The sequence below is a fragment of the Aquarana catesbeiana genome, linkage group LG01 (assembly GCF_042186555.1).
Source record: "Aquarana catesbeiana isolate 2022-GZ linkage group LG01, ASM4218655v1, whole genome shotgun sequence".
Classification (NCBI taxonomy): Eukaryota; Metazoa; Chordata; class Amphibia; order Anura; family Ranidae; genus Aquarana; species Aquarana catesbeiana.
Genome location: NC_133324.1, coordinates 254,642,854 through 255,796,286, shown reverse-complemented (window position 1 = coordinate 255,796,286; position 1,153,433 = coordinate 254,642,854). Strand labels below are relative to the sequence as shown.

General features: G+C 41.5%; 1 protein-coding gene across 1 annotated transcript; it reads right to left on the bottom strand.

The window, feature by feature from the left end:
* Positions 1-203,429: 203,429 nt before the first annotated feature.
* On the bottom strand, positions 203,430-1,125,301 carry TMEM132C (transmembrane protein 132C). The gene is made up of 9 exons (XM_073627978.1): positions 1,124,632-1,125,301; positions 807,130-808,009; positions 588,380-588,526; positions 392,441-392,624; positions 309,936-310,079; positions 226,722-226,927; positions 225,645-225,918; positions 224,618-224,809; positions 203,430-207,213 (listed from the first exon to the last, which is right to left on the bottom strand). Exons 1-9 carry the CDS (start codon positions 1,124,762-1,124,764, stop codon positions 206,035-206,037), a joined length of 3,339 nt encoding a protein of 1,112 aa, XP_073484079.1. The 5' UTR covers positions 1,124,765-1,125,301; the 3' UTR covers positions 203,430-206,034.
* Between the last annotated feature and the right edge of the window lie 28,132 nt (positions 1,125,302-1,153,433).

The window sequence follows — 1,153,433 nt, the reverse complement described above, 5'->3', positions numbered from 1 at the left end:
TCTCCATTTCATGGGCGTGCATAGTTTTAAAGAGTAACATGTTTAGGTATCTATTTACTTGGTGTAACATAATCTTTTAAATCTTACAAAAAATGGGCATTGTATTGTGTTTTTGTGCACTAAAATTCATTAATACCTATTTTTTCCAAAAAAATTCTGCTTGATAAACTGCTGTGTGACATAAATCATGTGACATAAAAAATTGCAAGAGCCACCATTTTATTCAACAGATTTCTATTTTAGAAATGTACCCAGAGAATATATAATGTTTGGAGGTTCTAAGTAATTTTCTGGCAAAAAAATGCTGATTTTAACATGTATGTGAGAAATGTCAGATTTGGTCAGGGTGGCAAGTGGTTAACTCCTTCCCACCGACCGTACGCACATACGCGGCCTCGGTTTTAAGGGGTTAAACAGGGATGATGCATGCAGCTGCATGCATCATCCCGGTACCATTTTTTAGAGTGGGCGGTCGGCTCTTCAGGGTTAACAACTGATGCAGCTAAAAGCCACTTGGCTGTTATCCCGGAGGAGCGGGAGGGGACGCCCCCCCTCCCGCCGCCTTCCGCCGCTTTTCCTAGGCCTCCTGTCCCACCGACCCATGATCCAGCACTTCCGCCGGCTAGAGTGAGACTGAAAGGAAGCTTTAAATGGCTTTGTTCTAGTCTGCTTTGTAATCACGGAAGCGATGTCACAACGTCACTTCCGGTTTACTTGGCTGCCAATGGCGCCGGTTTAAAAAAAAAAAAACAGTATTCAGAATCACTGTTTTCAGCGATCTGAATACTTTGAAGAGCAAAGGAGGCATATGGGGTCTTTTAGACCCCCGATCCCTCCATAAAGAGTACCTGTCACCACCTATTACTGTCACAAGGGATGTTAACATTCCTTGTGACAGCAATAAAAGTGATCACATTTTTTTTTTCAAGTGACAATGTAAAAAAATTAAAATAAATAAAATAAATAAGAAAAAAGAAATACATTTTTTAAAGCGCCCCTGTCCACGCGAACTCACACAGCAAAGAAGACACACACGTTAGTCAAGCCAGCATAAGTAAACGGTGTTCAAATAAACTCATGTGAGGTATCGCCACGATCGTCAGAGTGAAAGCAATAATTCTAGCACTAGATCTCCTCTGTTACTCCAACCTGGTAACCATTATTTTTTTTTAAAGCGCTGCCTATGGAGATTTTTAGGTACTGTAGTTTGTTGCCATTCCATGAGTGTGCACAATTTCAAAGCAAGACATATTAGGTATCTATTTACTCGGCGTAACATTATCTTTCACATTATACAAAAACATTGGGCTGACTTTACTGTTAAGTATTTTTTTAATTCATGAAAGTGTCTTTTTTCCTAAAAAAATTGCGTTTGAAAGACTGCTGTCCAAATACAGTGTGGTATAAAATGTTGCAACAATGGCCATTTTAATCTCTAGATTCTCTGCTAAAAAAATATATATATATAATGTTTGGGGGTTCTAAGTAACTTTTTGGCAAAAAATATGGATTTTAAAGTGGAGGCCTGCCCACCGCTGCAAACATTAAAAGCCAGCAGCTGCTGGCTTTTAATAATTGGACACTTACCTGTCCTGGAGTCCACAGCTGATGTTTACATCAGCTGTCGGGTGCATGCCGCCTCCATTGAGAGTAAGGGAACCTGGAAGTGAAGCCTTACAGCGCATGCGCGAAGCTCCGCTCCTCTCTCCTGCTGACCCGGTGGATGGGGAAGGAGGAGGGAGGAGGAGGGAGCTCGGGCGGTGACGTCAATACCCGCAGCAGAGGCGGAAGAGAAGAAAGGAGAAGGGGAGGGCTCAATGTGCCAACTATAGTAAAAACAAATAGTGTAACTGTGACTATGCTTTTTGTGTTTTTAAGATAAATTTATGTAGAATTTTTCATTTCAACATTATAGACTGTTCTGTGAGGGTCATTGCTTAAAATCACAGTTAAACAATTTTAAGTTGCAAAGCTGCAAAATGCAAAAAATTTTGGGGTGAATACTTATGTGAAGCACAATAAATAACTGACTTTAACAGCCCAAGGAGTCAACTTATGGTTTTAGACTACTAAATGAAATATATGTAAAGGAACTATATTTTAATGCCTGTGAAGGTTCTCATTTATCCAGGTCATTGTATAGCTAGTAGTAGTTAGACACATTCAACTGGACTTGTTTTGTAAGCTTGAAGACATTTTGCTGCTTATCCAAGCAGCTTCTGTGGTTCCAATGAGGTCAGGAACATGCCTTACTATTTATAAATGCTGGGTAAGTTTGACACTCATTAGAACTAAAAAAATCTGCTTGCTAAGCATTTTATTTTGTCTTTATCATATTGGTGAGTATTTATTTAAATGGGAAAAGTATGTGCATAGGTTCATTTCTAAATTAAATAGCATTAATTTCCAACAGCTTTTTACCTAGAATAAATAAATATGTATTTTCCATTAACCCTTTACCTAGAAAAATATGTATTTTGCAACAACTTTTTACGTAGGAAAAAAACAATGTATTTTTGGCAATAATAAACAATGCATATGTATTATTCTGTATACATTCTGCACTGTTTATAATTATCTCACCACTTCTACCGATGTGGTTTGTTTAAATACATCTAGCATTGGGAAAAGTTTTCACAAAATATTCCCATGTATAAAGCTGCGTTACGAAGATTTTAAGATGCAGTAACAGCAAATGTTCTGAAGATGGAGAAGTAGTTCCAGTTAAGAGAGAAATCCAGTGAAGCTTGCTTACGGTGCTTTAAAACACTGAACCCTATCTAAAAGTCTTACGTACAAACACTGCATAGGAAATATCTGTCCATGCTTGTTCTATATATACGCAGATCAAACTTAAGTTATAGTAAAATTAAACATCATCAGATAGTTTACTGCTTTAAAAGGATTTCATACCTAATGCCTGGGATGTTTATGGAAGGGATTTGATTGTATAAGTGTGTATGCATCCTTATGCCAAGCATTGCAGGATAATTTGCCTTTTTATACATAAGATAGCAATGGTAACAATAGTACACCACCAAATATCATACAGAATCCATAAAAAAAAACAAAAAAAAACCCATAAGCAGAAGAAGATTGCTGTGTTGACTAATAAAAATGTAAATAATTATTTAAGAGCTTATTGTAAGATTCTAATTTAGTATTGAAGATGTTAACAGTGCTTAAGACACACACACACCAATTCCATATATTTTATTTTTCTTACTTCTCTTAAATTTTTCACATACAAAGACTATTCTGCGCTGTCTGATGCTGAAAAGGGCATATTTGGAGGAAAGGTGCGATAGATTTTTGTCTTCGCTGATAAGACATCTATTTCAGACAGCATTGTCTCAGTGTGCTTTCCTCTTACTCATTAGATATTTTTCACCATTGACTTTCCTGCTGTGAAGGACAATATCCTTCTGAGTATCCATTTCCTATAGTTCTGCTTTCTGTCCCACATTTCAAGAGACACTTTATTTTGGCTAAAACTCTATTAAAGCTACTGTTTCTAATGTGAGTGAACAGGCACGACAGATTGTGCTTACTAATTGTATTAAAACTGAGAACTGAAAGTCAAAAGTTCAAACTTATAGCGGAACTTCTGTCATTTTTTTCATCTTTCCGTCTATTAAATCTTCTGCCCTTGTTGTTTTAACTTTGGATAGTAAAAAAAAAAAATTCTGCCAGTAAATACCTTATACAGCCCACTTCCTGTTTCCTGTCTGGTAAAAAGCCTAGGCTTATGACATCATGCACAGCTCTCTCACTCTCCTAAGAGTTTGCCAGGAAGGGGGCGAATGAGTCATAAAAGGGCCAATGAGAGCTGCAGAGCTGGAGGTGTGCCTCTGTGTGTCTGTGTAAATCCAGGAAGTGAACAGGCAGCAGCTTCAGCTGTCCACATTTAAAATGGATGCAGCCAGACTCAGTGGAGGGAGATTTCTGCAGCATATTTGGCAACTACAGAATCACCATATATACTGTACAAGCTTCAGAATGGCAAATATGTTTTTATTACAAATTATGTGAGCAGACTGCAGTTCCTCTTTAATAAAACGTACCTCATGGGATATGACCTGGTACATCTACGCTGTGTCAGAAAACTTCAGTTAGGCACCAGTGCAACCTTAGAGTGTTTACAGGTCACACTACTTCAAACAATGCGACATGGTGCTACTGCCTCTCAAAGGGTTGCCTTCATGACTATGAAGAATGTGCTAAGGGTTTTATTGAAAGCCTGTAAGCTTAAAGCGTAACTCCACTTTTGTTGAGAAAAAAACATTACCCTCTGGGTGATCCATGTACATTGCAAATTATTTATAACAACCTTTGTTGCAGATTTCTACCTTTTGTTAATCTGAAGTAATCCATGTGTATTTGTCTATGCCTCTGTACTGAGTGGGTCTAATGGGAGTGGTTTCATAATTAACTGTCAGGTGTGCAGCTACAGGGCACTAATGAGGAAATCTGCTGGGCCTGCATCCCTTTAGACATGCTCCTATTAAAAGTATCTCTCCAAAAATTACATTTTGGTTGCAGGGGATGCCTGAAATTTGTCTTGTATCTTGGGCAGACTTCTGGGAAAATTGGTGATCCAATCACACAAGCAGGAAATGATGTTTCTGGGGAGTGGTCAGTACACATTCTGTGTACAGAAAACTCTGTGTAGTCATATTGCAATGTATTCTCAGAAAATTACAGTGGCTGCAGATTGAAAAGTAAAGGTCATTTTTAATAACATTTAATTACAATATGATTAGTTATATATGCTATATTATTTTCTCTTTATTTGCTATTTTTTTTTCCCCACGAAAGTGGAGTTACCCTTTAATTTGTAACCTGGGTGGTGCTTACTATTACCCCATGGGATTAAAATATATGTTACCCCAATATTTTATGTTTCTGATATGTGTCTGTAGTATTATGTTCTTGTATTTAAAAGTATCCTGTTCTTTTTGCATTGGTTCCTTTGTGTGAAATACCTGGTGAGCCTGGGCATGGAAACACATCCACCCCCACATGATCAGCCTGTCTGTCGTCCAATGGTCTGACTTGTGCTGCCCCCCCCCCCCCCCCCCCGCAAACCTAATCACTGGGAAGATTAGTGAACTGCTGTTTCTCTGTCTCCTGCTTAACCCCCCCCCCCCCGCAATCTCCACCCCCAGCCCTCTAAGCCCCGTATGCAGCTGAGAACACAGGTCATGGGATCACTTAAAAAAAAAAAGGTATTTATAACTATACAAATATTTTGCCTTGCATTTCTATTTTTATAGTTAATGAGGTGGGTTTACTGAAAGGCAAATAGACTGTGCACTTTGGATGTCCAGTTGCACTAATTTTCCCCAGAACTTAGTGAATATGGTAAAGCTCTGTTGATTTCCATCATCCAGTCGTTTTATTTTCGTTGTACCTGGGTATTCTTTATAAAGTGAAGCTTCACCACATTTACTAAGCTCTGGGGAAAAAGGAATACAACTTCACTTCCAAAGTGCACAGTCTATTGGCATTTAGTAAATCCGCCCTATAGGGTTGTTTTACAAGGTAAAGGTACACATATACTTTAATTCTATCATATTTACCCTGTGGTAAGTTGACTTTACATAACTGAATGGTTATCCTAGTGCAGCTCGCGCATGGTTAGTGGACAGCTGGCTGCCAAAAATAAACATCCTGACGCTGAGGACCTGAAGACCAGAGAAGAACCAGTTTGGGCGAGGACAGCGCTGGAGCGCTGGACAGGTGAGTGTCCTTTGTTTAAAAGTCAGTAGCTACAGTATTTATAGCTGCTGACTTTTCATTTTCTCTCAAGTAGGACAAAATACCACTAAAGTGTATTTTCCATTAAACATTTTTTTTTTTAGATTTGAAAAGAGTTGGGAAAGGTTAGAACCTCTTTTTAAATGCTGTTTGGAGCTCCATTGGGGAGATTTTTCTTCACTTACTGAAAAATGTTTTCATCAAAAATATTTTTCCTTAGTACAGTAGGTAAAAGCTAACCTCCTGTCAACTTTTTTTTGTATTTTTTTTTTAACAACCGGAAAGTTACATTGCAGATATGGTGCACATAGAATAAATCAATTACACAGGTCTAGATTAGAAAATACACATACTGTAGATAAACAGGCATGCCATTGATTAATTTTTCGGTATTTCCTGCGATTATTCTCGATTATACAGTACGCAGTGATCATTCCAACATCATTTTTAATACATGCATAAAGATGTCCCTGAATCAGAAGACAAACGGGGACCCAGAAAAGGAAACAAAGATTGATAGCCAAGTCGAGAAGTAAAAGATTGAAAAGAGAAGAAAATAAACAGAGACACAAAAGAAAGGGCAGGGGAGGGGATGAATGGGTTCATTAGGTTTTTTTAATTTTCCATCCCCTTTTTTTTGTTGTTTGTGTCTCCATTGAAAATGTTCCCTCACTTTCCATCTGGTTTTTCAAATTACGTCCTTGATGGTCAGGCAGCAGTAAAAGAATGACAGAGGTTTTAACTTCAGCACTACATAAGGTTTGGGCTGGAGTTACATCTTAAATAACTGGATTTGTGATACCATATACATTAATTAATTATTACCTACAATTAGATACAACTTCAGACATTGCAATAGATCAGTTATGCTTTCAGAAATTTAATTTAATTATTTTGAACATGAAAACAACAGATCCAGTAAAGCGGTAGTAAAATCTTAAATTTTTTGCCTGGTCTTCCTTCCAGATCTGCACTTTTTGGCCAATGTCACTCCTGGACATGCAAGTCATGATTGCTTCACAGTGCTCTGCATTGACAGCACACTCAGTATGTCCTGAATGCAGAGTACACTGCACATGTGCCGGTGACGTCCCCAGCTGCAGCCGCAGTAAATATCTCCTAAACGTTGCAAATTTATGAGATATTCACTGCACCTACAGATAAGCCTTATCATAAGCTTACTTGTAGGTACTACCACTTTAGGATGAAGCCATGCCCACTATTTTCCATCAGATTTGTGAAGTATGCATATTTTAAAATTAAGTCAATGTACAATTGCTTACTGTAATGTCAGTTTTTTTTTAACAATTGTTGTATCCACTTTTGCTAATTATCACGGTCAGCAAATATATCTGCCTTCTTGCAAGCTTTACCCAGTAAAAGTCAAGTTTTAAAAGAAAGTGAGAGCAATTTCCCAAGTAAATAAAAACTTGGTATTATTCTTCAGCAATAAAGACATTTGTGTCTAATTTGCATATTCCACTAAGCTATAATTAATGGCTTATATTAGGAGAGTTACAGTGCAAGCTGGCAGCAAGATTGCATAGGCTGCTATATATCATTGTCAATATATATCATGCCACTGTTTGCAATTACTTATAAATAGCAATGGTGTGACATTTAATATTTGAATACATCTCAATAAGTGCATGCAGAACACATTTGTACTAAATAACATCCAAATTGCTCAATATTTTAAATGGTATTTTGTTTTCAACTGAATCTAGGAATAATCAATATTTCAGTAGGGGGTAGGACAGATCTGGCAAGTACCTAGTGATGTATTTGCTATACAATGAATTTTACTACAGATGTAGATGATATTCACTTAGCAAAGGGAATATTGACTTTGAAAAGTTATGTTCGCTTAGCTATGTAAATACAGCTGTGTTCACTTCAAACAAAACCAATCATGTGTAAGGAAAAAGAGGCATTTTTTCCTGCATATAATTGGATGAGCTATTTCTTGTGACCAAATCCAGAAACAATCTGTTACTCTTGTGCGCTGCTGCCCAGTCAACTGCTGCCAGGGCATTCCTCACCTCGCAGATGCATGTACACAAGGGGGTGAGGATGCAAATAACTTCATTGTCCTAATACGGCTATGTGACTATATAAGTTCAATGATGTCACAAGCATCTCCACCCCTTTGTATAGGGTGGGTTGCTGGGTAGGGAATTCGCTGGCTGCAGTTAATTGACTGGCAGTGGGTAGGAGTTAGATCTTCTTTCTGGATTCGGTCCAAACTCAAGTTGGGACAAAACTCAAGCTCATGCCTATTTCTTTAGTAAATCAATCCCAGTATGATATGGCCTGACTGTAGCCTGTAATACAGATTCATATTTCTATCATCCAATAGGTAATATTGATTAACTAAATATCACTTTTGGGGAGACTGGCCCCTTAAGCTGCCCAATACTTGGAATATTGTATCTACTAATTTTAAAGACACCATCTACAGTATATAACAGAAATATACAATATAAACCTTCTCTAATACAAGGATATCTAGAGTCCATTTAAAAAAATATTAATGCTGCTAATCATTAATATAACTACACAGAAGCGAGGTGAAACACACCAATAAATTATAAACAATAAATCCTTATCTTATGACTCATTCACATTATGAGAAAATTCATTGGACATTATTATTGCTTTCTTTTGTATTATCCCATGCTATAGGAGAGATTTGGAGATATGAAAAGATATGAGTAGAATACGGTATGGCTGAAAATAACAATATTACAGCTTTCAGTACTGCTGGAATAATAAATCTATCAGCTGACATTTGAAGCAGGGTTAACCCATTTCTCGATTAAAGAAAAATATAATTCAGTGGTGCTCTGAATTCGCTCTTACAGACAGGAAATAAAATATTGTACACAGGATGATTTGTAGAGGTTTCTGACAGGTCATGATAGATAGACTTTGCAGTCCACTGGAAGGTTGCAATGCAAAGGATGGGAAATACCACCACTAATTCCATTACTAAGTTATGTAATGTGTGTAAAGAGGGTGTCATGGTTAACCCTTTCCTTTAAGTAAGCATTTTTCAAAATAGCTTTTTTGCATGTGAAACTGTTTTAGGAAACCTATCATGAGATAGGCTGACCTCTCATTGTGGAAATGCTACTTGTCTGGCTGTCATGTGACCCCCTGACGTGAATACTTTGATACGTCACTCCCCCAGAAAACACACGCAAATAAAGATTCTGACTGTAGTCTTCACTTATTCCAAGACAGCAAAGTCAACCTCTTCCTTTCACTTAGAAAAACGTTTACCTTCCCGGGGACACACTTCTTTCAAGGACTCCCTCCTCTGCTCTCCTCACCGTTTACTCTTCTTGCCTATTCCCTTCCCCTTTCTCTCTTTATTCCTTCCCATTCCTAGCCTATTGTTCTCTTATTTTTAACATACCGTGCACTTTTGTGTGACAGCCATAAGGGCTGGATTCTATCCTGTCTTTTGTCTTTAGAGACCTACATCTTACCCTTTTTCTCCTTTTGTTTCCAATTCTCCTTTTTACTATCCCTTACTTCATGGTAGATCTACTGTGCAATGTTCATATAGCCACCACCACATGCCACCACCACAAATAAGATATGGTATAACAGACTATTGGTTACTGGATTTTAATATAACGTATAAAGTCTCAATAGTAGCATTGTATGGATTGAGCTTGCAACCCTAGATGGATATCACAATGTACGTTTAAACAAACCTCAGTTATCCTACTTTGCACTGAAAGTTATAGCTTGCTTGCCACTCAACCTCGTTCTGTTCGTATCTATCTTTGTAACTGATTTGTATATGCACCACTGTGGTGGTCTACCTTATGTTCAATGTATCGTATGCTTCTTGTTAATTTTGTTCAATAAAACTTTTGAACAAGAAAAAAGTTTACTTTCAGGATAAAGTAGAAAACATACCTATCTACCACCCCACTCTAACCCCCTCCCCCAAATCAAACTCAACAAACACTGGCACCAAGTATTGTCAGTCTCGCAGTTTCTTTTCTGGTGCCTGGCTGAAGGAGGACTGTGTTGTGGCAAAAAAAGCCAAGCAACTATCCATATGGAGCTAGCCCTAGAGGGATCAGCGAAGGTTGCGATGGTAGATTTCCCTACTGACCTTTATGATAGAAAATGTCTTTAATTCCTTGCCCAACGCAATCTGTGAAATTTCATTCTCAGGCATGGTGCTAAGAGAGAGTTTATCTATGTTTTAGTCATTGACATGGCTGATTTCTCACTAGCAACCTTTCCAGCTCCATCTGCCACTGTGTCTTGCCTTCATTAAAATAAAAATAAGTAACATAACTAAAATACATTTTGAAAATTATTTTTGTGTATTTGCCAGCTTACTATAAAAATCTGAGCAGGGAATTTAATAAAACCGTGCACCAAATCAAAGCCCTTTATGACCTTTAAAGAAGACGCTACTATATTTGGTCTAAGCCATTAGACAGACATGAAAGGGTTAACTTTTGGAAAATCAGGATTAGGCTGTCAGCAGGCAATGCAGTCAAATTTATTAACACACTCTCTACAATTATTAACAAGACATTTTTGATAAAAATAAAACACAAACAACCTTCAAATTGTTGATCATTACACAGGCGTATTTAATAATCAGTGCATCCAGTCCATTATATAACACTAACCTTAATGGTACGCAGAGTTATAATCACTACATTTTATGTTAATGTTTTCATAAAAAAATTATTGTAACTGCAATTCTTGAGGCCAAATTGATTTTTTTTTCAACAATGAGGGAAAATTAAATGTAATTGCCCAGAGGGAGGGCTTGTTTTGCTTTTCTCTGGACCAAAATTGTTGGAGTTTGCAAGAGGATTAACTTGATGGATGTGCGTCTTTTCTCTGCCTAATTAATGATGTAACTCTGCAATGCAATAACAGCCGCAATATTGTGCCAAATGTTGTTATCGCTGCACAAGGTGGGGTTTCCTTTCTGTCGTATGCATCCAGTCTTCATGTTTTATTACGCAAAAGCAAACCATACTAGACTTACGGCTGTGGATAATGACATCTGTTAGTTAGCACTTGGCAAAAATGTGTGTTTAATATAACTGGCAGATAGATATAAAATACACAAATTTAGGTCTTGTTCACACAAGCATAAGTAAGCACACACCTGTGTGAAGGCTGTGTTTTGCCTGCATGAAATGCACAGGTGTTCTGTGCATATGCAGGTGCCTACTTTATAATGTGTTTTGCTGCTGAGTTGTATTTTTGTGTTGTGTCTGTAAATTCTGGCTATGCTGCAGGGGGTTAACAATGTCTGCGACATCTCTTTGTATATGTGTCACTTTCCTTGATAAAGGGCAAATATACGAAGGCAGTCTCGGGTGTGCAGTCTGAGCACGTGTGTGGTTCTGAGATGACCTGTCTTAAGAAGTGATTTGCTTTGTCATTGACCCAACCATCAATGGGACCAGATCCCCAGTTACAGTTTATGGAGAGAGAGATTTTGCTTAAAACAAGTTAAGGGCAGCAATACAAGAGGTGGCAGAGAGAACAACTAATTATACTGTACAGTAAGGGAAATATTTTTTTCTGAGCATGCTATGTCATTAATTGTAAAATTGTCTCAACGTCAGGGGCGGCCCATCCATTAGGGTGTGCGAGTGCCGCCCCCCTATCTATGCCCTATCCCTATCTATGCATCTGGCCCCCATGCAAGATTAAATCAGGCATGAAATCCAATGGAGGTGGTGTTTTTTTGAAGCACGTGATTATAGCCAGAGGCTCTAATAGGCTTTAAAATAGGGTGGGCTCGGGGTGCAGAGCACTGCAAACCGAGCCCACCCAGTTGTGTGACAATAGCGAATGAATATTTTTTATTTGAAAAAAAAAGTTAGGGATGCCTGAGGGAACGGTAATGCCTCCTTAGAGCTCCGCTCCACAGGAATTTGGACCGGAGAACTACAGGTCCCAGCGGCTTACAAAAATCCACAAAATTGTAGGTAAACCTCTCCAGCGCCTTTCTATACATATATTATGGTCCTGAAAGGACCAAAAAGCAAAATAAAAGCTAATTACAAATCTGAGGCGGCTCTCAGACTGGCAGCTAAGATGGCGGCGTCATCTATCTCCTCACAGCACAGCGCTTCACAGGCTGGGAAACCACAGCCTCCCAGACAAAAAACACAGGCTGACAAAACAAATCTTGACATTGTTATTAATCCAGCTCAAAATGTATCACAAACAGATATGTTTGCTACATTTGAAGCGATGTTACAGAAAGCATTGAAACAGACTTCTGACCATATCACAGATAAATTAACAAAGGAAATTAAAGAAATTGGTCAGAGAACAGCTGAACTGGAATTGAGGGTAGATGATATTGACTGTCAAACACAATATTGCACTTCTGAGATAACAGCCCTTAAAGAGGAAAATACCCTATTACAGACACGTGTAGAGGAACAAGAAAACAGAGATAGACAATCTAATCTAAGGATAAGAGGTATACCTGAATCCATCCTAGACCAGCAGGCAACCATTACCACACTTTTTCAAGAATTACTCCCTGAAATTACCATTGATAGGTTAGAAATGGACAGAGTGCGCAGAGCTTTAGCACCACGCAAAACCAACGGCCCCCAAGAGATATAATAGCTAAATTGCATTTCTACAAAAAGAACAATTGTTATCAGCTGCTAGAAGAAAAGAATCCCTCAGTTTTCAGGGTCATTCTTATCAGTTATTCACAGACTTGTCTCCTCTTACAGTTGCAAAAAGACGAGCCCTCAAACCCCAATTACAGGTACTTCAGAATAACCATATTACCTATCATTGGGGCTTTCCTTTTTGCCTTCGTTTTACACACCTGGAAACTAGATATGTCTGTCACTCTTCAGAGGACTTACAATCGGCCTTATTGGAATTAGGCTTAGTAGAAACAACCTTACCTAAAGATCAGCCTCGCAGACGTTCAACACCTCGTTTTCCTCAGCAAAAGAAAAGTTCAGACTCCAACTCTTTTTCATCTTCATACCAAAATCTCCACAAGCGTGGCCGATATGAATACTCACCGCCTAAAAATGATGACTCAATGGACTGAAAAGAAGAAACCTACTACCAATAATTTTCTCTTACTACAGGTTTTATTATCGAAACTGGTCTGGATTTTTTTTTAGCATAACCTCCTGTTCTTTACTTTTCTCCCATTTTTTTTTCACTAGGCAAAATATATGCCCAGACATGGAGGTTATACCATAATTGGATAGTCCATTAGACTTTGCTCTCTTTAATCCTCTTTTTTCCATATATAATATATTTTTTTAAGCAAAACATCACACATCTCTTGCTGGATTTCTTATTTTCCTTTTTTTTTTCTATTTTTTGGTACCTGTGGTTCTCCGGGGCCGTTTTTCCTATAGGAATTTCTTGCTGCCCCTTTGATTTTTCCATTTGCAGACTCCTGCCTTTTTTTTATGGAGGACTCTGCTGATGGACTTGGATCCTCTCAGAAAGTTTTGGAAACTTTCTTGAGATGCTCCCTAACTCTAATATTCTGTTTTCTAATTAAGCAACATTATCTATGTTACGGGTTAATACGATTGTTCTATTTATCTCTTTTTTTCGTTATTTATATTTTTTTTTCTTCTTTTTTCTTGAACCCCGATTTCCTTATGTTTCTCAGAGTGGTGGATCTGGCTCAAAGTATATATTTTTTATGCTATGATACATCAGATACCTTGGTTAATCTATGGCTCCGATAAATGTATTATCTTTAAATGTACAGGGATTTAATATCCCACATAAACACACTAAAGCTCTAAGATCCTTTTCATCCAAAAAAGCCCATATTATATGCTTACAGGAAACACACTTTAGAGAAAAAGCTCAACCTAGATTTCTCTCACCATCATATCCACAATTTTATACCGCCTCTGCAGCAGTTAAACAAAGGGGTACGCTAATTGGTTTCCATCATACCACTCCGTTTAACCTCAAAACGCAAGTGATAGATCCGGAAGGTCGATATTTAATTATAACAGGTTATATCTCTGACAACCCTATAACTATTGTTTCTTACTATGCTCCCAATAAACGCCCAACGGCGTTCTTGTCACACCTTTTTCAAGTCATAGAGTCTCACAAATTTGGAACAGTTGTTATATGTGGTGATTCTAATGCAACAATCTTCCCATTTTTAGACAAATCTCCCCCTGGGCCTACAACAGGTACAACAAATCTAACTTTTCAACGTTTACTTACCTCTCATAGCTTGGTAGACACCTGGCGTGAAATCAATCCTACTAATAGACGATTTACTTACTACTCCTACCCACATAAATCTTTCTCTCGGATTGATCATATTCTTATCCCTTCTAGCATGCTATCAGAAATTATTTCAGCTAAAATTATACCATTCCCTTGGACTGACCATTGTGCAGTTTCAATTAATATAGCTTCTACACTCCCTAGATCTCATGACACAACTTGGTGTATGAAAGATTTCATGCTGACTCATCCATCTCTTAATAAGTAAATTGAGAAATCAATATCTGACTATTTTAAAGATAACGACACAAACGATATCTCAGCCCTCACACTTTGGGAGGCTCATAAACCTGTCATTAGAGGTAGAATGATACAACTAGCAACTAAATTCAAAAGAGAACGTAAAATAATGTTCTCAAAATAGGAATCTAACTTTAATAACCATCATCAGATCTTTCAATCTTGCCCAACGACTATTAATAATTCTAATCTTGAAAAAGCCCGCCTAGATTTAGATCTTTTTTTGACTGATTCTGCTGATAAATCTTTACGCAAACGACAACATACTTTTTACCTGTAGGCTAATAAACCGGATACACCCTTGGCCAGAAGCTTGAAAACTATACAACACGAAAAGAAACCTTTCCGTTTGAAAATCTCTAAAGAAGCGTACACTAGCAATCCGATTAAAATTCTTGAGATTTTTTGTACCAATCTTACTAAACTATATTCCCCAGCCCCAACATTTGATAAGTCAAAAGCTGATATTTTATTTTCTAATATTAAACTCCCGTATCTAGACCAAAAACAACGAGACCTTCTCGAAAGTCCTATTACCACTATAGAGGTTTTGAATACTATCAAACTTCTAAAACTTAACAAGAGACCGGGCCCTGATGGGTTCCCGGCAGTATACTACAGACAGTTTACGCATATCTTTACACCAATCTTAACTAGGGCCTTTAACTCAATTCTTGAAGGACATTCATTTAGAACAGAGACACTCACATCTATTATTACTATGATTCCCAAACCACAATCTGACTCATCTTCTTGGTCAAATTATCGCCCCATATCACTTCTTAATTTAGATATTAAATTATTAGCTAAAATCCTGGCTACCAGAATGAATAATATTATTGGACACTTAATCCATAAAGACCAAACAGGTTTTATTCCGAAACGTCAGGCAGGTGACAATATAAGACGAGCACTTTTACTCATACATGCAGCCAAAACAAGACATATACCAGCATGTCTGGTTTCATTGGATATAAAAAAGGCATTTGATTCTGTCACTTGGCCATATATGGATTATATACTACAGAAATGGGGTTTTGGTAACCATTTCCTTACTTGGATCTCATCACTATATAATAAACCAAGAGCATATATTAAATATTCTGGTTATAAATCCACTATGTTTGACATAAATAGAGGTACAAGACAAGGTTGCCCCTTTTCACCATTACTTTTTGCCCTATTAATAGAACCCTTAGCACAACTAATTAGAACAAATATAGATATCAAAGGAATTGAATTAGGTGGTAACCATCATAAGATAAGCCTTTTTGCTGATGATATCCTTGTTTTCTTGTCCCATCCTCATATCCACCCCAAATCTTCTCAAATTACAACATAAATTTGCTCATATTTCTGGACTACATATTAACTCTTCTAAATCAAATGCCTTAAACATTTCTTTATCGCAATGTGAACTTCAACATACAAAATGTGTCTTACCTTTTACTTGGGTCTCAAAACAACTACCCTATTTAGGGGTACAACTCACAATTTCTCTCAAAGATCTGTTTTCAGCTAACTACCTACCTCTATTGAAACGAACATCGGGATGTATGAAACAATGGGCCTCTCTTTCACTTTCCTGGTTAGGTAAAATCAATGCTATTAAGATGTCAATATTGCCAAAATTTTTTATATTTATTTAGAGTGTTGCCTATAACTTTACCTTCTTATTTTACTAGACTTACTCAACGAAGAGTCCTATCATTTATCTGGGGTTCCACTAAGCCTCGTATACCCAAATCTACACTTTACCTTAACAAATTAAAAGGTGGGTTAGGACTACCCAATTTCTTATCTTATTATTATGCTGCCCAATTGGAACTTCTACCTAAATACCATGCTACTTCCGAAACACCCCTTTGGGTAGCTATCGAAGCAGTAGATATTGACCCAATATCAGTAGCCAATATGCTATGGCTTCGCTAGATCGACAGAAAAAACATTTCCAATCCCATAACTAAACACACCTTAGTCATTTGGGATAAGTTCAAACACTTACATATCTCCAATCTCAGCATAATCCTTTACTTTCATTCCTTGGGAATCCAGCTTTCTACCCGGCATGGAAATTTCCTAGATCTTTTTCCATATGGTCCTCCATGAACCTGAATCGTTTATACAGATTGTCATCTGCAAACACTATATATACCTTTCCGGATTTGTGTGAAAAAATTTTTATGAACCACTTCTTATTACAGGTACTTCTCTTAATCAAATGTCTCAATTTGAACGGATTTGTATAAGTGACCCACACATCAGAGGACTAATTTCCTTGTTATACCAACAACTTACAAGTAATTCTGATGAAAACTTACCCTCATATACTGCCAAATGGGCACTTGACATGAATCGGACCTTGGATAACAAAGATTGGTCAAACATATGGTTAGCCACTAAATCTTCTTCTCCTAATAGTAATGCAATAGAAACAAACTATAAAGTCCTTACACGGTGGTACCTAGTACCTGCTAGAATAGCAAAATTCATTCCTACATACCCATCTAATTGCTTCAGAGGTTGCGATTCACTTGGAACTCACTTTCACATCTGGTGGCAATGCCCGATAGTCCAGAAATTCTGGAAAAACATATTTTCCATGGCTTCTAAAGCTCTTGAAACCTCTATTCTTCCTGATCCTGCTACAGCACTTTTAAACCTCAAACCCAATACACTCTCTCATACTCAATTCCAATTACTCATTCATATTACTACTTCAGCCAAACAAACAATTGCCAAAGCTTGGAAGTCTAAATCTTTAATTCTGGCTGAAACAAAACATAGAATTAATAGAGCACTTGTTTTTGATAAAATGACAGCTATAGCTGATAACAAGATCAATAAATTTCGAAAGATATGGCAACCTTGGGTTAAACACTATTACGCTAACGACTTCGACCAATCTTTGTTATTACCTCATTAGAATGTATATAGAACATACAATATAATAATAAATTGTGTAACTCAGGAGCCAGACCACCACCACATATACTCCCCTCTCTTTTCTTCTTTTTTTCTATATTATTTTTCTTTTTATATTATTATTCCTTATAAGACATATATCCATGAGCAGAAAAAGTCACATCGACTATTTGTTTACTTATTTATTAAATTTCTATGTCATGATCATTTTGATGTATTCCTATAAATTGTATCATTCTTAAAGTAATAAGATGAGTTTATTTTTTCATGATGATACTAATTATCTTATACTAATTGTATATGAAATGCTCATGCATCATATTTATATGTCTATTTCATCTCCTTATTTATTTATTTTTTTTTTTTACTATTTTTTTTATTTTTTATTTACTTATTTATTTACTCTGTTATCTATGAAAAATTCAATAAACATATTTAACAAGGAAAAAAAAAGTTAGACTTTACAATCACTTTAGGTTAACACCCTAAATGTTCACAAACACAGTGCATTTGCCTGCACCGGGTTACATAGTACAGGAGCACCATGCGATCCAGTTGCAGCGCATTTTTTAACCACCTCCCACTGGGTCTATTACAATAATAAGGCTGGATGGGAGTGCCATTATCCCGACTATGATGTCCTCCCACTCATGTGCCTTGCGTGCACCCTAGGGGCCACACAGTGGCGCGATCTGTGGTGGACATAACAGAAAGCAGATCGTTATACCAGGCTGGCCCTGGTACCATGTGATTGCTGTGACCAAGCACAGCAATCACATGTCAGATGTACACAATGGCTTCCCTCATAGCCATTAATTGTGTACTATTAATTGTGATTGGGCACAGTGATCACAGGGTACCAAGTCCTATCATGGCAGATCTGTACCATGTGATACAGCAAAAAAAAAAAAAAGAAACAATGTTTAATAAAATTGAAAACAAAGGTTTTTTTTTTTTTTTTTTTTTTTTTACATACTGTCACCAATCAGTGTCCTTGATCACTGCCATACCAGTCATATGATAACATTGTACTGCACTGGTGATGGTATGTAAAAAGAAAAAAATGTAAAAAAAAAATGTATTTACCGTAATATTTTCATTTTCCAAAAAACTGTGACAAAAGAAATCACCAGAACTTGCCCCACAATTGAGGATGTCCCCTCTGTTCCTATTATGTGACAGCCCAAAATTAACATTTGGGATTTTCTTTCACTTTCACTATAGGTGAAAATAGTAAACAGGGCAAAATAGAGGGTTATTGGGGGTACAAACACAAAAAACCTGATTCGGGGTTCTAATTCCAGTCCATTCTATCTAAAACTAAAAAAAAAAAAAAAAAAAAAAGTTTTACTTTTAGTTTCAGTATAGTTTAACCACTTAAGGACCGCCTCACGCCGATTTACGTCGGCAAGGTGGCACGGGCAGGCAGAATCACGTATATATACGTGATCTGCTTCCCGCGGGTGCCCGAGGTGGTCCGCTTCTGACCAGCGGCGATCAGAGATGAGGGGGAGACCATCCGTTCGTGGCCCCCCCCTCGCGATCGCCGCCGGCCAATCAAATCATTCCTTTGCTGCTGTATGCTAAACAGCAGCAAAGGAAATGATGTCATCTCTCCTCGGCTCGGTATTTTCCATTCCGGCGACGAGGAGAGAAGACTGAAATGTGAGTGCACAACACACACACACAGTAGAACATGCCAGGCACACAAAACACCCCCCTTTACCCCCCGATCACCCCCTAATCCCCCTCCCCCCCTGTCACACTGACACCAAGCAGTTTTTTTTTTTTTTTTTCTGATTACTGCATGGTGTCAGTTTGTGACAGTTACTGTGTTAGGGCAGTTACTGTTAGCCCCCTTTAGGTCTAGGATACCCCCCTAACCCCCCCTAATAAAGTTTTAACCCCTTGATCACCCCCTGTCGCCAGTGTTGCTAAGCAATCATTTTTCTGATCGATGTATTAGTGTCACTGGTGACGCTAGTTAGGGACGTAAATATTTAGGTTCGCCGTCAGAGTTTTATAGCAACAGGAACCCCCATATACTACCTAATAAATGTTTTAACCCCTTGATTGCCCCCTAGTTAACCCTTTCACCACTGATCATCGTATAACCGTTACGGGTGATGCTGGTTAGTTCGTTTATTTTTTATAGTGTCAGGGCACCCGCCGTTTATTACCGAATAAAGGTTTAGCCCCCTGATCGCCCGGCGGTGATATGCGTCGCCCCAGATAGCGTCAGATTAGCGCCAGTACCGCTAACACCCACGCACGCAGCATACGCCTCCCTTAGTGGTATAGTATCTGAACAGATCAATATCTGATCTGATCAGATCTATACTATCGTCCCCAGCAGTTTAGGGTTCCCAAAAACGCAGTGTTAGTTTGATCAGCCCAGATACCTGCTAGCACCTGCGTTTTGCCCCTCCGCCCAGCCCAACCAAGTGCAGTATCAATCGATCACTGTCACTTATAAAACACTAAACACATAACTGCAGCATTCGCAGAGTCAGGCCTGATCCCTGCGATCGCTAACAGTTTTTTTGGTAGCGTTTTGGTGAACTGGCAAGCACCAGCCCCAGACAGCGTCAGGTTAGCGCCAGTACCGCTAACACCCACGCACGCAGCATACGCCTCCCTTAGTGGTATAGTATCTGAACGGATCAATATCTGATCCGATCAGATCTATACTAGCGTCCCCAGCAGTTTAGGGTTCCTAAAAACGCAGTGTTAGCGGGATCAGCCCAGATACCTGCTAGCACCTGCGTTTTGCCCCTCCGCCCGGCCCAGCCCAGCCCACCCAAGTGCAGTATCGATCGATCACTGTCACTTACAAAACACTAAACGCATAACTGCAGCGTTCGCAAAGTCAGGCATGATCCCTGCGATCGCTAACAGTTTTTTTGGTAGCGTTTTGGTGAACTGGCAAGCGCCAGCGGCCTAGTACACCCCGGTCGTAGTCAAACCAGCACTGCAGTAACACTTGGTGACGTGGCAAGTCCCATAAGTGCAGTTCAAGCTGGTGAGGTGGCAAGCACAAGTAGTGTCCCGCTGCCACCAAGAAGAAGACAAACACAGCCCCATCGTGCCCATAATGCCCTTCCTGCTGCATTCGCCAATCCTAATTGGGAACCCACCACTTCTGCAGCGCCTGTACTTTCCCCATTCACATCCCCAACCAAATGCAGTCGGCTGCATGAGAGGCATTTTCTTTATGTCCTCCCGAGTACCCCTACCCAACGAACCCCCCCAAAAAAGATGTTGTGCCTGCAGCAAGCGCGGATATAGGCGTGACACCCGCTATTATTGTCTCTCCTGTCCTGACAATCCTGGTTTTTGCATTGGTGAATGTTTTGAACGCTACCATTCACTAGTTGAGTATTAGCGTAGGGTACAGCATTGCACAGACTAGGCACATTTTCACAGGGTCTCCCAAGATGCCATCACATTTTGAGAGACCTGAACCTGGAACCGGTTACAGTTATAAAAGTTAGTTACAAGAAAAGTGTAAAAAAAAAAAAAAAATATATATATATATATATATATATATATATATATATATATATATATATATATAATAAAAAAAAATAGTTGTCGTTTATTGTTCTCTCTCTCTATTCTCTCTCTCTATTGTTCTGCTCTTTTTTACTGTATTCTATTCTGCAATATTTTATTGTTATTATGTGTTATCATGTTTGCTTTTCAGGTATGCAATTTTTTTACCGTTTACTGTGTTTTATTGTTAACCATTTTTTTGTCTTCAGGTACGCCATTCACGACTTTGAGTGGTTAGATTGGTTATACCAGAATGATGCCTGCAGGTTTAGGTATCATCTTGGTATCATTCTTTTCAGCCAGCGGTCGGCTTTCATGTAAAAGCAATCCTAGCGGCTAATTAGCCTCTAGACTGCTTTTTCAAGCCGTGGGAGGGAATGCCCCCCCCACGTCTTCCGTGTTTTTCTCTGGCTCTCCTGTCTCAATAGGGAACCTGAGAATGAAGCCGGTGATTCAGCCAGCTGACCATAGAGCTGATCAGAGACCAGAGTGGCTCCAAACATCTCTATGGCCTAAGAAACCAGAAGCTATGAGCATTTCATGACTTAGATTTCACTGGATGTAAACAGCGCCATTGGGAAATTGGGAAAGCATTTTATCACACCGATCTTGGTGGGGTCAGATGCTTTAAGGGCAGAGGAGAGATCTAGGGTCTAATAAACCCAATTTTTTTCAAAAAAGAGTACCTGTCACTACCTATTACTATCATAGGGGATATTTACATTCCCTGGGATAACAATAAAAATGATAAAAAAAAAAAAAATGAAAGGAACAGTTTAAAAATAAGATAAAAAAGCAAAAAAATAATAAAGAAAAAAAAAAAAAAAAAAGCACTCCTGTCGCCCCCTGCTCTCGCGCTAAGGCGAACGCAAGCGGCGGTCTGTCGTCAAACATAAACAGCAATTGCACCATGCATGTGAGGTATCACCGCGAAGGTCAGCTCGAGGGCAATAATTTTAGCAGTAGACCTCCTCTGTAAATCTAAAGTGGTAACCTGTAAAGGCTTTTAAAGGCTTTTAAAAATGTATTTATTTTGTTGCCACTGCACGTTTGTGCGCAATTGTAAAGCATGTCATGTTTGGTATCCATGTACTCGGCCTAAAATCATCTTTTTTATTTCATCAAACATTTGGGCAATATAGTGTGTTTTAGTGCATTAAAATTTAAAAAAGTGTGTTTTTTCCCCCAAAAAATCGCTGCGCAAATACTGTGTGAAAAAAAAATGAAACACCCACCATTTTAATCTGTAGGGCATTTGCTTTAAAAAATATATAATGTTTGGGGGTTCAAAGTAATTTTCTTGCAAAAAAAAAAAAATTTTTTCATGTAAACAAAGGGCTTTGTCTTCAAGTGGTTAGAAGAGTGGGTGATGTGTGACATAAGCTTCTAAATGTTGTGCATAAAATGCCAGGACAGTTCAAACCCCCCCAAATGACCCCATTTTGGAAAGTAGACACCCCAAGCTATTTTCTGAGAGTCATGTCGAGTCCATGGAATATTTTATATTGTGACACAAGTTGCGGGAAAGAGACAAATTTTTTTTTTTTTTTTTTTGCACAAAGTTGTCACTAAATGATATATTGCTCAAACATGCCATGGGAATATGTGAAATTACACCCCAAAATACATTCTGCTGCTTCTCCTGAGTACGGGGATACCACATGTGTGAGACTTTTTGGGAGCCTAGCCGCGTACGGGACCCCGGAAACCAAGCACTGCCTTCAGGCTTTCTAAGGGCATAAATTTTTGATTTCACTCTTCACTGCCTATCACAGTTTCGGAGGCCATGGAATGCCCAGGTGGCACAAAACCCCCCCAAATGACCCTACTTTGGAAAGTAGACACCCCAAGCTATTTGCTGAGAGGTATAGTGAGTATTTTGCAGACCTCACTTTTTGTCACAAAGTTTTGAAAATTGAAAAAAGAAAAAAAAAAAGTTTTTTCTTGTTTTTCTTCATTTTCAAAAATAAATGAGAACTGCAAAATACTCACCATGCCTCTCAGCAAATAGCTTGGGGTGTCTACTTTCCAAAATTGGGTCATTTGGGGGGGGGGGGGGTTTGTGCCACCTGGGCATTCCATGGCCTCCGAAACTGTGATAGGCAGTGAAGAGTGAAATCAAAAATTTACACCCTTAGAAATCCTGAAGGCGGTGATTGGTTTTCGGGGCCCCGTACGCGGCTAGGCTCCCAAAAAGTCCCACACATGTGGTATCCCCATACTCAGGAGATGCAGCTAAATGTATTTTGGGGTGCAATTCCACATATGCCCATGGCCTGTGTGAGCAATATATCATTTAGTGACAACTTTGTGCAAAAAAAAAATGTGTCACTTTCCCGCAACTTGTGTCAAAATATAAAATATTCCATGGACTCAATATGCCTCTCAGCAAATAGCTTGGGGTGTCTACTTTCCAAAATGGGGTCATTTGGGGGGGGGGGTTTGTGCCATCTGGGCATTTTATGGCCTTCAAAACTGTGATAGGTAGTGAGGAGTGAAATCAAAAATTTACGCCCTTAGAAATCCTGAAGGCGGTGATTGGTTTTCGGGGCCCCGTACGTGGCTAGGCTCCCAAAAAGTCCCACACATGTGGTATCCCCGTACTCAGGAGAAGCAGCTGAATGTATTTTGGGGTGCAATTCCACATAGGCCCATGGCCTGTGTGAGCAATATATCATTTAGTGACAACTTTTTGTAAATTTTTTTTTTTTTTGTCATTATTCAATCACTTGGGACAAAAAAAATAAATATTCAATGGGTTCAACATGCCTCTCAGAAATTACCTTGGGGTGTCTACTTTCCAAAATGGGGTCATTTGGGGGGGGTTTGTACTGCCCTGCCATTTTAGCACCTCAAGAAATGACATAGGCAGTCATAAACTAAAAGCTGTGTAAATTCCAGAAAATGTACCCTAGTTTGTAGACGCTATAACATTTGCGCAAACCAATAAATATACGCTTATTGACATTTTTTTTACCAAAGACATGTGGCCGAATACATTTTGGCCTAAATGTATGACTAAAATTTAGTTTATTGGATTTTTTTTTATAACAAAATGTAGAAAATCTAATTTTTTTCAAAATTTTCGGTCTTTTTCCATTTATAGCGCAAAAAATAAAAACCGCAGAGGTGATCAAATACCGTCAAAAGAAAGCTCTATTTGTGAGAAGAAAAGGACGCAAATTTCGTTTGGGTACAGCATTGCATGACCGTGCAATTAGCAGTTAAAGCGACGCAGTGCCAAATTGGAAAAAGTCCTCTGGTCCGGGGCTAAAGTGGTTAAATACACCCATGATTTGTACTGCTTTTTCTGCAATAGATCCATGTGAATGAGTACAATGCCTGGGAACAAGGTTATTTTTAATTGGGGGTCCCACTTGCATTATAATCCAGGACTGTAGTAACAGGCATGGCATACAATAAGTGGGAAAGAGAAATATCTGACCACAGAAGATCCAAAGACACAAACAGCAATGTGTGCTATCGCAAACAAGAGTAAATTCTCTTCTGTGTAACATTAAAAGACTTTTCTGACATAGAATGTTTAGAAAATATACGTATAGTAATAACTTACTGGAATCATTGAGCATAAGCAACTATTACAGTCAGTTGTGCATTTGTGTTTTTATTTCTGCATTCACGTATAATATAAAAAATTTTATGGGCAACGAAATTACATTCAGTTGGGTAAATCTAGCAAAATGATAGCTACAGATTATACTGCTTCAGTACCATATTTTATAAAGGGATGCCAGCAGCATAAACACCCACACTTTATCATTAGTACACTGACTTTCCAGGTAGCTACTTTGAGTCTCACAATACCTTACAATAAAGTCCTTCTTGCCTTGTAACTTGCAGTTTTGATGTGTGTGCATCCTGCTGTATTGTGAAGTTACTGTAGATGCATTAAAGTACCTCTTGAAATATTCAGCAGAATAATATTTAATAGACACCTGAAGCAGAAACTGTATTAATATTTATTGGAACTTGCATTATTGCTTCATTTTTGCTATCTGAAGTTATTAAACAGAATGTTTTGAAGCGTACCACTACTAGGGATAAATGATTTTTCGCATTATTGACAATTCAGTTTTGAAAACTAAGAAGTGAGTAGGTTTTCAACATTCCTTTTCACTAAGGCTGCAGTAAGTGGGTGGGGAGACAAGCCCCTTGTGTACCTCCACCCTTACACAGTGCCAGCCTTCTGGGTTTTCCCTCTCTTAACATATGTGTAGCCCTCTTGGGGGTTATGAGAAATGGCCCTCCCCAACCAGGCTATTGCTCTAAAACTGTAGGTAAATAAAAGAAGCCTTCATTAAGTGGAAAAGTGAGTTTGATAATTAAATTGGCAGTGCCTACACCCAGGACAGGACCTCTTTGAACAGAGTGGATTCCCTTCCTGGGAAATTAACCAGTAATCTAATAAAAATAATCAAGGAGCAGAGGATAGATGCACACCAGTATAGAAATAATACAAGTTTTATATAAGAAAAAGATTAATAATAGTACATACTTCCAATGTGCAAACAAGTATTATCAGCAAAGGACCCAACAAGATTCCTGGTGGAATTGTGCAAATATCCTGGTGGAATTGCGCATCATCCATTATGGTGTTGGCGACCTGAAGACAAGATCAGTGGTGATGTGAAGATCCTCCAAACCAACCTGTAGTGACGCACTGGAACTCAGAGTTGCCTATCTACTCTGTGTCTTTGTTCCTAGTAGTTTCTAATCTGTCATGCAACTGGACCGCTATCAAAACTAAGAGTCCATCTGATGCCTAACCTGGCTCTAGCATATGCCGATTATTGGGCCCTAAGCTAAAACTAGCTATAGAATTCAAGACCAGATGGTATTTGGTAAGTAAAATAACAAGATCTGCATATAAACTATATTGCAATAAACAGGTTCACCTACTAATATACTGGAAGGCGACCACTACACACATACAGTAGTACACAACTAGCTATCTGGCACTGTACATGAGAAATAATAACAATAGGACAGGGATACGTCTGCCACCAGTCCAGTGTGTGTGTATATATATAAATATATATATATATATATATATATATATACAGTATAGTATATATATAGTATCTCACAAAAGTGAGTACACCTCTCACATTTTTGTAAATATTTTATTATATCTTTTCATGTGACAACATTGAAGAAATTACACTTTGCTACAATGTAAAGTAGTGAGTGTACAGCTTGTATAACACTGTAAATTTGCTGCCCCCTCAAAATAACTCAACACACAGTCATTAATGTCTAAACCACTGGCAACAAAAGTGGGTACACCCCTAAGTGAAAATGTCCAAATTGGGCCCAAGGTGTCAATATTTTGTGTGGCCACCATTATTTTCCAGCACTGCCTTAACCCTCTTGGGCATGGAGTTCATCAGAGCTTCACAGGTTGCCAATGGAGTCCTCTTCCACACCTCCATGACAACATCACAGAGCTGGTGGATGTTAGAGAGCTTGCGCTCCTCCACCTTCCATTTGAGGATGCCCCACAGATACTTAATAGGGTTTAGGTCTGGAGACATGCTTGGCCAGTCCATCAGCTTCTTTAGCAAGGCAGTGGTCATCTTGGATGTGTGTTTGGGTTTGTTATAATGTTGGAATATTGCCCTGCGGCCCAGTCTCCGAAGGGAGGGGATCATACTCTGCTTCAGTATGTAACAGTACATCTTGGCATTCATGGTTCCCTCAATGAGCTGTAGCTTCCCAGTGCCCATGTCCTTAGTCTGCTTGTCTTCAGCAAATTGTTTGTGGACTTTCTTATTTATCATCTTATAGAAGAGGTTTCCATCTGGGATGACAGCCATGCAGACATTTGATGCAGTGTGCGGCATATGGTCTGAGCACTGACAGGCTGACCCCCCACCCCATTCAACCTTTGCAGCAATCCTGGCAGCACTCATACATCAATTTAACAAAGACAACCTCTGTATATGATGCAGAGCACATGCACTTGACTCCTTTAGTCGACCATGGCGAGGCCTGTTCTGAGTGGAACCTGTCCTGTTAAACCGCTGTATGGTCTTGGCCACTGTGCTGCAGCTCAGTTTCACTGTCTTCTTATAGCCTAGGCCAGGGATGCAATTAGCGGACCTCCAGCTGTCGCAGAACTACAATTCCCATGAGGCATAGCAAGAGTCTGACAGCCACAAGCATGACACCCAGAGGCAGAGGCATGATGGGACTTGTAGTTTTGTAACAGCTGGAGGTCCGCTAATTGCATATCCCTGGCCTAGGCCATCTTTATATAGAGCAACATTTTTTTTTCAGATCCTCAGAGAGTTCTTTGCCATGAGGTGCCATGTTGAACCGTGACCAGTATGAGAGAGTGTGAGCGATAACACCAAATTTAACACACCTGCTCCCCATTCACATTCGAGACCTTGTAACACTAAAGAGTCACATGACACCGGGGAGGGAAAATGGCTAATTGGGCCCAATTTGGACATTTTCACTTAGGGGTATACTCACTTTTGTTGCCAGCGGTTTAGACATTAATGGCTGTGTGTTGAGTTATTTTGCGGGGACAGCAAATTTACACTGTTATACAAGCTGTACACACACTACTTTACATTGCAGCAAAGTGTCATTTCTTCAGTGTTGTCAGATGAAAAGATATAATAAAATATTTACAAAAATGTGAGGAGTGTACTCACTTTTGTGAGATACTGTATATATATTTCTGTATACACACACATGCATATGCACAACAATAGTAAACTATTAAACATAAAAGCGCTTGCCTATTAATCCCTTCAGATCTAGATTTAGTAGCAGCTTTTCCATGAACAAGGTATGTGGTCTCAGACCTTCTCTCTCCACTTCCTTCTTCTGGGGTTTTCAACCCAACATCTCAGAGACAAGAAGTACATACATAATATATCAGCAGCCCAGGCATTTACAAATTCAGACAGTAGAGGGCATCATTTCTACATATGTCTATAGTCTATTGATGTAGATAAGTACTGTAAATACAAGTGAGTATGTATTCATTTACACATGGCATTATGTCATTTGTAGTGTCTTCTGTCTCATAAAATGCTTACTTTGATGTTGGTGGAGGTTTTCAAATGTTTTATTACAACAGAGGACATAAATAACACCTCCACATCAAAAAATCAATGTGAAGCAGCTCTGTAACTCTCCATAACAACTCGCTTCTTGTATATTAGCGAAAATAAATTAAATGAATACAACAAAAGTGTTAAAATAATTGTCCCATCAAATAGTCCCAAATCCAAATAGCACCTGTGGTGTCCAGTGCAGATGAATATGTGTATATTCCAAATTTAAATGCAAAGTCAAAGTTCTGTGACTCCACTCTTCCAATCCACTATGTGTAGAACTGTTCACCAGCACACCAATTTTTAGTCTCACTCACTAGCAATTCAAAGGCGTGCGCACAGGGTGTGCCAGGTGTGCCTTGGCACACTGTAATGACCCTGTGCTGGGAAGATTCCCCCTGCTGCTTGGCTGCTGAGAAAAAGTGAGACATCCGGGGTTTGTTTAGACCCCTGATATTTCATCAAAGCCCCACAATGGGGCTCCTAAAATAAAAAAAAAAAAAAAAAAACAATAATAAAAAAAACTATTGTAAAAAAAAAAATGTAAAAAATAATAAAATTGTAAAAAAGTAGTAATAAAAAAATATAAATAATAAACTACTGACACCCTATTGCAATAAGCTGCGCACACATATGCAGCTATTATTGCCTGTCATGTGAATGATCGGCAAATAGAGCTCAAAAAGATATTAAAGAGGAGTTCCACCCAGGCCGTCAAAAAAAAAAAAAAAATTAAAAGTCAGCAGCTACAAATACTGCAGCTGCTGACTTTTAATTGGACACTTACCTGTCCCTGGGTCCAGCGATGCGGGGGGATCGAAGCCCCGCTCGTCCCCCCCTTCGCTCATCGGCGCCAGCATTTCAACTGTGGGCGCCAGGCTGTGGCTTCACAGCCTGGCACCCACTGCGCATGCGCGAGCGGCGCCGCACGCTGTGATTGGCCGCTCAATCACCTGGGACCTGTAATGGGTCCCAGATGATTGACAGGAGGGAGGGAGCAGAGCGGAGCCCTTCCTGTGCCGAGGGGGAAGTGATGTCACCAGCCCAGGCAGAGGGACAGGCAGACTACGAGGGACCACCTAGCAACAGGCATTTAGAGGTAAGTAAAAAAAAAAAAAATATCCAAATTTTTTTTGTTTTTTTTTTAAGAATTTTTCCAGGTATTTTTGTTTTTTGGGTGGAACCCCACTTTAACTTCATAACACCACAGACTCTGCAAGATCCATTTCACCTTATGGAGTCTCCAAGCACTTCATATTAAAGAGAAAAGAACTCCAAATAGTGTAATAAAGTCAAACACATGGGTTTATTAAATTCCCCAATAAAATACTACTCACAATCAATGAAAACATGGCCCATCAGTCTTTCACAGTAGAGACAATCAAATACTGCGCCAGGCTCCTCATCCCCCACCTCAGTGTTAGGAACTCAGCATCTCACCCAGTCCTCCATTTCAAGACTTTTGGTACATCACTTCTGAGATGAGTCGGGCGTCACTTCCTGGTTGACATGAGGCCTAGCAGAGCCTGAGCCTTTTGAGAAAATTGCATAGAGTTAAGGCTAGACTGCACAGCAACCAGGAAGTGATGTCAGACTCATCCAGGAAGTGATGTGCCCAATCTCTTTGGACAGAGGACCAGGTGAGATGTCGAGTCTCTGACAATGAGATGGGGGATGAAGAGCCTGGAGCAGTATTTGATCAAAAGTATATCTAAGGCTAGGTTCACAACTGTGCGTGTGATGCCGCTGTCAGACCTGCACAAATTTCCGAAGCTGCAACCACCCGCACAGTGAAACAAGGGATTCGCGGGCAGGTTCCACTAATTCTAATGGCACACCATCAGTGCTGGGAACCACGCTGTACTCGTGGCTACCGTGTGGGCTGTGATTTCCCAAGCAGTGTAGGGACTTCTTTCCTACATTTCATAGGACACAGCAGCCCATTCAAATGATTGGTATTGGGCCCGAGCAAACATGCGCCTTTCAGCCCGCACAAGTGTGAACGTAGCTTACACCAAAGTTTCTCAACTAGGGTTTCTCTAGAGGTTGCTAGGAGTTCTTTGAGCAATGAGCAATTTCTGCCTCAGGTAAGTTTCCACTGACATCATTGATCTTTTTAGCTATCTGTAAGGGGGTAATTCTTCCCAATAACCATAGATGTAAGCGCAATCTTACCCCTGACCATCACACTAATGTGTCATGAGTTGTATCATGAGTACATTTTATCAGGGGTTCACTGAGCCCGGAAAGTTATTTCAAGGGTTCCTTTGTGTTGAAAAAGTTTAGCAAGGCTGATCTAAACCATAACTATGAACGTGTCTTACAGTTGCAATAAAAAGTAAGTGAACCCTTTTGGAACAATATGGATTTCTGCACAAATTGGTCATAAAATGTGATCTGATCTTCATCTAAGTCACAACAATAGACAATCACAGTCTGCTTAAACTAATAACACACAAATAATTAAATGTTACCATGTTTTTATTGAACACACCATGTAAACATTCACAGGGCAGGTGGAAAAGGTATGTGAACCCCTAGACTAATGAGATCTCCAAGAGCTAATTGGAGTGAGGTGTCAGCCAACTGGTGTCCAATCAATGAGATAAGATTGGAGGTGTTGGTTACAGCTGCCCTGCTCTATAAAAAACACACACCAGTTCTGGGTTTGCTTTTCACAAGAAGCATTGCCTGATGTGAATGATGCCTTGCACAAAAGAGCTCCCAGAAGACCTACGATTAAGAATTGTTGACTTGCATAAAGCTGGAAAGGGTTATAAAAGTATCCCCAAAAGCCTTGCTATCATAGGTGTGCGCAGCCTATTGCATTAGGGTGTGCACCCCAAAGCTCTAACACACTTGCGCGTTTATGTATATATATATATATATATATATATATATATATATACACAGTATATATATATATATATATATATATATATATATATATATATATATATATATATATATATATATATATATATGGCAGTAGGACAATGGACAGCATCGGTAGAGCAGTGGACGATGTCAGTAGGGCAGAGGTTGGTTCAGTAGTTTCTTTTTTTATTACATTTTTATAATTGCATTATTTTTTATAATATTTTTATACAATGATTTTTATTATTGTTTTTTACAATCTTTTTAGGGGCCCCATTGGGGGGCTTTGGTGAAGTATCAGGGGTCTAAACAGGCCCCTGATGTTTCACTTTTGAGACAAAGAAAGGGACTGGGCACAGAGATTCCCCAGTCCATTTCTCTGTAGCCAAGCAGGGGAATCTGCCCAGCACAGGGTGATTAGGGTGTGCCCAGGCACACCTGGCACACCCTGTGCGCAGGCCTATGCTTGCTGTTCATCAGTCCATGGTAAGACAAATTGTCTATAAATGGAGAAAGTTCAGCACTGCTGCTACTCTCCCTAGGAGTGGGCGTCCTGTAAAGATGACTGCAAGAGCACAGCGCAGACTGCTCAATGAGGTGAAGAAGAATCCTAGACTGTCAGCTAAAGACTTACAAAAGTCTCTGGCATATGCTAACATCCCTGTTAGCGAATCTACGATACGTAAAACACTAAACAAGAATGGATTTTATGGGAGGATACCACAGAGGAAGCCACTGCTGTCCAAAAAAACATTGCTGCACGTTTACAGTTTGCACAAGAGCACCTGGATGTTCCACAGCAGTACTTGCAAAATATTCTGTGGACAGATGAAACCAAAGTTGAGTTGTTTGGAAGAAACACACAACACTATGTGTGGAGAAAAAGAGGCACAGCACACCAACATCAAAACCGCATCCCAACTGTGAAGTATGGTGGTGGGGCATCATGGTTTAGGGCTGCTTTGCTGCGTCAGGGCCTGGACGGATTGCTATCATCGAAGGAAAAATTAATTCCCAAGTTTATCAAGACATTTTGCAGGAGAACTTAAGGCCATCTGTCCACCAGCTGAAGCTCAACAGAAGATGGGTGTTGCAACAGGACAACGACCCAAAGCATAGAAGTAAATCAACAACAGAATGGCTTAAACAGAAGAAAATACACCTTCTGGAGTGGCCCAGTCAGAGTCCTGACCTCAATCCAATTGAGATGCTGTGGCATGACCTCAAGAAAGCAATTCACACCAGACATCCCAAGATTATTGCTGAACCGAAACAGTTCTGTAAAGAGGAATGGTCAAGAATTAATCCTGACCGCTGTGCACGTCTAATCTGCAACTACAGGAAATGTTTGGTTGAAGTTATTGCTGCCAAAGGAGGTTCAACCAGTTATTAAATCCAAGGGTTCACATACTTTTTCCACCTGCACTGTGAATGTTTACATGGTGTGTTCAATAAAAACATGGTAACATTTAATTCTTTGTGTGTTATTAATTTAAGCAGACTGTGATTGTCTATTGTTGTGACTTAGATGAAGATCAGATCACATTTTATGACCAATTTGTGCAGAAATCCATATCATTCCAAAAGGGTTCACATACTTTTTATTGCAACTGTATTTTCTCCTTTCCTTAATGTGTGAAGTCATTGAAAGTGTAATGTTATAGCTATTTAATTTAGTTCAAAAGGATATTTGTTGATTATGTAAGTAATTCAGAGCTGTCCTGGCTCCTGTTCCCTCAGGGAGATTAACCACTTGACCCCTGGAAGGTTTTACCCCATTCATGATCATGGCATTTTGTGCTGTTCAGCACAGTGCTATTATAACTGGCGATTGTTTAGGCAACACTATACCCAAATTAAATTTATATAATTTTTTTCACCCAAAAAGAGCTTTCTTTTTGTGGTATTTAACCACCACTTTTTTTTTTTATTTTGCTATATAAATGAAAAAATACCAACATTTAAAAAAAACATGTTTTTCTTAGTTTCTGTTATAGAATTTTGCAAACAAATAATGTTTCTTCATAAATGTAGGCCAAAATATAGACTGGTGCATTTCTATGGTAAAAATAACCCAAATCAGTGTATATTATTTAGTCTTTGTAAAAGTTATAAAGTGTGCAAACTGTGGTATATATGTATATTTGTAAATTGTTCAGTCCCGATGTACTGACTGCCTATCTAAATTCTTGAGGCCCTAAAATGGCAGGACAGTAGAAATGTCCCCGAAAGGACCCTTTTTTGAAAAGTATTGTTGGAGGTTATACCAGAGGACCCACGTGGTGGAGATGGGGCAAACATATTCTTCAAAAAGAGACCCTGTGGATAGAGACAAGATTGGAGGCTACAAAACCTCCAGGGATTAATGAAGTTCTATCGTATAAACTATTTTTGTAAAAGGATAGGATATACCCTTATTATTATACAAAGCATGGACACCCTTCTAGTTTACTAGTGGGGGATTGTGGGGGAGTTATGGTTGAGATGTCCACTTTTAGATACTTTCTTGTGATATTTTGATGCACACATACACAACTTTGTAGGGATGAGCCCCCTAAAAAGTGTTTGGGGACCCGGATCCTGCCCCAGCGGACATATATCAATGAAAAAAAAAGTTTTAAAAATGGCAGTTTTTTCGGGAGAAGTGTTTTTTTTAATGCTTAAAGTGAAAAAATAAAAGTGAAATATTCCTTTAAATATCGTACCTGGGGGGGTGTCTATAGTATGCCTGTAAAGTGGCGCATGTTTCCCGTGTTTAGAACAGTCCCTGCACAAAATGACATTTCTAAAGGAAAAAAGTCATTTAAAACTGCTTGCAGCTGTAATGTAATGTTGCCCCCCCAGCCCATTAATGGGCCCTTTGGGTCTGGTATGGATATTAAGGGGAACCCCACACCCAAATAAAAAAAAGGATTGGGGCCTCCAGGCACTATATACTCTGAACAGCAGTATACAGGCGGTCCCCGGGTTACAAACAAGATAGGGACTGTAGGTTTGTTGTTGTTAAGTTGAATCTGTTTGTAATTTGGAACAGGTACATTTTTTAAGTGTAGCTCCAGCCCCAAAATCTGTTTAAGCTGCAGGGTTATCACCCCTGCAACATTTTTTTTGCTGTCTGTGCCCTTGTTCAAAAGATTTCACCTCACTTTCTGTCCCAATGCCAATTGGATTTTGAAAATTTGGGGTTATTAGGGAAAGAAGGATTGGTGATAAAGCATCAGTGGAGTCTCCTTTTTCCCATATTAACTCTTACATGAGAGAATTTCCCTTCCTAGGGTTTCGATTTCCTCTCACTACCTGTTGTCTCCCTTTGTTTGTAAGTAGGAGTCGTTTGTTTGAAAATAGAGGACCGCCTGTATATACTATATAGCCTGCCCTATACACTCTGTGTAAAATTGGGCCTTAGGTGTTGGTGGTACCAGAAGACTGTAAGCCCTCACAGTTACTCTTGGTGGGCGCTGGAACGGGCCCTGCTGCGAAATATCAAGAATTGTAATTACACGCCCCCTGTTAAACAGGGGCAGAAAAATTGGGTCTTAGGCAGTGGTGGTGGTGGTGGCACAACACTGTAACCCCTCACAGATACTCTTGTTGGGCGCAGGAACGGGCCTTGCTATGAAATATTAGATCAAAAATTGTAATTACAATACAGTGCAGCCGTAGTGCAGTTGCTACTACTTTTATGGTGGTGTACACAGTACACAATACAGTGTAGTGCGGTGTTGCAAAACAAAATATACATCATGTCCAGAAGGCCACCAAGGAGAGGCAGACGCTCATAGCAGGCCACTAAAAGAAGGAAAGCAGGCTCTGTGTCTACAGTGTCTAAGAAAGCCATCCTCATCCTCCTCAGCCTCTGTCACCCAGGCTCAGAGTAGTTTTCCTTCCTATGCAGCTGCCAAAGCGGCCTATTCCACCAGCTCCTTGTCCACAGTCACTTCTTCCGTAGCCCAACCATCATGCCCGGAGGACTCTCCCGAACTGTTCGACCACAGTGTCGAGTACATGCTGCTGGAGAATGCGCAGAGATTTGAAGGCTCCAATGTTAGTTATCAGATTAAGGAAGGGAGTAACGTGAGCCTAGAGAGAGGGGGTGCCCAAGAAGGCCAAGAAACTGGCAGTCATGTTCTCCCAGCTGCAGCATAGTGCCAAGTTTGTTCCAGTGACGAGGAGGGAGGGGATGATGAGGTCACTCACTCTACTTGGGAGCCTGATAGAATAGAGGAGGAGGAGGAGGCACAACTTCAACAAGGCAGGATGTCCTCTTGGAGGCAGCTTAAGGGCAGTCACCCTACTGCATCACACCACAGAGCTCCGCAGGTGCAGGGCGCTGCTGACTCCCCGCTGATTTTGAAAAGTTCCTTGGTGTGGGCCTTTTTGGACATGTGTGCAGCAGATCACACCATTGCTGTTTGCAACCTATGTCTGAAGCGGATCAAGCGTGGCCACAACAGCAGCCGCTTGGGCAACACATGCTTGACCAGACATATGACAACCTCTCATGCAGTCTTTTTCCCGTATACTATAGTTGAGATTTAATATCTCTCAGATATGATTTGGGTTAAATGAGAGTTCTTTGACCATGAGTTAAAGCTTTAACACAATAACAACATTTATTGGTGAGTAGTTGAAAGTCTATCTAATACACAGCCATCTATCTATAGTCTACAGCAAGGAAGAAATTATTAGGTTAAAATAAAAGAATTACATCAAGGAATACAGAGTATATTCCTGAAAACATTAATCTGCAAACATATGTAGTTATTTACAAGTAAAATGCAGACCTTTTCCATAACTACCCCTTGCACCAAGGTTCCATCCATTCTGATGGTTGCTCTCACATAAATGTGTGTTTCCCTCCCATCTAGTCTGTGTATATCATTACATGCTGATGCCTCATTGGTTAGCATAGCATGGCTCTGATTGGTGAGCTTCCCTAGTCCTGGTTAAGGATTGGCTACATCTCCAATCCCTATACTTTGTATAAGTCAACCCCTTTAATGTAAATCCTTGTGACTATTCTGAGCAGGAGCTTAACTTGAATTTTCCTGGGAAATTAAGTATTGATTACGAGTTGGTCTCCCTTCATTGCATATCACAGCATGGGATCCTTTGAAGTGAGTATGTGTAAAACAATGAGGTTTGGATCCCATTGTCTGTATACACAAGCCTAGGCACCGACTTGTCTGATCTACCAGAGATTTCGGTGAGGATAATATGTTCCGCCCTACATAGCTACAAGCTAAATTAAATATATTAATTAAATATAAATAAATTAAATATATTAATTAAATATAAATAAATTCAATATAAATTAAAAATATTCATAATTACAATATCCTACGGCAACAGCAAAAGACACACATCAAAGAAAAATGCAGACTTCTCCTTGCTCCTCATCTGGGATCTCCAATCCTACTCAAGTCCTTTGGAAAACCTGCACTGAAAGGAATGAAGGTATAGCAATAGGTGTCCCAAGTACTTGCAGCCAATCTGCTAGCTGTACACCACCATCTGATTTTAGCTGGCAAATTTCCTTACCCCAGTTGCTAAACATTAAAAAGAAATTCGGTCCCAGACATCCACATGCTCACCTTCTGAATGCTAGCTTGAATGCCAGCTTGGCCAAATTGCTAGCACTGCAACTACTGCCTTTTCAGCTGGTAGACTCTGCCCCCTTTTGTGAATTTGTGGAATGTGCTGTACCTCAGTTGCAGGTACCAAAACGCACTTTCTTTTCACAGAAGGCCATTCCAGCTCTCTACCGGCATGTGGAAGGCAATGTTTTTGTCTTGCTGGACAGGGCGGTCAGCAGAAAGGTGTATATTACCGCAGACTCATGGTCTAGCAGGCATGGCCTTTCCTTCACGGCGCACTGTGTAACTCTGCTGGCAGCTAGGAAGGATGCAGGACAGGGTTCAGTATTTTTGCAGCTTGTTACACCACCACACCTCTAAAATGCTAGTGGTGATTCTTCCACAGCTCTCTCCTACACCCCCTCCTCTTCTTCTTCCTCTATGGCCTCTTCTGCAGATTTGTTCTCTGAACCAGCAGTGCTCTGTAAGCGTTCAAGGGGCTACGCAAGCACTTAGGCAAAAAGATGCCATGCGGTGCATGAGTTATATGGTTACATAGTAGGTGAGGTTGAAAAAAGACACAAGTCCATCAAGTCCAACCTATGTGTGTGATTATATGTCAGTATTACATTGTTTATATGTTGCAGTCGTTCAGGTGCTTATCTAATATTTTCTTGAAACTATTGATATCCCCCACTGAGAGTGACCACTACCTGTAGAAGGGAATTCTACATCCTTGCCGCTCTTATGCCCCGTACACATGGTCGGACATTGATTGGACATTCCGACAACAAAATCCATGGATTTTTTCCGACGGATGTTGGCTCAAACTTGTTTTGCATACACACGGTCGCACAAAGTTGTCGGAATTTCCGATCGCCAAGAACGCGGTGACGTACACCACGTACGACGAAACTAGAAAAGGGCAGGTCCGAACCAAGCGCGGCACCCTTTGGGCTCCTTTTGCTAATCTCGTGTTAGTAAAAGTTTGGTGAGAGACGATTTGCGCTTTTTCAGACTTGTGGCTTTCAGATCGTTTTCTGCTGTTCAGTTTGTGCTTGTGGGTTTGTATCTGATCTTCAGTGCGTGCAGTGAGTTTGCATTGATTTATCATTGTGTTCTTGTTCATTCGTTACTGATTTTCAGGTCTCTCTTCACAGGCCTTGCTGTTCTTCAGTGCGTTCTGTTACTACGTTCTGAGCAGCCGACCGTTTTCTAGCCATGTTGCGTATACGTACTCCTCGTAGAGTTCGTGCTGTGCGGGGGCTTGGTGTTGGGGTTCTTACCTTGACACAAGTCCAGTCCATGAACAGGGTGGGGAGGAGTTCATGGACCAAGAATTGGTTGCTCCAGCATGACCAGTTCTGTCATATGCCTTTGCTCCGTGAGATCCATGAGAATAATCCTGATGATTTCAGGAACCTTCTCCGGATGACGGACCCTGTATTTCACCATTTGTTGGCTTTGCTGACCCCTTATATTAGCAGGCAGGATACCTGCATGAAGCAGGCCATCACACCGGAGCAGAGGCTAGTCGCCACCCTGTGGTACTTGGCGACGGGGAGAAGCCTGCAGGACCTTAAGTTCTCAACAGGCATCTCCCCCTAGGCTCTGGGGATCATTATCCCAGAGACCTGTTCTGCCATCATTCAGGTCCTGCAGAAGGAGTATATTAAGGTAAGATTTATCCTTTAACATCACATTTTATTGTATTTAATGTTTGATCATATATTGTATTTCTTTCCTCATTCCCTAATTACCATGATTGTAATATGCTGTGAATGTCCCCTTTGTCCTCATGCATCCTGGATTTTTCTGTATTTTTTTTTGTCCTTCATACATATTTGCCTTCACTTACCTCCCCAGCATGCTCTCCTGGCCCTATATTCACCTCATGTAGTCACTTAACAATGTATTTTATCAGCTCCATAGTAGTGCTTTACTCTAAATACCCCATAAAATGTTTTAAAATGTGATTTGTGCTTTAAATTCTGGCAGAGTGCCAGAGGCTTTTTTTGGGGGGGTCCCCAAATCATTTGGAACCCTCCCTCCCCCCAACTGCTAAGTCAGCTGATACCAATTCTCTATCTATCCTCAATCATCTATCTGCTGACTTTGCCAAACCCATACACACTATACCCATCTCTTTTGTGGTCAGATGTATGGATGGATTCCCCAAAGCATGTAGTGCAAGGGCCACCCTGAATACTTTCAGATGGTACTGTTTAAAGTTTTTGTATCCTATTATTATCTTGATAGGTAATAGCAGAATGTCCAAATGTGCTCAAATGTGTACAATGTGTATTTATATCTTTGTATTATGACACTTCTTACTTGTCCAGTGGGCTGCCAATAGAGTAACTAAGGAAGGGCTGGCCAAAGTAATACACATTATTTAGGCATTCATCTCTCAATGAAGTGGAGAGAGTTACCTGTCTAAAATGTTAGAAATGGCCCATGAGAGGGCGGGAGGGGGAATCTGATAGGTGTACCTTATACTTCGGTCTTTAAAAACTCCCTCAAATAAATGTTATCTTGATGTTGGCCAAGAATGTTTGTGTCTAATCTGCTTTCCATGTTTATGTGCAAAATGACTAATTTTTTGTTGTTTGACTCCACAGTTTCCTTCCACGCCACAGGAATGGCAGACTGTGGCCTCCCACTTTGCCAGCGGTGGGACTTTCCTAACTGCGGAGGGGCAATTGATGGGAAACTCGTCCACATCATCCCACCACCCAACTCGGGGTCATACTATTTCAACTATAAGGGGTTCAATAGTATTGTGATGTTGGCGGTGGTGTCGGCTACTTACGAGTTCCTGTATGTGGACATGGGGAAGAATGGCCGGATGTCCGATGGTGGAGTCATCGCCCAGACGAAGTTCTACAGGCATCTCCAGAATGGCAGCTTGGACTTGCCACCTCCAGAAGACGTGAAGGACTTCCATTCGTCTTTGTTGCGGATGAAGCGTTTGCGCTGGGGGACCATCTTATGCGGCCATTCCCGATGAGGACCCTCACCCTTAACCAGAGGGTTTTTAATTACCGTCTGGCCAGAGCCAGAAGAGTGGTGGAGAACACGTTTGGAATCATGGCCAGCCGGTTCCACCTATTTCTTACACCCATACACATGGCGGAGTACAAACTGAATCAGATCATCCTGGCGTGCTGTGTTCTACACAACTTTTTATGGAAACATTCTGCCAACTATGCTGGCTCAGCTGGGCCTGAGGCCAGAATTCTACATGAAACAACCCTGACGGTGCTTGAAAGTGGCCGTCCTGGCTTGCCCCCCCTGAGTGCCTGTGATGTCCGGCTAAGATACCTTGAATACTTTGTGGGTAGGGGGGCTATCAATATGCCAGACAATGTCTGAAACCTTTTTCAAATATTAAAAAAATAACTACTAAAATCTTTGGTGACATTTACTGCTTGTGCTTCTTTTAGCTGACCCTGACAGAAATGTGGTGAGTCCTGAAAATGGCGTGATTGTGTAACATTACAAAGCACTGTTGGGTGTTATTTACTAAAGGCAAAGACACTTTGCACTACAAGTGCAGTTGAAACTGCACTTGTAGTGCAAAGTGGATTTACCCTTAGGAAATAACCCCCATTGTCACTGAAAACACCAATTAGAGCACAACAAAAGTTTTGGAGCGTTGAAACAATAATCCACACATTCTTGATTAACAATCTTTTTAATACCAGCACAATCACATGTGCATTTAGAAAAGGTTTTTAAAACAAACCATCATGTTTGTTGTATAACAATTTTTGGGGTCACATTAGAAAAAGTAGCAATGTCCACTTAAGATAAAACAGGCATGTTTAAAACCAACAAGAAAGACACAAATCTTGAACTTACAAAGTTCACATTTGGTAGAACTTGAAGGCAATATCAGACATGAGTATTTACAAACTGTGTTTGATATTGCGTTCAGATGGGGTGAAGTCACCCCAGGAAAAGCCAAATTTTGAAGATGCACACAAATTGCCGAATGTCAACATGTGCTACCTGCCATCACGGGGGATCAAGGGACATGTTTTTGGGGTGCAACCCTTTCCTCACAGCTACTTTATTATTATTATAGGAAGGGGTTGCACCCCCAAAACGCGTCCATTGATCTCCCGTGATGGCAGATAGCACATGTTGACACACTGTGTGCATCTTCAAAATTTGGCTTTTCACAAATATGTCAAAAAATTGTATAAATTTTTAGCTCACAAAAAAACAAAGGGATTTGGATTTGTTTTAAACTCTCCCTAAAACATCAATGATGTTCTTCATTTTTTTTTTTGAACATCATTGATGTTTTTCTGGATGTTTTCCAAGTCCCTATTACACCCCATGATTTCCCCAATTAGGATCTGTGCACTTTCAGAGGTGAAATGCCCTGGATCCACAATATCACGATCACCTAAAAAGATAGAAACAAAAACACACCATGTATTATAAATATGCCGGCATCCATCTCTTACCTGAGCCTGTGGTCGCAGACACTCACCTGTTGTGGTGACAATTTCCACCACGTCTTCCTCCTCCTGCTCTGCTTGGCTTGGGTGGATTTCCCCTTCTTCCAGAGGTGGGGGGATGTGGTCTCCTCGGATGAGGGGTGTCCTCCGAGTCTTTTATCCCCTATGTAAAAACAAATAGGTATACTTAGCACACATATGTTTGATGGCAGAACTATAAATGTGAAACATTGCTTGGAAATGGGGTACAATTGTCTATTTTGGCTGAGTTCCAAGATGTTGAAATTTTATTGTCCTTTGTCAAGCTTCAATACTTACCTGTTTAGTACAAGCTTCACAGATGGAGACACCCCTATAGTATACACTGGAGCACCTGTGTGGCTCCCCCTAATAAAAAGGGTGTTCTTGTGTCCCACACTAGTGCTCCAGAGTCCAGATGTGAAAACTGCTGCTGAGTGTACTCTCCTTACACAGAATCTAGTTTGCATTTCATTCTAGTTACAAACCCATCTACACAACCAATTTATTTTCAGACAAGTAGGCCATAAAAAATGTTTTAAAATGCATATGGCCAAAACAATGGTGTGTTCTAGGCCGAACGAACAATGTTTCATACGAACGAGTAATGTGCCCATGAACATGAAAGTTGCCATTTTAAACTGTACAACAGTAAAGAAAAGCACATGGAGCAGCACGAATGTAATAAACATAAAGAATAGGAACACAGCACAACTACTTACTTTTTTTGCAGCACTCTCCGGATCCTTCTGTACTGCTCGTGCTCCCTTAATTTGAGGTCCGACCACCGCTTCCTGAGCTGATCTTTCGATCGTCGTACCCCAAAATTCTGGTGCAGACTTTTGACCACTTTCGCCATGATCTTGGCCTTTCTGACATTGGGGTTGGGGTAAGGTCCATACTTCCCGTCATAGTCGGCCTTCTTCAGGATGTCCACCATCTCCAACATCTCCCCAAAGGACATATTCGATGCCTTAAATCATGTCCTTCCGGATCGGGACGTTTCTGGCTCCGGGCTTTCCTCCTCCTCCTCCTCGTTGCTGTAATTATCTGACACCTGCATGTGCTCTTCCCAACGTGCCGTACGAGAAGGGGCGGGGAATAGACTAGAAAGAACGTCAGGGCGGGCGAAGTTTCACGCATGCGCAGTGTCTATAAAGCTTAACACGCGTGTGTAGTACGTACGATCTGTGAGTGGAGGAAGGAGTAACGGAGGTGCCGATCGTGATAGCGAAGGTAAGATTTAACATTGGGCCTATACTGCTTCTAGATTGAGGCCTGTATTTGCACAAGTTTAGAAGACTTTAGGCTGACATTAGGGTTTATCTTGTGTTGTGTCTTGCAGTGGAAATGGATATCTTGAAGGATCAGGACTTTATGCCAATCTTCATAGATATGTTCAGGGAGCTGCCCTGTCTGTGGCAGATAAACCACCCTGAATATAAGAACCAAACAAAGAGGAAGGCAGCGCTGGATAAGTTGATGCAATTTGTGAAGTCAGTGATCCCCACGGCAGACATCATCTATTTGAAGATCCTAATTGGTGGCCTGAGGAGCACTTATCTAAGGGAGCACAAGAAGGTCCAGGATTCCCAGAGATCAGGAGCTGCAGATGCCATTTATGTTCCCAGGCTGTGGTACTATGACAGGCTGCATTTTCTGGCAGGTCAGACTGGACCCAGGTCAGCACTCTTCCTTCCACGCTTCCTTCCCCCCAGCTGAGGCTTCTGACGCCCAACCTGGGCCTTCCAGGCAGCAACATATGGAGGAGCCCAGCTTGAGCCAGGTATAGCATTCTTCTAAATATTTCTGGTTTTCCAATCAATGATGTTAAATAGATGTTAGTTAGGAGTACTAATTTATGATTGTGATTGATGCAAAAACTAAAACCATGTCCCTTTTTCATACACAGGGAAGTCTCAGCCAGGAGGTGGCCGGGCCAAGCAGGCTGCCCGATACCCAGGTCCCTACCCTACACCTTCGAAGAAAAAGTGGCAGGAAGAGGAGTAACCTGGAGGAGGCTGCCATAGGCCTCTTTTGGAAGGCTACTGAGGCCCTCAGAACACCTCACAGTGTGGAGGAGGACTTTGCTGGCATAACTGCATGAAAAATGATGCAGATGGAGGAGGGCCAACGACTGCTATGTGAGTTTTTAATTTTGGAAGCTCTAAATAAGGGATTGAGGGGCCAACTCACATGTGCAACCCACATTTGTCACCTCACCCATGGTCCTCCTCCTCCTCCAGGTCCTACTCCTCCTCCTCCTCCTCCTCCTGGTCCTACTCCTCCTCCTGCCACATCTCCAACACCAGAGCCACAGCCGGGAAGGAAGAGTGGAAGGAAGACCAGAGAGTGATGACCTGGGTTCAGTCTGGTCTGGCAAAATATGCAGGCTCTTGTAGTACCACAGCCTGGGGACATAGATGTCATCTGCTGCTTTCCGGATCTCTGGGACTTCTGGACCAGACTGCACTCCCTTAGATATGGACTCCTCAGGCCACCTGGGGGTCAAAGGCTTCACCAATTTCTGCTGTTTCTCCAGCGTTGCCTCCCTCTTTGTTTGGTTCTGAGCCCTTAATAAAGGAATTTTTGTTTCAATTATACTCGCCTATGTGTGTTTCCTTTCTAAAAGGACAGTTTGTTTGTGAGGATTCAGGTACATTTCAAAAATACAATGTGAAATTAACAAGGGACACCAACACCAAACAATCTCTTTGAGATTAAATAATACAAGATAATAATAGTGTTATGGTAACTTGACACACAAAACACACACAAAAATATTCTGGAGTAAAAAAAAAAAAATAATAATATCAGCCTTGAAACAAATACAACCCCCCCCACAAAAAAATAAAAATCAGCCTTGAAAAAAATACAAAACCAAAAAAAAAATAACCAAAAAATAATTTTTTCAGATGTGACAAATCAAAATATATTGAGGGGATCACGATAAATAATAAAGAAATAAGTTTGTAAGAAGTCTATGTGAATATTGAGCAGCAAAACTACTTCATTCTTCTAGCATTATAAAGAAGAAGAGAGTGCACACTGCATTAAACATTTTTTAACATTGCAGCCTGACGAAAGTGCTCTATCCATTCCGAACGCTAATTTTACCAGACCGAGCTGTTCCGTCTCGGAATTTCTTCTGAGCATGCGTGGCACTTTGTGCGTCGGAATTGTCCACACACAGTCAGAATTGACGCAATCGGATTTTGTTGTCGGAAAATTTTATAGCCTGCTCTCAAACTTTGTGTGTCGGAAAATCCGATGGAAAAAGTCCGATGGAGCCCACACAAGGTCGGATTTTCCGTCAGAAAATCTGACTGTGTGTACGGGGCATTACAATAAAGATCCCTCTACGTAGTTTAAGGTTAAACCACTGCTTAGGGGACAGGAGCCACACTGGGCAGAGATTCTGTCAGCTCTGCAGGGGCAGGCTCAGAGGTTGTTGACGCAACACAAACTTCAGCCAGGAATGGTTGTATGCGACAATGGGACCAACCTTTTCTCCACCCTCCGACAGGAACACTTGACCCATGTTCCATGTTTGGCACACATCCTGATTTTGGTGGTGCAGCAGTTGTTGAGCAGGTACCCAGGCTTACAAGATCTCCTGAGGCAGGCCAGAAAAGTCTGTGGTCATTTCCAATGGTCATACAATGCCAGTGCTTGGCTGGCTGACATTGAAAGGGAATGCAACCTGCCCACCAACCGCCTCATTTGTGACATGTCCACTAGGTGGAAGTCAACGTTGGCAATGGTGCAGCAGCTGTAAACACAGCAGAGGACCACCAATGAGTACCTGTGTGAGTATGGCACCAGGACAGAGTCAGGGGAGCTTGGCTTCTTTTTGCCACACCAGTGGCTACTGATCAAGGATGCATGCACTGTCCTGTCACCATTTGATGAGGCCACGAGGATGGTGAGCACACTGAGCAGCGACAATGCATGCATCAGTGATACTGTCCCTCTTGTCTTCCTGTTGGAGCACACGCTTCATGGAATAATGGACTTGAGGCAGAACAGTGTAAGGAAGAGGAGGACTTCCTTACCTCTTAAGGCCCCCTTTATCCAGATATTATTCCTGCAGGCCCGCCAAACACACAGGAAGAAAAAGAGGAGGAGGAGGATTGTGTCAGCATGGACATGGAGGATAACACTCAGCAGCAGTCTTCAAGGGATGGTTTTCAGTCCCCAGAAACCCAAGGAATTGTATGTGGCTGGGAGGAGATTGTTAAGGATCATGTGATTCTTAGTGACCCAGAGGACTCAGAATCAAATGCCTCTGGAAACTTTCACAGGCTTTGCAGAATCAGGGAGGCCATGCAGTGTAAGGACCCTAGGATTCGTTTTATCAAAGAGAAGGAATCATTACTGGCTGGCAACCCTTCTTGATCCACGTTACAAGGGTAAGGTTGCAGAACTCATCCTGCCTTTGCAGAGGGAGCAGAGGATGAAAAATCTTCAGGAGGCCTTGAAGAAAGGTTTGTGCAATGCATTTCCAAACCCTGTGAGGTTACAATTTCCTGGTGCTGGACAACGTGTTGCTGAGGCTTCTGTCAGGTCACCTGAGGCCAGGTGACAGATGCACACCGTTGGAGTCAGGAGTGCACCGCAAAGGTAGTGGACCCTACGGCTGACTGCTGCAGATGGGAGTCTAGGTGGTTAAGGAAGGCAGGTCCGCTGGAACACCAACATGGATCCCACAGGGGCTAGAGTGTAAGATTCCCCAGGGCGCGAAGTCTAAGAGCCAGCAGGTGTTCACCAGAGCCTCTAGTGGTGAGGATGGACTGGGCTGCAACTGGCTCCAGGTCGCAACCCCCAGGGTCTCCCAGTCACGCCCACTGTAGGCTACAGGAGGAAGAGATAGTAAGTGAACACAAAAAAATAGGAAGTTTCCCCAGGGTTTTTTTTAGCAGCAGAGAATTTGTACAAAAGTAGTTGATATAAAAAATCATTTATTAACAGACAATGATAATTTCAAATGAACAATGATGAATCAATATAGGTAGTGCAACACAAAAACAAACATGGAACATCACTCATAACAAGGAACACCCTATGTACAAGCATGGTTTGCCAATTGTATTTATGATGTATGTATCCACATGAAAAACCCTGATGCATTTCGACCCTTGTGATTTTTTGGTCTCTTCAGGGGGATTTATATTCTAGGAAAATATCAAAGTATCTAATTAAAGTCATTGGACAATATAAAGAATGTAAGTATAGCATTTCGAATTGAGCAAAATTATATCTCCATACACATAGAGGTATAGTTACCAATGGGTGGATGAAGACATGAAGATGTATCGCACAAACCAGCATTGCAGGATTGTAGTTGTCCAAAGATCCCATCGCTGCTGCACATCCCCCCGCGTCCTCCGGGTGGGCGCATAGTCCACCGAGCTTGCAGGGGGCCACGTTCTAGGACCCGGAGAGGAGGATGGGGGGTAAAACACCTGCAGATGGACATGCAAAGACTTTTTTGTAAATAGTCGTTTAGATAATATTGGAGGAGTGTATAGAAGTGCTTGGCGGCTGTAGGCTGGTTGTTATTTGGTCACTAGTGGATTCACGTTATAGAAAAATTAATTAAGTTATACATGACATGTATAGTGTAGTGTAAGTTAGTGTAAGTGTAGTTAATTGGATAGGTTATAAAAAGGGTTGGCTAGCAGTGAAGAAAGGTTGAGTGGGGGATGGGGTGTAGTGATGTGATTAGTGAAGTGAAAGTGCATGATGTGGGATTGACTGATGATGGGGCAAAACAAGTGTAAGGCTATGTTTCCACTAGTGCGACTTTTCATGCGACTTGGGACTGAAAAGTCGCATGACAAATTGTATCCCATGATTTCCAATGAGTACCGTTCATATTTGTGCGACTTCAAGTCGCAGCGACTTCAAAGTAGTCCCTGCACTACTTTGGTCTCACTTTGATGCGACTTGAGGCCCATAGATACAGGCATTGCTTCAAATCGCGGTAAAAAGTCGCGGTAAAATCGCGGTAAAAAATTGCGGGAAAAACGCGCGACTTTGGGGACGCAATAGTGGAAACATAGCCTAAAAGTGAAAAAATGAAAAAACACTGAAAAACAAGTGTTAAAAAAGTATAAACAATTGTATAAGTGAAGTGAGAAGATGAAATGATGAAAGTGAGATAGATGTAGGTGCCAAAAAAAGTGATGTGACACTGAATAGTATATACAGTACGTAAGGTAAGAGGATATGACTAAGGTTTTTACTACATAGGGATGGTAGTGTAAGGTAAAAAAATCACGGTGTTGGAAAATGAAAATAAATGGGTATAACACAAGTACATAGATTAGCCAGTCAAACAGCATTCCAAAAGGCTGCACTTACCAAGCACTCCATCAGTTTTGTATTAGTATATAACAGCATTACCAGGCAACACCTCAGGATCTCCTGGGAGCTGTGGGGTTTTTAAGTGTCTGCATGATTGTCCATTGTCTGCAGGTGTCAGGTCCCTTCCCATCCACCCTCCCAATGGGTCTGCGGTGCCAAAAAGGCGTCGTCCGCGTGGTCCCCTCAGCGTTCCGGAAGACATGGCCCTGGCATGAGCCGTCGCCTCCAACGCAAAAGCGCGATATCATTGACAGTCCGGTGGTGATCACGGGACGCCGCCAGCACGGGAGGGGCTCCCCACAGTGGCCCGGGGGGGACTCAGCTGTAGGGAAACAAGCAGACACACAGTTTATTAACAATATGTAAGCAATATACAATCAACAGAAATTGTTGTGCATTATAGTAGAGAATATTTTTTATTACACTCATCTTTGCAATCTCCTTAGCATTCATTTGTGTGTCCCCACATTTTGACACAGGAGCCTTTGGCAGTCCTCGGGGGGGTTCCCATCTGGCCATGGGGTTTTGTGTTGAACTGACGCCTTATAGATGAATGAAAGCATAAACAACATGACTTTTTTCTGTAAACTACCTTTATCCCAACTCCTATGCAATGGAAATGAGCAAAGGCAGACATGTTTAAAATCAAGCCTAGGTGACAAACATGGCTTCCTTCATAGAGTGTATCCATTCAGGTACAGAAGGTGTGTTATTGGAGGGGTTACCAGGTGAAAAATAACAACAAAAGGCCTAAAAAAGAAAGCTAATGCAGGCACATAATCTAAGGACTAGAAAACTGCAATATTTGTTGCATGTACCTTTGTGTGGTCTAGCATCCATTAAAAAAAAATAATGTCAGCAGTCATTTTGCTGCATTTCCATAATTGCTTTTTACTACTTTTTAAAGCAGGGTTCTGCTCCCCCAGCAAAAAAATAAAAGTCAGCAGCTGCACATACTGTAGCTGCTGACTTTTAATATTAGGACACTTACCTGTCCTGGAATCCAGCAGTGTCGGCACCCCAGACGATGTTTTTATTGGCTCTGGGGTGCTGCTGCCGCCATTCATGGTAAGGAAAACTGGCAGAAAAGCCTTTTGGCTTTACAACCGGTCCCCTTCTGTGTCTGCACAAAGCACACTGCGCTTCCTGAATGGCCCGGCGGCGGAGGAAAGGGGGAGGGGGGCCAAATCACTGAGTGATCTCGGAGCGGCGAGATCTCTGGGAAGTGGGGACAGGTACCTGTCAAAAACAGATACCAGCTCTCCCCTCCCCCCCGAAAGATTCCAAATGTGGCACCGGAGGGGGAGGAGACAGATATGCTGAGCTTCCACTTTTGGGTGGAACTCTGCTTTAAGTTTGCATTTTAATGCAGAACTACGGATATGTACGGGCCCCTAAAATGCATATGGTAAAATGCAGTGCACTGAGGCACTGATTTATGAATGGGTCTGATGATTTCTATGATAATTCTTCCCTGTGGCACATGAGCTGATTAGAAATGCAGAGCCATAAGAAAAGCCTAAAGCCTGCATGGTATGACTGGGAAACTACCGGTTCATTTCACTCAATTAATGTGTCTATCCTTCAATCAACCATTTTCACTCACTGAAAAAGAAAAGGTTCACTGGAGAAAACCTCCTACTGCTTTTGCACATGACATGAACACTTCCTATTGGATGCCCAGCTGCGGAGTCCAGATGATACATTTACAGCAATGAAGTCAGAAGGAGAGGACTGGCGGGTAGCAGCCAATGTAGGCATATTTGTATTGCTAGATTACTGTATATGTTTTCCTGGAGATTGGCTTTAAATTGTACCCTATTTATACCTAAGGCTCCATCTTCTATTTTCACCTTATTTTTGCTCATATGTTTTAACATACTGTAGTATGTATTTGTTCTTTATTTTATATATCTGGATTGTTGACCCTTTGACACCACGATATAGCCAATAAATGGCTACAGCGTGGCTCTGCAGTTCTGGGAGGACATCCCTGGATGTCCTCCGACATGTGTGCTTCCTGTAGGCCCCCTGGGGTGTGCATGAGGAGTGTTCTATGATAGATTTATGCACAACGGTAAATTTTGTTTCGTTTCGGTTCGTTGTCATTCGTAAAATACATAATTTCGTTCTATCATATTCGTTATGTTACGTTAATACATTTTCGGATAATTATTTCTGTAGAGTGTCAATATTCATTATACTGAATCTCGAATCATGTCGAATTCATTTGTTATTTGCGCTATAATTTCGTTCATATTCGTTGAAATTCAATATTTATGTCTGTGTATATATATCCGTGATAATGATTCGTAGTTTGGAAAGTCGTTTGTTTATTGAATCTTTTAACACACGCAATGACAAAATCTCTTCTCCTCTGCTCAAATACAATCAGGAATGCACTTTGCCAGTAATCCAACCTCCAGCACAAAATTAATCAGCTGATTGGACTGTAAGATTTACTTTGAGTTGACCTTTTGTTTCATTAGATCTTTAACAAATTACCGAATCATGTCGAATTCATTCGTTATATCTGCTATAATTTCTTTCGTATTAGTTGAAATTCGTTATTCTTTTATTAGGACATTTGGATGCATCCGAATGTCTGAAAGATGCAAAATTCAGCCGAATTTCGATTCGTTGCAAAACGAATTGCACAAGCCTACTCTATGACTGCTGTGTACATAGAGGATCACAGATCAAGGTAAAGGGCCAATCGCCTTTACTATGTGATCAGCTGTGTCCAATCACAGCTGTCACAGTGTAAACAGACTGAATTCCTTTGCTGGTTATCTGTTCTCCTTGTCTCAGAATGTGAGGAAAGAAGAGACGACCTGTGAAGGGCACAGTGAGTACAGTATTTACACTGACACACAATGCCCTGATTATCAGTGCAGCCTTATAGGTGCCCAGATTATCAGTGCAGCTTATCAGTGCCATCTCATCAGTGCAGCCTCATTAGTCCAGCCCAAGCAGTGCAGCCTCATCTGTGCAGCTTTATTACTGCAGCTTCATCAGGGCCCATCAGTGCAGCCTAATCAGTGCCCATCAGTGCAGCCTCATCAGTGCCCATCAGTGCAGCCTTATCAGTGCCCATGAATACATTTTCTTCCCTTCCAGTGCCTGTATATGTCTGGTAAATGTGTACACACTGGTGAAATTAGGCTACCTGTTTTTTTTTGGCTTCTTGTGTTTCAAAACACTGGTATGCATTAAAACCCAAACAGACAAAATTTCAGTTAGGCATATGGTCCCTAGGATCACAAATACATACAGTGCTTTGAAAAAGTATTCATACCCCTTGACATTTTCCACATTTTGTCTTGTTACAACCAAAAATATAAATGCATTCTATTGGGATTTTATGTGATAGAGCAACACAAAGTGGCACATAATTGTGAAGTGGAAGGAAAATGATAAATGGTTTTCAAAATTTTTTGCAAATAAATATCTGAAATTTGTATTCAGCCCCCTGAATCAGTACTTTGTAAAACCACCTTTCACTGCAATTACAGCTGCAAGTCATTTTGGGTATGTCTAGAGAGTGTAATTTTTGCCCATTCTTCTTTGCAAAATAGCTCAAGCTCTGTCACATTGGATGGAGAGCGTCTGTGAACAGCAATTTTCAAGTCTTGCCACAGATTCTCAAATGGATTTAGGTCTGGACATTGACTGGGCCATTCTAACACATTAATATGCTTTGATCTAAACCATTCCATTGTAGCTCTGGCTGCATGTTGTCCTGCTGGTAGGTAAACCTCCGACCCCAGTCTCAAGTCTTTTGCAGACTCTGACAGGTTTTCTTCTAAGATTACCCTGTATTTGGCTTCATCCATCCTCCCATCAACTCTGACCAGCTTCCCTGTCCCTGCTGAAGAAAAGCATCCTCACAACATGATGCTGCCACCACCATGTTTCACAGTGGGGCTGGTGTGTTCAGGGTGATGTGCAGTGTTAGTTTTCTGTCACACATAGTGTTTTCATTTTAGGCCAAAAAGTTAAATTTTGGTCTCATCTGACCAGAGCACCTTGTTCCACATGTTTGCTGTGTCCCCCACATGGCTTTTTGCAAACTGCAAACAGGAATTCTTATGGCTTTCTTTCAACAAGGGCTTTTTTCTTGCCACTCTTCCATAAAGGCGAGATTTGTGAAATGCATGACTAATGGTTGTCCTCTGGACAGATTCTCCCACCTGAGCTGTGGATCTCTGCAGCTCCTCCAGAGTTACCATGGGCCCCTTGCCTGCTTCTTTGATTAATGCTCTCCTTGCCTGGCCCGTCAGTTTAGGTGGATGGCCATGTCTTGGTAGGTTTGCAGTTGTGCCATACTCTTTCCATTTTCAGATGATGGATTGAACAGTGCTTTGTGAGAGGTACAAAGCTTGGGATATTTTTTTATACCCTAACCCGGCTTTAAACTTCTCCACAACTTTCTCCCTGACCTGTCTGGCGTGTTCCTTGGTTTTCATGATGCTGTTTGTTCACTAAGGTTCTCTAAAAAACCTCTGAGGGTTTCACAGAACAGCTGTATTTATACTGAGATTAAATTAGACACAGGTGGACTCTATTTACTATTTGGGTGACTCCTGACAGCTATTGGTTCCATTAGATTTTAGTTAGGGATATCAGAGTAAAGGGGGCTGAATACAAATGCACACCACATTTTTTAGATATTTGTTTGTAAAAAAAATGGAAAAACGTTTATAATTTTCCTTCTACTTTACAATCATGTGGTCTACCACATAAAATCCCATTAATTACATTCATGTTTTCGGTTGTAATATGACAAAATGTGAAAAATGTCAAGGGGTATGAATACTTTTTCAAGGCACTGTAAGAAATTGCCAATTTGTAAAATAAATTGGATGTTATAAGACTATAAAAATGTGCATATTTATGACAGTTTTATTGATTTTAGTATCTTTCTTTTGAGCAACTTCTAAACTGAGTCCCATCATCTGTAGAACAATCCAAGACATACAGATGTAGTTTAAAATGATATCCATACAGCTTTACTGACAAACAAAGGCAATCTAAAAATGCAAATCCTTATTCATGACCCAATAAGATTATGATAGGAATATTTCACAGTATGCTACTTTTCCCACTGAGACAACCATTTAGACTTCCTTTGATAGAAAAGGTTCTTGACAACAATTGCGGTCAGTGGGAGATAAATTATACTTCATGCAGATGTATTTGAATAGTTTTCTCTTAATGTTCCACTGGACTAATTTAAAACTGTGTGAATGCTACATTTATATTTCCTTTATTTTGATACATTCTTATAAGCCAGGTTTTGGGAGGAAGTGTACCTCCATTAATATAGCCTTAACAGTTGTGGGTGACTATGCTGAGATATTTCAGACAAAAAAGCACTTCTTTTAGTTTAGCTTACATTTTATAAAGAAATTAAAGCATAATTAACGTTAGGTTAGGATACAAAAGGGCAATAGCTTATAAGCTCATGCTAAAACAATAGTTTACTACTGATTCTAGATGTGTTAATGGAAATGTACATGTTTAATTGGTGGCATTATCATGACCAGTATCACAACTGCCTTCAGGTTTTATAAGAGTAAAATTTAAAGTGGAACTTTTAGCAACTCTATTGCCCTGTACATATGGTCGGATTTTCCAACGGAAAAAGTGTGATAGGACCTTGTTGTCGGAAATTCCGACCGTGTGTGGGCTCCATTACACATTTTCCATCTGAATTTCCGACACACAAAGTTTGAGAGCTTGCTATAAAATTTTCCGACAACAAAATCCGTTGTCGGATATTCTGATTGTGTGTACACAAATCCGACGCACAAAGTGCCACGCATGCTCAGAATAAATTTAGAGACAAAAGCTACTGCCTCGTTTATAGTCCCGACATACGTGTTTTATGTCACCGCGTTCAGAACGATTGGATTTTCCGACAACTTTGTGTGACCGTGTGTATGCAAGACAAGTTTGAGCCAACATCCGTCGGAAAAAATCCATGGATTTTGTTGTCGGAATGTCCGATCAATGTCCGACCGTGTGTACAGGGCATTAATGTCTGCATGTATCAATTGCCGGTACCATATATATATATACAGCAACAGTACTTTTTTTGCAATATATTGTACCTTTTATTATGATAAAGTGACCTTTGAGCCCCAATCAAGTGACTTTGACTTTCCTGAAATGATGTAATTGGTCTTCTGGAGGCAGAAACAGGATTTTCTCAGTCTTCTCTTTCCCTATGATCACACTGCGGCATTGTAAGTCTGTAGTACGTGTCAAGGGGTTAGGCTGCAGTAGGGACTGATACATATCAAATGTGTGAACATATTAGAACTACATGGGCGCCAGAACTATGGCATCCCCAATCCATCTCAATCCAAGAAGTAGGTGCTGAACATAGAAGGTTCTGAAAAAAAAAACACAGCTATCTCCTTTTTGAAAGAAAGGCATCTCTGAGAGTTAATACATTTTAAAGTTACTTTTGTACATTACTTAGAAGAATGCATGCACTTACATTATATTTAAAGCTAATGTTTTTTGGATAGAGTAGAGAAAATATTATATAACCCCTCAGGTTTAATTGACCATCGTATACCATTAGAGATATATTCATTCACTTTCCTTCCTTTAAACACTACAGAAACTGAGCAAAAACTCTCTTCAAAGTGAGGTTATAATGGCCTCCAGGACAAATAGAGTGAATCCCCATTAGCAGGGAGACAGAGAGCAATAAAAGCCAGTTAAAGAGAAAAACCTAAAGAGAGTTATAATTTCAGTCACCTGCAATATATAAAACAATAATATCCCTGACAGTGATGGAGTGCATCAATTTTTTTTTCTTTTGCTGTTTCTGCCGGACATAGACAGTTCAAGTCTTGGCCAGTTCAGCAGAGACCGACCGAGATTCCAACCATGTATGGGCAGGGTGAATGTACTGATTGATCATCTTGGGTACATCCAGTCTGTTGGATTTTACATGAGATTATTGCTAGCGGCTATTATAGCTGCTAGCAATAATCCTTGTGTTCTCCCGGCGGGGACAGCTTCCCCAGTAGGGATGAGCCGAACACCCCCCTGTTCGGTTCGCACCAGAACATGCGAACAGGAAAAAAGTTCGTTCGAACACGCGAACACCGTTAAAGTCTATGGGACACGAACATGAATAATCAAAAGTGCTAATTTTAAAGGCTAATATGAAAGTTATTGTCATAAAAAGTGTTTGGGGACCTGGGTCCTGCCCCAGGGGACATGGATCAATGCAAAAAAAAGTTTTAAAAACGGCCGTTTTTTCAGGAGCAGTGATTTTAATAATGCTTAAAGTCAAACAATAAAAGTGTAATATCCCTTTAAATTTCATACCTGGGGGGGTGTCTATAGTATGCCTGTAAAGGGGCGCATGTTTCCCGTGTTTAGAACAGTCTGACAGCAAAATTACATTTTGAAGGAAAAAACTCATTTAAAACTACCCGCGGCTATTGCATTGCCGACAATACACATAGAAGTTCATTGATAAAAACGGCATGGGAATTCCCCAAAGGGAACCCCGAACCAAAATTTAAAAAAAAAATGACGTGGGAGTCCCCCTAAATTCCATACCAGGCCCTTCAGGTCTGGTATGGATATTAAGGGGAACCCCGGCCAAAATTTAAAAAAAAAAATGACGTGGGGTTCCCCCTAAATTCCATACCAGACCCTTCAGGTCTGGTATGGATTTTAAGGGGAACCCCACGCCAAAAAAAAAAAAAAACGGCGTGGGGTCCCCCCAAAAATCCATACCAGACCCTTATCCGAGCACGCAACCTGGCAGGCCGCAGGAAAAGAGGGGGGGACGAGAGTGCGCCCCCCCCTCCTGAACCGTACCAGGCCACATGCCCTCAACATTGGGAGGGTGCTTTGGGGTAGCCCCCCAAAACACCTTGTCCCCATGTTGATGAGGACAAGGGCCTCATCCCCACAACCCTGGCCGGTGGTTGTGGGGGTCTGCGGGCGGGGGGCTTATCGGAATCTGGAAGCCCCCTTTAACAAGGGGACCCCCAGATCCCGGCCCCCCCCCGTGTGAAATGGTAAGGGGGTACAAAAGTACCCCTACCATTTCACTAAAAAACTGTCAAAAATGTTAAAAATGACAAGAGACAGTTTTTGACAATTCCTTTATTTAAATACTTCTTCTTTCTTCTATCTTCCTTCATCTTCTGGTTCTTCTGGCTCTTCTGGTTCTTCCTCCGGCGTTCTCGTCCAGCATCTCCTCCGCGGCGTCTTCTATCTTCTTCTCCTCGGGCCGCTCCGCACCCATGGCATGGGGGAGGCTCCCGCTCTTCTCTTCTTCTTCATCTTCTTCTCTTATTCTCTTCTTCATTTTCTTCTCCGGGCCGCTCCGCATCCATGCTGGCATGAAGGGAGGCTCCCGCTGTGTGACGGCGCTCCTCGTCTGACAGTTCTTAAATAACGGGGGCGGGGCCACCCGGTGACCCCGCCCCCCTCTGACGCACGGGACATGACGGGACTTCCCTGTGGCATTCCCCGTGACGTCACAGGGAAGTCCCGTCAAGTCACCGCTATGAGTAAGCACTCAGTCCTGAGTGCGAAACGCGTCAGCTTATCTGTACTTTCTGCATGACAGTCTTGTTATTTTGATGATCCCATTTTTTCAATAAAGTGAAAATTTTTTGACTACATCCGGTGTGCGGCATCCGAATCTTCTCCTCCATTCAAGTCTGCTTTGCCTAGCATTCAGCCAGCACCTGGAGCTCTTCTGCTCTGAAACTTCTACTTACACCTGGGTCAGTGTCAGCCTGAGCGGTGGAAATATTTTCTTTGCTTGTCTGCATCTAAGGTAGATTTTTTACAAATGTTCGGCCTTAAATATTTCATTGATTAATATTTTGGTTTTCCCTGTTCTCTCCTTTTTTATCCTTGTTCCTAATTCTATCAGGATCCCCCTAATGTAGGCCTTATGAGCCTCCCTGACACTTTTCCTGTGTCGTTTAATGAAAAGTAGCGTTTCAGCTCCTCTCCAACTATTACAGAGCCCGACTCATCTCGAATTAGCTCTTCGTTTAGGCGCCAAGCAAAGGGTGGACCTTGTTTACCGGGAACTATCAGTTTCATTCTCACTGGGGCATGGTCCGAAATTGTGGAAATTTCTATATTGGTTTCTGTCACCCTCTCAATATCTCTATGGTCAACAAATATGTAGTCTATCCTAGAGTAAGACCCTTGTACAGGGGAGTAAAATCTTGTGTTTTAGAATGTTGAATCCTCCATATGTCCACCAATTGGCATGCATGCAATCTTTTTCCAGTATTTTTTAATTTTAAGGCAATCCCACCACAGATGGGCCATTGTTCCTACCTCCTTACAACCTCGCCAACATTCCGCCAATCTATCTCTCTGATATTTGTTTATTTTATCTGGTGTTACATACCATCTGGTCAAACATTTATAGTTCATTACTGCAGTTCTAGTGTCTACTGCTGAGCTATGGGCTAATTTCTAAATTTTTCCAATTGTGTTCTAATCCCTCTGTGACCCTAATTCCCTTTCCCATTTTCTAATGTATGGCGGGATCTCCTCTTCTTCTACCATCAACAATAATTTATATATCTTTGAGATAATGTTTTTTGTATTCTCTACTGAGAACAGTCGTTCCAACATAGTCAAATCCTCCCCAGATCTAGTTGGTTGAGGTAGATTTTTGACAAAATTATTCAACTGGAGATACCGTCACTCTTCTATCACCCATGAATCCTTATTGTACAATAATACTTGTAGTGGAATAATTTTGCCATTTTTAATTATCTCTCTAAGTTGTGTCGTGTCATTTTTTATCCAATTTCCACCTAAACACTTTTTCCCTGGTGCAAAATATTCGTTATCTTTCAGTGCAATTAAAGGTGAGTTGTATTCCCCATTAAGTTGTTTATACATCCCATCCCATATTTTTAAAGAATTCCATGTCAGTGCGTGAGTATTTTCATCTAGTGTTCTATAATGTGGAGGATTCCATATAATGTTTCCCAGTTGTGCCTTACTAAGTGTTTTTTCTATATTAACCCATCTTTTTTCATTTTTTTTCTTTAGCCCATTCGACCACTCTCGACAATACAACTGCTTTATAATAATTTTGAATGTCGGGGACAGCCAATCCTCTTTTTTTCCCCTGTTTTGGTATTGAGAAGGAAATTCTCGTTTTTTTATTTTTCCATATTGAATTCATTATTAACTTTTTTAACTTTCTGAGGTATGGTTGAGGTAGTCCCACTGGCAACATCTGAAACCTATAATCTTCAGGAGAAGGACCATCTTTATGGTATTAATATGTCCTATCCATTATAATGACCTACTAGTAAGTCTTTTACTTTCGGATCTAACTTCTTCAAGCAAGGGTATATAATTTATTTTGTAGATCTTCTCCAACGTATTCACTAATTTAATTCCTAAATACTTTAATTCTTTCTTCCAAGCAAATTTAAAGTCGTTTTTCAACGATCGTTCCCTCGACTTACTTAGGTTAATATTTAGTATTTCGGACTTAGCTAAATTTATTTTAAAATGGGATATTTACCTGTATTGTTTTAGGGTATTTATTAGGTTGGGCATAGTAATCCAAGGGTTGGTGATGTAAAATAGCACATCACATGCGAATGCTGCAAGTTTGTGTTCTTCATCTCCCAACTTAAATCCATTTATATCAGGGTTGTTACGTATCATAGCCAGTAATGGTTCTAAAGATAGAACAAATAGTAGTGGGGATAAGGGACATCCCTGTCTCGTCCCATTTTCCATCTCAAAAGGAGTGGACTGTAAACCATTTACTTTTATAGATGCTGTAGGGTGGTGGTACAATGTTTTGATCCACCTAATCATTCTTGGGCTGATTCCCATAAATTCCAGGCTCTGTATCATGAGCCCCCAGTCTACCCTGTCGAAAGCCTTTTCGGCGTCAATCGACAGGAGTAGTCCTGGGGGCCCACTATCTTTTATTCTTTGGAGTAGGAGCAATATTCTTACCCCATTATCCCTGCCCTCCATACCGGGGGTGAATCCCACCTGGTCCGGATGTACAAGTATGTTCATCAATCCTTTCATCCTTCCTGCCAATACTTTAGCATACAATTTTATGTCGGCATTTAGTAATGAGATTGGCCTGTAACTGGGACACAACGTTCCGTCCTTCCCCTCTTTCAGTATTACTGTGATCGAAGCAGATAGTGCCTCCCTGCTAATTTCATAGTCTGCCCCCAAGCCGTTCATATATTGACATAACTTTGGGATTAGGATCTCTTTATATTTTTTATAGTAAAACATTGTGAACCCATCTGGACAAGGACTTTTCCTGGGTGCCGATTCTAGCAAGGCTTTATTTATTTCCTCCTCTGTTATAGGATTCTCCAGTATCTCCCTAACGTTTTCAGAAATCTTTGGGAGTCTCTCCTTCTTTAAGAAATTGTTTATTTTTCCACTTTTATCTCCAGACTGGGCCTCTCGTTGATCTACTGAATAAATAATTTTTAAATATTTCCGCTATTCCTTTTGTCGTATGGACCATGTCACCTTCTTTAGTTTGGATCTTTTCTATAAAGTTTGTGGCTTTTTTCTTTTGTAGCATTCTAGCCAGATGTTTGCTAGCTTTATTCCCCCACTGATATCTTTCTCTTGTTATCCTATTAAATGTCTTTCTGGTTTCTTGTTCCATTAGGTCCTTCAATTCAACTCTTTTAATAACTAACTTTTGATATAATTCTTGATGGCGTCCCTGATGTTTTTTATGTTCTTGTTCGGCCTTAAATATTTCATTGATTAATATTTTGGTTTTCCCTGTTCTCTCCTTTTTTATCCTTGTTCCTAATTCTATCAGGATCCCCCTAATGTAGGCCTTATGAGCCTCCCTGACACTTTTCCTGTGTCGTTTAATGAAAAGTAGCGTTTCAGCTCCTCTCCAACTATTACAGAGCCCGACTCATCTCGAATTAGCTCTTCGTTTAGGCGCCAAGCAAAGGGTGGACCTTGTTTACCGGGAACTATCAGTTTCATTCTCACTGGGGCATGGTCCGAAATTGTGGAAACTTCTATATTGGTTTCTGTCACCCTCTCAATATCTCTATGGTCAACAAATATGTAGTCTATCCTAGAGTAAGACCCTTGTACAGGGGAGTAAAATCTTGTGTTTTAGAATGTTGAATCCTCCATATGTCCACCAATTGGCATGCATGCAATTTTTGTTTTATCTTTTAGTTGTACGTTATGTGTCCCCTGTACCCGGGTCGTACTATCCAGACCTGGTTCCATACGGAAATTAATATCTCCCATCAAAATCAAGTGTCCCCTCTTGAAGTCCATCAACTTCCCCAGAAAATCTTTTAGATATTTCATCGAGTTCCTATTGGAGGCATAAATGTTTGCCAATGTACAATCCATTTCACATAGTTTACCTTTTAGGAAAAGGAATCTTCCTTCTGGGTCAGTCAACCTTTCCTCCAGTATAAACCGAGTTCCTTTCGCAAACCCTATTGCTACCCCCTTGCTCTTTTTGTGATTGTATCTCCATAGTACCATGTCGGAAAGTTATTAGAACACAACTTCACATTTGACTCATGAGATAGATGGGTCTCTTGGAGAAAAACTACCTCTGCCCCATACCGTTTAAGCTCTTTTAATAACTTATATCTCTTGGTGGGAGTGTTTAATCCCCTTACGTTATAGGTCATGAAATTTATTGTTGTCATCTCTTTATTCCTACTTTCCTATGCAGAACTCGCTTCTCTTGTCTATACCAAGAATTTGCCAATCTCTTAAGCACAGTACTAGAGGTCACCTCCCACCCCCCCATCCAAATCCCTCCCCCCTCCTCAGCCCTCCCCCTACCCTTCCCCCCCATGCACCCCCCCTCCCCCACCACCCCATCCTTCCTTGGATCTGAACGGACCCCTAGATCGTCAAAGGCCATGTAAACCACGACCCTCTCAAGATCTCGATCTCCTGAGGTGAAGCTTTCAGTGTGCCACCCCGGCCGACAATTCATTATAGCCGCGAGTAGTTTTAAGTGACTTTTTTCCTTTAGAAATGTAATTTTGTGCAGGGACTGTTCTAAACATGGGAAAAAATGCGCCACTTTACAGGCATACTATAGACACCCCCCAGGTACAAAATTTAAAGGAATATTTCACTTTTATTGTTTCACTTTAAGCATTATTAAAATCACTGCTCCCGAAAAAACGGCCATTTTTAAAACTTTTTTGCATTGATACATGTCCCCGGGGAGCAGGACCCAGGTCCCCAAACACTTTTTATGACAATACCAAGCATATAAGCCTTTAAAATGAGCACTTTTGATTTCTCCCATAGACTTTTAAAGGGTGTTCCGCGGCTTTTGAATTTGCCGCGAACACCCCAAATTGTTTGCTATTCGGCGAACAGGCGAACACCCGATGTTTGAGTCAAACATAAAGGACCAGCACTGCTGGAGCTGTGTGACTCCCCTAGCTGCCAGGGGAATAACTCCTTCAGTGAGGGTGGGAGTAAAGCCAAGGAAAAGGAAAGACAGATTCTGGTGGTAGGGGACTCAATTGTTAGAAGGACAGAGAGGGCAATCTGTCACAAAGACCTGAAGCGCCGAACTGTATGTTGTCTACCGGGCGCTCGGGTTCGGCACATCACGGATCTAGTGGACAGATTACTGGGAGGGGCTGGGGAAAACCCGGATGTCATGGTGCACGTTGGCACCAATGACAAAGTCAGAGAAAGATAGAGTGTCCTAAAAAACTATTTTAGGGACTTAGGAGCTAAATTGAGGAAAAGAACTTCCAAGGTAGTATTCTCGGAAATACTACCGGTACCTCGAGCTATGCCATAAAGGCAGAGGGAGATTAGGGAAGTAAACAAGTGGCTGAGGAGCTGGTGTAGGAAGGAGGGGTTTGAGTTCCTGGAGAACTGGGCCGACTTCTCAGTCGGTCACCAGCACTATAGCAGGGACGGACTGCACCTAAATGAGGAGGGTGCTGATTAGTGAGCATGGGGTCTTTCTTTTTTTGTGAGGCCCCTTTTACCATTTATCCATCATTTATTCATGTGTTACATTACTTTTTGATTATTCATTTCCAGATATATCCCACATGCATCCACCCCTGAAGAGCGAGCCACATCTCACGAAACACGTGTTATAGATGTCATGTATACTTATGTACTTTAACCGCTTGCCGACCGTCCGCCGCAGTTATACTGTGGCAGAATGGCACAGGCAGGCGAATCGCCATCATGTTACGTCGGTACCATAGACGGCCACTAGGGGGCCACTAGGGGGCCTCCGGCGGCGTGCACGTGCCCCCTGCTCGCCCACGGAGCCGATACGGGTGCCCGGCGGTCTCGATCACCGCCGGGCTCCCGCGATCGCTCGGGGCACACGGAGAACCGGGATCTGTGTGTGTAAACACACAGTTTCCGGTTCTCTGAGGGGAGAACTGACAGATCCTCTGTTCATACAGAGTATGAACAGGCAATCTGTTAGTTTTCCTGCACAGTCCACATCCCCCTTCAGTTAGAACACTTCCTAGGACACACATTAACCCCTTCACTGCCCCCTAGTGTTAACCCCTTCACTGCCAGTGACATTTTTACAGTAATTAATGCATGTTTAATCGCACTGATCGCTGTATTAATGTCAGTGGTCCCAAAAATTTGTCAGAATTGTCCGACGTGTCCACCATAATGTCGCAGTCATGATAAAAATTACAGATCGTCACCATTACTAGTAAAAAAAAATTATTAATAAGAATTCCATAAAACTATCTCCTATTTTATAGACGCTATAACTTTTGCGCAAACAAATCAATATACGCTTATTGCGATTTTTTTTTTTACCAAAAAATGTAGAAGAATACGCATCGACCTAAACTGAGGAAAGAAAATGTTTTTTTTTATATATTTTTTGGGGATATTTATTATAGCAAAAAGTAAAAAATAATGAGTTTTTTTCAAAATTGTCACTCTTTTTTTGTTTATAGCGCAAAAAATAAAAACCACAAAGGTGATCAAATACCACCAAAAGAAAGCTCTATTTTTCAGGAAAAAAGTACGTTGATTTTGTTTGGGAGCCAGGTTGCACGACCACTCAATTGTCAGTTAAAGCAATGCAGTGCTGAATCGCAAAAAGTGCTCTGGTCTTTGGCCAGCCAAATGGTCCGGGGCTGAAGCAGTTAAATGCAATGCAATCTTTAACTATGTGCAATATTGTATCGGCTTTGCCTTTTGTATGTTACTTTTTATGTGTGACTATTTCTGTAATAAATACTTTACTGTATTTACGTTTGTCAATTTTATCGGCCAATTGTGCACACCTCATTTAAAGTCCCAAGGGCGACATTCATGTTTCTATTGTATTATTAGGGATGGAGGTGTGTTACTGGTGACACCAGATCTGTCTTTTTTTTACTTTGTTCCCGAGTGGAAGACACTCATTGTCTGCTGCCACCCTCAGCCAGATAGATATACATCTTATATCACATGTTTTAGTCTAGCATATTCATACAAATAGGCCACTTTCTTCCTGGTTTATGCCTTGGCCTTTTTCTGTTCTTTTCTGTTTCTGAATTGTATTGTAATTGTACTGTCTGCCTTAATGTTGTAAAGCGCTGAGTAAACTGTCGGCGCTATATAAATCCTGTATAATAATAATAATATATTGCCAAAAGAGTTTTTATTAGGATTTAAAAGTATATAAACAGGGCACATTCAGCGTATATACCTAAACAGAGAACATACCAGGAATATCACCCAAAAACAGGAGACACGTCCAATGTTAGCAATCCCACATTTGGCTGGAAATGTTCAATGGGTATTCAGCACAGGGAATATACCTATAGGGATACATATGGATGATAGAGGGTGAGGGCATATATAGAGCAAAACAGCGGGACCTCAAAAGATATTGAGGTATTTTAGCTTACCTCCGCCCGGTTGCACACTGAAAATGCTGGTGATGAGAGCCATCGCAGTTGTGTTTACACGCCACTGATGGCTCTGATAAATACCCAGGTGGTGTCCGTGCATGCGCACCGGCGCGGGAATGTCACGATGCACGCCCAGTGACAAAAGGAGGTCACTGCGCATACGTGTCAACTGGGTGGCCAGGACCAGCTGGTCCCCAAGCGCAGGATGCCGCCCCAATGAGGCGTGATTGTGGCCTGTGCTTAGGGGACACCGACACAACAATCATGGCCAATTGGTAGTGAACAAGTCTCAAAAAGAGCCTGATCATGCCAAAGCCATGAAATGTGAAGGGGTATCAGCACCAAAAGGCACCAAATGCCCCCCCAGTCGCCGGGTGAGAGATCATTGAAACCGAGAAAGGACCACATAGGAGAGATTGCTAATTAGATGAAAAAAGAAAGGGAAAAAAGGACGACAAAGGAAACCGTATGTAAAAGATGTAACCAGTAAATAGAAAAATCATAGAGATATTACCCATTCAGGGGAAATTACTATGTTAAAAGCATATATCAGGGTACCTCATATTAGATGGTAAAGCATAAAGCAGAAATCCTAAATTGTAAAGGAAAAGGTTAAGTTCAAAATAATGGGGATGTCAATGTCACTCATATGTGCCTGGCTATGCTTCTAATATTTACACTTATTCACATTTTCACTTTTCTTCTAGGAATTGCTTTTTTGACATCCCTTTTCACATATCTGCAGTCTTGTACATACTCTTCCCTGGCCTCACTATCTGCTTTTTGCCATGAATGAATGAATGAATGAATGATTTGTATAGCGCTGCAATTGCGAACTGAATCACCTCAAGGCGCTAGATCCGTCCTGTGTTGTCAAGCTTCTTAGAAGAGGTAGGTCTTGAGTTTCTTTCTGAAGGCCTTCTTTCATGCGAATGTGAGTAGGTAGAGCGTTCCATAGCCGTGGTCCATGTGTTACATTACTTTTTGATTATTAATTTCCAGATATATCCCACATGTATCCACCCCTGAAGAGTGAGCCACATCTCGCGAAATGCGTCGGGTGTTATAGATGTTATGTATACTCATGTACTTTAAATGCAATGCAATCTTTAACTATGTGCAATATTGTATCGGCTTTGCCTTTTGTATGTTACTTTTTTATGTGTGATTATTTTTGTAATAAATACTTTACTGTATTTACATTGTCAGTTTTATCGGCCAATTGTGCACACCTCATTCAGAGTCCCAAGGGCAACATCCATGTTTCCCATCACTATAGAAGGAACGGACAGCACCTAAATGAGGAGGGTGCAAATCTGCTGGGAGTGAAGATGGGCGAAAAGTTAGGGTCCAGAGGTCCAGAGGTAGAGCTAGTCAGCATGGAACATATTCCAGAGGTTAGTATTGGGGGCATTAGTGGTAGGTTGACTAAAGCAAATAAACCCGAGGTAAGTATAGTAACAAATCCTATTTGCAACCTCAGAACACCCAATAAGGAGACAGTATGTGACCGGTCTAAACTACGCGGCATATTCACCAATGACAGACAGGATGGGAGAACTTGAGCTACTGTTGTTCGAGGAGGATTTAGATTTTGGTGGAATTTCAGAGACTCGGTTCCACAGCTCTCGTGATTGGCTGGCAACCATTCAAGGGTATTCCCTATATTGCAGGGATAGAAAGGGTAAAAAAGGGGGAGGGGAATGCCTGTATATCAAAAATAATGTACAAGTGAATGTGAGAGATGACATCACTAAGGGAGCAAGGGAGGAGGTGGAATCCTTATAGGTAGAGCTGAAAAGGGATGAAACTAAGGGGAAAGTAATATTGGGAGTATGCTATAGGTCCTCTAACCAGAGGGAGGAGGTGGAGGCGGACCTCCTATTACAATTTGGATTAGCGGCAAGGATGGGAAGTGTTATCATAATGGGGGATTTTATTTATCCAGACATAGACTGGGTGGAAGGAAAACGCGCATTCATCTAAGGCTCGCCAGTTCCAAAATATCTTGCAGGACAATTTCATGGGTCAGGTGGTAAAAGCACCAACTATAAACAAAGCGTTACCAACAATACAGACTTGATCACGGATGTAGAAATACGGGACAATTTAGGAAACAATGATCACAGGTCAATTAGTTTCAGTATAAATCACATTAATAAGAAACATAAGCGGAATACAAAGACACTGCATTTCAAAAGAATCAACTTCCCTAAACGACGAACCTTGCTAGAAGATACAAACTGGGATAAAATCTTAGAAATAAAGAACATGGAGGAGAAATGGGTAAACAATAAAGGGAGGTGGAAAGTGGACACACCGAAGCTCATGCAATTTAGTCCAGATTGAGAGGGATTGTTCAGGGCTTAGAAAAATGCCTTCCCATATACCAGTCTGTTACTACCATCAGCCAAAGGAATCCAACACGATCAGTTAGACTCTCCCGGTATAGCAATCCTCTGAGTACACAGTCATATAATGAAAAAAAACGGGAAAGATTCCCAAAGGTACTCTTCAAAAAGGAAGAAACCAGGTGAAGACTAGATATCTTTATTGATTAACCACATAGTAAATTTTAGAAAATAATTATGTACACCCTTCCCCAACACATTATTAAAATTAAGACAGATGTTTTAATGGGACACAGGTGGCCACCACAACCAAACATACACAACTCTCATTCACCACAGACTATGGATTTTTCTCAAAACAGTCTCAACATATCTTGATGTGTACTCAGAAAAAAATGTAAAATGAATCAATTCAAAGAAAAATTATGTAGAAAAAAATGATTCAAAAATTGAAAAAATACACGATTAATTTAAGTTGAGAGTTCTTTTCATTGCTCCTATTAAGTAAAGTGCATATGCTTTGTATAGTGTTATCAGTCTTTATTAGACGGAAAAGACAAACTGAAGGGATTCACTTCATAAAGAGTCTGCATGAACCTTTATAGGGACCAGTAAGGAAATGGATCTGTAAATCACGAACCGGTGCATGTAGAGGTAGCAGTATTCAAGGAAACAAACTTTTTTTAGAAAACTGAATAGACATCCCCTTCAATTGCATTTCCTGCCACTATTCCTTTGATTTCAAGTCCATATGTGTATGATCCACTCGTCTCAGAGGAGGAACCAAGGCTAGGATCTTTGACACGAAATAAACATTGTTTCCCACTTCACCAAACAACCAATGTGTTCATACAGATCCGATGCCGTATAGCAGTATTTTCTGAGTGTCTATAGGTCATGCAGGCTATGCAGGATATGTAGTGAACATCCGCCTTGGCTTCCCAGCAGGAGTTCGGAGCAAAAGTTTTAACGGAGATTTCAGGGTGGATGGAGGTGGTTAGTTGTATGGGTCAGCACACTCGTGCCCCCACCACGAAAGACGTGATGACGTATTGCTTACGCATTTTGTTCGTGACCAAGCTTCTTTAGAGAGAAATGGGTATGCTTTATGAGCATAATAAATAAGGGCATTAGCCGATACATCCCAATGGGAAATACATTTAAAAGAGCTAATAAAAGTCCTGGGTGGCTTAACTCCAACGTAAAAATGCATATAAATGAAAAGAAGAAGGCCATCAAAATATACAAGGCTGAGGGATCTTCATCAGCATTCCAACTTTACAAAGAATGCATCAAGAAATGAAAGGGTGCAAACAGGGCGGCTAAGATAGAACACGAAAGGTACATAGTGGAGGAGAGTAAGAAAAATCCCAAGAAATTCTTTAAGTACTTAAATAGTAAGAATTTATTCTTCTCCTCAGGCTTCACGAGAGAATCAGGGGGCTTCAGTAACCAAAACTGCAATGTTTATCCTCATGACACATCACAGGAAGCACCCTCATGGCTAACAGAGGGCAGAATAAGAAATGGACTTGAAAAACTTAACATTAATAAGTCACCCGGACCAGATGGCTTGCACCCGAGGGTCCTTAAGGAACTCAGTCAAGTAACTGCCAGACCATTGTTCCCAATTTTTACAAACAGTCTACTGACTGGAATGGTACCAGCTGATTGGAGAAAAAACAATATTTAAAAAAGATACACCTCTGGGAATTACAGACCAGTTAGCCTAACATCAATTGTAAGCAAGCTCTTGGAGGGGATGATAAGGGACTATATGCAAGATTTTAGCAATGACAACTGTATCATTAGCAGTAATCAGCATGGATTCATGAAGAATCGCCAAACCAATCTATTAACCTTCTATGAGGAGGTGAGCTGCCTTCTAGATAAAGGAAGGCCTGTAGACGTGGTGTATCTGGATTTTGACAAATTATTTGATACAGTTCCCCATAAATGTTTACCGTACAAAGTAAGGGCAGTTGGAATGGACCATAGGGTGAGTACATGGATTGATAACTGGCTACAGGGGTGAGTTTAGAGGGTAGTGATACACGGAGAGTACTCAGAATGGGCAGGGGTGGAAAGTGGGGTCCCCCAGGGTTCTGTCCTGGGACCAATCCTATTTAATTTATTCATAAACGACCTAGAGGATGGGATAAACAGTTCAATTTCTGTATTTGCAGACTGTACTAAGCTAAGCAGGGCAACATCCGCAGGATGTGGAAACCTTGCAAGAAGAGCTGAGCAAATTAATGGGGTAGGCAACTACATGGCAAATGAGGTTTAATGTGGAAAAATGTAAAACAATGCATTTGGGTGGCAAAAATATGAATGCAATCTACTCACTGGGGGGAGAACCACTTGGGGAATCTAGGATGGAAAAGGACCTGGGGTCCTAGTAGATGACAGGCTCAGCAATGGCATGCAATGCTAAGCTGCTGCAAGAAAAGCAAGCAGCATATTGGCATGCATTAAAAGGGGGATTAACTCCAGAGATAAAATGATAATTCTCCCACTCTACAAGACTCTGGTCCAGCCGCACCTGGAGTATGCTGTCCAGTTCTGGACACCAGTCCTCAGAAAGGATGTGCTTGAACTGGAGAGAGTCCAGTTCTGGGCAACAGAACTAATAAAGGGTCTGGAGGACATTATTTATGGGGAAATACGAGCACTGAACTTGTTCTCTCTGGAGACGCTTGAGTGGGGATATAATTTCAATGTAAAAATACCGTACTGGTGACCCCACAATAGGGATAAAACTTTTCCACATAAGGGAATTTAATAAGACCCGCGGCCATTCACTAAATTTAGAAGAAAAAGCGGTTTAACCTTAAACTACGTAGAGGGTTCTGTACTGTAAGAACGGTTAGGATGTGGAATTCTATTCCACAGGCAGTGGTTTCAGCGGGGAGCATCGATAATCTCAAAAAATTATTAGATAAGCACCTGAACGGCCACAACATACAGGCATATACAATGTAATACTGATATAAAATCACACACATAGGTCGGACTTGATGGACCTGTGTCTTTTTTCAACCTCGCCTACTATGTAACTATGTACTATGTAACATATTAGCACTTTGGAGTGGATTCTTCACAGCATAATCTAATTAATGACTTATGAATTGTGGTTGATTCATTTATATTTAAGTGAAGAGCACCTTTTTTTTTTTTCTTCACTTTTGCTAATTTGCATTACAGTATCTTTATGCGATACGCATATGTTTGCACATAATACTTTATTAAGTGTAGTATACATTCAAAGGGATAGCACACCTTCTCAGTGTATTTTTTTATTTTGGATATCTTGTATTCTGAGATTGAAGTTGCAGCAATCCCTCAATTGCATAGAATCATGACACAGAGCACTGGTTTATTATCCTCATTAACTTTGAGGAGGTCTGTCAGGCCTCTGGGCCCTTTCAACGCTCCTTTTCCTACTCCTATCAGTTACTTATAGATGTACTTTCCCAGATTGGCCCTGGATTTATTTTCTAAATGGGTAAGGGACCTACAGTTCACATTCACAGAAGCTCAGAGGGATAGAATATACTTCTTTGCCCACAGGGTCTTTATCTGTAATAAATATCAGGAAATATCAGGAAATCTCCTACAAGAAAGTGACTAGATGGAACAGGACCCCATTAACCCTCGCCAAGCTCTTTCTACAGCACAGTGCCATGTTTTGGCACTGTGGAACACATACAGGCACACATGTTTTTGGGACTGTCCTATGCTTAACCACTTCAGCCCCGGAAGGATTTACCCCCTTCCTGACCAGAGCACTTTTTACAATTTGGCACTGCATCACTTTAACTGCTAATTGCACGGTCATGCAATGCTGTACCCAAACGAAATTTGCGTCCTTTTTTTCCCACAAATAAAGCTTTCTTTTGATGGTATTTGATCACCTCTGCGGTTTTTATTTTTTGCGCTATAAACGGAAAAAGACCGAAAATTTTGAAAAAAAATGATATTTTCTACTTTTTGTTATAAAAAAATCCAATTCAATTTTAGTCATATATTTAGGCCAAAATGTATTTGGCCACATGTCTTTGGTAAAAAAATGTCAATAAGCGTATATTTATTGGTTTGCGCAAAAGTTATAGTGTCTACAAACTAGGGTACATTTTCTGGAATTTACACAGCTTTTAGTTTATGACTGCCTATGTCATTTCTTGAGGTACTAAAATGGCAGGGCAGTACAAAACCCCCCCATATGACCCCATTTTGGAAAGTAGACACCCCGAGGAAATTGCTGAGAGGCATGTTGAGCCCATTGAATATAATTTTTTTGTGCCAAGTGATTGAATAATGACAAAAAAAAAAAAATTACAAAAAGTTGTCACTAAATGATATATTGCTCACACAGGCCATGGGCATATGTGGAATTGCACCTCAAAATACATTCAGCTGCTTCTCCTGAGTACGGGGATACCACATATGTGGGACTTTTTGGGAGCCTAGCTGTGTACGGGACCCCGAAAACCAATCACTGCCTTCAGGATTTCTAAGGGCATACATTTTTGATATCACTCTTCACTGCCTATCACAGTTTCGGAGGCCATGAAATGCCCAGATGGCACAAACCCCCCCAAATGACCCCATTTTGGAAAGTAGACACCCCGAGCTATTTGCTGAGAGGCATGGTGAGTATTTTGCAGCTCTCATTTGTTTTTGAAAATGAAGAAAGACAAGAAAAAAACATTTTTTTTTTCTTTTTTCAATTTTCAAAACTTTGTGACAAAAAGTGAGGTCTGCAAAATACTCACCATACCTCTCAGCAAATAGCTTGGGGTGTCTACTTTCCAAAATAGGGTCATTGGGGGGGGGGGGTTGTGCCACCTGGGCATTCCATGGCCTCCGAAACTGTGATAGGCAGTGAAGAGTGAAACCATAAATTTACGCCCCTAGAAAGCCTGAATGCAGTGCTTGGTTTTCGGGGTCCCATACGCGGCTAGGCTCCCAAAAAGTCCCACACTTGTGGTATCCCCATACTCAGGAGAAGCAGCTAAATGTATTTTAGGGTGCAATTCCACATATGCCCATGGCCCGTGTGAGCAATATATCATTTAGTGACAACTTTGTGCAAAAAAAAAAAAAATTTATTTTTCCCGCAACTTGTGTCACAATTTAAAACATTCCATGGACTCGACATGCCTCTCAGCAAATAGCTTGGGGTGTCTACTTTCCAAAATGGGGTCATTTGGGGGGGGTTGTGCCACCTGGGCATTCCATGGCCTCCGAAACTGTGATAGGCAGTGAAGAGTGAAATCAAAGAAAGCCTGAAGGTGGTGCTTGGTTTTGAACTGTCCTGGCATTTTATGCACAACATTTAGAATCTTATGTCACACATAACCCACTCTTCTAACCACATGAAGACAAAGCCCTTTCTGACACTTTTTGTTTACATGAAAAAGTTATTTTTTTTGCAAGAAAATTACTTTGAACCCCCAAACATTATATATATATTTTAAAGCAAATGCCCTACAGATTAAAATGATGGGTGTTTCATTTTTTTTTTAAACGCAATTTTTCAAACGCATTTTTTTGGGAAAAAACACACTTTTTTAAATTTTAATGCACTAAAACACACTATATTGCCCAAATGTTTGATGAAATAAAAAAGATGATCTTAGGCCGAGTACATGGATACCAAACATGACATGCTTTAAAATTGCGCACAAATGTGCAGTGGCGACATACATTTTTAAAAGCCTTTAAAAGCCTTTACAGGTTACCACTTTAGATTTACAGAGGAGGTCTACTGCTAAAATTACTGCCCTCGATCTGACCTTCGTGGTGATACCTCACATGCATGGTGCAATTGCTGTTTACATTTGATGCCAGACCGACGCTTGTGTTCGCCTTCGCGCGAGAGCAGGGGGGACAGGGGTGCTTTTTTTTTTTTCTTTAATATTTTTTTGCTTTTTTTATCTTATTTTTAAACTGTTCCTTTCATTTTTTTTTAAAAATCATTTTTGTTGTTATCTCAGGGAATGTAAATATCCCCTATGATAGCAATAGGTAGTGACAGGTATTCTTTTTTGAAAAAATTGGGGTCTATTAGACCCTAGATCTCTCCTCTGCCCTCAAAGCATCTGACTACACCAAGATCGGTGTGATAAAATGCTTTCCCAATTTCCCAATGGCGCTGTTTACATCTGGCGAAATATAAGTCATGAAATGCTCGTAGCTTTCGGTTTCTTAGGCCATAGAGATGTTTGGAGCGACTCTGGTCTCTGATCAGCTCTATGGTCAGCTGGCTGAATCACCGGCTGCATTCTCAGGTTCCCTGTTGAGACAGGAGAGCCAGAGAAAAACATGGAAGACAGTGGGGGTCATTCCCTCCCACTGCTTGTAAAAGCAGTCTAGAGGCTAATTAGCCTCTAGGATTGCTTTTACATTAAAGCCGACCACTGGCTGAAAAGAATGATACCAAGATGATACCTAAACCAGCAGGCATCATTCTGGTATAACCACTCAAAGTCGTGAATGGCGTACCTGAAGACAAAAAAAAGGTTAACAATAAAACACAGTAAACAGTAAAGTATAAAAAATTGCATACCTGAAAAGTAAACATGATAAAACATAATAACAATAAAACATTGCAGAATAGAATACAGTAAAAAAGAGCAGAACAATAGAGAGAGAATAGAGAGAGAGAGAACAATAAAACAACAACTATTTTTTTTTATCTTATATATTTTTTTGGGTTTTTTTTTTTTTTTTTACACTTTTTTTGTAACTGTAACTTTTATAACTGCAACCAGTTCCAGGTTTGGGTCTCTCAAAATGTGATGGCATCTTGGGAGACCCTGTGAAAGTGTGTCTAGTCTGTGCAATGCTGTACGCTAATACTCAACTAGTGTATGGTAGCGTTTTGGGGGGGTTCGTTGGGTAGGGGTACATAAAGAAAATGCCTCTCATGCAGCTGACTGCATTTGGTTGGGGATGTGAATGGGGAGAGTAAGGGCGCTGCAGAAGTGGTGGGTTCCCAATTATTAGGAATGGCGAATGCAGCAGGAAGGGCATTATGGGCACGACGGGCCTTTGTTTGTCTTCTTCTTGGTAGCAGCGGGACACTACTTGTGCTTGCCACCTCACCAGCTTGAACTGCACTTATGGGACTCGTCAGGTCACCAAGTGTTACTGCAGTGCTGGTTTGACTATGACCGGGGTGTATTAGGCCGCTGGTGCTTGCCAGTTCACCAAAACGCTACCAAAAAAACTGTTAGCGATCGCAGGGATCAGGCCTGACTCTGCAAATACTGCAGTTATGCGTTTAGTGTTTTGTAAGTGACAGTGATCGATCGATACTGCACTTGGGTGAGCTGGGCTGGGCCGGGCGGAGGGGCAAAACGCAGTTGCTAGCATCTGGGCAGATCCCGCTAACACTGCGTTTTTGGGAACTCTAAACTGCTAAACTCTAAACTGCTGGGGACGCTAGTATAGATCTGATCGGATCAGATATTGATCCGTTCAGATACTATACCACTAAGGGAGGTGTACGGTGCGTGCGTGGGTGTTAGCGGTACTGGCACTAACCTGACGCTGCCTGGGGCTGGTGCTTGCCAGTTCACCAAAACGCTACCAAAAAAACTGTTAGCGATCGCAGGGATCAGGCCTGACTCTGCGAACGCTGCAGTTATGTGTGTTTAGTGTTTTGTAAGTGACAGTGATTGATCGATACTGCACTTGGGTGGGCTGGGCTGGGCCGGGCGGAGGGGCAAAACACAGGTGCTAGCAGGTATCTGGGCTGATCCCGCTAACACTGCGTTTTTGGGAACCCTAAACTGCTGGGGACGCTAGTATAGATCTGATCGGATCAGATATTGATCCGTTCAGATACTATAGCACTAAGGGAGGTGTATGCTGTGTGCGTGGGTGTTAGCGGTACTGGCGCTAACCTGGCACTGCCTGGGGCGACGCAGACCCTATCTGACCCTAAAACCTAACTTATATTACCGCTGGGCGATCAGGGGGCTAAACCTTTATTAGGTATAAAACACCTACACTCGGATGTCTTCTCTCCTCAAGGCCGGAACGGAAAATACCGATCTGAGGAGAGATGACATCACTTCCTCTGCTGCTGTTTACTATACAGCAGCAGAGGAAGAATCTCATTGGCTGGGAGCGATCGCGAGGGGGGGCCCACCAATGGATGGTCTCCCCCTCACCTCTGATTGCTCCCGGACAGAAGCCGACCGCCTTGGGCACCGGGGGGGTCCAATCGGACGCCCCGCCCGCGGGAGGCAGATCACGTACCAGGTACGTGATTTTGCCAGCCCGTACCATTCTGCCGCAGTATATCTGCTTGAGGCGGTCGGCAAGTGGTTAAGTCTTTCTGGTGGCAATATGCATGGCAGTTGCAATTGGTATGGCCTCAAAAGCAAACGTCATCTTAACACATGCCAAACAGTCATATGAGGGATCACAAGTTCTCGGCTAGCACAATGAGTGGACTTGTGTGGGCTTCACTGAAAAGCCTCTTGAATTTGTTGCACTTTATCCTCTGAAGTGTGTGGTCGCCCTGACTCTTCCCCATTCATAAACACCCTGATTCTTAAAATTGTTTATATCAACAATTAATGTTCTTTGCCACTTGTGGATCAATCCCAAAACACTGTTGAAGCACAGGCTGCACCGTTATTACGGATTCAGTCTTGCTAAAGGTTAGTGTATATTTGGGTGCTAGTAGTGGTATCTAGCAGCCATCATTTGAAATTTTAGGCCACGCCCGTTCAAGCAAAACAGGTTCATTCATTGGCCGTGTGGTTGCAAAAATATAAGGTTTTAAAATTGGGTCATTTGTTTTGAAACACACTGTATTTTTACTCCAACCAAAGGGATAAAACATTGCACACTTTCCCTAAAATACCACTTCAGCGCACAATGCTCAGTATTCCTATATACTATAAGAAGCATATGCCAAGGTTCATATAAAATTGATCTAATTGAATGCATGCTCAAAATATCCCCCTACAAACAGTTGTTCAATGCTTTTATGAATATTGATTCCTGAAGGAATTCTTAATGATACATTGGGTCCACTTTATTTGAATATTATGTTAATCGATACCAGTATCACTATATAGTACCACTTTCAATCCTGTTAGATTTATCACTGTCCAACACACCACAGCAGTTCATACACATACACACCTTATAGTTTGTGTGCTTTTGTGAAAATCCTATTTAGGTATAAGCATGAATAGTACAGTAATGCCGCATACACACGAGCGGAATGCCCGACAGAAAAAGTCAGACGGAACTTTTTTTTCCCGAAAATTCTGATGGACCTAGAAATAGAACATGTTCTAAATATTTCCAAGGGAACCAATTCCTATCGGGAAAACTGCTCGTCTGTATTCTGTTCTGACGGACCAAAAACGACGCATGCTCTGAAGCAAGTACGAGATGGAAGTGCTCGGTGTGGTAAAAGTAGCATTCGTATTGGAGCTAGCACATTCCTCACGCTGCTAATTCTGTGATCTTTTAATGCAATGCATTCTTTTTTTCTTTGTAATGCTAGAAGAATGAAGTTGTTTTGCTGCTCATATTCACACAGACTTCTCACAAACTTATTTCTTCATTATTTATCCTGATCTCATGAATAATATTCTATTTTTTAAAAGCCTGATCTCCATAATAATGTTTACAATTATTTTTTATAGTCATCTTTTATCATTTTTTATTTCATCGAGATTTATTTTAGGATTACTTAAAAATTATTTTCTAGTGATCTCCATATAATTTGATTTTTCTGAGTGTCAAGTTACCACAATAACATTATTATCTTGTATTTTTTATTAACCTCAAGGAGGTTGGTGTACCTTGTTAATTTGACATTGCCTTTTTGAAATGTACCTGCCTACTCACAAACAAACTGTCCTTTTTGAAGAAAAACACATAGGAAAGTATTTTCTGAAAATAAAATATACATTTCTTCTGGGTAACAAAATAAAGAGGAAGTCAACTCTGGAGAAACTTTGCAAAGCTTTTTGGCCCCCAGGGCACACATCAAGTGTCATATGGTTATGCAATAGAGATTCTCTGTCAGCATACCTGTCTCCATGTGTTCATCTCTAAAGGCCAGCTGCCTCTCACTTGACTGGTTTTATAACCTCTCCTCTAAGCATGGCCCCACCCCAGGCCCTATTAGGGAACCCTATATTAACCTGTGCACTGCAAGCCAGCAGTGCTGATCAACCATTGTGTGTTAGCCTCTGTGTGTACTTGCTGTGGTTCCTACGTCTGATTCCTGTTACCGACTGTTAGCGACTCGACTCTCCCTGTCTGCTTGTTACCCTGACCTTTGGCATGTTATGTTTATCCTTGTCTGTTAGTCGCCCTGACCTTTGGCTTACCCCTTACTTTACTTTCGTACCAGCCTGCTGCCGCCTTCCTCTTTTCCTGCAGTCTACAGTGAGCGTGAGCTGCGAGACCCTGGGGGCCGCAACCTGGAGCCAGACTGCAGCACAGTCCATCCTCACCACTAGAGGCTCTGGTGAACACCCGCTGGCTCTTAGACTCTGCGCCCTGGGGAATCTATGCTCTAGCTCCCACTGGGATCCATGTTAGTTATCCTATAGACCTGCTTCCTGAACCTTCCAGGGTTCAATCTGTAGCAGTCAGTCCTAGGGTCCACTACCTTTAACTCCTACAGAGTACATCTGTCACCTGGTCCCAGGTGACCTGACAGTTTGATCAGCCATGGACCCAGCTGATGTGTCGCTACCCGCAGATGATCCATTGCAGGGCTTAGTTCGCAGACTTGAGACCCAGGAATTGCATCAGACCCAGGTGATGCAATTCCTTCAGGATTTGGCATCCCATTTTGAACAGGTTCAGGGCTCATTAGGACCCCCGGTTCAACAACCTCAACCGCTATCTGCTGCTGCACCTATTGCACCAGTCGCAGCCACACATTCATTACATCTGCCAGCTCCGGCCCGTTTCTCTGGGGACTCCAAGGCCTGCAGGGGGTTCCTTAGCCAGTGCACAATTAATTTTGAGCTTCAGCCCCATAACTTCCTGTCCGATCGGGCAAAGGTAGCCTATATTATATCCCTCCTGTCCGGCGAGGCGTTAGCCTGGGCTGCGCCTCTGTGGGATCTAAATGATCCAGTGGTTTCTAGCCTGTCTGATTTCTTGAAACTTTTTAGGAATATCTTCGAGGAACTGGGTCGTGTCTCCTCAGCGGCCAGCGCCCTTTTACATCTCCGTCAAGAGTCCACGTCTGTGGGACAGTGCGCTCTTCATTTTCGTACTTTGACTGCTGAGCTGAGCTGGAATAATGAGGTCCTAGTTGCAACCTTTTTACATGGCCTCTCTGATAGAGTGAAGGATGAATTAGCAGGAAGATCCGTTCCTGCTGATCTGGACGGTGTCATCACCTTGTGTAACCAGATCGATATTCGCTTTCAGGAGAGGGCCCTGGAAAAAAGACGCCAGCACTCCCCGTTCCTTAGGCAGCTTGAGCTCCCAGTCCCTTCTCTTTGTTCCGAGGAGCACCCCCTGCCCGCTGAGGAACCTATGCAGCTGGGCTGGACCAAGTTGTCTACTGAAGAACGCGCTAGGCGCAGAACTCTGGGCCTTTGCCTCTATTGTGGGGCCAAAGGTCATTTTCGTGACACTTGTTCTCTTTGTCCGGATAAACGATCTGGGCTAATACATCTCTAAGGTGGAGTATTAGACCCTGAAGTATCACTTTCCCCTTCTCGTCTTCTCCTTTCTGTGTTCCTTTATGTCGGCGCTTCCTATCGTTCCGTCTCGGCACATCTGGATTCCGGAGCCGCTGGCAATTTCATGGATTGGGAAACTGCATCTTCCATGAGACTTACCCTTTTGCCCCTTTCAACGCCATTGGTGGTCTTGGCGATTGATGGCACTGTTCTCCCAGGGGGTCCTATCCGCTTCCAGACCCTTCCTGTTAAGATGTCGGTAGGGACACTCCACCAGGAGTGGATATCCTTTCTTGTCTTGCCTAAAGCTTCATTTCCTATTATATTAGGTCTTCCTTGGTTACGGTTCCATTCTCCACACATTGACTGGACTGCTGGATGGATCCTGGCTTGAGGTTCCTCCTGTTCCTCTTCCTGCCTACTCAAGGTTACCCCAAAAGAGAAACTTCCTGTTGCCACCATCCCAGTATCTTCTGCTCTTCCCGCTGCATATAGCGATTTCTGGAATGTCTCCTGCAATAGTCGGGCTGAGGCACTCTCTGGGTCATGTGGCACTCTGGATGAGGAGCCCACCTGTGAACTTGAGCTGATCATTCACTCCATTTTGCATGGTCATTTACCTTTGCCTGTTCCTGGACCCCCTTGGACGCACACCCAGGCTGACTCGTCTACTAGTTCCACAGTCGCTACGCCCTGTGATGCGATTCTGGTGGTCACTGCACCTGGCAATGCTGTTCAGTCGGCCTCTGAACCAGTTCAGCCTATGCCCAGTGAAGCTATCCAGCTTGACTTCTGTGACACATCACTTTCTAACCAACCTGGTCTCAGGGATCCACTGACTTCTGCCCAGTCTGATGATCCTGTGTTGGATGTCCAGCTCATCTTTAAGGGTCTGGGGGACCCTGCTCAGACTCCTGATGGTCTTCTTATGCCTTTACCCATTCTTAAGAAGCCTTTAGCCCTCAATAAGTCCTCTCGTCCTCTCCCTACCTCGGTTTCGGTCTCTGAGGATAATCTTAAGTACGAGGTTAGTCAAGTTCTCGATTCCCGGTGCCGTAGAGGCATTCTTCAGTACCTCATACATTGGGAAGGGTTTGGTCCTGAGGAGAGGTCTTGGATCACTGCATCTGAGATCTTTGTGCCTCGTCTGTAGAGGAGGTTTCATCTGGAGTTTCCCTTTAAGCCAGGGCCCAGGCGGGGGGGAGGCCTCATAAGAGGGGGGTACTGTCATGGTTATGCAATAGAGTTTCTCTGTCAGCTTACCTGTCTCCATGTGTTCATCTCTAAAGACCAGCTGCCTCTCACCTGACTGGTTTTATAACCTCTCCTCTAAGCATGGCCCCAACCCAGGCCCTATCAGGGAACCCTATATTAACCTGTGCACTGCAAGCCAGCGGTGCTGATCAACCATTGTGTGTTAGCCTCCGTGTGTACTTGCTGTGTTTCCTATGCCTGATTCCTGTTACCGACTTTGGCCTCTTCTCGACTCTCCCTGTCTGCTTGTTACCCTGACCTTTGGCGTGTTATGTTTATCCTTGTCTGCTAGCCGCCCTAACCTTTGGCTTACCCCTTACTTCCCTTTCGTACCAGCCTGCTGCCTCCTTCCTCTTTTCTTGCAGTCTACGGTGAGCGTGAGCTGCGAGACCCTGGGGGCCACGACCTGGAGCCAGACTGCAGCACAGTCCATCCTCACCACTAGAGGCTCTGGTGAACACCCACTGGCTCCTAGACTCTGCGCCCTGGGGAATCTATGCTCTAGCTCCCACTGGGATCCATGTTAGTTATCCTGTAGACCTGCTTTCTGAACCTTCCAGGGTTCAATCCGCAGCAGTCAGTCCTAGGGTCCACTTCCTTAGCGGTGCACTTCCGACTCCTACAGAGTGTATCTGTCACCTGGTCCCAGGTGACCTGACATCAAGTCTGTGGAAAAGAAAATTGAAAGCTTGAGGAGTCCATATAATAGGGAGCACAATCTGGTCCAGGAATCCCAGAGATCAGGACCAGCAGCAAATGACATATCTGTCCCCAGGCTGTGGTACTACACCAGCCTGCGTCTTCTGTCAGACCAGACTGAACCCAGGCCATCACTTTCTTGTCTTCCCTGCAGCCTTCCCTGCAGCCTTCCTTGGAAGCTGTGGCTCTGGTGGTGAACTTGTGGCAGGAGGAGGAGGAGGATGGGCTTGGTCATATATGTGGCTGTTCTCAGTCAGCTGGCCCTTCAACCCCTTCTGAAGGGCATCAAAAAAAATTCCCTCACAGAGGAGGCATTGGCCCTTCTCCAATTCTAGCAACCAGGTGTCTAGATAGCAGCCATAGGCCTCTTCAGCGTTGGGGGGGATCCTGAGGAAATCGCTGGCTTCCATAATGAGGCCCAGTGCTGCCTCCTCCGTCATTGTCCCCTTCCTGGGCCTTTTGGTGGTAAGGTAGAGGGGAGGCACCTGGGATTGGGTGAGGCTCCCACTGGGCCCAGCCACCTCCTGGCTGCCACTGGGCATGGCCTCCTCCTGGCTGACACTGGGCACAGCCTCCTCCTGGCTGACGCTTTCCAGACCCTCCTCCTGGCTGAGCTCATCCTGTGTATAAAAAAGGGACATGTTTTAGTTTTTGCTTCATCAATCACACACAATTTTCAGCTCATGACTTGCAAATTGAATGTTAATAAATAGAAAAGACTATCATTCTGACCCATTTTTCAAGCTGGTCACAAACATTTTTGGCCACTACTGTCTAGTGATATGTATACATAATTTTTTTTATAAAATCATTGATTTGTAATCAATTATAACATCTAGTTAACATAATTAATATCAGGACAACAAATATGTCTAAAAATAATATACCTGACTCCAGCTGGGCGCATCCACTTCTTCCAGGATGGAAGGCCCAGGTTGTTCCTCGTCAGCCTCTGCTGGGGTTGAGGGAACGGTGGAGGGAAGGCTGCAGGGAAGGGTCGAAAGAGATTCCCTGGCTTCAGTCTGGTCGTTCAGAATCCGCAGTTTGTTGAAGTACCACAGCCTGGGGACATAACATTCTCTGCTCATGCTCCTGATCAGAGTGATTTCTGGATCTTATTATGCTCCTTCTTATACATGTTCCTCAAGATCCCAAATTTGTTGTCCAAAACCTTCATGTTTGCATCGGGGACCCGAGTCTTCACAAATTCCAGAAGTTTCTCCAGTGATGACCTCCTAGCGTGTTTATTATAATATAAGCTGTGTTTCATCTCCCACAAATTCCTCATCTCCCTGTATCTGTCTATGAAACTGGTCATGAATTCTGGGTCCTTAAAGTGATCCATCGTTGCTGTAAGACAATACACAAGACAAAAACGCTAATGTCAACCTAAACTCTCATTATCATATCCCAATATAGGCCTCAGTCTTGAAGCAGTATAGGCCACTGTGATGGGCCAAGCTCAAATTTTACCTTTGTTTAGGACGCTCACCACTTCCGTTCGTCCTTCCCACACACACAGATCGTACGTACGACACATGCGTGTTAGCTTGATATATACACTGCGCATGTGTGAAACTCCGCCCGCATCGCCCGCCCCTGACGTTCTTTTTCGAAGATTCCCTGCTCCTTCTCTCTTCGGCACAGTAGGAGCAACATGGAGGATAAAGAGCAGGTGTGTGGTAATTCCACTAACAAGGAGGAGGAAAATCCAGAGCCCGGAGGAGGAGATTTAAGGCCTCCAATATGGCCTTTGAGGAGATGGTGGAGATGGTCAACATTTCGAAGAGGGCCAACCATGATGGAAAGAATGGGCCGTACCCAAACCCCAATCTGCGAAAGGCCAAAATCTTGATGAAAGTGGTGAAGAGCGTGCGGCAGAAATTTGGGATATGATGATCAAAGGAGCAATTAAGAAAACGCTGGTCAGACCTGAAATTGAGGGAGCATGATCAGTACAGAAGGATCAAGAAACTGCTTCTAAAAACTAAGTATTTGTCGTGGGTCCCTATTATTATTTTTACTTGCATACTGCTCCATGTGCTTTTCTTTACTGTTGTACAGTTTTAAATGGCTACTTTCATGTTCGTGGGCACAGTAATGGTTCGTAGGAAAAATATGATGTTTTTAGCTGATACAGGGTTAACTACATTTGGTCATGCTAATTTGTGTTAAAAGAAGTTTAGGACATTGTTGTCTAGATGTCTTTGAGACTAGAATGAATATCAAACTTGATTCAGTGGAATGTAAGGAGAGGACACTCAGCAGCTGTTTACACATCTGGACTCAGGAACACTAGTGTGGGACACCAGAGCATATTTTTTAGGGTGACCCACACAGGTGCTCCAGTGGATACTTGGCGTGTCTCCATCTGTGAAACTTGTCCAAAAAAGGTAAGTATTCCAGCTTGGTTAAAAGGAAATTAATGATGTCTTCAACTTGGAACTCTGCCCAAACAGACAATTGTACACCACTTCCAAGCAATGTTTCATATTCCTATTTCTGGACTAAAATATCTGTTTGCTAAGTATACCTTTTGTTTCATTCTCATAGGGGAGAAAAGACTCTGAGTATACCACTCAGAGGACACCAGGGACCCCCCACATCACCAAGAAGGGGAAATCAGCCCAAGACCCCCCAAGAATCTGGAGGAAGGAGAGGTGGATGAAGTGGGTGACTGACACCCAAGCTTCAGGTAATCTATGTATGCCTGCATATTTATAATTCATGTTTTTTAACCAATTTTTGGGTGATGTGCTGGTTGTTGAAAGGCAAGCTGAACCTTTCACAAGTGACAGCACACAAAGGCTCATCCACGACATCATGCTGTGGAATGGCGAAATAGACATTATAAGGAAGAAGCTGAATGTTATGGAACAACAAATGAAGAACATGATCGATGTGTTGGGGAGAATATAAATTGGTTTCAAATCCTATCCATTTACCCATTTGTTGGACTAAACCCAATTTTTGTTTGGACATTTTAAAAGCCAAATTTTGAAGATGCACACGGTGTGTCAACATGTGCTATCTGCCATCAGGGGATCTTAATGTACGTGTTTTGTGGGTGCAACCCCTTCCTCGTAACCCCATGATGGGAGATAGCACATGTTGACATTAGGCATGGGATCAGGAGGGAAATACCTATTTGGACTCCCAATTTGTGTGCATCTTCAAAATTTGGCTTTTACAGGGGTGACATGCGATGAAGGCAATATCAAGACATTTTGAAACTATATAATGACACTATATTGTCTGATATTGCCTTCAGTTTTTATACGTTGAACTTTGTAAGTTCCAGAGTTGTGTATGTTATATTTTAAAACATGCCTGTTTCTAAAAAAAAAAAAAAAAAAATTGATAAAAAAAAAAATGTTTTCTAAAAAATTTTCTAACTCACAATGTACACAGAGTAAAAATGTTGAGAATCAACAATGTGTGGCTTCTTCTTTCAATGCTTAATACTAGTTTTGTAAGTAATTTTGTGTTTACAGTGACAATGGGGCTTATTTACTAAAGGAAGATCCACTTGGCACTACAAGTGCACTAGGAGGGGGTTAAAAAGAAACACAAGCAATAAAGAAATTTCAAAATTTTATCAGATAATATTTTTTTTATTAAAAAATTTTTTAGACATTGCCTGGCATAGCAATGGCCTCCCTACCCATAAAATAATTTACATATTTCTCCCTAACTTCACGGGCGCTTTGGGGGGCCAAGCCAGGATTGGCCAGTATCCGGGCCTGTCAGGGGATTCTCTGTAATAAGTCCGACCTCAGGCCCAACTGAGGCTATATAATCAAGTGAATTTTTTCATAAATAATTGTGCAGTATGCAGCAGCATAGGATGATATGGTTGATTTTGCAGTCCGCCATATGGATTGCTGTCAGAAACAGGCGGAACCGGCTGGCCATTATCCCGAAGGTATTCCCAATGACTCTTCTCGCTCTGGCCAGCCGGTAGTTAAAAACCCTCCTCTCTGGGGTGAGGGTCCTTTGGGGGAATGGCCTCATCAGGTGCTTGCCCAGACCGAAGGCTTGATCTGCAATAAATAATTCCACGTTATCCGCATCAGGTGGCAATGCCAGGCCACCAGTCTGGAGACACTGGTAAAACTCCATCTGGGCGAAGACTCCTCCATCCGACATCCAGCCACTCTTCCCCACATAGAGGAACTCATGGTGTGCCGACACGACCGCCATTAACACTACACTATTAAACCCCTTATGCCCCGTACACACGGTTGGATTTTCCGACGGAAAATGTGTGATAGGACCTTGTTGTCGGAAATTCCGACCATGTGTAGGCTCCATCACACATTTTCCATCGGATTTTCCAACGCACAAAGTTTGAGAGCAGGATATAAAATTTTCCGACAACAAAATCCGTTGTCGGAAATTCCGATCGTGTGTACACAAATCCGACGGACAAAGTGCCACGCATGCTCAGAATAAATAAAGAGATGAAAGTTATTGGCCACTGCCCCGTTTATAGTCCCGACGTACGTGTTTTACGTCACCGCGTTTAGAACGATTGGATTTTCCGACAACTTTGTGTGACCGTGTGTATGCAAGACAAGTTTAAGCCAACATCCGTCTGAAAAAATCCTAGGATTTTGTTGTCGGAATGTCCGAACAAAGTCCGATCGTGTGTACGGGGCATTATAGTTATAATAAAAAGACCCCGAATGGGGTGGTGGCACAATGTGGACATGCTTCCCATCTATAGCTCCTCCAAAGTTGGGAAAGTCCCAATGGTCAGCAAAATGGGAGGCCACAGTCTGCCATTCCTGTGGCGTTGAAGGAAACAGTGGAGTCAAACAAGAAAAAAAATATAAGTACTTTTGCACACAACATTGCAAGCAGATTACACAAAAAACATTCTTGCACAACATCAGTATAACATTTATTTTAATGAGTATTTAAAGACAAAAATATAAGGCCCACTTATCAGATTCCTCAGCCCCTCTGATGAACCATTGATAAAATTGTATGGGGGGGAGGGTTTGAGGTGACTTTGGGAGCCAAAAAAAAACCTCCAGCACTCTGCCTGAATGTAAGGACACACATAACATTTCTATACATTTTAGGGGGGGTTATAAATGAATTTAAGGACACAAATAACATTTGGACACATTTTTGGAGCTGACAATATACATTGTTAAGGGACTAGGCTATAGGTGTATATGGGCCCAGAAAAGGATGCTGGGGAGGTTAGTGAAGGCAAATATGCAAGGCCAAAAAAGGAGCATTAAAAGCTTCCAGCATGCATGAGGATAAAGGGGACATTCACAACATATTCCAATCATGGTAATTAGGAAATTATGAAATAAATACAATACATTAGCAGGGGTCAGCAAAGCCAACAGATGGTGAAAAACGGGATCCGTCATCCTGAGATAATTCCTGAAATCATCAGGATTATTCTTCTGGATCTCACGAAGCAAAGGCATGTGCGAGAATTGGTCACACTGGAGTAACCAATTCTTGGTCCATGAACTCCTCCTCGCCCTGTTCATGGACTGGACTTGGGTCAAAGTATGAACCCCAACACCAAGCCCCCACACAGCATGAACTCTACGATGAGTACGTACCCGCACCATCGTTTCAAAACGGTCGGCTGGTCAGAATGAACTTAACATAACTCACTGAAGAACAGCAAGGCCTGTGAAGCAACGAGCGGACAAGAACGCACAGAAAAACTGATACGAACTGACTACACGCACTGAAAACCAGATACAAAACCACAAGCACAAACTGAACAGCAGTAAAATGATCGAAAAAAGCTGGAGTCTGAAAAGCGCGAATCGTCTCTCACCAAACTTCTACTAACACGAGATAAACACGAGATTAGCAGAAGGAGCCCAAAGGGTGGCGCACTGGGTATTGAACTTCCTTTTTCTAGTCCCGTCGTACGTGCTGTACGTCACCGCGTTCTTGACGATCGGACTTTGGTGTGATCGTATGTACGCAAGACAGTTTCAGCAGAATTCCGTCGGAACTCCATCGTAAAAACCTTCAGAGTTTATTCCGACGGGAAAACCGGTCGTGTGTATGTGGCATAACAGAAAAAATGTTCATGGGTCCTCAGGAACACATCATTTTAAAACTTACATGCATGTCTACTGATAAGATCATAGCTTTCCCACAAATGCATATGTCTCAGTAGAAGTCAATATCTATGTAAATGTGTGGTTTTTGGAAAATGCAAGTGCTGGTATATATAAAATATGTTTCCAGGAATTGCATTTCATCCATAAGTCAATATCCTAATTAGCCTTGTGGATTGTGGTTTATGTATAATTTGCAGCTGAAATTCAGCAGTTCAGGAGTCTGCAACCTTTTTAACATGTGCACAATTGTTTTTTTACATTTGTGTAAATTTGTGCTCAAAAGATAATAATTTTATATTATATAGATAACTGGAATTATGACTGTATTTAGGTTTTTCTCTTTAACAGTTTAATTTGTAGGGATTCCGTTCCAGTTTTCCTTTTGTATATTGTCAAGAGGTAAAAGGCTTACTGTTTCCTTATATTTCCATTGCCAGCAAAAAAAACCTGACAGGAGTTCTATTCCTTACCTATTCTATCAAAAATATGGGATAGATTCACATCACGGTAATTGCATTTAATGCACGTTGACATGCCTTATTTTTTAACAAGTTGTGTTGCTGTGCCTTTTTTATTTTTAAAGTAGAAAACATTTGAGTTGTAGTGCATTGCAACATGTGATGTGTTGTGATGCATTTAATTGCAGCGATTCCTTTTTTAGCCCAGCACACACCAATGCAGCACATTGGTGTGAACTAGGCCCGTTGAAAATTATGCATTTTCATATGTTTTTTTTTTTTTTTTTATAATCAAAATTTTTTTTTATTTTCTATTGTACTTTCCACAATTCACAATTATTCATCCTTGATTTCATACTTTACAGTAACTACACAAGATTAACATATTAGACATTAACAAGAAACCAACTGGTTACATAGTTCTCTTACGGCTAATCCTATCCCCTCCAAAAAAAAAAAAAAAAAAAAAAAAAGGGGGGGGGGGGGTGGGGGGTACCGCTGTCTGTCTCCCCCTCCCACACCTGACATGTGTTCGACCACCAAATAACCAAGTATATCCTGTGACTGATGAAATTCCCAATAATTGTGCATATCAATCTGTGTATCCAATTCCTCATTGACACTCCCAACACCTACAAACCAACACGTTAAAAAAAAAAAAAAACACCCCACCCATACATTCCTTGTGATTATTTTTGTTATTCCATAATTGTTCCTAACTTCTAATAAAAATAGAAAAAAAAAAAAAAAGGGAAAAAAAAACCCCACCCATACACACCCTGTGATTATTATTAGTTATTTTATAATTGTATATATTGGCCATTCATGGCCTTGTTCCTCACTTCTAAAAATGAGAAGAAAAAAAAAAAAAAATTATTGTGATAAGAAAAAGAAATAATTATTTCAAGTGTTCCAATTAAACCTAAAAAATCCTTCTCCTACCTCTATGTGTTACCAAACCCCCTATAATGTAAGAGGCTATATTAAGTATGACATCTATAAAAAAAAAAAAAGAAAGAATTTTTTCCTTTTTTTTTTTCTTTTCCCACCGCCCCGCCCACTCACCCTGTGATCTTAGTCTAATTCCTCACTTCTAAAAGGGAAGAGAGAAAAAAAAAAAAAAAGAATGTGACCAGCATGATTCCCATTGATTGTGTGTTTCAATCTTCATATCCCCTTCCTTAGTGACATTCCTTACACCAAACGCCTTCAAACCAACACATTAAACGCCCATCCCTCCCCCCTTTGCCAAGTCGGGTATCTCATTATACGGGTTAAAGAAGCGGGAGGGGGGAAGCGACAGCAGAAAAAAAAAAAAAAAAAAACCTACTTCCTTCCTTTTCCTCCCTGGCTAAACCCCTATGCCCTATGTGGCTATTCCAAGGTCTTTATATGGCCATGGCTCCCTACACCTTCTCATTTCGTGTTTGCCTCTTAATCTATCCCCTGTACACACTGTATCCAGCCTGCCCATATGTCCAAATTATGCATTTTCACATGTTAGTGCATTGTGCTAGTGTTGAGCAATACTGCCTATTAATCAGCAGCCAAATGCACCTGATTTCAATGACCCATTAAGGTCCCTGTTACCAACTTAAAAAATTCAGGTATAAGCACAGAAAAATCAAGTTTTTTAAAAGCTAACCTGTGGGGGCACAAGTGTGAGGCAGCCAATGCGGATGTGCTTTAGGTAAGCTCCATGCGTTCTGTGCATTAACCTGGCCCTAATTAGCAAACCAGACCACTCGTTATGGTCCTCCATGTTTATCCTTTCTGCTGCCATCCTCTAGGGACTCAGTGATGACTCCTCTGAATGCTAAGAGCACCAAAAACAAGCTCAAGAAGCCTCTCCATCAAGTACGCACTGGCACACTCTGCAGTCAGGATGTCGCAGATTACTTGGAGACATGATAGGCTTTCCTGAGAAGATGGGTTTTCAGGGATCGCCTGAAGGTAGCAAAATTAGGGGATAGCCGGACAGGTGGAGGTAGCGAGTTCCAGAGGATGGGAAAGGCTCTAGAGAAATCCTGGAGACAAGCATGGGAGGAGGAGATGAGAGAGCTTGAGTAGGTGGTCTTGAGAAGAGCATAGACAACGATTTGGGTGTTATTTGGAGGCAAGATTGGTGATGTAGCTCAGGGCAGAGTTGTGAATGGCTTTGTATGTTGTGGTTAGTATTTTGAAATTAATTCGCTGGGTGATTGGGAGCCAGTGTAGGGATTGGAGGAGAGGGTTGGCAGACACTGAGCGATTGGTAAGGTATATAAGTCTGGCAGCAGCATTCATGATAGACTGAAGAGGGGATAGCCTATGGAGAGGCAGGCCAATGAGAAGGGAGTTGCAATAGTTAAGGCGAGAGATAACAAGGGAGTGAATGAGGGGCTTGGTGGTTTCATTTGTTAAAAAGAGGCAAATTTTAGAGATGTTATGGAGGTGAATTCTACAAACTTTTGACAATGATTGGACTTGAGGCTGAAATGACAAGTCAGAGTCTAGGATTACACCTAGTACCCTGGCGTGAGGGGAGGGACTGGTAGTTGCATTGTTGATTTTGATGGAAAAGTCATGGAGGGGGGGCACAGGTGGGGGGGGATATTAATAGCTCAGTTTTAGAGAGATTTAGTTTAAGGAAGTGGTGCAATATCCATGCTGATATGTCAGTTAGTATGTTAGTAATGCGAGAGGAGACTGAAGGAGTGAGGTGAGGAGTAGACAGATAGATTTGGGGCGTCATCGGCGTATAAGTGGTATTGGAAGCCGCGAGCTGTTATCAAGTGACCAAGGGGGGATGTGTAGATAGAGAAGAGAAGGGGTCCAAAAACAGAGCCTTGGGGGACCCCCACAGAAAGAGGCATTGGTGAGGAGGAGACAGAGTTGTAGGTGACACTGAAGGAGCGTTGTGATAGATAGATAGAGTACCAGGATAGAGCAGAATCTCGGAGGCCAAGGGAATGTAGTTTATTGAGAAAGAGCGGGTGGTTAACAGTATCAAAGGCCGCAGACTTGGAAGTTAGAATGGATGACTCTTCTGTCCTGATTGACAGTCATGAAAATGAGCTGTGGGAAGAAAATGCTACTTTGCACTATACATTGGAAGATCCTTTAAATACTGTAGAGCTTGCAGAGCTAATATGTGCTTTTGCAGGATCCACCATAGCAAATTGAAGGGAAATTAAACCTGCCTTGCTGATTCTATAACAGCACCACATCACATATAGATGGGGGTTTCTGGTACATTTCATCTTCACCTATCGCAAACGAAACTACATGGGCTCCACCCTTTATGAAGTACAACAATAACTAGATGAACTCCACTTGTCGCAATCCTTGTCACCAACGAAAGCAAAGATCACTAGCAGTGGCTATCCTAGGATGCCAATCTCCCCAACCATTACACAGATTTCCCAGACAGTGGAAGCTCCATCACGCACATGCCAAGATCAAAAACCTGGATTGCATTCTTACCCAACTAGTTGAGAACAACCTGAGGACTATTACCTCTCCTCTATTCACGTTTGATGCAGAAAAGTGCCTAACCTTGTTTCCAATACACTGCATTTGGGACTCCCCATTCTTTTCTGTTACTTTGATGGACACTGTTTCTTTATCAACTGGTCCATACCTGATATTCCAGCTCACTCCTCGCATTCCTCTTTCACATGTGATGCAACTGTGATGATCCTAGTTCCCCCTTCCTAGATTATTTATATGTCCCCCTCCTGGCCTACCTCACCCTTCCCTTATCCTCCCTTCTTCTAGGTGCCTCTTGGAGGATTCCTATTGCAAACTGATACTTGTTGCCAGGTGCTCGGCTAAACAATATGGAGATGGAGACAGTGGCTTTTTTTCTTCTCTCCCTCTACTGAGATACTGCTGCTATACTGCACCATCCTTCTCCAGCCAGCAGGGGGAGAACTAAAGCCAAGCAAGTCTATAGACTTCTATGTAGAGCACTTAGAATGCTGGTAGTTGTAGTTTGAGATGGAAGCCATATATTGGCTCACTATAATGATTACACTAAAGATCTCATTATACACTGTGCAGTAGGAGTAGAGAAGAGCAGAGCACCTCTATCCAAGTATTTACCTGCCAGTGGGGACTAGGGATGAGCCGAACACCCCCCAGTTCGGTTCGCAGCAGAACATGCGAACAGGCAAAAAATTAGTTTGACCATGGGAACACCGTTAAAGTCTATGGGACACGAATGTGAAAAATCAAAAGTGATAATTTTTGAGGCTTATATGCAAGTTTTTGCCATAAAAAGTGTTTGGGGACCTGGGTCCTGCCCCAGGGGACATGTATCAATGCAGAAAATGTTTTAAAAACTGACTTTTTTTGGGAGCAGTGATTTTAATAATGCTTAAAGTGAAACAATAAAAATGAAATATTCCTTTAACCACTTGACCACTGGGCACTTAAACCCCCTTAATAACCAGACCAATTTTCAGCTTTTAGTGCTCTCACATTTTTAATGACAATTACTCAGTCATGCAACACTGTATCTATATGAATTTTTTGTCCTTTTTTTCACACAAATAGAGCTTTCTTTTGGTGGTATTTAATCACCGCTGGGTTCTTTATTTTTTGCACTATAAAAGAAAAAAGACCGAAAAATCTGTAAAATCTGTAAAAAAATTAATTTTTCTTCGTTTCTGTTATAAAATTTTGAAAATTAGTAATTTTTCTTCATATATTTTGGCCAAAATTTATACCGCTACATATCTTTGGTAAAAATAACCCAAATTAGTGTATATTATTTGGTCTTTGTGAAAGTTATAGCGTCCACAAGCTATGGTGCCAATATCTGAAAATTGATCACACCTGAAGTACTGACGGCCTATCTCATTTCTTGAGACCCTAACATGCCAGAAAAGTACAAATACCCCCCAAATGACCCCTTTTTGGAAAGAAGACATTCCAATGTATTTAGAAAGATGCATGGTGAGTTTTTTGAAGTTGTCATTTTTTCCCACAATTCTTTGCAAAATCAAGTTTTTTTTTTTCTTTTTTTTTTTTTCACAAAATTGTCATATTAGCAGGTTATTTCTCACACACAGCATATGCATACCACAAATTACACCCCAAAACACATTCTGCTATTACTCCTGAGTATGGCGATACCACATGTGTGAGACTTTTGATCACTTTTATTCCTATTACAAGGAATGTAAACATCCTTTGTAATAGGAATATGGCATGACAGGTCCTCTTTACAGCGAGATATGGGGTCAATAAGACCCCAAATCTCACCTCTAGGCTGTGCCTGAAATTAAAAAAAAAAAAAAAAAAGATCCTGGCTTCGATCGTAGCGGTGAGTCGGTAGAAGCACCGGAGGGCGGTGGGAGGGGGGATGTCCCCTCTCGCCTCCCGTAAGAACGATCAAGCAGTGTAACAGCCGCTATGATCATTCTTATGGTGTAGGGAATCGCCGGCTGAAAAAGATGATATCTGAATGATGCCTGTAGCTGCACCCATCATTCAGATATCCCCGCACAAAGTCAAGGACGTCGTATGACGGAAGGCCGGAAGTGGTTAAAACGCTTTTTTTTTTTAACACAAAGTTGTTCATTTATACAATATTTCTAACACATAGCATGTACATATCAAAAATGACACCCCAAAATAGATTCTCCTACTCCTCCTGAGTACGGTGATACCACATGTGTGAGACTTCCACAGCCTGGCCACATACAGAGGCTGGGTATGGCTGAGCATGGCCGGGTATGGCTGAGCATGGCCGAGTATGGCTGAGCATGGCCGAGTATGGCTGAGCATGGCTGGGTATTGCAGAGTATCGCCGAGTATGACTGGGTATCGCCGAGTATGACTGGGTATCGCCGAGTATGACTGGGTATCACCGAGTATTGCAGAGTATGGCTGGGTATTGCGGGGTATTGCAGAGTATTGCGGGTTATGGCAGAGTATTGCAGATTTTTGCGGGGTATTGCAGAGCATGGCTGGGTATGGCAGGGTATGGCAGAGTATGGCAGAGTATGGCTGGGTATCACTGAGTATTGCAGAGTATGGCTGGGTATCACTGAGTATTGCAGAGTATGGCTGGGTATCACTGAGTATTGCAGAGTATGGCTGGGTATCACTGAGTATTGCAGAGTATGGCTGGGTATCACTGAGTATGGCTGGGTATTGCGGGGTATGGCAGAGTATTGTGGGGTATTTCAGGGTATTGCAAGGGTATGGCAGAGTATTGCGGGGTATTGTGGGGTATGGCAGAGTATTGCGGGGTATTCCAGGGTATGGCAGAGTATTGCGGGGTATTCCAGGGTATGGCAGAGTATTGCGGGGTATTCCAGGGTATGGCAGAATATTGCGGGGTATTCCAGGGTATGGCAGAGTATTGCGGGGTATTGCAGGGTATGGCAGAGTATTGCGGAGTATGGCGGGGTATTGCGGAGTATGGCGGGGTATGGCAGGGTATGGCAGAGTATGGCGGGGTATTGCAGGGTATGGCAGAGTATTGCGGGGTATTGCAGGGTATGGCAGAGTATTGCAGGGTATGGCAGAGTATTGCGGGGTATTGCAGGGTATGGCAGAGTATTGCAGGGGTATTGCAGGGTATGGCAGAGTATTGCGGAGTATGGCGGGGTATTGCGGAGTATGGCGGGGTATTGCAGGGTATTGCAGAGTATTGCAGGGTATTGCAGGGTATGGCAGAGTATTGCGGGGTATTGCAGGGTATGGCAGAGTATTGCAGGGGTATTGCAGGGTATGGCAGAGTATTGCAGGGTATGGCAGAGTATTGCAGGGGTATTGTGGGGCATACCAGAGTACTGAGGGGCATTGCAGAGGGCATTGCAGAGCATTGCAGGGTATGCAGAGTAATGGGGATGGCTGAGCATGGATGGATGGATGGCTGGATGTCTCTGTGCAGCGCTGTGGGCACTACACATGCAGCCCACAACGCTGCAGCCATCCATCCATCCCCCTCTCCGCTAACAGCGTACCGATCGGTACACAGAGGGGAGGAGAGGAACCGGCGTCATCAGATGACGCCGGTTTGTTTACATGTGATCGCTCCGTCATTTGACAGCGCGATCACATGGTAAACGGCCGCGATCAGCGGATGCTCTCGAGTGCGCGCCCGAGAGCAGAATTCTGGGAGGACGTCCCTGGACGTCCTCCCAGAGTTAAACAACCGCCCTGTAGCCGTCATTTGGCTATGGGCCGGTTGTTAAGTGGATAAATATCATGCCTGGGGGGTGTCTATAGTATGCCTGTAAAGTTGCGCAGTTTTCCTGTGTGTAGAACAGTACCGCAGTAAAATTACATTTCTAAAGGAAAAAGGTCATTTAAAATTGATTGCGACTGGTAATGAATTGTTGGGTCTCGACAATATAGATAAAACTCATTGAAAAAACCGGCATGGGTTCCCCCAGTCCATCATCAGGCCCTTCAGGTCTTGTATGGATATTAAGGGGAACCCTGCACCAAAATTTTTTTAAAAATGGCGTAGGTCCCCCCAAAATCCATACCAGACCCTTATCTGAGCACGCAACCTGGCAGGTCGCAGGAAAAGAGGAGGGACGAGAGAGCACCCACCCTCCTGAACCGTACCAGGCCACATGCCCTCAACATGGGGAGGATGCTTTGGGGTCTGACCCCAAAGCACCTTGTCCCCATGTTGATGGGGACAAGGACCTCATCCCCACAACCCTTGCCTGGCGATTGTGGAGGTCTGCGGGTGGGGGAGTTATCGGAATCTGGAAGCCTCCTTTAACAAGGAGACTCACAGATCTCGCCCCCCCCATGTGAATTGGTAACGGGGTACATTGTACCCCTACCAATTCACAAAAAAAATGTCAAAAATGGTAAAGACAAGAGACAGCTTTGGACAAGTCCTTTATTAAAAAAAAAAAAAAAAATGTCCAGCAATGTAAATCCATGCCTCCCAATGGACCGAAAAAAAAAAGCTGCAAAAGTTCCACCTCCAAGGGAGGCTCCCGCCGAGTGACGCTGTTGTATAGCTAAGGGCGGGCCATCCATGACCTAAACGGGTAACCCCACCCCCCCAACACCACAGGAAGCCCCCGTGGCGTCAGAGGGAGCGGGGTCACCTGTTTACATCAACGGGTGGCCCCACCCTCAGCTATATAACAGCTGTCATCGAGAGAAGCGTCACTCAGCGGGAGCCTCCCATGGAGGCGGAACTGTTGCGCCTTTTTTTTTCTTTCCCTGACCGGCTATGTTCTTCATCTTTTTCCTTTGGATTCGCCCCCCCCCACACTCAGGAACCTCTCTTTGTTTGGGGCCTCTTTTGTGGCTTTGTGTTCCCTGGGAACTCTCCATTGTTTAAATTGCCCAGGATTGTTCTGATTATAGTTGAACGGGGACATGGTGTAATTATCATCATCCCTGCCCATATAGGAATAATCATCACCAAGTGAACCAGTTTATTGTTCTAAAAAAGCTATATCCCATTCTAAATGGAGCTCAGGAACCATTCCATTTTTAAATCTGAGAAATATACCACCCAATTCAGAGTCCGCATTCATTGTAACAAAAACACCTTCAGTGTTAAATGTTCGAGTGGTTCTGTATTCAGACATCCATTTTGCAACAGAGCCAAATCGGACAAACTTAACTGCAGTAACTGCAAACTTAACTGCAGTAACTGCAATGCTATAAGTCTACGTAATATATCTAAATTTCAATATATGCGCTGCGCTACTCAACAGATTAAGGAGAAGCTGCAAACACAACAATCAGACAAATTGAGTGGATAATGAGAATATTAAGTGCAGCGCTAATCCATATTGTGTGTGTATATATTAGAAAATTGTGCAATTATGCAAACAGTAAGTATAACATATTGACTGTGCAAATTAAAGTGCTAGGTGCAAACAGCAATAAATAAATATGAATACAATTCATACATTGAAATCACTAAAAAGTCCATCTATGTGAAATGGCATTGTGAATAAATAACCCATCATTTCAAGGCAGGGATAAACTTCTTGAGTTTCTTGATTTTAAAGAAACGGATTAGACTAACCTGTATTGACAAAGAAATTAAAGATCTTAGGCCTCATGCCCACTGAAGTTTTTACAGCCACTTTTAGGAGTGTTTTTCACAGCTTATTAAAGAAAAAACTTTCTGTTGTTTCCTGAGTGACCACGTTCCCTGTTTGACTCTGTGCTGCTGGCATTGGGCCCACTGAGTCCGGTAAGTGTATCCACTTTTTTTTTTCATCGGTGGTGGAGTCTATAGTGATTTCTTACTGGATGGTGGCCTATCCTTCAGAGGTTGAATATATCTTTAATTTCAACATTGATTTCTACCTAAACACTTGTGATTTCATTTCACCTGTTTGGATTGTTTTTTGTTTGTTTTTTCCCTCATAGGTTATTTATTCACAATGCCATTTCACATATATGGACTTTTTAGTGGTTTCAATTTATGAATTGTATTTATATTTATTTATTGCTGTTTGCACCTAGCACTTTATTTTAATTTGCAGTCAATGTATTATACTTACTGTTTGCATACTTGCAAACAGTATACGCAAAGTACAAAGTAAATATACTTTGTCCACAAAAGTTTTGCCATAGTGCGGGTTGACTCACCTCTGTCTTGCCACACCACAACAATATCCTTCACATTCTAACATTTCATAAGGAATCTGCAAGGCCAGTAATTGCCACTCTGTGACAAGGCTAACACATGGCATCCATGGACATCCAAGATGCTTACCTGCATGTTCTCATTTATCCACCTCATCAGCAATTTCTACACTTTGCAGTTGCATAAGACCACTTTCAGTGTGTCACACTGCATACCAGCCTCTCTTCTGCTACCAGGATGTTCACAAAATTCCTAGCACCCTTGCTTGCCCTTTCAAAATTCAGGGCATCCAGGTGACAGACTATTTAGATTTTCCTGAATAATTCATCTCCCTTATAACTTTCAGACAATGTCCAAAAGACAATTCAGCTGCTTCAAGCCTTTTGTTGAGTGATCAACTTAAAAATCTTTTTTAATCAAAAATATTGAAATGCTTCTATGAATATCAAAGTAATAAACCAAAAACCAATGTAAATCTGAATCAAATAGCATGAAAGCTTATGACATATATAGTGTAAGTGTACAAACACAATATAATTCTGTGTACCAAGTGTGGAAAATCCACTTATAATAGTTAGCAAACTAAACAATATTATAAATACAGATATAAATAAATCTTCAGTGAACATTCACACTCCCTATCAACATCTTAGAGCTCAGAGCTGTCAGGCTGTCCCTCCTTTTAAAGGGTCAACTTATTTATGTGCAGTCAGACAATGCGACCACAGTTATATATATTAATCATCTCGGGGGCACAAGAAGCCTGGCTGCCATGAGGGAGATAAGCCAAGATCTGTCAAAGGCAGAAACTCACTGCCTACCAGTTTCTATGGACCACATCCCAGGAATAGACAACTGGCAGGTGGATTATATTCGCCGCCACCACTTGGACTAATGGGGGATCCCAGATGTGGACATCCTAGTCTCCACATACAATGAACCTCCTCTGTTTGTATCAAGAACAAGGGATCCTTTAGTTTTGGCCTCAGATGCTTTAGTTATCCCTTGTCTCAGTTATGGCTATACAGTGAGGGCAGAAAGTATTCAGATCCCCTTAAATGTTTCGCTTTTTGTTCATTTTTTCCCTCATTAATGTACACACAGCACCCCATATTGACAGAAAAAACACAGAATTGTTGCCATTTTTGCAGATTTATTAAAAAAGAAAAACTGAAATATCACATGGTCCTAAGTATTCAGACCCTTTGCTGTGACACTCATATATTTAACTTGAGATGGTTCTACACCTTCATTTGAGTCCAGCTGTGTTTGATTATACTGACTGGACTTGATTAGGAAAGCCACACACCTGTCTATATAAGACCTTACAGCTCACAGTGCATGTCAGAGCAAATGAGAATCATGAGGTCAAAGGAACTGCCTGAAGAGCTCAGAGACAGAATTGTGGCAAGGCACAGATCTGGCCAAGGTTACAAAAAAAAATTCTGCTGCACTTAAGTTTCCTAAGAGCACAGTGGCCTCCATAATCCTTAAATGGAAGACGTTTGGGACGACCAGAACCCTTCCTAGATCTGGCCGTCCGGCCAATCTGAGCTATCGGGGGAGAAGAGCCTTGGTGAGAGAGGTAAAGAAGAACCCAAAGATCACTGTCGCTGAGCTCCAGAGATGCAGTCGGGAGATGGGTGAAAGTTGTAGAAAGTCAACCATCACTGCAGCCCTCCACCAGTTGGGGCTTTATGGCAGAGTTGCCTGACGGAAGCCTCTCCTCAGTGCAAGACACATGAAAGCCCGCATGTAGTTTGCTAAAAAAAACACCTGGAGGACTCCAAGATGGTGAGAAATAAGATTCTTTGGTCTGATGAGACCAAGATAGAACTTTTTGTCCTTAATTCTAAATGGTATGTGTGGAGAAAACCAGGCACTACTCATCACCTGTCCAATACAGTCCCAACAGTGAAGCATGGAGGTGGCAGCATCATGCTGTTGGGGTGTTTTTCAGCTGCAGGGACAGGATGACTGGTTGCAATTGAGGGAAAGATGAAGCCAAGTACAGCGATATCCTGGAAAACCTTCTCCAGAGTGCTCAGGACCTCAGACTGAGCCAAAGGTTTGCCTTCCAACCAGACAATGACCCTAAGCACACAGCTAAAATAACGAAGGAGTGGCTTCACAACAACTCTGTGACTGTTCTTGAATGGCCCAGCCAGAGCCCTGACTTAAACCCAATTGAGCATCTCTTGAGAGACCTAAAAATGGCTGTCCACCAACGTTTACCATCCAACCTGACAGAACTGGAGAGGATCTGCAAGGAGAAATGGCAGAGGATCCCCAAAGCCAGGTGTAAAATACTTGTATCTTTCCCAAAAAGACTCATGGCTGTATTAGATCAATAGAAAAAACAGTTTGGAATGTCAGCAGTTCAGCGTCTGTAAAACTAGTCACAAAGGTGGGGAGTGTAACAGTATCTAAACAGAAGTAAATGTTGCATAAACATTACACCCACCCAAGGATGGGGGTCTTGTGCCAGTAGCTCAAATTAAGTAATTAATTAGACGAGACTACCAAGGCAAGTTCCTCTGAATCATACAACAGCTTATAAAAAACACCAGGGACAGGGGGGCGTGTCCGGACCTCGCAGTGACAGGACGTATCGACTGATAGCTCCACAGAGAATCTTACAATCTAACGCCATCCGGCGTACTCTACCAACAGGGGAGCCTTAAAACTTCATCCAACAGTCACTGGGCATCTCTTCCACAGGCCCCGGGGGAAATTTCAAAGTTTACCTGATCGATCGGGTCTTTCCTGGGCTCCGGCCGGCTCACCCTCACGAGTGACTCGCCGCCATCTTGCGGCCCACAGTCCCTCATCATCCCCAGGCTCAAGTGCTGTAATCGGCCGAACACGGAGGAGCCACACTGCCACCATCTACTACTGTTATAGCGGGGGCTGTGTGGGCACTGTGAAAGCCTATGAACTCCGGGTGATCGGCTCCGAACGCTCACGGCCCGCCGCCATCTTGAGGCCTGTGGAGCCTCCAGCATCCCCGAGCTGGAGTACCGCAATCGGCGGTACGAGCGTTAACGAACCCGGCCCATCTTACTGCGGACACCTCTGGAAGGTAGGCGCTCACCACACAGACCCTGAGAGCCGGCAGCAGTACAGGAAAATCCGACCTCGGACACCCGCGGCCTGCCTCATACTTCTCAGGTCACAGCCTAGGAAAATAGATGGCCCTGGCCTACCTGTGGAAGACGGTCGCCATCTTGTCCATCCAGGAGCACCTCAACTAATTTCTCTTCCGAGGGGCGTCGCCTGACCTGGCATGGCGACAGACGTCTAAACCCTGAGCTCCGTCCATCGCGGGAGAAACACTAAGAAGCCGGGAGGTATTCGCACACTATACTACCAGTGGATAATGGGCACTGCTTCCCGATCATCCTCTGCCTCCCGCTCGAGATCCCCCAGGGATCTAACCGGATCACAAAACCGCCATATACCGGAGATGTTCAGAACCGGCAGAGGCAATATGGCGCCTATCCCTCACGGCCCACCGCACTCAGGAGCACAGCCTCTGCCTCCAACCATCCCAAACACGTCTGACTCTAGTCAGACCAGATCCAATGCTGCAGGAGACGGGATCGTACTCACCCCCCAGCCTCAGCTCAACATCCAGGACATAAGACTGATTGCTGAAGACATCAAGGACACTTTATCCGCCGCCATAGTGGAGCTGTGGCTGGATTTTCGCGCCTTGAACGAGCGAGTCCTGAGAGTTGAGACAGTGACTGAACGCCACGACACCGCCATTCACTCAATCACTGATTGCATTGACTCCCACACACTGCAGATGCGTGACATGCAGCGACACTTGGAGGACCTCGACAACAGGGGTCGGAGGCATAATCTCCGTGTCAGAGGCCTTCCGGAGGCCTTCGAGGGGGAACAGGTCTCTCAAGAAGTAGTTAGCCTTTTCAACGGCCTTCTCCACAGACCCCCGCAAACCCCCATCCAAATGGAGAGGATACATCGCACACTGCGCCCCAAGGGACGGGAGACGGATCCCCCACGGGACATAATATGCTGCATAGTCGATTACAAACTAAAAGAGGACATCCTAAAACAAGCCAGGAGCAGCCAGCAAATCATACACGCGGGTGCCCATATCCAAATATACCAAGACCTATCTGGGATCACACTCCAACATAGAAGGGACCTGAGGCCTCTCCTGGATGTCTTAAGGGAGAAACGTATTCTCTATAAATGGAAATTTCCCTTCTGCCTCTCAGCTTCCAACAACGGCCGCACAGCACTACTCAAAGTACCAGAGGATCTACCTCATTTCTGCGCCACGCTTGGGATTGCCACAGTGTCAGTGCCTAATTGGTATGCCGCCTTTCGCAGGGCCCCATCACACCTTGACCAACCTAGAGATGAACCCATGGATGCTCAAGAGTCCAGACACCGCAGAAGACGCTCGCCTTCCACCCATAGGAACCAGCCCAACTACCGGAGCGGTCCTGGAGCTGACTACATTATCACCTCCCCACGGTCCAGGCGGAGGCGCAGGGACCGCTAATATCGGGGCACCGGGATTCTCCCTCTCTGTTTCACGTTTATTTTTACTTTTATTTTTGTTGAGTTTTGTTCAGTGCCTTATCTGAAGACCTTTCGTTCTGGGACCCAATTTTTGACTCCCATATGTCACTACAGATGTGAGGACACTAATGGCTATAGGCTGTCTTTTCAATTACATCTGTTCATGCCCGCTGGGTCGCAAGATCTCCACAGGACACCCTTGCTCGCTCTCACGCCTTCCTGTCTGTTTACAGATCAACACGCGGCTTGCTGCCCACTCCATCGCTCAGAACTCCTTGGTTACGGCCTCAGGACACAACACTGAACTACTCCTAATCTAGCACTACAATTCCCACAAGTCTGAGCGCCCACAGACGCCGCCTGGCAACACTAGCGGAGTCTCCTAAACCACGCATCCTGCAGCGGACACACTGGGATCTTTCGACCACGAAGACGCCAACATTACACTCCCATCCGAAGGGATAAGATCCACTCCTCTTCACTCAACAACACTGCGTGCGCCCTGCTGAACTCAGAGCTCCCACTTTGACCGCCTGTCCTGCCTTAGGCTCCGGATGCCTCGTCCTCAAAGGAACTGACCGGCCGGTACACTACGACGGACGCCCACCTACTTAAATCGGCAAGTTATTTACGGACTCACGCCTACAATGTCCCGGTAACACCACAGCCGTTAATACGTTTCTAAGTATGAGTTCTATCTTTTGGTTTTTCGTTTTTACTTTATATCTTCCTTTTCAGCATAGCGGACTGTTGGCTACATATCTGACCTGCGCCAGTTTGTTTTCCTAGCAGCTCAGTGTAAAGTAAGAGTTTTTAGAGGTTAATTATGCTGTTAAGATAGTTAAAGTATATGCTGATATACACAAGTCACCTCCCCAAGACTAGACAAATCTCCCTATTAAGTGTCTTTGGGGGTTGCAGAGATTAATTTTTGTCGGATGCCGCCACCCCTCCCCCGCCTTCACGGAACCCGAGATGGGTGTGGGGGGTGGGGAAGGGTCGGTTTGGCGCCCTCTCCCCTGAATGGGGAGCATTGCAGACATGTAAACCTCCTTACTGCTAACCTGCACAATACCCATAGCTAGGGTCACCTCTCACCGCCACACCAATATCGGGGCACCGTCCTGTTACTGCATTACCCACTGGGACGTTAACCCACCCACTATGGGTGCTCCATTAGGTATACCTACCCCTCTCACGCTACAAACCATCCCGTGGTGGCGGCTCACATTCCGTTCATTGAACGTCACCCTCATTTAGTCCATCACTGCCAGGATTCTTGGCCAACCCCCACACGGACTCGGTTAGGGATATTGTCCACCTGTCGGGACTCTCTCCCTACACGTGTTCCGCTCTACGCCGATTGCTACACACGAGGTTGTTGGATAAGTAATTCCACACCTCTTCGGATACTCTCCGGGTACACGCTCACCTGACTCACTTACACCCTCAGCTCACCGGATTTCTCCCCTCCCCCCTAACTATCCTCTTATTACCCCCTCCCTCCACCTATAGCGGGCACACAGGACACCAACTCTCCTACGGACACAACTTCACAACAACTACACTCACTCAAACTATACTCCATAAACATTCGGGACCTCAACGTCCTGGAGAAGCGATCTAAACTTCTCCATTCTTTACAACAAGCCCACGCCCACATCGCACTCATACAGGAGACCCACTTTCGGTCGGATTCTATCCCTAAACTCAAAAATCACTACTTCCCCACAGCCTTCCATTCATCCAACCCGGAAGCCAAATCGAAGGGGGTCACCATCCTCATCTCCAAAAATTGCCCACTCCAAGTAACGGAAGTACAAACAGACCCAATGGGACGTTTTCTTTTTATTAAAGGCACCCTGAACCAAATACCTCTCACCATTGCGAATATTTACGCTCCTAATACTGGCCAGGTAACCTTCTTCCGTAATACTCTACAGCAACTTTCCAGCTTCCACTCAGGAACCCTCATCGTGGGCGGCGACCTTAACGTTTCCCTATCCCCCTCCATTGATACTTCAAATGGAGCCTCTTCCCTTTCCTATAGGGCCCTAAAGTCGATCAAGCTACAATTTCATAACCTCCTACTCCATGACACGTGGCGCACGCTACACCCCAAGGAAAAAGATTATACCTTCTTCTCTCCCCCACACAACAAGTACTCAAGACTTGACCACTTCTTTCTCTCCCAGACAGATCTCTCACACCTAGCCAATGCAACTATTGACCCAGCCATCCTCTCGGACCACAATCCCATCTCCATGACTTTACGACTGCAATCACCCACCAAGAAACCACGTATTTGGCGCCTAGACAGCTCCCTATTAACAGACGAGATATATGCTCAGAGACTGACCACTTGCCTCTCCAACTTTTTTCGGGATAACTCGTCACCAGACGTGGCTCCCACGGTTACATCGGCAGCTCATAAATGTGTCGTCCGCGCGGAACTGATGAATATAGCTGCACACCGTAACAAACTCAAGAACTCTCGCCTGGCGGAGTTGATGGCTCGCATTCGTACACTAGAGCAGACACACAAGGCCTCCCTCACCAAGTCCACACTTGCTGAACTCTCTCAAGCTAGGGAAGAACTCTTGGACACACTGACGACAGCGGTCAAAAACGCAAGTATACCTTATCACATAAGCTATATTACGAATTCGGCAATAAAGCCGGTAAACTATTGGCGAGAGCTCTTCAATCCAAAAAAGCCTCTCATACTATTCATAAGCTTACTACTCCCAAGGGAGAGACAGTGGTCACAAACGAGGGCATCTCTGCGCAATTCGTACAATACTTCACCAAGCTATATAACCTCCCGAATGCCCAAAGTACTGATGCAGCAGCTAACCGTAGGAAGACCCTAACTGATTTTTTAGCACGATTTGGCCCCACTCCACTTACCCCAGAGGACTCACAGACTCTAGACCTCCCAATAACATCGGACGAAATCCTCCTTGCTCTCAAACATATGAAGACAGGCAAAAGCCCGGGACCGGACGGCCTTACGGCAGCATATTACAAATCGTTCCCGAAAATTCTCCTACCACATTTAACCAAAGCACTTAATGACCTTACAACAACCTCCGTAGCCCACAGAGATCTATTGGAAGCTCACATTACCCTCATCCCGAAACAGGGTAAAGACCCCTCCTTGGTACCCAACTATCGTCCCATATCGCTCCTTAATGTCGATCTGAAACTATACGCGAAAGTCTTGGCCAATCGTATCGTCCCCTTCATCCCAGCCCTGGTTTCTCTAGATCAGGTCGGTTTTGTCCCGGGCCGCAAGGCCAGGGACAACACCACTAAGGCCCTCAACATTCATCATTGGCTTACTAAAACTGCCACACCAGGATTCTTTCTATCGCTGGATGCAGAGAAGGCGTTCGACCGGGTCGCTTGGGACTACATGGAGGCTACTTTGCAGGCAGCGGGCTTACCACCGCGCATGCTAAACATGATTTTAGCACTATATGCCTCCCCGACCGCTAGACTCCGGATCAATGGTGGCTTGTCGGACGCCTTCTCTGTATCCAATGGGACGCGACAGGGGTGCCCTCTGTCACCCCTTATTTTCATTCTGACGTTAGAACCCCTACTCCGTAAACTGAGAGCAAATTCAGCTATCAAGGGAATTAACATCCAACAAATACAATATAAGCTAGCAGCATACGCTGACGACATTCTACTCTTTTTGACAGACCCTATCACGACCATACCTAACCTTCTGGCGGACTTTACCCTTTTCAAGACTTTATCCAATCTTCAAATTAATTTTAGTAAATCTAAGGCCCTTAATATCACTTTACCAAGGGAGACGGTGAAGCTATGCCGTAGTAATTTCCCATTCGTTTGGGAGAAATCCGAAATACTATATCTAGGGATCAAAATCACTACTGACCTCAAAGACCTCTACGCCAAAAATTTCCTCCCCTTACTCCGCTCCATCCAGGGCGACCTACAGAAATGGAATCTAGGTTCCTTTTCCTGGTTGGGTAGAATAGCAATATTAAAAATGAACATTCTACCCAGAATCCTCTACCTCCTTCAAGCTCTCCCGATCTCGTTACCTGCTTCCTTCTTTGCCTCCTAAAAACTGCTTTCCCAAACCTTTGTGTGGGCCTCCAAAACCCTGCGTATTGGCTGGGACAGACTTGTTCTCCCTAAAAGATTGGGGGGTCTGGGTCTCCCAGATCTCCAAAAATATCACTGGGCCTGCCACCTGACCAGACTGGTGGATTGGCATATACATCGTCCCTCCAAGGACTGGATTGCACTAGAAGCATCATTCGCACACCTGCCCTTAGCCAACACACCGTGGATGACCCACACCAATGTTCCCAAGGAATTCACTACTCACCCCCTCATCGGGACCACACTTTCATTGTTCAAAAGAGCATGCAAAATACTGGCCTTCACACCCTCACCAGGCCCCATGACCCCCCTGGACGATAATCCAGCCTTCCCCCCGGGTCTTTTCCTAAAAGATCCTGCACCGGATACCCTCAGTTCCCCAGCTAGAGCACAGAAATTCTTCCTAAATGGGTCTTTCCTCTCTTTCCCTACACTTGTAACTACTCTACCTAACTACGATATACCCTTTTACAAATACTTGCAAATAAGACATTTCCTCCAACCCTCCATCCAACACTCTCACTGGCACAGAGATCTCACGCCGTTTGAATTTCTTTGTACCTCAACAGAACCACAAGGCCATCTCATTTCCTCAAATTACGCCCTACTGTTCACAGACCACAAGATTAAAGATGACACCCTTACACAACAATGGGAAAAGGACCTAGCCCTAGATCTCACCCCTACAGAGTGGGAACACATATTTACCCTCATGCACAAGGGGTCCATTAATGTCACGACGCAGGAGAATAGATACAAAATGTTCTCGAAATGGTACCGGACCCCCGACAAAATCCACCACTTCCACAATTCTGTCCCTTCTACCTGCTGGAGGTGTAATAACGCTAGAGGTACTCTACTTCACATCTGGTGGGAATGCCCCTTTCTCCAACCCTTCTGGTCAGACATCCATAAACTAATCTCCCAAATCACCACATATACTCCAGACTTCTCCCCCGCCAGATATTTACTGCACCACAGACAAGGGTCCCCCACCTCATACAAAAAAACCCTAACTATTCACCTGATCAATGCAGCCAACCTCTGCATCCCTGCACGTTGGAGAAACCCCTCCCCCCCACAGTTCAAGACTGGACTCGCAGGGTAGACCGAATAGCGGAAATGGAACAACTCATCTCCCAGGCAGCGGATACTCCTACCAAATTTCAGGCCACTTGGGCCTGTTGGACTCATTATAGAAGCTCACAAACGCAACAGGCCTTGACCCAACCAACCCCTCAGACTCCTTGAGGAGCCCACGCGACACGCGCACTCGTGTCCACCTTTGTTAACACACCTGCCCCTCCTGTCCCCCCTCTCCCCATACCTCCCCCCACCAACGATACCGACCTGACATTTTCAGGAAACCTAAAGTTTGCCGCATACATGCATATCACACATGCCTTTACTCAATATCGGCTTCATATAATCCCCCTCCGAGCGACCGACTCACCCTCGGTCCGCCCTACACTTTGGACGACTTCACTTCTTCGTACAAGTTCTAAACTTCAGTCGCCATGCCGTTATATTAAATACTACATATGCCTTGTCAGGTATCCCGTTCTCGTTCACAGCTAAGATCCCGTCGGGGGTGAGCAGAAACGGGATTGCTTATAACGCGGTTTGGCCTTGCTCCGCAAACCACACCCGCCCTCTCTGAATCTGCATCCATAGCTGTAAGTGGCGATACCTACCTTATTATACTGTTGAGCCTCATGCATGATTACATATGCCTATATTTGCTCATGTTCTTAATCTGCTGATCTATATGTGCATATTGCCCATTGATTGTTTATTTCTCTACGATGTATGGCAAACATTGCATGTTAACCTGTAAAATTTCAATAAAATCTTTTGAAAAAAAAAAAAAAAAAACTCCAGGGAACAGGGGGAAAAAGTTGGGAAAGAGACCCCAAAGGGGCCAGGACAAGAATTCTTCAGAGAGGAACACTCAATGATACAAAAAGTTTAAATAGAATTCTTTATTAGAAAAAACAAAAATTCCACCCACAATAAAAATATACTGAATACCATAATACCTCCACCACAAAGTTAAAATAACGTTATCATATACCAGGTGATCACCACGAACAGCACCCCTCAGTCATACCAGCATTCACCCACTAATTGCCAGTTGACAATTTCCTGAAACAGCAACAAATTACTTTATTGGATCTATGAATGGAGCAAATACGATGTTTTCAGTAATTGAAAGCAGTCTGGAGGGATGCACCAGATTGGTGCCTGCCCTAATGCAGTAACTGAAATGGGAACAAATGAAAAAGCACATGGAGGGTAAATGGAGCAGTCTTAAATAATAAAAGAAGGGAGTTCTCCTGATAGTAGCACTGTTGTAAAAAAAAAGTATACTGCAGTAACACTATATATTAGGTCAGCTTCAAATCTGAAGCTGCAAAAATGTCAACAATTCTGTGTTTTTCTGTCAATATGGGGTGCTGTGTGTACATTAATGAGGAAAAAAAATAACTTAAATGATTTTAGCAAATGGCTGCAATATAACAAAGAGTGAAAAATGTAAGGGGGTCTGAATACTTTCTGTCCCCATGAGTATATTTTACCTTGCATGACCCTTGAACTAGAGCAAGGAATGAAAACAGAGATTTGGTCTAGAAGAACCTGATACAAATACATGCTCATACTTCTTGCAGATTCGCCTTTTTCCTACAGACCAGATCTGCTATTCCGAAGCTTTCTATTCCACCCTGCTTCAGAGTCCCTGGCTTTATTGGCATGGCTGTTGAAACCTAGACCATAAAGAATAGAGGAGTTTCTGAGTCTGAAATTCATACCTTGCTAAAACCTTAAGATTTAAAAGAAAGGTGGGTGGGGTCGATCAATAAATTGGGCCCACATCTCCAAACAACCTGGGTGCTCTTCCTGCTTTTGCTTGTCATGGTGACATCACTACAGCAGTTCAGGATTTATGTAGAACTCAATACATGTTCAGTCTGTGCACGTTGTTGACCTGTTTGTATTTCAGTCACCACTGCTACTTATTTTTAACAATTTGTTTAATAAAATCTATATGAATTTTTATATACTTTGTTGGTAACCTACTTTTTTGTAATAACTATATAATATTATTTGGGCTGGTAAAGTCCCATCAAGGGGGATTTTTTCCCATTGCTAAAACCTTAAAGTAGAACCATTGCCAAAACTTTTTTTTCCTTTTTGGATAGAGCAAGGGTGGGCCATACCCCCTGTCAGATTTTTTGTTGCCATTTATGTCCCATTTCAGAGATTTCTCTTTACTTCCTGTCCCATAGCCAAACAGGAAGTGAGAGGAAACCACTGCAAATTTAGGGAATCCTTTGGGGACCCCCAGGTTACCAGAACTAGTGTCCTCATTGGAATATTTCCCCTCTATTAATTTTCTGGGGACAACCCAAAATTTTATATTTTATTCACTTTCAATGATAGTGGTAAACGGCACAAACAGGGGCAGAGACAGCAATACAAACTGTCAGGGGTTCTAATCCCTCTCTACTCTATCCAAAACAAAAAAAAAAAGTTTTGTTACACTTTAAATACCTTACTTTACCTGGTGTGCGCATAGTCAGTTCAGTCCCGGAGATTACTCTCTCCCTTCCTACAAACAGGTCTTGACCATAATCTAGCTCTTAGCACCTTCAAAGGGCAGGTTTTGACTTTATCTATCCCTTTTCAAAGACATTTGGCTTTGCATTGTCTTGTAAAAAACTTTATTCAGTGTTTCTCGTATCAGACCTTTTTTGCAGCACCTGAGGCTTCCTTGAGACCTTGAATTTGTCCTCTTTGCCTTGCAGCCTTTGAACCCATCAGATTTATCCCAATAGAGATTCTTGTCAGGTCATTCTGTCAGATGTGTTTTTGAATTGGGGGACCTTTCCTGTAAAGAGCCTGTCTTCATATCTTACAAAGACCAAGTTGTATTATGCTCAAGACCATCTTTCTTCCAAAAGTAGTTACAGCATTCCATCTTAATGAGGACAACATTCTTCCATCCTTGTGCCCTACCTCTAAGCTTCCAAAAGAAGTCTCTCTGCATTGCCTGGACATAGTGAGAACCATTAAAGCAGCCTTTCTCAGCCAGGGTTCCACGGAACCCCAGGGTTCTTCCAGAGGTTGCTAGAGGTTCTTTGAGCAATGTGCAATTTATGCTTCTCAGTTGGATAACCACAGACACAAATGATCTTTTTACCTATCTGTAAACGGGTAGTTCTTCCCAATGACTACAAATGTAAGGAACATTCTTCACAATAGCCATCACACTAATGTACTGTAATCTGTGAATATAGTTATTATTATCAGGGGTTCACTGAGCTTGGAAAGTTATTTCAAAGATTCCTTCATGATAAAAAGGTTGAGAAAAGCTGCATTAAAGTTAGTTCCACGGGACCTTACAATAGGCACCCTGCTTCAAAATCCACCATTGCACGATGGATATGGAATTTGAGTACAAGAGCTTAGGTTCAAAAACAAATACCTTTTTCTGCTCTGTTATGCACCCACTCCACCAGATATCTTGGAGTATCCTGGGCTTTTACACACCAAACCTTTGTTGCACAGCTCTGTAAGACTGCCACCTGGTCTTCTGTTGACACTTTTTCAAATCTTTGTTAAATCTTCTTCTGCGGATGCAGCTTTCGAACACAAGGACCTTGGAGAAGCACTCTGAACCGGGGGGGGGTAACCTCTGTTGTTTCTTGGGCCTGCTAGCACAGATCCACTTGCCTAGTTGTTTTCCTCCCTTGTATTCTTTGCTTGGGGGTGTGCCATGGTGTATGAATAAGTTGTCTGTGTTCTGTTCTATACTTTACAATTTTGACTTACCTGTAAAGTCCATATCTACAGTACAGGACACAGGACACCCTACCAAAAATCTCCTTGTTGCTCTGCATTGCTAGCTACAATACTGAGGACTATTATGACAGGTGATTCAGGTACAGGTATTTTCCAACAGTTACTGGCTGCTAAGTAGTTTCCAACTATTTAACAAAGTCCTTTTTTAAGGTAGGCTCATACAAAGAATAAGCTCTTTGTCCATTTTTGTTTTATTTTTCAAAGATGGTCATAAGAGTTTATGTGTGGTGTGGGTCGGTAAAAGGAATAAAACATACTGTATGTATGCACTGTGTACTGTGAGTAGGCTTAGATTAAATGTACCTGGTTCCTGCCTGGCCTATGGCATAAGGACACCGGCAGGAAACTCTCGTTGATCATATGACATCCTCCCAGATCGTGCACCATGCACAGCTGCGGGGCTGCACAGTGGCCTAACCTGTCACCGGCTGCGTCCACTGGACACAGCCGATGACTGATCACTGTACCGGACTGCTGCCAGTACCATGTGACCGCTGTAACCAATCTTCCTTTCAAGCCCTCCATTGTATAGAATTGTGTTGCTTGCTGTGATTGGTCAGTTACACAGTTACATAGTTAGTCAGGTTGAAAAAAGACACAAGTCCATCGAGATCAACCCAAAAACAACATACAATCCCATATACACAATACTTCACCCACAGTTGATCCAGAGGAAGGCAAAATACCCCAGCAAAGCATGATGCAATTTGCTACAGCAGGGGAAAAAATTCCTTCCTAATCCTTTGAGAGGCAATCGGATTTTCACTGAATCAACTTTACCTATAAATGTTAGTACTCAGTTATATTATGTATGTTAAGGAAAGAATCCATGCCTTTTTTAAAGCAATCTACTGAGCTGGCCAGAACCACCTCTGGAGGGAGTCTATTCCATTTTCACAGCTCATATTGTAGAGAAACCTTTCCGTATTTGGAGACTAAATCTTTTTTCCTCTAGACTTAAAGAGTGCCCCCTGGTCCTCTGTGATGACCTTAAAGTGAATAACTCAACACCAAGTTCACTATATGGACCACTTATGTATTTATACATGTTGATCATATCCCCCTTAGTCTCCTCTTCTCAAGAGAGAATAAATTCAGTTCCTCTAATCTTTCCTCATAACTGAGTTCCTCCATGCCTCTGTTTGGTTGCCCTTCTCTGCAATTTCCCCAGTTCCCCAATATCCTTTTGGGAACTGGTGCCCAAAACTGCATATTCCAGATGAGGTCTTACTAATGATTTGTACAGGGGCAACATTATATCTCTCTCTCTGGAGTCCATACCTCTCTTAATACAAGAAAGGACTTTTCTCTCTTTGGAAACTACAGCTTGGCATTGCATGCTATTATTAAGCTTATGATCTACCAAAACCCCCAGATCCTTCTCCACTATGGATTACCCCAGTTGTACTCTCCCTAGTATGTATGATGCATGCAGATTCTTAGACCCCAAGTGCATAATGTTACATTTATCAACAATAAAACTTATTTGCCACACAGTTGCCTAATTAAGCATTACATTGAGGTCCGCTTTTAAGTTGGAGACATACGGACGTTTTTTCACTGCAAACCTTGGTGTCATCTGCAAACACTGAAATGGTACTTTTAATACCAGACTCTATATCATTTATAAAGATAATAAAAAGTAGGGGTCCCAACACTGAACCTTGGGGTACATCACTGATAACCTTAGACCATTCAGAGTAAGAATCATTAACCACTACTCTCTGAATTCGGTCTTTTAGCCAGTTTTCTATCCATTTACAAATTGATCTTTCCAAGCCTGTAGACTTTACCTTACACATTAGCTGTGTGGATGAATCAATTTAATTCAGTAAATTGCTTGCATATAGCAATGTAATGCACTGCTATATGTGAACATAATGTGTAAAATAAAATAAAAAATACTGATCACTATTGCATATAGCAATAGCTATATTGCATATATATTGCTATATTGCATATAGCAATGTAATGCACTGCTATATGTGAACATAATGTGTAAAATAAAATAAAAAATACTGATCACTAGTACAATGTTACATGATAACATTATATTGCTCTAGTTAAAGTATTTATTTTTTTCGTACCATCACCATTCAGTATCCCTGATCACCACCATGCCCTATATATGATGACACTGTATTGCACTGGTGACAGTACAGTGGGGCAAAAAAGTATTTAGTCAGCCACCAATTGTGCAAGTTCTCCCACTTAAAAAGATGAGAGAAGCCTGTAATTGTCATCATAGGTATACCTCAACTATGAGAGACAAAATGTGGAAACAAATCCAGACAATCACATTGTCTGATTTTTGAAAGAATTTATTTGCAAATTATGGTGGAAAATAAGTATTTGGTGAATATCAAAAGTTCATCTCAATACTTTGTTATATATCCTTTGTTGGCAATGACAGAGGTCAAATGTTTTCTGTAAGTCTTCACAAGTTTGTCACACACTGTTGCTGGTATGTTAGCCCATTCCTCCATGCAGATCTGCTCTAGAGCAGTGATGTTTTGGGGCTGTCACTGGACAACACGGGCTTTCAACTCCCTCCAAAGGTTTTCTATGTGGTTGAGATCTGGAGACTGGCTAGGCCACTCCAGGACCTTGAAATGCTTCTTACGAAACCACTCCTTTGTTGCCCGGGTGGTGTGTTTGGGATCATTGTCATGCTGAAAGACCCAGCTATGTTTCATCTTTAATGCCCTTGCTGATGGGAGGAGGGTTGCACTCAAAATCTCATGATACATGGCCCCATTCATTCTTTCATGTACACGGATCAGTCGTCCTGTTCCCTTTGAGGAGAAACAGCCCCAAACATGATGTTGCCACCCCCATGCTTCACAGTAGGTATGGTGTTCTTTGGTTGCAACTCAGCATTCTCTCTCCTCCAAACACGACGAGTTGTGTTTCTACCAAACAGTTCTACTTTGGTTTCATCTGACCATATGACATTCTCCCAATCTTCTTCTGGATCATCTAAATGCTCTCTAGCAAACCTCAGACGGGCCCGGACATGTACTGCCTTAAGCAGGGGGACACGTCTGGCACTGCAGGATCTGAGTCCCTGGCGGCGTAGTGTGTTAGTGATGATAGCCTTTGTTACGTTGGTCCCAGCTCTCTGCAGGTCATTCACTAGGTCCCTCTGTGTGGTTCTGGGATTTTTGCTCACTGTTCTTGTGATCATTTTGACCCCATGGGGTGAGATCTTGCGTGGAGCCCCAGATCAAGGGAGATTATCAGTGGTCTTGTATGTCTTCCATTTTCTAATTATTGCTCCCACAGTTGATTTCTTCACACCAAGCTGCTTGCCTATTGCAGATTCAGTCTTCCCAGCCTGGTGCAGGTCTACAATTTTGTTTCTGGTGTCCTTTGACAGCTCTTTGGTCTTCACCATAGGGGAGTTTGGAGTGTGAATGTTTGAGGTTGTGGACAGGTGTCTTTTATACTGATAACAAGTGCAAACAGGTGCCATTAATACAGGTAATAAGTGGAGGACAGAGGAGCCTCTTAAAGAAGAAGATACAGGTCTGTGAGAGACAGAAATCTTGCTTGTTTGTAGGTGACTAAATACTTATTTTCCACCATAATTTGCAAATAAATTCTTTCAAAAATCAGACAATGTGATTGTCTGGATTTGTTTCCACATTTTGTCTCTCAAAGTTGAGGTATACCTATGATGACAATTACAGGCCTCTCTCATCTTTTTAAGTGGGAGAACTTGCACAATTGGTGGCTGACTAAATACTTTTTTGCCCCACTGTATGTAAAAAAAGAAAGTTTTAGTTTCTGCATTTTCCAAAAACTTATGACAAAAAATGACAACTTCAAAAAACTTGCAATTCCTCTTGCTAAATACCAAAGAGGGGTAGTTTAGGGGGTATCTATACTATCCTGACATTTTTGGGCCTCAAGAAATTAGATAGACTGTCAGTACAGCAGGATTGATCAATTTTTAGATACTGTATATACCGTATAGTTTGTGGACTCTATGAATTTCCTACAGACTAAATAATATACACTGATTTGGGTTATTTTCACCAAGGAAATGTAGTAGTATTCATGAAGAAAGATTATTTATTTGCAAAATTTTATAACAGAAACAAAGAAAAATGTGGGTTTTTTTTAGAAACATTTTCGGGCTTTTTTAATTTTCTTAGCAAAAAATAATAAACCCAGTGGTGATTAAATATCACCAAAAGAGATCTCTATTTCTGTGAAAAAAATGATAAAAATGTCATATGGGTGCAGTGTTGCATGACCAGGCAATTGACAGCGCTGAAAGCTGAAAATTGGCCTGGGCAGGAAGGGGGTAAAAGTGTACGGTATTGACGTGCTTAACCAAGTTCCTGTAGGCCACACCCAATATCCCGTACAATTTGGCCATTATTATTATACAGGATTTATATACTGCCAACTATTTTTGCAGCTCATTAAAAAATAAAAAGGAGACAACACAGATACAATATAATTTAAGATAAAAGGATTAGAGGGGAAACTTCTTGTGGGATCCTAAAATTCAAAGGTAAAGGCAAATGATACAAAAGGTATTAGCTGTGGGGATGAATTGTTCAAGAAAGTAAAATTCAATTGTTAGCCGATACAGCTTGCTTTACATGTCGCAATTTTTTTTCTGTTCCAGGTTGTTCCTCTTACTCAGCTTCTAAAGGTAGAAGGTATATACCATAAATAGGGAAAACTGCAATGAGTTATATAAAAATAAATTCATTTTAGGCTAATTAGAGGCTAGTATTTCCCTGGCAGTGGTACCAGGGTATCTTGATGGAGAGGGGTATTTGTTTGGATAGGAGTGTATGCCTGCTATTCAGCTGTAAATCAGCTAGGAACTTTACATGTTTCTAAGAAAGTTAGCATATTTTTTACTGACCCTAATATCTTACCCAATATGCCAGCTTGTAGCCTGACATTGCTCTTGAACAGCATCAAGGAAATCATAAGCTACAGAGAGGAAAAAAAGATTAATTTTCAAAGTTTGCACACAAGATTCAAGGACTACATGCATTAACAAACCTCAAAAGAATTATAATTGCACGCTTCAATGTCTGGAAATTAAAAATTCAATTTCAATGGCTTGTGGGCAAAATATCCTTTCTTGTGTTTGATTCAGAAATAAATGGGTTTAAACACAGAAAGATGGATGCAGCTGGTCTAACTTCAACCTTACCAAATATTTTTCTCTAAAACAGGAAATAATACCTTCTGGGAAGGTGGACATTTCATTTCACTAATTTAAAATCATGAGATGTTCCAACCTTATCAATGCTTTACAGTCTTCCACCAGATTACCATATAGTACACTTCATTTACAGAAATGTTTTTATGTTTATGTCTCTGTAGATCCCCTTAGCTGAAATTTCCGTGTAACAAAGTCTGGTAAAATAGACAAAACTTGTAAACAATGCCATGGCTGTCTCTAAGAGGCTCGCATACAATATTAAACACATGGCAAGCAGAGAGTGATAAAGTGGAACCTTGAAGGAATTCACTGAGAGCAGAAGTGTCGATCGGCAGAAGGTTTATTAAAAACACACTGTGGAGAGGAAACAACAGGCTGGTCTTCCTCTGCCAAAAGCTGAAACAAAGACTTCTTTTATATGTATCACGTAATGAAGAACTTTTAACTAAACTATTATGATTCTGTACAAAACACTACATCATTAATTGAATATACATTTTTAAATGTCACATGGACATTCAGCATTGTTTTTACTTGGTTTTCTATCTAAAAAGAGAAAATTAGGAGTTTAACCACTTCAGCTCCGGAAGGTTTCACTCCCTTAATGATCAGGCCATTACTGATCAGGCCTTAATGATCAGGCATTACTTTAACTGACAATTGCGCAGTCGTGCGACGCTGTACCCAAACAAAATTTAAAGAAAGTGCTTTCTTTTGGTGGTATTTGATCACTAATCAACGCTATCAACAAAAAAAGTCCGACAATTTTTAAAAAAAAAAACATTTATTTTTTACTTTCTGCTATAAAACACATCCAGTTAAAAAAAATGTAAAAAATCAAATTTCTTCATCAATTTAGGCCAATATGTATTCTTCTACATATTTTTAGTAAAAAAAAATCCCAATAAGCGTATATTGATTGGTTTGCACAAAAGTTACCACGTCTACAAACTATGGGATAGATTTATGCTATTTTTAATTGTTTTTACTAGTAATGGTGACAATCAGCAATTTTTAGCAGGACAGAATAAATTGGACACTAAGTGACACTTTTTGGGGACCAGTAACACTAATACAGTGATCAATGCTAAAAAAAAGTGAACTGTCCCTGTATAAATGACACAAGCAGGGAAGGGGTTAACACCAGGGGGCGATCAAAGGGTTAAGTGTGCTCCTAGGGAATGATTTGTAACTGTGTGGGGAATAGGGATGAGCCGAACACCCCCCTGTTCGGTTCGCACCAGAACATGCGAACAGGAAAAAAGTTTGTTCGAACACGCGAACACCGTTAAAGTCTATGGGACACAAACATGAATAATCAAAAGTGCTAATTTTAAAGGCTTATATGCAAGTTATTGTCATAAAAAGTGTTTGGGGACCTGGGTCCTGCCCCAGGGGACATGGATCAATGCAAAAAAAGTTTGAAAAACGGCCGTTTTTTCAGGAGCAGTGATTTTAATAATGCTTAAAGTCAAACAATAAAAGTGTAATATCCCTTTAAATTTCGTAGCTGGGGGGGTGTCTATAGTATGCCCGTAAAGGGGCGCATGTTTCCCATGTTTAGAACAGTCTGACAGCAAAATTACATTTCAAAGGAAAAAAGTCATGTAAAACTACTCGCGGCTATTGCATTGCCGGTCCGACAATACACATTAAAGTTCATTGATAAAAACAGCATGGGAATTCCCCACAGGGGAACCCCGAACCAAAATAAATTTAAAAAAATTACGTGGGGGTCCCCCTAAATGGTGGTCCCCCTAAATTCCATACCAGGCCCTTCAGGTCTGGTATGGATTTTAAGGGGAACCCCGTGCCAAAATAAAAAAAAAAAAGGGCGTGGGGTCCCCCCAAAAATCCATACCAGACCCTTATCCGAGCACGCAACCTGGCAGGCCGCAGCAAGAGAGGGGGGGACGAGAGAGCGCCCCCCCTGAACCGTACCAGGCCACATGCCCTCAACATTGGGAGGGTGCTTTGGGGTAGCCCCCTAAAACACCTTGTCCCCATGATGATGAGGACAAGGGCCTTATCCCCACAACCCTGGCCGGTGGTTGTGGGGGTCTGCGGGCGGGGGGCTTATCGGAATCTGGAAGCCCCCTTTAACAAGGGAACCCCCAGATCCCGGCCCCCCCCTGTGTGAAATGGTAAGGGGGTACTTGTACCCCTATCATTTCACTAAAAAACTGTCAAAAATGTTAAAAATGACAAGAGACAGTTTTTGACAATTCCTTTATTTAAATGCTTCTTCTTTCTTCTTTCTTCTATCTTCCTTCATCTTCTTCTTCTTCTTCTTCTGGTTCTTCTGGCTCTTCTGGTTCTTCCTCCGGTGTTCTCATCCAGCATCTCCTCTGCAGCGTCTTCTATCTTCTTCTCCTCGGGCCGCTCCGCACCCATGGCATGGGGGGAGGCTCCCGCTCTTCTCTTCATCTTCTTCTCTTCTTCTCTTCTTCTCTTCTTCATCTTCTTCTCCGGGCCGCTCCACATCCATGTTGGCATGGAGGGAGGCTCCCGCTGCGTGACGCGTCTCCTCTTCTGACGCTTCTTAAATAACGCAAGGGACATGACGGGACTTCCCTGTGGCATTCCCCATGATGTCACAGGGAAGTCCCGTCAAGTCACCGTGCGTCAGAGGGGGGCGGGGTCACTGGGTGGACCCGCCCCCATTATTTAAGAACCGTCAGAAGAGGAGACGCGTCACACAGTGGGAGCCTCCCTCCATGCCAGCATGGATGCGGAGCGGCCCGGAGAAGAAGATGAAGAAGATGAAGAAGAGACGAAGAGAAGAAGAGAAGAAGAGAAGAAGATGAAGAGAAGAGCGGGAGCCTCCCCCCATGCCATGGGTGCAGAGCGGCCCGAGGAGAAGAAGATAGAAGATGCCGCGGAGGAGATGCTGGACGAGAACACCAGAGGAAGAACCAGAAGAGCCAGAAGAACCAGAAGAAGATGAAGGAAGATAGAAGAAAGAAGAAGCATTTAAATAAAGGAATTGTCAAAAACTGTCTCTTGTCATTTTTAACATTTTTGACAGTTTTTTAGTGAAATGGTAGGGGTACAAGTACCCCCTTACCATTTCACACGGGGGGGCGGGATTTGGGGGTCCCCTTGTTAAAGAGGGCTTCCAGATTCCGATAAGCCCCCCGCCCACAGACCCCCACAACCACCAGCCAGGGTTGTGGGGATGAGGCCCTTGTCCTCATCAACATGGGGACAAGGTGTTTTGGGGGGCTACCCCAAAGCACCCTCCCAATGTTGAGGGCATGTGGCCTGGTACGGTTCAGGGGGGGCGCTCTCTCATTTCCTCGTCTCTCTTTTCCTGTGGCCTGCCAGGTTGCGTGCTCGGATAAGGGTCTGGTATGGATTTTTGGGGGGACGCCACGCCGTTTTTTTTTTTTTTATTTTGATGCGGGGTTCCCCTAAAAGTCCATACCAGACCCTTCGGGTCTGGTATGGAATTTAGGGGGACCCCCACGTCGTTTTTTTTTTTAATTTTGGCCGGGGTTCCCCTTTAATATCCATACCAGACCTGAAGGGCCTGGTATGGAATTTAGGGGGACCCCCATGTCATTTTTTAAAAAAAATTTTGGTTCGGGATTCCCCTGTGGGGAATTCCCATGCCGTTTTTATCAATGAACTTTTATGTGTATTTTCGGACCGGCAATGCAATAGCCGCAAGTAGTTTTCAATGACTTTTACCTTTGAAATGCCATTTTGCTGTCAGACTGTTCTAAACATGGGAAACATGCGCATTGATCCATGTCCCCTCGGGCAGGACCCAGGTCCCCAAACACTTTTTATGACAATAACTTGCATATAAGCCTTTAAAATTAGCACTTTTGATTTCTCCCATAGACTTTTAAAGGGTGTCCCGCGGCATTCGAGTTTGCCGCGAACACCCCAAATTGTTCGCTGTTCGGCGAACTTGCGAACAGACGATGTTCTAGTCGAACATGAGTTCGACTCGAACTCGAAGCTTATCCCTAGTGGGGAATAGACTGAGTGGAGGAGGAGAGACATCTGTGTTCCTGATCAGCAGGAACACAAGATCTCTCTCTTCCTCTGACAGAACATGGGTCTGCCTTGTTTAAAATAAGTATGTTGTTTTGTGCAGCCGGGCCACCCTGCCACAGTAAATGTGCGCTGGGCAGTCCAGAAGCAGTTAAAGTGAAACCCTATATTGGCTAATTTAAGTAATTAAAGATACAAGTGTTCAGGATGCCTTCAATTTCTCTTTCAGGTTTTTTACATTTCTTAAAGCAGAGCTCCACCCAAAAGGGGAAGCTCTGCTTATCTGCTTTCTCCCCCCTCCAGTGCCACATTTGGCACCTTTCGGGGGGGGAGGGGAAATGTGTACCTGGTTTTGGCAGGTACCCATCCCCACTTCCAGGAGACCTGGGTGCGCCAAGATGCGGCGAGGTCCCCAGGAAGTTTGCCCCCGGAAGTTCTGCCCCCTCCTCCTTCCTCATCGCCGGATTCTGTGCATGCACAGTAGGGAATCGGCTGTGAAGTGGCAATGCTTCACTGCTGGTTTCCCTTACAGGCAATGGTGGCGGCAGCCGAGAGCCGATGGAAACATTGGCTGGGGTGCCGTATCGCTGGATTCCAAAACAGGTAAGTGTCCTAATATTAAAAGTCAGCAGCTACAGTATTTGTAGCTGCTAACTTTTATTTTTTTTTGGGGGGGTTGGACTTCCTCTTTAAGGTGATTGTAGCTGTATTAGTACAGTATTACAACACAGTTAAAGTGTTACTAAACCCACAACAGTCAAATCAGTCTGTATATGCAGTAAAGCATGGTTATTATACTCTGGAACCTAAGGAGTTAATCCTGCGCATTGTGTAAAAAGGCTGTTTGATCCTGTCTCCTCTGATCCTCCCCTTCTTTTACTGTCCCCAATCCATCTGGTGATAGAACAGAGCCTCGGAGGCAGTCTGCACATGCTCAGTTTGGTGTGTATTGCTAGAGAGTTTTTTTTGGGTGGGTGCATGTGATCAGCACAGGGCCAATAAGCACTATCCAGACAGAAAGTCAGGGCTCATGCAGCCTTATAGGACAGTAAGAGAAGAATGAAAACTCCTCCTACAAGCTTTAATCAGTGCTCGACCTGACACTGATAGAAGTCACAAGACTGCTCTAACTGCTGATGAGAAAAGGCATTTAGCAGTTTATATTTACTAAAATAATTGCATTTACCTGTTCTGTGTACTATGGGAGACCAGATGTAGTGAATGCAGGGTCCTGGGTTTAGTAACACTTTAAGTACTGTTCATGATATCTTTTTTATTTACACTAACATTTACATTTTTAGGACACGATTTTGGGCCTACCCCCTTTTTCTAAGGTCCAAGTGGTGCTGATATTTACAGTGTATACAAAAGTTACAATAAGGAGCAGCAAAATAAATATTTAAAAAATACAACTGCTTTTTTCTTGACACATTTGAGTGGTAAAGGCTGTTGTAAACAGTTTAGCTATAGAGATCCGGATCAGTTTAGTTTCATTGGGGTAATTGACACAAAAATAAGATATCCAGGCACTATCCTTCCCTCTAGTGAGACTCCTTTTGAAAGGTCTATAAACTAGAGAAGCAATGAATAGTAATGGTTAATTTAAATAGGCTATGTCTATAGTAATCCGAGCTTAAGAGTGTCACTGAGCTAATTAAAGTAAAAGTAAAGGCGTTAATTTACTAAAACTGTAGTGTCGGAATATATCATGTTGTATCTTATGGGCTGACTATAGATGATACATTATTTTATGTACCTAGGATGAAAGCTGTCATGCCTGGGGTATGTGGGGTTTCCAATGAGGGGTTTATTGTACAGGAAGTCCAGGAAGTTTGTTTATTTCTGTGAGTGGTTTAATTTAAGTTTTGTTGTGGGGTGGATGTTTTTTGTAGTTCCTGTCAAATTGTGAAGTATCCTTCACAATTGCAGCCCAGATAATCAAAATATCATCAATGAAGCAGAGGCAGGCCACCCCTAGCTGCTCTTAGTAGAGGTCTTGGCCAAGTAATAAAATAGCTGTGGGTCAGGATAAATGTAAGAGCTAAGTAACTAGTTCAGCTGGCTTGTTCAGGTCTGTAAGATATTGCAGAAAGGCTGCAATACCCATCATGGCTAGGATGGTTCTTTCAGATACAGAACCAAGGGTAGCACGCTTGTTTAGGAGAACGGTTGTGTCTTGAATGTAGCTGGATGTTTCACAGATCTTAGGTTTTATTATATATTTCCACCCAGCTCAAGATATTTTCAGTGAGCATACCAATACCTGAGATTATGAGTCTGCCTGGGTTCCCCTCTTTATGGATTTTAGGACACATGTAAAAACTTTTAGTTTCTCAGGTATTATTGTCAATAAATTATCTCTGAAGGTAAGCTTTTCTCTATGTTTGTGAGTTCTCGTGTAGGAATCTGTAGGGTCCTCTTCTAATTTGGTGTAGCTGCCAATGTGTTTCCTGCATGTATTCACTTGTGTTCATTATGACTATGGGACCCCCTTTATGCCAGGGAGCACAGCAGGAACAGAAATAAATGCAACAAGCAGACACAGTGAGAGGAGCACAGGTAAGTTCCTCACACACAACGTGCAGAAGTTTCAAGCAGTGGCGTACCAAGTGGGGGCGGGCCACCCCGGGTGCCACACACTGAAGGGGTGTCAGGCCGGCACCCCCCCATTTGTGATTGAAGCGGTGACAGTGCTGCGGGGCTGGTTTAGGCAGTGGCACGGTGACAGGCAGGTAAGAGCAGAGAGAGGCAGTGGCGTTGCAATGGGGGTGGGGTGACACCACTCCACCAATCATCCCCTTTTCTTGCGGCCGCGGGCTGTCTGAGCAGTCCCAGATGTCACAGGCACAGCCGTGCAGAGTGAAGCCGCCTCCACCTCCTCTCTGTTTATGTGTACACAGGGGGAGGAGACCTGCTGTGCATGTGCCATGCTTATCTGAGGTACTGAATGGAGAGGGTCTGCACTGAAGGGGGGGTCTGCACTAAAGGGAGGGGGTCTGTACTGAAGGGGGGTCTGCACTGAAGGGAGGGGTCTGCACTGAAGGGGGGTCTGCACTAAGGGGGGTCTGCACTAAGGGGGGTCTGCACTAAAGGGAGGGGGTCTGCACTGAAGGGAGGGGGTCTGCACTGAAGGGGGTCTGCACTGAAGGGAGGGGGTCTGCACTGAAGAGAGGGGGTCTGCACTGAAGGGAGGGTCTGCACTGAAGGAGGGGATCTGCACTGAAGGGAGGGGTTCTGTACTGAAGAGAGGGGGTCTGCACTGAAGAGAGGGGGTCTGCACTGAAGGTGGGGTCTGCACTGAAGGGGGGTCTGCACTGAAGGGGGGATCTGCACTGAAGGGAGGGGGTCTGCACTGAAGGGAGGGGGTCTACACTGAAGGGGGTCTGCACTGAAGGGGGATCTGCACTGAAGGGAGGGGGTCTGCACTGAAGGGGAATGGTCTTCACTGAAGGGGGGACTGCACTGAAGGGGGGGTCTGTGTAACATGCAGGGGGTTCAGAACTGTGGGGGGATGTATCATGTATAGGGGCCCAACACAAAGGTGCGTTGGCCAGTGCCTTCTGCTTCCCACGTTGCCATTTTATATACTTTTGTGATCACTTTTTTATACCTTTTTATTACATGGTATTTTACTTCAATAAACCTATCTTGGTTGACTTACGCCATGTGGAGTTCCTTTTTTTCTTTTTTTCTTATGCCTGAGTACTGATGACCATCTTTGGACCTTCTTCCCTTTTGGAACGGTTTGACGGCTGATAGCTTCAGAATTTTCATTTGGAGCCGTCTCCCAACCCCATGTGTATTGGAGTCTGCGGCCTGCAGGACACCGTCCAGTCTTGACATCACCTCACCACTGGGGATCCAGTATCCCAAAGCCCTATAGACGCACTGCCGTACGGTATGTGCATCCAACTGATCCGGTAAGAGTACCCATCTTTCTAACTGAATGTTTTTCCCTATTTTTTGGTTTAGATTCCACTTTGGTTGAAGATTGAAGAGAAAGTTCCCTAACCATTGGACACTTTACATGTGGACTTTTGGTCTTTTTTATTGCCATTACTCCACAGCACTTTGGGGTTTATTTTATTGTCACATATTCACTTGTTACCTTTTTTTGTATTCATTTTGCCCTTGTGTTTGAGATATTCTGGATGCACATACATTTTCATATACATATTGTCACATACATTTATATATATATTGTCACTTATCCACTCTGACATTATTATTTAATGCTACACTTATTTTTTGATATTTCTCATTAGACTTGGTTTGTTTGTGTGTTAGCAGCTTTTTTGTTCACGGTTGTTTTGGTTAAGCGCAGTATTTTCACCCCCTTTTTTACACATTTCTAATGTAAAGGGGTGCAGGGTGCTGTGTAATGTAAAGGAGTCCAGAGGTGCATGGTGCTGTGCAATTTAAAGGGGTGCAGGGGGCTGTGTAATGTAAAGGGGTCCAGAGATGTCGGGTACTGTGTAATGTAAAGGGGTCCAGAGATGCAGGGTGCTGTGTAATGTAAAGGGGTCCAGTGATGCTGGGTGCTGTGTAATGTAAAGGGGTCCAGTGATGCAGGGTGCTGCGTAATGTAAATGGGTCCAGAGGTGCAGGGGGCTGTGTAATGTAAAGGGGTCCAGAGGTGCAGGGTGTTGTGTAATGTAAATGGGTCCAGAGGTGTACAGTGCTGTGTAATGTAAAGGGGTGCAGGGTGCTGTGTAATATAAAGGTGTCCAGAGGTACAGGGTGCTGTGTAATGTAAAGGGGTGCAGGGGGCTGTGTAATGTAAAGGGGTCCAGAGTTGCAGGGTGCTGTGTAATGCAAAGGGTTGCAGGGGGCTTTGTAATGTAAAGGGGTCCAGAGATGCAGGGCACTGTGTAATGTAAAGGGGTGCAGGGGGCTGTGTAATGTAAAGGGGTCCAGAGGTGCAGCTGTGGAGAGGGGGTACAAAGTAGTGACAAAGAGATATTGGGGTATGCAGGGGGCACAGGGGGGTGTTTTTACATTTTAACGTGGGAGGTGCCAAATATGGGATCTGCCCCAGGTGCCAAATGCTCTAGGTATGCCCCTGGTTTCAAGGCTCAATATTATAAAGAAGATGCATTATACAGTATTCACAGCTACCCCTGTGATACCATTGGTACCACTGCCACATGGCAGAGAAGATGAGAATTGCCTGTAATTGTCCACATCATTTTTAAATAACACAGTAATGTAAGTTATGGTAATCTTAGTTCTATAAAGAAAGTAACAGCAATATAGAAACATTACAACTCCTAACAACAATGTCACTCAACAAATTATCATAATAAAATCTTTAACTCTATAGCCCTATGCTTCAAATAGACCTTCAAACAATTCTAATTATTATACACACACAAACACTGGCAACACTATAAACTTTAATGCCCCGTACACACGGTCGGACTTTGTTCGGACATTCCGACAACAAAATCCTAGGATTTTTTCAGACGGATGTTGGCTCAAACTTGTCTTGCATACACACGGTCACACAAAGTTGTCGGAAAATCCGATCGTTCTAAACACGGTGACTATAAACGGGGCAGTGGCCAATAGCTTTCATCTCTTTATTTATTCTGAGCATGCGTGGCACTTTGTCCGTCGGATTTGTGTACACACGATCGGAATTTCCGACAAATTTTTTATCCTGCTCTCAAACTTTGTGTGTCGGAAAATCCGATGGAAAATGTGTGATGGAGCTCACACACGGTCAGAATTTCCGACAACAAGGTCCTATCACACATTTTCCATCGGAAAATCCGACCGTGTGTACGGGGCATAATAGTATGATACAAATATTAAAATACTAAAGGTGTTATCATGCAGTGCAATCATACAGTCAGGTCCATAAATATTGGGACATCGACACAATTCTAATCTTTTTGGCTCTATACACCACCACAATAGAATTGAAATGAAATGAACAAGATGTTCTTTAACTGCAGACTTTCAGCTTTAATTTGAGGGTATTTACATCCAAATCAGGTGAACGGTATAGGAATTACAATAGTTTGTACATGTGCCTCCCACTTTTTAAGGGACCAAAAGTAATGGGACAGATTAACAATCATCCATCAAACTTTCACTTTTTAATACTTGGTTGCAAATCCTTTGCAGTCAATTACAGCCTGAAGTCTGGAACGCATAGACATCACCAGACGCTGTGTTTCTCTGCTGATGCTCTGCCAGGCCTCTACTGCAACTGTCTTCAGATCCTGCTTGTTCTTGGGGCATTTTCCCTATAGTTTTGTCTTCAGCAAGTGAAATGCTCAATCGGATTCAGGTTAGGTGATTGACTTGGCCATTGCATAACATTCCACTTATTTCCCTTAAAAAAGTCTTTGATTGCTTTCACAGTATGCTTCGGGTCATTGTCCATCTGCACTGTGAAGCGCCGTCCAATGAGTTCTGAAGCATTTTGCTGAATATGAGCAGATAATATTGGCCGAAACAATAAAGAATTCATCTTGCTGCTTTTGTCAGCAGTCACATCATCAATAAATACAAGAGAATCAGTTCCATTGGTAGTCATACATGCCCACGCCATGACACTACCACCACCATGCTCCACTGATGAGGTGGTATGCTTTGAATCATGAGCAGTTCCTTTCCTTCTCCATACTCTTCTCTTCCCATCACTCTGGTACAAGTTGATCTTGGTCTTATCTGTCCATAGGATGTTGTTCCAGAACTGTGAAGGCTTTTTTAGATGTTGGTTGGCAAACTAATCTGGCCTTCCTGTTTTTGAGGCTCACCAATGGTTTACATCTTATGATGAACCCTCTGTATTCACTCTGGTGAAGTCTTCTCTTGATTGTTGACTTTGACACACATACACCTACCTCCTGGAGAGTGTTCTTGATCTAGCCAACTGTTGTGAAGGGTGTTTTCCTCACCAGGGAAAGAATTCTTTGGTCATCCACCACAGTTGTTTTCCGTGGTCTTCCAGGTCTTTTGGTGTTGCTGAGCTCACCGGTGCGTTCTTTCTTTTTAAGGATGTTCCAAACAGTTTATTTGGCCACACCTAATGTTTTTGCTATCTCTCTGATGGGTTTGTTTTGTTTTTTCAGCCTAATGATGGCTTGCTTCACTGATAGTGACAGCTCTTTGGATCTCATATTGAGAGTTGACAGCAACAGATTCCAAATGCAAATAGCACACTTGAAATGAACTCTGTACCTTTTATCTGCTCCTTGTAAATAGGATAATGAGGAAATAACACACACCTGGCCATGGGACAGCTGAGCAGACAATTGTCCCATTACTTTTGGTCCCTTAAAAAGTGGGAGGCACATATACAAACTGTTGTAATTCCTACACCGTTCACCTGATTTGGATGTAAATACCCTCAAATTAAAGCTGAAAGTCTGCAGTTAAAGCACATCTTGTTCGTTTCATTTCAAATCCATTGTGGTGGTGTATAGAGTCAAAAAGATTAGAATTGTGTCGATGTCCTAATATTTATGGACCTGACTGTATATATAAATAAGAAAAATCCATAATATGTTGCAGCTAAATTTCTGTTAAATCTGTGAGACTGTCCAGAAAAGAGTTAAATTTCTGCTTGCAAGAGTCTAGGCTGTCACCAACACCTCCACACGTAAAGAAGCAGGGGGGTACTCACATCCCCCTTCAAATTAAACTCTTACCTAAATCAACTGTATTCTAGGCAAAAAAACAAACAGGTTTGATATCTCTGTTTCCAATCTCCCAGGGAAAGGATCACCAGGGGGATTCGAGACAAGAATGGGGGTTCATCTCTAACTTCCATGAACAGTATAAAGAGATCTATATAAAGAGATATATATAGAGATTGAGAATATCTTTAATCATCACTGGCACATTTTACGTATGGACAAAACATTAATCCAATCACTTCTACCAAAACCGTCTTTTATTTACAGGAAAGCTCCCAATTTTGGGGACAAGGTGGTCAAAAAGGTGCTAGATGCACCCACTAGACCATCCATGTTTTGAGACCAGGCAGGGTTTTACTCTTGCAGGAGATGTAATACCTGTTTACAGGTTGATAGTCCAATCAGAGGGCATACTGAATTTTCTGCTGGAAATAATAAAACCTTTAAAATTACGGAATTTATAACATGTAACACTACACATGTCCTACAATGTCAATGTAATCTGATGTATGTGTGATGCACCAAAAGAACCCTAAAAACCTCTGGATACAGTACAGGAAAACTTTCTGCCGGGGAAATGAGTACCGCACACTGTTTAATCTACTCAAGGTCGTTGCTTATTCCACTCAATAATCAACACACTGCAATTGTAAGAGACATTCAACTTACTGCCTCGAAAATAAAATTTGGTGCCCTTGGGAACATAAAAAAAGGGACAAACAGCCGAAAAGTACATCAGCGAAATCATCTACCTTTGAGACTTTAAGGGCCACCTTCATTAATGCCCACACAGCCACTAAGCATTGTTCGGAAATTTTTGACATGCTAGAGTCAGAGAAATTTCACATTTTAGGAATCACAGAGACTTGGTTTATTATGAGTCAGTTTTAGAAGAATTACTTCCCCCGAAATTTTAAAAATTTAGTTAAAAATAGAGAATACAAGAGGGGAGGGGGGATTTGTGTGATTCATGATGTTTGGATTGCACTGAGCTAAAAACACCAGAGTTTAGTTCATTTGAACACCTAGTGATCAGGTGTAAAGTAAGTGACTCTTCTTCATTTGTATTAGCCACTGTCTATCATCCACCTCGTCCAGCAGGTACTTTCCATGCTGACTTATCTGAACTAATGATGTCCCTGTGTCTACAATCGGATTGTGTCGTCCTCCAGGGAGACATGAATATGTGGCTGGATGATGACACAAGCTGTGACTCCCAGGATCTCATAGGTGACCTAGATGGCCTCCACTTTACCCTGGCATCTACCATGGTCACACACATAAAGGGCCATATGCTAGATGCCCTTTTTACTCATGGCACGGAAGCTTTCAATGTTATAGCACATGAGGTGGGAAGGTCAGACCATAGTCTGATCACCTTTAACCTCTTGGATTTTGCACCAATAAAAATCCCCAAAGGAAATTGTATGACAAAATTTGCTCCATTTCGGAAACTAAAAAATATAACAGTCAAAGACTTTAAAACATGCTACGACTACCATCAGGGACAGCCACTCCTAGTAAATAAAGAGAGAGAAATCGGAATTTTGGCTTTAGAATCCGAGATTGAAAGGCTGGAAAGATCCCTAGATGACTTTGAGTTAGGAATCAAGGCAAGTCTGGACATCCTGGCTCCACTGACAACAGTAAATAGGCACCAAGCCCTTGGTACGCCCCTAGTCTCAACTTACTTAAGAATAGAAGATGAATATTGGATAGAAAGTAGAATAAATCAAAACTTCCTCGGGACAAAATGGCATATCGGGTCTATTGTCGAGGCTACACACAGGCTGTAAAACGCCATAAAAGATCCTATTATAACGATCAAATAATGCAAGCCTCGAACAAGCCTTGGGAATTATTCACATTGGTTAGGGATATATTTGAACCAAAAAAATTTTATTCTAAGATTGTCCCATCTACGGAATTATGCTCTGCGCTTCAGTCCTCCTTTCGGAAAAAAATTTAAAAAATCCGAAACCAGGACAAAATCTTGCCTGATGACTTTGACCCTCCGGCACTAATAAGAGCTCCTCCAGCTTTTAGCTCATTTGCATCCACTTCAGTGGCAGAGATATCCAATATTATGTTCAAGCTTAAACCGGTCATGAGATGTTAGCTGAAGGCTCCAGGAGTCTCGGGGAGCATGAAAACTCGGGGAGCATGAAAACTTTCATGCTCGGGGAGCAAGAAAACTTATTGTCACAGGAAGGGTATCATGTAATAGAAAAAGGGGGCTGACAAGGCTTGAACCCCAGATGACGACTGTGCAGTCGAGACGCGTTGGGTGGACCTTTCGCTAACATCGCCTCATGCTTTTACATGCTGTATCAATTTTTTCCAAATGTGAATGTTGAATTTATATTTTTAATAAACCACCTCCTTTTTAAATGGTATCACGCTATGTCTGCCCTCTTTTTCTATTACATGATACCCTTCCTGTGACAATAAGTTTTCATGCTCCCTGAGACTCCTGGAGCCTTCAGCTAACATGTCATGACCGTCTAAGGCTGATCGACTGATGGAGTTCCAGGATCTGCTGTCCCCCATTGGGTGGTTTGAACCCAACAAGCTTTGTTGACTTGGGTGGTATATGCCCCGCCAAATCAATATTATCTGGTAAGCCTCCTCCCTCTTTCGGTGGTGGTGTTTGCTTCCATTTTTTCACTCCAAGGTTCCCAGGAATGCCAGGAACTTCTCACATGTGTATTGGATCACAAACCTAATTGGACTGTATTTCATCATTTCGTTCAATTTGGACATTTGTGTGTAGTGCAGTCACTATATTAGCACATTGCTTAATATCCATTCACATCTATTATGTTAGAGTTTGTGTCATTTTGTCACATATATGTTTGAATCACATACAATTTTTCCTTTTTTTTGCAATCATAGCGCTACACTTTGTCAGGGTACTCACCAGGGCCGAGATGCTGAGAGCAGCTCCCCTTGCAGCTGAGTGCACTATACCCCTGGAGGTGGCACAGAGGGTATCGAGCACAGAGAGGCACGGGTCGCCAGGCACTAGTAGGAGCTTGCGTGTTGAACTTCCGTCTGGTAGTAAGTCTGTGCGGGGTACACCCGGACGGTGATCAGCAGAGGAAGCAGACTGGGGCTCCAACACCTTGGTCCTGAAGTAGACAACTGGAACAAAGTGTGTAGAGAAGCCAGGGGGTCAAACACAGCAAGCCAGTAGGAAGGAAGTCCGTTTAAACAAGCCAAGGTCATACACAGGAATCAATCAAATGGGAGAGTCCAAGACAGGCCGTGTCAAACACTGGAGTAGGCAGTAGCGAAGTCTTTAAAGAGAAGCCGGGGGTCAAACACTGGAGCAGACAGAATGGAATCCATTAAGCAAGCTGAGGTCAAGGTGCAGGAGAAGTTCAAGGGTGGTCAAGGCAATCCGGGTCACAATAGGCAGGAGTCAATAGCAGAACAAAGGCACAGGAACACAGGAGCTGAAATGACAAACTAGCAATAAGCCAGAGAGCTGGGCTGCCTTTTATAGGGCCGCCAGGGGAACTCATGTGTGCGGCTAAGATGTGTACGTACTTATGCCGTTTCGCCGTTTCGCCGTGTCGTGGCCCGCTGACTCGCACGTCTATGTGTGCCATTGTGCCGTGACGCGGTCCGCTAAATCGCGTACCCGCATGCGCCGATTCACCATTCTGCCACGCAGGCGTACAGGGAAATGCTGGTATTGGCAAACAAAGTGTCTGTTATTTCTCTGACACACTTATTCATTTTCAACCTGTTCCATGACTCCCAGTCGGGATTTAGGCCGGGACGTGGCACTGAACTGTCCGCACTCAATATATGCGAACGCCTGTTAAGGGTAAAGGATGCGGGGGGGTCGGCAGCCTTGGTGCTACTCGACCTCTCCGCAGCCTTTGACACTATCGACCATCAAATCCTGGGAGACCGCATGGAATACCTTTTTGGATGTAGTGGCACTGTCCTCCGTTGGATCAACTCCTTTCTCACGGATAGGACGCATCAAGTGCAGATGAACACTTGCAGCTCGCCAATGCAACCACTTCTCTATGGAGGTCTACAGGGCTTGACATTGTTGCCCCTGCTGTTCAACTGCTATATGCGCCCACTCGCTGACATTATTGCTACACACAAATTAGCCTGCCAGATCTACGCAGATGACACGTAGATCCTGGCTGACGCTGACAATGAGCCAAATATGCACCTACAACTGAGAAATGGCCTCCTTCACATACAAAAATGGATGGCCGACAACAAGCTAGGCCTTAATGAAGCAAAGATCGAGGTGATGCTGGTGGGTCCTCAATCAACCACCAATTTTCTCTTGGCTTGGCCCACTTCATTCTGCCCCATCCCAACACGGGCAAAACAGGTCAGGAACCTAGGTATCATCTTTGATCCCTGCCTGTCATTTATACCTAAAACTCTGTATCAAAAACTCCAACTTCTATTTACAAAGACTCCGGAAAGTTAAAGATCTGTTTTCGCACAAAAACCGGCTAAATCTTGTACAGGGCCTTGTGCATTCCCGGTTGGATTGCTCTAAAATCCTTTTTCTTGGACTTCCATTGAATCGCCTGGTTCCTGGATGCACCAGAACAGACCACATCTCTCCCGTGCTGGAAAAATTGCACTGGCTTCCTATCGCCAAGCGAGTACTATTCAAGGCAATGTGCTATATGTATAGGGCACACCGGAAACTGGGCCCAATTTATTTGTCTGAATGGGCCCCTCACCATGTACCGTAAAGACCACTCCAATCGGCCAACTTACTTCTCACAGAACCGACAATCAGCAGACTAAAATTTACTGGTAACAGACGCCTGGTTACAAAGGGCAATGAGCTGTGGAACTCCCTTCCAGCATCTCTAAGGTCCTTACCCTCCCTCCTGAGTTTCAGATAAGGTTTAAAAACCTTCCTCTTTATCCAGGCCTACGGATAATCTGATGAAGAGTAGAAATCATACAAAAACATGGATTTTGTATGCTCTTTTTCCTCCCCCATCTGGAGGGTTAGTCCCTCCCCCAGGTTCTTCTCTGTTTTTACTCTACCTCTTTCATATTGGGCATCCTAGGCTCCTTTTTTAATGTTCTTTTGGAAATCTCACTTGATTTTAGGGTCTTTGTGCGCCTAGACGTGCTCCTAACGGAGCGCATTCGGTGCAGTACAAATCCCATATCAAATCAAAAATAAAAAAAGTGTATATCAGAACATTTATATAATAAATCAATTGGTTTTAAAATATCACAGTGTCTCTCTACATTTTAAAAAACACCATAATCAAGACCCACCTGGCTTAAAATTCTGGGGTGTGGATCGTATTCACCCAAACTGGAGGGGGTCTAATTTGATTTGTGAGATATCCAAGCAGGAAACCAGCTGGATATTTCTCATGAACACATGATGCCCAATGGTATGAATATAGAATTGGACGTCAATTGTTTTATCAGCGACTATTAAGGTTCATAGAGAATAGTAAATGTGATTACTGATGATTTCTGACAAAACAATTGTTTTTATAATATTATACTTTTTTAAGGAACATCTTGCTCATAACTAACCTTACAATAACAACTTCACCAGAATTGGTAGAATTAGGTATGCACTTACATAATCATCAGAATAGGTAGACCCCATTTAAGTTGTGCTATTATAAGGATATAGGGGAAAGGTGTGTTGCACCTTTAGAGCTGTTAATGTAATACATTAATTGGTTTAAGTGGGTTGATGAATTTATAATAGAGTTGCTGGTGCAATACATTAATTGGTTCAATTGGGTCTATGTATTTATAATTCAACATATAGTACTATAGCTTTCAATAAATAGGTTTTAACTAATGAGTCCCATTTTTAAGATATAGAAATCAAAATTTTTTTTAAGAAGGGAAACATATCATTGTTTTAAATTTAAATTGAATTATTCTTATTGGATTATTGATCTGGTTTTTATATATATTCATATTATTGTGTTTTTATATGACTGTATACATTGTGCAATAGAGTTGGAATATAACACCGTAGAATGAATAATAAGTCAGTCACGGGCGATTGTGTGTGAGTGGCGCTGTTTTCGTCTCCATATACACATATATCTGTCTGTGTGTGTAGGACGGCGCTGGCTGTCTGATTGCAATCTGCCCGTGTCTATAATTTTCCTATCCAGGGAGTGATATCTGGATTGATGTTAGAAGCCACAAGACACCAGGGTTTAAACCGCTCTGGTTCAGCTGTTGTATAAAGGATGGGACTTCTCGCCGTAAAGCCACGCCCTCAGATGATGTCGTTGATGATGAAACGCGTCAGTGTAGCTTTACGATGACCATCAGTGACGTCAGCACTCCGCTTGGGGACACAGCGAAAAGGCAGCCGGATGTGGTAGGAGGCACTGCACTATCCCTGTATGGTCTGCTGATGCGACCTTGTTTAATGTTATGCCGGTTTGCTATTTTATTGATGTAAGTGCAAATCCTAAGAGGGGGTGTTTTGTAGAAACTAACAAATCATTCTAAACGGGATTACACTATGGAGTTCTTTTCTTTTTGACTAAATCAAGCTTACCACTGTGTGACCCAACCCTCTGGTGCAGCTTTCCCTGGGAGATTGGAAACAGAGATATCAAACCTGTGTGTTTTTTTTGCCTACAATTCAGTTTACTTTCGGTAAGCATTTAATTTGAAGGGGGATGTGAGTACCCCCCTCTTTCTTCACATGTGGAGGTGTTGGTGACAGACTAGCATCTTGCAAGTAGAAATGTAACTCTTTTCTGGACAGTCTCGCGGATTTAACATAGAAATTTAGCTGCAATATATTACAGACTTTTCTTATTTATATATATGATTGCACTGTTGCACTGCATGATAACTCCTTTAGTATTTTAATATTTACATCATACTATTAGAGTTTATAGCGCTGCCAGTGTTTGTGTATATTTGTTTATTGGACCCAGCTTTTGCCTTAATTGGCCACAAGATATTCCCATTGAGGAATTAGGTTGGGTTCACAATATTGCTTACTGGATGCGGGTTCCACGCATCCAAATCGCAATAGCAGGAGATTTTGACCAGCTCTCTATGGCCAGTTCACATATCTCCCCTGCCGCTCCGGTGCACATTTGCACAGGAGCCCTGTGCGTCTTTTGGTCCATTTCAGATCTGAATTCAGCTTAAAATTTGGGCTGAAATCAGACCTGAAACGGTGAATGGGAAAGCACAGGACCCCAGCTGTGAGCCACATGCGAATAAAGTGTGAACCCAGCCTGAATGTTTTTTTCCACTTAATCCAGAAACGCTTGTGTGAGTGGGGGCACAGTTTTCTACACATTTTTAAATTCTAATTATTAAATGTCTTTGACAGAGAGGTTAGTTTTTTTTTCTAGAGCTTCTTGACACTGACATAAATTTTATCATAACCACCATCAATATATGTAGAGCACATGTCAATGTCCAACATGCAAATTCTTCCTTCCTCAGCAAACCTAAAGTCTAAGATGATTCTAGTTTGCAGAAAAATACCATTTGCTGTTGATAATTTGCTGTTGATCATTAACATAATTCGTGCTAAATGAGGCTATACAGTGGTACCTTGGATTACGAGCATAATTTGTTCCAGAAGAATGCTTGTAATCCAAAGCACTCATATATCAAAGTGAGTTTCCCCATAGAAGTCAATGTAAACTTAGATAACTTGTTCCACAGTGACTTCTATTGTATGCAGTACCGCATGTGGCCAGAGGTGGGGGGGGCACCGGAGACACTCAGAAACACTAGGAAACCTCTCAAAGCCGCTCTTGTGGACAGTCTTGAGGCACCCCATTCTAAAATGTAAAAAACTATTCGAATAGCACATAGGACACCCAACGTTAGGGGTGATTTATTCTTCCAAAGCAAATACACTTTTGCACACTGGCACTGACTAGTATTCCAATGTTTCTCTTCTCCCTTAATTTCTCTCCATCAGTCAGCTAATGTCACCCTAGTGCTGAGTGAGAGGGACACAGGAGGGTCAAACAAGGATGCTGTGGAGGCAACAGACATCCTCCTTATTAACTGATGACATCATTGGTTGTTAGAATGCCAGTGTCTTGAAAGTCACAATGGTAGGCGCATGAGCGGCGCTCTGTGACATGGACGTCTGATCACAGAGCTCCATCAAGCTCCGAGCATTCGGCGCTCCCCACAACGGACCCACTCTCCCCCCACACCCACAATCGGGAATGGGTCACAAAGGCAACCCTCAGGCACAAGTTAGGATGGATTGGTCCACCTAAAAGGACCCCTGAGGACTGTTTCACAGCATTGCTGGACACAGCAGAGACACCTAAGATGGCGGCTGATCGGCACACAAACGATGCTGCACACACAGGCACAGCAGATTCTTCTCCCTGGCGAACTGCTCTTCTTAAAGAGGTATGTGGAGAGGCTCCTCTGCCCCAACATATGTTAGAACCAGCATCTCCTGCCTCCACATTATCCCTGCTTGATCAGACCCTGGATGGACTGCACATGCCACACACTGTCTCATCCTCACAGAGGCCTTGCATACAGCAACAGGATATGGGTCAGTTCTCCTCATATCCCCATGATATCACTATGCTCTTCACCAAATTTGCAGAAATGCTTGACAAAGGACTTGCACAAACTGCTGCTAAAATCACTTCAGATATCACCTCTGATATTAAATCAGACCTCCATCTCCTGGGTTCCCGCATTGAGCATATTGAAACTAAAATGGACGCCAGAACTGATCGGGTCAATCAAAATACAGATCGCATTCAGGAACTACATGACCAGTTGGAGGGGGCCATCGCCAAAATTGATGACCTTGAAAATAGGTCCAGAAGGCTGAACTTCAGGATCAGAGGTCTTCCTGAGACTTTCACAGACATTCCGGATGTAGTACACTCTCTCATCAAAAACCTGATACCCGATATCAGAGCCCACAGATTGGAGCTCGATCGGACCCACAGAGCCCTAGGTCCCCCTCGTTCGGATGGTCTTCCTAGGGACATTGTGGTGAAACCTCATTACTACAATGTTAAAGAGGAAGTCATGAGGAGGGCTCGCACCATGCCCAAAATTCAGCTTCTGGGTCATACAGTTCAAGTGTATGCTGATATTTCTCCTTATACTATTCAAAGACGGCGAGCACTCAAACCCCTTCTAAATGTCCTAACACAGAAAAATGTGAAATACTGGTGGCTTTTCCCGCTGAGCCTAAAATTTGAATTTAACGACAAGCCCGGAAGGAGAACTTTTGCTGAAAAAAACTGGGACTTTTGATCACTGATCCAACATCACCGATGCAGTCTTCTCCATCACTCCTGCCCAAACGGCCGCCTCCAGCCAGTCCTCTGACATCTACGTGGCAAAAACCCAAGTACAAGAAAGCCAAGGAAGGCTCTGCTACCTGAACTACCAGACCCTCTTGCTTTTTTCCCTTTTTCATCCCTTTCTGGGATGCGGACATGCCTGGCCCCTTCACCATACAGGTCTCTTTCTTGAAAAGGCGCCTGACTGGTCTTGAGGGGCGTTGATCATTTTTGATCCTCTCTTTTGGGGGTCTTCCCCCACCTTGGTGTTTTTATTATTTTTGTCATATGTGACATTTTTACGTTGTGATCCTCCCTGATCCCTCCTTTTACAGGTTTAGTTCTCAGTTATTATTGGGGAAAGGAGTGTGTCCTAATATGTTATAAATTGTTTATTACCATATTTTTTGGGGGTGCCGTGCACGGGGCGATATCTTTGCGCCTCGTCCTACCCTCGGAGCCGGATTGCCTTTTTTCCTGCTTTGGGTTGGGATCTCCTCCACTAGTTTGGAGGTACCATATTTATATCTCGGGATATGGTGAACGCATTTTTCACATATCCCTGGATCCTTTTCTCTTTTCCTACTATTCTTCTGCTCTCTCCCTCTTATTCCCTTTACTAAATTTTTATTCTTTTCAGTGACGTGTGCGGTCTCGCTTGCTCACAGGACCCGGGATCATGATCTGGGGAACTTGAGGTTGTAACATGACCACATACCACCCATCAGTTGGAAGGTAGGTGATTGGGGTTCGCTGGCATCTCAACCTACACTGCTCCATGGCTGACCACACCGCTTCCACACAGGCCCTACGCTTTGCTTCACATAACGTACAGGGGCTTAACTCCCCAATTAAGCGTCGGAAAGTCTTTCAATATTATCATGACCAAAAAATAGACATACTATTCCTTCAGGAAACACACTTTCCAAGATGTTACGCTCCGTCTTTCATACATGCCAAATTCCCTACGTTCTATCTTGCCAATTCTGATAAAAAAGCCAAAGGGGTAGGTATTTTCTTTTCCCGCAAAACACAATTTTCACTAACTTTTGAATTTAGGGACCCTGATGGCAGGTTCATTCTAGTGAAGGGTCTCATTGATGACCAGCTTTACTCCCTAATCTCTTATTTTGCACCTAATCGAGGACAATCCAAATTTTTTCAATCCCTCTTTCTCACCCTAGCTCCAATGCTGGAAGGCATGGTCCTATTCGGCGGAGATTCAAACATAGCATTTGACGCAGGAAGGGATAAGTCTAGACCCCCGGGAAGGGATGGTGTGCGTCCCACCAGACAGAGTCTCAATGTAGCCAGACAGATTTTCCAATAGGGTCTGGTGGATGCCTGGAGGGAACTTAATCCTGGAACTCGGGATTATACGCACTATTCCAGCCCCCACAATACTTTCGCCAGAATTGATCACTTTTTCATTATGCAAAAACATATCCCGCTAGTGCGCAAAGCAATCATTAAGGACTCTGTCTGGTCGGGCCACTCTTTCCTTCTCCTAATCATACACAAACCAGTGACTCATCACCACGGGTTTCATTGGAAATTAAACGCCTCCTTACTTAGAAATCCCTCCCATGTCAATGAACTTAGAAAAGATATCCAGGAATATTTCTTTCATAATGACATTGATAATATCTCTCCCATCACGTTGTGGGCAGCTCACAAAGCCTATGCACGTGGTAAGCTAATCCAAATGTCCACTAAAATAAGCAAAGCCCGCAAACTAGAAATAGCCAAACTTGAAAGTGAATTTTCTCACTTCAGTAAGCAACATAAACGCAATCCCACTTCGGAATCAGCAGCTAGCCTTGAATCCGCGCGCATGGCTCTTAATTTGTCCCTCACGGCCATTGCGGAGAAAAGTTTGAGATGGGATGGAGGGAGGTTTTATCACCAAAAGGACAAATTGGGAGCCATGTTGGCACGAAGGCTTACTCCAAGGCTGAGGGTGCGCACTTTACCTAAGATATGTTTAAGTAATGGTTCCCTATCCCAGAATCCTCAGAAAATCATGGAATCCTTTCATGATTTCTACCGATCCTTATACAGTACTCATGGGTCTGAACCCTCGTCTAACATAATTGATTCTTATCTTGGCTCTCTGAAGATCCCTAAGCTTCGGGAGCATCATAGGGACAGCCTGGAAAACCCTATTTCTGCGGAGGAAGTATCTCAGGTCATTCATAACCTCAAAAATAACTCTGCTCCTGGTCCGGATGGCTTTTCAGCCCCGTATTACAAACATTTCTCACCGCAGCTTTCTCCATATCTAGCTCGCTTTTTTAATCAGCTTCGAGCAGGGGGACAACTAGACAAGATGCTTAATTCAGCCTTCATTACAGTACTACCAAAACCAGGCAAGGACAATAGCTGTACAGCTAATTACCGGCCCATATCTTTGATCAACAATGATCTAAAAATCTTAACTAAAATCTTAGCTAATAGAATATCCTCCTTTATAAGCCTATACATTCATAGGGATCAGGTAGGCTTCATTCCTGGGAGACAGGGTCCAGATCAGATCAGGAGAGCTATAGACATAGTTTTATTACTAAAATCTGGCTGGGACAAGGGACTCCCTCAGCAGGGATTCGTGCTGTCTCTGGATCTAATGAAAGCTTTTGACTCTGTCTCATGGGCCTTCCTGTTCCCGATACTAAAGAAGTGGGGTTTTAGTCAAACCTTTATGAATATAATAGGAGCACTATACTCTACTCCAGTAGCACAAGTCAAAATGCAGGGTTATTATTCACATTCTTTCCCGATTCTAAATGGTACTAGACAAGGCTGCCCTTTGTCCCCATTGGTTTTTGCCGTGGTCATCGAGACACTAGCTATCACCATCCGGGATAATCCGGACATACATGGAGTGCGTTGTGGCCGACAAACCCACAAGTGCGCTCTCTTTGCCGATGATGTTTTGCTTTTCATTACCTCACCGCTTACATCTTTACCAAATTTATACAGGGTGCTCGATGACTTCGGCAAGGTATCTGGCCTTAGGGTTAATTACTCTAAATCTATGGCTCTAAACATTAATCTACCAATTTCCATGATAGCCCTGCTCAAAAACGACTTTCGATTCAGTTGGGGGGAGACAATGATCCCCTATCTGGGTATCAACCTTACTGCATCAATTGACAATCTCTTTAATGCAAATTTCCCCCCACTTTTTCGTAAACTAGGAGTGGACTTATCACGATGGGACAAAATGGGGCTATCCTGGTTAGGTAGAATCAACTCAGTGAAAATGACTTTGCTACTACGCGTCCTTTATCTATTTAGGTCCCTACCAATACCTATTTCCAAAGATCAACTCAGGAAGTTTCAATCTAAAATTATTAAATTTACATGGGGTGCGAAGGGACATAGGATTTCCAAGGAGACGCTGTTCAGGAGCAGGGATCAAAGAGGAGTGGGTTTACCTAATCTTCTTTGGTATCATCAGGCAGCACAACTTTCCCAACTATCCACTGTATACTCTAGGGTTGCTCACCCAGATTGGGTACATATGGAACGACAGGCTATCCCTCAATTTACTTTAGATTACATTATCTGGTCTCCTCCTAGATCTAGACCTGCCATCATGGTTCCTACACTTTCCCTCTCCCTGACAATGTTGGACTCTCTTAAACACAATCCTCGAATAGTATCACATTGACAACCTTTGTCCCACATTTTCCGAAATCCTCTTTTTCCTCCTGGCATGGACATAAAAGCATTCCAATGGTGGCTAGATAAGGGGATGTATAGAATAGGACACTTTGCTAATCCTACGGGACCCCTCACTTTGACCCACTGTACTAACAAACTCGACATGCCCAACACAGAAAGATTTTGTTACAGATATTTCACTTTCTGCAGTCTCTTAGGTCCCCCGATCACACCCCACTTTCGATCACGTAATATGAACGGTGGTGTGGTCAAGCTGTGGAGCAGAGGGGCTTGATCTCGGTGATTTACCGATCACTTGCTAGGGCTGAGACTAAATTACTCTTCATGCGGGAATGGGAAAGTGATCTACAACACACATGGAGTGTTGAGGAATGGCATAGAGCTTCTATTGCAGCATCTAAGGGGATTTTGAATATAGCTTTAATCGAAGCAAATACGAAAGTCCTCATGCGGTGGTATATGGTCCCTCTCAAAATCTCCAAAATCTACCCAAGTGCTTCCCCTATGTGTTTTCATAATTGTGGGCATATTGGGTCCATGCTACACATTTGGTGGGACTGCCCTAGGCTCCGGGGGTTAATGGAATAGGATCTTTAATATCATTAGGAAAATAACGGGCTTCCCAATCCGAAAGTCTCCTCAGCTAGCTCTCCTGAACTTTCTCTGCCCAAAAACCCCTAAAGTAGTCCAACGACTTATTATGTTCATTTTCCTAGGGACCAAACTCACGATTGCACGGGCCTGGAAAAGACCAACTGTTTCCTTTCTCTTGGTTAAGAGAAAGATTTCATGGATTATGGCCCAGGAGAAGACGGTTAGTATTCTCCTGGACACTACCTCTAAACACGATGCTGTCTGGGATCCATGGGTTAGATACATATCTCCACCGCCTTTGGCTTCTTCTTAACCCGGACCTCTGTGGCTGAGCGAGCACCGCACCGTCTCAGGATGTATCATTCCTTTTTCTCTATCCTCTCTTTTCTTTTCTCTCCCCTTTCCTATCTTCTTCTTCTTCTATACTATGGATTATTGGCATACAGGTTTGACTACTTTGCTAACACTTGAAGAAGCTATTTCAGCCCATTACTTTCTTACAGGTGATAGGCTTCTTCAGATGATTAACAAAGCTTACTTAATGCAGACTGGACCTATGGTTCGATTTTCTTCACTTATTGGACAGCCACATGCAAATTTCATCATAAGCTCTACTAGTTATCCTGACATTCTGGGTATAAAACTCATGATAGACACTTCATATTTGAATTCATTCTTCCTTCTAAAGATTTTGCTTCACTTTTATTTCATCATATATCATAGTTTTAGAGGTGTGGCTTCTCCTGAGAGGGGGACCTCCCCTCCCGGCACAGCGAGTTCCCACGAGGGGTGCTGGGGTAGGGGAGTGGCCCTTCTTATCGGAGTCTGTCTTATGGAACTCAATCTACTGCCGACAACATATGTTTCTCTGTCCTAAATGCAGTTTTTGATTTGTCTGCTACTATTTGGGTAAATGTTGGACTTTTGTTGTACCTGTAATCTTGATCATCTTTTTTTGTTGACTTCTCAATAAAAAAACTATTGAAATCGAAAGTCACAATGGTGCTTAATGAAAAGCCGTGGCTTTGTGTAACTAAAAGGCAGGCTTGTATACAGTTTTTGATAATTTTTTAGGCATTTTGCCAAGGCACCTCTAAAGAAACCTAAAGGCACCCTGTTTGAAGGTGTTCGATAAACATCCAGGATTCCACAAATGAGAATTCTCACACAAAAATTCAGATGAAACCATAGAGTGCAAGCCAAGTAGCAATACACACTATGATGCACACAAAACTGAAAGGGAGAGAGTATCTCCTTGGGTTTGGTTGCTGGAACCATTTTTATAAGAGCTAAGTATAGTCAACTTTACCATCAATTTTACTGTGATGGGCCTTGCCAAAAGCACTTGGCATACTCCTATCTACTCAAGTAAAAGGAGGGTTTCTGGCGGGTTTATGGTTATACAACATCATTTTCTGTGCTGTAGATCATATGCAGATTCTGCACCTTTCTTAACCACTTCCCTACCCGCCCATAGTCATATGACGTCCCCAGATGGGATCTCCCATCCTGGGTGGACGTCATATGACGTCCTGGGATTCCCGGGCGTGTAGGGGGCGCGCGCGCGCCACCGGGAGCGCGCGCGCGCGCCCGCCACCGGGAGCGCGCGCGCGCGCCCGCCGCGTTCCTCGGGACCCGGTGCGTGTGCCCGGCGGCCGCGATGTCCGCCGGGCACCCGCGATTGCCCGTTAACCGGGCCGGCATGTGGATCTGTGTGTGTAAACACACAGATCCACAGCCTGTCAGCTCTGAGGAGAGCGATCTGTGTTCCCAGAACGGAGGAACACAGATCGGTCTCCTCCCCTAGTGCGTCCCCTCCCCCTTCAGTTAGTAATCACTCCCTAGGAAACACATTAACCCCTCCCCGCCCCCTAGTGGTTAACCCCTTCACTGCCTGTCACATTTACACAGTAATCAATGCAATTTTATAGCATTGATCGCTGTATAAATGCGATTGGTCCCAAAAATGTGTCAAAAGTGTCCGATGTGTCCGCCATAATGTCGCAGTCACCAAAAAAAATCGCGATCGCCGCTAAAAAAATAAAAAAAATTTTTTTTTTTAAAAATGCCATAAATCTATCCCATATTTTGTAGACGCTATAACTTTTGCGCAAACCAATCAATATACGCTTATTGCGATTTTTTTAAACAAAAATATGTAGAAGAATACGTATCGGCCAAAACTGAGGAAAAAATGTGTTTTTAAAAAAAAAAATTGGGATATTTATTATAGCAAAAAGTAAAAAATATTGTGTTTTTTTCAAAATTGTCGCTCTTCTTTTGTTTATAGCGCAAAAAATAAAAACCGCAGAGGCGATCAAATACCACCAAAAAAAAGCTCTATTTGTGGTGAAGAAAGGACATCAATTTTTTTTGGGTACAACGTCGCACGACCGCGCAATTGACGTTTAAAGTGCGACAGCGCTGAAAACTAAAAATTGGCCTGGGAAGGAAGGGGGTGAAATTGCCCTGTATTGAACCGGTTAAGGGAGACTGTTACAAGCTTGTTACAAGCCTGTGAACATACAAGTGCAAGATTTCTAGAAACCTGGATGCAGTAAACCAGAGAGGAACCAGATAGTTTTATTGAACTTTACTCTAAATATATATTTTATCACTTCATTTTTAGTTCTCACAATAGGCAGCCTTGTGCAAATTGTGGTGTGAGTGATTTTAGGCCATTAATAATAATGGTTCCCATTGTTCAAATTAATAAAAGTGTATACATTTTAAACTGCTGTGTTATATCTGTCTTTCACAATCTGTATACAAGATTTATTTTACAGGTAATCATTTACTACATTGAAAAGGATCCCCAGAGCACTATAGGTTAGCACAGCATTGCAGGCACTATGGGGGTTATTTACTAAAACTGTGTTGTACAAAATCTGGTGCAGCTCTGCATTGAAACCAATCACCTTCCAGGTTTTATTGTCAAAGATCAATTGAACAAGCTAAAGTAGAAGCTATGATGCACAGCTGCACTTGATTCTGAGTGCACCAGTTTTAGTAAATCAACCCCTATGTATTTAATTGAGCTGTTAGCTGGAGCTGTTTGATATAAGATTAATTACTGCTCTGACTGGCTCATTAATCTGTGCATACACATTTAAACAACTGGTTTCTTTCATCAAGCTAGCAAACAGCCTTTAAAGTGTAAAAGGAAGCACCCAAGAACAGACCAAGCAGTTGTGCCCTGCACTATTTTTTAGCAAGGCAGGAAACAAACATAGTGACAATGCAAGGAATTATTCAGCAAGTCCATAGCATAAAACCAACTATCTGCTCATCCGAGCCACTAATTAAACTTGTGTCAGTTCCTGACAAACAGGATGCCCCCTAGTCGGTTCACCAAAACAAAGAGGCACCTCTTTTACCCTTTTAGCATTCTGTCAGCATTCAGCCCTTTCACCCAGCAACAGGCCTTGTCAGCTGGAAGAGTGAAAGCGATAGAGCTCGGAGCATGAGTAAGCGTACATATAAGAAAGGCCCGTGGAAAACTTCGACTAATTCAGGTCTGGCTGCCAGGCAAGATGTGTTCAGGAGACATTTAAATGTTAACTAGATCATATGCTCATCCAAGCCACTAATTACACTTACTGTATGTCAGTTTCTGACTAACAAGATACCCCCCTAATGGGATCACCAAAACAAACAGGCAGCTCTCGTACCTTTTTAGCATGCTGTCAGGGCTAAACCCTTTCACCCAGCAGCAGGCCCTCTCAGCAGAAAGAGAGAAAGCGATCAGGCTTTCAGCATTAGTCAGCTTACAAATAAACAAAGACTCTGGGCAGCTTAGACTAATTAATGAAGTCTGGCTACCAGGCAAGATGTTGACCTAGGGACAGAGGGAAAGTGGCAGAGTGAGATTCTTTATCAACAGCTCTGGGCACGCATCATTTCTCATCTCCTCTCTGCAATAAGATGGCTACACTCTAGGTAGCACACCTGAATCAGTCTGCTTCCTCTGTTATGGACAGGACCTCAGTAGGAATCCGGTTTGTCTGTGCTCCACTAATGCTTTTATAGCCTGCAGACAACTGCTCAAATTTCTCTCCCTGAGGGTTTCAGGGGGGAAATACTGATTCAGATCAGAAGGTCATCTCATTTATTGTAATAAAATTACACTCAAATGTTAAAAGAAACATCCGTTCAATGAGTATATGTGCTTGAAACATAATACAGACCAGGGACGTGCGGTGAGGTCAATGGCTGGTGGGGCACTGGCTACTATCAAAGCCAGATACACACAGGTTACATACGCCGCGATCATTAGAGCGAGAGCAATAATTCTAGCACTAGACCTCCTCTGTAACTCTAAACATGTAATCTGTAAAAAAATTTAAAGCGTCGCCTATGAAGATTTTTAAATACTGAAGTTTGGCACCATTCCATGAGTGTGCGAAATTTTAAAGCGTGAAATGTTAGATATCTATTTACTTGGCATAACATCATCTTTCACAGTATAGAAAAAAATCGGGTTATCTTTAGTGTTTTTTTATATTCTTACAACAGTTTTTTCCCAAAAAAAAGCGTTTGAAAAATTGCTGCGCAAATACCGTGTAACATAAAAAGTTGCAACGACCACCATTTTATTCCCTAGGGTGTCTGCTACACAATATACATTATGTTTGGGGGTTCTGAGTAATTTTACAGTAAAAAAATGATGATTATTACATGTAGGAAAGAAGTGTTTATTGTAGGAGAGAGGTGAGAAGTATTGTAAATGTAGGAGAGAAGCATTTATTATTTACTTAAATAAGTAAATGTATTAAGTAAAAAAAAAATTATTGTAAATAAGTTATTGTAATAAGTAAATGTAGGAGAGAAGTATTTATTGGCCTGGGTGGCAAGGGGTTAATTATCATAAGTAATATACAAATAATTATTATATATTGTTTTTAAGGTCATTTACTATATTTTCAAAAACTGTACTCAAGCAGGTGGCTTAACGGACAACTTACCAAAGTTTGAAGATATAACTTCAAACCAGTAATTTCAGAGTAAATAGATAAATAATAAATTATTATGTTATAACATATAGCATAAAAATATCTGATTTAGCTTGATTATAACAGTACCTTTTCAACAGAAGCAGATTCTTATTCTCCCTCTTAACTGTGTGAGAAAAAACATGGGATTGTGGGTAAATCTTATACCATAAACACATGTTTTTTTCTTGTAGTTAAAGAGGTCTGGGCTGGAAGGGAGCACTTGTCTTTTAAACACATGCCCCTTCTTTGACACTGCAGTGAGAGGAGTGTTGTAACATATTGGCCGATTTATGTAGGATATTATATGATTATATATATGTACACATACAGTACAATATTGACATACTGACCAGGCCAGAATTCAATTGATAATTGTTGAGTTGTCCAAGCCAACTGAATTTTAACATATCAAAAGGACAGCTGATGACCCTTTGATGTGTTGATCTTATGCAAATCTACCTAGATATGTGATGAATGGCCTGTTAATCAAAGGGTACATTGTTTACATACTTAAGGATGATAAAGGACCATAGAAGAAGTATTTATTAATGGTAATTAGACTTGAGGGAGTATACATGGGAAAAGGTCAACCTAGGTGGTAGTTTTATCACTGCAGCTATTTATGGCTAGGGGTCATTATCTGTCACTCTGAAAGACAGAAGCAGATCAAAGGCCTAATAGAATAGTCAATTGAATTGCTTAGCCCTTGTCAGCCATGGGGAGAGGAAAGGTGTATAAGAAGAAAACCCATTTTGGCTAAAGGTGTGACAGAAGGAATTGGGTTCTCTGAAGGTGTCTGAATGCTGCAGAAATAGCCTGTCACCTATTTTATATTTACTCTGTTGGATTTTGTCATCTGTTGCAAGTATCTTATGGACGTTGTTCTGTCTGAAGTTTCAATAAATGCATCTCTCTGGAAGAATAGGGTTGCTGCTGGAAATGATTCACATCATACTAATAATAATTTATTTAATTATCATCATCCCATCACAACATCACTACAAGGAGAGCCTTCATGGCAGCATTTTTATTGGACAGCTGGGACCAATTTTTCCTTAGTTAAGAGCTGGAAGGGAGTATTTGTCTTTTAGACAGACACATTCTTCCTTCTATGACACTGCAACAGTGGCGTCTCCAGCTTTCATATTTAGGGGGGGCACATGGGGGGACAGGGAAAAAAGTAGGGGGGCAACTATAAAATGCATATATATATATATATATATATATATATATATATATATACTGGGGCCCTTTACTACTAACCCCCACAATGGCCCTTTCACATGTTCTGCAGTGAGCTCCCATCCTACTGTATTGGGGTCCCCCAGGGTGGCAGAAAACAAGATATATATGTCACCAGCATACCAAGAAAATATAAGGATCCAAAGCAGTGGGAGAACTATCAGGGTTGCAAAGGTTGTCTTGCCTCCGGGCCCTGGTGTTCTGCCACTGTGGGGTTTCCCAGCCTCCTCTTGCTGTCCTGCCCCTGCTATTGACTGCTCTGGTCTGGCATCTCTTGGAATTTACAGGCTGGTTCTCCTGTTCTAAGGATAGGAGAAATCAGTCTGTTTTTTCAGTAACTGAGAGTCCTGGTGGAGTCCTTCCTGCAACTCGCTCTTCTCCCTGCCAGTGAGGATGCAGGGGAAGGAGCAGATCGGGCAGCCGTGGTTGTGTGAGTGCTCGCATTATGCAGTGTCAGCAAGCAGAGGGAGGGGGAGGAATCACCTCTTAGACATTGATTTTTTGAAAAAAAAAAAAAAAATTTTTATTGGGGGCACATGGTGGGGCACAGCATAATGTTGGGGGGGGGGTCAGGGCCCCCTCTGCCCCCCCTAGGGATGCCATTGCACTGCAGTGAGAGGCGTGCCTCCACTGCAGCATTTTTATTGGACAGCTGAGGCTAATGGTATTTTACCATTGGTCCAACACTCCAAGCTGTCCATTGAGCTCAGTGCCTCTGACAAGAAGTGAGAAGTGAGGAGAGGCACTGTTAGCTCACCCTCTCAGTCTACTGCAAACAGAGTGTGCCAGCTTGTATTTAAACTGGCCACTCTGTATGTAGCTTCTGACAGGCTGTGCAAGGAGCCCCGTATCTCCAGAACCATAGGTCCTAGGAGCCCCAAATTCTTACCAGTGGTGGGGTAGAACTTAGGCTATTTTGGGGTCTCTGTGACCTCAGGTCGCTGAGCTATGACCCTCAAAGCTCGATTTTTTGTTTTTCATGTCAGGTGAGGCTCTGCCTCACCTGCCTCCCCTGTCTGTGCATCCCTGTTACAGACAGTCGTGGTAATTTCACCAAATTCTGATCCCGGCCAAGACCCAGAAGTGACGTCACCCAGGAGGAGTTTGGAAGTGGAAAAGATCCCCAAAGACCTGTGTGAAAATATAGGTCTAGAAGTAAGGTGATTGGCCATTACACCTGGTGTGTGGAGCACAGTGGGAGCACTTTAATTTTTAAAAAAGGCACATCAAGGTGGAATGAACAGTTCATATGTGTCAACATCATTTGACACATTGTGGAAATCACTAGAAATCACGAGTTATGGACATTATTTAACACATGAACTATAATATTTATCACAATTTATTTGTTATGCATGTTTGTGTATATTTGATTTATAATTTATGGCAATGATATATTGGGATCAATTCCCTGTAGGATATGGGATATGGGATTCATTTTCAATGCACTTACCTAATTATTATACGGCACTTTAGCACTTTCTAGCACTCGTTATTTCTTTTCAGCGTTTAGAACATTAGGAATGTGGATTCACTAACCATTATGTTATTAGTGATTTTTATTATTGATTATTTTTTACACCTTATAGGGAATGAATACCACGGATGTGTAGGCAGCACATAATATTTATTGATTTTAGTTTTTTATTGGAGTTAGCGTTACATTTTTCTTTATATTATTTTTTAACCTATGTGGGGACAAATAGCAAATGTAAGCAGCCACTCCTCACTTCATCACAATACCATTTTATCTTACAATATCCATAGCATTCCCCCTTTTGGTCCCATTAACAAAGCGGTAGCACATAGGAAATGATAAAGTACTGTACAATTTGCAACTGTATGTTTTGTAACAGAAAGTATGTGAAAGTTTTTTCTTTAAAAATATTTAGTCTTTTTCTCTTATATAGTATAAGTAAAAATGGTGGTCAATAAATACCAACAAATGAATGTTCTGTTTGGCACAATAATGATATACAAGTAATTTGTGTAGACTAGTCTGTAATGCCGCGTACACACGGTCGGACTTTTCGACCGGACTTATCTGACGGACGCCGAAGGACCAAATCCGGCGGACAATCCGATCGTGTGTGGGCTTCACCGGACCTTCAGTGAACTTTTCCAGTCGCAAATCTGACGGACTTTAGATTTGAAACATGCTTCAAATCTTTACGTCGTAACTCAGCCGGACCCAGAAATCAGCTCGTCTGTATGCTAGTCCAACGGACAAAAACCGACGCTAGGGCAGCTATTGGCTAAAGGCTATCAACTTCCTTATTTTAGTCCGGTGTACGTCATCACATACGAATCCGTCGGACTTTGGTGTGATCGTGTGTAGGCAAGTCCGGTCGTTAGAAAGTCCGTTGAAAGTCCGCCAAAAGTCCGTCGAAAGTCTGTCGAAAGTCTGTCGGACGGGCTGTCGGACTTTTGTAGCTGAAAAGTCCGACTGTGTGTACGCAGCATAATTGTCAGTCAAAGTATCACAGCACTGGAAACTGAAAAATGGCTTAGAAAGGAAGGTGGTGCAACATGCTGTTATTGAGATGGGTAAGCAGGTTTAGAGCAGCAGACACCATGTTATGTCTGCTGCACTTTGAATATCCCCATTTTTAGATTTTACACTGAACTGCATCAGCAATTTACCAGTATATTTGTTCCACTTTCCCAAACTAAGCATTACAAGTGTGATCTCACCAGCATTGGCAGACAGTGACGGGATCTAAATGACATCTTGCAGATCGTAGAAAGTTTTAATCAAAAACTTGTGCAGATTTTCACAGATTAACATCAGGTCAAAAAAATCATAGTACATACTGTAAGTCTAGTTCCAGCAATTACATGTGCTAAGAACAGAAGCTATAGACAAGCTGAAAAGAGGGTAGAACTAGCTATACAGAGCAGCTCCTAGTTGCAGAGTGAGGAACGGACAGAATTAGGTAAAGGTAGATAAACAATAATGCATGTTAAACATGATAGTATTCAACTTCTTTCTTCTCCTCCTTTGCTCTTTTTATTTTCATTAAGCAATTAATAATTATGCATGGTTAATTCAGCATTATTTTCAAGTAATTTATTTCTCAAACCCACACAGTCCAGCTTCAACACTTTCTTCATTTCACCACACATCTACAAATGCACTTACCAGCAACGCTCTCTTTGACCCAAAACCAAACTATACTCTGGTGGGGCTGCAGTAGCTCTTACCATAATATTGCACCTATGCATAGCGTTTTGATAGACTTACCCATCAGTTTACCCTCCGTCAACTCTGACACATTTGTGATCTCCAGTGCTGTCTCCGCCATCTTCACTGCCTCTTCTTCCAGACTGAGTGGACTAAAAAAGACTGACCACATGCACTGCACTCCTAATGTGCACGTGGACAGACAAAAATGAAATTGCTAGGAGAAGATTAAGTAGAAACAGTTTTTTTTTTTTTTTTTTTATGGAGGAAGAAACATGCAAGTCTATTTTGCCAAAAAGCTCTACATTTTAGCAATTTTTTTCAGACTTAAAACAGAATTTCACCCAAAAGTGGTGAAACCTCCGCTTATCTGCTTCCTCCCCCCTGCTCCAGGGCCACATTTGTCACCTTTCATGGGGAGGTGGGTGCTGTCCCTCGGAAGTTCGGCCCCCTTCCTCCGCCTCTGGGCCAGCTTCGCGCATGTGCAATAAGGAACCGGCTGTGAAGCCGAAAGGCTTTACTGCCTATTTCCTTTACCATGAATGGCGGTGGCAGCACCAGAGAGCCGATCAAAAAATCAGATGGGGTGCCGACTTTGCCGGAACCCTGGACAGGTAAGTGTCCTAGTATTAAAAGTCAGCAGCTACAGTATTTGTAGCTGCTTATTTTTATTTTTTTTTTTTTGTGTGGGGGGTGGAACTCCTCTTTGTTCCCTTTTAATATATACATTACAAATTGATAAAAATGAGCATAAGTAGAATTGTTAATTGTCACTATTGTTTTAAACTTTTTAAAAATATTTTTAAATGTTGCCTTTAGTTTAGGGATCTTACAGTTAGTTCAGACAATTTATTCAAGGAGATTCCATGGAACTATCTCCCTCTCATTATAAATACTGTATAATTACTTCCTGTAGTGGAAACAAGCTGGTGGGTCTGGTAAATGTCATATTCATCTTTAAGTAAGAGGGTGTTTATGGAAACATTGTCACCAGGATATGGCAGAAAGTTTTCAGAAATCAAATAATAGGAGACAACTAGTAACATAAGGTGGAAACGTAAAGTAGAACTATAGGCAACTTTTTTTTGGACATAGTCAGGGAGGGTTCTATTACCTGTCAGATTTTTTTCTTTTTTTTTTGCCATCTATGCCCCACTAAGGAAATTTCCCTTCACTTCCTGTCCCATAGCCAAAACAGGAATTGAGAGAAAATCCCTGAAAATTAAAGGAATATCTTTGGGCTCCCTAGGTCACCAGAACTAGTATCCCCTTTGGAAGATTTACTTTTCTGGGGAAAATCCAAAATTTGTTTTTTTTTTACTCTCACTTTCAATGATAATAATAATGATAAACAGGACAAATAGAGAAGGTGACTCTCTAACGGGGGGGGGGGGGGCAAGACAGCAATAAAAACCTAATAGGTGTTCAAATCTATCTCTACTGTATATTAGAAAACTGAAGTCAATAATCTCTAATATAATATGGAAAAACAAAAGATCAAGAATATCTCTCAAGACCCTAAAACAAGATAAAGACAAAAGGGGCCTTGCGGTCCCGGATATCCTAAAATATTATAAAGCAATAATTTTATCAAGAGCAATAGAATGGGCTAGGGATAACCAAGAAAAAAGATGGGTGAATATAGAGAATCATTATAGTAAAACACGTTTAGGATCTATTATTTGGAACCCTCCGAATCACAGAACGGAAGATGAGGAAACGCACTGTTTGACAAAAATAGTTTTAAAGACATGGGATGTAGTATATAAACAGTTAGATAAGATTTATAATTCTCCCTTGATAGAATTAAAGGAGAATGAGTATTTTGCACCAGGGAAAAGAGATATAGGTGGGAACTGGATAAAAAAAGATAAAGTACAGCTTAGAGAAATACTTAAAAAAGGGAAAATTGTCACAATTACTGAATTGAAACAAAACACTGACACATGGGTGATAGATGAATGGAGGTACATGCAATTAGACCGCTTCGTGAAAAATTTACCTCAACCGATAAGATCCGGAGAAAATTTGACAGCGTTAGAAAAATTATGTTGTTCGGAAAAAACAAAAAACACAATATCTAAGCTATATAAATTAATATTGAAAGAAGAAGAAGCAGAGGTACCCACATTCATCAAAAAATGGGAAAAGGAATTGGGAACACAAAAAGACACGAGCACGATTAATAAAATGTTATTTTTGGCCCGTAGCTCAGCAGCGGATATAAAAACGGCCGAGATGAATTATAAATGTATGGCAAGGTGGTACGCAACGCCAGATAGGATAAGCAAATTCCAACATGGGAAATCGGCAGAGTGTTGGCGGGGCTGTGGAGGGATGGGTACTATGGCTCACTTATGGTGGAATTGCCCGGTAATTAAAAAATATTGGAAAAAAATCTTGAGCACGATAAAGGAGATTACAAAAATTGAGGTGAAGGAGGATCCGTGGGTGGTTCTCTTCCACGGCATAGAAGGAAGTGTGAAACAATATAAAACATCTCTGGTTCCACATCTATTAAATGCAGCAAAAAGATTAATCCCCAAAAATTGGTGGGGAAAAGAAAGTCCGGAGATGTGGGACTGGATAAATGCCGTCGATGAGACCCACACCATGGAGCAGTTTTCTTTGTACAAAGAGGAAAAGAGAGAAGTAGACAAGTGGAAATGTTGGAAGGAGTTTAAAAAAACATGGAGTTATGCAGAAAAAATCAGGATTTAACTACCTACCTAATAGATCATAGGCATTGCACAAGGGTTAGGGGGGGAGAGGGGAGGGAAAAGGGAGGGAGATGGGAGGGAGGGGGGGGTTATATATATGTATATGGTTTCTTTTTTTTTTCACTTAGATATGTGAAACAGAGAGATTTATAAATAAAGATAACATTTTAGAGAAGGGGAACTAAGGGCTGAGCCTCGTCAGGTGAGGTTAGGTTTTATATAATTATTTTCTTGTAAACCCCTGTTGTGTCCTTCCGTTGAAAACAAAATAGATACGCCACAGTGATGAAGAGATGAGAAGAGACATATATGAGCGAGAAAGCTGAATTAGTCTCTCTAGGAATTTTCTGAAGTGGCAAAAAAAAAAAAAAATCTATCTCTACTGTATCCAAAACTAAAAAAATGAGGAAAAGATTCCATGAAGGGAAGCAGGGTAGTCTGTACCAGGGTTGTCTGTGCTGAGGGATGTATGTACTGGGGGGTCTGTGCTGGGTAGACATGTGCAGTTCGTTTCATACGAATCAAAAATGAATTTCCGAAAATTTGTTCATTCTGAAGCATTCGAAATACGAATTTCTATCCTTCCGAATTGTATACGAAATATGAAATTTCGTTGACGAATTTCAGATCCAAATTCCATTACAACGGAAACGTGACTGGTGTTTTGTTGACCAATCAGAGGTTTTCTTCTGCTGCTGAGTGAGGGTTGGGAAAATTAGCTTTTTTAATATGGGAGTGGGAGACTGGTACTGGTAGTCGATTGAAGATTCAGAATCGGACAAAATAAGAATGTTTGTTAGTATTGTTTCATTATTGTCATAATAATAACGATTATTCATTATGATGAAGTTAAAATCCCAGGAAGTCAGCACAGCACAGGGATGATGGGAGCACCTCATAATGAGCACAGCAGGGGGTACAGCCCCAGGAGGAAGTCAGCACAGCACAGGGATGGTGGAAGCCGCTCATAATGAGCACAGCACAGGGATGGTGGGAGCCCCTCATAATGAGCACATCAGGGGTACAAACCCAGGAAGTCAGCACAGCACAGGGATGGTGGGAGCCCCTCATAATGAGCACATCAGGGGTACAAACCCAGGAAGTCAGCACAGCACAGGGATGGTGGGAGCCCCTCATAATGAGTACAGCAGGGTTACAGCCCCAGGAGGAATTCAGCACAGCACAGAGATGGTGGGAGCCCCTCATAATGAGCACAGCAGGGGTACAGCCCCAGGAGGAAGTCAGCACAGCACAGGGATGGTGGGAGCCCCTCATAATGAGCATAATGAGTCGACGACTGCCATATTGAGAAAGGTTTTTTTTGCTTTTTAAATTCATCATAACGAACGTTCGTAATCATTATGAAAAGTTAACAAACCTAACGAAAATTTGTATTTCGTACGAATCCAAGTTGAATTTCGGACACAAATTACGAAATACGAATTAACGGCTAATATAAAAACGTAACGTAATGAAGCAAATTTATTGACGGCGCACATGTCTAGTGGTGGGGGGGTCTGCACTGAGGGAGGTTTGTATTGAGGGATTAGGTTGGGTGGTGGTTGCACTGGGGGGTCTGTATTGAGGGATTGGACTGGAAGGGGGTCTATATTATGGTGATAGGCTAGGAGGGGGGCGGTATTAGTAGGATCTATACTGAGGGGTTAGAATGAGAGGATGGGTCTGTACTGAGGGGGTTGGACTGGAAGGTGGTCTATATTTATGGGTTAGGCTGGAAGAAGGAATCTGTACTGAGGGGTTAACCTGGGAGGGGGGGGTTGTACTGGGGATAGTCTGTACTAAGGGTTTTAGGATGGAAAGGGGGTTCTGTACTGGGTACGGTTTGTACTGGAGATGGTCTGTACTGGAAAGGATCTGTTCTGAATTTAAGCAGAACCACTATTACTGAATGATACAGAGCCTTAACTTACCATAGTGGAACTTTCTGAGTGCAGTTTCTTTTTTTCTGTTACAAGATGGCAATATTGGATATATTTTATTACTGATCTTCAAATAAAGAAAAGTAAATGTGGGGAGTTGTTGTCTGAGCCGTAAGTGGTGCCATTACAGTTGCTTGAAAAAGAACTACCAGACCCAATGTACCTGGAGACAGGAGGAGGGGGGGATAAATTGAAAAGCCAGGGAAAGAATGGGGCTTTTTGGGGGATCGCCATCAGCCGGAGAGAAGTTGATGACTTCACTACAGAGATGCTGGTGTGTTTATAACTCAGAAAACCACTCAACACTACAGCTCGCCAGAATGCCCACATCTGCTTGCTGTTAGCAGGTCTGTGGACATTGCCATTACATCAAAGAGGCGTCCCTCATTATTACAGTCTACTGATACAGATTGAGTGAACTAGTGAGAGGGTCTTAAACCCAAAAATATTCTCATAGTAGTACTTAACAGCTCTTTGAGGAGTTTGAGTTTATCTACACCTCCCAGACAAGTTTAAAAAAGAATCCTAATACATGCAACCTGTCCTGCCTGGCTGATTCTGTCATCATCAAACCATAGCTCGTTGCCTGGCTCACTCCCAGCCTTGTGTCCTAAAGAACCCACCGCTCACTTAGATAATTACACTGTGTGCAGACTATTACACTTTGTACTGGGGCATCTGTTTATTAAGCCCACCAATGTCTTCAAAGGCGCCAACAGCCAGAAGAAGATTGATGTTGCAAAAAGACTGTATATAGTTTACTTGCTCTTAGTACAGCCTATTTTGATATCTGCTACAGGCCTAGGCCTAGCTCCCTCATACCTGGTGCTCACAGGCAATCCAGTCTCTAAGCCTATTGTTATCGTTCTTTGGTGGCCCGTGACAGCACATAAGGTGGGGAGAGCCACAGTTTATGCAGGTTGTGTCAAAAGGTCCATGCACAATATTGGTGTACTGTTGGTGTGGTTACATCTTGCTTTTTTTATAAATGTGGGGGATCTGCACTGGGGATGGGTCTATACTGAGGAGTTGGGCTGGGAAGGAGATCTGTACTAGTAGTGGTTAATGATTCTTACTCTGAATGGTCTAAGGTTATCAGTGGCGTACCCCAAGGTTCAGTGTTGGGACCCTTACTTTTTAATATCTTTATAAATGATATTGGGTCTGGGATCAAAAGTAACATTTCTGTCTTTGCAGATGACACCAAGCTATGCAGTGGAATAACGTCCTTACAGGGTGTCTCCAATTTACAAGCCGACCTCAATGCACTGTCTAATTGGGCGACTATGTGGCAGATGAGGTTTATTGTTGATAAATGTAAAGTTATGCACTTGGGGGCTAAGAATATGCATGCATCATACATGCTAGGTGGAGTACAACTGGGTGAATCCATAGTGGAGAAGGATCTGGGGGTTTTAGTAGATCATAAGCTCAATAATAGCATGCAATGTCAAGCTGCGGTTTCCAAAGCAAGCAAAGTCCTTTCTTGTATTAAGAGAGGTATGGACTCCAGAGAGAGAGATATAATTTTTCCCCTGTTCAAATAATTAGTAAGACCTCATCTGAAATATGCAGTTCAGTTTTGGGCACCAGTTCTCAAAAAGGATATAGGGGAACTGGAGAAAGTGCAGAGAAGGGCAACAAAACTGATAAGAGGCATGGAAGAACTCAGCTATGAGGAAAGATTAGAAGAACTGAATTTATTCACTCTTGAGAAGAGGAGAATATGGAGGGATATGATCAACATGTTCAAATATATAAGGGGTCCATATAGTGAACTTGGTGTTGAGTTATTCACTTTACGTTAAACACAGAGGACACGGGGGCACTCTTTACGTCTAGAGGAAAAGAGATTTCATCTCCAAATATGGAAAGGTTTCTTCACAGTAAGAGCTGTGAAAATGTGGAATAGACTCCCTCCAGAGGTGGTTCTGGGTAGCTCAGTAGATTGCTTTAAAAAAGGCCTGGATACTTTCCTAAATGTACATAATATAATTGGGTACTAACATTTATAGGTAAAGTTGATCCAGGGAAAATCAGATTGCCTCTTGGGGGATCAGGAAGGAATTTTTTCCCCTGCTGTAGCAAATTGGAGCATGCTCTGCTTGGGTTTTGCCTTCCTCTGGATCAACTGTGGGTATAGAATTTTTTATTTTATTTATTTATTTTTTTATGGTTGAACTTGTGTTTGATGATGGACTTGTGTCTAATTGATGGACTTGTGTCTGTTTTCAACCTGACTAACTATGTAACTATGTACTGAAGTGGTGGGCTCGTTTCAGGGCTGTGGGAGAAGATCTGTACCAGGGACAAATTATGGTCGTTGGTTGAGATTTGTATTATAGGAAATATGGACTTGGAGAGGTAAAAGTGTACTGGCAGGTGGGGATAATTTTTGCCTTGTGCATTACCCACTCCTAAGTCCTCCTCTTTGTGCATTATGCACTTCTGAGAGTGTAGGTACAGGCACTGTAGCATATATGTACTGTGTATACAGTGAAAAGGATTTGCTTTTATTTAACCGTGGCCCCTTAAGCCCCACCCCTTGTTAGCACAATATGGCCACATCCATAATTCAGCACAGTGCATTCAGTTTTATTTTTGGTGTCTGCATGTTTGTATGTGTGTGTTTGTGGGTGAGGGGGCGGAGTTAAGGGGGATGTTGAAAAAGAATCAGCCTAGGGTGCCAGATATGCTAGGTTTGTCACTGGACCCAGGGAACTTTTATTTAATTGCTGTGGCTGGGTGAATGACTGTGCATGGGCAATACGATATGGGGGACACACAATGAGATTGGAGGAGAAGCAGTTTAACCTTAAACTGCGCAGGGGGTTTTTCACTGTCAGGGCAATCAGGATGTGGAACTCTCTTCCACAATTGGTGGTGGCTGCGGAGAGTTTGGATATTTTTAAGAGACTCTTGAATGTGCCTCTTAAAGAACTCAACATACAGGGATATGGGAAATAATTATAGACACTGACACATGTGCACCTACACAGGTTGAACTGGATGGACTAATGTCTTTATTCAACCTTACCTACTATGTAACTATGTAATTATATTTAAAGTCCCTTCTTTGTGTGGTGTGGATTTGGCAACAGGGCTGTCTTCTGCAGATGATTAGAAATACTGAGATTGAAGGGTAGGAGTGGAGGGCTCTGTCGGGCTGACTGTATGGGGCCCCACAGTTTCCAAGTGAAGCCCTGAGAATATGTGTGCCTTTTTGTGCTTCAGTAGCTGTTTTCACCAATCTGAGGAGTCTGTGAAATTATTTGCTCATAGCATAGCAAACTTGCAGCAGGAGAAGATTTGCATGATGTGCAATAACGTTATGATCTGCAATGTTTGCCAGATAGTAAATGCATTTTTTGTTTTTCTGTGTCAGGTACCCCCTTAAAACCCATACTAGACTCACAATTTCTTTTTCATTCTTGTTGCTACAACAAAAATAACATTTGCAAAGAAAAAATTGTACATTTTAAATTGCTAGAACATGACATTCATTGTCTGCTTCTTTCTTTTTAAAAAAAAGCCTGCTTTCGGCAGACAGCACAGAGCCAGTCCAGGCTGGGGAAAGATCACAACCATATGGTCGGGATCCACCCAGGAGCCTGGATTGGCACCTGGATCAGCTCTCATCTGTGCTGCTGAGAGACTGAGCTAGCTGCTCCTCCCCCTCCCCAACCTGACGCTCCAGTGAGTGCTGAAGGGGCAGAGCAAACAGCGGTGACTGACAGTCAATACTCTCTGCTCAGAGCGGCAGGGAGAACTAAGGGATCGACAGTGTTTGATTGCTCAGTTCTCAGCCTTAGAGCCGACAGGGGACTTCTCTTTTAAAGGCAGAAATAAAATAAATAAATAACAAACATCTTATACTTACCTGCTCTGTGCAGTGGTTTTGCACAGAGCAGCCCAGATCCTCTCCTTCTCGGGTCCCAGCTGGTGCTCCTGGCCAATTCCTCCTGCTGAGTGCCCCCATAGCAAGCAGCTTGGTATGGTGGCTCCCAAGCCACTGCTCTGTGTGTCCATTCACACACAGAGTGCGGCTTGGCCCTGCCCCCACTCTCTCCTCAATGGCTTACAGGTTGTACTTGGCAGTAGGGGAGCAAATGAGGAGGTAGAGACCATGGAGAGCCGCTGCTCTCGTGCACATTGCTGGATAGGTCCTGTATACATATCTAGAGTCAATTCAACGTTTTTTGAATACCAAATTGTCCATTAGGATGGGATACTTCTGCAACTAATGACAGTCCACAAAACAAGAAGCGTAGGGGAGCCAAAGTAGCTACCCCACAGGTAAGAAGCACTAGGAGAACCAACCACGGTATAAGTGTATCAAGTCAAAAATATAAATGACGTTATTGAAAAATTGCAAATATCAAAATATTACAGGCACATGTGGCCCACATCTCCAAGCACCGATACATTATTGGTGCTTGGAAGTGTGGGCCACATGTGCCTGTAATATTTTGATGTTGATGGTGTTGAGCCTTTACAATCACTTTAAACTTTGTTTTCCTTTGTAAATGTCAGTGCTGCTGCAGCACTGTACATAACAAAGATGCACACCTTCACGGGCAGGATTAGGGCACCCCCTGGGGATATTATATAAAGAAGTTGGACAATTTCCACTTTAAGCATTTAAAAAAGCACCTCTCCTGGATGATCTTTGTTTTTATTGCATTGGTACAAGTTTTAATTTGATAGATTCAGCTCCTATTGATTTTAGTGGGGTTCAGGTGCATGTTTGCTATCCAAACTTCTTTGGCGTTCACTTAACCATTCTTGAACCAAACACAGTTCAGCTCATCACTATCCATGAACATGCTAATCCATAACACCATGTACAGCTAATAGCGAATGCTCCAAATCTGTAATTTAAAGGAATTGTACTTGAATCAAACCTGGGCAAATTCGCTCATCCATAATATTTTAACGCAATAATCAGTATTTACATTAGTAGTTTAAACGGGTTATTGTTAGCTTGTTGTATGTCTGCTGGTGGAAAAAAACAGGAATGTTTTAGCACCTAAAGCTCATGAATCAATATTCACAAAAGAACAATGCACCTATGTCACAACAGAGAGAGGAAATAAATACACAAATGCTACTGAGTATTACGTTGTACAGCTGCCTAGTCCCTAATTTATCTTTTGGGGTTTTTTTTGGTTTTTTATGTATTATGTAGTGACAATTATTTAGGCCAGTGGTTCTCAAACTTTGAGGGTAATGTTATTCTTAAGACTTGCTGTTCGAGGTAATGTTCCTGGATTCCTCTTTTTTTAATTTGAATCTAGATTTTTTTTTTTTGGGGGGGGGGGGGGTGGATTTATTTCAACACCTCTCCATTGCTATTTTGAGATGCTTTGAAAGCATATCCCCAAGGGCTATTTGTGAAACAAATTTCAGTTGTCAAAGCAAACATGAAGAAATGTTAGAGGAATCTGATGATACAAGTGAATGGAGCATTAAAGGAATGTAATAATAATCCCTCTATTAGTTATTTGAATAATTGGAAAGCAGAACAGGATCTAGTAAAAAAAATGCATTAAAGAACAAACACGGGTGTTTTTTTCGAAACAGCATTACTTTAAGGAGTGACAAAAAGTATTTTTTTTAGCAACTATAGCATGGACTTTTTAGCAAATATAGCATTGGCGAAATAAAAAATGAAATGGACATACTTTAGCAGTCTCTTCTACCATTGATATAGTAGATACATTCGACCAAATGTATTGCAATTTATATGCCTCAAAAAGGACATATTCAAATAAATACCTTTAGTTTACTTAGATTCTCCTTTTACTTTGGAAGAGGTGAGAAGAACATTGGAAATGCATCCTAATAATAGGGACCCTGCAGAGGATGGTTGTCACGGAACGTCCCACACTCCGCTTGAGTGCTTCCGTCATATACCACTTCCTCCCAGTCTGTATACAGATATCAGATATTCCAACCTCTCTGAGCACAAAACAAGGCGACATTTGCTTGTTGCTAACATGAACTCACTTTATTCAGAACCAGAATACAGTCTTATATACAGGAGAAAATATTACTTTAACAATACAAACGTAACCTAATTAACCTAATTAACATGAGCTAATTAACTAATCCTTTATACAGCCTAGGTGATTCAGACATGACCTTTTGCCCAGACTGAGTTAATTATCACAGGACACCTTCTCACAATAGCAGCAGCTCCAATAAGAGTCGTCCCGTCTCCTACATTGTATAGAGGACAATGTGATCAGCTCATTCAATTAACATAAACACAGGTAGTTGGAGCTGATGACACCAGCATCTCATCACAGGATGCGTCCCAACAGTATAATTCAGTCTTATCATTCTAATATGGCATATAAAGGGTTCCCAGAGTCTGTGTGTTTTGGGGGGACATGGAGCTGAATCCAAAGTTACACCAACCCCAGGGTCCCCAGGCATACAGCTCACAGAGAGCACCATTCCCCCAAATGCTAGGGCCCATAATCAAAAGGCAACAGGCTTGCATTCAGTCCTCTCCAACAGCCTCTGTCCCGGCTAGGTCTGACACAATGGTATTGCAGCATAGGCATATAAGACTTATAAAGAAATTATCTTGCCATTACTCTTAGAAATAATTAATGTATGTTTTGAGTTCAGTTACCAACCTCTATGCACATGGTGATCCTAGTGGCTATATTGAACTCAAGGATGAGAAGCATTCAGATTCGTACTTTCTGATATGCCTGCTTACAGCGGATGTTAAATTAACAGCTTAAATGCTAGCAATTCACTTGGTTGTGGTAATACATAACATAATAAATCCTAACCAGGCGGGCTTTTTATCTAATAAATCGACTGCCCTTCATATTCAGAGCACCTTTTTATACATGTAAAAATTACCTCTGAATAATATGGGAACTGAAGCCCTATCATCTTTTGATGCAACTGAAGCCTTTATTTGTATTGAATGGTCTGATTTGTGGGTAGTGAGTGAAAAAAAAAATGATTTAGGCTCCAAATTTATGAAATGGGTTCACATTTAATATCTGGATGGCTGTATAGGCATTATAAAAAAAAATGTCTCCTTAAAGTGGTTGTATAGGTTCCTTTTTAAAATGTTTTTTAAAATAACAAACATGTTATACTTACCTCCACTGTGCAGTTCGTTTTGCACAGAGTGGCCCCGATCCTGCTGTTCTGGGGTCCCACGGCGGCTATCTCATCTCCTCCCCACAATAGATAACTAGATTACCTTGCAGGCGCGCTCCAGTCTCATACACTCTGCATCCATAGACACAGAGTGTATGTCTCGGTCCCGCTCCCCCCGGCGGCCGCGTCATTTGGATTTGATTGACAGCAGCGCGAGCCAATGGCTGCGCTGCTATCAATCTATCCAATGAAGAACCGAGAAGACCGGGCCAAGAAGAGCCAAGAAGCCAGCGTGTTCTCGACGCGGGACTTTTGAGGGCTCAGGTAAGTAAATGGGGGGGCTAGGGGGCCTGTAACCATCAGATGTTTTTTCACCTTACTGCATAGGATGCAGTAAGGTGAAAAAACCGGAAGGTTTACAACCCCTTTAATTCAAACTACATGGCACTCATCAAATGTACCCTATGTCTATTATTATTTGCAATAACTATTGGAATGTTGGTAATGTCACTCCTCAGGTATCAATGGCTTTAAATGATATACTATAGAATAAAAAATAGCATTATATGGGGATGATGTTTATTTTTTTTAGGTGATAATAAAATGCTCTTTATTTAATACTGGTGTTTTACAGTGCACTCTTTTCAATTTTTTTATGTTGCAGCCTGATACTACAGCGGTTTAAGGTTTCAATATTTCTTATTAATTGTAATGGAAATTTGTAAGTTCTGTATATAATTGTATTGTATTTTGTATGTATTGCACTCTGCCCTCACTGTGCACAAGGCACTAATAATGTTTTCAGTAAATGTTTACATTCTTTCGAGTCCTGATTAGAATTAGCCTGCCTATGTAACGCCCCTTGTTACCATAAACCTACAATTGTAATATTAATGTGATACCTACGTAATCATGTGCATAAAAACCTTCAATTGCGTCATAATAAAGCAGAACAGTAATTTGGAAAGATGCTGAGCGTATCTTTTGTGTCTGTTCCCTACTGCAGTAGTTATTATTAATTTGGAACCACTAATCAATATGAGGATAGGAGTTGCCTATCATCAATTCAACCGAGTCAGCATGGCGAGCTTTGCCTTAGGAGGGGATTCCAGGTGACCCTGAGTATCCGAAACGAGAAGCTTGAGACGATCCAGGAATTTCTGATAATCAGCCGGCTGAGGTAAGCCTTTTGCTTACATTTGAGTTATCAGACTTCCTTGATCGGTAAGGCATTTTCGGGACAAAGGGTACCTATTTTACTCCCCTTAATCGAACTGTATTGATTGGTGGTTATATGTTATGTTGTCCCTGTCTACTGTCCATTGGAGTGTTATAAATAAGAAAGGGAAGAATAGTGCTGTTTACAGGTATATGTAGTACATCTGCTAGATAAAGTAGTTTAGAGGCAAGAGGGTATAGGCACAAGTAGAGAAGAGAGAAGACTGGCCAGTCATTATGGGCATTGAATTAAGTAAGGGAATGAAGGGTAAGAGACCCTCAAAAATGCCCAGCGCAAGAGAAGCGCTATATATGAACCGAAGGTGCGGTTCCGCCTATACTGAGCCCCTAGATTAATGGCTAAAGTGGACAGGGATCCACAATGGGTAACTGGGTTACCAAGGTCCACAGGGACTAAGAATCATGCAGAGTAAACAGCTAGAGAAACAGCTATCTATGTGAGCAGGATGGATCAAGGGTGACATTAACACTAGACAGAAAGGGACATTTTCATGTTAAGTTGTGGGATGAATTTGGGGTCAGGCACTACAACTATTAAAGTCAGAAACAGAGAAATGAGAGGTAAAACAGAATACTTTATATGTTGTCAGAGAGGGAAGATGGGATGAGCACTCTGGCTGCCCGTCTGATCATAGAATCATAGAAGCTAGATATAAAAGTTATTTAAACAAAATAAGGAAAGCAGAATTTAGGCAGGGAAATATTAAAGAGTTAAAAGAAAGTGAGAGAATGATATGCATGTGTTGTGTACAAATGGGAAAAATGTAAGCGATTTTAGAGAGATATTGGTGTGTGTGCGAATGCTGGGACCTTTAGTTCTATTGCTTGTGTGTGTCATGTACGCAGATGTGACCCCCTCCTTTGTGCTCTCCTGAAAGAATGTGGTCAGTGATAAGCTGGAAGGACACCATTGCCAATTTCTGTTTTTTAGACAAAACATTTATAACAAAATGTGCCGGGTTAACGAATCTAATGGTAAACAATGTGATCACAATTATTTTGAATCTGTTTTCCAAACATGGTAAAATGAAGGTTACATTTAACCGTGTATTACACAAATTGAATATCCTTTGATAGTGGAAACAGTGCATTTAAAAAAGGGAAATTAAGTAAAATTAAGTAGTAATGAGTATTAATTTCTAATATGAGTTTAACAATTTTATTAATAATATAGATATAATGAAACTGGTTTAGACAACCTTTGGTTGGAAATGAAATCCAGGTTATTGGGGAAATTTGTAAAAATGGGATTAGTTTAGATTAAGATAACAATTTTGTAATTTTACATTTATATAATAAGCCCTTATTGAGAGAAAAAAAGATTAAGATGAGGTTGTTATTTTGAATACAGCTGACATAATATTTAACAAAGCCAAGATGAATGGGATACATAAAAAGTTTTTCTACAAAAATGAAATTTCAAGGTTCTTGATAATAACTTGATGTGCGGTCCATGATGTGAGAGTTGTTATAAATAAAATTTAAATATAACAGACCCATCACATCAAGTCCACACACCCTGTTAGGATAGATGTCACCTGCAGCCAGTTGTTTTATAGTTTTTGATGCTTTCTGGTCCATCATACAGATTGGTCCTTTTGTTTTTATTTATTTTTATTTTTGAAATCCAAAGCAGAATGTGTGGATTGTGAAATGATGTGCCCCTTTTTCTTGTAAGTACTGTGGTATAAGCAGAAGAATATTTTGGATTTATGGGCATCTCTCCATGACCGCAGGGTATTGTTATCATTTATTATAATATTGCCAGGAAAAAGTTGTCTTTTGAAACATGAGACTGGAGTTCTTACACAAATAGCATGATACAAAACAAGACATTGTAATATATTTATGCAAGCTGGACCCAGTAATAAATGGTTCACCCCGATATATCAGAGCTGTAGCTTTTATGCAAAGGTGCTATTAGACAAAGTTAGATATTGTTTTGGTCAAACATTTAATTTTTAATGGTCCGACATTCTGTGCAGCAAATATACAGATAACTAAATGTTTGTTTAATGAAAGGTTTAAAATATGAGTTTGTTTATGTACAAATCTAACAATGAAAAATGCGTACATTTATTCAAAAGAAAGGAAAAGACACATGTGTTAAATTGATGGTGTAGGAATCAGCTGCTGTGAGCCCAGTGCAGGACACACTCCCTGAAGACCCAGATATTTAATTTTTTGTAGATTTGAGTATGCAGTTTATCACCCAGAAGGATATTCTGTATTCAAAGTCATTGGATCCTTTTTCCCCAGCTCAAGAAACAGAGCTCCATGTTTTAGCAAAGCCTGTGAGCTGTAAAAAGAGTGTATATTTATATAGATAGTCAAGATATAGAGAGCTTTTGGTTCCATTTAAAGGGCCAGAAGTTTGTTTTTACTTCGGCAGGTAAACCAATAAAGCATGCTAAGTTAATTTGATCGGCTGTTTTCAGCCTTCCAGGTTCTTGCTGAGGTAGCCATATTAACTTTCACACATGGAAGCAGACCAGGTGACTAAGGATGCTGCATTTACAGCCCCGGACACTTGATGGGTCTGTGCAACTCACAGATTCCACCCTAGTTCTGGCCCAGTATAGCTGGGATTAATAATTCAACTTTAAGGACCCCAGAACGAGAAGAACAAGTGGTCCACAGGGGGCAACTTCTTATGAAACAGGACTTTGGAAAAGGTGATCATTTATGTCTGCCAGTCACTCTTTTCCCTTCAGCTTGACACATGGACCGTGTCATGAGTCACAAGCAGTTATGGCTGCCTTAGTAAATGAGCATGGGATAGAGCCAGGGTTCTCCACAGTTGTTTTTTATAACATACCACTTCTTGTTTTACCTGTTACCAAAGGTGTTACCAAAAGCTGAACATCCCTCCCAGAGATTACATAAAAGATATATCCAGATGCCCAAGTCAGGATCTTACGAGTATGCATTTTGTCTGTATGGACATGTTTTTTGGATGTCCAGTGGCAAATGCTACTGCAAAGGCCACAGTAAAAAGTGTTATCAGAAGTAGTTTGTAAGTACAGAGTGCCAGGGAGTACAGAGAGTAACAGAGGAAATCATTTTTTATAGGAGAGTCCTTACTAGAAGTTTTGAGGTTTTATTTTTACACCCCCTACTGTCTACAATGTATCAGACAAAGTAGAGTAAGAAACTAGAAAACTTTTGCCTGAATGTTTTCTTATATTTTATGAAGCCCCTAAGGGGGATGTTGGACTCTCTCCCTATGGGATTTGGTTTGGGAGTGTGTTACTCACTTATATTTTGTCTCAGCAGCTGAAGTCCTTCATTCGGAGCTCATAGAGAATGTTGCTGATCTTTTAAGGTTTTTGACAAACTCATTTATGTGTTTTCTCCCCAATTCCAGATCCTAAAAGTTTGGAAGGATCTAAAACTAAAGCCAGGTGACTTTTGGATTGTTAAGAGACATTTATATATAAGGAAATGTTTGGAGACTCAATACAGCATCTATTTCATGTACAGTTTTTGCAAAACTTGAAGGAAAAGTCACCTGGATCCACACCAGACACTGCAAAAATGACTTAATTAAAGAAATCTCTGTGTTTGATTTGTTTCCCTCTTGTGATCACAGTCTAGGGTACTTTTTGATTCAATTACTTTAATTGTAAGGGATATATATATTTGAAAAATAGTTTAGCCATGTTGAAGTCATATTTGTCTTTTGTACGTCTTCCATTTTATGTAGAATTGTCTGTGTTTACATATGCTGATAAGTCAGCATGCCAACAATTAAGCTAGAAGGCCATTCTGGCCACAGGAGTGTACAGCCAGTACTCTGTAAATATGTCTTATCAATCATTTGTTTTTCACAATGAAAAGTCATTTTGTAATGAAAAAGTTGCTCAGCTATTATTTTCTCCACAATGGAGTTTTTTTTGCCTCTTTGGCCAGGACTACCTCCACCTAAGCGTGTGGAGGTTCCAGGTTAAAGGTGATAGCAGGTATGGTTAGTGATCAAAATATTGATCAAAAGAGGGGAGACTGTAATGGAAATTTGTAAGTTCTGTATATAATTGTATTGTATTTTGTATGTATTGCACTCTGCCCTCACTGTGCACAAGGCACTAATAATGTTTTCAGTAAATGTTTACATTCTTTCGAGTCCTGATTAGAATTAGCCTGCCTATGTAACGCCCCTTGTTACCATAAACCTACAATTGTAATATTAATGTGATACCTACGTAATCATGTGCATAAAAACCTTCAATTGCGTCATAATAAAGCAGAACAGTAATTTGGAAAGATGCTGAGCGTATCTTTTGTGTCTGTTCCCTACTGCAGTAGTTATTATTAATTTGGAACCACTAATCAATATGAGGATAGGAGTTGCCTATCATCAATTCAACCGAGTCATTAATCTACACTCAGTATCCCATAATGACAAACAGACTTATGCCCCGTACACACGGTCGGACTTTGTTCGGACATTCTGACAACAAGATCCTAGGATTTTTTCCGACGGTTGTTGGCTCAAACTTGTCTTGCATACACACGGTCACACAAAGTTGTCGGAAAATCCAATCGTTCTAAACGCGGTGACGTAAAACACATACGTCGGGACTATAAACGGGGCAGTGGCCAATAGCTTTCATCTCTTTATTTATTCTGAGCATGCATGGCACTTTGTCCGTCGGATTTGTGTACACACGATCGGAATTTCCAACAACGGATTTTGTTGTCGGAAAATTTTATCTCCTGCTCTCCAACTTTGTGTGTCGGAAAATCCGATGGAAAATGTCCGATGGAGCCCACACACGGTCGGAATTCGAAATCCGACCGTGTGTACGGGGCATTAGAAATGTTTGCAAATGTATGAAAAGTGAATAACTGAAATATCACGTTGGAATAAGTATTCAGACCCTTTGCAACAACACTTAAAATTTAGCTCAAGTGCCTCCCATTTTTCTTGATCGTGGGAGTTTTAAAATTAATTTGAACAACTGTAGTATTAGGCTGCAACAAAATTGAAAAAAAATTAAGGGGGTCTGAATATTTTATGAATAGTGAACCCACTTGTATTTAACAAAAACAATTTATGCAGGGCTTTACTTATTGTACATACATATCAGTCTCTGCCCTCAAGAAGCTTACAATCTAAGGTCCCTACCTGACAAACAAAGTCCAATTTTGATAGAAGCCAATTAACCTACCAGCAAGTCTTTGGAGTGTGGTAGGAAAACCACACAAGCACAGTAAGAAACTGTAAACTTCATGCAGGTAGTATCCTAGTTGGGATTCAAACCCTAGTGCTGGAAGGCAGGAGTGTTAACCACTAAGCCACTTTGCTGCCTACTGTGCTTTAAAAAAAGCTATGACTATAACTTCCATCTTAGGCCATTATGCAGGATCATTAATTAATTATTATTATTATTATTATTATTATTATTATTATTATTAATTATTATTATTGTAGGATTATTAATTAATTGTAGGATCATTAATTGTAAGTCGGTACCTACTAATGAACTGGAATTCCCTCTGCCCAACTCTGCCACATTTATTAAGATATTTACCCTTTTTTAAATATTAAAAGATAAATATTAGTATTTTTTTTTTAGAATTATACTTACCTAGGTGGATGCAGCACCAGTCTGAGGCTACATCTGTCCCCCCACTGGTTCTAAGGGTGAGAACCAAGTGATCAAACACAGCTGATCACTTGGTTCTTAGTGCTCCCTGAGCAGAGAGCTGTTGACTGTCAGTCAGCAGCTCTCTGCTTTGCCCCCTACGCTCACTGGAGAGCTGCGCTGTGCAATGTGTGAGAGCGGTGGCTCACTGAGAGGCTGAGTCAGGTGCTGGTCCATGCTCCTGAGCTGATCCCGACCATATGGTCGCTATCTTTCTCCAGCCTGCTGTCAGCTGAATTCGGGTCACAGAAGTGCAGAACAAACTGTACTCCTGTGATCCACAGGTGAAGTTCAGCCAAACAAGATTTGGCTGTACTACTCCTTTAAGGAGTAATATTTGCTATAAATTCTGAAATGTATATTTCTATAAATGTGGATCTGCTTATTTTTACATTTCAGGGGGAAAATTGATTTGTAAATGGCAGATCTAATCTTATAAGAATGACACAATATATTAAACATACAATACTTCAGAATTAATTTGTATGGATTGTAAAGAAAATGTTTAAAATAATTTAAAGTATTCTTAGAGATATTATATGAAGGTACAAAAGGCAGACTGTGTGTGGAAATTTTACAGCATTCAACTGATAGGAGTGGTATAGCTACTCATATAACTGCACAGATGAAACATTTTGTTGGGATATTCCAAAGATACAAAGCTACACGTTGAAGAATGTTGGAATGATGTTCTTTATAGATTTTTTGACCAGTTGTATTGAGGTATTTTTCTATGGGATATGTAAAGTATATATCTGAAAAAAAAATCAATAAATAAAATACAGATAAAAAAAAAATCATGCCACCTGTTGGATTAGTCTTAGTTTTTAAAGATGGTGTATAACATATAGTTGTTGAGAGTCATGTGTCATTTGTAACGTGCTGAAGAAAGGCTGAAAAGCTGATTAGATTTGCTAATCTAGGTAGATAAATGTGAATATCACTACTGAAAATGCAGGTGGGGCAGCGGCCCTCAGTCATGCAAGGCTGGATGGGACCATGAGCATAATAGACACAAATTGGGAACTTCCTCATCCATAGGCCCAGCATGCATATGTCCTGGTTCGTATTAGAAAGGCATCTTGATGAGTCAGGGAAAATCCATTTGGCAGTATCTGCTGTAATGCCACTGATCAAGCTATGTCAGGCCATAAAGATTCTAAATATATTGAGAAAGTAAACTTTCCATTTATACGCGCACATTATACTTAGTCTATATCAGCAACTGCTGTCCTTACCCTTGCACCACACAGACTGCTGGCTCTGAATTGTCACATGTGCCTTGATAACATAGTCCATACCCTGGCATTTTAACCATGAGAAGGATGGAAAATTTACAGTTGACATTTGTCCTAAAGGATTTTTTTATATATATTGCTGGATGTTGTATAGTCAATGGCATCACATCTCTATATTGAGTTATATAGATAGGAAGAGAATGATGGGATTTTTAGGGTGCCGAGAATAGATCAGGAACAAACCGATATATAAAAATATCAAATTTATTTATACATAAAAACATCAGGATATCACCATATAGTAACCATATTGTAGATGAACAGCAGTATTTTCTTGCTCCACATGTTTCGCCATACGATGGCTTCCTCAGGAGATAAGTACTGCATGTATGGTCACTATGAACTAATATTAACAATATATTAGAGACATACAAAATTGATGTATATTATACAACATCTCAATACAAACCATAAACACATCAAAAAGCTCTCAAAGAGCATGGAACCAGAAAGCCAAATTCAGCATAAACCTACCTGATATAATAATTATCCTATCAATAAAGGTTAGTTGTCTAGAGGACATTGATAATTTGGAGCTATCTGGTGCACCACAGAGGGGGACATAGGAACTCCAAAGGCAATGGGCCTGTGAATATGGGAAGATATTATTTGAAAGGCTACCACACACCACATAGATATTAGGAACAAATTGACAAACATATATACATATGCATATATGTACATACACATAATGCAACCAATAAGTTGAACTTACTAGAAAATCCAAATTCTATAACTCAATGTTCTAAACTATTCATCCCAAAAAAGAGGACTCTCATTTGTCTCGTGTTGAAAAAATGAAACTTCCAAAATGAAATTCAAAAGCTGGTAATAGTCCTACATTAGCAATGAATGAGAGAAGGAACAATTCAGTAGTATACAATCCACTCCACCCTCAATCAGAAAGAGAGAGGATTAAAACAATATCAAACCTTCACAGGATGGTGCCACACACATCTCTTCCCTCCAGTATCAGGCTGCTGCAAAAATGGCAGGCTAAGGGGCCCTTTTATGCACCCTCCAATTTAAAGGATATACATGACAGTACCTATATATCCTCATTCATTTCACTTACACTTACACTGATGTATTAAAGTAGAACTATAGACAAAACTTTTTCCTTTTTGGATAGAGTAAGGGAGGGTTAAAGCCCCCGTCAGTTTTTTTTTCTCTCCATCTGTGTCCCATTGCAGAGATTTTCATTCACTTCCTGTCTCATAGCCAAACAGGAAGTGAGAGGAAATCCCTGCAAATTAAGGGAATTCCTTGGGGACCCCCAGGTCACCAGAACTAGTGTCCCCATATGAATATTTGCCCTCTATTAACTTTCTGGGGACAACCCACGATTTTGGATTTTCTTTTCCTTTCACTTTCACTGATAATTGTAAACAGGCAAATAGAGAGGGCAAATCTCCTTAAAAGGGGCACAGACAACAATAAAACCTGTCATTCTACTCCCTCTCCACTCTGTCCAAAACTAAAAATAAAACAAGAGAAACCAGAGGTGAGAGCCTGAGAAAATGCATTGCCAACATCCCAGTAGGATAAAGAAAAAGAAATATTATCCCCACATAAATTGGGACTTTGAAGGCAATATAAAGCCAGGCTTTATATTAAAATATGTTGCTATATTTATACAAAGTAGTGTAAAACCAAAGTTTTGCCTTTAGTTATACTTTAATTATGGACTTTTAAATGAGTGTGAAAGGTAAAGTTCATCAGATTAAAAGCCAATCACTGGCTTTAGACTTATTTTATAGTAACAAAATATTTAGTGAACTAATTCTAATGGACTATAAAGCAAAACAAATTATGCAGCAGCCAGAAGGCAATAACTCATCATGCAGTTGTTTTGACCTTCTAATGAGTATTAGAGCATCAACTACAGCACTATTCTAGTTTCTGGATAATTTGGTTGTATGCAAAAAATTACCTTTTGGATTGCATTGTATTCATTTTATTTATCATTTAACTATTATGTCCAATCTGTCATGTGGCATCTACTACATGTTAAATCTCAAGTTCTTTGTCAGTTTGAAAGTACTGCACATTGGTGTGTACTGCATCTTTAATGAAACATTGAACAATAAATACCCACAAAAGCTGGCACATCAGAAAATGCATTCCATTTGCCAGTTTGAATGTTTAGCAAACATATGCATAAAATTAGTGGTGGAAAATTATTTACTGAAAGTCCTATGGTTCCAAGTTGGAGCATGATACAAGCTGCTGAAAGCTATTATTTAAAGTCATGCAAATGAAGACTTGCACTATTTGAACTAAAACATTACCATGATAGCAACAGGAATTTCTAAGATTATTGCAGATAATATTTATCACCTTATCAGTGTTTTCCAATAGAATTCTGGAGGTAGGGCTTGTGACAAAGGGTGGGCAAGAGGGGCAGCTGTCCTGGGCACTGTGGTATTATGTGAGGTGGGGGGGCACCACAAGGAGATTTGGGGGAGGGAATTTGTGTTGGGAGGGGGAATTTGGGGGTGTGTGCTAAGAGTCGTGATTTGGGGGGATTGTGTTTCTATGTCACAACTGAGCAGCACGGATAGCACAGCATCATAACCCCTGAGTGCAACATACATTTTATGTCAATGACAATAAGCTGAGCACATTAACAATCAAATTTTGGGACCTGAAGCTCATTTTAAAGTGACTTTGATTCTGAACTACAAAGGGATTGCTGCTTTCTAGCAGTAAATTGATTATCTTCTGAAAATTTCAGTCACACCTTGCTAACTTCTTTGAAGCTGCAGATCTGATTAACCCTTAAAGTATAGAGGTAATATAAACCTTTATTACCTAACGATTACCTTAGTTTAACTGCTTTGCATAGAAAAATGTTTTAACACAGTTTTTACATATATGGGGCCTGTATTTGGCAAAATAAATATCATGAATATATTTTATACAAGCAGAGATATAGACAAAACATGTGTAATGTATGGTGTATAATTAATACCATTCCAAATATTTATCCCAATATCCCCAAATATGTGTAGGTTTTGCTACAGATGTCAGTGCAAAGGCCAGGACAAGGGGTGAGCAGAAGATGAATGTGCCCCAGATTCCAGCACTACATGGAGGATCGGGAGCATGCTGGGACCTTCAGCAGCTCCCTACCCCTCACTGACAGGAGTGACTGCAATGTCACTCCTGGCAGCAGGGTTTTTGTTTGTCCAGAGCACTGCGGTACTTGGTACTGCCACCTCTGCCACTAGCTCTGTGTTTCCTGTTGACTGCCTGTCACTTGTAAACACAGAAACGGCTTCCTATTCTGGATTCTGTGTCTATAAGTTATAGTGCCCCTTCAGTGCAGGAAGAGCAACTGTGCTCTACAGGGTTGCATAACTAGCTGTGGGGGAGGGGGTTCAGAGGGAGGAGAGTGAACTCTGTGTACTGGGGGCATAGTAGAGGAGGGGGATCTGTGTACTGAGAGAGGAGGGGAGCTCTGTGTACTGGGGGAGAGGGAGCAGGAGGCTCTGTGTACTGGGGGGAGAGAAAGAGGGGGAAACACTTTGTACTGGCGAAAGATGGAGGAGGGGGCTCTGTGTACTGGAGTAGAGGAAGGAGTAGGGAACTCTGTACTGGGTGAGAGGAAGTAGGGGGCTATGTAGACTGGGGGAAGAGGAAGCAGGGGGATCTCTGTGTACTGGGGGAGGGAGTAGGGGGGCTCTGTGTACTGGTGTGAGAAAGAGGGTGTGTAGTGGAGTGTAGCTGTGTAGTGGTGGGAGAGGAAGGAGGGGGGAGCACTGTGTACTGAGGGGTGAGAGAAAAGGGGAGAACTCTGTACTGGAGAGAGAGGATGGGGGGAGGGAGGAGGGGGAGCACTAGTGTACGGGGGAGTAGAGGGAGCAGGGGGAGATCTGTACTCAGCGGAGGAGGGTTCTGTGTATTGGGAGGAGAGGGTGAGGCAGGAGGGGTAGTTCTGTTCAGGGGAGAGGGAGGAGGGGGCTCTGTGTACTGGGGGAGAGGGAGGAGGGGAATCTCTGTACTAGGGGAGGGAGGAGGGGGAGCTCTGTGTACTGGAGGAAAGGGAGGGGGTGCCTCAACATTTTTTCAATCCTTGATAAGCTTAGCTTTACCACAGGTATTTGAATCAACATGATCAAGGCTATAGCTCTTAAAGTAATTTTAGTTGGTCAATTTGGGATAGTATCTCCTCAGTTTGCTGCGTCCTATGTCTTTTAATCTTAATATACAATTTGATAAGAGCGCCCCGCATGTACACTTAGTATGTAGACCAAAGTACAACTCTGTCTATGTCCGGCTGATCATTGAGTTCAAAGAATGAACGGTGTCATTGGTAATATTGTGGATAGAACCCTGATCCACGAGAAGGGAGGTGTTGAGTCTCCAGATGCGAGATGGACCTGTTATCCACTCTCCCACAGTGATGGTGACAGGGGCGTGGTCTGACCATGCGATGGTTCCAATTGTTGAGTCTGTGATGTTTTGAAGCGTCTGTTTGTCTACCAGAAAAAAGTCGATGCGGGAATAGGACAATTGAGATGGTGAGAAGTAGGAGAAATCTCATTCTGAGCCGTGGTGGCATCTCCAGATGTCGTATAGTCCATGTGCTTGAAGAAATGGGTTCAGGGTAGGTCTTTGGTGATGGGAGGTTGATTTGGTGTCCATGTCAGTGTCCCCAATTATATTAAAGTCACCTCCTATAATAACTTTGCCTCTTTTGATATGGGTTACTTTTTTGAATAGACATTTGCACAAGCGAATTTGCTGTTTATTTGGGCCATAAACATTGATTAAGGTGTACGGGATTCGGTTGATGTCACAAATCAGTATCAAATATCGACCTTGTGGATCCGCAGTGGTTTGGTGTAGGTTAAAGTGTAAGGAGTCCCGGATGGTAGTCATGACTCCATTTTTTTTCTTTGGGCTTGAGGCTAGAAAGATCTGGCTATAGTTCTTCAGTTTGAATTGGGGGGTTTTGGCAGTGGCAAAGTGCGTTTCCTGCACTAGGACAGTATCAGCTTTTTGCTGGCTTCTTTGAGAAGTGCTGATATTTTCTGGGGGGTGTTCAGGCCCCTCGCATTTATCGAAAGCAGTTTGAAAGCCATGACGAGGTGGCTAGTATTGTACAAGAGTGTCTACAGATGTAGATGATTCAGTAGGAAAAAGATATTCACTGTGGAGCTGGTACTAGGGTGGAGTGGAAGGTGAGTAAAAAGTAAGAGCTCCAAAGAAAAGAACTTTGGAGCTCAATGGGCAGTAACTACTGCTGAAAAGGTACCTGTATGAGGGTAGGTAGACTACCTCAATTCGGGTGAGTCTACAAACAAAAGTCCAGGCACGCGGTCACGAATGAGTGGTACTGCAGGTACCCAGCAAGTTTGGCTTATGAGAGACAGGGTCTTGGAGAAAGTTCAGACTTGTTGGTAGGTTCCTCCAGTTTCCATTTGAGAAGTGATCTGGTCATTGGGATCAAGGGTGTCCCCTGGGATAACGCGCCAATCTTTCAGGAGTTGGAGGCCTGAAGAGAGGGTTCTCACGGCATAGGTCTTGCTTTGATGAGTGATGAGTAATTTGGTGGGGAATCCCCATTTGTAGGGGATTTTGTGGTTCTGAAGGGCTATAGTAATTGTTGCGAGCTGCCTGCGATTCTCCGTGGTCACTTTGGAGAGGTCAGCATAGAGATTTATGGAGGAAAGGGGTTCAGGGAGTCTAGCCATGCATTTTGCTGCATACATAATGTGGTCCTTGATTGTGAAAAAATGGATGTGAGCTAGAACATCTCTGGGTGCGGATGGTGGCAGATGGGGAGGTTTAGTAAGTCAATGTGCTCTATCAATCTCCAGATCACGATTAGTCAGGTCAGGGATCAGTGAGTGCATGAAGGACTGTAGGAACTTCATCAGGTCAGGTGGTTGGACTGATTCCGGTATATTGCGGAATTTGATGTTGTTCCTGCAAGAGCGGTCCTCCAGGTTTGCCAATTTGAGTCAGATTATTTGGATCTCATCCTCATGGTCTGTGACTGCATCCACCATTTCATTGTGAGCAGTGTACAGCTCATCTACTCTGGTTTCTAAAGTGTTAATACTCTGGTCATGCTTTTGTACAGACACAGACAAGAAAGATACCGATACCGCTGTGGATAAGTCAGTGTACAAAGTCTGTTTTAAGGACAGGAGCATATTTTTCATTGTCTGTTCTGACAGGGGCTCTGAAGAAGAAGGTGCCTACCTTCGAAATGCGTCACCACTAATCAAAAAGATCGTTCTAAGCGTGATTTTCAACTACCCTTGTGAGTAGTTTTTTATGTACATTTTAATAAACTTTTTTAGGGATAATGCACTAGGCTGGTGCGCCCTCTCTCTTGTTTTTTGTTGACTGTTAGGATATCCCTATCCTTGAGGGCAGCAAAGCCGAAAGCTATCGTCCATCCTGAACTTTGAACTGTCGGGCCTACACATTTATGCGCAAGAGTTTTTGTTTTGTTGTACTGTCTGTTCTGACAGGGGCTGATCTGATGCAGGGAACGAGTCAAGCAGTGATGGTTGCTGAGGAGGAGGGAAAGAGAATAGGCAGGGGGCTGCACTGTCCTTATCATGCTCTGGTCCCTCTGTTCTAGGTCTTGATTTGGCAGGGCTGGCCGTGGAGGGTGAGTTAGGGGGAGAGGACTCACCGTTGTTGCTGGTGGGGGAGATAATTTCTGAGAGCTGGTGATACAGCTGATCTGGAGGAAGAGAGGAGAGCGGTGCTGTGTTCCCCTGGGTCCCGCTGGTGCCATCTTGATTGCTGCTCAGGCCGGGAGGAGAAAAGAAGGCTGTGAGCTTCTGCGGCGATTTGAACTCCTTCCTCTGCTTGGACATCGTGGACGGAAGGTGCTGATGTGCTGCAGGAATGAGGTGGAGTACTTGTGACCCTGTTTGGGGTAGCTGGGTCATCACTAGAGCCGGGTTGTCTGCGGAGCTGCGGGATCAAGCCGCCATTCACTCGCGCCGCTAAGCCATGTCCCCTTAAACTAATTTTAACTTAATAAATAAAAGCTCATATAAGTTTTGCTAATCATATTTATATTCCCTTAATTACCTGGTCTCAGTACAGAAGACAAAATTTGGGCAGTCTCATACTTTGTCTTGTAGCTTTAAGTGATTTGCACTTTTAATGTTATTCATTACCATTTTTTGAGATACTTTTACTTTTTTGTGTTTCGTAAATTGTGCACAATTTTTAGTATACAATGTTACAGGGCATGCTTCTTTTAAAAAAAATGGATTTGACAAGAAAAGTATCATAAACCCATAGTTGAGCCATGGTGGGCAACCCAACCATTTTCATATACAAGTAGGCAGGTTGAAATAAATATGGTTAACAGCCGACCCAGGCTGGGGAAGGGGTTACACATTTTCAGCCCATTTCCCGGGCTTTTGGTTTTGGTGGGCCCACCTGTGATATAAATAGGGGGACAGACAAGATCAAGTACGGATTGGGACAGGAGTTGGAGATTGGAACAAAGACACCTATGAGTGCAAGGACGGCGCTGAAGTTACCGTCACAGACAGCATCCAAGTCATGGACAATGCCTACACGGACTCTCACCTCATGGAGGTATGCCTGGGCCACTACGTTATGTTAGTTAGGATCAGGGACAGTAAGTTATTCATTTTGCATTGCCATGCTGCATTTCAACAGTAAAGATTACATGAACCGTTATGAGCCTTGTCTGAAGCTATTCAAAGGGGTGTGTGTTGGTTCTGGTGTATTCCAAAAGAACCTGGGTCTCTAAAGCACTATGGGGTATGAAGTAACATTGCTACAAAAGGTCACCTTGACAAGGCACAAGAAGATGAGTGTAGTTGCTTTGAGTAACCAAGTACAAGAACAAGCTACAAGCAACCAGTTGTTAAACGTGGTATCTGGTAAAGGTGGCAGGTTCTTCAAAAGTTAGGGGGTTGATGTTCTGGCTTCCTCCCTAGTGGTCTGTCTCCCATGGTAACCGAGAGCAGACTAGTGTTACGAAGATATATGGCATGGTCATATGGTAGGAAAGTAAAGAGTTATGTGAGAGCACACATGGGGTCCACGCTAGGTGCTCGACAGGACCTCATTCTGTTACTGGGAGGTAACAGAGGTACGCTGGACTGATGGAGTGGGCACAGGCTCAGGATGTCCCTTCTAATGCAAACATACAAGTTACAGTCTGTAGGGACATGGAGCAAGTCTCTTTTTCAGAGGACCTCTGCACTTTAATTGCTGCACATGGTGAAGGCTCATCTCTAAGTCGGGGAACTGCCTAAATGTTTGATTCTTCACATGACTGCAGTCTCCACCTGGTCATGGGCATTGCTTAGCGCTCCCCGCATGAGAGTTACCCCACATGCATGAGCACAGATGACCCCACCCATATGCAGACACCTCAGTGGGGAAAAACAGCATCTGTCTACACCAGGGTTTTACCACTTGTGGGTGAAAGACACAGACAACTCTAATCTAACCAATTTATTGTAAGTTTTTGAAAGATTGGGGAAGGGTTAGAGCCTTTGTCAACTTTTTATTGCTGTGTTTCCCTCCTTTTTGAATATTTCTCCTCTATTTCATAGATATCAGACAGACTAGGACCTGCTGGGAAAGCAGACATCAGTAATAATTTGCAGAAGTTGGAATAGTGGGGGAGAATCAGACCCTCTGTTCAATTTATTTGCTGAGTGTCTCCAATAGGTATTTTTCCCCTTATTTTTGTGAAGGATAAATAGGATGTGTATATCTGCAGTGTACATTTGTATGTGTTACCTCTGGAACCCACTATTTGAAAGATGAGGTTCCAATCTGTGCAGAAGAGCCAGTGTAACAGCGTGCTACAATTATCATGAAAAGTAAATAAAACTTTATTGTTACATTATAGTTATTCACAGGTTACAGATACAGATGGCAGGTTTTTCCTCCAATCAGCTGCACAAAACCTACACAGGAGTCTGACATGCATACTGTTCTATGCCAAACACTTCTTTCTAGTAGTAAAAGAAGTCTGGTTCAGAGAAGGTCTGGGCTGGGTATTTGTATATGTGCAAGAAGCCTGCACTTAACCAATTTCCCAACCTCTACCGACAGCTGGCAAACACAAGTCCCCCCTAGTGACTCAGACATACATTTACATTTTGTATACATTTATACAAAACCAGCACTAAAAATATGATTTGCGCAACAATGGTAAACTTGTTATCAGTATGCTCAAAGCACAACTAGAAGTGACAATCATTCAAGTCCTCAAAGGATCAAAATACAGTCTGTATTGCATGATACAATTTATGTTGTATTCCAGACAGTGTTTCTTCCATCTCTGTACTGTGTGCCCTTTAAAAGAAAAACCTCATCAGATTTCCATGACCCCTTAGTTCTAAGTGAGTCATAAAACGCTTCAGACAGGTAAGTATGATCCCATCACCAAGTCTCTTTATGCCATCGACACTCCCAGGTAGGTAAGCGCAACAGGTAAACAGGTGAACATACCCCTTCAATACCTCTCCTCCCTCCTCTGGTTATTGTATCACTTCGCTCTTAGTTCCCTTGGGCTGGGCCTGTACTAGTAGTGCATATTGGATCGGTATTCCTGTGTGGAGGTACACCCTTATTCAGATTTCAGTCAGAGATGAAACCTCAGTCAGGGATACAGGGTGGTCATTATATGGATACCGGCTCCCCATTCAGGCATGTGATCACAGTGACTGGCAGAGGGAAAGTCTTCAAATGCTAACTTCCTTTGCAGAACTAAATTGGCATTTGACTGAATACCAAGAACCACAACTGAAGCTGATGCTGAAGAATGTGAAAAAGTTTAACAATAGCCCATGTCCTTTAGGAATTCCAAATGCTCACAACATCCACCAATCAATCCAACACCATGGCACACTTTCCTTAGTGTAGTTACTTTAATTTATAGAAATCTGTCCCTACTATGAAAGAGCTAATTGGCTATGGAACAGGTGCATCTGAGCTACTACCTCCCGTGTAATGCCTGGGGAGCCTCTAGAACCCAACACTCAGCCTGGGAAGTCTTTGCAAACCTCCATGTAATCCATGCAAAAAAGAGAGAAAGGCTGATGCCATGGAAGTCAGCTAAAACATCGTTTTATTATTGCATGTGGACAACAGTCAAAAAGCCAACGCATTTTGGCCATCAGGCTATGTTTGGCTATTGGCTATGTTTGACCTTTAGACCAGTCAATCCTCCTTCCTACAAGTTTTAACATACTGATATTTGTTCTGGTGATAGTAAGCAGAATTATACAAATAACCCTGTTATGTCACTGTGGCAAATTGTGCAGAGAGGACAGATTATATATAGCATAGACACCACTTAAATATTTTAGTTATTTATTTAGTTATTTAGTTACATGTAATACATTTTTTCACCTTGCATATAGCTGTTTCAACCTTGATAGCTCCCATCAGTGCTTTAGGTAAAATAGGGCTTGGGGAATGTACAAAATTGAGCTTTCATGAGAAAGAAGCCTTCAAAAAACATATAGAACATATACATACTTTATACAGAACATATAAAGTGACCATTTGTTATTGTTAGCCTCTACCTAAGGGTAATCTGACAATCATTTTTAAAATGTAAAAGCAAAAGAACTGTTTGCTTATAGTCCTGCTGAAGACCTATAGACTGAGCTTTCCTTCCAGTCTTGGCAAACTTATAAATGATTTGCTTTTAGCTGCAGATGAATGTCTGCCAAGAAATGTCAGTTATCAACTATAAGTGGAATGTATCCTCCACTTGCTCCCAGGAAGCACCTGGAGAAAATCTACAGCCTTAAACTCTGTAGGCACACAATTCAACATAATCACAATGTACACTTTGCAACATATTTGTTAATTATTTAAGCAGGATTTGCACAGTAGTCCTGCATAGCCATTGTGCTTTACCAATCTGATTTTTCTTAGCAGTTGTTCTGGAGTGATGCCAACTGACTGCCTGATATATAGCTAGAGAGAGAGAAAGAGATCAAATCCACAAAAAAGAAAGTTTGGTGCTTCCTTTTCAGCTACTCCATGCACAATAAAATGATGCCATGGATTATTGGGTCTGCAGACTGGCCTAGTTTCCAGAGGTCCAGTTTCAGAATGTGCTCTTCTGCTTATCCTTCAACCAGCCTGCCCAATTAACATACCATGAAACCTACCAAAAATTCCCTTCTTAAAATGTAATGAAAACGAATTTTGCTGATATGTTGCTCATTATCCATGAATATACAGTATCTCACAAAATGAGTACACCCCTTACATTTTTGTAAATATTTTATTATATCTTTTCATGTGACAACACTGAAGAAATGACACTTTGCTACAATGTAAAATAGTGAGTGTACAGCTTGTATAACAGTATACATTTGCTCTTCCCTAAAAATAACTTAATACACAGCCATTAATGTCTAAACCGCTAGAAAAAGTGACTACACCCCTAAGTGAAAATGTCCAAATTGGGCCCATTTTCCCTCCCCGGTGTCATGTGACTCATTAGTGTTACAAGGTCTCAGGTGTGAATGGGGAGCAGGTGTGTTAAATTTGGTGTTATTCTCTCATACTGGTCACTGGAAGTTCAAAATAGCACCTGATGGCAAAGAACTCTCTGAGGATCTGGAAAAAAGAATTGTTGCTCTACATGAAGATGGCCTAGGCTATAAGAAGATTGCCAAGACACTGAAATTGAGCTGCAGCACAGTGGCCAAGACCATAGAGTAGTTTAACAGGACAGGTTCCACTCAGAACAGGCCTCACCATGGTCGACCAAAGAAGTTGAGTGCACGTGCTCAGCGTCATATCCAGAGGTCGTCTTTGGGAAATAGATGTCTATGGGACTCGAACGTTCGAAATCAAAAGTGCTAATTTGTTAATGTGTTAAATTTGGTGTTATCGCTCTCATTCTCTCATACTGGTCACAAAATAGCACCTGATGGCAAAGAACTCTCTGAGGATCTGGAAAAAAGAATTGTTGCTCTACATAAAGATGGCCTAGATGATAAGACCCTTAAACTGACCTGAAGCACGGTGGCCAAGACCATACAGCGGTTTAACAGGACAGGTTCGACTCAGAACAGGCCTCACCATGGTTGACCAAAGAAGTTGAGTGCACATGCTCAGCATCATATCCAGAGGTTGTCTTTGGGAAATAGATGTATGAGTGCTGCAGAGGTTGAAGGGATCAGCATGTCAGTGCTCAGCCCATACACCGCACACTGCATCAAATTAGTCTGCATGGCTGTTGTTGAGTTGAATTGCATCTTGATATAGTGCGGCCCTTTAGCCCGACGAGCTTACAAACACATACTAGGGCCAATTTAGAGGCAGGATCTGATTAACCTACCAGCATGTCTTTGGACTGTGGGAGGAAACTGAAATACCCAGAGGAAACCCACGCAGGCACAGGGAGAACATACAAACGCCAGGCAGATGGTGTAGTGGTTGGGATTTGAACTAGCGACCCTATTGCTGCTAGGTGAGAGTGCTAACCACTACACCACTGTGCTGTTGTCCCAGGAGGAAGCCTCCTTTAAAGATGATGCACAAGAAAGCCCACAAACAGTTTGCTGAAGACAAGCATACTAAGGACATGGATTACTGGAACCATGTCCTGTGGTCTGATGAGACCAAGATAAACTTATTTGATTCAGATGGTGTCGAGCGTGTGTGGCAGCAACCAGGTGAGGAGTGCAAAGACAAGTGTGTCCTGCCTACAGTCAAGCATGGTGGTGGGAGTGTCATGGTCTGGGGCTGTATGAGTGCTGCAGGCACTGAGGCACTACATTTTATTGAGGGAACCATGATTGTCAACATATGCTGTGACATACTGAAGCTAATTTACACTGTTGTACAAGCTGTACACTCACTACTTTACATTGTAGCAAAGTGTGATTTCTTTAGTGTTGTCACATGAAAAGATATAATAAAGTATTTACAAAAATGTGAGGGGTGTACTCACTTTTGTGAGATACTGTATACATAGAGAAAATAAAGAAAATATTCCCAATTATATCATATTTATTATAATATTCGCCCAAAAGTGCCAATTTCTTCAATGTATAGGGCCTGCTTTAAGAAACTTCAATAGAAACACTGCATGGATCATGGTAAATTGCCAATTTCAATTAATTTCTTTGTTTGTCTGTATCCCTGAGGAAGCTGAATATTTATGATCCACTGCTCTTTGACATTTGTCTTTTTCACTCTCATATTTGGAAGAAACGTACTGTCCATCAAAACAGAAAAGATAAACAAGCTGATGCTTTATTAATACAAATTAATACAATGAACTTTTTGAGTAAAGTAATGACCTATGCAGAGAGTCTGAACAAGCACACATGATGTTTTGGCCACTATTAGACAAGGCATTGTTTTGGGCCTTTGTTTTAAAGCCTAAAAGGATTGTAAATCTTGATCTTTTTTTATTTATTAAAATAATAAACATATTATATGTACCTGCTTTGTGCAATGGTTTTGCATATAGCAGCCCTAATCCTCTTGTTCTGGGGTCTCCCACCAGTGCTCCTGGTTTCTCCTCTTCACTGAGTTCCCATCATAGAAAGTCGCTCCCGAGCCACGCTGTCTGCGTCTATAGACAGGGCAAGTTTGGGGTGCCTTTAAGAAATAATGGCACCACAAGCATATTGTGCATTTTCTTTGCATTTTCAGCACGTTGGCAGAAACACTTGTTTCTGCCTGCATTCCAGGAATGGCAGGTATGAATGCAGCCTAGAGTCAAACATTTTTTTTCATTTTGGATAGGGTAAGGAACTGTCAAAACCTTAATCAAGTTTTTATTGGTAACATTCAACAACCCGTCCTACACTGGTTCCAACAGTCATTAGAGAGGGGTGTTCAGCCAACGCACAGCTTTTAATAAGCAAGGTGCACATTGCCAGCACACTTACGTGCCAGTTCCAGGAAGGAGCTCTATTAGATCAGATTTAAGAGCCACACAACACAAGGTACCTTAACAAGGCAGTGTGGCTTCTACATAGATTTGCAAATATATGCAACTAACACCTATGTTTTTAATACTAAGGGATGTATTTATAAAAAAGGAAAATCGCATAGCAGTTCTCCCCATGAAAGCGTGTGTACACATCTTTGCACACAAAAAAAAAACAAGTGTTATTAGGCTATTTCCAGTTGAATGTTTTTAATTGATTTACAATGGAAAATACTGGCAATGGTCAGTAAATGGTACTAAATATCACCGGATTTTATTATACCGCCAAAAGAAAAGATGGGAACCTTTTAAAAGGCACATTTATTTTCATGGTAGCTGTCTAAGCCTTGGTTCACACTAGTGCGTCTTGTTTGCGAGCACACATCACAGGTACAGCAGCCCATTTAAATTATTGGAGAACTATTAATGCGGGAAACATGGTCCCTTTTTTAAAATTGTGTTGTTCGGATTTGCATGGTGCTGCTGTACCAATGCAAGTGTCACACATCAGCGTTTTTCCGATGCGTGACAGTCCCATTATTAAATGACAGCATCCCCAAGTGACTGCTAAAAACAGTGCATTTTGCCTGCAAGTCGGGAACACGTCATTTTGCGAGCATTTCCGACTTGAAAAAGTGTGAAGCTAGGCTAAGATAAGATTTCTCTGACTTTGAGAAGATTTCTTACTTCCTGTTGTGACTCTAGACAGGAAGTGAAGTAAAATCTCCTCAATGGGACAGAGACAGCAGCCCCTCCAACTGCCACTTTTGCTGGACAGCCTGACCTTTTACAGTAAAGGTAAAAGTAACATTTACTCACTGGGGGTCATTTATTATAGAGCTGCAGTGCTAATTAGCGCTAATTTCCGGTAATTAGCGCTAATTAGCGCTAAAACGGTATTCACTATAGCGCTGGTGAGAAAATACTCCCAAAATCGAATTTACTATAATTCCCTGAAACCAAATAGCGCCCAAACCCTTACTCTGCTAAAACCTGGAGTAGTGCACATGGAAATAATGCTTAGAGCATGATATAATTGCCTAAATGGTACTGAAATATGCGGTATATTATTTAAAGATAATCTGCTTTTAAACTGTGTGAAAAAGTGATTTTTACGCTGAAATATCTTTAAAAGTCTGAGAAGTGAAACATTCCCCGTTTTGGACAACTAGGTGCCAACACAACTGAGCATGCTCAGACCTGAAAATAACTCTCATTTTAACTCAAGTGTCTAGTAAATACCAAAATGAGAGCTAATTAGAGAACATTTTTTTGAAGTGAAAATCTGCTCTATTCTAGTCCAAATGAAGTTTCAGCCATTGATTCTAATGGAACAATTCTAACTTTCGCAAAAAAAACTTTTAATGTTGATATGAAATGTATCTTTCTCTGAAATAAATTTTCCTTTGCAACATTGTTGCTTCTACTTAAAATATTTTGTTTTTAAGAATGCTACAATGTGTAATGTTTTGATGTTTTGGTAAAATATATTTTTCTCTGTCACTTTCACTTGTTACTCTCCATCTCACAACAATCTTTACCCAAACTCACACAGGTGTCTTTACAATCCACAAACAATACCATTGCTGATGCAAATTGAAAATGAATCACAATTTTTTTGTGCTTTTTATTATGTCCAAATTTTTATAATTTGAGCCCAAAAAATGTGATATGTTTACCAACATCAGAAAGCAAAATGTAATTCCCAAACATTTGAGGGTAATATTCTACTCTCACCCACAAAAATACACCAAATATCACAGAATAAATCAAGAAGAATAACTCTTGAGTAATGTAATTCCATCACCTGTATGTCCAAAGAAATGCAGTATTTATGTGTATTTATGTGTATTTATGTGTAGTTATGTGTAGGAGGGTCTCACACGTGGCAGCTCTGTGGCTTAGAGGTTGGAACTTCTGCTTAGTATCCCTGAGGGTCTGGGTTCAAATCCCAACCATGTTGTTTGTAGAGAAGTTGCCTCATCTCCCAGGTCCTATAACTATGTCTAAATGTAGTATTTATGTGTAGGAGGGTTCCACCACCATTGTAAGTCTTTTCCAGATACACTATTTAGCCAAAAGTATTGGGACGTCTGCCTTTACACACACATGAACTTTAATGGCAGCCCAGTCTTAGTCCGTAGGGTTAAAATTTGATTTGGCCCACCCTTACAGCTATAACAGCTTCTGGGAAGGCTGTCCACAAGGTTTAGTGTGTTTATGGGAATGTTTGATCATTCTTCCAGAAGTGCATTTGTGAGGCCAGGCACTGATGTTGGATGAGAAGTCCTGGCTCTCAATCTCTACTCTAATTCAGCCAAAGGGTGTTCTATCGGGTTGAGGCCAGGACTCTGTGCAGGCCAGTCAAGTTTCTCCACCCCAAACTTGCTCATCCATATCTTTATGGACCTTGCTTTGTGCACTGGTGTGCAGTCATGTTGGAACAGGAAGGGGCTTTCCCCAAACTGTTCCCACAAAGTTGGGAGCATGAAATTGTCCAAAATGTCTTGGTATGCTGACGCCTTAAGAGTTCCCTTAACTGGAACTAAGAGGTCAAGCCCAAACCCTGAAACACAACCCCACATCATAATCCCCTCTCCACCAAATCATCATTTGGACCAGTGCACAAAGCAAGGTCCATAAAGACATGGATGAGTGATTTTGGGGTGGAGGAACTTGATTGGCCTGGACAGAGTCCTGACCTCAACACAACAGAACACCTTGGGGATGAATTAGAGAGGAGACTGTAGGTCCGGCCTTCTCGCCCAACATCAGTGCCTGACCTCACAAATGCACTTGGAAGAATGGTCAAACATTCCCATAGACACACTCCTAAACCTTGTGGACAGCCTTCCCAGAAAAGTTATAGCTGAAAAGGGTGGGCCAAATGAGTTTTGAACCCAATACTAATACAAGGATGCCATTACAGTTCATGTGCGTTTAAAGGCAGGCGTCCCAATACTTAGGCCAATATATTGTATATTGCTTGTGACACTGAGCATGGCTTTGGACTTAGGGCTGGTTCACACCACAGAGATGCAGAGAACATGTGTGGGGCTGCCTGGTGGCTAAGTGGGTAGCAGTTCTGTCTAGCAGTACCTGGGATGTTGGCTCAATTCCCCAACATGCTAATCCTTGTGTTGAAGTTTATATGTTCTCCCTGTGTGGGTATCTCACCACAATCCAAAGACATGCTGGCACCCTATTTGTCTCCTGTCGAAATAGGTTCTAATGTAAGAAAGTTAATTTTGGACTTTATATTGGAAGCTCATTGCAGCCAGGGACTGATGTTAGTGTTTGTTAGCACTAATCATGCCCAGGGACTTGGACATTTAAAATTTTAGGGTTTACACTGCACAGATACATATGCTTAGAAAACTGTTGCTTTGTTTATGTGGATGCAAATGGACTTTGATCGTTGTCCTGTAGTTGGAGATTTGATGCACATAGCCAAGGCTAACACAGTTGTGAATAGTATTATGTGTTCCTGCTCACCAGGTGCAATCACTTTAGACATACATGGAGAGACAGATTGAAAGATACTGGTGGGCGTGTACTTCTATTGGGTGTGTCAGTGTGCTAACAATACAACCTCTCTTATATAAAGGCCTGCAGTAGGGGGGTTTGTTTGGCCTGAGAAGGTCAGAATTTTTGCTGTGATTTGTGGGGGAGAAGGAATGATATTGTGCATATTGACAAATGCCCAACTAGGGATATTTGATGAAATTCTTGTGCATTTTTTCAATCAAAAGTGGTTTTATGTGGCCATGCTGTCAATGTTGTGTGTGTATTGTTCCTGTCTGATCATGCAAACATCGTTTGGAAGCATCTGCTGACTTTCTACCCTTTTTGATCTCGTTTAATCGTGTACACCGAAATGCAGCTTCCAGCAGAAGATGGTCACCAATGTATGTATGTATGGATTGTGGGCTGGTGGTGGGTGTTTTGAATAAGTCTTTTGTAATATTATGTTGAAATGCTTTGTAAGAATGACTTAAGTATGTTTCTTTAATCTTGCAGCTGTGTCCACTCTAAGGTTTTTGTCAAATTTTAGATTGTAAGCTCCTATGAGCAGGACCCTTAAAATCCCATTGCTAAATGTAGCACCATATATCCTGTCCAAATTTTTTTGAAGCTAGTAAATGAATGTAAATTTTTTTTTTTCTGCTGGTAAAATAAAAGTACTTTATTGAGCTTTGTTGTGGTGTTTTTTTTCTTCTACTTTTCTTTCTCTTTAGTTTTTGTGGATGGTGGTTTTAGGAAAGTGCAATATCTCTTATATTTTATTTCAATATGTGTTTGTGCACCAAAAAACGAATCTCTTTGCCCTGGTTCACATTGATGCTACTTTGAAATCGTGCTACTTCACTTGAAGTAGCACAATTTCAAAGTAGCAAGGTCAGCATGATTTCAGGTGCTACTTGATAGACATCCGTGTGGCTTCATACACAAACGTCTATTGAAGTCGCACCTGAAATCGGCAAAAGTAGTGCAGGAACTACTTTAGCAAATTGGTGCGGCACCACAACATCGGTGTCGCATCGATTGGAACAGTGCCACTGCTGCCAATAGTCATGTGATTTGATCTCTCAAATCGCATGACAAATCGCTCCAATGTTAACCTAGGCTTCTGCACACCTGCAAGTAAATGATAAAGGTGGAATCTTTATATATAACAGCTGTGGAGAATTGCAGGTAATGAATTCAGCTGGTGGATAGGCAGTGTTGTATGTGTCAGCTTTAGTTCACATTGGTGAGATTTGACATGTCAAAGCGGTGGCAATTGCACTGTTTTAATTGGTGCAACTTTGGGGTGCAATTTGTATTGATATCAGTGCAGAAACCTATACAGATGTCTCTGAATTTCCCCCTGCAGTCAGGACTGACATGCAGGAATGAAATTGTGTGATTTCAGCAGAACGATTTCCTACCTCTGTCAGTGTGAACCAGGGCTCAAACTGTGCCTTTTGTTTTTGTCATTCACCTGCTGCTAACCCAGGGACACCATTTCTTATCGAACGCCTTTATATATCATAAGTAGAAATACAAATTTGCATATCTGCAAATAAACAAAAATAATACAATTCTAATTGTGGTTGCGATCAAATATTCGCAGCAGCGATCAAAAGAGTGTGGTTTTGGCTTCTGACCCAGAAATAAGTCATTGTAATCACCCGGCAGTTCCTGTGCTGGTCATGATCTGCATCTAGGTGGACATGGCGAGGTCCCTCTTTAGCAAAGGGGAGGTGCTGCTCATTTTCCGGATAAGGGTATGATATGTACTTGTGCTTAATCAATGTGGGGGGGATGTGGTAGTTAGATTTGGTGTGGGTGGGGTTCATTGATTTGTTTGGCATCCCCACACATTTGTTTCTGGCCCATGTACACCAGGGATGAGCCGAACACCCCCCGATTCGGTTCGCGCCAGAACATGCAAACAGGCAAAAAATTTGTTCGAACACGCGAACACCGTTAAAGTCTATGGGACTCAAACATGAATAATCAAAAGTGCTAATTTTAAAGGCTTATATGCAAGTTATTGTCATAAAGTCATTTAAAAGTACTTGCGGCTATATGAATTGTCGGTCCGACAATACACATAAAAGTTCATTGATAAAAACGGCATGGGATTTCCCCACAGGGGAACCCCGAACCAAAATTTAAAAAAAAAATGGCGTGGGGGTCCCCCTAAATTCCATACCAGGCCCTTCAGATCTGGTATGGATATTAAGGGGAACCCCGCGCCAAAAAAAAAAAAAAGGCGTGGGAGTCCCCCTCAAAATCCATACCAGATCCTTCAGGTCTGGTATGGATTTTAAGTGGAACCCCGCGCCAAATTTTTTTAGAAAGAAAGCAGAAGCATTTAAATAAAGGAATTGTCAAAAACTGTCTCTTGTCATTTTTAACATTTTTGACACTTTTTTTGTGAAATGGTAGGGGTACTTTTGTACCCCCTTACCATTTCACACGGGGGGTCAGGATCTGGGGGTCCCCTTGTTAAAGGGGTCTTCCAGATTTCGATAAGCCCCCCACTCGCAGACCCCCACAACCACCGGGCAAGGGTTGTGGGGATGAGGCCCTTGTCCTCATCAACATGGGGACAAGGTGCTTTGGGGGGACCCCCCAAAGCACCCTCCCAATGTTGAGGGCATGTGGCCTGGTACAGTTCAGGAAGGGGGGCGCTCTCTCGTCCCCCCTTTTTTCCTGCGGCCTGCCAGGTTGTGTGCTCGAATAAGGGTCTGGTATGGATTTTTGGGGGGACCCCATGCCATTTTTTAAAATTTTGGTGCTGGGTTCCCCTTAAAATCCAGGTCTGGTATGGATTTTGAGGGGGACCCCCACACCTTTTTTTTGGTGCGGGGTTCCCCTTAACATCCATACCAGACCTGAAGGGCCTGGTATGGAATTTAGGGGGACCCCCACGCCATTTTTTTTAAATTTTGGTACGGGGGTTCCCCTGTGGGAAAATCCCATGCCGTTTTTATCAATGAACTTTTATGTGTATTGTTGGACCGACAATTCATATAGCCGCAAGTACTTTTCAATGACTTTTTTCCTTTGAAATGTCATTCTGCTGTCAGACTGTTCAAAACACGGGAAACATGCGCCCCTTTACAGGCATACTATAGACACCCCCCAGGTACGAAATTTAAAGGAATATTACACTTTTATTGTTTCACTTTAAGCATTATTAAAATCACTACTCCTGAAAAAACGTCCATTTTTAAATTTTTTTTTGCATTGATACATGTCACCTGGGGCAGGACTCGGGTCTCCAAACACTTTTTATGGCAAAGAACTTGTATACAAGCCTTCAGTGAGAACTTTGGATTTTGCAGGTTCGAGCCCCATTGAGTTCCACTATTCCAGCATATGTGATCTGACAGGCATTATTGCCGGCAATAGCGCTGCTTTCCATGTGCATTAGCGCTGACTTTCTGAGAGTTGAAGTCTTTCTGGCCTTTTTTGAGAGCTATTTTTTGGTACTGCAGGATAATTTTTTGGCGCAATAGTAAATGACCCCCTATATGTGTGTAGGATCGAAAGGTAATAAAACTATGTTATGGGAGAGAAAAAGAAAAACTGCTGTGTTAAGTATAATGACAGACCTCATCATACAGTAGTATGTCATTTCTGATTTTGCTCATAGTTCCACTTTAAAGGTGAGATAATTGCAGGCCAGACAATTTAATCAGCTCATAAGGTACTCTGATTAGTTATGTTATGAACGGTATATATTATATCTACAATAGTAGGGGGTTAGCAGTGCATAACAGCAAAAGTGCTGTATGGCAAGGTTGAGACACATTGTAAGCTAATATGTAATATGGATAGAGATAATAGGATTTACCGGTGCATAATTCCTGCTGTCCATGTCCTATGTGTTTTCATGCAATATGCACTTTTTCTGACTGCCTATATGTCAATCCACTACCTGGCAGAAAGGCAGGAACAAACTAGCAGCAGTAAACCATGTCCATGATTCTGAGTGTTTGTAATGAATAATGAACTATATACTGTATAACAACTGCCTTGTACCAGCTTTGTAAAACGGCATGCCTGAAGGCAGAATGGGTGAAATAGAACTGCATAACATGGGCAATTTTGCCAATCCTATGTAAATAATAATTTAACCAGGCACTAAAAAAAAGTCAAAGTTGGGAGAAATCACACAAAATAATTCCACTTACCTTTTTATTTACTGCAGGGAGATCATCTCCCAATCCTGGTCCAATGCTGTGCTGTCACTTCAACAAAAACTATCCTGAAAGATATCTAAAGAGGATCTGCATGCTCATTAACAAGCAAAGTGGCACTTGAGGCACAGAGTTGCATGTCATTCACTTGTTCTTTTAGAGAGCTATTAGACCCTTAACACTGCCTTGTCTGTAAAGCTCACCATCCACATTACAATTTGACTGTACAATTGCCTTTGGTGGATTATGGCACAAGGTCCTTTCTAGTTGGATACATATTGAATGAATTTCTTAGGTCGGTCCACATATTACATACATTTGGTAAAAGATTGTACAGTCAGATTGTAACGTGTATGATGAGCTTGATGCAGCTACTAACCACGTTACTATGTTTGTGGAATGTGGTCTTTTCTTCCCACCTCTTACAACCCACCTGACAAACTCATCAGTGAGGTTGTCTATTAAATAGATTGGCCAAAAGAGAGCTGAGGGTAAAGGTCATAGCATGAATCAAAGTGACTTGGTGGGCTTTTCCAGCACGTATCCCAGGTTTTATTACCTGTGATGCTCTAGAAGAAAGTGGTATGACGAGCTGTTACCTGGAGGCAAGGCTAGGGGCAGAAGGGACAGCTGATCTGGGCACCGGGTATTCATGTGTGTGGAGGGGGGTACTGCATGGCAAGCTGCTCCTTACTAATTACATGCAGGAGAAATGATCCATAAAATACCCCAGTTGTGAGTCAATGTGCTGCAGCCCACAGCACTGATCACTGGCTCTGCCTAGCAATCTCCAGAGCTTTCCCCAGGCCAACATGCCTGGACTCCTGAGGCCCCACTTGCTCTGCCTCCCAGACTCTGCCATGCAATGATGGAAGCCAACCTTGCACATGACAGGATTTAACTGAAAGAACAAAGTCAGCCAGGAATTAATTTATGTTTTTGAAGAGACTATCGGGAATTCAATATAGCCCTAATGGCACTGGTATTAGTTCCCTTAAGAACTACCCGTACTTAATTTAGGCAAGCATTTGGGCCAGTGTTGGTAACATTATCAGCACATATGCAGCTAATTCAGGTAGTTTTTACTACTTTTATGGCAGCGACAAATTCTTAAAGAATTACCACCAGTTCTCAAATTAGGCAACTGGTAGTAATTAAAACCAGCTCTGAGCTGACTTATAGAGGTATGCCAGTACTTAGAACAGGCAGTGCCTGTGCTGGAAAGCTGTCGTGTATGTGACAACTTTCCACACAGTACTTCCATATTTGGGATACAGTACCTTGCAATGCCCATTTTGTCAAATGACTTCAGTCAAATTGCTTTGTTTGCCATTGAGAAGGTGATTAGCTACACCTGATTAAGTTCACAAGTCAATTTTAGGAGGGGGTTTACCTTTTTCCAACTCAGTGATTCTGTTTTTAATATTGTATCTTTTTTTTCTGACATGTTGGTGTTATATCTTTCACTTGGATGTTACAAGTGGCACTAAAATCAGCTGGATAAAACAAAAATGTGTCTGTCTTCATTTCAGGGGGTGACTCTTTTCTATACCCACTGTATATGAATCTGGTGAAAGCACCGACACTTTTAGTACTGTGCCCCAATAGAATCCCAAAGGGTGTCTACGACATCCTCTATAAATTTCCACACATATGTATGTATGTGGGTCTCAGTTTGTGTATGTATGTGAATGTGTGGACGTGAGTGTGTTTGTGTATATGAGTGTGTATTTACTGTTTATTGTATATGTGTGTGTTTATGTGGGTGTGTGTTGTCAAAACGCATCATAGAGGTACTGCTGTGTTATGAAAAGGCAGTAAAAAAAATCCTAAGGGGGTGCTGTGCACTAGGGTGTGTTTATACTGCTGGCCCCTGCACGAGGTACATTGTACATTACATAGTATTGAACCCTGCATTCTGTTCTTTGGACTGTTCATTACTTTTATTTATGACCACTGTTCTCTGTACATAAAACACCCCTGACTCCTGAATTCTGTACACTACGCACTCCTGACCTCTGCACTCTGTACATAACACACTCCCAACCCCTACACTCTATATGTTACAAACTGCTGACCCCTGCACTCTGTACATAACATACTCCTGACTCTTGCACTCTATATGTGGGTATTACAATTTGGCATGCACACCGGATAAGGATAAGACAGATGGGCTTGCATATAAGAGAGGAGGAGGGGTACAGTTTGGTATGTTAGCCCTGTGCGCTGGTTGACCTTGTTCCAGCTCTGCCTCAAAGTGCCTGTGATGAATGTAACTCTCTAATTTGCTTGCACAAGTCTGTTAAGAAAAGGAAGAAGTCACAGCGCATGTCTGGATTACTTGTTTTATTCCCAGAATTCAAGATTACACACTGTACCTTTAGGTATTTATATTCATCCATTAGTTCAGTGTTTGCCAAGTGAAAATCCATAGGTTATGTATGGCTTTCATATTGTGGACTCCACTCATGCACATAGATGCCTTTATACTGATGTATATCTTAGGGTTATGCAAAACATGTTGACTGTGCTGCTGCTATTAAATAACTGTACATTAACAGTGCTACATTTGGCTTCAAATAGTGACATCTGCTTGCACCATCATTCAAGGACAAATGAGGGACAAGTGCTTAAGAAGACTAAAATGGCAAGGTTAACCCCCCCTACCAAAATAATGCATTCAGATCTCTACATCCCACAGTCCTATATGTGCACGATTTGTCCTCTGCCACTCTGTTGCCTTTTAATGAATACATGTATAGTGGGACATTGGTAAAATCTGCTGGGGTATCTTTGGAAAATCTGATTCTATAATGTCTCCTTCATCAGTGCCAAATAATCTAATGATGAACACAATAACTTTTGTATTAAAGTGTACATATAGTCAAAACTTTTTGGTTTAATTTTGGATTGAATAGGGAAGGATTAGTACTCCTAGTGCAATTAAGGGGCCCAAGCTACACTTTTCAGAGACTTCTTTCTGCTGTCTGCTATTTGGTCTCCTAGTAAAAGAAAATATCTGTTACACTTACCCCCTCAATTTTTTCTTCTACCTCCCCCCATAAATTCACCTTAGTTTTTTCCATTTTTGCCAAAACAGCCACTATCACTGAAAACCTCTTTAATTTTTCTTTTCAACTGAACTGTTAATTTGTTACAATTCCACAATAGATAATTGAAGGGTTATTTATATATTATATTGGTCCTTAGTGGAAACCCTGACAAATAACCCGGTAAGATTTTTCTAGTGTTAACCTGATAATAAACCCCTACATAAGCCCACTGAAGTGATTATCCTTGGGTGATGTACAGTGAAGAAGCAAATCCTCCTACATGAGTTGTACTTGTTTATCTACAACACTCTCTTTTCTACAGCCATTCAAAGTACATAGATCAAAGGCTACTTCTCAGCTTCCAGGAGGCAGGGGGCAAGGTTCTGATGTCACACACTGCCCAGCACACAGCACTGAGATGACTGTAATATAACACCTGCGTGGAGGGAAAGAAAAGACACCCCCTCAAAGAAAAATATATACATCTGAGGCTGTCAATCACCTGCTGTGTGCTGGGGTGCTGGTGGGGGGGTCATTTACCAGGATTGCCTTGTGCTGAGAAAAACTGTCAGCAGTGACTCCAGATAGCAGAGGAAGGAGAGGGCAGACAGGAACCACACTAATGCCCCGTGCACACGGTCAGATTTTTAGACGGAAAATGTTCGATGGGAGTTTGTTGTTGGAAATTCCGACCATGTGTAGGCTCCATTGGACATTTTCCATCGGAATTTCCCTCACACAAAATTTGAGAGCTGGTTCTCAAATTTTCCGACAACAAAATCCGTTGTCGTAAATTCTGATCGTGTGTACACAATTCCGATGCACAAAGTTCTACGCATGCTCGGAATCAAGCAGAAGAGCCGCACTGGCTATTTCTTTATTTTTGTAGTCCCATCGTACATGTTGTATGTCACTGCGTTCTTGACGTTCGGAATTTCCGAGAAGATTTGTGTTACCGTGTGTATGCAAGACAAGTTTGAGTCAACATCCGTCAGAAAAAAATCCATGGATTTTGTTGTCGGAATGTCCGATCGTGTGTACGCGGCTTAAGTGTTAAAGATTAAGGCAAGTACACATTATAGAAGAATGTACTTTGTTCAGTTTGCAGTTTCAACATATCTATAGACAAATTATTTTTCTTAATTTTTTTCAATATGAATAGTGTAGGGAATGATTAAAACTCCTGTCAGGGTCTTTTATTTGCCATCTGTGTCCCATTGGACAGACTTCCCTTCACTTTCTATCCTGGAGATGCAACAGGAAGTCTGGGAAATTCTCTACAGAGCGAGGGAAATCCCTTTCTTAGACAGTTGTCACTGGAACAGGTGTTGCCTTTGGAAAATTTAGCCATGCACGTGTTCTAGTGACAACCCTAAAAATGTATATTTTCCATTACTTTTTGTCTCATTCTTGGTCACCAGGACAAATTCAAATGAGTCAATCTACCCAGTCAGGACACTTTTGAAAACTAAAAAAAAATTTTGGCTATATGTACACTTTAGGAAAAAAGAAATGACCACCTGCATTTTACTTGTAGTTGGTGTTAAGCCTCGTACACACGATCTGATTTTCGGCAGGGAATTGTGTGATGACAGACTGTTTGCCTAAAATCCGACCATTAGTATGCTGCATCAGACAATTGTTGTCCAACTTTCTGCCAACAAATGTTGGATGGCAGGCTAATAAATTTTCGGAGGACAACGGTCTGTTGTCAGATTTTCCTATCGTGTGTACACAAGTCCTTCACACAAAAGTCCAAAGTACAAACACGCATGCGCAGAATCAATGCTCACCAAACACAACATTAGCAGAAAGTGCCCAAAGGGTGGTGCTCAAGACCTGAAATTCCTCGTAGTACGTCAATATGTTCGTTTTTGTTGGCCGACAATTGTGTACCGTTTGTATGCAAGACAAGTTTCTGGCACACGCCCTTTGGACAAAAATCTGACGCTTTGTCTGCCGAAAATCCGATCGTGTGTACGAGGCTTAACTGATTAAATTTGTGTTATCCACATCAAGTTATCCTCTGCACATCTACACCAAGACCGGGAGAGGGAGGCCCACCACAGAGTCAGTTAGGCTCTACTGTTGGGAACATTGCTAACAGAGAGCACATTGACAAGAGGAGAGAAGAGTGTGAGCAGATGGATGACTGTAAGACTGCTCTGCTGCTCCTTTATTGGTCAGTCAGTAGGCTGTTAGAGGGTCGGTGACCAGGATTTGCTGCTGCTGCTGCAGTAGTGCTTGAAGAGGTGCCTCTGCTTTCTGGCAGAAACTCTTGGATCACAAGACTGGCCCCTCAAAATTACAAAAAAATAAAAAAAATAATTTTGCCATACGTGTTTCAGCTGTGCATTTAGCTGGAATTTTGCTTTAATAGGCGCAAAGAAGGTGCAATGAAAATAATGTAGGTTAGATGAGATTTTTTTAAAATTAGAGCGTAGTCTGTGACTTACTGCTGAAGATATTTTAAACTAGCTAGGCAAACGTGTTCAGTGAAAGCACCCAACCATGTTACAGAAATTTTTTCTAATTGAAATTCCTTCTTACCTGCCAGGATGTTTAATGCAAGTACAAGCACAATGGAACCGAATAACCTGAATAAAAAGGTTATTGATACAAACTTAGTCTGCAAATATCCTCAATAATGAACCCTATTTGTGTAATATTCCCATAAGAAAAATGCAGCTGTATGGTATTTCAGTACAATTTGGGTTTATGTAATGTTTTTGTTAATAAGGTGATACATCATGTGCAAAGTGCAGTAATTCTTAGCAACCAAATGTCTATGTTATTGCTAGCTATTGCTATTAAATAAGCAAGTAGTTTTTCAGGTTTCATTATATGATGAATATATATATATATATATATATATATATATATATATATATATATATACAAACACAGTAAAAGTTTGCAAAAGTTTTAGGCAGGTATGAAAAATGCTGTAAATTAAAGGTCTGCTATGTAATTTGGGGGACCTTTTGGGGGTTTTTTTGCTCATGTATGAGCAATTGAAAAAGTATCATTTTTTTTCTTTGTAAATGTCATTTTAGCTGTAGCACATCCTACAACAAGAATGAAAAAAAAATGTCTGGTATGGATTCTAAGGGGGTGCATAACATACAAAAAATGCATGAGGTTCCCCAGGAAATACAGTACTGTGCAACATTTTTAGGCAGGTGTGAAATACTTTCAGAAAGAGAAGTGTTAATAGTTTATTTTTGTCAATTAACAAAATGGAAAGTGAATGAATAGAAGAGAAATCCAAACAAAATCAATATTTGGTGTGACCACCCTTTGCCTTCAAAACAGCATCAGTTCTTCTAGGTGCACTTGCACACAGTTCTTGAAGGAACTCAGCAGTTAGGTTGTTCCACATATCTTGGAGAACTAACCACAGATCATCTGCGGATGTAAGCTGCCTCAAATCCTCCTGTCTCTTCATGTAATCCCAGACAGACTTAATGCTGAGTTTAGGGTTCTGTGGGGTCCCAACCATCACTTCCAGGACTTGTTCTAATTTATGCTAAGGATAGTTCTTAATAACATTGGCTGTATGTTTTGGGTCAATGTCCTGCTGTAGAATATATTTGAGGCCAATCACACGCCTCTTTGATGGTATGGTGTGATGGATAAGTATCTGCCTGTGTCTCTCAGCATTAAGGACACCATTAATCCCGACCAAATTTCCAACTCCATTTGCAGAAACGCAGCCCCAAACTTGCAAGGAGCCTCTGCCATACTTCACTGGTGAGAAATACAGGCAGTTATTTATCCATCATGCCATACCAAATTTATATATATATAGATATATAGATATATATCTATATATATATAGATATATAGAGATATCTCTATATATCTGTATATATAGAGATATCTCTATATATCTCTATATATATATAGATCTATCTATCTATCTATCTATCTATCTATCTATCTATCTAGATAGATAGATATTTGAAGATATAGCATATCAGATACTAATATACCAAGAAATAACAAAATAGTTGGTGGTAAATATTTTTTTCTATTTTTTTTTTTTTTTTTTTTTTACTGACATCTCAGGCAAATGCAAATACTGTATGCTTTGTTTCTTTTGTGAACATTAGCACAATAAGCAGTGGAACAGTTAAGTTCTCTAATGATAATTTTACTTGGAATGTAGCTCTCAACTCACGCATGCTTTCATATGAAACAACTTATGATGTAAATTTAATAGGGTTGCTAGATGAGGAGTTTATATTGGTTGAATGATTTCCTTGCTTCACCCATATGCAGCTTAAACAACACCGTGGCTCATCAATCAGTACAAGTTGTAAGATTGCATTGATTCTAACATTGCCATACATTAACTCCTTCATCAGTTGCCAACAGGTTGCAAATACTGATGTCTTGATTTGTTGTGATCCCACAGGGTACATGCTTCTAAAACCACCATAACAGCCATGGAGGAAACCAGGCAACCTTTAATGACATGACAAGTTGTATAATATAGATTTATTTATATATATATATATATATAAATTAATATTACATTCTTTCAGTCTACAATGAATTTTGTTCATGACACGTTATTGTTTTTATTTGTGTTAGGTGGCTCTGGGTATTAACTTAAGGCTATGTTCACACTGCTGCAAAACGATATTGATCCGACTTTCAGTGCAAGTTGGATGGAACTTTGATAAAGTTTCAATATTCTATGAGTCCAAAATCACACTGGTATCACACCAAAGTAGTACAGGAACCTCTTCCAAAATGGCTTGGTATTGAGTTGCATTGATGTGAACGGACATTATTGAAGGCAATGTGATTTCCCTTGTCATGTGCTTTAGCCTCAAGTTGCAACTGAAATTGCACTAGTGTGAACCAGGCCTAAATACGTATATAACTACTGTATATAGGCTTTATTTAATACAGTTTAGCAAACCAGTGCTGGATAACTTGTTGCGCAAACTGCCTTTTCTTCCCTGGTGTGGGAATCAGGATCGAATCCAAGTCACTCAGCATTCGGGATTTGGTACTCATCTCTACCAAGTATAAAATATGGTTGGAGGTGCACCCTGTTTCAAATTCAAAAGTGTGCAAGCAAGTACGATTTGGTTCTAATCTTAGCTCACATTTGCAAGTTCAACAAATCAGCTTTCAACAGTTATAAAGTTTGTATAACCAAAATATTATTTTAACTTCACTTTCTATCCCAGAAATGTTTCAGGAAGGGTGTGGGAATATATTTAAAGTAATCAAAATTCTCCTCTTAGCTGTTATAGAACAATGGAAGGTTTACCCTCACCTCTTGTTTTGTGACAACTGTAACAATTTGAATTTCCAGTCAGTTTTTTTCATGGCGACAATGGTCACCAGAACACAGAGGATGAATCTCCAATAAAACGTTTGTGGGGTGTAACTTTTTTGCTGATATGGGACTTCAGTAAATCCTGCTTCAGATCTACTCGGTGTGCTGCTTTTCTCTTCATTGCAGCAATAAAAAAACTTGACAATGGTTCTAATCCTTCCCTATTTCGCCAAACCTAAAAAAAAGTTAAAGAAGTTTCATATATATATATATATATATATATATATATATATATATATATATACATATACAATTTTAAGTGGTTGTAAACCCTCCTTCCTGACTTTTACTTATAGGTAAGCCTAGAATAAGGCTTACCTATAGGTAGTGGAAGCATCTCCTAAACATGCGCCATTTAGGAGATATTTGCCTTATAGTGTGCCGATGATGTCATCGGTGCATGCACTGTGAAGAAACAGACCTCTGTGCCATTTCTTCCCCAGCATGTGCCATGACTGATGGCACGTGGCTCTGGCCAGTCACAGAGCCAGAGTGTGCAGCCCCAGAAGGAAGAGGGACGAAGATGGATGAGGCCTGCACAGGGGACAGCACGGGATTCGTTTTCTGGTAAGTGTCACATAATGGGCTAGTATGCGATGAATACTAGCCCATTATTCTTTTAATATGCAGGGTTTGCAGGGAGCAAAAGAGGAAGTAAAACCCATCAGGGTTTACTTCCTCTTTAAGTGCTCTAAGTGGCCCAGTGATAAAAATTGTCTGAATAGTTGCAGTGTGTTAGTCATTGCCTTTTGCACAAGTCCTATATACTGTAAAGTGGAATATTCCTGTAATTTTCTGTAATTTACCACTCAATGAGGTTGATTTACTAAAAGAGTAAGGAAGTCAATGTTCACTTCAGACTTCCAATTATGTTACTGTTGCCAGCCATCCATATTTTCATGTGTAATGTGTGAAAATTCAGACAAAAACAACTGTTCATATAGTTTCTGAGATTTATCCACTTGTAAAAAAAAGTCCAGGATGCCAGATTTGGAGCCTACTGGGTGTGCACAGACTCATTTCTTACACCATAAAGGTCTTCTGCTTGTTCTCTTTCTATCCCACCAACAGGCGAAGAGGGTAAATAGAATCGCAGAGTCACGCTGCCCTGAGGCGAGAATGTGTCACATACGATACTTACTGTTTCTAGTTGTTCGGTGCGTTCACCCAGCATCAGTCTATCTTTCACTGTCCGTTTTTTCAATGCAGTCTCTCCCTCACTAATAGTGTGTGCTCTAGTAGTTTACTTAACCCCGTCTCCTCTTATCTTGCCTGTTCCAGTGCCCCCTCCCTGTATGTTAGGAAGCTCACTGCTGTGCTCATAGGTGAAAACTTTGTGCGAAGGTCTGCAAATATTATAATGAAGTAGGGAAAAGAGAATAAAACATCTTTTATTGACTATATATAAAACATTTTTGGGTGTGAGTTTCCTGCACAGAGTAGAAACTTCCACATACCTTGTTTAGAATAAAATAGAGCATCTTTAATAATGATAGTTTGAAATCAGGATTTCAGTATATATTTTTCAATAAAAGTTGTTCTATAATGTAGTATAAAGAATGCATGAGAATTTTCTCTCTGACTCAATATCATAGCTTATATAATATTTATCATACAGTGTATTGTTAGGTAATAATAATACCTTTGAAGTAAGAAAGCTACGTAAAAATGTTTTTCAGCTGATGCTTAGGGAAGCTATAATGGTTTAGGGTCAACTTTATTATTTTTTTTTTTTTTCCTAAAGATTATACGTTTTTAAACTTGTTTTTTTATATGTTTTTATATGCTGTATAAAAACAATCTTTGTTCTTTAAATAAAAATGTAGACTGTAACAAAGGACTCCCTGAGCACTGTTTGTTAGCAAATTATATCACACAGTAGACACTGATAGCTGTAAATCTCTGTTTGTCTGATACTGAGCTGTTTAATAAGAAATCACTGCTCTGAGGACTCACTGGGGTTGATTTACTAAAGCATTATAGGCTGTTCACTTAGCAAAGCAAAGTCCATAAAGACACGGATGAGCAAGTTTGGGGTGGAGGAACTTGACTGGCCTGCACAGAGTCCTGTCCTAAACCTGATAGAACACCTTTGGGATGAATTAGAGCAGAGAATGAAAGCCAGAATGAAAGCCAGAAATTCTCGTCCAACATCAGTGCCTGACCTCGCAAATGGGCTTCTGGAAGAATGGTCAAACATTCCCATAGACACACTCCTTAACCTTCTGGACAGCCTTGCCAGAAGAGTTGTTCTAGCTGCAAAGGGTGGGCCAACTCAATATTGAACCCTACGGACTAATGCCCTGTACACACGATAGGATTTTACGATGGAAAATGTGTGATAAGACCTTGTTGTCGGAAATTCCGACCGTGTGTAGGCTCCATCACACATTTTCCATAGGAATTTCCGACACACAAAGTTTGAGAGCTTGCTATAAAATTTTCCGACAACAAAATCCGTTGTCGGAAATTCCGATCGTGTGTACACAAATCCGACACACAAAGTGCCACGCATGCTCAAAATAAATTAAGAGACGAAAGCTATTGGCTACTGCCCCGTTTATAGTCCCGACGTACGTGTTTTACGTCACCGCGTTCAGAACGATCGGATTTTCCGACAACTTTGTGTGACCGTGTGTATGCAAGACAAGTTTGAGCCAACATCCATCGGAAAAAATCCATGGATTTTGTTGTCGGAATGTCCAATCAATGTCTGACCATGTGTACAGGGCATTAGACTGGAAGACTCGGATGCCATTAAAGTTCATGTGCGTGTAAAGGCAGGCCCCCCAATACTTTTGACAATATAGTGTATTTACTGTGTATATATATATATATATATATATATATATATATATATATATATATATACAGTATATATATATATATATATATATATATATATATATATATATATAAATATATTTAAAAAAAAAATTGTATAGTGTACTAAAAAACCCTGAACAGAGCAGAGCCAGATGCCTTGTGATGATTTATCAAAATCCAAAGCAGCTGATGATAACAAACGTGTCTTTGTGTCCCCCTGAGGAAGATACATCATAATCCCGGTATCACCACGCATTGGGGAGGGGACAGGGCGGTGCAGGAGGCAGTGGAGCATTCTCAGCAAAGGAAAGGACACATTATTTCAGCGTTACCTCTGATCTTGTAAAGAGAGGTGCACTGTAGCACCCACAAAATGTGAGTACCCTATAAAAGGGGTTACGTTTTATAAATAAATAGTGTTTAAACGATATCACACTATCAAGTTTTTTTTTTATCATATACCGGTACATGTGGAAAAAGTTATCAGCAACCAGCCCAGGATTCCAACACAATCACTGAACCCACAGGTGGTTCATATGTGTGTTCTGACCAGGCTTAATTGCAGGGTCACATGCTCTAAGGTGAGCGCACATACTGAAGGGGGAACACCTGAGTGGACACAAGGACATGTTTGTTATCATCAGCTGCTTTGGATTATGAACTGTGCATGGACTTTATATATAATACATGACATTTTGTGAATCAGGCAATAAAGCACTTTGTAGAGCATGGGAACACGTTTGTGAATATAATTTGAACACATATATATTGGATTTCTTATTTTATGACAGATGATGATATTTTAATATTACTGTACATATTGCATTATATTGTTGCACAGGGTCACCTTATTTGACAATAAGTTGTGTCACTATAAGCACTTTATGTATGTGATCTTCTATAGGCAAATTTTAGAGTGTGTATATATGGAAAGGCAAAGGGAATAATGAATCATTAGTTCACATGTGGCACTAGATTGGAGCACAGAGTCACACATTTTTTTAATTAGTGGTGTCATTAGAGTACTTTATATATGTGGTTTGATACATATATAGTCTAGAGTGTGTATATATGTGTAGAAACACAGGTAATTAATAATTACTAGAAGTTAGCGCAGCACTTTTTTCTTTTACTTATATGCTGAGTGCACAGCCTTATGGGACGTGATGATCAGAGCTAGCAGCTTTCTACATAAGAACCTATTATTTGTGTATGGTAGCTCACAAGATTTCCAGTGTTTAGCTATGTATCATACAATAGTAAGTGCCTCAAAACATCAGCACAGTGTTACTACTGCTGCTATTGTAAAAACTGAAATTATAATAATTATACAGTAGACTTGACAATGTGTCTGTGGAAAGAGTGTTATGTCTGTAATTTTTCGGCCTGATGCCTGTTAAAAATAAAAACATGAGGTTGGCTTGAAAGAAGGCCTATAGTCACCCACCTTTATTTTATAATATCAGAACTGTAATAGCAAGACAACTGATAGTTATTTTTGACAATCTATTATAAGCTTACTTGAAAAATCTCCTTTTATATTGTGAATGCTGCCTGCCTGCTGACCATCTCTTTCCACAATTTTGTGAATTGCATGCTTTGTGGCTTCTCCTCTGGTCATTCCTTTGGTTTACTTTCAATTTCTAAGGACTACATATCCCATCCCATGTAGAAAATTGAAGAAAACAGCTGGACGGCCGCACTCCGAATAACACATTTTATTTGTGTCAAAACAGTGTAGAAGATCCAAAATCTCTCACATCATGCTGATGAAAGATACAGACAGGCTAACACGTTTCACATCAATATAGATGCTCACCATGATGTAAGAGATTTTTAATCTTCTACACTGTTTTGACATGAATAAAAGGTGTTATTCGGAGTGCTGCCATTCAGCTGTTTTCTTCAATTTTCTACACCATTGCAGAGCCTGCACCTGAAGTTGTGAGTGAGGAGGGCAGTTATTAAAGACACCAACACGCTTGGAGCGGCATCACTACCTCATATCCCATCCCATGTTAACTTGTTGCCTGCAAGCAGTGATTCCTATGCTAACTCCTCTCAGCACCTCAGAAGGCAGGCTCTGTGAAATGTGTGACACAACAGTATCTACTCACATGGCATAGTGAATACGAGTTTACAGAATTCAAGGAAGTAAATGTCTGGGATTCATCAAAAAGAATCTTCAAACTTCAAGTTAATTCAGATTAAAAGAAGTAGGCTGTAAATAATTGTGGTACAATGTGCTAATGAATATAGGATTTTACATCTTGGCCATAAATACCCTTTAAATCATGTGCAAGCTAAAGCATTTTTTTTCCTTACAATTGACTGGGTATGCAAAGAGAACAAAGATTCACCATATTTACAAAGCTGATATAAACATTTAGTTTGATAAATGAACATTCTCTTCTCCTTTAGTAAATTAACTCCATTTCATTTTAATATCTTGCAGATTTGATGACATGTGACTCTTCGGCTCTTTTGGAATTATGGATCCAAGTGTGTCTTGGCTTCACAAGAAAAACAGAAATGGAAGGCATGCACACCTAGTACATTGCCAAAGATAATTTAATAATAAGAAATCTTTATATAAAAGTGGGTACTCACAAAATGCAACTGACAAAAGGTCATAAAAACAGTGCATGGACATGCACAGAACACGGGGTACAGCTAACGCATTTTGGGGTGCACCCCCTTCCTCAGAGCTAGGCCTGTTTTTATGGCCTTTTGTCAGTTGAATTTCGTGAGTACCCATTTTTATATAAAGATTTCTTATTATTAAATTATCTTTGGTAATGCACCTTCCATTTCTGTTTTTCTTGTAGTTCCTTTCGGATTACCCCAGCTGAGGAAGGCAGCATCCACCCAGTTTTGAATACCATATATACCTTTCACACCACCAATTTATCTGACATCTGTTACTCCACACCTTGGAAGACCTATTAGCGCTGGAAGTGACTGTGTTTTTAGTATCTCTACTGTGTCTTGGCTTCCGCCAGGTGCTCAAGTCTTCTGTGAACAATAGAAAGATGGAACAGGGAGACTGCAAACTATTATGTCATATCCTAAGTTTGCAGCTTGTGCTGTGGTAATGTAACATTGTTATTCTGCCAAGATATGAAAGGCAAAATACCATCCCCATTTTAAATCACAGAATAAGTAATATATATTTGTGGGTCATTGTACTTTATAGTTAAAGTGCCTGATCAGCTTTAGCTCTTCAGAAATGTTAAATTTATCCCTGAAAACATTCTCAAATACATGGCTTAAAGATGGGTTGACATTGTAGCACCAGTAGGCCAAAACCTTTGACTCGGATTAGCTGTCATGTCTTTCTTGAGTTTAAATACTCTACCATTTAGTGCATAAGCATTTATTGAGATGCCTTCTCTGGTAGGCATCATTCATTTCTGTGGACATGCTGTAGGCCATTGTTTATTAAAACATGTGTAATGTACAGAAACCCATTGCAATAATCTGCCATTGTTCTCATTACCCTAAACTGAGCTGGAATTTCATTGGTTACTATAGGTTTACACGGCATCACTACCTCACCTATTACATGAATTAATTTACTCATTATATTCACATTAACAGCATCCACTAACAAAAAAGAAAAAAAACAACCTAATAATATTCTAGTACCATCAGGTCATTGTGCATTGCTGGTAGGTCAGAGGATCATACAGTCAAATATGGTATTAGCCTGCAAATTGTTCAAATGCTGCTTTGTTCAATTAAAAATGCAAACCAGAACAACCCAAAGCAGCCAATCAAATTTTACACATAAATGTCCATTCAATTACTGCATTTGTATTGGTTGCTATCAATTACAAGGTCCTATTGTATTATGCTTTTTGATTTATGTAAGAAAATGCTGTATTAACTGACTCCACTGGAATGAATGCTTTATGGGGGAAGACATGGATAGATACGGGCAGTATATATGGACCATCATAAATAACCTTCTATGCAGGCCCTTGCAAGAATTTGAATAAAACAAAAAACTTTTACTGACATAGTCTCCCTCCCCCATTTATTATACATATTTACAGAAATGGGGCAAGGAATGTTTTCTATGTTTGTGAAAATATTGTTTTACATATTGTCCTTTAGTTACATTTCTTAGAAATATAAAATAATTTTTTTCACAGTTTTTGTTATTTTTTTTATAAACTGTTTTTGGTACCTCCACTGTATGCATGATTTTTTTTTTTTTACTTTATTATCTTGTGAATTTTATAAGAACATTCATTTGCTGACTCATTCCCTTCCAGTCTATACATCCATCTGATTTTCATTAACTTAGTATTTGCTCTGTCTTAAAAAACTATGCACATTTTGGCATCTATGTGTTAGAGAACACATGGGGTTGGAGAACCCAGTGGTCCTTCATAATCAGAATAAATCATAAAAAAAACTTGAAGGCATTGATATTTGCAGAACATCATTTCAACTGGCTATTTATATTTTATCTTTAAACTTCTGCATATAGTTTCTGAGGTCCTTGGATTCTCCCAAGTCCATATCTTGGCACACCCATTTAATATCATCTTCGTTGGCTGTCAATAACGACTTGACTGTGGGACAACTGTCATCAGCAGGGATTGTGGTGAAGGTAGTAAATTTTACTCGCTTTCTCTTTGAAGTTGGGGAATGCAAGGGATCATTTTTCTTGTTTTTTACAGTTTTTTCTGTTTCTTCTCCTGATCGATGTGAGTGGCTCTGCACATTCTTCTGTGTATTACCATTGAAAAGATGATGACTCTCTTCTAAGGTAATCCCTCGGTCTATGATGGTGGTGTGCTCATCTTGCTGTGGGGATACATCTGGTGTGCTTTCTAGTAACTCAGTTTCATTACCCAGCCATACCCAGTCATGAGAATGAGTCAGGTTTGCTTGTCCTTCCACTGGCATTTGCTTATGACGATATTTCAGGGCAAATGTGGCACAGTTAATTAGGAAGACTAGGATGGCAAGGCAGAAAACCCCAAGTAATGCATACATTCCAATCTCTAGATCACTCAAGCCTCTGTGTGCTTGCATGAGGTCATTGTCTTCTGCCTCTCCATTGTTTTTCGGTAAGTCTACTTGGGCAGGAAAATTGGTAAAATCTATTGGAATGTTTTGCAGAGGACTATCTTCAGAAAATCTGTTCCCATACATCCTATTGTTTAACACTGATCTAGCAGTAGTACTTCCTTTTCGTATGGCACTTTTATCACGTTCTAGAACAGAGCCATCATACCTCCCATCGCTACCATAACGGTCTTGTTCTGTAGTTTTCTGTCTGCGGTCACTGGTGTGATTTTCAATATCCTCCTCATCATACTCACTCCCACCAGGAGAAATTGCATCATTTTGCCCAAACTTGACCTTGATATATCCATTTCCTACTGCAAGAACACTTTTTCTCTTAGATTTTTGGCAAGATTCAGAAATCATGAAGTCAACCTTTACCAGAGCCCCTTGTCCTTCCCCTTCTGCTATCACTATGGGCAATTTAATTAAACTACTTTGTTGAATGGAAACAATGGATTCATCAAGGGATGTAGCAAATATGGAAAAGTCTTTGGAATCGTAGATATCAAGAGGTGTTACAACTCCATCACTAAACTGTATCCAAACGCTGACCACTGCTTCCTAAAAGAGAAAGAATACATATCCTAAGCGAATATATGAAAAAGAAACACAAAAAACAATTGATAACATTTAACTGTGGCTCACATTTATGAAATTACTAAATATGTGTAGGTATTCCTGCAATCAGTCAGCTCTAGACCTGAGCTTTACCCATGTATGTTCCTTTAGTTGATCTAAGGTAACTTTAACTTTAACCCTACCAAAAATACTAACACCCACAGGTAGAGCAGTACATCTACAACCCCTGGCAAAAATTATGGAATCACCAGTCCCTGAGGATGTTCCTTCAGTTGTTTATTGTTGTAGAAAAAAGCAGATCACAGACATGGCCAAAAACTAAAGGCATTTCAAATGGCAACTTTCTGGCTTTAAGAAACACTAAAAGAAATCAAGAAAAATAATTGTGGTGGCCAGTAACAGTTAGATTTATAGAACAAGCACAGGGAATAAATTATGGAATCACTCAAATCTGAGGAAAAAATTATGGAATCACCCTGTAAATTTTCATTACAAACACTAACACCTGCATCAGATTAAATCTGCTTGTTAGTATGTAGGTAAAGAGGGTAAATCATCAGGCAGTGTTGCACAAGATGTTGGTTGTTCACAGTCAGCTGTGTCTAAAACATGGACCAAATACAAACAACATGGGAAGGTGGTTAAAGACAAGCATACTGGTAGACCAAGGAAGACATCAAAGCGTCAAGACAGAAAACTTAAAGCAATATGCCTTGAAAACAGAAAATGTACAACGAAACAAATGAGGAACAAATGGGAGGAAACTGGAGTCAACATCTGTGACCGAACTGTAAGAAACCGCCTAAAGGAAATGGGATTTACATACAGAAAAACTAAAAGAAAGCCATCTCTAACACCTAAACAAAAAAAACAAGGTTACAATGGGCTAAGGAAAGGCAATCGTGGACCTTGGATGATTGGATGAAAGTCAGTGATGAATCTCGAATCTGCATTGGGCAAGGTGATGATGCTGGAACTTTTATTTGGTGCCGTTCCAATGAGATTTATGCAGACGACTGTCTGAAGAAAACACGCAAATTTCCACAATCAATTATGATATGGGGCTGCATGTCAGGTAAAGGCACTGGGGAGATGGCTGTCATTAAATCTTCAATAAATCCACAGGTTTACATTGAAATTTTGGACACTTTTCTTATCCCATCTATTGAAAGGATGTTTGGGGATGATGAAATCATTTATCAAGATGATAATACATCTTGCCATAGAGCAAAAAACTGTGAAAAAATTCCTTGAAGAAAGACACATAAGGTCAATGTCATGGCCTGCAAACAGTCCGGATCTCAATCCAATTGAAAATCTGTGGTGGAAGTTAAAGAAAATGGTCCATGACAAGGCTCCAACCTGCAAAGATGATTTGGCAACAGCAACCAGAGAAGGCTGGAGCCAGATTGATGAAGAGTACTGTTTATCACTCATTAAGTCAATGCCTCAGAGACTGCAAGCAGTTATAAAAGCCAGAGGTGGTGCAACAAAGTACTAGTGATGTGTTGGAGTGTTATTTTGTTTGTTTGTTTTTCATGATTTCATAATTTTTTCCTCAGAATTGAGTGATTCCATAATTTATTCCCTGTGCTTGTTCTATAAATCTAACTGTTACTAGCCACCACAATTATTTTCTATTAGTGTTTCTTAAAGCCAGAAAGTTGCCATTTGAAATGCCTTTAGTTTTTGGCCATGTCTGTGATCTGCTTTTTTTCTACAACAATAAACAACTGAAGGAACATCCTCAGGGACTGGTGATTCCACAATTTTTGCCAGGGGTTGTATAAATGTTCATAATCCTGAAAAAGAAGGTCTTATATTACCTTTGCAAGGATTTAAAATATGTCAACACTAAGGTGTGCCAGGGTCTTCCACACCTCTGTGTCTGGGGAAAGTAATGGTACATTGGAATAGAGGGCATAGATAAAGTCTTTGGACTCTTGGCAAGTATGTACAATTTTGTAATTACAGGACTGTGGGGTTTATTTACTAAAGCTGAAGAGTGCAAAATCAGGCTCACTTTTGCATAGAAACCAATCAGCTTGCATGTTTTATTGCCAAAACTTAAAGTTTAAGTAAATCCCCCTATCGTTTTCAGCCAAGGAAGGTGCCATCTTTGCTTCTGTTTAATCTACAACTGCCATGATGCTGCACATGTGATCAGTTATGACACCAGCCATTGGATTGTTTGACAGTTTGGTTGAGAGCATAACCAATGGGAGTGCTACATTTCCATGCTGTAACTGAAACTGTCTTATTGATGGGTTTACTTCTGCTTTAATTGAACAAGGTTAGAAGCTGATCAATTTCTATGCAGACATGAGCCTGAATTTGCACTCTCCAGCTTTAGAAAATAAACCCCTGTGTGTCATAGATAAGCATCTATCCTCACCTTTTCACACATGAAAAGGTGAACTAACTCATAACACCTACCTCACACCCTTGGTCCCCACTTCACTTGCCTTCTTGGATGATTATGTTTCACTGGCCACGCTAGCTGATTTAGCAGTTCGGGCATTTGAAAACAGCACCCTCTTTTTTTGGGGGGGGTGACATCCTGGAACAAAGTAAGCTCAGAGAGATTCTCAATGGTCATGTGGCAGTGCTGACCAATGCTTACTCACTATTGGGAGAATTATGTTACTACACAGCCTTTGGGCTGTGTATTGCATTTTTCACATACCCAGACAGCTACACCAGAAGGCATGGGTGGCAGAAAATAATCTTCCAAAGAGGTAAGTGCCTCAGGGACCAGAGATGTCAGAGGGTGTTGTGAGTTAGTTCTACTTTTCATGTTTTGTGGAAGGGTGAACCATTAAATTAATTAGGGAGCAATTATGTGAACATGTGGAGGCTGAATCAGTATAGGGGCTGAGACTCTTCACTTAGTAAATTGAGTAATAATTCATTTGATATGGATATAAAAAAGTAGCATTCACTAGCAACTATACACTAATCTTTTTTTTTTTTTTTACCTTGCAACCTTAAAATACAGCACATATAAATCATGTTCTATCGACAGCTGTACTTTATGAATTCTCCTGTTTATAGGAATCTCCAATGCAAATTGTATTTTGATGAATTTTAATTTTCTGCTGCCATGTAAAAGTGATCAGTAATAATGATTTTTGGTAAAATAATTGACTGTGCAATTTATCAGCCAATTCAAGCTCGCAAAAGTAGTCAATAGTGAATACTAAAAAATATTGAAAAATCCATACAAAATGCACACATTATCTTTTAAATAATACATTCTGGTATAGATTACCCAATGTTCATTTGTGTATGTAAAGCCTGATTAAAGACGTATTAAAAATTATATAAATACATTTAGGATTTAGTAAAATAGTAGGTAGTTAAAGTCTTACTATTGGTTTGTTTACTAAAACAGCTTTAACTTCCCTAAATCAGCCTGTCCTCTACAATTTGTCTGCAGATTAGGCCTAGTACACTCAGTTTGAGAGTAGAAGTCTCTCTACAGTGGTCCAAAACACACTCCCGTTGAGACAGAGCTAAACAATCAGCATTATGCTTATTCTAGGTGCTGCTTGGAGAGCTGTAGCTCTGACTCATCAGGGGGACAGTCCTCACCTACTTGACTTTTGGGGGATAGACTAATTTAGGAGAGCTGGAGATGATTCAGCAAACAAACCAACAGTAGGACTTTAAGCACTTACCATTTTGCTGCACCAAAAATGTGTTTATATATATTTTACTGAGATTTCAATTGGGTTAAAAGTGTATGTCGGGGTATATATACTTTCAGTTTTTAGCTTTGGATCAGTTAGCAATGGGTTAAATCTTCTGTCAAGTTTTTGTTACTGTCTGTATCCCTGCTGGGGTGATTCGCCCCTTTATTTGTCTAGGTGACTAATGTTACCATGATGGAATGTGAGGGAAAAATAAACAATTTAGTGTTGTCACCAGGACCAGTGAGTGTAAGTCAATGGCAACACATTTTATGGTGACAAGGATGGGCTTTCCCCTCAGTTTGGTGAAATTTTCTCTTATTTACTGTTGTGTCTTCTGCACAGGAAGTGAAGGCTAATCTCTTCAGCAGACCCTAGAGAGCAAAAAAAAAAAAAAATAGCCCAATAGAGGTTTTAATTCTTTCCTACTTGCTAGACAAAAATAGAAAAATCATTTTGGTTAAACATACACTTCAAATATGTTGTCAGAATAAGCAATGAAATAACTAAAAGGTAGCTTGTCTACTATGTGTGATGCACACAAAGAATAAAAACAAGTAGTAATGTGATTGGTTAAGAGTTGGAGTCACAAGTATCAAAAAAGGTAATATAACATGATACATATTCTTCTTTTAGTGGAGTTGAGGGAACTGATTTTCAGGTTAGCCTCCCTGACGGTATTCCTGAGTGTGGCTCAGGGTTAAATTTCAGCACCATTAGCGGTAACCCTGAGCCACACTCAGGATTACTTCTCAGGATCCTGGTGCAGGTTACTTACCTTGTCCCCAGGATCCTGCGATAGTCCCCCCGCGGTGTCTGCTGGCTCCGTCCTCTGCCCGAAGCCTCTCTGTGCCAGGCTTCGTTCCCTGCGAGCGTCGTGTATTCTTACAGAATACAGTACTGTATGAAATCATTTCACTTCCCTTTTGTCCCCAATGCTTTGGCCCATGCCCTGCCCATGCCCTGCAATTTTATATGATATATACTGTTCTTTCTGCCTGAAAACTTGAGATTGTCCATAGCAACCAAAAAGTGTCCCTTTACGTCAAAAGTGGCTTTAGACCAGCTAGAAAACAGCGATAGTAAATTAGAACACTTGCAGAATTGAGCGATAGTGAATCGTGGGGAAATGTATTTTATTACTATTATATTATTATTTTTTAAATTATTTATCATTATTTATTATGTTATAATTTATGATTTTGTGTTTCAAACTTCATCATACCCAGGATAACTACTAGACTCTCGGTGGACAGATTTAAGTATGTTATTGCTAAGAATTACAGTCCTACAATATAGAATGCCAAATTTCTATGCAAAATAATTGTACCGCTTTGAGACGCAAAAATCTGAAATAATTGTACCACCAGGGAGGTTAAGCCATATGCTACCCTACACACCCTATCTTGGGCATATACAGTTTCTATTGTCACAAATAGACATTTTGTAAAGCTGTGAATGTGACATTCACCAAAAATAATCACTGCAGGACAGGGAAATCAATAGTTGTCATTTAAAAAAGTATACCAGGAAGATTCACCTGCTGGGAATAATTTGTGAAAGTCACATTCACAGCACAGTCACAATGTTAGATAAAAATCACATACCCCAATGTGTTGAATGCATCTCAGTGTTACAATTCTGCTCACAGGCTTTAATGAAAGTAAGAGCACTTCTGATTATCATTTATCATCATCTTTAGTACATTGATTTTCAGTGTTTCACTACAATAGCTGTCACTAGTTATTACCACATTGTTTTCTTTAATTTACCAGAGGACACTATAAAGCACTAGTGAAATCAGGCAATTTTGCTTTATTTAACTTCATGGAAAGGATGTTTTCTTTAATCAAGCTTTCTAGGATTAGCTCTAAAACGAAGAAGTCAAAGCCATCAACGTAGATTTTTGGAAAAAAATTCTAGCCCAGTAAAATAAAATGTTTTTGGTTGAACTTGATGGACATGTGACTATTTTAACCCATGTGCCTATGTAATTTTGATTTTCGAGCAAAGCTGATGGAAAATGAAAGAATGGTTACAAACATTATTAGTAAATTTCCCTCCAAAGAAAGTTGATAAAGTGTTGTGTTGACCACTTGACAGTTCACCAAGTTTCAGAGCTCTATGACCCGAGTACCTGCACAGCAAATTGCAAAGTCACTGCTTTTTTTTCTTTAAGCTAATCTGTTTTCGTGGTTCACTTTTTTTAATTCCAGCTTTACTGAAATCATTGAGTTTTTTTGCTCCAAAAAATTAAATTGGTAATGGACCCTTACTAGCTTAACATGATTCTGTTAAACAAATTTTTTTTTCCCTGAAAAGCTTTACGTTTTGCTTCAGTTAAGTTTATTCCTTGAAAATGCCTTAAATATATAAATCAAGACTAGGGATGAGCCGAACACCCCCCTGTTCGGTTCGCACCAGAACATGCGAACAGGAAAAAAGTTTGTTCGAACACGCGAACACCGTTAAAGTCTATGGGACACGAACATGAATAATCAAAAGTGCTAATTTTAAAGGCTTATATGCAAGTTATTGTCATAAAAAGTGTTTGGGGACCTGGGTCCTGCCCCAGGGGACATGGATCAATGCAAAAAAAGTTTTAAAAACGGCCGTTTTTTCAGGAGCAGTGATTTTAATAATGCTTAAAGTCAAACAATAAAAGTGTAGTATCCCTTTAAATTTCGTAGCTGGGGGGTGTCTATAGTATGCCTGTAAAGGAGCGCATGTTTCCCATGTTTAGAACTGTCTGACAGCAAAATGACATTTCGAAGGAAAAAACCCATTTAAAACTACTCGCGGCTATTGCATTGCCGACAATACACATAGAAGTTCATTGATAAAAATGGCATGGGAATTCCCCACAGGGGAACCCCGAACCAAAATTAAAAAAAAAAATGACGTGGGAGTCCCCCTAAATTTAATACCAGGCCCTTCAGGTCTGGTATGGATATTAAACGGAACCCCGGCCAAAATTTAAAAAAAAATGACGTGGGGTTCCCCCTAAATTCCATACCAGACCCTTCATCTTCTTCTTCTGGTTCTTCTGGTTCTTCCTCCAGTGTTCTCGTCCAGCATCTCCTCCACGGCGTCTTCTATCTTCTTCTCCTCGGGCCGCTCAGCACCTATGGCATGGGGGGAGGCTCCCGCTCTTCTCTTCATCTTCTTCATCTTCTTCTCTTCTTCTCTTCTTCATTTTCTTCTCCAGGCCGCTCCGCATCCATGCTGGCATGGAGGGAGGCTCCCCCTGTGTGACGGCGTCTCCTCGTCTGACGGTTCTTAAATAATGGGGGCGGGGCCACCCGGTGACCCCGCCTCCCCTCTGACGCACGGTGACTTGACGGGACTTCCCTGTGACGTCACGGGGAATGCCACAGGGAAGTCCCGTCATGTCCCGTGCGTCAGAGGCCCCGCCCCCCGTTATTTAAGAACCGTCAGACGAGGAGACGCCGTCACACAGCGGGAGCCTCCCTCCATGCCAGCATGGATGCGAAGCGGCCCGGAGAAGAAAATGAAGAAGAGAAGAAGAGAAGAAGGAAGAAGAGAAGAAGATGAAGAAGAAGATGAAGAGAATAGCGGGAGCCTCCCCCCATGCCATGGGTGCGGAGCAGCCCGAGGAGAAGAAGATAGAAGACGCTGCGGAGGGGATGCTGGACGAGAACGCCGGAGGAAGAACCAGAAGAACCAGAAGAAGAAGAAGATGAAGGAAGATAGAAGAAAGAAGAAGCATTTAAATAAAGGAATTGTCAAAAACTGTCTCTTGTCATTTTTAACATTTTTGACAGTTTTTTAGTGAAATGGTAGGGGTAAGTACCCCCTTACCATTTTACACAGGGGGGGACCGGGATCTGGGGGTCCCCTTGTTAAAGGGGGCTTCCAGATTCTGATAAGCCCCCCGCCCACAGACCCCCACAACCACCGGCCAGGGTTGTGGGGATGAGGCCCTTGTCCTCATCAACATGGGGACAAGGTGTTTTGGGGGGCTACCCCAAAGCACTCTCCCAATGTTGAGGGCATGTGGCCAGGTACGGTTCAGGAGGGGGGCCGCACTCTTGTCCCCCCCCTCTTTTCCTGCGGCCTGCCAGGTTGCGTGCTCGGATAAGGGTCTGGTATGGATTTTTGGGGGGGACCCCACGCCGTTTTTTTTTTTTTTTTGGCGCGGGGTTCCCCTTAAAATCCATACCAGACCTGAAGGGAAGATAAGGCAAGATAAACCAAAGGGAAAAACAAAAACAGCAAAAATATGGTAAATCAGAAACCAACACTTAATTATTGTGCTCACATTTAATAATTCTATTTGCTTTTTAAATCACCCAATGCTATCAGTGCAGATCTTGTATAATCTACCTTAAGAAACAAAAAAAAATTCCCTTGGGCATGTATTATTTATTCCCAAGCATTTTCTTCCCATCAGGTGCTCATACTGATAAAATTCCATAGTACAAATTCAATAATAGTGTAATATCATGTAAAAAACATAATTATTATTCTCCCACAAAATGAGCTCACATTTATATGTGCAATAAGGTCCCAAACTATTCACTTTCTATGTGAAGAAATGTGTTTTCATGCATCCAATCCCCAATAAAGGGCTATATCTGCACTTTGAAATCCAAAATAATCCACCATGTTTCTGTATAGATGCTCCCAGACAATATACGTGGTAATACCATGTAAAAATAATTAAATAAGGACCATAGTGTAGTATTTAAGCAGTTGAAAGCCTTGAGTCCAAATCAATATGCTTACATATACAGGAGACTATACACAGCCCACATCCAAGATGGCTGAATGGGTACGTCTGGTTCCGGTACTGCTTCTGATGTCACTTTCTGATGCGCTTCGTTCAATGATGTGGAATAAATGCTTTTAACTGCTTAAATACTACACTATGACTCTGGTACATTCTTTTTACATGGTATTACCACTTATATTGTCTGGGAGCATCTGTGGAGAAAAATGGTGGAATATTTTGGATTTGAAAGCGCAGATATAGCCCTTTATACAGTGGACACATGGTTTGGCAAGGTGCACTATAAGGGAGTAGATGCATGAATACACATTTCTTCACATGGAAAGTGGATGGTTTGGTACCTTACTGCACATAGAAATGTGAGCACATTTTGTGGGGGAATAATATTGATGTTTATAAATTGTATTATACCATTATTGAATTTTGTTTTTTTTTTGGTACTACGACACGATTTTATCAGTATGAGCGCCTAGTGGGAAGAAAACTCTTGTGAATCTAAGATATATGCCAGAGGGAACTTTATGTTTGGTAAGATAGATTGTGCAAGGGAATAGTTTCTGCATTGATAGTACTGGTGATTTAAAAAGTGCACACAGAATTATTAAATGTGAGCATAATAATTAAGTGCTGCTTTGTGTTTTTTTGGTACGTACCATATGGTACCGTGGTACCGTATACCGTATTTTTTTGTTGTTTTTGTTTTGCTTTTGGTTTATCTTGCCTTTTTGGATGCAGAAATAACCTGAGGAGAAGTGGAGGTTGATGAAGTAAAGACAAGACTAGGGATGAGCCGAACACCCTCCTGTTTGGTTCGCACCAGAACATGCGAACAGGCAAAAAATTTGTTCGAACACGCGAACACCGTTAAAGTCTATGGGACACGAACATGAATAATCAAAAGTGCTAATTTTAAAGGCTTATATGAAAGTTATTGTCATAAAAAGTGTTTGGGGACCTGGGTCCTGCCCCAGGGGACATGGATCAATGCAAAAAAAATTTTTAAAAACAGCCGTTTTTTCGGGAGCAGTGATTTTAATAATGCTTAAAGTCAAACAATAAAAGTGTAATATTCCTTTAAATTTCCTACCTGGGGGATGTCTATAGTATGCCTGTAAAGGGGCGCATGTTTCCTGTGTTTAGAACAGTCTGACAGCAGAATGACATTTCAAAGGAAAAAAGTCATTTAAAACTACTCGCGGCTATTAATGAATTGCCGGTCCGACAATACACATAAAAGTTCATTGATAAAAACGGCATGGGAATTCCCCACAGGGGAACCCTGAACCAAAATTTTTAAAAAAAATTACGTGGGGGCCCCCCCTAAATTCCATACCAGGCCCTTCAGGTCTGGTATGGATATTAAGGGGAACCCCGGACAAAATTTTTTTAAAAAAATGGCGTAGGGTCCTCCTCAAAATCTATACCAGACCCTTCAGGTCTGGTATGGATTTTAAGGGGAACCCCGCGCCAAAATTTAAAAAAAAAAAGGCATGGGGTCCCCCCAAAAATCCATACCAGACCCTTATCCGAGCACACAACCTGGCAGGCCACAGGAAAAGAGGGGGGACGAGAGAGCGCCCCCTCTCCTGAACCGTACCAGGCCACATACCCTCAACATTGGGAGTGTGCTTTGGGGTAGCCCCCCAAAACACCTTGTCCCCATGTTGATGGGGACAAGGGCCTCATCCCCACAACCCTTGCCCGGTGGTTGTGGGGGTCTGCGGGCGGGGGGGCTTATCAGAATCTGGAAGCCCCCTTTAACAAGGGGACCTCCAGATCCTGGCCCTCCCCCTGTGTGAAATGGTAAGGGGGTGCAAAAGTACCTCTACCATTTCACAAAAAAAGTGTCAAAAATGTTAAAAATGACAAGAGACAATTTTTGACAATTTCTTTATTTAAATGCTTCTTCTATCATCTATCTTCTTTCTTCTATCCTCTATCTTCTATCTACCTTTGGTTTCTTCCTCCATCTTCTTCTTCTTCTGGTTCTTCTGGTTCTTCTGGTTCTTCCTCCGGTGTTCTCGTCTGGTATCTTCCTCTGCGGCGTCTTCTTCCCTTCATCTTCTGGCCCGCTCCGCATCTAGCATGATGGGAGGCTCCCGCTGTGTGACGCTTCTTAAATAATGGAGGGCGGGGCCACCCGGTGACCCCACCCCCTCTGACGCCTGGGGACTTGACGGGGACTTCCCTGTGGCATTTCCCATGACATAACGGGTGACCCCGCCCCCTCTGACGTCACGGGGAATTGCCACAGGGAAGTCCTGTCAAGTCCCCGTGAGTCAGAGTGGGCGGGGTCACTGGGTGGCCCCGCCCTCCGTTATTTAAGAACCACCAGAAGAGGAGAAGCATCACACAGCGGGAGCCTCCCATCATGTTGGATGCAGAGCGGCCCAGAAGACGAAGGGAAGAAAACACCGCGGAGGAAGATGCTGGACGAGATCACTGGAGGAAGAACCAGAAGAACCAGAAGAAGAAGAAGATGGAGGAAGAAACCAAAGGAACATAGAAGATAGAAGATAGAAGAAGCATTTAAATAAAGGAATTGTCAAAAACTGTCTCTTGTCATTTTTAACATTTTTTACAAGTTTTTTTGTGAAATGGTAGGCCCTTACCATTTCACACAGGGGGAAGGCCGGGATCTGGGGGTCCCCTTGTTAAAGGGGGCTTCCAGATTCCAATAAGCCCCCCGCCCGCAGACCCCCACAACCACCGGGCAAGGGTTGTGGGGATGAGGCCCTTGTCCCCATCAACATGGGGACAAAGTGTTTTTTCGGGGCTATCTCTCGTCCCCCCCTCTTTTCCTGCAGCCTGCCAGGTTGCATGCTCGATAAGGGTCTGGTATGGATTTTTGGGGGGACCCCACGCCATTTTTAAAAAAATGTTGGCGTGGGGTTCCCCTTAAAATCCATACCAGATCTGAAGGGCCTGGTATGGAATTTAAGGGGACCCCCAAGTCATTTTTTTTTAAATTTTGGTTCGGGGTTCCCCTGTGGGGAATTCCCATGCCCTTTTTATCAATGAACTTTTATGTGTATTGTCGGACCGGCAATTCATTATTAGCCGCGAGTAGTTTTAAATGACTTTTTTCCTTTGAAATGTCATTTTGCTGTCAGACTGTTCTAAACATGGGAAACATGCGCCCCTTTACAGGCATACTATAGACACCCCCCAGGTACGAAATTTAAAGGAATATTACACTTTTATTGTTTCACTTTAAGCATTATTAAAATCACTGCTCCTGAAAAAACGGCCGTTTTTAAAACTTTTTTTTGCATTGATCCATGTCACCTGGGGCAGGACCCAGGTCCCCAAACACTTTTTATGTCAATACCATGCATATAAGCCTTTAAAATTAGCACCTTTGATTTCTCCTATAGACTTTTAAAGGGTGTTCCGCGGCTTTCGAATTTGCCGCGAACACCCCAAATTGTTCGCTGTGCAGCGAACTGGCGAACAGCCGATGTTCGAGTTGAACATGAGTTCGACTCGTACTTGAAGCTCATCCCTAGACAAGACACATGTAGATGTTTGTTGTCATCAGGCTTTATTCTGACTTATGTGTGAAGGGTCATTTTATCTGATGAGAGCATATAAAACCTTGTGGACTATATTGAACAATAGGATATATTATTTAAGCTTTGGTGTTGATTTATATGTTCATCTGCCAAGGGGGACATTGTACTTCCAGCTGCTGAGGGCAATTTTATTTCCCTGCGTACTGTTATAATTTCTAAAATACGCCTTAAATCCCTTTTTCCCAAATTACAGAAAATTTGAAATAGAAATAAATTGGATTGAATTTTCCATACCGCGCACATAAACCACATAACATTGTGTAGGTAATATAAAAAAGTCCTTAAACCACCACCAAAAATCTTTAATCAAGTGAGAGTAAAGTAATTCCTGTTTTCTGTGAAGAATAAGGTGCTGTCTTCCATCAATTGATGTTTCTGACAAAACATGTTGGGGTGTGTAGTGCGTGACACGTCACTTCCACTATTCTAGAATGCAGATGGAATTTGATCGGCGTGCCTGCCCTGTTTTTTCATGGGCTTTTGAAAGTTTACTAAATTGTAAGTGTATACCTTTTTATGGAAAATAAATAGTTACAAGCTACACCATGAGGAGTTTTCTCTTTGATATATGCATAACCTTCGTTGGCGGATCTTTCATTGGGGGCCATTTCCATTGGAGGATACATCTCTTTGTCACTTGTGCTCATTGGACTACCTGTAATGGGTGTCATATCGGTTTGGTGAGTAGGATGTTTGCTCATAAATTGGTGGAAAACAACACCTTATTCTTCACAGAAAACAGGAATTACTTCACTCTCACTTGATTGAAGATTTTTGGTGGTGGTTTATGGACTTTTTTATATTACTCACACAATGTTATGTAGTTTATGAGCGCGGTATGGAAATGCAATCCAATTTATTTCTTTTTCACATTTAGGCCTTTGGTCTCACTACGGGCTGCTCTTTGTATTTAATTTGTATTCAATTTGTATTTATATTTAATTTGTATGTATTATTATTGTTATTGGTCTAGGGTGCGCGGTTAAAGGGGTTTTTCAACCTTATTTTCACAGAAAATTAGAAATGTTTTGATTCATTCAGCAATGTATACTAAATGGGGCAGAATACTGCTTTTTAAAATATTTGTTCCAAAAAGAGAACTACCATTAACAGCAAGTTTTAAGTCAAAGGTATTGAATTTATGATAGCACTATTTAGTCACCATAAGCGTGACCTTCATGTAAAGAATAAGAAAAATATCAAGACTTAAAAATAAAAAAAAATAAAGCATTCATATTCATATACATATACTATTAACACGGGTATTAACTTCATACAGTTACCAGTCTATCTATAGTAAAGTGGCTCTTTAAAGTGCAGGTTCACCCTTGCAACTCCAGCATCCTCCTGGGACCTGTGACATATCCCAGGAGGTTGTGGGCAGGGAAGGAAGTGGGATTGCCTAGGTAATATAGGTACCTGCTGACAAAAATGGAAGAGGAGGGGGAGGATAATCAGAACTTGCCTTTTTAGGTGAATTTCTGCTTGAATGTCCCTTGTAGCCTATATATTAAGGTTTGTGATCTTAAGGTTAATGATCTATGTACTACGACAAATGTCTTTGATAATGTTGTCTGATAGTCAAGAGTAATGCATTTATCTTTATGAAGCCCATCCACCAGAATTTTTATTATGTAACATAATGAACCGAAATCAGGCTTCCCCAGAGAGCTTCCAGTCCATGCCTGGCCCAAATTACATTCACATCAATAGAAGGCCTGTCAACAGGTTGACAATCTGTGTACTGGATTTTCATTGCACTGATTGGGCTACATATGTATCAGGGATAAGGTGCAGGGCTGGGGAGATTTTAAACAAGGTAGTACAGTGGCTTATTGGTTACCACTACTGTCTGAGTTTAAATCCGGAAGGCGTTCGCAGGTTAAACCCTGGCCAAGACACTGTTTGCATTGTGTTTGCACATCTCCCTGTGTTTTTATGGGTTTCCTCCCAGTTCTCAAGTCTCCTCACACACTCCAAAGACATGTTAGTAGGTTAATTGGCTCTTGTATAAATTTTCCCTAGTATGTATGTGAGATAGGGATGATGGAAGTCATTGAAGCTTTACCCCATTCACTAAGCTAAGGGAAAATTCCTTTCTTAAAGTAAAAAAATACCTTGCAAAGTAAACAATCTAATTGCCATTAGTAAATCAACCCCTCTGTGTTTTAGTTGACTTTTAAATGACCGAAAGCAGTAAAATATGCTGTTCTGAGGATGCTATTAAGTAAATGATGGTAGTAAAGAGCAAGCTAATCTCCAAATCTGATGATATTTTTTATTCCCCTAATTACATTTCATGAGTTATGATTGCCTAGATTTCCACCCTGTGTGATACTCCGCAGATCACACAGGTCAGAATGCAGATAGATGAATACAAAAATATGCAAATCACAGGTTCTGCTATATTCAGGCATCAATAGAAAAAGACAGAATTCAAGTTTAGATTTTACATTTCAGATGGAGGCAGCAAGCTCATTCTTGAATTCGTTTTTTAACTAGTGTTGTGGAGAAAAAGTCAATGTCTGATCACCGTATTAGGAAAAACCTCCGCTTCAATGTAACATTTTGTATTGACTTGACAAGCAGTAAGCAGGTGCTTAATAAAGGTAACTGCCAGAAATGAAGGCCGACAATGCTATTTCCAATCAGGTAAAATGAGATGTAGCTGTTTAGTAATTAACAAACACAACTAGCTGTCAGTCCTGCCACTAAGTGATCAGGATGAGGGCAGGCATCTCTTTCATTCCCCTTCAGATAAGCAGCTTCCAATCCATCTTGATCTGTTGATAGTAATTGGAGAACCTTGTCAGGAATAGGACTGGATTTATTGATGTGGTTCATAGGATTTGCAGAAACAGCTTTCTGAAGGACACTACACTAAATCATGGCAACTTTTTTCTTTTAGTTTAAGGCTTTTCTGTTGGGAATACGAGACACTTCACTTGATTCCCAAGACATTTTTGTTATGGAAATTGTAAACATGTATACTTACAGTTAATTTATATATTGAATCATCTGTGCTTGTGACATTTAAGCAGAAAAAGGCATTAGTTATCAGTTACATCCTTCTAAGAAATGGTGCTTAGAAATGCTTATGGGCAGTAATGTAAGAAAATTATGCTAAAGCTAAAAGTTTTCTTCTTCATGAAACCAGAGAGTTGGTGTCACTTTTTGTAAAACTAATCAATTAACCTTAGCGCTGGTGCCTCCTGGCCCTTTAAGAGGTTTCTAATGCTGGGAGGCAGGGTTTCTGATCATGTTACCGCTGTGATTGGCTGTCACAGTGGTCACATGATCAGAAAGCACCCGATCTAAAGTTGAGATTTGAAGTTTTCCGTTAGCTGCCGATAACTGTGGTGGGAGTGAGCAGGGTGTGCGCTCTCAGCATAGCTCTGTTTACATTCTGGTACGCATATATACGGCCGCATAGCATTAAGGTCCATCCCTCCAGCGACCTGATATATGCGTATCGCCAGTATGAAGGGGTTAAGCTGTTTGATTACTATGAACAATCCAAAAATTTGCCTTTAAGTGACTCTGTTGCCACCTAAATGAAAGGAAAAATGCTGCATAAGACAAAAGGCTGTTAAAGCTTATCTATCCTGCCACCTATGCCTGTTATCTTCACTATCTTTAAGCCATATCCATGCCATGCCCACGCTGATGCTCTGTCCTGTAGTGGCATAACAGTTACAGATACCTAGCAGGACCTGGCATCTGACAGATTCTTCAGCAGCAGCATCTTTTAAAGACAGCAAAGGCTAATGGTGTGGGTGACAGTATTCAAGGTGGAACTAAAGTTCTTCTGAAAGAAACAGTGGGATTGATTTAATAAAACTGGCGAGTACAAAATCAAGTGCAGCTCTGCATAGAAACCAATCAACTTCCAGATTTTTTTGTCAAAGCTTAATTGAACAAGCTGATGTTAAAAGCTAATTGGCTACCCTGCACAGCTGCACCAGATTTTGCACTCTCCAGTTTTAGCAAATCAACTAATGAGCAGGCATGCTTATATTGCATGCTCACTTTACAGTGCCATGCTGGTCTCTTGCACATGTGTCATCCTGCGCCAGCCAATGACTGACACTGGCAAAGGACCATTAGATAGGTGAGTTTCACTTTAACACTGTCATTTCCTGTACTGCTTATTTCACAACTTTATTAAATTCCAAATTGTGCAAAAGAAAAAAGAACAGAAATGTTTTATCCAATAAGAACACTCTAAAATCCCTGGTTGACGCTCTTCTCGATTACTGCAACTCCCTCCTCATCGGATTACCTTTACATAGACTATCCCCCCTTCAGTCCATAATGAATGCCGCTGCAAGACTCATCCTCCTTACCAACCATTCAGTGTCCTCCACCCCTCTCTGCCAATCCCTCCACTGGCTTCCACTCACCCAATGAATAAAATTTTAAAGCACTAACAATAATTTACAAAGCCATCCATAACTCTGCCCCCAGCTACATCACTAACCTAGTCCCAAAATACCAACCAAGCTGCTCTCTTCGGTCATCCCAAGACCTCCTACTCTCTAGCTCCCTTGTCACCTCCTCCCATGCTCGCCTCCAGGATTTCTCCAGAGCTTCTCCCATCCTTTGGAACTCCCTACCCCAATCTGTCTGACTGTCCCCTAATCTATCCATTTTTAGGCGATCCCTGAAAACCCTTCTCTTCAAAGAAGCCTATCCTGCTTCTAACTAACACTGTTTTACTTCCTCCATCAGCTCATCCCCCCCACAGCTATTACCTTTTGTATCAATTGACCCTTCCTTTTTAGAGTGTAAGCTCTAACGAGCGGGGCCCTCTGATTCCTCTTGTACCAAATTGTAATGTAACTGTAATGTCTGCCCTCATGTTGTAAAGCGCTGCGCAAACTGTTGGCGCTATATAAAACCTGTATAATAATAATAATAATAAAATGTGACAGCATGAGTACCGTGTCAGCCTTTCTACTGGACATTTCATGCCTCCCCTCATTCTACACTTTCTCCTATCAGCTGTCCTTCTCAATACATTTGCATGCAGCACACCTGACTGGCTGCCTGCAACTCCCCTTGCTTTTTCCACATTTTAGTACTGCTGTAGAGGGGATTGCAACAGGCTGATACCAAGTCAAATTCAGGTAGTTAAACTAGTTTCAAAATGATTTACTAATTTAATAAAGAATACAAAGCTGCATTACTTTGTGTCTTTTACATTTGTCTGGAGTTCAGCTTTTACTTAAGTTTCGTTTGGCCGAGCACTTTATATTGGTAATATCAATGTGAAGGCTTTTCCACAATCTTAATAATAAGACCGAATTTCCTTTAACCTTCTTTGCCTTATCAGCGGCCATGACATTCCAGAATCGTGACTCTACCTGTCTGGGAGTGTGCAGCAGTTCCTGGGCCACGGAGGTGGCTACAACAGCCTTGTTATTTGCTGTGCTGGGCTGAAGGTAGAGTGACAGTCCGGAGACAAGTTGCACTCCGATGTCTGTTATTGTCACTTTGTCATCCAGCACTGTCACTGTCTTTTCTGCTAGGATGGAATCGGAGAGAGGGGACATCACCTACAATACACAAAGAGACTGATTTAATAACAAGCAGCATTATCCATTATTTATAGATTCCTTCCCACTGAGCTAAAATAAACAGAAATCAGTATTTTCTTTGGCACCGTGTTATTATACAGTAATGAAAAAATAGCAAATAATTTACATATAGCTCCATTTTCTCTATTTTCAAGAAAGTTCAGAAAATATTTACTGCAGACATTTTCAAGTGATATGAATTTCTAATCAACAGAACCTAAAAATGCTAGCCTTAGATGAAAAAAAATAATGATAGATTACTTGGTGCTGTTTGGCTAATTTCCCGAAGTGGCATTTATTTTATTTTGGGTTGTTTTCTTACCTAATTACCTCTATAAGATATAGGAACGGTATCTATGACATAGGTGTTGCATCTGGATATTTTATTTACTTGCTGACTAGCTTTCCTCCACTTTTTTAGATGGCAATGAATTGTTATTTATGATATCAAATAGTGATACATTAGTTATCTTAAGCTAGTGTTGTTTTCCTCTGTAAAAGCAGTGTTCCTAAACTTAATAAAGTTGGCTGTATCTCGGCAGATTAGACAGGCCTTATAACCTGTTTCTGTGGCTTAAACTGCTGGAGTTGAATATGGCGATACAAGCTACTGAAAGATTTTTTTCTGGTTAGATTGATTACTAATGTCTGTCCGAGCTTTTCTCTAATTAACTTTGCCTTATACGCACATGTGCATTCACTTTTTATTTTTATTTTTTGTAGTCCAATAATTCCTTTATTGCTTAAATGAAGTACCAGAAGTTCCATTATTCCATATTTATGATGTGCTTCTTAATAAAATCACCTTGCATACCTGTATTGTTGTCATTCCAACCTCTCGCCCAATAAGCAGTCTTCCGTCTTGTAGTTTTGCAATATGAGGCTCCTCTAGTTTTATGAAATCTGTCACCAGATCTGTCACATCAAACTGCCAATCAGAACTCAACAGATAAACAAGCTGTCCAAGAGGGCCAGGGTCTTCAGCTACAAACTGAGTAAGTACCCGAACCATTGCGTGTTGGTACTGAAGTGAACAACCTCTTCCCCTGCGCTCATCTTCATCATCATCATCGCTGTCTCTTGTAGGCCTGCAGAATTACATTTTAATTATTACAATTATGCATTGCTGTACTGACCAACAAACAGAAAAAGATATGCTCATGGATATAGGACAATTCCCATTTAGGTTTGACACATGTACAATATCTGTCTTCAAATAAATCTAAATAATGAAATAAATACTGTACACTCATTCTTTAGATCATGTCAAATGTGTATTCTGCATGGTATATATTGCTTTGATCCTCTATTGGGTGCTAATAAATTAATTATTGGTGTGTCTTACATACAGTATTTAAGGGCTTGTGTAGACAGGTAAATGCATGCTTTCAGGTGCATGCAGATTGCATTTGAGGTACATTTAAGTAAATTTGAGTAAATTCTGAGTTGCTTCAGATATTGTTTTGAGCTGCTATTGCATTCTGTATAAACAGACCATAAGTCTACCACGTAAAGGTTAAAATGTTCCGTAGAGATCTACAAAAAAAAAATGTAAATACTAGTATACCATTGCAGTTTATATGCACTGGTTGTTTTCACTAAAGATTTATGGATGTAGTGGTTTTGTTTTCAAATAAATGAGGGAAAAATGTGAATCATTATCAGGAAAAATATCTTTTTTTTATATATATATTTTTTATTGTAAATTTTCATTAAACATTATGCAAAAAAAAATTTTTTTTTATTATATAGTCATTTAAATAGTCACCTCTTCCAATTCTGTCTGTCCCCAGTAAAGATTATATAACTAAGTGTGACATGACATCTGTATGTTTACTGTTTATATGTGGTCTGATTGATACAAGATGTTTAAGAACAGAGGCAGACCCACCTCCTGTTGAAAATAATAGGTACTCTCCATCCTTTAATCTGGCTGAGTTCAGTGTCAGAGATATCTATCTGCAGAGGCAGTCGAGGAACCCAGATGGTAATCTGCAGAGGTGCACTCAGATATTGGTATGTGAAGTTCACCATCACTCCAACCTTGCCCTTCATTTCCTTCCCATTGACAAACACATAGTCACATCTTTCTGAAACCTGAACAACAAAGCAATATTCAGAAGGTTGGCAGTAATAAGTGTTGCTTTATTTAGTTATAGCCATGTATCTACTGTTCATACTGTATTAAAAAAAAAAAACATGTCTGTGTGGTTTTATCAAAGATGTATAGAACATGTACATCAAACTTGGTATGTTGTAGATTGCACTATATAGTGTCTTATTTGCTATAGTTTGAAGTGAGATGAAGCAAACCTATTCACTTTAAAGAGAATATAAAGGCACTTTCAGCACAGGCCCAGAAAGTTTATATGCAATGATCTTTTCCTAGATGAATGTTCTTTATACAGTATCACATTTGTAACAAAACTGTGCATATATAAACACTTTATCTGTTGTTCTTCCATTATCTCATTAAAGGACCACAATGAGTCATAGAATGACACCCATAGAACGAAAGAAACTGCATTTGGTACGCACCCTCATATTTGGATATTGGTTTGTTTGCAGATATGTCAACTTTAGAGTGATAGTAAACCCAAAAGCAAACATTTATTATATTGCAGCTTACCAATTGTTAGATGTGATGGCTGCATTAGATTCCTTTTTTAGGCTTTCTTTCTTATATTTTCACCTGGTGATCCTGCCAGTAGGTCTGTTTTTTTTCAACAGAACAAGTTGTCCTGCAGATGATTTTGATGTAACTGCTTCAAAAGCATTAGCTGTAGTTTGGCCTCAAGTTGTTAGTTTATCTAAATCTGCTAGTACATCCAACGCTCCCCTCCCCCCAGACTGACAATGCTGCTCTCCAAAGGTGTCTCTGTTGCTCCTTCATTGAGAATGTAGAAACTCTAACACAGGAGGAGCAATCCTGCAACTGTCAATTCACTATACCATTTTGCGTTATTTACAGCAAAACGCTCAAAACTGTCAGTAAGTACTGCATTAAACTAGACTAAGATGGACTAAGACTGGGAAGCCATAAAAGTTCATGTGCGTGTAAAGGCAGGTGTCCCAATACTTTTGATAATATAGTGTATTTATTTCCTATAGTTTTTTGTCCAGATTTTTGGAAACTTTTTTTGTGTATATACAAGCATATTCATAGTTTGCTGCACACTTTCCAATCACTTGAAACATAATACAATGTACAGTGCCTTGAAAAAGTTAAGAAATTTTCAATATTTTGTCATGTTACAACCAAAAAGGTAAATGTATTTTATTGGGATTTTATGTGATAGACCAACACAAAGTGAAAGGAAAATCAATAATTGATTTCATACCACACTCATATGTATAAATATTATTACAAATATGAAGAAAAATACAAAAGAAAATATATAAAAAAAGGTGTGATCAAATAATGTTCAAATGTGAATATGAATTTTCAATAAAGTCCAAAAACAGCCACCACCGATGATTCTTCAATCAAGTGCCCAGTGATGAATGAATTCAGTGACAGGAATAGAAAGTGCCATCTTCCACCAGTTTAGACAAACATCCTACTCACCAGATCCATCAGACACCCATGACAGGTGTCAGATAAGCAGAAAGATATATTGAGATGTATCCACCAATATAGACGTCTTTCACCAGCGATGTCAAGATGTGACCACCGATGCAGACACCTCTCATCAGCGATATAGCCAAACGGGGTTTACAAGTGAAGGAGAAAAGGAGAACTCCTCATAGCATAACTTGTAGCCATTTATTCATAAAAATTCATTCAAGTAAAAAAGCACATAAAATGGAGCTGGTACGCCAAGCTGCATTCCACCTGCGCTCCAGCACAATGGCAGAAGTGACGTATCACGTATTGCGTAACCCGACGCTTTTCTTCAGCACGTCTGACCTCATCAGGGGTCATGTGAATCTGATGACGTCAGGCACATAATTGTGACGTAGAAGGGAAATGATAAATGGTTTTCAACATATTACAAATAAATATGTGAAAAGGTTTTCTTCTAAGATTGCCCTGTATTTGGCTCCACCCATCTTCCCATCAACTCTGACCAGCTTCCCTGTCCCTGCTGAAGAAAAGGATCCCCACAACATGATGCTGCCACCACCATGTTTCACAGTGGGAATGGCGTTTTCAGGTTGTATTGCAATGGTAATTTTCCACCACACGTTGAGTTTTGTTTTTAGGCCAAAAAGTAAAATTTTGGTCTCATCTGACCAAAGCACCTTCTTCCACATGTTTGCTGTGTCCGCCACATGGCTTTTTGCAAACTGCAAGTGGGACTTCTTACGGCTTTCTTTCAACAATGGCTTTCTTCTTGCCACTCTTCCATGAAGGCCTGATTTATGGAGTGCATGACTAATGGTTGTCCTGTGGACAGATTCTACCCCCTGAGCTGTGGGTCTCTGCAGCTCCTCCAGAGTTACCATGGGCCTCTTGGCTGCTTCTCTGATTAATGCTCTCCTTGCCCGGCTTATCAGTTTAGGTGGATGGCCATATCTTGGTAGGTTTGCAGTTGTGCCTGCTTTAAACTTCTCCACAACTTTCTACCTGACCTGTCTGGTGTTTTCCTTGGCCTTCATGATGCTGTTTGTTCACTAAGGTACTCTAACAAACCTCTGAGTGAGTCACAGAACAGCTGTATTTATACTGAGATTAAATTACACACAGGTGGACTCAATACTCTAATCCCTTGCTAGAAGTCATATGTAGTGGGGATACTTTACTTATTCACAATTATTTTTTATAGATATCTTTGGCTCAAATTTTTACTAGACAGAATGGGATTAGGTATAGACAAGTATTCTTACAAAGCTGTTAGGAGAGGGGTGCCACTTTCAAGAACATTAAAGAATGACAATGGCTAACAAGAAAAAACATATGTGTCCAAATATATAGCAATGACTTTGCCAAATATCACAGCCAAAATGACTTTAAAGCAGGGTTTCAAAACCAGGGTTCCTCCAGAGGTTACCAGGGGAAAAAAGTATCAAAAATGACACACATATATAAATACCCTTCTTATACCAATAAAAAAGACAATGTTGTATTTTTTATTGGTGGAAGAAGGGTATTTATATATGTGTGCCATTTTTGATAATCTTTTATTCAATATTTGACATTTTTAAAGATACCACTTGTACCACTACCACTTGTACCTACAGGTAAGCCTATAACATAGCTTACCTGTAGGTACTGTGACTATCTCCTTGCACAGTTTAGGAGATATTCAGAGTGCATGCAGCCGTTGACATCATTGGTGCATGTGCTCTGAAGGTCCGGCTTTCAGTGTCGGACCTTCAGAGCCCAAGCCGGAAATAGCAGCTCCCATGCGCATGCGTGTCATTGCACCCCCGGACACTCATGTAGCCTGAGACTGCGAACCCGGAGAGAAGACGGGGGGAGGTGTCAGCCGTGTCAGCCGTCTCAGCGGTGACATTGCAGTGTGGAAGGGCTTCGTTCTAAGGTAAGTTTAGCATAATGCACTAGTATGCGATGCATACTAGCACATTAGCACATTATGACATTGCCTTGTAGGATTTTTTTTTTTTTAAAGCACCAGCTGTTTACAACCACTTTAATTGAACTTAGTTGTTTTTGTTACAGCACGCGTGTCCTGTTAAAGCAGCTTCCCTTTGACTGGTATTCTAGTCAAGTTTTTTCTTTTGTATTAATACATATGTTGCAGGTACTGCACTGACTTAGTGACTTGGCATATTTAGATTAAGGTTAAGGTTAAAACATTTTACCTCTTGATTACCAATAAAAACTGACAGGGGTTCTAATTCTTCTCCACTGTATCCATCCCACTGGATATTGAATGAGAAAAAAAAAAATTGAAAAATGCTTTGAGCTCTCTTATCGCAAATTTTAAAGAGGAAGATACCGCTTTGTGAATTGAGCCCATTGTTTTTGGTAGTCAAGCTATCCAACTAATACCATTATATATGTGGCAACATTTGATAAAAATTTGCAATATTAAGGACTCCCACCCCTTTTTAGTACAACAACATGGTAAACCAAGAAACAAAATCAATTTACTTCGTAGTGTAACATAAAATTTACACAGATCCATGATAAGCTCCCTTTTAAAAAGAAAAGGGGATTGGCAGTTGGCTTACATTTCTTGCAAAAGAATAACCCAGCTGTTAGCAAAGAAAAGGCAACAGAGGTAGTAACCCTGCAGCATTCTATAGGAGTTGTGATTGCCCCGGTGACAGATATGGCTTTATCTGCCCTGGCCAGCAAGGACGTGAAAAAGGAAGTTCCTCTGAATTATTACTGTAGATCCAAGTGAGCACACAGGATAGAACAGAACTACCCCACTATTCTTAACCACTTAATGGTAATTAGGGATGAGCCGAACACCCCCCTGTTCGGTTCGCACCAGAACATGCGAACAGGAAAAAAGTTTGTTCGAACATGCGAACACCGTTAAAGTCTATGGGACACGAACATGAATAATCAAAAGTGCTAATTTTAAAGGCTTATATGCAAGTTATTGTCATAAAAAATGTTTGCGGACCCGGGTCCTGCCCCAGGGGACATGGATCAATGCAAAAAAAAGTTTTAAAAACGGCTGTTTTTTCAGGAGCAGTGATTTTAATAATGCTTAAAATCAAACAATAAAAGTGTAATATCCCTTTAAATTTCGTAGCTGGGGGGTGTCTATAGTATGCCTGTAAAGGGGCGCATGTTTCCCATGTTTAGAACAGTCTGACAGCAAAATGACATTTCGAAGGAAAAAACCCATTTAAAACTACTCGCGGCTATACACATAGAAGTTCATTGATAAAAACGGCATGGGAATTTCCCACAGGGGAAGCCCGAACCAAAATTTAAAAAAACAAATGACGTGGGAGTCCCCCTAAATTCCATACCAGGCCCTTCAGGTCTGGTATGGATTTTAAGGGGAACCCCGCACCAAAAAAAAAAAAAAACACGGCGTGGGGTCCCCCCAAAAATCCATACCAGACCCTTATCCGAGCACGCAACATGGCAGGCCGCAGGAAAAGAGAGGGGGACGAGAGTGCGGCTCCCCCTCCTGAACCATACCAGGCCACATGCCCTCAACATTGGGAGGGTGCTTTGGGGTAGCCCCCCAAAACACCTTGTCCCCATGTTGATGAGGACAAGGGCCTCATCCCCACAACCCTGGCCGGTGGTTGTGGGGGTCTGCGGGCGGGGGGCTTATCGGAATCTGGAAGCCCCCTTTAACAAGGGGACCCCCAGATCCCGGCCCCCCCTGTGTGAAATGGTAAGGGGGTACTTACCCCTACCATTTCACTAAAAAACTGTCAAAAATGTTAAAAATGACAAGAGACAGTTTTTGACAATTCCTTTATTTAAATGCTTCTTCTTTCTTCTATCTTCCTTCATCTTCTTCTTCTGGTTCTTCTGGCTCTTCTGGTTCTTCCTCCGGCGTTCTCGTCCAGCATCTCCTCCGCGGCGTCTTCTATCTTCTTCTCCTCGGGCCGCTCCACACCCATGGCATGGGGGGAGGCTCCCGCTCTTCTCTTCGTTTTCTTCTCTTCTTCCTTCTTCTCTTCTTCATTTTCTTCTCCGGGCCTCTCCGCACCCATGCTGGCATGGAGGGAGGCTCCCGCTGTGTGACGGTGTCTCCTCGTCTGACACTTCTTAAATAACGGGGGGCGGGGCCAACCGGTAACCCCGCCCCCCTCTGACGCACGGTGACTTGACGGGACTTCCCTGTGACGTCATGGGGAATGCCACAGGGAAGTCCCGTCATGTCCCGTGCGTCCGCCCCCCATTATTTAAGAACCGTCAGACGAGGAGACGCCGTCACACAGCAGGAGCCTCCTTCCATGCCAGCATGGGTGCGGAGCGGCCCGGAGAAGAAAATGAAGAAGAGAAGAAGAGAAGAAGGAAGAAGAGAAGAAAACGAAGAGAAGAGCGGGAGCCTCCCCCCATGCCATGGGTGCGGAGCGGCCCGAGGAGAAGAAGATAGAAGATGCCGCGGAGGAGATGCTGGACGAGAACGCCGGAGGAAGAACCAGAAGAAGATGAAGGAAGATAGAAGAAAGAAGAAGCATTTAAATAAAGGAATTGACAAAAACTGTCTCTTGTCATTTTTAACATTTTTGACAGTTTTTTAGTGAAATGGTAGGGGTAAGTACCCCCTTATCATTTCACACAGGGGGGGCGGGATCTGGGGGTCCCCTTGTTAAAGGGGGCTTCCAGATTTCGATAAGCCCCCCGCCCGCAGACCCCCACAACCACCGGCCAGGGTTGTGGGGATGAGGCCCTTGTCCTCATCAACATGGGGACAAGGTGTTTTGGGGGGCTACCCCAAAGCACCCTCCCAATGTTGAGGGCATGTGGCCAGGTACGGTTCAGGAGGGGGGGGCCGCACTCTCATCCCCCCCTCTTTTCCTGCGGCCTGCCAGGTTGCGTGCTCGGATAAGGGTCTGGTATGGATTTTTGGGGGGACCCCATGCCGTTTTTTTTTTTTTTTGGCGCGGGGTTCCCCTTAAAATCCATACCAGACCTGAAGGGTCTGGTATGGAATTTAGGGGGAACCCCACGTCATTTTTTTTTTTATTATTTGGTTCAGGGTTGCCCTGTGGGGAATTCCCATGCCGTTTTTATCAATGAACTTCTATGTGTATTGTCGGCAATGCAATAGCCGCGAATAGTTTTAAATGGGTTTTTTCCTTCGAAATGTCATTTTGCTGTCAGACTGTTCTAAACACGGGAAACATGTGCCCCTTTACAGGCATACTATAGACACCCCCCAGCTACGAAATTTAAAGGGATATTACACTTTTATTGTTTGACTTTAAGCATTATTAAAATCACTGCTCCTGAAAAAACGGGCGTTTTTCAAACTTTTTTTTGCATTGATCCATGTCCCCTGGGGCAGGACCCAGATCCCCAAACACTTTTTATGGCAATAACTTGCATATAAGCCTTTAAAATTAGCACTTTTTATTTCTCACATAGACTTTTAAAGGGTGTTCCGCGGCATTCGAATTTGCCGCGAACACCACAAATTGTTCGCTGTTCGGCGAACTTGCGAACAGCCAATGTTCGAGTCGAACATGAGTTCGACTCGAACTCGAAGCTCATCCCTAATGGTAATTAGGCTGGGTTCACATATATGTGAATTGGATGTAAATGTGATCATCTTTCAATGGAGCCGCTTCACATATGTGCGAGGCGGCCCCGGTGCAGTTTTAAAAAGGGTCCTGTGCATTTGTGAGTTCGGAATTTTTCCCTGAATTCGTACCTGAATCGCACCTGAACCGATACGCTCCGGACTGCAAACCGCAGCCGTATATAGTATCTCACAAAAGTGAGTACACCCCTTACATTTTTGTAAATATTTTATTATATCTTTTCATGTGACAATACTGAAGAAATGACACTTTGCTACAATGTAAAGTAGTGAGTGTACAGCTTGTATAACAGTGTAGATTTATTGTCCCCTTAAAATAACTCAACACACAGCCATTAATGTCTAAACTGCTGGCAACAAAAGTGAGTACACCCCTAAGTGAAAATGTCCAAATTGGGCCCAATTAGCCATTTTCCCTCCCCGGTGTCATGTGACTCGTTAGTGTTACAAGGTCTCAGGTGTGAATGGGGGGCAGGTGTGTTCAATTTGGTGTTATCACTCTCACTCTCTCATACTGGTCACTGGACCCAGTCTTACCCAACTGTCTGCCTGAAATGTCAGGCGGTGGAACAATGTAGTGTCAGGCTGTTTTGTCCAAATGAGTCTATTAATTGTCTCCTGTGGTTTATGCCACTACTAAACACTTGTTTTTTTTTAGTTTGCAAATATTATTATTCTATTGTTACAGGATAATCTGTATAGGGCACTGCTCCAATCTCCACTCAGCCTCTCCCACTACGACTACTAAGCCCAATCTGGGTGAAACCTTTTAGAGAGGAGTGGCTATGGGTGGGAACTGTCAGAGTGCAAGTCCTGAATAAACTCTTTGGAGGATCGACGTCATTAGTGTGCAGCAACTTTTGTGTGAACTATTAATATTTTATGTTGTGTTTGTTATGTGCAGTTTTATTGTGTCTATATTTCATATCAACTATGTAATGGTGTAAGCATTGAATGTCCACAGGCTTTTCTAGCAGTTTATATTCACCTGTACTCTTGCAGATATAAAAAATATATAAAAATAAAAAAAACAAGGTTGTAATGCAGTTCTCCGGAAGACAGCAACATGATACAAAGTGCAACATTTTGATGAAAGTCTTTTTAACAAAATCTACCAAGAGAAATGCAATTGCATTGCTTTGTGTGTCAGCAGCCCTAATCCCGAGGTGTGACTAGAAGCTTGCACATTATTTATGGGGCTCCTGGTATGTTATGCAAACATAGACACTTCAGCAGTCCTCTGCTGAATTTCTAATGAGACATACTTTGCAGATGAGCAGGGAAGCAGCGCTAGATGTGGAAAGCCAATCAGTACAACTTTGTGGTAAGAGCTTCATCTGTAGAACAATACATTGTGGTGTGATATGAAAGCTGCCCTTTTGTTATGTTATTTCTGTATGCTGACACTAAAAATACATAGTCTTTTTTTTTTCTCTAAAGAGCCTCTTCATCCAGGGAATATGTCTCAATTCAAGGCAGTATGTCATTCATCATAGTGTATATGCAAGACAGGTTTATCTTTAGAAAACAGAGTGGTGTAACCTTTGGCCTGTACCAGAGAACATAATGGCGCACGGAGTGTTGCTAAGTATGCACATTGCTTAATGTGTCACACAGTTTCAGTTAGGAGATAAAATGTTAGCTGAGACTTCAAATTTAGTATCCTATAAAGCATTCTATTCAGAGCACAGTTATTAAAAAATACTTGATAAAAACTAGGTGGCACATGTGTCTCAGTTCTTTGTTTCAGCTGAATTTACATTTAGTTAAAGAACTTCCCTAAGCACTTAAAGGCTAACTTCACCTTTTTTTTTTTTTCTTCTAAATTCCAGCTCCCCTATGTACCAATATACCATTAACCACTTCAGACCCGGAAGGATTTACGACCAGACCATTTTTTGCGATACGGCACTGTGTCGCTTTAACTGACAATTGAGTGGTCATGCAACGTTGTTCACAAACAAAATTTATGTCCTTTTTTTCTCACAAATAGAGCTTTCTTTTGGTGGTATTTGATCACCTCTGCAGTTTTTATTTTTTGTGCAATGAACAAAAAAAACCCGTCAATTTTGAAAAAATAAAACAATATTTTTTACTTTTTGCTATAATAAATATCCCAAAAAAATAAATAAAATAAAACGAATTTCTTTATCAGTTTAGGTCAATATGTATTCTTCTACATATTTTTGGTAAAAAAAAAAGTCGCAATACGCGTATATTGATTGGTTTGCACAAAATTTATAGCGTCTACAAAATAGGGGATATATTGTTGGCACTTTTATTATTCATTTTTTTTTTTACTAGTAATGGTGGTGATCAGCGATTTTTAGTGGGACTGTGACATTGCGGACACTTTTGACACTTTTTTGGGACCATTGACATTTATACAGCGATCAGAGCTACAAATATCCACTGATTACTGTATAAATGTCACTGGCAGGGAAGGGGTTAACACTACCGGGCGATCAAGGGGTTAAGTGTTCCCTAGGGAGGTGTTTCTAACTTTTATATATATTTTTTGGATATGTATTATAGCAGTAAGTAAAAAATATTGTTTTTTTTTTCAAAATTGTCGGTCTTTTTTTGTTTATAGCGCAAAAAATAAAAACTGCAGAGGTGATCAAATACCACCAAAAGAAAGCTCTATTTGTGGGGAAAAAAGGACGTCAATTCTGTTTGGGTACAACATTGCATTTTGTCAGGTAAAGTGACACATGCCGTATTGCAAAAAATGGCCTGGTCATTAAGGGGGTAAATTCTTCAGGGGCTGAAGTGGTTAAAGCTAATTTCAAGAAAGAAACCCTTTCCCTACCAACTCCACCTGCCCTAAATAATCAGTTTTTTTTTAAATATATCTAAAAACCATAATTACTTACCTAAATCTAGATCATGTATCAGGTTGGGTCCAATTCTTCCTTTTTCTTGTCTTTGTGATGGGAGGGTACTTCTTGCAGTGTCCATGTCCATGTAGTTAAACCTCTGACATAAAAAATGAACAAAGCATATCCTTCTGTAGTGTGTACATCAATCCAAAGCACAGAGTGTGATTTCTGTCTGCAGTCTGGTTTCTCTGCTATCTGCATAAGCCCTTTTTGACAGTTTGAGCTGACTCCAAGGGACTGAGGGGGGTAGGGGAGGGGGCCTTCAGCACACAGCCTGTGATTCACAGCCTCAGCTGTGCATGTAGCCCCGTGAGATTGTGTGGAGGGGCGGGGTGTCCCTTCCCTCCAGTCAGGTCTCAGATTACACTCAACTCCCTGCTCTATTGTGTGCAGTGTGTGACATCAGATCCCTGCCCCTTGCCTCCATCTAAGGAAAATTATCCAAAAAAAAAAATAATAATAATAATAAATGCAATTTTTTTTTACCTCTAAAAATATGTGCATTTATTATTTTGTTTAAAACTGAACTTAGCCTTTTTTTTAAATGTGAATGTTAACTTATTTTTACCTCATTCACTAAGATAAGGGAAAATGTTTGAAAAGGGAAATGTCAATGAATTCTGAATTATCTCAAACTGATGCCATCAACACAGGTCCAAAGCCCATCAACATATGTCTTTATGCAGCTTCAAAAGTTTTATGAAAAACACAGTCAGGGAAATCCATAAATAGGGTCTTAGGCGCCTTTCACACGGACGGCTATTCTGCCGCAGTTAAAAGCATGTTTTTTTTCCTGTTGAGTTCAAGACTCCAGGCACTGCGATCAGCTGCATTTGCACAGTGCGATAAGCTGCGGTCGCGTTTGGCTGCGGTTTGCCATTTCCATGGCAACCCAACAGGGTGACGACTCGCACTGTTTGGTATGAATCTTGAGGGGGAACTCCACGCCAAATTTTAAATAAATTTGGCGTGGTGCTTTTAACCCCCACTAGTGGCCAAAAAAGGGTTAAAAGCACCCACAAAGCACCCGCAAAGCGCTGGCCATTGATTCCAATGACAGGGGCGTTTTGGGAGTGGTGTATTCACCGCTCCTAAACCACTCCAAAGATGCTGCTTGCAGGACTTTTTTTTTACGTCCCGCAAGCGCACCGCTCCAGAGTGAAAGCACTCAGGCTTTCACATTGGAGTGACAGGAGAGGCGCTATTTTTAGTACTAAAACACCTGTAAAATGCCTCAGTGTGAAAGTGGCCTAACTGAGAGCAACAAATTAGGCAGGGACATGGGAGGATGGAAGGACATGAAAAGCAGCATAAGGGAGCCTGCAAAATGTCTCCAAGAAATGAAACTGATGTATGTATTGTGACATCAGCTGCCATTTGTTCATAGATGCCTAAACATTTATACAGCTAAAGGAGAATATAAAGTCAGATTGATACATGATTTATTAAAATGTAATGTCTAATGCTGCTGGAAAATGTATAACAGTATTATTCCAAAAAAAAAAAAAAAATACATAGCTCTTATCTGTAAAGAAACACTAGTCTACAAAGGTATTCCTAAATGACAATTTACCAATCCTGCTGGGAGGCTGCCTAACTTCGTGGACAAATTAAAGTTTCCCAGAATTTCAGATGTGATGCATGGAACAGGGTAAACTTGTTTTCAGTCTGTCCTCAAACGTTGATCGTATCTAATTTCTATTACCTAGAACATATTGAGTCTGTTGGCAAAACTTCTCTTGGATTAACCTATTATTCTTCAAACTCTGCAGAGAAATAACCCAGATGTTCTGTAGGCAAAGCCATTGCTCTTCACTGACATAGAAAAATACTCAACAACAAATAAGGGCAAATTGAAAGATGTATACAGCTCTGTCAACTTCTCTGCAATAGAAAATATTAACGCCCTGTTAACATTTCCACATTATGGTGTACCTTAATGTGCATGATATATACAAATTGTGCACAGATCACACATAAGGCTCCTGACAAGATCCGCCTGTTTTTCAGGCGGATCCGAGCGGGCAATCCATTGACTCCTATGAGGAGATGGATGTCAGCGGAGATGTGTCTGCTGACACCCGTCTGCCATCCGATCCGCTAAAAACGGAAGTATGGCAATACGTTCGCCACCCGTCTTGGCGGATCAGATCGGATGAGATATGATGAAAAGGGACATGTTGTCCATTTTCGTTCGATCTCTCCATAGGAATCAGCGGCGCTCTGACAGGGCCCTCCCCACTCAGTGAGCAGAGATGGACCTGTCATCTGCCGACTCAGCGGAGATCAACGGAGCGATCTCCTGCTGAGCTGGCAGACTCCGCTAAATGGATCCGCCTTGTGTGAATGAGGCCTAACCCTTTTTTTTTGTAATGCACTGCAGTGCACTGTAATGTAGCTGTGTTGCCTTAAAGTGGCTGTAACCCTAAAAAAAGAGATCCTGTTTCCATTATAGCAGGTTAAACAGTACAACCAGAAGTATGAGTGATAGTGTCTTCTTATGCGCCCAGTGGATAGCATTATTAGCCGTACTGGTATTATATTTGGCCAAGCCAACCTGATTTTAATGTATACGTTTTTGAATCAGTGTCACGTACCGGTTGGAGGCTGAGGTGCTGAGAGGGCTTCCCTTGTGGCTAAGTGCAACACGTTCCTGCAGATACAGGGAGTGTAGTGCCCAAAGAAGCATGGTTTGCCAGGTGCTGCTGTAGTCCGAAGAGCTGATCACCAGAAGATGGCTGTAGCAGGCTGGAAGCACTAGAAGGGTAGGTATGTTGAGGTCCTTGGTTAAGAGGAAACCAAGAGCCAGGCCAAAGGGTCATACATGGTGGATCAGTCAGGCAGTGGTACTGGAACAAGCCGGGGTCAAACACTGGAGACAGGAGAGCGGAGTTGGTGAGCCAAGTCAGGGTCAAAACTGGGAGATAAGCAGGAGCAAAGTCAGAAGTACAAGCCAGAGGTCAATACCAGGATATCAGGAAACAGGGTCAAAGCAAGCCGGGTTGGTAATGGGGAGTCCAGAAATCAGGAGTACAGAGGCACAGGGAACACAGGGGAGCTGACGATAATCCAGCAACATCATGCTTACAGCAGCAGGTTTAAATAGGCCAGTGGGCACCAGTATCTGTCACGCTATTCGAGCGCTATTGCACATGTGCATCTGCCAGTTCACGCCGGTTTGTGATGCGTGCGCTAGCGTGCATGAAAGTTTACCATATGTGCCCATGCTGTATATGGGCAACATTGCCAGTTCTTCTATGGCCATTTCCCTGACAGCCCCCCCCACAAACGGCAGCCTCCGGGTGCCCAAACTAGCCCATTTTTTAGGGTATCTGCTACAGAATCCTTGCAAGAGTCTTGATCTACATTGCTTGCAGGCTCCCAGGAATTCTCCTCTGGGGAATACCCCTTCCATTTAACAAGGAATTAAGGAATTGAGTTTGCCTACCTCTTTTCTGGCAATCCACTTCGTACTCTGCTTCATTTTTCTACTAAGACTGGAGGAGGTGGCAATTCTTCTCTGTCAGGAAACAGGCTGAGTATCATTGGTTTCATCAAGGAGACATGAAATACCAGGTGGATTCTGTAAGAATTTGGCAGGACAAGTTCAAAAGCCACAGGGTTCACTTCCCTCCTAATTTCAAATGGCCCACCAAACTTTGGCCCTAGCTTTCGGGAAGGAAAAGAAAGTTTAAGATTGATAGAAAGTCATACCTTATCTCCTACTGTAAAAGTAGGATTACCTCTTCTCTTCTTATCATGTTGTTTCTTAAAGCGGTGTTCTGCCAAAAAAATAAATAAATAAAAGCCAGCAGCTACACATACTGCAGCTGCTGGCTTTTAATAATAAGACACTTATTAGAGTCCAGTGGTGTCGGCACCGCAGCTGATGTTTCCATCAGCTGTCGGGTGCTGCCGCCGCCATTGCGGGTAAGGGAACCGGGCAGTGTAGCTTTATGGCTTCACGCCGGGAACCCTACTGGGCATGCGAGAGGCCCCGCTCCTCTCTCCTACTGGCCTAGTGACAGGGAGAGGAGGAGAGAGCCCTGCGGTGATGTCACAGGGCCGCGGCCTGGACTCCTGGAAGTGGGAGACAGGTATCCTGTTCCCCCTCCCCCTGAAAGGTGCCAATTGTGGCACCGGAGGGGGAGAGTAGACAAATGAGTGGAAGTTCCACTTTTGGGTGGAACTCCACTTTAATGTCTCTTTGGGCCTTCTGCATGGTTTCCTGGAGGGTTTGATAGTTTGTCTGGATAAAGCTTATCCTGTCTTGAACGACTGGTACCAAAGACTCAGGAATGGTGTTAGGCAGGAATGAGGGGTGAAATCTGTAATTAGCCCAAAAGGGCGACTGCTTGGTTGCAGCATGCACAGAGTTTTTATAAGTGAATTCAGCACATGAAAGTAAAGAGATCCAACCATCTTGGGAGAAAGAACAGAAGCACCGTAAGTGTTGTTCTACAGTTTGATTTGTCCTCTTTGTTTGACCATTACTCTGTGGGTGATAGGTGGAGGAGAGGCATACTTCGATTGCCAAGATCTTGCAGAGATTCCTCCAAAATCCAGAAGTACACTATACCCCTCTATCCAAGATGATAGTATCAGGTAGCCCATGCAGTCTGACTATTTCTGTGATAAAGATGTTTGCTGTGTCAATAGCGGAAGGTGTGCCTATCTTGGGCAAAAAGTGTGCCATCTTGGACAGACGGTCCACTACCACCAAGATGGTCGTGAATCTTTCTGATGGAGGCAGGTCTACGATAAAGTCCATAGATATATTCTTCCATGGTTGCTCTCAGACTGGTAGTGGTCTTAACAGACCCCAAGATTTGGTGTTGAAACCTCTGTTACATTGGCATGTTATACAAGAGTTCACACACTTCTTAAAGTCCGGTCTTAAGTAGGGCCACCATAGGCATCGTTGCATAAGATCAATTGTCTTCCAAACCCCAAAATGCCCAGCAAGTTGGTGATCATGGAATATTTTTAAGGCCTGTAGTCTGGCTTTCTGAGGAATGAAAATTTTGTCCTGATGCCACAGGAACCCCTCTTGGTTTCTTAGAGATGACATTTCTGGTTCTGTGCACTGGAGGGAGGCCTGTTTAATTGATGCCTTCAAATCTGGTTGTATCAGAAGAAAATTCTGGGTCGACAGAATTGTGCCAGGTGTGGTCTCTTCTGGAGTATCCGGAAACATCAGAGACAAAGCATCGGCCTTCCCGTTTTTGGATCCTGGGTGGTAGATTATATGAAAATTGAACCTGGAGAAGAATTATGCCCACTGAGCTTGTTGTGGTTTTAGACGTCTGGCAGTTCTAAGGTACTCCAGGTTCTTGTTATCTGGGAATATCATGATAGGGTGTGCAGCACCCTCAAGAAGGTATCTCCATTTTTCTAAAGTTTTTTTTATGGCCAATAGCTCTCTATCCCCGACATCATAGTTCCTTTCTGGCTGGCTCATCTTTCGTGAGGAAAAGGCCATGGGATGAAGTAACACTTTGAGTCCCTGGCGTTGTGACAAGATTGCTCCTGTGGCCACCTCTGAGGCATCAACTTCTAAGACGTAGGGCAGAGCAGGGTCGGGATGCTGAAGAACTGGTGCTGAAATGAATAAAGTCTTAAGTTCATCAAAGGCCATCTGAGCTTCAGAGGACCATTGAAATCGGGCATGTTGGCAGGTTACTTGGGTGATGGGTGCGATGATGGCAGAAAAGTTCTTCATGAATCTTCTGTAAATCTTTGCAAAGCCCATAAACCTTTGGACCCACTTTTTATCTGATGGGGCTGGCCACTCCAAGATAGCTTTCACCTTTTGTGGATCCATGCCAATCCCCTCTGTAGAAATAATAAGTCCCAGGAATTGGATTGACACTTTCTCAAAGTCACATTTTTCATCTTTCACGTACAATCCATGCTTCCTCAAAATAGACAGCACTTTCTTCATATGCATTTTGTGGATCTCCAGAGTGACTGAAAAAACAAGGATATCGTCAAGGTATACAATGATAAAGTTGTCTAGATATTCCCAAAAGATGTCATTCACAAAGTCCTTAAATGTAGCTGGAGCATTGCAGAGACCGAAGGGCATCACCAGGTATTCAAAATGCCCAAATCGTGTTCTGAATGCCGTTTTCCACTCGTCTCCTTCACAAATGTGGACGAGATTGTAGGCACCCCACAGATCTAATTTAGAGAAGATTCGAGCAATACGAAACCTTTGAAACAACTCTGGGATAAGAGGGAGTGGATAACGATTTTTGATGGTGATCTTATTTAACTCTCTGTAATCCACACAAGGTCTTAGTGTTTTATCCTCTTTCTCCACAAAAAATATGCCAGCACCCACAGGAGAGAAGGATGGGCGGATGAATCCTTTTTCTAGATTTTATTTAATGTATTGCCATAAAGTTTCAAGTTCTGTTTCCGAGAGAGGAAATATACGGCCAATGGGAATTTCGAAGCCTGGAAGCAACTCATTTGGGCAGTCATATTGCTGATGAGGAGGAAGGACATCAGCCTTCTTTTTGTCAAAGACATCCAGGAATTCTTGGTAGGCAGATGGCACATGCTGGCTGGAACTGGGGACCGACTGGACAGTAAAACAACTAGCAAAGTCTCTTGAAATAAGGTAAAAGCAATGCTGTTGGTGGTATGAAGAAGTAAAGAGGACTTAATTCTTGAGCCAGTTGATCTGTGGGTTGTGCAATTGCAACCAAGGAATTCCTAGAATGACCGGGAACATAGGTGAACTCAGGACGTCAATGCGTACCAACTCCCGATGAACAGAGTTGGTAACAGTGAGGAGAGGTGCAGTCTCTTGTGTAACTAGTCCAGAGCTGGGCAGAGAGCCATCAGCCAAGTGTACTGTAAGCCATTGTTTCTCAGAGACAAGGGGAATGCCAAGTTTATTAAGGTCAAGTCCAGAAAACAGCTGCAAGCCCCTGATTCAAAGATTGCCAGGAGCCGAACCTCCTCTTCCACCACCTGTAATGAGACAGAGAGAATAAGGTGAGATGAGGAGTACGTAAAGGTGGCTTACTAGGTCTTATGGGGCAATTTCGTAGGAAATGTCCAGTTCCCCCACAGTAAGTACACAGATTTGCCTGGCGGCGGCGGAGTCTTTCCTCTAGAGATAGAGCTGATCGGACAAAGCAAATCTGCATGGGTTCAACTTCAAATGCAGGAGTGAAGGAAGGCCTAGTTGCTGGAGAGGAAGGAACCTTGGGTAACATCCAGGTGGGTCGGAAGGTCTGGGATCTTTCACAACGTTGTTCCCGTAGACATCTATCCAGCTGAATGGCCAATTGGATAAGGCCTTCCAGTGTAGCTGGAGCTCCTACTCTGGCCAACTCATCCTTGAGGTATTCGGATAGTCCTAGCCAGTGCTAATATTTCAAGGCAGCTTTGTTCCAACCTGTGTCGGTGGACCAATTGCAAAAGTCCACTGTGTAGTCTTCAACTACTGTAATCCGTGCAAGGCGACTTCGGCTGTGGCCAAATGCTGTGGGTCATCGTATAATTGCGCCATGGCCTCAAAGAATGCATCCACCGAGTGGATAATGGGACTTTTTTGTTCCAACAGACTGTGGGCCCATACCTGGAGTTCATCTGATAATAAGGAAATGATGGACCCCACTTTAACAGTTTCTATAAAAAAAGTTCTTGGTTGGAGGGCCAGGTACAGCAAACAGGCATTCTTAAAGGCTGTAAACTTTTTCAGATTTTCGGTGAATCGTTCAGGGGTTGACACCCATGGCTCGGGAGGAGGAACCTCCGGTATGAGTAGAGGTGGTACATTCCTGGGCAGAAGCAGCTGAACCTGAGATGACGGATGAAGGTCCAGGATCCGGGGAAGCAGGTGTCACAGATCGGTGTTGTAGACGACCCTCCAGCTGGAAGTAGCCTTCTTGTTGTCTGGACTGCTTGAGTCAATGCTGTGACCTGCTGACTAAGGATGAGCCGAACACCCCCAATTTCAGTTTGCACCAGAACATCCGAACAGGCAAAAAATTCGGCAGAACACACGAACACTGTTAAAGTCTATGGGACACGAACATTAAAAATCAAAAGTGCTCATTTTAAAGGCTTATATGCAAGTTATTGTCATAAAAAGTGTTTGGGGACCTGGGTCCTGCCCCAGGAACATGTATCAATGCAAAAAAGAAGTTTTAAAAACGTCAATTTTTTCGACCTGAAGGGTCTGGTATGGATTTTGGGGGGTCCCCTACGACATTTTTTTTTAAAATTTGGTGCAGGGTTCCCCTTAATTTCCATACCAGACCTGAAAGGCCTTGTATGGATTTTGGGGGGATCCCCACGCAATTTTTTTTTTATTTTTGGTTTGGGGTTCCCCTTAATATTCATACCAGACCCAAAGGGCCTGGTAATAGACTGGGGGGGACCCCATGACGTTTTTTTCAATGAGTTTTATCTATATTGCCGAGACCCGGCAATTCATTACAGCCGCGATCAGTTTTGAATGACAATTTTTCCTTTAGACATGTCATTTTGCTGTGGTACTGTTCTAAACACAGGAAAATGTGCCACTTTACAGGCATACTATAGGCACCCTCCAGGCATGACATTTAAAGGAATATTTAATTTTTATTGTTTCACTTTAAGCATTAAAAAAATCACTGCTCCCTGAGAAATGTCCGTTTTTTTTTTTAAAAATTTGCATTGATACATGTCCCTGGGGCAGGACCCGGGTTCCCAAACACTTTTCATGACAATAACTTGCATATAAGCCTTTAAAATTAGCACTTTTGATTTTTCATGTTAATGTCCCATAGACTTTAACGGTGTTTCGGCGCCTTTCAAATTTGCCCCGAACATCGCATATTGTTCTGTGTTCACCTGAACATCCGAACAACCAAAGTTCGCCCCGAACTTATGCTCGGGCTGAACCGTTGGCCCATCCCTACTGCTGACACAAAGCCTCTATTGGGGAAGCACCTCCACTGGCCTCCGACATGGCTGAATTATACTGTCACGTATCGGTTGGAAGCCAAGGTGCTGAGAGGGCTCCTCTTGTGGCTAAGTGCGACACACCCCTGGAACTGTAACAGGGAGTGTAGTACCCAAATAAGCACTGTTTGCCAGGTGCTGCTGTAGTCCGAAGAAACAGGGTCAAGGCAAGCCGGGTCGGTAACAGGGAGTCCAGAAATCAGGAATACAGAGGCACAGGGAACACAGGGGAGTTGACGATAATTCAGAAACATTATGCTTACAGCAGCAGGTTTAAATAGGACTGTGGGCACCAGTATCTGTCACGCTATGTGCACGCTATTGCACATGCACGTACACCTGTTTGTGCCATCACGCATCTGCGTGTGCCAGTTCGTGATGCGTGCACCAGCGTGCATGAAAGTTCTTCATATGCGCCCATGCTGAGTATGGGCAACATTGCCAGTTCTTCTATGGCCATTTCCAATCAGGCGTAACAACCTGGTGGCTAAGATTTTAGTAAACAATTTAAATCGACATTCAACAAAGAAATTGGATCGATAATTGTTACACTAATAAATGAGAGCCTTACACATGTCTTACGTATATTACTTGCTATTCCTACAGAAAAAGAAAATGACCAGAAGGGCTCTATAAATGCAGACACATGCACATTGAAATGCCAGAGTACCTCCCTGTGATCCACTGACATCAGGTCTATTCCTTCCTTAGGAATTACAGTGATGCTGGCTCAGAGGATATCTGCTGGGAGCAACCCCCCTTAAATTAAACCCTGCTCTAAACAGTTGGGCCAAAAACTGTGCAAAGTATTTTTAATACTTCAAGCAGAACCCATTAGGGCCTGGGGCCTTGCTGGGCATAGTGTCCTTAAGGGCCTGCATCCATTTCTCAAATATAATCGGTTCCCCCTGGGGAAGACTCTCCTCCACCAGAAGCAGAATTAAACTTAAGAAAGAAAATATTTCTAGCAGGTAGCAGACTTTTCTCGGGGAATTTCTGCCACTTTAATACAGACACCATATTAACACCTTCCCGCCCGGCCTATAGCAGAATGATGGCCGCGCGGTGGCTTTGCCATTCTGACTGTATGTCATATGACAGCCTTCGCATTAAGCTGCTCATGTGTGCCCCTGGAGGAGCATATCACCAATCCGGGTAAAGAGCTGATGACGTAGGCTCTTTACCATGTGATCAGCTGTGTCCAATCACGGCTGATCACATGTAAACAAATGCCGTTTATCAGCATTTGCTTTCCTCAGCGTTGTCAGTGTCTGAGGAATGGAAAGCCATTAAGCAGCTTTCCAGTCACAGGGGCCATTTACACTGATAATCAGGGCACTGGTCACCAACACCCCAACACACCCATCACCATCACCCTACACCCTCTGGCAGTAGTCGCAATCTACACAATTTAGTCTCCATTCCTCTTCTTCCCAACGCCAGCCTCCCTCTCTCCTGCGCCCTCTGGAACGCCCGCTCTGTCTGCAACAAACTCACTGCTGTTCATGACCTCTTTGTCACTAATTCCTTTAATTTACTTGCTCTCACCGAAACCTGGCTCCACGAATATGACACCCCTTCTCCTGCTTCCCTCTCCCAGGGTGGCCTTCACTGGACTCACTCCCCTAGGCCTAATGGACGCAAGGGAGGTGGAGTGGGATTCCTCCTATCCCCCCAGAGCACCTTCCAGGTTATTCACCCTCCTCCCTCTTTTTCCCTCTCATCATTCGAAGCCCACTGTATACGTCTATTCTCTCCTACTTCCCTAAGAATTGCTGTAATCTACCGGCCCCCTGGACCATTATCGACTTTCCTTGATGAGTTTTCTGCCTGGCTACCTCACTTTCTCTCTTCAGATATTCCCACAATCCTTCTCGATGATTTCAACATCCCCGCTAATACAAACACTCCTGCTACTTCTAAACTTCTTAGTCTAACCTCTTCATTTGACCTGAAGCAATGGGTACAGGCTTCTACTCACTCTGATGGCCCTTGACCTTGTATTCTCCTACCTATGCACTCCATGCAACTTCTCAAACAATCCTTTTCCTCTCTCCGACCACCACCTTATTAGTTTCTCTCTCCCCCTGTCTTCCACCACCTCTCCCTCCAATCGCCTAACCATCACTCGTAGAAACTTTCGCAACTTCAACTCCTCTCTCCTCTATTCTGCTACTGACCACCTCTATGACAAAATCTCTCCCCTGACCTACCCCAACCAAGCCATGTCCATCTACAATAAATCTCTGTCCTCCACCCTGGACAAGCTCGCTCCCCTCACTACACGCAGAATCAGGCCTCGACCCCTACAACCCTGGCAAACCGTCGACACTAAAATTCTCAAAAAACGTAGTCGCGCTCTTGAGCGTCTGTGGCACAAGACTAAGTCTCTCAAAGACTTCAACCAATACAAATCTGCCCTCCAAATATACTATTCTTTCCTCCACACTGCCAAGCAAACCTATTTTACAACTCTTATTAACACTTTCTCATCCAATCCCCGTAAACTCTTCTCTACCTTCAACTCTCTACTTTGTCCTCCACCGCCTCCACCCACTGACTTACTCACTGCCCAGGAAATTGCTAATCACTTCAAAAACAAGATTGATACAATCCGTGATGAAATCTCCATTCTACAGGTATCTCCCCCAGCTAAGACCCCATGTCAACAGGTACAACTGACACTCCCCCTATTCAAATCTACTACTACAGATGAAGTTGCTAAACTCCTTTCTATCGCCCACCTAACCACCTGTCCCCTGGACCCTATTCCCTCTCAAATGCTACGGTCACCCTCTGACCCCATCCTACATTCTCTAACCCACATCTTCAATCTCTCCCTCACCTCTGGCATCTTCCCCGATGCTCTAAAACATGCACTGGTCACCCCCATACTCAAAAAGCCGTCCTTGGACCCTACCAATCTTAACAACCTACGCCCAATCTCCTTGCTCCCCTTTTCCTCTAAACTCCTTGAACGCCTGGTTTACAACCAACTGAGTGACCACCTCATTAAAAACAACCTTCTTGATCCCCTTCAATCTGGATTTCGCCCTCAACACTCCACAGAAACTGCTCTTTTAAAACTCACAAATGACCTACTAACTGCAAAAACCAATGGACACTATTCTGTACTCCTACTTCTGGATCTTTCAGCTGCCTTTGACACGGTTGACCACCCCCTCCTTCTCAAAAAACTTTACTCCCTCGGTCTCCGTGACTGTGCTCTTCAGTGGCTCTCATCCTACCTATCCCAACGCACCTTCAGTGTCACTTACAATTCTACTTCCTCCACTCCTCTTCCCTTCTCTGTCGGGGTCCCCCAAGGTTCTGTTCTTGGACCTCTTTTATTTTCAATCTACACCTTCCCTGGGTCAGCTGATAGCCTCTTACGGCTTTCAGTATCATTTCTATGCTGATGACACACAAATCTATCTCTCCACCCCTCAACTCACTCCATCAGTCTCCTCACGCATCACTAACTTACTAACCGACATATCTGTATGGATGTCACACCACTTCCTCAAACTCAACTTATCCAAAACCGAGCTTATAATATTTCCTCCCCCACGTTCCTCTTCCCCCGACTTCTCTGTCAAGAGCAATGGCAAAACCATCCACCCGTCCCCACATGTCAGGGTACTAGGTGTTATCCTGGACTCTGAACTCTCCTTTCAGCCCCACATCCAATCACTTTCCAAAGCTTGCCGCCTCAACCTCCGCAACATCTCTAAACTACGTCCCTTTCTAACCAATGAAACCACAAAGCTCCTGATTCACTCCCTGGTTATCTCTCGCCTTGACTACTGCAACTCACTCCTCATTGGCTTACCTTTAAATAGACTATCCCCCCTTCAGTCCATCATGAATGCTGCTGCCAGACTCATCCACCTTACAAACCGCTCAGTGTCTGCTACCCCTTTCTGCCAATCCCTTCATTGGCTACCACTCGCCCAACGAATTAAATTCAAAATACTAACAATAAGTTACAAAGCCATCCACAACTCTGCCCCCAGCTACATCACTAACCTAGTCTCAAAATACCAACCTAATCGCCATCTCCGTTCCTCCCAAGACCTCCTGCTCTCTAGCTCCCTCATCACCTCCTCCCATATCCGCCTCCAGGACTTCTCCCGAGCCTACCCCAATCTGTCAGACTGTCCCCAACTTTATCCACTTTTAGACGATCCCTGAAAACTTTCCTCTTCAGAGAAGCCTATCCTGCCTCCATCTAACAACTGCACTATTTTCTCCACTAGCTCATCCCCCACAGCTATTACCCTTTTGTATAACTTGACCCTCCCTCCTAGATTGTAAGCTCTAACGAGCAGGGCCCTCTGATTCCTCCTGTATTGAATTGTATTGTACTTGTACTGTCTGCCCTAATGTTGTAAAGCGCTGCGTAAACTGTCGGCGCTATATAAATCCTGTATAATAATAATAATACTGTTTATAGCAACAATACGTCCATATCATCTATTGTATACTATATGTATTAGTATCATAAGATATATAATATAATATAGGTATTTAATAATAAAAAGTTGTATAAAAGAATATGAATTTAGAAAGAAAAAAAAGATGGACATTATGGCAAATGCTGAAGAGATTCACTGCGGCTTTAGCTTCCCTTCAATATATAATTATGATAATTATAATGTCTGCAGCCACATTCCTGTTATACTACTAAATTATTTTTACCAAAACTAATTGTACTGTAATTAGTATCATTAATACATTGTACTACTACCGTTTCTAGTACTGGTACTGTAGTGCTTTACATCTACGAACTTATGATAGATAACATAGCCAAAAAATAAGATAGATGGATTGATCTTTGCACACTGAACCAATAAATTTTTATCTTGTAATAAATGGTGCTGTAGAAGTGGAGCTTAGAAGTTGTACAATGAAAATGGTATTATCACATTGAGCAGAAGTGTTTGAGCACAACCTGCCTCATTGAATCCTAGAGTGTGGTCATTCAAAGAGGGAAGGAGTCATAGAAAAGAAAAGATTATTTGTTTCAAATATCCTTCATGCATTTTTCAGACCCAGCAAGCAGGATCAGTATTTTATGCAAGCATGAACACAAATTGCCGTAGATTAGCTTTCTCTTCTCTCCTGCCTGCTTCTTGGAATCGATTGTCCATTAATGTATTTCTCTGTGTTTTTTATGAAGCCCTAAATCTGTTTTATATAGGCTTCTAGAAGGAGGGACAATACCATAAAACAAATGAATTGGCATATTTCAGAACTCTTGTACAACTTTTTTTTTTTTCATTTCTGTGTGTGCTTTTTATTAAATGTTAAAGAACAAAAGATTAAACCAATATTTTCAGAGGAAGACAAAGCATTTAAAATTAATTCTTAAAGTAAATTTAACAAGAATAAACAAGACAAGCAATAATGTAATGATATGCTGACATTCTACCAGTAAGAAGCATGGCAAGTCACCTGGGAAATGGTCTTGAATAAAACAGCAGTGTGTGTACAAGGTCACCTGAGACAAGCCTCTTTAGTTACAATATAGATACTGCACATTGTTTTATTAACTTTAGCTCAGATGTGGATAATAGCAATGTAGGTCATATATGATTTAATTTGAATTGTGTGATTGAGAAGAAAAATTCCTTGAGTTGGTTTGCAAAGGAGTTTCTTTTTTTTTTTGCTAGCGCACAGAAAACCTTAATTCACTTGTATTCCTCTCAAATATTTCAGCATCACTTTTGTGGCACCGATAGCTTGATGTTTAATATTAATATGATGGCACCAACAATAATATACCGGTATATACCACGTGTGTGTATATATATATATATATATATATATATATATATATATATATATATTACATCAGGGATTTGTTTTGGTGCATATAATCTGCTAAAAGTGAAATTGCCAAATACATAAGGAAAACTACATTTTACACTTGTTCAATATATTGGTGAGGTTTTTTTTTTAGCTCCTAGAAGCTGTTTTTTTCTGCTCTTATGCCGTGTACACACGGGCGGACTTCTCGAGTCCAGTCGAAAAGTTTGCTCGTCTGTATGCTAGTCCGATGGACAAAAACCGACGCTAGGGCAGCTATTGGCTACTGGTTATGAACTTCCTTATTTTAGTCCGGTCGTACGTCATCACGTACAAATCCGTCGGACTTTGGTGTGATCGTGTGTAGGCAAGTCTGTTCATTGGGAAAGTCCATCAGAAGTCCACCAAAAGTCCATCGGATAGACCGTCGGACCAGTCCGGTTGAAAAGTCCGCCCGTGTGTACGCTGCATTAGTGTTATCCTATGTGTCCATACACACTACTTTAGGCTATTAGTGATTTTTAAGCTTGAGCGTCTAGGAGCAGCAAAAAGTTTCCTAGAACGTTTTTCCAGCAGAAACACTCCTAAACGCTGCTAAACGCTTCTAATGCTACTAATATCGTTTTTTGACCTTTTTTTTTATTTTACTGCAAAAATGCTAATGAAATGCTAATGCTCCTAAAATGCTGCTAAAACATCACTACAAAAAGCTATTACCAGTGTTTTTTCCAGCGTTTTTTTTTCATAAAAAAAAAATGCTAGTGTGCATTGAGCCTTTATGTGCCAAATTCTTAATCACTTTATGACCGGGCCTATTTTTCAAACTTGTTTAAAATAATTTTTTTTTTGCTAGAAAATTACTTAGAACACCCAAATCTTATATATATATTTTTTCTAACACCCTAGAGAATAAAATGGCGGTCATTGCAATACTTTCTGTCACACCGTATTTGTGCAGCGGTCTTACAAGCGCACCTTTTTTGGAAAAAATACACTTTTTTGAATAAAAAATAAGACAACAGTAAAGTTAGCACATTTTTTTATACTGTGAAAGATGATGTTACGCCGAGTAAATTGATACCCAACATGTCACACTTCAAAATTGCGCCCGCTCGTGGAATGGCAACAAACTTTTATCCTTAAAAATCTCCATATGTGGCGTTTAAAAAATTCTACAGGTTGCATGTTTTGAGTCACAGAGGAGGTTTAGAATTATTGCTCTCGCTCTAATGCCCCGTACACACGGTCGGACATTGATCGGACATTCCGACAACAAAATCCTAGAATTTTTTCTGACGGATGTTGGCTCAAACTTGTCTTGCATACACACGGTCACACAAAGTTGTCGGAAAATCCGATCATTCTGAATGCGGTGACGTAAAACACGTACGTCGGGACTATAAACGGGGCAGTAGCCAATAGCTTTCATTTCTTTATTTATTCTGAGCATGCCTGGCACTTTGTGCGTCAGATTTGTGTGCACACGATCGGAAATTCCGACAACGGATTTTGTTGTCGGAAAATTTTATAGCCTGCTCTCAAACTTTGTGTGTCGGAAAATCTGATGGAAAATGTGTGATGGAGCCTACACATGGTCGGAATTTCCGACAACAAGGTCTTATCACGCATTTTCCGTCGGAAAATCCGACCGTGTGTACGGGGCATTACAATCGCGGTGATACGTCACATGTGTGGATTGAATACCGTTCTGCACGCGAGCATGGAGGGACAGGGCGCGTTAAAAAAAGTTTTCTTATTTATTTTACTTTTTATTTTTTATTTTTACACTGTTCTTTTAGAAAACAATTGTGTCACTTTTATTTCTATTACAAGGAATGTAAACATCCCTTGTAATAGAAAAAAAGCATGACAGGACCTCTTAAATATGAGATCTGGGGTCAAAAAGACCTCAGATCTCATATTTACACTAAAATGCAATAAAAAAAAAAAAAAAAAAAAAAAATGTCCCTTTAAGAACTATGGGCGGAAGTTACATTTTGACGTCGCTTTCGCCCTGCAATGGTATGGAGCCGGGTGGGGGCCATCTTCCCCTCACTCAGCTCCATACCACACAGGGAGAAGGATCCGATCACCTCCGCCGCTGCCGGGGGCTCTGGTAACATGCCAAAAGCAGTTTGCGAGACTTCTTGAGAAGCCAAACAACATACTGTACTGCTTGCAGTATACGGTGGGGACGGAAAGTATTCAGACCCCCTTAAATATTTCACTCTTTGTTATATTGCAGCTAGTTGCTAAAATCATTTAAGTTCATTTTTTTCCTCATTAATGTACACACAGCACCCCATATTGACAGAAAAACACAGACTTGTTGACATTTTTGCAGATTTATTAAAAAAGAAAAACCCGGAATATCACATGGTCCTAAGTATTCAGACCCTTTTCTCAGTATTTAGTAGAAGCACCCTTTTGATCTAATATAGCCATGAGTCTTTTTGGGAAAGATGCTACAAGTTTTTCACACCTGGATTTGGGGATCCTCTGCCATTCCTCCTTGCAGATCCTCTCCAGTTCTGTCAGGTTGGATGGTAAACGTTGGTGGACAGCCATTTTTAGGTCTCTCCAGAGATGCTCAATTGGGTTTAAGTCAGGGCTCTGGCTGGGCCATTCAAGAACAGTCACTGAGTTTTTGTGAAGCCACTCCTTTGTTATTTTAGCTGTGTGCTTAGGGTCATTGTCTTGTTGGAAGATAACCCTTTGGCCCAGTCTGAGGTCCTGAGCACTCTGGAGAAGGTTTTCGTCCAGGATATCCCTGTACTTGGCTGCATTCATCTTTCCCTCAATTGCAACCAGACTGTCCCTACAGCTGAAAAACACCCCCACAGCATGATGCTGCCACCACCATGCTTCACTGTTGGGACTGTATACTGTTTGGACAGGTGATGAGCAGTGCCTGGTTTTCTCCACACATACCACTTAGAATTAAGGCCAAAAAGTTCTATCTTGGTTTCATCAGACCAGAGAATCTTATTTCTCACCATCTAGGAGTCCTTCAGGTGTTTTTTAGCAAAATCCATGCGGGCTTTCATGTGTCTTGCACTGAGAAGAGGCTTCCGTTGGGCCACTCTGCCATAAAGCCCCGACTGGTGGAGGGCTGCCGTGATGGTTGACTTTCTACAACTTTCACCCATCTCCCAACTGCATCTCTGGAGCTCAGCCACAGTGATCTTTGGGTTCTTCTTTACCTCTCTCACCAAAGCTCTTCTCCCCCAATAGTTCAGTTTGGCCGGACGGCCAGCTCTAGGAAGGGTTCTGGTCGCCCCAAACATCTTCCATTTAAGGATTATGGAGGCCACTGTGCTCTTAGGAACCTAAAGTGCAGCAGAAATTTTTTTGTAACCTTGGCCAGATCTGTGCCTTGCCACAATTCTGTCTCTGAGCTCTTCAGGCAGTTCCTTTGACCTCATGATTCTCATTTGCTTTGACATGCACTGTGAGCTGTAAGGTCTTATATAGACAGGTGTGGCTTTCCTAATCAAGTCCAATCAGTATAATCAAACACAGCTGGACTCAAATGAAGGTGTAGAACCATCTCAAGGATGATCAGAAGAAATGAACAGCACCTGAGTTAAATATATGAGTGTCACAGCAAAAGGGTCTGAATACTTAGGACCATGTGATATTTCAGTTTTTCTTTTTTAATAAATCTGCAAAAATGTCAACAATTCTGTGTTTTTCTGTCAATATGGGGTGCTGTGTGTACATTAATGGGGAAAAAATGAACTTAAATGATTTTCGCAAATGGCTGCAATATAACAGAGAGTGAAAAATGTAAGGGGGGTGAATACTTTCTGTCCCCACTGTATATTGAGAAGAGTGGAAACCACAATCAATGGTTTCTTTTCTGTTTGTTTTAGAACATATATTACAGACATGAGACAAGTTGTGAATTCATTAAAGTGTAAGAAAAGTCATCATAAATATTCTTAAAAATGTTTCCTCACCCTAGTATCTATCCTGCCTAGCCTGTATAAAAAAGATGTGTGTACTTGCCTAATATTACATCTTCCCTGCAGCAGCCACTGACTGACACAGGGAACCCAGAGCTGCAGGATCACATGACCAGGCGGAACAGATTAAAAGTAGTTAACTACACAGATTTTTTTTTACAGGGTAGACAGGATAGGTGAGTGTGTGCGCATGTGTGTTTAATGTTAACTGCTAATGAAATGTATTTCAACCTCCTCTCTATTGCTGCCTCCCCCATAGTAAACCAATTCTGTCATTAAACATTTTGAGGAGACTACTCCCTTAAGGGTGCTCTGCACAGGCAATGGTATGATACAGAGAGCAATGGAGAAGTCATCAGGTTAGTGTCTCTCTGCCTCGTTTAATTGTATTTCCACTTCCATATTTCTAACCTTTTGTAGGTTTTTAGGAGGAGATATCATGGCTGACTGCAAGGTTTTGAGGTGAACAATGTCAGAGTTATTCTGTCCAAAGTCTGTCCTCATTAACATGCAATGCAAAAAGCCTTCACCTTTAATACTTTGCTAGGACAGATAGTGTTCAAATCTAGTTACAATTGGTAATAAAGATTTTCATTACAGCAAAGACAGGGTTAATTATGGCAAATACAGTTGCCCAACCTCTTCATAACCAAGGAGAACAACCCAAGATTTTTATACGTGCTGAAGGATCCAGAATAGAGCATCTAAAAAAAGTAAGCTACAATTGTTACATTTTTTTCAGCAAAGCTATGTGAATGGGTAAATTTAACAAATATAAAGTAGGTGTTATGTCAAAAACTAAAGTGATGTGCCATGGGACAGTAGGCGGCATAAACTCCAAAATTACAAAGAACACTAGACACACCAAACTGGAATAGTAACGACTGCCGCCTTGTTTATTGGCTTTCACAAATATAAGCAATTATAAAGTCACTATAACTCTTTCAATCAATTAAAAATTTAAAACTGTAAACATAATCAGCCAAAATCAGAAGGGAGCTTTTCAAATATCCCTACAGTATGTCAACTGGCAAAGATCTCCCTCAGCCTCCTGCTTAAATAGGGGTCCTAAAAATTTCTGGAATGTTCTGAGGGGTTAGGTGACCCTAAATGTCCTATTCTAGAGGACCCTCCCAGAACCTCCAGAACATTCCTAATCAGGTGACTTTTTTTTACCTATCACAAACCCCCCATTAAAATCATTCAATGGGAGTCTTGAAACTCTTACCACCACCATCCCATGAGGCAAAGGGGGGCCTTAAAACAGGCAACCCTCCCTTTCCTCACATTTTTTTGCTTCTGCTGTATGAGTAGACACCTAGCTAACAAGTGGGAAGCCTCACTTTCCTAATTTACTGCGTGAACTACTAGTAATATGGAGTCATGTGTGACCTATATTAATGTTTAGAAGAGGAGAGAGTGGTGCAACACACCTAAATCATGGAATGCTAATCAATGGAAGACTGTAATATGGTCTAATGAATCGAGCTTCACACTTTTCGTATCCACCATGCGTGTCTACTAGGGATGAGCTTCGTGTTCGAGTCGAACCCATGTTCGACTCGAACATCGGCTGTTCGATCGTTCGCCGAATTGCGAACGATATGGGCCGTTCGCGCCAAATTCGTGTGGCGCGTCACGGCCCATAATTCACTGCGGCATCGCAGTGCATTGCTTGCTGATGATTGGCCAAGCATGCACTATGACCCGCATGCTTGGCCAATCACAGCGCCGCCTTAACAGAGAGCCATAATTGGCCAAAGCCAAGGAGGCTTTGGCCAATTATGGCTCAGGGGATTTAGTACACGCCCCACACTATATAAGGCCGCCTACACGGCGGCCCTGTGCAGTGTGTTCCGGTGTGCTTAGAGAGAGAGAGACAGTGTCATTTCATTTGAGTTAGCTAGATTAGGTAGGACAGTCAGTCAGTTAGCTGCACTTAAAGTGTATTGTGTATATATATGCATCCCAGGTGTTGCATATATATATATATATATATATACACTGTATTCAGTTTAGCTAGATCCGTTCCTGTTATCTTCTAGACTATTTACATTTAGTGCAGTGCGTCCTGCTCACAGTGTTCAGCTAGATCCGTTCCTGTTATATTCCTACTGACAGGCAGGCTTGTCTTGTTACAGTATTTTGAAGAAAATTACTGGTGTTCTTTTGATCCTATTAGTACCACAGTCAGGCAGCTAGACTATTTACATTTAGTGCAGTGCGTCCTGCTCACAGTGTTCAGCTAGATCCGTTCCTGTTATCTTCTTACTGACAGGCAGGCTTGTCTTGTTACAGTATTTTAAAGAAAATTACTGGTGTTCTTTTGATCCTATTAGTACCACAGTCAGGCAGCTAGACTATTTACAGTTAGTGCAGTGCGTCCTGCCCACAGTGTTCTGCTAAACCTACAAGTAAGTGGGGTGCGTCCTGCTCACAGTGTTCAGCTAAACCTACAAGTTAGAGGGGTGCGTCCACCTCACAGTGTTCAGCTAAACCTACAAGCTAGTGGGATGCGTCCTGCTCACAGTGTTCAGCTAGATCCGTTTCTGTTATCTTCTTACTGACAGGCAGGCTTGTCTTGTTACAGTAAATACAGCTACCTGAAGAAAATTGCTGGTGTTCTTTTGATCCTATTAGTACCACAGTCAGGCAGCTAGACTATTTACAGTTAGTGCAGTGCGTCCTGCTCACAGTGTTCTGCTAAACCTACAAGTTAGTGGGGTGCGTCCTGCTCACAGTGTTCAGCTAAACCTACAAGTTAGTGGGGTGCGTCCACCTCACAGTGTTCAGCTAAACCTACAAGCTAGTGGGGTGCGTCCTGCTCACAGTGTTCAGCTAGATCCGTTTCTGTTATCTTCTTACTGACAGGCAGGCTTGTCTTGTTACAGTAAATACAGCTACCTGAAGAAAATTGCTGGTGTTCTTTTGATCCTATTAGTACCACAGTCAGGCAGCTAGACTATTTACAGTTAGTGCAGTGCGTCCTGCTCACAGTGTTCTGCTAAACCTACAAGTTAGTGGGGTGCGTCCTGCTCACAGTGTTCAGCTAAACCTACAAGTTAGTGGGGTGCGTCCACCTCACAGTGTTCAGCTAAACCTACAAGCTAGTGGGGTGCGTCCTGCTCACAGTGTTCAGCTAGATCCGTTCCTGTTATCTTCTTACTGACAGGCAGGCTTGTCTTGTTACAGTAAATACAGCTACCTGAAGAAAATTGCTGGTGTTCTTTTGATCCTCTTAGTACCACAGTCAGGCAGCTAGACTATTTACAGTTAGTGCAGTGCATCCTGCTCACAGTGTTCTGCTAAACCTACAAGTTAGTGGGGTGCGTCCTGCTCACAGTGTTCAGCTAAACCTACAAGTTAGTGGGGTGCGTCCACCTCACAGTGTTCAGCTAAACCTACAAGCTAGTGGGGTGCGTCCTGCTCACAGTGTTCAGCTAGATCCGTTCCTGTTATCTTCTTACTGACAGGCAGGCTTGTCTTGTTACAGTATTTTAAAGAAAATTGCTGGTGTTCTTTTGATCCTATTAGTACCACAGTCAGGCAGCTAGACTATTTACAGTTAGTGCAGTGCGTCCTGCTCACAGTGTTCTGCTAAACCTACAAGTTAGTGGGGTGTGTCCTGCTCACAGTGTTCAGCTAAACCTACAAGTTAGTGGGGTGCGTCCACCTCACAGTGTTCAGCTAAACCTACAAGCTAGTGGGGTGCGTCCTGCTCACAGTGTTCAGCTAGATCCGTTCCTGTTATCTTCTTACTGACAGGCAGGCTTGTCTTGTTACAGTATTTTAAAGAAAATTACTGATGTTCTTTTGATCCTATTAGTACCACAGTCAGACAGCTAGACTATTTACAGTTAGTGCAGTGCGTCCTGCTCACAGTGTTCTGCTAAACCTACAAGTTAGTGGGGTGCGTCCTGCTCACAGTGTTCAGCTAAACCTACAAGTTAGTGGGGTGCGTCCACCTCACAGTGTTCAGCTAAACCTACAAGCTAGTGGGGTGCGTCCTGCTCACAGTGTTCAGCTAGATCCGTTTCTGTTATCTTCTTACTGACAGGCAGGCTTGTCTTGTTACAGTAAATACAGCTACCTGAAGAAAATTGCTGGTGTTCTTTTGATCCTATTAGTACCACAGTCAGGCAGCTAGACTATTTACAGTTAGTGCAGTGCGTCCTGCTCACAGTGTTCTGCTAAACCTACAAGTTAGTGGGGTGCGTCCTGCTCACAGTGTTCAGCTAAACCTACAAGTTAGTGGGGTGCGTCCACCTCACAGTGTTCAGCTAAACCTACAAGCTAGTGGGGTGCGTCCTGCTCACAGTGTTCAGCTAGATCCGTTCCTGTTATCTTCTTACTGACAGGCAGGCTTGTCTTGTTACAGTAAATAGAGCTACCTGAAGAAAATTGCTGGTGTTCTTTTGATCCTATTAGTACCACAGTCAGGCAGCTAGACTATTTACAGTTAGTGCAGTGCATCCTGCTCACAGTGTTCTGCTAAACCTACAAGTTAGTTGGGTGCATCCTGCTCACAGTGTTCAGCTAAACCTACAAGTTAGTGGGGTGCGTCCACCTCACAGTGTTCAGCTAAACCTACAAGCTAGTGGGGTGCGTCCTGCTCACAGTGTTCAGCTAGATCCGTTCCTGTTATCTTCTTACTGACAGGCAGGCTTGTCTTGTTACAGTATTTTAAAGAAAATTACTGATGTTCTTTTGATCCTATTAGTACCACAGTCAGACAGCTAGACTATTTACAGTTAGTGCAGTGCGTCCTGCTCACAGTGTTCTGCTAAACCTACAAGTTAGTGGGGTGCGTCCTGCTCACAGTGTTCAGCTAAACCTACAAGTTAGTGGGGTGCGTCCACCTCACAGTGTTCAGCTAAACCTACAAGCTAGTGGGGTGCGTCCTGCTCACAGTGTTCAGCTAGATCCGTTTCTGTTATCTTCTTACTGACAGGCAGGCTTGTCTTGTTACAGTAAATACAGCTACCTGAAGAAAATTGCTGGTGTTCTTTGATCCTATTAGTACCACAGTCAGGCAGCTAGACTATTTACAGTTAGTGCAGTGCGTCCTGCTCACAGTGTTCTGCTAAACCTACAAGTTAGTGGGGTGCGTCCTGCTCACAGTGTTCAGCTAAACCTACAAGTTAGTGGGGTGCGTCCACCTCACAGTGTTCAGCTAAACCTACAAGCTAGTGGGGTGCGTCCTGCTCACAGTGTTCAGCTAGATCCGTTCCTGTTATCTTCTTACTGACAGGCAGGCTTGTCTTGTTACAGCAAATACAGCTACCTGAAGAAAATTGCTGGTGTTCTTTTGATCCTATTAGTACCACAGTCAGGCAGCTAGACTATTTACAGTTAGTGCAGTGCATCCTGCTCACAGTGTTCTGCTAAACCTACAAGTTAGTGGGGTGCGTCCTGCTCACAGTGTTCAGCTAAACCTACAAGTTAGTGGGGTGCGTCCACCTCACAGTGTTCAGCTAAACCTACAAGCTAGTGGGGTGCGTCCTGCTCACAGTGTTCAGCTAGATCCGTTCCTGTTATCTTCTTACTGACAGGCAGGCTTGTCTTGTTACAGTATTTTAAAGAAAATTGCTGGTGTTCTTTTGATCCTATTAGTACCACAGTCAGGCAGCTAGACTATTTACAGCTAGTGCAGTGCGTCCTGCTCACAGTGTTCTGCTAAACCTACAAGTTAGTGGGGTGTGTCCTGCTCACAGTGTTCAGCTAAACCTACAAGTTAGTGGGGTGCGTCCACCTCACAGTGTTCAGCTAAACCTACAAGCTAGTGGGGTGCGTCCTGCTCACAGTGTTCAGCTAGATCCGTTCCTGTTATCTTCTTACTGACAGGCAGGCTTGTCTTGTTACAGTATTTTAAAGAAAATTACTGATGTTCTTTTGATCCTATTAGTACCACAGTCAGACAGCTAGACTATTTACAGTTAGTGCAGTGCGTCCTGCTCACAGTGTTCTGCTAAACCTACAAGTTAGTGGGGTGCGTCCTGCTCACAGTGTTCAGCTAAACCTACAAGTTAGTGGGGTGCGTCCACCTCACAGTGTTCAGCTAAACCTACAAGCTAGTGGGGTGCGTCCTGCTCACAGTGTTCAGCTAGATCCGTTTCTGTTATCTTCTTACTGACAGGCAGGCTTGTCTTGTTACAGTAAATACAGCTACCTGAAGAAAATTGCTGGTGTTCTTTTGATCCTATTAGTACCACAGTCAGGCAGCTAGACTATTTACAGTTAGTGCAGTGCGTCCTGCTCACAGTGTTCTGCTAAACCTACAAGTTAGTGGGGTGCGTCCTGCTCACAGTGTCCAGCTAAACCTACAAGTTAGTGGGGTGCGTCCACCTCACAGTGTTCAGCTAAACCTACAAGCTAGTGGGGTGCGTCCTGCTCACAGTGTTCAGCTAGATCCGTTCCTGTTATCTTCTTACTGACAGGCAGGCTTGTCTTGTTACAGTAAATACAGCTACCTGAAGAAAATTGCTGGTGTTCTTTTGATCCTATTAGTACCACAGTCAGGCAGCTAGACTATTTACAGTTAGTGCAGTGCATCCTGCTCACAGTGTTCTGCTAAACCTACAAGTTAGTGGGGTGCGTCCTGCTCACAGTGTTCAGCTAAACCTACAAGTTAGTGGGGTGCGTCCACCTCACAGTGTTCAGCTAAACCTACAAGCTAGTGGGGTGCGTCCTGCTCACAGTGTTCAGCTAGATCCGTTCCTGTTATCTTCTTACTGACAGGCAGGCTTGTCTTGTTACAGTATTTTAAAGAAAATTGCTGGTGTTCTTTTGATCCTATTAGTACCACAGTCAGGCAGCTAGACTATTTACAGTTAGTGCAGTGCGTCCTGCTCACAGTGTTCTGCTAAACCTACAAGTTAGTGGGGTGTGTCCTGCTCACAGTGTTCAGCTAAACCTACAAGTTAGTGGGGTGCGTCCACCTCACAGTGTTCAGCTAAACCTACAAGCTAGTGGGGTGCGTCCTGCTCACTGTGTTCAGCTAGATCCGTTCCTGTTATCTTCTTACTGACAGGCAGGCTTGTCTTGTTACAGTATTTTAAAGAAAATTACTGATGTTCTTTTGATCCTATTAGTACCACAGTCAGACAGCTAGACTATTTACAGTTAGTGCAGTGCGTCCTGCTCACAGTGTTCTGCTAAACCTACAAGTTAGTGGGGTGCGTCCTGCTCACAGTGTTCAGCTAAACCTACAAGTTAGTGGGGTGCGTCCACCTCACAGTGTTCAGCTAAACCTACAAGCTAGTGGGGTGCGTCCTGCTCACAGTGTTCAGCTAGATCCGTTTCTGTTATCTTCTTACTGACAGGCAGGCTTGTCTTGTTACAGTAAATACAGCTACCTGAAGAAAATTGCTGGTGTTCTTTTGATCCTATTAGTACCACAGTCAGGCAGCTAGACTATTTACAGTTAGTGCAGTGCGTCCTGCTCACAGTGTTCTGCTAAACCTACAAGTTAGTGGGGTGCGTCCACCTCACAGTGTTCAGCTAAAGCTACCTGTAGAAGGTTGGTGGTGTTCTCATACTACAGGCTGGCAGTTGATTTTGCTAGCTGCAGTATCAGTATATATATATATATATATATATATATATATATATATCCCAGCTTAGTGCAGCTACAGGCCATTAGTATGTCTGGAAGGCCAAGAAGGAGAGGCAGACAGTCACAAGTCAATAAGAGAGGGCAAGCAGGCTCTGTGTCTAGTGCTGGTCGTGGAGACGGTGCATCCTCATCAGCACGTGGCCATGGGACACACTTGGCCTTTTTTTCGGCAGCTGGCCATGTTGAGCCACAACATGCGGAAGACTTGGTCGAGTGGATGACCAAGCCGTCCTCATCCTCCTCATCCTCTCTCACCCATGCCCAGGGTACTTTGTCTGGCAAAGCAGCGGCCTCTTCCCTCGGCTCAATGTCATCAGTGACTCCTTCCCTAGCCCCACCATGTCCTCCTGAGGAGTCCCTCGAACTGTTTGACCACAGTGTTGGGTACATGCTCCAAGAGGATGCCCAGCGTTTGGAAGGCTCTGATGATGATACTGAGCTCGATGAAGGCAGTAACACGAGCACGGACAGAGGGGGTGCCCAAGAAGGACAGCAATCTGGCAGTCATGCTCCCCCTGCTGCAGCATACTGCCAGGTTTGCTCCAGTGATGAGGAGGGAGGGGATGATGAGGTCACTGACTCAACATGGGTGCCTGATAGGAGAGAGGAGGAGGAGGAGGAGGAGGCGGCACATCACCAACGAGGCAGGATGCCCTCCAGGGGCCAGCCTAAGGGCAGCACATTGACTGCATCACACCCCAAAGCTCCACATGTGCAGGGCGCTGCAGTCTCTGCGCGTTATTCAAAAAGTTCTTTGGTGTGGGCCTTTTTTGAGACGAGTGCATCAGATCGCACCGCTGCTATTTGCAACATATGTCTCAAGCGTATCTCGCGTGGCCAAAACATCTCCCGCTTGGGTACCACATGCTTGACCAGACATATGTTGACCTGCCATGCAGTTTGTTGGCAAGCGTATCTAAAAGACCCACACCAAAGAACAAAGAGGACCTCTGCTTGCTCCTCATCAGCTGAGATTTCCAACCCCACTAGACCTTCAGTCCTCTCTGAGACCTGCACTGAGAGGAATGAAGGTGTAGAATTAGGTGTGTCACAGCCACGTACTTGTGGGCAATCTGATTTTGGTACACCGATGTCAGATTGTACCAGGCAAATTTCCCTGCCCCAGCTGCTGCACCGCCGAAAGAAGTTTGCTCCCAGCCATCCACATGCCCAACGGTTGAATGCTAGCTTGGCAAAATTGCTAGCACTTCAACTGCTGCCTTTTCAGTTGGTAGACTCTGCCCCCTTCCGTGAGTTTGTGGAATGTGCGGTTCCTCAGTGGCAGGTACCCAAACGCCACTTTTTCTCACGGAAGGCGATTCCGGCTCTCTACCAGCATGTGGAAGGCAATGTCCATGCCTCGCTGGACAGGGCGGTCAGCGGTAAGGTGCATATTACCGCTGACTCATGGTCCAGCAGGCATGGACAGGGACGTTACCTAAGTTTCACGGCGCATTGGGTGACTCTGCTGGCAGCTGGGAAGGATGCAGGACAAGGTGCAGTAGTGTTGGAGGTTGTTCCGCCACCACGCCTCCAAAATGCTAATGATTGTGACACACCTCTCTCCTCCACCCCCTCCTCTTCTTCTTCCTCCATGGCCTCTTCCTCGGAACCAGCGGTGCTCCGTAGTCGTTCAAGGGGCTACGCAAGTACGCAGGCCAAAAGATGCCATGCGGTGCTTGAGCTGGTGTGCTTGGGGGACAGGAGCCACACTGGGGCAGAGGTTCTGTCAGCTCTGCAGGGGCAGGTTCAGAGGTGGTTGATGCCACGCCAACTTAAGGCAGGAATGGTGGTTTGCGACAATGGCACCAACCTCCTCTCTGCCCTCCGACAGGGACAAATGACCCATGTGCCCTGTTTGGCTCACGTCCTTAACTTGGTGGTGCAGCGGTTCTTGGGCAGGTACCCGGGCTTACAGGATGTCCTGAGGCAGGCCAGGAAAGTCTGTGTGCATTTCCGCCGGTCATATAATGCCAGTGCTCGGCTGACGGACCTCCAAAAGGAGTTTAACCTGCCCAAGAACCGCCTAATCTGTGACATGCCCACCAGGTGGAACTCAACGTTGGCCATGCTGCAGCGGCTGCACATGCAGCAGAGGGCCATCAATGAGTACCTGTGCGACTATGGCACCAGGACAGGGTCAGGGGAGCTTGTTTTTTTTTCCCCACGCCAGTGGGCCATGATCAGGGATGCATGCACTGTCCTGTCACCATTTGAGGAGGCCACGAGGATGGTGAGCAGTGACAGTGCATGCATCAGTGACACTGTCCCCCTTGTCCACCTGTTGGAGCACACGCTGCGTGGAATAATGGACAGGGCACTTGAGGCAGAACAGAGGCAGGAAGAGGAGGACTTCCTTAGCTCTCAAGGCCCCCTTTATCCAGACAGTGTTCCTGCGTGCCCGCCGATCACACAGGAAGAGGACGAGGAGGAAGAGGAGGAGGAGGAGGAGGAAGATTGTGTCAGTATGGAGGTGGAGCCTGGCACTCAGCATCAGCAGCAGTCTTTAAGGGATCAGTCCCAAGAAACACATGGACTTGTACGTGGCTGGGAGGAGGTGGCTGCGGACCATGTCGTCCTTAGTGACCCAGAGGACTCCGGACCGAATGCCTCAGCAAACCTACGCTGCATGGCCTCCCTGATCCTGCAAAGCCTGCGTAAGGATCCTCGTATTCGTGGTATCAAGGAGAAGGACCAATACTGGCTGGCAACCCTCCTTGATCCACGTTACAAGGGTAAGGTTGCGGACCTTATCTTGCCATCGCAGAGGGAGCAGAGGATGAAACATCTTCGGGAGGACTTGCAGAAAGGTCTGTGCAACGCGTTCCCAGAGACTGGGAGGTTACAAACTCCTGTTTCTGAACAACGTGTTGCTGAGGCTTCGGTCAGTCAAAGAAGGAGCGGTGGAGAAGGTGGCCGTCTGACCGATGCGTTCAGACAATTTTTTGGTCCGCAGCCCCAAGGTATGATCGGTTCCAGCAACCATCGCCAGCGTCTGTTTTACATGGTGCAGGAATACCTAGGGGCAAGATCAGACTTGGACACCTTTCCCACCGAAAATCCTCTGGGTTACTGGGTCTTGAGGATGGATCACTGGCCAGAGCTTGCACAGTATGCAATTGAGCTACTGGCCTGTCCTGCATCCAGCGTTCTTTCGGAACGCACATTCAGTGCTGCTGGAGGCGTGGTAACCGATCACAGGGTGCGTCTGTCCACTGACTCGGTCGATCGACTGACCTTCATAAAAATGAATGAGTCTTGGATCACCACCAGCTACCAAGCACCTGATGCTGATGTAACCGAATAATTTTTTTTGAAATCTCAGATCCCTTCAAAGACTGCCTATGCTGATGCTGAGTGACTATCCCTGAGTAATTATCCTCTTCCTCCTCAATCATCACGCTGATAGCTTGTAAGAACATTTTTGGTTCTGGGTGCCACCACCAGTGCCTAAGGCACAATTTTTCAGCCCCTGTTTAACAGGGGCGTGTAATTACGATTTTTGATGTAATACTTTGCAGCAGGGCTCGTTCCTGCATTCCAACTAGAGTGTCTGTGAGGGGTTGCAGTGTTGTGGCACCAGCACCAGTGCCTAAGGCCCAATTTTTCAGCCCTTGTTTAACAGGGGCGTGTAATTACAATTTTTGATGCAATACTTTGCAGCAGGGCTCGTTCCTGCATTCCAACTAGAGTGTCTGTGAGGGGTTGCAGTGTTGTGGCACCAGCACCAGTGCCTAAGGCCTAATTTTTCAGCTCCTGTTCAACAGGGGCATGTAATTACAATTCTTGATCTAATATTTCACAGCAGAGCCCTGTGAGGGCTTACAGTGTTGTGGCCACAGCAACACCTAAGGCCCAAATTTCTGCTGAGTATATAGGGCAGGACCCTACTTTCAAACAACTAACTTACAAACGACTCCTACTTGCAAACGGAAGGAGACAACAGGAAGTGAGAATAAATCTACCCCTAGGAAGGGAAATTCTCTCCTGTAAGAGTTAATATGGGAAAAACATTTCTCCTTTCCACTGATGCTTTCCAATCCATTGGGACAAAAAGTGAGGTGAAATCTTCTGAAGAGGAGGAAAGACAGCAAAACAAATGTCACAGGGGTGATAACCCTTCCCTATGTTTTCCAAAAAGCTTAAAAAAGATTTTTTGGCTGGAGCTAAACACGTTAAAAATGTACCCGTTCAAAATTACAAAGAGATTCTGCTTAACAACAAACCTACAGCCTGTATACTGCTGTTCAGAGTATATAGGGCCTGGTGGCCCCACACCTTTCCTTATTTTAATTTGGGTGCGGGGTTCCCCTTAATATCCATACAAGACCCAAAGGGCCTGGTAATGGACTGGGGGGTACCCATGCCGTTTGTCTCACTGATTTTCATCCATATTGCCAGGACCCGACATTACATTAAACCCGCAAGCAGTTTTAAATGAGATTTTTTCCTTTAAAAATGACATTTGGTGCAGGGACTGTTCTAAACACGGGAAACACGCGTCACTTTACAGGCATACTATAGACACCCCTCAGGTACGATATTTAAAGGAATATTTCACTTTTTTTTTTTACTTTAAGCATCATTAAAATCACTGCTCCCGAAAAAACGGCCGTTTTTAAAAGTTTTTTTTGCATTGATACATGTCCCCTGGGGTAGGACCCGGGTCCCCAAACCCTTTTTAGGACAATACCATGCAAATTAGCCTTTAAAATGAGCACTTTTGATTTCGAACGTTCGAGTCCCATAGACGTCAATGGGGTTCTAACGTTCGTGGGAACTTTCGGTCCGTTCACAGGTTCTGGTGCGAACCGAACTGGGGGGTGTTCGGCTCATCCCTAGTGTCTACGTGTGGTGAACACCATCCTTAGCTTACGACCAGGACTGTCTTGTGCCAACGGTAAAGCATGGTGGTGGTGCAATCATGGTTTGGGCAGCCATATCTCAGTATTCTGCAGGCCCCATCATCACCTTGAAAATTAGAGTCACTGCCAGTGACTATGTACAAATTTTGGCCAACCCCATTATGCAGACCTTGTTTCCCAAAGACAGCGCCTTTTACTAAGATGATGATCCAATTCACCCAACTGGTTTTGTCAAATCATAGTTTGATGAGCATGCAGACGAGGTCTCGCACATTCCCTGGGCGCCGCAATCGCCAGACCTCAATATCATACAGCCATTATGGTCAATTTTGGAGCACAAGGTTCGGGCTTGTTTTCCTCCTCCTGCATCTCTGCGAGAACTGGGATTATTTTTGCTTGAAGAGTGGCATCAGATTCCATAAACCACCATCCAAGACTTATAGTTGTCAATTCCCAGGAGAATTCAGAGTGTCTTGGATGCCAAAGATGGTCCAACACCATATTAGGTACCAATTTTGTTTTTTTTTTTACCTGGTGTTTGCATATTTTTTCCAACTCCTGTAAATCTAGTCTACTCCTATTAATATGAGTGATCTTGAAGTTTTAAAACTTACTTTTTGAAGAATCCCATACATTTACTTCCTTGAATTCTGTGACACATATTACCTACACTATGCCCTGTGAATATGAAATGCTTGTGTCACACTTTTTACAGAGCCTGCCTTCTAAACTACTAAGGTGCTAAGAGGAGGAGATAAATCAGTACAGGAATCACTGCTTTCAGGCAGCAAGGTACCATGGCAAATGCAGTCTTTAGAGATTGAAAATAATGCTAACCCTCTTGTATTAAACTGTATTGTCGGCGTATTGTCTCCCTTTATATTGAAAAGTGCTGCGTAAACATCGCTATATAAATCCTAAATAATATAATAATAATATTGATAATAAAACAAAGTCATAAGCAGAGGAGAAGCCACAAAGCAGGCACGGGATTCAAAAAGTTGTGGAAAGTGATGGCCAGAGGTAGGCAAAACTTACAACATGAAGTGAGATTTATACAGTAAGCTTATATTGGATCACCAAAAATAACAATTGTTTGTAATTTTATTACAATGATGAAGTTTTATGTATCATATACTCTGATGCCCAAAGCAGGGCTTAAATTTAAAGTAGGAAGTAATTATTGTATTGTATCTTAGGTGTGTTGTTAGTTTATATGAACTAGAAGGCATGGAAGCTGTTAATGTCACAGATATTATTTTTATGCTTACAGTGAGTGTAAGTCGTGCTTTAGATTTAATTGCTGGTGCGCTAAATTTAAAGTTTGCAATCGGGCTTCTGCTTTTCAGTTTCTTCATAGTTACTGAGCTTTAAGCCATACAGCTTAAACCATCTGAGAAGTTATATGAGTTTTCAGCAGAAGGTTTGTTAAAGCCAGCTCTTTTTCCATTTTCCCCTTAATGTTCTGGAAGGAGAAGAGTCATTGAAGAGCTGCTGAGTCCTTTAGTGCACACAAGGGAAACATTTGAGGTGCTTAGGCTATTGTATGGTGTCTGCCAACCTCTGCTATTCTCATCAGCAGTTGTATGCGCTGGACAATTATATCCAGACACTCCGAAGGAAGACAGAAGCCAGAACACAGTGATTTCACTTTCATTGCTACAACTAATAGTCATACAAACCTTCATGAGGCCATCTATTTTATGGCTATTGCTCAGCTTAGAGGAGTTTGTATAATATAAAATGTTATTTTATAATCTTTAGACTGCTCGTTCAGCATAGCCTTTCCAGCATTATGACTGTTATAGATCAAGCATTTTAGAAGTGAATCAACACATGAGAAAAATACAGTAATTAGAGAAAAGGGTGTCTGTTCTTTGAAGTGCCAGTTCAAGAGAAACATTTCATTGCACTGAATTGGTGTGGAATTAGAACTTATAGTAGCTGCTAGCAGCAGAACAGAAGAGCCTCAGTTTTCGATTAAACTAAGTTATCAAGTCAGAATGTGATTTTAATCATATTTAGTGGCAGCTCACAGCTGCAGTTGTTGGAACAGTTTTAAAAGAGACATACCTTGTGACTAGCTGGCCCAAGGGTATAGTGTATTTTACATTAGAAGGCTTCTATGTGTTGGCAAGCTTTCAATTCCCCAAATTCACAGCAGAAATGACTTTATGTTTCTGGTACTACAGCAGTAAAAGTTTGTAGGTCTGTGATCCCTCAAAGCTGAACTCCAGCCTGGCTACTAAATACACAGTTAAAATACTTATATGTGATTTTTTTTTTATCCAACAAAGAATTTATATTTTTGTTCGCCCGGGTATCTACACAGTCCAGAAAGACAACAGAGCGATCTTCGTGATCTAACTTTTCTCCGCTGCAGTTAAGCACCCTAGTTTGGTTATCTTCAAGCCACCTAGGCTGTGATTGGACAGAAGGAAGAAGCAGAAATAGCTAGTTGAGGTTTCTGCTCTCTCTTTCTATCAGTATTTTATTATAAACACAAAAGAGTGCAAGGTCACCAGAATCACTTAAAAAGCTTCTCCTCCCTCCCCCAAGTGCTGGTTTAATGAGGACTGCAATTTCTGAAATAAACAGAATCTTGGGGTTATGGTGTGCTCTTTTACTTATTGCTCTCACAAGGGGGCCCCCATGTGATAACATTGGGCAGGGGAAAGGTACTCTTTATGGAGATAGGTTCTATTAGACCCTTAATGTCTTCCCTGCCCTCTGTTCCAGCCAAACATACTTGGCTCCTTTAGATAATGCACTCTATCAATTTCAAGCAAACATATACCTGAAATATTTATTTGGAATAATTTAGAAATAATTAGGGATATGGGGATGGAAGGGGGATTAGGGAATGCGGGGTTGTGGTTTTGAAGTTTTTGTGTGCTCTGTTTTGAGAATTAGACAATTAAGACAATACATTTTGGTACTGCCAAAACAAGCTCACAATACTATACTATGTTTTGCCCCAATTGATATGAATTTGAGGGCTTTAGCTTTATTTTCCTAAGAGTACACTTGTTTATAGTCAAGTATGTAAATTCTGGCATATTACCTCTGGATAAATAAGGTGTCATAGCACGTGGCAATTTATCAAATTGGGGTGCTGCTGTATTCAAACCAAGGAATAATGTACAAGTTAAAATAGTAATTACACATCCAAAATATGTCAGAATATGGTGTTGCTGACACTGTCTATGAAAATCTTACTGTTCCATACCACGTACAGCTTACGGGCATCTCCCAAGCATGTCATTAAAAGGATTGTTGTTTTCCCTATGTTGCCCTTGAAGTTGCATTAAAAAAACTCTAACCGCAGGTTTTTTTTTCTGGCAGTACTCAGCTCCTCATGCCTTTTTTGGTAATCTTTTGCCTATTAACTGTGAAGTAGTCAGAACAGATTTTCAAAATATGCCCCCCCCCCCCCTATAGACTTCAATGAGATTTGGTTTTAAATTTGCAATTTTCGTACTTGCCAATCAGTTTGACACATTGGGAAAAAGACTGTGCACCTTGCAAAGTGCAGTTGCACACTGCAACTTGTTCCAGAGCTTAGTTAATGAGCAGAAACTTTGCTGACTTCCATCGTCCAATCATGTGCAAGCAAAAATGCTGTTTTCCTTGCACGTAATTGGGTATTCTTTGCAAACTGAAGCCTTACCTCGTTTTCTAAGCTCTGGAACAACTGCCCTTGTAGAGGGCAACTGCACTTTGCATAGTGCATTGTCTTTTTGCCTTTAGTAAATCAATTCCATTGTCTCATTCTTACCTTCTATGTGTAAGATCAGATGTTGAAATGGATTTCCCTATAAGATACTGCAACTTATTTATTACACTAAAAGGATTTATTATTAGGTGGACAAGAACCTGCCTCTAGTAGCACAAGTAAATATTTTTAGCATCATGGAAGAAACAGCCTTGTTATCGAGTACATGCTTATGTTTTACATTCCTATAGTTCATTTTGTGATTGGTTGACAACTTGTTTTGACCTCAAGTATAATACAGACCATAAAATGAACACATTGACTGAAAATAGGAAAAATATGTAGAGCAAGCAAAATTCTCATTCATTAACATAAATACTGAAATGGCATATGGTGCATCAATACACTGGTTAGGTCAGTGCGGGGTTACACACGTCTACCTAATTCTTAGTATATTAATAGAAAATGTATATTATTTGATAATAGTGTTTGTTTTATTTTGTGCTTCGGAAATGAAAAGGAGCAAGATTCACTTTTGGTACATACATTTTGCTTTAACAGCATAAAATGCGACATGTAATCCACTCTAACTAACAAGATGTTAAATTTGAGGGTACAAACTATTCTGTGACAGGCTGTCAGTTTCCCTGTGTCGCCAATCAAGTATGGTAGCACAAATTCTGAAACGTTCAAAGCATTATCCATCATTGTCATTTACAGATCACCATGCATCATTTGTCAAAGCTATTTACATTGCTAACAGGTGAACAGAGGACAAATAATGGGTCACTTTTAAAAAGGACTTCGATAAAAGGGATGCATTGTTACCATACTTAATTTTTAACGTATATATATATATATGTATGTATTGTATATACTTTTTTTTACCACGGACATAACATTATTTAGTTATAGCATAGTTATAGTAGTGTAGGACAATATGCCATATTGGTATTAAATTATTTGGTGCAGTGGTGAAAAAGGCCTATGACCATTGTGTGGACAAAAAAAATCTGTTTTATTTCATCCTAATATAAGATAATTGTTAGATTTATTGCACAGAAAGGCTTTCTTTTAAATAGCTATTTTACTAGATACTACAGTGCCAGGGGTATAGGATTTTTACCATCACTTCCCGATGACAATAAAAGATAACATATATGTCCCTCAGGGCTAAAAGAAAAAGAAAGAAAAGAAAAAGATTTCTGGGATTTGTAAGGTGGATGCATCTCTCAAAGAAATCAATAGTACACACGTTAAAATCTGTTTTATTTTTAGACTAAAATGGCTATATTGAGACAAAAAAAAAAAAAAATAACCCCACTATAATAAAAGATATACACAGTGTATATATAACCCCTGTAAACTAACCCCTTAAGAACCCAAATACAGTATGATATAATCTGATTCATTCAGTCAGAGGGTCAACTATAATTGTTCCCCCATGATCTTAAATAGTGACGACAGCATGCAACAAGATTGTAAAATGATCACAAATATTAGCTTTGAAAAAATATTTTATCTCAATGCGTTTCGCTTTGTGCTTCTTCAGAAGAGGAGTGTTGCATCCAGGTACAGGTGTATATGGGAACCATGTGGACCCCAAAGAAGGTACACTCAAGGCACTCAAAGGGGGGCAGGGAGGAGACTAGGTCAGTACAAATTCCAACCCCAGACAGTCTTTTTCACATATATCTGGCCCACATATGAACTTAAAACAGAAGGAGAGTCCCTATATGGCAAAGCCAATCTTGCCCACATGGTATTTCTAGGTATATTATTAGGCAAGAGTGTTTCCATATGGCATTTCCTGGATGGTAAGCTATTTTACACTACAGGAGCTGCTTTTTTTTTTAGATGCAACACTAAAGTTTCCTAAAATATTTACTATGCAAGGTTCTGATATCAGAACACAATAGAACATGACATAAAAATGTTGCCAGGCACATATTGACAGTGCATAGAGGCATCATAAAATTACTGCAGCACATGAGCTCTCTCAAAGTTTCTAGTTGGAGTGCCCAAAAGACAGTATGAGTTTCTTTGTTGTATTCTAAGACTGCAGACTTTGTATTTACCCAACTGCATATAGATGTTGTTACCAATACTAGAAAAAAGATGGTGGCACATGCAGTTGCAGCGGCTGGGTGCTCTGTACAGTAGTGTGAGAAGAGGACTGTTTGCTATGAGCTAGAGGAGCTGCTGGCTATTTGCTGCAAGCAGGAAAATGCTGTGTGTACTGCGTGTACTATGGGAGGCCAGAACTACACTTTACTGCCTTTGGCTTTGTGTCCTGTTCGGCCACCTTGACACTGACTACCCCAGTGTGTGCCCTGTGTGTCCTGCTAGGAACTTTGCCAGAGATTCAGCACCTTGGGAAGTGTGCTGACACTGCAATCGATGCCATGGCAGCTGTTACAGTGCTGACAGGAAAAGAAGAAAGGGAGTGGAAGAAGCGCAAGCATAAATCTTCCTGTTACCAAGCTGGGGCTGCAGCAGCTGTTTCAACTGGGGCGGCTGTGGGAGCAGCTGGAGTTTTGGCAAAGGAACAAGCTAAGCAGTGGAGGTGAAGCACACTAAAACTTCCCCTGGAGAGCTCATGTTTAGCTGAGTGTGCTGGGGCTGCTGCTAAAGTGTCCAAGGGAACTGGTGGAGGTGCTGATGTTTTTCTTGGGAGACACCAGAGGAAACAGAGGTATAGAAACTGGGTAAGAGAGCAGGTACAAGACCTGTGTTGCCAACTTTTTCTTAGTAATTGCTGATCTCTTTTAAACAAGATGGATGAACTCCGGCTGAGGTTTACTACACACAAATTAAATAGCTGTGTGACTGTCCTCACAGAGACCTGGCTGGATGGTTCTATACCTGATGAGGCCATTGAGCTGGCCGGCTGCTCTGTCTATCGAGCGGATAGGACTGCAGACTTTGGAAAGACTAAAGGAGGTGGTCTGTGTATAAAGCAAAGTACAAAATTAGAAGACAGAAGTAAAGTCTAAAGGAATAAGCAATGGTCAGGTCAGGCACAGTTTAGGCACTGTAATGTGAAAGAAAAAGGTTCCCAGATAGGAAGCAATTGAGCTGCAAGTTTGAAAATGACTTGCTAAGCTATTGCTAGACTTGCCAGGCTTTACAAGCGTGTTTCTCAATTGCAGCAAGTCCACATTGCATGATCCAGATCAACTTTCTTTGCAAACATTCTGCAAGTCTGCTGCAAGTTCTGGTTCAGTTATGTTGTGCAATAGTCATCCCACCACAGGGGTCACTGTGGCTGAATCTTCATGCTGTAGACTTGCAAACTTACAAATACTGTAGCTACTGACTTTTACTATTAGAGTACTTGCCTGTCCAGGCATCCAGCAGTGTCCTCACCCAAGCCGATTCTTTAATCTTGGCTAAGGGAATCTGGCAGTGAATTCTTGCAGCTTCCCAGTCGGTTTCCTACTGCGTATGCGTGAATTACACTGCGGGTGGGGCCCCAAAAGGTGCCAAATGTGGCAGTGGAGAGGGGGCAGACAAGCAGAGCTTTTCCCCTCTAAGCCAAAATGTTAGGCAGATCCTATCATTGTCATAAAATGAACCTGTCACCAAGTCTAAATAAAATGTATCTTCAGTTGCCTGAAGATCCTTCTGAAACCATCACTTCCAGAAATGTCAATCTCCTGTGTCCTGTAGTAATATACAGGTTGACAGAAGGAACCAGTAAGCATAGGACCCGCAGGAGATCTACACACCAGTACTCTTTCTCCACACAAAACTAGCAATAAATCTAAAACCTAAAACAAACCCTTAAAGCATAACTAAAGGCAAAACTTTTTTTTTTAGTTTGGAGTGGAGTGGAGAGGGATTAGAACACCAGTCAGGTTTTTATTGCTGTCTGTGCCCCCTTTAGGGAGATTCAACCTCTCTGTTTGTTCTGTTTACCATTATCATTGAAAGTGAAAGTAAAAGAAAATCCCAAATTTTGGGTTGTCCCCAGAAAAGTAATAGAGGGGAAATCTTCCAAAGAGAAAGCTAGTTCTGATGACCTGGGGGTCCCCAAGGAATTCCCCTAAATTGCTGGGATTTCCTTTCACTTCCTGTTTGGCTATGGGATGGGAAGTGAGGTGAAATATCTGTAATGGGACACGGACGGCAAAAAAAATCTGACAGGGGTTCAACCCTCCCTTGCTCTATCCAAAATGAAAAAAAAAGTTGCCTATAGTTCTACTTTAACATTTAGCCTTTATTGAATTCTATTAACCCTTAGACTAAAACCTTTACATTTTACTTGCGCTCCAATGCCTACCATGTAACCTAATGCTTAAACTCATCACTTAACACTTTAAACTCAAGTTTCTTATTACATTAGCGTAACCACTTCAGCCCCGGAAGATTTGGCTGCTCAATGACCAGGCCATTTTTTGCGATAGGGCACTGCGGCTTTTTAACTGACAATTGCGCGGTCATGCGTCACTGTACCCAAACAAAATTGAGGTCTTTTTTTTCCAACAAATAGAGCTTTCTTTTGGTGGTATTTGATCACCTCTGAGGTTTTTATTTTTTGTACTATAAACAAAAGAAGAGTGACAATTTTGAAAAAACACAATATCTTTTACATTTTGCTATAATAAATATCCCACATTTTTTTTTCAATAAAACACATTTTTCCTCAGTTTAGGGAGATATGTATTCTTCTACATATTTTTGAATATTAAAAAAAATTGCAATAAGCGTATATTGATTGGTTTGCGCACAAGTTATAGCGTCTACAAAATAGGGGATAGATTTATGGTCTTTTTATTATTATTTTTTTTTACTAGTAATGGCGGTGATCTGCGATTTTTATTAGGACTGTAATATTAAGGCGGACAACTTGGACACTTTTGACACATTTTTGGGACCGTTGACAATTATACAGCGATCAGTGCTATAAAAATGCATTGATTACTATATAAATGTCACTGGCAGGGAAAGGGTTAACACTAGGGGGCGATCAAGGAGTTAACTGTATTCCCTGTGTGTTCTAACTGTAGGGGGAATGGGACTGACTATGGGAAGAGAGAGACCGGTGTTCATACTTAGTATGAACATACGATCTGTCTCCTCTCCCCTTAGAGAACAGGGATCTGTGTGTTTACCAGTTCTGTCACAAGCGATCGCGGGTGCCTCGCATTGGCTCCAGGCACATGCTGCGAGCGCACGCCCCTAGTGGCCAAAGGGTGAAGCGACATAAGGTAACGTCAATTTGCCCAGCCGAGCCAGCCTGACACAGTAAAACTGCAGCGGCTGGTCCAGAAGTGGTTAAAATATTGCATGTGCAGCAGAAAGGGTTAATGTCTTATTGTTTTTATTTCTATCAGGAAAATTATCTGTACTCATTAATAGTCTGTAATGAAGAACTTCTGCTCTCATGCTCTTTGTTGATTGCAGAGCTATAGGTCTGACTAAGCAGGTAATGTGTCAGACCACTGCAGAGAGACTGCTGTTTACACACAGAAAGCAGTGGTCCTACTCTGCAGTTTCCTGCCTAAGAGAGGATTTTTTACATGTGACAGTGATAAATTACATGATCAGTAAGCAAACATCATGCAAAACACAGAGCTTAAAGTGCAGAAAAGCAGTGACAGGTAAATAAAAAAGAAAAAAAAAAACTGCTTCTGCAACCTCTCAAAAATAAATCTATTTTTTATCATACAACAATAATACTGTAAAAAAAAGTTAATGAGGTAATGTGTTCATCCGTGTAAAAGTATTCCCTTGCATGTGTTGACTGATACATTGTTAATATATTGGTCTGATAGTGACGTGACTCCATGTGTGGTTTAAACAATGTCTTGTTTAAATTTCAAATTTAAACATTCCGAAATTCGTAAATTCAGAATTAGTAAATTTGAAAATTCGAACATTCTGAATTGGAAAATTTGTAATTGGAAAATTTGAACATTCGGAAATTTGAAAATCCAAAAATAAGAAAGGAAAATCTGAAAATTCGAAAGAACGAAAATCTGAAAATTTGAAAATTTGAAATAATAACTATTAAATTATAGGTATTGGAATTTCCTTTCAAATTTGGTTGTTAGTAAACCTAATGAATACAAATTTATCTGAAGTTTCGAATTATTCAAAATAAAGAATGTTGCATCTAAACAAATGGAGTGAAATAATAATAAATAATAATATGTTTTTATTAGTATTATTATTATTATTATTTATTATTATTAATTTGTTATGTTCCATTCGTTTAGATACGGCATTCGTTATTACGGATAAGCTGTAACTTCAGATAAACTCGTATTCATTACGTTCACTAACAGCCAAATTTGAAAGGAAATTCCAATACCTATAATTTAATAGTTAGTAATAGTTAAGTTATTATTAGTTAGTTATTATTTCAGATTTTCAGTTTTTGAATTTTCGGATTTTCATTTTTATTTTTGGATTTATGACTTTTCAGATTTTAGAATTTCCGAATTTCCAAAATTTAGAATTTCCGAATTTTCGAATTTCCTAATATTCGGAAAAATTCGGAAATTCAAAAATTCAGATATTTCCGAATTAACAAATTTGTCTAACTTCATAGAAAATGAATTCGGAACTAAACGAATTTCACATGTCTACCATAAACTCTCTCCAGTTAGTTATCATGGGGGTTTCTACGAAACCGTCCGGAACTTTTAGATCCACAGCAGGAAACCATCTATAATCCAATATGGAGACACTGCTCACTCATGATCAACGAGGTTGTGGATGTCCTAAGGAAACCGTGCATGTGAAATGTGTTTATAAAGATATTCGGCTTTCCCCCTGGATTTGTTCCATGGAGTAAGATACTCTCCTTCCTCAGTAGTATGACTGCAGGAGAGCTTTTCTACCTTCTATAAAAGATCCTGTTAACCCCTCTATACTATGATCCTCTATTTCTGTTCCTCTCCTATATTTTGGACAGTGGGATTTGTAAAAAAAAAATATGAAACTTAACACCATTCTCAAATAATTTTATATATTGCCACTGATGTGAGATTGCATTAGGTGGATACTTGTGTATAATTTTTTAAAAAGGAGCCCCAAAGATATATATATTGTGGGGGTTAGCTCAAGTGGAGATCCCCTTCCCTGGAAAAAAGCAGTCCAACGGCAGCTCTTTTCTTAAAGCGGCGTTCCACCCATTTAAAAGTCAGCAGCTGCAAAAAGTGTAGCTGCTGACTTTTAATAAACAGACACTCACCTGTCCCATGGTCCAGTGATGCGGTCGCATGAAGCCTCCCTCCTCTCCCCCCCCTCTCCACGGCACCGGCATTGTAACCGCACTACACATTCGCGAGCTGCGCTGCACGTTCTGAATGGCCGGGCAATCTTCTGGGACCTGTGACGTGTCCCAGAAGTTTGCAGGGAGGGAGGGGGGGTGAACTTCCTTTCGGCACCGCGGCGCCAGGGGGGGAAGTGGGAGCTGGGTGCCTGTCAGAACTGGGTACCTGCACCCCCCCCAAAAAAAAGCACATGCCAAATGTGGCATGTCAGGAGGTCCCCAGTACTTAAAGCAGAGAGTTCCATTTTTGGGTGGAACTCTGCTTTAAGGCTGCTTTCAGACTGAAAGCATTGGCTGTTAGCGGTAAAACGCCACTCGTTTTAGCGGCCCTTTACCGGTGTTTAAGTGGCACTTTTGCACTGCTTTTCGGCCGCTAGCAGGGCACTTTTAACCCCAAAGAAGTGGTTAAAAACACTCGTGTTGCATCGCTTCCAAATCGCTTTTCAGGCGATTTGGAAGTGCTGCCCATTCATTTCAATGGGTGGGGCATTTTTGGAGCACTGTATACAGCGCTCCTAAACCGCCCAAAAGATGCTGCATGCAGGACTTTTCCTGATGTCCCGCAAGGGCACCACCCCAGTGTGAAAAGTCACACTGAAATGAATGGGAGGCAGTTATCAGGCGCTATTTGGAGGCTATTTCTATAGACAGTTTTATTTAAAAGGTTGTACAGAAAATAAACAAAACAGGAAAAATAAATCCTTGCCACCCAGGCACTAACTAAACAGTACTCATTCCTACATCACAGGTGAAGTGCTCCTCCCAGTCACCAAAAAAAACCCCAAAACATTTTGCTAGCCTTTTCTTTTTTCTCAGGCTGGGTTCACACTATCTTCACATGTGGCTCATGGTGCGTCCCCGTTCATCAGTTCAGGTCCGATTTCAGTCCAGATTTTTGGTTGAATTCGGACCTTAAATGGACCAAAAGATGCACAGAGCTCCTGTGCAAATGTGCACTGGAGCCGCAGCGGAGATAAGTGAACTGACTCCATAGAGAGCCAGTCAAAATCTCCTGCTATTGGAACCTGCATCCAATTCGCAATAGTGTGAACCCAGCCTTACAGAGCAATTTTCACATGTAGCTCTCTCAGCTATTAGCTTAGCTTCCCCGAGTCCCAGGCCAGAGCAACCTCTTGCTCCAGTCCTTCCTTAGTTATACAACCTTCTGCTGGCCACAAGTGGAATGCAAAATCTGGTTCGGAACCCACACTGCCAAGGTGGCCTGGAAACCCTGGACTAGATTCCACCTTTGTTTCCTACATATGAAAGCATACAAGGTGATACATAGCTCCCCTCAATCACCTCACTTTTCATAATGTCACTATATATATACAAAAGTGAGTAGACCCCTCACATTTTTGTAAATATTTTATTATAACTTTTCATGTGACAACACTGGAGAAATTACACTGTGCTACAATGTAAATTAATGAGTGTACAGCTCGTATAACAGTGTAAATTTGTTGTCCCCTTAAAATAACTCAACACAGCCATTAATGTCTAAACCGAGGGCAACAAGAGTGAGTACACCCCTAAGTGAAAATGTCCAAATTGGGCCCAAGTAGCCATTTTCCCTCCCCGGTGTCATGTGACTCGTGTGTGTTAAATTTGGTGTTATCGCTCTCACTCTCTCATACTAGTCACTGGAAGCTCAACATGGCACCTCATGGCAAGAAATTTTCTGAGGATCTGAAAAAAAGAATTGTTGCTCTACATAAAGATGGCTTAGGCTATAAGAAGATTGCCAAGACACTGAAATTGAGCTGCAGCACGGTGGCCAAGACCACAGAGTAGTTTAACAGGACAGGTTCCACTCAGAACAGGCCTCACCATGGTCGACCAAAGAAGTTGAGTGCACGTGCTCAGCGTCATATCCAGAGGTCGTCTTTGGGAAATAGATGTCTATGGGACTCGAACATTCAAAATCAAAAGTGCTAATTTTAAAGGCTAATATGCAAGTTATTGTCCTAAAAAGGGTTTGGGGACCCGGGTCCTGCCCCAAGGGACATATATCAATGCAAAAAATAATTTTTAAAAACGGCCTTTTTTTTCTTTTTCCCTTTTTCTTTTTCTCTTTTTCCTTCTACCAATTCCTTCTCGTAGGTGGGGGCCGCTCCTCTTTCTCCCTCCCTAGTCCTCACATATTCACTAAACCAACTTGTGAAACACACAAAGACCTCAGACCAGAACCTAATAAATACACGTAACACCTTCCGTAACTCTACAAATTCCTATCATGCCGAAAGAAGCAACCACTAATCAACAACTCTCGCTAAAATGCCTGTCACTCAATGTAAAAGGCCTAAATATCCCAGAAAAGCTACGCAAGTTCTTTTAGCTTTAACTACACACAAAGTCCACTTCCTACTGCTACAGGAACCACACTTTCGTACAAAGTCTATCCCCAAACTAACAAACCACGTATATAAGCAAGCCCTACTCTACAAACCCATCCTCTAAAACAAAAGGAGTCTCCATTCTCATTTCCAAACACGCTGACTTTCAACTATCTGACTCACTGGTTGATCGCGAAGGTAGATACATTTTTGTTAAAGGTACATACGCATCTAAACCTATCACAATAGCAAATGTGTACTGCCCGAACGAACACCAAGTAACCTTTTTCAGACATATATGTGACCTTCTTTCTACCTTCCAAGAGGGCATAGTAATACTTGGCGGAGACTTTAATGTTCCGCTAAACCCAACACTGGACTCCTCCACAGGGACCTCGGCGCTCCCATACCGCGCACTATGGCAGATTAAACTCCAATTGCAAAACCTGACCCTTCATGACACATGGCGTACCATGTTCCCGACAGACAAAGACTACACATTCTTTCCCCCCCACATCAGAAGTACTCGAGAATCGACTACATATTTTTATCCCAGACAGACTTATCTTTTCTCTCACAAGCTACAATAGAACCCATGTTCTTATCCGACCACCACCCTATCACGATAACTCTAACATTTCCAGATTCCAGCAAAAGAACTAAGACTTGGAGGTTGAACCCTTCCCTCATTAAAGAGCCTGAAATACAAAGACAAATAAACACCCCACTTAAACTATACTTTCAGGAAAATTCTTCCCCAGACATCACTCCTATCACACTTTGGGAAGCACACAAGTGTGTTATTCAGGGGAAACTTATAGCCTTAGCAACGAATGCTAAAAAGAGACATCAGGCACAGATTGCATCACTTATCAAAACTATCAATAGACTTGAAACAACCCACAAACAATCTACCTCCCAATCCACACTACAAGACCTCTTACACGCACGATCCGCTTTAATCGATAAACTAGGGAAATGCACAAGACGACAACACATTCTCAGACAGAAAGTGTTCTACGAGCACGGCAACAAAAGTGGAAGATTACTTGCCCGTACGATACAGGCAGCCAAAACCTCATCTATTATCCACCTCCTTCGCACTGATCAAGGCACACTTCTCTCCAAAAATGAAGACATAGCGGCCCACTTAAAAAAATATTCTAAACTTTATAATCTGCTACGTCACAACACAGGACTACCTAATACGCCAATCCCAAATACGTGAATTCTTAGCCCAATATTGTCCCAAACCAATCACTCCACAGCAAGCTGAAGCCTTAGAACACCCATTGACCACTGGAGAACTAGATCTTGCTATAAAGCAAATGAAAATGGGTAAGAGTCCAGGTCCAGACGGACTACCGCTAATCTATTATAAAAGCTTCTCAGAAACACTCTCACCTAAAATGCTAACAGCCTTCAACTCCCTCTCGAATCCATCCACTCCTTTAAAAAGGCTCACATAGCAGTCATACCGAAAACAGACAAAGATCCTTCCCAAGCATCTAATTATAGACCCATTTTACTATTTAATGTAGATATTAAACTATATGCAAAGATGATAGCAAACAGACTATTACCCCTAATCCCTGGCCTTGTCTCATCTGACCAAGTGGGCTTTATCCCGGGGAGGGAGGCCAGGGACAATACCATATATACCCTGAACATTCACCACTGGCTCACTTCCTCGGACACTAAGGCGTTCCTTCACTTGATGCTGAGAAGGCGTTTGACAGGGTGGCCTGGGATTATATGCGGGAAGTGTTAAAGGGTATTGGCCTGCTACCACGCATGTTTGCACACATTAATGCCCTATATGACAATCCCTCAGCAAGGGTCAAAGCAAACAGCCTCCTGTCAAACGCCTTCCCAATCAGTAATGGAACTCACCAGGGATGCCAATTGTCCCCCCTGATCTTTGTCCTGACGCTAGAGCCCCTTTTAAATAGACTACGAGCCAACACAGATATACAGGGAATATCTATTAACCAGAGGGAATTTAAGGTAGCTGCATTCGCAGACGATATTCTATTATCACTGCAATCACCTCGTGTGTCTCTGCCCAACTTATTAAAGGACATTAACCACTTTGGTGTGTTATCAAACCTCAAAATCTACTACCCCAAATCTCATGCCTTGAATATTTCCCTTTCCCCACAGGAGACTTACCACTGCCAAGAGTCCTTTCCATTTCAATGGAAAGGAGATGCCATTACTTACCTAGGCATTCGAATCACTAGATGACTCTCAGACCTCTATGACCATAATTTCTTAAACACCCTTTCAAAAATCCAGACAGATCTAAAAAACTGGGCCACTCTCAACGTCTCATGGTTTGGACGCTCGGCCTTAATAAAAATGATTATCCTTCCCCGCCTTCTATATCTAATGCAGACCATTCCAATCTATTTACCCCCTTCCTTTTTTCTATCTTATAAAAAAGCTTGTTCAACTTTCATGTGGAAAAACAATTCCCCATGAATTAAATATACACGACTGACATGTGACAAGACCAAGGGTGGGATTGCCCTTCCAGACCTCCATAAATACTATCTGGCCTGCCATCTAACTAGAGTGGTAGACTGGAAAACCAATAAAACAGGGAAGACATGGGTCACACTAGAACATTCTTTCATACATAAACCAATACACATCCTTCCTTGGCTCCCACCAAAACATTGGCCCCAATCCGTTAAGACACATCCACTTACCTACCCCTCGTTACTTGCTTTTACCATAGCTGCAACTTCCTTTCAAATATCCTTGCAACCAGGGCCTCTGACTTCCCTGAAAGGGAACCCAGATTTCCCCCCAGGAGAGTCAAATACATTCCTACTACAAGAATGGCCACATAACGATATCCAAACACGCCACTTCTTCCACGAAGGTCGGTTACGATCCTATGAAAATCTAATATCCACATCTCTCACAAAGGCTTTTCCTTTTTGGTCCTACAGACAGCTAAGACACTTTTTTACCTCCACCAATTCCAATGACAACTTACGCCATTTGAAACTCTCTACCCTCATACCACAAAGACACCTAATTTCTCTCATTTACTCTTTCCTCCAAGAAAAATCCTTTCCCTCACAGACAGAAACCTAAAGGTTATCCTGGGGTAGGGATCTACACATAGCCTTTACTGATGATGAATGGGAAACCATTCATGTACATGCACAAAAGGGATCATTAAACATAGCAATACAAGAAAATGGCTACAAAATAATCACAAAATGCTACAGGACACCGACTCGCCTACACAAATTCTCACCCTCAATCCCGAACACCTGCTGGAGGTGTAATAGAGAGGAAGGATAAATGATCCACATTTGGTGGGAGTGCCAAGTGCTTCAGACATTCCAGAAAGAAGTACATTCCATAATAAAACGAGTCACTACCTGCACCCTGGATTTTAATCCGGTTCAACATCTCCTCCATCATACAACCCTGCCTAAACAATCCTATCATAAATCACTGGCCATGCACATGGTAAATGCGGCCAGATTATGCATACCTGTACACTGGCGATTAACCAACCCCCTGACTGTCAGGGATTGGCTGACGAGGATTGCTAAGATAGAGGAGATGGAGGAATTGATTTACACCTCACAAGACCGCATACAAAAATTCACCACTGTCTGGGCATGTTGGACTTATTTTAAGAGTACAGAATGCTACAAGTCATACTTCCCGATGTGATACTCCCCTCCCCGAACGGCAGAGAAATTACCCGATCGTCCTCTTTAAACAAAATTGGAGGATCAGAGACGAGGAGCGGCCCTTTACCCCCTTACCCCCTTATACCCTCACACCCTATTTCCTCTCTCTGTCCTCTTCTTTCCCTCCCTTTTTTTTCCCGCTGTTCCTTATATGCCACTCCCCCCCTCCTTCCTTATCCCTCTAATATCTCCACTTTACCTAATTCCCCTTTCCCATACATTCATATCCACCCATACCCTCTCTACAATACCTTACTGAAACAATTAGTGAAATATGCTCTAATATCCTACCAGAGACATAACATTCACATTTTTCATTTTTTTTATTTATAAGTATAATGCTCCTTCTTACACCATGACTGGACCTGTTGATATTAGCCCACATGGAGGACACTCAATCATATCAATACTTGTCTTCAGCAAGATGTCTCATCATAGAATGTTCACAGGCTGATTTCCTTTTTTCTTTCTTTTTTTTTCTTTCTCTTTTGTTTGTTTTCTCTTCTCTTTCTTTGTACAGTGATTACATTCTTTATGACACACTTTATTTACCTTATCATACAACTTCATTTCCCATGATCCAGATTGTAACAACATTTTCTGTATTACTAATGTATAACAATGTCATGGATGTTCCTTTCAAAACCTGTTTAATCTTTTGTACATGCAATTTTATTCTCTTTCAATAAAAACCTTTTTGTGGAAAAAAAGTGAAATATTCCTTTAAATATCGTACCTGGGGGGTGTCTATAGTATGCCTGTAAAGTGGCATGTGTTTCCCGTGCTTAGAACAGTCCCTGCACAAAATGACATTTTTAAAGGAATAAAAGTCATTTAAAACTGCTTGCAGCTTTAATGTAATGTTGGGTCCCAGCAATATGGATTTAAATCAGTGAGACAAACGGCATGGGTACCCCCCACCCCCCAGTCCATTACCAGACCCTTTGGGTCTTGTATGGATATTAAGGGGAACCCCGCACCCAAATTAAAAAAAGGAAAGGCGTAGGGCCACCAGGCCCTATATACTCTATATAAACAGCAGTATACATGTGCTGCAAACAAGACAGGGACTGTAGGTTTGTTGCTAAGTAGAATCTGTTTGTAATTTTGAACTGGTACATTTTTAAAGTGTAGCTACAGCCAAAAAATCTATTTTTAAGCTTTTTGGAAAACATGGGGAAGGGTTATCACCCCTGTAACATTTTGCTGTCTGTGCACCTCTTCAGAAGATTTCACCTCACTTTCTGTCCCAATGACAAATGTTTTTTGAAAATTTGGGGTTTTTAGTGAAACAAGGATTGGTGATAAAGCATCAGTGAAGAGGAGACACGTTTTTCCCATATTAACACTTACAGGAGAGAATTTCCCTTCCTAGGGGTAGATTTCATCTCACTTCCTGTTGTCTCCTTCCGTTTGCAAGTAGGAGTCGTTTGTAAGTTGGATGTTTGAAAGTAGGGGCCTGCCCTACTCTGCAGAAATTGGGGCCTTAGGTGTTGGTGTTGCCACAACACTGTAAGCCCTCACAGTTAGTCTTGGTAGGTGCAGGAACGGGCCCTGCTGTGAAATATTAGATCAAGAATTGTAATTACATGCCATTGTTGAACAGTGGTAGAAAAATTAGGCCTTTGGTGGTGGTGGTGCTGGTGCCAAAACACTGTAAGTCCTCACAGTTACTCTTGGTGGGCGCTGGAACGGACCCTGCTGTATAATATTATATCAAGAATTGTAATTACATGCACCTGTTGAACAAGGGCAGAAAAATTGGGCCTTTGGTGGTGGTGGTGGTGTTGACACAACACTATAAGCCCTCACAGTTACTTTAGATCAAGAATTGTAATTACATGTCCCTGTTGAACGGGGAAGAAAAATTGGGCCTTAGGCACTGGTGCCACAACACTGCAACCCCTCACAGATGCTACAGTTGGAACGCAGGAATGAGCCCTGCTGCAAAGTATTGCATCAAAAATTGTAATTATACGCCCCTGTTAAACAGGGACTGAAAATTTGGGCCTTGGGCACTGGTGCTGGTGCCACAACACTGCAACCCCCTTACAGATACTCTAGTTGGAGTGCAGGAATGAGCCCTGCTGCAAAGTATTGCATCAAAAATTGTAATTACACACCCCTGTTAAACAGGGGCTGAAAAATTGGGCCTTGGGCACTGGTGCTGGTGCCATAACACTGCAACCCCTCACAGATACTCTAGTTGGAGCGCAGGAATGAGCCCTGCTGCAAACAATGGCATCAAAAATTGGAATTACGTGCCCCTGTTAAACAGGGGCAGAAAAATTGCCACAACATTGCAAGCCCTCACAGATACTATAGTTGGAGCACAGGAATGAGCCCTGCTGCAAAGTATTGCATCAAAAATTGTAATTATACGCCCCTGTTAAACAGGGGCTGAAAAATTGGGCCTTGGGCACTGGTACTGGTGCCACAACACTGCAACCCCTCACAGATACTATAGCTGGAGTGCAGGAATGAACCCTGCTGCAAAGTATTGCATCAAAAATTGTAATTACACGCACTGTTAAACAGGGGCTGAAAAATTGGGCCTTGGCCACTGGTGGCGGTGCCCAGAGCCAAAAATGTTCTTACAAGCTATGTGCATGAAAATTGAGGAGGAAGAGGATTGTGACTCAGCATAACCGGATAGTCACTCAGCATCAGCATAGGCAGTCTTGAAGGGATCTCACATTAAAAAATAAATCAATCAGTTACATCAGCATTAGGTGCTTGGTAGCTGGTGATCCAAGACTGATTCATTTTTATGAAGGTCAGCCGATCGACTGATTCAGTGGACGGGCACACCCTGTGATCGGTTACAAAGCCTCCAGCAGCACTGAATGTCATCTTTTTTTGTATTTGTTTGTAGTGTTTACCCCACTGATAGCTGCTGCTTTATATATACAGGTTTCTAGTGCAGTTTTTTCTTTTCTTAGCACTGAATGTGCATTCCAAAAGAACGCCGGATGCAGGACAGGCCAGTAGCTCAATTGCATACTGTGCAAGCTCTGGCCAGTGATCCATCCTCAAGACCCAGTAACCCAGAGGATTTTCGGTGGGAAAGGTGTCCAAGTCTGATCTTGCCCCTAGGTAATCCTGCACCATGTGAATCAGACGCTGGCTATGGTTGCTGGAACCGATCATACCTTGGGGCTGCGGACTAAAAAATTGTCTGAACGCATCGGTCAGATGGCTACCTTCTCCACCGCTTCTTCTATGACTGACCGAAGCCTCAGCAACACGCTGTCCAGGAGGACCAGGAAATTGCAACCTCCCAGGCTCTGGAAACTCATTGCACAAACCTTTCTGCAAGGCCTCCGAAGATGTTTCATCCTCTGCGCCCTCTGCGACGGCAAGATAAGGTCCGCAACCTTACCCTTGTAACGTGGATCAAGGAGGGTTGCCAGCCCATAAACATCCCTCCCCTTGATACCACGAATACGAGGATCCTTCTACAGGCTTTGCAGGATCAGGGAGGCCATGCAGCATAGGTTTGCTGAGGCATTCGGTCCAGAGTCCTCTGGGTCACTAAGGATGACATGATCCACAGCCAACTCCTCCCAGCCACGTACAAGTCCATGGGTTTCTTCAGACTGTAAATGATCCCTTGAAGACTGCTGCTGATGCTGAATGCCAGGCTCCACCTCCATGCTGACACAATCCTCCTCCTCCTCCTCTTCCTGTGTGATCGGCGGGCACGCAGGAACACTGCCTGGATAAAGGGGGCCTTGAGAGGTAAGGAAGTCCTCCTCTTCCTCCCTCTGTTCTGCCTCACATGCCCTGTCCATTATTCCATGCAGCGTGTGCTCCAACAGGTGGACAAGAGGGACAGTGTCACTGATGCATGCACTGTCACCGCTCACCATCCTCGTGGCCTCCTCAAATGGTGACAGGACAGTGCATGCATCCCTAATCATAGCCCACTGGCATGGGGAAAAAACCAAGGTCCCCTGACCCTGTCCTGGTGCCATAGTCGCATAGGTACTCATTGATGGCCCTCTGCTGCATGTGCAGCCGCTGCAGCATGGCCAATGTTGAGTTCCACCTGGTGGGCATGTCACAGATTAGGCGGTTCTTGGGCAGGTTAAATTCCTTTTGGAGGTCAGCCAGCCGAGCACTGGCATTATATGACCTGCGGAAGTGCACACAGACTTTCCTGGCCTGCCTCAGGAGATCCTGTAAGCCCGGGTACCTGCCCAAGAACAGTTGTCAGTTGTCCCTGTCGGAGGGCAGAGAGGAGGTTGGTGCCATTGTCGCAAACCACCATGCCTGCCTTAAGCTGGCGTGGCAACATGCACCTCTGAACCTGCCCCTGCAGAGCTGACAGAATCTCTTCAACAGTGTGGCTCCTGTCCCCCAAACACACCAGCTCAAGCACCACATGGCATCTTTTTGCCTGCGTGCTTGCGTAGACCCTTGAAGGACAAATCAGCACAGGAAGAGGCCATGAAGGAAGAAGAAGAGGGGGGTGGAGGAGAGAGGTGTGGCAGAATCACCACTTGTAGAATTTTGGGGGCGTGGTGGTGGAACAACCTCCAACACTACTGCACCCAGTCCTGGATCCTTCCCAGCTGCCAGAAGAGTCACCCAGTGTGCGGTGAAAGATAGGTAACGTCCCTGTCCATGCCTGCTGGATCATGAGTCAGCAGTAATATGCACCTTACCACTGACCGCCCTGTCCAGCGAGGCCAAAACATTGTCTTCCACATGCCAGTAGAGATCTGGAATTTCCTTCCGTGAGAAAAAGTGGCATTTGGGAACCTGCCACTGAGGAACCGCACATTCCACAAACTCACGTAAGAGGGCAGAGTCTACTAACTGAAAAGGCAACAGTTGAAGTGCTAGCAATTTAGCCAAGCTAGCATTCAACCGCTGGGCATGTGGATGGCTGGGAGCGAACTTCTTTCGGTGGTGCAGCAGCTGGGGCAGGGAAATTTGCCTGGTACAATCTGACGTCGGTGTACCGATAGCAGATTGCCCGCAAGTACTTGGCTGTGACACACCTAATTCTAAACCTTCATTCCTCTCAGTGCAGGTTTCAGAGAGGACTGAAGGTATAGTGGGGTTGGAGATCCCAGCTGATGAGGAGCAAGGAGAGGTCCACTTTGTCCTTTGGTGTGGGTCTTTTTGGTACGCTTGCCAACGAACTGCATGGCAGGTCGACATATGTCTGGTCAAGCATGTAGTGCCCAAGCGGGTGATGTTTTGGCCACGTGAGATACGCTTGAGACATATGTTGCAAATAGCAGCAGTGGGATCTGATGCACTTGTCTCAAAAAAGGCCCACACCAAAGAACTTTTGGAATAACGCGCAGAGACAGCAGCGCCCTGCACATGCGGAGCTCTGCGGTGTGATGCAGTCAGTGTGCTGCCCTTAAGCTGGCCCCTGGAGGGCATCCTGCCTCATTGGAGATGTGCCTCCTCCTCCTCTCTCCTATCAGGCACCCACGTGGAGTCAGTGACCTCATCATCCCCTCCCTCCTCATTACTGGAGTAAAGCTGGCAGTATGCTGCAGCTGGGGGAACATGACTGCCAGATTGCTGTCCTTCTTGGGCACCCCCTCTCTCTGGACTCATGTTACTGCCTTCCTCTAGATGGGTACCATCATCGGAGCCTTCAAAATTCTAGGCATCCTCCTGGAGCATGTACCCAACACTGTGGTCAAATAGTTCGGGGGACTCCTCAGGAGGACATGGTGGGGCTAGGGAAGGAGTGACTGATGCCATTGAGACGAGGGAAGAGGCCGCGTTGGCAGCTGCTTTGCCAGGCAAAGTACCCTGAGCCTGGTTGAGAGAGGATGAGGAGGATGAGGACAGCTTGGTCATCCACTCTACCAAGTCTTCCGCATGTTGCAGCTCAACACGGCCAGCTGCCGAAAAAAAGGACAAGTGTGTCCCACGGCCACATGCTGATGAGGATGCACCGTCTCCAAGACCAGCACTGTTGCCTCTTTTATTGGCTTGTGACTGTCTGCCTCTCCTTGTTGGCCTTCCAGACATACTAATGGCCTGCAGTGAGATGTAGCTGCGCAAAACTGGGATGTACAGTGGGGCAAAAAAGTATTTAGTCAGCCACCAATTGTGCAAGTTCTCCCACTTAAAAAGATGAGAGAGGCCTGTAATTGTCATCACAGGTATACCTCAACTATGAGAGACAAAATGTGGAAACAAATCCAGACAATCACATTGTCTGATTTTTTAAATAATTTATTGGTGGAAAATAAGTATTTGGTCACCTACAAACAAGCAAGATTTCTGGCTCTCACAGACCCGTATCTTCTTCTTTAAGATGCTCCTCTGTCCTCCACTCATTAACTGTATTAATGGCACCTGTTTGAACTTGTTATCAGTATAAAAGACACCTGTCCACAACCTCAAACAGTCACACTCCAAACTCCACTATGGTGAAGACCAAAGAGCTGTCGAAGGACACCAGAAACAAAATTGTAGACCTCCACCAGGCTGGGAAGACTGAATCTGCAATAGGCAAGCAGCTTAGTGTGAAGAAATCAACTGTGAGAGCAATAATTAGGAAATTAGAAAATGGAAGACATACAAGACCACTGATAATCTCCCTCGATTTGGGGCTCCATGCAAGATCTCAACCCGTGGGGTCAAAATGATCACAAGAACGGTGAGCAAAAATCCCAGAACCACACGGGGGGACCTAGTGAATGATCTGCAGAGAGCTGGGACCAATGTAACAAAGGCTACCATCAGTAACACACTACGCCGACAGGGACTCAGATCCTGCAGTGTCAGACGTGTCCCCCTGCTTAAGCCAGTACATGGCCCGTCTGAGGTTTGCTAGAGAGCATTTGGATGATCCAGAAGAGGATTGGGAGAATGTCATATGGTCAGATGAAACCAAAGTAACTGTTTGGTAGAAACACAACTCGTCGTGTTTGGAGGAAAGAGAATGCTGAGTTGCAACCAAAGAACACCATACCTACTGTGAAGCATGGGGGTGGCAACATCATGCTTTGGGGCTGTTTCTCTGCAAAGGGAACAGGACGACTGATCCGTGTACATGAAAGAATGAATGGGGCCATGTATCATAAGATTTTGAGTGCAAACCTCCTCCCATCAGCAAGGGCATTGAAGCTGAAACGTGGCTGGGTCTTTCAGCATGACAATGATCCCAAACACACTGCCCGGGCAATGAAGGAGTGGCTTAGTAAGAAGCATTTCAAGGTCTTGGAGTGGCCTAGCCAGTCTCCAGATCTCAACCCCATAGAAAACCTTTGTAGGGAGTTGAAAGTCCATGTTGCCCAGCGACAGCCCCAAAACATCACTGCTCAGGAGGAGATCTGCATGGAGGAATGGGCCAACATACCAGCAACAGTGTGTGACAACCTTGTGAAGACTTACAGAAAATGTTTGACCTCTGTCATTGCCAACAAAGGATATATAACAAAGTATTGAGATGAACTTTTGATATTGACCAAATACTTATTTTACACCATAATTTGCAAATAAATTCTTTCAAAAATCAGACAATGTGATTGTCTGGATTTGTTTCCACATTTTGTCTCTCGTAGTTGAGGTATACCTATGATGACAATTACAGGCCTCTCTCATCTTTTTAAGTGGGACAACTTGCACAATTGGTGGCTGACTCAATACTTTTTTGCCCCACTGTATATATATATATATATATATATATATATATATATATATACACACACAACACCTAGGATGCATATATATATACACAATACACTGTAAGTGCAGCTAACTGACTCGCCTGCCTACTCTATCTAACTTAAATCAAATGACACTGTCTATCTCTCTCTCAGCGCCTGAACACACTACACAGGGCCAACGTGCAGGTGGCCTTATATAGTGTGGGGCATGTACTAAACCCCCGAGCCATAATTGGCCAAAGCCACCCTGGCTTTGGCCAATTATGGCTCTCTGTACAGACGGCGCTGTGATTGGACAAGCATGCGGGTCATAGTGCATGCTTAGCCAATCATCAGCCAGCAATGCACTGCGAATTATGGCCGTGACGCGCCACTCGAATTTGGCGTGAATGGCCCATATCATACGCAATTCGAAGAAATGGTCGAACATGCGATGTTCGAGTCGAACATGGGTTCGACTCGAACTCGAGGCTCATCCCTACTCACTAATTTACATTGTAGCAAAGTGTCATTTCTTCAGTGTTGTCACATGACAATATAATAAAATATTTACAAAAAATGTGAGGGGTGTACTCAGTTTGTGAGATACTGTATGTGTGTATATATAAAGTGGCACTCACCAGCCACTTTATTAGGTACACCTGTTCAATTGCTTGGTAACACAAATTGCTAATCAGCTAATCACATGGCAGCAACTCAATGAATTTTGGCATCTCGAGGCGGTGAAGATGACTTGCTGAAGTTCAAACCGAGCATCAAAATGGGAAAGAAAGGGGAGCCTTGAACATTGCATGGTTGTTGGTGCCAGACGGGCTGGTCTAAGTATTTCAAAAACTGCTCATCTACTGGGATTTTCACGCACAACCATCTCTAGGGTTTACAGAGAATGATCAGAAAAAGAGTAAATATCCAGGGCGCAGCAGTTGTGTGGACAAAAATGCCTTGTTGATGTCAGAGGTCAGAGGAGAATGGGCAGACTGGGTTGAGATGATAGAAAGACAACAGTAACTCAAATAACCACTCGTTACAACCATGGTATGCAGAATAACATCTCTGAGCATACAGCACATCGAGCCTTGAAGCGGATGGGCTACAGCAGCAGAAGTGCCACTCCTGTCAGCTAAGAACAGGAAACTGAGGCTACAATTGACACAGGCTCACCAAAATTGGACAATAGAAGATTGGAAAAATGTTGCCTGGTCTGATGAGTCTCAATTTCAGCTGCGACATTCAGATGGTAGGGTCACAATTTGTTCGTAAACAACATGAAAGCATGGATCCATCCTGCCTTGTATCAACTGTTCAGGTTGGTGGTGCTGGTGTAATGGTGTGGGGGATATTTTCTTGGCACACTTTGGGCCCTTTAGTACCAATTGAGCATTGTTTAAACACCATGGCCTACCTGAGTATTGTTGCTGACCGTGTCCATCTCTTTATGACTACAGTGTAACCATCTTCTGATGGCTACTTCCAGACGGATAATGCACCATGTCACAAAGCTCAAATCAATGCAGACTGGTTTCTTGATGTTCACTTATAACCCCCTGCTCTCACTGTGGGAGCCATTTTATGTGGTCCCAGGTTCCCTGGGGGAATGAGAGAGTGTGCTTTAAGCCCTTATATATATATTGAACTTGCACCATTTATAAATCTACAATGGTAGACAAGGCAGGACTCATATTGATGGGCGTTGTCTTGCTGCATTTGATGTGCATTGGAACGCACATGAAACTAAGCTCATCAAAATGTTGTTGAAATTAAATTTCGTTAAGTGATTGCATACCCTCTATTCCCAGCTGCATAGAGACTGGCAGGCAGGAACAGGGATTTCACACAAAGGAAGCGATATAAAGAGAACAGGATACTTTCTCATACAAGTACACGGTACCGCAGGCACATATCGGGAATATGAAATGTTGGTTTTGCAATGGGTACGTTTTATTTAGGGTACATTTATATTGCAGGCAAAGCAGGTCAAATGCAGCTTTTTCTTGGCAAATGGTGAGTTTTTCTTTTTCTATTGCAGCTGCATGCATTTGAAAGGAAAACACAGCTTTTGACGTGAGTTCCCGTTAATATGAGCCCTAAGGCTAGTGTTCTAGAGGCCAAAGCGGTTTGACACAAGAACATAAAACTGTAAGCAGGGGGTAATGGTAAGTTTTTACATGGTGGCAGTTGACAGAGCAATCTGTTTATGACCATGGACTTTATCTATAATGGTTATTTATATCATCTATTGTGTGTATTGCATACATGAAAAGCATTATATTTAAGGAAAAGAAAAATGTTGGGATAGCTTAAATATCTATGTTTTAACTACATAAATATTGCAAAGCACTGCACTCACATTTTAGGCTTAAGACACACGTTTATGAAGAGATTGAGCTGTATATAAAGAGCAATATTTATCTTTTTCATCTGTTCTCAGTCACAAAAAATGAAACAGAGATTGATTTAAGAAGAATCCGCCTTGGGAATTTTTTTTAGCACCATTAAATGTATGGTTGTGTCATCTAGCCCAGTGGAATAGCAGATAGTATTATTTTATAGCAAAAAAAAGAGTGTTTCTTTAAAGTACAATTTGACATGACATGACATGACTTCTGTGAATCCCAGAGGTCAGATTTTGATGAGCAGGATGTTCAATATCCTCTAGGTAGCCAGGATATCAAATATTTTTCAACAAGCAATGTCAAGTCAAGACAATTGTGTAGCACTGTGCTTAACTAAAGAGCGGGCCATTTACATATATTTAAATTAGAAATACTCCCCCAGTGCTGTAAATCCTTAGCAGCATTGGCAGGCTATTTATATATATATTTTTTTTCTGGAGGTTATTAATGGATCCTATTTTTCAGAAGCCTAGGGTAGGCAACCTTAAAGAGGTGGTGATCTACCCAAACAACATGGCAGAAGTCCAAGATCACTGGGCACAGTCTCACCTCCTCACACCTGATGTAACTACTTCAGCTCTGGAAGGTTTAATCCCCTTCGTGACCAAGCCATTTTTTCCGATATGGCACTGCGTTAATTTAGCTGACAATTGCGCGGGCATGCGACGCTGCACCCAAAAAAAGTAAGTACTTTTTCCCCCACAAATAGAGCTTTCTTTTGGTGGTATTCGATCACCCCTGCAGTTTTAATTTTTTGGGCTATAAACAAAAAAGACTGACAATTTAAAAAAAAAAAAAACAATATTTTTTACTTTCTGCTATAAAACATTCCCAATAAAAATGTTTTTAAAAATCTAATTTCTTCATCAATTTAGGCCAATATGTATTCTGCTACATATTTTTGTTAAAAAAAAATCCCAATACGTGTATATTAATTGGTTGCCAAAAAAGTAACAGCATCTACAAACTATGGGATATTTTTTTTTCTTTTTTAATACTAATGGCGGTGATCAGCGACTTATAGCGGGACTGCGATATTGCGGCGAACAAATCAGATACCTAAATGACACTTTTGACACTTCCTGGAGTCCAGTGACACTATTACAGTGATCTGTGCTAAAAAATATGCACTGTTACTGTACTGACACTGGCAGGGAAGGGGTTAACATCAGGAGCAATCAATGGTTTAAATGTGTTCCCTAGGAGTGATTGCTAACTGTGGGAGGGGGTGCTTCGACTGGGGGAATGTTCATGCACATTCCCCTCTCACAGAACGCAATCTGCCTTGTTTACATAGGCAGATCGCCTTTCCCCCTTTCTTCTTAATGATCAGCAGGTCCCAACTGACATTGTGTCCGCCGGACCTGATTGGCTTCGCTGTGTACAATCACAGCTGGAGTGGGTCGCTGGCTTTGCGCGACCCAGACCCAGAACTTTTAGATCACGTACCACGTACCAATCCCTACCCGTTTTAGCTGCTGGGGCAGCAGCTAAAGGCATACAAATGCTGCAGCAGGATTTAAGCCCCCTGTCGCTTTTGGTGGGTGCCATCGCCTGCCAATTGTAACCCATTCAAGTAAATTAAAGTCTTAGACAACTGCATACTTCTGGGGTTAAAGCAAGTGGTTAAAAAGTAACACAACGCTGCCTGCTTTAACCCCTTGTTTGCTGTACTGCCCAAGGTTGCAGGAAGGGGCGGACTGACAATTCATGGGGCCCCTGGGCAATAGGAGATTATGGGGCCCCCAGGCAATAGGAGAAGATTATGGGGCCCCCGGGCAATAGGAGATTATGGGGCCCCAGGCAATAGGAGATTATGGGGCCCCCAGGCAATAGATTATGGGGCCACACAGTATACACACACACACACATACAGTATACACACACAGACACACAATATACACACACAGTATGCGCACACAGAAAAGGTACTGGAGAGGCGGGGCAACTATAATCTTGGGATTTTTTTTTAAAAAACACAGATTTTTACATACTGTCCCAGGTTTTATTGAGGCTGGCAACCCTGATGGGGCCCCTTAGTGGCATAGGGCCCTCGGGCAGTGCCGGAGTGCCCGAATAGTCAGTCCGGCCCTGGGCAGGGCGCTTGCAGAGAGGCCTCATTCACTTCAATGGGTCATGCTTGGCAGGTGCTACACCCACCAATCATACCAGGGTGTATAACTCCTGCTGCAGCTGTAGCATGTATACACCCTTGGTCACTGCAGCTAAAGGGGGTGCAGTTGGGGTGGGGATGATAAAAACATGTCTTAACTATGGGGTTTTACTACCCTGAAACTGGGAATGTAAATGAACCCTTACTGTTCTGAGCCCCCTATAAGGCTGCTTTCACACTGATGCGGTGCATTTTACCTGCACTGCGGCTGCAGCGCAGTGCATCTGCAACTTTCCTGGGTTAGCTGTGCTTTGCCAAAGACTTCTATTATATCTTACAGGTGTGGTGCACTTTCTGTAAGCGCACCAAAACTCCTGCATTCAGAAAGTGCACCAAACCCACAGGATATAATTGAAGTGTATGACTAAGCACAGCAAACCCACAGAAAATCTGCAAATACGCTGCACTGCACCCACTCTGTGGGTAAACTGCAGCACATCAGTGTGAAAGCAGCCCTATACTGTTATGCCCAGCGTATTGTTTCACACTGACCTGGTCTCTGATCTCTTCTTTCCTGCTGCTGGCATCACTCTGGAGACCACTAGCCGGGATAAAAGGTGGAGTGCAGTTGGTATCACTCTGTATGGGACAGGAACCAGCACTACAGAGGAGGCCTCGGCTTATGGGGCTCTTGCTCCCTACTACAACTACAGCTTTACATGTAGTCCTTCTGTATTGCACTCTGTTTGCTGCTGTGGAATGGCAAAATAGCAAGCCCAGACAGCAATCTACCAGTTACCTATCTGCGATCCACAGGTTTCTGACCCCCACCTTAGATTGACTACTGTGCCAACTCTCAAAGCACTTTCAGCTTTACATTGTCTTGTGGGCTCAATGAAAATGGTAAATAAATGCTATATTTGCTGGAATGGATTCATGAACAATAAACAAGTTGTGATTTGTTTTTAAATATTATATCTCTATCTATCGCTCTATCTACAGTATCTCACAAAAGTGAGTACACCCCTCACATTTTTGTAAATATTTTATTATTTCTTTTCATGTGACAACACTGAAGAAATTACACTTTGCTACAATGTAAAGTAGTGAGTGTACAGCTTGTATAACAGTGTAAATTTGCTGCCCCCTCAAAATAACTCAACACACAGCCATTACTGTTTAAACTGCTGGCAACATAAGTGAGTACATCCCTAAGTGAAAAATGTCAAAATTGGGCCCAAAGTGTCAATATTTTGTTTGGCCACCATTATTTTCCAGCACTGCCTTAACCCTCTTGGGCATGGAGTTCACCAGAACTTCACAGGTTGCCACTGGAGTCCTCTTCTACTCCTCCATGATGACATCATAGAGCTGGTGGATATTAGAGGCCTTGTATTCCTCCACCTTCCGTTTGAGGATGCCCCACAGATGCTCCATAGGGTTTAGGTCTGGAGACATGGTAGTACTGAGTATTACCAGGGAGGCGGACTTTTTAGGCTAAGAACCAGTGGAGAAGATATAGCAGTATAAAAAATATAAATTTATTGAAAAATACAATATCTAAAAAACAATGACAATTGTAACATATAGCATCTATGATTATTGTGCAGTGAGCCCTTGTATGTCTACGCGTTTCACCGTTAGGCTTCCTCAGGACATGGCCAAGGTTCACAGAGAAGGAAATATGTCTCTCTATCTTAAATTGGAATGCAAAATTATGCAAGTCACGGTAGCATGAGAAAGTTCAATCAGCAGTAAGAAAGTATATTAGATATAGCTAAATATCTCAGCAGGGGCATGTAAACAATATTCCTAATTAAGGGAGCAGCCATTAGAGGGAGGAGGGCCAACACTGGATGCACCACTTAGATCCTGGATTTAGTATCAGCAATGCTGAAGGCTCAATACAATCCCATCGCACGTAGGTGTGCAGTGTATTGCTGTCTCCCAGGGGCACGCTGGATTATTTGTATTCTGAATATGCAGCGATGGGATTGTATTGAGCCTTCAGCATTGCTGATACTAAATCCAGGATCTAAGTGGTGCTTTCGGTGTTGGCCCTCCTCCCTCTAATAGCTGCTCCCTTAATTAGGAATATTGTTTATATGCCCCTGCTATATCTAATATACTTTTTACTGCTGATTGAACTTTCTCATGCTACCGTGACTTGTATAATTTTGCATTCCAATTTAAGATAGAGAGACATATTTCCTTCTCTGTCTCATCTGTGAACCTTGGCCGTGTCCTGAGGAAGTCTAGCGGTGAAGCGCGTAGACATACAAGGGCTCACTGCACAATAATCATAGATGCTATATGTTACAATTGTCATTGTTTTTTAGATATTGTGTTTTTCAATAAATTTATATTTTTTATACTGCTATATCTTCTCCACTGGTTCTTAGCCTAAAAAGTCCGCCTCCCTGGTAATACTTAATACTACCTTATTTTGTATCCTCAATGATTTATGGACGTGGCTTATTTTTGGTGCACTTTTCTCTTTTATTTGTGTCTGGAGACATGCTTGGTCAGTCCATCACCTTTACCCTCAGATTCTTTAGTAAGGCAGTGGTTGTCTTGGAGGTGTGTCTGGGGTCGTTATCATGTTGGAATACTGTTCTGAGGCCCAGTCTCCGAAGGGAAGGGACATGCTCAGCTTCAGCATGTCACAGTACATGTTGGCATTCATGGTTCCCTCAATGAACTGTAGCTCCCCAGTGGTGGCAGCACTCATGCAGCCCCAGACCATGACACTGCCACCCCCATGCTTGACTGTAGGTAAGACACACTTGTCTTTGTACTCCTCACTTGGTTGCCTCCACATGCGTTTGACAACATCTGAACTGAATACGTTTATCTTGGTCTCATCAGACCACAGGACATGGTTCCAGTAATCCATGTCCTTCCTTAGTCTGCTTTTCTTCAGCAAACTGTTTGTGGGCTTTCTTGTGCATCATCTTTAGAAGAGGCTTGCTTCTAGGGCGACAGCCATGCAGACCAATTTGATGCAGCGTGTGGCGTATGGTCTGAGCACTGATAGGCTGACCTCCCACCCCTTCAACCTCTGCAGCAATGCTGGCAGCACTCATACGTCTATTTCCCAAAGACAACCTCTGGATATGACGCTGAGCATGTGCACTCAACTTCTTTGGTCGACCATGGCGAGGCCTGTTCTGAGTGAAACCTGTCCTGTTAAACTGCTGTATGGTCTTGGTCACCATGCTGCAGATCAGTTTCAGGGTCTTGCAAATCTTCTTATATCATAGGCCATCTTTATGTAGAACAACAATTCTTTTTTTCAGATCCTCAGACAGTTCTTTGCCATGAGGTGCCATGTTGAACTTAGAGTGACCATAAGAGAGTGAAAGCAATAACACCAAATTTAACACACCTGCTCCCCATTCACTACTTTACACTGTAGCAAAGCGTTATTTCTTCAGTGTTGTCACATGAAAAGATATAATAAAATATTTACAAAAATGTCAGGGGTGTACTCACTTTTGTGAGATACTGTATCTATCTATCTATCTATCTATCTATCTATCTATCTATCTATCTATCTATCTATCTATCTATCTATCTATCTATCTATCTATCTATCACAGTGGGTTGAAAACAAAATTCTTCTTGTGATGAGCTGTGTAGTAAGGAACTAGAAATATAAAACAAATTTTCTTTTGTTTTTTGGATAGAATGCATAAGGATTAGAACACCTGTCAGTTTTTATTGCTGTCTGTGTCCCCATTAGGGAGATTCCCCTCTCTATTTGTCCTGTTTACCATTATCATTGAAAATGAAAGTAAAAGAAAATCACAAATTTTGGGTTGTCCCCAGAAAAATAATAGAGGAAAAATCTTCCAATAGGGAACACTAGTTCTGGTGACCTGGGGGATTCCTTTAATTTGCAGGTATTTCCTCTCACTTACTGTTTTGGTTATAGGACAGGAAGTGAAGGTAAATCTCCCCAATGGGACACAGCAAAAATAACTGACAAGGGTTATAACCCTCACAATCAAAAAAAAAAAAGGTTTTGTCTATAGTTCTACTTTAATTATTCTTTCTCTTGCTTCACTTATCCTTGTTGACTAACCTTCACTGGGTCATTTGATTTTCTACAAGTGATATTATATTTGAAGCACCCCATTTAATCATACAATTGGAAGACTGGAGCTGCATCAAATGCATTGAGATTATTACAAACAACCTTTGTGGCCTGTGAGGAGAATGCACTGGGCAGCGTTCATATATTTATCATGCAGACTCCCATTACTGTACTTCTAAAATAACTTTTTTCCAAATGTAAAGGTTGGTTTATTCGTTGATGGCTCTACCTTGCTCCGTGACTCTGAGTTATAGGCTGCTGCAATTTCTTTGCCTAGCACTTTATCTCATGTACATGTAATTTTGTTTTTTTTAGCGAAGAGCAATGAAATGCTGTATATTAGTTTTCTTCAGTTTTAGCAATCTAATAAAAGCAGAAGACAAAGGCACAAAATAAATGTTGGGGTAGAAGACTCAAGCTTGGCTTTGACATCTGAGGGTGGTTGGACATGAAGGCATGATCCAAATGCTCAGTGGCATACATATTGGCAAAAAAATAAAATTATATATATATATATATATATATAGATATATATATATATATATCTATATATATATATATATATATATCTATAGATATAGCTATAGATATAAATATCTATATATAGATATATATATCTATATCTATATATAGATATATATATATCTATATCTATATAGATATATATATATCTATATATATATTACAACCAAAAATGTAAATGCTGTGGAAATAGGAATAATGGACTTTATAGGCACATAAAAAAGTGATGATAAATTTTAATAGTTCACATAAAAATCACAACATATGCAGACAATAACATGTGATGAAAAATACATAGTGGTTCCCCTAGAGGATACTATAGAATATATTTCCTGTGTGGCAATACTGGAAATACCAGAAATATGCCCACACTGATATATATATATATATATATTCCTCTCAGATTGGTTTCCACATGTCTTCTTGGATTATTTTCGGTATTTACAGTATTGCCACACAGGAAGTATATTCTATAATATCCTCCACTTTGAGTCCTATGTATTTTTTATCACATATTATTGTCTCTATATGTTGTGATTTTTATGTGAACTATTTAAATGTATCATTACTTTTAAATGTGTCTATAAAGTCCATTATTCCTATTTCCACAACATTCAGATTATTCAGGATGTGGCACAATATTACACTAGGTGTTTGATTGCCACCTAAGGGCACTGCAATCTATTTCAGTATTTCAAAAATGTAAATGCCTTTTATTGGGATTTTATGTGATAGGCCAACACAAAGTGGCACATAATTGTGAAGTGGAAGGATAATGATAAATGGTTTTCAAATATTTTTGCAAATAAATATCTGAAAACTGTGGCGTGCATTTATATTCACCCCCCCCCCCCGAGTCAATACTTTGTAAAACTACCTTTCATTGCAATTATAGCTGCAAGTCTTTTTGGGTATATCTTTACCAGCTTTGCACATCTTTTCAAAATAGCTCAAGCTCTGTCAGATCGGATGGAAAGAGTCTGCGAACAGCAAGTCTTGCCACCGATTCTCAATTGGATTTAGATCTAGACCTTGACTGGGCCATTCTAACACATAGATATGCTTTGATCTAAACCAGGGATATGCAATTAGCGGACCTCCAGCTGTTGCAAAACTACAAGTCCCATCATGCCTCTGCCTCTGGGTGTCATGCTTGTGGCTGTCAGAGTCTTGCTATGCCTCATGGGAATTGTAGTTCTGCAACAGCTGGAGGTCCACTAATTGCAAATCCCTGATCTAAACCATTCCATTGTAGCTCTGACTGTATGTTTAGGGTCGTTGTCCTGCTGGAAGGTGAACCTCTGCCCCAGTCTCAAGTCTTTTATAGATTTTCTTCTAAGATTTCTTCTAAGATTACCCTGTATTTGGCTCTATCCATCTTCCCATCAACTCTGACCAGCTGCCCTGTCCCTGCTGAAGAAAAGCATCCCCACAACTTGGCGCTGACATCACCATGTTTCACGGTGGGGATGGTGTGTTCATTGTGTTGTGCAGTGTTAGTTTTCTGTCACACATAGTGTTTTACTTTTAGGCCAATAAGTTCAAATTTGGTCTCAGCTGACCAGAACACCTTCCACATGTTTGCTGTGTCCCCCACATGGCTTTTTGCAAACTTGAAACGGGATTTCTTATGGCTTTCTTTCAACAATAGCTTTCTTCTTGCCACTCTTCCATAAAGGCCAGATTTGTGCAGTGCACGAATAATAGTTGTCCTATGGACAGATTTTTGCAACTGAGCTGTTGATCTCTGCATCTCCTCCAGAGTTACCATGGGCCGTTTGCCTGCTTCTCTGATTAATGCTTTCTTTGCTTGGCCTATCAGTTTAGGTAGACAGCCATGTCTTGGTAGGTCTGCAGTTGTGCTGTACTCTTTCCATTTTTGGATGATGGATTGAACAGTGCTTCATGAGATGTACAAAGCTTGGGATATTTTTTTATACCCTAACCCTGTTTTAAACTTCTCCACAACTTTATCCCTGACCTGTCTGGTGTGTTCCTTAGCTTTCATGATGCTGTTTGTTCACAAAGGTTCTCTAACAAACCTATGAGGGCTTCACAGAACAGTTGTAGGACAACGACCCTAAACATACACCGAGAGCTACAATGGAATGGTTTAGATCAAAGCATATTCATGTGTTAGAATGGCCCAGTCAAAGTTCAGACCTAATTCCAATTGAGAATCTGTGGCAAGATCCATCCTATCTGACAGAGCTTGAGCTATTTTGCAAAGAGGAATGGACAAAAATTTCAGTCTGGATGTGCCAAGCTGGTAGTGACATACCCAAAAAGACTTGCAGCTGTAATTGCAGCGAAAGGTGGTTCTACAAAGTATTGACTCAGAGGGGTTGAATACAAATGCACGCCACACTTTTCAGATATTTGTAAAAAAAATTTGAAAGCCATTTATCATTTTCCTTTCACTTCACAATTATGTGCCACTTTGTGCTGGTCTATCACATAAAATCCCAATAAACTACATTTATGTTTTTGGCTGTAACATGACAAAATGTGAAACATTTCAAGGGGTGTGAATACTTTTCCAAGGCACTATATATATATATATATATATATATATATATATATATATATATAGATAGATAGATAGATAGATAGATAGATAGATAGATAGATAGATAGATAGATAGATAGATAGATATATACACAGTATCTCACAAAAGTGAGTACACCCCTCACATTTTTGTAATATACTGGATATACTATATATACTGTAATATATTGGGCCCAAGTAGTCATTTTCCCTCCCCGGTGTCATGTGACTCGTTAGGTGTGAATGGGGAGCATGTGTGTTAAATTTGGTGTTATCGCTCTCACTCTCTCATGCTGGTCACTGGAAGTTCAGCATGGCACCTCATGGCAAAGAACTCTCTGAGGATCTGAAAAAACTAATTGTTGCTCTACATAAAGATGGCCTAGGCTATAAGAAGACTGCCAAGACCCAGAAACTGAGCATGGTGACCAAGACCATACAGCGGTTTAACAGGACAGGTTCCACTCAGAACAGGCCTCACCATGGTCGACCAAATAAGTTAAGTGCACATGCTCAGCGTCATATACAGAGGTTGTCTTTGGGAAATAGACATATGAGTGCTGCCAGCATTGCTGCAGAGGTTTAAGGGGTGGGGGGATCAGCCTGTCAGTGCTCAGACCATACGCCGTACACTGCATCAAATTGGTCTGCATGGCTATCGTCCCAGAAGGAAGCCTCTTCTAAAGATGATGCACAAGAGAGCCTGCAAACAGTTTGCTGAAGACAAGCAGACTAAGGACATGGATTACTGGAACCATGTCCTGTGGTCTGATGAGACCAAGATAAACTTATTTTCTTAAGATGGTGTCAAGCATGGTGGTGGGATTGTCATGGTCTGGGGCTGCATGAGTGCTGCCAGCACTGGGGAGCTACAGTTCATCGAGTGAACCATGAATGCCAACTTGTACTGTGACATACTGAAGCAGAGCATAATCCCCTCCCTTTGGAGACTGCGCCGCAGGGCAGGATTCCAACATGATAACGACCCCAAACACACCTCCAAGACGACCACTGCCTTGCTAAAGAAGCTGAGGGTAAAGGTGATAGACTGACTAAGCATGTCTCCAGATCTAAATGCTATTGAGCATCTGTGGGGCATCCTCAAACAGAAGGGGGAGGAGCGCAAGGTCTTTAACATCCACCAGCTCCCTAATGTCATTATGGAGGAGTGGAAGAGGACTCCAGTGGCAACCTGTGAAGCTCTGGTGAACTCCATACCCAAGAGGGTTAAGGCAGTGCTGGAAAATAATGGTGGTCACACAAAATATTGACACTTTGGGCCCAATTTGGACATTTTCACTACACCAAATGTAACACATCTGCTCCCCATTCACACCTGAGACCTTGTAACACATGACACCGGGGAGTGAAAATGGCTACTTGGGCCTAATATGGACATTTTCACTTAGGAGTGTACTCACTTTTGTTGCCAGCGGTTTAGACATTAATGGCTGTGTGTTGAGTTATTTTGAGGGACAGCAAATGTACACTGTTATACAAGCTGTACACTACTTTACATTGTAGCAAAATGTCCTTTCTTCAGTGTTGTCACATGAAAAAATATAATAAAATATTTACAAAAATGTAAGGGCTGTACTCACTGTTGGTAGATACTGTATACAGTGCCTTGCAAAAGTATTCACCCCCTTGGCTTTTTACCTACTTTGTTACATTACAGTCTTTAGTTCAATGTTTTTTTTTTATTTGAATTATATGTGATGGATCAGAACACAATAGTCTAAGTCGGTGAAGTAAAATTAGAAAATTATATACATAAAACTATTTAATTTTTACTAACAGTCTACTGACCGGAATGGTACCAGGTGATTGGAGAAAAGCCAATATAGCACTAATATTTAAAAAGGGCCCAAAATACATCCTTGGTAATTACAGACCAGTTAACCTAACGTCAATAGTATGCAAGCTCTTGGAGGGGATGATAAAGGACTATATACAAGATTTTAATACAGGAAAACAGTATCATTAGCAGTAATCAGCATGGATTAATGAAGAATCGTTCTTACCAAACCAATCTATTAACCTTCTATGAGGTGGTGAGTTGCCATCTAGATAAAAGAAGGCCCACAGATGTAGTGTATCTGGATTTTGTAAAAGCATTTGACACAGTTCCCCATAAACGTTTACTGTACAGAATAAGGTCCGTTGGCATGGCCCATAGGGTGAGTACATGGATTGAAAACTGGCTAGTTCAGAGGGTGGTGATAAATGGGGAGTACTTAGAATGGTCAGGGGTGGAAAGTGAGGCCCCCCAGGGTTCTGTGCTAGGACCAATCCTATTTATTTTGTTCATAAATGACCTGGAGAATGGGGTAAACAGTTCAATCTCTATATTTGCGGACAATACTAAGCTAAGCAGGGCAATAACTTCTCCACTGGATGTGGAAACCTTGCAAAAAGATCTGAACAAATTAATGGGGTGGGCAACTACATGGCAAATGATGTTTAATGTAGAAAAATGTAAAATAATGCATTTGGGTGGAAAAAATATGAATACAGTCTATACACTAGGGGGAGAAGCTCTGGGGGAATCTAGGATGGAAAAGGACCTGGGGGTCCTAGTAGATGATAGGCTCAGCAATGGAATGCAATACCAAGCTGCTGCTAACAAAGCAAACAGAATATTGGCATGCATTAAAAAGGGTAACTCCAGAGCTAAAAAGATTATTCTCCTGCTCTACAAGACTCTGGTTCAGCCGCACCTAAAGTATGCTGTCCAGTTCTGGGCACCAGTCCTCAGGAAGGATGTACTGGAAATGGAGCGAGTACAAAGAAGGGCAACTAATAAAAGGTCTGGAAGATATTAGTTATGAGGAAAGCTTGCGAGCACTGAACTTATTCTCTTTGGAGAAGAGACGCTTGAGAGAGGATATAATTTTAATTTATAAATACCTACTGGTGATCCCACAGTAGGGATAAAACTTTTTCGTGGAAGGGAGTTTATCAAGACACGTGGCCACTCATTAAAATTAGAAGAAAAGAGGTTTAAACTACATAGAGGGTTCTTTACTGTAAGAGCGGCAAGGATGTGGAATTCCCTTCCACAGGTGGTGGTCTCGGGGGGAGCATCGATAGTTTTAAAAAACTATTAGATAAGCACTTGAATTACCACAACATGGTATACAATGTAATACTGACATATAATCACACACATAGGTTGGACTTGATGGACTTGTGTCTTTTTTCAACCTCACCTACTATGTAATTATGTAACTATTTTTCAGAAATAAAAAACTGATAATTGGCATGTACGTATGTATTCACCCCCTTTGTTTTGAAGCCCATAAAAATCTCTGGTGCAACCAATTACCTTCAGAAGTCACATAATTAGTGAAATGATGTCCACCTGTGTGCAATCTAAGTGTCACATGATCTGTCATTACATATACACACCTTTTTGAAAGGCCCCAGAGGCTGCAACACCTAAGCAAGAGGCACCACTAACCAAACACTGCCATGAAGACCAAGTAACTCTCCAAACAAGTAAGGGACAATGATTTTGAGAAGTACAAGTCAGGGTTAGGTTATAAAAAAAATATCCAAATCTTTGATGATCCCTAGGAGCACCATCAAATCTATCATAACCAAATGGAAAGAACATGTCACAACAGCACACCTGCCAAGAGACACACCAAAATTCACAGACCAGGCAATGAGGGCATTAATCAGTTAGGCAGCAGAGAGACCTAAGGTAACCCTGGAGGAGCTGCAGAGTTCCACAGCAGAGACTAGAGTATCTGTACATAGGATGACAATAAGCCGCACGCTCCATAGAGTTGGGCAGACTCTTTATGGCAGAGTGGCCAGAAGAAAGCTATTTCTTTTAGCAAAAAACAAAATGGCATGTTTTGAGTTTGCTAAAAGGCATGTGGGAGACTCCCAAAATGTATGGAGGAAGGTGGTCTGGTCTGATGAGACCAAAATTTAACTTTTTGGCCATCAAAGAAAACGCTATGTGTGGCGCAAACCCAACACATCACATCACCCAAAGAACACCATCCCCACAGTGAAACATGGTGGTGGCAGCATCATGCTGTGGGGATGTTTTTCAGCAGTCAGGACTGGGAAACTTGAGTTAAGGGAAAGATGGATGGTGCTAAATACAGGGATATTCTTGAGCAAAACCTGTACCACTCTGTGTGTGATTTGAGGCTAGGACGGAGGTTCAACTTCCAGCAGGACAATGACCCAAAACACACTGCTAAAGCAACACTTGAGTGGTTTAAGGGGAAAAATGTAAATGTGTTAGAATAGCCTAGTAAAGCCCAGACCTCAAACCAATAGAAAATCTGTGTTTAGACTTAAAGATTGCTGTTCACATGCGCAAACCATCAAACTTGAAGGAGCTTGAACAGTTTTGTAAGGAGAATGGTCAAAAATCCCAGTGGTAAGATGTGGCAAGCTCATAGAGACGTATCCAAAGTGACTTGGAGCTGCGATAGCCGCAAAAGGTGGCTCTACAAAGTATTGACTTTAGGAGGGTGAATAGTTATGCACATTGACTTTTTCTGTTATTTTGTCCTATTTGTTGTTTGCTTCACAATAAAAAAAAATCTTCAAAGTTGTGGGCGTGTTCTGTAAATTAAATGATGCAAATCCTCAAACAATCTATGTAAATTCCAGGTTGTGAGGCAACAAAACACAAAAAATGCCAAGGGGGTGAATACTTTTGCAAAGCACTGTATATAGAGCAGACAGAAGAAAGGGGGAGGTATCAGAAAGTGGCACCAACTTATTATGGAGAAAAGAATAGCAAATAGGTAAAGTTTTTAAGTGAATGCTCATCTCTTGACCATAAGCAATACACAGAACATTGTTTAACTTCTAGATTTATTTTAATTGATTAGACAACTCATATGATCGTTTTATGCAGTATAGACAGAAAATTAATTTGCTTCAGTCCTAAAACATTACATTTTAGAAAAAGTATCTGCGCCAGTCTGATCACTTTCAAATCTAGACGTTTCTAGGAATAAGTTAACCAAAGTCAATATTGATTATTTCAGAATCCTCCATGTAATCAGCTTGAACAAAAAAAAAAAAACATTTCCAAAGCCTTCTGAAAAATATCTTCAATTTGATTTGGCAAAATTCATCAAAAGCTATTTAATTGGTACTTGCAAATAATATATAATTAGTGAAGTTGATAAAAATATTGAAACAATTATTACAACTATTGGGTGTACATATTAATTTGTAATTTCTGTTGAGATAGTATAGACATGAGCTTCTTGAGTGGTCAGAATAATGGAAGTAAAAAAGAGAAAGGAGGATAGGGGCAGAGATTCACGTAATTGCTCCTGAACATTGTAGAAATTCTAGTATAAGGAAAAGCAATGTGAAAAATGTTTCTGAAAACAAAGTATCTCAAATAAATTTTCATGACTGACATTTTACATACGTTACCATTGTCAATAACAAGACAGAGCTACTTACTTTAACAACGTCCTCATCAGAAGACCTGCATTCCACCAGTTCAGATATATCCATTACAGATCCATCTTCTTCAACTGAAACAACTTTAACTGGTACAGCCACTGTTTTTCCCGTAAGAATAGCAGTATTTAAAATCTCCGTGTCCTGTGCAGAAACAGAAAGACTAAAATGTATTTGTGAAACTATGAGCATTTTTCCTTAAATATTTTGACATTTCTTCAGGACTTTAGTAACAACAAAAAACTAATATATACATTAACATTAACTCCAAAATTAAGGCAGAACTCTAAGTTAAAAAAGAAATAAATTGCTCAGCATTGCCCAGCAGTAGCTGCAATACTCACTGTCTATCAGGCATCCACTGTCTATCTGCCTCTACTAGATGACATTCCTCTTTCAGGTTGAATGATGCCCCTTCTTTATTCAACCTACTTTCTGTGTTCCTGGTCTGAAAGTGGCATCAAAATGCAAGGTCTAATTAGTAGTTAGACCTTGCCTCCTATGTAAAAACACTTAAAAATGGAACATAGAAATGTTAAAAAAAAAAATTTACTTTACATCCCAGCTCCAGCCTGAGGGAACTAGGTGAGGGTGATATCACAGGTTTTCCAGCAAGATCCTGGGAAAGCTCGAGATCCAAAATCTCACAAAAAGATGCTACAGCAAAAACTGTAGTTGCTGTGGGGTAAGATCATCTTTAGGGTATTCTTTGCCTTATCAGATAAAGGGAACCTGTTCTGAGAAAAATAAGGAGGATGCCTCTGGTTTGGAATATCTATGTAGATCAGAAATTCAGGCTTTGCTCTGATGTTACTTTTTGAAGGCTAGTTCCAAGTGTGTACATGATAAAGTGTTCCAGCCAAATATAGCTAGAAACCATAACAGCACAAAATGCAATTGATCCATGCAGTATGGAATGACTCCATTCGAGTACATAATCAAAGTTATAAAAAAACATGTAATTGCTTGCTATGATTGACTACACCGTACATTCAGCAATTTGTGTTACTTTATTAAGTAAGCCTTTAAGTGTCAATTTGTTAGCATTCTAGAATTGTAACTTTTCGTTTATAGTTATAGATTTTTGAATTCCAGGGGGTTTCTGAAAAGGATCAATTTTATAGTCACTATTTACCAGTAGAAAGCCAACAGTAAGTAGGCTTTTAGGGCTGATGAGTGCATTCACTTGGGTTTCTGTTTGTATTGAAAGCAGAAAGATCAAAACCTCTCTGTAGCTGTATTTTTAAAACAATTGAAAAACATATATAGCACTGATAATGGCCACCAAGACAGAGACACTTACATGTTGTATGAATAAATAGCATATTTGTGCTATACACCAACAGTTCTGAATGCACAATCGGCCACTGAAGCATAAAAGAATGATTTTCATTACCGCATACACTGTCCCTTAATGAGAAATAAACCCTTTGTTTTTTGTGTTTGTGATGGAAGTGGATGGAAGATGATACATAAATAGCTTCTGTTTTAATAAGGCAATGCTGTGCTTTAGAGTATTCAAGCAGAATTCTTTTTGATTTGATGCCTTTTTGCCCCCCTCATCAAACTGACTGGTTATCCTGTCTAATATAACTGCAAACACAGCACGACTGACATACAGCAGTTTTATTATGCTAGAAAAAAGATATAATGCCTTAATACATAAACAGCACAAGTCAACTCTTAGTTCTTTGTTTATAATACATTGACCATATTAATTCATAAGTTGTTTTTGCCTTATTGTTTTTTTAATTAATAAATCATCCACTGTGAAAGCAAATGCTTTCATCTAATGCAGTCTGTAATTAATAAAAGGTTAGGTTGAAAATACCAATTAACACCAAAGGGTTAATGAAACAGATTGTTAATGAGCACTTAATATATGCATACCTCCTACTCTTTCTACTTTCCAAATCTACAAAAGAGATTTGTCCCACTTTCCTGCCAGCTCATAAAACTAATACGGTGTATAAGTGACATTATTATAAACAAAACCAGGATGCTCTTTACATGGGAGCTTATGTTACTCTAAGGAATAAGCCAATTAATTCTTAGCACTGGTATGCAGACAATTGCCATTCAGTGGTAGGCTGCAAAGCATTCAAGTGGGACTAATTTAGGTACTAATTTAACATTAACTTAGGCAGAATGAGAAAGAGAAGTGACAGCTACAAAACACAATCCGCCACAGTTTATGGCCTTAGGAATAATTTGGTTACAAAGTTACAAATCTCTTGGTAAAACAAAATTGTAGCAAATCCATCACATTTACCATTAAGGGTCTTTTTTTCCTGTTATTTGTATGTTATAAAAGGTAATAAGCATCTCTTTCCATTATTGGTGCAATAAGCACCACATTTTCTATGCAAAACTATGCAAAAGTAAATCCTAATAATAAATCTATTTGATAAAAGATTTAAAAAATACCTAAGTAAAAAAAACAAACAAACATTGCTTTCGTCACCCCGCCCCCCATTACACCCTGTAATCCATTTTCTTCTCTCAGTATGTTTTTTGGGTGACAAAGCTCACTTATCCAAAGCCTAACACTATGTATTAGTGTTGCGCCAATACCGGTATCAATGCCGATACTAAGCATTTGCACGAGTATCAGTACTCGTGCAAATGCTCTGATACCTAAAACTGAACTTTCAGTCTCAGTTCTTTCAGCTGTCAGCGGGATTCCCCACTGACAGCTGAAATGTAAAAAAAAAAGCCAGGCCGTCGCATCCTTAACAACTGATGACTCATTCAGCTGTCAGTGGGGTTCCCCTGTTGACAGCTGAAGCGTAAACGAAGTCCCAGCAATTGGAGCTGTCAAGAAGTAAAAAAAAAAAAATGTCGGGCAATGTTTATCAACAGCATTGTTCAGTCGCTGAAACAGAAAGATAAAAAGAAACATTGTTTCTTTTTTGTATATTTCTGTTTATTCATCTACAGATCAAAGGGATGAACTTCGATCTGCAGATGAAGTCAGTTTAACTGCTTAAGGACCAAAAGGATTTGCCCCCTTAATAACCAGGCCATTTTTTGTGATACAGCACTGCATCTCTTTGACGGACAATTGCACTGTCATACGATGCTTAACCCAAACAAAACAGATGCCATTTTTTTCCCACAAATAGATCTTTCTTTTGGTGGTAATTGATCACCTCTGCAGTTTTTATTTTTTGTGCTATAAATAAATAAAGACCAACTTTTTTTTTTACTTTTTGCTACAATACATATCCAAAAAAAATTATAAAAAAAACAAAACAAATGTATTCATCAGTTTAGGCTGATATATATTCTTCTACATACTTTTTGGTAAAAAAAAAAAAAAAATCGCAATATGTGTATATTGATTGGTTTGTGCAAAAGTAATTGCGTCTACAAACTATGGCATGGATTTAAGGACTTTTTTTAATTGTTTTTACTGGTAATGGCAGCAACCTGTGATTTTTAGCGGGACTGCGACATTGCGGCAGACAAAAAATGCACTGATCAATGTAAAAATGACACTGGCAGGGAAGGGGATTAACAATAGGCGCGATCAAGGGATTAAGTGTGTTCCCTAGGTGTGTTCTAACTGTAGAGGGGGTGGGCTCACTGGGAAATGACAGAGATCACTGTTCCCGATCACTGGGAACAATAGATCTCTGTCATGTCTCCTGTCAGAATGGGGATCTGCTTGTTTACACTGGCAGATCCCCATTCTGCCTCTGTACTAGGCGATCGTGGGTCGCCAGCGGGCATCAAGTCTGCCTGACCTGCGGGCACGCTCCCGCAGTGTGCAGCGGAGGTGAGAGCGCACTGCTGATTTACTCTAATCAGCCCTAATTAACGCCTTATTCTTCTTCTCCATTTATTTATTATTTTCCTGCTGATTTTTTTTGTTCATTTCTATTGTATAAACGATTATTAATTATAACTTTTTTTGTTTGCTTTGTTCAATAATATTTTTACATGTTTCACATTAACAAGTGCAACATTTACATTTTTTTATTTATTTCATTTGTAAATAACTTTTCAATGTTTTGTACCATTGCTGACAACTGAAATTTAAACAAAACAGCTGTGGTAGGTATCGGTAATTGGTATCGGCGAATACTAACAAAAAAGTATCGATACTCGTGGTAAAAAAATGGTATCGGTGCATCCCGACTATGTATGCTTAGTACCACGTGACATATGACAAAAACTTGAGCTGCCTGTGATCAAGAAGCAGTAGGAAAGTAGACATAGAAGGTGACCCAGACAGTACAGCACATTTTTGGAATGTATCACCTTGCGATCCTACAAATAAAACACTAAAGGCAAGTAGGTTGTTTCATGAGTGTGATCTCGGGTCCTGCGGACTCGATGTCCGCGGGGATACCCACGATTGTCTCATGGAGAGGAAGAATGGGGAAATGCTAATGTAAACAAGCATTTCCCCATTCTGCCTAGTGACAGGACACTGATCACAGCTCCCTGTAATCGGGAGCAGTGATCAGTGTCGTGTCACACATAGCCCCCCCCCACAGTTAGAATCGCATTGATTGCTGTATAAATGTGAATGGTCCCAAAATAGTGCCAAAAGTGCCCGATGTGTCTGCCATAATGTCGCAGTCATGATAAAAATCGCTGATCGCCACCATTACTAGTAAAAAGAGAGGTGATCAAATATCACCAAAAGAAAGCTCTATTTGTGGGGAAAAAAGGATGTCAATTTTGTTTGGGAGCAACGTCGCACGACAATTGTCAGTTAAAGTGATGCAGTGCCGAATTACAAAAAGTGCTCTGGTCTTTGGCCAGCCAAATGGTCCGGGGCTTAAGTGGTTAAGCAAGAGAATTACATTTTGCAAAGAATACCCAATGACTTGCAAAGAAAATAGAAACTGTATTTTGGCTTGTAGATGAAGAAACTCGACAGAGCTTCACCTCATACACTAAGGAAAAATTCTTTTGCAAATTGAAAATTCCCAAACCTACAGGGATCTTCCTGGCTACTATCCTGCAGCCTTTCACCTGCATCTCATTCCATTTACCCAAGTAGTGTTAAAAAAAAATCTTTACCTATTCATTTTTTGAACGCAGTGAGGGCCTGCACCCCACAAAAATGAAAAAGCACTAACCCTTCCTCCATTGGCCAACAGATCTCTGTGGTTAATGAGAATAATCAGATAAAAAAAATCTCACAGCCTCATTAAAGCATAAAGAAGAAAAGCTTCATTCTACAATGGTTTTATTTTTAAATTCATGCAAAAATACTGTTTTTTTTATTTAATCTAGAACTTAGCACATTCAAAGAGGTCTCAAGTGTTTTGACATAGATGTGGTCGTTAGCTATGTCTTCTACCTTTGCCTTGGAGAGGGAGCAGAGAGTAAACTGATATCTTTCATTTATGTTCTAACTAGTGTGACATTGTGAAAGGAGATAACATTGAGTGGAGGTACATTTTCCACATGGTTTCTGTCATATATGCGAAAGTAGTGCTAATCCAGTCCTGGTTTTTTTACGTTCTACATGGTGTCTGACCTGATCTCATCTAGGGTTTTACTCCCTCTCACCTCTAATTAGGCTACATGTGGAATAAAAGGAAAGATCTGGGTCAGATATGGAGATCTGTCCTGGGACACAGGGAGATAACGTGTGGGAGCTGCAAAACATTTATACTGTGTAAAGGTTGCTGGATTATAGGGTTTGTTTGGGGTGGCTGAGTGAAGCTTACCACCTGTAAAGGGGTATCTACATGTTTGTAAGTGCCTGACTTGCAAGGGTTATGATTTGTTTTGTTTGTATTGTTTAGTGTAATCGCCAACTTTGTTGCAACTTTTAATCCTACCTGCTAAATGAAGCCTGTTGTGTACATCCCTTTGAAGTCTGAAAGTGCCACTTCCCCTGAAAATATTCTTTTTTATCGTTCTCTTCTTTCCTTTCTCCCTCCCTTTTTTTCCCCACTTATTTCACTCTTCACCCCCCCAACAAGATGAACATGAGAGACATTTACCTCTCCCACTCTCATAGGATGGGTAAAATCAACAGATTCAGAGACAGTGAGGTGGGAGGCATAACAAAGGGTACAATATTAGTGGTTTGTGTACCAACAAGATTTGGGCATTGCAGTGGATGGTAAAAAAGAACATTCGGATGTAACAGGGTAGGCAAAACAAAAGAAGACTCAGACTCGGTGGGGTGCATGACACAATAAAACTGTAGCAGTAGAGGATTTACTAGCACAAGTTGCAGCTTAAGGGCAGATAGGTTACCAATAAGAATGAGTATCAGCAGGTTGTGATGTACATTTGGATTTGAGAAGGAGAAAGCAGTGAAAAGAGGAGTTGTAAGACAGCATGACAAAGAGCCCCATAGGAACCTGTAAAGCAGACACTGGATATAAATCTATATTCACTTTCAGTTTATCTGGCAACCAGTTCACTGTTCAGTGAATGGGAAATGTTGTTATTAATATTATCACACCTTTTATTTTTCACATTGCTTTAGTCAGTCAGCAGTCAGCACCTTGGACAGCGCTCACATAAAACTCTCTCTAACTCAATGAAACCCTTTTGAACAAACTGCTCTAAGGGGAAAAAAATAAGTACATCTTAGAATTAGCTTTTCAGCCCTCAATCATATATAAAACACTGTAGAAATAAATAGTGAAGTCTTTAATTTGGGGATTGGCTGGTTTAATTTTTAATGAACCTGAGAAAAGCAGCAGGAAAGTGAAAATGTGCCCAGGTTCTGTTTACTTTGTATAATTTATAATTCCATTCAATTAAATTGAAAGAAAGCAAACCAGCCATTTATATTGTTCATATTCGACAACCTAGCCTATTTATAAACTTAGTTTATTTACATTTTATAATTAGAAACTGATTCCATTCAGCATATGAAAACAAAGTAATCTTGACACTTATTTCTATACAAACTTCCAATTATTAAATCAAGCGGCAAGCTATTGTGTTGTTTTTCTTTTTTCAGAAAAGGCTACTGTTAAATTGCAAACAAAACAAGAAATGGAAAGAGGGCAGTAGCATCTAAGTGTAGAATTTATAAATAATAAGGAGACAGTAGAGAATTCGTAAAAACAAACGTTTATTGAAATATACATAGAAGATACATATCCAAATACATAAAGTGGGCTGACAAAGAGTCCTTTATATTTATAAAATTACCACATGTGTAACAAAACATCAAATGGTATAATATAAAAACTTGTCATAGCATAATGTCAAATGGGTTTTGTATGGAGCTTGCCATGTTTCCCGGCTCAATGGCTGCTACCTCAGGGCTTCATTCTTAGAATATAACTCCACACCTATGCTGTGTATAGACAAATATAAACATTATTAACATACAGCATTATACACAAAGCTATATAACTACCTATCCTTCAAAAAAGAGGGAAAGAGAATATAAAATGAAAGAAAAAGTAGGGGGGCAAGATAGGAAACAACAAGGCCAAAAAAAAATAACCACAGCACTCAACCAAGTCTAAAAGTGTACCTCAAAATTGTCTGGCCCATCCGAGCTAAGGGGAGACCAAAGAAAAACATTCAGTCAGCTACCAAAATACAGGGAAGGAAACCCAGCTATATCGGAGGATACATGGTATTTACCCTCAAACCTTGGAAGAATAAAGGAGAAGTGCACATTATATTTAAAGAATCCCGTATCTATACCGGGATAAAGCACTATGCATATGTGTTAAAAAAAGATCATATCAAACTAACTGCTGTGTTGTAAGTAACACACATGACCCACCTGGATATGATGAGCCACTCAAAAGTCAATTAGAGGTTAGGTAATCCCTGAAACAATTGCATATCATCCAATGGCTCAGTCAATCAAAGGATCCTTATTCTAATAACAAATAAATATAAATATCAGTACCTGGGATAAATCACCACCCATTGTGGACATCCAGCCAACAATGCTTACCAATATTGAGATATATTTTGCCCACCAATGACACGAATAAAGGGTAAAGATATCTCACATCACTGCAAAATGCATGGAAATACCTCCCATATGTGGAGGGGACAGAAACAATAAATATCCGGGTCTCCTGAGGAACCCGCAGTCCAGCCTGAAAGTCCCCAAAGTCAACCTGCCCCTATATATACACCCAAAGGAAGGGGCGGTTAAAAGGGTGCTGGGCGGGTCCTCTCTCCATTGACCAATCAAACAAAAGAATCACCGATTACAGCCCATCCTCATGGATTCAAAAAAGGGGGCACCACAAATCACTCATTGCAAACTAACTGTCCAACATACAGACGTTCACCTAATAGAGGCACAAAAAGGGCGTCTCCAATACGAATGAACGTCCAGGGTTTCCCTATGGTCCTTATTTGTATATGTTCTACATTCACAATTGGAACTAAGTGTCTCCAAATCCCTCATAACAAACTTAAGGAAGGGATTGACCCTTGCATTACTTTGGGTTGGGAATTTCACCAATTTGTTCCTATATTGAATGGGACATAATGTAGGTTCCTCTTTCAGCTCCATTGGAACATCAAGGTCCTCATTGTTCATAAGGGCTTCAAAATTAATGTCACAGCTCTCACTTGCCAGTTCATTAAGGATTTTGAGGGCACGGCAATCAGGGTGAGTGAACTCGAGTGGACTGAATGTGTTAGAATCTCCTAAGGGTTCATCATTTATATATTTGGCGCTCTAAAATTGATGTTTGAAATTTAAATTATGAGCGAACATATTCAGATGTTTGACTACTTCGAAATGATCCATGTTCACTTTCAGGCAGAAGTTAAGTCCCAGTTTAAGTAATGTGAGTTTGTCAGATGTAAAGTCATGAATTGTCAGATTAATGATCTTAAAATTATCATCACCTACTGGTCTGGTCCCATCACATATACATCCATTTTCTCCTGTATCGTGTTCAATTGTAGGAGTTTGTCGGTGTATGTAGGTTCTAAAAAATCGTCATCCGCATATTGGAGGGTAGATGGTAAGGGGTCCTTAGGGCCCTTCATTTTCTTCCTCATTTATTAATAATATATTAAGATACTCATACTGTATATATGCACAATAAAAGCAAAACATATTGGATGGTATTCATCATGTTAATTCTTCCCTACAATCTACTAAAGTTTTTACAAAGGGATGTGATTTGCCCAAAACACTGTATCACTCTGCTTGTTCCAGCCCAGAGAGACTGGGCAGGGTGCCTTCCATCCACCCAGCTGCTTCTTTACCTAACTCTGCTTGGCCTGGCTGCATCCCTGCTGAACTTTGCAAACCATTCTCCACACACCTTTAGCAGATCGTAGGGAAGGATTAACTTGACAAATACCATCTGATATGCTTTGCTTTTATTGACCACTATAAGTGCATATAGCTACAAAATTCTTAATATACTATTAATAAAGTCTACGCTTAGACCCTCTCTTCTTTTGTGTCAACAGTAGGATTACGCAAGTCCCTACCACAGTGAGGTGCTGCAGCTACCATGGGTGTTTCTTTGTGTTTACCACATCAGACTTTCCAAGGACTTATAATTGCCAGCATTAGGGCTCATTCTGATGTTATACTCATTTTTGTGCCATCTTTGATACTATATATGGTTTTAACATTACATTGTAGTTGTTTAGGTTATCTTTTAAGGGAACCTATCATCAAAAGGATCAAGTGGTCCAATAAGCTATCCCTTTTTTATTTATTTTTTTTGTTTACAGCTGTGAATTGGACAGGGCTCATAACTGTGCTTGATAATCAGTTAACAGTACTTTAAAAAAAAATCTATTGTTTGTAGTGTCTAGGCATGAATTAGTGATATCCACCCTGCATTTTCTCTATGTCAAAAATGTAAACAAAAGATCCATTGCGCCAGTCTGCTCTTCAACTCTGGTGACAGGTTCACTTTAAATGCTAACTTAAAGAGGAGCTTCACCCTACCTAGTTGTTTATTGCATGAGTGAAGGTTTTCTTTAAGAACAAGTGGAATTAACAAGCACATCAGGACAAAAGGCACAGTTTATATGCATCTTACCAGCTTCTGGAGGAACGTGTGAGCTAGCATTCAAGCTATAGTCATGAGGCTTGGGTAATGATATAGGTCATAGATATGAGATATGGGTAATGACATGACAAACGCAAATTTAGTTACAAGCAACAGAAATGTGTTTTCCTGCCGGGGCAGCTAGACATTCTATCTGTGATAGGTGAAGGAATATTTTTCAGTAATGAATGTCTCAAAGCTGGAAGCAGCAAGTTGAGCTGATCTGAAGAATGTAACTATATGACCCCTGTAAGGATTCCACTTAGGCTGCTTTATGTAAAGGACATCTGTACAGCCATTACTGACCTCCTCTTCTGAAAACATTGGTTGACTGCCTGGCATGATGATCTGGTATCATTGACCCAGTACCAGCATGTAGAGCAGTTTTAACTACTCTCTGACATTACTTGCTGCATGCTTGTTCCATGTCAGACTTAGATACTACTGAAGTCAGATGCTGTCTGGCTACTAACATTTTCAGAAATAAGTCCGTATTTTTTAAAAGTAAATGTACATGTTTGAAAGCAATATTCTGATGGGTTTATATGTCTATACATTTGACTGGGAACACTTAGATATTGCTAAGGTAAAGCTAGCCAATCTACTATATCAAATTTCTAACCTATGGACTGCACAGATCCCTTATCTAGCCTTCTGTCTTTGTGAATCCCTTATTCAGCCTTCTGGTCTCATAATTCACCTATAGAACCTTTTGTCCTTACACATCACCTATCTAGTCTTCTGTCCCCATTAATCACCTATTCAGTCTCCTGTCCCCATAAATCACATAGCCAGCCTTCTGGCCTCATGAATCACCTATCCAGTCTTCTAGACTTATGGATCACCTATTCAGCCTTCTGACCTAATGAATCCCTTATGCAGCCTATTGTCATAATGAATCACATATTTAGCCTTCATCTATCCTCCCTTCTGTCCTCATAAATTACATAAACAGTCTTCTGTCCTCATGAATCACCAATCTGCCCTTGTAGCCTTATGAATCACCTATCCACCCTTCCCTCTTCATAAACCCCCTATACAGCCTTCTAATCCTCTGAATGTCCTCATGAATGACCCGTCTACTCTTATATCCTCATGAATCACTTATCCACTCCTATGTCTTGATGAACCATGTATCCAGCCTTCCCTCCTCATTAATCACCTACCCCCCTCCTTCATGAATCACCTATCCAGCTTTTTGGTTTAATGAATCACCTATTTGCCTATACAGTTAGGTCCATATATATTTGGACACAGGCACAATTTACATTTTTTTTCAGGTATTTACCAAAACATATTAAAGCTATAGTTATATAATGGGCTGAAAGTGCACACTCTCAGGTTTAATTTGGGGGTATGCATATCCAGATCGGAGGAAGGATTTAGGAATTACAGCTCTTAAGAGTAGTCACCCCCCATTTTTCAAGGGGCCAAAAGTAATTGGACAATTGAATCAAAAGCAGTTTCATGACCAGGTGTGGGCTACTCCTTTGTTATTTCTTCATCAATTAGGCAGGTAAAAGGTCTGGAGTTGATTCCAAGTGTGGTATTTGCATTTTGGGATCTATTGCTGTGAACATACATCATGTGTTCAAAGGATTTGTCTATGCAAGTGAAACAGGCCATTGTAAGACTTCAAAAACAACACAAATCAATCAGAGAGATAGCAGCAACATTAGGAGTGGCCAAATCAACAGTTTGGTACATTCTGAGGAAAGAAGAACGCACTGGTGAGCTCAGTAACGTCCACAGAAGACAACAGTGGTGGATGATAGCAGGATCCTCTCTATGGTAAAGAAAAACCATTCACAACATCCAGACAAGTGAAGGACACTCTCCAGGATGTGTGCTTATCGTTGTCAAAGTCTACAATCAAGAGAAGACCTCACAAGGGCAAATACCAAGGGTTCACCACAAGGTGCAAATGATTTATAAGCTTGAAGAATAGAAAAGACAGATTAGACTTTGCAAACTTTGAAAACATGTAAAAAAGCCAGACCAGTTCTGGAAAAGCATTTTTTGGACCGATGAAACTAAGATTAATCTGTACCAGAATGACAGGAATAAAAAAGTGTGGAGAAGGTTTGGAACAGCTCATGATCCAAAGTGCACAACGTCACCTGTAAAACATGGTGGAGCTTGCAGTGTGATGGCATGGGCATGCATGGCTTCCAGTGGCACTGGGTCATTGGTGTTTATTGATGATGTGACACTAGACAGAGAGCAGCTAGATGAATTCTGCAGTGTTTAGAGATATACTGTCAGCCCAGATTCAGCCAAATGCAGCAAAGTTGATTGAACGGTGCTTCACAGTACAGATGGACAATGATCCAAAACACACTGCAAAAGCACCCCAGGAGCTTTTGAAGGAAAAGAAGTGGAATATTCTGCAATAGCCGAGTCAATCACCTGATCTCAACCCAATTGAGCATGCATTTCACTTGCTGAAGGCAAAACTAAAAGCAGAAAGACCCATAAACAAAGAACAACTGATGACAGCTACATTTAGAGCCTGGCAAAGCATCAGAAAGGAGGAAACCCAGTCTTTGGTAGTGTCCATGGGTTTAAGACTTCTGGCAGTCATTGCCAGTAAAGGATTCTCAACAAAATATTAAAAATTAACATTTTATTTATGATTATATTAATTTGTCCAATTAAATTTGAGTCCCTAAAAATGGTGTATAAAAATGATTGCAGTTCCTAAAATTTTTTACTTGATACTTATGTTCAACCCCTTGAATTAAAGCTGAAAGTCTGCACTTCGAATTCATTTGGATTGTTTTATTTGAATTTTATTCTTGTGGCATACAGAGCCAAAAGTATGAAAATTGTGCCTGTGTCCAAATATATATGGACCTAACTGTATGTCGTCATAAATCACCTATCCAGTCTTCTGTCACCATAAATCACCTATCCAGCCTTCTGACCTCAAGAATCAGCTATCCAACCTTCTACACTCATGGACCACCTATTCAGCTATATGACCTAATAAATCCCCTTTTCAGCCCATTATCAAAAGAAAAAAATCACCCATTCAGCCTTCTGGCCTCACAAATCACCCATCTTTGTCCTCATGATTCACTTATCCACCCTTCTGTCTTCAGAAATAACATAAACAGCCTTCTATTTCATGAATCACCTATCCACCCTTTCATCTTCATGAACCCCTATATAGCCTTCTGTAGGTGATTCCCGTGAATCACCTATCCACTCCTATGCCGCGTACACACGGTCAGATTTTCCAACTGGAAATGTTCGATGGGAGCTTGTTGTCCGAAATTCCGACTGCATGTAGGCTCGATCGTACATTTTCCATCGGAATTTCCGACAAAATCTAGATCTCATATTTCTCATGTCGTAAATTCTGATCGTGTGTACACAATTTCGACACACAAAGTTCCATGCATGCTCGGAATCAAGCAGAAGAGCCGCACTGACTACTGAACTTCATTTTTCTCGGCTCGTCGTACATGTTGTACGTCACCGCGTTCTTGGCAATCGGAATTTCCAACAAGATTTGTGTGACCGTGTGTATGCAAGACAAGTTTGAGCCAACATCCATCTGAAAAAAAACATGGATTTTGTTGTCGGAATGTGCGACCGTGTGTACGTGTCATAACAGTATGTGTTAATGAATCACCTATCTACTCTTATGTCCTCATGAATCACCTATGCACTCTTATTCTTGATGAACTATGTATCCAGCCTTCTCTCCTCACGAATCACCACCCCCCGCCTGTGTTTATGAATCACCTATCCACACTTATGTCCTCATAAATCACATATCCAGCTTTGTGCACTAATGAATTGCCTATCTGGCCTTTTCTCCTTGTAAATAACCTATCACACTTTATGTCCTTCTGACCAAAAATCTTGAAGCAGAATTTCAGCAAAAAATAACTAATGAAAATGAATTATTCATTAAAAGAAAAAAATAACACAACCAGCTTCTGCTGCAAAATTCAACTGTAATTCAGGGACTGCTCCTTCAATTATTTTTTTCTGGTGCTAGATCATTCTAATGGCTAGCATCATTCAACCAACTTCCTCTGAGCCCAGCTTGTCCTAGACTCACCCCAGCCTGTTACTGAACAGGGAAAGGAGAAGCAACAGAGTGATTATCTCTGTCACTCTGCTCTCTCTCCCTACCAGCATGCTTCTTGTCAGCACATGTACTGATTGACTACTTTCTTTCCACTCTAGCTCTACTCTACAGGGACTGCAAGAGGCTAATTCCAGGCCAAATACCAACATTGCTTGCATTTAAAAATACATATGAAGCTGTAATAATGATTACAAAGCTGCATTAATCATGTCTTTTTTATCTGCCTTTCAGCTTTTAATTTATTTGCTTTATCCTCTGCTAATTTCTGCTTAAACAAGGCAGACAGGATAAAGGATCATATAAAAAATCTGGGTCCTAATCCTTACTAGTTGAAATATATGGTTTATTAAAATAAGCAAATCTTTAACTAGACTAAAACAAATACCAATGTCCATAATATTGGAATGGAAAAAAATGAATAACAGAAATTCTCTCTGTAATCTAATTGCTACTGCAGTTGTCCATATGTGTTGCTGTTGTGATCTCTGACTGCTACTTGCCCCATATGATTCCAATGTTTGTTTGAGTTCAGGAAAGAAATTATTACTTATCTAGCCATAAGTGTGTTTACTGAGCCTTGACAAAATCCAGCAGTTTAAAAGCTGGTCTAAGAGGTCAAATTTGTTGGGCTATGGCCAGCTTCAGCATTTTCACATTAAAATAATGATTTGTACTACACCACATTAAAGTAGAATGTGTAGCTTTTGATTATTTTTTTTTATGGAAGCAGCATCATGATTGTATTAGGCATGAAAAAACAAAAACAAAGCTTAATTTTGGTTAGCATGGAACAATATTCTAATAATCGTAATTTATACTCTGAAATAATAAATAAGGGACATAAGATATAAGATTAAACATAGCTTCTAAAAGGTCACAATGCACAATGCTACTGCTGTGCTTCAGAATCTTCTCTAGAACATTACACAGACCATACTTTATCAGTGTCCAGTACGTTATATTGGTGCCTTTTCCTTGACCTAACTTCATTAGGAACAGCGCATACTCTGACTGGCCTATTTAGTGGATGTTCATCTGAATTATTACTTTTTTATTTATAGTTAGCATGAGGACAGCCAAATAAAATAGGCTTGAAATCAGGAAATGTTGTGGCCTAAAGCTGTCTGCAATTTCAGAAGCCTGGCTCATGACATGGCATCTTTGAAGTACACACGGTTAATAGAAATGCATAGAAAAATTTATTCAAACTAACCAGTGCTTTGATGTACGGTATTAGAATTGCCTGTATTACTAAAATTCAATTACCTTATCAGTTAATATTAAAACTCTTGCTTCTGCCAAGAGAGAAAATATCAAAAGGAAAAAAATTATATATTTCTCAAGTCTTTTTTTCGTAATTTAGAAGAAAAAAATTTGCCGGGGTGAACAATGGTTAGAAAACATTCTCTCTTTTATTCTAAACTTGTACCCTATTACTTGTTGGTCTAGCAAAGCGTGACAAAGACACCGTTTCTTGATGGTCTTTAATATTTAATAGATGGCTAACAAGGTGAATGTGAAACATTAGAAAAAAATGTATTCATCCTGAAGTTCAAATAAAAGCGTATTTCATATTTATACACATTCCAGGTGCATCAAAATAAAAGGTGTGCAAAGTATTGCAGGAAAAGCATGAATAGAAAAGCTTTTCTCCTACCAGCATACTGCAGAGATGGACCCTTGCTCTCTGTGTGGAAGCAGTGGCCTTCTTTCTGCAGAGATCTAACACCCCCTTACGGAATCAGAGATAGAGCTCTCCAATTAACATTGAGTATGACATTTACTGATTTCAGAACTAGGGGTCTAACTCATCAGGTGGATCGTTTGGTTTCTGCAGACAGATCAATGCATTCACAAAAGGATGCAATGGCTTTTCTTTGCAGCATGCTGGCAGGGGCAGACTTTTCTGATGAGGTTTTGGCTACATTATAAACATAACAAGCTAACAGGCTTCAGACACCTTGTTTTATAAGAGAGAACAAAATAAGTGTAGCGCTAGAACAATCTTAAATGTCCAACATAAAGACAATATAGTCCAAGAGCGGGTAAAACCTCTAAGTGCAAATTAGAAAAAAGTCCTCCATATTTGTATAACTCCTAATGACTGGTGGTCCATAGAAATTATGTGACTTAATGTGAGGAACAAATCAATAGGTGCATGACATCTGAAGTGAAGACAAAAAAGCACACCACCACCGACAATAAGGAGGCTTACCAGATCTATTGGACCCAAAGAGACATATGCCCAATTGGGTCAAAGCAGGCTTAGGTGGTGAACGGCTGTAGGGGATCCAGAAGGGTTGTGAAGATGGAGGTCCTGGGATGAACCGTGGACTGGTATGTCCCTCAGGATGATGTTAGAAAACAGGTGGCAGTGGTAATAGGTGGAGAGGAAAAAGGAAAGGCCACATAGTGTAAGTCCATATAACAAGTATCAAATTTATTAAAAATGAGAGATACACTCACATGTGAATCTTTAAAATCAGCGCTGTAAATATATGGCGGCAGTGGGGTCCTACCCAAACCCATACTCATTTTATAATGTACCTGGAATGTATTTAGCTGAATTAAACTGAAAGTTCAATTTAGCTTTAAATTGGTTGTAAACCACAGTCATGAAAGCTGAACATAGCACATGTATCTGTAGTGTTTATTTGTCTCTTTCCAAAGTTCTGAGGGTCATTTCTCTCTGTTGCTTCGTTCCTCTGTTATCAGTGTGTGTCACTTCTGACAAATTGTCCAGACACAAGAGATAAAATGGTGATGGGGAAGGAGAGCTTAGCACACAGTGTGTCTACTCACAGCACATCTCTGCATGGTTGCTTTGATCCTCTGCAGTGTGTGAAGGGGGTGGGGGTGTCCCTTTCCTCCAATAAGCTCTCACATACTCTACAAGAGCTCTAACTGCATCTCCCGGCACCCTCCCCTGTGCTACTGGCAGATGCAGAAGATTTTTATTTTATTTATTCAGCACTTTGAAGGGATGTAGAAAAGAGAAGACTACAGATAAACAAGTAAAACTTATGACATAGTTACAATCCTATATACACAATCCTATACCCACAGTTGATACAGAGGAAGACAAAAAAACGCCAGCAAAGCGTTACCTAATTTTCTCCAGCAGAAGAAAAAATTCCTTCTTTGTCCCCTGAGAGGCAATCAGATATTCCCTGGATCAACTTTACTTATAAATGTTAGTATCCAGTTATATTATGTACATTTGGGAAACAACCCAGGCCCTTTTTTAAAGCAATCTACTGAAGCTATCCAGAACCAGCTCTTGAGGGAGTATATTACACATTTTCACAACTCTTATGCCCCGTACACACGGTCGGACTTTGTTCGGACATTCCGACAACAAAATCCTAGGATTTTTTCCGACGGATGTTGGCTCAAACTTGTTTTGCCTACACGCGGTCACACAAAGTTGTCGGAATTTCCGATCGCCAAGAACGCGGTGACATACACCACATACAACGAGACTAGAAAAAGCCGGTTCAGAACCAAGCGCGGCACCCTTTGGGCTCCTTTTGCTAATCTCGTGTTAGTAAAAGTTTGGTGAGAGACGATTCGCGCTTTTTCAGACTCGTGGCTTTCAGATCGTTTTCTGCCGTTCAGTTTGTGCTTGTGGGTTTGTATCTGCTCTTCAGTGCGTGCAGTCAGTTCGTATCAGAGTTTTCTGTGCGATCTTGCCCGCTCGTTGCTGTTTTTCAGGTCGCTCTTCACAGGCCTTGCTGTTCTTCAGTGCGTTCTGTTACTTCGTTCTGAGCAGCCGACCGTTTTCTAGCCATGTTTCGTATGCGTACTCCTCGTAGAGTTCGTGCTGTGTGGGGGCTCGGTGTTGGGGTCCTGACCTTGGCACAAGTCCAGTCCATGAACAGGGTGGGGAGGAGTTCATGGACCAAAAATTGGTTGCTTCAGCGTGACCAGTTCTGTCATATGCCTTTGCTCCGTGAGATCCGTGAGAATAATCCTGATGATTTCAGTAACTTTCTCAGGATGACGGACCCCGTATTTCACCGTTTGTTGGCTTCGCTGACCCCCTATATTAGCAGGCAGGATACCTGCATGAGGCAAGCCATCACTCCGGAGCAGAGGTTGGTCGCTACCTTGCGGTATTTGGCCACAGGGAGAAGCCTGCAGGACCTCAAGTTCTCGACAGGCATCTCCCCCCAGGCTCTGGGTATCATCATCCCAGAGACCTGTTCTGCCATCATCCAGGTCCTGCAGAAGGAGTATATGAAGGTAAGATTTTTATCCTTTTATATCACACTTTTTATTTGATGTGCCTGTTATTACCCACTCAGAGTGAGGGTATTTCCACTGCTATTAAAGTGTGTACTTTTAACTACTGCACTTAGGTTTGCGCTGCTTTTTCTCCTTTTTATCTCCCTAAAGGTGTTCCTGCCCTTCAGTGTGCTGCCTCCTGCATGGTGCCAGTAATCCTTTCCTGAGGTTATATACCCAGGCTACAGACTCTTCCCCCCCACTGTATTTATAAACATCAGGAGCCATATATATTTATATATGTTTTTGGACACTATTTATTGACTTATTACTCACAGTATCCAGCTCCTGGACTTTTTCACCCTGTCATCTGTGCATACAGCTGTCATCTGTAGCGCAACAACAAAAAAATGTTTTTTCTTCATACTTGCCAACTATGCCAGTTTAAATTACCTTATCTCTTGAAGTTTTAGCCCCGTGCTGTGTCTATATATCTTACTTATAGTTACATGGTAGGTGAGGTTGAAAAAAGACACAAGTCCATCAAGTCCAACCTACTGTATGTGTGTGATTATATCTCAGTGTAAAGTTCTGTTGATGCTATCCAGCTCTGCCCTATTGCCATGTACAGATGACTCACCTGCAGACCCTGTGTTTACATGTAAATAACCTGCATTGATATGTAAATATCTGTGGCATTAATATGTAAATAGCCGTGGACCACAGCATTGATATGTAAATATAGACGGCATTCATATGTATATCATGTCCCCCTGAGGCCATATCTACCATCACTTCTGCTGAATGCTGCCCACTGGGGAGGTAAAGGTGCATAGTTGAAAGTCCTGCCTACAACTATATTCATTAAGAGTGCATGGAAATATATGAACCCTACTCATTGAAATATTTGTACAGTATATATGTCCACATGAATTTCTACTATATTCATATTTCCATCCCTTGTTTATTGGGTACTTGTTGAGCCTGCCAGTCAGTAAAGTGTTTAAGTCTGTTTTATGTTTTTTAACTAGCATATTTTGTAACAAAGATTTATATCATTTTTAAATAACACTGTCTCATGTTGTGCCCATAAAATCCGCTTTTTTTTATTGAGTTGTCAAACTCTCTCAATCCTTTTCTGTGATATTGGATGTTGGTACAGTGGGGTACCTCCCTTTTTATATTCATTAAGACTAACATCAGCCTGTTCTACAAAGGTAAGCAAATTGGAGGCGGAACCCTTCTTCAAAATAACATGGTGCCACAGCACCCTTAATTTTGGTGCATGTGAATACGCACATCTCAGCCGATGCATGAGGGGCATCATTAACAATTAATGGCACTGCTGTGTATCTTCTAAAGGGCAGGATGTTTCTGTGGTGTCAGGAAAGCGATTTTGCATGTATTCCCACCACACACAAATGTTAATGCAGGCTAAATGTCTCAGTTACATTGGTGGTCAGTGTAAATCTTCTCATTACAGTGGGGCTCGGTGTACAATCCTTTCATTCACACTAGTGGCCAGTGTGAAGGTCCCCTTACATTGGCAGTCAGTGTAAATCCCTCTTTACATTGGTAGTTACTGTGAATGCTCCTATTACGTTAGTGGTCAGTGTAAATCCCCATTACATTGGTGGCCAGTGTAGAAACTCCTCTTTATATTGATAATTGTTAAAAAAATCCAAACCTGCATTTGTGGTCAGTTTCGAATCCTCCCTTACATTGGTGGTCCATTTAGAAACCCCATTTAAATTGGTGGTGAGTGTAAATCCCCCCTTACATTGGTGGCCAGTGTAGAAATTCCCCTTTATTGGCTGTTGATGTAAAATCCTCCATTACATTGGTTGTCAGTGTAAAGTCTTCATAACATTCGTGATCGGTGTACATTTCCCTTTACATTGGTGGTACCGTATATACTCGAGTATAAGTTGAGATTTTCAGCCCTTCGACTTATACTCGAGTCACCACCGTCTGCATGATCAGCATGTCATGCAGACAGACGGCAGCCAGCATGTGATATTACCATTCGGCGGTCATTCACTGTTCAAAAGCCACGCCTCCTCCTCATCTGTGATAGGCAGAAAAATCCATTTCGCAGCAGTCAGTGTACAGCCTATCATGGACATTCTCTCATCCTCGTCCGTGGTATGAGGATGAGCGAATGTCCGTGATAGGCTGACCGCTGACTGCTGGGAAATGGAGTGTTCTGCCTATCACGGACGAGGAGGAGGCGCGGCTTTTGAACAGTAGAATGGCCGCCGAATAGTAATATCACAGGCTGATTGGTGCAGAGCGGCACACGGAGGATGCAGATCACCACAGGGACACATGCACAGGACACAGGTAGGTGACACATGCACACATACACAGGGACACATGCACACATACACAGGGACACATGCAAAGGACACAGGGACACATGCACAGGACACAGGGACACATGCACAGGACACAGAGACACATGCACAGGACACAGGGAGGTATACCGCTGCAGATGGGCATTGTTAACCCTCTTTTTCCACTTACAGTAGCTGCTGCATTTCTCACCCTCGTCTTATACTCGGGTCAATAAATTTTTCCCACTTTTTTATGGTCAATTAGGGCCTCGACTTATACTCGGATCGACCTATACTCGAGTATATACGGTAAGTGCAGAATTGCCCTTACACTGGTGATCACTCAGTGTAAATCCCCCCTAACATTGATGGTCAGTGTAGAAGTGTCACCTTACATTGGTGGTCAGTACAAATTTCCTCGACAATGGTTGTCAGTGTAAATTCCCCTTTACATGGAGGTCATTTTATATTCCCCATTACAATGGTGGTTGGTCTAAATGCTCTTATTATATTGGTGTCAATAGAAATTCCTCATTTCTATTGGTGGGTGGCGAAAAATCCCCCATTACATGGTGGTCAATGCAAATTCCCCCTCACATTGATGGTCAGTGCAAATCCCCCCTCACATTAGTGGTCATTGTAAATTCCCCCTTTCATTGGTAGAATCCCCCACTATATACTTGCCAAAGATTTCCTGCTTTGCTCTACATGACTCAGAATTGGTCACATTGTACTGCCCCCTAACTAATCCCACCCCCCCACCAGTGCCGCTGATCCCAGGAGTCCTAGGATCCCTAGGAGTTTTCTGTCTATTGATGGGTCCCCTCACCTCCCCAATCCATGGTGTGCAGGCAGTGAGGAGATGATGTGCTGTAACCTTTAGCAGCCAATCAGTGAGCAGTAATGCTGTGCACTAACCTCTTGCAAGCAATCATTGAGCGGTAAGGATATGCAGTAACCTCTAGGAACCAATCAGTGAGCAGTAATAATGCAGTAACCTCTAACAACTAATTAGTGAGTGATATAGATGTCCAGTAACCTCTAGCAATCAATCAGTGAGCAGTATTGATGTACAGTAATCTCTAGCAACCAATCAACAAGCAGAAATCTTGTGCTGTAACCTCTAGAAAATAAACAGTGAGCCATAATGTGTGCTATAACATCTAGAAGCCAGTCAGTGAGCGGTAATGATACACTGTAACCTCTGGCAACAAATCGCAATCGCTGCCTGATCTGATTCAGTAAACTGATTTTGAGTCTAGCTGCTATTTATTGTATGTCTCAGAGCAGGTATAGAGTGAAATTGCATGGAAGAGGGGGCCCAAGAAAATGTTTGCCCAGGGTCCAGTCAATATTAAAGATGGCCCTGGTCCCAACACTGAACCTTGGGGTACACACACTACTGATAACCTTAGACCATTCAGAGTATGAATCATTAACCACTACTCTCTGAATTCGTTTTTTTAGCCAGTTTTTAATCCATTTACAAACAGATTTTTCCAAGCCTGTAGACTTTACCTTACACATTAACCGTGTGTGGGAAACTATGTCAAACACTTTCACAAAATCCAAGTATACCATCTCTGCAGCCACCCTTCTGTCCAAGGTTTTACTTATCTCTTCATAAAAAGAAATCAGATCTGTTTGACAACGTCTGTCTTTCACTAATCCATGCTGTCTGTTGCTTAAAATATTTTTTTTCCAGCAAGAACTCATCTATGTGGTCTTTTATTAAGCTCTCCAGTATCTTCCCGACTATAAAAGTTAAACTAACAGGTCTATAATTATTTGGTAAAGACTTTGATCTCTTTTTAAATATACGCACCACATTGGCCCTATGCCAAACCAGTGGCACTTTTCCAGTCATTAAAGCATCCCTAAATATTAGAAACAATTGCTTTTAAATGACAGAGCTTAATTCTTTTAGGATCCATGGGTGTATGCTATCTGGTCCAGGTGCCTTATTCACCTTTATTCTGGCTAAACATTTATAACATATTCACACATATTCTGTGCATTTTAAGTAAATCATTGCCACCAGAATCCAGATATGCCTGACGGCTGAAACGGGCTGGCTGTTTTACAACTGTTATACATGTTTTTGCAATAAAGGATAACCATTGTTGGATGACATTCCGAGTGCCAACTTCCCCTCTTTTGATTCATGTTACCGGAGGCTTCGGCACCTGTGAGTCTGAGCACCAGACGAAGCTGGGATATGAGAAGGTGGATCGCTTACTAGACATGTGCACGCTGAAATATTTCGTTTCGGAATTTCGTTTTCGTCTGAAAAATAAATTTATTTAGTTACTCCCGAAATTCGTTTTTATTTATTTCATTTTTCATTAAAAATTGCATTCGTCCGAAAATCCAAATTAAGGTCGAATCTGTCATTGAAGGCTTTTGGTGTCTGTCGAATGTTCAAAGAAGATTCAACGGAGCAGCTAAACTGTACAACGCCGTATAGTTTACCTGCTCCGTCGAATCTTCTTAGAACTTTCAACAGACACTATAAGCCAAAGTACGTGTGTACTTAGTTCTAGCTATTTTACTGCTCCACCTCTTTGGTTACAATCAGCCAATAACATTCATCATCATCATTATTTTTATTTATCTTTTCTCCCCTACGTCGAATCTTTTCTCCCCATGTCGAATCTTTCCTCCCCTACGTCGAATCTTTTCTCTCCTACGTCGAATCTTTCCTCCCCTACGTCGAATCTTTCCTCCCCTACGTTGAATCTTTCCTCCCCTACGTCGAATCTTTTCTCTCTATGTCGAATCTTTTCTCTTTATGTAGAATAATCTTGGACTAATAGAGCTAAGGTTAGGCACATTCGACCACAGGTTTGATGGACACAGATTGTTATTGTCATCATCATGTCGAATCTCCTATCTATATCGAACTGTTGTAGCAACGAAAATGAAAATAAAGCATTTGTTTATGTCGGATCTTTCGTTTTTCAGACTCTGCACTTTCGTTATCGTTTGCTAAAACGATAACGAAAATACCTGAAATTCGGACGAAAATGCATTTGGACGAAAACGAATGCACATGTCTATCGCTTACAGACCTGTATTCATTAGAATCCAGATAGCATCCCTAAGGTGAATAGGATTGCCCTTTCGGAGGCATGTGCTGTGTAATTTCCTTCCATTTTCTTTCCTTCTGACTAGTGGGTTGGAAATGATCCTCTTGCATCACAAGCCAGGGGTGAAACACAAATCTTCTAAACAGATAACCTGTGTCTGTGCCTGTATGCATGTTTTCAATTTTTGGTGCAGAGTAAATTTAAAGCAACTCTGTTACTACCCTGATACTACTTTTATGATGAAAACAGGAGCTTCCTGTAGATCAACCAACATGTGGTTGTCTGCTGATCCTACATCACTTCTGTTTGCTATGGTGATGTAGGGGCTGGCAGAGGAGGAAACCATACAGTACAGTGGGGGTGTCTGTATATCAGATACAGAAGATCTTTCATGTAGCTCTCTTATCAATGCAGCAGAGTGTGGCAACACAGGTAGCAAGACTGTTTGCCTTGCAGGGAGCTCTTCTTTTCATCTTTTTTATATTTTACTGAATCCCTTTAAGTTACAAAATGACAGCGTTGATACAAAGGTAAGAAAGGCTTTATGATGAAACTAGCTCTATTTTTAACACTATGGACAAATTTTAGCATTCTAAAAGTTTTGTTAATTTAACTACTTGCTGACCAGCCGCCACACACGGCTGCGCAAATCACCGTACACTGTCATTGTACGTCGGCCACTTTAAGAAGCTATAGGGGGCACGTGCGCGCCGTGGGCGACGCGATGCCGGAGCCGATGCGCGTGGCTGCCGGCCGCGATGTCCGCCAGCCACTTGCGATCGCTCCTCAGAGAGCCAGAATGGGGATCTGTCAATGTCAACAGACAGATCCCTGTTCTAACAGGGGAGTAGAGAGATATCTGCTGTTCCCAGTGATCAGGAAAAGCAATTTCTCTTCTCCTCTAGTCAGTACACTCCCCCACAGAAAACCTCCCTAGGGAACACTTAACCCCTTGATCGCCCCCTAGTGTTAACCCCTTCCCTGCCAGTGACATTTATATAGTAATCAGTGGCTATTTTTAACTCTGATCGCTCTATAAATGTCACTGGTTCCAAAAAAGTGTCAAAAGTGTCCGATCTGTCCACTGCAATTTCACAGTCCTGCTAAAAATCGCAGGTCACTGCCATTACTAGTAAAAAAATAATAAATAATTAAAATGCCATAAATCTATCCCCTATTTTGTAGATGCTATCACTTTTGCGCAAACCAATCAATATACGCTTATTGAGATTTTTTTACCAAAAATATGTAAAAATACATATTGGTCTAAACTGATGAAGAAATTTTTATTTTTTTATTTTTTTTTGGATATTTATTATAGCAAAAAGTAAAAAATATTGAACGCTATTTTTTTTATAGCGCAAAAAATATAAACCGCAGAGGTGATCAAATACCACCAAAAGAAAGCTCTATTTGTGGGAAAAAAAGAACCTAAATTTTGTTTGGGTGCAACGTCGCCCGACCGAGAAATTGTCAGTTAAAGAGACGCCGTGCCGTATCGCAAAAAATGGTCTGGTCATTAAGGGGGGAAATCCTTCTGATCCTTAAGTGGTTAACTTGTAAAGATAATTTTTGCAAGTCTGCTAAACTGGTTTCATCAATAAAATGTGGACCCATAAAGATGTTTGCACTTGCATTTGAATATTTCTGCAAGCACCATAGAAGCCCCAAAATTAAGGTGCTTGCAGAAATATTCAAATGCAAGTGCAAACATCTTTATGGGTCCACATTTTATTGATGAAACCAGTTTAGCAGACTTGCAAAAATTATCTTTACAAGTTAACCACTTAAGGTTTGCACTTGCATTTGAATATTTCTGCAAGCACCACAGAAGCCCCAAAATGAAGGTGGTCTAATATCCAAATTCATCATCTGGTAAATTCAAACCCTGCTCTGCCCCCTTCCACATTTCAGTAATGCCCCGTACACACGGTCGGATTTTCCGATGGAAAATGTCCGATCGGAGCGTGTTGTCGGAAATTCCTATCGTGTGTACACAAATCCGACGGACAAAGTGCCACGCATGCTCAGAATAAATAAAGAGATGAAAGCTATTGGCCACTGCCCCGTTTATAGTCCCGACGTACGTGTTTTACGTCACCGCGTTCAGAAAGATCAGATTTTCCGACAACTTTGTGTGACCGTGTGTATGCAAGACAAGTTTGAGCCAACATCCGTCGGAAAAAATCCTAGGATTTTGTTGTCGGAATGTCCGAACAAAGTCCGACCGTGTGTACGGGGCATTAGACTGCCCCTAACATTGAAGGCTCATTATACAGTTGTGGGAGAGAACAAGCCAATGAGTGAACCTCATTAAGAAACATCAGAATTTGTTTACTAGAGTTTTTACTGGTGTTTCTTATTTTTTCCAGGACCTATACAGGACTTACAGGATTTACCAATTTAGGACCTCAAAATTTCAGTGTGCTATTCTGTTTGTTATCTCAAACAAAAACTAAAATAATGTACATTCAACAACAGGCTGACTACAAAAAATAATAATAATATAATACAAATAATAATTCATTGCGTGTCAGTGAACAGGAAATCCTCAGATGTAAATAAACTAATGATGTAATACAATAAATAGAAATAACAATATTTTTTAAATAATTCTTTCTATTACAACGAACAGAATAGTAAATGTTGCAATCTAAATGATATTAGTCTGTGGCAAAACACATTTAGAGGAAAAGGGCACAAATAAAATATTTAGAGTTTTGAAATAAAAAAATAACAATACAGAATATAATAAAGACTAAAGAGAAATATATGTATAATAATTATGATAAATACTAATAAACACAATAACCATAGATAAAATAAACAGTTTTCTAAAGGAAAAAAAATATTTTCATGGCCATGATTAGAAACTTTCTATTTTTATGTCTTCCCTGTAAAATCCTGTACATCAGCAGTGGAAGGCCCTCTAGCATTTGCATTGTTCCTTTTAGAAACAAGAAATATTAAAAAGAATAAAATAAGGGGAATGGTATTGCTCTTTTTATTACTGTTTCCAGAGTGATTGTGTTGTGACTCCCCAGGCATACAGAAACATGATATCCCACAACGGTACAGCAGAAAAGTAGAAAAGTAAGCACATCATTAGCGGCTTTAAAACTGCTTATTTTGATAAATAAGGTGTTATCGCATGTCATCAATCCAAGTAAGGAACATCTTTTAACCATTGTCATGCCTATATATTAAAGATCACGGCATCGTTTTCCCAGAGGAATAGACTCAGGCAACACTTGTCATGTTTTGGGATAAGACTCTGAGTTCCCAGAGTAGCTGAAACAGCAAGCAAGTTTGTGGTTATCAACATACCTGGTTAGGTACCCAGGTAGCAGTAGCAGCATAGGAACAAGCAGAAGTATAGTCAGAGATCAAGCCAAAGTCAGTATAAAAAAGTATCAGGTTTGAAATGGAGACCCATAAAGAGTGGTCAGTGAATTAGTAGCCAAGGGTAGTAGTAAATAAGTACACCTCAAAGGAGTAGCAACAAAGAGCAAGGTAACCACTGTAGGCAAACAGGAAGCACAGAGACATGGCTTAGTAAGTTAGTAAGTTAGTAAGGTAAGTTCAAGGGAAGAGCAATTTGCTGGGGAGATTAAAGAGATTGGGCAAGGAGCTATTCAGAGCTTTATGTTATTCAATAGGAAGATTCACTGCCAGACACAACAGATCCTGGGTTAAGGTCTGGATCCTAATGACACTCTTTTCTCCAGCAAGAGATGTGTGCTTGTGTATCCTATTAAGAAATTGCACTTAGATTCCTTTACCCAATGGACCTTGATTGTCTTTCAAACAACGGACAAGTTCACAGAATAGTCCAGGTTGCAAAACTTCCTTAAAAAAAATCTCAGTTACTCCTGCTCGGGTGTGCTATGAAATCCTGTGAAACTACTTTTCTAAAGCATGCTGACTTTCACAAGAAACAAAGACAAAAACTACAACAGGGATTCAAAAAGCTGCCCATCTTCTATCTAGGAGACAGAATAAATTCCAACTGGAAGTAGTGTTGGAGCCTACATTAGGTCATACAAGATTGTCCCTCTGGGAGAATCATGTTTCAGGTGAAAGACATGACTTGAGACATGATAAAAACAAAACAATTTCCACAAGCAGATTAGGAGGTGTATACAGTATATACAGGAAGAATTATTTCCAATATGAATAGAGTAAAATTTACTAAAGAGTGTAAAAAGACCTACAGTTCTTGATGCAGCCTTGGTGGGTAGGCCTTTAAAGGGGTCCAGTGCTCAAAGCAACATTACAGGCCATCCCTACAAAGTGGGGTCCAGGTATGGTTCCAAAAGTTAAACAGAGGTTACACTGATCTAGATGCACTGCTTCTATTACTACAATAGTAGACCATGAGATGTTGACCAAAGAGTTGATTGAAGAATTAAGATAAAATAATAAGCTAGCCATTGTAGTGATCGAGTATATGTATTAATATTGGGTGTATAGATAATTAATATTTAGGTATTATTATATAATGATGATGTAAGTACTCTTCCGCAGCAACCCAATTCTTCCAGAGAGATGCACTTTATTGACTTCCAACACAGAACAAAGTCCAAAGTCCACAGATGACAAAGAAATCCGACAGAGGAGATATAATTCAGAACCCCATGTCTTAGGTCCGAGTGTGCATACACAGACAAGCCTCACTCATACACAGACGAGCCTCACTCCCCCATACAGACAAGCCTCACTCCCCCAAACCTATAGACTGAATGCCATGTTATATTCACCAGGCATTGAATGGCTGAGCAATTTGATTGGCCATTTCAATTTAGGACTTTGATTAGCTTTAGTCTTTCAAACAGACAACAACCCCCAGCCGTGAACAGCCGTGAACCACCCCAATTTGCACTCCCGCATATCAACATCAACAAGTCCCCTTTAGATATGTGTATACCACCTGAATACCCTTTGGAATGTTCAAATAGACTTGCATAAGATTAACACATCAAAGAGTCTTCAGCTGTTAAAATTCAGTTGGACAAATCAACCATTCGGTCAACATTGACTGCATGTGTACATACACACAACAATGTCCCACATAAATCGGTGAACATATTACAACAGCCATGTAAGAGCGATTTTTCCATAGGGGAGGAGAGGTCTAGTACCTAGCAAAAAAACCAAGGCTTATGGAGTTGGGTAGTGTTATTGTGGGGACACTCAAGGGTTGTGTCCTCAAAAGCTTTGCCAGTGTAAAATCACCCTATGAAGGGGTTACAGCAGTTTACTCAAAGCAGAAGGTTTATGAGAAAATCTACTAGTTTTCAGGACTGTGCTTTAACTTTAGCATAATGTCATTTATTTGATAGCATAGCACTCATATTTTTATTTTGGCAGATGCACAAAACTATGCGCCTCTATATGTTTAAACTTAATGTGTTCAGTAGTTACCCTGTCCTTTGTCTTTAGTAAAGTTTCCTTTTACCCTGGTTGAAAATTGTTATATGCCACAGATCCTACAGATTTTTAGGGTGACATAAAGCAATACAGTCTTCACAGAGATAAAAAAGAACACTCGTTTGAGGGTCAGCTTGATGGACATATGTATTTATTTAATATATATTTATATATAACTAACAAATATTCATCTTGCAGCACTGCCAACAAACATCTGGTAATGTACCTTCTTTAAGGCTGTTGTGGGAAGTGTCTCTATTTCACTTACTATACTTGAATGGGTCCACTGGCGTGCTCTGCAGAGTTTTTGTCTACCTTTCTGCCAAATGTTGGCTGAGGAGATATTCTGCTATGCGGCTTAGGGAATGGCAAACATGTTTATCTTGTCCCAACTCTGTTTATATCTGAGCTAGTTTTAGGGAAGGGATCATTATGAATAGATGCATTATCATTATATTAGTATGCAAATAAAAGACTACAAGATTAATGAGTCAGTTATTTTTAATTACATATGCATGGTACATACTCAAACACATGTAGATGATTGTACATAGAGATTATTTTTGCCAGGGCCGGATTAAGAGCATCATGGGCCTGGTGCTGAGGATTTTGGTGGACCTTTTTATGGAAACAAAATTAAATTGCAAACAATTTTTTGCTAAAACAAATTAAATATACTCTCACCAATAATACCAGCTGTGCAGCCTCTGAGCAGCAGCAACATCACCAATACCACCTGCTATGTGGTCTCTCACCAGCAGCAATATTGGGTGACCGCATTTCCAAACTGCCATTCAGGGACAACCCCCTCACCCCTTCCCAAAAAAAAGATGAGGGTGAGGGATGTAGTCTCTGGGTTGATGGGGAAATTGGCGGCGGGGGGTGATTTGTCGGGCAAATGGCTGGTGTTAGCACTTAAAATCATCCTGACACCATGCTTGATATGGTGTCAGGATGATCAAATTCCATTATTTCTACTACTACATTGTTATATATAGTGAAATAGTTCAACTCACCATAATGCAGAATCAGTGGGAACCTGAGCTTGTCACTTGCCACCAGATGCAGCTTGTTACTTGCCACCGTCGCTTGCCACCAGATGCAGTGTGTCACTTGCCACCCATAGCCTGCCACCAGATGCAGCTTATCACTTTCCACAGTTGCCTGCCACCAGATGCAGCGTGTCACCTGCCACCATCGCCTGCTGCCAGATGCAGCATATCACTTGCAACCAGCAGCCCACCACCAGATACAGTGTGCCACTTGTCACCAGCAGCCTGCCACCATATAGTGTGCCACTTGCCACCCACAGCCTGCCACCAGATACAGTGTGCCACTTGTCACCAGCAGCCTGCCACCAGATACAGTATGCCAATTGCCACCATATAGTGTGCCAATTGCCACCCACAGCCTGCCACCAGATACAGTGTGCCACTTGTCACCAGAATCCTGCCACCAGATACAGTGTGCCACTTGCCACCCACAGCCTGCCACCAGATACAGTGTGCCATTTGCCACCAGCAGCCTGCCACCAGATACAGTGTGCCACTTGCCACCCACAGCCTGCCACCAGATACAGTGTGCCAATTGCCACCATATAGTGTGCCACTTGCCACCCACAGCCTGCCACCAGATACAGTGTGCCACTTGCCACCAGAAGCCTGCCACCAGATACAGTGTGCCACTTGCCACCCACAGCCTGCCACCAGATACAGTGTGCCACTTGCCACCAGAAGCCTGCCACCAGATACAGTGTGCCACTTGCCACCCACAGCCTGCCACCAGATACAGTGTGCCACTTGCCACCTGCAGCCTGCCACCAGATAGTGTGCCACTTGCCACCAGCAGCGTGCCACCAGATACAGTGTGCCACTTGCCACCAGCAGCCTGCCACCAGATACAGTGTGCCACTTGCCACCAGCAGCCTGCCACTCCCTCCAGGACTCTGCCCAGATGGGTAGAAGGGACAGGGCCTGCATAGTCAAACAAATCCCTGGAGCCCCCACCGCTTCTGAGCTGGAATGGTATGGCTGTGTGTAAAATTATTGCCAGGAGTATTGATCAGACCAAATTCTACAGAGGGGGATGTGTACAAGCCTTTGGGCTCACAATGTTGTGCTGCAGTTTGGGTGCACAACTTGTGTATCTGCAATTTTAGCTGCAGTCCTATTGATTTATATCAGGTTGCAGGTTTTTGCCGCATTTTCTTACAATGTGTCTAAGATGCAGCATGCAGGAATTTTGGTGCGCTTTCAGAAAAAAACGCAACCTGGTAGAAATTAATTATAATTAATCATATTTTCTTACCCACATGGCTCCTTCACTGCATGGACTTCACAGAGGGAGAGGGGAGAGAGGGGTGGGGGAAGGCAGAGCCAACCCAGCCTCTCTCCTCTCCCATTTGTGCAGAGGGGAACTGTGCACTGTGGCATTGTAATAACCACAGTGAGCCAACACAGATGTAGCCAGACACCCCTACATTTAAGCATAGCTTCTCCTGTCCCATAGACATTTATGTACAGGAGAAATCGGGCTTGTACTGGTGGCTGAGTCGATTTTAAGGCAGGGGCCTGGAGCTGCAGCTCCAATAGCCCCTATGTTAATCCGGCCCTGATTTTTGCCCTTTCTTATCCTTTTTCTTTTAATGTTTTTTTTTCTTTGCCTTTTCTTTGGGAGGAATAGACATTACCTGGATTTGGCATGTGTTCCAGGAAAAGTCATATTTCCCCTCTAGAATCAGTTCAGAGCCAAGTAAGAACAGAGGGCTCAATTTCAGTTTTCCTTCCTGCTATTCACTTGGTATTAAGCCTGTGTAGCATTAAACACTATCCTGAAGCATTGCTAGGGAATATGTAGTGCAGACAAACTGAAATGATTTCATAATTCATATTTACTCCCAGCTAACTACCGTAGCACAGCCTGAATTAATTATCTGCATTTGAAAGTGCAAACAAGCTAAATGCGATGACAAGGAAGGAAAAGCTGTATAATCTTTGAAGGATTGCGGCATAAATAAAAATTAGCCTCAAGACAATGTTAATTACACTTCTTCCATTGCAAGTAAGGTAATTGAAGTGTTCATTTTACAGCAAATAGCTTGGCTGTTCCAAAAGGAAAATGTTAAGTTTAATGTACTAATTAAAGGTATGGGGTGATAATAATGTGTGTGACAGATACAAAACAAATGATGCTATGAATGTATTTGTTTGGGTAATAGATAAGCAAGCATGTGGAAGAATCAGACACAGCTACACTCTATATAATCAGGGTGATGTGTTTAGGGAAGCTGGGAGATTTAATGGTGGCTAGACCAATGTGCCAGGTGATTTTGCTAATGTTCATTCATTAGATGCTAGTGAGATGTTAATACCAATATGAGCACTGGGTCAAATGGTTTGCAAAGCTGGGCCACTTTCCAGAAGATGAAATTGCCCTTGAAATTTCAAAAATAGCTATTATCAACACTTTAGTTCTAGCATCTTCACAACCTGTATCAATATGAGCACCAGTTTGATGAGACAAAACTGAGTTTTTTATTCACACAAACTCCATAAACAAAGAATTTCTACTAAGTTGTAAAGTTTATTCATACAACAATATCATGGGTATGAACTGTGAAATACTCTCAAATAGGAATATAGAATTGACCGTAGACTTCAAATGAATGCATTGTTGTATAAAATATTTGTACATTCATGGCTTATCTTTCTATTTTTTTGTCACATCATCATATAGTCAAACATAGCTAGACCAGTAGCAGGCTAATTGATTAAAACACTGCAATGAGTAAAGCCTAAAGTGCAGTATTCATAGTCAATAAATATAGCCTCTTGAATAAAAAGTGATAACTAGTTAAACACGACTGAGGCGGCAGCAAAATTGCAGGCCCACAAGATAAAGGCAAATTGGCAAGCAAACTGGAGCACATTCGCTGGGTGCCAAGGCACCACTCTTCCCAGTGTGTACTATTATATAATTTAGCTATACTTCTTGTGGTTGATATCAAGTGACCTACTTTGCCAAGATAATGGACCTTTTATCTTTTTCTGTTATCATTAAAGGGGTTGTAAAGGTAAAAATTTTTTCACCTTAATGCATTCTATGCATTAAGGTGAAAAAACTTTTGACAGTACCGCCGCCCCCAGCCCCCCCGTTTTACTTACCTGACGCCTCGAATCTTCGCTGCTCGTCCTCGTCATCTTCATTGCAGCTCAGCCTGGTCGCTGATTGGCTGCAGTGGATGGATTGAAAGCAGCGCAGCCATTGGCTCGCGCTGCTGTCAATCACATCCGATGACGCGTCGCTCCGGGGGCGGGGCCGAGTGATACAGCGAGCGGCTATAGCCGCCGGCTGTATCACGGGAGCGCGCCCGCAAGCACTCACCACCATGCGAGGGAGCTCGCATTAAGGTGGTAAATGTTTGCGGGGAGGAGCTGAAACAGCCGCCGAGGGACCCCAGAAGACCAGGTTCGGGGCCACTCTGTGCAGAACGAGCTGCACAGTGAAGGTAAGTATAACATGTTTGTTATTTTAAAAAAAAAAAAAAAATACCTTTACAACCCCTTTAAATGTAATTATTTAAGCTCATCTAGCATCATGTAAAGTTTATTCCCAAAACGTCATCTCTTTCCAAATGTTCAGGCACAAATAAAAAACAAAACTCGTTTGTTCCCTTGAAGCACATTGAGGCCTTGGTGATTTGCTTATCTATGTTTCCTGTACCTATCATTTTGCCCCCACTGATCATTTTGCTCCCACTGACTATCAATGAAAGTGGGGTTTATCTTTTACAGGAACAGCAGTGCTGGGGGATATTAATGCATCCATGTATGCCAATATTGGAGGTTATTATTGTGTCCTCTGACATCAATCCTGAAGGTTGTGTTTACATCCACTGACACCAACGCTGGAGGTTCTTATTCTACTGACAGAAAGGATGGGGGTTATTATTGTGTCCTCTGATGTCAATGCTGGGGGTTATTATTGTGTCCTCTGATGTCAATGCTGGGGGTTATTATTGTGTCCTCTGATGTCAATGCTGGGGGTTATTATTGTGTCCTCTGATGTCATTGATGGGGGATATTATTGTGTCCTCTGATGTCAGTGCTGGGGGTTATTATTGTGTCTACCAATACCTGTTGTTGAGGGTTACTATTGCAGTCACTAATGCCAACGATGGGGCTTATTTTACTTCCTTTGTCTTATTTTGTCTAAAGCATAGTAAAGCATAGGAAAGCTGCCACACTACCAATGAGACGTCATGAAGGAACTACTTTTTCATGCCCATTTTTGCCCGTGCCCACAAGTTCAGAAAAAACAACAGGTTTGCTTTAACCCCCCCCCCCCCTCACCCTCCTTGCCAGCAGTACTTACATTTCCCTGCTCCTTCCTCACTCCCTTGCCTCTCTGTTGAATGCTTGGAGCATAAAAGATCATGCAGCTCACTCCATGTGATAGTGCTGGGCCAAGCAGCATTTTCACGCAGGGGAACCTTAGCCCTGTGTAAGCTACAACTTTTCCAACCTGAGGGTCACCCAGTCCTTTCCACACAAAATGCAGAGGTGGAGGATCAAAAGGAAGTGGGTATTTGCTGCTGAGGAAGGATCATTTAAAAGGATCTTGTTGTTTTTACCCGCATGGGTAAAGCAAAGGTTTTCTTTCCCATGCAACTACATAAAAAAATAAACTTTTGTAGCAGAAGGCAGCTTTCATCTACTGTAGGTGCTGAAGAAGTTTTGCACATTTAAATGAAAATTGTAGTAGTCAGATATTGTAGTATACATTTTATAAAATGGAATGACTTTGGTGTTCCTGTCAGTTTTGTTCACCCAGCTGTTACAAAGTGGTTGCTTTAAATGCCTAATAATGTAGTGGATTTTTACAGCCATGTCATTTGTTACTGATGTCAGGAAATGAACATTTTTAAGAATGATTTTAGGCGAAAACCTCATTGAGTGGAATAAAACATTATATTTTATTATTTAGAGTTGTGACATTTCATTTACGAAAAAGAATGTCCTGCTTGAAGTGGCATACCTGACCAGTAATGGATTTTAATGAGTCTCCTTTTACAGTCACATTTCCATATCTCTTTTATTACTGGCAACATTAAAAGTCAGGAGAATCCGACACATCCTGTTGTATTATTTTCAAAGGTTAAAGATATCAAAAGAAGTGTTGAGAAATTATCACACCCATTGAAACAGGATATTGCTGCAAGTTCTTCTGGATAAAAAAATAAAAGGAATGTGCCATGCGGATTAATATTTCCTTATATTACTGATGTTATCTATATGATAATAGAAGTTAAAAATTCTCAATTAGTTATTCTTTACATTACCCAATTGCTCCTATTACCACTGTACTGTGAAAGCAGTCTCTAATGGCTTACTACCCTGGCCAAGTACACTCAATGCTGTACCATTCAGTACAACACTGCTGCCTAGTGGTCACTAAGAAAATAGCACATGCATTTGTGTGCATGATACACCTACATGGGTATATAACTTTGTGTCTGTTCAATTTGTCATATCAAAATATCTAAATATATCCATGAAACAATACTTTGCTTGCTTGCAGTAAGCAAAAACTTTGCTGTAAACCCTCCACTGTCCTTCCAATATCATCAGCTTTCTTTGCTACTTTAGAGAGGAGTGCATGTTTCACCCACTACATGCACCTAGCCAGTAGCCCTAGGCAGTTCCCATTGAACTGTAAAGACTGCTCATGAAAAATGTATGTATGTTTAAAATTGCCCTGAGCATGAAAAATACTAGTGACGAGTAACCAATATTAACCAATCTACAACTATACACTCAACAGGCACAATTATAAAATAACCCATTAGATGACAGTCAAATGCCACCTATAATCATTATTAAGAACTATAACTCTGCTACAATATCAGTACATTTTTACATGTTGAAGTAAATCATTATTATTTATGATCAAGCTAAACACAATGCAATTATTCATGATTCTTTTCAGCTGCATAGGGTATAACTGAATTAAATTAAAATGTTGCATGCCCTGGATCTGTCTGGATTTGTCTTGTCCAACAAAAATATTCTTACAGATTTTCACAAAAGTAAAGATTTTAATATCTAACATGTTCTGTTTTCGTATTTACGGGTGTCACTTTTGACAAGCAAGTGCCAAGCTAGTACTGTCAAAAAAGATTTTGTTTTTATGTGGAAAGGAAAGCTTCGCAGCCTCCAGTTTTCCAAGTGCGTTGTTCTAGGTTTAAAGTAGACAAAATAGTTTTAAAAATGAACGAATAAACCTTAAATAATTGACTCATTTTACTTGGTGCTTTTTATGTAACCAGCTTGATTCAGGACAACAGAGAAACTTAATTAAAGCAAAGCTAAGCAATTCCAAGTAAACTTGAGCCCATCAGAGACCCCCTTATATATTAGTACCGAACAGTATCCCACCTTAGATAAGAGTCCCCATCAGAGTCCACCATTACTTCACACATCTTTATTATTGGGAGCCTGGACAGCCAGGGAGGGTGGCTGTAGCAGCAGAAAAAAGTGAATCAGGTCTGAACAGAGCAAGTGCAATTCTCCTGTAAATGCTTGTACCTAGCAACTAACAGTAGAATTACAGCACAGCCGGGGAGAACCAGTGGGTGATTGCTGAGGAGAAATAGAGACTCTAAATTGACCTGAAGACCTATGTCTAGCTGCAGGCTGCATAGAATTGCTGGCCAGATTTGGCCCACAACCCATAGTTTGGTGTCCCCAAGCATAGAGTGTGGAAGGGCTAAAACCTCTGTCAGGTTTATATTGCTGTCTGTGTTCTTACAGATTTGTCTGATCTGTTACATCTGGCATATGTCACTGAACACAGGAACGAGAAGTAAAACTTCACAATGATGTAACAAACAGCAAAAAAAACCTGACACAGTCTAAATCCATTCCCACTCTACAAAAAATTAAAACTTTTTTAGCTGAATAATTTTCCCTTACCTATTTTTCCAGATACAACAGAACATGAAGTGAGAAGAAATCTACACAACAGGGACAATGGTAAAAACCTCACAGAGATGCTAACCCTTCCCCTCACAATCCAAAAACTGCAGTGGGGAAAATAATTATTTGATCCCCTGCAGATTTTGTAAGTTTGCCCACTTACAAAGAAATGAAGGGTCTATAATTTTTGGCATGGATGTTTTTTAAATGATAGAGACAGAATATCAACTAAAAATCCAGAAAAAATACATGATGCCAATGTTATAAATTGAGTTGCAGTTCAGTGAGTAAAATAAGTATTTGATCCCCAAGCAAAACATGACTTAGTTCTTGGTGGAGGAACCCTTGTTGGCAAACACAGAGGTAATTAGTTTCTTGTTGTTGGTTACCAGGTTTGCACACATCTCAGGAGGGATTTTGGTTAACTCTTCTTTACAGATCTTCTCTAAATGCTTAAGGTTTCTTGACTGTCACTTGGCAGCTTAAAGTTTGATATATAATAATAGTAATTGAAGCGCTTCACTCAATGATCAGTGAACTATACAATATAAACTATTATGTGCATCGCTGTGCATCCCACACATGAATATCCACACCAATGTGGGATTATGTAAAAGTATACTAACAAATATTACAAGTGTTTCAAAACCTCCAAACCATTTAAAAAACTATATCAAGATAAAAGTGATATTACACGTATATAAATATATAAATAAATGGATAAATTGTATACAGTGTACAAACAGGGATAATCATCCATCAAAATTAAAAGTGTTGATGTATAAATAGTGAATAGAACAGAAAAAAACTACTACTATTATAGTGGAAATGTAAAAGTAGTCCCAGTGGTTGTGGTTCTTTAATTGCTTTTTTTTTTCACAACCACTGGGACTACTTTTAAATTTCCACTATAATAGTAGTAGTTTTTTTCAACATCTCTCCCTTTGCTAAACCACAATATGATTTAATTTATATTATTTGTTTATTTATTCTATTCACTATTTATACATCAACACTTTTAATTTTGATGGATGATTATCCCTGTTTGTACACTGTATACAATTTATCCATTTATTTATATATTTATATACGTGTAATATCACTTTTATCTTGATATAGTTTTTTAAATGGTTTGGAGGTTTTGAAACACTTGTAATATTTGTTAGTATACTTTTACATAATCCCACATTGGTGTGGATATTCATGTGTGGGATGCACAGCGGTGCACATAATAGTTTATATTGTATAGTTCACTGATCATTGAGTGAAGCGCTTCAATTACTATTATTATATATGTTTTATGTATAGAGACCTTGAGCACCTTATATTGATAGCAGCCTTACTCATATATGTGATTAGTTCATTTTTGAATTTCTTTTCCTTTTAATAACCATCACAGCACTTTGTTTTTTCACATGCACTATAGCTTAAAGTTTAAGCTTCCTCAGCCTGCATACATTTTCTATAGGATTAAAGTCTGGAGACTGGCTAGGCCACTCCATGACCTTAATGTGCTTCTTCTTGAGCCACTACTTTGTTGCCTTGGGGGTATGTTTTGGGTTATTGTCATGCTGGAAGACCCATCCAGACCCATCTTTAGTGTTCTGGCTGAGGGAAGAAGGTTCTCATACAAGATTTTACAATACATGGCCCTGTCTATTGGCCCCTCAGTGTGGCAAAGTTGGCCTGTACCTTTAGCAGAGAAACCGTCCCAAAGCATAATGTTTCCACCTCCGTGCTTGACTGAAAGGATGGTGTTCTTAGGGTCATAGTCAGCATTTTTTTTCCTCCAAACACGGCGAGTTGAGTTAATGCCACAGAGCTTAATTGTGGTCTCATCTGACCATAGCACTTTCTCCCAGTTCTTCACTGAATCATTTAGATGTTCACTAGCAACCTTCAGATGGGCCTGTACAGGTGCCTTCTTGAGGAGGGGGACCTTGTGGGCGCTTCAGGATTTCAATCCATGTAGGCGTATTGTGTTACCAATGGTTTGTTTGCTGACTGTGGTCCCAGCTGCCTTGAGATCATTCACAAGCTCCTCCTGTGTAGTTCTGGACTGATCCCTCACCTTTCTTATAATCATCCTTACCCCATGATGGCGAAATCTTGCATGGAGCTCCAGACCAAGGGCGATTGACGGTTATATTGCATTTCTTCCATTTACAAATAATTGCTCCAACAGTTGTCTCCTTCTCACCAAGCTTCTTGCTGATGGTCTTATAGCCCATTCCAGCCTTGTGTGGGTCTACAATCTTGCCCCTGACATCCTTTGACAGCTCGTTGGTCTTGCCCATGATGGTGAGGTTTGAATGGAAGAAAGAGATTCTGTAGATGTCTTTTATACACATAACAAGTTCATGTTAGGAGCATCTTCTTAAATTAACAGGACTATTCTGTGCACCACATGAGCACATACTGTAGCCAGTCTGTGGGAGCCAGAACTGTTATTGGTTGGTAGGGGATCAAATACTTTTTTTACTCACTGAATTGCAACTCAATTTATAACATATGTATCATGTGTCTTTTCTGGATTTTTGGTTGATATACTGTCTCTATCATATAAAATACACCTATGATAACAATTATAGACCCTTAATTTCTTTGTAAGTGGGCAGACTTACAAAATCTGCAGGGGGTGCTTAGTGGAGCACTGCTGCAAGTGCTGATGGTTTGGCTCTGATAATCCCACATCAACTAGGGTGCATGTATGCTAATCCATTGCATTATGAGAGATCCTAAGTGAACACCGCACACCAAATAGCTCCAACTGCTTGAGAGAAAGAAAGTGACCCCGAATCCTCCGATAGGCCATTTCCCCTGACACGTTTTGGGGTGAAAGGCATCAGGGGGCATGGCCATGGCCTATCGGAAGGAGCTGGGGCTGAGGTTGCTTTCTATCTCTCAAGCACTTAAAGCTGTGCAGCGTTCACTTGGAATCTCTTTACAATGATGCTTATGTTTCAATACACTAATGATGAGTGAACTGAACAAAGTTAGTTCACTGGATGTTCGCCAAGCAAATGAAAAAAATGAAAAAATCCATGCATCATTGTATGGGGACATAGAGGACTCCTGAGCCATTACTGTAAACCCGATCCAGCCTTGATCTCCTGGGGCCTAGCGAACACCACCAATTTGCTGCACTCTGCCCTGTTGAGAGCTCAGAGACTCTATACTAGACAGTAGTAAACAGCATCAATGCCTCACTCCTCCTACCCGTCACCCTGCTGGGGAGTGCGGACTGCTGGACTGACACAGACTGCCTGACCTGGCCAAGATTCATTGGGCCTGGGTACTGTTGCCACCAGGGCTACCCCACCTATCTGAACACAAGCTTGTGCACTGCCTGCTTTCCTCTCTAGAGCCCCCTCCCCTTGTGGCTTACTCTGGGCAGATGTCCTCAAAAAATAAAAATACAAAATCTGTTAAAACTACCACATCACAGGAGCCACCGCCACTTCTTTCTCCATGGCTGGACGCCAGTAGAGACTCCAGTCACTACTGGCCACACTGGAGATGGAGCCCAGAGAGTCTCCGACTGTGGTGGCACCAACCCCATCACCGCAGGACAGCACAGCCACGATCCTTGCTGCTATAGAACTGAGCAGGCCCTCACTGCTGGTCCGCATAGACCATCTTGCTGAAGAATGAAACCTTATCCGTAACGACCTTGACAAAATGAGGGGGAGGGTAACCGAATCTGAATCCAGAATATATGCCACCGAAGATCTTATTGCCACCCACACTACTTCCATTGCTGAATTACACCTCACAGTTCAGACCCTGGTCGCAAAAATGGATGACGCTGAAAATCGACTAAGATGGAATAATGTTATAGTCCTGGGACTGCCTGAGGGAGAGGAGGGGGATTGCCCAGCAGAATTTGCTGAGGAATTCTTCAAAAGCTTGCTGGGGCTCATGGATGTTCCCCCCACCTATGTGGTTGAGGGAGCCCACTGGGTCCTACAGGCCTGGCGGTTCCTGTGAACTTGCCTTGACCCTTTCTGGTCCGCTTTCTTAACTATCAGGACAGGGACAGGATCCTTTTTGAAGCCCGTAAGCACCCCACACTCAAATATGGCAACACCACCGTCCTTCGGACTTCTCGGCTGAGTTGCAGAGGAAGAGGAAAACCTTTAATGATGTCCGTAAATGGCTCAGGGATGAAGCATGCTTTATCCTAGCCACCTTCCAGGTACAACACAATGGCGTTGTTAGTTTCTTCGATACCCCAGCGGATGCTGTCGACTGGATACGCACTTTAAGATGAAGAACTTTTATTCTTCCAATCCACCTGATGCACGGATCTTCCACATCTTAACTTGCCTTATCCTACTAATTCTACTACAAGCCCTGGAGTTACCTCTAGGGTACATCTACACCAACTACACCCTACCCAATGCGGTCGAATTTGTAGATTTCAACTGGAGGTATCTCAACTGCTGTTCTCCACTAATCTGGAGTGACTTTACAATAACTATATATCAGTTTGAGTTCAGGGAATAAAACTGACTGGAACTGTTGCTGAGGTTTCCTGCTGGTAGGGATTCAGTTCACTACTGATTGTTGAATGGTAAGCCATTGCAGTTGCACCTGTGGTCAGGAGTGAACATATAGATTCATTAGGTAGACTATGGTATCACTTGTTTATAAGTTTTTCTTTCAGGTTCAGTATGCTCTACATCCACTAAATGATTGGGTGTCTCACGATAAGTCAACAATTCCTTTCCTTAAAGTTGTTTTACTTTGCCTTCTCTCCCAACTTCTCCATAACCTGAGGCACCACGCAACTAGGCTACTCGGGTGCTTCCTTATCTATTCCCAATAGGTACAGAATTGAAAATCATGTCTTGGAATATACAGGGTTTAAATGATGTCAAGAGAACTTTAATGTCCAAGTATTTGACTCGTCATAAACCCCATAATCTATTCTTACAGGAAACTCACCTCATGGGAAATAAGATTCTTGCACTCCAGAGTTCCTGGGTACAAAAGTCTTTCCACGTGACTTGCTCTAGTTACGCAAGGGGAGTGGCCATACTTTTAAACAAATCCCTCGCCTACAAGGTTAGGCATTTGGTACTTGATTCGAAGGGTCGATATATTATTCTTCTGCTAGAGATTGAAGGGATTGTGTACGCTCTGACTAATATATGTGTCCCTCCCCCCGCCCTTTAACTAGCGTGTCTTGTACACCATGTATGAAAAACTGGCCACCTTACAATTTTCTAGACTTTATATAGCTGGGGATTTTAACTCCACTCTAGACCCATCCCTAGACTAATCTAATCCTAACATTGTCTACATGCCTGATTTACTCCACTGGGCACAAACCTTTAATTACACCAAAATCTGGAGATGGAAACACCATAACAATAGGGCCTACTCCTTTCACTCTACTACTCATAGATTGGGTTCCAGGATCGACCTGGTTTTCGGCAACCCATGTGCTCTGACGGCAGTGCGGGAGGCCTCGTACTTACCTGCGGGCCTCTCCGATCATGCCCCGCTGGAGGTTACTTTGGTGTTGTCAGTGAACAGGGGAGCAAACTCCTGGCGTTTGGCAACCAAGTGGCTGCAGGACTCTACGGTTGAAGAAATAGTTTTCCCAAAGTTAAAACAATACTGGGACCTAAACAAGAACTCTGCCTCCACACAGATGGTCTGGGAGGCCTTTAAGGCTAATACCAGGGGGGAATACATCTCAGCTATCAAAGCAGTTCATTCTGAGATATCCTCCCAGGTTCAGCAGCTTCAGGGGAGTGAATCTAAGGCTGACAAAACCTTTTATGTCTCCCCAACTCCTAATTATTTCAGCCAATTAACAGATGTGAGAAGAGCACTGTCTCTACATCTCGCCACAGCGACGCACCTAGCTCTAAATATATCTGGGGACAAGAATAGCAAACTCTTGGCAAATTTTGTCGCGGAAACCAAAAGGCAAACAGTGATATTTGAGATTTGCAGCCCTGACGGGCAGGTAGTCTCAGACTCACAACAAATTGTTGCATGAATTTCGGACCTTCTATGAGAACCTCTATGCAGCAGTCCCTCATTGGCCTGAGGAGAGGCTCAGAGAGTACTTACAATCTCTGCACTTACCTACTCTAATGCAGGCGGACGTAGAGTTCTTGGAGAAGGATTTAATGACAGAGGAAATAGAAACAGCTATTCATTAATTTCCCAGTAGTAAAATGCCTGGGCCGGACGGCATCCCTGGTGAATGGTATAGAGCTTATGCGACCTTAATCATACCTAAACTTTTGCAAGTATACGCTGACTGCAAGGAACGTTCATCCTTAACCCCTTCTATGAACCAAACACATATTGTTCTCATCCCCAAACCTGGTAAGGACAAAACTCAATGTGCCTCTTATAGGCCAATTTCCTTAATAAATTATGACTTCAAAATATTGACCAAGATTTTGGCTACCAGGGTACAGATGATCCTCCCATCTCTGGTCAACATTGATCAAACTGGATTCATGCCATGGAAGTCGACGGACATTCATTTACGTAGGGTTTTCACACATCTACAGTTGCCTCCATCTGAGAACTCTACCAGGGTACTGGTCGCATTAGACATAGATAAGGTATTCGATTCAGTGGCCTGGTCTTATATGTCCTTGGTTCTGGAAACGATGGGATTTGGGATAAAGTTCCGCAGATGGTTTGACATTATATATAGGTCCCCAATGGCGCAGGTTAAACTGGGTGGCGCCCTTTCGTCCCCATTTGCAATTGGAAGGGGGACAAGGCGGAGTTCCCCGCTGTCACCAGCCCTTTTTGCTTTGGCGATGGAGCCGCTTGCATCTGCTATTAAACAGTCTGACAAGGTCAGGGGCATCCAGGTCGATTCTATACATGAAAAAATGGCCATGTATGCAGGCAACCTCATTCTTTTCTTAAATGATCCTGATCTTTTATCCATTAATTTCTGGAAATGATTAGTTAATGCAGCCCTATGTACAAGGTCACTTATTTGTCTAGGGGATGCGCTAAGAAGTTCCATAAAATGTGGAATATCTGGATGGAGTCAGCAGATACAAATGCAGAATCTCTGGATGACTATTGAGCTTTAGAATATATGATCTGCTCTTTCTTAGGTGGCGGAACTTTGTGTTTCTGCCACACAGGGTGGATGATCTCCTAGGTGACTGGGTTCTAGGAGAGAGGACATCTCGTTAATGTGTTTGCCACTGGAGATGGCCGGGAAAAACTCTTGTACCCAAATTTGTATAGTTGGATTGAGCGTACAACTGTAGGATGTTTTAGTCTTGCTTCTATTGTTTTAGTTTTTTTTCTTTTGTGTCTCCAAGCCTGAGTATGCCCAAGAGGTTCTACAATTTAAAACTACAATAAAAATAATTTTCAAAAAAAAAAAAAAAAAGGGCTTGTGCACTGCCTGCTTTCCTCTCTAGAGCCCCCTCCCCTTGTGGCTTACTCTGGGCAGATGTCCTCAAAAAATAAAAATACAAAATCTGTTAAAACTACCACATCACAGGAGCCACCGCCACTTCTTTCTCCATGGCTGGACGCCAGTAGAGACTCCAGTCACTACTGGCCACACTGGAGATGGAGCCCAGAGAGTCTCCGACTGTGGTGGCACCAACCCCATCACCGCAGGACAGCACAGCCACGATCCTTGCTGCTATAGAACAGAGCAGGCCCTCACTGCTGGTCCGCATAGACCATCTTGCTGAAGAATGAAATCTTATCTGTAACGACCTTGACAAAATGAGGGGGAGGGTAACCGAATCTGAATCCAGAATATATGCCACCGAAGATCTTATTGCCACCCACGCTACCTCCATTGCTGAATTACACCTCACAGTTCAGACCCTGGTCGCAAAAACGGATGACGCTGAAAATCGACTAAGATGGAATAATGTTATAGTCCTGGGACTGCCTGAGGGAGAGGAGGGGGATTGCCCAGCAGAATTTGCTGAGGAATTCTTCAAAAGCTTGCTGGGGCTCATGGGTGTTCCCCCCACCTATGTGGTTGAGGGAGCCCACTGGGTCCCTACCAGGGTATGGGTAGCTGGGCCCTGGAATGGAAGACATGCCACTTCAGACCCGGAAGGATTTACCCCCTTCCTGACCAGAGCACTTTTTACAATTTGGCACTGTGCTGCTTTAACTGGTAATTGCGTGGTCATGCAATGCTGTACCCAAAGGAAATTTGCGTCCTTTTTTTCCCACAAATAGAGTTTTCTTTTGGTGGTATTTGATCACCACTGTGGTTTTTATTTTTTGCAATATAAACGAAAAAAGACAGAAAATTAAAAAAAAAAAGATATTTTCTACTTTTTGCTATAAAAAAATACTTAATTTTAGTCATACGTTTAGGCCAAAAAGCATTCAGCCAGATGTCTCAGGTAAAAAAAATTCAATAAGCGTATATTGATTGGTTTGTGCAAAAGTTATAGCGTCTACAAACTAGGGTACATTTTCAGGAATTTACGCAGCTTTTCATTTATGACTGCCTATCTCATTTCTTGAGGTTCTAAAATGGCAGGGCAGTACAATACCCCCCCCAAATGGCCCCATTTTGGAAAGTAGACACCCCGAGGAATTTGCTGAGAGGCTTGTTGAGCACATTGAATATTTTATTTTTTGTCACAAGTAGTTAAAAAATGACAAAAAAAATAAATAAATACATTTTTACACAAAGTTGTCACTAAATGATATATTGCTCAAACATGAGCATATGTGAAATTACACCCCAAAATACATTTTGATGCTTCTCCTGAGTAAGGGGATACTTTTTGGCAGTCTATCCGTGTACATGACCCCGAAAAACCAATCACCGTCTTCAGTATTTCTAAGGGTGTAAATTTTTTATTTCACTCCTCACTACCTATAACAGTTTCGGAGGCCATGAAATCCCCAGATAGCACACCCCCCCCCCCAAATTACCCCATTTTGGAAAGTAGACACCTCAAGCTTTTGCTGAGAGGCATATTGAGTCCATGGAATATATTATATTTTGCCAGAAACATTACAATAATTTTTTTTTTCAGAAAGTAGTCAATAAATGATATATTACTCAAACATGCCATGGGAATATGTGAAATCACGCCACAAAATATATTCTGCTGCTTCTCCTGAGTACAGGGATACTACAAGTGTGGGACTTTTTGGCAGTCTAGCCATGTACAGGACCCGAAAACCAATCACCGCCTCCAGGCTTTCTAAGGGCGTAAATTCTTGATTTCACTCCTCACTGCCTATCACAGTTTCGGAGACCATGAAATGCCCGCATAGCACAAACCCCCCCAAATGACCACCATTTTGGAAAGTAGACACCCCAAGGTATTTGCTGAGAGGTATGTTGAGTATTTTGCAGATCTCACTTTTTGTCACAAAGTTTTGAAAATTAAAAAAAAAGAAAAAAAAATTATTTCTTTCTTCATTTTCAAAAACAAATGAGAGCTGCAAAATACTCACCATGCCTTTTAGCAAATACCTTGGGGTGTCTAATTTCCAAAATTGGGTCATTTGGTGGGGGGGGGGGTTGTGCTATCTGGACATTTCAGAGCCTCCATAACTGTGATAGGTAGTGAGGAGTAAAATCACAATTTTACGCCTTTGGAAAGCCCTAAGGCGTTGCTTGGTTTTTGGGGTCCTGTATGCGGCTAGGCTCCCAAAAAGTCTCACACATGTGGTATTCCCATACTCAGGAGAAGCAGCAGAATGTATTTTGGAGTGTAATTCCACATATAACCATGCCATGTTTGAACAATACATAATTTAGTGACAACTTTGTGTAAAAAAAAAGAAAAAAAATTGTAATTGTGGCAAAATATAAAATATTCCATGGACACAACATGCCTCTCAGCAAATAGCTTGAAGTGTCTACTTTCCAAAATGGGGTAATTTGTGAGGGTTTTGTGCTATCTTGACATTTCATGGCCTACGAAACTGTGATAGGTAGTGAGGAAGTGAAATCACCATTTTAAGCCCTTAGAAAGCCTGAAGGTGGTGATTGGTTTTCGGGGTCCTGTACATGGCTGTACATGGCTAGGCTCCCAAAAAGTCTCACACATGCGGTATCTCCGTACTCAGGAGAAGCAGCAGAATGTATTTTGGTTGTGAAATTCCACGTATGCCAATGGCATGTTTGAGCAATATATCATTGAGTGACAACTTTGTGCAAAAAAAAAACTTTGTAATTTTCCCAAAACTTGTGGCAATATATAAAATATTCCATGGACTCAGCATGCCTATCAGCAAATAGCTTGGGGTGTCTACTTTCCAAAAAGGGGTCACTGGGAAGGGGAGGGTTTGACCTGTCCTGGTATTTTATGCACATTAGAAGCTTATTCCACACATCACCCACTCTTCTAACCACTTGAAGACAAAGCCCTTTCTGACACTTTTTATTTACTTATATTTTTTTTTGCTAGAAAATATATTACTCTGAACCCCCAAACATTATATATATTTTTTAAGGCAAAGGCCCTACATATTAAAATGGTGAGTGTTGCAATTTTTTTTTTCACACAGTATTTGCGTAGCGATTTTTCGAATGCAATTTTTTTGGAAAAAAACACTTTTTTGAATTGTGTTGCACTAAAACACACTATATTTTCCAAATGTTTGATAAAATATAAAAGATGATCTTATGCCGAGTACATAGATACCAAACATGACATGCTTTAAAATAGCGTAGAACCGTGCAGCGGCGACAAACTACATACATTTTTAAAAGCCTTTACAGGTTACCACTTTAGATTTACAGAGGAGGTCTACTGATAAATTTACTGCCCTCGATCTGACATTCACGGTGATACCTCACATGTATGGTGCAATTGCTGTTTACATATGACACCAGACCAACGCTTGCGTTCGCATTTGCGCATGAGCACGGGGGGACAGGGGTGCTTTTTTTTCTTAACTATTTATGTTGCATTTTTATTTTACTTTTACACTGTTCCTTTCATTTTTTATTTTTTTTATTATTTTTATTGTTATCACAGAGAATGTATATATCCCCTATGATAGTAATATGTAGTGACAGGTACTCTTTTTTTTTTAAATCTGACCACACCAAGATTTGTGTGATAAGATGCTTTCCCAATTTCCCAACGGCACTGTTTACATCCAAAGTCATGAAATGCTTGTAGTTTCCGGTTTCTTAGGCCATAGAGATGATTGGAGCCATTCTGATCTTCGATCAGCTCTATGGTCAGCTGGCGGAGCCACTGGCTGCATTATCAGGTTCCCCGGTGGGACAGAGGAGCCAGAGAAAACCAAGGAAGACGGCGGGAGGGGGGGACGTTCCCTCCCGCTGCTTGTAAAAGGGTTGCTTTTACATGAAAGCCAACCGCTGGCTGAAAAGAACGATACCAAGATGATACCTAAACCTGCAGGCATCATTCTGGTATAACTACTCAAAGTCCAGCAACATACCAGTACGTTGCTGGTCCTTGTTTGACCTATATTTTAACGTTCTTTTTTTCAGGCAGCCGGTGAGGTGAACGAAAAAAAGATATTGATCGGTGGGTATTTTTTTTTTTTAATTGTGGTGGTGAAATCACCTTATATAGTGCTGGAATCGCTGATTAATGTATCGTAAGAGCAAACACTGTTGCTGTCAAGATATATAAATCAGTGCTGCAGCTGAATGGTGTACCTGAAAAGCAAACAATGGTAACAATAAAACATTAACTCAATAAAACCACAACAATTTGTGGCAAAAAAAGTGTAAAAAATATATGCCAAAGCATGGGGGCAATCCGCCCCTAATGTTAGGGGCAAATCGCCCCTCCACCCCTGCCCCCATGCTTCGGCATATATGCTCTTTTTTTTGTTTAACTGTGATTGTGAAATCACCTCCTACAGAGCTGGAGTCGCTGATTTACGTAACGTGAGAGCAAATGCTGTTGCTGTCAAGATAAATAAATCAGTGCTGCAGCTGAGTGGCTTACCTAAAAAGAAAATAATGGTTAACAATAAAACACAGTAAACAGTAAAGTATAAAAGAATTACATACCTGAAAAGCAAACATAATAAAACATAGTAAACATAGTAAAAAGAGCAGAACAATAGAGAGAGAACAATAGAGAGAGAACAATAGAGAGAGAGCAATAAAACTACAACTATTTTTGGCTTATATATATATATATATATATATATATATATATATATATATATATATATATATATATGTGTGTATATATTATATGTATGTGTATATATATATATATATATATATATATATATATATATATATATATATATATATATGTATATGTATGTATATATTATATATATATATATATTAATATATATATATATATATATATATATATATATATATATATATATATAACCTTTTTTTTTTTCCACTTTTATTTGTAACTGTAGCTGTCATGGTTACAGGTTCGGGTCTCTCAAAATGTGATCGCATCTTTGGAGACTCTGTGAAAGCGTGTGCTAGTCTGTGCAGTGCTGTACCCCATGCTAATAATCCACTAGTGTGTGGTAGCATTAGAAACACTCACCAATGCAAAGACCAGGATGTTCAGGACAGGACAGACAATAATAGCGGGTGTAATGCCTAAATCGCACTTGCTACAGACACATTTTCTTTGGGGTGATCGTTGGGTAGGGGTACCAGGGAGGGCATGCGGAAAATGCCTTCCATGCAGCCGGCTTACTACATTTGCGTTGGGAAGTTGGGGCACAGCACTGTCTGGAAACAGAAGGGCTGTGATGATCTCTTTCTGGAATTTAAGGAAGGATCCAGATCTTCCTGACGCTTTGAATAGCACATAAGCATTCAGCAGAGCCAATTGGAATACGTATACAGACACTTTTTCATACCAGCGTCTGGTCTTATGAGCAATTAGGTACAGCGCCATCAACTGGTCGTAGAGGTCCACCCCTCTCATATTAAGGTTGTATTCATGGACATAGAGGGGTTTCTCCACAACACCAGTCGCCATTTGAATTTGGACCGTCGTGTCTGCGTGAAGGGAGGACAGAATGAAAACATTCCGTGAATCCCTTACTTCACTGCGAGCAAATTACTACTTTTCAAGCAGGCTCTCTCCTCCAGCGTAAGATAGGAATATACAAGCCGCTGGGGTAAGCCCCGTGATTAGATTGCACGGTGCCACATGCGCCACTTACATGATCAAACAAGTGACTAAAAAGATGCACGCTTGTGTAAAAATTTTCCACATACAAGTGGTACCCCTTTCCGAATAAGGGTGACACCAAGTCCCACACAATCTTACTAGCGCTCATTATGTAATTTGGGCAGTTCTCCGGCTCCACATGACTATCTTTTCCCTCGTAAACCATAAAACTATATGTATAGCCTGTTCCCCTTTCACAGAGCTTATACATCTAGACCCCATATCTGGCACGCTTGCTGGGAAGATACTGTTTGAATGACAAGCCTCCAGAAAACGTAATCAGGGACTCATCAATGCAGACAACTTGGTCGGGAGTAAACAAGGCTGCAAATTGTTGGTTGAAGTGGTTTACGAGGGGTCGAATTTTGTAAAGCCAATCGTATTTAGGGTCAGAACGACAGAGTTCATTGTCATTGAAGTGCATAAATCGCAAGATCTGCTCGTATCTAGCCCTGGTCATGGAGGCAGAGAACATGGGCATATGGCGAATTGGGTCAGGTGACCAATATGACCACAACTCACTTTTTTTAGTTATGCCCATGAGGAGGGATAGGCCCAGAAAGGCCTTAAATTCGGAGACCGTGATAGGTCTCCAATCTCTGACAAGGGCCAACTGGGGATTAGCAGCGATGAATTGACCAGCATACAAATTGCTTTAGTCCACAATAGATCTATAGAGATCTTCCGTGAAAAACAGCGAATAAAAATCAAGTGGCGTAAAATCAATTGCACCCAATCAATCTGTTTCCACCTGAATTCCAGGTTGCCCCGTGATTGGGAGAAGTACGGGTGCTGCAGAAGTGGTGGGCTTCCAATTCGGATTGGCAAATGCAACAGGAAGGACACTATGGGCTCGATGGGCCTGTCTTTTTCTTCTTGGTGGCTGCTGGACACTAGTTGTGCTAGCCACCTCACCAGCTTGAACTACACTTAGGGGACTCACCACATCACCACGTGCTGGTTTAACTGCGACCAGGGTGTATTAGGCCCCTGGTGCTTGCCAGTACTGGCTCTCTGCTCCATACAAGAACACTGCAGTTCTTGCACCTCAACAACAGCAGAAGAGTGGGGTCGGGTACGCCTGACCTTGGCAGGGATCCCTACTCCGTGGTCAGAGCTATCTGTCAGGGTGCCGTTGCTGTCTACAGGATCGTATTCTGAGCTTGAATCTGACAGATGGGTGACTTCCTCTTCACTCTCATCTCTCATGCTCAGAAACGTGTAGGCCTCTTCACTAGTGTACCTTCGATTGGACATTGTGGCCTCTAAATTTACTGGTACAACTAGTGAAACTCACAGGAAAAAAGAGCACCTGGCTATCAGCGCCTGCATCAAATGCTACCAAAATAACTGTTAGCGTTCGCAGCGATCAGGCCTGTCTCTGCGAACGCTGCAGTTATGTGTTTTGTAAGTGACAGTAATCGATTGATACTGCACTTGGGTGGGCTGGGGTGGGCTGGATGGAGGGGCTAAACTCAGGTGCTAGCAGGTATCTGGGCTGATCCTGCTAACACTGCGTTTTTGGGAACCGTAAACTACTGGGGACGCTAGTATAGATCTGATCAGATCAGATATTGATTCGTTCAGACACTATACTACTAAGGGAGATGTATGGTGTGTGAGTGGGTGTTGTTGCTACTGGCACTAATCTGGCACTGCCTGGGGCGATGCAGACCCTGACTGAGGCTAAAACCCGCCAGGTGATCAGGGGGTTAAACCTTTATTAGGTAATATATGGCGGATGTCCTGACGCTATAAAAACGAACTAACTAACCAGTGTCACCCGTGGCACTAATACGGTGATCACTGGTGACAGGGGGCGAAAGGCTTAACTAGGGGGCAATCAGGGGATTAAAACCTTTATTAGGTAATATATGGGGGTACCTGATGCTATAACCTGACGTTGAAACTAATCAACTAACTGGCTAACTAGCGTCACCTGTGACACTAATACTGCGATCAGAAAAAAGATCTATTAGTGACACTAAGACAGGGGGTGAAAGGGTTAACTTGGGGGGCGATCAAGGGGTTAAACCTTTATTAGGGGGGTTTGGGGGGTACCCTAGACCTAACAGGGCATACTACTAATTGCCCTAACACTGATTAGGCTCACAGTGACACCATTGCAGAAGAATCTTAAAACTGCAATTGGTGACACAGTGACAGGGAGTGAAGGGGTTAACTGGGGGGGGGCAGTCGGGGGGTGACAAGTGTGTCTACATGAACTGGTGTTAGTGTAGTGTTGTACAACTCATTGTAAGATGTTCTCTCTCCTCTCCCTGGAACGGAAAAGAGTTCCACGAGGGGAGATGACATCACTTTCCCTGTCTGTGTTTACACTTACAGACAGGGGAAGCATTTTCATTCGCCAGAACCAATTAGCAGGTCCAGGCCAGAAATCATTGGCCTGGACCTGAAGACTGATCGGTTCTGCTATGAATCTGATCACCACGGATACAGCGGGGGTGCGCGACCCGCGGCCGCGAGTGACGAATGGGTATGTGATTATGCACACCCGTGCCACTTTGCTTACGTATATTGGCGTGAGTCGGTCGGCAAGTGGTTAAAAAAATAACATTTTGCAGCACTTCCTATTTACTTGAATGCATAGCGTTTAGCGGGTTTGCATCCCACCGAGCGCTACATGTTGGCTCAACTTTGCCTTCAGTACAAAGCACAAAGCAAAGCATTGTGACAGTGGCATGTAAACATCCCCATTCACGGCCTCTTACAGCAGGGCCGTTGGCGGGCAGCAAAGACACGGCTCAATTGCACATTTTTGCCGCCTCCCAACCTCAAGTCTAAACGCAGCCTAAGGGTCTGATATGGATTTTAAGAAGGGCCCTATGCAAAAACAAACATAAAAAAATGATGTAGGGATCCTGCAAAAAATGACTTGAACCTTGTCCTTGATGCAAGTCTGGTATAGATTTTGAAAGGGACCCCATGCAAAAAACAATTTTGGGTCGTTCCTAAAATCCATAGCAGACTCTTATTCAAGCATGTAGTTGGGCTGGCCAGGAAAGTAAGGAGTGAGTATGTGCCCCCCCCCCCCATCCTGAACCATACCAGGTCACATGCCCTTAACAGAAGACGGGAATCTTGCCAGAGCCCCCCCTGGCCATGTTGATGGGGTCAAGGGCTCTTCCCCACATCTTTGGCCCAGTGAATATGTAGGAGTTTAGAAATTTCCACAATGTGAATCCATCATCAATCACACCATCCAGCAATGTAGATTTATGATACATGACGAACAATGCCCTGACGCAAACATCATGGCCTCTGTATGATGATCCTTCTCTTGGATAACTCCTGCCATGAATGGCAGCTCACTGGCCAACTACTGAATGTCAACAAGCCAGCAGATGATGCTGGCTGGTGTCATTGACCAATTATGCAAAGACATGCTGGAAGGTTATTTGGCTCCTGTCTAAATTGGCCCTAGTATGTGTATGTATGATTGTGAGTTAGCTACGTTAGATTGTAAGCTCTTTGAGGGCAGGGACTGATATGGATGAACAATATATACAGTATTTCACAAAAGCGTGTACACCCCTCACATTTTTGTAAATATTTTATTATATCTTTTCATGTGACAACACTAAAGAAATGACATTTTGCTACAATGTAAAGTAGTGAGTGTACAGCTTGTATAACAATGAAAATTTGCTGCCCACTCAAAACAACTTACCACACAGTCATTAATGTCTAAACTGTTGGCAACAAAAGTGAGTATACCCCTAAGTGAAAATGTCCGCATTCATGTTTCCCTCAATAAACTGTAGCTCCCCAGTGCCGGCAGCACTCATGCAGCCGCAGACCATGACACACCCACCACCATGCCTAACTGTAGGCTAAACACACTTGTCTTTGTCCTCACCTGGTTGCCGCCACACACGTTTGACACCATCTGAACCGAATAAGTTTATCTTGGTCTCATAAAACCACAGGACATGGTTCCAGTAATCCATGTCCTTAGTCTGCTTGTCTTTGGGAAACTGCGGGCTTTCTTGTGCATCATATTTAGAAGAGCCTTTCTTCTGGGACGACAGCCTTGCAGACCAATTTGATGCAATGTGTGGTGTATGATCTGAGAACTGACAGGCTGACCCCCCACCCCTTCAACCTCTGCAGCAATGCTGGCAGCACTCATGCATCTATTTCCAAAGACAACCTCAAGATATGATGCTGAGCACGTGCACCCAACTTCTTTGGTCAGCCATGGCGAGGCCTGTTTTGAGTGGAACCTGTCCTGTTAAACCGCTATATGGTCTTGGCTACCGTGCTGCAGCTCAGTTTCAGGGTCTTAGCAATCTTCTTATAGCCTAGGCCATCTTTATGTAGAGCAACAATTCTTCTTTTAAGATCCTCAGAGAGTTCTTTGCCATGAGGTACCATGTTGAACTTCCAGTGACCAGTATGGGAGAGTGAGAGTGATAACATCAAATTTAACACACCTGCTCCCCATTCACACCTGAGACCTTGTGACACTAACGAGTCACGTGACACCAGGGAAGGAAAATGGCTAATTGGGCTCAATTTGGACATTTTCACTTAGGGGTGTACTCACTGTTGTTGCCAGCCGTTTAGACATTAATGGCTGTGTGTTGAGTTATTTTGAGGGGACAGCAAATTTACACTGTTATACAAGCTGTACACTCACTACTTTACATTGTAGCAAAGAATCATTTCTCCAGTGTTGTCTCATGAAAAGGTATAATAAAATATTTACAAAAATGTGAGGGGTGTATTCACTTTTGTGAGAAACTGTATATTTAATGTGCTTCGTAATATAACAGCGCTATATACAATAAGTACCTGCAACAATAATAAATTATAGTCATGACCACTATTGGTCAATGACATTACTTAGAATACCCTCTGTCTTGTTTACTATGTGAAATAAGCCCACAGGTGGGCTGGAAAGTCATTCATTTAGTGGCAATAATGACATTTCCATGTAATTAATCACTTGCTGCAGCAGCATTCAGAGTTTGAGGCGAGTGAATGGACCAAATTTGAACATTAAGTTTGCCTATTTGGCAGACCTTAAAGTGATACTAAAGGTATTTTTTTTTTAAATAACAGATGTGCTATACTTACCTGGTCTGTGTTTTGCACAGGGTAGCCCTGATCCTCCTCTTCTTGGGTCCCCTGCCAGCACTCTTGGCTCCACCTCCCAATCGAGTAGCCCCATAGGAAGCTTGCTATGGGGACACTGATACATACTTTCTCACAAGCTTCACTCTCCATGTCCATTACACACAAAACGGGCTCTGCCCCCACCCCCCTAATGACTGTGTCTGAGCTGATGAGAAAGGAGAGAGCTGGTAGAACAGTTGCTCTTATACGCATTGCTGGATTGAGATTGGGCTCAGGTAAGCATTGGGGGAGTCTGGGGATGCATAGAAAGCATGCAGGTAAAAAACCTTCAGCCTTTAGAACCACTTAAACAGCTAGTGTTCTGGTCAAACTCTTTGTTGACCCAAACCTAAAACAAATCCCTACAATACACATATTCAGTAAATGCTGGAATATAAAATAATATGCTGTCCATGTTTGGATGAATAGTGTATCCCAAAGTCTGGGACTAATGCAACTGGTAGTATTCAGTGTCACTGTAGTTAGGACACTGTAAGGCTAAGGGAATTTGCGCAGAAATGCTTTGAAGGAAAATTGTGGGACATGTGGTCAGTGATAATACAGGTGGTAATTTGATTCTGAACAAGACTTAGTGGTGGCACCCAACTAAGTAAAGTTTAGAAAACACTGTTTTGTAGAATGCCAACATTAATTGTAAAGATGAATGCGTTTTATTTTTTTTTTTTGTGTGTTCAGATTATTTTTGTGAGTGATTAGAGAAAGATTCATCTTTTCTCTTCCTCACAGTGAAGGTGTTATAAAAATTAAGAAGTTATCATACACTTTGAAAGCTTTTGGACAAAAATGACAGATTTCAGTTTTAGTGCAGAAATGACTATCTCATTTAGCTTTTATCGTCTATTGCTGCTATTAGCCAGAGTGGCACATTATCTTGTCAGTTCCTGTTATTGCAGAGAACTCTCTTACACACTGTTACTCTCACAGCACTCACAGTTTACTTTACTATGCAGCGTATGAGGAAGCTTCGGGAACATCCTTTTTACACTAGCCTTACTTAAGTCCATTTGATTATTATTTCGATGAATAATGTGTACCTGTCAAGGTCTCTGAAGACTGCCTGTCTGATAAGATGCTTTTCCTAAATGTACTCTAAAACAAGCATTGACAGTGGTAGGCATTCCATATGAGCCTTAATTTAATTTAACGCCTACAGCAAAACTACTTTATATAATATATACAATATTGTTTAGCCACATATTATATTTCATAGAATATCCGAAACTTTATGTATACCCAAAGTGATTGTTAAGCCACTATAGTATAAGCATGCCAGCCCATCTGTTAAATAACATTATGTGTCCCTGTGTCTGTGCTGTATAAAAAAGATGAAGATTTCTACTTGTATCAGAGCCTCTTCCAACGTTCACGTGACTGCTTGGCTCTCTCCTCTCCCTGGCTGACAGCTATAGTGGGAGGGGCCCAGAACTCCTGCTGATGTCAGCTGTAGAGGAGGGGAGGAGAAAGGAGAGAGAGCCGAGTGGTCACATACCATGAGACGCTCTGATATAAGGTATAATTGCTATCTTTTTTATATAGCACAGGGACACATATTATTATTTAACAGATGGGCTGGCATGCTTATACTATAGATATGAAAGCAGCAGGAGGAGAGGATCGTAGAGTAGATGGAGCTGATAGGCAGGGAGGGGAGAAAGGACAGAGGATGATGAAGGCACATAAACTGAACACGGTGTCAGGGCTCAGCAGTTTACAGGAGGGAGGGCATAGCCAGGCAGGGTCAGACGGGTATTTTGGGTGATAGAAGGGGCCAAATTACACAGCACAAGCACTGTGCGGTATAACATGCTTTTAGGGAACAGGATACTTTTTTTTGTAGGGTAACAAACGCTTTAAGTCTCTATTTTATTAACAAGTAGATTATTACCACCTCTCTTCTTTTTTTTTAATACATAAAATGAATATACTACTGGCTCTCATGAAGGGACATCTTCTTGCATATCTCAGATGTTATCAGACTTGGATAAAAAGGGAGTTAGGGTTATGGGGAAGGTTAGGGCAGTATTTAAAATGAAAGCTAAGCTCCAGGAATATATAAAACAAGCACCTTATAAAGCAGCTATGTGTGCAATAAAAATTGTATATCATAGGAGACTTTTCTTAAGAATTTTCATTCAAAATGTTATCCATCTATTGTCAGCTTAAGAGAGGGATGGCCTCATTAGTTTGCTGCTGCTACTTTTTTGCTTTTCGATCACAGGCTGAGGGAGGCAACATTATTTAAAGTGGTTGTAAAGCCTCAAAGTTTTTCACCTTAATGCATTCCATGCATTAAGGTGAAAAACCTTCTGTGCTGCAGCTTCCCCCAGACCCCCCTCCTTTTCTTACCTGAGCCTGATCCAGCGATGTGCACGAGCACAGCAGCTGCAGCCGCTGTCTCTCACCTCATTACACAGATTGATAGCAGTGGGAGACATTAGCTTCCACTGCTGTCAATCAAATCCAGTGACATGGGAGCTGGGGGCAGGGATGAGTCCCGCTGTCTGTGTCAATGCAGCGAGCCCACACAGGTGCCCCAATAGAAAGCGGCTTTCCGTGGGGCACTCCAGAAAAAGAGGATAATGGGTGTTCTGTGCAAAACGATTGCACAGAGCAGGTAAGTATAGACAGGTTTTTTTTTTTTTTTTTTAAACAAGGGTTTATAACTCCTGTGATTGCAATAGAAATTAGTCAGGTTACCAGCTCTGAGGTCTGGAAGAGTTGTGTAAATCTCAAGATGGGATGTACAGAACGGCAAATCTTTGGTAGGTAAAATTGCTTCTATACTGTATATGTATTTTAACTGTCAATTTTTTGCCTGGAGCCCAGATTTAAAGTTATTAGTGAGGTCAAATTGTTGTTAGTTTTCAACCACACTAATGACAAAATTTAAAGGAGCAGTACAGAAATATTTTGTCATACAAATTTCTAACAGTGTTTGTGGGTTCATTCACACCAAAACTGATGTTAAAAGTAAATTAAATTTTGAACTACTTTCAAACATTTTTTAGGCTGTTTTCAAACGAATGCTCGCGCTTGCAATTTACATCATTTTGAAAATGTTCTACTCAGGCCCCATTCACACTACACATAGAGCGAACTCATGTTCCTACTTTGAATTTTGTTTGTGCACATTTCATGCGATTTTGCATGTCATGAATAGGGCAGTCCATTCACTTGAATGGGCTACCTTATGCACATTTGTTGCAACAAAGAAGCTTAGGGACCAAGGTTTGGCCCTGAGCCAGGCATATTATTACATGCATGTTTTGCCATAATTCTTGCACATTTTGCTGCATAGAAATCATGGGAAAATCCCATTGCAATTGGGGTGCCATTTAGGATGAATGTCACCCAAATGCACATTGCGTGTTTTGCCAGGGCCTCAGAGTTCATTGGCAGGTGCATTTCACCAGCATTTGTCTTGCTTTAAGATGCTTTTATGGGGGGGAAGCAGTTCAGATGTGAACAAAAGTCCATTGAGACCTAAACTGTCATGCCAACATTTATATCCAGTTTTAGGCTTCCAATGTTTGTAAGCTCTGGTTTTTATAATTTCTTAAGAAGCGACCAATAAATCTGCAAATGAGGTCCTCATCAGCATCATTTCATTTTAGCTTGGTTTCTATATTTGACAATGACTACTTCTATTCTCATCATCATGAATACAGACTTCTCAGCAATTCCCTGCTGTTAGATACATCATGCAACAGGGGACCCTGGACGGATAAAATATTATGTCATTAATGATCTTGCAACTATTGCCTTTATCTGAGCTCAGTAAAGCCACCATGCCACAAGTCATGTGTTCATAAACCCCTGAGAACTTCTCACTGTTGCTGTTGATAAAGGGATTAAATAAGTAAATACTCCTATCTGCAGGAACCTTCGGGTTTGCTGAGAGTATGCTATAATTTAAAGTTAAGCTAAATAGGTTGTTTAATAAAAAAAAAGTGTTTTAGGACAGGAAGCAGCAAAGCCAAACAGACAGAAATATGAAATATATTTTATGTAAAAATTATAAGTAAGAAGTAATGCAATCTTATGAAATTCCCTGCACCGTGAGTTATTAGGTGGACAATCCTGGAGTGAAGGTGACTGTGTCCTCTGAGTCAGCTGTTTGAAGGAAAAGAAAATCACTGGAATTTTAGGCACAGCACACTTATTGAACCTTGAGTTACCAGACCAAAGGCAGACCTGTGATAGAGTTGAGATATAAAGCAATTAGCTTGTAGCTAACAATACTGAAGATTTATCAATTCCACTTAGGAATGCCCTAAATATTGGTGTTTGGGGATTACAGAATGGTGACATAATAACCTGGTCTTTATCACAAACGGCTGGTTTATAACTGGAGAACATTGATCCAAAGTTAAGTGTTGTCACCATTAGCTTCCAATCAGGTTTTGGGGTACCCTATAGGGAAAAATTAAATGACAATTCTGATTGGTCACTAGAGGCAGCAAGTCGATTTTAAAGCTTAATTTCTTTTCACAGTTTTAATGAGTTAATCTCATTAAAACAAAGATAATCACACCTTCAATAACTTTGGATACTGACAAAATAAATACATCTTTGATCAAGATCAAGATCTTTGGAAGCAAAAAGATCTTTTTTGTTTGTATTATAGATATTTTTTTTTCCTTCTAAGACATCTATGATCATATTGGTAAAATCTGATGCACTCACAGAATAATGCTAAGGGCTAAAGCAGAACTCCAGCCAAAAATAACAAGATGGAATCTAATACCATTCAAAATAAAAATGCCACTTTGGTTGAAATGAGCTTTCCCCTACCACACTTCTTTGATGGTTAGGCATCATTCAACCTACCTCCTCTGAGTTCAGACTATCCTGGACCTGCCCCCACCTGTGACTGCACAGTGAAAGGAGAAGCAGTACATTGATGAGCTAATCTCTGTCCCTCTGCCCTTTCCTCCTATCAGCATGCTTCTTGTCAACACATGAACTGATTGGCTCCTTCTGTGGCTTATTCTCACACTCCAGTCATGATACAAGGTCAAATTCAGGTACTTACACTGCTTGCATTTAAAAAATACATTTAATTATATATTAATAATAAGAAAGCTGCATTTACAGTATGTGTGACTATTATTTCTAGCTAGATTTCAGCTTTAATATTTTTCTAAGAGCTATATATTTCTATTGCAGTGTAAAGTGTATATAAACCCTAATAAGGAACTTCTTTCATTTGCTCCCCTTTGGTCTTATCATTAGAAGTGTTTTGTTACATCTGTTGGATAAGTGCAAAATGACACCTGTTGATTCTGCAAGAAATTCTGTCCTGTGCACTCTACAGTGTTAACTCAAACAATGTTATTGTGAAGATTACAAAACAGCTCCACTAAGTCTCAGTTCACACTGGGGCAGCTTCAAAGTCACCTGACTCTGAAGCTGCCCCCACAATGCGACTTCCGTGTGTCTTGCAGACGACTTCTGTAATAGAAGTCAATGCAAGCTGCTCCGAAATCGCCACCAAGTAGTACAGGAACCTTTTTCTAAGTCAGAGTGACTTGAGTCGCTCTGATTAGAGCGGCTCCATTGCACTGAATGGAGCGTGACCTGTTGGGAGGCTAAGTCGCCTGACAGGTCGCCCCAGTGTGAACCGAGCCTAATGTTATGGTTAACCAGTTGACTGCCCACCGCACATATGTATACTGTGACAGGACAGCCGCTCTGCGCCAGATCACAGACCTAGTACATGATCTGACACTTCTGGGTCTGTGGTGCGCGCACGTGCCACCAGTGACCCACTCCCACTGTGATTACACACAGCGGGAGCCCAGCAGCGGGTACTGTGGACTCAATGATGAATAGGGTTGAAAAAAACTTTTTGTGAACCTGTGCACCCTGAACCAGTTACAAATGATTATAAACAAAAAATTATATAAATATAATACAAAATTAACACATTGGTAGCAGCCCGTAGTGAGACCAAAGTTCTAAAAGTGAAAAAGAAATGGGATAAATTAAATAAATTGTAATAAATAAATTAAATAAATTGTATTTCCATACTGCGCTAATAAACCATATTGACATGTGCAGATAAATACAATGTTAAGTCCGTAGACCACCACCAAAGTTCTTCAATCAAGTGAGAGTGAAGTATTCTTGTTTCTGTGAAAAATATATAGTGCCGTCTTCCATCAATTATTAGGCAAACATCCTACTTACCAAACCAACATGACCCCCATTACAGATAGTCAAGTGCGCATGGATGGCAAGGAAATGTATCCTCCAATGGAAAACAGCCCCCAAAATTTGAAAGATCCACCAACGAAGGTTTATCATAAATCAAAGAGAGAAGAGAGAACTCCTCATGGTGTAGTTTGTAACTATATATTATTCAAAACAAAGTATGCACTTATAGTTAGGTAAACTTGCAAAAGCCCATGGAACCGGGCAGGCACGCCGATCGCGTTCCACCTGCGTTCCAGAAGAATAGCGGAAGTGACCCGCTCCCACTGTGATTACACATAGCGGGAGCCCAGCAGCGGGTACCGCAGACTCGATGTCCGCTGGCACCCGCTGATTGTACAGGGCACAGATAAAACAAGGCCGATTCTCATTCTGTCAGAAGTGAAGGCACAGATCCTGTGTTTCTGCTAAGCATGAACATGGATCTTTGCCTTCCCCAAGTCAAAGCTCCTCCCCCACAGTGAGTAAGCACAACCTAGGCATACACTTAACCCTTTGATATTAACCCCTTCCCTGCCAGTGTCATTAGTACAGTTACAGTGGATATTTTTTAGCATTGATCACTGTATTAGTGTCATTGGTCCCCAAAAAAGTGTCAAAAGTGTCAGTTATGTGCCTGATTTGTCCACTGCAATATCCCGGTCCCACTATAAGTCACTGATTGTTGCCATTACTAGTAAAAAATAAATAGAAATATCCAATAGTTTGTAGTTACTATAACTTTTTAGCAAACCAATTAGTATACGCTTATTGGGAATTTCTTTACCAAAAATATGTAGCAGAACACATATTGACCTAAATTGATAAAGAAATTAGAATGTTTACATTTTTGTATTATGAATGTATTATAGCAGAAAGTAAAAAATATTGTGTTTTTTTTTCAAAATTGACGGTCTTTTTTTGTTTATAGCACAAAAAATTAAAACTGCAGAGGTGATCAAATACAACCAAAAGAAAGCTCTATTTGTGGGAGGAAAAATAGACAAAAAATGTATTTGGGTACAGTGACGCACGCCTGCGCAATTGTCAGTTAATGGCTTGGTCATGAAGGGGGGTAAACCTTTCTGAGCTAAATTTGTTAAGTAAAGTGAAGAGAGGAAGGTGTGCTATAGTCCCCAAAATTTTCCTGTCCTAGGGTTACAATGCTGCTCCTTCATAAATCCAATAGAGTGAGCATTGTCACCTTAAGATGGGAGGTATGTAATTTGCAGGATTACCAGGTGAAAATAAAAGAAAAATGTCTGAAGAAGGAAAACGAATGCAGCCACCATATCTATAATGCAACATAATAAATGTTTTTTTTTTTTGTTTTTTTTGATAAATTCTTTTTATTGTATAAATATTGGTTTTTAATGGGGACACAGATGTGGGGGAGCCACTGATGGGGACACAGACGTGGAGGAGACTCTGATTGGGAACACAAATGTGGGAAGACTCTGTAAGTCCTCTCTTAAATCTGTGTCCTCCTCAAATTTCCTTTTTTACATCTGTGTCTCCCTCGCATCCCTCCTTACATCTGTGCTCCCGTCAGAGTCTCCCCATACCTCAGATTCCTCCTTACATCTCACATTGTATGTAAATAACTGATTTTTTTGACCCTCAAATATGTTTAAAATATGCAATGCGGCCCTCATACTAAAAGATTTGGAAACCCCTGGTTTAAGTAAATAGGAGTGGGGTTTAAATGATTTTGCATTATGCAACGTTAAGAGATATGTATGTGCCTGTAGGTTCTTTTTGTCTCAGTTGATGGGTAGAATGTTGTCATGTCTACCATAGTGTGACTAAATTGAAATACTGTTTTTCCATTTTCTGGTGTCAGAACTAAAGTTACTCTCTGGTTCATATACCATAAATAATTGCAACAAAACTGTAGCAAAAATATCTAGCTCTAAAATCTACATGTAGAAAAGAAGCAATGATACAGCCAATGCATTTTCTTATTTATTTGCTTTAGGACTTCTTTATACTGTATATTGAATCATGGTATCCGTCATCAAGTTAACAGGCATGTGCATATATTTAATAAGCTACAGTAAAGGCATCATACAGTTGAGGTTACATCTCCTGTGCAGTACAGAGATGTGTCCAATATTATTCAGTGGGATTATATTTTTTCAGCACCCTTGGGCTCAGCCACAGCAAAATATTATCTCAATTGGAAAACTTAACCTACACATGACTACAATGTAGTTAGCAAATGAAAAGTCCTAGACATCAAATTATTGCATTCTTGGTTCTGCATTTAAAGACAATTTATGTGCACCAAATGCTTTTATAGGACCAAAAATGACCCTGTAAATGTAGTGGTAGTGTAGTGTAGCGTGCTGCAAATAGCCTGTTCAAAGATCCAAGCTGGGGAGGATCCCAGAAGCTCCTCCCACCATAGAATGCCAGCAGAAAACTACAGGAGGGTCAGATACAAGACCAGTCACAAGAGATAAAACAGCAATGGCTGGTCTTTAGTACAGGATGCTCCTAGGCAAAGGCAAAATTTGACTGTAAGGAAAGCTGAATTCACTTCAGTGTAAGGGAATAAGCGTGGGCTTATGTGCATATGCATACATGTTTGCATAGGATAACTGCCAGATGTGCATTAGTGAGGAGGCATGTGCATTCTTCTGTGCGTGGAGACACAAAAATTTGTGTGCACATTTTGCACTGGTATTGGCACCCAGTGGCCTTTATAAACTGAAGCACTGTGGAAGGAAGTTGGTGAGTGGTCATCATCTTGCTCCTGTTTATCTGAAACCTGATCTACTGATTTCCCCTCACTGTGCATGACCTGGCTTGCCTCCCAACCTACCTCTGGACTTCTGCCTCTTGGTTGTGACCTTGGCTTGCCTTCTGGACTGCTTACTTCCTTCTGCCTGGTATCATATTTGCCCAACTGTTGCTGACTTTGGCTTGTTACCCAAACTCTGTCTTGCTTCCTAAATTTACTACTATTCTGCTCATTTGTTCCTGGCCTCAGTTTTGCCCTGACACTGTCTCTGTCGCCTGATTTTGTACCCCACTGCTTGACTGTGTCTTCCCTGGAAAAAGGCCTTAACCAGTTCAATACCGGGCACTTTTACTGCCTTCCTGCCCAAGTCAATTTTCAGCTTTCAGCACTGTAGCACTTTGAATGACAATTGTACAGTCATGCAACACTGTACCTGAACTAAATTTTTATAATTTTGTTCAAACAACTAGAGCTTTCTTTTGGTGGTATTTAATCCCCACTGTTTTTTTTATTTTTCTCTAAATTAATGAAAAAAGACTGTCAATTTTGAAAACAAGCTAGTTTTTCTTTGTTTCTGTAAAATTTTGCAAATAAATAATTGTTCTTCGTAAATTTAGGCCAAAATGTATTCTTTGGTGAAGATTAGGGATGGGTGAATGGTTTGGCCTGAGCATAAGTTTGGGCCGAACTTTGGTTGTTCGGATGTTCTGCAGAACACCGAACAATATGCGGTGTTTGGGGCAAATTCGAAAGCCGCCGGAACACCGTTAAAGTCTATGGGACATTAACATGAAAAATCAAAAGTGTTCATTTTAATGGCTTATATGCAAGTTATCATCATAAAAAGTGTTTGGGTACCCGGGTCCTGCCCCAGGAGACATGTATCAATGCAAAAAAAAGTTTTAAAAATGGCCGTTTTTTCGGGAGCAGTGATTTTAATAATGCTTAAAGTGAAACACTAAAAGTTAAATATTCCTTTAAATTTCATACCTGGGGGGTGTCAATAGTATGCCTGTAACGTGGCACATTTTTCCCGTGTTTAGAACAGTCCCTGCACAAAATGACATTTCTAAAGAAAAAAAAAGTAATTTATACGTACTTGCGGCTATAATGAATTGTCGGTCCCGGCAATACAGATAAAATAAGTCATTGAAAAAAACTGCATGGGATCCCCCCAGTCCATTACCAGGCCCTTTGGGTCTGGTATGAATATTAAGGGGAACCCTGAACCAAAATTTAAAAAAAAATTGCGTGGGGTCCCCCCAAATTCCATACTAGGCCCTTCAGGTCTGGTATGAATTTTAAGGGTAACCCCGGGCCAAAATTTAAAAAAAATAGACACCTATCTGAGCATGCAACCTAGCAGGCCGCAGGAAAAGAGGAGAGGGCGAGAGCGCCCCACCTCCTGAACCGTACCAGGCCACATGCCCTCAACATGGGGAGGGTGCTTTGGGGTAGGGCAAAAGGGGCCTCATCCCCACAACCCTTGCCCGGTGTTGTGGGGGTCTGCGGCGGGGGGCTTATCGGAATCTGGAAGCCCCCTTTAACAAGGGGCCCCCAGATCCCGGCCTGCCCCCTGTGTGAAATGGTAACAGGGTTACCATTTCACAAAAAAAGTGTCAAAATGGTACAAAAGACAAGACACAGCTTGGGACAAGTCCAAGTCCATTTCTATTAAAAAATAAAAAAATAAAAATGTCCCACAAAGTCCATTCATCTTCTCTTGCTCCTCCAACGGACTGAATAAAACAAAACAAAGCGACCGACCCGCCTCCATGGGAGGCACCCACCGTATAACGCATCTTCGCTTTGACAGTTCTTATATAACTGAGGGCAGGGCCACGTGGTGACGTTCCCAGGTGACCCCGCCCCCCTCTGACACATGGGGACTTCCCCATGGCTTTCCCGGGAAGTCAGAGGGGGTGGGGCCACCCGTTTACATAACCGGGTGGCCCCGCCCCCCTCTGATGCCCCAGGTACGAAATTTAAAGAAATATTTCACTTTTATTGTTTCACTTTAAACATTATTAAAATCACTGCTCCTGAAAAAACGTCCGTTTTTAAAACTTTTTTTGCATTGATACATGTCCCCTGAGGCAGGACCCAGGTCCCCAAAAACTTTTTATGACAATAACTTGCATATAAGCTTTTAAAATTAGCACTTTTGATTATTCATGTTCATGTCCCATAGACTTTAACGGTGTTCGTGTGTTCTGCCAAATTTTTTGCCTGTTCGGTATGTTCTGGTGCAAACTGAACCGAGGGGTGTTCGGCCTATCCCTAGTGAAGATACCCTAAATCAGTGTATATTATTTAGTCTGTAGGAAAGTTATAGAGTCCACAACCTATAGTATATATCTGAAAATTGATCAATCCATTTCACAAGGCCCTAAAATGTCAGGACAGTACAAATACCCCCTAATGACCCTTTTTTGGAAAGTAAACAGTCCAATGTGTTTAGTAAGAGGCGTGGCAGATTTTTTGAAGTTGTAATTTCTTGTCATTTTTTGGGGGGAATATGAAGAAATTAATAAAAAAAAATCACAATTGTTTTGTTTTTTTTCATACTGTCATCATACCTTAACAGTGTGATCATATAACTGTCGTGGCGGTGATCAAAGACAGTACAAATAAACAAAACAAATATAATCATTTTTTTAACACATTGTGACCAGACCAATATAATGTTACCATAGTAACATTGTACTACTCTGGGGAAGTGATTATGATTTTTTATTTTTACACATTATGATTGCTTGTAGCAGTGAATTACATTGCTTTAAGTAATCATTTTACTGAATGAAACTGATTCATTCAGTTTGTTTTGTTGTGATTAGCTGTGATTGGTCAAAGCTAATCACATAGTACAGATGGGCTGTGATTGGCCCTGTCTGTACCATGTGATCACATTGACCTATCACAGCTAGCAACACAATTGTACACACTGGAAGGCATGAAAGAAAGCCACCCATTGTTTACAACAGTCATGTGACCTGCTGTGATTGGTCACAGAGGTCACATGATACCAGCAGTGAGCCGGTACACTGATCAGTCATCAGCTGTGTCCGATGGACAAAGTCGGTGACAGATTGCTCTGCTGCGCAGGCCCTGACATCCTGACGTCCACTCAGAATGATAAAGCCACCACCCCGCCATCACTCTGCTATAAGCAGGGCAGGAGGGTGTTAATCTTGTTTCTGTAGCCAGCTCTGGTACCACAGTGTTCCTGAACTTGGTTTCTGCTTTGTGATCCTCAGTTCTCTGCTCTACACATCTGGTAGCCAGGCAGCGACACAGATCTGGTACAGCCTGCTACTCTATCACTCATGCTACTCTGTGCCCTCTCATGCTCTGTCAACATCTTCATAAGTGCTAGGGAGGAGGTGCAGGAAGAGCCCCCTTATCTACTCAGTCTCTACCGGGTATGTAATATTGACCCTGAATTACTATACAGATGTATAAGAAAAACAGAGAACAGAATAAATATAGCAAGAATACACATGCCTTTTGTATTTAGACAAAATTTGCTTGTCCCAGAGTTTAACTTCAAGGCATTCTCTGTTTATTAAAAAATAATACAAAATATATAATCAGACATGAGTGCCTATCATATTACATAATCTGAGATGATGGAAATGAACTGATGATCCTGTCGGCAGGAATGGCAAGTTGCACACGTTCTCCCCAGTTGTGACACAGCAGGGTAAAACAATAAAATGCATTGGTACCTCATCAGCAGCCAACTGGGCAAAAGACTTCCCTGATGCCGACTTGGTCAAAAAACTACTTCAAGGCCTCAACACTATCCACAAACTGGTGCCCAACGAATCCTGGAGGGAAACCCAACTTAAGATCGTCCATCGAGCCCACATACCTTTCCTCTCGAACAAACAAGCTCAAACCTCCTCCACATGCCCCTTATGTCTACACCCCAGGCCTTCTTTGACCCATCGTTTCTGGTCATGCACTTACATATCCACCTTCTGGGACCAGGTCCTACATTACATATTCGAGGTGACCCTGCTAAAATTACCTAAGGACCCCCTACTCCTCATTTTCTGACACTGGGACCCCCAACTGTTACCCTGGTCACCGAACTCTACCCCTTCACGCAAGGATTGGATCCTGATATGCCTCCTATTCGCTAGAAGAGCCATATTAAAAAATTGGATCTCCAACGCATGTCCCAACACCTCTCAAATCAAAAGGGATCTCCTACAGTTGCTCTACAAAGACAGGACCAACATGGACTTTACGAATGAAATGACCAAGACACGATTCCACCACAAATGGGGAGCTTTCATGACCTCATCACTCTCTCCCACGGATATAGTTCATCTTGAGACTTTCTCTTTCCTCTATCATGATCCTCCCCCCCCCCCACCTTAGATGGAATGATTCCCTCAAACCAAGATTCTACAACATAAGGAATCCAACTCTTACCAAATACTACAACATAATCCAAGACGTCTTCACGCTCTTCAAAACTCCATATCCTCCCCATATAGGAAAGTGGTGACCACAACTGCTACAAAGGACATAAATGCTATTACCAGAAAAATCATAATTATTATTATCATTTTAACCTGTATTTTCTACCCAAAGGCTGCATTGTTCCATCCAAAACATGAACTTGGTGCTCTTTTCTTCTTGCCCCCCCCCCTGATGTTGATAATTTGCATCTATCTGGCTTTCCCCCACTCACCCCCCCCCCCCCCCTCACCCTATGCGGGGTTCATCCAGTAACATTCTGCTAGCAATCTCAGGGATTCCTTCTCCCCCCCCCCACCTAGATCCATCCAGTTCTACTTCCTCTCTTCCACATAGAAGGTTACCTTTCTCCCCATTCCCCAGGCTAATTATCTTTATCAGCTGTTCTATATTTCTATTTTGTATCAGGCTGATGTCTTCTTTGTTATTTCTGTAAAAAAAACCCCATAAAATACAAGGATACTGTCTTTTGATGCCATTCCCTGTATGTTACATCTTTCAATAAAAACTTATTTAAAAAAAAAAAAAAATGCATTGGCTTCACATCACAATGCAATGCTTTCCAATGTGTATAAATTGTGCTGGGAAAGGCAGATGAGCAGTGAAGTTAGCATTAATGACAATCATAAGATGTGTCTGTGTATGCAGAGCACTTTGTAGTAAAAGTCTGGGTCAGAAAGCTATATATTTTCATATGTTTGAGAATAAAAAAGTCTCAAAATCAAGGCAAATAATTTGGTATACTCATAGGAAGCAGGCTGGGAGTGTACAGGCTTCCTAACATTTACAACCCCTGGCAAAAATGATGGAATCACCAGTCCCTGAGGATGTTCCTATAGTTGTTTATTGTTGTAGAAAAAAAGCAGATCACAGACATGGCCAAAAACTAAAGGCATTTCAAATGGCAACTTTCTGGCTTTAAGAAACACTAAAAGAAATCAAGAAAAATAATTGTGGTGGCCAGTAGGGATGAGCCGAACACCCCCCTGTTCGGTTCGCACCAGAACATGCGAACAGGAAAAAAGTTCGTTCGAACATGCGAACACCGTTAAAGTCTATGGGACACGAACATGAATAATCAAAAGTGCTAATTTTAAAGGCTTATATGCAAGTTATTGTCATAAAAAGTGTTTGGGGACCTGGGTCCTGCCCCAGGGGACATGGATCAATGCAAAAAAAAGTTTTAAAAACGGCCGTTTTTTCAGGAGCAGTGATTTTAATAATGCTTAAAGTCAAACAATAAAAGTGTAATATCCCTTTAAATTTCGTACCTGGGGGGTGTCTATAGTATGCCTGTAAAGGGGCGCATGTTTCCTGTGTTTAGAACAGTCTGACAGCAAAATGACATTTTGAAGGAAAAAACTCATTTAAAACTACCCGCGGCTATTGCATTGCCGACAATACACATAGAAGTTCATTGATAAAAACGGCATGGGAATTCCCCAAAGGGGAACCCCGAACCAAAATTAAAAAAAAAAAATGACGTGGGAGTCCTCCTAAATTCCATACCAGGCCCTTCAGGTCTGGTATGGATATTAAGGGGAACCCCGGCCAAAATTTAAAAAAAAAAATGACGTGGGGTTCCCCCAAAAATCCATACCAGACCCTTATCCGAGCACGCAACCTGGCAGGCCGCAGGAAAAGAGGGGGGGACGAGAGTGCGGCTCCCCCTCCCTCCTGAACCGTACCAGGCCACATGCCCTCAACATTGGGAGGGTGCTTTGGGGTAGCCCCCCAAAACACCTTGTCCCCATGTTGATGAGGACAAGGGCCTCATCCCCACAACCCTGGCCGGTGGTTGTGGGGGTCTGCAGGCGGGGGGCTTATGGGAATCTGGAAGCCCCCTTTAACAAGGTGACCCCCAGATCCCGCCCCCCCCCTGTGTGAAATGGTAAGGGGGTACATAAGTACCCCTACCATTTCACGAAAAAAGTGTCAAAAATGTTAAAAATGACAAGAGACAGTTTTTGACAATTCCTTTATTTAAATGCTTCTTCTTTCTTCTATCTTCCTTCATCTTCTGGTTCTTCTGGTTCTTCCTCCGGCGTTCTCGTCCAGCATCTCCTCCGCGGCGTCTTCTGTCTTCTTCTCCTCGGGCCGCTCCGCACCCATGGCATGGGGGGGAGGCTCCCGCTCTTCTCTTCTTCTTTTCTTCTTTTCTTCTCTTCTTCTCCTCTTCTCTTCTTCATTTTCTTCTCCGGGCCGCTCCGCAATCCATGCTGGCATGGAGGGAGGCTCCCGCTGTGTGACGGCGCTCCTCGTCTGACAGTTCTTAAATAACGGGGGGGGGGGGCCACCCGGTGACCCCGCCCCCCTCTGACGCACGGTGACTTGACGGGACTTCCCTGTGGCATTCCCCGTGATGTCACAAGGAAAGTCCCGTCAAGTCACCGTGCGTCAGAGGGGGGCGGGGTCACCGGGTGGCCCCGCCCCCCCCCCGTTATTTAAGAACTGTCAGACGAGGAGCGCCGTCACACAGCGGGAGCCTCCCTCCATGCCAGCATGGATTGCGGAGCGGCACGGACAAGAAAATGAAGAAGAGAAGAAGAGAAGAAAAGAAGAAGAGAAGAAGAGAAGAGCGGGAGCCTCCCCCCCATGCCATGGGTGCGGAGCGGCCCGAGGAGAAGAAGATAGAAGACGCCGCGGAGGAGATGCTGGACGAGAACGCCGGAGGAAGAACCAGAAGAGCCAGAAGAGCCAGAAGAACCAGAAGAACCAGAAGATGAAGGAAGATAGAAGAAGCATTTAAATAAAGGAATTGTCAAAAACTGTCTCTTGTCATTTTTAACATTTTTGACACTTTTTTCGTGAAATGGTAGGGGTACTTATGTACCCCCTTACCATTTCACACGGGGGGGGCCGGGATCTGGGGGTCACCTTGTTAAAGGGGGCTTCCAGATTCCGATAAGCCCCCCGCCCGCAGACCCCCACAACCACCGGCCAGGGTTGTGGGGATGAGGCCCTTGTCCTCATCAACATGGGGACAAGGTGTTTTGGGGGGCTACCCCAAAGCACCCTCCTAATGTTGAGGGCATGTGGCCTGGTACGGTTCAGGAGGGAGGGGGGGCCGCACTCTCGTCCCCCCCTCTTTTCCTGCGGCCTGCCAGGTTGCGTGCTCGGATAAGGGTCTGGTATGGATTTTTGGGGGGACCCCACGCCGTTTTTTTTTTTTTTTTTTGGCGCGGGGTTCCCCTTAAAATCCATACCAGACCTGAAGGGTCTGGTATGGAATTTAGGGGGAACCCCACGTCATTTTTTTTTTAAAATTTTGGCCGGGGTTCCCCTTAATATCCATACCAGACCTGAAGGGCCTGGTATGGAATTTAGGGGGACCCCCACGTCATTTTTTTTTTTTAATTTTGGTTCGGGGTTCCCCTTTGGGGAATTCCCATGCCGTTTTTATCAATGAACTTCTATGTGTATTGTCGGCAATGCAATAGCCGCGGGTAGTTTTAAATGAGTTTTTTCCTTCAAAATGTCATTTTGCTGTCAGACTGTTCTAAACACAGGAAACATGCGCCCCTTTACAGGCACACTATAGACACCCCCCAGGTACGAAATTTAAAGGGATATTACACTTTTATTGATTGACTTTAAGCATTATTAAAATCACTGCTCCTGAAAAAACGGCCGTTTTTAAAACTTTTTTTTGCATTGATCCATGTCCCCTGGGGCAGGACCCAGGTCCCCAAACACTTTTTATGACAATAACTTGCATATTAGCCTTTAAAATTAGCACTTTTGATTTCTCCCATAGACTTTTAAAGGGTGTTCCGCGGCATTCGAATTTGCCGCGAACACCCCAAATTGTTCGCTGTTCGGTGAACTTGCGAACAGCCAATGTTCGAGTCGAACATGAGTTCGACTCGAACTCGAAGCTCATCCCTAGTGGCCAGTAACAGTTAGATTTATAGAACAAGCACAGGGAATAAATTATGGAATCACTCAATTCTGAGGAAAAAATTATGGAATCATGAAAAACAAACAAACAAAATAACACTCCAACACATCACTAGTACTTTGTTGCACCACCTCTGGCTTTTATAACTGCTTGCAGTCTCTGAGGCATTGACTTAATGAGTGATAAACAGTACTCTTCATCAATCTGGCTCCAGCCTTCTCTGGTTGCTGTTGCCAAATCATCTTTGCAGGTTGGAGCCTTGTCATGGACCATTTTCTTTAACTTCCACCACAAATTTTCAATTGGATTGAGATCCGGACTGTTTGCAGGCCATGACATTGACCTTATGTGTCTTTCTTCAAGGAATTTTTTCACAGTTTTTGCTCTATGGCAAGATGTATTATCATCTTGATAAATGATTTCATCATCCCCAAACATCCTTTCAATAGATGGGATAAGAAAAGTGTCCAAAATTTCAATGTAAACCTGTGCATTTATTGAAGATTTAATGACAGCCATCTCCCCAGTGCCTTTACCTGACATGCAGCCCCATATCATAATTTATTGTGGAAATTTGCATGTTTTCTTCAGACAGTTGTCTGCATAAATCTCATTGGAACGGCACCAAACAAAAGTTCCAGCATTATCACCTTGCCCAATGCAGATTCGAGATTCATCACTGAATATGACTTTCATCCAATCATCCACAGTCCACGATTGCCTTTCCTTAGCCCATTGTAACCTTGTTTTTTTGTGTTTAGGTGTTAGAGATGGCTTTCTTTTAGCTTTTCTGTATGTAAATCCCATTTCCTTTAGGCGGTTTCTTACAGTTCGGTCACAGATGTTGACTCCAGTTTCCTCCCATTTGTTCCTCATTTGTTTTGTTGTACATTTTCTGTTTTCAAGGCATATTGCTTTAAGTTTTCTGTCTTGACGCTTTGATGTCTTCCTTGGTCTACCAGTATGCTTGTCTTTAACCACCTTCCCATGTTGTTTGTATTTGGTTCATGTTTTAGACACAGCCGACTGTGAACAACCAACATCTTGTGCAACACTGCGTGATGATTTACCCTCTTTACCTACATTCTAACAAGCAGATTTAATCTGATGCAGGTGTTAGTGTTTGTAATTAAAATTTACTGGGTGATTCCGTAATTTTTTTCTGAGAATTGAGTGATTCCATAATTTATTCCCTGTGCTTGTTCTATAAATCTAACTGTTACTTGGCCACCACAATTATTTTTCTTGATTTCTTTTAGTGTTTCTTAAAGCCAGAAAGTTGCCATTTGAAATGCCTTTAGTTTTTGGCCATGTCTGTGATCTGCTTTTTTTCTACAACAATAAACAACTGAAGGAACATCCTCAGGGACTGGTGATTCCATAATTTTTGCCAGGGGTTGTATATACCAACCTGTATGAAAAAAGGGGCAATATATAAAACAATGAGAAACAGTAGACATCTAGTTCTTTAGACATATTTAGTGATTTACAATGGCAAGGTGACAGGAAAAAAAAAAAAATCTAAATCATAATCCTTTGACTAAAAAAAAAAAAAAAAAAAAGAAAGAAAATAGGAACCCACCCCTCCCCCATATCACTACAACCAATAAAAAAATACAAAGGTAGTCAAAAGGGCTCATACCCATGTCAGATTTCCCTTGTTGAATGTAATGTCTACTTTTTGTAATTTCTGGATGCAGAATAAACAAATCCTATCGAGATTCACTATAGCACTTAAACGTCTTGTATTATGGGAAACTGTCAAGCTATAAATTTCAACCTCTGAATGGTTAATTGTTTTATTCAATCATAGGGAACAATGTCTTGGATCAAGGATGGCTCCAGACATGTACTTTGATTTTTAAGCTGGAATTCATCCAGTTACATCCTTTAAAGTATAGCCCAAATAAACATGTCCAGATGTTTCCATAATCCCCAGATGAGACCAGTGGGTCACCTTACTCTGCAAAAATTGTGAAATTAGGAAAATATAAAGCAGAGGTTGTCAGCATATGTTGTCGTCAGAGTGAATGCTCCTTTAAATAGAGTAATTATTTTGCTGAACGTGTGTGTACACCATGACAATATGTTACACAGCGTAACAGAACCTGTCTCCACTCTTCCACAGAGCATTTACCATATGGTAGGAGTAAACATGTTCCTAATGAAGCCACTGAAGATTTAGCAATGAATCCATCTTAACAAGAGTGTGATTAAACAGGGGAGATATGCACTGGGGATCTGCAATGCTGTGTGGTAAGCACAAAGTATGAGGGAGAAAAACTACTAAAGTCAACTTAGAAAAGGTCATGCAATGAATCTCCCATTAAAAGACACACTTACTATGGCCAATTACTCCGAATAGCAAACACTGCATGGGCATGTTACTAAATGATTTACAAAGATAATTATTATGCATCTTGTTCAAAGTTTACATTGAAAAAAAAAAACATAGTATTTTGTGAACTCAAATTATTATGCTATATAACTTGCTAAAATACTGTACAATATTTATGTATATGCTTATGCAAACATAAACTGCATAGCAAACTTTCAGTAGCTCAATGAAGTTGAGAAGGATAATTGACATGTCAATATTACAGATTGGAACTAGAATTCTAAGAAACATGTACATTTAAATTGTACATACAATTTAAATTGCATGTGCTTATTACAAGAACCATGCAGATAACATATATGGACCTGTGATATGAGGAAACTAAATTCTCTGGTTTCTAAAAAGGTAGCAAGGTGAGGCTCTGGCCTGAAACAATGGAAAAGTCAGATATCACCAAGAAATGCAAGCTTGTCTTATTGATACTTCTTGGGTCTGCATGGTCTATGGCAGTGGCAGTCAACTTTAAAAACACAAAAGGCCTCCTCCGTTCAGCCGAATGGCATAATATGTTTTATGGATTCACACACTGAGTGGACATACTGTATCTGTCTGGATTCTATGAGGAACCTTGTACCATCATCGTGACTATACATTTCCACTATTATCCTGAGGAACTGGAGGTATCATGAGGATCAGATCTAACCACCTGGGTTTCAGCACCAAATACTAGAATCTTGTTTGCAGGCCTATCTGACTCTGTAATAGAGTCCATAGATTCTGGTAAGAGTCCATCTAACTACTAGTGATGGCCCACATGGTGAATATAGAAGCTTTCTGACACTCCTCATTACACAGTGGTGGATGTCACTTTTGAATGGGACTGCTACTTTCATCTATGCACATTTTAAACTGACTTATAATATATCATATATTTTTTTCACATATGTCTTTCACTATATTAATGTGGTTTGTATTACTATTAGCGGAAATAAATAGCAAACATGTCATACTTACCTGCTCTTTGTAATGATTTTGCACAGAGCAACCCAGATCCTCCTCTTCTCAGGTCACACGCTGGTACTCCTGGCTCTTCCCTCCTGCTGGGTGCCCCTATAGCAAGCAGCTTTCTGTGGGGGCACCCAATCAGGCACGCTCCCGACTCACGGCTCTGTGTGTCCATTCACACATGGAGCCGTGGCTCGGCCCTGCTCCCCTCTTCTGATTGGCTCACTGGCTTTCCCACTGCTGCCAAAAGCCAATCAGGAGTGCGAGTCCCCAGAGAGGCAAGGATGTCATGGACATCGCTGGATCAAGAGGGGGCTCAGGTAAGTATTAGGTACGTATTAGGGGGGCTGGGGGGATGCTGCACCCAGAAGGCTTTTTACCTTCATGAATAGAATGCATGAAGGTAAAAAACCTTGTGCCTTTACAACCACTTTATGTTATAAGAGATGGTCAGAGTCTATGGACATGCTACAGATGTGGGGGGACATGTTACATGAGACTGTCAAAGATCAACACCATTGGAACCACTATATAGTTCAATGCTTCCACTCCCATTAAGGACCACTGGGATCCAGGGGCTGCAACACAAGTGGCAAAGGGCCACATGTGATCCTCATGCCACAGATTGAGCACCCAATTCCGTATTTGAGTGCCATGGAATATTAACAATACAACTATTTTAGGCATGCAGTAGATTATATTTGTTCTACACATGTAATTTGTATACGTAAGGAATTACTTTTAGTGCTGTTTCACAACATACCAGCAATTATAAAACATGAATAACATATGAAAAGATACATACGAAAAAACAATATATACTAAGGAAGCTTTTGCACATTATGCTTAAGTGTCCCATTTCTTTTCTACCCGAGGACTTGAAGCTGGAGCAGAATGTTGTCAAGTAAAATGTTTTTTTTAGCTCGTAAAATAAGAATGGAACATGTGGGATTAATGAAAGGACCTTAATACGATTTTATCCTGTTAGATTACTTTCAAAGACTCTAAATACCATAAACCATATAACTCCCCAAATCATCCTTTAAAGATGAATCTGCAACCAACTGTAATGTACTAGCAAATAATTGATTCTCTTGTATTTTGTTATGTGCAGCAAAGAATAGCTTGAGGGATGTCATAGCACAACTAATGGATATAAATGGGCTGAATTTAGTAGGAGTGGAGGGTACTGGATACATGAAAGCAATGTCAAATACAGCAGGACATCAGCGTGCGTCTTAAGAGGGTCTCTGAATCCTAATTCACTGGAAGAAGAGTTGAAAATGAGGTTTTGAGGAACTTCACATTGGAAAATGTATCAAATTACTTTCAGGAAATGCTGACTCTTTCAGGTTTATAGAAAAATAAGTATACAATTTGTTCCTGCCTGGCAGTTCTGAATCAACCCACAGCAGAGTTCTGAAACTTTGTTTCTCATACACCTACCTGCGGGAGAGAAACACATATGGAACGTGTATTATATACAGATAAAGAAACATTATACAGTCAGTGTGGATAATAATATTATCTTGACAACTGTCTATAAGATAGCCATTCAGAAATAAATACAATTTAAATAAATGATTCATATATGCCATTTTATTTGTACTATATGTTAATTTAAACATCATCTTTGTTTGTCAGCTGTCTTTAAAAGCCTTGAAATACTTATTGAGAGAAAAAAACACTTAACTAAGGCCACGTCAATGGGCTCTTTCATATTTTATTTAAACTCCTATTATATGTAAACTTCTAGTAGAAGGCTGTACAGTTACTGCAGGCAGGTTCTCTTACTCACCATAGCTAGCATGGGAGAGTGACAAATACGCTATAGGAAGGGATTGAAAGGATATTATTCGTAATCGAGGGCCATGGTGAATAACCAGAAATTACAGAACACTCCTATACTCAAACTCTTTCAAATTACGAAACCTAAAAGTGAAAGTTCACTGAACATTTTACACAAATTCCCCAATGCAATTTCAGATCCCCTGAATAGTAAATTCCACTGTTCCTTCTCAGCCCCTGGAACTAGAGCAGGAGGGAGCACACTGCGCACGCACTCAGTTTGAATGGGCCACTAGGGAGCACACACTTGTAGCTTTCAGCCCATCTTGTAAATGACAGGGTGGAGGAGGATCAAGGAGCCTTCAGCTTTTTCAGTGAGCCCTCCTCCAAAGCTGCATACTGTATGTATTGGACAGCAGTATTTGAAAATTAGTGCTGGTATGTACTATTCAGGGGATCTGGAACTGCATAGGGGGCTTTCAACGGTGCCGCCATTAATTTCAAAATTCAAACAACCAAGCCTTCAATTTCAGCTCATGTTGCTACAGGAAAGAATTTTCAGGAATCTTCTTTTGTTTCGGAGAATTTTCTTTTCTTGCACTCATGCGCATTTCTTTTTTGATTATATTTCTCACACAATTCTCCCATCAATGATTAGAAAATTGTTTGTTTTTCAAAAAAATTATAGCATTCCTGATCACTCGCATTCGATGGCTGCACGAAAATCGTCCGTTGCTGCAGCCCACTTATGGTTCAGAATTTGCAAGAAAATTCTTAGATAAGATTCCACTTTCCTGAAGACGTGTGCCTGGACACAAAATGCATAGAAACTGAGGCTGTAGATGCTAGACACAGGAGCTATCCCCTCCACCCCCAGCTGAGACGCATGCTGTGCTTCCTGGTTTCACATTCTAGTGATGGATCGGCCCCTGCCTCATCCCACAGCTGAACATCTGCTGTACGTTTAAGGCATGTAAGTGCTCTGACAATAAAGACAGTATTACACTATTGCCGTTTTTGGCTCATTTCTGGGAGAGCCAATCTTTACAGATTAAGATAAGGATAAGGAGCGTTCGGGACTTGCATTGAGTGTTATTATCAGAGGATCACCATTCACCATCTATGAATGTATGATGTTTGATCGATATTGGAGATGCTCGATTAAAGTTCTTACTGGCTTTGAGGATCCAGGTTTGCTGAGGAAGTTTTTCCAACTTTATGCCTGGTGGTCACTCTGTGGCTAGATACATCTGGTGAGCAGATTTATTTGTGACTTTGAGTGAAGCTTTTAATCACAAGAAATTAGCATACTGCACTTTATGAAGGCACGGTGTTGGAGATTTTACCCACACAGAAGAAACACACCCATCTATATCTGTCTCACAGATATAAATATATATATATTTTTTTCACATTCTTTCATATTGGACTAGTTTGTATAATTTATGATATATTATATGTACTGATATATATATATATATATATATATATATATATATATATATATATATATATATATATGTTCACATTCTTTCATATTGGACTGGTATATGTTATTTATGATATATGTGCTGATTATTATATTATTATGTCACACTTATGTGGGTCTGGTAAATATTCACATGCTTATATGGTTTTGCGTCCAATTTTTCACATTTTATTCATGATCACTCGCATTTGATGGCTGCACAAAAATTAGCCGTTGCTGCAGTCCACTAACAGTGCGGAATTTGGCCGGCCTTACACGTTAAAGCAAACATGTGGGCCAAGTTTACTTTTTTGTACAATTACAGGCCAATGTAAAAGTGTACCTGTTAGCTAAAGTGATGTGATATATTGGCACTTACCTAGCAGCACCCTTTCAAATCATCTGCATATTCAATCAGATGTCACATGGACACAATTGTGAACTAGTGAGCACTGACAGGGACCATGTTACTTGATGTTAGCTCTGGCCCACCACCTCCTGACATCTGATAGAACATGCAAGCACCCAGGAATGACAGCTTTTTAAAGCATGTGCAAGTTTTAATTTTGGACATTAAACTCCCAAATGTACCTATGCAAATACTGACTCTTGAAAGTTGATATTTACATAGGGGGTTTAGGATGATACTCTCTATCTGTTTGGCAGTACTTGGTTCTGATGAGAGGTTTCCAAGGGAAATTATAATTTGTCAGATGCAGACGTTGGCATACTGCCATCCCCACTCCTCAAAATCTATGGGATTCAAGCAGGTGACATAACTATCTGCAAACAACTTTGTTTACAGGAAAGATAAATGCTGGTACCCTATGCTGAAATGAAGAAAGAGCTGCGCTAAACCAAATAAAATAATAAATGCAATGAAGTGACCAAAGCAGCTGACACACAAACAAACCAAGTCCACTAAGTATATAAAAAACCAAAGTGCAGCGCTAGGAGTATCCAGTATATACTAGACACATATGTGAAAAACAAATAAAATAATTATTGAACATATACATATACCACATTCAAATGTGAAAAGCCAGGCAAAAGCTGTACACAGTTCTGTTATACTAATGCTGTACCCTCAGTATTATAGATGTTCTATATTTCATCATGTTTGTTTCACTTCTGGTTCTGCCATTTTGGAGGCGGAGCCATTCATTTACAAATTTTTGTACAGTCTATAAGTAAGAGCAATGTGGGGAGGCTGGTTTATGCCCCTGTTGAAACTATTCAGTCGAAACGCGTAGGGCTAGCATTTTCAGCTTCCCACATTGCCATTTTTAATCTTTTTGTGATCACTTTTATCTATATGGTTTTTATCCAATATATCCCATTTTTTTACCTACACTATGTGGAGATTCCTTTTTTATTTTTCCATGGCCCTATTTTGAACTGCTGTCTTTGGATTTTCCCGGTCCGGAATTGGAGGACGTATGCAGGAGCTGTTCGGCTTCCACCTGTGATCATCGCTTCCTTTCGGTGACCGTGGCCTGTGGGATAGCATCCGGCTGGATATCACGGGAGATCATCCCCTTATGCCTATTTGATGCACTGCTATACGGTATGTGCCCCCTACGGGTCCGGTAAGGGTATCCATTTATACTCATTGGAGATCTATGTGCTGTGGTATCTGCTGTCGCCTTCCCATTTGAGTGCACACACGCCTCCCAGCGTCTATTGTTACCCTCCGTTTGGAGAAGACACCTTTCTTTACTTCACATGTTATGGACTTTCACCATTTGCTGTCCTGGTTTTTTATTTGGACACTCCAATTAAAGCAGGGTTTTTGCCTGGCTTTTCACATTTGATGGTGTTATATGTATATGTTCAATAATTATTTTATTTGTTTTTCACATATGTGTCTAGTATATACTGGATACTCCTAGCGCTGCACTTTGGTTTTTTATATATGTTACCTGCTGGTCATCATAAAGTCAACCATGAAATTTGTAGCACATTTTTAGGTTTAATTCAAAGACTAAAGCCACCATACATGGATCAAAATTTGGCTGGCTCAGCAGGGACCAGCCAAATTTTGACTCATGTATGGGCAGGGAGGTTGTACACAATACAACTTCTGTTCAGCCACACTGTCAGATTTTTCCAGCCTATAGCCGGCAGCACTGATCAGTCTATTCTGATGGCAGGGACGTCTCCTCACTGTCAGAATACAATAGCTCAGTAAAGAGGATTCCTCCATTCAGAGTGTGTAGATGGAGGAATTGAGTCATTTTTTTTGGTTCAATCTGCTGGTTGAATGGAAAAAAAAGACTCATCTATGGGTTGCCTTACTCCAGCTTAAAAAAATTTTTTTGTTTTGGATGGAGTTTAGAACCTTTATCAGGTTTTTTTCACTGTATGCCTTACCATCCTTATGAAACATGTTCTCTTTTGTGCTGGTGTCACAGGGACAGTAAGTGAACCTGAGTCTCGTATCGATCTAGTGCTGTACCCATCTGCAGGTCTCACAGGGCAGATTGATAGCAATGGGAGCCATTGATTCCTGCTGTCAACCAAATTCAGCGAGGAGGGGGCGGGGGTAGTATGTGGGCAGACATAGAAAAGGAGGAGCCAAGTGCACTGCCGGGGGACTCCAGAACAGGAGGTTTGGGGCTGCTCTGTGCAAAACCCCTGCACAGAACAGATAAGTAGAAACCTCTTTTTTTACTTAAGGTAAAAGCATTTAAGCTTTTAAAATCACTGTAACGTTATAGTAAAAATACAGCTTGCAATATTTAATCCCAGAGAAAGGTCATAAAACATTTCCTGAAGTATTTAGCTGCAAAACTAAATAAGAGAGTGTATATTATGAACTAAAGAATAGCTGGGGGTGCATTCAGATATTTGTATCCTCAAGCCACTGAGTGCTGCAGAGAAGGTGAGAGCTGCGTAAAACACATAAAACGTCGCTTTGACACGCCTGGTGATTTGCTTTCTAAATCACAGTTTTATAAAAATAAATACAAAAATGAAATAATAAAATCAATGTGGTATTGGGTGATCCCTGTGTAGTTATTTTTATTTCTTCTGCTTACGATATGTGCTTTTCTAAATAAAAGACCATTTTATTCGGAAGTTACTATGAAAATACTTCTTACCATAGAGAGGGGGACAATTCCCAGAATATCCTTCTGACTAATGAAGACCTCAGACAGAACCAGATCAGCTGTGGGTTTTCCAGGATATTCTAGCTGCCAGGAGATGGGCTGAGTGCCGGAAAGGCTGCTGAAACTGGTGATCTCAAAGTTCATCTGTACAACCTCTGTAAATAGACTGTTACTCCTAGGAGAAAGCAAGAAGGACTTTATTAGCACTGACATTGATGACTCTAAAAGAAATGCAAACTCAGGGATCTTTTTATAAAGGAATTAAAGTCAGAATGATGACATATGATTAAGTGTTAACCCACAAACCAAGTCATAAATGAATGAGGGGAATTCATAAAGCATGCTTATGACACTTGAAATTCTGATGTGCATTTGCGCAACAAATGTTGGTTCGGGCGACAAAATAATGTACCTCTTGGAAGCAAGTAAATGTCTTTGGGGCAGGAACCACATACAGAGGTGCACTAAAGCTAGAGAGTTCACATACACACTGTCCTCATTGCAACTAAGCTCTCTCCCTGCCACTGCAGCTGTCACACAACTAAGGATTTTTAAACAAAAATATATATAAAACTGCGCTATTAAAAAAATTATAAAAAATGTAGCTACATTAAAACAAAGCTGCAGACTCCGCTGTGAGATATAACACGGTCCCAAACAATCATTTCTACAAGGAGTTACGCTAATAAATTGTTGATCAAGCACTAAAAGAAAAAAAAAATAAGAAAAAAGTTCCAAAAGTGAAGAGAGAGAAGATCCTGGTATAGCATCCACACTATCTCCCACCTGCAGTAGTGCATTGTTGTGACAATCCCCTCCACCTTAGACAAAATGGTCGCTCACCAGATTATATGGACCTTCTGTCACGAAAGGTCAATGACTCATATAGCTCTAAACCCAACCAGGGCCTTGCATCCAGGTGACAGTATCATAGATGATCGCCAAAACATAAAAAACTCGCCATAGTGTAATATATCCTTAAAAGCTTTATTGTATGTAAAAAAGATTGCACTTACAACAAGGAGAATAAAACAATTGCATTAACATCAAGAAACAGCCGGCCAGCTACTTGTGGCTGCGCCGAGTTACCGCACAATATACTATACAACCTAACCACGCCTCCGTCTGAACCCTAGGTGGCCAATCACACTTAAAGAAACAAATCAGGTAATAGAAATCCCACAATTACACAGCGGACATAGAACCACAGTATATAATATTCTGAGGGAAAACTAAAAAAGGGCTAAAAAATGGTTTACCATAGAGAGAGTAGCGATGTCATAACAAAGTATAGAAGGCAAAAACAAAACCATTGAGTAACCATATATTGTAACTATCTATACCCTTTTAACGCCAATAGGTACCAGAAAGTTTCATGAATTTACCGCATGGGGTCATTCCACCTAATCTAAACGGCAACGGCACACCCTAGAGCAGGGGTCTCAAACTGGCGGCCCTCCAGCTGTTGTTAAACTACAAGTTCCATCGTGCCTATGCCTGTAGGAGTCATGCTTGTAACTGTCAGCCTTGCAGTGCCTCATGGGACTTGTAGTTTCGCAACAGCTGGAGGGCCGCCAGTTTGAGACCTCTGCCCTAGAGACTACAAATTAAACAGCATCTAACATTCTGCCCGAAAAATATTTTTTTACAGCACCTGCCTAAACCAAACTGTACAAAAAAAGGAAAAACAATATATTTATAAGAACCAAAAACTATAACTGATTTGACTCCCACTATCTATACATCTATGTCATATAGTCACCCTTCTTGTCTGCTGGTCGGAAGACCAATTCCTATTGCATACCGAATCTAAACCCATCTCCAAATCTTTTTGCATTTCGGTATTCTGAACCTTCATCTGATCCAAATCCCTTAGGACCACATCACGAAAAACTTTGAGGGAAGGGGCCAGTACTCCAGGGGGATTGAATAAAGATGCATGGGAAAGGTTAGAATGTGGAAACTCAGACAAAATTACCCTATTCTCCTTGATAGGGTTGGTTATTAAGTAACGTTTGATATCGATATCCGCACAAACTTATGTACATCCATATATGTCTGAAATTTGCTTAGCCTCCTAGGCTGGGCAAACTTCAAACCCCCTATCCAAAACTGCTTTTTCTGAGTCAGTTAAAACTTGATTACTTAAATTCTATATTCCGATTCTATTTACCTCCTTTTTTGATTGTAACTGCCTCCCCCTCTAGTTCCACTCTTTGTTCGACTGGTGGTTTTATACCCTGTTTTGGTCTGGGAAAACACCAATTCTGATGTCCTTGATTAGTATTAGTAGAATTGGAGTGACCTATTATATTGGTCACTCCAATTCCCATTACAGGAACCATGAGGATTTCGTGGAGACATATGGTCAGGCACTACCACCATTACCATTAAAGGTATTCTCATTATGTCTATAATAATCCTGTCCATATCCATTGTTGGGGATCACTCTATCTCTCAATGGGAAAAACCTATTCTGAGTAGTAATATTGTAATCATAGTCCGGTTCATCATTCCTTCTCCCCTGATGATTAAGTACAGGATAATGATTCCAACCTTGAACATAGAAAGGCGGAGGGCCCTGTCCTTGGTTGTTATACTGTGGCCCAATATGGAAATTGCCCCCACCTTGCCCCCTATAGGGTAGGCAGGTACATTGATTATTATCTCCATCCTCTTGTACAAAAAATGCTTTTGTACATAAAAGATACCAGACACATTATAAATTTGTTATCCAACCACAGACCTAAATCAGGACTGCAGATGGTGGCAGCTGACGTATCTTTACTGTATACAGTTATTCCCCATGATCTTAGCCTGACAGCGGTAAATAATTACCTAAATTGTGATTCAGGTTTATGGCTGGTCAAGTGTCCTTTATTATGGAACTTTTGGAATATACGGCAACACACAATTATTTTTGGTTCGAAAATCAATTTTTTTGCCAGGATATGCCAGGAGGCGTAGCCATGGGGGCTAAGTATGCATTAGTTTGTCAAATCTTTTTATGGCCAGGTGGGAGGAGGATGTTGTCTATGCCCAAAAAGAGACCCCATGTGGTCCTGTGGGCTAGATACATAGATGACATCCTCCTCCTACGGGATGGAAGTGACCCTGATTTGGATGAGTTCATCAACTCATTGAATAATAACAACAGGAGGATTCGTCTGAGCTATGAGGCTAATTTATAAAAGGTCAATTTCTTGGTTCTTAAAATTTCGATAAAAGGGGATAGATTTGTTACTTCCACATTTTTTAAACCTACAGATAGAAACTCTTATATTCCTTTAGATAGTTGCCATCATGCATCTTGGCCTAGGGCAGTTCCCAAAAGCCAATATTTGCGTTTAAGGCGTAATTGCACTGAGGTTGGTGAATTTCGAGCACAGGCTACTATTTTTCACAACCAAAAAGAAAATTGGGCGAACCTGCAGATGGGAACATCCCAGAGAAAAAAGCGGCTACTAAGGCAGCAAAAAGGCAATACTGGAATCTAGAAATTACATATAAAAATGTTTTTATTTTTCAGATTAAAATGAATAGAGTTAGCTGAAAGACAATAAATGTATGGTTTATGGTTTGTTGAGTTCCCCACTACAAAATAGAAGTGTGGAACTAACACAATGGACAAACAAACAAAGAAAAACAAACAAAACAAGTAACAAGCCAATGGATGCCAACTAACCACACACCCAGAGACCGCCAGTGGTAACGACCACATGAGGGATGGAGCAAAAAATGCATCCAGAAAAAAAATCCTATTAAGGCGGACTGTGTGTGTATGGCCCCCGGGGGATATTGAAGAGCAAAAAATGTGTATATGGTAAGTCTGCTAAATGCTAGATGGAAAAAAGAAACAGCTAGGGCTTGCGGTAAAGGATCTCAAACAAAAGTTCAATGTATGGTGCCTCTAAATTATGGCACCTCAGAGCTATATATCTGAGGAGGAAAAAGGTTATGTGAGAAATAACAGATGTCACATGAGAAGATCCCATAAGGCAGAATAATGTATTGTCATAGCTGGTGACATCCAGGAAGATTGGACTCAGGGAGCTGTTGGTATAATCTGCTACTCATGTGAGAATATGGTGAGTAATGTACATCCCACTATATCCCTTAAACAGGCTATCAGCTCCTGAGAAACGTGCAGTAATGGGTCTCAAGCAGAGGACGTCTACACACATGCAGTGCGTCCAGGGAAAGTTTTCATATACCCACTGCAATATGGGAGAATGCCATACAAGTACTCAGTGACATATATTACCCAGGACCAATCACAGTGAGATGCAATCCCGATTGAAAATTGGATAGCATGTCAGATAGATAGTATGAGCAATTAAATATTGCAGGGATATTAGCTCCACAGGTGTGCTTAAGGGCATAGAGAGAGTCCTACATTACCAAGTCCTCATAGCCAGTTGGGATTAGTGGATTCCTTTACCAGGGCCGCCACACGTGGATTCCTCGTTGCAGGTCTCAGGCCGTTCCTGGCCAATTGAAGAGACAATGCTGCTTTATGGTTAGCGCTAATACGCTAGTAATGCAGAGGACGCAGAGTATACCGTGATGGTTCCAGGCGGGTTTGTGGATATGTCAGGCCATAAAGCAAGCTCTTCCTATGCCCAGTGAATGGGGAATCATGTGAGCGGCGTCACATGATCGTGATGACGTCAACGCGTTTCACAACAGCAGATGGTGTAGCTTCGTCTTGGATGGGGAGGGGGCTGGTACACACCATATCCTTTTATCTAATATTGTGTGGTGGTCGAGCTCCACCTCCTAAAATAATTTTGTTTCAAAGGAAAGGGGAAAAGTTTGTTCAGCAACGTCCATTGTGTATAGAATTTACTAATTGGGGGGTGGTAAATCACATTAATGACCATTTTTGTCATTATTCCAATAGGATAACAGCCATATATGTGTATATATAAATTCATGGTGGGGGCGTGCATGCATGGCATAGTAAAGCACCATGCATGTATGTCCCGAACACCAGAAATGGTGAAGGAATATACTGAGACAGAAAAGAACAACAACATATAACATACAGTAAACACAGTGAATGTGCAAATAAGAGAAATTGGAGATAAGGATAGAAACAGAGATAAGAAATAAGGAATTCATAATGGAGCCAGTACATGACTAGAGGAAAGGCTGCAAGTTAATTTCAGTGTTCAGGCCCTGGGGGGTAAGAGACTTCAACGTAAATATCCACCACTTTTTTATTTTGCAGTAGGATACGGTTGAAGTCTCCCATTCTTGGTGGCCATTTGAGGATGTAGATCCCCTTCACGTTTAGGCCATCAGTTTTGCCTTCGTGGAATTCAGCAATATGTTTTGCTACTGGTTTTTCCTGGCCATTTTCAGGGTCTCTCTTTTTCTCCTTCCTGGTGTCTCAGAAATGTTCTCCTATCCTGATTTTTAACGATCTCTTGGTTTTGCCAATATATATCTTAGGACAGAGGCAGCTGATCATATAGCCAACCCTAGTGGTCAAACAACTTATTAGATCCCTGATCTCGAACTTGTTCTGTCCAGCCGCATCCGTAAAGACATCTATTTTTGACATCAGATTTGTTGAAAAAGGATATAAACGTGAGTCTCTCCAGGTTATAGTGGATGACATCCAGAGAAAGGATAGTTTATTTGAGGAGAGACCTGCACAAGAGAGAAGGGATACCTCACCTTCCCTCCCATTTATCACTACTTTCTCTATTCAGGATCATAATATCAAGAGTTTGATTAAAAAACACTGGTATATTTTAAGTAATGACAGAGTGCTAAACAAGGTTTTGCCCGTTAGACCCCCTAAAATCCTATGTTCCAAATGGCTTAAATGTGGATGTCAATGCTTTCATTGACAATTCCTATTCCATTATTTTTGTGAACGTTCAGTGTTTAGACTGCTGTTTTCTGTGAGCCTCGGTCTGACTCTTGGTTAGCTGTCTTGGTGTTTTGTCCTCAAATAAAATATTTTTTGGTGCTAATTATAGGTGATGAGTGGGGTTTTTATTTTTCAATATTTTATTTTTCTATTTATTTTTCATTTTTTTTATTTATGATCTAATTTAGGTTTTTTTGCCATATTTCACTATGTGTAGTTTTTGAGGGCAAAAATATTTTTCGGGGGGGTTGGATGGCTTATTTCCCCTTAATCGTATGCATTATAGTGATCTGTTTAATCTAGGGATGCAATAATTGTATACTCCCATGTTATATCATTTTCTGCCACAAGATGTTATTTTGTGTTAGTTGTTGTGTGACCCCAATTAGACAATCATAGCACTTACGGTAAATTTGGAAAATCAAATATGATTTTGGTTGCTAATTGGATGTTTTTTTATTTTGGAAGCTCAAATAGTTACAGTAAACAGTAAACAGTTAGTTAGGTTTATTTAACGTTGTAATGTGTTCACATGATACCTATATGGAGTTATTGTTACAATGACTTTTTCTTGGGAAATCTGTTTCTGTTTTTTTGTTTATATTTTTGTTTATAAACATTTTTTTTTAGTTATATTTTAAGATGGTATAGATAGTTATATGGTTACTCAATGGCTTTGTTTTTACCTTCTATACTTTGTTATGACATCGCTACTCTATGGTAATCCATTTTTTTATCCCTTTTTTAGTTTCCCCTCAGAGCTTTACATACTGTGGTTCTATGTCCGCTGTGTAATTGTGGGATTTCTTTTACCTGATTTGTTTTTTAAGCGTGATTGGCCACCTAGGGTGCAGGCCAAGGCGTGGTTAGGTTGTATAGTATATAGTGCAGTGACTCGACGCGCCATCCGTGCCCGGAAGACATCATCGTATGACGAATCGCATAGGATGGAGCGACGTACTGACATCATCGCACTTCTCAGATCCCAGAAGGATGGGCAGCTACGAGTAGCCAGACAGCTGTTTTTCTTGATATTAATGTGATTGTTTTATTCTCCTTGTTGTAAGTGCAATCTTTTTTACCTACAATATAACTTTTAAGGATATTACACTATTGCATGTTTTTTATGTTTTGGAGATCATCTATGATACTGTCACCTGGATGCAAGTTCTGTATGCCTCAAGGAAATCCTGGGACATTTTTAAAGGCCCTGGCAGGTGTTTGAGGGAAGGGGTTAGCGACAGAAAAGATGTTGCCTGCTACACAGTGTACAAAGTCACTAGGGATGAGCTTCCAAATGATATAAATACAACAGAATGATATAACTCCAACACGTCCAATAAAAAAAAAAAATCAAAAACAGAATCACTGTGTTGGAAAAAGGATCACTCCCTTGTGTCAGTATTTTGTTCAACCACCTTTCGCTTTAATTACAGGCTTTAGTCTGTTGGGATACATCTAACTTTGCACATCTAGACTTTGAAATTTTTGCCCACTCTTCTTTGCAGATCTGCTCAAGTTCAGGTAAATTTGATGGTGACCATTTGTGGACTGCAGTCATCAAGTAATTTCACAGATTTTCAATGGGGTTTAAGTTTGGGCTTTGACTAGGCCATGCAAGTACATTCACCTTTTTCTCCTTCAACCACGGTATGGTCATTTTTGCTGTGTGTTTTGGGTCATTGTCATGTTGGAAGGTAAACCTTCTTCCCATTGACAATTTTCTGGTAGAAGGCAGCAGATTTTCCTCAAGAATTTGATGGTATATTGCCCCATCCATTTTTCTTCTATCCTAACAAGTGCTCCAGTCCCTGCTGCAGAGAAATACCCCCATAACAGGATATTACCACCTCTATGCTTTACTGTAGTAATGGTGTTTTTTGGACGGTGAGTGGTATTGGATTTCTGTCAGACATATCATTTGGTGTTGAGGCCAAATAAATTAATTTATTTCTCATCCGACCATCCTTCAGAATCTTCAAGTTGCATTTTGGCAAAGTTCAGTCATGACGGCATGTGGCATTTCTTGATGAGTGGCTTTTTTCTTGCAACCCTCCTATACAAGCCACATATGTGGAGAATTTGTAATATTGTTGTCACATGCACACAATGACCCCTCTTTGTCCTACATTCCTGCAACTGCTTCAGAGTTGCTGTAGGCCTCTTGCTAGCCTCTCTGACCAGTTTCCTCCTGGCTCTTTCATCCAGTATGAAGCAACGTCCTGATCCAGGGAGGGTCTGTGTTATACCAAATACCTTTGACTTCCTAAAAATAGACCACTGTGCTTCTAGGCATCCTGAGCCTGTCCACAACTTTATTCCAGAGTTCTTTTGACAGTGCCTTGGCACCCATAGTTGATTGTTTGCCTCAGTTTCACTATCAGGGACTGAAATGCTCCAGGAAAGCTCTTCTTAAGCTGAGCTAATCAAAGTGACCACAGCTGATCAAAGTTGAAAGTCAAATGGCTTTTAGTATCTTACAGACAAACATTCAACAAACAAAAGTTTTTTTTTTTCTTTCTGTTTAGCTCCCAGGAAGTGTCAAGGTCCTGCATTTCTGAGAGGATCAACAGGTATTTTTGCAATTACTATAGGTAAGAATATGCATAAGCAAATGTGCAAAAACATGAAGGCCTTAATGCGCACTGGGAGTCTGTTTTAGCCCCCCCGAACACCAGGACTCCTGGCAGGAAAAAGCTGCTTAAAAATGTGCCTAAAGTCACATATTGCACACATGTTTAGGCGTGTCTGGCATTAAGCAATAATGAATTCCACTGGCCACAATATAAATTTATTCTGGCCACTGAAATGCATTGATGCTTAAATGTTAGGGGCTTCTAGCATTCAGGTGCCTTTAGATACAAAAGTATTGGGACGCCTGCCTTTACACACACATTAACTTTAATGGCATCCCAATCTTAGTCTGTAGGGTTCAATATTGAGTTGGTTCACCCTCTGCAGCTATAACAGCTTCAACTCTTCTGGGAAGATAGTCCACAAGGTTTAGGAGTGTGTCTATGGGAATATTTGACCATTCTTCCAGAAGCGCATTTGTGAGGTCAGGCACTGATGTGGTCGAGAAGGCCTGGCTCACAGTCTCTGCTCTAATTCATCCCAAAAGTGTTCTATCGGGTTGAGGTCAGGACTCTGTGCAGGCCAATCAAGTTCCTCCACCTATAACTCGCTCATCCATGTCTTTATGGACCTTTTTTGTGCACTGGTGCGCAATCAAGTTGGAACAGGAAGGGGCCATCCCCAAATAGTTTCCACAAAGTTGGGAGCATGAAATTGTTCAAAATGTCTTGTAAGCTAATGCCTTAAGAGTTCCCTTCACTGGAACTAAGTGGCCAAGCCCAACCCCTGAAAAACAACCCCACACCAATGTCCCCCCCCCCCCACCAAATGATTTGGACCAGTGCACAAAGCAAAGTCCATAAAGACGTGGATGAGTGAGTTTAGGGTGGAGGAACATGACTGGCCTGCATAGAGTCCTGACTTCAACCAGATAGAACAACTTTGGGATGAATTAGAGCAGAGACTGTGAGACACACATTCTCGTCCACATCAGTGCCTGACCTCACAAATGCGCTTTTGGAAGAATGGACAAATATTCCCATAGACACACTCCTAAACCTTGTGGACAGCCTTCCCAGAACAGTTGAAGCTGTTATAGCTGCAAATCGTGGGCCGACTCAATATTGAACCCTATGGACTAAGACTGGGATGCCATTAAAGTTCATGGATGTGTAAAGGCAGGCGTCCCAATACTTTTGGTATTATAGTGTATGTTTAGGTGTATCCAGGCGCAACTTTTTCTGCTCTTCAGGTCCTCTTCTAAGCACACTTTTTGGTGGGTTATATTTATATCCTGTAAACGTGTCTCTTATAATACACCAGTAAACATCTATGTGTGCATGGACACATAAGATAACATAATGCTTTTATAGGCTGAAAAAAACGGCTTTAAAAAACAGGATTTTTTTAAGCTCAGTGTGCATGAGGCCTGACTTATATCAGAAACTTTGTCTTTCATCAGTTTAGAGAAGTGAGAACAAAACAAAAACAATAATAATGAATATTTCTAATGGTTTTCTGCTTGTGGATTTTATGCTCAAGACTGGATTCAACATATTATAATTATGGCTGGCTATTAAGCTTTTCATTAATAGCTTTGTGCTAAATTTTCATTCTATAAGCACTGGGAACATGAATAAAAATCAATAGAACACAGCTGTTTAGCTGATACAACAACAGCTCAGCACTAGGGATTCCACCAATACATCTTTAGAAACAAACAAGACTTTAAGGAGAAATATTCATCTTTTAGAGCCTTAAATCAACATTTTCATATTGTATGCACATCGAAAACCAACAAATGTAACACCAACCAACAAATAAAAAAAAAAAACAAGAAATTGTAGAAGGCAATAATAGGTACAGCAGCTGTTGTATTTTCTGAAAACACTAATGCCCTGTACACACGGTCGGGTTTTCCGATGGAAAATGTGTGATAGGACCTTGTTGTCAGAAATTCCGACCGTGTGTGGGCTCCATCACACAATTTTCCATCGGAATTTCTGACACACAAAGTTTGAGAGCAGGATATAAAATTTTCCGACAACAAAATCCGTTGTTGGAAATTCCGATCGTGTGTACACAAATCCAACGCACAAAGTGCCACGCATGCTCAGAGTAAATTAAGAGACGAAAGCTATTGGCTACTGCCCCGTTTATAGTCCAGACGTACCCGTTTTATGTCACCGCGTTCAGAACAATCGGATTTTCTGACAACTTTGTGTGACTGTGTGTATGCAAGACAAGTTTGAGCCAACATCCGTCGGAAAAAATCTATGGATTTTGTTGTCGGAATGTCCGATCAATGTCCGACCGTGTGTACAGGGCATTACACTTACACTTGTAAAGCTTGTTTTCTTTTGCAAAAAATAGTTTGTTAATGTTGATGCATTTGGACATACTATTTGCCACAGGAAACTATGTTGCAATGTATCACGCAGTGTGTTGCAGCAAAAAGTACAGCCCACCACTTCTTGTGTTAGGAGGGGGGATTTGGGAGACTGAATGATGTGTGCTGGGGGATTTGTGCTAGGAGGGGGGATTTGGGAGGGGGGAGGATTTGTGCTGGGGGGGTTGTGCTAGGAGGGGGTAATGGGGAGGAGGGAGGATTCATGGTGGGGAAGGGATTTGTACTACGAGAGGGGATTTGTGCTAGCAGGGAAGATTTTAGATTTTAGAGGGGGAATTTTGTTTGAAGGGGGGATTGGGGGTGAGGGGGTTGGGTTGTGCTAGTAGGGGGGTTTGGGGGGAGAGGATTTACAACCTACAGATCACTGCTTTACAAACAACATTTTAGGGCATTTTCACACCAGGTGCAGAGTGATAATGCTTGCAAAATTATGTGTTTTCCCGCACAGCACAAAAATGCGCTGCCTTTAGCAATTGCATGTGGGTTCAAACCCACTAAAACACATGGTACTGCAGTACCATGCAATTTGGTGTGGCATGATTGTAAAAATCATGCTGATTCTTTTTTGTGTGTTTCACATGCATAAAGCAGTCTATTAAAAAACATGACACGCAGTTAACGTGCAAAAAAGCTTGCATGCTCGGACGCACCTCCTGGTCCGAAGGAACGCTCAGACTGTTGTGCCCCAAGATTTTGCACAATTCTAAAGGGTGCCTTGACTGAAAAAAATTGAGAAACACTGATGTAATGTATAATACCTTTGTACTGACACCTAGTGGGTAAACTAGTATAACTACAATTTGCAATGTAATTCTTGTGAAATGGTATCATCCAATCTGCCTAGATTAGTTAGTTTATTCCTTAGCTATGCCCTGCTTAATTTTTCAGGCTGCTCAGTTAGTTATTATCCAGCCTTCATAGTGGACAAGTTGTTGAATATCATTCTCTATTTACACTTTATTATGACTGCTGAACATCTACAGTATGTATTGCATTTTACAAGACACCATGTGACCCTGGGTACATCTGAAAAACCATGCACTTTTGTACAAGCTCCACCCTTTGTGTCATGTGATCAGTAGCAGAATTGGGTTGAACACCCCCTGGTTTGGTTCGTGCCAGAACTCTCGAACATCGCAAAACTTTGGACCCTAACCCCATTAAAGTCTATGGGACCCAAATTTGAAAAATAAAAAGTCCCAATTTTGAAAGCTAATATGCAAGTTATTGGCTGAAAAAAGGGTATGGGGGCCCGGGTACTGCCATGGGGGACATGTATCAATGCAATGTTTTTACAGGAGCAGTAATTGTAATGATGCTTAACGTGAAACAATAAAAATTCCTTCAAATATAGTGCCTGGGGGTCCCGTTAGTCTGCCTGTAAAGTGGCACATCTGTACTATGTATAGAACCTGCTGCAGCAAAACTGAAATATATAAAGAAAAAAAACACATTTAAATTAGCGGCAATAAAATACCATTGCTGGCAATACAAAAATGTTCAAGAAAACAACATGAAGGGTCCCCTCCAATCAATACCAAACCCTTATCCAAGCATGCAGCCCAGTAGGAAAGGGGGGGGCGAGAAAGCACTCCTCCTCCTGAACCATATCCCCAACCCCAAAGCACCTTGTCCCCATGTTGATGGGACAAGGGCCTCTTCCCCACAAGCCCGGGCTGTGGCTGTCAGGGTCTGCAGGCAGGGGGTTTATCGGAATCCCCCAGATCCTGCCCCCCCATGTGAATGAGTATGGGGTACATAGTGCCCCTACCTATTCACCAAAAAAGTGTCAAAAAGAAATAAAAACACACACACAGCCTTTGACATCTCCTTTATTAAAAAAAAAAAAGTCCCAGATGTAGATCCATCGTCAGTCACAACAGCGCTGCCACCGCCGGACCAGAGAAACAGAAAAAAAAGCTCTGTCCGCAACGAAGGCTAACCGCCATCTGACAGTACCTAATTAGGTAAGTGGCAGAGCCACCTGGCGACACAACCTGGTGGCACTGTTCACGTGTGATGTCTCAGATCAGTGCATGCTGGATCAGTGACATCACATGGGGCGGGGCTACCTGGTGACATAACCTGGTGGCACCGCCCCGTGTGACGTCATCGACCCAGCATGCACTGATCAGAGACATCACACGTGAGCGGTGCCACCAGGTAATGTCATTAGTTGGCTCTGCCACTTACCTAATTAAGAACTGTCAGATGGCGGTTACCCTTCGTTGCGGGCAGTGTTTTTTTTTAGGGTCCGGCAGTGGCGTTGTGATTGACGATGGATGTACATTTGTTAAAGCGGGCATCTAGATTCCGATAAGCCCCTTGCCCGCAGACCTCCACAACCACAGCCCAGGGTTGTAGGGAAGAGGCCGTTGTCCCCATCAATGGTGACATCAATGGGGACAAGGTGCTTTGGAGTGGAGCCCCCCATCAATATGGGGACAAGGTGTCCCCATGTTGAGGGCATGTGGCCTGGTATGGTTCAGGAGGGGGGCGCTCACTCATCTCCCCACCTTTCCTGACCTGTCGGGCTGCATGCTCGGATAAGGGTCTGGTATGGATTTTGGGGGGCCCTCGCGCATTTTTTCTTCAAATGTTGGCATGGGGTTTCCCTTAAAATCCATACTAGACCCGAAGGGCCTGGTGTGGATTGGGGGACCCCCAAGCCGTTTTTTTTGAACATTTTTGTATTGCCAGAAATGGTATTTTATTGCCAGCAATTAATTTAAATGTCATTTTTTTTCCTAATAAATGTCAGTTTTACTGCAGCAGGTTCTATACACAGTACATATGCACGACTTTACAGGCAGACTAAGAGAACCCCCAGGCACCATATGTAAAGTGGCGCATCTGTACCGTGTGTAGAACCTGCTGCAGCAAAACTGACATTCTGTATATAAAAAAAATTACATTTAAATTTCCGAAATACAATACTATTGCCATTAATAGAAAAATGTGGAAAAAAATGGCATGTGGTTCCCCCACCAATCAATACTAGGCCCTTTGGGTCTGGTATGTATTTTATGGTGAACCCCATGCCAAAATTCAAAATGAAAAAAAAGGTGTGGCCCTTCCCAAAATCCATACCAGACTCTTAGCCGAGCATGCAGCCCAGCATGTCAGGAGGGGAGGGGGGGCGAGCCCCCCCTGAACCATATCAGGCCACATGCCATCAACATGGGAAGGGTGCTTTGGGCTGGGGGGCTCTCGATGGGGACAAGGGCCTCTTCCCAACAACCCTGGGCTGTGGTTAAAAATTAAAAAAAGTCCCCCGCTGTAGATCCATCATCAAACACAACACTTCTGCCATCACCGGACCCGAAAAAAGAAATAAAAAATGCTCCACCCGCCACAAAGGCTAACCGCCATGTGCCTGCTCTGCCATGTAACAATACTTAAATAGGTAAGGGCCAGAGCCACCTGGTGGCACCACTCCATGTGACATCACTGATCAGTGCATGCTGGGTCCGTGACGTCACATGGGAGTGGTGCCGCCAAGTGGCCCTACCCCCTTACCTATGTAAGAACTGTCAAATAGCGGAGCAGGCTGATGGCAGTAATCCTTTGTTGCGGGCAGAGCATTTTTTTTTTCCATTTTTCGGGTCCGGCGGTGGCTTACCAGGGGACATTGTTTTTTTATTTTTAATAAAGAATTGTCAAAAACTGTGCATTTGTGTTTTTATTTCTTTTTGACAGTTTTTTGTGAATGGGTATAAGGTACTATGTACCCCATACTTATTCACGTAGGGGGAGCCGGGATCTGGGGGCCCCCTTGACCCTTGCCCAGGGTTGTGAGGAAGAGGAGCTTGTCCCCATCAACTTGGAGACAAGGTGCTTTCGGGTGGGGGGGCAGAAAGCACCCCACCCATGTTGAGGGCATGTGGCCTGGTATGGTTCCGGAGGGGGACGCTCGCTCGTTCCCCCCTTTCCTGGCCTACATGCTCGGATAAGGGTCTGGTATGGATTTTGGGGGTACCCCAAGCATTTTTTTTCACATTTTTCTATTGCCGGCAATGGTTTCTTTTTAAGCTCCTTGACAGCTGATGACTCCGTTGTTAAGGACGTAGCGGCCGGCTTCTCGGCCCTCTCTTTAATAACCAGCTATTCACTATGCCTTGGCTTAGAATGCACTGTGCAGTGCGCGGTTTACTGTGGGGCGCTCGGCGGGCGAACATCCCGCCAAGTGCCCTGCAAATTCAGGTGGTCGCTGAACGGGCAAACAGGCCATGTTCGGGCCAAACTTTTGCTGTGCCAGAACTGTTCACCCAACTCTAATCAGTACTAGAGTGAGCACCAACCTGGATCCTCCTCTTCTTTGTTCCATCTCTAGCCCCCCTGGCCCCTCCCTCCTGTCGAGTGTCCCCACAGCAAGCAGCTTGCTGTGGGGGCATATGAGCCGATCCGCAGCTCTGTGTGTCTATTCAGTAACATACCCCCTGTATTAGAGTGCCCCCACCCTGGACAAAGGAGCAACAGGGACACTTTTATACAGTAGCATTGTCAGTCTGGGGAGAGGGGAGTGTTAGATGTACTAGCAAATTTAGATAACACCTTTTAAGCAGTTAGAGCAACAGTTTTGTTCCTTTTGGGCTAAAAGATTTACATAAATAAAAGCTGATCATTGTAAGCACCCCTTGTCAGTGTTAAATTGTCTGTCTCAGCCCTCTAACTGCTACATTTACAGGACAGGTTTTTTGGTTGAAAGCAACCGCTGGCTACATCACCAGGTGAAAATAAAGGAAAGAATGCCTAAAAGAGAACAAATGCAGACATCACATCTAAGAACTGGTAAGCTACAATATAATAAATGTTTGTGTTAGGGTTTATTTTCACTTTAATGTTTAGCTGCTAAAGAGGTAAAAGAGTAACTTAGACCCAAAAGAACCTGTGTTCCTTATCAAGTTATGAGGAATTAACCAATTTTGGTCCTTGAGCCAACCTGGTAGGCTCTGGTCCTACTCCACCACAAAAGCTCCAGAGTTCTGTAAACTAGCTAAAAAATGATACTGCAATTGCCCTGTAATAAAAACAAAGCCTCAGAGCACTGCAAGCTTTATTTATAAATACAATGTACCAGTTATAGTTTTGCATTTAGAGTTTAGATTTGTTCTTTTATGTGCAGATTAACGTATGTACCACGTAGCCGGTGCGCATGCGCATTATGCGCGCGCACTCCATTGTTCGTCCGAGAATGGCGTACTTACGGCTTTGATGGCCGCAACAAGGTTCACTTTTCACTTATAAGATGCATTTGAATCTTTAGATGTAAACACTATATATTGGGTTTTAGGCACAGTATAGTTTGACACAAACTTATATGGGATATTTTCAGGTCATTTTAATGAGCACACTACTAACCCCAATGGTTTCACTTCCGGCGGGCAATCGGCTTCAGGGTGAGGCGTGGAACGCACGCCGAGCGGCCATCTTGCCCGAATAACGGAAGTGTAATTTTTACACAATGTGGAGTTGCCCCTCATCAACAGGATTACTCCCTCTATATATATCTTGCTGGCTGCAGTGGGGGGACCCCCCCCAGACAATGTCTAAGAGGACGAAACACGTCGGATAGGACCCCACTGCTGCCATATTGTTACAGCGCTGATTTTTACAAGACTTACATGTGAGTGTACTTCTTATTTTAATAAATTTTGATACTTGTTTTATGGAATTACGCTATGTGGCCTTTTTCCTTCTTGCTTTACATCATCACCATCTACTCCTCATCCTGAGGGACACACAAGTCCATGGTTTACTCTTAGATGTCCATCTTCACCATCTCTCCGGAACATCTATCATCACCCACCACCCAAGCCTGTTTCGACCCATCTAGGCGTATGCCCTCCTGGGTCCACGAGATCTGGTAAGCCTTCCTATTTTCGGTGGTGGTGTGCCTCTCCTGTCTTCACTTTGGATGTCACGCATTTGAACTGTTTTTCACACAAAGTCACTACATTTATATGGACCATCAACTCTTATGAATCATATAAATATTAAGAACTTTTTCCTTTTTCCTTTTTTTTCCTTTTTCCTTTTTTCTCAGATGTTTTTTCACTATTAGCTGGACTTCATTGTCCCTATATTGAACTCTTTATTTTTTTAGTGCTACACATATTTTTGTTTTATTGTTATATGCTTATACCCTATTGGCCGTGTTAGGTGCTTATTCACTCTCTGGGCAGCGCAGAATTATTTATACTCTCTTCTATGTGCAGATTAACGGCATTTCCCATAAACCGTACAAAATGTCAGTTAAGGAAACGTCCCCTTATTAACCCCTTATTAATCCTTGGTTAACCACAACAAACCCTAATAACATTGGCGGCCTGTCCATAGGGGGCGCATGGGTGCCGCCCCCCCTCCAGGCAGCCACAAAAAACAATTTAATACTGGCCCTTTAAAAAAAAAATGAAAAAAAAGTCCTTAAGTGCACTGTGTTCGGACGCCGGACACAGTGCGATGCCAGACACAGTGCACTTATGGGAAGCGCCACGTCTATGCAATCACGAGATTGCAGACGTGGTGCTGCATTTATGGGCGTTTAGCCTGCCTTGCGGCGTTTCCTGAAGCGCCAAGTAGCTTCCGCCCGGCCATAGTAATATATACTACAGGCGCTGGGTGGAAGCTACTCGGCGCTTCACATTTGATTGACATCTGACCTGAGTTAGATGTCACTTCCTGTTTCTTTCTCCCATTGCGCCCGAGAGAGGAAACAGGAAGTATGCCGCTCCATCACCGCTGCCAGTGGAAGGGGAGGAGATAGCAAGGTAAGTACCGCTGTGCGGAGGAGAACAGGAGGGGGGTTTGAAGTGACTGAGACTGCATTTAATGGGACACAGGCATGCTGCATTTGGGGGGGACAGAGGCTGCATTTGGGGGAACAGAAGCTGCATTTGGGGGGGACAGAGGCTGCATTTGGGGAAACAAAGGCTGCATTTGGGGGGGAACAGAGGCTGCATTTGGAGGGGGACAGAGGCTGCATTTGGGGGGGACAGAGGCTGCATTTGGGGGAACAGAGGCTGCATTTGGGGGGGACAGAGGCTGCATTTGGGGGGGACAGAGGCTGCATTTGGGGGGCATAGGCTGCATTTGGGGGCAAAGAGGCTGTATTTGGGGGGACAGAGGCTGCATTTGGGGGGACAGAGGCTGCATTTGTTGGGATAGAGGCTGCATTTTATGTGACAAAGGCTGCATTTGATGTGACACAGGCTGCATTTGATGTGACACAGGCTGCATGTAAGGAGGAACTCTACTGGGGGCACCTGATGTAAGGACGGACTCTGCTGGGGACGCCTGATGGCATCTGGTTGTAGGTGACATGGCTAGTGACATGCTCAGGGCTCCCACTGATTCTGCATTATTGTGAGTTGAATAATTTAATTTTATATTACAATGTAATAATAGAAATAATGCGCTTTAATCATCCTGACACCATAACAACCATGGTGCCGGGATGATTGAAGTGCTAACACCAGGTGTTTGGAGTATCTTTATCTGCTGATTGTTAAACTTTCTAGAATACACATATTTCTATTGTTGTGTAGGATCTGGGCCTGCTGTCCCTCTATCCCTCTCTCCCTCTACCTCCATCCCTCGTTCATCTCAGACGCTAATCATGCCACCTTAGAGCCACGCCCACTATTTCACTGAAACCACGCCCATTGTCACCAAGTGGGAGGGGTCAGAAAGGAAGGGCGCTGTCTGGCTCCCCCCATCCCAAAACTTCACCAGCCGCCACTGCCTACTAAGCTATATTTTTCTGCAGATGGTTTAAATTTAAAACTTTTTTGTTCAGTTTCTTCTTTTAATTCTTTAGCAATTTAAAAAAAAAAAAGAAAAAATGTAAACAAGCAAGCAAAAAACGCTTTTATTCTTGTAAAAATAATTTCCCGATGCTTTGTATCACAAATGTACTTTTAGTGTCATTAAAGTGGGAACAATTATAGAAAACACTTTTTACATACAGTGACACTAAATGTTTTAAAATGAACACATTCAAACTACAAAAAAATAAGTGTAATTTTTATTTTGTTTGTCTTTTTGTCCCCAGATTGAATAGATAAAACAAATATTTTATTTTGCAAAACAATTTTGCTAAAAAGCATTATCTGGTCTAAAGAAAACAATATACACATTATTTCAGCATCATAAGTAATGACAAAATTATTTGTAATTTAATATGTAAAAACTGCTCCGGTCAAAACAGTATATACGTACATGAGTGGTAGTTAAAAAAATAGGAATTTTGTCTTGTAAATGATTCGGATAACTGAAGTGAATGCAGCTTCAGTAGGTTACTGAACATTTGTATTTAAATCATGCAGAAGAGATGGTGAAGAATGGAGAAGACACTTAAGTCTACAAAGAGAAGATGATGTAGGACAGTGATCTCCAAACTGCAGTCCTTTGCTTGCCTTTATCTGGCCCTTGAGGCAGTATTCCACTGACAACAACAATAGGGCACTATTCCTCCCACTGACACCAGCTTTTTCTCCCCCTAATACCAAAGATCGGGCATTGCTTACTCCCAATGAGCACAGTCCGGCCCCCCTAAAGCCTGAAGGACGTTAAATTGGCCTTTTCTTGTAGAAAGTTTGGAGATCCCTGTAGGCAGGGCTTTTTTTCAGGGGGAACTTGGTGGAACTCAGTTCCACCACCTCTGGCTCAGACCCTTTGGTGCCTGCTCACCACAATCACTTGTAAACACAGAAGTCTGGTTTCTGTGTTTACAAGTGACAGCTCTGCACTCTGTGGGTAACCCCCATGAACTCTGCACTCTGTATGTAATGCAATCCTGATATTTAATGCCCCTTTAAGACCCTTCTACTGTTTGTGAAATATGACCACACCCACTATTTGATGTGATTTGGAGAGTGTGTGTGGGGGGGGAGGTGTTTTGGGGGGGTTGTGATTGAGTTCCAGCACCTATTGTTTGAGAAAAAAAGCCCTGCCTGTAGGATCATATTATGTGAAGCCTGTTCATTCAGAATGTTTCCCCTTTTTGGGACACTTCAAAAAATATCAATATTACTATATAGAAAAAACTGTCTCTACCGGAATTCAAAAACACTGCTTATTACTGTAATAAATTAAATATGAAAACAGCAAATTTAGACAAAACAAGTTCTTTAAGGTGGCATTAAACCTAAAACCAAAAATATAATATACTGGAGCTTACCAATCATTCATTACATGTGTTAACTGCATTATTTATTTTTTTTATTTTTTTTTAGGCTTCCCCCCTCTGTTTTTACCTGGTGATCTGGCCAGTAACACACCCCCTGTATTAGAGTACCCCTACTTTGGATGAAGGAGCACAGAGTCACCTTTGTACAGCAGCATTGTCAGAACAAGGGAGGGGGGGGGGTGTTCAATGTACTAGTAGATTTAGATACACTAACAAATTGGAGCCAAACTCCAGCTAACACTTCATAAGAAGATATAGCAACAGTTTTATTTACGTTTGGAAAAAGGTTTTACAAAATTAGAAAAAAAGCTGATTATTGTCTGTATTGACTTCCTGTCAGCGTCAAATGGTTTGTCTCAACCCTCTAACTACTACATATGTAGGATAGCTTGTTTTGTTGAAAAGCAACAGACTTACTGCCTAGATCAGTGGTTCTCAACCCTGTCCTCAAATACCCCCAACAGACCATGTTTTGGGAATTTCTCTTAGATAAAATAGCCAAAATACAAAGCCATTGACTCTGATTTAAAGGACCTGTGCAAGATAAAGGAAAACCTGCAAACATGGCCTGTTGGGGGTACTTGAGGACAGGGTTGAGAACCACTGGCCTTGATCACCAAGTGAAAATAAAGGAAAAAAGCCTAACAAAAAAAAAGAGAAAAGTAATGCAGACACCAAATCTAAAAAATTGGTGTAGCTTCAATATAATAAATGTTTGCTTTTGGGTATAATACCGCTTTAAATGACTGGATGAGAACACATTGTACTGGTATACCCTTGTACAGTTCCGCAAAGGAATGCCTGTAATCATCCAAGTGTATTGTTGCTACAAGCGATGTGTCAGTTGTAGCTTCAGCCATGATGAAGTGTCTTGGAGTATCGGGTTTTTATTATTGATTGCTGGTTTTTATAACAGTTTGTCTCTCTTGACTCATACTTGAAGAGACAGACTAATATGTTGCATGTTAGATTTGAGTCAATATTAATTATATACTATATAACATTTTAAATACAAATACATATATACATATTTAGTAAACAAAAATCAGCAAAACCTGCACATATAATAATAACAACCGTTCTCATTTCTCCCTACTCTTTAACTTTGATTAACTTCAAAAATGTTTCCACCTAGCTGCATAAATCTCTTGGTTCCCATTAACTGAGAACGATGTAAGCCATGCTTTGACAATCATTTCCCTAATTCAAGTGACAGAACAGTTTGCCTGCTTAATGTGCATGTGATTTCTGCGATTTGCTGAAACATCCACGTACAAAACACCAAAGGAAGAAAAGACGTCTGTCAGTTCTAGAAGTTTTTTGTAAAAACTTTGTAATTATTTTAAGCGACAACATTGCTACAAACAGGAGACATTTGTTTTATGTGGGGTTTAAATTCTGCATAGCCATCATAGGCCATGGGCAGGGCTGGAAGTGCTGCCAAGGGTGGCACACAGGGCAAGATTTACTAAAACTGGTGCACTCAGAATCTATAAAAATAACAAACATGTTATACTTACCTGCTCTGTTGCAGTGGATTTGCACAGAGCAGCCTGGATCCTCCTCTTCTTGGGTCCCTCTTCTGAGCTCCTGGCCCCTCCCTCCCGTTCAATTCCCCCACAGCAAGCAGCTTGCTATGGGGGCACCCGAGCCGAGTTACAGCTCCATGTGTCCATTCAGACACAGAGCTGAGCCCCCCCCCCCCACTCTCCTGATTGGCTAACTGACTTTGATTGACAGCAGCGGGAGCCAATGGCACAGCTGCTGTGTATCAGCCAATCAGGAGGCAGAGTCCCGGACAGCCGTGACACTCGTAGACATCGCTGGACAGAAATGGGGCTCCGGTAAGTATTAAGGGGGTGCTGGGGAGGCTGCTGCACACGGAAGGCTTTTTATACTAATGCATAAAATGCAATAAGATAAAAAAAAATGACTTTACAACCCCTTTAAGCTTTGACAATAAAATCTGGACACTGACTGGTTTCTGTGCAGAGCTGCACCAGATTTTGCATGCTCAAGTTTTAACAAATCCCTCCCACAGTAATATGGAATGGCCAAATAATTATTGTTGTTATATAGTGACCCTGACTTACAAAGGGAAAAGAGCATTTTTATTTTTGCAGTATTTTTTTAATTAGCAAAGTGAATTTTTACTTATTTTAGTAAATTTGATGAAGCAAAGTAAACGGTCACTTTGCATAAATCACCCAATTATATGCAAGGAAATTAAAAAAAGGATTTTTTTCCTTTCGTGTGGTTTGATTGAATTCAGCACAATGTAACTCAATTTACTAAGTTATGTGAAAACTTACTTTGTAAAAATATATATATATTTTTTTTTAAAGTAAATGAGGTAAATTTGTGCTGACTTCAATCATCCAAACATGTGTAAGCAATAATCATTTTTTTATTATTATCCATGCACATGGATTCTGTATTCTTTTAAAGTGATCATGTTCTATTTAAGTAAATCAGCCTCAGTGTGCTCTGTTCATCATGCCCGAAAAACGCCCAACAAGCAAAATCCCATTCATTTAAATGGCCCCTGTTCACGTCTGAGCGTTTTGTAGCCTGAAGCTCAAAAAAGTACATGAGCTTCTTTTGGGCAGATTACCGGCGTTTTTCTGCTTTTTACAGTAACCTTTTGACCTGTGCAAAATCTTGGCAAAAACACGGCAAAATTACAGTAAAAACGCGCGACTTTCTGCCTGAAAACAAAACACTCAGGTGTGAATGCAGCCTTAGAACATTTGCTCTGTTTTCCCCCAGGCTCAGCATGCCTTGCCATCTCATCTTGTTATATAACAGTATGGGGTTAATTTACTGAAACTGGAGAGCAAAATCTGGTGCAGCTGTGCATGGTAGCCAATCAGCTTCTAACTTAGCTTAGCTTGTCCAATTAAGCTCTGATGCTGAGCCCTCATTTACACTGAACGCGGGATTGAAATCGTGCAAGTTCAGCTGAACTTGCACGATTTCAAACTCGCATTTCATTGCGAGTTTGAGGGGCGATTTGTGTGGGTTCATGCACAGATGTCTATTGAAATTTGCTCCCGAAGTCACCAAAAGTAGTGCAGGAACTACTTTTGGGAATCAAACAAACAAGGTACCCCCCAATAAAAAGAGACTTGGATTCTGCTGCTCTGGGTCACTTCAGGCGTTGATTCTTATCGCCTCTTCCCATGAGAAACCATCTTTTTTCTCTGCTGACAGCTGGCAAGACATTCAGCAGTTTGAAGTTTTTTATACATAATTCTGATATCCATCTCAAATATTGGCTGCGACTTTGGGGTTTGCTCTTATTGGGGGTCCTTGCAAGGAGCATCTGGGGCCTTGATGTCACCTGGATGGGGACATCTTTTAGAGGTACCACTGTGACCCTGCTGTTTACAGAATTTCTATTTCAATTTTTATCTATGACAAGTGTGGTGCGGGCTGCATGGCTGAGTATTGCAAATTCATGATTTTCTCTATGGAATGCCCCTGAGGAAAGGATTCTTCATTGATCCTGAAACATGTCGGGAATAGTACTAGGAGAACATCCATACTACATCCAGCCCTATCTATAGTCATATTTTATCCGATATATTGTTTCATGGTGATGTATGCACCAAGTTTTCAGCAATGTATATTAATAAAACGTTATATTTGAATACATACTTATATATTTGCATTGCTTTAAAGTCCCTTTGTATTGGGGGATACCTTGTTTGTTTGGTTCTAAATTTCTGGGATGTTGGTAACAATTTAGGTTTACCTGGGTGGCATTTAATTCTGTAAATACTTTTTGGGAATCGGTGCCGTGCCGCAAAGTCGGCGTTGCACCGATTGGGACAGTGCCGTTGCCGGCAATAGGCTGTGATTTGGCATGCATTTTGACATGTCAAATCGCATGTCGCGCCAATGTGAACGAGGGCTGAAACCTGGAACCTGATCGGTTACTTTGCAGAGCTGCACCAAATTTTACACTCTCCAGTTTTAGTAAATCAACCCCTAAAGCTACCCAACCAAATGGGGAAGGAAAGGAATTCACAAGAAAGCTGGCCTAAAGCTGGCGTTGCAATAGCAGATTTTCGAACGATTTTCATATGAACATTCGTACAAAAATTTCTCAGTACATAGATTTAACGAATATTATTCCAAAGTACGTTAAAATTTGTTTGCTTTTAACATTTCAGTTTGGAATAAATGGACCATTCTGAAAGAAAACCACATACACTTTTAGAAAAATGTTCATTTGAGAAAATGTTTATATCCTGTTTCTTTGAATTTTATCATCACTGCAGGAAAAAATGAATATCTATTTGACCTAATTAATGTTTAAAAACAAATGAACGTTCTTAAAATGAACAATTTTGAGGTGTATGGTCAGTTTACAGTGTTACTAAACCCAGGACCCTGCATTCACTATATCTGGTCTCCCACAGTGCACAGAACATGGCAATGCCATTATTTTAGTAAATTTAGTAAATATAAATTGCTAAATATCTTTTCTCATCAGCAGTTAGAGCAGTCTTGTGACTTCTATCAGTATCTGATTAAAGCTTATAGGAGGAGTTTCCATTCTCCCCTGATTGTCCTATGAGGCTGCAGGACCAGTGATTGGCCCTGTGCTGATCACATGCACCCTTACAAGAAAAAAAAAAACTCTCTAGCAATACATACAAAACTGAGCATGTGCAGAGTGAATCCAAAGACACTGGAAGAAGGGGAGGATCAGAAAAGACAGGATCAAACAGCCTTTTTACACACTGCAGCAGATTAACCCCTTAGGTTCCACAGTGAGTATAACAAGCATGCTTGACTATATATACAGACTGATTTTACTGTTGCGGGTTTAGTAACACTTTAAGGTTTAATTGAGCTTGAATAAATTCTTATACACATTTTTATTACTATTATCTTATAAGGGAAAAACAAGCAGATGTAGTTTCATGCATACTAAGAAAGCAGATACTGGAGTGCTAAACTTCAATTTTTCCCAAAAAGAAGTAGATATACATTTGGCTCATCTAATAATATTAAGACTCATCCACCATCCTCTGTGTACTGTACATATTTTTCCGCTCAAATATATTCATTAAAGCATAAAATAGCTGACTGCAGCCTGCAGACAAGTGATCAAGTCAACATTCTGAAGACTTAAAAAAAAAAAAAAAATCAGTCTCGAATTGTAATTATGTGCAGTACCAGTTTAATTACAGAAAAACTTAATTAATCTAAAATGTCTTTCACCTTAGATAACCCCAAACTGTGAAAACATGAAACAGCTCAAATATTTACAAAAACAAAAACAAAACAAAAAATGTAATTTGAAGTGTATCCTGTAATTTTATTTTTGCTAAGACAACTAAGCTAATACCATTCCTGTGATTAAAACTAAATCAAACTGCTTGTTGGTACCCTAGTATGGCAGCTGTGAGCACAAAAAACCCCAGAATCATAATGGATCAAAAGTCTTGGAGGAGGTTCCACTCAAGAATCTGAGTCTCAGTCCTTTCAAGAACATAAAAGAGTGTCACTGTCAGCTGGGCTATCCAGTTATTAATGTGTATGTAAACCCTAACTATGAACTCACTTTCCTCTTGCTCTACTACATATACCAATAAAAGTGTTTCTTATCTCTGTAGAGTTTACAAATAATAACAATTTTCTGTTGGTCCTGTCAGAAATCCAATGTTTTCATAACTTTCCATTCTGTGTTTTCTGCACTGAAATCTTATATAGTGTTATCAACCTGCCCACTTCTCCTCTGTGGATCACAGAACGCTGCCCCCCTCCTTCATAATGGAGATAGGGAAAGGGGAGGTGTTCTGTAGTCCAAATCAGGATTGAGCAGCATAGAATGACAACATTGCTCATCCGTATATACAGTACAGTGAGTGTGTTGCCACCCTAGAACAGGGAATGTGTCACCAGAATCACCAAGTTAAAAAAGAAGGAAAAAAGTCTTGTACAGAAAACAAATGCCGTCACCACATCTAATGGCAAGTGAGCTGCAAAATATTAAACATTTCCTCCTATGCTTATATACAAAGGTGGGAATTAACAAAGAGTGGCGCAAGCACAAGGTTGCAGCCTCCTTCCAAACATAAATAATGGAGCAGATACTGCTCTTAATTAACAAGAGGGGTGCAAACCCCTTTCTTAAAGTGTTACTAAACCCACAACAGTAAAATCAGTCTGTATATGCAGTAAAGCATCCTTGTTGTATTCGCTGTGGAACCTAAGGGGTTAATCCTCCGCATTGTGTAAAAAGTCTGTTTGATCTTGTCTTCTCTGATTCTACCCTTCTTCCACAGTCCCCAATCATCTTCTTATAAGACAAAGCCTTTGGAGTCACTCTGCACATGCTCAGTTTGGTGTGTATTGCTATAGCATTTTTTGTCATTGGGAGCGTGCATGTGATCAGCACAGGGCCAATCGGCTCTGTCCAGACAGAGAGTCAGGGGTCCTGCAGGCTCATAGGACAGTCAGAGAAGAATGAAAACTCCTCCTACAAGCTTTAACCAGACACTGATAGAAGTCACAAGACTGCTATACACTGCTGATGAGAAAAGGTATTTAGCAGTTTGTATTTACTAAAATAATTGCATTTCCATGTTCTGTGTACTGTGGGAGACCAAATATAGTGAATGCAGGGTCCTGGGTTTAGTAACACTTTAATTAGGAGTGATCAGTTCTCTTTTCTGCCATGTCTCTGATAGGCAGTACAGGGAAAGAAGAGTTGGAGATGCATGCTCTGAACTCTCCGTCATCTTCACCCCTTGCTCAGGTCACAGTGAGAGCAAGGAGGAGGGTTGTTAACCCTGCAGGCTCTGCTCATGTAGTGTCACTGCGCGGGAAAAGAGACACCGCACCAGAGGACATACCTGGAGGGAAAACTGGGTCAGTTTCCCATATGGAAACCTACTGTATTCCTTCTCTTAACTAAGAGCAGACCTGCACTCGTTTCTATTGCACTCTGAAATAGAAACTGTCATGGATGGCACATACAGACCGGAAACAAGTTTATCTGCTTAGTTTCTACTACTCCTGACAGTTTCCTGTTCAATTATAATACAGGAAGCTTGGATAATTCCCTGGAAAGTGTGGCCAAAGTTTTTTCTAGTTTTAGTTTTGTATAGTGTAGGGAAGGATTAGAACCCCTGTCAATTTTTTCTATTGCTGTCTGTGCCCCCCCAGTGGGTAGATTAACCCTTTATATTTGCCCTGGTGACTTTTGTCACCAAGCAAGAAAGTGATGGGAAATCCAATATTTTACAGTTGTTGACTGAACAAGAGGTAATTAGAAAAAATTTAATTAGGACACCTGCTTGGCCAAAAACTGTCTTTCAATGATATTCCCCTCAGTTTGTAGACCTGAACAGGAAGTGAAGGAAAATATCCCCACTGGAATACAAACAGCAAAAAATAAACTGACATGCATTTTAACCCTTTCCTACTCCAAGACTGAAAAACAAGTCATGGTTGTATGTACAATATAGTATCTGTACCCATAGGAGCTCAAATCTAATGTACCTGTCATAACATTCAGATACACATATGAAAGTCAGTGTTGGTGAAAGCCAATTGACCTGCTGGTATGTTTTTCACACTGGGTAGTATGCTTGGAGAAAACATACAAACACAAGCAGACAGTACTAACTTCATGCATTCTGTGTACTTCATGGGATTCAGGATGTTAACAATACCATACGGGGGTAAACATGAATTTAAAGTGGACCTTCAGTCATTTTTTCATCTTTCCATCTAATAAATCTTCTGCCCTTGTTGTTTTTCACTTTGAATAGTAAAACATTTTTTTTCTGCCAGTAAATACCTTATACAGCCCACTTCCTGTTTCTTGTCTGGTCATTAGCCTAGGCTTATGACATCATGCACAGCTCTCTCTCACTCTTGTGAGAGTTTGCCAAAAAGGGAAGGGGATGAGTTACAAGAGGGCCAATTAAAACTGCAGGGCTGCAGAGCTGGAGGTGTGCCTCTGTGTGTCTGTGTACATCCAGGAAGTGAACAGGCAGCAGCTTCAGCTGCCCACAGTTAAAATCGCTGCAGTGGAGGGAGATATCTGCAGCATTTTTGGTACAGAATCACAGTATATATAACATAATATGCAAAGTGGTTGGAGGGAAGCTTCAGAATGGCAAAGATGTTTTTAATACAGATTATGTGAGCAGACTGCAGTTCCTTTAATATTTATCTCTCTAAGTATTTGTCAGTATAATGTAGCTAAACAAAAAGGAATGCGCTGCAACATAAAAATTAAAGATAAAGAACACACATGGAAAAAAAACAAATTGATGCACCGCCAAAGTAACATAATACATTCCTCTCAATGGTCCCAGATTTCGCAGGACTGTCCCATGAATCCCAGGATTATCCTGCTCTGCTTCACTTAAAGTGCACCCCCCCCGCTAATACAACACCAATACCTTTGGGAAAAGGGGGATCAACGCACCTTAAATGGGGGGATGTCTGAGCACTCACTGACCACCAAATTCTGGAAAGGAGGGGTGGGCTATTTCACTGACCACACACCACAGCAGACCAAACCCACAGTAGTGCATTATTGAATGTCGAGCTGTGCTGCAACAAAGTTGTGTTGGGAATGTGTGTTGGAGTGTCATTTACAGTGAATGGCACCTCAGTGCACCAACACACATTACTGCAATGCCGTAGCGTGAATTGGCCCCTTAATGACTACCAATGTCTGGGAAGGGGGGGGAGTCAATCTTTTACTGATGTTGACAATGGGGAATTCTTTCACCCACTGACCACAGTATTTTTCCTCATGTTGATTTCCTTCCACTGACCAGCAGGCAAAACTATATGACATATTCCTGACATTTGCACACGGGTCCTTGTACTGCATGTTCTACTCCTGATTTCTGCATGCAGCTATATTGTGCATGACATACTTCTAACCGCTGCACTGTATACACTGTGATTTGTGTTATATAGTCCTGACCGCTGAACTCTGTAAGCTGTGCTGTACATTACGTACTCCTGACTACTGTGTTTATTGTCTCAACAGTTGCTAGCAGTTGCTATGTATCCCCCAACTATAGTGATGACATTCTTCTTTAAAGACATACAGGCATACCCCACTTTTAAGTACACAATGGGGTTTATTTACTAAAGCTGGAAAGTGCAAAATCAGGGTCACTTCTGCATAGAAACCAATGAGCTTCCAGGTTTTATTACCAAAGCTTAATTGAACAAGCTGGGGATAGAAGCTCATTGGTTTCTATGCAGAAGTAAGCCTGATTTTGCACTTTCCAGCTTTAGTAAATAAACACCATTGCGTACTTAAAGTGGGGTAATGCTGTAATCAGACACAAATTTTAGCTGTCTGCTCATATTCTGTTCAGAGAAGGGCACATGCAAAGAATGAGTTTAAATTTAAAATAACAATCATACTTTTTATGGAAGGATATGTATGTCTGTAAGACTCTCATTTGTGCCACTGTAATTACAGAGCATTTTGTGAGTACAAGAAATGTGGCATATGTGTGTGGTATCTATTGCCATTAGGCTCAGAACCTATTAAACCCAATATGCAATGTAATTTAAACACACCCAGTTTTTGCTGTGGCACTCTGACCACCACAGCTCCCCATCTTTATAGAATTCTTTTGGGAGGTATGCTTAATCAGTAAAAAATAAACCTTTTGAGAAGTTGATTGTTTTCCAATATTCATATTACATTATCACAGGTTTTTTTAGTGAAAAAAAAAACAGATTAAAATGAAATGCAGGCAAATGTAAAGACATGTAATACCAATCCCTGAAATAAAACATTGACTTATATACTAGTCCTTTCATGTCTTAATGATGAAATAGCATCACCTGACTTTCAACCTTCTTCAAAAGCCTCTTCTGTGCTTGCTGGCCAGAAATGATTCCCGAAACCTCTCTACAACCAATTGGTAATGACTCCATCAATCAGGAATCAATGAAGTTATATGGAGCTTTTTACTAGAGCACAGTGATTCTGGCATAGTATATATTCTTCCTGAACAACTCAAATACGGTTTGATGAGTAAAAAGGACTTTGCTTTAGTCTACTGCTTAGCAGTTTTTTTGTTACTTTATCCACAAAGAGAACCAGATACTGCATGTCTAGTCAGAAGCCTCTGAGCTCCAAATCTGGAGATGTACCAAGCCCATCAGACCCTCTACATGCCTCTGCTCCTTATTGTCCTTACACAATGGTCTCTTCTAGATGTTTTTTATGCTTTATATATACCCATTCCTCTTCTTCCCTTAGCTATCACAATAGACAGAGACAATTATAGTACAAGAAAATGATGCAGGGAAAATGGTTCAGAATTAAGAGGACCTGTAGGGTCAGGCTGTATAAGTATACTGTAGATCAGGAAAAGGGAAAACATCAGTATGATTACTAGCCAGAATCAGGGGGATTGCATCATAATATCCCCGTTACCCCTTGCCCAATCCCTAAGGCAACTAATGTATCCACTTTTTCTATGCAGAATTGTCAGGTCAACTGAGTCCAGGTGACAGATGCATCCCGTCGGGGTCTGGAATGCACCGCAGGGTAGTGGACTGCTACGGATGGAGCTCTAGGTGATACAGGAGAGCAGGTACTCTTTAGTACCAACACGGATGACACTGGAAGCTAGAGCTTGAGATTTCCCAGGGCGTGGAATCTAACAACCAGTGGGTGTTCACCAGAGGCCCCTAGTTGTGGGGATGGACTTAGCTGCAGTCTGGCTCCAGGTCGCGACCCCTAGGGCATCCCAGCTCACGCTCAGGGTAGAATGCAGGAAGGTAGAGAGGAAGCAGCAGACTGCAACAACAAAGGATAGTCTGGGTAAACAAGCAGGTAAGAATAGTCAGGAGATAGCCAAAGGTCAGGGTAACAAGCAGGTAAGAATAGTCAAGAACAAGCCAAGATCGGTAACTAGAATTAGACATAGAACACACAGCAAGTAGCACACAGAAGCCAAAAACACAATATTGATCAGCAGGGCTGGCTTGCAGTGCACAGGTTAATATAGAGTTCCCTAATAGGGGCTGGAGTGGAGCCATGCTTTGAGGAGAGAATACTTAACAGCCAGGTGAGAGTGGCTGGCCTCTTAAGCTGAACACATGGAGAGGTAAGCTGACAGACAAACATTACTGCATATCCATGACAAGAATACTGTTCAAGCTGTAAGAGAAAACTGATTGTATTGTCATCTAAAGACAGAAAACCTTATAAGTGAAACTCTGCTTTCCAACCCAGGGCCGGTGCTTGCCTCTTTTGTGCCCTAGGCAAGACCAGCTACCTTCACCCCCCCTTATTGAACTTAAGCCAGCCATAGATGGATCAAAATTTGTCCACTTCAGCAGGAACCAGTTGAATTTTGATCCATCTATGGGCAGGCTGGTTGTACCTATCGATTGACTTCAGTACAACCAGTCTGTGTTTTTTTTATATATGATCACTGCCAGTGAGCATGCAGGATGACAAGTACTTTCACAAAAAAAAAATCTCAGCTTTGTCATTTGTGACATTTGACAATCGCAAAAAGCTTGTTTCCTTTTTTCCCTCATAGCTGCAAAAGATTAAATTTTACCATTATTCATTATTGGCTATTTCCTTAATACAACACGAACAAATATAATTTGTAAAGGATTAGAATTTCTGTAACTGATGTCTGTCCAAGTTTCTGATTTACTATAAATAAAAGGTTTAACACCCCAACAGTCCCCTTGTTCCGTGTATCTGGATGGTTAAGCGTACGCGCCAAATGTTTTGAAGTCCATAAAACTTAAGTTCGAGATGTTATACACCAACCTTTAAAAGAAAATAAATTGTACTGTTCTGAAGCCGTGAAACAGGTTGGATTGAGGCAGAAGTTAATACAAATCACTCCAAATTCTATAATCTTCTTGCGGACATCAGACGATTGATGTTACCCTTGGCATCTGAGCTGCTAGCAATGTGCTTTTTGGCTTTCAAAACGCTGCCGTTTCCTTGATTCACAGTCTCTGGAAAAGCAGATATTTTCTCAGCCTGCCATAAACAGCTTGATGCATGCATTCTGCCTATGATTGAATGCTTATTTTTCTACAGGTGTTAAATATGGAAAAGGATCACTGTGCTATGTTAGCCCTGTTGTGCAAACACATGTAAGAAAAATCTGTATTTGGAGTGGAAACATCTTTTACAAAGTACAGGATGCTTTATGGAAGGCAATGTTAATTCTGCAATATAGCAATGCGCACAGTATACTAAGTAGAGCTAATCAGCGTCTTCAATGTATCATTAGCCCCAACAGACTCTACTAGCAAGCAGGAAAAAGCTACAAATATAGTTGATTTAGAAATGCAAGAAGTAAATATATACCATAGAAAGCCACAAACAAACTTGCACTGTCACTGAATACATTGTGATGATAGCTGTAAGCAAAGTGCCAAATTTAAATGACCATATCTTATGGTAGGAACAGCAAGGGTAGCGGGGATAACCACGACCACTTGAATCAAAGTACTTGGGGGCCCAGCTCTGACCCTGCTACAAAGCCATTTGCTTTTTTATTCCTGTTACTACAATGAAAGCATCATCCTTATGCATCAGTTACAACAAGCCTCACAAGACCACAAGTTTGTAATACTGGGGTTAATTTACTAAAACCGAATGCAAAATCTGGTGCAGCTGTGCATGGTAGCTGATCAGCTTCTAATTTCAGCTTGTTCAGTTAGACTTTGATTAAAAAAACTAGAAGCTGATTAGTTTCTATGCAGAACTGCAACCAGATTTTGCACTCCCAGTTTTAGAAAACTATTTGCGAGCATTAAAAAGGGTACTACTTAAACTATAATTCTACCACTTTACAAAACTTTGGTTCTGCCACTTCTTGGTATGCCATCCAATTCTGGTCACCAGTCATTTGGAAGGGGGCTGGAGGACCTCAGTTACGAGGGATGACTATAAACATTTAAGTTAATCTCCTTGGAGATGAGATACTTAAAGCGGAGTTCCATCCATTTAAAATTCAGCAGCAACAAAAAGTGTAGCTGCTGACTTTTAATAATCAGAAACTCAACTGTCCCACGGCCCAGCGATGCTGGTGCAGGAAGCCTCGCTCCTCTCCCCCTCCTCTCCGCAGTGCCAACATTCTAACTGTGGGCGCCCGGCTGTGGCTTCACAGCCGTCATGTGCGAGCTGCGCACCACGCTGTGATTGGCCGGGCAATCTTCTGGGACTTGTGACGTGTCCCAAAAGATTGCAGGGAAGGAGGGGGGAGAGGTGATCTTCTTCTTCCGGTGCCACGACCCCAGGGAAGGAAGTGGGAGCTGGGTGCCTTTAAAAACAGGGTACCCGCTCCCCCCCAAAAAAATGACATGCCAAATGTGCCATGTCAGGGGGTCACCAGCACTTAAAGCGGAAGTTCCATTTTTGGGTGGGACTCCGCTTTAAGAGGAAATATGATCGCAATATGCAAATATTTAAAGAGGGAGTCCACCTAGAAAAAAAAATATTAAAAGCCAGCAGCTACAAGTACTGCAGCTGCTGACTTTTAATAAATGGTCACTTACCTGTCCTGGAGTCCAGCGATGTCAGCAGCCGAAGCCGATCAATCGCCCGGCTCTTGGCTGCTGCCGCCGACATTCTCTGTGAGGGAATCAGAAAGTGAAGTGTTGCGGCTTCACTTCCCGGTTCCCTACTGTGCATGCGCGAGTCGCACTGTGCTTTCTAAGTGGTCCCCGCTATCTCCTGGGACCTGTGTGTTTCCCAGGGGACAGCGGGGGGGGTGTGTGGGAAGGGGCTTGACTCCCGCGGGAGTCTATTCCAGGTAGTGGGTGCAAATACCTGTAGTAGACAGGTATCTGCACCCCCCTCCCCACTGAAAGGTGCCAATTGTGGCACCAGAGGGGGGGGATCAGATGAGCGGAAGTTCCACTTTTGGGTGGAACTCCGCTTTAAATGGTGATGCTAGCATAGAAAGAAAACTGTTCAGTCTCAGGTCCCTTAAGAAGACATGTGGCCACTCACTGAAGATGGACAAGAAGCAGTTTATTCTTAAACTGCATAAGAGGTTCATTGTGGTTAGAGCGGTAAGGATGTGGAACTCCCACAGTTGATGGTGTCAACTGGGAGTGTTAGTAATTTCAAAAAATCTTAAATGGCCATTTTGTTTTAACACAATAATCAGTGATATGGGAAATAGTAGTGGCATAAACACATACAAACACATACAGGCTTAGAGGACTGGTGTCTTTATTGAATCTTAACTATCAGTATATAAAAAATGTTCCCTACTGAATTCTATGACCTAAAAACATATATCCAAATTGTCCATATAGAATGTTTACAATGGAAAAGTATATTTTGTTAAGGGAATAACTATTTGCTACTTTTTTTTTTAATTTCGTTTTTTAGATGTTACTCTAAAAGCATAGGCAACATAAGAAGCTAATATGGTAACCAAATCTTTGCAGCAGGAATAATGATCAGGTGGTCAAGACTCAGGAAGGGCTAGCATTTGTTTGTCACATTTAGTTGGACTTATTCAGTTATGTTGAAGGCCTTTTACTATTTATTTTAGGAGTTTCCTCAGTCTGTATGAGTGTCAAGAATAGGGATGAGTGAGCAAGCTCAGTTTGGAGGTTTGATTAATCCAGCAAGAAGTCTGTGGACCCTGACTATATTGTGAACCCTGTTGAACTATTGAAACCAAATCTTGCTATTTTGTTCTGGTCTTTCCCAAGACTAATTTGCAAGCTATTGCTAATAAAGCTAGGGGAAGCTATGCACTACCATGGGGAGCATGTACCAATGCAAACAAATGATACAAAAAATGCCATTTACCGGAAAGAGGGTCTTTTACGTAGCCTCCCTGGCGGTATTCCCGAGTGTGGCTCGGGGTTAAAATTCAGTACCATTAGCGGTAACCCCGAGCCACACTCGGGATCGCATTGCAGGATCCTGGGGCGGCTTTACTTACCTTGTCCCCGGGATCCTGCGATGTCCCCCGCAGTGTCCGAGGGCTCCGTCCTCCTCTGAAGCCTCTCCGTGCCATGCTCCGTTCCCTGCGAGCGGCGCGACGCACGGGGGCGGAGCCTGGCGGCAAATTAAAAAAAAAGTAAAAATCATAACACATACAGTACTGTAATCTTACAGATTACAGTACTGTATGAAATGATTTCACATCCCTTTTGTCCCCAGTGCTTTGGCCCATGCCCTGCATGCAGTTTTACATTATATACACTGTTCTTTCTGCCTGGAAACTGGAGATTGTCCATAGCAACCAAAAAGTGTCCCTTTACGTCAAAAGTGGCTTTAGACCAGCTAGAAAACAGCGATAGTAAATTAGAACACTTGCAGAATTGAGCGATAGTGAATTGTGGGGAAATTTATTTTATTACTATTTTTTTTTAATTATTTATTTTTATTTATTATATTATAATTTATGTTTTTGTGTTTCAAACTTTATCATACCCGGATATCTACTAGACTCTGGTTTGGACAGATTTAAGTGTGTTATTGTTAAGATTTACAGACCTACAATATAAAACGCCAAATTTCCATGCAAAATAATTGTACCGCTTTCAGCACCTAAAATCCGAAATAATCATACCGCCAGGGAGGTTAAACAGCAACATTGGAAATTGACAAATTCTTTAAAAACAAACAAGGTTAGAGGATGCTTCAGAGCTGCACTTGATACAGAACAGTAGGAGTTATGGGACAGTAGGGGTTAACCTACCTCCTTCCCATTTGCAATGTACCTATCCCAATGTTAAGAGCATAAAGGCCTTAATCCCACATTTGATGCCCCAAGAGGATGTGAGAGTTTGTGGGAAAACATCAAAATTTCAAAGCCCCCTTTATAATGAGAGGGCGCTCAGATATCCAAGCCGCCCCTATGGGAAAGAGTACAGGGTATATTGGTAGAAAAAGTTAAAAGTAAATAAAAACACCAACACCTTAGGCAAAGTCCATTAAAAAAGAAGGCCTTTTAATGTAAATCCAATGTTAATCATGTCATACAGTGGTGGAAATACTCATCAATCACGAGGGCGCTACGACCGACCAACAAAGTTGCCCCTCAGCTACAATGACTCACCACCCAATGATATTACCCCACTGCACTGCCGCAAAATGACAGATTCCTGGCATGCTTCTGTTTCTAAAAAAACTGGCTGTGGATGCTGGGTGACAGCATTGACCAAATTTGGACATGACATCACTCGAAATCCCCGGCTGGTTTGTTTACAAAAATAAGCTGGATGGACATCTCTCAATAAGCAGCAGTAGTGCTATCTCTGCTAAATGACAGATAACCAGCTTGTTTGTTTCCAAACGACTGCTAGGGATTAATGCTGGCATGATTTAAACCTAAAGCTAGCCAGGAACATATCCCACCATTTATACCCACATAGGCAAATCAGTCACCTTAATCCAACACCATGGTGTAATAAAATGTCTCAAGGCCCATGTTCTTGTCCTAGAACCAGACCCAAGGTTTGAACATTTGTGAGAACATCGTGTTCTAATGTACATAATTCTGTGTTACAATAATCTGCTATAAGGCTGACAATAAAAGAGGCAAGAATAACATTATATTATTAAAGCACTTTCTTTTCCAGGAGGCAGAACTGTAGCAGCATCATTACAATGAGCCCTACAATGAAGCTAATGAGAAAAGAACATTATAGAATTTTAGAACTTTTGTTTTGTGTAGTATGCAGTATAAAAGCAGCAAAGAAAATACAAAAATACAATTATTTTATACTTTTCTGTGCAGAGACACCACCAGAGCATCAGCCTTGGCATGTTAGTCTGCACAGGAAGGCTGACAGTAAAAAAAAAAAAAAAAACAAAACACAATAGTTGAGTAATTTTTTTATCTTTTTGGGGTCCAGCAACAACACAGGAGTATAAATACAGTAGCATCAGTGTCTATGGCAAAGTAAAAATAAACAATAGAATTATTTATATTTTTGCTCTGGAACAAACCACTGAGTGTGATAATCTTTTGACCATTGACATACAATAAAATGGATCCCGCAAGCACCATTATCAGTAAACAATACAGCTTAGAAATAGAAATAATGGAACTAATTGTCAGTGTGCTTGTCATCAATCCCTGCAGGAGAGTATGATGGAGACACAATCTGTACATGACCTTGGTTAGGACTTAGCCTTTGTCCACACACTGCACACACTTCATCAGTGAACATATCTATCAGACAAAATCCATCAACAATCTTTGTAGTTCTACAACTGGATAGTTTTCAGCCTTGTGCTTCAGATTGCTATTGGAGCTATATACAAGCCTTCACTTACCTCTGTAGCAGCAGGCCCTGTGGAGCAATCTAAATGGCATTGATTAGAAATGTCACAAAAATAAAGGAAAAAACATCTAATCCCAATTAAAGGGATCCTAAATTATTTGCTAATCTCTGTTTATGACAAGCCTTCTGAGATACCCAGGTAAGTGAGTGGATAAAGTAAAGCATAGGAAATATATTTCTGGGAGTGAGAGAAACACAAGGACAGCTATAGATAACAGTAAAGGCAGAGAATGAAAAACGCCAGAATGAGGCACAAGATACATGATACCTCTTAGCCAACAGACAAACAGGTCAAGGTATATTTATAATAAGACAAACAAATCTGGTGTATTAAAAAGTTTTTGCATTCTCTTGTAAGGAAACAAGACCAAGGACATTGCTAGGATGGAGAAAGTCCCAGGGCACTCCCAGGCATTTGAAAGAGAAGCCTGATGTGGCATTGGAGGGGCTGAAAGGCACATAGTTAAATAGAACCTGAGCATTGTAGCTGTATACACAGCACATACAGTGGGGACGGAAAGTATTCAGACCCCCTTAAATTTTTCACTCTTTGTTATATTGCAGTCATTTGCTAAAATCATTTAAGTTCATTTTTTTCCTCATTAATGTACACACAGCACCCCATATTGACAGAAAAACACAGAATTGTTGACATTTTTGCAGATTTATTAAAAAAGAAAAACTGAAATATCACATGGTCCTAAGTATTTAGACCCTTTTCTGTGGCACTCATATTTAATTCAGGTGCTGTCCATTTCTTCTGATCATCCTTGAGATGTTTCTACACCTTCATTTGAGTCCAGCTGTGTTTGATTATACTGATTGGACTTGATTAGGAAAGCCACACACCTGTCTATATAAGACCTTACAGCTCACAGTGCATGTCAGAGCTAATGAGAATCATGAGGTCAAAGGAACTGCCTGAAGAGCTCAGATACAGAATTGTGGCAAGGCACAGATCTGGCCAAGGTTACAAAAAAAATTCTGCTGCACGTAAGGTTCCTAAGAGCACAGTGGCCTCCATAATCCGTAAATGGAAGACGTTTGGGAAGACCAGAACCCTTCCTAGAGCTGGCCGTCCGGCCAAACTGAGCTTTCGGGGGAGAAGAGCCTTGGTGAGAGAGGTAAAGAACCCAAAGATCACTGTGGCTGGGCTCCAGAGATGCTGTAAGAGAACTATTAGTTCCCATTCAGTGCGCGCACACGGATGGCTGCAGATGCCTGTGCGCATCAATGCGCGTGAGCGGCGGACGGCGTGCATGCGCAGGAGTGCGCCCATAACTCCAGCCGGCCTATTTTAAAAAGTACTCTAACCCCAAACTGGTGCTGACTGATCTTCAGCTGTACCCTGATACCTGAACCCTGTTACTAACCTACTTGTTACCTGTTGATGAACCTGGCTTGCCTTGACCCTGCTTCTGGATCCTGTTTCTGCTTTGACTACCGGTTTCTGATCCTGGCTTCCCATTGGACTCTGCTTATGCCTACTGTCTTGTACTGCACTGCTCGCCTGTTACCAGACCTGGCTATTCATGTCACTTCGCTTCTGCCTGCTGCCTTGTACCCTGCTTCCCACCTGTTACCGAACCTGGCTACCCTTGAGACTCTGCTCCTGCCTCTGGCGTTCTTCCTGATTACTCTGCAAGTGCCTGCAATCACAGTCCTGCAACCTGCTGCGACTTCTTGCTGCAAGTATACAAGGGACTTTACATCACCTAATGTTCCAGCACTACAGTTCCTGCGGAGTGCCACCTTAAGCCCAGCTGATCCTTGGCACAGCACGGCTTATCCTGATCTGACGGTTTCCCTGCTCATCCAAGATCGCATCCTCTGCCACAAGTCTCCGGGTCCGCAGCTGCAGGCACTCGTGTTCCTCCTGATCCTCGGTTCCCACTGTTTCACTTCCAGCGGGACCTGGACTGGAGATACAAGAGAGGCCGACCTCATCATTTCAGTCTCCAACCAGGTACGTGGAAGTACCAGTCAGCCCGTAATGGAGTCTGAAAGGGAGGTCTCTCTTCTGTCAACCCTTTGCCGGACTGTTACCGTACTTTATCATGCGGTACAAGGGTTGCATAAGGACTTTGTTCAACTCCACGACCAACTACAGTCAATATCCAGTCCAGTCTCCACCTCTTTCAGTCTCCAACCAGGTACGTGACAGATGCAGTCGGGAGATGGGAGAAAGTTGTAGAAAGTCAACCATAACTGCAGCCCTCCACCAGTCGGGACTTTATGGCAGAGTGGCCTGATGGAAGCCTCTCCTCAGTGGAAGGCACATGAAAGCCCGCATGGAGTTTGCTAAAAAACACCTGAAGGACTCCAAGATGGTGAGAAATAAGATTCTCTGGTCTGACGAGACCAAGATAGAACTTTTTGGCCTTAATTCTAAGCGGTATGTGTGGTGGTAGCATCATGCTGTGGGGGTGTTTTTCAGCTGCAGGGACAGGACGACTGGTTGCAATCAAAGGAAAGATGAATGCAGCCAAGTACAGGGATATCCTGGACAAAAACCTTCTCCGGAGTGCTCAGGACCTCAGACTGGGCCAAAGGTTTACCTTCCAAGGAGACAATGACCCTAAGCACACAGCTAAAATAACGAAGGAGTGGCTTCACAACAACTCCGTGACTGTTCTTGAATGGCCCAGCCAGAGCCCTGACTTAAACCCAATTGAGCCTCTCTGGAGAGGCCTAAAAATGGCTGTCCACCAACGTTTACCATCCAACCTGCCAGAACTGGAGAGGATCTGCAAGGAGGAATGGCAGAGGATCCCCAAATCCAAGTGTGAAAAACTTGTTGCATCTTTCCCATAAAGACTCATGGCTGTATTAGATCAAAAGGGTGCTTCTACTAAATACTGAGCAAAGGGTCTGAATACTTAGGACCATGTGATATTTCAGTTTTTCTTTTTTTAATAAATCTACAAAAATGTCAGCAATTCTGTGCTTTTCTGTCAATATGGGGTGCTTTGTGTACAATAATGAAGAAAAATTAACTTAAATGATTTTAGCAAATGGCTGCAATATAACAAAGAGTGAAAAATGTAAGGGGGTCTGATTACTTTCCATCCCCACTGTATACTGTATGTTGCAGACTTTATAACAGCTAAAGTATTGAGGATTGTAAAATATTGCACCTAGGGAATAAAATCTCTTCATAGAGTACAATATTGGGGGTACCGTGTTGACCAGCACTACAAAAGTAGTGGAGACCTCACTTACAAAAATATATTGACAAGATAGAACAAGTTCACATACTTCAATGGAGTGAATATAGTTCAGAAGGGCAGCATTTTCAATATGAAGCCAAGATCAAGAACATGGGGACATGACCGCAAACTAGTAGGAGAACAGCTCAAAGCTAATCTTAGAAAGTAATATTTTACCAAAAGAGTTGTTGATGCTTGGAATAGGCATCTAGCAGAGGTAGTGTATCAGTCATCAGTAAGTGGATTCAAACATGCTTGAGACAACCATAGATCTACAGTATTCTTAACCACTTCCAGACCGCCCACCACACATATACTGCAGCAGGGCGGCCTGGCTGCATGAAATTATGTACCTGTATGTCGTTTTGTGCATAAGATATGGTGGGATGTGGGATGTCCGCCGGCAACCCGCGATCGCTCCACAAAGAGGCAGAACAGGGATCAGCCTATGAAAACAAGGCAGATCCCCGTTCTGACAGGGGACAACACTGAGATTGGCTGTTTCAGGTAATCAGGAACAGCGATCTCTGTGTTGTCGCAGTGAGCCCATCGCCCACACAGTTAGAACACACCCAGGGAACACAGTTAACCCTTTGATCATCCCTAGTATTAACCCCTTCCCTGCCAGTGTCATTTATATATTGATCAGTGCATTTTTTTAGCACTGATCACTGTATTGGTGTCACTGGCCCCCCAGATTTGTCCGCCACAATGTCGCAGTCCCACTATAAATCGCAGATCGCCACCATTACCAGTAAAAACAATAAAAAAAAGAAAAGTCTCTAAATATATGCCCTATTTTCTAAACGCTATAATTTTTGTGCAAACCAATTAATATACGCTTATTGGGATTTTTTACCATAAATATGTAGAAGAATACATATTGGCCTAAACTGATGAATACGTTAGTTTTTTTTACATTTTTTTGTATTATAGCAAAAAATACATTTTTTTTTTTTTTAAATTTTCGCTCTATGTCTGGGGAAAAAAGGACATCAATTTTGTTTCGGTACAACGTCGCTCAATTGTCAGTTAAATTGACGAGTGCCGTATTGAAAAATGGCCTGGTCATTAAGGGGGTAAATCCTTACTGAAGCTGAAGTAAAAAAAATATGAATAAAATAAAAAATGGGACAGATTGGATTTTGTTTTGTCATCACTCTTCTATTTTTTTGTTAAGCCAAAAAAACTTTAATTAACAAATATGTGCTTCTACCTAAAGCCTAGAAAATAACCTGAGCTTAGAAACACTGCTTTAATATACTATTTGAACAATTACAGTGTTAATTTCTCTGTGTAAAGAATGTTCCAAACCCTGTAATGGCTAATACAATCATTTTAATAGCTATGGCTGGGATTTTATATAGTCAAAACTGTCTGGATAGCAGAGAAACTGCGGCCAGGGAATTTGTTTGTCCCCTGTGAGCTCTCCATGAAACTGAGCAAAAAAGTGAGTAATGCCTGATCATGATCATTGCACTTACCAAGCCAAGATAAAAAGAAATGGATATGAGGTTTGAGCAGGAAATAGAAGCACATTTTTGCTATTTAAAGAAAACTGGTAACAGTGGAAGAAAGCGGAGTTGCATTTTTTACCTCCTTCTGAAAATGCTAGCTGCCTGGGGCTCCTTCAATACTTTTTGAATCAATAATATACTACTAGTATTGCTGTAAGTCAAAAAATCCTGATCTGCATGATTGTCTTGAGACAGTGACTTAGAAAGTAATAAAGCTGAATCAGAAGATGAAGATGAATCAGCTCATTATATTTCTATATAGCATAGGTTTTCATTGACAACCCAATTTAAATATGCCTCATAAAGCTGGGAATAAATGTGAATCTGCATCTGTGAATCTGCAGTGCCAGCTATTGTACTCTGACAGCCATTACCTGTGGCTGTCACACTACCCGAACAGTGCTTGCATCCAATTGGATGCAGATGCTGTTTTGTTGAGAATTTTCCACCTGTGGCCCCGTAGTTCTGAAACAGCCTCCCATGAAACAAATTTTGGTTGATTCAGCAGGAATTGACCAAAATGCCATCTCTATGCAGCCAACTTAATTTCAAGCTGTGCTCCATCTTCAGAAATAAGTTGGTAAACCACTTCTGCCTATTGGTCAAAATCAGATCCAATCAGTCCATTACTCTCAGTTCAGTACTTTTTCAACAAATCTATTCTATTCTGTCTATTCTGCAAAAATAGATAATAGGCAAAATGGTAGTGGCAATGTTTGAGGGTAAAACTAGCCATAGATGGATTGAAATGGGGCCGGTTCAGAAGGATCATCTATGTCTTTCCTGTTCAAGAAGAGTCAATCTAATGACTGACTCCACTCGAACGGGACTGCTGATAAATTTCAGTTTGATCGGCAAATGCAGCTAATGGGCTGCAGCGCTGATCGGTATATTCTCACAGTGGAGGCATCCTTGCTGTCAGAATATAATAGTGCAATGGGAAGGATTCCTGTACCAATCGTGTATGTGTGGTCATATCTGTATGGATGGTCAATCTGTTCCACTGACTGATTGAAAAAAATGATCAATGTATGGTCAGTTTAAGCTACTGAATGATTTAAGTTGGTGATGGTGTGATATGACTACCTCTCATCAAATGATTTATGAGTATGTGGTTTCATGCTGCAAATTGTCCCCACCCCTAATAAACCTTACAGTTTTTGTTTTAACATTTGTTTGATTGGCAGCTGCTGCAAGCTGCTCTAGTATTACTTTAGACTTGTATGGGTAGAGAAACAGTTCTGATGCTAGCCCTAATTGATGCTACTGATAACAGAGAGACTTATTTTAAAAATATAAAACTGTATATTTTATAAAACAATTATATTATGTTGAATTAACAAACATTGTAAATATTAAGTCCCCGAGTTTTTTGCCACTTAGAAATATAGCAGGTAACATCTATCTATTTCTATGGAGTATTGATATGTTATACATCTTGATTTCCATATGTGCATGCTAGGCAAAATTGCATTGCTGCTATCACTTTTTTATGGCTGTCCAATAATATTGATGGTGGTTTCTCATTAACACAAATATAATTACGTTTTGCAATTACCCAATACAGTAAAAAGAGTATTCTTTTTCCAATTATGATGTTATATACATCCCAGTGGCAATATAAACGGATAGACTTAGCTTGTTTAAATGATGTATGAGTCTGCCTAAACATTTAGAAAGAGTGAATGTACTGATTTTATTCATACTTATAATTCATCAACTCTTGCATGTGTCCATCAGTAATGTCTCTTTTGTAGCTGTTAGAGTACATTAATAATGCAAAAGGCATTGCAGACTGAAGGAGTCAATAATATTAGCATACTTTTCTAGGGTATATTAAAATTTCATCATTAAATGCTAAGAGTTGTGATTATTGATAAGCAAATCTGTGCAGATTTGCTCTGCCGTCGATTTGTTAAATCCGGTCAGAAGACTAATTATTTACAGATGTTCAGGTACAGAACTCCACAGGCCCAATTCTACATTCTATGATGGTCCAATCTAGAACAGGGTACCCCAGCTCACACAACCTCTGGCTTACAAGACAACCTCTGGCTTACAAGACATTTTACGATTGCAATGGCTATTACTCCCTAATACATTTAGATATTTATCATAGTTTTGAGTAAAAATGTTGCACATTTACCTAGCTCTTTATAATTTAAGCAGATAATGGTAACTAACCTAGAATTGCATTCAAAATAATAATAGTGCCGTGCTATCCCTACATCCAAGTGTTGTCCTATATAATATATTCAATTAACACTTTAAATTAATAACAAATGTGTTCAATTTAAATAAATAAAATCAAGTGAAAACGTGCAAAATGAATGTCCTCCTGTGCACTGCTTCAGTGCCTGGAAAAACACAAGTCCATCAGTGTATATCCTTTGGAACTTCTTAGTATTATCCGTGTGGTAGTGCTCCACATATAATCAAAGTGCCACCACTCTTGTGATAAATTCTCCTCAATCGTCGACAAAATATCATTGCTCATTGGATTAATTTCCTCATTACACAAAAGTGGTTAAAACATCCTGTAGGCAGGGCCGGATTTATGTTTCTAAAAAATGTTGAACTCAAATGTATGATGCAAAATGATACACCTAACAAATATGTGTCAATAATTGTTAATAAGTGACAAAAGAACATGAAGTGTCCAGATAATTTTCAAAAAACAAATAGATTTTGATGTAAAGGCCCACTAAGTGAACTAAAGATACATATGTCAACAGAGGACAATGGGAGTATTTCAGAATTAAGGAGTGGTTTCCACCACCGGAGGGATATGCATCACCCAAAGTGTCCTCCAAACCGACACCCGTATGTACTCACTAGATATAAACTTGCACCACACATATCAACAGATGACCATTAAAGTATTCCAGAGTTTGTCAGGCCTCCAGCATTCATCTTCACAGGGACAATCCATGACAAATAACAGGCACTATGTGTAAAGAATCACTTGAATAGTGTAGCCACAAAAACTCATATAGAATAGTATTTTCATTATTAAAAAAATGACAGTAGTATAGCTCCAAGAGCAATGGCATCAGGAAATTACAGAGAGAGCACTTACAAATATGACCGTTGATTCCAAATACAGAAGTGGCGACCTGACGTCAGCATGTTGCTCCGCCCCGATGCATTTTGTGAGAGGGCTTCATTTATACTCCCTGCCCTCCCAGAACAACTGTCCTACTCCAATCAGCTAAGCTGGTTTAGTATCATGCTAAAAAGACCATATGACATTGCTGTACAATGGGCACTGACTGAAATAGAACATGACTACAAAGAACCAGTGTGAGTAAACTGAAAGTACACCACCAACAAAAATGTACCAACTGTGTAGGGGCAACAATAAAAACCTAGCCAGATTCAATTGGCAGGCTACGTTCTGGGCACATTTATTATGCACGGGAATGTGTTACTGACTAGGCATGCCTCCGTAGGCTATGGTTTAAATCCTTACATACTCAGGTATTTGTAGCAATATCTGAAACTACCAAACCACTTATGGAAGACAGGAAAGACCAGCCATGAATTAAAGATTCAAGAATTTATCAGAAATCCAGCTATTTAAAATAAAGTTGTATAAATCAGGAGCAATTTTCCAGTACACATCAACTTTTCTAGCAGTACCTTTTTTTATTCTGAGAACACAATCTTGGACATTTCTGTATAAGTAATGCAGCTTCGAGTATAAACTTATAGTGGTTCATTTTTACTGTGCATACAGATTGGTAAAATGTTATTATTACTTATTCCATATAAGGCACCAAGTACTCTAGATTTTATAGCTCTTTAAAGACTGTGATGATCATTTTTAACACACAGTATTACCTGTAGTAAAAACAAGACAAGCTCTTGAAATATATAACAACAAATATAAAAACATTTAAAGATGGAGAAAATGTATTCCTTTTTTTCCCTAAAATGCATTTACAAGCATATAACCATACAACTAATTATACAAAGTTGTTGCAAGCTCACAAAAAAACAATTTGCACAAAACATAAATCTTCTCTATGACTGGTGCTGACATGTAATGGCTGATGAAATGGTGATGAGCAAAAGTTAAAATTGCTTGCTGGAATTATCTTATCGACATCACAGGAATGAATGAGTCACAGGAGTGACAGCTAAGTCTAAAGTTTCACTCTGAGTAGGCCATCCAGAAATAGAGCTCTTTAGATAACCCACAGTGCTCTTAGAATACTTTGTCTTTGTACAGCAAGTTCACAGCATAAACCAAAGAAAACGTCTGTTTGTCCGAGCCACTAACTGAACTCAGGTCAGTTCCTGACTAACAGGGTGCCCCCTAACAAGTTCTTCAAAACAAACAGGCAGCTTTTGTACCCTTTTAGAGTTTTGCCAGCAGTCAGACTTTTCACCCAGCAGCAGACTACCACAGCAGAAAGAGCAAGAGAAAGAGAGCCCTAACTATCAGTCAGCTTGTGGGCAGGGTCATCTGTGCCTGTGCACGTGGGAGGGTACCTTTTGTGCAGAGCATGCTCATCAATGCCTAGGACCACGTGGAGATACAAGTTTCAACCTGCCTACAACCTCATATTTATAAATATCTCTGGATAGCTGAGAATAATAATGAAGTCTAGCTACTGGGTAAAATGTGGATCTAGGAATGGGGCTTAATCCCACCAAAAGCTCTACAATGTTTCAGGGCTCCAGCGCCCATAACAGAACCTATTAGGATTCTGAGAAAAAATTTTATTTTCTGCCTATCAGCCATAGAGCCCGGGGACCTTTTTTTTTTTTGGGGGGGGGGGTTCAGGCTTCAATTCTTCCCCCAAAAAACTCCTTAAATGTATTATTTCTTGTATCTTGTATTGTTTTAGTTTTTATTTTGATATCTATATTTATTCTTATATACTTTGTTTTCCAAAAAAAACAAATAAAAGGGCCAATGCTTGTATTAACTACCACAGCACCTGAAAATTATGGCTACTGGGTTATGGGGTAGTTCTTTTTTTAATTCTTACCTAAACTAACCCTAGTAATTAACTTTTTGCTTCCTTTTGGTCTGTGAAATATTCAACTGACAAAGGAAATGAAGGGAATGAAAGATAAGGGAAGGGAAAGGCAGGGAAGGGAAAAAAAGGGAAAGGGAGGAAGGAAGCAGAGGTATCATGTATTCCTGTCCCAGTGTGACAATGCTGCTCCTCTATAAAGTACTGTGAGTTAGGGTTCTCACCCTAGGACAGGAAGTGTGTTACTAGTAGAATAACCAGGTCAAAATTAAAAGGGAAATACTAATAAAGCCACTACATCCAAGAACTGGTAAGCCATAATATATATATATAAAAATAAAAATATAAACTGTCCTTGAAGCTAACATCTTATATTCTTGTCTGTAAATTGTAAAGGTTGGTGAGCAAAAATGTTGACGCTAAACTCCAGGTCTCCCCCCCCCCTCACCCCCAAACATACACACAACCTGCCAACACCTCCTCTAACTTATTCCTGCCATTGAAAAAAATGCCATTTTGTTCACCTACATTTGTGGTAGCATAATGTTCCAGTCCCAAATCTTCTCCCTACTGTTTACAAGATATGAAGTCCTTCTTTGGATGTCTGTGTCACTACCTATTGGCTCTTCTCTCAGGATCCAGACGAGGAATATGAGTTGAGTGAAATCAATACAGGCAGATCTGCAGCACTGGATTGCCATCCCCAGTGGTTGGACATATCACCAGCAAAAGACCCTGATGGTGTACTTAGGTGAACATAACATGCTTAACAGGGTCAGATGGGATTAGGTGTTGCCTAACATTACAGCAAAATCAGTAAATACAATAAGACATTTTGGTTGAGATATACAGATTGCTGGCTTCTGAGAAGCATTTTAAAATAGTTGCCTTCTAGTAAGGGGAAATGTAATTTTCTAAACGATGACCTCCCACCGGGTTCATTATCATTATCCTTCTATATAATGCCATATAATACCTTGATATTCATTCAACAACCATAGGATATTTTCTGCGGGGCTCCAGATAAATACATGCTCCATGCAGGCATTCAACATAATGTCATATAAATAGTTTGAGCAGAGAAAGCCTTCACTGTTAGATCTGTTTTGATGTAAAATAAAGTGGATGAAACCTTTTTAACAATACTCACAGCTTCGCCAAAAACCCAACAAAAGGGGCCAAAGGTCTTGTCATGTCATCTATTTTCTTCTTGCCAGTGGGAGCTTGCTTGACATGCTATCAACCCTAACATGCTCTCTTACACTATCAAACATATTGATCTTGTCTAGGCAACTTATGCAGCACAGATCAGACAGATTCATCTACAGGGAATTACTTACAATAGACTTATATTTACACTTTGGGACTCATATTCAAATGTTACACAGTAACTCCAAGTCTACAGTATGACTGATGTGAGCAGAATATAGTGCATGTGTCAGATTTCCTTACCTGAATAGCATTCATATTTATGAATATTAAAGCACCTCTATTGAAAAAATATATTGCTTTCTACAAACTGTCTGCATTTCATATTTGTAATGATAGAATAATAATAACCTTTTTATTTTACATGTTTTAACTATTGCATGCAGACCAAGCAGTTCAGCAATAGTGTCTAGGGTTGCAACAAACTAAAACCCTTCCAGGGTGGTTATAATTGTTACCTTTAATTCACAGGATTAAGTAGATGCAAACTAAATGTCACCTGCTTTTTTTTAAAGCACTTTGTATTTTAAACAGTTGCATTAAAAAAAAAAAAAGTTTTCATCTTTTTTTATCCTTTGTTTCATCTCTGTGTTGCTGATCCCCTGCAGTCTTTTGCAGCCACTTTCCATCTGGTTTTCCTCATAGGGACAACAGTGGATCATGTCTATGTAAATAGTGTTGAAATGGGCATTTGTAGTCTCCATCAGAAGCCTGTGTGACAAGGTGGCAACACAGAAGTACAATTGGGAGTGTTGTCATCCCATACAAGCAGTGCCTGAACATTGACCTTCACGGCAGAATCATTGGATATTATTTTAATGACAGCTTCAGATGTAAACATATTAAACATGATTTATTAAATTACATTACCATGTTACATAAATCTATAGTACAATAACTGTGTTCGCATATACTTAGCCTCTTGCTGCCCACATAATGTCCACACGCTGCACATATGCATCCATGGATAGCTGAGGTTCCTCTTCTGAGAGCACACTCCCAGCACAGTGACCAAGCTGTCACAGACAGCTCTGAGTCTCTAGTAATGATCAGGACCAGGCAGGACTGCCCCCCCGCCCCATTATGTGACCATTGTGACAGCCAATCACAGTGATCATGTGATCGGGCAGTCCTTAACCAACCCTGGGTGTAAAGACCCACTTAAAATGATGCTGGAGCTGGCCAGGAAGAAAGTAAAAAAAAATTGCAGCAACTACTCACACTGTTATTTTTACTGGACAGCATGTACCTATGGAGAAAAATAAAAGTAAAAAGATGCAACTTTAAAAAAAAAAAAAAAAAAAAAAAAAAAAAGGAATTCATGTACTAATACGATCATTATATGTATGAACCACATGCACTTATCAGAATACATTCAGGGAAATTCAAAACAGCCCTAACGATACTTTTCTGGCGGTAGTTACCTTAAGAACCTGCGCCTAATTCAGGCAAGTAATTGTGCAAGTGTCAGTAACATTACCAACATGTGTGGCAAATTCAGGCAGTTCTTACTTTACGAACCTGTCGCTATGGCAGTAACAGATTCCTGGAATCTGGAATTACCACCTGGTTCTGGAATTACCACCACTTCTCAGTTTAGGAAACTGGCAATAATAAAGAACTGAGAGACTAGTTCTCCATCAGGCCCACTTCACTTCTAATTGATGACATACAGCAGTGGGTGGATTCAAAAGCCAATTCTGGACTAAATAACCACTTAAAGACCAGCCTCGTTTTGGATTTTAGGTGTTTACAAGTTTAAAACAGGTTTTTTTGCTAGAAAATTACTTAGAACCCCCAAACATTATATATTTTTTTTTCTAACATCCTAGAGAATACAATAGCGGTCATTGCAATACTTTTTTTTGCACCGTATTTGCGCAGCGGTCTTCTAAGCGCACTTTTTTTGGAAAAAATTCACTTTTTTGAAAAAAAAAATAAGACAACAGTAAAGTTAGCCCAATTTTTTTTTATATTGTGAAATATAATGTTACGCCAAGTAAATTGATACCCAACATGTCACGCTTCAAAATTGCGCCCGCTCGTGGAATAGCGTCAAACTTTTACCCTTAAAAATCTCCATAGGCGACGTTTAAAAAATTCTACAGATTGCATGTTTTGCGTTACAGAGGAGGTCTAAGGCTAGAATTATTGCTCTCACTCTACCGGTCGCGGCGATACCTCACATGTGTGGTTTGACCACCGTTTTCATATGCGGGCGCTACTCACGTATGCGTTCGCTTCTGCGTGCGAGCTCGTCGGGACAGGGCGCTTTAAAAAATTTTTTTTTTTTTTTTATTATTTATTTTATTTTATTTTATTTATTTTTTCACTGTTTTTAAAAAAAAAAAAATTGGATCACTTTTATTCCTATTACAAGGAATGTAAACATCCCTTGTAATAGAAAAAAGCATGACAGGTCCTCTTAAATATGAGATCTGGGGTCAAAAAGTCCTCAGATCTCATATTTAGACTAAAATGCAAAAAAAAAAAAAAAAAAAAAAAAAGTCGTTTAAAAAAATGACACTAAAAAAATTTGTGCCTTTAAGAGAGTGGGCGGAGCCGTCGTAATGACGTCGCTCCGGCCGTCACATGGTATGGAGATGGGTAGGCCTCACTTGTCTCCATACCTCAGCAGGGAAAGGACCCGATCGCCTCCGCCGCTACCGACGGCTCCGGTAAGCGGCGGAGGGTGCGGGAGAGCGGCGGGAGGGGGGGTGGCACCTCTCCCGCCGCCGATAACGGTGATCTCGCGGCGAACCCGCCACTGAGACCACCATTATCGTGTACAGAATCGCTCACTGAAAAGATGGATATCTCGGTTGTGGCAGCAGCTGCTGCCGTTACCGAGATATCCATCTTCAAAAAAATGACGTATATATACAGTGAGCGGGGCTGAAGTGGATAATGGCTAAGGATCTGCCCACTCCTGTGTGCTGTCAATCAAAAGTAAAGCGGACCTAATGGGGAACTAGTCTCACATTTCCCCATTGGGCTCTATGTGCCTTGCCTGATGAAGGGGTGCTGTGTGGCAAATTTTAGCTATGATGTGATCATGAAATAAAGCTTTGGCCTCTTTTTTTGGAGATTCCTGGTGTGCTAGTGACATATCCTTCCCTATCTACATAAATTGGGCGCAAGCACCGACACTTTTGGTGAATTCTAAAGGCTGTCTACACCACCCTTTATGAACTCCCCCAAATAGCTTTCCCTATAGTTCTCCTTTACCTGGCTTCGCTTTGTGGCTAACCAAAAATTGAGATATTAAAACAAAATAACAAGTGTTCATTCCATTGGACTGATGCATTTGAGACGTTTTCTCAGCACTATAACACTTTGTGAAATATTGCATATGTCAGAGTGTTTTCCTAGTAAGGGTTGGCAGATATATCACTGCCTGATATTCTTGAAGAGGGAACTGCCCATCTCTAAGTGGCCTTAGTCCAGCTTCCTCTGGAAGCCATTACCATAACCTAGTTTTTCTATCTCTGGCAGAAAGGCATGCTATTTGATGTTCCTAAACAGTGCAGTCTTGTACAGCATATGTCTTCTTGGACACAGTGTTGCAGATCTAATTCTAAACAAATAGATAAATCGGTAGTCAAATCAACAAACCCATTTTATGCATTCATAAATGGCTATTTACAGGCCCTTACTAAATGAATCTTCTGCAAACAATAACTGATGCTTTTAGTCCAGGGTTTTTATGTGTTCTACGAAACATTTCATACTTATCAATAGAGAAGCTGGTGCTTAAACTGCTCTTAACAGAAAGTATGTCACTTCACCATGTATCATCTCACACAATTTACCCAATAAAATACCCTGACCTCTCAAAGTTAAATTGATCTGCGCTTTGTCTTGAAACATTTCTGTTAATGTTACACTTCATAAACATGGAAAAATAATTTGAATTCCATTACCTTTGAAAATACTTTTTCTAAAAAAACAATTTTATTCATTTATGATAGGTTTGAAAAGAAACATTTGCAATCAATTGAAAAACCAGGCACTTGCCACCGATCAAATGAACCATCACATCCCATACAACAAAATGTTTAGGTTTTCACAGATCAGTTTATTATCTACATACGGCATGAAACTGCTCAATCATTATTAGACTTGTGCACAGGAAATAGCAGAAAAAAAGAGAAGGGCTTCAATGCAGAATTAAATTACACCTAAAGCCAAAACTTTTTATTAGCTTTGGATAAAGTAGAGAATGTTTGTCCTTCTGGGAAGGCACAATTGTTACATCTTGATGACAATGGTTATTAGAACAAACAGAAAGGGTTAATCTCGCTAGCAAGACCTCAGACAGCAATAAAGTGGCATATGCAGGGAAAGACTCATCATTAGGCACAGCAGGCCATATTTGGAAAAAGGTGGCTTTACCCCATGGAATTATTGGCCTCACAACTTTTCCCCATTTATAATATTCTAAGCTAGGTTAGGACCACTAAAACAATAAATGTTATATGTAAAAGAGGAGATTCTAGAGTTGAGGTAAAGAAAAGATTTTGTGCTCACTGCCTCTTAGAAAGCTAAATTTCACCCTGGCCTTATGTGCTGAAAAAAGGAGTTGTGGGGAGGGGGGTAACCAAAACCAAACCATAACAGGGCTAAACATGTTATCAGAAAACACAGCTACAGTCAGGACAGGCAGAGTACCAGTGAGGACCACCAACACCAGTAACTAAGTGAATCCAAAATGCAAAGATGAGTCACACCTACAAGCTAACAAACTAAAAAATGTATAACTTTTAGGTGTTTAGGGAAGATATTGACTTTAAGGGAGTTTGTACTGTGGGGGAGGTTTGGGGATTGGGGTAGGCTGGAGGGAGGATCATTTTTACTTGTGAGAGAGTTGGGGCTGGGAATGGATTTTCTGCTAGGGGGGCTGTATTTTTGCTTAGAGTAGGTGAAGTAGGGGGTAGATTTGTGCAAAGGGGACATTTTTGGGGGTGGATTTTTTTGCTTGGGGGATGGGGAAGAGTTTCCCTTAGTGGGAGAGGGAAAGGTTAGTTTTTTTTCTGGGAAATTTGTACTCTGGGGCTTAAAATTGTAGCCTCTGATGAGGTGTTGGTGGGGGGGTATTTAACACTGTACTCAGTAAGCAGGGCTATATGTTACATACACCTGAACATTACCCTCTGCACTGTGTGTTAAATCTAAATTCCAGGTCTGGATTTTAAAGCATACATACTTTGGTCCATCTTGGACCAATGTAAGTATGTATGTATCACACCTGTGAGTTCCCTGTGGAAGCTAGAAATCACTGTAGGCTTCGTAGCTCTTACAGTGATCACCACTGTTTTCTAGGTCTTCTGCTGATATCTTGGATGTGATGTCAGTAGCCCAAGCAGACTCAACACTCAAGTGTTACTCTATAGTATTCCCCTCTTGCCTTTCCTCCAGCTGCAACAAAAAAGGTTAAGTAGGGAGGTGAAGGGAGAAGAGATGATGGGCTAGGACAGAGACTAAAAAAACATTCCCAGAAGTGGAGAGGACTATGATTTGCAAGGAGGAAGGGAGCTGTGCTAGGAAATTTACTCTTCCAGGAGAAGTATAATTCTCTTGCAATTTCAAAGGCACATTGGAAATCAATAAAATATACTGTATTTTATGCAAAGGAAAAACACTGAGTAATTATTTAAAATACTTGGTTTTTCCTTTGCTTTTCCTGTGTCAAGTCCTGACCACTGCATTCTGTATGCGGGGAGCACCTGTGGTCTGCATTATGCAAAGGGGTTGATTTACTAAAACTGGAGAGTGCAAAATCTGGTGCAGATCTGCATTTAAACCAATCAGATTTTAGTTCTTTTGTTGTGTCAAAGCTTAATTGAACAAGCTGAAGTTAAAAGCTGATTGGCTACCATGCACCAGCCACACCTCCAGTTTTAGTAAACTCTCCAGTTTTAGTAAATCAATTATTTGTGTGTGTAGCACAGTTTACATGTATCAGCAGTTAGGAATATGTAATATATGGGACAAAATAAAATATTCAGCAATAGGGAATTTGTATTGTACAGTGCAAAATAGGTACTCCTAACTGCCAAACTCTGTATACTGTGCTATTTATTACATGCCTGTACATTATATACGCCTGACTCATGCAACATTGTATAATATGTACTCCTGACTACTGAACTCTGTGTGTTGCATACTCCTGCCTTATAGTCTGTACATTATGTTCCCTTGACACATGCACTCTGTGTTGTACGTTCCCCTGATCCCTACAATCTGTAAGTTACACACTTCTGACTCCTGCACTCTGTGCCTTGTGGTATTTTGTTTGGAAAATACTATAGGTAAGTTCACTGTTCCATTTTAATGCTATGGCAGACCATTTAAATGAACAGGCTGCCTCAACTCAGTGCATGTCAATGTGCAACATAAGAGGTATTAACACCTCACCAGACCAGAAAGGTCTAAATTGTACCTTAGTGTTTCAGACTTGCCATTTTCACCAGTCTGTTTGCTTGATTACTTAAACAGGACACTACCAGGCATCATTTTGTTGTACCTGGTAAGCTAACCATTAGTGTGTTCTGTTCAAATGGGTTCATTTGTCTCAGAGTTTGTGGCTCTACTCCACATGTATTTAGGTGCAGCATGATGCTGTGGGCAGAAAACACATGGAGTTCAAGCGCAGTAACAGGAAAATATTGTAACAGAAGTCCAGCAACACACAGCCGACCTGGCAGGAAGGCTACCCAGGAGCACTTACAAGTTGTACAACGATAGAAAAGTAGATTGAAGAGGTGCGGACAGTGTCTGCCTTGAGGAGCGGAATGCTGCCTGACCGATCTGTACCCAAATGGGGATGTTTCCAGGAAGGATGGCTTGTCTCTGTACTTTCCCTACTCCTCCAAAAACTTTCCATGATGCTAAGCACTCTTCCTGACAGACGGGTTTCCTGTGCCTACACTGCCACTTGAAAAAATGAATGCTAAACCCAGAAGCCAGGGCATTAAATAGCCTCTGTAAAAGAAAGAAAAGAGGGTGCACCAGCCTTGTGCATTACCCAAAGGATGTTTATTAATGTAAGATAAAAAGAGATATGCTCACAAACAAAACAGTCATAAAAACATTGGGCACACACCGACCAGCTCACCTAGACTGTATCCCACAAGCCGGAGGACCATCCAAATGGCTGACATGTTTCAAGGGGAGATCTTCCTCTTCCTCCCCTTGAAACGTGTCAGTCATCTGAAAGGTATATTTCTTTTTATCCTATATTAATAAACATCTCTTTGGTAATGCGCTGGCCCTCTTTTTGTTCTTTTACAGTGTTTCCATTGGGTTCCCCCCAACCCCTGGAGGGTTGTGCACCTGTCTGGAGCTACAGCAATCCTGTGTAACATCCACCGCTATTGCATCACCCTTGAGTGAAGAAGACTTTTTTTTGTTATATCGGCTTAAATAGACTCTGCCTGATCCAAGATGACCACCAAAGCCACCAGGGGTGCCAGCATCCAATTGGATAGCTGCCTCCCTGTGAGTGAGGAAATCATAGAGGAACTAGATTACTCTTGATTTCCTCCCCATCTGCATTGTCGCTGTGGACGAGCGCCACCTGCAGTGTAGAATATAGACTGCACCTGCCTACATGCACTCAACACTTTGCCATTGTGCTCCTCTGCAAGCATTCTCATCAAATTTGTTTATTATTTTTTAAATGTAACAAAGATTGACAAATTGAGTACATACAAGGATGGTGGCACAATCTCTGCAAGCATTCTCAAAAACAGCATTGGCTACAAGCAGTTGCAGCTGCAAACTAGTTATAAATTGAAGGGGTCAAATTTTCAATTTCGATGCTTTCATGCCCACCCTCTAGCATCCTTTCTGAATAAAACAGTGGCATATAAATAATAATAATAATAATAAATAATAAAACTGGCAGTGCTATTGCCAAGCTGCATATATAATTGCAAATAGGAAAGTTTTTTTTACTATATTTATACAATTATGAGCAGTTTTACACAGGTCTCACAAAAACCCTTCCCTGTTCCCTCTTTCCTATCCCTACTCACACTTTGTTGAAGTATTGTACAGCTGATTTTTTGCTGCGGTGCCATGTGGGAAATGTGGGGCAGGGGTTCAACTCAAGCGCGCACGTTTAACATTATGCTATCAGGCATGTTAATTGCATCCTAAGGTCCACATAATCTTTACGGGGTTAGGAGGTGTTCAGGGAACTTTGCTCCGTACAGCACATTAGGCACCATACCACTGAGTGAATGGAATTGTATGATTGGAATGTGGTGTATTTAGGTGCTGCATTGCAGTACAGGGGGAGATGTACCCCAATAAACTATTTGTTTTTTTTATATATCTATATATAAATAAAGTATATTAAAAATCTAAAATAAATAAATGCACGCAACACACACATACAGTATTCATCTACTTTAAATCCACTGGCATCTGACCAAACCAAAAATATCAATTTATCAGTGGAGATACCCTGTAACTGCTTATAGTATATTTCTGCTAGAATGCAGCAATGCAAAGGTGGTAAGGTGGTATTTATTTTTGTAAAAGTAACAGTTTAACATGCATATTGCGAAGAACATATTATAAGATGATAAAAATGTAATCCAAGAATAACTTAATAAGATCCACTATATGTAATATGCCAATTAGTAGTCATTTGCATAATCACAAGCGAGTTTCTAATAGCACTTTCATTGCTTGTAAAATGTGTCTTTATCACTCCATTATTTGAGGTAACAGTAATTAGCACAGAGCTAGTGTCAAAGCGTTGTTCCTGAACAGCCTCATAATAGCTTCGTACATCTCCCTGTAACTTCAGCTCTGCTTGATAAATGACAAAAAATCTATCCCTGAAATAAAAATCAGCGTATTACCAGTCTCAGCTGGAACATATAGCTTATATAAAACATGGGTAAGAAAGGTCGATCACAATACTAAAATTGAAAAATTAAGCAGTTTAGGGCCTCTGGGATAAAACGAATTCCAAGATCCATTTTTATTATAGAATACAATGACCACTGGCCTATGATTAGATCAATATATATATAAAAAACAAAAACAGTGCAAAATCTAATGCTGGATGAGGCACGAAACAAGAAATTTGTTGATAGCCCTAGAGCAACAGTGAAACAAGTTTCAAATCTCATGGATCAATTAGTCTTCAGCCAGTTCCAGAATAAAAGATATATAGACTTGCTGTATTAAAAAAACATATGTTCTAGAGCTTCTACTTACTGTATGTAAAGGGCATGTAACGTTTCATGAGAATTAAAGCTGAAATGTAAATGGCAGAAAATGTATTTTTCTAAAACAGTTTATTTAATTTATGCATGTCAGTGATTTTAAAGGAGGCTCAATTTTTTGCACAGTATATTGCCAAATTGATCTTGGGAGCCACTTTACAAGTGTAACCCTTTAGCAAAAATCTATTCATGTTTCTCATATTTATAGGACTATTCCTTGCTTTTATTGTATAAAAACTGGGCAATGATCTGACTAAAGGAGTTCAGTATAAATCACTTCTTGTGATAAAAAATAATAGAAGCGCACTCAGAGATTAACAAAATTTGAATTCATTTAGCGCTGATCAGTAGTAAACTGCTAGTATTAAACATTTTACAGCTCATATATTATATTTGTAAGACATAGATTTTTTTTGCTGAATATATATATATATATATATATATGAAATTCATAGACAGATTCTGTAAATTAATACAAAGCTTTCTCTGATTGGCTGAGGTGGAAAGACATCCCGATCTCTGACTCAGCCAGTCACAAGAAGCTTTGTATTCATTCACAGAATGCAAAGATGCCTATGAATGGCTGAGCACCGCTCAAATCGACTCTTATATTGTTCTGGGTAGGAGATGGGAAGTCTTTGTCTCACAGCTGGAACCCAGCACTGTATACTGTATGTAGTGGAAGCTACATGCAGTACATACAATGTTTAGAGCCAGTGCCGCACTTAGTGAAGGAGATAATTCATTTGGACCAGCTTGGTCCAAACAATTTAAAATGACAGAAAACAAGGAGATCAGCTTTAAATGATGGATGGTACCAGTATACATACGGAGATTTGAACTATGATTAAAAAAGGACTGTGTCACAAACACCATATCTAAAGGCAAACCTTCATTTTCGATGACACAAGGAAGGTAGGAAACCATCTCATGTTTTTATCGTTATCTATGACCCAACTAGGGAGATTCACTTTCTCTAATTTCCTTGGTAAAGGAATATCTGAAATTTTGAGTTGTTTCTAGAACAAAAAAAATGGGTAAATCTTTCAATGGGTGTCCTTGTTCCAGTGTTAACTCTCTAGGAGGGGATTTCCTTTACATTAGGGAATTCCCTCCTTTTTCCTGTTGTGCCTACAAAACAGGAAGTAAAATGTAACTTTCTCAGTGTTAGACAGATGAAAAAAACATCCTACTCTATCTAAAATTAAATTAGCAGTTTGTCTTTTGATCTATTTAACATCAGTGCAGTCTTAATGGGTGATTTGGCAGGGCTGTATGTGTTCCAGTGTGAATAGGGATGACCCGAACACCCCCTGGTTTGCGGCAGAACATGTGAACAGACAAAAAATTTGTGCAAACACCATAAAAGTCTATGGAACTCGAACGTGAAAAATCAAAAGTGCTAATTTTAAAGGCTAATATGCAAGTTATTGTCATAAAAAGTGTTTGGGGACCCGGGTCCTGCCCCAGGGGACATGTATCAATACAAAAAAAAGTTTTAAAAACGGCCGTTTTTTCGGGAGCAGTGAGAATGCTTAAAGTGAAACAATAAAAGTGTAATATTCCTTTAAATATCATGCCTGGGGGGTGTCTATAGTATGCCTGTAAAGTGGTGCATTTTTCCCGTGTTTAGAACAGTCCCTGCACAAAATGACATTTCTAAAGGAAAACAAGTATTTTAAAATGGCTTGCAGCTGTAATGTAATGTTGCCCCCCCCCCCCCCCCCCCGCCCATTACTAGGCCCTTTGGGTCTGGTATAGATATTAAGGGGAACTCCGCACCTAAATAAAAAAAAAGTCGTGGGGCCCCCAGGCCCTATATACTGTGAATAGCAGTATACAGGCAGTCCCTGGGTTACAAACAAGAAAGGGACTGTAGATTTGTTGTTAAGTTCAATCTGTTTGTAATTTGGAACAGGTACATTTTTTAAGTGTAGCTCCAGCCCAAAAATCTATTTTTAAGCTTTTTGGATAATATAGGGAAGGGTTATCACCCCTGTAACATTTGTTTTGCTGTCTGTGCCCCTGTTCAGAAGATTTCACCTAACTTTCTGTCCCAATGACAATTGAAATTTGAAAATTTTGGGTTATTAGGGAAACAAGGATTGATGATAAAGCATCAGTGGAGACACCTTTTTTCCCATATTAACTCTTACAGGAGAAAAGGGGTAGATTTCCTCTCACTTCCTGTTGTCTCCTTCCATTGGTAAGTAGGAGTTGTTTGTAAGTTGGATGTTTGAAAATAGGGAACCGCCAGTATATACTATACGGCCTGCCCTATACACTCTGCGGAAAATTGGGCCTTAGGAGTTGGTTGTACCAGAACACTGTAAGCCCTCACAGTTCCTCCTGGTGGGTGCTGGAACGGGCCCTGCTGTGAAATATTATTTCAAGAATTGTAATTACATGCCCCTGTTAAACAGGGGCAGAAAAATTGGGCCTTAGGTGGTGGTGGTGCCACAACACTGTAACCCCTCACAGATACTCTTGGTGGGCACAGGAACGGGCCCTGCTGTGAAATATTAGATCAAAAATTTTAATTACAATACAGTGCAGCCGTAGTGCAGTTCTTACTACTTTTCTGGTGGTGTACACAGTACACAATACAGTGCAGCTGTAGTGCAGTTGCTACTACTTTTTGGCCACCAAGGAGAGGCAGACGCTCACAGGCCACTAAAAGAGGGCAAGCAGGCTCTGTGTCTACAGTCAACAGTGCTGGTCATGGACATGGTGCATCCTCTGCCGGTGGCTGTGGGGCACACTTGTCCTTTTTTTCTGCTGCTGGCCGTGTTATTGAGTCAGAACATGCAGAAGAGTTGGTGGAGTGGATAACAAAGCCATCCTCATCCTCATCATCCTCTGTCATCCAGGCTAAGAGTAGTTTTCCTTCCTATGCAGCTGCCAAAGAGGCCTATTCCACCGACTCCTTGTCCACAGTCACTCCTTCCGTAGCCCCACCATCATGCACGGAGGAGTCCCCCTAACTATTCGACCACAGTGTCGGGAACATGCTGCTGGAAGATGCGCAGCAATTTGAAGGCTCCGATGTTGGTTCCCAGGTAGAGGAAGGGAGTAACGTGAGCTTAGAGAGAGGGGGTGCCCAAGAAGGACAAGAAACTGGCAGTCATGTTCCCCCAGCTGCAGCATAGTGCCAAGTTTGCTCCAGTGATGAGGAGGGAGGGGATGATGAGGTCACTGACTCTACTTGGGTGCCTGATTGAATAGAGGAGGAGGAGGAGGCACAACTCCAACGAGGCAGGATGTCCTCTAGGGGGTAGCTTAAGGGCAGCCACCCTACTGCATCACACCGCAGAGCTCCACAGGTGCAGGGCGCTGCTGACTCCCCGCTGATTTTGAAAAGTTCCTTGGTGTGGGCATTTTTGGACACGTGTGCAGCAGATCGCACCATTGCTGTTTGCAACCTATGTCTGAAGCAGATCAAGCGTGGCCAGAACAGCAGCCGCTTGGGCACCACATGCTTGACCAGACATATGCAGACCTCCCATGCAGTCTTTTTCCCGTATACTATATTTGAGATTTAATATCTCTCAGATATGATTTGGGTTAAATGAGAGTTCTTTGACCATGAGTGACAGCTTTAACACAATAATAACGTTTATTGGTGAGTAGTTGAAAGTCTATCTAATACACAACCATCTATCTATAGTCTACACCAAGGAAGAAAATATTAGGTTAAAATAAGAGAATTACATGAAGGAATACAGAGTATATTCCTGAAAACATTAATCTACAAACATATTTAGTTACAAGTGAAATGCAGACCTTTCCCATAATTACCCTTTGCACCAAGGTTCCATTCTGATGGTTGCTCTCCCATAAAAGTGTGTGTTTTCCTGCCATCTAGTCTGTGCTAGGGATGAGCTTTGAGTTTGAGTCGAACTCATGTTCGACTTGAACATCGGCTGTTCGCCAGTGCCGAACAGCGAACACTTTGGGGTGTTCGCGGCAAATTCGAACGCCGCGGAACACCCTTTAAAAGTCTATGGGAAAAATCAAAAGTGCTAATTTTAAAGGCTTATATGCATGGTATTGTCATAAAAAGTGTTTGGGGACCTGGGTCTTCCCCCAGGGGACACGTATCAATGCAAAAAAAAGTTTTAAAAACGGACGTTTTTTCAGGAGCAGTGATTTTAATAATGCTTAAAGTGAAACAATAAAAGTGTAATATTCCTTTAAATTTCATACCTGGGGGGTGTCTATAGTATGCCTGAAAAGGGGCGCATGTTTCCCGTGTTTAGAACAGTCTGACAGCAAAATGACATTTCAAAGGAAAAAAAGTCATTTAAAACCTCGCGGCTATTAATGAATTGTCAGCCTGACAAGTTCATTGATAAAAATGGCATGGTATTTCCCCACAGGGGAACCCAAACCAAAATTTAAAAAAAAAATGGCATGGGGTCCCCCTAAATTCCATACCAGGCCCTTCAAGTTTGGTATGGCTATTAAGGGGAACCCCGCTCCAAAATTTAAACAAAAAATGGCATGGGGGTCCCCCTCAAAATCCATACCAGACCCTTCAGGTCTGGTATGGATTTTAAGGGGAGCCCCACGCCAAAATGAAAAAAAAATGGCAATGGGGTCCCCCCAAAAATCCATACCAGACCCTTATCCGAGCACGCAACCTGGCAGGCAAAAGAGGGGGGATGAGAGAGCGCCCCCCTCCTGAACTATACCAGGCCACATGCCCTCAACATTGGGAGGGTGCTTTGGGGTAGCAGCGCCCCAAAGCACCTTGTCTCCATGTTGATGAGGGCAAGGGCCTCATCCCCACAACTCTTGGCCGGTGGTTGTGGGGGTCTGCGGGTGGGGGGCTTTAACAAGGGGACCCCCAGATCCCACCCCCCCTGTGTGAAATGGTATTGGGGTACAAAAGTACCCCTACCATTTCACAAAAAAAGTGTCAAAAATGTTAAAAATGACAAGAGACAGTTTTTTGACAATTCCTTTATTTAAAGCCTTCTTCTTTCCATCTTCTTTGTGTCTTCTTCCTTCCTTCTTCCTTCGGTTTCTTCCTTCAATTTTTACATCTTCTGGTTCTTCTTCCGATCCTCTGCTTCTTCCTCTGGTGTTCTCGTCCAGCATCTTACAACCAGAGGAAGAAGAAGATGGAGGAAGAAACCAAAAGGAAGAAGGAAAGAATAAGGAAGAAGACCCAAAGAAGATGGAAAGAAAAAGACTTTAAATAAAGGAATTGTCAAAAACTATCTGTAATTTTTAACATTTTTGACACTTTTTTTGTAAAATGGTAGGGGTACTTTTGTAACCCCTTACCATTTCACACGGGGGGGCGGGATCTGGGGGTCCCCTTGTTAAAGGGGGCTTCCAGATTCCGATAAGCCCCCCGCCGGCAGACCCCCACAACCACCGGCCAAGGGTTGTGGGGATGGGGCCCTTGTCCTCATCAACATGGGGACAAGGTGCTTTGGGGGGCCACTACCCCAAAGCACCCTCCCAATGTTGAGGGCACGTGGCCTGGTACGGTTCAGGAGGGGGGTGCTCTCTCATCCCCCCCTCTTTTCCTGCGGCCTGCCAGGTTGGTGCTCAGATAAGGGTCTGGTATGGATTTTTGGGGGGACCCCACACCAATTTTTTTTTCATTTTGGCGCAGGGTTCCCCTTAAAATCCATACCAGACCTGAAGGGACCGACAATTCATTAATAGCTGCGAGTAGTTTTAAATTACTTTTTTTCCTTTGAAATGTCATTTTGCTGTCAGACTGTTCTAAACACGGGAAACATGCGCCCCTTTTCAGGCATACTATAGACTCCCCCAGGTACGAAATTTAAAGGAATATTACACTTTTATTGTTTCACTTTAAGCATTATTAAAATCACTGCTCCCAAAAAAACGGCCATTTTTAAAACTTTTTTTGCATTGATACATGTCCCCTGGGGCAGGACCCAGGTCCACAAACACTTTTTATGACAATAACTTGCATATAAGCCTTTAAAATTAGCACTTTTGATTATTCATGTTCGAGTCCCATAGACTTTAACGGTGTTCGCGTATTCAAACTAATTTTTTGCCTGTTCGCATGTTCTGGTGCGAATCGAACAGGGGGGTGTACCTGGTCTGTGCATATCATTACATGCTGATGCCTCATTGGTTGGAATAGCGTGGCTCTGATTAGTGAGCTTCCCTATTCCTGGTTAAGGACTGGCTACATCTCCAATCCCTATACTTTGCATATGTCAGCCCCCTTTAATGCAAATCCTTGTGACTATTCTGAGCAGGAGCTTAACTTGAACTTTCCCGGGAAGTTAAGTATTGATTACAGGTTTGCCTCCCTTTATTGCATATCCCAGCATGGGATCCTTTGAAGTGAGTATGTGTAAAACAATGAGGTTTGGATCCCATTGTTTGTATACACAAGCCTAGGCACCGACTTGTCTGGTCTACCAGAGATTTCTGTGAAGATAATATGTTCCGCCCTACATAGATAAAAGCTAAATTAAATATATTCATAATTCCAATATTTTACAGCTATTAATGTAGATTGCACATAAACTCATAAGGCAATAAGTCCGTTGGCAACAGCACTTGAAAGACCCACATCAAAGAAAAAGGCAACCTTCTCCTTGTTCCTCATCTGGGATCTCCAATCCTGCTATACCTCTAGTCCTCTCGAAAACCTGCACTGAGAATGAAGGTATAGCAATAGGTGTCCCAAGTACTTGCAGCCAAACTGCTAGCAGTACACCACCATCTGATTTTAGCAGGCAAATTTCCCTACCCCAGTTGCTAAACCGTAAAAAGAAATTTGGTCCCAGCCATCCACATGCTCAGCATCTGAATGCTAGCTTGGCCAAATTGCTAGCACTGCAACTACTGCCTTTTCAGCTGGTAGACTCTGCCCCCTTTCGTGAATTTGTGGAATGTGCTGTACCTAAGTTGCTTGTTCCAAAACACCATTTCTTTTCACGGCAGGCCATTCCAGCTTTCTACTGGCATGTGGAAGGCAATGTTTTTGTCTTGTTGGAATGGGCGGTCAGCAGTAAGGTGTATATTATCGCGGACTCATGGTCTAGCAGGCATGGGCAGGGAAGTTACCTTTCCTTCAGGGCGCACTGGGTAACTCTGCTGGCAGCTGGGAAGGATGCAGGACAGGGTTCAGTATTGTTGGAGCTTTTTCTGCCACCACGCCTCCAAAATGCTTGTGGTGATTATACCACAGCTCTCTCCTCCACCCCCTCCCCTTCTTCTTCCTCTATGGCCTCTTCTGCAGATTTGTTCTCTGAACCAGCGGTGCTCTGTAAGCGTTCAAGGGGCTGCGCAAGCATGCGGCGCATGAGTTACATAGTAGGTGAGGTTGAAAAAAGACACAAGTCCATCAAGTCCAACCTATGTGTGTGATTATATGTCAGTATTACATTGTATATATGTTGCGGTCGTTCGGGTGCTTATCTAATAGTTTCTTGAAACTATCGATGAGAACACCGCATGTGGAAGGGAATTCCACACCCTTGCCGCTCTTACAGTAAAGAACCCTCTACGTAGTTTAAGGTTAAACCACTGCTTAGGAGACAGGAGCCACACTGGGGCAGAGATTCTGTCAGCTCTGCAGGGGCAGGCTCAGAGGTGGTTGACGCCACGCCAGCTTCAGCCAGGAATGGTTGTATGCGACAATGGCACCAACCTTCTCTCCGCCCTCTGACAGGGACACATGACCCATGTTCCATGTTTGGCACACATCCTGAATTTGGTGGTGCAGCGGTTCTTGAGCAGGTACCTAGGCTTACAAGATTTCCTGAGGAAGGCCAGAAAAGTCTGTGGTCATTTCCAACGGTCATACAATGTCAGTGCTTGGCTGGCTGACATTGAAAGGGAATGCAACCTGCCCACCAACCACTTCATTTGTGACATGTCTACCTGGTGGAACTCAATGTTGGCAATGCTGCAGCGGCTGCACATGCAGCAGAGGGCCATCAATGAGTACCTGTGTGAGTATGGCACCAGGACAGGGTCAGGGGAGCTTGGCTTCTTTTTGCCATTCCAGTGGCTACTGATCAAGGATGCATGCATTGTCCTGTCACCATTTGATGAGGCCACGAGGATGGTGAGCAGCGACAATGCATGCATTAGTGATACCGTCCCTCTTGTCTTCCTGTTGAAGCACACGCTTCATGGAATAATGGACAGGGCACTTGAGGCAGAGCAGTGGGAGGAAGAGGAGAACTTCCTTACCTCTCAAGGCCCCCTTTATCCAGATATTATTCCTGCAGGCCAGCCAAACACACAGAAAGAAGAGGAGGAGGAGGAGGAGGATTGTGTCAGCATGGACATGGAGGAAAACACTCAGCAGCAGTCTTCAAGGGATGGTTTTCAGTCCCCAGAAACCCAAGGAGTCTTACATGGCTGGGAGGAGGTTGTTACGGATCATGTGATCCTTAGTGACCTAGAGGACTCAGAATCGAATGCCTCTGCAAACTTTCTCAGGCTTTGCAGAATCAGGGAGGCCATGCAGCGTAAGAACCCTAGGATTCGTGGCATCAAAGAGAGGGATCATTACTGACTGGCAACCCTTCTTGATCCACATTCCAAGGGTAAGGTTGCAGAACTCATACTGCCTTCGCAGAGGGAGCAGAGGATGAAACATCTTCAGGTGGCCTTAAAGAAAGGTTTGTGCAATGCATTTCCAGACCCTGTGAGGTTACAATTTCCTGGTGCTGGACAACGTGTTGCTGAGGCTTCGTTCAGTCAGAGGAAGAGCAGTGGAGAAGGTGGCCAGCTGACCAATGCCATTAGACAATTTTTCAGTCCTCAGCGCCAAGGCTTGATCAGTTCAAGCAACCATCGCCAGCGTCTGCATTACATGGTGCAGGAATATCTAGGGGCAAGAGCAGACTTGGAGACCTTTCCAACAGAGCATCCACTGGGTTACTGGGTCTTAAGGATGGACCACTGGACAGAACCAGCTCAATATGCAATTGAGTTACTGGCCTGTCCTGCATCCAGCGTTCTTTCTGAACGCACATTCAGTGCTGCTGGAGGGTTTGCAATGGATCATAGAGTGTGCCTGTCCACAGACTCCGTTGATAGGCTCACATTCATAAAAATTAATCAGTCTTGGATCAGCAGCAGCTATCAAGCACCTGATGCTGATGTAACTGACTGATTTTTCTATGGATGCGGGATCCCTGGAAGACTGCTTATGCTGAGTGACTATCCTATTCCTCCTCAATCTTGATGATGCTAGCTTCCAACAATGGTTTGTAGGAAGAGCTATACAAATAAACCGCCTCTGAATCTCTCTTACTCCACTGCGCCAAAGAAAAGTGCAAAGCTATATAAAAAATGTGTAAATGAATACAAAATGTGTGTACATACACAGTGTACAGTGAAAAAAGCTGCCACTTAAATAAATACGTAAACTGATCAGAATCCCAAAACTATACCTCTCACACGTGTACAGATAGAGATATTGGCGCTAATATAAATTGTGTAAAATAATGGGTCAGAGCAGCATAATGCCTATGACCCTTTAATTATACATAAAAATAATAATAGTGTCATGAAAAATATTATTTTTATCATGAAAAGAAATTTCTTTAACACCCAGTGAAAAGTGTCACTATAAATAATAAATTACAAGAAATGAATGAATAAGTTCAACAGTTGTTTTTCAATTTTCTTGTGTGAAAAATCTTCTACTCTTCCACCACACCACCGTGATAGTGACACCACTCCCTCTGAAGAGCGCACTCACCAGATTGTATAGCCTCCCACTCTCGTGTTCGGCAAAACAGCAATTGAACCACACCTGGGTTGCATGTGATGAACCGTGAATCCAATCAAGCAAGCTGGTTACACGGCATTCCATTGCACTGACATTAGATGCCGCTGTCTGAGGAGGACTACACCGATCGGATGGCTGGGCCTTAGAAGGTTGGGTGAGAGATACACCAGTTTACACGTCAGGTCCGCTGTGACCGCAGTGCACCGTTGGATCACTGATCCTGTTGCTTGCTGTGCTTGATGTGGATTTTTTTTAAAGGCTTTTATGTTTCAGTTTAAAAGTGAGTGTAACCATTGAAGTGTGTTTGAAGTGATTTTAATAAATCTGTCAAAATGGTATCACGCTATGTGGAGCACTTTATTCATTTTTTCACATATGGAGCTGGCTTGATTGGATTCACGGTTCATCACATGCAACCCAGGTGTGGTTCAATTGCTGTTTTGCCGAACACGAGAGTGGGAGGCTATACAATCTGGTGAGTGCGCTCTTCAGAGGGAGTGGTGTCACTATCACGGTGGTGTGGTGGAAGAGTAGAAGATTTTTCACACAAGAAGATTGAAAAACAACTGTTGAACTTATTCATTCATTTCTTGTAATTTATTATTTATAGTGACACTTTTCACTGGGTGTTAAAGAAATTTCTTTTCATGATAAAAATAATATTTTTCATGACACTATTATTATTTTTATGTATAATTAGAGGGTCATAGGCATTATGCTGCTCTGACCCATTATTTTACACAATTTATATTACGCCGCTATCTCTATCTGTACACGTGTGAGAGGTATAGTTTTGGGATTCTGATTAGCTTCCAACAATATTTTTGGTTTAGGGCACCACCACCACTGCCCAAGGCCCAATTTTTCTGTCCCAGTTTAACAGGGGCATGTAATTACAATTTTTGATCTAATATTTCACAGAAGGGCCCGTTCCTGCGCCCAACAAGAGTATCTGTGAGGGGTTACAGTGTTGTGGAACCACCACCACCAAAGGCCCAATTTTTTGCCCCTGTCCCAGCAGCAGAAAAAAAGGACAAGAGTGCCCCATGGCCACCTGCAGAAGATGCACCATGTCCATGACCAGCCCTGTGGACTGTAAACACAGAGCCTGCTTGCCCTCTTTAGTGGCCTGTGAGCATCTGCCTCTCCTTGGTGGCCTTCCGGACATGATGGGGATTTTGTTTTGCAACACCACACTACACTGTATTGTGTACTGTGTACACCACCAGAAAAGTAGTAGCAACTGCACTATGGGTGCACGGTACTGTGTACACCAACAGAAGTGTAATAACAACTATGGGTGTTCTGTATTGTGTACACCACCAGAAAAGTAGTAGCAGCTGCACTAGGTTTTCATGGTATTGTGTACACCACCAGAAGTCTAATAGCAACTAAGGGTGCACTGTTTGTATTGTGTACTGTGTACACCACCAGAAAAGTAGTAGCAACTGCACTATGGGTGCACGGTACTGTGTACACCAACAGAAGTCTAATAGCAACTACGGGTGCACTGTTTGTATTGTGTACTGTGTACACCACCAGAAAAGTAGTAGCAACTGCACTATGGGTGCATGGTACTGTGTACACCAACAGAAGTGTAATAACAACTATGGGTGTACTGTATTGTGTACACGACCAGAAAAGTAGTAGCTACTGCACTAGGGGTGCACGCTACTGTGTACACCAACAGAAGTGTAATGACAACTATGGGTGCACTGTATGTATTGTGGACTGTGTACACCACCAGAAAAGTAGTAGCAACTGCACTAGGGGTGCACGGTACTGTGTACTCTGTACTCTGCCTGAAGTATATTAGAAAAAGTACACCAGAAACGGCCTGCAGTTAGATATAGCTAAACTGTATGCAGTGGATATATATACGAGACTGTCTGTATATATATTAAATACACTGCAGCTAACTGAATAACCTGCCTGCCAGAAGTATATTAGAAAAAGTACACCAGGAACGGCTTTCAGTCAGATATAGCTAAACTGGATACAGTGGATAAATATATATACGAGACTGTCTGTATATATATATTAAATACACTGCAGCTAACTGAACAACCTGTCTGCCTAAAGTATATTAGCAACAGTACACCAGGAACGGACTGCAGTCAAATATAGCTAAACTGGATACAGTGGAGATATATATATATATATATATATATATATACAAGACTGTCTGTATACATATATTAAATACACTGCAGCTAACTGAATAACCTCCCTGCCTGCTCAATCTAAATGACACTCTCTCTCCGTCCACGCCAACAACACACTACATGGGGCCGACGTGCAGGCAGCCTTTTATAGTGTGGGGCATGGACTTAGTCCCCCTGAGCCATGATTATGGCCAATTATGGCTCTCTTAGCTGAGGGCGCTGGGATTGGGCAAAAGATGCAGGTCATGGTGCATGCTTTGGCCAATCATCATACAGCAATGTACTGCGCTCCCGAAGTGGATTATGGGCCGTCACGCGCCACTCAAATTTGGTGCGACGATCCATAATGTTCGTTTTTCGACGAACGGGCGAAAAGCCAATGTTTGAGTCAAACTCATGTTTGACCCGAACACAAAGCTCATCCCTAAGTGTGAAATATATGCAGGACAAGAAAAACCTTGAGTATTACAATAATAACCAATATAATATTGTATATCAAAGAGCCTTCAGTTCAGTTATGCATTCATTCAATAGTAACAAATTGTAAGCTGAAAGATTGAAAAGGCTTTCAGTCAAAGTGACCACTTTGTATGTTAATGTACATAAATTGGAAGTACTATGGTGAGATTATGGGGACAACAGATGAAGAGAGTCTGGATAAATGTCACCAATATTTTTATTTACTACTGTAGCAGCCCAAAGAGCAGGAAGTGCAGTAGTCAGAAATGTGTAGCCACACCACGTTATGCTATGCATTAATAATGCAGAACAGTTGTGGGTAGATCTCTAGAGTAGAGTACTTAGAGAAACAACGCTGGCTAAACTCCAACCAGCCATAACATTAAGATCAGTGACAGGTTAAGTGAATAACATTGATTATCTCATTACAATGGCATCTGCAAGTTGGTGGAATATATTAGGAAGCAAGTAAACATGTTGTCCATGAAGTTGATATGCATTGAAAGCAGAAAAAATGGGCATTACAATTTGCTGTGTATGGGGCTGCATAGCTGCAGATCAGTCAGGGTGCCCAAGCTGACCTGTGTCCACACAGCTAAAAATGCCTACAATGAGCACCTGAGCATGTTAGCTGAACAGAAAATAGGCATGCCAGCAGAGGTGATACTTTTGTGATTCTTTGGGTTCTGCTGGGAAACCTTGGTCATGCCATTTGTGTGGATGTTACTTTGACACATACCATCTACCTAAGCATTATTGGTAACCAAGTTCACCCCTTCATGGAAACAGTATTCCCTGGCGGTAGTGGCCTCTTTAGGGAAAATTCACCCTGCCACTCTGCAAAAATGGTTAAAGAATGATTTGAGGAACATAACAATGAATTTGAGGTACACAAGACATGTGCCGCTGCTCTAGGTGGGTCGCTGCTGCAATCCTCTCTGCCTCTAATCTTGGCGGGTACAGGCTCTATTCCTCCAACCATACATGGCGTGAACAAATTATTTAATCTCAGTTCCTGTTGTGCCTACAGAACAATCTTCTCTACCTCTTATCTTATTGGGTGCCCTCTCTGCTCCTCCAAGCATACATGGTGTGAATAAATTAGATCCAAAGGGTTGTCACTTCCGAAGAAAATCATCTACTTTATTGTACATGTAAAAAATGCCAAAAACTGCAGACAAAACACTGTGGGAGTGGAGAAGAAAGTAAATGTGCTCCACGCTAACTAGGGTATGCCCACGACCCAATAAGTTTGAGGTGTTGACTTGGCCTCCAAATTCTCCAGATCTTAATCCATTTGAGCATCTGCCATAGGCTCCTGCGGATGTCAATCAAATTCTGTGACAAGGGAGTGGGGGGAGTTCGAGCCAAGAAATCTCTGTCAATAGCTGTAGACAGGAAGGCTTGGGAGTGAGCCGCTGAAGAGGAGGAGTCAGGAGCGCCAGCGAGGGACCCAAAGAGGAGGATTGGGGCTGCTGTGTAAAATACTAGTGCACAAAACTGGAAAGTATGACATTTGTTATTTTAATTAGAAAACAAATCAAAGTTTTACTATTACTTTAGACTTTAGGTTGAGAACCGAGCGATCAAACACAGATGATTGCTCGGCTCTCACAGCTCCCTGAGCAGAAAGCTGGTGACTGTCAGTCACTGCTGTCTGCTCTGCCCTTCCAGCGCTCACTGGAGTACTGGGCTGTGGAGAGGCGGAAGCTGCTGGCTCAGGCTCTCAGCAGCTCACAGAGGCTGATCTGGGTGCCGGTTCAAGCATGTAGGCAGATCCCGATCATATGGTCTTGATCTTTCCCAAGCCTGGACCAGCTCAGTGATATCATCTGACAGCGGGTTTCAGCCCAGTGTCTGCTGAAAACGGGTCACAGAAGTGCAGAACAAACTGCACTCCTGTGATCCACAGAAGTACAGACAAAATTGCTTCGGCTGTACTTCTCCTTTAATGGATCTGCTATTTGTTCCAGATACAACAGCATGCCTTTAGGGGTCTAGTGGCATCCATGCCTTGATAGGTCAGGGCTGTTTTGGCAGCAAAGAGGGGACCTACTTAATATTAGGTGAGCGGTCATAAAGGTATGGCTGATCATTGTATTATGTCAGGGATACCATATGCAGGCATCCAGCAAGGGTGATCAGATCAGTTTGGCTGCACCTTAAGGAATCAGGACCAGACGGATAAGTAAAAAATACGTTGATTAGGAAAATGACACAAATTCAATACCAACACAGTAAATCAATAACTAAGTAAGTGAAAAGTGATTGTAACAAGAAAACCCAAGTAATAACCTAACTAATAAAATACAAGTGGGGGAATACACATGAGAAGACAGACAGATACAAGGGGAGCAGGAAGCAGGTTGCAGGGGAACAGGTCTCCGGATCAGGGTACTAGGAACCGGAATGGATTAGGCTCAGGCAGGGTCACAGCTTGCAGGAAAATACTGAAGCCCTGAGCCTCAGTGAAGGGTGGGCTTATATACTCCCAACAGTCCATATCAGGTTCAGCCTGATTACCTGTATGTCCATCTGCTGGGAGACACCCGCTGGTGGCCACCAGAACTACACCCTTTGGTGCTAAAAACAACAGTGTCACCAGCAGGTGACCCAAACAATGACACAGGTCCTGACATATATGCACTTCATCTGCATGTTTAATGGTCAGTTTGGAGATGGGCTTTAAAGTAGAAGTCCAGCCTGAACTTTTTAGGCTGGGCTTCTCCAATGGGTCACAGGAGTGCAATTCGTTTTCACTCCTGTGACCCGTTTTCAGTGGAGAGAGGTCTGAAATCCACTCTACGCTGATGTCACTGCCATCAGTCGAGGCAGTGCGTCATCCCAACTTCCAGGTCTGGATCCACCAGCTGCCTTGATTGATGCCAGTCTGTGTGTCTAAGCGAGCTGCTGAGACGCTGAGACAGCCTCTACCCGCCCCTCCACAGCTCAGCACTCTAGTGAGCATAGAGGAGCAGAGAGGTGAGATGCTGACTGACAATCAAAAGCTCTCCTCACGGGGAGGAGTGAGAACCGAGCCATCGGCGGTGTTCGGTGGCTCGGTTCTCGGTGCAGAGACGGCGGGGGACAGCTGCAGCATCGAGCTGATGCTCCATCCACCGAAGTAACTATGAATCAAAAAAAAAACATACTTCTCTTTTAAGTTCATTTGTATACATTAGATGTCAACATACCACTTTGAGGATGCTGAAAGGTATTTTGAGGGGGTTTTTTTTACCGTTGGATCTTCACCTGTTTCATGTGTTTCAAATAGGTCTCACTCTTTTTGGGGAATTTTTTACTTACAGTTCAAAGAAAGAAGTGGGAGAAAGGGCCGTGGCTTTCTGGCTTGGAGGAGAGCCAAGAATTACAACAGGTGGACCCCCTTAAAAAATCAGTCAGTGGGCAATTTGGTGTGTCACTTTTGGGTGGATTCCCACATACAATTTCTAGTTATTGCATTGTATGTTCCTAGCATTTTCCATCACATCTAATAAATGTTTTGGAATAGATCATAATGATAACTTGCTAAAAATAGTACTCTTTTCAAACTGTCTTTTGACAAAACTAAAATTAGCATTTAGTTTAATGCCATATAACTTTTTTTTCCTATTGAAAAATAGACCACGTCCATGTATCACTGACGAATTTCCTCAAACAAGTTATTCAAATATCGCAAAACACTGAACATCTGGGGAAATAACTCAGACTAAAGTGATGAATTTCCATTATCTTTCTTTGGCAAAGATTTATTTCATATGTCTCCTCTCTCTAATACGAGATATAATGCTGCTATGACAGCTTCACTCTCTCTCCAAGATGTATCTATTGCAACTCCATCTCTTTCAGCATTCAACAGTACAAGCACAAAAGAGCTAAAGGGATTCGTCAAATCAAAGGTATTAATGGGCTGACTCCTGGGCTGGGGATATCTGGTGGGACTACCAATTTAATGCACATACTTCACAAGCAGACTGAACACTAAGCTCAAAGTTGGAAATGAACAGGATCCTGGGAGGAATCAACTTAATAGCAGAAATTCCATCACAAGCTAAAACTCTGCTGAGTCCCTGTGGTGGAGAGAATGGTGGGGTGGACTGAAAGTAGATATAGATATTACACTTAAAGGATGTCATCCAGTACAATGGACTTTCCAAATGTCAGAGGCTTAGCACAAGCTGAATTAGGGTTTCCTATTGTAAAAACAAAGTGACAGTGGCTACCTTTTAGCATACAGCATGTAAAAGGCGCAACAAAAACTTGATTCCACTAGGGAGATTGGTACATAAAGTAGACATGCCTGCCGAAGAAACATTAAAACCATTTGGAGTTTCTAGTATAATGAATCCATCTGTGCACTGAAAAACAGGAATAGTTAAGTACAAGGATTGTGCACAACTACTTTAAATAAGTGTGGGTGAAGGTGAAATGGACAAACATGACTGCCCTTGTGTACATGCATAATTAAAAACCATGCATAGAAACAATAATTTTTTGAAACATTAACAATTTGATTGCATATTGTGATATGTTTAATAGTAATAAGCTAAAAAAATTTTTAAAGTGGAACTAATCTCAATCAACATCAATTATGCTGCTAGCATTAGTAAATAGGAAGGTATATTATATTTACTTTTTTTTTTAGTTTTTTTTTTTACAATTCCTTGCCTGCTGGTTTCTGGCCTATGACAAAATTATGTCATACATCCCAGGAGTCTTCATGGGCTTTTTTTTATCTGGAGGAGGGGAGGAGGAGCTTTATCAGCTAAGTACAACCTCCTGCCCGAATGCCTGAGCTAAGGTCAAATGGTCAAATGGATTCCAGAAAGTAAATGCTACATGAATCATATACCCTTATTCAAGATGGCCCCAGCTAGAAATGATAGTGGTCTTTTTCAAAGCGATTTCTTAACAAAATAGAGCATGGAGATATGGATAGATGGATGGCTTTGTTTTGAATATTAAACATGAATTAACAAGAATTAAATAGAGTTTTCAGTATATTACAGTTTAGTTCTGGTTTAAGGAATATATAAGATAATATATAAAGCCTATAAAACTCCTTTAAAGACATATTCCACATTTACTCACTTTACTGTACATTTTGGACACTCTCAATGATCCCACTATGTTTCCCATATGGTGCATCCTGGTCCCAAGCCGCCTATGCCTTTTTATTTCAAGCACATACTGCATTGCTTCAGTAAAGGCTAAATACATTACAGAGAAATCAAATTGTTCATGCATGATCTCTGAATGATTTGTTTTCTTTTGGAACAGTGTATGAATAAATATACTCAAATCACACATGCTTGTGTGCTATGGCAGTGTGCAGACACCCCTGGCTAGTAGTAATTAGCTGGGAAAATCCAATCTGGCCTGTTATCATGTCTTGGCCACGGGGTGTCTGCTCTGTGTCACCAGAGACATTGTAACTGTAACCTGACTGACTGTAACTGATGATCATCTGCCTGTGGGTACTTCATCTGTCAGGTGTATCTGTTCAGCGTCCAAGATAAGCCATACAATCCCAGAGAAAAGGAAGAAATCTGTTCACATGGTTCTAATACAAAATGTCGACACCTCCCAAATGACATTTAGCGTAATCAATTTATTTCTAAATAGAAACTTGCTGAAACACAAGTGGAATTCGATTTTAATAGCTTCAAGGTTATAATTTTGTAAAGCTACTAAATGGCAAGGATTTCAACTACTGATGAGAGAATGCTTTATTGTAATCACCCAAAATGCCTATTCTATTATTACTGCTATAATAAATTATAGCATAAATACGCATAACCACAGCAAACAAATTACTATACTATAATAACTACTCCGTGGCACACAAAGCAAATAGGGGCAGAAGTTATATCACTTAACCCACAGCACACATACATACATGTATACTGTGTTGTACAGAACTGGTAGTGGCATAATCAAAATTCTGAAGCAGCTGTGACAAGACATGGAAAACTGTGGAAATACATAATTGACTGATAATATTTCAAAAACATGGCAATACAGGCCCAAGTATGAGGTGTGTCTAAAAATTTCAGGGAATTGTATCAGAAAACAAACAAAACAGAGGATACAAACAAATGACCTTTATTGGCCTTCAAAATAATCGCCATCCTTCACAACACGCTTTTGGCAATGTTCATAAAGCTTCTGGAAACTTTTGGCAAGTGCCTCTTTAGGAATCGATTGCAGAACTGCTGTCACACATTCTTTGACTGCCTCCACAGCCGCAAAAATTGCGCCTTTCATGGCGCTCTTCATGTGGGGAAAATGAAAGAAGTCAGCAGGGTCACAGGGAAGACGGTGAACGCCATTCCATCGATTGCTGCTTTGATTCTAGATCAAACTGGTAACACCAGGTCTCATCCCCTGTGACGATGGATCCTGGTCACACATCGTAATGAAATCTCCAGAGGTTTCAATCCAGTTTGCTTTATGTTCATCTGTCAGCTTGTGCGGCACAAACCGGGAACGGATCTTCTGCTTACCCAAATGTTCGCGGATGATGGTGCGCACCGGGACCTTACTAATACCCAATTCCTCCGCCATTATTTGTAGAGTCAGTCACTGATCCTGTGCCAGCATTTGTCGCACTCGCTTGATAGTGTCTGGTGTTCTGCTTGTTGACGACTGACCTGAATGTGGCTCATCCTCAGTCATTTCCTTACCATCGCGAAAATGTTTGAACCTGTCGTAAACACATTTTGTGCTCACGGCTTCTGTTCAGTACACTTGCACCAACATTTCATGCACCTCCGTTTTCCCCAATTTGTAGCAGAACCTGATGTTCACTTGTTGCTTCATTGCACTGTGACTCTACCTCTCACACTGACTATGCTCGAGGGTCATGTGTGCTCCACGCAAAGGAAAGCTTCTCGAGGTGTCTCTGGATAGCTATGTGCATGCGTACACCTGGCCCATGTACCTGTTAGATTTTGTATATGGGGAAGTGGAGCAATACATGGACAGCTGTGGGAAACAGTGGAAATACCTAGGCAGTTAAGACAATACATAGGAAATTGGGGCAATTAATAAACTCCTCCCTTCACCTTTCACAATATAGATTATTTATGTACAGCCAGAAAAATCTGTTATACAGTGGTTAGAAACAGCACTAAAAACTGTAAACGTGGGGCAGCTCATGTCGAAAATCCCAGTGTGGAGAGGTACAGGGGCCTGATTTATACTTGAGAAAAGAGGTCCTTCATGCAGGAGGAACACTATCTACTTTATAAACAGTAACAGCCATGCACACTAAGTGACATCAAAGAAAATGAATGGGTAGAGGTGTATCACAGTAGGGGTCTCAGGGGGTATCAAGCAATCATGTTTGGGCTTCAAAGCTTGATTATAAAGTATAGTCAGACCTCAGAAATATCTGTGTGCATACACAGGTGATAGATTCTTCTCTGTAACCAATCAAGGTAGGGTGGAGATTGAGCATTTGTCTCAAAATAAATAAAAAAAAAAAAAAAAAAAAGTAAATCTTGAGAGAAAACACCGGCAAAGAGAAAGAAACCCAACTTTTCATTTTTGTTAACCAGACGATGAGGAAAAAAAAACATTGTTAGGTTCATAGCACTAGGAAATACCTAAAATCACTAAAGGGTTACTGAATAATTCTTTTCATCTTATACATTATGCAATTATCTGATAATGTACTAAATACCATGGCTATACTTGATAATGCATATGCTGAGCCATTGGGTCTGAATGCATTGCAGCTAATTTTCACCCTTACTATGCAGGCTGAGAGTGGTTTAACCTTGTGACTTGATTGCAACCTTTAAATAACCCCTGTTTGTGCTTACAGATAAAACGTTGCTCATCTAGCGATGCTGGTCATCAGTTTGGATAGTTGAAGCTCAGGTGCTGCCGTCCGCCTGTCAGGCCACAGCAGACTGATGTGTCCTCAATATCTCAAGAAGACAAATGCTAGAGACGTGAGGAAAATGATAAGCGGCTTCAAGGAAGAGAGAGCTTGACAAGGCAGTACACTTTCATAAAGCCCCGGCCAAAGGTGAAAACGTATGGATGATATTATCATTGTATGCACAAAATGTTCAAAGGTGAACACAAAGATTGATGCAAGAGATACAGATATTTAAAATGAAATGTGTTTTTATTAACATATTTATCAACAGAAAATGTAATCAAAGAGTGCTGTTATGAACACTGGTTCTGTGGTTGGCACCACAAGTAAGCAGGTAACATGCATACCTAGAATGCATCTGTAAGAAGATTGGAAAAGAAATTATATCAGATTTTTATCTGACTTCTTTTTTTCCTGGCCATTAGACAAATTTCCTTTCTTCATATTTGCATAGTAGGTGACCATGAAATGAGGGCAATATTCATATTTATTCTCTATTGTCTGTTTCCAGTCACAGGTTCTGACTGAAGTCTAAATTAGGGAGAAAAGGGATAGAGTATTTCCAGTTTACAGCTTTTCCTACTGTACAAGTAAAAGTGCCCATACATAGGGAAAACGGTCATTGACTTTTTATTTGAGTAATACACCCAGTTGGCTGGAAAGCAATCACATTCACAGTTCTTTATTGTCGGTTGTGTTCACACACAGCAAGCTATTAATGAACAATTTTCTTTAATCTTTCCCTGCATGTGTATTACAAAGTCAGCAGATGCATTCCATACACTAAACAAAAACTAACAGGTAGCTCACAAATTCATCAAAGTGATTTGATCTTTATTGGTCCCTTACGAAAGGAATACTAAATGATCAAAATTGCCAATACCAAAAGATAAAGGATATCTGAAAAGTCTATCTGATGCTATTTGGGAGCATGAAAAAGAAACAGGAATGTAGCATATCTTAAGTCAAAGTGCTTCCACCTGAGAGGGAAACCTCCTTGTGTGTGTGTATATATATATATATATATATATATATATATATATATATATACACAAAAGTGAGTACACCCCTCACATTTTTGTAAATATTTTATTATATCTTTTTATGTGACAACACTGAAGAAATGACACTTTGCTACAATGTAAATTAGTGAGTGTAAAGCTTGTATAACAGTGTAAATTTGCTGTCCCTCAAAATAACTCAGCACACAGCCATTAATGTCTAAACCGCTGGCAACAAAAGTGAGTACACCCCTAAGTGAAAATGTCTAAATTGGGGCCAATTAGCCATTTTCCCTCCCCAGTGTCATATGTCTCATTAGTGTTACAAGGTCTCAGGTGTGAATGGGGAGCAGGTGTGTTACATTTGGTGTTATCACTCTCACTCTCTCATACTGGTCACTGGAAGTTCAACATGGCATCTCATGGCAAATAACTCTCTGAGGATCTAAAAAAAGAATTGTTGCTGTACAAAAAGTTGGCCTAGGCTAAGAAGATTGCCAAGACCCTGAAACAGAGCTTCAGCATGGTGGCCAAGACCATACAGTGGTTTAACAGGGCAGGTTTCACTCAGAACAGGCCTCACCACAGTCGACCAAAGAAGTTCAGTGCACATGCTGAGCGTCAAATCCAGCCTGTCAGTACTCAGACCATATGCCGCACACTGCATCAAATTGGTCTGCATGGCTGTCATCCCAGAAGGAAGCCTCTTCTAAAGATGATGCACAAGAAATCCCGCAAACAGTTTGCTGAAGACAAGCAGACTAAGGATATGGATTACTGGAACCATGTCCTGTAGTCTGATGAGACCAAGATAAACTTATTTGGTTCAGATGGTGTCAAGCGTGTGTGGCAGCAACCAGGTGAGGAGTACAGACAAGTGTGTCTTGCCTACAGTCAAGCATGGTAGTGGGAGTGTCATGGTCTGGGGCTGCATGAGTGCTCCTGACACTGGGGAGCTACAGTTCATTGAGGGAACCATGAATGCCAATATGTACTGTGACATACTGAAGCAGAGCATGATCCCCTCCCTTCGGAGACTGGGCCACAGAGCAGTATTCCAACATGATAACGACCCCAAACACACCTCCAAGATGACCACTGCCTTGCTAAAGAAGCTGAGGGAAAAGGTGATGGTCTGGCCAAGCATGTCTCCAGACCTAAACCCTATTGAGCATCTGTAGGGCATCCTCAAACGGAAGGTGGAAGGTTTCTAACATCAACCAGCGGCAGCTCTGTGATGTCGTCATGGAGGAGTGGAAGAGGACACCAGTGGCAACCTGTGAAGCTCTGGTGAACTCCATGCCCAAGAGGGTTAAGGCAGTGCTGGAAAATAATGGTGGCCACACAAAATATTGACACTGTGGGTCCAATTTGGACATTTTCACTTAGGGGTGTACTCACTTTTGTACTCACTTTTGTTGCCAGTGGTGTAGACATTGATGTTGAGTTATTTTACACTGTTATACAAGCTGTACACTCACTACTTTACATTGTAGCAAAGTGTCATTTCTTCAGTGTTGTCACATGAAAACATATAATAAAATATTTACAAAGATGTGAGGGGTGTACTCACTTTTGTGAGATACTGTATATACATCCAACGGTTGAGACTGCTAAGGTGGTAAAATGACAACATCATGTTTGTGATAATAACTGTGTCCGTTCTAATGTTCATTGCAGTATTTATTAAGTATAATTCATTCTAGTACCCAAAAAGCAGTAGAGGATCACATTATGTTCCGTGATATACAGAAGATGAGCTGCTGTAGTTTATCAAATCATTGGGCAGAAGGAGTTTCCACACTTTCCTAAAATGTGACTGTATTCTATTAGGATATTACCTAAACAGAGTTTATTGCTACAACATAAAGGATACTTGTATTTATATAAAAACAGGGCTGCCATTTTTTTAAACTCCTTATGATACTGGAGGATTGGCTGTCCCTGGATTTGATTTTTGAAATATCACTGACCCAGAACAAGCATACAGATTTAAAAGTTAGAGTGAAGCCCTTATCTGTGTGCAACACCCATAACTAAAGATTTATACGGTTGTTTCTCCTAATTTGGTGACATCCTGCTTCCCAGTGACACATTGAAAACAAAGACTGCAAATATTAAACAGCTCTATTCAGTGGTGGTGGCTGGCTGGAAAAAAAAAGAAGGATGTTTAAGCATAGAGCAGCTCAAATACTTCATAACTTTCAAAACATAAGCATTTTGACAACCATAAGTAAAATTAAAGGAAAACAGGAGTGTAGGCGCTACAACCTTCCCACAAAACAGGTCTGCTCGGTGTTCAGACCTCAAGGCTGCAGACACCTCCAACGTACCAGAATAAAGCCTAGTTCACACTAATAGGTATTTTTGGTTCAACCCAGGGGGTTGAACGGATAAAAACTGACAGCTCCGGTCGGAGCCACTGTACTAACAGTCTGACGTGAAGAAGAGCGATTTCCCCCGCTGAGCCGTTGTGTTCTGACAGGAGGATAACCCCCCCGCGAGAACACTTTGGTCGGCTACTAGTTTTCTGGCTGGCTTCTGTCAGACTGGCTGACATACACACAGGCAAAATGTTTCAATCCAATAAAAACCAGCCAATGTTGCCCGACATGTGGCCCGTGTGTACTAGGCATTGGTAAAATTGTATCTGCTTTCTAACAAATGGGTGTCAATACTAATCTCAGAGATCTATGTTGGAGCCCAAATGATTGCACACTGAAAAGTTCCTTCTCAATGCTTTTGAGGAAAACTTAGGTGCGTTGTCCCTTCCCACTGAAGAAATTCTCAGTTCACTTTAGCCAGCAAGCAGTTTTGTAAGTTATCTGCATTTTTCCTCATTAGGTTTTCAAAATCTTTTTTTCTTAACATGCAGTGGTGTAGTTACATAGTTACATAGTTGGTGAGGTTGAAAAAAGACACAAGTCCATCAAGTCCAACCTGTGTGTGTGCTTTTATGTCAGTATTATATTGTATATCCCTGTATGTTAAGGTTGTTTAGGTGCCTATCTAATAGTTTTTTTTAATTATCTATGCTCCCTGCTGAAACCGCTGCTTGTGGAAGAGAATTCCACATTCTTACTGCTCTTACAGTAAATAACCCTCTAGGCAGTTATGCAGTTAGGACTGTTTATTCCACTAAGTCCGAAATAGCTATACAGTATAATAGTGCAGCAGATGTTAATGTAGCTTCAGAGATCTGAAAGAAAGTCACAACAATTTATAATTCTTCCCTATGTATAAGTTGGAATACTGTAGCCAGTTTACCCCAATCATTTTAGGCAGCCTATAGATGCAGGAGAATGGCATTCCAACTTCCTCAAGACACAAGAAATGGAATCCTCTTATCTGCTCTCTGATGCTGTTTTTATGCTTTAGGATCATTTTAGGTAAGATAAAAATAACACTGGAACACAACAGTGGTTGGCCATGTGTGTATATTTATTTTAGATTAGTGACTTATAAAATAGTGACGTCATTTCTCTACTGATATCTATGAAACTATAATTTTAAGAATTAGAGATCAGTAATGGTTGTCACTATTCTTTCCAACTACAAGTTCCTGTTAAAGCGGGAGCCCGGCGACCAATCTTTTTTTTTTTTTTAGGTCATTGAGACACTTTGCTAATTTTGCTAACCCCAAAATAATACTCACAGTTTGGGTGTAATATTTCCGCCTCTGTCTGTTTTCGTACTGAAGAATAACTTAAAAAATGTGATGCTGGCTGTTTCCATCTTGCTTGTGGGCATTGATTTCCTGGATGCGGTGAATGCTGTTCATTCATAGCTTGTTCACACGCATGATCATTGTTTCCTCACTGAATCTTGGGAAGCCTGACACTAAGCTCCCAGGAGACAGTGCGGCGCCGGGGAAAGGCAATAAACAAGCCTACTCCCATGGGAGGAGAGACAGGAAGTGCCACAATAAAGTACAATATAAAGGTAATTACAGCGATAAAAATTTCGTGCGGCATTTGAACATCTATGCAATTAACTGAAGGGGGTAAGATTAAGTTAAAAATTTAAGTGGAACCCCGCTTTAAGCAAGTGACCTAGCAGGAAAACAATAGGACATTCTATTAACAGTATAAAGACCCGTTCACACCTTGATGCTGTGGTGTGTTGTTTTTTTTACATGCATAACATGAGTTGCATTAATGCAGCCTTTTCAAATGGACTAGCAATACACCAACATATTACAAAAAAAAAACAAAAAGGACACGTCACTACCACAATCCACATACAGGAAGTCTCTAATGCTTCACCTCATTAACGCAGCTAAACAGTGTATCCCACTGTTTTGGAGAAACATGACCCCACCCAAAATATCTGACTGGCTGAAACGTGTTGATAAGATAGCGGAGATGGAAGACTTAATAACCAAGCTAAAGACAACCCTACAAAATTTCGCAAAACATAGGCCTGTTGGATACACTTTCGAGACTCCCAGGAGTTTCAGACACTTCTTCTTGACCCGCACCCCAGACCCCCACTGGGATCTAACTGTCCCATCCCATAGAGTAGCTAACTTAGGATATAGTTCGAGTGTCTGCCATGTCCACCTTGTTCATGCTCATGTTCATTCAGATCCACTCACTTTGGTTTTTCCTCCCCCACATGGCGCATATCATTCCTCTTTCCACTCCTCTTTAAGCTCCCACCCTACAAGGCAGACGAGGCTTGCTCCCCTCTTCCATCCAACATTAGATATTCCTTCACGTCCTAGACTACAACCGTCCACACTTCTAGCTTTCCCCCTCCCATTTAATATCCATACATCTTTAAAGCTATGGAAATAAAAATTGTCGAACAAGATTTTGGAGGGATCTCAGGGCTGCCTGGTGGACCAACACTGATATTACCTCACAAGTGGCAACCACCACCCTCCCCCCCTCGCACAGTCTGCTCCCATTAGGGGTGCTTGGGTAGGGAGAGGTTTTCCCTTGGTTCACCTGGCGGTACTGAATACGGAACACACCCTTGGAATGTTATCGCATGATGGTGTGTATTTGCATCAAACACTTCCTACTTTGTCGAGAGTGTCTCGGGTTAGTTAGAGGTTACTAGAATTTGTGAGTGCTCATTAAGAGATATTCTCGCAGAGGTATGCGCTAACATCTAATTTTTCCATTATTTATATATGTGCAAATATGTATAGCATTAATCCTAACAGTGATATGTTTTATTGCTTAATTTATGATTTAAAGATGTTTTTGTGAAAGCTCCCACTATGTACTGTTATATCACTTGTACAACTTAATCTTTTTAAAATAAAAACTTTTTGAAACAAAAAAAAATAAAAGCCAAAGTGCCTTGGATGAAAATTGGCACAGAGACCCATCATGCCTTATAAACTAAAAAAAATAGGGTCCTCTTCAATCTGCATATTTTAAATATATTTTTTTATTCTTTTTGTCTATATTTCTGTAGGTTTAATAAGTGGTGTAAAGCTTCTAAACGAAACTGAAAAGAAGGTAAAGGACAGTCATGGATAAATAAGTGTTAAAGACAGGTATTGTTGAGCTTCATAAACCCATAGCCCAAAGAGTAGTTGCATTCTTGGCCCCCCTGCACTTATTACCTGGTTGGTGTTATGATTAGTTTAGAGCTTGTTTTATGATATGTTAGCTTTCAGTGTCGAGACTTTGGCACTAATAGTCTTCAATGTAGAGCTCCAAACACAGAGGTTAGTGTCCTAGCCTAAAGTTTCTCTCAGACTATCCCTCTTTCTAACCCTTTCCCTCAACCATACACTAATTCTAACAGCAACACTACTTTAAGGCCCTTTGCACATTGGGCTGTGCGCCTCTCCCAGGGATTTAACCTCGGAGGTCTTCTGTTTTCTGGACTTTCAGCCTGAAATGCATGTACCACTTGGTACAGTGGTCAGCCCCGTCCAGCCTGCCATTGGCTTTGATAGGCTGCCTGCAGCAGGGCTGGATGCTGCTCCGGTCCTTCCTGGGTGCACATCCCTGTGTGCAAGGGGCCTATTGCCCATTCAGGCTAAAATAACAGAGTATCTTGCTAGCCTATCCCGTACTTATGCTCACCTTTGCAAACACCCCCCCCCCTCCTCCACACCATTGCAGTGACAGCAAACCAGGTATAAGGAAGCATGTGACTATTTATCAGCTATGCATTGGGATCCTCTGCACCATAGACTAATGATCCTACAGTGATATCAGTACCAGAAAACAACAATCTCATGTTTTTTAAAACATAAGAATTTTATAACAGTTTATATATAGTAAACCTGGATGTAGTGAAAAAAATTCCCTGCATATTTCTTACAGCACTGTCTTATTTAGAGAATGTTAGTTGTGTAGATGATCAACAATGTCAACTTCATGATACCTAGCTAATAAGAGAACTGGTAGAGCAGTGAATATATTCAGTGGATGAAAGCTGGTTATTGGTTTGTAGAAGAAAAATGCTGACAGTGTTTCCATATAAAATCCTGATTTTCCTTTGAGCCCCATGGACAGGAATATCATGTAAGAATTGAGGTTGAGCTCACTGTGATAGAAAGCAGCTAACAAAAAAAAAAATATAGTAAGTAGGGAAACAATAAACAGAAAAATAATGTCTGTTTCTGACATTTTAAATCGCTGATATATTAAATTGTATAAATCACTGTTTTATAAGCTTCCTTTAGTTTCTAAAGTTCCAACTTTTTTCTGTTAACATTATTTGTTACATTGTAACACAACCAGCAATGTCCTTTGCAGAGTCTATGGACAAGCTTGTTGCATAAATCTCTTGTGTGACCATTTTGGAAAATAGATTTAATTTATAGGAATTTGTATGAAGGAAGGTGAGTGTGTCATTCACATAACCAAACTGAATCTGGCTCCAATTATTCTAGTGTAGATTACAATCTAAAAAGGCATTATATTTAAGAATTGACACCTAGACTGATTAGGATTCACCTACTCTTCAAACCTGACAATTTTTATGCATTTTTTACTAAGAGCAACATACACAATTAGAGTAAAACATTTCAAGAAAATGCAGGGCCCAAGGTGATTTACTGGATCATATCAAACGGATCTTTGCTGCTAGAAAAAATATAATGTCAGGTACTAATACTCTTATTCAGCATGGAGACTTACTGGTTAGCACTTCTGCCTTGCAGCATTGTGGTTTCCGGTGCAAATTCCAATCAAGACACTATCTGCACCGAGTTTGCATGTGTTTACTTGGGATTCCTCTGGGTACTCTGGTTTCCTCCCACATGCCAAAGACATGCTGATTGGTTAATTGGCTTCTGTTTAAATTGGCCCTAGTATATATGCTTAGGGTCGTTGTCCTGTTGGAAGATGAACCTTCGCCCCCGTCTGAGATCCAGAGCACTCTTGAGCAGGTTTTCATCAAGGATGTCGCTGAAAATTGCTGCATTTATCTTTCCCTCGATCCTGACTGGTCTCCCAGGTCCTGCCACTGAAAAACATCCCCACAGCATGAGTCTGCCACCACCATGCTTCACTGGTATTATTGGCCAGGTGATGAGTGGTGCCTGGTTTCCTCCAGACAAGATGCTTGTCATTCAGGCCAAAGAGTTCCATCTTTGTTTCAACAGACCTGAGAATATTGTTTCTCATGGTCTGAGAGTCTTTCTGGTGCCTTTCGGCAAACCCCAGGTGGGCTGTCATGTGCCTTTTACTGAGGAGTGGCTTCCACCTGGCCCCTTTACCATACAGGCCTGATTGGTGCAGTGCTGCAGAGATGATTGTTCTTCTGGAAGGTTCTTCTCTCTCCACAGAGAAATGCTGGAGTTCTGTCAGAATGGCCATCGGGTTCTTGGTCACCTCCCTGACTAAGGCCCCTCACCACTGATCGCTCAGCTTGTCTGGGCGGCCCTCTCTAGGAAGAGTCCTGGTGGTCCCAAACTTCCATTTACAGATGATGGAGGCCACTGTGCTCATTGAGACCTTCAATACTGTAGAAATTTTTCTGTACCCTTCCCAAGATTTTTGCCTTGATACAATCCTGTCTCAGAGGTCTACAGACAATTCCTTGGACTTCATAGATTGGTTTGTGCTGTGACATACACTATTAACTGTGGGACCTTATATAGACAGGTGTGTGCCTTTCCAAATCATGTTCAATCCACTTAATTTACCTCAGGTGGACTGGAATAAAGTTGTAGAAACATCTCAAGAATGATCAGTGGAAACAGAATGCACCTGAGCTCAATTTTAAGTTTCATTGCAAAGGCTGTGAATACTTATGTACATGTGATTTTTATTTTTAATAAATTTGCAAAGATTTCAAACAAACTTCTTTTACTTTGTCATTATGGAGTATTGTTTGTAGAATTTTGAGGAAAATAATACATTTAATCCATTTTAAAATAAGTCTGTAACATAACAAAATGTAAAAAAAGTGAAGCTCTGTGAATACTTCCAGATGCACTGTATGTGAGGTAACAGCAATAGGTTGTATGCTCCTTGAAGGCAGGGACATATGTGAATATGCAGTATGTAAAGCACTGCATGAAATTGTCAGTGCTATAAGAATATCTGTGATAAACAAAAAAAATAAAAAAATAACAATTATAGCAAACAGACCATTATTAGTCTGAGTGACATTTAAAAGCCCCGTGAAGGTCCTCTCACCATATTCACTACTTTTATTTGTGGGTTTTGCAGAGCAAAGGCAAGACAAACTAGCTTTTAGCTTTCACAGTTAGTTAAAAGGCCAAAGAGAGTGAAAGCTATCACCTTTTTAATGCAACCCAGGAAACACTGCAATTTTGCTGAAATTAGAAAGTTAATTTAGTTTACATTAAAGTGTAGCTGCACTTTTTATGAGTATTAATAAATGAGCATGTGGGAATTTATAAGCATGTGCTCAAGTTAGATCCTCTCAAGTTCACTTCAGTTAAAGAAAAAACAAACTATGGAAAGATTCACCCAAAAAGGACAGGCAGAGGGCAAATGAACAGTCAGTATTGCCTGTGGTCTCTCCACAGTACTTGCAATGTTTTGTTCTTCATGTGTGGTGGTGGCCATTTTAGTATTAGCAGGATTTTGCTTCCTCATGTCAGAGCCTCCAGTAAGGAAAACAAAGTGCAGAACAGTAATGACATCACCAAATTACACTCCAAATCTCCTGAGGTTAGCAGTCAGAGGCAGTGAGATTTTACTGACTTTGCATATAATTTTATAATGTAAGAACTGGTGTTAGAGAAAGGTATACTTCACTTCTGATGCATAGGAAGAAATATCCAGAGCCTATATCAGGCTTCTATATGGAGCTTATTTACTCCCCTCCTAGTCAAACTGTCCTCTGCTATCTTCACTTAACCCCAGGAGATTTCTTCTCAGTTTGTATTGTGTCTTCAGAAAAAGAAGTGATGGGAAGTCTTCCCAATGGGACAAAAAAAGGCAACAGGGGTTTTAACAATTGATTACTCAAGACCACAACATAAAAGAAGTTTTGGTTTTGGATAAACTTTTTAATTTAGCAAGATAGATGGCTTGTGTGCAATATATTATGGTGTTCTTTTGTCTACAGGGACAGAGACTAAAGAAGAAGACTTTTGTAGCCCTCTTCTCAAAACACAACAAAAAATCCATACACAAACAAGTCAGCTGCAGTTCTCTGAAAAATGCAAACGTATATCTACTCCAGCATTATCCTCAGTAGATGTTTGCTGGCTTATCTCCACTGACATAATTACTAATCAAGTTCTACGAAAAAAATGGAACAAATCCTAAGCACATTGTTTGATGTGTTCGTTAAACACACTTTACCAAATTAAAGTCTTGCTGCCACTGCCAAATGATGTGTACTTTCCAAAGTTTAACATAGTGTGGTAAGGTAATGTTAAGGACTGCCAAACATCACTGCTTTACACTAATAACTTTTCTTAAGCCTTGAGAGAAGAACATGGGAACAAACCTGCCCTTTTAAAAGGGCACCCTTTAGAAAACCACCACCATCTGCAAAACCGTGCATACTGCTAATCTTCAAATTAAGTATCAGCTGTACCAGATCTAAACTCCAGTCACAACTCTTTGATACATATGTAAGAGTTAGATTTTGTCCTCACTGTCCTCCAGTCAAAACTTTTTGATACATAGGTAAGAGGTACTTTTTGTCCTCACTGGGAAGATTTACCATTAATTCTTATTCTGATGATGCCAGGAGGATGTGGGTGTCCTGAGACTGGGAGACAGAGAGACATAAAATGCTGACGGGTGTTCTAACCCTTTTCTGTTGTAATAAAATACTTTTGTTCTTGCCATGGAGAAGGCAAAGAGTGGTACAATGGACCAATACAAAAGAATACTTGTTAAATGGAGCAGCATAGAGATGGCACTATGGTAAAATGAGAAAGTGAAGGAAGGGAGGATGTCACAAAGGGTGATGCAATATTGTGAAAAGGGGAACAAATGATGATGAGAAGACCTATACACAGTATCATTGCAACCTGTTGGAATAGGCAACTGCAATATATTAGACTGCATGTTATATCTCAACATGTTCCTGGAAGGCAATATTACTCTGGAATAAAGATTTAGGGGAAAGTTGTGATAAGAATGCAGGCTGCTAAAGAGAAATGTTGGTGGACTGGCATAGGTTGGCACCAAGATGAGAGTGCAGGCTTGGAAAATGACAGGAACATGCAATTTTATTATGTCAGGACCTGGGTCTGAACCTGCGAACTTGGCTGTCTGGTGATGTCTCTTCTTGCTGAGCCATTGGGGTGTTGGACAGCTCCCTGGACAATCCCTTCAATGACTTTGCCTTGAACCCTATTTTTCTTGAATGTGGAAGGATTTGCTCCTCCCATGAAATTCCTGATTTAAGCCATAGTTTTGCAACTGTTTGACAGATTATTGTGCTCTCTCCAGCCAATACCTCGCTCTTGCCACTCCTGATGCCATCTGTACCTTCGCTATCACTTTTTAACAACCTTTGGCTTGTTCCCCAACTATGCTTCTGTTTGATCCCAACCTGCAACCACTTGGGACCAACTTTTGACTTGTTTACTGACTACGCTTCTGCTTATCCCTACCAGCTATATGTGTTACTGGGCCCCCCCGGTTGCTCATCTCCTGGTGGGGCGATCCTGAGGACCACGACCTGGTACTAACATGCAGCAAAACCCATCTGCATCATCAAGAGCTCTGGTGAACACCGATTAGTACTTAGCCTCCACACTTCAGATGAGCTTGTGTCATCTGCTAGGGTAGCCTGCTTCCGTACTTATCCAGCTGATTGGTGGGTTGGTGTGTGCCTCTCTACTGCTATAGCTACTGGCCTCAGACCTGACCCTGACTCCAGAACGTGACACATTTGGTGATGGGGACATGTAAAAGCATAGAAATGAAATTGTCTATAATGTACATTTTTTCCTCCTGTCCTCATTTCTGCTGGAAATGGTAAAACTGCCAAATAATTTAGCATTACAAAAAAAAAAAATCTAACCTTTGATAGTTGCTCTACTAAAATTAATATAGAAACTGCTTTTATTTTTATGACTCATTCATTTGAAATGCATCATAATAAAAGGTTACCATTTATTTTTATAGGGATGTGTTTAGAACCCCCGGGGTTTTGTATCACACTGTTTTCTCACACATAATTAAGCTGACACTTCATACTGGCCTACACAGTATAATTTAGCGAACAGGTGCCGGAATTTACCATACTTTCAATGGAGGGGGTGAGAGACATATTAGGGCTAGGGAATATCTTGTCAAGTGACAAGTGACTTCATAAAAGGATGCCGTTCTCAAGCACAGACACATGAAGGAGTCTGTAGGACAGGGCCCAAGCAGAGAAGGTAGGAAAGAGAGAGACAGATGGCTTATTAGAAAACGCACTTCTTTGTCAGTGAAAAATGACTTTGACCATAGGAATTTGGGTCAGACACATGAATGGGTTAAAAAAACTGACTTCTATGAATTTCAGCGGCATATAGGGAGTTTAAGACAACGTAAGGCTTAGGGGATGAGGGATACTGTAGGTTGACAAGGGAAGAAGATGACAGATTCTAGTTCCAATTCCTGGTAGAGTCTAACCCTTTCCCATTGAAGTTTACAAGGGCTTGTTAGAATTGTAGTGTGCGCCGAGTGCTATTCTCTGTAAGGCATGGAATTAAACAGTGATGGATGGGATAGTTCTCCTATTTATTTGGCAGAGTTTCATAATGTGGCAGTGAGAAAATATTGAGGTCTGGCTAAAACAAGGAAGGTGTAATGAGCATTGTCCAGGAAGAACGAATGCCATGTCACAAACTTTAAGAAAAGGCATCATTTTATTAAATTACACAGGTGATGGATGAGCTGTATCATTGTTGACAGACGTGTCAGCAATTCCTCAACATAGAATAAATAATGTGCTTTATGGGATCTAGTCTTGGGTTTTGAACAACAAAATTTGAACAATGATTGTAATGTATTTTTGGACAAAGACTGAGTGGGATGTGTTATCTGTAAATACAAAAAGTCCCTTATCATACACAATTTAGATGTGCTTGATCGAATGATATAGAATAAATAATGTGCTTTATGGGATCTAGTCTTGGGTTTTGAACAACAAAATTTGAACAATGATTGTAATGTATTTTTGGACAAAGACTGAGTGGGATGTGTTATCTGTAAATACAAAAAGTCTCTTATCATACACAATTTAGATGTGCTTGCTGGAATGATATAACAAACTTTTTTCAGGTTCAATACCAACAACATTATTTTGATCTAAAGATGTATCATCTTTGTGTTGCATTTAATGGTAATTAACATTCATCCTGCAATAAAAGTGTATTGGTAATTCTGTGTTATATGTAAAAAAATTGACAGTTCTAGATGTCTAAAAGATGAAACAATCTATTGCTTTCCTCTCTGACCCTGCCCTAGCTATTATATTCTAATATAAGTAAAATGTGGTCAGGCAGTCCTCCTCATATTCATTCTGCATGGTTTTATTAGCAACACCATTGGGAAGAAGCTAATTATCACACTCTACTTGTGTTATTCCATGTAAAATATAACACTGAGCAACACAGGAAACTTATACAAAAGGCCTTGGTACCTGGAGCTGCCAATTTAATATGTACGTTTTAACCACTTGAAGACCAGGCATTTTCTGTCACTTTTTGTTTCCATGTGAAAATCTGTTTTTTTGCTAGAAAATTAGTTATAACCCCCAAACATTATATATTTTAAGAGGCCCTAGAGAATAAATTGGTGGGTTTTGCAGTCTTTTATGTCACAGGGTATTTGTGCAGCGGCTTTTCAAATGTAGTTTTTGGGGAAAAAATTTCCTTTTTTAAAATTTTACTGCAAAAAAACCACAATACATAACCCAATTTTTTTGTACAGTATAAAAAATGATGTCACGCTTAGTAAATTGATACCAAACATGTCACGCTTTAAAATTGCCCATGCCTGCACAACGGCAACAAACAATGTAAATTTTACTATCCATAGGCGACACTTTAAAAGCCTTTACAGGTTACCACTTTAGATGTACAGAGGAGGTCTAGTGCTAGAATTACTGCCCATGGTCCGATGTTGACAGCGATACCTCACATGTGTGGGGTGATCGTGGTTTGTGTGCATGCGGGACAGATGCATGCGTTCGCCTTTGCACGCTAGCATGGGGGGGAGGACACTTTATTTTTTTAACTAAAATTTTTTTGTTCTTTATTTTTACATGGTCGCTTTAAATTTGTTTTTGTTTTTTTATCACTTTTATTGCTGTCACAAGGAATGTAAACATCCTTGTGACAGCATTAGGGACGTGACAGGTACTCTTTATAGGGAGATCTGGGGTATAAAAAAATCCAAAATCCCTCCTTCGCACTTGAAAGCATTCAAAATGCCAAGATCTTTCAATTTTCAAAAAATGGTGATGTCGGTAAACTGGAAGTGATGTCATGCCATCACTTCCGGGTTACCATAGCGGTGGCTCGATCACAACCGATCCTGACTTTCTTCCGGTCTCTGTCTAGCCAGCACGTCCGGTGGGACGGAAGAGTCTGAGTGAGCTGCAGAAGATGGTGGGAGGCAGGGGAATGTCTCCTCCTGCTGCTTGTAATAACAATTGAGCGGCTTGTTAGCCGATCCGGTTGTTTTTACAAGGGGTCGACCGTCAACTCTAAAAAACAGTACCAGGATGATGCCTGCAGCTGTTCAATTTCTGTCTTTTACCTCATTCTCCCTCACTTTTTGTCAACAGGTTCAGCTGTCACTGTGGCAGGAAAGCATGGACTGCAAGGAAAACATTTTCATAAGGTTTACCCATTATTCAATGTACTAAAAATGCATTCTTGTTTTTTTATTTGCCCATGCACCCTTTGGAGATATTTTCCTAACAGGAACTGAAGATAAATCTCCCGAAAAGGAAGACATATGACATTAAAAATCTGTAGTGGGCTCTAACCCTTCCCTGCTCCATCCAAAACAAAATACAATGTTTTGGTTGAAGTGGGATTTAAAGTATAATTGTGACAGGGCAGAAACAACCATATTTCAGGTGACCTTTGACTCTCTCACACAGGGTTCACTTCATGAAACATTATCTGCCACTCTAAGATCAGTGGTAAAATAGCTCATAGCAGTTTTACGAAACACCAAAATACTGCATGTGCTATTTCTTGAAGTGATAAGGTATTTTAGTAGTGAAAACTTTCAGTATCTTTGGGTCTAGTATAGATTTTGGGGTGAGGTCCCCCAAAATCCACACCAGCCCCTTATCCAAAATTACAGCCTAAGTCAGGAAAAGGATAGGGGAGCAAGCGCCCCCCAGCATGCCCCAGTCAATGATGTCACAGGGGGTCAAAGAGCTGTCAGTTGGTGGGAGCCAAGCATCGGTGCAGACTGGCTCTGGGTTTTTATTTAATTTGCCTTTTTTTGGTGAATGAGTAGGGCTACTATGTACCCCATACTCATTCACATGGGGGGTTGAGATCTGGGGGTCCCCGTAAAGGGGGCTTTTAGATTCTGATAAGTCACCTCCCACACCCCCACAACTACTAGGCCAGGATTGTGGGGAAGAGAACCTTGTCCTAAAAAACATGAAGACACAGTGCCTTGCGTGGTAGTCACCCCCCCCCAAAGCACCCCCTCATGTTGAGGGCATGTGGCCTGGCATTGTTCAGAAGGAAGGGTGCTTGCTTATTCCCCCCTTTCCTCATCTGCTACCAGCCCAGAAAAGGGTCTGGTATGAATTTCAGGGGGTCCTTACACCAGTTTTTTCTTGATTTTTGGTGTGAGGTTCCCCACAAAATCCATACCAGACTTGAAGGGCCTGGTATTGATTTAGGGGGGACCCCATGCTGTTTTTTTTTTTTTTTTATTGTAATGCCAGCTCTTCTTTTGTTTACTTCCCCACTGACAGCAGATGAGTTATAATTGTTAAGGGAACATTGAGTGCCGGCTCTTTAACAACCAGCTGATATTTTATAGACATCTAAAATATCACGTCTGGACCACTAGTTGATTAATGCATGCATTTATGCAAGAATTTCCTTTAGTGAATTGTCTTTAATGCTGTTTTATGCAATATTTATTCAGGGGCTTTGCTTTTTGAGGTAAATACCACATAAAGGCATAGTAAATTGAATTTTTTAGTACCACACAATATTTTTAAAAAATGTGTAACTGCATTTGATATGCTTTAGTGAATTGAGCCCATAGACTTAAGAGTAGGTAAATCTAACTCTGAATTTATGATCATTAAAGACTGTAACATAAATCCAATCCTGATTGGTCCTTTTAAAGCAGGGACAATGTACTAATCTGATTCCGTGACCTTAACCCCCAACTTCGGGATATTAGCAACCCCTCTTCCACCCCTCTCTCACTAACTGCTGGTATTAAAAAAATCTAAATATCCATTTTTCTTACCTGAAGCCAGGTGTCTGCATTACTGCTTGTTTAAAGTGGAACTAAACCCTACTACCCTTTTCAGCCAAGGAAGCTGACATCTTCTTTTTGATCTGCAACTGCCATGGTGCTGCACATGTGATCAGTTTATGGCACATGCCATTTGATGGTTTGACAGTTTGGTTGAGAGTACAAGCAAATGTGACAGTTAGCAGTAACTGATTTTTGAAATCATTATATCAAAAGGTTTAGTTCCGCTTTAATGTGAGCACCTCCTATTGGTGGAGGCAACACTGCCAGTGGCCAGGTCACCTCACACAGGCACCAGAGGCAGAAGAACTCGTGAGGCGGTGAAGGGTCCAGTGCCCAAGAAGATGAGGAGCAAGGAAAAATGCCCAGTCCCCAAGGCACGATATTAGCTTTGCTATGGAGGAAACTGTGACTTTGATCCCTTATACTGCAAGATGGCTAAGGAAGAGGTGTTTGAAAATAAGACTGAAGAGTGAGGAAACTGATATACCATTTAAATCTCATTTTTTCTCTGGTGATTGGCTTCTAAATGTTTCAGTTATACTGTTGATATATGGTCTCCAAACTTTAGTGCATTGTTTGTGAGCCCTGAGTACACAAACACTAATATGACATATAATATAATGATGTTAGACTTTAGGCCTATGTCCCTATGTCAAAGATAAAACTAATGGAGAGCTCCCTTTGTCATACATAAGCTGCCAATGTTTTATATTTCTAAATCAATACAGTCAATACATCACTTATCACTTATTTAATAAAGGAAAGTGACAAAAAGAAATGTCTTTTCTATTGACATCATGCATGCGAATGGAAAAGATTAACTGAAGGGAATGTATTTACCTTAAAGAAGAGGGGATTCAGGGGAAATAACCTAGCATAAAATGGTTTATATAATAAAGTCTATGGAAAGTTGCACAGTTTAATGCCAGTGGAAATACACTGTCTGCAACTGGAGGAAAAGGAGTTTAACCTCCACATACGGAAAAGGTTTTTATTACTGTAAGAGCTGTGAAAATGTGTAATAGAACAGATTCACGCTAATCAGTAGTAGGGATGGGCCGAACTCCCCCCTGTTCAATTCGCACCAGAACTCCCGAACAGAGAAAAAGTTCTGACCCAAACGGCGAACCCTATTAAAGTCTATGGGCCCCAAACTTGAAAAATCAAAAGTCCCCATTTTGAAGGCTTATATGCAAGTTAGTGGCCATAAAAAGGTTATGGGGTCCATGTACTGCCATGTATCAATGAAAAAACATTTAAAAAAAATAATTGCTTTTACAGGAGTAGTGATTTTAATGATGCTTAAAGTGCAACAATAAAAATAAAAAAAATCTTTAAATATAGTGCTTGTGGATCCCCTTAGTCTGCCTGTAAGTTGTGTATCTGTACCATGTACTGCAGCAGCAAAAATAAATTTTCTAAAGAAAAAAAAAAGTCAAATCACATTTAAATTGCCGGCAATACCATGCTATTGCCAGCAATAGAAAAATGTTTAAAAAAAACTGCGTGGGGGTCTCTCCAATTCATACCAGGCTCTTTGGGTCTGGTATGGATTTTATTGGGAACCCCATGCCAAATTAAAAAAAAAACTACATGGGGCCCCCCAAAATCCATAACAGATCCTTATCCGAGCATGCAGTCTGGCAGGCCAAGAAAGGGAGGGACTAGTGAGCAGCCTCCTCTCCTGAACCATACCAGGCCGTAAGCCCTTGAACAAGGGGGCCCCCAGATCCCAGCCACCCATGTGAATGAGTTTGGGGTACATAGTACCCCTTCTTATTCAACAAAAAAGTGTAAAAATAAATAAAAACAGGATACGATTTTTGACAATTCCTTTATTTAAAGCAAAAAAACAGTGTCCTCCGGTAAATCCATCGTCAATCACGATGACAATGCCACTGCTGGACCTGAAAAAAAAACAAAAACGATTCGCCGTCAACTAAGGCAAACCAGCGAAAGCCTGGCTCACAAGGGGGCAGTGCCAGCAGGTGACATCGCCAGGTGGCTCTGCCCCATACCCATATAAGAACTGTCAAACGGCAAGCCAGGCATTTGGTGGTTTACCTTAGTTGACGGTGGAGCACTTTTTTCTTTTTCGGGTCTGGAGGTGGCATCGGTGTTGTGATTGACGATGGATTGACATCGGGGGATACTGTTCTATTTTTTAATAAAGGAATTGTTAAAAACTGCTTTTTGTGCTTTTTTGATGAATGGGTGCTTTGAGGTGGGGCCACCAGCCAGGGTTGTGGGGAAGAAGCCCTTGTCCCCATCAAAATGGGGACAAGGTGCTTTGGGGTAGAGGGGCAAACCCCCCCATGTTGAGGCATGTGGCCTGGTATGGTTGGGGAGGGGCACTCCCTCACCCCCCCCCCTTTCCTGGCCTGCTAAGCTGCATGCTTGGATAAAGGTCTGGTATGGATTTTGGGGGGGGACCTGTTTTTTTTTTTTTGATGTGTGTGGTTTCATATGGTACAAATTGGCTGTGATTGGCCCTGTCTGTACCATGTGATCACTGTGACCTATCACAGCTAGCAACAACACAATTGTATACAATGGATGGCATGAAAGGAAACCATCCACTATTTACAATAGTCATATGATCTGCTGTGATCGATCACAGTGAGCACATGATACTGGCAGTGGGCTGGTGCAGTGATCAGTTATCCGATGTGTCTGGTGGACAAAGTGGGTGAGAGATCAGTGCGGAGCACGGCATGTTTTCAGGAGGACGTCATGTGGCGTCCTCCCAGAACAGTAGGGTGGGGTGGAAGTAGTTAAGTGTTAAAGTGACATTAAACTAATTTTTTTTTTATCAATTGTTTTAAAACATTAAGTATACCATCGCTATGTTTTTTTAAGTCTCCTACCATTGTTTTCAGGCTTTTTTTTTTTTTTTGTCCTGTGCACGCTCACTATCCTCCACTGATGCACCTCATAGCTATATGTATAGAGCGAACAGTGCTGTTATGTCTGGTCACATGCTCTACTCAATGTGTACTACAATTGCCATAGATCTGAATGTGTCTGCACATAGACATGTAGTCCATCTCAGGGGTGAGCAGCAAAGGGTGGCTACTTTCACAAACACAAAGGGGGCATGGAGAACAAACATAAGTACAGGAAGTCTGAGAATAGCAGTAAATAGCTTGCATTTGAGAGATGAAACTCTCAACAAAACGCGTTACTATAGCATTTAACATTTTTGCACATGTACCTGGTAGTAAAGAGATACCTATACTTTTTATTATCCTAAAGAGTGATAACCTCTATAGGGTCTCAGCTAACCAAATTGTTTCACTGCAGGATGTAGCTGTCAAGTTGTCATGGCTGGCCAACAGCAAATGCCCTTTTTACCTTTTATTAGAAATGTCAACGCTATAAGTTTATGTGAATAATACAGCTGTCTTCTACAAACATCCCCTACCTAGTGTGTGCTGCTCAATGTGTTCAATTTGGAACAAGCTAATCACTTCCTATATAATAATGTTGGGAATCAAATGGGAACTTCTTTAATAACTTCCTAAATAATTTACATTTGATTTTCAAATTATGGAAATGATTTCAGTACATTTTAGTTTAGGCTAGAACATTTGCCTCTCATATGAAATTATTTTATGAAATTAAAGAGTCATTTATGGGCCCTCCAGCAAGGAGGAGGTTAAAGGGTCAAAAATTAGAAAAAGTGAATTTCTATTTGAACTAATCCTGAAATGCTAAAACATGATCTAAAGAGGCAGAGCAACAGAATTTAATCCGAGAAATGTGATTTTGCTTTGGAGATGATACACTGAATACACAAGTCTCAGCTTATTTACCAAATGCATATTCAGCAATGAACATCCAAAGAAATCAGGTTTTTCTTGCCCTCCACTGCTTCTCTGTCCCCTTCTTGGGATTTTTCTCTTAAACTAATCCAGACATTTTAGTTGTTGCAGCTAATGTAGGTTTGGACTCACCTCAATAATTCTCACTGCCCCGGGGAAGCTGAAATAGCAAGATAGCCTGCCTGGTAAATTAATCCATAAAATTCATATTATATAAACGGGTCACTGATTCCCCCGTTAGGATGGAAACCAGGACGATATATGCAAGAACAAGTTGTGTGATGAACAGCTTTCTTATATTGGATGAGTAATCTCCCACTGACTTTCTCTGTTCTAATTTGCAGTCCCTGTCTCACCGATTTTTACAATCTGCATCCTCATCGATTACAGCAGAGTGTCAAAAACACCATTCTTCTTATTTCTCACTGAATTCAGCTCCTGGAAACCACGTCTCACTGCACAGAGGCACCAATTTAAACCATCATTGACATGTGCCTTAGAGGCAGACACTGTACTCTCCATATCTAGTTGACACAGTAAACTTTGGACACATTTGTACAGGTCAACTGGCAGCAAACAGACTAATTACATAATGTCAATATGGGTCACTGGCTTTAGAAGAAATCCTAATCTGTGTACAGTAAACTACTTATACACATACTATATGTGGAAAATAATAATAAAAAAATATTATGTTAAAGTGGATCTCAAGGCAAATAAAATCTACACCTGTAGTCCAGTTGTGCATAAAAAAAAAGACATAGGTATGACCATGTATTACGGGATCCTAAAAAAGTTACTAATGGGCTAGTAACCTACATGGACATTTTATTGCATATATTACATATCCCCCTCCACGCATCAGGAGGGGAGGCAAACTATACAAGAAAAGTATCCAGGGGTGTAACAACCAGACTCCAGATCCATCTGAGGCATTAGAGGACAATGTGGTATATAATATCTCTTCTATATCATTAACAGACACTGAGAACAGAGAAAAAATGAACAAATTTGTGTTGAGACAGGATTTATATAGTTTTTATAGGCAACTTAGATGGAAAGCTTATTTTTCTTTGAAATAAGGTTTATCAGATCTAGGTGTATTACCATTGTCTATTAAGAATTTAAATTTGAGAACTAAAAGTACCACTTGTACCTCCTACCTCATGCTCTGCCGTTGAGGTGTTCATTGATAAAGTAAATACAGAAATTGATTCCCTTTTGGATGATAGGTCTAAATTTGACCATATACCAAACAAATTTAGTCGCAAAGAAAGTGAAGCTCTGTCCTCCTTGTCGGCTCAGCGATAGGGATGGGCTGAACACCCCCTGGTTCGCACCAGAACATGCGAACAGGCAAAAAATTCTCTCGAACACGCGAACACCATTAAAGTCTATGGGACACGAACATGAAAAATCAAAAGTGCTAATTTTAAAGGCTTATATGCATGGTATTGTCTTAAAAAGTGTTTGGGGACCCGGGTCCTGTAAAGGGGCACATGTTTCCTGTGTGTAGAACAGTCTGACAGCAAAATGACATTTCAAAGGAAAAAAAGTCATTTAAAACTACTCGCGGCTATTAATGAATTGTCAGCCCCAACAATACACATAAAAGTTCATTGATAAAAATGGCATGGGATTTCCCCACAGGGGAACCAAACTTTTAAAAAAAACAGCTGTTTTTTGGAAGCAGTGATTTTAATAATGCTTAAAGTGAAACAATAAAAGTGTAATATTCCTTTAAATTTCGTACCGGGGGGTGTCTATAGTATGCCTGTAAAGTGGCGCTTGTTTCCCGTGTTTACAATAGTCCAAGAGCAAAATGACATTTCTAAAGGAAAAAAAGTCATTTAAAAGTACCCGCGGCTATGAATTGTCAGTCCCGACTCCCAGCAATACACATAAAGTTCATTGATAAAAACGGCATGGGATTCCCCTACAGGGGAACCCGAGCCAAAATTTAAAAAAAAATGCGTGGGGGTCCCCCCAAATTCCGTACCAGGCCCTTCAGGGCCTCAACCACCTTGCCCGGTGGTTGTGGGAGTCTGCGGGCGGGGGGCTTATCGGAATCTGGAAGCCCCCTTTAACAAGGGGACCTCCAGATCCCAGCCCCCCCTGTGTGAAATGGTAACGGGGTACCAAAAAATTTGTGAAAATAGTAAAAAAAACACAATGCACGCCTTGGAAGCCCCCTTGTTAAAGGGGGCTTCCAGATTCCGATAAGCCCCCCGCCCGCAGACTCCCACAACCACCGGGCAAGGTGGTTGAGGCCCTGAAGGGCCTGGTACGGAATTTGGGGGGACCCCCACGCATTTTTTTTTTAAATTTTGGCTCGGGTTCCCCTGTAGGGGAATCCCATGCCATTTTTATCAATGAACTTTATGTGTATTCACGGGAGTCGGGACTGACAATTCATAGCCGCGGGTACTTTTAAATGACTTTTTCCTTTAGAAATCTCATTTTGCTCTTGGACTTTTGTAAACATGGGAAATATGCACCACTTTACAGGCATACTATAGGCACCCCCCCAGGTATGAAATTTAAAGGAATATTACACTTTTATTGTTTCACTTTAAGCATTATTAAAATCACTGCTCCTAAAAAAAGGCCGTTTTTAAAACTTTTTTTTTGCATTGATCCATGACCCCTGGGGCAGGACCCAGGTCCCCAAACACTTTTTATAACAATACCATGCATATAAGCCTTTAAAATTAGCACTTTTGATTTCTCCCATAGACTTTTAAAGGGTGTTCCGCGGCTTTCGAATTTGCCGCGAACACCCCAAATTATTCGCTATTCGGCAAACAGGCGAACATCCAATGTTCAAGTCGAACTTACATTTGACTCGAACATCGGGGACCATCCCTACTCAGCGAGATATTGTTATCAAACCGGCCGACAAGGGGGGAGCAATTGTAGTTATGGAACCTTGTGGTATGAAGCTGAGGTATTAAGATAGCGTTCAGATATGCATACATATAAACAGTTGGACTCTTGTCCTGTTTTTCAGGTTCAGTCTAAAATAAAAAAAAGTGATATTGAGAGCTCTTAAATATGGTATTATTGATAATGACACCCACAAATGTTTAATATGCGATTATCCTGTCACACTGGTAATGTATATATTACCAAAGATTCATAAGGACCTTTTGAATCCCCCGGGCTGTCCTATAGTGTCTGGAACAAAGTCAGTTACCACTCCATTAGCACAATATTTGGATAGATGTTTTACTCCACTGGTAATCAATACCAGATCACATTTACGAGATACTGGTGATTTTTTTAGAGAAAACTAGGAATATACAAGTGGGACCTGACTCTTTTCTAGTCACTTGGGATGTCTCTAGTCTTTACACTGTTATTCCACATGATCTGGGTATAGAAGCCTGCCAGCGGCTGCTGGTACAGTCACAGTGTTATAATGATAAACAAATTGATTTTCTGCTTGCGTTGCTTAAAATTGTTCTTGAAGAGAACTATTTTTTGTTTAAAGAGACCCATTATTTGCAGCTTAACCACTTCAATACCAAGCACTTTTGCCCCTTCCTGCCCAGGACAATTTTCAGCTTTCAACGCTGTCACAATTTCAATGACAATTCCACGGTCATGCAACACTATACCCAAACTACATTTTTATCATTTTCTTCCCACAAATAGATCACCTCTGGGGATTTTATTTTTTGCTAAACAAACTAAAAAAGACCAACATTTTTGATAAAAAAAGTTTTTCTTAGCTTCTGTAATAAAAATTTATTTTTCTCCTTCACTGACAGGCGCTGATGAGGCGGTACTAATGGGCACTGATGAGGCAGCACTGATGGGCACTGATGAGGCAGCACTGATATGTAGAATTGATGGGCACTGATAGGCAGCACTGATAGGTGGCAATGATGGGCACTGATAGGTGGCACTGATTGGCACTGATAGACGGCACTGATGTGCATTGACAGATGGCACTGATGGACACTAATAGATGGCACTGATGGGTAGCACTGATGATGAGGTACTGTCAGGTGTTACTGCTGGGGACTTATTGGCACTGTGATGGGAACTGATTGGCACTGTGGTGGGCTCTGATTGGCACTGTGGCGGGCACTGATTGGCACTGTGGTAGGTACTGAGAGTCTTAAATTAATAATTTTTTATTTTATCTTGACGGTGCTATCCAGGCTTGGTGGTAATAGGAACCTAATCTGATACAAAGTAAAATTTTTTCAAAGCATCTGTATTATTTGTACAGAGAGCAAGAAATTCTACTAAAAGTGTATGTATGCATAGCCATCATTTTTTTTTAGTTTTGGGAAAGCTTTGAGTTTTAAGGTAGGGAAGACCTAACATAGTTCTAAAGGCTGGACATGTTTTACCTTAATGGATTCCCTGTGTTTGTATCTCCCTCTCACCCCCCGTATACTTACCTGAGCCCAATCACAGTCCAGCGATGTGCCCATCTGCAGCAGCTCTCCTCTCTCTCTTCTCACAGAGGCAGCAGCGGGAGCCATTGGCAGTCCTTCTGAGGTGTGTCACACAGAATGCCAAGCCTTTCTTTAACCCTAAGGGATATTCTGCATGTAACAGTTTGCTTATTTGGTTCTGAGTAGGGATGAGCTTCGTGTTCGAGTCGAACCCATGTTCGACTCGAACATTCTCTGTTCGACCATTCATCGAATTGCGAACGATATGGGCCGTTCGCGCTAAATTCGTGTGGCGCGTCACGGCTCATAATTCACTGCAACATTGCAGTGCATTGCTGGCTGATGATTGGCCAAGCATGCACTATGACCCACATGCTTGGCCAATCACAGCGCCATCAGTAGAGAGAGCTGTAATTGGCCAAAGCCAGGGTGGCTTTGGACAATTATGGCTCAGAGGGTTTAGAACACGCCCTACACTATATAAGGACGCCTGCACGGTGGCCCTGTGTAGTGTGTTCCGGCGTGCTTAGAGAGAGAGACAGTGTGATTTCATTTGAGTTAGCTAGATTAGGCAGGACAGCCAGTGAGTTAGCTGCACTTACTGTGTATTGTGTATATATATATGCATCCCAGGTCCCAGGTGTTGTATATATATATATATATATATATATATATATATATATATATATACTGTATTCAGTTTAGCTAGATCCGTTCCTGTTATCTTCCTACTGACAGGCAGGCTTGTTTTGTTACAGTGTTTACAGGTACCTGAAGAAAATTGCTAATGTTCTTTTGATCCTATTAGTACCACAGTCAGGCAGCTAGACTATTTACAGTTAGTGTAGTGCGTCCTCCTCACAGTGTTCAGCTAAAGCTACAAGTTAGTTTAGTGTGACCTCTGCACAGTGTTCAGCTAAAGCTACAAGTTAGGGTAGTGCGTCCTCCTCACAGTGTTCAGCTAAAGCTACAAGTTAGTTTAGTGTGACCTCTGCACAGTGTTCAGCTAAAGCTACAAGTTAGGGTAGTGCGTCCTCCTCACAGTGTTCAGCTAAAGCTACAAGTTGGTGTAGTGCGTCCTCCTCACAGTGTTCAGCTAAAACTACAAGTTAGTGTAGTGCGACCTCTGCACAGTGTTCAGCTAAAGCTACAAGTTAGTGTAGTGCGTCCTCTGAACAGTGTTCAGCTAAAACTACAAGTTAGTGTAGTGCGACCTCTGCACAGTATTCAGCTAAAGCTACAAGTTAGTGTAGTGCATCCTCTGAACAGTGTTCAGCTAAAGCTACAAGTTAATGTAGTGCGTCCTCTGAACAGTGTTCAGCTAAAACTACAAGTTAGTGTAGTGCGACCTCTACACAGTGTAAAGCTACAAGTTAGTGTAGTGCGTCCTCTGAACAGTGTTCAGCTAAAGCTACAAGTTAGTGTAGTGCGTCCTCCTCACAGTGTTCAGCTAAAACTATAAGTTAGTTTTTTGTGAGCTCTGCACAGTGTTCAGCTAAAGCTACCTGTAGAAGGTTGGTGGTGTTTTCCTGATCCTATCACTACCGCAGGCAGCTAAATAAGCTACAAGTTAGTTTTTTGCGAGCTCTGCACAGTGTTCACCTAAACCTACCTGTCGAAGGTTGGTGGTGTTTTCCTGATCCTATCACTACCGCAGGTAGCTAAATAAGCTACAAGTTATTTTTTTTGAGAGCTCTGCACAGTGTTCAGCTAAAGCTACCTGTAGAAGGTTGGTGGTGTTTTCCTGATCCTATCACTACCGCAGGCAGCTAAATAAGCTACAAGTTAGTTTTTTGCGAGCTCTGCACAGTGTTCAGCTAAAACTACAAGTTAGTGTAGTGCGAGCTCTGCACAGTGTTCAGCTAAAGCTACCTGTAGAAGGTTGGTGGTGTTTTCCTGATCCTATCACTACCGCAGGCAGCTAAATAAGCTACAAGTTATTTTTTTGCGAGCTCTGCACAGTGTTCAGCTAAAGCTACCTGTAGAAGGTTGGTGGTGTTTTCCTGATCCTATCACTACCGCAGGCAGCTAAATAAGCTACAAGTTATTTTTTTGCGAGCTCTGCATAGTGTTCAGCTAAAGCTACCTGTAGAAGATTGGTGGTGTTTTCCTGATCCTATCACTACTGCAGGCAGCTAAATAAGCTACAAGTTAGTTTTTTGCGAGCTCTGCACAGTGTTCAGCTAAAGCCACCTGTAGAAGGTTGGTGGTGTTCTCATACTACAGGCAGGCAGTTGATTTTGCTAGCTGCAGTATCAGTATGTATATATATATATATATATATATATATCCCAGCTTAGTGCACCTACAGGCCATTAGTATGTCTGGAAGGCCAACAAGGAGAGGCAGACAGTCACAAGCCAATAAAAGAGGGCAAGCAGGCTCTGTGTCTAGAGGCAACAGTGCTGGTCGTGGAGACAGTGCATCCTCATCAGCACGTGGCCGTGGGACACGCTTGGCCTTTTTTTCAGCAGCTGGCCGTGTTGAGCTGCAACATGCGGAAGACTTGGTCTAGTGGATGACCAAGCCGTCCTCATCCTCCTCATCCTCTCCCACCCATGCTCAGGGTACTTTGTCTGGCAAAGCAGCTGCCAACGCGGCCTCTTCCCTTGGCTCAATGGCATCAGTGACTCCTTCCCTAGTCCCAGCATGTCCTCCTGAGGAGTCCATCGAACTGTTTGACCACAGTGTTGGGTACATGCTCCAGGAGGATGCCCAGCGTTTAGAAGGCTCTGATGATGACACTGAGCTAGATGAAGGCAGTAACGTGAGCACGGACAGAGGGGGTGCCCAAGAAGGACAGCAATCTGGCAGTCATGCTCCACCTGCTGCAGCATACTGCCAGGTTTGCTCCAGTGATGAGGAGGGAGGGGTTGATGAGGTCACTGACTCAACGTGGGTGCCTGATAGGAGAGAGGAGGAGGAGGCACATCACCAATGAGGCAGGATGCCCTCCAGGGGCCATCCTAAGGGCAGCACACTGACTGCATCACACCCCAAAGCTCCGCATGTGCAGGGCGCTGCTATCTCTGCGCGTTATTCCAAAAGTTCTTTGGTGTGGGCCTTTTTTGAGACGAGTGCATCAGATCGCACCACTGCTATTTGCAACATATGTCTCAAGCGTATCTGGCCAAAACATCTCCCGCTTGGGCACCACATGCTTGACCAGACATATGTTGACCTGCCATGCAGTTCGTTGGCAAGCGTATCTAAAAGACCCACACCAAAGAACAAAGAGGACCTCTCCTTGCTCCTCATCAGCTGAGATCTCCAACCCCACTATACCTTCAGTCCTCTCTGAGACCTGCACTGAGAGGAATGAAGGTGTAGAATTAGATGTGTCACAGCCAAGTACTTGTGGGCAATCTGCTTTCGGTACACCGACGTCAGATTGTACCAGGCAAATTTCCCTGCCCCAGCTGCTGCACCGCTGAAAGAAGTTCGCTCCCAGCCATCCACATGCCCAGCGGTTGAATGCTAGCTTGGCAAAATTGCTAGCACTTCAACTGCTACCTTTTCAGTTGGTAGACTCTGCCCCCTTCCGTGAGTTTCTGGAATGTGCAGTTCCTCAGTGGCAGGTACCCAAATGCCACTTTTTCTCACGGAAGGCGATTCCGTCTCTCTACCGGCATGTGGAAGGCAATGTCCATGCCTCGCTGGACAGGGCGGTCAGCGGTAAGGTGCATATTACCCCTGACTCATGGTCCAGCAGGCATGGACAGGGACGTTACCTAAGTTTCACCGTACATTGGGTGACTCTGCTGGCAGCTGGGAAGGATGCAGGACAAGGTGCAGTAGTGTTGGAGGTTGTTCCGCCACCACGGCTCCAAAATGCCACTACTAATGATTGTGACACACCTCTCTCCTCCACCCCCTCCTCTTCTTCTTCCTCCATGGCCTCTTCCTGTGCTTTGTCCTTGGAACCAGCGGTGCTCCGTAGCCGTTCAAGGAGCTACGCAAGTATGCAGGCCAAAAGATGCCATGCAGTGCTTGAGCTGGTGTGCTTGGGGGACAGGAGCCACACTGGGGCAGAGGTTCTGTCAGCTCTGCAGGGGCAGGTTCAGAGGTGGTTGACACCACGCCAACTTAAGGCAGGAATGGTGGTTTGCGACAATGGCACCAACCTCCTCTCTCTGCCCTCTGACAGGGACAAATGACCCATGTGCCCTATTTGGCTCACGTCCCTAACTTGGTGGTGCAGCGGTTCTTGGGCAGGTACCCGGGCTTACAGGATGTCCTGAGGCAGGCCAGGAAAGTCTGTGTGCATTTCCGCAGGTCATATAATGCTAGTGCTCGGCTGGCACACCTCCAAAAGGAGTTTAACCTGCCCAAGAACAACCTAATCTGTGACATGCCCACCAGGTGGAACTCAACGTTGGCCATGCTGCAGCAGCTGCACATGCAGCAGAGGGCCATCAATGAGTACCTGTGCGACTATGGAACCAGGACAGGGTCAGGGGAGCTTGTTTTTTTTCCCCACGCCAGTGGGCCATGATCAGGGATGCATGCACTGTCCTGTCACCATTTGAGGAGGCCACGAGGATGGTGAGCAGTGACAGTGCATGCATCAGTGACACTGTCCCCCTTGTCCACCTGTTGGAGCACACGCTGCGTGGAATAATGGACAGGGCACTTGAGGCAGAACAGAGGCAGGAAGAGGAGGACTTACGTAGCTCTCAAGGCCCCCTTTATCCAGACAGTGTTCCTGCGTGGATTTGTACGTGGCTGGGAGGAGGTGGCTGTGGACCATGTCGTCCTTAGTGACCCAGAGGACTCCGGACCGAATGCCTCAGCAAACCTACGCTGCATGGCCTCCCTGATCCTGCAAAGCCTGCGTAAGGATCCTCTTATTCGTGGTATCAAGGAGAAGGACCAATACTGGCTGGCAACCCTCCTTGATCCACGTTACAAGGGTAAGGTTGCGGACCTTATCTTGCCAGAGGGAGCAGAGGATGAAACATCTTTGGGAGGCCTTGCAGAAAGGTCTGTGCAATGCGTTCCCAGAGACTGGGAGGTTGCAAACTCCGGTTTCTGGACAATGTGTTGCTGAGGCTTCGGTCAGTCAAAGAAGGAGCGGTGGAGAAGGTGGCCGTCTGACTGTTGTGTTCAGACAATTTTTTAGTCCACAGCCCCAAGGTATGATCGGTTCCAGCAACCAGAGTCTGTTTTACATGGTGCAGGAATACCTAGGGGCAAGATCTGACTTGGACACCTTTCCCACCGAAAATCCTCTGGGTTACTGGGTCTTGAGGATGGATCACTGGCCAGAGCTTGCACAGTATGCAATTGAGCTACTGGCCTGTCCTGCATCCAGCGTTCTTTCGGAACACACATTCAGTGCTGCTGGAGGCTCTGTAACCGATCACAGGGTGCGTCTGTCCACCGACTCGGTCAATCGACTGACCTTCATAAAAATGAATCAGTCTTGGATCACCACCAGCTACCAAGCACCTGATGCTGATGTAACCGAATAATTTTTTTTGAAATCTCAGAGTGACTATCCTGAGTAATTATCCTCTTCCTCCTCAATGATCACGCTGATAGCTTGTAAGAACATTTTTGGTTCTGGGCGCTGCCACCAGTGCCTAAGGTCCAATTTTTCAGCCCCTGTTTAACAGGGGCGTGTAATTTCATATTTTGATGCAATATTTTGCAGCAGGGCTCATTCCTGCGTTCCAACTAGAGTATCTGTGAGGGGTTGCAGTGTTGTAGCACCAGCACCAGTGCATAAGGCTCAATTTTTCAGCCCCTGTTCAACAGGGGCATGTAATTACAATTCTTGATCTAATATTTCACAGCAGGGCCCGTTTCTGCGCCCACCAAGAGCGAGTGAGGACTTACAGTGTTGTGGCACCAGCACCACCACCACCACCAAAGGCCCAATTTTTCTGCCCCTGTTCAACAGGGGCATGTAATTACAATTCTTGATCTAATATTTCACAGCCGGGCCCTGTGAGGGCTTACAGTGTTGTGGCCACAACAACACCTAAGGCCCAAATTTCTGCTGAGTATATAGGGCAGGCCCCTACTTTCAAACATCCAACTTACAAACGACTCCTACTTGCAAACGGAAGGAGACATCAGGAAGTGAGATGAAATCTACCCCTAGGAAGGGAAATTCTCTCCTGTAAGAGTTAATATGGGAAAAACATTTCTCCTTTCCACTGATGCTTTATCACCAATCCTTGTTTCACAAAAAAACCCAAATTTTCAAAAAACATTTGTCATTGGGACAAAAAGTGAGGTGAAATCTTCTGAAGAGGAGCACAGACAGCAAAACAAATGTCACAGGGGTGATAACCCTTCCCTATGTTTTCCAAAAAACTTAAAATAGATTTTTTGGCTGGAGCTAAACACGTTAAAAATGAACCAGTTCAAAATTACAAACAGATTTTACGTAACAACAAACCTACAGTCCCTGTCTTGTTTGCACCGCCTGTATACTGCTGTTCAGAGTATATAGGGCCTGGTGCCCCACGCCTTTCCTTTTTTTAATTTGGGCGCGGGGTACCCCTTAATATCCATACAAGACCCAAAGGGCCTGATAATGGACTGGGGGGTACCCATGCTGTTTGTCTCACTTATTTTCATCCATATTGCCAGGACCCGACATTACATTAAAGCCACAAGCAGTTTTAAATGACTTTTTTTCCTTTAAAAATGACATTTTGTGCAGGGACTGTTCTAAGCACGGGAAACACGCTCCACTTTACAGGCCTACTATAGACACCCCCCAGGTACGATATTTAAAGGAATGTTTCACTTTTTTTTTTTTTTTTTTTACTTTAAGCATCATTAAAATCACTGCTCCCGCAAAAATGTCCATTTTTAAAAGTTTTTTTTGCATTGATACATGTCCCCTGGGGCAGGAACCGGGTCCCCAAACCCTTTTTAGGACAATACCATGCAAATTAGCCTTTAAAATTAGCACTTTTGATTTTGAACGTTTGAGTCCCATAGACGTCAATGGGGTTCTAACGTTCATGCAAACTTTTGGTCCGTTCGCAGGTTCTGGTGCGAACCGAACCGGGGGGGTGTTCGGCTCATCCCTAGTTCTGAGTGATCAAACTCATGGTTGGAATTTTAGTTACTATAGTTTTTATCTGTTTCAAGTGTTTAAAGCTCTTTTTCCTTTATAATATGTGACTGTACAATGTATATGTAAAGCGCTGCATAAATTGACGGCGCTATATAAGTACCTGAAATAAATAAAATAAATAAATAATATGAATGCTTCACTTGTATTTTAGTAATCACTTGTACTTTAATATTTTGGTGTTTCTATTAGGGAGGCTAACAAAACTCATATCATAACTGAATGCCAAGCAGAAAACATATCTATATATATAGTTGATTTCTGGCCACATCACACATACTATTTGCCTGATTTTTTTCTATTAAATGATGATTGGGAAAGGGTTAATTATCACATTAAATGTTAAGGGTTTGTCTGGTGCTACTAAACACTTTTCTTCATCCAATTATTTACTTACAAAAGATACACCTCGGTTCACACTGCAGTGATGCGGGAACCCTGCAGATCGACTGCGGATTCCCACATCACATGTCTCCCAGCAGCAGTTCATACTGCCCTATCCGAACTGCCGGGAGTGTCAATTAAAAGTTAATGACATCCCAAAATTACCGTAGTTCGTATATCACAGTGCGATCTGCAATTTCGGACAGGAATCAGATCACACGGGTGTGAACACCCATGCGATCCGATTCTGCTGCAGACCAAAAAAAGGGTCCTGTGTGAGTTTGGTACGAATGCAATGCAAATTCAGCCATACTATCTGTATGGCTGAAATAGCATTGCACAGACATCGCATGTTATGTGCGGTGCAGTGCGGTGCGAATCATATCTGATGTCGGACATCGCTGAAGTGTGAACCGGCACTTAAGTTGAATTCTGGGTATGGATCTTTTTGCATAGTTACAATGGTCCGGGTTAAACCAGCTGCATGGTGAACACAGAGAAACGCTCGCTTGGTATGGGCCCTATTCAGATAATGCCTTGCATTTTTTGGCATTGCCCCACCTCTCCACCTTGTCCAATCAGGAAACACCTTGTATTAATTGAGGAAATTGCAAGTTATTATGTGAATGGTGCCTGTGCCGAGCAAGTAACCCCCTTGTGTTCACTATGCAGTAGGGCAGCCCATTGGCATGGGACCTGGAAAACGCTGGTAAGCATTGTAGTAGTGGTTACTACTACAGTGATTGTTAGCTTCCACAATGATTCAATATGTATGTTATACGCATAGTTACTGTACTTTAAACCAAGATAGACCAATATAACTATGCAAAAAAAGACTGCAGCTCATACTAAAATGTGTGTAAACTCTTCCAAAGGATATTCCATTCTTCTTCATGTAGGCATTGATAGAGACATTGCATAGCTGCTAACATACAGAACAACCATTCAAGAGATATATAAACAAAGTAATGCAATTTCTTATGTTAAGCTACTGTTGCCAACCATCTTTGTTGCTAAATAAACAAATGTAATTGGTGTGGTTATCGATAAGTGACATGGTATCAGCCATATCTTTTCCTTGGACATAAAAGCCTTGGCAAATACATTAATGAAAAATGTCTAAAAGACATCCAGAATATGCATTAACCAGAAGGCCTGCAATATTTATGCTCTTTCTGTACACATCTAACACTATTGAGAAAAGATCTAAATTGATAGCAGGCAGTATGTAGAATAATCAGTACACACCATACTGGCAGGGACTATGGAAATCCCACATTAGGCCACCATCTCCCGGGGGTTAATAACGCAACCACTGAGCATGTTTACCACATGGAAGCTAACCTTATAAAATGCAACAATGGCTTTAATATGTTACTGCAATGATCATACAAGTGATTGAATGAAAGTGTTTGGATTTCATGCAGCCAGTGTTTAGTTGTCAAGGAGAGATTAATAGAACACATGGGGGGCCGTGTAGTCTCCTGCAGGTAGAGGAGGAATAATAACTGCTTATGGCAATAACAACCTTGATTCTGTCTGATTTGCTGAAAGAAAAGTGCTAATGCAACCTCAATGCAAAAATAAAAAGGCCAAAGATAAACTTAGAAACACTCATCAATAAAACAAAATAATGCTACTCTGTTCCTGGACAACCGCTGATGAAAAAGACAAGGTCTCTTAACTGCAAAGTCTGACCTTGTTTGACAAGAGAAAATGGACAGCATTAGAGACACATGCGAAAAACAAATGGACCAATTCTATCCTGCTCAAAGGTTTCAAGATTCATTGCTGTGCAATGCTTACTAAAGACCAAGGATGTTATAACAATTTTAGGTTGGTATTATGGGAGACAAATGAAAGCACTGTCAATAAAGCATGTCTACTAGATTGAAAATTTCCAGTCAGGGAAAAAATGTATGCAAGGGTTTTTATAAATGTAAGTTACTTCCACCCAAAAGTTTACTTCAATAAGCATAGGTATTTACACACAGACCACACAATTCTGGGGGCAATTTTGTAATCTTGAGCCTCATGCACACAAGCAAAAAAAAATTATGGAGCTTTAAATGGCCTTTTTTAATTATGATTTTTTTAATGCTTTTGAACCCTGCTCTGTTTCAGCCATTTTGCCCTTGCACATTGTTTTGTTTGGATATGACTTATGTCTAGAATAAATGGATATTCTGGGCAGTAGAATAGGTTTATGCTCATACGCGTCTATAAGCCATATTCATGTAATTATACACCAAAACTAACAATTTTTTTACACTTGACTTTTGTGCCAGCTCCTGGCAGAAAGATCCAGCACAGATAGGAGTATTTAATACACCAATGTGCATGGCGCCTTATTATTCAAGTGATACAGAATAATAATTGTTTTTATGGTATGCCCATAGAGGCCCCTAAACTAGGGAATGTAATTTTAACTATATGAATGTGTCAAGTGCCATTTCTACTTCACAAAATTACTATGTAACTTGACAAAGTTGGGTCGCCTGTGCTTCTGGGCCCCCTAATAGTTGTATAGTTTGTTAGGCTTATAGCTATGTTCTTGAATGTATGTGCTATAAACAACACAGAAAAGATATTATGACTGATATAAAGTATGTGTAGTGAGAATTTACTCATTCTAGACTGATCTAGCTAGCTTAGATAGCTTAGACCAAGTTCTAAAACAACCCACACAAAGACTTAACAAACTGAATTTTTTGTGTCATATACAGATTTGAACGCAATTACGTTCCAGGAATTTGTGAGGCCTGTCTTCCTGCTTAAGTTTACAATGCAAATTTTGATGTCTTCGATGAGGACAAATAAATTGATTTGCCCAAGGACACAAGTAGCTGACACAAGGATTCAGATCAGGACTTAAAATAAATCTTTCAGTCAGTGTCTTTAACCAGTGAGCTATCTACTCTGCAATTCATCTATATGTTCAGTATTGGCAGGTGCTCAGAAACATCACCACATATAATATGAGCTGAATGTAAAACTACCATTTTTAATAAGAATAAACTGCTATACCATATAGATGATGGGACTAGGCAATGATATGTCATGGTTAACAAACAAAAAAATGTTTAAAAGGGATATAATCACTTAATAGTTGTAAACAAAAAACAGACTAGTTATGCCATGAATAATAATCCTACTCATGAGGTCATGAATGATGTGTGCAGTGGACAGTGTCTCTTTCTTCAGTGGTCACTGTTACAACTTTCTATTGTGATATTTGACATTGTAATTAACTGTTATATGCAGTTAACAGACTTTCCCTGCTTCAGAATCTTGCAAAATGTTAATTTTATAAATGCGTTTATCATCCAGTCCTCAATTTGTTCTGGAATGCAATGGTACTGCTTACCAGTACCTGGCAATGGTCCACTACTGGGCTTCACTTCAGCAGGAGCTACTAAATGTCCTATACTTGGTCTGCTATTGAGAATAAAGTGTTCTTCCATTGCCTGGTGTTGAACTGCTGCCCTTACCTGCCCTTTAGTACTCCTGGCAAAGCATATTCTCCCCATATTGGTGAGGACAAGGGCCTCTTCCCCACAACCCTGGTTCTTGTGGGGGTCTGCTGGCATCTTGAAGAAAAAATAAAAATAAGGGGCCCCAGATACTGCTCCCTCCATGGAAATAAGTAATGGGTATACAGTACCCCCACTTATTCACAAAAAGAAATGTAAATATTAAATAAACACACACACACTTTTTGACACCTCCTTTGTTAAAAAAAATCCCTCCCCCCAAAATGTTCCACGATGTAAATTCATCATCAATCACATTATCCAGCAATGCAAATTCTCTCCAATCATGAAAAACAATGCCCACTGAGAAAAAAAAATCTGCCAACCACCCAACATGTCTGATTCTGTCTCCCAGGTAACCATATTTGGTCAACGATGTCACGGGTGGAGTGCACACCATTTTCTTTTTCTTTTGCTTTTTTGTGGGGTCCACTTTAAAATCCATAGGTCGCTTCCTCACTGCCTGTTTTAATCCTGTAAATTTTGCACCATCGTGCTGCAACCTTGTGCATTACACATGGCTGCATGGAGATTTTGGCACAGGTCTACTTGCTTAAATGGGTCATATTTGTTGCAAGTACTACGGCAGAAACATGATGGAGGGATCATTTTTTCAGTGCCTGCTAAGCAAAGCATCACGGCCATGGCATGTGTACACCATTGTCTGACTGCCTTTGCAGCTTAAGGGTGGGTGGTTAAGGGGGTGGTAAAGACCTAGCTTAATCGCTCCACAACCACAAATGTAAAGGACTCTGAAGGAAAAAAGCCAGCAAAAGTAAATTGAATGCCCTCACCACAAGGACTGATAAGCTGCAATATATTATATACAATTTTTTTTCGGTTGAGATGCACTTTAGCTTAGACAAGACATTGCCACACAAGCACTGGAACTGTTACAGTCTGCAAACAGAATATACTATATTAGCTGTGAAGCAGAGCACAGAAAAAGATAGACAAATGTACAGACGCTGATATTTGGCAATAGTGGTATTTTCCAGGGTACTTGGCATGGCTGAAGCTATTGTCTCCAATTTACAAGCCGACCTCAATGCACTGTCTAATTGGGCGACTATATGGCAGATGAGGTTTAATGTTGATAATTGTACAGTTGTGGACTTGGGGGCTAAGAATATGCATGCATCATACATACTAGGGGGGGTACAACTGGGGGAATCAATGGTGGAGAAGGATCTGGGGGTTTTGGTAGATCATAAACTCAATAATAGCATGCAATGCCAAGCTGCGGTTTCCAAAGCGAGCAAAGTCCTTTCTTGTATTAAGAGAGGTATGGACTCCAGAGAGAGAGATGTCATATTGCCCCTGTACAAATCATTAGTAGGACCTCATCTGGAATATGCAGTTCAGTTTTGGACACCAGTTCTCAAAAAGGATATCTGGGAACTGGAGAAAGTGCAGAGAAGGGCAACCAAACTGATAAGAGGCATGGAGGAGCTCAGCTATGAGGAAAGATTAGAGGAACTGAATTTATTCACTCTTGAAAAGAGGAGATTAAGGGAGGATATGATCACCATGTATAAATATATAAGGGGTCCATATAGTGAACTTGGTGTTGAGTTATTCACTTTACGGTCATCACTGAGGACAAGGGGGCACTCTTTACGTCTAGAGGAAAAGAGATTTCATCTCCAAATATGGAAAGGTTTCTTCACAGTAAGAGCTGTGAAAATGTGGAAAAGACTCCCTCCAGAGCTCAGTAGATTGCTTTAAGAAAGGCCTGGATTCTTTCCCAAATGTACATAATATGACTGGGTACTAACATTTATAGGTAAAGTTGATCCAGGGAAAATCCGATTGCCTCGCTGGGATCGGGAAGGAATTTTTTCCCCTGCTGTAGCAAATTGGATCCTGCTTTTCTGGGGGTTTTTTCGCCTTCCTCTGGATCAACTGTGGGTATAGGATTGGGTATATGGGATTGTATGATATTTTTTATTTTATTTATTTATTTATTTTTTATGGTTGAACTGGATGGACTTGTGTCTTTTTTCAACCTGGCTAACTATGTAACTATGTAAGATAATAAAAGCATGTCAGCTTAGCTTCAATAAGATTGATTGTAATACAAAAATATCACATATAGTCACAAAACATAGTAGTAGTAGTTGAATAGTCGTAACAGAAGCAGTTGAGTCTCAAAATGTTATTCATCTCTTATTGGATATAGATTTAATATACAGACATGTTTTGCTCTACCTTGCCTAGCAATAACCAGCCACATACACTAGTTAATTCTTTATGTAACTGCTTACTCGTGTGGTCCAATAAACAGATGTAACTCGGGACATATGTCACTTGCTGCATTTTCTGCTATTTACATATTTACATTACAGTTCTATGATTATGGCATTCTTACCATCATTTATTTCCCCCCCAGCTCATCATATACTGTATAAATGCTGTGACTGGATGATTGTGGAGGGCCAGTATTGCCTTGCTTCACTGTCTGACTCAAAGAAGATTTGCTCTCAGCCTCTCCAGACACAGAGCAGTGCACAATCTCTTTTCATTGTGTGCAGAGCATTGTAAGTGCCTTATTTTTGTCTGGCTGATGTATACCCATTCAGTGCAGCGTCAATGACCGGTGACATGGAATCTCCCAGCTGCTCGGTGCCCCAGTGCTGAACTCATCTGTTCATGGCTCCAGCAGATGTTCCTGCTTTTAGGAGAGGAAAATTTGTTTACGCACCATTTTCTTCATTAGATGATCTTATGAATGTGTATGAGAAACAGGTATTAACCCATTTCTTTCATGGAAAACTGCAGTATATTATGTTTTGAACAAGGCCCTTCAGCAAAACAAAGCTACTCATGAACTACTTCTTAAGGAGTGCTGGTCACCTGCAGGTTATGGTATTTTACTTTTTTATGCATGAAACGAGTCTCGTGAAATAAAAATAAAGCCATCTCATGTGGTTGTTCACCCAAATGAATACGTATTCATAACTTTATCCATATAATGCACTCACTAGCCTTTAGCCCCTCTTCTGGGATAGATGACCTTTCCTCACAGCAGGAGGTACCAAGGATGCGGACCTGCTGCACACTATAGTAACTGTTAAATGTTCAGACTGAAAGGCAAATGGAAGTATAATACATACAGCAGTATTTTTACAATGAGGTACATAAAACACAGGTTCACTGGTAAATACTTAGTATTGTTTCTCCTTTTATCTAATCCTAGGATTGTGGCTATAAGAACTGAGAGGAAGTGATTGGATAGAGTAATATTTCCCTTTAATAAGCATGAGTTGGCAGTGCCTACATGCGTCATTCCACGCCTATCCCTTCCACTGATATAAACAGAAAATGTTTGGCCAAGCTAAACACTGCATTGAAAGAGAATGTTTACAGTTGTAGTTTTTATTTATTTATTGTCTTAAAAAGTATAAAACATTTTTTCTTTAGTCAGATTATTCTGTGCATCTATTTTTTTTTTTTTATATATATATATATATATATATTTTTACGAGATTTAACTATTAAAAGGTGGTCTAGAGCCAACTGAAGATTTTCTTTAGTTCCTTGTAGATCATAATTTGATAGGTTGAGTCAGCAGGCAGAAAGGAACAGGTACTTCTTTCCTCTGGTTCACACACCATTGTGTAGAGCGCCAGTTAAGTATCTCAAATTGAAACTCTGCTTCCAGAATGCTTTGCAAACACTGGGGTTGATTTACTAAAACTGGAGAGTTCAAAATCTGGAACCAATCACCTTCCAGTTTTTTTGTCAAAGCTTAACTGAACAAGCTGAAGTTAGAAGCGGATTGGCTACCATGGACAGCTGAACCAGATTTTGCACTCTCCAGTTTTGGTAAATCATTTCCACAGTGTCATGGCAGCACAATGTATTAACTGTTTATTTTTAAATGTATGTTAAACCTAAATTGATTATTTGAGTTATGTATTCCTTTAGTAATAAATAAGCTTGTACAATATGCTTCTTCCACTAAGCACCCATTTAGTAGTATATACTTGGTAAACTTGCCAGTCCTCCTCTTTTCCTAAGGCAAAGTGACCACGCCAATCATCACATTTTATCTGTGCTGGAGTGGTCAATTTGCATCCCTAAGCTTGCTGCTCTTAGCTACAGGATGCCATGCAGACACATGGTGTGCCTATAGTCCTGTAGTTAGCTTTGTTGCCATGACCCTGGGAAGCCCTGCTTTACAGAATCGGCAGTGGCTTTTATCTCTCTTCTGCCCTTCATCCCTGTTGTAGACATACCCCCTGCTTGATTGACAATGGCTTTCTGCACTGTCCTACATGCCATTCTACTGTTCATTATCCTTGCTGCAGATATGCCCCTAAATGTGCCCCCTCCCTGCTGCAGACGTGCCCCCCATTGCATTACATCCCTCTACCTAAATGACAGCGGCTTCCCCCACTGTTCTAAACATAATTTAGAATTTTTTGCCTGTCTCTGTGTTTAAGACAAACCTCCCACACTTGGAAGAAAGGAAAGGAAGAAGGCAGTAAAGACACATGGCTGTAAGAGAAATAAAATAAATAAAAATATCTAAGCTAACAAAGCTATTTTTTTTAACAAAAGACATTTTATTATAGCCCTAGAGAACTTTTTCCACTAGGATACTGTCCTTTGCTTTCACTGATTTCACAAATAGATTAATAAAGATTTATACAAATAAGGAAAAAAGACAATTTTACAGAATTGTAAAAATAAAAACCATTATAGTTTCATTTTGGATTGCCAATCATTAGAGCTGTTTGAGAGCAGATGATTTATGTCTGTAATTCTGAGCCCTTTACATGTCTGTGGGTAACCTAAAAAGGTTAAAATTAAGCAAAAATCTATATGTGATGCCAATCTCCATGTACTTGCAAAAGGATAGTGGTGGTTTTAAGGGCCAATAAAAGGCTTTACAAAAAAGTATTACATTATTGCAGTCTGTTTTGTTCCCTATATATCCTATATTCTATGGGTGCACCATCTTCTAGTTAAAGTGCTGAACCACAAGTCTGCGCTCTGCTTGGTAGTAACTCCATAGGTTTTTTTCGAGGAGGCATGTACTTATATCAACCCCTGTGGTACAAACCTTGTTCTTGTTAAAGCCGGATTTTTCTTTTTTATTGTTTGCTTTGGATAGAGTGGTGAGATATAAAAAACCTGAGAGAAAATAAAAAATGGAGTTGTCATAAGAAAAGCACTAGAGGGGAAATCTTCCAATGAGATTATTTTTTTCCAAAGCCAACTGTCTAACATTTTCATCAATTTGGAGATATTTCTTCTCCCTTACTGTGGTGTCTATAAATACTGTGTACTTTAAGTGGTTTATTGATAATCTGCTTCTTCAGATTATCAGAGCCTTCTAATAATACTGTATGTAGAAAATCTCAAGTCTAATGACCGGTGTCACTAATTTATTTACAACGCTCCACTGATGAAGATGTTGTACTCTTGCTTGTACTGGAAGATCCATATTTACCCAACATTTCTGACACCAATGGCTTTATGACTGCTTATTAAAAATCACTGATCACCAATAATTCTTAAAACCAGTTGAAATTGCATTAGGAGAAACTGCTCTAGAAACACAAATGACATACAGCAGTTTATAATTCTTAAAACACTATTCAGTAGGAGAAAATACCCAAAAGATAACGTTACCAAAACACTATCATAGAGTTGTATCCCTTTAATTAATTTATTTTTCAAATTTGAAAGTGTATGTCAACCCAAGATCCTCTTCCCTTTACCTCTTTCTTTTTTTTGTCCCCCCCCCCCCAATTCATTATCACTCTTCTCTACCTCCCTTCCTTCCTCTTCTCTTCCCTCTCTTCTTCCTTTTTCCCTTCCCTCCCCTTGGCGTTCGTTCATTCATTCATTCCTTCCTTCTCCCCCTCCCCCTTTTTACCCGCCCCATGCCCCCTCCACTTTTTCTTTTTTATTATCTTGAGGGACCAGCTGCAGGAACCAGTACAGAGGAAGCTGGCTTACCATCACATAAACAAAGATAGTGGTGCAGGACAGGGTGCCTGTGAGTAGAGAACAGAAAAATGTTGGATCTGTTGAGCTTGTAAGTATATTATTAAAGCATAAAAAGAGCAATAAAGGTAAGTGGGGAAAAAAGCCATTCTCACTGGGAGAGTGATGTTACTCTTTAAAGTGACACTAAATTATGTCCTTACTCACCAAAAACAATTCATACACATCCGCCACTTTACCACTTCAATACCAGGCACTTTCACCTCCTTCCTGCCCAGGCCAATTTTCAGCTTTTAGCATTGTCATACTTTGAATCACAATTGCGTGGTCATGCAACACTGTACCGATATAACATATTTATCATATTTTTTCACACAAATAGAGCTTTCTTTTGGTGCTATTTAATCACCACTGGATTTTTTTATGTTTTGCTAAATAAATGACAAAAGACCAACAATTTTTTTAAACAAACTATATATATATAGAGTATCTCACATAAGTGAGTACACCCCTCACATTTTTGTAAATATTTTATTATATCTTTTTACATGACAACACTGAAGAAATTACACTCTGCTATAATGTAAAGTAGTGCGTGTACAGCTTGTATAACAGTGAAAATGTATTGTCCCCTCAAAATAACGCAACACTCCATTAGGCCATTAATGTCTAAACCGTTGGCAACAAAAGTGAGTACACCCCTAAGTGAAAATGTCCAAATTGGGCCCAATTAGCCATTTCCCTCCCTGTCATGTGACTCATTAGTGTTACAAGGTCTCAGGTGTAAATGGGGAGCAGGTGTGTTAAATTTGGTGCTATCGCTCTCACTCTCTCATACTGGTCACTGGAAGTTCAACATGGCACCTCATGGCAAAGAACTCTCTGAGGATCTGAAAAAAAAGAATCGTTGCTCTACATAAATGTTGACCTGGGCTATAAGAAGATTACCAAGACCCTGAAACTGAGCTGCAGCACGGTGGCCAAGACCATACAGCGGTTTAACAGGACAGGTTCCACTCAGAACAGGCCTCGCCATGGTCGACCAAATAAGTTGAGTGCACGTGCTCAGCGTCATATTCAGAGGTTGTCTTTGGGAAATAGAAGTATGAGTGCTGCCAGCTTTGCTGCAGAGGTTGAAGGGGTGGAGGGTCATCCTGTCTGCTCAGACCATACGCCGCACACTGCATCAAATTGGTCTGCATGGCTGTCATCCCAGAAGGAAGCCTCTTCTAAAGATGATGCAAAAGAAAGCCCGCAAACAGTTTGCTGAAGACAAGCAGACTAAGGACATGGATTACTGTAACCATGTCCTGTGGTCTGTTGTGACCAAGATAAACTTATTTGGTTCAGATGGTGTCAAGCATGTGTGGTGGCAACCAGGTGAGGATTACAAAGACAAGTGTGTCTTGCCTACAGTCAAGCATGGCGATGGCAGTGTCATGGTCTGGGGCTGCATGAGTGCTGCCAGCACTGGGGAGCTACAGTTCATTGAGGAAACCATGAATGCCAACATATACTGTGGCTGAAGCAGAGCATGATCCCCTACCTTCGGAGACTGGGCCGCAGGACAGTATTCCAACATGATAATGACCCCAAACACACCTCCAAAACGACCACTGCCTTGCCAAAGAAGTTGAGGGTAAAGGTGATGAACTGGCAAAGCATGTTTCCAGACCTAAACCCTATTGAGCACCTGTGGTGCATCCTCAAATGGAAGGTGGAGGAGCGCAAGGTCTCTAACATCCACCAGCTCTGTGATGTCATCATTGAGGAGTGGAAGAGGATTCCAGTGGCAATCTGTGCAGCTCTGGTGAACTCCATGCCCAAGAGGGTTAAGGCAGTGCTGGAAAATAATGGTGGCCACACAAAATATTGACACATTGTGTCCAATTTGGACATTTTCACTTAGGGGTGTATTCACTTTTGTTGCCAGCGGTTTAGACAAATAATGACTGCGTGTTGAGTTATTTTGAGGGGGCAGCAATTTATACAATCACTACTTTACATTGTAGCAAAGTGTCATTTCTTCAGTGTTGTCACATGAAAAGATATAATAAAATATTTACAAAAATGTGAGGGATGTACTCACTTTTGTGAGATACTGTATATGTATCTGAAGGAAGCTTTAAGCAATTAAAGAATGTGTGAGTTTAATTCATATATAAATGTATGCATTACATATTTTGAGCTAGTTACCCAGAATATTTAAGTGGAGTTCCACCCAAAAATGGAACTTCCGCTTTAAGTGACGGTGACCCTCTGACGTGCCACACATTTTTTTTGGGGGGGGAGCCGATACCCTCTTTTTAGAGGCACCCAGCTCCCACTTTCTCCAGGGACTCCGTGGCTCCGGAAGGAAGTTCACCTCACCCCCCTCCCTCCCTGCAATCTTCTGGGACACGTCACACGTCCCAGAAGATTGCCTGGCCATTCACAGCGCGCAGCGTGGCTGGGGCATGTGCAGTGCGTGCCCGGCTGTGAAGCCACAGCTGGACGCCCACAGTAAAAATGGCAGTGCAGTGGAGAGGAGGGGGAGAGGATCGAGGCTTCGTACGCCCACATGGCTGGACCATGGGACAGGTGAGTGTCTGATTATTAAAAGTCAGCAGCTACACTTTTTGTAGCTGCTGACTTTTATTTTTATATTTTTTCGGTGGAACTCCGCTTTAGGGTTTTTCTGCTTGTGCGGATATAGAGAAACCTGACCTTTTTGTGTTGGCAGAACAGGCATACCCCACTTTTAAGTACACAATGGGGTTTATTTACTAAAGCTGGAAAGTGCAAAAATCAGGCTCACTTCTGCATAGAAAACAATGAGCTTCCAGGTTTTATAACCAAAGCTTAATTGAACAATCTGGGGTTAGAAGCTCATTGGTTTCTATGCAGAAGTGAGCCTTATTTTGTACTTTCCAGCTTTAGTAAATAAACCCCATTGTGTACTTACAAGTGGGGTATGCCTGTATTCTAATGAAAATGTGTTTTATATTATACATTGGTGCTCCAGATCTATCGTCTATCACCCCTACCCAGTGCCCAATGTGCTGCTAAAAAAGTCTGCCTAACAGAGTAGCAGCTTATCACTTTTCTTCATGCCAGCCATAGGATCTAGTACTTGTCTGCATGACACCACTCAGGAAACTCTGCAGCGTCAAATTGAGATCAATTTGAGATGCTTCTGAGATTGTTCAGAGTTTATTATTGACATGAGTATTTCACCTACAGTTAAGGTTGCCACCTTTTCTGGGAGAAAATACAGGCCTTTCCTATTAATAACATTGGAAACAAGTCCAATTTTTATTCACCAGCATTTGGCCCCCTTCTAAGCTGTGTCAACCTGCTTTGCATTCTTAATAACTTGTATGGGGAGAGAAGCAATTGTAACATGAACTAAAGCCCATTGACACAGGCTGTTCAGTTCACATAGGGTCTGAGATGAGCAAATTCTCATTCTGACTGCCTCTAATTACTTTTTATCTCCTCTTTTTCAGGGGGGCTGATAAGTCCTATTTTTTGATACATCCTATTGAACAATCTTTCTTGATGAGTGAACAACTGTATGAACAGTTTGGCTTAACAAAGACGTGGGATTTATTTACTAAAACTGGAGTGCAAAATCTGCTGCAGCTTTGCATAGAAACCAATCAGCTTCCAGTTTTTTTTTGTCAAAGCTTAATTAAACAAGATGTAGTTAAAAAGCTGATTATCTACCATCCATCAGATTTTGCACTCTTTATTTTTAGTAAATCAACCCCAAAGTCTTCATGAACTGTGCTGTAGCACTCTGATATGTGACATGTAATTTCACAATTAGAGCTGCAGGCAGGACTGTCTTAACGCATGGGCCCCTCTGGGCACTGTCCAGGGGCCCCAGGTGCATGGGGGCATGATAATCTTTCATGAGGCTCTGCCACTATAAGCTGGTAGGAGAGATGACAGCAGCATCACTCACTACTCCTGTCAGCAGAGAGAAGGAGAAGCAGTGCTGCCTATTCTTGAAAAGTGTGGCCAGTCAGGTAAAAGCAGCCACTGTTTTATTTATTTATAGTATTCTAGTACAGCCTCAACAGCTAACTGTCTTTAAACACTGAAATTCAGAGCTGGAGTGGGCAGTAATGGGCAGAGATGTCCAAGGGGAAAGTTGCCCTATGAGTCCTCACCTGCCCTATCTCCCTTTCATGCAGTACTGCGTACACAGGCATTTTATGGTGCCGGTGCCAAACACTGGTCAGCCAGGTACAGTAAGCTTTGTTGTTTCAAAGGACTATGTATATATTTATGTGAGTATATATGTGTGTAAGTTTGTGTATGTGAGTGTGTTGTATGTGTGTGAGTTTATGTATGTGTGTATGTGAGTGTGTATGTACGTGTATGAGTTTATGTATGTGTGCATGTAAGTGTGTATGTATGTATATGTGTGGGTTTGATTGTACATGTGTGTATGTACCTAGGTACGTATGTATGCACTGTATGTGAATGTATGCCTGTGCATACATATATTTATATGCACATGCGTGTATGTATGTACATTACTGTTAGGCCTTGTTTAGGGGTGTATTTAATTGACATGTGCACTGCTGAAAAATTTGTTCATTTTCATTTCATTTGTTTTTTGTTTTTTTTTTCTTCATTTTTCGGGTCATTCGTTATGATCACAATTCGTAAATTTGTAAATTAAAAGATTTGTAAATTCATGAATTCCTAAATGTGAAAATTCTAAAATCCAGAAATAAGAAAGAAAATCAGAAAATTTGAAAGGATAACTAATAATAACTAACTAATAAATTATAGGTATTGGTATTTCCTCTCAAATTTGGCTGTTAGTGAATGTAACGAATACAAATTTATGAATTATCTGAAATAACAAATGCCGCAACTAAACAAATGTAACGTAACAAATTCATAATAAATAATAATATGTTTTTATTATTATTATTATTATTGTTATTTATTATTATTATTTGTTACATTTAATTTGTTTAGATACGGCATTTGTTATTTTGCATGATTTGTAACTTTGGATAAATTCGTATTCATTACATTCACTAACAGCCAATTTTGAAAGGAAATTCCAATACCTATAATTTAATAGTTAGTAATAGTTAAGTTATTATTAGTTAATTATTATTTCAGATTTTGGAATTTACGAACTTACAAATTTTCGAATTTACGAATATTCAGAAAAAATTGTTAAACAGGTTTTTGTTAACTCGGATATTTCGAATATTTCAGAATGAACAAATTTGTCCAAATTTGTTAAAAAACAAATTCGGAACTAAACAAATTGCACATATCTAATATTTAAGCATACACTCATGTGAGGGCTGTGTTTGCCAGCACAGACATGTGTTGCACAGTTGTCCCATGCATATCTGTGCAGGCAGTGCCATTCATGTCAATTGGGACACAGTGGCTGCACAGATAGAACCACTGCTCCTAATTTGATATATATATTTACGGGTTCTTTTCCCCAAACACAGACAGTGTGGATTCGGGGACCTGTACCCACACAGATTTCAGATTGGGGGCAGGGGCTTTGTCTGTGCAGCTGTTGCTTCCTAACTGACATGAATGTGACTGCCTGCCAAGGGATGCACGAAATGCCTGTGCATTCTCGTGCCCATGCAGGCAAACATGGCCCTTGCATGGGTGTAGGCTTAAGTATGCGTATGTGAACAAAGCTCAACAGCAACAGACAGGCATAAATAAATACAAGCCATGGAACAGTTTTTTACAGGGGAAAAGAGGGCCAGTGTAATGGGGGGGAGTGTATACAGTGTCTCTACACACTGCCCCCTGTATGCACTGTACAGGGGGTGAATTTCATTTGGAATAATTCCCATGTTGTGTTTATTTGTTGTTTCTAATCAGACTAAAACACCACACACAATATTTAGCATAATTTAGCCACACCCATTTTTCCTCAGAGGAGAGCTACTCGTGCCTCAGGTCGCCATCTCCCTGGTAGGGGCCCCAATGTATTACTTTGCCCAGGGACCCATGATGCTATTACGATGGCCCTGGCTGCAGGGGATGCCTTGGAATGCTCACTCTGCATTAGGACACATGCTTGGAAATGCACTGCATTTGCAATTTAATATTTTCCTTAAAGCAGACCTTCGCTCAAAAGTGAAAGTACTGCTCATCCCCTTTCTCCATTCCACCTCTAGCCAATTTGCAAAGTTTTTTAAGGGAGAGACGTGGATTTATTTAAAAATGCACTTTTCCATTAAGTACAATAAAGTATACAATATTTAGATTTTGACAAACATCCATAAAAGCAACTTAGGTCTCCACTCTTCTCTGTATTCTTGATCTCCTAACAGATATTACAAGAGACGTAGTGTGGAGTGATTTATACATTTCTAGGTGTTATCTTCCCTTATATTACTATTAATGTAAACATTTGGCTATTGATGTATAAATCTGGCTCCGATACCACTTTAGAGTCAGCGCATTAAGCCACAGTGCTATGATTTACCTGGATCATTGAGCAGTGCAGGCAGGAGTTGTGTGATCTACAACAACAGAAGTCAAAGAAATATTATCCCAGGTTGCGCTGTAATGAAAGAATATGCAGCAAGCCCGAGCCACCTTGTGTTTGTAGATGGGAGGGCAGCTAATTAGAAAATGATGTGCCACAAAACCATTTCATGATAGATCACACAACACGTTAGTCATTTAAATCACAATGCAAGATCAATGGCTTGAGAACAAAGTAGGCACATTTCTTTACTCCAGCATGCCCTGTCATGACCTAAAGGCCAGTACAATCATACTGGAGATGTTTTCTATAACAGAGAATACATGAAATCACTAAACACACATACTGCCTTATGATCTGGGCCATTGAGTCATGTCGGTTTATACATATTGCTATTCATCATCCTCTCACATGCAAGAGCCATGCGGCCCTTGAATGTCGTAGAAACAAATCCCATGCTCTGAGATAGGTCATGCTAGGCAAATTACATTATGATATTAGGCCATTGTTGCATTCTTATGACTTAGTGTTTAAAAAAAAAAAAAAAAAAAAAAAAAACAACAGTAACAACATTCAAAATACTTCTGATGTTCTATGGCGGTCAATCGTTTTCTCAGTGGGTTCAAGGAAGGCTTTGAAAACAGGCTTTGAAAACATGCCAAACTCCAGCACAAGACTATCCTGGGCTTTCTAGCTTCAAATTCCTATAGTTTACCCCAACATTTCTTCTGTGACCAGTGTTTTACTTTCTTGCCCAATAAAACATTTTTTATTTAGAGTACCTGAAATATAAGAAGTTGGCACCCTTCTTGTATATCTATAATGCAATAATGTTTTATTTGTAGGCTGACTGGCTGACTTTAGACCAGTGTTTCTCGACTCCTGTCCTCAGGACCCACTAACAGGCCAGGTTTTAAGTATTACCTTGGGGAGATGCAGACTAGAATACTGCAATCACTGAGCAGCAAATGATATCACCTGTGATGTATTTCAGTTATCTTGCAAACCTGGTTGGTTAGTGAGTCTTGAGGACAGGAGTTGAGAACCACTGCTTTAGACTGTATATTGCTTGTTTGAATGTTTGCAATAAGGGGGAATTATATAGTAAAGTGTTTAAATATGTATGTTTATTTGATAAGTGTGTTTCTTTTTTTTAGTGTGGAGTTACTAAAAGTGAAGATGTCCATTCAAGCTTAATTTCAAGAGCTTTTCTTTTTTATGTTACCTGTTTAAAAAATGTGATCACATATAAAATCCTGCTATAGCATAAGTGAGCAATTTTAAGGATTATGGTTTAAATCTTGAATCTAGAACATGTGGATAAAAACAAAAGCTCTAAAGGAGAGGTGCACTGCCATGTCAGATGGATATAATGCATAGGTGCATACTGCATGCAAGTGACAGAGCCCCTGTAGCACAGTGTAGGAAGGCTGTGAACCATCCTGTGGGAAAGTATCTCAAATGTCCGGTTTGTTCATCAACACAGCAGTGTTCTCATTGCTGGTGTTAAGGAAGTGGTCTATCTTGATGAGAAGCACAAACAGACACTTGTACTCACTAGGGCCTCCAATTTATACCAGGATTATTATTTTATATCCAGGGTCACAAATCTTCTTCATGTTAATGAAGCTTGCTGGCTCAGCAGTGAAGAACAGCATGTGCTGTAGCTGGGTTTATCTTTGTACGCATATGAGAGAGTATTTGCATGTCACTCACTTAGCATATACAGTACGTGTCTGCATTTATATTGTCAATCAGCATCTCAGAGCAAAATTAGAATCTTCTCACATCAGCTGATTCTACCCAATAGTAGTGTGAAGCACTAAGGTATGTGTATTGTTATTATTTTCTGCAAGTGTATAGTACTAATACCTTATATATATCGCTTTACATATGATGTAGAGCCATTTGCATTAGTATTTTATTAAAAGTGACTCAAATAATGAAATATGAAATTCTTTGCAGCGGGCATCATGAGATACCTACTCCCAACTTGTAAGTGTGTCCAGACTGCTGCAACTGTGCAAATATCGACTAGCCACTGAGACAATAAGCAATAATAGATTTTAGGGATATGTTTCAGGTTCAGGTTGAACATAAGTTTGACCTAAACCCAGCCTGTTCACGGTTTCAGCTTGCCTGTGAGAATCCCCGGCTGCTGTTTGTAAATAAATTAGACAGGAGTCTGTCATTACCACGGCAAAATGACATATCCATGGGTGGCTTCTGTGTATAAACACAGCAGCTGGGAATCTGAGTGACGCAACTGACCAAATATGATCTCAATCATATTTGGTCAATGACATCACCCAGCATCCCTGGCTGATTTGTTTATAAACAGCCTTAAGCTAGAGATTTATCATTCTGTGGTGGTAATGTGCAGAGTCTAGATAATTGGGCAGTGGGTTATCCAGCACAGTAGGTAAGTGGTTAGCACTTCTGCCTACTAGCATTAGGGTCACTGGTTTGAATCCCAACCACAACACTACCTGTCTGGAGTTTGCATGTTCTTCCTGTGTCTGCGGGGGTTTCCTCCTCGTACTCTGCTTTTCTCCCACACTCCAAGGATATGCTGGTAGGTTAATTGCCTCCTGTCTAGCCCTAGTATGTGTATGTATGAATGTGAGTTAGGGACCTTAGATTGTTCCTTGAGCCTCTTTGTGCTTTTGTTCTTTTTTAAATCATCCTGATGTATGTAGTATAAAAAACCTTGACTTTAAAAAGCTAAAAAAATAACATGGATATTTTTCAACTTGCATGCAGTATCAGTAAACTGATTTGTTTGTGCAACATACTGTAAGCTCGTTCTTGGGAACCTGGATTTCTGATTTAATGTCTTAATAAAAGTGGTGTCTGCTAATCTCTCACATATATTTAATCTCAATATCATGAGGTTATTTTAGGGTCATAGGTTTGTGGTTATGTGGGCATAAATCCTAGGCAGCCAAGCATAGATGAGGAGGTTGCAGGGGTATATTTGCTCTTTTATACTTGCTTTACTCACTTCAGATGTTAAACTCAAGGGAATACAATAAGAAACACGGGTAGCTCATGTCATCATATGCTGCATCCTGTAATTACTTTTGTAGCCTTATAGTGAAAATAAGTGATGGGAATATGGTTAGAAGCAAATTAAAACACAATGATATAGCTTTGTTCTATTAGTTCCATGTAGTCAGGCAAATTGAGGTATTACCCAGAACTGGTGGGGTTTTGGTTAGCCCAGACAAATTTATAATTAGTTTGCAGATTCTTTCTTGAAATAACTCATAATGTCTAACTCTCCAAACCCCTTTTTTTCAATTTCAATTTTGGATGGAAGAGTAAATATGTTTTTAAACTTTTTACAGCTGTCTGGGACCCTGTTGTAGAGATTTCATCTTGCTTTTGCCTGTGTTCCCACAAGAGAAATGTCCTATCACTTCTTATCCAAACAAGAGATGATGGGGAATTTTCCCAATAGAGACATAGACCACACCATTCCTATCTCTCCTTTTCTCTGTCCAAAACTGTAGTACTTTAGTAAGTAAACATTCCACTGAATATTTCTAATATAAGCTGGAAGAGGAGCACAAATTAGTAATTACATTGAAAACCAGGGCTATACAGTAAAATATATACATTGACATAGAAAGTAAAATTAGTAATAAAAAGGACATTTCATTGTCATTTTGGGTATGTGAGCATTTTTGGGGTCTAATACTCTCAAAAGGGCATCAAATCTTATGGTTTTCGCACACAAAATGGCCTTCTCACCAGGAAGAATATCTATACGTATTATGTATGTCCCTTCTGTGCTTTGCTCTAGGTTTGTATGGCAGAAACAGACATATTAGATTGTAGGATCCATTTTGCCCAGGAACCAATGGTCCAATGTTTACCGAGATATATGCAGGGTGCTGTACACTATGAATTCAAAACATGTATATATTAATAAAAAGAGATTGTAGCACCAAAAGAGGTCAAGGCTAGGAAGCTAGAAAAAAATGGCACAATATGAACACAAGACTGATTAGATTATGAAGGTAATGTTTAATATGTCAACTTGTTAATTGGAACTAGACGTATACTCAGCATAAAGATATTCCTTTTCAAAACCTTGTTTTATGGAGATCAATTATTTAAATATATTAGTATATTATTTGAATCATGCTTGTATTATTCTGTTCTAGAAGGGAATTAACATAGTAGAAAATGCAGCAATCTACTGCAATATTAATTGTTTAAAAGAGAAGTATAGTTTTTTTTATATATTCATACTTACCTAGCTGGATGCAGCAATGCTCCAATGCTGCATCTGTCCCCCGCCAGTTCTAACACTGAGAACCGAGCAATGAAACACTGCTGATCACTCAGTTCTCAGAGCTCCCGCTGCTGAGCTGTGGAGGGGCGGAAGAAGCCGGCTCAGGCTCTCAGCGGCTTGCTGAGAGGATGAGCCAGGTGCTAGTCCAGTGTTCTGGGCAGATTCCAACCATGTGTTTGCGTTCCTTCCAAGCCTGTACCGACTCTTGAGGTCAGCTGACAGTGGGCTTCAGCCCACTGTCTGCTGAAAATGGGTCACAGGAATGCAAAATTAACTGAACTCCTGTAATCTACAGGAGAAGAGCAGCCAAATGAGCTTTGGCTGTACTTCTCCTTTAAATAAATGTCCATATTTACATGTTTTATGCTTGTTGCAATTAGCTGACCTTCCAAAATGGGATATTTCATGCTAATATAGAAAAAGTGTTGTAGTTACATGTTATATGCCTGACCTGTTAATGTTTACATCAAATCAAATCTATTCTAGCATTTAAAGTACTCCTGTCAGCCAGGTCCCACTGTGTCCCAGGAGCTTCTGACACACATAGTAAGACCTGGCTGTCAAAATGACTTTTCCATTACTGAGAGCTCCTGAGTCATAGTAGGACTGAGCCCCACAAATTAAACTTGGCCAGGAAAGCAGAATGTGGCTTCTGATACACAGGACTGGATCATCCATTATGGTTTTCTGGTAGCAAGGCATTACACACACAAAAAAGAAATTGTAAATAGCATTACCATGCTTCTTACTAGAATCAAAATAATATTTTACAGAAAGGGTATTGAATGCATGGAACAAACTTTCAGCAAAGTGCAGAGATAATAAGTTAATCAACAGTAGGGCATTTTAACATGCTTTGTAATAAACATGGATATAACCCAAATAAATAAATAAACCAATAAATAAATTAATAAAATAAATAACAGCAGGCTTGTTGGACCATTTTGCCTTGTTCTGCTGTCAGTTTTCTGTGTTTCTAAGATACAGTGTAAATATTATAAACATTTATATTACAACATGGTAGTTTTGCAAACATAATGTGTGCCGCCAGAATGATTTAATCACACTTTGCTTACCTTAAAAATGTAAAATGTATTATGTGCAAAAAGAACATGAACAACTGTACCAAATATACAGACAATGTAAACATTTTCATGAGATGCTTACACAAAAGTTATTTAAATGAGCTGAAAGACTCTGAACAAAAGAGGGGCTTACACCTTGAGTTGAATGTCATGAGTTAAAAACACCCATATGCATAGTGTAATGTAATGTATAAAGACTAGATTATAATATGCAGCTATACTGAGCAAGATCTGAGATGAGTTATAAAGAAGAATGGCTACAATGTTACTGCAAGCACTTGATTACTACATTCCCTGGACACATCCAAAGTAAGAGCACTTGCTTGTTACAGTTAAAGATGAGGCTCTGGATATAACATCATTTGGAGATAACAAAGCAAGCTAGACGTGTGATTAATTATATCTTCATCCTCATAACAGCATCCACTGTGTAAGCAGAATTTGTGATCTGCTGCCCTTCAAGAAAAACACTACTGAACGTCAAAGATTCTTATGTTGCTTCAGTGGTGACATTTTAGGGATGGTGACAGATGGGTTCCCATATCTGGGTTTGGCAGTTTATCCCCACAGCCTCTATACTTAAAGATGCCCAAAGGCTTGCGTCTCTAGACCATCTGTCTAGCAGGGCACTGCAAAGCCCTTTTCCCAACTCACAGGAATATCAGCTTCACTTTCCAAATGAATGAGAGACAGCAGAATATTTTAAAATGAAGCCTGGCCTTTTTCATGCAGCATCATACAAGACATTAGTCATCAGACAAACACACAGAAATTGTTGGTACACATTTGCTCCTTCATCCATGTAGCGCATTGCTTTGTGGACAGCTGCCCTTGGAACAGCCAGTGGATGCTCAGTTAATGAACCCTAGCTCTGTATATCTCTAAACATTCCATGTCCTAAATAGATCATAATTTCAGTCCTCTGTGAACCTTGTCTGAGCAGAGCAAAACAGTATACAGAGACAGATCAAAAGGGATGTTTGAGTTTACAGCTTTATTTTGTAGGACTGCACTAAGAAATAAGGGGGTCATTTAATAAAATGTAAAACAAGAACGTCTATAATGTGGAAGTATTTTATGACACTTTTTATTTTTTTTTGTTCTTGGATCAAAGAAGAGATGTCCCCTGAGCATTCATGCACAAAACAGATCCAAACAATTCAGTTGTGTTTAGGCGTTTCAGTCAGGCGGAGGTAGACCCTCCTTAAGCTGTACCCAATTTTTAGTAAGCATGGACAAATAAATCAATAAGTTAAATTCTAAATACAAACACATTACAATATTTTTTTTTATAGAAAGCACATGTGTATTAATTACATTACACATTACCCAAAGCTAAAAAAATAGAACTGGAGATGCATACATGGAGTATTGTCAATTTGCTTAGTAGTCTTATGCAGCATACACATGAGCAGACTTTTCAATCGGACTGGTCCAAAGGACCGAATCCGGCGGAAAATCCGATCGTGTGTGGGCTTCATCGGACCTTCAGCGGACTTTTTCTGTCGAAAGTCTGACGGACTTTAGCTTTGGAACATGCTTCAAATCTTTACGTTGTAACTCCGCCGGACCCAGAAATCCGCTCGTCTGTATGTTAGTCCGACGGACAAAAACCGACGCTAGGGCAGCTATTGGCTACTGGCTATCAACTTCCTTATTTTAGTCCGGTGTACGTCATCGCGTATGAATCCATTGGACTTTGGTGTGATCTTGTGTAGGCAGGTCTGTTCGTTAAAAAGTCTGTCGGGAGTCCGTCAAAAGCCCGTCGAAGTCCATTGGAAAGTCCGTCGGACCAGTCCGGTCGAAAAGTCCGCCTGTGTGTACGGGGCTGTAGTAGGTTTTCATTCTGACATTGCTTTATAGCACCATTCTACCCAAGGTCCTTTTGTATAGCATCTGGTGAACCTGGAATACACTGCTGGCGATGCTGGAACACTCTTTTTGCTGACTTCCACATAGAGAAAGCATATGTAAAAAAACACCATTGCAGTGTGTTTCTCGCAGCCAACAATCAAACTCAGACCCACCTTGGAAGCTGGAGGTGCAAGAGAAGCTGCCCTTGTCATCTTGTGTTGTATGTAGTACAATATCCTACCTTCCTCCACCCTTTCCCTTTAGTTTTCAAAGATGTGTAAGCCATTATTGTAAGCACATTGAATGTCTGTGCTTCTAACACCAAAATAATAAGGAATAACCCTGGGCGGTTAATTTAATAAAAGAGTACACTTACCTTGTAGTTGCATTTATTTCAATTACACAGTCGCTTGCATAGTAAATATCAATTTAGAAAAAATTCCTTTGCGATATTGAGTATGTAAAGTTAACACAGGTCCACTTGGCCAAGTGAAGAATTTACTTTTTAGTAAATTTCCCCCTTTAGATTGCTCGGTCATCTTGCACATTTAGAATCTGCATTTTTTTTTAATAAAATCCATATTTCTAAATTGCATTAGGTGTAGGATAGTTTCTGCAACCAAATCAAGCTGGTGAAAAACTGGGTAACCATTTTCCATATGCTGAACATTCATCCTCTATCTTATAAATGTATGACTGCAGGTTGTTATGTAGCAAAATAAATCTATGTTTGAACCATTTAAATGGATATTTCTCTGCAAGGCCATTTTGTTCGACACTGGCAAAGAGGGGAGATGATTAATAGTTGCATTTTATAGATGGTGACTCAGACACAGGAAAAGTATTCTTAGAGCTAATTGTAGGTAGCGCATTTAAAAAGCTAAATCAGTCATTTGGTATGAAAAATTATTTTTTTTCTGAAACACTGTTAAACATACAAAATTCATACAAAAGACTTTAAACTAAATATTGGCATATGAGCTTGGTCAGCCTATTAGAGAGAGGGTCCTGGAGCTCTAGAAACAAAAAAATGTGTGTCGGAGGCCATTCCCATACCCCTAATTACCTAATGCTGCTTTGTGTTTTTAAAATGTATCTGAGCTTTATACCTCTGCCTACAGATCATAATTCCTCCACTAGTCACCTGCAAGTACCTATGTAGTCCTACACAGTCAGGACATCATTAGGCTGAAGTGGGACTTTAAGCTGGCCACACACATTACAATCTGATTGTGCATTTTCTATACAATAAGATATACCAAGACCCAAGTAGGAAGAGCCTTGCCTAAACAATATTTTTCATCTATAGGCAGTCATATATGCTCTTGTACTACCTAGTTGTTGGTAGACCTACAGTGCTTTGAAAAAGTATTCATACCCCTTGATGTTTTCCACACTTTGTCATGTTACAACAAAAAACGTAAATGTATTTTTTTGGGATTTTATGTGATAGACCAACACAAAGTGGCACGTAATTGTAAAGTGGAAGGAAAATCAAAAATGGTTTTCTAAATTGTTTACAAATAAATACAGTGATACCTCGGTTCACAAACTTAATTCGTTTTTTGTTTTTGAACCACAAAAATATGAAACGAAGTACAGTACAGTATGAAGAGAGAGAACACTAACCTTCATTACCGCTCTGCACTTCCTGTTCAACAACATGCTTGTACAGTACAGTATGTGATAAAAAGCACACAAAAAAAGCTTTACAGCAAATTTGCACAGGAATGTACAGTACAGTACTGTACAGTATATGCTCTAAAGCACACCAAAAAGCTTCTCAATACTGTAAGTGTCTTCACAGTACACTTTCAGTGTCTCTCTGTGACCGCGATCTCACCTACAGGAAGTCGCGACCACGTGTCAGAGCAGGGAACCAAAGCAAATTTTTGTGAACTCTTCTGTTCGCGAACCGAGTTGTTCATGAGCAGAAGCATTCGTGAACCAAGGTGTCACTGTATGTGAAAAGTGTGGCGTTCATTTGTTTTCAGCCCCTTTTACTCTGATACCCTTAACTATAATCTAGTGGAACCAATTGCCTTCAGAGGTCACCTAATTATTAAATAGAGTCAACCTGTGTGCAATTTAATCTCAGTATAAATAAAGCTGCTCTGTGAAGCCCTCAGAGGTTTGATAGAGAACCTCGGTGAACAAACAGCATCATGAAGGCCAAGGAACACACCAGGGATAAAGTTGTGGAGAAGTTTAAAGCAGGGTTGGATTATAAAAAAATATCCCAAGCTTTGAAAAATCTCACAGAGCACTGTTCAATCCATCATCCGAAAATGGAAAGAGCGTGGCACAACTGCAAACCTACCGAGACATGGCCGTCCACCTAAACTGACAGGCTGGGCAAGCAAAGCATTAATCAAAGAAGGAGCCAAGAGGCCCATGGTAACTCTGGAGGAGCTGCAGAGATCCACAGCTCAGGTGGGAGATTTTGTCCACAGGATGACTATTAGCCGTGCACGCCACAAATCTGGCCTTTATGGAAGAGTGGCAAGAAGAAAGCCATTGTTGAAAGAAAGCCACACAAAGTCCCATTTGCAGTTTGTGAGAAGCCGTATGGGGGACACAGCAAACATGTGGAAGAAGGTGCTCTGGTCAGATGAGGCCAAAATTGAACTTTTTGGCCTTAAAGGAAAAACGCTATGTGTGGCGGAAAACTACCAGTGCACATCACCCTGAACACACCATCCCCACAGTGAAACATGGTGGTGGGAGCATCCTGTTGTGGGGATGCTTTTCTTCAGCAGGGACAGGGAAGCTGGTCAGAGTTGATGGGAAGATGGATGGAGCCAAATACAGGGCAATCTTAGAAGAAAACCTGCTAGAGTCTACAAAAGACTTGGGACTGGGGTGGAGGTTCACCTTCCAGCAGGACAACGACCCTAAACATACAGCCTGAGCTACAATGAAATGGTTTAGATCAAAGCATATTCATGTGTTAGAATGGCCCAGTCAAAGTCCAGACCTAAATCCAATTGAGAATCTGTGGCAAGACTTGAAAATTGCTCTGCTTTGTCCAATCTGAAAGAGCTTGAGCTGTTTTGCAAAGAAGAATGGGCAAAAATGTCACTCTCTAGATGTGCAAAGCTGGTAGAGACATACCCAAAAAGTCTTGCAGCTGTAACTGCAGCGAAAGGGGGTTCCACAAAGTATTGACTCAGGGGGGCTGAATACAAATGCACACCACACTTTTCACATATTTATTTGTAAAAAAATTGGAAAACCATTTATAATTTTCCTTGCACTTCACAATTATGTGCCACTTTGTGTTGGTCTATCACATAAAACCCCAATAAAATACATTTACGTTTTTGGTTGCAACATAACAAAATATGGAAAATTTCAAGGGGTATGAATACTTTTTCAAGGCACCGTATAGGACATTGCAAAATTAGATTCCAAAGTGTATGTTCATTTTTAGGTTGCACATTTCTAGGGCAGGTTCAATTCTGAATGATGGATATAGGTAAATAGTAACGAATCTGTTTTCATACCCTCCTATACAGTACACAAAGCTAATGCCATGATAAGTCCCCACACAGTAACCAATCAAAAACAAACCAAACCAATCAAATACAATTAAGTACAGAGAATTTGACAGGCTGTTATACAATACATGTGTCCCCCTGGATACTGCAGTGAAGTCCACTTTTAATTTAAAGTGTACACATTTTTTTTTTAGATAGTGTGAAGAAGGGTTAAAACACCTTTCAGTTCTTTCAGTTTATTTTTTGTTGTTGTCTGTGACCTGTAGGCAGATTTCTATTCCCTTTCCATTCACTTCCTGCCCCCAGGAGGCAACAGGAAGTGAGAGTAAATACCCTATAGATCATGTGCTCTCAACCTGTGGCCCTAAAGCTGTTGCAGAACTACAACTCCCACCATGCCCCTGCCTTCAGGAGTCATGCTTGTAACTGTTAGCAGCTTGCAATGCTTCATAGGACTTTTAGTTTTGCAACACTTAGGGCCACAGGTTGAGCACCCATGCCTTGTATAGTTCAATTTCCCATCACTTTCAATATCAGTGACAATGGTGACCAGGGCAAATAGAGAGGGTGACCTACAGGGGATACTGACAGCAGCAAAAATAGTACAGGGGTTCTAATCCTTGTCTGCTCTATCCAAAACTAAAAAAAGTTGTTTTGTTATTTTATGAAACCAAAATAAAACTTTTTGGGAAAAACATAACTAAAACAAGTTCTTCCTATACACACACTGCAAGTCTTGTTATAATACTTATCATACAGAATGCTGTGATCCTGGTGAGAGAAGAACCTAAGTTCAGTATATAGTCAATTTATGTTTGGTTTAAACATGCAAACAGATATGGAGAAATTTAGAAAGAAATTAGAAATTAATTTGTCTGGATGTTAGAAATAAAAACAATTTCTGTTGCAGGTTACCTAAGCCAGCCATATACTGTGCACATTTCGGCCAAGTCCTGATGAACTTGCTGAAATTCGCTTTATGGATGGTTCTAATGCCACCCTCCTACCCAACATCTTTTAATTGAAAAAAAGGAAAATGGTATCCAATCAGATGTAGCCACTGTTCAGGCAAACTGCTGGTGCTGGATGTCGGAATACAACAGCTGCAGCAGAAGGTTTGTTCATGGGCACTGTATAGCTTGAACGGAGGAATCTGTTGGCTTTTTTCACTCAGCCCACAGGCTGAGTGAAAAAAAAAAACTATCTGAGTATGGCCAGATTTAACTGACTGAACTAAACTATAAGGAAGCCATAAAATATGAAAGTCCAAAACAGCAAAAAACCTGTAACATCAGTGACTACTTTCTGAGTTTCTGGACTGCATACTCATTGGGCTTCAGTGTTGAACCTATTCAGTTACATATGGTAGTGATGTAATTGTCATTGAAGGCATGTTATACAGCAGCCAATGCTAAACAGTGTTTATATTTTCATGACATGCAAGTTTTTAGTAAGTCGGCAGGCTATCTGTCACTGTCAAAAAGTACTTATTGAATTGTATACCATACTTTAAAACTGAACAACAGGAGAAACAGATGGTTAAAATACATACAGTGTATACACAGTCATGAGAAAAAGCAAGTAAACCTTATGAAAAATGTTGAATGTTTCAACATATTTGAATAGGCAAACTTTAGATTTTGTTTCAAAGGTGACATTCTTGAACAAATGACACATACATTGACAAGGTGTATCAGTGACAGCTGGTGCTCAAAATTTTTGGCGGGGGGGCGCAAACAAACTGAAATATACTGCCCCCCCTCATCAATTGCAGCCTCACTGTGCCCATCAAATGCAGCCATTGGGTGTGATCCCGCATTGCTTTCCCCCAGCTCCTGTGGGCTCTTCATTGGATGATTGATAGCAGTGCAGCCATTGGCTCCCGCTGCTGTCAATCAATCAATCAATCAAATCAATGATGCAGCGTGCCAGGGGGCGGGGCCAAGTGATACAGTCAGCGGCTATGGCTACCGACTGTATCACATGGGAGTGCTCCCACAAGCTAACCCCCTTGGGAGAGCGCTTCCCAGAGGAGGGTTAGCTCTTGCGGGGAGGAGTCCAGACAGCTGCCGAGGGACCCCAGAAGATGAGGATCGGGGCCACTCTGTGCAAAACCAACTGCACAGTGGAAGTAAGTATGACATATTTGTTATTAAAAAAAAAAAAAAAACGATCCTATACAACTCCTTTAACCACTTGACAACTGGGCACTTAAACTCCTTCCTAACCAGATCAATTTTCAGCTTTCTCACATTTTGAATGACAATTACTCAGTCATGCAACACTGTACCCATATGAAATTTTTGTCCTTTTTTCACACAAATAGAGTTTTCTTTTGGTGGTATTTAATCACCACTGGGTTTTTTATTTTTTGCGCTATAAAAGAAAAAAGACTGAAAATTCAGTAAAAAAATGAAATTTTCTTTGTTTCTGTTATAAAATTTAGCAAATTAGTAATTTTTCTTCGTAAATTTTGGCCACAATTTATACTGCTACATATCTTTGGTAAAAATAAGTACAAATTGGTGTATATTATTTGGTCTTTGTGAAAGTTAGAGAGTCCAAAAGCTATGGTGCCAATATCTGAAAATTGATCACACCTGAATTACTGACGGCCTATCTATATTCTTGGGACCCTAACGTGCCAGAAAAGTACAAATACCCCCCAAATGACCCCTTTTTGCAAAGAAGACACTCCAAGGTATTTAGAAAGATGCATGGTGAGTTTTTTTAAGTTGTCATTTTTTTCCCACAATTCTTTGCAAAATCAAGATTTTTTTTTTATTTTTTTATTTTTTTCACAAAATTGTCATATTAGCAGGTTATTTCTCACACACCGCATATGCATACCACAAATTACACCCCAAAACACATTCTGCTATTACTCCTGAGTATGGCGATACCACATGTGTGAGACTTTTACACAGCATGGCCACATTTTGAGGCCCAACATGCAGGGGAGTACCTCCAGGCGTTCTGGAGCACCCAGACCAATTCTGACATTTCTCTCCTACATGTAAAAATCATCATTTATTTGCTAGAAAACTACATAGAACCCCAAAACATTATATGTATATTTTTTTTTTAGCAAAGACCCTACAGAATACAATGGCGGTTGTTGCAACTTTTTGTCTTGCACGGTATTTGCGCAGCAATTTTTTGAACGCTTTTTTTGGGAACAAAAAAAAAAACAGTAAAGTTGGCCCAATGTTTTTGCATAATGTGAAAGATGAAGTTACGCCGAGTAAATAGATACCTAACATGTCACCCTTCAAAATTGCACACGCTCGTGGAATGGCTCCAAATTTCACTACTTAAAAATCCCCATAGACAACGCTTTAAAAATTTTTACTGGTTACATGTTTTGAGTTACAGAGGAGGTCTAGGGCCAAAATTATTGCTCTCGCTCTAAAGTTCGCACCGATATCTCACATGTGTGGTTTGAACACCATTTTCATATGTGAGCGGGACTTTCGTGTGCATTTGGTTCTGCATGCGAGCACATGGACAGAGGCGCTTTAAAAAAAATGTATTTTCTTTTTGTTGTTCATTTTACTTTATTTATTTTAGTTACTTTTTTCCAAAAAAATTTTTTTTTGATCACTTTTTTTCCTATTACAAGGAATGTAAACATCCCTTGTAATAGGAATTTGGCATGACAGGTCCTCTTTACAGTGAGATATGGGGTCAATAAGACCGCACATCTCACCTCTAGGCTGGGAAGCCTGAAATAATAAAAAAAAACGATCCTGGCTTTGATCGTAGCGGTGAGTCGGTAGAAGCACCGGAGGGCGGCGGGAAGGGGGGGACGTCCTCTCTCGCCTCCCATAAGAACGATCAAGCAGTTGAACAGCCGCTATGATCATTCTTATGGTGTAGGGAATCGCCGGCTGAAAAAGCTGATATCTGAATGTAGCTGCACCCATCATTCAGATATCCCCGCACAAAGTCAAGGATGTCATAGGAAGTGATTAAAACACAAAGTTGTCCATTTATACAATATTTCTAACACATAGCATGTACATAGCAAAAATGACACCCCAAAATAGATTCTCCTACTCCTCCTGAGTACGGCGAGACCACATGTGTGAGACTTCCACAGCCTGGCCACATACAGAGGCCGAGTACAGCCGAGTATGGCTGAGCATGGCTGGGTATGGCTGAGTATGGCCGAGTATGGCTGCGCATGGCCGGGTATTGCAGGGTATCACCGAGTATGACTGGGTATGGCTGGATATTGCAGAGTATGGCTGGGTATGACTGAGTATGGCTGGGTATTGCGGAGTAGTGCAGAGTATTGCACGGTAGTGCAGGGTAGTGCAGGGTATTGCGGGGTATTGCAGAGTAGTGCAGAGTATTGCGGGGTGTTGCGGAGTAGTGCGGGGTATTGCAGAGTATTGTGGAGTATTGCAGGGTAGTGCAGGGTAGTGCTGGGTATTGCAGAGTATTGTGGGGTATTGCAGAGTATTGTGGGGCATTGCAGAGTATTGTGGGGCATTGCAGAGTATTGCAGGGTATTGCAGAGTATTGCGGGGTAGTGCTGGGTATTGCAGAGTATTGTGGGGTATTGCAGAGTATTGTGGGGCATTGCAGAGTATTGCGGGGTATTGCAGAGTATTGCGGGGTATTGTAGAGTATTGAGGAGTATTGCAGAGTATTGCGGGGTATTGCAGAGTATTGCGGAGTATTGCAGAGTATTGCGGGGTATTGCAGGGTATTGCAGAGTATTGCGGGGTATTGCAGAGTATTGTGGGGTATTGCAGAGTATTGCAGAGTATTGCAGAGTATTGTGGGGTATTGCAGAGTAGTGCAGAGTATTGCAGGGTAGTGCTGGGTATTGCAGGGCATTAGAGTATGGAGGGATGGCTGAGCATGGATGGATGGATGGCTGGATGTGAACGTATTTGTCACTGAGCAGCGCTGTGGGCACTACACATGCAGCCCACATCGCTGCTACCATCCGATCTCTCCCCCTCTCCTCCCCCTCTGTACCGATCGGTTTGTTTACATGTGATCGCTCCGTCATTTGACGGAGCGATCACATGGTAAACGGCCGTGATCCGTGATGTGCCGGGTCCCCTGGACCCGGCGGTCATGGATGTTCTCGGGTGCGTGCCCCACCCAGGATAAGCCAACCGCGCTGTAGCCGTCTTTCGGCTATGGCCCGGTCGGTATGTGGTTAAGCCGTCCAGTTCAGAGGAGCTCTGCCTTCGCCTTGATCAGTAGAAACTATCTCTTGCGTTCCTGTTTAAAGACTGACTTGTATTGATTATAGGGGTCTCAATCGTTTCACGAATAAGAATGCCTATCCGATTCCATTGATTACAGAGTTATTTGACCACCTCAAGGGAGAAACGGTTTTCATGAAGCTTGATTTGAGAGGGGCATAGAATCTCATGAGGATTAAGGAGGGCGACGAGTGGAAAACTGCATTTAATACCAGAACAGGCCATTACGAGTACCTTGTAATGCCTTTTGGCCTTTGTAACGTCCTGGCAGTTTTCCAGGAATTTATTAACAAAGTCCTCCGAGATTTGTTGCAGTTATGTGTGGTGGTTTATCTCGATGATATCCTCATATTTTCCAAGTCCCTGGAGAGCCACCACACAGAAGTCCTACAGTGGCCCTGACCCATGGGTTTACCTCATTTGCAGCATTTCCTGGGCTTTGCCAACTATTATTGGAAGTTTATTCATAACTTCTCGTCTCTGGTCAAGCCCCTGAATGATATGACCAGAAAGGTCAGTAACCCACAGAGTTGGTCTCCGGAGTCTATTAAGGTCTTTGAGAGTCTCAAGGCTGCCTTTGTTTCCGCTCCTGTGATGTCACATCCTGATCCTACGTTACCTTTTATCCTTGAGGTTGATGCTTCTGAAACTGGTGTTGGCGCCCTTCTGTCTCAACGTCCTACCTCTGAGAGCGCTATGCATCCTTGTGACTAGTTTTCCAAGAAATTGTCACCTGTGGAGTACAAATTACGAGATTGGTGCCAGAGAGCTATTGGCGATCCTTTTTAGCCCTGAAATAATGGAGACATCTCCTCGAAAGTACCACTGTGCTGGTTCTCATTCTTACTGACCATAAGAATCTCACTTTCTTGTCTGAGGCTAAATGCCTATCTCCCAGAAGGGTGCGATGGACTCTTTTGTTGTCAAGTTTCAATTACATTGTCTCATTCTTACCTGGTACTAAGAATGTAGGGGCTGACGCCTTATCACGACAATTTTCCTCCACTTCCAAGTTGGAGTCGGTTCCGGTTCCTGTGATTCCTCCTGAACATATTTTGGCTACGGTTCGCACCGGTCTCACTTCTCCTTTGAGTGACAAAATTCTTGCTGCTCAGGTGCCATGCTCCAGACTTACCATTCTCCCAAGGCAGCTGGCCACCCTGAGAAGAATCAACTCGTTTGGGCCATTTCCCAACAATTCTGGGGGCCTAGTCCACGTGCTGATGTAACTGCCTTCGTAGCTGCCTGTTCTGTGTGTGCTCGGAGTAAGACCCCACGACACCTTCCTGTGGGCCTCCTATAACCCATAGCCAATGAAGAGAGGCCCTGGACCCACCTGTCTATGGATTTCATTGTGGAGTTACCCAACTTCCAAGGCAACACTGTTATTCTTATGGTGGTTGACAGGTACTCAAAGATGTGTCATTGTATTCCACTTAAGAAGTTGCCCACTTCTAAGGAAATGGCTTCCATTTTTGCTCGGGAGATCTTTCGTTTACATGGGCTACCCAAGGTGATTGTCTCGGACAGGGGTAGTCAGTTTGTGTCCCGGTTCTGGTGAGCTTTTTGTGCACAGTTGGGAATTCAGCTTGCTTTCTCCTCTGCGTATCACCCTCAGTCTAATGGGGCCGCAGAACGAGCCAATCAGTCCTTGGAGGAATTCCTACATTGCTATATTTCCGACCATCATAACAACTGGTCAGACCTATTACCATGGGCAGAATTTGCTCACAACAGTGCCTTGAATTCTGCTTCTCGATTGTCCCCATTTATGGCGAATTATGGTTTCCAACCTTCCATGTTGCCTGACTCTGTGGTCTTCGTTCCACTTGGGCACAAGCCCAGGAGGCTTTGCGTCATGCTAATGATAGCTACAGACTCCATGCTGACTGCAGACGCTTGCCTGCGCCTTCCTACCAGGTTAGGTTCAGGGTCTGGCTGTCATCTCGCAACCTCCGACTTCGTGTTCCCTCACTGAAGTTCGCACCTCGGTTTATTGGGTCTTTCCGTATTCTTCGCAGGATTAACCCAGTGGCTTACGCATTAGACCTTCCTTCTAATATGCGTATTTCGAATGTATTTCATGTCTCTTTATTAAAACCTTAGGTCTGCAACTGCTTTACCACCTTGGTGCCACGTCCTCACCCTGTACAAGTTGAGAACCATGAGGAGTATGAAGTACAGTCCATTGTTGACTCCGGTAGGTTCTGTGGGCGCATATAGTACCTGGTGCATTGGAAAGGGTATTGTCCGGAGGAACGCTCTTGGGTCTCATCCTCGGTCGTACATGCCTGTGTCCTGCTCCGTGATAGACGTTTTACCCTCAAGCCTGGTGGTCCTCCGAGGGGGAGGGGCCGTTGAGGAGGGTGTACTGTCAGGGCTGGGCTCAGCCCTTCCTTCTCTGAGGTGGCCACTCAGCTGTCGGCTAATTGCCAGCTCCCATCCCTCTCCACAGTTACTCAGCTATTAATGATCCTGCTCGTCAGTCCTGCCTACTTAAGCCGTCCAGTTCAGAGGAGCTCTGCCTTCGCCTTAGTCACATCACTAGAAACTATCTCCTGCATTCCTGTTTAAAGACTGGCTTTGCTGACATCCCTTCTGGCTCCAGACCCTGCTTGCTGTTCCACTACTTTGATCCCTGACTTCTGGCTTAGCTGACTATTCATTCCGGTTACTGAACTTTGGCTATGTTTTGACTATGTCTGTTCTTTTTACTTTTATCATTAAACAAGTGTGATTTAACTGTACTTCTGTTTCGGTCTGATTTCATGGTTTCTGACACTTGTGCCCAGTATATGCAGCCATTTGTGCCCGTCAAATGCAGGCAGGCACGTCCCCTGGCTCGACTGTAACTTCACTAACCTCCCTGCGGTCAGTCCAGCGGCACTTACCGCTCCTCTCCTGGAGTGACAGGACTTCCTCCTCTTCTTCTGTAGTGGCGGGAAGACCCTTCAGGTCTGGTATGGATTTTAAGGGAAACCCCGTGCCAAAATTTAAAAAAAAATGGCGTGGAGTCCCCCCAAAAATCCATACCAGACCCTTATCTGAGCACGCAACCTGGCAGGCAGCAGGAAAAGAGGGGGGAACCCTCCTGCAGCCCCCCAAAGCACCTTGTCCCCATGCTGATGGGGACAAGGGCCTCATCCCCACAACCCTTGCCTGGTGGTTGTGGGGGTCTGTGGGCAGGGGGCTTATTGAAATCTGGAAGCCCCCTTTAACAAGGGGACCTCCAGATCCAGGTCTCCCCCTGTTTGAAATGGTAACGGGTACATTGTACCCATACCAATTCACAAAAAAAGTGTCAAAATGTTAAAAAACCACAAGACACATCATGGGACAAGTCCTTAATTAAAAAATAAAAATGTCCCACGAAGTCCATTCATCTTATCTCGCTCTGCCGACGGACCGGAAAAAAAAAAAAAAACGCACGCCGCCACCAATCTGTCTCCATGGGAGGCACCCACCGTAATGACCGTCCTCTCGGGTGACAGTTCTTTTATAACTGAGGGCGGGGCCACACGGTGACATACCCGGGTGACCCCACCCCCCTCTGACGCAATGGGTCTGATATGAAATTTGGGGGACCCCCACACTATTTTTTTTTTTTAAATTTGGTTCGGGGTTTCCCTTAATATTCATGCCAGACCCAAAGGGCCTGGTATGGATTTTTGGGGGGATCCCCGTGCTGTTTTTTTCAATGACTTTTATCTGTATTGCTGAGACCCGTCAATTCATTATAGCCACGAGTAGTTTTAAATGACTATTTTTCCTTTAGAAATGTCATTTTGTGCAGGGACTGTTCTAAACACGGGAAAAATGCGTCATTTTACAGGCATGCTATAGACCCCCCCCCCAGGTATGAAATTTAAAGGAATATTTCACTTTTATCGTTTCACTTTAAGCATTATTAAAATCACTGCTCCCGAAAAAATGGTTGTTTTTAAAACTTTTTTTTGCATTGATACATGTCCCCTGGGGCAGGACCCAGGTCCCCAAACACTTTTTATGACAATACCATGCATATAAGCCTTTAAAATTAGCACTATTGATTTCTCCCATAGACTTTTAAAGGGTGTTCCACGGCTTTCGAATTTGGCCCGAACACCCCAAATTGTGCGCTATTCAGCAAACAGGCGAACACCCGATGTTCGAGTCGAACTTACATTCGACTCGAACATTGGGCTCATCTCTACCACACGACAGGGTGGCATTGAGACGCAGTGCTCTGTGCCCCGAGCCCATCCTATTTTGAAACCTTTTAGAGCCTCTGGCTCTAATCACGTGCTTCAGAATACACACTCCCCGTCTATCCCCGCCATAGTATTTCATGTGTCCGGCATCCTGAAAGGGGCCGGGCACATGAATAGGGAGGGTGGCAGAGGTGTCAGGGGGGTGGCGCCCGTGCACCCACAATGCACGGGCCACCACTGAGGTGTATTCATTTCTATGATCTAAATGAACAAAAATACAGATCTGATATTCTTGAATAAATGACACTTAAAACTGACATGGTGTTTTCATTTTAAAGATCTATATTAACAAAAATGCAGATTTGTCATATAGGAAAAATTGACAACCACCACTTCAAATCCTAAAACTAGAATCCATATTAAGTGACAATTATTAAAACCTCCTTAGGGAGTATGCGGGTGCAACCAGTCTTATTTAAACCTCAGACATCTAGGGTCTAGTGTTCTCTTTGGTATTAACTTTCTATTAGCATGCGTGGTATCATCATGCCAAGATAAATAGAGCTCTTCAAGGCCCTCAGAAAGAAAGTTGCGGATGCCTATGGTGATTTGATGTGATTGATTTAAAAAGGGCTTTCAAAAGATTGCAAAATGATTTGAAATCAATCATTGCACTGTAAGGAAAATAACCTACAATTGGCATAGAATACAACAAACTGCTAATTTGTTCAAGACTGGCCAGGTCAACAAATTCAAGATCTGACCATTTGCTGCTAAAATAAATCTCTAAGAGCCCCAGAATCTCATTGGGGATGTTCAGGTAACTCTTGTAACAGTTGGAGTGAAAGTGCATCTATCTACAAATAGAAAGAGATTGCAGCAATTTAACCTGCATGAGAGGTATGGTAATAATAAAAAAAAAACCCTTGCTGTCTAAAAAGAACATTAGAGCAAGATTACAGGTTTTCATTGTACTTATACCAGGTCTTTTGAAACCATGTGCTGAAGACTAATCAATAAAATAATTGTTTGGACAGTAGACAATTTTGCCACCAAACATTTCAGGAGAAGAACCTCCCTAACAACTGTGAAGCATGGTTTGCTGCTTCAAAGTCTGGACAGCTTGCAGTCAATAAGTCAGCTATACATTCTGCATCATATCCAAACATGCTTGATGAGAGTGTGAGGCTATCTGTCCAAAAGTTGAAGTTGTACTGGAAATACCAAGGAATGGCCCAACAAGAAGAAACAAAGGGGCTATGGAGTGCTATGGAGTGCTCTAGTCAAAGCCATGCTTTGATTCCCATTTATATATTGTAGGGGATTTTCAAATGGGCAGTTCATTCAAGGAAACCCCCAAATACCTTGTGAATGAAGGAATTTTGAATGGAGAAGTGTTCAAAAATGTTTAAAACATCCATATGGGAAGGAAGTGAAAGCTCATTACATGAGTTTATGATGGAACTTAACTCCAATAAAAACAACATCGTACTTGATTATGAGTTCAGCAAATATCAAATACACTTTTTTGATGTGAACATTATTAGACAAGGAGGAAGCTTAATCACTACTGTCTATTTTAAACCAACTGACAGGAATAGTTATCTCCCTCTCACTAGTGGTCACCATCCACACTGGCTAAAAAATATACCAAGAGGCCAAATAATGAGAATCGGGAGAAACTGTACATTGGATACCGACTACCAATCACAATCTGAAATAATTAAAAAGAGATTTATGCAAAAGGGTTATAATGAGTTGGAGCTCAATAAAATTATCACCTCTGTTGGAAATATCCCACGGGAACAATTCCTGGAAGATAAGCCACATGGGGGGGAAATTCTAAACATGAATGGGGTTTTATCTCCAATTTCCATGTACAGTATAGGGAAATTGAGAATATTTTCAAACAACACTGGCACATTTTATGTATGGACAAAGTGTTGAGCCAATCCCTTCCCAAAAAACCTTCTTTTATATATAGGAAGGCTCCTAATTTTGGAGACATGGTCGTTAAGAAAGTCCTTGATCCACCAGTGAGACCAGTGATGTTTTGGGACCGTGCAGGCTTTTATGCCTGTAGAAGATGCCAAACTTGTGCTAAAATTAGCCAACCAATTCAAGGTATGACTGAGTTCACCTCGACAGGTAATAACATGAGTTTTAAAATTAAGGAGTTTATAACATGCAGCACTGCGCATGTTATCTACGTTTTGCAATGCCCATGCAATTTAATGTATGTCGGTCGAACGAAGAAGACCCTCAAAAAACGTATCTCAGAACACATCCACAATATAGAAGTTGGTTTTAAATATCATGGGGTCTCTTTGCATTTTAAAATGCATCATAACCAGGACCCCTCCGGGCTAAAATTTTGGAGGACTGATAGGAGTCACCCTAATTGGTGGGGTTCCAATTTGGTACGAGAAATATCCAAAAGAGAATCCCGGTGGATATATTTGATGAATACATTGACCTCTGGAGGTTTAAATGTAGAATTGAACGTCAATTGCTTCACCGGCGACTATTAAAACAATGGCAATTTATTTTAGGTTGCACCTCTACTATATCGGTGCATTATTTATTTTATTTATATATCATATATGTTATCTTCACCATTTTGACTGTACTCATTAGAAACGGTTTAATGGGAGTAGATTTTAGCATGTATTTACATTCTAATTTGGCAAAGGGAGTCGCCTCACAGTCCCACTTACCATCTTTGTACATATCATCTTTTTTCCTTGTCAAAAGAAGTTTATTGAGTATACAATGTTATAAAGATACATAAAGTAAGTTTACAAGGATCTATAAAGTAAGCTCATTGTTTTACAGTAGGGTTTATATAGGTAAATATCATGACATTTCAAATATTAAACATTGGGTTCACGTAAACCTAAATTAAAGATATATATAATTTCCTTAGTTACTTTTGTAGGTATTTAAATGATTTATACCTACTATACATATTGTTTACAAGTAGAGTGTATATAGGTCAAATAAATTCTGATAATGAGCTTTAATCGTAAGGTGGAGAAAAGGAAAGAGAAAGAAGAAAAAGGGTTGAAAGGTAGAGGTATGGTCCACAAGGTTGTCCCGCTCGTCAGTTTATTATTCTTTTTAGTTCTCTTTGAAGCCTTAGAATGGGTGTCTCTGTAAGTCATTTAATCTGTTACCATGGCAACAGGACAGAGTCATTGAAGTTTGACAGGAACTGTTGTTTTATCCAAGGATGCCAAAGTTTTTCAAATTTTGGAATTTGATTTTGATCGATGGCTACCATCTTAGCATGGGACATTGTATTATTCATTCTGTGAATTGTTTCTGCTAGTACCAATGTAGGAGATTTTTCATGCCTTGGCCACTGTTTGTTTTGCAGCCGTTATTAGTTGGATCATTAGTTTGAATTGAGAGAGTGTTAACCATTCCGGTTTTAGATTAAGTAAAGTTAAATATGGATCTGGTTGTATTATTTTTTTAAATATTTTAGATGCAATCACGAAGACTTCCTTCCAGAAGGTTTGGATTACTGGGCACGTCCACCATATGTGTAAATATGTGCCTACTTCTGGGCATCCTCGAAAACAAAGAGCTGAGGTATTAGGTGAATATTTTGCCACTCTAGCGGGTACAAGGTACCAGCGAGTTAGGACTTTATAATTTGTCTCCAGTGCTAAGATGTTGGGTGAAGATGACTTAGATGTGAGCCATATGTTAGACCAGTCCGTGTCTTCTAAAGTTCGTCCCAGGTCCTCCTCCCACCTCTGAACGTAAGAGGGTCTATTAAGATTTGCTACTCCATATAATTGATTATAAAGTGATGAAATTGTACCTTTAGCAAATGGATCTTTTGTACAGATTGATTCAAAAATGGATAATTGGGATAATGGTGTATCCCCCTTTAGGAATGGTGTATAGAAATTTTTGATTTGGAGATATCTAAATATCTCAGAGTTTGGTAGATCATATTTTTCTCTAAGCGATGGGAATGAAAGGAATGATTTAGATGCTATGAAGTCATTTAGTGTCTGAATGCCTGATGTTGTCCAAGCTTTAAAAGAATTTGGGTAGATCCATGCCGGATAAAAGGCCGGATTTCTGATAAAAGAAAGGAGAGGATTGTGTGGAGATTGTAACTGATATTTGGTTTTTAGTTTATCCCAGAGAGATAAGAAGTGTTTAGTTATGGGATTATGAATTTTAAAGCGGTCTTTAGGATCAAGCCATAATAAATTTGATATTAATAGAGGGTCATTTTCTGAAGCCTCTATAAATACCCATAATGGGATTTCCTGTTTTGCATGGTATTTGGACAGACTGGCCAAATGTGTTGCTCTGTAGTAGTTAGTAAAATTAGGGTATCCCAGGCCTCCTTTATTTTTGGGAAGATGTAGTGTGTGTATAGGTATACGTGGTTTAGAAGAGCCCCATATAAACGAAGTTGCTCTTTTTTGTACTATTCTCAAAAAATAGGAAGGAATTGGAATAGGGAGGACTCTGAATAGATAAAGCAATTTGGGTAGAATAGTCATTTTGATTGCATTAATCTTCCCCATCCAGGATAAAGGAAGTTGCGACCATTGTTTTATTAGATTTGTGATCTGTCTTAATACAGGAGGATAATTGGTTGAGAATAAGTCAGAATGAGATGCTGTTAAATGAATTCCAAGATATGGGATTGATTTTTCTGCCCATGTGAATGGGAGTGCAGCCCTAGCCGGGATCAATTCCATGTTTGTGAGTGAAATATTAAGCACTAGGCATTTCTTAGGATTAATCATAAGGCCGGATAGGGCTGCATCTCCATCAAGAGCTGGTATTAAGTTAGGACCAGAGACCTGTGGTGATGATAGAAAAAGTAATATATCGTCTGCAAATATACATAATTTGTGTGTAATACCTCCTACTTCAATGCCAGTTATAGTTTGGTTTGTTCTGATGTATTGGGCCATGGGTTCGAGTATAAGGGCAAATAATAAGGGAGATAATGGGCAACCCTGTCGGGTACCTCTTTCGATATTAAAGGCTTCAGATTTGTATCCAGCATATTTTATATAGGCTTTGGGTTTATTATATAATGCTTTGATCCATGTTAAAAAGTGGGGTCCAAAACCCCATTTTTGTAATGAATATTGCATATATTGCCAGGATACTGTGTCAAATGCCCTCTTAATATCGAGAGATAGAAAACATAAAGGGATTTTCCGTTTTTTAGCAATATGTGCCAATAACACTGCCCTGCGTATATTATCGCCTGCCTGTCTATTTGGCATGAAGCCTACTTGATCTCTATGTATTAATTTTCCTATAATGCTATTGAGGCGTTTTGCTATTATTTTTGCTAATAATTTAATATCGAGGTTTAACAGAGAGATAGGCCGATAATTCACACAGGAAGTATCATCAGAAAGGGGTTTTGGGATCATACAAACAATTGCCATTAGTGTTTCTTGCCGAAAAGAATGTCCATCTAGAAGTTTGTTAAAAGTTTTAGTGAGAATGGGAGAGAGTATTTCTGAGAATGTTTTATAGTATAAAGCCGAGTAGCCGTCTGGGAGTGGTCTTTTGTTAAGTTTTAGGTCTTTTATGGCGTTAGCAACTTCATCTATAGTTATAGGCTCATCCAAACTGCTTTTTTGATTCTGAGATAACTCAGGTAAGGTTATTTTTGAGAAGAAGGATTCAGCCTCTGTAGGATTAAATTCATTGTTTGTCTTGTATAAAGTTGCGAGATGTGAGTGAAATTTATGGACTATTTTAACTGGATTACAAGTGTAAACATTTTTTGATAATTTCAAACGTATTGGTTTGAAAGATTTGTTAGTTGAATTTAATGCCCGAGCCAAATATGTACCTGGTTTGTTTGTATTCATGTAGAAATTGTGTTTGGAGCGTTTGAGGGATTTATCAACTGACTCAGTGAGAAATAGATCGTATTCCAATCTAGATTTTTCCAGATGAGATTTTGTACTCTGAGATGGATTATCTTGAAATGATATGTAGGCTGCATTAAAATTGAGTTCTAGTTTTTTTGCTAGATTTGCGTTCCCGTTTAAATAGTGCCATTTGTCTTTGTATTGTACCACGCAAGACAGGCTTATGAGCTTCCCACAGTGTTATTGGGGAGATGTCTGTTGTATTATTAATTGATATGTATTCCTTTAAAGCTTGTTCAATGGCCATCTGATGTAGTGGGTGTTTGAGCATTATGTCCGGTAAGTACCACGTTGGGTCATGCGCTTTTGGTATGGCTGAGGCTATAGTAGTGTATACTGCATTATGGTCAGACCACGGAATCGGAATTATATCTGATGCAATAATTTCTGGTATCATTCCTATTGTTAGAAAAATATGATCTATTCTGGTGAAGGTTTGATGAGGGTGCGAGAAATAAGTGAATTTCTTTTTCATTGGGTTACTTTCTCTCCATGAATCTACCAGATTGTATTTGGAAAGAAGTTGAGAAAAAGGTAATCTAGAGGTTATTTTGGATGGTGTAAAAGGTGATTCATCTAGAAATGGGAGGAGGACCTGGTTCGAATCCCCACACATTATCACTGTTCCTATTTTGTGTGTATTAATCACTTGTAATATATGTGAGAGGAATGGTGTAGGTTGTTTGTTAGGAGCGTAGAAGGAAATCACCGTGATTGCTGTATCCATTATATAACCCATGAGTATCAGGTATCTACCTTCTGGGTCTTTAATTTCTGATGATAAGGTGAATGGTGTGGATCGGTGAAATGCAATTAGAGTTCCCCTTTGCTTGGTACAGGCAGAAGCCGTGTAAATTTGTTGATAAAAAGGAGAAATATATTTTGGAGTAGAATCTTTGGTGAAGTGTGTTTCTTGGAGGCATACTATGTGAGCCTTCTTGTTATGGAAAGTACGGAAGGCTTTGGTCCTTTTTTGAGGGACATTTATTCCCTGAACATTCAGGGAAAGTATATTCAGTGGTGCCATGGCAATAGATCAAATAGTTTTGACTTACTTTTTGTTATGCAGAGCTGACTGCGCAGATCAACCTGTGTGGACTGAAGAGATGAATAGATAGAAAAGAAACCAGTGAATTCTGGAGTAAAGAGTAAACAAAAAACATATGAGATTAGATGATACATTGTATAAATTATTTTTTGCAAGTAATCACAATTTACCCGTGAAAGAGAATAAATATCTCTCTCAGGGGAATAAGTGCCTTCGTCACACTCCCACATAATATGGTTGGGAGAATGAGGAGGGCTAATGGAGGTATACGGATCTTCCGCTTACAGGAGAGAAGTGCTATGTCAAAAGACATCAAAATGATGTTTCATTAATTGGAGTGCAGAATATAGTTTTTGTTGAAATTATTTATTCCAGGGTGGTTGTATATGGTTAGTCTTGCCCTAGGCTAAATAATTCAGTTAGAAAGGTACTGTTAATAACTTTGGTATTGATGAAGATAGTTTGAATTATTTTGGGATTTTAACCCTTTTAGAGTAAATAATTACATATTTTATTCATATGTAACTGTTTAGATATGTTAACTCATAAAATTGAGGTTGTATTGCTTCAGATTAGAATAAACAAAAACATAATTCTAGGAACTAGTTAGGTAATAATATATTTGTTTTAAGAAAAAAAAGAAAAAGCTTCCATTACTTCTGGATTATTGAACATATTTGTCCTAAAAAGTAATAAATCTATTATTATTACCTGATAATATATAACTGAACAAGAATTTCCTTATTTCACTTATATATTCAAAGGCTATATGAATCAGAAGTAATAAGAAATATAACTGGAATGTAACATGATCCCACACAGTGTGTGACTATCAGAATGCAGTTACATTCAGTTATAAATACAGGTTTTTTATAGAGAACCATCTCTTAGTATAATAAATGAAGAGATATCAGGAATTAGGATGTCAGTCCATTGAATCTTCTTGGTCCATGGATGATGTGGCATAACGGCCTCTTTTGTGAGAATGATGATTCCCATTTTGTTCTGAAATGTTCTGAGTGCTGCCTGAAGGTGAAGATGATGCCATTTTTCTGCGTGTGGGAGTGTTGCTGCTTGTGGGTTCTGTCAGATTTAATTTTAAAAGGGTTTGTTGTAGTTCATCTGCTGATCTGCTTCTGTAAATTGTACCTTGGTAGTTAAATCTGACTGAAAAGGGGAAGCCCCATTGATACATAATGTTGTGGCGTTGCAGTTCCATTAGTTGGGGTTTCATGGATCGTCTTTTAGTAATAGTAAGTTGGGATAGGTCAGCAAAAATTTGATAATTGTGTCCATGAAAATTAAGTTCCTTTTTTTCTCTTGCAGCAATTAGTATTTGTTCTTTCGTTCTGTAATAATGAAATTTTGTGATTATATCACGTGGGGGTCCATCTTTCTTTTTGGCTGTGAGGGCTCTGTGTACTCTGTCCAGTTCTAAACGTTCAATAGGGATATCTGGCTTTAGTTCTTGTAATAGAGCAGTAATAGTAGATTGCAGGTCTGTCACAGTTTCAGGTATTCCCCTTATGTGCAAGTTTGAACGTCTGGCTCTATTTTCGTAATCTTCGAGCTTAGTTTGAAGTATTAAATTCTCTTTTTTTAATTGTTCCAATTCTGTTATATTTTCTTGGGTTGTAATTTCAATTTCATCCATTTTTATTTCTAAGGCTGCGGTGCGGTTTCCCAGCTCTCTTATTTCTTTGGTTAGGCTTTTTGTTATTTGGTCTGAGGTTTGTTTTAAAGCCTTATGAAGCATCTTTTCAAATTGTAATAATATTACTGGGGATACTGAGGAGGCTTGTGGAGAAGTTTGTGAGAGGATTTGTTCTGTATCTGACTCAAATGGAGAGTCTTGCTGTGACATTTTCTGTCTGTGAGAGTGCCCTGATGCTGTATCTTGTGAGGTGACTGGAGCTGCTTCAGCTGCAGTGAGTGCCTGTGAGCTCTTTGTGAGGTGATTTTTATTTCTGCCACGGTTTCCTCCCAGTACCATATTTCCTGCCCAAACTTTCACAGTTTGTTCCCAGGGGCAAAAAGGTTCAAATGGATACCTTTTGAGTCTGCAGGCTCCGCTTTGTCCTTCTCCTCTCTCCTCAGCGGTGTGGAGCTCTTACAATGCATGTCTGCTCCGCTAGGCTCCGCCTCCTGCCCCCCATATCATCTTTTTTATATATCATTTTGTATATCATTCATTTTTAGATCCCTGTTTTATTTTTTACCTCTTTTATATATCTTTCTAACACTGTGGTTGGTTATAGTAATTTTTCTATAGATTGATGTATATATTAGGTTAGTTGATCTAATCAGATTTCTGTATATTGTATTATTTATATGATGTTGCAATGAACAGCCGTAATTTTTTGTAAGAATACTGCATTGCTAATATTGATAACTCCTCTAATGGCACGAATAAGGAGAAGTGTTTTATCCCGGTAATGCAGGAGAGGATATATTTTTTGTGCTGCTAGTAGGATTATGAGTGCTTCCTTACATATTTTTATCTGTATTCAGCCGATGGCCCGCTGTAACATGTTCAGCAGAAGACTGCTTGCTGATTAGATTAAATCGGCCAATATCGGAGTGTGCATGTGCGAGGGATTCAAGATGGCCGCGAGCGCCTGATCCTCCGCACCACGCCAGACCAGCAGCACTTCTAAGGCGGCTCTACGACCTACAAAGAGGGTACCTGTTGCCCTAACCTCCAGTGACCCCCCACGAATGACCAACGCGGTCGCCCGCCGCGATCTGGGCCCACAATTTTAGGCGTCATCCCGCGCTGGGTGCACCAAGATAGCTTCCACCGCCGAGGCCCACAAGCAGCCTCATGCTTTTTGCTCAGGGGGAGTCCTGGATTACAGGCAAGTCCTCATCCCAGATACCCTGACATATACCCCGCTCCTGTCTGGGAACTTCCAGCAGGGATCCCCCCCTTCTCCTTGCTCCACGGAATCACTCATAGGCCACACTATGGCAGATCAGGCCTTCTCTCCCATGGGACCTAACAGGCCTTTATATGCTGATTCCCCCACACCAGGCCTGCAACCACAAGATCACTGCTTTTCCACAGCGGATCTTTATGACAAACTTTCTATCCTCCTGGAAAGAGGTTTGGCCACAATAACCGGGGACATTAAATCTGACCTACAAAACATAGGAATCAGAATGGAGGCGATAGAAAACAAACTGGAATTAACTTCTGTAGCATCCAATCAAAATACCGACATGATCCAAACCTTACAAGATCAAATGGAAACTGCTTTATCGCGTATAGACGACCTCAAAAACAGGTCCAGACGCTATAATTTTAGGATACGGGGACTTCCAGAGACTGACGGATGTTTCTTCAGCAACCCAGGATTCGATGAAATCTCTGCTACTTAACATCAGCACGCAGCACCTTGAGCTAGACAGAGCCCACAGAGCCCTGGGCCCCCCTAGGAAGGATGGATTGCCGAGAGAGATAATCGTCAAACCACATCACTATACAGTGAAAGAAGCCATGATGAAACAGGCGCGCTCTTCAGCCCAGGTGACATGTCAAGGTCACGCCATACAGATATTTGCAGATCTTGCTCCTTCAACCATCCAGCGACGACGCTCCCTAAACCCCCTGCTATCCGCCATGGCCCAAAAGGACATAAAATACAAATGAGCATTCCCGTTTGCTGTTAAATTCACTTATAAAAGCCAAACCCACGCTTTTTCCACCTTTATTGCGGGAGAAAAGCTCCTACTTCGATTGAAAATCATCTCACAAGAAACAGGAATGAATACGTCATCGGCAGCTACCAGCTCAACCAAAAGACCCCTCCTATCAGTCCTTCGACACCCCTCTGGTCGAAGCAGAAGTCAAGAAGATCAGGGGACAACAGCCCTACTTGAAGGTCTTCAAGATTGGTCCTGCATTATCCCATGACCCTTAATGACTAATTCCCCGTACACACGGTCGGATTTTCCGATTGAAAATGTCCGATCGGAGCGTGTTGTCGGAAATTCCGACCTTGTGTGGGCTCCATCGGACATTTTCCATCGGATTTTCTGACACACAAAGTTGGAGAGCAGGAGATAAAATTTTCCGACAACAAAATCCGTTGTCGGAAATTCCGATCGTGTGTACACAAATCCGACGGACAAAGTGCCAGCCATGCTCAGAATAAATAAAGAGATGAAAGCTATTGGCCACTGCCCCGTTTATAGTCCCGACGTACGTGTTTTACGTCACCGCGTTTAGAACGATCGGATTTTCCGACAACTTTGTGTGACCATGTGTATGCAAGACAAGTTTGAGCCAACATCCGTCGGAAAAAATCCTAGGATTTTGTTGTCGGAATGTCCGAACAAAGTCCGACCGTGTGTACGGGGCATTACACGTCTTCTGACTCTTTACTTAAGGCCCCCCCAGAATTATATGGTTCCAAGCCGATCCCACCATACAGGTGATTTTCCGTGCATGAGCCATGCAGCTCATCCTTTATTTTTTTTCCACCCTTAACACCCACAGCCTGAAAGACCTGTATTATGTCTTACTTTGTCATTCACGAGTTTCACGATGAACATTTTGGGCATGTGGAAACTGTGAACTCTGTGTATCATAACTATATGTAAACTCAACCCGTATATTTCATAGTTTCCCTTTCTTAATTTCTTAATTTCTCCCTTCCTTCACCCTTCTTCCCATCCCCCCCCCACCCCATCACCTAACACCCTCCTCTTACCAAGGGACCCGCATTTATTCCTACAATATAGAGGATATACTTCCCAGATATAATAGTTTCACGGAATGACAAAAGCACCTGGTGATGTTTCTATTGATGGGACGAGTTACCCAAAGTTTAAGGTTCAAGTTGCAATGTTTTGTCTACCAAGTTTATGCAGATTCCCAGGTTTGAATGGTATACTTTAGATCACCCTCTGGTCGAAAAAATTTACTTATATGCTTCTTAGCTGACCTACGGCATTTTTTTCTAATGTTTATTAAGCGTCCTGGTCTGGGGCGCTACACATGTGCCTCCGCCTAACCCCTGTTATCCTATTGGTTTCCAGGCTCTTCCTGCTGCTGCTAAGTTGGCTATTGGCTCCATAGACCATGCGATTGTACCGCTTAGTAAGTGGACGATAAGCTTCAACCAGCCCAATAGTTTAGCAGAAACTTGCTGGTGCCCATTGAACCTGTCGCCATGCCGCCGAACAAGTGGATGAAATGGTTACTATTGGCTAGCCTGTCCCTGACACATAAAAGAGAGAGAGTGCCGCGTGACTCCACCCTCAGATGATGTCATGAATGATGAAACGCGTCAGCGTGGAGCCACACGACTTACGTTGATACACCGGCAGCACAGGAAAGACAGCACTGACCCCCGTATATGCTACGAACAGTAGGAGACGCTGTGGGAACCTGATGTTATCCGATGTTATTCTGCGAACACTGCTACATTATATGCTATTTTTTGTAAGTGTACATCTTGAAGGGGGGTTTCTACTTTTGTTTTTAATGGTAAATAAATTTGTTGTAAACGAGATTACGCTATGTCCGGTCCTTCTTTTTCATTTGGTTAACTGAACGGTCTGAGTGCTGTCTCGCTTTGGACAAAGGAAGGAGGATACTGGCAGAGATTTTCCACTGAGAGACATACATGCAAAGATTAAGCTCTTATCTGGTAAGAGTCTCTTCAAGAGGGGATTTCCCTGCACACAGCCCTCTCTTTTCTTGTGCACGTGTGATGTGGGCTTTCCTCTGGTGACAGCAACTCTTTAAGCGTTCTCCACACAAATGATTTCAATGGACTTGTGGTTTTCCTACAACAATCACTGACACACCCTTGTGTTTTTTATCATTTTTATCATTTTTTATGATTTTACATTGATGTACGGACTTCAGTTAATGGACATATATTGAACTGATTGCTCATGTTTTATGATTAGTCATATTGATAAGCGCTGCCTTAAGTCCACAGGACTTTTGTTTATTATGTTCAAAAATGTTGTTGATGCTTGAGAATGGTGGGCTACAGCATTCCTAATATCTGCAAAATGTAATTTCTCCTACAGGAGGGCAATACCAGCTTTTGATGCCAAGGCTCTACTTACTTTTTCACAGTACACTAATATAATTTAAAATGTTTGTAAATAAATAATTGAAAAGGCAAATTTAACTGTTGTTCTTATTCAAGTATATCACATTTATCTGCAGGCACTGCTTGAAAACAGACCTACTGTTTGCCTGTTCAAATATGTTGAAAAAAGTCAAATATTTCCATAGAGTGTACCTATTTCTTCACATAGCTGTGTGTATATATATATATATATATATATATATATATATATATATATATATATATATATATATATATATATATATATATATATATATATATATATTTTGACATACAGTATATCTATATATCTATATACAGTATATCTATAGATATCTATATTTCTATATATAGATATCTATATATATATATATATATATATATATATATATATATATATATATATATATATATAGATAGATAGATATAGATATAGATATATATCTATATATATATAGATCAATATATAGATAGATATCTAGATATCTATAGATATATAGATCTATATATCTATAGATATAGATATCTATAGATATATAGATATACTGTATATCTGTATACAGTATATATATATATATATATATATATATATATATATATATATATATATACAGAGAGAGATATTATCTATATATATAGATCTATATATCTATATATATAGATATATATCTATATATACAGATATATATAGATCTAGATATCTATATAAATATATAGATATCTAGAGCTATATATATCTATAGTGACGGAAAGTATCCAGACCCCCTTAAATTTTTCACTCTTTGTTATATTGCAGCCATTTAAGTTCATTTTTTTTCCTCATTAATGTACACACAGCACCCCATATTGACAGAAGACACAGAATTGTTGACATTTTTGCAGATTTATTAAAAAAGAAGAACTGAAATATCACATGGTCCTAAGTATTCGGATCCTTTACTGTGACACTCATATATTTAATTCAGGTGCTTCATTTGAGTCCAGCTGTGCTTGATTATACTGATTGGACATGATTAGGAAAGCCACACACCTGTCTATATAAGACCTTACAGCTCACAGTGCATGTCATAGCCAATGAGAATCATGAGGTCAAAGGAACTGCCTGAAGAGCTCAGAGACAGAATTGTGGCAAGGCACAGATCTGGCCAAGGTGACGAAAAAAGTCTGCCGCACTCAAGGTTCCTAAGAGTACAATGGCTTTCATAATCCCTAAATGGAAGACATTTGGGATGACCAGAACCCTTCCTAGAGCTGGCCGTCCGGCCAAACTGAGCTATCAGGGGAGAAGAGCCTTGGTGAGAGAGGTAAAGAAGAACCCAAAGATCACTGTGGCTGAGCTCCAGAGATGCAGTCGGGAGATGGGAGAAAGTTGTAGAAAGTCAACCATCACTGCAACCCTCCACCAGTCGGGGCTTTATGGCAGAGTGGCCTGACGGAAGCCTCTCCTCAGTGCAAGACACATGAAAGCCTGCATGGAGTTTGCTAAAAAAACACCTGAAGGGCTCCAAGATGGTGAGAAATAAGATGCTCTGGTCTGATGAGACCAATATAGAACTTTTTGGCGTTAATTCTAAGTGGTATGTGTGGAGAAAACCAGGCACTGCTCATCACCTGTCCAATACAGTCCCAACAGTGAAGCATGGTGGTGGCAACATCATGCTGTGGGGGTGTTTTTCACCTGCAGGTACAGGGCGACTGGTTACAATCGAGGGAAAGATGAATGCGGCCAAGTACGGAGATATCCGGGACATAAACCTTCTCCAGAGTGCTCAGGACCTCAGACTGGGCCGAAGGTTTACCTTCCAACAACACAATGACCCTAAGTACACAGCTAAAATAACGACAGAGTGGCTTCACAACAACTCCGTGACTGTTCTTGAATGGCCCAGCCAGAGCCCTGACTTTAACCCAATTGAGCATCTCTGGAGAGACCTAAAAATGGCTGTCCACCAACGTTTACCATACAAGCTGACAGAACTGGAGAGGATCTGCAAGGAGGAATGGCAGAGGATCCCCAAATCCAGGTGTGAAAAATGTGTTGCATCTTTCCCAAAAAGACTCATGGCTGTATTAGATCAAAAGGGTTCTTCTACTAACTGAGAAAAAGGTCTGAATACTTAGGACCATGTGATATTTCAGTTTTTCTTTTTTAATAAATCTGCAAAAATGTCAACAATTCTGTGTTTTTCTGTCAATATGGGGTGCTGTGTGTACATTAATGAGGAAAAAAAATGAACTTAAATGATTTTAGCAAATGGCTGCAATATAACAAAGAGTGAAAAATTTAAGGGGGTCTGAATACTTTCCGTCCCCACTGTATATATAGATCTATATATATATAGATCTATATATCTATATACAGTATCTCGCAAAAGTGAGTACACCCCTCACAATATTGTAAATGTTTTATTCTATCTTATCATGTGACAAAACTGAAGAAATTACACTTTGCTAAAAATGTAAAGTAGTGAGTGTAACCGCTGGAAACTAAAGTGAGTACACCCCCTAAGTGAAAATGTCCAAATTGGGCCAAATTAGCCATTTTCCCTCCCCAGTGTCATGTGACTTATTAGTGTTACAAGGTCTCAGGTGTGAATGGGGAGCAGGTGTGTTAAGTTTGGTGTTATCGCTCTCACTCTCTCATATTGGTCACTGGAAGTTCAACATTGCACCTCATGGCAAAAGAACTCTCTAAAGATATAAAAAAAAGAATTGTTGCTCTAAATAAAGATGCCCTAGGCTATAAGTAGATTGCTAAGATCCTGAAAATGAGCTGCAGCACAGTGGAAAAGACCATACAGCAATTTAACAGAACAGGTCTCGCCATGGTCGACCAAAGAAGTTGAGTGCACATGCTCAGCGTCATATCCAAAGGTTGTCTTTGGGAAATAGACGTATGAGTGCTGCCAGCATTGCTGTAGAGGTTGAAGGGGTGGGGGGGTCAGCCTGTCAGTGCTCAGACCATACGCCGCACACTGCAACAAATTGTTCTGCATGGCTGTCGTCCTATAAGGAAGCCTCTTCTAAAGATGATGCACAAGAAAGCCTGCAAACAGTTTGCTGAGGACAAGCAGACTAAGGACATGGATTACTGGAACCAGGTCCTGTGGTCTGATGAGACCAAGATAAACTTATTTGGTTCAGATGGTGTCAAGCGCGTGCAGTGGCCACCAGGTGAGGAGTACAAAGTATGTTCTGCCTACAGTCAAGCATTGTGGTGGGAGTGTCATGGTCTGGGCTGCATGAGTGCTGCCAGCACTGGGGACCTACAGTTCATTGAGGGAACCAACATGTACTGTGACATACTGAAGCAGAGCATGATCCCCTCTCTTTGGAGACTGGGCCACAGGGCAGTATTCCAACATGATAATGACTTCAAACACACCTCCAAGATGACCACTGCCTTGCTAAAGAAGCTGAGGGTAAAGGTGATGGACTGGCTAAGCATGTCTCCAGACCTAAACCCTATTGAGCATCTGTGGAGCATCCTCAAATGGCAGGTGGAGGAGCGCAAGGTCTCTAACATCCACCAGCTCTGTGATGCGTCATGGAGGAGTAGAAGAGTACTCCAGTGGCAACCTGTGAAGCTCTGGTGAACTCCATGCCCAAGAGGGTTAAGGCAGTGCTGGAAAATAATGGTGGCCACACAAAATATTGACAATTTGGGCCCAATTTGGACATTTTCACTTAGGGGTGTATTCACTTTTGTTGCCAGCGGTTTAGACATTAATGGCTGTGTTGAGTTATTTTGGGGGGACAGCAAATTTACACTGTTATACAAGCTGTACACTCACTACTTTACATCGTAGCAAAGTGTCATTTCTTCAGTGTTGTCACATGAAAAGATAGAATTAAATATATTTACAAAAATGTAAGGGGTGCACTCACTTTTGTGAGATACTGTATGTATATATATATATATATATATATATATATATATATATATATATATAATGTATATACATGCACACTGCTCAAAAAATTTAAGAAACACTATGAAAACACATTAGATCTTAATGGGGAAAAATATCATGCTGGATATCTATACTGATTTGGACTAGGTAATGTGTTAGGAATGAAAGGATGTCACATCATTTGATGAAAATTAAAGTTGTCAACCTAGAGAGGGCTGAATTCAAAGACGCCTTGAAAAATCAAAGTGAAAACATATTGTAGCAATTCAAAATGGTACTCAGTAATTTGTATGGCCCCCACATGCTTGTAGGCATGCCTGACAACATTGGGGTATGCTCCTAATGAGACAACGGATGGTGTCCTGGGGTATTTCCTCACAGATCTGAACCAGGGCATCACTGAGCTCCTGAACAGACTAAGGTACAACCTGGTGGCGTTAAATGGACCAAAACATAATGTCCCAGAGGTGTTCTATTGGATTTAGGTCAGGTGAGCGAGCAGGGCCATTCAATGGTATCAATTCCTTCATCCTCCAGGAACTGGCTGCATACTGTCGCTACATGAGGCCAGGCATTGTCGTCCACCAGGAGGAACCCAGGACCCACCGCACCAGCGTAGGGTCTCACAACGAGTCCAAGGATTTCATCCTGATAAATAATGGCAGTCAGGGTGACATTGTCTAGCCTGTAGAGGTCTATGCATCCCTCCATAGATATGCCTTCTCAGACCATCACTGACCCACCACCAAAGCGGTCATGCTGAACGATATTACAGGCAGCATAATGTTCTCCGCAGCTTCTCCAGACCCTTTCATCTCTGTCACATGTGCTCAGGGTGAACCTGCTCATATCTATGAAAAGGGCGCCAGTGGCAGACCTGCCAATTCTGGTGTTTAATGACAAATACCAAGCAAGCTCCATGGTGCTGGGCAGTGAGCACAGGGCCCACTAGAGGACATGGGGCCCTTAGGCCACCATCATGAAGTCTGTTTCTGATTGTTTGGTCAGAGACATTAACACCAGTGGCCTGTTGAAAGTCATTTTGAAGGGCTCTTGCAGTGCTCATCCTGTTCCTCCTGCACAAAGGAGCAGATACCGGTCCTACTGATGGGTTAAGGACCTTCTATGGCCCTGTCCAGCTCTCCTAGAGTAACTGTCTGTCTCCTGGAATCTCTTCCATGCTCTTGAGACTGTGCCTCAACCCTCTATGCTACTCAATTGACCAGATCAATATCCGAGGAGTTCAACTGACTTGATGCTATACTCTGATTAAAAAGTGTTCCTTGAATTTTTTTTGAGCAGTGAACATATATATGTTCATAATATATATATATATATATATATATATATATATATATATATATATATATATATATATATATATATATATATATATAAAGCTCATTTGTGAGGTCAGGCACTGATGCACTGATGTTGGACAAGAAGGCCTGGCTCGCAGTCTCCGCTCAAATTCATTCCAAATTGTTCTTTTGGGTTGAGGTCAGGACTCTGTCCAGTCAAGTTCCTCCACCCCAAACTTGCTCATCCATGTATTTATGAACCTTGCTACATGCACTGGTCCAAATAAGGGGTTGTTTTTCAAGGGTTGGGCTTGGCCCCTTAGTTCCAGTGAAGGGAACTCTTAAAGCATCAGCATACCAAGACATTTTGGACAATTTTATGCTCCCAACTTTGTGGGAACAGTTTTGGGATGGCCCTTTCCTGTTCCAACATGACTGCGCACCAGTGCACAAAACAAGGTCCGTAAAGACATTGATGAGTGAATTTGGGGTGGAGGAACTTAACTGGCTCATACAGAGCCCTGACCCCATTCTGATAGAACATCTTTGGGATGAATGAGGGGAGACTGCGAGCCAGACCTTCTCGTCCAACATCAGTGCCTGACCTCACAAATGTGCTTCTGGAATAATGGTCAAACATTCCTATAGACACACTCATAAACCTTGTGGATAGCCCTCCCAGAAGAGTTGAAGCTGTTATACATGCAAAGGGTGGGCCAACCCAATATTGAACCCTACAGACTAAGACTGGGATGCCATTAAAATTCATGTGCGTGTAAAGGCAGGTGTCCTAATACTTTTGACAATATAGTGTATATCTATATATAGTATATATATATATATATATATATATATATATATATATATATATATATTTATATATACAGCCAGCAATACGCTGCCTGCACATTCTGCGTGCGACCAGCAGGAGCTGCTAGCGGCAGCTGTTAAATATGTATTATGTACAAATCGATGACCAGCACCACCACTGTTCTCATGTAACCACTCCTCTGAGTGTGTCCAGGGTAAGCATTTCTACTGAGTTTTGGGCACTCAGTTGTTTTGTTTTTATGTGACCATAGTACAGAGTGCTGCTGCATCCAGAGGTGGCATATGAACGTAGCAAACTATCCATCTGTGTCAATCATATGCCCCAAGGCTTGCAGCTAATACAGATAAGCAGATTAATATTTTATTAGCTCACAATTTATCCAGTATGGAAGTGGCATACAGGTTTTTAGTTAGCAGTAGTATTGATATATATTATATATTGAATAATATTATAATTCAATATTCTTTTTGAATATCGAATATAGACCCAGTAATTGGGTAAAAATGAAAAGGTCCTTCCTATAAGGCTACAATGACTTTATACTATTTTATGTATGTATTTATTCTTTAAGGTTTTGTGTGCACTTTTCATTTTTTGTTAGTGGCGTTACCTCATTCTGGTACAGAGGGCAGCAGCAAAGTCTAAAGACTAACAGACTAGAATGATAAAGATGTTATGAGACTTGGCAATGGCAAAGTGTAGACAGCATATCATGTTTTAGAGAACAATTGTTCATATTCTATACTAAAATAATTCATGAACAACACAGTTTGATCAATATGGACTGACCACACTATTTTTTTAATGAACATCAGGGTTTTTCTTTTATGTCTGGAAAAAATAAGTCGCTATGCTTATAGTCTATATTAGTTTAATGGACTAGGTTGTCCGGTTTTACCAAAAATGAGCTTGCTTTTAAACAGCCATTACACAAGGAAATAATAGTAGCCTACCACATTATTGTTGGAAACTGCTGAGGACAGGATTCTTCCTAAAACACATCTGATGGAGCCTTCATTTACTATTCTCAAACTGTGTGTATGGGATGTTAGGATGTGAAGGATGCTACATGTCATCACACATAAATTCCCACAATACAAAGAGCGTTTGATAACACTTTACAAACACACAAAAGCCAAAAGTTTCGCTATCTATTGATGTTTTACCTGAATGCATTCTCTGCATTAAGGTAAAAACACCCCACTACTTGTCATACCCCACAACCAATAAAATTCGTACCTGGCTCCATGTCACTGCTGCCAGCCACAGTGCTGCTCCCCTCACTTATTGATTTCACAGGAGAAACTGGAGCAGAAGAGCCATAAGTTCCTACTGCAATTACATAGTTACATACAGTTGATCCAGAGGAAGGCAAAAAACCCCAGCAGAGCATGCTCCAATTTGCTACAGCAGGGGAAAAAATTCCTTCCTGATCCCCCAAGAGACAATCGGATTTTCCCTGGATCAACTTTACCTATAAATGTTAGTACCCAGTTATTTTATGTACAATTAGTCAAGCTCCTGTCAGTGAGTGAGCTGGGTAGTGGCTTTCTGGTGTGCTTTGTGTCTACTAGCTCTTATGCCCCGTACACACGGTCGGATTTTCCGATGCACAATGTCCGATCGGAGCGTGTTGTCGGAAATTCCGACCGTGTGTGGGCTCCATCGGACATTTTCCATCGGATTTTCCGACACACAAAGTTTGAGAGCAGGCTATAAAATTTTCCGACAACAAAATCCGATCGCGTCAATTCTGACCGTGTGTGGCCTGTTCCGACGCACAAAGTGCCACGCATGCTCAGAAGAAATTCCGACACGGAAACGGCTCGGTCGGGTAAAATTAGCGTTCGGAATGGATACAGCACTTTCGTCAGGCTGCAATGTTAAAAATGGTTTAATACAGCCCACTCTCTTCTGCTTTATAATGTGAGAAGAATGAAGTAGTTTTGCTGCTCATATTCACACAGACTTCTCTCAAACTTATTTCTTTACTATTTATCGGGATTCCCTCAATATATTTGGATTTGTCACATCTGACAAAAATCTTTTTTTTTATTTTTTTTATTTTTAAAGGCAGTTTTTTTTTTAGATTTTAGGTTTGTATTTTTTCCAAGGCTGATCTTTGTTTTATTTTAGTTTTAGTTTTACTCCAGAATATTTTTGTGTGTTTTTTGTGTGTCAAGTTACCACAACACCATTATTATCTTGTATTATTTAATCTCAAGGAGATTGTTTGGTGTTGGTGTCCCTTGTTAATTTCACATAGTATTTTTGAAATGTACCTGAATCCTCACAAACAAACTGTCCTTTTTGAAGGAAAAAACACATAGGCAAGTATAACTGAAACCAAAATTCCTTTATAAAGGGCTCACAACCAAACAAAGAGGGAGGCAACACTGGATAAACAGCAGAAATTAGCGAAGCCTTGGACCCCCAGGGCAGACATCAATTCTTTAACATCAAAATTGGTGGCCTGAGGAGTCCATATGTAAGGAAGTGCAGTCTGGTCCAGAAGTCCCAGAGATCCGGAAAGAAGCAAATGACATCTGTGTCCCCAGGCTGTGGTACCACAAGAGGCTGCATCTTTTGCCAGACCAGACTGGATCCAGGGTCATCACTTTCTGGTCTTCCTTCCACGCTTCATTCCCGGCTGTGGCTCTGTTGTTGGAGATGTGGCAGGAGGAGGAGTAGGACCTGGAGGAGGAGGAGGACTAGTAGGACCTGGAGGAGGAGGAGGAGAAGTAGAAGGACCTGGAGGAGGAGGACCATGTGTGAGGTCACAAATTTGGGTATCAGATGTTAGTTGGGCCCTCAACCCCTTATTGAGAGCTTCCAAAATTAATGACTCACACATGAGTTGTTGGCCCTCCTCCATCCGCTGCATTTTACAGGCAATTATGGCAGCAAAGTCCTCCTCCACAGTGTGTGGTGCTCCCAGGGCCTCTGTAGCCTTCCAAAAGAGGCCTATGGCAGCCACCTCTAGGGTACTCCTCTTCCTGCCACTTGCAGGTGGATGGGAGGGACCTGCATATCAGGCAGCCTGCTCGGCCCGGCCACCTCCTGGCTGAGACTTCCTTGTGTATGAAAAAGGGACATGGTTTTAGTTTTTGCATCATCAATCACAATCAGAAATTAGTACTCCAAACTAACATCTAGTTAACATCATTGATTGGACAACCTGAACTATTTCGAGGAATGCTATACCTGGCTCAAGCTGGGCTCCTACATGTTGCTGCCTGGAAGGCCCAGTCTGGGCGTCAGAAGCCTCAGCTGGGGGGGAAGGAAGCGTGGAAGGAAGACTGGAGAGTGCTGGCCTGGGTTCAGTCTGACCTGCCAGAAAATGCAGCCTGTCATAGTACCACATCCTGGGGACATAGATGTCATCTGCTGCTCCGGATTTCTGCGAATCCTGGACTTTCTTGCGCTCCCTTAGATATGTACTCCTCAGGCCACCAATTAGGATCCTCAAATAGGTGATGTCTGCCGTGGGGATCACCTGCTTCACAATTTCCAACAATTGATCCAGTGCTGCCTTCCTCTTTGTTTGGTTCTTATAACGTGGGTGGTTGATCTCCCACAGACAAGGCAGCTCCCTGAACATGTCAATGAAGATTGCCATGAAGTCGGTATCGTTCAAGATATCCATTTTCACTGCAAGACACAACACAAGACAAACCCTAATGTCAGGCAAAACTCTCCTAATCTTGTTACAATATAGGCCTCAATGTAGAAGCAGTATAGGCCCAAGTTTGGCTCTTACCTTTGTTATCACGATCGGCGCCTCCAATACTCCTTCGTCCGCTCACAGATCGTACGTACTACGCACGCATGTTATGCTTTATACACACTGCGCATGCGTGTAACTCCACCCGCTCCTGACGTTCTTTCTAGTCTATTCCCCGCCCCTTTTCGTTCGGCGCAGTGGGTGAAGAGCACATGGCGGAGTCAGAGCAGGTGCGTGCTGATTATAGCAATGAGGAGGAGGAAAGCCCAGATCCGGAAACGTCCCGATCCAGAAGGAGACGATTTAAGGCCACAAATATGTCCTTTGGGGAGATGTTGGAGATAGTCGACATCCTGAAGAAGGCCGACTATGACGGGAAGTATGGACCTTACCACAACTCCAATATCAGAAAGGCCAAGATCATGGCGAAAGTGGTCAAAAGTCTGCACCGGAATTTCGGGGTAGGACGATCAAAGATCAGCCCAGGAAGCGGTGGTCGGACCTGAAATTAAGAGAGCCTGAGCAGTACAGAAAGATCCGGAGAGTGCTGCAAAAAAGTAAGTAGTTGTGCTGTGTTCCTATTCTTTTTGTCTTTATTACGTTCGTGCTGCTCCATATGCTTTTCTTAAGTGTTGTACAGTTTAAAATGGCAACTTTAATGTTCATGGGCCCATTATTCGTTCGTATCAAACATTTTTCTTTCAGCCTATAAAACACCATTGTTTAGGCCGTATGCATTTGCCAACATTTTTTAGGGCCTACTTGTATGAAAAATATTTGGTTGTGTAGATGGGTTTGTTACTAGAATGAAATGCAAACTAGATTCTGTGTAAGGAGAGGACACTCAGCAGCTGTTTAGACATCTGGACACTGGAGCACTAGTGTGGGACACAAGAACACCATTTTTATTAGGGGGCCCACACAGGTGCTCCAGTGTATACTATAGGGGGGGTCTCCATCTGTGAAGCTTGTACAAAACAGGTAAAGTATTGAAGCTTGACAAAGGACAATAAAAATGCTACATCTTGGAACTCTGCCAAAACAGACAATTGTACCCCACTTCCAAGCAATGTTTCATCTTTAGATTTCGGCCATCAAATATCTGTGTCCTAATTATACCATTTTTGTTTTACATAGGGGAGAAAAGACTCGGAGGACACCCCTCATCCGAGGAGACCACAGACCCCCCACCTCTGGAAGAAGGGGAAATACCCCCAACCCAAGCTGAGCAGGAGGAGGAAGAAGATGTGGTGGAAATTGACACCACAACAGGTGAGTGTCTGCGACCACAGGCTCAGGTAAGAGATGGATGCCGGCAGATTTTTGATACCTGTTTTTGTTTGGGTTCTCTCTTTTTAGGTGATCGTGATGTTGTGAGATCCTTTCACATCAGAAAGTGCCCAGATCCTGATCGGGGAGATCATGGGGTGTAATTTAGAATTGGAAAACCTCAAGAAAAAATCATATCATTGATGTTTTGGGGCGAATTTAAAACCCCTCAAAATCACTTTATTTTTTTGTGTGCTACAATCTTAAAAATGTTTTAGCAATGTTTAGAAAAGCCAAATTTGGAGGATGCACACATGTGCTATCTGCCATCACGGGAGATCAATGGACGCGTTTTGGGGGTGCAACCCCTTCCTCAATAATAAAGTAGCTGTGAGGAAGGGGTTGCTCCCCCAAAACATGTCCCTTGATCCCCCGTGATGGCAGCTAGCACATGTTGACATTCGTAAATTGGTGTGCATCTTCCAAATTTGGCTTTTCAAGGGGTGACTTCACCCCATCTGAAGGCAATATCAAACACAGTTCCTAAATACTCATGTCTGATATTGCCTTCAAGTTTTACCATATGTGAACTTTGTAAGTTCAAGATTTTTGTCTTTCTTGTTGGTTTTACACATGTCTGTTTTATCTTAAATGGACATTTCCATTTTTGATAATGCCACCCCAAAAATTGTTATACAACAAACATGTTGGTTTGTTTTAAAAATCTTTTCTAAATGCACATGTGATTGTGCAGGTATTAAAAGATTGTTATCAAGAATGTGTGGAATATTGTCTCAATGCTACAACACTTTTGTGGTGATGTAATTGCTGTTTTCTGTGAAAATGGGGGTTATTTCCTAAGGGCAAATCCTCTTTGCACTACAAGTGCAGTTTCAGTGCAGTTTCAAGTGCACTTGTAGTGCAAAGTGTCTACGCCTTTAGTAAATAACACCCAACAGTGCTTTGTATAAGGTTACACAATCACGCCATTTTCAGGACTCCCCACATTGCTGTCAGGGTCAGCTAAAACAAACACAAGCACTAAATGTCACCAAAGATTAGCTTTTTTTTTTTATTTGATAAAGGCTTCACAAATTGTCTGGCATATTGATGGCCCCCCTACCCGCAAAGAACTCAAGGTATCTTAACCGGACATCACGGGCACTCAGGGAGGGCAAGCCAGGACGGCCACTTTCAAGCGCCGTTATTAAGGGGAATTTTACAACAGTAGGTACACCTATCATATCCCCCCCTCTCATGGGCCATTTCTAACATTATAGGGGGGGGGGAATCTTGGACAGGTAACCCTCTCCACTTCATTGAGAGATGAATGCCTAAATACAGGGTATTACTTGGAACAGCCCCTCCTTAGTTATACTATTGGCAGCCCACTGGACAGGTAAGAAGTGTCCTAATACAAAAATATAAATACACACTGTACACATTTGAGCGCATTTGGACATTCTGCTATTACCTATCAAGATAATAATAGGATACAAAAACTTTAAACAGTACCATTTGAAAGTATACAGGCAGGTCCTTGCACTACATGCTTTGGGTAATTCATCCATACATCTGACCACAAAAGAGGTGGGTATAGTGTGTATGGGTTTGGCAAAGTCAGCAGATAGATGATTGAGGATAGATAGAGAATTGGGATCAGCTGACTTAGCAGTTGGGGGGAGGGAGGGTTAATAAAAATGATTTGGGGACACCACAAAAAAAAGCCTCTGGCACTCTGCCTGAATTTAAAGCACAAATCACCTTTCAAAACATTTTAGGGGGTGTTTGGGGTAAAGCACTACTATGGAGCTGACAAAATACATTGTTAAGTGACTACATGAGGTGAATATAGGGCAGGAGAGCATGCTGGGGAGGTAAGTGAAGGCAAATATGTATGAAGGACTAAAAAAATAATTACCTAAAAATCCAGCATGCATGAGGACAAAGGGGACATTCACAGCATATTACAATCATGGTAATTTGGGAATGAGGAGAGAAATACAATATATTAGCAAACATTATATACAATAAAATGTGATATTAAAGGATAAAAATCTTACCTTCATATACTCCTTCTGCAGGACCTGGATGATGGCAGAACAGTCTCTGGGATAATGATACTCAGAGCCTGGGGGGAGATGCCTGTCGAGAACTTCAAGTCCTGCAGGCTTCTCCCTGTCGCCAAGTACCGCAGGGTAGCGACCAGCCTCTGCTCCGGAGTGATGGCTTGCCTCATGCAGGTATCCTGCCTGCTGATATAGGGGGTCAGCGAAGCCAACAAACGGTGAAATACGGGGTCCGTCATCCTGAGAAAGTTCCTGAAATCATCAGGATTATTCTCACGGATCTCACGGAGCAAAGGCATATGAGAGAACTGGTCACGCTGAAGCAACCAATTCTTGGTCCATGAACTCCTCCCCACCCTGTTCATGGACTGGACTTGTGTCAAGGTCAGGACCCCAACACCAAGCCCCCGCACAGCACGAACTCTACGAGGAGTACGTATACGCAACATGGCTAGAAAACAGTCGGCTGCTCAGAACGAAGTAACAGAAAGCACTGAAGAACAGCAAGGCCTGTGAAGAGCGACCTGAAAAACAGTAACGAACAAACAAGAACACAATGACTAAGTCACGCGGAACTTGCTTGCACGCACTGAAGAGCAGATACAAACTCACAAGCACAAACTGAACCGCAGAAAACAATCTGAAAGCCACAAGTCTGAAAAAGTGCGAATCGTCTCTCACCAAACTTTTACTAACACGAGATTAGCAAAAGGAGCCCAAAGGGTGCCGCGCTTGGTTCTGAACTGTCCGTTTCTAGTCTCGTCGTACGTGGTTGACGTCACCGTGTTGTTGGCGATCGGAAATTCCGACAACTTTGTGCGACCGAGTGTACGCAAAACAAGTTTGAGCCAACATCCGTCGGAAAAAATCCTAGGATTTTGTTGTCGGAATGTCTGATCAATGTCCGACTGCATGTACGGAGCATTAGACTTCATAATCTGAACCTGGAACAGAAGGTCAAGAGTTTTCCTGCAGAAGGAGAATAATTGACTGACTAGCATCTAGAAGGAGACTTTAATACTCTAATGCCGCGTACACACGGTCGGACTTTTCACCTGCAAAAGTCCGACGGACGCCGCCGGACCAAGTCCAGCGGACAATCCGACCGTGTGTGGTCTCCATCGGACTTCCGACGGACCGTTTCGGGCGGAAATCCGACGTACTTTAGATTTGAAGCCTGCTTCAAATCTTTACATCGTACCTCCGCCGGACTCAGTTCCTGACGGAAAGCCCGTTCGTCTGTATGCTAGTCCGAAGGACCAGATACGACGGAGGAGCAGGTTACTGCATCTCGCGCTCGCTGCAATAGGAAAAACTAATTTTCCCATTGCGGCGAGCGCGGGGGGCATCCCAGGCCCTTAGGTCTGGTATGGAACTTTAAGGAGAACCCCCTACGCCGAAAAACCGGCGTGGGGGTCCCCCCAAAATCCATACCAGACCCCGATCCGAGCACGCAGCCCGGCCGGTCAGGAAAGGGGGTGGGGACGAACGAGCGCCCCCCCCCCTCCTGAACCGTACCAGGCCGCATGCCCTCAACATGGGGGGGTGCTTTGGGGGAGGGGGCGCCTTGCGGTGCCCCCCCACCACAAAGCACCTTGTCCCCATGTTGATGAGGACAAGGGCCTCTTCCCGACAACCCTGGCCGTTGGTTGTCGGGGTCTGCGGGCGGGGGGCTTATCGGAATCTGGGAGCCCCCTATAATAAGAGGGCCCCCAGATCCCGGCCCCCCCACCCTATGTGAATGAGTATGGGGTACATGGTACCCCTACCCATTCACCTAGGTAAAAAGTGTCAATAATAAAACACAACACAGGTTTTTAAAATAATTTATTAAACAGCTCCGGGGGGGGGGTCTTCTTCCGTCTTCGGGGGTCCCTCTGGTTCATCTTCTCCCGGCGTCCGGTTGGTTCTTCTCCGCTCTCTGGCCTCTTCTCCCGGTGTCCCAGGTCTTCGGCCGGCCCCTCCGCTGTCTTCAGGTAGCTCTATTGCCAGCGGAGGTCCGGACTTCTGGGCTTCTTGGCTTCTTGGCTTCTTGGCTTCTTGTGTTCTCTTCTCTTCTCTTCCCCCAGATGTTGACACGACGCTCTCTCCGGCTGGACTGGTCTCTGAGGGCTGCGTTGTGACTTATATAGGCGGAGACCCCGCCCCCATATGATGTCACAGTCCCTGGGCATGCTGGGACTGTGACGTTTTAGGGGGCGTGGTCGACCACGCCCCCTAAAACGTCACAGTCCCAGCATGCCCAGGGACTGTGACATCATATGGGGGCGGGGTCTCCGCCTATATAAGTCACAACGCAGCCCTCAGAGACCAGTCCAGCCGGAGAGAGCGTCGTGTCAACATCTGGGGGAAGAGAAGAGAACACAAGAAGCCAAGAAGCCAAGAAGCCAAGAAGCCAAAGAAGTGTTGTGTTTTATTATTGACACTTTTTACCTAGGTGAATGGGTAGGGGTACCATGTACCCCATACTCATTCACATAGGGTGGGGGGGCCGGGATCTGGGGGCCCTCTTATTATAGGGGGCTCCCGGATTCCGATAAGCCCCCCGCCCGCAGACCCCGACAACCAACGGCCAGGGTTGTCGGGAAGAGGCCCTTGTCCTCATCAACATGGGGACAAGGTGCTTTGTGGTGGGGGGCACCGCAAGGCGCCCCCTCCCCCAAAGCACCCCCCATGTTGAGGGCATGCGGCCTGGTACGGTTCAGGAGGGGGGGGGGCGCTCGTTCGTCCCCACCCCCTTTCCTGACCGGCCGGGCTGCGTGCTCGGATCGGGGTCTGGTATGGATTTTGGGGGGACCCCACGCCGGTTTTTCGGCGTAGGGGGTTCCCCTTAAAGTTCCATACCAGACCTAAGGGCCTGCGACGGGGCTCGCAAGGTTTCAATCTCGCCAAAAAAAGCGGCGAGATTGAATTCCTTTTCTAGTCCCGTCGTACCCAAGTCACGTTCAAAATGAACGGACTTGTCCGTGTGTGGGAAAGTCCGTTCATTCTGAAAGTCCGGCGGAAGTCCGTCGGGAAGACCGGATTCCGGAAAGTCCGGCCGTGTGTAGGCAAGTCCGGCCGTTCAGAAAGTCCGGCGGTAGTCCGCCGGAAGTCTGGCGGCAAGTACGTCGGACCTAGCTTTCTAGAAAGTCCGACCGTGTGTATGCGGCATAAGTCATTGGTTGGTTCCAAAATTCCAAATGATCCAACTGAACCTTCAGAGAGTCTGAACAGCTTAGTGGACACTGACTAACACCAGTGTTTCCAAAATGCAGGAAGCTCTGGAAAAATGGGAACACGCAGGCAGGAAACTTAATGTTCACTCAGCCCAGAAAGTCTCCTGGAAGGAGGGAGGAAATGACTAATCAGATACATTCCATATGGAACATTTTTCCATGTGTAGCGCACCCCCTAAGGAGCTGCAGAAGCAGATGAACTGGGAACCCACACCCCGCACAGCCAGGCACACCAAGTTTTCACAGGCACTCCGGAGACCAGAAAACTGTCCGTGACTTTTTTTTTCGTTTATTGAGGATTAATAACTTGGATGGGGATGGGAGGTTATGGGATGCCCTCTTGACTTCAGCAACATACCTTTGGCAACAACTTCAGGAACACCTTCCTATACACAGTATATATACAGACTATATACAGTCTCCTTGACACTCCTCCTGCACTTCACTTGCTTGCAGACTCCAGCTGGATCACTGTAAGTGGATCTGACAGACACAGTAAGATTTAGCAATGGGTCTTTGTAGGCAGGAACTCAAAGCCCCTTGATGTGTAGCAGAATACAGTGATAGGCTTTTACTTTCCCTCCTGTGGCTACTGGTCCTAGCACCACCTCTTCAGACACTACCAACCCACCTGGCTGCAGCTGCCCCTTTCACTACCCCTCCAGGCTAACTTTCCTCGACAGTCCTCCAGACTGACTCTCACCAGCCCACCCGGCTGACTCTGCAGGAGATCAGCCAGGGAAGGGATGTAGACTTGACACACCACTGTCTTCAGGGAGAACTGGCTACATGTGGCAGTCTCCCCCTTGTAAGTCCCCAGTAGTGCTGCTCTACTCACACTGTCCTCTCTCCTGCTCCCATGCCTCCAGGAAGTGCTTCCTCCATGTGCTGCAGCAGGATTCTTCCAGCACCTAAGCCCCGGCCCAAGGTCAACCCCATCCCAGAGTGCCACCGACAGTCTCCACAGCACTATATCTCCATCTTCTACCTGACTGTCACTGCTGGCATAGCTCATGCCTATTTATGAGGTAAGCCTTGCCCCCTGCCAGCTTTTTATTGGGGATTGGCCAAGGCCTTCATAAATATTCAAGTCAACCCCTCCTAACCTCCATCCACTAGCTCTAGAAGTTTCTACAACCTTCTAGACCAGGGGGAGGGGCACCAAAGGAGCTGTCAGGATGAAGGATGAATCATCCAGCCCTGACTCACTGAACCCTAACCTAGATTCACAGCTCAGACTTAGCCCTGAGCTGACTAAATGTACCTACACTAACAAACCCACACTAACAAACCTACACTAACAACTAGCACACACTAGAGGGTGCTACACATGAAGGAAAGTGTTGAGTGTTTTCCGGTCCAAAATGGGGTCAAATGCCTCCCTTAGGGGACAATGACTCAGTGAGAGAAGAGATTTGCCAGGGCAGAGTGGAGGTCTGCCAATCACTGAAGGACATTGGGAGATGAGACAGCATGAAGCTAGAGTTCTAAATTCTACCCTGTAGCCCCTGGACACCACGTCTCTCACGCATGCGTCTGATATGCTTTCACTTCAGGCAGTTACAAAGGCTAAAAGGCATCCTTCCACTTTGATAACCTTAAGTCTCGGAGTTATCTCAGGTCATCCAAAAATATATTAGACTGCTTGTCATCTAGACCTTTATGTGTAAAAGCAGCTGCAGACAAATCAGAGACTCTGGAGCACAATGCATAAAAAATTACGCTTATGGCCCCTGTCTTCTGAGTCAGTAAACATTGTAGAGATCTGTTGCATAATGGAGTCAATAAAGCCTTTGAAGAACATTGGTTCTCAAACAGGGAGGAGTGTTTCAAGCTGACAGCATCAGGTACAAAAGGAGGAATACTGCAAGCATCTCTGGAGCTGTTAGTGGATTAGAGAACAGTCAGGAAAGTCAAGAGGCAACATACATACACTAGGTTTCCAGAAAAAAAGGGGACAAGCCCTCACACTCACCACAATGGCGGTCCAGAGAGTATGTGCAGAATGGCGTCATCACGGGCCAGCCATTAAAAGTGATCATAGAGGTACTTTTTATTATTATGATTTTTATTATTAAAATACCAAACATGATAAACGTACCTGCTCTGTGCAATGGTATTGCACAGAGCAGCCTCAAACAATCGCTTATGAGGTCCCCTGCCGGCGCTCCAGGCCCCTTCACTTCCAAATGTGCCCCCATAGCTGCTTGCTATTGGGCAAACCTGCAGGCTCAATCCTGAGCTGGGCTATATGCATCCACTTATACACACACACAGTGCACTTTGGCCCTCAGCTCCCTCCTCACAGGATTTGACTGACAGCAGCAGAAGCCAATGGCTCCCACTGTTGCCGAGCCTCCTGTGATAGGGGAGGGGAGAGAAGACGAGCACATTGGTCGATCAAGATCGAGCATAGTTAAGTATTATTGGGGTGCTTAAAGGTTTTTTTATCTTAATGCAGAGAATGCATAAAGATAAAAAAAAAAGAAGATTGCTTTTAGAACCACTTGAAGAGGCCGAACATGGAACCTGGAGGTTAGATTGGGCGAAGATGGATGCAGTGCACATTAGGACATTATGGCATAACCCAACTGGTGGCCCATTTAGGAAAAAAAAAGCAGTATAATTCCGCTTTAAGTTGGAAAGTTCCCCCCATATACCCTAATGTGAAGTCTGTGTAACACCCTACAGAATAAAACACATAGGTCCATAACTGTCAGTGAAAGTATATTTGCTAAAAATGATGCTATGTAACTTCTGATTTCCTTACTTCCAGCATTATCACTTACATTCAAACTCCCATGGCAGGTTGATTGATAGCTTTGAGAAATATAGGATTGAATATTTTGTACATCAGTCATGCTGTGCATGAAAGGCAGTTCCAGGTTTACCAGCAAATGTGTACTAGAATCATCAGATCACAACCAAAAGGAACTGGGGTGGACTGGTGTATTACAGCAATGTCTGGATGAAAAAATAAGTTACTTAAGCATGTGGGATATGCTCCTTGTATGTATCTCAATGTTACATTTTCAACTACCTTTATAGTTCATATCTTTCATCTGTACATAAAAATTACTGACAGACACCTTCTAATGTGAGAGTCTGATTGCAAGTCAATTTTATATACTACTTTCCTAGAACACACAAGCATGGTACTGGTACAAGAAGATTAAGACCGTATTGCACTGCTGTGTGCTTGTGTCAGACATGTAATTATGAAAGATGCCTTAGCTCACTCTCCATCATCAGATGAAACAAAATACATCCCGGTGGGAGACATGCCTAAAACAAATGTAATTAGACTTAACTAATTACTGGAAACCTTGTTATTTGTTAAACTGTACAGTATGTTTCTGATCAAGTAAGACTGACTGTGGGCTGAGGATGTTGCATTTAGACTACCCTAACTGGAATAATCTGTGCGTAATTCATTAAATGAAACAACATGAAACACAATACCGGCCTAGCTTAATAAAAATAAGAGAAGCATTTACATAGGCTAATGCCGTCAATGGTAATTAGGACATTAGCTATAATTTGCATAATCAGTGCTTACCATTTTTCATAGGTTAATTAGACATTATGTAAATGATACAGTGATTGTAGTGTGTTCTATCTACTGCTAAAAATTGGGGGAACATTACATCTTGTTCCCTGGGGGTTGAGCTTTCAATATGAAAATGCGTTTTGAAGTACTCTAATGCCTTTGTTGTTCACATATGCATAAAATAACCAGCTGATGTTTCTACATTAAGCATTTAAGATTCTTTAAATGTAATATAGCCATGTATGTATTAAAACATGTATTGACTACTTAAAAGACACACTGTTGGAAACACCAAGAGAGTAATAGTTAAATAAGGTAAGCATAGTATATGTCTAGAAATGTCTATAACTGTCTTAGCACTAGCAGATAAAAGCAGTGTCTCCACCAGGCTATGGCCATTTGATATTTAGGATATTGTTTTATCTTGCTGAAGTCTTTTTAAATGATAAATTATGTTAGTCTTCACTGAATTAGTGGTATCCTGTTACATCCTGTAAAACTGTATTACGTTTGTAATAAAAACCTGATACTAATAAAAAACATGAAAGTATAAAATATGTCTCTGCTCCAGGTCCCTCAGTTAATTTAATACCTAATAGGGGCCCACCAGGACAGCAATTGCAAGTGGCTGAATTGGAAAAAACAGATCATACAGACTTCAGAACAATCTCCCCAGGTTACAATTTTTCTACTTTGAAAAGTAACCTATTTTGAGAGACCACTGCTGTCCTCTCCTTTTGAAATTGCTAATTGCTTGGTTGTCATGTTGATACAGTGGCTTCATTTCTTTCGAGGTTAATGATGGAGTTGGCTAAGGAGTTCTGTCTTGTTTTTCAATGACTCAGAAAGCATTGAAGGCAGACAGATTGCAAGCATTTTGATAATGAGGTCAGCAATGACAGCCTACACATTTTTCTAAACAGAGGTTGTCTGTAGGCCCCCTTCACACCTTTCCGATTTGGAATGTTATGTTACGATTATATATTAACGTGCATTGCAGTTACACAGCCCATTAAATTGAATGGGCTGCCAATACACAAGGATAGATAAAAAAAAAATGCATCTGCAGCTTTTTTTCCCCCGATTGTTACCACAATGCATAGGTTTGAAAGGGCCTTCAAAACCCCCAAATTTGAAAAGAAAAATAATAACTGTAAATTATACATACAAAAGGGATGTGGAGCCCAAATGTAAACAAGCTTAACTTCAGTGGATGTAATATTGTCAGCAGCTTAGGCTCTGCTTCAAATCAAAAATGTAACTAGCCAAAACAAAGTGGGGGAGGTTCAGAGTCTTTTTCAGGTATATTTATATTTAAGACATTTATTGCTGTCAATGACTTTCCCACACTTCCGCTGAGGTAGGATGTGATAGGAATTCACTCCAATGCCTGTGCTGTCAAAACCAAAAAGATATTTTAGTATAGTTAGAAAAGTTAGAACATTTGACATCATACTTATTGCTGTCCATGCCTTCCACTCCCAGTGATGCCCACATCCCTTATGTCTTATATGGGCATCACAAGTACAGATAGATAGGGATAATAGCCCCAATGGGATTGCACTGTTCTGCAGTGGAACTATTTTTTATGTGTTGATGTGTGTTGCGCTGCGTTAGGCAGCTCTTTCAAACGGAATTGAGCTTAACACATCTCAATGCATGAAACAGTAAAGTAGGCAGGGTGTTTTGCAGTGCACTGCGAAGCACACTGTGCATTTTGTTGTGTTAAAATATGGGAGATTTACTTAAACTGTGCGCACAAAATCTGGTACAGCTGTGTGTGATAACCAGTTTCCAGGTTTTATTGTCAATGTTTCGGTGAACAAGCTGAAGTTAGAAGCTGGTTACTATGCGCAGCTGCACCTGATTCTGTGTGCACCAGTTTTAGTAAGATCCCTTTCACACTGAGGCAGTTTTCAGGCATTTTAGCGCTAAAAATAGCGCCTGAAAACTGCCTCTCATGCCTCCCCGGTGTGAAAGCCTGAGTGCTTTCACACTGGGGTGGTGCGCTTGCGGGACAGGAAAAAAAGCCCTGCAAGCAGCATCTTTGGGGCAGTGTAGGACAGCGCTCCTACACCGCCCCTGCCCATTGGAATCAATGGGTACCATTTCTAAAGTGCCCTTTAAAGCGTTTCAGAAGCACCGCAACATGGTGGTTTTAACTCTTTCTTCGGGCGCTAGCGGGGGGGTTAAAAGCACACCGCTGGCGGCCGAAAAGCACAGTTTAAACGACGGTAAAGCGCCTAATGGATCCGCCGCCCCAGTGTGAAAGGAGTCTAAATCTTCCCTTGTTTGTTGCAGCACAGGTGCATTAGCATGCTAGTCAAATGGATTGGCATTACGGTGCACTACTACATATTGCAGTAAGACGTGTGTTACCGCAATGCATTGGTGTGAGCAGGCCCTAAGTTAGATCTATATAAAAAGTAAAGATGGCTAGATGGTACCAGAGGATACAGCACCTCATCCCCTAAATAATCAAACGTTAAATGGGTGTGTGGACAAGGGATTATAGCGGTGCTAGGGTCAGAAAGATTAGAGAAGAAAAGATAAAACAAAAAATACTAAAATTACAAATTTTATTAATAGTCTATCATAAATACAATGTACATTATAAACAATTCATACAATAATTATACAAATTTTGTGGATACATATACTGTAAGTGACCCTAAGAATGGTCAAGTGGGCCAGATGGCAAGTGGCCGTTGAAGGAGGGGGGGCTCGTTTTCCTACATGTTTCGCCAAAACATTGGCTTCTTCAGGGAACAGGAGCTCATAGGGTGGATATATATAAAAAATTCTGTGTGGTGGACATGAAAACACATGTTAGAAATATTAATTTGACCAAACACTGCATAGTAAAAACAATAATACATTGCAACTGTGGCTGGACATTCATGCGACCCTAAGCTCAACACCACTAAACGGAACTGCGGACATACCTGGGGCGTCAGTGCCCAAGACGGGAGGGAAGAGAGGGAGAGGGGGAACACAGCCACCCAAGGAGATCCCCACAGGGGAGCAGGCAGACCGCGCCGTAAATTATGCCTGCAGGGGGCATACAGTAGACCTGGCAAAGGAATGTAAAGATAGTCATGTGTCATAATGCACTGTGGTAGTTATTCCAGGAATAAAGGGTTGCGCATATGTGCATTGTATTAAAAAGAAAACAAAAAATATATGTATATAAATAAGTATAAATATATCTATATCTCTGGAAAAGGTGCGGACTTACATGTATATCTAAAAGCTGTAGAGAGGCAAGGTCAGAAAGTGCCTGTGATATATGTATGCACACAGCAAGGAAAGGACATCAAGGTTGAACCATATCTGCAGACCACTTAAAGCAGGCCTAATTAAAAAAAAAATGGATAGTATTAGGGGTCTTGCTGTTGTTAACTGGGGCCAGATATGGTAGTTTATGCCTATACTTACTTGATAGTATCTGCTGTAAGAAAAGATTCTCATAGCGGTACATTCACAGGTATATAGTACCGGTGCTAGGATGAAAAAGGGATAAAAGTAACAGTGGATCCTATATAAAATATAAAGAAAAAAAGGAGGATCAGAAAGGTAGGGAAATGGAAGTTTTAAAATGTACTTGGGCACAGGTGAGGCTAGAGAAAAGGAATCTGTTACCTAATTCATCATGGAGCACACCATGTTGCTTGAGAAAATCAGTGTTAACCACCAGAGTAAGAGGCCGGTCCAAAGTAAGTTCTAAAAAGTATGTAAAGGAATCATAAATAATTCATGTAAACAACATGAAGTCAAGGTGTTATGAAAGGCAGAAGTTTACCTTGTAGCTGTGTGCAGAGCGAATGCAGGCACGTCCCTCGTCCATGGGAACTGAGGGACTGGCCGGTTACTCATATACCCCCCACACCTGATCAGATGATGATCAGGTGTGCGGACGCTAAACGAGGGGTAGCCACGGCTGTGCACTGCACGGTGCCTAGGAACTACGAGTTCCATCATGCAACGCGCGCGCATGCTCAGATCTCACGGACCGTGTGGCGATTGGAGAGGCGAACACCCCTGGAATGGGAAGTACCAAGGTGTCATCTCACCCAATCTGCCGATGGAATAAGGGACCAGAGGGTCTGAGAACAGACGTGGGCACCCAGGGGCAGACAGTTGTCTGCGCCTTGGCGTCCGTACAGGCAAAGACAGCGCTAGCCATGTCACCCCCAAACCGGGAGAGCCCGCGGGGCCGCCGCCCACCACCCACGCCGCAGATAATCCCCCCAGTCGTGGGGCTAGCCAAGGCACCAGGGACAACCGCAGTCCAGTGGCGGGGAACAACGGGGCACGAAGTGTAGTGCGCCGAGACACAGGATGGGAGGATATCCCAAAGGTTACCCAACGATCCACAGGAGCCACTGGGGAAGGTGGGAATTACTGTGTGTCAGCACACGACATCCAGCCACAATGTGTGCAGTGTGCATAGAGAACCACTGGGTCCCAGTACGACAATGAAACCTGCAACCAAAAATTGAAAATACAATGCAAAACAATATATAAAAAAGAATATATAAAAAAGGAAACACACAGTATATAATTTGCAACAGTTGTGTCGAAAAATATTGTTCAATAATGACAAAAAAGAGTTTTAAGTCGCAAATAAATACAGGCAATATACACTAATAGAATATGCAGGGATATAAGATATATTGAGTCAATTTGCCAACTTGTCTCAGAAAAGGAAAAAGGCATTTGTAATCAATATAGAAGGCAAGGTATGAGTCCATGTCAAAAAAACATTATATGGATAAAATACCGGGTGGAGCCATGGCAGCAAAGGGAAAGAAAGACAGGGAAAACAGGAGAATGAAAGGCTGAGAAGGGAATAGAGGGGGGGGGGGGGGAAAGGGGATAGGAAAAGGATAGGGTAGAGAGAAAAAACCACAAACGACGTTGTCTGGGGAAGGGGCATGAAAAAGAAAAACTTAAAGGAAGGGCTTAAAACTAATATATTCATTGAGTCCTGGGAAGATGTTAGCATTTAATATATGAATCCATTTGGTTTCGAGTCGTAATAGTGAATTATCAGTACTACCACCTCTTACATGTGAGGGGATATGTTCAAGTGCGGAAAACAAAATAACATGGGGATCGGAGTTATGTTGGGCAGCGATATGCCTATTAATGGCCGTAGTGGTGGTGTTCTTGTATAGTGGTTTGATATGGTCCCGGATACGGGTCTGAAAGGGGCGCTTGGTTTTGCCAACATAGAATGCGCCGCATTGGCATTGGGCCAGGTATACAACCCCAACAGTGGCGCAGGTGACATAGTGTCTGATGGTATGTGTGTTTCCATCGGGTAGATTAACAACCTGAGAGTTGGCAACAAATGTACATATGTCACATTTGCCACATTGATAGGTACCGGTGGCAGTGGGCCTGTGTGCAGTGTCAGTAGAATGATGACTATGAATCAGACGATCACGGAGAGAGGGAGAGCGTCGATAGGTAATATCAGGATAAGTGTTAATATATTTGGCAATAGTAGGATCAGATGTAAGTAAGGGCCAAAATTGTTTGAGGACGTCTTTGATTTGGGTATGCTGATTAGAGAATTGGGTGATGAGTCGTGTGGGTTGTTTAGAATCCAATGGTTTGTCAGAGAAAACCAGGTCTTTACGGTTGAGTTTTTTTGCCTTATGGAATGCTTTCTTTAAGAGAGAGTGGCTGTAGCCTCTATCTAAGAGTCTATTATAGAGGTCGTGTGCCGCCCTGAAGAAATCTTCATCGCGGGTACAGTTACGTTTAATCCTAACATATTGGCTATATGGTATACTTCGAAGGAGGGGCTCAGGATGGGCACTCTGGGCATGTAGGATTGTATTGCCCGAAGAGGGTTTGCGGTATAGAGTAGTATAGACTTGGCCATTGGGTTGTACACCAATCTGAAGGTCCAAGAAATGGATCTGAGACTGGCTGCACTCCATGGTAAATCTTAGATTGTATGTGTTGTCAGTAAGGCTTTGTACAAATGAGGAAAGTTCTTCCTTAGTACCGGCCCAAAACAGAAGTATATCATCGATATACCTGTACCAGGATATAATCCTGGACAGGTAGGGGTTGAAGTGAATCGAGTCAAAAAGTTCCCTCTCCCACCCCCCCAGGTACAGGTTGGCATAGGCAGGGGCACACTTGGTCCCCATAGCCACACCCTGCACCTGGAGGAAGTGGGAGGAGCCGAACATAAAATAGTTGCGTGTGAGTATGAACCTCAATAATTTGAGGACAAAGTCCCCGTATTCATCATATTGGGGGCCTCTGGCACGAATGAGTTTGCTGATAACTGAGATACCTCTATTGTGGGGGATTACGTTGTATAAGCTTTCCACATCTAGGGCTACCAACCATGTACCACTGGGCAGGGATTGGCCATCTAATATACGAAGGAGATGGATAGTGTCCTTTATATATGAAGGCAAAGCTACAACATGGGGTGCCAGATATTTATCTACCAGAGCACTGGCAGATTCTGTGAGGCATTGACGACCAGACACAATTGGGCGACCAGGTGGATGGTCGAGAGATTTGTGCAATTTCGGGAGGGAATAGAAGGTAGGGGTAGTGGGTTCTTTAACATAAAGAAATTTCCATGTGTTGGAGTCTATAATGCCTTTTTGATAAGCTGCAAATATCAGCTGTTGGTATTCGGATATATAGTTATCAATGAGTGTTTTAGAAATTGGTCTATACCACTCGCGATTGTTTAAAATATCCAGGCACATTTGTTCATAGAAGGACACATCCATCACCACCACATTGCCACCCTTGTCGGCTGGCTTAATGGTGAGTTCAGGATGGTTTTGTAGGGATTTAATGGCCCTAATCTGAGCCAAAGTTAGGTTGGAGGGATACGCGGTGTTGAAATTTAAGCCTTCGATGGTGTTAGTGACCTGTTGTACAAAGGCCCATATATTGGGATTTGTAGAAAGATTTGGAAAATTCACAGATTTGGGTTTAAAAGAAACAGGAGGGGGGAAGGGGGGAGCACCAAGGGCGGCGGCCTCAAGATTGGTAGGATCAAGAGAGTCGTCACCATCAGTGCACCCCTCCTCCCAAAGTGACATTAATTCTTCGAGGGCTTGTATTTCCGCTAAGGTGGGAACCTGTTGGGAAGGATTTGCATGCACATTCTGAACAAGTGCAGTATTAGATTGAGATTTGTCATAGATCACTTTGAAAAGAAGTTTACGTGCAAAAAGATGCACGTCTTTAATAAAGGCGAATTTGTCAAAGTCGTTAGAGGGACAAAATTTACTGGCATAAAACCTACTTTGAAAAATATGCGGAACACAAAATAATCCCTTGGGGATTAAGAATACAACTTTTCCCCAATATCAAAAAAATCAACGACACACTAAAAACCTCTTGGGAAAGCAATCTTATATCATGCTCTCTCAACATGCTCTCCATGTTGTGCCACGAATATACCACCGAGTTGGCACAACTTGATGTTGCAATCAATCGATGGTACACAGATCATGCTCTTGGTCTTTCCTCCCCCAGGTATAGCAAGCGGGATAAAACCCTGCGCGCACACCTGGAGGAATATACACTTACGACTATTAATGACAAAGAAAGCAAATTCTTAAGAGACTTAGCAGCCCATGAAAATGGATATGCCTACAATTGGGACAATGCCAAGGAAACCAAAGCTAGAAACAAACCCTTTTCCACTAATATACCTACTTCAAATAACCATGCCTCTAACAATTTATCTGCTTCTTTTTCATCCAGTACCTCCACTGTTTACCAAGATTTGACACAGGAACAATTAGCAAAAAGAAGAAAAGGCGATCTTTCGGCCATATCCTCGGAGTCACTCCACCGCACACTAGGACCCACTCCTCTATCACACCCACCTACAGGTCATTCGAAGACCGCTCACGTATCCACTCCCTTCACTAAAGCACAACCCAAGTCGTCAGCGATTCCCAAATCATCCTCTACCAAGACACCTGCAGGCATAATGGCACCACCGCACTCTCAAACGCACATCACCTCCCGAAGGGTAAGTGAACCCACTATCACTTCCATGTTTCCAGCCAGCTCTGCTACAGCAGACCCTAAACTTGCACCTATTTTTTTAGGGCAGGGCCAGGAGTCTCTCCCAAGCCCATCCCCCGATTTACACCCACAAATGCCAATGATCCAGCAAGACCAACCACCCCTGATGTAATCAATCTATCTTCTATTCCACTCAATGCGGATCAGATCTATGTACTCCAATTAGGCCTCACATTTTGTCCCTCTAACGACTTTGACAAATTCGCCTTTATTAAAGACGTGCATCTTTTTGCACGTAAACTTCTTTTCAAAGTGATCTATGACAAATCTCAATCTAATACTGCACTTGTTCAGAATGTGCATGCAAATCCTTCCCAACAGCTTCCCACCTTAGCGGAAATACAAGCCCTCGAAGAATTAATGTCACTTTGGGAGGAGGGGTGCACTGATGGTGACGACTCTCTTGATCCTACCAATCTTGAGGCCGCCACCCTTGGTGCTCCCCCCTTCCCCCCTCCTGTTTCTTTTAAACCCAAATCTGTGAATTTTCCAAATCTTTCTACAAATCCCAATATATGGGCCTTTGTACAACAGGTCACTAACACCATCGAAGGCTTAAATTTCAACTCCGCGTATCCCTCCAACCTAACTTTGGCTCAGATTAGGGCCATTAAATCCCTACAAAACCATCCTGAACTCACCATTAAGCCAGCCGACAAGGGTGGCAATGTGGTGGTGATGGATGTGTCCTTCTATGAACAAATGTGCCTGGATATTTTAAACAATCGCGAGTGGTATAGACCAATTTCTAAAACACTCATTGTTAACTATATATCCGAATACCAACAGCTGATATTTGCAGCTTATCAAAAAGGCATTATAGACTCCAACACATGGAAATTTCTTTATGTTAAAGAACCCACTACCCCTACCTTCTATTCCCTCCCGAAATTGCACAAATCTCTCGACCATCCACCTGGTCGCCCAATTGTGTCTGGTCGTCAATGCCTCACAGAATCTGCCAGTGCTCTGGTAGATAAATATCTGGCACCCCATGTTGTAGCTTTGCCTTCATATATAAAGGACACTATCCATCTCCTTCGTATATTAGATGGCCAATCCCTGCCCAGTGGTACATGGTTGGTAGCCCTAGATGTGGAAAGCTTATACAACGTAATCCCCCACAATAGAGGTATCTCAGTTATCAGCAAACTCATTCGTGCCAGAGGCCCCCAATATGATGAATACGGGGACTTTGTCCTCAAATTATTGAGGTTCATACTCACACGCAACTATTTTATGTTCGGCTCCTCCCACTTCCTCCAGGTGCAGGGTGTGGCTATGGGGACCAAGTGTGCCCCTGCCTATGCCAACCTGTACCTGGGGGGGTGGGAGAGGGAACTTTTTGACTCGATTCACTTCAACCCCTACCTGTCCAGGATTATATCCTGGTACAGGTATATCGATGATATACTTCTGTTTTGGGCCGGTACTAAGGAAGAACTTTCCTCATTTGTACAAAGCCTTACTGACAACACATACAATCTAAGATTTACCATGGAGTGCAGCCAGTCTCAGATCCATTTCTTGGACCTTCAGATTGGTGTACAACCCAATGGCCAAGTCTATACTACTCTATACCGCAAACCCTCTTCGGGCAATACAATCCTACATGCCCAGAGTGCCCATCCTGAGCCCCTCCTTCGAAGTATACCATATAGCCAATATGTTAGGATTAAACGTAACTGTACCCGCGATGAAGATTTCTTCAGGGCGGCACACGACCTCTATAATAGACTCTTAGATAGAGGCTACAGCCACTCTCTCTTAAAGAAAGCATTCCATAAGGCAAAAAAACTCAACCGTAAAGACCTGGTTTTCTCTGACAAACCATTGGATTCTAAACAACCCACACGACTCATCACCCAATTCTCTAATCAGCATACCCAAATCAAAGACGTCCTCAAACAATTTTGGCCCTTACTTACATCTGATCCTACTATTGCCAAATATATTAACACTTATCCTGATATTACCTATCGACGCTCTCCCTCTCTCCGTGATCGTCTGATTCATAGTCATCATTCTACTGACACTGCACACAGGCCCACTGCCACCGGTACCTATCAATGTGGCAAATGTGACATATGTACATTTGTTGCCAACTCTCAGGTTGTTAATCTACCCGATGGAAACACACATACCATCAGACACTATGTCACCTGCGCCACTGTTGGGGTTGTATACCTGGCCCAATGCCAATGCGGCGCATTCTATGTTGGCAAAACCAAGCGCCCCTTTCAGACCCGTATCCGGGACCATATCAAACCACTATACAAGAACACCACCACTACGACCATTAATAGGCATATCGCTGCCCAACATAACTCCGATCCCCATGTTATTTTGTTTTCCGCACTTGAACATATCCCCTCACATGTAAGAGGTGGTAGTACTGATAATTCACTATTACGACTCGAAACCAAATGGATTCATATATTAAATGCTAACATCTTCCCAGGACTCAATGAATATATTAGTTTTAAGCCCTTCCTTTAAGTTTTTCTTTTTCATGCCCCTTCCCCAGACAACGTCGTTTGTGGTTTTTTCTCTCTACCCTATCCTTTTCCTATCCCCTTTCCCCCCCCCCCCCCCCTCTATTCCCTTCTCAGCCTTTCATTCTCCTGTTTTCCCTGTCTTTCTTTCCCTTTGCTGCCATGGCTCCACCCGGTATTTTATCCATATAATGTTTTTTTGACATGGACTCATACCTTGCCTTCTATATTGATTACAAATGCCTTTTTCCTTTTCTGAGACAAGTTGGCAAATTGACTCAATATATCTTATATCCCTGCATATTCTATTAGTGTATATTGCCTGTATTTATTTGCGACTTAAAACTCTTTTTTGTCATTATTGAACAATATTTTTCGACACAACTGTTGCAAATTATATACTGTGTGTTTCCTTTTTTATATATTCTTTTTTATATATTGTTTTGCATTGTATTTTCAATTTTTGGTTGCAGGTTTCATTGTCGTACTGGGACCCAGTGGTTCTCTATGCACACTGCACACATTGTGGCTGGATGTCGTGTGCTGACACACAGTAATTCCCACCTTCCCCAGTGGCCCCTGTGGATCGTTGGGTAACCTTTGGGATATCCTCCCATCCTGTGTCTCGGCGCACTACACTTCGTGCCCCGTTGTTCCCCGCCACTGGACTGCGGTTGTCCCTGGTGCCTTGGCTAGCCCCACGACTGGGGGGATTATCTGCGGCGTGGGTGGTGGGCGGCGGCCCCGCGGGCTCTCCCGGTTTGGGGGTGACATGGCTAGCGCTGTCTTTGCCTGTACGGACGCCAAGGCGCAGACAACTGTCTGCCCCTGGGTGCCCACGTCTGTTCTCAGACCCTCTGGTCCCTTATTCCATCGGCAGATTGGGTGAGATGACACCTTGGTACTTCCCATTCCAGGGGTGTTCGCCTCTCCAATCGCCACACGGTCCGTGAGATCTGAGCATGCGCGCGCGTTGCATGATGGAACTCGTAGTTCCTAGGCACCGTGCAGTGCACAGCCGTGGCTACCCCTCGTTTAGCGTCCGCACACCTGATCATCATCTGATCAGGTGTGGGGGGTATATGAGTAACCGGCCAGTCCCTCAGTTCCCATGGACGAGGGACGTGCCTGCATTCGCTCTGCACACAGCTACAAGGTAAACTTCTGCCTTTCATAACACCTTGACTTCATGTTGTTTACATGAATTATTTATGATTCCTTTACATACTTTTTAGAACTTACTTTGGACCGGCCTCTTACTCTGGTGGTTAACACTGATTTTCTCAAGCAACATGGTGTGCTCCATGATGAATTAGGTAACAGATTCCTTTTCTCTAGCCTCACCTGTGCCCAAGTACATTTTAAAACTTCCATTTCCCTACCTTTCTGATCCTCCTTTTTTTCTTTATATTTTATATAGGATCCACTGTTACTTTTATCCCTTTTTCATCCTAGCACCGGTACTATATACCTGTGAATGTACCGCTATGAGAATCTTTTCTTACAGCAGATACTATCAAGTAAGTATAGGCATAAACTACCATATCTGGCCCCAGTTAACAACAGCAAGACCCCTAATACTATCCATTTTTTTTTAATTAGGCCTGCTTTAAGTGGTCTGCAGATATGGTTCAACCTTGATGTCCTTTCCTTGCTGTGTGCATACATATATCACAGGCACTTTCTGACCTTGCCTCTCTACAGCTTTTAGATATACATGTAAGTCCGCACCTTTTCCAGAGATATAGATATATTTATACTTATTTATATACATATATTTTTTGTTTTCTTTTTAATACAATGCACATATGCGCAACCCTTTATTCCTGGAATAACTACCACAGTGCATTATGACACATGACTATCTTTACATTCCTTTGCCAGGTCTACTGTATGCCCCCTGCAGGCATAATTTACGGCGCGGTCTGCCTGCTCCCCTGTGGGGATCTCCTTGGGTGGCTGTGTTCCCCCTCTCCCTCTCTTCCCTCCCGTCTTGGGCACTGACGCCCCAGGTATGTCCGCAGTTCCGTTTAGTGGTGTTGAGCTTAGGGTCGCATGAATGTCCAGCCACAGTTGCAATGTATTATTGTTTTTACTATGCAGTGTTTGGTCAAATTAATATTTCTAACATGTGTTTTCATGTCCACCACACAGAATTTTTTATATATATCCACCCTATGAGCTCCTGTTCCCTGAAGAAGCCAATGTTTTGGCGAAACATGTAGGAAAACGAGCCCCCCCTCCTTCAACGGCCACTTGCCATCTGGCCCACTTGACCATTCTTAGGGTCACTTACAGTATATGTATCCACAAAATTTGTATAATTATTGTATGAATTGTTTATAATGTACATTGTATTTATGATAGACTATTAATAAAATTTGTAATTTTAGTATTTTTTGTTTTATCTTTTCTTCTCTAATCTTTCTGACCCTAGCACCGCTATAATCCCTTGTCCACACACCCATTTAACGTTAGATCTATATACCAAGCCATTCGTTAAGGCCCTCAAGTGTACACTTTTTAAAATTATGATTTTTTTTATCATTTCAACCTGTAATTTATGTCCTTTCGTAGAGTCCTGGGCACGGGAAATGATTGACATTATTGAATGAAGGAATTCCAGAGCTAGGCCTGGCAGAAGTGTTGTAGTGATTTTATATAATGGTAGTGATTGAAAGTAAACAGATTAGTGTTTGAGAACACCCAATCTGCAATAAATTGTATGTCTAAATTCTTGACTCGTGCCATATCTACCTACTTCTGATGGGATGTCCGCACATACTATACATGACCCTATTATTTAATAACTGCAAATCTTTTTACTACTTTTATTTGTGTTTATTTTTAGCTGCTGCAAGAACGGTTTCCTTCTGTTCAAGCTGTATGTTACTGGCTTACAATGTAATATTTAATATCTGCTGTTATCTAAAAGATTTTCTGTCATCGGCATGTAGCCCCCGTGTTTTGCTCCTTTCAGTTTGAACATTTTTTATTTTTTTTGATATGTCATAGTTGAGCACAATACATGATACTTTTTTTATTTGCACACACAGTTCATTTTATGATATTTTGCAGAGAAACAGACACTAAAAACTTAGATTTGATCTTTTCCTCGCCAGTCCGCGTTTTTTTTTTTTATACTTGCATTTTCTCTTTCATGTGTGGAGACTGTTGAAGCTCTTTTCTGTTGCTCCTTGGAAATAATCAAAGTTAACTTGTTTTCACTGCTGTTGCTATAGACACAGTATATGTGTTGGGACTGTTTTACCAAAAAATAAGGAAGAGAAGGGATAAATACCTATGGAAACCTTGCAGCTTGGGATAAAATGAGCATGTTAAGGCATGCACATGTAGTGAACATGATCCCTTAAGCCTCATACACAAGATCGGACTTTATACAAATTTTCCCGTGGATTTCCGTACAAAGGGTGTTGGCCGTGAACTTGTTAAGCATACACATGGCAGGACATTTTAGGCAACAAACACGAATGTAGTGACGTTTCAACGTACTGACGACACTTCAAAAGAGAACGTTCAATTCTCCGGTGCCACCCTTTGGTCAATTTCTGTATTGTTGTCTGATCTTTTGCATTGGTTCTGAGCATGCGTGTCTGGTCTGTACTTTGTACTAAAGTCTGATGGTTTTGTGTACACATGATCGGACTTGCCGACGTCGGACTTTTGTTGCCGCCAAGTTTGTCTGTTCACACAGCCAACATTTGTCCGATGAAAGCAAAAAAGTTTGTCCGATGGAGCGTACACACGGTCAGATTTTGCCTTGAAACAGCTAATTTGCATGTTTGTTGGCAAAAAGTCCAATCGTGTGTACGGGTCTTAACACTACCTAGCAAATTGTTCAAGTTTGATGTGTTGAACTTCCAACATATGCCCTCTGTTCTGATAGGGAGCACTAAGGAATTTGCATGTCAACAGTTTACCCAATAACAACAACCAAGTTCATTAACAATGCTGCACCACCACAAGAGTTATAATAAATAATTAAGTCAACTAATAAATATAAAAATCCAATGCATATGGTTGGTACATCTGAATTAGCATGTAACAGGTGTAAACTACTTTTGGAAAAATGACAGTGGCCACAATACATATGGAGTTCTTCCCTGTGTAGTTCTTCCTATTGACTTGCCATTTGACCCTTCATACTTGGCGGACACACCACTTCTTTTTTTGCTATACAAGTTGAGCACACTTTTGGCTGCAATAGGACAGGCTAAGTTTGTTTGTGATTTACATTGTTTGTATTCATGCAGCACTCTATCATATCACATATGGGGATCAATTCAGATAAATACTGCATGCATTTTTATCTTAATTTAACTCTTGCAATATTTATCTCAAAAGTAGTCATGTTACTAAAATATATACAGATAATCAGGTGATTCCTTCATGCATACAGTACACGTTTGTATGTAGACGTCTCCATTATTAAACGCAAAATAAAAATAATAGTAGGTAAAAAAAAAAAATTGGGGGGACAGGGGGAACTCCAAGAATTCAGCTACTTTGTAAAAATGTAAGTCCAATGAGGTGTTGGGCCACCTCCCCAGACTTACATTTTAAAAAGTAGTTGAATCTTAGAGTAGTGAAGGAATATTTCTTTAATTCACTGTAACATTTTTTTCTGAGTGTTAGGAGCATAATTATCGCTATACATTCAGAATTATGAGTCTAGACCCTCCTATTTCAGCTCCTGGGGCTGCAGAGTCGCATATAGCCACTATGCTTTCCCCTCTCCTCCTTTTGCCCAAGCACAGAGCGCTTTGTAATAAGTAAACTCATCTGTGAATGAGCAGAGGGGAGGGGTGGGCAGATACGTTCTTTAGGAGAACACAGCATCTCTCCTGTCAGAGCTCCAGGGGTAATGTGATAGCTTCACTCCTGGAGCTCTGTAAAACTGTCAGATGTAAATTAAAGAGATAAGTCCAGAAGGTAGCATGCACCTCATTGAACTTAACTCATTGTATACCAGCATATTTTACAAAGTGGCTGAATTCCTGAAGTTCTTTATTTTTTTCACACATGATTGGGCATTGTAAAGTGAATATAGCTTCAGCTTATTCACTTAACAGTATTAACATACAATTTGCAAAGTGAGAATTTACCTTGCAAAGAGAACAGCCTCTATTCTTTTGGAAACCACTCCAATGTGTCTTGGATTAGTCTGCAGGTGGAGTTGGTAATAATGATATCTCCTCATGCAGGGGATGCAGGCCACAACAATATTAATGGTGTGGAAATGAAAAGTCTGATTTTGCAAGATTCACTTCATTAAGTCTGAATGTAAGGAATATGGCTGTAGAACAAGGTAAGTAATAAAAAATATTAACACTGGGTTGATGCACAGCTTTGTCTTATAATCTGAAACTTATCATAAAATAAAGTTAGGCTTTAAACACACTGAATGCAATAAATGAGACGGTTGAAGGGTGTTAGGGATGACATCTGCCTCCTCTCCCCACCCGCATTAAAAAACTGGCATTTGTTGTTAGAAGTCATTATAATGGATACAGTGGACGCAGTTTATTGTGATACCATGAAACATACAAAAAATAAATACAGTATATTGAATGGAATGAGCCTGGCTCCATATCAACCAGATGGCATACAAAGAAAGACGCAGATGCAGAGGGAAAGGATAATAAAGTTACTATTGTGAAAATATGTGGTCAGGAGCAGCAAAAGCCAATTCATTTTATGGAAATGAATGTACTGTAGCCCGTAAGCAGATGGAGGCACCATTAACAAAAGTGCTTTTATGATGTCCCTCTATAGCTTTAACAGTTATTGACACAACTCAAGCTGATGCACATTGGAATGGCACCCTACCTGTTACGAGGGCTTGGTCCTATTCTTTGACAGGCTACAGTTGTGGTGGAATGTTTTCCTCCATTTCCCAGTTCCTGCTTAACATCCCACTGCCGAGCATCACTGATCTTCACATTCAGAATGTTGACACCTTTCTTCACCTTGGCCCTGTGGTGACAGATACAATATCACATTGATTTATAGTGGGAAGTTCCATCCTTTTTTTTAGTTTAATTCTTACTTGCTATAGCCACTGTGAAATTTGGACACATTTACTGAACACCAGTATATCTTCAGAAAAATTTAAGAACAGGATTGTAGCCATTAAATCATCCCATATATTATCAGCAACATCCAAATAAAGATTACTTGTAAATGAACCTTGAATTAGTCATAGAACCTGTACACATTTTGTACAAATCATATCTCTCATTGGCTACCATCAACTTGTATATGCATTATCTCCTTTCATATCTAAATAATGATTTCAATATAAAATATCTTTCCCATATAGACCATCTTGAATTGCTATAATAATTACAGTTCATACACTGTAGATGTATTTAGAAACTGAATATGCTAGTCATTTGGAAGTTTTCTCTAGCTGCAACCCTTTATGATGAACTCCCCCTAAACCCTACACATAGTTAAAATTTGATAGAGGGAGTGTTGAAGGAGACAGAGAATGTGAATAGTGCTATCCATTGTGTAAATCCCCTTGTAATAATTATTTATTTACTTATTTATTATTAGTTCTTATATAGCACTGTCAATGTACGCAGCGTTTTATTTATATATATATATATATATATATATATATATATATATATATATAGTACATTCACATCAGTCCCTGTCCTCAAGGAGCTTAAAATTCTAAGGCCTATATATAAATATATATATATATATATATATATATATATATATATATATATATATATATATAGTCAGGCCAATTTAGACAGGAGCCAATTAACCTACCAGCATGTCTTTGGAGTGTGGGAGGAACCCGGAGTACCCAGAGGAAACCCACGCAGGCACAGGGAGAACATGTATGTTGGAGTTGCAAATAGGCTATACACTTTGAAAGGCAATTTTCAGTGAAGAAAGTGAAGCTCTGCTGACTTCCATCATCCAATCATGTGCACACAAAAGTATTTTTTTTTTTTATGTTCCTTGCACTTGATCACCTTTAGTAAACCAACCTCCCCAAAAATTCCACTTTCTGCAAACATTTCATATATTACACCCTTGACAGCATCAGGTTTAAAACACCATGGCTGTGGACATAATGTCCATTAGGAAGGCACATAAAATCTAAGCATGTCTAGAAGAAGGTTGATAAAGCAGTGTCATAATCATCATGTTAAATTAAATGTGTCACTACTGATATATTTGTAAACTGGGGCACCTAGCAATATCAGCACATATTTTAAATTCACTTGAGGAGGCCATAGGAGCTATAAAACTCAACATGCAAATAGCAGCTTTTAGCCTGGAAAGTCACAGTTCTAGATCAAGTCTGTGTATACCACCTGCAATGTACTCCCTTACTGGCTGGAGAAGTCCATTCACTGAGCTGAATTAGGTATTGGGCCACAGTTAAGAGCTACACAGTTGGAGCTGGAATCTGAAAAATTGATTTTTAAAACAGCTTACCTGTAAAATCCTTTGGAGTACATCACGGGACACAAAGCACCATAATAATGACTATCTGGGTTATATGCTACCTTTAGGTGATTGGACACTGGCAACCAATAGTAAGAAGGTTCCTCCCATAGAACCCCTCCCATACAGGCAGTACCTTTAGTTTTGTAGCAAGCAATGAAGATCCCAGAAAAGAAGGGAGGGACCTCTGTGTCCCCTGATGTACTCCAAGAAAAGGATTTTACAGGTAAGCTGTTTTAAAAATCCATTTTTCTTTATCGTACATCACGGGACACAGAGCACCATAATAATGACTATCTGAGATGTCCTAAAGCAATGCCTTTGAGGGGAGGGAACATAGTATTCCTAAATCCCCTTCAGGCCCAGGACTTATAAAGCAGCTTGCAGCACGCTGTGGCCAAAAATAGTCTCCTTTTGAGATCTAACGTCCAGCTGGTAAAACCTGGTGAAGGTATGAACTGAAGACCAGGGGCGGCACAGTGGTGTAGTGGGTAGCACTCTCGCCTAGCAGTAAGAAGGGTCGCTGGTTCGAATCCTGACCACGACACTACCTGCCTGGAGTTTGCATGTTCTCCCTGTGTCTGCGTGGGTTTCCTCCGGGTACTCCGGTTTCCTCCCACACTCCAAAGACATGCTGGAAGGTTAATTGGATCCTGTCTAAATTGGCCCTAGTATAGGTATGAATGTGAGTTAGGGACCTTAGATTGTAAGCTCCTTGAGGGTATAGGGACTGATGTGAATGTATAATATATATGTAAAAGCGCTGCGTAAATTGACGGCGCTATATAAGTACCTGAAATAAATAAATAAATAAATAAGACCAAGCGGCCGCTTTGCAAACCAGAGCCATAGACACCTGTTGGCGCACTGCCCATGATGTACTAACGCCTCTAGTAGAGTGAGCTTTGAAATATCGAGGTGGAACCCTGCGTTTCAACTCATAAGCCTGGATAATGAGTTGGCGAATCCACCTAGAGATAGTTGAACTAGTTGCTGCCTGTCCCCTCTTAGGACCCTCTGGCAGGACAAAAAGGGAGTCAGTCTTCCGAAATGGAGCTGACATGCTTAAGTAAACCTTGACTGCTCTGACCACATCCAGTGAGTGAAGCAACTTTTCCTCTTTAGACTCAGGATTGGGAAAACAGGAAGGTAAAATGATATCCTGATTAAAATGAAAATTGGAAACCACCTTAGGTAAAAAATCTGGACGGGGCGCACCAACACCTTGTCCTGATGTAAAAATAGAAAAGGTTTTTTACAAGAAAGGACGGCCAATTCAGACACCCTTCTAGCCGAAGTTATGGCCACCAAAAAAAACAATTTCCTAGTCAATAGAATTAAAGGAATATGCCTAATCGGTTCAAAGGGTTGAAACTGTAGAGCTGATAGCACCAAGTTAAAGTCCCAGGGGCATAAGGGTGGCTTAACCAGCGGTCTTAAGTGCAGTATCCCCTTGACGAAGGTTCGCACTAAAGAATGAGATGCAATTGGCCTCTGGAAAAAAACTGATAAGGCCGAAATTTGTCCTTTAATGGTTACTAAAGATAAGTTTAAATCAATTCCTGTTTGAAGAAAGGCAAGGATCCTCCCAATCGTATACTTGCGAGGGTGCCATCTTCTCCTCTCGCACCAGGAAATGTATGATTTCCAGACCCTATGGTAAATACTTCTAGAAACTGGCTTTCTAGCATTTATCAGAGTAGATAAGACTGAACCTCTGATACCACGGTCTTTCAGTACCCTGGTCTCAATAGCCATGCCATCAAATTCAGCGACTGTAAAGAAGGATGGTATATGGGTATTTGAGACAACAGGTCTGGACGGTATGGGAGGCACAACGGGTCCTCCACCGCCATCCTCACAATCTCTGAGTACCAGGACCTCCTGGGCCACACCGGGGCCACCAGAATCACTGTTTTCTGCTCCTCCTGTATCCTGCGTAACAGGTGCGGTAGCATCTGGATCGGAGGAAAAGCATAAATTAGGGAATACCAATCCCAGGGAATCACCAATGCATCCGTTCCGACGGCGAGCGGATCCCTGGTCCTGGATACAAACATGTCCACCTTGGCATTGAATCTGGATGCCAGAAGATCCACATCTGGCATCCCCTAGTGCTGACAGATTTGAAGGAAAACTTCGGGGTGAAGAGACCACTCCCCCGGTAACAGTTGCTGACAACTTAGGTAGTCTGCCCGCCAATTGTCCACCCCTGGAATAAGAATTGCTGACAGAAATGGCACATGTCTCTCTGCCCAAGTTAATATGTGATTCGGCTCCGGGTGCCCCCTTGGTGGTTGATGTATGCCACCAACGTGGAGTTGTCTGACTGTATTCGGACAGGAAAACACCGCAGTCTGGACGTTCAAAATAGGAGAGGCAAGCGAGCTGCCGAATTTCCAGCAGATTGATGGGCAAGATCTTCTCTACCTGGGACCATAATCCCTGGACGGAAGCCTCTTCCAGGACCGCTCCCCAGCCTAGACGACTGGCGTCCGTAGTTACTACCTTCCAGGTTACAGGTGGAAAGGATTTTCTGCCCTTCAAGTTGCTGGTCTTTGACCACCAAGAGAGGTCCCGTTTTACCTGTAGGGATAGAGACATGGGATGATTCAAGGTTTGAACCGACTTGTCCCAAGCCTCCAGGATAGTTCTCTGGAACATCCTGGAGTGAAACTGTGCATAGGGAACTGCGCTGAAAGATGACAGCATCTTGCCCAACAGCCTCATGCACAGTCGAATCGAAGGACTTTCTACCCCCTTGACCTCTCGAACCAGCTCCACTATGGAGCTGACCTTTAAGGGAGGTAAAATTACCCTTTCTTGGGTTGTGTCCAAGATCAGGCCCAGATATGTCAAGACCTGACCTGGACGAAGGGCCGATTTGTCCATATTTAGAATCCAGCCTAAGAACCTCAGGAAACGAACCGTAGTTGTAAAGTTTTCTACTAAGGTGGAGTAAGCTTGGTCCCTTAGCAGAAGGTCGTCCAGATATTCTACCACTGAGATCTTTTGGGACCTTAGGAATGCCAACACTGGAGCCAGAACCTTTGTGAAGACCGGAGGGGCTGTGGCTAGACCAAATGGAAGTGCCACAAACTGGAAATGATACCCTTCTACTGCAAAGTGCAGGAATCTTTGATGTGGACCGAAAATCGGTACATGCAGGTATGCGTCTTTGATGTCTATGGACGCTAAAAAATCTCCTTTTCTTAAGGATGCGATTACTGAACGAACCGACTCCATACGGAAGGTTCGGACATTTCGAAAATAATTTAGGGATTTGAGGTCCAGGATGGGCCTTACTTCTCCGTTCGGCTTTGGCACTGTAAACAGGTTCGAGTAGAACCCCTTGAATCTTTCTTTGTGCGGAACCTTGATAATTACCTTCTGCCTTTCCAGCTGTTCTAAAGCCAGGAACAGGCCCTTCTTTTTCCCTGGGTCTGATGGGACTTTGGATACCAAAAACCGAGTTGGGGGAAAATCCCGGAACTCTATTTTGTAACCTTAAATTATAGTGGAAATGACCCACCTGTCCTGAACCAATTTCCCATAAAGCATCTGCGAACCGCCGCAGTCTGCCCCCCACCCACAAGAGTGGGGGCGCCCCTTCATAAGGAAGACTTGTTATTGGTTTTGGCTGGTTTCTGGGTCCAGGGTCTTTTTTGACCTTGAGGCTTCTTGAAAGTAGGTGGCTGAGGCTGTCGATACCTCTTGGGAGAAGAGGCACTTGACCCAGGAGCGTTGGGAATCTTAAAGGAAGACTGCTTACTCCTTCTTTTAACCGGAAGCAAGGAGCTTTTCCCTCCAGAGATCTTTTGGATATATTTATCCAGATCTTCCCCTAATAGACGCTCACCGTGAAAAGGAAAAGCCGCGAGTAGCCTCTTGCATGGCGTCTCGGCTGACCATTTTTTCAAACACAGTACTCTGCGCATATGGATTGAGAGTAGCGAGACATCTGCTGGATCGAGTCTACTGCAAAACATTAAGCGCGAGGAAGTTCTGACAATTCGTCAGAAAATTCCTCTTGAACAGGCAGGTTCCTGACCAACTTCTTAAAATGGTCCTTTAACGCCTGACAAATACCGATAGCCACAACTGCCGGTTGTACTGCTGAACCAGCCACCGCAAAGGAAGCTTTTAGTAAGGATTCCAGCTTTTTTATCTGCCGGATCCTTAAACCCCTGGGCATTATCCACTGGACAGGTTAGGCTTTTATTCACTGAAGAAATGGCAGCATCAACCAAAGGTGTATCCCACTTCTTCCTGAATTTTTCCTCCATAGGATATAAAAAAGAAAACCTTTTTGGAGGCAAGTATGTCCTGTCCGGGTGGTCCCAGTCAGCGTAAATTAACTGTTCCAATAAAGGATGCAAAGGGAACGCCTGGGAACCTGGCTGAGGACACAATGTAGAACAGGAGAGTCCTGGTCCCTGTACCGGGGGTAATTTAAATCCAGCTCTCACCATTTCAGCCAAGGACTGGATAAACAATTTCTGGGATTGGGAGGCTGAAAGTCCCCTCTGCCGGGGACTCTTCAGCCTCTCCTTCCTCCTTGTCTTTAACGGCCTCCTCCTCCAAATCCTCTGCCCATTCCGGATCCAAATCACCAGGACCCATGTGGCTAAAAGAGTGTTGGTACTCAAGTGACTCTCCACTGGGACTGGGCTCAGGAGAGGGAGATCTATGACGTTTCTTCCCTCCCTGTGTTACTGTGGCAATCATACCAGCAATCTTGCCTTCAAGGCCAGCTAGGGCTGATGCTAAGTCATCCTTAGTAACATAAGCCGATGCAGGGATATTGGTAGTGGCCACTACGCCTGACAACTGCAATGGCTCAGCCAGGCCAAATGCTGCAGGTCTTTCAGGGGAGACTGATGCTGCAGTAACCTGAGGTTAATCTCCTGTTTTTGAAGGAGTCCTTTTAACCCCTGGACTTGACCTGCTCCCCGTACCTCGTTTCCTGGAAGACATTGCTTACAAGTTTTGAGGAAAAAAAGCACTCCCTCTGAGTTATATGGCTGGATCCAGCGTATAGCCGCTCCCACAGCCTTTACCAGTCTTCAACCTGTTGCAACTGTCCAACTCACATGCCCAGACCTCTGTGACCCACCACGCACTAGGCTTCTGTGAGCCTGACCGACAAGCAGCATTGTACATGCAGGCGCGTGACCCCCCTCTAAACTCGCGCGCCACCACGTGACCAACGCACGCACGCCCGTGCCCTACTGTGCATGCCCGCGCGGCGCACACACAGGCATGCCGCAATGCACGCGGCAACCGCCACCCGCGCACGCGGATGAGTACAGCGCACGGGCTCGCGGCACACGCCCATGATGCACGGCACACACTGCCCACGTGTGGGAGACACCCACATGGGTGCATCTGCCAGCTTTCATCTGTAACCTTTGCTACCACAGCCTACAGTAGGGACACAAGGCACGCAATTTAAAACATATCATGTTAGCAACAATAGTAGTACTTTTAGGCCTCCCAGAGGGAGTACTCACCGGTCCTCGCTGCAGGGCCTGGTACAGGCCCAATCTTCCCCATCACGGCGGGTAGTGCCACTGAGGACCTTCAAGGACCGGGTCCCCCTTTGTACCGGGTCCACACCCCTGGACCTGTAAAGCACCCTTCTGGTTCCCTTGGGCAAGTGAAGACCAGGAATACCATATAACAAGGGTCCAGCGCCATAAAGGACACATTACTGGCAAAACCTCGTTCTTGAACCGAGGCTCGGGTACCATCCACTTTAGCTTTTTATGCCATCCGAATGGATCCGATTATAACATCCTCACTGGGACATTATTGAAGAAATTTGAAGAGCTTCCACAGCTGTGACCATCACCTTCAAGACACTGGCAAAAAACTAAAGGTACTTCCTGTATGGGAGGGGTTATATGGGAGGAACCTTCTTACTATTGGTTGCCAGTGTCCAATCACCTAAAGGTAGCATATAACCCAGATAGTCATTATTATGGTGCTCTGTGTCCCATGATGTACGATAAAGAAATTTGAATATAGAACACCCGAAGTTTTAGTGATCCTGAGGTGCTGCCAGCTATTAGGAAACTCAAACCAGTATGAATAGTTCAGTTTTAGGACAGCTCCATTGGGGCTTTTGCAGCCTTCATACGTGTTTCAATTCCCTCTTACAAGGACACAATGAAAGTGTGACCCTTTCACGTAAAGTCTCAGCAAAACCAAATCTTTTTATGGTGTCATCACATGTAAAATTATCATCTCTCCCTTTCTCCATACTCTTTTCATCATCCATATTTTCAATGCAAATATTTACCTGGTTGATCCTGCCATTTTAATGGACTTCCCTAATCTGACTGGCAACACAATAGCAGCCAATCATGTGTATCTACCACGAGCCACTCTCAGCACACATGCTCTTTCGGATGCCTGTGAAGACCATATTCACCTCCACCTTTCTGCTCTGGAAGCCGCTTTTCATGACTCTTTTATCAGCTTCGGGGGCAGCTCTAGCGGGTTGGTTGACAAGTCCTCCCTCAACCTTGCTCTCCGCTCCACATTACATTACATTTATCTTTATCATGGGAAAACACAATAAACTTCTGTCAGTGGTGTTTGCAGGCTGCCTCACAGGTTCAGTCCTTGTTCTTAAATATAAAGAGTAAGCACACCACATAGCTCAGACGTGCTTAACCGGTGGCCCTCCAGCTTTTGCAAATCTACAACTCCCATAACGTATTGCAAGGCTGACAGTTACAAGTATGACTCCTAAAGGCAGAGGCATTATGGGACTTGTAGTTCCGCAACAGCTGGAGGGCCATGACATAGCCAAACTGCTTTAGCAATAGAAGTTTGTATTAGGCATATACATACAATTATACAACAGGTACAGATAACTAAAATATGCCATCTAATATCAAGCATAATACAGCACAGATATTGACTCCAAGGTTGTATCAGCAAAAATCATGCATGAATATGGGTGCAATGGTGGGCAAATGCTCATTTAATACAGCCAACTTGGAGGTGACATATAAGGTGCTTCTCCGTTGGTATTGGGTCCCTGCCAGTATTACCCATGCCAATCCATCCTAAAGTGACCGCTGTTTCCAGTGCTGTGGCCATCAGGGTGATGTTGTTCACACATGGTGGATGTGCCCTAGACTAATTTGTTTTTGGCCTTCTATTCACTTTATTCCACCTCCCAATACAAAAAGAAGCCAAGTTTTCTCTATTACATTCCAGGCCTGTTCACCTACCTACAGAAGCTCACTTGCTATCTGCTTTGGTCAGCCAAGAGAACGATTGCTCAAGCCTGGAGGAAACCATCTGTCCCCTTAAAGGGAGTAAGAGATCACATGACAGCATTGATGCTTAATGAACAGATGTCTGCACCCACAACGACACTCATGCTAAGTTTCTGAAAGTTTCGGAACTATGCCTTCCCTACTCTTCCCCAAGCCAGCTTGGGTCTCCTATGACTGGCGGCCTTGATGATCCTGAGCCCTTACTTCTCCCCACTCTCTAGGCCTCTAACCCTTTCTTTCTAGATTTATTTATCCTTTCATTGGCTCTCTACTCATCAGGTGTGCATTCTTTCTTTCCCTAGCGCCACCTTTCTGCCTATCTTCCTCTTGGTTTCTGATCTATCTCCTCTTTCTAGATTTGTATAGAAGTATACAAACTGCACCACTGTATGGATATTAGTGGGCCTAGAGGATACCCCGCTGTTGAGGGAACATCCCCAGGATCACTTGGTCCCCATCGCTTGATGAAAAAAGGCCAATCCTCCATTATTAGATCAGTTCTTGTTTTCATATTGCTGCATTTTGTCTACTTTTGTCACCACTGTCAATGCTAGCCCCTGCGTGGGCATGTTAACAACTTGTTAAACTGAATACAGATTATTGAAACATAATATGAGTGCAATGAGCTACACTTAACACATATACGAGCTGTTGTCCAGAAATACAGTAACCTTGATAGTGTAATGAAAAGGAAAGCTGAGCCAGACTGGTGAAAAGAGAGAAGAGGAGGAAAAACCAAACCAACATTTTGGGTATGTAAAAACCCCTTTCTCAGGAACCTCCTACCTGTAGGAACCTCCTCAGCTAGGAGGTTCTTGAGAAAGGGTGTTTTTACATCCCTGAAAGTTTGAAGTGAATATCTTTGTTGTATTATGCTTGATGTTAGATGATATACTTGGTTATCTGTACCAGTTGTCAGTGGCATTGCAATGGGATCGGGGTGTGCGGCCACATCCGGGTGACACTCGCCAGAGGGAACAATGTCTTGGGAACTATGTTGGGTTTTGTGATTGGGGGTTAAGGGGTTAATTAACTGACACTGTCATTAGCCAGTAATATGCAGCATGAAGGGGTAATGTACTGACACTGACCACTAATTCAGCACAAGGCGTTAATGAACACTACCATTAATCTTGAATGCATTAATGATCAGTAGCAATTAATTAACCCCTTTGTGCTGCATTAGCAGCCAGTGTTAATTAACCCATTCATGATGTAATACAAAGTAGTTAATTAACGCTGACCACTATTACAGCACAAAGGGACTAATTAACACAGTCACTGGCCACCACTGCATTAATGATCAATGGCAGTGTTAATTAACTCCCTTGTGCTGAATTAGTGGCCAGTGTTAATTAGATCCCTGGCACCTGGCACCAATGCTGGCGGTTATTATTGTGGAAACTGACACCAATGCTGGGGATCATTGCACAAACTAGTACAAATGCAGGGAGTTATTTTTGCGGAAACCAACACCAATGCTGGGAATCATTGCAGAAACTGTCACCAATGCTGTTGGGTTATTATTGCGGAACATGACATCAATGCTGGGGGATTATTATTGCTGAAACTGACCGTAATGTTGGGGATCATTATTGCGGAAACTGACAGTAATGATGGGGATTGTTATTGCAGATACTGACACTGATCCTGGGGGTTGTTATTTCCTGGGGGAATTCTATTTTTTTCATTTCATATTGTTATTTACATTTTGTAGTTGCTTTATAGTTTTTAATGGCACTACTATTGCCATTTTATGCAGTGTTATATGGGAAAAAAAATATTGGGGGGGGGGAGGGGACACCATGTTTTACCGCACCAGGTGACACCAACCCTAGTGACGCCACTGCCTGTTGTTTAATTGTATGCATATGCCTAATGCATAATGCATATGCATAATTTCTAAAGCAGTTTGGCTATGTGGTATGCTTACTCTGTATATTCAAAACTACTGTACTAACAGATTGATACACTGTGGAGAGGTTTAATGCGGTAGTAAACCCCGCTTGGTAATTTTTCCCTAAAGGTAAGCCTATAAAAAGGCTTACCTGTAGGTAAAATTAATATCACATATTAGCACATTATGCCATTGCCTTGCAGGTTTTTTTTTTTACAACAGCCACAGTTTAATCGCTTTAAGCACCCTAAATAATAAAATATTGTTGGTTGCTGAATGGTGTAGTTAACCATATGCCCCCCGCCGTATAGCAAAATGACGGCGGCAAAGTGGTTGTGTTATCTGGACTGGACATCATATGACATGTTCAGGATAACAGAGCCGGCGCGCGCGTACGGGGGGCGTGCAGCGCGGCAATCGGAGGTGCGCAGCGCGGTGATCGGAGGTGCGGTGTGTCAGTCTGACACACTGCACCTCCGATCATGGTATGAAGCCTCTGACAGAGGCTTCTTACCATGAGATCAGCTGTGACCAATCACAGCTGATCATCGCATGAACCAGGAAGTGACGGTAAACGGCTTTCCTAGGTTCACACTGACAGGGAGAGCCGTTTGGTGGCTCTCCCTATAAGAGGGGGTCTGTGCTGATAATCAGCACACTGATTATCAGCACAGCCCCTATCAAAAGGTGCCTATCAGCTGCCAATCAGTGCCCATCATCTGCCAGCCTGTCCCCCTCTATAAACGCCTGTCAGTGCCCATAGGAGTGCAGATCAGTGCCCACAAAAGTGCCAATCAGTGCCCAAAAAGTGTCAATCAGTGCCCCATCAGTAATGCCTGTCAGTGCCCCATCAAAGTGCCAATCAGTGCCACTCAGTAATGCCTGTCAGTAGCTCCTCATCAGTGCTGCCTATCCAGTGCAACCTATCAGTGCCCATCAGTGCCACCTATCAGTGCCCATCAGTGCCGCCTATCAGTGCCATCAGTGTTGCCTATCAGTGCCGTCAGTGCTGCCTATCAGTGCCACCTATTAGTGTCCATCAGTTTTTTCTTTTTCAAAATTGTCTTTTTTCGTTTATAGTGAAAATATTAAAAACAGCAGAGGTGATCAAATACCACCAAAAGCTCTACTGGTGGGAAAAAATTATAAAAATTTTGCTTGAGTACAGTGCCACGCAATTGTCATTCAAAGTGTGACAGCGCTGAAAGCTAAAGATTGTCCTGGGCAGGAAGGGCGGAAAGTGCCTGATATTGAAGTGGTTAATAGTGGTGTGCAGACCTTTATTGCTAATTATCAGTGCTTGTTCTTCCCATGGATCTCATGGATCTCACAGTGCAGTGTGGAGCAAACACCAAAATATTACACAAACACAATATGAGCAATTGGAAAAAAGGTATATGGACTTTATACTGGAATCCTACTTACAAACTGTTATAGTTATAGTGAATCTTTTCGGTATGATAGATACAAGCATATTGCAATGAGTTAATGAAATATTATTGTATATTATAAATGATCAGGTAAGTGCTACACTATCAGTTGGCTTAGAAATGATCATATAAGTTAAATAGAACTGAGAATTCCTACCAGTCCAATACTTGAGAGATAAGAGCATGTGATTTATCACGGTCACAATCACACGTAATCAAAATGCAAGTTTTTGAATAGAGATGGCATTTATTGATATTTAGAGCATAGTTATGTGCTGTACAAAACATTGAATTACAGATTGGACATTGTTATAAAAGGTTTGGCTAATCGTACTCATCTCAGGTCTTGTTCAGTACATGTTGTATGTACCAAAGCTGGGATAGAAGACTGAAAACAAAATATTAATATTTGATAAAGATGAGCCTCGTGAACATTATATTCAATGATCCGGGAAGTACAGAGAATATTTTAGAGTAAACACTGGTTTCTGCCTTGCTCTTGTCCAACCACATACATATTAACTATTTGCTCTAAGCATATTGAAGAATTTGAGGTGGCCCTTGGTAAGAAGCTGAATATGTAAAACAATGCAAATTCTAAGCATTTACATGGATGCACTCAGAACAGAACAAGGGCTAAAATGCTTGACCTTCTCTCCTCTGTGAAGCACAGAGCTATATAAATAATATAATGAAGAAGAAAGAATAAATTAAGCTAAATTAACCTATCCAGTGTTCTAAGCTTTTTTTAAAACTTGCAGTTCAGTTTTTTACAGAATTTATAAAATGTATAATTTTGGAACACTGATAAATTACTAATTCTGCTACTGTTTGTATACTTTAATTGCTAAACAAACATTGCATATAATTTATATTAAGCCCCAGCAGGCCTTTCCACAGAGGTATTTAATAGCATGGCAACAAATAGACTATGGCAGTAGTTGTTTTTTTAATGCAATATAATTACAGTGACCTAGGGTCTTCTTGATAATGCACTAACCTGTGCTGCTGTGAAAGTTTTGCCATATTTCCCAGTTATATATTTGCTATAATTTTCTAATCTGTTTTAGAAAGATTACAACTAAAGCCTGTACACATTCACTTTCCAGTCCTTCAAACCATATGAAAATTGTTGTTTATCTTATATTTTTTAATTTATAAGGACAACTGCAAACATTACTGCAATTCTAGACGAAGCATATCAGAGAAGGATTTGGGGATTTTAAAGGTGCACAATTACAACAAAAAAGTAGAAAAATATAAATTTATTTGAAAAACATTAAAAGCAATATGAAAACATGAATATGTCCAAAATTATCATACAATACATAAACAGGTGCAAACTGATTACATTTCTACATGTTTCGCCATACCAATGGTTCTTTCAGGAGAATTATTATCAGGAACTGTACAAATGATCACTAGAGTCAAAAATAGAAAAATATTTTTTTAGAGAAAGACAAAGAATATAACAAATACAAAATATACAACTATACATTTTACATATAATTTCCTGGGTTGGCAAGAATTGAGCGACAACAATACTTGGGTCAATAGATTACCTGTATATATTCTAAGAGTAAATTTAAAATATTTTGAAGGCTCCAGAGTCATAGGGATGAATCAATTTGGACCAATTGATGTAACCATAGAGAGATAAATATGTGTATAAACAGATGCCCACTAAAGGTCTATCTATGGGGAAAGACAAAGGATAATCAATATCAAGGATAAAGATCCACTAATCCAAAGAATAGGACAGAAAGGCCTACCTTAGGCTAAAAATCTTGATGACAAATTCCAAAGACAGTTCTCATTATTCCCTTCTCGGATAGGTGGAGAGACCAGGAGGGGAATGGAGGGGAGGAATAAAGAGGGTTTTTTTTTCCTTAGAGCTCCAACACTTTAGAGGCCACCTTTTAGACCAAGAACAAATGACGAAATCAACACAAATAAATCTCCCATCAATCAAGGATAAGAGCCAAAAAAACATTACCTCCAAGGTAGCTTAGTTACCTGCCATGAAAAACCACCACGATATTTTCTCCCCCTCCTATGCTGGACCATCAAAACTAACTGTGACTGGCATTCTTTTATATCCCCCTCCACCCCCCTATGGAGACAATTTGGTGTCAAAAGGGGGGTGAGGATGCCTTATTGCGCCAGTGTGCATGCCGAGGTCGCGCTGGAAATTACATTGAGACATCAAGGACGCACCAAAAATGACATCAGAGCGTCAAGGATGCCCCGGAAATGATGTAAAAAACATCAAGAACAGGAGCGTCAAAAACCACCAGACGTCACACACCGGAAATGATGCAAAACGTTAACCACGTTGGGCATCAAGAAAATCAGATGTTAGAAATAACGCAGACTTAGGCACCCTATTGGCGTCAGACGTTCCACGTAAAAACGTGGAGTCGGCATAATGATGACACCAATGTCCAGAGGGAGGCCTGATTAGGGGAAACCTAAACTGCCACCCTCCACAGCTGCAAGCAAGATGATAAAAGCCACAAGATGTGATGGAGATCACGGAATGGGCAACTGGTGCCATCTAGTGGAGTCCAAGGAAGCAGACACCACAAAAAATGACACACTGGGCGTCCATATGGTCACCTAATCCCAAATGTCACAAAGTAAGAGAAACATCATATATTATTAATTGACAAAACAACTCATTGGCCCAATATTGACTTTAATTAAATCACATCCTAAACTAAAGTAAATGACCTATATATGCATGAGGTGCAATCAAGAAACTTGCCAATCCAGGTTACAGATTAATTACAGGCAAAATTGAAATTGTAAAAACATTTTTACTATACAAATATGGTTGGCGAGAAATTAATCTCATAGATAATGGCTAGTTTAACCAATAGAAAAGGCTTAAAGCAGATGGATTCATTCAAACTCGGATGGACAGTGGCTGCCAGGGAATGAATCCATTTGATCTCACATTGAGGAGAATTTTATCCACATCTCCCCCTCATTTATGAGTAGGCACATACTCGTGTCCTTGGCGTCTCAACGTCATTTCCGGTGCGACCTCCTGATGCGCACTGGCGCAATAAGACGTCCTCACCCCCCTGTTGGCGCCAAATTGTCTCCATGGGGGGGTGGAGGGGGATATAAAATGATGCCAGTCACAGTTAATTTTGATGGTCCAGCATAGGAGGTGGAGAAAATATTGTGGTGGTTTTTCATGGCAGGTAACTAAGCTACCTTGGAGGTAATGGTTTATTGACTCTTATCTTTGATTGATGGGAGATTTATTTGTGTTGATTTGGTTATTTGTTTTGGTCTAAAAGGTGGCCTCTGAAGTGTTGGAGCTCTAAGGAAAAAACCCTCTTTACTTTTCCCCTCCCATCCCCTCCTGGTTTCTCCACCTATCCGAGGCCTTTCTGCCCTATTCTTTGGATTAGTGGATTTTTATCCTTGATATTGATTTGATATCCTTTGTCTTTCCCCATTGATGGACCATTAGTGGGCATCTATTTTACATATATATATATATATATATATATATATATATATATATATATATATATACCCTGTTTCCCCGAAAATAAGACCTAGCGTGATTGTCGGTGATGGCTGCAATATAAGCCCTACCCCCCAAATAAGCCCTAGTTAAAGTCCTTGTAGGTCTTGTTTTCAGGGTAGGGCTTATTTTCGGGGAAACAGGGTAGGGCTTATTTGGGGGGTAGGGCTTATATTGCAGCCATCACCGACAATCACGCTAGGTCTTATTTTCGGGGAAACAGGGTATATATATATATATATATATATATATATATATATATATATATATATATATATATATATATATATATATATATATATATATATACCAATTGATCCAAATTGATTCATCCCTTTTACTCTGGAGCCTTCAAAATCTTTTACATTTTACTCTTTGAATACACAGGTAGTCTATTGACCTAAGTTTTGTTGTCGCTCAATTCTTGCCAACCTAGGAAATGAAATTTAAAAAGTATAGTTGTATATTTTGTATTTGTTATATTCTTTGTCTTTCTCTAAAAAATATTTTTCTATTTTTGACTCTTTAGTGATCATTTGTACAGTGCCTGATAATTCTCCTAAAGAAGCCATTGGTATGGTGAAACATATAGAGATTCAATCACTTTTTATGTATTGTATGATAATTTTGGACATATTCATGTCTTCATATTGCTTTTAATGTTTTTCAAATAAATGTATATTTTTCTACTTTTTGTTGTATGTGTGCTCCTTTAAAATCCCCTAAATGATTCTCAGATGCTCAGCAAAAATTTCTCTCCATTACTGTAATTCTGCTCAAAATCAACACTTATCCGAGTGAACTCCACCCATATGTATACTGCTACCTAAAGCAAAAATAGGTCTGTTTACGTCTGCTAGGTCCCACAGCAGCACTTACTATCCAAAATAAATTAGCAGTGACTCACGTGTGACTCTCCCCTTCCCATGGGACTGTGTTGGTACTTGGCGTTTGGCTGCTCAAGCAAATTGAGTCCATGTACTTATGTTCTTGAGCTTCTTATTAAATATACTGCTCTCCTGAACCTTCATATGCATAATGTATTTAAAGGTTTCAATTATGCCCCCCCCCGCTTCCTTCTTCAAGACTCCTTCCTCCTGCTGCTGATCCCTCTAGTGATGCATCAAATAATTTAGTGGGACTGCTTTAGCAGTCCCACTATTGTTATTCGATTTTATTTATTAGTGGGAATGCTTTAGCAGTCCCACTATTGTTATTCAATTCTATTTATTTTTAATTTTAATCTTAATTTTATTCCGTACGTTTTTTGGTTCTGCGTAACTTCTGCATACTTTCAGCTATTAAAACCATTCAATTATTAAAATGTTCGTCTCTCTTAGCTGAGGTGTGCTCTTTTTCAACTTTTTTTCTACCATTTATACTTTTTAAAATATTAAGCTTTTTAACACTTTTTTTTAACATTGAAGTCAATGGGAGCATGCTTGAAATCCTTAAATTCTTCTTCCGCTCCCAAAAGTTTCAGCTCCTTCATACTTTCACCTACAGACACCAAACAAACTTTAAAATGTTCACAAAATATTCAGCTATCTGGCTATATCTTTTCAGTTTGATATCTTTTACAGTTTTTGAGAAAAAGCTTTTTGTTTAGAGGTCATTTCAGGAAATTTTAGCCATTAATCAGAGTGTACTGTGTTTGTTTTGTTGCCATGGTTACCAAAGCTTCTGTTATACACAGGGGGGAGGTGGCTGGAGCATCTCAGCTCTGATTACAGAGCTCGGGGGAGGGGACAGACACACCATGTACTGATTTATAATAGAGGAGTATGATGGGGCAGTTTTGATGGGGTAACTCTGATGGGGCAGTTTTGATGGTGGCAATATGATGGGGCAGTTTTGATGGGGCAATTCTGATGGGGCAGTTTTGATGGTGGCAATATGATGGGGCAGTTTTGATGGGGACAATTTTTATGGAGCAGTTTTAAAGGTGGCAATATTAATGGGGCAGTTTTGATGGGGGCAGTTTTGATGGTGGCAATATGATGGGGCAGTTTTAATGGGGACAATTTTGATGGGGCAGTTTTGATGGCAGTATGATGGGGCAGTTTTGATGGCGGTCGTTTTAGCAATTTAGCTATTCAGCAATTATTTTTGAAAAAAAATATATATTTTTGAAAAAAAAAAAAATATATATTTTTGAAAAAAAAAAAATTATTTTTGAAAAAAAAAAAAATATAATTTAAAAAAAAAAAAAAAATTATTTTTGAAAAAAAAAAAATATTTTTGAAAAAAAAAATTATTTTTGAAAAAAAAAAAAATCATTTTTGAAAAAAAAATATATTTTTGAAAAAAAAAAAATTTTTGAAAAAAAAAATTATTTTTGAAAAAAAAAAAATATTTTTGAAAAAAAAAAAATCATTTTTGAAAAAAAAAAATATATATTTGAAAAAAAAAATTATTTTTGAAAAAAAAATATTTTTGAAAAAAAAAAATATTTTTGAAAAAAAAAAAATTATTTTTGAAAAAAAAAAATATTTTTGAAAAAAAAATTCATTTTTGAAAAAAAAAATTACTTTTGAAAAAAAAAATTACTTTTAGTTTTGATGGGGCAATTCTGATGGGGCAGTTCTGATGGGGACAATTTTGATGGGGCAATTCTAATGGGGCAGTTTTGATGGCAATATGATGGGGGCAGTTTTGATGGTGGCAATATGATGGGGCAGTTTTGATGGTGGTAATATGATGGGGCAATTCTGATGGGGCAGTTTTGATGGTGGCAATATGATGGGGCAGTTTTGATGGGGCAATTCTGATGGTGGCAATATGATGGGACAATTTTGATGGAGCAATTCTGATGGGGCAGTTTTGATGATTTTTGAAAAAAAATATATATTTTTGAAAAAAAAAAAAATATATATTTTTGAAAAAAAAAAAATTATTTTTGAAAAAAAAAAAAATATAATTTAAAAAAAAAAAAAAAATTATTTTTGAAAAAAAAAAAATATTTTTGAAAAAAAAAATTATTTTTGAAAAAAAAAAAAATCATTTTTGAAAAAAAAATATATTTTTGAAAAAAAAAAAATTTTTGAAAAAAAAAATTATTTTTGAAAAAAAAAAAATATTTTTGAAAAAAAAAAAATCATTTTTGAAAAAAAAAAATATATATTTGAAAAAAAAAATTATTTTTGAAAAAAAAATATTTTTGAAAAAAAAAAATATTTTTGAAAAAAAAAAAATTATTTTTGAAAAAAAAAAATATTTTTGAAAAAAAAATTCATTTTTGAAAAAAAAAATTACTTTTGAAAAAAAAAATTACTTTTAGTTTTGATGGGGCAATTCTGATGGGGCAGTTCTGATGGGGACAATTTTGATGGGGCAATTCTAATGGGGCAGTTTTGATGGCAATATGATGGGGGCAGTTTTGATGGTGGCAATATGATGGGGCAGTTTTGATGGTGGTAATATGATGGGGCAATTCTGATGGGGCAGTTTTGATGGTGGCAATATGATGGGGCAGTTTTGATGGGGCAATTCTGATGGTGGCAATATGATGGGACAATTTTGATGGAGCAATTCTGATGGGGCAGTTTTGATGGTGGCAATATGATGGGGCAGTTTTAATGGGGACAATTTTGATGGGGCAGTTTTGATGGGGCAATTCTGATGGGGCAGTTTTGATGGTGGCAATATGATGGGGCAGTTTTAATGGGGACAATTTTGATGGGGCAATTCTGATGGGGCAGTTTTGATGGCAGTATGATGGGGCAGTTTTGATGGCAGTATGATGGGGCAGTTTTGATGGCGGCCATTTTAGCAATTTAGCTATTCAGCATTCCCACGCATTTTCCCCAGGAAATGCATTTTCCCCAGGAAATGCATTTTCTAGTTCTTCTTTTTCTTCTTATTCCGTACGTTTTTTGGTTCTGCGTAACTTCTGCATACTTTCAGCTATTAAAACCATTCAACTATCAAAATGTTCGTCTCTTTTAGCTGATGTGTGCTCTTTTTCAACTTTTTTTCTACCATTTATACTTTTTAAAATATTAAGCTTTTTATCACTTTTTTTTAACATTGAAGTCTATGGGAGCATGCTTGAAATCCTTAAATTCTTCTTCCGCTCCCAAAAGTTTCAACTCCTTCATATTTTCACCTACAGACACCAAACAAACTTTAAAATGTTCACAAAATATTCAGCTATCTGGCTATAGCTTTTCAGTTTGATATCTTTTACATTTTTTGAGAAAAAGCTTTTTGTTTAGAGGTCATTTCAGGAAATTTTAGCCATTAATCAGAGTGTACTGTGTTTGTTTTGTTGCCATGGTTACCAAAGCTTCTGTTATACACAGGGGGGAGGTGGCTGGAGCATCTCAGCTCTGATTACAGAGCCCGGGGGAGGGGACAGACACACCATGTACTGATTTATAATAGAGGAATATGATGGGGCAGTTTTGATGGGGCAATTCTGATGGGTCAGTTTTGATGGTGGCAATTCTGATGGGGCAGTTTTGATGGGACAATTCTGATGGGGCAGTTTTGATGGTGGCAATACTGATGGGGCAGTTTCATGGTGGCAATATGATGGGGCAGTTTTGATGGGGCAATTCTGATGGGGCAGTTTTGATGGTGGCAATATTATGGGGCAGTTTTGATGGGGCAATTCTGATGGGGCAGTTTTGATGGGGCAATTCTGATGGGGCAGTTTTGATGGTGGCAATATGATGGGGCAGTTTTGATGGTGGCAATATGATGGGGCAGTTTTGATGGGACAATTCTGATGGGGCAGTTTTGATGGTGGCAATATGATGGGGCAGTTTTGATGGGGCAATTCTGATGGGGCAGTTTTGATGGGGCAATTATGATGGGGCAGTTTTGATGGTGGCAATATGATGGGGCAGTTTTGATGGTGGCAATATGATGGGGCAGTTTTGATGGGACAATTCTGATGGGGCAGTTTTGATGGTGGCAATATGATGGGGCAGTTTTGATAGGGAAATTCTGATGGGGCAGTTTTCATGGTGGCAATATGATGGGGCAGTTTTCATGGGGCAATTCTGATGGGGCAGTTTTGATGGTGGCAATATGATGGGGCAGTTTTGATGGCGGCCATTTTAGCTATTCAGCATTCCCACGCATTTTCCCCAGGAAATGCATTTTCTAGTTAAATTCACTTTTCTCACTGCCAGGCTACATTGTACATTATTTGCTCATTTACAATCACCTGAAATAAGCAACCCCAAATCTTTTTCTCTCCCTGTAGTTCTGCCCAACCCTGTACCCCAAATATTGTACTCTGCAGGAGAGTTCTTTGCTCTTAGGTGCATTATGTTGCATTTAGAAATGTTAAGCAGCGGTTTACACTGATTTGTACAGTCTTTCAGAAATGCCAAATCATGTTTCATGTTACAAACACCTCCAGGGATGTCAACACTTTTTTGCACACTTTTGTGTCATGTGCAAAAAGACATACCTTGTGAAATAAATCAGCAGTTATGTCACTTGCAAACAGATTATACAGAGCAGGACCTAGTACAGGGCTTTGTGGTACATCGCTCTTCCCCAAATAAACCCCATTTACAACCACGCTCTGTCATCTGTCCTGTAGCTGTGTATTCACTGAACCAACCAGGATTGAGTTCTAGCAAGTAAAATATTTTTTAAGAGATCATAAGGTGGAACTGTATCAGATGCTTTGCTGTAATCAAGATGTACACAGCACCACTCTGGATAAAAACATTTGTGATATAGTCAAAAAATTCAATCAGATAAGACTGACATGATCTTCACTCAGTAAAATGTCTTTGGGTCCAGCAAGTTGTATGTTTTTAAACTATAATTACATAGTTACATAGTAGGTGAGGTTGAAAAAAGACACAAGACCATTAAGTCCAACCTGTGTGTGATTATATGTCAGTATTACATTGTATAACCCTGTATGTTGTGGTCGTTCAGGTGCCTATCTAAAAGCTTCTTGAAATTATCGGTGTTTCTCACTAAAACCACTGCCTGTGGAGAGAATTCCACATCCTTACCACTCTTACAGTAAAGAACCCTCTACATAGTTAAAGGTTAAACCGCTTCTCTTCTAATTTTAGTGAAAAGCTACGTGCCTTTTTAAATTCCCTTTCGCAGAAAAGTTTTATCCCTATTGTGGGGTCACCAGTACGGTATTTGTACATTGAAATCATATCCCCTTTCAAGTATCTCTTCTCTAGAGAGAATAAGTTCAGTGCTCGTAACCTTTCCTCGTAACTAAGGTCCTCCTTTATTAGCTTTGTTGCCCTTTTCTGGACTCTCTCCAATTCCAGCACATTCTTCCTGAGGACTGGACGGCATACTACAGGTGCAGCCGGAAGAGAGTGTTGTAGAGTGTGAAAATTATCGTTTTATCTCTGGAGTTAATCCCCTTTTTAATGCATGCTAAAATTCTGTTGGCTTTGCTTGCAGCAGCCTGGCATTGTATGCCATTGCTGAGCCTGTCATCTACTAAGACCCCCAGGTCCTTTTCCATCCTAGATTCCATTTGAGCCTTCTTTTTTATTTTACTACAACAGATGGTAAACTCACTGGCCTGTAGTTGCCAGCTTCTTCCTTACTACCCTTCTTGTGGATAAGGCTGGACTTCTCCTTTGAGAGTACTTTGTCATGCAGTGTATTGTAAAAACACTGTACTGTATTGACTGCAACATATTACTTTAGAGCATCAAGCATACAAAATCCTCCAAAGGCTTTAAACTTTTTTTTTCTGAATTTTATCTGAATTTGCCTTGTTTAATAAGACTTCCCTTGCAAAAACAAACAAAAAAAACAATATTTTTAAAGCTTGGTATATAGAATGCTATTGATAATGATTGAGTCTATTGTAGTCTGTTATTTTGTGCTCATAATGTGGAGAATTTACCATCAATAGATTAATCCCACTTCTTAAATTTTAGAATATATACAGTGCCTTGCAAAAGTATTCACCCCCTTGGCATTTTTCGTGTTTTGTTGCCTCACATCCTGGAATTAACATGGATTGTTTGAGGATTTGCATTACTTAATTTACAAAACATGCCCACAACTTTGAAGATTTTTTGTTGTATATTGTGAAGCAAACAACAAATAGGACAAAATAACAGAAAAAGTCAATGTACATAACTATTCACCCCTTAAAGTGAATACTTTGTAGAGCCACTTTTTGCGGCTATCACAGCTCCAAGTCGCTTTGGATAAGTCTCTATGAGCTTGCCACATCTTACCACTGGGATTTTTGCCCATTCCTCCTTGCAAAACTGCTCCAGCTCCTTCAAGTTGGATGGTTTGCGCTCGTGAACAGCAATCTTTAAGCCTGACCACAGATTTTTTATTGGATTTAGGTCTGGGCTTTGACTAGGCCATTCCAACACATTTACATGTTTCCCCTTAAACAACTCAAGTGTTGCTTTAGCAGTGTGTTTGGTGTCATTGTCCTGCTGGAAGGTGAACCTCTGTCCTAGCCTCAAATCACACACACAGAGTGGTACAGGTTTTGCTCAAGAATATCTCTGTATTTAGCACCATCCATCTTTCCCTCAACTCTGACCAGTTTCCCAGTCCCAACTGCTGAAAGACATCCCCACAGCATGATGCTGCCACCACCATGTTTCACTGTGGGGATGGTGTTCTTTGGGTGATGTGATGTGTTGGGTTTGTGCCAGACATAGCTTTTACTTTGGTGGCCAAAAAGTTCAATTTAAGTCTCATCAGACCAGATCACCTTCCTCCATACATTTTGGGAGTCTCCCACATGCCTTTTCGCAAACTCAAAACGTGCCATTTTGTTTTTTTCTGAAAGTAATGGCTTTCTTCTGGTCACTCTGCCATAAAGCCCAACTCTATGGAGCGTACGGCTTATTGTCACCCTATGTACAGATACTCCAGTCTCTGCTGTGGAACTCTGCAGCTCCTCCAGGGTTACCTTAGGTCTCTGTGCTGCCTCTCTGATTAATGCCCTCCTTGCCCGGTCCGTGAGTTTTGGTGTACAGCCGTCTCTTGGCAGGTTTGCTGTTGTGCCATATTCTTTCCATTTAGTTATGATAGATTTGATGTTGCTCCTAGGGATAATCAAAGATTTGGATTTTTTTTATAGCCTAACCCTGACTTGTACTTCTCAACAACATTGTCCCTTACTTGTTTGGAGAGTTCCTTGGTCTTCATGGCAGTGTTTGGTTAGTGGTGCGTCTTGCTTAGGTGTTGAAGCCTCTGGGGCCTTTCAAAAAGGTGTGTATATGTAATGACAGATTATGTGACACTTAGATTGCACACAGGTGGACATCGATTCACTAAGTATGTGACTTCTGAAGATAGTTGGTTGCACCAGAGCTTTTTATGGGCTTCATAACAAAGGGGGTGAATACATACGCACATGCCAATTATCAGTTTTTTATTTCTGGAAAATAGTTTTATGTATATATTTTTCTAATTTTACTTCACCAACTTAGGCTATTGTGTTCTGAACTATCACATATAATTCAGTTTAAAAAAAAACAAACATTGAACTTAACGCTGTAATGTAACAAAATAGGTAAAAAGCCAAGGGGGGGTGAATACTTTTGCAAGGCACTGTATTTTATTCTTGCATCATGTTTAATTATAGAACCACTTAAAAATGAAAGCAATATTACTGTATACAGATGAGTGACTCATACCACTTGCAAGGTTGTTGCCTGTACACCCCACTCCATTAGCTGATGTAGAAAATATACTTGTCCATTTTGAGGGAGAAAATGCTTACTTAAGATTTGATCCCATCAGATGTCTCTACAATAAATGTTTTTCTCTATATTATTTCAATCTTTTCAAGTATTTCTGTGCTTGGAGTTCTATGAAACAATTGCTCTATTAACTCATAACAGACATTGAATGATGCTCTCAGGTAAAGTGTCTATAGACATAGAATAGCATGAATTGACCATGGTGTATATATATACAGTTGTGTGATAAAGTATTTGCCTCCTTTCTGAATTTTTATTTTTTTGCAATTTGTCACACTTAAATGACTCAGATCACCAAACAAATGTTATTATTACACAAAGATAACCAGAGTAAATACAAAATGCAGTTTTAAATGATGGTTTCATTTATTAAGGCAAAAAAGCTGTCCAAACCTGCCTGGCTTTATGTGAATAAATAATTGCCCCCTAATAACTGGTTGTGCCACCCTTGGCGGCAACAACTGCAATCAAGCGTTTGCGATAACTGGCAATGAGCTTTTCACATTGCTGTGGAGCAATTTTGGCCCACTCTTCTTTGCATAATTGTTTTAATTCAGCCACATTGGAGGGTTTTCGAGCATGAACGGCCTGTGTAAGGTCATGATACAGCATCTCAATTGGATTTAAGTCCGGGCATTGACTATGCCACTCCAAAACCTAAATTTTGCTTTGTTTGAACCATTTGGAGGTGGACCTGCTGTTGTGTTTTGGATCATTGTCCTGCTGCATAACCCAAGTGCACTTGAGCTTGAGGACACGAACTGATGGCCGGACATTCTCCTTTAAGATTTTCTGGTAGAGCTCAGAATTCATAGTTCCATCAATTATGGTAAGTCGTCCAGGTCCTGAAGCTGCAGAGCAGCCCTATATCATCACGCTACCACGAACATGTCTGACTGTTGGTATGATGTTCTTGTTATGAAATGCTGTATTAGTTTTATGCCAGATGTAACGGGACGCACACCTTCCAAAAAGTAACATTTTTGTATCAGTCCACAGAATATTTGACTTTGGCCTTCGAACTCTTCCATGGATGCCATTTTTGCCCAGTCTCTTTCTTATTGTTGAATCATGAACACTGATCTTACCTGAAGCAAGTGAGGCCTGCAGTTCTTTAGATGTTGTTCTGGGTTCTTTTATGACCTCCTGGATGAGTCGTTGTTGTGCTCTTGGAGTCATTTTGGTTGGCCAGCCACTCCTGGTAAGGTTCACGACCGTTCCAAGTTTTAACCATTTGCGAATAATTGCTCTCACCGTGGTTCGCTGGTGTACCAAAGGCTTAGAAATGGCTTTGTAATCCTTTCCAGACTGATACATGTCAATGACTTTCTCATCTGTTCTTGATTTTTTTTTAGATCACAGCATGATGTGTTGCTTTTTGAGGTCTTTTAGCGTGCTTCAATTTGTCAGATAGCTTCTATTTAAGTGATTTTTTTTATTCAACAGGTCTGGCAGTAATCAGGCCTGGGTGTGGAAAGTGAAATTTAACTCAGCTTTCCAAAAAATTGTGGTTACTCATAGTTCATTTATGATTCAGCATGGGAGGGGGCAATTATTTTTTGTACCCTTAATAAATGAAATAGTATTAAAAAAAAGATCATCTTGGATTTACTCTGGTTATCTCTGTTGAATATTAAAATTTGTTTGATGATCTGAATCATTTAAGTCTGAGAAATATGCAAAAAAATAGAAAATCAGGAAGGGGCAAATACTTTTTCACAGCACTGTGTATATATAGATATATAGAGATATATATCTATATATATAGATATATATCTCTATATATCTATATATATATATATATAGATATATATCTATATCTATATATAGATAGATAGAGATATATATATCTATCTCTCTCTCTCTCTCTATATATATATATATATATATATATATCTATAGATATATATATATATCTATAGATATATCTCTATAGATATATATAGATATATATCTATAGATATATATCTATATATATCTATAGATATATATATCTCTATCTATCTATCTATCTATCTATCTATCTATCTATCTATCTATCTATCTATCTATCTATCTATCTATCTATCTATATACCGTATTTATCGGCGTATAACACGCACTTTTTTCCCCTTAAAATCAGGGGAAAGTCGCAGGTGCGTGTTATACGCCGATACCCTGCGATCCTGAGCTGTCAAAATTTCAAAATCGCCGACCGCGATTTGAAAATGGCGCCGCCGGCGCCGAAATACACAGAGCCGGTCCTCGGCTCTTTCCGGCGGCTCTCGTTTACTTTCGGCTCCACTCGTAGTCCCGAGCGGAGCTATCCGAACCTACTCGGATAGCTCCGCTCGGGACTACGAGTGGAGCCGAAAGTAAACGAGAGCCGCCGGAAAGAGCCGAGGACCGGCTCTGTGTATTTCGGCGCCGGCGGCGCCATTTTCAAATCGCGGTCGGCGATTTTGAAGCACAGGGAGCAGGGACCGTTGATCGAAGACTGCACTGGGGCAAGGCTGCACTGGGGAAGGCTGCACTGACAAGGCTGCACTGGGGAAGGCTGCACTGGGGAATGCTGCACTGACAAGGCTGCACTGGGGAAGGCTGCACTGACAAGGCTGCACTGGGGAAGGCTGCACTGGGGAAGGCTGCACTGACAAGGCTGCACTGGGGAAGGCTGCACTGACAAGGCTGCACTGACAAGGCTGCACTGACATGGCTGCACTGACATGGCTGCACTGACAAGGCTGCACTGACAAGGCTGCACTGACAAGGCTGCACTGGGGAAGGCTGCACTGACATGGCTGCACTGGGGCAAGGCTGCACTGAAAAGGCTGCAATGATGGGCATTTAAATGTAAGTTTTTTTCCCTTCAACTTCCCTCCTAAAAGTTTTTTTTTCCTTAAAATTCCCTCCTAAATTGGGGTGCGTGTTATACGCCGATAAATACGGTATATATATCTCTATCTATCTATCTATCTATATATATATCTCTATCTATCTATCTATCTATCTATCTATCTATCTATCTATCTATCTATCTATCTATCTATCTATCTATCTATCTATCTATCGATAGATATAGATATAGATATATATCTATATATCTGTATCTATATCTATATAGATATATAGATATACAGTGGGAACGGAAAGTATTCAGACCCCCTTAAAATTTTCACTCTTTGTTATATTGCAGTCATTTGATAAAATCATTTAAGTTCTTTTTTTTTCCTCATTAATGTACACACAGCACCCCATATTGACAGAAAAACACAGAATTGTTGACATTTTTGCAGATTTATTAAAAAAGAAAAACTAAAAATATCACATGGTCCTAAGTATTCAGACCCTTTGCTCAGTATTTAGTAGAAGCACCCTTTTGATCTAATACAGCCATGAGTCTTTTTGGGAAAGATGCAACAAGTTTTTCACACCTGGATTTGGGGATCCTCTGCCATTCCTCCTTGCAGATCCTCTCCAGTTCTGTCAGGTTGGATGGTAAACGTTGGTGGCCAGCCATTTTTAGGTCTCTCCAGAGATGCTCAATTGGGTTTAAGTCAGGGCTCTGGCTGGGCCATTCAAGAACACTCATGGAGTTGTTGTGAAGCCACTCCTTCGTTATTTTAGCTGTGTGCTTAGGGTCATTGTCTTGTTGGAAGGTAAACCTTAGGCCCAGTCTGAGGTCCTGAGCACTCTGTAGAAGGTTTTCGTCCAGGATATCCCTGTACTTGGCCACATTCATTTTTCCCTCGATTGCAACCAGTCGTCCTGTCCCTGCAGCTGAAAAACACCCCCACAGCATGATGCTGCCACCACCATGCTTCACTGTTGGGACTGTATTGGGCAGGTGATGAGCAGTGCCTGGTTTTCTCCACACATACCGCTTAGAATTAAAAAAGTTCTATCTTGGTCTCATTAGACCAGAGAATCTTATTTCTCACCATCTTGGAGTTCTTCAGGTGTTTTTTAGCAAACTTCATGCGGGCTTTCATGTGTTTTGCACTGAGGAGAGGCTTCCGTCGGGCCACTCTGCCATAAAGCCCCGATTGGTGGAGGGCTGCAGTAATGGTTGACTTTCTACAACTTTCTCCCATCTCCCGACTGCATCTCTGGAGCTCAGCCACAGTGATCTTTGAGTTCTTCTTTACCTCTCTCACCAAGGCTCTTCTCCCCCGATAGCTCAGTTTGGCCGGACGGCCAGCTCTAGGAAGGGTTCTGGTTGTCCCAAACATCATCCATTTAAGGATTATGGAGGCCACTGTGCTCTTAGGAACCTTAAGTGCAGCAGAATTTTTTTGTAACCTTGGCCAGATCTGTGCTTTGCCACAGCCTGTCTCTCAGCTCTTCAGGCAGTTCCTTTGACCTCATGATTCTCATTTGCTCTGACATGCACTGTGAGCTGAAAGGTCTTGTATAGACAGGTGTGTGGCTTTCCTAATCAAGTCCAATCAGTATAATCAAACACAGCTGGACTCAAATGAAGGTGTAGAACCATCTCAAGGATGATCAGAAGAAATGGACAGCACCTGAGTTAAATATATGAGTGTCACAGCAAAGGGTCTGAATACTTAGGACCATGTGATATTTCAGTATTTCTTTTTTAATAAATCTGCAAAAATGTCAACAATTCTGTGTTTTTCTGTCAATATGGGGTGCTGTGTGTACATTAATTAGTAAAAAAAAAACTTAAATGATTTTAGCAAATGGTGGCAAAATAACAAAGAGTGAAAAATTTAAGGGGGTCTGAATACTTTCCGTCCCCACTGTAAATTATATATATATATATATATATATATATATATATATATATATAACTATATATCTAAATATATAGATATATGTGCAGCACCACTCCTACTATAATCATACACAACAAAAAAGAAGAACTCAAACCTATATACTGTATGCTTGTGAAGTGATAAACCTTTTCCAAATATATTGCAAAATAAACAATTATATCAGTTTCAAGTGCTAAATAATATAAAACCCATGTTCTTATCAGTCTGCGCAAAAAAATCTCCAATTTTTACTTCATTCATTCTCCACTACAGTGCCTCACTCAAGATGTGCTCTCATCCTAAAGCAGGGGTAGGCAACCTCGGCCCTCCAGTTGTGGTGAAACTACAAGTACCATGAGACATTGCAAGACCCTGACAATCACAAACATGACTCCTAGAGGCAGAGGCATGATGGGATTTGTAGTTTCACCACAGCTGGAGTGCCAAGGTTGCCTACCCCTGCCCTAAAGAAATGACCCGCACAGATCATTACAAGCCTTTTTTTATTATTTCCCCTTCCTTGGATCCAAGTGTCCCAGATAGTGTCCACTTTATCACGATCAGTCAAGACAAGCAGAGACATACCATGTAGTGTTTTACATTTTTTAAAACCACATTAAAAAAAAAAAAACATTAAAAACATACTCACAATCTGCACATACTGTAGGTAAACCGCAATGTCACTAAAACATGGTCACGTAACTTCAACAGGGTTTTCATCAGGTGGCACTGCACTTGCGAACAGGTTTTTTCACCACACAAGCATGTATGGTTTTGAGTTCTTTTTTATTTCATGTATGAATATAGTAGGAGTAGCGGTACACACACACACACACACACACACACACACACACACACACACACACACACACACACACACACACATATATACATATATATATATATATATATGTAAATTATTAAGATTGGTGGGGTTCAAGGAAGGGTTTTTAAGTATGGGGGTGACTAGTGCATGTTTTAGAGAGTTAGGAAAGATGCCAGAAAAGAGGGAGGGATTAAAGATGTGAGTTAGGCAGTGTAGGATAGAGCAAGAGGGTGACTGCAGTATTTGAGAGGAAATTGTCTCATGGGACAGGTGGTTAGGTGGGAAACCTCGTCTATAGTAGCGGTGTTGAATAAGGGAAGTGTTGAGTGTACCTGTGGACATCAGGTTAAGTGGGGGGGATATCTGTAGAGTGGGGGTTTCATTACGAAACATACTAATCTTATTATTGATGTGGGTGGAGGCAGTGGGGGGCGAAGTAGAGAAATAAAGCTAGAGAAGATCTGATGGGGAATGGATGAGAATGTGTTCATAAGAGTGATAAAACAGGTCTACTTGGCAGTGCAGAGGCAAGAATTATTTTTTGGAGGGCAGATTTATATTTCTTGAAGTCTTTTTGAGACTTAGTCTTATGCCACAGACGCTCAAGAGACTTCTGGTGTTATCTGTTTGCCAAGGTCTGGTTCTGTGTGTAGTGAGGAGGGTGAGCTTATCCAGGGCAGAGGACAGGGATCTATTGTAGACAGGAGTGGCTAGATTGGGGCAGGGCAGGGTGAGATTTTGTCACACAGGTGGTCAGTAGCAGAATAGAGAAGAGAAGGGCAGTTGGAGGGAGGGGAGGTGGAAGACAGGAAGAGAGCGAAACAAACAAGGGGGTGATCAGAGAGAGGAAAAGTATTCCTGGAGATGTTGCAAAGAGTGCATAGGTGGGAGAATACAAGGTCGAAGGGGTTGCGATCAGAGTGAGTTGAAGCATGTACCATCTGCTTCAGGTCAAATGAGGAGGTTAGACTAAGAAGTTTAGAGACATCATACAACTACTGAAATATATCAAATGTTCCTTTATGGTTTATGCAGCCATGTATAAAAACATTTAATGTGCTTACTCAATCTCAGTTTCTCGCACAGCGTCCCAAAATACTTACCTCAGCATGATCTTGGTCCAGCACTGTGCATGAGAGCAGCAGCGCTGGTCTGTCTCTCCATCCTCACTGGACTATGTGAAAGCAGTGGGAGGCATTGGCTCTCACTGCTGTCCATCAAATCCACAGTGTGGCTTGGGGTCGAAACCGCAAGAGTACTTCCCCATAGCAAACGGCTTGCTAGGGGGATACTAGATGGGGGGAGGAGCCAGGAGCATCAGTTGTGGACCCCAGAAGAGGAGAATAGGAGCTGCTTTGTGCAAAACTGATGCACAGAGCTGATACGTATAACATGTTTATTATTTTAAAAAAATGAACATGTAATATCACTTTAGGAGAAAGAACAACCAATATTAAAGTGAATGTAAACCCCATTCATGAAATTTGACCTGGGCACATCTATCTGTAGTGTTTACTTATCTCTCGCCAAAGCCCTAAGTCTCATGTCTTTCCGCTGCTCGGTTCTTCTGTTATCAGCCTGATAACTTCTGACAGGCTCCCTGACAACCGAGATAAAACCAGCCTGAAATTTGTGTCGGGATGGTGCATAGAAATAGATTAGCAGAGAGCTGATCTATTCACCGCAGAGCTCTGCACATTTCTTCCTTCCTCTGCCTATGTGGAGAGGAGGTGTGTGTGCCTTTCCTCCAATCAGCTGTCACACAGCGTATGCCAAGAATCCACACCCAATGGTGGAACAGGAAGAGAAAATTCTAACACAATGTGCACTTTCTAAACAGTCTAGAAAGTTGAAGACAGCACATATACTGTACAAGTAAAACTTATGTAGGAGGATTTGTTTCACCTCTGTATAATCTGAGGCTGTTCACTTCACTGGGTATATGTGGGGGTTTACATCCACTTTATCCTTTCCTTTTGCAGAACTCACATGACCAATTACATCAACTTTTAGACATGTGCTTGAAACAGGAGAGTACCAAGAGCACCATTTTCTCCATGAAACATAAGCATTTCTGCCCTTGTTACTTTTTGATAATTTTTTTGTATTTGTAACATAGCTTTAATATCATATTTTAGTTAAAACTGTATTTTTTTTAAGAAGCCTCATCATGTTAAAAAAAAAAATGTTGCATTAAAAAAATGCCTAAAAAGAAATGCCTGTGTTAGTTATAGCAACTGTTCAGCTTTTACCTTTTTAACTTGTCCTAGAAACCGGAAAGGGACGAAAGAAATGGAAAGAAGAATCTAGTTAGCTGCTGTGAGCTACACAGATGTTTTTCTTTCAGTCACTTTTATACATGAGGCTCATAGTGAACTAAGTATTGTACTGATGTTATTCTTGAAAATCATATAATATGTAATTATTGCGTACACAGTGAAACGCTGTATGGAAAACAAAATGCTTAGTTTCAAGAGGCGCTGAAGTTGTGCCATTCAGGACACGAATTGCTTTACTTTGCAGAAGTCTTAAACTGGAAGAATAGCTCCATTTGTGTCACAGCTGGCACTTTCCATCTGCTCCTCCACAGACTGTTTCTATTTCATCTCAGATTTATACATTGGGCCTGCATGGTTAGATCTAAAACTGTGCTTTAAACAAAAGTGCTATCATGCCACAAGCATTGGTTTTATTCTCACTGAATGTTTTAAAGTCATAGGTTTGATCATATTGGCTTGTTGGTTACACTCCAAAACCTCTACAATGTTAAATCACAAGTGTTGCTTTGGTTATTTTAGAATGGATGATGTTTTATATTGTAATAACAGAATGTTCCATGGACAGTGTAGTCTGGTACTCACATTACTTATTTTAAACCTTACCAGGTACAGAGCAGGATCTGGGTAAAATATCTGTGAGACAGTCTTGTCTGTGTCAGTAATAGAGGGCACACAGAGTCCCATGTATCCTGAAAGCAGAACTTCAGTGCAGTTAAACCCAATGTAGGCCCAGTTGTATGGTGCTCACAGATAATGTGAGCACTGCTTGAAGCATCAGTAAGGACAACCACTGCTAGAGGAGAATAAGAAGGACCCTTGACATCACCAGAGTGTTCCGAAGACCTTTAAATAAAGGTATGTATGGCTTTATTAAAAATGTGTGTGTGTGTGTGTGGGGGGGGGGAGCTAGTAGTAATATAGAACATCACCCATAGAGATTTCTTGGCCCAGTAATATGGCAATTTACTAAAATAGCAGAGCATATTCACTTTGCAAAGAGATTTTTACTTTTCAAGGGAATCTTCAAGTTGCTTAGTGAATGCGATGAAATAGACATAATGGACAAATAGGTAATGCTTTGCCTAAGCCTACCTTAGTGAGGACTTTTATTAAAATATTAGTAAAAATAACTTAGCAACCAAAAACTGTTGAGACAATAAACACTTTAGTCAGGATTATGTAATCTAAGAAGGTAATCACTTAGTTATGTATAATGCAATATATAGACTGCAGCGGTCAACAGAATATGGCCAGCATCTGTGGTCAACAGGCAGAAAAAAATGTCTGGCATTAGTGGCCCTGTGTTGGTAGTCAGGGGAAGATAAAATACCTGGTACTGGTGGTTGGCAGGAGGAGAAAAAGCTAGCATCAGTCGTCAGTGGGAGGAATAAATATCTATACCCCTTTGTATCATTGACTGTACCCCTTACATTGGTGATCAGTGTCTTTGCCCCCTTACATTGCTGGTCAGTGTCTCCCTTACACTGGTGGCAGTGTCTGTGCCCTCTCTACATTGGCAGTCAGTGTCTTTACCCCCTTACATTAGTGGTCAATGTCTCTGCCCTCCTTGGTTAGTGTCTGTGCCCCCATTACATTGGCAGCCAATATCTGTGCCCTCCTTAAGTTGGTGGTCAGTGTCTGTTCCCCTTACATTGGAGGACAGTATGTGTCCCCCCTGCATTGGCAGTCAATGTCTGTGCCTCCGTTCATTGGTGGTCAGTGTCTGTACACCTTTACATTGGTGGTATCTATGCCATCTTACACTGGTGGTCAGTGTGTATACCTTTGCAACTCAGTGGTAGTCAATGTACCCCCCTCCAGACACACACACACACACAGAGCTTACATGTCCCTCTTTTGTTGGTGATCATTGAGAGCAGTGGTATTCACAGAATCGGCAGAGAAGCACTGGTAGAGGAGGAATAAAAGGGATAAGTTGAGAAATAACAGCGGAGGGCTATGAAATATAAACACAAGCTGCATTTATATGTGTGATCACTGTGATTTGCAATCAATGCAATCACGAGACACAGAGCAACTCTAATTGGCTCTGTGCCTTTTACCTGTGAACTGTGCTGTCTAAAGACAGCAGAATCACATGTATTGTGTACAAATGGTTACAGTGTCTGGTCCAGCAGGATAAGAAACAACTTCATACACTTGAAAGAAAGGTATGTGGGAGATTTAAGCTTTATGAAAACCTAGAAAGCTAGATCTATTGGAAAAACAAGTTAGGTGAATAATAGTTGAATGCAATCAGTAATGCAAGGAAGAAAGAAAGAAGGAGATGATGATTCTGGACAAAGGTGTCCGTTTATGAAGCAGTGGAAAATATCCACTGCTCCATTCTCCAGCATTCACAGAGGAGATCTCTCTCCTCTGGGTGCCTGTTTTTGAAGCGGTGTAGATTGCTTCTCCTTTTGTGAAGTAAAGTGATCTACAAACAGTTCAAACAGTGGACAATGCCCCCTGATACTGGAATCTCGTGAGACTTAGACCCCTTTCACACTGAGGTGCTTTGCAGGCGCAATAGCGTTAAAAATAAAGCCTGCAAAGTGCCCTGAAACAGCGGCTCCATTTACTCCAGTGTGAAAGCCCTCGGGCTTTCACACTGGAGTGGTGCACTGGCAGGGTGTCAGGAATGAAGTCAATAATCTTCCTCCTTCGTCATCAGATCCCCCCAGATTCTCTCCCTGATTCACCACCTCTGAGCTGGTGAATCGGGGAGGAAGAATTAGGACACAGATCTCCAGTGAAGTGCTGAGATCGCACCTTCATAAACTGACCATTTCTGTGTCAGACAATGATGGATTCTCAGTGTGCGGAGATAACCGTCGGAGAACATGTTCTCTTCTGATCATCTCTGTTTCATAAACAATTTATGAACTGAGATCAACGAATGGACACCAAGGTGAGAAAAGTATTGAGCACAGCACAGTGGGGGGCGATGGCTGCACTGATAATGTCCTCTTGAAATACCAGTCCAATTCTGTTATGAGTAATGCCGCGTACACACAGTCGGACTTTTCAGCTACAAAAGTCCGACAGCCTGTCCGACAGACTTTCGACAGACTTTCGACGGACTTTTGGCGGACTTTCAACAGACTTTCTAACGACCGGACTTGCCTACACATGATCACACAAAAGTCTGACGGATTCGTACGTGATGACGTACACCGGACTAAAATAAGGAAATAAGGAAGTTGATAGCCAGTAGCCAATAGCTGCCCTAGCGTCGGTTTTTGTCCATCGGACTAGCATACAGACTAGTGGATTTCTGGGTCCGGCGGAGTTGCGACGTAAAGATTTCAAGCATGTTCCAAATCTAAAGTCCGTCAAATTTGTGGCTGGAAAAGTCCGGGGAAGCCCACACATGATCGGATTTTCCGCCGGATTTGGTCCGTCAGCGTCCATCGGACTTTTGTAGCCGAAAAGTCCGACCGTGTGTATGCGGCATAAGAGATAATGTGGATATTGCAGGGTGCTACATCAAAACCTCAACATTTTTTGTTTTTCATTATTGAAAAAAAAAAACTTTTCAGTGCATTGTAAAATTCAGCAAATACCACTGCTTGATTTCATTTTAACCACTTCCCTACCCAGCCATAGACATATGACGTCCTGGGATGGGATCTCCCATCCTGGGTGGACGTCATATGATGTCCTGGGATTCCCGGCCGTCTAGGGGGCGCGCGCCCCCGCCGCGTTGCTCGGGACCCGGTGCGTGTGCCTGGTGGCCGTGATGTCCGCCGGGCACACGCGATTGCCCGTTAACCGGGCCGGACCGTGGATCTGTGTGTGTAAACACACAGATCCACAGCCTGTCAGGTGAGAGGAGACAGATCTGTGTTCCCAGAACGGAGGAACACTGATCGGTCTCCTCCCCTTGTACGTCCCCGCCCCCTACAGTTAGAATCATTCCCTAGGTAACATAATTAACCCCTTCCCGCTCCCTAGTGGTTAACCCCTTCACTGCCTGTCACATTTACACAGTAATCAATGCAATTTTATAGCATTGATCGCTGTATAAATGTGAATGGTCCCAAAAATGTGTCAAAAGTGTCCGATGTGTCCGCCATAATGTCGCAGTCACGAAAAAAAATCGAGATCGCAGCTAAAAAAATAAATAAATTTTTTTTTAAAAAATGCCATAAATCTATCCCGTATTTTGTAGACGCTATAACTTTTGCGCAAACCAATCAATATACGCTTATTGCGATTTTTTTTTACCAAAAATATGTAGAAGAATACGTATCGGCCAAAACTGAGGAAAAAATTTGTTTTTTTTTTTTAAAAATTGGGATATTTATTATAGCAAAAAGTAAAAAATATTGTGTTTTTTTCAAAATTGTCGCTCTTCTTTTGTTTATAGCGCAAAAAATAAAAACCACAGAGGCGATCAAATACCACCGAAAGAAAGCTCTATTTGTGGGGAAAAAAGGACGTCAATTTTTTTGGGTGCAACGTTGCACGACTGCGCAATTGTCGTTTAAAGTGCGACAGCGCTGAAAACTAAAAATTGGCCTGGGAAGGAAGGGGGTGAAAATGCCCTGTATTGAACCGGCTAAAGCAGGTCATTGCCTAAAATGTATGATAAGTTAAGTGACAACCTACATACCACCTTCAATTATCCCTCAGTAATGCAGGTGATCTTTTCCTTTACCCACTTTAATGGATTAAGAGCTAATTAGCTTGCAATTTTGAATGATAATTACAGCAGGTATACCCCGCCACTGCCTTTGATCAGGCCCCTTGTATAAAAATGCTCAGCCCTTTCAGACTGGGGCGTTGGGGGCATCGGCGGTAAAGCAACGGCCACTTTATCGTCATTTTAGCGGTGCTATTCGGCCATTAGAGGGGTAGTTTTAACCCCTGCTAGCGGACGAAAAAGGGTTAAAACTGCCCTCAAAGTGCCGCTGTAGCGGCGGTTTGCATTCGTTTGGTGGCACTGCCCCATTGTGTATACACCGCTCCTACAGCACTGCAAAGATGCAGCTTGCAGGACTTTTTTTACCATCCTGCAAGCACACCGCTCCAGTGTGAAAGCCCGAGAGACAGGCACTGTGCAGGCACTATTTTTAGCGCTTTATCGCCTGTAAAGCGCCTCAGTGTGAAAGGGGTCTTATTGTAAGATTCTACATATGACTGGAACATAGCTACTGTGGGACCAATTATATTTAGGAGAAAAAATTTAATTTCTGTAAAAAAAAAAAAAAGGATGGAGCGTGCAGGCTATGACAGCAGTTAGTGATAGTGCGTTTTACACTGTGCTTGCATTTGTATTCTGCTGATGTTGCTTATGAGCTGTAGCTGAATCTTTGACTTGTGAAAGGATTAAAATATGGGTGGCTGAAATACTGTATTCATGTCATGCTTGTGCTTTACCATCTAGCAAGCTGAAGTGAGTGGTGGGTTCACCACGGTTCTAGTTTGACCATGACCATATCAATTCTAGAGTACATTGTTATATTAAATTTGAATAACTGAATAAACCTTTATTGTGAAAAAAACTATTCTAGAAAGAGGGAAAAAAGTAATGCATGTGATCTTTGCTGCTTCTAGAATGGTGAAAAATGTTGTTCTCAATTTTTGAGCTTCTACATACCATGTTGGTATTCTCAGCTATTAACCACCCAATCAAGAGAAGTTATTTGCAAGAGGCAGTAAAATACATTTTTAAAAGTATGCAGGTTAGACTGCTGCCTTTATAATATAATCAAGAAGGTGGTTTTAATTAGATATGTTTGCAGCTATAGGCACAGAGATCATATTTACTTTCTTTTTTTGGAACTTTTTCAGATAATTAATAGATTGGATGGCTCGCCAAATGTTTTGGACTTCCACCCATTATGAAATGCTAATGGGACAAGGCAGTCACTGGAACAGTAATAAAAGCATGAGTAAATATTCAAAATATGCCTATTTTCATATCTGTTTATCTCATATAGTCAAAAACAATGTCAATAATTAATGATGATTCTAATGTAAGTATAGTTTAGTATGCAAACAAAAAACCTGTACTCATACACCGCTTTTTCATAACCACAAGCTGTGCTTATCTCGCTGACCTGCTATTAAATAATACATTATTTTAAGCAAAGATCAACTTGGGAAATTATATCTTTTAAAAAATAAAATTTAAATGCAGGCATACGCAATCAGTGGTTTCACCATACTCCTAACATAAACTATTCATTTTTTAAAATAAATGTGTTTTCAATCGTTTTCGCTGCCCTATTGTCCGATTAAAAAAAAAAAAAAAAGTCTCACCTTCTTCCTTTTTTATTTCTAATTTCCCCTTCATTATCACCCTTTTCCAGTAGCATAGCTAACTTCCTTTCTCTTCTTTAGGATATACTGTATATGAAAAAAGTGATTCAGGTTTTTGTTTTCTCTGAAGAAGAGCTGTGAAATACACTGACTTGGGTTCTATTCTATAGGAGAAATCCAAGAATACAGTGACTCAGGTGTTGTGTGTTTATATGTGAGGCAGCTGGAATCTGCTGCAGGCAAGTGGGTGAGCGGGAGGGAAGCCAAGAGTATACAAGAAGCAGAAGAGGTCTTTCTGCATAACTTTCAGTTCCCTCATTGTGTATTTGGCAAATTAATGTATTCCTCTCCCACTGTTTTCTGTTTTTAATAGTCTGCTCTGTAGTCATCATCAACAAGTGAAAATCTTGGCAGGCTATAAACATGTGCCGTTAATTGTAAGTCGCATGCAATTTCCATCAAGTGAATAAAAAAAAAAAATCAATTATAGCTCTTCATTGGGTAAATTAGTATGTAAAACAAAACCAATTTGGTAGTTAACCAAATACTTACAGAGGGACATTTTAATATTCATTAAATGTGGAATTTACAAGGATAAAAATAAAACAAAAAGCAAAAAAAAAGTTGTCTATTTTTAGATGTCAAAAATTGAAAATATGATTTTTGTAAAGAAAAAGAAAATAAAACGTCACAATTACAGGTTAAGACAGTATCAGTTAGTATTGTCATGGATAGCCCATGCAATCATTATTTTACTAAAGAACACTATTTTAATATATACCAATGGCTTCCTGATGATGTGTTATCATCTTAGCTCAAATGATCATAAGTTGCTACCTTGGGTACGATGAAGACATGAAGACCAAGATACATGAGGTACAGCTTGGGAGAATGGAGGAAATTTGTCCTCAGAGGTATATTCAATATTTCCCAAATGATGAATGAGAATACTCCAAAATACATTGTTTGCCATTTGACCTCTCTGCAGCCTTGTATTCTACACTCTGTATTCCCACCATAATACAATTTGATTTCCCTCCTCTACAGTATTCTCTTCATTCTACCATACCCTTTGATTGGCAATTTCTTATGTGATGACATAAAGCTGGCTTACAACAGAAAAGAGAACCACTCTGAAGGATGAAAAGAAGCTGTTTTTTTTTAGTGATGTATTGCAGCCAAATGTGATGGTCGGAAACACACTTTCTGTAGTATAGAAACCATCTAATTTTTTAACCCCTCCCCCAAGATTAAGGGGTTGGTTTACAAATAGAATGTACACTTTGTAAGTGCAGTTGCATTCATTTTACTCAGAGCTTAGTAAATATGTAAAGCTTCACTTTGTAAAGAATACCCATTTAGGTGCAAGGAAAAAAAAAAAAAAAAAAACGTAATTTTTACTTACATATGCTTGGATGGTGGAAATCAGCAGAACTATACCACATTTACTAAGCGCTGAGGAAAAGAAGTGCAACTGCACTTGCAAAGTGCACAGTCTATTTGCATTTAGTGAATCAACCCCTAAAAGTTTTGTTTATACAGGCATAATGGCATTCTTGTTGATATGGGCATAATGACATTCTTAACTAGAAAAGTGATATGGAAGCAAATGCTACAGGTTTTTTACTTCTGTCTAACACTGAATAATACAGTTACTTAAGAGGAAGCATTGCACACTAATTTTATCAGCAAGGGAAGACTGGAATTCATAAGATCATTGAGATTGCCACCCAGTTCTTTATTTCTTTCAGTGCTTTTTTACATTGTTCATGGTATTCCTACTTGACCTTTCTGCAGCAATCAGTTCAGTAGGTGTTGCACAGTTGCTATGTTTGGCTCAAGTCGACTATACCAATTAGACCATCCCAAAAAGGATCTGAGCTGTCTTACACCTTTGGACAGTGGTGCTTCTTACACTGCATGATTTTTATAAGATTTCTTTAGACCATTTTTTTTTTTCAATAACATATCCACAATATTGTGTTTTGTGTTAAGTTCTTATGCACACTGGTTCATTGTTAGAAATCATGGGGCCCCAAAGCCTGGACCTCTTTAGACATTATTCGGCTAAATAGACTGATTTCCTCCACATCCTTCCTCACCTTTCCTACCCTCTGCGATACCTATAAGCTACCACACTCCAAACTGTTTAGATACCTTCAAATTAAAAATTTCTATTCACCTTTGGTAAGCACAAATACCTCCATGTCCCAAAATCACAAATTTTGAATCAGCATGCCTAAAAGACCCCCCACTCAAGAGGTATGATTTCTTCCATATATTCACAAATTTCACAAATTTCAACGAATCCTGGCCTTGAAAAACCACCTTATGCCTGGAAATGGGAGGAAGACTTGGAAAAATCGTTGGATATGGCTGATTGGTCTAAAATCTGGACTGCAACTGAATCTTCTTCACCAAACATTCTGGTGGTAGAAATTAACTATAAGGTTCTAACTCGTTGGTACCTTGTACCCTCCAGGCTGGCCAAATTTTCGCCAACCCAAGCAGCTCAATGCTTTCGGGGCTGTTCAGATCCAGGCACTCATATGAATATATGGTGGTCCTGTCCAACGGTACAAACATTTTGGGGAAAAATATTTGAAATTGCCTCCAGAATGTTTGAACTAAAACTGCAACCAGATCCTGTCATAGCCTTACTCAACTTAAAACCAGATTGTCTCACACATAATCAATTTAAACTCTTTACTCAACTCCTCACTGCTGCAAAACAGACCATTGCAAAGGCATGGAGGTCTGCCAACTTAGAAATACCCGAGACCAAACACAGACTAAACACTTTCATGTCACATGCCAAAATGCAGGCAATAGAAAGAGACCAAATTCCTATGTTTGAAAAAACTTGGAACCCTTGGATTAAGTATCATTTATCGACAATATTTGATAATTCAATTCTTAAACCGTGGTAGCTAAGGAAACTCTTCACCCCATTATTATGATAATATAGCGTTCTTAATATCAACAAAATCACGCCATGTTACCTGGATTAATCCTGTGGACTCTTTCTCTTCTATTTCTATCTTTCCTACTATTCTTTCCTTTCCTCTTTCTTACATCTTAAACTCATTTTTACTATATTTTACCTATGTAATGATTTAATAAAACAATATCTCCAAAGCTCTGGTCTAACAAATAAGACAATTTATTTTAACATAAAATCTCCTTCATTCCCTTGGCCAGACAGTAACCAAATGTTAAATGGAAGATATTGTACTGATTACCTGGTTGTGATGAATTAATAAGCCAATGAGTTGTACCATTTATCATTTCTGTTATATTTTATTATTAGTACTTATTGTACCTAATTGTATTAAACTTTTATGCTCAACTAATAAAAACCTTTTTGACAAGGAAATCGTGGGGCCCTGTACAGCCTACCTGACGGGGCCCCCTTGAACCACGCTTTTGACCCCACCCCTAACCCCGGCTTGAAACGAAATGCAGGTTTGTTGCCATTTACATATGCATTCGGAGCCAATGCATGCGTTTGCAGGTAATAAACACGATGGAGCGGGGGCAGTTTAAATGTATTTTAAATTGTATTTTATTACAAGTTAAAAAAAAACTTATACTGTATCTTTACATTTTTATTTCGCTTTTGCTTTCACAAGGCATGAGCAACATCCCTTGTGATAGCATGGGCCATGACAGGTCCTGTTTATGGAGAGATCTGGGGGTCTCTTGGACCCCATATCTGTCCTCTGGCCTCCAAAGCATCTGATCAAACCTAGATCAGTTTGATCAAATGCTTGTTCAAGCTGGCAATGGCTTCTTTACATGAGCCCAAAACCGGAAGTGATAAAATCCTTGTCACTTCCGGATTCTGACATCACACGGTGGGAGGAACGACATCCATCCCTCATAGAAATCAGGGGGAGGGACTTTGGACTTTTTAGGCACAGTAACACAAAATAGATTACAAAAGAATTTTTTTTATTTATTGAAAAAACATATAAAATGCAATTATTAAAAACCACAAAGCAATCTAGATGCATAAATATTTAATAAAGTTGCTACTGTACAGAGCCATACAAATATATATACAGAACCCGGAAATCTGGACATCAATCCAAGGTATGTAGAGATCCGAGGGTATGGCTGGACAGTGAACATACAATAAATATTTCAACTAGAAACTGTGCTCAACATGTTGCGCGTGCCTTCACGCTTCTTCAGGAGCAAAGATTATTGTGGCTGAACAAAAATAGATAAAAGCATACAATTAATATACAATGATCTAGTGAACAAAAAAGATATATCATCAGTCACAACAGCTATGAAGCCCACAAAAGCCAGACTGTATCAGCACAAAATGAGAGAGATAGGGGGGGCAGAACAAACGGTCACCAAGGGGGCGTACAAAACATTATCAAACAGTGTAAGATAATTAAAAAGGATTTTTAGGGGTAGATAACCAGATATGTTAGTATCCCATAATAATTACAGTGCATATAAAATTTAATTTTTTTTAATTGTATGCTTGAATTGTATGCACGTGAAGGCACACGCAACATGTTGAGCAAAGTTTCTAGTTGAAATATTTATCGTATGTCCACTGTCCAGCCATACCCTCGGATCTCTACATACCTTGGATTGATGTCCAGATTTCCGGGTTCTGTATATATTTGTATGGCTCTGTACAGTAGCAACTTTATTGAATATTTATGCATCTAGATTGCTTTGTGGTTTTTAATAATTGCATTTTATATGTTTTTTCAATAAATAAAAAAATTATTTTGTAATCTATTTTGTGTTACTGTGCCTAAAAAGTCCAAAGTCCCTCCCCTTGATTTCTATGTACTATTTCTAGAACGTGGCACTTCTCTACTGGTAATGTATCCACAGTACCACTCTATGCTTTGATACATCCTTATGTTCAGACATCCATCCCTCTCACTGTGGCCCAGTAACCGGATGCTACTGGTCACATCTTAAAAGCAGTAAAGGTGGTGGTGGGACCCCCTTCCACCTGCCTGTAAAAGTAATCCAGTGTCTTCTTAGCCACTAGTATTACTTTTACTTTGTGCAGAACCGCTGGGGCTAAAAAAATGATATGTTGATCATTGCTGTAGTGAAGACCGAGATATCACCCTTCCAATCCAGAGACATACTGGTACGTCACTAGATGGGAAGCAGTTAAATGGGATTGGTTTGAGGGCCAATAAAAATGCAGCTCCCCTGCACTTTTACTGCCCCTCCAAATGAAGTGTAAATTAGCATCTCACTGTTTCTTATGATCATCAGCATTATGATAATCACACAGGCAGCAGAGTAAGCAGGTGCTCTATCATGGCTCTGTTATGACTCTGTCATGGCTCTGTGTCACAATACTTTTGGGTACTGACGTTGTTAACTTATGGCTGTACTGTATGTAACAGACTGTAACACAGCACAGCCATAACAAAGTCAGCACCCAAAAGCAATGTGATCTAGAGCCATGATAGAGCACCTGCTTATTGTGCTGCCTGTGTGATAATTGTAATGCTGATAGCCTGCTGTACTGTGAGACACATAATAGGGCTCAGTGAGTATTTCGTGCTCTATTCCCCACTCACTGTGTCCAGTGCAACCACGCTGTAGTCCTACTCTTTCCTGTCAGCCGCTCAACTTCTTCACATCTCATGAGGACTGCAGCCGGGAACCTAATGGAGAATCACAGTATCACTCTGCCAGTTTGGACTAATAGAATAGAGGGGCAGCGTGATGTACATGCACCCCAAAAGTAAATAGTCCCTCCGCTGCGCTCCCCTCCTGGGCCCCTGTGTTGACTTGATGGGGCACAGGAAAATGATATAACCCCTCTCTGTAAGCAAGTAGGAGCGGGGGAGGAGTTTAGAAGACTATTTTTTTTAAATGCAATAACGAACTGTACTGATGCCAGAGCCCCACTGTATAGCTGATGGGGGGGGGGGGGCGTGCGGTACAACGGAGCTAGTTGTACTCCCCTATCAGCAGCCCTGCAATGGATGTTTTTACAGCTGCTTGCATTTTGTTTCCTGCCTCTAAACGTCCCTATGTTAGTCTATGTGTCCGAGCACACATAGGCTTTAACAGCATTTAGTGGCAGGAGCTTTTAGGCTTTATGTACACTAGCAGCCAATAAAATTGAGTTTATGAGCTTTTGAGTTCTTTTTTGGCAAAGCTCCTAAACTCAACTCCATAAAAGCCTATTTGTCCATTTTTCATGTGTGTGATTTTGCCGTGTTTTGCATTTTCCCACGGCCACAAGAAATGTAGGCCTGGTGTACATGAAGCCTTATGCCCTGTACACACGGTCGGTGTGATAGGACCTTGTTGTTGAAAATTCCGACTGTGTGTAGGCTCCATCACACATTTTCCATCAGAATTTACAACACAAAAAAGTTTGAGAACTTGCTATAAAATTTTCCGACAACAAAATCCGTCGTCTCAAATTCCGATCGTGTGTACACAAATCCGACGCACAAAGTTCCACGCATGCTCAGAATAAATTAGGAGACACAAGCTATTGGCTACTGCCCCGTTTATAGTCCCGACGTACGTGTTTTACGTCACCGCGTTCAGAACGATCGGATTTTCTGACAACTTTGTGTGACCGTGTGTATGCAAGACAAATTTGAGCCAACATCCGTCGGAAAAAATCCATAGATTTTGTTGTTGGAATGTCCGTTCAATGTCCAACCGTGTGTACAGGGCATTAGGCTTCATGTATGCTGGCAGCTCCTGGCAGCTACTTAAGTTTAGGAGCTATTGTTTTTTTTTTTGCCAAGGTTCCTAAACTCAACTTCATAAAAGCCTTTGTGTCCATGTACACATAGGTTTTTAGCAAAGTTTAGGAGTTGCCATGTTTAGGTGAGATTAAACCCCCCTCTCCTGATCATGGAAGAATCACATTCAGGATAGGAATGTTTTAAACACAGGCACGGGAAAATGCAAAACACAGCAAAATCACAGTAAAAAATTGTGGCCAAAACACGATTTGCGTATTTACTGCGTTTTGCATTTTCCCGCATTCAGAAGCTGCCAGTGTACATGAAGCCTGAGAGGCAGAAAAAAAAAACACTGCCAGTGCATCCAGGAGCAGCAGAATTTGGGCAGAAAAAACACTTGATGCTACTAAAAGTTGCTAGAAGATGCTAAAAGCTGCTAAACGCATCTAAAAGCTAGTTAATTCATTTCAAACATTAATTCATTTCAATGGCCAGAATAAATTATTTATTCTGGCCAATTAAATGAAATAACACCAAAGAGCTTGAAACCTGTAAAAGCTCTTAAAATCTTGTAAAAGCTTTAGACACTTGTACACGCGTCAGGCAATTTTTCTGCAAAACCACTGCTTGCTTCTAGAAGAGTTAAAAAATGTCCTGTGTGCATGATGCCTTACATTCAGACACAGACACACTTTCTGTGTTTTGGACTTTCCTGGAGCAGATAGGAATTGATCACAAAATCTGTGCGGGGGGGGGGGGACTAGTTGCTGCTGCTGATTTCTGGAAATGGCTATATTTACATTACATAGTTACATAGTAGGTAAGGTTGAATAAAAACAATAGTCCATCCATTTCAACCTGTGTAGGTGTACGTATGTCAGTGTCGATAATTATTTCCCATATCCCTTTATGTTGTGTTCTTTAAGATGCACGTCCAAGAGTCTTTTAAAATTATCAATACTCCCCGCTGACACCACCAATTGTGGAAGAGAGTTCCACATCCTTATCACCCTGACAATGAAAAACCCACTACTCAGCTTGTCCTCTTACACTCCCTGAGATTGAATAGTTTTTTTCCTACACTGGGATCTCCATTGAGATATTTGTAAATTGCTATCATGTCCCATCTCAAGCGTTGATTCTCCAGTGAGAATACATTTAGTGCTTGTAGTCGTTCCTCGTAATTGAGGGAGAAAGTTTCTGGCATCCTATACATTCATATATTTACAGTCAGTGTGTGCTTGTGTTTGTAAGACTTGGAGTACATAGCGAAAGATCACACTGTGTTTTCAGGGAGAGACATTTTCTGTCTTTTTATATAGTGCCACTGAAAAGTCCTATATTTACAGTCAGTGTGTGTTGGCTAGACTTGGAGTCGATCAGAAAAATAAATCACAGTGTTTACAGGGAAAGATACCTTTTTGTGTGTGTCAGTACTCAGCAACAATTTCAGTTGCTGTTTATTTCATGTTTTTATATATTACTTTTTTACTTTTTGAACTGGAGTCAGTACAACATTTCTGATTCTTTTCTCTTAAATGATATTCTCTAATTGCTGACAATCTACATTTTGTAAAACCATTATTTTATTCATATAACTCCATATTAAAAAGTCAGCTAATAATGACCATTTGTTTAAATATTACATGATAATATAAGATCTAGTATGCCCTCCAATTCAGAGCCAGATTACGAAATTTGTTCTCAACTAATGCATAAGAGTGCCTTTATCACCCGCCATATATTTTATTCACCCTATGTCATACCAAAATAATTAACTCCAAGATGACATTGAATAGACTGTTGGGAAGTGGGTAATACTCTCCTCAATGTGTTTCAAAAACGAAAGTGTTTTCTTCCTCAGGAGATGCAGTAAGTGTGTTTGAAAAACTTATATCAATACCCGTTTGTTAAAATATTACCAGAAAATATGGTATGCCTTGCAATTCAGAGCCAGATTACACAATTTGTACCAGCTCATGCATAAGAGTACCATAGCACCCACCATATGCCTTATTTTCACTATGTCATAAACATACTTAATTCCAGGATGGTATTGAAAAGATATTGAAAAGATTAGTGGGAAGTGGGCAATACTCTGGTACTTAATTCCAGGGTGATATTGAAGAGACTAGTGGGAATAGGGCAATACTCTGGTCAATGTATTTTACAAACTATGTTTACTACCTTTGAGTGTGTTTGAAAAACGTATATCAATAACCAAAATCATTAGTAATAATCCAGTTATAATGTTATGGTACATAAACCATAGCTTTACAATTGACTGTTACTAGCGTTGGGCAAACTGTTCAGCCGAGCAAACATTAGGGCCGAACATCGCCAAACCCCCGAATTTCACCTTCAGGATGTTCACCTGCCGAGCGCACAGTCAATATGTTGTTAAGGAGTGGGGCCAGGAAGCCCGCCCCTGTGTCCTTAACAATGAAAGACTTACTCGCTGACAGCTGAAAGAAAAAAAATGATTGCAATACAAAATCATTTAAAAAAATGTCGTGGCCCCCCAAATCCATATTAGACCCTTATCTGAGCATGAAACCCAGCAGGCCAGGAAAGGGGCGCCCCTCTCCCTCCTGAACTATACCAGGCGACATGCCCTTAACTTGGGAGGTGGGTGCTTTGGGGCAGGGGGGCTCTGCCAGTCAGTGATATTCTGAGGGGGGTGGGGCCACCAGGTGATGTCACCAGGTGGCCCCACCCCTTACCTATTTAAGAACTGTCAGATGGCGGAGGCGGTGTTTGGCAGTCTGCCTTCTTTTTTCGGGTCCAGGGGTGTGGCGGGCATTGCGATTGACAATGGATCCACATTGGGGGACATTTTTTAAAATTCTACTTTTAATATTTTAAATAAAGGACTTGTCAAAAACCCTTGTAGTGTTTTTATTTATTTTTGACAGCTTTTTTGGTGAATGAGTAGGGGTATAATGCACTCATTCACATGGGGGGCGGGATCTTCCAGATTCTGATAAGCCCCCTGCCTGTAGACCTCTACAACCACTGGCCAGGCCAAGCACCCCCCCCCATGTTAAGGGCATTTGGCCTGGTATGGTTCATCCGTTAAACAACCCACTTTCCTGACCTGCTGGGCTGCATGCTCGGATAACACTCTGGTATATATTTTGGGGGCCCACGTGTTTTTTTTTTTACATTTTAGCGTGGGGTTCCTCTTAAAATCCATACCAGATCCAAAGAGCCTGGTAAAGACTGAGGGGGACCGGGAATTGGGAGTCAATTTAAATGTTATTTGACTTGTTTTCTTTAGAAAGTTCATGTTTGCTGCAGCAGGTTCTATACTATGCTACAGATGCACTACTTTACAAGCAGACTAAGGGGACCCCCATGCACTATATTTAAAGGAATTTTTCATTTTTATTGTATCACTTTAAACATCATTAAAATCACTGCTCCTTTAAAAACAATTGATTTAAAAAAAATTGCATGGATACTATATGTTCCTCAGGGCAGTACTCAGACCCCCATACCCCTTTTATGGGCAATTGCTTGCATATAAGCCTTCAAATTAGGGACTTTTGATTTCACATGTTTGGCTCCCATAGACTTCAATGGAGTCCGCAGTTCAGGGATGAACTTTTCCCCTGTTCGGGAGTTCTGCTTCAAACCGAACAGGGAGGTGTTCAGCCCATCTCTAACTGTTACTATTACTCATGGTATTTGCATCATTTTTTTAGTTACATTCAACACATATCCTGAGGAAACAATGTAGTCTGTTCAATAAAATCCGTGAATTATGTATTTTGTTATGACATATGGTAAATAAGGCATATGATTATAGGGGCACTCTTATGCATGAGTTGAGTTCAAACTGTGTGATCTAGCCTTGAAATGGAGAGCATACCAGATCTTATATTATCTTGTCATATTTTAACAACAGATCATGATTGGTAAACTTTTTAGTATGGCTTTGTACCCATAACATTTATATTTTTACAAAATGTATGTTGTCATTGCTATATCACATAAAAAGCCCCTCTATAATATTACTATGTGTTGTTGCTCCTACAGTACTAGGGATGTGGGAAGTAATTGATCGTTTATAATTTATATTTCTTCTTTGCATGATAAAACTTGCCTTGTCTCTCTCACGTAAATTGCGGCCTAATAAATCTGCTTACATACTGTGTAACTACTGCAAAACATTTTCGACTATTGTTTATAAACTTATAAAGAGTCAAATTAGTGCAGCACAATATATAATTCTATATATAGATGTTGGTACAGGAAAAATCCTTGGCTACACCTGAAGGGCAGGGACACCACATGGAGGACACACAATTAGAACCGCTGTATGGTATAAGTGACTGATCTTTCACCACCAATATCAAGCTCTTACCAGATAAGATGGACCTCTGAGCTAACAGAAGGTCATGTAGGCTTGTATCCACAAAACAGGATAGATGCAATGGGTAGATGCAGTGAACAGAAGTATCAAGTGCAGCTGATGATTCAAGAACCAGTATATGGGATGGAGAAAAAAATGATCTAAGTGTTCTCCGCCAGGTAAGTTTATTTAAAACCACAATAGTATACAAAAAAACTTGTGCTCAAGCAAAAAAACGACAACCGTAAAAGAGATAAAAGCAGCGTGTATAACAACGCCAGTGACAAGGTATAGCACGCTGCTAGAAATGATCGCGGGTGACGTTCGCTAGCTCCTCCCCCGTACACGTTACGTTCTATGGGACTTCGTCAGCAGGGCCCATTTTTTACCATCAATTTTATTTATCAATTTTGCAATGTATATAGATTAGGATTAATAGCTCAAGTAAATGTTTATGGTATCAACCACAAATTTTGCATAGCACAAATCACTTTATGGTTTATTTAAGGTTTTAATAGTAATCACGAAGGTTCTATAACATAGGTAACCTATATAATGATTTAATTTTTCATCTCACATCCAAATAACACTAAGCACTTTAACTACTGGAAAATACCATTCTTTAAGTTTAAATAGCACGTGTCACTTTACATGTTTACATTTATTTATATCTAGATCCTAGTTAGGTAAGTGTCAAGGTGGAGGCAGTAGCCAATATCATTGAATATGTTTTTTACCATCAGCGCGGGACACCCCTCCCCATTAATTCTAACAAGCAGATAGCTGCAGTCATTTAGCCAATACACCACAATGACCGGCAGCTGCAGCTATTCGTGGCTTTTCACACAGTGCGAATGAGTAGATTCCTGCTGTTGGGATTCGTTTTGTGGCTAAATGTCCATGCAAATACAGTGTCATTAACTGTTAGTATTTGTGTTAGGGTGGTTTAATGTCATATAGCTAAAAGAGAAATGATTTAATATGGTCACTTTTATTGTCACTTTTATTGTATCTGTTAATAAAGCTGTGGTCTTTCATTTCCAACTTTAAATGGTATTTCATGTGATGGCTTTTTAGCAAGATCTTTTAATTGTAGAGTATAATCATGGGTGGGATCCTGATCCAGTTTTATCAATGAGCTGCCTTCCTATATATAATAACCATGAATGTATTTTTTTGACAGGGAACAAGAAATCAGGAAAACAGATGTTGGTGCAATACAATAAAGTATACTGCATTTTTAGAAACAACTTTGTCAGCATTCCTATTTGTAGAAGAAACTGGGACCAACGTGTGTATACCGTTTTTATGAATTTATAGTGTAATAAGATACATATGCTTGTGTATCCACACATGCATACAACAATTCAGCCGCTGACACTGTTCACAGTCCCATGTGTGCAAAAATAAATATTTAACAATAAAGTGTCGCGCTAAGCAATCAATATCCAATATCCATGCATAAAGTGTCAATATAAATATTATAAATGCATATCCGTGTATAAAGTGTCAATATGAATATTATAAATGCATATGTATAAAGAAACTTCATGCCATATATCTACAATAAAGATTTTTGTTTTTAAATATAGTAATTTAAAGCGTTATTGCACTATCCGGTTTGTTTTTCTTTTCATTATCACAAAGCTACAACTCGATGAGGATCCAGGACATCTGAGAAGTTATTTCCACAGAGCCCAGGGGAGGCTCATCAGTGTGTTTAGACCAAACTTAGTTGTGCGGTCACACGCTTTGAGGTTAGGATAACCACAAAGTGGGAGTGCTGGCACGTATTTCTAAGTTTGGAGCACTTTTCACAAGGATCTTTACTTTATATCGACATATTGTTCAATATGGACTTTCACTAAAAAAGGATGTTTGTACACAGAATGTTGTTAAATATTTCAACACTGCAGCACTTTATTGTAGATATATTTCATGAAGTTTCTTTATACATATGCATTTATAATATTCATATTGGCACTTTATACACGGATATGCATTTATAATATTTATATTGGCACTTTATATATGGATATTGATTGCTTAGACCGACACTTTATTGTTAAGTGTGTATACTGTTAACTATAAGGTCACCAATATTCTTATTCTATGACATCAGAGTTCCATTTGCCTTTTTATGCCTGAAAACAGAAAATGCAGCAACGCGGCACTTAAGTCATTTCACTCTATGCATCTCTAGAAGCTATATGGAAATAAGCCAACATCAATGATGCAGAAAAAAATAAAATTCTATGAGTATAGAGCGTTCCCTCGACTTCTACAAATATGTGTATGGTAATGAAGCATGACTTCCTCTAAGAGCTGGTAAACAAACCTTTCCAAAAAAGATATACAGTCACTAATATTTTTATTCCCCGTTTGAATTCTGGAAATTTTTGTGGTAGCCATGTACTTAAATAGACCACATAATTAGGATTACACTGAACAAATACTTGTGTCTTTAGTTAAGACTTTCCTTTAATCAGAAGCATTGTTTGTGAAACCACTGATGGAAAACTACAATGGTATTAACCATTCAGAATCACTTAGTAAATTACAAAATCAATCTTAGATCACATAAATAAAAAATGTACTTTTACTTTAAGTTCCAAGTTTTGTCATGCACGAAAACACCACTAAAGCTGAAGGTTGGAAGAGGATATATTACAGTACTTTGTGTTGTCACCTCAAATCTGTCACACTTGCGGGAAGGTGCCATGACGTTACAGCTGGTTGACACATTGCAAAATCTGTTTTTACATTTTAGATTTCGGCTACCCTTGCTAAGTTATCAGCAGTGGAAAATCTGATTTGGAACAGTTTATTTAAATACACTCCTCTGTGTTTGCAAAGAATTATTCAAAAAGGCATTTGACTGTATAGTGTATCATTAATCAGGGCTACTTAAGCTGACTATTTGCTTTTGCACACAATTTTGTGCTTCCTTTCTTTCTTTCCTTAAAAAAAAAAAAAAAATCAGTTCCATCTTCTTTAAAAAGATTCTAAAACACACACACGCACACATACAGACACACACACACACACACACACACACACACATACACACATACAATTCACACCTGAACCGGACCCAAAAACGCACAGGACCCTTTTTGAAACTGCACCACGGCCACTCCGGACATGTGCACAGATAGAGCATTCATGTACTTTTTGGCAAAAATATCAAAGCTTTCCATTGAATCTAGAGTCACTTACTTTTCTTGTCCTAATCCATGTTTCCAGGCGTTACCATTAGTACTGTTTTCTTCCTGAACAGACTTTAGGTTATGACACAGGAAGGAGTTGACCAGCTGACTTCATTAGCACACACCCAGCATTATCCACCCTCCCATTCCCAGGTGCACATTTTTTTTAATGAAATGCAATCAATTGGTGATCATCCTTTTCACTAAATATACAATCAGATTGCATAGTGTATGGCCATCTTTATATAAGTACATAGGAGGGAGTGGACAGAAACACTCAGCTGTCATGCCCCGTTCACAACTCTGCATAGTGGGAACTCACATTCCCACGTGCATTTTTTTTTTTTTTTTAGCGAGGGGGGGGGGGTGTTTTGGAGCATTTTCACTCATCACACATAGGGCAGCCCACCCACCTGAAGGGGCCGCCCTACACACAGCAATCGCCCCAAAGAAGCTTCAGAACTTTTTTTTAGAGCGGAGCTTGGTGCGTTTTTACTGCAATTTTTGGTACAGCGCTTTTCTGAAATGCAAGGAAACAAATGCACAGATGTGAATGGAGCCTCATTGTTCTTGTTTTTTGCAACAACTTCACTTTCAGGCCCCATTCACGTCTAGCATAGTGGGAGCACACATTTTGTGTCTCGTTTTTCATCTGACATGCATAGGGCAGCCTATTGATTTCAATTGGTTGCACTACATGTGGTTAATGGGACATTTTGGCATTTTGTGGGTTGCATGTTTTTTACTGTGCATTTTGCAGAATTTGCCCCTCATTTTTTCACATGGCAAAATGTTTGTTTGCTTCTATGTTTGGTGTGCCATTAAGAATTAATGGCACTGAAAGCGCAGCTAGTCATTTTAAGTGTATAAAAAAGGCCATACACTATGCAATCTGATTTTATATTGTGTATTTAGTGAGAAGGGTGATCACTGATTGATTGCATTTCGTTTAAAAAACGTGCACCTGGGAGAGGGGGGTGGATGATGCAAGGTGTGTGCTAATGAGGTCAGCTGGTCAACTCCTTCCTGTGTCATGATTAGGGATGAGCCCAATGTTCGAGTCGAATGTAAGTTTGACTCGAACATTGGATGTTCACCTGTTCGCCGAACAGCAAACAATATGCGGTGTTCGAGGCAAATTCGAAAGCCGCGGGAACACCATTAAAGTCTATGGGACACTAACATGAAAAATCAAAAGTGCTAATTTTAAAGGCTAATATGCAAGTTATTATCATAAAAAATGTTTGGGGACCCGGGTCCTGCCCCAGGGGACATGTATCAATGCAAAAAAAAGTTTTAAAAACGGTTGTTTTTTCAGGAGCAGTGATTTTAATAATGCTTAAAGTGAAACACTAAAAATTAAATATTGCTTTAAATATTATGCCGGGGGGGGGAATGTCCTTAGTATGCCTGTAAATTGGTGCATCTCTCCCGTTTTTAGAACAGTACCACAGCAAAATGACATTTCTAAAGGAAAAAATGTAATTGAAAACTGCTCGTGGCTGTAATGTATTGTCGGATCTCGGCAATATAGATAAGAATCATTGAAAAAAACGGCATGGGTCCCCCCCCCCCAGTCCATTACCATGCCCTTTATTTTTGGTATGGATATTAAAGGGGTTGTAAAGGTAAATTTTTATTTTTTTTTAAATAACAAACATGTTATACTTACCTTCACTGTGCAGCTCGTTCTGCACAGAGTGGCCCCGAACTTGCTCTTCTGGGGTCCCTCGGCGGCTGTCTCAGCTCCTCCCCGCAATAACTAACCACCTTAATGCGAGCTCTCTCGCATGGTGGTTAGTTATTGCGGGCGCGCTCCCGTGATACAGCCGGCGGCTATAGCCGCTCGCTGTATCACTAGGTCCCGCCCCCGGCGCGCCGCGTCATTGGCTGTGATTGACAGCAGCGCGAGCCAATGGCTGCGCTGCTTTCAATCCATCCACTATAGCCAATCAGCGACCAGGCTGATCGGCTGAATGGAGGTCGGGAGCGACCGGCCGAGTTTCGAGGTAGCAAGTAAGTAAAACGGGGGGGCTGGGGGCGGCGGTATTTTCAAAAGTTTTTTCACCTTAATGCATAGAATGCATTAAGGTGAAAAAATGTATACCTTTACAACCCCTTTAAGGGGAACCCCGCACCAAAATTAAAAACAAATATTGCATGGGGGTCCCCCCAAAATCCATACCAGGCCCTTCAGGTGCATGCTTTGGCCAATCAGCAGCCGTCAATGCACTGCAATCTCGCAGTGCATTGACGGTCTCGCCATTCATTATAGCGCTTTCCGCAGGCACTCAAATTTCCCGCGAACGTCCCATAATGTTCGGCATTTGGCTAACGAGCGAACACTCGATGTTCGAGTTGAACTTACGTTCGAGTTGAACGTCTGGCTCATTCCTATTGATCACCTTTGCGTTTTTTACTTTTTGCGCTATAAACAAAAAAGACTGACAATTTTGAAAAAAAAAAATTTTTTTTACTTTCTGCTGTAAAACCTATCAAATAAAAAAAAATAAAAAAATCTAGTATCCTCGTCAATTTATGCCAATATGTATTCTGCTACATATTTTTTGTACAAAAAAATCCCAGTAAGCGTATATTGATTGGTTCGGGCAAAAGTTATAGCGTCTACAAACAACGGGATATTTTGTTTTACTAGGAATGGCGGTGATCAACGACTTATAGCGGAACTGTGATATTGCGGTGGACATTCTGACACTCACTGACACTTTTTGGGAAACAGTGACACTAATACAGTGATTACTGATAAAAACTGTGCACTTTCACTGTACTAATGACACTGGCTGGGAAGGAGGTTAACATCTGGAGTGATCAAAGGGTTAACTGTGTGCTTAACCAGTGTTTATGCGTACTGTGGGAGGTGCATTTACTAGGGGAAGAGATGGAATTTATTTCCTGCTTTGCAGGGACACAAATTCTATCCCTTCCCTCCTGTCAGAGCAACAATCTGCCTTTTTTACATAGGCAGATTGCTGTTCTGTCTCTTTGCCTGACGATCGGCGGATGCCTGTGAACATCGAGATCGCAGTACCCGATCGGCTTCGCTGCAAGCATGCATGCCCCCTACCCAGAAGAGTCGGATCACATAAATATACATGATCCGGCGCAGAGGTGCCACCCTGTAGCAGTAAAACTGCTATAGGTTGGATCTTAGTGGTTAAAATGAATTCCAGGTTAATATATGAACTAATAACTATGAAAACTGAACTAAAAAATCTCTCAGAATCCCATAGACCTGGCAGTCTAACTATGAGATTCGACAAGATCTCCAATGCAAAGGGCGGGGCACCTTTGCTACCAAGCTTTTAAGTCAGCACCAGCTCACTTCTATACAATACCACCCATACTAAAACAAGAGGTAATGGGGGGATTTCAATAAAGGTCCTGTGCCACTTTTCCAGCATTAATAGCCATTGTTAATGCATTGCGCCAAATTCAATAACCATTTGCTACACTTTTCTTCCTATTTGAAAGCCATGAGCCAAATTCAGCTAGTTCTTATTTGAGGCACTTTATCATTTTGTCGCAATCAATTGCGATAAATTCTAAATAAAATAATGATATTCTCTTGCGAAACTGTAGCTAATTAGGACCAACTCTCTTTTGGTGCACAGAGAGATTGAGGCCAGAATGGATCCACATTCTTCTGCTTCCCTGTGGCCATTGATTCCAGTTCAACTTGTTTTCAGAAAATGCTACCCTACCTGGCTGCCTCCAGCCACAACTGGCTGATCTTTCTTCCAGTCCTCCTGACCGACTTTCTGCCCCAGTCCTGCCCAACTGGCACACATCCATGGAGATTCCCCAGGGCAAGGATGAAGACTAAACCCACTGATGTCTTCAGAGAGCATAGTTGTAGCTGACAGTCTCTCCCCTTGTGGAATCCTTGCTCAGTGCTGATCTCTACTCACTGTCTGTCCTTTGCTCCTAAAGGTATTCCTCCAACTGCCTCCTGTGGTGGGATTCTTCTATGCCAGCTACCCAGAGCCTCCAGCCTGAGGTGTCTCCTCAAGGGCCACCAACAGCCTCTCCTCAGTTCTCAGTTCTCCATCTCCATCTTCCAAGGACCCCCTGGCTGGAATGGCCCATGTCTATTTATGGGGTTGTCTCTGCCCCCCTGCCAGTCCACCTCTGGGGATTGGTTGAGGCCCCATAAATAATCATTACATCTCTTCCTAACTCTTAGCCTCTAATTCTAAAAGGTTCTCCAACCTTTCAGACACCAGGGGGAGGCACCAGAGAGCTGCCAGGATGAGTCTCCCAGCCCTGAACTCTAGTGAACCCTGACCCAATTAAGCCTCACAGGCTTTAACATGAGTCATGTGAATTTTTCTACAGCGCCACTACAAGTAGCACACACTAGAGGATGCTACATAAGCAATTATTTTTATGAATGGCATCCATTCATGTTGCATTGTGTACAATTGTGATAGCTGGAATTGGCCACAGCTATCACATGGTACAGGTGTGCTGTGAAGTGCTGTGTCCTGTCCTTAGCATTTAATCACTGTGGTCAATCACAGAGATCACAATAGTACGCAATGAACGGCTATGAATGAAAGCCATTCACTGTGTACATTTGACATGTGACCAGTGTGATTGGTCACAGTGATCACATTATACCAGGGTCAACCTGACAGAGATCTGACAGTAATTTGTACACCAGTTAGAGCACCATCACTCCAAATGAAAGCGCCAATGCCAGTTCACTTCAGAGGTGTGTATGCCAGTTAGAGCAAATTGTAGAGCCAGTTCTCCTCAGAGATGCATACCTCAGTTAGAACAGCATAGTGCCAAACTGTAAGAGGAGTTTTAGAGCACCAGTTTTTCTCAGAAAGAGGCATGCGACAATCAGACCAGCATAGCGCCAAAGTGCAATAGAAAGATTAGAGTGGAAAAGCTGTGCGACATTTTAAAAGCAATTCGCCAAATACAATAGAAAGCTTAATGTGCTAGTCCCCCTCAGAGGAGATGTGCAACAAATTAAAGTGCATTTGTGCCAAAGTGTGATAAGAGTGGAGCTCCAGATTTACTCAGGTGTGAGACAAATAGTAAAGCACTACGCCAAAATTAGGTATCTGGTACAAACAGGTACATGATTTTGGCACATTCTACGATGCTTTCTCACTGCCTCTGAGACATTTAAATTAATTCTGTCTGTGCCAAGTATGTTAACCTTTCAAGTGGCTGTTGTGCTGAAATGCCACAGTTTTGCTGGCCAGGAACAGGTATTCCAAATATGCAGTGTTTTTTAAGCTATGTACCTTCTTCTTTGCTAAAAAAAATAAATAAAATTCCATTCAAGTTAGCAAAAACTTTTTCTGACAAAGACTCTTTACTGACAGACTAATGCCGCGTACACACGATCGCACATTCCGACAACAAAATCCATGTTGGCTCAAACTTGTCTTGCATACACACGGTCACACAAATCTTGTCGGAAATTCCGACCGACAGGAACGCGGTGACGTACAACACGTACGAGGAGCCGAGAATAATTGAAGTTCAATAGCCAGTGCGGCTCTTCTGCTTGATTCCGAGCATACGTGGAACTTTGTGCGTCGAAATTGTGTACACATGATTGGAATTTAGGGCAACGGATTTTGTTGTCGCAAAATTTGAGATCCAGATCTCAAATTTTGTTTGTCAGAAATTCCAATGCGAAATGTCCGACAGAACCTACACATGGTCAGAATTTTCGACGACAAGCTCCCATCAAACATTTCCTGTCGGAAAAACCTACCATGTGTACGCGGCATAAGAGTATTGCTAATAATAAACTGAACTGCTTTCAAAAGAGAATTTATTTTCCTTCTGCCATAGTACCAACCCTATGTATGTAAATTGCTTTATAACTGCTTGATTTGCTGTCCAAGCAAATAAAATATATATATATAAGTCTGAGTCAAACTGGATAAAACAATACAGAAAATAAGAGGCACATAGAAAGACAGTGGAAAGGAGCTGTAAAGGAAGACTTGCTGTCAGAAAGGAACAAAAGAAAAGATCTATGATATATAGTATATATGATGAGACTGATGTATTTCCAGACTAGGAATAACTCACAGTGGAGTATTTAATCTGTCTAGATTTATAACCTGTTAACATTGTGCCTGGAGCATAGATAAACATTACACACTCATAATAGTCACAAAATCTGTCACCTGGGTGCTATTTAGCTTGGATCAGCGGGTTAGTACTGATCGAAGAATAATAGTATGTGAGTTGCTAAGAGTCTCTCCAAGCCTCTCCATGGAGCATACTCCTTCAGCTCTAATAGAAAACACAAGTTGACACCGAGCCAATGAGCATCTGAAGGTAAGCCAGGAGTTCTGCAATATAATGGAATGCCTTTATGTGCTATAAGCTCTGAAATGCTTTATATCTAACTCGCTACAGAAAACAGGAAAGACATGAAGCTGCACTCTATCCCAAACATTACAGCAAGACATTCAATAAAAAAATGTAATAATTAGAGGTCATGTGTTGGACAGTTGTGTAGAATGATAGCATATTTTTTAGAAACATTGAAAAGCTGTTAAATAAAACTTAAAAGCCAAACCCCGGTCAACAAATAAATCATAGGTGCCCTCCCAAGACGGTTATGGTTAAATGCTCCTTTAGTCTTGGGGGTGTACATCAGAAAAATACTTACCTTTTTCCTCATGCTTACAGAGTTTTGCACCGCCAATTTCATGACGGATGAATAGTCCATCAAAGCTGCCCATTTTTTTTGGTCCTGCAGGTGCTTTCTTGTAACTTTGAAGGGACTGGAGCACAGCAAACAGCTCTGGTAGTGGGGGTGGGGGGGGGGGCAAAAATAATGTATGTATTCCTCTACTTTACACCCCCAGACTAAACAAAAATGTAACCCTTACTATTCTGGGGGGACACCCAAAAGTTCATCTTAAAGGCTGACCAAAATGCAGCTTTAGGTTTTGTAGTGTATATATGCACTGTACAAAAGAATTAAAGAATAAATACACACACTAACAAAAAGTACTGCAAATACTGTAAAACATGGCTGCTGGCTCCCATCCTTCTCACAACGGACATCTGAAAATCAAGTCCTATTTAACAATAATGCATTTGTAAATGATACGTTTTAGACTAATCGCAATGTATTACCACAAGGTTTATGCGGGAAACCATATACTTTTACATACGCCTTTGCAAATTCCTGCAGATTATTATGCATAAAATATCAAAATGGCAATCTTCCAATATGTGTGTGCATGACTTTAGTAGGCACATTATGGCCCGTACACAGATCAGAAATTCATACAAAAAATACCGCTTTCAAAGCGATCATACAATAATCTGATCATTAGTACACAGCTTTCGAGAACCGATCATGACAATTCATGTGAAATTATCCGATGGGACGAGCAAGAAAATATTTCTGTACAATACCAGGTCGTATGATTTTCGTTGTACAGCTTTCGTTCAAAATACAATACAAATACACTAAAACACATTACATCACTTCCGAATTTTTATTCTGTCGTATGAGTATTTTCACAACTTTAGTAAACTCTTAATTTAAAATTTTTGATATGAAGACTAGCAGGCGAAAAAAAAAAAAAGAGAGACGACCATTCGCCTGATAATCTTATCGTGGGTACCATGCATTAGTTTAGTGGCGGCCTGCCCCCTCTCTCCTCTCCACCCCCTATATGTAGTGGATCTATCCACGGCTGCCGCCCCCTATTCATGTGTCTAGCCCCTTTCGTGTCTCCGGGCACATGAATTACAGCGGCTGGGGGGGTTTGAAGCACCTGATTAGGCTCTAATAGGCTTCAAAATAGCGTGGGCTCAGTTCGCAGAGCATGTGTCCTGAGCCCACCCAGGTGTGTTGCAATAGGGAATTAATATTCAATGTTGCAACACTGATCCTCCTCCCAGCCAATCGGGAAGCGGGTCTGGTATCTGTCACATGATTGGCTGACAGTACAGGCGATCCTATTGAACACCTTGCAAGGAGGAGAGAAGCGTCTCTATGAGAGGAAACAGAGCTGCTCCCGGGACACATCTTGCTGCCATTCACCCGCTGCCTGACCTGCCACTAGGATCAGGTAAGTGTCGGGCAGACATCGGGGGTGGTTTATAATTGGTTGCCACAGTTATTATTAGGTTTCCCCTGGCTGAGTCCGCACCGTTGGCTGCGCGTGGGGTGGGTGGGTGGGGGGTGTCGCTGGATAAATCTGCTGGCGGGGGGGTTGGTTGATTGCCGCCCCCCCCCAAAAAAAATGAGCTGCCACTGCATTAGATTGTATGATTGTAGATTGTATGTTCTTAACAATGGATGGGGAGATGGATAGGAATGGTTCTATGTTCTCTGATTTAAGTTTTTCTAACAGCTGATCAAACTGTTCAAAATTTTCTTTTGTTTCTGGTTTGGGATTGTAGCAGTTCTTTCACAAGTTTCTTTTAACAGAAAGGAAAAAAATGCCCATATTTATGATCAGTTCTAAACAAATGTAACACACTAAACTTGACTGCATTCCATGCATTGGCTAGTGGATGTGGAGCTAGGAATGTTTACATACTCTAAATGGTCAATGAGACCTTCAATCAACTGTAGTTTTTAGATAACAGGTAAGCGGTGCAAAAAATCTTTTCACTGGAGTCAGGGGGTAGACCTCTACCATTTTTATAAACATAAATAAACAACTAAACCAAAATTGCTCAAATTAGGCAGAAAACATGGTTTTATTAAAAATAAAAATTTGATTAAAAACTAAATTCCCCCAAAAACATTTAGCTATGCATTAGAATTATATTACCAGGGGTTGTGGCGCTTCCTGTAGGGTAATAAATGGGAGGGGTGGTTACCCAGATGGTTTCCTTCAGTAGATCCCAATGGAGGTAACTAGACCTACCAGGGAGAAAAAAACTTTAGTTACCGTGAGGGTATGTGTGTCTGCACCTACACACACATATCCCCATGCACCCGTGTGTATCAGCAGATAAATAAATAGATGAGTAATGTTTTCAAAAAGGTCTGGTCTGAGGCCCCTAATAGTGTGGTAACTTTACACCATATGCCACCACTAGGTGAAAAAATCAATACCATATATGCATACTACTGATCTAAAATAACCCATCAAAATAACCCTTTGCTCATCGTGCAAGGAAAACACATGTAAGTATGAGTAAAAAAGTAAAAGACATTACATAATATCAAAAATAGTCCCAATAAACGTAATAAAATCAATTAAGTCCAAAGAAACAATTTTGCAGTGATTAAATTCCTTAAAGTGAAAAAACTTATGTGAAAAAACTTTTTAGTGAAACAGTTTTTTGTTCAAATCCAACGTTTCAGCAATTCCGTGACTTGAGTGCTCTCGAAAAATTCCTGTGACTTTTGTGCACCCCCTTTCGGGTCCCCACTCACCAGATCCAACGGCCCCACAAGGGGCGACCAGCATAAGATGTCTCAATCACGGTCTCCTTTCCACGGTAGTTGTACGGGCTCCCCAAGGTGGTTTCCGTGCCTCTGATTTTCCCAATGGATTCCTCCAATCTCAGATGGAGCAGGCTGCAAGGGGAGTTGCGGTCCAAATATTCTCTCCCCCACCTTCCTACCGAGCATCCAAATAGTTTCCCACTATTGGTTTCAATGTTCGCAATGGCTCCCTCATAGAAAGAAAAAATAGGAAGCTCCCATGGTGTAGTATATATAAAACGCTTTAATTCAAAAGAACTCCATCAGCTTACAGCGGAGTAAAAAATATTAAAATAAAATAAAATAATTATACCATATATTTAGCTAAATAAACAACCAGTGAATAAAAACAAAATAGCTCACTCAGAGATACCCTGAGGACAGGCCCATAGCGGTAAAGAAAGTTGAAAAAACGTGCCGCTATTTGGAGCTGTTTGCGCTCCACCTGCGTTCCAGCTAGGGCCCGTACCCGGAAGTGACGACGCCACGCACGCTACGTCACTTCCGGGTACGGGCCCTAGCTGGAACGCAGGTGGAGCGCAAACAGCTCCAAATAGCGGCACGTTTTTTCAACTTTCTTTACCGCTATGGGCCTGTCCTCAGGGTATCTCTGAGTGAGCTATTTTGTTTTTATTCACTGGTTGTTTATTTAGCTAAATATATGGTATAATTATTTTATTTTATTTTAATATTTTTTACTCCGCTGTAAGCTGATGGAGTTCTTTTGAATTAAAGCGTTTTATATATACTACACCATGGGAGCTTCCTATTTTTTCTTTCTATGAGGGAGCCATTGCGAACATTGAAACCAATAGTGGGAAACTATTTGGATGCTCGGTAGGAAGGTGGGGGAGAGAATATTTGGACCGCAACTCCCCTTGCAGCCTGCTCCATCTGAGATTGGAGGAATCCATTGGGAAAATCAGAGGCACGGAAACCACCTTGGGGAGCCCGTACAACTACCGTGGAAAGGAGACCGTGATTGAGACATCTTATGCTGGTCGCCCCTTGTGGGGCTGTTGGATCTGGTGAGTGGGGACCCGAAAGGGGGTGCACAAAAGTCACAGGAATTTTTCGAGAGCACTCAAGTCACGGAATTGCTGAAACGTTGGATTTGAACAAAAAACTGTTTCACTAAAAAGTTTTTTCACATAAGTTTTTTCACTTTAAGGAATTTAATCACTGCAAAATTGTTTCTTTGGACTTAATTGATTTTATTACGTTTATTGGGACTATTTTTGATATTATGTAATGTCTTTTACTTTTTTACTCATACTTACATGTGTTTTCCTTGCACGATGAGCAAAGGGTTATTTTGATGGGTTATTTTAGATCAGTAGTATGCATATATGGTATTGATTTTTTCACCTAGTGGTGGCATATGGTGTAAAGTTACCACACTATTAGGGGCCTCAGACCAGACCTTTTTGAAAACATTACTCATCTATTTATTTATCTGCTGATACACACGGGTGCATGGGGATATGTGTGTGTAGGTGCAGACACACATACCCTCACGGTAACTAAAGTTTTTTTCTCCCTGGTAGGTCTAGTTACCTCCATTGGGATCTACTGAAGGAAACCATCTGGGTAACCACCCCTCCCATTTATTACCCTACAGGAAGCGCCACAACCCCTGGTAATATAATTCTAGTTAGTAGAGAATCCCTAGGGAAGCTCTTTTAAGGGAGGCAGCACACCTAAACTATTGTCCTAAGCGCAGCTCTTTGCATTCAACTCTATTTAGCTATGCATTATCTTCAACAAAAGAACTTCAAGGGATGGGTACTGAAAATGTCAAATCTTAATCCATTATGATCCAGAATAATCAACGTTTTATTGTAATTAATGAGTGGAGTGGACATAATGCATTAGCCCTCTACTCTAGCCCCCTTTTTTTTAAGTTGTCATTTTTTCCCACAATTCTTTGCAAAATGAAGATTTTATTTATTTATTTATTTTACAAAATTGTCATATTATCAGGTTATTTCTCACACACAGCATAAGCATACAACAAATTACACCCCAAAATACATTCTGCTACTCTTCCCGAGTATGGCGATACCACATGTGTGAGACTTTTACACAGCCTGGCCACATACAGAGGCCCAACATTGAAGTAGCACCTTCAGGCGTTCTACGAGCATAAATGACACATCTCATTTCTCAACTACCTATTACACTTTTGAAGGCCCTGGAGCACCAGGACAATTGAATTGCCCATAAAATGACCCCATTTTGGAAAGCAAACACCCCAACGTATAATCTATGAGGCATAGTGAGTCTTTTGAACGGTTCATTTTTTCCAGAAGTTTTTGGAAAATGTGGAAAAAAAATGAAAACGCATTTTTTTTTACACAAAGTTGTCAATTTATAAGATATTTCTAACACATAGCATGTATATGGCAAAAATTACACTCCAAAATACATTCTGCTACTCTTCTCGAGTATGGCAATACCACATGTGAGATTTTTCCACAGCCTGGCCAAATACAGAGCTCCAACATTGAAGTAGTATCTTCAGGTGTTCTAGGAGCATAAATTACACATCTCATTTCATTCCAACCTATCACACTTTTGAAGGTCCTGGAGCACCAGAACAGTGGAATTACCCACAAAATTACCCCATTTTGGAAAGCAAACACCCCAACGTATATTCTATGAGGCATGGACTGCAAATAGGTACTCGGGTACTCTGATGGGCTGCAGATAGGTACTTGGGTACTCTGATGGGCTGGAGACAGGTACTCGGTTACTCTGATGGGCTGGTGACAGGTACTTGGGTACTCTGATGGGCTGGTGACAGGTACTCGGGTACTCTGATGGGCTGGTGACAGGTACTCGGATACTCTGATGGCCTGGTGACAGGTACTTGGGTACTCTGATGGCCTGGTGACAGGTACTCGGGTACTCTGATGGGCTACAGATAGGTACTCGGGTACTCTGATGGGCTGGTGACTGGTATTCAGGTACTCTGAAGGGCGGTGATGGGTACTCAGGTACTCTGTACTCATATGGACTGTGACAGGTACTCAGGTACTCATATGGACTGTGACAGGTACTCAGGTACTTGGGTACTCATATGGACTGTGACAGATACTCAGGTACTCATATGGACTGTGACAGGTACTCGGGTACTCAGATGAACTGTGACAGGTACTCAGGTACTCCTATGGACTGTGACAGGTACTCAGGTACCCGGGTACTCAGATAAACTGTGACAGGTACTCGGATACTCAGATGGACTGTGACAGGTACTCGGGTACTCTGATGGACTGTGACAGGTACTCGGGTACTCAGATGGACTGTGACAGGTATGCGGGTACTCTGATGGACTGTGACAGGTACTCGGGTACTCTGATGGACTGTGACAGGTACTCATATAGACTGACAGGTACTCATATGGACTGACAGGTACTCAGATGAACTGTGACAGGTACTATGATGGGTGATGACAGGTCCTCTTTATTGGGGCAGGCAATCGGTGTGTGAGAAGGAGAACCCGGTAACATCTCATTACCGCGGTTTGTTGACATTTAGTGATCGGCTGTGAAAGGATCACAGCCGATCACGTGGTAAACAGCCGCCGGCCAATGGCTGTTTACTAGCGTCGGTGACGAGCAGTGTTCCCGGAAACCCGCAATCGCGCGCATGCGCCATGCGCCATGCACAGTGGGGAGGAATCATCTGTGATCGCCCGTGACTTCATCGCGGCCGATCACATGGTAAACACTCCATGACCAATGGCTGTTCACCCCCCTCGGTGGCGAGCGGTGTCTCTGTGACATGCCGCCACCGAAGGAACAGGGATGCGCGTGCATGATAACGCGCATTCCCTGTTTAAATGGAGGGCCGTCATATGACGCCCAACCAGAACAAGAGCCGTGCCGCCTGGTCATCATATGACGGACGGCGGGCGGGAAGCGGTTAAACAGTATCCAGTTAATTTTGCTTCCTTTGTGTGAAATCCCTGGTGTTCCTGCCAGTCTCTTTGCTTTCCTATTAAAAAAATTGACCACACTAAGCAGGAGAACACACCATAGTCAGTTTTCTAGCTATGTTGGGAACTCAGCCTGCTCTCCTCCAATGATCAGACTCCGGACATGCCCCCCCTTCCACAAAGCCATTTACTGGGAAGATCAAAGTGCTGTTACTTCTCCTCCACCAGCTTTTCTGCAGCTAAGAACAGAGGAAATGTTATAAAAAAGGGGAAAAAAAATTGTAAACTGAATGGGTTGTTTTACAAGGTCATTTTACAGTCACTTTAAGAGCCTGATATACACAGCTCAATGTTTGTAACAGACTACAGTACAGGATCACTGGTCTCCACTCCTGGGAAGAGGCGCCACTGAGGGACAAGTAATGCCAGACTTAGATGAGTAAAAACAGTATTTTTTTTATTTTTTTATGAATATACTATAGAGTTAGAGTGGGGTAGGAGGAAGGGGTGGATGAGGAGGTTGATATTTGCCTAGAGATGAGCTTTATATTTTCATATGACATTTACAGATACCGGGGATCATTTGTTATGATATTGTAAAGTATAACTGCCTGACCCAGAAATGAAGAATTGTAATGTTTCCACAGTAAACACACATTGCAGCAGATTCATGCGGTGCATAAAATCTGTCTATTCTTAAAGCCTATAACAATCAACTATAGCAGGCCAGGTCATCTGAACACAGATAATAGATCAAAAATGTGGCAATAATACACCTATTTTATGAAACAGAAATATTCAAAGGAGACTGAAGGTTGTATACAGCTTAGAAACACTATTCTGACAGCAAATTATGGTCAGAAGTATAAACAACAATGCTATATACACCAGTGCCCATGACATTTATGCCATGTATTCTGCTTCCAGAAATACTTAACCCACAAATACATAACACATTGTACAGTTACAGCCAAGTACATTGCTTTGCCTATGCCAGATACACAAATAAGAAGCACATTGTGCAAGCTTTTTTCTGCTAATCATTGGCAAAAATGCTTGGATTCATACATACAGAGTGCTGCTGGAGTGGTGTTTTTCTGCAACCTTCAGATTGCAGCTACCATTTTTCTAGTGCAGATAAGAGAATGAAAGCTAATGCCTGATTCATTGCTACTGTTGTAAATGCAACTTTAGTTTTACATCATTTTTGTACATAAGCCATAACACTGCTATAAAGTGTGCCTACCATTGCCATATATCATTTATTAACCAGGTTTTAGGATACTGTTTTAAAATACATCTTAATATGGAGGTATCAAGTCCTTATACTTTCATAAGTGTTTTCAAAGTCTTATTATAGTCTTACTATATTGATTGAGAGACAGATACCTACATCATCAAACACTCTTATTGTTTGTTTCTATGATATACTGTATGTCAGCTTTGCCACAATAGGTTTAATTAATGACAAGGCAGTTTGTACAGATCCGTTCTACTGGTGAGCCACTGAATCCATTCTTGTCATGTTTTGCGAAGAAGACCTCCACCCACAATTACCATCACTGGCTATTAGGAGATTATGTTGTGGCTGTGCCATGCCATCATAACAAAACTGCAGACTTAATAAACCACTGAATCTTTGTTTGCCTTCAGTCCTATATGTTCATGCAAAATTGTATGGGACAATGTCAGCAGGGAACGTAAGGAATCACTTCCTAAGAGTTCTCTGTACCTTCTAAAGCCTAGCTAGGATCTACAAACTTCTCAGCTACTACAACCCCTAGCAAAAATTATGGAATCACAAGTCCCTGAGGATGTTCCTTCAGTTGTTTATTGTTGTAGAAAAAAAGCAGATCACAGACATGGCCAAAAACTAAAGGCATTTCAAATGGCAACTTTCTGGCTTTAAGAAACACTAAAAGAAATCAAGAAAAATAATTGTGGTGGCCAGTAACAGTTAGATTTATAGAACAAGCACAGGGAATAAATTATGGAATCACTCAATTCTGAGGAAAAAATTATGGAATCACCCTGTAAATTTTCATTACAAACACTAACACCTGCATCAGATTAAATCTGCTTGTTAGTATGTAGGTAAAAAGGAGTGATCACACCTTGGAGAGCTGTTGCAACAAGTGGACTGACATGAAGCATGGCTCCAACACCAGAGATGTCAATTGAAAAAAAGGAGAGGATTATCAAACCCCTTAAAGAGGGTAAATCATCACGCAGTGTTGCACAAGATGTTGGTTGTTCACAGTCGGCTGTGTCTAAAACATGGACCAAATACAAACAACATGGGAAGGTGGTTAAAGGCAAGCATACTGGTAGACCAAGGGAGACATCAAAGCGTCAAGACAGAAAACAGAAAATGTACAACAAAACAAATGAGGATTAAATGGGAGGAAACTGGAGTCAACATCTGTGACCGAACTGTAAGAAACCTCCTAAAGGAAATGGGATTTACATACAGAAAAGCTAAAAGAAAGTCATCTCTAACACCTAAACTCAAAAAAACAAGGTTACAATGGGCTAAGGAAAGGCAATCGTGGACTGTGGATGATTGGATTTCTGTCTTGACGCTTTGATGTCTTCCTTGGTCTACCAATATGCTTGCCTTTAACCACCTTCCCATGTTGTTTGTATTTGGTCCATGTTTTAGACACAGCCGACTGTGAACAACCAACATCTTGTGCAACACTGCGTGATGATTTACCCTCTTTAAGGAGTTTGATAATCCTCTCCTTTTTTTCAATTTACATCTCTGGTGTTGGAGCCATGCTTCATGTCAGTCCACTTGTTGCAACAGCTCTCCAAGATGTGATCACTCCTTTTTACCTACATACTAACAAGCAAATTTAATCTGATGCAGGTGTTAGTGTTTGTAATGAAAATTTACAGGGTGATTGCATAATTTTTTCCTCAGAATTGAGTGATTCCATAATTTATTCCCTGTGCTTGTTCTATAAATCTAACTGTTACTGGCCACCACAATTATTTTTCTTGATTTCTTTTAGTGTTTCTTAAAGTCAGAAAGTTGCCATTTGAAATGCCTTTAGTTTTTGGCCATGTCTGTGATCTGCTTTTTTTTCTACAACAATAAACAACTGAAAGAACATCCTCAGGGACTGGTGATTCCATATTTTTTGCCAGGGGTTGTAATCTCTAGATGAAGGAACCCTGAGCTCTCTTTTCTTTCAACCCAAAGGAGGAGGAAACCCAGATTGGGGTGTAGAAAAAAAAAGGATACAGTGTTAGATCTGCTACAATTAGACACTAGGAAGCAGATTGGTCCAAAAGCTTGCATCTTCAATATTTTATGCTGCAAACAAAAGGTATTACTGAAACGCCAAAATGCCTGAATGAATTAATGGCCAACTTAGTTCAAGGCTCTACTAGAGTTAGGCTAATACATTTAACAATAATAGCTTTTCTTTTCACATTTTGTTCAGCCAGTAAAGGGGTAAAGGATCAGGACCCTTTTCCCGGATAAGTAGGGCGAAGAAGTTGTCAGGGTGCACTCCCTGTGCTGACATTCATTAAGATTCTGCTTTATCATTTTTTAGCTTGTTTCCTCATGCCTGGCTATGATCAACATGTAGAATTCCATTCTTTCTAAATGACTTCGTTCACACTTGTACACTCAGTCATCCTATGATCTACACCCTACACTCAAAAAAGCAAATGAGATTTTTTTTTAACCCCTTGGTGCCACCGCCTCCTGGCCCTTTAAGTAGTTTAGGATGCAGGGAGGCGGGATAGGATTTATGATCGTGTGACCGTCGTGATTGGCTGTCATGGTGGTCGCATGATCGGAAAACTCCTGATCGTAAGCACTGATTAGGAGCTTTCTGTTAGCCACCAGTAACTGTGATGGTAGCGTGCAAGGTAGGCACTCTTGGCACAGCTGTTTTTGCAATACTGCACGCAAATATGAGGCCGTTTGGTGCCAAGGCCCACCCACTGAGAGGTTGTATATTTGTGTGTGGCCAGTGCCAATAGGTTATTGTATTCAGGCGTTTTTAGCCCCTATATACATTAAAAGGTCTTTTTGCACCCAAAAAACACTTCCCCTCCTCTATAATTGCTCTTCTTCCCTTGCCCTGTCCAGGGAAAAATGTCTGAAGCTTGACATAAGTGCAAAAGCATTTGCAGAAACACGTAGGAGAAAGGTTAAAAATCACTAGAAATACACTGTGAATGCAGGCTAATGGGTTTCCTTTTTGCAAGATGCCTCCGAAAGCACCCCAAAAAGTTGAAAAATATATCAGCTAGAATCAGCTTGAATGGCTAGGAGAATACCAGCTTGTCTGTTTGCTAATGCCTGTTAAAAAGAGTGTGTTTATAATGTCTGAAACTTTTACATCTTAAATAACTCATGCAACATTTTTTCCCATGATATCTTTACTTGGTGAACAAAGCCAGCAATGGCTTAAGCTGCTAAGGTGTCCTTTTATGAAACTGAGATCAGCGGCGATCCCGAGTCTCACCGTTGATCTCAGGTCATTACCACTGTATGAAACTGAGGTAATCAGCAGAGAACATGTTCTCCACTGATTATCGCAGCACAGTGAGAATCTGTAACTGACTGTCACAGAAACGGCCAGTTTATGAAGGTGCGATCTCGGCACCTCACTGGCAATCGGTGACAGAATTCTCACTTTCTGATTCACCATTTCAGAGGTGGAGAATCAAAGAGAGAAGCACGAAGCTGGCTGAGTATTCTGGAGGAAGCAAGAAGTCTTTTAACTTCTTTCTTTCACCGAACAGTCAGATCACATCTTCCCCACCATGACACACCCCAAAACCAGCAGGATAGGAATTTATAGTGTATATATATATATATATATATATATATATATATATATATATATATATATGTGTGTGTGTGTGTGTGTTTATTTCAATGTGTATGTATACATACATATATATATATATATATATATATATATATATATATATATATATATATATATATATGTTAGAAGGCCAGTGTGCTGGCCTGAATTTATGGGAGGAGCCCGGAGGGTATTTAAGCTGACCACTTCCCCTTCCTCTTTGTCAGTTTCAGTGCACGATACTACATGTCACTGTGCTGACTCTTCCCAGCTTACCTTGTGTTCATAAGTCTGTGCGTTCGATTACAAGTGGGTTGCGGCGTCTTCGTCGGCGGTTCTCGCTTGCTGTTGCAGGTAGGGTTCAAACCTTTTTGTTCATATGCAATGTTACCATTGGATATGTTTCCTATACCTGCAAACTTAGATTTGCAGGCTCGCTCTGCCTTGCTTGTCATCCTATCCACAAACATACGATTCGTTCGTAGATCCAAGCCTCTGAGCCATTGTCGGTTGTTCTCTGATATCACTCGATACAGGCTTCATTTTCTCATAGGAATCACTGTCTATGGGGTTGTCGTCTCATCCATTTGGAGATCAGCATGTATTATTTGCATGGGTTTTGTGTCTGATTGAGGTGGTAATTAGACCCACATGGGGCCTTGTCTGCACTTTGATTAGCCTGGGGGGCTGGGTGGTTGGTATGTGTTCAGTTTTAGAAGTAAGGTGTGGTATACACGCTGCAACCGATTTGTATTGGATTCACTTCATACATCTTACAACCGATTTGTATCAGTGCCATCTCTTTACAACCGATTCATATTGCATACCTGCTACAATCCGATTCGAACCTAGTCGCATCGGCAGCACAACGGTTCGCATTGGATGCATCCCGCTCACTGATTCTTATTAGTCCCTGTTGTACCCCACAAATGGTTCATTTTTTTTTAATGTAATTTTCTACTGACTGTTTCGTATTGCTTTCATGTCATACGAATCACAGTCGGATTCAAGCCTAGTCGCCTCGGCGGCACAACGGTTTGCATCGGTCTTATCCTGCACACCAATTTGTAGTGGTTCTTACCCTACGATTCATTATTTATTTTTTGTCCGATTCACATCACCTCAGCAGCTACATGCATCACAGTCCACTCCGAACCTAGTCGCACAAGCGGCACAACGGTTGGCGTCACGAGTATCCCACACACCAATACGCAACAGTCCCTATAACAAATCTATGATTCGTTACGTATGCCACTTCGCAGTTCCTTCCTACATATACAATGTCTGCTATCCTTTTCTTTTTCGCCTATCAGTAGGTGACCTTTCTTGCAATCGCTGCAAGCTACGCATCTCATCATAACTCCTTGCAATCACTGCAAAACACGCATCTCAGCATATACCCATTTGCAATCGCTGCAACATGCATCTCAGTATAAACTCCTTGCAATCGCTGTAAGAACACGCCTCTCAACATTTACCCATTTGCAATAGCTGCAAAAACATGCATCTCAGTATAATCTCCTTGCAATCATTGCAAGATCACGCATCTCAACATTTACCCATTTTGCAATCTCTGCAAAACATACATCTCAGTACAAACTCCTTGCGATTGCTGCAAATACATGCATCTCAGCATATACCCATTTTGCAATCACTGCAAGAACACGCATCTCATCATAGATGTTTGCAATCGCTGCAAGATACGCATCTCATCATAACTCCTTGCAATCGCTGCAAGACACGCATCTCATCATAACTCCTTGCAATCGCTGCAAGACACGCATCTCATCATAACTCCTTGCAATCGCTGCAAGACACGCATCTCATCATAACTCCTTGCAATCGCTGCAAGACACGCATCTCATCATAACTCCTTGCAATCGCTGCAAGACACGCATCTCATCATAACTCCTTGCAATCGCTGCAAGATACGCATCTCATCATAACTCCTTGCAATCGCTGCAAGACACGCATCTCATCATAACTCCTTGCATTTGCTGCAAAAAACACGCATCTCGGCATATACCCATTTTGCAATCTCTGTAAAATATGCATCTCAGTACAAACTCCTTGCAATTGCTACAAATACACGCATCTTACCATTTACCCGTATACAATCACTGCAAAACATGCATCTCAGCATAAACTCCTTGCAATTGCTGCAAATACACGCATCTTAGTGATTACCCACTTGCAATCGCTGCAAAACATGCATCTCAGTATTTACCCATTTTTGCAATCACTGCAAAACACGCATCTAAGTATAAACTCCTTGCAATCGCTGCAAAAACACGCATCTCAGCATATACCCATTTGCAATCGCTGCAAACATGCATCTCAACATATACTCCTTGCAATCGCTGCAAGCACACTCAGTGGTGCTCATACAGCCCACTTCATTTTTTAGTGGCACTTAATCAGTCACTCGTCTCCAGTGGCATTCATACGAGCCACTCATCGTTTTCGTCTGTCTTTTCTCCCTCAGGTCAGTCGAGTTCAGGTTCCATCCAGTACCAGGTTGGACGTTATTTCCCAGGTAAAAAGAAACGCTATGTTTGCATCTTCACCAGGGCCAGTCGCATACAAGGGGGACACATAAAAAAGAAAAAAAAAAAAAAGTAAAATCTTGTTGCACTCATGTCACCCCTACTGCAGGTGTTCCCGGTCGACCGAGTTTCGATCATAACCAGGACCTCGCTACTAGAGCGTCAGTCAGGGCCTAGTTCATGGGCTTTTCTATCACATCATTCTGCAGCACCCTTTCACTATACCGTTACTTCACATACATCATTGGACGTGATCTCCAGGCGTTAGTTCTGTCACATATGTCTATACATGACACTCTGTTTTCGAAGGGCGACCCTTCACCTCGCAGACAAGGTCGCTTAACAGTAGACTTGCTGGCAGTGCAAGTGTTAGCAGGCCGAGCACACGTCACCCCCTACAGACCGCAACATTCCTACGTAGGCCGTACCAGACTTCTACTTCTCGCCCCAGTACGCCCTGGGGTTCTGGTCTTCAGGTTTGTGCTTGCCACAAACAGGCACCCGAGCTATCGGTTATCTGGTCAGTCACCTCCTGGCCCACCTCGGTCGCCATGCACTCTTCTGAGTTTTCTAAATTTCCACTCAACATAAGTTCTGCACAACAGAACTCTGTCAGCTCCTGTCTATGCCTATCATTCCTTTTTTCTGTACTTCTTCCTTTTTCCTCTGCTCTGAGTTTTCTCTTTACCACTCCGCTCTCTATCCTATGGCTATGACTCCTCTTAAATATGAGCACCCAGCCCCCTTTTTGTCTTCTGGCAGCGAGGACTTCACACCCGCCCCTCTGTTCCCCCCCCCCCAAGCGGTTCAGAGCGCGGCTGCCTGCAGTCCCTCAGAGGACGGAACATCCCCAAACTCATAGCTGTGTCGCAGGGATATTCCCTTTCCTGCTAACGGCCAGGAAGGCAAAGCTTTTCAGGCTCCTCTTCCCGCCTCCAGCTTCAGCTGGGTCCAACAGGCATCCCTACAATCCATCCACGGGGCCCAGCTGCACTCTTTGGTCTCCCCCTTAGCCGCAACAGTTTGGACGTCCAGACCAGAGTCACACCTTTGAAAGTTCGCCCATCCATGGCCCTCCCGGACCTGGTCATGGTCCTGATGACAGCTTCTCCTTCTGCAGGTACACCAGGCTCTGCACCAATCGTCCTCCCCGTTCATCTTGTCCCGACCAGCATCAGGGAGGATATATTGGAGGGCAAAGATGTCAATTGGCATCCCTGCTCATCTCAGTCCATGACTTAGCTGACAACAAATCATACGCCTGGGGGGATGTCTCAGTGGTTGTCAAGTCGAGAGACCCCAGCCTCAGTCGTAAGCTGTCAGCCACTGAGTTCGCCCTGGCCTTCGGGATGTTCAGAGATGTACTTTGTTCAGCCACCCTCAGCAGGAGGGAGGAGCAGGACTTATACCTTCATGCAGTGACCGATCTTGCTTACAAATATGGAGGTTTTGCCTTCTATGACCATCGGTCATTTTCAGCCAAAGCAGCAGCGAGACTTGCCCAGTTCCAGATAAGCTCTGACTGGAGCCTCACAGACACGGAACTCTTTTGTCGCCACTTCGCCCACAAAGCTGACGGTTTCGCCCAATCCCTCACTTGAACCTGTCACACCAGGCCCAGTGTCACAGGGTTATCCATTATCCTGCTTATCGAACACCTAGACATACCCCACCCGGTAGATCTAGACAAGCTAAGAGAGGTCTTCAACAATCTCAATGAACACATAGTGGAAGGCCCAACACATTTCATAAGTTTCTCAGGCATCGTCCTGGATACGCACGCCATGCAGCCTAGCCTGCCTTCTGACAAATTAGCTTGTGTTAGGTTGGTCATTCAGGAGTTTACCCGGTCACAGGAATGTACTAAAAGACAGCTGCAGTCCTTGATAGGCATGCTCAATTTCGCTATGAGAACAATTCCTCAGGGGCGGTCGTTCATCTCAAGGCTCTTAGTCTTTCTTGCCCGAGTGCAGGACCCGACCAAGTCCTCAGACTAGACCCAACAACAATAGCAGACTTGGCTATGTGGGACGAGTTTCTCTTCAACTGGAACGACATATCAATGTTTTTCCCTCAGTATCAGCTCAGTCGCCCCAGGTAGTCACAGATGCTGCAGCCTCCACTGGCTTTGCTGCAATTTTTGGCCATCACTGGTTTGCCAGACCTTGGCCCCCGGAAATCTGCCTGATTCCTGGTTTCCCTCGATCTTCGTCATTGTTCGAGCTGTACCCCATTGTGGCAGCAGCCCAAGTCTGGGGCCACACGTGGACAGATCAGACAGAGCTCTTCACCACAGACAACCAGGTTACAGCTGACATCATTAATAAGGGTAGATCCAAGTCCCTCCCCGTCATGTCCTTCCTGCGCAGGCTGCTGCAATTGTCACTACATCACCAAATTTAACAGTTACTGTAAGCATATCCCTGGCAAGTGCAATACCGCAGCCGATGCACTGTCCCGCTCCAATTTTGTCTCATTCTTCCAGCAGGGACCCGGAGCCGACCCATCATCCACTCCTATCCCACCTTGGTCTCAACTAACAATGGATTGAAGCCACACCTTGCCAATGCAACCTGGCTCATCAACTACTCACTGTCTAGCAACACACTAAAGGCTTATCCCACGGCCTGGAACACCTACCGTAGGTTCCTTGCCACTTGTCCCGGAACCACAGTAGATGACATCACTCATGTCCTAGCCTTTATATCTTATTGCCACACACAGCTGGCTCTCCCTCATACCCCTATCAGGCTGTACCTGGCCGGTATCCAAGCCACTATGTCCTTTATCTTACGGTCTCCAAAACGCAACAAACTGGACCCGGAGTGGATATAAACTTCTTTCGAACCAGCAACGCCTGGTGCCCAGCAACGATCTTTTGACCGTCTGCTCTTTCAACTACCCAGCCAGCCAGTCTCCAGCCTGTTACTGCCTTTTCAGGTCAACCCCCTGAGTGGAAATCAGTTTATTAAACATGTTTGGGTCCTACTGGTCAACTTAGGCATAGACCCCGGGCGGTATTCCTGGATATTCCTTTGGATAGGCGCAGCCTCAGCCACATCTCAGCACGGAGTACCAGACCATGTGACCAAGAAGCTAGGCAGGTGAAAGTCTGCCTGCTTTACCAGATATATATTCCCTCAAGATGGCCCTTTCTCCAAGCTCACTCAATGAGGTTAGAGGCAATAAAGATACTTCCCTACCTGGTTATTTTTGGCACCTTTTCTTGCCATACCTACCAGACGACCAAAAGCCACACCTCAGGTCTATTTATGTTGTGAGTCTTGTCACGTGTTTATGTGATCCACATTTGTCTCGGTCTTAGGGCCACGACCATAAGTTAGAAGGCCAGTGTGCTGGCCTGAATTTATGGGAGGAGCCCGGAGGGTATTTAAGCTGACCACTTCCCCTTCCTCTTTGTCAGTTTCAGTGCACGATACCCTCCCTCCCATTCCCCTTTTTACAGCACTTCTCAGCAAATTCTCCTCCACAATCATCCATTACTTATCTTGGGTATGGCCCCTTTTCTTGCCATACCTACCAGACGACCAAAAGCCACACCTCAGGTCTATTTATGTTGTGAGTCTTGTCACGTGTTTATGTGATCCACATTTGTCTCGGTCTTAGGGCCACGACCATAAAAATATATATATATATATATATATATATATATATATATATATATATATATATATATATATTTTAGATGTTCATGTCTCTGGCTGAGTTCACACTTGTGCGATGCGTGAACCAGCGTGATTCCTGTGGGGGTTTCCACATCGCACCTGCATTGACATCTGCGCACCACTGCGGGTGTCAATGTAAAGTTAATAACACCCCCAGATCATTTCACAGATCGCAGTGCGAACCATGTAATGGTGCAGGAATTGGATCGCATGGGTGTTCCCACCCATGCGATCCGATTCCAGTGCGGACCAAATAAAGGGTCCTATACCATGTTGGTGCAAATGCAATATGATTTAAATTTGCATCGCACAAACATTGCATGTGATATGCACAGCAATGCATCACATACAATATCTGTGATTGCACAATTGTGATGCCAGCATCTTTCTCTCTCTCTCTATCTATTTACAGTATTTTACAAAAGTGAGTACACCCCTCACATTTTTGTAAATATTTTATTATATCTTTTCATGTGACAACACTGAAGAAATGACACTTTGCTATGATGTCAAATAGTTAGTGTACAGCTTGTATAACAGTGTAAATTTGCTGTCCCCTAAAAATAACTCAGCACACAGCCATTCATGTTTTAACCGCTGGCAACAAAAGTGAGTACACCCCTAAGTGAAAATGTCCAAATTGGGCCCAATTAGCCATTTTCTCTCCCCGGCGTCATGTGACTAGTTGGTGTTACAAGGTCTCAGGTGTGAATGGGAAGCAGGTGTGTTAAATTTGATGTTATCGCTCTCTCTCATACTGGTCACCAGAAGTTCAACATTGCACCTCATGGCAACGAACTTTCTGAGGATGTGAAAAAAAGGAATTGTTTTTCTACATAAAGAGAGCCTAGGCTATAAGAAGATTGCCAAGACCCTTAAACTCAGCAGCAGCACAGTGGCCAAGAACATACAGCGGTTAAACAGGACAGGTTTCAATCAGAGCAGGCCTTGCTATGGTCGACCAAAGAAGTTGAGTGCACATGCTCAGCATCATATCCAGAGGTTGTCTTTGGGAAATAGACGTATGAGTGCTGCCAGCATTTCTGCAGAGGTTGAAGGGGTGGGGGATCAGCTTGTCAGTGCTCAGACCATACGCTGCACACTGCATCAAATTGGTCTGCATGGCTGTCATCCCAGAAGGAAGCCTCTTCTAAGGATGATGCACAAGAAAGCCTGCAAACAGTTTACTGAAGGCAAGCAGACTAAGGACATGGATTAATGGAACCATGTCCTGTGGTCACGGTGAGACCAAGATAAACTTATTTGGTTCAGATGGTGTCAAGCGTGTGTGGCGGCAACCAGGTGAGGTGTACAAAGACAAGTATGTCTTGCCTACAGTCAATTATGGTGGTGGGAGTGTCATGGGCTGAGGCTTCGTGAGTGCTCCCGGCACTGGGGAGCTACAGTTCATTGAGACAACCATGAATGCCAACACGTACTGTGACATGATCCCCTCCTTTCAGAGACTGGGCCGCAGGGCAGTATTCCAACATGATAATGACCCCAAACTCTCCTCCAACACGACCTCTGTCTTGCTAAAGAATCTGAGGGTAAAGGTAATTGACTGGCCAAGCATGTCTCCAGACCTAAACCCTATTGAGCATCTGTGGGGTATCCTCAAACAGAAGGTGAAGGAGCGCAAGGTCTCTAACATCCACCAGCTCCGTGATGTCGTCATGGAGGAGTGGAAGAGGACTCCAGTGGCAACCTGTGAAGCTCTGGTGAACTCCATGCCCAAGAGGGTTAAGGCAGTGCTGGAAAATAATGGTGGCCACACAAAATATTGACACTTTGGGCCCAATTTGGACATTTTTACTTAGGGGTCTACTCACTTTTGTTGCCAGCGGTTTAGACATTAATGGCTGTGTGTTGAGGTATTTTGAGGGGACAGCAAATTTTCACTGTTATACAAGCTGTACACTCACTACTTTACATTGTAGCGTGTCATTTATTCAGTGTTGTCACGTGAAAAGATATGATAAAATATTTTCAAAAATGTGAGATATAGGGGGGTTTGTTTGACATAACATATATATTTATTGTAAATAACTGTTAACGATTCTTTATATATACATATATATAAATATATACATGTATATACATTATTCTACCTGCATTTAAATGCTATTATTAATATCATTTTTATATAATTTTTAATTTATTAGTAAATAAAATTTTGTAAACCCTGAAATATGGTTTTACCCAATAATTAGGTTAATGTATATTGTGTAGGGGAATTTAACTTTATTATTTTATTAATATGTTGGGGAATAATGTGTGCTGATTCGTGTTCAACTTTTGTATTTTACACTTCCTCATATTGTAATCCCGCTACATCACACAAGATTACAGTGAGAGGAGCCATTCTCAGGAGTTCCCAGCGTTTGTAAATCGCTTCTCAACTCAACATGAGAAGTGAGCTACAGACCTTCATAAACAGGCACTCAGAGGAGTGCGATCTCCTCTGAGAATGCCTGAGAACTGAATAGCGGTATTTTACCACAGTTTCATAAAAGGACACCTAAATGTTGCCTCACATGTCCCTTTAGAGCTACTGTTTTATCACCATTCAGTACTAATCACCTGAGGTTATTTATATGAAGACAGTTTACCATTAAAGTATTTATATATCTTTGTTGTAGTACATTTCTATTTCTTGATATTAAATGTAATTTACATACGGGGACAATATTCTTACAAAAACAGATAAAAAAATGTAAAAAAAAGGCAGAAAATGTGTTTTTTTGAGCTTTGCTATTCAAAAATTACTGTGAATACTGAATGGAGTTTGCAAGTATAAGCAGGCATACCCAATGCATGCTCAAAGGTTAGAAATTGTGTGCCAATAGGCTTCTTTTAGCCCTAAAGTCTGACTAAGAGGAAAATGCACATCACAGAGGGAACAGGGTAATTGCAGTTCACTTCTGAGCATACCACATCTGCGAGTTCCCTCCAAATACATTTTTGTAGGCATCTGCTTTTTTTCCTTTTGCTAGTATCAATAACTTATGCATAGGACATATGACTTTAACCTCCCTAGCGGTATGATTATTTCAGATTTTCGATGCTCAAAGCGGTACAATTTTTTGCATGGAAAGTAGGCGTTTTATATTGTAGGCCTGTAATTCTTAGAAATAACACACCTAAATCTGTCCAAACAAGAGTCTAGTAGATAGCCCGGGTATGATAAAGTTTGAAACACGAAATCATAAATTATAATATAATAAATAACTATAAATAATTCTAAAAAATAATATTAATAAAAATTATTCAATAATGTAATCAAAAACACTGATTTGCTGAAATTTGCTCAGTTGCAGAATTGTTGCTGTCATTACTTTCAGTGTTTACATACATAGTTACTTACATAGCTAGTAAGGTTGAATAAATACACCAGTCCATCCAGTTCAACCTGAGTGAGTGTCTACAATCATCCCTATTTTTTTTATTTAAGGTACCCATATAGCACCGCCAATTCACGCAGCACTCCGCACATACAAACCCACACAGGCACAGGGAGAACATGCAAACTCCAGGCAGGTAGTGTCGTGGTTGGGATTTGAACCAGCGACCCTTTTTATTGCTAGGCGAGAGTGCTAACCACCTGATGTAAAAGGACACTTTTTGGTTGCTATGGACAATCTCCAGTTTTCAGGCAGAAAGAACAGTATAAACTATATAATATAAAACTGCATGCAGGGCACTGGACAAACCACTAGGGACAAAAGGGATGTGAAATAATGTGATACTGTGAACTGTATGTGTAATGTGTTTTTAACTTTTTGAATTTGGCGCCGTGCTCCGTCCCCGTGCGTTGCAACGTTCACAAGGAACAGAGCTCGTCACTGTGATAGATCGAGCGGAGACACGGCTCGCACACAGCAGGGAGACATCGCAGGGCCCTGGGGACAAGGTAAGTAACTTTGCCTAGATCCTGCAATGTGATCCCGAGTGTGGCTCGGGGTTACCGCTTTCGGTAGTGAAAATTCACCCCGAGCCACACTCAGGAATACCGCTAAGAAGGTTAAGGTTGCAAATAAGTGCAATAAAGGGGCAGTGTTTCTGATGCCCACCCAAGTCTATATCTGCATATCCTGCGTATAATTTCAGAGTGCTGTCCAAACTTTACATGCTGTTTGCAGGTAGCACTAGTCTTTTAGATACACTAGTTTTTTCATGAGAATATTGCGGGGTGCAGGTAAGTAAACATGGGCACTAAAATCAGTTACATATCTGGCACACAAATGTAAGAGCCAGTCTGTTAAGACCACTTTAATGCCCTGGGCTGTTCTATTAGCCACTTGACCACTGGGCACTTAAACCCCTTCCTAACCAGACCAATTTTCAGCTTTCGGTGCTCTCACAATTTGAATGACAATTACTCAGTCATGCAACACTGTACCCATATGAAATTTTTGTCCTTTTTTCCCACAAATAGAGCTTCCTTTGGTGGTATTTAATCACCTCTGTTTTTTTTTTTAAAAAGACTGAAAATTCTGTAAAAAAATGCATTTTTCTTTGTTTCCGTTATAAAATTTTGCAAATTAGTAATTTTTCTTCATAAATTTTGACCAAAATTTATGCTGCTACATATCTTTGGTAAAAATAACCCAAATTGGTGTATATTATTTGGTCTTTGTGAAAGTTATAGAGTCCACAAGCTATGGTGCCAATCTCTGAAAATTTATCACACCTGAAGTACTGACGGCCTATCTAATTTCTTGAGACCCTAACATGCCAGGAAAGTACAAATACCCCCCAAATGACCCCTTTTTGGAAAGTAGACATTCCAAGGTATTTAGTAAGAGCCATGATGAGTTTTTTGAAGTTGTAGTTTTTTCCCACAATTCTTTGCAAAATCAGGTTTTTTTTTTTTCGTTTTTTTTTTCCACAAAATTGTCATATTAGCAGGTTATTTCTCACACACAGCATATACATACCACAAATTACACCACAAAATACATTCTGCTATTACTCCCGAATATGGCAATACCACATGTGTGGGACTTTTACACAGCATGGCCACATACAGAGGCCCAACATGCAGGGAGCACCTTCAGGCGTTCTGGAGCATAAATTACACATCCAATTTCCTGACTACCTACTACACTTTTGAAGGCCCTGGAGCACCAGGACAATGGAAACGCCCCAAAAATGAACCCATTTTGGAAAGAAAACACCCCAACATTTAATCTATGAGGCATAATGAGTCTTTTGAACATGTGATTTTTTTCTAAACGTTTTTGGAAAATGTGGAAAGAAAATGAAAACGCATTTTTTTTACACAAAGTTGTCCATTCACACAATATTTCTAACTCATAGCATGTACATAGCAAAAATGACACCCCTAAATAGATTTGCCTACTTCTCCTGAGTATGGTGATACCACACGTGGGAGACTTCCACAGCCTGGCCACATGCAGAGGTTGTATACGGCTGGGTACTGCAGAGTATGGCTGGGTACTGCTGAGTACGGCTGGGTACTGCTAGGTACGGTTGGATATGGCTGGGTACGGCTGGGTATTGCTGAGTATGGCTAGGTATGGCTGGGTACACACGAGCATGGCTGGGTATGGCTGAGTATGGCTGGGTATCACCGAGTATGACCAGGTATGGCTGGGTATCACCGATTGTGGCTGGGTATGGCTGAGTATGGCTGGGTATCACCGAGTATGACTGAGTATCACCGAGTATGGCTGGGTATTACCAAGTATGGCTGGGTATCGCCGAGTATGGCTGGGTATGGTGGTTGAGTATGGCTGGGGATGGATGGGATGGATGGTGGAGGGATGGCAGAGTATGGTGGAGGGATGGCAGGATGGCAGAGGGATGGCAGGATGATAGAGTATGGTGGAGGGATGGCAGGATGGCAGAGTGTGGTGGAGGGATGGCAGGATGGCAGAGGGATGGCAGGATGCAGAGTATGGTGGAGGGATGGCAGAGTATGGTGGAGGGATGGCAGGATGGCAGAGTATGTAGGAGGGATGGCAAGATGGCATTAGTATGGCAGGATGCAGAGTATGGTGAAGGGATGGCAGGATGCAGAGTATGGTGGAGGGATGGCAGGAGGATGGCAGGATGCAGAGTATGGTGGAGGGATGACAGAGGCTGCAGTTGTCAGTGTCACTGAGCATCGCTGTGGACACTACACATCCAGCCCATAGTGTTGCTGCAACCGATCTCTCCCCTCTCTGCTCACAGGGGAGAAAGGAACTGCATATCACGCCGGTTTGTTTACATGTGATCGCTCCATCATTTGAAGGAGCGATCAAGTGGTAAACAGCCGCTATGATCCGTGATGCGCCAGGTCATGGACGCTCCCGTGTGCGCGCCCCAGGGGGCATGCAGGAGTGCGATTCTGGGAGGACGTCAATGTATGCCCTCCCAGAGTTATTGAACCGCCCCGGAAGCCATCATTGGGCTATGGGCCGGTTGTCAAGTGGTTAAATAAGACTGCAAATATTGGTCTAGCTAAAAAAAAAACTGAGCAGCAATATGATTTCAAAAGACCTCATATTTCAATTGTTTCACTGGATGAAATATACACTAACCCAGGATTCCATTTTTATTACGGTAACAGCAGACACAAAAGAAGAATTTCTTCCATAGTGAGGGAATAGTATGAGAAGGAAGTCTCATACCTACAGCCAACACAGGAAAAATCAATATTCTCACTGCTGCATATCTAACAGTGGGATACCATTCTTCAAAATAATATTATATTCCCACTGGCAGCATGCTCTTATCCTCTTTGTTTATTAAATCCAAAGCCTCTAAAATGCCAGAGCCTGAATGCTGATAAGCAGCTGAAATTGAAAACAGCAAAAAACACATTTGTTTTAAATGTCTTTAAGTAAGTTTTCAGTTACAAGTCACTGTCTAGTTTGGAGTCAGGTGGAGGAAAGGATGTACAAAATGATGAATATGTACTGTAGATCAGGCTGCGTATTGAAAAAGTACTCTAAATTATATCAGTGTTTGCTGTGGAATACAGAAATAACCATGAATAAAGGAGAAATGAAAGTGAAACTCTATCCTTTTTTGGGGGCAGCACGAGGAAACAGTTAGGTTTCTTCTGCCCACAGGGGGAGTGCAACAGAGGTTATGGCTTTTTCATAAGACAACAGATGCAATGAAAATGGAGCATATCCACTACCTCAGTGCAAGGGCTGAATGAGCTGGTTGTGCATTCAAAGTGAGAATGGTACGGAGTCTATCAGAAGAAAGATACAGAAGAGGTATAAGCGTATGAATGTCAAAACTCAGATGAGGTAAATGAGGGGCGAAACATCAGGGCTTTTTTTCAGCGGGAATATGGGGAAACGCAGTTCCGGCACCTTCAGCACTGAATGTATGTAACAGCATGGGGTGTGGGGTGTGCTGGAGGGTCTATTGATGTTGGCTGCTGGGGGATCTATTGTCACTGGTGGGGATCTGATTTTGTGTGAGGGTCTATTGTTGCTGATGGGGAATCTATTGTTGCTGGGGGGTCTTATGTTGCTGGAAGGGATCTACTGTTGAGGGAGAGGTCTATTTTTACTAGCTGCTGGATGATCTATTGATGCTGACTGCTGGTAGATCTGTTGTTGCTGCTGGGGGTCTAATGTTGCTTGGGTAGATATTTTGTTACTGGGTGTGATATTTTGTTGTGTGTAGTTTACTGTTGCTGCAGGGAATCTTTTGTTGTTGGGGTGGAGTCCATTGTCGCTGGGGGAGTCTATTGTTGTGTGGGGATCTATTGCTGGGATTCTATTCCTGGCTGCAGGGGATCTATTTTACTGCTTTTCTTTTTATCATTAACATGTTCCATACAAATGATTTAGCACCACAAAATGATACTTGGTTCTGTATTCTCTAAAAGGGGCAGTACTGGTAGGTGGGTAGGAGGTGGAATCAAGGGACGGTGGTCACAGGTGGGTAGAGGGAGAGACAAGGGGTGACTCAGACGGGGGGGAGTTCCTGCACCTATTCTCCGAGAAAAAAAGCCCTGCGGAACACTGATTTACTGTTAAGCAATATCTATTCAAATTCACCCCCACCTTTACCACTGCTAGGTTTTTATTGCTGCCTTTATGTGTGTGTTCATTTATTTATTGTGGTAGTAGATTAGTGGACGGCTAGAAATTCTGTCATTTTTTGTATTGCTTCTCTCCCAGGGACTATGTAGTCACCTGGGCAGGAAGAAAGGAGAAATCTCTCAAAAACGAGCCTCAGACAGCAATAAAATGCTTGGCTTAATGTTTTATAACTCTAATGCCCCGTACACACGGTCGGATTTTCCGATGGAAAATGTCCGATCGGAGCGTGTTGTCGGAAATTCCGACCGTGTGTGGGCTCCATTGGACATTTTCCATCGGATTTTCCGACACACAAAGTTTGAGAGCAGGCTATAAAATTTTCCGACAACAAAATCCGTTGTCAGAAATTCCGATCGTGTGTACACAAATCCGACGGACAAAGTGCCACGCATGCTCAGAATAAATAAAGAGATGAAAGCTATTGGCTACTGCCCCGTTTATAGTCCCGACGTACGAGTTTTACGTCACCGCGTTCAGAATGATCGGATTTTCCGACAACTTTGTGTGACCGTGTGTATGCAAGACAAGTTTGAGCCAACATCTGTCGGAAAAAATCCTAGGATTTTGTTGTCGGAATGTCCGAACAAAGTCCGACCGTGTGTACGGGGCATAAGACTCAAAAAAATTAGTTTGATAAAGTAACACTATGAATACTTATGTACATGTGATTTTTTTTTATTCTTTAATAAATTTGCAAAGATTTCAAACAAACTTCTTTCATGTTATCATTATGGGCTATTGTTTGCAGAATTTTTAGTAAAATATTGAATTGAATCCATTTTGGAATAAGGCTGTAACATAACAAGATGTGGAAAAAGTGAATCGTTGTGAATACTTTCGGGATGCACTGTACATGCGGCACACTGTGGACTGCACAAAACCTTTAGCCTTCCTAGCACTCATTATACCAGTTACAATAATATTACTAACAGGAAATTTCTGATGTTACTTACAGGTTAGAAGACACTAAAGTGGCAATTAACACTCCCTTTAGGATCTGTGCTCAACATTTACAAACTGCACCTGAATGGAACTTTAAAAGCTTCAACAAAGGTTGCCGAAAGCTCTGCAAATGTTTTGTCAAAGCTTGCTGTTCACACTGCTCTAATACAAGTTGAAACCCGTGTGAAACAGGCCTAAAGCCCATTTGATTGCATAAGCATATCTGGATGTAAACAAATAACATTTGTGACAGTTTTACACTATGTGCAGATCCTTTCTTTTGTTTATGCCGCTTTCTGGGTGAGGAGGGATTCGGAGCTGCTTGAGGAGCTTGTGACGTTAATCATCAACAGCTGCTATGGGAAGCACCTGTATTTGAATATATGCACATTATGACCATTCGTAACTAAATGGTCATGGTATTCTGGTAAGCGGCTTTTGATCTCTTTCCTGCACTGTGGTGGAGACATACCGAGGCCCCTTTGGTTTCCAGCTTGGGATACACGCTCTGTTTCCTTCTTACTTGGACTTGTATTATCTTTTTGCATTGGCACATTCTGAGTATATGGACATTAATTTTATGTTATATGCACATTTCACACTCGACTGCAGTATTTGACATAGCGCTGTCTATGTTCATTTATCACTTGAATTAATTGTACATTTGATGTATCAACTTATGCACATATTGCACTTTAAGTACAATCTTTTCTTACATGAATTATAGATTGCTTACTATAGCTATTTAAAATTTTTGCACATTGCAACATTTTTTGCACATTGTTATTGGATAAGCATCCTTGAATTCACCGCTAGCTTACATTTGAGGTCTTTGTTTTATAGGGACATTAGAGTAGCAGCGGATTCTTATTGTTATTATTCTTATGTCCCCTTTTTTTGCTGGTAAGCGTGGTCTTGTTCTTATATTTTTATAATTGAGTTCAGTTGAGTATAGATCTGCTTCAAAATGATTGTAATGGAAATTAAAAAAACAAAAAAAAACAACAAACAACTCTATACTTACCTGCACTCTGCAATGGATTCGCCCTGAACCTCCTCTTTTCGGGTCCCCCGCTGACTCTCCTGGCTCCTCCTGTCTGTCCAGTGCCCCCAAGGGAAGCTTCTTCTCATGGGGGCACTTGTCTGTGCTTGCTCCCGAGCCCTGCTGCTCCGCCCATTGACACAGATAGCAGGATTAGGCTCCACCCCCTGATCCCTCGTCACTGGCTTTGATTGACAGCACTGGGAGCCAATGGTCCCAGCAAAGCCAGTGAGACACTGAAGTGAGGGGAGAGAAGAGCTGCAGATGTGCACAGCGCTAGATTGAATGAGGGCTCAGGTAAGTATATGGGGGGAGGGTTGAGGGGCTAAATTCGATGCCTAAACATTTTTTACATTAATGCATTAAGATAAAAAATGTTTAGGCTTTAGAACCACTTTAAGTAAACAGACTCTTAAAATTCAACCCCGCTATCTAAAGATCATGTGAATGCACAAACTCCGTACTGTTAGACTGAGTATAGGAAATCTTTCAAGTAAAATGTACACACATATTTCCTCCGCTGATATCATTCCTATAAGAATGTGTAGGTTTGTATCATGTTTTTATTCTATCAGAGCCTAATAAATTTCAGAACATTTGTTGTCTGAGGTTGTTCAGAAAAAATGATAAATCTACTGTCTCTATGCTGTCTGGACATTTGATATAGAAGACAGTATGAATCATTTGATTCCTTTCATGATAACATTCCTAAGAAATGCTGTATAGTGTAATCTAGGGAAGGTTTGGTTTCAATTTCTCCTTGTTACTTCAATACCATAAAAGTGATCATATTTTAAAAGCATTTTTGGATCATTAGGTGAATTAGCTGCCAAGTTCCTATGCACAGAACAAACGGGTCCTATAATTTTCCTCCTGTGATTTTCCTTTTAAATACAGGATTTTTTTTTGTATCAGCAAAAATGTCTGCAGAAGAAAAGGTCAACAGTTTAAAGGGAAATATGTTCATTTTAAAAATGCATTGATTACGGAGAGCGTGATGAAGTACCACATATTAGCTTTGCTAAAAAAATAAGGTGGCTGTGGATGGTATGGTGGTTAACAGCACTGTTGACTTGTTGGGACACTGGGGCTGATTTACTAAAACCAGAGCGTGCAAGATCGTGTGCAGCTGTGCAATGTAGCCAAACAGCTTCCCACTTCATTGTCCTGGATTCACCTGGAAAACTGCAGGAGCTTGTATCCCAATATTATGTGGATTTCTTCCTGGGGTCCAGATTCTGAAATTGTATGTAAACCTAACAATAAACTTCTCTTATTCACTAGCTTTTCATTAACCATTGGGAGTGTTTTGTTATATCTGCTCAAAAGGTACAAAAAGTACATGTTGATCATGTCAGAAAATCAGTCTTGAGTCTTGTGTTACTGTTTTATTCCAAGGGACGTAATTATTCCTCTTACTTCTTGTCTTGGACTACAAAAAAAAATAAATGTCTATGTTGTAGAGGTGGAAATGTTTAAGTACTTGAGCAAATAAAAACTGGACAGGACCGACACTACTTAGCTTACAAAATTGCTGTTTGTTGTCAGTCCAGACTAGAAGTCAGATCAAACGGTATTTTTATATACTTGCATGGTCTTTAAAAGGACAAAACAAATAGAAATGTAATATGTAAAAATGCCTGGTGCAGAGCTCTTCACCATTAGCCATCACTTTTTTGGGAAAGCTTTATGTGCTTACATTGTACTGTTATGCCCAAAAATGTTCTAGACTGATAATTTCCATAGTGTATGAGATCTGCGTAACACAATAGACAAGAGCTTCAAACACAGACTAGATAAGTGGGAATGTGCCTTTAACAACTTTCGTTGATCTATTTAAGACTAACATCCCTTTCAATAACACCTTTGACTTGGCAACAATTTAAGTTGAAATAGTCATAATAAGCTCAGAAGGATAATAGTTTTGGATTTTTCCATAGCTGTTCAAACATGCACTGTAACGGAAGGGAAATGTTGAACACCAGAGCCCTGCACATCTACTCCCCTAAGCTGTACCCTGACAAAATACTGTAAAATCATGATGAATCAATATTTCATGTAGCCAAGTTTTTGATGAGCCACAAAACAGTATGTGAACTTTCTTTCTTCAAGGTGATCAGCCAGAGCTGTTACCAGCTGTAGTCATTACTCCACATTTATGGTGTCCTTCTGCACAGGGGCGTAGATAAGGGAGGGTTAGGGGGGTCGAAACAGTGTCAAAACTGTCAATGTCAGACTGTACACCGCAATATCGCAGTCCCGCTATAAGTCGCTGGTCGCCGACATTACTAGTAAAAAAGTAAATAAATAAAAATATCCTATAGTTTGTAGGTTTGTAGATGCTATAACTTTTGGGCAAACCAATCAATATACGCTTAATGAAAATATTTTACCAAAAATATGTAGCAGAATACATATTGGCTAAAATTTATGAAAACATTTGATTTATTTTTTTCATTTTTTTATTGGATATCTTTTATAGCAGAAAGTAAAAAAAATATTGTTTTTTTTTTGTCTGACTTTTTTTGTTTATAGTGCAAAAAATAAATACCGCAGAGGTGATCAAATACCACCAAAATAAGCTCTATTTGTAAGAAAAAAAGGACATACATTTTATTTGGGTACAGCGTTGCCAATAACATCACATAATATTTAGCAAACTAGGATGATATGATAGTTAAAGGCAGGTTTAATCAAAGTATTATGACAAAACATAATGTAAATTACATGGTAAAAAAAGAGAGCTCATTACATACATGATGAAGTTTGCTTTCTTATTGCTGACCATATTTTTTCACTCAATATTTATTTGTAAAGATGGGCTCCAGGGCATGTAATTAAATCTGCTAAGCTTTATAGGCTTTGAAATTCTCTTTAATTGCTAAAGCAATAATTATTGCTTAGAACATCTGAAAGGTCATTGCCAACATTAGCCACAAAATCATTGGTAGGTATGAAAGCAACATGTGTCAGTAGTAAAAGTTTCCAATTTGTGCAAGGTTTGTGAATTGTTCAGCATCAATGACATAAACTGATATTACGTGACCAAGTTTTGCTTCCTTTCTTATTTTTTTTTTCAGGAAATGTACTTGTTAGATTCAACAGGCTAAATGTTTCCCCCTTTGAAGTCAGAAAAATAATCAATTTGGGATAACACATTCTCATTCTCAGCATAAACCAGGCACAGAATATGCCTTCAGCAAATTAACTTATCATTCCCTGTGATACTGAAGTGAATAAACAAATATCTGTTTCCCTGCTAGAAAAAAGGTGGTTGAATATGAATAATATCATTCTAGAATGAACAGCCAACAAAATAGATGATTATTTCATTATGAAAAAACTAAACTAAAAAATAGTGTGTGTATGTGTGTTTTTAAAATGACATGGGCTTATATTTACTGTGCTTCAGTTTTTCCTTTTGTACCACTTTATATATATATTCTTTAATAGAAAATAAATTTAGGACTTGTAATGAATAAAGAAATGTCTGTTTCCCTGCAAGAAAAAAGGTGATTGAATATGAATAATATCATTCTGGAATGAACAGTCAACAAAATAGATGATTATTACATTTGTGAAAAAATGAAACTAAAAAATAGTGTGTGTATGTGTGTTTTTAAAATTACATGGGCTTATATTTACTATGCTTCAGTTTTTTCCTTTTGTACCACTTTATATGTACTCTTTAAAGCGGAGGTTCACACAAAAATTGAACCTCTGCTTTTTGGAACCCTCCCCCCCTCCGGTGTCACATTTGGCACCTTTCGGGGGGAGGGGGGTGCAGATACCTGTCTAAGACAGGTATTTGCATCCACTTCTGGGCATAGACTCCCACGGGAGTCTATGCCTCTTCCTGTCCCGCCGCGCTGTCTGCTGAGACACACACGGGTCCCAGAGACAGCACGGACCATTCAGATTGCGCTGCACGACTCGTGCATGCGCAGTAGGAAACCGGGAAGTGAAGCCGCAAGGCTTCATTTCCTGATTCCCATACCGAAGATGGCAGCGGCAGCATCCGAGGACCGAGGGACGATTCGGCCTCGGGTACCGACATCGCTGGACCCTGTGACAGGTAAGCGTCCTTATTTTAAAAGTCAGCAGCTGCAGTATTTGTAGCTGCTGACTTTAAAAAAAAAAAATTTCAGAGGACTCCCTCTTTAATAGAAAATACATTTAGGACTTGTAAAATAATAATAACAATGTGGGTGTTCTGTCTTACTTTTCATGAAGCGTAAGTCCTGTTTTGAAAAAAAAAAATTTGGGTGTACTGATTTAGACAATTGAAAGCATATTTTAAAATAAAAACAATTACAATTTTGTGTGGATGCTTGTTTTTTTTATTTGCTTTAGAAATATGAACATTTATAGAACCTTTGTGAATACAAATAAAAAAATGTGAAACACTGTTTTAAAAAATATGTATTTATTTATGATATGCATATTTATTTTTAGAAAATTCTCCAGTATATCTCTAGTAGAAAAAGACCAAGTGATCTATCAAGTCTGCCCCTTTTTTTGTTATATTTTTGTCCAAGTATGGATTTATGTTGTTCCCAAGCATGTTTTAATGCACTTATGCCGCGTACACACGATCGGAAATTCCGCCAGCAAAAGTCCGATGTGAGCTTTTGGTTGGAAATTGTGACCATGTGTAAGCTCCATGAGAGCAGATTCTCTAAAAAGTTTCTATCGGAAATGCTGTTCATCGGTATGCAATTCCACCGCGCAAAAAAAACGCATGCTCAGAATCAAGTACAAGACAGAATCGCTCAGTCTAGTAAAACTAGCTAATGGTGATAGCACATTCGTCACACTGCAAACTATTGGATCTTTTAATGCAGCGCATTTATAATGCTAGAATAATGAATTTGTTTCGCTGCAGATATTCACACAGAGTTCTGACAAACTGATTTCTTTATTATTTCTCGTGATCTCCTGAATAATCGTTTTTGTTTTTAAAGCCAGATCTCCATAATAATGTTTAGAATTATTTTTTATAGTCATCTTTTTTTTTCTTTTTTTTAAATCAAGAGCTCCTGTTTTTTTGATTATTTTTAAATTATTTTCTAGTGATCTCCATATTTTTCTTTTTTTTGTGTCAAATTTCCACAACAACATTATTATCTTGTATTTTTAAAGCTCAAGGAGGTTGGTTGGTGTCCTGTGTTAATTTGACATTGTATTTTTGAAATGTACCTGCCTACTCACAAACAAACTGTCCTATTTGAAGAAAAACACATAGGCAAGTATTTTCATATATAAAAAATCTCCATTTATTCTGGCTCATAACAAAATAAAGAGGAAGGCAACACTGGAGAAACTGCTTGAATGTGCAAAGCCTTTGTACCCCAGGGCACACATCAACTCTTTGTAAATAAAAATTGGTAGCCTGAGAAGTCCATATAATAAGGAGCACAATATGGTCCAGGACTCCCAGAGTTCAGGAACAGCAGCAGATGACATATATGTCCCCAGGCTGTGGTACTACACAGCCTGCATCTTCTGTCAGACCAGACTGAACCCAGGCCATCACTTTCATGTCTTCCCTGCAGCCTTCCCTCCACGCTTTGCTGTAGCCTTCCCTGCAGCCTTCCCTGCAGCCTTCCTTGGAGGCTGTGGCTCTGGAGGTGGACTTGTGACAGGAGGAGGAGGGTGGGCGAGCGCACATAAGTGCATGTTATCAGTTATTTGGCTCCTCAACCCCTTATGAAGGGCCTGAAAAATAATCTTCTTACTGATAAGGTGTTGGCCCTCCTCCATTTGCTGCAATTTTGCAGCTACACAGCAGCCATAGGCCTATTCAGCATCGGGGGGTGTTTTCAGGGCTACATTAGCCTCCTTAATGAGGCCCAGTGCTGCCTCCTCCATGTTACTCCCCTTCCTGGCCCTTTTTGTTGTAAGGCGGGGGGGAGGCACCTGGGATTGGGTGAGGCTACTGGGCCTGGCCAACTCCTAGCTGACACTTACCCCCACCTCCTGGCTGACACTTACTCCCGCCTCCTCCTGTCTGCCACATTCCAGAGCCTCGTCCTGGCTGCGGTCTTCTGGTGCATGAAAAAGGGACATAGTTTTAGTTTTTGGTTTACCAATCACACACAATTTTCAGCTTGACTGTTGCAAATTGAATGTTAATAAATAGAAAAGACTATCATTCTAAGCCCAGCATTTTTCATTCTTGTCACAATTATTTTTATCCCCTACTGTCTATTGATATGTAAAACATTTTTTGTTAAATAATTAATTTGTTATCAATAATAACATCCAGATAAGCAACAATAATTTTCTGACAATAAATATGTTAAAAAATACTATACCTCCAGCTGGGCTCCTCAACTTCTTCCAGGATGGAAGGCCCAGGATGGTCCTCGGAAGCCTCAGCTTGGGTTAAGGGAAGGGTGGATGGAAGTGTAGAAAGTGATCCACTGGCTTCAATCTGGTCTTCCAGAAACCGCATCCTGTTGTAGTACCACAGACTGGATACATACACATCCTTTGCTGCTGCTCCTGATTTCATGGAAGCCTGGACCTTATTAAACTCGATGTCTGCGTCGAGGACCTGCGTCTTCACAAATTACAGCAGTTTCTCCAGCGATGCCTTCCTAGCTGGTTTATTTCGATATAAGGGGTTTTAAACCTCCCACAAATTTCTCATATCCCTGTATCTGTCTATGAACTGGCCCATTAATTCAGGGTCTTTGAATTGTTTCATATTTGCTGCAAGACAAAACACAAGACAAACACTAATATCAGGCTAAACTCTCCTAATCTTATCCCAATATAGGCCTCAATCTCGAATCAGTATAGGCCACTGATGTCCCATTTTAAAATGTTATTGTTAGAATGTTTGACGCTTCCGGTCCTCCTTCCTCCGCACACAGAACGTAGGTACGACACATGCGTGTTAGCTTTATATACACTGCACATGAGTGAAACTTCGCCCGCGTCGCCCGCCCCTGGCGTTCTTTCAAGAATATTGCCCTGCCCTTTCTCTTTCGTTGTAGTGGGAGAGGAACATGGTGGAGACACAGCAGGTGCGTAATAGCAGTAACGAGGAGGAAAGCCCGGAGCCAGAAACATTCTGATCCTGAAGTAAATTTAAGGCCTCAAATATGTCCTTTGTAGAGATAGTGGAGATGGTGGACATCTTGAAGAGGGCCGACTATGATGGGAAGTATGGACCTAACCCAAGCCCAAATGTGAGAAAGGCCAAGATCATGTCTAAGTAGTGAGAAGTCTGCACAGGAATTTTGGTGTACGACGATCCAAGGATCAATTGAGGAAACGCTGGTCAGACCTGAAATTGAGGGAGCACGATCAGTACAGAAGGATCAAGAAACTGCTTCTAAAAAGTAAGTATTTGTCGTGTGTCCCTATTATTATTTTTACTTCAATGCTGCTCCATGTGCTTTTCTTTACTGTTGTACAATTTTAAATGGCTACTTTACAGGGTTAACTAAATGTGGTCATGCTCATTTGTATTAAAAGAAGTTTAGGACATTGTTGTCTAGATGTGTTTGAAACTAGAATGAATTGCAAACTTGATTCAGTGTAATGTAAGGAGAGGACACTCAGCAGTTGTTTACACTTCTGGACTCAGGAGCACTAGTGTGGAACACCAGAACAAACTTTTTAGGGTATCCCACACAGGTACTCCAGTGGATACTTGGGGTGTCTCCATGTGTGAAACTTGTCCAAAAAAGGTAAGTATTCCAGCTTTGGTAAGGGAAAAAATCATGTCTTCACCTTGGAACTCTACCAAAACAGACAATTGTACTCCACTTCCAAGCAGTGTTTCATATTCCTATTTCTGGCCTCAAATATCGGTGTGCTAAGTATACTTTTTGTTTCATTCTCATAGGGGAGAAAAGACTTGGGACATCTGAGGACACCAGGAACCCCCCACCTCCTGAAGAAGGGGAACAGAGGACACCACAACCTCAGGATGTGGAGGGAGGAGAGGTGGAAGAAGTGGTTGAAATTGTGACTACAACAGGTCAGTGTCTGACACCATAGATTCAGGTAATAGAGGTATGCCTGCATATTTATAATACATGGTGTGTATTTTTTCTTTTAGGTGATGTGCATGCTGTGGAAGAACAAGCTCCTCATTTCACCAGTGCAAGTGCACAAATACTAATCCAGGAGATAATGGTGTGTAGTCGGGATTTAGACATCATATAGCAAAAAAACAATGAGGTTGAACAAAAACTGCAGAACATGATTGATGTATTAGGGAGAATCTAAATAACAACAAAATGCCACCATTTTAGATTTTTTTTGGACCAATTTTGAAAAATTTTGGTCTCATTTTAAAAGCCAAATTTTGAAGATGCACACATTGTGTCAACATGTGCTATCTGTCATCAGGGGATATCAATGTATGCGTGGGTGCAACCCCTTCCTCGCAACTCAAGTAGGTGAGAGGAAGTGGTTGCATCTTCAAAACACATCCATTGATCCCCCATGATGGGAGATAGCATATGTTGACATTAGGCATGGGATCAGGGGGGAAATCCCCAGTTTGACTCCCAATTTGTGTGCATCTTCGAAATTTGGCCTTTACAGGGGTGACATCACCCCATCTGATGAAGACAAGATCAACACATTTTTCACACTATAATGTCTGATATTGCCTTCAGTTTTTCAATGTTGAACTTTGTAAGTTCCTGAGTTGTGTATGTTATGTTTTGAAACATGCCTGTTTATGTACTAAAAAAAATGTTTTAAGGTAAAACTTTATAAAACCAAGATGTTGTTTTTTTACCCCAAAATTTTTTATAACACACATGTGCACGGAGTAGAAGGTTTTATACTCAACAATGTGTGGCTTCTTTCAATGCTCAATACCAGTTTTTGTATTAAGTTGGTGTTTACAGTGACAATTTTTTTTCAAATAGAAAATATTTACAAATTTGCTGGCATAGCAATGACCCCCTACCTGTAAAATAATCAACATATTTTTGCCTCACTTCACAGGCGCTTTGGGGGGGCAAGCCAGGATGGCCAGCTTCCAGGGCCGTCAGTGTATTTTCAGGAAGTCCGGCCTCAGGCCCAACTGAGGCAACATAATTAGGAGCATTTCTCTTTAAAAAGTTGTGAAGTATGCAGCATGCTAGAACTATGTGGTTCAGTTTGTACTCCACCATATTAATTGCTGTAAGAAATAGGCGGAACCGACTGGCCATTATCCCAAAGGCATTCTACACGACTCTTCTGGCTCAGGCCAGCTGGTAATTAAAAACCCTCTTCTCCGGGGTGAGAGTCCTCTGGGGGAATGGCCTCATCATGTGATCACCCAGACCAAATGCTTCATCGGCAATAAAAACAAATGGGAGTCCTTCAACGTTCTCTTCAGCAGGTGGCAATCCCAAGCTACCATTCTGGAGACATTGGTAGAACTCGGTCTGGGCAAAGACTCCTCCATCCGTCATCCAGCCATTCTGCTCCACGTCCACATGTAAAAATTAATATGTCACCGACACCACCGTCATCAACACGATACTATTGAAGCCCTTATAATTAAAATTGTATGACCCCGAGTGGGGTGGTGGTACGATGTGGACATGTTTACCATCGATTGCCCCTCCGCAGTTAGGAAAGTCCCACTGCTGGGCAAGCTGGGAGGCCACAGTCTGCCATTCCTGTGGCGTTGAAGGAAACTGTGGAGTCAAAAAAGAAAAAAAAATATTAGTACTTTTGCACATAACATTGCAAGCAGATTAGACACAAATATTCTTGGCCAACATCAGTATAACATTTATTTTAAGGAGTATTTAAAGACAAAAATATAAGGTCCACTTATCAGATTCCTCACCTCTGATGGCCCACTGAAAAAAATTTAGGGGGGGTTATAAATGAGTTTGGGACTGCCTGTCCAACAATACAACAATAACATTTGGACATATTTTAGGGGGTGTTTAGGGTAAAGCACTACAATGGAGCTGACAAGATACATTGTTAAGTGACTAGGCTAGGTGTGTATGGGCCCAGGATAGCATGCTGTCAGAGGTTAGTGAAGGCAAATATGCATGTAGGCCAAAAAAGGAGCATTAAAAGCTTACAGCATGCATGGGCACAAAGGGCACATTCACAACATATTACAATCATGGTAATTATGGAATGATGAAAGAAATAATACATTAGCATACAATAAATACATAGAATGTGATGTTAAAGGAGAAAACTTACCCTAATATAGTCCTTCTGCAGGACCTGAATGATGGCAGAACAGGTCTCTGGAATAATGATCCGCAGAGCCTGGGGGGAGATGCCTGTCGAGAACTTGATGTCCTGCAGACTTCTCCCTGTCGCCAAGTACCGCAATGTGGTGACCAGCCTCTGCTCGGGAGTGATGGCTTGCCGCATGCAGGTGTCCTGCTTCTTAATATAAGGGGACAGTAAAGCCAACAGACGGTGAAAAACAGGGTCCGTCATCCAGAGAAAATTCCTGAAATTGTCAGGGTTATTCTCCTGGATCTCCCGCAGCAAAGGCATATGAGAGAATTGGTCACGCTGGAGTAACCAATTCTTCGTCCATGAACTCCTCCCCGCCTTGTTCATGGACTGGGTTTGGGTCAAAGCAAGAACCCCAACACCAAGCCCCTGCACAGCCCGAACTCTCCGATGAGTACATAACTGCAACATGGCCTCAAAATGGTCGGCTAGTCAGAACGAACTAACAGAACGCACTGAAGAACAGAAAGGCCTGTGAAGAGCGAGCTGAAAATCAGAAATGAGCGGACAAGAACGCACTGAAAAACAGATATGAACTGACTACACGCACTGAAAACCAGATACAAACCCACAAGAACAAACTGAAGAGCAGTAACGATCTGAAAAGCACGAGGCTGAAAAGTGCGAATCGTCTCTCACCAAACTTCTACTAACATGAGATAAACATGAGATTAGCAGAAGGAGCCCAAAGGGTATTGAACTTGCCTTTTATAGTGCCGTTGTACGTGTTGTACGTCACTGCGTTCTTGACAGTCAGAATTTGGTGTGACTGTGTGTATGCAAGACAAGCTTGAGCATAATTCCATCGGAAAAACCATCCAAGACTTTTCCGACAAAAATTCTGATCGTGTGTATGCGGCATTACTGTTGACTAAAGCTGGGTATACATAAGTTTTTTTTTTGAACCAGCAGGTTGAATGGAAAAATAACTTAGATCCCCACATCCACACAAGTGATGTGGATGCAGAAATCTCTTCAGCTGCACTGTTGTGCTCTGACAGCAGGGACTAACCCCCCTGTCAGAATACACAAATCAGCGCCGCAGCCATTGGATGCATGTGCTGACTGAATGCTGGTTTTCCAGCAGGACCATTCGACAGAGCAAAATTCAACTAGTTCCTGCTGAACCAGATGACTTTCCGTCCATGTATAGCCAGCTTAATTCCCAATCTCTGCTGGAAGTCTGCTCCAAATATCAACTATTCTTTCTGTAAAATAATACTTTCAAAGGTAAGTTTTGAAAATTTTTACTGCTAGTTTAGAGTCATGAGTGTTCTTGATCTTAACTTCATATTGAAAATACTGCCTTCTTGAACCTTATTGAAATGTATTTAAAGGATTTAGACATGTCTCCTCTTCCCTTTCTTTCCAAACTTTGGTACTTAAAAATCTCTATAGGCGAAGATTTAAATATTTTTACAGGTTACCTGTTTAGAGTTACTGAGGAGGTCTTAGGCTAGAATTGTTGCTCTCACTCTAACGTTCGTGCCGATGCCTCACATGTGTGGTTTGAACACCGTTTACATATGTGCACATGCCGTTTATATGCGTTTGCTTCTGTGTGCAAGCATGCAGGGACGGGGGCGCTTTAAAATGATTTTTTTTGGACACTGATTTTGTTTGCACTAAACACACAACATATGGGATTATAGAGGGTCACTTGAGTATATGGTATGGGATAATACTGGTATGAATGGGCAGGAGGGTGAGGTAATAAATTCATATTTAGGAGAGTGATACTATTGGGTATGGTAAGGATGTTTTTTTTTTATGGGTTTTATTTATTTATTTTTATTTTATTTATTTATTTTCCCACTATGGTTTATCTAAATTGAGATCAAGAGATTAACAGAGGGTCATATTTAATACACTATGCACAATAGGCAAGGAGAAGATCGGATAGCGGGTAGGGACGTGGAGGGGTGAGGGGGTCCCCCTTTTTTTCTTTTTTCCCCTCCTTCCCCCCACCCATATCTAGAACTGGAGTCAGACATAATCATTCTGAGATATATAAGAGAGGAATTAAAACAATCACACTTTGTCCCTGATTTCAGGTTAAAGTTATTTCTCTGAATAGAACGTTAAATCTCTTATATTATATTAGATGATAAGTATAATATTTTTTTATTTTTGGATTTTCATGCTAGATGATAAGTTGATTTGATTGATAGATTTAAAGTAGATATTTAAAGGCATTGCCGCTGTCTTCATTTTTGTTTTCTCTTGGAGGGGCTGGAGAAGACAGCCAGGGACTCCCTCCTCTTAGTCATGCTTAATCACTTCCCTCAATTAGGCCAGCACTCATACAGTACAAAGGCAATGGGTTGAGTGCATAAAGTAAATTGCTTTGATATCCCTTGGAGAGCCTGCAATATAACACCCACTCCAAGAGGCTATTGTTAGTTGTTGTTGGAATTGTAGTGTGATGTTTATAGGGGAGTTTTGCCCCCCTATATTTTGGTTGGTTGTCTGCTCTCCTCTCCCCCAGCCCCCCCCCCCCCCCCCCCCCAGTGGCGGTGAAATAAGACTGGATTTGGATATCCTATCTATATCTTAATGTTAGAAGACTGAATACACCTGAGAAGCAACGTATACTACTTTAGGATCTGAAAAGGTCACCAGTGGTTTTAGCATTCTTATAGGAAACACACTTTAGAGACAATAACCTCTCCCTGCTTAAGGACTTTCCGCTGGCTTATCATGCCACCAAGTCGAGGGGGGGTATCTATTTTTATTTCTAGTAAGATCCCATGGTCTTACACAGACTGTCTTGTAGTCGCTGGGGGCCAATATTTATTTCTTAAAGGTAGGATTGGTGGGATGGGGGTAACTGTGGCATCTTTCTATGCCCCTAATGTACAACAGGATTTTTTCTTTAGAAAAATCTTGGTTAAACTAGAGGAGTTCAGGGAGGGCCAGTTGATCTTGGGGGGAGATCTTAATATGCCCTTGATACCTCAGGAAGACACTTCCATAGGTACCTCGTCAGTTCTGCCAGGTTCACAGAAACGGATCTATCGGGCACTTCAAGTTGCAAGACTGGTAGATGCATGGTGCCTTTTACATTCTGGGGAAAGAGATTATTCCTATTATTCACCATCGCATAAGTCATATTCCCGTATTGACTTTTTTTTATTCCTCATTGCCAATTATATTTAGTGGCAGAAGCCACTATTGGGGCAATCACCTGGTTGGACCATGCACCAATTCTCCTGAAGTATAATATGTCAGGGAGCCGAGGCCCTGGCTCAGCGATATGGAGACTTAATGAAAGTCTGTTACAAGACCCCGTTGCGACGGAAGATGTTCTTGAGGAGGTGACATGTTATTTTCAGGCCAACGATACTCCAGAATGTGCTCCCGGAGTGATCTGGGAAGCCCATAAAGCAGTGATTCGGGGAGTACTGACAAAACATGGCGCTAGGATTAAATGAGAGAGGGAGGCAAAGTTAACATCCTTGCTAAGAGATGTACAGCGATTAGAATTGCTTCATAAACATGCTCCTTCCTCAGACATGGAACGGGACCTTTTGATTGCTCGTAGACAAGTTACTGGCTTACTCATGTTTAAAGCTAAAAGGGCAATACAGATTGGACGTAAACACGTTTATGAGTCTGGCAACAAATGTGGCAAATTACTTACTAAAACCCTGGAGGAACAACAATCGATGACCTACGTACCAGTGATTACAGGGGCTGAAGGTAAAAAGTTCACATTAACTAGACAAAGATTTGGGGATTACTATTCTTCTCTTTATAATTTACAGTCAGACCCCCCCCCCCACACAGTCAGGGATAGATGATTATTTAGCATAATCTGTAATGCCCGGCCTGACGTATATAGCATAACAGGAATTGGAAGTACCAATTACTTTAGGGGAGGTGCATAGGGCTAAAACAGGTAAAGTACTTGGCCCAGATGGTTTTACAGTTCAATATTACAAACACTTCCTGCCTATACCGGGACCTTATCTTGTAAAGATGTTTAATGGTCTGGGCAACCGGAGTCTTCTCCATATGGAAGAAGGAAAAGATCCCATGCAATGTGGAAGCTATAGGCCAATATCCCTTCTAAATGCAGATCTGAAAGTTTTTGCTAAAATTCTTGTGACCCGGCTTCAGAGACAACTGCCTTCTCTGATTCATCTGGACCAAACAGGGTTTGTCCTGACGTGGGAAGCAAGGGACAAAACTATTAATGCATTGAATTTAATACATGTAGCTAATCTATCCAAGATCCCATGTGTGTTTCTTGGGACGGATGCAGAGAAGGCTTTTGATTGGGTCAATTGGCAGTTTATTTTTTGGATACTGTGACATGTAGGGGTGGGAGTGGGAGACAATATGCTTCAATGGATTCTAAGCATTTATACTTTGCCAAGTGCTCAGGTCAAGGTAAATGGAGTTCTGTCTTACTCCTTCAGGATCACCAATGGGACTAGGCCGGGTTGCCTACTATCGCCCCTTCTTTTTGCTCTTTCTTTGGAAACTTTCCTTTGTAGGATTCGATCAAACCCAGACATTCAGGGATTGACAGTTGAAAGAACTCAGCATAAGATTTCGGCCTATGCTCATGATATGCTCTTTTCACTGACTAACCCAATGATATCCCTTCCTAATATCTATCTTGAAATGGAGAGATATGGCTCTTTATCGTACTTTAAGATCAACCTATCTAAGTCAGAGGCCATGGGAATCGCAATACCTAAAGAAATTTTGAGATTATTGAAATCCAGCTATAAATTTAAATGGGCTGATTGAGCTCTGAATTATTTAGGTACCCGTATCCCAGCAGACCCTCTCATATACATTCGAGCTTAATTTCCCACCACGTTTCAAAAGGTACGGCGCCTCCTGGAGAGGTGGCATAGGGGTTCCACTACTGGTTTGAAAGAGGTAATATAGTCAGAATGAATATTTTGCCAAAGTTCCTATATTTATTCCAGGCATTACCCATTACTAACCCTAGGCATTATTTTAAACAGATTGACACACTCCTCACTGGATTCATCTGGGCACAGAAACACCCAAGGATTAGAAGATCTTTGTTGACCCTTCCTAAACAATACGGTGGACTGGCAATATTTGATTTGTATAAATACTATCAAGCAGCCCTATTGAGTCGTACAATTGACTGGTGTCGAGATGGGGACCTAAAGATCTGGCCGAGCTTGGAGCAAGCACAGAGTAGTGCCCTATTGCATAGAGCACCCTGGTGCTTCAGGGAGCTCCCATCTACGGTTAAGACACACCCATTGATAGGTCCTACGATAAGTATGTGTTACAGACTTATTTCCAAAGGAAAGCTTTCATTATTAGAGTCCCCATTATTCCCCATTTTGGGGAACCCACAATTTGTGCCAGGCTTGCGGAAGGAGGCCTTGGGGCGTTACTGAAACAGGGGCTATCACTCACCAGATCCTTATGCCTCACAATTTAAAATGATCGGCATAGATTGCTTTTTAGATTAATCGCTTCCTCCATATGCACTTTCTCTCCATCCCAATCCAATCCATCTAATCAATCCATGCAAAAGTTAGGCAAGTTAGACAAAAAAAAAGTCCGATAGTGTATTATCATAAATCTATTTAAAACGTATTTAACCTCATTAAAAATAATCACAAACATGAATAAAGAGTATGCCCAACAAATTACATATCCATAGACAACTCAATGTGAAAGTCAGCACCGCCACCAGTCAGCATGTCGGTTCCCTGGCGTTTCACACGGCTCCTCTGTGTAAGCTGTTACTTCCAGGATGGCGTATGACTTTACTTCTGGTTGTCATACAGTGAAGGGATTAGCCCTTCGAAGAAGTTGGTACAACGAAACAGGCCAGGACGCAGCCGCACCGCAGTGTAATTTTTTACTCCTAGTGCGCATGAGGCCAAAAGTGTCAAGTTAAATCTAAACATTAGGCAGTCAGCTAAATACATTTCAAATACCTAAATATGAATTATCTCAACTGTCAAAGGTTTTTTGGATTTCTTTTTAACCATTGTATCTGATCAGGTACCCCTTTCAGACAGCAGACTTGACAATGAAAGAGGGCAAACATACTCATAAGCTATAAGAACACTCACTCTGCCCTCTCCTCCTGTCAGCAAGTCCTTTCAGCATAATTGCTGTGGAGACAAGGAAGGTCACCAACCTGACTATGCTATCTGACAGGGATCCCACTGATTACGACCAGTCAAACTGAATTTCATATATTTTTGTCAGATAAGACAGTTCAGATACATGTATTCAGCTGTTTACAGGAGTTCTTTTTTAGTATGTTTTATAAGTGGGTTTATAAGCAGTTTGAATGTTTCTTGGAAAGTCTGCTAGAGTATACTACCAGAGCATTTTTAACAGCATACTGTAAGTGTTAGCCATATTTTTATATTATGTCTTCAGTCTCTTCTAGATTTCCTTACTTTGTCTGCAAAAAATGCAAATTGTTTAGGGAGAGTCTGATTGAGGGCATTACAGTAACAGAATAAATTATTTTCTAGCAACAATTTCCTTCTGTTACCTGCAGACCATGTAACAACACTCGCTACCCTCTCTTCCCCATCTGGTATCGCACAGCTTCCGTCCGTAACTGAATGCTCACATGCTTAACAATTACTGAAATCTTCTGCATGACAGAACCTCAGGTAGAGACCAACCTTTGAGACATGGACCCCGATCCAACCATCCAAGTGAGATAAATTTGGCTGTAATAGGGGAGAACAGAACAATTTTGCAGACATCCATGATTTTACAGTAAGGGCTTATGGAGTTTATAATGGATAACTCATAGAAAATAGGATTACAGCTAGACTTTTGCCTTAACCACAATTTCAATGTTTGCCTAAAGCCTTTTTATGTTAGAATGTTTATATTAGTATTATACTTTCCTTGCAATACCCATTAGCTGATGTGTTATGGTTATACACAAATAAGTCATAAATGCTTTCTTTTATATTGCAGAACGATCAAATTCACAGTAAAAGGAACTGCGGCTCTGAGAATTTATACAGGTTAATAACTGGCAGAATAGATGATTGTTATCTGTGGTGTTTATATCCTAATTTCATTGAAAATGTGTAAGTCTTTGAAGATCCAACACCGTGCCCAACATGTATTTTACCCATCTGCAAAGTGATACGTATGCAGAATGAGTTGGCTGTTAAGAAGCTGTGAGGACTGCAGGGTGACCGGGCTGTGTGAAGTCAATTATGCCATATACAATAGACTGAGCAAATCACCAGCGGCAAAATCCATTCTGGTTGCTTATTATTAGTGTGCAAGGTAATCATGGGACAATAATCCCACCAGTTCGGAGACTGTTTGAAGGTACCATTGCAAACAACAGAGGCAGGAAACAAAGTTTTAGAAAGATCCAGTGTACTTGTGTACTAGGACTAATTGGCACTTTAGTAGGAGCCCTGCAGCAACACACATGTTAAACTATAACATTCAGAAAGGCAAGAAAATGGATCAGGTAGAAGTATTATGGGCTTAGCAATTATTAAATTAAGGTTGCCATTTGAGTTAAACTTCATTAAAATTCACTTTGGGTTTCTTTTTTTCCATCTCAAAGAGTGAATGGAAACCTTTTTGTTTCACTTTGATGCTGAGACCTGTCTCAAAGCATTATCAGATGTGTCATTTGTGGGTGATAGAACCATTCAGCTTAAGCTGACCAGATTTGTCATTCAAACTGAGAGATGTGGCATCTCCTGTAATCATAAAAGACAGCTCTGTGCTCCCATTATTATAAATAACACAGATTCTCAAAATGAAAGTCAAAATTGGTAGATAACATTTGCCTTTTCTGTACTGCTGGAAACCTTATCATTTGCAGAATGGCATGATGACATAGCCAGCAAGCATTTTAAAAAAATAGGTCCCGTAATGACAGTCCATATGAGGTATACACTTGTGGTATCAGATGTTATGCCCTTTAAAGTAATACTGAAGTTTCTATTTTTTTTTTGTTAAAAATAACAAACATATCATACTTACCTGCTCTGTGCGATGGTTTTGCACAGAGCAGCCCAGATCCTCCTCTTGTCTGGTCCCTCATCAGCCCTTCTGGCCCCTCCCTCCTGTTGAATGCCCCCACAGCAAGTAGCTCACTATGGGGGCACTGGAGCCGAACCGCAGATCCCTGTGTCCGGGCCCAGCCCAGTCCCATATCATTTCTCTCCTCATTGGCTCACTGACTGATTGACAGCAGCAGGAGTCAATGGCGCCATGCTGCTATCTTAGCCAATGAGGAGGGGAGTCCCAAACAGCCGAGTCTCTCGTGCAACATTGCTGGATCTAGATGGACCTTAGGTAAGTATTAGGCGGGGCTGCTGCACACAGAAGACTTTTTATCTTGCATTAAGATAAAAAACCCCTACAACCACTTTTAGTTTAAGGCTGGATTCCCACTATCTTTGCATATGGTTCACAGCATGGGTCTGGTGCATCCCCATTCACCTTTTCAGACCTCATTTCAGCCTGAATTTTTGGCTGAATTTGGACCTGAAACGGACCAAAAGACGCACATTCGCACCGGAGCCGCAGAGGAGATATGTGAACCGGCTTCATAGAGAGCTGGTCAAAATCTCCTGCTATTGCGGGGAAACCCGCAGCCAATTCACAATAGTGTGAACCCAGCTTTAAGGAACACATGCGTGCTATTACTTGGTGGTTTTACACCAAACAAGAGCATTGAGGCAGCTGCTAACTTTATGACCTAATATGATGCAACCACACAACGTAAACTGGTCTTATGACACTAGACAGGTTTAAGTCAAAATAACATTATCTAAATACACACTTAAAGTATAGCTAAAGTCAAAACTTTTTATTTTGTTTTGGACAGAGTGGAGATGGATTAGAACACCTACCTTATTAGGTTTTCATTGCTGCCTGTGCCTCTGTTAGGCAGATTTACCCTATTTGTCCTATTATCATTAAAAGAGGAAGTAAAGAAAACCCCAAATTTTGGGTTGTCCACAGAAAAGTAATAGAGGGGAAATGTTCCAATAGAGACAATAGTTCTGGTGACCTGGGGGTCCCCAAGGAATTCCCTTAATGTGTGGGTATTATCTCTCACTTCCTGTTTTGGGACAGAAAGTCATGGTAAATCTCCCCAATGGGACACAGAAGGCAAAAAATAAACTGACAGGGGTCATAACCCCCTCCCCTTACTCTATCCCATTAGAGTGTATTAGTTGCTTATACTGCAGATACTCAGATACTGTATGTATTATAGAAGCCCCCTCTGCAGTATGACGTAGAGGGCTGGCTGTACAAATGAGCTTAAAAAATTTGTGGATATCATATTATTTACTTTAATACTCAATGAACTCCAAAAAGTATAAAGTTTACAGGAAGACATTTATACCACCTGCTTTTGGTAAAAATTCTTCAAGCTCACACAGATTTTGGTGCAAATTAGCACAAATTAGCACACCAGCTACCGTGTTTCCCTGAAAATAAGACCGGGTCTTATGTTAATTTTACCTACAAAAAACACACTAGGGCTTATTTTCAGGGGATGACTTATTTATTTACGGTATGTACAATAATCTACATTTATTCAAATCCAGTCCTCTTCTTCTGGAACATTGTCATAACTCTCCAAACCCCGAATGCTGGCCTGAAGTTCTTGCATCTCCATTGCCTTTTGAACCATTGGGCTTATGTACAGCAATAGAATTCTCCTTAACCATTTCAGCCCCGGAAGACTTGGCTGCTGAATGACCAGGCCATTTTTTGCGATTCAGCACTGCATCGCTTTAACTGACAATTGCGCGGTCATGCGATGCTGCACCCAAACAAAATTGACGTCCTTTTTTTCCACAAATAGAGCTTTCTTTTGGTAGTATTTGATCGCCTCTGCGGTTTTTATTTTTTGCGCTATAAACAAAAAAAGAGCGAGAATTTTGGAATAAACACAATATTTTGTACATTTTGCTATATTAAATATCCCCATTTTTTTTTTAAAAAGCAAGTTTTTTCTCAGTTTAGGCCGATATGTATTCTTCTACATATTTTTGGTAAATCTGTGATTTTTATCTTGACTGCGACATTATGGCGGACACATCGGACAATTTTGACACATTTTTGGGACCATTGGCATTTATACAGCGATCAGTGCTATAAAAATGCATTGATTACTATAAAAATGTCACTGGCAGTGAAGGGGTTAACACTAGGGGGCGATCAAGGGGTTAACTGTGTTCCCTGGGAGGTGATTCTAACTGAAGGGGGAGGGGACTGACTAGAGGAAGTGACGGATCGTGGTTCCTAGCTAATAGGAACACACAATCTGTCACTCCTCTCAGAACAGAACAGGGCAGTGTGTGTTTGCACACACTCGTCCCTGTTCTGTGTCTCCTGCTCACGATTGCTCGTGGCCAGCGGTCATCGTGACTGTTGGCCACGAGCATCAGCACCCCCACTGTGCATGCCTGCTATCCCGATCCTGCGAGCCGACGTATAGCTATGATGGTTCGCGGGATCGTGCCGACCTGCCACAGTAAAATGACTGCTGCTGGTCGGCAAGCGGTTAAACAAATACTTCTTGTCCAAGTACTGTAGCCTGCTCATAGCGCTTTAGCCTGCGGCCGGCGATTTTATCCCATGAATTTTTCACCAATGTCATCACGTCTTGCAGGCTAGGCTTCACAAAGTTTCCCTGCTGATTTCTCTCCAATCTATTTTCAGTGTATTCATTGATTTCCATGTGCAAATGGTCCTTGAATGGCTTGTTTATTGCAATATCAAGAGTCTGGAGATAAGCAGTCATTCCTGTGGGAATCATTACTTGATCTATTCTTCTCTCTGCAAGTAAAATCTTCCTGTCTTTTGCACACTGTGTGCTGGCTGAATCTCAGACTAGCAGACCTCTTTGGCCACCTCTCAAAACAAGTGGCATCATTAAATCAACCCACTTCCTTATAACTGCTTGTGTGCACCGGGCTTTCTCAGTTTCAAGAACATAAATGCCTGAAACACATTCAAGCTTATTGTCCTTTGCAATGATTAGAGTTGTGGCTGTCTTTCCATCCAGGTGAATTGCCAAAATACAGGTAACAGCTGCACTTTCATAACCAGTAGATTGATAAGGCTCCCCTCTGATCAATTGTCGTTTGAGATCCTTGGCCCATAAACACTGCAGTTTCATCCATAGCAATAATGTTGGAGAGTGATATTTAGAAAAGTCGATACCATCAACAAAGAACTTGAATGCAATTGCACGTTTAACAACTTTAGTATCTTCCAGCTTGAACAGTGTTGTCGATCTTCTTAGGGACAGTTCATTTCACTGAAGGAAGCCATCCAGCCAGCGGTGTGATGCTTTAAATTCTTCTGGGGATATTTCTGTGGTGCCATTGCAAGGGCAAAGACTTGAATATCAGCCCTGTGTACAACCAAAGCCCTCAGCAATCCATTCACAGATGATGTCTTCCAGCTCAAGAAATAATGGCTGCCGACCTGATCCATTGGCCATTGGCTCCCGCTGCTGTCAACCAAAGCCAATGAGGAGGGAAAGGTGGGGCCAGGTTGCGGCTCAGTGTGCTGCTTGCTATGTGGGCACTCAATAGGAGGGAGGGGCCAGGAGCGCCAAAGAGGGACCTGAGAAGAGGAGGATCTGGGCTGCTCTGTGCAAAACCATTACACAGAGCAGGTAAGTATAACATGTTTGTTATTTTTATACAAAAAACACTTTAGTATTACTTTAACAGGTGCAACACTTTTTTTAAATTCGTTTTACTTTGTCTTCATATTCCAGTCACTGGCACTTGGTCAAGAAGCAAAGTGATCTCCCCAAGGGGTATAGATAACAGTAAAAATTTGACAAATGTTATAAACACTTCCCATAGTATCCAAAGACTAAACTTCATCTTAGCTGGAGTAGGGATATCAAGACCTAATCACAAGCTTGTCAAAATATGTACATGCTGCATACTTTACATGCACTATTACTTATGTCATAGACACATGTTCTTTTATAATTTTAACCACTTCAGCCCTGGAAGGATTTACCCCCTTAATGACCAGGCCATTTTTTGTGATACGGCACTGCGTTGTTTTAACCGACAATTGCGCGGTTGTGCAACGTTGTACACAAACAAAATTGATGTCCTTTTTTTCCCACAAATAGAGATTTTTTTTGGTGGTATTTGATCACCTCTGGGATTTTTATTTTTTGTGCTATAAACAAAAAAAGAGCGACAATTTTGAAAAAAAAAATATTTTTTACTTTTTGCTATAATAAATATCCCTCCCCCCCCCCCCCAAAAAAAAAAAAACAAGCCTATATTGATTGGTTTGCGCAAAAATCATAGCATGATAGGTTTATGGCATTTTTATTATAAATTTTGTTTGTAACTAGTAATGGTGGCAATTAGTGATTTTTAGCGGGACTGCGACACTGCGGCAGACAGATCGGACACTTTTTTGGGACCAGTGACATTTTTACAGCGATCAGTGCTAAAAATAGCCACTGATTACTGTATAAATGGCACTATCAGGGAAGGGGTTAACACTAGGGGGCGATCAAAGGGAGGTGTTTCTAACTGTGGGGGGAGTTTACTGACAGGGAATAGAGAGAGATCGCTGTTCCTAATCACTAGGAACAGCAGATCTCTCTCTCCTCCCCTGTCAGAACAGGGATTTGTTTGTTTACATTGACAGATCCTCGTTCTGGCTCTCTGTGGAGTGATCACAGATGGCCGGCGGACATCACGGTCCTGGCCACGCGCATAGCCCCAGGCGACATGCTGTGGGCACCTCCTCTTGCTCTTAAAGTGGCCGACGTACAGCTACGGCGATATGCGCAGCCGTGCCAACCTGCCACAGTATAATGACGGCGGCTGGTCGGCAAGCGGTTAAACACTATAAAATCCTTACCAGGCATGGCTCTGGATCAAGTTTGCCTGATGCAAAGGTACTGGTGTGTACTATTGACAGTAGAGAGACCCAATTCTGATTATAGGTAATTATATCAGCTATTTTATTATGTGCTTGAGTTAGCCTGAAGTCAAGTAAAGAGGGGGGGGGGGCATTTTTATAAAGAAGATTTTAGGTCCACTTTAGTATTAAGGTCATAAATAAGCCAAAACAAATGCAATATCAAAGGATAAAAGTATCCAATATCTTTTTATTTATCATATAACTTTGCTGAAAAATTGTTCCATGCAATTTTGATTATACATAGTTTCATAGAATGGAAAAATATTTTCTTCTTGTTTAGAAAACTCTGAAAAATTTGTTTTCAATAATACAGCGCAACATTAGAGTTCCGATGGCAGAGGCATTGGTGGCAGGCTGCCAACCACTTACTGGAGGCAAGTATTTAGGCTCATTTCTCTATATTGTTTTATATTAAAGAATATTGCATGACTACATTAAATACAAAGTGAACTTAGCTGGTTCTCTATTAAATCAGCAGGTGCTGTAAGCCCAATATGAAAGAAAATCGGCCATTCATTCATAGTAAATTCAATTGGGCTGTTAGATAAAAACTAAACATTACAAAGGGAAAAAGATAAATAGCTATAGATATTTGACAGTGCAAGGAAACAGCTCCATGTGTAAAGGAATCATTCCCTATTATGTTTGCTAGATGACTGCAATTGTTTTAAAGCAGAACTCCAGCTTTTCCTTCCCAAAATATCAGATGCATTCTACATGTAAATGAATGACAACCCCACTGTCAGATTGTGTGTAACTTACCTACTTTAGATGTATACAGCAAGTTTCTGTGTCTGTGATGTCACGCCTCCTCCTGGCTGAATTTCAAAGTTCTCTGACTTCCTGTTTCCTTCCTTTACCAGTCCTGATACTACATGTCCCATGATCCTTTGAGCCTCTGTAGTTTCAGGGCAGGTGTTCCGTCAGAATTGGCGACCCATCAGATTAGGTAATGGAAGTGACGTTCCGTCACCTGCGCATCCGCTACCAGGGTTGCTCAACTGACAGAACACATGCAGTCAGAAAAAGGCAGCGGACATCTTAGTACACTCAGCTACGTCTTGAATTTCACAATAATGTTAGCAATTAAGTAAGCGTATATAAATAAATATAGTGTATTGACATCTGTGATGCTGTTTGAGCAGTGCGGGGTGTCCCAACATGACCTCCGCCACCTTCCTACTGCTAGCATCCATCTTCTTTCAAAATGTAACATGAAAACAACATCACAGATGTCAACATACTATATTTATTTATATACGCTCATTTTATTGCCAAAATTACTCTGAAATGCAAGACGTAGCTGGGTGTAGTAAGGTGTCAGCTGCAGCTTCATCTGTTAGATGAGCAAACCTGGTAGCAGGGGAAAGCATGCGCAGGTGACAAAATGTCACTTCCATTACCTAATCTGATGGGTTGCCGATTCTGGAGTCATAAAAGACAAAAGAGCAGCTCCAATCTGAGTGTAGTAACTTTAAGAACACATTTTATTCACAAATAGTTTGCACTCAGGTAGACTGCCTGAGGAAGGAGCACGCATACTCCGAACGCGTGCATCACCTTGTAACCTCCCTACAGCAAACCACCTGACACAGTGACGTTCAGCTGACGATTCTCCTCTGCACCATCCATATCAAGCCTGGGACACCAGAAACCACCGGTGCCGCCAAGCTCGACAGTACAGCGCTTCACTAAGATTCCCTGGACTCCTGTGACACTACCTGGTTGCTATTTTAATGATGTGTCTACAAACAACTGCTATCTAGTGAGTGCAAACTATTTGTGAATAAAATGTGTTACTACATTCAGATTGGTTCTGCTCTTTTGTCTTTTATGTTCCTTACCAGAGTAACTTATGCTCCGCAGCCAGCTGCCTTTCTATTGTGGTTCTCAAGACTCTCACTAACCCTGAGGTTATTACTCAGGACTAATGGACTTTTAATTTCAATTTTAACTTTGGGTTACCCACATTTACTAACTACTTTGTCATCTTTTAATGTTTCTTAGAAACAATTTTAACTGCCCTCACCATTATTATTTCCTTTACTATACATTTGTGTTAGATCAGAAGGCTGACCTGCCTTACCATATCCCAGCTTGTGTCTGGGAGTGTCCTGGCGCGATAAATATTGTTATGATTCTGCAGTCACTTGTAGCAGCTGTGGGAGTTGATGTGGGTGTAACACTGTCTACGGTACCAGTCAACATTTTGTTCTATTTAAAGTAATGTATAGAAGGTAGGGCCCGAAAGTGACTCAAGCCCAGGGGCCCCCACCACCGTAAGCCCTGCCCTGTGTACAGCACTCTGTTAGAGAGAAATGGAGTGTGGGCGGGGATAACACAGTTCCATTCCTCTCTTTTTACCACCCACATGAAGGCCCAGAAACACAGTAATCTTAAACCCACCCACATCAACTCCCACAGCTGCTACAAATGACTGCAGAATCATAACAATATTTATCGCGCCAGGACACTCCCAGACACAAGCTGGGATATGGTAAGGCAGGCCAGCCTTCTGATCTAACACAAATGTATAGTAAAGGAAATAATAATAGTGAGGGCAGTTAAAATTGTTTCTAAGAAACATTAAAAGATGACAAAGTAGTTAGTAAATGTGGGTAACCCAAAGTTAAAATTGAAATTAAAAGTCCATTAAAACTCAAGCCCAGGGGCCCCCACCACCGTAAGCCCTGCCCTGTGTACAGCACTCTGGGCCTTCATGTGGGTGGTAAAAAGAGAGGAATGGAACTGTGTTATCCCCGCCCACACTCCATTTCTCTCTAACAGAGTGCTGTACACAGGGCAGGGCTTACGGTGGTGGGGGCCCCTGGGCTTGAGTTTTAATGGACTTTTAATTTCAATTTTAACTTTGGGTTACCCACATTTACTAACTACTTTGTCATCTTTTAATGTTTCTTAGAAACAATTTTAACTGCCCTCACCATTATTATTTCCTTTACTATACATTTGTGTTAGATCAGAAGGCTGACCTGCCTTACCATATCCCAGCTTGTGTCTGGGAGTGTCCTGGCGCGATAAATATTGTTATGATTCTACAGTCACTTGTAGCAGCTGTGGGAGTTGATGTGGGTGGGTTTAAGATTACTGTGTTTCTGGGCCTTCATGTGGGTGGTAAAAAGAGAGGAATGGAACTGTGTTATCCCCGCCCACACTCCATTTCTCTCTAACAGAGTGCTGTACACAGGGCAGGGCTTACGGTGGTGGGGGCCCCTGGGCTTGAGTCACTTTCGGGCCCTACCTTCTATACATTACTTTAAATAGAACAAAATGTTGACTGGTACCGTAGACAGTGTTACATGTTAAAAAAATGTAATAATCTATTTATATGACCACTGATTGAAGCTTGAAAAACTTTTTTTTCTAATAAATAAATAATGATTAAAAAAGTTCAAAGTGATCATGTGTTTATTGCAATGCACAAATGTCTTGGTCAGAATGAGAATAAAACACTTATTTACCTGGAAAACATATTGAAAAACTTAGGCAGGCTCCTCCGCTCCAGGCAGCTCCTGTCACGGTCACGTCGGCTCTGAGTCTGAGACTCCAAGTCCGACATGACTGACTCAAAGACGTCACTCGTTGCTAGATGCCAGGCGGCCCAGGCACTAGCAACAAATGCAGGGTTGCCAAGCCAACAGCGCAGCTCCACCCACCTCCAGGCTCCTCCTGGTCCATCCTGCGTAATTACACATTACAGTCTCTCTCTCTGCCCTGCTGATGGGCTGATGAGCCAGTGTGAGTCACCGCTGTTTCATCCGATCTAGCTGAAGATATATAAAGGTATTTAAAATGTAAATGGGCGGGGCCCATGGGCTTGAGCCCAGTCAAGCCCAATGGTAAGTCCGGCCCTGGCTGTACAGCAGGAGGTGTAACCTTACAAACCATCTCTTGGATAAGAAATGTGCTATTCTAGCTATAAAGGGCACACAGATATAAGACTGATCCCATGATCGTGTTTTTTTTTTTAAACTGATCTCATTCTTTTTAACAGAAAAAGCAAATCGTCTTTGTTGAAGGCATAATGAGTAATGTGTATTAGGGTTGTTGAAAATAATTGGTGCATCGATGCATCACAATTCAGTCTTCGATGCATTGAGATGCAGAGACCAGCTGAATCGCAATTGCACAATGAGCCATCTTTGCTCTTCTCCTTCCCAGTGGTGCGCTTTAACACCTCCCTCACATTTGTCAGTGAGGGGTGTGTGTAGCCGGCTGTGTGCTCTGTACTGCTGTCGCCAGTGGTGCGAGTAGATAAGGAGCGGGCACTGTGGAGAGGATAAGGAGTAGAGGAGTGGAGGAGGAGGCAGTGCTAGGAAAGCTGCCGGCAGCCAGTCTCCGGCGATGACACAATGGCACACACAGTTCCACTGCTTTCAGCGCTCCAGCATCAGCAAGATCATATACTTTGCCCGGTCAGTATTTTAATAGTCCTGTTCTGTCCTAACCTCTGCCTGTCCACCTTAGAAATAGACCCGCCCATCACTGGGCTGGATCTTAGGGAGACCGCGATCCACACCTGACACTACACTGCACAATACACTGACAACCAGGCGGAGGGAGGAGGAGTGATCGGGTGCTTCCTATGGGACCTGCACAGAGGTATGGAGGAGGAAGAAGGGCTCAGACATTCAGCGGGCAAACGGGTAATACATTCATTTCTGGGCATTCTAATCCCATCAGGGAGGTAGGGGAGAGGAGACAGATCGCCTCCGTGTATACTGTACAGACCACAGGAGAGCCCACAGATCCTACCATACACTCATCTACATGGGATGGAGGAGGAGGACATGGGATAAAGGACATAGGATGGAGGAGGAGGAAGACATAGGATGGAGGAGGAGGACATGGGATGGCAGCAGAGGATATGGTATGCAGGACATGGGATGAGGAGGAGGTCATGAGATGCAGAACATGGAATGGAGGAGGAGGAGGACATGGGATGGAGGAGGAGGACATGGAATGCAGGACATGGGTTGGAGGAGGAGAACATGGGATCGAGCAGGAAGACATTGGATGCAGGATATGGGATGGAGGAGGACATAGCATGCAGGACATGAGCTGGAGGAGGAGGACATGGAATGCAGACATGGGATGGAGGAGGAGGACATGGGATGCAGCACATAGGATAGAGGAGGAGGACGCTGGATGCTGGACATGAGATGGAGGAGGAGGACATGGGATGGAGGAGGAGGAGGACATGGGATGCAGGGCATGGGATGGAGGAGGAGGAAATGAGATGGAGGAGCAGAACATGGGATGGAGGAGGAGGACATGGGATGCAGGACATGAGATAGAGGAGGAGGCTATGGGATGAGGACATGGGATGAGGAGGACATGAGATGGAGGAGCATGACATGGGATGGAGGAGGACATGAGATGGAGGAGCAGGACAAGAGATAGAGGAGGAGGATATGGGATGAGGACATGGAATGGAGCAGGAGGACATGGGATGCAGGATATGGGATGGAGGAGGAGGAATAGGATGCAGGACATTAGATGGAGGAGGAGGACATGGGATGCAGGACATGGGATGGAGGAGGAGGCCATGGAATGCAGAGCATGGGATGGAGGAGGAGAACATGGGATGGAGGAACAGGACATGAGATGGAGGAGGAGGACATGGGATGCAGGACATGGAATGGAGCAGGAGGACATGGGATGCAGGATATGGGATGGAGGAGGAGGAAATGGGCTGCAGGACATTAGATGGAGGAGGAGGAGAACATGGGATGCAGGACATGGGATAGAGAAGGACGAGGGATGCAGGACATGGGATGGGGATGGAGGAGGAGGACATGGAATGCAGGACATGGGATGCAGGAGGAGAACATGGGATGCAGGGCATAGGGTAGAGGAGGACAAAGGATGCAGGACATGGTATGGAGGAGGAGGAGGACATGGGATGGAGAAGAAGGAGGAGGACATGTGATGGAGGAGGAGGACATGGGATGCAGGACATGGGATGAGGAAAAAGACATGGAATGCAGGACATAGGATGGAGGAGGAGGAGGAAGACATGGGATGCAGGACATGGGATGGAGGAGGAGGACACGGGATGCAGGGCATTTGATGGAGGAGGAGGAAATGGGATGCAGGACGTTAGTTGGAGGAGGAGGACATGGGATGCAGGACATGGGATGCAGGACATGGGATGAAGGAGGAGAACATGGGATGCAGGACATGGGATAGAGGAGGACGAGGGATGCAGGACATGGGATGGGGATGGAGGAGGAGGACATGGAATGCAGGACACGGGATGGAGGAGGAGAACATGGGATGCAGAGCATAGGATAGAGGAGGAGGAGGACAAAGGATGCAGGACATGGGATGGAGGAGGAGGAGGACATGGGATGGAGAAGGAGGAGGAGGACATGGGATGGAGGAGGAAGACGTGGGATGCAGGACACGGGATGAGGAAAAAGACATGGAATGCAGGACATAGGATGGAGGAGGAGGAGGAAGACATGGGATGCAGGACACGGGATGGAGGAGGAGGACATGGGATGCAGGGCATTTGATGAAGGAGGAGGAGGACAAGGAATGCAGGACATAGGATGGAGCAGGATGACAAGGGATGCAGGGCATGTTATGAAGGAGCAGGACATGGGATGGAGGAGGAGGACATGGGGTGCAGGACATGGGATGCAAGAGGAGGAGGAGGACATGGGATGCCGGACATGAAATGGAGGAGGACATGGGATGCAGGACATGGGATGGAGAAGAAGGAGGAGGACATGGGATACAGGGCATGGGATGGAGGTTGAGGGGGAGGACATGGGATGCAGGGCATGGGATGGAGGCGGAGGAGGACATGGGATGGAGGAAGAGGACATTGGATGGAGGAGGAGGACATGAGATGCAGGGCATATGATGGAGGTGAAGGACATGGGATGCAGGACATGGGATGGAGGAGGAGGACATTGGATGTAGGACATGGGATGGAGGAGAAGGACATTGGATGGAGGAGGAGGACATTGGATGGAGGAGGAGGACATGGAATGCAGGGCATAGGATGGAGGTGAAGGACATGGGATGAAGGACATGGGATGCAGGACATGGTATGGAGGAGGACATGGGATGGAGAATGAGGGGGAGGACATGAGATGCAGGGCATGGGATGGAGGAGGAGGGGGAGGACATGGGATGCAGGGCATGGGATGGAGGAGGTGGAGGACATGGGATGCAGGGCATATGATAGAGGTGAAGGACATGGGATGTAGGACATGGGATGGAGGAGGAGGACATGGGATGTAGGACATGGGATGGAGGAGGAGGACATGGGATGCAGGGCATGGGATGGAGGATAGGGACATGGGATGCAGGACATTGGATGGATCAGAAGGACATGGGATGCAGGACATGGGATGGAGGACATGGGATGCAGGACATGGGATGCAGAACATGGGATGGAGGAGGAGGAGGGCAGGGAATGCAGGACATCAGATGGAGGGGGAGGAGGACATGGGATGCAGGACATGGAATGTAGAAGGAGGACATGGGATGGTGGAGAAGGACTTGGGATGGAGGAGGAGGACATGGGATGCAGGACATAGGATGGAGGAGGAGAAGCACATGGGATGGAGGAGAAGGACATGGGATGCAGGACATGGGATGGAGAAGGAGCACCAGCACCATGGCCCACCTAATTGGTTACCACAAGGGACCCAAGGACTACCCACACACCAGGACTTACCTTCCTACTGCACAAGGCATGGGGGGAACAGGTGACATCCTCCTCTCTAGCAACACATGTATACATGACAGAATTTCCCCTCTCTACACAGGTGACATTCTCCCCTCTATCTATACATGACATAGTGTTCCCGCTACAAAGGTGACATCCTCCCCTCTGTCTATACATGTATGCATGACATAGTGTCCCTCTACACAGGCCACAATCAGTCTATGTACTAAATAAATACTGTTGTTGTCTGCTGTGTTTAAACTTTGCTACATGCAGGGAGTGTCCTTTTTTTTTCAAGAGTAGATAGAATAAAAAAAATTAGCTCTTCTGACTGCTTGAAATTTTTTGCAGTAATCGTGATGCATCATGATGCATCGCAGGATCAAACTGAATCGAATCGTTGACAGGATAATCGCAATCGAATCGTGAGACTAGTGAAGATGTGCACCACTAATGTGTATACAGTATTTGCACACACAGCACACACAAAACTCTATTTAGTCTCACACAAATCTTTAGTTGTTGTAACGTGTATGTGTAGTCACCAGGAATGGGGCCTTAGATGCAAGGGGTCACTACCATTCTAGAATCATTGCAGTCTTAGTGCTTGTTTTAATTCATGGTGTAAAAATGCAGCATAACCACAAGGTTTTACCACCCCCAACTTCTCCCCCTTTAGCTGAAGGGGCAGTGGCTGGGGGTGCACCCATGCCATTACTGTGATATTCTGCTTCATGGCTGTGTTGGGAACTATAACTCCTGTTGTGCTTGGTGGGCACTACTGCCTGCCAGACACAACCAATTCTAGTGAATGGAGCCACACTGCAATTGCGCACAATGTGCATGTTTGCAGTGCAGTATTGCAGCATTTAGGGGGTTTAAATAGGTGATGAGGAGGCAATACAACTCTCTTTTTTCTCATCACCTTTCAAATGCTCTCTGAAGAGTGATTGCAGATCACTCATTAGTCTGCAAAGCAGGTGTAAATGTGTCATTCCTGTCTTGCAGGATGCCCAAGAATAATGGCTTACTGCAAGACTAAAGAGGAAGAGCTATGGGAGGATATTATGAAGGTGTTTTCTTTATATATAAATTAACCACTTCACAGAGAGAAGAGATCTGGGAGGGCGGGGTCTGAGGGGTGGGACTCTCCCTGGTCACACTGGTCGACATATTTAACTTGGCAGGATTGTAGTATAATTGTGATCCATTCCATCCTGCCCAGCAGCAGCACAGCTAGCTTTCAGAACAGGCTGTGTATATGAAGGGTTTCCATTTGATTTTGAATAATGCTGTGATCTGTGAGGCAGGACTGGGAGGTTTGGACTCTTCCTGTAGGTGTGACTGGGCAGGATTAAATGCTAATTAGGATGTATTCCACCCCATCCACCATCAGAGCTGTGAAGGAAGTTACATCATTTGCAGAGTATGAAAGACTACAAAGGGGTGTGTCTTATGCTAGAGATGCAGCAGGAAGTGGTTTAGAAGAGTTTACAACAGACTACACAGAGTGTCACATGGTATAAAGCCACAACTAAACCCGGAATATCAGGGGATCAGCAAACAATAGAGCAACATGGTAAAGAGGTATGATCTATGCTGGGTGGGACTGATCATTCCATTCAGTTCTAGTGAAAAGAAAGTTGGAGTTCAGCTTTATACACTGACCATAATAGATACATGCTGTAGTCATTCATAAATTTACAGAGAAACTATAATGGTTTGGGTCAATATTATTATCAAGTTTGTAATGCCGCGTACACATGAGCGGTTTTGCCGTCAGAATAAACTCTAAAGGTTTCTCCGACGGAATTCCGCTCGTACAATTTTGCATACACACGGTCACGCCAAAGTCCGACCGTCAAGAACGCGGTGACGTACAACACGTACAACGAGACAACACGTACGACGTCTCGTACTTGCTTCAGAGCATGCCTCGTTTTTGGTACGCCGGAACAGCATACAAACGAGCGGGTTTCCCGATAGTAATTAGTTCCGTCAGAAAAATTTAGAACATGTTTTCTATCTAAGTCCACCTGAATTTTCAACAGAAAAAGTCAGATGGGGCATACACACAGTCAGAATATACAATGAAAAGCTTTTTCTGACGGACATTCCACTCGTGCGTACGCGGCATTAGTCTACAAACTGATGTTTTGTGTCTTTTTACACACACATGAACATACAAAGGATGCCTACATGACAAGAGATCTATAGAGCACTATGGCCTCTCTCAGAAGAGTGGTTCACTTTCAAACACCCTGGGGCACATTTATAAAGCATTGGCATGGTCTTACTGCGGCCATTACCAGTTGCTTTAAAACAGTTAAAAAAAAGCAATGGTTATTTATTTAAAGCAGTACTCCAACCGAAGCAAAGACCTATTAATTTAAAAAGTGGTTGTAAATCCAAAAAAATATATAATAATTACATTTGTCCAACAATTTGTGCCCTTTACTTCATTATAAAATGCCTGTTGCTCATGCCAGTTGTATTCACTTTTAGGTGATCCACAATGTGCATACTTCTGTTTCTTATATAAAAAAAAATGTACCATGTGTCCTGTTTCAGGGGATGTTCAGATCTGGGCAATATGATGGACATGCCCCAAGGCTAAACAGCTGTGTATTCAAGTGTATACTTTGTTCAATACAATCTTTCATTACAATATACGCAAAGACCTGAGGAAAGCCCTACTTCATAAGCCTATAATGGAACTAATGAAAGGAGAAAGTATACTGGCAACGCACATCTTTATGGCCACTAAACAAACCATTGCGAAGGCATGGAAAACACCTCTTCTCTCCTTGGAGGAGGTGACGTGGCAAGTGCATGGGGCGTTGGTGAAACGAGAAGCTCATGGCGATATTCGCAAACACTCGGGATACATTTCTTGGCATTTGGCAACCCTGGTTGGACCAGTTTCCAGCAATGAGTTTGCTTACCCACTTTTTAAACCTGTATCATTTCTGTCTAGTCTACCTGTGATGGCTTTGGATAACCTGGGGTGGGGCTTACCTTCTCTTTTATAGGCCCTCCACCCCCGTTTTCCTTTTTCTCTTTTTTTCCTCCTCCTTACCCTGTTTTTTTTTTCCCCCTTTTTTATTATTCACCACCAGTAGCCAGCATACTGAACCTGTGTATTGCCCTCTGGTTCTACTTCTGGTGTCAATTTTTTGCTTGTATTGTTTTATGGTGCTAGGATAGAATCACTGACCTACCAAACATCTGGAAGCAGGGATCATTTTTTTTTTTGGTCCCTGAGCAGGCTCTCAGGCCCTTTCTCTCTCTCTTTATTCCTATTCTTATTGTTTATGTGTAGCTCACTCTCTAGGCCTTGATCATCGAGAGGTATACTGATCATTACTTTCCAAATGCACCGTATTAGTATCGAGGCACTTTCATCTAGTTACCTTTTGCCTTTTTATCTGTTGTTATTGTTTATAAAATATGAAAGGCCTATTGGAATGTGGTATGTACTCTTCCATTTTAAAATTACTTTCAGTTGCTGGCCTTGGAATCTGTTCACTGTATGTTTGCCTTTTTTATTCAATTAAAACTTTGTAAAAAAAAAAAAAAAATGTAAGGGGACTGTTGTTGGCAGGTCACAGGCAGCAAAACCTGCAAGGGGACTGTTCAGTGTACATCATTGACAGCATTTTCTCACTTTGTTCTGCACAACCACAGGAGGTGGACGGGCTGTTCACTGACCCTGGATGTAGAGAGTAGATAAGAAGAGAAGCAAAGAGGTCACAATACTACACTAATTAAATTAAAAAATACATTATATTTCAGAATTGGATGAACAGATACATTGATTGTTGGTGGTGTGCCCTATCTAAAAACCTGGAGAGAGCTTCTGGGTTTGCACCCAAGCTAAATAAATAGGAAACTATATATACACATAAAAAAAGTGCCTGGGAGAGGGACATGACCCGTCAAAGTCACGTGAGTGATCTCTACTCCAATTACAGATATTCACAGAACACTTTATGGGTCACCGAAGGATCCATGCTACTGGCTGCATTTTCTTATTGGAAAGTAAAGTGTGTGACTGTGTGTAGTCAATGCTGTGGTGTTCATCGGAGACTGAAGAGTGATATCTGCCCTCCTTTTAAAATGGTCCCTCTGTCTAGGTTTGAAACTTTGCACAAAGCCAGCTGAAAGGAGGATAAAGAACCACTGCTCCGACTTGGTGTACAAATTTTAGCTTGAACTGCTGGAATCTGTAAACAACAGGCACCTTTGTATTTCACTTGTCAGAAATTAGCCATCCAGATCTATACAACGTCATGGCAAAGGTCCCATTGTTACCTACAGACTGGATGTGGAAGAAAATAACCCTTTTATGTCTAACAGAAATGTTGGAAGCAGCTGTAATATTGCATTCACGTTGTAGAAACCAGATAGTGAAAGCTGCTTAAATTCAACGTCATCCTTAAAGGCTAGTTCACACCAGCCCCTTTGGACAGCATTGCCCAGTTCTATCCCAATGCAAAGACAAGGCAAAAATCCTTTCTTTGTATAGGGCCTGTTAATACCAACAATACATTTTATCGCAATGCACGGCTGCACTTAGAGTTAAATGAATTGTAAATACAGTAAAATAAAACACAAAAAAAGACACAAAACAACACATATGCAAAGTACACACCAGTGCACATTATCACACAACCCTGCTGGTGTGAACGGGCCCTTAATGAGTTTTATCGCAATGTTTTATTTACATGTCACTAACATCTTACACTAAAAAATTATTGATGATACACACGGATCCCTAGAGCTCCATTTCCATAGAATTTCTTTAAAAAGCAATTTTGTTGTATTCTTATGTTGACGAAGGAAAGAATATGTCAATCCACTGTATATTCTTTGGCAACACAATTAACATTTTCCACTGCAGAGCTTGTTAAAAGGACATGCTTCTTATATTTTGCTGAAGTGTGGAAGTAAAATGTTACAGTAGTTAAGCACAAGGCAAACGTCATTGAAGAACTTTCTGTCACACAGTCTTAAGTGGGGTACACACTATAAGAAAAACGGGCGAACGTTTTTCTCGATGTTTCACAGCAAATCGGAACTGATGAAAGAAAATTGGAATGAAAATTCGTACGAATATTCTCGTACGACAAAGGCTTTTTTTGTTGTTTATTGTTTCTGACCATGCGCAGTCAGTTTTAGGATTTTTTTTGTACGAAAATCGTACGAAAACGGTACACATTAAATGAAAATCATTTGTTCTGTTCCTGTACGAGAAAAACTTTGGAGTTTGTCCCTTTGGGAATTTTCATTAGAAAATTTGGAATCGGCTGTCGAAAGTTGTGTACACACTATACGAAAATCGTATGAAAATTCTTTGACTGAAAATGTTCGCCCGATTTTCTTATAGTGTGTATGAGCCCTTAGCCTACACACACGTATTTTCATTTACAGTACACTGTAGGCAAATAAGGAAGCGCTCTGAGAAATATTGATGTGCATGGCATATTAACTCATAAAATCCAATTAATAATCACAATCAGCAAAACCAAAATCTGATCAATATTGTGGGTAATAAACAAGAATAAATTACAACCATATGCCACTAGGAATGAGTGGACTGAGCAAAGTTTGATTCATAAGACATTCAATTAATCCAGCAGAAATATACAGCACCTGTACCTGTGCACTGCTGCTACTCACAGAGCGCCAGAGGCTTCAAAGACAGCAGCCAAACATCCTGGTGATGTCAGGACCAGGAGGGAGAGAACAGTAAGAGCTGTCTGGCACAGGAAGCCTTTGACACTCCCGGAAGTGTCAGAGCTTGATGAAAACTACACACTAAAAAAAACGCACACTAAATTGCTATGGCATGGGCAGCATCAGTGCTGATTTGAATTTATGAAGGGGCAGCTTGGAAAGTGTTTAGGGTACCAGTGTGAAGGTATATCTTCTGCAAAAATAAACATTATTTTATGTTAAATAATGTTAGGGTTACTTTCAAAAATAGTTTGACAGAAAAAAGGGCAAATTCCTCCAGCTGACAACTGGTTAAAGAAGAGTTGATTTGTGCAATTTTCTCTGAGAGATATCCATAGGAAAAGCTTTTAGAGGTGCCGGAACAAAAAATGGAAGCAATAAAATGGAAGTTTATAACTGCTGGCTACATGTTCTTAACAGATCAAAGGCAATATTGATATTTGTTTGCTGGAGACTTTACTATAGCTCTAGAAATGGATGGGTGGAGATTGGAGAAATGAAACTACAAAACATATTGAAATGTTGGTGCATATTGCTTCAAGAGTGTATCCTCGGGAGTAACTGCTAATGCAACGTACACATGATCAGACTTTCCGACAACAAAACCGTGGATTTTTGTTCTAAGGATGTTGGCTCCAACTTGTCTTGCATGCACACGGTCACACAAATGTTGGCCAACAATTACAAACGTAGTGACGTATAAGACGTACGTGATGTCTCCATTACGTTTGCTAGTTTTACAAGACCGAGCGCTTCCGGCTCGAACTTGATTTCGAGCATGCGTGAACTTTTGTGTAACGGACTTGTGTACACACGATCAGAAAGTCTGACAACAAAGTTTTGTTGGCGGAAAATTTCAGAACCTGCTAGCCAACATTTGTTGGCAGAAAGTCCGACAACAAATGTTCGATGGAGCAAACACACGGTCGGACTTTCAGCCAACAAGCTCACATCCAACATTTGTTGTCGGAAAATCGTGTGTACGGGGCATAAGAGTAGATATTGTCTGAAAGAGAAACCTATATAGATATGACATAGACAGCAGATAATCTCACTTTGGATAGCGTGGGGAATGGATTAGGACCCTTTACTATGGAGGATATTTACTCTAACCAACTGTCCCAGAAAGACAAATCAGGAAGTTAACTAATGTCTCTTGAACGTGAAATAATAGCTTCTTAGACTGTTGTCACCAGAACAAGTTTCTTGACTAAAAAAATTCCCCTCAATACCTGTTTCAGTGACAACCATACAATATTGGATAAAGAATGGAAGGGAGGAAACCAAATACAAACACCACATCCCAATTTATCAAGTGGAAAAACAGTAAGGGACTAGAGGTAACTAACCCCGGGACTTTAGAGGTGTTGTATAAGTAATTTACGAATATGAATTCATCAAAAGTTTTAGATAAAAGAATTAAATCGTATTACAAAATATTTAAAAAACACGAGACAGGACTAGAATACAAAAATTCATAAAATTCACTGAGACATGATGCATGAGTAATACCACTTTCTCAACATGTTTCGCTCAGCGTAGCTTCTTCAGGAGACTTGGAGTGTGGCATCATATTATGCTATAAATCATAAAGAAATCTCATGTTTAAATGTAGTAGGTCAAAAGAACATTATACACATAGCTTATTTGAGCATAGCACAATATCACAGTAGATCAATAATTGTCACATTATGGGGCATAGACAAAGATAAATGTATATCAATAATGACTGTGAGGCCACTAAAATAAATGAATCTTACCCAAAAATGTCTCAGAAATATATGTGACTCTAGTTGGGAGTCAGGAGACATACATCTTATTGGTGCATCCCCCAAATTTGCCTCTTAAAATTTGGGAATCTCAAATAGTTTGCAGCGAAGGACAAAGGTTGTCTAAAGAGGGGTCTTTTCTGTGAGGAAAAAACAACACAGAGAATTGTGTGTTGAACTCCGGAGCTAGCCGGAGACCGCAATGGACGCCTCATAGCAGAGCTCCGGCACCAGCGGGGATATAGCGACTGATAGCAACCCATCCGAACAGCACACAGGCACCAAAATATGGTGTTTTGCCTCCTCAGGCCAGCGGCTGCAGACACCAACATGCCCAGGCACAAAAAGAAGGGAAACGTCCCCACAAGCTGATGGAGTTCTTTCCTCCAGAGCCCAGACAAAATGGTGCCGGTGCCTCATCCACGCCAGCATCAGGATCATGACCCCAGCCAGCCCAGCAGGGGAAATGTCACAAAAGGAGCAACCCTCCTAAATCCCCCAACTCTTCACCACCCACACCTTCATCTGGGAGCCCTGAGGTGAGCTCTTTTCATAACTCAGGGTATGATACCAGGGAGGACACCAGGGAGCTGCCAGACTCCATTGATATGTTCCCCACCAACAATCAGCCAATCTTAGATACAGTCTTAAAAGAGATGCTAGTCTACCTGAGAAGTTCTACACCGAAACGGATACTGCCATCCCTTAAAGAGGCTCTAAGATCATATAATTTGTATGACTCCTGGAGATGTTTCAGCGCCAATGAGAGGGACTATTCTTTTTTTTTAACAACCACAGATCTTACAGCAGGATTGATTTATTCTTAGTGGATAAGTGGTTATTTACAATGTGTTGAGTATAAATAGACATAAGAAGCCGGCCGGCTACACACGAACACCCGTCCTACAGACGGTGAGTACGGCACGTCAGCACGTCAGCACGCCCCGAGGGCGTGCTGACGTGCCGTACTCACCGTCTGTAGGACGGGTGTTCGTGTGTAGCCGGACGGCTTCTTATGTCTATTTATACTCAACACATTGTAAGTGTACTTTTAATTTTTTAAATAAATATCCATCCAGGATTACGCTATGTTGCTCTTCCTCTTTCTTTTTTGGGGCAATATCTGTGAGAACAACTCCTAGATAGGAGTTTAGCATCTCCCGCATCCAGGTTCCTTTTTATGGAGGCTACTGGTCCAGTCACGGTCTAAGGAGCGGTTTAGTGGTGTCTCCATCTCAAGAAAGGCCCCGACCGGGTTAAGGTCACAAGCTTTCTTAAGCTTGCCAGTTGGTAAGCGCGTATTTTACTCATATCACAGTGGTGCGGTGAAGGTTATCCAGTCTCATTTGTCAATTAATTCTGGAAGAGACCCAAGCTGGGGTTCCTCATCCGTTTCACCTTGAAGATTGTCACTGTTAGAACTGTACTGATTTGATTGATCACATTATGGACTTTATGCATTATTTATCACTATTGTGACATTTATTTATCACATTTTGGTTTACAGCGCTGCTTCTTTTATTTATTTATTGTTTAGCGTTTGTATCTCACCTTTAAGCGGCTGCTTTTTCTTCTTCTTTTTTATTGTATGTCATTTATTACTTAATTGTGCTAATTGTTTAAGGGTATACAGCGCGGTGCCTTTTCTTCTTGATAAGTGGTTATTGTTTAATTGCAAAGGGGCTAAAATCAATAATATCACTTGATCGGATCCTGCCTCGATCACATTAATAGTTGGAGAATCTACTAGCCACAACCCTACCTACATCTGGAGAACCAATCCCACACTTTTCCAGGATGCTCCGACCAAGTCTAGAATTGATAATCAGATAAGGGAACTTTTTTAACTCAATTGTCATTCAGTGTCTGATCCTTTTGTAGTATGGAACGCCCATAAGGCATTTGCAAGAGGGATCCAGAAACAACAGGGAGCAAGGAACAAGAGGAGGAGGCAGCAACATATGACACAATTAATATCTATTATAGCGACACTCGAAAAACAAAATATGGCTACCCCATCCTTACAACTCACAACCCATCTGACACAACTCCGCACTGTTTTGAGGCTACTGTTTCTGGAGGACTTTGAAAAGGCCTCCAGAAGACTTAAGTTAACGTATTACCCGAGTAGTAATAGAGCAGGGAAACTGTTAGCCAATAAACTCAGAGGACAAAGACACAAGACCCAAATCCCATACATAATACATCCCAGCACACAAACCAAACAATATTTCAGTCAGTACTATGGTTCGCTATACAACCTCTATACCACAACCACTGCACTCATAGAATCATTCCTACAAAAATTGATCTTCCTAAGCTCTCCCCTGAGCACCTCGAAGACCTAAATTCTCCCATCTTTGATACTGAAGTGAGACAAATTATACAACCTACCTAACAACAAATCGCCGGGGCAGGATAGTTTCATGGGAGAATTTTCTTTAAACATTCCAAGACACACTAGTCCCACACTAAGTCGACATCTTGAACTCAGCTGCTGCCTTGTCCTCTTTTCCCCCAGAGATGCTAAGGGCCATGATAGTGGCATTACCGAAACCAGGTAAAGACCCGGACACACCTCAAAATTTCAGGCCTATTTCTTTTCTTAATAATGATATCACGATATATGCAAATTTATTGGCTTCCAGACTGGTGGATGTTCTACTTTCATTGATAGATATGGACCAGTCCGGTTTCACTAAAGGACGTCAGACGTCGGATCAGTGGCGGCTGGTGAAGTTTTAGGATGGGGGGCGCCAGACCCCGCCCTTCCTTTTTTACCCCTCCCACTTGGTGATAATGGGAGTGGTTTCAGCGAAATAGTGGGCGTGGCTCTAAGGTGGAGTGGTTAGCGTCTGAGATGAACGAGGGATGGAGGGAGAGGGAGAGAGGGACAGCAGGCCTAGATCCTACACAACAATAGAAATGTGTATTCTACAAAATTTAACAATCAGCAGATAAAGATACTCCAAACACCTGGTGTTAGCGCTTCAATCCTCCCAGCACCATGGTTGTTATGGTGTCAGGATGATTGAAGCGCATTATTACTATTATTACATTGTAATATAAAATGAAATCGTTCAACTCACCATAATGCAGAATCAGTGGGAGCCCCGAGTGTGTCACTAGCCACGTCGCCTACAACCAGATGCCATCAGGTGTCCCCAGCAGTCCCTCCTTACATGTAGCCCGTGTCACATAAAATGCAGCCTCTGTCACATAAAATGCAGCCTCTGTCCCCCCAAATGCAGCCTCTGTCCCCCCAAATGCAGCCTCTGTCTCCCCCCCAAATGCAGCCTCTGTCCCCACCCCAAATGCAGCCTCTGCCCCCCCCCCAATGCAGCCTCTGTCCCCCCCCCAAATGCAGCATGCCTGTGTCCCATTACATGCAGCATGCCTGTGTCCCATTAAATGCAGCCTCTGTTCCCATTAAATGTAGCCTCTGTTCCCATTAAATGCAGCCTCTGTTCTCCAAAATGCAGCCTCTGTTCTCCAAAATGCAGCCTCTGTTCTCCAAAATGCAGCCTCTGTCCCCCCCAAATGCAGCATGCCTGTGTCCCATTAAATGCAGCCTCTGTTCCCCCAAATGCAGCATGCCTGTGTTCCCCCCCCAAATGAAGCCTCTGTCCCCCCCCCCCAAATGCAGCCTCTGCCCCCCCCAAATGCAGCCTCTGCCCCCCCCCACATGCAGCATGCCTGTGTCCCATTAAATGCAGCCTCTGTTCCCCAAAATGCAGCCTCTGCCCCCCCCAAAATGCAGCCTCTGTCCCCTCCAAAAATGCAGCCTCTGCCCCCCCCCAAATACAGCCTCTGCCCCCCCCAAATACAGCCTCTGCCCCCTTACATCAGAGTTGCCATCAGTGTCCCCCCACAGCACGTGTCCCCATCAGAGCCCCCCACAGCTGGGTGTCTCCATCAGAGTCCCCCCACAGCAGGTGTCCCCATCAGAGTCCCCCCACAGCAGGTGTCCCCATCAGAGTCCCCCCACAGCAGGTGTCCCCCATCAGAGTCCCCCCACAGCAGGTGTCCCCCATCAGAGTCCCCCATCAGAGCCCCCCACCAGAGCCCCCCACAGCAGGTGTCCCCTATCAAAGCCCCCCACAGCAGGTGTCCCCCATCAGAGTCCCCCCACAGCAGGTGTCCCCCATCAGAGTCCCCCCACAGCAGGTGTCCCCCATCAGAGTCCCCCCACAGCAGGTGTCCCCCATCAGAGCCCCCTACAGCAGGTGTCCCCATCAGAGCCCCCCCACAGCAGGTGTCCCCATCAAAGCCCCCCAACAGCAGGTGTCCCCATCAGAGCCCCCCAACAGCAGGTGTCCCCATCAGAGTCCCCCCACAGCAGGTGTCCCCATCAGAGCCCCCCACAGCAGGTGTCCACCATCAGAGCCCCCAACAGCAGGTGTCCCCCACAGCAGGGTGTCTCCATCAGAGTCCCCCCACAGCAGGTGTCCCCATCAGAGTCCCCCCACAGCAGGTGTCCCCATCAAAGTCCCCCCACAGCAGGTGTCCCCCATCAGAGTCCCCCATCAGAGCCCCCCACAGCAGGTGTCCCCTATTAAAGCCCCCCACAGCAGGTGTCCCCCATCAGAGCCCCCCACAGCAGGTGTCCCCCATCAGAGTCCCCCCACAGCAGGTGTCCCCCATCAGAGCCCCCTACAGCAGGTGTTCCCCATCAGAGCCCCCCACAGCAGGTGTCCCCCACAGCAGGTGTCTCAATCAGAGTCCCCCCACAGCAGGTGTCCCCATCAGAGTCCCTCCAAAACAGGAGTCGCCCATCAGAGCCCCCCACAGCAGGTGTCCCCCATCAGAGCCCCCCAACAGCAGGTGTCCCCATCAGAGTCCCCCCACAGCAGGTGTCCCCATCAGAGTCCCCCCACAGCAGGTGTCCCCATCAGAGCTCCCCCACAGCAGGTGTCTCCATCAGAGCTCCCCCATAGCAGGTGTCCCCATCACAGCTCCCCCACAGCAGGTGTCCCCATCAGAGCTCCCCCACAGCAGGTGTCCCCATCAGAGCTCCCCCACAGCAGGTGTCCCCCATCAGAGCCCCCCCACAGCAGGTGTCCCCCATCAGAGCCCGCCCCACAGCAGGTGTCCCCATTAGAGCCCCCCCACAGCAGGTGTCCCCATCAGAGCCCCCCCACAGCAGGTGTCCCCCATCAGAGCCCCCCCACCGCAGGTGTCCCCCATCAGAGCCCCCCATAGCAGGTGTCCCCCATCAGAGCCCCCCCACAGCAGGTGTCCCCCATCAGAGCTCCCCCACAGCAGGTGTCCCCCATCAGAGCCCCCCACAGCAGGTGTTCCCCATCAGAGCCCCCCCACAGCAGGTGTCCCCCATTAGAGCCCCCCACAGCAGGTGTCCCCATCAGAGCCCCCCCACAGCAGGTGTCCCCATCAGAGCCCCCCCACAGCAGGTGTCCCCATCAGAGCCCCCCACAGCAGTGGTTCCCCATCAGAGCCCCCCACAGCAGGTGTCCCCCACAGCAGGTGTCTCAATCAGAGTCCCCCCACAGAAGGTGTCCCCCATCAGAGCCCCCCAAACAGCAGGTGTCCCCATCAGAGTCCCCCCACAGCAGGTGTCCCCATCAGAACCCCCCACAGCAGGTGTCCCCATCAGAACCCCCCACAGCAGGTGTCCCCATCAGAGCTCCCCCACAGCAGGTGTCCCCATCAGAGCTCCCCACAGCAGGTGTCCCCCATCAGAGCCCCCCCACAGCAGGTGTCCCCCATCAGAGTCCACCCACAGCAGGTGTCCCCATCAGAGTCCCCCCACAGCAGGTGTCCCCATCAGAGCTCCCCCACAGCAGGTGTCCCCATCAGAGCTCCCCCACAGCAGGTGTCCCCATCAGAGCTCCCCCACAGCAGGTGTCCCCCATCAGAGCCCCCCCACAGCAGGTGTCCCCCATCAGAGCCCACCCCACAGCAGGTGTCCCCATCAGAGCCCCCCCACAGCAGGTGTCCCCATCAGAGCCCCCCCACAGCAGGTGTCCCCCATCAGAGCCCCCCCACCGCAGGTGTCCCCCATCAGAGCCCCCCCACAGCAGGTGTCCCCCATCAGAGCCCCCCCACAGCAGGTGTCCCCCATCAGAGCCCCCCACAGCAGGTGTCCCCCATCAGAGCCCCCCCACAGCAGGTGTCCCCCATCAGAGCCCCCCCACAGCAGGTGTCCCCATCAGAGCCCCCCCACAGCAGGTGTCCCCATCAGAGCCCCCTGCAGCAGGTGTTCCCCATCAGAGCCCCCCACAGCAGGTGTCCCCCACAGCAGGTGTCTCAATCAGAGTCCCCCCACAGCAGGTGTCCCCCATCAGAGCCCCCCAACAGCAGGTGTCCCCATCAGAGTCCCCCCCAGCAGGTGTCCCCATCAGAACCCCCCACAGCAGGTGTCCCCATCAGAACCCCCCACAGCAGGTGTCCCCATCAGAGCTCCCCCACAGCAGGTGTCCCCATCAGAGCTCCCCCACAGCAGGTGTCCCCATCAGAGCTCCCCCACAGCAGGTGTCCCCCATCAGAGCCCCCCCACAGCAGGTGTCCCCCATCGGAGCCCCCCCACAGCAGGTGTCCCCCATCAGAGCCCCCCACAGCAGGTGTCCCCCATCAAAGCCCCCCCACAGCAGGTGTCCCCCATCAGAGCCCCCCCTACAGCAGGTGTCCCCCATCAGAGCCCCCCCACAGCAGGTGTCCCCCATCAGAGCCCCCCACAGCAGGTGTCCCCCATCAGAGCCCCCCACAGCATATGTCCCCCATCAGAGCCCCCCCCACAGCAGTTGTCCCCATCAGAGTCCCCCCACAGCAGTTGTCCCCATCAGAGCCCCCCAAAAGCAGGTGTCCCCCCCATTCTCCACACAGCGGTACTTACCTTGGGTGAGTCTCCTGCGGTGTCCTCCTCACACTGGCACCAGCATTCTTCCTGTTTCCTCTCTCGGGCGCAATGAGAGAGAGAACCAGGAAGTGACATCTGACTCAGGGCAGATGTCAATCAAATCTGAAGTGCCAAGTAGCTTCCGCCCGGCGTCTGTAGTATGTATTGCTATGGCCGGGCGGAAGCTACTCGGCGCATCAGAAAACGCCACAAGGCGGGCTAAATGCCCGCAAATGCAGCGCCACGTCTGCAATCTCGTGATTGCATAGACGTGGCGTTTCCTATAAGTGCACTGTGTCTGGCGTCGCACTGTGTCCGGCATCCAAACACAGTGCACTTAAGGACCTTTTTTTTCCTTTTTTTTTTTTTTAAAGGGCCAGTATTAAAAATTTTTTTTTTTTTTTACTTTTTTTTTTTTTTTGCTGCCTGGAGGGGGGGGGGGGGGCGGCGCCCAGGCGCCCTCTATGGACGTGCCACCACTGCGTCGGATGCTACTCGTCACCTGATCAATGTGATTCACTAATAAAAGTAATAAAGCTAATAAAAGTAAAACGCCTTCTCTGCTGTTAGTACTAGACGCAGAGAAGCCATTTGATAGGATTCACTGGCAGTTTCTATCCCAGGTTCTAGGCAAGTTCTGTTTTATAGCACCCATCTATTCAGCCATAATGGCACTTTATACTCTCCCTTCAGCACACGTCTATATATCAGGAGCATTATCTACCCCATTTGAAACAACTAGGGATCAGCTTTATGTTTGGGTCGAACATGAGTTCAGCTCGAACATTGACTGTTCGCCTGTTCGATGAATAGCGAACAATTTGGGGTGTTCGCGGCACATTCAAAAGCCGCGGAACACCCTTTAAAAGTCTATGGGAGAAATCAAAAGTGCTCATTTTAAAGGTTAATATGCAAGTTATTATCATAAAAAGTGTTTGGGGACCTGGGTCCTGCCCCAGGGGACATGTCTCAATGCAAAAATAAAAGTTTTAAAAACGGCCGTTTTTTCGGGAGCAGTGATTTTAATAATGCTTAAAGAGAAACAATAAAACAATAATATTCCTTTAAATTTTGTACCTGGGCGGTGTCTATAGTATGCCTGTAAAGTGGCGCAATGTTTCCTATGTTTAGAACAGTCTGACAGCAAAATGACATATCTAAAGGAAAAAAGGTAATTTAAAACTACTCGCGGTTATAATGAATTGTCAGTCCTGGCAATACACATAAGTTAATTGATAAAAACGGCATGGGATTTCCCCACAGGGGAACCCCGAACCAAGATTTTAAAAAAAAATGCGTGGGGGTCCCCCCAAATTCCATACTAGGCCCTTCAGGTCTGGTATGGATATTAAGGGGAACCCCGCGCCAAAATTAAAAAAAAATGGCTTGGGGGTCCCCCTCAAAATCCATACCAGACCCTTCAGGTCTGGTACAGATTTTAAGGGGAACCCCATGCCAAAATGTTTTAAAAAATGGCGTGGGGTCTCCCCAAAAATCCATACCAGACCCTTATCCGAGCACGTAACCTGGCAGGCCACAGGAAAAGAGGGGGGATGAGAGAGCGCCCCCCCTCCTGAAACGTACCAGGCCACATGCCCTCAACATTGGGAGGGTACAAGGGGACCCCCATATCCCACCCCCCCCGTGTGAATTGGTAATGGGGTACAAATGTACCCCTACCATTTCACAAAAAAATTGCCAAAAATGTTAAAAAAAGTATAGCAGAAAATGCGATTTGCAGCGATGATGCTCCACCAATAGACAGTAAATGCTTATAAGGGGTACTTGGGACGGAGTATTGCTAGAGCTTTAAATATAGGCTGCATAGCGGGCGGATGATATCCAAAAGTCCCTGGTTCAATGTGTCCTGTGGTTATAGGGGTCCTGTGTACAGCATCCCTCCTCCGTGTCAATGCCTGCATGAAGTCCCCGTGTGACCCCGCCATCCGTTATATAAGAGCTGTCACCTGAACAGAAGCGTCACACACTAGGAGACTCCCATGGAGGCGGATCGTCCGGAGGACGAAGCGGAGAAGAAGAAGCCGGAGGAAGATGCTGGACGAGAAGACCGGAGGAAGATAGAGGAAGAACCGGGGATAGAACAAGATGGAGGAAGAAGAAGAACACCAAAGGAAGACCAGAAGAGGATGGAAGAAGAAGCGGGCAAAGAAGAAGATATTAACCACTTCAGCCCCGGAAGGATTTACCCCCTTCCTGACCAGAGCACTTTTTACAATTTGGCACTGCGTCGCTTTAACTGCTAATTGCGTGGTCATGCAATGCTGTAACCAAACGAAATTTGCGTCCTTTTCTTCCCACAAATAGAGCTTTCTTTTGATGGTATTTGATCACCTCTGCCATTTTTATTTTTTGCGCTATACACGGAAAAAGACCGAAAATTTTGAAAAAAAATGATATTTTCTACTTTTTGTTCTAAAAAAAATCCAATAAACTCAATTTTAGTCATACATTTAGGCCAAAATGTATTTGGCCACATGTCTTTGGTAAAAAAAATGTCAATAAGTGTATATTTATTGGTTTGCGCAAAAGTTATAGCGCCTACAAACTAGGGTACATTTTCTGGAATTTACACAGTCTTTAATTTATGACTGCCTATGTCATTTCTTGAGGTGCTAAAATGACAGGGCAGTACAAAACCCCCACAAATGACCCCATTTTGGAAAGTAGACACCCCAAGGAAATTGCTGAGAGGCATGTTGAGCCCATTGAATATTCATTTTTTTTGTCCCAAGTGATTGAATAATGAAAAAAAAAAAAAAAAAAAAAAAAATACAAAAAGTTGTCACTAAATAATATATTGCTCACACAGGCCATGGGCATATGTGGAATTGCACCCCAAAATACATTTAGCTGCTTCTCCTGAGTATGGGGATACCACATGTGTGGGACTTTTTGGGAGCCTAGCCGCATACGGGGCCCCGAAAACCAATCACTGCCTTCAGGATTTCTAAGGGCGTACATTTTTGATTTTACTCCTCACTACCTATCACAGTTTTGAAGGCCATAAAATGCCCAGATGGCACAACCCCCCCCCAAATGACCCCATTTTGGAAAGTAGACACCCCAAGCTATTTGCTGAGAGGCATGTTGAGTCCATGGAATATTTTATATTTTGACACAAGTTGCGGGAAAGTGACAATTTATTTATTTATTTATTTTTTTTTTGCACAAAGTTGTCACTAAATGATATATTGCTCACACAGGTCATGGGCATATGTGGAATTGCACCCCAAAATACATTCTGCTGCTTCTCTTGAGTACGGGGATACCACATGTGTGGGACTTTTTAGGAGCCTAGCCGCGTACGGGACCCCGAAAACCAATCACCGCCTTCAGGATTTCTAAGGGTGTACATTTTTGATTTCACTCTTCACTGCCTATCACAGTTTCGGAGGCCATGGAATGCCCAGGTGGCACAAACCCCCCCCCAAATGACCCCATTTTGGAAAGTAGACACCCCAAGCTATTTGCTGAGAGGCATGGTGAGTATTTTGCAGCTCTCATTTGTTTTTGAAAATGAAGAAAGACAAAAAAAAAAATTTTTTTTTTCTTTTTTTAATTTTCAAAACTTTGTGACAAAAAGTGAGGTCTGCAAAATACTCACTATACCTCTCAGCAAATAGCTTGGGGTGTCTACTTTCCAAAATGGGGTCATTTGGGGGGGGTTTGTGCCACCTGGGCATTCCATGGCCTCCGAGACTGTGATAGGCAGTGAAGAGTGAAATCAAAAATTTACGCCCTTAGAAAGCCTGAAGGCGGTGCTTGGTTTTCGGGGTCCCATACGTGGCTAGGCTCCCAAAAAGTCTCACACATGTGGTATCCCCGTACTCAGGAGAAGCAACAGAATGTATTTTGGGGTGTAATTTCACATATTCCCATGGCATGTTTGAGCAATATATCATTTAGTGACAACTTTGTGCAAAAAAAAAAAAAAAATAATAATAATTTGTCTCTTTCCCGCAACTTGTGTCACAATATAAAATATTCCATGGACTCGACATGCCTCTCAACAAATAGCTTGGGGTGTCTACTTTCCAAAATGGGGTCATTTGGGGGGGTTTTGAACTGTCCTGGCATTTTATGCACAACATTTAGAAGCTTATGTCACACATCACCCACTCTTCTAACCACTTGAAGACAAAGCCCTTTCTGACACTTTTTGATTACATGAAAAAATTATTTTTTTTTGCAAGAAAATTACTTTGAACCCCCACACATTATATATTTTTTTAAAGCAAATGCCCTACAGATTAAAATGGTGGGTGTTTAATTTTTTTTTTTCACACAGTATTTGCGCAGCGATTTTTCAAACGCATTTTTTGGGGAAAAAACACACTTTTTTACATTTTAATGCACTAAAACACACTATATTGCCCAAATGTTTGATGAAATAAAAAAGATGATCTTAGGCCGAGTACATGGATACCAAACATGACATGCTTTACAATTGCGCACAAACGTGCAGTGACAACAAAATAAATACATTTTTAAAAGCCTTTAAAAGCCTTTACAGGTTACCACTTTAGATTTACAGAGGAGGTCTACTGCTAAAATTACTGCCCTCGATCTGACCGTCGCGGTGATACCTCACATGCATGGTGCAATTGCTGTTTACATTTGACGCCAGACCGACGCTTGCGTTCGCCTTAGCGCGAGAGCAGGGGGGACAGGGGTGCTTTTTTTTTTTTTTTTTTTTTTCTTTATTATTTTTTTGCTTTTTTATCTTATTTTAAAACTGTTCCTTTCATTTTTTTTTTTTTAATCATTTTTATTGTTATCTCAGGGAATGTAAATATCCCCTATGATAGCAATAGGTAGTGACAGGTACTCTTTTTTGAAAAAATTGGGGTCTATTAGACACTAGATTTCTCCTCTGCCCTCAAAGCATCTGACCACACCAAGATCGGTATGATAAAATGCTTTCCCAATTTCCCAATGGCGCTATTTACATCCGGCGAAATCTAAGTCATAAAATGCTCGTAGCTTCTGGTTTCTTAGGCCATAGAGATGTTTGGAGCCACTCTGGTCTCTGATCAGCTCTATGGTCAGCTGGCTGAATCACCGGCTGCATTCTCAGGTTCCCTGTTGAGACAGGAGAGCCAGAGAAAAACACGGAAGACGGTGGGGGGGGGCATTCTCTCCCACTGCTTGTAAAAGCAGTCTAGAGGCTAATTAGCCGCTAGGATTGCTTTTACATGAAAGCCGACCGCTGGCTGAAAAGAATGATACAAAGATGATACCTAAACCTGCAAGCATCATTCTGGTATAACCACTCAAAGTCGTGAATGCTGTACCTGAAGACAAAAATATGGTTAACAATAAAGCACAGTAAACGGTAAAGTATAAAAAATTGCATACCTGAAAAGCAAACATGATAAAACATAATAACAATAAAACATTGCAGAATAGAATACAGTAAAAAAGAGCAGAACAATAGAGAGAATAGAGAGAGAGAGAATAGAGAGAGAACAATAAAACGACAACTATTATTTTTTATTTTATATTTTTGTTTGTGTTTTTTTTTTTACACTTTTTTTGTAACTGTAACTTTTATAACTGTAACCGGTTCCAGGTTCGGGTCTCTCAAAATGCGATGGCATCTTGGGAGACCCTGTGAAAGTGTGTCCTAGTCTGTGCAATGCTGTACCCTACGCTAATACTCAACTAGTGAATGGTAGCGTTCAAAACATTCACCAATGCAAAGACCAGGATTGTCAGGACAGGAGGGAAAATAATAGCGGGTGTCACGCCTATATCCGTGCTTGCTGCAGACACAACATCTTTTTTGGGGGGGTTTGTTGGGTAGGGGTACTCGGGAGGACATAAAAATGCCTCTCATGCAGCCGACTGCATTTGGTTGGGGATGTGAATGGGGGAAGTACGGGCGCTGCAGAAGTGGTGGGTTCCCAATTAGGATTGGCGAATGCAGCAGGAAGGGCACTATGGGCATGACGGGCCTGTGTTTGTCTTCTTGGTGGCAGCGGGACACTATTTGTGCTTGCCACCTCACCAGCTTGAACTGCACTTATGGGACTCGCCACGTCACCAAGTGTTACTGCAGTGCTGGTTTGACTACGACCGGGGTGTACTAGGCCGCTGGCGCTTGCCAGTTCACCAAAACGCTACTAAAAAAACTGTTAACGATCGCAGGGATCAGGCCTGACTCTGCGAACGCTGCAGTTATGCATTTAGTGTTTTGTAAGTGACAGTGATCGATCGATATTGCACTTGGGTGGGCTGGGCTGGGCCGGGCGGAGGGGCAAAACGCAGGTGCTAGCAGGTATCTGGGCTGATCCCGCTAACACTGCGTTTTTGGGAACCCTAAACTGCTGGGGACGCCAGTATAGATCTGATCGGATCAGATATTGATCAGTTCAGATACTATACCACTAAGGGAGGTGTACGGTGCGTGCGTGGGTGTTAGCGCTACTGGCACTAACCTGACGCTGCCTGGGGCTGGTGCTTGCCAGTTCACCAAAACGCTACAAAAAAAACTGTTAGCGATCGCAGGGATCAGGCCTGACTCTGCGAACGCTGCAGTTATGCGTTTAGTGTTTTGTAAGTGACAGTGATCGATCGATACTGCACTTGGGTGGGCTGGGCCGAGCTGGGCGGAGGGGCAAAATGCAGGTGCTAGCAGGTATCTGGGCTGATCCCGCTAACACTGTGTTTTTGGGAACCCTAAACTGCTGGGGACGCTAGTATAGATCTGATCGGATCAGATATTGATCTGTACAGATACTATACCACTAAGGGAGGCGTATGCTGCGTGCGTGGGTGTTAGCGGTACTGGCGCTAATCTGACGCTGCCTGGGGCGACGCATATCACCGTCGGGTGATCAGGGGGCTAAATCTTTATTCGGTAATAAACGGCGGGTGCCCTGACACTATAAAAAATAAACAAACTAACCAGCGTCACCCGTAACGGTTATACAGTGATCAGTGGTGAAAGGGTTAACTAGGGGGCAATCAAGGGGTTAAAACATTTATTAGGTAGTATATGGGGGTCCCTGTCGCTATAAAACGCTGACGGCGAACCTAAATATTTACGTCCCTAACTAGCGTCACCAGCGACACTAATACAGCGATCAGAAAAATGATCGCTTAGCGACACTGGTGACAGGGGGTGATCAAGGGGTTAAAACTTTATTAGGGGGGGTTAGGGGGGTACCCTAGACCTACAGGGGGCCTAACACTCACTGCCCTGACACTGTAACTGTCACAAACTGACACCAATACAGTAATCAGAAAAAAAAAAAACCTGCTTGGTGTCAGTTTGTGACGGGGGGGGTGATTGGGGGGGGATCGGGGGGCGATCGGGGGGGGGATCGGGGTGTTTAGTGTGCCTGGCATGTTCTACTGTGTGTAGTGTGTTGGTGCACTTACATTGCAGTCTTCTCTCCTCGGCCCGGAACGGAAAATACCGAGCCGAGGAGAGATGACATCATTTCCTCTGCCTCTGTGTACAATACAGAGGCAGGGAAATGATCCCATTGGCTGAGAGCGATCGCAAGGGGGGGGCCACGAATGGATGGCCTCCCCCTCACCTCCGATCGCCGGGGGAGATTTGCCGACCGCCGCAGGCACCGGGGGGGGGTCCGATCGGACCCCCCACCCGCGGGCAGGCAAGGACGTACATATACGTCCTTTTGCCTGCCCGTGCCGCTCTGTCGACGTATATAGTCGTGCGGCGGTCGGCAAATGGTTAATAAAGGGATTGTCAAAAACCGTCTATTGTCTTTTTTTAACATTTTTTACACTTTTTTGTGAAATGATAGGGGTACATTTGTGGGATCTGGGGTTCCCCTTGTTAAAGGGGCTTCCAGATTCCAATAAGCCCCCCGCCCGCAGACCCCTACAACCACCAGGCAAGGGTTGTGGAGATGAGGCCCTTCTCCCCATTAACATGGGGACAAGGTGCTTTGGGGGGCTACCCCAAAGCACCCTCCCAATGTTGAGGGCATGTGGCCTGGTACTGTTCAGGGGGGAGCTCTCTCATCCCCCCTCTTTTCCTGCTGCCTGCCAGGTTGCGTGTTCGGATAAGGGTCTGGTATGGATTTTTGGGGGGACCCCACGCCATTTTTTAAAAAATTTTGGCGCGGGGTTCCCCTTAAAATCCATACCAGACCCTTCAGGTCTGGTATGGATTTTTAGGGGGACCCCCATGCCATTTAAAATAAAAAATTTGGCACAGGGTTCCCCTTAATATCCATACTAGACCTGAAGGGCCTAGTATGGAATTTGGGAGGACCCTCACGCATTTTTTTTTTAAATTTTGGTTTGGGGTTCCCCTGTGGGGGAATCCCATGCTGTTTTTATCAATGAACTTTTATGTGTATTGCCGGACAATTCATTATAGCCGCAAGTACTTTTAAATAACTTTTTTCCTTTAGAAATGTCATTTAGCTGTCAGACTGTTCTAAACATGAGAAACATGCGCCACTTTACAGGCATAGTATAGACACCCCCAAGGTACGAAATTTAAAGGAATATTACACTTTTATTGTTTCACTTTAAGCATTATTAAAATCACTGTTACCGAAAAAACGGCCGTTTTTAAAAAATTTTTTTGCATTGATACATGTCCCCTGGGGCAGAACCTAGGTCCCCAAACACTTTTTAAGACAATACCATGCATATAAGCCTTTAAAATTAGCACTTTTAATTTTTCATGTTTGTGTCCCATAGACTTTAACTTGGGTTCAAACACATTTTTTGCCTGTTCGAATGTTCTGGTGCGAACCGAACGGGGGGTGTTCGGCCCATCCCTAGAAATAACAAATGGGACAAGACAGGGGTGCCCCCTTTCCCCATTAATTTCCAATTTATTGATGGAACCTTTGGCCTTCTACTTATGCTCACATCCCAACATAACTGGTATATTAGTGGGGAAAAAACATCACGTCATCAGCCTATTCGCTGACGACATTATTCTAACGCTATCAAAAACAGACACTTCTCTCCCAGCAGTCCACCATGCACTACAAACATTCAACGCAGTATCATACTACAAAGTAAATAAACTAAATCTTACATACTAAACCTAGGTATCCCAGAAATAACAGAACACAAACTTAAGCAAAAGTTCCCGTATACATGGAAAAAAGATGCTATGAAGTATCTGGGCATTACCTTGACTTCTAAATTAGAAGACCTCCTACAGGCCAATTATACACCTTTCCTAGACACACTAGGAAGCAAATTATCCAAACTCGCTCTAACTGAATTGTCCTGGCTAGGCAGATTAGCAGTCTTCAAGATGCAGTTGCTACCGCAAATACTGTACCTCTTTAGTACATTGCCGATCACAATACCAAACTCCTATTTCAATTCCATACAATCCTTGCTGAATAAATATCTATGGCAAGGTAAGAGGGCCAGATGCGCATTCAGCAAGCTTATTAAACACAGGAAAGCGGGTGGAATAGGACATGTACACCTACAAGACTATAATTTTGCAACTACACTGGCTCAGTTGAAACATTGGGTATCACCACATTCCAATCCTTTGTGGAAAGAATTGGAACTAGCCCAAATCCCAAAGGGGAATCTACAAGACTTCTTAATGACGGCTCCCTCTAACACGTCACTGAACACCAAACTAGCACCCCCTATTCTAGCACTGATAAGAGCATGGATACACCTCAGGAAGAACCAAAAAGGGGTTAGCAAAATATCTCTCATGAAACTCCCTCTTACTGCGATAAATCTCCTGATACCGACATCAACACCAATATATGGGCAGATAAAGGAATCAGATACCTAGAGGGTATACTAAAAGGAAGGCAACTTAAACCATTTAAAACTTTACAACTTGCACACCAACTACCTCTTAAGGTGCAATATACACACATGCAGATAGGTCATCTACTAAAAAAGAATCCACAGATACTCACATTCCTACCAGAAAAAGTAACACGATATTACCAAAGTACTACAAACTCAGAGAAAGGCATATCTGTCATCTGCACCAGTTTACAAGACAAAAACACATGTGATAAATCCCAATCTATAAGAGTGTGGGAACAGGACATAATTGTAGAATACAAGACCCAACATTGGGAAAAAGCATTTCACCTCATTTACACCTCCACTAAATGCACAAATCTATGGGAAATGCAACAAAAAATAACACTCCAATGGTATCTCACACCATATCGGATTTCCGAAATCTACCCAGAGGCCTCTCCACAATGCTGGAGGTTATGCGGTGGCACAGGCACATTGTACCACATTTTGTGGTCATGCCCCCAGCTCCGCCTACTATGGTCCCAAGTTGAAAGGCTGTTATCTATTATCACAGGCACCCAACAATTGTTAACTCCGGGTATGGCACTACTGTCACTTGACATCACCTACATAATATACCACAGCCCTACAGAACCGTAACCTCTCACATCATATTAGTTACGCGTCTTATTATTCTAAGACAGTGGAAAACATCAACGACACCCAACATCACGGAGGTCATAAGCACCGTCCGTACACATGGCACTTATGAGGTACTACACTCCTCAACAACAGGGAAATATGAAATAACCTTGCAAGACTGGAGCCCATGGCTAGACTGGTACCTTAAGGGAGCAATATTGTAACATAAGCAATTTAAATTCTCAATATCCTATGTGGAATTCTGGGAAAAGTATTACTTTAGCTAGCAAATTGTCAGCTTCACAAACTTTATTCTGACTAAATTGAGATGTTTTCTACAGTTTAGTTTTTCATTGTTAATGCTTACAAAGGTTAAAATACCATTAAGGACATAAACTATGGCTTGCAATACCATATAGACAGATAAATCTGCACTACCAAAGTACATCCACTGCGACCGTACAGAGAGATCGCATGGGGTGGAACCTAGAGTACAGGCCCAAATTCGGGTCATTAATAAATCTCTCCTGATGATGATAAAATATGTAATTAAATGACAAAGAAACATGTGTAATGCATTCTTTGAGTTTGTTTATGTATAACTTGTACAATTCAATAAAAACTATTGAAACAAACACACAAAAAAAACAGGTGACATTCGGCATATGTCTGTCTGTCCAACAGACCTTCTGTCAGACGTGCAAACCAGCACCCAAACGACTCCCGATTAGCACTCTAAGCCAGTGCTGATCAGAGTGTTCTGGTGGGGGGGCATCCCCCTGTCAGAACACAACAGCTTAGTGGGGGAGATAGCACTAATGTCAGATCATTGGACAGTGTACCCGACTTAAGTCCTTCCAGCAGAGCAAGTAATGACTTTTTTTCTGCAGTTAGTGTCCTGCCACCCTACATAACAAAAGTTAGGGATTGATTGAAAACAATGTGAGTTGACTTGCAGTGAACTGGACCTATATTTGTATTTCTTCCATTGTCAATAAGCATAGGTCCTGTTGTTGCTGACAAACAAGTCCTCATGAAGGGTTTCTTGGACCCCCAAAACATGTTGGATACTTTCACTGTCCCTCTGACTTTTATTGAAATAAATTAATATCTGTACCTTTTAGAAGTTGTGTGGTACTGCTATTTATGTTATAGGTATAATTAGACTACAAGCCAAGAAGACTGTGGGAATCCTCTGGGATGTAGAAACTGCCTGCCCAGAAACCAGACTACATACTGTATATATATCAGACCAAAATGAGGGACAAATTAGGAGGAAACAGGACAGGGACAGAGGGACAGATGCTCCAAATCAGGGACAGTTCCTCGAAACCAGGGACAGTTGGGAGCTATGACCTAGTCAGAGAAGAATGGATCCCTTCTGCTTGTTTTTTTAGCAGACTGGATCAGATTGGAGGTAGGCAGGTGTATACTGACACAAGTCCGTTTTCATCCACTAGCCCATAGGGGTGAATGGACAGTCCAGTCAAGTCCACCTGAAAAACTGACAGGGGGGCCTGATTGGACTCCTCATATGAAAGAAGCCATAGTCAGCCTGAAAGCCAGATGTAATATGATGCTACATACAGATATTTCAAATTTCATTTATATTATGAGTCACTGCAGACAGATTTACAAACATCTGTAAATCAAATTAAAGAATTTGTGTAAAGCCCCTTTCACATTTGTGCAACCTGAAAGTCGTGCGATTTTACCGCAATTTTTTTGACTCAATTTTGATGTGATTTGAAGCAATGCCTGTGTAATGTTGAGGTCTATGGACCTCAAGTCGCATCAAAGTCAGACCAAAATAGTACAGGGACTACTTTGCAGTTGCTGCCACTTGAAGTCGCACAGATATGAATGGTACGAGTTGTCATGCGACTTTGCAGTCCCAAGTCGCAGGATAAGTTGCACAAGTGTGAAAGGGGCCTAACCAGTTGCAGTCATGGACATTTCATTTCAACAGTCCCTCGCCTCTTTTGCAAGCAAAACAAAAAGCCCAATGTCCAATAAAGATTTCTACTGATCCTGGAAAGTAGTGTAGCTATGCTGGTCTGTGGTCTCACATAACTTGCTGAATACTGATAACTAGTGCTGGGCGAACGGTTCAGCCTGAGCATGAGTTTGGGCCAAACATTGGCTGTTCGTCCCATTCGGGGAACACCCGAATTTGCAGGACTTCTGGCCGTTGTTTGCCCCCCGAACGCCCTGCAACACAGTGCGCGCTGCACAGTGCATTCTGAGCCCTATATGGGCAAAGCTTTGTAAAGCTTCCGGCTTTGTAAAGTCGGATATTAAGGAGCGTGGCCGGGAAGCCGGCCATGTCGTCGTTAATAACAACCGATGATTAATCAGCTAATAATGGGCTTCCCCACTGACAGCTGAATAAAAAAGAAAAACATTTGCCAGCAGAAATAATAAAAAAAAACATCATGGGGGTCCCCCCAATCCAGTTCGGCCCATCTCTACTGATAACTAGAAAGTAATACCCAAACATTGGTTACAGTCTGACTGTAAGACAGACAGGAAGTTTCACAAATCTGTTTTTTCTGACACTAACCCAGCTTGTTCTACAAAATATTTAAGGACTTCACCTTTTTTTTTTCCTTGTCAAAAGAAGTTTATTGAGTATACAATGTTATAAAGATACATAAAGTAAGTTTACAAGGATCTATAAAGTAAGCTCATTGTTTTACAGTAGGGTTTATATAGGTAAATATCATGAAATTTCAAATATTAAACATTGGGTTCATGTAAACCTAAATTAAAGATATATATCATTTCCTTAGTTACTTTTGTAGGTATTTAAATGATTTATACCTACTATACATATTGTTTACAAGTAGAGTGTATATAGGTCAAATAAATTCTGATAATGAGCTTTAATCGTAAGGTGGAGAAAAGGAAAGAGAAAGAAGAAAAAGGGTTGAAAGGTAGAGGTATGGTCCACAAGGTTGTCCCGCTCGTCAGTTTATTATTCTTTTTAGTTCTCTTTGAAGCCTTAGATTGGGTGTCTCTGTAAGTCATTTAATCTGTTACCATGGCAACAGGACAGAGTCATTGAAGTTTGACAGGAACTGTTGTTTTATCCAAGGATGCCAAAGTTTTTCAAATTTTGGAATTTGGTTTTGATCGATGGCTACCATCTTAGCATGGGACATTGTATTATTCATTCTGTGAATTGTTTCTGCTAGTACCAATGTAGGAGATTTCCATGCCTTGGCCACTGTTTGTTTTGCAGCCGTTATTAGTTGGATCATAAGTTTGAATTGAGAGAGTGTTAACCATTCCGGTTTTAGATTAAGTAAAGTTAAATATGGATCTGGTTGTATTATTTTTTTAAATATTTTAGATGCAATCACGAAGACTTCCTTCCAGAAGGTTTGGATTACTGGGCACGTCCACCATATGTGTAAATATGTGCCTATTTCTGGGCATCCTCGAAAACAAAGAGCTGAGGTATTAGGTGAATATTTTGCCACTCTAGCGGGTACAAGGTACCAGCGAGTTAGGACTTTATAATTTGTCTCCAGTGCTAAGATGTTGGGTGAAGATGACTTAGATGTGAGCCATATGTTAGACCAGTCCGTGTCTTCTAAAGTTCGTCCCAGGTCCTCCTCCCACCTCTGAACGTAAGAGGGTCTATTAAGATTTGCTACTCCATATAATTGATTATAAAGTGATGAAATTGTACCTTTAGCAAATGGATTTTTTGTACAGATTGATTCAAAAATGGATAATTGGGATAATGGTGTATCCCCCTTTAGGAATGGTGTATAGAAATTTTTGATTTGGAGATATCTAAATATCTCAGAGTTGGTAGATCATATTTTTCTCTAAGCAATGGGAATGAAAGGAATGATTTAGATGCTATGAAGTCATTTAGTGTCTGAATGTCTGATGTTGTCCAAGCTTTAAAAGAATTTGGGTAGATCCATGCCGGATAAAAGGCCGGATTTCTGATAAAAGAAAGGAGAGGATTGTGTGGAGATTGTAACTGATATTTGGTTTTTAGTTTATCCCAGAGAGATAAGAAGTGTTTAGTTATGGGATTATGAATTTTAAAGCGGTCTTTAGGATCAAGCCATAATAAATTTGATATTAATAGAGGGTCATTTTCTGAAGCCTCTATAAATACCCATAATGGGATTTCCTGTTTTGCATGGTATTTGGACAGACTGGCCAAATGTGCTGCTCTGTAGTAGTTAGTAAAATTAGGGTATCCCAGGCCTCCTTTATTTTTGGGAAGATGTAGTGTGTGTATAGGTATACGTGGTTTAGAAGAGCCCCATATAAACGAAGTTGCTCTTTTTTGTACTATTCTCAAAAAATAGGAAGGAATTGGAATAGGGAGGACTCTGAATAGATAAAGCAATTTGGGTAGAATAGTCATTTTGATTGCATTAATCTTCCCTATCCAGGATAAAGGAAGTTGCGACCATTGTTTTATTAGATTTGTGATCTGTCTTAATACAGGAGGATAATTGGTTGAGAATAAGTCAGAATGAGATGCTGTTAAATGAATTCCAAGATATGGGATTGATTTTTCTGCCCATGTGAATGGGAGTGCAGCCCTAGCCGGGATCAATTCCATGTTTGTGAGTGAAATATTAAGCACTAGGCATTTCTTAGGATTAATCATAAGGCCGGATAGGGCTGCAAATCCATCAAGAGCTGGTATTAAGTTAGGACCAGAGACCTGTGGTGATGATAGAAAAAGTAATATATCGTCTGCAAATATACATAATTTGTGTGTAATACCTCCTACTTCAATGCCAGTTATAGTTTGGTTTGTTCTGATGTATTGGGCCATGGGTTCGAGTATAAGGGCAAATAATAAGGGAGATAATGGGCAACCCTGTCGGGTACCTCTTTCGATATTAAAGGCTTCAGATTTGAATCCAGCATATTTTATATAGGCTTTGGGTTTATTATATAATGCTTTGATCCATGTTAAAAAGTGGGGTCCAAAACCCCATTTTTGTAATGAATATTGCATATATTGCCAGGATACTGTGTCAAATGCCCTCTTAATATCGAGAGATAGAAAACATAAAGGGATTTTCCGTTTTTTAGCAATATGTGCCAATAACACTGCCCTGCGTATATTATCGCCTGCCTGTCTATTTGGCATGAAGCCTACTTGATCTCTATGTATTAATTTTCCTATAATGCTATTGAGGCGTTTTGCTATTATTTTTGCTAATAATTTAATATTGAGGTTTAACAGAGAGATAGGCCGATAATTCACACAGGAAGTATCATCAGAAAGGGGTTTTGGGATCATACAAACAATTGCCATTAGTGTTTCTTGCCGAAAAGAATGTCCATCTAGAAGTTTGTTAAAAGTTTCAGTGAGAATGGGAGAGAGCATTTCTGAGAATGTTTTATAGTATAAAGCCGAGTAGCCGTCTGGGCCTGGTCTTTTGTTAAGTTTTAGGTCTTTTATGGCGTTAGCAACTTCATCTATAGTTATAGGCTCATCCAAACTGCTTTTTTGATTCTGAGATAACTCAGGTAAGGTTATTTTTGAGAAGAAGGATTCAGCCTCTGTAGGATTAAATTCATTGTTTGTCTTGTATAAAGTTGAGAGATGTGAGTGAAATTTATGGACTATTTTAACTGGATTACAAGTGTAAACATTTTTTGATAATTTCAAACGTATTGGTTTGAAAGATTTGTTAGTTGAATTTAATGCCCGAGCCAAATATGTACCTGGTTTGTTTGTATTCATGTAGAAATTGTGTTTGGAGCGTTTGAGGGATTTATCAACTGACTCAGTGAGAAATAGATCGTAGTCCAATCTAGATTTTTCCAGATGAGATTTTGTACTCTGAGATGGATTATCTTGAAATGATATGTAGGCTGCATTAAAATTGAGTTCTAGTTTTTTTGCTAGATTTTTGCGTTCCCGTTTAAATAGTGCCATTTGTCTTTGTATTGTACCACGCAAGACAGTCTTATGAGCTTCCCACAGTGTTATTGGGGAGATGTCTGTTGTATTATTAATTGATATGTATTCCTTTAAAGCTTGTTCAATGGCCATCTGATGTAGTGGGTGTTTGAGCATTATGTCCGGTAAGTACCACGTTGGGTCATGCGCTTTTGGTATGGCTGAGGCTATAGTAGTGTATACTGCATTATGGTCAGACCACGGAATCGGAATTATATCTGATGCAATAATTTCTGGTATCATTCCTATTGTTAGAAAAATATGATCTATTCTGGTGAAGGTTTGATGAGGGTGCGAGAAATAAGTGAATTTCTTTTTCATTGGGTTACTTTCTCTCCACGCATCTACCAGATTGTATTTGGAAAGAAGTTGAGAAAAAGGTAATCTAGAGGTTATTTTGGATGGTGTAAAAGGTGATTTATCTAGAAATGGGAGGAGGACCTGGTTCGAATCCCCACACATTATCACTGTTCCTATTTTGTGTGTATTAATCACTTGTAATATATGTGAGAGGAATGGTGTAGGTTGTTTGTTAGGAGCATAGTAGGAAATCACCGTGATTGCTGTATCCATTATATAACCCATGAGTATCAGGTATCTACCTTCTGGGTCTTTCATTTCTGATGATAAGGTGAATGGTGTGGATCGGTGAAATGCAATTAGAGTTCCCCTTTGCTTGGTACAGGCAGAAGCCATGTAAATTTGTTGATAAAAAGGAGAAATATATTTTGGAGTAGAATCTTTGGCGAAGTGTGTTTCTTGGAGGCATACTATGTGAGCCTTCTTGTTATGGAAAGTACGGAAGGCTTTGGTCCTTTTTTGAGGGACATTTATTCCCTGAACATTCAGGGAAAGTATATTTAGTGGTGCCATGGCAATAGATCAAATAGTTTTGACTTACTTTTTGTTATGCAGAGCTGACTGCGCAGATCAACCTGTGTGGACTGAAGAGATGAATAGATAGAAAAGAAACCAGTGAATTCTGGAGTAAAGAGTAAACAAAAAACATACGAGATTAGATGATACATTGTATAAATTATTTTTTGCAAGTAATCACAATTTACCCGTGAAAGAGAATAAATATCTCTCTCAGGGGAATAAGTGCCTTCGTCACACTCCCACATAATATGGTTGGGAGAATGAGGAGGGCTAATGGGGGTACACGGATCTTCCGCTTACAGGAGAGAAGTGCTATGTCAAAAGACATCAAAATGATGTTTCATTAATTGGAGTGCAGAATATAGTTTTTGTTGAAATTATTTATTCCAGGGTGGTTGTATATGGTTAGTCTTGCCCTAGGCAATAATTCAGTTAGAAAGGTACTGTTAATAACATTGGTATTGATGAAGATAGTTTGAATTATTTTGGGATTTTAACCCTTTTAGAGTAAACAATTACATATTTTATTCATACGTAACTGTTTAGATATGTTAACTCATAAAATTGAGGTTGTATTGCTTCAGATTAGAATAAACAAAAACATAATTCTAGGAACTAGTTAGGTAATAATATATTTGTTTTAAGAAAAGAAAGATAAAGCTTCCATTACTTCTGGATTATTGAACATATTTGTCCTAAAAAGTAATAAATCTATTGTTATTACCTGATAATATATAACTGAACAAGAATTTCCTTATTTCACTTATATATTCTAAGGCTATATGAATCAGAAGTAATAAGAAATATAACTGGAATGTAACATGATCCCACACAGTGTGTGACTATCAGAATGCAGTTACATTCAGTTATAAATACAGGTTTTTTATAGAGAACCATCTCTTAGTATAATAAATGAAGAGATATCAGGAATTAGGATGTCAGTCCATTGAATCTTCTTGGTCCATGGATGATGTGGCATAACGGCCTCTTTTGTGAGAATGATGATTCCCATTTTGTGCTGGAATTTTCTGGGTGCTGCCTGAAGGTGAAGATGATGCCATTCTTCTGCGTGTGGGAGTGTTGCTGCTTGTGGGTTCTGTCAGATTTAATTTTAAGAGGGTTTGTTGTAGTTCATCTGCTGATCTGCTTCTGTAAATTGTACCTTGGTAGTTAAATCTGACTGAAAAGGGGAAGCCCCATTGATACATAATGTTGTGGCGTTGCAGTTCCATTAGTTGGGGTTTCATGGATCGTCTTTTAGTAATAGTAAGTTGGGATAGGTCAGCAAAAATGTGATAATTGTGTCCTTGAAAATTAAGTTCCTTTTTTTCTCTTGCAGCAATTAGTATTTGTTCTTTCGTTCTGTAATAATGAAATTTTGTGATTATATCACGTGGGGGTCCATCTTTCTTTTTGGCTGTGAGGGCTCTGTGTACTCTGTCCAGTTCTAAACGTTCAATAGGGATATCTGGCTTTAGTTCTTGTAATAGAGCAGTAATAGTAGATTGCAGGTCTGTCACAGTTTCAGGTATTCCCCTTATGCGCAAGTTTGAACGTCTGGCTCTATTTTCGTAATCTTTGAGCTTAGTTTGAAGTATTAAATTCTCTTTTTTTAATTGTTCCAATTCTGTTATATTTTCTTGGGTTGTAATTTCAATTTCATCCATTTTTATTTCTAAGGCTGCGGTGCGGTTTCCCAGCTCTCTTATTTCTTTGGTTAGGCTTTTTGTTATTTGGTCTGAGGTTTGTTTTAAAGCCTTATGAAGCATCTTTTCAAATTGTAATAATATTACTGGGGATACTGAGGAGGCTTGTGGAGAAGTTTGTGAGAGGATTTGTTCTGTATCTGACTCAAATGGAGAGTCTTGCTGTGACATTTTCTGTCTGTGAGAGCGCCCTGATGCTGTATCTTGTGAGGTGACTGGAGCTGCTTCAGCTGCAGTGAGTGCCTGTGAGCTCTTTGTGAGGTGATTTTTATTTCTGCCACGGTTTCCTCCCAGTACCATATTTCCTTCCCAAACTTTCACAGTTTGTTCCCTGGGGCAAAAAGGTTCAAATGGATACCTTTTGAGCCTGCAGGCTCCGCTTTGTCCTTCTCTTCTCTCCTCAGCGGTGTGGAGCTCTAACAATGCATGTCTGCTCCCCCACCTTTTTTTTTTCAATAGACTTTATTGAAAGAGTTAAACAATACAAGACATGGTAAGCGTGACAGGACAATGTCCCCTGTCACCTGCGTTGAACATTTTCAAAAAAAGGCACCTGAGTCTGGAAATATAGATCAAGAGCAAATTACGGTTTGATACCCTTTAATTTAATGAGAGAGAGAAGATCTTAAGGGGTGTGTTCCTTGTCATAAAGCATTTGGAGACCCCTGTGGTAGGAGAATGAGCTGTCAAAGTGTCTATTTCTTCCTGAGGCAATACAGAATACATGAAGGCCTTCCATCTCAGATAGAAGTGTTTCCTGGAAGTATTGTGGTTCAGGTCTGTGGTGATTTTTTTCCCTGTGTAGTAGCAACAGTAATTCCCGTTTAATCTGTGAGACTTTCAGTTGAGAGGAAGAAGTCCAGTTTTTTAAAATGGCTCTCCTGGCCACTAAGAGGCAAATTAGACTCCAGTCCTTGTGTCGTTTGTGGATATTTGAGGACCATGTTAGGAGTTGTTTGTCCCAATAGCCAAAAATTAGAAGGAAGGGGTCCTTTGGAAGTTGAAGTAGGGTGACCCCATTAACGTTGGATATGACTTGGTTCCAGAAGGTAGATATATATTTGCAAGTCCAAAAGTGATGGGTTAAGAAAATTTTGGCTGGTGACAGAGAAGGCAGGAGGCGGCCTGTGGGTTGTTTTTTTCTGATAAAAAGGGTATGTAAGCTTGATGAAGTAGTTTCATTTGTGATTATCTCCAAGATTCACTGGGGATCAGCTGAAGGACTTTGTTGTAGCCTTTGCAGTAGTAGCATCCGGAAAGTCTCTGCCCTAGTTTGTTACTGAAGTGGAAGCTAGGGGAGGAGTAGCCTCAAGGATCAAAGGTATATATATGTCTGAGATAGTATACAAACCATTTGTAAGTAGACGGTCTAGTAGAGTTATTCAGAATCTATGACTTCCTGTCCCACATGAGGCACCGATGAAGCTGGTACATTGCCAGTAATAGAAAATATGGGAGTTAAGTAAGGAGAATTTGTTGGCTATATCAGCAAAGGAGTGAGGCGTTCCGGACTCCAGGTCACACAGGGACAAGAACTCAGTGAGACCCTTGTGTTGCCATAGGGAGAAGATTTTGTTGTCTATCCCCGAGGGGAACATAGGGTTGCCTTGAATTGGTAGATATCTGGAAATTAAGTGGCTATGGCTGTATCTCTTAAAAGGTACATAGAGGAAAAAAAAACGCGCTGAAAAAATGTGTCATTGAATACACCAATAGAAAAGCAGCAGCAGGCAGTGCGATAACACAAAAAGTCCAAAATATAATAAAAAAGCTGTGCTAAAAGAGATAGAAGTATGTCCAAAAGATTATGAACATCCAATAGAAGCACTTAAAATCTTGCAGACACCACAGTGTGCACACATAAAAAGGTCAAGTGCCCGACCACCGTAGCTGTAGATAGGGCTTATCAGACAGCAAGAATTAAAAGCGGATGGCTTACAACCCAGCCGGGGCCTCTAGTCCTTACAAATAATCACGATAGGTATGGTGATTTGGATGGTTGAAATCCCTCACTTACTCCGGCTACGGTATTCGTTCCCTCAGTATATAACCCAAAAGAGAAGAAAACTGGCCATAGTGTAATATATCAAAGGTAATCGTTAATAAAACATGGTAATGCACTTACAGTTAAGAATTATTGGTATCACATATGTAAAAAGCCAGCTGGCATAAACAAACACAGAACGGAGCCCGTCCTCCTCTCCAGATCGCGTGGTGGCGTCACTACGTGCCTCGCCAGACGCGTTTCATCATCAACGGACATTCTCAATGTATCTCTTAAAAAAAAGGTTGTGTTGCAGGTCTGGGTGAACAGATTTCCATTTGCAGTGCAGTAGAGCTGCTAGAGAATATGGGTGGACCATAATTTCTTCGATAGGATACTTAGAGTAGCGGGAGGCCTTAGAGATCCAGTCTAGACCTATTCATTCCATCTTAAATAGGTGACATCTCCCCAGAAGCGAAAGAGGCAGATCCATCCAGTTCTCCAGTTCTTGTGTGATTTTTTTTATTACAGAGGGATAGTTTAGAGTGTATAGAGTGGACAGAGTTTTGCCTATGTTGATGCCTAGATAGGTTATGTGTGACTTAGCTACGGTGAAGGGCGAGTGGTGAATCCAGGGAGGATTTGGTAAGGGGCCTAGGGGGAGAATTGCCCTCTTGTTATAATTGATGTGAAGGCCGGAGCAGAGTTTGAATTTATCAAAGATTTCCTTAATGGTAGTCATGTCAGAAGCAGGGTTTGCAGAGAATATGAGCACATTGTCTCCGAATAAGGCAGTACGCAATTCTCAGTCACCTATACGTATCCCGTGTAGGGGGGCCCCTTCAGTCAGGTATCTGGAGAGGGGTTCTAGGGCTAAATTAAAGAGCAAGGTCGAGAGGGGGCACCCCCTGTCTACTTACTTTGTAGAGGCAGAATTCATTGGTGAGGAGACCTGCCACCACTAGTTTGGCTGCGGGAGAAGCATACATGGAATTCCCAAGATGGTTAAAGGGACCTGTAAAGCCCATTTTTGATAAGACCATTGAGAGCCAGTCAAAGCTTACATTATCGAAGGCTTTCTCCGCGTCCAGAGTGACAATGGCAAAGTCCCCTCCTGGGTTAATTTTGGCCTGTTCTAGAACCATCATGACCTGCCTGATATTTAGGGTGGCTGTTCTCCCCTTTACAAAGCCTGACTGAGCAAGGTGTATCAGGGATGGAATAATGTTGGCGAGTCTAGAAGCAGCAATTTTTTAAAGAAATTTGACATCTAGATTTAAGAGTGATATAGGCCTGTAAGAGCCCGATTCAAGGGGGTCTTTTCCTTTCTTAGAGAGTAACTTGATGATGGCTTGGTTCCCTGTAGAAAAGTAAGCGCCTCCCGTCCATATGCCGTTATATAGTGTTATATAGTGTGGGCACAACTGTGTCTCGAAGGGTCCTATAGAATTCACCTGTGAACCCTTCGGGGCCGGGTGCCTTGTTGGGAGCTAGGTGTCTGATTGTAAAGGAGAGTTCCAGCATGGTTATTAGAGCGTTTTGAGTTTCGAGTTGGGAAGGAGATATCATTGGCAAGTGGAGCTCATCTAGGAATTTTTGTGCTATATTTTTCTCAGTGGGATCAGAGGGATATAGGGAGGAATAGAATTGTAGCATAACTTTGTTGACCTTTTGAGGTGTGGTTTTGACGGTGCCCAAGGTGTCTCGTAGAGAAGTGATGTATGTGGGGAGATGAGGACTACTGCAAAGCCTCACTAGAAGCTTACCCATTTTGTTACCATATTTATTTAACATGGCATCCATATGTGCTTGTTTGGTCAGTTCTAGAGTGTCTGCCCAAGAGTCAAAGGCTTGTTTGGCTGTTTGCCATTCAGTTCTATTTGCAGGAGAGTTTGGGGTGGAGAGGGAGCACTGAGCAAGCTGGAGGCGGGAGCTTGCTTCCCTATAGCTTGCTAAAACATGTTTCTTAAATGAGGCCGCATATGAAATGACCTTGCCCCGAAGATAGGCCTTGATTGCTTCCCAAAATAAATTGGGGTTGTCTATATGACTTGAGTTGACAGAGGAAAATTCCTTCCAGGCCGTATCCATACATGTGTGAAAGTCAGTATTATTATGTAAGTATGAAGGAAAGTGCCATAGGTGGGGGACCAGATGGAGAGTCTGAGATTTCCAGTGACACTGATATTGGGGCATGATCTGATATGGCGATATCATGAATTTCTGCCCCTGATATAGTCTGGATAAGACTTTCAGTGCAAGCCAGTGAATACATTATGGGGGGATGAGTAGGATGTGAATTCTCTATCTGTTGGGTGAAATAGCCGCCATAGATCAGTAAGATGGAGTAAGTTCATTGCAGAGGCAAAATGGGTCGGGTCGGGGTCTCTCGTTGTTTTGTGCTGGCGTTTAGGAACAGATCTATCATCTGTCGGGTGCAGGATAGAATTAAAATCCCCACCTATTGTGTGGGGAGAAACAGTAGGTGGTGACTTTAGCAGTCTGGTTGTAAGATCCCTAAAGAAATGTTTCCCAGGGCTGTTGGGTGCGTACACATTTGAGATTATAAGGTCTCTTGAACCGAGGCAAATAGGTGCAGTGAGAAAACATCCCTGGCCATCTGATTCTACTGATTGGATTTCACAGGGGAGATTCTTCTGGATCAAGATGAGCACCCCCGGCCTTATGGCCGACTGCGTCGGAACCTAACACAGTGCTCGCCCAGAGTTTCTTCATACAATGGAAGTCTAGAAATGTCAAGTAGGAGGGCAATGTTGGTTTTGAAGTCCTTTCACATTCCATGAAGTAACTCTCATGTGAGGGTGTCATGCAGAAGGGTATGAGCAGACTTTAAAGCTGTATAGGAGCTATTTTGTGTGAGGAAGGTTATTCTGTTGGACAGTAGTGAAACATAAAGAAAAATAACATAACTAAATCATACTGGAAAGCATCCGTGGGACTTTGCTTTTTTCCACATGGGTGACTGTATGAACCAGCTCCCCTTAACTGACCCGATGTAAGGTGCATAAGTACGCCCGTTTGTTATGCCCCGTACACACGGTCGGACTTTGTTCGGACATTCCGACAACAAAATCCTAGGATTTTTTCCGACGGATGTTGGCTCAAACTTGTCTTGCATACACACGGTCACACAAAGTTGTCTGAAAATCCAATCGTTCTAAACGCGGTGACGTAAAACACGTACGTCGGGACTATAAACGGGCAGTGGCCAATAGCTTTCATCTCTTTATTTATTCTGAGCATGCGTGGCACTTTGTCCATCGGATTTGTGTACACACGATCGGAATTTCCGACAACGGATTTTGTTGTCGGAAAATTTTATCTCCTGCTCTCCAACTTTGTGTGTCGGAAAATCCGATGGAAAATGTCTGATGGAGCCCACACACGGTCGGAATTTCCGACAACACGCTCCGATCGGACATTTTCCGTGTGTACGGGGCATTAGGGATATCTGTATAGACGGACTGCAGTCATAAGTGCCACTACAGTGTCCTATTAGTGCTCATTAGTGCCACTACAGTGCTCATCAGTGCTACTACAGTGCCATATTAGTGCTCATCAATGCTCAATAGTGCATATCAGTGCCCATCAGTGGATCCTCATCAGTGCCGTAAAAATGTGTAAAAAATGCGTTTTAATTTTCTTTCCACATTTTCCAAAAACTTGTGGAAAAAAATTACATTTTCAAAAGACTCATTATGTCTCATAGAATATACGTTAGGGTGTTAGCTTGCCAAACTTGGGTCATTTTGTGGGTGTTTGCATTGTTCTGTTGCTCCAGGGCCTTCAAAAGTGTAATAGGTAGTCAGGAAATTAGATGTGTAATTAATCTCTCTCCTTGACTATTGCAACTCCCTTCTGATTGGCCTGCCTCCCCATAGGCTATCCCCTCTTCAGTCTATCTTGAATGCTGCTGCCAGGCTTATTCACCCTATTCAGCGTCTGCCAACCCTCTCCTCCAATCACTACACTGGCTCCCAATTGCCCAGCGAATTGAATTCAAAATACTAACCACAACATACAAAGCCATTTACAACTCTGCCCCGAGCTACATCACCAATCTTGTCTCCAAATATCACCCAAACCGTCCTCTCTGCTGATACCAAGACCTCCTACTCTCAAGCTCTCTCATCTCCTCCTCTCATGCTCGTCTCCAGAATTTCTCCAGGGCCTCTCCCATCCTCTGGAACTCACTACCTCAACCTGTCCAGCTATCCCCTACTCTTGCTACCTTCAGGCGATCCCTGAAAACTCATCTCTTCAGGGAAGCCTATCACGCCTCCAACTAATCTTTTACCACTTCCATCAGCTCATTCCCCACAGTTACAACCTTTTGTACCACCTGCCCCACCCTATTAGATTGTAAGCTCTTCTAAACAGGGCCCTCTTAATCCTCTTGTATTTTTTTTTATTATAGCTGTATTGTCTCCCTTTTATATTGTAAAGTGCTGCGTAAACTGTTGTTGCTATATAAATCCTGTATAAAAATAATAATATTAATGATCCTAGAACACCTGATGATGCTCCCTGCATGTTGGGCCTCTCTCTGTGGCCAAGTTGTGGAAAAGTCTCACACATGTGGTATCGCCATAACCAAGACGAGTAGCAAAATGTGTTTTGGGGTGTAGTTGCAAGTATACATATGCTATGTAAGAAAAATAACCTGGTAATATGACAATTTTGTGAAAAAAAAAATCTACAACTTTGCAAAGAATTGTGGGAAAAAAATTGCAACTTCAAAAAATTCATTATGCCTCTTACTAAAAACCTTTGAATGTCTACTTTCCAAAAAGGGGTAATTTGGGGAGTAGTGATAGTTGTAGACTCTATAACCTTCACAAAGACCAAATAATATACACTGATTTTGGTTATTTTTATCAAAGATATGTAGCAGTATAACTTTGGGCCACAATTTATGAAGAAAAAATACTAATTTGCAAAATGTTATAACAGAAACAAAAAAAAATGAATTTTTTTACAACATTTTCGGTCTTTTTTTATTTATAGCGCAAAAAATGAAAAACCCAGTGGTGATTAAATACCACCAAAAGAAAGTTCTATCTGTGTGAAAAAAAGGACAAACATTTCATATGGGTACAGTGTTGCAAGACTAATTGTCATTCAAAGTGTGAGAGCACTGAAAGCTGAAAATTGGCCTGGTTAGGAAGGGGGCATACGTGCCCAGTAGGGAAGTGGCTAAAGAGTTCTCTCCAATGTAAAAAATAAAAAAATCTTTAATTTCAACAGTTACATCATTCCCCTTATTTTGGTATAATGGAACATATCCCCTAACAATTGCTAAACAGTCTCCTGCAGTATCACCAAATTCTATATGTACTCTAAATATTAAGTTAATAGCATGTGCACTGTATTGTTTGGCAGACATTTGGCAGACATTTGACACTTTAAAAAGGCAGCAAATGCATGGCAGATGTTAACCTGGAAAACATGCATAGGGCCTCATATTTTATGTGTGCTCTACCAAAGTTGTTACTAAACTTTAGGACTCTGGAAATATGGAATACAAAGCTGAGAGAAACAATGGTGTTTATAAGCTACCGTAATAAAAAATAATAGCAGATATAAAAGCTGTAAGAAATGTACCTGAACTTAGACCCCTTTCACACTGGGGCCCTTTTCAGGCCTTTTTAGCACAAAAAATAGCACCTAAAAAGCGCCTCTCATGCCTCCCCAGTGTGAAAGCCCGAGAGCACTTGCAGGATGGGAAAAAAAGTCCTGCAAGCAGCATTTTTGGGGTGGTGCCCATTGAAATGAATGGTCAGCGCTGCCAAAGCGCCTGCAAAGCAATTTAGCAGCGCCACAACACAGGCATTTTTAACCCTTTTTTCGGCTGCTAGCAGGGGTTAAAAGCACCCTGCTAGCGGCCGAAAACCGTTGCTTTACCGCTAATGCCGCCACTGCCCCAGTGTGAAAGTAGCCTCAGTCCTATGGACTGAGCAAGAGGCCTGGCACCAAACACTGGGAAAACTGGACGTTTTAGACCCCTTTCACACTGGGGCACTTTTCAGGCATTGCAGCGCTAAAAATAGTGCCTGAAAAGCACCTCTCATGGCTCCCCAGTGTGAAAGCTCAAGTTGTTAAAGATGAAATCATATGCTTCATCATCCTGTAAATACTGAAAATACTGTAAATACCAAAAAACATAAATTAAAATACAAAATGTAATACAGAATGTACTGATTTTGCTGATTTTTTCTGGGCCTTCCCTTCTATGACCCCCCGATTGCTTAAAGTATCACATGATCTTGTTTTTTATCAAGCATTTTGTTAAACTTTTTGTTTTTAACATACAAAAGAAACATAGAATATAACTCTATAGTTTGTTCAGGTACCGCCACAAGAAGGCAATCTTACAAAATGTACATAGTAGCTTGGTATAATTAATTACAGCAAATTGAAATTAGAAGAGGAATTGTAAGTGCAACTAAGGAGACCACAATTTATAGAATTTGATATGTCAGCTTTTCTCTATCAAGAGTATATTGGACTACTTGTTTCCATTGGTGGAATGATGGAGGGGTAGGTAAAAGCCATCTCTGAGCCACTAGTTTGTGGGCCAGAAAGAGCAAATGTGTAATCAAAAATATGAGTGTTTGAGATGTTGAGCCCTCTGGGATGATGTTTAAGAGTGCAATTTTAGGGCCCATCAGGAGAATTATCTCACAGAGGTTGTTATTTGCTTGAATTATAGAGGTCCATGCCAGAATAATTTAGGACACCTCCGAAGTATGTGCAGTAAGGTGCCAGTGTCCATTGGGACCTGAGCCGGCACAAGGGGTGGACAGGAGGGGTGGCTGCCCTGGGCACTGTGGTATCATGTGAGGTGGGGGGGCAACACAAGGAGATTGGGGGGAGGAGATTTGTGTTGAGAATGGGAATTTGGGGGGCGTCAGGGGATAAGAATTGTTCTTGGAGGGCAAATTTGGGGAGGTGTGCTAGGAGTGGTGATTTGGGGGGATTGGTGTTGGAAAGGGAGATGGGGAAGAGGATTTGTGCTAGGAGGAAGGATTTGGGGGGTTTGTGCTATAAAAGTAATATGGCAGAGGGGAAATATATATATATATTTTTTTTTTTGGGGGGGGGGATTTGGGCTAGAAGGGATAAATGGGAGGAATTTGTCCTGGAAGGGGGGGATTTGGAGTGAGGAGATAGGATTTGTGCTTGGAGTGAAAATTTGAGGGATAGAGGATTTATGCTAGGAGGGTTTTTTTGGTTTTGTTTTGGGGGGAGAGAGAGAGGATGCAAGCGGGGGGGGGGCAAAGATTTGTGCTGGGAGGGGGATTTTAGCAGGGGGGCAGATTTGTACTGGGAGAAAGGGAAATTTATGCTTGGTTGGGCATGCCGATTAGTACTAAATTTTTAGGGGGGGACGGGATTTTCGCTGACACAATGCATACATCTTGGGAAGGTGGGCACAATTTGGCATGTTTGCCCTGGGCTCTAGGTGACCTTGTCCCGGCACTGTCTGAGACAATTGTGAGATGCTGCTTTTATCCAGGAATACAGCTCCTGCGGGATGTAATAAGTGCAATGGACTATGAACAGTTGAGTGAGTTTTTGGGTGGGGGATAAGGAGACCAGAGGAATGGCTTCCAAGGCTTCAGACCATTGATCCTCATATATGGGACCTAGGTTCTGTCACTATCCCTCTTTATACCACAGATGAACCTTAACACTATAGGCAGTCAGCAGAACACCTATGAGCCCCTTTTTGGTTTATTTTGCAGATTCCACCAATCTTAATAATCAAGATGAGTTTTGGACTAAGGGAGTAATACAGATTTGTATCTGAAGACCATGACGGAGTTAGAGAGTGTGAACAAAATTAGTGTTTGGGCAAGTGATATTGCTCAAATAGAGTTTGGAATGATGATGGCAATTAATATGGTATAATTGGTGAATAACGAGGATGCAAGCTTGTTTCCAAGTATCAAACCCCACTAATTTGACTAATTCAGGAAAGGATGAGTTGTTCCATAGTGGGGCTTATTGAATGAACCTAGTGTGTTCAGTAATTGTCTGTGTAGCCTTCCACCTTTTATAAATTAGGGATTGTGTGGGGAATTGCTGCTGCAAGTGAAGTTGACCAGCTTCTAGAAGGGATATAAGAGGGTAGTGTGGGAGAAAGGCGGTAAGCAATCATTAAGTAAGGTCTTCATTTAAAGTGCCCCACCCACCAAGATGTTGAAGTTGGGCCGCAATGAAATATAATCTGGCATTTAGGATCGCAAGACTGTACCATTCTATTCGTGGTTGTAAGGAACTGAAGAGATAAGGGAATGTAATTTGGTAAATACTCATTGTGGGATCAAAAGTGGGGAGTGGGGAGTGGGGATAAAATATACAACTGTGGCATCCAGAAATATTTTGACTAAATTTGATCTTCCCACTGCTGATAAAGTTTTACAAGCTTTTTTGAACTTCAGCAGAAGAGGCTCTACATTTATGACATACTGTAGTTTTCCAGGTTTGCAGAAAACTGTATGCCCAGTATCTAAATGTTTCTAAACAATCTAGTTGGCCTCCATCAGCTAGTGGCTCTAAGACCAATGCAAACAGTAGGGGCAAGAGAATATACCCTGTCTTGTCTCTATAAAAAGAGGGAAGGGGTCTAACATGCACTCATTGACCTAATCTCTAGCTACAAGGACAGAGTACAATATTTGGAGCCATCTAATAAAATAGTATTTTCCACAGACACATCCATTCTATAGTATTGAAGGCCTTTGCCTGTTAATTAAGATTGACCAGGGTATACAAAAGTATCGATGGTAGTAGATAGTCTGGTTGCTATTACTGTGGTTAAGAGCTTACCATTGGAGTTTAAAAGAGAAAGAAACTAAAATGAGTCAGGCAACAGAGGGTCCTTTCCTTGTTTTAAAAGGAAAATTATGAGAGCCTCATTCATTGATTGTGGTAGTGTTATCTCTTTAAAGGCTGTATTAAAAACCGTTAATAACTCTGAGAGCAGAACCTCCTCATAGATTTTATATATTTCTGCCAGGTGGCTGATAAAGCCTTCTGAAGTTCTTTCAAGGAGTTATATTCCAGCATAAATTGGTACTGTTCAGATAGAGAGGGAAGAGTAATGGAATCCAAATCATTACTCAGGTCAGGTCAAATCTATGAAGAAATTTTTAAAAGCATGAGCAATCTCAGAGGAGAGACCCTGTATGTCCCATGCCATCGGTCGGTTAATTTATATATGCTGATCGCTTTTGTGACTTTGCTTTGGTGGCCAGTAGTTACCATGTGCATTCTCCCTCCCAAAACAAGGCTGACTCAGGACGAATCTTTTATTCTCTATTTTAATTAATGATAGGGATTTAGAGGACTGCTGGTGGCCTGACCAAAGGGATTGGCTATCACATGATCTTTAATGAAGTTCTGTGGACAGTGCCATTTTAGACTTCCAACATCAATTGCTTAAGAAGGAACTGCAGTCTGCTCACATAATTTGTAATAAAAACATCTTTGCCATTCTGAAGCTTCCCTCCAGCCACTTTGCATATTATTTGATATATACTGTGATTCTGTACTTGCTAAATAAGTTGCAGATAATATCTCCCTCCACTGAGTCTGGCTGCATTCATTTTAACTGTGGGCAGCTAAAGCTGCTGCCTGTTCACTTGCTGGATATATACAGACACACAGAGGCACACCTCCAGCTTTGCAGCTCTCATTGGCCCTCTAATAACTTATCCCCCATCCCTTCCTGGCAAACGCTCACAAGAGTGAGAGAGAGAGAGCTGTGCATGATGTCATAAGCCTAGGCTTTTCACCAGACAAGGAAGAGGAAGTGGGCTGTATAAGGTATTTACTTGCAGAAAAAAAATGTTTTACTATCCAAAGTTAAAACAACAAGGGCAGATGATTTAATAGATGGAAAGTTTAAAAAATGACTGAAGTTTTAAGGATGATAGTGCTGAGCACCACATGAGTGACTTCACTAATGTTAAAAAGGTGACCCTCTACATGCCGAGTTGGAAAAAGTATTTTGCTTGTCAGAACACTATTTACTGGAGGTACTCAAATGTATTTGTAATGTTGAAAAAAAAATAGTTAACTTAAACTAATTCATATTGAATTATTGCTTATTGCATGACATTCAGTGAAAATCCCATTTGCATGTAGTTGCAGAGGACACAGTGTAATAAATTAGTATGAGTCCAATGAACCCCTTTACTATTTATAGTGTATATGTGCTATAGATTATTGTACATATCCACATGATGTGAATTTCAGATCCAGCTTTACAAAAACACTTGCAGTATAATAGTAGCAGGGGTAGAGGGTATGTATACCTCAAGTACAGTCCGAGAGTATTGTAGTATATTTCTCCTTATACAGCAAGTCAAGCAAATAAGCAAAAGATCTGGGATAATGAATGGTTAACTTTATAAATCAAATCACAGTTAAAAATGTGCTTGCATAAAATCTTATCTATTCTTTCTTAAAAGTTTATTTTTTAAGAGGAGCATTGGAAGTACATGCAGTTCAATGAAGGAAGAATGTTAAATACAAAGATGCACTTGATTAACAAGTACACCCCTTCTCAGTTAAACAGATTGTACTAATGAATCACATTTTGGTAGTTTGTTGTCAGAGTGGGTCTAAGATACTTGACAATCAGAAGAAATATGGAATCCTGTTGATAACGAGCTGCATGAATTAATAATCAGGATATGGTGTACCATTGTATATTTGCCTTTATAAAACAAAGATTTATATATACAGTATCTCACAAAAGTGAGTACACCCCTCACATTTTTGTATATATTTTATTATATATCTTTTCATGTGACAACACTGAAGAAATGACATTTTGCTACAATGTAAAGTAGTGAGTGTACAGCTTGTATAATAGTGTAAATTTGCTGTCTAATATCTAAACCGCTGGCAACAAAAGTGAGTAAAAGGTAAAGTATCCAAATTGGGCCCAAAGTGTCAAAATTTTGTACAACCATCATTATTTTCCAGCGCTGCCTTAACCCTCTTCGGCATGGAGTTCACCAGAGCTTCACAGGTTGCCACTGGAGTCCTCTTCCACTCCTCCATGACGACATCACAGAGCTGGTGGATGTTAGAGACCTTGCGCTCCTCCACTTTCTGTTTGAGGATGCCCCACAGATGCTCAATAGGGTTTAGGTCTGGAGACATGCTTGACCAGTCCATCACCTTTACCCCCAGATTCTTTAGCAAGGCAGTGGTCGTCTTGGAGGTGTGTTTGGGGTCATTATCATGTTGGAATACTGTCTTGTGGCCCAGTCTCCAAAGAGATGGGATCGTGCTCTGCTTCAGTATGTCAAAGTACTTGTTGGCATTCATGGTTCCCTCAATCAACTGTAGCTCCCCAGTGTCGGCAGCACTCATGCAGCTCAGACCATGACACTCCCACCACCATGCTTGACTGTAGGTAAGACACACTTGTCTTTGTACTCCTCACCTGGTTGCCGCCACACACGCTTGACACCATCTGAACCAAATAAGTTTATCTTGGTCTCATCAGACCACAGGACATGGTTCCAGTAATCCATGTCCTAGTCTGCTTGTCTTCAACAAAATGTGGCTTTCCTGTACATCTTTAATTTGATGCAGTGCGTGGCGTATGGTCTGAGCACTTACAGGCTGACCCCCCACCCCTTCAACCTCTGCAGCAATGCTGGCAGCACTCATACGTCTATTTCCCAAAGACAACCTCTGGATATGATGCTGAGCACGTGCACTCAACTTCTTTGGTCGACCATGGTGAGGCCTGTTCTGAGTGGAACCTGTCCTGTTAAACCATTGTATGGTCTTGGCCACCGTGCTGCAGCTCAGTTTCAGGGTCATGGCAATCTTCTTATAGCCTAGGCCATCTTTATGTAGAGCAACAATTCTTTTTTTTTCAGATCCTCAGAGAGTTCTTTGCCATGAAGTGCCATGTTGAACTTCCAGTGACCAGTATGAGAGAATGAGAGTGATGACACCAAATTTAACACACCTGCTCCCCATTCACACCTGAGACCTTGTAACACTAATGAGACACATGACACTGGGGAGGGAAAATGGCTAATTGGGCCCAAGTTGGACATTTTCATTTAGGGGTGTACTCACTTTTGTTGCCAGCGGTTTAGACATTAATGGCTGTGTGTTGAGTTATTTTGAGGGGACAGCAAATTCACACTGTTATACAAGCTGTACACTCACTACTTTACGTTGTAGCAAAGTGTCATTTCTTCAGTGTTGTCACGTGAAAAGATATAATAAAATATATTTACAAAAATGTGAGGGGTGTACTCACTTTTGTGAGATACTGTGTATATATATATATATATATATATATATATATATATTTATATATACACATACACATACGTACAGGTGGTGCTTAGTTGTTTTTACCCAGGGGATGGTTTCTCAGACCCCTTTCACACTGGGGCACTTTGCAGGCGCTACAGCGCTAAAAATAGTGCCTTCAAAGCGCCCTGAAACAGCCGCTGCTGTGTCTCCAGTGTGAAAGCCGATGGCTTTCACACTGGAGCTGTGCATTTGCAGGACGGGAAAAAAACTCCTGCAAGCAGCATCTTTGGAGCGGTGAAGGAGCAGTGTATACACCGCTCCTTCACCGCCCTTGCCCATTGAAATCAATGGGGCAGCACGGCTATACCGCCGGCAAAGCGGCGTTGCAGCACCGCTTTTGCGGTTTTAACCTTTTTTCGGCCGCTAGAGGCGGTTAAAACCGCCACGCTAGCGGCCGCATAGTGCCACTAAAACGACGCTAAAGCAGCACTAAAAATAGTGCTGTTTTACCGCCGACGCCGCTCCATCCCCACTGTTAAAGGGGCCATAGAGAAATAGGGAATGAGCACAGAAATCTTACCAGAGTTTACCCCAAAAAATAAAAACCCTAGGCACATTAGCTTACTTTTTTAGTTAGAATCATGGAACAAAAGTGAAATAGTGTGTGCCGAGTTCTGCTGGTTACCATGTAAAAAGAAAATGCCTCACTTAAAGAAATAGGTTTATAGTCACTGATAATCAGCCAAGCTTGTATTTGGTCGCAGTATTTTATCCCCTCTTTACATGGCACAGTTATGGGCTATGAGCTGTTGATTACCTTTACTACTGATTTTCTCTTGAGAAAGACACTAATCAGTCTCAGAGTCAGACTACAAAAAGCTACTTTGCTCACCACTACTAGGAACCCACTTCAAGTGTTCTTCTGAACCATCCTTTTCTTGCTCCACATTGCATAAAGAAAGCATAGCATAGCGAAAGAAGGCTATGAAGAAATGTTTTGCCTTTCTTTTCTATTTTAAACTGAATGGGTTGTTTTACAAAGTGAGGGTTTACAATCACTTTAAGATATTACTCGGGTATCGTTTGGGAAGTATCAGTATCCACTTCAGATGAGCAAACTGACCTACATGGATTAAAGTTGGGAATATATCAAGGCACTTTTCTCAAGGTGCATGCTAGTTTATAATGAGTGACTCGTGGTACTGCTGCTTATGTTTTTTTTTCCACCATGTGTGTATTGGTTGGCTTGCTGGCTACATCTACCAGTAAGCAGGGCTGAAATGGATGGGCATTCCTTTCATAGAAAAATATCAGTAAGTAAAAGCACGTTTATTAAATTTGTATGGGAGAGGGTTGCGGAATATAATAGGTAGGAGCTGCGTACAATCTGTTTGAATGTTCAAAATGTACCACAAGCAAATAGTTAAAAACGTTGTGCACCAAGCATATATTCTAAACATTACACATACATGTCTCATTCTCAAAGCACTAAGCCCAAAAACAAAGTATAATTACATTTTATATACATTCAGTATATCTGTATTTATGATGCATATTAAAATATATTAACGAAACAAAAGAGTTGCATACATGCTTGATTTTTTTCTATACTCGTTTGCATTTTATATTGTGTTTTTGAACAACGCATTTTTAATAATAATACAATGCTGAACATTTAAATGCTGTGTGTCTTTAGAATAATTATACCACAGCAGGCTTTATCCAAAATCTAAAATATAAATATACTTTAGATATACATGTTTACATACCAAAATACATAGATACAAAAGGAGTGTGTTGCCATAGTTGTATAGCAGTACCTGCTGCAGTGTTTTCAACATTTTGAGGTTAGTATTATTCTGTTAGTAGTGCTTTTTCTTCTGGTTTTCTCAGGCATATTTCACCTGCACAGACCAGGCAAAATCAATTACTTTCTATGGGGTTTGTGAGAAGCCATTACTTTCAAAGGGCCATTTGCTTTCAATGGAACATTCAGAATCAATGTCACCTTAAATTATGCAGCATTTATGCCATTTTATTTTTATTGTACCACTACAGATAACTCATGATAGACATCAATCTGAGTTTTACCCCTCTTCTTTTTTCTTCTTCTATTCCTGTGATTTTTTTCCTATTGCCAAAATGGTCTCTATCAAACTGCAAATGGATCTAATTTTTCCAGATAGCCACATATTATAGAAATATTCTTACACTTTACATTTTAGTGAAGAGCTTTATATACATCCTACATTCAAACATGCATTTACTGTTAAAGAGCGTTTAGCATAAAAAATATATTGAAGCCCAATTGAACTTTGAGTTTAAATCAATTAAAAAATATACATAATATATACACCGATCAGTCATAACATTATGACCACTGACAGGTAAAGGGAATATCTCATTGCAATGGCATCTGAAAAGTGGTGGGATATATTAGGCAGCAAGTGAACATGTTGTGTTGATGTGGTGAATCAGAAAAAAATGGGCATCTCAGTTTGTTGTGTATGGGGCTGTGAAGCTCATGGTGACCCATGTCCACAGCCAAAAGCTTCTACAATGGTCACAAGAACAGCAGAACTGGACTACAGAGCAATGGAAGCAGGTGGCCTGGTCTGATGAATCACGTTTTCCTTTACATCATGTGGCTAGCCGGGTGTATGTGCGTCACTTACCTGGGGAAGAGATGGCACCAGGATGCGGTATAAGAAGGCAAGTTGGCAGAGGCAGTGTGAGGCTTTGGGAAATGTTCTGCTGGGAAACCTTGGGTCCTGCCATTCATGTGGATGCTACTTTGGTGTCCATGCCTCAATGGGTCAGGGCTGTTTTAGCAAAAGGGGGCCATACTCAATATTAGGTGGGTGGTCATAATGGTATGGTAGATCGGTGTATAGCGCCAACAGTTTGTGCAGGGAATTACTAAATAAAGGGACACAGTACAGTTACAATACAATTCAAGACAATAGGGTTAGGAGGACCCTCCTCTAAAGAAAAGGGAAAGTAATACAAAGGGTATTAGCTGTGAGGGGATGAGTTGATGGAAAAAAGTAGTTGGTAGTTAGAGGCAGGACGGGCTTGACTGAAGAGACAATTTTTCAGGGATAGCCTAAAAGCAGACTGAGTAGGAGATAACCATACAATTTGGGGTGTTTGGGGCTCCAAAGAATGGTAGAGATTCTGCAGAAGTGTCAGCAACCATGAATCAGATGGAGAGAAAAAAATGCAGTAAAAATCACACCTTTTAATATAGTGGTAAAAATGGAACAAATATTAACCGTAGTCAAAACATACCCAGGGTTTGGTAATCAAAGCGGGTAGTCAGTGCAAGCCAGTAAATCAGGAAGCTAGAGATCAGCGTAGTCGGAGACAGCAAACAGGATAAGGAACCAGAAAGGACGTCAGCCAGGCAAGTCTTTAACAGGAACACAGCAGAGACAAATGAACAAGGCAGTTTAAATAGCCAGAAGGGGCTGGCTGACAAGCAGGAAATGATCACTAGGTGAGGCACTGTGGAATGATGAGTGCTGGCAATTAACCGACAGCTGAACACTGAGAAGGGAGGGCTGAGCCAAGTCCTGACAAGAAGTCCTGGAAATGACCATGAGAGGAGGTGATGTGGGAGTTATAAAAGAGGAGGAGGTATTGGGAGAGAACATGTACAATTTAGATATTTTGAGATGAGTTTGGTGATGTAGTTGTGGACAGATTTGTGGATAGCTTTGTAAGTTGTTGTTAATATGTCATCAATACAAAAGACATTCACAATTCTCAGAGTTATTTTTTTTTAAATGTAGCTACAGTCTAAGAAGAAAAGCCTGTCCCCTGAAGGCATGGTGAAAAAAAAAGACCCTTGCTCTCTGTGGAAAAGCAGTAGTCTCTCTGCTACGTTCTGACCCCCCCGGCTGAATCAGACCTATAACTCTGCAATAAGCAACTGATGCTGATAAGTGGAACACTATAGCTTGAACATGGCAGAGGGTATATCTGCATTCCACAATGACCACTGCATCCACACAAAGAAAAAGGTATCTCTGAAGCATGCTGGCAGAGGGCAGGCTTTTCTACTCAGACTTTCAGCTGAGTGCATGTTATTAGACTCTAAGCTGACCTAATGCTTCATTTTCCATGCATAGGTTTCTATGTTGAACACCAAAAGCTGACTGTATTTGGGTATGTGCACAACATCAGTTATACTAGTAGTATCAATACTACCAGTAATAAGATAATTATAAAAATGATGTCACCCTCTGCACCCTCCACTTTCCTTCTGGCTTCAAGTGTTTTCTCCCACCCACTTCTGTTCTTTTCCATTCATCTCTCTAGTATATTCCCCTTACAAATATACATTATCTGTACACTCTAAATGGCAAGTGGACTGATTTTCAAAGACCCCTTGATAACGTTGGCAGGTAACTAATTCCTTTTACTAGTTGATTGAAGTTGCCCTTTACGTTTCTTTACAGAAAAATCTACAAACAATAAAGACCTGGGAAAAAATAGATAAAATAGTGGGCTAACTCAGGGCAAGTTCTCTTTACTTGGTGCAGAAAATATAAATCTAAATAAAGAGAAAAGTGCAAATATCCACTGTTAAAACATAAAGAGCAAAAGAAAAAAAAGACGAATGACCCTACTTTTATTTCCAGTGACAAATAACCTTAAATCACAATCCATATTCTTTGGTGTAAAGTATATTAAAATAGGATTGCTCTCTCAAGCTGAAAACTGCTGTGAGACAACAATGTATGGGGCATAAGAGCACAGCATAGTTTAAGACATAAAAGTTTTACAGTCATGTTTGAATGGCCTCATACCAAGCTTCTCCTTTTAGCACCCTTTTTAAATTCCTAACTCAGTGATGCTGGGAAACACATCAATTTTCCTTTTTTACTTAGAAAGTCTTCCATTTTACATATCTCCTAAGGTAAGGAAGCTTTCTATCATTCCCTGTCAGCTTATAAAATGTTTAAAATAACAATATTATCTGCACTTTGCAAATATCTGTGATCGCTTTGATCATTCACTCCTGGTCCACTTTAATTATTATTTAACCATAACACTTTAACAATTTTAAGTACCAGCAAAGTGTGTCCATTATAGTGGAGGAAAGCAACTGTCTTAGCAGGCAGTATATGCGGGAGAGGTGTGCATAAGTTATAACAGAGGGAAGTATGTGCAGGAGAGCAGCGCAGAAGGTATAACTGGAGGCAGCATTTGCAGGAGAGGAGTGAAGAAGGTATGACAGGAGGCAAGATGTGCAGGAGAGAAGTGTATAAGGCATGACATTGGCCAGTATGTGCAGGAGAAGACTGCAAAACTGAGTACTGAGGAGTTAAAGTATACTTAAAGGCACATTTTTTTAAAGTTGTGGATAAAGTGAAGAGCGATTACAAACTCTGTAGGGGTTTTATTAAATGTTTCAAGAAAAATTACACACAGGGCTTAGTATTAGTATGTATGTCTGCCAGTAAACAAAAAGTACAGTATAACGATATATAGTACTCAGTAATACGGTGAAAAAAATAAGCTAGAACAATAAAGAGAAAAGAAGATCCAGCCATTAAAGACTTGTCAGAGAAGGAGATTCTTCCTAAAACATTCCCAAGAGCGGCTTTAGCATACCATTCAGAGTATTAAAAAATAGTAATTAATGTACTTATTCAAAGTTTTTTCCATAAATGCTCGCCACCTGACAAAGGAACGCTTAGTTGGAGTGAAGAGTTATAACACCGTGTCCAGTTTTATTTCTATACATTACAATTTTTCAGTTCTTTTTTTCAGAGCAGCTATAGCTAGAACAGTTGGGGATGTCCACTGTTTGAGGATCAGCTTCCAAGTTGTCATCTGGGAGAGATAGAACCATTGAGAGTAATGGAAAGACCCACAAATCTGGTTGGTGTCTTTACTGGTTGGAGCAATGTCATGGCTGAACAGCAATAATAGTGGATCTTTATGTATAGTTTCCTTTTTGACTCCAGATATGTACTAGATAACTTGATCCCAGAAAATTTAGATTTTGGGGCATGACCAAAAACGGTGTAGGAGAGAAGGTCAATGGGAATCACAGAGAGGACAGTGAAAAGCTTGAGCATTATCCTTGTGTAAAAGAATTGGAATGAAGACCCTGTGGATAAGCATAAAGCAAGATTCTTGCCAACATTCATTTACAATCTCTGGATTTTAAGGTATCCTGCCAGGATTTTGTCCACAAGAGAATCATCCGAGAAGTCCTTGGTCTCATTGGGCATACTGGTCAAGCGGTTGTTATATACTGTGTCCGATATTGAATAGACGCAATTATGTAAGAGGGAGACAGTGGGGTTTATTTACTAAAGGCAAATCCACTTTGCACTACAAGTGCACTTGAGAGTGCAGTCGCTGTAGATCTGAGGGGAAGATCTGAAATGAGGGGAAGCTCTGCTGATTTTATCATCCAATCATGTGCAAGCTAAAATGCTGTTTTTTATCTTCCTTATATGTCCTCCTCAGATCTACAGCGACTGCACTTCAAAGTGCACTTGTAGTGCAAAGTGGATTTGCCTTTAGTAAATAAATCTCAGTGTCAGGGAGACAGCAGGATCTAACATAGTCCACAACTTGATTATAGCAGGAGAGGTGGTGTCCTGGTAAATGGTTTTAGCAGCAATTTCCTCAAAAGAATTTGACTTGTTGAGTTTTGATTGCTGCCTGTGCCCTCATTATAGAGGTAGTAAACTTCCTCTGCAGATATTTACCTATAGGTAAGCCTACAATAAGGCTTACCTATAGGTAGTGAAAATATGTCCTAAACTTATACCGTTTAGGAGATATTTACATTGCATGCAGCCAGTTACATCACTGGCGCATGCTCTCTGAAGGAACGGCCGTGGGTGCATAGTCTTCTATAGGTCCAACAGTTTGTGAAAAATAGCAGGTCCTTGACACTAGAATGAGAAGGACCTTCTGCCAATATATAAGTATCTGGGAGATGCTTCATGAATTACTGATAGATAGTTTTACTTTTAATTTGCTCTTAACAAGTTATTTATTCGTGTACTCTCTGGTTACATTGTGTATGTTTGCATGAAGACACAGACATGAGTGTCTTTACTAGCTCCCTATAATCACTGATATCCTGCAAATGTGCAGTCATGTAAGTTACATGTTTCCAGCACTACCTTCTCTTTAGACACACACTGGACCTCATGACCGGATCTAGGGGGGTGCTGGCGTGGGCTGTGCCCCCCCCCAGATTTCAGTCATGCCCCCCCTCAAGACATTGTGCCCATGCCTGCTGAGCTCCTCTACCTATACCTGCACTCAAAGATGGGACAGGGAGAGCAGATGGCGCAGTGAAATAAAGTAAACCGTAAACTCCAGTCAGGAGAAGTAGCAGTGGTTCTGGTTAATCTGTGCTCTCTCTCTCTTCTGTCATAACAGCGATCCTTCATACAGCAGATGACACTGGATCGCTCTAACATTGGACTATGCACTGTATGATTACCCACCCTCTACCCACATTTCCTGCTGCCAGGAGAACAGTAGTCCTTGGAGGAGATGGGGACGGTTAATCATATAGTGCATAGTACAATGTTAGAGTGATCCAGTGTCATCTGCTGTATGAAGGATCGCTGTTCTGACAGAGAGAGCACAGCTCTACCTGAACCACCTCGCTACTTCAGTATTTTCTGGCTGTAAGATTCAAGAGTGAGGGGGTGGGAAATTGTACTGGGGACACAATGGGGGAGAGGGGTAAACAATAATTTGTGCTTTTATTGAGAAGTATGTGGGGGGGGGGTTGTGCTAGGAAGTGTAATTTGTTGGGGGATTTGTGTTGGAAGGAGGAAATGGAGGAAGGGGGAAGATATATGTGTGAGGCAGGGGTTGTGCTAGTGGGGATTTGGGGGAAACAGGATGTGTGCTAGGAGAGGTGATGTTTTTTGGGTGGGGTTGGAATTGGCAGGGTTTAGAGCAGGAAGGTGGGATGGGGGGGGATTTTGTGCTGGGAGGACGATTTGAACTGGGAGGAGGGGGATTTTTTGCATTTTTGTTTTGGGAGAATTTTGACTTGCAGAGGGAATTTATGCTTAGGGGATGAGCTTGTTGATTAGTGCCATTTTTTTGGGGGGGGGTCACTTCTGCTGAGACATGATGCTTACACATGTAGTGGTTTCTAGACAGCATTTTCAGTTAAATGACTGGAGTTTACTTGTTATCTGGAGTAGTTGTCTAATGAATTAGCGTGTTTCTTTATACAAATAATAACAATTTTAATGTTGCCATCCATTTTGATACAGTGTTTGAACCATGGTATTATTTTATGTGAGCAACCTAAAAAAAATTACTTGGAGGATGCTCTAAGAAGTACAATTTTGTTTACTTTTCTTACTTTTTTCTTGAAAAAGAGACCATCCAGCAAATCCATTCTTGCATGAAATTAAATAGAAAATGTTTATATACACAATGTGAATAGCACATTTGACTTTTTTGGAAACCATTTGCAAATATTTTATTTTTTCTTCTTTAAAATATAAAGCTCAAAACAAACAAATAGAGCCTTGAAAAGCTAATCTGACGGTGCTCTTTCTGCACACACTGAATGTGCTGAAAGCTCGTGGGTTGCTAGGTTGCAAAATTTCAATATAATGATGAATTTATACTGTAATTTACATATTAAAAAGCAAGCCATCAAGCACAAGGTGTGAGGTGAAAATTACCATATAAATATGTAAGGTTTATTAAGTAAAATAATCTACGCCTTTTTCTGAGATATAATGGACTTTTATCTATATGTTTCATTCTGCTTTTGGGTCTACAATCCTCCACTGCTCTCTCTGACTGTGAAAACTAGTATACTGAATAGACCAACGAAATAGTCAAAAGATGAAGATAATTATGCAAAACTCTGTAAAGTGATATTATTACAGTTAAAAAGATTGTAACCCAAAAAAAAAGAAAGTAAATAATCCCTAATATTTTTTCCAATGTATCTGTGCCCTTTATTTTTTAAGTAAAGTTTTCTTTTTGACGAATTTACCTATTAATCCTGCCAGTCACTCTGGCGTCCTAGTTCTTGGTGGTAATGATCTTCTGGCTCATTCAGTCTCTGCAATGTCACCACCACAGTGCCCATGCTCCCAGTCTTCTCACAGTTCAGCCACATCTACTGGATTTCTATGGGGCTTGATTCTCCAAATCACAGGCAGCAAAGCTTGTGGTGCAGATCCCTTGCAGAGGAGATTACAAGGTCTATTAATAAATGTTTACGCACAAAATTCACACAAATTTCACCCAGGATTCACTGAATTCAATTGGAAAAATGTAAATCCTGTGAAAAATTTGTAGGAATCTTGCATGAAAACAACTGCCTGAAGGGGAAAGGAAAAGGCACAGTGTCTAGAAGCCATGTTTATAAGAAGGGACAAGTAAATGGATGAAACCCAGGTGTTGTTAAAGCAGTAGTAAGCCCTGCAAGACAATGTCATAATGTGCTAGTATGCACATTATGGGAGACTTACCTTAAAACGTTAGTGGCCGGGGGTGTGATGAAGTCACCAGCTGCATGCACTCTGACTATCTCCTAAACAGTGCAAGTTTAGGAGATATTCATACATTACCATAATACCTACAGGTAAGCCTTATTTCAGTGTTTACTACCAATTAGAGTTCATCATCAAAATGTTGAGTAGTGATTCAAGCACCTTATCCACAAACCCATTACTATAACTTTTGCTGGGTATCTTGGGCGGCATGTAAATGCTGAGAAAAAAATTAAGGCATCTGAAAAACTTAATTTATATCTGATATTCCTCCTGAAAAATAGCAATGCACTTCCTTGTATGTACGTGTGTTAGGTATTCCCCTGTCCTCCTCTCCGCCTTTCTTGCCCTCATTCTATATAAAAACATCTCTTAGCATGATGCCCGATGCTGAGGAATGATAAATAAACCATATCCCTGCTAGCAGTCAACAATCAGAGTGGTTCTCCAACATATGATCACTATGTCAGCTATGACAAGCTAAATCCTTCATTCATTGAATAGGTGACAGTGGACTCAATTCACAGAACCAGATTGCATGCTGTATATACAGCATCTCACAAAAGTGAGTACACCCCTGACATTTTGCTACAATTTAAAGTAGTAAGTGTACAGCTTGTATAACAATGTAAATTTGCTGCCCCCTCAAAATAACTCAAAACACAGCCATTAATGTCTAAACCACTGGCAACAAAAGTGAGTACACCCCCAAGTGAAAATGTCCAAATTGGGCTCAAAGTGTCAATATTTTGTGTGGCCACCGTTATTTTCCAGCGCTGCCTTAACCCTCTTGGGTATGGAATTTACCAGAGATTCACAAGTTGCCACTGGGGTCCTCTTCCACTCCTCCATGATGACATCACGGAGCTGGTGAATGTTTTAGACCTTGCGCTCCTCCACCTTCCGTTTGAGGATGCCCCACAGATGCTCAATAGGGTTTAGGTCCGGAGACATGCTTGGCCAGTCCATCACCTTTACCCTCAGCTTCTTTAGCAAGGTAGTGGTCGTCTTGGAGGTGTGTTTGGTGTTGTTATCATGTTGGAATACTGCCCTGTGGCCCAGTCTCCGAAGGGAGGGGATCATGCTCTGATTCAGCATGTCACATTACATGTTGGCATTCATGGTTCCCTCAATGAACTGTAGCTCCCCAGTGCAGACAGCACTCATGCAGCCCCAGATCATGACCCCTCTACCACCATGCTTGACTGTAGGCAAGACACACTTGTCTTTGTAATCCTCACCTGGTTGCCTCCACACACGCTTGACACCATCTGAACCAAATAAGTTTATCTTGATCTCATCAGACCACAGGGCATGGGGTTCCAGTAATCTATGTCCTTAGTCTGCTTGTCTTCAGCAAATATTTTGTGGGCTTTCTTGTGCTTCATCTTTAGAAGAGGCTTTCTTCTGGGACGACAGCCATGCAAACCAATTTGATGCAGTGTGCAGTGTATGGTCTGAGCACTGACAGGCTGACCCCCACCCCTTCAACCTTTGTAGCAATGCTGGCAGCACTCATACGTCTATTTCCCAAAAACAATCTCTGGATATGACGCTGAGCACATGCACTCAACTTCTTTGGTTGAACATGGCGAGGCCTGTTCTGAGTGGAATCTGTCCTGTTAAACCTCTGTATCGTCTTGGCCACTGTGCTGCAGCTCAGTTACAGGGTCTTGGCAATCTTCTAATAGCCTAGGTCATCTTTATGTAGAGCAACGATTCTTTTTTTCAGATCCTCAGAGAGTTTTTTGCCATGAGGAGCCATGTTGAACTTCCAGTGACCAATATGAGAGAGTAAGAGTGATGATACCAAATTTAACACACCTGCTCCCCATTCACACCTGAGACCTTGTAGCACGAGTCACATGGCACCGGTGAGGGAAAATGGCTGAGTTTGACTCGAACATCGGGTATTCGCCCGAACAGCGAATATTATGGGGCATTTGCACCAAATTCAAGCACCAAGGCACACCCATAATGCACTGCAAGATCGCAGTGCATTGATATCTGATGATTGGGCAAAGCATGCACCTGACCTGCATGCTTTGGCCAATCACAGTGTGCTCTACTGCGAGCGCCATAATGACGTAACCGGGTGACGCCGCCCCCTTCTGGCATCACGTGACAACAGAGGGGGCCTTCCATTTACATCACTGTGTTGCCCCACCCTTGCCTATATAACAGCTGTCAAAGCCAAGAGACATCAGTCGGCGGGACGCATCCCATCGAGGCGGAGCTTTTTTTTCTATTTTTCGGGCGCCATGAGTGATTGAAGATGGATGGACATCATGGGACACTTTTTTTTAATAAAGGATTTGGCAAAAACTGTCTCCTGTTGTTTTTACTTTTTTGACACTTTTTTGGGTGAATGGGTTAGGGGTACAATGTACCCGATATCCATTCACATAAGGGGGCGTGGGATCTGGGGGCCCCCTTGTTAAAGGGGGGTTTCCAGATTCTGATAAGCCCCCACCCTCAGACCCCCACAACCACCGGCAAGGATTGTGGGAATGAGGTCCTTGTCCCCATCAACATAGGGACAAGGTGCTTTGGGAGGTACCCCAAAGCACTCTCCCCATGTTGAGGGCAAGTGGCCTGGTATGGTTCAGGAGGCCTTCAGGAGGCTTTTCCTGGCCTGCCATGGCTGCTTGCTCGGATAAGGGTTTGGTATGGATTTTGGGGGGGACCCCACATCTTTTTATTTTTACATTTTGAAGTTGAGTTCCCCTTAAAATCCATACCAGACCTGAAGGTATCCGGCAATACATTACAGCCGCGAGCAATTTTAAATAAAAATTTTTCCTTTGGAAATGTCATTTTGCTGTGGCACAGTAGAACACACGAGAAAGATGCGCCACTTTACAGGCAGACTAAGGGGCCCCCCAGACACAATATTTAAAGGAATATTTCATTTTTATTGTTTCACTTTAAGCATTAAAAAACGGCCGTTTTAAAAACTTTCTTTTGCATTGATACCTGGGGCAGTACCCGGGTCCCCAAACACTTTTTATGGCAATAACTTGCATATAAGCCTTTAAAATGAACATATTTGATTTTTCACGTTCGTGTCCTATAGACTTTAACGGTGTTCGCATGTTCACACAAATTTTTTGTCTGTTCGCATGTTCTGGTGCGAACCGAACTGGGGGGTGTTTGTCTCATCCCTACTCACTACTTTACATTATAGCAAAGTGTAATTTCTTCAGTGTTGTCACATGAAATGATATAATAAAATATTTACAAAAATGTGAAGGGTATATTCACTTTTGTGAGATACTATAGGTATCCGGACACATTTTCCCTAAATATCGCACGCGCCGGCCGTGGGAAAATATATTTTGTATTTACCTAATTTAACTTAGTTGTTTTTGATACACCATGTGTGTCCTGTGAAAACAGCTTCCCTTTGACTGGTAATCTAGTCACCTTTTATTCGTTTGTATTAATACATATGCTGCAGGGACCACACAGACTTAGTGAGTTGGCATATTTCTACGGTTTAAACCTTTTTACCTCTTTATTAGCAATAAAAAGTGACAGGAGTTCTAACTCTTCTCCACTATATCCATTCCATTAAATTTCACATTGTGATAAAATAACGCATGGTTTCATGCGATAAATACCACATATTTCGATGAAATACCACATGTAGTATTTTAGTAGTGTTTTTTTTAATTGCTACATTTTTTTTTAAACGCTATATAAGATCTTTTACCACAAATTTTAAAGAGGAAAATACCACTTTGTGAATGGAGCCTAGTGTGCCTCTGTTTAATGCTGTAATTGTCTGATACAATTATAACATTAAAAATGTTAAGCTAATGTAAAAAAATAACACACACACATACATAGTAAAATCCACATATATATTGTTTTGTAAATTTCCTGTATAATAATTTGCTAAAGCATTATTGCCCATCTTTGCAAGTCATATAGCTGGTGGTAACCTAGTATAAAAAATATTATGAGTCATTACATTACAGAGGTCATGGTCATTAGAGCAGAAGAAAAGGCTCAACTGCTGTATTTGTTCATGAACTGCACACGGGGATAATAATATAGAAAACTCTGTGGTGTCTGTATTGTTCACTAGACCCAACGTGAAGACTGTTGTAACTAAGCAAATACATTTTTTCAAAAAGCAGTCTCTGTAAACTTATTATGACAGTTGCAGTTTTAGGTCATGTTCCCACTTCATTCATGACCTGTGCTCAAACATATAAGATGTTATAAATATAATAGTGTTTTTTATCATGGATGAACTGTGTGAATGTTTTACATCTCTAAGGTCTCATTTGCTCCAAATCATTGCCCATTAGTTTAATTCTCAGTGCGCCGAGTTATAAACACTTTAACTGCAGTAATCCTCTGGGACATGTCTTGCAGAAGAGAAGGAGAAATCTTTTAACTAATGCAGCTCCCTCTAGATTTACACTCTGCAGTAGATACACCCTATTTACATTTCTCAGAACTTACAAGTTGTGTGATGAAATCTCATTAAGACTTTAAGACGTTAACAAGATATTCTCTCACAGCAAAAAAAGTCAAACTACTACCACCTAATTAAATGGCGTAGCTGGCACTGATCCGAGCACAAGCATTATAATTAAAATATGCTGTACAATTGTGCTTTTCCATTTCTTTTAAATATACAGTATTTTAGCTGGGCGAATAGGAAAATTAATGAACTTTTTCTCATAGTCAGAATTGCTGGCAGAAATTGCAGATGTAAAACATAGTATGGGGTAGCATATTTTTTTCAATTCAAATCTATGCACAAATTATCATTCTTTGTTGCTAAAAATGCATCTTTTTTTGGCCATCTGGCCAGTATCCCACGTTAAGTGATAATGTCAAAAAGCGATGTACAAAAGAAACCAAACAGTTGGATGACTGAAAAAAGTGGCAAAAATGATTCCTCCTTATGAATGTACTTTCCAGCTTGTACGCAACAAAAATAGGGAAGCACACCAGGGATGAAATAGTGAAAATATATCTAGGGTGTTTATTTATAAAGCTGGACCATATGCAAAAGCATTGGAGCATTAATCTTCCAGAAATCTTCTAGAACTCCTAAAACTTATCTCTGTACCAATACCACCCCCCCCCCCTATTAAACAGTACTCCTACTACTATATTCACGTGAAACACTGGTTATAGAGTCTTTTTCTTCTGGATTATAGTGGGAAAGTCCTTCTGCCTGGGCACTTTCCATTGGCTATCCATCAGAAGAGTGTATGTGGGTTCTGATGACCCCAGCTGCAGCATGACAGCATGATCATGTCATGCTAAGGGACAACAACAAGACCAATTGGCAGCAGGCTTAAACTGCATTGATGGAGCAATGGTCACCATTCCAGGAAAGGGTGCCACAGAAGGTCGAGTGGTGACAGATTCAGGTAAATAAAACATGTAGTTGTAGGGTTTTTTAAATTTTTTTAATGTTGTAAATACAGTATCTCACAAAAGTGAGTACACCCCTCACATTTTTGTAAATATTTTATTATATCTTTTCATGTGACAAGAATGAAGAAATGATACTTTGCTACAATGTAAAGTAGTGAGTGTACAGCTTATGTATAACTGTGTAAATTTGCTGTCCCCTCAAAATAACTCAACACACAGCCAATAATGTCTAAACCGCTGGAAACAAAAGTGAATACACCCCTAAGTGAAAATGTCCAAATTGGGCCCAATTAGCCATTTTCCTTCCCCGGTGTTATGTGACTCGTTATTGTTACAAGGTGCCAGGTGTGAATGGGGAGCAGGTGTGTTAAATTTGGTGTTATCACTCTCACTCTCTCATACTGGTCACTGGAAGTTCAACATGGCAAAGAACTCTCTGAGGATCTGAAAAAAAGAATTGTTGCTTTACATGAAGATGGCCTAGGCTATAAGAAGATTGCCAAGACCCTGAAACTGAGCTGCAGCATAGTGGCCAAGACAATACAGAGGTTTAACAGGACAGGTTCCACTCAGAAAATACTTTGCCATGGTCGACCAAAGAAGTTGATTGCACGTGCTCAGCATCATATCCAGAGATTGTTTTTTGGAAATAGACATATGAGTGCTGCCAGCATTACTGCAAAGGTTGAAGGGGTGGGGGGGTCAGCCTGTCAGTGCTCAGACCATACGCCGCACACTGCATCAAATTGGTTTGGCTGTCATCCCAAAAGGAAGCCTCTTTTGAGGACAAGAAAGCCCGCAAACTATTTGCTGAAGACAAGCAGACTAAGGACATGGATTACTGGAACCATGTCTTGTGGTCTGATGAGACCAAGATAAACTTATTTGGTTCAGATGGTATCAAGCGTATGTGTGTGGTGGCAACCAGGTGAGGAGTACAAAGACAAGTGTGTCTTGCCTACATTCAAGCATGGTGGTGGGAGTGTCATGGTCTGCAGCTGCATGAGTGCTGCTGGCAATAGGGAGCTACAGTTTATCGAGCAAACCATGAATGCCAACATGAACTGTGACATACTGAATCAGAGCATGATCCCCTCCCTTCAGAGACTGGGCCGCAGGGCAGTATTCCAACATGATAATGACCCCAAACACACCTCCAATACGACCACTGACTTGCTAAAGAAACTGAGGGTAAAGGTGAAGGACTGACCAAGCATGTCTCCAGACCTAAACCCTATTGAGCATCTGTGGGGCATCCTCAAATGGAAGGTGGAGGAGAGCAAGTTCTCTAACATCCAGCAGCTCTGTGATGGACGAAGACTCCAGGGGCAACATGTGACGCTCTGGTGAGCTCCATGCCCAAGAGGGTTAAGGCAATGCTGGAAAATAATGGTGGCCACACAAAATATTGACACTTTGGGCCCAATTTGGACATTTTCACTTAGGGGTGTGCTCACTTTTGTTGACAGCGGTTTAAACATTAATGGCTGTGTGTTGAGTCATTTTGAGGGGACAGCAAATTTACACTGTTATACAAGCTGTACACTCAATACTTTAAATTGTAGCGAAGTGTAATTTCTTCAGTGTTGTCACATGAAAAGATATAATAAAATAAAAAAATGTGAGGGGTGTACTCACTTTTGTGAGATACTGTAGGTAGGAAGAGAAAGAAGGGGGATTCATTTGCTGAGAGATGGGCTTTAACTTATAGGCAGGAGAATATTTTACCAGTAAATGCTTATCAAATGTAATGTAAGTGATTGTGTGAGTGTAAATATCTATTGCAACTACTGATTTTATGAAAATGTATATACCGTATTTATTGGCTTATATAACGCACTTTTTTCCCCTTAAAATCAGGGGAAAATCATGGGTGTGTGTTATACACTGATCCCTGCTGTTTTTGAGGGAAGAGGAGAAGCGAGCGCTGCTAAATTACATAGAGCCGCGATCTCCTGTGTACCTGGTGCTCCGTTACTCACAGCCACGCCTCCTGGCCCCGCATTGGGCCCCTGTTCTGTCAAGCATATGAGCAGGGCCAGTAGGTGTGGGTGTGAGTGACGGAGCGGTGGGTACACAGGAGATCGCGGCTCTGTGAAATTCAGCGGCGGTCGCTCCTCCTCTTCCCTCGGAGATGGGGGGATAATCCAACACAGGCTGCATGGTTGGTCAATTTAATAGCTGCAGATGGGCACTGAGCAGGGTGCATTGATGGGCAATTTAGAGGCTGTGGATGGGCACTGAGCAGGGTGCATTGATGAGCTGTGACCCTAATTTTGCTTCAAAGTTTTTTATTTAAAATGTAAGGTTTTTTTTCCTTAAACTTCCCTCTTAAAATTTGGGTGCGTGTTATACGCCTGTGCATGTTATACACAGACAAATACGGTATATCCGGTGGGAGGATTTCCTTTGAAATTAAAGGATTTGTGAGGTCAGAGTAGGTGAACAAAAACATGCAAACTACAACAAATGAGAGTTGGGGAGCTAAGTTTATTGATAATGCAAGTGGCAGTTGGGGGAAAAGCATCAAACCAATAGGTGATAAAACCATTATATAATACATTTATCTGCCCTTTAAAACAGGCCTGATTATTTAAAAAAAAAGCAAGAAAAAAAATGTAAAATCTACCTACTTAAAAGATGTTGACAGTATACTTTGCTAAAATCAAAAAGTGGTAAAAAATGGTGGTGAAATTTTGACAACATTTTTTAAGAGGTGTACGAAAAAGTCAGAAAAAATCTCCTGGAGAACCATAGCCCAACACTACCCATATCTTAGTAGTACCAACCTAACTATAGGCATAAAATATCATGCCTCAGATGACGTCCTATGACGAAACACATAGGCTGGGGCTTTGGTACACGTGAACATCATTTCCGGTTCCCTGGTTACAGTCTGTGGAGCGCACGCTGCCCAGACCTAGGAACTTGTCCATACACTTTGTATTTTATTGGGGCAATTTAAGCCTTTTATCTTCTATGCTTCTGGAAAGATGTTTTTTAATCTTTATTCGAGTAAAAAAAAAGGTTTTTCGGACTTACACTATTGCCCCGACGGAAAATGTGTGATAGGACCTTGTTGTCGGAAATTCCGACCGTGTGTAGGCTCCATCACACATTTTCCATCGGATTTTCCAACACACAAAGTTTGAGAGCAGGATATAAAATTTTCCAACAACAAAATCAGTCGGAAATTCCGATCGTGTTTACACAAATCCGACGGACAAAGTGCCATGCATGCTCAGAATAAATAAAGAGATGAAAGCTATTGGCCACTGCCCCGTTTATAGTCCCGACGTATGTGTTTTACGTCACCGCGTTTAGAACGATTGGATTTTCCGACAACTTTGTGTGACCGTGTGTATGCAAGACAAGTTTGAGGCAACATCCGTCGGAAAAAATCCATGGATTTTGTTGTCGGAATGTCCGAACAAAGTCCGACCGTGTGTAAGGGGCATTTGGATGCCTGTTTCTGATTTTTATGTGGATACCGCATTATATGCACCCTGTTCTGGAGCGAGAGAACATATCAGTTCCAGGGACACCAGGACTGGAGATTTCATTTACTACGTGCTCTTTACCCCTGCAGGGGTGAGGGCTTCTAGTGAGTACATATACCTAAGGGGGAGCATGAGAAGTCACCTTGTTTGTCACAAAGAAGTTGAGATAAAGTCACATCACTTGAAAACCAGCACAAGTCACTTTATTGGGAATATGGATATTTAATATTAAGAGACTTTTTTTCTTGTTCTTATATATACTATTTCATTTATGGATTGAGTATTTATCACATTTATTTTTACACACATATTTGTGCTTTTTACTTGCTGTGCTTGCATATAAGTTTTTTTTTTGTCACACAGTTTTTTCAATTCATCAATTGAATTGTCACTCTTATTATTTATTTGTTCCATATACCTTCTTGTTTTTGATTCATTTTGTATTAGTTGGTCACTCTGCTATGTATATACATATTTTTATATAGCAATTAGGACATGCTATTAGCCATCAATCTTATGGTGGATACTTACACTTCCCAGGTGTAAATAAGGTTTTTATTTCCTTTCTGATTTTATTGGTTTTTGCATATGATTTATCACACTACATAGGGACTTACCTTCACATATTTTCCACTGTCCCATGTAGAGCTCATACGGTCACATATCAATTTACAAATTTACAAAGGTGACCCTGTCTCTCTATTAAGCTCTCCTCCACTCTGTAAACATGCACTCTCTACCACTGCTTCTGACACTGGTGTCCTCTCTCCTCAAACTCTCTTACCTTCACCCCCCTCTCCACCCGCCTGCTTATACATATCACCCTGCCTTCTGTCCTCTCCTTACTACTGCTCCTACCATTGCTCATTCTACATCCATATACTGATAAAACCTCCAGTACTCTGAGACATGCCCCTTCATATAAATCACATTCCCACATTACCTCCCTCACCCTCCTGCTTCTCCTAATCTCTGGTGACATATCCCCAAACCCTGGGCCACCATCATCTGTCTTTGCCCAATGCTCCCATCCCCCTACACCCTCTTTATCACAAATTCCTTTAACCTACTTGCCATTACTGAAACCTGGCTTCATGAATCAGATACTACTTCTGCTTCCCTCTCCCATGAGGGCCTTCTCTGGACTCACTCCCCCAGACCAAGTGGACGGAAGGGAGGTGGAGTGGGAATCCTTCTAGCCCCATGCAGCACCTATCAGGTACTTCATCCACCTCCCTCTTTGACACTCTCCTCATTTGAGGCACATTGCATTCATCTATTCTCTCCCATTTCTCTAAGAATTGCTGTCATCTACTGGCCCCCTGGACCAGTATCAGCCTTCCTTGATGACTTCTCTGCCTGGCTACCCTACTTTCTCTCTTCTGAAATCCCCACAATTATTCTCGGTGACTTCAACATCACTGTTAAGACTAACACTACTATTACTTCCAAACTTCTCAGTCTAACCTCATCTATTGACCTGAAGCAATGGATACAGGCTCCTACCCACTCCAACGACAACACCCTTGACCTTGTCTTCTCCTATCTGTGCACTCCGTGCAACCTTTCCACAATCCTCTCCCACTCTCTGATCACCACCTTATTAGTTTTGCTCTCTCCCTGTCTTCCACCTCCTCTCCCTCCAAACACCTAACAGTTACACGTAGAAACCTTCACCACCTCAACCCTTCTCTTCTCTGCTACTGATCACCTCTATGACAAAATCTCACCTCTGTCCTGCCCCAACCTAGCCACTTTCATCTACAACAGCTCACTGTCTTCCTCCCTAGACAAGCTTGCCCCCCTCACTACACGCAGAATTAGGCACCGACTGCTACAACCCTGGCAAACAGATGACACCAGAAGTCTCAGAAAACGTAGCCGCGCTCTTGAGCGCCTGTGGCATAAGACTAAGATCCAGGAAGACTTCACACAATATAAATCTACCCTCCTAAAATACTATTCCTGCATTCACACTGCCAAACAGACCTACTTTATCACACTCATTAACACCTTCTCATCCAGTCCACGTCAACGCTTCTCTACCTTCAACACTCTACTCTGTCCTCCACTGCCTCCACCCACCAACTCACTCAATGCCCAGGAGATTGCCAATCACTTCAAAACTAAGATTGATACAATTCATGAGGAGATCGCCAATGCGCAAAAACATCCCCCATGCAACACCCCATGTCCACAGATACAATCATTACTTCCCTCATTCAACCCTGCTACTATTACTGAGGTTGCTAAACTTTTATCCAACACTCATCTAACCACCTGCCCCCTGGATCCTGCTCCCTCGCAAATGCTACGCTCACCCTCTGACTCGATTCTACACTCTCTAATTCACATTTTCAACCTCTCCCTCTCTTGTGGCATCTTCCCAAACTCTCTAAAACATGCGCTAGTCACCCCCATACTTAAATAGCCCTCACTGGACCCCACCAATCTCAACAACTTACGTCCCATCTCCTTACTCACCTTCTCCTCCAAACTTCTTGAAAGACTGGTCTACAACCGACTAAGCGATCATCTGACCATGAATAAACTTCTTGATCCCCTTCAATCCGGTTTTTGCCCTCAACACTCCACAGAAACTGCTCTCCTTAAACTCTCAAATGACCTACTAACGGCTAAAACCAGTGGACACTATTCTGTACTACTTCTCCTGGATCTCTCTGCTGCCTTTGACACAGTGGACCACCCCCTCCTCCTCAATAAACTCCACTCCTTTGGTCTCTGTGACTGTACTCTTCGCTGGTTCTCATCCTACCTATCCCACCTCTCCTTCAGTGTCACTTACAACTCTACTTCCTCCTCTCCTCTTCCTTTCTCCGTTGGGGTCCCCCAAGGTTCTGTTCTTGGACCTCTCCTTTTCTCATTCTACACCACTTCCTTGGGTCAGTTGATTGCCTCCCACGGCTTTAAATATCTCTACGCTAATGACACCCAAACCTATCTCTCCACCCCCCAGCTCTCTCCATCTGTCTCCTCACGCATTATCAACTTACTAGCAGACATAGAAAAACACAAAATTCCTGTGCTTAGGACGGGACCGGTATGCAGCCTCCCATGGATCATACCTCCTGAAAGAAGGGTGACATATGATAACCGTAAAAATAGGGATAGGGGTAAGTGGCGCTCCCTATGACGGGGTATCCTGTAGGGTGTGTGTGCTATACACCTATAGGGTGTATTTTTACAGTTACTAGCAGACATATCAGCCTGGATGTCACATCACTTCCTCAAACACAACCTATCCAAAACCAAGCTCATGATATTTCCTCCCTCAAGTGCCACTTCCCCTGATTTCTCTGTCAATATCAACGGCTCAACTATCAACCCATCTCCCCACGCCAAGGTCCTAGGTGTAATCCTGGACCCTGAACTAACCTTTCGACCCCACATTCTATCACTATCCAAAATTTGCCGCCTCAATCTCCGCAACATCTCCAAGATACGCCCCTTCCTAACCACTCCCTGGTCATCTCCCGCCTCGACTACTGCAACTCCCTCCTCATTGTTTTACCTCGAAATAGGCTATCCCCACTTTAGTGCATCATGAACGCTGCTTCCAGGCTCATCCACCTCACAAACCGCACAGCGTCTGCTACACCCCTTTGCCAATCCCTCCATTGGCTGCCACTCAGTCACAGAATTACATTCAAGATACTGACTATAATTACAAAGCCATCCACAACCTGGTCCCCAGCTACATCTCTAACCTAGTCACAAAATACCAACCTAATCGTTCTCTTCACTCCTCCCAAGACCTCTTGCTCTCAAACTCCCTTGTCACCTCATCCCATGCTCGCCTTCAGGACTTCTCTAGAGCCTCTCCCATCCTCTGGAATGCTCTACCCCAATCCATCCGATTTTCTCCTACTTTATCCACTTTCAGACGATCCCTGAAAACTCATCTCTTCAGAGAAGCCTATCTGGCCCCCACCTAACAACTGTACATTTATCTTCTCAATCAGCACATCACCCACAGTTATTACCTCTTGACCTTCCCTCTTAGATTGTAAGCTCTAAGGAGCAGGGCCCTCTGATTCCTACTGTATTAAAGTGTATTGTATTTGTACTGTCTACCCTCAAGTTGTAAAGCGCTACGTAAACTGTTGGCGCTATATAAATCCTGTATAATAATAATAATAATTAGGTGACACATATGCAATTTACCACAATTTTTTAGCAGCGCCATTCCCCTTTTTGTAATTATTTGTTTTTTGGACACTACTTTGTGGTGTTTTTATTTGGGGAGGGTGCAGCTATACCCTTACCTAAGCATGGATTCCTGTGTTTAATAAAATATAAATCAATCTTAAAGAAGACCTGTACAGTGAAAGATGTAATTAATTTAAAAACGCAAGTTACAAACAATAGATTAGTCACCAGTATTACCCCTTGGCTCCATACTTCTTTCTTACTTGCTTCTTACTAATGTATCATGCTTTGTTTAACATTGTGTATCTGTGTAGAAATGACAATCTTGGTAGAAGAGCAGGGATTTGCTTCTTGATTTCAGAGCTCCCCCTGATGGTTAGTGATCTGATGTCTTGTGGGATAATGAAGATGAGGTAACAGCAGGGCCCGCCCAAGACATTGTGCTGCCTGGGCCCAAGAATGAAATGCCCCCCCCCCCCAAAAAAAAAATCACGCCCACCAAAAGGCCCCTACATTCATTACTTTATATCATGATAACTAAAATTCAATTTTATCAGAAAATCAGATTAAAAATGCCATAAATATATTCCCTAAGACGCTATAACTTTTACACAAACCAATCAATATATGCTTATTGCGATTTTTTTAACCAAAAATACGTAGTAGAATACATATTGGCCTAAACTTATGAAGACACTTTTTTATAGCCAATATCTATAGGAGGGGTTTCCACTATCCCTGCTAAGTTTCATTTTATACAGTATGTCTTATTTTCAGTTTGATGTGTATTATATGTGAAGTTGCGTATCAGAGACCAGTATTGTCGTAATATTGAAGCCCATTGAAATTTCCATAGATTAGAGGATTCCACCATTATTGTTAAGTTATTGATCAGTAAGTTAGCACTGCACTTTTTTTTTGTGGTTTGGGAACACATAACATTGCTTAACGACAGGCCTTTTACTGACACTTTTTTATTTTACCTCTAGTAGTTTATTGTAAATAGTAGTGTGGTGATTTATTATACTAAAGATTGGCATGTGGAATTAATAAACATCAATTGATGTCAGTTGTGCCGCACCAGGCCGGCCCCCCTTGGACAATGTGCCTGGCTGCTGAGTTCATCACCCCATCCCTGCACTCAGTGCACTGATTGGCAGCACTGACAGGCAGCAATGATTGGCACTGATAGGTGGCACGGATTGACACTAATAGAAAACACTGATTGGCACTGATAGGCAGCACTGATGGGCCCTGATTGGCACTGATAGGTGGCACTGATTGGCAGCACTAATGTCACTGATAGGCTACACTGATTGGCACTAATAGGCAGCACTGATCGGCACTGATAGGCAGCACTGATTGGCACTTATAGGCAGCACTGATTGGCAGCATTTAGTGGCACTGATTGACAGCACTGATGAGCTCTAATTGGAAGCACTGATGGGCATCAATAGGCAGCACTGATAGTCAGCACTGATGAGCGCTGATAGGTGGCACTCATGGGCATTGATTAGCAGCACTGATGGGCACTGATAGGTGGTACTGATTGGTGGCACTGATTGGAAACACTGGCACTGATAGGTGGCATTGGTTGGCACTGATATTAGGCGGCACTGATTGGCACTGACAGGTGGTACTGGTTGGCACTGATATTAGGTGACACTGGCACTGACAGGTGGGACTGATTGGCACTGGCAGGTGGCACTGATTGGAAACACTGATTGGCACTGACAGGTGACACTGATTGGCACTGACAGAGGAGAGGAAGTTTCACACTCAGCCGATATTGACGCTTAGTGAAACTGTGTGCAACACTTTCATGTAATGTTACTGCATGCAGAGAGAGTCCAGCTGTCAAAATTCAGCGGTGATGTGGGGAGTGGGCGGGACACAGCAGCTATCAAACACCAGCCAATGATTGGGCTGCTTAAGAAAGGGGGCGGGGCCACAGACATGTAGCGGCCCGCCCAGACCCCATCCCCTTGGCTGGTGTTTGATAGCTGCTGGGTCCTGCCCACCCCCGACATCAATGCTTAATTTTCACAGCTGGTCTCTCTCTGCATTCAGTTACATTACATGACTGTGTCACACACTGAGCAGCTCTGTCAGCATCAATATCAGCTCAGTGTGATACTGTCTCACAGGCAGCATGGCAGCACATTCATTGGGTGCAACATTTCACATCAGCCCAGGCAGATCTTGGGAGACAGCCGGTACGGGTAACCGTGCCGCCCCTCTTAAAATGCCTGGGACCATGGACCCACTGGGTCCTATGGTAGGGCCGGCCCTGAGTAGCAGTTTAATGAACAAAACTTGTGTTATTTAGGTAAATCATAAACAAACCAGTCAGGGGATCCTGGGTGATGTCATTGACAAATATGGTGACAATGATTTTTGTTTAGCGTGGTGGTAACCATATTTGGACAGTGATGTCACTCGGGAACTCCTGGCTGATTTATTCACAAACACCAATCGGGGACACTGTACAGATTCACAGCATGAAGCTTTCTGTTGTTCTTTGGCATTGTTATCCTCTTTGGACTTGCCACTGATGCTGTGCCCAGTACTTGCTGCAGTGATTGACGGTCGCCACTCCTAGAAAGGATGCCACAGACAGTCAAGTGGTGACAGACTCAGATAAATAAAAAAGGTAGTTGGAAGGGTTTTTTTAAATGTTTTTAATGTTGTAAATAGGTGGGAGAGAAGGAGGGGGGCTCAGAGATGGGCTTAAACATATCCCTTTCGTGACAGCCCTCTAGGCAGCCTCCAATGTGCTGACCACCTTGCTGTCCAGGACAGAACTTTGCTAAGGCATAGAGGCTGCACATTATATCCCAGGACCATTGTATCCCCCTTTAGGTCTAGGATGTTTCATCATTCTCTTTATGTACATTGAGCTCTCCCATATGCTGGTCGAGTAACACCTTTAACCACTTCCCGCCCAGTCAATTGCATATTGACATGCGGGAAGTGGTTCTGTTATTCTGACTGGGCGTCATATGATGTCCAGCAGGATAACATACTGGCGCATGACGATCACGAGTGCGGTGTGTCAGTCTGACATGCCACATTTCTGATCATGATAAGAAGCCTCTGTCAGAGGCTTCTTACCACGTGATCAGCTTTGACCAATCACAGCTGATCATCGCGTGAACCAGGAAGTGGCAGTAAGTGGCATTCCTCGGTTCACGCTGATAGGGAAAGCCGATCAGCGTCTCTCCCTGTCAGAGGAGGCGGGTCTGTGATGATAATTAGCACATTGATTATCAGCACAGCCCCCTCAGATGTGCCAATCACATGCCAATAAGTGCCCAGCAGTGTCCCCATAATAAAAGACTGCCAGTGCCCACCAAAGTGCCAATCAGTGCCCACCACAGTGCCAATCAGAGCCCACCACAGTGTCAATCAGTGCCCAGCAGTAACACCTGTCAGTAACACATCAGTACCTCATCATCAGTGCTGCCCATCAGTGCCACCTGTCAGTGCCAATCAGTACCACCTATCAGTCCCAATCAGTGCCGCCTGTCAGTGCCCATCAGTGCCACCTGTCAGTGCCCATCAGTGCCACCTAACAGTGCCGCCCATCAGTGCTGCATATCAGTGCCGCCTATTGGTGCCCATCAGTGCTGCATATCAGTGCCGCCTATCAGTACCCATCAATTCTACATATCAGTGCCTCTTCATCAGTGCCCATCAGTGCCGCCTCATCAGTGCCCATCAGTGCCACCTCATCAGTGCCCATCGGTGTCAGCTCATCAGTGCCCATCAGTGTCGGCTCATTAGTGCCCATCAGTGAAGGGGAAAACAAAATGTTATGACAAAAACCGAGAAAAACTTTTTTTTTCAAAAATGTTGGTATTTTTTAGTTTGTTTAGCAAAAAATAAAAACCCCAGAGGTGATCACATACCACCAAAAGAAATCTGTATTTGTGGGAAGAAAATGATAAAAATTTAGTTTGGGTACAGTGTTGCATGACTGCGCAATTGTCAATCAAAGTGCGACAGCGCTGAAAGCTGAAAATTGTCCTGGGGCAGGAAGGGGCGAAAGTGCATGGTATTGAAGTGGTTAAACAAAGTATCCAACTTTTTATTACATAGAAAGATAAAAATGTGTAAAAGGTGGTTCACGCAGGATTGTATTTCCTGTCCTACTGACAACATTTTACCACAAAGTGAGGGTAAATCCCTCTAATAGAGCCCCGGATATCAGTAAAACCTGAAAGATCTTTCCCCTATATCCAAAGCTAGAAAATAAAAAGTTTTGGGACTGACATATACTATAAGCAACCAATCAGAGAAAGAAAAACAACTGGTGTCAATAGCCATTTGCTCTCCCATATCAGTTATCGTTTTCAGTGGAAAAATTCAATATTAGGAATAGAGAAGAAGCATTTTATTTTTCTAAAGGCATTGCCAATCACTGTCTATACGTAAGAAACTGTAACTAAATATGTCACATGCATATATAAGAAAATTGAAACGTTGGGGTTGATTTACTAAAGGCAAATAAACTGTTCACTTTGCAAGGAAAGTTGCGGTTTGCAAGGGTATTTTCCCTAGAGATTAGGGAATGAGGTGAAGTTCTTCTGATTTTCATCATCCGATCATGTTCAAGGAAAAATGCTTTTGCTTATCATAAAAGCCTTGGATGTCACCTTAATTGAAATGGCAGCAAAAAGTGTCCTTAAAAAACATGTAAATGCTTACCCTTTTCTGTTGCCTGCACAGCTGAATGCTAATGTGATGGAGAGTAGTTCCCCAAAAGTCTCTTTGGTAATGTTTAGTGTCTGCCTTTTGTGTCTGCCGCTCAGTGGTTCCTCTTGCCAACACCCATACCACAGAATAAAGCAATGCGGGGGGGGGGGGGTTAGTGGGAGGAACCACTAAGCACAGCAGGGGGACAAATCAAAAACTACTGGAAATGTTGATTATTTGAGAAAATTCCTCTTCATCAGCGTGGCTTTCGGTGGCACAGGCAGCAGGAGAGGTTAGTATTCACTTGCTTCTTTGCAGGTGACCACACTAAATTAAAGGTTAATTACAGCCAAACCAATAAATACAGAACATTTTTGAAAAATATTGTATATACTCTACTCTGTTACTTCGGAGCTGGTTTGACCACATAGCACCGGAAGGGTGATCTCCTTTTTAAGAGACTTCAGTTCTGCAGAATCTGTATCACTGTTCAGCCTGTTGCATGGGACTGCACAAAGGAGCCCACTTATAAACATTATAAATAATAACACAACATACACAAGTATTTATTTCAACGATTTTCTTGGATTATTTTTTTGGCCATGGTGTTATTCAAGGGGTAACCCTAAATAAATACCTAATAACAAACCAAATGAAAATTCAGCCATCCTGGCATAACATGAAAACATCAAATCCAATAAAGTCACAATGTCCATCCAGATATACTGGCTGACTAAACTGTCACTAAATAAACACCATGATGAAAACTTTGATAAGAAAAGGGGAGGGTGTTCTGTTCTGGTTCCTGGAGACTGAGGGAACCCGTGTAGCAGCAGGCTTTAAATAGCCCCAATTTAAACCAATTTGGGCCTGTTGCTAGGGGAGAAAATCTCCCTCTAACCAATAGCCAATATCAAACCTAGGCCCTTTGTACTGTCTCACAGAGTCCCGCCTAATGCTAGGGACCCTTGCATTGTCTTTCATCTGCTAATCAGCATAAACATGAAAACCATTTTGTTAACTGACCTATGCACTCATCTGCACATACATCATCTAAGACTAGGCACTTCCTAATTTTTGCTGACATGTTCAAATTCAATTCAAAGTTTAATATCAGGTAATTACATTACTCATTTGAAAAATCTTAATATGTCTTGTGAAGGAAGTGGAACTTTACTCTCTTAATCAACATTGATTATTTTTAATCCTTATGTTACTAGCATTAGTAAATAAATAGGAAAGTATATAATATCTACTTGTTTTAAACTTTTTTTTACATCTCTACAGTTACTTCCTGGTTTCCAGGTCTAGTCAAATGATGTCATACATCCCATGAGTTTTCAGGAGGGGAGCAGGGGTTTTCCCAGCTAAACACAGCTATGGTTTCAGGAAGTAAGTGCTACATGAATCAGCTGCCCTTGCTCAAGATGGCCAAGGCCAAAAATGCTACGGCGGTGTTTTTAGAAGTAATTTCTCATCAGAATACATCATAGACACGATGGTGTCTGGTGGATGGAGGGGTGTGTTTGCTTTAAATATTAAACATGAATTAAACAGCATTTCTGGTTTGTGGTGCTCAGATGCAGTGTAGTTACGCTTTTGGTAAACTAAAGGGCAATTCCCTATGTTTGTCAGGAGTTTTTAATTGAAATCTTGCCTTGCAAATTGGAAACCTAAGATGCTCATTTCCTGTGTATCTCTTTGCAATTTCCAGCTAACATGGGAGACAACAAAACAAGGTTTGGATTTACTCTTTCTTAATGCAAATTTTTGTCTGAGAAGCACCTTAGCAATATTTCCTTCCAGTGATGTGTTGAGTGTCTACCTCTGCTTTGTCTTTTGTTTAATTGCTTGTTTGACCTTCATTGCATTATTAAGCAATTCAAGGAAATATGGAAAGCAAGGGAATTATTGTTTCTCATAATTATCAGATTTTTGCCAATGCAAACATTTTTATCATGTGATTGCAAATGCGTAGTTTCAATGCAGCACAAAAAGTACTGTCTAGGGACATTTCTCTGTTAAACTAGTTTATCAAAGAATAATATGTACTAAACCTTGGTATATCAAACACATTGTTAAGGTATGTGCGGTGATTAATAATTTAATTATTCCGTAATTTTAAATGGTTTTCAGAGTGATGTGGACATAAGAGTGAGAGGACGTGTGTAGGACGTGCTCTGTCCCTTCCATTCCTTACTGGCTAACTCCCTGAATGACAAGCCTTGATTGCCTGGATAACAGACATCGGCTGTGTTTGAATAAGTCGCATTAAAAATAAAAAAAAGGGATTTCTCAAGACTTTCTCACTGCTTGCTGTTTTTTGGTCCTCTCTGTTCAAGGAAAACTGTATCTCTGAATTTCCCTTTACTTCAAAAGAGACTTCTTTTCTTTAACAAAAGCTGTATACATGCCAATACCACAGCAGAGCTCCTACCTACTGTGTCAATGCTGTGCCTGGCCTGGGGCTGGGGCCTCAGAGGTGTCCGGAGGTGCTGCTCAGAGTCACTGAAGTCCAGTTTTTGGCTGCGGCCGTCTCCTCTCCCCCTCCTCGGTCTCTGTCTGTTGCAGTGGAGGAGTTAGAGGGTCTCGGTCCTTGGAGCTGGCTGAGTCCTTCGTAATCTGTGGGAGTGCTTGGGAGCGTCTCCACTCCAGAAGCCTTTGGACTGACACAAGGAGAGAGAGATCGGTGCCGGCACTGGCACCTGACTCCTGCTCAGGGACCGAGCGGAGAATCGTCAGTCATTATTAAAAATCAGAATCCGGAAGAACCCGACTGCAGGAGCAGGTAAACTTGAAATAGTAAGAACTGTAATTAAAAACTGTAATTTAAAATCAATAATTAAAAAAAATGGTGATATAGGGAAGAAGCAAACAAAGAAGAAAAAAAAAGGAAACAAGAAAAGGAAAGGAAGAAAGAAAAGGAGAAAGACAGAAAAAGGAGAAGGAAGGGAAGGGAAAGGAAAAAAAGACAAAGACAAAATATATAAAAAAACAAAAAAGAAGAAAGACAGATATCTATATCTATCTATCTATCTATCTATCTATCTATCTATCTATCTATCTATCTATCTATCTGTCTGTCTGTCTGTCTGTCTGTCTGTCTGTCTGTCTGTCTGTCTGTCTGTCTGTCTGTCTATCTATCTATCTATCTATCTATCTATCTATCTATCTATCTATCTATCTATCTATCTATGTAGATAGATAGATAGATAGATAGATATACAGTGGGGACAGAAAGTATTCAGACCCCCTTAAATTTTTCACTCTGTTATATTGCAGCCATTTGCTAAAATCATTTAAGTTAATTTTTTTTCCTCATTAATGTACACACAGCACCCCATATTGACAGGAAAACACAGAATTGTTGACATTTTTGCAGATTTATTAAAAAAGAAAAACTGAAATATCACACGGTCCTAAGTATTCAGACCCTTTGCTCAGTATTTAGTAGAAGCACCCTTTTGATCTAATACAGCCATGAGTCTTTTTGGGAAAGATGCAACAAGTTTTTCACACCTGGATTTGGGGATCCTCTGACATTCCTCCTTGCAGATCCTCTCCACTTCTGTCAGGTTGGATGGTAAACGTTGGTGGACAGCCATTTTTAGGTCTCTCCAGAGATGCTCAATTGGGTTAAAGTCGGGGCTCTGGCTGGACCATTCAAGAACAGTCACGGAGCTGTTGTGAAGCCACTCCTTCGTTATTTTAGCTGTGTGCTTAGGGTCATTGTCTTGTTGGAAGGTAAACCTTCAGCCCAGTCTGAGGTCCTGAGCACTCTGGAGAAGGTTTTCATCCAGGATATCCCTGTACTTGGCCTAATTTATCTTTCCCTCGATTTAAACCAGTCGTCCTGTCCCTGCAGCTGAAAAACACCCCCACAGCATGATGCTGCCACCACCATGCTTCACTGTTGGGACTGTATTGGACAGGTGATGAGCAGTGCCTGGTTTTCTCCACACATACCGCTTAGAATGAAGGCCAAAAAGTTCTATCTTGGTCTCATCAGACCAGCGAATCTTATTTCTCACCATCTTGGAGTCCTTCAGGTGTTTTTTTTAGCAAACTCCATGTGGGCTTTCATGTGTCTTGCACTGAGGAGAGGCTTCCGTTGGGCCACTCTGCCATAAAGCCCTGACTGGTGGAGGGCTGCAGTGATGGTTGACTTTCTACAACTTTTTCAAATCTCCCGACTGCATCCCTGGAGCTCAGCCACAGTGATCTTTGGGTTCTTCTTTACCTCTCTCACCAAGGCTCTTCTCTCCCGATAGCTCAGTTTGGCCGGACGGCCAGCTCTAGGAAGGGTTCTGGTCGCCCCAAATGTCTTCCATTTAAGGATTATGGAGGCCACTGTGCTCTTAGGAACCTTAAGTGCAGCATACATTTTTTTGTAACCTTGGCCAGATCTGTGCCTTGCCACAATTCTGTCTCTGAGCTGTTCAGGCAGTTCCTTTGACCTCATGATTTTCATTTGCTCTGACATGCACTGTGAGCTGTAAAGTCTTATATTGACAGGTGTGTGGCTTTCCTAATCAAGTCCAATCAGTATAATCAAACACAGCTGGACTCAAATGAAGGTGTAGAACCTTCTCAAGGATGATCAGAAGAAATGGACAGCACCTGAGTTAAATATATGAGTGTCACAGCAAAGGGTCTGAATACTTAGGACCATGTGATATTTCAGTTTTTCTTTTTAAATAAATCTGCAAAAATGTCAACAATTCTGTGTTTTTCTGTCAATATGAGGTGCTGTGTGTACATTAATGAGGAAAAAAAATGAACTTAAATGATTTTAGCAAATGGCTGCAATATAACAGAGTGAAAAATTTAAGGGGGTCTGAATCTGAATACTTTCCGCCCCCACTGTATCTATCTATATATATATATTTTTTTATATATATATATATATGTAGGAAGGCCGTATGGTGGCCTGAATTTATGGGAGGAGCCCGAGGGGTATTTAAGCAGCCCGCTCACCTGTGGTGCTTGTCGGTTTCCTGTGCGCGATATACGTCACTAGGCCGACTATTCGAATACCAGCGTCCGCAAGTTCTTGTCTCGCAAGTTCCCGCATTCGCAATTCCGTGCTCGAGAGTTTCGAAGTCCGTGTTACCGATTCGTAGTTCGTACCACGCGTCTGGCTCAGCTGTCGCAGGTAGGGTCCCATCGGACTTTTGTATTCACGCATTGTTAGATATCATGTCACTAAACCGTGATATCAAACTTACGAATCACTCGCAATTTCACAAACGTAACCGCAATGCATACTACTCGCACCATCGCTATGTTACCATTTCTCGTTATTTGAAAAACCACAGTGACGTAGACGTCGTTTCATTTCAGGCATGGCTAAATTGTTACCACGCAAGTAGACAACCGTTATAATTCACAATGTTGCAATTTCTTGTCGACGTCAGTTCGATACCAAGTATTTCTCATTTCTGAACATTTCTAAGCATTTCTAACATTTCAACCATTGCGAATCATTTCATTCATTTCAGTCACGTACATTTCAGTCACTGGATTCCAACGTTCCGATTCGAATCCAGACACATCCAAAAGATGCACCGATTCATTCCGGTGTGCCCCAGTAGTTACGGCCTCATTTCAGTACATGCTCCAGAGTCATGTTCATTATCAGTCGCTCGTTACGACTCACCGATTCGTACCTCTGTCATGGTATCATTTCACTGCCACATATCATGCTCCGATATGAATTTCAGTCGCATGGAAATGCACCGATTCGTCACGGCATGCTCTAGGTATTTGCCACATTTCAGTACATGCTCCAGAGTCCGATTCGCAGTCAGTCGCAATAGCGGCATGATCGATTCGCGCCTCTGTCATGGCAACAAACTGTTACACCTGCACTTACCGCGCTCCGGTTCGAATCTAGTCGCATCCCCGATACACCGATTCGTTACGGCGTGCCCCAGGGCTTGGCCTCATTTCTGAAACATGCTCCAGAGTCCGGATCGTAGCTAGTCGCAGATATCGGGCGACCGATCCGCATCTCTGTCATGGGAACTATTACCATTCATTTCACTCCCACATGGCATCACCGTTTTCGAAACCAGTCGCATCCGAGATGCACTGATTCATTACGGAATGCCCCAGTTATTTCAGCCGTATCCATACCTATACCAGAGCTCGGTTCGTTGCCAGTCGCAAATGCGGCACAACCAATTCGAGCCTCGGTCAAGGTGAAAACATTTCTGTCATTTCGTTGTTTCATACTGCGCTCCGATTCGAATCCAGATGCATCAAACATGCACTGATTCGTCCCGGTGTGCACCAATGGTTTTTTCAATTGCCTCATTTCAGTACATGCTCCAGAGCCCGGTTCGCGGTCGGTCGCAGTCACGGCACGACCGAGCAGGATCTCTGTCATGGCAAGAGATTTCACTCATTTCATAATCAAGGCAAACATTTCAAATCATTTCATTGTCACTAAGATTGCAAATCACCATACAAGTTACTGCTTCAAGTTAGCCAGCAAACCCTTCACGAATTATCACCTTTCATTTTCCTCCAGGTCAGTCAAAGCTCAGTAGGTCCACCCTGCACCAGGTTGGACGATATCCCTCCAGGTTACAGTCAACCAAAACACGATCTGAAGGACAGGATATCTTTACCAGATCAACCATGTCCCAGGCCGGCAGCGAAGACCTCACGGCCCCCCTGTCACCTTCTCCGGTCTCAGAAAGCGGCAGCGTGCAGTCCCTCAGAGGATGGACTATCCCCAAATTGATGGCAGAGCTAAGACGCAGAGGCGTGCCCTTCCCCGCTACAGCCAGGAAAGGTGAGCTGTTCAAGCTCCTCTTCCCCCCACCAGCTGCAGCAGGACCCAGTACCCAGCAGGCATCTCTCCAGTCGATATCATCGGCCATCTCACAACTTCATACTATGGTGTCGTCCCTCTCTACCTCGGTCACGGACGTACAAACCAGAGTGGCACTCCTGGAGACTCGGCCGGCCGCGGCTATTCCCGACCCAACCATAACCCAACCTTTAACACCCTTTCCTGCAGGTACCACAGGCTGGAGCCCCATTGTCTACCCCTCCCATTTGGTGCCAACCAGCATCAGGAAGGACATCTTGGACAGCAGGGACGTCAACCTGGCCTCTCTCCTGATTTCTGTCCATGATCTGGCAGAAAATAAGGCCTATACCTGGGGTGACATATCGGTGGTCCTTAAAGCCAAAGACCCCAGACTGAACCGGAAATTATCTGTCCCAGAGTTCACCCTGGCCTTTGGCATACTGAGAGATGTCCTGTGTTCAGCCGCTCCCAGCAGAAGGGAAGAGCTGGACTTATACCTCCATACGGTAGTAGACTGGGGCTACAAGTATGGAGGATTTTCTTTTTACGACTACCACCGTTCCTTTTCCGCAAAGGCGGCAGCCAGGCTCACACAATTTCAAACAACAACAAACTGGAGTCTCATGGACACAGAGCTGTTCTGCCGCCATTTTGCCGGCTTACGCTCACCCCTGTGTGCGATTTGCCAGTCCTCCACTCACACTGCCAACTGGTGCGCCAATGCAACAATCAGACGTCCCTTCGAATTTCCCTCCACCTCCGGTGCACTTCAGGGTCAGTCGGCCCCTGAACAAACACCTCAGGTGGACAAATTCGGACGCCCAGTCCGAACCGTGGGAGGAGCAGACATCTGCAATAATTACAACTATGGGTCCTGCAACTTCAGTCAGTGCCGCCTACTCCACATCTGCACCTTATGCCAAAGAGCGCACCCAAGAAACTTGTGCGAAGTTAAACAACAAAAGAGGGCATGACTAAGCCGGATCAATGTCTGGTGGCTAGGACTCTACCTCACTTCACACCCCACCCCATCCCTGGCCTCATTTCTTTACCCCACAGTACCTACGAATGTGGGAATCTTCGTTCAGCGGCCATTGACGAACAAGCCATAGATCGGCTCTTACAGGCATAAGTAGACAGAGAGTTCGTTATAGGCCCCTTCACTCAGCCCCCTTTCAGCACTTGGAGAGTCAGCCCTATTGGGCTTGTCAAGGGCAAGTTCACAAATAAATTACGCTTGGTGTACGACCTGTCTGCGCCTCATTCTTCCCACATTCCCAGTCTCAATTCTCTGATCCCCTCTGAAGAATTCTCCCTAAAATATTTCTCCGTGGACATGGCAATCCAAGCAGTCATCAAAGCAGGTACAGGTGCCTGGCTCTCCAAAGCCGACATCTTGGATGCCTTCAAGCTCCTGCCTATCCACCCATCCCTTTGGTGCTGGCATGGCATCAAGTGGAAGGAGGCATACTATTTTGCCACAAAACTGACGTTTGGTTCGAAGAGTAGCCCTTGGCTCTTCGACACATTTGCTCAGTCCCTCGCTTGGATACTCTTACACAAGGCTCAGTGCCAAGAAGTCATCCATTACCTGGATGACTTCCTACTAATAGAACCACCCAGCAGGCCTCCAGGAGACCTCAACAAACTGTGGTATTCGGAAATCTCAATGTTCCCATCGCTGAGCACAAAGTCGACGGCCCAGCACACAACATCACCTTTCTCTGGGTCAACTTAGACACCTGCACTATGCAGGCCAGTCTCCCCCTCGACAAACTAACCCGCATTAGGGCAGTCCTTCATGAATTCACCCACACCAAGGGGTGTACCAAAAAGCAATTGCAATCTCTCCTAGGAATGCTTAATTTCGCCATGCGAATTATTCCACAAGGCCGCACCTTCGTGTCACGTCTGCTGAGATTCCTGTCAGAAACACAAGAGCCCGATCAGATCCTGAATCTAGACTCCGCAGCAATAGCGGACCTATCTATGTGGGAGGAATTCCTGTCCACCTTGAATGGCATATCCCTATTTATACCCATGGTTTCGGCCCTTTCACCCCAGGTGGTGACAGACGCCGCAGCTTCCACAGGTTTTGCGGCAATTTTTGGCCACCAATGGTTTTCAGGACCCTGGCCTCAACAGATACTTTTGATACCCGGCTTTACCCAAACATCTTCCCTCTTCGAACTCTATCCCATAGTGGCAGCCGCACAGCTCTGGGGTCATCATTGGACAGGGCAAACTGTGGTCTTCACCACCGACAATCAGGCCACGGCAGACATTATCAACAAAGGCAGGTCCAAGTCCCTAGCAGTCATGTCCTTCCTGCGCAGATTGGTACAACTGTCTTTACAGCATCAGTTTAACATCCACTGTTCATTTATTCCAGGCAGATACAATTTAGCTGCTGATGCACTGTCACGTTTTAATTACACCTCCTTTTTCAAACAGGTTCCCGGAGCCGATCCAGTGTCGGCCCCTATCCCTGTCTGGTCACAACTGACCCTGGACTAGTTCAACATTTACAAGGAGCAACGCAGCTCATCAATCACTCACTCTCCCATAACACACTCAAAGCCTACCAGACAGCTTGGAAGGCGTTCAGTAAATTCCTGACACCCTGCTGCAAAGGACCAACAGATGTCAAACAGGTACTGGCCTTCATTTCATACTGCCACACTCAGCTGGCCTTATCTTACAATACCATTCGGCTATACCTAGCCGGCATACAACATTTCTTGACTCTTGAAGACCCCGCAAAATCTTCACTGTTCTCATCACACGCTATACGAGCCATCCTAAGGGGCATTCAGAAACAACAACCAGTGATTAGCACCAAGCGCTTACCCATTACGGGGCCCATCTTCAGGGATATGTCGACCATCCTGGCTACTTCTCCATTCGGTCTTCTCCCCAGCACGGTCCTACAAGCAGCCATATATTTGGCTTACTACGGGTTCTTGCGACCGGGCAAGTTCACCCGTAACAACCCCGCAGACCAAGTACTATGCAGACGGCACTTGGTTCGCTACCAAGACCATTTTGTCCTTCACCTCGAGGTTTCTAAAACCCAGCAAACAGGCTCTGGAGTGGACATTCACCTCTACAAAACCAATAACAGCTGGTGTCCAGTCACCATACTCAACAGTCTCCTGTCACTCCTGCCTGAACAACCGGACACCAGTCCTCTTCTACCATTCCCAGTTAAACCCTTAAGCGCCTGTCAGTTTGTGAAACACATAAGGATACTTCTCCGCAATCTTCACCTTAACCCGAGTCAGTACACCGGACACTCCCTACCTATCAGAGCAGCCTCCGCAGCATCCCGCCACGGGGTCCCAGACCACGTCATCAAAAGTCTAGGCAGGTGGAAATCAGCCTGCTTCGCCCGGTATATCCCCAATCCTCAAGTAGAGATGGCACAGGCATTTTCCAAATTGGCTCAATGAATAACTGAAAACCAATAAAATATTATACCCCTACCTGAATGTTTTTGCCCCCTTATTTTGGCATACCGGCCATTAGACCAAGGCACACTTTCAGGTCCATTTCATAGGGTAAGTCCACACTTCCAGGTCTGTTTCCGATAGTAAGTCTTATGTTAACTATAAATGTTATCTATGTCCATATCGGACATAGGGCTCCAACCATAAGTAGGAAGGCCAGTATGGTGGCCTGAATTTATGGGAGGAGCCCGGGGGGTATTTAAGCAGCCCGCTCACCTGTGGTGCTTGTCGGTTTCCTGTGCGCGATACCCACCCGCCCATCCCCATTTCACAGCATTTCTCAACTATTCATTTCTCTTTACAGAATAATCATTTCTTAAACCAGGGTATACCCCCTTATTTTGGCATACCGGCCATTAGACCAAGGCACACTTTCAGGTCCATTTCATAGGGTAAGTCTTATGTTAACTATAAATGTTATCTATGTCCATATCGGACATAGGGCTTCAACCATAAATATATATATATATATATATATATGTATATATATATATATATATATATATATATATATATATATATATATATATATATTATAACACAAACCAAGGAAAAAAAATTAACCAAGAAGCGGATAACTGGAAGAAAGAGGAGGAATGGAAAAAAAGGGTGGTAATAGAATATGGAAAGAGGGGCAGGGGGCTTTTAATACTGATGCCTCCATGCAAGAGGATGGCGGTATCCCCCAACAAACACAAAGTGGAAAACCCACAAAAGAAAAGGTATAAGAAGCCACAGCCGCAGCTGCAGCAACAAAACTTGCAAAATATGCATTGCTGTTAAAAGACGGGGAAAATAAAGCATCACGATACATGGCTGAGGAAGAAACAGAAGCTTCTTCCACTGACGTAGCTAAAATCCCTGAACATTCAGAATATTCAGCTCAAAAGGCTAGTGAAGTGGAAGAGAAGGAGGAAAGTGGTAAAACACATATTACAGCTTCCTGGCCAACCGCCGCAGTTATACTGCGGCAGGTTGGCTCCCCTGCGCGAGCCGTCGTAGCTATACATCAATTCGTGGGGACAGGATAGCAGACGCACGCGCACCCGCTGCACAGTGGGTTGCCGATGCTCATGGCCGATGGTCGCGATGACCACCGGCCATGAGCGATTGTGACCAGGAGACACAGAACAGGAACGAGTGTAAACACACACTTCCCTGTTCTGTTCTGACAGGAGTAACAGATCATGTGTTCCTATCAGCTAGGAACCACGATATGTCACTTCCTCTAGTCAGGCCCCTCCCCCTTCAGTTAGAATCACCTCCCAGGGAGCACAGTTAATCCCTAGATCACCCCCTAGTGTTAACCCCTTCACTGCCAGTGACATTTTTACAGTAATCAATGCATTTTTATAGCATTGATCGCTGTATTAATGCCAATGGTCCCAAAAATGTGTCAAAATTGTCTGATGTGTCTGCCATATTGTCGCAGTCACAATAAAAATCGCAGATCACCGCCATTACTAGTAAAAAAAAAAAAATAATAAAAATGCTATAAATCTATACCCTATTTTGTAGACTATATATATCTATCTCTATATCTATCTATCTATATATATATAGATAGATATATATATATATATATATATATCTATCTATATATATATCTATATATATTTATAATAAGATTTTTTTTTACCAAAAATATGTAGAAGAATACATATCAGCCTAAACTGAGAAAAAAATAGATTAAAAAAAAAAAAAATGGGGGTATTTATTATAGCAAAAAGTACAAAATGATGCGTTTTTTTCAAAATTGTTGCACTTTTTTTGTTTATAGCGCAAAAGAAAGCTCTATTTGTGGGAAAAAAAGGACATCAATTTTATTTGGGTACAGTGCTGCACGACTGCGCAATTGTCAGTTAAATCTACGCAGTGCCGAATCACAAAAAGTGCTCTGGTCAGGGGTAAATTCTTCCAGGGCTGAAGTGGTTAATAAACAGCCAAATGATATGCAAATAACAACAACATCAATAACACCAATATAGCCTACATTACTAGATGTGTTAAAGGTAATACAATGCCAGAGCTCCATAGGTAATCTGACTGGTCAAGTAAAGGAGCTCAAAGAAGAATTTAGTCTCTTGCTTCACGACGTACAGAAAATAAGGGAGAGAACCTCTGTACTGCAAAACAGGGTCAAAGAATTTGAGGATTCAACGCAGCCATTTGGCAAGGCTGTTAAAGAAGCAATGAAAAAATCTGATGCTAATGCCCATAAGTTGGAAGATCTCGAAAATCGTTTTCGACGTAACAACATAAGGCTGATGGATCTCCCAGAGAAATCTGAGGGAGCAAACCCAAACGAATTTGCAAAAACAGGGATTTGGGAGATGATTGGAAAATAATTTCTTTTGATGTCTTTCTCGGTTGAAAGAGTACATCGAGTACCAAGTAAGCCATTACCTGCAGGAGCCCCCCTCATTCCTAATATGACTTCTTAACCAACGAGATAGAGATCACATTCTTAGAAGAGCTAGAAATTTGAAGGAAGTCATGTTTAACGAAATAAAAATGATTTTCTTCCCAGACTTTTCTCCTGAAGTTCAAAAACAGCGGACTAAATTCCAAGCTGTAAAAAAGAGACTGCAGTCTCTGAACTTGTCTTACTCAATGCAATATCCTGCTAAATTAACAATAGAGGCAAAAGATGCAGTATATTTTTTTGACAACCCACAGGCAGCTATTGAATGGCTGGATAGGCACTATGGATAGTACAGTGGGTGGGTGTAGTATGGGGTGGGGGGGAGAGGTGAGGGAAATCTCTTTTTTTTTCTTCTCTCTTCCTCCACTCCCTCCCTCCCCCAGCCCCCTCACCTTACCTTTTATTTCTATTTTTAGCAAAAGAAAATCCTCTATGGTGGACTTTAAAGGCACACTAAGTTAAAATTGAAAAGTATTGAGAGTATTAGAGGACACAAATTATTTATTCATAATTAAACATAGTAGCTAAAATATATATATGAATGGGGGCGTGGCCTGGACCGGCATGGTGTGAGGAGTGCTGATCGGGAGCTCCGCTTGTACAAACTCTGTTACCGAAAATCCTGGGGCTAATATTGCTTTCCATACCCCACAAACACAGCCTCCCCCTTCTCACAACCTCGGCGACCATGTTGCCACCTAAAAAGTGACGGACATGATCCCAAAGTTGAACAAATATCGACTCAAAGAGAAAGGGGCCTCAGGTGAAAATGGCGCCGACACACCTCCGCATGTGGACTCGGCCGCCGAGGACACTGCACGAGTGCTGAAGGCGATATCAGACTGCAAAAGCACCTTAATGTGCAAAATTGAGGAGGTTAAAATCAATGTGTCACTGATCTGCCAAGACCTACAGAAACTCAGAGACTGGGTCACAGAGACAGAAACCCGCATTAGCCGCGTGGAGGATGAGGTACCACCATTGCAGATTGCATCTGAACGGCTCCAACACCAGCTCAACACGGTATTAGCCAAGCAAGACAACATGGAAAACAGGCTTCGCAGGTGTAACGTGCGGTTTGTGGGGCTGCCTGAGGGAGCGGAGTGTACCGACCACCCCTCGTTTCTGGAAAGTCTGCTCATTTCCACATTTGGAAGATCTGAGTTCTCCACATCGTTCGTTGTGGAGAGAGCCCACAGACTAGCTGCCAGACCCACTCCACAAGGTGCATCCCCCCGGACCTTTATTGCAAAGCTATTGATTTTCTGAGACCGGGATGCAGTCCTCCACCTCACCAGAGTGAAAGGCAACATCCCCTTCAAAAATGGCGAGATCAGGGTTTTCCCTGACTTTTCCACTGAGGTTCAAAAGAAGAGGGCGCACTTTACTGAAGCCAAGCGACAACATCGGATCCGGCACTACTCATACGCCATGCTCTTCCCCGCGAGACTCCACTTCGTAGGAGAAGGCTGGGTGCACTTTTTTGATACACCAGAAGCTGGCTGGAAGACAGAGCTGCACCCAATCAAGCGCCCGCGTAAGACACAACTAACCTGCATCATTACATGTCTGGACCTTGCCATGATGGATGACACGGTGGACACCCAATCTATCCGGATGCTACTGTCTACCTCTAACAAGGCACTGTGCCTCTTACCCCATGCCCAATGCCACCCATGACTCCACATGCTAGCTGTTCTTCTCTAGAATATCCACAGTATGTCAGATTCACCCTGGCCATACCCGCTGCTCACTATACCCGTTTATCCCCCTCCCTCCCCCTCCTCTGGACCCCTTGAGGGTAGGAAGTGATCAAAGCCACATACATTTGTTTTTCACAAGCTACCACCCGTTGTGATGCCCAGGACATGGATCCATACCGTCATATCCTTTTGTTTCCCCCTTGCATACTATCCTGGAGGCCCTGTACCAGGAGTCTCACACGTTCTTCAGCAGATAATCATCCCCCTAGTTACGGGAGTCCTAACAGACCCCGCTGTTTTAATTACCAACTGTAATGTTTGTTATGCAACTCAAGCACTGTTTCCCTGGCCTGTCCAGTCACAGCAGTTAGCCCCTGGAATACACCCGGGGCGATGCCTGTCCGGACATGCCGGAGCGTTAGTTCAAGTTTTCTTAGAGTTTTATTGTTGGTTCACCATTTTGCAACTGATTGATGTGAAGAAGAGTTCTAATTGTCGGTATTTGATGAATAACACCACACACAAGCGATGCACTGGGGCCCCATTTGCCGATGTGCCCCTTGGGCCCCAGTGGATCGTATACCAATATCCTGTCCTTGCTGCACCGAGCCCCGCGGATGACACCTTGCGCCCTCTCGTTTGCAGGATGGGCCTGTGCCGCTGGGTGCTATCTTGGGCCAGCGCGGACACCGATTTTCGCTCTGCTGTGATATGCCTAATTTGAAATGTATTACCTGGAATGTGCGTGGCATTAGAGCCAAGCCAAAAAGAAACGCAGCACTATCATATCTCAAGGCACAACATGCTGAGGTCATGGTGCTGGTGGAAACCCATCTCAAGGGCCAGCTAATGTTAACGCTCAAGAAACCCTGGGTGGAATGGCTCTACCAGGCCCCTTACACCACTAACTCCAAAGGGGTTGCAATCTTAGTGGCCAAAACTCAGATCTGACCCCCAGGGCAGGTTCCTATTTTTACATGCTAGAATCAATGGACTTGAGCTCCTAATATTGGCAATGTATATACCACCTCCCTTCCAATTTAATGTATTGATAGAAGGCTTGACATTTATCTCCCAATTCCTGACTGTTCCGGCAATTTGGATGGGTGATTTTAACAATGTTGTCGACAGGGAGCTGGACAGACTGACGTTGACGCCCACCGATAATCCCACCCACTCCCACACAAGATTTGGCAAACTCCTGAACTCGCCCTGGTAGACACCTAGAGTCACTGCCACCCCCAAGACAAGGTGTTTTCTTGCTTCTCAGCAACGCATAACTTTACGTCACAAAAAGACTTTATATTAATATCTCGTTCTCTTTTCTCGCTCCGTGGCGATGTGGGTTTTAGCCCACGCATCCTTTCTGACCATGCCCCCTACTGGACTGAGCTTCGACTCGACTCACCCCCACAACATATGTGTGGAAACTTAACCCCTTTTGGTTATCGGTGGTTCCTGACATAGAGGGGGCCGGAGACGAGTGGGAATTCTTTTTTCGAACCAATAAGGACTCAGCCTTGATGTAGTTTGGGATACCTTTAAATCTCATGCCTGTATGATACTCTCGCAGCTCATATCCAGATATAGGAAGATTTCCTCACAGGTGGTCAGGCAGGCAGAGCAAAACCTGGCAGATGTAGAGAAAATTTTCTATAACAACCCCTCACCAGCCACGGCCGACCAGCTGAAATTACAGGCCAGGGTGGTAAATAGCCTCCACTTTGAAAAGGCAAAGAGAGAAATATCTTTTATAGTAAACAGAGAATGTATGGGTGTGGGGAACGGGTGGGACATCTCTTAGCCTACCTAGCACATCTGGAACACAGGCCACCTACTGTGGTCTCCCTACGAAATGCTACTGATGTATTGATCAGTGACCCTGACAAGGTAGCTGGGGAGTTCCGCTCCTTTTTCAGATCCCTATACACCTCTACTACCAACAACCCCAAGGAGGAGGTGGAGGCACTCTTAGCTAGCATTGACCTGCCCACACTAGCCCAATCCTAGACTGAGATGTTGGAAGCTCCCATTTCTAAGAGGGACATACAGGCGATGTCCCACCTTAACCCATCGAAGGCTCCTGGCTCAGGTGGCCTCCCCCTTAAAATTTTACACAACCTACAGTGAAACCCTAGTTCCCAGACTGCCCGAACTATATAAATATATTTGAATCCAGTTCCTTACCTAAATCAATGTGTGAAGCCTTTATAGTACTCATACCAAAACCAGGCAAAAATTTAGAACTCCCCGAATCGTATCATCCAATATCCCTTCTGCAACTAGACATCAAGATCTTGGCCAAGGTCCTGGCACTACGACTGAACAAGGGGATCCCCACCCTGGTTCATCCGGACCAGACTGGGTTTATGCCAGCAAAAAACACGGCATTTAACCTATGCAGGTTATACATGAGTCTGAAGGCCAGACAAGACCAGATAGGATCCAGAGTCGTAGTGTCTCTAGATGCCACGAAAGCATTCGACTCAGTAGAGTGGGACTACCTCTGGGAGTGTCTGGCACGGTTTGGATTCGGACCCAACTTTATCAAGTGGATCCAACTCCTCTACCAAAATCCTGGTGCCAGGGTGTTGGTTAATGGGAGGATCTCTGACGCCTTCCCCTTCTCCAGGGGCACGTGTCAGGGATGTCCCCTGTCCCCCCTGTTATATGCCCTAGCGGTGGAACCCCTGGCATCCTATGATCACACCCAGGAATTAAGGGTCTGCAATGTGGGCACTTGATAGAGACAGTAAGTCTATATGCAGACGACATGTTACTATACTTGGAAGAGGCTGGCCCCTCCCTAACGACAGCCCTCGAAGTAATACAAACATTCGGAAAATACTCAGGTCTGAAAATAAATTGGGACAAATCCCAGGTCCTTCCCCTAGACATCAGTGCCCCTACAGAAACCCGGGCCTCCTCCCCCTTATTCGTGATAGCTCCATGAAATATCTAGGTATAACAGTCACCCGCTCCCTGGAAGAGTATGTCAAGCTGAACATAGATCCCTTGTTTGCATCCCTGAAAACCAAGACACAGACGTAGGCCAGACTGCCCCTGGGCGTAATGGGCCGCATAAACTTAATCAAAATGGTCCTACTCCCCAAGTTCCTATATGTACTGTGGCATGCTCCGGTTTACTTACCCCTTAGAATTTTCAAATCCATAGAAACCATTCTAAATTTCTTTGTGTGGGGCAAGACCCGACACAAACTGTCCTGGCAAGTGCTGAAGAACCCCACTGATTTAGGGGGCACAGCACTACCAGATTTTAATTTGTATTACTTAGCAGCGCAATTGTCCCACTCTTTCTACCTAGATAAAAATGACAAAGAACGTTATCTGGCTCTCGTATGCTCCCCATACACCTGTATACATACCCACCCCTTCCAAATTCTCTTTAGAGACCCAGGGGATCACTGAGTGTTGGGAAACCGAAGGGGACTACTGTACAATCACTGTAAAATCTGGAAAGTGATGAGACGCAGACTAAACCCCCCCATGCACTCTCAGACACCCCTTTGGGACAACCCAGGCCTAAAAGAAATACTAACGATACCAGACTACAATCTTTGGATTAACCAGGGTGTGATGAGCCTCACAGATGTATTTTGTGGTGATACACTAAAGTAATTTTGTAACTTATAATATAATATTAACTGGCCGGACTCCTCAAAACTTATTTCAATATTTTACAACTCTCTTCTCTGCCCAACTGCTACAACACTCGCCTATCAATTGAAAGATCGATGGGCTGGGGACGTGGGGGAGATGAAGGATGACGAATGGGAAGACGCGTTAGATACCTGTAAAAAGGTCTCTACCAAGCTCTCAGACTGCCTTACACAACTATATATCATACACAGATCCTATCTGACCCCCCTTTGCCTGACCAAATACAGACCCGACAAGATGGGGTCCTCCCTAACATAATGCCCCAAACAATGTCTACTGGGAATGTTCCCAGACTCGGATAAATTTCACGTTATATTCTTACAGGAAACACTATTTACAGCTAGATTGCTCATAGCACGTAAATGGCTCGGGGCAGTGCCACCACCACTCCAAGAATGGATATCTGCAGTTGACAGTGTTTTACCCTACAAAAAAGAATTCTATGCCCACAGGGGCTGCCCGGCCAAATATGGGAAGATTTGGGACACTTGGTTAGATACTGCATCCACATGCAATGAGATAGCCGAATGACCCATCTTAATTTGTGCACACCGTATGTTGACCAACTTCCCCTTACAATGTACCCAGGGAGTTGAAAAACCCATGATTATAGATTAGATGATTGTGCTTGTGTAATGCAAATAGAACTTTATGAGCTCTCCAGTGTATGTTATTTTTTTTCCCGTTTTATTTTGCTTATTGATTGTAATACCAATGTCAATACTCTGTAAACATGTACTCTTCTCAAATAAAAACCAAGTTATTTGTAAAAAAAAAATATATATATATGCATATGAATATAGAAAGTATAAACAGTCCATAACATTGTCACCATATTCTGAAAAGATACATTTGAAATCCTACTGCACCCAACGCGTTTCAGAGTAGTTTTCTCCTTCTTCAGGCGTATGAAGAGAAAAATATATCTATAACATAGTTGAAAAACAATAAATGTCTGACGATATAAAGTTGCAATGAAAATAACGGTTGTGAAAACAATTAACAAGTACACTTACATATGTTTTTTGGTGACAGGGTGAATTCAACATTCTATCATATTACGTTTAAAAACAGGAAAGATACATATATCAGTAAGAATTGTGTTTGTTGACACTCTACTTCAATAGCATAGGCATCAGAAGAGATTTTTTTAAGACTATATGGTGTTTCAAATCACCCAGGGAGCCGACTACCCGCTCCCTCCACATCCCACAGAGGGGGAGTGGCCAGGAGGACTCGCTGGGGCCGGAAGTGGAAGGATCCTGCAATAAATGGCATAAATCATTTGGGGGTATAATACTAGTCAGGGACAAAAGGTATATTGGTATATATATATATACTATATATATATATATATATATAGTATATATAATATTAAAATAGCCCATATTTCATTACGTTAATCTATTGCAGATAATATACACTATGATATAGTTATGGGTGACCATATGCCATATGTAGTTAAATAGATTGATTATAAGTAATATATATTAACCCATAAATAAATAAAGGCTGTATAAATCAGCCTGGGTATATATTCATAAGGTATAGGTAAAGGTGTAGATTAACTCCAAAAAAGAGATCAGATGGTCACAATAAGATTCAAAGGGATAAAGCTTAGTCAAGCATCTTTACCTTAAAGCAGAGTCTTAAAAACAAACAGCCACACGTCCTGACATCCAGCAGATGACTGATGGATCTAGGAAGCACTGGTGGTTCCTAAATACCTCTCCCTTTCCAATCAGCTGGCGCAGGTAATTGCAACAGCTGATGTTCCTGTAGAGAGAGGGAGGGAGCAGGTCTCTCCCCCTGGGTGATGTGCACGCAGCCCCATCCCCAGCGCGCACGAGCAAAGCTTTGCGTATTGGGGATGGGGCTGCGTGCACACCGTCTATATAACTACATATGGTCACCCATAACTATATCATAGTGTATATTATCTACAATAGATTAAGGTAATGAAATATGGGCTATTTTAATATTATATAGAATTAAATATATTATCTTTTACCCTCATTATACTCCCTAACATTTTATTGTTGTTGTATTACTCCTAGATAGAGTTGAACATTTGATTAATTCATTTTCAACGTATTATATATATCTTTCTAGTTGATATCACCTCTTCTACAATAGAACCTCTTCTTCTGCTTTGTTTGAGTGTCATCAGCAATACTCAGGTACACGATAATATTTAAAAATAAGAGGGGGGATAAATATACAAACAACTACACCAATATACCTTTTGTCCCTGTCTAGTATTATACCCCAGAATGATTTATGCCTTATATTGCAGGATCCCTCCACTTCGGGCCCCAGCTAGTCCTCCTGGCCACTCCCCCTCTGTGGAATGTGGAGGGAGTGGGGAGTCGGCTCCCTGGGTGATTTGAAAGTCTTTAGTCTTAAAAAACCTCTTCTGATGCCTATGCTATTGAAGTAGAGAGTCAACAAACACAGTTCTTATTGATATATGTATCTTTCCTGTTTTTAAATGCAATATGATGGAATGTTGATTTCACCTTGTCACCAAAAAACATATGTAAGTGTACTCGTTAATTATTTTCACAACTGTTATTTTCATTGCAATTTTATATTGTCAGACATTTATTGTTTTTCAACTATGTTATAGATATATTTTCCTCTTCATATACCCCTGAAGAAGGAGAAAACTGTACTCCGAAAGGCGTTGGGTGCAAGAGGATTTCATATGTGTCTTTTCAGAGTATGGTGACAATGTTATGAACTGTTTATACATTCTATATTCATATGCATATTTTAGCTACTATGATTAACTATGAATAAATAGTTTTTCTACTATAATACTCTCAATACTTTTCAATTTTAACTTAGTGTGCCTTTAAAGTACACCATAGGGGATTTTCTTTTGCTTCTAATAACTGCATAGCATTACCGTCCTGTTCTCTTCTTTTTTATTTCTATTTTTGAGAGTTGGCCAGGCCTTTTTTTTTTTTGGAGGGCGGAGGAGAGAGTCCAGTGTTAACCACTGAATGCTCTGGAATCTCTCGTAAAAAAGCAGAGCAGAAACGTTTTTTTCTTCAGGAACCCTATTTTGAGGATGGGGAAAATACGGGTCATCTCTTATCTACAATCGTAAAATCCCAAAAACCAATGTCACAAATAGTGGAATTGAAAATTTCTCCTACTGAAACTGTGCGAACAACTTTGTAGATCTCAACTTTTGTTGATTTCTATAAAAACTTGTATAGCAGTAAAGTATCCTATATGGAGACTGATCTGAAACTTTTCCTGAATTCCATTACTTTAGCAGAATTATCAGAGAGTGATAGAGAGATGTTGGATCAACCCCTGTCATTAGAACTCCAAAAAGCTTCAGCTAATTTGCATAATAATAAAGCCCCAGGTGCAGATGGGTTACCAGGGGAGGTCTACAAGGTTTTTGGAGAAGACTTGCTGCCGGAATTGTTGGAGGTCCTTAATACCGCATTTGAGAGTGGCCATCTGCCATCTTCTATGAATGAAGCAATTATTGTAGTGTTGTTAAAACCCGATAAAATCCCTAGTAATCTGGAATCATATCAACCAATTTCATTACTTACCTCAGACGTGAAACTATTGGCAATAGTCACTAGGTTGACAAAAATAATTTCCAAGATGTGGTTTTGGATCCCAGTTTATAAGATGGATACAACTATTTTATACTGCCCCAGTGGCACGGGTGCAGGTAAATGGACATATAGCACCTTTTTCATTGCAACGAGGAACAAGACAAGGATGCCTATTATCACCTTTGTTTTTTGCCTTAGTTTTAGAACCACTGGCTGCTTCTATTCGCCAATCAAAGAATATTACTGGGTTTTGTAGATCTATGGGAGAGGACAAAATCGAAATATACGCTGATGATATACTTTTATTCCTGGAAGATACTTCGTCCTCATTGGAGGCAGTAATGTCTTTAATTAAAACATATGGCTCTTATTCTGGCTTTAAGATAAATTGGGACAAATCAGTACTCCTACTGATGTAGTTTCAACATTTAAATATTTAGGGGTACATATAACATCACAAGTGAGTACATATGTGGAGAGGAATCTGTCCCCACTACTTAAGCGGCTTGGGCAAGTGGGAAAAATCTAGAGTAAATTACCTTTGACAATAATAAGTATAGCCAATTTAATAAAGATGATTTGGATTCCACAATTATTATATCTGCTCCATAATTGCATCATTTGGTTACCACGGAAATTCTTTAAACAAATAGATGCTCTGTTTAGAGATCTTATATGGAGGTTTGACTGTCCTTAATGCCAGACTTTATTATCTGGCATCTCAATTTCAGCAATTAAATGGATGGAACACTATAGATTGTGAGGATCCTATACAACAAATACATTTTTCCCAAATGCCAATAAATCCATTAGTGCAGTTAATAGTTTCCTATCAATTTTTTAACAAACACAGATACCCTACATTCTACTTGGTACATAGGACTTGGACCACTGTTACAGCTACGGCATGCCCTACAGTCTCAAGCAAAGACATTTATATTAAAATATAATCCTTCATTAATCTTAACAATAGCAGTTACTACTAGACATGCTAAACAGGGACTAATGGGAAAGATATACTCTTCTTTTAAAATGATAACAAGAATCAACTAACAAGAAGTTAGCTATGGACGGTGGCAAAGAGACATAGAGGCACTTAGTGATGAGGAATAGGGGCAAGCCTTGAAAAATGTATTTAAGGTATCCTTATCCTTTGCACAATGTATGACTCAATTATTCATTATTCACTGAGTTTACTATACTCTGGTAAAACTGTATTCTTGGGGTAAAGCAACTACATTTAATTGCCCAAGATGTATAAATGGTACTGGTACACTCATACACATGCTGTGGCGATGCTCCAAATTGCACCGCTACTGGGAATCCATATTTGATATTTTGAATTCCATGTGCTCTACACAGGTGAAGCCCGATTCAAAAGTAGCATTGTTAGGGATTATGCCGGTAGATACTTCCCCAGAGGAGGTACAAGTGATGTGGCTGAGAACTATGTACATGGCACGGAAACTTATATTGCAAAAACTGGATATCAAACTCCCCACCAAAGACAGATCATTAGATTAAAGCAATTAATCTTAATTCAAGATGAGATGAACTTGCCTATAAACATAGGCGATGCCCTAAGAAATTTAAAAAAGATCTGGCATTGGTAGTTAGTGTCTGATTTGGTTAAGAAATCCGATGAGCATATCAATAAGGGCCATTAGGTAAGAAAGCTACACAGAAGCAAAATTAATATAAATAAAACTGTTATTAAATAGGAATATTGTGAAGGTGGGAAGTGTAAAAGGAACTGACGAACACAGATAAAGAGGGAAAAACATTTTTTTTCATCAATTAATCCATAATTTTGAACAAAAACATTTTTTAGAGACAAATACCAGTAAAAAAAAATGTAAAGCCATCTCCAGTGGGACTTTCCAGGTTTCACTATGGGCAAATGGAGACCGATTGTATAGGTTTATGATAGAAAAAATGTTTAAACCATGTTTATAAATCCTTCATTCCACACAAAGGGCCTATGCTCAAACTGTGACCAACCCAATTACTGGCCATGTACTTAATATTTATTTATGAATGCATATATATATATGCCACCAAATAAATAACTATATCTGTTATAATACCAATAATTATTACAATAAAAGTATTAGCATAACTTTATCTGTGTGTTTTGGAAAAATCAGATTCTGTTATCATCGTACACATATACAATACATGTAATTCCGCTATTGTAAGCAATTGTAATCAATGCTATTATATCAGAAAATGCAATGTGATGATGGAGGAAAAGCTGAACTCTACTGAGACCCAATTCAAAATATGGTCCAAAACCTCATGATATCTCATTAAGAATAATAATAGCTAGCAAACACACATTTCTCTTACCTTATACTATGAAAGAACAATGATCATTCCCTATGTCCTAATTAGAGCAAGCAAGTTTTCTGCTTTCATGGAATTTTCTACTTTTCTACTTTCATGAACAACAGAAAAACCTCCAAAAAGCCTCCTGCGCTTCACATTGGCTCTGTATGAGCGAAAAAGATGATTCTAAACTAGATGAACAGATTTTCATGAATTCTGAATCTGTATGCTACCACCACCTATTTTTTAAAAAATTGTTTTGTTTCATATATATTTGTTATATTACTAATTTTGCTTTATTGATCGTTTCGGAATTCATTTAGTTTAGTTTTGTTTAATTTCTTTTAGTTTTTTAATTTGCTAGTGAATTCCAAATTTTCAGAATGATTCGAATTTGGAAGAGTCGGAAAATGATCGACCGATTAGAATTCCGTGTGAACACGTCCTTAACTCATCAGCTGTCAGCGGGCTTCTCCGCTGAGAGCTGAAATGTAATACTGGCAATAGAAGAAATCAGGAAAAAAACAGCGTGGGCACCCCCAAACTCGAAGAGCCTGGTATGGATTTTAATGGGAACCCCACACCAATTTTTTTTTTAAATGGCATGAGGCCCCCCTATAATCCATACCAGACCCTTTTTTGAGCATGCAGCCCAGCAAAGGGGGGGACAAGCGAGCATCCCCCCCTCCTAAACCATACCAGGCCACATGCCCTCATCATGCACCCCAAAGCACCTTGTCACCATGATGATGGGGACAAAGGTCTCTTGCCCACAACCCGTAGCGGTGGTTGTGGGGGTCTGTGGGCGGGGGCTTATCAGAATCTGGAAGCCCCCTTTAACAAGGGGCCCCCAGATCCCGACCCCACCCCTTATGTAAATGAGAATGACCTACACATTCACCAAAAAAGTGTAAAAAGTGAATAAAGACACAACACAAATGTTTTCCTTTTTTTCAGGTCCAGCAGTGGAGGCAGGTGGTGTGACTGATGATGGATCTACACGGGGGACACTTTATTTTTTAATAAAGGAATTGTCAAAAACTTGTGCTGTGTCTTTATTCAAATTTTACACTTTTTTTGGTGAATGGATAGGAGTACTATGTACCCCATACTCATTCACATGGGGGGCAGGATCTGGGGGCCCTACGCCCCCTGATTCCGATAAGCTCCCCACCTGCAGACCCCTACAGCCACCGCCAAGGTTTGCAGGGAAGATGCCCTTGGCCGATCGAAATACAAATCAATCCAAAATTTTGGAATTTGTTAGAAAACTAAATTCGGATACATCCGAATTTCCCAATAACCAAAAATGTGTCTGAATTTACATTCGGACCCAAAGGAATTGCATGTCTAGTATAGGATAATATTGATGGATGTCAGTAGTTGCATGGCACTGTATGAACATTTCCACCAAACAGATTTGTGTTTTATATATTAATAGAAATTATAGATACTATACCTTAATGTAAACTGATCCAGTGTTGAATTGTTAGCAACTGTGATGTATACATGTAAGATTTCCCCTTGTTTAGTAGGCTTTGATGGTAGCCAGAGAGCAACATTGCTGTCCAATCTGAGCTCTGTAAGCTGAGAATTTTCTGGATTACGATATATTGTTATAGTGGTAATCCTCTGTAGGTGGGAAAGGGAGTCTTCCCCTTGGTCTCTACCAGGGCGGATGGAATTTCCTTTCCTTGCTTCCTCAGCTGTGCACTCTGCTTCTTCTGAATGTATGCTATAGTAAAGTTCCACAGGAATACCATCAGGCTGCTCTTGGTTTCTCTTACGACCTGTAACAACAGGGGTTGAGGTAAACCAGGAGGGCTGGAAATCAAGTTCTGCTACACACAATCCAAGAATTCCTTGCAACCTGCAGCTCCCCTTTGCCTCTCTGGTTTCTCGAAAAGCAAACAATTTTAGACATGGAAGCCTTTCTGTGTCACTATAATCATCCCAGTCTCTGCCAGCAATATAGAATAGAACTTGGACTTTTGGTTTGTTGGGATATACTTTATCATTGATTAGATAAGTTTTTAGCTTCCAGTTAAAGGTAAACTTGTTGGATGCAAATACCTGAGAGGACAACAGAAGGTCTTCTGAAATATCCCGCTCAGCAAAGAAGGGTCCATAGCTAGCATTCAGTATTGGAGTTCTTCGAGATTTATGAATGAAGAAAGTCTCTACCCTTGATTGCAAGCTAGAATTCCTCATAAAATCCTGGTTGTTTTCTTTCATGAGAAAGGCAGTTTCTGCTGTAGTTATTCGATAGTTTACAGGTAGATATGTTGATGGTGCTGAAAACCTCTGGAAGTTGTCAAGGGCCCCTCTAGACTGTGTAACTATGAAAAACAGAAAACAAAATTAAAACTAAAAGGAAAATAATAAACAAAGCAGCAGAACATATACAAAGTGCTAAAAGAATGACATTTACAAATTACTATTGCACAAGTACATCCTTATGGAGCATTTTATTAATGTCATAAATAAATATGCATTTAGCAGAGCCTCAGTCTCCCATCATATCAGTTGACCAGTACTCTGATAAAGCAAATAATATAGTTACATAGTTACATAGTTACATAGTAGGTGAGGTTGAAAAAAGACACAAGTCCATCAAGTCCAACCTATGTGTGTGATTATGTGTCAGTATTACATTACATATCCCTGTATATTGCGGTCATTCAGGTGATTATCTAATAGTTTCTTGAAGCTATCAATGCTCCCCGCTGAGACCACCGCCTGTGGAAGGGAATTCCACATCCTTGCCGCTCTTACAGTAAAGAACCCTCTACGTAGTTTAAGGTTAAACCTCTTTTCTTCTAATTGTAATGAGTGGCCACGAGTCTTATTAAACTCTCTTCTGCGAAAAAGTTTTATCCCTATTGTGGGGTCACCAGTACAGTATTTGTAAATTGAAATCATATCCCCTCTCAAGCGTCTCTTCTCCAGAGAAAATAAGTTCAGTGCTCGCAACCTTTCCTCATAACTAAGATCCTCCAGACCCTTTATTAGCTTTGTTGCCCTTCTTTGTACTCGCTCCATTTCCAGTACGTCCCTCCTGAGGACTGGTGCCCAGAACTGGACAGCATACTCCAGGTGCGGGCGGACCAGAGTCTTGTAGAGCGGGAGAATTATCGTTTTATCTCTGCAGTTGATCCCCCTTTTAATGCATGCCAATATTCTGTTTGCTTTATTAGCAGCAGCTTGGCATTGCATGCCATTGCTGAGCCTATCATCCACTAGGACCCCCAGGTCCTTTTCCATCCTAGATTCCCCCAGAGGTTCTCCCCCCAGTGTATAGATTGCATTCATATTTTTGCCACCCAAATGCATTATTTTACATTTTTCTACATTGATCCTCATTTGCCATGTAGTCGCCCACCCCATTAATTTGTTCAGGTCTTTTTGCAAGATTTCCACATCCTGCGGAGAAGTTATTGCCCTGCTTAGCTTAGTATCGTCTGCAAATACAGAGATTGAACTGTTTATCCCATAATCTGTTTTGAATATTACTTTAACCACTTCAATACCCGGCCATAGTCAAATGACGTCCACAGATGGGATCTCCCATCCTGGGTGGACGTCATATGACGGCCTCGGCTTTCCGCTGCTACTGCGGGCCCCCGGGGGCCCGCAGAGCGGCGATCGGGGTACCGTTGTGTCCCTCGGGACACAGCCGTTCCCCGATGGGGGTATTGAAGTGGCGGCGGCGGGCGGTGGAGCGGCGACCTGTCAGACTGCAGAGCGGCATTGGGAAGCGGCGTGTATCGTCTCTCCTAGTGCCTCCGGTGGCACGCAGAGCGGTGATCGGGGCTGAGGCTTTTTCCCTGGATACAGTTCAGCCCCGATCACTGTAGCCAATGACATAGCTCTTCACTACATGACCGGCTGTGTCCAATCACAGCTGGTCACTAATGTAAACACAAACACTGTGAGTAACTGCTGTTGCTGGGCTCTTCTCCTCACACACCGATCCAGTGTGAGGAGAAGAGATCAGCTAACAGTGAGTTACCTATTACATATGTACTACTGTGCCCAGATTGCCCCCCTAAATAAAGAGTACCTGTCATCAGGAGTACCTGTCATCTAGAGTGCCTGTCATCTAGAGTACCTGTCCATCAGGAGTACCTGTCCATCAGGAGTACCCGCCACCTCACCACCTGCCACCAGAGTACCCGCCACCTTATCCCCTGCCACCAGAGTAGCCGCCACCTCATCCCCTGCCACCAGAGTACCCGCCACCTCATCATCTGCCACCAGAGTACCCGCCACCTCATCACCTGCCACCAGAGTACCCGCCACCTCATCATCTGCCACCAGAGTACCCGCCACCTCACCACCAGAGTACTTGCCACCAGAGTACCTGCCACCTCACCACTGGCCACCAGAGTACCTGCCACTAGAGTACCTGCCACCTCACCACCTGCCACCTCATCAGAGTACCCGCCACCTCACCACCTGCCACCAGAGTACCCACCACCTCACCACCTGCCATCAGAGTACCTGCCACCAGAGTACATACAGCCAGTCAGCCACTATGTCCAGAAAGGTGTACACCCCAGAAGAGGCATACCAAATACTGAGTCTGACCGATGAAAGCAACAAGGAGCGCTCACCGCTCAGTTCAGATTCTGGTTCTGGTTTGGAATATGAGCCCCCCGAAGGCAGCACATCAGGATCTGAATCAGAGGAGGAAGCAGTCCGTCCAAAAAGACGACGATCTGAATACCAGGCAGCTACCAGCAGTGCCAGCGGTGGTAGACCCCAGGAGGAGGGGCCCAGTACAAGCGCTGCTAGACCCCAGGAGGAAAGGCCCAGCACAAGTGCACGCCAAAGAAGTAGGGCCCAAACCCATCTTCCAGATTCCTTGGCAAACCCATTGTGGCTGCCTTCTACCACAGGGTCAGCCACGATCCCCCCTTTTACAGCACAGCCAGGTGTGCAGGTCAACACTGCAGGTTTTTTACAAATGGATTTTTTTAATTTATTTTTCCCTGGCGAATTCATTCAAGGAATCGTGGACCAAACTAATCTCTTTGCCCAACAATTCATTGCAACCAACCCCAGCTCCAGCTATGCCCGCCCTTTTGAATGGAGACCCCTAACAGTAGTGGAGCTAAAATTGTTTTTAGGCCTAACCCTCAACATGGGGATTACAAGAAAAATGAAATTCATAAGTATTGGTCGACCAAACCCATCCACCATATGCCAGTTTTTTCATCAGCCATATCCAGGTCCCGATATGAAATCATAATGCGCTTCTTGCATTTCAGTGACAACTCACAGTGCCCCCCCCCCTTCAGAAAACCAGTTTTTGATTTTCTGTGTTCGCATAACAGGGTCTGGTTGCCCTGAGGCTTCAAAGCGATTTGGGTGGGAGAAGCCTCTACCCCTGTCCCCATTCTTTCCTGACCGATGCCCTAAGCTTGATGGTACTGCCTGCTCCCTGGACAAATACTCTGGCTGTGCTGACCATACCTCTGCCTGCTGCATGTACTAACTATGGACAGTATTCCTGCCTGCTGCATGGACCATCCTTTGATCCTTTTGCTGCTGCTGACCACATCCCTGCCTGCTATCTGGACTAATGCTTTGGCTGTGCTGACATCTCTACCTGTACTGACTATTCCTGCCTGCTGCCTGTTTTGCTGTCGCTGTCCACGTTCCTGCCTGCTGCCTGGACCGATGCTCTTCTCTGTGGACCACTGCACTAGTAAAACCGCAGGTAATCTTTTCTTTACCCTTTACTCAGCAGAATGTATTTTGGTTTGTAATTGGTATGTACAGTACGTGCTATGTGTTAGAAATATGAAGGGCCTTCAACAATGTGATAGGTTGGCAGGAATTTGTGTTTAATATATGCTCCTAGAACAACTGACAGTGCTACTTGGATGTTGGGCCTCTGTATGTGGCCAGACTATGTAAAAGTCTCACACATGTGGTATCGCCATACTCAGGAGGAGTAGCAGAATGTATTTTGGGGTGTCCTTTTTGCTATGTACATGCTGTGTGTTGGACATATCTTATAAATGGACAACTTTGTATAAAAAAAATGCGTTTTCATTTTTTTTCCACATATTCCAAAAACTTCGGGAAAAAAATGAACCATTCAAAAGACTAACTATGCCTCATAGATTATACGTTGGGGTGTTAGCTTTCCAAAATGGGGTCATTTTGTGGGCGTTTCCATTGTCCTGGTGCTCCAGGGCCTTCAAAATTGTAATAGGTGGTTGAGAAATGAGATGTGTAATTTATGCTCCTAGAATGCCTGAAGCTGCTATTTCAATGTTGGGCCTCTGTATGTGGCCAGGCTGTGTAAAAGTCTCATAAATTTGGTATCGCCATACTCAGGAGGAGTAGCAGAATGTATTTTGGGGTGTCATTTTTGCTATGTACATGCTATGTGTTGGAGATATCTTATGAATGGACAACTTTGTGTAAAAAAAAAAGCGTTTTCATTTTTTTTCCAGTTTCCAAAAACTTCTGGAAAAAAATGAACCGTTCAAAAGACTCATTATGCCTCATAGATTATACATTGGGGTATTAGCTTTCCAAAATGGGGTCATTTTTTGGGCGTTTCCATTGTCCTGATGCTCCAGAGTCTTCAAAACTGTAATAGGTGGTTGAGAAACGCCTGACAGTGCTACTTCAATGTTGGGCCTCTGTATGTGGCCAGGCTGTGTAAAAGTCTCACACATGTGGTATCACCATACTCGGGAGGAGAAGCAGAATGTATTTTGGGGTGTCAGTTTTGCTATGTACATGCTATGTGTTGGAAATATCTTATAAATGGACAACTTTGTATTAAAAAAATGCATTTACATTTTTTACCCACATATTCCAAAAACTACTGGAAAAAAATGAACCGTTCAAAAGACTCATTATGCCTCATAGATTATACGTTGGGGTGTTATCTTTCCAAAATGGGGTCATTTTGAGGGCGTGTCCATTGACCTGGTGCTCCAGGGCCTTCAAAAGTGTGATAGGTTGTCATCAAATGAGATGTGCAATTTATGCTTGTAAAACGCCTGACGGTGCTAGTTGGATGTTAGACCTCTGTATGTGGCCAGGCTGTGTAAAAGTCTCACACGTGTGGTATCACTATACTCAGGAGGAGTAGCAGAATGTATTTTGGGGTGTCATTGCAAGTATGCATGTGCTGTGTGAGAGAAATAACTTGTTATTATGACAATTTTGTGCAAAAAAAAAAAATAAAAAATTCCAAGAATTGTGGGAAAAAATTACAACTTCAAAAAACTCACCATGCCTCTTACTAAATACCTTGGAATGTCTGCTTTCCAAAAAGGGGTAATTTGGGGGATATTTGCACTTTCCTGGCTTGTTAGGGCCTCAAAAAATGAGATAGGCCTTCAGTACATCAGGTGTGATCAGATGTGATCATTTTTCAATGATTTGCACCATAGCTTGTAGATTCTATAACTTTCACAGAGACCAAATAATATACACTAATTTAGGTTATTTTTACTAAAGATATGTAGCAGTATACATTTTGGCCCAAATTTATGAAGAAAAATTACTTATTTGCAAAATTTTACAATAGAAACTAAAAAAAAAGTGTTTTTTTTCAAAAATGTCTCTCTTTTTTCGCTTATATTGCAGAAATAAAAAAAAACAGCAGTAATTAATTACCACCAAAAGAAAGCTATGTTTGTGAGAAAAAAATGATAAAAATTTGGTTTGGGTACAGTGTAGCATAACTGAGTAATTGTCATTCAAAGTGTGAGAGCGCTGAAAGCTAAAAATTGGTCTGGGAAGGAAGGGTGTATAAAAGCCCTGTATTGAAGTGGTTAAATACAAGGTGCTGTGGCTGGGATGTCTAACTACTAGGTTTCTGATGTCTCTTTTTGGCCCAATCCAAACGAAGTATTTAGGGTCATACAACAACCAATAGTCATCCAATATCTAGTACCAGATTCTTTAAAATAAAAGTTTTAAAAACAAAATGATTATCATAATTACCAATACTAAATGAAATATGAGTTTTTGTTCTGAGATGTGTATCGCTTTGTTATTTTACAACTGTAATTTATGCGGATAGTAAAGGAGTTCATGTCTGTAGACATTGGTGCTGAAACCCATCAACATACATAGTCAATGAAGACAACATATATAGCCATTAAACTCTGGTTGAATTTTTTTTCTTCCCTGCAAAGGCATCATGTGCTAGTATGCATCACATACTAGCACATTATGTGATACTTATCTGCAAATGAAGCCCGCGTCGTCCCCACTGGAAGCCGCATCCATCTTCGTCCGTCTTCCTTCCTGGGCTGCGGACTCCGGCTGTGTGTCTGGCCGAAGCCGTGTGACGTCACTCCCGTGCATGCGCACGGGAGCCACCGGTCATGGCACACGTTTCTGAAGAAACACCACGGGCGCCCATTTTCTTCGGGCGCATGCGTTGATGACATCATTGGTGCAGTATACAGTAAATATCTCAATAAACGACGCATGTTTAGGTGCTATTTACAGTACCTATAGGTAATGCAGCCGTTCACTGCTATAGCAAACAATTACCAATATTGCACTTCCTGGCCTCTGAACTATGGTAAGGTGGCTTAGAAGGGCCAATAATGTGAGGTTTCTTAAGTTCTAGCTCCCTCCCTATAAAAGTCAGTGTTCTCAGCAGCATTTTCTCAGTGTGTGTTGAGGAGACCTACAGTAAATAGCACCACAGAGTGTCTGCAGGGAGAGTTAGTTGCTGCTATACTATACAGTGTTGCTAAAAAGTGCTGTAATTATAGTCAGTCATATACACAGTGTGCATTGGAGAGACTTGGAGCAAATAGGAAGAACTAAAAGAGTGTTTGCAGTGAGAGATAGTTGCAGCTATACTATACAGTGCTGTTGAAAATTGCTATACCCAGTTCTGTATTATGGTCAGAAAATAGGGTTAAAAGAGGAATCAGAGCAAGGACCTCTCCAGTAACGTCCTGCCTCTTTTAATGAAAGAAAACGGACTGTTGCGGTACCATGAAGAAAAGACATTAATTTAAAAAGCATACATTTATTTCAAAACATAGTAAAAAGTCCTACAAGGGACATCAATTGAACATATTCATGATTTAGAAATACATTAACAATGATAATTGTTTTACAGCGTTGTTGATACTGGGTTGGTATAGCTAATGCCCACACAGATGCATGGACAAAAATTATATGGTGTAATACTTGCAGACGTGACCTCTACGTTTCGCGGTCACAGCCGCTTCTTCAGGAGGCGTCTGATAGTATATAATCTATGAAGATGAGAAACAATACAGTATCAACATGACAAAGTACATATATGATTTTGCAAAGAGATATACATGATTAATATTGGAGAACATATTTAAAATTTGAGATTTAGAATTTGCACTCACCAAACTATACCCATAAAGGTTCTCTGGAGCGATATTGTGAGACGCCCTTACGAGGCCTTCCCCCGGGGGCGAGCCAGGGAGGCACGTTAGGATAGTACTATTGTAAAGAATTCAAATAGGATATGGTTCTTTTAGAATCAATCAATTAGTGTGTCAAATTAAGAGGTCACCCAGGAGTGTCAAGGTGGGGGTGTGGTGACAAGGATGGTGACTGGAGGGGAAAAGAAAGGAGGGGGAAGGGGGGAAAAAAGGGGGGAAGGGGAGAAGAAAGGGGAGGAGGGAAGGGAGGGGGGGGGGAGGGGGGAAGAGGGGGGGAAAAAAGGGGGGAAAAAAATTGGATAAGGGGGGAGGGAAAAGGCAACAAGGAAGGAAAAGAAGGGAGTGGAGGGGAAAAGGAGGGAGGGGAGGGAATAGGAAAAGGGGGGGAAAAAAGGGGGGGAAAAGGAGAGAAAACCGGGGAGAGGTATAAGAAGTGAGGAAAGAAAGAAGAAATGAAAAGAAGAAAAAGGAGGAAAGGAAAAGGGGAAGGGGGAAGGAGAGGGAAAGTGCAGGAAAACGCAAAAAGGGAGGGGAGGGGGAAAAAAGAGAAAGGAGGGGGGAAAAAAAGGGAAAAAAGTGAGGGGAGAGGGGGGAAAAAAAAAGGGGGAGAGAGGGAGAGAAAGAGGGGGAAAAAAGGATGGGATGGAAAAGGAATGAGGACAAGAAATGGAAAAAGAACAAGGTAGAGGGGAAAGGGTGTTAAGTACAGCAGGTATCCCTGTAAACCTAGTGAAAGAGTTGAGAAACACACAAGACTGACAAAGAGGAAGTTAATGGTGGTAAGAAAATTTTTTACCTGTCATTGTTTTTAATAAAGCCCAGATCCAAAAGCTGCTGGCACCCAGAATAGTGTGACTGGTATAGTCAGTGGTCAAAACACCACGTCCCTCCGTCACAGGGAAACACTATGGGGAGTAATACAGCCATAAAGGAAAATTTTAAAAGCTATAACATCAGGTGGTAAAGTGTTTTATATCTAGCAGGAGGGGGGGGATACCACACAGAAGTAGTGGACATCCCCAACCTGCCTGGGGAATGTAAACTCGGTACTCACAGAGGTTTGAGGTGGTAACAGTGCGGTGCTGGGTGTCCGTCCGGAACAGTGGGCAGCTGGATCTGGGCATCTTAAATGCCTCCAACCCGGAAGTTCAACGGCGAAGAAGGTCGCCGCATATGCTTCCGGGTCCGATCCTCCACTGTTGCGCAGGCGCGGGCAGTCCGCCCAGCGCAGGCGCACAGCTCAACATCGGCCAGTGCCTAAGCATTGGTCGAAACGAAGCGGCAGCTGAGCTCAAAATAGCCCAGCTCACCGCCGGAGGAGCGCAAGCCCGCCACAAGGGGAGAATAAACTCCTCACATCCCCACAGAGTGGAATGGCGGTGTGCAATAGGGTAATAAGTAAAATACATAGAGTATTACAAAAGGATGAACCGGGAGGGGAAAAAACGATGCATAGTCTCCAGCGGCGGGGGCACCCGTGGCTGCAGAGACATGCATCGCTACCCCATCCGGGCAGATAAACAGAAGTTGCCATCTAAATATACATGGCTTTAATTAATAAAGCAAATGGTCTACTGGAATATTAGAGTCAGCCACAAAAGAAGAAGGAAAAAGAAAAAGGAAAAAAGCATTAAATGATATTGAATTTATTAATATAGTGACAGTACTATATGTAAAGAGTCCACTAGTATATAGTCCTAGGAAGAACCTGAAGTCTAATAAAATCCAAAAAGTTTTACTGAGTATGATATTTAGAATATTGTTGGTTTTTATTATTTTTATTTATTATTTTTGAATTTTTGAATTTTGTTGAGATCATTTATGTATAAATGTATAGTTGTTAGATCATGGCAGGGAATGGGGGACCAAACCTGGCATAATTATTCCAGAAAGTATTTGTATGAATGTGTCTCATTTATACCCGGAGGGACACATGCATTAAGTCGCTCAATCCACAAGGATTCACGTCTTAAGATTTCGCGGTCCCAATTGCCCCCGCGAGGGTCTTGAGGGACAACATCTAATACAATAAACCGGATATAATCCAGATTAAAGCGGTGATAAATGCCAATATGGCGACCCACGGTGGTAAGTTTACCATTCGTGGATGCGTAAAGGTGATCCCCCAGTCTCTGCCGTAGCTCTCTAATTGTCTTCCCCACATAGAAAGCGCTGCACGCGCAAGTCATGAGATAAATGACTCCACGTGTACCACAATGGGCCGAATGTTTGGGGAAAAACATTTCGCCATTGGGAAGTAGAAAATGTTGTCCCTCTTGAATCCAGGGGCAATGTGGACAGTTGCCACATTTATATGTGCCCCTGGGTTCTGACGGACCAGGGGAAGGAATCCTGTAATGGCTATGTGTTAATCTATCCCTTAGGTCACGTCTGCAAGTATTACACCATATAATTTTTGTCCATGCATCTGTGTGGGCATTAGCTATACCAACCCAGTATCAACAACGCTGTAAAACAATTATCATTGTTAATGTATTTCTAAATCATGAATATGTTCAATTGATGTCCCTTGTAGGACTTTTTACTATGTTTTGAAATAAATGTATGCTTTTTAAATTAATGTCTTTTCTTCATGGTACCGCAACAGTCCGTTTTCTTTCATTAAAAGAGGCAGGACGTTACTGGAGAGGTCCTTGCTCTGATTCCTCTTTTAACCCTATTTTCTGACCGTATTCACATTCAGGATGATGGTACCTACTAATATACGTTTACTCCCCTGTGTAAATTATGTGGCATACTTGTAAACTCTAAAATAGTGGGTGGACAACACACCCGGATCTTTGGATCCACATTTTTTCCCCTACTGGCCCTATGGCCCTTCCCTCCCTTATGCCACTTATTTAAATTGACTCTATGCCTCTAATTTATAGTTACTTCTGGTTTTGTAGCAGCCGCTTTTCTATTTTTTGTGTTTTGAGTCTCTCTTGTCTATGGTCCAGGTTCTTCTCTGTTGGTTTGTACATTCTTGGTTATGGATGTTTTGGGCACTGCCTGGGGGGATTTTATGTCCTCCATACAGGCTGGGTGTTTAGCCAATCAACAGCTAGAGGACGAAACCAAAACGTTCCTAGACAGACTGTTTAATCTCCTCAAGAAAAAATCCCATCTACACTGGCACATCCAGTATTTTGAACTATACATCACTGAAAAAGTTTGTCCCCTCGGACTCCGCATCCAACTATTTCCTACTATTAAAGATCCCTCTGCGGATTTCAAAAAATCCTGGGAAAATACGTTAACTGATTGTAGCATTGAACTCATGTCAAAGCTGACTACTCAGTACCGCTCTGACATGATTTCCCTTGATGTGGAGATCGACAGACTCCTTAATCAGTTTCCTAATATTCAAGAGTCAGGTTCCTTCACTAATAAATGGAAGGAAATACGAGACAAAATTGAAGGTCTCAATAAAGACATTATCACTAAAAAACAAAGAAAATTTTCCCAGGATAAATTGGCATTTACGGAGGGTTATGCATACAAATGGTCTGGGAAATCATCCTCCTATAAACATAAACGTCAAAATCGACAATCTTCAGCCCCAATAGCAACAGATTATACGGAATCGGATTCATCGATATCTTCTGTATCTTCACAGATCACCACCCGCCCCACTTTATCACGAGCACCAGGTGCCCCTCGCAAGAGGTCTCTCACTGGAGATAACCCAACCACTAAACACCCTAAAAAAGGAAAACCACATGGTAAAGCAATAAAAACACCACAAACACCTAGACCAGGTGGACAGACCTCCTCTATGGGTCCTTTCCACCCTACTTTACACAACATTATCCCTAAACTTTTACAACCGAATATTCAAACACTCCTATCACAGCCCGGTTTTTTAGCACAACCAGGTCCGGAGCCCTTCAAACAAGGGAGTCTGGACATGTTCGTGCAGAGAACCACAACCCCAAGCACGTCTCACGAATAACCACCCTCACCAATGACAATGAATCTCACTTCCTAAATATCATAAATCTTTCATCTTATCGATTGACTCCGGAGGAGGAACAGGTCCTTTATTTGGGCCTAGGTTTTTGTCCCTCGGAGCCAATCGATATTTATGAGACAATCAAAGATCTTTACTTATTTGCCCGTAAATTGACTTTCAATTATATGTTTGACCCGGACCGTAAACGCGCCAACTTGGAAAAGGAACTAGCGGAAAGGACCAAAAATTTCACGATAGCGGAGTCCAGAGCACTAAGAGACCTCATGCTACTTCTTGACGAAGGTGAGGTCGAGTCGGACCCCGTAGATGGTAATTCCGACTCCTCCTCTGCTCGTCAAATGATTAGTACTTCTCAACCCCAACATTCTATTCCCAAAACTCCCCTAACAATAAAGTCCAAAGCTTTTCCTGATTTAATGACCTGCCCTCCTATATGGGCCTTTTTGCATGAATGCATTTCTTCCCTCAAAAAAGCACGATGGCAAACATTACCCTCTAATCTGACCCGACAACAATTTAGAGCAGTTACCAAATTACAAAAAAACACCAATTTAGTCATAAAGCAATCTGATAAAGGTGGCAACCTGGTGTTGATGACTCATCACCAATATCAGACCATGTGCCTTAATATTCTCTCCAACCCTAACTGGTATTTACCTATCGAAAGTCATTTCATTCAACAAACCATTGATGAGTTGAGGGGACTCATCGGTGGGGCCTTCCTTGAGGGCCTCATCGATGATGATACATATAAATTCATTAATGTACAATACCCACGTATTCCTACATTTTATGCTTTACCAAAAACCCATAAAGATCTCTGTGCACCTCCAGGTCGACCTATCGTCTCTGGGAAGGGTTCCTTAACGGAAAATGCCAGCAAATTGGTGGATACCTTCCTTTTACCCCATGTCATGAGATTACCTTCTTACATCAGGGACACAACTGACCTGTTGAAACACATCGAGGGGATCCAGATCCCTCCGGACGCCCTCCTCGTGGCCATCGATGTGGAGGCTCTATATTCGAGCATCCCCCACGAGCAGGGCGTCCGGATGGCTGGCTCCTTTCTGATGGAACAGGACCACCACACCTGGCCCACCAATACGTTTATTCTAAAACTTCTAGAATTCATTTTGACCAAGAACTATTTTATATATATGGACCAATTGTACCTTCAGATCCAAGGCGTCGCCATGGGCACGTCCTGTGCCCCTTCATACGCGAATTTATACCTTGGTGGCTGGGAACGAATGGTTTTCAGTGACGACCTTTTGGAACCATTCATGGATCACATCCTAGGATGGTATAGATTCATTGATGACCTCTTGGTCATCTGGACGGGCACTGAGCAACTTTTACAGACATTCATTGCAGAGTTAAATGTCAATTCTTTCAATCTCCATTTCACTTTTTCTTATGATAGATTAAGCATTCCATTTCTAGATGTCTTAATTACTAAGGATTCTACTGGTCGTTTAACCACTGACCTTTATCGCAAACCCACTGCTGGCAACACTTTGTTGCATGCTTCCAGTCTCCATCCCCGTCCTCTGGTTCGCAGTATTCCTTTTGCTCAATATCTCAGACTGAGAAGGAACTGCACAGAGGACGGGGATTTCCACAAACAGGCCAATGCTCTCCGCACACGATTGTTGGCGAGAGGCTATAAACGTACCGTGCTGAGAAAGGCTTTCAACAAGGCCCTAGCCTTAGACCGACAAACATTACTATATGGCCCCCCACGTCCTAAACAACCTTACATGACCAAGATTATTACTAAATTTTCTACTCACCACCAACAATTACGAAAAATATTGTCAAACCATTGGCATATTTTAACTGATCACCATATCCTCAAAAAATACATTAAATCTACCCCTGATCTGGTCTTCAAGAGGGCTACTTCCCTAAGGGATAGATTAACACATAGCCATTACAGGATTCCTTCCCCTGGTCCGTCAGAACCCAGGGGCACATATAAATGTGGCAACTGTCCACATTGCCCCTGGATTCAAGAGGGACAACATTTTCTACTTCCCAATGGCGAAATGTTTTTCCCCAAACATTCGGCCCATTGTGGTACACGTGGAGTCATTTATCTCATGACTTGCGCGTGCAGCGCTTTCTATGTGGGGAAGACAATTAGAGAGCTACGGCAGAGACTGGGGGATCACCTTTACGCATCCACGAATGGTAAACTTACCACCGTGGGTCGCCATATTGGCATTTATCACCGCTTTAATCTGGATTATATCCGGTTTATTGTATTAGATGTTGTCCCTCAAGACCCTCGCGGGGGCAATTGGGACCGCGAAATCTTAAGACGTGAATCCTTGTGGATTGAGCGACTTAATGCATGTGTCCCTCCGGGTATAAATGAGACACATTCATACAAATACTTTCTGGAATAATTATGCCAGGTTTGGTCCCCCATTCCCTGCCATGATCTAACAACTATACATTTATACATAAATGATCTCAACAAAATTCAAAAATTCAAAAATAATAAATAAAAATAATAAAAACCAACAATATTCTAAATATCATACTCAGTAAAACTTTTTGGATTTTATTAGACTTCAGGTTCTTCCTAGGACTATATACTAGTGGACTCTTTACATATAGTACTGTCACTATATTAATAAATTCAATATCATTTAATGCTTTTTTCCTTTTTCTTTTTCCTTCTTCTTTTGTGGCTGACTCTAATATTCCAGTAGACCATTTGCTTTATTAATTAAAGCCATGTATATTTAGATGGCAACTTCTGTTTATCTGCCCGGATGGGGTAGCGATGCATGTCTCTGCAGCCACGGGTGCCCCCGCCGCTGGAGACTATGCATCGTTTTTTCCCCTCCCGGTTCATCCTTTTGTAATACTCTATGTATTTTACTTATTACCCTATTGCACACCGCCATTCCACTCTGTGGGGATGTGAGGAGTTTATTCTCCCCTTGTGGCGGGCTTGCGCTCCTCCGGCGGTGAGCTGGGCTATTTTGAGCTCAGCTGCCGCTTCGTTTCGACCAATGCTTAGGCACTGGCCGATGTTGAGCTGTGCGCCTGCGCTGAGCGGACTGCCCGCGCCTGCGCAACAGTGGAGGATCGGACCCGGAAGCATATGCGGCGACCTTCTTCGCCGTTGAACTTCCGGGTTGGAGGCATTTAAGATGCCCAGATCCAGCTGCCCACTGTTCCGGACGGACACCCAGCACCGCACTGTTACCACCTCAAACCTCTGTGAGTACCGAGTTTACATTCCCCAGGCAGGTTGGGGATGTCCACTACTTCTGTGTGGTATCCCCCCCTCCTGCTAGATATAAAACACTTTACCACCTGATGTTATAGCTTTTAAAATTTTCCTTTATGGCTGTATTACTCCCCATAGTGTTTCCCTGTGACGGAGGGACGTGGTGTTTTGACCACTGACTATACCAGTCACACTATTCTGGGTGCCAGCAGCTTTTGGATCTGGGCTTTATTAAAAACAATGACAGGTAAAAAATTTTCTTACCACCATTAACTTCCTCTTTGTCAGTCTTGTGTGTTTCTCAACTCTTTCACTAGGTTTACAGGGATACCTGCTGTACTTAACACCCTTTCCCCTCTACCTTGTTCTTTTTCCATTTCTTGTCCTCATTCCTTTTCCATCCCATCCTTTTTTCCCCCTCTTTCTCTCCCTCTCTCCCCCTTTTTTTTTCCCCCCTCTCCCCTCACTTTTTTCCCTTTTTTTCCCCCCTCCTTTCTCTTTTTTCCCCCTCCCCTCCCTTTTTGCGTTTTCCTGCACTTTCCCTCTCCTTCCCCCTTCCCCTTTTCCTTTCCTCCTTTTTCTTCTTTTCATTTCTTCTTTCTTTCCTCACTTCTTATACCTCTCCCCGGTTTTCTCTCCTTTTCCCCCCCTTTTTTCCCCCCCTTTTCCTATTCCCTCCCCTCCCTCCTTTTCCCCTCCACTCCCTTCTTTTCCTTCCTTGTTGCCTTTTCCCTCCCCCCTTATCCAATTTTTTTTCCCCCCTTTTTTCCCCCCCTCTTCCCCCCTCCCCCCCCCCTCCCTTCCCTCCTCCCCTTTCTTCTCCCCTTCCCCCCTTTTTTCCCCCCTTCCCCCTCCTTTCTTTTCCCCTCCAGTCACCATCCTTGTCACCACACCCCCACCTTGACACTCCTGGGTGACCTCTTAATTTGACACACTAATTGATTGATTCTAAAAGAACCATATCCTATTTGAATTCTTTACAATAGTACTATCCTAACGTGCCTCCCTGGCTCGCCCCCGGGGGAACGCCTCGTAAGGGCGTCTCACAATATCGCTCCAGAGAACCTTTATGGGTATAGTTTGGTGAGTGCAAATTCTAAATCTCAAATTTTAAATATGTTCTCCAATATTAATCATGTATATCTCTTTGCAAAATCATATATGTACTTTGTCATGTTGATACTGTATTGTTTCTCATCTTCATAGATTATATACTATCAGACGCCTCCTGAAGAAGCGGCTGTGACCGCGAAACGTAGAGGTCACGTCTGCAAGTATTACACCATATAATTTTTGTCCATGCATCTGTGTGGGCATTAGCTATACCAACCCAGTATCAACAACGCTGTAAAACAATTATCATTGTTAATGTATTTCTAAATCATGAATATGTTCAATTGATGTCCCTTGTAGGACTTTTTACTATGTTTTGAAATAAATGTATGCTTTTTAAATTAATGTCTTTTCTTCATGGTACCGCAACAGTCCGTTTTCTTTCATTAAAAGAGGCAGGACGTTACTGGAGAGGTCCTTGCTCTGATTCCTCTTTTAACCCTATTTTCTGACCGTATTCACATTCAGGATGATGGTACCTACTAATATACGTTTACTCCCCTGTGTAAATTATGTGGCATACTTGTAAACTCAGTTCTGTATTATACCGACATTACCATCATCATCATTACATTGAATTGCATCATGGTGGGATACACAATATGTTTAGGATTATTTTTGTGTGTGTAAGCAACAACTGTTTGCTGTTTAGCTTATGCCCCTCCTTTAGTTTTTTTGTTTTACAGAGTTTTTTAGCTAGTTTTTTTATTTTATTCTTAACTTACTTTCAGGTAGGCTAAAAAATTAGTATATAGTATAGTATAGTATATTTTATTATAATATTTCCTGGGTTTCTTCTTATTTTTGGGTTATCAGCATGAACTTGTTCCTGACACAGGCAAAGAAGGTATTTGCAGCACATTTCTGAAATGCTTCTGAAATATTTTTATTTATTTTATTGCACCAAATCACCACATTGTTAAGTGCACCTATGCATCACGTCATCAATCCCCATATTGCCATAGCTGCTAAATAGGTGAAGCAATCCTCTGTATTCATGCTGTCTGGCAGGCCTAAAGCTAAAGGGAGTAAGCAGGTTCTGCACCTGCAAATATAATGTGAGGACCACATCTACTATTGGGTGTCAAGGTTGGACCACTGGCTGGAGCTTGTGCTCATTTTTAGTTCATAGCAAAACTTGCCAAGTGTTCACAAGCACACAAAAGCACAAAACTTGGTGTGCATCGAGCCTGTACAATTTTGGTGTAATTTTACTGTGAAGTAATACATACTTATTTTAATTTCTAGAATAAAACCCTATACATTTTAGAGATTTATACAACCAACGCATATATATATAGATATATATATAGATATCTATAGATATCTATATATAGATATATAGATATCTATATATATATATATCTATCTATATATATCTATCTATATATATATAGATATATATATATATATATATATCTATATATATATATATATATATATAGATAGATAGATATATCTATATATCTATCTATCTATCTATATATATATATAAGATATAATGGGGTTGATTTAATAAAGGAAAATTCCTTTGCTTATTAAAGTAAAGTTCCACTGACTTCCATCATCCAAATGTGTGCAAGCAGAAATGCTGTTTTTTTTTTTAATTTACCTTGCACATGATCTGCTACTCTTTATAACGTGCATTTTCACCACATTCACTAAGCTAAGGGAAAATTCCCCTGCAAAGGAAACAGCCTATTTGCCTTTAGTAAATCAATCCCAATCAGTAAATGTGGGTTCAATTTGATATTATTCATTTATAGAGCACCAGTTTATCCTGCAGTTTTTTTTTTACAAAATAGCTTTTTTAATCAATAGGGTTCCTTTGGGCTAAATCTCTGGTATTACTCGTACTCAGGTATTTTTTTGTATTTATTTTACAAAGTTATACAGCACTGACACTTTTCCATAGTGATAAAAAAAATACTGAATAATTGTGTAACTGACCTACAAAGAGGCTCACTATGAATTTCCCTACTAGATGCATGCACACAAAGTGCATGGGTCACAGGGGGAAACCTAATGCAAGGGCTCCAACACTGCAAAAGAATGTTTGAACTAATGGGGATGAGCAAATTGACCTGGGTTATGTTCTCAAACTCCTAGAAAAGTTCGACCATTGTGGACTTTAATTTGAACCTCACTAAATTCTGTGAATCATGAAAACCAATTCTGGCCATTTTCAAGTCTAATGGGCAAGATATGGTCAAACAAAGGGCACGGAGAGCTGGGCACTGCCATGTATCAATGCAAAAAAAAAATTCCAAACAGCAAGAGGGGGGTCTTAAAAGGACGATGTGAAAAACTCAATTTCCTTCTGTGTCATGTTTCTGAGATACCTTTAGGCTATATATGGTGTTACATAAAAGTACAATTCTGACAGTCAGCGTCAGTGACACAGTATCCTGGAATTGCATATTTTGGATGTGTAATTTATTTCTACACTTATAATTTTAGAAATAACAAGCCTGTTTTTTTCACTCTGAAATTACCTCCTACAAAAGCTTCTTACATAGTGTGACAGTTTTTGTGGATTTTTTTTCTGTGAAATAGTGCACTCAAATTTTGATTTTTTCATTTAAACCTACCTGGTGTCTCTTTTTGAATCTGTGGCCTATTACATCTCCTAACATTGGGTCTATTTAAAAAAAAAATCCACTGTGCAAATGTCGTAAGCATTTGCACAACCATTTTGAATAATTCTAGTAATTTGCCTAATATGCATATTTCCTATGACGGTCAGCTCCTATAGTGGCCATAATGTAGTATTTTCCTGAATAATGTCTAGAATCTAGAATAAAACCTGTCTATTTTTTCCCTCTGAAACTACATCCTACAAAAGCTTCTTACATAGTGTGCATTGAGACTGGACAGATTTTGTGTATTTTTCTTTGAAATAGTACACTCTAATAGGGCGTACACACGGTCGGACTTTGTTCGGACATTCCGACAACAAAATCCTAGGATTTTTTTCCGACGGATGTTGGCTCAAACTTGTTTTGCCTACACACGGTCGCACAAAGTTGTCGAAATTTCCGATCGCCAACCACGCGGTCACGTACACCACGTACGACGAGACTAGAAAAGGCCGGTTCAGAACCAAGCGCGGCACCCTTTGGGCTCCTTTTGCTAATCTCGTGTTAGTAAAAGTTTGGTGAGAGACGATTCGCGCTTTTTCAGACTCGTGGCTTTCAGATCGTTTTCTGCCATTCAGTTTGTGCTTGTGGGTTTGTATCTGCTCTTCAGTGCGTGCAGTCAGTTCGTATCGGAGTTTTCTGTGTGATCTTGCCTGCTCGTTGCTTTTTTTCAGGTCGCTCTTCACAGGCCTTGCTGTTCTTCAGTGCGTTCTGTTACTTCGTTCTGAGCAGCCGACCGTTTTCTAGCCATGTTTCGTATGCGTACTCCTCGTAGAGTTCGTGCTGTGCGGGGGCTTGGTGTTGGGGTCCTGACCTTGACACAAGTCCAGTCCATGAACAGGGTGGGGAGGAGTTCATGGACCAAGAATTGGTTGCTTCAGCGTGACCAGTTCTCTCATATGCCTTTGCTCCGTGAGATCCGTGAGAATAATCCTGATGATTTCAGGAACTTTCTCAGGATGACGGACCCTGTGTTTCACCGTTTGTTGGCTTCGCTGACCCCCTATATCAGCAGGCAGGATACCTGTATGAGGCAAGCCATCACTCCGGAGCAGAGGTTGGTCGCTACCTTGCGGTATTTGGCCACAGGGAGAAGTCTGCAGGACTTGAAGTTCTTGACAGGCATCTCCCCCCAGGCTCTGGGGATCATTATCCCAGAGACTGTTCTGCCATCATACAGGTCCTGCAGAAGGAGTATATGAAGGTAAGATTTTTATCCTTTAATATCACATTTTATTGTATTGAATGGTTGATAATATATTGTATTTCTTTCCTCATTCCCTAATTACCATGATTGTAATATGCTGTGAATGTCCCCTTTGTCCTCATGCATGCTGGATTTTTATGTAATTATTATTTTATGTCCTTCATACATATTTGCCCTTCAATAACCTCCCCAGCATGGTGTCTCCTGCCCTATATTCACCTCATGTAGTCACTTAACAATGTATTTTATCAGCTCCATAGTAGTGCTTTACCCCAAACACCCCCTAAAATGTTTGGAAATGTTATTTTTGATTTAAATTCAGGCAGAGTGCCAGAGGGTTTTTTTTGTGGTGTCCCCAAATAATTTTTAGTAACCCTCCCTCCCCCAACTGCTAAGTCAGCTGATCCCAATTCTCTATCTATCCTCAATCATCTATCTGCTGACTTTGCCAAACCCATACACACTATACCCACCTCTTTACTGGTCAGATGTATGGATGAATTCCACAAAGCATGTAGTGCAAGGGCCTGCCTGTATACTTTCCAATGGTAATGTTTAAAGCTTTTGTATCCTATTATTATCTTGATAGGTACTAGCAGAATGTCCAAATGTCCTCAAATGTGTACAATGTGTATTTATATCTTTGTATTCTGACACTTCTTACCTGTCCAGTGGGCTGCCAATAGTGTAACTAAGGAGGGGCTGTTCCAAGTAATACCCATTATTTAGGCATTCATCTCTCAATGAAGTGAAGAGGGTTACCTGTCCAAGATTTCCACACACCCCATAATGTTAGAAATGGCCCATGAGAGGGGGGGAGGGGGAATATGATAGGTGTACCTTATACTTTGGCCTTGTTAAATTCCCCTTAATAAATGCTATCTGGAGGTTGCCCCATAATGTTTGTGTCTAATCTGCTTGCCATGTTTCAGAGTAAAAATAGTAATGTTTATTGTTTTTTTCCTCAACAGTTTCCTTCCACGCCACAGGAATGGCAGACTGTGGCCTCCCACTTTGCCCAGCGGTGGGACTTTCCTAACTGCGGAGGGGCAATTGATGGGAAACACGTCCACATCGTCCCACCACCCAACTCGGGGTCGTACTATTATAATTACAAGGGGTTTAATAGTATAGTGATGTTGGCGGTGGTGTCGGCTAATTACGACTTCTTGTATGTGGACGTGGGGAAGAATGGCCGGATGTCCGATGGTGGAGTCATCGCCCAGACGGAGTTCTACAGGCGTCTCCAGAATGGCAGCTTGGACTTGCCAGCTCCAGAGGACAATGTGGAAGGACTCCCATTTGTGTTCGTTGCTGATGAAGCATTTGCGCTGGGGGACCACCTGATGCGGCCATTCCCAATGAGGACCCTCACCCCGGAACAGAGGGTTTTTAATTACCGGCTGGCCAGAGCCTGAAGAGTGGTGGAGAACACATTTGGAATCCTGGCCAGCCGGTTCCGCCTATTTCTGACACCTATCCATATGGCGGAGTATAAACTGAACCATATAATACTTGCGTGCTGTGTTCTCCATAATTTTTTACGGAAACATTCGGCCAACTATGCTGGCTCAGTTGAGTCTGAGGCCGGAATCCTACATCAAACCACACTGACGGCGCTTGAAAGTGGGCGTCCTGGCTTGCCCTCCCTGAGTGCCCGTGATGTCCGGTTACGCTACCTGGAGTTCTTTGCGGGTAGGGGGGCTATCAATATGCCAGACAATATGTGAAGCCTTTTTCAAATAAAAAAAAAAAAGAAAATCTTTGTGGACATTTACTGCTTGTGTTTGTTTTACCTGACCCTGACAGAAATGTTTTGAGTTGAGAAAATGTCGTGATTCGGTAACCTTATACAAAGCACTGTTGGCTGTTATTTCCTAAATGCAAAAACACATTTCACTACAAGTGCACTTGCAACTGCACTGAAACTGCACTTGTAGTGCAAAGAGGATTTGCCCTTAGGAAATAACCCCCACTTTTGCATCAAACAGCTATTACATCACCCCAAAAGTGTTGTAGTGTTGAGACAATAATCCACACATTCTTGAGTAAGCCACTTTTTAATACCTGCACAATCACATGTGCATTTACCAAAGGTTTTTAAAACAAACCAACATGTTTGTTGTATAACAATTTTTGCAGTAGCATTATCAAAAAACGAAATGTCCATTTCAGATAAAACAGGCCTGTGTAAAACCAACAAGAAAGCCAAAAAAACTTGAACTTACAAAGTTCACATTAGGTAAAACCTGAAGGCTATATCAGACATCAGTATTTAGGAACTGGGTTTGATATAGCGTTCAGATGGGGGGAAATCACCCCTGGAAAAGCCAAATTTGGAAGATGCACACAAATTTCCCAATGTCAACATGTGCTATCTGCCATCAGGGGGGATCAAGGGACGTGTTTTGGGGGAGCAAGCCCTTCCTCAATGCTACTTTATAATTGAGGAAGGGGTTGCACCCCCAAAATGCGTCCATTGATCTCCCGTGATGGCAGATAGCACATGTTGGCACACTGTGTGCATCCTCCAAATTTGGCTTTTCAAAACATTGCCAAAAAATATAAAAGATTGGACCACAATACAAAAAGTGATTTTGTGGGGTTTAAATTCACCCCAAAACATCAATGATGTTATTATTTTTTTTAATAACATCATGGATTTTTTGCTGGATGTTTTGCAGTTCGGCATTACACCCCATGATCTCCCCGATCAGGATCTGGGCACTTTCAGAAGTAAAGCGTTCGGGATCCACAACCTCACGATCACCTAAAAAGAGATAAATAAAAAAAAAAAGGTCTCAAAAATCTGCCAGCATCCATCTCTTACCTGAGCCTGTGGTCGCAGACACTCACCTGTTGTGGTGCCAATCTCCACCACGTCTTCTTCTTCCTCCTGCTCTTCTTCGCTTGGGGGTATTTCACCTTCTTCCATAGGTGGGGGGTCTGTGGTCTCCTCAGATGAGTGGTGTCCTCTGAATCTTTTCTCCCCTATGTAAAACAAAAATGGTATAATTAGCACACAGATATTTGATGGCAGAACTAGAAATAGGAAACATTGCTTGGAAGTGGGGTACAATTGTCTATTTTAGCCGAGTTCCAAGATGTATTTTTTTTATTGCCCTTTGTCAAGCTGCAATACTTTACCTGTTTAGTACAAGCTTCACAGATGGAGACCCCCCTATAGTATACACTGGAGCACCTGTGTGCCCCCCCTAATAAAAAGGGTGTTCTTGTGTCCCACACTAGTGCTCCAGTGTCCAGATGTGAAAACAGCTGCTCAGTGTCCTCTCCTTACACACAATCTAGTTGGCATTTCATTCTAGTAACAAACCCATCTACACAAACAAATATTTGGCATCCAAGTAGGCCCAAAAAAAATGTGGGAAAATGCATATGGCCTAAACAATGGTGTTCTAGGGGCCTGAAAGAAAAATGTTTGATACGAACGAATAATGGGCCCATGAACATTAAAGTTGCCCTTTTAAATGTTACAATTAATAAAAGCATATGGAGCAGCACGAACGTAATAAAGACAGAAAGAATAGGAACACAGCACAACTACTTACTTTTTTGCAGCACTCTCCGGATCTTTCGGTACTGCTCTGGCTCTCTCAGCTTCAGGTCCGACCACCGCTTCCTGAGCTGATCTTTAGATCTTTGTACCCCGAAATTCCTGTGAAGGCTTTTGACCACTTTAGCAATGATTTTGGCCTTTCTGATGTTGGGGTGGGGGTAAGGCCCATACTTTCCGTCATAGTTGGACTTCCTCATGATGTCGACCATCTCCAACATCTCCCCAAAGGACATATTTGTGGCCTTAAAACGTCTCCTTCTGGATCGGGACGTGCCTGGATCCGGGCTTTCCTCCTCCTCGTTGCTATAATTAGCACACACCTGCTCGAACTCCGCCATCATGCTCTTCACCCACTGCGCCGAACGAAAAGGGGCGGGGAATAGACTAGAAAGAACGTCAGGGGCGGGCGGAGTTACAAGTAATGCGCAGTGTGTATAAAGCGTAACACGCGTGCGTATTAGGTACGATCTGTGAGCGGAGGAAGGAGCATTGGACGCGCCGATCGTAAGAACGAAGGTAAGAGACAAACTTGTGCCTAAACTGCTTCTAGATTGAGGCCTATATTGTAACAAGATTAGGAGAGTTTTGTCTGACATTAGGCTTTGTCTTGTGTTGTGTCTTGCAGTGAACATGGATATGCTACTCAAAGATAATGACTTCATGTCAGTATTCCTAGATATGTTACGGGAGCTGCCCTGTCTGTGGGAGATTAAACACCCCCATTTCAAGAACCAAGCAAAGAGGAAGGCAGCACTGGAGCAATTGTGTGAAATTGTGACGCAGGTGATCCCCACGGCAGACATCACCTATTTAAAGATATTAATTGGTGGCCTGAGGAGCACATATCTAAGGGAGCGCAAGAAGGTCCTGGATTCACAGAGATCCAGAGCAGCAGATGACATCTATGTCCCCAGGATGTTGTACTACGACAGGCTGCACTTTCTGGCAAGCCAGACTGAACCCAGGCCATCCCTCTCCAGTCTTCCTTCCATGCTTCCTTCCCCCCCCGGCTGATGCTTCTGACGCCCAACCTGGGCCTTCCAGGCCACATGTGGAGGAGCCCAGATTGAGCCAGGTATAGCATTCCTCTAAATATTTCTACTTGTCCAATCAATGATGTTAACTAGATGTTAGTTGGGAGTACTAATTTAGGATTGTGATTGATGATGCAAAAACTAAAACCATGTCCCTTTTTCATACACAGGGAAATCTCAGCCAGGAGGTAGCCGGGCCGAGCCGGCTGGCTGATCTGCAGGTCCCTCCACCCCCCCTGAAATAAGAAAGTGGCAGTAGGAGGAGTGCCCTAGAGGAGGCTGCTATAGGATTCCTTTGGAGGGCTACAGAGGTCCTGGGAGCACCCCACACCATGGAGGAGAACATTGCTGCCTTCACTGCATATAAAATGCAGAGGATGGAGGAGGGCCAACAAGTCATGTGTGAGGCCCTCATATTGGAGGCTCTTGAGAAAGGTATGAGGGGTCAAATGACACCTCAGACACACCTTTGGGATGGTCCTCCTCCTCCTCCTGCAGGTCCTCCTCCTCCTCCTCCCTCTCCTCCAGGTCCCCCCAGTCCTCCTCCAGGTCCTCCCAGTCCTCCTCCAGGTCCTACTCCTCCTCCTGCCACATCTCCAACTGCACAGCCACAGCCCGGAAGGAAGCGTGGAAGGAAGACCAGACAGTGATTGCCCTGGGTTCAGTCTGGTCGGCCAAAAGATGCAGCCTCTTGTGGTACCAAGAGGCTGCATCTTGGGGACACACATGTCATCTGCTGCTATCCGGATCTCTGCGAATTCTGGACCAGACTGCCCTCCCTTACATATGGACTCCTCAGGCCACCAATTTTGATGTTGAAGAATTGATGTCTGCCGTGGGGGTCCCAGGCTTCGCTAATTTCTCATGTTGATCCAGTGTTGCCTTCCTCTTTGTTTGGTTCTGATCCCTTAATAAAGGATTTTTGTTTTGAATTATACTCTCCTATGTGTTTTACTTCAAAAAGGACAGTTTGTTTGTGAGGATTCAGGTACATTTCAAATATACAATGTGAAATGAACAAGGGACACCAACACCAAACAATCTCCTGGAGATTAAATAATAAAAGATATCAATGGTGTTGGGGTAACCTGACACACAAAACACACACAAAAATATTCTGGAGTAAAAATAAAAATAACATTGAACAAAGATCAGCCTTGGAAAAAATCCAAACATTAAAGAAAAAAAAAAGCTGAAAAACCAAAAAAAAAAAAAAAAAAATAATATAAAACTGTCAGATGTGACAACTAATAACAATATATTCAGGGAATCCCACTAAAAAAACACAAATAAAAGTTTGTGAGAAGTGTGTGTGAATATGAGCAGCAAAACTACTTAATTCTTGTAACATTATAAAGAAGAAGAGAGTGCGCTGTATTAAACGAGCTGTCCCGTCTCGGAATTTCTTCTGAGCATGCGTGGCACTTTGTGCGTCGGAACAGGCCACACACGGTCGGAATTGACGCGATCGGATTTTGTTGTCGGAAAATTTTACTGTATCTCCTGCTGTCCAACTTTGTGTGTCGGAAAATCCGATGGAAAATGTCCGATGGAGCCCACATACGGTCGGAATTTCCGACAACACGCTCTGATCGGACATTTTCCATCGGAAAATCCGACCGTGTGTACGGGGCATAATTTTAATTTCTTGATTAGAACCTGCCTTGTACCTCCTTTTGAAACTATAGGCAATTATATCTGCTAACATGGGGTCTATTTAAAAAAAAAAAATCCACTGTGCCAATGTCTGAAGCATTGGCACAACCATCACAAATAATTTTTGTAATTTTCCTAATATGCATATTTCTTCTGACCTTCAGTTCCTATATTGACCATAATGCAGTATTTTTCTGAAATACGTCAATGTAAAATAAAACCTGCCTGTTTTTTCCTTCTGAAGCTATACTCTCAATACACTAATCAGGAAAATACTGCATGATGGGCATGAGGTGGAGTTGGCAATCATAGGAAATAAATATATTAAGCATATTATGGAAGGTATTTATGATGGCTATGGGAATGCTTGAGGCATTTGCACAGAATTTTTTTTAACTGCTTTTGGAGCGGCAGGTTTGGCTCCCCTGCGTGAAACCACATAACTATACGTTGGCTCGTGGGGGTCCGGATAATAGGCACGCGCGCGCCTGCTGCACAAGGGGGGTGCCGATGCTCGTGGTCGACGGTCGTGAAGACCGCCGGCCATGAGCGATCGTGAGCTGGAGACACAGAACAGGGACGAGAGTGTGTGTAAACACATACTTTCCTGTTCTGTTCAGACAGGAGTGACAGATCGTGTGTTCCTATTAGCTAGGAACCATGATCTGTCACTTCCTGTAGTTAGTCCATCCCCCTTCAGGTAGAATCAACGACCAGGGAACACAGTTAACCCCTTCACTGCCCCCTAGAGTTAACCCCTTCACTGCCAGTGACATTTTTACAGTAATGAATGCATTTTTAATCGCACTGATCGTAGTATTAATGCCAATGGTTCCAAAAATGTGTCAAAATTGTCCGATGTGTCCACCATGTCGTAGTCATGATTAAACTTGCAGATCACCACCATTACTAGTAAAACAAAAAATAATAATAAAAATGCTATAAATCTATCCCCTATTTTGTAGACACTATAACTTTTGCGCAAACCAATCAATATACGCTTATTGTGATTTTTTTTACTAAAGATATGTAGAAGAATACATATCAGCCTAAACTGAGGAAAAAAATGTTTTCTTATATATTTTTGGGGGATATTTATTATAGCAAAAAGTAAAAAATAATGCGTTTTTTTTTTCAAAATTATCGCTCTTTTTTTGTTTATAGCGCAAAAAATAAAAACCGCAGAGGCGATCAAATAACACCAAAAGAAAGCTCTATTTGTGGGAAAAAAGGACATCAATTTTGTTTGGGTACAATAATGCACGACCGCGCAATTGTCAGTTAAAGCGACGCAGTGCCAAATCGCAAAAGTGCTCTGGTCAGGAAGGGGGTAAACTCTTTCAGGGCTGAAGTGGTTAGACATAGAGCCATTAATGCAGGCATTGAGTCTGTACAGTTTTTGGGGCTTTTTTCTGTGAAATATATATAATTTTTATTTTTTTAAATTAATGCCTGACTTTTGTCTCTGAAATCTACCTAATAAAGCCATTTACATAGTGTGCATTGAGTTTGTTCTATGGTAATGTTTCTTATTTCTGTAAAATAATGCGCTCTATTTTTTGATTTCTTGATTAAAATCTGTATGATGTCTCCCATGAAAAACAAACAATTTGTTGCGCTTAACAAATAATGAACTGTACAGATAGCTGCTAACACTAAATTGCTGGAAACAATAAATGTAATGTGGGTAAACGTTGTAGCGCTCAGAACACAAAATAAAATAAATAAAAAAGGCATAAAGTTCATAAACAGAGGTTCATCTGTATAGGCAGAAGGACTAGAACCAATTAAAACAATGTCCAATAAGGGAGGAAAAGAGGTGATATAGAGCCCGTCACCTTCACCCAATATAACTGACTCTTACCATCAGTCTCTCTGATGTCTCCCATGGACAACAAAAGCTGCTTACATAGTGCGCATCGAGTCTGTACAATTTTTGTGTTTTTATTCTGTGAAATAATACACTCTAATGCCCCGTACACACGGTCGGACATTGATCGGACATTCCGACAACAAAATCCTAGGATTTTTTCCGACGGATGTTGGGTCAAACTTGTCTTGCATACACACGGTCACACAAGGTTGTCGGAAAATCCGATAGTTCTGAACGCAGTGACGTAAAACACGTATGTCGGGACTATAAACGGGGCAGTAGCCAATAGCTTTCATTTCTTTATTTATTCTGAGCATGCGTGGCACTTTGTGCGTCGGATTTGTGTACACACGATCGGAAACTCCGACAACGGATTTTGTTGTCGGAAAATTTTATACCCTGCTCTCAAACTTTGTGTGTTGGAAAATCCGATGGAAAATGTGTGATGGAGCCTACACAAGGTCAGAATTTCTGACAACAAGGTCCTATCACACATTTTCCGTCGGAAAATCCGACCGCGTGTACGGGGCATTATTCAGATTTCTTGATTAAATCCTGCCTGGCATCATTCTCTAAAAACGATGCCTACTGAAACTGCTTACATAATAATCATTGAGTGTGTACAATTTTTATTTTTTTACTTTCTACTGTGAAATTGCACATTCTTGAGACTGTGGTCTAGTTAAAATGCCTGGTCTCTCTCTTTCTGAAACTACGGCCTAGTAAAAAAGCTTACACAGAGTGCTTAGAGTTGGTAAAATATGTCTATCTTTTTCCTGTGAAATAATACACAATAAGTTTGAGTTCTTGATTAAAATCATCATTGTCTCTCCCTTTTAAAATCATGTTCTACTAAAAACACTTACATGATGATCATTGACTCTGTACAATTGTTGTCAGTTTCTACTGTGATAATAACCTGTCTGGTTCCTCCCTTTGAGACTGTGGTCTAGTAAAAAGGCTAGGATAAAATCTAATAAGAGCACCAAAGAAACAGTCTGAGAGTCCAAAGACATTTAATATTAGTATTGGTTCACAAATGACAATATAGAACAACATAGAACAATAGCAGGATGTTCTGTGATCTGGGAGACTTATATCCTCTTTCCTTCCCTTTTCCAACTAGGATTTCATTTTTGTAAGTATTTTATGATAATGGCTAGTCTGTCAACCCATGTCTCTTCTTTTTAATTCTAGGCTTGCTCCCCCTATTTCAGAGCTACAAAACAGACATAAACATAAAGTACATGAATTCCTATATTCATTCATGTGACTCTGGAGTGCATCAAGTTCACCTCTGTGTGTGGCTGCGGGTGTGGGATTCGCAGCAATTCCTAAACCCGCAGTGAAAATGGGCTGCTGTGTAAAAATTCATTCTAAAAGGCATGCCCATGCATGTAAAACCGTAGTGTGTGTGCAGGAACTGCAGGGAAAGTGCATGGTCAAAATGACCATGCAGTTTCTATCTGGGCCGCATTTTGAATAAGGTGCATGCACCTTTTTCTGTGGGAAACACAGGCACAGTAGTTCATTGAAATGAATGTGCTGCCATGCCCGCTCATGCGTGGCCTGCAGAAATGCACATATGTGAACCTAGGGTTAAAAAATAATATAATAACAAGATTCATAAAAAAATATTTAAACTCAAGTATAAATATAAGAATTATATAATAATCCATTAAAATAGAGGGGAACATTCAGTTATAACCAAAAGTAATCATAATGGAAAGTGATCATTAGTGTGCATGGAGTCTTATACAATGTAGGTTTGTTTTCCTGATCAAACCTGGCTAATCTCTGCCTCTAAATTTGTTTGCTGGTAAAAGGCTGACATAGTGTGCATGGAGTCTGTGTAAGATTTCCGGCTTTTGCCTCAGAAATAATCCACTCTAGTTTCTAGTTTCTTTGCATGATAAAACCTGCAAGGTCACTGCCTCTAAAATTGCAGCCAAGTAGAAAAGCTCACACGGTATGCATGGAGTCATACAATATTTTATTTCAGGATAAAAACAGCCTCATCTCTGCAATGTGGGGTTGTAGCTTTGAAGTGTTATTGGTGACTCTGCTTTGACATTTTAATAAAAGTTTAAGAAACATATTGTGGTATTGCATACAAAATAGATCACAAGCTATACTATGAAACTGTTTTGCTTCTAACAAATTAATTAATTGGTATAAATTTGAGGGCTTTAGCTTTCTGTTTTTGCATCCAAGAGTAGTATTCATATAACTTTCAGAACGGCTGTGGCTGCTACTTCTACTGTTGAATTTAAGCAAACTGCTAGATAATAAATCATATTACGGTCAAAACTATCTTGTTTCAAGTTTAATTGAATCAGATTGGGGTGTTTTTGTTGTATTTAAAGCAGAATTCCAGTCAGAACTTAACTAACTATAAACCTACTCTCTAACACAATCTAAGCCTAATTTATGACAAAAAAACAACAAATATGGGATTTTAATGGCACCACACCAAAAAAGTAAATTTTAAAACATATATAGTTTATTAAAGTATTACAAAAAATTCTTAAAACTGCTTAACATAGATAATCTACTACATAATCGCTAACAACCCTGATTAGCTGAGCTAGTGTCACCATAACCTCTCACAACCTGTGAGTCGGGAGCACCCGATACGCAGTGAGAATGTAAATAAAGCCACTAGGATATCCTAACATCCAGATGTCAGATGATAGCTAGTGAAGGGATGGTGAAATTCAGCTCAGCATCGTGTGTCGTCATCTCTACCTTTTGTATTGGGGTTTATGGTTTCTGACCTTGCCGCCTCCTCTTTCATGTGGTCTATAAGCTGTTTTTGTAAGTATCCATTGCTACCCTGCATGATTTTGAAGATGTAAATATATATGTATTTGAAAGTTTGAACATGCTTAATGATACTATATTCATTCTATTATAGATTAGAATAACTTAACCCCTAAGCTCCTGAAGAAGCATCAAAATATATGAAACATGTCAAGCACGATGCTGAGCTGAATTTCACCATCCTTTCACTAGCCACCATCTGACATCTGGGCGTTAGGATATCCTAGTGGCTTTATTTACATTTTCACTGTGTATTGGGTTCTCTCGACTCACAGGTTGAGAGGGGTTATGGTGACACTAGCCCAGCTAATCAGGGTTGTTAGTGATTATGTAGTAGATTATCTATGCTAAGCAGTTTTAAGAATTTAATAAACTTTATATGTTTTAATGTTTACTTTTTTGGTGTGGTGCCATTAAAATCCCATATTTGTTTGATTTTTTGTCATTTTGATCCCATTAGGCATGAGGCACAGTATATTATACAATATCCGAAAGACCACTATGTGTTGATATTTCCTGCATTGTTAAGCCTAATCTATCTATCCATTCCATGTAAAGCTAAAATCGCTGTACCTACCTGGCAGCCGCTCTGGTCCAGTCCCATGCTGAACTGTTAGCAATGGCTTCAGTGTGTAGGCGTGTGCAGGAGAGGCAGCAGACAATGGAAGCCCCATAGTAAGTCTATGGGTGAAGTCACTTCCCAAGCATTTCCCAGCTGTTGTCGGTCCTCTCCTGCACACAGCATCTGCCGCTGGAGACCAGATCAGCTTCAGAAAAGGTAAGTACAGCGGTTTTTACTTTACAGAGAGTAGGTTCAGCGTTAATTTTGACTGTAATTCCACTTAAACCTTTTCCTGACTGCCTGCCATTGGCTCTATTGCGCAAAATCACGTACCTGTATGTAATTTTGTCAATAGCCACTGGGGGGGGCACATGCACCCCGCCGGAGCCACGATCATGCACTGATTGGCCACAGGGGGAGCCAATCAGTGGGCCCAGGAGATGCGATGTCTGCCGGCCACCCACAAACACTCTCCACAGAGATAGAACGGCGGCCGATGTAAACAAGCAGACCGCTGTGCTGTCGGGCATGGACCCTGTGATCTAGTGTTTCTGCTAATCAGGAACACAGATCACAGTGTCCATGCAGTGAGCCCATCCCCCCCACAGTAAGAAAGCACAATTAGGGAGTACACTTAACCCTTTGATCGCCTCTGATGTTAACCCCTTCCCTGCCAGTGTCAGTGCATATATATATAGCACTGATCACTGTACTAATGTCACTGGTTCCCAAAAAGGTGTCAAAAGTGTCAGTTAGGTGTCCGATCTGTCGCAATGTCGCAGTCCCGCTAAAAATCACTGATCACTGCCATTACAAGTAAATAAATAAATAAAAATACTAAATACTAAAATTATAAGTGTAGAAATAAATTACACATCCAAAATATGCAATTCCAGGATACTGTGTCACTGACGCTGACTGTCAGAATTGTACTTTTATGTAACACCATATATAGCCTAAAGGTATCTCAGAAACATAACACAAACGGAAATTAAGTTTTTCGCATCAACCTTTAAGTCACATAAAAGGAGGACCCCCCTCTTGCTGTTTGGAATTTTTATTTTATTTTTTGCATTGATACATGGCAGTGACCAGTTCTCCGTGTCCTTTGTTTGACCATACCTTGCCCATTAGATTTGAAAATGGCCAGAACTGGTTTTCATGATTCACAGATTTAATGGGGTTCAAATTAAAGTTCACAATGGTCGAACTTTACTAGGAGTTTGACAACATAACCCAGGTCAATTTGCTCATCCCCATTAGTTCAAACATTCTTTTGCATTGTTGGAGACCTTGCATTAGGTTTCTCCCTGCGACCTATGCACTAGTGCTTAGTAGCATGCATCTAGTAGGGAAATTCATAGCAAGCCTCTTTGTAGGTCAGTTAGACAATTATTCAGTATTTTTTTTATCACTATGGAAAAGTGTCAGTGCTGTATACATTAGTAAAATAAATACAAAAAAATACCTATTTGTGTTACCAGCTATTTAAGTTTTTAGTGTGAATTTAGCCCAAAGGAACCCTATTGATTAAAAAAGCTATTTTGTAAAAAAACTGCAGGATAAACTGGTGCTCTATAAATGAATAAAATCAAATTGAACCCACATTTACTGATTGGGATTGATTTACTAAAGGCAAATAGGCTGTTTCCTTTGCAGGGGAATTTTCCCTTAGCTTAGTGAATGTGGTGAAAATGCACTTTACAAAGTGTAGCAGATCACGTGCAAGATTTCTGCTTGCATACATTTGACTAATGGAAGTCAGTGAAACTTTACTTCAATACGCAAAGGGAAAATTCCCATGCAAAACGATCAGTCTATTTGCCTTTAGTAAATCAACCCCATTATTTCTTTTACAGATATATGCGTTGGTTGTTTATATCTCTGAAATGTATAGAATTTATTGACTGCATTACATGGCTGGCTCTCCCTTAAACTAAAAGGTGTGATGTTTCCTAGGCATTAATCTATGCCATCATATTTCATAACCTACACAGCATTTACAAGTTTATTTATAGACATTGGTGGGATGATATTGTGTTTGGCAGTGGCATTCATTAGCAATGTATCAGGCACCATTTACTAGACCGGCCTCATCTCCTCCCACTTGCTTTCTATAGTCCTATCCCTCTCTCTATTATGTCTGTGTTCGGCAATTCCCTCCAGAGTAATTAATTACTATGAACTGCATGATACTTTCCTGGGACTGAATGCCGGATCAGCAAGGCCCCATGCTGTTCGGCTAAGCAGACAAGCTGCTTGCATTTCTCTCTAAGCTTGGAACCCTAATTGATTTCTTGTGGATAGTTGTTCCTACCCTGCAGAAATTTTTAGAAGTTAGACCTACATAAATAAATATCCTTTGACCTTGATAGCAGTGGGAAATAACACCAGTACTACCAGTGAAAGGTCTCTTACTCTTAAAAGACTGCTGAAAGAGGGCATGATGTTTAGAGTATTTTATAGATGACACTGAGACATCAGATATATAGTCTGTGGCAGCAAAATACAGCGAACAACCCACAACACAAAGAAGACTTCTGCCCTCCAATTAACTCAACCAAATGATTTTTGCGCTCCCTCTGTAATCTCTTATCTCAAAACAACCACTCCCACGTTACAAAGGAAATACAGAATCTAAACTAGAAGGAATTGTTAGGCTGTGAAGTAAAAAGATAGAGCTGATTAGGAGTAATGTGAAAGTGTAAGAGTAAGATATGGTTAACACGTTCCCGACCAAGAACAAAAAGCCGACAGAAGGAAACCAAAAGTACAGCTATTATATGGCTTATATTGAAGAGTCAAGTTCAAGCACTGATCAAGTTGGGGCTGCACAATCATGCACTAACAACCCTTATATTACTTCAAACAATAAATAATTACTGGTTGCGTCTAAGGTGGCAAAGTTAATCCATAACACAGACATTTAAAGAAAATTCTTATAACTTTTATTTGAGTTATTTAAAAAGCTTGATCCAAACAATACAATTTATATACGCTTCCATAAACCTGTTAATATCATACAAGATCCACAAAACAACAATTCTACACACTAACACTAACCAGTCTGCCCCGGTTAACCCCACCCTTCAGCCTTTTTAAATTTATTATTAGCAAAGACTTTTGTTTAAAAGACTTTGGTTGTTTACATGCTGATCAAATGGTGGGGTCCTGGCAGGTACAAAAATCATTTTGTAGGTCAATAAGCCCACATTGCCAGGTTCTGTGAAAATTACTTATTGTCGCAGATGGGCTGAGTGATTGTACCAAATATATGGGGACCACTACTTTACCAAACCCCCCCTGGGAAGAGAGAATCAGCCAAATACCATAAATTGGGGAATATTAACAAAGGGCAAAGTATTTTTAATGTTGGGATCCACCCAGATGCCTGAGCGACAGCAGGCTCAGCCTCTCAGCATGCTGCAGAGAGCCCCAGCTAGCCACTCCCACCTCCTCCACAGCCTGGTGCTCCAGTGATCACTGGAGTAGGGTGAAGTGATGCAGCATCCACCTAGATGAGTAAGTTTGTTATTTTGAATTCCCACACTTTTCTTTTAAAAGTCACACCAATAATTCTGCATTATTTATGGTCTGATGTTCAAGCACTGGTTCATGTGACGGGGCAGACCTACTGAATATAAAATGCTAGCATTGTGCTATGGCTTAAGTGGGACATACATGGATCAAAATTCAGCCAGTTCAGCAGGGACCAGCTTAATTTTGATCTGTGTTGTGTCAGTTGGATGGGTTCTGGTGGTTTTTTTGTGAATTACTAGTGCCACCAGCTATAGCTGGCAACATTAATTATTGTACTCACAAAACCTTGTAACTACTTATAGTGATGCTCAGGGTGCTTTGCTGGTAAAGAGTCCAGTGTCTCACAGCATTGTAAGGGTGCAGGCTGTCTTTTGCTTGATCCAGAAAGCAGTGAAGCATGGGGGGGTGAAAGACACCGCATACCACTAGCTCAACAGGTGTAGAGGAATGTGAATGGCCTCAGCATTGAACGCCTCCTAAGCCACATCCCTTGGTTCAAGGCTGAGGCCGTTTACTACACTAATCATTTTGTTCTGCCAGCAGGAAAGGCTCCCCGTGCTGTAGGAGGGATTCCCTCATCAACACTAACTGCATTGATAAGGGAATTGATTTATTTACTTTCCTTCCACCAGTGGTGAAAGGAAAGAAAATTAAACAATATATGGCCTGCCTGCGTTCTTGCACACTGGAAAAGCTCTGCAACCAATGTGCAGTCATTCCCATTTCTCCAAACTTCATTATGACTGAGTTGGTCACCTTGCAGTTATCTGCATGAAATTTTGAAGGCAAATCTCTTATTACCTGTGTTTTGTGGGGATATCCAGCAAGCTATAGAAAGCTGCATAACAGCTATTAAACACCTTTATCAGTATATTCAACACTTCTCTAAACATTTTGACTCATTATATTGTTCTCCAACTGTCTCATTTCCAATTTATGGTTTCTCTCAATCATGTGTTGACCTTAAAGATTTGTATACCAGCTTCTCAAAAGCAAAGGTCTGTGAAGGTCATAGGATTCATTCACCTTATCAATAATGACAGGCAGGACATGTCTGATAGACTCATCTTCACCAGACTGACATGTCAGTGCAGTGAAATGTATAACTAGCCAGGTTTTGGAATCAAATGTCATTCCAGGATAACACGACAAGAGGATCTTTGCTATTAATTATATAAAGTAATAGCGATTAATGTATAAACCACAGAGAGTAAGGATGTTATAGACTCTTTGAAATACAGTCAGATTTGGGGAATATGCAATACTGGCAAATAAAGGGCAACTCTGTCTAATTTGTAGCATGATACTTGGTATTTTAAATCAAGGTAATTCTCAATGCTGTAAGTTATCTAAATGGATATTACTTAGGGATTATAATAAAATTATTTTGTCTCTTGTAGGCCTTGACATAACCATGTTTCACAATTGATATGGAAATCCAGTGCTTCATATATTTTACTTTCAATGACAATGAAACACTTCAAATAAAGCAACTAGTATAAACACAATAAATAATGAACTAGTTTAACCTGTTACTGCCCACATAATACAGTGGCAAAGAGGTTGAAAAGATTTAAAAGCCACCCACCACATCTATGCACCCATGGATGCCCGAGCTTTCTGTGCTGAGAGCATGCTCAATGAGTGCTCCTAGCACAGTGACTTAGCTGTCAAAAACAGCTACTGGTCTCTAATAATGATCAGGAGCCAGTGGGACTTGCTGTCAATGGTGTTACCACTGTGACAGCCAATCACAATTGGGCAGTCTTTCCTGCTCTCTGAGAACAAGGACCTAGTAAAATGGATGCCGAGGCTGGACAGGAAGGGGATAAAAACCAATGAATAAATGATAAAACTACTTAATTGTCCACAAAATGCTAATGTAGTGTTGGATAGGCTAAGGATTGCTTAGAAGCTCTGTCAGGTTTTTATTTGCTGTCTATGTCCTCATTTGGAAATTTTCCTCTCATCTCCTGTTATGATGACAGGGTGTCAGAGGAACAGGATGTGATATGAAATTCTTCTGAGGACATCATCTAAAGCACATTTTTTTAGTAAAAAGGATAAAAACCTCTGTCAGGATGTTTTTCTGTCAGTTTCTCCCTGTCCCTGTGATTCCAGTGCCCCTAGGTTTTTTTCCTGGTGTCACAGGGACAGATGGTAAAGAGAAAAACCCACAATGGACTCACCAACAGTTATGAACACCTGATAAGAGGTTCTAATGATTTCCAATTTATTCTAAGCTAAACTAAACATTTTTGCTGGCATTAACCCCCAGCACACAACCCTCTAAAACATAACCACAATTCTTTAAAATAATCACCCTGCCCTGCTCTGGAAGCCTCTGCAAGTCTTCGGTCAATATCATGCAGCCCTCAAGATCCAGGAGCCAAAATACACTAATTCAAAAAACAGCTGTATTTCCTTCAGGTTTAAGGCTTCAAAACAGAACTGTTCCAGTGTAACCCTTTGGCACCAGCCACACGCAAATATGCAGCCCCTCTGTGCCTAGTCCTATGCCGAGAGCACACGCGGTGTGCACCCCGACAAAGTTACCAGCGCTTAACCAAAGGCTCAATCGCAAGCAGTTTTCGGATCACGTGACCACCGTGACAGCTATCACAGCGGTCACGGGGCTCTTAAGCCCCGCCTTCCAGCATCATAAACCTCTTAGAGGGCTGGGAGGCACCAGCATGGAGAGGTTAAGTCCATTACCAGAATTCAAAACACATATATATATATATATATATATAATAAGAAATTCAGGTATGTGGTATTCGTTTGCGATAATGAATTCTGCCCCAACCCGATTTATATACACTGCTCAAAAAAAATTAAAGGTTCACTTTGAAAACACATCAGATCTCAATGGGGAAAAAATATCATTCTGGATATCTATACTGATATGGACTGGGTAATGTGTTAGGAAAGGAAAGGATGCCACATCGTTTAATGGAAATGAAAATTATCAACCTACAGAGGGCTGAATTCAAAGACACCCCGAAAATCAAAGTGAAAAAATGAAGCAACAGACTAGTCCATTTTGGTGAAATTTCATTTCAGCAACTCAAAATGGTACTCAGTAGTTTGTATGGCCCCCACGTGTTTGTATGCATGCCTGACAAGGTCGAGGCATGCTCCTAATAAAACAACGGATGGTGTCCTGGGGTATTTCCTCCCAGATTTGGACCAGGGCATCACTGAGCTCCTAAACAGATTGAGGTGCAACCTGGTGGTGTCGGATGGACTGGAACATGATGTCCCAGAGGTCTACTATTAGATTTAGGTCAGGCGAGCGTGGGGGCCATTCAATAGTATCAATACCTTCATCCTCCAGTAACTGGCTGCATACTCTCACTACATGAGGCCGGGCATTGTCGTGCACCAGGAGGAACCCAGGACCCACTGCACCAGCGTAGGGTCTGACAAAGGGTCCAAGGAATTCATCCCGATACCTAATGCAGTCTGTGCGTCCCTCCAGGGATATGCCTTCCCAGACCATCACTGACCCACCACCAAACCGGTCATGCTGAATGATGTTACAGGCAGCATAACATTCTCCAAGGCTTCTCCAGACCCTTTTACATCTGTCACATGTGCTCACGGTGAACCTGCTTTCATCTGTGAAAAGCACAGGGCGCCAGTGGCGGACCTGCCAATTCCCGTGTTCAATGGCAAATGCCAATCGAGCTCCACTATGCCAGGCAGTGAGCACAGGGCCCACTAGGGGACGTCAGAACCCTTAGGCCACCCTCATGAAGTCTGTTTCCGATTGGTCACACCAGTGCCCTGCTAGAGGTCATTTTGTAGTGCTCTGGCAGTGCTCATCCTGTTCCTCCTTGCAAGTGGAGCAGATACAGGTCCTGCTGGTGGGCTAAGGACCTTCTACGGCCATGTCCAGCTCTCCGAGAGTAACTGCCTGTGTCCTAGAATCTCTGCCATGCTCTTGAGACTGTGCTGGGAGACACAGCAAACCTTCTGGCAATGGCACGTATTGATGTTCCATCCTGGAGGAGTTGGACTGCCTGTGCAACCTCTATAGGGTCCAGGTATCACCTCATGCTACCAGTAGTACCTACCCTAGCCAAATGCAAAACTAGTGAAAAACAGTCATAAAAGATGAGTAGGGAAAAAAAATATCAGTGGCCCCCCACCTGTAAAACCATTCCTGTTTTGGAGGTTGTCTCATTGTTGCCCATCTAGTGAACATGTTGTTAATTTCATTCACACTGAAGCAGCTGAAACTGATTAACAGCCCCCTCTGCTACTTAACTGACCAGATTAATATTCGAGGAGTTTAATTGACTTGATGCTATACTCTGATTAAAAAGTGTTCTTTTAATTTTTTTAAACAGTGTATTTAAGCAGACAGAATTTCACTTTTACAATTAATGTTTGCGATATGGTAAGCATATTCATTCAGTCTGACAATTATAAAATACCCCAGTCACTAACTGAAAGGTTAGTGGAAGATACATTAGCCAGAAATATGCATGCAATGCAGTTTATCATGCAAATTAATTTAGGTTTTCTTTCGTAGTGCAGAAACCAAAGTATAGACATGTTTGTACATTGTCTACTGACACTGACAGTTATCTTAATTAAGACATGATGAAAAACTAGATCAACAGCAAAGTTGTGTTGTAGTCCAAGAATTGTGTACAATAATAACTTAAGGTGTCTATAGCTGCATTAGTGCACTTACAACAAAAACAACAAATACTGTTTGTGATACTATATTTAATTGCACGAACATTTAAATTCTCAGGACAACATTTTGGGGTGTTCCCTTGTGCTCGGTCCAAGTAGTACTGATCCACAAAGTTTTAGAAAAATGTTAACAAAGACCATCTCTGAGAAACAAAAAAAATCTGTGATAGTTGTTAAGATAAAGAAAAAGGAGTGGGCAATGGAATGGGGGAGATTTCAACTGAAAATTCTTAGGAAAAGTCTAAAATACTTACCAAAATTCGCAGAAAATCCACTGAAGATTTGAGTCATTCAAAAGATTTCATTTGCTTTTAATTTGGATTTTGGAATAAAATGAGCTTTACTGAGCGAAAACCACATTCGCTTGAGAAAAAAATGTAAATCTTACTCCTTTGAATTTTCTCATCATGGCGAACGTCAATTTAACCCACTAATGAATAGAAAAATGACTGAACTTTCGTTCAAATTTTTGTTAAAAAAAAAAAAGTATGTGATATAAAGCTGTAACCTGTTAAATATGTCACTAGTTGTTTTTCAAATAACAGTAAGGATTATCACATATTTACCTTTTCACCCAGCAGCTGAAAGCTCTCATGTTCATTTCCTGTAATCAGGACACAACTGTGCTTCCTCTTTTCTGAATGCCCCTGTTGTCCCCTTTTGTGTGATGCCGCTCTGTATAGACTACAATGTGCCATCATGTCATCATTGGAGTTGTTCTTTCATCTCCGGCATCACAGAAGTCCCGGCAAGGCTCCTCCTACTCCCCTTCAGGATCATCCTGTGATTCCCCACCCACTCCCACCCATGCCCCGCCCACTCCTTCCTGTCTTTACTAAGCCTGTTCTAATCTGCTTGGCTTCTAGATGTAGACAACAGCCATGAGAAAAGCACACAGTGTGTGAGTGTGTGCAGTTTTAGCAGCAGGTAATACATTTCAATACTAGTATTAAATAATAATAATGATATTAGTTAATATTAATAATATTAAAAACAATTAAAAGTTAGTGTAAACACTTTTATACACTTTTATACAACTAAAAAAATCCTCTGTGATTTTATTTCCAATAAAAGAAAATTCAAGAATTATTATAAATGAGCACATCTATTGTTTTACTCATCTCACATATATCCAAATCATGTTGTGAAAAATGTTTGCACTTATAAACATGTTGGCTCCAGAGCACCGTGAACATTTTGTGTCACCTCAAGGTGCTTATTATTTACAGGGGTCAGAGGTATGTAAAATAGACTGGGCGTGATACTAGGCATAAGGTCTCATGGGAAATGTAATTCCCTGTGGGAGATACAGAAGATAGCTCAATGAAAGGAAATGACAAGCTAACTCTGCTGAACTCCTTATCTAGCAAAGGAGAAATGAATAGGGGGATTAGAGACCACAATTGCATCTAAATTTAGGAAAATCATAATCTCATTTGTTATATTTATTACCATGTGTAACTTTGAGGTGTTTATATAAGAATTTATTACAATGAGCATACTGCCTTTAGTTGTACTTTAAGAGTCACAGAGGCAGGAATGTTCATAAAACTGTTACATAGCAATTTAGAAAACTGAGTACAAAATTTAGTCCATCATCACCTGTGTCAAAAAGAATTATCATTCTTAGATCAAAGTTCTCCTTACCTTAGCAATTTTTAAATTGCCTTTAACCGCTTCCCACCAAGCTACTGCATATATGAACGGCAAGGCAGGACAGGCGTCAATCTATGGGTACTTACCCTTATGTCATACCAGCTCTGCACCTCGCCCACACCCCCGGGGTCTGCATCAATGCGATTTTATGACCATTGTGTCCACTGGGTCACTAATCCAGATACCGAGCAGTGGTGATCCTACCCTGGTACCACGTGATCGCTGGGACCAATTACAGCAAGAACTGTGAGATAAGATTGCTTATACAACCATCATGGCTGTATAAGCAATCTTAGTTAAAAAAAAATCCCTATGGTAACATTGCACTGCTCTGGTGACAGGGTGTATTATCGCTGCCACACCAGTCATTGTCCCCAATCACTGCCACCCACTCACAGCATCTCTAATGACCGCCACCACTTACAGTGTCCCTGATCACCGTTATACCGGTCACCAGACTAGTGCAGCCAGCAATAATATACTAATCATCACCACCCCAGTGCAGTGTTGCCTCTGCCTGCCACCTGTACTGTGCCTGGACCGATCCTTTGTCTCTTTGCTGACTATGTCTCTGCCTGCATCTGAACTGACCCATCTGCCCGTCTGACTGACTATGTTTTCGTGAGACTCCAGTCCCAGCCATCCCCTGCGGACAACTGCACTCCTGGAACCACAGGGACTCTTTTGTTCTTCCTCTTCAGCCTCCTGTACATTCTGGTCATTGAACATGATGTTCCTGGGTAAGCTGCGGCAAAGAAGTGTATTAAAATGTTTTTTGGACTGAGCTGTACATGCCTAAAAATTAGGGGTGTATATTTTTTGGATGTACATCATAAAACCAGAGTATCCATGTAAATATCCTTTTATTGAGTAATTTTATGAATATAATGTTCATACAATAAAAAGTATTTTCTTTTTACATATTGTTGTGACTTTTGGCTGCATTAAAGTCCCATGGGAGACAATTTTCTTTATGGCTCTTAAAAAATACCTTGGGGTGCTTGCTTTTCAAAATGTGATCATTTTGTGGGTTTTTCTACTGTCTTGGAAATCCAGGGCCTCCAAAAATGTGATAGGTAGTCAGGAAATTTGCAATTTATGCCCCTAGACTGCCTGAAGGTGTTCCTTGGATTTTGTTCCCCTCTATGTGACTACATCTCACTACATCTGCTCTGTGTTAGAAATATCTTATTAATTGACAACTTTGAATAAAAATATATTTATTTTCTTTCCTGAATTTTCCAAAAACATTTGGCAAAAAATTCCACTTTCAAGACTCACTATGCCTTTCACAAAATACCTTGAAGTGTTTGATTTTCAAAATAGGGACATTTCATAGGTGTTTCTATTGTCCTGATGCTCCTGGGCCTCCAAAGATGTGTTGTGTAGTCAGGAAATTAGATGAGTAATTTATGCTCTATGAAAACCCAAAGGTCCTTGGATTTTGGGCCCCTCTTTGTATCTAGGATGTAAAAAAAGTCTCACACATTTGGTATCTCCATACTCAGGAGACCCAGCAGAATGTGTTTTGTGGTGTAATTATAAGTATGCCTGTGCTGTGTGTGAGAAATAACTTGTTAAAATGACAACTTTGTGTAAAAAAAATCAAACGTTATTAAATTGTTTTCATTTTCCAAAAAAAATGTGCCAGAAATGTCTCTTACTAAATACCTTGGACTGCCTACTTTACAAAAAGGGGTCATTTTGGGGGTATTTGTACTGTCCTGGCATTTCAAGGCTCTTTGATAAACTTCAAATTGTAAATATATATACCATAGTTTGTAGACTGAATAATATACACTGATTTGATCACTTGTAAACAAACCGGTGTCATGTCTGGTTCCTCTCTCCCCTCTCTGTTCCGATCCGTACAGTGTGAGCGGAGAGGGGATAGATCAGGTGCAGCAGCGCAGTTGGCTGGATCTATAGTGCCCACAGCGTTGATATGTGACAATTCCAGCCTCATCCATCCATCCATGCTAAGCCATCCCTAATTAGAAATACTCAGCCATCCATCCATACTCAGCAATACTCATCCATCCATCCATACTCAGCAATACTTCTCCCACCATCCATACTCAGAAATACTCATCCATCCATCCATACTCAGCAATACTCATCCATCCATGCTCAGCTATCCATCCCTAATCAGAAATACTCATCCATGCTCAGCCATCCATCCATACTCAGCAATACTCGTCCATCCATCCATGCTCAGCCATCCCATCCACCCCCATCCATACCCAGCCATACCCAGTCATACTCAGCCGTACCCAGCCATACTCAGCCGTACCTGGCCGTACTCATTCATGCTTAGTCATTCCATCTATACTCAGCTATCCCCATCCATGGCTCATCCATCCCCATTCATGCTCATCCATGCCACATCAGTTCTCATCCATGCCACATCCATGCCACTACAGTGCCTCACAAAAGTGTAATAGGTAGTCAAATTAGATTTGAAACTTATGTCCCTAGAACACCTAATGGTGCTCCCTGCATGTTTGGCCTCTCTATGTGGCCAGGCTGTGTAAAAGTCTCCCACATGTGGTATCGCTGTACTCAGGAGGAGTAGGAGAATCTATTTTGGGGTGTAATTTTTGGTATGTACATGCTATGTGTTAGAAATATTGTATAAATGGACAACTTTGTGTAAAGAAAAATGTGTTTTCATTTTCTTTATACATTTTCCAAAAACTTGTCGAAAAAATGCCATTTTAAAAACATTATGCCTCATAGATTATACATTGGGTTGTTTTCTTTCCAAAATGGGGTCATTTTTGGGGTGTTTCCATTGTCCTGGTGCTCCAGGGCCTTCAAAAGTGTAAGAGGTAGTCAAGAAATGATATATCTAATTTATGCTCCAAGAACGCCTGATGGTGCGCCCTGCATGTTGGATCTCTGTATGTGGCCATGCTGTGTAAACGTCTCACACATGTGGTATCTCCATACTCAGGAGGAGTAATATAATGTGTTTTGGGGTGTAATTTGTGCTATACATGTGCTGTGTGTGAGAAATAACCTGCTAATATAACAATTTTGTGAAAAAAAAAAGAAAAAAAAATCTTGATTTTGCAAAGATTTTTGGGAAAAAATTAACTTAAAAAAAATCACCATGCCTCTTACTAAATACCTTGGAATGTCTACTTTCCAAAAAGGGGTAATTTGGGGGGTATTTGTACTTTCCTGGCTTGTTAGCATCTCAAGAATTGAAATAGGCCGTCAGTACATCAGGTGTGATCAATTTTCAGAGATTGGCACCATAGCTTGTGGACTCTATAACTTTCACAAAGACCAAATAATATACACAGATTTGGGTTATTTTTACCGAAGATATATAGCAGTATAAATTTTGTCCAAAATGTACGAAGAAAAATTACTTATTTGCTAAATTTTATAACAGAAACTAAGCAAAATTTTTTACAGACTTTTCGGTCTTTTCTCTTTTATAGCGCAAAAAATTAAAAACCCAGTAGTGATTAAATACCACCAAAAGAAAGTTCTATTTGTGTGAAAAAAGGACAACAATTTCATATAGGTACAGTGTTGCATAACTGAGTAATTGTCATTTAAAATGTGAGAGCACCAAAAGCTGAAAATTGGTTTGGTTAGGAAGGGGGTTTAAGTGCCCAGTGGTCAAGTGGTTAAACCACCAAAAGAAAGCTCTATCTGTCTAAAAAAACATGATAAAAATTAAATTTGTTGCATGACTGAGTAATTGCCGTTCAAGGTGTGAGAGCACTAAAAGCTGAAAATTGGCCTGTACAGGAAAGGGTAGAAAATGTCCGGTATTAAGGTGATTAAAGACCCAAACATTTATGTGTTCTATACTGTAGTCTGGATGTGGAAATGATGTCCCACATATGTGCATTAATCATCTTCTATATGTCATTTTATAGTGTGACTGGGTGAATTCATTCTTTTCTGTCCTGTTTCATCAATATAGGATCCTTGGTTGCATATTTTTTATTGACCAAGGTAAACAACAATACTGGAGGTAGAGCTGTGCGATCTTGTACTACTGAAGGTCCTTTTTGAAAATGTGACACTTCTTAATGGATTGGTTTGACAGAATAGTTTGCAGGCTTTGTCATTGCAAGATTTGGCTCAATTTTTTGCATCTAATCTGGTTGAAGTTTTCTGCTAAATAATTTCAACACACATTTTGTAGGCATGGTTCACTGTTATCATCAGGAAACCCACCCATCACTGTAGTGCATGCACACAGGAAGAGGTTGCAAAGAAGCTGCAAAACAGAGAAACAAAGAAATGACAAAAAAGTGAAAAAAGTATTTAAAAAAACAAAAAACAAAAACCACAACTGTTTATGATACAAAGTGTGAATTTCATTCAGTTAGGGTTTGCGTGCACTTTTAGTCAAACTTAATGGCAAAATCAATTAAAAATATGAGGTAGTAGGTACAGATGCTGAAATGTGTAAACTATCATTTTTTGAACAGGAAAATAAGAAATTATGAATTTAACCAGTTCCCGCCCAGCCTATAGCAATTTGACGGCCGACCGGGACTTTAGTCGTTCCAGGTGGACATCATATGACTTCCTCCCCGAATGAGCCTTGCATTTGACTGATCAGTGTACCGTTCCGCTGCCGGTACCATGTGATTGCTGTGATCAATCACAGCAGATCACATGACAATTGTAAACAATAAATGGCTTTGATTCATGCCATTCATTGTTACAATTGTGTTAGCTCTGTTTGCTCACAGTGATCACATGGTGCATTTCATTCAGTAAAATCCTTGCTTACAGCAATGAAATTTACTGGTATGAACAATCATCATGTGTTAAAATCTGATCATCTGATCACTGCCCCAGAGTAGTATAATGTTACTATGGCAACATTATATTGCTCTGGTCAAAGTGTATTTTAAAAAAAGAAATCGTAAAAAAGAAAAAAAAATTAATTTTTTTTTTTTTTATTTGAAAAAGATTTTTTTTTGTACTGTTGTCACTAATCAGTGTTACCGATCACTGCTACACCAGTTATATGATGATGCTGTAATGCACTGGTGACAGTATGAAAAAAAAAGTGAAACTTTTGAATTTAATTATTTGCAAAAATATTATCACAAAAAATTACAACTTCAAAAATGCTCCATGCCTCTTAGTAAATACCTTGGACTGTCTACTTTCCAAAAAGGGGTAATTTTGGAGAATATCTGTACTGCCCTGACATTTTTGGGCCCCAGTACATCAAGATTGATTGATTTTCATATATATATATATATATATATATATATATATATATATATATATATATATATATATATATATATACACCATAGCTTGTGGACTTTCCTACAGACTAAATAATTTACACTAATTTGGGTTATTTTAATCAAAGAAATGTAGCAGAATATATATTTGCCCTAAATTTATGAAGAGCAATTACTTATTTGCAATTTTATAACAAAGAAAAACATGTTTTTTTCAAAATTTTCGGTCTTTTGTATTTAGCAAAAAAATGTAAAACCCAGTGGTGATTAAATACCACCAAAAGAAAGCTCTAGTTGTGTGAACAAAATGATACAAATTTTGTTTGGGTAGTGTTGCATGACCGCGCAATTGTCATTCAAAGTACAACAGTGCTGAAAGCTGAAAATTGGCCTGGGCAGGAAGGGGTTAAAAGCGCCTGGTATTGAAGTTGTTAAAAAGAAATATACAGTTGTGCTCATAAGTTTACATACTCTGGGTGAATGTATGATTTCTTGGCCATTTTTCAGAGAATATAAATGATAACACAAAACTTTTCTTTCACTCATGGTTAGTGTTTGGCTGAAGCCATTTATTATCAATCAACTGTTTACTCTTTTTAAATCATAATAACAACAGAAACTACCCAAATGACCCTGATCAAAAGTTTACATACCCTGGTGATTTTGGCCTGATAACATGCACACAAGTTGACACAAAGGGGTTTGAATGGCTATTAAAGGTAACCATCCTCACCTGTGATCTCTTTCCTTGTAATTAGTGTGTGTGTATAAAAGGTCAATGAGTTTCTGGACTTCTGACAGACCCTTGCATCTTTCATCCAGTGCTGCACTGAGAATTCTGGATTCTGAGTCATGGGGAAAGCAAAAGAATTGTCAAAGGATCTGCGGGAAAAGGTCGTTGAACTATATAAAACAGGAAAAGGATATACAAAGATATCCAAGAAATTGAGAATGCCAATCAGCAGTGTTCAAACTCTAATCAAGAAGTGGAAAATGAGGGGTTCTGTTGAAACCAAACTACGGTCAGGTAGACCAACTAAAATTTCAGCCACAACTGCCAGGAAAATTGTTCGGGATGCAAAGAAAAACCCACAAATAACTTCAGGTGAAATACAGGACTCTCTGAAAACATGTGGTGTGGCTGTTTCAAGATACACAATAAGAAGGCACTTAAAGAAAGATGGGCTGCATGGTCGAGTCGCCAGAAGAAAGCCATTACTACGCAAATGCCACAAAGTATCCCACTTACAATACGCCAAACAGCACAGAGACAAGCCTCAAACCTTCTGGCACAAAGTCATTTGGAGTGATGAGACCAAAATTTAGCTTTTTGGCCACAACCATAAATGCTACATTTGGAGAGGAGTACACAAGGCCTATGATGAAAGGTACACCATTCCTACTCTGAAACACAGAGGTACATCGCTGATGTTTTGGGGATGTGAGAGCTACAAAGGCACAGGAAATTTGGTCAAAATTGATGGCAAGGTGAATGCAATGCAAGGCCAAGCCGACTTGTCATTGGCTACAGCAGAATAAAGTGAAGGTTCTGGAGTGGCCATCCTAGTCTCCTGACCTTAATATCATTGAGCCACTCTGGGGATATCTCAAACGTGCAGTTAATGCAAGACAGTCCAAGAATTTACAGTAACTAAAGGCTTTTTGCCAAGAGGAATGGGCAGCTTTACCATCTGAGAAGATAAAGAGCCTTATCCACAAATACCACAAAAGACTGCAAGCTGTCATTGAGGGGGCAATACACGGTATTAAGAACTGCGGTATGTAACCTTTTCATCAGGGTCATTTGGGTAGTTTCTGTTGTCATTATTATTTAAAAAGAGTAAACACAGTTGATTAATAAATGGCTTCAGCCAAATACTAACCATGAGCGAAAGAAAAGTTTTTGTGTTACTCATATTCTCTGAAAATTGGCCAAGAAATCATAAATTCTGCCAGGGTATGTAAACTTATGAGCACAACTGTATATGTAAACAGAGCACCACAAATAGAAGATTGAGACAATAAAGGTAATCAGGCATTCAGAACCTTTTAAAGAGAGCGCAGGAAAGAGTTAAAGTGGAACTAAAGGGAGGATAGTAACCTTAACACTCCCTCCCCAATGCCAGCATCCTCCCCTATGTGTTGGGTGCTGGCCATCTTCATTGGCTGGAGTGGGATGATGTGATTCATGCACAGTTCAGTTTACAGTGAGGGGATGGCGGTGAGCATGCAGATATGTTTTATTGCAGAAGAGACAGTGCATATCTCTTCTGCGATAAAATGCCTGTTTAGTGTATCATAGCGGAAATTTAGTTCCGCTTTAGGCTGGGTTCACACTGCAGCATGCTCCGGCTCACAGCAGGGGTCTGGTGTGTCTCTATTCACCGTTTCAGTTACAATTTCAGGCTGAATTTTTGGCTAAATTTGGACCTGAAATGGACCAAAAGACACACAGGACTCCTGTGCAATTCGCACCAGAGATGCTGTGGAGATGTTTGAACCGGCTCCATAGAGAGCCGGTCACAGTCTCCTGCTATGCAAATTGGATGCGGAGAAACACACATTCAATTCACAATAGTGTGAACCCAGCCTTAACCTCTTCCCGCCCGCTGGCCCTCAAATGATGACTGGGCGGCGCGGCACTCTTTCTGGCTGGACGTCATATGACGGCCTCCTAGAACGACCGCTTTCACGCGCCCGTGGGGGCGCGCATTGCGGCGATCGTTGGTGCGGTGTGTCAGTCTGACACACTGCTACACCGATCTCGGTAAAGAGCCTCTGATGGAGGCTCTCTACCACGTGATCAGCCATGTCCAATCATGGTTGATCACAATGTAAACAGAAAGAGCCGTTGATAGGCTTTTCCTCACCCACATCTTGACAGATGCGAGTAGAGGAGAGCCGATCGGCTGCTCTCTTGACAGGGGGGTCTGTGCTGATTGTTTATCAATGCAGCCCCCCCTCGGATGCCCACCCAGGACCGCCAGGACCACCAAGGATGGCCACCACACTGTACCACCAGGTATGCCACCCTAGACCACCAGGGAAATGCCAATCAGTGCCTAGGAAGCTGACAATCAGTGCCCACCTCCAATGCCTGCCAGTGCCGGTGCCATCAGTGATGCCTAACAATGCCATCCATCAGTGCTGCATATCAGTGCCCATAAGTGCCACATATCAGTGCCCAGCAGTGCGGCCTATCAGTGCCCATCAGTGCCTTATCAGTGCCACCCATATGTACCCATCAGTGCAGCCTTTCAGTGCCCACCAGTGCCACCCATGAGTGCCCATCAGTGCTGCCTACCAATGCCCATCAGTGCTGCATATCAGTGCCACCTACCAGTGCCCATCGTCAGTGCCCATCAGTGCCACCTCATTGGTTCCACCTCATCGGTGCCGCCTTATCATTGCCCGTCAGTGCCCATCAGTGAAGGAGAAGACGTACTTATTTACAAAATTTTATAACAGAAACAAAAGAAAAACTTTTTTTTTTCTCAAAATTTTAGGGTTTTTTTTTTATTTGTTTGGCAACAAATAAAAAATGCAGAGGTGATCAAATACCACCAAAAGAAAGCTCTATTTGTGGGAACAAAATGGTAAAAATTCTGTTTGGGTACAGTGTGGCATGACCACGTAATTGTCATTTAAACAGTGACAGCGCTGAAAGCTGAAAATTGGCTTGGGCAGGTAGGAGGTGTAAGTGCCCTGTATTGAAGTAGTTAAAGAGAAGTGGTGCTCCTCACAGAGAAATAATACTTATATAGCACTGTCAATTTACACAGTGCTTGTACATATAAATTGTACATTCACATCAGTCCCTGCCCTGTATTGAATGTGTCATTCATCAAACATTCACTGCAGGTGAATCAAGGACTGTAATTTAAGAAAAAATCATGCAGCAGGAAGATACACCTGTTGTGAATGTAGGGTGAAGAATACATTCACTGCTTTATAAATATGCCCCAAAAATGCTCATTTTATTTGAATCTCATTAGTATATGAAGCTTTTAGCTGTAGTTTTAAGAATCTTGGGAAGGTAAAAATTTAAGGAATAAAAAGTACTTCTGTAACCTAATGATTGTAACATATATTCTTTAAAAAAAATGAAATCTGCCTAAAGATGGCATAAGCTTTTTTTCTGTGGATATTATCATTATTATCTTTATACAGTCATCTCTAAGACAGGCGTTGGTATTGGGAAGCCAGTATCATAAAATTAGTTGGATAAAGGATTTGGTATGATGTGATGAAAGGTAGTTTTATAAAGAATGAGCTATGAGTCTAATCATCTAATCTTAATCGTTCTAGCACAAAATGTGTGGAAACCTCAATAACCTTATCCATCTTTTACAAGCATGGGAGAATGACCCTCACAGTTAAACTTTGACACATCAGGTGTTCAGCCTGTTTCAGACAATTACACAGGTGCAGAGAAGAACGATTCATTTACAAGATCACGAGTATGTGTGAAATGGCATTAGTTCCAGGATCGCTCAAACATGCTGTCAGCATGTGTTCCACACATTGCAAACACTCAAATACCTCATGAGTGTTGGGCTAGCATATGTATTAATCTGAATGCCTTAGGCTGTTTGTAATAATAACCTGATATGGTGAGCATAATTTTTTCTAGGGACATATGTGTTTATTAACTCAGCAAACCAAAGGTGTCAGCCATCCATGGGAAGTGTGCTGCAAACACTACAATGTTTTTTAGACAGTCTTCCACATTTATCTGTAACTGTATAATATAATAGTTCAACACTTACTAAGAAAAAAAATGCAGAGGCATGCCTCCTGTCAAATATGATATGCCTAATCTCTTCCTACCCTCCCTCCCCCCACACACTTTAAATTAAAATAATTTAAAAACCAATACTTAAATTCTCCTCTGCAATGATTACTGTGAGCCAAGTTCAGCCTTATGTCTCAAAATGAAAAAATCCCAGTTTTTCTACCTTTATTTTGCAGTATCCAGTGCCTGTCACATGACTTCAATCCCTCTTCCTTCTGAGTCTAAGAGCAGCAAGTGGGTGTGGTTACTGAAAGCTAATGACATCTCTTCCAGGGAGATGTTCCTGTGTAGGCAGTGGGAGTATACAGGATAGGAGGAGCCGATCATAGGTTCCTGCCCCCGTGTTCTCTCATTAGTAAGGATGTATTGTACATCTTAACTACTTACCCACTGGGCACTTAAACCCCCTTCCTAACCAGACCAATTTTCAGCTTTCGGTGTTCTCACATTTTGAATGACAATTACTCAGTCATGCAACACTGTACCCATATGAAATTTTTGTCCTTTTTTTCACACAAAAAGAGCTTTCTTTTGGTGGTAATCACCACTGGGTTTTTTATTTTTTGCGCTATAAAAGAAAAAAGACTGAAAATTCTTTTAAAAAAAAGCATTTTTCTTTGTTTCTGTTATAAAATTTAGCAAATTAGTCAAATTAGTTTCTTCATAAATTTTTGCCAAAATTTGTAATGCTACATAACAAATTGGTGTATATTATTTGGTCTTTGTGAAAGTTATAGAGTCCACAAGCTAAGGTGCCAATCTCTGAAAATTGATTACACCTGTACTGACAGCCTATCTCATTTCTTGAGACCCTAAAAAGCCAGGAACGTACAAATACAACCTCCAAATGACCCCTTTTTTTGGAAAGCAGACATTCCAAGGTATTTAGTAAGAGGCATGGTGAGTTTTTTGAAGTTGTAATTTTTTCCCACAATTCTTTGCAAAATCAGGATTTTTTTTTTTTACAAAATTGTCATATTAGCAGGTTATTTCTCACACACAGCATATGCATAACACAAATTACACCCCAAAACACATTCTGCTACTTCTCCTGAGTACAGCAATACCACATGTGTGAGACTTTTACACAGCGTGGCCACATACAGAGGCCCAACATTGACGGAGCACCTTCAGGCGTTCCAGGAGCAAAAATTACACATATAATTTTTTTACTACCTCTTACAATTTTGAAGGCCCTGGGGCACCAGGACAATGGAAACGCCCCAAAAATGACCCAATTTTGGAAAGAAAACACCCCAACGTATAATCTATGAGGCATAATGTGGCTTTTGAACATATCATTTTTTTCTACAAATTTTTGGAAAATGTGGAAAGAAAATGAAAACGCATTTTTTTTTACACAAAGTTGTCCATTTATACAATATTTCTAACACATAGCATGAACATACCAAAAATTACACCCCAAAATAGATTTTCCTACTCCTCCTTAGTATGGCGATACCACATGTGGGAGACTTTTCCACAGCTAGGCCACATACAGAGGCCCAACATGCAAGGAGCACCATCAGGTGTTGTAGGGGCATACGTTTCAAATCTAATTTGACAACCTATTACACTTTTGTGAGGCACTGTAGTGGCATGGATGTGGCATGAATGAAAACTGATGTGGCATGGATGAGCATGAATGGGGATGGATGAGCCGTGGATTGTGATGGCTGAGCATGGTTGAGCCATAAATGTGGATGGCTGAGTATGTATGGGATGACTGAGCATGAATGGGGATGGATGAGCCGTGGATTGTGATGGCTGAGCATGGTTGAGCCATAAATGTGGATTGCTGAGTATGTATGGGATGACTGAGCATGAATGAGCATGGATGGGTATGGCTGAGTATGGCTGAATATGGCTGAGTACCTCTGGGTAAGGCTGAGTATGGCTGGGTACGGCTGAGTATGGCTGGGTACGGCTGAGTATGGCTGGATATGGCTGGGTATGGCTGAGTATGGCTGAGTATGGATGGGGTGGATGGATGGTTGAGTATGGATCACTGAGCATGAATGGATGAGTATTGCTGAGTATGGATGGCTGAGCATGGATGGATGGATGAGTATTGCTGAGTATGGGTGGCTGAGCATGGATGGATGAGTATTGCTGAGTATGGTTGGCTAAGCATGGATGGATGGATGGATGAGTATTGCTGAGTATAGATGGTTGCATGAGTATGACAGAGGGATGGCTGAGCATTTATGGCTGGCTGGATGAGTATGACAGAGGAATGGCTGAGCATGGATGGATGGATCGCTGGTTGAGGCTGCAACTGGCACAGATACGGATCTGTAGTGCCCACAGCGCTTCTGTACCCGATCTCTCCCCTCTCCGCTCACACTGTACCGATCGATACAGAGAGGGGAGAGACAAACCAAGCACGATGCTGGTTTGTTTACAAGTGATTGCTCTACCATTTGACGGAGCGATCACGTGATAAACGGCCGCTGTCAGCGGCCATTAGGGATGAGCTTCGTGTTCGAGTCGAACCCATGTTCGACTCGAACATCGGCTGTTCGATCGTTCGCCGAATTGCGAACGTTATGGGCCGTTCGCGCTAAATTCGTGTGGCGCGTCACGGCCCATAATTCACTGCGGCATCGCAGTGCATTGCTGGCTGATGATTGGCCAAGCATGCACTATGACCCGCATGCTTGGCCAATCACAGCGCTGTCAGTAGAGAGAGCTGTAATTGGCCAAAGCCAGGGTGGCTTTGGCCAATTACGGCTCAGGGCATTTAGTACACACCCCACACTATATAAGGCCGCCTGCACGGCGGCCCTGTGTAGTGTGTGTTCCGGTGTGCTGAGAGATAGAGAGAGAGAGAGACAGTGTCATTTGATTTGAGTTAGATAGATTAGGCAGAACAGTCAGTCAGTTAGCTGCACTTACAGTGTATTGTGTATATATATGCATCCCAGGTGTTGCATATATATATATACACTGTATTCAGTTTAGCTAGATCCGTTCCTGTTATCTTCTATCTAGACTATTTACATTTAATGCAGTGCGTCCTGCTCACAGTGTTCAGCTAGATCCGTTCCTGTTATCTTCTAGACTATTTACATTTAGTGCAGTGCGTCCTGCTCACAGTGTTCAGCTAGATCCGTTCCTGCTATTTACATTTAGTGCAGTGCGTCCTGCTCACAGTGTTCAGCTAGATCCGTTCCTGTTAAATTCCTACTGACCGGCAGGCTTGTCTGGTTACAGTATATAAAGCTACCTGAAGAAAATTACAGGTGTTCTATTTGATCCTATTAGTACCACGGTCAGGCAGCTAGACTATTTACATTTAGTACAGTGCGTCCTGCTCACAGTGTTCAGCTAGATCCGTTCCTGTTATCTTCCTACTGACAGGCAGGCTTGTCTGGTTACAGTATATAAAGCTACCTGAAGAAAATTACAGGTGTTCTATTTGATCCTATTAGTACCACGGTCAGGCAGCTAGACTATTTACATTTAGTACAGTGCGTCCTGCTCACAGTGTACAGCTAGATCCGTTCCTGTTATCTTCCTACTGACAGGCAGGCTTGTCTGGTTACAGTATATAAAGCTACCTGAAGAAAATTACAGGTGTTCTATTTGATCCTATTAGTACCACGGTCAGGCAGCTAGACTATTTACATTTAGTACAGTGCGTCCTGCTCACAGTGTACAGCTAGATCCGTTCCTGTTATCTTCCTACTGACAGGCAGGCTTGTCTGGTTATAGTATATAAAGCTACCTGAAGAAAATTACAGGTGTTCTATTTGATCCTATTAGTACCACGGTCAGGCAGCTAGACTATTTACATTTAGTACAGTGCGTCCTGCTCACAGTGTTCAGCTAGATCCGTTCCTGTTATCTTCCTACTGACAGGCAGGCTTGTCTGGTTACAGTATATAAAGCTACCTGAAGAAAATTACAGGTGTTCTATTTGATCCTATTAGTACCACGGTCAGGCAGCTAGACTATTTACATTTAGTACAGTGCGTCCTGCTCACAGTGTACAGCTAGATCCGTTCCTGTTATCTTCCTACTGACAGGCAGGCTTGTCTGGTTACAGTATATAAAGCTACCTGAAGAAAATTACAGGTGTTCTATTTGATCCTATTAGTACCACGGTCAGGCAGCTAGACTATTTACATTTAGTACAGTGCGTCCTGCTCACAGTGTACAGCTAGATCCGTTCCTGTTATCTTCCTACTGACAGGCAGGCTTGTCTGGTTACAGTATATAAAGCTACCTGAAGAAAATTACAGGTGTTCTATTTGATCCTATTAGTACCACGGTCAGGCAGCTAGACTATTTACATTTAGTACAGTGCGTCCTGCTCACAGTGTTCAGCTAGATCCGTTCCAGTTATCTTCCTACTGACAGGCAGGCTTGTCTGGTTACAGTATATAAAGCTACTTGAAGAAAATTACAGGTGTTCTATCCCAGCTTAGTGCAGCTACAGGCCATTAGTATGTCTGGAAGGCCAAGAAGGAGAGGCAGACAGTCACAAGCCAATAAGAGAGGGCAAGCAGGCTCTGTGTCTAGTGCTGGTCGTGGAGACGGTGCATCCTCATCAGCACGTGGCCATGGGACACGCTTGGCCTTTTTTTCGGCAGCTGGCCATGTTGAGCCGCAACATGCGGAAGACTTGGTCGAGTGGATGACCAAGCCGTCCTCATCCTCCTCATCCTCTCTCACCCATGCCCAGGGTGCTTTGTCTGGCAAAGCAGCGGCCTCTTCCCTCAGCTCAATGTCATCAGTGACTCCTTCCCTAGCTCCACCATGTCCTCATGAGGATTCCCTCGAACTGTTTGACCACAGTGTTGGGTACATGCTCCAGGAGGATGCCCAGCGTTTGGAAGGCTCTGATGACGATACTGAGCTCGATGAAGGCAGTAACATGAGCGCGGACAGAGGGGGTGCCCAAGAAGGACAGCAATCTGGCAGTCATGCTCCCCCTGCTGCAGCATACTGCCAGGTTTGCTCCAGTGATGAGGAGGGAGGGGATGATGAGGTCACTGACTCAACGTGGGTGCCTGATAGGAGAGAGGAGGAGGAGGAGGAGGAGGAGGAGGAGGAGGAGGAGGAGGCGGCAGCACATCACCAACGAGGCAGGATGCCCTCCAGGGGCCAGCCTAAGGGCAACACATTGACTGCATCACACCCCAAAGCTCCACATGTGCAGGGCGCTGCAGTCTCTGCGCGTTATTCAAAAAGTTCTTTGGTGTGGGCCTTTTTTGAGACGAGTGCATCAGATCGCACCGCTGCTATTTGCAACATATGTCTCAAGCGTATCTCGCGTGGCCAAAATATCTCCCGCTTGGGTACCACATGCTTGACCAGACATATGTTGACCTGCCATGCAGTTCGTTGGCAAGCGTATCTAAAAGACCCACACCAAAGAACAAAGAGGATCTCTCCTTGCTCCTCATCAGCTGAGATTTCCAACCCCACTAGACCTTCAGTCCTCTCTGAGACCTGCAGTGAGAGGAATGAAGGTGTAGAATTAGGTGTGTCACAGCCAAGTACTTGTGGGCAATCTGCTTTTGGTACACCGACGTCAGATTGTACCAGGCAAATTTCCCTGCCCCAGCTGCTGCACCGCCGAAAGAAGTTTGCTCCCAGCCATCCACATGCCCAGCGGTTGAATGCTAGCTTGGCAAAATTGCTAGCACTTCAACTGCTGCCTTTTCAGTTGGTAGACTCTGCCCCCTTCCGTGAGTTTGTGGAATGTGCGGTTCCTCAGTGGCAGGTACCCAAACGCCACTTTTTCTCACGGAAGGCGATTCCGGCTCTCTACCGGCATGTGGAAGGCAATGTCCATGCCTCGCTGGACAGGGCGGTCAGCGGTAAGGTGCATATTACCGCTGACTCATGGTCCAGCAGGCATGGACAGGGACGTTACCTAAGTTTCACGGCGCATTGGGTGACTCTGCTGGCAGCTGGGAAGGATGCAGGACAAGGTGCAGTAGTGTTGGAGGTTGTTCTGCCACCACGCCTCCAAAATGCTGATTGTGACACACCTCTCTCCTCCACCCCCTCCTCTTCTTCTTCCTCCATGGCCTCTTCCTCGGAACCAGCGGTGCTCCGTAGGCGTTCAAGGGGCTACGCAAGTACGCAGGCCAAAAGATGCCATGCGGTGCTTGAGCTGGTGTGCTTGGGGGACAGGAGCCACACTGGGGCAGAGGTTCTGTCAGCTCTGCAGGGGCAGGTTCAGAGGTGGTTGACGCCACGCCAACTTAAGGCAGGAATGGTGGTTTGCGACAATGGCACCAACCTCCTCTCTGCCCTCCGACAGGGACAAATGACCCATGTGCCCTGTTTGGCTCACGTCCTTAACTTGGTGGTGCAGCGGTTCTTGGGCAGGTACCCGGGCTTACAGGATGTCCTGAGGCAGGCCAGGAAAGTCTGTGTGCATTTCCGCCGGTCATATAATGCCAGTGCTCGGCTGACGGACCTCCAAAAGGAGTTTAACCTGCCCAAGAACCGCCTAATCTGTGACATGCCCACCAGGTGGAACTCAACGTTGGCCATGCTGCAGCGGCTGCACACGCAGCAGAGGGCCATCAATGAGTACCTGTGCGACTATGGCACCAGGACAGGGTCAGGGGAGCTTGGTTTTTTTTCCCCACGCCAGTGGGCCATGATCAGGGATGCATGCACTGTCCTGTCACCATTCGAGGAGGCCACGAGGATGGTGAGCAGTGACAGTGCATGCATCAGTGACACTGTCCCCCTTGTCCACCTGTTGGAGCACACGCTGCGTGGAATAATGGACAGGGCACTTGAGGCAGAACAGAGGCAGGAAGAGGAGGACTTCCTTAGCTCTCAAGGCCCCCTTTATCCAGACAGTGTTCCTGCGTGCCCGCCGATCACACAGGAAGAGGACGAGGAGGAAGAGGAGGAGGAGGAAGATTGTGTCAGTATGGAGGTGGAGCCTGGCACTCAGCATCAGCAGCAGTCTTTAAGGGATCAGTCCCAAGAAACACATGGACTTGTACGTGGCTGGGAGGAGGTGGCTGCGGACCATGTCGTTCTTAGTGACCCAGAGGACTCCGGACCGAATGCCTCAGCAAACCTACGCTGCATGGCCTCCCTGATCCTGCAAAGCCTGCGTAAGGATCCTCGTATTCGTGGTATCAAGGAGAAGGACCAATACTGGCTGGCAACCCTCCTTGATCCACGTTACAAGGGTAAGGTTGCGGACCTTATCTTGCCATCGCAGAGGGAGCAGAGGATGAAACATCTTCGGGAGGCCTTGCAGAAAGGTCTGTGCAACGCGTTCCCAGAGACTGGGAGGTTACAAACTCCTGTTTCTGGACAACGTGTTGCTGAGGCTTCGGTCAGTCAAAGAAGGAGCGGTGGAGAAGGTGGCCGTCTGACCGATGCGTTCAGACAATTTTTTGGTCCGCAGCCCCAAGGTATGATCGGTTCCAGCAACCATCGCCAGCGTCTGTTTTACATGGTGCAGGAATACCTAGGGGCAAGATCAGACTTGGACACCTTTCCCACCGAAAATCCTCTGGGTTACTGGGTCTTGAGGATGGATCACTGGCCAGAGCTTGCACAGTATGCAATTGAGCTACTGGCCTGTCCTGCATCCAGCGTTCTTTCGGAACGCACATTCAGTGCTGCTGGAGGCGTGGTAACCGATCACAGGGTGCGTCTGTCCACCGACTCGGTCGATCGGCTGACCTTCATAAAAATGAATGAGTCTTGGATCACCACCAGCTACCAAGCACCTGATGCTGATGTAACCGAATAATTTTTTTTGAAATCTCAGATCCCTTCAAAGACTGCCTATGCTGATGCTGAGTGACTATCCCTGAGTAATTATCCTCTTCCTCCTCAATCATCACGCTGATAGCTTGTAAGAACATTTTTGGTTCTGGGCGCCACCACCAGTGCCTAAGGCACAATTTTTCAGCCCCTGTTTAACAGGGGCGTGTAATTACAATTTTTGATGTAATACTTTGCAGCAGGGCTCGTTCCTGCATTCCAACTAGAGTGTCTGTGAGGGGTTGCAGTGTTGTGGCACCAGCACCAGTGCCTAGGGCCCAATTTTTCTGCCCCTGTCTAACAGGGGCGTGTAATTACAATTTTTGATGCAATACTTTGCAGCAGGGCTCGTTCCTGCGTTCCAACTAGAGTGTCTGTGAGGGGTTGCAGTGTTGTGGCACCAGCACCAGTGCCTAAGGCCCAATTTTTCTGCCCCTGTCTAACAGGGGCGTGTAATTACAATTTTTGATGCAATACTTTGCAGCAGGGCTCGTTCCTGCGTTCCAACTAGAGTGTCTGTGAGGGGTTGCAGTGTTGTGGCACCAGCACCAGTGCCTAAGGCCCAATTTTTCTGCCCCTGTCTAACAGGGGCGTGTAATTACAATTTTTGAAGCAATAATTTGCAGCAGGGCTCGTTCCTGCGTTCCAACTAGAGTGTCTGTGAGGGGTTGCAGTGTTGTGGCACCAGCACCAGTGCCTAAGGCCTAATTTTTCAGCTCCTGTTCAACAGGGGCATGTAATTACAATTCTTGATCTAATATTTCACAGCAGGGCCCTGTGAGGGCTTACAGTGTTGTGGCCACAGCAACACCTAAGGCCCAAATTTCTGCTGAGTATATAGGGCAGGACCCTACTTTCAAACATCTAACTTACAAACGACTCCTACTTGCAAACGGAAGGAGACAACAGGAAGTGAGATGAAATCTACCCCTAGGAAGGGAAATTCTCTCCTGTAAGAGTTAATATGGGAAAACAATTTCTCCTTTCCACTGATGCTTTCCAATCCTTGTTCCACAAAAAAACCCAAATTTTCAAAAAACATTTTTCATTGGGACAAAAAAGTGAGGTGAAATCTTCTGAAGAGGAGGAAAGACAGCAAAACAAATGTCACAGGGGTGATAACCCTTCCCTATGTTTTCCAAAAAGCTTAGAAAAGATTTTTTGGCTGGAGCTAAACACGTTAAAAATGTTCAAAATTACAAACAGATTCTACTTAACAACAAACCTACAGTCCCTGTCTTGTTTGCACCGCCTGTATACTGCTGTTCAGAGTATATAGGGCCTGGTGGCCCCACACCTTTCCTTATTTTAATTTGGGTGCGGGGTTCCCCTTAATATCCATACAAGACCCAAAGGGCCTGGTAATGGACTGGGGGGTACCCATGCCGTTTGTCTCACTGATTTTCATCCATATTGCCATGACCCGACATGACATTAAACCCGCAAGCAGTTTTAAATGAGATTTTTTCCTTTAAAAATGACATTTGGTGCAGGGACTGTTCTAAACATGGGAAACACGCGTCACTTTACAGGCATACTATAGACACCCCCCAGGTACGATATTTAAAGGAATATTTCACTTTTTTTTTTTTACTTTAAGCATCATTAAAATCACTGCTCCCGAAAAAACGGCCGTTTTTAAAAGTTTTTTTTGCATTGATACATGTCCCCTGGGGTAGGACCCGGGTCCCCAAACCCTTTTTAGGACAATACCATGCAAATTAGCCTTTAAAATGAGCACTTTTGATTTCGAACGTTCGAGTCCCATAGACGTCAATGGGGTTCTAACGTTCGTGCGAACTTTCGGTCCGTTCGCGGGTTCTGGTGCGAACCGAACCGGGGGGTGTTCGGCTCATCCCTAGCGGCCATTTACCATGATGGTCCTCCGGACCCGGCGGTCATGGATACTCCCATGTGCTTGCCTCCAGGGGGCACACAAGAGCGTGATTCTGGAAGGACGTCAATGTACGGCCTCCCAGAGTTATCGAGCCGTGCTGTAGCCGTCATTCAGCTACGGCGCGGTTGTTAATTGGTTAATTCATGAGAAAATTAAGAAATAAAAGTGTAGCTGGAAGTACTCTGGGGTCTCAGCTCACAGTCTACGATGATAACTATACACTAAAGGAATGGGACAGGCAACCACACTAAGTCTATGTTTCCACTAGTTTGACTTGTCATGCGACTTTAGACACACAAATTCGCATGACAAGTCACAGACCATTGATTTCAATGGCACCTGTTACAACCTATGCAACTTTGAAAATCAGTGACTTTGAAAAGGTTCCCTTAGATGGGAACAGGTGCCATTGAAATCAATGGGCTGTGACTTGTCATGTGACTTTGTGTCCAAAGTCGCATGAAAAGTCACACTAGTGGAAACGGAACCTTAAACTCATTACTCACATGGTAATGAGCAATAGAAATCGATCTGTATCCTTCCAAACTTTCAAAAATGTTCCTTATTTCTTTCATATATTGTGCCGGTCACGTGACATTTCTTCCCCAGCTCCCTCTGCTGTTCACAACAGTAGGGCGTTCACTTAGTCCACAGCAGCTGGGTGAGAGGGAGATAGCTTTGTCAGTGAAGAACAGGAAGAAGCTGGTTGTCTAGCTTAGATAAGCCTTTCTAAGAGACACAATCAGCTAGCTGGAAAATTAATAATATCACAGATAAAGATATTTAACATACTATTAATAGGAAATTTTCACTTTTAATTGGAATTACCCTTTAATGCTCTCCTAACAAATTTCTCATGCCAGGAGAACATTAACTTAAAAGAGAAGTATGGCTTTTTTTCCTTTTTTTTCTGCTGAAAACGGGTCACAGGAGTGCAGAATGAACTGCACTCCTGTGAAGAAGTACAGCCAAATGAGCTTTGGCTGTACTTCTCTTTAAAGTCCTTAACTATTTGCTCACCCCAGAAATTGCTCCAATATAGAGAAAGGTTGCACAATGCTCTAGAGCAGGGGTCTCCAAACTTTCTAAACAAATGGCCAGTTTACTATCCTTCAGACTTCAGGGGGGGGCGGACTGTGGCCAGTGGGAGTAGAAAATGTCCTGGCTTCAGTAACAATGCCCCATCATTGGTGTCAGTGGGAAGAATAGTGTTCCATTATTGGTGTCAGTGGGAGGAAAAGTGCACCACTGTTGGTGTCAGTAGCAGGAATTATGCCTCATTGTTAATGTCAGTGTGAGGTTTAGTGCCCCAAGGGCCAGTAAAGAGCCTCACCCGGCTCCTGAGCCACAGTTTGGGAACTACTGCTATAGAGGGACCTAGAAGCTTGACCAGGTATCAATCAAGGGATTGGCATCATAAACTCTTTGACTTTCACTGCTAAACTTGTGTTATATGGGGCAGGGGAAGAATTAAAACAGGCATCTGCATTATTGACTGCAAGATTGTTTTCCTTTAATCTTGCAGTGTATAACTTCAATGTATTAGCTAGAGAGCAGTGGGTCTTGGGAGGAAGGAAGAGAACTATTTGGTTGGTATTTTGAAACTAGGTTAGTGATGTAGCTGAGGGCAGAGTTGTGGATGGCTTTGTTAGTTGTTTTTAGTATTTTGAATTTAATTTGCTAGGTGAGTGGAGATTAATAAGATTGGTGGGATCCAACAAGGATTTTTTAAGTATGGGGGGTGACTACTGCATGTTTTAAAAAGTTGGGAAAAATGGCAGAAGGGAGGGAGACATTGAAAATGTGAGTTAGAGAGTGTAGAATAGAGCCTGAGCTTGACTGTAGTATTTGTGAGGGAATGAGGTCCAGAGGACAGGTGGTTAGGTGGGCATTAGAAAAAATTTAGTAACCTTGTCTATATTAGCAGTAGGGATGAGCTTCCCCCGCCCGGAGACCCCCACAATCACTGGGCAAAGGTTGTGGGGATGAGGCCCTTGTCCCCATCAACATGGGGACAAGATGATTTGGGGCGACCCCAAAACATCCTCCCCATGTTGAGGGCATGTGGCCTGGTATGGTTCAGGAGGGGGGGCGCTCTCTCGCCCCCTCTTTTCCTGTGGTCTGCCAGGTTGCCTGCCCTGATAAAGGTCTGGTATGGATTTTGGGGGGACCCTTTGCCATTTTTTTAAATTTTGGTGCAGGGTTCCCCTTAAAATCCATACCAGACCTGAAGGGCCTGGTATGGATTTTGGGGGGAGCCCCATGCATTTTTTTTTTTACATTTAGTGCAATGTTCCCCTTGCCCATGACGTTTTTTTTCAATACATTTTTTCTATATTGCTGGAATCCAACAATACATTACAGCCGCGAGCAGTTTTAAATGACATTTTTTCCTTTAGAAATGTCATTTTGCTGTGGTACTGTTCTAAACACGGGAAAGATGTGCTACTTTACAGGCATACTAAGGACACCCCCCAGGCACGATATTTAAAGGAATATTACATTTTTATTGTTTCACTTTAAGCATCATTAAAATCATGGCTCCTGAAAAAACGGCTGTTTTTAAAAACTTTTTTTTGCATTGATACGTGTCCCCTGGGGCAGGACTCGGGTCTCCAAACACTTTTTATGGCAATAACTTGCATATAAACCTTTAAAATTAGCACTTCTGATTTTTCATGTTTGTGTCCCATAGACTTTAATGGTGTTTGCTTGTTCGTACAAATTTTTTGCTTGTTCTGGTGCGAACCAAACCGGGGGTGTTCGACTCATCCCTAATTAGCAGTGTTAAATGACGGAAGTATTGATTATACCTGTGGACATTGAGTGTTCAGTGGGGGAGATATCTGTACAGTGGAGATCTCATCACAAATTGTATCAATCTTATTTGTGTAGCGATTGAGGATTGACTGGGCAGTGAGCGAGCTAGGGAGTGGAGGCAGTGGAGGACAAAGTAGAGAGTTAAAGGTAGAGAAGGGGTAACATTGACTGGAAGAGGGGGTATTAATGAGAGTGTTAAAATAGGTCTGCTTGGCAATATAGAGGCTGGATTTGTATTATCATGTATATGGAGAGCATATTTTAATTGGTTGAAGTCTTTTGGAGGCTTAGTCTTATGCCACTGGAGGAACCCAGGACCCACTGCACCAGCATAGGGTCTGACAATGGGTCCAAGTATTTCATCCCGATACCTAATTGTAGTCAGGGTACCATTGTCCAGCCTGTAGACATCTGTGCATCCCTCCATGGTTATGCCTCCCCAGACCATCACTGACCCACCAGAAAACTGGTCATGCTAAACGATGTTACAGGCAGCATAACTTTCTCCATGACTTCTCCAGACCCTTTCACGTCTGTTATGTGCTCATAGTGAACCTGCTCTCATCTGTGTAAAGCACAGGGTGCCAGTGGTGGACCTGCCAATTCCCGTGTTCAATGGCAAATGCTAATCGAGCTCCACAGTGCCGGGCAGTGAGCACAGAGACCACTAGAGGATGTTGGGTCCTCAGGCCACCCTCATGAAGTCTGTTTCTGATTGTTTGGTCAGAGACATTCACACCAGTGGCCTGCTGGAGTTCATTTTGTAGGGCTCTGGCAGTGCTCATCCTGTTCCTCCTTGCACAAAGGAGCAGATACTGATCCTGCTGATGGGTTTAGGACCTTCTACAACCCTGTCCAGCTCTCCTAGAGTAATTGCCTGTCTCCTGGAATTTCCTCCATGCTCTTGAGACTGTGCTGGGTGACACAGCAAACCTTCTGGCAATGGCACGTATTGATGTGCCATCCTGGTGGAGAAGGACTGCCTGTGCAACCTCTGTAGGGTCCAGGTATCGCCTCATGCTACCAGTAGTGACACTGACCCTAGACAAATGCAAAACTAGCGAAAAACAGTCCTAAAGATGAGTATTTTCAGGGTGTCTTTTAATTCAGCCCTCTGTAGGTTGATTATTTTCATTTCCATCAAACGATGTGACATCCTTTTGTTCCTAACACATTACCCAGTCCATATCAGTATAGATATCCAGCATGATATTTTTTCCCATTGAGATCTGATATGTTTTCAAAGTGTTCCTTTAATTTTTTGAGCAGCGTATCTATTGCTTTAGGTCAAAAGAGGAGGTTAGACTGAGAAGTTTAGCAGGTAGCAGGAGTGTTAGTATTAACAGGGATGTTGAAGTCACCAAGAATGATTGTGGGAAGTTCAGAAGATAGAGTAGGGTAGCCAGGCAGAGAAGTCTTCAAGGAACGTTGATACCAGCCCAGGAGAGCAGTAGATCAGGCAATTTTCAAAAATAGACAAATACAATGTGCCTCAAATAAGGAAAGGGACAGAGAGGGAGGAGAGTGAAGAACCTGAAAGGTGCTTTGTGGGGATAGAACGATTCCAACTCCACCTCCCTCTCCCACTGGGAGAAGGCCACAATGGGAGAGGGAAGCAGGAGAAGCAGAGTTGGGTTCATAAAGCCAGGTTTCAGTAATAGAAAGTAGATTAACCACTTGCCTACCGGGCATTTACACCCCCCTTCCTGCCCAAGCCATTTTTCAGCATTCAGCACTGTCGCACTTTGAATGACAATTGCGCGGTCGTGCTAAACTTTACCCAAACAAATGTTTCATCATTTCCTTCACACAAATAGAGCTTTCTTTTGGTGGTATTTAATCACTGCTGTGTTTTTTACTTTTTACAAAAAAAAGACCAAAAATTTTGAAAAAAAATGTTTTTTACTTTTTTCTGTCAGTAAATTTTGTAACTAAGTAATTTTTCACATTCACTGATGTGCGCTGATGAGGCGGCACTGATGGGCACTGATAGGCTGAACTGGTGGGCATTGATGAGAGGGCACTTATGGGCACTGATGAGGCGGCACTTACGGGCACTGATTAGGTGGCACTGATGAGGAGGCACTAATATGCCACACATATGGGCACTGATAGGTGGCACTGATGGGCACTGTTAGGCGGCACCGATGGGCACTGATAGGTGGCACTGGTGGGCACTGATAGGCGGCATTCATTGACGGTACTGATGGGTACTGATGGCATTGATGGGTGGCACTGATGGGTGACACTGATGGGCATTACTGATGGGCATTGAGTGACAGCAGTGATGGGCATTGATGGGCAGCACTGATAGGCGGCACTGATTGCCAGAACTGACTGGCATCGCTAATGGGCACTGATTGGTGGCACTTGCTGCCACTGGTGGCCACTGATTTGTGACACTGTTTTGCAATATTGTAATCAGGGCACTGATGATCAGTGCCCTGATTACATTCCTAAATGTCCCCCTGCGTGGAGATGCCGCTGATCGTCTCTCCTCGCCACACACGCTGTCAGAGTGAGGCAAGGAGCCCCGATTACCGGCACTTCCTTGTTTACATGTGACCGGCTGCGATTGGACACAGCCGATCACATGGTTAAAGAGCCGCGTACGCGGCTCTTTCCACAGATCGGGGTGATCGCCGTGCTGTGCGCCCCCATGGTCGCGCGAGAGTTGACATTCTGGAACGCCGTCATATGATGTCATCCCAGAACGAGAGCCACCCCACTGTCATTTGACGGTGGGCGGGCGGCAACCAGTTAAAAGAGTTCGGGACAAAATGGACAGAGGTGAGTTTTTTACAGACAGAGCGGGCATTCCAAAGGGTGCAAGAGAAGGGGGGACTGGTTTTGGGAAGAAGAGGAATACAAACCACATTGTGTGTATTGCGGCTGCTGCCAGAGGGCATGGGATAATGGGAGAGTTGGGTACAGTTAAATTATGTAGGCCCAGTGTTTGGGGATACTGTATATCTCCAGAAGTTAATAGACACAGAAGGATGAAGTAGGTAATATGGGAGTGTGATTTACATGAAGAGACATACCCCAGAGTCCTGGGGGTTTTATTAGTATGTGGGTTTAGAATGATCAGTAGTTGATAATAAGTAGTAAGGATAGGACAGAAGTAAAGGTGATATATATAAGCTGTGGGGTAGAGAAGATGGGTGAAGGAAAGGGAGTTTAAGGAGAGAGGACACAACTGTGAGAAGGAGAGATAGAGAACGAATGTTATAGAATGGAAGGATTAAGAAGACTGGGTAAAAGATGAGCCGAATGGGGAAACAAGGTCACCTGTAATCTGTTTGTTGTTTTGCAGTAGTTTGCTGTGGATTTTATCTTCATGCAATTGCTGAAGTGCAGAGTGGTAGTGCTTACTTCCAGTGGAAGTGCAAGAGCCACCCTAGCACATGCTTTCTCTCAAAAGTGGTCTAGCTTTATACTGTAATAGGTGGGGGTAGTACTTTGCCAATTAACCTATCAGGAATAATAAAAGACACATGGCTAGCACAACAAACTTTTCACACCAAAATCAGACTATTATTATTATACAGGATTTATATAGCACCAACAGTTTACGCAGCGCTTTACAACTTGAGGGTAGACAGTACAACCACAATACACGTTAATACAGCAGGATTTAGAGAGCCCTGCTCGTTAGAACTTACTATCTAAGATGGAGGGTCAAGAGTTACAAGAGGTAATAACTGTGGGGGATGTGCTGATGGAGAAAATAAATGTACAGTTGTTAAGTGGGGGTCAGATAGGCTTCTCTGAACAGATGCATTTTCAGGGATCCTCTTAAAGTGGACAGAGTAGGTGATAGTCAGCCAGATTGGAGTAGAGAGTTCCAGATGATGGGAGAGGCTCGGGGGAAGTCCTGGAGGCGAGCGTGGTATGAGGTGACAAGGGAGCTAGAGAGCAGGAGGTCTTGGGAGGAACAAAGAGAACAACTTGGTTGGTATTTTGGGACTAGGTTAGGGATGTAGCTGGGGGCCAAGTTGTGGATTGGCAGACTACAAGGGAAGCAAGAGAGCAGAGTTGTGAAGATGAAATGTATATGATAAGAGAGGCTGTACACCAGCCTAATCTCTTCTACAAGCTGCTGGTGGAATAAGTGCTCTCCACTTGCATCCCTATGGGTCCCCAGGTTCATCTGGTTTCTCATTGAGTCAGAGTCCTTTGTAAACTTTCAGGATGGCTAAACGGGTGCAGGAGATCAGAAAGCATTATCTGATTATTTGTGCTAAGATTAAATCAAGTCAATTAATTAAGTCAAAATCTCTTTTGCTGGGGCTACAGGAACAGGAGGCACCAGGGGTCTAGCAGACCTCTGATAGTTCAATGAAAAGGATCTCTCACTATTATCACATAGTTATTCAGTTCATGTTTGATATTAGTGAATTGAAAAAAACAAACAAATGTAAAGTGTATAAAAATTAGACACCACAGCGCATGCCAAAATCTGAAATATGCATACTTGTTCCTCATTCATCCAAGACCTACACATAGTTGATGTCCCTGTACTTAGGATATCTAGGAGAAAGTAATTCTGTGAAAATAGTTTAAATAGTATTATTCATACAAAATAGACATTAATCAAACTAAAATTTTATTTTAATCTTTCAATCTCTCTGCTTGCTAAAATACATAGATTTAGTGTGTTTTTAAAAACATACTAAATTAAGGCTACATATGGAAATGATAATATGCACTGAGGTTTAAAGTTATTGTTAACCACTTGCCGACGGATGCACGTCGATATACGTTGGTACAATGGCAGCGGTGGGCAAATGGGAGTACCTGTACGTCCCCTTTAAGAGGCAGGGATAGCTGGCGCGCACCCACCACTTACAGCGTGACCGTGCCTGCAGGACCAGCGGACTCGATGTCCGCCAGTACAATGGCATCCATCGGCGCAGCCTGTCCTTCGGTGACCACTGCAATCCAGGATACGGACTAGACTCACTCCCAGGATATCCGGCAGCATTGCCAACATGCTTGTTCAATATGTACCTTTGTGAGTACCTTCTTATAGTTTTATTAAACTCCATGTTTATTACTGCACTTAGAGTGGCGCCTTTGTTTTATTTTCAGAGTGCCTAGAGGATTGCTTCTTTATCTTCAACAATGCTGCCTTCCACAAGTACTATTACTCTATGAATGTATGGACATTACTATAGCCCTCATGGACATTACTACAGCCAATGTCATATATAAATTTATAGTCTCATAATTTTATCCTTTATCTTTTCTTATATTGTATTTGTCTTGTATATTAGTTCCCCATTGGGAGCAACAGAGATAGGGGTGTATACTGTGTTGGGCTCAGTGCTCACTTTATCTCTATATGTTAACCCCTTGATCGCCTTCTAGTGGTTAACCCCTTCACTTCAGTGTCATTTACACAGTAATCAACAATAGAAAAAGGAGGTTCCCCTAAGTGGATTTTCCCGGCACTTGCACATAAATTGAATATAGTAGAAAAGTACAAACTAATATAAAGAATAAAAGAATATTTTTTATTTAATAAAGAATTGCATTTTCTAAAAACATTGTGGATATCATAAGTAACAAAAACATATTACATGGTTGGCATAGTTTACATCAATCAGTAAACAGTGATGTTATATACAGAAAAACTCTTTTCAAGCCCGACGCGTTTCGGGGGAATTAATATTTCAGTCCTTCTTCAGGGGCATAATTGAAAAGAGGGAATCATCTGAGAATGTTTCATTGGTTACTCTGAGGAAGGTTTAAAAACCACATGAAAAAGCAAGGTGTACTAGGAGGGATGGTGAGCAGGTGTATTTTTGTGGGTACGGATGCAGTTCCTTGATGATTATGGTTTTAGCTAGAAGTTGATAGACAACAAGTCTCCACAAGAAGGTACATAGTTACACCTACCCCTGCCTCTCTCGGATGCGTGCAGGCCAGAGCGATATACTGGGGCCGAAAGAGGCAACCCTTGATTTATTAGTTTACAAATTTGGCTGACCACGCATCCCAGCATCCGGCAGGTAGAGCGCCTTTTGACTAGGAGAGTTGGTTGCTCTTTTGCTATTACATAGTAATCAGTGCATTTTTATAGCACTGATCTCTGTATGAATGGCAATGGTACCAAAATAGTGTCAAAAGTGTCCGATGTGTCCGCCATAATGTCGCGGTCCTGATAAACATCACAGATTGCCGCCATTACTAATAAAAAAAATTTAAAATAAAAATGCCATAAAACTATCCCCTATTTTGTAGATGCTATAACTTTTGTTCAAACCAATCAATACAGTATACGCTTATTGCAATTTTTTTTTACCAAAAATATGTAGAATACATATCGGCCTAAACTGAGGAAAAAAATAGTTTTTTATATATTTTTGGGGATATTTATTATAGCAAAAAGTAAAAAAAATGCATTTTTTTTCAAAAGAAAGCTCTATTTGTGGAAAAAAAAGGACGTCAATTTTATTTGGGTGCAACGTCGCACAACCGCACAATTGTCAGTTAAAACGGCACAGTGCCAAATCGCAAAAAGTGCTCTGGTCAGGAAGGGGGGTAAAATCTTCCGGGGCTGAAGCGGTTAAATGTATCCGTGGTCAAACTTTAAAATCATCTATTCATTTCCACATTATATTTCAATTATTTCTAGCCTACTCGTATTGATCTAAATGATCTTGGAAGTTTATAAATTCTTTGTGAAGATCCCCACACATTTACTTCCTTGACTTCTGTGACACATATTTACTATGCCCTGTGAGTAGCCACTGTTGGGTGACACATTTCACAGAGCCTGCCTTCTAAGCTACAGAGGTGCTGATTGCTGAGAGGTAGAATTTTGTGGGGAAGAGTGAGTACAGTAATCACAGATTTCAGGCAGCAAGGTATCATAGCATATGTAGTCCTTAGAAATTGAAAGTAAACAGCAGAGGAGAAACTGCAAAGCATGAAGCGAATCCAGTTAGTTGTAGAAAAAAGATGGCCAGCCGACAGGCAGCACTCACAACATGACAGATTTTTCAAGTAAGTTTATATTATATTGTCAAATATAACTATTGTTAGTATTGTTATTGCAATGCTGATGTTCTAAAATAAAAGTGTATGCTGTCACCACAGAACTTCAGTAAACAGCTGCATACCAAAACTTGGTTTGGTCACAAAGGTTTTTACTATCCTTGAACATGAAAGGGACAGGGCATGGAAAAACAAGATCTGCTTATTGGATAGCTTTCAAAAACTGACACTGACTGTGCAGATTAGGAAATTCAAATGTAAAATCTCCTTTTTTTTTTAATTACCCAAAGTAATGATGAAAAAGCATCAGAATGAATGCAGAACTAGCACGTTTTAGAACAGTAGCACTGTCAGTTACCATGTCTGTCCTATGACCATTTTTGTAGGGTCCGTTTACACCATTGCATTGTAATACATTAGATGTGTTGGTGCAATTTTTTGATATTCATTTTAAATGCCCCCACCCCATGAGCAATAAAGCGCCCGCATCATGGGATTGTGGTTGCCAAAGAAAAAATATTTTATAAAGTTTTAATTTTCAAAAAAAAAAAAAAAAGAGGTCACGAGGCAAGGAGCGGGAAAAACGTTTTCTCCTCAGACTAAGAGGCTATATAAGCCTCTGTGTGACAGACCCGCTCACACTTGCCCTGAGGTGGCTTAAGTTTGAGCTCCCCTGCGCTAACCTGGCTGGCTTGGGCTGTCTCTGGGCATGAAGTCGCTAGTAAGAAGAGTCCTTGAAAGGGCTGCAGTAGAAGGAGGAGATGAATGGCTCCAGCGGTGTTTAGCTCTCTCAGAAACGGACACTCCTGTGGGTAATGTAGCGGAACAGCGAGCTATGGAGCCGCTCTGTGAATCTCGGCCAGCTGTCTCTGACTCAGCACAGCGCTCACAGGCTCACAGCATTCAGCAGAGCTCTCCCTCAGAATGTTCTTTTTTAGAAACAGCAGCGGTGAGTGAGGATAGAATTACAGCCATAACTGAGCAAGCGGAGTCAGTGCAAGGGGTTAGAAGAAGCAACAGGCGGGGGAAAAGAAGTAGGAGAGTTTTATCCCCTTCTCCAAGCCGTAATAGCCGAGGCAGGGGCAGAACACACATATCATCAACACAATGCAGGGAAACTCAGCCCAGGAATGAAGCAGCTTTGCCTAGTTTAACAGATGTTTCGCCGGACTCTCCACCTGCAAGCCTGGCTTCACCTACAATACAGCAGTCGCCACAGTATGCTGGTAGTCAGTCCAGGCAGATACCTCAGTCAAATGTGGCATCACTTGCATCCAGGCCAGCCAGGCTGGATGCTGTGAGAGCCCCTCTGTCTCTTTCCTCCCTTACAGGTGATTTTAGTCAAGCAGCGCCAGGTATACAGATTCCAGTCAGATGGAGTCATTCTGAAAACAGTCATGCTGGTCCTGATAGTCAAGTAACAGCACCAGGTATACAAATTCGTGTCAGATGCAGTCAGTCTGAACACAGTCATGCTGGTCCTGATATTAATCAAGTAACAGCACCAGGTATACAAATTCCTGTCAGATGCAGTCAGTCTGAACACAGTCATGTTGTTGAGTTTGCTCAAAATGAATTAATTAATCAATTATTAGTGTCATTAAATAAATTTAATGAGAATATAGCTATTAATAATTCCATGTCTGTCTCTACAAACGTATCTCCTTCTCCAGCTAATGTTTGGTCTGGTAACTCTGTAGCTAATATTAATCCTATTCCTATAAATACAAGCATTCCTGTATGCATTCCTAACTCTGTTTCTGAGATATGTTTTAAAGAGGTACTCCCCTGTGAAATGTCTCCGTTAGGTTTTCATTTGCCTTTATCAGTAAAAGAAAAAATATAGAAAGGGGAATTCTTGGATTTATTATCGTTATTACCTATTGCTAAAGATTTCATTATAAAAATGGATAGAAGATCTGAGGATAGTGCTAAAGATAGACGCCGACCTGTTGCTAGATCCTTTTTTAATTGGTTGCAGGCGTTTTGTATATTCTCTGCGATAATGGGTGAGAAGCATCCAGAGAAATGTCCTGGACTTTTTCAGCATTTGGAGCATATTCTAGAGGCATATAAAAGTTTTGGTGGCATGGGATGGTTTAATTATGACAAATCTTTTCGTCAAAAAATTGCAATATACCCTAATTTAAAATGGGGTAACAAAGATGTTGGGCTGTGGTTAAATTTAATTATTCCTCAGAAACCGGTATATGCAAGACCTCAGCCTCAGTCAAATCTGACCTCAAATGCGTCAGCATCAGTTTATAAGAAAGGAACATGAAATGAAAATCAATGCAAATGGTTGAAGTCATGTCGTTACCGTCATGAATGTTCTTTTTGTTTTGGTAGCTACCCAGTCTCCAGATGCTTTAAAAGAACATCTAGCAATCAAGTCCTCAGGGATCATACAAAAAGCCTGCACGCCTGTGAGGCTAATCGAAATGCATCCATGGTTAATGTTGTACCCCGACAAGGAGAAAGCACAATTACTAATTGAAGGTTTTTCTACAGGTTTTAAACTCCCTATTTTCACAGGTCCAGGTTGTCAAGTATCAAAAAATTTGAAATCAGTCTCCCTCAATAGTGAAATAGTTAGGAAAAAATTAATAAAAGAAATTTCAGCCAATAGGATTGCTGGCCCTTTTCTCTCTCCACCGTTTAATAATTTTAGAGTTTCCCCGTTGGGTTTAGTACCTAAAAAAGAGCCTAACTCTTATCGGCTCATTCATCATCTCTCTTTTCCTACAGGTCAATCCCTAAATGATGAAATTGACCCATTATCTACTGCAGTCAAATATGCCACATTTGATGATGCTATTCATATTATTAGAAAATTCGGTCGGGGTGCTTTATTAGCAAAAGCAGACATTAAATCAGCCTTTAGATTATTGCCCATTGCTCCAGAATCTTACAATTCCCTTGGTTTCTGTTTTGAAGGCTATTTCTTTTATGATAAATGCCTTCCAATGGTCTGTTCATTGTCCTGTTTTTATTTCTAAGTTTTTGCTTCTTTTCTTCAGTGGATACTACAATTTGAATCGGGTCATACTGGGATAATTCATTATCTAGATGACTTCCTGTTCGTTGGTCCGCCAGATTCTTTAGTTTGCGATTTAATCCTCAGGTTATTTTTCCTTTTAGCTAAATATTTCGGTATCCCCCTAGCAATGGAAAAAACTACTTTTCCATCTCCAATTATTGAATTCTTAGGCATTAAAATGAATACGCAATCATTCCAGTTTGAGCTTCCTGCTCTTAAAATTTACAGGTTACAATCCTTTATTTCCTTCTTCCTGTGCAGAAAAAAGATTTTATTAAAAGAGCTTCAATCATTTCTGGGTCTTCTGGCTTTTGCTACACGCATTATGCCTATGGGTAGAATATTTTCTAGAAGATTATCCTTGGCTATGTCAGGTCTAAAATCCCCATTTTCCCACATTAGGTTGACCTGTGCTCTAAAAGATGATCTACTGGTATGGTCCCAATTTTTGCAGGATTTTAATGGCAGATCTTTTTTCCAGGAAGACTTTATTTTCGCAGCAGATTTAGAGTTATTCACAGACGCTGCTGGTTCTCAAGGTTTTGCTGCTATTTTTCATTCTCATTGGTGTTCTGGCGTATGGCCCCCACTTTGGATTGTTAACAAGTTTACAAAAAACATAGTTTTGCTGGAACTCGTTCCGGTTCTAGTGGCTTTGGAAATTTGGGGCGATCAGCTCGCTAACAAAAGAATCATTATTAATACAGATAATAGAGGTGTATTATTCGCTTTAAACTGTCTTTCTTCAAAATCTTTACTGGTCATAAAACTTTTGCGTTATTTAGTTCTCTTATGTTTGAAATTAAACATTTGGATTAAGGCAAAACATATACCTGGCAATCTTAATGTCATCGCTGATGCCTTGTCTCGATTCCAGATGGCTCGCTTCAGACAGCTATTGCCTCATGCAGATCTGGTTGGGTACCGCTGCCCGAGTCATCTTTGGGATCTAATTTAAACCCAGTAATCCAGGTTATTAAGAATTCGATTGCTCAAAAACATGGACCAATTATTTGGTTGCATGGGAAAGGTGGTTGAATTTCAATAAAGAATTGGGTTCTCCTGCTTTACCACCTTCTGAGAGTTCGATCTTAGCATTTCTTTGTTCTTTAATTCAATTGGATTTTTCCTTTAATCACATTAATAAAATATTAGCAGGAGTTTCTTTTTTTCCTGAAGCTGAATAATTTCCCAGCCTGTAACAGTTTCTTTTCTGTTAAACAAGCTTTAAAAGGTTTACGGAAGGTTAAGTTGGCTCCAGATAAGCGAAGGCAAATTACTTTGGACACTTTGTCAAAGCTGTGTTTGGCTACTCCTTTTGTTTGTATCTCGGAATACGAAGCTATTTATTTCATGCTGCATTCGTTTTGATGTTTTTTGCGGCCTTTCGTATATCTGAGATGTTGCCAAATAACAAACACAGTTTAGAAGGTTTGTTTTTATCAGAAGTATCCTTTTCAGACGATAAGGTCTTTGTTTTTGTCAGAAAATCAAAAATGGATAGATCAGGCCAGTGGCTCAATCTATTCGCTTTTGGTGACTCCATCCTCTGTCCTTTATTAATTCTCAAAAAATACCTTTCAGCCAGACCAGCTTCAGGTCAGCATTTTTTTTTGTTCACATAGATTCATCTCCTATGACAAAATTCCAGTTTTCATCAGTCTTAAAATGTTGTTTTTCTCATTTGGGCCTATCCCTTTTCAAATTTTCTACTCATTCTTTCAGAATTGGAGCCGCTACAGAAGCTGCTAGATTGGGTTTGAGTGATAAAGTTATTATGAGATTAGGTAGATGTGAGTCTAGTAGATTTAACATTTACATCCGTCCTAACTTGTCTCTTTGATTATAGGTGATAAATCTTGCATTTGGATATTTGGCCATTCATACATTTACTGGGCTCATAAGAGAAATGCTCAGCGTTGCTATGGTTCCAACTTATCCTTGCCTGCTGATAAGTTTGTTATACTTTGGAAAGGTATTCGTGATTCATGACTGAGCAAGTTAGAATTGGTTTTAATTTGAAAGAATATTTATTTATATTTCATGGTTTATTTGAATAAAGTTATTTGTTTAATTCTAATACCAATAAAGGTGCCGCGGCCAATTTTATTCCAACCTGTTGTAGTGTGATTATTTATTATTATATAGTGCAACCTACAATTCCATGAACAGTGGGCGCAATAAAGCGCCCGCATCATGGGATTGTGGTTGCCAAAGAAAAAATATTTTATAAAGTTTTAATTTTCAAAAAAAAAAAAAGAGGTCACGAGGCAAGGAGCTGGAAAAACGTTTTCTCCTCAGACTAAGAGGCTATATAAGCCTCTGTGTGACAGACCCGCTCACACTTGCCCTGAGGTGGCTTAAGTTTGAGCTCCCCTTCCCTCCCACCCTTGTCGCTGGCACTATTATGTGGTTATGTCACCCTTGAATCAAGGGGGGACTTGTTTTTTATGAATTAAATTTTTCAGCTCAAGTCCTATGACTGAGCAAGTTAGAATTGGTTTTAATTTGAAAGAATATTTATTTATATTTCATGGTTTATTTGAATAAAGTTATTTGTTTCATTCTAATACCAATAAAGGTGCCGCGGACAATTTTATTCCAACCTGTTGTAGTGTGATTATTTATTATTATATAGTGCAACCTACAATTCCATGTACTTTGCTGACAGATGTGCTGCCAAAATGCATTCTAACATGTAGAGTCACATCAATATAGAAAAAGTTAACTAAGACTACAAAGGCCAGCAACTGGCTATTTTTTTTCACCAGAGACTGGTGTTTTCATGTTGGTTACCTCGGTTACCATGGGCAGATGGCCTTCTCCAAAGGAATCAATGAAGGACCAGTGTGTGTGTGTGTGTGTGTGTGTGTGTGTGTGTGTGTGTGTGTGTATGTGTGGGTTACTTCTCCCACTACTGGATCTCCTCACTGTCTTACAACAGAGCCTTAAATTTGTCCATGCATGCCCCTCTCTGTGGCCAACAGGTCTACTGTCCCATTGATTTCTAGTACTTTGGTTAGCCAGACCTTATAGAAGGCACTTGTCACATTTTCCAAAACACAGGAATTCTCACTGCACTAATTAAAAGTGGTACAATCGAGCGTTCGCCTAGGTGATTTCACCCCAAGGCCTGCAACCTCCTGAGACACGTTGCAGGTCACAGGAGGTTGTGAGATTCTTCACACAATTCAGCGCTACTCGCGCATGCACAGTGGGGAACTGGCTGTGAAGCCTCAAAGGAGTAACAGCCGGATTCCCACAGTAAACATGCCGACCCGATGAACCTGAAGGCTGGCGAAGAATCAGCTTGGGTGAACACAGCTCTGGATCCCTAGACAAGTAAGTGTCCTTTTATTAAAATTCAGCAGCTACAGTATTTATAGCAAGCAATTTGCTATGTGGCAGACACAGGAGAGGAGGGAGGAACAGACTTTACACTGCCTTACACTCTAGTGTGCATTAACAAAGCATATCTTTCTATAGTGTATATTTGCCTTAATCCAAAGCACCTACTGTGATTTCTGTCTGCTCTGTAATTTCTCTGCTACCTGCATGAGTTACTAGTGTCTATGCTAAAACCAGACAATCCCAGGAGACCCCGTCCCCAAGTACACAGTAAGTAATGCTGTGCATGTTTCCCCATGAGACTGTGTATTAGGGTGTATGTCCATTTCATCCACTTAGTTCTGAGATTACACTCAGCTCCCTTCTCAATCCCTGCCTCCTGCAGCTGAGAAAGGCTAAGTAAAATGTGTGCTTTAGAAGGCTGTAGAGGAGAGAGGGCTGCAGATACACAGGTACAACTTATGTAGGAGTGATTTGTTTCATCTCTGTTGATCACTTGAGGCTAGTCACTACAGTGGGTATATGCAAAGGTTCACAACCTTACAACCACTTTAAGATTTAACTTTTTCCTGGTGCTTGTGCTCCAGTGAACTGCTCCAACTCACCTTACCTATTCATCTCTATAGCGTTTGTAGTCATGCCTACATATTTGAACACATGTACAGTAAGAAAATGAAATCTAAACACCGCCATAGCTGTAAACTGGGCAGTGTAAAGTGGGACAGCACTGCATTTGAGGTCTGCCTTTTTAGAATATAATAGATAATGGGAGTGGGGGGACCTGTAGATGGGTTGTTCATATTAAGGTATGACTGCAGTTTTTTTTCCAATTTCAAGATTTGAAGAGGAAACCTTGGTAACAGTCCCTGCATACCACTTACATACAGGTATTTGCTTTGTATAAACTACTGGTATCAGCAGGTGGTGAAGAACAAATAGCATTGTGAAGATTCTACTTCTATACACTACTCATCCTTCAGTTTTGTACACATTGGAATCAAAAGTAGGGTTGAAACAGATTTGAAATATTTACTCATCCTTACTTTTGGAAATGATTGGTAAAGCTACTAAAACATAAATACCATAGGACTTTGTATACATACTGTAGATTTTTAAAGCATGGCTGCCAAAAATAGAATAAGGTTACAGCTGTGATAAATAGGGATTGTGGAATGCCAGTTTTTTTTCTCGAACAAAACATTCTCTGACCATCCATGTAAATCATGCAACAACTCTGGTCTTTGTTGTGTTTTTGGCAGAGTTCATGATCCCTTATGTGATCTCAAAGGTGCCATTGAAAGCAGCTCAGAACATTAAACCACATCCGTTATTCCCCTGTAATATGACCAGCAATTCAGACATGCACCTGTGCAGTGGCCACATAATGTGTGGTCTGGACCAGACAAATCTCCCTCGGGAAGGAAAGAATTTAAATATCCAGTGCTGACTTTATTGTTACTACAGTATCAGTGAAACCATGTTAATCAGTGGAGCTATATTTTATGTTCTGTGACCAGCAGTTACATAAAAATAAAAAGGAACATTAAATATGTATAGCATGTGCACTATATTGTATGCATCATTAATGATTTATGAAGACTGGACAAAATGATACAAAGTAAAACTAATGTAATGAGGCAAACATTGTTCTTTCTGGTTTTTCTTCTTAGGCTGGGTGGCCATGGAAGCTTCTAAAAGTTATCAAGTACAACTTATGTTGCTGGACAATAATAGTAATCCATCCAAACCTGCTCTGATCTGCCTAGTCATCATCACACTATAGTGTATACTCCGAATATACTTTATTTTTTGCTAAGGAATCAAAAAGGTGTTAAGTTCTGTGATAGTGTTTGGACTTGACTTCACCATTTCATATTTGCCAAATGTAGTGCTGAGGGCTTTTTTTCTGAAAACATGAAGGGTAAAAAAATCCCCCATTGGGGCGAGGTCTGGTCCTGGAACGTAATGGCTGCTTGATCTGTGCGCTCCGGGACACAGAGGTACAGCCATCAGCTGAGCAGAGCCTAAATCAACCATTATCATGGGGAAACCAAACGGGAACCCCCCCAGTTATGCTCCCGCTCACGCAGAGGCTTGCCCAAGTACTCTGGCATACAGATGAGCTGCAACATCCCGGAGATATTCCGGACCCAGCCACGTGAGGCCGCGGCTCCTAATGGGGCCTCCGGAACGTCCAAATGCTCCTCTAGCTTCAGTCCCTTGGGCAAATATAATTCGCAGCCCTCGTACACTGCCACCCCCTCATTGCAGCCACTCAATTTGCAGGACCTCCGCTCGGTCGCTGAGGACATCAAAGCCACGCTGGCTTCTGCAGTGACAGAGCTCAGGCGAGACATACACTTCATAGCCACGAGGATGGATAGCTTGGAAGAAATAACAACCCACCATGATTCTGCCATCCAGCAACTCCAGGATAAATACATACCATGTCCAGCTCAGGGAGCTACACAAACACATGGAAGACCTGGATAATCGTGGCCGCTGTTACAACCTCAGGGTAAGAGGTATCCCTGAATCAGTAGATCATAACCAGCTAGCCCAGGCCACTTTTGCTATTTTTAATGCCTCCATAGGGCTCTCAAACCTAGGGGAAGAGATACTGACCCTCCCAGAGATGTGGTGTATTGTCTAGTTAACTTTAAGCTAAAAGAGGAGATTCTCAGAAGGGCAAGAGACCGCCGCAATCTATTGTATCAGGGCACAGAAATCAAAATATTTCAGGACCTCTCACCCATAACCCTCCAGAACAGGCAAGACCTACGCCCTCTTTTTGATGTATTGTGCACTAAAGGAATCCAGTACTGCTGGAAGTTTCCCTTCTGCCTCTCTGCCTCTTCACAAGGCCGCACAGCAAATCTGTGAGTGCCAGAGGATCTAAATGCATTCTGCAAAACACTAAACCTCCTTTGCATTGAGATACCAGAATGGTACAGTGCATTCCAAATCCCTCAACTAAGACGAATTACATCCATGGACACCATTCCAGTTCGGGACGAATTTCACATCAGGTGGCGCAGATCTCCGTCACCACGCTCAACCACTACAACGGACCCCAGAAATGGCAGATGCGGCAGCCTGACGGCCTCCCCAGCACATAGAAGACCTCAGCATGATGGTTCTGATTAATATGCCCTTCTCTCCATCAGGACATTCTTACAACCGTTTAACCTGTTCCATGGCACTGAACTTTGTCACATTTTAACCATGTCCACCTACCAAACTAACCGTACAACTTTAAAGATTGGATCGACTCTCACCTGAAGCCATACAACAAAACCATTTCCTATCCTGCAGGAACCCACATCGCAGAGCAAAGCATACCTACTCCCCACACTAACGAAGAGCTAGCCTCACCTTACTAGAGACTCAAGCCACCCAGCACCTGAGGTACCACCCAACAATTACCAAACAACACTAAGATCTCTTGGTAAGCCACTCTTTGCACTGATAACAAAAATCCCCATTGAAAGTATCTGACTTTACCAAGGCACAGCCCCATACCCTTTCTAGGCCCAATACTGGAAATGTGAAACTCAGCATGGACTTTCAGGTATAGCCTCACCTACAGATCCCCCCTTCCGTCCAGGTACCTGAGATATTCCCACCCCTCCTCCCCATCAGGAAAGCTATTGCACTCAACTCCTGGATAGGATAACTAGATATGTCTGTATAACTCTAGTGACTAACGCCCTTTAACTTGTATTGAGAATTTTTTAAAGGTGAGGGATAGCCCCACATGGAGGACAAAATTCATAAAGGAACATCATCCCCTGATGCGGATAGGCACATCATTGAGCAACGTTCCTCCCCTCTATCTCCAATGCAGATTAGAAACTATTCCTTTGCAACAAAGGGATATGGGGGAAACAAAACAACTCAGAAACACAGAGAAGTGAAATGCTCCTCCTTGACACATCCTTCATGTGGGACAAATCCCATATCAATATGAGGCTAGCTCTATACACTGTATTTCATGCCAATATATGTCATCTGGCTGCTCCGATTTAAAAAATGCAAACCATTGTACTATATGACAACAAAGCCAGACCGTATACATACCAAACTATTCAAAAAAAAAAAAAGCATAACATTTTAGAAGTAGTCCTAGGGCCGACTTGTGTGTGCGGTCTGACCTACCGCAACAATCCTCTAATAGGTTCACTTCCCAATATCCACAATACAGACTAAACAACGGGCCAAAATCCGCTTATTCAATATGCCCGCCTCCTAATTCACCGGATGCAGGGGATCAGACTCAGAAACACACACAAATGGGCAGACCCGAACACCCTTCGGTAATGTTATTATTAAAATGTTCTGGAGAAAGATCCACTAAATCTAATTAATGCTTAGAGAAAGATGTTATTGGTTACCTACTTGTTACTTAATTTGTGGTTATATGTTACATGCCACTGGCTATTGGTTATCTTCTTTTATTCTTCTTCTATTGTCCTCTCAGATGAAGATATTTTGCTGATTATATGCAGTACTGGGTGCACCAACCAAAGGGCTAAATAGAGTCAGTACCTCTGGATGGCCTTCTAGAGTCCAGTTGAGCTCAGTCTCATGACACAAATATAGCTCCTTAACACACCATGAGCATTCCAAAGGACTAAACCATGACTACCATATGCTAACATAAGCACTCATGGCTCCCCACCTTGATTTAGACTCTCAGTACCTCCTGTGGACCAAAGGTCCTTATTTAGTTCAACCTCCGACACTGTACACTCCTCGACACAGCAGGAACATATTGACACCTGCTGACTTCTACCAGACACTAGTATATTTTCTAGGGTAGGTTGACACCCCTTTCCTACCTCCAGTTCATTTATCCTTAATACACACCCTTGTTCGCCACCCCCCCACATCCACTGTCCTCTTTTACCTTCTACCCTCCCACTCCGGCCTCTCCCCTCTCTGAATGAGATCTCCCTCCCTCCTCCTTAACCTCTCTCTCCCCTACACACCCTACCTCCTCAGAATCCACCAACGCATATCTAGCACCGTCGACAACACCCTCTTCTTGCAACTCCATACACCTGGAGTGCACTACTAAAACTCTCTCAGAACGTTCTTGACACACCCATATTCCACACAAGTACTCACAAGCACAAGTCCACTCTTAATACACACTATGACTTCTACTCGCCCCACTGCCAATTTTTCCACATGTAAAGTAGTCTCCCTGAATGTGAAAGGACTGAATATCCTTGAAAAACTAAGTCAAATACTTGACAGGATGCATAAGATCAAAGCTGATGTAGTGTTTCTACAAGAGACTCACATGTGAACCAACATCCCCAAACTCACAAGTTGCCTCTTCCCCACATGTTACCACGCGACTAATTTACTAGCAAAATCCAAAGGGGTCTCAATAGTGATCTCTAAAAATCTTCATTGGCATTTAACTGACTCACTCACAGACACAGAAGGAAGATATGTTGTTCTCAAGGGTCTCATACATGACCGACTGTTCACTTTTGCTAACATTTACAGCTCTAACTCTGCCCAAGTCAGTTTTTTCAGACCAACCGCACAAATTTTGTTAGGCTTTCAAACAGGACTGACCATCCTTGTGGGTGATTTTAATGTTGCTATGTACCCGATACTAAATACCTACAGGGCGCTTCGCCAAATTAAAATACAGCTTCAAGATCTCCTTCTGCATGACACCTGGTGTACACTACACCCCAATGACAAAGACTATATCTTCTTCTCTGCCCCACATAACAGATATTCTAGACTGGACTACCTGTTTGTATCCCAAAAGGACCTTCACCTCTTAACTAACGCAAATATAGAACCCATGCTCCTCTCAGACTATCACCCAATATCCATGACCATAACTTTACCAAACAAAACACTTTTACCAAAATATGGAGTCTAGACTCATCCTTATTGACATCAGAACCCGCTGTTATTCAGATTCTTGAAGACATAGGCCAATTTTTCTCAGAAAATTATACACTTGACACAGCTCCGCTTACTCAGTGGGAAGCGCACAAATGCGTTATCTGCTGTAAGTTTCTTGTTTTAAAGGCATCTTGTAGGAAAGCCCAACAAAACAAGTTCTCAGACCTACTCCAAGAAATTAAAAACCTAGAGCGCACCCACAGACAGTCTCAAGCTCAACAAGTATATCAGGAACTAACACAAACTAGAGCACTTCTAGGGGAAGATATCGACCACAAACACGCCGAAAATTTGTCTTACACCAAGAAATCTTTTATGAATTTGGCAACAAATGTGTGAAATTTCTAGCCAAAGCCATCCAAACCAAAAAAGCAAACACGACCATTCACACCATCAAAGATTCCCGGGGAAGAGCTATTGTCGCGTCTACTGATATAGCATCTCAATCAGGGGCGGATCCAGGGGGGCAACAGGGCTACTGCCCCCCTGATAAATTAGTTGTGGCCGGGTGAGTGTGCGGGCGGCGCGGTGGGTGAGCCGGTGGGTGGCTCAGCGGGCAAGTGAGTGTGCGGGCAGCACGGTGGGTGAGCCGCCGAGCCACCCAGCTGCCCGTCCGCTCGCACAGTCACACTGACTGTGCGAGCAGATGGGCAGCTGGGTGGCTCAGTGGGTGGGTGAGAGAGCAGACACAGCTGGGAGGCTCGGTGGGTGAGCTGGCCAATCAGCGGGTGGCGGAGCAGAGAGATGACATCATCTCTCACCGCCCAGCGCCCACTCTGCATCCCTGCAGTTCCGCCCTCACTCATTGTGCAGGCAGCCGTGGGCAGCAGAGAGATTACATCATCTCTCTGCTGCCTGGGACACAGGAAGTGACAATCCCCACCTTAGCAAGAAAGTGACAATCCATGTGTGGCAGGTGACGTGGCAAGTGACAATCCGCAACTTGTGGCAGGTGATGTGGCAAGTGACAGTCTGCAACTTGTGGCAGGAGACCTGGCAAGTGGACAATCCACAACTTGTGGCAGGTGACGTGGCAAATGAAAATCCACAACTTGTGGCAGGGGACATGGCAAATGACAATCCACAACTTGTGGCGGGTGACGTGGCAAGTGGACAATCCGCAACGTGTGGCAGGTGACGTGGCAAATGACAATCCACAACTTGTGACAGGGGACATGGCAAATGACAATCCACAACTTGTGGCAGGTGACGTGGCAAGTGGACAATCCGCAACGTGTGGCAGGTGACGTGGCAAATGACAGTCCACAACTCATGGCAGGTGACGTGGCAAGTGGACAATCCGCAACGTGTGGCAAGTGACAATCCGTAACTTGTGGCAGGCGACATGGCAAGTGTCACACTTGGGGCTCACACTGATTCTGCATTATTGTGAGTTGAACTATTTCATTTTCTATAACAATGTAATAATAGAAATAATGTGCTTCAATCATCCTGACACAATAAAAACCATGGTACCATGATGATTCAACACCAGCCATTTCCCAAATAAATTGCCTGCAAAAAATCATATTTTCTGGCAGTGCCCCTCCCGAGACTAGACTCTGGATCCGCCCCTGATCTCAATTGGAATCCTTTTACACTAGACTATACAATTTACCACAACAGTCTCTGGGACTTCCATGGAATTCACACATTAAAACCTTCCTCGAAAAATACTGCCCTAAACCCAGAGGTCAACGACCACCTGTCGAATGCCTTCTCCATACAGATTGGGACGAGGCAGGGCTGTCCATTGTCCCCTATCCTTTTTGTTCTGAGCTTAGAATCTCTCGTATACTGTCTCAGAGCCAATAAAGCCATAAAGGGCATACCCATAGCAGAACAAACTTATAAGTTAGCAGCCTTTGCAGACGACATATTACTTTCCCTACGAGACCCACACACCTCAATCCCAAATCTTTTAAAAGACTTTGAGCTTTTTCACCGACTATCTAATTTCAAAATCAAATTTGCCAAATCCCGCGCTATAAATATTACCCTCCCACAGGTACTAGTAACACTTTGTCAGAATAACTTCCCTTTCCAATGGAAAAGCGAAGCAATTAAATAACTAGGCATTCACATTACACCAAACCTATCAGACCTATACATCAAAAACTACCTACCTCTACTTAAATATATTTCAAATGATTTACGCAAATGGGAAAAACCCCATTTTTCATGTTTCGGCAGAGCAGCAATCTTAAAGATGAACATTCTCCCACAATATACTATACCTTCTCCAAACAATTCCCATGAAGCTCCCCCTGACTTTTTTTTAGGCTTACAAACACTGCTGTGTAAAATTCCTCTGAAAACAAAAATGACAGAGAATTAACTATGACCAATTATTAAACCCAAAACAAAAGGTGGAATCAGCCTTCCAGATCTAAAAAATGACTACTGGGGTTGTCACTTAGCCAGAATCATAGACTGGGCAGTACATCATAAGTGTAAAGACTGGGTAACTTCTGAAAATTTATTTTCCTCTTTACTGCTATGATCTACTCCCTGGATCCAACCACAACACATCCCTTTAACACTGAAAGAGCACCCGCTGATTTACCCAACTTTGTGCAGCTTCAGAGAGGTATGTAAGAAACAACATCTTTCTTCAAACCCAGGGCCTCTCACCCCCCGCAAGTCCAACCCGGCCTTTTTACCAGGCATGTCCAAACACTTTCTAAAAGACACCTGGGCTCATTCAAATGTACTGGCGCATCAATTCTACCATGATGGTACCCTTCTAGACTGTAACAAGCTAGCAGCCAACACAACAAACAACTCATTCCCCTACTGGATATACTTCCAAACCAGGCATTTTCTGCAAGACATTGACAGAGACTCTGCAGTTTCTCGAGCACTCACTTCATTTGAAAACCTATGCTCCCAATCCGATCCCCAACAGCACATAATCTCTACCATTCACAACATTCTTTTTGCAGATACGGCCCCTAACTCAGTAAAAATGTGTCCAAGCTGCAAATAGAATTAACAGAAGAACAATGGGAGTGAATATTTACAATCGCACACAAAGGATCACTCAATATCTCGATCCAAGAAAATAACTATAAAACCCTGACACGATGGTACCGCACTCTGGTAATACTCAGCAAATACGATCCCAACACACGCTGGAGATGGTCCAGGAAACCTGGCATTCTACTACATATCTGGTGGTCATGCCTCCTTTTACAAAATTTCTGGCCACAAGTCCATAGACTAACAACACAAATCTCCACATATGCTCTGGAGCAGACCCCGGCTCAATTCCTCCTCCATCACTCCACTACATCGGCTCACGCATATCGCAATTCCCTAGTAATGCATTTAATTAATGCTGCCAAAATGTGCATCCCAGTATACTGGGGCTCATCTCATATCCTGACCATCTCAGAATGGTTCAGCAACATCAGTAGAATTGCAGAAATGGTAGAATTAATCCATATAGCTAGAGATGCCCCATCTAAATTCTTGCACACCTGGGCCTGCTGGACTCACGTCCGAACCACGGATAACTACACAACAGTGATGGGTCACACAAACAATGATGTCACGCACTAACAGGTTAAATTCAATGGAACTATAGAAAACTAGGGTTGCGGAAATTAACAATGAATTCCTTGATTAATCGTTCACTTTTTTGACCGATCAAAATTCTTTTGATCGGTACTCACCTCTCTGCCGGCTTCCGAGTCTTCAGGGAGTGCCGTCAGAGATGCGGTGACGTCACGGACATCGACGTCACCGGGCTCCTCCCCCTTACCCAGTCATTGACTGTGCCCACGCTGGACAATGGTAAAGTAATGGAATACAGCAGGTGTCTGACTGATCCAATCATGGCCTGAAAGGCTTCGACTGAGTGGGTGTGTCCATGAATTGCAGTGGTGTGGCTGCGAGCCGATTTTGTGATTGGCCGGACACGCCCCATGCTGATGATATGTGACCTTTGCTGGGAATAAACAAGCATTGGAAGGCATTAATAAGGTGAGTGTGTTGTCTGTACTGGACAGGTCAACTGTGGAGGAGGAATCGTGATGATTTAAAGTATATATACAGCTTGAATCTGTATTTTAGTTTTAGATTAGGTCATGCAGAGAGAAAACACCTCTCGGTTTAGGCTTTGCCTTGTGCATCCCAGTGTGGAGCTTTCATTTTACTTCCTGTCCCAGAGACACAACGGGAAGTGAAATGGCATTCCCATTTTAGATGGTTGTCAACAGGACTGGTATACCCATTGGAGGCATTACCCAGATAGCAAGCAATTGAGCTGCAAGTTTGAAAATGTCTTGTTAAAGTGGAGGTCCACCCTAAAAACAAATTTAACATTAAAAGACTCCTTAAAAATTTTTTTTTAATTTTTTTTTAAAAAAGTGTTAAGTCATGGATTGTGGAAATTAACTAGTGTGGGTGATTGTATATAGTGTATACCACATTTAACACTGACTAATGCAGAGTTGCAATGCAAGGAGATCAGCTAAAAGTAGTTGGATCTGTATGTGCGTTATAATTAATCTAAATTAGTCGATTAATCGATTAAAAAAAATCGATTAATCGAACACGAAAATTTTAATCAGTAACAGCCCTATAGAAAACCAAAGCCATATCTCTCAAATAAACACAGAGCCCCCGTTAAAGTCCCGAACCACGAGCATACCAACAACATGCTCGCCACTTCCATCCCTCCATATAAAACACTAGGTTATCATATAGACAACATAACTTCAGGTGGTGGCCGAGGAGTCAAATCCCCTGCCCGTCGTTCCCCTTCCCTATCCCCCCTTTCCCATTCTTCTACCCTCCCCTACCTTCACATCCATACAACACCATAGCTAAGTTCTCCAGAGTAATTCCTAATATCTAATACCACCACGCTGTTCCTCATGAAACAATTCTTCAATGCAACTGAACAGCACTTAAACCTATACCCCACACAACCACATAATATATTAACCAAGCATAATAACCCATCTCCATTCTCATCAACACTATAAGCTGAAAGGGGATACCTAATACATAAAGCGTCACCCGTTATGAACCCAATGGAAGAGGAGCTTTTTCTTTCTTTTACCTTTTTTTATTTCATATTTCAATTTACTATTGATACATTGTTAGGTATTAAGCCGGAGAAAATATATGCTGATTTCGTTCTACGTACATAAGTTCTAAACTACAGATCTACACCAAATACTTTTTTGTATACACAATGTTTACATGATGACATTGTAATCTGCTTTTATTTTCCTCAATAAAGACTTATTGGAACAAAAAAAAAAAATCCCCAAAATCTCATCTGCAGCTTGATGTCTCGGTGCTGGTAGGATTCAATGCATTCTCTTACATTGCCAGGCTAGCTTGGTTTATATAGTGAACTGGACTCATTGTAAGCAAAACAAAGCAGCAAATGGGGTATACTGCATGTGTACTGTAAGGTCTAGTACTCAAACATATTTGTAAAAAACATGTACAATAGAGATAACTCTCCTCCATGGTAGATGTTTGAGTCACACAAAGTTCACAGAGTATTTTTTATCTTGAAGCTGTTTAGCCTCTTTCCAACCAAATAATGCATATATGTGGGAGCAGGAAAGATCTTATACACCAACAACTCTTGGTCACAGTTTCTGATTGGGGCCAGCAGTAACCTCTGTAAGGCTGGGTTCACATTAGATGCAGCCACGGCTCGCAGCAGGGGTCCGGTGTGTCCCTGTTCTTTGTTTCAGGTGCGAATCAGGTCCAAATTTTTGCCTGAATTCGGACTTGAAAGTGAACCAAAGACGCACAGGACCCCTTTGCAGTGTGGGCAGCGTCCGCCCCCGAGCTGTGTGAACCTGCTCCATTCAGAGTCGGTCACAGTTTCCTGTCATGCGAATTGGATGCGGGGAAACCTGTATCCATTTCGCATAAGTGTGAACCTAGCCTAAAAGTCAGTGATAGAGAAGCAGGGCTATGTGAAGGGGTAACATGAGCCATGTGATGTGAAGGGGTGAAAAGGTATTAGAGTTTTGGGGGACTCTTTAAAGGGATTTTAAGAAATTCTACTTCAATGGAAATGCACTTGAGGCCCCTCCACAGAGACTATATAGGTGCCATTATACAAGAATAGTTTAACATAATCCATAATACAAAGGAAATCTGTCACCGGTTGACATGTCCATCTGAAAATACTAGGTACCATGCTGATCAATTTGTTTTAATACATTAAAGTGACACTAAACTTATTTTTGCACATCAATTGTTCTAAAATATCATAGCTCTTTTTTTTCTATTGAAAAAGTCTTACCATTGTTTTCAGGCTTCTTCTTTGTCTTGTGCTTGCTCTCTAATCCTTCACTGATGCACCTCACAGCTTACAAGTAGAGTGAGCAGTGCCGTTATTTCTGGTCATATGCTCTGCTCTAGGTATACAATTCTCATTACATTGAATGTGTTTGCATGTAGATGTGTAGTCTATCTTGAGGGTGAGCAGAAAAGGATGGCTACGTTCACATACACATGGGGGCATGGAGGATAAACAGTCACCCTAGAACAGGATGTTTGAGATGAAACAAAGCAATAGAGAGAAAGATGGTACATTCTACTTATATTTAAACATATTGCTTTTATTTATTTATTTTCTAATTACTTTAGTGTCAATTTAGATCCTGACCAAGAACAAGTAGACCTCTGACTATTATCTGACTGTCCTCATCTTCATACTTGTTCCAGATCAGTGGCAGAAAAAAGTATGGAAGCCATTGGTTGACCAAAACAGCCAAACAAATAACATTTTCAGAAGGAGGTCAGCAGCAGCTGTTCTTGTATATCACACTAGGTTGGAAAACTGATTTAATACATAATTAACAGAACAGAATACAATATTGGGTGATATTAATATTCTTATTATTATTATTATTATTATTATTATTATCATCATGTCTGCCCTTGTGAATGCTTCTAATGCAAAATGTTTTTACTGTTTTAGTAGTATTTTTATTAGTACACAAGTAAAATTCATGATTCTTGAAATGCTCTTATTAAAGTACAAAAAGTATCCTGAATTGCTGGGTTTAATCTCCAGCAGAGTCAGGGCAAAAGAAACCATTCCTTATGTAATTCCATGATTTTTTTCACCTTGGAATAAGCCTTAGACATACTAAAACACTGTGCCAGACATAGAAAACACAACGTGTTTCATCTGATTTTTGTCTCCAACTGGGTTTACAGCAGTAGGAGGCTTTCAAACCTAATATTTGATCAAAATGAAAACCAGGTTTTCTTTACACCTCCAAACAAGCAAGACTCTCCAAATTATGGCCTTCCCAGCAAGGGCTCATTCATACAATGCGTTTTGGCAACATCACTTTAAGTAGCAATTCTGCTCAACATTGTGTTGGTCCCTCAAAAAAAAAAAAAAAAAAAAAAAAAAAAATATATATATATATATATATATATATATATATATAATTAGTAAAAGCTTGTAAAAACATTATTGTATTAGCTTTATAATAAGCATTACGTGTTTACAAGATGAAAACAATTAGTTTGACCTCAAAAATAAAAGTCTTATTACAGCAGAATTAGTAGACTAGCTGTTAATTTGTTTGCACTAATGCATTCAAAACAAGCTCTAATTCAGTACACACACTTTCAGCATTGTAATAACAATAGAAACAATAGTTATGTTTCACAATCCAATATAATCTTACTTGAAAAATCTCCTTTCATGTTGAGAGTGCTGCCTGTCTGCTTGCCCTCTGTTTCCACAACTTTCGAGATTCCCTGCATTCTTATCAGCTTCTCATCTGCCTTTCAATGTCTAAGGACTATATATACCATGGTACCTTGCTGCCTACCAGCAGTAACTCCTGTACTGACTCTGCCTCCTGAAACTCCTCTTCCCAGCACCTCTATAGTTCAGAAGGCAGACTCTGTAAAATGTATAATAGGGCAGTGCCTGCTAACAGGGCATAGTGAATAAGTGTCACAGAATTCAAGGAAGTAAATATGTGGGGATCCTCACAAAGCAAGTTTACAAACTTCAATATCATTCAAGTAAATAGGATTAGGCTAGAAATAACTGAAATACAATGTACAAATGAGTATATGATTTTACATTTTGACCATAGATACATTTTAAAACAGTCAGATCAATGTATATAGAGATTGTTTTTTGAAATGTGGATATTTAAACTCATGCTCTATTATACTGTAAATAATTCAAAAAATTGTGAGACAAAAAACAGCATATTGCTAATTATAAATGTGTTTTTAGATTAGGCAAACTACATACTTGGAAGTGTATCAGTAATTCTGCTATATATTGGAAGGGAGAAAAATGGAACAGCAAACCTTTAGAATTAACCGAGACAAGGTCAATTTATAGTCAGTCAAAATGTGTATATGATGATATGTAATATTATTTATTATAAATATTTGCAGATTAACACTTGTCCCCCCAGTACTTAACTTACAAAAAGTTTTTTCTATAAAAGCTTTAGTATTATTTAAAATTCTTTAATTCTAGTTATCTTTGATAAGTCGGAGACTTTCTTCTGGGAAATTTAACTTTTTATTGTCATTACATTGATTGAAATCAGCCCATTATTACTGTACATAGGGGTACGTAAACTAAAACAGACACATGAACAGTCAGCCTGGACAACTCAAGGGTGTTTATTTACTTAGGCAAAAGGGTGTTAACTTTGCAAGGGAATTTTAACTTTGCAAAAATCTTTTTCTTAGCTTAGTAATTGTGGTGAAAATTCACTTTGCAAAGATTACCCAATCACATAAAATAAAAAAATAAATGTAAAACGGTATTTTTGCTTGCACATGGTTGGGTGATGGAAGTTTCCATTAACATTTCTGAGCCTAAGTGAAGCCAAAAACAAAAATAGAATAATCAGCACAAGGGTCATAACTTACCATGATGTTCCCCTTGTGTTGATTCTTTTTCTTTTAGTAGTAATCCACTTGATCCTGCACCCCTGTCCAACTTATAGGGAATTGTGCCACATATCAGGCATTTTCATCCCATATCTTTCTCATCTATTGTGTAACAATATATGTTACAAATGTTATCTATTTCAGTTCTGGGTGTTCGACAACTGTATTATTTGTATGGTTTGGTTGAACTTCTAAAGCCTAAGGTTTCTTGTGACTTTAAATAGTTTGTTTGGATGAGCTTGGTGCAAATGAACTATTTGCTTCACCAACAAATGTGCCTGTTGAGAATGCTGCATAAATTGTGTAGCATCAGCTACATTTTTCCTGGGAGTGGGATGGAAAGTCTTCATCCCTTTGCCAGAAAATAGAGCTCTATACTATATGTAGTTAATGCTAAATACTGTTTATCAAATGCTCACAGCAGGCACATATGTTAGTTAAGCTTGGCCCAAACAAACTTATTAAAGTCACAAGAAACCTAGAGTTAGGTTTTAAATAAAGAATTTAAAAACAAATTGTGCACACCTGGCTATGAAAGGGCTACAATTGCTTTTCAATGTGTATGATAAAAAACAATGTTAAATCAGTGGAATGTCAGATTTAGATCCATACTTAGATGCTGGTGCCCTGGCTGGTATTCACAACCCAAGAAGACAGTAAATAGTATTCTTGTGCAGATGTAAAGTTTACCATAATTGGCATATAAATATCATATTTATGGATAAAAGGTTCTGATAAGCTATATAATTAGAAATGAAAAACGGGAAAGAAATCTCTGTGTGAACTGTTTTTATAGAACACAAAAAATGATTTTCTACATTGTCTTTCCTGCCTTTGTAGTGTTCTCTGTAATATGTCACTGAAAAAACATATTCCAATTGCAGAAGCCCTGGTATAGATGCTGTTTGTATTTTCTAAGTGCTGCCTGTAATATAATTCCAAATTACAGCTAGGAACATAACAGTGAACTGGTACATTTTAAACATCAGAAGAACAACTGAGGAACATTAATTCCATATTGGAGTTACTACTAAAGCTTTTCTGATCAAAGCCAAACACTGGCACAGTAATCTTGTGAGAAGAAAATCTCTCATCACTTCACATACAGTCTATTCTTCAGTACTGCAATGGAGCATTTGAGCCTTGCTGGACCATGCTGGATAAAAAGCTCAGTTACTGTTTCTATCGGCTCCACTTGGAAACCTATGACAGGATCCTGTGAGATGTGTGGTCTTCTAAGATAACAGCCAGGCAGGCACAAGTACCCCTTTTACAGCTAAACAAATTCTATGTCTGCAGCAGTGCACTTTAACCACATTGTGCTTTTAATAGAACATATATTAATCATGGACAAATAGGCTAGAAATATAATTAGGCAATCAGATCCAGATTTATATCTCAGAAGTCTACAGGCACCGAAAACCAGGCACCTTTACCAAATCTGGGACCTTATACCCCGCCAAGTAACACATGTCCCACCCAAAGCCATGCCCCTGCTGCGTTGATTGATGTAGAGTGACAAACCATTACTGAAATCATTGTACATTAAAGAACATGAACTAAAGTGCAGAAACATTTTCAAACTCCTACATTTACAATAAGAGAATCACGCCACAGAAAAAAAATTTCTTGAGAACATAAATACAGAAAAAAGAGAAATTTGTGAAAGTGTTTACCCCTAAATTTTCAAAGGAAAGGATTATCACAGCTATATGTGTTAAAGTATTAATTCCACGGGCAACTGAGCAAAACAGCAAGCTCTCTTTTTGGGATACAGCATGTAGTCCTTAGAAACTAGAAGTAAACAGTAACTGCAGTGCATGCATAAAAGTTTATGTACAGCCAAAACTTTTTTGTGTAGCTTTGGGATTGGGTTAAATAGATAGAGAGCAGGGCATACAGGGAATTGTGGTAAGAGATGACCAGCAGACAGGCAACACTCACAACATGAAAAGAGAATTTTCAAGTAAGCCTATATTGGATTATCAAATATAGCTCTTGTTTGTATTGCTATTACAATGTTTATGTAAAATATACTTGTATGGTCACAACCCTTAAGCACCTTGTTTGTCTTTTATTAATGTAAGATATAGGGATGAACTCAAGGTTGTGTTCTGACCTAACTTTTGCTGTTTGGGCATACATCTGAACAGCAGATTTATGCTGGGTTTGGTGACAACTTAATTGCTGTCAATGATTGTTAATGAATGGTGGGTGTAAACAGTGACATCACCTGACCCCATTAATTTATTGGCTGGGAATCTCTGGCCATTTCAACAAAGGAGAGGGGATATCGCAGACAGTACTAACCAAATACAGCCACATGGACATATTTGGGCAATGACAATGTTAAAATAAGGCCAAGCTCATTGGTGTGGGTTTTTTGGGGTTAAAACAGGTGGTGAGGAGGCAACACATCCTCACTGCTTGTCAAATGGCCTCAAACTGAAAGCCCTCTTTATATTAAAGGGGAACTCAGATATCCACCTTCCCTCTGGATGAGCAGTGATACAACAGTACTCCTTATTACGCATTCCCAGAAATGGTTAAATGTAAATAAACACACCATCACCTTTATTTACAATACACTAAAAAGTGGAAACAATGTTCACCCAATGTAAATCCAGTACCAATCACATGTAAATCCAGAATCAATCATAATGACCTGCTGCCTGACACTTTTGCCCCGCCAACCTACAGTCTTGCCCTGTCACACTACTGCTTCAAAATGACAGATTCCCAGTTGGGTGCTGTCTGTAAACCAACCAGCTGAGGAGACTGAATTATGTCATTGTTTAATTATTGCCATGAACATATTTGGACAATGTTGTCACCCTGAATCCGGCCTTGGTGTGTTTACAAACAGCAGCCGCTGGGTATCTGTCATTTTGCAGTGTCAGTGTTACCACAGCAAAAATGGCAGATCCCTTGCTAGTAGTAGTGTAAATAGGGAGGAGGGGGGCAAGATCAAGGGAACTTTGTCAGGCAGTGGGTGGTCAAAGAGGTATGCAGTCATGGTTGATGCTGAAGCTACATTGCTGGATGACTTGACTGATGCTGGATTTACTTTGGGGACATTGTTTACATATAAATTGTTTACTCCATATTCATTCCTCTGTGAAGGCAGCTTTCATATTTCAATAATCCTCACCCCCCTGCAAACCCTCACATCCCTTTTGGGGACCAGATATGGGGATACAGTGCTGGTCCCCTTAAAATTGGGATAAGGTCCCTACAAAGGGATAAAGGCTTTGCCCCTCCACTTGCATGGTACCCTCCCATGTTCAAAGGCATTAGCAGTTGCATGCTTTTTGCTCCTTTTTTTGCATTGTGTATTGACAGTCCATTTCAAAATGAATGGGTTACCTTAATTTACGAAAAACAAGTATGTTTATTTACTGCAATAATGTATATGGGCCCAAAAAAACTGAACTTGGCTCTATTTACTACAGCGTATTCTGTTGTTTAAAGATAGACCCAACACCGAGGAAACCCAACTTTGGGTTTTAGAAAAAGTTAAGATCTGCTGTTCTGCTGCTTGTATGTCTTAATTATTATTCTGACTTTTAAGGTTACCTCTGTTTTTTTTTTTTTTTTTTATTGTAAGAATTAACAAGATCAATGGCTGCAACATTTGGCCAACATGTCATATCAAGAAAGGCAATATACAGTATGTTAGTATAAACTGAGAGAGACCTAACATTGCTAAGTGTAGTGGCGTACATTAAGAAACATTTGAATGGATGGTCATTGGACTAGTTATTAGCAAGCAAAGGGAAGAGGGGGAGGCCTCGATTTTTAGATTTACATGTGCTCCGCTTTTACATTTTTTTATCAGATGTTCAGTTTTATTTTTTTCATTTCCCATGCCAACTAGTATAGATAATTTCTAACATACCAAGAATGCTAAAGAGCAGACGCCTTGTGTGTTCCTGCAAGTACCCATGTGATTTTTCCAATGAATCCCTGTGTCTCTGCGAAGCCTCCTTAAATTCTAAGCCCAAGCTGTTCAAGAGGCCTATTGCCTTGTGAAATTGAGATTTAGCCCCTCCTAGCTCTAATCCCCACTTCTCTTATTCAACTGTCAAGTGTCAAAACTTTGGTTAAACCATAAAAGCACATACATGATGTAAGCTCTCTGTTTCTCTAAGTACCCAGTGGAACAGTTTGTAAATATTTTTTTCTCATTCTGCTACTACAACAACTGGATAGGCAGTGCCTTTGATAGGGTGACAACACTCTTCCTTCTGCAGTAAAAATTAGTGCAGCATTGTTGCCCTTGTAGCTGCTGTAGCTACTTAGATATTAGCACAGATGGTCATTTCGGTAAATAGCCATGGTTTTGTTCCAGCCACAGCACTGTATAGCAGGGTTCTTAAAAAAATAGCTTCCCAATTGCAATTACCATTAAAAAGAAGAAAGGTGTATGCATTAGGAGTGGTGGGGCTTTAGTTTGATTGGGTAAAACCACATGCCCAATGTTCAGCCTTTGTCTAGGGGCACCATAGAGCGCTCCACAGGGATAAGGGGATCAATGTGAAAAGTACACATACATGCAGATACCACAAGGCACTCTTTTTAATCTTAAAAATGTTTAGAGCCTGATAATGTTTGCTTTAAAAATGTTACAGCTGCTGTGAATAGATGTACAGCACTAAAAGCAGGTGCTACTGCAGTTTGATATAATAAAAACAAAATTAAGTTCAAACAACCTACTATTGTGCATGTTTTTATCCTGACCGGAGTTGTCCTTGAGTCCTTCTATCCAATTTAACTGAATGGATAATAATCACTGACATTTTTACTCTTTCACTGATGTGATTAAATGGTGGCATTGTGTTTTAGTTGGAAACACATCTAGTGAATTACTTGAATTTACAAAATATTTTATGTGCATTTTTGTATTGTTTGTATGTCCAGCTTGCCAATTTCTAAAATCTGTACTTTATTATCTTTTCAAAAGAACTGTTTATTTGCGTGGAACAAAGATTTTCCTACAACAAAAGGTTTGAGAAAAAAAAAAGAATGATGGTTACTGTCAAACCTTTCATTTAAATCCATTTTATATTATACACTCTTAGCTGGTTTCTCACACTGTATGAATGGCTGGAGACAATTTATTAAAGCACTTCCTTCCACTATGGTAACCTAAGGATTAGGATGGTATGGCAAAGGAAAAGCTTACGTATTGCCCAAGAATTTGCCTCTCATTTTTCCTGACAAATGAAAAGATTATTTACTGTGAACAAAACCAAAATTCCAAATGTGAGGCTTTGTGTACAGTGTACAAAGGATGCCTGCTGTATATAACTAACAGTGACATTACAATTTGAATATCTCAGTAGCACCATAATGATGACCTAATAATAATGGTCCTTTATGAGAGAGCTTCTAAGAACATTTTACAATACTTCTACACAGGGCTTTTTTTCTCAGAGAATAGATGCAGGAACTCAACCATGCCCATCACACACACACATACCTGCCAAATGGCATCAAATAGTAGCTCTTCCCTCTGCATACAACCCCCTCTCTTCACTGCCCTCATCTTCTCCCCCCTCCTTAAAAGCTCCACCATCTGTCATATTTCTTACCTTTGTATCACCTATCCGGCTGTAGTACCTCCCAGAATACTATACTATACTACAGTCACTTGCAAGGGAGATCATGCAGTAGGAGCATCAACAACTGGTCACCAGGGGAAAAATGGAGACCACAGAGGGTGCAGCCTACTACGCACCCTGTCCTGCCCATGACTGCACTGAACACTGGGCATCTGTTCTGTATCTCCCTTGTCCCTGTCAGGCACTCAGTGGGATCTGTACAGGAGATCTGACCTGTGGGAGCTACTGGGGGATAAGCTATCACTTATAACTCAGAAGCTGGACTTCAGTGTTACCAAGTGATAGTGGTGAGCAGGGAGCAGAAGACCTGAGCCAGAGGTGGTGGAACTGAGTTCCCCCTAGTTCCTGCTGAAAAAAAAGCCCTGCTTCTACAGAAATATTCACTTAATTTATATTAAGGGGGAATGTTTTTCTGCATGTAGGAAACAAAAAGGTGTAGATAACAATGACTTGTTTTTACAATATTTTATATTAAATAACAAATTGATTAATCTACATGCTGCACGGTTACGATGGAATACTTCTACCTTGCTCTCACCCCATTGGACAATTCAGCAATCAGGGAGTGCAAAAAACTGTACCTATATGAAATATGTTTAGCTGACTGGTGGGGTGCACTAGGGTAGTATATATGTGGAAGATGCTAATTCAGGACTGAATAGTCAGATAGGCATTTTCAATGTAATTAGGTATATTGACATCTTTTAATTAATTTTTTTACATAATTAATATACATGATTTTTAAACTTGACCAAAGGGGTTGATTTACTAAAACTGGAGAGTACAAAATCTAGTGCAGCTCTGCATAAAAACCAATCAGTTTCTTGAATTTTTTGTCAAAGCTTAATTGAACAAGCTGAAGTTAGAAGCTGATTGGCTACCATGCACAGCTGCACCAGATTTTGCCCTCTCTGGTCTTATTAAATCAATGTGACCAGTCTGGTCGGAAAATTATTTGTATGATGGAATACTCAAAATCTTCTGCATTATTAGGTAACTACTGTAAAATTGGAAAAAAAAAAACAGTCACAAATGTGTGATTAATAAATTGGACCCACATAAATCAACATTGGATCATTTTATTGAAAAGTCAAAGCATTTTGCAATTGTGTGATTGTACTTGCAATGTTTCTATCTTATCTCTATCTAATATTTCGATCAAATATTAAAGTGGTTCTAAAGGCAGGACATTTTTTTAAAACTTAATGCATTCTCTGCATAAAGGTAAAAATGAGTCCAGTTGTTGTACTGCACCCTCCCCCCCACTGCCATAAATACTTATCTCGATCTACCATTGTGCCCTTCTGCAGCAGCACTGTTCTTTGTTCTTTGTTTCTCTCCTCGCAGAATACAGTGGCAGCAGCAGGGCTCATGGCTCCTGTTGCTGTCAATCAAATACTGTGAGGAGGGAACGGGGGCTGAGCTGGGCAGTGTGTGTTTATGGACACACACAACCTCTGGTGGCAGACACAGAAGAGGAGGAGCAAACAGCACCGGAGGGGGACTTCCGGAAGAGGAGGTTTGAAGCTGTTCTATGCAATACAGTACAGAGCAGGTAACCTTTAAAATAACCTTTAAAATATCCACTTTAACATTTGCAAGAGAATGTGTGTGATTCAACCTTTTTGATTCCACTGTGTTTCAACTTTTTTTTATGTTGCATGATTTCTTACATCGGTATGGTTGCCTGTAGTTAATGGTGCTTCTAAGGTAAAGCTCTACTCAAAGTTTCCTGGGATCAGTGAAAGAACAATACAAGACATCAGGAGGGTGGTACTCTATAGGGGGTGAATATTTCTGCAAGCCATTTTGGTTGATTTACTCAGAGTAGCAAAATGCATCTTCACATTGCCATTAGTAAATACAGTAAGGTAATAGATGTGGGCAGGAGAAGACTCCAGAAAAGGCAGATGAAAGAAAGGTTGACACCTCTAGGAGGCAGTGCAAGACAAGATTTCTGAGACTGGAGGTAGGAGAGGTGGGAGTCAAGGTCAAGAAGCAGGTTAAGGAGGGCATGAGTGCTAAATCACCAAACTGTGTGGTCATAGTCGGTGGCAACCCTGCATATGGGTGTTTAGTGGTGGTCAATGAATGTGAAACACATAATTATTTAGATTTTATAGTACATGTGTTCACTTTGAATATCTAATCATGTGCTAGCTATTTAAAGTGGTTGTAAACCTCAGATACAAAAAATGAACAAAGCACATCTCAATATAGTGTGTACTTGCCTGAACCAAAACACTGAGTGTGGCTCCTCTCTGATCTCTCCTCTCTCTGCTATCTGCATGACTCATGTCTGGCAGCTTTTTCCCTGTCACAACAGCCCAGAGGGAGGTGGCCCACCCCTCTCCAGCACGCAGCAGGTGACTGATAGCCTTAGGTCTGTGTATTTTTTTATGAGCCTATAAGTCTGTGTAGAAGGGGGGGGGTGTGTGCCTGGCTTCCAATCAGCTGTCAGATATCTGGTAACTCTGTGCTCTATGCTCTGCAGTGTGTGTGATGTCAGATCCTTGCTAACTGATGAGAAAAAATCTTTTGATCCGTGTGTTTTTAGAAGGCTCTATAGAAGAAATTGCTGCAGATAAATTGGTACAACTTATGTAGGTGGATTTTTCATTTCTATGTATTGCCTGGGGCCAGGTCACTTCACTGGGCATATGCAAAAGTTTACAACCACTTGAAAATGAACACATGTTCACTCTATTTACTAACATTAATTTTGCAAATTGAACATATACTTTGATTACTGCTTTACGGCCCATTCACACATCTGTGGTAATGCATGTTATGTGCATTGGTGTACTGTGGTTGTATTCACTGTGAATGGCACCCCAACATACCTTTGCAATGCACCTACATTGCCATGTACAGCAACATGCGATAACGGACTACTGTAATATTAGTTGCAGTTTGTGCTAGCAAAAATTCAGCAGGTCTGATTTTTTTGGTCAATTATGGTGCATTAGGCAACCCAACCAAGTAATAGGGTTGCCTTAGCCGGAAACATGATAATGCACAATACATGCATTAATGTGCATGCAATAAATGAACGATATCAGATCATTCTGGTCTTAATGGTCCCTTAGCAAAACAGACCCAGTAAGCTAGAAGCAGCCAACCAGGATGCAAATTCAAAAAGACTATGGTGACAAATGTGGCAGTGTGATACAAGAAGCAGGGTAGCGAGTGGGATTAAAAAGTAGGATTAAAAAGCAGGATTAAAAAGTACTTAATTCTGAGCTAAAAAAAAATTATGCTGGGGCAAAAAAAGCGCTACAATAATGAAATATTATATAAAATATAGAGTGGGGACAGAAAGTATTCAGACCCCCTTAAATTTTCCACTCTTTGTTATATCGCAGCCATTTGCTAAAATCATTTAAGTTCATTTTTTTTCCTCATTAATGGACACACAGCACCCCCATATTGACAGAAAAACACAGACAATTGTTGACACAATTGTTGACATTTTTGCAGATTTATTAAAAAAGAAAAACAGAAATATCACATCATCCTAAGTATTCAGACCCTTTGCTGTGACACTCATATATTTAACTCAAGTGCTGTCCATTTCTTCTGATCATCCTTGAGATGGTTCTACACCTTCATTTGAGCCCAGCTGTGTTTGATTATACTGATTGAACTTCATTAGGAAAGCCACACACCTGTCTATATAAGACCTTACAGCTCACAGTGCATGTCAGAGCAAATGAGAATCATGAGGTCAAAAGGAACTGCCTGAAGAGTTCAGAGACAGAATTGTGGCAAGGCACAGATCTGGCCAAGGTTACAAAATAATTTCTGCTGCACTTAAGGTTCTTAAGAGCACAGTGGCCTCCATAATCCTTAAATGGAAGACGTTTGGGACGACCAGAACCCTTCCTAGATCTGGCCATCCGGCCAAACTGAGCTATCGGGGGAGAAGAGCCTTGATGAGAGAAGTAAAGAAGAACCCAAAGATCACTGTGGCTGAGCTCCAGAGATGCAGTCGGGAGATGGAAGAAAGTTGTAGAAAGCCAACCATCACTGCAGCCCTCCACCAGTCGGGGCTTTATGGCAGAGTGACCTGACGGAAGCCTCTCCTCAGTGCAAGACACATGAAAGCCCGCATGGAGTATGCTAAAAAAACACCTGAAGGACTCCAAGATGGTGAGAAATGATTCTTTGGTCTCATGAGACCAAGATAGAACTTTTTGGCCTTAATTCTAAGTGGTATGTGTGGAGAAAACCAGGCGCTGCTTATCAACTGTCCAATACAGTCCCAACAGTGAAGCATGGTGGTGGCAGCATCATGCTGTGGGGGTGTTTTTCAGCTGCAGGGACAGGACGACTGGTTGCAATCGAGGGAAAGATGAATGCGGCCAAGTGCAGGGATATCCTGGACGAAAACCTTCTCCAGTGCTCAGGACCTCAGACTGGGCTGAAGGTTTACCTTCCAACAAGACAATGACCCTAAGCACACAGCTAAAATAATGAAGGAGTGGCTTCACAACAACTCCGTGACTGTTCTTGAATGGCCCAGCCAGAGCCCTGACTTAAACCCAATTGAGCCTCTCTGGAGAGACCTAAAAATGGCTGTCCACCAACGTTTACCATCCAACCTGACAGAACTGGAGAGGATCTGCAAGGAGGAATGGCAGAGGATCCCCAAATCCAGGTGCGAAAAACTTGTTGCATTTTTCCCAAAAAGACTCATAGCTGTATTAGATCAAAAGGGTGCTTCTACTAAATACTGAGCAAAGGGTCTGAATACTTAGGACCATGTGATATTTCAGTTTTTCTTTTTTAATAAATCTGCAAAAATGTCAACAATTCTGTGTTTTTCTGTCAATATGGGGGGCTGTGTGTACATTAATGAGGAAAAAAAAAGAACTTAAATGATTTTAGCAAATGGCTGCAATATAACAAAGATTTAAAAATTTAAGGGGGTCTGAATACTTTCCGTCCCCACTGTATTAGGTTTGACTAAAGCAAACCTTGCCTTCAAATCCTTTAGTTCTCTTTTACATTAAACAGACACATCCTAAAGCAGCTTAGTAGAATGAATATAATGCATTTCTTTGTCCTATTTTTTTCTTTTCAATAGAATGTCCACAGATTGCCACCTGTAATTCATATACGAAATAATAGCACTTTTTGATTACTACATCCATAAAGTGACACCAGCGTGTAAGTGCGACAATTCTTTAAAGAATTCTCCTCTGTGTTCTTCTGAACAAACATTGACCTTGGCCTCGTAGTTCAATTTTCTTTCCCCGTTGCCCAACTTGAAGAAAATCAAGACTTTGAAATCAACGTCTTCAGGAGCTCTGTCTGCCTATTGCAAAGCACTGACCCATATACCCTCAACAAATGCTTTGACAAGTTGGAGCATAGCCTCAGCGGGGGACAGAGAACCATTAAAAGCTAAAGTTGTGAAACTCTTTAAAAGGAGCTCAATTCCTGCATAGAGTAATTAATTCTTTGACTGCCACACCAGGGCTGCAGTGAATGAAAACATGCTTCCTAAAGCAACAGTTATGCTAATGATGAGAAGCTGAGTGAGCAAATAATGCATGGGCAGTTGTAATGTTTTTCCATTTTGTATAATGCTGTGTACACATTAATGCATGATGCAATTTAGGTATTCAGCATATGATGAAGACCTACCTCATGGAACTTTCTTTAAGAAAGAGTGTGCTTGTTCCTGCTTGGCAAATGAGATTATATCACATGGCATTATGGGAACTCTTCTTACCAATCTTTCGAACATAGTTTGTTCTGTGTCTCTGCAAAACTTACAAGGCTATCTTTTTCTTTTATAGACTTTCCTACCTTTAATTTCACCTGATGATCTGACCAGTAAGGGTTCATGTACACTGCTGCTGGTAAACGGACGTTTGGGAGCAGTTGGGCATTTTTTTCAGCAGCCCCTGAACCCTCCTCTATGTTATCTTATCAGTACATGTAAGCAGGGTCGTTTCTAGGCAGTTGAGTTTAGAAGCATTTTTTGGAACGCAAAAAAATGCATTCAGGACGGATGTTCAGAGGCATTTGAAACGCCAAATGCCTGTAACAGCTTGTAAATGTGTGTAAATGCGGTAACTGTTTTGTTTACAGGCGTTTTTAATGGAGATACATTTTTGAGAAAAAAAACATACATTTGAGAAAAAAAAATTCAAAACACTTCTAAAACGCAAACGCAGCTAAAAGCGGCATGTAAATGCGGCAAAATGGGCGTTTTTGAGCGCCGCTTACTATCTGTCAGTAAAGTAAGTAAGTAAAATCATTCAGAGGAGGTTTTAAAACATCCCGTGTACATAAAGCCTTAAGCCTCGTACACATGATCGGAATTTCCGAGGGGAAATGTGTGATGATAGGCTGTTGGCGGAAAAACTGACCATTTGTATGCCAGATTTTCCATGGACAAATGTTGGATAGCAGGTTTTAAAATTTTCCGCGGACAAATGTCTGTTGTCGGATTTTTCAAACGTGTGTACACAAGTCCGTCGGACAAAAGTCCAAAGTACAAACATGCATGCTCGGAAGCAAGGACGAGCCAGAAGCATTCGTAATGGACAATTAACATTTGTGACGTGGCAGACCTGTAATGCAGCGCACATTCTCTTCTTTTTTAATGGGATAATAATGAAGCTGCTTTGCTGGTGATACTGATGGAGTTATTGCAAACACATTTTCAAAGGCTTTTTTTTTTTCTAGTGATATCAAGAATAATATTGTTTTTTTTTTTTTTTTTATTTGGGCAAGTTACCACAACACCAATATCCCGTAGTTTTTAAGATCAAAGCTACAACTATGTTAGTGTCCCTTGTCAGTTTTTTTTAAATGTAACTGCCTATTCCCAAACTGTCATTTAAAGTAAAACACATAGCCAAGTATTATTCTACACGTTTTTTTTTATTGTGCATTAAAAAAAGAAAACAAATAATATTACATGCTATCTGCCAATAGAACTTAGATAATAGAACAATAGATAAATGATAAAGAAACTCCTGCGCTGTCAGAAATACCTATGCTAAGGGGCACTGCTGCAACACCTAAATGGCTGATCCAAACAGACAAAAGTGATATGAATAAAGTGAGTGGTGATTGCGCTGTGATAAAAAGGGGAAGGGGGGAAGAGGAAGGGGAAGGGGCTAGCTCAAATGTATAGAGAGGTGAGTGAAAAAAAAAAAATATATATATAGAACCAAAAAGTGCATTCTATGCATCAAAAAATATAGAAAACAAATCAAATCATTATTATTCAATCAAAAAATAAAATAAAAGCCTCATGCATGCGTCCTGCTTCTTAATATAGGGGTTCAACAATGGCAAAAGTTGGTGAAAGCAGGGGTCCGTCATCCGGAGATAATTCCGAAAAACATCTGGATTATTCTCTTGGAGCTCCCGCAACAAAGGCATATAACATAATTGGTCACGATTAATAAAGCAACCAATTTTTGGTCCAAGAACTCCTCCTCCTGTTCCTGGACTGGACTTGGGTCAAAGCAATAACTCTGAGGCCAATAATAAATAACACGTTATCTCCTCCGATTCTGCAACATGGCTGGTTGACGAATGGCCGTTCAGAAACGAACTGAAAAATGCAAACTATAAAGCGCAAAATGAAAAGTGCGAAATGAAAAGTGCAAATTGAAAAGTGCGAAATGAAAAGTGTGAAATGAAAAGTGCGAAATGAAAAGTGCGAAATGAAAAGTGTGAAATGAAAAGTGCGAAATGAAAAGCGCGAATCAACACTCACCAAACTTCTACTAACAGGAAATTAGCAGAAGGAGCCCAAAGGGTGGCGCTAAAGGGCTGAAAAACAACATAGTACATCACTATGTTCGTATTTGTTGGCCGACAATTCCTTGTCGTTTGTATGCAAGACAAGTTTGGGCCAACGCCCTTCAGACAAAAGTCCACGGTTTTGTTGGCCAACAATCCGATCGTATGTACGAGGCTTTAGTCTGCTGTTTTACACAAGAACAAACTGTTATGCAGATGTAGCAGTTAGAGGGATGAGACAAACCATTTACCACTGACTGGGGTGATTACAATGGTCAATTTTTATTTATGTAAAGCAGTGGCTGCTGGTGTTTTTTTTTGGGGGGGCAGCAAACAACCACTCACCCCCCCCAGTGGCATTGTGGCGGGTGGTGGGTGGCAGGCAGCATGGTGTAGTAGCTCTTCTTCTGTATGACGGCTCTCAGCTCCTCTCCTTCTCATCCTAGGCATCCAATAGGATCGCCTGTCCTTTCAGTCGGTGTCAATTGGCTGATTGGCTGGGAGGAGGATTAGTGCTACAACAGCGAATACTCATTTGCTGTTGTAACACACCTGGGTGGGAATGGAGCGCACTCTCTGCGACCCAAGCCCACCCTATATTGAAGCCTATTAGAGCCTCTGGCTCTAATCTGTGCTTCAAAAAAACAGGCCCCCCCCTCATTGGAATCCATGCGCTGGTGTCCTGAAAGGGGCCGGACACATGGATGGGGGGGTGGCGATAGATGGGGAGGTGACACCCGTGCGCCCTTAATGGACGGGCCGCTCCTGATGTAAAGCCTTTATCTAAAAAATACTGTTACTATAACTGCTTATAAAGTGTTAGCTGGAGTGTAGCTTTAATGTGTTAGTGAGTTAAATCTGCTAGTTTGTCTAACATTCCCCCCAGACTAACAACACTACTGTCCAAAAACGCCCTTGTTGCTCTTTCTTCCAGAGTGGGGCACTCTAATACAGGAGGTGTGTTACTGGCCTGATTGCCAGGTGGGAACCAAGGGGAAAAAGCCTGGAAAAAGAAAATGATTGCAACCACCACAACTAATGATTAGTAAACAGCAGTATATATTACACTTTTAGTTTGGGTTTAATACCGATTTAATAATTAGGATAAAAAATGGTTCTTTAGATAACTGTTTGGACTATTGACTTAACAAAAGATCATTTGATGTGAGTAGTGCTTCACAAAGAACCCAAAATACCCCTGCAGAAAAAAGTTTATGAAATACCATACTTAATAGGTAGAAAATGAACAAACACGTATTTTTAATAAAGTGGCACAATGCTAAAGCCACATGAAGAATAGAATAAAAAAAAATTTAAACTGTAATATATTCACATATTCTAATATTTAACACATTTTTTTATTAGAATCTTAACCACTTCCCGCCCGGCCCATAGCAGATGACGGCCAGGCGGTGGTTCAGTTATCCTGACTGGGCGTCATATGACGTCCAGCAGGATAATATGCCGCTGCGCGCCCCCGGGGGCACGCATTGCAGCGATCGGTGGATCGGTGTGTCAATCTGACACACCGCTACACTGATCTTGGTAAAGAGCCTCCGGCGGAGGCTCTTTGCCATGTGATCAGCCGTGTCCAATCACGGCTGATCACGATGTCAATAGGAAGAGCCGTCTGACAGACGCGAGTAGAGGAGAGCCGATAGGTGGCTCTCCTGACAGGGGGGGTCTGCGCTGATTGTTTATCAGCGCAGCCCCCCCTCAGATCACCACACTGGACTACCAGGGATCGCCACTAGGACCACCAGGGAGAGGGGCAACATGTGGATGGCCAGGTATGTACCCCATGGCCATCCACATGTGCCCAATGTGCCCAGTCAATGCCCAATCTGTGCCAATCAGTGCCAACAAATGGTCACTAATTGGCACCATTATATAGCACTGATGCCCAGCAATCCCACCCTTAGGGGCATCAGTGCCATCAATCAGTGTCATCGGTGCCACCCATCAGTGTCCATCGGTGCCACCTGTCAGTGCCCATCTGTGCCCATTAGTGCCCACCTATCAGTGCCCATCAGTGCCCATCCGTGCCACCTATCAGTGCCACCAATAAGTACCCATCAGTGCCACCCATAAGTACCCATCAATGCCACCTACAAATGCCCATCAGTGCCGCCTATGAGTGTCCATCGGTGCCACCTATGAGTGCCCATCGGTGCCGCATACCAGTGCCACCTATCAGTGCCCATTATCAGTGCCCATCAGTGCTGCCTATCAGTGCTCATCATCAGTGCCTGTCAGTGCCACCTCATCAGTGCCACCTCATCGGTGCCCATCAGTGCTGCCTTATCAGTGCCCGTCAGTGCAGCCATATCAGTGCCCGTCATTGAAGAAGAAAACATACTTATTTCCAAAAATTTTTAACAGAAATTTTTTTCTAAATTTTTGGTCTTTTTTTATTTGTTGTGCAAAAACCGCAGAGGTGATCAAATACCACCAAAAGAAAGCTCTATTTGTGGGAACAAAATGATAAAAAAAATTGTTTGGGTACAGTGTAGCATGACCGCGCAATTGTCATTCAAATTAGGACAGCGCTGAAAGCTGAAAATTGGCCTGGGCGGAAAGGTGTCTAAGTGCCTGGTATTGAAGTGGTTAAAGTGTTACTAAACCCAGGACCATGCATTCTCTATATCTGGTCTCCCACAGTACACAAAACATGGAAATGCAATAGTTTTAGTAAATATAAACTGCTAAATACATTTTTTCATTAGCATTTAGAGCAGTCTTGTGACTTCTATCAATGTCTGGTTAAAGCTAGAAGGAGGAGCTTTCATTCTGCTTTGACTGTTCTATAATGCCCCGTACACACGGTCGGATTTTCCAATGGAAAATGTCCGATCGGAGCGTGTTGTCGGATATTCCGACCGTGTGTGGGCTCCATCGGACATTTTCCATCGGATTTTCCGACACACAAAGTTGGAGAGCAGGAGATAAAATTTTCCGACAACAAAATCCGTTGTCGGAAATTCCGATCGTGTGTACACAAATCCGACGGACAAAGTGCCACGCATGTTCAGAATAAATAAAGAGATGAAAGCTATTGGCCACTGCCCCGTTTATAGTCCCGACGTAAATGTTTTACGTCACCGCGTTTAAAACGATCAGATTTTCCGACAACTTTGTGTGACCGTGTGTATGCAAGACAAGTTTGAGCCAACATCCATCGGAAAAAATCCTAGGATTTTGTTGTCGGAATGTCCGAACAAAGTCCGACCGTGTGTACAGGGCATTAGGCTGCAGGGCCCCTGACCCTCTGTCTGAACAGTGCTGATTGGATCACATGCACTCTCCCAAGAAAAAACACACTATAGCAATACACATCAAATTGAGCATGTGCAGTATGTCTCCTTGCCTCTGTTGTATCAGGAGATAGTTTGGGGACTGTGGAAGAAGGAGAGGACCAGAGAAGACAGGATAAAAAAAAAATGTTTTACACAATGCAGGATTAACCCCTTAGTTTCCACAGTGAGTATAACAAGCATCATTTACTACATATACAGACTGATTTTACTGTTGTGGGTTTAGTAACACTTTAAATGGTTGCTCCTCTTTTGTTGAGAAAAAAAACAATCCTCTTTGGGTGATCTATGTACATTGTAAGGATTTTAACAAACTTTGTTGGAGGGTCCTACCTGTTTCTGCTGGAAGGTGATCTCTTTGTTAGATCATGTTTTCTGCAGAACTGTTTCTGAGAGGGAGTGACTTTTTCGTTTTTGATCAGCTGATGCACTTACAAGCTCTAATGAAGAGAGTGGCAGGATCTGCATTCCTTTAGTGATTACCCCTTTAGGAGCATTTCAGCAAAACTGACATTTTTGTTGCAGAGGATACCTAAAATCTGCTGTGCATCTTAGTGTAGATTTCTGGGCAATTAATCGATCCAATTAAAAAAGCGGGAAATTACATCTCTGGGGGTAGAACTTCCATACACCAGCTGTGTAGGGAACATTCCAGGTTGCCTAATGGTATGTACGCACGATAGGATTTTTCGACAAAAAATGTTCAATGTGAGCTTGTTGGAAATTCCGACCGTGTGTAGGCTCCATCGGACATTTGTTGTTGGAATTTCCGACAACAAAAATTTGAGAGCTGGTTCTCAAATTTTCCGACAACAAAATCCGTTGTCGGAAATTCCGATCGTGTGTACACAATTCCAACGCACAAAATTCCACACATGCTCGGAATCAAGCAGAAGAGCCGCACTGGCTATTGAACTTCATTTTTCTCAGCTCGTCGTACGTGTTGTACATCACCGCGTTCTTGACGTTCAGAATTTCCGAAACATTTGTGCAACCGTGTGTATGCAAGACTAGTTTCAGCCAACATCTGTCGGAAATAAATCCACGGTTTTGATGTCAGAAAATCCTATCGTGTGTACAGGGCATTATTGTACTGAATTTTACGGCACCGCAGATTGAAAAGAAAATATAACTTTTGATAACAATAATTTATGATATGGCCTGTGTCGCAACTGTGTATACTATTTTTTTCTTTTAATTGCTATACTTTCCAATTTTTTTCCTGCTAAAGTGGAGTTACCCTTAAATGCATCTTTGCTGCCAGAAGTTCTCAAGAGGGCAAATATGTTGTTTTGGTCACAAAGTAGATTTTTTTTGGTGGATGCATTATCTTATGAATGACCCACTAAGGGGGAAATAGGCTTAGAAAGACACAGCGCAGGAGATGCTGAGGACTATGGGTTGGAGAAGAAGGGGCATAGATACAAGAAAGTGGTTTATGAGGATGACATATGTGGGGCATAAAAATGAAGCAAAAGGATGAAGTAAGAGGACAAGATGAGCAGATGACTAGTGGCAGACAGGAGGAGCAGAGAAGTAAGCTGTAGAACTTAACAACAAGAGGGAAAGGAAGGCCCCAAAGAATGACAATGGTGACAAGAGAATGCAGTAACATGTTCTGAGGAATGAAGGGGCTGAAAATAAGCATGTCAGTAATTGGAATGGGGCAAGAATTTAGAGAGCACAAAATAGCGTGGGAATAATGGGCAAAGTGAGTGCATAAGTTGACAGCAGACAGAGTCATAAGGACAAAGAAGGCTGATGGAGAACAAGTGCAGAAGACATGTGGCTTCCAAAGACAGCAGGCTAGAAGAGATAGGGGAAGAAATAATGAAAATGGGGACTACTGAGAAAAGCAATACCAAAGCGGGGAAATAGAAGGGGCTAAAAAGATTGGAGGACAAACAATATATCAAACTTGAAGCCTTAAAATCCAGGTCTTTAGCCTGTCAGAATTGGTATATGTGATAATGGACTAAAATCCCTCTTTATGGCAAAATAATTCAGCATGAAAAATTAGATATTGCATTTTGTCCTTATAACACACAATAATAGGGATGGAATAGAGATAGGATAGCAAAGGGTATGATAGGATTTAAAGCTCCACGTACTATGTTAGCTGGAGAATACACGTTATAGTAAAAAGGTGGACAATTTCACATTCTAACTGTCTACTGCTTTCCTTAATTGAATCAGCTTGTTATATTTCTCTATGTGTATGCACAGATAGACATCTTTCGTTTCAGTCTTTGATCCATTTCTAATCCATTATTTTCTTTCTAAAGATTGTAGAGAAATTCAAGCACACCGCAGCATTTAGAATTCTGTCCACATGAATCTGCCTTTTCAAATCTGTGTAGTGACCAGTGAAAAGGCTTCCAGAATAATGAAAGGTCTGGAAATGGAACGAAGACTATGTGAAATTGCAAGGGTTGTTTAAAAGCAGGATTAAAGTTAAAAAAAAAAGAAAAGAGGGTTGAAACCACAATAAAACAACATGTGCTTTCTTTCAGTCTTTATCCCTATTTTTTATGACTAAATATAAGGCCTATGTGCACATAAACAACAAACTGCAGGTCTCTATATCTGATTCCCCAAATTTACATTGCTGAAAGTTCATATAAGGTCTCAGACCTGGACAAGGGTGTGTATCATGTGTGTCCCACAGATTCTCAGAGACCTCTGATTACAAAAGCTTCCCCGTGGAGTCAGCAAAAAGACTGTAAGATTCATTACAAAGTCAGACACAGTATTCTGCCCCTTCAAGAGTTGAAAAGGCTACTGAATTAGAGCATGGTTGACTAACCCAGAGCCAGACCCTTGTCCCCTCACTCTCTTAAAATTAGACATGGTTAAGTCCCTGCTTATTTTCCCATAAATGAATAAAAACTGAAAAGATAGTGGATCATTTAGGTGGGGCTAAGTGTTCAGAAGCTTGATACCACAACTAAGATGTAATAGGTGATGTAACAAATATGATACCTTGTTGTGATCTTTAATATACTATTTTAATACAGTAAACCAGTGAATTCTTTATTCTACATTCTTTAATAAATAATAATAATAATAATAATAATAATAATATATATATATATATATATATATATATATACGGTATATACTTGAGTATAAGCCGACCCAAATGTAAGCCGAGGCACCTACAGTTACCACAAAAAACTGGGAAAACTCGAGGACTTTGTAGCTCTTTGACTTTGCAGCTGATTGACCGTACACTCCTGTTCCATCCACTAAGATGGTGACAATTGCTATCTCTTAAGTAATTGGTCATAAGGATGAAAACTTCATAATAAACTTGCATAATATGAGAACCCCGCTCTGGTTGGATACACCTTCCATGAGAGATTTACATATACACATGCTTTCATAAACCAACTGGACACTACCTTTGTAGTTAAAAAACTCCCCACTAATGACCACGAGCAACCTTGGGAGCACGGGTGGATCTAGGGCTGTCTCTGGGTTATGTTCCTGGTCTGGCTCGGACGGATATTTCATTCTCTGTACTTGAATGTCTTTTTCTTTAGCTGCTGGTGAAATCATTTTATGTTTGGGAATCACAGCATTTGGAGTGGTGCAAATCGCAAGGTCCCTGAGGAAGATCTGCACTATATGTGCAATTGAAACACGTCGGACAATCATTTGCGAGCCCCCTCCATTTCTCCAACTGGTTTTCCCATTACACATGTTTTTATTATCAGCTATATGTGTTTTCATGTTGTAATTTATCGATTGCACAATTGCCGATGGACTGAAAAAGAAAAAAATAAAACCTGCACGCCGCCATCGATCTGCCTCCATGGGAGCCACCCGCCGTAATGACCATCCTCTCAGGTGACAGTTCTTTTATAACTGAGGACGGGGCCACATAGTGACGTCGCTGGGTGAACCCGCCATCTTTTTTATTATATTTATTTCTTTACAAAACTTTGTATATGTACCAAATATGATGTGATAGTCTTTATTTTGCTGTATACCTTATGTACAATGCTTGTGCTATTGGTTGTCATGTATATTCTTTTTGAATACAATGTGCAGTCACTTATTATTCTTGTCAATAAAAAAGTTTGGATTAAAAAAAAAAGATGATGTGCTGAACCTAGTAATCCTACCATTTGTGTCACAGACCGATTTGTGTCACAGACAAGTGTGTAGCAAGTGAAGATCATTGCATGCATGAAGTGCATTGCATGCTTGCTTCAGATCTGTTACTTTGTAAAATTGTAAAAAAACACATGCATAATGACAGTCTTGGACCAGGTAATGATGCTAGGATCCTAAAGAGAGCCTTGGACTCCATATTTTTATACTAGATAATTAATTTAATTCTGCAAGGGACTCTTTTTTAACCTCTTAGTGACTGAGGGCAGAACAAATTTAAATTCCTTGGTAATGCCTAAACACAATTTTGCACCTTTGACATGTGTTAGTAAATCTGTACATTTCATAACAACTACTTTGTGTATCCAGCTGAATTATACTTTGTTTTTATTTCAGGACAAATTTGGCTTTCTTTTGGTGGTAAATGGCAATGAATATCGCCTGATTTTTTTTTATTTTCCCAGGAAAACTGTCCCAAAATAGTGGAAAAAAAGTATTAAAAAAAATCAACTGTATATTTCTTGCTATAACTATAATGTACCACCAAAGAATAACCCAAAATAAATTCTTCTGCTCCTGACAATCACAGTAATACCACATATGTGGATGTTATTTGTCATTTGTATCCGTAGTATGGCCCAGAAACAATGGTGCGTATTTTTCTTTTTTTTTAATCCTACCTAAAACACACTGACACTAACTTAATACTTTTTTTTTTTTAATCCTACCACTGGTCCGGATTTTTTACTTCAACTTTTGACACCAACCTTGACCCTAATACTAACCCTGGCACTGACCTAGATCTAACCTTGATCTAGCAATTTTTTTTCCTTTTTCTTTTTTTATCTTCCTCTCCATTCAGAAGAGCAAGTAAACACATGGGTGGGCTGAACAGTGACTGTGATAACCAATCAGAGGCTTTTACAGCGATCAGGTGACCCAGAACTGGGAGTCCTGGGTCTTGATCGTTAGTATGAGACCCAGGGCTCTCAGTGAGTGCCCAGTTTCTGTGCTGTGAGTGTGCTATATGGTGTGCTCCCAGCACAAAGAGGTGCGCATATATGCTGCCCCGTGGAAAAAAGCCCAGTTCAGTGAAGTTGCTTATATGCGTACCCTTGGTGGGAAGGGGTAAAAATAATCTGACCGCACGATTTTAGTTTTCTAAAAAAAAAAAAATACCACAAGTTGTGTAGTATGCTGATCCAAACCAATCTGTTAAAATCAAACAATTTGTGACCAATTTAAACAGTCAGTCCTACTTTTGGACATTTGAGCGCTGAACTCATACATATATTATATCTTTTAACGGCCTCCAGCAGAAAATTTCTTACAATGATCTTTCCACTGGTAGCCTTGAGTCCTACGTTAGTGAATCAATCCACTCACAGCTGTCAAAAACTGAAATATTTTAACGGTAAAGCCTTGGCTTTAGAAATGTCAACAGGCCTCATTGTGTACTGCTCAGTGGAAGATCATGTGTGTTTCACGTAAGCTATGAATGCTAAAGAACGCTGGAATGTGAACATTTCTTTATTTTGACTGTACAAAATGCATCTTGTTGACTGTTATTAGATTGTGTTTCTAAAAACAGTCTTTGGATGTGTGAGCACATCAGTGTGATCCAAATGAACCCATAGGCTCTTTTCACACTGGGGCGGTGAGAGCATCAGCTGTAAAGTGCCGCTAGTTTTAGTGGTGCTTTACTGTCATTTTAGCGGCGCTTTTCAGTCACTAGCGGGGCGCTTTTAACCCCTGCTAGCGCTCTACAGGTGCTTTGCAGGCATTATTTTAATGCTAAAACGCCTGTAAAGTGACTCAGTGTGAAAGTGGCCTAAGCAATTATTAATCCAATTATTAATGCATTATCTAACCCCCAGAAAGAATGTAAATCAATATGCGTTATTTAAGCTTGTTGGTCCAACTATTTTTTTTTATTTAAAATTTTTTATCGTATTGTAAAAAGGAAAAGGAGTACAGAATATCGCCAATTGGGCATACCCTGGCGTTATTATGCATATATAAACATCAAAAGTGATAAGAGACTACTTATGAGTAGCCTCTATCAAGCTACATCAAGATTAGAAGTTTTACATTAGATGTACAGTTGTATAACAAAGACATAGAAAAGCTTATCATAACAATTGTACCGGTCAGTTAGCCTAGTGATAAACAGAGGGAACTGCATTGATTAGTACACCGAGGTGTTGTAGGATTATGTGGTGGAAAGGGTGCAAGATGTGGGAACCAATTCAGGAAAAGTTAATGTTACTAGCACAGTGGTGAGCTTCTCGGGTCAGAGATCCAGAATTTCCAGGTGTTATTAAATCTATTAACGGACATATTGGCCTTAGCAAAGGAAAACTCCATCTGGAAGTGCAGGTTGAGTAATCGAATGGTATCTTTTAATAAGGGCGGGTCTGTTGATTTCCATTTCTTCGCAATCGTTAGTCTTGCTGCAATTAGGATGTGTGTGACCAGCGTTTGTAAGTGTTTCGGCCATGCGGGGATTGAGAGTCCCAGGAGCAGGTCGAGTGGAGACATAGATGGGGATAAACCACACAGAGATCCAATCAGTTTCTGTACCTTCCTCCAAAAATTCTTAAAGAGGTGGCACTCCCACCATATATGTGCAAGAGATCCAGTTTTATCACAGCCTCTCCAGCATTTGGGCGAGGTATTCGGGTATATCTTCGCTAGCCTTTCTGGGGTAAAGTACCATTTGTGAAAAAGCTTCTGTAGTGATTCCCAATGGTTAATACAGTGAGAAAGGCGTAGAGGCAATGTGAGGGCTTTTTGCCACTGTAGAACTGGAGGTGGATGTTCCAGCAAAGAGGACCAATACTGTTTGGAGGAAGATAGCAGGTCAGTAGCTGACTTGGTGAGCAGTTTATACACTAGAGAGATTCCCTTGGCCTTGGATGTATTCAGGGTGTAGAACTTGATCAGGGGGAGCAAGACACAGTCCGAGGATGACCAGCCCAGTTTTGACAGGCTGGATCTAATCCGCAAGTAGAGAAAGAATGTGTGCTTAGATAGACCAAATTGCTGTGTTAGATGTTCGAAGATATGCAAACCTGAAGACGAAAAAAGCATATCAAAGCTGGTGATTCCAGCTTTTGTCCACTCCGAAAGGGGTAAGTCTGGGGAGATAAGGTGCATCGCCTCAATAGGTAATGATGTTAGAGTGTCTACTTAGATCCCTCCATTGAGTTGCAGTAGTGCGGACCAGACTCTTATGGAGGATGTGATGGTATCGAGAGGGTATCGCTTAGGATGAAGATTAAGCCATAACGCGGCGGGGAGGAGTTTAGTGTTCATAAGCAGTATGGTGGCTTCAATTTGTTTCCAGTTTTTGTGGTGGTTATCTGACCACCAAGATTTCAATTGATCTAAAATAGTTGCTTGGTGATACGCTTGGATGTCTGGTGCACCCAAGCCTCCGTGTTGCGCTGGGGTTGAAACTATTAATGATCCCTTGGAGTTTCTTGAGCTGGTTCTGTGCTAGAGGTAGGGGTATTGTACGAAAAAAATATAAAACATGGGGAAGTAAATACATTTTTGTCTGAGCTACCCTACCAGCCCAAGAGGCTGGAACCTTACTTAGTTCTTTTACTAGCCGTGTGAGCTTGCCCACGAGGTCTTCTAGGTTGGTTCTCAATATTAACTGGCTAGGGAATGTTAGATGGATTCCCAAATATGGGAGAAAAGAGTTGGGGGCCCAAGCAAATGGCGAGGTAAAGTTAATGGATTTTACAGTCTGAGGGTCTAGGCCAAGGTTAAGCATTAGGGATTTACTGTGACTTATACATTGATACGACACTGAACAATTCTAGGACTCTTTGGACTGCAGGAAGGGACACCAAAGGATTGGTTAGGGCTATAATTACGTCATCTGCATATAGGCCAATTTTGTGATCAACTTCTCCAATTTTTATCCCCGAGATCGATGGGTCAGATCTAATGAGTTGTGCTAGAGGTTCCATTATCATGGCAAATATTAGAGGGGACAACGGGCACCCCTATCTGGTGCCATTAGTAATCTGAAAGGGGTTGGAGACGACACCAGAAGTCCAAATGCGTGCAGATGGGTGAGTGTACAAACCTAATATGGCAGTAAGAAAGGTGCCCGACAGTCCAAATTTGCGGAGCACTGCCTCCATGTACAGCCAATAAACTCTATCGAATGCCTTCTCTGCATCCAAAGAAAGGAAGAGAGAAGGCGCTCGAATATGCTCCGTCCATTGGATAAGGTCAATAAAACGTCTGGTGCCATTTGAGGCATGACTGCCGGGAACAAATCCCACTTGATCAGGGTGAATAATCTGGGGGATGATAGTGGAAAGGCGTTGTGCAAGGAGTTTGGCACAAAGTTTAGTATCTGTGTTGAGGAGTGAGATCGGACGGTAGTTGGCAGGGTTGTCTGGAGCCTTTCCCGATTTTGGAATGGTGACCACTAAGGCGTCGAGGGATTCCCTAGGGATTAAACCTGTGATAGCAAATTGGTTGTACATGTTACACAAATGGGGGACTAAGGGTTGGGTGAAGCGTCTATAGTACTCATTGGGTAGTCCATCAGGTCCTGGTGCCTTATGTATTGGTAAGTTTTTTATCAATTTTTGGATTTCGTTATGTGAGAAAGGAGCTGCTAAGAGGTCAAGTTGTTCTGAAGAGATAGAGGGAACGGAGATAGAGGATAGAAATTTCGTTATGTCAGTTTTGGAGGGAGCAGATTGGGGGTCTGTTTCCGTAAGATTGTAAAGTTTTGTGTAGAAATTGCCAAATTCATTGGCAATATCTAGCAGATTAGTCAGGCGCTGTCCATAAGAACCAGTGAGGAAGGCGATTTTTTTGTTGGAGATTTGTTTTTTAAATTGTCTGGCCATAAATTTCCCTTGTTTATTGACTGATGAGTAGGTATATAATCGTAGTCTCTTTATGTAATAATCAAAATTTTTGCGAAGGTGATCACTGAGCTGGAGTCTGAGATTTTTAAGTTCTATGGAGATATTATTAGAGGGGGATCTCTTGTTCATGAGTTCAAGAGATCGAATTTGTTTTAGGAGGGACTCAGTAGTATGGGAGTGTTGTTTTTTCGCTTGGGCCCCAAGTTTTATGAAAAGACCTCTTAGGCAAGCCTTGTGAGCGTTCCAAAGAATAGCGTGATCAGTTACAGAATTTACATTTTGCTGGAAATAATTGTCAATCTCAGATTGTATCCGAGACTCAAAAGTGGGATTGTTAAGGAGGGAGGTATTCAGTCACCAAACCGTATGTCTGGCGATCTGTGTAGGGGATGCTAGCTTTATCGTGACTGGAGCATGGTCAGACCACGATATGGTTCCAATATGAGAAACGGTGATAGACTGAAGTAGATGCTTATCTGTTATAAACATGTCAATTTGAGAATAAGATTGTTATTGCTTTTTGAGCTTCCACATAATAAATATGGAGGCACTGGACTGCAATAACAGCTTCATATGTTCATATGAAGTGCCAAAGGCTTGCCTGTCAGAACAGTTGTGGATCCAACCTGGAAATAAATGTTGTTTATTGCTTCATATGTCATCAAATTAGCATGTTGATCTGTTGATCCTAGCAGAAGTCTAGTGAGTCTATAACTTCCTGTACACTCTGCCTCTGCTCCCCTTAACATGGAAATTAAAGGAGTTGTAAAGGCACAAGGTTTTTTATCCTAATGCATTCTATGCATTAAGATAAAAAGCCTTCTGTGTGCAGCAACCCCCATCACACTTACCTGAGATCCCTCTCCGTCCAGCGATGTCTCAGCTGTCTGAGATTCTCCCTTCTGATTGGCTGAGATACAGCAGTGGTGCCACTGGCTCCTGCTGCTGTCAAAGTCAGCTAGCCATTTAGGAGAGAGAGGGGGCGGGACCGGGGCTCCGTGTCTGAATGAACACAGGGAGCTGTGACTCGGCTCAGGTGCCCCATAGCAAACTCAGCAGGAGGGAGGGGCCAGGATCAAAGAAGAGGGACCTAAGAAGAGGAGGATCCGGGCTGCTCTGTGCAAATCCACTGCAACAGAGCAGGTAAGTATAACATGTTTGTTACTTTTATAGGAAAAAAACGAATATTTACAATCATTTTAAGGCTGTCGGTGTTCTTAAAAGTGTTGTCCCCCACCATCCTGCAACCTATGCTGCATAGCCTTCATAAAAGCCTTTTATTATTTGCTCCAGTGCAGTCATGTGATTGAGAAGCAGTGGCTCCCTGATTCAAGGAGTACTCACCCTTTACATCACTCGTCTCCTCCCAATGCCCATCTGTAGTTAGCCTTTACTTCTAAGATATTTTGTATTTAAATTTAGGAGCAAGCAGCCTAGAATGACAACAATGCTCCCCTAAAGATACAGTGCAGTTAGTTGTCACCCTAGACAGGAAGTGATTGGCAGGATGACCAGGTGAAAATGGAAAGAAAAAAGGGAAAACAAAAAATTGCATAAAGGTAGTCTCAGTTTTTGAATTGAGAAAATAGAAGATGTGCTAGCCAATGTCCCCTTTTACATTTTTCAAGCCCATGTCTCTGGATTCAATGTGCAGTACAACTCTACCATGATATGTCGCATCATTGTTGGAAAATGCTGTTTATGACCATTAGACACCAATAAACAAGCAAATATAAAACACTATAAATTCAGCATTGTTTAAAGTCGCTTTGAGGCAGCAAGTATCTCAGTGGAAACAAGTGGTCTACAGCCACTCCTTTGTGACCTTCTTGGTTAAAGTAATTTTCTACTTGGCCTCTCTTAATGGCTGAGTTCACCCTGATACTATCATAGTTTAATTTCACAATGTAAGGAACAACACCAACACTGGAGCTAAAGAAGTAACAAAGCTTTTACAAATAAAAGCACTATGTACTTCTTTACCAGCATCTCCAATGCTAGCATTTCACTCTCATAGGGTTATTAAAGTAACAAAAAAGCTGAATAAAAAGTCAAGTTGCATTGCAGCCAATCAAAATCCACCATGTACATGAATCAGCAAAACTATTTTTTTTGTTCTGGATAGAGTGGTGAGAGGTTTTTGTTGTCTGTGTTCCTGCTAATTCACCCTCTTTATTTGTCCTGGTGACCATTGTCAGTGAAACAGAAAGGGATGGTAAAATCCAAAATTTAGGCGATGTCACTAGGGATGAGATTTTGCTTCAGCCTGTACACAGGTTTGAACTGAACTTTGCTGTTTTCTTTTTTTTTACTCAGATGGCATAAGCCGAACATCATATATAGTAGCATTTTATTCTTGCGCTACTATATATGACAGCTTCCTGTCAATGGTTGTTGAAGAAACAGTGGGTGCTGGCATCTACCATGTCCTTAACAACCAGTGACGTCACCCGACCCCATTAATTTGCTTTCTGGGAATCTCCGCCCAATAAATAAAAAGGGGCAGAGATAAAGTGGACATCACGGCCACATGCCTCTATTTGATCAAATGCATAACATTGATTTGTTTACTTTAAGGACAGGGAGATGTCACTCAGCATGGGGTATGGATTGTGTTGGTGGTTGGTGGCAAGGTTCACTGGGGGGCCACTCATCAAGATTGACATGGATCTGCGTTGCTAGACAACTTTATGGCTTTTAATGGATTTACATCATGGGACCTGTGAAAAACTTTGTTTTTTCATTTTTTTTGTGTGAATGAGTAGAGGAACTATGTACTCCTCATTCACTCACATGGGGACAGTAGTTGTGTATCTGTGGCCCCCTTGTTGTTAAAAGGGGCTTCCAGCTTCTGATAACCACCATTAATTTTGACTGGTTGAACTTCACCTCTCTACCAAAGAGACACCTACATTGTTTTTTTGTCCCTGCCCTGTCCACTCCTTCACTCTCAATTACTTCCCCATTCCCACTTGCAGCCTGACATTACAGCCAATAGCGTTTACAGTTTTTTGGGTTTTCTTATATTTTAAAGTTGCACTTCTGTTTGTCAAAAAGCAATATTTTTGTTTGTTTATGAAACTTGGTTTTATTTATAAAGACAATATATATCACAATGGCTAAATCTGTTTCTGTAGTGCATGTTCAATCCTTAATACCATAAATAATAACATGTTATTAGATTTGTACCCTAGGAGTATATAATGAGTTTGGACATTTTAGAGAAATGCTTCAATAATGCATTACAATTTAATTAAACTCTGTAGATTTTAGTTGACTAAATTGTACTGGAGGGAGATTTTAGTCGACAAAATGAAAATTGGAATTGGCTTTCTTCATAGTTTTCTTCAATTGACTTAATTCTAATTTTATTTTTGTTTTGTTTTCATCACCCACCCTCTGATCTCCACAACCACAGTTGTTGTGAGAGGCCCTTGTCCTTATTAACATCAGAACAAGGTGATTTGCCAAAGTGATCATCCCATGTTGAGGGCATGTGGCCTGGTATGGTTCAGGAGGGTCAAGATGCACACTCGCTTCCATTTCCACCCCCCCCCCTTACACACACACACACATTTCTGGCAAGCCGGGCTACATACTCAAATAAGGGTCTGGTATGGATTTTTTTTGGGGGGGGGGGGCTCAATGATTTTTTTTTTTTTTGTGTTCCCCTTAAAATCCATACTACACCAATGCCTCTGGTATGAATCCCCCTTGATATCTATACCAAACCCTCACAACAATAGGGGTCTGGTATGTATTTTTAGGGAGAACTGAACTTCCTTTTTTTTCTTTTGAGTGGGATCCCCTGTTAACATTTATACCAGACTCATCCAGAACATATGAAGGGAGTACCTGGCCATTAGTTTACAAACACAAGCAAGGAGCCGAGAGCTATCATTTACCAACAGCATTTTTAATTCTTTGCAAAGCCTCGTACACATGATCAGATTTTCGGACGACCGTTCGTTCATTTTTTGTTGCATGCTAGTCTCATGTCGAAAGTGTTAGAGGTTACTCACCAAATGAAAATTCTCGTATGACAGAATACAACTTCAGAAGTAATGTGTTGACTAGTTTTGTATGTATTCTTTCGTTTCTGAGCATGCGTAGTCTCGCACTTACGTTTTTTTTCGTATGAAAACCGTACTAATGAAACGAAAATCGAGTTCACGTACGTCAAAAATTTTATAGTCTGCACATCCAGCTTTTGTCAGACGAAAAACCGGAATCGGCTGTCGAAAGCACCATACTAACGATCCAAAAATCGACATGGTCAGAAGAAATTTTTCTTCCGATTTTCGTATCGTGTGTATGGGTCTCAAATGTCAGTTTTTCTGTAGTAGGTATGTATACATCATATAGATGTGCCACTTTACAGACAGGTTATGGCATGCCCCAGGCACAATTTTTTAAAGGAATTTCACATTTTTAATGTTTCATTTAAAGCATTAATAAAAAAATTTAAAAAATAAAACACGTATCACATCCTCGCCAGCAACTGAAATTTTTTAAACTTTTTTTTCCTTTGATACATGTTTCCCAGGGCAGTGTCCAGCCCCTAATGCTGTTTGTTTTATAATCCCTTGAATAGCCTAGAAAATTACCATAACTGTTTTTTAACTTTTAGCTTCCATTCACTTAAATGGGGTTCGGAATGGGCACCCAGACTTTAGTAATCTTTACATAACCCAGGTAACGTTCATCTCACCCCTAATCACTAAAAAATAAGGTGAGGGTTAATCTTCCAATGGGAACACCTGTTCCAGTGGCAACTGTCTAAGGCTAAGTTTACATTTGCAGTCGGGTGTGGTTTAGATGAATTTTTTCTACTCCCCATCTTCCCCTTAAGCTCCGAAGACAGCTGCATGGGGTTATATACTTGCCGCAGCCACAATGCTCTGCTTTGCAGCATGGAAAGAATTATATTACTTGTCACATTACTGACTGCCAAATGCAACCCATTCAAGTGAATGAAGCTGTGCCTCAACAATTTTGGCATGTTTGTGCAGACTTTAGGGGTTAGAAGAAGCAGTGAGAAAGTGCCTCCTCATACCTGTTAAAGCCCTCCAAAAAGTGATTCACTGCATATTGCTCTTCAGAGGGCAATGCATGTGTAAATGAGCCCTAAGAGGAGACTTCTCCTTTGTAGAGATTTCCTCTCACTTCCTGTTATCTTTGCTAAAATAAAATACATCTTGCATTTGCACTTAAATACCAAAAAACATAACATGGCTTTCAGCAGGACCGTGCATTTGTTCAGACACACAAAGCTTAAAGTGTTTTCTCTTTTCTGATTCCATTTTTCTCTGTTCGCTTATTCTCTTTACATCACACAGCAGATGAATTCACAAAGGGCGAGAATGAATTTATTATCATTGTCTGAAAGGCTCGGAGAGATGTTTAAGAATAGGGGATATGGGTTCCTTTCTTAGATCTTACTAAACAAAAAAAGGCTTTTTCTAATTCTTTATCCCACCATGGTGATCTATTTAGCTTAGAGAATCAGTAGGACTCTGAAAGGGGTTTAATTCACAAATGAGTCCTGCTTAGGCTACAGACTGGAGGTATCTGCGTTTTATGCAAGGAAGATTCCAAAGCAAGCTGCCATCTATAATATGTTAATAGATTTACTGCAATTATATTTAATACAATTATATAAAGAGCAGCTTTCAAGTGAATTTTCTAATATAGGGACATTAGATTGTGAACTTCTGTGGGGGCAGACAAACATGTGAGTGATTCTGTGTATTCTGTAAAGAGCTGTATAATATGTCAGCTACATATATGGGAAAAATACATGCACACAAATGCATTCATATACAGTACATTGGAAAAAATACTAAGCAGGGTGTACACAAACTGAAAATTAGCTGGTTCAGCAGGAACCGTCTGTGTACCACTGTCTGTTCAACAGAAGCTGCAGCAATGCCTGGCATCTGTGGAAAGGTCATGCTGGGAAACCAGCATTTAATCAGGGTTTGCAGCCAATGGCTGCAAAGGTAAGGGTAGGGGATTCTGGATAATCTCTTAGATCTTTGTTTTCTCTCTGTAACCCTGTTGCATATTTTTTCTCAAAAAAGTTTTTCTTTGTTTCTGTTAAAAATGTTTGTAAATAAGTACGTTTTATTCTTCAATGACGGGCACTGATATGGCTGCACTGATGGGCACTGATAAGATGGCACTGATGGGCACCGATGAGGTGGCACCAATGAGGTGGCACAGATGAGGTGGCACTGCAAGGCACTGATGATGAGCAATGATAGGCGGCAGTGATGGACACTGATAGGTGGCACTGATGGGCACTGATATGTGGCACTGGTATGTGGCACTGATGGGCACTCATAGGCGGCACTGATGGGCACTCATAGGCAACACTGATGGGCACTTATGGGTGGCACTGATGGGTACTTATGGGTGGCATGGATGGGTACTTATGGGTGGCACGGATGGGCACTGATGGGCACTGATAGGTGGGCACTGGTGGGCATGGATGGGCACTGATAGGTGGCACAGATGGACACTGATGGGTGGCAATGTTGACACTGATTGGTGGCACTGATCACACTGATGGGTGGTATTGCTGGGCATCACTGATTTAAAATGGTGCCAGTCAGTGCCCATTTGTGGGCACTGATTGGCGCACATTGGGCACATGTGGATGGCCATGGGGTACATACCTGGCCATCCACATGTTGCCCGGCTCCCTGGTGGTCCTGGTGGCTTCCCTGGTGTAGTGCAGGCATCTGAGGGGGCGCTGCACTGATAAACAATCAGCACAGACCCCCCCTGTCAGGAGAGCCGCCGATCGGCTCTCCTCTACTTGCATCTGTCAGACGCCAGTGAGGAAAACCCGATCAACGGCTCTTCCTATTGACATCATGATCAGCCGTGATTGGACACGGCTGATCACGTGGTAAAGAACCTCCACTGGGATGCGAGCCCCCGCGGGCGCGCGGCGGCATGTTATCCTACTGGACGTCATATGACGCCCAGCCAGGATAACTAAACCACAGCCCAGCTGTCAATCTGCTATAGGCCGGGCGGGAAGTGGTTAATAATTGCCAATTCATATAAAATTACCAAACATAATTCTATGTGAAAAGTCCCAAATAACAGATAGTCCAAATCTTTAGGTGATGATCGCAGTGCATAAAGATGAACACAGACAAAACTGTGTAAAGGTGCTCAAGAGGTGCAATCCCTACATAAAATCACGCCTCTTACCAGATTGATATGATCTCAAATTATAGTGATCTAACTCGCTCCTCTAAAGAAAGCCACCGCTCTTATCCACAGGTTTGGCAAACCAGGTATAATCAAATGATCTCAGTGCTCAGGTTACCGCAGGATATATCCTATGGCTCAGACCAAGCAAGCAAAACTGGTCCTCCACATACATCTCACATAGAGGCAGAAGACCGAGAAAGCCTCATGGGAGTATGTCAACAATAGGGTTTATTATAAAAAAAGCATTGCACTTAAAACCATATTATAGCGATAAAAACACTCCACAGGCATGGCCGCAGTCTTCGCCAGCAGATCGGTGCGTGATGACATCATAGATGTGGCACCACCCGACGTGTTTCCCCTTAATAGGAGTCCTCTGCTATATACATTACATTGCATTGCAACAGATCCCAATTGGCTTTTATGCTGCACATGAGAATGCAAGAGGCCAGTATTATAGGAAATCTGATAGAGACGGGGAGTCTCTTAAGTGGAAAAAGTATGCAAATAAAGATATCTGACTTTACCCTGACTTTATAGCTATACATTCTTGTTGCATATCAGTGACCCAGGGCTTACTGAATTTAGTGTATTAGCCAGACAATAGGCATCTTTATAAGGGGATTAACAACGACAGTCCTGCCGCGCCCTTCAGAAAAGGTTTGCTTTAAGACACAGTCAGATACTTAAACCAGGTACATTTAAATGCATCTAATGATTTTTTAATTTATATATAACTGTGTTAATTGGAGTTTTTATATCTGCCTGCAGTTCAGCTTTAAATAAATTGTATGAGCTCATGGGAAGCATCCAAATGACTTTTAATTCCTGAGGTGAAAAGGTAGAGTTTACTTTAATTAAAAAAAGATCTTTGCATGTGATTTCAAGGTGATTTTTACCACAGTACATCTGTTAGTAAATTTGCCAAATATTGTAAAATATTATAGGCTGCATTTTAGATCCTTTTTATATCTGTACCAATAAAAGTGGCTGTCACATTTCCCTTTGAATTCACTTTGCACCTAAATTCCAATCAATTCCTGTAACACTGCTAAAAGTATCCCACTGTCTTTGCAGATATTTTATGCATGTACCAATGACCTCTCAAGATGATCTTCTGAAGATGCTGAAGGTGGCATCCTCTTTATTCTAATACAGTACCAGCATTTTTACCCTTTATAGCATTTCAAGAGTAGCACCATTGTTACGTTTCATGGAAGTACAAAAAGTGTTTGTTTTGATGTGTGTTTGTATATATGCCAGGAGAACCGATTTAGATAGCATACTGCTCAAAAGAGTAGAATATTCTTTCAATGCAAATAATTAAATCAGAAGTATTATTGCATTTATTTTCAGTGTTTGAAATAAACAATAAAATGTGTTACAAATCTCAACGTGATTATAAAGAAGCAGCATGCTACTTGGACTGTGCTACGATTAAGTATAGCTAACTGGTATCTCCCCAGCCCCGTCACCCTAGAAGACATGCATCTAAATTCAGCACGAAATCACAATGTTACAGCAGTCTTATCAAAACTTCATCACTTTTCCATCTACCAATGTGAGTGTCTGTTGTGGAAAGCCTCAATCTGCAATATTGAGACAAACATACAAACTAAGGTACTGCACCTCTGCTAGTGACACTTTAACCACCACAGTACCAGACACTTTCACCCCCTTCCTGCCCAGGTAAATTTTCAGATTTCAGCACTTTAACACTTTGAATGACAATTTCTCAGTCATGCAACACTATACCTAAATTATATTTTTAGCATTGTTTGAGATAGATAGATTTTTTTGGTGGTATTTAAAAAATATATATATATTATTATTTTTGCTAAATAAATGAAAAAAAGATTGAAAATTATGAAAAAAAAACAATTTTTTCTACTATTGTGAAGCTGTGATTGGCCACAGCTATCACATTGTGCTATCACATTGTGCTATCACATTGTACAGATGCCCTGTGATTTTCCCTGTCTGTACCATGTGATCACTGTGACTAATCACAGAGATTAACACAACAGTACAGAATGAATGGCTATGAATGAAAGCCATTTATTGTGTACAACTGCCATGTGATCACTTTGATTGGTCACAGTGATCACATGTTTCCGACATTGGCTTGGTACAATGATCTGTTATCAAACAGGGCGACAAATCATACTGCAGCATGGCCCCTTGGGTGTGTGACTGGGAGGACATCATATGACATCCACCCAGGATGGGAAAGCTCCCGTTTGGCCGTCAAAAGGCCAGGCAGCAGCAATGTATGTGAGGTAAAAAAAAATAGTGCTCTTACTGTATATTAAAAAATATATATTTTTAATTGCCTAAAAAAATATTTTATTTGAAAGTGGAATTAAACAAAAAAGTAGATAATAAAAAAACTTTTGAAAAAAAGTTGAATGGCAGGATTTTTATGACAAATGAGACCCTATTGGTATCTTCTGTAATAAACCTTTCTCCCTTCTTGTCAGAATTTTTGTACACTGAGCTGAACATGCACAGCTCAACATTTATGTACACGTTCTCTTCTGAGGTGATGTGACTCTCATGCATATGCACAGGAATGATGTTATTGCCATCGGCCAATCAAGCAGCCGAAGATTCTGAACTTGCAAGGAAGACCAGGAGATGGCCAAGATGGAAGCACTTGTGACCATTGAGAGCGCTGATGCAGCAGAGCTGAAGGGGATTGCTTGGCAGTTAAGTCTGCCATAATTTGCTAATATGATGTACATTATGGCATAAAACTTGCAGGGCCTATTTTGATTTTTTTATGTGAAGGTTTTTTTATTCCATTACAAAAAAAAAAAAATCATATGTATGCCTTATTTTCATAGTTTTATTCTGCAGCCATATGAACATAAAGCCTCTCTGCCCATCCCTGTTCCGAAGTGCAGGGGATGTATCTGCATTGTCTGAGGGCAGGCAGCAGAATGACATGCAGGACAGTCGAGAAAGCTGCTTCCAATCAAGCAAATTAGGGCTGGCCAGGGGGTGTGTCAGGAGAGCTGACTACTGGACTACAAGCATGCCATGCGTTGACACAGCATGGTGTAGCTCCAAACAGAAAGCTGAGGGATGCCAACTGACAAATTTGTTTCTGTGCTTAGCATGGACAGAATGGAACAAGGGAAATTTACATAATTATTTTTTCCTAAAAATGTGTTATATTAAAGCAGACCTTCACCAATGAAAAGCACTTCCTTTCCTCTGACTCCTCCCCTCCACCTTGGGCAATTAGATTTTTTTGGAACAGTAAATGTTTTTTTTTTTAACTTGTATAGGTGGAGATGACATATGGTGTGTGATATCTGTGCTAATCTTGCACATGCACAGACATACCATGGGTCTAAAGGACCTAGCAGAGGCCCACAGCATATCTGCACCAGTGAATGTTTATTATGGACATGCAGACTGCAGGTCCGTAATGGCCATTCACTGACAGATGTAAAAATCATGGATTTTACAAACTGGCCATGAATTTACTGACAGTTGGCAACCCTGATCTGCACATGCATAAAATTGTGTTAAATATCATGCACATGCATAAGCATGCACAAAGTCTGTTAAAGTGATTGTAAAGATCACCTTGTAAAACAACTCAGTGTAAAATATAAAAAAAAACATTATAAATACCTTTTTTTTCCCTTTTTTATAAGTGATCACTAGTGTTGGGTGAATGGTTTGGCCCGAGCATAAGTTCGGTCCAAATATTGGCTGTTTACCTTGTTCAGGGAACACCCGAATTTGCAGGGTGTTCGCTCTGCTGAACGCCCTGCAATGCACTACGCGCTGCACAGTGCATTCTGTGCCCTGATTGGGCAAAGCTTTACCTAATCGGAGCCCAATAAAAGCTGATTGTTAAGGAGCAGGGTCGAGAAGCCGGCTACGGTGTCCTTAAAGGGATTGTAAAGTCTCACGGTTTTTCACCTTAATGCATTCTATGCGGCTCTCCATGGGGCACCCAATGAAGAGGAGGGGCCAGGAGAGCACCAGCAGGGATCCCCAGAATAAGAGGATCGGGGATACTCTGTGCAAAACCCTTGCACAGAGCAGGTAAGTATAGGCATGTTTGTTATTTTTATTAAAAAAGACGAATATTTACAACCCCTTTAACAACCGATTTGTCATCAGCTGTCAATGGGCTTCCCCGCTGACAGCTGAAGAAAGAAATAAAAAACATTTGCTGGTAAAATAGTAAAATAAAAATACGCCATGGGAGTTCCCACCAATCCATACCAGACCCTTATACGAGCACGCAGCCTGGCAGGTTAGGAAATAGGGGGGATGAGCGAGCACCCCCCTCCTGAACCATACCAGGCCACATGCCCTCAACATGGGGAGTGCTTTGGGGCACCACCCTCCTTGTGATGTCATGGACTGGTACATGCTGGGTTGGTAATGTCACAAGGGGCGGTGCCACCAGATGACATTGCCATGTGACCCTGCCCTTACCTAAAAAAAGAAGTGTCAAATAGCAAACCAGCCATTTGGCGGTTTGCCTTCACGGCAGGTGGATCGATTTCTTTTTATTTTTTGGTTCCAGCGGTGCGGAGAGAGCCCTCCCTGCCCTAAAGCCCCCCATGTTGAGGGCTTGTGACCTGGTATGGTTGGGGGGGTGCTTGCTTGACCCACCCTTTTCTGGCCTGCCATGCTGCGATCTCGAATAAGGGCCTGGTATGGATTTTGGGGGCCCCCTTGCCATTTTTTAAAAATCTTTTTTATTGCTGGCAATCATATTGTATTTCTGGAAATTTAAATGTCATTTCATGCATTTTTTTTTCTTAAGATATGTAATTTTTTTACTGCAGCATGTTCTGTACGTGCTACAGATGCGCCACTTTACAGGCAGACTAAGGGGACCTCCCCAGGCACTATATTTAAAGGAATTTTTCTTTTTCATTGTTGCACTTTAAAGGGGTTGTAAACCCTCAGGGGTTTTCACCTTAATGTATTCTATGCATTAAGGTGAAAAACCTTTTGTGCTGCAGCACCCCCCTTTTTTCTTACCTGAGCAGATTGTTCCAGTAACGGGGAGGAGCACAGCAGCTCCAGCCGCTGTCTCGGGTCCTCATTGGATTGATTAATAGCATTGGCTTCCGCTGCTGTCAATCAAATCCAATGACATGGGAGCTGAGACCGAGTCCTGCTGTCTGTGTCAATGGATGCAGCAGGACTAGGGAGCGCACCTGCACGAGTGCCCCCTTGGAAAGTGAATCTCCGAGGGGGCACTCGAGAAGAGGAAGAGCCAGGAGTGCCGTGGGGGGACTCCAGAAAAGGAGGATTGGGGCCGCTCTGTGCAAAACCCTTGCACAGTGGAGGTAAGTATAACATGTTTGTTATTTATTTTGTTTAACAAACCTTTACAATAACTTTAAGCATCATTAAATCACTGCTCCTGTAAAAACTGCAAATCTTTTTTTTTAAAAAATTTGCATTGATACATGCCCCCAAGGGCAGTACCCAGACCCCCATATACTTTTTATGGCCAATTACTTACATATAAGCCTTCAAAATGGGAACTTTAGATTTTTCAAGTTCGGATCCCATAGACTTCAATGGGGTTTGCCGTTCGGGTCAGAACTTTTTCTCTGTTTGGGAGTTCTGGTGTGAACCAAACAGGGGAGTGTTTGGCCCCTCTCTAGTGATCACATAGCCTCTGTTCTCAACTGCATAAGAGCTAGGGGGAGGAGAAGCAACATCACACTGATCTTCCCAGGATACTTTTTCATACAAGTACATGGTACAGCAGGCACATATCAGGAATTTGAAATGCAGGGGGTAACAAACACTTTAAGTCCAATAGAATGGAATAGAGCCGGGATATGTCTGCGTATGTGTGGGAGATTTACCATGATTTAGCACATGTGCAGACATGCTACACGTCTCTGCCAGGCCCTATACATCCGCATGCACATTAAATCAATGCAAGATGGTGGCAAAGCCCCAAGGAAGAACACTTGGCTGGACTCCATGGACTAGTACTAGTAGTATCTATTCTTTTTTTCAATTTACATACAGGAACAAATACCAATTACTGTCTGGCAAGGGTGGAGTGCTTCTTTAATATCAATTATAAGGTTTATAGACACTTTAAGTATCTGTAATTTCAATCACTAAAATCTTATGGGTGCTTTAACATGTTACTGTAATTTCAAAAGTAGTTTTCAATTATTTAAATCTGCAGCTTTTGTTACAATAGTACCTGGTGGTCCTGTCATAAAGGTCTTTGTTCAGGCACCTCATAGTGCGATTACACTTTATCCATTTCTCCCACTTGTGCTCCTGAGATATTACTTTGTCACACAGGCTTCCAATGGGGACAACACGTGGTCATTTCAACACACATTACATAGGGATGGTCCACAGTTGTCAATTGGCCTGGGAAACGCCATGCAGCCATCGCTGGGTGCATGTATGTAGACAAAAAGTGCCTACAAAGAGGTTACAGGAGATCAGCAACAGCAAAGTAAGAAAAAAGGAGAAAACATTATTTTATATAAAAAGATGGCAACTGTTCATGATACACAATGCAAACTAACTGTCATTCATTTTGGGTTTACATTAACTTTAAGATGTCACTGTGAACATGCTTTTAAAATGAATCAGCTGACACAAAATCAACATCTATAAGTAAACCTATCAGTACCACAAAGGCAGGGAGAAGGCTGTGGAAATACAATGTGGGCTGCTGTAACTTGCTGGTTTATATTAAGAGCTAGCTTGCCCCCACCTCCTGCATGTTTATATTTGCCATTAAGGCTTCCCATCATAGTGATGGACCAAACAAAACATGCTGGAGACCGGAGAGGTGCTAATTGAAGACATTGCTAGAAAGTGTGTTCAGACAACCAATTTACAATACTCCTGTGATTCTGGGCCAGGAACTGGGACATCCAAAGGAATGTGCAAGAGCATCAAGTTGCCTGTTCTGTACTGGCACAGCCTTTTCTCTATCTTTATGGTACAGAATGGTTTACTTAATTGTTCATCTTGTCATTCATCTTCTACTGGTGTACATGTATTCATTAGTTGCCCTTATTTTTTGTTAATTACATTTGCTTAAAACCCATATTAGGCTTTCTCTCCATCATCCTGCTCCACCCTAACCTGCAATTTTAATTGGAGCTGTCTTCTGTTTGGTCACATGACATCCTAGTGTTCTTTCTTTACAGAGAATACCACTTACAGCATTCACCTGTTAGCCCAGGCTGGCGTGAGGACCCACACCCATTCCCAAGACAGCTTGGGCTCCCAAAAATTGTTAAAATGACAAATGTTTGTCATTCAGTGCAGAAGAACCCCCGACCGCAAGACTTGGGTGCCATGAGTCTACAGAGGACAACACAGTAGAGAAGGTGTATATTGCAGTGAAACCTTAATTTTAGGCATTGGGCAATGGAATTTAAAAATATTTCCTGAAGCTGAAATCCTGATTTAGTTAGCAATTGGGAGATATATTTTCAGAAATAAATGCAAAATAGTTGATTTATAATAGAAGAATATACGCTGTGTATCTAATGGTATCCAACTACAGCATTCGGTTAGTATTCTCTGCACTGAAAAAATACTAAGACAGAGAGAAGCAAATTCAGTATGTTGATAAAATGACTGGAAGAAGAATTTTTCTGTGTGCATTATAAGGCTGTTATTTTTAATTAAAGGTGTTCTATTAGTCATTTCCACCCACAGCATTATAGCTGACCCCTGAAACACTATACCTCAGACTTTATCTGATTAGAGGCACATTGTCATTTCGAAATGCAGGGCATATAGAGGTATCTGTAAAGAAAGATTATTGAGCAGCTTTGTTTACCGTTTTCAGATAACTACTAGAGAAAGTCCATTTTACAGCGGCTCAGGAAATCTGATCTTTCTGCACCGTTACATTTCATAAGAAATATGCATGACAAATTCTGCAACTGGCTTGAAAGTCTAGGTCTATATTTTACAGAAACGAGCGGCTGGGGTTTCCATGACAGTTCTAATTCCATCAGGTCAATTATTTTCAATTTGCAAGGTTTACAGTAAATTTAAGATTAAACTAAAAAAAATGATTACACCATTTATTGGAAATCATTGCACACAGTTTTTAATAAGGTCCAACTTCCTTTTGCTTTGTGAGAATTTTCCATTACAAGTTTCATTTCACAATGCCATTTAGTACAGAACACGAGAAATGCATTTCATAATTACATGCTTTTCACATTAAATCCTACAAGCTATATTTGTGTCTTTGAAAAACAGATTGCAGGTGTTGCTTTATTTTATAAGGGTATTATGAAGAAAAAATAGTAAATTATATGATTTTCTGTTTTTATGTTTGTGGCTTTTGAGCATATCCTCCTTTTTACGTTCCAGATGGAATGAAATTATTTTTAAAGTGGCAAGGCTGACCTCTGAGTATGTGCTTTCTATGATTATAGTGCAGCAGTGGTTTGGGCTTTGTGTGCTAGATCACTTTGATTGACAACATTTTTTGTTTACCTCAATTTTCTGCTGGATAAAAGCCATCTTCACTCCAACTGGCTGATTTAAGTACAGTACCTTTTCAGGGGAAGAAAGCACAAAAGGAAGCCATAGAGCTTAGTATCTGTCACAAGGTACTTATAAAAATCCACAACTCAATTTTGAATTGACAGCCAGCACGTGCAATTCTTCTGGAAACAGAAAAAGGTGGTATCACCTCAAAACACTTAGCAGTGTAAACCTAAACCAGCTATAGATAGCACCTCCTTTGCACATTTTTTTGAAGAAAAACTTATAGCTACTTTTGAGCAGCAGTAGAGGAATGTTGTATCATGTTTGCCAACAATCAGTGAAGTGTGGGGTATACACCATACCCATTATTTGCCTAGATATATATTACATAAATGAAACCCCTAATTTTAATTATTGTAATGTATACAGGCTTCATAAACAGTAAGGACGTGTCAGTGTTTTTGAATTTTTGAATATACTAGCATTCTGCAACCTTTACCATCCCTGCACTGTCTATCTGGGGAAGGCCAACTAACACAGGCAGAGTAGCCGACCTGCACATGCTCAATTGTGTCTTTTATGCTGTAGAGAATATTTCCTTGTTGAGCTGAACTAGAAAGGTCACACGATATTGACATCACACATGTGTGCATGTATACAGGCTGCAGTGGAAATCCCCTTCTACCTGAATTCTCCACACTGGGGAAACTGTGCAGTTTATCACTGAACGTGATATACAGATCAGCCAAAAAGGTATATAGTGGCAATATTTTAATGTAAGAAGAAGATTTATAAGCTGTGGGCACTGGGGGGGGGGGGGGGGGGTTGGTTGCAGATTAACTATTTTCTGGGTTTAGTAACACTTTAAGCCAGAAACCAGGAAGCAAATAAAGAAAAGTAAAAAAAAAAAAAAAGTTAATATAATATTTCTTCATATCTATTTACTAAGGCAAGTAGCATAAGGATTCAAATAATTGATTGAGAGAGTAAAGTTCCACTTTAAACACACAAGCGCAACTGTTCAGATCTCCAGTAATCCACCGCAGCCCCCTGTACAGTGCTGCAGTAATTGGATCACTTTGTGGGGCATATCAGACTGCTGTAATATAATGTAGATACTCACCAGCACACCAAGGATCATCAATTTCATCTTTGGTGTGCTGGCGAACATTTACATTCTTGTACAGATTCCAGTATCCAGGTGGAGGTCGCTACAGCACCAAGTACCTTAAGAGCTCATTCCAGCAACATGTGCGATGGGAATACGGACTATGTCAGACTGCTGGAAACAATCAGCAATACAAATCTGACAGGAGTCCTAACCCTAATGCCCCGTACACACGGTCGGACATTGATCGGACATTCCGACAACAAAATCCTAGGATTTTTTCCGACAGATGTTGGCTCAAACTTGTCTTGCATACACACGGTCACACAAAGTTGTCGGAAAATCCGATCATTCTGAACGCGGTGACGTAAAACACGTACGTCGGGACTATAAACGGGGCAGTAGCCAATAGCTTTCATCTCTTTATTTATTCTGAGCATACATGGCACTTTGTGCGTCGGATTTGTGTACACACGATCGGAAATTCCGACAATGGGTTTTGTTGTCGGAAAATTTTATAGCAAGCTCTCAATCATTGAGTGTTGGAAAATCCGATGGAAAATGTGTGATGGAGCCTACACACGGTCAGAATTTCCCACAACAAGGTCCTATCACACATTTTCCGTCGGAAAATCCGACTGTGTGTACGAGGCATAAGAAGAAATGATTTTTTTAGTCGGTAAAGTTTTTTTTTTTTTTTTTTTTTTAAGGGGTAGCTTCATAGTGGTGAATATTGGGCGTAGTTTTAAGAGGTACAGTAAATAGAGTCTATACACAGTATACACTACACATGTTTGTTGCAGTCCTTGAACCCACAAAGTGTTCTGTATTTTAGACACAAGCAATATTCTGTACATACACAGATTAACGTCACAACAGAATATTATTTCCAAACCTATTCAATTACATATGCTGTCTGAACAGACTTTAAAGAGAAAATTCATCAAAGCATTTAAGTCAACTTGATATCCAGCAAGTGTTTGTTGAAACACTAAACACTTTGGTCCAGAGCATGTAACATACAGCACAGCATAAAGATTGCAGCAGTTAAGATTATGTAACACAGTGCCTCTAACATTGCCAGTCTGTGGGGGAAATAGAAAATGCCTTGCTGTTGGTGGTCAATGTGAGAAAAGATGCCCAACGTCATTTGTCAGTGGTAATAAAACGCCTGGTGTTATTGGTCAATGGGAGAAAAATGTCTGGCATTATTGGTCAGTGGAAGTAAAATGCCTGGAGCTATTGTACAGTGAGCTAAAAATGTCTGGTGTCATTGGTGCATGGGAGAAAAAAATGTTTGACGTTATTATATCTATATCGAACATCTGGTGGCTCTGTCTCATGTCATGTTTTCACTTCAGGCTAGATATAATGAAATCAGGAACTGGGGATAGATTTCCTCACGCTCTGGTATGGGTGCAGTGCTTGTCAGAGATCTGATATTGGCATCGGGTGCTGGAATGTTCCAGCACCCAGTGATGGGACATGGGATGGGTCTACAAGACCCCAGAATTTGATTCAAATCCCAGGACATCTTGTAAAATTAAGACAGTTAGAGGTGGGGGTATGAGGAAATGAGGGGTATCCTAACATAAAGAGGACAAAGGCAGCAATTTAAGAGGTTTACAACATGCCTAAACATCAATTATTCTAAACATCAACAGAACTTTTAGGTGGAGTTTTAATTTCAGGCTCATTGCTGGGCCACAGTATGTTTAAAGCAGAAATTAAGCTTTTTATTAAAAAAAAAAAAAAAATAGCAGGTAGGGTTTCATTGCAGAATAGACTGATGCCATAAAACCTTCTGCATTTCAAACTAATAATTTTCTACTGCATGTACATGAAGCTATATGCGGTTCTGTATTGGCATGCCTTCGGTGGTGGCATAATTTAACTCTTGTGTACATGTGAGGGAGTTACAACATCCTGGGGCAGCCAATCAAGATGACCAAAAAAGGTGAAATCTGGAAGAAGACTAGGAAAATATGTCAGTGGTGGCAACAAGAGAGATTGTAGCTTTATGCTGCAATTGTTGGAGCAGAGCGCTTTGGCTATTGTGTGCCAAAATGTGCAATTGTGCTGTGTATGCCTGAATTTAGTTCCACTTTAAAGCTGGTCATCTTGTCTACAGAGGTGTTTGTAAATCTAAAGGAGATCACACAATCTGTATTGCATTTGACCAGCTTAACATTAAAGTGCTTGTAAAGGTATTTTTTTTTAAATAACAAACATGTCATACTTACCTGCTCTGTGCAATGGTTTTGCACAGGGCAGCTCCGATCCTCTTCTTGGGTCCCCCACTGGCCCTCTGGGCCCCTGCCCCTTGCTGAGTGCCCCCACAGCAAGCCACTTGCTATAGAGGGCACTCCTGCATGCTGGCCCCTGGGTCGGCCCTCTATGTCCATAAGTCACAGAGAGCGTGGCTCAGCCATGCCCCCTATTCCCTCCTCACTGGCTGCAATTGACTGCAGTGGAAGCCAATGGCTCCTGCTGCTGCATCTGAGTCAATGAGGAGGGAAAGACCCAGGAGAGCCGCTGCTCTCATGCACATCACTGGATTGGGATCGGGCTTAGGTAAGTATTAGGGGGGCTGAGGGTGCAGCTGCACACTGAATGCAATAAGGTAAAAAACCTTCAGCCTTTAGAAAAAATGATAAAACAATGGACCCCCTAATGGTGGACTTTTACGGCACTTGGAGAAAATATTACAAAATATTAATACCAATGTAATTTATTAAATTTCAACATTAAAAACAGCAGTAATATAACAAATACTATACAGAATGCATAGCAGACATTTTTACATGTATGTACACAGTTTCAGAAGTATTCTTGCACCCGACGCGTTTCGGAGTAAATACACCTCCTTCCTCAGGGGTGGGTGTAAGTTAGACATTTTTATTCTAAAAAAGGGTATATAAGACAAAATAGAAATATATGTCAACATTCAAACATATATATGGGTATAGCAATATGGTTTCATCTCCATGTATTTTTACACTTACATTATTGTGGTGTGTTACTGACTTGGCATTCCATATAATTGAAAATTAAAAACAACAGCAGGGACACGATCTGTCAACCATAGAAATTCTTGGTTCTAAGAGGAAGCAATGGTTTTTAATTGTTAGAAATTTATTTGGCATCCGTATTGGGAAAGAATTGAGATGAAAAAATTCATTCAAAAATATCTTTGGTGAGGGAGGGGGATTAGATCCTCCCTTGGCCTTCCAACAAAAAGAGGAAGGGAGGCCAGTAGGGGGCGTAAGGATATAGTATTTCTGAGAATACACTGAGGCCAAAAGGCAAATCCTGCAAAAAAAGGCATAATAGAAAAAAATGTGTCATATTTTCTGGAAATTACAAACATTATTTTTATTTATTTTATTATAGTTTTTATTTTAATAGAGGCAGTTTATTTGTGTGCAAACGATAAATCATACCTGAGAGTTATTTAGCGGCCCGGCTACTGATGTTGCTAGTGTATAGGGAGTAACTATAAAAGCAACAAATGAAAAGTCACCTGTTTAGTTAATTGGTAAATTTTTGAATTTTTAAATCTTCTATATAGATATCACAGATGCACTAACATGTTTATTGTTTAGTTATAACCTTTAGAAACAGGGTAGATTTGTTTATTACAATTTGTTACCAATTACTGGGAAATGAAAAAGCACTGAGCCCTAGTAGAATGCTCTTAATGATACTCTCAATTACTTTAGTTTACCATTCTTTTAATTTTAGATAGCATTTTAGTATGACATTAGGGGAGCACATAAGTGGAGTGGTAACAATCAAGGAACAAAGGAGATGTCTCACCTGAATGTTCCAAAGATAGGCAAACTTCTAACAGCACAGACCGGTGTCATACAGCAGAGTGTGATAGACATCCGGCGTGCTGACATGCTATCAGTATAAAAACCCTCTTCCTACCAATCAGCTGTTGCTGCTAATTGCAACAGCTGATAGTGTGGGAGGGAGAGGAGACAGGATTTTGCCATGTATGGCCCCCCGGGCTAAATGCATGCCGCCTCGTCCATGACGCGCATGTGCGAGCCCGCACGCACGTCAGAGCGAGGTCGCCCACTTCACCCGTCGACACAGCAAGCTTCCCCAGCGGACTGCACATGTCTGCTGGGGTCGCAATGTGGGAAACAGTCACAAGCTGTGTAGTGATTGTGCCCGCACAGTAAGCCGCCATGGGTTACATAGCCTGGGCGGCTTTGTGTGCCGGCCGACGCTCAGATTCAGAATCATACTTGGTAAACGGAAATTATATTCCATGTACAGATGTGATGCACTTGATTATAATGCAAAACCTATTGAAAACAAGAAGGATTGGTGACAGATGTTATTTAAAATGACAGGGTTGCATATAGTTTTTTTAGTTACATGGATCCTGGCATATTAAAACGTATAGTATACATCAATAGTTAGATGGAAGTACTTATTGAACGACATAGACATGTTGCACATTGTGTTCAGTCACACATAATGACATACATTTTTGGCAGGATCAACATGAATGGAATACATTTGAACATGGTGTAGGGCAAAAAGAACAGACATCTACTTAGTATAGTGGTTGATACTGGTTATTGGAGACACAGTTAAATTTAAATAGAAAATGTAGTCGCATCAAGTGATATATATTCTAGCAGGATCAAGTAGTGTATATGGTATCAAATGGTTTTTTAGTATTTTGGCAGGATCAAATGTAGAAATACATCAACAATTTAGATGATAATGCTTATTGAACAGCATAGGTATATTGCACATTATGTTTACTGACATATATTTTTGTCAGGATCGACATGAGTGAATACATTTTTGGCAGGATCTACGTGAGCAAAACACATTTAGACATGGTATAAAGCAAAGGAGTAGAAATCTGCTTAGTGGTTGATATAAGTTATATAAGACACGATTAGAAAGAGTTTGGTCACATCAAGTAATATATATTCTAGCAGGATTAAGAGGTATATATCACATCAAGTGGTATTTTGTCAGGATCAATACAAAGCATTTCTTGTTGAAATATACTGTGCGTGTTTCTATGTTGGCAAATTTTTTTTATTGTTCCCTTCCTCCCGAGGAGAAACCTTCGAGGAAGGGTTTAAACCAGATTGTTTCGTTGAAACCGGGGGACTGGTTAGCTTTTAATCTATGAATCCACCGTGATTCCATTTGCAATAGGATTTTGTTCCAGTCCCCTCCTCTGGGACTTGGGTGTATACGGTCCAAAATTAGGAACTTTATTTTTGGAAATTTTCCATCATGAACTAATGTAGTATGTCGACCAAGAGGAAGGTCAGGGTCGCAAGTTTGCATACTCGTTACATGTCTATATGCCCTTCTCCAGAATTCTAATTTTGTTTTGCCAACATAGAAACACGCACAGTCGCACAGAAGCAAATAAATCACTCCTGAGGTTTTACAATTAGAAAAGTGCCTTGGGTAGAAGATTTGGCCATTCGGGAGAGTGGGATTTTTTGTGTGAGCATGAATTTACAATAATTACATGCCCCACATTTAAAAGTTCCTTTATGCTTGCAATGGGATTTATTTATCTCTCCTTTGTATTCACTGGTGACAATCCTGCCCCTAAGAGATGTAGCCCGTTTAAAAGTAAATAGTGGCCTATATGGGACAAATTGTCCCAGTGCTGGGTCACATTGAAGCATATGCCAGTATTTGTTTATGATAGTTTTAACTTGTTTATGCTGATTGCTATATCTGGTGATAATTCTAATAGCATTTGTGTCATTTTTTTGATTTTTGAGAGTATAGCAGTTCATTCCTAGATTGTAACAAGGCTTTTTTGAAAGATCGCTTTAACGAGGCATGGGAATAGCCTTGTAACAACAGTCTTTCTCGTAATTTGTTGGCTTCCATTTTATAGACGGTATCATGTGAGCAATTCCGTCTTACCCTGAGGTACTGGCTATAAGGAATAGAGTCCATAAGGGGTTCGGGGTGGAAACTGGTAGCGTGTAGGATAGCATTACTCGATGTAGGTTTCCTGTAAAGCCTACTCAGGATGGTTAAAGTCATTCTTATTCATCTTTAGAAGACATTGTAGATGTTGTAGTAAGTCTGGTGGTCCATCCCAGACGATGAATATGTCATCTATGTATCGGTACCAACCAATGATGTGGTCCGTGTACATCGATAAGGACTTATCGCCTAGGAACATGGCCTCCCACTCCCCCAGGTACAGGTTGGCATATGATGGGGCACAGCATGTCCCCATCGCAACCCCCTGCACCAGGAGGTAGTGGGAGCCATTGAAGGTAAACACATTGTGAGTAAGGATAAATTCTAACAGAGAGGTGATGAATTCCCCGTAAATAGGGGCTATATCGTCAACTTTCTGTATGATGTGTCTTATAGCCGCTATACCTTTTTCATGGGGAATTGAGCTGTATAAGGATTCGACGTCTACCGTTACTAGTAGGGCATTCTCAGGGATTTTTAATTTATTAACAATTTGTAAAAAATGAACTGTGTCCTTTACAAAAGATGGTAAGGATAAAACAAAAGGTTTCAAGAATTCATCTACCAACTTGCTGGCATTTTCACTTATTGCTCCTACACCGGAGATAATTAGTTGGCCAGGTGGATTGTTAGCGTCCTTGTGTATTTTTGGGAGCGCATAGAAAACGGGGATTCGGGGGAAGTTGTTTCTGATGAATTCCCAGAGTTGTTTGGTTATTATAGAATTTGAGTAAGCAGTGTCTATTAGTAGGTAAAAGTCATCATTGTATCTTTTTACAATGTTAGCCGGAATCCGGTGATACCATTCTAAATTGTTGAGTATTTTATTGCACATGTTGACATATTTCTCGTTGTCAAGCACAACGATGTCCCCTCATTTATCTGCGGCCTTATGGTAATTTGATAGTTGTTCGATAGTGTTTTTAATGCCAACATTTCTTTTTTGGTTAGGTTGTTGGGATATTTCGTATGGATTTTTAATTTGTCCAATTCCTTATCAACCAATTTGAGGAAGGCCGCTGCATTTGGGTGGGTACTCGGTGCAGGACAGAAATCTGATTTTTTCTTTAGTGTGGATCTACTTGTCTTAGGGGTATCACTTGGTGTTTCTACCGATTTCAATAATTGGGAAAGGTCAATTCTATCAATCAGATCGGTTTGATCACTCTCTTCAAGGAGAGAGATCAAGTGGTCCAGTACCTGGACCATTCAGCCTTTAGAACCTCTTTAAAGTTGCCAAATGCTGACAGGCAATGTACAGTAACTTTTTTTTTCTTCATTACATTTAATTAAAAAAAAAAAACTCTTGTCCTGTGCATCCAATGTAGATCTATCGGAGATGTATCAAGCCTAATATGAACATATTTTTAGCAATAACATTACCACAAATACTGCATATGGGGAAAAGAATGAAAGTAAAAAACCCATAGAAGTCACTGAATGAGAAGAAGTACACTTTATAACAAGAAAAAGGTTACAGAGCATAAGATTTGCACTGCAAACCTTGAAAATGTTGTTCTTGTTAACATTAGATGTAAGACACCCCCTGGGAATTCTTAATAGCCTTTGGATCTCAGCTCAGCACAATTTAAGACATGTGCGGTATTCTTTGTGCACAAATGTCAAGTTTGTCGTATCTACAGTATAAAGCAGTAATGGTACAGTTTGTGACTGCTATTGGGACAAGGCCTGAGCATGAGTCTCTATATCAAGAAGCATCCATCACTGCTCTGATCATTTTAACTACAATCTGTCATGGACGCCAAACAGATAAGGCAAAAAATGCCCCATGGCTAAACTGTGCTCCAGAACAAAGCCCTCTTATGTAGAAGGACATGATCTTTGAGCAGCTCATAAAAATGGCATTAACATCTGATAAGTTTAAGATCCATTAAAATGGAATTGTTCTTAATGTCTCTAGGGGACTGCTAAAGATATAGTGCATGCAACGGCTATTCAAGTTGACATCAAAAGCAGCTAAAATTATCTAGACAAACTTGGAAATGTTTCTAAATAATATCACTTTTAAACAAATACAATTTATTAAAAGCATACTAATTCTAAAGTTCAAGAGAACACATAAAGTGCATTAGTGATCTTCAAAGGGATCTCCAGGGATAAATGCAGCTGTATTAAACTCTGTAAGTCCACTTAACATACCTTAAAGCAAACTGGCGGCCCTCCAGCTGTTGCAAAACTACAAGTCCCATGAGGCATTGCAAGGCTGACAGTTACAAGCATGACTCCCACAGGCAGAGGCATGATGGGACTTGTAGTTTCGCAACAGCTGGAGGGCCACCAGTTTGAGACCTTAAAGTAAAGCAGTGCCAACTGCCTACCCACCCAAAGTCCATCTTAGTAATCAAATATTAACCAGAGTTCCATGATAAGGCCTCTGAGCTGAGAAACTTTCCACATACCTAACCCCCTCCTGCACATCTCTGTTGATCAGTTAGGCTGTTAATCATGATAAACAATAGGTTGGTGAAAACGGCAGAGCATAGGTACATGTTCTCAACCATGAATACAGCTAGATATTTTTGTAGCTAACCTCATAGTGCTTGCATATTACCTCAGCTTAGCTATCTAAAGTTGTCTTAAATCTTAGGTACACCGTGGAACATAAATACTGACCTGCATTCCTAGTTGAAAACCTGGACCTTCTCCTTCTTGCCTCATTCACCACATTAAAGTGAACTCGTAGAACCAAAGAAATTTCTGCTATTCATTTGTACTGTAGAAATGCTGAGAAACTTTGTTGTTACTACATCTCACTTTAGATTGCATTTTGTAAACTCCAATACAGCCAGACTTAGCAAGCTTAACACAAGGCATCTTCATGAGACTGAAGTAATTTGTCATAGTAAAGAAGGGCTAGAACCTCCATCAGATTTTATTGTTGTTTGTGTTCCCAGTCAAGATATTTTCTGCTCAAATACAGCACATTAATTGTAATGTGCCTATGCACACAAGCGTGTAAACAAGCATTGTGTATTCTTGAGTAAAAAAATGTTAAAAATAGAAAAATCTGCATCTTTGGTCAGTAATTTACGCCTTGCTGCACAAATGCGTCCATTAACATATTGTTAATGTGAGAATAAGTTTGCGTGCATGCGTGTGAACATGCGCAAACGCATATGGGGGAAATACATGCAACTACATACCAAAAAAAGTCTGAAAAAAATTGATGCTCAAACAGGAGTATTGTGTGCAAGAGGCCTTCAATTCTATTGTATAGCCAACTTTAGACTGATAGTTTTACATACATATAAGTAAATAATAGGTAAAGTTGAATAAAGACAATAGTCCATCCAGTGTAGGTGCATGTGTGTCAGTGTTGGTAATTATTTCCCATATCCCTGTATGTTGTGTTCTTTAAGATGCACGTCCAATAGTCTTTTAAAAATATCAATACTGCCCGCTGCCACTACCAATTGTGGAAGAGAGTTTCACATCCTTATCGCCCTGACAGTGAAAAAACCCCTGAGCAGTTTACGGTTAAACCGCTTCTCCTCCAATCTCATAGTGTGGTCCCGATTCCTCTTTCACTCCCTGAAACTGAAACTTTTTTTCCTACGTTGGAATCACCATTGAGGTATTTGTAAATTGCTATCATGTCCCCTCTCAAGTGTTGCTTCTCCAGCGAGAACACATTTAGTACCTGTAGTTGTTCCTCGTAATTGAGGTCCTCTTATTAATTTTGTTGCCCTTCTCTGGACTCTCTCCAGCACCAGCACATCCCTTCTTAGGACTGGTGACCAGAACTGGACAGAATACTCCAGATGCATCCTAACCAGAGCTCTATAAAGTGGTAGGATTATAGTTTAATCTCTGGAGTATATCCCCTTTTTTATGCATGCTAAAATTCTGCCTTTGGTAGCTGCAGCTTGACATTGCATACTATTGCTCAGTATGTTAAGAACCCCAAGATCTTTCTCCATCCTTGATTCCCCCAGATGTTCTCTCCTTAGAGAGTAGTTTGCATTTATGTTTTTAGCCCCCATGTGCATAACCTTACATTTCTCCCCATTAAACCTCATTTGCCATGTTGAGTTGCCCACCCCATTATATGTGGACTATGTTTCCACTTACATGACATAACCACTAATGTCACTGAATCTCACTTTAACCTTTGGCCCTGTTGCAGATCCTATCAGGACAATACAAAAAACAAGTAGGAAGACAGGTTGGCAGAATGAGCAGGTAATTGGTGGATGTCGTTCATTGTAATTTATAAGGATCTGCATCACTGGACAACATCATTGATAGGTTTACAACGCTGGATTTTTTAAAATTGATTTTAATAACGGACTGAAATGTTTGTGTGTGTGTGTTTACTATTGTCATTTTTCTCTTTAACGGTTTCCAGCCCAGGCCATTTTTTCAGCTCTCAGTGCTGTCACACTTTGAATGACAATTACTCAGTCAAGCAACATGATACCCAATTGAAATATTTATAATTTCTTAGATATATATAGATTTCTTTTGATGCTATTTAATTGCCACTGGGCTTTTGTGTTTTTACTATATAAATGAAAAAATACAGAATAAAAAAAAAAAAAAGTCTATTCTAAAACAAGTCTTATGCCTCGTACACACGGTTGAACATTGATTAGACATTCTGACAACAAAATCCATGGATTTTTTCCGACGGATGTTGGCTCAAACTTGTTTTGCATACAGACGGTTGCACAAAGTTGTCAGAATTTCCGAACGCCAAGAACGCAGTGACGTACACCACGTATGACAAGACTATAAAAGGGCAGTTCAGTACCAAGCGCGGCACCCTTTGGGCTCCTTTTGCTAATCTCGTGTTAGTAAAAGTTTGGTGAGAGACGATTCGTGCTTTTTCAGACTCGTGGTTTTCAGTTCCTTTTTCTGCTGTTCATTTTGTGCTTGTGGGTTTGTAGCTGGTCTTCAGTGCGTGCAGCGAGTTACCATTGACTTTGTCATTGTGTTCTTGTTCGTTCGTTACTGATTTTCAGGTTGTTCTTCACACGCCTTGTTGTTCTTCAGTGCATTCTGTTACTTCGTTCTGACCAGCTGACCATTTTCTAGCCATGTTGCACGTACGTACTCATCGTAGAGTTCGTGCTGTGCGGGGGCTTGGTGTTGGGGTCCTTACTTTGACACAAGCCCAGTCCATGAACAGGGCAAGGAGGAGTTCATGGACTAAGAATTGGTTGCTCCAGCGTGACCAGTTCTGTCACATGCCTTTGCTCCATGGGATCCGTGAGAATAATCTTGATGATTTCAGGAACTTTCTCCGGATGACGGACCCCATATTTCACCATTTGTTGGCTTTGCTGACCCCTTATATCAGCAGGCAGGATACCTGCATGAGGCTAGCCATCAATTGTGTACTTGGCGATGAGGAGTACCTCAAGTTCGACAGGCATCTCCCCCCAGGCCCTGGGGATCATTATCCCGGAGACCTGTTCTGCCATCCAGGTCCTGCAGAAGGAGTATATTAAGGTAAGATTTTTATCCTTTAACATCACATTTTTTTGTGTATCCTCATTCCCTAATTACCATGATTGTAATATGCTGTGAATGCCCCCTTTGTCCTCATGCATGCTGGATTTTTATGTAATTTTTTTTTTTGTCCTTCATACGTATTTGCCTTCACTTACCTCCCCAGCATGCTCTCCTGGGCCTATATTCACCTCGTGTAGTCACTTAAGAAGGTATTTTGTCAGCTCCATAGTAGTGCTTTACCCTAAATACCCCCTAAAATGTGTAAAATTGTGATTTGTGCTTTAAATTCAGGCAGAGTGCCAGAGGGTTTTTTTTGGGTCCCAAAATCATTTGAAACCCTCCCTCCCCCCAACTGCTAACTCAGCTGATACCAATCCTCTATCTGCTGACTTTGCCAAACCCATACACGCTATACCCACCTCTTTTGTGGTCAGATTTATGGATGAATTCCCCAAAGCATGTAGTGCAAGTGCCTGCCTGAATACTTTCAAATGGTACTGTTTCAAGTTTTTGTATCCTATTATTATCTTGATAGGTAATAGTAGAATGTAAAAATGTGTACAGTGTGTATTTATATCTTTGTATTATGACACTTCTTACCTGTCCAGTGGGCTGCCAATAGTGTAAGTAAGGAGGGGCTGGCCAAAGTAACACACATTATTTAGGCATTAATCTCTCAATGAAGTGGAGAGGGTTACCTGGCCTCCCCCCCTAAAATTTTAGAAATGGCCCATGAGAGGGAGGGAGGAATCTGATAGGTGGACCTTATACCTTTGTCTTTAAATAATCCCTAAAAAAAATGTTATACTGATGTTGGCCAAGAATGTTTGTGTCTAATCTGATTTCCATGTTTATGTGCAAAATGATTTTTTTTTTTTTCTTGTTTGACTCCACAGTTTCCTTCCAACCCACAGGAATGGCAGACTGTGCCCTCCCACTTTGCCCAGCGGTGGGACTTTCCTAACTGCACAGGGGCAATTGATGGGAAACACGTCCACATCATCCCACCACCCAACTCAGTGTCATACTATTACAGCTACAAGGGGTTCAATAGTATTGTGATGTTGGCGGTGGTGTCGGCTACTTACGAGTTCCTGTATGTGGACGTGGGGAAGAATGGCAGAAAATGATTTTAAAACAAACCAACATGTTTGTTGTATATCATTTTTTTGGGTCACATTAAAAGTAGAAATTGCCTTTTAAGGTAAAACAGGCATGTTTAAAACCAAAAAGAAATACACAACTCTGGAACTTACAAAGTTCACATTTTGTAGAAAGTGAAGGCAATATCAGACATGAGTATTTATAAACTGTGTTTGATATTGCGTTCAGCAGATGGGATGAAGTCACCCCTGGAAAAGCCAAATTTTGAAGATGCACACAAATTGCAGAATGGGGGATCAAGGGACGTGTTTTGTGGGTGAAACCCCTTCCTCTCAGCTACTTTATTATTGAGGAAGGTGTTGCACCCCCAAAACGCCTACATTGATCTCCCGTGATGGCAGATAGCACATGTTGACACACTGTGTGCATCTTCAAAATTTGGCCTTTCTATAATATGTCACAAAATTTTAGAAAAATTGTCAGAAAAACAAAGCAGAAATAAGTTAGGGATTTCTAGGGGTTTTAATTTCTCCCTAAAACATCAATGATGTTCTTCATTTTGTTTTGAACATCATTGATGTTTTCCAAGTCCCTATTACACCCATGATCTTCCCGATGAGGATCTGGGCACTTTCACTGGTGAAATTACCTTCATCCACAACATCACGATCACCTAAAAATATATATAAAAAAAACACACCATGTATTATAAATATGCCGGCATCCATCTCTTACCTGAGCCTGTGGTTGCAGACACTCACCTGTTGTGGTGACAATTTCCACCACGTCTCCCTCCTCCTCCTCCTCTGCTTGGCTTTGTGGGATTTCCCCTTCTTCCTGAGGTGGGGGGTCTGTTGTCTCCTCTGATGAGTGGTGTCCTCCAAGTCTTTTCTCCCCTATGTAAAAAAAAGAAAATAGGTATACTTAGCACAGATATTTGATGGCAGAAATAGGAATATGAAACATTGCTTGGAAGTGGGGTACAATTGCCTGTTTTGGCAGAGTTCCAAGATGAAGAAATATTTTTGTCCTTTGTCAAGCTTGAATACTTACCTGTTTTGTACAAGCTTCACAGATGTAGACACCCCTATAGTATCCACTGGAGCACCTGTGTGGGGCCCCCTAATAAAAAGGTTGTTCTTTTGCCTCACACTAGTGCTCCAGTGTCCAGATGTGTAAACAGCTGCTGAGTGTCCTCTCCTTACACAGAATCTAGTTTGCATTTCATTCTAGTTACAAACCCATCTAGACAACAAACTTATTTTAAGAGAAGTAGGCCAGAAAAAAGTATTGAAATGCATCTGGACAAAACATGGTGTTTTATTGGCCGAACGAACAATGTTTCCTACGCACTAATAATGTGTCCATGAACATGAAAGTTGCCATTTTAAACTGTACAACAGTAAAGAAAAGCACATGGAGCAGCACGAACATAATAAAAGTAAAAAATAGGAACACAGGACAACTACTTACTTTTTTGCAGCACTCTTCTGATCCTTCTATACTGATCATGCTCCCTGATTTTGAGATCCGACCACCGCTTCCTCAGTTGATCTTTGGATCACTGTACCCCAAAATTTCTGTGCAGACTCTTCACAACTTTCGCCATGATCTTGGCCTTTCTGACTTTGGGGTTGGGGTAAGGTCCACACTTCCCATCATAGTCATCCCTCTTCAAGATGTCGACCATCTCCACCATCTCAACAAAGGACATATTCGATGCCTTAAATCGTCTCCTCCGGGATCGTGACGTTTCTGGCTCCGGGCTTTCCTCCTCCTCCTCCTCGTTCTATCTCCGCCATGTGCTCTTCCCCACTGCACCGAATGAGAAGGGGCGGGGAATAGATTAGATAGAACGTCAGGGGCGGGCGGAGTTTCATGCATGCGCAGTGTATATAAAGCGTAACACACGTGCATCGTACGTACGATCTGTGAGCGGGAGAAGGAGTATAAGAAGCGCTGATCGTGATAACGAATGTAACATTTAAACTTGGGCCTATACTGCTTAGAGATCGAGGCATATATTGGGACAAGATTAGGAGAGTTTAGCCTGACATTAGGGTTTGTCTTGTGTTGTGTCTTGCAGAGAAAATGGATATATTGAACGATCAGGACTTTATCCCCATATTCATTGATATGTTCAGGGATCTGCCCTGTCTGTGGCAGGTAAACCACCCACATTTTAAGAATCAAACAAAGAGGAAGGCGGCGCTGGATAAATTGCTGGAATTTGTGAAGCCGGTGATCCCCACGGCAGACATCACCTATTTGAAGATCCTAATTGGTGGCATGAGGAGCACTTATCTTAGAGAGCACAAGAAGGTCCAGGATTTCCAGAGATCAGGAGCTGCAGATGCCATTTATGTCCCCAGGCTGTGGTACTATGACAGACTGCATTTTCTGGCAGGTCAGACTGAACCCAGGCCAGCACTCTCCAGTCTTCCTTCCATGCTTCCTTCCCCCCAGCTGAGGCTTCTGATGTTCAACCTGGGCCTTCCAGGCAGCAACATGTGGAGGAGCCCAGTTTGAGCCAAGTATAGCATTCTTCTAAATATTTCTGTTGGTCAAATTAATGATGTTAAATCTATGTTAGTTTGGATTCCTAATTTCTGATTGTGATTGATGAACCAAAACGATGTCCCTTTTTCATACACAGGAAAGTCTCAGCCAGAAGGTGGCTGGGCCCAGTAGCCTGCCCGATACCCAGGTCCCTCCCCTCTGTCTTCAACCAAAAAGTGGCAGGAAGAGGAGTAACCTGGAGCAGGGAGCAATTTGCCTATTTTGGAAGGCTACTGCAGCCCTCAGAACCCCCCACAATGTTGACATAACAATGCAGACATAACAGCATCCAAAATGAGGGAAATGGAGGAGGGTCAACGCCTCTTATGTGAGTTATTAATTTTACAAGCACTAAATAAGGGGTTGAGGGGCCAACTCACAAGCCAAAGCCACATTTGTGAGCTCAACCATGGCCCTCCTCCTCCTACAGTTCCTCCTCCTCCTCCACCTCCTCCTGCCACACCTCCAACACCAGAGCCACAGCCGGGAAGGAAGCGTGTAAGAAAGACCAGAGAGTGATGGCCTGGGTTCAGTCTGGTCTGGCAAAAGATGCAGGCTCTTGTATGACCAAAGCCTGGGGGCATACATGTCATCTGCTGCTGTTCATTATCTCGTGGACTTCTGGACCAGATTGTACTCCCTTATATATGGACTCCTCAGGCCACCAATTTTGCAGTAAAACAATTGATGTGTGCCCTGGGGGCCAAAGGCTTCGGCAATTTCTGCTGTTTCTCCAGCATTGCCTCCCTCTTTGTTTAATTATGAGCCCTTAGTACATTTTTGGTTTGATTTATTATACTCGCCTATGTGTGTTTTCTTTCAAAAAGCACAGTTTGTTTGTGACTACTACTTCAAACTACTTCATTCTTCTAGCATTATAAAGAAGAAGAGAGTGCGCTGCATTAAACAATTTAAAACATTGCAGCCTGACGAAAGTGCTATATCAATTATGAACGCTAATTTTACCAGACCGAGTAGTTCCGTCTCAGAATTTATTCTGAGCATGCGTGGCACTTTGTGCATCGGAATTGTCCACACACGGTCGGAATTGACGCAAACGGATTTTGTTGTCTGAAAATTTTATAGCATGCTCTCAAACTGTGTGTGTCGGAAATTCCAATGGAAAATGTCTGATGGAGCCCATACACAGTCGGAATTTCCGACGACAAGCTCCGATCGCACATTTTCCTTTGGAAAATCCGACCGTGTGTACAGGGAATAAGTTTCTGTTATAAAACTTTGCAAATATCATTGCTTTCTAAATTTAGGTCAACATGTATTCTGCTGCATTTCTTTTGTAAGAATAACCCAAATCAGTGTATATTATTTAGTCTGTGTGAAAGTAATAGAGCCTACAAATTGTATATACAGTTCCTTGAAAAAGTATTCATACCTCTTGAAATTTTCCACATTTTGTCATGTTACAACCAAAAAAGTAAATGTATTTTATTGGGATTTTACGTGATAGACCAGTGGTTCTCAACCTCAGTCCCGTACCCCCAACAGGCCATGTTTTGGGAATTTCTCTTAGATAAAATAGCTGTCCAATTACCAAGCCATTGACTCTGATTTAAAGCACCTGTGCAAGATAAAGGAAAACCTGCTAGCATGACTTGTTGGGTGTACTTAAGAACTGTGCATGAGAACCACTGTGATAGACCAACAGAAAGTGGTACATAATTGTAAAGTGGAAGGAAAATGATAAATGGTTTTCAATTTTTTTTCTTACAAATAAATATATGAAAAGTGTGGCGTGCATTTGTATTCAGCCCCCCAGTCGATACTTTGTAAAACTACCTTTTGCTGCAATTACAGCTGCAAGTCTTTTTGGGTATGTCTCTACAAGCTTTGCACATCTAGAGACTGAGATTTTTGCCCATTTGTCTTTGCAAAATAAGCTCTGTCAGATTGGATGGAGAGTGTCTCAACAGCAAATTTCAAGTCTTGCCACAGATTTTCAATTGGATTTAGGTCTGGACTTTGACTGGGCCATTCTAACATATGAAAACTCACAAAGTTGCCATTTTATCGTTATTTATCACACACAGCATAGGCATTGACATGGACATTCACTGTATTGTTCATTTAAGCACAAGAGACTTCATTTTGTTCTCACTGTTGAAATGTGTTCTGTAACCTTCACCTAACACACAGACACATCTCCTACTAAAAGCTCTCTACTCCCCCCCCCCCTCCGTTCTCAAGGTTTTACTTTTACAATTGTTCTATTCGCTAGCTTTTAATAATATATTTCTATTTGTTAGCTTTTAATAACATATTTCTATTTGTTAGTTTTTAATAACAACTCACACCACCCCTTTCTTATTCATGTATAAAATAACATGTAATAATACATTTTGACTGGCCATTTTAAACACAGTGATTGAGTCCTGTGAATCTGTTCCTGCAGCTGCAGTATTAACTTTTGTCTTAGAGTCCCAATCAGAAATTAGTCATAACAGTTAGCCGAGCCAGCCAGGAGTTTGGCAGGGTTTCCAGAAGGAACCACGCTTTGATCGGGGATGCAAACCTCTAAATACCAGCTAGGTAAGCTGTCCTTAAGCTTACTATATTTCTGCCTTTACTATGTATCCTATCTGTTGGTTCTCAAGGAAACCAAACCACGCTCGGACCTTTCTGGTTGGATAACGTGTGTGTGTGAATGTGTGTGAATGTGTTTGTGTTTGTGTCCCCCTTCACGGGTTGGACTGTGTGGATATGGAAAATCCTCTACAGTTCCCTGCGTTGACTCCTTGTAGGCGACCTGGGTCAGAGGCGCATAGTAGGGTCAGATAAAACTCACAAAGAAGAGAAGAGACGAGGAGGGTCTCTTAATGAGTGTTTTGTCTATTGTCATAAACCCCTTCTATCCATGTAGATAGGTGGAGGCTATTCTTGTAAATCTGCAGATTTGCTGTACTATTTGTTTTAGAGGCAAGAGGGTATAGGCCCAAGTAGGGAAGACTGGTCAGTCATTATGGGCATTAAATTAATTAAGGGAATGAAGGGTGAGAGGCCTTCAGAAAATGCTCAGCGCAAGATGAGCGCTAGAGAATATATGAACTAAAGGTACGGTTCCGCCTATACTATGCCCCTAGATAAATGGGTAGAATGGACAAAGGGAACAGCTAAACCTTTAAAATCTGAAGGGACTTTTGATTTACAAGTATGGCAAACTTTTCTGCACGATTATGGCCCACTACTGTGCAGTGAAGGAACGTGGAGAATAGCTTGCACATGGGAGACAGAAGCTAAAGTAGCAAATCAAACTGGCTTGACGGAGATTTTTAATAAAAGTACTGCCCACATTTACTACGTTTGGCCAGAAGACTCTGTAGAGGAGGACCCCCCACCTTATATGGCCGCCAGTTTGGCTTTAAGGGGTCCACACACAAAAGCAAACAAATTAGATTACATGGAACACACAATCATAAATCAAAAGGCACATATGCAAAACTAGATCTCTCTGAACTTAAGGCTTTGGCCAGAGAAAGAGAGATAGAGTCTGAACTTCTGGAGCAAACCATAATTTCCAAATTGTGGCAGCAAGATGAAGAGAGAAGGAAGGGAGATGCCAGCCCTTCTGCCCCTGGCACAGAGCAATCTATTGCAGTTTATCCTGTCAGAACCCAATTAGTTTTTGAAGGTAATGCTGTTGACAGTAAGTCTGAAATTAAATGGCATGTACATTTTAGTCCCCAAGATATAAGAGCCATATTAGAGGGATTAGGAGATCATGGAAAGAATCCAATTGGGTTTGCAAACAAACTTAGCACTGCATAGGAAGCATATGAGGCTTCTGCTACTGACATTCATCAACTTCTTATTAAAGCAGTGGGAAGCAACATGTCTGGCTATATACTTAAAGAATGTGGTGTAGACGTCAAAAATCTAGGTAAGATGGTTAGTGGACGGGAGGTTTGTGAGAAATTGAAGGAAGAATTGCCCCAAATATATGGACAAACCAGACATGCTGAATTTATGAATGCTAAGCAAGGGAAAGAGGAATCAGCAGGGGATTATTGGAGGCGGTTAAGTGATATGGCTGAGGAAGCAGGCATTAAAATAGAGGAAGAGAAGGCGGGAGAAACTGCAACTGCAACTGCAACATCTTCATAACTGGTGAAACAAAAGGTTTCTTGATAGTTTAATACCCCAGTTGAAAGAAAAGTTGTTCACAGCAAGGCCTGGGGCAGGCAATATGTCTATTTGAGACGTCCTGCCTATCCTGTTATCCATAGAAACAAGGATTAACTAAAAAGACAGCACACCCAAGGCTATGTACATGGGAAAGCAGAGAGGAAGAGGCAAAGGCAATTTCAGAAATCATGGCAATCGGGGACCAAAACTCTGCCATCTTCCTGACCGTAGACTAGAAAAGAGCTTAGAGGCACCTCATGCTGATCCCAGTTCTCTGCCAAAAGCAGTGGATCAGGCATAGGAAAATGGCATGTCAGTATCAATCATGTTACATAGTTACATAGTTAGTAAGGTTGAATAAAGACACCAGTCCTTCCAGTTCAACCTAAGCGCGTGTGGGTGTGTGTCTATAATTACTCCTATTTATTTAAGGTACCCATATAGCGCCGTCAAATTACGCAGCGCTCCATATATACATCGCACACTCATATTGGTCCCTACCCTCAAGGAGCCCACAATCCAAGGTCCCCAATTCACATTCATATACTAGGGCCAATTTTTGGATAGAAGCCAATTAACCTACCAGCATGTCTTTGGAGTGTGGGAGGAAACCGGAGTACCCAGAGGAAACCCACGCAGGCACAGGGAGAACATACAAACTCCAGGCAGGTAGTGTCATTGTTGGGATTCGAACCAGCAACCCTTTTTACTGCTAGGTGAGAGTGCTACCCACTACACCACTGTGCCGCCCATGTTAAATAGGGGAGACAGTGGTCCCGAGGCCAGAGTAAAGGTATTTTTACAAGAACACCCCTATCCTGGAGGAGAAACAGAATTAACTTGTTTAATCGATACTGGTGCAAGCCGAAGAGGACTTACCTCCAGGATTATTATCTACAAATGTTATCTCTGGTGTTGGCCTAACCGGGACCTCTACTAATTTGGTTGAGTCCAAGCCACTTAAACTCAGGCTAGGACAGCAAACAGAAATTGTCACTAAAGTGTTAATTTCAGACACAGTTCCTACCAATCTTTTGGGAGTTGACATTTTGAACCAAATTTTAGCAAACATAGACTACACTCCTACAGGAGTCCAAGTGGTCAGTAGTCTGTCAGGAGAAGTTTTAAATTCTGCCTGTGGAATACTCCACTTCGCCATTTTCACCAGAATTGAAAGTGATTCCCGCTGAATTATGGGCCACCAGCAAATATGATGTAGGTCTGCTGGATTACACCCCAGTCATGATAAAAATAAACCAGGAGCCCATCTCCCACAGATTAACCCCCCTGGCGGTATTCCCGAGTCTGGCTCTGGGTGGATTTTCAGTACCAAAAGCGGTAATCTTGAGCCAGACTCGGGATCGCATCGCAGGATCCATGTAGAGGATACTTACATATCCCGAACGTGCCCAACCCCCGCACTTTACTAAGTGGAATACCTGCCTCCAGCACCTGCTTTACAGTGATTTATCTTGCAAATGCTTTCTTTTCGGTGCCCATGCACCCAGATTGCTGGCACCTTTTTTCATTTACCCATGATGCCCAAAAGTTAGCATGGACAAGATTCCCCCAAGGCTGTGTGAGTAGCCCCTCTGAATATAATACTGCGTTAAAGCAAGTATTGGACCAATGGTCCCCCTTACACCCAAAAACAGTTTTGCTTCAGTACATAGACAATTTGCTTATTTGTTTTGATACAAAGGACATTTGTAGCAGAGAAACAGTAAGCCTTCTCATGTTTCTCTATAATAGTAACAACAAAGTTAGCAAAGATAAGCTACAATACTGCCAAGAGAAAGTGATCTTCCTGGGTCACTGCATTTCACATGGAATCCATCACCTAACCCCAGATCGAGTTAAAGCTCTATAAAACTTTGAGAAGCCAAGAAATGTACAGCAACTACGTGCCTTCCTGGGATTAGTGGGATATTGTAGGGACTAGATTCCAAATGCATCAGAACTTATTGCTCCTCTATATGAGGCTACCACTAGAAACCCTTTCAAACTCACATGGGACAATGAATTGAAGGTAACTGGACTGGTAAGTGGACTTCCTGACTATACTAAGACCATAGGTGTGCGCAGCCTATTGCATTAGGGTGTGCACCCCAAAGCTCCAACACATATGTATGCATTTGACATATTTACCGACCTTTTCCCCGCTCTCCATTCTGAAACAATAGCAAGGGAGCACACAGAAGGAAGAGGAACAGGGACAGGAGGGATGGCGGGGGTGGCATATATTGTTACAGATCCCCTGTATTTTCCTCCTGTGGCAGCTGAATGTTGAGAGGGAGAGGAGGAGAAGCCTACTTTCAGCTGCTGCAGGAGGAAAATACAGATCGATTCCACTAAACTCCACCCCCACCGCCTCTCCTGTCCAGATTCTGAGGGTCAGCAAGGAAGGATTGTGGTTTACCTGTCACCTGCCAGTCATTGGTGGGTTGCCAACCACAGGATTAGGGTGTGCCCAGGCACACCTGGCACACCCCTTGCACACGCCTATGACTAAGACTTTCTCGTTGTTCTGTCATGAAGTCAATGGATTTGCTGCAGGTGTACTCACCCAGCTACATGGAGACAAACAGAGGCCTGTGATGTATGTATCAGCCTCATTAGACCCTGTCATCAAAGGCTCCCCCAGTTGTATGCTAACCATAGCAGCCTGCATTTTGCTGCTAGACAAAGTAACCGAGCATGTACTAGATTCTGCTCTGATCCTGTATGTGCCACATGCAGTACAGGAAATCATAAATCAAATAAATAACAGACATGTGTCTGCCAGTAGATTTGACAAGTACCAGTCTGCTCTTTTTGCTCCATTGAATTTAACAATCAAACGATGTGTTACTTTAAATCCGGCTACTCTTCTTCCTATAATTGATGAGGAAGATGCAACAAATGGTACTGATGTAGAACCTAAGAGTGTTTCTCATAATTATATGGCTCTGATGGAGGTAGAAAGGGCCTCTGTCACACCAGCAAAAGATGAGCCTTTATCAGATTGTGACACACACGTAGATGGTTCCAGATTTTACACTGATGATGGTCAGCCACACACAGGGTTTGCTGTAACCACTACAGACACCATTTTACATCAGGAAGCATTGATACCCCAGATGTCAGCACAGGAATCAGAGTTGTGTGCTGTAGTCAACGCATATCATCTCCTAGAGAATCAAAGGGGAAACATTTACACTCACAGCAGATATGCGTTTGGAATAGCTCACGATTTTGGGCCTATTTGGAAAGCATGGAACTTCCTGACTAGTGCAGGGAAGCCAGTGAGACATGCAAAACTCATAGAGCGGCTATTTGAGGCCTTTCAGAAACCAGCAGAAGTTGCCATCTTGAAGGTAAAAGGACATGCAAGGGGAAATGACATCACAGCCAGAGGAAATGCTTTAGCGGACCAAGCGGCAAAGGATGCTGCCCTTATGGCATTTGGAGTCACACCCACTGTAGGGGTCGCCCAGGTAGTGGGGACAGATTCCCCTCATCAAGAGCAGTGGGATGTACAAACTCTAATTCAGTTGCAGAACCAGGCCCTTGATGAAGAGAAGGATAAGTGGATCAAATGTAACACTACCCAAAATCAGCAGGGCCTGTGGAGTGCTGACAACAGGTGGTGTCTACCCAGGAGTTTGTACCCAGTTTTAGCACAACTGGCACATGGCGTCAGTCATCTTGCTAAGGGCGCGATGATGGCACTTACTGACTGCTATTGGATAGCATCTGTATTTAGTGCATTTGCAGCCAGGTTTTGTGCTTCATGTCTCACTTGTGCTCTGTATAATGCAGGGAGGCCTGTCCATGTTCCCCAAAAGCATTCTCCTAAGCCAGATTTCCCTTTCCAAAGAATTCAAATAGACTACATTCAGATGCCCAGAAAAGGCACCTATGAGTATCCTTTAGTGTGTGTTGACATGTTCTCAGATTGGCCCGAGTGCTGGCCAGTAGCTAAAGCAAATGCAAAAACAACAGCAAAGAAAATTTGGAATGAAATAGTTTGTAGATATGGAGTTCCTGAAACTACTGAGAGTGACAGAGGAACCCATTTTACTGGGAAAGTAATGAAAGAGTTAATGGAAGCCCTTCACATACAGCAAGCTTTCCATACACCTTATCATCCACAAAGTAGTGGTAAAGTTGAGAGACTTAATGTAATTTTGAAAAACGTGGAAAAATTAAAGGAGATACCGAAAAAGGATGGGTGGAAGCTTTGCCATTAGCCCTATATTCTGTACGAACTACCCCTAAACAACCACATGGGCTGTCCCCCTATGAGATTTTATTTGGAGGGCCACCCAAAACAGGGCTATATTTTCCCCAACAGTTGCAGGCTTCTCACTCTAGTCTGTTAGAATATGTTCAAATTTTGCAAAGAACATTGAATAAAATACATGAAGGTGTTTATAAATCTATCCCCAACCCAGATTCTGTTTCAGGTATTCACAGAATCCAACCAGGTGACTGGGTAGTGGTCAAGCGACACGTTAGAAAGCCGCTAGAACCAAAATTTGACGGACCACATTTGGTGCTTTTGACAACCGGTTCCGCTGTCAAGTTGGAAGGAAAGCCCACCTGTATTCATGCTAGTCATTGCAAGAAAATCCTGAAGTGATGATATCCTTTGAAAAAATTATGATGATGTTTCTTTTCTTTTTGTTGTTTGTGAGAACTGAGACATGGAAAAATAACCCTTTCATCCAAATGTTAAAATTGTATGCAACCCATAGCAACGCTAGTAACTGCTGGGTGTGTTCTCACTTACATCCCCAAACAGGAACAATACCCATGATAGCAATGCCTCCCAAATTCACTGATCTAAACAGGACCAGAATAAATGGCTCATACATTATCTCCACAGCTAATGAGCACAGATCAGTAACTTTGATGGTTCCAAAACAGATAAACACTCCACAGATTTGTTTAAACATTACATGCCCGTTTAACACTAACCCCATGGTTGGGCAATTCAGATTGCACCGGAGCAAAAATGACAGTTTATGGAGGAAACTATGGTCAATATTATTATATACCAGATCCAGAACTAAATAGAACCCTTTATAGTACAAATTGCTCATAGTTCCCAATATGTGAAAATATCGGTTAACTGAGATTCCATGTTATTACTTCCAGTTTTTTAGGAGCAGGTATACCATCCATACAAAGAGAGTTATATTATATATGTGGAAATAAAGCTTACGCCTGGCTTCCTACTAATGTTACAGGTACATGTTATATTGGGAAATAAGCACCTGCTCTGGCTGTTCGCAAAGATACAGTGCGACCAGATCAAAGTCCAGAATACCCTTTAGTGTTCAAAAGAGAGCTGTTTACTGAAGGTGACATGGCATGGTCATGGTTCCCTTCCTGGACAGGATGGGGAATTGAAGCAATGAAAACAATAAATAATTACACTAGAATTTTAGATGATATTATTAACCTTACTACCACTGATAAAGGTTTATTAAGTGAAGAAATGGCTCAGCTTAAAAAAGTAGTATTAGAGCACAGATTAATGCTAAATTATCTCACTGCAGCTCAAGGTGGGATGTGTAAGGTATTTCACACTGACTGTTGTATATACATTTCTGATAATGAGGACATTATTAAAGGGCATCTTGCTAAGATAAGAGAAGTACAGAATAAGGCCAGAGATGTTGCTAAAGATGGATGGAAGCCCTTTTAGGGTTTAGGAGGTTTTGGTGACTTTTTATATGGCATAGCAACATGGCACAGAAACCAGGAGCTTACATTGTGATGTTCGTATTTCTCATATTTGTTATTTACTTCCTCATCAGGCTATGCCTCTGTGTGACTACCCGCTGTACCAACAAATGTACCAGCCCTGATGAACCCATTATTGTAAGAAAGCTAGGAGAGAGGATGCCGTCTCTCTGTGCCAATGTAACAGGAGTTACCAGAAAATGGCTGAATGTAACGCGGAGAAGAATGGTGTCTAATAAACAAAAGGAGGGAAATTACATGGACATTCACTGTACTGTTCATTTAAGCACAAGAGACTCCATTTTGTTCTCACTGTTGAAATGTGTTCTGTAACCTTCACCTAACACACAGACACATCTCCTGCTAAAAGCTCTCTACCCCCCCCCCTTCTCAAGGTTTTACTTTTACAATTGTTCTCATCGCTAGCTTTTAATAATATATTTCTATTTGTTAGCTTTTAATAACATATTTCTATTTGTTAGTTTTTAATAACATCTCACACCACCCCTTTCTTATCTATGTATAAAATAACATGTAATAATACATTTTGACACTGAATGGACATTTTAAACACCGTGATTGAGTCCTGTGAATCTGTTCCTGCAGTTGAAGTATTAACTTTTGTTTTAGAGTCCCAATCAGAAATTAGTCATAACAGGCATACTTAGAATTACACCCAAAAACACATTCTGCTACTCCTTCTGAGTATGCTGATACCACATATGTGAGACTTTTTTACAGTCTAGCTACATAGAGGAGCCCAAAATCAAAGGAGCACCTTCAAGCATTCTAGAGACATAAATTACACATCTGATTTGCTGACTACATATCCCATTTTTGGGACAGTGGAAACACCCATAAAATGAACACATTTTAGAAAGCAAATACTCAAAGGTATTTTCTAAGAAGCTTGGTGAGTCTTTGGAAATTTAATAAATTTTTTCAAGTTTTTAGATAATACAGAAAGAAAATGAAAACTGTATTTTACATGTTTACAAGTTATCAATTTAATAAGCTATTTCTTACACACAGCATGGGAATACTTAGAATTACACCTCAAGCCACATACTGCTACTCCTCCTAAGTATGGTGATAACACATGTAAGACTTTTTCACTGTGTTGGCTGATTGTATACCAGGCATTGCATCTTGTGTATCACACAAGTCAACCAATTGTATCAAAACTACTGTACTGTAGTGGTCACCTCTATGTGAGTGATCAGAAAAATATAGCTTAGTGTAGCATCAACTATAGCAGCCCCAGTTCCTATAAACCAACCAAACCTAGGCTACTGGTACATGGCTGTTCCAAGGAATGCCATGTTCACTGGCCAGGAAGTGCAGGAGGCTAGAGAAGGAAAGAAAAAAAGGAAGTACTGTGATTCCAGGAGTGCAGTTGTCCATCGGGGCTGACTGGGACCGGTGTCTTGCTTGAACATATTCAGTTGGCCATGTAGATGGGTCAGTTGCGGCGCAGACACAGATTGCTCTTCAGAGAACATTGCACATGTAAACAAGTCCTTATGGTAACATTATAACTGGTGTGGCAATGATTATGGACAATATGACTGGTGTGGCGGTTAACAGAAAAACTACGATTGGTGTGGTGTTTTTGGACAATATGACTGCTGTGGCAGTAATCAGGGAAACTGTAACTGGTGTGGCAGTGATCAGGGGTACTGTAACTGGTGTGGCAAAGATTATGGACAAAATGACTGGTGAGATGGTAATCAGGGACACTGGGAATGGTGTGACGGTGATCAGTGCCAATATGTCTAATGCAGTGGTGATTAGGGACACTGAGTGGTGACAGAATGTAAAAAAAACGTAATTATAATTCTTTTTTTACATGTTGTGACCAGAGCAGTGCAGTATCACCACAGAGGCCCATGACAAATGCTTAAGGGTCACTGCTCAGTCTATCAAAGTCTGATGAGTTGAATGCTGCTGACCAGTGAGTGTGCAGGCTGAGGAGAGGTCAGTCCAGACCCAAAGCACAATGCAAAAAAAGGAAGAGATAGCCCAGCTGCCACATGTCTCGCCACACCCTGTCCCAAGTGGTTAGCCGGTACAAGCAGCCTCAGCTTGATTCATCCAGGCCGTGTCCTCATGTAGCCTAGATGAATCTAACTGAGGCTGCTTTTACCTGATAACCACTCCGTCTGGGCCAAACGTGCTATCACTTCCTATCTCCATAGTGGCACTGTACTACTACTCTGTGATGGTGATCAGGGATTTTTTAAAAAATGTTTTACACTTTGATTATTACAGTGATGATCACTGTAATAAGCAATCGGTAAGCCTGCCTAAAGGTTTAATTTATGAAACCTTGTGTATTACTGTGATTGGTTACAGCTATCACATGGTACCATGTGATCGCTGTGTCCAATCACAGAGCTCACACAGTAGTAAATAATGACAGCATTGTTTAATACTGTGATTGGTCATATCGATCACATGGTACTAGGGCCGCTCACAGGTGTCCCCAACAGATTGCGTTGCTGCATGCTCTAGATGCCATCCACATAAGTGTTGCTCCTGTCCAGCCATTTGTATACATTGTAGTGCAGAGCACCCCTTTGTGGCCTGCAAGGTTCCTTGCTTTGATTAGGGTCTGGTGTGTGTTTTGGCATATAATAAGAAATAGTGCATTTTTTAGACCCCTTTCACACTGGGGCGGGGGAGGCGTCGGCAGTAAAACGCTGCTATTTTTAGCGATGCTTTACCGCCAATTTTGCAGCACTATTCAGCCACTAGCGCGGCGCTTTTACCCCCAGCTAGCAGCCGAGAAAGGGTTAAAACCACTGCAAAGCACTGCTGCTGCAGCGCTATGCCGGCATTACAGCCGCACTGCCCCATTGATCTCAATGGCAGGAGCTGTGAAGGAGCAGTGTATACACCGCTCCTTCACCTCTCCAAAGATTCTGCTAGCAGGACTTTTTTTACCGTCCTGCCAGCGCACCGCTCCAGTGTGAAAGCCCTCAGGGCTTTCACACTGGAGACACAGCAGCGACTCTTTCAGGGCGCTTTGCAGGCGCTATTTTTTCACAGCAAAGCGCCCCAGCGTGAAAGGGGTCTTAATGTTTCACTTCAAGCTATATTAAAATCATTGCTCCCTGCCCCACCAGGCTCCTACCTTGCCCCGCCCCCAACTCATTCCCTAAATACATCCTCATAAATTAATGATGATTAAAAATGTTTTATGCAGAATTAAGTTACAAAAATAAATATTATCAACAGCAACTTTAACAATATTAACATAAAGCATAAAGCAGTGCAGCCTTATCAGTGCCCATCAGTGCAGCCTCATCAGTGCCCATCAGCGCAGCCTCATCAGTGCCTATCAGTGCAGCCTCATCATTGCCCATCAGTGCCCATCAGTGCAGCCTCATCGGAGCCCATCAGTGCAGCCTTATCAGCGCCCACCAGAGCAGCCTATCAGTGTAGCATATCACTACCTATCAGTGCAGCCCAATCAGTGCCCATCAGTGCAGCCTCATCAGTGACTATCAGTGCAGCCTCATCCATGCCTATCAGTGCAGTCTCATCAGTGACTATCAGTGCAGCCTCATCCGTGCCTATCAGTGCAGCCTTATCAGTCACTATCAGTGCAGCCTCATCAGTGACTATCAGTGCAGCCTCATCTGTGCCTATCAGTGCAGACTCAGTGACTATCAGTGCAGCCTCATCAGTGCTCATCAGTGCCTATCAGTGTAGCCTATCAGTGCCCATCAGTGCAGCCTATCAGTGTAGCATATCAGTACCTATCAGTACAACCTCATTAGTGCACATCAGTGCACCCTCATCAGTGCCCATCAGTGCAGCCTCATTAGTGCCCATCAGTGCAGCCTTATCAGTGTAGCATTTCAGTACATATCAGTGCAGCTCCATCAGTGCAGTCTCATCAGTGCCTATCAGTGCAGCCTCATCAGTGTCCATCAGTGCAGCTTATCAGTGCCCATCAGTGCAGCTTATCAGTGCCCATCAGTGCAGCCTATCAGTGCCAATCAGTGCAGCTTCATCAGTGCCCATCAGTGCAGCCTCATCCGTGCCTATCAGTGCAGCCTCATCCGTGCCTATGAGTGCAGCCTCAGTGACTATCAGTGCAGCCTCATCAGTGCTCATCAGTGCCCATCAGTGCAGCCTCATCAGTGCCCATCAGTGCAGCCTCATCAGTGCAGCCTTATCAGTGTCCATCAGTGCAGCCTATTAGTGCCTATCAGTGTAGCCTATCAGTGCCCATCCGTGCAGCCTATCAGTGTAGCATATCAGTACCTATCAGTGCAGCCTCATTAGTGCACATCAGTGCACCCTCATCAGTGCCCATCAGTGCAGCCTCATTAGTGCCCATCAGTGCAGCCTTATTAGTGTAGCATTTCAGTACATATCAGTGCAGCTCCATCAGTGCAGCCTCATCAGTGCCTATCAGTGCAGCCTCATCAGTGTCCATCAGTGCAGCCTATTAGTGCCCATCAGTGCAGCCTATCGGTGTAGCATATTAGTACCTATCAGTGCAGCCTTAGTGCCCATCAGTGCAGCCTATCAGTACCCATCAATGCAGCCTAGCAGTGTAGCCTATAAGTGTCCAAGTGTTCTGCTTTTTTCTTTTCTTTTTTTTTCTGCCTTTTTAATCCCGCTGTGGATATTATACTGTTTTTAACTTCTACACTTAGAGGCGCTTTTTTTTTTCTGCTTATAGTTTGGGGCATAGACTTAGCCTCCCTGAGCCATGATTGGCCAAAGGCACCCTGCCTTTGGCCAATTATGGCTCTCTTAGCTGAGGGCACTGGGATTGGCTAAAGCATACGTGTCATGGTGCATGCTTTGGCCAATTATCATACAGCAATGCACTGCGCTCCCGCAGTGCATTATGGGGCGTTACGCGGCGCTTGAATTTGGCGCGAACATCCCATAACATTCGGATTTCAACGAACGGGCGAACAGCCAATGTTAGAGTCAAACTCATGTTCGACCCGAACATAAAGCTCATCTCTAGTGGCCATCAGTGCCGCCTCATCAGTGCCCATCAGTGCAGCCTTATCAGTGCAGCCTTATCAGTGCTCATCAGGGCAGCCGATCAGTGCCCATCAGTGCAGCCTATCAGCGCCCATCAGTCCAGCCCATCAACGCAGCCCATCAGTGCCCATCGGTGCAGCCAATCAGTGCCCATCGGTGCAGCAAATCAGTGCCCATCGGTACAGTCAATCAGTGCCCATCGGTACAGTCAATCAGTGCCCATCGGTACAGTCAATCAGTGCCGTCCCTTCAGTGCAGCCTATTAGTGCAGTCCCATCAGTGCAGCCTATTAATGCCCATCAGTGCAGCATATCAGTGCTGCCTTATCAGTGCAGCCTCATCAGTGCCCATCAGTGCAGCTTATCAGTGCCCATCATTGCTGCCTCATCAGCTGCCGACAGTCCCGCCTCATCAGTGCAGCCTCATCAGTGTCCATCAGTGCAGCCTCATCAGTGCCCATCAGTGCAGCCTCATCAGTGCCCATCAGTGCAGCCTCATCAGTGCCCATTAGTGCAGCCTCATCAGTGCCCATTAGTGCAGCCTCATCAGTGCCCATCAATGCAGCCTATCACAGGGAGGAATCAGGAGGAGAGCCGGCCGGATGACACAGAGAGAGGATCTCCCGCTGTGACACAGCTTGGATATGAAACACTGAAAGTCCCACCTCCTGGACTGGCTCATATGATAGCCAGTGCACTGATTCAATTTTCCAGCATTGGACCAGTGTGCTTGTCTATCATAGAAGCCGGTCCAGGAGGCTGAACATTATTTGACAGTGGCCGGCATTACAGATCCAAGATGTGTCACAGCGGGAGATCCTTCTTCTGTGTCATGCGGCCGGCTCTCCTTCCAACAATTTCCTGATTGATCACTTCTGGCTGAAGTGCTGCAGCCATTTTTACAGGGCATCAGAGCGGCCCGGGAGACAATTGGCCCCCGAGGCTGCTCTGATGCCCTGTAAAAAAAGGCTGCACAGCTTCTGCAAGCAAGCGAGTGGACATTTTGAGGGCTGATATATATATATCATATCATATATTTTATGGGTGCAAGTCCCCCAGGGCAATACCCAGCCTTCCATGACATTTTTTTTGCAAACCCCTTGCTATTAACAGTGAACATGGGGATGACTGATTTTACAGATTTGGCTCCCATTGACTTCAGCGGGGTTTGAATTCGGCATCCAAACTTGTCATTTATGTTTGCTGAACATCTGTTTGACCCACCCTAACTAATGATACAAAAAGGTGAGGGAGCATTCAAATCCTAGAGAGTAGGGATGAGCTTCGAGTTCGAGTCGAACTCATGTTCGACTCGAACATTGGCTGTTCGCAAGTTCGCCGAACAGCGAACAATTTGGGGTGTTCGCGGCAAATTCGAATGCCGCGGAACACCCTTTAAAAGTCTATGGGAGAAATCAAAAGTGCTAATTTTAAAGGCTAATATGCAAGTTATTGTCATAAAAAGTGTTTGGGGACCTGGGTCCTGCCCCAGGGGACATGGATCAATGCAAAAAAAAGTTTTAAAAACGGACGTTTTTTCAGGAGCAGTGATTTTAATAATGCTTAAAGTCAATCAATAAAAGTGTAATATCCCTTTAAATTTCGTACCTGGGGGGTGTCTATAGTATGCCTGTAAAGGGGCGCATGTTTCCTGTGTTTAGAACAGTCTGACAGCAAAATGACATTTTGAAAGAAAAAACTCATTTAAAACTACCCGCGGCTATTGCATTGCCGACAATACACATAGAAGTTCATTGATAAAAACGGCATGGGAATTCCCCAAAGGGGAACCCCGAACCAAAATTAAAAAAAAAAAATGACGTGGGAGTCCCCCTAAATTCCATACCAGGCCCTTCAGGTCTGATATGGATATTAAGGGGAACCCCGGCCAAAATTAAAAAAAAAATGACGTGGGGTTCCCCCTAACAAGGTGACCCCCAGATCCCGGCCCCCCCCGTGTGAAATGGTAAGGGGGTACATAAGTACCCCCTACCATTTCACGAAAAAAGTGTCAAAAATGTTAAAAATGACAATTCCTTTATTTAAATGCTTCTTCTTTCTTCTATCTTCCTTCATCTTCTGGTTCTTCTGGCTCTTCTGGTTCTTCCTCCGGCGTTCTCGTCCAGCATCTCCTCCGCGGCGTCTTCTATCTTCTTCTCCTCGGGCCGCTCCGCACCCATGGCATGGGGGGGAGGCTCTCGCTCTTCTCTTCTTCTTTTCTTCTCTTCTTCATTTTCTTCTCCGGGCCGCTCCGCAATCCATGCTGGCATGGAGGGAGGCTCCCGCTGTGTGATGGCGCTCCTCGTCTGACAGTTCTTAAATAACGGGGGGCGGGGCCCCTCTGACGCACGGGACATGACGGGACTTCCCTGTGGCATTCCCCGTGACGTCACAGGGAAGTCCCGTCAAGTCACCGTGCGTCAGAGTGGGGCGGGGTCACCGGGTGGCCCCGCCCCCCCGTTATTTAAGATCTGTCAGACGAGGAGCGCCGTCACACAGCGGGAGCCTCCCTCCATGCCAGCATGGATTGCGGAGCGGCCCGGAGAAGAAAATGAAGAAGAGAAGAAGAGAAGAAAAGAAGAAGAGAAGAGCGGGAGCCTCCCCCCCATGCCATGGGTGCGGAGCGGCCCGAGGAGAAGAAGATAGAAGACGCCGCAGAGGAGATGCTGGACGAGAACGCCGGAGGAAGAACCAGAAGAGCCAGAAGAACCAGAAGATGAAGGAAGATAGAAGAAAGAAGAAGCATTTAAATAAAGGAATTGTCAAAAACTGTCTCTTGTCATTTTTAACATTTTTGACACTTTTTTCGTGAAATGGTAGGGGTACTTATGTACCCCCTTACCATTTCACACAGGGGGGGGGCCGGGATCTGGGGGTCACCTTGTTAAAGGGGGCTTCCAGATTCCGATAAGCCCCCCGCCTGCAGACCCCCACAACCACCGGCCAGGGTTGTGGGGATGAGGCCCTTGTCCTCATCAACATGGGGACAAGGTGTTTTGGGGGGCTACCCCAAAGCACCCTCCCAATGTTGAGGGCATGTGGCCTGGTACGGTTCAGGAGGGAGGGGGGGCCGCACTCTCGTCCCCCCCTCTTTTCCTGCGGCCTGCCAGGTTGCGTGCTCGGATAAGGGTCTGGTATGGATTTTTGGGGGGACCCCACGCCGTTTTTTTTTTTTTGTTTTTGGCGCGGGGTTCCCCTTAAAATCCATACCAGACCTGAAGGGTCTGGTATGGAATTTAGGGGGAACCCCACGTCATTTTTTTTTTTAATTTTGGCCGGGGTTCCCCTTAATATCCATACCAGACCTGAAGGGCCTGGTATGGAATTTAGGAGGACTCCCACGTCATTTTTTTTTTTTAATTTTGGTTCGGGGTTCCCCTTTGGGGAATTCCCATGCTGTTTTTATCAATGAACTTCTATGTGTATTGTCGGCAATGCAATAGCCGCGGGTAGTTTTAAATGAGTTTTTTCCTTCAAAATGTCATTTTGCTGTCAGACTGTTCTAAACACAGGAAACATGCGCCCCTTTACAGGCATACTATAGACACCCCCCAGGTACGAAATTTAAAGGGATATTACACTTTTATTGTTTGACTTTAAGCATTATTAAAATCACTGCTCCTGAAAAAACGGCCGTTTTTAAAACTTTTTTTTGCATTGATCCATGTCCCCTGGGGCAGGACCCAGGTCCCCAAACACTTTTTATGACAATAACTTGCATATAAGCCTTTAAAATTAGCACTTTTGTTTATTCATGTTCGTGTCCCATAGACTTTAACGGTGTTCGCGTGTTCGAACGAACTTTTTTCCTGTTCGCATGTTCTGGTGCGAACCGAACAGGGGGGTGTTCGGCTCATCCCTACTAGAGAGGTAGTGTGTTACTGACAGAATAACTAGCTAAAATTAAGTAAAAAAAAAACACTTCTGAAGACTGGTAAGCTAAATTTTTGCTTTTTGTTTTAAATACGCTTATAAAACTGCTCCAATGTGGACCATCTTTTACACTGAGCTAATGTTAAGGTCAAGCAGATAATGTTGGGCATTGTCTTGTTTTCTTGTTGCCACTGAACTTTGTAAGCCTGATGGCAATGACCTGTGTGCCACAATGGAAATGTCATTTTATTATGCATAATTTTTGGTAATTATGCTAAACAATATAATGGTTATGTGTTAGTGCACTGGGAAGTCTGCACAAGGTCAACTCATAAGATCAGCACAGAGGCAATGATGTCACAATGGTGCTGAAGAGCAAACATTGAGAGATTGTATGTCCTTTTCCTTTAGTCATACTGTGTGCAGGGTGCTGACAAAACAAAAGTGAATTATTTTCTTAAGTTTCAATACAAATAACTGGTAGTAGTGATTTTGACAAGTAGTAGGGTGGATTCCTGACTATGAACCAAACCCGGGAGAGAGACAGAGATGAGAATGTGTTGCACAGCATGCAAGCCCACCAGCCACAACATTGACTGGAAGAAGTTGTTGTTAAAAGAGAAGTATGGGTTTGGTTTTCCTCCATCATATTTACCCAAGTGGATGCAGCATCGGTGCGATGCTGCATCTGCCCCCCCACCCCTACACTGAGAACCGAGCGATTGAACATCGCAGATGGCTCGGTTCTCACAGCTCTCTGAGCAGAGAGCTGCTGATTGCCAATCAGCAGCTCTCTGCTCTGCTCCTCCAAGCTCACTGAATCGCTGAGCCGTGAAGGGGCCGGGAGCGGGACCTGATCCACCAGGCACCTGGTGGATCCAGACTCCCACTGTCAGGATGACGCAGTGCCTAGACTGATTTCTGTGATGTCAGTAGAGAGTGGACTTCAATCCGCATGCATTAGACATGCATTAAACGTGATTTCCCTTTGGGAGTATCTCACCAAAAATTACATTTTTGTTGCAAGGGATGCCCAAAATCTGACTTGTCAGTGAATTACCTATCAAAGTGTGAGAAGTACCCCTGTTACATTGGTGGTGAGTTAACTGCCATCTTACTTTTAAAGTAAGTGCCCCAATATATTAGTGGCCAGTGTCGTGTGGCTTATGTGATTTTATGGTTGTGAAATAGACATGTGCATTCGTTTTCGTCCGAATGCATTTTCGTCCGAATTACAGGTATTTTCGTTATCATTTTAGCAAACGATAATGAAAGTGCAGAATCCGAAAAACGAAAGATCCGACATAAACAAATGCTTTATTTTCGTTTTCGTTGCTACAACAGTTCGATATAGATAGGAGATTCGACATGATGCTGACAATAACAATCTGTGTCTATCGAACCTGTGGTCGAATGTGTCTTACCTTAGCTCTATTAGTCTAAGATTATTCTACATAGAGAGAAAAGATTTGACGTAGAGAGAAAAGATTTGACGTAGAGGAGAAAAGATTCGACATAGGGGTGAAAAGATCGCTGCTGGAATTGGGTGGGGGAAGTAAAATAAAAATAATGATGATGATGAATGTTATTGGCTGATTGTAACCAAAGAGGAGGAGCAGTAAAATAGCTAGAACTAAGTACACACGTACTTTGGCTTATGGTGTTTGTTGAAAGTTCTAAGAAGATTCGACGGAGCAGTTAAACTATACGGCGTCGTTCAGTTTAGCTGCTCTGTCGAATCTTCTTTGAACATTGGACAGACACCATAAGCCTTCAATGACAGATTTGACCTTAATTTGGATATGCAATTTTTAACAGAAATGAAATTAATAAAAACGAATTTCAGGAGTAACTAAATAAATGTATTTTTTGGACGAAAACGAAATTCCGAAACAAAATATTTCAGTGTGCACATGTCTATTGTGAAATACTAAGGCTAGGTTTAACATGTGTGTGGGCCACGCGGCACACATTTGCTCGGGCACGACAGCCCTTTCATTTGAATGGGCTGACGTGCCCCATTAAACCCAGGATTTAAGTCCCTGCACTACTCTGGAAATTGTAACTCGCAGGGAACTGAAATCACAGTGCGGTTCCCAGTGCTAGTGCAATTTCCAGTGCGGGTCGTGTGCCATTAGGATTAATGGCACCTACCTGCAGGTCCTGCTTTTCACTCTGCGGGTGGTTACAGCTGTGGGAATTTGTCCGGTTCCTGCAGTGGCACCACCTGCACAGGTGTGAACCTAGCCTAAATAAACAAATTTTGCAGGTCATGGCTCATGCGCATTTCTTTTTGATTATATTTCTCGCGCGATTCTTCCATCATTGATTAGAAATTTGCTTGTTTTTACAAAAATTCCCAACATGCTCGATCACTCAAATTAGATGGCCGCACGAAAATCGGTGCAAATTTCGAACGAAAATTCCTATTTATGGTTCTCAAAAGAAAATTTGTTCATACCCATGTATGGCCAGCTTTAATCGCAATGCACTTAAAACACACTACACAGATGTGAACTGGCCCTACTGTCACACTTTCTTTTAGACGTTTTCTTGTATTTCAGGGGCTACAAGGCTTCCAATATACAGTATCTCACAAAAGTGAGTACACCCCTAATATTTTTGTAAATATTTTATTATATCTTTTCATGTGACAACACTGAAGAAATTACACTTTGCTACAATGTAAAGTAGTGAGTGTACAGCTTGTATAACAGTGTAAATTTGCTGTCCCCTCAAAATAACTCAACACACAGCCATTAATGTCTAAAGCGCTGGCAACAAAAGTGAGTACACCCCTAAGTGAAAATGTCCAAATTGGGCCCAAAGTGTAAATATTTTGTGTGGCCACCATTATTTTCCAGCACTGCCTTAACCCTCTTGGGCATGGAGTTCACCAGAGCTTCACAGGTTGCCACTGGAGTCCTCTTCCACTCCTCCATGATGACATCACAGAGCTGGTGGATGTTAGAGACCTTGCGCTCCTCCACCTTCCTCTTGAGGATGCCCCACAGATGCTCAATAGGGTTTAGGCCTGGAGACATGCTTGGTCAGTCCATCACCTTTACCATCAGCTTCTTTAGTAAGTGGTCGTCTTGGAGGTATGTTTGGGGTCGTTATCATGCTGGAATACTGCCATACGGCCCAGTCTCCGAAGGGAGGGGATCATGCTCTGCTTCAGTATGTAATAGTATATGTTGGCATTCATGGTTCCCTCAATGAACTGTAGCTCCCCAGTGCCGGCAGCCCTCATGGAGCCCCAGACCATGACACTCCCACTACCATGCTTGACTGTAGGCAAGACACACTTGTCTTTGTACTCCTCACCGGGTTGCCGCCACACATACTTGACACCATCTGAACCAAATAAGTTTATCTTGGTCTCATCAGACTACAGGACATGGTTCCTGTAATCCATGTCCTTAGTCTGCTTGTCTTCAGCAAACAGTTTGCTGGCTTTCTTGTGCATTATCATTAGAAGAGGCTTCCTTCTGGGACGACAGCCATGTAGACCAATTTGATGCAGTGTGCGGCGTATGGTCTGAGCACTGACAGACTAACCCCCCTGCCCTTCAACCTCTGCAGCAATGCTGGCATCACTCATAAGTCTATTTCCCAAAGACAACCTCTGGATATGATGCTGAGCGCGTGCGCTCAACTTCTTTGGTTGACCATGGCGAGGCCTGTTCTGAGTGGAACCTGTCCTGTTAAACAGCTGTATGGTCTTGGTCATCGTGCTGCAGCTTAGTTTCAGGGTCTTGGCAATCTTCTTATAGCCTAGGCCAGTGATGGTGAACCTTGGCACCCCAGATGTTTTGGAACTACATTTCCCATGATGCTCCACTACACTTCACTGGCCTAGGCCATCTTTATGTAGAGCAACAATTCTTTTTTTCAGATCCTCAGAGAGTTCTTTGCCATGAGGTGCCATGTTGAACTTCCAGTGACCAGTATGAGAGAGTGAGAGCGATAACACCAAATTTAACACACCTGCTCCCCATTCACACCTGAGAGCTTGTAACACTAACGAGCCACATGACACCAGGGAGGGAAAAAGTCTAATTGGGCCCAATTTGGACATTTTCACTTAGGGGTGTACTCACTTTTGTTACTAGCGGCTGAGACATGAATGGCTGTGTGTTGAGTTATTTTGAGGGGACAGAAAATTTACACTGTTATACAAGCTGTACACTCACTACACTTTACAATGTAGCAAAGTGTCATTTCTTCAGTGTTGTCACATGAAAAGATAGAATAAAATATTTACAAAAATGTGAGGAGTGTACTCACTTTTGTGAGATACTGTATATAGAATTATTGGCAAATATGTTACTAAAACTTTCAGGCAGTGTTGATTACACTTCCTAGCCAAAATAGACTGTGCACGTTTTAATTTCTACTAAAATAAGCAAATCCTGAAGTGAATTCTCTCTAAATCAAGCTTTGTTAGTTAAATTATATGCAAATCCTAACCACAATTTCAAAATATTTCTAATATTTTTAGATCGACAGACTTTATTTTAATAATACTTAGTGATATTATTAGATTGTAAGCTCTTCTGAGCAGGGCCCTCTTAATCCTCTTGTATTTTATTGTATTATAACTGTATTGTCTCCCTTTTATATTGTAAAGTGCTGCGTAAACTGTTGGCGTTATATAAATCCTGAATAATAATAATAATAATATTGCCATGAAGGTCCTTGTTCTGGCACTTTCTATTATGGGCTGACAGCTGTTCTCCTGCACTGTCACCTTGTCACGCAGGTTTTTAATAGAGACTATACAAATTATGCATGTTCCACTACTGTCACCATTAGGGAACCTACCCTAAAAAAATATGAAGCCATCACTTTATTGCATGCCTATAGACAGTCTTTCATGCAGGCATTGAACAAAAGGCAGGTGGGTCAAATGTGTATAGCTATCCCATGACCCCACTTTATCTTAAACCCGAGTTCCCTCCAGGGATGTCCGAACAATTTCTAACTAACTCATGGCCACACAAACATGTTATGGCTAAACATTTCTTCCACAGAGCTACATTTCGAAACCGAGAAGATTTGGCATCACAAATGAAAGATCATAAGTTCCCATTATGGACCTACCTTCAAATACAACACCTTCTCCTGGGTCCGAACCACAAACCCCACTGGTTCCATCAATTTACTCCCTTAGAATCAATATGCTCTGAAACTACACCACAAAGACATGTAGTCTCAACCATATACTCATTACTTTTCACCAAACACCCCGCAAAAAACAGGACATGCCAATTCTGGGAGAAAGAACTAGCCTTAGATCTCACAGACAAACACTGGGAACATATATTTGTAAACATCGGTAAATGTATCACCCCACGAAAATGGCTACAAGGTCCTCACGCGATGGTACCGAGTCCCAACTTCTATCCACAAATTCGCACCACCTGTATCCAACTTAAGTCATTCTGAACCATGTTCTCTTTTTCACATTTGATGGTCATGCCCCATCATTGAAAAATTCTGGAGTAAAGTCCATAACATAATCTTAAGGGTCTCTACCCTCACACTAGAATTCTCCCCCGCCTAATTCCTTTTACATCACACATCAACACCCAGACGCTTTTACTTCAGATCCCTAGCTATGCACATGCTAAACGCTGCCAAGCTATGTGTCCCAGTCTTGTGGGGCAAATCCTGGGCCCCTCTAATCAAAGAATGGTTCCTAAGAATTGACAAAATTGCCGAAATGGAGGAGCTCATCTCCCATGACAACATCTCCAACCACACCACGTATTGGTCTTGTTGGTCCCACTTTAGAACTACCACTTAATATACCAAAACCAACGACCCCAAATCCAACTGAAATGGGACAATACCTGCATAAAGACCCTGGCCTAGGCTGAATAGGCCATAAATCAGGGTCAGGTAAGAGGCACTCACCCCCCCCCCCGTTTCCTCCCTACCTCCCTTTCAGCCCCTTCCGCCCCTGCTTCTATACCCCTCCACGTTTCCAACTTCTCTCTTCATCCTCTTCCCACCCTCTTCCCTCTCTCTATATCCCACCCCATTATTATTCCAACCCAACTAATGTATTTAACCAAGGCTTCCAGCAGGACTGTCAACCTTGGAAATCTCCTTCGACATTTATAATTACTACCCTATATTACGCGCTACCCCAAAGACTAAACCCCTCCATTACCCTACAGTTATATCTCTAACCAACCTCTTGTCTCAAGAAACCAGCTCAATCCACACCATAATTAATTTAATATGGACTTGACCTCTCTAAAAATCGGGCCGTCTTGGCCTCTGAATGACAATGTACATGCTCACCTTATAACCTCTGTTATTACCCTATATATTTTTACCACACTAAAGTGCTGTTATATAACTCTTCATCATTATGTTTGGTTTAATCGATAAATCACTATTAAAAATATGGTATACAATAGGCGGTTGGGCCCGTGTAACCTCTGGTTTTCCATGTTCTTCTTTTTTCTGTATTATCGCTTCAAATATCCTTAATAAAATATTATGGAAACAAATTTCTTCAGCTTCCTGACTGTTCCTTTGCAACCGGATCCATTTACTTTTATTGAAACCCATCACAAGTGCTCTGTAAATGCACACACAAATGACGATTACAATGCGTTTAAGGTGCAGTTGCAAAACATCAAAAATGATCATTTCCCAATTTAGCCTTTTAAACAATTTTTTTTTAAATCTCACATGGTGTTTGAGAAGTGTTGCCTGATGTAATATGAATGCCTGTGCAACACAAACAAAATGCTTGTTTAACATTATAGATGCGTTAATAAAAAGACTGCTTTAGAATTCAAAGTGAAAGTACCCTAAGTGGATGCAGGAGACCTGCAGCACAAAGATGTAACATAATATGAGAAAGATGAAAATAAGTTTTTGATTTTTTTTATTGCAAATTGTTTTTAACACATGGTGCTTTATCAAACTAAATATCATTAAGCTAGGGATTACATTTGCTTTAAAGTAGATAGGTTCCAACAACATATTTTCCATTTTGACTGAGATGGAACAAGGTTCAGCCCCCATCTAGATCTTCAAAGCATTTCAAAATCTTTGTGGGAATTTCTTTCCACACTTCTGGTATGGATTTAACAGGCTAAACTTGGTTACCATTTGAGCTTTTTGCGTTACCTGTCGATATAAATTCTGCATACATTTCTAGGTTGAATCCATGAGCACAAGCTACAACAGGACCTACATATAATTCCTTCCATCTTGAAGGGAATGTAGGGGTTGTGACCACAATTCCCCAGGGGTTCCATGTGTCACTGGATGCCAAGAATTGCATTTAAAAATGTGACAACAGCTCCTGAAATTACTCTTAAAAATAAAACACATTTTTTTCTACAAACTTTGATACTGCAACAGCTATGCACCCATTACTGCTACTCATGTGATTCATGATACATGTTCTGTTCAAGTAACTGTATACTAATAATTTGAACAGTCATAAGTTGTAGAGCAACAAGGAAATCTTGGAACTTCTCCAGTAAATGAATTTTATAGTTTCCAACTTTAATTCATCATCCATAACGTTTCTTTAATGCAGTTTTCCTGTGGATATATATGTATTGTCAATGTACCACAAGTGCTGCCTTCTGGGGAAAGAAAGTAAATTGGTTTGGTAGGCCCATAGGTTACTCCCCCCCCCCCCCCCCATTCTGAAGACTTTCTAAGGATAAAGGTGAAATTGAAAATACATAAGAAAATATTTGCTGCCAAAAGCTACAAACTTCCTTTAAAGTATAAGTGCACAATATATATATCCTTTTTACGCCTTCCCCTGACCTAATCTAGTCCCCTTGGTCTACAGATCTGTACTTACCTCAATCTGAGGGTCACAGTTCTGCTGTTTGTTTACAGCCAGTGGCGCAAGTCTAAACTGTCCTGGCTGCGCCTGCTCATTAGTGGCCCATAGACCTATATGGGGTTGTGTCCTAAGGCCTGGGACAGTCCCATAGAAGTGCATGCATGGCTAGGACAGTGAAGACATGTGAAGCTGGATGTGAGAAAAACAGAAAAATCATGGCTGTTAGATCAAGGTAGTATTATTTTTATTATTATTATTATTATTATTATTATTATTATTATTATTATTATTATTATTATACAGGTTTTATATCGCGCCAACAGTTTGCACAGCGCTTTACAACATGAGGGCAGACATTACAGTTACATTACAATTTGGTACAAGGTAAGCATACACCTAGAAGTGGGGTGGGTTCATTTAGGTCATACAAAGGGGAGAAGTGCACTTACCCTTTAACTGTGTAAGCCTTATTTCCCCGTGACAAAATATTGACAATGTAAAATTACTGCACTATAGAATGACATGATTTAACACTTCTATCTTTGCATCTTCAATTATAACTGAAACCTAGCGTGAGTCTTGAGCATGTCTTAATTCACCACGCTAACATTTGTAACAAAGCATGTCATGCTATTCATATTTTAACAATGCCATCAAAATGAATCTACTCTATGCAAGTCATGATCTAATTAACATCCACAGATAGAATGGTGTGCAAGTGTATATATGGTTGCTCAGTTTCCCGCTGCAGAGGACAATGATCTTTCATAGTTAAGACTTAAGCATAGAGGCCAACAATAGGAGGCAAATAAATAGATTTTTAACTTGCCAGTACAATCTAATTCCTGGACTACAATACAGGACAGGGACTTCTTCAAATTATTATGGGATATATCAGTGATTCTCAAACTGTGTGCCGTGTGAGATTTGCAGGTGTGCCCTGGGAGTTTTGAAAAATATTTAAAATTGCTAGCGTTTTGAAGCCTTGAACATATCGAAAAATTTAATGGTAAATCAATGTCGTAAAAGTTACAAAAGTATATATATATAGGAAAACGCAATTTCTGTCAGTCTGCCATTCATTGGTTCCTTTCGTAGAGCGAGACTTGTGCAAGATCTCGGGAGAACTTGATCGCTCTAATTATATTATAAAAATAAAAACCATCCCATTCTAACTTTGATGCTTATAAATAAAGTTTGATCATCGTTTAGCGATGGAGAAATACTTAACAGTTTCTCTTTCAGAGTTCTAGACATGATTAACTGAAAAGCAAGGAAGCAAGCGAAAGCACAAAGAACATTACAATTGCTTCAATCTCGAAAGCAGGCACATCCTTCACATTAAATTTAAAATTAAATATATATGTAAAAATCAATAAGTTCATCACAAAAATTGTTAAATTGTTTCAGGTGTGCCGTGAAAATTTTTAGATCTTTTTGGTGTGCTGCAAGACAAATATATGTTTGAGAAACACTGGGTTATATGCACCTACCTTCTGATGATTGAACACCCCCACATGTATAACCCCTATATCTGTTTTGTAGCAAGAGATAGGGAGATCTAAGGAACAAACTGCAGGGTCCTGTGTCCTGTACTGTAAAAAAAAAAAAAAAAGGAAAGAAATCATATTTTCCTGATCATACAGTACAGGGCACAGGCTTCTTTAAATCATTATATCTGAGGCACCCAAAAGCATTTCAACTGAGGGGTAGGCAACAGAGAAAACCATTCCAACAGGTCCACATAAAAATCAGGTCAAGAAGGGATCAAAAGACTCAGAGCAGCTTGTAGCACTTTATGCCTGAAAATGGCATCAGAGTAGGGTTGAACATCCACCAGGTAAAACTTAAAGGCTAGGGTCACCTGTAGGGAGCATGTTACATATTACACCCATATTTAGTTCAGAGCCCCCTGCCTGTTACAGCGATCGGGGGTGTCTCTCCAAACACACATTGTGACATTTTGAAAATGGAGCAACTGCGCGGGGCTCTGCCCACTCAGCCACATCATTTTGACAGCAATCTGTGATTGAATAAACTACAAGTGCCATCTTCCACCACAGCAGATTGACTTGTAGTTTCAATGGACCATAAGCGTGCCGATCAGCATACTTATAGTCCATTCACACTGCCTATAGCTTTTTAACTAAACTCGTATAGAGGTACAGGCAACAGAGCTGCAGGCTGTGTGTGCATTGAGCCGGACATTGCACTCATGATCCACTGATCATAGGAGCAATGCTCAGCAGATGCCTGTGACAAAAAATAATAAATGCACATTTTTTTCCCTGCAAAAATATTTGCATTTATTATGTTTTTCACAAAGGCGAACTTAGCATTTAAACATGTAAACAGAAGCCTGGGTGAGAAACAAATGCAAGATGCTGAAAAGTCCATGAAGAACTAACCAATCTAGTAGAATGGACTGTATATCCTTCAGACTATAGCCCTTAAGCATACCTTTAGAGAGAGACCCTTGGAAGAACCTTTAGGATGCAAAAAGAGAAAGAGAAAGGTCAGACAAGAAAATATATTTGACAGGCTTAAAGGAAGGCTTCTGAAGAGCCAAGAGATTCAGAATAAGACCCCGTAGGATACAAGTGAACAAACAGGAGGAGATATGTGTACTACTCCCTGGACAAAGGCCCTAACTAGAGAGTGAGGGGCCAAAGCACTCTGAAACAGAATGGCCAAGGCTGAGATTTGTCCTTTAAAAGGATAAGTTCACCTTTTGACAAAAAATAAATGCACATTGTTTTGTAGGTAAAAAAGCGTGCCTGTAAAGCATTGCACCAGCGATTAGCAGATCGCTGATGCCATGCAGGACTCCTGTAGACCTGTGTATCTTTACACCGTGACAGGAAGAATCAATGAACAACCACAGCACTCACAGTGCCTTGGTAGTTAGTTGAGAACTACAAGCCAACAGCCAGTAAGGCTGTTAGGACTTGTAGTTTTCCATTCACAGAGGACTGTGAAGGAGTTAAGTTTTTTTTTTTTTTAAATTGATAGCTGGCAGGGGGAGAAGATCCCCCGCTGTCACGGCAGGGGGGCGAGGGAGTAGCAGGGGCCGGTCCTTTCATAACATGTTACCCCTGAATATAGATGTAACATGTTATGAAAGGTGAACTTGTCCTTTATTGGTACTCAAGACTACTTTTTGGTCCAGACAAGACTGTGGGAATGACAGGACACGTTCCACAGTGTAGGATGACATTTCTTCATTTGCACCAAGCTAGGTATGTCCTCCAGGTGTAATGATCGATTTTACAAGAAGTTGACTTCCTAGTCCTCAAGAAGCCTCTGTCCCTAAGAACAATAGCTTTAACAACAATGCTGTTTAGTCAGTGACTGAGAAGCAGGATGGAGCACTGACCCTTGGGACAAGAAGTCTGGATGAACCGGTAGAGCTTACAGTGCATCTGCTGGGAGCTTGGGTTATAGAATACCATGCACTCACATGGATGCCCTCTTTCTTGGTCCAGTGAAGCAGGCAGGGGAAAATCTGGAGGGGCATAAATCAGACTGAATTGATCCCGCCACATCACCAGAGTGACCATCCATTGGATGCTGGCTGATGGTGACAGAAAGGACTGATACACTCACAATGTGGATACCCTAAAGAGCAGAGTCAAAATCAGGGCAAGCACCTTGGTGAAAACTTTGGGGGCAGTGACCAGCTCAAAGGGAAAGATGAAAACTGCTAAAGCTGATCACCTGCTGCAAAACACAGATAGAATTGATGTGACGCAAACATAGGAATGTGCAGATAGACATCCTTTAATGTCTATTGAGGTCAGAAAATCCCCCAGAAGGAAGAAGTCAATGGGTGACCTAGCTTTTTTTTTTTGCAATACCAGAGGAACAATTTGGGAGCCATCAATTTTACAATGTGCTAAACTTCTCTATTCAGTTTTTGAGCTATAAGGAGGTTGGAGTATAAACCTTGCAAGCATTCTCTTTGAGGTACAGAGGTAATGATAATGACTCTTTGGCTCAAAAGCTATTGGGCTATATGTACTGAAAGCATATCCATGAATGGGAAAGGAGGCACGTTAGAGAGCATGAAGCAGGGGGGATGTAGAGTATGAAACTTGTAGCCCCTGGAAATAATCTGAGACCAGAAGGCTGAGAAGACCAACAGATTTCCTCACACTTTGAGAAGTGGGGTGCTTCATTAATATGCAGAGGCCTTGGCTCATTGGAAGGCCATGTCTTCTTGTGAAAGTATGATCACTTCTAATGCCCTGTACACATGGTCGGATTTTCCGGCGGAAAATGTGTGATAGGACCTTGTTGTCGGAAATTCCGACCGTGTGTGGGCTCCATCACACATTTTCCATCAGAATTTCCGATACACAAAGTTTGAGAGCTTGCTATAAAATTTTCCGACAACAAAATCCGTTGTCGGAAATTCCGATCGTGTGTACAGAAATCCGATGCACAAAGTGCCACGCATGCTCAGAATAAATTAAGAGATGAAAGCTATTGGCTACTGCCCCGTTTATAGTCCCGACGTACGTGTTTTACGTCACCGAGTTTAGAACGATCGGATTTTCCGACAATTTTGTGTGACCGTGTGTATGCAAGACAAGTTTGAGCCAACATCAGTCGGAAAAAATCCATGGATTTTGTTGTTGGAATGTCCGATCAATGTCCGACCATGTGTACAGGGCATTAGACCTAGCTTTAAAAGCCTGGAAGGGACAAAAGGAACTCTTCCTAACCTCAGAGATCTACTGGTAGAGGTGTGAGCCTTTTTCTTCTGAGGGAGGGGAGTACTCTTACCACACATGATCTTCTGGATCTACTTATCCAAGAAGGGAGCAATAGGCAAATGTTCAAGACATTTTCTGCTGGGAAATGTATCTGACCAGAATATAAACCAGAGAATCCTGTGTATGTGAACGCCTAGAAATGTGGTGAAGTTTGTCTGCCAAACCATTCTTGCAGAAGAGTAAGGCAGAAGGCAAAGGTTCCATCTGACTATGGAGAGAAGGATTTGTAAGAATGGAGCCATACGCTTAATCCAGACAGCAATTGTCTTACAGACTGCCGTAGACTTAACTGGAGGTTTTATGGCAGGGCTCACCAGTGAAAACATAGTCTTAAGAAGGGCCTCTAACCTCTTATCCACTGGGTCTTTAAACATGTGATTTTCCTCCATGGAGGCCGTGAGTGCTGACATTGAGGCAAGAAATTACTCTCTAGACAAATAAGATGAGCCACATGTGGCCACACCACCACCACCACACGTACCCTTCAAAGGGACATTTTCTAACCCTGGCCACTCTGTACTGTAAAACACCACCACTGAAATTCACCATGGGACTGAATGTTTAAAGGGCTTCCACTCTGCATTCACCACATCAGTAGGAGGAAGAGGGAGTTAACCCCTTTTTGGCTTGACCCTTCCCACAGTGGGCATACCTTCAGACATTGAGTTCTGTCTGCCCCAAGCACTGCGGCAGTAAAGCATCTTCCAACAGGCAGGATCTAGGTACAGCCTCCCAAAGTGCTGCTGGGGAGTCCATGGTTCTGAAAGTTGCAGTAGCTATGGTGTAGCTAGGTGATAAAAAGTTAATCTAGGAAGAATTCACCCAGAGCAAGAGAAAACCTTCATAGTAGGAACCTAGCTTCTCTCAGTAGAGAGAAGAGATCCATCAACTAAGGACACCAGCAAAAAAAAACTGGGGCTAGCTGGGAGTGGGGTGGGATAAATAGAGCGAAGTGCTGGCAGCATTTATTTTTGCCAGTTGCCAGTCACTTTAAGGTAACTGCATATAACCCTGTTGTAATGATTGTGTCTTGTACGGTGAGATCGGTAGGCTAATAGTGCAAAAAAGAAAGAAAAAGGTTTATATTGTTATACAGACAACCTCTGACTTTTCTGCTGTTTCATCTAAAACTAATGTTATAATGATCTTTTATTAGAAAATTGACCCCTGTTGGTTAGACAAAGCAGAGGATTTTAACTGGTATGCAAATTAGATGTATTGGTACATCATATAAGTTGTCATAGTTGTAGGGAATCATTTCTTTAAAATTATATAGTTCAGATTTCAACATTGTGCTATGTCATATAGAACATTGCCTTCATTTACCTAAAGTGGATATACTGTATATCAACCAAACAAACATTAGGTGCAGCACTCACTAGTGTTGAAAACCTAATATATAATCAATAAACAAACGATCACCCTAGTGATCATGCCATCATGTCTCAATAGAAAAATCATAAAAGTCATACTTTTTAAAACTATACAATGCTGTTCCTTTTTAGAATGTGACCCAAAAGTATATAATGTGCTCTTCAGGGCTCAGTCCTGATATACTGTTCCACATGGATGCTGCATGGAAAATATTTTGCACACACCACCGGTTTGTGTTTCTTTCCCAATTTGATAATAAGGCAGACATTTTAAAAAGGGACAAAGTATTGTATAATCTTGAAAAGAAGGACTGTAGACAAAACAGTGGAAGGAAGTGCCTGAGTACCTTATAAAGTACTCTAGGTGGAAGGCCATGCTTTGTACCCCATTATAGGTAGGGCAAATCACAAATCAGTCAGTCAGTTGTTTGAAAGCTAACACTGTCAGACAAAAAAAACTGGCTTTGGCTAAGCAAGTTAGGGGTGATTTGCTCAAATGTGGTAATCATTTCTAGCTAATTAATTTTTTTGTTATTCCTCTTGTATTATTATTATTTCAACTACTACTACCACTATCTCTTGGCAGTTATTGTGGCTCTCTTATTCTACTGATATCCACCCGCTGCCACCCCCCAGGTCGGTCAGGTGGGTGAGTCACAGGCACCCCCCAGTCGGTCGGTCACCAGCCCCGCACTTACCCCATCTAGGTCACGGGCAGCGCTTCCTCTGGGAGGCGTCTCCTCCTCCTGGTGTTCACGGCGGCTTCCCCTGCGTCTCCTCCCTTTTCCTCCTTGGCGGCCAATAGGATTGCTTCTCCTCTCGGCCAATCGGGTGACGGGTCTCAGGACCCGCTTCCTGAATGCCCAGAAGGAGAATCAGGAGGACTATAGTGAATATTAATTTGCTATTGTCACACAACTGGGTGGCCTGGGGGCATAGTGCTCTCTGCATGTAGATTAGGGGGCCGGACGCATGGATTGGGGGGTGGCGCCCCTGCGCTCTGAATTACAGGGCCGCCCCCTGGGCCATAGATTTCAGAGGGTGCTACCACATTTGTGCATTATCTGACTGCTCTCAGACTCAAATCATTAAAGGGAGTGGTAAAAATTGCAAGCCTTGCACTGCCAAGCTAAGCCCAGCGACCGCTTTTTATTCAACCTTTGCTAGTGCCGGTTTCATATTATGCTCAGTTTGAATTGCCCTTGCCAAATTTCCTTTTACATGGTCCAAAAATCAGATACACAGAACCTTTGGAAGTAATAAAAATTGGGAGCAAACTTCAATATATATGGGTTGGACAGAATGATGGAAACAAGTATGGTAAAAGAACAAAATCGTTACCTAAAATGGCGTTGGACCGCCTTTGGCATCCAAGACGGCCTGAATTATCCTGATATTTCACAAATCTAAGTCTTGGATGGTGGATAATGGAATCTGACACCACTCTTCATTTAAAAGTCCAGGTCACAATCCTGAACAATGTCCTTTTGTCTCTTTCGGTCAACTGACCATGTCGACTGCGCTTATGCTTTTCAGGCTTTGTGCCACCAGAAACTGTATATGCCGTCATAACCTTTGATATTGTACCTCACAATACCCCAAATAAATTGGCAACTTCAGTCACAGAAGTGCCAGCTAAGCGAGCACCAACAATTTGACATGACTGTATTACTAGCAGCCCATGCAGTAAATGACAAAAGTGAGGCTTCCCACCTGTTAGCTAGGTGTCTCATCACACAGCAGAAACAAAAAAAATGTTAAATCACTTCCGCTTTCAAATCAAAACATCTTGTCACTTTCACACCTGTAAATTATGTATTGTTTCCATATTTCTGTCCGACCCCTGTAACATTACACCAAAGAAATTAGTCTGCAATGGAATTAAAACTTATCTTGATGACTGTCACACAAATTACATAGTCTTGCACCTGTTGTCCCTTATGTGGTCTGACCACAGATATATCCATGACAGACTGGTAGCCATAGTTTTTATATATTTTTTTACATGCGTTTATGCATATTGTCTATTGTTGCACACCTGCATGCTAAATCCCATGTGGAGCTGCCTGCTTCCATTGGCAGAGACAGGGCAGCTCGGCCACGCCCCCTGCTCCTTCATCACAGGATTTGACAGACAGCAGCAGACGCCTGATGGGCACAGCGCTGGATTGAATGAGGGCTCAGGTAAGTATAATGGGGGGGTTATATTATTACCGAAACAGGGAATGCACTTTAAAAAAGATCTAAAAGTCTAGCTTACCGGAGTATTATATTGCATACAATATTATGAGATTATGTTGGGGGCCTCAACAGGGCAGAGAGCAGTGAATCAGGCTGAAGGCAATGACATATAAGGAAAGTGACACCTTGCCGGGAACTAGCTGGCAACAGAAGAACCAGGCTCCTTATATTAGCCTGGCAGCAATCTCGACAATAACTTGCAAAGGCTAAACTGTAACATAAGATGTAATTAAGTTTCTACCCACGTGTCTGACATGTCATGTCATTACTGAGAATTACAGAAAGATGCCTAATTCCCTCTTTCTGTATCAGATCAAGAGTACAAAAGAGAATCCTAATCCGGCTATGAAACATCGCAATTATAGGCAGGTGAATATCCCTTTTCATTATCTTGAAATTATCTTTGCTAGGACTATTTGTGAACAATCATACCCTGCATTCCTGTGAAATGCTGTATGCCTCTGTAAGTCAAAGTTTATGCTGCCTAATGACGAATAAGTAATTACATCTTACCACAAATAATTCATTACAAGAAATTTCAGACAGAGCTGATTTACAGCCAGGGAAATATAGACCTATTGCCATGTATTTAACGTGACAATCATGGCAAACAGATAGCACTGGACTTTCTTAAATCACTAGTTGTTTCCTCTCATTCAGGCATCCACAAATGTCAATGGAATCCTTTACTTGATACAAATAGGTCATCAAGGTGCATCTGTCATGAGCAAAATTTCAGGTCTGCTTTTGCAGACTTTCTACTAAAAATGCTTGTTGCCTGGCTAGATCATGCTGCAAGTGAAAGCATAGAAAAGCCAGAATTCCTTGATTGATGATGCAAGTCAGCAGAGCATCAGCTCTGAGGCAAACGTCCTTGCAAAGTTCAACTTCCTTGCAAAGTTAACAGCCTATTAGCCTTTAGTAAATCAACCCCAGTGACTCTGAAAGTATTGGAACAAAGGTGTCAGTATGACAGCCAGGCATCTGGCATTTTCGGCAGAGCTGCCAGGTTTTAATTGCTACTTGTGCCCCCCTAGAGGCTTTACCTTGCCTCTACATAGTCCTAATAACCAAATGAGAAATTAGTTTTCCTAGCGGAAACACGTAGCAATTAAAACTCGATAGAGTACTTTCCCAACCTTCTAAAAAAGTCTTTTACTGCACTTTATGTTCTCATTGTAACAACTTTGTCCCCTTTCGGCCCCAACCAATGCAGCTGCCATTTTTATACGGAGCAAAGAAAAAGGGCAGAGCCTACAGTGCTGTTTTAAAACAGCCTCTAGAAGTTGTTAAAGCCTAAGTTTATGAAAAAAAAGGGACACTGCTTACTATTAATTTGATTTGTCCCCTGAGCTGCTGGCTCCTGCATTCCATGAAATCTTCCTCCTCCTCCACTTCTCTGAGTGCCCCCTTTAGGCAAGCCATGTGCTGAAGGGGCACTAGTGCTGGTGTGCTACCAAGTCGGGCTGTGTGTGTCCATCACCCCAGGATATGACTGACAACAGCAGAAGCCAATGGTTCCCAGTGCTCTTAGACCCCTTTCACACTGGGGCGGTTTGCAGGCGTTATTGCGCTAAAAATACCGCCTGCAAACCGCCCCAAAACAGCCTCCACTGTTTGTTCAGTGTGAAAGACCGAGGGCTTTCACACTGAAGCGGTGCGCTGGCAGGAGAAGAAAAAATCTCCTGCAAGCCGCATCTTTGGAGCGGTGAAGGAGCGGTGTATTCACCGCTCCTAAACCGCTCCTGCCCATTGAAATCAATGGGACAGCGCGGCGATACCGCGGCTATAGCCACGCTATATGAGTGGTTTTAACCCTTTTTCGGCCGCCAGCGGGGGGTTAAAACCGCACCGCTAGCGGACGAATACTGCGGTAAAACAGCGCTAAAAATAGCGCTGTTTTACCGCTAAAGCCCCCTACCGCCCCAGTGTGAAAGCAGCCTTAGTGTGTCCTGTGGAAGAGGAAGTAAGGAGTGTGGGGCTGCAGCTGGGCACAGGATTCAGTTAAATGCAGAGAATGCATAAAGATAAAAACCTTTTGTGTTTAGATCCACTTTAACCGCTTATGGACCGGAAGAATTTGCCCCCTTAATGACCGTGCCATTTTTTGCGATACGGCACTGCGTCATTTTAACTGACAATTGCGCAGTCCTGCAACGCTGTACCCTAACAAAATGTATGTCCTTTTTTTTCCCCACAAATAGAGCTTTCTTTTGGTGGTATTTGATTACCTCTGCGGTTTTTATTTTTTGTGCTATAAACAAAAAAAAAAGCAACAATTTTGAAAAAAAAAAAAAAACAATATTTTTTACTTTTTGTTATAATAAATATCCAAAAAAATTATCTCTTCATCAGTTTAGGACAATATGTATTCTTCTACATAATTTTGGTAAAAAAAATAATAAAATAAATCGCAATAAGCGTATATTGATTGGTTTGCGCAAAAGTTATAGCGTCTACAAAATAGGGGATAGATTTAAGGTATTTTTATTATTTATTTATTTTTACTAGTAATGGCAGCGATCTGCGATTTTTAGCAGGACTGCGACATTGCGGTGGACAGATTGGATATTTTTGATACTTTTTTGGTACCAGTGACATTTATGCAGTGATCAGAGCTAAAAATAGCCACTGATTACTGTATAAATGTCACTGGCAGGGAAGGAGTTAACACTAGGGGGCGATCAAGGGGTTAAGTGTTCCCTAGGGAGGTGTTTCTGTGGGGGCAGTGTACTGACTAGAGGAGGAGAGAGATCACTGTTCCAGATCACTAGGAACAGCAGATCTCTCTCTCTACTCCCCTGTCAGAATGGGAATCTGTCTGTTTACATTGACAGATCCCCAATCTGGCTCTCTGAGGAGCGATCGTGGATGGCTGGCGGACATTGCGGCTGCCGGCAAAGTGCATTGGCTCCAGCGTTGTTCCAGCGTTGTGCCCCCTATAGCTCCTTAAAGCGGCCGACGTACAATGACGGTGATTTGCACAGCCGTGCCAACCTGTCGCAGTACAACTGTGGCGGCTGGTCGGCAAGTGGTTAAACCTTAAGGCTGGGTTCATACTGCAGACTGATGCGGCTCGCAGCAGGAGTCCGGTGCATTCCTGTTCTATTTCAGGGACAAATCAGGGCCGAATTTTGACCTGAATTCGGGCCCTGAAACAGAGCCAAAGATGCACAGGACTCCTGTGCAAGCTGCTCCGCAGCCGCCTCGAAAAAAATGTGAACTGGCTCCAAAGAGAGCTGGTCACCATCTCCTGTCATGTGATTTGGATATGGGAAACCCACATCCAATTCGCACCAGTGTGAACCCAGCCTTTAGCCAAACCACAGACAAGCAGCTAAATATATAGATTAAACATATATAAAGGAGCTTTTTTTTACCTTCTAAAGAATTTGTATTTCTGTCTATCCATTCTTCTTTGACTAAACAGTGTAAGGAGAAGCAGCATAATTAGTTTGTTCTGCTGTCACTCTGCTCTCTACTCATATCATTACATTCCTTGCAGCATAACTGATTGACTACTTGTGCTGCTTCTCCATTCCCTGGTATGTGCTCTGCGGTACAGAGGTTTGATAGAAGCTGATACGAAGTCAAACTCAGGCATTTGGACTGCTTGTCTTTTATAGCCACATGAAGTTCAGCTTTAACATATTTACATAAAGTGCCTTACATTACTGTTATTGTACAATTACTTTATATAAGTGGCAAGTAGTACCAAGCAGGAACGCCTTGTGGCGCTATAGGAAATATAGACCACTTACCTCAATATAGTCAAGATCAGAGGTGCATTTGTGATAGATTTACTGTTCATAGTACAGAGGCATAGGAGATTATTTACTAAAACTGGAGTGTGCTAATTATGGTGCAGCACTGCATAGAAACCAATCAGCTTCTAGGTTTTATTGGCAAAGCTTAATTGAACAAGTGAAAGTTAGAAGCTGATTGGCTACCATGCACAGCTGCACCAGATTCTGAGTGCACCAGTTTTAGTAACTCTCACCCATAGAACTCATGTATGTAATGATGATCCTGCCTGCCACTGCTCTGTTTGTTGTTAAAGCATGATGTATATTAGTGCAGCAGTATTGGTCCGTCTCCAATTAGGCACATGGTTTCTGACTAGAGTAGGATGTGTGGGGCCCGCACCGGGCCCCTGGGCCTCACTATGAATTTGTAGACTTATGGCAGTAGTTCTTACATATCAGCTGTGATAAATAATGCACAGGTGAATCTTGTTTCATGGATACAGTACAGACATATAAGTGTCTTTCGAATTTACAGTTGTTAAAAATTTGTTGGAATACCTATACAGCAATGTTGAAAAATAATGCCACAGTCTCGCCTTCCTTGAGCTGTGCTATATAATCTACATCACATAATGCCTGTTTGTTTATTCAGGAGATGAACACAGAACACTGTTATTACTATTAAACTTCACTGTGTTCCTGATCATTTGGCAATACACTAATTTACAACTTGCTATAAATCTCACATGCTATTAAATATTAATGTTGTGCCTTCCGTGTTCCTGCAGAAAATGACAACTGCAAATCATCTTAAACTCACGTAATACACTATAAAAGGCAATGTTAACTTTGTTTTCATGTAGAATGTTTCATTCCATGAGACCACACAAGTGCTTTATGAAAGCCAATGAATCTTTTTTTTTCATTTTCTTAACACATTATAGATTGAACATATTTTGATTACATTTTGCAGGGCAGAAAGATGCCATAGTTAATGGTTAATTGAGGCTCTACAACAGAATCCATGTCTCCAAATCAAAAGTTCATGGTATGTGTTGATTAGTAACAATGTGAGCAGAGAAGTTAAGCACTACCCATATTTTTTATATGCACAATGGGTTTAAAAAACACATCTTTTACAGGTGCTTGCCTTTTTTTCTGTCTGTAAATGAACCTCTATGTTAGCCTATGTGTCTATGCACACATAGGCTTTTACAGAAGAGGAATGTTTACAGGTTAAAAAAACAAAAAACCATCAGCAACGCATTAAGGAGAGCAGCTTTTAGGCAGAAAAAAAAATACTTGACACACCTAAACACGCTTGTGCATTTATTTATTCCAATGCCAAGAATAAATTAATATTCTGGCCCAACCTTTTTCAACCAGGATGCCCAGACACCCTGGGGTACATTCAGGTTCCTTCGGGGGTGCCTTGAAAAATGGCTAAAAATTGCTCATAAACTGTATATAAGCCAGCAGGTGACTCAAGCCTGCCTTTAAGTTACACAAAGCCATAGGTTTTCATTGTGCACAACCTTTCAGTTGCCGGCATCCTAACAACCAATGATGTAATCCGTTGATTAGGAGGACGTCAAGTGCCTGAACAGCATCCTTGTTTGCTACTCCTCTGCCCCTCTCTACCAGTATTGGGGTCACATTGGCTGAGTGAGTGAGAAAAACTTAGGGAAAAGAGAAACATTGGACTGCAAGTCAGTACCATTGTGCAAAGGTATATTTGCTTTGGTAGAATAAATGATTTGTAACGTTGGGTGTCCTATATGCGTGAATATGGCTTTTTTATGTAAAACTATTAGTTTAGTTTGGTTTGTGCAGAATTTCAAAGGGTGCCTTGACTGAAAAAAGGTTGAGAAACACAGTTCTGACCAATTGAATCCATTAACACTCAAATGTTTCATGCACCTAAAAGTGCCTGTTGCTGAGTAAACGCTCAATGTGCATGAGGCCTAAAAAGCATATGTGAATTTTGCAAGGGTGATTGTCACGCATACTGTACCTTGCACTAAAAAGCAAGGATTGCTTTTCACATCAGGCCTCCCTCTTTAATCTATTCCACCCAGGTTTCACACTTGAGAAGTCACAAACAAGTGAGATCCTGAAAATGTTGGATATCCAAAATCTCAGGAAATGATACGAAGCGACAATGTGTCTTCAATTGTGTTTTTTCACAACATTTGTGATCTCTAGTATTTCCAGAATCTTGCCAGAAAGATCATGACATCACCCTTGCCTAGGTGCCAAGGGTAAGGTAAGTATATACAGTATATATTTTTTTGCCTAATTTTATTTTTTTTTGCCATCATACAGTGCTTTTAGTTTGGGCATAGAGTCTATATGTAATAATTGGTCCTTGTATCCTAGTGCATGTTAGTCCACGTTAACCATTTACATGCATTATTTATAGCCTTTATAGTCAGGTATTCATTATCACAGTTCAACACACTAAAAAATCCTGGGTGTGTGGTTATCTCAGGGGTGACAAAATAGAACAAATAACAATGAAAATATCAAATATAGTAATCAATATCAATGCAATGATTAACTATAACTCAATAGAAGTTGGTTTATACTCTGTATTGTAATACTCCAATAAAAATTTTACACAAAAAAAAAAACTCAATAGTTTTAAATTGATTTAAATATTTTAAAAATAAAAATAGTCCTATTTTACTTTATTAGTTTATTTTTATATAAAATAGTTTTAAATACTGTAGATTCATTAAAATGCAATAGTGTTATGTAAAATCTAGCCTAAAGATAAATGTATCAATTTTTTTTGATCATATGATCTATGGTATATTTCACCAACATGTGAGGCCAGTGGCCACGCTGTATAAACTGTACAGCCTCAGCTACATACAGTATATAGCACTGTGTTCAGGGTGTGAGACAAGACATTCCTGTCTCGCACCTGGAACAAAATAGCATTGGGCTGAGTGGCACTCAGCCATTCATAGGCAGCTTTGTATTCTATCAATGAATACAAAGCATCCTCTGATTGGTCAAGTTGGAGAGACGGGCTGATGACATCATGATCTCCAATACAGGAAGCACTACACCGTTTTGTGATGTGATCATTCTTGAATAAAAAAACAAAACATTTGGACGAAATTGATGATGCTTCTTATGCTGGCGAATATCTACATAACTCCAAGACAGGAAGGTCTCGTCTCACACCTTGAATACAGTGTTGTGTACTGTATGAGGCTCAGACAACACACAGTTTATACAGTACACCCAGCACGATAGACATGTTAATGAAGGAAATTATTTGTTTAGGCCAGCTTGGCCCAAATAAACTATTTAAAGTGAAAGTAAACTTGGACATCAGCTTTAAGATACAATCTATAAATAAAAAAAATAAAAAATAGTCTATACAAAATTGGGGGAAAAAAAATAAATTAATTAAATTACCCTTGAGTATAGGTATAGTTTAAAAAAAGTATGCATTTAAAAAAGGTTCAGGTTACGTATGTAAAAGAGCCGTCATTTTGTTAAAAAAAAGATGTAGAAGATTAAATATCTTTACAAAAAGGTAGTTTACATACGTTAAACTACAGTAATTGCAGCTTAGTGTTCTGTATTATTGATGAGCCAAATGTACTGTATCCGGGTTCAGTTTGAAGTGGGTTTGGCAAACTGTACTGAAGTCTAGATTATGATTTCAAACCCCATTGAAGTCATTGGGAACTGAATCTCAGAAATCAGCAATGGCCATTCACTTTCAATCATTTGTATTTAAAAAATGTAATAAAATAGACAGGTCATGTCAGTTGTTACAGCCTGAAAACATGACACGTTGGGGGTACTTGAGGACTGGCATTTAACAAAATCCAGTGGGACTCTATTAACCGCCCTCCTTTCAATAGTTATCTAATCAGGCTTTTTCGTTAAAGCATATACAGTTGACAGCAGCAATGGCCATTAAATGTGCTAACAGGCAGAAGATTGTAAAACAAATTACATGGGGGCAGGGCACTGCCCTGGGGGGAGCATGTGCCAAACCAAATAAAAAAAAAATCTGTTTGGCAGGAAACAGTCATTTTAATCATGACTAGAGTTAATTACCGTATTTATCGGCGTATAACACGCACCAGGGTATAACACGCACCCCAATTTAGGAGGGAATTTTAAGGGAAAAAAACTTTTAGGAGGGAAGTTGAAGGCAAAAAAACTTACATTTAAATGCCCATCATTGTAGCCTTCTTAGTGCAGCCTTGCCCCAGTGCAGCCATGTCAGTGCAGCCATGTCAGTGCAGCCTTCCCCAGTGCAGCCTTGTCAGTGCAGCCTTCCCCAGTGCAGCCTTGTCAGTGCAGCCTTGTCAGTGCAGCCTTCCCCAGTGCAGCCCTGTCAGTGCAGCCTTGTCAGTGCAGCCTTCCCCAGTGCAGCTTTGTCAGTGCAGCCTTCCCCAGTGCAGCCTTCCCCAGTGCAGCCTTCCCCAGTGCAACATTGCCCCAGTGCAGCCTTCAAACCTCTATCCCAGCTAACCTGGGCTTCAAAATTGCCGACCGCGATTTGAAAAAGGCGCCGCCGGCGCCAAAATACACAGAGCCGGTCCTCGGCTCTTCCCGGCGGCTCTCGTTCACTTTCGGCTCCACTCGTAGTCCCGAGCGGAGCTATCCGAACCTAGCCGAGTAGGTTCGGATAGCTCCGCTCGGGACTACGAGTGGAGCCGAAAGTGAACGAGAGCCGCCGAGAAGAGCCGAGGACCGGCTCTGTGTATTTCCGCGCCGGCGGCGCCATTTTCAAATCGCGGTCGGCGATTTTGAAGAATTGACAGCTCGGGATCGCAGGGGATCGGCGTATAACATGCACCTGCGATTTTCCCCTGATTTTCAGGGGAAAAAAGTGCGTGTTATACGCCGATAAATACGGTAATAAAAAAGCCCTTAACCTGAGAAAAAAATGCTGTTAAGATTGCTGCCAAAATGACAGTTCTTGGATGCTATACCAGACCCTTATACTAGATGATAATCTGGTAAAAATGTAAGTAGGGGATCCCTTCCACAAAATATTTAAGAAATCAACATGGAGTCCCCTTCAAATCCATACCAGGCCCTTGGTCTGGTATGATGTTTAAGCAGAAACCCTAAACAAAAATAGGGAAAAAAGTGTTGGATCCTCCACAAAATCCAAAACAGACCTTTATTTGCGTATGCAGCCTAATAGTCCAGGAAAAGGGGAATGAGCTTGCAACGGACATTGCTCAAGTATGGGAATGAGGCTCCAGTTTGCCACTAACGTGGATTTGAAAAGAATCTTACTAGTTCAAGATATGCGGTCCTAACAATTTTTTGTTCAGATTAGCCTGGGAGAATTTAAAAAGAAAATGCACTACATGTTCTTGAACTTTGGTCAGCAAGCTTGGAAGGGCCAAAAAGAGGATTTTTAATGAGTCAGTACTCTCGCTTTAAGGGCGGGGGGGCAAGGAGTAGTCACAGCATCAGTGAATTGGAAGCAGTTGTAGGGAAATCACAGGACAAGCTGACAAAACTACATGGTGAGATTTGGGTCAGTTCTTTCTGATTTCAAACTCTTTGGGTATCAACCCCTTAGTATCTTTTTTTCTTATAATTGGGAGCATTTTTGTCTTTTATTTTATTTTGTCGTTGATTTGAGGTCAGAAGTAACTGACTGCTGTCCCATCCATAGCAGTTTTTTTTCTGCAAGGTTATTCTTTTAATGGGCTTTTGTTTCAGGGGGATGTATTTCAAGTTTTTCATTTATTTGGGGGATATAATAATATGTTGATATGATCTTTATTTTAGGTAAACTACTATTTTATGTAGATCCTCCCTTAAAAAAACAAAAAGTGGGCCACTGTCATAACCACTTGCCCACTGGGCACTTAAACCCCCTTCCTAACCCAGCCAATTTTCAGCTACGGTGCGTTCACATTGTTTATGACAATTACTCAGTCATGCTACACTGTACCCATATGGAGTTTTTGTCCTTTTATTTCACACAAATAGAGCCTTTTGGTGGTATTTATTCACCACTGGATTTTTTTATTATTTGCACTATAAATGAAAAAAGACCGAAAATTTTGTTTAAAAAAAAAAAAAAGCATTTTTCTTTCTTTCTGTTATAAAATTTTGAAAATTAGCAATTTTTCTTCATAAATTTTGACCAAAATTTATACTGCTACATATCTTTGGTAAAAAATAATCAAAATCAGTGTATATTATTTGGTCTTTGTGAAAGTTTTAGACTCTGAAAATTGATCACACCTGATGTACCATGACGATGATGACGGCCTTTCATTTCTTAAGACAATAACAAGCAAGAACAGTACATATACCCCCCAAATGACCCCTTTTTGGAAAGTAGACATTTCAAGGTATTTAGTAAGAGGCATGGTGAGTTTTTTTCCCACAATTTGTTGCAAATTAAGATTTTTATTTATTTTTTCACAAAATTGTCATATTAACAGGTTATTTCTCTCACATGGCATATGCATTCTTGTAACTACACCCCAAAACACATTCTGCTACTCCTCTTGAGTATGGCAGTGTGTGAGACTTTTACACAGCCTGGCCACATGCAGTGGCCCAACATATAGGGAGAACTGTCAGGTGTTTTAGGGATATAAATTACACATTGAATTTCTTGACTACCTATTATACTTTTGAAGGCCCTGGAGCACCAAGACAACGGAAACGCCCACAAAATGACCCATTTTGGAAGGCAAACACCCCAACGTATAATCTAGGAGGCATAATGAGTCTTTTGAAAATGTCATTTTTTCCCACAAGTTTTTGGAAAATGTGGAAAGAAAATGAAAAACGCATTTTTATTTTTACACAAAGTGGTCAATTTATAAGATATTTCTAACACATAGCATGTACATAGCAAAAATTACACCCCAAAACACATTTTGCTACTCCTGAGTATGGCAATAACACTTTTACACAGCCTGGTCACATACAGGGCCTAACATGCAAGGAGCACCGTCAGGATGATCACTGGTGTGGCACGGATGAGCACTGTTGTGACATGGATGGGCATGGATGAGCACTGATGTGGCACGAATGAGGCATGTATGGGCATGTATGAGACACGGATAAGCATGGATGAGGTACGTATGAGGCATGTATGAGGCCTGGGTGAGGCATGAATGGGGCACGGATCATGGATGAGGTATGGATTGGCATGTTTGAGGCACGGATTGGCATGCTTGAGGCACGGATGAGCATGCTTGAGGCACGAATGGGCATGCTTGAGGCACAAATGAGGCATGCTTGAGGCACAAATGAGGCATGCTTGAGGCACAAATGAGGCATGCTTGAGGCACGGATGAGGCATGTTTGAGGCACGGATTGGTATGTTTTAGGCAAGGATTGGTATGTTTTAGGCACAGATTGGCATGTTTGAGGTACAGATGGGCATGTTTGAGGTACAGATGGGCAGGTTTGAGGCACGGATGAGGTGTGAATTAGCACAGATCAGCGATGTGGGCACTTCAAACAAAGCCCGCAACAGCTGCTGCACTGGCTCCCTCCTCTCCTCACACATTGTATCGATTGCATGTGAGGAGAGAGCTGAACCAGACATACGCCGGTTTGTTGACAAGTAATCACCTTGTAATTGGATGGAGCGATCACGTGGTGAAGGGCCGCTGTCATCCGGAGCACCCGGCAATCACGGATGTTTCCGGATGCATGCCTCAGGTGGCACGGGAAGCATGATTCTGGGAGGACGTCATTGTAGGCCCTCCCAGAATCAGGCAGCCGTGCTGTAGCCGTCATTCAGCTATGGACCGGTCAGCAAGTGGTTAAGGGTGGTATTTTGGGGTTTCCATTCCGTTTGTAGATTTTTAAATTGATATATTGATAAGGCCTTTTTTAAAGTTTGAGGTGCCTGAAGCAGATGATTAATTTGTTAAGGACCACCTGTTCGTTAAGCTGCCATTTGTTCATAACATGCAGCTGCATTGCTTGAAAGGACAATATTAAGTACAAGTACAGTCTCAGCCTAAACCATATCCAGGGCCGCTAAGGCAGTACAGTCAGACCTCCTGTACTGTGCCCGGGCCCCATCAGTTCAAAAAGGGGGGCCTGGGCAGCTGCTGTGCAAGGGGGCTGACTGTACACAGTCCTACTGCAGACACCGATCATCTTCTGCCTCCCCCTGCAACACTGCCAGCTTCTCCTCCTCTATCACCCTCCGGCTGCACTGCAGAGAAATTGGTTCTAGCACATGTGGCCCTTTCATCTGCTGTCTGGGCCCCGTGTGTCCCTTTCTCCTGCAGCGCTGATGGCTTCTTCCCTCTCAGCAGATTCTGCGGGCACACAGGGGGATGTTTCCAGATGGAGAGTAGGGAAGGGGATGGTAAATATTAATTTCTGGAATGAACACAATGAGTGATCAGTACCAATCACTGCTGTGTACATTGATTACTGATGCATAGTAAACTGTTTACCATGATTCATTATGTGAATGAGCAGAAAGCCTCAGAGTGCTTCTTATTCATTCATCTGTGCAGCCGAGGCTACAGAGAAAGAGAGTGATAAACTTACTGTATGTCCTCAGTTACTTTTGGCGGGGGGCGTCAGGTAGGCAGTATGGGGCCCTGTGGTTTCTAACGGCAGTCCTGACCATATCACATTATATTACTCTCATTTAATGAACTCCCTATCTCTATAAATAAAAAAAAAGTTGGGCATACACAAGTTAGCTCTATTATCCCTTATTGTGGGGGGGGGGGGGGAGAAGTGGGTGGGTGGTTAGATGAATATATGAGTGGGAAAAGAATATAACTTCTGTAAGATAGATATGGAGTGTAATAGTAGCGACTAAGATTTTAATAATAGACTTTGGAAAATTTTCATAATAGAAGCAACTGAATAAATAAAAAAAAAAATATTCCTTATTGTAACTGTTCTGCCACAACAAACTACTAACTAATTTCAAAGAGGGCCTATTACCATTTGATGAAAAATCATGTGTCGCTGCTAAAGCTACTTGAAAAAAGTATTTTTTTTCTCAAACTGAAATGAAGGACAAGCTAATCACAAAAGAAAAAAAATCAGTTTCACTTATGTTGTTGTGGAGACTGTGGGCACAATTCGCTAAGCGATATTTTACCGCATCCAAGTATGAGGTAAAGTAACCCACTACGTTCAGGGGAAAAAACCTGTGTAATTCACAAAGAAACTCTCCTTAAAATCTCACATGCATTATCTTTCCAAAGTATGCCTTAAATACCGCATGAAACTGTGTGGTAAGTTATCGCAAACATCTGATATGATGCTTTTCCAAAAGAGTATAAGGCAGCCAGCAATTTAGTCATGGCTGGTATGACATAGCTTCTGGGTTGAGGGCTCAAAGTACACTATGAGTTAGGTATAAAGCTCCATGATAAGTGGCTTGGATAACCTGAACTTCTGCAGGGTATCAGCATCCATGAAGTGATCCAGCAATTCCAGAGGACTGGATTCAAAGGGCTCCATCATCTTTGCTATGCCATCTGCCAGCCTCCAAAAACAACTCCTGACTAAAATCTAGCTGACACCTGCTCCAGCTTGCACTTTCCCACCTATTTTTAAACCAATCACTGGAGGGGTGGGGGTGTCTGACCATTGCTATAGTAATCGCATAGTTATTGCAAGCTTGGACCAGTACTTAAAGTGATACTAAAGCTTTGTTTTGTTTTGTTTTTTTAAATAACAAACATGTCATACATACCTTCACTGTGCAGCTCGTTTTGCACATAGTGGCCCCGAACATCCTCTTTGGGGTCCCCCGGCGGCTCCTCCCCGCATTAGATAAGCCCCTAGGAGAAGCGCTCTGGAGGGAGTTACCTTGCGGGCGCGCTCCCGAGTCATTCATCCGGCGTCCATAGAAGTCGAATGTATGACTCGGCCCTGCCCTCGGCGCCTGCGTCATTGGATTTGATTGACAGCAGCAGGAGCCAATGGCTGCGCTGTTATCAATCTATCCAATCAAAGCCGGGACTCCGTGGAGAGGACGGCGCATCCCCGCCGAAGAAGATTAAGGGGCTCAGGTAAGTAAAATGGGGGGGGGCTGGGTGGCCCGTGACTGGCAGGTGTTTTTTCACCTTAATGCATAGGATGCATTAAGGTGAAAAAACATGAACCTTTACAACCCATTTACAACCTTTACAATCCCTACATGCACTTATTTATTTATTTCCTTTTGTGAATTGACTTTAATGCCTTTTTACGCAGTATTTAACAAACATATTTTGTGTTTGCGCTCAATACCGCATACAAGCAATATTGAATTTACATTTTCACTATCCCATGCATTAAGTGGTCACGTGACCGTCATAACGAATGCGATCACCTTTAGTAAATTGTGCCCCGAGTGTGAAAATGTAATTGTTCCATAACACCACAGATTTAAGGCATTCCTCCGAGCATGTTATTTAAAGGATTTGTGTATTTTCAAAGTTGCCCTTGATACTGCATGAAAAGAGTCTCTCCCTGCTGTAGGGTATTTCTTGTTTGCATTGGTACATATCATCCAAGGCAGTGCCCAGCTTTACGTGCTTTTTTTTCATAACAGTTTGCCTATTAGTTCTAAAAAATTGCCAAAATTTTACAACAAGATTTCACTTCTAAGTTCAGGCTTGCCAAATTTAAATAAGATTTGCTGAAGCCTTGGCAAACTGAACCTGAGCAGATTTGCCCCATCACTACTTAACAGCTAAGCAACATTCACTTTCACAGTTTTCTTCTGGCATGTTGTATTGTTTGAGTGGTAACGTTAAATTGCTGGAGCCTTTCAAGCATTTGCAATTTCAGTAAGATCTGCAACTGCCAGTTTATGAGGTTTTAGTTTCTAATGGAAACTTAAATGGATAATCGAAAAAATAAAACAGCCACCTCTGTAAAATCATATCATTAGTTTTATTCAGCTTCGTCACAGCCACACACCCTTTTCCTCCTGCAGGGACAGAGCCACTGATCTGGGCGAGGCCTACAGACAACGGTTTCCATACTAATAATGTCCAGAGAGACTGCATAGCTGTAATTCATTACACAGCAGTATCCTTTTTTGTCTAGGACAGAACAAGAAAAGAATATCAAAATATCAACAGCAAGGTCTGTTTATGAATATAAAGTTATATAAAGTTGAATGCAAATAAATTTATATGCAATATAATTTAAGTCACACAAAGAATACATGTTTACTTATTTTAAAAATGCAAGGAGCAATTAGATGTAAAATTGCATTTACTCATAGCAACTGACTTTTTCATGTATATATACCCATCTGCTTAGATGTGCAATTGAAGTAACCCATAGCATTCAACTCTTATAAATGTTTAAATTGGAACTCCAGCATCCCCACCACCACACTCACATACTTTCCACTCACCTCCCCCCACCCCCTGGAATTTTGTAATTAAAAAATAAAACTATTTATAACTTTTTTCTGCATTCTTTTAGCCAGTTGAGTGCATTCTTCCTTGACTGAGTGGCACTCATACAATGAAGTATAAGCACTGCTCAGTCAGTAATGTGAGGCCAGATTTCATGATGACGTGTCCCCCTGCGGGAGCGTAAATGACCGACTGGGCTCACACAAACCTCACAACTTTTTGAGTTGGGAACGAGGGACACCTACTAGCAAAAGTATGTAGGCATAGGACACACACCCTGCCACGCCCCCTTAAGGGAGAAGTATACAAAACAAAAGTTTAGTTAAAGCAGACCTTCAGTCATTTTTTCATCTTTCCATCTATTAAATCTTCTGCTTTTGTTGTTTTAACTTTGGATAGTAAAACATTTTTTTTTTCTGCCAGTAAATACCTTATACAGCCCACTTCCTGATTCTTGTCTGGTCATTAGCTTAGGCTTATGACATCATGCACAGCTCTCTCTCACTCTCCTGAGAGTTCTGCAGCATATTTGGCAAGTACAGAATCACAGTATATATAAAATATGCAAAGTGGTAGCAGGAAAGCTTCAGAATGGCAAAGATATTTTTTATGCAGTTCCTCTTTAAGTTTTTTTTTTTTTTTTTTTACCACTACTATTCCTTTGGCTTTTGACATTTACAAATGCAGCAATTTAGAAATTGGATGAAAGGTTTAGCACTGGGAAACACTTTTCGAAAGCTAAATAGTGCATTTTATATAGAACTATATAGATCATACCAAAATGAGGGACACATGAGGAGGAAAGAGGGACAGAGGGACTTTGTTCCATATCTGGGACAGTCCCTCCAAATCAGGGACAGTTGGGAGCTGCGCTCACAGGAAATGGGCAGGATGATGTGAATGTCATTCTGCCTAAAAATGACTGGTAATAATTTATTCATACAGGGGGGAGAGAAGTTTAAAAGAAATTGGAGTTATACTTTAATGTGCCTGCTGGTTTCTAGAAATCTACAAAAAATATATATCAGAACTTATGAATCAATAAATGGCTTTCAACTGTAGGTAATTTCAGGACTGCAGAAACCTTTACAGGATCCATAAAAAGACAATATATACCTTAACTTTCAAGCTCCCAAAACCTATACCTAAGCACTTAAAGTGATTTTAAACCCTGAAATATTACCCAGTGAAGTGACCGGCCTCAGGTGATACACAGAAATGAAACAAATCCTTCAATCCTTCTGCAGTTCTTTTTTCCACATACATTCAAAGTGCTGAATTTTTAAAGCTTGTTTGAGAGTTCAGAAAAAGGGAACAGAGAGCTGAAGTTATACTCTGCAAAGCTAAGTGAGGAGAGCTCTGAGAGGTGATTGGAGGGAAGGGACACACACCCTCCACACAGGAACAGAGCTGAGGCTGTCAATCAGCCAGAGCTATCTCCCCTGTCACCATTTTTCTCTTGGTGTCAGGAAAACCTGTCAGAAGTGACTCATACTGATAGCAGAGAAACAAACAGCAGACGGAAATTACACTTAGTGCTCTTAATTAAGACAAGTACACAGTATAAAGGGATATGCTTTGTTCAAATTGCATGTCTGAGGTTAACAATAACATTAAAGCCATATCAAACCCAACACCAAAAATGTAATATATTGCGACTTACCAGTCACTGGATGTGGTGTCTGCATCCATTTTTTTTTATAGGCTTTTTCCCTCTGTTTTCGTCTGGTGATCTGGCTAGTAACAAACCTCCTGCATTAGAGTGTCCCCAAAAAATGCAAGGGTTAGTGGTTGGGTCAAGTAAGGGTCAAAGGTCAGGGTCAGTATATTTTGGGCAGGATTTTTAATTTTTTTTTAAATTAGTGTCAGTGTGTTTTAGGTAGGACACAAAAAAAAAAAAAAACCTTGATAGCAAGGAGTGCACCATTGTTGCTAATACTGTAGCGAAGATATTCCAGTGTCTCTGGTACAAAAAGGTCCAATACCCGTCTTGTTCCTAGAGTAAATTACATGTAAGGAGACAAGTTTGAGTGTCTGTGGTGGGGGATTAGGCACGTTATGACGGTCATACGTGGAGTATGACCCCAAATTCAGAAAAAATAAAGGAATGGGTGGGGAGGGATTATTAAGGCAAAGGGTTAGGGGTTGGGGGGGAGGTATAGGGGAAGAAGGGGAGAAAGGAAAAGATAGCAGGTAAAGAGAAAAGGGCAGAAAAAGAGGGAGAGAGGGGGGACCGCCCCTCGACCCAGGCCCCACGAGCGCCCCCACGGGTCATGGAGGTCATGGGTATTGGGCTAGAAAAAGGAGGGTGTTTAGAACGGGAAAAAGGATTTATAATAATCGGTGGTTTTAAAATGGGACCAACAAGCCCATATGGCAGTAAATTTTTGGATACGGTCTTGGGATATGTAAATCAGTTCTTCCATCTCCTCGACCTTTGCAACCTTGGTTAACCATTCTGTAATGGTCGGGGGAGTAATTGAGCGCCAATGAGCGGGAATACACACTCTAGCGGCGTTCACCATATGCATTGCTAATGACTTGTGGTAAACTTTTTTGGACAAGGTTGAGTGATGGAGGAGATATTGGGCCGGGTTAAAATTTAAGGTATAGGTTGTTACATGTGTAATAATGGAGTGTACCTCTTTCCAAAATGGTTGAATTAATGGGCATTCCCACCAGATGTGTAACATGTTTCCTATTGCCTTATTGCATCCCCAAATGTTGGGGATGGAGGGCGAAAATTGATGTAGTCGAGCAGGAGTTCTATACCATTTAGTGGCAATTTTGTACCCATTCTCTTGAATTGCTACATTCATAGACCCCTTATGGGCATATGTAAGGATAGATTCCCAGTTGTCGTCAGAAAAATTGACTTGTAGGTCTTTCCCCCAAGATATTCTTGAAGTTTCCGTCTGTGGGTGAAGCGAGTCGTCTTGGAGGAATGAATAAATCATGGAAATTAAATGACCTTGTGGAATGGGCTGAGAATACATTGTTTTGAATGGAGTAAGTGGTCTTGTCCAAATGTTGTTTGTGTTGGTCGATGTGAAAAAGTGTCTTAGCTGTCTGTATGACCAAAAGGGGAACTCTTTTGTGCGTGAGATAGATTTTAACTCGTTATATGTACGTATTCTCCCATCAACAAAAAAGTGACGAGTATAAATATCGTCATGTGGCCACTCTTGTGTTAGAAAAGAGTTTGATTGTCCAGGAGGAAATTCTGGGTTGGCCCGAAGAGGGGTCAACGGTCCTGGTGTTGAGGATATGTGGTATAAGTTCTTAGCCGTAGAAAAAGCTCGCAGTGATGGATATATAAGCGGGTGTGTTTTAACATCATGGGGGTAGTGTTTCGTTGGAACCCATGTTATGGTGTGCAGGGGTATAGTACTAAAGGCATTTTCCAAAATGGTCCATAGTTTGCTTAGTTTATGAGTTTTCCAGTTTACCACTCTAGAGAGGTGGCAAGCTAAGTAGTACTTATGTAGGTCTGGCAAAGCAATCCCCCCTTTGGTTTTGGAGCATGTCAGCTTCATATATTTGATGCGAGGGGGACCGTTTTTCCAGATAAATTTTGAGCAGGCTTTTTTATAGGCCAAGAAGAAAGATGGAGGCAAGTGGATTGGGATCCTTTGCATGAGATACAAAAGACGGGGAAGAATTATCATCTTTATCAATGCCGAGCGACCAAACCAGGAGACATTCAGGGTACCCCAGTTTTGAAGGTCTGTTTGGATTTTCGTCAAGGCGTTGAAAAAGTTGTGATCATAGAGCTCTGTTAAATGCCGGGGGATTCTAATGCCTAGGTAGGTGATATAGTCATTTTTCCACTGAAATGGGAACGAGGCTTGGCAGTGGGTAACTTCTAATGGTGGGAGAGAGACATTAAGGGCCTGGGATTTAGAATAGTTAATTTTAAAGTTGGACAATGTTCCAAAATGTTTAATATCTTTCAACAGATTAGGAAGAGATGTGCGGAGTGTTTGCAGTGATAGTAAGATGTCATCCGCAAAAGCGGCAACCTTAAATTCCCTGCGGTTTATAGGGATACCCTGAATATCGGGGTTGGCTCTTATTCTGTTGAGAAGGGGTTCAAGAGACAGGACAAAAATTAGGGGGGACAGAGGGCATCCTTGACGGGTGCCGTTGCTGATGTGGAAGGCGTTCGACAGGAGGCCATTTGCTTTAACTCTTGCCGTTGGATTGGTGTATAGGGCACTAATGTGTGCAAACATGCGTGGTAGAAGGCCAATCCCTTTGAGTACCTCTTGAATGTAGTCCCAGGCCACCCTGTCGAACGCCTTTTCAGCATCCAGGGATAATAGAAATCCCTTGGTATTAGATGTATTGAGCCAGTGGTGAAGGTTCAGGGTGCGGATGGTATTGTCTCTTGCCTCTCTGCCCGGGATAAAACCTACTTGATCGGGCAAAACTAGGTCTGGGATCAGGGGTAATAATCTATTTGCTATAATTTTGGCATACAATTTAATGTCTACATTGAGCAGCGATATGGGTCTATAGTTGGAAACTAGGATTGGGTCTTTGTCTGCTTTGGGTATCACAAATACGGTATTTTATTAGTGAATTTAGTAGTGAAAATTTATGAAAACACTTTACACGTATTTAATTAATTTATGATGTAATGTGTCACATTAAAGAAATGTTCTTGCTTTCTTTAAATTTAAGAAAATTACTGACGTTGGATTTTTAAAAAAATAAGTGTGTAGAAAATAAAAATCAGGTAGCATTACAATAATAACTTTTTTTAATACAGATAATATTATCCATCTATCTACAGTATCTTTCTACAGTATCTATCTACAGTATGTATCTACAGTATCTATCTATACTATTCAATAAAATTGTTATTTTTTTTCATACACCATTGACTACATCTGTTACTGTGCTGCCTAAAAACCCTATTTTGGGGAAATTTTTCCCTTTTTGTTCTAGTTTTTAAGGGGTGAGCAGCTATTCCCTTTCCTTTCTCCAGTGTCCCTTCCATTTTTGAAATATAATTGGGTGGTTAAACACCCCTTCCGCTATGAAACATGAGCTTCAGTATATAGGATTGATCGTTCATTTGTTGTTGGTACCTTTATAAGAGTGATCAGATTTGATGTCAACATGAGTAATTTTCAGGGTGCGGAATGGGTGAACTTAATGTCAGATTATGAAACAGATTTTGAACAAGGGGACCGAGCTAAAACTCAGATCTCATCCCTCTTTCATAAATTGAATAGAACACTTGAGAAAAAATCTGCATTATTCTGGCACATCAAAACTTTGAACAGATACAAAGAAGATAAAATTAATCCTCTAGGCTTACGGATCCAAATATTTCCCAATTAGAACCAAATTAGCGCCGAATGTAAAAGTGAATGGGAGGCTAATTTGAATGCCTGCTCCCAGGAGATGATGGCCATTCTTACCAGGGAATATAACAAACAAATGGTACTGTTGGATACGGAAATTGACAATATAGATACCTCTCTGAGACCCTTTATGCAACACACCCTGTATTCGGGAACTACAGGCAAACCTTCGGAATTGCCTGTCGACCTATAATAGGAATGTCTTGCAGAAAAAGGAATCAAAGTTCTGGAGGGATCATGCCGCCTTCTCGGAAGGACGAGCATACAAATGGAACAATAATTCCCAAACAAATTATCAAAAAAATAAGCAATATGCGTTACAGCAACAATCAAAAAAAATGAATAGCACATCGAAGCCCAAAAAAGACTTCCATTCTAGCCAGAATCCAAAAACATCCAAGGAACGTGGCAAATTTAAGAGGAGCCGTAATAACAAGGGCTCCCCAGAACAAGACAGAAAAAAACGGACTATGGAGGCCACTTCGGAGCCTAGCCCGGAGGTCCATACTGGTGAGGTGAGACATATAGGACCCAAATCTGATATATCAAACATAACCACGAACGGAATAGATGCTCTACCCAATACTTCAGTAATTAAAACACATCCTAATCCATCATTAGGATGTCAAAAATTCGGATTACAGAACCCTTTAAACCAAGTACAGGGATCCTCCCCATCCCAAATGAACAGGGGAGTAGGGAATTTGGACGCGTACGTCACGCGGATTCAACAGAATCCTTTAGCGTGATCAATTTGTCATCCTATTCGCTATCTCCAGCAGAAATTGATGTATTATCGCGTGGACTGACTTTCTGTCCACAGGAAAACTTCGATCTATTCGAAGTTGTCACTGATTTACAATTATTTGCACGTCGGCTACTCTTGAAGAGCCTTCATGCAAAAACTGACACCAATATGGACATGACTGAGTGGGCCACCTTTAGTATGAAGGAATTCAAAGCCCTGCGCGATTTGACGCTTTTGTTCCAAGAAAACAATACTTTAGATCTTATAGATCAAATCGACTTGGAAACCCTGCTTGAAAGTGCCAATGAACCTACTCAGAATTCTGTAATAAATCTTAAAAAACCCTCTGGAAAATTTCCGTCACTCAGTTTGAATCCAATAATAGAGATCTTTGTCAAGCAAACACTTGGAGACATTTCTAAACTCCCACACAAGAAAATACAATCACAAAATCTAACTGCTGAGGAATCGGCAGCCATTGACTCTTTGTGCAATAATGTGGAAATCACAATCAAACCTTCCGATAAGGGAGGCAACGTAGTCCTGATGGACAATCAGGACTACGTACGTATGTGCCAAGATATCCTAGACAATGATGAATGGTATAAAACCATTTCAAGTAAAATCATACAAAGGTCCTATACCAAATTTTATGATCTAATTCAGTCCGCTCTGGACAAGGAAGTCATTACTAGAGACCAGTATGAATTTATTCGAACCAAGCACCCACGTATGGCTACGTTTTACAGCTTTGCCAAAATCCATAAGAGCCAAACAAAACCTCCCGGACGACCAATTGTCTCCGGAAATGGAGGAATATCAGAAAACTTGAGTAAAGTGATTGACTCATTCTTACAACCATTCGTTACGTGTATGCCCTCGTTCTTAAAGGACACAATGCATCTACTCCAACTGATTCAGGAAGTATCCCTCCCACCGAATTCATTCTTTGTGGCCATTGATGTTGAAGCCCTGTACAGCTCGATCCCCCATAACAAGGGGATCGAAGCTGTACGGGCACTCCTCCTAAGAAACCAAAAATATGATGGAGCATTAAATGAGTTCATCATCAATGGCCTTGAATATATCTTGAATCATAACTTCTTTATCTTCGACAACTCCCACTACCTCCAGGTGCAGGGCGTGGCTATGGGCACTTGTTGTGCCCCGGCCTACGCCAATCTGTACCTGGGGGAGTGGGAGAGGGCGCTCGGAGAGGATGAGGGCCTTGCCACATACATGAGCCACATACGTATGTGGCGACGATACATTGATGATGTCCTCCTTGTCTGGGAGGGACCCGAAGAATCCCTATTGAAGTTTTTTGATTGCATTAATCAAAATGAACGTAATTTAAAGTTCACTATGACTTATGATCGTGATCAAATAACCTTCTTGGATGTGCAGTTGAGACGTACTCCTGAGGATCTCATTTCTAGTACCCTGTTTCGGAAAAGCACCACAGGAAATACCATCCTCCATGCGGATAGTTTTCATCCCACAGGCTTCAAGAGATCCATCCCATATGGACAGTACCTGCGCAGGAACTGTTCCGATGAGGTTCTCTTTAAGCAGGAAGCACAGAATTTACAAACTAGACTACTAGCACGGGGTTACAGCCGATCGTGTCTACGCAGGGCGTACAATCGAGCAGCTGCACAATCTAGACATGCGTTGCTGTTTGGGGAGAGGGCCAGGGGTGACCCTGGTATGGATCCCACCAGGGTGATTCTGCGCTTCTCCAAACAACACAATGAGATCAGAAACATTATTCGTAAGCATTGGCCCATACTTCGGGATGACCCGAATGTCAGCAGGTTCATTACAGATACCCCCTCGATCACCTATAGACGAGCAACCTCGCTAAGAGATAAACTAGTTCAGAGTGAGTTCAAAAGTGCACAAAAAAGATGAAAGCATTGTTCTGTCCTGGGATCTTTTCCCTGTGGACACTGTTCTTGTTGCCAGTATATAAGACATGAAAAGATTTTCAATCTTCCAAATGGGACAACTTTCAAACCGGCACATTTCACCAACTGTCAGACACGTGGTGTAGTGTATCTCATGTCTTGTGAATGTGGAGCACACTACGTCGGGAAGATGAAACAAGAATTCCACCGGCGAATATCTAAACATATTTACCATATGCAAATCGGTAACCCGTATTTACCACTTGGGCGACATGTGATGGAAATCCACAATTACAGAATGCCCAAAGTATCTTTTGCCGCACTCGATCGAATTCATATACCAGTGCGAGGCGGCGACTGGAACAAAATTTTGCTGCAGCACGAACAGAGGTGGATATTTAAATTAAATTCCACCTCTTTCCCAGGATTGAACGAGGCCATTTCTTTTGCTCCATTTCTTAAGGGTTTTGTTTCTGGTAAAACACAATAGTCATGTTCTCCTCTGGATTGGCTAGAATAGAATATAACCCAATGAAGCAAAAACAATCAGCATCTCTGACCATGCCCTGTCTCCCTTTTCCTTTCCCCCTTCTCCGGTTCAATTGCATTTCAATTATATTTCATTTATTTTATTCTTCTGATTATATAATTTTTTCCATTTTTAACCTGATGTTGTGAAGTTACCAATGCATGTGATTGAGTTTTTCCTACTCCTACTGATGCTCTTCATATACATATATATATATGAGATATGCAATATGTAATAATGGCACCAACTTTGAATCATCATGTTCACAATTCATAGTTGTGTCCCCCTTTTGAATTTGTTCTTCCCTCTGACTAGTGGAGCTCTGGCGCTCTCTCCGCTATCACTTCCGGAGCGGGGGTGGCCTGTGACGTGCCTTCCCGGCAAGGGGGGGACGGGCCGACCTGCATAGGCGGCTCCTCCCCCCTTGTTCCCCATTGGGCGCTTGGATGGCCACCGAGCACCGCGTTGGGGATCTCTTCCTCCTTGCCGGCGGCGTTCCGGAACATCCTCGGATGCTCTTCGTCACTGCGCATGCGCGGGGCCCCGCGCGTGCGATGTGACGTCATGGACATTGCGAGATTTCGGCGAGAATGACGAGACTTCGGAGCCTGTGCTCTTCCGGAACGCTGGGGAGATCACACTCGGCTGCCACAAAGGCGGCCATGCCGCCCTCCATGAGATTATCGGCGGATTGTACACACCTGGGATGGATTGTGACAAGGTACACACACCCCCAAGTAATTACAGATATAAAAACGGTATTTGCAATATACTCCTCTTGCTTGGTGGACTGCAAACACTTTCGGCTGCCTGCTGCCATTTTCTGCTGTTACTCTTGGCTATCACCCAGTAAGTACACCCCTTTAGCGATGTGCTTTTGCAACATTTTTTTTTTTTTTTTGCCCCACAATTAGGGCTTATTGACCCTTATTTTTTGATTATTAATGATATGGTTTTTTCATAGTCTTTATAATTTTATATACTTTTTTCGCTTGTTTTTAGACTGGTTAACTCAGGTTTGGATACTAACCCACTGAGTCTTATACAGCTTGTGACCAATTCCGGGTTGGCTAACAAGTAACAGTCCAGTCACATGGGGCAATATGATGCAATCACATGCGCTATCTAGCACCTTTTGAGGTAATAATTTGCACTCACACCACCACTACCCCCCCCCTCACTCACCTTTTGTTTTCACTTATACATGCTTGCACCATTTTATTTGTTTATCATACACCCATACCACACTATTTGTCTCATTATTCACCCCTTTTCACCTTCCTTATTCTCCCACACTTTTTCACTTCCTCACTACCATTTTTACTTAAGCACAGATAGAGTATTTACCAATATCCTCCATACAGTTATGAACTATTTATGTTTATACTAGCCTTTAAAATATACTATACAAATATGGTCATGAATTTCTTCGGTTTGAGCCATATATATTATATCTATAATAAATATAGGTGACCTCAGTCCCCTAGTGGCTCTTTTGTCCACATAATATACCCTACCCTACTATTTTATTATGGGCGTTCACTTAGTTCGTCTTGTAAATTTTCATCGCAGGTGTGTTTTGTGCTTTCCGGCTGGTCGTCTGATTCGGCGGGCGGTGCCTAAGGGTGTGACCTCTCGTAAGTCACGTTGCATCTCACTGCCCTGGTCTGGGCTATGGTGGCGGTAGAGGTGTCTGGAATCCTCCCCTTGGGGAAGAGGGAAAAGCAACATATCTTTTTAAGGGATCTCCATGTGGGAAGTTTTCTCTCCTGTTCGACATACATTATTGGGTAACTATACTGTATTGATGTATTACATGGTAAATGTAGTTATTGTTATATCAATGGAATCCATATGTGTATATCAATTCTATTTATGTGCTCTTTCCAGCAGACTGACCCTCTGAAAAAGACCCCAATTATAGGGGTTGAAACGCGTCAGGTTTAATGTTCATGATATGAAGTATTGTTATGAATATATGTCTGCCAATGTATGTTCAGCCAACTTATTTTTAAAGTACTCCCCACTGGAGCTCATTGTTTTAACTCTTATGGTATACTATTCAATAAAATTGTTATATTTTTTTCATACACCATTGACTACATCTGTTACTGTGCTGCCTAATTTTTCCTTTTTTTTTTCCATCTATCTACAGTATCTTTCTACAGTATCTATCTATCTACAGTATGTATCTACAGTATCTATCTATCTACAGTATGTATCTACAGTATGTATCTATCTACAGTATCTATCTACAGTATCTATCTACAGTATGCATCTACAGTATGTATCTACAGTACTACAGTATCTATCTATCTATCTATCTATCTATCTATCTATCTATCTATCTATCTATCTATCTATCTATCTATCTATCTATCTATCTATGTTCTTATCATGCATCCCACAACCTTGATATTTTATGTTTAAAACCATGAAGAAAAAGAAAACCTTACTAGCTAAATTTATCAATATTATATGCTCAATGCCACAATGAGAATCAACGTCAACTTTGTTAGAGCAAGTCAATAAAAGTTACTGATTTGTTGCTGAAGAAATCACTTTAGCAGAGGGTGTGAAATGGATCATTTACATAATTAGGGGCTAATCAAGTAATATGCTTCTGCTTTGTCCTTTTTCACCCATGTCACTGTTGATATTCCGTGGAGGCATAAGATCGTTTTAAATGGAAATGCCAGGTCAAACTTCTTGTAAATCTACAGGGTTTCTGTAACAGCAAATGATTTGATTTAAGCAAATTCTTTAAAGAGTTTGAATACATGAGCTCAGAAAATGTTGGCAACCTTGCTTCCCAGGGGAGAGCTTACTTTCAAATGGTGTGGGTTCTGGATTCTTACCAATTAAAAAAAAGACATCCAAAATCTGAGAATGTACTTGCTATTAGAGACATACCAGAAAATAAGAAACTATCACTAAATATTTGACTCATAACCATATTTGAATATATATTATGACATAATGTTATTATGACATAATATATATATATATATATATATATATATATATATATATATATATATATATTATAATGACATAGATGATTCTATGGGAATGTTTGACCATTCTTCTAGAAGCACATTTGTGAGGTCAAGCACTGATGTTGGACGAGAAGGCCTGGCTCGCAGTCTCCGCTGTAATTCATCTCAAAGGTGTTCTATTGGGTTGAGGTCAGGACTCTGTGAAGGCCAGTCAAGTTCCTCCACGCCAAACTCGCTTATCCACACTATATTGCCAAAAGTATTGGGCCACCACTTCAAATCATTTGGTGGAGGGGGGATTATGGTGTGGGTTTTTTTTTTTTTTTTTTGCTTGACCTCACAAATGCACTTCTGGAAGAATGGTTAAACATTCCCATAGACACACTCGTAAACCTTGTGGACAGCCTTCCCAGAAGAGTTGAAGCTGTTATAGCTGCAAAGGGTGGGCCAACTCAGTATTGAACCCTACAGACTAAGACTGGGATGCCATTAAAGTTCATGTGCGTGTAAAGGCAGGTGTCCCAATACTTTTGACAATAAAGTGTATGTGTATGTATGTACTCTTTAAAAGTAGGATATACAAACATATAGCAAAGCCACAATTATAAAATATCCATTCACAAAATACTGAGAACATTTACTGATCTGTAAAATATGTTTTGTGGCTAAAGATAATAACATACTTTTAAGATTAGAATTGGTACATAACTGCAAAATGTAAACATTTTTGCTTAGGTTTACAATATGTTGTTCAGTCATTGTTACGAGTACAGATGTTAAATACAATACCGATAAATCAATATTTTTCTCCTGTCGTGAAGACTCCTAAGATTTGGTCCTCTAGGTTCTAGCAAACTGTCCTATTAGTACTAACTAGGGTTGTCCCGATACCACTTTTTTAGGACCGAGTACAAGTACCGATACTTTTTTTCAAGTACTCGCCGATACCGAATACCGATACTTTTTTTTATGTCACGTGACAGTGTTTTTTTTTTTTTGATGGGGGGGGGGGGTGAACGGTGTATGTGTGTGTGTTTTTTTTTTATTATTATTTACAATTTTTAACAATATTTTTTTTTATTCTTTATTGCAATATGTGTTTTTTTTTTTGTTTTTTTTTTTTAATCAGCCCTGTTGGGGGGCTTTGGTGAGATATCAGGGGTCTTAACAGACCTCTGATATCTCCCCCTTGAGACAGAGAAAGAGACTGAGGATAGAGATTCCCCAGTCCCTTTCTCTGCAGCCTCAGCTGCACTGAGAATGAATGGAGAGAAGACAGCGGCTCCTCTCCATTCATAAACTGACACATTGTAATCACAGGAAATTACAATGTTTCAGTTATGTGAATGGACAGAGTCAGCTGACTCTGTCTATTCACAAAGGAAGGAGGAGGAGGACGGCGGAACAGGGGGGGAGAACGGAGGGGGAGAACGGAGGGGGGAACAGAGAAGGAGAGGGGAACGGAGGGGACAGCGGAGGGGAACAGAAAAGGAGAGAGGAACGGAGGGGGGCAGCGGAGGGGGACAGAGGAATGGAGGGGGCATGGAGGAGGATGCAGTGACAGTCAGCGGTGACCGATCACCACTGTATGTCACTAAAGCAGCTGAAAGCCGCTGGGGGAGAATCTTGTAACTCCCCCACGCGCCGATCACTGCTGACTTCCAGGTATCGGGGGAAGCATTGGGAGCATTTGCCCGAGTACAAGTACTTGGGCAAATGCTCGGTATCGGTGCCGATACCGATACTAGTATCGGTATCGGGACAACCCTAGTACTAACCCAATGTTTTTCAGACATGTCTGCATCACTCTCATCTCAAATCATATAAAGGCTAGGAAGGGGGAGATGTGTGTGCAGTATACAACATGTTTGAATTTAATATTTTTTTTAACATACAAGGAGACCCAGTACAAAATAATTCAAATGGGTTTTTTTTTTTACTGTATTTCTGGCAGCAAGAACTCTTTTCTAAGTGCCTGCATCATCATTCACTGCACACAAAAGCCCAGTAATCTGGTGTTTTCATGTTTTCAATTTTTTTAGATCCATCTTGAAGCTCCTATCTGGTGCTACATTGCATACAGACTGATATTTGGAAGCCAGGGGGGCCTATACGTTTCTGGCTTTCAAAGTTAGGAAATAGTAAACTCTATGGGTTTGGTTTACTAAAGGTAAACAGACTGTTTACGTGGCAAGGGCATTTCCTTGGTGAATGTGGTGAAGCTCTACTGACTTCCATCATCCATGCAAGCAAAAATTCTGTTTTTTTTCTTTTCCTTGCTTTTGATTGGGTATTCTGGGTGACACTTCACCACATTTACTAAGCTATGGGGCAAACTCCCCTGAAAACTGAACATCCTATTTGCCTTGTTAAATTAACCCCTATGCCTATCATGCTACTCTGATTCATGTTGGACGAGTTGCCCTATACTACAAAATACTTGTTAAACTGAAAAAGTAAATAATTGTAACTTCAATAAGGAACCCCTAGCAATAAAAAGCACTTCATTTACCTCATCCCTCATTCCCACAGTTTCATCCACTTTCGGTGCTCCTTCCATCAATCATACTATCATGTAAAATTCAGGACCAGCAGTCCTCCAGTCTGCATTCACACCTGCACATCCTGTGTAGAGAATGGTTGAACAGCACATGTCGCTTTTGTAGTGCCATTCATTGTTAATGGCACACCAAATGCAGCAAGCAGATACGCGTTTCTGTCACAACACGTAACAAATGCCTAAAACATGTAGTAAAAAAAAGGCGCGAAGCTCAACGCCCAAAAAGGTACATGAGCTAATTTGGTGCATTTGTCATGCATAAGGCACCTACTTAAATTAATGGGCTGAAAATGCACACAAACAAAAAGGACCATGATGAGATGCTAGGTGTGAACCTAGCCTCACTGTAAGTGAGGATGCGAAGGGCCTTCCCACAAGCCAGAGCATTTTAGGGAAGAGGAAAGTGTCATCTGCTGGACGATAAGGAATAAGGTACGTAAAACTTTAATGTTCCCCTAGACAACAAGGAACACTTGACCCTTGCAGTGGAGCAAGAGTTAAACTTACACAGATTTCAGGTTTAAGAGATAAGTTCACCTTTGGAAATGTTATATATTCTACCCGTATTTGGGGTGGAGCATGTAACATGTTCCAGGTCCTGATCCCCCCTCCCTGATACAACAGGCGGGAGTTCTTTTCCCTGCCCCCACTGTCACACAACCTTGTCATTTATTCACAGTATCCTGTGAATGAATAAACTACAAATAACAACTGCCACTGGGGCAGATAGACTTGTAGTTTTAAAAGGTTATAATAGTCCGCTAACATGTTCTCCGGCTTTCAAACAGTTGAGCTCAAAGACAGAGGACATGTCTGATCAAGGGTGCAATGCTTTCCAGGTTCCTGAAAGAAAAAATAATTCATGCACATTTATTATTTTTTTCTGTAAAGGTGAACTTAGCCTTTAAAGCTGAATCTAAACTTAAGCTAAACTCAGGTAAACTTTGAAACATTGCTTTCAGGTAGTTCCCCCTATGGTAAAGATTTAATGCACGTTTTGCCGAGGGAAATTAAAAAATGAGGAATAGTTACCCTCTTTCTTGTTACCCCAGCAGCTGACATGTTCCTCCTTACATACATTGTGATAATGTCAGCCTGAAGGAGTGAGGAATAAGATAGATAATTCTGCCTTTTTCATACCCCCTAAATCAGGGATCCCTAAATGATGGACCACAGTCCAGACCCGGACTGAGTGACAATCCTGTCTGGAGGAGGTTCACCACTTAGCAGTAGGGATGAGCTGAACCCCCGCCCGGTTCAGTTTGGGCCAGAACTTGCAAACAGGCAAGAAATTCGGATGAACACACGAACACCGTTAAAGTCTATGGGACATGAACATGAAAAATCAAAAGTGCTAATTTTAAAGGCGTATATGGAAGTTATTAGCATAAAAAAGTGTTTGGGGACCCAGGTCCTGCCCCAGGGGATATGTATCAAAGCAAATTTTTTTTAAAAACGTCCGTTTTTTCAGGAACAGTGATTTTAATAATCCTTAAAGTGAAACAATAAAAATGAAATATTCCTTTAAATATTGTGCCTGGGGGGTGTCTATAGTATGCCTGTAAAGTGGCACAGTTTTCCTGTGTTTAGAACAGTACCACAGCAGTGTGGAAGCTGTTGCTTTTTTTTTTTTCCTTTTTCGGTTCGTCAGGCGGTGTGAGATGGATTTACATTTTTTAATAAAGGTCTTGTCCCAAAGTGTCTCCTATCATTTTTACTATTTTTGACACTTTTTTTGTGAATTGGTAGGGGTACCCCTTACCAATTCACATGGGGGGCCAGGATCTGGGGGTCCCCTTGTTAAAGGGAGCTTCCAGATTCCAATAAGCCCCCCACCCGCAGGCCCCACAACCACCGGGCAAGGGTTGTGGGGATGAGGCCCTTGTCCCCATCAACATTTGGACAAGGTGCTTTGGGGGCGACTCCAAAGCACCCCCCCATGTTGAGGGCATGTGGCCTGGTATGGTTCAGGAGGGGGGGGCATCTCGTCCCCCCTCTTTTCCTGTGGCCTGCCAGGTTGTGTGCTTGGATAAGGGTCTGGTATGAATTTTGGGGGGACCCCTATGCCATTTTTTTTTATTTTGGCGCAGGGTTCCCCTTAATATCCATACCAGACCTGAAGGGAGTGGTATGGATTTTGGGGGGACCTCCCACACAATTATTTTTTTACATTTTGGTTCGGGGTTCCCCTTAATATTCATACCAGACCCAAAGGGCTCGGTAATGGACTGGGGGGGAACCCATGTCATTTCTTTCAATGAGTTTTATATTGAAGGGATCCGACAATTCATTACATGCCACTTTACAGGCATACTATAGACACCCCCCAGGCACGGTATTTAACCACTTCAGCCCCGGAAGGATTTACCCCCTTCCTGACCAGAGCACTTTTTCCAATTTGGCACTGCGTCGCTTTAACTGCTAATTGCGCGGTCATGCAATGCTGTACCCAAACGAAATTTGCGTCCTTTTCTTCCCACAAATAGAGCTTTCTTTTGATGGTATTTGATCACCTCTGCCGTTTTTATTTTTTGCGCTATACACGGAAAAAGACCGAAAATTTTGAAAAAAAATGATATTTTCTACTTTTTGTTCTAAAAAAAATCCAATAAACTCAATTTTAGTCATACATTTAGGCCAAAATGTATTTGGCCACATGTCTTTGGTAAAAAAAAGTCAATAAGTGTATATTTATTGGTTTGCGCAAAAGTTATAGCGCCTACAAACTAGGGTACATTTTCTGGAATTTACACAGCCTTTAATTTATGACTGCCTATGTCGTTTCTTGAGGTGCTAAAATGGCAGGGCAGTACAAAACCCCCACAAATGACCCCATTTTGGAAAGTAGACACCCCAAGGAAATTGCTGAGAGGCATGTTGAGCCCATTGAATATTCATTTTTTTTGTCCCAAGTGATTGAATAATGACAAAAAAAAAAAATTACAAAAAGTTGTCACTAAATGATATATTGCTCACACAGGCCATGGGCATATGTGGAATTGCACCCCAAAATACATTTAGCTGCTTCTCCTGAGTATGGGGATACCACATGTGTGGGACTTTTTGGGAGCCTAGCCGCATACGGGGCCCCGAAAACCAATCACTGCCTTCAGGATTTCTAAGGGCGTACATTTTTGATTTTACTCCTCACTACCTATCACAGTTTTGAAGGCCATAAAATGCCCAGATGGCACAAACCCCCCCCAAATGACCCCATTTTGGAAAGTAGACACCCCAAGCTATTTGCTGAGAGGCATGTTGAGTCCATGGAATATTTTATATTTTGACACAAGTTGCGGGAAAGTGACAATTTATTTATTTATTTATTTATTTATTTTTTGCACAAAGTTGTCACTAAATGATATATTGCTCACACAGGTCATGGGCATATGTAGAATTGCACCCCAAAATACATTCTGCTGCTTCTCTTGAGTACGGGGATACCACATATGTGGGACTTTTTAGGAGCCTAGCCGCGTACGGGACCCCGAAAACCAATCACCGCCTTCAGGATTTCTAAGGGTGTACATTTTTGATTTCACTCTTCACTGCCTATCACAGTTTTGGAGGTCATGGAATGCCCAGGTGACACAAACCCCCCCCAAATGACCCCATTTTGGAAAGTAGACACCCCAAGCTATTTGCTGAGAGGCATGGTGAGTATTTTGCAGCTCTCATTTGTTTTTGAAAATGAAGAAAGACAAAAAAAAAAATTTTTTTTTTCTTTTTTTAATTTTCAAAACTTTGTGACAAAAAGTGAGGTCTGCAAAATACTCACTATACCGCTCAGCAAATAGCTTTGGGTGTCTACTTTCCAAAGTGGGGTCATTTGGGGGGGTTTTGTGCCACCTGGGCATTCCATGGCCTCCGAGACTGTGATAGGCAGTGAAGAGTGAAATCAAAAATTTACGCCCTTAGAAAGCCTGAAGGCGGTGCTTGGTTTTCGGGGTCCCATACGCGGCTAGGCTCCCAAAAAGTCTCACACATGTGGTGTCCCCGTACTCAGGAGAAGCAACAGAATGTATTTTGGGGTGTAATTTCACATATTCCCATGGCATGTTTGAGCAATATATCATTTAGTGACAACTTTGTGCAAAGAAAAAAAAAATTTGTCTCTTTCCCGCAACTTGTGTCACAATATAAAATATTCCATGGACTCGACATGCCTCTCAGCAAATAGCTTGGGGTGTCTACTTTCCAAAATGGGGTCATTTGGGGGGGGTTTGAACTGTCCTGGCATTTTATGCACAACATTTAGAAGCTTATGTCACACATCACCCACTCTTCTAACCACTTGAAGACAAAGCCCTTTCTGACACTTTTTGATTACATGAAAAAATTATTTTTTTTTGCAAGAAAATTACTTTGAACCCCCACACATTATATATTTTTTAAAGCAAATGCCCTACAGATTAAAATGGTGGGTGTTTCATTTTTTTTATTACACAGTATTTGCGCAGCGATTTTTCAAACGCATTTTTTGGGGAAAAAACACACTTTTTTAAATTTTAATGCACTAAAACACACTATATTGCCCAAATGTTTGATGAGATAAAAAAGATGATCTTAGGCTGAGTACATGGATACCAAACATGACATGCTTTACAATTGCGCACAAACGTGCAGTGGCAACAAAATAAATACATTTTTAAAAGCCTTTAAAAGCCTTTACAGGTTACCACTTTAGATTTACATAGGAGGTCTACTGCTAAAATTACTGCCCTCGATCTGACCGTCGCGGTGATACCTCACATGCATGGTGCAATTGCTGTTTACATTTGACGCAAGACCGACGCTTGCGTTCGCCTTAGCGCGAGAGCAGGGGGGACAGGGGTGCTTTTTTTTTTTTTTTTTTTCTTTATTATTTTTTTGCTTTTTTATCTTATTTTAAAACTGTTCCTTTCATTTTTTTTTTTTTAATCATTTTTATTGTTATCTCAGGGAATGTAAATATCCCCTATGATAGCAATAGGTAGTGACAGGTACTCTTTTTTGAAAAAATTGGGGTCTATTAGACCCTAGATTTCTCCTCTGCCCTCAAAGCATCTAACCACACCAAGATCGGTGTGATAAAATGCTTCCCCAATTTCCCAATGGCGCTATTTACATCCGGCGAATTCTAAGTCATAAAATGCTCGTAGCTTCCGGTTTCTTAGGCCATAGAGATGTTTGGAGCCACTCTGGTCTCTGATCAGCTCTATGGTCAGCTGGCTGAATTACGGGCTGCATTCTCAGGTTCCCTGTTGAGACAGGAGAGCCAGAGAAAAACACGGAAGACGGTGGGGGGGGGGCATTCTCTCCCACTGCTTGTAAAAGCAGTCTAGAGGCTAATTAGCCGCCAGGATTGCTTTTACATGAAAGCCGACCGCTGGCTGAAAAGAATGATACCAAGATGATACCTAAACCTGCAAGCATCATTCTGGTATAACCACTCAAAGTCGTGAATGGTGTACCTGAAGACAAAAAAATGGTTAACAATAAAGCACAGTAAACGGTAAAGTATAAAAAATTGCATACCTGAAAAGCAAACATGATAAAACGTAATAACAATAAAACATTGCAGAATAGAATGCAGTAAAAAAGAGCAGAACAATAGAGAGAATAGAGAGAGAGAGAATAGAGAGAGAACAATAAAACGACAACTATTATTTTTTATTTTATATTTTTGTCTGTGGTTTTTTTTTTTTTTTTTTACACTTTTTTTGTAACTGTAACTTTTATAACTGTAACCGGTTCCAGGTTCGGGTCTCTCAAAATGCGATGGCATCTTGGGAGACCCTGTGAAAGTGTGTCCTAGTCTGTGCAATGCTGTACCCTACGCTAATACTCAACTAGTGAATGGTAGCGTTCAAAACATTCACCAATGCAAAGACCAGGATTGACAGGAGGGACAATAATAGCGGGTGTCACGCCTATATCCGCGTTTGCTGCAGACACAACATCTTTTTTGGGGGGGTTCGTTGGGTAGGGGTACACGGGAGGACATAAAAATGGCTCTCATGCAGCCGACTGCATTTGGTTGGGGATGTGAATGGGGGAAGTACGGGCGCTGCAGAAGTGGTGGGTTCCCAATTAGGATAGGCGAATGCAGCAGGAAGGGCATTATGGGCACGACGGGCCTGTGTTTGTCTTTTTGGTGGCAGCGGGACACTATTTGTGCTTGCCACCTCACCAGCTTGAACTGCACTTATGGGACTCGCCACGTCACCAAGTGTTACTGCAGTGCTGGTTTGACTACGACCGGGGTGTACTAGGCCGCTGGCGCTTGCCAGTTCACCAAAACGCTACCAAAAAAACTGTTAACGATCGCAGGGATCAGGCCTGACTCTGCGAATGCTGCAGTTATGCGTTTAGTGTTTTGTAAGTGACAGTGATCGATCGATACTGCACTTGGGTGGGCTGGGCTGGGCCGGGCGGAGGGGCAAAACGCAGGTGCTAGCAGGTATCTGGGCTGATCCCACTAACACTGCGTTTTTGGGAACCCTAAACTGCTGGGGACGCCAGTATAGATCTGATCGGATCAGATCAGATATTGATCAGTTCAGATACTATACCACTAAGGGAGGTGTACGGTGCGTGCGTGGGTGTTAGCGCTACTGGCACTAACCTGACGCTGCCTGGGGCTGGTGCTTGCCAGTTCACCAAAACGCTACCAAAAAAACTGTTAGCGATCGCAGGGATCAGGCCTGACTCTGCGAACGCTGCAGTTATGCGTTTAGTGTTTTGTAAGTGACAGTGATCGATCGATACTGCACTTGGGTGGGCTGGGCTGGGCCGGGCGGAGGGGCAAAACGCTGGTGCTAGCAGGTATCTGGGCTGATCCCGCTAACACTGCATTTTTGGGAACCCTAAACTGCTGGGGATGCTAGTATAGATCTGAAAGGATCAGATATTGATCCGATCAGATACTATACCACTAAGGGAGGCGTATGCTGCGTGCGTGGGTGTTAGCGGTACTGGCGCTAATCTGACGCTGCCTGGGGCGACGCATATCACCGCTGGGCGATCAGGGGGCTAAACCTTTATTCGGTAATAAACGGCGGGTGCCCTGACACTATAAAAAATAAACGAACTAACCAGCGTCACCCGTAACGGTTATACGGTGATCAGTGGTGAAAGGGTTAACTAGGGGGCAATCAAGGGGTTAAAACATTTATTAGATAGTATATGGGGGTCCCTGTCGCTATAAAACGCTGACGGCGAACCTAAATATTTACGTCCCTAACTAGCGTCACCAGCGACACTAATACAGCGATCAGAAAAATGATCGCTTAGCGACACTGGTGACGGGGGGTGATCAAGGGGTTAAAACTTTATTAGGGGGGTTAGGGGGGTATCCTAGACCTAAAGGGGGCCTAACACTCACTGCCCTAACACTGTAACTGTCACAAACTGACACCAATACAGTAATCAGAAAAAAAAAAAAAACACCTGCTTGGTGTCAGTTTGTGACGGGGGGGTGATTGGGGGGGGATCGGGGGGGCGATCAGGGGGGGGATAGGGGTGTTTTGTGTGCCTGGCATGTTCTACTGTGTGTGCGTGTGTTGGTGCACTCACATCACAGTCTTCTCTCCTCGGCCCGGAACGGAAAATACCGAGCCGAGGAGAGATGACATAATTTCCTCTGCCTCTGTGTACAATACAGAGGCAGGGAAATGATCCCATTGGCTGGGAGCGATCGCGAGGGGGGGGCCACGAATGGATGGCCTCCCCCTCACCACCGATCGCCGGGGGAGATTTGCCGACCGCCGCAGGCACCGGGGGGGAGTCCGATCGGATCCCCCACCCACGGGCAGGCAAGGACGTACCTGTAAGTCCTTTTGCCTGCCCGTGCCGCTCTGTCGACGTACATCGTCGTGCGGCGGTCGGCAACTGGTTAAAGGAATATTTCATTTTTATTGTTTCACTTTAAGCATTATTAAAATCACTGCTCCTGAAAAAACGACAGTTTTTAAAACTTTTTTTGCATTGATACATGTCCCCTGGGGCAGGACCCAGGTTCCCAAACACTTTTTATGGCAATAACTTCCATATAAGCCTTTAAAATTAGCACTTTTGATTTTTTATGTTAGTGTCCCATGGGGTTCCGTGGTTTTCAAATTTGCTGCAAACACCGCATATTGTTCGTTGTTTGCCGAACGTTCCAACATTCAAATTTCAGCCCAAACTTATGCTCGGGCCGAACCATTCGCCCATCCCTACTTAGAAACTGTGTGTGCTCTCCTGAGTCATATTCACAGCAGGGCAGGGGGGCGAGAGGAGCTGCAGATTTAGACAGAGATTTGGAGTCTTTTCAAATTAACAAGCGGGTAATCACACTGATGTAAAGAGGGGGCTGTGATGTAAAAGGGGCTATGATGTGAAGGGTAGGCTAAAGACACTGATGTGCGGGGAGGGGGGGGAAGGGCTGTGATGTAAAGGGGGACTGAGATGTGTTATAGTGCACACGTGAGATTCTGACCTCTGCCTGAAGAAAACTTTACTGACTGGGCCTCCATAAATTTGAAATCAAGACCCCTGCCCTAGATTAACCAAACAGCAGAGGCTCACTATTGGTGTTCAGCTACCAAGGCTTGATTCATTGTTTTTTTAGTTGCCTTGAGTTCAAATTAAATTCTATTTATTGAGAATAAGAGATTTACCATTAAAACAGTAGAATGTTCCTTAACAATTGTTATTTGGTATATGGTAAAAAACTATTTATTTTTGTGTTTTGTTTCACATAGCACTGTGCATGGGGACTCACTTTCATAGTTTCCTGACTGACAGTGCTTCCAAGCACAGCACTTGTCCAGCCTCCATTAGGGACTATATGCAGCTTTCATAAGCATACCTCCCAACTTTTTGAGTTGGGAATGAGTGACACCTATTAGCAAAAGTATGTAGACATAGAAAACACCCCCTGACACGCCCCTTAACTACTTCAGCCCCCCTTAATGACCAGGCCATTTTTTGAGATACAGCACTGCGTCACTTTAACTGACAATTGTGTGGTCGTGCGACGTTGTACCCAAACAAAATGTATGTCCTTTTTTCACCACAAATAGAGCTTTCTTTTGGTGGTATTTGATCACATCTGTGTTTTGTTTTTTTGTGCTATAAACAAAAAAAGAGCGACAATTTTGAAAAAAAATAATAATTTGTACCTTTTGCTATAATAAATATCCAAAAAAAATTTAAAAAAAACTAAATTTCTTCATCAGTTTAGGCTGATATATATTCTTCTACATATTTCTGGTAAAAAAACAAAAAGCATTAAGCGTATATTGATTGGTTTGCACAAAAGTTATAGTGTCCACAAAATAGGGGATAGATTTATGGCATTTTAATTTTTTTTTCATTTTTTTTTACTAGAAATGGCGGCGATCTGCGATTTTATTGGGACTGGGACATTGCGGCGGACAAATCGGACACTTGTGACACTTTTTTGGGACCATTGAAATTTATACAGCGATTGGTGCTATAAATATCTACTGAATATTGTATAAATGTCACTGGCAGAGAAGGGGTTAACACTAGGGGGCGATCAAGGGGTTAAGTGTGTTCCATATGTGTGTTCTAACTGTGGAGGGAATGTGGCTGACCAGGAGAAGCACACGATCTGTCTCCTCTCCCCTGACAGAACCAGGATCTGTGTGTTTACACACACAGATCCCGGTTCCCGCTCTGTCATGAGCAATCGCAGGTGCCCGGCGGTCATCGCGCGCGCTGCGATGACTATAACTGCGGCAGCTGGTCGGGAAGCGGTTAAAGGAGAATTGTGCAAAAAAAAAAAAAAATATGATTGGCTAAACCCACAAGTGCTTTTTTAACACTATTATTCCTTTATATTGGCTTTTGGAATGAAAAAAAAAATTATCACTGTAAGCACTTTTTGATAAATAGTGCATTTTATATAAAATTATATAGATAAGACCAAAACGAGGGACAAATAAGGAGAAAAGAGGGACAGAGGAACATTGTTCCGATTCAGGGACAGTCACTCAAAATCAGGGACAGTTGGAAGCTGTGCATTTGTTCAAGAACACACAGCACAGTGGGCATAATTGGGTCTTGGCTAAGGAGGAAGAGGGCGGGAGGGAGAAATGAAGTTTTCTTCTGTTGGCAAAGAGTGGGTAGTCACTATTCGTGCCACTGGGAGGAGGAAGGTAGAATATAAGAGAGACATTCATTGGCATGTCTTGCCTGTAGTTTGCCTAAGAAGCAGGCATTTTGGTGGCTACACTCCAAGCTCCATGAAGGCAACTAATGATCAGGAAGTGATAAGTCATAATTCTTTTTTTTTTTTTTGGATTCCCCGATAAAATGTCACATGAATCATACTAATCAGCCACCTTCATGGTCGGCTACAAAACTTCCTTTTTACCCTGGGGTTTAAAGCGGACCTTCAGTAATTTTTTTATCTTTCTATCTATTAAATCTTCTGCCCTTATTGTTTTAACTTTGGATAGTAAAACATTTTTTTTCTGTCAGTAAATACCTTATACAGACTACTTCCTGTTTGTCTGGTAAAAAGCCTAGGATTATGACATCATGCACAACTCTCTTTCTCACTCTCGTGAGAGATTGCCAGGAAGGGAGGGGGGATGAGTCATAAGAGGGCCAATGAGAGCTTCAGGGCTGCAGAGCTGGAGGTGTGCCTCTGTGTGTCTGTGTAAATCCAGGAAGTGAACAGGGAGCAGCTTCAGCTGCCCACAGTTAAAATGGTTGCGGCCAGACTCAGTGGAGGGAGATGCAGCATATTTGGCAAGTACAGAATCACAGTATATAAAAAATAATATGCAAAGAGGTTGGAGGGAAGCTTCAGAATGGCAAAGATGTTTTTATTACAAACTATGTGAGCAGACTGCAGTTCTTCTTTAAGCAGAATTTTGGCCAACCCATAGACAGAATGGAGATGGCTTAGATACTTTAACATCTTATTATTGCTTGAGTACATCCCCACAGGAATTGTCTGCTGTCCCTGAAACAGGGCATTAAATATTGAAAAAGCGATGGGGACTTTTGACAAATATCATTAGATTAGGTGAATTCATTGGGTGATTTTTTTCTCTGCAGTACCAACTTCTTTGATGATAGTTTTTAGTGGTTGAGTTTTCCCCCACTTTCAGCCATTAACACAGCAGTAAAACCCTGACAACCTGCAGATCCAAAACTTTTAAAAACGTGGGTTCTTTTAAAAACAATAGTTTAGCGCTAACTGGGCACATGGGTTTACCTGGGACTGAGGTACATTTTAACCCAGCTACATAATGCAGATAAAAACTTTTTTATTATATATTATTTTATTACTTCTATTAAAAACTTTTATGAAAGAAATCCTTTAGTAGAGTATAATTTAAAATATGCTTAAAAAAAATCAAACTAAATAAACAAATCCAGACATTTAAAAACAAATTAATCTGTCTTTATTTCCATTATAGGGCTGAGAGATGGCTGAAGCCGCAATGTGTCTTTGACCTCTTTATGATCAAGGGTTGATTGACTTTCAGACAGTATGCAAAGAAATCTATAATGTGTAAAACATATCCTTGACATGTGGAGCACTGCAAGATATTAATCATTCATTAACCACACAGGCCAAACGATCTCTAATTGGAATATATTCCCTGCACGTAGAACTTGTCAAAGGATTTTCTTGACTGATGTTAGCTACAACTTTTAACTTTTAGCTTGCGTTTAATAGAAATTTTGAGGTTAAAGGGGGATTTTTCACAGCAGTTGTTAGGATTATTCTCATATATTTTATATTGCAACTTAAAAGAACTTTTACATTTATCACTAAGCCTGCAGCATAAAAGGGAACGTGTAATCCAATAAGGGCTCATTCACACGGGTGTCTAAAATACCACCTTTAGAGGCCTATACAGATATATTGTTGCATAAGCCTCTAAATTCAGCATGATAGGAATCAATGGCGCTACACACAGCTGCATCTAAAAATTAAATTATGTGCTGAATTTAGCAGAGTGCAATAAAGCAGAGAGCTGTAGATTATACGCATGTATGCATGAAAATTCAGGTACGCACATAAAGCCATATACACGTATACACATAAATGCTGTAGGCATCTTACCCTGTGCATTTTAGGCGCATATTTTAAGCAGGATCTTTTGTTAACTCTGCTAGCAAGAACATATGTTCCATGCAGGAAACACGCATATGCCTGTGTGAATGAAATTTTAAGGCTATTTTCACACTGAGGCAGTTTTCAGGCGTTTTAGCACTAAAAATAGCGCCTGTAAAGCTCCTGAAAACTGCCTCTCATGCCACTCCAGTGTGAAAGCCCGAGTGCTTTCACACTGGGGCAGTGTGCTTGCAGGACAGGAAAAAAATCCTGCAAGCGGCATCTTTGGGGCGGTTTGGTATACAGCGCTCCTAAACCACCCCTGCCTATTGGAATAAATAGGCAGCACTTCCGAAGCACCTATAAAGTGCTTCCGAAGTGCCGCAACACAGGCGCTATTAACCCCTTCTTCTTAAAAGCGCCCCGCTAGTGGCCAAAAAGCACCGCTAAAACGACGGTAAAGCGCAGCTAAAACTAGCGCTGCTTTATCACTAACGGACCTGCCGCCCCAGTGTGAAAGTAACATAAGTGTCAAACATACAGTCATCACTTCACATACAGGATAATTTAAAAGAGTATTATAAACAACTGCATTTAGACCAGATTGAAAAAAGTAATTCCAAATCCCTTAATTTCATCTTTATATATACTGGTCCTGTTACGTTTTTTCACTTGCTCTGTTTCGCATGTTTGGTGGGTGGAGCAAGCAAGAAACCTCTGAAGCATCCTGCAGATGTTTTCCCATGCTTACCCATAATTAGGGCTGTTGCAGTCACATGGTTTGATTGAATTACATGGGGCAGAGGGTAGAGGGAGCTGAAGTTATTATAAAAGTTGGAGCTGTCTCGCAATTGACAAAAAAAGAGTCACGAGTGGTGGCTTCAAGAGACGAAATGCAGAAGTCATTTGCTTCCCAATGGGCAGTAGGCGGTGCATATTCACTAAAAGTGGCAATGCAGCAGCCAGAGGATCGGCAATGATTGCGTTGCCACTGACTCGGGAAGTGCATAGAAATGGCAGGATCAACCATTACAAAAAGCGAATATAACATTGACAGAAAGCTTTTGCAGGCAGCCATGAGATGTAATTCTAAAGACCTATACACAAGTACATGGATATGGCAGGATCAACCATTACAAAAAGCAAACATAACCGTGACAGAAAGCTTTTGTATGCAGCCATGAGACGTAATTCTAAAGACCTATACACAAGTACATTTTTTAATGTGTCACTATGTATTCTTTGGGGTTGATTTACTAAAACTGGAGTGTGCAAAATCTGGTGCAGCTGTGCATGGTATTCAATCAACTTCTAACATCAGCTTGTTCAATTAAGCTTTGACAATAAAATCTGGAAGCTGATTGGTTTCTATGTAGAGCTGAACCAGATTTTGCACTCTCCAGTTTTTGTAAATCAACCCCCTTGTTTTTATCTATTGTTTGCATCCTAAATTTCATAGGTGTCAGCCACATTTGACAACTTATCTCTTCGTCAAATAACAAGAGTGTATGTAAATGAATGTGTATCTAAATCCAAAACTTTCTTTGCTTATGATTGCGTGGGTCTAGAACCTATGTCTGGTTTCTATTGCCCTTTGTGTCACTGTGAGGGATATTTACTCTCACTAGATGTTCTAGTGATCACTGTTACAGCAGCAGAAAGTGGTGCAAAATCAAAAATTTTGAGTTGTCACCAAAAAGGAATAAAGGTAACGGTTTCTAGTGTTCCGGTGGCAAGAGTCTAAGAGAAAATTTCCCTTGCTTTGAAAAGATTTTCTCTTACCTCCCGTTGTGTCTATAGGACAGGAAATGAAAGGATATCTCCCTAGTGAGACACAGATATGAAAAAGAAAATACCTGACAGACGTTTTAGCCCTTACCTATGCTATCCATCTGCTATGAACAAAATGTTTTGGCTATAGAATTAATTTAAATATGTATATTCAAATATATTAACAAATATATACATTCAAGTATGTTAAACATATCAAACCTTATGGGAAACCTTTGAAGAAGAAGTTATATCTTTTTTTTAATTGGTTACTCAATCAGAATGTCTTACTTTTACCATTCGTTCAATATATCTTACATTTAACGTTATTGCTATGCAGCCAACACTCTTGATATATCTATATCTATATTATACATTAAATCTCAGTCCCATTCTGGGTAAAAGTATTTATGTTCTTCAGTGGTGCAGTGAATTTGCTTCTTCCAATATCATCATGGTTTAGAGCAGTGGTTGTTAACTTATGAGCTATTGGGGGTCTCAACTGTCCCTGACATCACCAAAGGGCTGCGCATAATGTTCAAAACATGTAATGCTTGAGGGCTGTCAGAAACCCCAGACCTAATAGAAGAAAAGGAGGGTCAGAGAGTGTAAACATGCTACATTTTTGGCCTGGAGACATGCTGCAGAAGAACAATACCAGGAACATGTTACATGAGGCTACTAGAAATAAGTGCTATTACCCTTAATCAATGTTCCCACTACAGACTGATGAGTTCTGAGGGCCGCACATCATATACCAAATAGCCCCTTGTGGCCCTTGGGCCATAGGTTGGGCACCAAGGGTTTAAAGTATGGATTGGAGATGGAACCTACCAGTGACTTCAGAGCCTCTCCACCAGTGATATTAACTATTTTTCACCTCTCCCTTTTTCCACAAACCCTGACTGACCTCATAGTACACTCTGCACAATGCCTATTGTATGCCATGTTACTACATCCCACTACCAAGTTCAGCCTCTACAGTAATCCTTCTTAAGCAGACCATACATGGGTCAAATTTCAAAAGAATTTTCTTTAAGAAAATCTTATCTAAGAATTTTCGTTTGTGTTTCGCACCATTAGTGGGCTGCAGCAACAGCCAATTTTCATGCAGCCATCGAATTTGAGTAATCTCAAAAAAATGCGCATGTGCAAGAAAAGAAAATTCCCGGAAAGAAAAGAAGATTCCCAGCCACGAAAATTATTTTCTGTAGCAACATGAGGTGAAATTGAAGGCTTGATTGGCTGAATTTCAAATTCAATGGTGGCACACTCGGATCACAAAACACAAATTTTATGATTTTCAAAAGAAAAGTCTTTTGAAATTCGATCATGTATGGCCAGCCTTATGCCCTGTACACACGTTTGGACATTGATCCGACATTCCGACAACAAAATCCATGGATTTTTTCCGACGGATGTTGGCTCAAACTTGTTTTGCATACACACGGTCGCACAAAGTTGTCAGAAAATCCGATTGTTCTGAACGCGGTGACGTAAAACACATACGTCGGGACTATAAACGGGACAGTAGCCAATAGCTTTGGTCTCTTAATTTATTCGTGGCACTTTGTGCGTCGGAATTGTCCACACACGGTCGGAATTTACGCGAACGGATTTTGTTGTCAGAAAATTTTATCGCCTGCTCTCAAACTTTGTGTGTCGGAAATTCCGATGGAAAAAGTCCGATGGAGCCCACACACGGTCGGAAGTTCCGACAACAAGCTCCGATCGCTCATATTCCGTCGGAAAGTCCGACCGTGTGTACAGGGCATAAGACTGCATCTTTTTTACATAGGAAGCTGACCAGCAGAATCATTCTGATATTCAGAATCATCTGATTTTAGAATATTATTTTATATTACTTGCATGTACTGTGCTTTTCTAGTGCCTGCATTTGTGCTTTAAGTTCAGATTAATTTATGCATGTCTTTAAAAGACAGGTGTTTATAGATTACAATAATTTTATTCATGGCATTCAGTAAAGGTCTGCAGTGTATGCTCCCACCATCTAAAAATGTTGCTGTATGTCCTCATCAGTTACAACTGTACATTTTAATACTTATTTACACAAGTTATTAGTTTCTAGAGCAAACAAGGAAATATATGATAAATAAATTACATTTTTTCCATGCAGTGTAAGTCATTAAAAATTATTATGACGTGCAAAACTATTTATAAGTTTAATTAAAATTATCAAAGCCATGCCCATTCTAGAGCGTGGCTGCACATTTCAATATTTGCACCGTTAACATTACATTCTGTTCAAAACATTGAAAATTAAACCTTAGGTTGAACAGATGGAGCACAGCCTACCTAGTACTTAAAGTAAAGGCCATCATTAGAAATATGTAGGCTGCTTTTGCTGACCTTTTCTCGTAAAACAGCTTCCATCACTAACCTGTCCTTCTACAGCTTTCATATTTTATCATATATATCTAATTTATTCAGAATTATTCACACAAAATAGTCCTGTATAGGCCTAAAACATTCTAGTAAAAAAACTTTGTTTTACAAAATCTGCTGGGTTACAAATAATTCAAAAGAAAATACAAAAACACTGCGCTCTAAAGTGAAAACAAAAATATAAAAGAAACAGCCGCCGCATACATTGTGACTAACAATAAAATACAAGTAAAAAATAGAAAATGCAGCACTCAAAAGGTGAAGTAACAATATAACCAAAACATGAATATTACACCTAGTGATGAAACATGAGTTCATAAATCAAAACAACTAGTATACAAAAAAGTGTAATGAGTCCACACTGTGAAGATAAATCAATCCAAACTGAAGTGTTGGGAAAGTCCTACATAGACTGGTGTGGGTGATATGAATCCGTAGGTGAAACAATGAAATCAGTGATGTGCAATGTGAATCTGTGACTGAAGAACAACATCAGGGGTATGAAACATCAATGAATAAAGAAGGGTGGGTACTCTTACCGGATGGAGTGGACCCCCGTGTCATAAGACACGGGAGTCCACTCCCTCCGGTAAGAGTACCCACCCTAAGAGTCCACTCCATCCGGTAAGAGTACCCACCCCTAAGAGTCCACTCCATCCGGTAAGAGTACCCACCCTTCTTTATTTATTTACTCTTACCGGATGGAGTGGACCCCCGTGTCATAAGACACGGGAGTCCACTCCATCCGGTAAGAGTACCCACCCTTCTTTATTCATTAATGTTTCATACCCCTGATGTTGTTCTTCAGTCACGGATTCACATTGCACATCACTGATTTCGTTGTTTCACCTACGGATTCATATCACCCACACCAGTCTATGTAGGACTTTCCCAACACTTCAGTTTGGATTGATTTCTCTTCACAGTGTGGACTCATTACACGTTTTTGCATACTAGTTGTTTTGATTTATGAACTCATGTTTCATTACTAGGTGTAATATTCATGTTTTGGTTATATTGTTACTTCACCTTTTGAGCGCTGCATTTTCTCTTTTTTACCTACAAATAATTCAAACTGCTATAGCAGTTATACCTTCCAGCATCAACGAAGTGATGAAGTTGTAAATTGCAAAGTACAGGCAGCAATCCAAGAGGTGGCATACAATTCCCAAGATTTAACTATTTGCCACCGAGCAGATTATTTTTTTTTTCTCCTGGAGTTCCTCCTTAAGATAGGAAAGGAGAAGGAGTGGGGTAATATTTCAACTTGTAAAGTATGAGTAGAGAAAGACTGGATCCAGGGAGTGGAGAAGAGCAGGGATTGATCCAGCGAATAGACGGGAGCAGGGATAGATCCAGTGAGTGGATGAAGAAGAAGAAACAATGAGGAGGGGTAAGAATGTGAGCCAAAAGGAGCAGGAGAAGGATGTATGCGTATTCCCCAGTGATACAGAAAAAGAAAGGCAGCAATATACTTACCTTCTTCCAGTATGTGTAGGACCAGGAGTACGACTATAAAAAACTATAGGTTGGCTTATGCCATATTTTTAGTATTGCTGTAATGCAACAAATCAGAATATCTGCCTACAACAGTACAGATTATGTGTTATTTTATTTAAAAACATGATAAATTGTCAGTGCACACATTTATACATATTAGGCCAAAAATTCCATAAATGTAATTTGTTCAAGAGTTTACATCAGAAGAACCACAAAACCAGTAAAAAGGGTGACCAGCAGTTTCATATAGCTGGCTTCCAACATGACACAATCTTTGAGCAGACACTACCTGCAGAGTATTCCTTGCAAAACAGTAGGACCTTCTATATGTAAGAATACTTGGAATGCAAAAATAGTCTATGTTCTAATCTAAACTAAGGCAGTACAGGGACCGAATGTAAAAATATTTTGTCTCTTTACAAAGTTGTTAAAATATATCATTGTGAACACACATATTTTATTTTACCTATCCAGAAGAAGGAATGTCCATATGGGGTTAACTGCATCAACTTAACTTGGCCAATGTACTCTTTTTTTTTTTTGTGATATAAAATAATGTAGAGGAGGAACCCAATTTCTGTTGAAAACATCACCCCTAGCCAGGATCACATACATGCACATAAAGGCCTTAGCCTTTGTATATGCAGTTGCTCTAATATTCAAATAACATTCAGGACAATGTAAGCATCTGAATGTGAAGGTCATGGAGTGTTTTTCAAGCTCCTAAGTTCCATGGAACACTAGACTGCTCATTGGAAAATAGCTCAGGCAGATTGATTTTCCATTTTGTCTGCATAGATCTGTGCAAAAGTTACATGCAATAACCATCAGTGTGGGCTCTCTGCTTGTGTCACAGGGCAGCTCCAGCTCTGGAAGGTTTCTAACTGTATTGTCGGGATCCACTCAACTGTCTGATTGACAGCTGGCTGTGGCGAGCAACTGAGAGCCGAAGCCAGTTGCACCCGCCCTTTCTCCACCTTGGTGTTCCAGTGAGCGCTGGAGAGGCAGCATGGACAGCAGTGGCTAACAGTCACTGCTCTCCAATCTAAGAAGACAGATCAGTAGTCATGTGCTCATTGCGTTGTTGTGACAGTCACGAAGCAACTCTTCTATGAGGGCAAACCAGTGATGAAAGTATTAATCTTTAATAGAAACTATCCAAAAATGTGATTCTAAATACAAATGACAATGAAAAAGTACATCCCTATTCCCAATACATGCTAAAAAGACCTAAAGCCTGAAGAGGACATAGGTGGCCACCGTCTTCCAATTTCACCATGCTCTGAAGAAGCTAGCATATTAGCGAAACATGTAAGCATCAGGAGGATATGGTATCCGTGAGGAGGACTCTTGGCTGGCCAACAATTAATCCATCAAGTCACCCCTCTAACCTCTCTATACTCCACCGGTTCGTTAGCCAAACGCCAGAGCTTGACTTTTGCAGCTCTCACAACGGATGTCTTTCATATAGCACCAGCGACGACTAAGACCTGTCTAACAGCTGACCAAGGTATTCACCGGGAACTAAGGAAGCCGCTCTGCTGTTAGTGAATGGAACCTTCCCTTCAATGCCTGAGATGGTGACTCATGGATCGTGATGATCCGGTCTGGATGCCGGTAACTGCAGGAAGCCGCTTCGCTGTCAGTGAGTGGAATTTTTCCCTTCTATGTCTGAGATGGTGACTTATGGATCGTGATGATCCCGTCTGGATGCCAGTAACTGCAGGCTTTCCTTCACTATCTGTCACGATGTGCTGATTAATGTACTGTACCGGCTGCTGGTATAGTCAGTTTATCTCTATATGCATCGCTCAAGTGTTACATTTTAACTGCCATGTTGCCTTATTACTGGTGATCTCTAACTGTGCACACATCCAAGCAGCGAAGTTGCTATTGTCACAAGTTAGCGCTACGGAAACTACAAGGAACTATCTCACCACACCCGCACTTTATACAATCTTTACTTCCAATCCTGGCAAAACAACCTATGACCAAGAGTGTCTACCGTCATTAGACTATATTAGTCATCCTCATTGACATTTTCCCTGGTCATTTGATTCTCACATTTACAATCTCAATCGATCTTGCGATCGACTGAGATTTGTATGTGTATGTGTGTGTGAGAGTGAGAGATATGTATGGTGAAATTGGAAGACGGTGGCCACCTATGTCCTCTTCAGAATTTAGGTCTTTTTAGCATGTATTGGGAATAGGGATGTACTTTTTCATTGTCATTTGTATTTAGAATCACATTTTTGGATAGTTTCTATTAAAGATTAATACTTTCATCACTGGTTTGCCCTCATAGTAGAGTTGCTTCGTGACTGTCACAGGTTTCTTTAGATTTATATTTAACTCAGAGGACCACCAAACTCGGGTGTCTCAGATATCTATATCTCTACCTGGGATACCCGATCTGGACAGTGAAACCGGTTAAGTCTCCAAAGGGGTTAGGCCAATGTATGGCCATTATTTCCCATATGGGAATACCGGATAGGTATTAAGGAGTAGTTGAGTTTTCCCCTTCTTTTATCTCCTCTTTTCATTGCGTTGTTGGGCTTAGAGCATATGTGGAACAACTGCAGCAACAGACCGATGCTGCAGCATAGAGGTGAGTATAGAGGCTTTTTTTCTTTTAAATACCCCAAATGTCTCCTTTTAATTGTGGAAAAACAACAGAGCATCGATAGGAAATGTCTCAACTCCATAAGATAGTGTCCTAAATGTCAGTGTAGTTGAAGAGTGTCAACCACTGTGCTGCCTATATATAATTTTTTTTTTCCTTAGATTATTGTATTTTTTTAGCAATCCTTTTAAAAAGAACATTACTTGCCTTTAACAAAGTTTTAGGTTCAGGTTCAGATTGTTAAGAAAGAAATGCTAGTGACACAAATCAAAGTTTATCTATACAACATTATTTAACATTCTAAAGGATTGGATACACAATTTTAATATTTATGGAGGCAATAACTTTGATCAAAATTTGATTAGTAAGATATACTTAACTTACATGGTCAATGTCTATAAAGAAATACTTTCAAGGTCTGTGCTACCTAATCCTACTCTTTCCTTTAGCATGAATTATGGAATAAGGATAGTCTACATGTGCATACATCACCCTTTCTACCCTCACCTGGAAATTGACTGTAGATTTTATATCTCCCAAATAAAACTTCATGTTATTAATCTCAAAGACATATAATTCATACAATAAGGGCATTGATGTGGACACAGAAACTCAAACCTTTTTTCAGAATCAAAAGCTTCATCGTCTATATTTATCACAAATGTTTCTGCAAATTTAAAGCCCAATTGCGATTCCAGAAATAAAATGTACAGTTGGATAGACATTGTACTTACAACCTCTATTTACATTGGTCCAGAGATCCCAATTTCATTTGCAGTAGTTCTGAATAATGTCTAAATATGACTGTGCAATCAAGTAGGCACTGGAGTTAGACCTAGTGCTCTCAGAAATCAACAATAATCAGTACCAATCCTGGTCAGACACACCCCCTCTGTCTCTTCATCATAGGTCTGTATGAGGACACTTGCACTGAGGGGTGTGTCTGTTACTCAGCTCTACTAATGAAGAACATGTGGGAGCAGTGAGCAGTATTACCAAGCAAAAGTCAGTCACAAATCGTAACACATGGGGGTACAGGATATAGAGAGATACAATGTTGTAAGTCTACAATTGAGTTTTAATACTTCTCTAAATTGGTCTAATACAATATACTATTAGCCCATATTTCATAAATCGTTTTGTTCTATTTATTGAAATCAATTACAAATTTCGAAATGCCCATACATACTTCTATGCTGTTATTTCCAAAATCCAGCTTTTATAAAACTGTAAAAGGAGCACAGTGGTACTACTAGCTCAATGCGCCCAGTCTGCATGCTTTTTTATTTCTAGTCCCTGCTATATTTTGAATAGCATAAGTCATTGCAAATAGCAGCCCTGTAGATTTCTATCACTGTGACCAATTCTATTATTAAAATCACACGCATTAGAATTAGTAGAAGTGCATGGCCTAGAAACACTGAGCAAAGAGTATGCCTTTGCTTCAGTTTTGGCAGAGCTGTATCTTGGCAAAGTCAGCATGGAGGTAAGTATAATTAATACATTCTACTTACCTCCTGCTGTCTTTTGCAGAGATAATTCATGGAGCTCTCCATTAAAGTGACTCTGACACTACTTTAATTGTCCAGTATGAGAAAAACAAAAGAGAGAGGTACCTGCTTTCATTTTTATCAGTAACATTTATATTTATATGTGTAAGTTAGTTAGTTAGTTTAAAACGCAATGGAATGGTTGTGAGTTTTTGTTTTTTGGGGGTTTTTTTGGTAAGATTTTTTTTTTGCTACTTGCTTCTTTCTTGAGCCTTAGTGAACTGGGTTTAGTGATTTTAATGAAAAAATAAAAATCAATAAAAAAGGTAACAAGGTATGCAATACTACAACATTTCTAAAACTTGGAAGAGTTATACTACTGTATTAAAATCTACCCATTAGAAAAAATAGACTAATGTCATCTATTCCCTAGAGATTTTGATGGTTCTTGTTTTGTTAAAGAAAATGTCGTGCTGTAGCCTCCTTTCACCTTTTAACAAACAAAAGGTTACACTTTAAATAACAGTCAGCAATTTGTGAAATTACATATAGCAAATAATCTGTGTTTATCTAATTTGTATGTCTGTTGCTTTTTCATTAAAATTTTGTTTGAAAACTTTGAATGCACATTTGTACTAATATAATTATTCCTTAAAGGTACAAGACTTATAATGCATATAACAAATCCAGTTTGCCTAACCAGTTCTTCAATTTTTTTCAGGCAGTGCTGTAATGCACAAGTCCCCCCTAATCCCTCTAGTTGGTAATATAGTGACCGTGGAACATGCCTGCTGGTGAGGTTGATGCACCCACATTACTGCCTCTCACATACAAAAAGCCTGGTGTTATAAAAAGAAGCCCAGTACTGTGTAGAGTTTCATAACCACCAATCAGATTCAGTTCTGTTTCGGAAATTTGGAATATAATTTGTGATGTGGGGATCAACACAGGTTTAAAAAAAAAAAAAAAACAATCCTACTGCCCCCCTACTGAGCCTGAAAGAAGGTATGTCCTTTGGCAGTGGTTTCCTAAAAACTCAGAATAATGTAAAAACTGAGAACATCCTGATTTGGTTGGAGCTGTAGTGTTACCTGCCTAAAATGTGTAGTTTGCTTATCAATTTTATCTGTAGAAACTGCCATTTAAAAAAATGCTTTTCACGTGTATTAAAAATACATGTTTGTTTTTAAGAAAATCTTTAGAAATAGGATGACGGTATTTATTTCTAGCAATGTCTTTCAATCCATCAATTTCTAAAGCAACAGAAAATATAATAAACGATTATTATTATTAGTAGTATTATTTGATGATGACTAGCTTAATGTCCAACTCTACTTTGGCAACTGACAAGCAAATATCCAATTGTTTTTACCTTTTATGCATCATATAGCACTGTCCGCTGTCCACATGCTTTTATGGCTATGAGAAGTTAAAAAAGGACAGACCATTTACTGATCATCTGCATTCATTTCTTACTATGCTGGCCAAAACAGGCAGGAGAGGGAAAGTTTGTATGGCAAGATAGAAGAGATAAGGGAATACCTAGTTAAAGTATATGTATAGCTATCAGTACTATTCAGTTCTGAACGAAGAAAGAGTAATTTGGCACCACATCCCAGTATTAAATACAAAGAATTACGAGAAATTAGGGGACTTTAAAGCTGTGAGTAGACACAAATATATTGACAAATCTTCAACATTTATTTTACATTACATCGTTAAAATTCATCTGATAAAATGAATGGGTTCAACAAACACATATATCACATTTCACGTGAACATTGATGCTTCCAGTCGACATGTTTCACTAAATTTATTACACAGCTTCTTCAGGAGTATATGCATCAATCTAAACAGAACAGTAAAAGATTCATATAAATTTTATACTTTGTATACATAAAAAACTTTGTAATAATACACACAAAACTGTTCCATTATTTTATACAAAATTTTGGAAAAAAAATAAAATAAAATAAAATAAATAAAACATTCCTTGAAGAAGCTGTGTAATAAATTTGGTGAAACATGTCGAGTGGAAGCATCAACTTTTACATGAAATTAATTTTATCAGATGAAATTTAACAATGTAATGGGAAATAAATGTTGAAAATTTTTAAATATATTTGTGTCTACTTGCACCTTTAAAGTCCCCTACTTTCTTGTAATTCTTTGTATATGTATAGTAAAAATTTTTTTCAGGTTTGAATAGAGTAAGAAAAGCTTAAGAACTCCCATCAGTTTTTTTTTACTGTCTGTGTCCCATTGGTGGTATTTTCCTTCACATTCTATCCCAAAGATGTAAAAGAAAGTGAGAAGGAAGGAATCTCTACAAAGTAAGGGAAATTCTTCTCCTAGACAACTGCAACTATTACAGCTGTCCCCTTTGGAAAGTTATTGCAGCCTCTCATCAAGATAAATGGAGAAGATAAACATCTCCAGTGGGGGCACAGCAATACAATTTAGGCAGAGGTTCTAACTGTTCCACAAAAATGGCTTTGGCTAAATAAACACTTCAAGGTCACACAAGAACTGGTATGGCCATTGTGGATAAGTTTGCTGTCCCATAGCTTGAAATAAATACCCATAGAATGACACACATGAAGCCATGAAAAATGGGCCTTATTTACTGAATGCTAACTGTTTAAAAAATAACTATATTGCGTCTCATTCCAAAGCTACATCATTCATCTTAAATTAATATTGCATTATAAGTACATGTTTGATGCACAGATTCATCGTCGAGCCACAGGAGAACAGCTTAGCATTAGACACACACATAAAACACTGAAAAGAGAGTAAGAAATATGTAGATTTATATTGTCTGACCCATTTCCTTACCTACATCAAATCAAACATACAGTACAGTCTCAGTTTAAAGAAAGTAACAGACAGTTAACATTTAATACAATAGATTAAAGTCCTGGCCTTTGACATCTGTTGGCAAGGGGTTAATTAGATTAGAGTACACTGACAGCTGTATTGATAGGATGCCAATTTCTACTACGGTTGATCCTGCCCCACACTTTATAAATGGCACTAACGATAATAAACCCAATGCATTTCCACATGTCCTGTTCACACCTTGTTCTGTTATGTGCTGACATGTAAGTGATGACCTATTTTCTGCTCAGTAGTGAATTCTTTCCAATTATTTCCAGTGTTATGTTACTGGCAATGAAAATAGATGCTGTTGGAAACACAACGTATTTTACAGCAGGTCTCCATGGAACTTTGTACAAGGTCCCAATTACAAAGTATTTTAGTCTTCGAACATAACATGTACATATATGTAAGAATAATTTTATGTAGACTCGTATAATGCGTCTTTATGAAAAAAAAAAAATTGCCAGACAGAAACATGCACTGTATATTTATAATTTATTTGGGAACGGGATATATCAGGATAGAAGTATATAAAATGTATGCTCTGAAGTGAGCATCTTTTTAAAAAAGTGTGAAGTGGCAGCTCCCATATTATTATTCTAACAAATTATTTTTACTTCTACACGTATTACTGGAATTAGCTAAAAGGGAATGCATAGTGGTATTGTATATTTATATATTTTTTATCATCAATATATACAAATACACATTTTAAAAATAATTGCCTTTTTTTTATTAGTCCAGTAAATTTTACAAACTGCATAAAAATAATCTGAAGTCTTAATTTTAACAATGAGATACAGTTTTAGGCTTACACTTACACTTTCCTGGTTCTAATTTGCTTCTTTGATAGAAAAAGCCTAAAGTGTACAGATATCAATAGCTCAAGGTGAAACATACACACACTGTAAATGAGTCAGCAAAAACAAGCTTCAGAGGAATGTGCCACCGGGGCCCTACGACTGTGATGTCTTTTTAGCTAGAACCTAGTGCTCTGCGAATCCTTTGTCATACAGTTAATGTTTATCTACAAAACCTTAATCATATACCAATAAAATAGTTTTGTTTACATTTATTTTTTTGGTTATTTCAGTATTTGATATATAAATTCAATTGTTGTTTGATGGTTTAGAGGCTTTGGGGCAGATTTACTAAAAGCAAATAGGCTGTGTACTTTGCAAGTACAATTGCACTCATTTTCCCCAGAGCTTAGTGAATGTGGCAAAGCTCTGCTGACTTATATCATCCAATCACATGCAAGCAAAATTGCTGCTTTTTTTTTTATTTCCCTTGGACCTAACTGGATATTCTTTACAAAGTAAAACTTTACCACATTAACTAAACTCTGGGGGAAATTAGTGCACAGTGCACAAAGTCTATTTGCCTTTAGAAAATTCACATCTTTATATACATAGTTCGTTTATCACATTTGAGAATAGGAGTGCTCATCTATACAGTTATAGCTTAGAAAAGCTGCCATTCCAGACCTTTTTTTTTCTAAAACTCTATTCATCTGGCTGCGAATTAGATCAATTGGTTTAATACTTTCAGAAACAATGGTCTGGAACAAGTATTTAAATCTGGAATTCTAATTCTTAGGGTACAGTTCTAAACTAAGAAGTGTTCAGACATGACGCAAATAAAGCTGTGATAGCAAGAAAGTGAATCCTAAACCCACCAAATAAACCATTTCCCGAACAGTTACATTTAAGGCATGCTTTGAATTATAACGGTGACAGTTGCTAGCAGGGCTGGACTAGGACAAAAATTTGGCCCTGGACTTCATCCAGACCGGCTCACTTTAATTTTGCAAACATGCAAAAAAACAGTGTATATACACTATACGCAATTGGTAAAAAAACAAATAAGTAAAAACATTCCACTGTAAGTAAAAAAACACAGGTCACTGCACTATGGGTGAGCAGAACTTTGGGTATCTGTGGTGTCTCTGAAAGGAACAAAAATTCCTTCATTGGTGATTTCACTGGAAGGACAAATGTCTTTCTGTCCATGTTGTCACTGGAAGAAATAAAACTGTCCCTGCATCCATCATATGTGACATGCACCAGTACATTTAAGGAGGTGGGGTGGTAGGAAGCTGGCAGTGGGGATGAAGATGACAGGGGTGGCGTGGTAAGAAGCTGGCAAAAGGGATGAAGATGACAAGGGGCGGGGTGGTAGGAAGCTGGCAGGTGCATGAAGATGACAAGGGGTGAGGTGGTATGAAACTGGCAATGGGGATGAAGATGACAGGGGGTGGGGTGGTAGGAAGCTGACAGGGGGATGAAGATGACAAGGGGTGGTTGGGAAGCTGACAGGGGGATGAAGATGACAGGGGTGGGGTGGTAGGAAGCTGGCAGGTGCATGAAGATGACAAGGGGTGAGGTGGTAGTAAGCTGACAGTGGGGATGAAGATGACAGACAAAATCTGTGGAGAATAGCTATTAGGACATCGTTAAAGGTAGCCTGTTGGAGTTGAAATATGGGATTTGCCATCCTGGCTTGCTTTTAGGAATTCTGTTGTCAGTCACCCACCCTATAATTTGGCCAGAACAGTTCCCTTCAAAAGTAAAGGCTCTGTGCTTACTTCTCCAGAGCTCTGTGCTTCCTTCTTTATCTCCTTTTTAAATGCTGCTGCCTCTTTTGGACTCTTTAGCAATCAACACTGTTAAGGACTGGAAATATAAGTATTCCACACACTGTGTGGGACAGTCCAGACAGCCAGGGACTGGGCGGGCTCCTCTGATCTGTTGTGAGCTGGACTGGAGGAGGGGATCACGTCATGTTGAGGTGGGCGGAGTGCAGCGCCTGCGCTCAGCATTTTATTGGCTGGCACAGCACCTGTCCTGGGCACACAGTGCCAGCGAGGCCACAGCGATTGGCGGAGTCTGGTGGGTGGCGGCAACTCACCACCAATGCGAATGGTGCACACAGATGGCACTGCCCAGAAGGACTGTGGGGCCTGCACACTGAACAGCAGCACATTATGCATAGGTGCACACACAGTGAGTGACACTCCAGGCCGTCAGAGTCACTCAGCATTATCCCAGCAGAGCCGCGCCGGCCGCCCAGCCTGGCAAACTGATCCATCCGGGCCAGCCTGCACCCTCCCGGCTAGGCAGCAGTGCGCCCTAGGTGACAGGCTGTCACTGAAACCGTCCCACTGAGCCATCGGCCCACCAGGAAACTCTCGGTAGTCCCGATGGCCAGTTGCTAGTGTACTTATTTTAGCTCCCAACTGAACTGTCAAACCATCAAATGGTTAATGTCATAGCTGATCACATGTGCAGCACCATGGCAACTACTGATCAAACAGAGGCTAAGATTACAGCTTCCCTGGTTGCAAAGGACAGAAGAGTTTAGTTCCACTTTTGTTTTTTATTCTTTTTTTTTTTATTTTTTTCATTAAGGTATACAAAAATTGCGTTAGTGGTGCGACCCGTGCAGGGGTGCACCTCGCCCACACTAAATTTCTTAGGGGTAGCCCCTGTGGGAATAGGCATTTTTATATAGGGGGAGAGGTAGAGTTCACTAGTTGCCAGAATTGGATATTTGGGGGAGGCGGCTTCTTCCACATCAAAGTAATTGCCTTCCTGGCATAAAATAGAAGTAATCCTACAAGGGGCCTTTCCACTATGGTGGAAACAAGGTCATTCACCAGACCCAAACAGATTTTAGGGGAAGGGGTAAAGGATGTGTCTGCCACTGTGTTAATCATATTGACCACTGTCCCCCATACTGTGAGATAGCTGGACAGTCCCAGAAGACATGTATGAAATCTTTGATCTGATGGTTACATCTCCAACCAACCGGAGAAGACGTTGGGTTGAGTTTGTGAAGCCAAAAAGAAGTAAAATTGTCCCTCTTCAATTTTAAATTGAACTAACCTGTCCTTTATGGAAACCAATTACTTAAATTGGGAGTCCAACATATCTGACCAGTCCTCGTCATCGATATCTGGGATATCCCTCAGCCATTTCTTCCAGAGGGAAGACAGGCCTGGGAGGGATTCCAGCAAGAGATACTCATAAATTAGTTCCACTTTAAGTAGAAAAACAAATTTTGCAGGAACCAGATCACTTATACAGTATAGCCGACAACCTGGTTTTAAAATTAGAATTAAAGGCTACATAATTCATTTTCATTTTTAGAGATATTTTTAACCTCTTTCAGTTTTTGTCCCATTGGGGAGATTTCTCTTCACTTCCAGTTTTATAGCCAAAACAGGAAGTGAGAGGGAATCCCACCAGGGAATCCTTGGCTGTCACCAGGGTCACCAGAACCAATGTTCCCATTGGAAGATTTCTGCTCTATTGCTGTTTTAGCAACAACAGTGTGCTGTTGCCATGAGATTGCCTACATGCTGCTACTGCTACCGAAATAGTGATTACAGGATTGTCTGTAAAAGTAACTACACCCACAGAATTATAACTGTAGAGGAACAATACTGTCACCCTTGGACAGGACTGGACATCTCCCCTTTTCCTCTTCTCCATAACATAGGAGGAGGTGTTTTGTATCCCACAGAAACAGCTGAGGACAATATAATTGATAAGAACTATACTTTAAGGATCTTCACAGGTGATGATGTTAGTTTAAGGCTGGGTTCACACTGATGCGGCCGCAGGTCCCAGCAGGGGTCCGGTGCTTCCCTCTTCACCAATTTAGGTGCGAATCAGGTCTGAATTTTTGCCTGAATTGACGCCACAAACGGAGCCAAAGACGCACAGGATCCTTTTCCAATGCAGACGGAGCTGTGTGAACCGGCTCCATTGAGAGACAGTCATGGTCTCCTTTCATGCGAATTGGATGTGGAGAAATCCGCATCCAATTTGCATAAGTGTGAACCCAGCCTAAAACAATAAATAATGACTTTGCAAAGTTAATGTTTAATTAGGCTAGTAAACTAGGTGAAACTATGTTAACTTTGAGTACTCATTTTTAGAAATATTTTAAAAAGCGATATTTTTGCTTGCACGTGATTAGATGAGAACAAACAAAACAAACCTTATTCATTAACCAATGTGAATATTCACTCTAAGTGAAAAGCCTCTATTCCTTTATTAATTCAAGCCCAGTGTATGGTAATCATATACATTTTTAGACAGGTATGCCCTGAAGAAAACACGTTACAAAACAAATCTGTTTATTGTAAGATGGCTCTGATTAAAAAAAACGCTAAGCTGGTACCACAAAGAAGTTTTGAAGAGATTGTTTTGAGAGGTTAAAAGTGCAAGAACATAAATCTGAGTTATGATAATTAAAGAGAAAGAAAATAACTACTCTTTAACACATTTAAATTGGTTCATTGATAAATAATGTAGCCAGCAAGATTTTATGCTCCGCACTGCTTAGAATCTGCACTAATATCTAGGCTTGTGAAAAGCAAATTGCTGTGACATTTCAGTTTTCTCTAAAAAAAGAAAAAAAAAAAAATTAACAAAATCTAGGCTTTATACATTTGTATAGCAGCACTTTGAATACACATTCCTAAAATGTAAACTCCAGGCAAAGAATGGATTGTTGCATTCATCATAAAATTAAGTTCTTTGAGGGACACAGGTTTCATAGACTAATGGAGTATACTGCCACATACAGGGGGAGTTGCAAACTGGCAAACAAAAAACAGTGCCTAGTATTGTATAACCCTCCCTACTCCGAGCATGCCTCAGGTTTGTAGAAGACTGTTTATGACAACCACTGCACTGTATATGAAATGCTTATGACCACTGCACTCTATGTACATTATATACTCCTGACTACTGCACTCTTTACATTGTACAACAGTTGCCGGTTTCTAAGTACTTACTATGTTAACCACTTGCCCTCCGGAAGGCTTTACCCCCTTCATGGCCAGGCCATTTTTTTTCTATTCGGCACTGCGCTACATTAACTGGCAATTGCGTAGTCATGCAACACTGTACACAAATTCATCAAATTTTTTTTTTCACACAAGTAGATTTCTTTTGGTGGCATTTTGATCACCACTGGGTTTTTATTTTTTATTATATAAAATGAAAAAATACCGTAAATTTGGGGGAAAAAAAGAGCTATTTATTTTTTACTAATGACTGTGCTAAGGTTTGCACATGTCTGTTAGACTCTGACAGTAATTAAAGGTTGACCCCCTCCCTGAGCAAAAAAAAAAAAAAAAAAATATCTACAGCCTTAGAAAATGGGGCTACCACAATCCCCAAGGCTCTAATGTAGAAGCAGAGTGAAGCAATCCCTGGATTGATGAATCTGTATCTGGGAGGGGAAAGTTTGAAGTTTCTTTTGTGGAAGAAAAAAAAATGGTTAGAGCTGTGCCTAAGACTAAGAAACTCCAAGTGATGGGTGAGCTCTAATGCTGTCTTCTGAACGTTCATGATCCAGCTGAACCAAAGTCTGAACTGTCGATGTTGTGTTGCTGGCTGCAACTTGTCAACTGCCCCTGAACAGGAAGTTGTCCAGATATCCCACAATAAGGAAGCCCTGGCAGTGTAGCAAGGCGAACACCATACCAAAACACTTAGTTTGGGGACTGTGAAAAGGTTGAAGTAGAACCCCTGAAACTTTTCTGCTGTAGGAATTGGGTTGAGAACACCTTGGTCCAGAAAACCTGCAAGAGGTGAAAGGAGATCTGCTAATCAGTGAAGTGAAGACAAGCAGGCTGAAAGACATTAACTGGGAAGGGGATTGACAGTGGAACTCTAGTTGTAGTCCCTCCTGTACCTTGGCATCCATGATGCTGTCAGTCCAGCTGCCCCCCTACTTTGGAATGAGGGGGTGTCCCTTCATGCAGAATCACATTTCCTATAAAGTAAGTCTTTCTAGAATGGGACACGCCATAGGCTGTGCCACGGCTCTTGACACAAAAAGTGCCATAATAGGGAGCCCTGAGCCCCAAGTTCACATTCAAGGCTAGACTGGCCCACAATCATTCAGTCCAACAGGGTCCAAATATGGCCTCCAATGGTATTGCTAAGGATATGCTAATCTGGTTAGCTGTGCATAGAGACCACCCTCAATCAGAATACAGGCATAGGATAAAAGAAAAAATAAATAAAAGAGGATCCTAGCAAAGAACTGAGGCATGGTGGGTGTAGGAGAGTTTATAACAGTCTGGTTCCTTTTTTTGTTTGCCAGTATCCAAATCATTCTGTAGGTGACAGTATGAACAAGAAAGAAAAAGGTCATTTATTGCAACTGTATATTCCTTTAAAAACAATCAAAGTTATTTTGCACACAACTAGTATAAGTATCATGATCTGTCTTGATATCAGTCTGTATCATACCTTATACAGCACTCAGACAAGGAGAGGGAGAGCTAGAGGACTTAGTAAGACTTTGCTACATGCACGTGTGCTGTCAGGAAACATGTACACAAGGAGAGAAAGCAAAGTGAGTGGAGCTGATTGCTTACTAGTATGTTGCTGCTCTTTACTGGAACTGTGGATGGGATTTAACAAACTGTATTCCTTTAAAGTGTATCTAAAGTTTTCTTTAGCAACTTTTCCCCCCTTATTTTCACCTGGTGATCTTGTCAGTAACACACTCCAATGCTCATTCATTATACTGCATTTATATAGGAGCAGCATTGTCAACCTAGGACAGGGTCCTTCTCCATAACAAAAGGAAGAGGAATTAATGTAACAGATAAGGTAAAACAGGTAGAGAACACAGGAACTCACCTTGCAAGATTTCTGCCAGAGTCAGTTCTTGCACTTATTGAACAGATAAAACAAAACACTTTAAATTGTATATTTAACAGACCAAAAGGGAGCAAATAACAAAAGTCCATTGTTGGAGTTTAAATGCACTTTAAGGACAAATAAACCAAAGAACACAATTTGTACAACCCTATTTCTAAAAACGTTAGGACGTTGTGTAAAATCTACATGAAAACAGAATGCAACGATTTAAAAAGCTCATAAACCCATATTTTTTCACAATAGAAAATAGAAAACATACTAAATGTTTAAATTGTGAAAATGTACCATTTTAAGAAAAATAATTAGGCCATTTTTGAAATTGAGGTTAGCAACACGTCTCAAAAAAGTTGGGACAGGGCAACGAAAAGCTGGCAAAGTAATTGGCATTAACAAGGAAGAGCTGGAAGGACATTTTGCAGCCAATCAGGATACTTGTGAACAGGTCAATAACATGACTGAGTATAAAAGGGCATCATAGAGAGTAGGAATAATGCAAATTGTAAAGGCTTTAACTACTTAACTGCCGGAAGATTTACCCTTCTTCATGACCAGGCCAATTTTTTTTTTTTAAACAGCACTGCATTATTTTAACTGACAATTGCGCAGTCATGCGACGCTGTACCCAAATAAAATTTATGTCTTTTTTTTCCCACAAATAGAGCTTTCTTTTGGTGGTATTTGATCACCCCTGTGTTCTTATTTTTTGCCCTATAACCAAAAAAAGATCAACAATTTTGAAAGAAAAAAAATATATATTTTTTTACTATCTGCTTGAAAAAAATTCAAAAAATTGAAAAAAAATATGAATATATGTGTAAATATATGTGATCCGGCTCTTCCAGGTAAGGGGCACGCATGCACGCTGCCGCCGGTGGCTCGCTACCACTATGATCACGCACAGCAGGAGCTCAGCGACTGGTACCGATGATGCCGAACATCCAGCAGAGGAAAGAGAGGAGGGACGGTAATATAATGCCAGTCAGTGCCACATCCAGTATTTGAGAATAAAAAGAAAGATTTCCCCTAGGGTGGACTTTTAAGGCACATGAAGAACGTATAAGTAGTAAAGTTAAAAAAGGGTATATATGGTGTTTATCGTACAAAAATATATTTATTGATATTCAGACATTGTCACTAAAAATGATACATATACAGATAGAAACATAGAATGTTTAAACAGAACTGTATGTTATCAACATATTTACAACGCATTTGAAGTCCTCTTTCCTCTTTGCACCTTCTCTACTTATACCTTCTTCATGTGCCTTAAAAGTCCACCCTAGGGGAAATCTTTCTTTTTATTCTCAAATACTGGATGTGGCACTGACTGGCATAATATTACCGTCCCTCCTCTCTTTCCTCTGCTGGATGTTCGGCGTCCTCGGTACCAGTCGCTGAGCTCCTGCTGTGCGTGATCATAGTGGTAGCGAGCCACTGGCGGCGGCGTGCATGTGTGCCCCCTACCTGGAAGAGCCATATCACGTATATTTACACACGTGATCCGGCGCAGAGGTGCAGAGGTGCTGCCCTGTAGCTGTAAAACTGCTATAGGACGACCTTAACGGGTTAATGAAATCAACATCTGCAGTACATAATATCATCAAAAGTTTCCAAGAATCTGGAGAAATCTCTGTGCTCAGAGGACAATGCCAAAACATAATACTGAATGCCCGCAATCTTCGGGCCCTGCATTAAAAAAAGGCATCACTGCATTGGCTCAGAAACACTTCCACAAATCACTGTCTATGAACACAATGCGCCATGGCATTCAAAAACGCAAGTTAAAGCTCTATCATGCAAAGGAGAAACCATACCTGAACACGATCCAGAAATGCTGATGGCTTCTGGAAAATTGTTATTTGGTCATACAAATTCAAATTTGACATTCTTTTTGGAAACCATTGGTGCCATGTTCTCTGAACTAAAGAGTAGAGGAACTTCTAGCTTATTATCAGCAATCATTTCAAAAGCCTGCACCTCTGATGGTATGGGGTGCATTAGCGCATAATGGAATGGGCAGCTTGCACATCTGGGAAGGCACCATCAATGCTGAAAAACATATCCAGGTTTTTGAGTAGCATATGCTAAGGCAAGAATGGGACAACATTCCTCCCCCAAAACTCTAGCAACTTGTCTCCTCAGTCCCCAGATGAGTGTTATTAAAAGAAGTGGGAATGTTAAACTGATAAAAATTGAGCTGTCCAAACTTTCGGGGAACTGGGTTTGTACTTTGACAGCTTTTTGTAGTCTTGCCCGACTTTTTTGAGATGTGGTACTGCAATCAATTTCAAAATGACCTTTTTGTTTTTTCTTAAAATGGTACATTATGTCAACACTTGACATGTTTTCTACTTTCTATTGTGAACAGACAATTGATTTTTGGAGTGACAGATTCCTTTATGCCTTCTCTCCCTGCATGCCAAGAAGGCATTAGATTGCCTCAAACAAATCAGTTTGCTACCAGAATTTTTACAGAAAATAATGGAACTCCACTCATGCCTGCACCGCATTAGGGTGGACGTCTTCTATCTGCCCCTGTTCAGATTTCCAATGTAAAATGCCAGAGTTGCCCCTTCTCTCCACCGATGTAAATCATAGCTATGGAGAATCGAGCAAATGCATTGAGGACCAATGACTCCATACGAGGCACTGAAATTAACCACTAGAGATCCGCACTATAGCCGAATGACGGCTACAGCGCGGACCTGCTTTGCCAGGACAACGGCCATTGATGTCGTCCCGTGCACTAGCGGCCTGCGCGTTCCCTGCTCACAGATCGGAGTGGGGGGCCAATCCCGACCCCTTACCACATGATCAGCTGTCAGCCAATGACAGCTGATCATGTGACATTAACAGAGCCGGTAATCGGCTATTTTTTCTCCTCGCGCTGACAGCGTGAGGAGGAAAAAAAAGATGATCACCGGCGGCCGTGAGAGGGACATCAGTCCCTCTCACGGCGAGCGCCACCAGATCCTCAGTGCCCACCTGTGCCCTCTGCCAGTGCCACCTAGCAATAGACAGCAGTGCCGCCTACCAGTGCCCACCAGCGCCACCCATCAGAGCCCACAGTGCCACCCATCAGTGCCCACAATGCCACCCATCAGTGCTCACAATGCCACCCATCAGTGCCCACAATCAGTGCCTCAACAACAGTGCTGCACATCAGTGCCACCTATCAGTGCCCATCAGTGTCACCTACCAGTGCCCATCAGTGCCGCCCATCAGTGCCACCCATCAGTGCCACCCATCAGTGCCATACATCAGTGCCACCCATCCGTGCAACCCATCCGTGCAACCCATCCGGGCCCATCAGTGGCCATCAGTGCCGCCTTATCTGTGCCTATCAGTGCCGCCTTATCTGTCCCCATCAGTGCCGCCTTATCTGTGCCTATCAGTGCCGCCTTAAATGTGCCTATCCCTGCCCATCAGTGCAGCCTATCAGTGTCCACCAGTGCTGCCTCATCAGCGCATATCAATGAAGGAGAAAAATTACCTGTTTGCAAAATTTTATAACAAACTATGAAACATGATTTTTTTTTTCAAAATTTTCCATCTTTTTTTGTTTAGCAAAAAATAAAAATCCCAGCGGTGATTAAATACCACCAAAAGAAAGCTCTATTTGTGGGAAAAAAATGCAAAAAATTTCATTTGGGTACAGTGTTGTATGACCGCGCAATTGTCGGTCCGGGCAGGAGGGGGGTTTAAGTGCCCAGTAAGCAAGTGGTTAAAGGCAAACAATACAAGCTGTGCCTGTTTGCAGACAACCTTGTACTTTACGTCTCAAACCCCCAAATGATGTTCCATTCCATTCTTAATGAATTGGAACACTTTGGCTCATTCAGCAATTTCAAAATCAGTGCTTCTAAATCTCAATGCCTCAGTGTCTCATTGCCCTCTAGCACCCAGGTCTTTCTTAATGACAGATTTAGTTTTTACTGAGACCACAGCTCAATCAAATACCTTGGGTGTACAAATTCTGACAACTCAGTAAACTACTTCCCCATCTTGATCAGCACACAACACAGACTCTGGAGCTGGTCAACCTTGAAACATTCCTGGCTGGAATGGATGTCCTTTTTAAAATGTCCCTCCCCCCCGTTTCCTTACTTCTTTCAAACTATACCAAATAATTTCCCCAGCCTTTTTTTTTTCTTTTAGTTCTGCACGTTTTATATTGCTCAAATCCCTCTGGCCTCGATACCCAGCTTGAATACGTTAGGACATCCTGGTCAAATGTAAAACTGACAGCAACGCAGGATTTCCTCATCTCAAACTTTATCATAACACAGCTATAATGTGTAGATTCCTAGATTGGTTCCATCAAAACAACAAGTTTTGATGGAACTCCGGCACTATCTCTAAACAATGAGTCAGTTTAGAGAGAGACATATTGTTATTGTTGTTTTCACTTCCTTGGATCCATCCCAACTGCCACTTATACTGCCACTCTTGATGTCCTCGCTTGTCTGGGATTATGCAATATCAAAACATAATAATTCCTCCTACCCGGGCCCCATGCCTCTAATCATGGAAAACCCAGAGGTACCACCAGGAAGAATCTCAACAACTTTCTTCAATGGGTGGCCTCCCACTTCTCCCCCATCTAAAAGGCAATTGGCCTAAATGGGCTGAAAATTGCATCCCCCTCCGTCACACGAAAAGGACAGTGGCTATCCTACCTTCCACTTCAATGCTTTTATGACAAACATAAAACAGCAGGGCTTCACAGGAATCTGACCCCATTTGAGGATCTACAGTTGTGCTCAAAAGTTTGCATACCCTGGCAGAAATTGTGAAATGTTGGCATTTATATTAAAAATATGACTAATCATGGCAAAAAATTGTCTTTTATTCAAGGATAGTGATCACATGAAGCCATTTATTATCACATAGTTTTTTGGCTCCTTTTAAAATCATAATGATAACAGAAATCACCCAAATAACCCCAGGAATGTTTGACCTTGGTACAGACACAGAAGGTGGCACACACAGGTTAAAATGGCAATTTAAGGTTAATTTCTCACATTTATGTCTTTTTAAATAGTCAATGAGGATATAGATACTAAGCCATTGGGAGCAGAAAAGAACAGTTAAAAGTCCTGCATCAATCCAAAGCCTTGAATAAGAAGTGGAAATTTTGGGGATCTCTTGATGCCAAGCCAAGGTCAGGTAGATCAAGAAAGATTTCAGCCACAACTGCCACAGGAATTGTTCAGGGTAAAAGAAAAACCCACAGGTAACCGCAGGAGAAATACAGGCTGCTCTTGAAAAAGATGGTGTGGTTGTTTTTAAGGAGCACAATACGATGATACTTCAACAAAAAAAAGCTGCATGGTCAAGTTGCCAGAAAGAAGCCTTTACTGCACAAGTTCCACAAAAAAGCCTGGTTACAATATGCCCAACAACACCTTGACATGCCTTATTGGGCTTTTTTGTGGCATTGGCGCAGTAAGGGCAGCTCAACCATGCAGCTCTTTTGTTCAAGTATCGTTGAATTGTGCTCCTTAAAAACAACCACACCGTCTTTTTGGAGAGCAGCCTGTATTTCTCCTGAGGTTACCTGTGGGTTTTTCTTTGTATACTGGGCAATTCTTCTGCTAGTTGTGGCTGCAATCTTTCTTGGTCTACCTGACCTCGGCTTGGTATCAAAAAAGCCCCGAATTTTTCTACTTCTTAATAAGGGATTAACCGCTTGCCGTCTGCCTCACGCACATTTACGTTGGCAGAATGCCACAGGCAGGCAAAGCTACGTATTTATACGTTGCTTTGAAACTGCCCCCTACCAGGTGCGCGCCTGCCGCGGTCTCCGTGACCCTGCCCGCGGGACCCGCGGACTCGATGTCCACCGGTGTCCCGCAATCGGGTCTCAGAACGGCAGAACGGGGGGATGCCTTTGTAAACATGGCATCTCCCTGTTCTGTCTAGTGACACAACACTGATCGTCTTCTCCCTCTCATCGGGAGCAGCGATCAGTGACGTGTCACAGTAAGCCACGCCCCCTAACAGTTAGAATCACTCCCTAGGACACACTTAACCCCTTCCCCGCCCCCTAGAGGTTAACCCCTTCACTGCCAGTGTCATTTACACAGTAATCAATGCATTTTTATAGCATCAATCGCTGTATAAATGACAATGGTCCCAAAATAGTGTAAAAAATGTCCAATGTGTCCGCCATAATGTCGCAGTCATGATAAAAATCGCAGATCGCCGCCATAACTAGTAAAGAAAAAAAAATTAATAATAAAAATGCCAGAAAAATACCCCCTATTTGTAGATGCTAAAACTTTTGGGCAAACCAATCAATATACGCTTACTGCGATTTTTTTTTTACCAAAAATATGTAGAAGAATATGTATAGGCCTAAACTGAGAAAAAATGTGCTTTTTTTAATAAAAATTGGGCATATTTATTATAGCAAACAGTACAAAATATTGCTTTTTTTTAAATTGTCGCTCTATTTTTGTTTATATCGCAAAAAATAAAAAACGCAGAGGTGATCAAATACCACCAAAAGAATGCTCTATTTATGCGAAAAAAAGGACGGCAATTTTGTTTCGGAGCCACGTCGCACGACCACGTAACTGTCAGTTAAAGTGACGTAGTGCTGAATCGCAATAAGTGGCTCGGTCATTTGGCAGCCAAATGGTCCGGGGTTGAAGTGGTTAAACAGTACTGACTGGCATATTCAAGGCTTTGGTTATCTTTTTATATCCTTTTCCATCTTTATAAAGTTCCATTACTTTGTTACGCAGGTCTTTTGACTGTTCTTTTCTACCTCCTCATGGCTCAGTGTCTAGCCTGCGCTAGAGTTCAAACTCATTGACTATTTATACACAGACACAAATTGTGTCTGTGTCTAATGCCATAAATCTATCCCCTATTTTGTAAACGCTATAACTTTTGCACAAACCAATCAATATACGCTTATTGCGATTTTTTTTTACCAAAAATATGTAGAATACATATTGGCCTAAACTGAGGACATTTTTTTTTTAAATTTGGGGATATTTATTATAGCAAGAAGTCCAAAATATTGTGTTTTTTTCAAAATTGTCGCTCTTTTTTTGTTTATAGCGCAAAAAATAAAAGAGGCGATCAAATACCACCAAAATACCACCAAAAGAAAGCTCTATTCTTTTTGTTGGGAAAAAAGGACATCAATTTGGTTTGGGTACAATGTCGCATGACATTGTCAGTTAAAGTGACACAGTGCCGTATCGCAAAAAATGGCCTGGAAGGGGGTAAATTCATCCAGGCTGAGGTGGTTAAATATATATATATATATATATATATATATAATATATAAGGCATTACAATTATATTTAAAGTAAACTTTTAACAGTATTGTAAATTATATTTAAAATGATCATATCCATAAAAACTTTAATATAAAATATTTCTATCTCCCTTCCACCTTTCATATAGATTCATGTGTGACTTAAAATGCCCATATATCTTACTTCTGGGTGTATTTAGGGAGGAGCGACATGCTGACGTCACCGCGTTCACCCAGGTCCTGGGGTGAAGGGGTGCAATCGAGAACCGGCCGGCTCGTTTATACTGCAACTTTTTTATCATTCTAATTGTAAGTGCAATATTCCTTTTTATTTAATAGCTACATAAGATTTTACACTATGGAAGCTTTCATCTTTTTAGAGGGATCAACTGGCAATACGTGCCTTTGAAGGACAATACCTTGGAGGACACTGGGATTATCGCTCCATTCCTTAAAAGCCACAAGCGCGTTTGATCTCCTGTAATAGGAGAGCATTTGGAGTCGGTAAGCGGCAGTGTGTGTAGAGGTGGAGGTTACATTTTTCTCAACCACGACTTTTGGGTGTATCGTGTGTCAGTCTCACATCTGAAAATCAACCTAACACAGTGGCCTATTTATTAATATGATATAATGCGATAATTAATTAATGATATTTTCGATGTTTGCACAGAGTCACTTTATATATCAAAGTTTAACGCTATAGGCGTTTGTTGCACAAATTCACTTATGAAGGTTTAGCGCGACTTATTATAGAAAAAAGTATTTATTATTATATATATATGATATAAGTAATATATATTATTACTTTCACTGTTTCACAGTATAAATAAACCCCTTATAGTAGCGATTATCTGCTCTTTTTGTACTATAAAGGGCTAATTAAATTTCTTTTAACCCCATTATGACAGGTGATATAAAAAAAAAAAGCATGGTGCTGCTACTACATGTCTTAGGCTCTGTGTCTTTTGGTGCTTTTTGCAGAAACGCACTACAGTTCATTGGGACACGTTCACATCTATGCTTTTTTCAGCCGCCGAGTATTTGGAAAGGGTCAATTACTTTTTTCAACGCAAAACTGTGCTTTTTTGGTTCAATAGACTTCAATGGAGAAGCTGCAGAAAAGCGTGTAGTGTGCTTTTGCTGTGGTTTGCGTTTTTTAATCTGCCCAACAACAAATTGGCCCAAAAAAAAAAAAAAAAAGCCTAAAAAATGCAAATCACAGCAAAATCGCGTGTGCAAATACGCACACCAAAAAGCAAAAGGTGCGAATCGAGCCCTATGCTGGCTATACATGTATCGATTTCCAGACGAGAATATTTACACGAAAAATCTTTGTACATTCGCTGAATGAAGGAATGTCATTTGAAACTGTCACTTTTACCTTTCAGTATTAAAATAAATGTAATTTCTGAAAGAAAACCATACACACTGTCCGAACATTCCTGTGACCAAGAAATTTTCTATTCTGCTCTTTCGAATTTTCCCATCACAGTGGTGGAAAATGAATGTCAATTTGACCCCACTAACGATTGAAAAATCGAATGAATATTATTAAAATATTTTATTTATTTTTTTTAAGAAGACATTGTTTTGCATGGCCAGCATAAGTGACAGCAGGCTTGGGTAGCTTTTATTAAGCCACCTGTCTATGACAAGGGAGTTTGTCATACATAATATATTACAGTTCGGTCTGAAAATCACCAAAACAGTCTAATTATTATTTTTTTCTTTAAGTAAAAAAATTGATCTGAGTCTGATGATATTTACCCAATTCAACCTCTAATAGTATATACAGTATATCTCTTCTGTCTGTTATTCTCAGAGTGGAATGTAGATTTTGCTCCCTAACCATATAGCTGGATATTTTGATTTACCACTTCATGTAGATATTTAAGAATATAATTGTCTTTTATTTAAACTTTACATATTAACTAAATTATACACCACACTTTATTTTAAGGTTATTGTCCAATTAATCGATTAATCAAAACAATAATCAGACAACTAATCGATTATGAAAATAATTGTTAGCTGCAGCCCTAGTGATAATAAATGGCTTCATGTGATCACTGTCCTTAAATAAAAGACAGTTTTTTGGCATGATCAGTCATATTTTCAATATTAATGCCAAAATTTCACAATTTCTGCCAGGGTATGCAAACTTTTGAGCACAACTGTATGTCTATCTGGTGCAAAGTGTTCACAAGCCATTTCTAAACTAAATGGCATCCTCCTATCAAGCGCCTTCCCCACTCAGCCCTTTTATGCACGAGACTGGGAGCGTGAACTGGGACATATTCTTCCATCAGAAGCCTGGGAAAAAGCTTCTCTTTTTGCCTTCAAACTAATCATATCCTTGTAGGCACTGGGAGAGGAATTTCAAAACACCTACCAGGTGGTATTGTAGCCTGGTCATGCTGAACAAGATTATCCTGTTGATCTCAGACCAACGTTGGAGATGTGGAGAGCCAGGTGGCACACATCTCCATGTGTGATGGTCCTGCCCTAGGATCAGACAGTTTTGGAAATCTATATTTCAGCAAAGCTATCTAATCATGGGTAGAGCATGGCTGGAAACATCAGAGTCAGCCCTCCTGTCTTTGATCCCTGGGTTCATTAAAACATAAAGTAGGGCCTGTTTCCATTTCTAATACTGGCAGGTCATGTCGCAATCCCCAGAGAACAGGTTACTGAACTAAATCATATTAGTAGGATTTAGGAGCTACTTGCTGCTGTCCATAAAAGGATCACGAAATTCCAGGATTTGTGGTTTACATAAATAGATTTGTCTAACTCACCCAAACGTTCCCTTCCTAGAAAAACAAACACTTTGAAGCCGTCCTTTTGCCTAGCTCGATTGACCCTCCCGTCAGACACCTCCCCCTCTCCTTTCCCACTTACTCTCTTCTTTCTTGCTCCCTCTCCTTCTTTCTTGCTTCCTCTCCTTCCCTTTCTTCCCTTTTCTCCCTCAGTCTAAATATATAAGTGGCTTTGAATGAGGATTTACCCCAAACCTCTATAAGTACGGCATTACTGAGAAAATGCATCTTCCATTGCATAATCAGAGCTGGAGCTGTTACCTGGCCTGGCCTGACCCCTCTTCAGTGAACCCACTTTGAACTATGCACAGTGGTTGAACCTGACACCTGTAGGATCATTTTTGTATTCCATCTCCCCTAGGGCTCATACATATGATATTTTATATTACCCATGAAAGATTGTTACCTATTCTTATTCTGATGTGAATAAAGCATCATTTTGTAAACTTGTGCATATGTGCCTCAAATATAATAAACCGTTTATTCTTTAAAATATGGGTTTTTGAGATGTACAAGTTATTGTATTCTGTTTTTATGTAGATTTTACACAGTGATTCATCTTTTTTGGAATTTCAAACTATAATTTAAAGGCTAAAAAAAAAAAAAAAACTAAAAAGCTAAAAGGATAAAAAAGGAAAGACCTACTGATCTGAACAAAATGCAGTGTCCATGGCATTCCTGCAAGCAAACTGAATCTTTCTTCTGTAAATAATAATCTCATCTTACTTGTAACAGACTTGAACAATAGCACCATTGACAACAATGGCTCCTTTCATAGACAATATAGGAATGAGGAGTGCCAGTCAAGGACAGGAAGTATGTTATTTGCAGGATTATCAGATGATAATGGGCAAAATTTGCATAAAAAGAAAACTATTGCAGCCACCATGTCTAAAGCTAGCTACATATAATACAATTTTTTTTGTTCTTTCCTTTAGATTTACCTTCAACTATGTAGTGCAAGGGCCTGCCTGATTGTATACAATTTGAAAGTGTTTAGGTTTGACCTCATATTATATTGTTTTGGTAAATCTAAAGGAAAATTGTACAAGAAATGTGTATAGCTAGCTTAAAGTGATACTAAAGTCTATTTTTTTTTCCGTTAGAAATACTTACCCAGTCTGTGTAGTTTTGCACAGAACAGTCCAGATCCTCCTCTTCTTTGGTCCTTCTTTGGTGCTTCTGGCCCCTTCCTCCTGTTGAGTGCTCCCACAGCAAGCAGCTCGCTATGGGGGTACCCAAGCCGCAGCTCCCTGTGTCCATTCAGACACAGAGCCATGGCCCGGCCCCACCCACTTTCTATCCTCATTGGCTCACTGACTTTGATTGACAGCAGGAGCCAATAGCACCGCACTGCTGTCTCAGCCAATGAGGAGGGGAGTCCTAGACAGCCGAGTCTCTCATGCAACATCGCTGGATCAAGATGGGGCTCAGGTACTGTAAGCATTAGGGGGGCTGCTGCACCCAGAAAGCTTTTTATCTTAATGCATAGAATGCATTAAAATAAAACACCTTCTGCCTTTACAACCCCTTTAAGGACCGATAAGCTGCAATATTTAACATTTTTTGGTTTAGATATACTTTAACTCTAACATAGAAAGTGGTGTCACTCTCCTGGCTGCACTGTTTGGAAAGTATGAACACAAAAGTGGATGGACAGAAATCCAAATCCTTTATTTGTGTGTTTTTCAGCAATATATTTCACTTTTTGTCTCAAGCTCAGCTTTAAGCTAAACATATTAATAACATACAAGCATTTTATCACCATAATTTTTTTGCATACAAAAAGGAAATCTTAGAATAATAGATTTTATTACATCACTATGCTAATTTACTTGACTGCAATCAATGTGCTCAATGGTCTCTTAAAGGGCAGCCTAATGGCTTTTGGTCAGTTTGATTTATTTGACAGTTTAAAAGTTGATAAATAAGGAGGCCGAAATCAGGAGAATTCCAGGTTCATCATTTTTTGATTCTCTTAAATAGCTGGTATATCTGTCTACAGGGTTCACACAATTAAGAAAACCAGGTGATCGTGATTCATTAATTATATGATTCTCTCCACACTATATTAATCAGCATGCATATGTTCAGAAGAGTAAGAAAATTCACAGCTTGCAGATACATTTATTCGCCATTGTTTAACACTGTTAATAAAATGTTTTGTATTATTTAAAAATAATTTATATAAAATCCTAATTTACAAATAAACATATAGAGGATGTCTCCAGGAAACTGAATACTGTTATACACTCCAATAGAAAAGCCAAGAACTGTCTATGTGCTGTTAGCAGCCTGTGTATAAGTGATTAACCCCACGCCAACTAAACACATACAGCTGTGCTCAAAAGTTTGCATACCTTGGCAGAAATTGTGACATTTTGGCATTTACTGTAAATTGAAAATATGACTAATCATGCCAAAAAAAATGTCTTTTATACAAGGATAGAGATCACATGAAGCCATTTATTATCACATAGTTTTTGTGGCTCCTTTTAAAGTCATCATGATGACAGAAATCACCCAAATGGCCCTGATGAAAAGTTTACATACCCTGGAATGTTTGGCCTTTGTACAGACACAGAAAGTGGCACACACAGGTTAAAATGGAAATTTAAGGTTAATTTCCCACATTTGTGGCTTTTTAAATCGCAATTAGTGTCTGTGCATAAATAGTCAATGAGTTTGTTTGCTCTCACAAAGCAGGCTAGATACTAATCCATGGGGAGCAGAAAAGAACAGTCAAAAGACCTGCATAATAAGGTAATGAAACTTTCCAAAGATGGAAAAAGATATAAAAAGATGTCCAAAGCCTTGAATATGCCAGTCAGTAAAGTTCAATCATTAATAAGAAGTGGAAAATTTGGGGATCTCTTGATACCAAGCCAAGGTCAGGTAGATCAAGAACAATTTCAGCCACAACTTCACAGGAATTGCTCGGGATATAAAGAAAAACCCACAGATAACCTCAGGAGAAATACAAACTGTTCTGGAAAAAGATGGTGTGGTTGTTTTTAAGGAGCACAATACGATGATACTTGAACAAAAAAGAGCTGCATGGTCAAGTTGCCAGAAAGAAGCCTTTACTACACAAGTTCCACAAAAAAGCCTGGTTACAATATGCCCAACAACACCTTGACATGCCTCATAGAGCTTTTGTGGCAGTATCTGTGAATTGTGCTCCTTAAAAACAACCAGTCTTTTTGCAGAGTAGCCTATATTTCTCCTGCAGTTACCAGTGGGTTTTTCTTTGTATTCTGGGCAATTCTTCCGCCAGTTGTGGCTGTAATCTTTCTTGGTCTACCTGACCTTGGCTTGGAATCAAAAGAGCCCCGAATTTTCCACTTCTTAATAAGGCATTAAACAGTACTGACTGGCATATTCAAGGTTTTGGATATCTTTTTATAACCTTTTCCAACTTATAAAGTTCCATTACTTTCTTACGTAGGTCTTTTGACTGTTTTCTACCTCTTCATGGTTCAGGGTCTAGCCTGCTTAGGGCATCCAAGTCAGAGCTAACAAACTCTGACTATTTATACACAGACACTAAATGTGATTTAACCGCTTGCCGAGCACTGCACGACGATGTCCGTCGGCAGAATGGCACGGCTGCGCAAATGGGCGTACCCGTGCGTCCCTCTGTCATCGCAAGCTAGCGGGCGTGCATGCCAATGGATCCTGCGGACTTGATGTCCACCGGTGGCCTGCGATCGTGGAATGGAGAGCCAGAATGGGGAGAAGCCTATGTAAACAAGGCATTTCCCTGTTCTGCTTAGTGCCATGACGGGGATCTACTGCTCCCAGTGATCCGGAGCAGTGATCTCTGTCATGTACTAGTGAACCCATCCCCCCTACAGTTAGAACACACCGAGGGAACACACTTAAAGTGGAGTTCCACCCAAAAGTTGAACTTCCGCTCGTTGTACTCCTCCCCCCTCCGGTGCCACATTTGGCACCTTTCGCAGGTATCCTGTTCCCACTTACGGGAGCCTCAGCCGGGGGTAATGATGTCACCGCCTGGGCTCCCTCCTCCTCCCCCGGCCGCCTGGCCAGCAGGAGAGAGGAGCAGAGCCTTGCGCATGCGCAGTAGGGTTCCCAGCATGAAGCCTTGTTCCCTTACTCGCAATAAAGGCGGCATGCGTGGAAACATCAGCTGCGGTGCTGACATCGCTGGACTCCAGGACAGGTAAGTGTCCGATTTTTAAAACTCAGCAGTTGCAGTATGTGCAGCTGCTGGCTTTTACCTTTTGCAGCGGTGGGAAGACCTCCGCTTTAACCCCTTGATTGCCCCCTAGTGTTTAACCCCTTCCCTGCCAGTGACATTTATACAGTAATCAGTGGCTATTTTTAGCTCTGATCACTGTATAAATGTCAGTGGTCCCAAAATAGTGTCAAAAGTGTCTGATCTGTCCACCGCAATGTTGCAGTCATGATAAAAATCGCAGATCGCCGCCATTACTAATAAAAAAAATATAATAAAAATGCCATAAATCTATCCCCTATTTTGTAGACGCTATAACTTTTGGTAACTTTTTTACCAAAAATATATAGAAGAATACATATCGGCCTAAACTGAGGAAGAAATCAGTTTTTTTAATATTTTTTGGGGGATATTTATTATAGCAAAAATTAAAAAAATAGTTTTTTAAAAAAAAAAATGAAAACTGCAGAGGTGATCAAATACCACCAAAAGAAAGCTCTATTTGTTGGAAAAAAAGGGCGTCAATTTTGTTTGGGTGCAACGTCACACGACCGCGCAATTGTCACTTAAAAGGACGAAGTGCCATATCGCAAAAAATGCTCTGGTCATTAAGGGGGTAAATTCTTCCGGGGCTGAAATGGTTAAAAAGCCACAAGTGTGAGAAATTAACCTTTAATTGCCATTGTAACCTGTGTGTGCCACCTTCTGTGTCTGTACCAAGGCCAAACATTCCAGGGTATGTAAACTTTTCATCAGGGCCATTTGGGTGATTTCTGTTATCATTATGATTTAAAAAGGATCCCATAAACTTTGTGAAAATAAATGGCTTCATGTGAAGTCATAATTTCTGCCAGGCTATGCAAACTTTTAAGCTCAACTGTATATGCAGACTCATGGAACTGGGATATTTTTTCCGTGGGGCCACATATATGTGTTTCTCCCTTTGTTCCGCACCGAGAGCCCCAGGCCCTGTACTAACGATCGGGAACCAGATGTCCTGATACCGGGTCACTTGATCACTGTGGTAGCCTCTTATTGGCTACCACAGTGATCAGTCACTGTGATACCCGCCCCTGTGTTTTTTTCTTTCTGTGAATGGAGATATAGATGCATTAGGGGTTATTTACGAAAGGCAAATCCACTTTGCACTACAAGTGCAAACTACAAGTGCAAAGTGTACTTGGAAGTGCAGTCACTGTCGATCCGAGGGGGACATGCAAGGAAAATAAAAAACAGCATTTTAGCTTGCATATGATATGGATGATAAAATTTCAGATCTACCCCTCAGATTTACAGCGACTGCACTTCCAAGTGCACTTTCAGTGCAATTTCAAGTGCACTTTACACTTGTAGTTTGCACTTGTTGTGCAAAGCGGATTTGCCTTTCGTAAATAACCTCCATTGCATCTTTGTCTTTCCATGCAGAAAGAAAATAAAAAGTGATTGTAAAAAAATGTAAAATAAATATACTAAAAAATAAAGAAAACAATAAAGATCAAGGTTTGATCTAGGTCAGTGCCAGGGTTAGAGTTTGGGTCAAGGTCAGGGGTCAAAGGTCAATGTCAGTATATTTTTAGCAGGATTTTTTTTTTAAAAAAAAAAGCATCAGTGTCAGTGTGTTTTAGGTAGGACAAAAAAAAACAAAAAAGCAAAATCCACACTATTGCTTCTGGGCTGTGCTACAGGTACAAACAACCAACATAAACATATGTAGTATCATTGCACTCGCCAGGAGCAGGAGAATTTATTGTGGGTTGTTCTTTGGTGGTAGGTTATAGTAACAAGAAATATACAGCTAAATTTAAAAAAATATATATATTTTTTTCTATTTTGGGCCAATTTTCCTTTGATAACAAAAAAAAGAGAAAAAAATCAGGAGATATCTAACTATTTTCTACCAAACGAAAGGTAAATTTGTCCTGAAAAATAAAAAAAACAAGGTACAATCCACCTGGATGCACAAAGTAGTTGTGATGATATGTACAGGTTTACTAACACATGTCAAAGTTGCAAAATTGTGCTTAGGCTTTTAGATTTGTTTGACCCTTATGCCCCATACTCACGGTCGGATTTTACGACGGAAAATGTGTGATAGGACCTTGTTGTAGGAAATTCCGACTGTGTGTAGGCTCCATCACACATTTTCCATTGGATTTTCCGACACACAAAGTTTGAGAGCAGGCTGTAAAATTTTCCGACAACAAAATCCGTTGTCGGAATTTCCGATCATGTGTACACAAATCCGACGCACAAAGTGCCACGCATGCTCAGAATAAATAAAGAGATGAAAGCTATTGGTTACTGCCCCGTTTATAGTCCCGACGTACGTGTTTTACGTCACCGAGTTCAGAATTATCGGATTTTCCAACAACGTTGTGTGACCGTTTGTATGCAAGACAAGTTTGAGCCAACATCTGTCGGAAAAAATCCTAAGATTTTGTTGTCGGAATGTCCGATCAATGTCCGACCGTGTGTACGGGGCATTAGGCTTCATGTAGATGGGACATTTTTACAACCTCTCCTGAACGATTTAACTTGACAGATATTAACCGGCTTTTAAAACATCAGTTTTGTCGCGTTTACATGCCACGCTTGCGTTTTGAAGCGTTTAAAAAAAAGTTTTATTTTTTTTCAAAGTAGCCAAAAATTAAAAACGTCTGTAAACAAAACACAGCTAAACGCGAGTTATATCGTTTAGCCGCGTTTGGTGCTTAAAATGCCTGTAAACTTAGCTTCTGAACGCATTTTTTTGTGTTCCAAAACATACCTCTAAACTCAACTGCCTAGAAATGACTATAAACAACCCTGTGTACATGAACAGATAAGATAACAGAGGAGAGTTCAGGGGTAGTTGAAAAAAACTCCCAACTGCACCTAAACGTCCGTTTATCAGCAGCAGTGTACATGAGGCCTTAGGTGTGAAGGAGTTAAGTTAGATGGTCTCTTTATTTCTAGAAGAGGAAAGGAAAAGTGTCCCTGTTCTTTTACACACTCTGCAATCTATGTAATTGTATCTCCATGACTGCAAGTGGTGTAGATACAGTATTTTAATTTATATCATTACAATGCAATGCAAACTATTAAAAATATTATTTCTATGAGTAATCTAATGCCCCTCATAAGAAGGATCCAAACCTTTTCTGGGAAGTTGGTAAGACTTTTCTCAGGGGGAAAATAATATCCTATACCACATCTCATAGGAAAAACATATTGTTGGAGTATAAATTGGCTAGCGAGCACCTTAGAAACACTTGGAGGTCCCTTCTTCAACAAAATACCCCAGTACATAGGAAACAATGGCAGGCTGCCAAATGACAATTTGAATTATGGGCAGAACAGTTTTAAGTCAGCGAACGACCATACACAGATCTTTTACTCCATAAACATGGTAACAAATCGAGAAGGGTGCTAGCTACCCTGTGCAAGGGACCACATACAACCACACATATGGCAAACCTAAGAGTTTACACAGGGTCCCTTAAATCACACCCTGAGGACATCTCCAAAATGATGGAGACATTGTACTTGCCCAAGAACTGATAGATCAGGCCCCAGCTAAAGATTTCTTGGATTAGCTCAATTAGCTGAAATCTCCCCTTCTCAGCTAGCCTCCCTAAACTCACCCATTATGAAAGACGAAATCTCCCAGACGATAAAATGCCTAGCTAACAACAAAGCCCCAGGCCCTGACAGATACACATCTGTGTCATTTAAAATTGCTTAAAAATTACCTCTTACCTACTTTGTCAGAAGTTTACAATGGAATATGTTTGGGTGACCCATACCTGTCCTCGGTTAATCAAGCTTATATCAAGCTCTTGGCGAAAAAGGACCCTAGAGATCCAAGTTCATTCTGACCCATTTCACTTTCAGACATCGACGTCAAGATTTTTTCTATAAAAATGAAGCCACTTGATTAGAAAATATAATGCCAGACTTAATCCCCTTAATACAACCCCAATCAGGGTTCGTAAAGGGCAGGACGGCCTCTGCCAACATCTGCAAGGTGCTAGCTGCTCTTGGACATAGTATACCCCCTCTGGAAACTTTGCGATCATGACCCTAGTTGCCACAGAAAGCGTTTGAAAATGTAAGTTTTCAATGGCTCTCCTTAGTACTCACCAAATTTGCCTCTACCCTTTTCAACAATTCCTCGGCAGCATGCACTCCTCTCCTACCGCTATAAACGGTATTATTTGCAGATGATAGTCTCATTTTCACATTAGACCTCTCCGACAAGCACATTATACAACTTTTTGTTAACTTTTGGACATACAAAGGCCTTAGGAAACATTTTAGTAAAAAGTGAAATACTTCCTTTGAATGCCACCCACTCCTCTCAATGGTCATCAATCTCGCCATTTCCAGTGGCGAAAAGCCCCATCACTTATCTGGGTATCAAATTAGGTCGACAACCATCCTCACTATACAATTTGAATTATCCTCTTTTTGATAACAAAGACCATTCATGAACTAGAGACATGGATGTACCTACCCATTTCACATTTTAGGAGACGCCATCTATTTAAAATGGTCAGTTTCACCCACGTACTCTATCCGCTTCAGACCATCCTATTTTTGCTGAAACACAAAGATTTACAGAAACTGAACAAAGCATTATCAATTTTTCTTTGGCGAAACAGAAAGCCTCGTAAAAGAATGTCCAAACTTTATCTCCCAATAAGTGAAGGGGGCCCAGCTTACCAAATATAAAGGTATATAACGTCTCTTGCCTATTGCAGATAGGCATCGACTGGATTGCGCAATCCTCCCGATATTCCAATCAGCTCTTGGAATTAGAAATGACTCATTTATATAACTTGACATCTGTTCTTCATTTCAAATCAATCCTTTGCCAGTCTCAAACATAACTTACTGATCTGGGATACAGTCATGGCCTCTCCCCTTATGTATCCAGACATCTGCATATACATAGTAACCCCATGTTCCCTCAAAGCTTGCAAAATAAAGCCTACTCTACATGAGAACACAATGACCTCTTACAGTTCTTACAGTTCCAGTCTATATATGACCCAGACTCTGGAAACCCCAAATCATTTGAGGCAATTTCTAAAGCTTATGATTTACCAAAAGAGCACATTATATATTATAAAATATAACAATGCATCACTTTAGTAGAAACCGACCACCTCCACCATCAACACACACACCCTTTTACCGAATACAGTTGACCACCATATTACAGAGGGTCAAATACACACATTAATAATCTCCAAGTGGCTCCAAACATAATCATGCAGAGATGATGGTAGAAAAATGGTAAATGGTAGAAATCCCAAGTAGAAATAATGCTCTGTTGGACTCTATTAATTCACCACATAAGAGGACTGAGAAGCCTGCATCGATGTCCAATGTGTCAATAACTCCTAATAGTAAAAAGCAATGGGGGTAATTAATACTACCTTATACCTCCTTGCTGCAGTGCTTTCTCTACCATGATTCCTTTCACACGTGTTGCTTGCCTGTGCTCACCTATGGGCATTGCCTGCTATTCTGTGGGCATTTTTTTCCAGCATGTCTTATATAGCCAAACAAACTAGGAGTCAGGCCAGGAAATGATAGAAGGAAAGGAAATAAAAAGGTGACAGGGTGGTTGAACAGTTACTGTTTGCAATGGCCGACTGGGTGATCCAGGTGGTAGCTCAGTCATTGTTTGTTATGGTGCTCTTTAATAATCCATATATTCTGCACACATCTGAACTCCATCCCCACTCTTTATTATATTCTCTAGACAACACTTCAAGTCTGTTGCCTAGATAAAATGTTAATACTTAATCATACCTCCCAACATTTTGAGATGGGAATGAGGGACATCTACTAACAAATGTATGTAGGCATAGGACACGACCCCTGCCACATCCCCTTAAAGGAGAATTAACCAAAAAAAAAAAAAAAAAGGTTAATTAAATCCACAAAGACTTTTTTTTACCACTTCTATTCCTTTATATTGCCTTTTAAAATGTACAAATGCAGCAATTTAGAAATTGGATGGAAGGTTTAGCACTGGGAAACACTTTTTGAAAGATAAAAAGTGCATTTTATATACAATTATATAGATCAGACCAAAATGAGGGACAAATGAGGTGGAATGAGGGACAGAGGGGCATTGCTCCAAATCAGACACAGTCCCTCCAAATCAGGGATAGTTGGGAGCTATGCTTGACAATACAGTCTATAAAAAAATCTTTTTAAAATTGCTACCTTTTATTAAAATAATAGCTGGTGATACTGACATTAAAGTGATAATAAAGTTACATCTTTTCTTTCTTTAAGAATAACAAACATGTTATATCTGCTCTGTGCAGTGGTTTTGTACAGCGCTGCGCTGTTGGCCCCTCCTTCCTGTAAAGGGGGGCCACACAACAAGCAGCTTGCTGTGAGAGCACATGAACCACAGAGCCAAGGCCAGGCCCCGCACCCTCTCTCTCCTCATTGGCTATCTGAACTTTGCTTGACAGCAGCCAGAGCCGATGGCGCCACTGCTGTGTCTCAGCCAATCAGGAGGGAGAGTCCCAGACTGCTGAGGCACTTATGCAACATCGCTGGATGGAGATGGGGCTCAGGTAAGTATTAGGGGGGCTGCTGCACGCAGAAGGTTTGTTTTATACTAATGCATAGAATGCATTAAGATAAAAAACCTTCTGCCTTTACAACCACTTTAAGGTTCTTGTTTGGGCACTTAGTGTTATGGGATGACAACGCTCTGCCCTGGTCTCTCATAAAAGCCTTTTATTTGAGATTGCAAGCTATTGCATGCTGATATAGATTAAAAAACAAATACCCAGCTGTTCTTACTATTAGGAAACATGCCCTGTAAAATACCATGCAGCCATCACTGTAGTGCATATAGAGGATGTGGTTGTAGAAAATCAGCAGCACTGAAATATAACAATAAATAATATAATAATGACTATAATAATATAATAAAAAAAAATAAAAAAATAAGGAAAAACATGTCAATACCACATAATAACTGCTTTCAGGATTGCCATTGCCAAGAGTGGCCCTAAAACCAGCTATGCTACTACTAAACATTTCATATGCACCTCTACTTGGCAATGCTCCATCCTCTTAAAGGGAAAAATCAGGCACAGATTTGGGAGAACCTAGAGCAACTATTTTAGCTGTTGTAAAGTAGTCTTGATAAATACTTACATCTTATGGTGTATAAAAGGTTGTTTTTTTAACGTTTTTACCCATCATAGGTTAATAAGAGCATCTAAATGGAAAATAAATCCATTACTGCACAACATAGATACCACAAGTGATGAACTTTTGTGGCTTTGAGTGACTCAATATTGCATACAATGTTTGGGCAGGGGCAAGGTGAAATCATACCGATAAAACATAAATGTATATTGAGCCTTTCAGTTTAGTACAGCTTTCCCAATCTAGGGTTTTGCACCACTCAGAAGGCAACAAAGCTGCTTGTTAAGCATCCTATACGAATGAGCCCCAACTCTTGCAGCCACCTGCACCTTTTTTTCCTGTATCGTAGCTACCATCATTGCCTAGGCAAACTTCTGCAGTGTAGCAGCTATGCAACTAAAAGTTTAAAGCAACTGTCAACTGATTTCAGCTGATAGATTATAACCCTTGTCTAGGGATGGTGAATGATCATGGTTATTGGATTACCTTATTATAATGTATTAATGTTTGTGCAATGATACAAAAAAAGTCAAATAGTTGTTATTCCAGAGAGAAAACCAATAGCTTGCAAAGCCCTACTGGCAATCCTAAATTATTTAGAAGCACTGCAAAGTCATACATCCAATAATCTATCCAGGAATTTAGATAAATCTAGCCCGAAAGAGAACCCCCTCTGAGTTAACAAAGCAATATTACATAGAACAACTATTTGTGCCGGTGGTGGGAGGTCTGTCACATTCTGCACGAGTTCTCCATGCTGTGTTGATCAATGGAAATTAACACAGCCCAAGAAGTCAATATCATATTATCTTCAGCAGTGGTTATTTATTCTGCGGGTTAAATTTGTATAATGTGAACGTGATTCCAAAACAAATATTGCAGTGGAGACTGGTTGTTGTGAATGTGGATAAGATTCAGATTTCATATTAGATTCCTATAGTCAATTTTTGCTTATGAAAAACCTTTGTTTGTACTTTGATGAATGCTTTACAATGCTGCAATGCAATGGAAAAAAAAAACACATACATTGGTTTTCATCAATAGTTCATTTTCATCCATTAGAAAACTAATCCTATAGCAATTGAAAAAAAAAATGACAGTATAGAACCACATATTCACAATGCATCATCCTTTTCTACGTGAAAATGCAGCTGGAGTAGGACCATCATGACCATTTGCACATGGTGGGGGAGAGGAGCAGCACCAATATGCATGCATAAAATGTATATATACTTTAACTGTCTTTTACTTCCTGCCTCACAGAACTTGTGGTTATAACCAGTATTAGCACTCATTACATACATTTCAAGCCTCTCACACAAGTACATAAAATGCAGCCATCTACTATCTTTCTTCAGTCTGTACATGTTTAGACTGTGGGACAGCTTATGTGGCAAAAATATCCATTTTGAAATATACATTTTTGGTGTTAATTTTTCAACATTACAATTATGTAAAATGATTGGTAAGAAAGTATTAGGAGCCTATATGAAAGGCCATACACTATACTGTATTACCAAAAGTATTGGGAAGCCTGCCTTTACACTAGACATGTGCATTAGTTTTCGTCCGAATGCATTTTCATCCGAATTTCAGGTATTTTCGTTATCGTTTTAACAAACGATAACAAAAGTGCAGAATACGAAAACCGAAAGATCCGACATAAACAAATGCTTTATTTTTGTTTTCGTTGTGACAACAGTTCGATATAGATAGGAGTAGGGATGAGCCAAACACCCCCCTGTTCGGTTCGCACCAGAACATGCGAACAGGAAAAAAGTTTGTTCGAATACGCGAACACCGTTAAAGTCTATGGGACACGAACATGAATAATCAAAAGTGCTAATTTTAAAGGCCTATATGCAAGTTATTGTCATAAAAAGTGTTTGGGGACCTGGGTCCTGCCCCGGGGACATGGATCAATGCAAAAAAAAGTTTTAAAAACGGCCGTTTTTTCAGGAGCAGTGATTTTAATAATGGTTAAAGTCAAACAATAAAAGTGTAATATCCCTTTAAATTTCGTACCTGGGGGGTGTCTATAGTATGCCTGTAAAGGGGCGCATGTTTCCCGTGTTTAGAACAGTCTGACAGCAAAATGACATTTCAAAGGAAAAAAGCCATTTAAAACTACTCGCAGCTATTGCATTGCCGGTCCGACAATACACATAGAAGTTCATTGATAAAAATGGCATGGGAATTCCCCACAGGGGAACCCCGAACCAAAATTAAAAAAAAAAAATGACGTGGGGGTCCCCCTAAATTCCATACCAGACCCTTCAGGTCTGGTATGGATATTAAGGGGAACCACGCGCCAAAAAAAAAAAAAAAAATGGCGTGGGGTCCCCCCAAAAATCCATACCAGACCCTTATCCGAGCACGCAACCTGGCAGGCCACTGGAAAAGAGGGGGGGACGAGAGAGTGCCCCCCCTCTTGAACCGTACCAGGCCACATGCCCTCAACATTGGGAGGGTGCTTTGGGGTAGCCCTCCAAAACACATTGTCCCCATGTTGATGAGGACAAGGGCCTCATCCCCACAACCCTGGCCGGTGGTTGTGGGGGTCTGCGGGTGGGGGGCTTATCGGAATCTGGAAGCCCCCTTTAACAAGGGGACCCACAGATCCCGGCCCTCCCCCCTGTGTGAAATGGTAAGGGGGTACAAAAGTACCCCTACCATTTCACTAAGAAACTGTCAAAAATGTTAAAAATAACAAGAGACAGTTTTTGACAATTCCTTCTTCTTTCTTCTTTCTTCCTTCATCTTCTTCTTCTGGTTCTTCTGGCTCTGTGATGTCACAGGGAAGTCCCGTCAAGTCACTGTGCGTCAGAGGGGGCGCGGTCACTGAGTGGCCCTGCCCCCCCGTTATTTAAGAACCGTCAGAAGAGGAGACGCCGTCACACAGCGGGAGCCTCCCTCCATGCCAGCATGGATGCCGAGCGGCCCGGAGAAGAAAATGAAGAAGAGAAGAAGATGAAGAGAAGAGCGGGAGCCTCCCTCCATGCCATGGGTGCGGAGCGGCCCGAGAAGAAGAAGATAGAAGACACCGCGGAGGAGATGCTGGACGAGAACGCCGGAGGAAGAACCAGAAGAGCCAGAAGAACCAGAAGAAGAAGAAGATGAAGGAAGATAGAAGAAAGAAGAAGCATTTAAATAAAGGAATTGTCAAAAACTGTCTCTTGTCATTTTTAATATTTTTGACAGTTTTTTAGTGAAATGGTAGGGGTACTTTTGTACCCCCTTACCGTTTCACACAGGGGGGAGGGCCGGGATCTGGGGGTCCCCTTGTTAAAGGGGGCTTCCAGATTCCGATAAGCCCCCCGCCCGCAGACCCCCACAACCACCGGCCAGGGTTGTGGGGATGAGGCCATTGTCCTCATCAACATGGGGACAAGGTGTTTTGGGGGGCTACCCAAAAGCACCCTCCCAATGTTGAGGCCATGTGGCCTGGTACGGTTCAGGAGGGGGGGCGCTCTCTCATCCCCCCATCTTTTCCTGCGGCCTGCCAGGTTGCGTGCTCGGATAAGGGTCTGATATGGATTTTTGGGGGGACCCCACGCCGTTTTTTTTTTTTGGCGCGGGGTTCCCCTTAATATCCATACCAGACCTGAATTTTGGTTCAGGGTTCCCCTGTGGGGAATTCCCAGGCCGTTTTTATCAATGAACTTCTATGTGTATTGTCGGACCGGCAATTCATTATTATTCATTTTTTCCTTTGAAATGTCATTTTGCTGTCAGACTGTTCTAAACACGGGAAACATGTGCCCCTTTACCGGCATACTATAGACACCCCCCAGCTACGAAATTTAAAGGGATATTACACTTTTATTTATTGTTTGACTTTAAGCATTATTAAAATCACTGCTCCTGAAAAACGGCCGTTTTTAAAACTTTTTTTGCATTGATCCATGTCCCCTGGGGCAGGACCCAGGCCCCCAAACACTTTTTATGACAATAACTTGCATATAAGCCTTTAAAATTAGCACTTTTGATTTCTCCCATAGACTTTTAAAGGGTGTTCCGCGGCATTCGAATTTGCCGCGAACACCCCAAATTGTTCGCTGTTCGGCGAACTTGCGAACAGCCAATGAGCCAATGTTCGAGTCGAACATGACTTTGACTCGAACTGGAAGCTCATCCCTAGATAGGAGATTCAACATGACGCTGACAATAACAATCTGTGTCTATCGAACCTGTGGTCAAATGTGCCTAACCTTAACTCTATTAGTCCAAGATGATTCTACATAGAGAGAAAAGATTCGACACAGAGAGAAAAGATTTGACACAGAGAGAAAAGATCGCTGCTAGAATTGGGTGGGGGAAGTAAAATAAAAATAATAAATAAAAATAGCTAGAACTAAGTACACACGTACAGCCAACTTACTTTCACTTACGATTTGCTAGCAGAGAGAGACACACACTGAATCATTTCAGAAGACAGTCAATCTTAGCTGGTCCGATTGTCAGACAACCTAAATTATTTAGCAATTAAGCATAAGCGCAGCAGCAGAACAATAGTGAAGCAAGCTACAGTTCAACTTTTTCATAATAATCTGTTGCTATTGTGTTAGTGTTGTGAACTTGATAGTGATAACTAGTGTTGCTAGTGTTGTGATAGCCCCAGAGGCTACCCGTGTTGTGGGGGATTTATTATTATAGATTCTATATTATAATGCCATATCAATATCTGACACAACGTCGGATGCCGCGCCCGCCATTGCACTTGGAGATTGAGAAACGAATGTGAAAGCTGGCTGACTGTTGGGGTAGAGTAGACCATTCAACATGAACGACGAAGATTCGACAAAGCAACTAAAAACATACAAACGTTGAATCTTTGGTTTATGGTGTCTGTCAAAAGTTCTAAGAAGATTCGACGGAGCAGCTAAACTGTACGGCGCTGCAATCGTACATTTCCGGTCAAATGCATCCGCCCACAGGCTATAGAAAAATTCTAATGTTGGTTGACTAGTAAAATAATTAATAAATATAATTACTAGTCATACAACATTAGAATTCTACTACAGCTAGCTTGTAGGCGGAAAATTCGACCGGAAATGTACACATACAGTTTAGCTGCTCCTTCAAATCTTCTTTGAACAATCGACAGACACCATAAGCCTTCAATGACAGATTCGACCTTAATTAACTTGGATTTTCGGACAAATGCAATTTTTAACGAAAAACAAATTTAGGGAGTAACTAAATAAATGTATTTTTCAGACGAAAACGAAATTCGGAAACAAAATATTTCAGTGTGCACATGTCTACTTTACACACACATGAGATTTAATGGAATCTCAGTCTTAGTCAGTAGGGTTTAATACTGAGTTGGCCCACCCTTTGCAGCTATAACAGCTTCAACTCTTCTGGGAAGGCTGTCCACAAGGTTTAGCAGTGTGTCTATGGGAATGTTTGACCATTCTTCCAGAAGCGCATTTGTGAGGTCAGGCACTATTGCGAATGAGAAGACCTGGCTCACAGTCCCTGCTCTAATTTTCAGGTAGTCAGGTTCCTCCACCCCAAACTCGCTCATAGACTTCCCATAGACACACTCCTAAACCTTGTGGACAGCATTCCCAGAAGAGTTGAAGCTGTTAAAGCTCCAACTCAATATTGAACCCTACGGACTAAGACTGGGATGCAATTAAAGTTCATGTTCGTGTAAAGGCGTCCCAATATTTTTGGTAATATGGTGTTTTCTTCAGGAGTGTTAAGGCAGCAGAGTGTAAAATGAGGTCCTGACTTGTGTGTTGATTCTACACCCTTTACATATTGTTGTGCTATTGTGCCAAACATACAGGTGTAGCAAGAGTTTCTAAATAATTTGTAGTAAAGCAATTGGCACATTGCCAAACCAATGATCAACGGGGAGGCTGGTTCTTTTCCAGCTTTGAATAGAAGCTTTATCAAATTTGAAAACTAAGAAAAAATAGTGGTGCTTAAATCACAATATTGAAATCATATATAAATGCCCAATACAAAAAATAAATATAGAAAATAATTTTGATAAAATATTATCACTCTGTGACAAGTGAAAAATAAATAAATCTTATAATGAAAAGTCCATAAAAATAATCCAGTAAATAATTTTAGTGTAATGTCTTCTTATTCATCCACCACACCAGTGTGCAAGTGATTCCGCTCCCTTCAGAAAACGCATTAACCAGATAAATATGCCTTACATTCTCGTGCTTGGCTCAAATGCTTTTAAACCACATAGGAAGGGTTAAGAAAATATCCGATATCCGATATAATGGGATCTCTCAACATGTAAATAATAAAAAGGTGTTCCAATAGTGTAATAACGTATAAACCAGTTTAATAAAACACTCTAAAAACTTCAATCATGACACTCGCATTTAGTAAATTCAACGCAAGCAGAAATACCACAGCAAGTCTTCATAAAAATGCTAAAGTGGTGAATTGTGGTCACGGCGGACCCGAGGTGTGTAGATGCTGTCTCACTCTCACCCACTCCTCAGACTCGGACCTCCACTTCCAGGTTAGGCGCATCACGACAAACGTTAGTGATGATGATTGCCGTAGAGCCACGCCCCGACATGTTTCATCACACAGACTTAATCATGGGATTGGCTGTACGACACTGCAACCACCCCTCTTATACCCTTACATCAATCACAAATGGAAGTGTACAGACTGCGCCTACCTCATGTCCCCTTACCCGCAATATCCTGACTGTTATATTGATTGCAGGCAGTTATAAGGACAACATCTAAGGGTACATCGCAAGCGCAACTAATTTCTCATGTTAAGTACATTCCACAATTAATTAGACACAATAATTAACTAGTTGTTGTCCTTTAACACATAGTAGTATTAAGAAGAAATTCATGGTTTCTGTTTACTTGGGGCGCATTTGCTCACCATAGCCAGCGAACAGCCCTATTTATGTAAACTGCAGTACAACATCCTTCAATGCAGCTCTTAAATTTATCTTATAAACATAATTCTTAAAGTATAGCTAAAGGCAAATTTATCTTTATGTTTTGGGGGCAGTGGAGAGGGATTAGAACACCTGTCAGATTGTTATTGCTGTCTGTGCCCCCATTGGGGAGATTCACCCTCTCTACATGTCCTGTTTACAGTTATCACTAAGCTCAAAAGTGAAAGAAAATCCCAAATTTTGGCAGTAGGTAAAGCCCTTCCTTACTCTATCCAAAATAAAATGTTTTGCCTTTAGTTCTACCCTTTCATGACTAAGCCTATTTTTGAAATTTGGTGTTTACAAGTTAAAATCCATATTTTTTGCTAGAAAATTACTTAGAACCCCCAAACATTATATATATTTTTTTAGAAGAGAGTCTAAAGAATAAAATGGCGATTGTTGCAATATTTTTTATCACACGGTATTTGTGCAGCGGTGTTTTAAACGCAAATTTTTGGAAAAGTGACACTTTCATGAATTTTAAAAAATCCAAACAGTAAAGTTACCCCAATTTTTTTGTATAATGTGAAAGATGATGTTACGCCGAGTAAATAGATACCAAACATGTCACCCTTTATAATTGCACGCACTCGTGGAATGGCGACGAACTACGGTACCTATGAATTTCCATAGGCGACGCTTTAAAAAATTTTTACGGTTACCAGGTTTGAGCTACAGAGGAGGTCTAGGGCTAGAATTATTGCTCTCGCTCTGACGATCGCGGCGATACCTCACATGTGTGGTTTGACCATCGTTTACATATGCGGGCGCGACTTCCGTATGCGTTTTCTTCGCTGCGCGAGCTCGCGGGGACGGGGGCGCTTTAAAAAATTTTTTTATTTATTTATTTATTTATTTTATTTATTTTTGTACTTTTATAAATTGTGTTTAAAAATTTTTTTTTTTTTTTTACTTTTATTGCTGTCACAAGCAATGTAAACATCCCTTGTGACAGTAATATGTGGTGACAGGTACTCTTTATGGAGGGATCGGGGGTCTAAAAGACCTCCCATCCCTCCTTTACACTTCAAAGTATTCAGATCGCCGAAAACGGCGATTCTGAATACTGTGTACTTTTTTAAATTCGGCGCCATTGGCAGCCGAGTAAACGGGAAGTGACGTCATGACGTCGCTTCCGCGTTTACAATTAGAAGGCTGGAACGAAGCCGCTCACAGCTTCGTTCCAGCCCGCCCCCAGCCGCCGGAGATTCCCGAATGGACACCGGGCCTCCCGATCGCACGGGAGGCCCGGTAACAGCGGCGGGAGGCGGCGGGAGGGGGGGGGGGATGTCCCCTCCCGCTCCTCCGGTATAACAGCCGAGCGGCTTTTAGCCGCATCGGTTGTTATATTCGGGTAGCCGATCGCCCGCTGAAAACAACGGTACCGGGATGATGCCTGCAGCTGCGGGCATCATCCCGGTATAACCCCGGAAAGCCGAGGATGCATATGTGCGTTCGGTCGGCGGGAAGGGGTTAAGGGAGGTGTCCAGGTACGCTTTAATATTTCCACTGAGGCAGTCCCTGATGTACAAGAACATGAGCCTGACAATACTATGAGGTAATGATTATAGGAGGCAGGAAGTCAAAAGGAAATTCTCCTACCTAGCCTTGTCTATTGTGCTCTTGTCAAGTCTTCCTACAATATTGTCTGGGTACATTGCTGGCCACAATCCTCTGCTGTATTCTCTGCATGTACACTAAATCAGTTGCAAGTACAGGATCGTTTATGCAGATTATTCTGGACTTTCAGCTTGAGGGATATTTTTGTAATACTTAAAAAGTGCTGAAGAATTGTCAATTTTCTCAGCCACACCACTATTATTTTAGCTATTAAGTGTTAAGCAGTATTCTGCACAACTAATTTAGAATAAAAATATGTATGTATGAGTTCATTTTTTTTTTTAAAGTGTCAATTGTTTTTTTTTTTATATTCCCCTTCTTGCCACTTAGATTTGTTAATGGATTCCCAAATAGAAATTTCCATACCTGTACATAAAATTGCTGGTTAATATAGTTAAATGCCAACCAATCAAAACAACAGAGTGCAGAATACAGGAGCTAGAATTGTTTTCAATTCTAGTTCAAAATACAATGGAACATTCCTCTCCTACTTACATATTAGTGATTACACATAAAGAAAAACTTAAGCAGTTCATTTTCAAAACAGATGATCATGTAGAAAACAGAATAAATGTAAACAACTGGAAACAATTCAGTTATGCATTTTCGGACCAGTTCAGGTGTGAAATCTCTGTTCAGCATTGTTTTCAGCGTTCATAAAAGGATTGTATTACGATAAACACAGTGCTTCAGCTTCTTGCCTTCAGTACCGGTGATCAATTTAATAAATATTACAGATTCCCTAATGTGAGAAAATATCTGATAATTTTAATTGACTATTTGTGGAATTATCCTTTGTCCAGTACATCTGATAACTGGTAAGAGCATTGGAGCATCAAGCAGATGTAAGAAACAGTATCTTTCAATGTTTCTATTTTTTTGGTCTATGGACTTTCAGATGAATTATTAAATCTTACCCACATGTAAAGAGTACAAAGTCAATTCGATTGACTTATCATATGACTGTCATATGCACATGTGAAAATACTGGCAACACAGATTCTACCTGAACTGGGACTTAAACAGGACCTTCTTTTCTACAAAAAAAACAAAAACAAATTGTACATATTTCTGATACAGGTTTATTTACAGCTTCTGCACTTGCGATCTTTGAGGACCAGTGTCTTAAAACCCTCCATTAAAAAAAAATTCAAAAATAACAAACAAATGCCCCTGATCTGTTGTCATAGCCTCTGACATGGTAATGTAATGCCTTTTAGTCAGTGGAAAAAAATATCTTTTTAGTTGAACAGTGAAAGTAATACATTCTCTTTTGGGCAGTGGAAGTAATGTCCTCTCTTGGAGAGTGAAAGTAATGTCCTCACTCGTGGACAGTGGATGTAATGTCCTCTCTCTTAGAAAGTAAAAGTAATGTAATTTCTCTGGGAAATAATATTCTCTTACTTGGAAAAAAAAGTAATTCCCTCTCTTGAAGAGTGGAAGTAATGTCCTCCTTTTTGAACAGTGGAAGTAATGTCTTCTCTCTTGAACAATGTAAGTAATGCTCTTTCTGGAATAGTGGAAGTAATGCCCTCTCCCTTGGACAATGTCAGTAATGTCTTCCCTCTTGAACGGTTGAAGTAATGCCCTTTTTAAAGAGCAGAATACCCTTTTTCTTGGAAAGTAGAGGTAATGTCCTCTCCCATGGACAGTGGAGGTAATGACCTATCTTTTGGATAGTGGGAGCAATGCCTTCTCTTTTGAATAGTGGAAGAAATGTATTATCTTTTGGATAGTGGAAGTATTGTCCTCTCTTGGACAGTGGAAGTAATATACTTTCCTTTGGACAATGGAATTAATGCATTTTCTCTTGGAGTATGAAAGTAATGTCCTCTCTCTTGGACAGTGAAAAAAGTCCTCAATTTTGGACAGCGGAAGTAAAGTTTCCTCTTTTTAACAGCTGAATAAATTACCTCTTTTGAACGGTGAAAATAATGTCTTCTTTCATTGACAGTAGAAGTAAATTGCACTATTGGATAGTGGGAGTAATGTCGTATCTCTTGGGCAGTGGATAATAATTCCTTCTCTTTTGAAAAGTGGAAATATTGTATTTCTTTTGGAGAGTGGAAGCAATGTCCTTTCTTGGAAAGTGGAATTAATGCCATTTCTTTTGGACAGTGAATGTAATGTCTTTTCCATTGGGGTTTCCATTGGACAGGGGAAATAGTGCCCTCCATCTTGAAGCATGTAAGTTATGTCCTCTCTCTTGGACAGTGGAAGTAATGTCCCCCATGGTCTTTTCTCTTGGAGTGAAAGGTATGTCCTCTTTCTTGGACAGTGGAAACAATGTCCTCTCTCTTTGAAAATGGAAGTAATGTTCTCTTTGACAATGTACTTTCTCTTGTACAATGGAAGTCATGTTGTTTCTTTTGGAGAGTAAAAGTAATGCTGTACTCCTTGGAGAGTGGAACTAATGCCCTCTCTCTTAGAAAGTTGAAAATAATGTCCTCTTTCTTGGATAGTGGAAGTAATGACTTCTCTCTTGGGCAGTGGAAGCAACGTCTTCTCCCTTTGAAAATGGAAATGTCCTCTTTTGAGCAAGTAAATAATGACTTCTCTCCTGGATAGTGAAAGCAACATCCCTTTTCTTGGAGAATAAAGGTAATGCCCCATCTCTTGGACAGGGGAAGTAATGTTATTCATCTTGGAGAATGGAAATATTACCCTCTCTCCTGCATAAAGAAAGTGATTTTCTCCACAGTTTTTTCGATTGGACAGTGAAAGTAATGTCATCTCTATTGGACATTGGAATATCCCCTCTCTTGGAAAATTAAAGCAATGCCCTCTCGGAGAGTAGAAGCAATGTCCTTTCTCTTAGATAGTTGGAGTGGGGGGGTTATTTACTAAAGGCAAGACCACTATGCACTGCAAGTGCAGTCGCTTCGGATCTGAGGGGGACATGCAAGGAAAATAAAAAACAGCATTTTTGCTTGTACATGATTGGATGATTGAAATCAGTTGAGCTTCTGCTCACTTCAAATCTTCCCCTCAGATCTACAGCAACTGCACTTCCAAGTGCACTTGCAGTGCACAGTGGATTTGCCTTTAGTAAATCAACCCCAATGTCCTTTCACTTTGATAGTGGTAGTTTTTTTCTTTTCTCATAGAAAATTTAAATATTTACTTTCTCTTGGACAGTAGAAGCAATGTCTTTTCTCTGGGATAGAGGAAGTTATGCCTTAAAGAGGAAGTAAACCATGATGGGTTTTACTTCCTTCCTTTGCTCCTACAAAGTAAAAGCATAATGTGCTAGTATGCATTGCATACTAGCACATTATGTGACACTTACCTGCAAAGGAAGCCTGTGCCATCCCCGCTGCAGGCCGCATCCATGTTCGCCCCTCTTCCTTCCAAGGCTGTGAACTCTGGTTCTGTGACTGGCCAGAGCCACATGACATCACTCCTGCACATGCGCGCGGGAGCCACTAGTCACGGCACTCGCTTGTGAAGAAACGGCACGGGGGGCGTTTCTTCACAGTGCATGCGCTGATGACATCATCCGTGCAAAACACAGTAAATATCTCCTAAACAGTACACATTTAGGAGATATTTACAGTACCTATAGGTAAGCCTTATTACTAGAGGTACAACTTCCACAGAGAGGTGTACAACCTCTTCACGTCTATGACAGTGAGCATTATTTCCTCTAAGTTGAAAACTAGAGAAAGTATCACAATTTTTAAAGCAGAACTCCAGCTTTTCCTCCACAAAAAAAACTGATGCATTGTGCATGTAAATGAATCACAACCCCAGTGTCAGTTTGTGTGTTACCTCCTTAAGCTGTGTACAGCAAGTTTCTGTGTCTGTGATGTCACTCCTCCTCCTGGCTGAATTTCAAAGTTCTCTGACTTCCTGTTTCCTTCTTTTTCCAGTTCTGATGCTACATGCCCCTTGATCCTTTGAGACTCTGTAGTTTTAGGGTGGGCTATGGAAGTCACTTGTACTTGGTTACTGTGGGTGTTTCTGGGCCTTCATGTGGATGGTGAAAAGTGTAAATGTGTGTCATAGCTCCTCCCGTGTCATTCCTCTCCTGCAGTATGTCAAAGAATAATGGCTTACTGAAAGACTACAGAGGAAGGGCTACGAGAATTTATTATTAGGTGTTTCCTTCATATGTAAATTAATCACTTCACAGAGAGCAGGGCTCTGGGAGGGCAGGAACCGAGGGGTAGGATTCTCTCTCTTCACACTGGTTGGCATATTTAACTGGACAGAATTGAAGTCTAATTGTGATACATTTAATCCTGCCCAGCAGCAGTACAGATAGCTTTCAGAACAGGCTGTGTATGAAGGGGTTTCCTTCTTGAATAATGTTGTGATCTGTGAGGCAGGACTTGGGGGGTTAGAACCCTTCCTCTCGGTGTGACCAGGTGGAAGGAATGCTAATTAGGATGTATTCAATCCCACCCACCAACACAGCTGTGAAAGAAGTTACATCATGTGCAGAGACTGAAAGACTACAAAGGGGAGTGTTACAGACTCTGGGCACTGCAGGAAGTGGCTGTGGAAGGAACCGAGTCTATCAGCAGAATATACAAAATGTCACATGATACAAAGCCACAACTAAAGCCAGAATATCAGGAGATCTGCAGACAACAGAGCAACATGGCACAGAGGTAAGATCTATGTTGGGATTGATCATTTCATTCAGTTCTAATGAAAAGAAAGTTGGAATTCAGCTTTAAGTAGCATCTGCACATTACACAGTGTTTTACTAAGTACATAGAACCAATCACATCAGACTCTGTAGTCAAAGGACTCACAATCCAATGTACCTACCCATCAGCCTAACAATCTAGCAGTATGCTTTTGGAGTGTGGGAAGAGAGCCACACAAAATAGCAGGACGTGGAGCTTAAACTGCACCTGTGCCCAGACTGTGGACAGTAAGAAAGTATTTTCATATTCTTAACAAACAGTAAAAAAACTTTTAACCTCTCCTTAATCTCTCTATGGGTTCAATTCACTAAAGGATATTGCATGCAATATTTGGGTCATGTATCCGGTACATGATACTTACTACAAAAATAAGAAACGCTTAGTAAATACCATATACACCTGTCCAGCTGCATCCTTAACAACCAGTTACTCATCTTCTGACAGCAGAATGTAAACAAAAGAGCCAATTGAAAAAAAAAAAATGATGTGTGGTTCCCCCCAATACAAAAAAACAGGGTGAGGTCACCCCAAAATCTATACCATACCCTTATCCGAGCATGCAGCCCAACAGGCCAGGAAAGGGGAATGAGCATGCTCCCCTCCCTCTTTTGATCTATACCAATCCACCTAAGACATCCATGGAGCAGTGTTTTGCGGGGGTGGGGATGCTGGGCAAAGTGCCTTGTCCCCATGTTGGTGATGACAAAAACCTCTTTTACCACTCTTAGTGAATTGGGCCAACTATAAAAGATTAGAGCTCCTACTGGTGATTGGTAGCATTTGAAATCTTTGCTGCCAAAGACAAGAAGGGAAGAGGAGCATGGGGCCCATGGGTGAGATATTGGGATACACTGTATAATCTTTCTGGCAATGCCTCCAACACTTTGGGTCCTATGTACTGCAAGTGGAACCCCAAATTGAGCTTAGCATTGTCCCCAGACATAGTGCTCACTCATTTAGATCTCTTGCTGAAAAGACAGTAGGACAGTAGGACAGTAGGAGCAGGAGGGTGGAATTTGCAAATCGTAGCACCTCTATCACAAATTCACAAATTGACAGACACTGGATGGAGCTTAGACTGTATATCACACCGCTTACTGAAGTAGATGCAACAATGAAAGGTTCCTGTGTTTTCCCCACACCAGGTGGGAGACTGGAGCATTGGACCAGTGGAAGTTCTAGTGTAACTCCATTTTCCCCTGCTCTTTCTTCTCGGCAGTAGGACCAGTATGGGTTTGGTCTTCTTTAGATGAAATAGCATATGGTGGCCTCAGAGCCAAGGCTCTCGGGTCTGAATCCAGCCCAGCACCTCAGACTCAGGCAACCGCTTGTATGCAAAGACCCTTCAAGTAGCTTTCTGGGCATTTAAAGCGGGGTCTGAGCCACTGATGACAAGCTCATCAGGGATTGGATAACTAACAAAACATGCAGTGCCAGGACATGCTGCCACTCTGATCACTCAACAGATGATGCATTGGTAGATGATGCATTGTAAGAAGCACCTGAGCATAGCCACCATACACTAAAATGTATGACAGTCCATAAAAGTTTCATTTTTTGATGTCAAGTTAACTATTAGAAGTGGAGTTCAAATTTCATACATGATTTATACTATTAAATATGCATATATTATGACACAGATCTCGTCCTTGAATCCAGTATAACATTATCTATTGTTTGATTCTTTACTGAAAATTCTCACTTTACCTTGCTTTGCCCACCTCTCCAGCAATCCTGCTTTCTACAGTTATTGACTGGGACAAAGGCAATGAGTGACATAATCCATTACTTCTTACGAAACAATCACTATAGCATGGTGACCAGCTTCATGGGCAGAGCAAATATAGAGATTGGTGTACAAGTACAGGAGACAGAAAGGAAGTATCCTTTTACTGTTCTTCCTATCTCCCTTGTGTGATTACAGGATCGAGGACAAAAGATTTGTGTCAACTAGAACCACATCCAGCAATCAATTATTTCAGAGCTAGGCTAATGAATTGAGCCTATGAAGGTGGTATATTAGTTTAAGAACATATGAATTATTTGATTACATTCACTATATGCAATATGATTATAATAAAAACAGTATTTTTATTTAAAGTAAAGCAAAAGCTTTTTTTTTTCATTTTGTGATTCATATAAACCCCTGTCAGTAGTATGTTTGCGATCTGTGTCCCATTAGGGAAATTTCCCTTGGATTCATGCCCCATAGCCACAAAAGAAAGTGAAAGGAAATCCCTTCAAAGTGAAGGAAATAACTGGTTGTCACCAGGATCACCAGAACTGGTGTTGCTTTTCTGGTGACAACCCAAAATTTGGGATTTTCTTTCACTTTCCTGTGTTTATGGTAAGAAGGACAAATAGAGAGGGTGAATCTCCCTAAAGAGGACACAGACAGCAATAAAAACCTGACAGTTGTTCTATTGCCTCTCCACTCCATCCAAAATGAAAATGTTTGCCTTTAGTTACTAAATTCTCATGCCCTCCTTCTTAGTCATGTCATACATTATTTTTTTTAAATTGATGTTTGCTTGGTAATGCAAAAAAAATACCCTTACCTCTTAGTGGAACTGCATTTTCTGCTCTCCCTTTCCTGTACACTTTGCAGGCATAGATGAGTAAGGTGCACACTCCTTATCCCTCCGTATACACTTCTATATTGCTGAGAAATAGGAATGTGTCTGACCAAATCAATTAGAAAATTAAGTAAATTTGACTACTGGACTACACAGTTACATTTAGACACATTGCACAAATATTATAAAAGAAAAAAGAAAGTAACACAAAAATAAAATAAAAAGTTACTACAAGGTCTGTCTTACTGAATATCAATTTCTGCAACTTCAATTTGAATTTAAATGGAAACAAACAAAATAATAATATAAATATATATATATATATATATATATATATATATATATATATATATATATATATATATATATATATATATATATATACATATATATATACATATATATATATATATATAATTATGTTAAAGAGATATTAAAGTTTCAGATTTTTTTACATTAAAATAATAAACACGTCATACTTATCTGCTCTGTGCACTGGTTTTGTACAGAGTAGCCCCAAACCTCCTCTTCTTGGGTCTCCTGCAGGTGCTGATGGCCCCTTCCTGCTGAGTGCCCTCAGAGCAAGCTACTTGCTGTGGGGGCACCCAAGCAGGCTCATTCCCAAGCCGCTGCTCTGCGTGTCCATTCATACACAGAGCCTCCGCTCAGCCTCGCTCCTCTCTCTCCTCATTGGCTCACTAGCTGGGATTGACAACTGTGGGAGTCAATGGCTCCCTCTACTGTCCCAGCCAGTGAGGAGGGAGAGTCTCCGAACAGCTGAGGCTCTCGTGCACAGCACTGGAGGAAGATCGGATTCAGGTAAGTATTGGGTGGGCTGCTGCATAGAGAAGGTTGTTTACCTTCATGCATAGAATGCATGAAGGTAAAAAACCTTGAGCCTTTAGAACCACTTTAAAAATTGTATAAATTCTATACAACACTCTACAAACTTAATAAAGAAGAGCTTCAGTCAGTTCTGCAAAAATTAAAAGTCAGTAGCTACAAAAACTAACTGCTGGCTTTTAATAAACAGATACTCACCTGGCTAGGGAACCAACGCCATCCTTACCCAGTCTTCGGTTCCCCGGCACCGGCATGTTAACTGTGGGAAGCCGGCTGTGACTCCTTGCAGTGATCCAAGTGGATGTGGGTGCAGGTACCTGCCCCCCCCCCAAAAAAAATAATTCCAAATAATGGGGGAGGGAACAGCAGAACTTCCTCTTTTGGGTAATACAAAATGAAAACAAAATAATAATAATAATAATAATAATAATAATAATAATACTAATAATAAATCAAATGTTATTTAGAATATTATTTCCTAAATATATATGATCATAATTGAAAACATAGTATAATGTTAATAATTATTTTTTTTTTATTTTATTGAGATGCACCAATTTTGTCACCTTTAGTTAAAAAAACAAGCTGATCAGAGGAAGGAAAATATCTAAATCAGCAGAGAAGGTTTGTTTAAGTGACAGCAGCCGACAGATTTAAACCAGAGGACAGACACAGCACCAATCCAAGAGGCTTCACTTGTCCAATTAAGAGCTTCCTTCAAGATGGAAGTGAAAAAGAGCCTTCGAATTTCTAAACACACTTGAATATTAGCTGGAGTAGGGCAGTGCATGTCAATAAATCCTGATACTGGGGCTAGACAAATGAATAAGAAACTGATGAAAACATCCCAGAAGCAATCCTTCCAACTAGAGGTACAATTGCTACAAGAAGAATTAATTTTTAGATACATGCGAGGAAGGCATGGTGGTTATGCATCACTTCATGATTTGCGTTCTCTCTCAAGGAAAATTAAGCAGAAGACTGCTGAATTTTTCTAATGTTAATATGAGATTTAGAGGGGTTCACTCAGCTATGGTGCCTTTGCAGACTCTCCCCAATCATAGCATGCATTATTACATCATTGGGCTTATTCAGAATTATGGCACAGAGCAGTGATGATATGCTAAGTGCAGTAAAACATAGCAAGCAGTGACAGATAATAATAAAATGCAATAACAGTAGCCCAAGGTTTGCAAGAAGGCCCAGATTCATTAAAATTGCCAGTACAAACCTGGAATTCAAAATCAAGGAAATTAAGGAGGGCTAAGAGCCATACTGTGTATTTCAAAGAACTTGAAAAGATATTAACATTCTTATCTTTTTTTGCATTGTAGCTACTAGTATATTTTTATAAATGTATTCTTTTTAATGTGCTGTATATTTTTTTCTTTACTATTTCCCCAGGTGAGCAGGCCTAGCCAATTCATATCAACTGCACACAAAAAACATTAATTCTCCTAGAAACCAATCAGGTTTAAATTCACACGACTGAGGTCCTTGAAATCCTGATTGGTCCTCTATGGATTACTGAACTTGCATACCTCTCAACATTTTGAGATGGGAATGAGGGACACCTACCAGCAAATGTATGTAGGCATAGGACACACCTCCTGTCACACCCACTTAAAGGAGAATTAACCAAAAAAATTTAAATCCACAAGGGCTTTTTTTTGCCACTACTTTTCCTTTATATTGGCTTTTAAAATTTACAAATGCAGCAATTTAGAAATTGGATGAAAGGTTTAGCACTGGGAAACACTTTTTGAAAGATAAACAGTGCATTTTATATACAACTATATAGATCAGACAAAATTGAGGGACAAATGAGGGGGAAAGAGGGACAGAGGGACATTTGCTCCAAATCAGGGACAGTCCCTCGTAATCAGGGAAAGTTGGGAGTAGGGATGAGCTTTGAGTTTGAGTCGAACTCATGTTCGACTCGAACATTGGCTGTTTGCCAGTTCGCCAAACAGCGAACAATTTGGGGTGTTCGTGGCAAATTCGAAAGCCGCGGAACACCCTTTAAAAGTCTAAGGGAGAAATCAAAAGTGCTAATTTTAAAGGCTTATATGCATGGTATTGTCATAAAAAGTGTTTGGGGGGGGTGTGGCCTGGACATGAGAGTGTGAGGACGCACATCGTGTGAGCTCCGGAGCCGGCACTTAATATCCCGGTTTTTACATATAACCCGCGGCATTCTAATCTACATGGCTGGCATGGGTAAGAGATCGGGTAAATCCCAATCTAAAAAGAACACTCCGGCAAGCTCTATTAAGCGGTATCTCGCTACAGAGCCCGAGGATCCTGCGGAGCCAGATGGACTAGGCTGATCACCTCGCATATTGAACGTAAGCTCCGCCTCCTGTCATAGGCCTGAGATGAGACACCGGTCCCCAGTATCCTCGTGTGGATCAGAGGGGGAGAGAAGCCCGCGGGAAGGCTCGAGGGTGGCGGACCTAGTGAGTGGACTTCCCACTAAAACAGACCTGGCTTTAGTGCTGGCAAGCCTAGAGAAGGCGATTAAAAAGGAGCTTTCAGCAGTGCGCATGGACTTAGCTCAGGTTCTTGAACGCGTGGAGGAGACGGAGCACCGTCTAGATAGACACGCCACTGCCATCAGAGAACTGCAATCCTCTACACTTAACCTCTTCATCGCACACAGAATGGCACTTTATAAATTGGAAGACCAGGAAAATAGAATCTTCAACACCGTCCTGGGACACCCGGCAGATCACCCGCTGAAGTTGGACAGGGTTCATCGGGCCCTCAGCCCACGTAATCTCTCTAATGATAAGCCCAGACTGCATTATTTTGAGGAAAACGAAATCATCATGAAGAAGGCAAGAGATGCAACAACTTTAGACTTCGATGGAGCCATTTTATTCTTTTTCCCGGATCTGGCCAGGGAAACATTAGAAAGACGCAGGGCTTTAAAACCCCTCACAGAGAAGTTACATCAAGCTTCCATTAATTACAGATGGGGATTTCCATCAGCCCTGATAGCTAACAGAGACAGGAAGACGGCTGTTCTACGATTCCCTGAGGACTTACAGGCTTTTTGCATGGATGTCAACATTGAACCACCTGAACTTCCGGGGTGGCAGGATGGTATCCCTGTGACGCCACATCCATCTGAAGATCAGTGGCAGAAAGTCTCCCGCAAACGTCGCCCTGCCAACCTAGATTCTACTAATGGAGCAGACTGACCTCTTTTAGGACTTTATGCAATTCCATGAGGACACAGTAAGCTAAGTAATTTGTTCACAGAATCTCCCAAGTTCTTATACATTCACACTGGTTATGTCTGTTCAGACGATTAATTATAGTTATATATGTTGTGTGTATGGTATAGCTTTTCCTGGAGATGTAGAAGCTGGACAGCATTACTTATCTGAGGTTTGGGTTATATAGCCTGTTTTAGTTGATCTGCTGGCGCCGGATCATATGGATGGTGCTGATCCGTTATGGCCACATGTGACTTGATACCCACTGTGGGAATTCCCCCCCACAAGGGGCAATGGGGGGATCTCTTCAGGGGAATGGGCGACCCCTTAGGGGGAGTGTATGCTGCTGGGGTGGTCCCTGCGGGGCCCCTTTTTTCGCACTGCAAAATTTTGCGTGCAAACTTATGTCACATTTCTGCACCAGTCACAAGTGATTTTCTTTCTTATGTCTCTCTATCTCTTTTCCTGCTCTTTATTTCTCAACCTGTTGCTTTTTCTTTGTCCCTCTCCCCTCCTACCCCTTCCTTATTTCCCCCCGCCAGCCTTGCAGGTCATTTAACCATGATGGGACTCCCCAAAGAACCTGATGGCCACCACTAAGCTGATCTCACTTAATGTGAGAGGCCTGCATGCTGCGGGTAAAAGACACTCATTGTATAGGGAACTCCAACGCATACAGGGAGATATTATCTTTTTGCAGGAAACCCATCTAACATATACCACGTCAGTTAAATTATATGCTCATCAATACCCCACATGGTATTATAGTCTTTCTGACGTTTCAAAGGCGAAGGGTGTGGCCATTGGGTTCCGAAGGGGAACTTCATTCGTTGTTGATGATTTACTTGCAGATCCTTCAAGCAGATTTCTTTTTATAAAGGGCAGCCTGGGTGATTTTTCATGTACTCTCGCTAATCTGTATGCTCCGAATCAGGGACAAGCTGACTTTATGGCAGCCACCTTGACCAAGCTACAGGACTTTGCGCAAGGATGTATTATCCTAGGTGGGGATCTAAACATTCCCTTAGAACCAATTTTAGATACCTCTCAGGGAAAGTCATGCATTCCACATAGACGCCTGGCATATATTCGTAAAATATTGCATAACACTCAACTCATGGCTGTATGGAGGATAATGCATCCAGACGCAAAAGACTACACCCATTATTCACATATATATGAATCCCACTCAAGGATAGACTATTTTTATATCCAACATCATTATCTGGATGTTTTGGCACGATCCAGTATAGAAATTTCGACAATATCTAATCATTTTCCGATTAGTATGTCGCTTCATTCTCCATCCATACCCATGAAATCTACAAACTGGAAATTGAACAAGTCACTTCTAACTGATGAAATAGATGTAAAAGAAATTGAGAAGAGCCTCTCTCTCTACTTCAGGGATAACATTTCCCCGGACATATCACCGGGGACTCTTTGGGAGGCCCATAAGGCCCTCATCAGGGGAAAGCTTATTGAATTGGGTGCAAGGAAGAAGAGGCAGAGAACACACTTACAAACTACATTAATAAAAGAGATAGGCATCCTTGAAAAAACCCACAAATTAACTAACTTTAAATCGATTTTACACTCACTCACTAAAAAGAGAGAGGAATTGAAAGCTCTTTTTCAGACTGAGAATACATCCCGTCGTAGGATTGTTACTCAACAGTTCTACGAATGGGGAAATAAACCGAGTCGTATCTTAGCCCAATCTTTACAACAAAAGAAATCAGCTTCTTTTTTTGCTAAGATTAAAACGGCCTCAGATATAATGGTGCACAAAACCAGGGATATCGCTAAAGAATTTCACTCCTTTTATCAACAGTTATATCAGGTTAGCAATGCAAAATCCGATGATATCACTAGGAAATCACAAATTGGGGAATATTTATCAGGAGCTAATCTGCCAAGACTCCCGTCTTCTCTTTTAGAGGCATTGGAAGGTGACCTCACCACTGCGGAGTTTAGGGGGGCACTTAAATCAATGGCTAATGGTAAAGCACCGGGACCCGATGGGTTGACGGTGGCCTATTACCTAGGGCTGAAACAACTAATCGATTAATCGACAACTAATCGATTATGAAATTAATCGATTACTATTTTCATAATCGATTAATCGGCCAGTAACATAATGGGGTTAAAAAAAACTAAAATAAGCCCTTTATAGTATAAAATGAGCAAATAATTGCTACTGTAAATATTACTTACACTACAGTAAAAAAAATGAACCCCTTACAGTAGTGATTATCTGTTTTTCTTTGTACTATAAAGGGCTAATTTTAGTTTTTTAACCCCATTATGTTACTAAACGTCTTAGACCTGGTTCACATCTATGTGTTTGGTGCTTTTTGCAGAAAAGCACTACAGTCCATTTACATGGTTTCCTATGGGACACGTTCACATCTATGCTTTTTTCAGCCGCTGCATATTTGGAAAGGGTCAGGGACTTTTTTTTTAATGCAAAACGGTGCTTTTTTTGGTTCAATATACTTCAATGGAAAAGCTGCAGAAAAGCGTGTAATTATTTCAGCAGTTTTTGTTTTTTTTAATCTTCCCAACAACAAATTGGCCAAAAATAAATGCAAAAACGCAAATCGCAGCACAATCACGTGCGCAAAAGTCAAAACACACAGCAAAAAGCACTGCAGAAACAGATCAAAAGAAAACTGCATAGGTGTGTACCGCGCCTTATGCTGGCCACACTGATCAATTTTCAGACAAAATATTCAGACGAGAATATTCAGACGAAAAATCTTTGTACATTCACTGAATGAAAGAATGTTGTTTGAAATTTTCACTTGGTTTTTAACATTCTGTTTTTAAAATGAATGTAATTTCTGAACTGAAATTCCTTTGAATTTTGCTATTGTTTCAAAATTTTCCCGTCACTGTGGTTGAAAATGAACGTCGTTTTGACCCCACTAACGATTAGAAAATTGAACGAACGTTCTTAAAATAAATTTTTTTTTTGAAGGAAGACATTGTTTGTTAAATAAAAAAAATTTGATCTCGGAGTCTGATGATATTTACCAGATTCACATTTTAATAGTATATACAGTATATATCTCCTCTAATAGTATATACAGTATATATCTCCTCTAATAGTATGTACAGTATACCTCTTCTGTCTGTTATTCTCAGAGTGGATTAGATATTTTGCTCCCTAACCATATAGTTGGTTATTTATATTTACCACTGCATAGAGATATATAAGAATAAATTGCCTTTTTTTAAAACTTTACATATTAACTAAATTATACACCACACTTTTTTTTTTTAAGATTATTAACCGATTAATCGATTAATCGAAACAATAATCGGCCAACTAATCGATTATGAAAATAATCGTTAGTTGCAGCCCTACTATTACCGCACTTTTGCAGATGTTTTGCTTCCACATTCGACAGCATATGCTAATTCAGCGCCTAATAGTGGAGGTTTCAGATCGGAAAGTCTCCATGCTCACATCACAATAATCCCCAAACCTGGGAAGGATCCTAGCTTGTGTGGTAGCTATCGTCCAATATGGCTGTTGAATTTGGATGCTAAGTTATATGCCAAATCGCTCGCTGTTAGACTCCTACCCCTGGTTCCGCAGTGGGTTTCTGGAGATCAAACTGGTTTTATCCCAGGGAGGGAGGCAAGAGACAATTCGCTTAGAACACTCTCCCTGATATCCTATGTCCGTGGCTGCTCCCAGCCCACCCTTCTTTTATCTACAAATGCTGAGAAAGCATTTGATAGGGTGGACTGGGAGTACCTCATGTTTTTTAAGATAATACAATCCGTTATAGGTAAATATCTATGGAATCGCAGAAAACCACGTATTGCTCACAGATGTTTAATCAGACCCAAGATGGAAGGCGGTCTGGCGCTTCCGGACTTTAAAAAATATTACATAGCCACAATCCTCAGTAGGATTTCGGACTGGAAATATAGCAAATCATCCAAGCTATGGGTACAGTTGGAGATAGATCTGAGTGGGGTGGACCTTTTTCCCCTCATATGGATACCCAATAAGTTTTGCAAATTACCACACTATACCTCCCCGCTAACCAAATCATCTTTAGCATCCTGGGACACACAGAAATGGCCTTATAACTCACCGCTCATGCAACTTACGAGGCATAACTACTTTCCTCCAGGGAACATGGATTCAAAATACGGTAATTGGATTTTAGATACATCTGTCCTTCTTGGCAAAGTTGTGAAAAACAAAGATATTTTGCCTATATCTGACCTTATACCAACTACTCCGATACCCTTCATGTATCAATGGCAATACCATCAACTTTCACAATTCATAAAATCTTTACCTCAACCGTTAAGGTCAGAAGAAGATATGAATCCTGTGGAATGCTTGCTAGCGGGAGATCTTCCCTCAGATAAACCTCTATCTAACTTTTATCAAGCTTTGATATCAATGTCATCAACAACACACTCATCTTTTCTAACTAAGTGGGAACAGGATCTCCAGAAACCGCTCTCGGACTTACAACGCTCTGTGATACTTCGCCTATCTCACGTTTCTTCAATATCCTCTAAGACAGCAGAGGTAAACTATAAAATGCTAACAAGGTGGCACTACACACCAGCTACACTTCATAATTTTTTTCCAACCATTTCAGACCTTTGCTGGTGGGGTTGTGGGTATACGGGAACCCATGCTCACATTTCGTGGACTTGCCCCTTCATCAGACCTTATTGGTCCACCATTTTATATTGGATCGAAAAAATACAAGATAGTAAACTTTCCAATGACCCTTGGCTGTTATTATTTCACTGTACAGAAGAACCAGTTGGACCATATAAAAAATCAATTACACCTCATCTATTGAACGCAGCTAAGGCTCTCATACCAAAATTATGGAAACAGTAGAAAATTCCTTCATTATGCCAATGGCTAATGGAAGTGGATAGAATATATTATATGGAAGATAGCACTTTAAAACTCAAAAATAAATCTGAGTTAGCATCTAAGATATGGTCCTGTTGGTTCGTCTTTAAATTGTCATCACCATATGCTGAGATTATGGCTAGTAAGGACACATGAACAGAGAATAATGTTCCATGTACGAAATACATACTGCAATGGCTGGACAATTACCCCTCTCCCCCCCCCCCCTCTCTTTTTCTACCTACTTTTTCCAAGTCTCCTCTTTTCTTGATTTAATTTTGTATTTTGATTTAAGGGTACCAGTCATCTGAGGTTTCTGGAGCCTAGGAAATACTGTCTTCATACATACCATTTATGGTTTGTAGGAAACCTCTTCATAAGTCGAGCATGACGAATACCATATGATTACTGTCCGCCGCCCACTCACTCTCATGAGTTAATACAATCGAGATGAGTAAGGGATCAGCAGTACATATAAGAGGGCTAATATAGATGACATAATGATGTATAATTTTCTGGGGATCTTGATTTCTTGATGCCTGAATGTTGGTTGTAATTTGTTTTATACCTTCAATAAAAATTTATTGAAAAAAAAAAAAAATGTTTGGGGACCTGGGTCCTGCCCCAGGGGACAAGGATCAATGCAAAAAAAAGTTTTAAAAATGGCCGTTTTTTCGGGAGCAGTGATTTTAATAATGCTTAAAGTAAAACAATGAAAGTGTAATATTCCTTTAAATTGGGGGGTGTCTATAGTATGCCTGTAAAGGGGCACATGTTTCCCGTGTTTAGAACAGTCTGGCAAAATGACATTTCAAAGGAAAAAAAGTCATTTAAAACTATTCGCGGCTATTAATGAATTGCCGGTCCGACAATACACATAAAAGTTCATTGATAAAAACGGCAAGGGAATTCCCCACAGGGGAACCCTGAACCAAAATTAAAAAAAAAAAAAAAAAAAATGACGTGGGGGTCCCCCTAAATTCCATACAAGGCCCTTCAGGTCTGGTATGGATATTAAGGGGAACCCCGGCCAAAATGTAAAAAAAAAAAATGGCGTGGGGTCCCCCTCAAAATCTATACCAGACCCTTCAGGTCTGGTATGGATTTTAAGGGGAACCCTGCGCCAATTTTTTTTAAAAAATGGCGTGGGGTCCCCCCAAAAATCCATACCAGACCCTTATCTGAGCACGCAACCTGGCAGGCCACAGAAAAAGGGGGGGCGAGAGAGTGCCCCCTCCTGAACCGTACCAGGCCACATGCCCTCAACATTGGGAGGGTGCTTTGGGGTAGCCCCCCAAAACACCTTGTCCCCATGTTGATGGGGACAAGGGCCTCATCCCCAAAACCCTTGCCTGGTGGTTGTGGGGGTCTGCGGGCGGGGGGCTTATCGGAATCTGGAAGCCCCCTTTACCAAGGGGACCCCCAGATCCTGGCCCTCCCCCCTCTGTGAAATGGTAAGGGGGTACAAAAGTACCCCTACCATTTCACAAAAAAAAACTGTCAAAAATGTCAAAAATTACAAGAGACAGTTTTTGACAATTCCTTTATTTAAATGCTTCTTATTTCTTCTATCTTCTTTCTTCTCTCTTCTTTCTTCCTTTGGTTTCTTCCTCCATCTTCTTCTTCTTCTGGTTCTTCCTCCGGTGTTCTCGTCCGGCATCTTCCTCCGCGGCGTCGGCGTCTTCTTCCCTTCTTCTCCTCGGACCGCTCCACATCAATGATGGCATGGAGGGAGGCTCCCGCTGTGTGACGCTTCTCCTCTTCTGACAGTTCTTAAATAACGGGGGGGGCACCCGGTGACCCCACCCCCCTCTGACGCACGGGGACTTGACGGGGACTTCCCTGTGGCATTCCCCATGACGTCAGAGGGGGCAGGGTCACCCGTTACGTAACCCCGCCTCCTTATGACGTCACGGGGAATGCCACAGGGAAGTCCCATCAAGTCCCTGTGCATCAGAGGGGGGTCACAGGGTGGCCCCATCCCCGTTATTTAAGAACCGTCAGAAGAGGAGAAGCGTCACACTGCAGGAGCCTCCCTCCATGCCATCATGGATGCGGAGCGGCCCGAGGAGAAGAAGATAAGAAGACGCCGCGGAGGAAGATGCCAGACGAGAACACTGGAGGAAGAACCAGAAGAACCAGAAGAAGAAAAAGAAGATGGAGGAAGAAACCGAAGGAAGATAGAAGATAGGAGTAAGAAGATAGAAGATAGAAGAAAGAAGAAGCATTTAAATAAAGGAATTGTCAAAAACTGTCTTTTGTCATTTTTAACATTTTTGACACTTGTTTTGTGAAATGGTAGGGGTACTTTTGTACCCCCTTACCATTTCACAGAGGGGGAGGGCCGGGATCTGGGGGTCCCCTTGTTAAAGGGGGCTTCCAGATTCTGATAAGCCCCCTGCCTGTAGGGTTGTGGGGATGAGGCCCTTGTCCCCATCAACATGGGGACAAGGTATTTTGGGGGGCTACCCCAAAGCACCCTCCCAATGTTGAGGGCATGTGGCCTGGTACTGTTCAGGAGGGGGGGAGCTCTCTCGTCCCCCCCTCTTTTCCTGCAGCCTGCCAGGTTGCGTGCTCGGATAAGGGTCTAGTATGGATTTTAGGGGGGACCCCACGCCATTTTTTAAAAAAAAATTGGCGCGGGGTGCCCCTTAATATCCACACCAGACCTGAAGGGCCTGGTATGGAATTTAGGGGGACCCTCACATCATTTTTTCTTTTTAAATTTTGGTTTGGGGTTCCCCTGTGGGGAATTCCCATGCCGTTTTTATCAATGAACTTTTATGTGTATTGTCGGACCGGCAATTCATTAATAGCCGCGAGTAGTTTTAAATGACTTTTTTTCCTTTGAAATGTCATTTTGCTGTCAGACTGTTCTAAAAAGGGGAAACATGCGCCCCTTTACAGGCATACTATAGACACCCCCCAGGTATGAAATTTAAAGGGATATTACACTTTTATTGTTTCACTTTAAGCATTATTAAAATCACTGCTCCCGAAAAAACGGCCGTTTTTAAAACTTTTTTTTGCATTGATCCGTGTCCCCTGTGGCAGGACCCGGGTCCCCAAACACTTTTTATGACAATAACTTGCATATAAGCCTTTAAAATTAGCACTTTTGATTATTCATGTTCGTGTCCCACTTTACAGTGGAAGACCTTAACAGTGTTCGCATGTTCGAATTAATTTTTTGACTGTTCGCAAGTTCTGGTGCGAACCAAACAGGGGTGTGTTCGGCTCATCCCTAGTTGGGAGCTATGAACTTATTACATTGATCTTTCCCTTATTATGCACTGAACCATTGGCAGCATTGTTGCAGTTCGAAAAGCATACAGTGCCCAGTGTTTGGTTCTTCATTAGACCATTGTCCAGAATCTATAGACTCTAAGAACCTTTTTTGGGATGTTCTTGGCACTAAATTATAATTGAAGTGACTCAGAATGAATTGAATACAGCAGAAATACAGACATGCAAATACATAAAACGCAATATGTTTACTTACAAAGAACTATTATTACTTTTAGGGCTCATTTACATCAGAGTGGTCAGCTGCAGTGCTTTAAAGTGGTTGTAAAAATGAATATAGCAGATCCTTCTACAGTGTGCAAGTGATATACAAAGCATAGCCTGTAGTGTTAGCCAAAGCACCTAGTGTAATTTCTGTTTCCTCTGTCATTCCTCTGCTATCTGACTAGCTAGCATCTGCCCCCCTCAGCACACAGCAGGTGATTGACAGCCTCAGTTGTGCATTTTCCCCTATGTTACTGTGTAGAGGGTGGTGTGTGCTTTCAATGCGTTCAGGTTTCAGATAACACCCATCTCCCTGCTATATGCTGTGCAGTCTGACATCAGTCCTCTCCCTTCTAAAGCTGAGAAACACTGTCTTAATTCTGTACTTTGAATAGCTGTAGAGTGGGAAGGGCTTCAGATAAACAGGTACAACTTATGTAGAAGGATTTGTTTAATCTCTGAGTTTCACATGAGGCTAGTCCCATCAGTGGGTATATGTAAGGGTTTACAACTATTTTAACATGCATTACGCTGTGTGGCAATGTTTGCTGCATTAAAGCAGCCTATTTATTTAAACAAGCTCCTGAATTCACCACAATAGACCAAAAAACACTTCTGCAGCATTTTCGCTAGCACAAAGCACTACAAAGCATAACAGTGAATTGCCTCACATTGCAGAACACAGGTGTGTTGGGGTGCCTTTTACAATGAATGACACTGCAGAACATCAATGCACAAAATATAGATTACACTTTGTTGTGTTAATGTGTCTATTATTGGCAGATGCAGTCAGACAGTCTCCATCCAGGGCGACTAGGTAATCACTGCAAAGCGATTACATACAAGTGGATGCAATTAGTTGCGGGAGCCAGCAGCCTTCTAATGCTTTCAATGGAGCTGCCTCCCGTAGCTGGGACCCCCCCCCCCAAACTGATTTTCTTGCTTCTACACACTGTCAGGAAGAAACGCAGGTGTGAATATACACTTTTGTGTATACATCAGACCTACTTATAGAAATTACCGATATTCCAGTGTCTACTTCCAGGAGTAGTGAATACATGAAATATTCATTAGACGTAGGTGAAGTTGAAAATTTTCAGCTCCCCAAAAGTTTGACCAAAACTTTCCTATTTTAGTTAAATGCATTGGAGTCACTGTAAAAAGGGATTTAATGTTTAGCTTGTAAGGATGCAATGGGCTTTAACTGGCTTTCTTGTACCAAAAGCAAACCCTCATTAGCAAAAAAAAAAAAAAAAGACAACAAAGTTAAAACAAAACATTTAAAGCGATCGTACACAAATAACGATTAAATAAACAAAAAGTGATAAAAATGCAAACAATGTTAAATTAAATAAAACTGAACTGTTCTAATTACACACCCCAAGAAACACACTACTTTTCCACGCACATTTTGCCTAAGCAGTCTAATTAGCAAAATTCAGAGTTCCTGCTTCAGTGAAATTTCAGCAGCATCACAATCTGTACTTTTGTGCAAATTCAGGCATAGTAGATTAATTGGGCTGAAAGCATCAGCAAATTTCACTAATGCATAGTTAAACAGGTAATCACAATAGATGCAAGGGCAATTCCATCTTCAAGTCAAAAAGATGTCAAATCAACAAAAAGGAACCCTTTTTCTTATTTAAAAGTGAAATTACATATACATTTTTCAGGATTATTGACTTTGATAAGGTTGTGCAATCTTATACCTCTTTTCTGTAATTGGTTCAACTACCAGATGTGATGTGAAAGCAAATTTCCACTGCTTTTTGCACCACGTTAATGGCTAAGTCTATAGATGACATACAGTAAAATGCTAACAGAGCTATATTGATATTTTGCTTGGTTGGAAAAATAAAACTAATACTAATAGGTCGGAATTTACCTTTCCAAGGGAAAATGCTGTCCAAGGCTTCCACACTTGGAATGGCCTAAATTGAGAACTTTAATTTTCCAGAAATTTTGGTCATAATGGTGACCTATTTCATCAACATGCATTGGGGTCAATGAAAAAAGGCGAAAATGTGTTTTTTAGGGCTGCAATTGGCTTAAAAATCTACTAAGGATTACAAAGGCTCCTTTCATCCTTTTGACCATCCTAGGCCTGTTCTTATCCTAAAAATGGCTCCTAATGGACTCATTACTTAAGTTTTTTGCACAGAAATAAAAAAGCAGGCAGCAACAAAAATAAAAAAATGAAAAGGAAAGTATGCCGATATCAATGAATTATGCATTTCTATTCCTCACCAAGACCATACCTCCCAACTTTGGGACTTGAGAATGAGGGACACTTAGAGTGCACCGCAGTGAAAATGGGCACGGCTAAAATTTGCTAAATATTTGCATGGTCTAAAAGAGGATGGTTACCTAGAGTATAAGCTACATATGGGATATGTAGTCTACTGTGCTATGAGTGAGAAACTAACTTACATAAACCTAGACTAAAAAAATCCTGCCATATATACACACACATAGTTAGTGGAAACAAATTGTTTCTCAGCCCCTATTAAGTATACTTAGTCCCCCCATCACGCCATAAGTCCCCCTATCATATCTGAAGCCTCCCTTTAATATTATGAGTCCCCTTCACAACAGGAGTTATTATTATTGACATTATGTATTGATTTTCATAGGAGAGGGGGACCTGGAAGTGTGATTGTAAAAGGAGACCTGGAAGAGTGATAGGAGAGGGGGACCTGGGCAATGTGAAAGGAAAAGGGGACATGGGCAGTGTGGAAGGAGGAGGGCACCTGGGCAGTGAGAAAGGAGGAGGGCACCTGGGCAGTGCGGAAGGAGGAGGGCACCTGGGCAGTGCGGAAGGAGGAGGGCACCTGGGCAGTGCGGAAGGAGGAGGGCACCTGGCAGTGTGGAAGGAGGAGGGCGCCTGGCAGTGTGGAAGGAGGAGGGCGCCTGGGCAGTGTGGAAGGAGGAGGGCGCCTGGGCAGTGTGGAAGGAGGGAGGCACCTGGGCAGTGTGGAAGGAGGGGGGCACCTGGGCAGTGTGGAAGGAGGGGAAAGTGTGACAGTAGAAGCACCCCTGTGCACATACTATACTTGCACAGGTGCTGGGTACATAAGTATTCTTTTCTGCAGTGTTGGGGTTTTGGGAATCTGACAGTGGCAGAGAGTATACTCTACTCATAGGTTACTGGGTGGGGGTGGTGTCCTCCTTCATCCCCAGGAGGGAGCAGCCTGATGCAGGGGCGGTGTCCTCCATCACTGAGAGCAAGCAACCTGGAGCGGGGGTGGTGTCCTCCTTCATCCCCGGGAGGGAGCAGCCTGGAGCAGGGGCGGTGTCCTCCTTCATCCTCGGGAGGGAGCGGCCTGGAGGAGGGGAGGTGTCCTTCTTCATTCCCGGGAGGAAGCAGCCTGGAGCAGGGGCAGTGTCCTCCTACCTTTCCAGCTGGAAGAAGTTCCAATACATCACCTGGCTGGAGCCCATACAAAGTTCTACTTAACTGAACGGAGCGGGACAGGAAGTGGGAGCTGAAGACAGGGGCGGAGTTGGGAGGCATAGCAAAGCTGCACAGTGGTAGTTTCCTCCTGCTGTGCATGTCTCCAAAGTGTGTCATCAGTTCCTAGGATGCTGCCGGTCCTAGCAACCAATATCGGTGGGGGTGGGAGAGAAGCAGAGCGCAGGCATACAGTGCTGATAGGAGTGCAGTGTGTGAGCACACATTGCACCCATTAAGCATGCCTTAACTGAGCTTCACTACCTCAACTTGTTCCGGCACTGTGCTCCGGGACTCCAGCCGGACATAGTTGAAATCTCGGGATGGTCCAGTGGAATCAGACGGTTGGGAGGTATGCCAAGACTGTTAACATATATGGTAATATTTGTGTAAATGTCCAATTTATAGGGTCACACTGATGCCCCCAAAATTGTTACTGGATGTGTACAGTTGTTTTAAACACTACCTTCAGGATGTGAACTTTTCTGTGAGGCTTATTAGTACTAAATGTGTAAGGGGCTACCCAGGAGCTCATTTCAAAAGCTGACAAATCTCACATAGGATGCCCCAAAGTTTAAGGTGGCAGGTTCTCTTTATAATCCAATGAATTGCCTTAGTTGAAATAATTTGCTATTTAAGATCATGCCTTATAAGCCTTTAAACCAAAAAAGTGAATCTCATTTGAAATGTCTAATCAAGTCAAGGGTGGCCATGAAAACATTGTAATTATCCTTTTCTGAGTAATGTTTCTTCCGTGTGTGTTTTCTGAGATGTGTATCATTGTGCAGGGATATTTGTTTTAGTTATTGTCTGCCCAAACAGGTACAGTATGTCAGTCTAGGTAAAGTATTGCAGACTCTAAAGAGGTGACATACTTGCCAACAATTCTTGACTTCCCATCCACCTTTGGGTGTTCCCACTAAACTTCTAAAATAGGGAGCCAATTAATTTGTAGTGATTGTTATGTAAGATGTGCAGACCTGTGACCTCAAGTACAAAGCAGAGTCTACAAAACATATAATAAAATATTATAAAAATCTATAAAAATAATAAAGATGGAATGGTTTCAAAGGGTAGGTGTACTTATAAAGAACTTCTGGGGAATTTTAAAATGTTATTGAGTTCTTGGTTCTGTTCTCCAGATTTTGCAATTAGGGGAAAAGCTGGGATCATTTGGCCTGGTAAGGGGGATTGTTCATGGTAGTGACAGATTTCCTGCTAAAGAAAGAGTACCATGCAAAGTGTGCTTTAATGCTGCAGTATTTTGTGGGCATGGTAAAACATAGGTGTTCCTGAAGCACGTGACTTATTGGGGCATACTTTTTTCCATCTTCAAGTAACAGCTTCTGCTTGTCAGATTGTCTGACATCGTATTACCTTTTTTTCACTATATCTATTTTTAGCTTTTTGAGCTCCTTGAGGTCCTTTGGTATATCTTGGTTGATATACTGGTTCTTCGTTTCCACTGTGCTCCTGCCTGCTGGTGTCCCGCTCTTCCCACAGGTACCAGGCAAGACATTATCTGCAGAGTGTGTGCTGCACCTCCCTGTTGTTGCCAGAGAACTAAAGAGCAACACTTGTTTACATTCCATAGTATATAAGTCATGCCTTGTATACATATAGATTTTTGTTGATTGGCCATGGAAAAGATGAGGGGGGCGGAGAACACCCTGCTCCACAGCCCTGTTCTCCCCTGTAATGGAGGCTGCAACAGGAGATGTTGCAATAGACAGGTGTACAGAAATGCACAAAAACCCCAGATGTACAAGAATAGAGCAGAAAAATCTCATTCTTGGAGATTAAGAGGTATAAAAAAAAAAAAGGGACAGGCTTCATCCTCCAGCCATTCTCTGCCAATAATATGGTAATATTGATATACAGTGGAACCTTGGTTTACGAGTAACGCGGTTAACAAGCGTTTTGAAAGACAAGCAACTTTTAAAAAAAAAATCCTGACTCGGTTTGCGAGTGTTGTCTCGCAAAACGAGCAGGATTCAAGCCAATGGGGTATGCAGTACCGCATTTGGCCTGAGGTGCGGGGGCGCTGGTGACACTTGGAACAGTTCGGAGCCGTTCGGAGCCATTCAGAAATACTCTGAGAAACTCAGTTCCCAAGTGTTTGAGCCTTTCCGAGGGTTTCCGAGTTCAGCCGAGCTGTCCCCGAGCATTTCCGAGGCTCTCCAGCGCCCCCCCCCCCACCTCTGGCCACATGCGTTATTGCATGCAATAGAAGTCAATGCGGAATGAATTATCTTCATTTCAATTGACTTCTATGGGAAAACTCGCTTTGATATGTGAGTGCTTTGGATTACAAGCATTCTCCTGGAACGGATTATGCTCGTAATCCAAGGTTCCACTGTATAGACAAATACTGTACATACACACAGTGGGTCTACTGACAAGTCTAGTGTCTAGTGATATTGTGTGTTCTTCCTACTCTCCTCCAATGCTCAGCACAGTAGTATTCTGAGCTCAGGCTGGAGTGGGGATGCTTCCCCTAGGGGACATGTCTATAATTATCTGGGCACAGAGGAAGTGGCTGAATGATGGAAGACTTTAACTGAGAAGACTGGTGGCATTTAGTAAAAGAAAGGAATTACTGTTGAGACTGCTCTGGATTAGAGGTGAGTATGTTTTTTTTTTTTTTTTACAGGTCTATTCGTTTTCATTATTTTTCCTAAAATGGTCACATGTGGCCAGAATAGGGATTAGCATACACAGATGTCAGATGTAGAAACAGTTGGCTTTCAGGGAAACAATAGAACACCACTGCACATGAAAAATTATTATTAACAGATAATGCTTTCTGACCACAGTTAACAGGTTGGATGAAAGGTACAGTGCAATAAATATACTTACAGTAGTTAAACAGTACATACTGTATCTACTGGGCCTAGTCTATACATAAGATTCAAGTAGAGAGAAAAATGAGGACAAAAGAGGGACAGAGTTTTAATTCCAAAAGCAGGATTGTCCCTCCAAATGAGGAACCATTGGTATTTGCAATGGTTCTGATTTAGGGGAATAGCAGTAAAGTGATGTGTTATATGGCAAACATATTGATAATTCTAAGTGATCTCTGACAATCAAACTCAAACTTCCAACCATGCACTCCAGATCCTTCAAAAAAGCTTCATACATGCATGCCAGAAGCAAAACAAAAATGTCCATGTACATTTAGTGTCCAGTCCAGAAATGTATACTAGCCCTTAATGTGCTAATACTGTTTTCAGCGCCCCTCTGCTGTACTCTGATTGGTTGGCTGCAAGCACCCCACACCTGTTCAACATTTCTGACAAAGCAGGTGAAGAGAGAATCTCTTTTTTTTTTCAATTAAATAATTTTTATTGATTTTTTTTGAAAGATAAACACTTATGACATTATCATTACAAGAGAGCATCTCTAAGGATAGCTTCATGCTGTTAACCACAAACCACGTGTTACTGCAAGGAACAATAATAAACGGTACTCTGTGTGTGCATACTGGTGCCATTTATTTCAATATAATTTAGAATGGCAGTGAGTGCTGAAGGACCTCGCGTAACTGCACCACAACACACATGGTGCAGATCTAGTTTTCCTTTTGTTGCTGTGCATTGGCAGCCTAATCTAAGTGAGCAATAGTAGCAGTGAAGAAAAAAAAAAGAATAAAAAAAAAAAGCAACTCCTTAAAGTGTGTCAACCCAAAACCTTTATTCAAAACTGGACTCCAGGCAAACAGCTAAGTTTTTAGTTGAAATAAAACTAAATACATTGATTTTTGTGATACAAATAGCTTTTCCAGGCAGCAAAGTCAGGTTGGTGACCTAACATTTCTCTGCTGCAGTTAAGCAATACAGAATTTAACCTCCCCACCCTCAGTATGTGACTGGACAATGAAGACACAACAGTAGAACAACAAACGCTTCTGAAGATTCATGAGAACGTTTCTTCCAAGCTCTTATGCACTAAATCATAACTGATTGACTTCTGGTTCTGAGTTCTATTGTACAGGTAATTACAAGAGGCTAATACCAAGTCAAAATCAGGTTCTTTCACTAGTTACATTAAAAATGCATTTAATAATTTTTAGTGAACATATTACTGCACTAATTGTTTTTTTTTAAATATCTGAAAAGGCCTGGATTATTTCTCAAATGTACATAATATACCTGTAACTGGATACCAACATTTCTAGGTAAAGTTGATCCAGGGAATATCAGATTGCCTCTCGGGGGATCAGGAAGGATTTTTTTCTCCCTGCTGGAGCAAAAGTGGTTCATGCATTTTTGGGGTTTTTTGCCTTCCTCTGGATCAACTGTAGGCATAGGATTGTGTATGTGTATATGGGATTGAGGGTCGGTTCACACATGGGCAACACGACTTTAGCGCGACTTTGTACCGCGACTTCAACGCGGCTTCAGCGCGACTTTAGCGCGACTTCAGCGCGACTTGGGTAAATTACGAGGCGACTTGAAGTCGCCTCCATGACAGGCGACTTCGCCTGTGGCCAATCACCTCTCTGGGAGGGAGGGGGGGAGGGAGGGGTTTTCTCTGCAAAGTCGCTTGACTTTACAGAGAGATCCGACTTGCAGGCGACTTACATTGAGTTGAATGGGTACAAGTCGCCTACAAGTCGGATAGAAGTAGTACAGGAGTCTTTTCTGAAGTCGGAGCGACTTCAGTAGTGTCAATTAAGACGCTCCCATTGCCTACCATGTTAACCTAAATGCAAAGCGACTTGGGGCGACTTGGGGCGACTTGAGGGCGTACAAGTCGGATCCCAAGTCGCCCCAGTGTGAACCGACCCTGATTTATTTATTTATTTTTATTTTATCCCATTTTATTGGTTGAACTAAATGGACTTTTGGGTTTTTTTTTTCAACCAGGCTAACTATGTAACTATCTGGCATAATATGTTTGGCAATGTCCCTTCTGTATAATCTTTTTTTTTTTTTACTTTAGTATTGGCAATCTGCTAAATCTTTCAAATTGTATCTCTTGTTGTAGGAACACAATGCCTGACCACTTCAAAACAGGTCCAGGGGTATCGGGGTAGCGGGTGCGGCCCTACTGCACAGGGAAGCAAGAATTGTTGCCCAGAGTTCTGATTAACCACTTTAAGACCAAGCATTTTCTGGCACTTTGTCTACATGTAAAATTCAATATTTTTTGCTAGAAACTGACTTACAAACCCAAACATTATACAGTAAAACCTTGGTTTGAGAGTAACTTGGTTTGAGAACGTTTTGCAAGACAAGCAACGTTTTTTGATAAATTTTGACTTGATATACAAGCGATGTCTTGATGTACAAGTAGTGTCAAGTCACAACTGAGTATAAAAGAGAAGAGAGGCGCCTCTAAGTTTACCCCAGACGCCTGCATACTTAGATGTGCCTCTTTTAATCATCAACCATGCGAGTTGCTAATAGTTATACCTTCATAAAATGTAACCATATTGCTACACTTATGCCGTGTACACACAAGCGGAATTTCCGACAGAAAGAGTCCAATGGACTCATCGTATATTCCGACCGTGTGTATTCCCCATTGGACTTTTTCCGTCAAAATTTCAGACGGACTTAGATAGAGAACATGTTCTATATTTTTCCGACAGAACAAATTACTATTAGAAAAAACGCTCGTCTGTATGCTGTTCCGATGCACCAAAAACAACGCATGCTCTGAAGCAAGTATGAGACAGAAGCTATTGGCTACTGGCTATTGAACTTCCGTTTTCTAGTCCCGTCTTACGTGTTGTACGTCACCGCGTTCTGGACTGTCGGAATTTGGTGTGACCGTCTGTATGCAAGACAGCTTGAGCGGAATTCCGTCGGAACTCCGTCGGAAAACCCTTCAGAGTTTATTCCGATGGCAAAACCAGTCATGTGTACAGGGCATAAGAGGTGCCTCTCTTCTCTTATATACTCTGTCGCCCCTGCTGGATTTTGCTTCTAATCCCTTGTGGAGGCTTCAATTTGTGGATGGTCATTTTGTGGTTACAGAACCTATCACATTTCTATAATCTTTTTATATGGACTATAAACTGAAATACCCATGAATAAATGGTTGTGGAACGAATCATCTGAGTTTCAATTATTTCTTATGGGTAAATTTGCTTTGATAAACAAGTGTTTCGGATTACAAGCATGTTTCCGGAACAAATTATGCTCGCAATCCAAAGTTTTACTGTATATATTTTTAATGCAGAAACCCTAGCGAATAAAATGGTGGCTGTCGTAATTTTTTATGTCACACTGTATTTGCTCAGCGGTTTTTCATACCCAATTTTTGGGGAAAAAGTACACTTTTTCATTTTAACGCACAGAAATGCAATATATTACCCAATTGTTTAGAAGAATATAAAAGAAGATGTTACGCAAAGTAAATAGATACCAAACATATCACGCTTTAAAATTGTGCACACCAAGGGTGAAAAACGGCATAAATAGGCAACACTTTAAAAGCCTTACCACTTTAAATTTACACAGGAGGTTTGGTGCTAGCTAGAATTACTGCCCATGATCTGATGTGGAGCTATCGCTGTAATTTCATTTTTTTTTTTTTTTTTTTACACTGGCTCTTTAATTCTTTTTTTAGCTCTGTTATTGACATCACAGGGAATATAAATATCCCCTGAAAAAGCAATAGGCAGTGAGAGGAACTCTTTATAGGGAGATCTGGGGTCTATTAGACTCCAGGTGTCTCTTCTGCCCTTAAAAGCATTTAATCACACCAAGATTGGTGTGATCAAATGCTTTCCCTATTTAAAAATGGCGCTGTTTACATCTGGGGAAACCAGAAGTGATGAATGCTCATTGCTTCCAGTTTCCTATACCATAGAGGTGATCAGAGCCGATCCAGTCTCTAATTATTATTATTATTATACACGATTTATATAGCGCCAACAGTGCTTTACAATTATTTCCTCTATGGTCAGCTGGCAGAATTGTCGGCTGGTCACTTGGGTCTCCCAGTGGGATGGGAGAGCCAGAGAAAGCCACGAAAGGCAATGGGAGGGGGGATACATCCCCACCCGCTGCTTATAAAAACAAGCCAGCAGCTAATTAGCAAACTAGGATTGCTTTTACAAGAAAGCCGACCATTGTCTCTAAAAAACAATACGGGATGATGCCTGCAGCTGCAGGCATCATCCTGGTAGAACCACTCAAAGTCCAACGGCGTACCAGTACGTCGCTGGAGCTAAAGTGAACAGAGCCAATGTGAATTTTACCGCATCTATGTGGAACCTGATGTTTATTATAATGAATGCAAATGTAGTAAAATGTACTTGTGAATTTAACCAAAAAAAAAACAAAAAACTGCATAAACTAAATGCCAAAATGCGCAATACAAATTCAGAAAATTGCATCTTTTGTGGCAATTCAGAAAATTGCATCTTTTGTGGCAATATAAAGAGTAAATCTAGCCTGAAAAAAAGAGAAGATGACTCTAGTACATGGTAAAACAATGTAACTATTTGGATGAGTGAATCTTTTGGAAGCAGGGGAAAAAATGCTGCATTTGTAGCGTTTTTTTTTTTTTTTGTGTGATGGATCTGATCACAGATGTATTGTTGTCTATGGGACAATACAAAAAAAGACCCGTAATGAAGCAATGTGTTCAGAGTCATAAAAAATAAAAAAAAATAGAAAGTTTTATGCTTGAGTGCAGTATTTTATGCATATATGCTTTGCTGGGCTTTTATTGGTTGAACTAGATTGACTTGTGTCTTTTTTCAACCTGACTATGTAACTTATATGAATATATGCGAAAGATGAAACACTGGCAGCTAGTAGTGGATGAAAATGAATTTTACACCATATATAATCACATTTCTGTGCCTGTACATGTGTATGTGCAACATCTTGCATTTTTTTTTTACTCAGGATCTTTCTGGCAGCCTCTGCCCACAAGATAAATGTCTAAATATTGGTAAGTGTTTACATCATTGTACAAGAGGCCGTATCCAGTCTGCTAAGGATCATACAAGTTATTATTTCTAAATTGGGTGGGTTCCAAGACTGAGCAATTCTCTGCAGGTCATACAGATGTACATGTAGATATTCAGGACAATCAAAAACAGCTTAACTGGTGGTTCTCTAAACTTCATTATTCCTTGTTTAAAACAGCGAGAAAAAAAAAAAAATACTGGCAAGTATGTTTGTGTGTGTTGACAGTGTGCAACTCATGCACTTCTAATTAAGTGAAAGAGCTCTTTTCTAGACATTGGAATCAGTTCTCTGCTTGTGAGAACCACATCCGTCTAAATGCTTTAATCCTCCAGTTCACCGGGCAAAGCCCAGAGAGGGCTTGTGAGCTGGGCGAGGGGGGCCGGGATCACTCAATTAAAGCTCTCCTGGAACTCAAGCACGCTGATATTGTAATAAGTTTGTAAGGCCTTTCAGAACAGCCCATGAACTATAAAATCAAGCTGCCTGTAGACAGTGTTCCTCGCTCTCTGCAGGAAATTAATATCGTCCCCTTTTATCTCAATGAGCCATAATCAAGAACTCTCAGCAGCTGTGGTTGGTGTTGGTGGATTCTGGCACAATCACCGCCCTCCAAACAGCAAGCTGAGCTAAAGCTGATCCTAATTCCTGAAGAGTGAGATGCTCTCACAATGCTGGATTGTTTCTCAGGGAAACCTTTTAAAATATTAAGGGGTCCTGGAAGCGAAACCTTACATACCTTTCTTGGCTTAATCTCTTCTTTGCTTTGAAGTTCAAGCACATTCTTGGTTCCCATAAGCCAATCCGGTATCTTATATCCAATAACTGTTGCTGTTTGACTTTGTGAAAACATGCATTGCATAGTATAGAACACTACTGCTGCATTCTCAATGACCAATCAAAGTATCATGCACAAAATTAAACTGATATTAAACACTTGGATTTAGACCCCTTCTACACTGGCAGCATCCAGCCGTTAGCGCCACTCGTTTGTGGCGCTTTTGCGCTGTTTTAGTGGTGCTTTTCGGCCACTAGCGGGACGCTTTTTACCAAAAAAAAGTCCCATTTTGCTGCGCTTTCAAATCGCTTTTCTGCCACTTTGGAAGCGCTGCAATGGGCAGGGCGTTTTGGGAGCGCTATTTACATCGCTCCCAAACCGCCCCAAAGATGCTGCTTGCAGGACTTTTCATAACGTCCTGCAAGAACACTGCCCCAGTGTGAAAAGACACACTGCAATGATTCGGAGGCAGTTTTCAGGCACTTTTCAGAGGCTATTTCTAGTGCTAAAGTGCATGATAACCGCCTCAGCGTGAAAGTAACCTTAATCATGGTTCCGTTATACGCCCCCCCCCCCCCTGTTTTTGGCACTTTTTTTGGAGGGGGGGGGGTACCTGGGTTTGACAAGTACCAGTTCCCATTTTAGGTTGGCGCTCCACCGGAAGTTCCTTCTCCTCAAAACCTTCTGGGGCATGTCACAGGTCCCAGAAGGCTGTGGGATTATTCATAAAGCGCAGTTCACGTTTCAGCAGCCGGCTGCCCACAGTAGACATGCCAGTGCCGGGGACCCAAAAGACCATTGTTCAGCTGAGCATTTCTCTGGACCCCTGGATAGGTAAATGTTTTTTTTTTCAATAAAAGTCAGTGGCTACTATATTTGTAGTTGCTGACTTTTATTATTTTTTTTTTTATAATATAGGGTGAAGAACCGCTTTAAGCAGGTGCCATGCCTGCATGCCCCATGTTTCCTGTTTCAGGGTGGTTCATTCCTTTCACTTGCAGCATCCTATGGAGCTACTTTTGCATGCTGGGACTAGAGTTTTGTCTCCCTATGTCAACAGAAACAAACAGCCTCACAGCCTAGGAAAGCAAGGCCCCCCTCCATTCTTCAAGCTAACAGACTAGCTGGAGACTGCACTGTCCAATGCCAACTCTCTCCTGTGAAGATCAGTTCAGGGAAACGGCACTGAGAGAGCAGGAGCCAGCAGCATTAAAAGTAGTAAGCTGCAAGTACTTGCATAAGAATTTTAACAGAATTTACTGGTGAATGTTTATTTGTGCTCAATGTGTAATACTAATTTAAACACTAGTTTGTTTGGTTAGGGTACACACATCCTACTTTGGATCCTATGAGTTGCTTGATGCATATGACTGTAGCATAAATATTCTAAAGTATGTTCCTTTTATGGTACAGATAAGAAACCTTCAGACTGCTGTATGGTGCATTTTAAAGCTATGTGGGATTGGTTTACTAAAGACAAATAGCGGTACATTTTGGGAAGGGAATTTTGTCCAGAGCTTAGTAAATGTGGTGAAATTTCACTTTGGAATAAATAACCAATCACGTGCAAGAATTTTTTTTTTCTAAATACAGCATTTTTGCTTGTACATGATTGGATGATGAAATTCAGCAGAGCTTCACCTTGTTTACCAAGTTCTGGGAAAAATTCCCATGCAACATCCCTTTCCAAAGTGAACAGTATAGTCACCTTTAATAAATCAACCCTTGTGTGTCTTTTTATATATAGTCAGCACATGTGACTTCTAATAAGACTCTACAGGACAGCACTAAAATACATTGTAATTGCAGCTGAAGCTCATGTAAGTGACAAATGCACTATGGAACATGTAAGGAAAAGCAAAAAAGGGGTGCCCCAGGGATTTTATGGGCTAGGGGTGTAGTCAGAGACAAGAGTATAGAGCGTATATACAAAAATTTATTAATGGACAAAATTCAAGTCTCCAACCAAACATATTGCTATGGAAAATGTAATAGCATGCCATAAGCCACTATTTGTTCTTTAATTTCAGATGCACATTTCCAATCAGCATAGAAAGCATGTTGTGAAAATGCATGGATTTGTATGTTTAAAGTGACACTAAACAATAACCTTATTCTCCAAAAATTACCACTGCACATCCTCTACTTAAAGTGGAGTTCCACGCAGAAATGAAACTTCCGCTGATCGGGTTCCTCCCTCCCCCGGTGCCACATTTGGCACCTTTCAGGGGGAGGGGGGAGCAGAATCCTGTCAAATCCAGGTATCTGTTCCCACTTCTAGGCATAGATCACCGCACTATTGTGCGGTGAACTACGCAATGTCCGGCCCCTCCTCCTTCACCCCCGCTGCCTTCTGGGAGACACGCAGGCCCCAGAGGACAGCAGGGACCATTCAGATCGCGCAGCATGACTCGCGCATGCACAGTAGGAAACAGGCTGTGAAGCCGCAAGGCTTCACAGCCTGTTTCCCTTAGTAAGGGTATTAGTGCCTGCACCGGGAGCTGAAGGACGGCTTTGAGTGAGGACATTGCGGGCTCCCTGAACAGGTAAGTATCCTTATATTAAAAGTCAGCAGCTGCAGTATTTGTAGCTGCTGACTTTTAATTTTTTTTCCCCAGGCAGAGCTCCACTTTAAAGAGAGAGTAAACTTGGTTGATTTTTATCTGTAAATAAGCCTACCTATAGGTACAGTAACTTTCTCCTAAACATGCACCGTTTAGGTGGTATTTACCTTAGAAGCATGCCACCCGTGTCGTTCCTTCAGAGCCCTGTGCCGTAAACAGTGACGGGAGTAATTTCATTGCGGCTTGGCCAATCATACCGCTGAAGCCCGTGAACCTGCAAGGAAGACTGGGTGAAGATGAAATTGCCTACAGCGGTGACAGTGCGCCGCTGGAAGACCATGTTTTCAGGCAAGTCTGTCATAATGTGCTAATATGCGGTGTGGAGGCTGAGAGCAAAAGGAACTGTTTTAAGTTAAAATGTCACTAAACCCAGGACCCTGCATTCACTATACAGTATCTGGTCTCCCACAGTGCACAGAACATGGAAATGCAATAGTTTTAGTAAATATAAACTAAATACCTTTTCTTATCAGCAGTTAGAGCAGTCTTGTGACTTGTATCAGTGTCTGGTTAAAGTGGAGTTTTCCCCTGACCCCCTGTCTGGACAGTGCTGATTGTTCATGTGCTGAATACATGCACTCTCCCAAGAAAAAAATAAAAAAACCTCTCTAGCAATACACACTAAACTGAGCATGTGCAGCCTGACTCCTAATGCTCTGTTCTGTCAGTAGATGGGTTGGAGTCAGTTAAAGAAGGGGAGGATCAGAGAAGACACAGCCTTTTTTACACAATGCGGAAGATTAACCCCTTAGGCTCCACAGTGAGTATAACAAGCATGCTTTACTGCATATACACACTGATTTTACTCTTGTGGGTTTAGTAACACTTTAAAAATACATACTTGAATATAATTTTTTCAACAGAGTGTAGAGTCACTTTAAGCACTTCAGCCCCGGAAAAATTTGCCCCCTTCCTGATCAGACCATTTTTTGCAATTCGGCACTGTGGCGTTTTAATTGACAATTGTGTGATTGTGCGACGTTGTACCCAAACAAAATTTATGTCCTTTTTTTCCCCACAAATAGAGCTTTATTTTGGTGGTATTTGATCACCTCTGTGTCTTTGTTTTTTTTTTGTGCTATAAACAAAAAAAAAAAAAGAGCGACAATTTTGAAAAAACAAAACAAAAAAACAATATTTTGTAGTTTTTGCTATAATAAATATGCCAAACATTAAAAAAAAAAATTTCCCTCAGTTTAGGCCGATATGTATTCTTCTACATATTTTTGGTAAAAAAAAAAAAAAAAATCGCAATCAGCATATATTGATTGGTTTGCACAAAAGTTATAGTGTCTTCAAAATAGGGGATAGATTTATTTCATTTTTATTATTATTTTTTTAATAGTAATGGCGGCAATATGCGATTTTTATCAGGACTGCGATATTGCAGCAGTCAGATCGGACACTTTAGACACTATTTCGGGACCATTGACATTTATACAGCGATCAGAGCTAATAATAGCCATTGATTACTGTATAAAATGTCATTGGCAGGGAAGGGGTTAACACTAGGGCGTGATCAAGGGGTTAACTGTGTTCCCTGGGTGTGTTCTAATTGTAGGGGGGATGGGACTGACAAGGGGAGGAAAGAGATTGGTGTTCATACTTAGTATGAACACACAATCTGTTTCCTCTCCCCTGAGAGAACCGGGATTTGTGTGTTTACACACACAGATCCCGGTTCTCGCTGTGAAACGAGCAATCGCAGGTGCCCGTCGGTCATCGCGCCCACCGGGCATGCGCACCAGGCCTGGGGACACGCGCTGAGAGCGTGCCTGCTGTCACATCTTAAAGGAGCGCCGTACAGCTACGGCGATTTGCCCAGGTGAGTCAACCTGCCGCAATAGGTTGCGGCTGGTCGGCTAGTGGTTAAAGCAGTTTTCAACCCAAAACCAAAAATGTAATATATTGCAGCTTACCAATCACAAGATACTGTGGCTGCAATCATTTTCTTTTTTTTTCTTTATTCCCCCCATTCTCTTTTTACTTGGAGATCTGGCTAGTAATACACCTCCTGTATTAGAGTGCCCCCCACTCTGGATGAAGGAGCACAGGGGACACCTTTGGACAGCAGCATTGTTAGTCGGGGGGGGGGGGGTATATATACTAGCAGATTTAGATACACATACAAACTGAAGCCAAACTCCAGCTTACACTGCAGTTACACAAGCAGTTACAGCAACAGTTTTTTTTTTCCTTTTGGGATAACAGTTTTACATGTATAAATAAAAGCTGATCATTGCAAGTACCCCTGTCAGTGATAAATGGTTTGTATCATCCATCTAACAGATTCAACATAACAAGCTCTCTTGCAGATTGTAAAACAACAGACTTACTGGCTGCATCAGATGAAAATAAAGAGAAAAAAAATGCAGCCATCTCTTCTAAAAATTGTTAAACGGCAATATAATAACTGTTTGCTTTTGGGTTTAATACTGCTTTACACACACACACACACACACACACACACACACACACAGTGTAAAGAATCCTACAATTAGGAGAGGCAATAAACTGAAATGACCCCAATCCTTAATTAGATAATTAGTAAAAGTTTACCATTGCAAGTACCCCAAATAAACCGTGAGGCTCTCAAGTCTCTCAAGTTCCCTGCAGTAGAATGTCATATCTACCGAAAGGAAAAGGCAACAAACACAAGAACTCAATTGAAATGAACCGACCCTGATCACATCTTGGGGCTGTAATCCTGTGCACCCCAGAAAACATGGCCTGCCCTAATCTTGCTGCGTTGACAGGCAGTTTGAAACCCCATAAAATGTATATAGTAACGTAGTGTGTTTAATCCTATTTACATGGACCAGATCATACGACCTGCAGACAGACTGTTTCCTTGCATTTTCTTTTTCAGGTCACTACATAGACAACGCATGTAAAAATGCTAGAAAACATGGATAAGTTCATGTTACAGCCTTATGAACCAATATACTATATGTTACTCTGTAAATCAGCCCATTTCTTTTTCCTATCATTTCCTTTTCCTATCATCCATCTATAGCAGCTAAGTCTGATGTATGGCTGTAGATGGCCAAGCAATATAAGGGGCACAGCTTCATCATATAAATGAATTGTGAATTACCTATAGCTGTAGTTTTTTGTGGCATTTATCTAGCACACAGGGACTCCAGAATAATGACATTTCCAATAATGCTTATGAATTGCAGCCCTTTAAATAGCATGCTTTACAAGTGAAGCTCGTTTATAAGTGCACAGCTAACGGAATAAGTGAAAGTGCTTATCAGGATGGAACATTCAGCTAAAACATTCACCGGGATGCTGATGTGGGTCGTTTCATGCTCTCAGCTACACAACATAAGCAGAATAAAGTGCAATCATCTATGTCATGTTTCTCATATTACCAGATGGGTATAACATTAACTGGACAATCTCATCGCCATCAAAATATACGCCATTCAGAAAACTGAGAACCACAATTCACTTTTTTTTTCTCTTGTCTGTGTTTAAAATATTCTGTTTAATCTTGACAATGGCTCTGGATCGTGCGTCTAGGGGCAGTAAATTTCTTCAGCTCACATTTTTTTTTTTTATAGCGGCTTCCACATTTAATTTGAGAACTTAAATGGGAGTCTTTAAATTCATGAGCAATAAAACAAACTGTATAATAATGTGTAACAATGTAACAAGGGATCTTTACTTGTCTCCCAAAGCAGAAAATGTTCATGAACAATACACCTCCCACCTGCAGTTTGCTGCACAGGTACATTGGGCACATGCCAAAGGCAATGGCGTTCTGGGGGCAGAGAGATACTAGATAGATAGATAGATAGATAGATAGATAGATAGATAGATAGATAGATAGATAACACAAATAACAAACCAGATAAAGGATTGATCAATCAATCGATAGACAGACAGACACAGACACAATGCCTACTTCATTAGGTGCACCTGCCCAATAACACAAGATAGAACACAAATAGCCAATCAGATACAGTATGGAAAGATAGATAGAATAAATCAGAAGTTATTATATCAGGTATGCCTGTTTGTTAACACAAATAACCAATCAGATAAAGGATAGATGGATTGATAGAAAGAATCAGAAGTTATATCAGGTATGCCTTTTTGTTAACACAAATAACCAATCAGATAAAGGATTGATTGATCAATCAATCGATAGATAGATAGACTCGATGCCTACTTAAGGTACTAGATAGATAGATAGATAGACTCGATGCCTACTTAAGGTACTAGATAGATAGATAGATAGATAGATAGATAGATAGATAGATAGATAGATAGATAGATAGATAGATAGATAGATAGATAGATAGATAGATAGATAGATAGATAGATAGATAGATAGATAGATAGATAGATAGATAGATAGATAGATAGATAGATAGATAGATAGATAGATAGATAGATAGATAGATAGATAGATAGATAGATAGATAGATAGATAGATAGATAGATAGATAGATAGATAGATAGATAGATAGATAGATAGATAGATAGATAGATAGATAGATAGATAGATAGATAGATAGATAGATAGATAGATAGATAGATAGATAGATAGATAGATAGATAGATAGATAGATAGATAGATAGATAGATAGATAGATAGATAGATAGATAGATAGATAGATAGATAGATAGATAGATAGATAGATAGATAGATAGATAGATAGATAGATAGATAGATAGATAGATAGATAGATAGATAGATAGATAGATAGATAGATAGATAGATAGATAGATAGATAGATAGATAGACTCGATGCCTACTTAAGGTACTAGATAGATAGATAGATAGATAGATAGATAGATAGATAGATAGATAGATAGATAGATAGATAGATAGATAGATAGATAGATAGATAGATAGATAGATAGATAGATAGATAGATAGATAGATAGATAGATAGATAGACTCGATGCCTACTTAAGGTACTAGATAGATAGATAGATAGATAGATAGATAGATAGATAGATAGATAGATAGATAGATAGATAGATAGATAGATAACCATAAGGACATTTATAAAACTAGTGCAGAAAACTTCCACCTTATTTTCTCTGTTGCCCAGGTTGTACTTTAGGGATAATCAGCTAACAATTGCTAAGGCTGCCATACCTTAAGGACCACTTTGCATCTACGCGTTTCAGAAATGTGCACATTAACGCATCACATGTTACATGTGTTGGCGCATTGAGCCCGCCATTCATTTTGAATAGAGCCACAACATGCGTGTGTTGCAATCCGCTGCAAAGCATGGCAGAGTACTATAGTGTGCTTTGGTAAAAATATTGGACATGTCCTGATGACTTTGATATTTTTATGAGTTGGAAGCCCATTGATTTCAGTATACTGCTTTAATGTACCGCACCCCAGCGCGTGCGATATATGTGTGTGTTAACACATGTGCATTAGGTGCTGGCCAAATGGTCCCTAAAATAAAACTCTGTCTTTTAGTTCTTGTGCAGATATACAGTAAGTGGCTTTATGTTATTCTTTATTGATGCATGCAATGTCCCTGTTAAAAAGAAATTAGTTCTTCTGCTATTGACTTAAAAATCTTTAAACACTTGCACACAAAAAAAGGCAAAAATCCCTTCTACGGGTACTCAGGGCATAAACTTGTAGAAGGGTGTCTTCAAGTGCCATGGGAAAAAAGGCTGGCAGGGGATTTAAACATGCTGAACAATAAGCAGCCTCTTATCTGTAATCCCCTGAGGTCATAGGAAGCCACCAAAGCTTGCCAACAGGAGAACAGGGAACATATCAGGCAGGGATATATACCGCTAAACATCATGTGATGGGACCAGCAAAGCCCACTGCTATCCCAGGCATGAAAACTGTCACTTGTTTTCATCCTTCATCTTTAGGGAGCATTCCTGTCACTCAGATGAGAGCAGATCTGACATCCTTAATGCATAAAAAGCAGAAACTGATTCTGTCTATTACTTGCATCCAAGCCTGGATGATGATCAAGAGAGGGTTTTAAATGTAGCAACATTTTCAATAGTTACTTGCAAAACTTGTCAGTGAAGTGGTTAAATTAAAGTAATAGTGTGCCCAGGCTGGGCAGCATTAAGAAGATCCTGGGAGGACAGGCTTTATACTAAACACCACCTATCAATGACATGTAATACAATTAAGAGGAATCAGGCTTAGGAGCCATTTAGCAAGCAGTGATTGGATGCCTTCATCCCTCTTACTTGGCATGTCTAAGTTCTCCAGGTCCTATCCTGAAGAAAGAGGACCATCCATCACTTACCTCTGCAGAAGAGCATAGCAAGGATGAGGCTGACTAGGGTGGCCAGGCTCCAGTTCCACAATCCTGAGCTGCCCATAGCTGCAGCCAGCATGACCGATCGTCCCATGGAAGGCTTCCTAGTCCCTAGGACCATTGGAGGTGCTCCTAGTCCCTAGGCACGGACCATAGGAGGTGCTCCTAGCCCCTAGGCACGGACCATAGGAGGTGCTCCTAGCCCCTAGGCACGGACCATAGGAGGTGCTCCTAGTCCCTAGGCACGGACCATAGGAGGTGCTCCTAGTCCCTGACCATTGGAGGTGCTCCTAGTCCAGCACAAAGCTTCAACTTCACAGGTATGCTAGCTTCACCACCAGGGAGGGACCTCTTTTACTGTCCATCCTGGGCTGGATGCTGATGACTTCCCATCATCGGATGGAGCCAGGCTCCCCACATCGCTGATGACAGAGGAGGAGGAGGACTTGTTGGAGAAGATGTGGTCTGATGAGAACTTTCTCTATTCCCCATCACCATAGACTGGCCCCCCGGTAGTGTGATCTCAGCACTCAGCTGCACAGGGATGATGGATCCAGGCTGGGGAAGTTGTTGTGCTCAGATGCTGGTGGCCCCCGCTGGCTGCACATCCCTCCCCTGTCTGCTCCTCCGCTCTCCTCAAACCCACCAACTCTCCCCATTTCATAGTAAAAAAGAAGGCGAATGACACGCCGGGCAGCCAATCAGCGACCGGATCGGAGGGCTGGGCGTGGCCTCGTGCCATACTTGTGGATGTGTTCATTCAAACAGCTCAATGAGCGCAGCTTAGTTGGAGTAACCCTTTCATTGCGGGGTGATCTGTAAGGAGATCCCCTCTGGAGGAAAAGAGAAGGGGGGACAGGATCATACTGTGTCATTCTCTGCATATCTGTAAAGCTGGCAGAATAAAGTGCAGAATTGATATCAGAAAGAGAGAGAGCCATTCAGTTTACAGTAAAACAGAAATGATAGGCAAAACATTTTTGTATAGATTTAAAGACACATTATAAATACATGTTTTCCCTTTCTTAAGTGATCACATCCCCCTGTTTCTCAGCTGCATAAGAGCTGGGGAGGAGAAGCAGCAGCACACTGAGCTTTCCAGTGAAAGGCTGTGTGTGGGGGGTGTCAGGACAAGTCCGATCAAGTCTTCCCAGCATAGCTAGAGAACTGATCATGGTGTGCTCTCCTGCTTAGCGTGGTCAGTTTTTAATAGGAAAGCAGGGGGGCTGGCAGGAACACCAGGGGTTTCACACAAAGGGAGCAAAACAAAGAGATCAGGATACTTTCTCATACAATATAGTACATGGCAGAACAGACACAAATCAGGAATATGAAATGCTGGGGTAACAAATGCTTTAAAGAAAGAAAGAAACTTAAAGTGATTGTAAATTATCACTTTGTAAAACAACCCATTCAGTTTAAAATAGAAATGAAAGGCAAAACATTTTTGTATAGATATAAAAAAACACTATAAATACATTCCCTCTGTTCTCAGCTGCATAAGAGCTGGGGGAGGTAAAGCAGCATTACACTGAGCTTCCCAGTGAATGGCTGTGCAGGGGGGTGTCAGCACAAGTCTGATCACTGGAGGAGGAAACATAAGGCTCGATTCATATCTATGCTTGTTGCTTTTGAGCTTTTGTGCAGTGATTTTTGCGGTGCTTGCCGTGTTCTTGAACATGCGTTCTTGCTGTGTTTTTGCCGCGTTTTTGCCGCATTTTGCGTTTTGGGTTTTTTTTTTTTTTACAGTGTTTTTTTATACTGTATACAGTGTAAAAAAAAGAAAGAAAAAAAACGCAAAATGCTGCAAAAAACGTGGTAAAAACGCACTACTTGCGTTTTGGATGCTGGTCCATTGAATTCTATTACATGCAAAACGCTGCATTTTGCATGAAAAAAAGTCCCCGACCCTTTCCAAAAACGCAGAGGCACAAAAATGCATTGATGTGAACATGTTCCATAGGAACCCATGTTAAAAAATTCCCATGCATTTCTGCAAAATGCAAAATGCATCAAAAAACGCATTAGTGTGAATAGAGCCTAATGCCGCGTACACACGGTCGGACTTTTCGTCTACAAAAGTCCGACAGCCTGTCCGACAGACTTCCGGCGGACTTTCGGCGGACTTGCAGCAGACTTTCTAACGAACGGACTTGCCTACACACGACCACACAAAAGTCCGACGGATTCGTACGTGATGACGTACACCGGACTAAAATAAGGAAGTTCATAGCCAGTAGCCAATAGCTGCCCTAGCATGGGTTTTTGTCCGTCGGACTAGCATACAGACGAGCGGATTTCGGGGTCCGTCGTAGTTACGACGTAAAGATTTGAAGCATGTTTCAAATCTAAAGTCCGTCGGATTTGAGGCTGAAAAAGTCTGCTGAAAGTCCGGAGAAGCCCACACACGATCGGATTACCAGCCAGCTTTAGTCCGTCGGCGTCCGTTGGACTTTTGTAGACGAAAAGTCCGACCGTGTGTACGCGGCATAAGAGTTCCCAGCACAGCTAGAGAACTGACCATACTATGCTCTCCTGCTTAGTGTGGCCAGTTTTTAGTAGAAAAGTAAAGGGAGTGGCAGAGACACCAGGGATTTCACGTAAAAGAAGCGATACAAAGAGAACAGGATACTTTCTCATACAAGTACATGGAACAGCAGACACCTATCAGGAATATGAAGTTTTAACATAACAGACGCTTTAATAAAAAAAGAAAGAAAATGAGAAAAGAAAGAAAGAAAAAGAATAAAACAAAGAAATAAATATAAATATTGAATTATATTGTAAGAAAATTAATTAAAGAGATAAACTTAATATAGAAAGTAAGAAAATGAATAAATAAAAATAAAGAAAGCAAAATAATTAAAAAAGAAATATAAATATTGAATTATATTGCAACTGTACTGTCTGCGCTGCACAGACTGTTGGTGCTATATAAATCTGGAAAAATAATAACAATATGAAAGAAAGAAAGAAAAATAAACAGAGATACATAATTTGCCTGCACAAACTGTTGATGCTATATAAATCCTGTATAATAATAATATAAATAATGATAAAAATAATTTAAAAAAAAAGAAAGAAAAAAAAAGGAAATGTAAATAAAGACCAAAACGAAATAAAAAAAATAAAAAAGAAAGAAATATAAGTATTGAATCATATTGTAACTCTACTGTTTGACTGCAAAAACTGTTGGCACTAAATAAATATGGAAAAATAATAATAACAATATGAAAGAAAGAAAGAAAAATAACTAAACATAATTTACCTGCTCAAACCGTTGACGCTATATAAATCTTGTATAGTAATAATAAAATAATGATAATAATTTGTTTTTAAAAAAGAGAGAAAGAAAAAAAAAATAAAAAGAATGAAATATAAATAAAGACCAAAAAGGAAAAAAAAAAAAGAAAGAAAGATAAAGAAAGAATGAAAAATAATACAAAATACAAAGAAATAAAAATAATGAAATAAAAGTAAAGGAAAAGAAAAAAAGAAAAATAATAAAAAATAATAAAAAAAGAAAAAAAGAAAGAAAGAAAAGTAAATAAAAAGAAAGAAGGAAAAATAATAACAGAAATACCAAGAAATTTAAATAAAATAAAATAAAATATAGTTACTTTAATCTGAAGAAGCACATTTTGTTTTGTTTTTTGCCCCTGGAAAATTTTCAAAGCAAATCATTTTGTATCAAAATAGTAGGAGTGTCTGTTTTCATTTCCAGGGGTTATTCAGTTAAACAGGTCCTGATGGATGCTGTGTTCTCCGAGGAGTATGAGTAAAGAATTAGGCCCCTTTCACACTGGGGCGGTGGGGGCGTCGGCGGTACAGCAGCGCTATTTTTAGCGCTGCTGTACCATCGTTCTTGCAGCGGTATTCGGCCGCTAGCGGTGCGGTTTTAACCCCCGCTGGCAGCCGAAAAAGGGTTAAAATCCCTCGTACAGCGCGGCTATAGCCGCGGTATTGCCACGGTATAGCCGCACTGTCCCATTGATTTCAATGGGCAGGAGCGGTGAAGGAGCGGTGAATACACCGCTCCTTCACCGCTCCAAAAAAGCGGTTTGCAGAACTTTTTTCACCGTCCTGCCTGCGCACCGAGGGGTTTCACACTGAACAAACAGCGGAGGCTGTTTAGGGGCGGTTTGCAGGCGGTATTTTTAGTGCAATACCGCCTGCAAACCGCCCCAGTGTGAAAGGGGTCTTAGAGTGGCTATAACAGCAAAATGATGGGACAGTTGTGAGAATCATTTGTGATAGCTGGGCTGTACAGGGGCTATAATGAGTGATTTCCATTGTCTGCAAATCTCCCTGTGACTGATAAGCGATTGTTGTAAGAGAAAAGGGGACAAAGCTTAACCGCTTTAGCCCTGGAAGATTTTACCCCCTTCCTGACCAGAGCACTTTTTGCGATTTGGCACTGCGTTGCTTTAACTGACAGTTGCACGGTCGTGCGACGTTGCATCCAAACAAAATTGAAGTCCTTTTTTTCCCACAAATAGAGCTTTCTTTTGGTGGTATTTCATCACTTCTGCGGTTTTTACTTTTTGCCCTATAAACAAAAATAGCGACAATTTTGAAAAAAAAACGCATTATTTTTTACTTTTTGCTATAATAAATATCCCCTAAAAATATATAAAAAACAATTTTTTTTCCTCAGTTTAGGCCGATATGTATTCTTCTATATATTTTTGGTAAAAAAAAAAATCGCAATAATTGATTGGTTTGTGCAAAAGTTATAGTGTCTACAAAATAGGGGATAGTTTTTTGGCATTTTTATTTTATTTTTTTTTTTTTTATTAGTAATGGTGATGATCTGCAATTTTTATCAGGACTGCGACATCATGGTGGACACATCGGACAATTTTGACACTATTTTGGGACCATTGTCATTTATACAGCGATCAGTGCTATAAAAATGCACTGATTACTGTGTAAATGACGCTGGCAGTGAAGGGGTTAACCACTAGGGGGCGATGAAGGGGTTAAGTGTGTCCTAGGGAGTGATTCTAACTGTGGGGGGATGGGTTTCAAGTCACATGACAGATCTCTGTCATAACACAAGCCAGAATGGGGAAACGCCTCGTTCACATAGGCACTTCTCCGTTCTGAGGCTCCGTAACACGATCTCCGGGAGACCGGTGGACATCGAGCCCCGCAGGCACGGTCATGCTGTGCGTGCACCTGCTATCCCCGGCTCTTAAAGGGGACATACAGGTACGCTCATTTGCCCACCGCTGCCATTGTGCCAACATATATCGGTGTGCGGCGGTCGGCAAGTGGTTAAAGTAAACTTGTAGTGAGAGAAGGTCGGGTGCTGCCATCGCCGACCATCTTTTAAAGTATAACTAAAGGCAAAACAGTTTTGGACAGAGTTCAGAGAGATTAGAACCCCTTGTTGGTGTGTGTCCAGTTAGGGAGATTCATCCTCTCTGTTTGTCATGTTTACCGCTATCATTGAAAGTGAAAGTAAAAGAAAACCCCACATTTTGGGTTGTGCCCAGAACAGTAATAGAGTATAACTTTTCCAGTGAGGACACTAGTTATGCTGAGCTGACCCTGGTGACAGCCAGAGATTCTCCTACTTTGGAATGATTTTCTTCCACTTCCTGATTTGGCTATGTGACAGGAAGTGAAGGGAAATCTGCCCAATGGGTCAAAGATGACAAAAAAAACTAAACAAATGACAAGTGTTATAACCTTCCTTTACTCTATCCAAATTTTTTTAAAAAAGCTTTGCCTTTAGTTCTACTTTAAGCACAGTGGCTGATGGCACACAGGCATTTCTGCCACAGCCACTTGTGTGTCCATATGGAATTGCACCCTTTGTAGCCACATGCAGCACAATGTCACTCTGTCACTTGCCCGAACGATAGAGATGGGATCAACATCTAGCTATCTAAGTTACAGAGGGAGTGATACCATAGGGACAAAATAGCCTCTTAGCAATCCTGCTGCTGGTGATTTTGACGAATTGTTAGTGGCAGGATCACTAGCAGCGGAGTCACCTATATGTCATCAGTCTTAGTGATTAGCCCTGTCCGCCTTGCATCAATGGGGTCACCAGTTCAAATCCCATCCAGGACACTATCTGCATGAAGTTTTCACTGGTTTTCCCCCACACTCCGAAGACATTCTGATAGGTTGACTGTCTCATGTCTACATTGTCCCTAGTATGTGTATATGCATGTTATGAAGGGACCTTAGATTGCAAGCTCCTTGATGACAGGGACTGATGTGAATGCACGGGATGTAAAGCTCTGTGTAAATTGTCAACGCTATATAAATACCTGTAATAATAAGGAGAGTACTAGTTGCCTGTTTCTGGCTTTATTACATTACAGAGTTGATTTACTAAAACTGGAAAATGCTAAATCTGGTTCATCTGTGCATGGTAGCCAATCAACTTCTAACTTCAGCTTGTTCAATTAAAGAGATAGTAAGGCCCCTTTCACACAATTGGACCGATCAGGTCCGCTTGTCTGTTTTTCAGGTGGACCCGATCGGCCACCAATTGTCCTCTATGGGGAGGCGGATGTCAGTGGACATGTATCCGCTGACATCTGATCCAAGAAAATCTGCTGAAAACAGACGGATGGCGATACGTTCACCATCCGTCTATCAGGTTGGATTGGATGGGATTAGATGAAAACGGATAGGCTGTTCATTTTCTTCCGATTTCCCCATAGAGGAGAGCGGGACTCTGACAGGTCTGTCCCTGCACAGTGAGTGGAGACGGACCAGTCATCCTCCTGCTCAGCGGGGATCAACGGAGCCATCCCCTGCTGAGCAAGCAGAGTATGTCAAAACGGATCTGCCCCATGTGAAAGGGGCCTAAAGGCTTGTTTATTTTTTTTTTTAAATAACAAACATGTTACACTTACCTGCTCTGTGCAATGGTTTTGCACAGAGCAGTCCGGATCCTCCTCTTCTCTGACGAGTCCCCGCGGAGCAAGCAATTTGCTGTGGGGGCACCCAAGCCGGTGTGCTCCTGAGCCACGGCTCTGCGTGTCCTTTCACACACAGAGCCGAGGCTTGGCCCCACCCCCTCTCTTTCCTTATTGGCTCGCTGGCTGTGATTGACAGCCACTGGCTCCCGCTGCTGCCTCAGCCAATGAGGAGTGAGAGTACCTGGAGAGCCAAAACTGTTGCGCACATTGCTAAATTGTGATGGAGCTAAGTTAAGTATTAGGGAGCTGGGGGGGGGGGGGGGGGCACTTCACACAGAGGAGAAAATGCATGAAGGAAAAAAAACCTTGAGCCTTTACAACCACTTTAAAGTGGTTGTAAACCCCATTCATGAAATATGACCTGAGCTGAGCGCATATAGTGTTTACTTATCTCTCTCCAAAGCTCTAAGTGCCATTTCTCTCTGATGCTTCATTCCTCTGTTATCAGCAGAGTCACTTCTGACAAGTTCTCCAACACAGGAGATAACAGTAGCTGAAAATTTGTGTCGGGGAGGGAGCTTCGATGCAGATTAACAGGGAGCTTGTCTATTCAGAATACAACCCTAAATGTTCCTTCATTCCTCTGCCTATGTGGAGTGGGGGTGTGTCCCTTTCCTCCAATCAGCTCACACACAGTGTAAGCCCAGACTCCCCACCCACTGCTGAAAGAGGAAGAAAGATTTCTAACACATTCTGCACTTTCCAAAGAGTGTAGAAAGGTGAAGACAGCAGATATACAATGGATAAAAAAGTCACCTGCCATTATTTAAAGTGTCTCTGATTAAACCCAAATAAAGTTCAGCTGTTCTAGTAGGCCTTTCCTGACATTTTCTTAGTCACATCCTACAGCAAAAGCCATGGTCCGCAGAGAGCTTCCAAAGCATCAAGGGGTTTCATTGTTAAAAGTTATCAGTCAGGAGAAGGGTACAAAATAAATTACAAGGCATTAGATGTACCATGCAACACAGTGAAGACAGTCATCATCAAGTGGAGAAAATTTGGCACAACTGTGACATTACCAAGAACTGGACGTCCCTTCAAAATTGATGAAATGACAAGAAGAAAATTGGCCAGGGAGGCTGCCAAGAGGCCTACAACAACATTAAAGGAGCTGCAGAAATATCTGGCAAGTACTGGCTGTGTGGTAGATGTAACAACAATCTCCTGTATTCTTCACATGTCTGGGCTATGGGGTAGAGTGGCAAGATGGAAGCCTTTTCTTACGAAGAAAAAACATCCAAGTCAGGTTAAATTTTGCATGTGGGAAAATGTGTTATGTTCTGATGAAACCAAGGTTGAATTTTTTGGCCATAATTCCAAAAGATATGTTTGGTGCAAAAACAGCACTGCACATCACCAAAAGAACACCATACCCACCGTGAAGCATGGTGGTGGCAGCATCATGCTTTGGGGCTGTTTTTCTTCATCTGGAACAGGGGCCTTAGTGAAGGTAGAGGGAATTATGAACAGTTCCAAATAATAGTCAATATTGGCACAAAACCGTCAGGCTTCTGCTAGAAAGCTGAACATGAAGAGGAACGTCATCTTTCAGCATGACAACGACCCAAAGCATACTTCCAAATCAACAAAGGAATGGCTTCACCAGAAGGAGATTAAATTTGAAAAGGAGATTGAGAAGAGATTGAGAAGGAGATTAAATTTGAAAATCTGTGGAGTGACCTGAGGAGGGCTGTGCACAGGAGATTCCCTCGCAAACTGACAGATTTGGAGTGTTTTTGCAAAGAAGAGTGGGCAAATATTACCAGGTCAAGATGTGCCATGCTGATAAACTCACACCCAAAAAGACTGAGTGCTGTAATAAAATCAAAAGGTGCTCCAACAAAGAATTACGGTAATTTAGGGGTGTGCACACTTATGCAGCCATATTATTTTAGTTTTTTATTTTTACTTCCCTCCACCTAAAAGATTTCAGTTTTTTATTTAACTGAGTTGTACAGTTTATAGGTCACATTAAAGGTGGAAAAAGTTTATTTTACATCACAGAAACCTGACGTTTTAACAGGCATGTGTAGACATTTTATATCCACTGTACAAGTAGAATGTATGCAAGGAGATTTGTTTCATCTCCATGTATCGTCTGAGGCTATTCACTTCACTGGGTATGTGTGAGAGTTTACAATCACTCAACTGGAAGCTGATTGGTTTCTATGCAGAGTTGCACCAAATTTTGCACAGTCCAGTTTTAGTAAATCAACCCCTAATGAGTTGCTGACATAAAAGCATTTGGATAAGAAAGTCAGACTGAAATCAGAACTCTTAATCCACATATTAGTTCCTGCTCAGTGACTCAGAAAGCATTAAAGCTATTAGATCATCACGAGAGCCAAACAGCTAGCATTTTTTTTAGAAGGAGAGGTCAGAAATGGCAGCCTCCGTGTTCTCTTGCAGTGCAGATTTCCTTTAACAGAGTGTGCACCGTTAGCATTTGGCATCTGAATTGGGAAGGAAACCGCAGCAGGTCCCATCGGCTCACAGAACTCATTTGAGCACAGGTGGATGTCTCGGTGCCTGTTGTTCTCAGTGAGACATTTGCTAAATATATTCATCCTGATATATATTATTATTCCATAATCACATTGTACTACCATTATGAGGCTTACTCTAGACAGGGATATACTTTTTTAGCATTACAATAAGCCCTTACCTGCTAGTTCGGCAGAAATGCTTTGCAGCATATTGTAACCTGCATCATCTTTTCTAGGGGAATCTTATATATTGTAAACTGTGTTTGTATTATTTGGTATTCAGAAGGTTGTCTTTGTTATCATAGTAAAAGAAAATCTGTCAAAAAAGCAGACTACCTATTTCACAAGCCTGTAATGAAAGCAGCTTACCCCAGCTACAGGCAACACATGCTTCCCAGGCAGGGCTTGTTCACACTATTCAGGTTACAATATACTGTACTTTGCAACGCAAGCAAAATATGGTTCAGTGCAGAGATTAATGCTTTCCAATGAAGCATATTCTCACATATACACAAAGTGTGCCATGTTAGGAAAAATTCAAACACATGTTTAGGTAGCCATCCTGCCCTAAACCGGGGTGCCTGTCTAAATTTAGTCATGCTGAGTGGTAGTCAGCACAAGCTGATTTATAGTCTATTTATTCATTTGGTTGCCTCCTAAACCAGCCAGGGGGCAACCAACCAGGGTACCTTCTGGGTTCTTCAGGGGTAGCTTGGCAAAATGCCAAAAAATTGTCCCAATGTGCCCAAAATTGTCAACAAGTGAACAGGTGGATCAAGTTACACAAAGCCACAAATTTTTATTGTGCACTATTACAGCCTTGGGCTCCGTGTGGGTCAGCTTCTTAAAGTAGAAGTCCACCCTAACACTAAAATCCCTGCATCTACAGACATCCACGATCTAACACTAACCTATCTAATCCTGTAAAGAAGAAATCAGTATACATACCTTTTTTGAAGCTGATCCGACCTGATCCCACGCTGAGCTGTCAGTTGCGGCTTCGCTGTGGAGGCGGGTACAGAGGACACAGCCGACAATGGAAGCCCCATAGTAGCTCTATGGGTGACATCACTTCCAATTCATTTCACAGCTGTTGTCAGCCGTGTTCTCTGCAGAGCTTCCGCCGATGGAGACTGGACCGGATTGGCTTCAAAAAAGTTATATATGCTTATTTCTTCTTTACAGGGCTAGATAGGTTAGTGTTAGATCATGGATGTCTGTAGATGCAGGGACTTTAGTGTTAGGGTGGACTTCTACTTTAACAACGAATGACATAACATATTGGGGGGAGACACTGGGGTCTCATTAGCCAAAGAAGAGAAACTGAGGGAGAAGAGAAACACTGGAATGCTAGTAAATTTGTGCAAAAGTATATGACTTTGTAAAAATCAACTCTAATTTTGAGTGTTTTACATGTGTGAAAGTATTATGTAAAACTATTAGTTACTTTTTTTTTTTTTTTAATGTTTTAGAATGGGGTGCCTCAAGATTGTGTATAATTTTAAAGGGTGCCTTGACTGAAAAAAGGTTGCGAAATCCTGCCCTAAACTCAGCGTAGCTGTGGTTTCTCTCTGCTGCCAGTAGGTGTCACTGCTTCCTCTGGCAATAGTGTGAGATTTGACAGTAATACTGAGTTATGAATATTTATGTTTCCTCTAGCCAACCAGTAGGAGACTTATCCTCAATAATGCATGCTGGGGGAGAGCATAAACATCTGGGGCGGATCTTGTCATTCCAGGCTGTGGCATGGGGAAGGTGCATATTGAGCAATTGAGGAGGCCTTTGCATGTTCTTGGTGTAATGGCCTGGAAGCAGAAGAGGACTGCCTGTCCAATAGGGTCCTGCTGCTTGAGACCCCTGGTTCAGGGAGGCTCATAAAAGACGAGGATCTGGAAGGAGAAGTGATGGCTGGGATAAAGTACCAGAGGTGACTCTGCCACTGGAGATCCTTTGGAGGGGGAACTCATGGAGAGCCGTGGAAAATATCAGGAGGATCACTATGGATGCTGCTGCTACTGGAGATTTTTCTTCTGGAAAAAGCCCTTTCTGCCTGAAGGTCTATGGATGGAGTCTGGGACTGAAAGTCTGTACGGGTGTTCTGAGGTCCCTAGCCCTGTCTCCCATGTTGCTGTGAAGAATAAAAGTTCTTATAAAGTCCTTAACCACTTCAGCCCTGGAAAATTTTCCCCCTTTATGACCAGGCCATTTTTTGCGATATGGCACTGCGTCGCTTTAACTGACAATTGCGTGGTCGTGCAAAGCTATAACCAAACAAAATTGATGTCCTTTTTTCCCACAAATAGAGCTTTCTTTTGGTGGTATTTGATCACCTCTGCGGTTTTTATTTTTTGCGCTATAAACAATGAAAGGCCGTCAATTTTGAAAAAAGAACAATATTTTTTACTTTTTGCTATAATAAATATCCAAAAAAAATTAAAAAAACGAATTTCTTCATCAGTTTAGGCCAATATGTATTCTTATACATATTTTTGGTATAAAAAAAATGCAATAAGCGTTTATTGATTGGTTTGCGCAAAAGTTATAGCATCTACAAAATAGGGGATAGATTTATGGCATTTTTATTATTCATTTTTTTTTATTAGTAATGTTGGTGATCTGTGATTTTTAGCAGGACTGCGACATTGCGGCGGACAGAATGGACACTTTTGACACTTTTTTGGTACCAGTGACATTTATACAGCGATCAGTGCTATAAAAATGCACTGATTACTGTATAAATGACACTGGCAGGGAAGGGGTTAACACTAGGGGGTGATCAAGGGGTTAAATGTGTTCCCTGGGAGGTGTTTCTAACTGTGGGGGGAGGGGACTGACTGGGAGTACAGACAGATCGCTGTTCCTAATCACTAGGACTAGACGATCACTCTGTACTTCCCTGTCAGAATGGGGATCTGTTTGTTTACATTGTGGCGAATGAGATCATTTCAAAAAAAAAAGGGAAAAAGGGTATTTAAAATGTTTTTTTTTTTTATATATCTATACAAAAATGTTTTGCCTTTCATTTTTATTTTACAAGGAATGGGTTGTTTTACAAGGTGATCGTTTACAATCATTTTAACTGTCACATTTACGAAATGCAATTAAATGAAATTACAATGCAACATCAAGAACAAAAAAAAAGTTCTTCTAATTTGTAAAGTGAACTTTAAATTTGAGATACACCATTACATATTAAATGTCATCACAGTCACATTTACGTGGTATTCTTGTAGTTGGAAGATTTTGCTGATTATATATTAAGTAAAATATAATTGTGCTGCACAATTATAACTGTACTAATTATGCAAACGTTGTGTGGGGAATAATTACAGCAAAATGCATTCTTTCCTAATCCTTCCCCATTTCTTCCTAATTAAAACCTACAAAACCAAAAACTATAATATGTTAGGAGGACTGACCGAAATTGCACATCTCTAAATTGGGAAAACCATTCTGAGCCCAATGGAGCAAGGTGAGGAAGTGGGGTGTAGGCAGGGCTCTAGGGGCTCAAATAGTTAACGAAAAAATTTTTTATGGAGTAGCTGGAGAAGAACACATTATAATTAGTGGGAGCCATCGATTCCATAGACTGTGATTTTTAATCAAAAGTTCATTGTAGAGAATAAACCAAAGAAATAAATAGTCCGTGGGGGCTTTTTAAGCACATCCGTTAGCTCTCACAAAGCATTACACCGGTGTTATAATTAACTCTAAGAATTTTATTTACAAGGTGTTAACATATTCACTACTACAGCACAAAGAATAGCTAACAGGACTTTCAAAACATAAACAAAAGAAAGATAGGGGATGTGCTAATAGGATGTTACAATGTTTTTTCGCTGTGAAAGGAAAATGTGTTCTGTTGTTTCTTTTATTCAGGAAACAAAATATGAGTAAAGCGGCTACTGGCACGGCTTTGATTTTCTGGTATTTTATTAGCCGCAGCAAAACAATTTGGCAGGCTATAAGATGGTACAAATAGAGCCTTATTTACTAAGATTACAGGCCTGCTGCCAGGCAGTACTAGTGACATCTCACTCAGCTCCATCCACAATACTGTTAGTGCTGGTGCATGGGCATTTTGGGCATGAATATTAGCACAAATTCCGACAATTGACTTTATGGGTAAAAGTAGAGTGGTATTAAAGGGGTGGTAAACCCTTGTGGTTTTTCACCTTAACGGCTAAGTTCACCTTATTTTTTTCTTCTAAATTCCAGCCCCCCTATGCACCAATATAGCATTCATGTACTTTTTTGCAAAAATATCAAAGCTTTCCATAAAATCTACAGACACGTACCTTACTGTCCTCTATCCATGATTCCAAATGTATCTATTGCTTCTGTCTTACTTCCTTACAGACTGTAGGTTATGACACAGGAAGGAGTTGACTAGCTGACCTCATTAGCACACACCCTGCATCATCTATCCTCCCATTCCCAGGTGCACATTTTTTAAATGAAACGCAATCAATCAGTGATCACCCTTCTCACTAAATACACAATCAGATTGCATAGTGTATGGCCATCTTTATACAAGCACATAGAAGGGAGTGGACAGAAATACTCAGCTGTCAAGCCCCGTTCACATCTCTGCATAGTGGGAAGTCGCATTCCCACATGCGTTTTTGTTTTTTTTAGCGGGGGGGGGTGTTTTGGAACATTTTCACTCATTAAACATAGGGCAGCCCACCCATCTGAATAGACTGCCCTACACACAGCAATCGCCCCAAAGAAGCTTCAGAACATTTTTTTAGAGCGGAGCTTAGTGCATTTTTTTACTGCGATTTTTGGTGGAGCATTTCTGAAAATGCAAGGAAACGCAGAGATGAATGGAGCCTCATTGTTCTTGTGTTATCGCACCAATTTCACTTTCAAGCCCCATTCACATCTAGCATAGTGGGAGCGAACGTTTTGTGTCTCGTTTTTCCTGTGACACGCATAGGGCAGCCCGTTGATTTAAATGGGCTGTGCTACATGTGGCTTATGGGACATGTTGGCATTTTGTGGGTTACGTGTTTTTTACTGTGCGTTTTGCAGCATTTGCCATTCGTTTTTTCAAATGGCAAAATGTGTGCGAAAAAGCGTGAAGAAGCACAAAAAAGCTTGAAAAAACACACATTAAAAAAGGAAAAAAATTTGCTGAGGGAAGGGTTTGTGGAAAAAAACTCTTATGCTCCAGCTTGAAAAAACTCAAAGAAGCTCAATAAAAATGTGCAAAAGAGCGTAAGAAAACACAAAGCTTCTTCAAGCTTTTAGGCAGAGAAATAAAAGCTCAAATACCTGTAAAATCTTCTTTTTTTTTCTTTCTTTTTAGCTGCAGTGTGCATGAGCCCTAAAACTGACAGGGATGATTAAAATGATCACCTTTTACTTGCGAAATCTTTATCCCAAAAGGAAATAAAATGTTTGCTATAACTGATCATAAAGCGTGAGTTGGAGTTTGACTTCAATTTGTTAGTGGTTCTAAATCTGCTAATACGTTTAACACTACACTCTCCCCTACACTCCACCCACACCCCCAGACTGATAATGCTGCTGTCTGCTGTGCCTCCTGTGCTTTTTCATCCAGAATTGCATCTCACCAATGCAAAAGGTGTGCTACTGGCCAGATCACCTGATGAAAACAGGGGGACAAAAAGCCAAAGAAAAGAAAACAATGCAACCACCACATCTAATGATTGGTAAGCTGCAATATAATCCATTTTTGGTTTTGGATTTAATATAGCTTTAAGTGTATGTAAACCCACAAACAAAAATGTTATATATTGCAGCTACCAGTCTTTAGAGCTGGTGACTGCATTTGTTTTCTTTTATCATGGTTTTTACATTAACCTGGCAATCCTGTCAGTGTCACACTTCCTGTCCTATTGTTTTAAAACTGAACCATGAAAAGCCAAAAAATTCCTTGGCGGTGGTCCCTCACTGCAAGAGTTTTCCCACTTAACAGATCCGCCCGGTGCTCAGACTTCGAGGCTGCCGACACCTCTAACGTACCAGAGTAGAGAAGGCGTAGGCTGTTTTTACAGCATTGTACATGTTTACTCAAAGTGTAACTCCACCTTTGTTGAGAAAAAAAACATTCCCCTCTGGGTAATCTATGTACATTGCAAGGATTATAACAACCTTTGTTGCAGATTCCTGCCTTTTGTTATTCTGAAGAAATCCGTGTGTGTTTGTCTGTGTTCATGTGGTAAGTGAATCTAATGGGAGTGGTTTCATAATTATCAGGCAGCTGTGGCAGCTGCAGGGCACTAATGAGGAAATCTGCTGGGCCTGCATCCCTTTAGATGTGTTCCTATTGGAAATATCTCATCAAAAATGACATTTTTGCTCCAGGAGATGCTTGAAATCTGACTTGTATCTTAGTGCACAATTCTGGGAAAATCTATGAACCAATCACACAAGCAGGAAATGATGTTTCTGGGGGACGTCATGCACACATTTTGTGTACAGAACAACTCCATGTAGCCAAATTGCATTGCATTTATAAAAAAATTACAGCGGCTGCAGATTGAAAAGGAAAGGTAATTTTTAATAACATTCAATTACAATATGACTTGTATCGCAATTGTACACGCTATATTATTTTTTTTTATTTGCTATTTTTTCCCCCACAAAAGTGGAGTTGCTCTTTAATAAAGAAATACTATTTTTTGGATGTCATCCTGAGTGCCGACCATCCCTTTCCCTACTCTGCAAGAGTTAAAGGCTCATTTATACCTAGTGTTACAGTAAAACGATTTTTACTTACCTAATCCCTCCCTCCCACAGGCACCCTCCCCACTATGAGACCAGCCTGTGCAGTTTCATCTCTAAGGGGCTCCAGCAATCACAGTCACTCTGATGTCATTAAGTACAATGTAGAGCCAACAGCTTTGCATTGCATGTGAGGATGCCGAGGGAATGCCCACAACTTGGAGCATCATGGAGAAGAGCTGAGCACCTGCTGGCAGGGAGCAAGGGATTAGGTAGGTAAGGGTCTTCTTCTCTGGTACTCTACATAATTCCCAATAGTCCCTGATTGTGTGGGACTGTCCCACATTTTTACTGTGGTCCCAGAGTCTCGTGTAGGCTTTGCCCCTGCTGCATTATGCCCACAGCTATTTCTTATGCAAATCCCTGCCAGATTTGTATACTATGAAGCACTCTATGATTTGAATATATATTGGTGATTTGTACTGGGAGGAGGGGGTAATTTTTGGGTGTACTCTGTACATTAACCTATGTGTTACATACTTCTGACCCCTACACTCGATGTGATATTCCCTCCTATCCTCTGTGCATTATGCACTCCTAACCCCTGCACTCTGTGCTATAACCACTCCCAACCTTTGCACTCTGCACACTATGCACTTCTGATCTCATGTACTCAGTACAACGACCACTGCTGACCCCTGCACTCTGTGCATTACACACACCTGACCCTTGTACGCCCTATGATACCTACTTGTGACCCCTGAATACTTTGTATTATGTACTCATGACCCCCACATTCTGAAATATGTACTCCTGAGCCCTTCACTTGGTGCATTCTGAACTCTTGGCCCCTTCACTCTTTTTACACAGGTTTGAGCTCTGCACTCTCTGTGCTATGTACTCCTGGTCCCTTCATTATGTGTGGTATGCATTCCTGAGCCCTTCACTATGTGTGGTATGCATTCCTGGTCCCTTCTTTATGTGTGGTATGCATTCCTGAGCCCTTCACTCTCTGCATTGCGTACTCCTGGTCTCTTCACTTTGTGTGAAACACACTCCTGACCCCTGTACTCTGCATGTTACACACTACTAACCCCTCCACAATAGACATAATGTTGTACATTTCATTCTGACCACTGCCCTATGCTGGGCTTTGTACATTATACTCTCGACTCCTGCACTGCATTCACTATGTTGTACATTATGCTCCTGTCCCCTGTACTATATATGTTATATTGTATGTTATACTTCTGATCCCTGCACTGCATTGTCTGTGTTGTACATAGGGATGAGCCAACAGTTTGGACCAAACCTAAATTCAGACTCAACTTTGATTGTTCAGGCTATATAGATTAACCGTTTCCTTCTGTCACTGGTGTCTAAGAAAGCAAGCACCCATGGTGTCCCTAGAAACCTCTGATTTAATGGGGAATCCCCACATCCCCACAACTTTTAAACTGTTACTAAACCCACAACAGTAAAATATGTATATGTAGTAAAGCATGCTTGTTATACTCACTGTGGAACCTAAGTGGTTAATCCTCTGCATTGTGTATAAAGCCTGCTTGATCCTGTCTTCTCTGATCCTCCCCTTCTTCCACTATCTCCAATCTATCTGCTGATAGTGCAGATCATTGGACAAATGCTGCATATGCTCAGTATGGTGTGTATTGCTAGTATTTTTCTTTTTCTTGGGGGGTGCATGTGATCAGCACAAGGTCAATCACCACTGTCCAGACAGGGTGTTACACATGTTACATCTATGATGCTTTGCTTTGCAAATGTACCCCCATCGAACCAGATTTGCTTTTCAGAGGGGAGGCAAGTACAAATGAGCCCTTATTTTGATTGGCATTTATTTTTCTACAAAAGTTAAATCTGCTTCCGGAAAATTTTTAAAATGCCAAAGCACATGGAAATATGTATGGGTTCACCAAGGGTTCAAATGTGTGCTATGGTTAGTGATGTTCACAACACATAAAGAAGGATAGTGCGACAGAGAGGCTTTAGTGTTGAAAGTTAAAAATTCCACAGAGGATTTCCAGTTAAATAAGGACAAAATCTTAGATATATAGTGCAATTATTATTTTGTCTTTTATTTATTTCTAGCTTAATGAAATTTTGTATTTTATGTCCTGTAAACAAAACATTTCCACAATAAATTAAATAAATTAGCTGGTGATTATCAGTTCCTCAGGCTGATTAAATTAAAAGTACTTTTGAAGAGTTACATTGTAAAAGAAACAAAAAGCTGCTACCCAAAAAGTGACTCAATTCATTTTGATCATGGCACTATAACTGGGTAGTTGTGGACTAACTGGGATTGAAACTTGTACTTTGTATAACGTCATGCTGGCAACACACATGGCACATTCAACTTTTAAGCAGCTTTCAATTACAGAAATAACTGAACAGACTCAGGCAACCTACCACCAATGCTTTAGTTAATTGTTATTAGTAATATTTGCTTGTAGGTATTTTGTTGTTAAATTTTGTCAGTGGCCATAACAATTTTCTGTGTATAATTTCTAGACTGCTATATTGCTTGTGTAGGGATCTCCTACCCTCTCTGTCTGTATTTGAAAATAGCTGTACTGCTTATCATCAATGCATTATGCACAGAATCCTTAGAGAGTTCCTTGCCATGAGGTGCCATGTTGAACTTCAGGTGACCAGTATGAGAGAGCGAGAGTGATAACACCAAATGTAACACATTTGCTGCTCCCCATTTACACCTGAGAGCTTGTAACACTAACGAGTCACATGACACCAGGGAGGGAAAATGGCTAATTGAGCCGAATTTGGACATTTTCACTTAGGGGTGTGCTCACTTTTGTTGCCAGCGGTTTAGACTTCAATGGCTGTGTGTTGAGTTATTTTGAGGGGACAGCAAATTTACACTGTTATACAAGCTGTACACTCACTACTTTACATTGTAGCAAAGTGTAATTTCTTCAGTGTTGTCACATGAAAAGATATAATAAAATATTTACAAAAATGTGAGGGGTGTACTCACTTTTGTGAGATACTGTATATATCTCCACATTGGTGACAGAAGTATATTTGTCACCTTGTTGTTATCTTACATGCCTTATACCAGATTACTAAGTTTGTGATACAATGTGCATGTGTACTGGTCTGTGCTGTGTGTTGATGTATGCTAGTAGATGAACCTGTTTATTGCAATAGAGTTTATAAGCAGCTCTTATTATTTTAACCACTTCAGCCCCAGAAGGATTTACCCCCTTCCTGACCAAGTCCTTTTTTGTGATATGGCACTGCGTCAATTTAACTGACAATTGCGCGATCGTGCAACGTTGTACCCAAACAACATTGACGTCCTTTTCTTCCCACAAATAGAGCTTTCTTTTGGTGCTATTTGATCACCTCTGCGTTTTTTATTTTTTGCGCTATAAACAAAAAAAGAGCGACAATTTTGAAAAAAAGCAATATTTTTTACTTTCTGCTATAATAAATATCTTTAAAAAAAAATGTATAAAAAATAAATAAATAAATAAAAATAAAATGTTTAGGCCAATATGTATTATTCTATATATTTTTGGTAAAAAAAGCGCAATAAGTGTATATTGATTGGTTTGCGCAAAAGTTATCGCGTCTACAAAATAGGGGACAGATTTATGGCATTTTTATTATTAATTTTGTTTTTATTAGTAATGGCGGCGATCTGCGATTTTTATTGTGACTACAACATTGCGGCTGACAGATTGGACACTTTTAACACTATTTTTGGATCATTGGCATTTATACATTGAACAGTGCTATAAAAATGCAGTGATTACTGTGTAAATGTCACTGGCAGGGAAGGGGTTAAACACTAGGGGGCAATCAAGGGGTTAAGTGTGTTCCCTCAGTGTGTTCTAACTGTAGGGGGGAACATGACAGAACATGACAGAGATCACTGCTCCCGATCACTGGGAGCAGTAGATCCCTGTCATGTTGCTAGGCAGAACAGGGAAATGCCTATTTACATAGGCATCTCCCCGTTCTGCCTCTCCATGCCACGATCGCGGGCCACCAGCAGATATCGAGTCTGCGGGACCCGCGGGCACACTCGCATGGCGCTCGGTGGGAGTGACATTCAGGTAAGTCATTTTACGCACCCGTGCCACTTTGCCTACATATATCAGCATGAGCCAGTCAGCAAGTGTTTAAAGTGGATGTAAACCCACTTTTTTTTTTTTTTATGTCATAATGTAGAGTATTCTTCCTATCATTTGAGCCCAGTCTTGCCACAAAGAGTTAATCCAGCTCTGAGCAATCCTCTTTTATTGTTCAGTGAGATAAAACTTGACAAACAGAGAAAAACTTTGTCAAATCCTCCCCCTTGCTGTGAGTGACAGGTGATTTACATATCTCGTGCACTAGCCTAAGACATGCATTATTTTTTAATTCCTACCCCCACTCCTTTCTTCAGCAGCTCTGCAAGGATTGGCTGTTCCACACCTCAGCATGATTTGGCATGCTTAAGTCATGTGATTACTTTCCTGTCTTTTCACTGGATGTTAGAGATCATAGCAGAAGTTCAGTGTAAGAAATACACAGGAGAAAATGCATATTGATAAGGGGAGTGTAGAGGTGGCCGGGGAGTCTACTGACATCACGACTCCACCCACCGAGCTCCAGACAACAGACCCACCCACAGAATCTGCAGTTTTTCGGGTCTCATAACAGACAGAGGGGAGACATTTGACAGGTAAAGATACATGCAGGAGGCATGTATATCCTTATAGATAACCCCTGTGGCTGTAGTTTAGAAAGGATGACATTGGGTTTACATCCACTTTAAGTAACACTGTCCATTCTGGTCTGGGAATTTATAGCTAGTTTAAGCTTAGGGATCAATCACCAGCATAGGCCAGGTTAGGCATCTGATGGCCACTTGGTAGTTAGAGGTCCGATTGCATGACAGATTAGAAGCCACTAAGGACTAAGACACAGAGTAGATAGGCTGACTCTAAGTTCCAGTGCCACACCTTGGTTTCTGCTGGTGCAAAGCTGCGTTCCAGGCTGGTTGGACAATGACTGGAGGGTCTCCCCATAATCACTGATTCTGTCTTGAGGTCTTGGACACCAAGACAGATGCTGCATCGTGATCATCCTCAGGGCCCCTGTAACTGGACTATGAAGTAACATTCATCTGGAGGTATCACTATTAATAACTATATATACCCAGGCTTGTGTGCACAATTCCTCCAGGATTCTTGTTAGGCTCTGTGTTGATATTACATATTTGTACATTGGATGTATGTATTGTTATTAACATTTTAATACTAGTATATTATTCCTATACTAGTGTGTATCTATAAACTTTTGGTTAATGTTATATGCTGAACGAATTGAAAGAGTAGGTGTGGCACACAAAAACACACAATCCTGGGATCTGAGTGCTCCAATGACACACTCTAACCAGTGACATATATATATATATATATATATATATGGACCATCTAATGTGCAAAAATTATAATATATTTCCGTGGCTGGTGCTATAATACAGCTGGTGACTAACAATTAATTAAATTCATATAATGAAGTGACAAAGTTGCAACTTTAAATAAAGTGACTAGTGCTTTGGTGAAACAGCAAATAGTCCTTTTGTAAACACAAAATCTATATGCAGAAAGTGACAGGTGCTCTTCAATCGTGTGTCCTTTATGCTGGTGCTTCTTAGGATGCCCCCTATAGATACTGCACTCACCGGACATACTCACTCCCTTGAAGGGGTATTTCACGTTCACAGTGTTGGCCACTGTGCGGCAGTATCCAGATCCACACCTTTAGAGACCGCTCTGTGCTTTACTCTTTTAAACTCTTTACTCTTTTAAATGTTCGTCCGTGTTACCCACATGCAGAAAAAATATGCTCCCATAGAATAATACCGTTTTTCTAAAGTTTTTTTGCGTGCACATGGTTAAAAAACATACTCACATCCTCTCTGTATGTTTAAAATGTCTTAAAAACCAGGAAGCCAGGATGATTCGCGTTCTACAGCCCCAAACCAGAAGTGACGCAAAGATACTAGAAGCTCCACCCTATGCGTTTCATCAATACGTCATCTGGAGCCATCTTGCTACACTTCCTATCTTTATATAGCATGTGGTGACCCGACGAACCCAGCCACGTAACTGGCGGCCATTTTTGGTTGCTCCTGGGGTTCATATAAAGTGGGATTTCCATTTGGATCTGTATTTGCAGTGTTAATAACCCAATTTATTGTATCTCTTTCTTATCTCTCTTTCTTTTCCCACGACTAGACTCTCGCCATTAACCCTCGTATTCCTCAGATCAAATGAATGGATACATTTTCTTATATTTTCACCCATCATGGTCAAATTATAATTACCAACCGGAAGTCCCGTAAATTGTTATGTAGGGGACACCGCATGTTAATGCAACTGACAAGTAATAACATATAATACAAATCTACATACCTAAAATACCTAAGAATTAAATAAAAAAAATATATGCAGCAAGGGAACTTCTGAAACATATTAAATTTACAAAAAAATTGCAAAATTGGAAAATGATTAAAAAAATGGGAGGAGTTCCTATATGGATACACTTGATTGAATTAAAGGGGAAATATATATATATATATATAGGGGATTGTATGGTATAGTGATATAAATTTAAAACCAAAGAAATAATTTAAAGTGGTATGAAAGTACTGATTAGATATTAATCATTTTGAATTTGAGACACAATTGCAATAGGTGTTGCCAAGCATGTACTGGCCTTCGGGACTCTCAGGAGTTTCCTGGTGGGCCGATGGCTCAGTGGGCCGGTTTCAGTGATAGCCCATCAAAGTAATGGCTGTGCAGCTCACACAGCCATTAATTTGAGCACTGCTGTATTGCCTATAAGAGAAATAAAGTAGAACGGCTAATGGCCAGTGAAGAGGGGGGGCTTGGGTGGCCATTGGGGTTGGCTGGCCAGGGAGGGCAGGTTTGTCCGACGGCCGGTATGGGAGAGACCTGTCATTCGCACTGCCCATCACCTCCCGTCATAGTGTGCAACCCAGCTCAGCCTCAGCATTGCTGAAAGGCAGCCAATGGCTGTGCAGCAATGCCAGTTTTAGAAATTCAAGCCAATGAGGCTGTAGCAATGTTCCTGCATGACGTTAGCCCTCCCACTTTGTTTGTTAACTTGTTTTTGTGCGTGTTTATAAAATTAAAGTGGGAAGGTCTGGATGAAGTCCGGGGCCACATTTTTGTCCCAGTCCAGCCCTGGGTGTTGCTACAGAAAAAAGAAAAACAGAAATTGTAAACTTTACATTTAGTACTTCAGAAATTGATGATAAAACAGTTAAGGGCTATGTCTATATTTAACCCTTCAGGTTGGAGGGCATTAAGCAAAAAAATCAATTTTGTCTCATTTTGTGAGACTTTTTTCTTCTTATTTTCCCCCCTGCAATGACCTTTAATTCTGTCTATATAATCATGACCCATAGATCTTTTTTATGATAGTCCCTAAAATGCCTTGATACACTATCTTTATTAAATCCATTTTTTATGTTGTTAATGTGTTCTCGGATTCTAACAATGTTATAAGCTGGCTACAGTATTTCCTCATCTCTCAATTACTTTGGTTATATTACCTGTTAGCTTCCCAAGAAGGGAATCTCATCTTCTCACAGAGGCCCTGTCCTTGGTGGAGGCACTGCCAACCTTATTATCAAACCCATTCCTACACTTAGCAAAGGTTCTGGTTCTATTAGTTACCTACAGGTTAGCGCAATATCCTGTTTGGTGAGGGCTATTTATCATAACCCCCCCAGAAGAGGATGTTTACATTTCTTGTGATAGGAATAAAAGTGATAAAAAAATAAAAATGAAAAGGGACAGTATAAACAAATAAAATAAATAAATAAATAAATATTAAAAAATTAAAGCACCCCTCCCCTCCTGCTTGCACTCAGAAGCAAATGCATACTTAGGTCATACCCGCATATGTAAGCGGTGCTTTCCCAACACATGTGAGGTATTGCTGCAAACATCAGAGCAAAAGCACTAATTCTAGTGCTAGACCTCCTCTGTAACTCTAAACTGGTAACCTGTAAAAAAATTGAAAGCGCCGCCTATTGAGATTTTTAAGTATCGTAGCTGGGCCCCATTCCGTGATTGTGCGCAATTTTAAAGCATAAAGGTATCTATTTACTCAGTGTAACACAATCTTTTTTATATGTTACAAAAATTAGTTGTTTATTGTTTTTTTTGCATTTAAATTCATTAAACTGGATTAAAAAAAAAAAACCTGTGTTTGAAAAATCACTGCGCACATACTGCGTGATGTAACAAATTGCAATGATCACCATTTTATTCTTCAGGGTCTCTGCTAAAAAAAAGTTATGCAATGTTTGGGTTTTTTTTTTTAATTTTCTAGCAAAAAAATACAGCCTCCTCTGTATGCTGACCACAGTAATCAGGGCTGCTGAACCCTGATTACCGTGGTCAGTTTACGTATCTCCGTCATCCGCTGGTCACCTCTCTCCCCCTCTCCCCCCCTCCCTGCCTTTTAGCTCCTGTGTGTGTGTGTGTGAGAGCCGTCTCCGCCCCCCCACTCCTGCCACTGTTAGTATTAAAGTAGACTTATAGAAAATTCACTACCAGCCTCTCTCTTTTATGCAGCCATAACATACTAATAATAATAATGTAAGTGTTTATTGAAAACAAAGCCTCTAAATACCTTTTTTCAGGTATCTTCAGGCTGTGACTCCCGGCCGCTTTCCTCCCCCGTCTAAGGGCTACAGCAGGAGGGGCTGAGCAGCCAGCACAGCGGTCACGTGACCTCCCAGGCTGACATGTGAGGGAGATCTTGGCCCCTCCCGCTGTTGCCCGTTGATTGAAGAAATAGAGCGCCTGGGAATCACGTGACCGGCCTGAAGATATCTGAAAAAAAGGTATTTAGAGGCTTCATTTTTAACAAACACTTACACAGTGTGTTATGGCTGCATAAAAGAGAAGGACTGGCAGTGAATGATAGTGTAAGGTTACAACCACTTTAAGGAAGCAAATTAACCTTTAACCCAGTGTAAGCTCTGACATCTTTTTAATATACTGGAATAGAATTAGCATTTTATAGGCGCATTTATATAAAAGCACATTAGGTTTTGCCACAATTCAAAAGGAAATGACTGAAACAAGCTTAGAATGTAAACCCTAAATGTTGCATTATATGCCAAAGCTAAAAGTACAGAATGAGAGCTGACAGTTTTTTTGATGGATAGTATTCTACTTTCCCAGGAAAGCACTATCCGGATTCATAACAATCAGAGCTTCATAATTATATTGTCTGCACTGCAATTTCAGATTGTTCTAATTTATCAGCAGTTGCTACCTCAGAAAGTGACATTAAATACTGTGGTTACCACGTATCAACTAGACATATATGTCACCTAAAATAAGCAATACTTGAAGGGACAGTTTATAACTGTTATTGTTCTTTTAACTGCTTGAGATCACTGGAGCAATGATTATAATGGCTTTACCCTTAGCAGTCTTCGTAACTACACTTGAAAATGTGACGGGATATTTTAAAGCATTTGTGGAACTTATCCCCCTCTGCCCCACCTCTGACCCTTCAGTGCTTTCAGTATAGGTTATCTTGCTCCATTTCTGCTGCCTGCCATACTTTGCAGCCAGCTTGATGTATCCACACATAAAAGCTTACATTCAACTCAATTTAAAGCCTAGCCTCAGCCTGACAAGATGGAGGTCATGGCTTGGATGAGGTGGTACAAGATTCGGACCAGAGACTGCTCAGAGCCATTTAGGCGACACAATGAAGATTTTGCAACAGCAGGCTTGTAGGAAAGTATAACATATACTGAAAGTGCTGATACCACTTTAATACTGGACACTTTCACCCTCTGCCCAGACCAACTTTCAGAATTCAGCGCTGTTACACTTTGAATAACAAATACTCAGGCATGCAACACTGTACCCAAATTAAATATTGTATTTTTTTTTAATAAATAGAGCTTTCTTTTGGTGGTATTTGATCACCACTGGGTTTTTTTAAATTTTTTGTTATATAAATGAAAAAATACAGAAAATGTTGAAAAAAAAGAAATTTTCTTAGTTTCTGTTATAAAATTTAGCAAATAAGTAATCTTTCTTCATAAATTTAGGCCAAACTTTATTCTGCTACATTTTTTGTTAAATTAGCCCAAATTACTGTATTTTATTTAGTCTGTGTAAAGTACATATAATTAAAAAATTTATCATTCCTGACTATCTAATTTCTTGAGGCCCTAAAATGCCAGTGCAGTACAAATATGCCCAGAATTACCACATTTTGGAAAGTAGACTTCTTATGGTATTTATTAAGAGGTATGGTGAACGTTTTTAAGTTTTATTTTTTTCCTACTGTGTATAATAAAGAAATTAAATTAAATTTGTAATTTTTTCACAAAATTGTCATTTTACAAGTTATTTCTTACACACAGCACAGGCATACTTGCAATTACACCCCGAAACACATTCTGCTACCCCTCCCGAATAAGGTGATACCACATGTGAAACTTTTTTACAGCCTAGATGCATAGAGGGCCTCAAAATCCAAGGAGAACCTTTGGGCTTTCAAGGTGCATAAATTACACATAAATTACATCTAATTTAATTTAATCCAAATCTAATTTCAAGAATACCAATCACATTTTTGAAGACCCTGGACAGTAGAAACACCCACAACATGACCCCATTTTGGAAAGCAAACACCCCAAGGTATTTTCTATGGGACATAATGAGACTTTTTTTTTTTACACAAAGTTGCCAATGTATAAGATATTTTTAACACAGCATGGACATACTAAGAATTACACCCCAAAACACATTATGCTACTCCTCCTGAGTATGACGATACCACATGAGTGAGACTTTTTCACAGCCTATCCACACAGAGAGGCCCAAAATCCAAGAAGCACCTTTGGGCTTTCAAGGAGCACAAATTAGGCATAAATTACACATCTAATTTCCTGACTACCTATCCAATTTTAAAGACCCTGGAGCACCCACAAAATGACCACATTTTGGAAAGCAAACACCCCAAAGTATATTCTAGGAGTCTTTTGAATATGTCCTTTTTTGGGGCCACAGGTTTTTGAAAAATGTGGAAAGAAAATGAAAACTAATTTTACACAAAGTTGTCAATTTATAATATATTTCTAACACACAGCATAGACATAGTTAGAATTACACCCAAAATATATTCTGCTACTCCTCCTGAGTATGACATTAAATGGGTTCTGTCATGATGATGATTTGAATTGCCTTCTCACTTGTGTAAAGATTTTTTGGACATGGCTAGCTCTGGTGATGCCATAATGCTGTGATGGCAACACTGGGGCAGATGTGGCTGAATCAGGGCACTTACGATTAGGAATGGGCCAAACGGACCCCTGTTCGGTTCGGACCAGAACTTCCGAACACCGCGAACGTTCAAACCCGAATAACGAACCCCATTAAAGTCAATGGGACCCGAGCGTCAAATATCAAAAAGTGCCTATTTGAAGGCTTAAATGCCCTGGGGGACATGGATCAATAAAAAAAAAGTTTGTGAAAAATGTCATTTTTAAATGAGCAGTGATTTTTTTATTTTTAAAGTGAAAGTCTAAAAATGAAAAATTCCTTCCAATATAGTGCCAGGGGGGTCCCCTTAGTCTAACTGTAAAGTGGCAGATCTGTACCATGTGTAGAATCTGCTGCAGCAATAATTGAATTTATAAAGCCAAAAAAATGACATAATTCCTGCAAGCTGCCTTTATTTTGCTCAGCAACAGCTGGGGAGCCAGTGTGTATGATGAGGCCACAATGTAGTGCACTGGGAACAAGATTAGAGATTTTTTTGGATACAGTCTGGTGTCACTTTGACTTTGGATAGAAGTAACGGGTGCGTTAAAATTGGTCTTTGGGTGTCGGTGGCGCCTTCCCACCGTAACACTATAGAGATAATCTTGATGAAAGCAAGAATTTGCATTGCTGTAAAAAAATTGCAATGATATGCACCTGTCAAACAGGTGCAGAAAAATTGGTCTTTGGGTGTTGGTGGCGCCTTCCCACCGTAACCCTATAGAGGTACTCTTGATGAAAGCAAGAATTTACCTTATTGTAAAAACTTGCGATGATATGCACCTGTCAAACAGGTGCAGAAAAATTGGTCTTTGGGTGTTGGTGGCACCTTCCCACTGTAACCCTATAGAGGTACTCTTGATGAAAGCAAGAATTTACCTTATTGTAAAAACTTGCGATGATATGCACCTGTCAAACAGGTGCAGAAAAATTACTCTTTGGGTGTCGGGGCACCTTCCCACCCTAACCCTATATAGGTGCCCTTGATAAAGGCAAAAAAATTTGCAATGATATGCACCTGTCAGAAAAATTGGTCTTTGGGTGTTAATTGTGCCCATGAAACCTATACCAAAAACATTCTTCCAGGTTAAATGATTGAACACCCTCAAAGCTAGGCAGCCTGCTGGCCCCCTTACAGTGCCAAGGGAACGTCTTCCTCTTCTTGTTGTTCTCCCAGACATTATCGGGAGAGAGGGGCCGGTGCTTATAAGCAAATTTAAAGGAGAAGTTGAAATCTGTATCTAGATGCACTTTAATCAATGTAAAGAGGTGCTCTTTAATTTGAGTACTCA

Bases quoted from the DNA above. Each gene is read 5' to 3' on its own strand.
- TMEM132C (XM_073627978.1), bottom strand. From the start codon at position 1,124,764: ATGGTCCTAGGGACTAGGAAGCCTTCCATGGGACGATCGGTCATGCTG. The intron at 392,625-588,379 runs GTAGGGTGCCAT...GCTTTCTCCTAG, and splicing joins GGACCAAGCCCTCGTAACAG to GAGTAACAGTCTATTTACAG. The intron at 225,919-226,721 runs GTGGGTCTGCCT...GTAATTCTGCAG, and splicing joins CCTATTATTTTCAACAGGAG to GCCTACAAGAGACAGCGATG.